Source organism: Ovis aries, chromosome 9 (genome assembly GCF_016772045.2).
Source record: "Ovis aries strain OAR_USU_Benz2616 breed Rambouillet chromosome 9, ARS-UI_Ramb_v3.0, whole genome shotgun sequence".
Lineage (NCBI taxonomy): Eukaryota > Metazoa > Chordata > Mammalia > Artiodactyla > Bovidae > Ovis > Ovis aries.
In genome coordinates, this window is record NC_056062.1 from 58,267,555 (window position 1) to 59,179,124 (window position 911,570).

General features: G+C 41.0%; 2 protein-coding genes, 2 long non-coding RNA genes and 2 other non-coding genes across 20 annotated transcripts; 4 read left to right on the forward strand and 2 right to left on the reverse strand.

Moving 5' to 3' along the window:
• The first annotated feature begins 77,933 nt into the window (after nucleotides 1-77,933).
• On the forward strand, nucleotides 77,934-107,355 carry TNFRSF11B (TNF receptor superfamily member 11b). Its single transcript, XM_004011767.4, has 5 exons — nucleotides 77,934-78,030; nucleotides 96,406-96,775; nucleotides 100,596-100,790; nucleotides 104,148-104,372; nucleotides 106,127-107,355. Exons 1-5 carry the CDS (start codon nucleotides 78,001-78,003, stop codon nucleotides 106,513-106,515), a joined length of 1,209 nt encoding a protein of 402 aa, XP_004011816.1. The 5' UTR covers nucleotides 77,934-78,000; the 3' UTR covers nucleotides 106,516-107,355.
• Nucleotides 85,503-85,641, forward strand: LOC114116488 (small nucleolar RNA SNORA42/SNORA80 family). Its single transcript, XR_003590392.1, has one exon. It is a non-coding gene; the product is annotated as a small nucleolar RNA SNORA42/SNORA80 family (small nucleolar RNA).
• A 3,348-nt stretch (nucleotides 107,356-110,703) lies between the features above and the next one.
• On the reverse strand, nucleotides 110,704-429,799 carry LOC114116379 (uncharacterized). Of its 3 annotated transcripts, XR_009594978.1 has the most exons (8): nucleotides 429,753-429,799; nucleotides 344,763-344,962; nucleotides 248,387-248,532; nucleotides 246,620-246,781; nucleotides 128,720-128,800; nucleotides 127,233-127,311; nucleotides 125,827-125,942; nucleotides 110,725-116,872 (listed from the first exon to the last, which is right to left on the reverse strand). It is a non-coding gene; the product is annotated as an uncharacterized LOC114116379 (long non-coding RNA). The 3 variants fall into 3 exon arrangements; XR_009594979.1 differs by lacking the exon at nucleotides 127,233-127,311 and having other exon boundaries at nucleotides 110,704-116,872; XR_003590317.3 differs by lacking the exons at nucleotides 110,725-116,872; nucleotides 125,827-125,942; nucleotides 127,233-127,311; nucleotides 128,720-128,800 and having other exon boundaries at nucleotides 246,495-246,781.
• A 247-nt stretch (nucleotides 429,800-430,046) lies between these two features.
• Nucleotides 430,047-885,667, forward strand: SAMD12 (sterile alpha motif domain containing 12). 13 transcript variants are annotated; one of them, XM_042254362.2, is made up of 7 exons: nucleotides 430,047-430,212; nucleotides 450,423-450,626; nucleotides 480,566-480,744; nucleotides 626,186-626,315; nucleotides 683,326-683,466; nucleotides 871,519-871,656; nucleotides 877,195-885,667. In XM_042254362.2, the coding sequence occupies exons 1-7, from the start codon at nucleotides 430,200-430,202 to the stop codon at nucleotides 877,215-877,217; spliced, it is 828 nt and encodes a 275-aa protein (XP_042110296.1). In that variant the 5' UTR covers nucleotides 430,047-430,199; the 3' UTR covers nucleotides 877,218-885,667. The 13 variants fall into 13 exon arrangements, with proteins under 13 accessions (XP_042110296.1, XP_042110297.1, XP_042110300.1 ...); XM_042254363.2 differs by having other exon boundaries at nucleotides 871,555-871,656; XM_042254366.2 differs by lacking the exon at nucleotides 871,519-871,656.
• On the reverse strand, nucleotides 662,629-672,775 carry LOC114116380 (uncharacterized). Its single transcript, XR_003590318.3, has 5 exons — nucleotides 672,690-672,775; nucleotides 668,218-668,376; nucleotides 667,271-667,461; nucleotides 663,436-663,656; nucleotides 662,629-663,099 (listed from the first exon to the last, which is right to left on the reverse strand). It is a non-coding gene; the product is annotated as an uncharacterized LOC114116380 (long non-coding RNA).
• On the forward strand, nucleotides 699,264-699,336 carry TRNAG-CCC (transfer RNA glycine (anticodon CCC)). Its single transcript has one exon. It is a non-coding gene; the product is annotated as a tRNA-Gly (tRNA).
• Nucleotides 885,668-911,570: the final 25,903 nt, after the last annotated feature.

A 911,570-nucleotide genomic window follows, 5' to 3' on the forward strand; every position in this document is an offset into this window, starting at 1 on the left:
AATCCTGCTTTAATTTCCCCATCTCAAACAGTTTCTTCTTCTTAGTGCTAAAATTTTTTTTTAATTTAATTAAAAGATAAAAAATTTGGCAGCACCACGAAGCATGTGAGATCTCAGTTCCCTAACCAGGAATCGAACCTGCAGCCCCTGCATTGGAAGAGCAGGGTCTTCTACACTGGACTGCCAGGGAAGTCCCTGAAATAGTTTTTATATAACACTAACATTTCACCTAGATTCTTGTATCTTTTCTGTTTCATCCCACACAGATTTAGATGGGAAATAAAAAGTTTAAGGGGTTATAACTGCTTGACTGTAGGAGAGCCCTGACTGTATGGAAGTTGGATAGGATACATGGAGGTTTTTTTTGTTTGTTTTTCATTTGCTCTCGTTAAAGAAATCTGGCCAGCGATTAAATTGTCAGAACAAACAGAACCTGTACTCGGTTCACAATTTATGAGGCTGATCTAATTTATGAGGCTGATCAATTTATGAGGCTGTTGACAATTCCATCACAGTTCTGACAGTTACAGCTTTTATTTTTCTCCAAAACATAAAGATATTCTATTTGAGTGTTGCTGGGGCAGAAGTGAGAGGAATCTTGGCATTTGAGCAAGATGATTGTCAGAGGGAGCAACACTAATCATGAGATGGTCTTGCCCATTTTTGTCCCAAAGCCAGCTTTAAGGGTAATAATAATCAAGTATAGAGAGTGCTTCTCCGTGGACTGAGCTGTTTTACATGCATCCACCTATGTAATCCTCCCAGCAACTGATGGATTATGTGTTGTTGGCTGCATAGTACAGAGAAACATATTGTCTCATAATATGTATATTGATTTCCCCAGGTCATATCACTGGTAAATGACAGAGCTAGGCTCAAAACTGGGTTCAGAATTTAACTCTAGTCATTTTTCTACTATGTTGCATTGATGGATCTAGAAAGAGAAAGTAGACCAGAAAAGAACAATGTTATTTCACAATCTTATTAAGGATGGGTCTTTCCAGGAACATAACGGGGTGGTGTTCAACAAGTCTGTGGGATCTCTAAGGCCTTGACCTGAGGTGCAGACTCACCCAGGACCAAACTCTGTCTATTCCATTTCCTTCCAGATGGAAGCCTTCAGCCTTCACCAGCTCAAAAAGGAGTAATTCCTCCAGACCCTATGTTTTGATTGTAGAGGACATTCATTTCCTGCCCCTAAACTCCCTAGGTGCATCCCAGGTGGTACTAGTGATAAAGATTCTGCCTGGCAATACAGGAGATGCAAGAGACACAGGATCTATCCCTGGGCCAGGAAGATCCCCTAGAGATTGTAAAAGCAACCCATTCCGGTATTCATGCCTGGCAAATCCCATGGACAGAGGAGCCTGGTGGGCTACAGTCCATGGGGTTGCAAAGAGTCAGACATGACTGAGTGACTGAGCACACAGACTCCTTGGAGAGTCCCCATCTTAGATATAATTGCTACAGTACTTCATCTGCAGGGACAAAGGAGAGGACCTGTTTGTGAAGTCTGCAGTGCTGCGAAGTCCTTCATGAAATGTTAAGTTCTGTTGGTATAAATCTGGAAATAATGTGATCCATGTCCCCTTGACAGGATAGAAGAATAAAAAGTCACCTATCTGCCTGTCCCCAAAACAATATTAATGGGACTAACACCATGGATTTAAATTGAGGCAGCTTCTAAAATTGGGGAAATAGGCACAAAGTTCATTACATCCGAAGTTTATTGATTTTCCAATTAACATTGAAAGTTTGCTTCTAAAATTTTTGCTTACTAGCTCAGAAATGAAGTATGACTGTGGATAATAATTGACATGAATTGCTATATTCTGTATATCATCTGCAATGTCAAAATGACTGATAATGAGCAAGCCCTAGTTGTTTAAACACTCTACAACAAAAGTAGCATCATAAGAAAAGATAAAGATTGCACAGCCTGAGATTCTTGTGCATTTTTAATGATTCTAGCTTAAAACAAACCTACCAAAATATCTGTTCCTAGGTGAATTTGATTTAAACATACTCAAAAATAAGATTATTCTCTTAAGAAAGACTGCTACTGCTGCTACTGCTAAGTCGCTTCAGTCGTGTCCAACTCTGTGAGACCCCATAGATGGCAGCCCACCAGGCTCCCCCATCCCTGGGATTCTCCAGGCAAGAACACCAGAGTGGGTTGCCATTTCCTTCTCCAATGCATGAAAGTGAAAAGTGAAAGTGAAGTCGCTCAGTCGTGTCTGACTCTTCATGCAGCCTACCAGGCTACCAGGCGCCTCCATCCATGGGATTTTCCAAGCAAGAGTACTGGAGTGGGTTGCTATTGCCTTCTCCGACTATGTGCTTTTTTAAAAATAAAATTTAATTAAGTACAATTTTTGGAACCAGTTCAAGATCGCTAGTCTTTTAACCTTCAGATCTTTATAGGATGCTTATAATGAAGGGTAAAGCGTCTGCCTGCAATGCAGGAGAGCTGGGTTCGAACCCTGGGTCAGGAAGATCCCCTGGAGAAGGAAATGGCAACCCACTCCGGTACTCTTGCCTGGAAAATCCCATGGACAGAGAAGCCTGGTAGACTATGGTCTATGGGATCATAAAGAATCGGACATGACTGAGCGACTTCACTTCACTTATAATGAAAAAGTGAAAAGAATGTTTACCGCTATACTGACATCCATGCCCAAGGTAACACTGGTAAATACAGAAATTATTTGCTCACTTTGGAGAAGGAAATGGCAACCCACTCCAATATATTTTGCCTGGAAAATCCCATGGACAGAGGAGCCTGGCAGGTTCCAGTCCATAGTGTCACGAAGAGTCGTGCACAACTGAGCAACTAGCACTAACACTACTGGCTAACTTAGCTCCCGTTTTGTATTGTGACTGCACAGCTTCAGGGTACTAGGTTCTCCCATAACAGAAGAGATACTGTTAAGCTTAACTCTTAATCACAACCTTGGAGTTTAACACCTAATATTTAACAATCTCTGGGAGATGGTGAAGGACAAGGAAGCCTGGCATGCTGCAGTCCACAGTGTCGCAAAGAGTCGGACGTGACTGAGAGGCTAAACAACAATAATCTAGCAACTTGTACTAGGTATCTGTGTGCATCTCTTAGGTAAACACAGTTATAAAACAAACCTAGAAACCATTATTGTAGTTTTTGAAAAAGTTAAAACCTTCTAAAATGTTTATTTGAGTAGGAAATTTTTAATTCATGTATTCCAAGCACTGAAAACAGTGCCTGGTAAACAGTTGGGTTCTCAATAAATATTTATTGACTGTTGGTTAAATGAATAAATGTTCTATGTTTTGCACCAACATTTAATCATTTCAGCAAATCTGAGTGCTTACCCTGTGCTAAGTAATATGCCAGATCCTAGGAAAGGTAGAATGAGGCATGAGGCAAAAGAACCAGACACCCAGTTCAGGACTTCAAGTAGCTAGTGACCTAGTGTGTGTATGCAGTTGCTCAGTCGTATCTGACTCTTTGTGATCCCATGGACTGTAGCTCGCCAGGCTCCTCTGTCCATGGGATTCTCCAGGCAAGAACACTGGAGTGGGTTGTCATTTCCTACTCCAAGGGATCTTGACAACCCAGGGATCGAACCCTCATCTCCTGCATAAGCAGGCGTCTTCTTTACCTCTAGAGCTATCCAGAAGACCTATATGGTAGGATAAAAGGACATAAAGAAGCCGGACTATCAACCAGCGCTGTGTGATCATAGAACGGAAGGCTACTGCTGTCTCGGGAGGTCAGACAAGACTTCGAAGAGGACAGAATACTTGATTTCTGTATTGTAGGAGAGACGCAGTGAGGAATGAATGAAACCTCCCAGATCAATGATGACTCAGTTTCCTTTACTCTTTCTTTCTCCCCCCACCTTCCCCCCCCCCCCCTCCCCCGCCCCAAGGTAAATTCTCATCACTTTTTAAGAAGTCAGATACCATGGTCCTGGAATTTTAACTGGGCTGCTTAGCTTTATCAATAGTTTGCTTCTTGGGTTAAGCCTTCAAATGAACGTTAAGTATTCAATGCCAAGCACTGCCTGCGCCCAGTGTCAGGCACTCGTCAATGTAGGAGGCAGCACCATGCCTGCCCTTGAGGATCCCCCTCCTGTGTGTCATCTGTGTGTCCTCAGGTTGGAAAGACCTCCCCTCAAGCAGGAAAAAACTTTGAAGCTGGGACCTGATGACTGAGAGTAGAAACAAACGGGGCGGCGAGGGAAAAAAAAGGAAAAGAAAAGAAAAAACCAGGAGGGGGTGGAAAGGAGGGAAAGACCTTCCAGGAAGAGGGAGGAGCCTGTATGATGCCACCCGTTCCCATAGGCTCCAAGGACCAATTTCTTGGGAGTCCTTAAAATGAATGGCTTCAGGAGCAAATGGAAAACAGGCTTTCCTGTCACTCCTCTCTCACCTGACCATCTCCCGGGGGCCCTGGCACTGTGCTGACAGGCTGTCCAGACGGACAACAGGGAACCCACTTTCCCTTTTCCGGCATTCTCCTCCCACTGACCCGGAAGTCGCAAGCCACAGGTTTCTTGGAACTGCGAATACTGTTTGAACTCCAGCTAAAACTGGAGATGTGTTTTGAGTCACATTATGCAAGCATATTTATACCATCTGTTTATGACACTGACAGGTGGACACTATGATTCATTACTCATACTGCATGCTAAACATAGACTCTTGGAAAATCCTGAGCCCTGGAGAGTCACAGGGTACCGGTCAGTGTGCCCAAGGAGAAGGGAGTGGGAATCTTTTCCTAGGATTTTATAGTTTGTCAAATAAAATCCTTATCATGATGAAAATGTGTTTGAAAGTATTTTATACAATGGATTAGGTAGATGAGGATGGAGGAAACGGAGTCGCAAAATATATACTATTTTGACTGATTATGGAAGATATTCCTTTTCTGTGGGTTATGTGTGTCTATATACAAGCACACACATATGAAAGTATCAGAAAATATTTGGTAACTATGGGGTCAGAAACAAGTCATCTCTGTGTCAGAGGTGAGGATTTGGTTCTAAGACAATTACTTCTTTCTCTTCAGTAGAGTTTCTGTCTCACTTGGACTTAGCTCATGCTCTTTATCTTCTTATGCAAGTATTTTCATAGCTGCTTTTGTTGTTGTTGTTTAATTATTGTTGGAGGTGAGTTTCTTTGCAGTGTTGTGTTAGTTTCTGCTGTACAGCAAAGTGAATCAGCTATATGTGTACATACCTTCCCTCTTTTCTGGGTTTCCTTCCCATTTAGGTTACCACAGAGCGCTGAGTAGAGTTCCCAGTGCTATACAGTAGGTTCTCATTAGTTATCTATTTTATACATAATACTGTATACATGTTGATCCCAACCTCCCAGTTCATCCCTGCCTTTTCCCTCCTTGGTATCCATACATTTGTTCTCTCTGTGTATGTCTCTATTTCTGCTTTGCAAATAAGTTCACCATTTATTATTACTTATTATTTTAAATCATATTAGGACCCTTTTGACCACAACACACAGAGACCCAAATATGAAGCCACAAGATATATCCATCCTTTTGTTTTTAGGGACTATTCCCCCTACCTATGAATTAGGAAATCTACCATCACAATCCAAGGCTGGTATCACTCCAGCACTCTCTGTTTCAGCCAAATGTGAAAACTTTTAACAGCCTCATAAATAACAATAACTTTTAAAGTAGTTTCAATATGCAAGTAGCTCAAAGTCAAGCTATCTGATGGGGACCCTTCCCCCTGGGGAAATAGAAACATCCAAAAGAGTCAAGGAAGAAAGGACTCACTGCTGTATTCAATTAGTTGAGAAACCATCAAAGTAAATAAGGCAATACCTTCAAGAACACACAAAAAAAGAGGGCAGTGAAGTAGAACAGATTAAAAGAAAAAGGAGAAGTCTGTTTTAGCTACCAAGTGACCCCAAGGGTGAAGAATAATTTCTTCTTCAGGACAATTTTAGTAAAGGTCTCCTAGCAAGATGGCTCGGTGGAAACGATTTCTTTTCATGTCTGTGGAGAACTGATGAAGTTTGCAGGAAACACAGGAGTTTAATTCCAAAGTATAGTAGGTCAGTTAGAGGGAGCAACTTCAGAACACTTCTGTCCTTTCTTAGAATACTAATGGCTTTCAAAAGCCCCAGTGGTCATGAGGTAAGTCATTTACATCTTAAGAGACAGGTGAGAGGAAAACCTCCTTAACTCTGTATCAGTTCAAGATGGCTTTCACAGAAATCTGTTTTCTCAAATAGACGACTAATCATGCTCATCCCACAAAATCACTTTTAGCCATAAATCCTTCAGTAACAATGTATTAAGTCCAACAATCTGCCAGGATTTGTGTCAGACTGAAGAAATACCCAGATACACAAGGTCTCTGATTTCAAGAGTGAGAATGAGAAAAATATCATTAGATATTTATACAGCTATTAATATAAAATCACAGAAGTATGACTATAGGGTTGTAAAATCACCAAAGGGATAACTCTGTTTGGAAGATGCAACAAATAAGAGAACAAATTCTAAAAAATAAATCTCAGTAAGAGGTCCAGCGAATAGCTGAAAATTTTCCCTCAATCACTATACATGTACCAGTGAAAGCCATGACTAATCAATCATTTATTTTGACAGAGCCTCAGCATCCCTCTCAACACAGCTGATAACCACCAAAAAGTCATAGCTACTGTGGACCCTACTTGCCAATCTGGCTCAGTAAAAATTCAAGGAATTGTTATTTGTATAGAGAGCAATTACTCATCTAAATTGCCTGTTGCAAAAGGGTATCAGCTCAATCAATTATTTATAGGGTCCAAGACCAAACATTGGAGGATACATATTCATTCCTTAGCTTTGTGGCTATGGCTAGACCTTACATCAAAATCTCTTTCCTTGTCAGAAATCGGAAAATATTTTGGAAGTATTAAATGTTCAATATAAAAGTATTTTTTATGACTACTTTGATAACTGAAGTGTTAAAACAACATAAGATGTGGATTACCATGATTCAGTTCAGTTCAGTCACTCAGTCGTGTCTGACTCTTTGTAACACCAAGAATCGCAGCACGCCAGGCCTCCCTGTCCATTACCATCTCCCGGAGTTCATTCAGACTCACGTCCATCAGGTCTGTGATGCCATCCAGCCATCTCATCCTCTGTCGTCCCCTTCTCCTCCTGCCCTCAATCCCTCCCAGCATCAGAGTCTTTTCCAATCAGTCACCTCTTTGCATGAGGTGGCCAAAGTACTGGAGCTTCAGCTTTAGCATCATTCCTTCCAAAGAAATCCCAGGGTTGATCTCCTTCAGAATGGACTGGTTGGATCTCCTTGCAGTCCAAGGGACCTTCAAGAGTCTTCTCCAACACCACAGTTCAAACGCATCATTCTTCGGCGCTCAGCTTTCTTCTCAGTCCAACTCTCACATCCATACATGACCACAGGAAAAACCATAGCCTTGACTAGGCGGACCTTAGTCAGCAAAGTAATGTCTCTGCGTTTTCATATGCTATCTAGGTTGGTCATAACTTTTCTTCCAAGCAGTAAGCGTCTTTTAATTTCATGGCTGCAGTCACCATCTGCAGTGATTTTGGAGCCCCCCAAAATAAAGTCTGACACTGTTTCTACTGTTTCCCCATCTATTTCCCATGAAGTGATGGGACCAGATGCCATGATCTTCGTTTTCTGAATGTTGAGCTTTAAGCCAACTTTTTCACTCTCCTCTTTCACTTTCATCAAGAGGCTTTTTAGCTCCTCTTCACTTTCTGCCATAAGGGCGGTGTCATCTGCATATCTGAGGTTATTGATATTTCTCCTGGCAATCTTGATTCCAGCTTGTGTTTCTTCCAGTCCAGAGTTTCTCATGATGTACTCTGCATATAAGTTAAATAAGCAGGGTGACAATATCCAGCCTTGACATACTCCTTTTCCTATTTGGAATCAGTCTGTTGTTCCAAGTCCAGTTCTAACTGTTGCTTCCTGACCTGCATACAGATTTCTCAAGAGGCATGTTAGGTGGTCTGGTATTCCCATATCTTTCAGAATTTTCCACAGTTTATTGTGATCCACATAGTCAAAGGCTTTGGCATAGTCAATAAAGCAGAAGTAGATGGTTTTCTTGAACTCTCTTGCTTTTTCCATGATCCAGCTGATTGTTGGCAATTTGATCTCTGGTTCCTCTGCCTTTTCTAAAACCAGCTTGAACATCAGGGAGTTCACGGTTCACGTATTGCTGAAGCCTGGCTTGGAGAATTTTGAGCATTACTTTACTAGCATGTGAGATGAGTGCAATTGTGCGGTAGTTTGAGCATTCTTTGGCATTGCCTTTCTTTGGGATTGGAATGAAAACTGACCTTTTCCAGCCCTGTGACCACTGCTGAGTTTTCCAAACTTGCTGGCACTTTGAGTGCAGCACTTTCACAGCATCATCTTTCAGGATTTGAAATAGCTCAACTGGAATTCCATCACCTCCACTAGCTTTATTCATAGTGACGCTTTCTAAGGCCCACTTGACTTCACAGTCCAAGATGTCTGGCTCTAGATGAGTGATCACATCATCATGATTATCTGGGTCGTGAAGGTCTTTTTCGTACAGTTCTTCCGTATATTCTTGCCCCCTCTTCTTAATATCTTCTGCTTCTGTTAGGTCCAGACCATTTCTGTCCTTTGTCAAGCCCATCTTTGCATGAAATGTTCCCTTGGTATCTCTAATTTTCTGGAAGAGATCTCTAGTCTTTCCCATTCTGTGGTTTTCCTCTATTTCTTTGCATTGATCGCTGAAGAATGTTTTCTTATCTCTTCTTGCTATTCTTTGGAACTCTGCATTCAGATGCTTATATCTTCCCTTTTCTCCTTTGCTTTTCACCTCTCTTCTTTTCACAGCTATTTGTAAGGCTTCCCCAGACAGCCATTTTGCTTTTTTGCATTTCTTTTCCATGGGAATGGTCTTGATACCTGTCTCCTGTACAATGTCACGAACCTCATTCCATAGTTCATCAGGCACTCTATCTATCAGATCTAAACCCTTAAATCTGTTTCTCACTTCCACTGTATAATCATAAGGGATTTGATTTAGGTCATACCTGAATGGTCTAGTGGTTTTCCCTGCTTTCTTCAATTTAAGTCTGAATTTAGCAATAAGGAGTTCATGATCTGAGCCACAGTCAGCTCCCGGTCTTGTTTTTGTTGACTGTATAGAGCTTCTCCATCTTTGGCTGCAAAGAATATAATCAATCTGATTTCGGTGTTGACCATCTGGTGATGTCCATGTGTAGAGTCTTCTCTTGTGTTGTTGGAAGAGGGTGTTTGCTATGACCAGTGCATTTTCTTGGCAAAACTCTATTAGTCTTTGCCCTGCTTCATTCCACATTCCAAGACCAAATTTGCCTGTTACTCCAGGTGTTTCTTGACTTTATACTTTTGCATTCCAGTCCCCTATAATGAAAAGGACATCGTTTTTGGGTGTTAGTTCTAAAAGGTCTTGTAGGTCTTCATAAAACCGTTCAACTTCAGTTTCTTCAGCATTACTGGTTGGGGCGTAGACTTAGATAACTGCAATATTGAATGGTTTGCCTTGGAAACAAACAGAGATCATTCTGTCGTTTTTGAGATTGCATCCAAGTACTGCATTTCGGACTTTTTTGTTGACCATGATAGCTACTCCATTTCTTCTGAGGGATTCCTGCCCGCAGTAGTAGATGTAATGGTCATCTGAGTTAAATTCACCCATTCCAGTCCATTTCAGTTCGCTGATTCCTAGAATGTCAACATTCACCCTTACCGTCTCTTGTTTGACCACTTCCAATTTGCCTTGATTCATGGACCTGACATTCCAGGTTCCTATGCAATATTGCTCTTTACAGCATCGGATCTTGCTTCTATCACCAGTCACATCCACAACTGGGTATTGTTTTTGCTTTGGCTCCATCCCTTCATTCTTTCTGGAGTTATTTCCTCCACTGATCTCCAGTAGCATATTGGGCACCTAATGACCTAGGGAGTTCCTCTTTTGGTATCCTATCATTTTGCCTTTTCCTACTGTTCATAGGGTTCTCAAGGCAAGAATACTGAATTGGCTTGCCATTCCCTTCTCCAGCGGACCACATTCTGTCAGGCCTCTCCACCATGACCCATCTGTCTTGGGTTGTCCCGCAGGCATGGCTTGGTTTCATTGAGTTAGACAAGGCTGTGGTCCTAGTATGATCAGATTGACTAGATTTCTGTGAGTATGGTTTCAGTGTGTCTGCCCTCTGATGCCCTCTTGCAACACTTACCATCTTACTTGGGTTTCTCTTATCTTTGGTGTGGGGTATCTCTTCACCGCTGCTCCAGCAAAGCACAGCTGCTGCTCTTTACCTTGGATGAGGGGTATCTCCTTACCACCGACGTTCCTGACCTTCAACGTGGGATAGCTCCTCTAGGCCCTCCTTTGCCTGCACAGCCACCACTCCTCAGGTTGCTCCTCCAGGCTGCCAGCCCTGGCCTCGGGCGTGGGTGGCTCCTCCCAGCTGCCGCCCCTGGCCTCAGGCTCGGGATCGTTCCTCAAGGTCACCACCCCTGTTCTCAGGCATGAGGTGGTGTCTCCTGTCCACCCCTGATCTCGGACGCGGGGTGTCTCCTCCCGGCTGCCACTGACCTCGGATGCGGGGTAGCTCCTCTAGGCCACCGCCCCTGACCTTGGACGCAGGGTAGCTCCTCTCGGCCGTTCCTGCACCATCGCAGCCTGTCACTCTAGGCTGCTGCCCCAGTGGTACTGGCTTTAACTAATTTTTTCTTAGTACTCTGGGAAAACTCCCATGGCATTTCCTCTCCTCTTCAGCTTGCAAAGCCCAACATAAGTATAATACAGTGAAACTCCAAGGTATCCTTAAAGGGGGAAAGAAGTTTAAAATATGAGAGGGAAGAGATGGGAGAGTTCCTGGGTAGTAGTGTAGTGACTTCAGAGCAAGGGTTTTAAAGCCAGGTTATGTGTGGGTGCATCTTGCATCTGCGGCTCACTGTGTGACACTGGGCAAGTTACTTACTTGCTCTGGTCTTCATTTCTTCATCTGTAAAGAGAGTCCTAAATGCAGTACTTGGGTCCAATCTCAAAAATGACAAAATGATCTCTATTTGTTTCCAAGGCAAACCATTCAATATCACAGTAATCCAAGTCCATGCCCCAACCTCTAATGCTGAAGAAGCTAAAGTTGAACAGTTCTATAAATACCTACAAGACCTTCTAAAACTTAACACCAAAAATAGATGTCCTTTTCATTACTGGGGACTGGAATACAAATGTAGAAAGTCAAGAGATACCTGGAGTAACAGGCAAGTTTGGCCTTGGAGTACAAAATGAACCAGGGCAAAGGCTAACAAAGTTTTGCCAAGAGATCATAGTGGTTATAGTAAACATCCTCTTCCAACAACATGAGCAATGACTCTACACATGGACATAACCGATGGTCAATACTGAAATCAGATTGATTATATTCTTTGCAGCCAAAGATGGAGAAGTTATATACAGTCAGGAAAAATAAGACCAGGAGCTGATTTGGCTCAGATCATGAACTCCTTATTGCAAAATTCAGACTTAAATTGAAGAAAGTAGTGAAAACCACTAGGCCATTCAGGTAAGACCTAAATCAAATCCCTTACAATTATACAATGGAAGTGACAAATAAATTCAAGGGATTAGATCTGATAGACACAGAGCTTGAAGAACTATGGACGGGGTTCATAACATTGTACGAAAGGCAGTGATCAAGACCATCCCCAAGAAAAAGAAAATTAAAAATGCAAAATGGTTGTCTGAGGAGGCCTTACAAATAGCTGAGGAAAGAGAGAAGTGAAAGGCAAAGGAGATAAGGAAAGATAAACCCATCTAAATGCAGATTCCAAACAATAGCAAGGAGGGAAATGAAAACCTTCTTCCATGAACAATGAGAAGAAATAGAGGAAAACAATAGAATGGGAAAGACTGGAGATCTCTTCCAGAAAATTAGAGAAACCAAGGGAACATTTCATGCAAAGATGGGCACAATAAAGGATAGAAATGGTATGGACATAACAGAAGCAGAAGATATTAAGAAGAGGAGGAAAGAATACACAGAACTATACAGAAAAGATCTTAATGACCCAGATAACCATGATGGTGTGATCACTCACCTTGAGTCAGACATCCTGGACTGTGAAGTCAAGTGGGCCTTAAGAAGCATCACTATGAACAAAGCTAGTGGAGGGGATGGAATTCCAGCTGATCTATTTCAAATCCTAAAAGATGATGCTGTGAAAGTGCTGCACTCAATATGTCAGCAAATTTGGAAAACTCAGCATTGGTTACAGGACTAAAAAGGTCAATTTTCATCCCAATTCCAAAGAAAGGCAAAGTCAAAGAATGTTCAAACTACCACACAATTATACTCATCTCACTTGCTAGCAAAGTAATGCTCAAAATTCTCCAAGCCCGGCTTCAACAGTACATGAACTGAGAACTTCCAGATATTCAAACAGGATTTAGAGAAGGCAGAAAAACCAGAGATCCAATTGCCAACATCTGCTGGATCATCAAAAAAACAAGGGAGTTCCAGAAAACATCTACTTCTGTTTTATTGACTACGCCAGCCTTTGACTGTGTGGATCACAACAAACTCTGGAAAATTCTTAAAGAAATGGGAATACAAAACCTCCTAACCCTGCCTCCTGAGAAATCTGTATGCAGGGCAAGAAGCAATAGTTAGAACCGGACATGGAACAACAGACTGGTTCCAAATTGGGAAAGGAGTACATCAAGACTGAACACTGTCACTCTACTTATTTCACTTCTATGCAGAGTACATCATGAAAAATGCCAGGCTGGACAAAGCACAAGCTGGAATCAAGATTGCTGGGAGAAATATCAATAACCTCAGACATGCAGATAACACCACTCTAATGGATAAAGGGAAGAGGAACTAAAGAGCCTCTTGATGAAAGTGAAAGAGCCAATTATTGGCTCACAATTCAACATTCAAAAAATGAAGATCATGACACCTGGTCCCATCACTTTATAGCAAACAGATGGGAAAACAATGGAATCAGTGACAGACTTAATTTTTTCAGGTTCTAAAATCACTGCAGATGGTGACTGCATTCATGAAATTAAAAGACACTTGCTCCTTGGAAGAAAAACTATGACCAACCTAGACAGCATATTAAAAAGCAGAGACATTGCTTTGCTTACAAAGATCTGTATAGTCAAAGTCATGTATGAATGTGAGAGTTGGACCATAAAGAAGGCTGAGCACCAAAGAACTGATGCTTTTGAACTGTGGTACTGGAGAAGACTCTTGAGAGTCCCTTGGACTGCAAGGAGATCAAACCAGTCAATCTTAAAGGAAATTAATTCTGAATATTCTTTGGAAGGATTGATACTAAAGCTGAAGCTCCAATAACTTTGGCCACCTGATGCAAAGAACGGACTCATTGGAAAAGACCCTGATGCTGGGACAGATTGAAGGCAGGAGGAGAAGGGGATGACAGAGGATGAGACGGTTGGATGGCATCACCAACTAGATGGATATGAGGTTGAGTAAGCTCCGGGAGTTGGTGGTGGACAGGGAGGCCTGGCGTGCTGCGATTCTTGGGGTCTCAAAGAGTCGGACACGACTGAGCAACTGAACTGAACTGAAATAGGAGATAAACTTTTATTGTCTAAATAGAAATTTGTTGAGTGTCTGCTAAGTTCCATATACTCAGCAGTGTGCAAATGCTTACCTGAACTCTCAGCAAACCCCAAATTTGTTCAGTTTAAGATTAACATTGTGATAGGGTGAACCCAAGAATAATCTGTGTTTCTTATGAAAAGAGTTTCCTAGCTGTGGGGAAAAGATCAAGACTGTTTACAAAATCTATGATCTTAAGGATAAAATATTGCATAAAAAGAAGTCATCTTCCCCTTTCTCTTTTCCTCTCTTCCTCCTTCTTCCCTCCCTTTCTCTTTCTTCCTTCCTTCAGTATTCTTTGAGAGTTTAGTATGCATTAGATCCTATAGTAGAAATCTGAGAAACTTTGTATTATGGTGAATACCACAGACATATTGGTAGTTTTGATATTACTCATAAATCCAGTGATTGTTGAGAAGATAATTTAAATGATCCTATGAAAGCACAAATTGACTCACCGCAGTAACGCATTAAAGGTTATTTTCCTAAATTTTAGGGCCTCCAATCTTGTTGTCATATCTTCTCCATCAGAAAATATATTATTGAGGATTAATCTCCAGTATAAGTATAATATGAGTTTATAAATCATGTAGAAGAATTCCTGTAATAATAATATATTGCTTATTAAAATAATATATTGCTTATTAAAATAATTAACAATAGAGAAATGAGATAAAGTAAATGATCTAGTATTTCTTTTTGTACTTCCAAGAATTTCTCTGTGCACACCTCTGGGGTTCTCATACCTTATGTAGAAGACACCTCTTCTATGGGATTTATCTTGGCAAAAGAAGGATATATAACTATGAAATATGGGAAAATTTCCCAACATCTTGAGAAATATTTGGCCAATTTTACACGCTGCCATGTCAAATAAGACTTTACCACAGATACAATATGCAACAAAAATTTCTCAAAAAATGCAGTACATTTTCTTGAGATGTGTTACCTCTTAATTAAGAGTTGCTAAACCCACTTGCCAAATTCAACAGTAGAGCATAATGGTTAAGCACAAAATCTCTGGGGGCCAATTTCCTGGAATCAGATTTCAACACAGCCATCCTTGGACATGTTACTTAAACTTTTTATGCCTCTGTTTCATTTGTAAAGGTAGAATGATAGTATGCCTATATCATAAGGTAGTTGTGAGGATTAGATTACTCCCTAGCACATACTATGTGCCCTAGAGTTACTTTTTTTTTTTTTTTACTTTGATAAAGATACCACTGAAAAGCTAAGCTTTCTTTACTTCATTTCTGAGTAAGTTGTTAAACTACTTTATAATCATCAACCAAGAGCCATAGCACAGCCTTCTTGAAGTGAGTTTAATCCTTAATCCACAGATAAGCAAATCAAAGGTGATTTACTCAACTTTTCAAAGGAATAGAGCAGGAAATCAAAGTCAGATCCCCATTTGTGCTGTGCCCCCTGAATCTGTCCTTTCTATAGGCTTTATTCTAGCTGCCCACTAATCTGTTCTTAAGGGGAAGGGATCTGCATGGGAGGTTCTGAGCCAGTGGTGCCCCCTCCCTCCCCCCCTCGCTTGTCTGTGTTTTACTGAAATAACGTCAAAGGTGAATTTTAAGGTTGAATATTGGCAAGAGCATAAATCAGGGTATGAAAGGCACTACCCTAAGGAGGCTATTGGAACACTGTATGTGTTTGTATTCAGGAATTCCAAGTTAGTGCTCAATGAGTTTGCTAATTAGATTTTACAAACTGACACCATTTCTTTTCACTCTTGCTTAATTAGGTAGGAAGAAAGGAAGGAAAAAATGGAGGAAGGCAGGGAGGGAGGAAATGTTGAGTACCTATTATGTGCCAGATATTTAACCATCACAATTCAATGGAGGTGGGCATTTTACAGGAAGAAACTGAGGCTCAGAATGTTGAAGTAACTTTCTCAAGGTCACAAAGATAGTAAAAGACACAGCCAGGATTTATTATATAGCTGTATAAGATCATCACACACACATCTGTCTTAATGCCTCCCATGAGACACCCACTATTGCCCAGGCATCCAGTTTTCTGGAAAGATTATCTCCCTGAACAAATGCAAACCTCTGAGCTCTCATAGACCCAAAACTTAAGCACAAGCTGAATCTCAGTGACAAAAATTTACTCTTTTGATAACGATTCAGTCAATTGAGCTCTTCCCTGACCATACAGAATTACATTTACTAGATTACTCATTTTCATGGAAATTATGAAGAATACTAATTCAGAGTAAACTGGGAACATAGGAAATTAAGAAAGGGGGTGGCATTCTGGGACTTTCCAGCCTCCTCAGTGAGTTCCCAGAGGCACTCTTTCCCATACCTCTTCTACTCACACTGCTTGCAATTGACTTGAGTCACATTATCATAAAATTATCTTCCCAAAGAGTTCTCAGTTTAAAAAAATTATGGGGTTCCATAATTCACTTAGAATTCATTGGTTTGCATTTTGAACTGCATTTTCCCATAAGATTAATGGTTTCAGTTTAGCTACCAAAACCTCTCTGACCTATAACGTAGCTGAAATGTACTTAGTACCATACTGGTAAAGCACAAATAATAAACTGGATAAGAAGATTCTTATAATTGCTAAAATTTAATAAATATGATCATAATAATTGCAACCTTGTATCAAGATCTGCATTTAACAAAATCTCATGAAAATCTTCAAAGATATCGTACCCCATTTTTATAAAGGAGAAAACTTTCTTGAGCCAGATTAAGTAATTAACCAAAAAACACATAATTATTCAATTTTCAGGATTTGAACTCAGATCTAATACAAATTTGATATTTCTAGTTCCTCAAACTCTCTGAATGTTAATGTAAGAAGGAAAAAAAAAACTGGCATCAAAGGTAAGAAATTCAATTTTACTTCCAGTTCTGTTGAAAATATGCTTTGGGCAAGTCCTTTGACTTCCCTGGATTTAATTCACTAGTGAGCTGAACAGTTTGGACAACTGGTCTTTAAATTTATGTCGATGATAAATTTCTCATCCCCTCTAAATGCAGCCCTTTTAAAAACTCTTTGTTTCAGAGCTAAAAATTTTAGAAACTTCTCTTCCTAGTCAATCAAAATATATCTCCCAATAATTTCCAAAAATTTTTCTCCTAGAACCATACTGAGCAAACCCATATGCCCTTCTGCATCCATCCAATCAGTAACTGCACAAAGCAGTACCAACATTAGGGAATCCAGAAAGGCTACAGTCAAGTGGGTAGAAATGAAATGAAACTATTACAGTTGATATTTACTTATTTGATACAGATATATCTGAGTTCAGTAGGAACATAGAGGAACTCTGTATGTCTGCCTGGAATATATTAGTGATGGTGTGGTTGGCTGTACTGAAGTATTAATAGAAATAAAGACTAATATCCTAGGGGCTTAACACAAATTTACTTTTCACTCTAGTAAATTTCAGTGTGGTTTGGTGATACTTCTATGCAACTCTCTCCCAAGTGATAAACTAGGAGCCAGGTTGCTTCCAACTTACAGTTTTGTCATCTTTGATCCTTCACTTATAACCGCATAGACAAAAACAGAAAATGTAAAATCATGCGTAAGGTTTTGTGGCTAGGGTTGTAAATCACTTTTATCACTTCTGATCACATTTCCCTGATGAGAACTCAGTCACATGGCCCTAGCTCCTTGCAATGCAGACTGGGAAACGTACTCTTTCAGTATTTCCACAGATCAAATTGTTTGGTGCTCAAATTGCATTATGCTTCTTATAAGAATTCAGGGAGTTTACATTGCAGAGTTGCAAATAAAGTAAGATTTGAAAAATGAGCAGGAGTTTTACAGATGATAAATCTGATGGAGGAGTTTGGGTTAGAAAGAAATTCCTGAGCAAAGATCCAGACAGACCCAAAGAAAGAACACGGCAGGTCCAGAGACCAGTATTTGTTACATAAATATTTAGTGGGTCCATATCATCCATCAGTTCCTTTGCTTACTGCTGTACTTATCTTGGGAAAACTGGATGTCTCAGCAAGAGTTCTCCCTAAGACAAATTCTTGAGTGAAGATTCTGTATTTAGAAAGTGATTCCCCAAAGCAAAAGTGAGCACACGGGAAAGCCAAACAGAAAAGGAAGAGAAGCCAGCATGAGGCTGCATCTTCTAACTGGCTACGGATACAAGCAACATGTCACTTGAGCCTGAGGCCTGAAGACTTATGTGTCTCATAACTGCTCTAAGAAGGTTTGAAGTTGTGCACAAAAGATGTCCAATAGCATCCTCTTCCAGGACCATCCACCTCTTATATTACTCAGATCCACTTTGGCCTTCCATTAGTCCAATCCAGGACAAAGTTCCATTTCAAAGGTAGTTATTAAAAGAAGATTAAGGGTACTAGCTCCAGTTCCTGCTGCTGTAACTGGTACCGAAGCACATGATCTTAATTTATTCTGTTACTCATATACTATCTGTTATGGGCTGAATGCTTACGTCCCCCCAAAATGTATGCACTGAATCCCTAGCCCTCAATGTGACCGTATTTGGAGATAAGGCCTCTACAAGTAAGGTTAAATGAAGTCACAGGGTTAGGCCCTAATCCAGTAGGATTATAATTAAGAGAAACGAAGGAGCTTGCTTTCTCCCCTCTTTCATCACCTGCACCAAGGAAAGGCCAGGTGACCACACAATGAGAAGGAAACCATCTACAAGCCAGAAGGACAGCTCTCACCAGGAACCACATGGGCCACCACCTTGATCTTGAATTTCCCAGCTTCTGGAACTGGGAGAAACACACTTCTGGTGTTTAAGCCACTCAGTCTCTGGATTTGATTATAGCAGCCTGAGAAAATTGATACACTATCCATTGAATATTTTCCTCACCCTTAGCCTGTATTTGGTTGGTCTAGTGGTCTTTCCTAGTAGTCAAGGTTGCTTGCCTAATGATATGGTCTAGAGACTCCTGAGGACTTAGGACTCATGCCTTTGTTAGGTCATGGCCTGACATGACATACACTGGCCCATTCATCATAATCAGTGGGTACAGAACCCCAAGTAAATACTCCGGTTAATAAATGTTCCAACTTACCTCCTCTGTATAGTAACAATGCTAGCTCCTCATGGAAATCATGATCAGTTACCCACACCAGTGCTATAATCATTTTCTCACTTACTGGTTCACTAGCATGAAGATACCAGAGTGACTAAAGTGTCACTCTAGCTTCACAAAGAGTAGAACTCTTCCTTTTTCCTTTGGAGGTAAATCCTTTAGGAAAATAGTTCCTCAAGTTCATCAGAGTCCAAGCACAAATTTTACATGTGAATTTCAAAAAACAGCACCTATTTTATGTAAATCTATTGCTTCTTGGATTCATGTATTTTACCTGTTGCGGACCCAGCAGCATCTCTTGATCCTTGATTCAATATATTTACTCCATTCTGACGATAATGCTGAAACCCTGAGGGCAATATTACTGAGCTGGCACATTAGTTGAGTGTTTAATAAGTATTTCCACCATTCTAGTAGCCTTCTTGATGATTGAATTTAAAATAAGTTAAATAGATCCCACAGTTATGATGGTATTTTAAGCATTTTGTAAGCCTTTAATTTTGTTTCTAGTTGTAGCACTGAAGGCAGAAAAGGCAAGCCCATATCCTTATATATGATAATTCCAGGACAAATAAACCATCTCTCCCTCCAGGGTGGAAGAGGTTTGATGCAATCAATCAGCACCAAGCTGACTGGTTTCACTGAGGGAGGGGCCCATTAATGGCGCTATACGCAAGTTAGAAGCATAGACTAGGGAAAAGTTGGTTGGTGTGGGTGAAGCACTGGATATATACAGTTCACTTTAGATACATAGAGTTTGAAGAATGGGTTAGAAATTTAGATTTATACATTCAGAAGATAATTGGGAATATCAGTATGGAGTTCAAGAGTGAGACCCTGGGCTGAGTAAGGTGGGGAATGAATAGCCTATAGATGGTATATTCAGAATAAAAACTTCAGTTGCAGAGAGATTGCTATTCATTCCTGTAGTAACTTTCAAGGATAAATCTTGGCAACTGGAAAGGAAAAGGGAGAAGACTGAAACTAAAGCAACTTCAGTCTGTGATACTAGGAAAGGTGATATATTAAGAGGATTCTTGGGATTTTTACTCTTGTTTTCCTTGATCATATAGCTGAAGTTACTAGAATAGATGGTGGGTATCAATCCTGAACCAGTACTTCATTTGGAAAAAACTATTTCCCTAAGGATCAGAAAAGTTCTCTACACTTAGTTTTCCTGTAAATAACAATAACAGCTAACCACTTTTGAGTGGTTAATATATCAGCTATCATTTGAGTCTAGAACTTCCCTAAAAGTAGGCTGCTTGCTGTGATAGTTTGGTTGAACAAATGTTCTGGTTTTCCCAGTAATATTTCAGTTTCATACTTCAGTAATATTTCAATCGCCCAGTAATATTTCAGTGTCCTCCTTCCTGGCAGCTGAAACAGTAAAGAATCTGCCTGCAATGCAGAAGACCTGGGTTAAATCCCTGGGTCAGGAAGATCCCCTGGAGAAGGGCATGGCAACCCACTCCAGGATTATTGCCTAGAGAATCCCGTGGATACAGGAGCCTGGAGGGCTACAGTCCATGGAGTCACAAAGAGTCGGACACAACTGAGTGATTAACAGACACACCCACATTTCATTTTCTGCCTAGGGTACCAATCCGGGTGTTATTATTAACGTGTCCGATTTCATTCTCAGAAGTGTTGATATCTATATTATCCAGTCCTCCTAGTTGTATATATGGTACGATATTGATCCCTTCAAGGAGGCTAGACGCTTACCATAGCTGGGAAACCCCAAGTTAGTATTCTCTGGCCTCATCCATTTGTCTTAGTGTGCTAAGCAATGCTACAAAATTTAATGTGTGCCACAATGTGAAAAAGGCAGGGAATCTGGGCAACTTGCTTGGTATTATCATCTCAATTTTAGAGGTAAGGATATGGGTTAAGTGGCACAACCAAGATCAAACTAGAAAAGAGAAGATAAAAATCCAGATCCCTCTAAATGATATCCTCTTGCTTTCCAAGCATCCTGAAAAGGACATCCAGTTAATTCATCCTATGCTCAGGGATGCCAATCACATACTCATTCTGTTTATGCTGAAATCATTTTGAGACAATGATATGAGACTCTATCAAAAAGAGAAATACTTCTTACTTTTTGGAAATAATTGTGCCATTTGGGACCCAACCAAGTATTTCAGAAAAGTATTAAAACCAGTGAGCTTGAACCTGACATAGACTACAATTTATTCTGCACACAATTTACATTTATGTGGTTCCTGACTTTGAATCCTTACATCACACTGAAACACAGCTCTCTTATCAAGCACAGTTTCAAAGTGGCTCAGCAGGTAAAGAATCTGCTTGCATTGAAGGAGATGCAGGTTTGATCCCCTGGTCGGGAAGATTCCCTGGATTAGGATATGGCAACCTACTCTAGTATTCTTATGAACAGAGGAGTCTGGTGGGCTTCACTCCATGGGATCACAAAGAGTCGGACATGTCTGAGCATTCGTGCACAACTTATTTACAAGTAGTTGAAAAACAATCTGGTAAAGACTTCGACTTCTCTCCATTCTAACTGGCCACACAAAGAGCTTTCCTGAATGTTTATCTATACATTTCAGTCACTAAAATAGTAATGATATTCTCTCTGTAGTAGCAAAAATATTTCTCTTTGCAAAATGTAAGTTCAATTGGGACTAAGTCAATGAAGATAAAATTAAATCACATATGATTATGGAAAGAACTTTCCTGCCCTAACTCATCCAAAGTTACTCAGTTACTCAGTGGAAGAGTAGGGAATTAAAGCCAGATTTAGAGGGTTTCAAAAGTCCAGGGTTTTGCAATGATGTTCAAAGTTATCTTTAGTGATGATTCATGTCACTCATCTGGATCCCCATTGTTTTGAGACAATTCCTCAAAGCTGATTCAAATCCCTTTGCTTGAATTCTCTCTCCAACCACAACTTTCTAATTTTCTCTAATTCCAATAAAGTACTTTCTTTAACATCATTAAAGTTTCCAGTTTCTCAGTCTCATCTCTCTCTCAATAATCTAAAACCATTCATTTATTTCTGGCTTTACTTTCTGATACTAGCCAGGTAATACTTTTTGGCCAACAATTTCCACAAAGCTTTCGCCCAATACTACTGGATTCCCTTTCTAACTATCCTGGGTAAACCCTACTGGCCCTTTTAATGAGATTCCTTTGTGAAGCAATGTAATTAACTAGATAAGAACTTGCAGAGACTTGAAGGCATTTGGTCACTGGAACAGAACATTCAAGCCTTGTAAATAAAATGCCATCATCCAGAAAATTTGGTCTACATGATCCCATTTATTCCGGTCCATTAAGTGATTGGTTAAATATTTTGAGAATTTGGGTGTCAGCCTCTAACCATGGTTGTTCAGTTCCTTTTGAGCACAGGTAATATTTAATATCTTAATGCTACGATCCCACACGCCTTGAGGCCAAGAAAAATAAAGAAGCAATATTGTAATAAATAAAGACTTTAAAAGGTCCACATAAAAAAAACTTCAAGAAAAATAAAATTTAAAAAGTTTCTTCTAGTAACATGAAATATATTTTTTGGTGGGGGGTCATGCTCTGTGGTTTGAGGGATATTAGTTCCCTGACCAGGGATTGGACCCAGGCCCTCAGCAGTTAAAGTTCAGAGTCCTAAACTTTGGGCCACCAGGGAATTCTGAAACATATCTTTTAATAACCAAATGTTTTTAGGTATTTCATTAGGAAATGTTTAAGTTATATTATTGTGATACAACTATTTCAAGAAATAGGCTAGTGATGTTTTATTAATATATTTAAAGATTTTTCTATTAAATTAATGAAATTCATTAATTTAAAGAATATACTTAATAAAAAGTACTAAAACTTTATGAATATATACACTAAAAAGCATACACAGGCACATTCATACAATCATATCAAATATATAATTGAATATTGATATTTATGAAATGGGACTATAACCAGACTTACTTTTTCCCAAGTTACCTATATACATAAGATCAACTTCATTATTCATTGATCCTTGCTTTGTAAGGCACAGAGTAATAGAACTAAGCTTATATTTGTGAGCATGAAAAGAAAAATTTTAGGATGAAAGTGATTGTCAAATTCAATATGGTTTTGATCTTTACCTCTACAAAAACACAAATGCTCAAGCTTTGGTGTCATAAACTGTAAATTATGAATGCTAAAACCATAGAGGAGTTGTAATGATTCCAAGTCTCCATTTTTAAAAACTGTAACTGGTTATCTCCACTGCCTACTTTAAATTTGGAAACAAAACAATGTAATATTAAATAATCACTTTTACTGAAAGAATTGGGCTTCCCTGGTAGCTCAGAGGTTAAAGAGTCTGCCTGCAATGCGGGAGCCCCGGGTTCAATCCCTGGGTTGGGAAGATTCCCCTGGAGAAGGAAATGGCAACCCACTCCAGTATTCTTGCCTGGAGAATCCCATGGACAGAGGAGCCTGGTGGGCTACAGTCCACGGGGTAGCAAAGAGTCAGACACGACTGAGCGACTTCACTTCACTCACTGAAAGAATTACTGGTTCAGGCTCAGTAAAAGTGGAATAGAAAGTGAAAGTGAAGTCAATCAGTCCTGTCCAACACTTTGTGACCCCATGGACTGTAGCCCACCAGGCTCCTCCATCCATGGAATTTCCTAGGCAAGAGTACTGGAGTGAGTTGCCTTTTCCTTCTCCAAGGGATCTTCCCAACTCAGGGATCGAACCCAGATCTCTCTCACTGCAGGTAGATAGTTTTCTGTCTGAGCCATCAGGGATTCCAACCAGATTTAGGGTGGAAAGAATTCAAATAATCAATAGGTCTTACAAGCCTTACTTGTCAAGGAACATTAGTTCAGTTAACAAATACTTTTTGAGCACCCATTTATAGGGTTTCCTTGGTGGTTCAGATGGTAAAGAAACTGCCTTCAGTGTAGACCTGGGCTCAATACTTGGGGTAGGAAGATCCTCTGTTGAAAGGAATGGCTACCCACTCCAGTATTCTTCCCTGAAGAATTCCATGAACAGAGGACCCTGGTGGGCTATAGGCCATGGGGTCAAAAAGAGTCAGACAGGACTGAGTGACTAACACTTTAACTTTTTATAAGCTTACAGTAGTTCCTGCATCACTCGATGCTGTGTCACCACATGGCATTTGGTCCGTTATTTTGGATCACTACAGTGTTCAATCTCCATTCTACTGTTTCATTTGGCCAGAGCAGGGCTTTCTGTCAAGGCAGTAGCTAAACCATTAGAGTCACTTTTCCCTCTCCTTCCTCTCCCCTCTTCAATCTACAAAGGCACTACTGGGATTTAGCCTCTAGGCAAAACATAAACAACCTTGTTTTAGGATACCATTTGCCTGATCACCAGGCAAAATATCAGCCTGTTGTTTCTATTTCCTTTCAGTTCAGTTCAGTCGCTCAGTCGTGTCAGACTCTTTGTGACCCCACGAATCGCAGCACGCCAGGCCTCCCTGCCCATCACCATCCCCCGGAGTTCACTCAAACTCATGTCCATCGAGTCAGGGATGCCATCCAACAATCTCATCCTCTGTCATCCCCTTCTCCTCCTGCTCCCAATCCCTCCCACCATCAGAGTCTTTTCCAATGAGTCAACTCTTCACATGAGGTGGCCAAAGTATTGGAGTTTCAGCTTCAACATCAGTCCTTCCAATGAACACCCAGGACTGATCTCCTTTAGGATGGACTGGTTGGATCTCCTTGCAGTCCAAGGGACTCTCAAGAGTCTTCTCCAACAACACAGTTCAAAAGCATCAATTCTTCAGTGCTCGACTTTCTTCACAGTCCAACTCTCACATCCATACATGACTACTGGAAAAACCATAGCCTTGAGTAGACGGACCTTTGTTGGCAAAGCAATATCTCTGCTTTTTAATGTGCTATCTAGGTTGGTCATAACTTTCCTTCCAAGGAGTAAGTATCTTTTAATTTCATGGCTGCAGTCACCATCTGCAGTGATTTCGGAGCCCCTCAAAAATAAAGTCTGCCACTGTTTCCACTGTTTCCCCATCTATTTCCCATGAACTGATGGGACCAGATGCCATGATCTTAGTTTTCTGAATGTTGAGCTTTAAGCCAACTTTTTCACTCTCCTCTTTCACTTTCATCAAGAGGCTTTTGAGTTCCTTTTCACTTTCTGCCATAAGGGCGGTGTCATCTGCATACTGTACTCTTATTGAAATTTGTGGTTTCCTTTCAATGACCTACTTCTCATTTCCTGTCCAAATTTTTCTACTATGATACTAATTATTAAAAGCCTCAACCGCATCACCTAATGCATTCTGACTTAAGAGTATTCCCTAGGAAACCTGAGACCCCTGTGCCTCATTCACATGGAAGCTTTTTATTCTCCCATATTCACTCAGGCTCAGGGCTGACAGGAAGAGCAGGGCTCTCCCCATCATCACAGTGATCTGCAGGCCGTGACTCTTCCGCTCTTTTGTTAACATTGCGCATCCTGTGTGAATTCACCCGTGTGAACGTCATGTGAAGTTGTCGTGGTCTCCAGCACTCTCTCTGCGTCCATGACTGGCTTCACCACCAAGCCCACTACCTTCCTCTCCACCACACTTCCTTCAGTCATTCTTAACAGCCTCAGCATTTCTATCTGTTAGGTAGGCAGAGTCAGGAAAAGGAGTCCAAAATGGCGGCGGCTAAAAGACAAGGAAGGGAAAAGACCGCGAAAATAGAACAAAAGAAGGGCCGAGGACCAGAGTGAGGACCTCAGGTAAAACAAACAACACTCCTGGCTGGCCCAGTTTACACAGGACAGGCTCAGGGAGAGATAAACATATAAATAGAGGAGCCAAAGCCAGCTCTCTCTCTCTCTCCCCCCGCCCACGGCGCACTGGGGTGCTCTTCTCCTCGTGTCTTTGGATCGACGTGTCCTCACGCCTCGAAGATGGATTCTCCTGCTATCTTCTAAATAAAATAGAGCTGTAACACTGAGCTGTAACACGGATTTGTCTAAGAGCTATAACACGGTCCATTCGAGACCTGAGAGCTATAACACGGTCTATCCAAGACCTGAGACGCCGAGGGGGCTTTAATATCCGTCACTGCAAATCTTTGTTGTGACGAGACAAAGAACCGAGGAACATACACTTGTGTGGCATATCTATCCATCACAGCCGTCTATACCCCATCTCAATTACATTCATATGCACATCCCTTCTGCCAAATAACTGGGCCATCTTGGAAACGTCCTATAATTCCAATTCACTTACTCTTAATATACACAATGAACCAGATCTCCATTACTTTCCTTCACCTCTTCTTTATAAAACATTTTTTCAGCTGCACCCGTGGGCATGTGGGATCTTAGTACCCCAATCAGAGATTGAACCTGTGCCCCACACCTCTGCCCAACCACATTTGAAGGCAGAGTCTTAACCCCTGGGCTGCTGGGAAAGTCCCTCCCTTATCACTTTTATTTTTTTTATTTTTTATTTTTTTGCTTAACTATTTCTTAAACTATTACCTTCCAGTTACTATGTGTTTTATTTATTTATTTATTTATTTTAGTTTTTTATTTTTAAATTTTAAAATCTTTAATTCTTACATGCATTCCCAAACATGAACCCCCTCCCACCTCCCCTCCCCATAACATCTCTCTGGGTCATCCCCATGCACCAGCCCCAAGCATGCTGTATCCTGCGTCAGACATAGACTGGCGATTCAATTCTTACATGATAGTATACATGTTAGAATGCCATTCTCCCAAATCATCCCACCCTCTCCCTCTCCCTCTGAGTCCAAAAGTCCATTATACACATCTGTGTCTTTTTTCCTGTCTTGCATACAGGGTCGTCATTGCCATCACTTTTAAAAACATCCATCACCCTCTTCTGCATTGTGCTCTTTCCCTGCTTAGATCTCATCTTCAGAAGTGCTTTCACTTCCTTGCGAATACTCTTAAATCACTTTCTCCTCCTCTTTATCTTACTGTGCCATTTTTTGCCAGGTGAAACTCAAGCTTGATTAAACTCAGCTATCCTATTGCTCTGTGCTTGCACCTAAGAGGCTATATGTTGCTGGAAGAGAGGACACAGGTATGCTGATAGACCTCATTTTAATTTATGAACTCTGCAATGCCTGATAATCCTACCACACTTCTCCAGAAAAATTACTTTCCCATTCTCCACTCTACCACCCTTTTCTGATAGCCATCCTTTCCTCCATCTCATTCTTAGCTGAAAACATTGCAGGATAATTTCCCCCAAAACAATCAGGAAAGAAACAATTTCATCTTCTTCTCTCTGAGGCTAGCACTTCCTTCCGTTTGCCTCTGTTGCCACTGTCTTCTTCCTGTTTTAATGGATCAAGTATCCTGCTCTCATAGAAGGCCTTCCCCTCCTCTGGTGCTCTGGAGGCCACAATATTCCCTTTCTTTACTGCACATCATTTTCTTCCTCACCACAGGATCATTCATATTTGCCCACAAATTTCCTGGTAGCTCATGGGTTTTCCTGGTGGTTCAGATGGTAAAGAATCTCCTACATTTAAAACGTAGGAGACCTGGGTTCAATCCTTGGGTTGGGAAGTTCCTCTGGAGAATGAAATGGCAATCCACTCCAATATTCTGGCCTGAAGAATTCCATGGACAGGCAGGGGAGCCTAGTGGGTTACAGTCCATGGGGTCGCAAAGAGTCAGACACAACTGAGCGACTAACTCTCTTTCATTCCTTAATATTCATCTTTTAAAAAGACCCCGTAATTCTTTTCAGTTTTCATTTTGGTATCTGCTCCATTTTAAAGAACCTTTTTACTCATTGCTTCCTCTTCCTCACATTGTATTTGTTCCTAGTCTGACTGTAACTGAACAATCATTAACTGAAATAATATTTTTCAAGGTCACTAACATCTTACATCTTACCAAAGTCAATGGCAAATTTTCTGTTCCCCCTTTTCTCAACATCTCAGCAGGAGTCAACAAATCTCACTAAGCTTATCTCTTAATTTCATTTTCAAGGTTTTTGAGACCATATTTATACAGTGTTTTTTCTCCTTTCTTGGGACATTCTTTCCCAATTTCCTTTACCGGCTCCTTCTCTTTTTTTACATCTATAAGTATAGGAAACCCCTAGGGCTCTGTCCTCAGCCTTTGTCTGTTCTCTAGAATACACGTCCTGAGGCGATTTTAACTATTCCCATGGCTTCAAATGTCATCTAAATGCCGATTCTCCTCATACAAAGTACTGCAATTAATCTCAATGAATAAACAAATGAATGGCAAAAGGAAAATCATTTCCATAATCTTGTATGTATCTTGTATATGTCTTACTGTGCAACCTTGGGAAAATTACTTAATGCATTTATGCCTCAATTGGTAACATTACTTAATGTCTGGAGTTCTTATGAAAATTAAATGATAATGTAACCAAAGCACTTAGCCTAGTGCCTGACAAACAGGAAGCACTCAATAAATTCAAACACAACAATACATATTAGTTATATCGGGGATGGGCTATTATTTAGAAAACACAATTAAGCCAAACAAAACCAAGTTCTTAAATTTTCATCTCAAGATCATATTTACAAGAATATCACAATCACTTGGCATTTCAAGGACTTTTATTCATGAGCTTTTGTATTTAATTAATCTTTTTTTTTTCAGCCAAGGTGATGGTTTCATGGCTCCTCCACACATGACCAAAAGCAATCTGTCCCTTCTATCATATATAAAAATGGAGTCAACTGAATAGACACTTAGGGTAGGTGTTAGTTATTAAATACATACATGGGGTTTAAGTCTATCCACAATGGGAAAAATCGGAATATTTACTCCTGTTGGGGAATATAAGAAAAAGGAAAATATAACTGATTCCTTTTAAATTCTTACAGTTTTATAGGAATACAAACAATTTTTACCTACAATGTCTCATTTTATCTTTAAATCAATCTTATGAGGTGGCAGAAAGACTATAATTTTTATCTTATAGTTGAAAATCATGAGGTTAATTGACTCCCACGATTTATAATTGGCAAATTCATACCTGGAAAAAAACAGTTCTTGATTGCTAGTCTGCTGAACATTCCAGTACTAGTCCTCAGTGCTTTGCCTTGGTAGACATTGTGATGAACTGATTTTATTATATGAAATAGAACAGGTTGTTTTTCACTTGTTAACACCAACACCTCTATTTGATTGCCATCCGAAAGATTTCCTTAATACCCCTTGACTGAGAAGCTGCACTTATCTGTGCTTTAGTCTGCTGTATATAACTTTACAAACCATGAAACCTGGTACATTAACACTTGAGAGTTTCCATAAGGCAGAAGACACACAGACACTCACCAGTTATAAAGCATGACCAATGAAGGAGAAAGGGGTATGAAAAAGGCAGAGCCTACAGAGAGATTTCCTTACAAAGCCTAGAGTAGACAGCAGGTTTAGAATCACTCAGAGTTGGTCTTCATCAGCCTGTCGTGGCATTTGAAGAAAAACAAACAAACTTTTGAGTGTATTTTCTCAACTAAAACCGAGGACCCTAATATCTAACTCACAGCATCATCATGAGGATTAGTGTCTAACATATTACTGGTGCTTAATAAGCGTTTGTTCCCATCTCAATTCCCACAAAAACCACTGGTTCCTTTGGGTTAAAGATGTCACCCTGCAGGAAGAGGGAAGACCAATTCCAACTGGGCATTTTATTACCAAGTGCAGCAGAGAGTAACTAAAATCAAATGTGCACCCTTGTTTTGTTCTTTGTTTTGAATGCATTCATCTTGTTTTTTAAAATTGTCAATTACAATGCAGGAAAAAAGCTGTATGAAAGGTATTAGAATGTTTACATTCCTCAGCTTACTGAAAATGTCATTTTAAAAGTAAAAGCTTAAGAAAAATGTGATAGTGATTAATTTGAAGAAGAAATGAACTCTTAGACAAGTATTGCTTTGATTCTCTCAACTAGATTTTTGCTGATAAATGAACATAATCTCATGTATTATATATAGAGCCTCCTTTAAAAATCTGCCTCCATTAGCCTTTCAAAAATGTCGTCTTTTACTCATCCACATCACAGTTTTTCTCCCTCAAATAGCCCCTAATTACTAGAAAGGAAAGAAGAAAAAGGACTAGGGTATGAACTGTATTACTTTTCAGGATCTAGAAATCTGCTTAAGATGTATTTTCATAATTATAGCTTACACAGATATCCTGGAGGTAACAGACGCTGAGCATTTCTAATTATCTTATAGATTATCAAGTTAGAAGAGAAAATGGCCAAAATAATTAAATGAGCACCTACTTGAGAGGATCAAACTGATTAAATAACCTTTATGAGCAAAAGAGAATTTCCACAGTCACATCATAAATGGATCTATTAACTTTAAAAAATCTTTTTATTTTGTATTTGGTTATAGTCTCTTAACTTTTAATATTGTTTTAAAGTTTGAACTCTTAAGCTGTAAAAGTTATAACTTTTTAAATGATTTTACTCATAGCACATATAAATTACTTTTTAGTCAGAAAAGATATTTCAGATTTATTTCATAACAATCCAGCCACAGGGTGTTATTTCAGTCCCACTTAGCAGACAGCTAGAAACTGAATATCACAGATATAAGTAATCTGTCTGGGATATACTTCAAATAAGTGGAATGAATAGTTTGAACTTGAGCCTGGGTCTCTTGAGCCCACTTTGCCAATGCTTTTCACTATTCACTTTGTAGACTTACAAGACTTTGATTTGAGTCCCATATTAGTTGCTTCTGGGCAGTCAATTTTGGGTAAGTCAACTAACTTCTCTGAAGCTCAGGTATCTTTTTTAAAATTTAATTATATTTTTCAATATTGTACAATTTTATTTGGCAGTTGCATCTCAATATAGGGATGGTGGGAAACCTCATGTCATTTGGGTTCTTTCTCTATGTCTTCAGTTGTAGATCTTTTCTAGTAGGTTTTGGTCTTTTTCTTATATGGTTATTCTGCAGATGTGATCTGGCTGTGCTCCTGAGAGATGAATTCAGGGTCTTTCTATTTTGCCATTTTGCTAATGCAAAAAAAGAAAAGAAAAGAAACAGCAACATACCCTCAGGTATCTTTCTTTGCAAACGGGTAAAGTAACATCTAGTTTCCTTTCAAAGCTTTAGAAAGAGCAAAGGACATAATGAATGTTAAAACACTTCACAACAGATTTTAATATTCCCATTAAAAAGTCAAACAGTTTGACAGTCAAATGGTTATAGAGACTGACTGCCTGGCAAAATGGAAAGAACAAGACCCCTAGTGAGCCTCACATATAAATATAGCTCTAAATTCCTATTTTTTCACTTCCTAGCTTTGTATCTGACCCACATTCCTTATTTTCTGAGGATCGCTTTCCTCACTTGTAAAACTGGCATCCACAATAAGTGCTGCTCCATGATCTGTGCCCGATTTACTCCCTTTTAAACTGAAATAGTTATTATTCAGGTTTTATTATATTCTGGATATTTGTTTAAAGAGAAATTTAATAGCTACTTAGCAAAGGCATACTTGCCATCTTTGCTAGTGGTGGTGGTTTCGTCACTATATTCGAGTTCGACTCTTGTGACCCCATTGACTATAGCCCTCCAGGCTCCTCTGTCCATAGGATTGTCCAGGCAAGAATCCTGGAGTGGGTTGCCATTTCCTTCTCCAGGGGATCTTCCCGATCTAGGGATTGAACCCTGGTCTCCTGCATTGCATGCAGATTCTTTGCTGAGCCACCAGGGAAGCCCTTCTTTAGCATGATCAGATTTCATCTTGTAACTGCAAATCCCAACTTCACGTTACAGACAGGACTATCAGATTGAATAAAATAGAAGTAATTTATACCCTTTTCAGTGGAAAACAAAACACAACGAAAGCCTATCCTGAAATTCAAGCAGATGAGAGGAAGATCCGAGAGAGAAAAGAAAAGATCTGTATGAAAATGAAACTTTGGCCCAGCTCTCAAAGCATACGGAGAAACAGAGGTTTTGATCACTGGGTAAAGAGCAGACTGTTGGGATCCTTTCTCTGTGCAAAACAGTGCACTTGGACCACCTGGAAAGGTGTGAGGCTTAGACACCTGAGCCACAGGAATGACTGAGGGGCATCGAAAGATCTCAGAGAAGCTTGCTAATGCAAACTAGCTTTCCCTAAAGGCCCTGTTAAAAGCCACCCATGGTCAAGTTTGAGCATCAAAACATCTATTTGCTTTCCTGGTTTTTGTATTACTTGATTCTCAAATTCCTTCTTGCGAAAGCAGCACATGACCAAATGAAAATTCTGTAAATACAAGGGCAGCCAAGACTCATATCTTGCTATCACTCCCCCAAACTGCTCTTGAGGGGGACCTGGCACAACCCACCCATGAAATCTCCGGCTGAGACCCTGGCAGAAAACAGACTGCTTCACGCATTAGCAGCCCAGAGTTATTTTGGGTCTGCCACTTACCAGCAATGTGTGCTTGTGTGGGTCACTTAACCTTTCTGGGCTTCTGCTTCTTATCTATAAATCTACGAGGCTGGACTGAAGGCTGAATATCTGTTAGATCCTTCTTCTCTCAATGTTCTCTGATCCAACTTATGAACCAATAATAAGGATTCCCAAACTAAAACAAAGTCAGTGTTGCCTCCAATTTGGAATGCACTGACGTGATGTTACTAGATTTAGTGTATCTGTGGAGAGGGGGAAAAAAAAAACAGTTTACCGGCAGCCTGGGTGAGTCAAAAGGCCAAGCTATTTTTGGTAAAGACCACTAAACAGGCTTGGGCATTTATATGCATTTTCTCAGCAACAGGACATAGGCATCTTGCCCACATTCCAGGGAAAGACCTACCAACACTTTGCTACAGTCCAACAGTGAAATAAACGTACTTAGCTGAATAAGGACAACTCAAAGTGAATGCTGGGTTTTGTTGTTGTTGTGTTTTTTTTTTTTTTTTTTTTTTTTGCAGTCTGCAAGTTGGTTATCTTGTCAAGCTGGTAGTTATCAGGTGGGACTCACAGCTTCAGTAGGGGAGTTAAGAAGCATTTCTGGACTACTTTTTTTCCATTTGCCTATACTAAATTGAATTAAGAAGTTGTCACCTTATAAAGATTCCTGTGGCGAGGGCTAAGAAAGTTTGGATGACAACTTTGTAAATGACAGGCCGACAAATGGTCTTTTTAGTACATAAGGATGAGTAGGATAAAGAATATGTTTTCCTTTTATCATCAAAACTTTTGACATTTCAGGTAGTGCAGCTCTGCTGGAGAGAGCTAACTCCAGGATATAAAGTAACATTTACTGATGCTAAGTTGCCCTACTGGGTGGTGCATTTAGAAACCGCCAAGAGAATCAATTCTAAAAGTTCTCTTCACCAAGAAAAAACTTTCCTTGCATCTATGTGAGCTGATGGCTGATAAAACTTATGGTGATTAATTTTTCACAATAAAAGTCAGTCAAGTCACAATGCTATAGACATTCAACTTACACAGGGTGGTCTGTCAGGGATGACTCAGTAAAATTAAAAGGAAAAAAGTTTATATGGAAAATGTTTAATGAAAATTAATCAATTTTAAGAAAAAAAAGTGTTAAAACCGATAATTAGCACGTTAATGAGCAGCAGAATATGGCATTTAGAAGTGAGAATTTGAAAACCAGTGTTGAAATGTGAATTCCAGCTCTGTCTCTTTTATTCACTCTGACACCTTGGGCAAGAAATAGCCTCTGGGAGACTCAGTTTTCCTCTCTGTATGATGGTGAGAATCACTGCACCTAATGTGAATATAAATACGCATATGATGCAGTCAGCATACAGGTTAATGCTTAAGCACTAAGTCAATACTATCAGCATTAATAATCTCTTACAAAAGTAAACTTCGAATTATGATTTGTATAATTATATACTTTGTATCTTTTGTATTAGGTATTGTATTGTAAAAAGTTAACCAGATTTACCCTCAATTCTGCTAAACATGAACCTCTGAAGACACAGGGGCTTGGTCAAGCCATCTTCCAACCACCAGGGAACTGAGAAATGGAGGTGACACTGAGAAAACAGATGGAAGAAATGTAGAAAGGACAGTGAGGCTGCTAAAGCATTATTTATACGATAGTGTCATTTAGCTTCTTGATCTAGGAAAAGAAACTTTAGTCTTGAAATGTTCAGTTGTGTAAGCTAGTTCAGTTCAGTTCAGTCGCTCAGTCGTGTCCGACTCTTTGTGACCCCATGAATCACAGCACGCCAGGCCTCGCTGTCCATCCCCAATCCCCGGAGTTCACTCAAACTCACATCCATCGAGTCGGTGATGCCATCCAGCCATCTCATCCTTGGTCGTCCCCTTCTCCTCCTGCCCGCAATCCCTCCCAGCATTAGAGTCTTTTCCAATGAGTCAACTCTTTGCATGAGGTGGCCAAAGTACTGGAGTTTCAGCTTTAGCATCATCCTTCCAAGGAACACCCAGGGCTGATCTCCTTCAGAATGGACTGGTTGGATCTCCTTGCAGTCCAAGGGATTCTCAAGAGTCTTCTCCAACACCACAATTCAAAAGCACCAATTTTTCAGCTCTCAGCTTTCTTCACAGTCCAACTCTCACATCCATACATGAACACTGGAAAAACCATAGCCTTGACTAGACGGACCTTAGTTGGCAAAGTAATGTCTTTGCTTTTGAATATGCTATCTAGGTTGGTCATAACTTTTCTTCCAAGGAGTAAGGGTCTTTTAATTTCATGGCTGCTATGTGTAATCTAAGGAGTTCTCCATTTTAGTTGAGCAAGCTTGAGATACATCTTATGCTACTTAAAAACAAACAAGCAAACAAATGAACACCAAACCAATGCCTACTGGATCCTTACTAAAAATGCAATTTCCTTGACCTTCCAATCTTTAAGAGTGGTTCTAAAGAACTCAGAATCCTTAACAAAGTCCCCAAGTGATTCTCTTACAAAACCAGTGTTAAGGACTGAATTGTGTATCCCCCAAATTCAGTTATTGAAATCATCACTCCAAAATGGCAACCCACTCCAGTATTCTTGCCTGGAGAATCCCATGGGCAGAGGAGCCTGGCAGGCTATAGTCCTTGGGGTAGCAAGAGTTGGACATGACTTAGCGACTAAACCAACCAAGCAAACAGTATCTCAGAAGATGACTATGTGGAGACAGGTCTTTAAAGAGGTTTTGAAGTGAAATGAGGCCATTAGGGTGACCTCTTATTCAATACGATTGATGTTCTTATGAAAATAGATCAGAACAGGACACAAACATACAGTGGGGAGACCACGTGAAGACACAGGAGATGACTTACAAGCCACAGAGGCCCCAGGAGAAATCCGCTCTGATGACACCTCCATCTGGAATTGGACAAAATAAACTGCTGTTTAAGCCACCCAACTGGTGGTACTTTCTTATCACAGTTCTAGAAAATGAAGATAATCAGCTGTGGGAAACATCAATTCTGGAACTCCTCGCTCCATGTCAACATCTGGTTTGCAACATTCCAGGCAAGCAGTCCTGCAACCTTTGTTTAAATCTCCCTGCAAACGGAATCCCCAAAATTCTAGTGTTACCCATCTCATTTTGGAACTGCTCAGTGTGAGAAAATCTTCCTTACTTTACACTGAAATTTTATGTTATCATAACAGTTAAGCTTTCTAATGATAACACTGGGACACACTAAGATTCTAAAGCAGTTTCATAACAGTCAAAAGAAAGCATTTTACTTGCTGAAAGTTGAATGCTATGTTTACTACTGATGGTATAATATTTGATTTGAATATTCTAGCTTTTAATTAACTTAGGATATTTGACAAATATTATTTGATTATAACTAGTACTCTCAATTTACTGATCATTCTGGATAAAACAGAGTTTATCATAGTTTCTAAAATAAAAATATTATGTGCGAAGTTTTCTACCCCAAGGGATTTTGGACATCTGAAGTGCAACCAACAAATGATGATAAAGTCTCAATAAGTTTGGCTGCATTGTCCTTTCTAAGGTCATATCCTTTAGCTTCAGAGGAAATGCTTGCTGCATATAATTTCTATCTGCAGTCCACAGGCTGCCTATTTCTATAAACCTATAGGTAATACTCCTGTCAGGAAGTAATATTTTTACTGTTTTATTTAAAATAGTCCTATCAACTGTTTTACTGAAACAATGATTATTTTGGACAGGTTCTGCCCAGTGGAGTTGTTTAAACTGATTCAATTACCTGTGTAATTGACCTCCAAAGCTTTCTCATTTTAAAGAGGATATTTCTCATTTTAAAACAGACACTGACGGTCAGGGTAAAGTTGAATAAAGGTCCTTTCACTTCAGTTGACTCTACTGAAACTCGTATTAATAGTGTAACAACAGTAATAACAATAACTAACATTTATTAACTGCTTACAGTGATTCTATAGTGGGCTTTATGCATATTGCCTTATTTAATGCAATTACCCCTTGATAGAGGTTGTATGTGCTATCTGCATTTTACAGATGAATCTCCGAGAAATTTTATAACTCCAAATCACACACTTCAGTAAGTAGCTGAACTAAGCTTCTTACCAAGCTTGATTTGGCTTTAAGGTCTTGCTCTCATTTACTGTGTGCATTCCACAAAGAAAACACACAGTCTGGGGAAAGAAAAATTTATCCTTTCAACAACATCTGTATAACATCTGTAAAACAGGGATAATAACACTTGCCCCTTGAGATTGTTGTAAAGATTAAATATGGATGAAATTTATTTCAGTATCTGGCCCTAGTTCTTGGCAGACATTTCTTCAGTACTTTATAAGTGTCAATTTTCTCTTTTTCGGCAACTTTTGCCCATGTATTTCCAGGGTACTGATCTGGGCCACACAGGAAAATCTACAACTAGAAGGTACAGCTAATTTTGACTTTCTTGAGTTTATATCCAAGTGTAAAGGCAAAAGACTGTGATACGAAAAAGTTACAAAATAATCTATTTTAATGAGCGCTGAGAACAGGGGTTTTGTAGTCAGAATGAACTGGATTTGCACTCTGTCTCCACCGTTTCCACCAACCATTTGTAAAATCTTGGACCAGTTGCTTTCCCTCTCAAGGTCTGAGCATTCTTGTCTGTAGCACGAGGATCTACCTCATGAGGTTAATATGAGGATTTTAACAACTATTCTTCATTGGTGTTAATTTGTTCCAAGGAGGGCTGTGAGAAATGTGCTTATTGTATCTCACTCAATCCTTACAACAAGGATGAAATGTGCTCTAGTTCCCGATTCTCATGCTGAGGTAATCAAGACACAGGGAGGTATACATTTGATGAATGTCACTTGAACAGTAAGTGTCATAGCTGGGGTGCTTTTTCAGGCAGTGTGGCTTTATAGCTCATTTTCCTAACATACTATACAACACTGACTTCTAGATTAGAAATGATATATGAGATGTTTCAGAAATATTTTAAATGCTAAAAAACAGTTTATTATAATTTGTTGTTTACTCACTAAGTCACGTCCAACTCTTTCACAACCGGAGTGTAACCTGCCAGGCTCCTCTGTCGATGGGATTTCTCAGGCAACAATACTGGAGTGGGTTGCCATTTCCTTCTCAAGGGGATTTTTCTGACCCAGGGATTGAACCCATGTCTCCTGCATCGGCAGGCAAATTCCTTACCACTGAACCACCAGGTAAGCCTATTAGTTTGTAAAAATAAAAACAAACTAATTAAGCAGCTCTTCCTTGGGCTGAAAGGAAAGAATAAAAGGTTGTCCAATTTGTGAGGATAAAAATGCCTTCAAGCACAATGAATAGCATTATGCTTTCTTTTTTTTAATTATTCCCTAAAAGAAAGCAAGCCCCATGTCTATGAAGTTGATGATCTTTCCAGACTTTTTCAAGATTCTTGGTTCTTCACTTCATTTCAAAAGATAACTTCCAATTTGATGACTATTCCCATTAGCCCTGGGCCACTTGGCTTGCTTTTTCTAACAAAGGTCCACAGACAAATCACGTGTGGCAGATGTGATTTCCTTGAAGTTCTCAGTGGTCTAATCTGCCTTGATGTGGTTCCTTTCATGGTTTTACATGGCACTTGCGGGACATAAGTGGGCATAAGGCCAGCTGGGTTATATTGTGTCTATTTGTTTTCTCTTCAAAATGAAGATTGTGTTTAAATGAAAAATTGTGTTCCAGGAACAAATTATTTCCCTTTGAAGCACTATCTCCTAACATGACATTTGAAGGCTTTGTGGAGAGAAATAATTTGTATTCTTATAGAGTTCTCCATGTTAATTGTGCCCTTCAATTAACAGTGCAGTAGGAGAAATTCAGACCTATCCTCCATTCTTCAATATTAAGACAGGATCTACACAGAAAGATTGGTAGTTTTAAAAAATCATTTTCCAGACTATATACATTCTACACAAGTATATATATATACACACATATACATGTATATGTGTGTGCGTATGTATACAACATAGGTAAGAAAAAACATTTTTTCTCTCTTTCCCATTTCAAGTCTCTTCCTCCTCCTAGGATTATATTCTTCTCAGGTTTTTTGGTATATTTGCCTGCAATGCAGGAGACCTGGGTTCGATCCCAGGGTTGCAAAGATCCCCTGGAGAAGGGAAATGCTACCCACTCCAGACCTGGAGAATTCCATGGACTGTATAGTCCATGGGGTCCCAAAGAGTCAGACATCATGTTCTTTTTTAATGATCTCAAATTCTTCAGTGTAGGTATAATTTTGCTGATATGTTTTTCTTTTTTAATCTATCATTTCCCTCTAGTGTTTCAAAAATTTTATGTCCTCTTTCTAACTCCCATACTGTTGCTGTCCTCACCGTTTTATAGTATGTACAGACATATCTCCTATTATTGCACTTTGCTTCATTGTGCTTCAGAGACATTGCATTTTTTTTTAATAGATTGAAGGTTTATGGCAACCTTACATTGATCAAGTCTGTCAGCAACATTTTGCCAACAGCATTATTTCATTATTGAAATAAGGCGTGTTCAGTGTTTTTTAAGACATAATGCTATGCCGTACTTAATGAATTACAGTATATCAGTATAATATAAAGGTAACGTTCACATGCACTGAGAAACCAAAAAATTCATGTGACTTATTTTATTGTCATATTCCCTTTATTGTGGTGGCCTGGAACTGAATCTTGAGGCAGTATCTCTGAAGTAATAGAGAGTATATGAAATCTATTACTACCTAGAGCTAGTCTGTGTATATACCTTATGTATAAGAGAAGAAAAAATTTGCTTACATTTTATCCTTTGTCACATGCTACTAGCACACTGATACAATCTGAGAATTTTCAAGATTATGACTTTACTCATTGCTCCAAGATTTTCTTTGCCTTTAGTGTTCTGCAGCTTAAATATACTATGCCCATGTATGAAGGTGTTTTTGGTGTTTATCCTGCTTGGTATTCTAATATTCCTGAATCTGTGGTTTGATATTGGTCACTAATTTTAAAATTGTTACTGCAGCCATGAAAATTTAAAATGGTTACTGCAGCCATAAAATTAAAAGATGCTTGTTCCTTGGAAGAAAAGTTATGACCAACCTAGACAGCATATTAAAAAGCAGAGACATTACTTTGCCAACAAAGATCTGTATGATCAAAGCTATGGTTTTTCCAGTAGTCATGTGTGGGTGTGACAGCTGGAACATAAAAAAAGGCTGAACACCAAAGAATTGATGCTTTTGAGCTGTGAAGTTGGAAAAGACTCTTGAGAGTCCCTTGGACTGCAAGGAGATCCAACCAGTCAATCCTAAAGGAAATCAGTCCTGAATATTCATTGGAAGGACTGATGCTGAAGCTGAAACTCCAATACTTTGGCCACCTGATGCAAAGAACCGACTCACTGGAAAAGACCCTGATGCTGGGAAAGATTGAAGGCAGGAGCAGAAGGGGACAACAGGATGAGATGATTGGATGGCATCACCAACTCACTGGACATGAGTTTGTGCAAGCTTCAGGAGTTGGTGATGGACAGGGAAGCCTGGTGTGCCACAGTCCATGGGGTCGCAAAGAGTCGGACATGACTGAGTGACTGAACAACAACAACTAATTTTAAAAACCTGTTGAGCATCATTACTTCAAGTGTCTCTTCTTCTCCATTCCCCTTTTCTTCTGCTTCTGATATTCCAGTTATGGGTATGTTGCATCTTTTGATATTGTTTGATGCATTCTCTTTTATGTATACTGCTCTGTTTTGTTCATTATTTTTTTCTCTTTGTATTTCAGTTTGGGAAATTTGAACTATTTTCAACTTCACTGATCCTTTCCTCAGCCCTGTCCAGTCTAGTAATCAACCCATCAAACACATTCTTTACTTTTGTTACTTTGTTTTTTATTTGTAGCATTTTCATTTGATTCTTTCTTAGGCGAGTCATCTCTGTGCTTACATTATCTACCTGTTCCTTCATGCTGTCTACTTTTTCCATTAGAACCTTTAATGTAGTTACTTAAAATCCTCTAATAGTCTGTCATATCTGACTCTGGTGTTTGCCATGTGACCCTGGTTCTTTAAATCGGTCCAAGAAAACTGGCTGATTTTTAGTTTGTTCAGCTTTTCCTTGTTATAAGGGCAGAAATGTTGACTTCTAAGCTCTACCTCTTAGAGCTGAAATCAGAGCACTATTATTCTGAAGAAAATGTTTTACTGGTGTTGCTTATAAATGTTTCTGATGAAATGCAGCTTGAAGTTTTTTTTAAAGTTTGTTGAAATATAACTTTAATAAACATTTCAGATAGAGTTTGCAGTGATAAATATTCCAAGTCCAGGCATGTCTTCCTCTGTCATTATTTTTCCACTTATGTGAATGATAATTGGTCTGGGCATTAAATTCAAGGCTCATAATCTTTTTTCTCAGCATACTGAAGATACTGCTTAAATATTTTCTGGAGCCAGTTTTTAAAATGAGGATTCTATATCAATCTTTCTTGTTCCTTTGTAAGTTCCCTATTTTTCTCTCTGGATGCTTTTGGGATTTTTTTCTTTTTACATACATGGATTTCTAAAGTTCCACTTAGAATATATGTGTGTGGGTCTTCTTTTTTCCACTCTCCAGAAGCAGTTTCACAAGCAGTCCCATTGTTATCTAATGTAAGTCCATGTGCCTGATGCACAGTGAGGCCAAAAACAATTCCAAAACATCAGAGTTTGGAGCAGAGAAAGGTTTATTGCAGGGCCATGCAAGGAGACTGGTGGCTCAAGCCTTAAAAACCAGAAACTCCTCCCGAAAACTTTCAGCAAAGCACTTTTATAGGGAAGATGGCGGTGCAGGGGGTGGTGATGGGGGGTTAGTTGTTGCAAACATCTTGGCGTCAGATACTTTGTTCTTGTACTCAAGTCACAAGGTTTGGGGAACCTCACCAAAGCAAATGTTATTATCTGTTCTGACAAGAAAGGACAAAGGTCCCAAGGCTGATTTTGTCCTCCAAGGTTCAGGCCTACAGCACATGGAACTTCTTAACTATTATTTGGTATACGGGCCTAGAGGAGCCGTCTCACTTTGAAGGTCAGGAAGGGTGGCGGGAGGAGATACCCCTCGTCCAAGGTAAGGAGCAGTGGCTGTGCTTTGCTGGAGCAGCCATGAAGAGATACCCCACGCCCAAAGTAAGAGAGACCCAAGTAAGATGGTAGGTGTCGCAAGAGGGCATCAGAGGGCAGACACACTGAAACCATACTCACAGAAATCTAGTCAATCTAATCACACTAGGACCACAGCCTTGTCTAACTCAATGAAACTAAGCCATGCCTACGGGGCAACCCTAGATGGGCGGGTCATGGTGGAGAGGTCTGACAGAATGTGATCCACTGGAGAAGGGAATGGCAAACCACTTCAGTATTTTTGCCTTGAGAACCCCATGAACAGTAGGAAAAGGCAAAATGATAGGATACTGAAAGAGGTACTCCCCAGGTCAGTAGGTGCCCAATATGCTACTGGAAGTCAGTGGAGAAATAACTCCAGAAAGAATGAAGGGATGGAGCCAAAGCAAAAACAATACCCAGTTGTGGATGTGACTAGTGATAGAAGCAAGGTCCCATGCTGTAAAGACCAATATTGCATAGGAACCTGGAATGTCAGGTCCATGAATTAAGGCAAATTTGAAGTGGTCAAACAAGAGATGGCAAGAGTGAACGTTGACATTCTGGGAATCAGCAAACTAAAATGGACTGGAATGGGTGAATTTAACTCAGATGACCATTATATCTACTACTGTGGGCAGGAATCCCTCAGAAGAAATGGAGTAGCCATCATAGTCAACAAAAGAGTCCGAAATGCAGTACTTGGATGTAGTCTCAAAATGACAGAATGATCTCTGTTCGTCTCCAAGGCAAACCATTCAATATCACAGTTATCCAAGTCTATGCCCCAACCAGTAATGCTGAAGAAGCTGAAATTGAACGGTTCTATGAAGACCTACAAGACCTTTTAGAACTAACACCCAAAAAAGATGTCTTTCTCATTATAGGGGACTGGAATGCAAAAGTAGGAAGTCAAGAAACACCTGGAGTAACAGGCAAATTTGGCCTTGGAATGTGGAATGAAGCAGGCAAAGACTAATAGAGTTTTGCCAAGAAAATGCACTGGTCATAGCAAACACCCTCTTCCAACAACACAAGAGAAGACACTACGCTTGGACATCACCAGATGGTCAACACCGAAATCAGATTGATTATATTCTTTGCAGCCAAAGATGGAGAAGCTCTATACAGTCAACAAAAACAAGACCAGGAGCTGACTGTGGCTCAGATCATGAACTCCTTATTGCCAAATTCAGACTTAATATGAAGAAAGTAGGGAAAACCACTAGACCATTCAGGTATGACCTAAATCAAATCCCTTATGATTATACAGTGGAAGTGAGAAATAGATTTAAGGGTTTAGATCTGATAGATAGAGTGCCTGATGAACTATGGAATGAGGTTTGTGACATTGTACAGGAGATAGGGATCAAGACCATCCCCATGGAAAAGAAATGCAAAAAAGCAAAATGGCTGTCTGGGGAAGCCTTACAAATAGCTGTGAAAAGAAGAGAGGTGAAAAGCAAAGGAGAAAAGGGAAGATATAAGCATCTGAATGCAGAGTTCCAAAGAATAGCAAGAAGAGATAAGAAAGCCTTCCTCAGGGATCGATGCAAAGAAATAGAGGAAAACAACAGAATGGGAAAGACTAGAGATCTCTTCAAGAAAATTAGAGATACCAGGAGAATATTTCATGCAAAGATGGGCTCGATAAAGGACAGAAATGGTCTGGATCTAACAGAAGCAGAAGATATTAAGAAGAGGTGGCAAGAATACACAGAAGAACTGTACAAAAAGATCTTCACGACCCAGATAATCACAATGGTGTGATCACTCATCTAGAGCCAGACATTCTGGAATGTGAAGTCAAGGGGGCCTTAGAAAGCATCACTATGAACAAAGTTGGTGGAGGTGATGGAATTCCAGTAGAGCTATTTCAAATCCTGAAAGATGATGCTGTGAAAGTGCTGTACTCAGTATGCCAGCAAATTTGGAAAACCCAGCAGTAGCCACAGGACTGGAAAAGGTCAGTTTTCATTCCAGTCCCAAAGAAAGGCAGTGCCAAAGAGTGCTCAAACTACTACACAATTGCACTCATCTCACACGCTAGTAAAGTAATGCTCAAAATTCTCCAAGTCAGGCTTCAGCAATACGTGAACCGTGAACTCCCTGATGTTCAAGCTGGTTTTAGAAAAGGCAGAGGAACCAGAGATCAAATTGCCAACATCTGCTGGATCATGGAAAAGGAAGAGAGTTCCAGGAAAACATCTATTTCTGCATTATTGACTATGCCAGAGCCTTTGACAGTGTGGATCACAAGAAACTGTGGAAAATTCTGAGAGAAGAGGGAATACCAGACCACCTGACCTGCCTCTTGAGACATCTGTATGCAGGCCAGGAAGCTACAGTTAGAACTGGACATGGAACAACAGACTGGTTCCAAATAGGAAAAGGAGTACGTCAAGGCTGTATATTGTCACCCTGGTTATTTAACTTATATGCAGAGTACATCATGAGATACACTGGACTGGAAGAAACACAAGCTGGAATCAAGATTGCCGGGAGAAATATCAATAACCTCAGATATGCAGATGACACCAGCCTTATGGCAGAAAGTGAAGAGGAACTAAAAGCCTCTTGATGAAAGTAAAAGAGGAGAGTGAAAAAGCTGGCTTAAAGCTCAACATTCAGAAAACAAAGATCATGGCATCCGGTCCCGTCACTCCATGGGAAATAGATGGGGAAACAGCGGCAGACTTTTATTTTTGGGGGCTCCAAAATCACTGCAGATGGTGATTGCAGCCATGAAATTAAAAGACGCTTACTCTTTTGAAGAAAAGATATGACCAACCTAGATAGCATATTGAAAAGCAGAGACATTACTTTGCCAACTAAGGTCCGTCTCGTCAAGGCTCTGGTTTTTCCTGTGGTCATGTATGGATGTGAGAGTTGGACTGTGAAGAAGGCTGAGCGCTGAAGAATTGATACTTTTGACCTGTGGTGTTGGAGAAGACTCTTGAGATTCCCTTGGACTGCAAGGAGTTCCAACCAGTCCATTCTGAAGGAGATCAACCCTGGGATTTCTTTGGAAGGACTGATGCTAAAGCTGAAACTCCAGTACTTTGGCCACCTCATGTGAAGAGTTGACTCATTGGAAAAGACTCTGATGCTGGGAGGGATTGGGGGCAGGAGGAGAAGGGGACGACCGAGGATGAGATGGCTGGATGGCATCACTGACTTGATGGAAGCGAGTCTGAGTGAACTCCGGGAGTTGGTGATAGGGAGGCCTGGCGTGCTGGGATTCATGGGGTCGCAAATAGTCAGACACGACTGAGCGACTGAACTGAACTGAACTGATATGTTCAGATGCCGCTCTTCAACTGCAGGGGGCGCAGGTTTGATCCCTGATTGGGTAACTAAGATCCCAGATGCCATTCTGCATGGCCGGAAAGATAAAGAAAAGGCAAACCAGGCTGAGGGAAAAAATATTGACAATACATATACCTGAAAAAAGATTGGCATCTAGAATATATAAAGCATACTTACAACTCGAATACAAGCTGCAAATTAATTTTTTTAATGCCCCAAAGATTTAACCATGTATTTGAACGGTTAATAGGCATATGAAAAAAGGTTTAAAATGATCCATCATTAGATTTTGATTATGCAAATCAAAACTCTTACTGAAATGAGATGCCTAGCAACCGCAAGAATAGCTCAAATGAAAAATATGATGCCACCAAGTGGTGACAAGAATTTGAAGCAACTAGAACTCTCATATAGTTCCGGTGGAAATGTAAAATCATATGGTCACTTTGAATGACAGTGTAGTGGTGTCCTACAAAGTTAGACATACACATTATATGAGCCAACAATTGTACTTCTAGGTATTTACCTAAGAGAAATGAAAACATCTGACCACACTATGACTTCTACATGAATTTTCACAGCAGTATTTTTTTAGTAAAGTTTAAAAAACATAGAAACGACCCAAATATCCAATAGATAGTGAGAAGATGAATATTGTGGTACATCCATACTATGAAATACAACTCAACCATAAACAGGAAGAAAATACTGATAAATAAAACAACAATGATGAAAATTAAACCATTATGCTGAAAGAAAGAAGCCAGACATGAAAGCGTATCTACTTTATAAGTTCTTATATATGAAGGTCTGTGTAAATCACATCTAATCTTTACAGATAAGACAGAAAACAGATATATGGTTGCCTGGGACCAGAATGGGGAGAATGACTGAAATGAAGCACAAGGAAACTTTCTTGGGTGATACATTAATATATGTTCTGTATCTATATATGTATGTTCTATATCTTGATGCTTACATTATTATAGGTATTTATCAAAACTCATTCAACTGTACACTAAAGTCTCTATAATTTGGTAGGTAGATTATACCTTAATAAAGCTGATTCAAATAAAAACCATCCTTGAGAACAAAAATAAAAATGCAAATAGTTATCCTGTGAAAGATGGAAATTTTTAGGAAAAATAAAATGCTTTTATCTAGTATTTGACAGACATCCCCATTTTAGATATGTATTAAACTGGTTCTGTGGACTCCTCAGATGATAAGAATGATCTTGGAAGAATATAAATAAAATGTCCTGAAAACTGGAAGTTTTTAAGTTTGGTATTTGAGAACTTTCCAAATTTTCTGAATTGATAAGATGCTGAAGTGCTCTAATGTTTAGAAAGTGTTGACATCATCTTGATTTATTATGATTAATCTTATTTTCATTCCTTTGATAAAATTGATGTTTGTGATTTCCATTGAAATATCTGAATTATGAAAGTAGAAATTAAAATTATGTTCAAATGTGCATTATTAAAATAAGGAGAAAAGCAATAAACTGGGTTCTATCCTTGGCTCTATGTTACCTAGGTATATGAACTTGCAATGAGTCACCTCTATGCCACTCTAATTTGTAGTGCGTAAAATCCAAGTGTGGCTTACATTTTTTGTGGTCTTTCCACTAATTAAACCCCTCTATTAACTGCCCTAACTTGAGACTACAATTTTATGTTTGGCTCTAGAAGGATTTGTGTAACCATAAGAGGGCAGCATTCCATTTAAGCAAATTCTTACACAATTTCCTGTAAGTGTTCAGTACACTACAATTACAGGCATTGAGATTGGCATAATATTCGCTAATATTAACCCCCTTAGGATTATGTTAAGAAAAGTAATTTTTCGGTTTTAAGTATGAATACACAAATTTATCACAACTAGGGGCACAAGGGAGTCATTTCTGGCTCTCAGGCTTGCATTTATTTAAGTTGAGGAGCTCACGTTTCTGTCTCATCAGTACTATAACTTATTAAAACACACTTGTCAACCCAATAAAGGGATGATATTCTAGCGCTAGTACATAGATCTAGAAAGAGATATTTTCTATGGATTCTGTGTAAACTGCTATGTTGAGGGTTGCAACTATTTCAAAATCAGCATGCCTGTCCCACATCAAAATCACATTTCAGGAATAAGAGGTAAAGTGAGAAAAGAAAAGAGGATAAAGAATCATTTATGGATGAGAATTTACTTGGATCTTATTTGGTGCTCAACACAATTTTAAAGTAGAAGATTTAGAAACTACTATTAAGGCACTTAGACCATTTAAAGAAACCGAATACGTATTCCTTAAACAATAAAAGATAATTGACAAAAAATAGATTCCATCACAGGAAAAGGGATTCTAATTTTCTGTATCAATGTTCCAACTGTTAGCAACTTTATCTACTTTATAAGTCCATTAGTTGATAGGAACAGAAGGCCATAGAGGCTTGCACAGCTCAAGATTACAGTGACAACTTCATGGTTTGTGGAACTAAACACCCTATCTCCTGGTCGCTCATCCCAACCAGGGAATGTACCTTTTCTCTCTTCTTGGCCTTCAGTTCATCCTTCCTCTGCACAGTGTTGAATATCTTTTCACTGTCTTAGAAAGCCACCACATCATCTTTCATAGTTAGAGGAAAGGAATATGCAATAGTTTGGAAAGGAAAGGTCCAAGTACAGGAAACTCAAGGAACTTTTACCATTTCTAGGCTATATGTCTATGCCTAAAGGACAAACTGTCACCCTCTTGGCTTACTAGGGATGTCTGAAGAATCAGATCAAAGAAGATTTGACTTGCTACTTTTTTCATTACACTCATTAGTGTAAATGGAGATGGAAATGGCAACCCATTCCAGTATTCTGGCCTGGAGTATTCCATGGACAGAAGAACCTGGGGGGCTACAGTTCGTGGGGTCACAAAGAGTCGGACACGACTGAGTGACTAACACGTTAGTGTATATAGCTTCTCACAATAATGGAGTGAATATTAGCAAATAACCAGTATGACAAATCATACAAGAATCATCTTTTCTTTGAAAAGAACATTTATGCCTGAAATAAAGCCTCACTTGGGCAAAATTATTAATGGATGACATAACAGAACTTACAAGTTGAGGGAATTTAGAAATGCTCTATAAGTTCACACCTTGCTATAAGACAAGAGGGAAGCCATGCCTAAAAATGAAAGAAAAAAAAAAAAAACACCAGTCATTTGATTATAAATGTTACTCTAATTCTATACTTTCATTTTAATATTTAAACTTTATTCCAATATAGTGTTAGCATGTTAATAAAAGGTAAATTGCTTTTATCCTGACCTACTGCTTTATTGTTTTGCCTCAGCTTTTATTATAGAATTGTTATTGCTATGGAAATGTTAATTTCCTGTTTGTATTTCTGGAGTCCTGAAGGGCATGGAAGTTGGCCAGTTTAAGCTTTATTAGGGAGCTACTGAGAGGAAAATGTCTGCAGCATTTTTGCTTTGTATTGTTGCATTTCACAAAATGAAAATCTGTCCATTAAATGTAAATTGTGTGGTCAATGCTATAGCAATGTCTCCCTTTTCTCCCAGTAAAACTCTATAAACCTTAAGCTCATTTAGGTTAATTATGAAGATCCACAATTGCTACATCTAAACCAATATGAACTTGAATCTAACTAGTCTCAAAATGTATATGCCTTGCTGGATTGCAGAGGAGAGTCATGGATAAGGTTGGGTAATCTTTCCAGATGTGCTTCATCACGGCTGCCACCTGTTGGAGGAAAATCACAGTGGAGAGCTGAGACCTTGGCTTTCCAGGTTCATAAACCTGATTTTGTGAGTTTACCTAAATTTTAGCTCTGATGTTTCTTTATAAACAAGAACATCACTTTACTGATTACTAAGGGAGATACAAAAGGGAGATACTGATTCAGTGGGAATGAACAACTCTAGTGATCGGATTGCTTGTGCCCAATAGCTCTGCATTCACAGTCCTGCCTAGGAACAAGGTAATTAGAAAACTGACTGAGTGATAGAAAAGTTGCTTAATGAGATACCAGTAAAGGGAAATGAAAGCCCTTAAAGGAATTCTCATCTTAATTAAAGGAAGATACAGTCCATTCTGAAGGAGATCAACCCTGGGATTTCTTTGGAGGGAACGATGCTGAAGCTGAAACTCCAGTACTTTGGCCACCTCATGTGAAGAGTTGACTCATTGGAAAAGACTGATGCTGGGAGGGATTGGGGGCAGTAGGAGAAAGGGACGACTGAGGATGAGATGGCTGGATGGCATCATGGACTCGATGGACATGAGTCTGAGTGAACTCCGGGAGATGGTGATGAACAGGGAGGCCTCGTGTGCTGTGATTCATGGGGTCGCAAAGAGTCGGACACGACTGAGCAACTGAACTGAACTGAACTGAACACCTCTCTGCAGGCTTCCCTGGAGGCTCAGATGGTAATCTGCCTGCAATGCAGGAAACCTGGGTTCCATCCCTGGGTCAGGAAGATCCCCTGGAGAAAGCAATGGCTACCCACTCCAGTATTTTTGCCTGAAGAATTCCATGGACAGAGTAGTCGGACAAGTTACAAGCATGGGGTCACAAAGAGTTGGACGTGACTGAGCGACTGACACACACCTTTCTGCAGTGATCAGAATATGGTAATACTTTGGTCTACTCTTTTTGATGATTACAGGATAGTCATTAGAAGAAATATGCACTCTCTTTTCTTCTTCTTTCTGTAGAGTTTGTATTTGTCCTAACAACAGTGAAGTCACCAAGTCATGTCCAACTCTTTGAGATTCCGTGGACTGTAGTCTGCGAGGCTCCTCCATCCTCGGGATTTTCCAGGCAAGAATACTGGACTAGGTTACCATTTCCTTCTCCAGGGGATCTTCCTGACCCAAGGATAGAACCCGGGTCTCCCGGATTGCAGGCAGACTCTTTACCATCTGAACCACCATCACCTATTGTCCTAACAAACTTCCCCTTTATTTAACTAAATGGGTCATTTTACATATACTGCAAGAACAGAACAGACAGTATTTACTCCAGAGTTTTCATTCCAGTAGTGAAAAACAGACAATTAAATGTAGTATATAACATTTCATATGGTTAAAACCAGTATCAAAATAAAAATAAAAAAGAGTAAGGAGGCAGAAAGCAATAAAAGAAGTGCTATTTTAGATAGTACAATCCAGAAAGGCCTCTCTAGGAACATAAAGAGTGAAGCAAAATGACACTGAATTAAGTGAAAGGCAGGCCATAGTTTTCCATGTACCTGGGGAACTTAGTGACTAAACAATTGAGACCTTACCAAAATTAAAATGTGGTATTCCAGTCCTACAAAAAAAGGGGGCCACACTCAGCCTAACACTTATGCAGCTGCTCCTTCCCAAATGAAGGCTCAACATGGCTGAAGTTGACCTTATATCAAGTTGTTTCTGATAACAATGGAAACAGAAAGACCAGCAGACAGCATGTGGGCATACTCAGTTGCTCAGTCATGTCCAGCTCTTTGGGACTCCATGAACTGTAGCCCATCAGACTCCTCTGTCCATGGAATTTTCCAGGCAAGAATACTGGAGTAGGTTGCCATTCCCTTCTCCAGGGGATCTTCTCAACTGAGGGATTGAGCCCATGGCTCCTGAGTCTCCTGCATTGGCAGGCAAATTCTCTACAATTGAGCCACCTGGGAAGCCACCCTGTAGACAGAGATAATGCTAAACATGGCTTAATCTTTGGCCACAACAAAGTCAGACTCCATGCAAATCTCCAAGAAAGATCAAAGACTGTAAAGTGAAGAGGCTTTAGGTCCAGTGCTTGAGCACAAGTCATACCTGTGACAAGCACTATCTTTGTGATCATTAACCAAGATGCTTAAGTTCTTTGTGCTTCACTTTAAGATTGGCATCATTGTAGTTCTCACTCATAAAATTATTGGGAGGATAAAGAAAATAAATGATGGGTGCAGTATATGATGCCTGGAAAGGGCACTGTAACCCTCAAAGACATATAATGCTTTCTCCCAGAGATAAAGGAGCAAAAGGAAGTAGTCAGTCATGCTCGCTTTAGAAGGAAAAAGGTGTGAACACATAATGAAAGTCCACTTGGCCCCAGACACTGCTTAACATACATTAATTATTGACCACCTATAAGATGTCAGTATTTCAATTTCACAGGTAAGAAAACTGGGTCTCAGAGAGACCACACAATTCACTCAAGATTGGAACTTCCCTGGCAGTCCAGTGGTTAAGACTCTGAGCTTCCATTGCAGGGGGTACAGGTTTGATCCCTGGCTGGAGAACTAAGATCCCACATGTCATAATGAAGCAACATGAATTCCCAGATGATGTTTTTATTCCCCACACCATCAGTCCTGCTTAAGCTACTCCAAGAACACAGAAAAACTATGTGTTTCATTTCAAACCACTCCTGGGCATAAAGAAGCAGCTCATCAATAGCTACTGTAGAGTCCTTCCCACTCCCTCTCTTGGTGAGGAACCAAGAAGTGCACTCTGCTAGGTAGCATCCAGGACTGGGGCATCTCTGCCCGGCCCTAGGTACTGACTGCTGGATTCAATGTGCAGTGGTGTTCCTCCTTGATTTTCAAAGTCCTGAACTGCCAACACTCCTTCTCATGTGGGAGCACACAGAACTGCAACAGGGACCTCTGCCTTCCCACCTTGGTGGAAAGAGGCCCCACATCACAGAGCTCATGCCTGCTGCCAGGAACCCACTGAGAATCATCACCATGCTTCCCAAAACTGTCATTCGTTTCCAGAAAGGGAGTGAAATAAATAGCCTTTTGATTGGTTGCTTCTCAGCTTCTTCAGAAAGTTAACCTAAGGCTGCCTGGTAAGCTGCCGTCTATGGGGTTGCACAGGGTCGGACACAACTGAAGCGACTTAGCAGCAACAGCATACGCAGGTGGGTCTAACACACCCCAAGTGGATGGATGGTAGATCAGGATGGGAAACATTCGGCTTTATTTTGGTCTCAGGGGACGGCGGGGCTAGGCAGAGTGTGAGTTCATGTGATTGAATGAGGCTGTGTGTGTGCTTAGTCACTTCAGTCATGTCCGACTCTTTGCGACTCTATGGACTGAAACCCGCCAGGCTTCTCTGTCCACGGAATTTTCCAGGCAAGAATACTGGAGGGCGTAGCCACGCCCTCCTCCAGGGCATCTTCCTGATGCAGGGATTAAACTCACATCTCCTGCATCTTCTGTAGTGCAGGTGGAAGAAGTCCCATCATTTCCATAAGAGGGCCATTTTGTTGGGTGTAATTGTAGCATAATGGGTCAGGGAACTCAGAGCAGAAGCACCAATGAAGGTGCCACAGCCCTGCAGGAATCACACCTCCAGGCTGCCCAGAACCAATGTCAACCAGGTTACACCCACTGTACCCATCTGATCTTTGGTTCTTGGGTAGGGATAATGGTTCATTGCCTTTCTGTCCCTGTATGAGTGGTTTTTCTCCATTTTGGAAGGATAGCAGGCTCAGCATAATTGTGAACTCCATGAAGTCAAGGACTCTGTCTCCCTCTTCACCATGATATTGAGCCTGGAAGCATCTTGTCACCCCACTTGTTTAACTTATATGCAGAGTACATCATGCAAAATGCCAGGCTGGACGAAGCGCAAGCTAGAATCAAGATTGCTGGGAGAAATATTAATAACTTCAGATATGTAGATGATACCACCCCTATGGCAGAAAGCAAAGAAGAATTAAAGAGCCTCTTGATGAAAGTGAAAGATGAAAATGAAAAAGCTGGCTTAAAACTCAACATTCAGAAAACTAAGGTCATGGCATCTGGTCCTATCATTTCATGGCAAATAGATGGGGAAACAATGGAATCAGTGACAGACTTTAGTTTTGGGGGGCTTCAAAATCACTGCAGATGATGACTGCAGCCATGAAATTAAAAGACTCTTGCTCCTTGAAAGAAAAGCTATGACCAAGCTAGACAGCATATTAAAAAGCAGAGACATTAATTTGCCAACAAAGGTCCGTCTAGTCAAAGCAATGGTTTTTCCAGTAGTCATGTATGGATATGAGAGTTGGACTATAAAGAAAGCTGAGTGCTGAAGAACTGATGCTTTTGAACTGTGGTGTTGGAGAAGACTCTTGAGAGTCTCTTGGGCTTCAAGGAGATCAATCCTAAAGGAACTCAGTCCTGAATATTCATTGGAAGGACTGAAGATGAAACTGAAACTCCAATATTTTGGCCACCTCGTGCAAAGAGTTGACTCATTGGAAAAGACCCTGATGCTGGGAAAGATTGAAGGCAGAGGAGAAGGGGACGACAGAGGCAACCAAAGGGTGGAACCTGGCTTTCAACTTCAATCACTTAACCAACCTGTTGAATCTTGCTATCATCAGAGCCTGGCAAGCTCTGTAAGGGGAGACACAGTGAAGTTCTCAGGGTGTCTAGAACCAGATTCATCAAGCATCTATGCATGAAATCATTAGGCTACACCTGATAGACCTTAATCCCTGTAAGGCAGTTACCTCTGCTTTCCAACTTATCCCTTCTCTTTGTTGCATACATGCATACTTAGTTGTGTCCACTCTTTGTGACCCCAAGGACTGTAACCTGCTAGGCTCTTCTGTGCATGGGATTTCCCAGGCGAGAATACTGGAGTGGGTTGCCATTTCCTACTTCAGGGGACCTTCCCTATCCAGGGATCAAATCTGCATCTCCTGCACTGGCGGGCAGATTCTTTACAAATTGTGCCACCTGGGAAGCTCTCTCTTTATTGAAGAACTTGCTATTCCTCAAGGAGGGTGATAGCTACTTATTCAAGCCATTATACAGCTGCCATCATCCCTTCCATGGCTAGTCTTTTAGAGGTTATCCAGCAATGGTAATTTTCTTACTTGCTGGTGGTATATAATATTCTTGAAATTATTATGAAATTCATATTTACAATCAAACTACTCTTTCCATAATACACTTGAGCAGCTCAGACATTAGAGAACTGCAAATTCAGTCTGTGGTTCATATTTTTCTTTCCACATAGAGAAAAATATTTCTCAAATACTGAGATTAGGATGTGAATTTAGCTGCTTGGGGATGAAACATCAGTGGACTGATGGCCTTTAGACTATTTCTGCAGAATCAAGTGAGCTTGCTAAAAGTAAATTGTTGGTCTTAAAACACTATCAACAGACCTTTGATATAATCAGAGGACACGACTGTCAGCTATTTATTTAGGTAACATATTAGAGTGGGCATAAAAGCCACAGAAACACACTCTAGCCAGCTTGTGTAGATGAAGGAGTTTGTATGCCCTAGGCAGTTCAAAAAAATCAAAAGAAAAGCAAATTTTCAAGTCCTTGGAAGGAATGGAAAGAGTACAATTCTGGGGTTCAGACCTACTATCATCAGTATTCATCAACTCCAAATATCTTTTTTTTTGTGGGGGGGTCTCTCCACTCCAGAGTCTAAACCCCAGGGTCCTGGGAGAAAAGTTCAGAAAGGCATAGCATGGATTGTATGCCTGGTTGCTCACAGTGCCTGGCACATGCTAGAAGTTCAAGTTCAATAAATTGTTACAGGAATGAATGACCAAGCTCTCTGGGCCTTATATCACTCAATCAAAAAAAAAAAGGGGGGGGGGGAACTTTCCTGGTGGGGCCGTGGATAAGAGTCTACCTGCCAATGCAGGGGACTCAGGTTTGATCCCTGATCTGGGAAGATTGCGCATGTGATGGAGCAGCTAAGCCCCTGCGCCACAACTACTGAGCCTGGCTCTAGAGCCCAGGAGCTGCAAACAATGAGCCCAGGTGCTGCAACTGCTGAAGCCTGTGCTCCAGAATAAGAGAAGCCACCACAATGAGAAGTCCGTCCACTGTAAGGAAGACTAACCACTTCTCACTGCAACTAGAGAAAGACCGAGTACAGCGATGAAGACCCAGTGCAACAACAAACAATTTTTAAAAATGGCATGTGATGATTCTATGACGTTAGTATTACTTGCGTATAATTGCTGTAATGTATTACCACAAGTTGGTGGCTTAAAAATCCCACGAATTTATAGCATATGGTTCTGGAGGTCACAAGTTTGAAATTGAGTCTTACAGAGCTAAAATCTACATATCATCAGGGCTGGTTTCTTTTAGAGATTCCAGGGGAGAATCAGTTTCTTGCTTCTATCAGGTTCTAGAAGATGCTGGCATTCCTTGGCTCCTGGCTCCATCACTCCAGTCTCTGCTTATATTGTCACAATTCCTTCTACCCACTTTGATCCTCTTGCCTTTCACTTATGGCTCTTTATGATTAGACGGGCTTTCCTGGTGGCTCAGTGGCAAAGAATCCACCTGCAACGCAAGAGGCTGCCTGCAGTGTAGAAGATGCGGGTTCAATCCTTGGGTCAGGAAGATGCCCTGGAGAAATAAATGGCAACCTGTTCTTGCCTTGAAAATCGCCTGGGGGGCTACAGTCCATGCGGTTGCAAGAGTCAACAATCCGGCACCATTTCCTCATTTCAGGATCCTTAATTTAATTAAAGTTGTAAAGTCCCTTCTACCTTGTCAGGTTAACATATTCATATGTGAACATCTTCAAGGGACTATTTTTTGTCCCACCATAAGACGCCTCACAATTCTAAAATTCTGGAATGCTTTCATTGCTGATATTGATACTAGGAACTGGACTTCCCAGGTGGTGCAGTGGATAAGACTCTGCCAATGCAGAGGACGTGGGTTCTATTTCTGGTCTGGGAAGCCTCCACATGCCTCAGAACAACCAAGCCCGTGCAGCACAACCACTGAATCTACACTCTAGAAATTGCAAGCCACAACTACTGATACTAAGAACCGTGGAGTCCACCTGGTCCCGTTGTATGTGGACCTTACAGTCTATCACAAAGTTAGCAAAGCTGTCTAATGGTAAACCAGAGCTACTGAAGGCGAACTTATGTATCAGATGATTCCTGTCTCTTGGATGAACTAGATGGCTCAATGTCTATGCCATACATGTAGGGATAAGAGCAAACATTTTTGTTACAGTATTTCTACTGACCTCACCTTGAAATGGCATTACTGAGAGGGCATTGTCTAAAGAAACCACTCACGTGGAATTCTCACATCCCCAGAAGGGAGTCTGACTCAGAACCAGACTAAGAACAAGATACTCTCAAGCACTGAAAAGATTATTAAAGATTATTGTGCTCCACTCCCATTTGTAACTTAAAAAGAAAACACCTCTAAAGCACAAAATAGGAACTAAGATAAATATCTAACTTTATGATGACTACTGAATGCTTGTTTTGAAATATTTCCCAAAATTTTAAGAATTGCCATTTTATTCTCCTGCCTTCTTGTTGAAGCACTAAATGCATTCTTAATCTTTTTGTTGGATGGTGCAGCCCAAACTATTCATGACCCACCAGAAAAAAAAACACAAAACATCTTTAGTTAATCAAAACAGCAATTTCTAGATGTCATTTTATAATACCTTGCTGCTGCTGCTGCTGCTGCTGCTGCTAAGTCGCTTCAGTCATGTCCGACTCTTTGTGATCCCATGGACTGCAGCCTACCAGGCTCCTCCATCCTTGGGATTTTCCAGGCAAGAGTACTGGAGTGGGTTGCCATGGCCTTCTTCTTATAATACCTTATGGTTTTACTAATACAATTAAAAGGGGCTCCGGCATTCTAAATGCTAATATAATTAAATTAAATATGGATCCAAAATTTATAATACCTAGGAACTAAAACAAAATCCCACTATGGATCTCAGGCTTTAAAATAGTCAATCCATTAAACAAAAATGCTTTTATTTATAATTACTCATGTTTTCATTTTTAAAATCAAAGATATTAACTTCTAATCTGAGCCCCTGAGCAGCCTGAGATAATAAAGAGTTGACATTGTCTGAATAACTGTTTTATGTTGATGTATTAGCAAATACTTCATAAGTTTTTAATCTTATATGTAATACATAATTAAATCCCTAAAATACTACAGGCATTATTATTATACTGATTATAAGGGGAATAAACTTAGGTTCAGAGTGGTGACTTAATTTGAAGTAGGTCACACAGCAGAGCAGAAATTTGAATCCAAAGAGTTGGTCTCTTAACCGTGATACTCTGCCAGTTCCCAGTTTTGCCATATTGGTTAGCTATCCCTCTAATCAGGTTCAAGGGTTGTCTATGTAGCCTTTGTTTTGCTATTTCTTTTCTTTTTGTTTTCTCTCTCTCTCTCTTTTTTTTTTTGAGAGTAAATTTATGATTTCCAATAGTCTGATGGTTTGAACCAGATCTATACATCAGAATAACTCAAAAAAAAAGAATTTTCAGGTATATTTTTGACAAGCCCAACTGTAGAGCTTCTGATTTTGTGCACTAAGGCAAGTAGATGCCTGGGGGTAGGTAAAAGCTCCCTCTGTAGCTCTAACCTGGACTCCTGAGGAAGAACACTGCATCCGGTCTTATTAGACACTGAAAAAAGGGCAGAAATTCCATCATTATCTCCAAGGACTTGTACAAATACAGGAACTCCAAGTGGTGTTAGAAAACTGGTCAACAAAAGTATCTAACAACTTCAGAAAGATTGTGAATCTAGTCTAGATGGAAACAAAACTTTACAGCAGAAATGTGGTACCTTGCTTGACACATCACAGCAAACCCCATGAAAGATTTAAAGATGAATCAACCACCTACGATACTTTGCAGCCCCTTTTCCTGAGTTATAACATGCCTTTGCATTCATGAGAAGAAAATTAGGGTGGAGTGGAGCAAAAGAATAAAACTCTAGATGAAAAAAAAAAAACAAAAACAAAAAAAAACCCTCCACTGGAAATACATTGTGGTTAGAGCTAAATAGTCCCAGTCATTTAAAAATGGAGCAACTGCTTCCAGGAAAGAGCAATGGGAAATAACCCCATATATTTTATTCATCTTTAATGCTTTCTGTTCTCCAGACAAGCTCTCACAATTCTGCAAAAGGGTTTAGCCGGCTTAAAAAGACATGGTGAGAAGTCATTTCAAAGGATCAGTGTGTTTGACATGCTCAGACTAATTTTGCAGTCTATCTGCATTATTTCATATGAATTATTTAAAATAATCTACAACCCACCAACACAATGACTTGTGCCTTCTGTCATTCTCTATTTAATGTTCTTGTTGTTGTTAAAGTCAGAAGACAACTTTTTGGCTTTTCGTTCTATTTATACTTGTGAGAAAGGCAAAGGAATTTTTTTTTTAATTGGAGGATAATTTCTTTATAAAGGAAGCTTTAAAAAATGTTGATATCTGTTGTACACAGAGTTGATTTTTTAAAATGTCCTAATTTGGTGTCCTAATTTTGCTTCCTTGTTGTGAGTTTCCATGTGTAAACAACAGACACTAAGTACATCATTAGGACATACTAAATTTTTTCCATAGCCCTGTGGCCATCTTACACACTGTTTTTTTCATTAGAGCCCCACACATGGTATTTTTAGTAAATTTTCAATTCTTAGGATGTGGTCTTTTTCAATTAAATACAGATTTTTCCCTGATTTGCTTTTAAATTATATAACTGTTGCTAAATTAGGCATTAAAAAAAAAAAAAAAACACCACCACTATCTCTCTTGATGTTGAATTACTATTTAATTTAGCAACCTAGTAGAAATATCAACAGTTACCCATTCAAGTGACAAAATTAAAAAAATTTTTCTTCATCAAAGTCATGGCTTGGAAAGAATAACTGATTTTACTACTCAGTTACAGGACTTGACATTGATTTTCCGTTTCTATGACAATGATCCCACAATCAACAAATATCAATTGAATGCCTATAATTCTGAAAGCAAAAGGCTGTGCCAGGGCCTGAGTTGGAGATCCGTTAATGACTCTCCACTTCTTTTTTTCCTGTTTTGAAGACAGTGTTGGAAGCTTACCTGGCATCCACACCATTCCCTGCTTCCTTCCTCACACACACACTTCCTCCCAGCAGACAGAATCTGCCATCCAACACGGAGACTGAAAACACCAGGTACGTATTCTCCCAGCCTCCCTTGCGTTTGGAGCGCCAGTTGTGGCCACTGGAAACTGAAGGGAAGTCTGCTGAGACTGGGTAAGAAACAGAGGAAACAGGGCAAGAAAAACACGGCTCTTCTCTCTGATTAAACGGATTTTGAGAAAAGTTGCCCCCTTTCAGTTTTTTTTAAGATACTGTTGTTTTAAAAAATGCTGAGGGATTAAGCAGCCATCTTGCAATCATGAGGGAAAAAGCTAAAGACCAGAAACCAATATCCTGAGAAAAAGACCAAGCACGAAAGAAAGAAAGAGATTGCATTCTCAATGCTACTTTGAGCCATTGCATTAAACCTGGAATTTCCCTGCTCCTGCAATTTGTATTATGTGGAATAATAATTGCATTTCTTATCAAATCTATCTTCATTACATTTCTTACCCAAATCCATCTTTGGGTAATCTGTCTTTTGCAACTGAAGCCATCCCAACTAGTATGAAAGAAAAAGTGAAAGAGAAAGTCATTCAGTCATGTCTGACTCTTTGTGACCCATGGACTGTAGCCTGCCAGGCTCCTCTGTCCATGGAATTTCCAGGCCAGAATACTGGAGTTCGTAGACGTTCCCTTTCGATCCCAGGTCTCCTGCATTGCAGGCAGATTCTTTATGGTCTAGGCCACCAGGGAAGCCCCAATTCCTCCCAACTAATATACCTGCTTCAAACTTTAACTGACACATTAATGCTCTATTAAACTTCCCTCAGTAGCATCTCTGACCCACTCCACAGCACCTCCTATCTCCCATCACCATCCATGTGGAACAAAATGATCCTTACTTTCAATTCCCATGTTACTCTGGCATACAAATGCTCATTTTCTTACTTAGGTTTTCAAAGCTCCCTCATTCACTAGCTCTCAAATGCAATGCAACATGTCTGGCTGATGTAACCACCTGCTCCATCTGTTGGTGGCAGGCAGAATTAAATGTCTTTACTAAGAGAATCTCTGCTCACTCTTGGGAAGGACAATGATAGTAGCTGAAAGCTCAGAAGCAGAGGGAATTATTTGTTCCCTTATATTGAAGCCATCAATCGTCTCCTCCTCAAGATCGTAAGCATCTTAAATGAATGGATTATTTCTTTCTCTTATTTCATCTTCATTCCTCCAGTACTCTGCAGCAAGTTTAGCAGTTTAGCACATCATATCTCCTCAATAACTGTTTGTCAAAATGGGCTGATAATTATGGAATTTAAATGTTAAAAGCGCAATGACACCTTAGAGATTATTTAATATAACCTCCGAATTTCAGATAATGTATATAAAAAGACCCTAAACTTAAAGGAGACTCAATAAATGATGGTATTTTTTTATCATTTTACTCAGTAACTCTTCAACTGAATTCTAGTTGATATCCTATTTGTTTCTTTTAACTGTTGGACCCTTGCCTTGATTTGCCAGCTCTGGGCTTCCCGAGCCCCGACCACAGCTACCCCGATGACCTCCCATTTCACTCTGTGCTCACCTTTAGCACCTTCTGTTTCAACTTGTCACTTATCTGTCTTCCTTACTAGGTTGTAAATGCCTTGAACATGTGAACCCTGATTTATTTGTATCTATCCAGAATACAATGCTTAGAACCTAAAAGTTTCTTACAATATCTGTTGAGCAAATTAAGAACAAATATATTTATGTTGGGAAAAGGGCCTTCCAAGAAAAGTTTTTATAAAAGCCTTTGTGATATACACATTAGGCATTCATCTATTCACTCAACGAAACTTTTATGAGTTTTGTCTATAAGCAATAGATTCAGAGATTTGTCTATGAGCAATAGATTCAGAGATTACTGCTCCTTGGAATACATAGGTACATCCCATGGAAAAAGTAGGTCTTTACTCATCTTGGCTTTTCCCAGCCAGCTAGTTAATCTCTACTATAGGTAGTTACTCATCCAGTTTGACTTGGACTTGCTACTCCAACAGTCCCTTCCATGGAAAGTTGTTAACTTTATGAGGTTCTAAAGAGACTGCAAATGTTTCTCAACACTTTCACACACACCACTGCTCTGCGGAAGGGCTGGCTCTTAGGTAATGCAAAACAACAGAGGGCTGACTGACTTGTCTGCCTCCTCCCTACAAGTGTGGCTTGGAGAGCATGAGTTCAGCTCTAGGCCCACAAGCTGACATGCCAACTGGCAAAGTCATTTCTTTGGAAATGATTTAGTGCTTTTTTTAAAAAATTACTTGTGAACTGAGCATGGCATTAAAAAATGTCCAAAACGAAACTCCCCATTGAAACGTTGAGGTCTCTCTAAGCAAGAATAACCTACTCCCGACTTTGTGGGTCAAGAAACCATTAGAAAGAAATCATCTCAACTGCCCAAAGATGGTCTCGAGTCCAACCACCAAGGCGCCAAAGCCAACACCATATTGACGCAGATGGGTAGCCAGCCAGAAAAGGTAGCGCTCCGATGTTAGGCTCCCTCTGCTCCTCTAGCCTGGGAGTGAAGGGACGGGAAGAAGGGAGGAGAGAAAGGCAGGCCAAAAAATCAACAAGGTGCAACATGTCTCGCAGCCACGTCAGCCACGGCAGGGTCCTGTGATGCTGTTGACTAGTTTTAGCTTTATGGAGACAGAGCCAGCTTCTGTATCAGATGAGTCACTTGTAATCTTCCATCTTGGTACCTACCCACAGGCCTCAAATAATCAAACAAGGAACTGTTCTGCTAACAGTTGAAAATACCTTTTAGAGCTTCCCTGGAGGCTCAGTGGGAAAGATTCTGCCTGCCAGTGCAGGAGACATGGGTTCGATCCCTGATCTGGGAAGATTCCACATGTAGCGGAGCAACTAAGCCGGTGTACCACAGCTATTAAGCCTGTGCTCTAGAGCTTGGGACTCGCAACTGCTGAGACCCCATGCTGCAACTTCTGAAGGCAGTGCACCCTAGAGCCTGCACTCTGCAACAAGAGAGCCATCGTAGTGAAGCCTGTCACCACAACTAGAGAGTAGCTCCAACTCTCTGCTGAGAGAAAAGCGTGCACAGAGACAGAGACTCAGCACAGACAAGGATAAATAAATAAAATTATGTTTTTAAAGAAAAAACACCCTTTAATCTACAGATGCTTACCATCAAATGATGGACAACAGCTTGAATTAAGCAGAAACAGCAAAATATAATGGAGCACAGAAGTTTTGAATCTACAGTTCAAGCTCCTGCTTTAATTTTGAGCCTATTTCTTGCTAACTCTGTCACTTTGGATTGGTCACTGGTCCTCTCTGAGTGCTACTTTCTTATATTTTCTAATTTTCTAATAGAAATGTTAACTATATTTTAACTTACCTACTTGTCAGTTATTGGTCAAAGGTTAAATGATTAAATGATCTCATGATGCTCTCTTGATTTAAAAAAAAACTGTACAAGGTATTGCCTGGTGATCCAGTGGTTAGGGCTCTGCCACGACCTTACTGCCAAGGCCTGGGATCAATCCCTACTTGGGGAACTAAGATTGAGCAAGCCGCTGTGTGGCCAAAAATAAACAAACACACAAATAAATAAAAAGAATTTTTAAAAAGAACTATAAAATTTTGGATTGTCTTATGGGTTATATGATAAAATAAGAGATATATTTAAAGTGAGTGTGACAATATAGGTAGTGTGTGTGCGCATGCTCAGCTGTGTCCAACTCTTTGTGACACCATGGACTGTAGCCCACCAGGCTCCTCTGTCCATAGTATTCTCCAGGCAAGAATACTGGAGTGGGTTGCCATTCCCCTCTCCAGGGAATCTTCCTGATCCAGGGATGGAACCTGGGTCTCCCACATTGCAGGCAGATTCTTTTATTGTCTGAGCCACCAGGGAAGCCACCACCACCAACAACACACGTCCACTCCTACCCAACATCTGGGCCTCCAGTAGCCTTGTTTTTTCTGCCTGGAACCAATTTCCTTCTCATCTCTGTCTCTGAAAGGCCTGCTTATTTCTCAAAACCCTTCACTCTTAGGAAGACTTGCCAGGAGCCAGACCTTCATCAGTCCCATTTCAATGTATCCTTCCTATGTACTTAAAATAGAGCCACAACCTAAGAGTTGAGAGTTATGTTTTATTCGGAGGAAATTTTTAGGACTTAAGCCCAGCAGGCCGCATCTTAAGTAGCCTTGAGAGAACTGCTCCAAGGAGGCAAGGGGAGGAGCCAGCTCATACAGATATTTTGTAACAAAGGGCAGGTAGCCGGAACATCAAGAGATTATTGTTAATGAAAAGAAGCCAGATACCCCAAGTGAAGGAGTTTAGCACTTTTCTATTTATGGGAAGATGCAAGAGTCTGAGCTCGCTGAAATCATTCCTTTCATATGCATCTCAGTTATCTGGGACCAGTTTCCTGCGTTTTCACACCCTGAGTTCCGTGGGCTCCCAGGAGGGAGTGGCTGCCAGACCTGCAGATAGACTTCTCCTTCTGTGTGCCCTGGAGGGCTGGAATGGCTGAAGACCCCGACATCCTTGTTTATTAATACGGCAGGAAATACTCCATTTCTCAGCCTAATCTCCTAAGGACTTCACACCATGCTGCTGGGCTTAGTCCCTCAGTCATGTCACTCTTTGCGACCCCATGGACTGCAGCATGCCAGGCTCCTTTGTCTGTGGGGATTCTCCAGGCAAGAATGCTGGAGTGGGTTGCCAGGCCCTCCTCCAGGGGATCTTCCCAACCCAGAGATCGAACCCAGGCCTCCCGCATTCCAGGCAGATTCTTTTTTTTTTTTTAATTTTTTTATTTATTTGAATTGGAGGTTAATTACTTTACAATATCGTAGTGGTTTCTGCCATACTGTCTTTATGCCTTCTGACCTCCTGTGCCACTTCTTTTTTGTAATTTTTTAAAAGCATGTGTAACAGTATAGGCCAAGCTCTGATTAAAGAGACGAGGCAATAAACTCCCAGAAGGCAAAAAAGACACCTGGATATCCACGTTCAGTTGGCTTCCCTCCACCCCTCCCCGATTTGACTGCCATGGATGCTGGGAGGTTTTCTGCTTTAAATATCCAGTTTATACTTTTAAATAGGTGGTAACTGTAGCATAAACAGTCTTTGAAACTATAAAATCTCTCCATTCAATGGCCTAGACATCCATGTCCACATAGCACCTGTTACAATCATTTTAAAGTAATACATCAGTGAATTTGATGACAGAGGTACTGATGTTTGTGGAAAGCTTACTGCTTGCCAGGCATTGTTCTTACATATATATCCCTATTTACTACTCAAAACACTCCTAAAAAATAATACTGTTACAGCTTCTCCATTGTATAGATGAAAGAAGTTGAGACCCAGAGAAATGAAGTGTTAGGGAAAGTACACTGATTGAAACCGCCCACTCTGGCCAGGCACCATAGTAACCATTTGCGTGAGTTGTTTTATGACAGGAGATCCTGATAAGGAATACAGAACTAATAAGCCACCACCAACCAGAAGAGTTCGGGAAAGGTCTAAAGGAGATACCGTGTGTCCGTCCACTTCCCAGAATCCCTCTCGCTAGCATCCATCTTGGCTGAGCAATGCGTGTGCCACCAGGAAAGACTCTGAATTAGAATGATTGGCCAAAGACAACCCGGAAACAAATCCCATCACCATAAAACCTGAGACTGTGAGCCACGTGGCAGAGCAGTTCTCCTGGGTTCCCTTACCCTACTGCTCTCCATCCGGGTGCCCTTTCCCAATAAAATCACTTGCTTTTTCAGCACATGTATCTCCTCGGACAATTCATTTCCGAGTGTTAGACAAGAGCCCAGTTTCGAGCCCTGGAAGGGGTCTGCCTTCCTGCAACAGAAACATAGCTACACTCTGCTCTATTGCTTTTCATCTAAAATGACTGCTTTGGCTGTGAAACTGATCTTTATTCTTTGCAATTCAGGAGACACAGCAGACTCGAGTTTCATCCCTAAGTCAGGAAGATCCCCTAGAGGAGGAAATAGCAACCCACTCCATTATTCATGCCTGAAAAATCCCATGGACAGAGGAAAAATCCCATGGGCTACAGTCCATGGGGTCACAAAGAGCAGGACATGACTGAACAACTGAGCCCACACGTGTGCGCACACACACACGCATTCACACACCCCTAGACCTTATCTTACTTGAGTTTAAAGGAAAAGCCACAAAAACCCCCTCTTCTACACTTCCCACTGTGCCTGCCCCTTGGGACTTCTGCTTTTGTGTTCCTTTCATCTCCCCAGCATCTCACAACCACTGAAGCAGCAGCAGGGCTTCCTTCAGATGTAAACTGTGGTAAGTACCAGGTTGTTTGGAGCCCAGGGAGCTACTGAATCAGTCACTGTTCCCTGCTCCTGTTAACAAATACCTCTTTGAGCTCCTCCAATGACTCAATCACACAGCCCACACCTGCCAAGCAGAATCAGCTACCCTGAGATGTGAGCTGAGCTGCGAGTACACAGTGTCAGAGGTGAAGCCCATTTATAGACTCGGTCAGGACAGTGATGCACTAGGGAGAAGAAAACAAGGTTCATTTATGTAATATTGAAAATTCAGGATGGGTAACCTAGACGAGAACCCAAGAAACACAAATATTGAAACATGACAAACGATGATACAACAATATTATTACTAACCAAGGTACAAACATCTCTTTAAAATGGAGCTGCAAAATGTTTCATCATATTCCAAATCGGTTTCCCTCCTGGAGTCACAGGCTATGAACCTTCTGAAACTGAATGCAAAATTCATGTGTTTATACATATTTTTTTTGCCTGGAAGACCCACAGCTCTCATGAATTTGAAAGCCCCAGCCATGAGCCTACTCCTGCCAAGAAGGCTTTCTCCTGTTGCACAGTGAGTGGAGTTGGATCCACTCAGTCATGATGTCTGTTATTGGTGTTTAGTAGCTAAGTCATGTCTGACTCTTTGCAATCTGATAGACTGCAGCACATCAGGCTTCCCTGTCCTTCACCATCTCCCTGAGTCACGTCCCTTGAGTCAGTGATGCCATCCAACCATCTCATCCTCTGTCGTCCCCTTCTCCTCCTGCCTTCAATTTTTCCCAGCCTCAGGGTCTTTTCCAATGAGTCACTTCTTCGCATCAGGTGGCCAAAGTATTGGAGCTTCAGCTTAAGCATCAGTTCTTCCAACGAATATTCAAGGTTGATTTCCTTTAGCATTGACTGATTTGATCTTGCTCTCCAAGGGACTCCCAAGAGTCTTCTCCAGCACACAATGAGAAAACATCAGTTTTTTGGTGCTCAGCCTTCTTTGTGGTCCAACTCTCATATCCATACATGACTACTGGAAAAACCATAGCTTTGACTACACAGACCTTTGTGGGCAAAGCGATGTCTCTGTGTCTAGGGCCAACTTTTGGTTCCACTGTTAATGCGAGTACCTGTACCTCACACATAGTTAAGCCAAACAAACTGAAATGTCAGAGTTTGGTGCAGAAAAAAGTTTATTGAAGGGCAATGCAAGGAGATAGGTGGCTCAAGACCTAAAAACCCCTGAGCTCTCTGAAGGGTTTCAGCAAAACACTTTTAAAAGCCAGGTGGCAGGGAAGAAGAGGGGTCTATAGGGCCAGCTGGTGCACAAGTCTCTGACTGGCTGATGGTGAGGTAAGACTGGTGTCACAGAGGTTAAAGTTATTAGTCCTTAAGCTCCATGAGGGCTGAGGCTATGTGTTCATGGTCATCAAAAGGTTAATATCTTCTATTTGGTTGGGGGTGGGGTGGGATTTCACATCTGCAAAACAACTCACCAAATATTATTATCTGTTACCTAGGTATTTCAGAGAGGAGTTAAAACAGAGGATAAGCGGGGAGGCCTGTCTCTTCCCTGCCCCTCCTGCTGCCCCTTCCCTCATGGGTCTCGCTCAGGCCTCATGGGTCCTTTTGATTTGGAACACCACAGTTCAAAATCCTTTCTAATGTCCTAATTTACAATAGCAAGTGTGTCTTTGCCTCTACTGGAACTCCTCCCAACAGAAGCAACATGTCTTTTAAGAGAGAAAAAAAAAAAATCGTAACAGTTAATGTGCTCAGCCTCTTCAGTCATGTCTGACTCTGTGCGACCCTATGGATTGTAGCCTGCCAGGCTCCTCTGTCCATGGAGTTCTCCAAGCAAGCATACTGGCCTGGGTTGCCATGCCCTTCTCACTAGGACCCAAAAGGTAACCCTGACTGTTCTCAGGTTCTGCTGAGTCGCGTCAGTCATGTCCGACTCTGTGTGACCCCACAGACGGCAGCCCACCAGGCTCCCCCATCCCTGGGATTCTCCAGGCAAGAACACTGAAGTGGGTTGCCATTGCCTTCTCCAATGAATGAAAGTGAAAAGGGAAAGTGAAGTCGCTCAGTCATGTCCAACCTTCAGCGACCCCATGGACTGTTTTTATAATGTTTATTGATAGCTAAATAATCATGTAATTATTCTATTTTAATTTATCTATTGAGCTTTTACTATATTTCTTTGTATAGTATTTTTAGTTATTGTTTTACACTTTTTCAGTTGTTGTTATCCTGTCAATAAGTCATGTCTGACTACGTAATTCTTATTGACTACCATGTGGTACCTACAGAAATATGAACCTTCAAAGACCATTTCACTTCACATACAGGAGGAGGAGGAGGAACTATAGTGACACAATTTGTAAATGAAACAATTTTTCACTTACACATGTTACCATTCCTCCAGAGTCATATCCTATCCTGTCTCTCCTATTATTGTCTAAGCTATTCCCCATACACAGCTCTTTCTCTGCCACTCCCTTGTTCTGAATTCCTGTGTGTCTGAAATTTATTGTAGAATATTTTGGCACTGCGTGTATATAATGTGTCATATACACATTAGTCATGTTAATCTACCCTGTGCATGTAGGCAGTTGACTTAACCAGGACTCCCACTTGGCAGAAAGTGAATTAGCATTTCAACAGAAGGTCCACATTCTAGGAATTCAGTTCTGTCCATCTTCCCGCAATACCAAAGACTTCTCACTCTACATAATGGTGGTAAAATGGGCTCTCAGTGCTGAAATTATGGGTATTTCATCAGGGCATTGGCTAAAGCATGTATTCTCAGTGGGAGACATATGTTCCACAAGTGGCAAAATTTATTTGGTGGGGAAGGGTAAAAAAAAAAAAAAAAAAAAGCCTGAAATATTGCAAGGGATTCATGTTCTTCCAAAGCACAACCTCACCTGAAAACATCTTATGCCTTAGTGTTTAATTTCTCTCCTTAAATTAAGTTATATCAACTTAAAAATTTCTCCTTTGGGAATAATAATGAAAAATATGTGGAGAAACATTTGACTAAAATATTTTAACTCCCTCTATAGACCTTCGTAGGAATACAGAATGTAGCCAATTCTTTGTCCTTTATTTTTAGGATCACTGAGTACCTTAAGCACTGACATTGTCATATGTGACCTTTATTATGCTGAGGTATAGTCCTTCTATGGGGATTCTTAAGTGGCACAGTGGTAAAGAATCTGCCTGCCAATGCAGGAAATGCAAGAGAGGAGAGTTTGATCCCTGGGTAGGGAAGATCCCCTAGAGAAGGAAATGACACTCCACTCTAGTATTCTTGCCTGGAAAATCCCATGGACAGGGGAGCCTGGCAGGTTACAGTCCATGGGGTCACCTAGAGTTGGACATAAATGAAGCAAGAACGCATGCACGTTCCCTCTATACCTAAGATACCAAGAGTTCTTATTATGAAATGATATTGAATTTGTCAAACTTTTTTTCTGCATCTATTGAAATGATCATATAAGTTTTATCCCTCTCACTCTGTTTATGCCCTGTATCATATTTATTGACTTGCATATGTTGAGCCATCCTTCCAACCCAGGGATAAATCCCACCTAATCATGTTGGATCCTTTTAATGTGCTGTTGAATTTGGTCTGCTAGTATTTTGTTGAGGGTTTTTGCATCTGTATTCATCAGGGATATTGGCCAGTAGTTTTCTTTTTCTGTAATGTTGTCTGGCTTTGATTTCAGGGTAATGCCAGCCTCATAAAAAGAGTTTCAAAGTGCTCCTTTCACTTCAAAGTTCTGGATGAGTTGGAGAAGGACTAGTATTATTTTTTCTTTAAATATTTGGCAGAATTCACCCGTGAAACCATCTGGCCCTGGGCTGTTATCTGTTGGAAGATTTTTGATTACTGATTTAATCTTCTTCCTGGTAACTGGTCTGTTCAGATTTTCCATTTTCCTAATTTTAGTCTTGATGGGTTGTGTTTCTAAGATTTTTTATTTCTTCAAGTTCGTTCAGTTGGTTGGTATAAATTGTTCACAGTAGCTTTTTATGATCATTTGTATTTCTTTTGTATCGGTTGTTATACTCAAGAGTGAAAGGTTAAGTCTTTCCTCTAAGATCAGAAACAAGACAAGGATGCCCACGCTCATCACTTCTATTCAACTTAGTACCAAAAGTACCACAATTAGGCAATAAATATAAATAAAAGGCATTCAAATTGGAAAGGAAGAAGTATAAAATGATCTTTGCTTCCAGATGGCATGATATTATATACAGAAAACCCTAAAGACTCCATCAAATAGCTGTTAGAACTAATGAATAAATTCAGCAAAACTGAAGGATACAGAATCAGCACACAGAATCAGTGGCATTTTATATACTAACAATAAACTCTCTGAAACAGAAATTAAGAAGGAAATTGCTTTTGCAATAGCATCAAAAACAACAAAATATTTAGAAGTAAAATATTTTCAGTATCAATGCCCTAAATTTGATCCCTGAATTAATCTACCTCTGATGTTAAGAATATGTGTTTGCCTGATGGAGGCATTGTTGCTACATCTTGCCACTGGCCCCTGCATGGTCTAGCCCTGTCCATCAATCTGAGCACATATGGTTTAAATCTCTCTCTTACTCCCTTGGCTTTAGCCCAGTCACATTTCTCATCTGGGTCACCACACTTGCTCTTTGCTGTACCTGGAAGATTTTGATCCCTCACCCCTGCTCCCAGAATACACAATGTGCTCATCATCCCATCGTCTGATCAGGCGTTATACATCTTGCTGCTGCTGCTGCTGCTGCTAAGTTGCTTCAGTCATGTACATTCTGAGAAAACCACAATTCAAAGAGACATATGTCCTCCAATGATCTCTGCAGCACTATTTACAATAGCCAAGACATGGAAGCACCCCAGATGTCCATCAACAGATGGATGGATAAAGAAGATGGAGTACATATATACAATGGACCATTATCAGCTATAAAAGGAATGAGTTTGAGTCAGTTCCAATGAGGTGGGTGAACCTAGAGCTATTATACACAGTGAAGTAAGTCAGAAAGAGAAAAACAGCTATCATGTATTAATGCATATATATATATGGAATCTATGAAAATGGTGCTGATGAACCTATTTGCAGGGAAGGAATGGCGACACAGACATAGAGAATGGACGTGCGGACACAGTGGGGGATAGGGTGGGACAAATTGAGGAAGTAGCATCGACATACATACTCTACCATGTGTAAGTACACCAGAGAAGTAGTGAGAGGCTGCTGTATAACACAGGGTGCCCAGCCTGGCATCTTGTGATGACCTGGAGGGGTGGAATGGGAGTGGGCAGGCAGGCTCAAAAAGGAGGGTATATCTATCTATCTATCTATCTATCTATCTATCTATGCTTCCCAGGTAGCACCAGTTGTAAAGAACATGCCTGCCAAGGCAGGTAGACATAAAGAGAGGTGGGTTTGATCTTTTGGTCTGGAAGATCCCCTAGAGGAGGGCAAGGCCATCCATTCCAGTATTCTTGCTGATGAATCCTACGGACAGAGGAGCCGGGCTGGCTACAGTCCTTAGGGTCGCAAAGAGTCAGACATGACTGAAGTGACTTAGCAAGCATATGCATGCTATATATATATATATATATATATATATATATATATATTATGATTCATTCACCAGCATATGGTAAAGCAATGATTCCCCAATTAAAAAATTAATAAATAAAAGAAGTTGCTTCTTTAAAGAGCTTTTCCCTAAGAAACTCAGCTAATGTAGCCCCTTTCTAGGCAAGCACCATTATGCTAACTTGTATTATGGACTTCAACCCTCTTATCACTTTCTGAAACTGGCTTATCACATTCAAAGAGTTTATTTCCCAGTTTATTTCATTACTGTCTCTCCCCAACCTGACTGAAAGCTTCAGAAGTGTGGTTAACTATTTCTGTCTAAATTGGGGGTACAGCATCTGGTACCCACTAAGTATTAAGTACTTTATTACTTGTTTGTTGAATAAATAAATGATAAAGTACTTTATTTGTACTAAAACCTGTCACATTAATAGTGTCCCTTCAGCTGGATATTAAACAACTTAATTTCCCTCTTTAGCTTAACAGTCACTTAGAGATATTCCTTTAGGCTAAGCCTTTTCTAGGTAAACTCTCATTTCAGGAAGCAATTTTATCTTGCAGGTTAGTTTCTCTGAAAATTATTACATCAAAATCTTTGTTTATAAAGGTTTGTTTTAGTTAAAGAAGGGGACTTTCCCAGGCAGAAACACCTAACTGACTACTGAGAAAATAGTTCTAAGGATTCTTATCTGTCTTATTTTCATTTGCCAGGTGCAAACAAAATGCACTGGGGTTGGGAGAGGGGCAGAATCTTTGAACTGACACTAGAGATGACCAAATTTCTTGAAGGACCTTAGAAGAGGAAACTGTGTAGATTGGCTACATTCGTCTGATAGGAAGACATCACACATAGTTGTTCAGAAGCCTTCAGGTGAGTAGTTGTTTGGATGTACATCCCTGTGTAATTAGGGAACCTGTTTCGTGGGCCTGAGTAGACACTAGATGGTATCTAAGTTTCAGGAAATCCTGGGTGAAGTAACTGGAAGTATTGGCAGACAGGCATGTCACTTCCTCTAGCTGAAGAGGAACGACAGACACCATGCTTTGGTCTATTGAAATGCCTTTCTCTCTTCCCCCAAATTCCCCACTGAGAGTCACCATGAATTTGGCACCATTCTTGACAATAATTTCAAAGAGAAAATTGTGATGGGTGTCACCTGTGCAGAAAGGCTTGACTTACGCTTTTCTCTGTTTAAGAGGGCAGGGTATGCTATGCTATGTAACGTAATTCAGCTCATCTATTAAGAACTTTTTCAAAACCTTGTTTATTTTGCTGCACCAGGGCTTAGTTGCAGCATATGAAATCTTTTAGTTTCAGTATGTGAACTCTTAGTGTGGCACGTGGGATCTAGTTCCCTGACCAGGGATCGAACCCAGGGCCCCTGTATTGGGAGCACGGAGACTTAGCCACTGGACCACCAGGGAATTCCCTCTATTAAGAACTTTTATCAAAGAATATACAAAATTTTCCCCTGCTAGTATCTTGCCAACCTCACTCAGTCAGGGAAACCAGAATCTGCAATCAGGTGATGTGTTCAGAAGGAAATACAGACATAAAACGAAACTGCCTGAACTATGGAAGTTATTTTCTTAAATTGAGTAGGAGAAAGAGAATCCCAAAAAGGAGGCAAAAAGAAATTTGAGGGTAAGAAAAACTATGACTTTACAGTTCTATATTCATGGCATTTATTGAGCACTCTAGCAAGTACTGCAAAAGTCTAAATTCCCTTGAAAATTAAGCATGAGCTTATATACCCTAAAAGAGGGGAATAGAAATATGCTGCTATGGATTGAATTGTGTTCCCCCTTAAATTCATATCTTGAACTCCTAACCCTCAGGGCAACTCTATTTGAGATAGGGCTTCTAGGAGGGAAACAAGTTTAAACTAGGTCATAAAGGTGGAATCTATGGAACTGCTCACTTCATAAAAATAGGAAAAGAGGCCTCTCTCCCTCTGAACACACACAGAGAAGAGGTCATGCTTCCACACGGTGAGATGCTGATCACCTGAAAGCCAGGAAAAAAGGTCTCACCATAATCTCAAACTCAATATCCATCTCAATCTCAAACTCACCTCAACCTCAATCTCAAACTTTCAGCCTCCAAAACTGTGAGAAGTAAATGCCTGCTGTTAAAGCCACCCAGTCTACGGTATTTTGATAGGGCAGCCCGAGCTGACTGAGGCAAATTTCCCACCTTGCACTTCTCTTGGAGGGCTAGCAGAAGTTGCTGAGCCCTGAATCATAAATGAGGTAGCTTTCTTTATAGAGCTTGAAACACCAGACTTCCCACTTAGAGTCTTCCCTCCAGTGCTACATGACATGCGTTACAGAGAGTAGTAGTCACTTATTTTAGGTATTCCTTCTTGCCCCAAGCACACACCAAGTGGTGAGATTAATATTAAGAATTTGTAGTTGTTTAGTCGCTCAGTCGTGTCTGACTCTTTTGTGACCCCATGGACTGTAGCCTGCCAGGCAGAGTCCCCTGTCCATGGGAGTCTCCAGACAAGAATACTGGAGTGGGTTGCCATACCCTTCTCCAGGGGACCTTCCAGACCGAGGGATCAAACTCACGTCTCTTGTGTCTCCTGCAATGGCAGGCAGATTCTTTATCATCAGTGCAACAACAGGATATCTATCCATAAATATGTGTCTTTATATGATCTGAACAATCATATAAAAACCATTGATAGTAGAAGCTTCTATAAATGGGCAGTGGAGGTCTGAAGCAAAATGGAAATTTACCCTCCATGGGATATGTATTAATACTATTTAAATTTTTACCGTAGGCAGGCATTTAAAAAAGCTTAAATTTAATTAAGTTAATAAAAATATTTTTCCATTTATGCTGTGATTTTCTTAATTTAAGAAGGCTTTCTATTGTGCACTATGCTTGGATATGACCCTGAGGTTGGCAGGGTGAAGTTCAGAGAATTTCTACCCCACAGAAGCTATAATGATCATGTCACTCTCACGTTTAAAGCCTCCAGTGCTTCCTATCAATGTTTGGAGGAAGAATAGGATCAATTACACTTTGCAGCCTGACCACTGTCCACTCTCCTTTGCAGCCTCTTCCAGCCCAGGCAACATCTTGCTCTCTGCCATACCGGGCTTCCTCTAGTTCCTGGAAATCACACCTCACTTCCTCTTACCTCAAGGTCTGCTAACACTGTTCTCCCTGTCCAAGGGCTATCTTCTCACTGCTAGTTAACATATGTGAGATGTGGCTTACAATCACACTGGCCCAGTAGCTCCTATGGTTATTTCTTTCCATGTACTTACAGATTTGAATATTTACATGTTTGTGTGATTGATTTATGCCAGCTTTCAATGAAAAGGTTATTTTAACAAATGACTGACAATGTTGGAATCATACTACTACTGAGTGGGAAACTGTAACCAGCCCTTAATGACTCCTGGTCTAATATTTGCAGATCTTTAAGAAATGGGTGACCTACTGAAGCAGAAAGTGCTTCAGCTATATATAACCTTGCCTTTCTGGATGCTTTTTTTTTAAACTTTTTATTTTGTATTGGAGTATAGCCAATGAACAATGTTAATAACAGTTTCAGGTGGACAGCAGAGGGACTCAGCCACACATATACAGGCATCCATTCTCTCCCAAACTCCTCTCCCCTCCAGGCTGCTACATAACTTTGACCAGAGTTCCCTTGTACACTATTTTTAAAGCAAGTACATATCAATTTTCACACAGAGCTTGTAACACCTTAAAACATTAATGTGCTGTGCTTAACTGCTTCAGTTGTGTCCGACTCTTTGCAACGCTATTGACTGTAGCCCTATGGACTGTAACCAGGCTTCTCTGTCAATGGGATTCTCCAGGCAAGAATACTGGAGTTGATTGCCATGGTTGGGAAGATCCCCTGGAGGAGGGCATGACAATCCAGTCCAGTAATAAAACATTAATAGCTAAAATTAATGTTTTGTCTGCTGCTGCTGCTGCTGCTAAATCACATCAGTCATGTCTGACTCTGTGCAACCCCATAGACAGCAGCCCACTAGGCTCCTCTGTCCCTGGGAGTCTAGAACATTAATAATTAAAATTGTATTTGTTAATGAAGAAATGGGCAAACATTAATGAAATAAAATCAATAGGATAACTACCTATTTCTCCTCTTTCTGTTCCATCTCCTATGAAACCAGAAAAAGATTTAGTAACAGTGAAACAAGAAGGAATGAGTTCTTGTTCTTCTACTAATAACCTTTCCCGTACACAACCTCAGAACTTGTGTTTCCAGTTTCCATATGTGGGAGCTTATGTGTAAGATGTTCTAGGCATTCAGTCAGTCTCTAGGGAACCCATCAGTTTGTCTTGTCTCCCAAAGGACCAAATCAATCCCTGTCCTGAGTTTCAGGCATTTCTGTTATAACGATGATTATAAATGGCCTCCTATAGCAGGTGCTTGGCTGTTGTGTTAAAAAGAGGTAAGTATTTTTCTCAAGGGGGTCCCCAATATTCAGACACCATTTCTTTAAGCCATAGCAGTGGCTGAAATGGAAGCAGGGACAATCAGAAATGTGCGCAATGAAAATGTGTTCAACATGGGACCAAACCCAAAACAGTTCAGGGAAGAGAAGATGATGGCTTATCTGATGAGGTGTCACCTACAGTCAGCATCACACATCTCTGGTGATCAGAAAGAGAAGGTTAAATTTACCAGACACTCTGTTTCATGTCACCCTTGGCCCATGCCAATGAAGGATCTGTCATGGGAAGATGGATGTAGTCTGTCTGCCAAGCGAGTGTTCAGACATCGCCCCATGGATTCAGTTCTGAATCCCCGAGTCCCGTCCAATCTAGACTGAAGATGGACTCCAGCCTCCAAGTGTTCAGGGCCTGCTGCTCACTGTAGTGGGTCCCATGGGAAGAGCCAGGGGGATCGGCCAGACTACTCCAGGAATATAACAAATGACGTGACTGCAAACTCAGAGTGTCTGTTTCCTGTCAGTGGGTGATTAATAAACAGCCCACAGTCAGGTCCCGAAAGGGGCACAGTCAATACACTGTCTACTCTGTGACTCTATAAAAATGGGGCCCTGGCTTTTCTCAAGATGACAGCTAATTACACTTCCTCTCCTCCCTCCCCCAAAACACACACACACACACACACCCCAAAATCACCATCACCACCTCTATTGCCATTATTCATCAGATAGTTATAGGGAGGCCAGATGCGGAGCTAAAAGTTTCAAGAAATATCATAAGAAAATAAATGATTGCTGCTCCCAGAAGCTTAGAGTCCAGACTCACCTAGTGCTTGTATAAATGTCCCTAAGAGCACCTCAGATAAGTATAACAATAATAGCTAGACTTAGTGAACCCTTACTACATGTTAAACAGTACGATGAGCACTTTACACGTTTCAGCTGATTTAATCCCTGTGAGGGTAGTATGATTTTTATCGTCACGACACCAATAAAGAAATCAAACAGAAATACAAATAGGTTAGTTAAAATCTGCCTGAGGTAATAGAGCCAGAGCGCAGGAGATCTGCGTTTCAAGTCTGGCTCTAAAGCCTGGTATCTTATATGTACTGCCTGTGAACAATCATAGCTATAATTTAGTAAACATTTCCTATCCAGGCAATGTGCTAGGTTATCTTATATACATTTACTTATTGACTGCTCATGGTTAGTGATTAACCTCATTTATGCATTACTAATCTAATTTATGCATTACTTTTCAAAATACTTTCATTTGTTCCATGCCACATTTCTGTAATAACTACTATTTTTAATTGATAGACGATAGAGAGTCATAAGCACTTTCCCAGGGTTAAGACTGCAGGATTCAGTCCTTGATCAGTTTTCTCCAGAGTGTGACTCCTGCATGTGAGCATTATACAACAGTTCAAGAAAAATGCCTTCAGGCAGTATCCCAGGTAGGCATCACCTCATAAAGACAATAATACTACCATTTACTTAGTATTTTACAACTAACATTCAAATTTACCTGAGTCCCATGGTCAGTCTAAGTGCTAGTAGCTCAGACTGTGGATGTCAAAGCTGAAGTTCAGAAGCGGAGGGGCAGGGCTGGAGTTAAACCATCTGGTCAGTATGCACTGACCTTTGCTCACTCACTAGTTCACTTAAGAAACCATCATGCTGTGGAGAGAGAACGCTGAGTAAGACACTCTGTCTTCTGTACTTCACAGTCGGAGTAGAAGAGCTGAACTTGTTCCCTCTAAATATTTTCTACTCTGTCTATGGATCCACTTTGACCTTCTGGTGGAAAGATGCTGGTTTGAAAGCACAGATACTCTGATCCCTGCTGGTAATACTTGCTCCTGGGGGCCACTTTTTATTGCATGGGATAGTCTGAGCCTGAGAGAATCACCTTCATCTCCCTCTCCATGAACTCTGGAGAAAAGCAGAAACTGACCTTCTCAGGAGGTGAGAATTGAGCACGTGGCCCTGATGGGGAGGCTGGCTTTGCAGTGATTTTTTTTTTTTTTTTCCCAGCTTCTGTAAGTGAAGAGCTCTGGTGGCAACCTAAAAACAAATCAGCAAACTGCAGGACCTCAGAAGGGGTCTACCCTTTAGAAGTCATGGGGTCCAACTCTCACAAAAGCAGCTGGTGGGAGTGGATGGGGGAGTCAAGAACCCTTTAGGCAGAGCCAACTTCCACCAAAAGCTTGGGGGCAACGGAAAGACCTGGAAGAGGCAACTTCAGAAGTTCAGTACGTACCAAAAACCTTTGGATGATGATGGTGTTGATAAAGACGATCAGTTTAGTTCAGTATAGTGGCAAATCCTACGGCGGTGTTTTTTCTGCCCTAGGCAAGAAGTTTGTCCTCTACTGATTCTCTCTGGCTGAAACTACCCCAGGCAATAAAAAGTGAGTGGGAAAAGGCATCGGCTTTCGAACAAAACATAAATTAGAGAAGTTTCTTCTCCATCTGTGCAACCTTGGAGATAAATGACTGCAAACTCCAAGAAGAGCCTCTGAGCGCAGCTCGTGAATGAGAATACTTGTTATTGGGGATCTCAGAACCCCTGAGAAGCGGGTCAGACGGAGTGGGGTGTAGTGTCTGGGGCGCACTGCAGGCTGCGCAGAGATCTTGGCTGGATCCTACGCTCAGGGTGGAGGAGCCCAGCAAAGCGACTGCCCAGCGTGCGCCCAGTCCTCCCACCACTGGTCGCGGCTGCCAGGAGGCCGGCCGCTGGCGGGAAGGGGCCAGGAAACCTCAGAGCCGCACGGAGACAGCAGCTGCCTTGTTCTGCAGCTTTTTTTTTTTTTTTTCCGCCTCCCAGGGGCCAGACATCCCCGCCCCACCCCCTACTCCCACCGCTCGTGCCACTTCTTTCCGCCCTGGCGCTGAAAGTGTTAACCCTGGAGCGTTTCGCACCTCCCCTCCCGTCCTCCCCATCCCCCCACCCCTCCCCCCGCCCCAACTCCCCGCCCGACTCCCGCCCAAGGTTCCTAAAAAAGAAAGGTGCAAAGTTTGGTCCAGATAGGGAATGAATGATCAAAGCCAAGCCGATACTTCCTGTTGCCGGGACACTATATATAAAGTGATGAGTGCACGGGCAGCCGAGACGCACCGTAGCGCTCACCCCGCAGCCGCCGCCTCCGAGCGCCTGAGGTTTCCCGGGGACCACAATGAACAAGCTGCTGTGCTGCGCGCTCGTGGTAAGTTCCTGGCCCGGGACGCCGGCAGCGGTGCTCTGGGCGACCGCGGAGGCTCCTCGCCTCCTGGTCTCCCGACCTGCCCGCCTGTTGATGGGGACAAAGCTCAACTTGCTCCCTTTCCCAGGAGAGATCTGGGGTCAGGTTGGAACAGGAGACCTCTTTCAAGCTGATTGTGCTTCTCCTAGGGTGTCCCTTTACACTGGAAAGTTCCTGCTGGGTTTATGAAGAAGAGCTCTGGAATGATTTTTTATCCATTTTATTTATTGGCTTTCTTCATCTCAGATGGCTCCATACCATCTTTGCTTAACTTGGGCATCCTTATTATTAATTATTAGTGGTAATAATACTATCAAAGTAATTTGGGAGATTATTCTTAATGCTAAGAATAATAATTCTTAAAACTACTGTAATTAGAATAAAGTTTGGATGCAGTGAATATGACATCATTAGGCTTATTTGCCACTTAAGCAAATATTATAGGAAATTTTGAATAATTGGCACCAGAGAAAAGATCATACATACACACATATTTCTTATTGTGCAATTTAACATTTTAATCACATTTTATTATTAAAATAGGACATTTCAATGTAATGTGGAAAATACTGGTGAGATAACATTAATTAGGTTATAAAATAGATTTAAATAATTGAGGTTCTGCACTCAATAGAGCTAAAAGTTATTTTAAATTTGGAAAAAGAAAGGAAATTTGGAAAAGAAAGGAATGTCTGTAATTTTTAGCTTCTTTTACTTAAATTTACATTTTGACCAATCAAGTTAATAAGATTTCTATGTAGATTATTCTATGACCAATGATTTATTTCCTTTATGTCAGTAAAATGTAGACTGCATTGAGATATGAATCAGACATTCATGAAAGGACAGGAAAATCCATATTTAAGCTGCATATGTGTTTTGAAAGTTGTTGCAGTAACTGCTTGAATGTGAATGTCCAACCCACTAAGAGTGAATGGAAGCCTAGGAAGTCCTCCAATTAGATCTTGGGATACACACACTTAAATAAGTAAATAAACAGCAAAGTCACTAAAGGAAAGGTAGATTAATAAAAGGTCACACTTAAGCAAGCTAATCTTATGTATAGGTACTATGTATACATATATGTGTATATATAGATTTGTATATATGTGGGTATATATTTTATATATATAACTTCACTAATATGGAGAACTTTTTAAAAAGTGAACCCTTATTTAAAAAGGACACATATAAAGAACTGCACAAATCATAAGAACCTAATTAAGTTTCCCAAAGTGAATACTTATAAGCCAGCACCCAGCTCAGACACCATCACATTACCAGGACCCCAGAAGCTTCAAGGGCTTCGTCCCTATCACCATGCCAGTCATGGCCAGAGGAATCAACATTCTGACTTATAATACCATCCATGAGTAAATGAACTTTATGTACTTTTTTGTGTCTGGCTGCTATCCACTGTGGATCATCTCCCGTATTGGATGTACAAATGCCCATCCATTTTCAGTGCTGTATAATATTCCATTGCATGGCTACACCACAAGCGACTTAATCATTATAGGTTTTGGCTAGTATAAATAATTGCTATAATATGGGGACACTTTTATTCTTTCTAGCCTTTTGTATGCTGTCAAAGATTTGATTAATAATAAACATATTATCAGTAACTTTTAAATTTCAGAATTTCCATTAAATAATATGTATACCTAATAATGGGCTTCCCTGGTGGCTCAGATGGTAAAGAATCTGCGTGCAATGCAGGAGACCTGGTTTTGATCCCTGGGTCAGGAAGATCCCCTGGAGAAGGGAATGCCTACCCACTCACTCCAGTATTCTAAGTGTTCCAGAATAATAAGTAGACAAATGTTTTGATATCTGGTCTGTATAAGGATGTAGATATGTATGTAGATAATACTAACTGCAGATGTTACAGCATTATCAGAAAAGAAACCTTTTATTGGGTCTTGAACCTAGTAAATACTTCAAATAGGAATGTGCTCCCTTTCCCTTCTATAGCTTCTGAGATTGATTTTATTTTATAAATAAGTGATAAAAGATACTTTGCAGTTACATATGAAAAGTCCAGATGCCCTTTCATAAACACCAAGAGGTAGTGCTAAGGACTGGAAGCATTACTGCTATTTAGTCCTTTGTACCAGGCAGGCCACTGGATACTAGACATAGGATGGAAAACATGGGCACCATTTCTGTCCTCATGGACCACACGGCAAAATGGAGAAAGCAGGCACTGGAATGTCTAAATGAGAATAACAAAAGGGGAAGTATGAGGCGACTTGGGAATATAAAAGATCCTGCCTTCCAAGACCTTATAAAGGCAGCTGCTGTGCAGTGGTTATGAGTTTGGTTATTTGGGGTCAAAATTCAAAATTCAAATACCAGTATTTTACTTGATAAAAGATGGTGGGCAATTTATATCTCTCTTGTGTTTTAGTTTTCTATAAAATAGAGATAGTAATATGCACACATGCAAGATAGCCACACATAATATAGAGTTCCCATTCCACTAACACTAGCTTCTAGTCAACATTCTAGACCCAAGTGAATTATGTAAACAAAGTGCTGATGATGCTCAGAGATGGGGGAGAGATGGCCACCAACTATTACCTTGCAGGAGCAATAGAATGTTTATTATTCTCATTATACACTCCAAATGTTTCATATTTGGAGATAAAATCAAGGCATCCTGAATTTAAGAAGTGGAAGAAGATAAAATTGTGAGGCAAACTAGAATTCTAGATTCTTTTTGTGACAGCAGAGGATATGCTGGTAGGCAGCACTGAAAGGGTGTGGTCATGAGGACTAATGCCATAGTCATGGGCTTTCTGAAATGCTCACTCATGTAGTTAGAGACCTGCTCTGCAAGGTGAGGTGGTTGCATCACCACATCATTTCTTTCATGGTTGCTCAAGGAGCCTCCTGATGCTTTGGGAACATCCTAGCCAAGTCTTAGATTTTCACTGGTGGCTGGAACTTCCCATCAAGGAGCTCCAGAACTAGCCACTGGCCTTCTCAAAGCTAAGGTCTAAATTAATGTTAAGATACTAGGACTTGCGGTGGGGGGTGGGGTGAAGCATTTGGAGGTAGTGAATTTTTTTTTTCAGGACAACTGCCTGATACATTGGTTCTCCTTATGTTTATTTTGGTTTCCTTGCCCTCCCCCAGTGGTTGAGTGTATCTGTCTAGCCTTTTTGTTTGTTTGTTTAAGAGAATGATAACTCTAAAGTTTCTAGGAGAATCTAACATACACTCCGCAGCAGTCCTGTACTTCTGTCTCCAGCAACCTCTCTGGCCTCTATCATCCATGAACTCTCAGCACAATTCCTAATTTCTATCTGGCCTTTAATTGTACTTCTTATTCCCAATTTCAATCTGGCTTTTAATTTTATTTCTTAGGTTAAAACCACAGTTGTCAGATACCATTGGTCAGGGAAGAAGGCATTCTGTGACAGATGTTTTATCTACATAGTTTAGAAGGAGAGGTATTGAGGTATCTCTCAAAGGGGCACTAAACACACTCAAATATTCTTGTCCTCCTATCCACTCACTTTCCAGCTGGGTCTTGCTCTAAGCAACCCTCCGCCTCCCTGCTTGCATGTTCCCTTTCCATGAAGGCTTTCTGTGAGAAGCATTACCTTCAGTATCTCATTGACCAGAAGTACTTCATTCAACCTGAGTCTTTTCTTTGCAGCCCAAGAAAAAAAGCATGGTGAAGTATATTGCAGAGAAAGAGTACTTTTATTTAAAAAAAAAAAATTATGTTTACATTCTTCAAAGTCTTGCCTAATGATGCCTGGGTTGCCCCTAATGTTGTTACTATGGAGCGGAGATGCCAACATTATCGGTGTACCTGTGTATCTTACCTTATGGAGCAGTAGTTCTCCATCAGATCGGACTTCTTCCATGCGCTTATTAAATAAATCCTTTGTAACAACTCTCTCGGAGAAGGCAATGGCACCCCACTCCAGTACTCTTGCATGGAAAATCCCATGGATGGAGGAGCCTGGTAGGTTGCAGTCCATGGGGCCGCGAAGAGTCAGACACAACTGAGCAACTTCACTTTCACTTTTCACGTTCATGCACTGGAGAAGGAAACGGCAACCCTCTCCAGTGTTCTTGCCTGGACAATCCCAGGGACGGCGGAGCTTGGTGGGCTGCCGTCTATGGGGTCGCACAGGGTCAGACACAACTGAAATGACTTAGCAGCAGCAGCAGCTGCAATAACTCCCGGGCTCTCCGGAAATGAAATTGAGAGTGCTTATATTTTTACTTACATACAGAATTTTCTCAAATAAATATACTGGCATAACCATACTCTGAAGGAGAAATAAAAAGAAAATGATTTATAATGAAATAAGCTTCACTAGAAGATTTAATGAAGTAATGATATATTAGCATCTTTATGTAGAATTGTCATGAACAGGCCATGAGAAATAGACAAGAGCACATGGTGTTCAAAACCATGATTGATGTTGGCTTTGGGCTGTGATTGTTTGAAGTGGTAAACAAATCTCACTAAAGTTTTAAACAAAATACAACCCTCTTTCAGGCTTCCCAGATAGCACTAGTGGTAAAGAACCCGCCTGCCAATGCAGGAGACTAAGAGACACAAGTTCGATCCCTGGGTTGGGAAGATCCCCTGGAGGAGGGCATGGCAACCCACTCTAGTATTCTTACCTGGAGAATCCCCATGGGTAGAGGAGCCTGGCAAAGTACAGTCCATAGGGTGGCAAAGAGTCATACATGACTGAAGCGACTTAGCATGCATGCATGCACAACCTGCTATCAAATTTTATGTTGTTAAATTCCTTGAAAATCAATAGGCATAAAAATATTACAACACACACATAGGTCTACATATGTGTGTGTGTATATATACATATATGTATGTATGTATGTGTGTGTGCACGCTCAGTCGCTCAGTTGTGTGACCCCTTGGACTTTAGCCCACCAGCCTCCTCTGTCCATGGAATTTTCCGGGCAAGAGTACTGGAATGGGTTGCCATTTCATACTTCAGAGGATCTTCTTGACCCAGGGATCAAATCCACTCTTCTTGCTTCTCCTGCATGGACAGGTGGACTCTTTACCACTGTGCCACCTGGGAAGCCCATATGTGTGCATACACACACACACACACACACACACACACACACATACACACATGTGTGTTTATATTATATACACAAATATGTATATATACATGTGTTTGTATATATGTATATATGTGTATATATATATATATATATATATATGTGGAGTTTGCGTCCAGGCTCATATAATGATAAATATATATTTTTTAAGCTTAGATCACTTATACCATCATCAGTAGGACATTTGAAAGTGTGTGTGGGATTTCCCTGGTGGTCTGGTGGTGAAGACTGTGTGCTTCCAACACAGCGGTCGAAAGTTCAGTCCCTGATTGGGGGACTAAGATCCCATATACCAAATGGCACGGCCAAGAAAAAGAAAGTGTGTGAAATATGGGATTATTCTTGGTCAGTGGGGCATCTAGCAGCACACAGAAACTGTGACAAGAGAAAATCCCACACAAATTTCCAGAACTTCTAGGGGATGGCACGACCCCTGTGGTAAACAAAATATGAACTCTTTGCAAACAGAGATTTTTTTCCAATTCATATTTATAGCCTCCAGGTCTCCACAGTGCCTGACACTAAATGTGTGTTTGCTGAGTCAAAGGAGCTACGATGAGATTTGCTGGGGTGTTTGTATAATGTACCAGCAGTTTCCATGGATATTCCAACAAAATGTAGCTTACTGTCAGAGATTTCACATTCTCATGTCAGCTTTGATCTCTTTCAAAATATAAATGTAACGTCCTACCCACCTGACCAGTATTTTTCCTACTTATTTTTGTCCATTTCTACTGTGAAGGTACAATACCTTCATGGAGGTCCATTCTTAAGAGAGCAACAACAATGAACCAGACTAATATACCGACCCTTGCAGGTGCTAGGTATAGCAGCTAGCTAACCTTAGCTGAATCCCCTTTCTGACCTTCCCATCAATGTTCATTTTTTGGTTTGATAAATGTGATACATTCTTAAAATATCCCAATGGAGATGTCAAATAGGCATTTGGATTCAAAAAGTTCAGAGAAGCCTGGACTGGAGATCAGATAATCTGGGTCATGAGCAGAGAATGGGTTTTGAAAGCCATAGGAAGGGAGGATTTCACAGGGCAAGAGAGGAGGGCAGGAGACAGCCCCAGAGTGCATTTCTGATACTGATAGGTTAAAAAAAAATGCACATATGAACAGTACTAGCAGCCATGTTTAGAAAAGAAAACAAAAATCAAAATAAAACTTCGCAACCCACAAGAGCAGGAACTAGTCAATCGGAAATCCTAGCAACATCTGTAAACTATCCATGCAAGAAGAAGGAGTGAGGTATAGCCAACTTGAAATACACATGGTATTTTTATGTGACATGTAATTAGTTTTAGGAACTCACTACCACAGAATATTTATTTTGGGGTAACTAGCATAGAAAGTCTAAAAAAAGAATTCTTTTAGACAGTTGTAAGGGATAAGAATAGTGTTACAACACATTAGGTAAGAAGCTGTGGGGTACCCACTCCCTCTCACATTTACCTGGCCTTGCTAAATGAATGTTCCAAAGGCCAGAACAGTCTACAGACACACTAAAATGGTTTCTTTCAACTACAAGGTGACATAACTTCCCAGGTGCTTGGGTAGTTTTTTTTCAACCCCAGTTTCTCAGAAGCACCTGAATCAGCCAGACCATAAATGGATAGAGGATACAGGAGGAAATGCAATTTCATTTCTGGAGCCCTTCTAAAAAAGTAATGTGCTCCCAAAAGTTCTGATTTATTACTTTCCTATTGAGATTTTTTTTTAAATCCACCTCTTTTTATCATAGTTTTAATATGGTGAAAACCATTAATTTCCTCAAATCATCTTCTATAAAATTAAAAAGATTAGCCTTAGGATTCTTCACCTCCACTTAGTCTGTACCTTGGAAGCATTTTCTATAACAGCCTCTTAAATAATCAACTATAAAACAGAAAATATCAGTGTCAAGATGAATATAGATTTAAAAGTCAGTAATTCATCTAAGCTTTGTGACTGCCTTAGGTAAATTCAATCTTCTTCTCTGGTCTTTGATCCCTAAACCTCTATTGCCATGTAATATTACTTTCTTGTTAAAAAATGTATTTTATTCTTAGAAAATATGGATATCAAGGTCCTATTCTTAAATTCCCTCTGGCATCCATACCACCATCATCACCACCAACAAAAGTAATTTAGGAAGTCATCTGTGAGGTGTAATGATAGTAAGACCTCCACAATAGCAGTTAAGAAGCAAGAGATCTTATTCTTCAGTTTTGCCTTAGACTCTGAGGTCCAGCCTGTGACTTCATTTCTCTGGGTCTTACTTTGCTCACCTTTAAAATAGGTGTGTTGTACCAGATGATATCTGGAAGGGCTGCTATAATTTTACGCTTTTGGCTCATCCCCCTGGGCCTCTTCATAGTGTCCCATGCCAGAGCAAACCCGGCCCGAACCATTGCCTGGCCTCTACCAGTAGGCTGTAGGCACTGAAGCGGGTTGCACAGTGGGAAAAAAAAAAAAAAATTATGCTTTTGTCATTAAAAATAAATTAAAATGTTTTATTACATATTGATACTATTTAATATGCCAGACATACAAAAAGCAAATGGACTTAGTTATCTATGAAAAAAAGCATACTAAAGAAAATTTTTAAAAATCTACTTTGTTGCAATTGTCAAAGTTCCTCAACTGGTTTCATTGATAAGAAATTCTGTTTAAGTCAAGGAGATCAAAAGAGGAAGCAGCTTTTTGAAATGTTACCTACTTTTAAGAAGTAAGACTTCTGTGTTTTAGGTTCAGATTATTCTTTTAAGCTAAAAACTATTAAAAAAAAAAAAAAAAGGAAACCAGACCTTTTTGTCTTTAGCTAGCACAGAAGCCATTCATGTGCATGTTTTCATATCCTACTTAGAAGCCCTATTCCCTCAGGACTTACTACAGAGATGTAATTATGGTCACTAGCAATCTCTTTAGCCTCTTTGAGCAGAGTTTTCTTTGAATTTGTATTCACAAGGAAGCGTTTCACCTTCAGGTAAAATAAGCGTGTTAATGGGTAGGTTGGCATGACCAATAATACTGTGGTGGAATACTACTATATTGGGCTTCCCTGATGGCTAGATGGTAAAGAATCTACCTGGAATGGGGGCGTCCTGGGTTCGATTCCTGGGTCAGGAAGATGCCCTGGAGAATGAATACTACATGGGCTGAGAGACAGAATCCTCTGTTCCCACACTGTATTTCCTGTCTCTTCATATCCAGTAAGTGAAAGTGAAGCCGCTCAGTCGTGTCCGACTCTTTGCGACCCCTTGGACTGTAGCCTATCAGGCTCTTCCGTCCATGGGATTTTCCAGGCAAGAGTGCTGGAGTGGATTGCCATTTCCTTCTCCAGGGAATCTTCCTGACCCAGGAATCGAACCCGGGTCTCCCACATTGCAGAAAGATGCTTTACCGTGGGAGCCATCAGGGAAGCCCAACTCAACTAATATCCAGTAAAAGGGGAAAAAATCAATGAGATTGTGCTAAAACAATGGGTCAGCTAGATAGTATGAGTGATGTTCACTGAACAATGATGTAGCTGTTCCTGCTGTTTGTAAGCCTTCTCCGTGGTCCTGCCTTCCAGAAACATGGTAAGGTTGCACCTCCCAGCTTTCTCTGGTGAGGAAAGAGGTGGATGTGATCAGTCTGGCAGATCTGTGAGTCTAAATGATACAAGTCACTTCTACATTAGAGCACCTCATTGCCTGTATATGACTCCCAACATTTTCTTTCCCAGCAAACCAACCTCGTTCCAGATATTAATTTTTACAAGATCCTAGGTCCTGGACAGAGGACAATGCTAATAAGCCTTCATTTTCACAAAAACCTTCTGATGCAGAGACTGGAATCTGTTTTACAGGCAAGGAAATCAAGGTTCAGAGAAGTGAATTAATTTTCCCTAAGGTGACCTAGCTGAGGATTTTTTTTTTTTTTTTCCTGTCTAATAGGAGCTGAAATCTAGCAGTGGAGTCCAGTGAAAAATACCCATAAAGCAGAAGAAAGCCTCTGAGTTCCTTCAACCAGAGTTCTTTTCTCTGCTGGAGATACAAACGTCCTGGGATGGGACTCAGAGTCATATCCTTGGGCAAAGTGATCCCAATGGATTTTTTTAAATGCTTTTTTCACCTCCTCCTTCAGCTAGAGGGGCCACTGTGGGTTTTTTTTTTTTCTGATGAAATTAAATAGCCCAGCTTCCTTACTGGACTTGAGTTCTAAGTCCAGACCCTTTAGGATAGAGAACATGAGGCAAACACTTTATAGTTTAGCTCCTTATTAGAAAGAGCAATCCTAGGGAAGCAGGGGTTAGCAAAAGAGTAAGCAAAAAAGGAAGACAAATTTAAAGGGGTGCATGACTGACTGAGAAGCTGCTATTTTGTATAAAGTGTAACTGACTGCTCAGTCCCACAGGACCATCTTCTAGAGAAGTTGTGTGAACTACTGCATTTCAGGACAGAAGAGTGAGGAATTTATTCACCGGGATAAATGATGTAAATATTAGATAGATAGATGAATAGATATAGGATGAGGCATGGATGGCTGTATGGACAGATGGACAAAATATAGACCTTCCAGAGTTCTACTTGGTGTCATAGGTGATCACTTAAATGCCTGTCTCCTTCCTAACACTGCAGGCCCCTAGTGAGAAGAGTCAATAGTTAAAGGCTTAGGTTCAGACAGGATTAGATTTGAATCCTATCTTGAATGTATAGTAGCTCTGTGACTTTTGAGCAATCACTCAACTTCTCTGAGGCTCAGTTTCTTCATCTACAAAATGGGGATAATACTATCACCTCAGAGATGATTGGAGTGGTGGATGACAAGTGAAGTATACAGCTTACTATGTAATGGTATTATAATATACTATGCTATTATTATTCACCATAGCATCTAGTACTTCCAAGAGGATGTTTCACATTGTTGTAGGCACATGATAAACATCTACATGTTTAAGTCACATCCTGTTTTATTCTATTTCCATTTCTAGTTTCTATTTCATTTCCTAACCACCATGGCTGTTCTTTTCTAAATTTCTCTCTCCAGATGCCCTTAACCATATATTGACTGGGCTTCAGTCTAAATCATCACCAACCAGATTATTTCATAAGATGATGTGAACAACGTATTATCTTCAAGGAAAAGTAGAAATAAAATGGGAAGTAATAACTGATGTTCAAAAATATCAACGTATTAAAATGTATTGCCAATTCTAAGTCTAAAGTGCCAGGGACTCTGTAGCTGGAAAATTCTGAACTTGGGATATCGCCCTTGTGCTTGTCTGGTGGGCTTGAATGGATATAATTATAAGGAAAATTGTGGCCAGCTCTGTTGTTGAGTTGAAATTTTCAAAATGGATGTTATATCCCAAATCTGGTGATTATGGCCCAGCAGGTAAAAATTCGCCTGCAGTGCAGGAGACACAGGAGACATGAAGTCGATCTCTGGGTCAGGAAGATCCTGTGGAGAATTAAATGGCAACCCACTCCAGTATTCTTGCCTGAAAAATCTCATGGACAGAGGAGCCTGATGGGCTACAGTCCAGGAGAATGCAAAGAGCTGGACACAATTGAGTGAACGACTAAACAAGCAAAGAGAAGAAATATTAAGATCTGAGATTCAAAATGCGGGAGATGTCCACACATTTGCCTTGGAAAGTTTGACGTGTTTACTTGCATCACAAGTTCTTAGAGATTTTTCTCATTTATTTGTTAATCTAGCAAATGTTAATTATCTGTAAAACTCTGAAGCAGCAAAAGCATCAGAAGCAAATCTTTTCTGACAATTCTGGTAGATTCCAGACATAAACAAGGTACTGCTAATTAATTCTAAAAGCCTCCAAACAAACAACTAAAGGGAAAGTTCTTGAAAGGAACAACAACAAAATGCATTTAAAGTTAAGTTGTACCTAGAGACAGTTCTTCAGCCTCAAGGGAAGCAAAGAGTGTAAAATCTGGCCCAGCGATTCATCTAATAAATCATAATTGTTCCTGTTTCCTTTCTCTTGTTTATGCAGCGAAAGCTGGTGGCAGCACGTAAGGTCCTAATAGATGAATAGATTTAATGCATTTGCTCTGCATCCTCACCTAGAGACCTCGTCCTGGCTGTTCTGGAAATGATTAAGCAGAGGCAGGCCCTCAGGTAGAGGAATGGCAGCAGCAGATAAACCTCTCAAATGAGCCACCTGCCTTCCCCACATTTACCTTCAAAACAGAAGCTAAACACAAGCAGAACGATCCAGGCAAAATGCCAAGCAAAATGAAAGATGCTTAGAAAAAAAAAACAAAACTTCCTTTAGGCAAATTTTGTCATCACTATCATTTTACAGATGAGCAAGTTACAGATTTTGTGCTTGTCCTTGAAAATGCATCCTTTCCCTGGAGGCTCTGTATCTGTCTATAGAATCACCAGCAATCCTAATTATACATAGTCGGTATTCAATATCTACTGGATTGAATAAAATATATATTGAATACTTGCTGTGTATAAGACACCATGAAAAAAGCAGTGAAAGTGTCAGTCACTCAATCATGTCCAACTCTTTGTGACTCCATGGACTGTAGCCTGCCAGTCTCCTCTGTCCATGGGATTCTCCCGACAAGAATACTGGAGTGGGTAGCCATTCCCTTCTCCAGGGTACTTTCTGATCCAGGGACTGAATCCAGGTCTACTGCATTACAGACTGATTCTTTACCCTCTGAGCCACCAGGGAAGCCCTAAGACACTATGCATGCTGCTTGCTAAGTTGCTTCAGTCGTGTCTGGCTCTTTGCAACTGTAACCCGCAGGCTCCTCTGTCCATGGGGTTCTCTAGGCAAGAATAATGGAGTGGTTGCCATGCCCTCCTCCAGGGAATCTTCCCAGCCCAGGGGTTGAACCCACATCTCTTACAGCGCCTGCATTGGCAGGCAGGTTCTTTACACTGGCGCCACCTGGGAAGCCTGTAAGATACCATGCTAAACATTTAAGGTATATGGAAACAAATCCTTTTCTATCTTTGCCCTTTAAGCAAATCTGTGGAACTGCCTTTCGACCAAATCAGTGATACAATTTGGGAAGATACTTGAACTGATTTTAAAAACGAGTCAGAGATGCTTTTTCTGGAGACAACTTAAGAATAGGATAAATAACTGACTGTGGCACATTTTAGGTTTGTGACTTCCTACTGAACAAGAGACTTCAAAATGTCTCCAAAAATGAATCTGATTCAAAATGTTCCCTATTTCCCACCTCCTGTGTAATTAGCATATGTAGTCATGACTCATTCTTGTCTGGAATCTTATTCTTTACCAAGTTTATTTGTATCCCTTTACTCAACTGAAAACAATTGTATAGGAATAGATGAAATAAGAATTATCTCTTTTTAGAGCTAAGATAATGGCCAAGGGTTATTAAGCTGGTGGTTGAACTGAATTTGGAACTCTAATGTACAGGTTCCCAGCAAAGAGATCTGGTTAGTTCATATCAATCTAATGGATCTAAACGCTGTACATTTTTCATATCTTATTATTCATCATCCATTTAGCATTTTTCTTGAAATGTTCCGTAATATCCCTACAGGTTTTTTTTTCCTTCTTTTTTTCATCTTATCTTGCAAATGTTTGTAAAGTCCCAAGGTTATATTTTAATATTTTTTTGTTTATGTATAAAATCTTGGGTAATGCCATCCTACTTTTCTGTTTCTGGAACCATTTATGTGCTCATAACCTTGTGCTAAGTCACTTCAGTCATGTCCAGCTCTTTGCAATCCTATAGATTGTAGCCCACCATGCTCCTCTGCCCATGGGATTCTCTAGGCAAGAATACTGGAGAGGGTTGTCATGCCCTCCTCCAGGGGATCTTCCTGACCCAGGGACTGAACTTTCATCCCTTTAAACCTGTGTCTTTAGCTGCATTTCTATCCTGAATACCTGATACATATATTTAAGTGTCTACTCGACATCACCACTTGAGTCTTATTGTTGGAAGACCCAGAACCAAATTCATTGTCTTCCTCCATAACTGCTTCTCTCTCCTGCTGTCAGTGATTAACAGCAACACCACATACCTACTAGTCATAATTCACGGGCATGTCCTCCTTTACTCTTTCTAGTACCTCCCTCCATGGGCAATCAGCTAACACATAATATTCATCTTTTCTCTCCTCCTTACTGCTACCTAATTTCAGCTTCTCATTTCTGACCTGTTTCTCTATTGAGTCTTTGCTTGATCCTTTTTTTCGTCTGTTTTCCCTCTCATTGTTTTGCACTGATCTGTGACTTTTTACACCAACAGAGGCTTTTGGATGAATTCTCCTAGGAAACAGAAACATTAACTTACTCGGCTCTATTGCTTAGCAATATTTCCTGAGCATAGTAATTGTTTCAATAAGTGTTTCCTGAATGAATGAATAAATAAATAATTTAAGGATTGGAGGAAATAGGGAAGAGGCCACTATACCATGTGTATGCTTAATAGTTCAGTTGTGTCCGACTCTGCTATCCCATGGACTGCAGTCCTCCAGGCTTTTCTGTTCATGGGATTCTCCAGGCAAGAATACTAGAGTGGGTTGCCATGCCCTCCTCAGGGATCTTCCCAGCCCAGGGATCGAACCCAGATCTCCCACATCGCAGGTGAATTCTTTACTGTCTGAGCCTCCAAGGAAGCCCCATTATACCATAAGACTATAGAAAGTTAAATAAGAGTTTTTTGTTTTTTTTTAATAAGCTTTGTAGTTTATACAACAAGAGATCTTTAGGAAACTCACTGTGGTATATATCCTGAATGTTTCTTTTCTTGGCTAAGATGAACTGTAAAATATCATGGTTTCCAAATTGACCAGAAGTTTAGCTAACTCTGGTAGTCCTCAAATAGTTCTTTGTGGCAAAGATCATGACGAGGGATCACAAAAGGAACTCCCAAACCAAGTAGTTATTTCAAGCTTTGTGTGGGCTCCTTTTAATGAATTTTCCATAAACGGAAACCCACTGGGTCACTCGTGGTTCTTCATACCAGAGAGCAAGCGCAGTAGCAGGGGATTGACTACATTGCATCATGCAAAAATAAACTTGATGGAGGAAGTATATTCCTATATCCTTTAAGAAGAAGCAGATACCGGTAGTCAGCTATACTGAAATCACATGTCATCTAAGAAATTTCCATATCAGTTACCTTGAACAGGTGCTAGTCTTAGCACAAAGAAAGAAATATCATCCATTCATCTGGACTTCAGGAAGGCATTGGGTGATCTCACTTCTGTGATCTCCTAACATTATGCTCTTGAGTCTGAATGAAAAACTAGCATGTTAGGGCTATGCAATGTTTTGGATTTGGTCAAAATATACTATTCTATGGCACATGCTCTGGGTTTTAATTCTGCTTCCACTAATTACTGTGACCTGGGATGGTTCCTCATTTACTTTTGTACTTTTGTAGCTGGTGGACAGATATAGAATGGGAAGAGGAAGAAAGAAAAGATGGAGAGAAAATTCCATTTTAATGTTTCTTTATCATTATCACATGTAAAATAGACAGCCAGTGGAAATTTGCTGTGTGACACAGGGAGCTCAATCCACTGCTCTGTGACAGCATAGAGGGGTGGGATGGGGAGGGATGGGGAGGGCGATGGGAGGGAGGTTCAGGAGGGAGGGGTCATATGTATATCTGTGGCTGATTCATATTGATGAACAGCAGAAAAAAACACAATGTTGTAAATCAGTTATTCTCTAATTTAAAAAAAAGTTAAACATGAAAAAGCAGCTTCTTTTACAGGAAACTATAATATAGGACACTCTTATATAGGACACTTCGGCTTCTGCAGAGACCCCTTGCACGAGTCCTAGCTTTTGCAGATATTTATCAGTGTTTATGCACTTCACACAGAAATTACTTTTGTACTCTTCTTAGACTTTAAATGCTATCAGCTGGCAAAGGACCCAGAGCCAGTGTTAAGATGGACTGTCCTCCTTTTCATTGCTTTTCTAGAAAATGCAGAAGAAAGTGAGAGAGGGGATTGAGATGAAGAGGTTTATTAATTTTGCCAATCCTCTGTCAAGAATTGGTTCCAGAAATTCCATGCGGGGATTGAGGCTAACCAGAGATGGAGAGCTAAGCATCCAATTTTGGCCACACAGAGTTCTGTCTCTTTACCAAAGTGGAAAATTTTCAAATAAATCACAGAGGCCCCATAGAATTTGCTGAAAACAAGTCTGCAGTTCCTTAAGGCTTTCCGATTTTTAAAAATATATATGATAATTCCATGCGGTAGCCTAGGGGAAATGATCTTCACTATTATAATTGCTCTCTAATCCTAAGTCAACCTAATTTATTATTTTTTTCTCTGTGGATTCCTTTCATCTCAGCTTCCCTGTATTTTGAAGAAATGGCAACTAATTTCTTAAGCATGGTTTCAGAAAACCAACAGTGTCATGTCCAATTGCCTAGAAAGATACAAATTGCATCAATATTCTTGGTCAGATCTTGTATTTGTGTCGCTGCTTCTAGTGAGGAACACATACACCATCTGTGGGGTTTTCTCATTTCATCCTCATCACTTCTTGGTAAGAGAGAAAAGAGTCAGCTAATGGATAAATGAGCTGTGTTGTCATGGGAAGGGCAGGATGATGGGAAATCAGGCAGGGTTAAGTTTCAGGACTGCCAGCCCTACCAGGATGGGGCTCACTCAGCCGCAGTAAGCAAGACAAATATGTCCCTCTGGACCTCTGAGGTGGCCCTCTTGAGAAAACAGAACCCTCAAAAGTGGCTTTTCAGGAAATCGAAAGTGAACATCAAGACAGAGAAAAAAATAAAAACATTTCTCATTGCTTTCGTGCATCTTTGCAAGTTGCATCAGGAATACTTCATTCCCTAGTGTTGAAGACATTAGAAATATCTGAGCTAAACCCACACAAAGGGCCTTTAAAAAATATAGTACAATATTATTAGAATGACCAAGTAGCAACAAAGTTAGTTCATCTTGCTTCATTTCCTTCAAAAGATTGATCGTTGTCTTCTCGCTAGACTGTGAGCAGTCTGAAGAGCATCATTGTTTTGTGGGTCACCAAATACTAAGACCTTCTACAATACCTGGTACACAGTGGGTGGTCAAGAGACATATGTTGAATGAATAGATTTCTGAAAGATACAGACCAAACCAGAGCTTTCACTCATTACTGGTCCATTTCTTTCTCCTACTGTTGACCCACTTTATCTGAGCCAATAAAAAGCCCCAGGGGAATTCAAGAACATCCTTTTCCCCAAAACCGTTGGGTCATGAAAGTGTCTTGAAAATATCACGGCAGCCCCAATTTTCCACTGTAGTCTATCTTTTGTAGGTTAGGGGTCCTTTACATTATAGCACTCTGAAAACTGCTCTCTCAGTTAAAAGGTCTGTGGCCGTAGGTAAGATATTTTATTCTTCAATTCTGGTTTATCAGCTCATATTAGGTCCAAACAGCCTTGTTGCTAGTCGTACCCCAATAAGAAATGAGGGCATGTGTTTATGCATGCTCAGTTGTGTCCCACTCTTTACAACCCCATGGACTGTAGCCCACCAGGCTCCTCTGTCCATGGAATTTTCCAGGCAAGAACACTTGAATGGGTTGCCATTTCCTTCTCCAGGGGATCTTTCCAACCCAGGGATCGAACCCACATCTTAGGCATCTCCTGTATTGGCAGGTGGATTCTATTGCTTATTAAAATGCCCAAATGCTTATAAAAAAGGCCTTTCTTTACTTCTGTCATTCCTCATTCAAAAAGGAGTGCTATTTTCCTACTTGGCACACTTTCCCCCAGGTCAAAGGGTTTCTGTGAGATTTGCTGAGTTCTGCAAAGAAGAGAGTTTAGAAAAAATTATTGTGTTTGGCCTGTCGTTTCCCAAAAGCCTGAAAATAGTCAGTGTTGATCCCTGTACCAAAAACAAACAATAAAAGCCAAACAAACAACCCCTACACAGAAACAACACGTTTTCTTTGAATTAGTGTGAAGAACTACGTCAGTGTTCCCTTGAAGACCTTTAGAGATCTAGAATACAAGACAGAATACTCATTTGGAGCCACCTTCCAAGCAGGATTCTGGCCCACAAAACTGTCTCTCTACTATGCACACACCTCTTCGGCCATAATGGATAGAAACTTTTGAAACTCTGCCTGCTCCCTCAAGTTTTCCCCAATTAACCTTAAGAGAGGTGATCATTTCATTTTCTAGATGTCACTCACCTATAAGATTCAAGACTGCACTGATATTCTGGAGGAAAAATCAGCCTTAAAATTTTATTACTTTTACAGCAGATTACCAGCTGCACAAAGATTACATCTTCTCATCAGCATATTTCTGGTAAGCATGCAGTACATATCTGCTGCATGAGTGAATGAATGACCAGAGTGAGTACAATCACCAACTGTTTACATACATGTGAAATCATTACATCTTAGAACAGGAAAACTAAAAGAAAAATATCTGGTCTTAAATATACTACTGTGACCACCACCCTATATAAAGATTGTAATTTCTCCACCTTCCCCTCCATATTTCCAATCTTTTACTTGCTCACTTTTTTACAACAGTCATCTTCTAACACATAATCTATGTAGAATTTGTTATTAAAATAAAGTCCATAAGACAGAGTTTGTTGACTATTTTATTCACTGCTGTATCCGAAATACCCAGAATAGAGCCTGGTACATAACTATCAACAACTGAATAAGTGAAATAATATTTATTGTGTATGGGTTCTACAGATGGGAATCATTGCAGGACATTTTAAAATCCTCAGTCCCAACTTCACATCTGTAGAATTAGAATTTTTAGGAATATAAATTCCAGGAATCTACATTTTTATCAAGGAGTCTAGGGATCCTGGTATAGCTATCCTGAGAATCTAGTTCACTTAACTCACTAGTTCACCCAACTCACTAATCTAATGATTATCCTAAAACCCAGGGAGATAAAGTATTACTCAAGGCACACAGGCTATTTAGCTGTGCATCTAAGTGTAATAATTTCTACTCTGATGAGCTTTCCACTGCAGCTATCTATGAGCTATGTTTTCCTAATATACTTTGCTGGTACTGCCATCATGGTCTTGAAGATTAATCTACTTAGAGGCAAGATTATGGCTTCTGAACATGTTTTCTGTGGCCCTAGCTCCGTAGGCAGGAAGAGCATGAGGTTCCAGGTAGTAAAGGACTGAGGTTAATGATGCTTTTGCACAGAATCACCCCATTTCCATGCGAACATACCACTATTTCCCTTTCTTCTTCTAGTTCCTAGACATCTCCATTAAATGGACTACCCAGGAAACCTTTCCTCCAAAGTACCTTCATTATGACCCCGAGAGCTCTCGTCAGCTGATGTGTGACAAATGTCCTCCTGGCACCTTCCTGAAGCAGCCCTGCACAGCAAGGCGGAAGACCGTGTGTGCCCCTTGTCCCGACCACCACTACACGGACACCTGGCACACCAGTGACGAGTGTCTGTACTGCAGCCCAGTGTGCAAGGAACTGCAGTACGTCAAGCAGGAGTGCAGTCGCACCCATAACCGCGTGTGTGAATGTGAGGAGGGGCGCTATCTGGAGCTGGAGTTCTGCTTGAAGCACAGGAGCTGTCCGCCTGGGTTTGGAGTGCTACACCCAGGTATGTACCAGCCAAGTTCATTAACATCGCACAGAGTCAGGTAGTGGGGGAAGTTTAAGGGAACAAGTTGGTCCTGATGACATTACAGGATAGCAAATTACAAAGGTAATGGAATCTGCTAGGTATGTACTATGTGTCTGGATGGCTGCCAAAGAACCATTCCTCAGAGGAGCACTTTGCCACGATGGGCCAATTTAGTGACAAATCTCAAATGCAGCAAATCACTCTCTAATGAGATGCATGATGGATTGCTCTTTCTTAAAGGGACACACTCTTCATTGCACCATTCATAGCTGATCTATATGTCTGTTTCACTTTGGCATGGACAGCCTCAGAGTGCAGTGCTTTTGGACAAACATCAGAAATGTTAATTGTTATCAAGAGAGTAATTATGCTGATATTAATGAGGCTCTGGCGTGCAAACAGTGAGTAGTTATAATTAATTATATAAAAAGTGAGAATGGCTAGGGGAAGTGCAGCTCATTATTAAAAATGAAGCTAGTTCTTCCTTTGGCAGGGGAGTTGAGTGTCTGGGAGGATAACAGCCATAGCAGCATCTCTTCTGTGAAGCTGATTCTTTATCTTAGACAAAACAGACTGGCAAGCCAAGAGTAAGTACTTGTCTACAAACAAAGTACTTTCTCTTTTTGCATTTTGAAGAGCAGAGATTAAGGCCAGTTTGCACTGAATTTTTTAAAGCTGCAACCCACCTTTTTTTTTTTTTTTTTTTTTTGGCTACATTCATGAAATTTCAGTATAGTCTGCATGTTCTCCTGGCCTGGAAAAATTAAGAGTATTCACTCACTTTTCTGGAGAAAGCAGTATGGGTATAGATTCCAATTATTCAATTTGAAGCAGTGTTTCTCAGTCTCAGCACTACTAACTTCGGGGGCTGGATAATTCTTTTTGTGGGCAGCAGTCCTGTGCACTGTAACATGTTTAGCAGCATCCCTGGTCTTTAGCCACTAAAATAGTACTCTTTCCACTAAAGTGTCCCCTGGATGGCCAAATCACCCCTAGTTGACAACTGTGTGTTTAGAGGATGTGAATTACTTGTAACTATTTTGACTTTCAGAAGTAGCAATATAGAGTCTAAATTATTATCAACATTTTAGGTTTCTGGAGAAGGAAATGGCAACCCACTCCAGTATTCTTGCCTGGAAAATCCCATGGACGGAAGAGCCTGGTAGGCTACAGTCCATGGGGTCACAAAGAGTCGGACACGAATTAAATATATTCAAAAACTGAACTATTAAGTGTCCTAAGTTGTTAATTTTATAAAACCAGTCATAGAAGGTGCAAATTGCATGACAGTTCTTTAAAATGCTCCTAGTATAAGTCTTTGAGGGAGAAATTGGTGACACTTCCTAATTTTTACTGGATGACAATTTGGGACTCAAAAGCTAACCCAAGTTGTAGAGGGAGAAGCCCATCCAACAGAAACAAATGCTTTTAATTCAATTCAGTAATTTATATATGTAGGAAAATTCATTAAGCAGGGCATTGCAGTTTGGAAACTAGAAAGTTTGGAAAAATAATGGAAATAGTAAGAATTTTACTCATATAAGCATGAAAATCTGTTTATAGAATGAAGTAAGCAGGCAACAGAAGTCTTAGCACAAAGGTACACAGAGGTTTATTTATTTTCTCACCTCTCTCTGCCTAAAATATAAAAGATTTCCAGACCAAAGGGAAGGCAAGATTCTGCAATTTTAGTCTAAAGAGTATTTAATACTCATTCTCTGTTGTTTTGAAGTCAGATTGCCTTCTCTTCAGATTTTACAGCTAACCCTTGAACAACATAACATAGATTTGAACCTCGCAGGTCCACTTCTATGCATATTTTTTTCAATAATACTACAGTAATACCTAATCCCAGTTGCATGAATCTGTGAATGCAGAACTCTGGCTATAGCAGGCTGACTATAAAGTTATAATGGGATTTTCCAGTGCAAGGAGGTTGGGTCCTCTAACCCACCATTGTTCAAGCATCAACTGTAGTTAGTTCTATTAGTTGTATAATTCTTATATAATTGTTTATGCCTAGCATGGTGAATTCTCAACTGAAAAGCAAAATTCCTCTTGCCATTCTGTTTCACGTTTTGCCTGCCAGATTATACTTTGGGTGTTTCTCTTGACATTAATAAGGCAAAATCATTTACTTAGATGCATACATCCTTTTATAAGAAGTTCTATCAATCATGAGAGAGGGAAGTCATTTTCAGAAAGGTCATTACATAAAGCCTCCACATATATTAAGAAACTTTCCTTCTATAATTCTTGCATTCCTCTTGGTAACGAACATTAAAGGCTAAATTACCTGGAAGAATGTCCTGTGCCTATGACCTTCTCATTGGAATGTAGAAGAACACCCAAGCCATCAACACGTATGTGAAGAATGACAAGATTCTTCTTTGTGCGGTTGACAAAGGAAGATTTGGGTCCAGATGTCTAAGACCATTTATTCCCAGAATATTCACAATAAAATAATACCATGCAGTCCATGCCCAAATACCTCTGCTTATGATACTGTAGAATTTGGTATGGGGTTGGATCCCCTTTAAGGAGAGGAGTGTAGAGAGAAAGTACTAAAAAAACCAGAGAGAGACCTCTTTGTAAGGTGGTTCCTAAGATGATGTCACTGCAACCCTGGAAATGGCATTTAACATGTTAAAATTTCATGCTTGGTCTCCCCTTTTCTTTTTTTCTGCCATCCTTTTGTCATTTTTACTGGTCAATGCATCATCAAACCCTTTAGAAAAGAAAGAAGCCAGAGGTGAAAATAAAACCAAATTCACTGTGCTCTTTTTCCCTTTTTTGGTAGAGAATACAATGAGATGGGAGGTTAAAAGTTTTAATAAATGAAGTTTATTAACTTTCTTTAACTTTTATTTGTCTCTTTAGTATTTGGTACCTTGTGTCAGCCAGAATTGCCCTGTAAAAGCTACATTTGAACACTAGAGTCTAAATCTGTTCAACTAGCTTACACTAGATGGAGGTATTTTCATATGCAAATACACTATAATGTATGATCTACTCAGGCATAGAGTCAAGGGTTTTAAAGATGTTTATTTTTAATAGCATCTTGGGTTGTTGACTGGTTCAAGTTTTCCTGCCAATAATTTCCCCAAATTTATCAAGTATCTTTACACCATGAAAGAAAATGCCCTTTCAGTCACCCTTGCCTGAAATTTTAACGACTGTGCCCTTTTTAAACTCAACCATTTAAGCAAATGGTATATCATCTTCCATTTATTATGTAACTGCAGGCTTACACTTGAGTCCACAGTTAACTTTATTGCCACCTTCAAAAGTTTATTATAATGTTGTAAATTTTTACTTCTTGGGGTTAGCACACTTACGAATTGCTTCACAATTAGGATTCAGGAATGAAAGAAATTCCGTAGGAAGCGATTGGGATTTAACGATGTGGCATACCATGGGTACTGATTTCAAAGAATGATATTACAGCGGTTACACAGCAGTTATCGCTGACAACAAGATCTTCCTGACAACTTCAGCACAGGCAGGACTAATTGAACATCCTACCCTTCTTTTATTTCCTCTCCCATTATGTACTTTGTAGGTAACAATAGAAGACATTTGTGTTTGTATTGCAAGGAGGAAAGAATGCCTAAGGGGTTCACTGTAAAAGTTTTGTTCTGTCTAATGAAGTAAAAAATGAAAATGCCTGAAGTTTCCTGCAACATAATAGTAGCAGTAAAAACCAAGTGAAAAGTCTTACCCCAACTCTGTTAAGATGGTTTCTGCTGCGAGAGTACTTGAGAAGAATGTGCTAAACGGCTTGATATTTTTGTAGGAACCCCGGAGCGAAATACAGTTTGCAAAAGATGTCCAGATGGGTTCTTCTCGAATGAGACATCATCCAAAGCGCCCTGTAGAAAACACACGAATTGCAGTGCATTTGGGCTCCTTCTAACTCAGAAAGGAAATGCAACGCATGACAATATATGTTCTGGTAGCAGCGAATCATCGACTCACAAATGTGGAATAGGTAATTATGTTTCAAAATATCAATCTTCATACCACCTCTGGGATGAATACAAGACCCTCTGGTCCTTCTTAGTTAAACTTATATTTTCCCTTTCTTGAATTTTAACCAAGACTTTTCTCTGTGCATCATTGCTAAAGCCACAACTCAAAAATCTTTCAAAAAGTCTCCATCTTCCTATTATAGTGCTCACACTTGAATCACGTTACCCACAGAAAAGGGGTGGAGTAAGATTGTGTTGAAGGTCACATTATCAGAGTCCGAGTTGCAGAATGTTTTTAAGCTATGCATTTTTTATCACTTTTAAACACATCTGTATTATTAGCCAAAGTATAAATTGGCAACTAAGAAACCAAGTACTTGAGAGTACTTGGACTGGATTGTGTTAGTTGCTCAGTTGTGCCAATTCTTTGCGATGCCATGGACCATCCCAGCCCTCCAGGCTCCTCTGTCCATGGGATTTTCCAGGCAAGAATCCTGGAGTGGGTTGCCATTTCCTTCTCCAGGGGATCTTCCTGACCCAGGGATCAAACCCAGGTCTCCCACATTGCAGGCGGAGTCTTTACCATCTGAGCCATGGTGATATAAATAGATGACAAATTAGAAAGGCAATACTGGCTTTGTTACCTGTGGTATTGCTGCATCTATTGCACAGAAGTACTGAGTTCCTGTATATGTCTTAAACTCTATTCAGGAAGGGTCACTAACTCCAAGTTCAAGGTATCTGAGTGTACCCCATGTCGGTGATGATGCTAATCAGGTAGGTGTCCTCATCTTGTCACTCCTGCCACCACACTAATCACAGACCTCCTACCAAGGACTCATCACACCAAGGATAACTGACCTTTTAGTATTTAATCAGCTTGACTCTCTTTAAACATCTTTTTGTGCAACATAGATGTATATAAACACCCCACTCCAGTACTCTTGCCTGGAAAATCCAATTGGCGGAGGAGCCTGGTGGGCTGCAGTCCATGGGGTCGCTAAGAGTCGGACACGACTGAGTGACTTCACTTTCACTTTTCACTTGCATGCATTGGAGAAGGAAATGGCAGCCCACTCCAGTGTTCTTGCCTGGAGAATCCCAGGGACTGGGGAGCCTGGTGGGCTGCCGTCTATGGGGTCGCACAGAATCGGACATGACTGAAGCGACTTAGCAGCAGCAGCAGCAGACGTATATAAACCATAGCAACGTGGATTGGGAGATTTAAGATTTAAGCCTGGTTCCAACATTTTTTCTGTTTTATAAAAATCTTAGCTAAGTCATTCATGCTGTCTGCTTTCTTATTAAATGATGGAATGTGAGGAGGGATGGTAAAAGGAGTGACCTCTAACTTTAACATTCTCTTTAATCCATTTATAATTTTATTTCTATCACTCCTTGAACACTTACTATTTGCCAGACACTTTTGCTATATGGGTTTTAATCTTTATAAAAACACTGTGAAGTTTGTTCAAGTTACTGTATGAACTTGAATGGCAGAGTAAGGATTCAAACCCAGACCTAATGAATCCAAAGACAGACTCTTAATCCCTAGGACAGACTAATGCTACCCAGACACTCAGCTTATTGGACCTTTTTTCTAAATGACAAGTTTTTGTGTTTGATTATTTTCCCACTTAATGTATGCTTATACTTCTGTATCCATCCTAGTTCCCAAAGGTACTATGTGTATGTGTGTGTGCAGAAAATAATATGCTATTTCAGGTTACTTTTCAGGCTTTCTTAAAGACAATGATTTGACATTGGTCTTGAAGTAACTTTTAGATATTAGGTAAACCTGCAACAGAATGTTTAATAGTTACATTAAGATATGTTAATATTATACTAAGTAATAGAATTTTTGCTGTAATTTTTTATAGCAATACTATATTCTTATTAGACATTTTGTAAACTCTTCCCCTCCAAAATATTCTAAAAGAATATTTCATTGGACCGAGCTGGATTGGCAATCTGCCATTCAGTTCAGTTCAGTTCAGTTCAGTCGCTCAGTCGTGTCCGATTGTTTGCGACCCCATGAGTCGCAGCACGCCAGGCCTCCCTGTCCATCACCAACTCCGGGAGTTCACTCAGACTCACGTCCATCGAGTCAGTGATGCCATCCAGCCATCTCATCCTCTGTCGTCCCCTTCTCCTCCTGCCCCCAATCCCTCCCAGCATCAGAGTCTTTTCCAATGAGTCAAACTTCCCATGAGGTGGCCAAAGTACTGGAGTTTCAGCTTCAGCACCATTCCCTCCAAAGAAATCCCAGGGCTGATCTCCTTCAGAATGGACTGGTTGGATCTCCTTGCAGTCCAAGGGACTCTCAAGAGTCTTCTCCAACACCACAGTTCAAAAGCATCCATTCTTCAGCGCTCAGGTTTCTTCACAGCTTCACAGTCCAACTCTCACATCCATACATGACTGCTAGAAAAACCATAGCTTTGACTAGATGGACCTTTGTTGGCAAAGTAATGTCTCTGATTTTGAATATGCTATCTAGGTTGGTCATAACTTTTCTTCCAGGGAGTAAGTGTCTTTTAATTTCATGGCTGCAGTCACCATCTGCAGTGATTTTGGAGCCCCCAAAAATAAAGTCTGACACTGTTTCCACTGTTTCTCCATCTATTTCCCATGAAGTGATGGGACCGGATACCATGATCTTTGTTTTCTGAATGTTGAGCTTTAAGCCAAATTTTTGACTCTCCTCTTTCACTTTCATCAAGAGGCTTTTTAGTTTGTCTTCACTTTTTGCCATAAGGGTGGTGTCATCTGCATATCTGAGGTTACTGATATTCCTCCCAGCAATCTTGATTCCAGCTTGTGCTTCTTCCAGCCCAGCATTTCTCATGATGTACTCTGCATATAAGTTAAATAAGCAGGGTGACAATATACAGCCTTGACATACTCCTTTTCCTATTTGGAACCAATCTGCCACTAACACCAGGCAATAGAAGGTTGATTTTATTAAAATTTTTTATTTTAACATGCAATATTCTGGAAAACACAACCTTGTTGGTTTTTGTCCTTTTTTTCTCTATTTCCCTCTCCCTTTCCTTCTTCTTCTTCTTCTTCTTCTTATTATTATCCACTAGATATCCAAGAATCCAATTACTGAGTGAAAGTGAAAGTGTGAGTCACTTAATCATGTCCCACTCTTTGTGATGCCATGGACTGTAGACCAACAGGCTCTTCTGTCCCTGGGATTTTCCCAGGCAAGAATAATGTAGTAGGTTGCCATTCCCTTCTCCAGGGGATCTTCCCTACTGAGGGATTGAACCCAGGCTTCCTCCATTGCAGGCAGATTCTTTACCATCTGAGCTACCAGGGAAGCCCAAATTATTGAGTAAATCTTCTTAATCTTCCCACCTTCCTTTTAGACATGACCCTGTGTGAGGAGGCGTTCTTCAGGTTTGCTGTTCCTACAAAGCTTACCCCGAACTGGCTCAGTGTCCTAGTAGACAATCTGCCTGGCACCAAAGTAAATGCAGAGAGCGTAGAGAGGATAAAACAGCGACACAACTCACGAGAACAGACTTTCCAGCTGCTGAAGTTATGGAAGCATCAAAACAAAGATCAAGATATGGTCAAGAAGATCATCCAAGGTATGGTAGCCTGAACTAAACAACTCAAACAGAAATCAGAACATCTGCTCATCATACAACAGAAATGAGACTATGTACCTGTTGGTTTAGTTGTATGGATGCTGTTTCCCTTTGGGAATTATTGTTGGACTGAAATAGTTTTCAAATGATAGAGGAGAAGCTGTTCCTAGATCAGTCATGCGGGGTTTTATTTTCACCTTCTCTACTCTCCAATTTTTCAATTGTCTCTCTGGAAGGAGGGAAAATACATTTCAAATGTAGGAATAAACCTCAGGAAATCTGACTCTGGATCCCTTAGCAGCTGTACGAGCATCCTGTCTGATATATCTAGAAGTTCTTTAACTATTTTAGATCTTACCTTGCAGTTCTACCAAGAAAGTATGTAGTATTTATCTGGTAATTCTCTCCAGAGAGCCTCTAAGTGTCTAGGTATCCTCTCATTAATCCTCACAATACAGTCTATTTTAAAATTACCATTTTAATAGCACATGTCGTGAGGATTAATGAGATAAGTTCTTTAAAGTGTTTGAGCTTCTTGGAGAAAAGCGCTATTTAAATCCAAGTACTCTCATATTTTAGTTTTGTAAAGAATCTCCTTTTGAAACTCTGTGTGTGTGTGTGTGTGTGTGTGTGTGTGTGTGTGTGTGTGTGTGTGTATTATGATGGGAGTGAATAAATACAGAAGGGAAAAGGAAGTAAGTTTCATCCAGAGTGTACTATAAGCTTTGGGATACACAGAAGAGAAAGTTCTGACTTGAATTAGCATTGGACATTCTCGAAAAAAAAATGGTTGGGGGGGGGGTGCCTTTCATGATGCAATGTTAATGACAAATCCATTCTGCTCTTCATGTGTAGTTAAATGATTGAGGAATCCTACACAACTCTAAAGCCTCAAACATCTGAAACTGAGGCAACAGATTTTAGGAGACTAACATCTTTGACAGTTGAATGCTTTCACTTGTGCAGAATAAACTTGTCTTCTGTTTTTGGCAAACAAAATGCATTTTTTGAAAGTATAATTAGCCCTGAGGCAGAAGGGAAGGGAAGTAGGGAAACAGAGACAGTTAGAATTGGATGGGACCGAATTCCCTGTTTTATAAATGAAGACATTTTAGCCCAGAAAGATGAGGGGACTTGCCTTAGGTCTGACAGATACTAAATGACTCATGCCATCAACAGAAACATTACTTACTCCATCTATGTTTATGTCCTAGCTCATTACCAAAATATTCTCTAGGTCATGTGTATCCTACTGTTCTTTGGCCTCGAATTATTGGATTTTCAGATCTCCTGTGTGCTGATAATCCTCTGGTGCTATTTACTAAAGACTATTTGAAGCAACTAATTTTTCAAATAGCACATATATTGGTATCAATTAATGAAAGTTTATATTACAAAATAGCTAACTGTATTTTTTCTAAAATGTTACGCTTTTCATTGCTTCAGATTTTCTTAGAAAACTGAGAGCAATGTGTCCCTAGTTTCTTACTGTTATTTTCCAAATGTGGGCTTTTCACAAAGCTGTGTTAGAGGCAGAGAATACAGAAAGCATATTATTCTATCGTAACACAAAATAATATTGAACTCAGTTCTCAGAAATAACTAGCGTGACTTGAGCCCTCCCTCAAAGGAAAGGAGGAGGTCAGCCTTAAAATTATGAAATGCTGCGGAACTCCCTTTTGCCTCAGGGTAGTTCTATAGTGGCTTTAGATAGACTATGTGGATGAATGTCTCTGTGTTTTCGCTTCATTCAGATATCGACCTCTGTGAAAACAGCGTGAGGAGGCATATTGGACACATGAACCTCACCTTTGAGCAGCTTCTAAAGTTGATGGAAAGCTTGCCGGGGAAGAAAGTGACGACAGAAGACGTTGAGAAAACAGTGAAGACGTGCAAATCAAGTGAGCAACTCCTGAAGCTGCTCAGCCTGTGGAGGATAAAAAATGGCGACCAGGACACCCGCAAGGGCCTGCTGCACGCCCTAAAGCACTTGAAGAAGCACCACTTCCCCAAGACTGTCATTCAGAGTCTGAAGAAGACCATCCGGTTCCTTCACAGCTTCACCATGTACAGGTTATATCGGAAGCTATTTTTAGAAATGATAGGAAACCAGGTCCAGTCGTTAAAGATAAGCTGCTTATAACCGGAAATGGTCACAGAGCTGTTTCCTCACCATGGACCAGATCTAATAAATGAGTAGACTGTTTCTCAGGCTCTTGAGGAGGGAACAATGATTTCTTTCTCATCACCAAGGACTGGCTTTGACCCCAGGGCCCAAAAGAAACTATGGTGTGGAGAAAGAACGCTTATCTCTCCCCTAAAGTATAATAAACCCCAAATTGTTTATCCAGCTGACGCATCTGGTCCAGTATCTACTGACTCTATTTTCTCTTGTTACTGCTTGCAGTAATTCAACTGGAAATAAGAAATGAGACTCCATTGTGTCTTACTAAATATCAGAATGTCTAATTTAAATAGCTTTGAGATTTCAGCTGTACTAGAGGCTTTTATTTAAAAGCCATTTGTTTTCTGTAAAAGTTACTAATATATCTGTAACACTATTATAGTATTTGCTATTTATATTCATTCAGATATAAGGTTTGTACATATTACCATCCTGAAGGGAAACTGTGTAAGACTTAATTTTAGAAAGAAAAATATATATATTCTGTTTATTATTATGATACACAAAAGAGATAAAAATATATATTTTTAACAGAATGTTTGTAGCATTTCCTAATAGGTACTGCCATTCTTCTTCCTGTGTAGAGTATTTTTGTAATATACTTTTACCTGTATAAGGTGTAATACCATTTTTTAGAAAATACATTATGTAGTCAATTGTTTAATGTTGGAAAGTGTATGAAATATAAGTTATCTGAATATTAGATGCTCTGAGAAATTGAATGTACCTTATTTAAAAGATTTTATGTTTTTACTACATAAACAACATCATTAATTAAAGTTTTCAAATTATTTTTCATTGCTTCTCCTCTTGCTTTTATTTGAATGGGACATGAATGGATCCGAGGTTTCACAATTTTCCCTTTCTTTCATCATCAGGACCATTTGGGAACACTGTTAAAAATGCAGATTCCTGGGCCAATTTTTTGAGAAACTCTAGGGAGAAGGGCAGAAACCTGCATTTTTAATATGCTCCAATGTAGTTTTTACTACACGTAAGTTGAAGAATTTCTGAAGTCAAGTTTAATAAACAGATGACACAAGCCACTTATAACTGCTGCCATTAGCATCAAGAGACAAAACTACGTAAGTTCTTTTGGTTGCCAGTGATAAAAACGTGTGGGCTTCCCAGGTGGCTCAGAGGGTAAAGAAGCTGCCTGCCAATGCAGGAGACACAGGAGATGTGGGTTTGATCCCTGGGCCAGGAAGATCCCTTGGAGGAGGGCATGGCAACCCATTCCAGTATTCTTAACCTAGAGAATCCCATGAACAAAGGAGCCTTGTGGGCTACAGTCCATAGGATCACAAAAAGTCCGACATGACTGAGGTAACTGAGCAAGCAGGCATGCACTAGAAACTGGCACTATTTAATTTAAGAAAACATTAAATGGAAGGGTGATGTATTTGGTTGAATGGTACTCCCACCGCAAACTATGTTTATACCATATTCTCCAGAATCTGTCAATGTGCTTTAGAAAAATCATCTTTCCTTGTACATGTAATTAAGTTGTCTTGAGATGAGAAAATCATCCTTGATTATCCAAGTGGGACCTACATGCAGTGGCAAATGTCTTCATCAGAGACACAGAGCAGAAAGACAGAAAGAAAGACAATATGCAGTCAGAGGCAGAGATGGGAGTGATGTGGTTTCAAGCCAAACAGCCATAAGCTAGGGAAGAGAGGAACACTTTCTCCCTGAGAGCCTCTGTAGGGAGTACGCCCTGCTGACATCCGAAGTTTGGAATTCTGGCCTCCAGGACTATGAGAGAATTCATATCTGTTGTTTTAAGTCATCCAGTTTGTGGTAATTTGCCACAACAGCCATAGGTACTATTACAGGTTGTATCTAAGCCTCAGAAACAGTAGAATTAAGAAATCTCTGGGCCCCTGGGTGGCAGAAGTTCCTACACTTCCTCTTAGTCTTATATTTCTGTATCTTTTAGTTCAAATGTCTAATTCCTAGCAGAGAGACTCTGGTTGTTCAAATAGGGACTGGTGTAAATACATGGCCAGTGAGGGTCTGTCTTCATCAGCTTCAGTTCCCAAGAAGGGGATATCACTGTGAATGGGGTCCACACCTCATCCTTTCACAGTCTGCATATCTCTTTCTGGCACTTTACTAAGATTTAGAATGCAACACCTACATTACATGTGAAACCTTAATGTAGGTCAACCTTGCCTTTGTGAAATCAGATCGTTATGGCTGCTTTGACAGAAGGGTTATTGTTGTTCAGTCACTAAGTTGTGTTGAACTTTTTCTTGATCCCATGGACTGTAACCCATCGGGCTCCTCTGTTCATGGGATTTCCCAGGCAAGAATATTGGAGTGGGTTGCCGTTTCCTTCTCCAGGAGATCTTCCCAACCCAGGGACTGAACCCACATCTCCTGCACTGGCAGATGGATTCTTTACCACTGAGCCACCAGGGAAGCCCTTGACAGAAGGGTAGATCCTGCTAAATGTCACACAAGCTAATAAATCTGGGGAAATAAATGGCAGAGGTAAAGTCAAGAGGCTCAAGCCTGGAGAATTAGAGTTCCAAGCTGCAATCCTGGGAGTGGAAAATGTGGAAATTAAGTGCTGAAGGCATACGTAGGAAGGCAGGGGTTAACTAACAGCCAGCTTGTTGCCTTCAGAAGCGCCAGTTCTTCCACCAAAGTTCTTGTGCACAGAAAATGAAATGGCCTCATACATATCAGTTAAGTTTAAGAAATGTTTGGAAGTTTAATGGCATCAAGTATAAATCCTTTAAGTGCTAATTTGATTGGACTCCCTGCCTGTTCCTTTGGGTTGAGTCTGCCTCAAGCTTCTCCTCCAAGGGAAATATAATATGTAAATTCATGTCAGTTTCTCTCTTTTTTTTAACTTTTAATTTTGAAATAATTTTAGACCTACAGAATCATTGAAAATATTATATAAAATATCTCCAGTAAGCTATTTTGTAAAATACACCTTAATTTCAGTCTGTCTGTTTTCTCATGAACAGATGATATTATGGATTTGGGGGAAGAATATCACATAGGTAACTGTCCTTCTTACATCATACCAGGGGCAAATGATATCAGCATGACTACTGTTGATATGAACCTTGATAAAAGTGAATTTTTGTATAAAATGTGACACATATATTGAAGTCCCTTTTTTTTCAGATATATGATCATTCACTTGTTCCTATAGGATCTGTTGAAAAGACTAGCATTTCTTTATTTAATTGCCTTTGTGTCTTTGTTACAAATCAGTTGATTATATTTCTGTGGGTATATTGCTGGACTCCATTCTATTCCATTTATCTATCAGTCTGTCTTTTCACCAATACCACACAGTCTTTATTTTCTTTAAGTTTAGGGTGTACAGCATAATGATTTGACTTATACATCATGAAATGATTATCACAAGTGTAGTGAACACACATAATCTCACATAGATACAAAATAAAAGGGAAAAAATATTTTTCCTTGTGATGAGAACTCCTAGGATTTACTCTCTCAACAACTTGCATATACAATATACAGTAGTGTTAATTATTTAATCATATTGTGCATTGCATTCCCAGTTCTGTGTGTGCTTAGTCGCTCAGTCATGTCTGACTCTTTGCAACCCCACAGACTATAGCCTGCCAGTCTCCTCTTTCCATGGGGATTCTTCAGGCAAGAATACTGGAGTGGGTTGCCGTGCCCTCCTGCAGGGGATCTTCCCAATCCAGGGATCCAACCCAGGTCTCCCCCATTGCAGGCAGATTCCTTACCCTCTGAGCCACCAGGGAAGCCCAAGAATACTGGACTGGGTAACCTATCCCTTCTCCAGGGGATCTTCCTGATCCAGCAATTGAACAGGGACCTGCTGCATTGCAGGTAGATTCTTTACCAACTGAGATATCAGGTTAGACCTATATCCCTAGTACTTATTTATAATTGGAAGTTTCTACCTTTTGACCATTTTCAAGCAATTCCCTGTCCCCCTACCTCTTACCCCATGCTTCTGGTAGCCACAAATCTGATCTCTTTTCCTATGAATTTCTGTGTTTCTTTCTGAATTACAGTTAACTTACAACATGATATTAATTCTGGTATACAACATAGAAATTGGATATTTCTGCAAATTACAAAATGATCACCATGATAAGTCTAGTTATCATCTATCACCATACAAAGATATCACATTATTAATATTGTATACTTCGTCCCTGTGACTCATTTGTTTGGTAACTGGAAATTTGACCTCTTAACCTCCCTCACCTGTTTTATTCATCCCCATACTTCTCCCTCTGGCAACCACTTGTTAGTTCTTTGTGTCTATGACTCTGCTTCTGTTTTTTTGTTTGTTCATTTATTTTGTATTTTAGATGACACGTATAAGTGAAATCATATGACATTTGTCTTTCTCTGTTTTAATTCACTTAGAATATTATCCTCTAGGCTCATCCATGTTGTCACAAATGGTATGATTCCATTCTTCTTTATGGCCGAATAATATTTAATTGCATATATACACCACATCCTCTTTATTCATTCATCTATGGACAGAACTTAGGTTGCTTCTATAGACTGGCTATTTTAAACTATGCTGTGATAAGCATATGGTGCGTGTATCTTTTCATATTGATGTTTTTGTTTTCTTCAGAAAACTATCCAGAAGTGAGATTGATGAATTGTATTGTAGTTCTATGTTTAATTTTTTGCATACTTCTTTGCATAGTGGCTGCACCAATTTACATTCTCACCAATAGTGCACAAGGGTTCCCTTTCCTCCACATCCTCAAAACTTGTTATTTGTTCTCTTGACGATAGCTATTCTGACTGGCTATCAGAACTCTTTGAAGTTTTGATTTTCATTTCCCTGATGATTATTAATGTTGAGCATCTTTTCATGTGTCTATTGGCCATCTGTATGTCTTTTTTGGAAAAATGTCTATCCAGGTTCTCTGTCCATTTTTTAACTGATTGGTTTTTTCAGATGTTGACTTGTATAAGTTCTTGGTGCACTTTTAAAATTAACCTCTCCAGTTCCACTGTCATGGGCAGTTTTCCTTCTGCTCAAATTGTAAAGGAAGACTTTCCATTAATCCAGTTAGTAACTGCACTAGTTCTGTGATTTGTTGTTGTTGTTGCTAGGTTACACACCATGAATCACAGATTTCAAATCTCTATAGATACCTATTTCTAAGGTGGCTGATGTACATCAAAGCAATGGCTGTAGGATCCTGAGTTTCTGTTGTTCCCTTTAGCTTGTGCCTCAAACTGGTTCTCTGTGCACATTCTTATTCCTCTAAAAACCCTTGCCCAGAAGTATTTTTCCTGTTGTTATTTGAAGTGTCATAGTTTCACAGTGCGGGGTGGGAGGTACCATTACCGTGTTGTTGTTGTTCCTTATTTTTATTTATTTATTTTTGGCTGCACTGGGTCTTGGCTGCTGTGCTTTCTCTAGGTGCAGTGAGCAGGGGCTACTCTTCATTGCAATGTGCAGGCTTCTCATTGCAGTGGCTTCTCTTGCTGCAGAGCATGGGCTCTAGGGTTTCAGTAGTGGTGACACACAGGCTTAGCCGTCCCATGGTTATGTGGGATCTTCCTGGACTAGGGATTAAACCCATGTCCCCTGCATTGGCAGGCAGATTCTTAACCATGGACCACCAGGGAAGCCCACAGCTGGTGGTGTTCTCATTAAGGCCCGTAAACATAGCTGTGTCCCTGGGGTGTATGGCCTTCTCGGTTTTCTTGCCGCTCCCTGGTTGCAGTTCTGGGTTCAGTACTTAATTCTGTGCTTTGTCCCAAGAATAAACTTTTCCCTTCTCCTGTTCCCTTTCCTTAGCTATCAGGACACATCATTATCCCCCAAAGTCCATAGTTTGCCTTAGAGTTCACTCTTGGCGTTGTACATCCAAATTTTTTTTTTTTTTAAGTCTGAGATTTGAATTTAGTTTGGTTCATTTTCATCATAAGTTTGAGAATGTCACTCACTCCAGCTCTCTACATCCTTCAGCTCTACACATTCTTCCCAGGAGGAAGTCAAAACTTGGTCAATTTTGTTGTTTAAAGACTTGATGTGAAAGACTGGATGGGAATTAAAACTATCCTTGTGAGTGCAGTCCCACCACTATCTCCTCTTGTCCATGTAGAAACTTACACAAGTTGTGAAGCAGTTTTAATGAATTAGTATAATGGGGAAAAAAAGATTCAGGCCAAGGAACAATTTTGAAATCCTTATTCTACACGTGTCATGGAAAATTTCCTTGAAGTTTTAATCTACAAAACCGTGTTTTTCTATCCTATCTATTTTATTAAGCATCTAATTCAATAGGCTACCTTCAGTATTTTATTCATATGATGAAAATCTAATGTGTTAACTTATTGAAAAAATATTTGAGTTCCAAATTAGAGTGCTCAACACAATATACTTTATACCCAGGTTTACACAAGTAGCAAGCCATCACTCCTCTCAAGAGTGTAGACTTAGGTTGTTTTAATTTGCTAATTTTGAAACTGTCCCTGTCAAACTGAGAGGTATTTACATTCAGGTATAGAGATGAGTGTGAAAAAAAGGACTTTAAAGACAGAGAAGTCTACACTCTTCTTTACCAGTGCAGAAATAGCCCTGGATGTGCATGGGTGCTCAGTCACATCCAGCTCTTTGCAACCCCATGGACTGTACCTTGTCAGGGCCCTCTGCCCATGGAATTTTCCAGGCAAGAATACTGGAGCAGGTTGCCATTTCCTACTCTGGGAGATCTTTCCAACTCGGGGATGGAACCAAATCCCCTGGATCTGCTGCATTGGCAGGCAGATTCTTTACCACAGAGACACATAGGAAGCCCATGGAACTAGCCCTGGGATTAGCTCCTTTCAAAATACTGAGAACATTTGAAGATGTTTCCTAAGTTAGTGAAAGACGTTCAGTCGTGTCCGACTCTTTGTGATCCCATGGACTATACAGTCCATGAAGTTCTCCAGGCCAGAATACTGGAGTGGATAGCCTTTCCTAAATTGATACCCAAACTCACTGAGGAATAAACTTCTACCATGCTCTTTCCTTGATCAAAGTTCATAACAGTGGGTGTTATCAGTTCAATTACTATAAGTTGTTGATACTGAAAGCAACTGTATTCTCATTCTTTGACTTTCTTGCTGTTGTTTGACAAATTCCTCTCTCTTCACATCTAGGAAACCATGAAGTAGGGATTTATCAGTAAAAATAGCCAGCAGTAATCATCTGTAACTGAGTTTAAATATATCTGTTCTGAGGATGGTTATAATCTATTAGGGAAGACGGGATATATACATGAAAGAGTAACTGTTAATACCAGACAGGATACACTAAGTGCCAACTGAATTGTATAAACATGGCATAGTCATCACATGTCACCTTTGAAGCCCAAAGAAAGCCAAGAAGAAACAGTAACTTCAGTTAGGTCACATAGCCACATCTAAGCAGAGAGAAAAGGTAGGATATTTGAGATATAAGAAATTGAACCGCGAAAGTCATAGAGGCCGAAAGGTACATAACGTATTGAAGAAACATTGTCTATAGTTATGTCATTTTATATAAAAATTCAAAGAGAAGCATTAAATATGTTCATAGAAGTTTATTTTAACCCTCAATGTGCTAGCAATAGAAAAAATTGCTTGATTTACCCCCAAATCTTCATTTTAGTCTGATAAGCACCTCCTTCTTTTAAGGAACTGCTCTCTCCCACCCTACCCCAAACTCTACATGTAGTTCCAATGGGGGCTGATATTAATTCCTTCTTTTTCAACCTCTATGCTTCCCCATTGCTATCCCAAGGTATTCAAAAAGATATATCTTCTTCAGGATTTGTAATTTGAAATGACTTGAATATTTTTTTTCTGTCCAATGAAATAACTATAAAAATGTAAACCTAAAGCCACTAGAGGTCACAGAGAGAGGGAGTGTCAACTACAAATTAGCATTTGCATCTATCTCTACAAGGATTAAATCAAGTGCTGCTGCAGATGCTGACTTTCAACACCCCCTTGAAAGGAGTTCAGGCTGGAGAGAAGAAATAAGGCACTCTGTGCTCTGGAAAAAACTGGCAGAACAAGTCTTCAGATAGTCAGATATTTTCAAGAGATGATTTTATGAGTCCAGTTCTTGTAACTCCTCATGTCTAGAAAAGCACTAAAATCCTTCATGGTGTTGTCTGCTCCTGGTGACTAGCAGTAACCTTTATGAGACTAGAAGTCTTTGGTAAAAAATATGTGCTTGATTGTATATACTCCCCCTTCACCAAAACCACATATATGCTGACCTCCCCACTGCCTCTTTGGAACAGTTTCTCAGAGATATCTAAGAAGCTATCTCCCAGACTATAATCCTCATTTTGCCCCAAATAAAACTTAACTCGAAACTCTCATGTTGTACCCTTTTTAAGCTGGCAGAAGCTAACAGAGAACTAAGGAGAAAAGATAGGCAGAGAATCCTAATGATGTTTAAGTCCCTGGTTCTAGCTACATTTTTTCTTCCTGATATTTAGTTTTGTGAACAATTGACTTTTCCTTCTCCCTCAAGCGAGTTTCTGTCATTCATAAGCAGGAGTCCTCATTTAGGTCCCTAAACACTGGACAAAGTTGTTTGGATTTGAGGAGCTAACAGTAATGACTAGGAGTACTTATCCATCTGAGAATCTTTCAGTTCAGTTCCGTTTAGCCGCTCAGTCGTATCCGACTCTTTGCGAGAATCTTTAGTTTTATAATATTTACATATAAACACAATAGGAGCCATTGAGGTTTTAAGAAAGGTATTGATGTTTGCAAGGTAGCATTACAAGATTATTCTGGCAGGAGCGTAGAGAATGGATTGGAGCAGAAATAGGCTAGAGACAATGAAAGCAGAAGGGTTGACTATTAGAACAGTTTCAGCCATGAAGTAAATAGACAACACAGATGAGGGCTGGGAGCCCAGAATGGAAGAGGAGGTCACATTAAAGCATCTTCCATCTTTCCAAGAGTCATGAGAGGAACAGCACCATCACTGGACACTTGGTTATGACTAATGGAGTGAGATTCTTGGCTTTTTCCAAGTATTTAATACAAAATAAATCTCCCATTTCCTTGGGTTCTCTTGAGTCTTTTTCCAGGGAAATTCTACCTCATCTTTTGAGACACAAAATCTTAAGTCATATTTCCACAAAAATCCTTCTAACTAACACAAAGACGTCTTCCAAATTGACATTTCTGTAGCAATTTTGGTTTTTCGTGACTCACTGATTTCAGACAAGAGAGGGTAAACAGGACAGATCATGCATGAAACCCGTGTCATCCTTGTGGAATCATAGGTTTCTAAGAGACAACACGAGGTCATCTGTTCACCTCTCATGTCTTGGTCCAGTCATTTCTAAACCATCCTAGGGAATGATGACCTCGAATTTAATCATTTTAAAAGTAATCTTATTGCTTAGTGACTTCCCTACAACATATACACATGGACCCACCCTGCCAACAGAACACAATTCCAGGACTTAAGAGCTTTCACTCTGAAATTGAAACTGGGAAAAAAAGGTTTCCTTAATAGAAACTCTTAGAATTTTAGAGCAGGTGGGCCCTTCTAGATTGTTCTAACCCAGTGTTTATAAGAAATAATCTAATCATAAGCATCACGTGAGATGTTTATTCAAAATACACATTCCCAGCACACTTTCAGGATGACTTTGATTCCACGGGTTAGGAGTTGATGCTAGAATTCTTATTGGGCAATTTTGGAAATGAATGTATTCTAACTGTTAAGGATCCCAATCAAATTGCACAGCTGGAAGAACTCAGACCTCCTAAGACTCAGAACTCCACTACAATGCTCTTTTAACTTTGTGCTTCTCTGATGACATGGGAAACAACTAGCTTTCCCTCTCTGAGTGCATTTAATCACTGTGTAGGTATCTATCATTTCACTTATCAAAGGACAGTTCAACTACCTCTTGATACTGATGTTAATGGTGATAATAACAACAGCAATAGTAATAATAATCTCTATCGTTTGTGACATGCTTTCCCGTTATCCCAAGATTTGTGTCCATTTAGGTTCTTAGAAAACAATGTTATGTAAGTGAAGTAAGTCAGAAAGAGACAAACAAATATCGTATAATATCCCTTATATGTGGAACCTAGAAAAATGGAACAGATGAACTTATTTGCAAAGCAGAAACAGAGTCACAAATGTAGAGAAAAAACTTACAGTTACCAAGTCAGGGAGGGAGGGTGGGATGAATTGGGAGATAGGGATTGACATATAGACACTACTACGCATAAAAGAGATAACTAACGAGAACCTGCTGTATAGCGCTGGGAACTCTGCCGAATGCTCTGTGGTGACCTGAATGGAAAGGAAATATAAAAAAGAGTGGATATATAAAAACATATAACTTATTCACTTTACGGTACAGCAGATAGTAACACAACGCTGTAAAGCAGCTATACTTCAATAAAAAATAATTTAAAACTAAGATGAGAAAATGATGTTCTATAAAGCCAAAAGCCAGGAAATCCTTGATCTGTCCTCGATTTGCTATTGTTTCTACAATGACCTTAGAACTCACAGGAAATGCCCTTTAAGAACTTGCTAGGAACACAGCCCTAAGCTTAAGCCCATAGCAGACATCAACTCATTAAATCTCAACAATCTCTAATTCATTAACTCTCCCTAATCCACTTGTTATATCATTTTACTAAGTCCTCACAGCCCTAGCAGCTGACTTCCCTTGACATCCACCATTTTTAAAATTGAGACCTCTATTATAACCTACTACATGGACTGGGTGTGTCACAGCTACCCCAAGTCCTCTACTTCCTACCACTGATCTATCTCAATTACACCTTTGGATTTTAGCTCAAGATGCCAAACGTCACTCCTGAAATAGGATGACAGTAACAGTCCAAAGTCATACTTTTGAAAAACAGAATTCACTAGCCAGCAATCCAAGACTAATAGTTTTGCATGGAAAATTCCATCTGTTTTTTTGTGGCACCTGGATCAGATTTTTTCCTCCTGCCAGGAGAATATGCCACTCAAAAAACTCTGCCTTGGATGATGACATGATGTATTCTGCCATTAAGCACTCATGGTGAGGAAAGCATCCAGGATTTGCTTACTAAGAGGAGATGGCAAGAGAAGCAGCTTTGCTAAAGCCTCCAGAATAAATTTCTGTTTAAACCCAAACTATGAAGTTGAAACTGGGTATTAAAAAACCCTAAAGCCTGCCCACTCACACTTGGGTATAACTGGTACTACATCTTTTCTTGATTATTGAAAATAGCCTCTATTGACTAAGCCACATTTAGAGAATAAAGAATTTCATAATAAAGTTTCTATAAAAAATAAAACTTTATGGAATCTGAGAATAAATATGAGATGATTCCACTTCAGAATAAGTAGCCATCTTTCTCAGAAGCAGGCCCATGTGAGTTAATAAACCTTCAGTAAAGGGAAGGGGCTTTAAAGTAAGACACATCTGATTTTAAATATTTTAATATTCAATGTGTGTATATAATATTTTAGGAATTATATCCAACAGTTTAATAATATGTATGATGAGTGTATTTACTTCAGCGGAATTATACATGTTGTCTTAGTGATTGTTGTTCAGTTTAGCAACTAAACTCAGTTGCAACCCCATGGACTGCAGCACGCCAGGCTTCCCCGTCCTTCGCTATCTCTTGGAGTTTGCTCAAGCTCAGGTCCATGAAGTCGGTGATGCCATCCAACCATCTCATTCTCTGTCACCCCTTTCTCCTCTTGCCCTCAATCTTGTTTTAGTTAGTGCACACTAATTTTGTACCATCTGTCATCTTGTGTTCTTACTTTTAGTTCATTTCTTGACTAACTGAAGGATGTTTGAATAGGTGTAGTAGAATGCATGAAGTGTTGAATATTAAAAGGTTTTTTCCCTTGTGTGATTGTGTTAAAAAAAAAAAAAAGATCTTATAGGTTCCACAGCTTGTTTTCAGTTTGAGACTATTAGAATAAAGCTTCTACGAATATTTGTGTAAAAAATAAATAAATCCTGTCTCTTCTCTTAAGCAGTGTGATTGTTTTAGGGCTCAGCCTCTCTGTCTGCATAATCCATAGACTAAAACCTTAGAAACTTATCTGGATATCCCATGTAAATTTCTAACACAGTACATGGCAGAGCATACAAGTGTTTTTTAAAACTTCACACAAAGGATGGGTCCCAATCATTTTGTGTGATCATTTTGATCAGGGAAATGAAATCATTTGACCAGGGAAATGAGAAAGGATCATTCCTCCAGAAAACTATGCTGATGATTTGGTTCAGAGTTGTGACCACTTCACCCCCAAAATGGAAGAGAGGCCGGTCAAGAGAAGGCAGTTAAGGAGACACATAGGTATCCATAGGCCTGGCTTTTACTTTGAGCCCTAGGCTTTCTGGGCTTCACTGAAGTTTTGGACTGCTTATGACAGCGCTGCCATGCAGAGTACAGACACAGAGCACCTGCAACTCAGACGGTTAGTGAGAAATGCCATACGCGGCACTGCAGGCACCATGGAGAGAGCAGATGCAAATACCCTGGAGATGTTCTCTGTTCATGTGCTCAGCAGAGATGGTGGACAATTATGGGAAGACCCTCTTTAAAGACAAATCTCTACCCAGTCACTGACATCTGACAGGCTGAGTTAGCCTATTGCCACAAAGTCAGACAGGTCTTTGAGTGTTCAGGGGAGCCACATCAGTCACTCTGACTTCCTTTTGATGAATCTGGATAAAAGAAAATCTCTCTCAAAGAATGATTCCAATTGGAAATAATCTTAAAGGACAGAAGAAAATAGCAATCACTGGGCATCCGTCATTTGCCAAGATTTTATCTTTTTATGTTCATTCCCTTAACGGCTTTACAAATTAGCCCTTAATATTCCCATTTGAATGATAAAAGGCCAGGGCCAAAAGAGAATAAGTTGTATGCCCACTATTTCATAGCAAGGGAGTAACAGAGATAGATTTTAAGCTCCATTTTGTCTTTCAAACTCTTGATATTTCATTTTATCATACTGATCCAAAGAGATTTGGGGAAGTCAGAGAGCAGTCAGTTAAGAATCAAGAAGTGGGCATTTAAAAGCTGTATTTAGTATTTCCTGCATTTTCTTGCCCTAGTGTGGAGGGCAAACTGGTTTCATGCAATTTTGAGTTTGACCACAGATATTTATGTCGTGTTTGTGTCTACTTGTTCTGTTTTCAGCCCAAGTGGGTGAACAGAAATTCTTTTTTAATTGATTGATTGATTTTGGGCTGCACCGGGTCTTTGGTGCTTGGGCTTTCTCTTTAGTTGCAGCAAGCACGGGCTACTCTCTGGTTGTGGTATGCGGGCTTCTCATTGCGGTGGCTCCTCTTATTACAGAGCACGGGCTTTAGGCGGGCAGGCTTCAGGAGTTGTGGCACATGGGCTTAGCTGCTCTGCAGTGTGTGAATCTTCTTGGACCAGGGATTGAACACATGTCTCCTGCATTGGCAGGCAGATTCTTAACCACTGGACCATCAAGGAAGTCTTGAAATTCAGTTCTGATGTTAACTAGCCAGAGGTAGCACAGACCTCATAGATTATGGGGAAAGGTCCTCCACAAGACTGACCTGGCTTCAGAGGCATCCACTAGCCACACGTTTTAGGGAGTCCCCAGGCCACTCACACTTCTCACTGGCTATGAAGAATGGGTTCCTACAACCTCCTCAGGCTTGATAATTTGCCAGAATAACTTACAGAACTCAGGAAAGAAATATACTTATGATCATAGTTTATTATAAAGACTACTCCTAGGGGCAAGATCTACAAGAGTCCTGGGAGGACCATGCCTTCTCCCTGTGGAATCAGATGCATCACCCTCTCAGCACATGAATAAGGTGTTTACCAGCTAGGCAGCTCCAGTGTCCAGAGTTTTTATCGGGGTTTCATTACATGAGCAGGATTGACTGAACTCAGTTTCCAGCCCTCTTCCATGTCCCAGAGGTCAAGATAGCTCAAAGTCACAACACTAATCAACATGGTTGGTTGATCTTACAACCAGCCTCTATGCTAAAATTATCTAGGAGCCTAACATTTGTGATTATATTGGGTTGGCCAAAAGTTTATTGGGTTTTTGGTAAGATGGTAAGGAAAAACTCAAATGAACTTCTTGGGCAACCCATTATAAGCATAAAAATGATACTCTTCATCAGTTAGGACAGTACAAAGATTTAGTCTCCTGGGACAAAGTCCGTAAAATTCTTTATTATATATCCTACCTTACCTGACCCTACTCTTCAAACTTGTTTTCTTTCCTAGCATCTCAATTCTGCCATGGGCACCATCAACCACCCTTTAAGCCTGCCACACTTAAAAACCTGAAGTTGTCTTTGACTCTGTGTTTCCTTTGTCCTTCTCAGGTAGGTTAATTTCCCTAGAGCTGGTTTTCTTTTCCAGGTTTCCTGGATTCATTCCCTCCTTTCCATTTCTACTACTAGCATTGCCACTCAGAATTCAGACCCAAAGAAGCCTAAGTTGTCCAACTTCCTGAATGATCTGCCTAGTAACCGCTTCGCTGACTTCAATCCTTCTTTCACAAAACTATCAGATCAATCTCTGCTAAACACTCCAGTAACTAGCAGTAATTTGAGTCACTTGTGGGCTTCCCTTGTGCTTCAGCTGGTAAAGAATCTGCCTGCAATGCGGGAGACCTGGGTTGGATCCCTGGGCTGGGAAGATCCCCTGGAGAAGGGAAAGGCTACCCACTCCAGTATTTTGACCTGGAGAATTCCATGGACAGAATAGACCATGGGGTCACAAAGAGTCTGACATGACTGAGCGACTTTCACTTCACTTCACTTGAGTCACTTGTGATACTTTAAAAACTATTAATGTCTGGATCCCATTCTTAAGAGACATGGATTAAACTGGTCCAGGTGTTAACCTGAGCAAAGGATTCTTTTTTGCTTTTTTTCCACAAAGCTCCTCCAATGGCTCTAATAAGGCAGCCAAGATTGGGAATTACTGCTGCAGTGAACTTAAAAAGAAGACAGCAGTCAAATTCAAGTTTTTGGCTCCACTTCTAATTAGTGGCCAGCTCTTAAGCTATTTAAGCAATCACCTGGTATCTATATGTTTCTTTATTTGGAAACTGGGAAGAATAATAATGCCTTTCAGGGCTGTTAAGAACATTTAATGATATAATGCATGAAAAGTGTCTAGTGTAGCACATGACTCAGAGTGTGTTCCCAATCAATACTAGCTCTAAGAGTGTTTCATGGCCATTCACCTTATCTCGGAAACTACAAGCTACAGGGTTTGCCTGGGCATGACCAGCCCCTCTTTTTGTGGTCCTCAAAAAAAACACTTGTTATTTGATGGATAGGAAACAAGCAAGTGTGGCCAAACCACATGATTGCAGCTCTTCGAGCCATAAATCTTATTTTATTTTTAGTATAGCCTTGTCATATCTTCGCTTTCCAAGTATCTTTAACCAGGGTAACCTGGATGCATGTTAGAATCATTGTGGAAGCTTTTTAAAAATACCAGGCCCAGGGCCTACCCCCCTAGAGATGCAAACTCGACTGGGACCAAGGCATCAGGGTTTTCTAGTTTTCCAGGTAATAGCAATACACAGCAAGGGATGAGAATCTAGAACCTGGACTAAGAGTTTACAGTTGTGCTCTGGGTATAGTCACATATCAGTAGCCACAGGAGATTGCTTCCAGGAACCCCACAGATGTCAAAATCCAAGGCTCTTCAAATCCCTTATCAACATAATATGGCATAGCACATTTACCCTTTGGTATCTGTGGGTCTGCATCTATGAATTCAACCAACAGTGCAGTGGATTCAGCCAAATACAGATTAAAATCACACCTGGGGGACTTCCCTGGTGATCCAGTGGTTAGGACTTTGCCTTCTAATGCAAGGGGTGTGAATTTTATCCCTGGTTGGGGAGCTAGGTCAGTTCAGTTCAGTTCAGTTGCTCAGTCGTGTCCGACTTTTTGCAACCCCATGAATCTCAGCACGCCAGGCCTCCTTGTCCATCACCAACTCCCAGAGTTCACTCAGACTCATATTCATCGAGTCAGTGATGCCATCCAGCCATCTCATCCTCTGTCATCCCCTTTTCCTCCTGCCCCCAATCCCTCCCAGCATCAGAGTTTTTCCAATGAGTCAGCTCTTCGCATGAGGTGGCCAAAGTATTGCAGTTTCAGCTTTAGCATCATTCCTTCCAAAGAACGCCTAGGGTTGATCTCCTTTAGAATGGACTGGTTGGAAATACCCACAAACCTCATGGCCAAAAAAAACAAAATATAAAACAGAAGCAACATTGAAACAAATTCAATAAAGACTTTAAAAATGGTCCACATCACAAAAAATAAAATCTTAAAAAAATCGCAGTTGGTTGAATTAGTGGATGCAGAACCCTCCACAGGGCACTGACTGAACTTCTAATGCAAGTAGTAACATATACCTAAGAATGCCATAGTGAGTCTATTGATTGGGAGACAATGTAGTGCAGGGAGAATAAAAGAGGGAAGGGGTTAAAAAAAGAAGAAGAAACAAGAAATAGGTAAAGTAAGGAAAAGAAGATAGTCAAGTACACCTATAACTATCTCTGGATTATTTATTGGCACTTACTAGCTTCCCTGGCAGCTCAGTGGTAAAGAATTTGCTTCCCAATGCAGGAGATGTGGGTTCCTTCCCTGAGTTGGGAAGATCCCCTGGAGAAGGAAATGGCAACGCACAGTATTCTTGCCTGGGAAATCCCATGGACAGAGGAGCCTGGCAGGCTACAGTTCATGGGGTCACAAAACAGTCAGATACAACTTCGCAACTGAGTAACAACAAAACAACAAGTGTCATGTAGTAACTATGATCTTCCACCTTAATTAGGTCCTTAAGGAGAGATGAGTATCTCATTAAGGAGAATCTCATTAGAGGAGTGGAGACTCTGTGCTTCCCAGAAAATATACTCAAAATACATATCAGCAAGCCCAAATCTGGCTTCTGCACAGATTTGTTCTGTGGCTATTCAGGTAGGTAGTACTGGGAGACATGTTAAACAAAGACTAAGTTGAAAGTTTGGGGCTAGTCCTTAAACAACCATAGAGAGGAAATTCCTTGCTCACCCTAGGTGGTACACTGTCACTATGGGGACGCCAAGGAATGTGAGTCAGAGGAAACAATTACTCAAGAAAGTTACTCAATCTCCTAACATCCGGTGGCAAAGAGAGGTGCTAAGTAACCTCAAGGTGACACCCAGGCATGAAGCAGTCAATAGCATCAGTCAGGTGGCCTTGGCACAGAGAATTTTCCTATATGCTCAAAGGGATCTATAGCAAAAATCACATCGTAAATTAAATTTTTATATCTTTTATAATTTTAAAATTCTTTACCATTTATGAGTTCGTTTGATTTCCCGCCCCCCCCCCCAGGGGAAAAAGTACAAAAAAACTGTAAAACACATAGGTCAAATAATTACCCCCATACTTGAGATAGAGAGACAAGTATCAGGTAGCAAGTGACTGAGTTTTGCAGATAAAGGCTTCTGATCTTACCTCCTTTCTGAACGTGACCCTTTTTAAAGAAAAGGATAATCAGTCATGCCATAGATGATTCCAAAATAAACTATAAATATTTAAAAATGAATGATCACTCTGTCATACAGAGTGAGGTAAGTCAGATAGAGAAAAACAAATATCATATATTAATGCATATATGTGTGATCTAGAAAAATGGTATAGATGATCTTACTTGCAAGGCAGAAATAGAGACACAGATGTAAAGAACAAACATATGGACACATTTGGGGGAAAAGGGGTCGGAGGAATTAGGACTGACATATATGCACTATTGATACTGTGTATAAAATATAACTAATGAGAACCTACTATATAGTACAGGGAATTCTACTGAGTGATCTGTGGTGACCTAAGCGGGAGGAAATCAAGAAAAGACAGGATAAATGTACACATATGGCTGATTCACTTTGCCATACAGTAGAAACTAACACAACATTGTCAACAACTATACTCCAATAAAATTAATTAAAAAGTGAAATATCCAGGTTCTGGAAAAAAAAAAAAAAAGCATCAGTAGGGCACCAATAGGCTCCATCTGAGACAACTTCCTAGGAAATGTGAATTTGGGGAGGTATTTTGATACTGAATAATAGCAGTACTACCTTTCTGGGAAATGTAATTTCATATAAACAGCATTTTGCAAGCAGAAGGAAGTCATATATATATAGAAAACACACCACCATATACACGCCTCTGGAGTGAAAACGAAATCTCATTTGCCAAATGTCACTATGTTAAAAGACACTTTCTTCATCGTAGCTGCTGATCGTTAAATATCTGAACGGCAGCACAATATGACTCTCGACACACATTAACCATCTAAACCTAACAACTCTCCTGTGAGATGGGTAATTATTACAAGAATGTTCTCAGTTCACAACGAGGAGACTGAGGTGCCCCCAGTCAGAGCCCGGCAGCTGGTGGACCGCAGAGCCATGATTCAGACCCAGGTCTTCCTGACTCCCAGCTCATGCTTTTTCCGCTGTTCTATGCCATCTCCTCAAAGCCCATAATTAAGCAAAATAATATGCTCTTCACAAATGAAAAGATCTCAAGCATAAGAGTGATGAGACAACATTCGGTTGATGGGCTTCCAAATGTGCGGCGGATCCTTTTTCTGGAAACCGCATTTGGCTTCAGGGCCCTCAAGTCCAGACAGTTTTGGTGACGTAACTCAAGGTCTCCGTGGCTGTTGGCCTTGAGTCTGAAATAGCTCTGAGCCCTCCTGTCCCGGGCGTCTCCCCTGAACCACCCCCTCCCCCGCACCTCCCTCCCCCCAACTCCCACCAAGCTCAGACCGGCCGCAGCACTTGCGAGTGGCTGAGGAGACAAGCTCCTGGGGTTGGAGACAAGGTACATTGTGATCTCCTTCCTCAGGCCAGTAACTATTTCCAATGCTCTCACTCTCTCCAGAGCTTATTCTCAGCTCCGTAGGGCTTCATGTTTGTTTGTTTTGCTTTTAGCTCTAAAAAGGACTCTTACCAGCAGTTGAAGACTTTAACAAAATTATTGGTCACTTAGAGCAATCCAGAGGGTGGCTGAAAAGGAATGATGGACACTCTGCAAGGCGATGCTAGAGACCGGATTCTAAGTGTAAACTGCTGTGGTGTCTCCCACTCTCATTCCTATCCACTTTGTTTGAGTCAAAGAGCGGCTTCCCTCAGGTCTGAAAGCCAGTCAGCGAACAATACACCCAGAGCTCTCGTCACACGCAACTCCGTCTTACCTTTGAGTCCTCATAATTCTGCAGGTGTGGTTTCTCTGCATGTTGCCATCTCCCCTTCCTGGGTCCAGGTCTTGTCTTCCTGGGGACCTTATCCTTTTCCTACCAAGGTTTGGTTTCTGTTAAAAGGAAGCAATAAAAAGTAGTGAAAGGGGGCAATGGAATTAAAGTCCAAAGAACTCAGGCTCTGTTTACTTCCCTTTTCCCTCACATAGATGGGGTGGCTATGGACTCTTTTTCTCATATTATAAAGCAGAGATCATGCAATACTTGCCCTACGTATCTCGCAGACCTTCTCCAAGGATCAGAGAAAAAAGTAGATGAAAAAGAACTCAATAAATTAAAGGTAAATTCACTGGCCACTCATGTGATTAGAGATTGTGCTTTAATAGAGCTCCCTTTAAAAGAGGGAGGCAGAACTGGAAGTGAAGTATTGTATGACGTGAGGTGGTGAAGAAATGTACAGACTGTCATTGGGGCCTGGAGGAGGGGACCTGGTTGATGCCTGGGGACATGGGTGCCAGGTTCTAGAAAGAATCCAGAGAGGAAGTCAGATTTAAGCTTGGCCGTGAAGGTTGAGTGTTCTTTTCTGAGAAAGCAAAGGAGCAGAGGGCATTTCAGAAGACCAGCACATACAAAGAGCCTCATGTGTTAATATATATTTCGTATCCTAAGTGCCAGGGATGGGGGTGGACAACAACTACTTTGAAACAGAAAGTGAAATAAGAAGACCTTTTTTTTTACTTTTTTAAGGGTGAAACATATGGTATTTTACTTAATTTTTTGACTCTCTATATATTTTGACTTTACATTTTGTTAGAGTAACATATTGTGAAACATTTAAATTCAAATAACTAGTGTCCTTTTTCCCATTTTGTCTTTTTTTTAAACTGGTGTATAGTTTGCTTTCTAATACTGTATTAGGCCAAGAGGCATATGAAAAGATGCTCAACATCACTAATTACTAAAATTGTGCTGTGCTCAGTTGCTCAGTCGTGTCCAACTCTTTATGATGCCATGGACTGTAGCCAGCCCATCATGCTCCTCTGTCCGTGGAATTTTCCAGGCAAGAATACCAGAGTGGGTTGCCATTTCCTACTCTGGTTATTAATATTTAGTGAAATGCAAATCAAAACCACACTGAGGTATCACTTCACACTGGTCAGAATGGCAATCATCAAAAAAATCTATAAACAATAAATGCGAGAGAGGATGTGGAGAAAAGAGGACACTGCTACACTGTTGGTGTGAATGTAAATTGATACAACCACTATGAAGAATAGTATAGAGGTTCCTTAAAAAAAAGAAACATATTTTACAAATATTTCAGGGGCAGAAGGGTGAAGAAAACATGAGAAAATTTAACTGCTATTGTTATTATTATTATGAGTGATTATCACCACACGAACCTTAATAGAGACTGAATAATGACTGGTCCAGGGTTGGCTTATCCACCGCACAAAAAAGAAAGTGAATCCTGGAGCAAGACTGGGAAGGGAAAGAGACATTGGTCCTCATTTCAAGGTAAGGTAATATTCCTGAGTAGGAAAAACCTTCCCTTCTAAAGGAGTAGAAAAGAAAATGAACCTGAGAATGCAAAATTGACCTCTGAGTCTGAACTCAAAGGAGTCTAGATAGGCTCAAGGACACTCTTCTGAATGTGCAGGGAGGATATCTTCTGACCCAGAAAGACAGTCACCAGTAGGAATGCAAGGAGGCACTTGGAAGGGACTCCAGAAGAATGCACTTGGTTGTATTATCTCTGGGCCTTTGTATTAGAGAGCAGTTGTACTTTCCCAGATTTTAATCCCCTTCAGTTATCCGTGAGACATCAGCCATGTCATGGAAACCTTATCAACTGGTCTCAGCTGTGCTGTGGTGAAATAAAAATGAAGCTCGTCCAAACTGGTATAACAATACAGAGAGAAGTGGTGAGAATAATGGTGAGCATTTATTGAGAATTTTCTATGTGCCAGGAATGAAGTGTTGGGAGCTTAAGGGGATTACCTTATTTTCTCAAAATCTTGAGATTACAGAAATCTAGTTATTCTCATTTTACAGGGAAGAAATTTAAGGTTTAGAGTGGTTAAATAACTTGCCCAAATCACACATCTGAGATGTGGGGTTCTGTCTATAGAGACAATTGTCTTCGCTACTGCTCTTGATACTTCCCAGATGAGGCTCATAAGGGGGCTGGAGGCTCCAGTCCAAGGATGCGGAGGCCGCAGCCAGCATGGAGTGGGTGGTGTCATGAGGAACTGAGATGGAGCAGCCACTGGGGTCTGTTGCTGAATGATGGAAAGGCAGGCAATGACCCACATAAACACCGGAAATGAGAGAAGACAAGGCCTGGGGCTTCTCTGAGAACCAGTAGAAAAATCAGGGGGCCTTAAAATAGAGACAAAGCACCTGTTCATAATAATGAATAACATCAAGGGAGCAAACTGCAGCCTAACCTATGCGACTGTCTTTTATACCTATAAGACAGTGAAGACTCAGAGACATCCAGGTTATCATTACATGACAATGAGTAAGTGAACAAAGAAAAAGAGGAGAACATTAAGCAATGATGAACTGGCCCATAATCAAATTTCAAACTTGAAACTTTCTATGAAAAGACCCTATTCTATATAGGTCTAAACAAATTTCACACTGAGAGCATGCTGTTTTCAGAGCTCTCTGACTTTATCTGCTGTTCTATTATCAACTCCACTGTTACTAATGGATTTTCTAGCTGAATCAATACTTGGTGGTGTGAGGAAGAAACTGGTGGCAGCATCAGAAATTCCCTTAAAGGTAAATAACAACAAGGTCTACCCTAGCGGCCTCATAGTTATGACACTGCCTTCCAGACCAGTCCCAAGGGGCCCTAGGTGTCTCAGCCAAGGAGTCTTACTTTCTCATGGTGAAGCTTCTCCATTTCCACCATCCCTGTAGAAAGTTCCACTGTTCACAGATGAATCCACCTTTTGACCGTCTACAAATCAGGCAACACAACTGAATGTTAAGAGCGCCACCACTCAAACTGTGAGAATGCAGATCATCAGCAAAAGAAATGCAGACTGTCAGGCCCCACCCAAGACGTGATGAATCAGAATCTCCACTTTAACAAGATCCCAGGTAATCTGTGTGCATGTTAAAATTAAGAAGCAGAATTTAAGATCACCTGAGACCTTTAGGGACTTCCCTGGTGGTCCATGGGCTAAGACTCCATGCTCCCAATGCAGGGAGTCCGGGTTCAATCCTTGGTCAGGGAACTAGATCCCACATGCTGCAACTGAGAGAGTTAATTCTTAGGTAGGTTGACAAGAAGTCTGGGGTCCCTGAGAAAGAGAAGAGGGTCTGGGGCTCTCAAGGAGAAGAAAAGGACAAACTTTTTTCTACATTCCTTAGTCTTAGTCACATAATTTTTTTTTTTTCTTTAAGCCCAGAGCTGATGATTACACAACAAAACAACTCATCTTAAACTCTGTAGATCCTCTGGAGAAGGAAATGGCAACCCACTCAAGTACTCTTGCCTAGAAAATCCCATGGATGGAAGAGCCTGGTAGGCTACAGTCTGTGGGGTTGCAAAGAGTTGGACATGACTGAGCGACTTCACTTTCACCTTTACCTTCAAGGATTATATAACAACAATGTATCCTGCTTGAGGACTGTTTCTTCTTCTTAGAAATCTTCTGACTAATCTTGATATCTTTGGGAGTGAGTCTGGTAAGATCTTTCTATTATTAGTTCAAATCCTGTCATCTTAAAGTGTAAATTGCGGGAGTGGGTCTGGTAAGACCCTTACAACCTTGAGACAGTCTTTTGATTTACTGTAACAACCGTTTGAAAAAGTATATAGCTCCCTTGCTAAGATTAGTGAGAGGGGCACTCTGTCCCCCTTCTGATGTCTATGTCAGAAGCTTTTTCTATCCTTCTGCCACACAAAAGCTCTGACTAATCAAGCCTGGCCCCTGATCTCGAAGCTGAATCTTCTTTTGAGATCACGAATCTGACAGCATTCACCATAAGCTATCACAACTAAAGATCCTGCATGCGGCAACAAAGATCAAAGATCCCACATGCTGCAACTAAGAACCAATGCAGCCAAAGAAAGAAAGAAAAAAGATTGCTTGCGATCTTTAACTATCAGATGCCACATAGCATCCAGTTCAGTTCAGTTCAGTTCAGTCGCTCAGTCGTGTCCGACTCTTTGCAACGCCATGAATCACAGCACGCCAGGCCTCCCTGTCCATCACCAACTCCCGGAGTTCACTCAGACTCGCGTCAATCGAGTCAGTGATGCCATCCAGCCATCTCATCCTCTGTCATCCCCTTCTCCTCCTGCCCCCAATCCCTGCCAGCATCAGAGTCTTTTCCAATGAGTCAACTCTTCTCATGAGGAGGCCAAAGTACTGGAGTTTCAGCTTTAGTATCATTCCTTCCAAAGAAATCCCAGGGTTGATCTCCTTCAGAAAGGACTGGTTGATCTCCTTGCAGTCCAAGGGACTCTCAAGAGTCTTCTCCAACACCACAGTTCAAAAGCATCAATTCTTCAGCGCTCAGCCTTCTTCACAGTCCAACTCTCACATCCATACATGACCACTGGAAAAACCATAGCCTTGACTAGACCGGACCTTAGTCAGCAAAGTAATGTCTCTGCTTTTGAATATACTGTCTAGGTTGGTCATAACTTTCCTTCCAAGCAGTAAGCGTCTTTTAATTTCATGGCTGCAGTCACCATCTGCAGTGATTTTGGAGCCCCAAAAAATAAAGTCTGACACTGTTTCCACTGTTTCCCCATCTATTTCCTATGAAGCGATGGGACCGGATGCCATGATCTTTGTTTTCTGAATGTTGAGCTTCAGGACAACTTTTTCACTCTCCTCTTTCACTTTCATCAAGAGGCTTTTTAGTTCCTCTTCACTTTCTGCCATAAGGCTGGTGTCATCTGCATATCTGAGGTTATTGATATTTCTCCTGGCAATCTTGATTCCAGCTTATGTTTCTTCCAGTCCAGCGTTTCTCAGGATGTACTCTGCATATAAGTTAAATAAGCAGGGTGACAATATACAGCCTTGACGTACTCCTTTTCCTATTTGGAACCAGTCCGTTGTTCCATGTCCAGTTCTAACTGTTGCTTCCTGACCTGCATACAGATTTCTCAAGAGGCAGGTTAGGTGGTCTGGTATTCCCATCTCTTTCAGAATTTTCCAGTTTCTTGTGATCCACACAGTCAAAGGCTTTGGCATAGTCAATAAAGCAGAAATAGATGTTTTTCTGGAACTCTCTTGCTTTTTCCATGATCCAGCGGATGTTGACAATTTGATCTCTGGTTCCTCTGCCTTTTCTAAAACCAGCTTGAACATCAGGGATTTCACAGTTCACATATTGCTGAAGCCTGGCTTGGAGAATTTTGAGCATTACTTTACTAGCATGTGAGATGAGTGCAATTGTGTAGTAGTTTGAGCATTCTTTTGCATTGCCTTTCTTTGGAACTGGAATGAAAACTGACCTTTTCCAGTCCTGTGGCCACTGCTGAGTTTTCCAAATTTGCTGGCATATTGAGTGCAGCACATTCACAGCATCATCTTTCAGGATTTGAAACAGCTCAACTGGAATTCCATCACCTCCACTAGCTTTGTTCATAGTGATGCTTTCTAAGGCCCACTTGACTTCACATTCCAAGATGTCTGGCTCTAGATGAGTGATCACATCATCATGATTATCTGGGTCATGAAGATCTTTTTTGTACAGTTCTTCCGTGTATTCTTGCCACCTCTTCTCAATATCTTCTGCTTCTGTTAGGTCCACTATATTAACTCAAGTAAGAGTTGGTGCCTCCCAATCAATTAATGAATCTATTAACTATTCACTTCTTCATGTGTCCCTGACTCTGCTAAGCACTGTTGGTGAAATAAACAAAATCCCCCAAAGCAAGAACAACAACAAAAAGGCTAAGATAGGATTCCCGTTATGCATACTGTTGGAGAAAGAAAACCTGCATATGCTTAGAATGACTTTTCCAGAAAATTAAATCAGACTCTGTCACTTCCCTGCACAGAATAACTAGGGTTCCCCATGGCCAACTAGATGAAATCTAGACTCCTGCAGAGCATAAGAATCCTGTTCGCAGTTTGGTGTACACCTTCCTCCCAGCTTTGTCCGTGGTCACCATCTCTCCCCGAATGCTTTGCTTCTGTCACACTGAACTTGGCCAGGGAATATGTTGCCCCTCTAGTGTATTTCTATTACCAGTTCTTTTTATGACTGTCTCATGGGTATAGAGGCATCCAGTAAATGTCCAGTTGGAAGAAATGAAAATGGCCTAGGAAACAGCTATAAGTCAGTGATGCAACAGATCAGCATCACAGCCTCCAACTCAGGCGCACCTAAAAGCCCTGGCCCACGTTTAAGCCCTAGGCTTATCTGATAGCTCAGTTGGTAAAGAATCTGCCTGCAATGCAGGAGACACAAGTTTGATTCCTGGGTTGGGAAGATCCCCCAGAGAAGGGAAAGGCTACCCACTCCAGTATTCTGGCCTGGAGAATTCCATGGGCTATACCGTCCATGGGGTTGCAAGGAGTCTGACTCAGCTGAGTGACTTTCACGTTTAAGTGCCCTAATCTTTTGCACTGAGGCTTCTCCCAGGAATCATCTGACCTGCCTGTGAGGTTCTGTGGGTGCTGGAGGCTCAATTCTCTGCTTGGGGATATTCTTCCAAACCTCCTTCATTTAGGAGACACCGACACATCCTTTGCATTTCGCTTCCAAGGTGACATCCTTTTCCAAATTATTTCCCCAACTGTTACAGAATATACAGAGTTCCCTGTGCTACAGAGGAGGTCCTTGTTGGCTATCCATTTTAAATATAACAGTGTGTAACATGTCAATCCCCAGCTCCCTAACTATCCCTTTCCCCACCTTTCCCCTGCCCCCCTCCCGTAGCTCTAAGTTTTGTTCTCTAAGCCTATGAGTTTGTTTCTGTTTTGCGATATGAAAAATAATAAACACATGTATATGTATAACAGAATCACTTTGTTGCACAGCTGAAACTAACACAATATTGTTAACTGATTATATTCCAATATAAAATAAAAAGTTAAAAAACAAATGTGACATCCTCTAGGAAGCTTCTTCCCTTTCCCAAGACTGAGTAGGACTTTCCCATCTCTGTGTTCTGACTTTGTGCTTATCTCTGTCTTAACTCTTATCTGGTGGATTATTTATCTTCGCTTGCCTGTCTCTCCCACCTGATTATCACTTTTTCTAGGACAGAGTCTTGTCTTCTAACACAGGAATAGAACCAGTTATGTTTCATTCATGCCTGTATTTTCAATGTTCTGCAAATACCTGGCACAAAATAGACCAGGGCTTCCCAACCCCTTCAAACTTATCATCATATCCAACCATATGTCACCCAAAAATCCATATGCCTGTGCTTCCTCTCCCAATTCCTGTTTCCATAATTCTAGGATAGGAACCAGGTTTCCATATCTTTCATATGCTCCACAGATAATTCTGATATGCAACCAAGATTTATAAGAAGTGGAGTAAGCCCCTTGTACCATTTGTTAGTAAAGGAATTATTCATCCTCTACCCCTAGGCAGGATCCATTGCTTTTCTAGATAAACCTGAGGTATCCTCCTGACATACTCGGATTGGTTGAATTGCCTTGGTCCTTTCTGGCCAGATATCAGTTCAGTTAAGTCCTTCAGTCCTGTCTGACTCTTTGCGACAGCATGGACTGCAGCACACCAGGCCTCTGTGTCCATCACCAACTCCCAGAGCTTACTCAAACTCAAGTCCATGTAGTCGGTAATGCTATCCAACAATCTCTCCTCTGTTGTCCCCTTTTCCTCCTGCTTTCAATCTTTCACAGCATCAGCGTCTTTTCCAAGGAGTCAGTTCTTTGCATCAGGTGGTCAAAGTATTGGAGTTTCAGCTTCAGCATCAGTCCTTCAAATGAATATTCAGGACTGATCTCCTTTAGGATGGACTGGTTGGATCTCCTTGCTGTCCAAGGGACTCGCAAGACTCTTTTCCAACACCGCAGTTGAAAAGTGTCAGTTCTTCAGTGTTCAGTATGCTTTACGGTCCAACTCTCACATCCATACATGACTACTGGAAAAACCATAGCTTTGTTTTTTGTTTTTTTTTTTTAAACATAGCTTTGACTAGATGGACATTTGTCAGCAAAGTAATGTTTCTGCTTTTTAATATGCTGTCTAGGTTGGTCATAGCTTTTCTTCCAAGAGGCAAACATTTTTTAATTTCATGGCTGCAGTCACCACCTGCATTGATTTTGGAGACCAGGAAAATAAAGTGTCTCACTGTTTCCATTGTTTCCACATCTATTTGCCATGAAGTGATGGGGCTGGATGCCTTGATCTTAGCTTTCTGAATGCTGAGTTGTAAGCCAGCTTTTTCACTCTCCTCTTTCACTTTCGTTAAGAGGTTCTTTCATTCCTCTTCACTTTCTGCCATAAGAGTGGTGTCATCTGCGTATCTGAGGTTATTGATATTTCTCCCAGCAATCTTGATTCCAGCTTGTGCTTCATCCAGCACAGAATTTTGCATGATGTACTCTGCATATAAGTTAAATAAGCATGGTGACAATATACAGCCTTGAAGTACTCCTTTCCCAATTTTAGATCCAGTCTGTTTTTCCATGTCTGGTTCTATCTGTTGCTTCTTGACCAGAAGGGAGGTAAGGTGGTCTGGTATTCCCATCTCTTGAAGAATTTTCCACAGTTTGTTGTGATCCACACAGTCAAAGGCATTGGCGTAATCAATAAAGAAGAAATACATGTTTTTCTGGAATTCTCTTACTTTCTTTATGATGTAATGGATATCAGCAATTCAATTTCTGATTCCTCTGCCTTTTCTAAATCCAGCTTGAACATCTGGAAGTTCTCAGTTCATATACTGTTGGAGCCTTGCTTGGGGAATTTTGAGCATTACTTTGCTAGTGTATGAGATGAGAGCAATTTTGTGGTAGTCTGAACATTCTTTGGCATTGCCCTTCTTTGGGACTGGAATGAAAACTGTCCTTTTCCAGACCTGTGGCCACTGCTGAGTTTCCCCCATTTGCTGGCATACTGACTGCAGCACTTTCACAGCATTATCTTTCAGGATTTGAAATAGCTCAACTGGAATTCCATCACCTCCACTAGCTTTGTTTGTAGTGATGCCTCCACTTGACTTCGCATTTCAAGATGTCTCGTTCTATGTGAGTGATCATATAATCCTGGTTATCTGGGTCATGAATATCTTTTTTGTATAGTTCTTCTGTGTTCTTGCCACCTCTGCTCAATATCTTCTGCTTCTGTCAGGTCCATACCATTTCTGTCCTTTACTGTGCCCATCTTTGCATGAAATGTTCTCGGTATCTCTAATTTTCTTGAAGAGATCCCTAGTCTTCCCCATTCTATTGTTTCCTATATTTCTTTGCATTGACCACCCAGGAAGGCTTTCTTATCTCTCCTTGGTATTCTTTTGAACTCTGCATTCAAATGGGTATATCTTTCCTTTTCTCCTTTGCTTCTTGCTTCTCTTCTTTTCTCAGCTATTTGTAAGGCCTCCTCAGACAAGCATTTTGCCTTTTTGCATTTCTGTTTTTATTGGGAATGGTCTTGATCACTGCTTCCTGTATAATGTCACGAACCTCCATCCATAGTTCTTCAGGCACTCTGTCTATCATATCTAATCCTTTGAATTTATTGTTATGTCCACTGTATAACTGTAAGGGATTTGATTTAGGTCATACCTGAATGGTCTAGTGGCTTTCCCTACTTTCCTCAATTTAAGTCTGAATTTGGCAATAAGGAATTCATGATCTGAGCCACAGTCAACTCCGAGTCTCTTTTTTGCTGACTGTATAGAGCATCTCCATCTTTGGCTGCAAAGAATATAATCACTCTGATTTCTGTATTGACCAAACTCATGATGTCCATGTGTAGAGTCTTCTCTTGTGTTGTTGGAAGAGAGTGTGTGCTATGACCAGTGCGTTCTCTTGGCAAAACTCTATTAGTCTTTGCCATGCTTTGTTTCATACTCCAAGATGAAATTTGCCTGTTACTCCAGGTATCTCTTGACTTCCTACTTTTGCATTCCAGTCCCCAATGATGAAAAGGACATCTTTTTCAGGTGTTAGTTCTGCAAGGCTTTGTAGGTCTTCATAAAACCATTCAATTTCAACTTCTTCAGCATTAGTGCTTGGGGCATAGACTTGGATTACTGTGGTAGTGAATGGTCTGCCTTGGAAACAAACAGAGATCACTCTGTCATTTTGAGATTGTACCCAAGTATTGCATTTTGGACTCTTTTGTTAACTATGAGGGCTACTCCATTTCTTCTAAGGAATTCTTGCCCACAGTAGTAGATACAATGGTCATCTGAATTAAATTCACCCATTCCAGTCCATTTTAGTTCACTGATTCCTAAAATGTCTATGTTCACTCTTGCCATCCACCTCCTGTTTAACCATTTCTAATTTACCTTGATTCATGGACCTAACATTCCAGGTTCCTATGCAATATTGGTCTTTACAGCTTTGGACTTTACTTCCATCACCAGTCACATCCACACCTGGGCATTGATTTTGCTTTTGCTCCATCTCTTCATTCTTTCTGGAGTTATTTCTCCACTCTTCTTCAGTAGCATATTGGGCACCTACCAACCTGGGGAGTTCATCTTTCAGTGTCCTATCTTTTTGCCTTTTCATACTGTTCATTGGGTTCTCAAGGCAAGAATACTGAAGTGGTTTGCCATTGCCTTCTCCAGTGGACCACCTTTTGTCAGAACTCTCCACCATGACCCATCCATCTTGGCTGGTCCTACACGGTATGGCTCATAGTTTGACTGAGTTAGACAAAGCTGTGGTCCATGTCATCATTTGATTAGTTTTCTGTGTTTGTGGTTTTCACTCTGTATGCCTTCTGAGGGATAAGGATAAGAGGCTTATGGAAGTTTTATGATGGGAAAGACTGACTGTGGGGGAAACTGGATCTTGTTCTGATGGGTGGGGCCATGCTCAGTTCAGTTCAGTTCAGTTGCTCAGTCATGTCCGACTCTTTGCGACCCCATGAATCGCAGCACGCCAGGCCTCCCTGTCCATCACCAACTCCCGGAGTTCACCCAGACTTACGTCCATTGAGTCAGTGATGCCATCCAGCCATCTCATCCTCTGTCGTCCCTTTCTCCTCCTGGTCCAAATCCCTCCCAGCATCGGAGTCTTTTCCAATGAGTCATCTCTTCCATTGAGGTGGCCAAAGTACTGGAGTTTCAGCTTCAGCACCATTCCCTCCAAAGAAATCCCAGGGTTGATCTCCTTCAGAATGGACTGGTTGGATCTCCTTGCAGTCCAAGGGACTCTCAAGAGTCTTCTCCAACACCACAGTTCAAAAGCATCAATTCTTTGGCGCTCAGCTTTCTTCACAGTCCAACTCTCACATCCATACATGACATGGAAAAACCATAGCCTTGATTGACTTAGTAAATCTTTAATCCATTTTCTCTTGATGGGCAGGGCTCTGTTCCCTCCCTGTTGTTTAACCTGGAGACCAAGCTATGGTGGAGGTAGTGAAGATAATAACCCAGAGAAATATCAATAACCTTAGATATGCAGATGATGCCATCCTTATAGCAGAAAGCAAAGAAGAATTAAAGAGCCTCTTGAAAGTGAAAGAGGAGAGTGAAAAAGCTGGCTTACAACTCAACATTCAGAAAACTAACATCTTGGCATCCAGTTCCATCACTTCATGGCAAATAGATGGGGAAACAATGGAAACAGTGAGAGACTTTATTTCCGGGTGCTCCAAAATCACTGCAGATGGTGACTATAGCCATTGCTCCTTGGAAGAAAAGCTATGACCAACCTAGATAGTATATTAAAAAGCAGAGACATTACTTCGCTGCCAGAGGTCCATCTAGTCAAAGCTATAGTTTTTCCAGTAGTCATGTATGGATGTAACAGTTGGAAAATAAAGAAAGCTGAGCACCGAAGAATTGGTGCTTTTCAACTGTGGTGTTGGAGAAGACTCTTGAGAGTCCCTTGGACTGCAAGGAGATCCAACCAGTCCATCCTAAAGGAAATCAGTCCTGAATATTCATAGGAAGGATTGATGCTGAAGCTGAAACTTCCATACTGTGGCCACCTGATTTGAAGAACTGACTCCTTGGAAAAGACCCTGATGCTGGAAAAGATTGAAGGTGGGAGGAAAAGGGGACAACAGAGGATGAAATGGTTGGATGGCATCAACAACTTGATGGGCATGAGTTTGAGTAACCTCTAGGGGCTGGTGATGGACAGCGAAGCCTGGCGTGCTACTATCCATGGGATAGCAAAGAGTCAGATACAACTGAGTGACTGAATTGAGAGGCTTCTGTTGGAGAAGGAAATGGCAACCCACTCTAGTTCCTTGCCTGGAGAATCCCTTGGGCAGAGGAGCCTGGCAGGCTATAACCCATAGATTGCAAAAAGTCTGACATGACTGAAGTGACTTAGCAGAGCCCTCTGTGGTTCCTTACGGTATTTGTAACAAAGGACAGCTGTGCTGTGTGGGAGGAACTTTCTTGGGAGTCCAGGTAAAGTTATTTCTAATTCTGTCTTAGCATGACTAATTACTATCAATAAAGGGAAGAACAAAAATGAAAGGGAATATTTATTTGGTATCTATTTTGCGTCTGGTGCTCCGTACATGCCCTTTCCCCAAATTACAACAGTTTCTTGTGTCATTCCTGCAACTTTTCCAGTGCTGGAAATTAAAGAAAGAGCGTTTAAATGATTCTTACAACTTGTACTTTTCCCCTCATGTTTTACTGCTTCCATCCCCTTAAGCTCTCTGGGCTCCAGTTTCTGTACCTGAAAATGAACGGATTGTTCAAGATTATGTCCTAGGTCTTTTTAGTTCTAAAATCAGTGAGTTTTTCTTGATAGTGAAGTTTCTCAATCTTGAGACAACTTCGTTTGTTGAAGCCTGTCTATTGATACAGTACTATGTACCATTCAGTATAATAGCCAACTGAATGAAAGGACCGAATTTAATCACCTAGGTGGCTTTAGGTGTTAAGAAGGTTTGCTCACACTTCCTGAGCAAACCTTACATATTCCTGTTTCTTCACTATTGCCCGTGTTCTGTTCTCCACTTATCCAAATTCTACTCCATCTTCAAAGTGCAGCTCATCCATGCAGGCTTCTCAAGCTGCCAATGAACCACTCAATAGGGTAAAGAGGATAGGAATATTCCAGTTGATCTAGGGATGGAGTCAGTCCTACATAAACCTTGGAATGCTACATAATGAAGGAAGAACAGAATGGAGGAGGATTTAAAGAAAAAAATGTTCCAAAATTGCTCTTCCCTAGAAACTCTGGGCTTCAAAGGACCACATCACTGCCTTAGAAATAAAATGACTGGTATCTAATTTTAAAATCTACATCACCTCTAGTTTTTATGACTTCATAGACTTCACAACTGACCTCTGCTCTGCTGTCACATACCATAAATCTGTTTGTACCCATCTCAGCCTTGAATAGTGGAGAAGACAAACTTTGTTTATTACATCTCTGCCCAAGGACATCCTGAAGAGGTCCAGGTCTGTATGTATGCAAGAAGAACCACCAGTCTATGGAAAGATTTATTCTTTTTAATGCATCGTTGTTCTTAGTAAGACAAGATGGAATCAGCATTATGTAGCCACAATCACAAAATTAAAATGCTTACTCCCATATATATACACTATTATGATCTCTGACATTCAGCACAGATGATTAAGGAATGCGTATTCTTGCCTGGGAAATCCCAAGGACAGAGGGGCCTGGAGGACTTCAGGCCATGGGGTCGCAAAGAGTCAGACATGGCTGAGCAACTATAAACATTCTGGATCACTGTGACCTAAGAATCATAGTGATATACTGCTTCTGCTTCTTTTGTCCTCTGAAGGTTATCATTTACCAGTTGCTCACCTTTGTATCCCTGACACCTGGTACGATGATAAAATGAGTCATTCAATAAATATTTGTTGACCAAATCCAACAATCAATGGATTCAACTCTATTTTTTCTCTATTTCTTCCCTAATATGACTCTGAAAATTTGTCATCATTATAATAAACACATTAATTTAAGGCTGGAAAATCTGAGTCATAAAATGGAAGAAATTTCTGTCCTCTGTGCTTTGCTAATGTTTCTGTAGTTATATTTGCAGATCATTTGTTTGTACATGGCTCTCTCTTCCACTGGACATGTGTTTTCTAAGGGAGGTGACTGTCTTACTCATCTGTGTATCATCAGCTTTCATTATAGTGTCCAGCACATAATACACTTTGTAGATGTTTATTAAATGAGTGAGTAAATATATTTCTGAAATAATAGCTGTGCCTACCTTGACTTCCCACTCATCCCTATCCTAGTTTTTTTTTTTTTCCTTAGAATTTTTAGACACTTCCTGTTTTATTTAGACAGGCAGCTTGTGGGAAATTTACAAGCAAAACCCTTGCTACAAAAAGGGATGTAATCTTTTTAAAACTGATGTCATCTTTTTAAAACTTTTTTTTTATCACAAAATTGTAAAGCTTGAAAGAACTTCATCAGCTTCAAATGCAAATAATATATTAAGAATCTTACCTAGCAATAACATGAAATTGGTATGGTATCATTTATATAAAGAATATATATGATAGATTAGAAAATGAAGACTTTGGAAAAATATATATGACCAATCATTACACAGGGGAAATTAAAGTGCAAGGAATCAGCATATAGAAAACACATTTCATACAAGCAAGTGGTAGGGATTGTGGGAGAATATGACCTCTCGTGCTCTGCTGACAGGAGTACAGACTGGTGATTCCATTCTGAGAAGCCACCTAGCATTACTGGCTGCATATGAGTACATCACAGAACCCAAGATCCTGAGTGAATAATCCAAAGAAATTCTCACACAGTCTCCATAGGAGCAAGTAAGAGTTTGACAGGGAATCAGAGGCAATCGTCAGCTAGAGCATTAAGAGACGAAACCTAATTCACGAACCCCAGGAAATTCAGTATGACAACAGAACTTACAGAGGAGATTTTCATATAGCAATATGATGGGTCTTAGCAGCAGCAGAAACACAGTACTTAATGAGATAGATGATATAAAACCATTTATGAAAGCTAATAATACATACACACAATACATATTTTGCAACAACACCTACAACCAAAACCAAAGCAGCTCACATCAAGGATGGTAACTTATTATGAAAAGAAAAGAAAAACATGGAATATAGTGATAAATGGGAATAAATAATTTTTTAAAATAAGAGGGAGTTCCCACAGCTCACAAATGTTAATGTTTCATCAACTGATCAATATGACCAACTTCCAATATATTGGAAGTCCAAAAGAAAAAATGAAAAAAAAAAAGCCAAAACGTGACAGTAATAACATTAATGCAAATTAAATCCATAAGATAAAATTCTCAATTAGAATAATAAAAGATTTATTTTACTTGAATAGTCTCATATTTGTCACTTATTCCAGATAAATAAAAATGGTTAGCACTGCTATTTAACTTCAATTCTAGATGTATAATTCAATACAGTTAAGAAAAAAAGAAAGTTGAGGTAAAAAACTAGAAAGAAGGAATATTTATTGTTTTACTGTATATTTGAAAAACTGAATACAATTTAAAAATAGTTTTTTCAATTTCTTGAAAGTTTTTTGTAATTTTTCTATTACAGATAAGTAATTTGGCAAGAAGTTTGGGCACAAATTTTATATCTAAAAATTAGTAGCCTTCCTGGATAGAATTAAAATTAGTTGTTTTAAAGAAAAATCGCTTGATTCACAATAGGAACAAAAAAAAAAAAAGCTTAGATAACACTTTGTGTTAGTTGCTCAGTCATGTCCAACTCTTTGCGACCCCTTGGACACAAGTAGCTCACCAGGCTCCTCTGCCCATGAAATTCTCCAGGCAAGAATATGGAGTGGGTTGCCATTTCCTTCTCCAGAGGATCTTCCTGACCCAAGGATGGAACCCAGGTCTCCCATATTGCAGGCAGATTCTTTACCGTCTGAGCCACCAGGAATGCCAACTTATCAGTAGTCTTTACTATCTAAACAAAACTGAGAATTTCTTCAGAGAGACAAAAAAGAGACTTGAGCAAATGTCAAGGCATACAGTGATCTTAGATGGAAAAATCTGACAACTTTATAAAGCCAATTCTTTCCAAATCAACCTATAAGTCTGGTGCAATTTTACCAAAAATAGCAACTCATTTATTTGTGAAACAAAAAGCTGATTTCAAAGTCAATGTAAAGGATAACTAAGATTATCCAAGGTAATTCTACAAAAGAAGAATATTGAGAAGGGGCAAGCTTAAAAGATGTTAAAATGTTGTATAAGGCAAAATAATTTACAGAATATATTATAGATACATGAATTGATAGATACAAAGAACAAAAAAATAACTCAAAAAACAATCCCAAATGTATGTGGAGATTAAGCACATGGAAAAGATAATATGTAAAATCAGTGAAGAACAGAAAGTTTATTCAATCCATGGTATCAGAATAACTGGATGACCATCTGAAATAAAAGTCTAATTGGATCAATAATATAACTAAAAAAAAAATCATAAAAAGGAGAAGAAACCATGGTAGCAATTTTTGATATATGATGTCTGAGTTGTAAATGTCTCCCCAAACACATTAAAAATATTCCTGGTGGCTCAGATGGTAAAGAATCCATCTGCAATGCAGGAGACCCAGGTTCCATCCCTGGGTCGGGAAGATCCCCTGGAGAATGAATGGCAACTCACTCCAGTATTCTTGCTTGGAGAATTCCATGGACAGAGGAGCCTGGTGGCTTATAGTCTATGGGTTGCAAAGAGTGAGACACAACTGAACAACTAGCATTCTCAATTTTAACGAAACAAAAAGTGTGAAAATTTGACAGTGAAAGATTTTGGCATTGCGAAACTTATAATAATCAAAATAAAAATTCTCAAGGGCAAAATGAGAAAACCTATTTTCAACTTATATCTAAGAAAACAAGGGCCAATCTCCCTAATAAGTAGCCATAAATCACCAAGAAAAAAAAAATTAATGAAAAACTTTAAGGATTTATAGAAAAAAAAACACTAATCATATGCAGTTTTGTTCATCCTTACTAGAAAATAAGTGCAAATAAACTTACAATGAGACACTGTTTTCACCCATCACATTATGAAATACTTTAAAAAGTTGTTGATATATAAGTTATCCAGAATATGAGGCAACAGCCACTTTCCTGTATTACTGGAGGGGATGCAAATCCCTGATAACTCCGTTGGTAAAGAATCTGCCTGCAATGCAGGAGACCCTGGTTTGAATCCTGGGTTGGGAAGATCCCTTGGAGAAGGGATAGGCTACTCACTCCAGTATTCTTGGGCTTCCCTTGTGGCTCAGCTGGTAAAGAATCTACCTGCAATGTGGGAGACCTAGGTTGGGAAGATCCCCTGGAGAAGGGAAAGGCTACCCACTCCAGTATTTTGGCCTGGAGAATTCCATGGACTATGTAGTCCATGGGGCTGCAAAGAGCCAGACATGACTGAGCGACTTTCACTTTTACCGGTAAATTTACTGTACCAGTACAACTTACCAGTAAAGCTATCAGAATTACAACTTTATGTGTTTTTGACACAGAAAAACCATATTGCCCCGTGCTGAGCTGGGTGGAGGGGCTCTACAGATTGCCAACTCTGCTCCCAGACAGGGGTATGCCAGGTCTTCTTAGTGGTCTAAGATAGACAAGACAGAATTCACTCCTCGTGGCTGTCTCCTGAAAACTTGATATTTCAGATGTGTGATTTTCCTTTCCACAAGGAGAAATTTGGAGCTGGTATTTTTCCTCTGCTCACTCTGTGCTGATCTGGGAGAAGGCCAAAATAATTACTAGCCTAAAACACCATCTCTAGTCTCAATGGTCTGAAGGTGGCTGGAGAAGGAAAGGGCAACCCAACTCCAGTATTCTTGCCTGGGAAATCCCATGGACAGAGAAGTCTGGCAGGCTACAGTCCATGCGGTCGCCATGAGTTATACATGACTTAGCAGCTAAACCACCGGAGTATTTCAGGTTCCATCAACACTCTTGAGACAAGCAATACAGAAGCCAGGCTTCTGGGAAGCCCCCAGAGAAGCTGGGTCATTAGTGTCAGGTTCAACTCATTCCTTTCCCTGAGGAAGGCAGAGATCTTGGGGATTTCCTTCTGATCATATAGTGCTATGCTGGGGGTGCAAATTATACACAGAGGGTGTCTCAGATTTCCTTACTGACTTCAATGTCCCTAGTTTCCTGCTTGCTAAGGTTACATGAGCAACTGAGTGTACACACACACAAGGTTACACAAAGCTTTGAACCAGTTTCTGGATGTCTCACAAAGAGATTTTTGTCATTGTGTCATGGTTGAATTAGGATGTTGGGTAAATGAAGAATCCAGAGCTTTCTGCTCTGCCATCTTACTGACATCACTCAATAGTATACTTCTATTTTTTTTTTCTTTGTCTTAGAGATTCTCTGCACACAAAATAAGATTTGAAGATTAAAGCTGACGTTGAATATAAAGCATTCAATGAAATGCAGACTTCAACAGAAGGTAGCCCTATTATTTTCATTTTGTGAAAAAAAGCACAGAGGGTCCAAGGGATTAAGTGTAAAACGAGCAACAAGCCTTCCATAATGGATAGTATCAGACAACCAGACTTTAATACCTGACCTGGGACAAAAGACAATAGAGACTCTAGGAATAAATTTATGCTCATTTAGTCTTGTGGTCATTTTACTATAGTATTTGTGTTCTCATAAAAGCAAAATAAAGATTAGGTAAAGTAAAACCAAGTAATTTGTCAGTTAAGTTAGTGGTAGGACTGATGAAAATTCAAAGGTTTGAAAATTATCTAATCACATTAGTTATCTATTGCTACATCACAAATTAGAACACATTTAGCAGCTTAAAAAAATTTATTATCTCACAGCTTCTGTGGGTCAGGAATTTAGGCACAGGTTGGTTCAGTTGTCTGTTTCAGGGTCTTTCATAGGCTTCAGCCAAGACATTTGTCCAGGGCTGCGTTCTCATCTGAAGGTTTGAATGAGAAAGGATCCAATTCCAAGGTCACAGCCTTATTGGCAAAATCCAGTTTCTCAAGGGTAATTGGACTGCAGACCTCTGTTCCCAGTTGGCTGTTGGTTAGAAGTATACCTCAGTTCCTTGCCACATGACCTTTCCTAAGATGGCAGTATGCAAATTGAAATGGCAACAGAGATTCTGCTAGCAAGATGGAGGTCATAATTTTATGTCACCTAATCACAAAAATGACATCCCAACATCTTTCCCCTATTCTAGGGATTAGTTAGAAACAAGTCACTAGATAAGCCCACATTCAATGGGTAGGGACTCTAAAAGGATGTGAATGAGAAGGAGATAAGAATCTTTGGGAGACATCTTAGAACCTACCTGCCACACTAGTCAGTTTTAAAACTCCTGAGGAACAAAAGAGACTAGGTGCAGAGTACATCATGAGAAACGCTGGGCTGGAGGAAGCACAAGCTGGAATCAAGATTGCCGGGAGAAATATCAATAACCTCAGATATGCAGATGACACCACCCTTATGGCAGAAAGTGAAGAGGAACTAAAAGCCTCCTGATGAAAGTGAAAGAGGAGAGTGAAAAAGTTGGTTTAAAGCTCAACATTCAGAAAATGAAGATCATGGCATTTGGTCCCATCACTTCATGGGAGATAGATGGGGAAACAGTGGAAACAGTGTCAGGCTTTATTTTGGGGGGCTCCAAAATCACTGCAGATGGTGACTTCAGCCATGAAATTAAAGGATGCTTACTCCTTGGAAGGAAAGTTATGACCAACCTAGATAGCATATTCAAAATCAGAGATATTACTTTGCCAACAAAGGTCAGTCTAGTCAAGGCTATGGTTTTTCCAGTAGTCATGTATGGATGTGAGAGTTGGACTGTGAAGAAACCTGAGCACCGAAGAATTGATGCTTTTGAATTGTGGTGTTGGAGAAGACTCTTGAGAGTCCCTTGGACTGCAAGGAGATCCAACCAGTCCATCCTAAAGGAGACCAGTCCTGGGTTTTCTTTGGAAGGAGATGCTAAAGCTGAAGCTCCAGTACTTTGGCCCCCTCATGGGAAGAGTTGACTCACTGGAAAAGACTCTGATGCTGGGAGGGATTGGGGGCAGGAGGAGAAGGGGACGACAGAGAATGAGATGGCTGGATGGCATCACCGACTCGATGGTCGTGAGTCTGAGTGAACTCTGGGAGTTGGTGATGGACAGGGAGGCCTGGCGTGCTGCGATTCATGAGGTCGCAAAGAGTCAGACACGACTGAGCGACTGAACTGAACTGAAGCAGAAAACATTCCCGTTTGGCTCTTGGATATACTCTTAGACCCTTTATAGGAGATTTCCCTCACAAAACTAGGTTTTACTTAGACAGATATATTCTGAGAATGTATTGTGGCTCTAAAACTTTATGGGTAACAAAAAGAAGACAAGAAGGAAATCAAAGTTATCTATGACTAGTTAAATGGTTTAACTGCATAAAATCAGGAGATACTATTTAATGTTGAGGGACCAATCTGAATAATGGATAACACACTTAATCCAACATATATGCATTGAGCATACTGTTTGGAATATAGTAAGGGCTAATATCCATTCGGAAAAAATAAAATAGAATAGATTTAAATGTGTAGATTTCAATTATCCTTGCTGAGACTGTTCATACTTTAACTTTTAGCAAGAGCAATTCTGCCTCTGCTTACAAACGTAATGAAAAATAATTTGTTCCTTAAAGTAGAAATAAAATTGACTATAAAAAATCAAACTCTGTGCTATTATTTCTCACTCCTAACAGAGCTGTGCTTATAAACTGTAAAGGGCTGTCTTCTTTCTAATCTGAGGGGAAGTTCCAGCCCATCAAATGGAAAATAATGCTATAATCAATAGAAGTCAAGGAGTTAAGGATCTAGGTATGAAATTGTGCTTTCCTCATTACCTGCAATGCATGGTTGGGATCATTCAAAATAATGCCTGGAAATCTTCTACTAAAACAATCAGAAGGCAGGTTGGGAGTTTATGCCTTTTGACCAGGTCCACAACCCACATCTGCAACAGTGAATTTTAATTAGGTATTATTCCAGAGAAGAGTTCCTATGCTGGTATTAAATCAGAAAAAAAAAAACAGTTCCACATTGCATTATTCAGCATTCTGATATAAACGAAAATAGAATCGACTTAAGAGTAGGAAACTACTTTATAGAAATGAGTGGGCTTCTACATAACCAGATTATCAGCCACAAGGTTCAGGCCAATTATTATAAACATATATGTGATAAATGAATAACAATTTTATTTCTAAAGTACTATTTCCGTAGTACTAATAAGGCAATGGTTTTCCTTGAACCATCTATGATTCCAATGCATTGCTTTTATTTTGGGGAAGATTAGGATAATGTTAAAGAAGCCATTAAGGGTATAAATATATATAATCTTACCTAAAGTCTTAACTAGTTCCATTATACATTGTATGTCTTTGTGACCTGCTTCCTGCGTTAAGTTTCTATTTTGCCTTCCCAAACAAGACCCTGATGCTGGGAAAGATTGAAGGCGGGAGAAGGGGATGACAGAGGATGAGATGGTTGGATGGCATCACCAACTCAATGGACATGAGTTTGAGTAAACTCCGGGAGTTGGTGGTGGACTGGGAGGCCTAGCGTGCTGCAGTCCATGGGGTCACAAAGAGTTGGACATGACTGAGCGACTGAACTGAACTGAAGCAAGTTATAATTGACCCTGAGTCAAGAATATAATTCAGATATGTGTAAATTTTCTTCTTAGAATGTGTCAGAGAAATATTTATGCCAATGAAGATTGTAAATCATGTATATTTTTAAGTATGCAAGAGAAATATCAGGAAAATTTTATATATACTTATTGAGTAATTACTATGTCCCAAATAGCACTCCACTCCAGTACTCTTGCCTGGAAAATCCCATGGATGGAGTTTCCTGGTAGGCTGCAACCCATGGGGTCACAAAGAGTCAGACACGACTGAGCCACTTCACTTTCACTTTTCACTTGCATGCATTGGAGAAGGAAATGGCAACCCACTCCAGTGTTCTTGCCTGGAGAATCCCAGGGACGGGAAAGCCTGGTGGTTGCACAGAGTCAGACACGACTGAAGTGACTTAGCAGCAGCAGCAGCAGCAAACATTTAGTTATTTATTTTTCACTTATATTCTCTCAGTGAATGCTCAGTCTTGCAAGTAAACTTTATTATCTCAGTTTGATAAATGAGAAAAGGGAAACTGTGAGACCATGGGGAAAAAACCAAGGGAAGAAGACTAACATTTGTAATCGAGTGACTACTAACATGAGGTACACTTCATATTTATTAATTCATTTAAACTTCATATACTCTTCCCCTTGTTACAGTTACAGAAACTAATGTTGGGAAATGTTAAATAATTTGCACAATATCATACACCCAGTAATTAATTGGATCTCAGGTGGATCTAATTTCTTGTATTTTTCCCAAGTATATCACAGCATTTTGGCATAAAATTCTTTATATGTAGCTTCTAGCAGAGGTACTGAAGAATTAAGATGGTTCCCTGCCACCTTAAGAGGGGAAGATTGCTGTTTATAAAACTTGTGTTCCCCAGGAGAGAAGGGCATCTTGGAACATTTCCAGAATTAAATTTATCCATAATTACATAAATTAAATCATTAAAAGTAAATATTAGAAGTATCTTCCTTGGCTCAACTGTATGTTACAAAATAGGACCAGTTACTAAATCTACTCTAATACACTTTCTCTTCTTCCTTTCTTTTTTCTAAAAGAAACTTAGAAACTTAATGAACACTTATTGCTTCACTATAATTTCTTTTTAACTCTTCTATTCCTTGTTCTAAAATGCTGCTGCTAAGTCACTTCAGTCGTGCCCAACTCTGTGCGACCCCATAGACGGCCTCCCACCAGGCTCCCCCGTCCCTGGGATTCTCAAGGCAAGAACACCAGAGTGGGTTGCCACTTCCTTCTCCAATGCATGAAACTGAAAAGTGAAAGTGAAACCGCTCAGTTGTGTCTGACTTAGCAACCTCATGCACTCTAGCCTACCAGGCTCCTCTGTCCATGGGATTTTCCAGGCAAGAGTACTGGAGTAGGGTGCCATTGCCTTTTCTTAGGAGTTCCTTAAAAGCAGATATAGGCTTTGATATACGCCAGGTCGGAGAAGGCAGTGGCACCCCACTCCAGTACTCTTGCCTGGAAAATCCCATGGACAGAGGAGCCTGGTAGGCTGCAGTCCATGGGGTCGTGAAGAGTCAGACACGACCGAGACACTTCATTTTCACTTTCACTTTCATGCATTGGAGAAGGAAATGGCAATCCACTCCAGTGTTCTTGCCTGGAGAATCCCAAGGACGGCAGAGCCTGGTGGGCTGCCGTCTATGGGGTTGCACAGAGTCGGACACAACTGAAGCGACTTAGCAGCAGCAGCATAGGCCAGGTATCTAATTCCTGGCATGTAGTAGGTATTCAATAAAAATCGAAAGGATGACTGACTAAATACAAAGAAATTAATTAATCGACAAACATATGAAGCAACAGGGTATCAAACCAGATTCATGCTTAGTTCTAGCAAACCTCAGAATACTCTAGACTATGGCCTTCACTCTGAATGTTATGTGATGCCACCAGGCTGCTTCGAGTTGTAGATTTTGCCTGGCAGGTCCTCAGCCAGGATTCAGATAATTGAGCGTTACCCACTTCTGTACCATGACCATTCTAGATGTTCAGATCTGAATCTCCAATAGCTGAACAGAATACAGCCCCTCTGATTATTCGGTTTTCTGTCATATATTTCTCCCACTTCTCCTTCATCCCTCTGTTCCAAACGCATTTTATTTTGATGTTGCAAAACTACTTAATGTAGGCTTTCCTTCTGCTCTCTAGACTTATCAGAGACAATGTGCAGTGGTTAACAGCATGAGTTTCAGATCAGACTGAGTGGCTTCAAGGCAGACCATCAAGACAGACAATTTACTTATTAGCATGTGACCTTTAAAAAGCTACTTAGTACGTCCAAGTTTCAGTTTCTTATGAGTAAATAGGGATAAGAGAAGTACCTACCTCAGGGAGTCATCATGGACATTAGTTTAGATAATTTAGATGAACCAAATGTGACCATGGTTCCTGACACACTATTTTTTTAATAGTGGAATGAGACTGAGAAAACGTCTTTTCATTTGGCTTTTCAATTTATAGGAATTAAAACCAAGAGAAAAGAGAAATTTCTTTTACTCTTTAAGAAAGGAAAACTGACCCTTGAACAACATGTGGGTTACGGGCGCTAACCCTCTGCACCGATGCAAATCTGCATATAACTTACAGTCAGCCCTTCTCATCCATAATTCCTCTACATCTGCAGTTCTGCATCCACAGATTCAACCAACTGCAGATCATGTAAAACGATCATATTTACTACTGAAAAATCCATGTATAAGTGGACCCACACAGTTCAAACTTGTGTTGTTCAAAAGACAACTATGTTAATTGAATAGTTGCAAGGACAAGAATATCTATGGTTTGGCTCAGTTTCAGATCATGAGCCCATCCTGGCCATGAGGATGACATGTTTTGATGGTTAACCTGGGTCATATGGGGCTTCCCTGGAGGCTCAGATGGTAAAGCGTCTGCCTGCAATGCAGGAGACCTGGGTTTGATCCCTGGGTTGGGAAGATCCCCTGGAGAAGGAAATGGCAACCCACTCTAGTATTCTTGCCTGGAAAATTCCATGGACGGAGAAGCCTGGTGGGCTACGGTCCATGAGGTTGCAAAGAGTAGGACAAGACTGAGCAACTTGACTTATACTTTCTTTCTGGGTCATATGACCTCCCCCAGGGGGCTGGGATGGGTGAGGGGGTAAAAAAAGGGAGTACTGCCATATCTGAACCACATGGATTGAGAGTAGGCAGGGTGATGCTACCAGAATGAACTTTACAAGCTACACTGTGAATCCCTAAAGGACCGAACCAACCATGGATGACCAACACAAGAGAAGTGAAAGCGCCTCCAAATGCTTGCTAACCAAGAGAAGTGAAAGCTCCTCCAAATGCTTGCTTTCTCCTAAATTAAAATACAGAGATACAAAAGAGAAACAGCCAAATTCAAAGCCTATTCTTATTTAATTTAATTTGGAACCACAAAGGAATTTTTTTGCTCAAAAGGCCACAAAGTTGAGTCTAAGCATTGCAAGTGAAATGGACATCAGTAAATATCCAAGTTGGTTAATCAGGGATTTAATAGTTTGGCTAAGAGAATGGTTTTGTAAAAATTTTTTCTATCTCTCTTATAAATTACTTAAATGCTTACTTTAAACTTTCCACTTTGCCTACAGAGACACAGTCTTGAAAAGCATAGCTCCCCAAATTTAAACTCTTTACTTACCCCTAGGGGAGGTATGTAATATAAGACAAAAGTTACGGAAATAAAATGATAAATTTTCCTATCTGTCTGTCCTGTTATATTTAATTAAGATCTTAAGTATTTTCTTCTCTCAGGAAAGAATAAGCAATAATAACAAAATTTAGAAAGACATAAATTGCCAATACTTTCTAATGTAGCTTTGTTTCAGAAACTTTTGTGAAAGTCCAATTGATGGTAAGCTTCAGATATTACTTAAATCAGGCCATTTACCCATGAGTGTGTGTGTGTGAGTGTATATGTATTTGTTTCTTTTTCTCTTCCCTTACATTTCATAAGAAATTTCTTCTCTCTATGGTCATCTATCACTCAAGTCATCAAACAATGATGAATGAACATGATATTCAGACTATGTAACTTTGTTTCTTAAATAGAATGTCAGATGAACCAGCAAATTTTTAAAACATTCACACATACAAAAGAGCAAATATGGAAGGTAATTATGGGGTCACAGAAAATCTGTTTTCTTTCAATTTTTTTGTTTTTAAATGAAACATACATTTTTAGGTTATGAATTTAACTTGTGTGAAAATCTTGGGAAGATCATTACAAAGGATATGAAATATGCAAATCTCCAGTAATAATGAACACAATTAAATAAATGGTCTTTCAATTTCTCAATTGCTAAGTTAAGCACTGTGTACCAGGATTTAAAATGAATCAGCAAACCATAGAAACTGATACTTAGTCACACATGCAAAGAAATCTCATTTAATTCTATTGTGTTCTTTAAATACAAATATTCAAGTGGGCAGTGCATCAGATAAGTACACTGAAACATAGATTTATTTATGGCCACCAGAACTAAATAAAATTTTGGAGGAATAGAAGACAAGAAATGAAAACCTGGATTCAGAGATGTTCCCAGTTCTGGGTTAGGCCTATTTTCTCTGGAAGTTCTACAAACTTACAGCTAACATTAATTCCAAAATGTATCAAGTGAAACAATGTGTCACTAAAAGAAAACATCACTGGATATTGTAGACTACCTTCGGAAAAATGTTTTATGAAAACATACCTTAATCATTTAACTTGGCCAAGTCCATTATTAAACAAAAATGTATCTATGTCTCTCAACAAAAGTTGACTAATACTGGTAACATTATATCCATATTGACATCTTTCTTTCTAGTTTCAAAAGAAAAATACTATCATCATGAGTTTACTTTCTTGGAAAAGGTTTTATCGTTAGGCTGTAATGACCAGTTTCCATCTTATTCCTTTCTTAAAGTTTCATTTAATATAATGTATATAATATTAAGCCTGCATGCTCAGTTGCTCAGTTGCATCTGACTCTTGCAGCCCTATGGACTGTAGCCTGCCACGTTCCTCTGTCCTTGGAATTTTTCAGCCAAGAATACTAGAATGGGTTACCATGCCTTCCTCCATGGGATCTTCCTGATCCAGAGATCAAACTTGTGTCTCCTGCAACTTCTGCATTGCAAAGAGATTTTTTACCACTGAGCCACTGGGGAAGCCTATATATTATTGTGGTCATATGGTATTTCTGTTTCCAATTTTTCAAGGAATCTCCACACTGTTCTCCATAGTGGCTGTACTAGTTTGCATTTCCACCAACAGTGTAAGAAGGTTCCCTTTTCTCCACACCCTCTCCAGCATCTATTTTTTGTAGACTTTTTGATAGCAGCCATTCTGACTGGTGTAATATGATACCTCATTATGGTTTTGATTTGCATTTCTCTGATAATGAGTGATATTGGGCATATTTTCATGTGTTTGTTAGCCATCTATATGTCTCTTTGGAGAAATGTCTGTTTAGTTCTCAGGCCCATTTTTTGATTGGGTCATTTATTTTTCTGGAATTGAGCTGCAGGAGCTGCTTGAATCTTTTTGAGATTAATTCTTTGTCAGTTGCTTTGTTTGCTATTATTTTCTCCCATTCTGAAGGCTGTCTATTCATCTTGCTTACAGTTTCCTTCGTTGTGCAAAAGCTTTTAAGTTTAATTAGGTAGGTCCCATTTGTTTATTTTAGCTTTTATTTCCATTACCCTAGGAGGTGGGTCATGGAGGATCTTGCTGTGATTTACATCAGAGAGTGTTCTGCCTATGTTTTCCTCTAGGAGTTCTATAGTTTCTGGCCTTACATTTAGATCTTTATCCATTTCGAGTTTATTTTTGTGTATGGTGTTAGAAAGTGTCCTAGTTTCATTCTTTTACAGGTGGTTGACCAGTTTTCCCAGCACCGCTTGTTAAAGAGATGTCTTTTTTCCATTGTATATTTTTGCCTCCTTTGTCAAAGATAAGGTGTCCATAGGTGCATGGATTTATCTCTGGGCTTTCTATTTTGTTCCACTGATCTGTATTTCTATCTTTGTGCCAGTATCATACTGCATGACTATACTCTTTAACATCAGAAAGATATAGCTTTTTTTAAAAAAAAAAAAAAAACCTCCAGTATTTTCTGCAATGAGATTAAAGTGTCAATGAACATGTAACCAGGTAATCACTCTCCTGTGCACATTACCCTGTACAAGCTTTTATGATTATACTTGTCATACTATACTATAATTGTATAATGTCAGTCTACACAAAGAGGCTATGACTCACTGGGATCTAAAGCCATGTTATACTCATTTTCGTACTCAGTGGCAGATGACTCCTTTCTCTGCTTGTCTTTGCTGAGTCACTGCACTTGTCTTCTGTGCGTTCATGCTAAGTCACTTCAGTCGTGTCCAACTTTTTGCGACACTATGGACTGAAGCCCGCTAGGCTTCTCTGTCTATGGGATTCTCCAGGCAAGAATACTGGAGTGGGTTGCCATGCCCTCCTCCAGCTTCTGTGAATCTTGGCTGCTAAGGGCCTGTAGTTACCTTTCTCCAGAGAATTGTGTTTGACTGATAGAAACCCAGAAATGCCTATGAGCAGTGCCCTCATCAAATGACTGGATGATTCAAAGGTACAAAAGCCCAGTCCTTTGACTCAAGGTAGGGCAAATCTCTGCTGTCATTCAGACTCCAGAGCTCTCCTGGAGATCAGGCTGAAACTAGACTTAGCCAAACCCACACCGCTGCTTAGCTTCTTCCCCTGTCCTAATCTGCTTCCTTCACTTCTTTATAAGTTTCTCCTCAAACACTTCATCGGTAAACCACTTGCACAAGGGCTCCCATCTCAGGCTGTGCTTTTAGTAAATCTGACCTAAAACATGGCTCAAAGTGCACTGACTTCTATGACAAATTGACTTTTTCTCCTATTAAACTCTGAAACCTACTAGTACAGAAATGACATTCATCTTTTCATATCCAATACTTAGTTCAGTGCCTGATGGATGATAAACACTCGAAAAGAAAAGTGTGTAAATTTGAAATAATAAGTAAATATATTTACTTCATTTCTTATTCTCATCTTATAATAAACAGATAAGTCCTAGGAAAAGAAAGAGATACGTCTAAGGATCATCAATGCCATTATCATTTAATACCAGTGTTTCGCTAAGACTAAGGAACTATGAATTGTTGGTAGAAACAGTAAATTCTGAAGTAAGGGGTAGGGGGAAGAAGCCCCTCCACCAAATTCTATCCCTTCAGTAATTCAGATAATTAAACAGTGGCACCTCATCAACTGAACAGATTCATTAATAGTAGCTAATGATCATATATTAAAACAACATTTTCTTTTTTTTTTTTAAGCTTCCTCTGAGAATATTTTCCATTTCTCACTTTCATTCAACTCCCATATTAATCCATCATTAAACTGGCAAATATCAAGCCAATTCTAACAAATAAAGATAGGGCATTTTTTGATTGTTGCACAGTGCATCACCAGAGATTAAAACAAATGTGGGGCTCTGGTCTCTGCTGTATCCTGTGCAAATGATCCTATTTCTCTTCACTAAGGAAGATGGATAAGATTCCACCAAATGAATCAGCAAGTTCATCTAGGAGGACAAGAACTCCCACGTTAACCAAAATCTTGTGAATATATCTAAACAAATCTGAAGGCAGAAGTTTCTTTTGTGTTGTTGTTAAGACATTTCATTTCTTTTTTTGAAGCACATTATTAAAGAGGATTAAAAATGCTTTCTACGTATGTCTGATAAGACTAGTTTTTCAGCATGTCTCAAATTTGCTGACACTGTATAAGTTCAAATAGAAACATAATCAGAGAGTACACAATGGAATTAATGTTTTAAATACAGTTACTTTACTTTTACTACCCATTCTTTTTAGTTATATTTAAACACTGAGCTGTTGGAAATAAGGATTTTTATTTTAAGGGTGAAATATTAACTGCTCATGTACACTTTTTAATCTCTATGTACACAATATCCTTTAGTGACAGTTTTCAGGTTTATGAAAGCAATAGACATTTCAAAGAGGCTTCTTAAGTGTAATACTGCTTTGTGTTAGTAACAAAAAATACTTTTGTTGGTGTGAAATACTTGATTTTGCTTAACTTTTATTCTTCTTTCAGTTTATTAAAAAATCTTTTTTTCATATATCCTTGTACTAATTCTTTTTAGTGTAGTTGAGAGCTTGTTATTGCTATTAGTTTTAATATAATGCTATATCTGGTTTTTTCCTTTTTTAAATTTATTTATTTATTTATTTTTAAAAATTTATTTATTTTAGTTGGAGGCTAATTACTTTACAATATTGTAGTGGCTTTTGTCATACATTGATATGAATCAGCCATGGGTTTACAGGATGTTCCTCATCCTACAACCTCCTCCCACCCCCCTCCCCATCCCATCCCTCTGGATCATCCCAGTGCACCAGCCTTGAGCACCCTGTCTCATGCATCGAACCTGGACTGGCGATCTATTTCATATGATAATATACATGTTTAAATGCTATTCTCTCAGATCTTCCCACCCTAGCCAGAGTCCAGAAGACTGTTTTATACATCGGTGTCTCTTTTTGTTGTCTTGCATACAGGGTTATTATTACCATCTTTCTAAATTCCATATATATGTGTTAGTATACTGTATTGTTATTTTTCTTTCTGGCTTACTTCACTCTGTATAATAGGCTCCAGTTTCATCCACCTCATTAGAACTGATTTAAATGTATTCTTTTTAATGCCTGAGTAATATTCCACTCTGTTTATGTACCACGGCTTTCTTATCCATTTGTCTGTTGATGGACATCTAGGTTGCTTCCATGTCCTTAATTTATTTTTTAATTGAAGGAAAATTCCTTTACAATGTTGTGTCAGTTTCTGAAGCCAGAAGTTTCTTGATCAGTGTTTCTGCTCCAGCATTTGTCTTACTAACAAAGTAGCAGGATTTCTATTGGCAGAAAATGGAAGGATACACTCAATATTCTACTTTTAATTCCTGTTACTAATGGATCATCTCAATTTTGGTCAAGACAGTATAAAAAAGGGACTCTTCATAAATACAATTTGTTTAGAGGTAGCATAAGCCTTCTGTTGAGAAAAGGCTTATTGGATTTCTGTTACTCAAAATTGTGTCCAAAACTTGCCTCAGATAGGTAAGACCCACCTCTCAACCCAACAGTCCCAAATTCCTACTGTCTCAAAGTGGATTAACCATTCGGGAACATTAGTATTTGGTCAGTTCCTCTGGGAAACTCCAGTCATCAGCTGCATCTCAACGACAGAGTTATGACCCAAACAAATGAGGCTGGGAGTGAGGGTGAAAAGGAATTCTAAAGAAAACTGGCCTTCCTTAAACTATGTTGCATAGTAGCGGTGAAAGTGGGCACCCTTGTCTTCTTCCTGACTTTAGGGGAAATGCTTTCAATTTTTCACCATTGAGGATAATGTTTGCTGTGGGTTTATCACATATGGCTTTTATTATGTTGAAGTATGTTCCTTCTATGACTGCTTTCTAGAAACTTTTTATCATAAATGGATGTTGAATTTTGTCAAAGTCTTTCTCTATTGAGATAATCATATGGTTTTTATCTTTCAATTTGTTAATGTAGTGTATCACATTGATTGATTTGTGAATATTGAAGAATCCTTGCATCCCTGGGATAAAGCCCACTTGGTCATGATGTATGATCTTTTTAATATGCTGTTGGATTCTGTTTGCTATAATTTTGTTGAGGATTTTTGCGTCTATGTTCATCGGTGATATTGGCCTGTAGTTTTCTTTTTCCTTTTTTCTTCTTTTTTTTGTGTGGCACCTTTGTCTGGTTTTGGTATTAGGGTGATGATGGCCTCATAGAATGAGTTTATCAGTTTACCTTCCTCTGCAATTTTCTGAAAGAGTTTGAATAGGATACATGTTAGCTCTTCTCTAAATTTTTGGTAGAATTCACCTGTGAAGCTATCTGGTGCTGGGCTTTTGTTTGTTGGAAGATTTTTGATTACAGTTTTGATTTTTGTGCTTGTGATGGGTCTGTTAAGATTTTCTATTTCTTAGTGGTTCAGTTTTGGAAGGTTATACTTTTCTAAAAATGTGTCCATTTCTTCTAAGTTGTCCATATTATTGGCATATAGTTGCTGACAGTAGTCTCTTATGATCCTTTGTATTTCTGTGTTGTCTGTTGTGATTTCTCCATTTTCATTTCTAATTCTGTTGATTTGATTCATCTCCCTTTTTTCTTGATGAGTCTGGCTAATGGTTTGTATATTTTATTTATCTTCTCATAAAACCAGCTTTTAGTTTTGCTGATTTTTGCTGTAGCCTCCTTTCTTTCTCTTTCATTTATTTCTGCACTAATTTTTATGATTTCTTTCTTTCTACTAACCCTTGGATTTCTTCTTTTTCTAGTTGCTTTAGCTGTAAAGTTATGTTATTTATTTGATTTTTCTCTTGTTTCTTGAGGTAAGCTTGTATTGCTATGAAGCTTCCCCTTAGCACTGCTTTTACTGAATCCCATAGGTTTTGGGTTGTTGTGTTTTCATTTTCATCCATTTCTATGCATATTTTTATTTCTTTTTTGATTTTTTCAGTGATTTGTTGGTTATTCAGAAGTGTGTTGTTTAGCCTCCATATGTTTGTATTTTTAGTAGGTTTTTTTTTTTTTCTGTAGTTGATATCTAATCTTAGCATACTGTGATCAGAAAAGATGCTTGGCAATCTTGAGAAAGAAGAATGGAACTGGAGGAATCAACCTGCTTGACTTCAGGCTATACTACAAAGCTACAGTCATCAAGACAGTATGGTACTGGCACAAAGACAGAAATATAGATCAATGGAACAAAATAGAAAGCCCAGAGATAAATCCACACACCTATGGACACCTTATCTTCGACAAAGGAGGCAAGAATATACAATGGATTAAAGACAGTCTCTTTAACAAGTGGTGCTGGGAAAACTGGTTAACCACTTGTAAAAGAATGAAACTAGAACACTTTCTAACACCATACACAAAAATAAACTCAAAATGGATTAAAGATCTAAATGTAAGACCAGAAACTATAAAACTTCTAGAGGAGAACATAGGCAAAACACTCTCCGACATAAATCAAAGCAGGATCCTCTATGACCCACCTCCCAGAATACTGGAAATAAAAGCAAAAATAAACAAATGGGGCCTAATTAAACTTAAAAGCTTCTGCACAACAAAGGAAACTATAAGCAAGGTGAAAAGACAGCCTTCAGAATGGGAGAAAATAATAGCAAATGAAGCAACTGACAAACAATTAATCTCAAAAATATACAAGCAACTCCTGCAGCTCAATTCCAGAAAAATAAAAGACCAATAAAAAAAATGGGCTAAAGAACTAAATAGACATTTCTCCAAAGAAGACATACAGATGGCTAACAAACACATGAAAAGATGCTCAACATCACTCATTATCAGAGAAATGAAAATCAAGACCACAATGAGGTACCATTTCACACCAGTCAGAATGGCTGCCATCCAAAAGTCTACAGGCAATAAATTCTGGAGAGGGTGTGGAGAAAAGGGAACCTTCTTACACTGTTGGTGGGAATGCAAACTAGTACAGCCACTATGGAAAACAGTGTGGAGATTCCTTAAAAAACTGGAAATAGAACTGACTTATGACCCAGCAATCCCACTGCTGGGCATATACACTGAGGAAACCAGAATTGAGAGAGACACATGTACCCCAATGTTCATCACAGAACTGTTTATAATAGCCAGGACATGGAAGCAACCTAGATGTCCACCAGCAGATGAATGGATAAGAAAGCTGTGGTACATATACGCAATGGAGTATTACTCAGCCATCAAAAAGAATACATTTGAATCCATTCTAATGAGGTGGATGAAACTGGAGCCGATTATACAGAGTGAAGTAAGCCAGAAAGAAAAATACCAATACAGTATACTAACACATATATATGGAATTTAGAAAGATGGTAATGATAACCCTGTATGCAAGACAGCAAAAGAGACGCAGATGTACAGAACAGACTTTTTGACTCTGTGGGAGAGGGAGAGGGTGGGATGATTTGGGAGAATGGCATTGAAACATGTATAATATCATATAAGAAAAGAATCGCTAGTCTAGGTTCGATACAGGATACAGGATGCTTGGAGCTGCTGCACTGGGATAACCCAGAGGGATGGTATGGGGAGGGAGGTAGGAGGGGGGTTCAGGGGTTCAGGAATGGGAACTTATGTACACCCATGGCAGATTAATGTTGATGTATGGCAAAACCAATACAGTATTGTAAAGTAAAAAAATAAATAAATAAAAAAAATTAAAAATTTTAAAAAAATTTTTAAAGAAAGAAAAGATGCTTGGAATGATTTCAATTTTTTTTTTTTTAATTTACCTAGGCTAGATTTATGGCCCAGGATGTGATCTATCCTGGAGAATGTTCCATGTGCACTTGAGAGAAAGGTGAAATTCATTGTTTTAGGGTGAAATGTCTTATAGATATCAATTAGGTCTAACTAGTCCATTGTATCATTTAAAGCTTGTGTTTCCTTGCTAATTTTCAGTTTAGTTGATCTATCCATAGGTGTGAGTGGGGTATTAAAGTATCTCACTACTATTGTGTTACTGTTAATTTCCCTTTTCATGCTTTGTTAGCATTTGCCTTACATATTGTGGTGCTATGTTGGGTGCATATATATTTATAATTGTTATATCTTCTTCTTAGATTGATCCTTTGATTATTATGTAGTGTCCTTCTTTGTCTCTTTTCACAGCCTTTATTTCAAAGTCTATTTTATCTGATATGAGTATTGCTACTCCATTTCTTTTGGTCTCTATTTGCATGAAATATCTTTTTCCAGCCCTTCACTTTCAGTCTGTATGTGTCCCTTGTTTTGAGGTGGGTCTCTTATAGACACCATATATGGGGGTCTTGTTTTTGTATCCATTCAGCCAGTTTTTGCCTTTTGCTTGGGTCATTCAACCTATTTGCATTTAAGGTAATTATTGATAAGTATGATCTTGTTGCCATTTACCTTGTTGTTTTGGGTTCAAGTTTATAAACCTTTTCTGTGTTTTCTGTCTAGAGAAGATCCTCTAGTATTTGTTGAAAATTCGGTTTGGTGGTGCTGAATTCTCTCAGCTTTTGCTTGTCTGTAAAGCTTTTGATTTATCCTTCATGTTTGAATGAGATCCTTGCTGTGTATAGTAATCTGGGTTGTAGATTTTTCTCTTTCATGACAGCAATCAGAGAAGAAAAAGGAATAAAAGGAATCCAGATTGGAAAAGAAGAAGCAAAATTCTCACTGTTTGCAGATGACATGATCCTCTACATAGAAAACCCTGAAGACACCACCAGAAAATTACTAGAGCTAATCAATGAATATAGTAAAGTTGCAGGATATAAAATTAAGACACAGAATCCCTTGCATTCCTATACACTAACAATGAGAAAACAGAAAGAGAAATTAAGGAAACAATTCCATTCACCATTGCAGTGAAAAGAATAAAATACTTAGGAATAAATCTACATAAAGAAACAAAAGACCTATATATAGAAAACTATAAAACACTGATGAAAGAAATCAAAGATGACACAAATAGATAGAGAAATATACCATGTTCATGGATCAGAAGAATCAATATAGTGAAAATGAGTATGCTATCCAAAGCAATCTATAGATTCAATGCAATCCTATCAAGCTACCAATGATATTTTTCAGATAATTAAAACAAATAATTTCACAATTTGTATGGAAATACAAAAACCTCGAATTGCCAAAGCAATCTTGAGAAAGAAGAATGGAATTGGAGGAATCAACCTGCTTGACTTCAGGCTATACTACAAAGCTACAGTCATCAAGACAGTATGGTACTGGCACAAAGACAGAAATATAGATCAATGGAACAAAATAGAAAGCCCAGAGATAAATCCACACACCTATGGACACCTTATCTTTGACAAAGGAGCAAGAATATACAACGGAGAAAAGACAATCTTTTTAACAAGTGGTGCTGGGAAAACTGGTTAACCACTTGTAAAAGAATGAAACTAGAACACTTTCTAACACCATACACAAAAATAAACTCAAAATGGATTAAAGATCTAAATGTAAGGCCAGAAACTATAGAACTCCTAGAGGAAAACACAGGCAAAACACACTCTGACATAAATCACAGCAGGATCCTCTATGACCCACCTTCCAGAGTATTGGAAATAAAAGCAAAAATAAACAAATGGGACTTACCTAATTAAACTTAAACACTTTTGCACAATGAAGGAAACTATAAGCAAGGTGAAAAGATAGCCTTCAGAATGGGAGAAAATAATAGCAAACAAAGCAACTGACAAAGAATTAATCTCAAAAAGATTCAAGCAGCTCTTGCAGCTCAATTCCAGGAAAACAAATGACCCAATCAAAAAATGGGCTCAAGAACTAAACAGATATTTCTCCAAAGAAGGCATACAGATGGCTAATAAACACATGAAAAGATGCTCAACATCACTCATTATCAGAGAAATGCAAATCAAAACCACAATGAGGTACCATCTCACGCTGGTCAGAATGGCTGCTATGAAAAAGTCTACAAACAATAAATGCTGGAGAGAGTGCAGAGAAAAGGGAACCCTCTTACACTGTTGGTGGAAATGCAAACTAGTACAGCCACTATGAGAACAGTGTGGAGATTCCTTAAAAAACTGGAAATAGAACATCCATACAATCCAGCAATTCCACTATTGGGCATAAACACTGAGGAAATCAGAATTGAAAGAGACACATGTACCCCAATGTTCATCATAGCACTGTTTACAATAGCTAGGACATGGAAGCAACCTAGATGTCCATTGGCATATGAAAGCTGTGGTACATATACACAATGGAATATTATTCAGCTATTAAAAAGAATGCATTTGAATCAGTTCTGGAGCCTATTATACAGAGTGAAGTGAGTCAGAAAGAAAAACACCAATACAGCATATTAATGCAATATACAGAATTTAGAAAGATGGTAACGATGATCCTATATATGAGACAGCAAAAGAGACATAGATGTAAAGAACAGACTTTTGGATTCTGTGGGAGAAGGCAAGGGTGGGGTGATTTGAGAGAATAGCATTGAAACATGTATATTACCATATGTGAAATAGATTGCTAGTCCAGGTTCGATGCATGAGACAAGGTGCTCAGGGATGGTGCACTGGGACGATGCTGAGGGGTGGGAGGGGGTGGGAGGGGGGAGGGGGATTCAGGATGGGGGACACATGTACACCCACGGCAGATTCATATGAATGTATGGCAAAAACTAATACAATACTGTAAAGTAATTAGCCTCCAATTAAATAAATTTACAAAAAGAAAAAAAAAAAAAAAGGAAAACTGGCCTTTCATATTGAATCAGTTGCCATTAAACCCAAATCAAGTCCTGGATATGTCAGGTATACTATCTCATCTACTCTTTACAATAACTGTGAGAAGATTTTTATCTTTTTTATCTTCATTTCATAAGTGATAAAACTTGGTTCTACAGGTATTAAATAGATTTTACAAAAGTCACATAGCTACTATGTAGTAGAACTGGAATGCAAACTAAGGATTTCCTGTTCCAAGGTCCACTGTCTTTTGACTTTATCACTCTATGTCAGATTATCTAGTATTTATGAAAGCTCTATTTTTTATACTGAGCTCTTGGCATCTCTGCAACTCACAAACTAAAAGGGAAGTTTTTATGGACACTCTCTTTCTTAATAACACTAGTATTTATAATCCCATAACTCTTCTTCTATAGAACTTGCTATGCTAAATTGCCTCAGTTGTGTCCAACTCTTTGCCCCCCAGTGGACTGTAGCCCACCAGGCGCCTCTTTCCATAGGATTTTCCAGGCAAGAATACTGGAGTGGATTGCCATGCTCTCCTACGGGAGATCTTCCCAACTCAGGGATCAAACCCAAGTCTCTTATGTCTCCTGCATTGGCAGGTGGGTTCTTTACCACTAGTGCCATCTGGGAAGCCCCATAGGACTTGCTAACTAACAACTAATAAAAGATTCATTGTAAGAAGCAATTGTGTATGCTAAATGAGATTATATCTAATACTGCAGGCAGGAATCCCTCAGAAGAAATGGAGTAGCCATCATGGTCAACAAAAGAGTCCGAAATGCAGTACTTGGATGCAATCTCAAAAATGACAGAATGATCTCTGTTAGTCTCCAAGGCAAACCATTCAATATCACAGTTATCCAAGACTATTCCATAACCAGTAACACTGAAGAAGCTGAAGTTGAATGGTTCTATGAAGACCTACAAGACCTTTTAGAACTAACACCCCCCCAAAGTTGTCCTTTTCATTATAGGGGACTGGAATGCAAAAGTAGGAAGTCAAGAAACACCTGGAACAACAGGTAAATTTGGCCTTGGAATGCAGAATGAAGCAGGGCAAAGACTAATAGAGTTTTGCCAAGAAAATGCGCTGGTCATAGCAAACACTCTCTTCCAACAACACAAGAGAAGACTCTACACATGGACATCATCAGATGGTCAACACCCAAATCAGATTGATTATATTCTTTGCAGCCAAGGATGGAGAAGCTCTATACTGTCAGCAAAAACAAGACCAGGAGCTGACTGTGGCTTAGATCATGAACTCCTTATTACCAAATTCAGACTCAAATTGAAGAAAGTAGGGGAAACCGCTAGACCATTCAGGTATGACCTAAATCAAATCCCTTATGATTATACAGTGGAAGTGAGAAATAGATTTAAGGGCCTAGATCTGATAGATAGAGTGCCTGATGAACTATGGAATGAGGTTTGTGACATCGTACAGGAGACAGGGATCAAGACCATACCTACGGAAAAGCAATGCAAAAAAGCCAAATGGCTATCTGGGGAGGCCTTACAAATAGCTGTGAAAAGAAGAGAGGAGAAAAGCAAAGGAGAAAAGGAAAGATATAAGCATCTGAATGCAGAGTTCCAGAGAATAGCAAGAAGAGATAAGAAAGCCTTGTTACTGAAGAATGCAATGCAAAGAATACAAAGAAATAGAGGAAAAGAACAGAATGGGAAAGACTAGAGATCTCTTCAAGAAAATTAGAGATACCAAGGGAACATTTCATGCAAAGATGGGCTCGATAAAGGACAGAAATGGTCTGGACCTAACAGAAGCAGAAGATATTAAGAAGAGGTGGCAAGAATACACAGAAGAACTGTACAAAAAAGATCTTCATGACCCAGATAATCAAGATGGTGTGATCACTCATCTAGAGCCAGACACCCTGAATGTGAAGCCAAGTGGGCCTTAGAAAGCATCACTACAAACAAAGCTAGTGGAGGTGATGGAATTCCAGTTGAGCTATTTCAAATCCTGAAAGATGATGCTTTGAAAGTGCTGCACTCAATATGCCAGCAAATGTGGAAAACTCAGCAGTGGCCATAGGACTGGAAAAGGTCCGTTTTCATTCCAATTCCAAAGAAAAGCAATGCCAAAGAATGCTCAAACTACCACACAATTGCACTCATCTCACATGCTAGTAAAGTAATGCTCAAAATTCTCCAAGCCAGACTTCAGCAATACATGAACTGTGAACTTCCTGATGTTCAAGCTGGTTTTAGAAAAGGCAGAGGAACCAGAGATCAAATTGCCAACATCCGCTGGATCATGGAAAAAGCAAGAGAGTTCCAGAGAAATATCTATTTCTGCTTCCTTGACTATGCCAAAGCCTTTGACTGTGTGAATCACAAGAAACTGTGGAAAATTCTGAAAGAGATGGGAATACCAGACCACCTAACCTGCCTCTTGAGAAATCTGTATGCAGGTCAGGAAGCAACAGTTAGAACTGGACATGGAATAACAGACTGGTTCCACATAGGAAAAGGAGTACGTCAAGGCTGTATATTGTCACCCTGCTTATTTAACTTATATGCAGAGTACATCCTGAGAAACACTGGACTGCAAGAAACACAAGCTGGAATCAAGATTGCCAGGAGAAATATCAGTAACCTCAGATATGCAGATGACATCACCCTTATGGCAGAATGTGAAGAGGAACCTAAAAGCCTCTTGATGAAAGTGAAAGTGGAGAGGGAAATAGTTGGTTTAAAGCTCGACAATCAGAGAATGAAGATCACGGCATCTGGTCCCATCACTTCATGGGAAATAGATGGGGAAACAGTGGAAACAGTGTCAGACTTTATTTTTGGGGGCTCCAAAACCACTGTAGATGGTGACTGCAGCCATGAAATTAAAAGACGCTTACTCCTTGGAAGAAAAGTTATGACCAACCTAGATATTATATTCAAGAGCAGAGACATTACTTTGCCGACTAAGGTTCGTCTAGTCAAGGCTATGGTTTTTCCTGTGGTCATGTATGGATGTGAGAGTTGGACTGTGAAGAAGGCTGAGCACCGAAGAATTGATGCTTTTGAACTGTGGTGTTGGAGAAGACTTTTGAGAGTCCCTTGGACTGCAAGGAGATCCAACCAGTCCATTCTGAAGGAGATCAGCCCTGGGATTTCTTTGGAAGGAATGATGCTAAAGCTGAGACTCCAGTACTTTGGCCACCTCATGAGAAGAGTTGACTCATTGGAAAAGACTCTGATGCTAGGAGGGATTGGGGGCAGGAGGAGAAGGGGACGACCGAGGATGAGATGGCTGGATGGCATCACGGACTCGATGGACGTGAGTCTGAGTGAACTCTGGGAGATGGTGATGGACAAGGAGGCCTGGCGTGCTGCGATTCATGGGGTTGCAAAGTCTGACATGACTGAGTGACTGAACTGACTGAACTGAAGTGAACTGAATGAGTTAGTCAAAGGCAGTGGATGCTTTGAGGGCATGCTAAAACTATGGGGTGTGTCAGCAAATGAAGGCATTCCTGGATTAGGCAATATACCAGGTGTTCTCAGTGTTGCAAAGAAACATCCATAAGAGACTTGCATGTTCATAGCACCTTGGCCTCTTAATCCCGGGGGAACATTCCAAAATTATTGCCCAGTCTTCTGACGCAGAAAGAAAGGGAATGAGGCCGGATACTCTACAGGGAGGTAGAGGGAAAACTGCATTGTTGTCTTCCATTTCTTTTGTGAAGTTATGTATAAAGTTACCTACTAAGGGTGAAGGATATGAGACAAAGATGGGGAGACTTAGAGTTGTAAATGCTAAATGGGTTTGGATCCACTACCTTGGGGAATGGGAAAAAGGACGAACAGGTGGCAAGGTTACTACAATACAGGGTCCATGAGGCCTTGGGGTTTTTCTACCTGGTATCTCCTTAGCATTTGTTCCTAGTACATGCTCAATAAATATTTGCGGAATAAGCAACCTCAGAAGAAATTCTTGTGTTCATTTTATAAATGGCAGCATCCACAGAACAATTTTGGAAATAAATTCTATTAACAATATTTCAGTGAAATTGCTATTATCTTACACCCTATCATCTATTTCTCATGTTCTTCATAATGCCAACCAAAGGGTCTTTGTGCATTTGAGATCTCAGCAAAATGGCTCAAAGATAGATTCTAGGTATACAGTGGAAGTGAAGTCGCTCAGTCATTTCCGACTCTTTGTGACCCCGTGGACTCTAGTGCACCACGCTCCTCTGTCCATGGATTTTCCAGGCAAGAGTACTGGAGTGGGTTGCCATTTCAAGACTAGCCCAAAGATTACTTGTATATAATGGGTCTGGTTTTTGGCTTGGTGATGGTGAAGTGGTCTGTGAGTGTTGCAAGATGACTGTATGCAGACAAGACTGAGGTCCTTTGGGAACATGGTGGAACACAGTTGCTTCCTTACCTCTCTCCCCTATAAGTGCTGCTAGCCTGCCTCTAACTGGCTATCTCTGAGCACCAGAGTTTCCCAGGTGCTGTATCTGAACTGTTTATTTCCTCCTTGTTCCAGAGTTTCTTGGTACTCCCTCTGTCTTTCCTTACCCTTCAAGAGAAGATTCTGCCAAGACTACAAAGGACTGGGTCATCCTGCCGCCAACAGTTGCCCATCAGTTTTGATGCCCTTTTTTTCAGGAGGTTCTTACCTTCTATAGGAAACTACAGTACTCACTTGGCCTAGAGATGCTGCGTCATGATGGCTTTAGGTCTTCGCAACTACATCCTCCTTGGTCCCTATCTCATCAACTTTTCATGACCCAGCACCATTAATTTACCAGTTCCTATGGGTATTCCACTTTTGCTTCTATCATGTGGAGCTAGAAAAAAAGGGGGAACATCTGTGTGATGCATTAGTCAAGGTTAAGCTTTCAAAATGTGTTTGCAAATCTGACAAAGCACTTTATAATCTCCATATGAAAGCCAAGTTTAAAGCAAAGATACTCAATCTGTATAAAATATACAAATGAGCAAATTATTTCTAATAGCATAACTTTCCATATTCCCCTTCAAATGTGGACTGGGAAAAAATTACTTTGATTTTAAACAATAAATTCATTTTTCCAATATCCAGGATGCCTCACTAATCCTTTTCAGGTTTTCATTATAATACGGATCTACCCACATTTGTAAAACAAAAGACTCAGCTGCAGGAGAAATTAGGAAAAAAAGCAAGAACTGCGTTTCCGAGTAACATGGAAAAAGCATTAAACCAGAATTCATTTTAAACAAGTTTCTGCTAGACAGTGTGGGTTGAGTGTGATTACTAGTTCTGGGAACCCATTACGAAACAAATAAAAGTTAAACATTGCACTGGAAAATTGATACAGTGAGCTGAATTCATTCATCTATTGAACAGCAAATAAAGCTCAGTTTTGGCAGGGAGAGTTAGGATATCTGGGGAGAGGATTTTATCCCAAGGATGCAGGTTAAGAACAGGTTAGGTTAAGAAAAATAAAAGGTACAGAGATGGAATTTTACACAATCATTCAGAACGTGGTGGATTTATACTATGTCAATTTAGCTTAAATAGAACTAAGTTTCTTCAAAATTGCCTTCTCTGCATAGTTCCTGGCTAGCAATGAAGTATCAGCCACAGTTTTTATCTTCAGAAGGTCAAAGCAGACACTAAGGCTCCTTGCAGTCTGCACACACTGTTGCTTATTGCTTGATGAGCATCTTGGGGTAAAATGCCCTCCCATAACTCCCCCTTCCAGAGTCTCATTTGGCTTCTCTGGCTCTTGTGCCCTGTGCAGATTTAGATCCGTGATGAAGGGAACTAGCTTTCCCTGCAAGATACCCCATCATCAACGTTGCTGGTGTAAAGACCACCATGCTGGTCAGGCAGGAGAGCGTCACAGATTTTAGCCTGTCCTCCTGGTCTCAGTCAGCTTCCCAGGTTCCCACTTGAGCTCACTTCCCTAATTTCACACCCATCTTCCTTTTTAATTTCCAACCTAAGGATTTCTGGCTCCACCATCAGACCCAGAAGAAAGCATCTCACATAATGGTTTAACCATGTTGCACAATTGTGCAAGCGGCCGAGCTACCATAATAAATCTTTTATTGAGACATTTGCATATATTTCAGTAAAGTTGTGTTTCTCTAATCAAACCGACTGAAACACAGGGTGAGGTTATTTGAGTGGGGAAAGATTGAGGAACAAAATTATATAAGCATCTTTCATTTCTCAGAAGAAAAACAATGCCTTTGGCTAAGCTACCATCACTGCAAAGTCCTCTGCAAAGCTCCACAAAAGTTTCTCTTTAAGATCTCCAGCTGTGTCCTGAGGGATGAAGCAATTTACTAGCAAAGTATTTTCTTGGTGTTCAATATGTTCACATAATTTATCCATGTGATTGAAGTTACTAGACATACACTTTTAAATCACATACAATAGCTATATATTTATGTGTATATTTCATATGTATTTATATTTATAGATACTATTTCAAATATCAATATAGTCAATGTTTGACATGGTCTAATAATATTGCCATTTTTAGTGGCAGGTGTCCAACACTTAAGATTTTGCTTTGCATACCACTTTTGATTTGTATTTTTACCTATGACCTTGTTTTTTCCCCAAAATAATTTTGAGAAGTTAGAGAAGAGCCAGTAAATAACTGGGGTTTGGTATAGAAGAAGAGAACAAATACCACTCTATAACTAGATCTTGCTTTATTTATTTTGTCTCAAACCTCCACCTGATGCTTCAGATTTATTAATTGAAGACCTGTCTTGTTATTTGTTCAATAATCATTGATGGTCCAATAAGGGCCAGACACACCATTAAAGATTAGGGTTAATGACTAATACATGAAATCTATCCACAATGAGGTGGTATTAAGTATAAGAGACAATAATGTAAAATAAAATTTCAACACAATTCAGTGCAACTATAATGTGAGAATGTACAAGGATAATAGGGACCAATTCAACTGAGAGAATGAGCAAAGGATTCATAAAGGAAGTGCTCCTTAAGTTAAGACTTGAAGGACAAGTAAAGTTTTTCAAAGTAAAATCAGAGTTGATAGCATATGCATAAAGTATATGCATGAAGTAGAGTTACTCTTTAGAAATCATAATAGCTCCATGTATTAGAATATATATATATATATGAGAGATATAACTCTATAACTAGACATGCACATATATATATACAGCCTGGCCTGATGCAAGGCTGCAAAGAGTTGGACACAACTTAGTGACTGAACAATAAACAGCAAACCAGAATATAGAGAACAGGCAATGAAACTGGTGAGGAAGGCATAACTCAGTTCATGAGAAACTTCTGGGGTCATGCTAAGGAATTTGGGCAACAGAGGTCATTAAATGTTTAAACTGGGAAAGAGTATGATTAAATAGCAGCTGTGATCTGAAGTGGTGTATGAAGAATGACTTAGAGGGAGTGGAGTGGCTTCTGGCTGCTCAAGCTTAGGCTTCCAGGACTGGGATCCTAAGCTAGCCCAGATCATCAGGACCAACCTCCCTACTTTGCTCCTCTGATCCTAGAAGTCAGGACCCTTACTGGTTGGCTCTCCGTTTACTGGACATTCCATCAAATGAATATTTTGCTCTGCTGTCTATTAGGTTTTCTGGCTCACATGCACTGACAGATATTTGGGTCACATTCTGCCTGCCTCCTCTCAATGTCACATACGTTACATTGGGTTTCCGTTACTGTCTGTGCTATCCTGCTGGATCTTTGTCATTTCTAAATACCAACCCTTCTCCATTTGCTCCATCCCTGCCCCTCCAAGTTCAAATCTCAGCTTCTTGGGTTAGGCAGACCTTTTCCTCCACTGACCTTGGATTCTTAGTAATTAGTTCTATCAGATAATCTTAACCTTGGCTCGTTTCACATATATGTAAAATTGGCCCTGTTTAACTCCTTATTCTGAACAGAGTACTCAACTTGTGACTTGCATACTGGACATGACAATGAGAGTAATAAATCATATCCAATTAAACCTATGTTTTATTACCCCATATATCAATTTTAAAGTTAAAAAACACTTTTTGCTAATTACTATCTTTTCAAATTTAACTCTAAGTTCTTTTTTACAAAAGAATCTTAAAGAGTGGCTATATTGAGACATATTTGTATAATTAATTCACTTTGCTGTACACTTGAAGGTAACACAACATTGTAAATCAACTATACTATTAAACTTTTTTTAAAGTGAGTAAATTAATGGAAAAACTGCAATTACATTTAGAACCAGAAAATGTAGAGATGTATTATATAGTAAGAAAAAGAGGCCACCAGAACCACATGCAAAAATTTAGTGTCGATAGCTGGACAGCAGGATCTAAAACAATGATAAAAAAAAGTGTATCTCTTGATAATAAAATCCTTCTTATAGTAAACTAATTACAGTATATTCAATATACCTGAAGAGTGTTACATTTTTAATATGTTAATGTGAATAAAATAGGAAAAAAAGCAAGAATCAAATACTAGACCACAAAACTTCCAAGTATCATCTAGTTGCCAGAGAGGAAGTATGATATTTTAATGAAAAAAAAATTCCCAACGTATAATACCTAGAATTTTCATTTCAGCAATTGTCCCTTCAGTATTGAGACCCTTTGTCTGTTCCAGAGGGGTAATCGACAGGTAGAATCTTACCTGAAATCCCCTCAAGTTTCCAGTACTCTTGGTCACTTCCTCCTCAAAATTCTCCCTGTTACTAATCAATGACACTTCATCACAGTCTCAGTGTAAGTTTAAATAAAAAGAGCCATTTCCCAATGGTTGTAAAAATGAGGGAAGTTATACAGTAGCAGAGGCTCAGAATTTCAGTGACATTTAAGATTGATTTCCCATCTTCTACAAATCAGTTAACTGAAAATTAGGGAAGTTAAGTTGTGCTGATTAGGATCAAAAGTGAGTCCAGGTTTATGAGGGCATTAAACTTATACAACCTGGAAAGTCATCTTTTAAAAAAATAACATAACAAGACAAAATTACATCCAGGACTTTGATTATGGGTCATGAAAGTGGGAGCTTAATATTCCAACCAGATCTAAATGAGATACTATCCAACTTAAAAAGGCAAAAGCCAAATAAGGGTGGAACAACCCAGTCTCTGGACGTGCAGGGAAGAAGAGGTATCAGGAGCAACTGGACCAGAGACATGAACTTTACCAGGCTTGTTTTTGCCACTGTTCCTTTCTGTACATTAGCCTTATTCCCTCTCCCTGCGGACTGGCAGCATGCAGAAGCAGGTAAACATGGCTACTGACAGCTAAGTTATATATCATAGAGCTTCAACTACTGCTGAGATGCTCACTCTGGGCCAAGCCAAACCCTAGAGAAGGACCTTAATTGGTGCGGTTGGGTCCAAGTCAACTGTTGGCATAGAAGAAGAGTCATATAAACATGGGGGTAATCCAGAAAGCACAGGTTTCCTGGTGGCTCAGTAGTAAAGAACCCGCCGGTTAATGCAGGAGACACGTTTTCCATCCCCAGGTTGGGAAGATCCCCTGGAGAAGGAAATGGCAACCCACTCCATTATTCTTGCCTGCAAAAACCCATGGACAGAGGACTGTAGTCCATGGAGTAGCAAGAGAGTCAGACACGACTTAGTGACTAAATAACAACAACAAACCACTGGCACATGATCAGCACAGGGTAGGATCAGAGACAATGAGAACATGGGAAGACAAAACCACCACTCCATAAATGATGACCTCAGTGCCGAACAGCTAGAAATGGTATATTCAGGATCATAATCTAAAGGTCTGTTTTCAGTTTAATGATTTTTTTCTCTCTAACTAGTTATATCAACTAATTAAACTAAAGAACTTAATTTTCCTGACTCAGAATTTTTGTTTTCTTATCAGAAAATTATCAGAATATCAACACAAGACCAAGTACAAAAATAACCTTCATATTTTCACTCAAAAGTTACATAAAGTTCTTCTGAATGATCATTTTATGCATCAATTCTCATTAGAGATTTATTGATAGGAAATACAGGATATCTATGTTACCTACGTATTATGTATTAACTCATCCTAGACAGTGCCGCCCTTTTTTTTTTTTTACTGCTATTCTAATCTGATTTATTTACTTTTCTATTGCCTCTTTATCATAGCTATAGGATGCATGAAAAAGTTTTAGTTGGTTGTGGGCTGAGATAAATGAAGTATTATGAAATATCACTGTATAGTTCTTTGAAATGTAAAAAGCATCACTACAGGCTATCATTTATTAAAGCCACATTTTTAGAACAAATAACATCTTGCTAAACATTTCAGAGCAAGAAGTTCCTGTATAAGGAAGCTGCTATTGATTTGCATTTCCTAGTTAAGTCACTCTCTATCAATTTATATTTCTTTGCCCTAAACCAAGTGCTTCGATTGTTGGAAAAATTAAAATGAGGGGAATTTTGACAAAATACATCACATGAGAAAGAAAACCCAGATCTTTTTTTCATTTTGCTGAGATGAGAAAAAATAGATTTATGGATTTCAGTTTTCAGTTCTCTCCTAACAGTGAGGCTTTCTCTGGGTTAGGCTGAGCCTCATGGCCTGTCTCACAGTATGACCAGGTCCACAGTTGTTTCACTATGCTAGGTAGAGCAGAAAAAAAATTCCAACTCACAAGTTGATTTTGTGAGTACGAAGGTAGAAAAACAAAATGAAGGGTTGCGGACATCACACCAAAATGAAGCCATATGAACAATCTTCTAAATGAAGAAGAGCTCTATTGTCTCTCTTTGACATTTTAACCTCAGTTTTTCAATGCCATGGGCCTCTGGGTTCCATTTTTATCAATGCAAACATTTTATTCAGAATTATAACACTACTGAAAACTTTCTGTCAAGCAAGAACTCAGGGTAAATATCATTATGCTAGTTTAATTTACTATTGTGGTTTAATTTATGATTGGATTTGCTATTCAGCACAGTTAAAACATTTTTATGTTTACTTTACTGAAATTATATTCATCAAGATCATTTTTCTGTAAACTGTACACTGTATATCTGATTTACTGGTCACTCATTTTGTCCATATCAAATGTGACTGATTATAGCTTCTACCCGGAGGACTTTTCTTTTACGGTTATTATAATAGGAGTTCGACAGCCCCACATTTAATTTACATGAATTCAATCAGCTTGGCCAAAATTTAAAATACATCTAAGAGTTTCAGTGATTTTGAAAATCCACCCCAAGGGATTTCACACATTAAAACTTTCTATATATGATGGGGATAGAATTGAGCAGTGATTTTTCCAATCAGAAATTAAGGAATTGAGAAGTGGGCAAGGTGCGTACTGATGAGAAACAAGTTATTAACATCATCTCAAAATATCTCCCTACCAATTATAATTTATAAGAAGTACAATTTACTATGCAGTGGACAAGCAAAATGATGTGATGGAAAATTAACCAAGTGATGGAAATTACCATCAGGAATAAAGGGCAACCAGACATCATGTGTCTACACATATGCTAGCGTAAGAAGCACATGACATCATTTATTGGGAAATCACATCAAAAAAGTACATGCTCAGAATCATATTATGAGAAAATACGGGGTAAACCAAATTGAAGGGCTATCTGTAAAATAAGTGGCCTGTAATCTTCAAAATATCAAGATCAGGAATGGCAAAAAGAAAGGCTAAGGAACCATCTCAAATTAAATAAGATTTTAAAAAAACAAACATGAAAACTAAGTATAATACTCAACCCTGGACTAGTTTCTGTACTGGAAGAAAAACTGCTATGAATGATATTCTTGAGATAACTGATGAAACTTTATTTTTTTTATTTTTATTTTTTTTTTAGTTTTTATTTTTTAAATTTCAAAATCTTTAATTCTTACATGCATTCCCAAACTATAACATCGTTCTGGGTCATCCCCATGCACCAGCCCCAAGCATGCTGCATCCTGCGTCAGACATAGACTGGCGATTCAATTCACATGATATTATACATGTTAGAATGTCATTCTCCCAAATCATCCCACCCTCTCCCTCTCCCTCTGAGTCCAAAAGTCCGTTATACACATCTGTGTCTCTTTCCCTGTCTTGCATACAGGGTCGTCATTGCCATCTTCCTAAATTCCATATATATGTGTTAGTATACTGTATTGGTGTTTTTCTTTCTGGCTTACTTCACTCTGTATAATCGGCTCCAGTTTCATCCATCTCATCAGAACTGATTCAAATGAATTCTTTTTAATGGCTGAGTAATACTCCATTGTGTATATGTACCACAGCTTTCTTATCCATTCATCTGCTGATGGACATCTAGGTTGTTTCCATGTCCTGGCTATTATAAACAGTGCTGCGATGAACATTGGGGTACATGTGTCTCTTTCAATTCTGGTTTCCTCGGTGTGTATGCCCAGCAGTGGGATTGCTGGGTCATAAGGTAGTTCTATTTGCAATTTTTTAACTGATGAAACTTTAAATGGACTATACATTTTATAAAATCAGTGCAGCAATAAGAAATTTTCCTGAAATTTAAAACTAGACTGTGGTTATGTAAGAAAACAATCTATTCTTGGGAAATACACACTGAAGTATTGAGTGATAAAGAATCATGATGGATGCAATTCTTCTCTCAAATGGTTCAGAAAAAAATCTGTGTGTGTGTGTGTGTGTGTGTGTGTGTGTGTAGGTTTGTGTGTTTATGGGTATGCGTGTGGCAAAGACAATAAAAAAGACAATGTGGCAAAATATTCAAAAGTAGTAACTCTGTGTAAAGGTTATATAGTTGTTCTTTGTAATTTCATAAAAATTTTCCTTAAATTGCAAAGTATTTCAAAATGGAGTTTTCCTTTTTTCTTAAAAAAAACAAAAAACAAAAAACAAAAACTATTTGAAGGTTTTAGAGAAACACTGACCAAAATTAGGAAAATTGTTTAAAATCTTAGGTAGAACATAGAAAGGAGTGAACAATTTGAAATTTTCACAAAATTGTGTATTGTAAACATTTGAATTACTTACTGATTAAGGTCCTTCTGTGGAATGGTATGCTGCATATAGTAGCCAGTTATACATACACATTATTGCACTCTACCAGGAATCTTTGTACTCTGTATTGGTAGGCAATTTAGGGAATTTCCAGGGTAACTTTCACCATATGTGATTTTCTTATTTTTGAACTTGAAATCAGATTTGAAAATGTTACTTGACTGTATTTCTAGAAAGTCCAGTTTTTCTAGGTCAGTTTTCACAGATCTAGTTTTTGGTTTTGATGTGGACCATTTTAAAGTCTTTATTGAATTTATTACAATACTGCTTCTGCTTTATGATTTGTTTTTTTTTTTTTTTTTTTCAGACACGGGCATGTGAGATCTTCGCTCCCCAACCAGGGATTGAACTTGCCCTCCCTGCATTGGAAAGTGAAGTCTTAACCACTGAACCACCAGGGAAGTCCCACATCTCATCTTTTAAGGATGTAGTTTGCACCATATTGGATTTGTATTGATTTTTATTTCTGGCTCCAGTGTGATTAATGGTCTCCTTTTTCTCTCCAGATCTATGTTTCACCCTTTGCTACCCTTCTCTGGATCTAGGAGCTGTGTCCTGAGCTGCTGTGCCCTCTGGTTCCCAGATGGATGTGAAAAGGGGGAGATGCTAGCAGGAGACGGGAAGGTGAGAGCTCAGAAACACTGGATATTTATTCCTGGGCTTACCCCAACCTGACCAGTGAGGCTGCTTTTCTCCACTGAGGTTTGCTCTTCAGTGAACAAACTGCTATCAGATTGACTTGAACTGACAAGTGAAAGTTGTTCAGTCGTGTCTGACTCTTTGTGACCCCATGGACTATACAGTCCATGGAATTCTCCAGGCCAGAATCCTGGAGTGGGTAGCCTTTCCCTTCTCCAGTGGATCTTCTCAACCCAGGGATCAAACCCAGGTCTCCCGCATCGCTGGCGGATTCTTTACCAGCTGAGCCACAAGGGAAGCCCAAGAATACTAAAGTGGGTAGCCTGTCCCTTCTCCAGGGGATCTTCTTGAGCCAGGAATCGGACTGGGGTCTCCTGCATTGCAGGCAGATTCTTTACCAACTGAGATATCATGGAAGCCCTGAACTGACTAGGTGATTGATTAATAATGGGCAACAGAGAAAATCTGTGAGATTTACTGTGTTAATATGTATATACAAGTGAATAAATGTTTATCCAAGTCATCATTGTCTTTATCAATTAGGGTCCCAATAAGAAACAGATGGCACAGTCAAATGGGTTAGTTGAAACAAGTTTGATAGATTATTGACAAGGGTGCAGTTTGGGAAGGAAACCCAACCACAGGATGCTGAAGCACTTGGATGTGGCTAGGACCAGTGTGGAGCCTTTACCATCCTTGAAAAGCTTGAGAGGGTGGGAGCTGAAAACTAAAACCAGATACACCCACATAGCTCACAGTCTATATTAGCATGACTTGGCTATTTCAGGCAACTCCAGCTCAGGAAGATGAAGTTTCAAATAACTTTATTGCTTGTTTTAGGAACTTCCCGAAAGTCCATTCATCTTATTACCACACAGCTTGTCTTATCCTCACTTAAGTAAATCTTTCATTCTTAAGATAACAGTTCCACCAAGTTTATCAAGCAGTTGTTCATTACTTAACTCAACTGAAAACCCTCATCTCATGGTGTCTACCAATCTCAAACTATTATATTATGAGTTTTGCCCCATGCTAATCAAGTCCTCATGCTGAAAATTCCACCTTAAATCAGACCTTTAAAATCTCATATATATTGGATTGGCCAAAAACTTCTTTTGAGTTTTACCGTATGATGGTATGAAAAATCCGAATGAACATTTAGGCCAACCCACTATCTGACTTTGTTCTCTCTCTTGCGAGTTGCTGCTAAGACTCTTATCAAAGTGGTCTGTCTTACTGTGATAAGCAAAACATTCAGCTTTGCTTTATCAACAGATTATTTTGCTAATACTTGGGGGAGTCAGTATTTGACAGAGCCACTATTAGAAACTAGAACAAATGTTGTCACTATAAGAGACTGGCCACCCAAGAGGAGCTGTGATCTTACTGGAGAACTGCAAACCAGAGGATGAGATGGAGTTTTGCGTCTGGATCTCTGACACCACCTACAGAATTGTCTCACTGACCTTTTGCAGTGATAGGAAACAGGAGATAGAAAACAGGAGGTACTTAAACCACTCCAGCTAAATACTGAGAATTTAGCCCTACCTTAGAAGAAGGCAATGGCACCCTACTCCAGTACTCTTGCCTGGAAAATCCCAGGGACAGAGGGAGCCTGGTAGGCTGCAGTCCAAGGGGGTCGCTACTAGTCGGACACAACTGAGCGGCTTCACTTTCACTTTACACTTTCATGCATTGGAGAAGGAAATGGCAACCCACTCCAGCGTTCTTGCCTGGAGAATCCCAGGGACGGGGGAGCCTGGTGGGCTGCCATCCATGGGGTCGCACAGAGTCGGACATGACTGAAGCGACTTAGCAGCAGCAGCAGCACCCCTGCCTTGGTTTTGAAAACTGCCCTTCTTTCTGCTTCTGTCTGGGTCTCATCTCCATCATGATAATCTACCTAGTGATTCAAACCTGCTTTATTCTTGGCAGTCCTACCTGGCAAGAATTGGAGACTTGACAATAAAGTCTAACCAAGTACAAAGTTGGATACCGGATGACTCCTGTCTGTTGCTGTTGGCCTGTGAGAATTCCCAGCCCTGCCTCAGGTCTCCCTCCTCTGGTGTTGCTGTTCAGTCACTCAGTTGTCTGACTCTTTGTGACCCCATGGACTTCAGCACGCCAGGCTTCCCTGTTCTTCAGTGTCTCCCGGAGTTTGCTCAAACTCATGTCCATTGAGTCAGTGATACCATGCAACCGTCTCATCCTCTGTCACCCTCTTCTCCTCCTGCCCTCAATCTTTCCCAGCATCAGTGTCTTTTCTAACGAGTCAGTTCTTTGCATTTGGTGGACAAAGTATTGGAGCTTCTGCATCAGTTCTTCCCATGAATATTTTGGATTTCCTTTAGGATTGACTGGTTTGATATCCTTGCTGTCCAAGGATGTGTATGTGTTTCGAACCCCAGTGACACGGTCTAACCACAGCAACTCCCCTGTTGCTAAACTCTTCAGTGTGGTGTCAGTCCCTTGAATTTCTAATAGAAACTAAAAGAAAGGTCATATGCTCACTCCTCCTATATTACACGCAAAAGCTTGAAAGAAAAAAAATATCTTTAAAAGAAACAAAGCAAAGACTATAAATGGATGTCTAAATATATTTCCCAAACCTGTAAAAACTCTCTGATCTTTCTCCTCTGTACGAAGATTACCATCATCTTTAATACACATTCCCCCGGAAACATCCGCAAGTGCTGTGCTGAATTATTTAGTATGATTTAGCATGCTATTTGTTCTGTGCTAGACCTGTTTGGAATGAAATGGAGAAAAGGACATGAGACAGACACAGAGGAGCACAATTATAGGCAAATCACACTAGGTTTCATTCATCATTTTTTTACTTTCATGCCAGGAACTATTTCAGTTCATTTATAATATGCACATTATATTTTTTCAAGGAGCTACAAAAACTCGTATAATATATATCTCAATACTTACAGAGATAAAAGTGACTCGACAGAAAAGACTATGTCACATGCAATTTCCCTGGCACTCTAAAGAAAGAGGGATAGGTTTTGCCTAAAGGACATGTTATGAATACCCCATGTATAAATAGGAAATATGAAATCTTTCTTTAGATTTGGAGTCTACTCTGACAGAGCCAAGTAAAGGCATATCTTGGAGATACTGTGGAGTCAGTTCCAGACCACCACAACAAAGTGAATACTGCAATAAAGTAAGTCACATGAATTTTTGGTTTACCAGTGCATACAAAAGTTATGTTTAACTGTGCTCTATTAATGCACAGCTGCATTATGCTAAAAGAACAATATACATATCTTAATTAAAGAACACTTCATTGCTAAAATACGCTATCCATCATCTGGATCTTCTGCGAGTCATAACAGTAAAATCAAAGATCATTGATCACAGATCATTATAACAAATATAATAATAACAATAATGTTTGAAATATTCCAAGATCACTGAAATGTGACACAGAGACACAAAGTGAGCAAATATTGTTGGAAAAATGACATAGAGGGACTTGCTCAATGCAGGCTGGCCACAAACCTTTAATTTGTAAAAAATAAAATATTTGTGAAACTGGGTAAAAGGAAGCAGCAGTAAAATGAGGTCTGTAACTGAAAAACTGGAATCATTTCAAGGACTCATGGGTTCCTCAAGTAATGCATTGCTGGGGAATAGCCTTCCTGCTGAGAATAGGTTTTTCATTTTCATTGAATAAATTACACACCCTACAGTCTAATATAGTGACTAAAAGCTTTGGCTTTCATGTTAGAAAACCTAGGTTTAAATTCCAGCTCCTATTTTCACTAGCTCTGTGAGCTCTTACAAATTAATTTATTTCATTACACCTTGGATACTTCAACTAAAAATGGGAATAAAGTCAGCACTTATTCATACAATTATTACAAAAACTAAGTCAAACAATACATTAAAGCCACAATGCACTACCTGCATATAGTAAGCACTTGGCACTACTGTGTCATTCCAATTTGCTGTTTTAATATTGAATTTGCACTGCAGAATGGCCAGTTTTCACCTTTAACCTTTGTATCTCCATTTAGATGACATCTAGTAACTCTTGTGAACTTTTTCCTACTCCGCTAGTAGCTGTTGTTCACTCACTAAGTCGTTCATGACTCTTTGTGACCCCATGGACTGCAGCACACCAGGAAACTCTATCCTCCACTATCTTCCAGAATTTGCTTAAATTCATGACCATTGAGTCAGTGATGCCATCCAACCATTTCATCCTCTGCCATCCCCTTCTCCTTTTGCCTATACTTTTCCTCAGCAAAACCCAGTAAGGATTTTTATTTGAAAGTTGCACCAACACATCATAGATGCTATGTCTGAAATGAAGCTTATTATCTTCCACCTAAAAAGAGTCCTAACTTGCTGATTGTGTGAGAGTGGAAAAATTCCCTGTTTTCAAAGGCAGCTAGAGTCATAAATTTGAGGTCTGAAGACTAATGAAATCAGACAACAGAAGCAATGAACAGATCATTTTGAACAATGAGCTGATCTAGATCTATTGTGGAGAAGCACAAAAATTATATATTATATTCAGTTCAGTTCAGTCGCTCAGTCATGTCTGACTCTTTGCGACCCCATGAATCGCAGCACGCCAGGCCTCCTTGTCCATCACCATCTCCCGGAGTTCACTCAGACTCACGGCTATCAAGTCAGTGATGCCATCCAGCCATCTCATCCTCTGTCGTCCCCTTCTCCTCCTGCCCACAATCCCTCCCAGCATCAGAGTCTTTTCCAATGAGTCAACTCTTCGCATGAGGTGGCCAAAGTACTGGAGCTTCAGCTTTAGCATCATTCCTTCCAAAGAAATCCCAGAGCTGATCTCCTTCAGAATGGACTGGTTGGATCTCCTTGAAGTCCAAGGGACTCTCAAGAGTCTTCTCCAACACCACAGTTCAAAAGCATCAATTCTTTGGCGCTCAGCCTTCTTCACATCCATACATGACTACTGGAAAAACCATAGCCTTGACTAGATGGACCTTAGTCTGCAAAATAATGTCTCTGCTTTTGAATATGCTATCTAGGTTGGTCATAACTTTTCTTCCAAGGAGTAAGCATCTTTTAATTTCATGGCTGCAATCACCATCTGCAGTGATTCTGGAGCCCAAAAAAACAAAGTCTGACACTGTTTCCACTATTTCCCCATCTATTTCCCATGAAGTGATGGGAACGGATGTCATGATCTTAATTTTTTGAATGTTGAGCTTTAAGCCAACTTTTTCACTCTCCTCTTTCACTTTCATCAAGAGGGTTTTTAGCTCCTCTTCACTTTCTTCCATAAGGGTGGTGTCATCTGCATATCTGAGGTTATTGATATTTCTCCCGGCCATCTTGATTCCAGCTTGTGTTTATTCCAGTCCAGCGTTTCTCCCAGTCCAGCGTTTCTCATGATGTACTCTCCATAGAAGTTAAATAAGCAGGGTGACAATATACAGCCTTGACATACTCCTTTTCCTATTTGGAACCAGTCTGTTGTTCCATGTCCAGTTCTAACTGTTGCTTCCTGACCTGCATACAGGTTTCTCAAGAGACAGGTTAGGTGGTCTGATATTCCCATCTCTTGAAGAATTTTCCACAGTTTATTGTGATCCACATAGTCAAAGGCTTTGGCATAGTCAATAAAGCAGAAATAGATGTTTTTCTGGAACTCTCTTGCTTTTTCGATGATCCAGCGGATGTTGACAATTTGATCTCTGGTTCCTCTGCCTTTTATATATATATATAATCTGATCATCACTATGAGTCATCATACACAGTTGTCTCTCAGTATCCATGGGGGACTGGTTTCAGTACTTCTGCAGATACCAAAATTCATGGATACTCAAGTCCTTTATATAAAAATGATATAGTATTTTATTTGCATATAACCTATACTCATCCTCCCATATACTTTAAAGCACCTCTAGATTATTTATAATACCTAATACAATGTAAATGTTACATAAATAGCTGCCAGCATGCAACAAATTCAAGTTCTGTTTTTTGGAACTTTCTGGAATTTATATATATGTATATATTTTGATTCACTGTCCATTTAATCTGTGGATGCAGAAATCACAGATACAGAGTGCTGACTGAATGTATCATGACTGTAATCCTTAAAAAGGAAAGAAAAAAATCAATTAAAAGTTTCTTCAAAAGGTCAATCCAATTTAGAAAAACAAATTGATCAACATTTAAATTTAAAGCACTGAGTAAAATGTTCTTGCAGGTCTCTTAGAGTTATAAAAACAACCAAAACTCTTTATATTTATATGTTACTTTAAAGTTTACCATGAGCTTTCCCTTATATTAGCTTTTAAAGGTTAGGAAAGTGTGATGAGTATTCTTGCTTTACATATGATAACTCAGAGACAGTACTTGAGATTGGACTATTAGGAAAGCCCAGTGTCATTGAGAAGGTACAGAAACCCAAGTGGAGTGAGGGACCAGAACTGCAACTCTCTGAAGGAAGAGAATTCCAGGGAGAGGGGGCAGCATGTATAAAGGCCCTGAGACAAAACACGCTTGATGTGGTAAGGAAATGGCAAGGAGGACCATAGGGCTAGAAGAGAGGCTGCCAGGAGGCCCATAATGTAGGGCTTTGCAGGCAACAGGAATAGCTCTGGAATCTTTTCTTTTAAAATTTATTTTTTAGTTGGACTGCAATTGCTTTCTATTGTTGTATTAGTTTCTGCTGTACAACGAGGTGAATCAGCTTTATGTATACATATATCCCTTTCCTCTTGAGCCTTCTCCCCCACCCCCATCGTACCCCCTAGGTCATCAGAGAGCACAGAGCTGAGCACCCTGTGCTATGCAGCAGGTTCCTATTAGCTATTTATTTTGCACATGGTAGTGTATATATGGGCTCCCCTGGTAGCTCAGCTTGTAAAGAATCCACCTGCAATGAAGGAGACCCCAGTTCAATTTCTAGGTCTGGAAGATCCCCTGGAGAAGGGATAGGCTACCCACTTCAGTTTTCTTGGGCTTCCCTGGTGGTTCAGATGGTAAAGAATCTGTCTGCAGTGCAGGAGACCTGGGTTGGGAAGACCCCCTGGAGGAGGGCATGGCTACCGATTCCAGTATTCTTGCCTGGAGAATCCCATGGACGGAGATGCCTGGTGGTCTGCAGTCCATGGGGTTGCAAAGAGTCAGACACCACTGAGCAACTAAGCAAAGCACTGCTGCTGCTAAATCGCTTCAGTCATGTCCGACTCTGTGCGACCCCATAGACGGCAGCCCACCAGGCTCCCCAATCCCTGGGATTCTCCAGGCAAGAACACTGGAGTGGGTTGCCATTTCCTTCTCCAATGCATGAGAGAGAAAAGTGAAAGTGAAGTGGCTCAGTTGTGTCCGACTCTTCGCGACCCCATGGACTGCAGCCTACCAGGCTCCTCCTTCCATGGGATTTTCCAGGCAAGAGTACTGGAGTGGAGTGCCATTGCCTTCTCCGAAGCAAAGCACAGCAGAGTTCATGTATATATGCCAATCCTACTTTCCCAAATCACTCCACCCTCTCCCCCGCTCCCCGTGTCCACTGGAATCTTTACCTTGTACCTTTTCTAAGATCTGTCAACTAGCAAATTGCAAATCTGGGGCATGCTTTTGCCTATATCACTTCAAAATCTGAGATGGTGAAACATAACAAGGGTGTCTAAGGTAGACAGCTAAGACACTGGATGGCACCTTTAAGGACAAAGCAAAAGCCCATCATTTTATCTCCACTATACCAGCATCCAGCATATCTACAACTGTCTGGTTGTAATTCTCCTAAGAAAGCAGTCCACATGCTCAGGGCCTCCTCTATTCTTTCCCTTTGCTCTAAACTTGCTCATGAGGACATGAAGGGCAGCAGAGGGTTCACAGAAGATCTGGTACTTTCTGCTTTAGCTACTTGTCCAAATTTAGTTCTAATCCTAACTGTCACACTCTCCAGTTGTGACATAAGACAAGTCATTTCAGCTTTCACTTTCCTCTCTCTGCAAAACAAAGATACTGATGCTATTGATATTTTCAAAGGGTGCTTTATCCTAGAAAAATGAGGTAATAACTATATAGCTGTTTTGGTCTCTTCTCCAGAGAGATGATATGTCAGCAAGTATTCATTAAGCAATTCTATGTTCCCTGCATGTGCTGGACACCGTGGAGCATAAAAAGAAGTAAAATGCCTAAGCCCGGACCACAGAGAACTCAAAATTCTCTTCAGGAAAAGCATATGTCTCCATAAGCAATGACTAAAACTTAGGAATCTTAAAATGAAGAGAGAGGCCACGGTGATTTTGTCAGGTCCTGTCTGCCCTACTACCTAAAGGAGTTATCATAGGAAATAGCTGACACTGACTGGGCTCTATGCTTTTGTGGATGAATAGGAGGCTTCGGTCTTCTTGACCCCCTTAGGTGTGTGTGTGCTCAGCTGTGTCTGACTCTTTGTGACCCCATGGACTGTAGCCCACCAGGTTCCTGTGTCCATGAATTTTACAGGCCAGAATACTGGAGTGGGTTGCCATTCTCTTCTCCTGGGGATCTACCCTACCCAGGGATTGAACTCGCATCTCTGTGTCTCCTGCACTGGCAGCTGGATTCATTACCACTAGTGCCACCTGGGAAATTCCATGTCCCCCTTAAAAGGGTATAAGCTCTTTGTTTAAAAAAAGGATCATACTGAGCTTTACAAAAGGAAAAAGGACATCAAGGTCATTTAGTCTCTTCAAGGACATCAGGAACATAGAGCATTTATGTTCTGTTCATCAAGACAGATCAAGTGGCTGTTTGCTAGAGATTTCTGAGAAGAGCTCTGTATCCACCTACACCCTCAAGCTTTCCCACTGGCCCAACCAACATGTATACAGTTTCCACTGGGCTTCCCTGGTGGCTCAGCGGTAAAGACTCCACCCGCCAGTGCAGGAGACATGGGTTCCACCCTGATCCAGGAAGATTCCACATGCCACGTAGCCCACATGCCACAGCTACTGAGCCTTGCTCGAGAGCCTGGGAGCCACCACTACTGAGCCCAGGTGCCACATCTATGGAAGTCACTGCACCCGAGAGCCCGAGCTCTGCAAAAGAGAGAAACCACTGCAATGAGAAACCCACAGACTGCAACTAGAAATTAGGCTCTGCTCTCTTCAAAGAGAGAAAAGCCTGAACAGCAACAAAGGCCTGGCAAGCACAACCAAAAATAAATAAATAATTAATCAATTAAAATAAAAGACAAGGTAACCCACATTAACTGACTAGTTAATACGTCATTTTCATGCCAAGGAGAAAGGCCTTGAAAGTGAAGTTGCTCAGTCGTGTCTGACTCTTTGTGATCCCATGGACTGTAGCCTACCAGGCTCCTCCATCCATGGGATTTTCCAGGTTAGAATACTGGAGTGGGTTGCCATTTCCTTCTCCAGGAGATCTTTCCAATCCAGGGACTGAACTCGGGTCTTCTGCACTGCAGGCAGACACTTTACCATCTGAGCCACCAGGGAAGCCCTTAGGAGAAAGGCCTTAGGAGACCATAAATACAGCAATTTTGAGAACAAGAGATAATGTCTGAGAGAACTGGGGCAAGAGAACCCAGAATCAGAGACGCTAAAACCTTCATGGGGCAAGATACAAACATCTACAAGGTAGAGTGCTCAGAGGGGAAAACAAAATGTGACGGGAAGATAAAGCATGTAAGACCAGCTCAGGCAGCTTCCTGCTTTTGTCTAGGGTGGCTCTGATGTTCGAGAATGAGACTGAGCAGCAGAAGAAACTGCGGGGACGCCGCTTCAATGCCTCCACTTTACGTGTACAGAAAACACTATCTGGGCTATTTCAGTCACCTGCCTAAGTCCATTCTGATACTCCAACCACTTTGATAAATTTTTTCAAAAAGTGGTGCTCTTAAGATTAGCCACTTTGATTAGGGTTTTTGCAGATCCTATTTTCAAGACTTAAAAACCCTGAATTAAAGTCCCGGAATTAAAGGTTCTTTTATTTTGGCTATGCTGAACGTTTATTTAAGAAAAGGCTATCAGACTGGGTTCAGATTGGGATTAGTATGCAAAGAAGCTTAAACCCCTGGCAGAGTACAACTCAAAAGTAGAAAAGCTCTCCTGGATCAGAGGTGGGTGCAATATGCAGACACATTTCCTCTTTTCTTCCCACAATCTCATCTTAAAAATAATACCAGACAGTACTAGACATCAAAGACAGCCAGCTGAGACAGGAGGAAGTGACTGTTTAAACAGGAGGGATTCAGCAAGGTAAGTCCCTAAAAAATAAGGCCTGGTGATAAATGAAACAAAGCCACCACCCAGTTTATCAATGTCTCCAAAACATATGAACCCTGCCAACAAGGACCATGAAAGTTCTTCCTGTTAATGTTGGTACTTGATTCCATTCTGTCGATGAACAGTTCATACAAACAAGTTAAAAACAAAATAAAAATATCCCACTTCTTTTTTAAGCTCAAAGATAGGCATCATGGTATGATGAAAAAAAGAATAGTGTTTCAGTCACATAGATTTGCTGTTTTCATTCTTCGCTCCCAGATAAAAGAAAGTGTATCATAAGGAGAAGTGCAAAGGGAGAAATATGAATTTTGTTATATATGCTTATCCAGTGTCTGCATTTCTCAGCAAAAGTATAGCCCCTTGGTTAAAGGAAGTTTTAAGAAACGAATAGGACTGAGACCTGTAACACAGATCTACTGTTTACTGGCCATGTGACCATGGGCAAGCTATTAATTTAGCTTCTCTTGAAACACTAATACTAAAAACCAATTTATAGGATTGTCAAGAGGATTAAAATTGAAAAACAAGTCACATGTAAAGTCCTTAGGGAAATATCTTGCATACAGTAAGTACTCAACAACATATATGCCCTTTCTTTAAGATATCGTTAAAGGAAAATCAATTATATATAAAATGAAATTGTAAAAGCATTTGTCCCAATACCCTAGCCCTCTAAGTATCTTGTCATTTAAAATTTGAGCTATTTGCACTTTAAATATTTCTTGGTCCTTTTGGGGAAAAAAAAAAAAAACACACACTGAGAATAACACCTGGGATTTTAAGAAGTAAAAAATTGGAAGGCATTCAATTTGAGTGGTTTGAGTGGTGAGATAATGATGTTAAATTCCTATATAGGAACAGATGTTCAAAGTAACATTAAATATAATCAACAGACTGGAAAAAATATTTGTAATGCAAGGGCTAATAATCATATTTTTATTTAGAGTTCCTATTAATAAGAAAAATACAAATGTCAATGGAAAATGGTCAACAGATTTGAAAAGACAACTTATCAAAGCCCTAGAAATAGTCATTAAGCCCATAATGTTCAACTCAATTACTGACAAAAGAAATATAAAGTAAAACAATGAGTTATTTTGCTTATCAGATTAGCAAAATTAAATAGATTAATGATATCCAGATTGGAAAACTTAGAAGCCAAAAGGAAGGCAATATTTTTGGAGAAAAATATGGTATTATGGTATTATCTACTAAAATTTAGGTGCTTATGCTCCTTGACCCTGAAATAAACTACATAGACAATGATAAATGCAGAGGATATTTGCTGCAATATTATTTGAAATATTAAAATCACAGGAGACAAATATCAATCTGCCTTAGGATGCTTTTGATTGCAAGTAACATAAAAACATTTCAAAGTAGCTAAAAAATAAGAAAGTTTTATTATCTCATATGCCAAAATTTTAATAAGAAGTGGATCTTGAGTACTGGTTAATTTATTTGGTCAGCAATATAAAGGACAATAGTTGCTCCCATCTTTTTCCTCTGGCATGTAAACTTTGTTGTCAAAATAACTTGTCTTGATATGACATGGTACCACAAATCAAAGTTTTTAACAGTGTTTAGAAAAATATGAAGAGCTACCTGTTTATAGCATATAGAAACACCTTTCCAAGAAATCTTCTGTAGGAATTCTCATTTTCCCTTGACCAGAATCAATTGCATATCCATTCCTAAGCAAATGCCTAGTGAGAAGAAAGGGATTCCCTTACTTGGTTTAAGAAAAAAACATGGCTTCCTAGCATGTTTTTTCCCTAGAAAAACACATGGCTTCCTAAACTTCATCTGGGATCTACCTTAAAGTATAAGGAGAAGACTTGAAAGAAATATTCTATATGTTGATTGAAAAATTGGATATATAGTTAGTTACCTTGTTGAGTAAGATTGAGAAATAAATGAGTCAGAATAGGAGAGGTTATGTTAAGATAAAAAATAGGCCCTCTATCCAAGAAGCTTAATGCAATAGCAACTCAAGTATCCTTTTATTAATACCATGGTCTTATGCAAGTTGCCTGGCTCTCTTGGCAGCTCATCTTTCAAGCAGGGACATAGGGATCCAGATTTCTCCTAACTTATGGTTCTACTTAACTTCATACATGTCACTTCTAAAATCATTGCAGAAAAGAAAGATAGCACGATGACTGCATGGGGATTTTATAGCCAACCCTAGAAGTGGGTTACATTACTGCCACTGAAATCTCACTGGACAGAACACACTTACACAGTCCTTCCCCAGCTACACAAGAGTCTGGGGAATGTGGTTTGTGCATCCAGAAAAGGAAAACAAAATCACAGTTTGGTTATATATAGCTTTGTCTCCATCAGAGGACACTTTATTAAATGATTTTTATTTTTTACTTTATATACTTGTCCTATTATTTTATTATTCAGTTCAGTTCAGTTCAGTTCAGTCGCTCAGTCGTGTCTGACTCTTTGTGACCCAATGAATCGCAGCATGCCAGGCCTCCCTGTCCATCACCAACTCCCAGAGTTTATCCAAACTCATGTCCATTAAGTCGGTGATGCCATCTAACCATCTCATCCTCTGTTTTCCGCTTCTCCTCCTTTCCTCAATCTTTCCCAACATCAGGGTCTTTTTAAATGAGTCAGCTCTTCACATCAGGTGGCCAAAATATTGGAGTTTCAGCTTCAACATCAGTCCTTCCAATGAACACCCAGGACTGATTTCCTTTAGGATGGATTGGCTGGATCTCCTTGCAGGCCAAGGGACTCTCCAACACCTCAGTTCAAAAGCATCAATTCTGCTGTGCTCAGCTTTCTTCACAGTCCAACTCTCACATCCATACATGACCACTGGAAAAACCATAGCCTTGGCTATATGGAACTTTGTTGGCAAAGTAATGTCTCTGCTTTTCAATATGCTGTCTAGCTTGGTCATAACTTTCCTTCCAAGGAGTAAGCGTCTTTTAATTTCATGGCTGCAATCACTACCTGCAGTGATTTTGGAGCCCCCCCAAAATAATGTCAGCCACTGTTTCCACTGTTTCCCCATCTATTTGCCATGAAGTGATGGAACCAGATGCCATGATCTTAGTTTTCTGAATGTTGAGCTTTAAGCCAACTTTTTCACTCTCCTCTTTCACTTTCATCAAGAGGCTCTTTAGTTCTTCACTTTCTGCCATAAGGGTGGCGTCATCTGCATATCTGAGGTTATTGATATTTTACTATTGCTCTTCTTCAAACAGCTATTTTTACTATGTGAATTAAAACAGTTTTGTATATAAAGGGAGAAAAACACTACCTGCCATTCCTGATAAGTTACCTGGTTCTGATAATATTTATTCACATTTTCTTTGTATGAAAATCCTATCTTTTTTCCCCCATTATGGGGACCTCAATATAGAATAAAACTATAGTGGAGAGTCTATAAGTTATGGATTCACATCACAGCATCCTAAAAGATCAAGGATAAGAATCTGGAGAGGCAAAGGAACTGAGGACACTCTGATCAGAAGCCTTAGAAACACAGGGATATATGGGAATTGATTTTATTGCTTCTTTAAAATATATTTGTATAGTCATTTATTTTTCTTTTCTATTTTATTCTTTTAATTGTGGCAAAATACACACATAAAATTTATCATTGTAACAAAGGGTACAATTCAGTGGCATTAAGAGCATTTGCAATGTTGTGTAGCCATTATCACTATCTGGTTACAGAATTTTTCTGGTTACAGAATTTTTCATCACCTTGAATGGAAACCCCATACTCATTAAGCAATTACTCCCCATTTCTTTCCCCCAGCCTTTCATAACCACTAATCTGTTTTCTGTCTCCATGGATTTGCCTATTCCGGATATTTTGTATAAATGCAGCCATACAATGGGTGGCCTTTTATGTCTGGCTTCTTAGATGATTTAACATGAGTCAGTTATGTGATCCTGTGCTCATTTCTCTGAAACCAGTCCTATTCAGAAAAGGGACTTATTTCAGTCTGTAGCCTTTCAACACCACTTATTTTTCTCTACATGAAGAAGAATAAGGCAAAGCGTATTTGGAAGGGGTAAACACAGAAATAAGAAATTATAATAACATATGATAAATACAATGGTATATATTTGCATGGAGTATTTGGAAGGAATGCAATCATTTCAAACTGAGCAGCCTATGAGGAATTCAATAGAGGTGTTACCAGGTTTTTGAATTACTGGATTAAGAAATGTTAATAAAGCAAAGTGGTCTTAGGGAAAAGAAAGGAAGGCTACTCAAAGTAGAGAAAATATATTGAAAAAGACACCTTGAGCAAATTGACAGCTCAAGAGTCTGCTAAATGGATTTTAACTCAGAGGCAAGGCCATGGAACATGTTGGGTTTGAAGTAAAGATGGTGAAATTGGAATAATATGCTGCAGCAAACCTTCATCTCATTCCAACTGGTGCTGAGGCCAATCTTAAATCAGATCTCATGTCATAATTTTAGTCACACTTAATTAATTCACACACAATTTAATACTTGAGAATATGTTAGCTTATAACCTTTATTCACATTTTATTTCTGGTCATCATGAGCAGATATTTCCTTTAAGACAGAGAAACACAAAAGACATTGCATTGACTATTAAAGGAATGTCTTCATACCTTACAGGCAATGGAGAACCATGCAATTGTGACTAATGTGTGGTTAGGGACTTTCGTGGTTTCCTGCCTGTAGCATACCCGTTTCCTTCAGTAAATGCAATCTGTTTGTACTTCCTTTGTTTCCTATAGTTTTGCTTGTTCTGTCGATCAAGGCTTTTCCCACTCTCAAGTCAAAAACTACAAACCGTGGGCCCAGTTGGCTCTGTCACCCAGGGCCTAGAGCTCACTGAGAACTATAACACACCATCTTCCCAAAATTCAACTGCGGGGAGGTGTGTTTAACTAGCTGACATCATATGTAACCCCCTTGACTGCTCAGTTCCTAGCCTATGGAGAACACCTAGGGTTTCAGTCACTGCTGGAGAAATTCTCTCACTGAAGCATCAGCCTTCTAACTTCTTTACTTTCACCAGCAATCCTTGCAAAAATTAAACATCACTTCTGCCTCAACCTCCCTCCATGACTCTAACCACCAACTAAGAATTTCTCTGTTCTTTAGCCAAATTTACATCTCCTAATTGTAAAAAAAAAAAAAAAAAAAGGAAAAGTCATCATATACGCACACTGTGCACTGGGGTAATTCTCAGTGTTTTACCCACTGGTGATACTGGAAGACCCATCTCTTTAGCGGTTATCCCCAGTGCATATGGGTTTTATGATGTGAGAAATAAAGGCAGAGAGACATAGTCCCCCCCCACCCCCCCACCCCCACCGAGTAACAAAATATGCAGAAAAGCCAAATCCTTGGAGAAGTAGAAAAACAACTGGGAAGCAATGTGGAATCTTACCACACATAATAGATTCAGGTAGCTCCAGGATAATATTTTCTTTAAAAAAATATTCATTACACTTGCCAGAAGACTTGAAAACCATTGCTTCTTGCCAAAGCAAAGAAAGAATGTTAGATTGCAGACCAACCCATTTCCCTATGCACATAGTTCTAGAAAACCAAAGTAAATATTTTTAAAATGTTCATCATGTTTTAGGCATTCAGAAAAAGTAATGTGTATGGGACACTGTTCTTTCCCATAACATAAAGTGGGGAAACATGTAAAATGAGACAGTTGGATTTTATATTATTATTAGAGGAAGATAAGGGAAAAGATATTGGACCAGTGGTATTCACACTACTTATAACTAACTCAAAATACCATATGTTAGGTACTATGGCAGATAAGAGAACATATTTTGGACTTGGTGCAGCTAGGCTTAAATCTAGAACCTGCTACCCACTTTCTCCCTTAACTTCAGACAAGTTTCTAAGCTTCATTTTCCTCTGTTTAAAAAATGGAGATAATAATAGTACCTATCTTATTATATATGGATTTTTCTTGTTTTAGTCAGTGTAACATCTGGTACCTTGAAGTGTTTTGTGATGATTAAATGAGATTTTATGTATATATAAAACACATCAATGATCAATGAATTTTTATTATGATGATTACAATATGTCTTGGTACTACCTATCAGGCCAAAAATGTAAATAAATCCAAGCCACTATTTCTTTTCTTAAGTTACTTCTGACTCAGAATTAGATAACAGATCCTTAAGTTGCCACCATTATATCTGGAGAAGCCAGATTTGCCATCAAAATATCTTGAGAAAACCATACCAAAGCATGGAGAGCAGTTCTGAGACGGCCTCCATCCCCACTTCTTGGTGGTTGTAATTCACGCCCTTGTGTAACCCTCTCCATTGACTGGGTGGGACTTAGCTACTGCTTCTAACAAACAGGGTACGCACAGCACAAGAGATGGTATGTCACCTCCAAAGCTGGTTATAAACAGACTCCTGTCATGTCAGATCTGTTTCTCTCCCTAGCCCCTTCTCTCTTTCTCTCCTTTTCTCTCTCTCTCTCTCAGAGTCCTCTATTCTTTTCTGACTTCCTAGCTCTGATGGAACCAGTTATCCTGATGTGAGCATCCCTGTAGAGAGGCTCATGTGGTAAGGAACTGAAGTTGGCTTCTCGACCATAACCAGCAAGGAATTAGGACCTCCAATCCAGTAGTTTGCAGGGAACTGAATCCTGCCAACAGCCATGTGAGTGAACTTGGAAATCCACCCTCCTCCAGTTATGCCTTGACATGACTAGAGCCCCCGACACAATGATTATAGCCTGTGAGAAACCCTGTACTAAAGTCTAAGGTATGTCTATATTTCCGACCCCCAGAAACTATGAGACAATGCATGAAACTGATGTAAGGTGCTATGTATCAGACTCATCTGTTACACAGCAATAGAGCTAATGCAGCATTTGATCTTACCAAAAAGTAATGAGACAGGTCAGTGGGCGATGGGTTCCCTTTTGGGATGATGAAGATGGAACAGGATGGTGGTAATAGCTATACAACTCTGTGAAAGCCCTAAATGTCACTGAAATGTAAACTTCAAGGTGGTTGATTTCATGTTCTTTGAACTCTAAAAACTAACAAAAAATATAATTTTTTTTAAAAGGGAGCAGCTCAAGACCTAAACAAAGAAACTAGGAGAAACACAAGAAGATAATTTAACTTACATGTGGAATCTAAAAAAAAAAAAAAAAAAAAAAACCAACAAACAAAGGTGCTATTTTCTTAATAAACAATTCTAGAATGATTTAGCCCCTTAAATTATGTGAACGTTATAATTTGATTCAAAAGTGAACTTCAAATAGCCAAAAAAAGTAATGAAAATATTTTAATTTTTAAAGCCCAGTAAACTTTTTGTGCAGCGAAGGGTAATTACTTCTGAACTTGGTTTTCCTCTCATGTACCAAAAGCTATCAGGGTACAGTCTATAATCAGGAATCCAATTTGAAACAGAAATTAGAACTTCTTTTTGCAATGAGATAAGATGTTGTATCCACTGAATGTAGGAACAACTGTTTAAATCACTTTCCAATTAAAAAAATATGTTTGTCATAATGTGTCTTTAGATCATACTGTCTCTAAGACTTCATACCTGCTTTGGGGAAATGTATATGCATCTTTTATTTGGAACAGTATGCCCTGCCAACCCTCCACCACCCTGCCATTCCTCATGTTGCTGTATTAGACCCGTGGTTCTTAACTCTATGGCGCAGAATCACCTGGAGAGCTGAAAAAATCAAGATCCCACCCTCTGAAATTCTTACTTGTCTGTGCTAAAGTGTGGCTTGGGCTCTGGATAAAAATAGACCATCATTTTAAAACACAACAGAGAAATAGAACAGAACAAATCTGTCTTCCCGGCTGAAAGATATTGGTATTTGAGAAAGACACCACTAAAGATAACCCTGTTCCAATATTCTGAAAATATGAGTAGAATTGATGAAAAATAGTAGGGCCAAATCAACATCTGTGAACAACAAGGGATGTGGGAGGATGAAGTCAAACTGTGGGAGTTGGTGGAAGGGACGCCGAGCTAAGAATAGAATAAGACGACCAGGCAGTATGGTGTGTCCAAGAAGGAACTTTCCAGTGAAAAGGATAATTTAAGGTGTTTTCTCCTTAGAGTGTTCACACTCTCTATGGACATGAATGTTTAGTCCATGTCAAGTATCATTTACCCCTCCATACCAAACCCTCCATAACAGCCCATGGTGACTGCTTCAAAAGTTGTCCATCTCACATGAAATACCAAAGCATAGCAATGAGGGTGCTACGGGCTGAATTGCGTTCCCTTCAGATTCATATGTTCTAATACCCAGTATATTAAAATGTAACCTTATTTGGAGATAGGTTATCAAACAATATAACAAAGAAAAGTTGTAGCCCTCCTCATTCAGTTCAATTTTTAATACTAAAACATGTCACTACAGTATAATGGGAAATATTTGGTCCTTTATTTTCAGTTCCTGGCCCAGAGCTCCCAAGACCCTTGGAATTTCCTAAGAGATAAGAGTGTCTTTTGGTATCCAAGCAAGCCTCTTTCAACCACAGCTGAGTTTATGCTAATAAGGTGACTCTGGAGGGGTCCCTAGACAGTTTCACAATGGGGACTGCTGCCTCAAAAGACCAAGCATAATTATAGGATTCGAACTTTTGACCCCACCCCCTGTCCTCCAGGACAAGATAAGAGGCTAGATAGAGATTGCATTTAATCATCCATGGCCAATTATTAATCAGTCATGCCTTATATAATGAAACTCCATGAAAACCTCTCAACAGTGGGATTCAGAGAGCTTCAAGGCTGGTGAACAAACACATCAAGGTGCTGGGGGTAGAATGTTCAGGAAGAGGTGGAAGCTCCACGCCCCTTCCCTCCTCTCCTGATCTCTGCATCTTCTCCACTGGGCTCTTTCTGAGTTGTATCCTTTATAATAACCCAGTAATAGTATGTAAAATACTGTCTTGAGTTCTGTGAGTTACCCTAAAGTGTTAGTTGCTCAGTTGTGTGTGACTTTTTGCGAGCCCATGGACTGTAGCCCACCAGCCTCCTCTATCCATGGAATTCTCCAGGCAAGAATACTGGAGTGGGTAGCCATTACCTTCTCCAGGGGGTTGTCACAACTCAGAGATCGAATCTCGGTCTCCAGCATTGCAGGCAGACTCTTTACTATCTGAACCACCAGGGAAACCTAGTTGCATTGTCCTAGGAAATTGTCAAACCTTAGGAGGGGCTTGAGGGAACCCTTGAATTTGTAGCCAAGTCAGACAGAAGTGCTGGTAACCTGGGATCTGATGCTTGCCACTGGCCTCTGAAGTGGGAATGGTCTTTGTGACAGAGCCTTTAGATCTGCGAAGTCTAATGCTAATTCCAGACAATTAGTGTCAGAACAAAACTGAATTGTCAGACACACAGTTGGTGTTCAGAGAATTGAATAATTGCTAAATTGATGGGAGTAGAATAAAGGTACAAAGTAGGTGATTAAATAGCTAATCTCACTAAGGGGCAGTAAGTGGCTTCCCTGGTCGCTCAGGTGTAAAGAATCTGCCTGAAATGCAGGAGATTTGAGTTTGATCCCCAGATCAGGAAAATCCCTGGAGGAGGAAATGACAACTCACTCCAGTATTCTTGCCTGGGAAATCCCATGGACAGAGAGCCTGCGGGCTATATTCCATGGGGTCACAAGAGTCGGACATGACTTAGTGACTAAACCACCACCACCAAGGGATAAGAAGTAAAAAACAAAAGTATGAGAGACCCCTGTAAGTTAATGATCACTCGAGAAAGCAGGCTTGCCTAACAACAAAACCAAGCAGGCTTGCTTAGCAACAAAACTATGCAACGGAAGCGTGAGACATGCCCTAAAACAATAAAACAAGGTGAAACGAGACCCACATCCTGCCCAGTGAGGTAAGTTAATGATTCCTGAGACATGCTTCTAAAAACAAAAAATATAAGGAAAATGTGACATTATGCTAAAACATGAAATGATTTATCATATTGTAGGATATGTTTTTGACTTTTTGCTCATTTCCATTGCACCACGTCGGTCCCACTTTGACCATATAAGGTCAAGAAAACTACACTCCACCCTCAATCCACCCAATGTGGAATGGAGCTGATGATGGAAGCTTGATGTCTACTCAAGAATGAGGAAGAAGGTGGTCTTCTCCCCTTCCCGAGTTTTCCTTTGATTATAAAACTATAGCCCACTAAGTTCTCAGGGTGGCAACCTCTCGCCTGCCTGCCTGTAAACCTCAGAAGCATCCTATTCTAATAAATCACTTCTTATCTATCACTTCACCTCTCGATGAATTCTGTGTTGAGACAAAAAAAAACCTGAGTTCCTTGGAGCCCCCAAGACGAATTTCTGTGGTTTCAAGTTACCAACATTTACATCCTGCAGGACAAATAAGATTATGGTCATACTCTGACCCATCCATTCACTTGCCATTTAAAGGACACTACCCCTTAAGGGTGTCTGCCCCTGTAACTCAAGGGGAGTTACAACTGCCTCCCAGGAATTCAGCCACAAATTCCCTAACAGTCACCCTGGAGGTGTTGCTCCATCTTAAGCCTTAAGTTTCCTCCAAAGCCTCCTTGAAACCCAGCTTGACTTAGCAGCCTCTGCCTGGGCAGAGAGTGAGTGCAGACAGGAAGAGTGGGAGAACGTGGGTGAGGTCAGGAAGGAAACCGACCTAGGCTTAACCTCCCACCAGCCCTTCCTTTCTTCTCCCTCCTACTCCTGTTCTTCAAGGCCTTTTTCCTCCCTTTGGACAAGAAATAAAGGTAGGATGAAGTGCAAATTACTAGTTGGAGGCCACTGCAGTTTTTAAGTCACCCACGATTCTCAGTTCCAAGCCAATTCGATTTCCCTGGGCCAAGTTAATTTCCTCTCACCTCTTCCATATACTTATCCTACATCAACATCCCACCTCTGATCCTCATGCACCCCCAGAAATACCAATGCATGCCTTCTGTCCTCCTTGTCTCTCAATTTTCTGTTTTTCACCTGGTGAAATCACAAATCGGATTTGTGAGTTGCTTTGCTAGTTTTCTCTAGACTTTCCACTGCAGGTTGGTGTAAGTGGAGAACTATTTAGGCTGAGCCTAGGTTTCAGGCAGATATGGTATCAAATTCCTCTTGCTCCGTATTACCTATGTGTCTTTGTATAAATTACTTGAAACTCCTCAACTTTTCTTTTTATAAAATGCAGATTTCAATTAAACAACTTGATATGTAGTCAGATTTAATTTGATTGTTAGCTAGGTTGGGAGCTGTCACTTATAATTATATAAAGCCATTAAGATCATATAACTTTCAAAGTAATCTTAGAAATTAAACTATTCTAAAAATGTGATTTGACTATTTATTTTTATCCTCCTGATAAATGCATGCATTGTGGTTTAGAAACTTGATACTGGGCCTGAATGGAGTAAACATCACGGCAAGAAAGAATACTTGAGAATTCGGCATTCATCCTTCTTAACCCCCAGGGTTCTGATAGTTATATGACAGCAGAGTGGTTCCCTGTTCAGACACCTGCAAAGAGACTGTCCTTTGTTCTTCCCTAGGATGTTTCATTTGTAAACTTCAACATGCAAAGTATTTTATGTTTGGATGCTAAAAATCAAGCATTATGTATTTCATGAGTGATATCAGAACTTTTTATATTGACAGAATTCTGTCAATACCCAATTTTCACTTTATACAATGATTTAGAATCCCATTTTGTAATTAACAGTTTATTATTTTAATATAGCATGGGAAACTGATTTATATATATATTTGCATTTTCAGCATTTGATGTTTTTCAAATATTCTGAGTAATACATCCTTATAATGTGTGAAAACAACACTATAAAAGAACAGATGAGCAAATCTGCTGTCTGCTACCACTCTCAACAACACTCCCCTGCCACTCACTCACACACACACACACACACACACACACACACACACACACACAGAGTAACTAGATTCATGTGTGTTCTTCCAAACCATTTTCTCCATCAAATTTGTACATGCACATATGTATGTCCATACGATTGCTATCATTATTATTTTTTAACAAAACAGAATTATAGTATACATATTTCTATAAAATGTGGACTTTTTCCACTCAGTTATATATACGTAAAATGCCTAGTACCTGTAGATATAGATCTAATTTGATCTATTTTCTAAAGGTTTTATACATATATTCATATCCATTAAAAATTTCATACAAAGAGGTTTATATCAAATATTTTGGGAAATTTTTTGTTCAGTGCTTATTTTTCTCTTTATTTTTTACTTCTTTACACCTTTCACATCCTTTTCTATCTTCAGATTCAATTAATTGTGAATTTAATGATTTTATCACACAGTTTTGTGATTCTAAGAATTTCCTATTTAGAGCCTTTGTTCAAAATTCTAGTGAGTTATGCGTTCAGGTCAGTTCAGATTCTATATATTCTCTGTGTCCTATAAATTTTAAGCTGTCACCTGAATTTGTGTATCTGCAAACACATTTTACAAATCTATCATCTATCCATTGACTTTGGTATCTTCTGTCATATTTATATATGTTTAATGTGTCTTTTTTACTATCTGAATTTTCTGTCCTGATTTAAAAATTCTCTCTCATACATAGGCAGTATGTGTAACTTCTTAGATTTTCTTCTAAGATTCTCATTTATTTCTTTAAAGCAATTTTTTTAAGTCTTTAATTCAGCTGGAATTTAAATGTCAACTGTTCTGAATAAACTATCTTTTCCCCCAGTGAAACAGAGTGCCAATATTACTATATATCCAAAATTCATAAATATTACAGCTTATTTTTTCAATTCTCTATTTTGTTCCAACAATCTATTTATCTATTTAAATGCCAAAATAAATTCTACAGTAGCTTATGTCTGGCAAGGTAATATCCTTATCATGGCATTTATTTTTCATACCTTTTTAAAGCTATGTTTGTTACTTATTTTTCCATAAGACCATCTTTTGGAAAAGGAAATGGCAACCCACTCCAGTATTCTTGCATGGGGAATCCCATAAACAGAAGAACCTGGTGGGTTACAGTCCATGGAGTTGCAAGAATTGGACATGACTTAGCAAGTAAACCACCACCACCAAGAACATCTTTTATGAAATTACCAAAAACTCTTCTTACAATTGTAATTGGAATTAATATTATTTTGGAAGCATTGATGTTTTTATTTACTTAATGTTACCATTTAAAACCATGATATGTCTTTCTAATTGCATGAATACCCTTTTATGTCTCTCAATAGGAACCAATTTTTTCCTCTAAGTTTTCTGCTAAACTTTCCTATTAAGTTCTGATGCCTTTCTTCTTAAATTCATTTCTAAGAACTTTATCATTTTTTTAACCATTACAAATAGAATATTTTCTTACTTTTATTTCTGGTTACCATTATCACAGAGAAAACCCACTGCTTTTTATATAGTTATTGTATATCCAGTTATTTTACATTATTTACCTATTAGTTCTTATTACAATACTATTCCGTAGATGATGTACTTGTTGATTTTCTAGCTATATAACACTTCATCAGTAAAAAGAAACATTTTCATAACTTCTCCAAAATTTTGCTTTTGTTTTAATTAAAACAATTTTAATATTTGACCATTTAGAATGATATATTTAGTTTTGAGGGTATTTGAGAATAAATCATTATTTCACATTCATTAACTACTTTTTCATTATAATTATCTGGATTTTTAAAATTAATACTAATAATCTCCAATAATTAAAGGTGAATAAAAACTAAATGTTAACTTCTCCACATACATAGAGGGTAAGGTAAAATTAATCATATAACAATTTATTAGCAATCAGAAATCAAAACAGTCACACAATCTATTTCTAAAAATCAATGAAGCTCTATCTTCTCTTCAACTTTTAAGAAGTCCAAAGAATACCTTGCCTGGAAAGTGCAGCCCTTCACAAATAAAGCAGATATTCTGGAGGATCCACTAATCTATTCAAATCAGGCAGGCAACACAGGTTCAAATGACTTTATACATGTAGAGGGCTGCCCTGAAGGTGTCAGGTAAAAAACTAGGTTCCAGCCAATAGCCATGTGAAAATGAACCATCTTGCAAGTGAGTCCTCTGGCCCACTTAAACCTTCAGATTAAGTATCAGGTCCCACCAATGTCCTCACCTTATAAAAAACTCATACGGTAATAAGAAGTAATGAGAGGGTAATGAGTAACAAGAGGGCCATTACCATTCAGCTAAGCGGCTCCAAAATTCCTCACCCACATAAACTACAACATAATACATCTTTGGTACTTTAGTTCATCAAATTTTGGGTTATTTTTTTAATGCAGCCAAAATCTCTTATGCTTTACACTTAAGGTCAAATGGTTGATCATAAAAATTGTATTCCTTCATACTAAATTAAACTGGAGGAAAATGTTTCATTGCTACTATTCAGAAATTGCAAAGTAGGAAAAGGTTGATATGAAAAAAAATCCCTTTCCCTTCCTCAGTGTACATACTTCACATCTTTCTTTGTTACCTTTAAACTATATCCTTGTACGTCAGTCTATTTTGGACTCCTTTGCTAGTGTTACAGGTGGAAATAAACCATTAATTTGGGAAAAATAACATAATTAACACAATATGTAGGGGGCTTCCCTGTGACCCAGTGGTGCAGGGGGCATGGGTTCTATCCCTTGTTGGAAAACTAAGATACCAAGTGGCCTGTAGCACAGTTCCAAAAAAAAAAAAAAAAAAAAATCACAATATATATATTTTTTATATCTTTCATCTTACTCTGTTAATTTATGTTGACATCTTTCCTTTTTATACTTGTAGCTTATTTACAGGTAGAACTGCTTATTAATATGGGATTTCTACTATACTTTGGGGCTTCCTTGGTGGCTCAGATGGTAAAGCGTCTGCCTGTAATGCGGGAGACCCGGGCTCGATCCCTGGGTCGGGAAGATCCCCTGGAGAAGGAAATGGCAACCCACTCCAGCACTCTTGCCTGGAGAGTCCTATGAACAGAGGAGCCTGGTAGGCTACAGTCCATGGGGTCGCAAAGAGTCGGACACGACTGAGCGACTTCACTTTCACTATACTTTGGGTACTAACAGTATTCTCCCCTTTCCTGGCAGTTACAATTAAAGCCATTATTTCTCTATTAACACTAATTTTAGCTCAAAACCCCTCATCAAGTGCTCTATTCTTCTACTGCATGCCTGTGTGTGTTCAGTCACTTCGGTCGTATCCAAATCTTTGCAACTCCGTGAACTATAGCCGCCAGGCTTCTCTGTCCATAGGATTCTCCAGGCAAGAATACTGAAGTGAGTCATCATGCCGCCCTCTAGGGGATCTTTCCAATCCAGGGATCGAATCCACATCTCTTATGTCTCCTGCATTGGCAAGTGGCTTCTTTACCACTAGCGCCACCTGGGAAGCCCATTCCTCCACTACAGCCCTCCATCTCCCTTGCACCTCTTAGGATGAGACTTGTAGATACTCCGTTCTTCCTATTTCCACTCATAGATTCAGTTTCTCCCCTACCACCTCTCAAACACCTCATTCCAATCTGTGTTTTGAGTTACTTGCTGTTTGTTGTGGTCCATTCTCCAGAAAATTGCTCCTATAGAATACCTGGATAACGTATATGTTGTATCCTTTTGTACCTATAAATGTGTTTATTTCATCATGCTAATGGAACTGCATTTTGGCTGCTCACAGAATCCATGAGTGCACTTCTTTTTTCTAAGTAATCTGTAGATGTCATTCTGTGGGTGGCAACTGCTGGTTCTGCACATAAGAAGTCTATTACCAACCTGAATTTTTAAATTAGTCTTCAGCAAACTTGTTCTTTCTACCAGGAGGCCTAGACATTTTTTCTTTATCCTTGGACTTTAGGAGTTTAATAAAATTTGCCTCAGTAAACCTCACTGTCCATTCAGGTCTTTCTTCAGTTGAAGACATTTTTCTTCTTGTATTTGTTTAATTATTGCCTTTCTGCACAATCTTCTTGTTTTCCCTTCTGGAACTCTTATTATTTGCATGTTGTGTCTCCTGTGACTCTTTTTAAAGAGTCATCTTTTTCTCATCTTTTTCTCTTGAATTCTATCTCTTTGTAGTTTGACTAAGTAGTCTCAGAAAATTTCCTCCACTTGATCTTCCCAAAATCTAATTTAAATCTCTGTAAGGACTAGCTCTCCTTCAATTTATCCACTGATATTTTACTTAAAATATTATGTCACTTAGTTGCCAGAATCACTTCTCTGTGGCAACAAAACTTCTTAGCTTCTTTAACTTTTATTATTCAAGTTGCATACAGATCACCCACCAGGTCTTGGAAGGGCAGGGGTTGCCTCTCCTGATGGGATTGTTCTTTCTCTCTCTGGGCAGTGGGAACCATCCAGTGTGTATTTTTTCTGTCTGCTCATTTGGGACCAGCCACTGGACTATCCTAAGTGGCACAGTGGACTCTGCTCCCATGGGAGTTAGATGTAGCCAGCAGATTTTATGACTCCCATGTAATTACATGAGGAAACTTAGCTGTTCCTTAGTCTCTTGAAACCTTTCAATCATGGGAGTTGGGTGGACTCAGCTCATCGGTTCAGTTTTTCCTCTGCGATAATTAATAATAGACCAACACTGACCCAGCCTCTCAGGATCCAGATCTGGTTCAAACTCACCACAGTGCTTATCTGTGTTGCAATCAGGCTCTTTTATGTCCAAAGCATAGAAACTCCTGCAAAAACGCTCTCATTCACATCCTCCATGCTCTAACTGCCTTGTAGCCCCAATAGCCATTTGGCTACAAGGAGAAAGAATTAAATTTGAATTTGGGAATGACAATGACAAGGATGTTTTAGCAATCACATTTTCAAAATCCTTTTCTGTCTTTAGAATTTATTTCTTAACTAAGAGGTGATGCCAATTTGTGTCTAACACATGGTGTTAGACAACATCCCAATCCCCAAGCATCTATTTACATCCTCCTATTTACATGCAAGCAGAGCGTTTTTGAATGTTGCCTATAATTAGGATACTTCTGATACAAACCATATTGCAAGGACAGATGATAGCTGTTGTTGATGTACGGGAAGATCAGTAAAAAATATTTCAATTTTCCTGGTCTCAGTTTTGAAGCAAGCAGAAAGTATAACAAAGGAATAAGCCAGAGGAAGATGCCAGTAGCACCTTAATTACCTATTTAAGAACATAGCTTAAGCACTGTGGTAGTTAATTTCTTAAAAAAGGCACCCCTCCCACCCACCTTTGATCACCTCCCAGTACTAACTGGTGCAGCCATCCCTTGCCTATTAAAGCCTGGGTGGCTCTGGGACTCAACTGTAAGCAACAGATTACATCCAAAATGACGCCATGTCACTTTCAAGACTAGATCAGAAGAGGCCTTCCACTTTCCACTTTGGTCTCTTGGAATGTCCACTCTGGGAAAAGTCAACCATAATATCTCAGAGAAATTCACTACTCTGAGACCACCACAGTGTGAGGCAGCCCAAGCTAACCTCCTTGTGGAGGAGCAGATTTGCCTAGGTAGCTGTAGTTGTTTCAACCATCGCAGCCCAGGCAAAGATAAGTCAGTGAAAACCTTGAACATTCTAGCCCTGCTGGAGAAACACTGAAGACCCCAGATGATGGCCAGAATCAAAGTCCAAAACAAATGGCTCCAGTCAAACCAGATAGCCAAACCCAGCTATTTCAGCCAACCTTAGGCTCTAGTCATCACACAGCAGATACAGGTCATCCTTGGTGCGTCCTGTCCAAATTTCCAACCCCAAAACTTATGAACTTAATAAAAATGCTGTTTTACATCACGAAGATATTTTTTTTAATTGGAGCTTAGTTGGTTTACAGTGTTGTGTTAGTTTATGCTGCACAGCAAAGTGAATTAGCTATTTGTATACATATATGTCCTCTTCATCACCACAGAGTATTGAGTAGGGTTTCTCTATGCTATTAATACAGAATAGGTTCTCATTAGTTACCTATTTTATACATAGTATCTATAATGTATACGTGTCAATTCCAATCTCCCAATTCATCCCCCTTTCCTTTTCCCCCCTTGGTGTCCATACACTTGTTCTCTACATCTGTGTCTCTATTTCTGCTTTGCAAATAGATGCATCTGTACCAGTTTTCCAGATTCCATATGTATGTGTTACTATGTGATGTTTGTGTTTCTCTCTCTGACTTACTTCACTCTGTAAGACAGTCTCTAGGTCCACCCACGTCTCAGCAAATGGCACAATTTCGTTACTTTTTATGGTTGAGTAATATTCCATTGTATATACGTGCCACGTCTTCTTTATCCATTCCTCTGTTGATATGCCACTAAGCTTTTGGATGGTTTGCCACACAGCAATAACTGGGAAAGGTATGCAGTAACAATGGGCTTGCTGTTACCCACTCTGTCACGCACAGCACTGGATAATCATTAGCCTCTCCAAGCAGGGGTGCCTCCAATTAACGGACTAGGCTATATGCTTTCTGAAGGCAGACTGCCTTCCATGACAATGAGGAAGGAAGGAGGTGAGATACACATATCCTCTTTCCCTCCAAATTCATCAATCAAATAACTCACTCCACTACTGGGGGAGAAATAAAGGAAATGATGAGGGAGCCTAAGACATCAGGAATTCTTAGTAGAATGTTTCTTCAGAGAGGAAATAATTCCCCTTTGGGATCTGGGATCAAGGGCCCCAGATACACAAAGGGAAAGGATTCTGGACCAGAAAGATGTATTCAGCGAATATAGGAGGGGTGGTTGTAAATAAGGTCACGCTTTCTACAAGACCTATACTTGGATATATGCACTTCAAGAAACAGAGCTCTGTAAGCTGAAAAACCTATCTATAGAAATTTGAAATTATATTATTTTGGTAGAGCAGCCATAACGAAAATCACAGACAGGATGGAGTACCAACAGAAACTTCTTTTCTCACAGTCCTAGAGGCTTGGAGAAAGGTCTGATTTTCCCCGAGACCTCTCTCTCTGGCTTGCAGATGGCTGCCTTCCACCTTCCTGTTCCTTAAGTCTCTTTGTCTGTCCTAATCTCCTCTTCCTGTAAGGACACTAGTCCTTGGATTAGGCCTCATTTTAACTTAATTACCTCAGTAAAGACTCTGTCTCTAATACAAACCAGAAGATGGGCTTACTTTACCATCAGGATCTTGTTTGTACACTTGGATTAAATCTCTCCTGTAAAGTGATGGTTTTTCTGCCTGGTTCTTAAGTCTTGCTTTCATGATAACATTACACTTGAAAGCAAATGATACTGAGCAGTGAAGGTTGATACTGAAGAGTGAAGGTTGATACTGAGAAGGGCCCGGTGGGGCTCCTGGGCACAAAGCCTTTCTGTATTCTGCATTTCTGTGATTACAGGAAATAGCCTTCATTCAGCCTCCATGACCTTCCCTGAGTTCCAATGGGTAGATTCAAGCAGTTGCTAACTAGAGAAGGGAGGGGATATGAGATCAGGGAGAAACAGTCAAGAGCAGCCTTGGGGCAAGGTCCTTATTCCCTACCAATGTAAACATACGACAATACCTTTGACCTATTTTGCAGATACTGAAACCCCCTCCAGATCGGAGACGTTAATGATTAAAAATGGCATGTTGCCACAAGCAGGTAGACCCCAGAGCAGTTGGACCTGAAGGCTGACGATGCTGGCTCCTACTTACTTACCACCAACCCATCAGAAGAATGTCCACAAGCTGGTCATGCCCTCTTTGAACCATTACTATAAAAACTCTCACTATCCTCTCCAAGTTGGGACACACAGTTTTTTTTTGAGGCAGGGGTCCACTGTGTCCCCCTTTGCCTAGCAAAGTAATAAATATTCCCTGGTGGCTCAGATGGTAAAGCGTCTGCCTGCAATGTGGGAGACCCGGGTTTGATCCCTGGGTTGGGACGATCACCTGGAGAAGGAAATGGCAACCCACTCCAGTACCCTTGCCTGGAAAATCCCGTGGACAGAGGAGCCTGGTAGACTACAGTCCATGGGGTGCAAAGCTTCAGATACAACTGAGCGACTTCACTTTCTTCCCTACTTCACCCAAAACTCACCTTTGAGATTTGGTTCGGCACCAGTGTATGGAGAAGCTGAGCTTTCATCATCACAATTGAGCAATAAAATAGAGTATTTGGCTGAGGAAATATCTAAGGAAAACGTGAAGGAGCAGACTGTTTTGCTCTTGACTGCTTATAGTAAAATGGGGGAAGAGAGAGGTGGTTTAAAGATGGAATTGTTCATCAGAAAGGAACAGAAGCGTAAAGGTACAGAACATTCTCAGCTTGTCCATATTGTAAAACTGAGACCATCTATTGAGAAACAACTTTCACAATGTGGCCAAACCACCATCTGATAAGGCAGAAAGCAGAAAGCCTTATCAGAAGCCAGGAGCTATGGTTCACTGGAAGAATGACCCCTGCTTCTCCCCAAGGTGATCCAAAGCTCATGAAAAGAATTTCAAAAGAAGGGCCACCAGTGCCTGCGGGGCCTCCATGCTCTTTGGCCTGTGTTAAAGAAAATTAATATTTTATGGCAAGATAATAACAATTTAAACATAAAGAATTTTCTCTGTCCTTTTGTCTCCTCTCTCCCCTCTACCATGCATCGCATATCTGCCCTATGCATCGACCAAACTCCCCCATCAGCAGAAATACCTGCTCGACCATAAATCATAATCATTCTTCTAGCACCAACAAGACAATTCCTTAAAGTGTAACATTCCTTCTTGATCTTGTAAGGGGCCATAAGGATGGCTAGAACTGGATTTTGGAAACTGTCAGTACCACATAATTTAATGTCCAGTGTCAGACTTTATTTTTTGGGGCTCCAAAATCACTGCAGATGGTGGCTGAAGCCATGAAATTAAAAGACGCTTACTCCTTGGAAGAAAAGTTATGACCAACCTAGACAGCATATTCAAAAGCAGAGACATTACTTTGCCGACTAAGGTCCGTCTAGTCAAGGCTATGGTTTTTCCAGTAGTCATGTATGGATATGAGAGTTGGACTGTGAAGAAGGCTGAGCACCGAAGAATTGATGCTTTTGAACTGTGGTGTTGGAGAAGACTCTTGAGAGTCCCTTGGACTGCAAGGAGATCCAACCAGTCCATTCTGAAGGAGATCAACCCTGGGATTTCTTTGGAAGGAATGATGCTAAAGCTGAAACTCCAGTACTTTGGCCACCTCATGCAAAGAGTTGACTCATTGGAAAAGACTCTGATGCTGGGAGGTATTGGGGTCAGGAGAAGAAGGGGACGACAGGGGATGAGATGGCTGGATGGCATCACTGACTTGATGGACATGAATCTGAGTGAACTCCGGGAGTTGGTGATGGACAGGGAGGCCTGGTGTGCTGCGATTCATGGGGTCGCAAAGAGTCAGACACAACTGAGCGACTGAACTGAACTGAACTGAGCCCTCTGTTTCAAAATTTATATAACTTTTATATAATTTATATATACTATATAAATAAAATGTATATAAACGTATATAACTGCTCTGGCTTCTAATGGGCAAAACAGTTCTCAGATTTCTGGGTCTTCTTCTCCACTGGCACAGAGTGTAGTCACCTGGGAAGCAGGGGACGTGGCTACCTCAACCTAGATTTGCAAGGAAAATAGTGTCTCAGAGCCACAGGTGTGCCATCCAGGCACAAAAACACTGTAGGAGTGGGGCTACTACAGACAGCACCCCACTAGAGTGGTGCCCAGTAGAACCTGGGGGCAAGGTCATCCCCCAGACCCCGCAACAGTGAAACCATCAGCAGGCAATTCCAGTCCAGGAAAGCCACAGGCACAGGACTGAACCCAGAGGAAAGGGGGCAGAGATACACAACCATTCAAAGAATGATATAGCTTTGATGATATGACATAACTGGTCAGAACCCATTAGGCCCAAGATGGCTGAAAATTCAACTTTCAGTGAACCCTAGGTCTCATTATATGCTCATTGTACTACATCAGCATATGTTAAATGACACAGCCACAGGTGCCACGACAGTTCAAGGCCAACCGTAAACGGCCAAAAAGGTGGGCAGTGGCCCAATTCCTGAAAATCCCTGCCCCTTCGCCAAAATTGTTGAAATAAAACCCCCACTCATTAGCCTATGAAATTACCTAGCTAAATACCAACCACTGCATATTTGGGGACCTCTCACCTTCTGAGATGGTCCACCCTCTATCTGTGGAGTGTGCTTCTCCTAGGACCACTCTTGCCTTTTCAGCTGAACTGCATTCTATTTATGGAATACGTATCTCTCTTAATAAATCCACTTCTTACTTATCACTTCGTCTTTCACTGCATTCTTTCTGCACTAAGGCAAAAAGAATGTGAACTAGGTCCTAAGACCAGGTGTGTGACTTAAAAGGTAGTGGGGTTCAAGTCCCAACTTGTGTTGTGCAGTTTCAGGACTACATCCAACCTGTGAGAGCTATGGTGGGGTTCGTGTCAGCAAAGTCAGGAGTATGGGGCCTCCCAAAGCTGGGAGGGCAGGGCAACCTGGAGGCTTAAGGGCGAAAGCCCTGCAGAGCAAAGCTGGGGACCCACACTTCAGTCTAGAAGGTGGGACTTCTGCCCCAGCACAGTTGGTGAGCAGGACAAAAAATCAAAGAAGATTCTTACATCTTAAGGTTTCCGATTTGCTCAGGATCCATAACTCCTCTCTTCTTGCCTTTTGGAATGAGGATATCTGGCCTGTGCCTGTCCCACCATTGTACTTTGGAAGTACAAAACTTGATTTCACAGGCTCACAGCTGAAGGGGAACTGCCTCAGGATGAATCCACCTGGAGTCTGACCCATACCTGATTTTGATATTTACATGACACCGAAATTTAGAGTTGATGCTGGAAGGTTAAGACTTTTAAGGCTACTGAATGTATTTTGCATGTGAGAAGGATATACATTTGGAGGAGACAGGGATGGGATGCAATGAGCTGAATGTTTGCCTTCCAAAAATTCATATGTTGAAATCCTAATCTCCAAGGTGATGGCATTAGAAGGTGGGCCCAGTGATTAGGTCATGAGGGCAGAGCTCTCATGAATGGCCCTTATAAAGTGACTCCAGAGGGTGGGACGAATGGAGAGAGCAGCATAGAAATATATACACTACCATATGTGAAACAGATAGCCAGTAGAAATTTGCTGTTTGACACAGGGGCTCTGTAACAACCTAGAGGGGTGGAATGGGATGAGAGGCAGGAGGGGGGCTCAAGAGAGAGGGGACACATGTATATACCCATGGCTGACTCATGTAGATGTATGGGATGTGTGGCAGAAAACAACACAGTATTGTAAGGCAATTATCCTTCTATTAAAAATAAATAAATTAAAAAATGAGAGACTCCAGAGAGATCCCTCAGTCCTTATGCCATGTGAGGTTACAAAAAAAAAAAAAAAAAGGCTGTCTAGGAAGCAGGCCTTCACCAGGCACAGGATCTCCCAGTACCCCGATTTTCGACCTCTCAGCCTCCAGAATTGTTTGAAATAAATTGCGTGGTTTATAAGCCACCCAGTTTATGGGATATCTGTTATGGTAGGCCAAACTGACAATCCCAGTTTCAAGATTTTAAGAAATGCATTTAATAAATTTTATTTTTTAGAGCAGTTTTAGTTTCATAGCAAAACTGAGCAGAAAGTACAAAGGTCCCATTTACTCACACCCAATACGTTGTATCCTTTAATCTGTCTTTTGTTCTTTTATTATAAAAAAAAAAAACTACTGATATCTGCAAAAACTATCATTTAGATAGTTGGTAGTCACTGGAGGCTGGGATTCCAGAAGGTAGGAGTGATGATACTGGAGAAAGATGGGATGAGTTAGTATTTGGCCTCAACTGTACCCTCACTTTGGAGTTGCCTAGCCTGGCATTTGGGTCCAGTGCCAGAGATACATTGGTCTGGAATGCTGAGTTAAGAAAGAATCCAGATGATTCTAAGTGTGTCAAGATTTATAACCAAGAAGACAAAGCCATGTTCAACCTAAGTGGGGACAATTAGACACAGTTAAAAAGTGTTTCATCCAGACTGAAGTTTTTCCTTTCGATTAGAGCTCAACAAGGTTAGTATGTGTAAAAGTGGAAATGGAGGTACCAGTCAGTCCTCACGCCTGGGGCTATGGGATATCAGATCAAATCGTTCCTCTTGCCCTGGCCTTAGTCACAGCCTCATAACCATAAGCTATCTTTTTATCTCTCAGAAATAGCCAGTCCACCTTTACTTTCAATTCTCAAAGCTAATTTCTTCAAATAGAGTTTTGATTTTCCATTTCATCCTAAAAATGCTTTACCTGAACCAAGGGATGGCTGAGGTTTCAGCAATTCTCGTTGCAGCCTTGCAGTTGTGAATAAGCTAGTTATTGCCTGACTGTCTCACTGACATCTGCCTCTTTTCAGTTTTCTACTTAGAAATAGAGGCAGGCATTGAAGAAATTGGAAAGAGGACAGTCCAGGTACCCTTTCCTTGAAATCTCCACTTGTGTCTACAATCCTCTGGATTTCTAAAGCCTGTCATGAATAATCCCCAGAGACACAATTGAAATGGAATCTTGTTTTATTCTTCTGAGAACTTTCATCCCTCCCCACTCCTGCCAATCCAGATCTTTCCAGTTTGGTTATACCCATGTTGCTGTTGGCAGTATAGGAGTCAGGGATCTGAGCTTCATCACCTTCAGGTTTCCCTGAAACTGGCTGGGAGAAAAGCATAGCTCAGCTGGTAAAGAATCTGCCTGCAATACAGGAGACCTGGTTGGATCCCTGGCTATCCCTGGAGAAGGGAAAGGCTACCCACTCCAGTATTCTGGCATGGAGAATCCCATGGACTCTATAGTCCATGGGGTTACAAAGAGTCGGACACAACTGAGTGACTTTCTCTTCGCAGGATGTGCACAGGACCCTTCCCTTGCTTTTTTGTCAGCAGAAATAGTCCACTCCCCATTGCAGAGTTTGTCTGGAAAGGCGGATGAGATGAGAGGCTCTGGGCTTCCCATTTTCCAGTCCCATGTCACGTGTTTCAAGTCCAAGTTCAGATGTGCTCTGACACCTGCCAAGTCAGGGACTAGCACTGGGGAAGAAAGACAGGATCAGAGGTGCCCTTCCTAACAGCTGTCTTTCACCAGCCCTCACTGTTGCCTTCAAGGATTCAGAGCCTCCTTCATAGCGTCTGGAGGCGCACCTCATCTAGCACACTGCATAGAATGTAGCAAGGGGCCAGGACTTCTCAAAACTTCAAAACCCCCATAGTTTTCTGGTCTTGAGAAGCTTTTTCCATCTCTCCCTGGGTCTTTTCTTTTTTTTAAATTGAAGTATAGTTGATGTATAATATTATATAAGTTACAGGTGTATAATATAGTGATTCAAAATTTTTTGAAGGCCATACTCCATTTATAGTCATTATAAATATTGGATACATTCCCTAAGTTCTATAATATACCCTTGTAGCTTGTACCTTTTAATTCCCTACCCTATATTGCCCCTCCCCCTTTCCCTCTCCCTGCTGGTAACCACTGGTTTGTTCTCAATATCTGTGAATCTGTTTCTTTCTTGTTATATCTGCTAGTCTTTTGTGTTTTTTAGATTCCACATATAAGTGATATTATCCAGTATTTGTCTTTCTCTCTCTGACTTATGTCACTGAACATACAGCCTCCAAGTTCAGCCTCCCTCCTCGCTCCTTCAGTGAGCCTCCACATCCCTAATAAAAGAATTTAAGAATGAGAAGGGAATTGCTTCTAGAGGTCTGGAAAACTCTGTTTCTTGGGCCAAGGCCAAAGCCTCTGCTAGAATCGGAAAGTCTGTCTGCATTCTTAGGCTAGGAAAGGGGAAAAGTACTTCTTGTTCACTTCAAGAGAACAAATAACATATCACATCATCCTGCCTTAAAAACTGACATTAGGGGAAAACAAGTATTGTATATATTAACACATACATGTGGACTCTAGAAAAATTGTACAGATGATCTTATTCACAAAGAAGTAGAGACACAGACATAGAGTACAAACACACGGATACCGAGGGGGGAAGGAGGGGATAGGATGAATCTGGAGACTGGGTTTGACATATATGCACTACTATGCCTCAAATAGATAACTAAAGGGAACCTACTTTATAGCCCAGGGAACGCCACTCAATGCTCTGTGGTGATCTAAACGGGAAGCAAATCTAAAAAAGAGGGGATATATGTATATGCATGTCTGATTCACTTCGCTCTATAGCAGAAACTAACACAACACTGTAAAGCAATAAAAAGTAAAGTATTTAAATTAAAAATCAAATTAAATTTAAATTTAAAAATATTAAACTAAATTTAAAAATTAATTTTCAAAAACCTCACATTAACCTTTACTTCATGCCACAGACCTATCTTGTCCAGTCCAATCTAACCAACTCATCTAGAAGGTGATTACTTTTTTGCACCCTCAAAGCCCTTATATTCTGAGTTATTCAATTAGTTACTTTTACATTATCTAGTCACATGTTTGAATCTCATTTTCCTCACTGGGATATTAAGTCCCTTAAATATCAAGAGAATAATATTTGCTTCATTCTGCCTGCTGTGTAGAAAGTCAGCAATGTTGATTTCTCCTTATATCAAGGGAAATAAAGGCCTCCTGAAATAAAGACCAGACCCTTAACCCATTTCTTAGCTAGCTGTACTTCTTTTGGATTATTGTATCATCCAAAGATAGAAAATACTCTCCATCTCTCTCTCACTTGCTCCTCCTTTCCTCCAAAATAATGAGATGGACTCTCTTTTTGCCTTGATGAAAAAGAATTTAGGCCTAAATATAATTCACTCAAAGAAAATGAACATTTCTCATATCCAAATGTTACAGTCAATCATACCTGTAAAAATGCATGTGGACAAATACATTTTCTCATAACTTATCATGTGAATTGGATGAAGCCCATAGTCTTTAGATGACCCAGACTATTACATGTTCAAACTTGTCTATAAATTTGCTAAACCAAATTGTGTCTTCAGGCAGGAATCCTTTCCTTGTTAGGATTCCATAAACAGCACCTCTTCCACTCTATTTCTCTACCTCATCTATCAATAGAATTAAATGTTGAGTATGCTGTGGCATGGAAGCTTATGAAACTTCCCGTCTCTTTTCAAATATTGGATTGTGGGTAAAGTTATGGTTTTAGGTGATGGGTCAATAAAATTCTGTCTCAATTCCAGCTATACTGGGGTCAATTCCAGCTATAAGACCTGGGGTTGCTGTTATTCCCCCCAAAGCATCTATTACAATACAACAATTTTTACACTGATTAAAACTGTTGCAAAAAGAACATTATCAAGTGAGCATTTGAATCATACAGCCAATGTTCAATGAAAATTCATGTGGCATAACCAAGCTTTGACTCATATCTTCAATTGCCCTCCCCTCCATCCTCTGCTTGAATGTCCCACATAAAATAACATGAAATTACTTCACTTTTGCCAAATTTTATATTGAGATGTTACCATTCCATCTGGAACCAATCAAATATTTTAAAATTAGGGGGATAGACAAGACCTGATGTTTAGTAGTAAAACTATCTCTATAAATGAAATAATTTGTTTTGGGGCATGTTCCACTTTACTGCACCCACTCCACACCTTATTACTGCAACTACATCCACACTGCTTCAGCAAATTGGGTGCCATCAGGTGATTTATCAGTCAATTTAGAAAAGTGGCAAGGCTCTAAGTCGGCTAACAGGGCAGTTCTTCACCCTCTCCCATCTCACTGGCTGGAGCAGGGCAAGATAAAAAAAGCAACTTAGATAAGTGTCTCAGAAATACTGATATTGAGGCTATAGATTCTTTGAATTTCGTGTAGACTGACCCTTTTCCCCAATAGAGTGGACCCCCATCTTGGTTGCTCCATTGCTAGGGTGGTCTAGTCCCCACAGCTCCCATACTTAGTGCTTCGTTGACAGTGTGCAGTCAACTTAGTTATCAATTTTCAGCTCCCTCATCTGGATTTCTTCCCTGGCATGTGCAGGCCACAGGAACAGAGGACAACTTCTGCCCTTTTCCTGCCTGGAGGTGGCATGCCACTCTGTCACTACTCCTGCTGCTCACTCCTGCCTCAGCCTCAGCAAATACAACCGACTGCAGCTCAGCAAACTCCAGCAGGAAAAAAAGAGAAGAGAGAGAGTCAGGGAGAGAATGGTCTCCTACTCTTCAAAACTTCTTGGAAAGACCTGCCAAGGAAATGCAGCAAACCCCTTTTAATTTCCACTGAGGCAGGAGGAAAAAAAGAAAAGAGAAAGCAAAAGAAATCTCTGCCCCTCTGGGCTAAAGTCACATTAGGAATGATATCCTTTTGATTTTACCTTCTTAGGGTCTGCATTTTTATTCTTGATGGTAAGCGTCTGCTAAAGCAATGATTACCTTTATGGAAAAGGGTAACAGGCAACACAGAGAAAGGTTTAACAGGTCACATAGGGACGCTTTCCATTAATATTTCAGATATTATCAGCCTCTTAATTAACATTCATCAGATCTTTCTCTTTGTTGACTTTATTTTTTTATTTATTTGGCTGCACTGGGTCTTAGTTGCAGCCTGTGGGATCTAGTTCCCTGATCAAAGATCAAACCTGGCCCCTTGCATTGGGAGCACAGTCTTAGCCATGGAACCAACAGGGAAGTCCCTTGACTTTATTTTTATACTATAATATTTGGAGTTTTAAGATAACCTGTGAGAGATAGAAGGCCATGTAGAAAACTCGGACGTTAGGAGTCAGGCAGACCAAACTGTCTCTAACTAGTTGTATAAATAAAAGCAGGTTAGTCTGTTTCACAGATGGTCTGTTCCCTGTTTTACTGGATAATAATAATTTAAAAAGTGTACCTCCTTAGGTTATAAAAATTCAATTAAGTTATTTTAATCACTAAACCTGTAAGGACTTAATAGTTTCAATATTTTTGTATTTTAAGCATTCATTTCAAATATTGATTCAGTTGAGTAGCTCAGTCGTGTCCAACTCTTTGTGACCCCATAATTTTAAAAGTCTATTCAGTTGATCATTTTAAAACTTTCTCTCTAAATTATCAGTTCTAATCTATAGGTTTCATTTCACTTCAGTTCAGTCGCTCAGTCATCTCCAACTCTTTGCGACCTCATGGACTATAGCAAATCTGCTTCCCTGACCATCATCAACTCCCAGAGCCTACTCAAACTCATGTCATTGCGTCGGTGATGCCATTCAACCATCTCATCCTCTGTCAGCCTCTTATCCTCCTGCCCTCAATCTTTCCCAGCATCAGGGTCTTTTCCAGTGAGTCAGTTATTTGCATCAGGTGGCCAAAGTATTAGAGTTTCAGCTTCACCATCAGTCCTTCCAATGAATATTCAGGATCGATTTCCTTTAGGATGGACTCGTTGGATCTCCTTGCCATCCAAGGGACTCTCAATAGTCTTCTCCAACACCACAGTTCAAAAGCATCAATTCTTTCTTTCTAGTCCAACTCTCACATCCATACATGACCACTGGAAAAACCATAGCCTTGACTAGATGGACCGTTGCCGGCAAAGTAATGTCTCTTTTTTAATATGCTGTCTAGGTTGGTCATAGTTTTTCTTCCAAGGAGCAAGCATCTTTTAATTTCATGGCTGCAGTCACCATCTGCAGTGATTTTGGAGCCCCCCAAAATAGTCTCTCACTGTTTCCATTGTTTCCCCATCTATTTGCCATGAAGTGATGGGATGGGATGCCATGATTTTAGTTTTTTGAATGTTGAGCTTTAAGCCAAATTTTTCACTTTCCTCTTTCACTTTCATCAAGAGGTTCTTTAGTTCTTCTTCTCTTTATGCCATAAGGGTGGTGTCATCTGAATATCTGAGGTTATTGATATTTCTCCCAGGAATCTTGATTCCAGCATGTACTTCATCCAGCCCAGCATTTCTCAAGATGTACTCTGCATATAAGTTAAATAAGCAGGGTGACAATATACAGCCTTGACATACTCCTTTCCCAGTTTGGAACCAGTTCTAACTGTTGCTTCTTGACCTGCTTACAAATTTCTCAGGAGGCAGGTCAGGTGGTCTGATATTTCCACCTCTGTAAGAATTTTCCAGTTTTTTGTGATCCACACAGTCAAAGGCTTTGGCATAGTCAATAAAGCAGAAATAGATGTTTTTCTGGAACTCTCTTGCTTTTTCCATGATCCAGTGGATGTTGGCAATTTGATCTTTGGCTCCTTTGCCTTTTCTAAAACCAGTTTGAACATCTAGAAGTTCACAGTTCCCATACTATTGAAGCCTGGCGTGGAGAATTTTGAGCATTACTTTGCTAGCCTGTGAAATGAGTGCAATTGTGCGGAAGGTTGAGCATTCTTTGGCATTGCCTTTCTTTGGGATTGGAATGAAAACTGACCTTTTCCAATCCTGTGGACATTGCTGAGTTTTCCAGATTTTCTGGCATATTGAGTACAGCACTTTCACAACATAATCTTTTAGGATTTGAAATAGCTCAACTGGAATTCCATCTCCTGCACTAGCTTTGTTCATAGTGTTTCTTCCTAAGGCCCACTTGACATTGCACTCCAGGATGTCTGGCTCTAGTCCAGTAATCACACCATTGTGGTGATCTGGATCATGAAGATCTTTTTGTATAGTTCTTCTGTGTATTCTTGCCACCTCTTAATATCTTCTGCTTCTATTAGCTCCATATCATTTCTGTCCTTTATTGTGCCCATCTTTGCATGATATGTTCCTTTGGTATCTCTAATTTTCTTGAAGAGATCTCTAATCTTTCCCATTCTATTGTTTCCCTCTATTTCTTTGCATTGATCACTGAGGAAGACTTTATCTCTCTTTGTTATTCTTTGGAACTCTGAATTCAAATGGGTATCTCTTTCCTTTTCTCCTTTGCCTTTTGCATCTTTTCTTTTCTCAGCTCTTTGTAAGACCTCATCAGACAACCATTTTGCCTTATTTGCATTTCTTTTTCTTGGGGATGGTCTTGATCACTGCCGCCTGTATAATGTCATGAACCTCCATCCATAGTTCTTCAGGCACACTGTCTAAATAAAGACAGAGTTTTTATCAATCTATAGGTTTATTGAGCACTAAAATGTCACTGTCCACGTGCCAGCAAAGCTGTGGGAAAACTGTCAGTTTCATACAAAGCTCACTGAAGGGTATTTGTCAGAAAGAAGTAAAATCCTTAAATTATGTACTTTAACCTAATAGTTGCACTTCTAAAAATGCATCCCATGAAAATAACTGGATGTGTGCAAAGATGTATGTACAAATACTTTTAATCATAGCCCTTATACATCTAATTATCAGGAAAAACAGGGAATTGGTTCAATGACTGAATATACATACAGAGAATACTGGTACTTCCCTAGTGGCTCAGCTGTAAAGAATCCGACTGCAATGTAGGAGACGTGGGTTTGGTCTCTGAGCTGGGAAGTCCGTTACTTTGATATACTTACCAGAAGGATGGTGTTTTCTCCATGCTTGCAGATCAACTGCTGCTTCAGTTGTCTAAATACCATTCAGTCAGGCGAGCAGCAGAATTCTGAGTTATAAGGTAGAACCAGAGAGCCCATGGTTATGTACCCATAGTCACACCTACTTTCCCATACAGCTGGTCCCTTGGTCTGAGCACTCTCAGTCACTGCATGGTAGCCCCCTAGAGTGTTGGGAGTGAGGATAACCCCATGATCAGGGCATTGGTCATTAGCAGCCAGCACTCACAGCAGCTGGAGGATAGAGGCAATGATCCAATAGAAGAGCTCTGGGCAGGAAACCAAAATGTTTACTATAGCATGTATGACTTCTATAGCCAGAGAAGTAGCAATAAAGCTAAAGAAAGCTTTTACATTCAGCTGTGTGTTTTAAAATGCTGCACTTAGCTACAATTTAAATGCAAGTACTACATGAATTTACATTCTCGTCTTTCACAGAGGGAATCAATGCATGTGTGCCAAGTCGCTCCAGGCATGTCTTCAAGACCCTATGGACCGTGGCCTCCCAGGCTCCTCTGACCATGGAATTTTCTAGGCAAGAACACTGGAACAGGTTGTCTTTTCCTCCTCCAGGGGATCTTCCTGACCCAAGGATCGAACCTGCATCTCTTATGTCTCCTGCATTGGCAGGAGGGTTCTTAACCATTAGTGCTACCTGAGAAGCTCAAGGGCATCAATATGTAGCATCTAAATTTGATAAGTCAAGAAGTAGAATTATAACATATTATTTTTAAATATTGAAATTAGATCTTAAAAATAAACACTCAGATTAGTAGCAGAAAATACAGTTTCACACAGCTTAAGAAAAATAAGAAGACAGACATCATAAAAGTTGACAGTATTTTTCCTTGTGGAAATTTAACAACATAGAGCTTTCAAGAACATTACAGATACAGGAAAACTTCAGTTTAATGTTTAAAGACCATGCTTCAATCAGCAAGATAAACATTTTTGTACCTTATCTGTGTCTCTTATTGAGATTGCCTCTAAAAGAAATATGAAACACCTGTTTGAAATAAGAATGCATTAACAGGTATGTCAGTGGCTGTTCAACAACTGGTTAAGGAACCAAATGCCTATGTCTTCATCTGGAAAAGCCACCACTGATCAAATTAAAGTTAAATTATCTTGGCCTTCCTCATTGCCTCAAAGAAGACTTTAATCTATTGGGAATGCCAGAGGAATACTATTCTGTGCTAGAAGGGAGAGAAATTCATACTTATTCCCTCCAGTTCTGCTTTTTTTTTTTTTTCCCCTGCTAACCCTTTATCACATTACTGAAGCACATGAAGAGTAAATTTTAAAAGGCCTTGATTAGAGATGAAGAAGATGATTAAGTTGGCATTGTAAATTTTAAAAGCTGCAATGAATCATGAATCACAGAGCCCCTTTCTCATCCTGTATTGGCTGATATATTCATCTGACCAGTGTTAATTGATCACCTCTTATGTGGCCAGGACTGAAATGCACAATACAGCAAGCCTCCGAATGGCTCCTATATGACTAGAGTTAAGGGGTCTGAGGCAGGAGTGTGGCTTGGTTGGTTTATGGCTGCACCCCAATGGAAGCATGTTGGAATATTTTTAATTTGTTGGTGTCCCTCGCTCATCTGTATAAATCAGTGCTGAGGGTGCATCACCAGATGATACTGATAACACAAAAAGATTTCTGTTTCCAACTCCTGTGGTCTTAATAGGCTGGTTAAATTTGAGGGTTTAAGCTGAAAGAAACTCAGGACTAAATGTGTTTGTTTCTGTGCATCAGATAAAACAGCTGTTTCTCCCAGTCTTGACAGACTGGTTCTGCATAGATGAACCTCTTCAATCGGCCCAGCCAAGCTCCTGACTGTCTCTCAAACCTCTATGAATGCCTAAGCTGTCTTTGTTTTTTTTTTAGTGACTCCCAGTAGTTGAGAGTGTGACAAGGCTCTTTAGGATCCCAAAGGGGAAGATCCCATTCAGCCCTAGATGCAGGCTGGTGGGAAGCCAGACTCCCAAGCAGTAGCTGGGAAAGCATGGATGGGGTCATGCCCCTTCCAGAGAGAAAATGGGAGACACTTGGAGGGCTTCCCAGGTGGCGCTAGTGGTAAAGAGCTCACCTCCCAATACAGGAGATGAAAGAGAGGTGGGTTCGAATCCTGGGTCAGCAAGATCCCCTGGAGCAGGGCATGGCAACCCACTCCAGTATTCCTGCCTGGAGAATCCCATGGACAGAGGAGCCTGGCAGACTATAGTCCATGGCGTCACAAAGAGTCAGACACGACTGAAGTGATTTAGCATGCACACAACATGCAGAGGCTTCTTGGAATACCACCATAGATGTAGGTTTTTAATTTAGTTTTATTTTATTTTTTGACTTAGCGCATTCATTTTTATTGAGATATAATTCACTTAAAAATTTACCATTTAAAAACACACACTTGAGTAGTTTTTATATACAACTGTCACTTCTAATTCTAGAACATTTCCATCACTCCTCTCCACCAAAGAAATCCCATTCGTTGTAACAGGACAATATCCCTCCTTTCTCCAGCATCTAGCAACCATTAATCTACCTTTTGTCCAGGGATTTGCCCACTCTGGACATTTTGCATAAATGTAAGTGAATTGATGCTTTTGAACTGTGGTGTTGGAGAAGACTCTTGAGAGTCCCTTGGACTGCAAGGAGATCCAACCAGTCCATTCTGAAGGAGATCAGCCCTGGAATTTCTTTGGAAGGAATGATGCTAAAGCTGAAACTCCAGTACTTTGGCCACCTCATGGGAAGAGTTGACTCACTGGAAAAGACTCTGATGCTGGGAGGGATTGGGGGCAGGAGGAGAAGGGGACGACAGAGGATGAGATGGCTGGATGGCATCACGGACTCGATGGACGTGAGTCTGAGTGAACTCTGGGAGTTGGTGATGGACAGGGAGGCCTGGTGTGCTGCGATTCATGGGGTCACAAAGAGTCGGACACGACTAAGTGACTGAACTGAACTGAACTGAACTGAACACTAATGACCTTCTACATCTGACTTAGAATAATATTTTCTAGGTTCATCCATACTGTAGCATGTATCTACTCAGTTCATTTTAAGGCTAAATCATATTTTACTGTATGTAAATATCACATTTTGTTTATCTGCTCAGCCCCTGATGGAAATTTGTTATCTTCACTTCTGAAGTAGCATGCATAATTCTGCTATAACATTTTTGTACAGGTTTTTGTTTAAATACATGCTTTCAATTCTCTTGGATATATATACATATATATATGGATATATATATATATATATATATATGGAATTTCTGGGTCATATAATTATTCCTGTTTAAATTGAGGAACTCACATTCAATTTTAAGTCAGTTAAATAATCATCATTCAGCACTATTTGTCCACTTTCATTCATCATCTACAACCCTTGTACCTAAGAGAATTTGAGATGGTTCACAGTGAAAAGGAGCTTCCCAGGTGGCTCAATGGTAAAGAATTGGCCTGCCAACGCAGGAGCCGTGGGTTTGATTCCTGAGTCACGAAGATTCACTGGAGGAGGAAATGGCAAACCACTGTAGTATGTTTGCCTGGGAAATCCCGTGAACAGAGGATCCTGGTGGGCTACAGTTCATAGTGTTGCAAAGAGTGGGGCACGACTGAGCGACTGAGCAGGGACACACCTAGTGAAAAGAGGGCTTCCCTGGTGGCAAGGTGGTAAAGAATCTGCCTGCCAATGCAGGAGACTCAGGTTCGATCCCTGGGATGGGAAGATCCCCTGGAGAAAGAAACAGCAATCCATTCAAGTATTCTTGCCTGGGAAATTCCATGGACAGAGGAGCCTGGCATGTTACAGTTCACGGGGTCGCAAAGAGCCAGACATGACTTAGAGACAAACCATAACAACAACGTAGTGAAAAGAAGTACAGTATAATACTTATTTTAAAAAATTAATGCAGTAAAAAAGCACAAAATATGTAGTATACACTTAGGTGATTCTTAATCTTTTGGGGCCATGTGCCCCTTGGAGAGGTGTATAAATCCATGAACCTAGCTTAAGAGATTATGACATTCAAGGAGGGAAGACCCTTATATATTGAACATGGGATATGGTGGGTTCAGTAATTGTCTGTTCTATTTGGCTTGGAAGTTTCCAGGAGCTAAAACTACTCCTGCTACACAAAGGAGACCCTAGTTTTTCCAACTCATTTCATAACTATACCCAATAATTACTTTAGACTACAATGTAATAGAGCAGAAAACAGACTATAACAGCATAACTTAAAACTGGTTCCAGGAAATCTCTGCTCTTAAAAGCCCTGGGGCACAATCCAGTCTTAGAGACATAAGACTATCTGGACTAGTGCCAGCCTGCCTCTGATCACAAACACTCGGTCTACTTACCCTCCAAATTAATTGGGGAAAGTTTTTCATTGTAAATCCTTTTTTGCTTCCTATTCCTCATCTCCTGACGGATTTGAAGAAAAACTGTAAATTATCTCATTTCATATGAATTTCTACTTATTCCCTCCACCCATTATCAACGGTAGTGGTGGTTTAGTTGCTAAGTCATGTACGAATCTTGGCAACCCCATGGACTGCAATCTGTCATGCTCCTCTGTGCATGGGATTTCTCAGGCAAGAATACTGAGATGGATTGCCATTTCCTTCTCCAGGGGATCTTCCTGACCCAGGGATCAAACCCAAGTCTCCTGCACTTTACCACTGAGCTGCCAGTGAAGCCCCCTCCCATGTAGGCCTTCCTTTTATAACACTGCCTTTTATTCAAGGATAACTTTTAATATGATTTGTATCTTTTCACCAGACCCTGAGCACCAGTATTCATTTTGCTCCCTTTTCTGTTCCTAGAACGGTGCTGTGCACAGGTAACTTCTCAATAGATAGTTGTTGCAATGAATCATCTCAGATCTTGACCCAAAGAGCTGATACTTTTAAAATTTATTTCATGAGCATTCTTTCATCTTGCTACAGTGAGAAACTTCTGCTTCCATATCCGATGCTCACTTCTTTTCTAAAGTCAATAACTCCCTGTAAATTTTAGCATCAAATCACATGTACAGCAGAAAGACTATTCAAGACAAGTAGGGCACCTTGCCTACTTGCTATAAAATAACCCAGATCACAAGTTCCTGTCTAGTATTGTTTTACTACTTCCCTGAAGGAAGTTATACATTCAGCCTTTCTCTTAACACTGGTACAGAATTGCCCAACATTCATGAGAGTTTGTATTATGGAAATATTCTACCCTCATTTGTCTAAGATTATATATTGCTAACATCTGAGCCTATAAATCATAGATGGTCTCAAAGAGGCATCTTAACTCTTAATGTATGTTTTACTACATTCTAAGTCTAAACAGGGGAGTCACATAAACTACATTTGCCATTAACCTTAGCAGTCAGTGACCTCATCTAGCAAGGTCCCCAAACCATTAATCATTATATCCCACCACTTCTACCCTCCTTACTTCCAAATGTTTTAGATGTTACCATATTTGTTTTCAGGCCCTCTAACACTGGAGGGTGTAAGGTCCTCTATAAAAGTATTCAGTATATCATTAATCTGAATGTCTTGATACTTGTCATAAGGGACACAACAATTTTGGGGCAGGGGGGCAATTTCAGCCTGTTAATCTTACTTAGAAGCCTTTGTCCCAGCCTGCATTATTTTTCTTGCATATCAACCTTTATAGGGGTTTTGGTTTTGTTAGAACTTGTGTAGCCTTTCCTCATAAATCATCTACTTAGGCCCATAATCATTTAATTTTCCTCTTCAGTTAACTCTCTCTGGATAGTACAAATCAGATTATTACATTATGAATTTGCATAATTTTTCCAAAGTGAATCAAAGAATTTCTCACAAACACATTCCCATTAACTATTCTCACAGTTCCAGATAGAAGATGAAAGGGAAGACAGATATGTTTAGGAATAGAGGAAACAGTCATGGAGCATTTCAGTAAGGAGTGGGTTTGAACCTAAACATTATCCTATACAAACCAGATTGGTCCAATTTTACAGTGTAAGGCCACTAGACATGTTTCTGGGAAGAGAGGACATGCTCTTGTCCATTCTGCTAGTCTTGAGAATATGGAGTCTCCATGTGATCTCACAGAACAGCCTTGGGTTTCGTCAGAAAGGATTTGCCATCAAACCTCTGGTGAGCATTTCCATGACACTTGTTTGCTACTGTTGATCCTGGCTGTTATCCTTTCGCCCTCCTCCCTGCATCCAATTATAGATCAACTTGAACAGTGTGCTACACGTTGAGACACCCAACAGAGAGGAGGTTCAAGCCCTGGGCAGTTCTGCCACTTGAACCAGTTTCTTCAGGCTCCCATCTTGCTGCTTCTTCATCTGCACGATTAAAGTTAGTCATCGTCCTCAGAGGACTGCTCTGAGGTTGAAATCACAGAATGTACGTAGAGTCCCTGGCACTGTGTCTAGCAGGGTACTTGGTACGCAATACCAACTATGTTACCATTATCATTATTTTTGTAGGTCTTTATTGAATTGGTTCTGTTTTATGTTTTTGGTTTTCTGGCCACCAGGCATGTGGGATCTAAGCTTCCCAATCAGTGATCGAACCCACACCCTCTGCATTGGAAGGTGAAGTCTTTAACTGCTGGGCTGCCAGAGAAGGCCCATTATTTTTTATCACCAATGCTGCCCTGGCTAAACTGCTCACTTCCAACATGTATGGCTTCAGTTAAACCCTCTCTATGTCCTGGTGAAATATATGTTAACAAGTTTTTTGCGTCCCCCACCCCCTTCCCTTCTCCCCACTTACAACTGCCTTCCTCCCTTAAGCCCAGAGGAAAGAACTTTAACATCCAGGTTTCCTCACAGGTCCCTTCACTCAGCAGTGATGCCTCGGGGCTCACAGCTCCCACCGTATCCTATTTAAGTATGAGGAGTTATAATAACCTCTTAGCACCTGGTTCTACCACCTCTGATCCAATGCCCTAATTTTCCAGTACAATGCCTCAACACGGAACTGGGAAATCCAGGGCTTTAAAGAAGACAGAGCCCTTTTAAAGAAGCAAAACATGGGTTTGGAGGAGATGCCAGCTACCATAACCCATAAGGTTCCCTTGGGGATGCTTTAAAAGAAACTACTGTTGCCCTGATGTTCACAGAAATACCTAGGACTGTTCTAGCAATTAGCAATAATGACTTTTTCGTTTTTATCTCTCTGCTCCTGCTAACATTTTCTGCCTATCCTTGAAGGCCATCGATAGGATATAAGAAATACCTTTTGGGTCTTGACTATTTAATTTCCAAGTGTTTATTCAGTGTATTCCTATAAACTTTATGAACTGGATGGAACCACATAAAGCTTCTACATTTGCATTATGAATTGAATTATTCAAAATAAATTCACCATTATAACCTAATGTAAGGCGTGAATTTACTGCTCAAAGAGATAAAGAAAACAAAGGCAGACAAGCCAACAAAGACTCACACAGTTTATCTGTAAAGTGGACTAGAGTTTAACCAGGGGAGTGATGGTGATCAAAATAATGGTATTGATAAAAGAGTCAATATTCATTAGCAGGTACCAGGCTAGATATAGCGCAAGATCCTCTAGATGCATGGTCTCATTTCATGCCTGTCTGAAATGCTCTTTCAGGCATGATCCAAAAAAACAATGTTATCCTCAGTCTCCATGGAGTAGCATGGAGGTGCCTTTCAGAGACCAATAATTCCTCTGCAGAGACTGTCCTCATTCTCAGAAGCCAAAGTTAGCTTGTCCAAGATCAAATTAAAGGAGGCAGGAGAATCTAAAAGTCATTGTCTAACCTCTTAAATTTCTAGCAAATAGAGCATCAAAAATGTCCTTAATGATTCAAGTTTTAACTCTATAATATACCACACACAAAAAAGATACCTTTCTAGCTCAAGATCTTGCTTTACTAAAAGTCCAGCTGAAGACAATTTAAGCAGGATTTTCTTGCCTTTATGTTTCTAGTTAAACATCTATGCAATATAAATAAATATGAAAATATCTATATATGAAGCCATGGGTTAATTTAAACATAAAAAAAACAGACATTTATGGTAAAACTAGAACATGATCGAATAAAGAAAACTCAAAGAGTGTAAAGAAAAGAAAGTGTCATGAGAGGAACAGCCATTTATAGGAGAAAAGGCAGGACTGCAACAGTGGTTCTCAACCGGGGGCAATTTTTCTCCCTAGGGAACATTTGGCAGTGTCTGTGGACAGTCTTGGTTGTCACAAATCAGGAACAGGGGGCACTACTGGCATCTAGTGGGTAGAGAACAGTGATGCGGCTAAACAGGCTCCCGTTGGGTGCACAGGACCATCACAGAGGTGATGGCGCACAGAGGTGATGGCGCACAGAGGTGATGGCGCACAGAGGTGATGGCGCACAGAGGTCATGATGCACAGAGGTCATGGTGCACAGAGGTCATGGTGCACAGAGGTGATGGTGCACAGGACCATCACGGAGGTGATGGCGCACAGAGGTGATGGCGCACAGAGGATGACCCAGCTCATACTGTCAATACTGCTGATGTTGAGAAATCCGGGAAAATTTAAAATTCCTTCCTTCAGGTATAGTCCTACCTCTAAAACACCTCCAAAGTGAAGGTTACACAGCTGTCCTCTGCAGATAAAAGTGGAAACTATGGGGAGAAAATCAGTCATGTTTCAACTTCCTTCCTTCTGGACCGATGTGAAGCATCCAATTGGGACTAAAGGCTGGGAATAGGCAGATCTTGAGGAGACACGGGAAGATCTCAGGACTGTCCCTGGAGAAAAATTAAAAAACCTAGGGAGGTCCCCTCAGGCTGATGGCAAGTTCCTTTAATCCTGCTGCTCCTGCTACATGGCATCTCACATTCTCAGTATTCCCGCATTGGATGCTTCCAATAGAGGCTGTCCAATATAGATCTTCTTGATGCTTATATATATACATACATTTTTAATTGAAGGATAATTACTTTACAGAATTTTGTGGTTTTCTGTCATACATCAACAAGAATCAGCCATAGATACACCCATGCCCCCTCCCTCCCATCCCACCCTTCAGTCTAATTAAAGAACCAATCTATTACTGGATAGTACTTGTCTAGAATGTTAAAGGAGGGTGAGAACAAAGATGGAGCATCTTCTTTGTATCAAGCCTGAAGCTAAGTGCTTTATATGCACCATTACAACAGAACTGAGAAACAGGTACTCTCAGCCCAATTCTACACATGAAGTGTCTAAGGCTCAATGCAATTGAATAACCAACCTAAGATCATAGAGTTAACAATTGATGAAGCTGAAATCAAACCCAGGTCTTTCTGACCCCCAAACCGCAGCATTTTCACTTGACCACATAGCCTTCTAGGTCACATTTTGTTTTCCTCTATTAACTAGTGCGTGCAACCAGAAATTCCTGAAGGGCTCATCATACTGATGGTAATTGCAGACATACATCCGCTTTGTCCTGACACATCCTGCAATGAGCATCTTTGCCCACTAACCAAATCAAGGAGGCATGATGTTAAACCACCTATTCAAAGTATCACAGCGAGGAGGACTTTAAAACATAACTCAGGCAGACAAGTATTCCTAAGACCAGGTGCCAATCAATACCATTTATGTATCAGTATTGTAATCATAAACTGAAGCCTGACTTGCTTTAATATATCCAGCAGCATGACTGAGACATCAATTCCCTACCTATTTTATTTGACTCGGGATCTGGTCACTCTTATCCCCTTGGACTTCATAAATGCATTGAGTCACATCTCTATAGATTATTTCCTTATAAGGCATCAGGAATGAGAGTAGCTTTCTGTGCTCAAGAGAAATACTTAGGAGACATAAGGACCTCTAAAAATTGTCATCTTTAGGTTCTTAATTCATGAATGGATTTTAAGAGGTTCATGCTCGTAAAATTTCCTACGAGTGTGCATTATTTTCCATTAATTTATACAAGTGTTCTTCAAATCCTCAGAGCTAAGTATGGTTCCTGAATTTAGAAATAATACTCTCCTACCATATAGACCTTGCACTGTAGGTTTTTATCCTATTCTATTCTCTTGAATTATAATATAAAGGACTTAACTCCTTAATATTAGCTTAGGGCACTGGACACATAAGAACAGGAAGCTTCCTTGGCCTACAATCCTCTATCACTACACATCCAAATGTTCTGGGGATGCCATGCTCTTCACCAAGAAACCATCTCATCCACTGGTGCTGGGCACTCACAGATGGTAGATATCTGAAAAATGAATAAAATCTTAGCCCAAAGAGTAACTCTAAGGTGATGTTTTAGATACTGGGAAAGGAAGGGAATTTTGGTAACTCAAATCATCACACCTAAGACAACCATTCTGCTTTACTTTTAGGCCAGTCTTTTCCTCCAAACTGTGGAAGACATTTTCTTCATATAGTACTTTAAGCATAAAATTAAAGAAAAAATTTTTATCTGAAAGAGTTGTTGAAAAGGAGGATTTTAATGCTCTTAATACATAGAAGAATTCCTTGAATTTTCTATCTTGAGGTTATCGTTCAATAGATTAATGATGGGTATTTGAATAATTCACCACTATTTACACTCAGCAATTCTCTCCAGTGTAATCTGATCATCTCAAAAAGGCTATATTATCAGGCAAGGAAAAAGTCCATAATATTGGGTTACTGAAATGATTTTGTAATTAGTATGACATGGTTTTCTATAATGTCACATTGACTACGAGCATAACAAAGGACTGGAAATAAATCGAGTTCACAGCATTAAGCAGGTCCCTTTTCAGCATATGAAAAAGAAATCATGAAATATATATCCTGATACCATATAAGAATGCCTACTGTTAATAGAAATGTTAGGCTAGGAATCTCTGAATTTCAGAAATCTCAAGAAAATGAGACAGGCAGTGTGGTAGATGGTATAAATGGAAGCAAAAGCCCCCGTTCTTCACCTCTTCCTCCATCCACACCTTTTACTATGTGCTTCTGTATTTCTTCTCTTAAATGAAGTAGAATAAATCTCTTTGCCATCTGACTTGGTGTTTCACCACATGGCCTGCTTTGGTCAATAGCATAAAGCACTGGAGACAGTAGTGTTTGGTTCTGATACGAAGCAATAAGAAATCTTGTATGGTTCTGCTTGCAGTCTTAACCTCTGCATCTCTGAGATGAGCACGCCCAGTCTGCTGGTCCCTGGAGGAAGATGAGAAACCCATGGACCTCAGCAGGAAGCTGCCCTCATCTCGCTCCTTCTGATTGAGTCAAGCCCCCACCTCTATAAACATGGCATGAGGAACAAATGCTTATTGTTGAATGCCACACATGTTTTGTGCTATTATGCTGTATTACTGTGGCCACAGTTGACTGATGCAGGTAAGTATCTGTTTTGTGCTCCAGATGACCTTAATGCAGAGCGAGCAAAGTTAACAAATAACACTAGCTGGGTTTCACCTTGAAATGCACCAAAAGTAGGGAAAACTGGAAACAAGGAAACCAGAAAAAAAAAAAAAAGCAAAATCATAATAAATGGCTCTTTGAATTGGCTTTCATTTCAAGATGATAACAGAAGAATTCGGCTCTCTCTGTGAAACTCAGGGACTCTGGCTTGACACTTTTAATTAAAAAGACATTAAAAAATTAACACAGAACTCTTCCCACTTTGCTCCAGGGCAGCTCATGAAAGATCCTTGCTTTGCTAGTCAAATGCATAATATCTTCGTCCAGGCCCATCTGCTTCCCCTTCCACAGGAAAGATTGTGAACGTCAGTGCCTCCAGTGAGAAACTGTCCCGGCGAGGCTTAATTTCCTCAGCACTGATAACATAAAAGCAATCTGGCAGAATAAATTAGTGGTTGATTTCAAAGCACACATTCTTGATCTTCTGCCATATTCCTGACAGAAATCAAAACAGTCCAAATATTTTTCACTACCAAGAATGGAAAGAGGCTTATTTGAAAAGGCACAACTTTGTTTTATCCTCTAAATAAACACGTTGTGAGATGCTGTGTGTGTGTGTGTGCACACATATTTCTAGGGCAGAGCTTATACACACTAATCTATACACAAATCACATAGCTTTTCTCATGGCTCAGACTATAAAGGATCTGCTGGCAATATGGGAGACCCAGGTTTGATCCCTGCCTTGGGAAGAGCCCCTGGAATAGGAAATGGTACCCCACTCCAGTATTCTTGCCTGGAGAATCTCATGGACAGAGGAGCCTGGTGGGCTACAGTCCATTGGGTGGCACAGAGTCGGACACGACTGAGTGACTAACATCCTCATACCACACACAAATCGCCAAGAGTTGATGTTAAATGTAGATTATGATGTAGCAGGGAGGGGGTGGGTTACAAGATTCTGAATTTCTAAAAAGCCCCTCTGTGGGCTGGTGCTGCTGATCCAGATAACTCTAGAGGAGTGTTCTTTCAGTTCAGTTCAGTTCAGTCACTCAGTTGTGTCTGATTCTTTGCTACCCCATGGACTGCAGCACCCCAGGCCTCCCTGTCCATCACCAACTCCCGGAGTTTACTCAAACTCATGTCCATTGAGTCGGTGATGCCATCCAACCATCTCATCCTCTGTCGTCTCCTTCTCCTCCCACCTTCAGTCTTTCCCAGCATCAGGGTCTTTTCCATGGAGTCAGTTCTTCGCATTAGGTGGCCAAAGTATTGGAGTTTCAGCTTCAACATCAGTCCTTCCAATGAACACTCAAGACTGATCTTCTTTAGGATGGACTGGTTGGATCTCCTTGCAGTCCAAGGGACTCTCAAGAATCTTCTCCAACACCACAATTCAAAAGCATCAATTATTCGGTGCTCAGCTTTCTTTATAGTTCAACTCTCAAATCCAGAAATGACCACAGGAAAAACCATAGCTTGAACTAGATGGACCTTTGTTGGCAAAGTACTGTCTCTGCTTTTCCATATGCTGTCTAGGTTGGTCATAACTTTTCTTCCAAGGAGTAAGCGTCTTTTAATTTCATGGCTGCAGTCACCATCTGCAGTGATTTTGGAGTCTCAAAAAATAAAGTCCCTCACTGTTTCCACTGTTTCCCTATCTATTTGCCATGAAGTGATGGGACCAGATGCCACTATCTTAGTTTTCTGAATGTTGAGTTTTAAGCCAACTTTTTCACTTTCCTCTTTCACTTTCATCAAGAGGCTCTTTAGTTCTTCTTTGCTTTTTGCCATAAGGGTGGTGTCATCTGCATACACGAGGTTATTGATATTTCTCCCAGCAATCTTGATTCCAGCTTATGCTTCATCCAGCCCAGTATAGCGCATGATGTATTCTGCACATAAGTTAAATAAACAGGGTGACAATATACAGCCTTGGCATACTCCTTTCCCTATTTGGAACCAGTCTGTTCTTTTCCTAAGCTCAATCTCTGTATAATGAAGTTATCCTGAACTTCAGGACGGATTTTTACCACCAGAGACAGTACAATGCAGCAGAAGGAGTGAAGTTTAGAGGTGATCTAGTTGGTTAAGTAAAAGGACTTAAAGCTTGCCTATTTATTATAACTTGCAGTATGTTTTGGGGCACTCTAATACTTATCAGCCTCCATTTCTTTGCCAATAAAATGGGAATAACCATCATGGGAAAGGAACTAATCTATAGAAAATCTTGCTAAATGATCATTAGTCAATAATGGGAGTCACCATCTTTCAATGCAGTAAAATTTCAAATAATCATAACCTCATTTTCCTCAATTTACTAGCCTATGTTTTATGTTTGGAGAAGTGTTTATCCTTGTTCTGTTTCAGGTTTGTTTGTTTGCTTTAATCATAAAAAGACATGGAAACAAGACTTTTGGAGATGTCTGTTATGTATAAGTCTTATTCACCCCATAAAATTTCATCGAAGGGCATAGCACTAAAGCTGTGATTAGTGCTTTGACATGTAGAAAGACAAGATTTCACACCCTTAAGCAAGCTAAGTTCTAGAATCATATTGCATTTTCTTATGAAAAATAGGTGTTACCGCCTCTTGAATTTGCTGAAGACTTCCCAGTATTCTAGGACTGAATATGTATCTTTCATAGGTAAATTTCTCATGCTTTTAAGAAATATTGGGTTTTGTAGAATTAAAAAAAAAAAAAAACCTCTTTTTTTGCCATGGAAATGGATTTTAGAAGCTATCCTGACCCATTGCTGTGTTGTATGGAAAACCTTAAGAAATATTCATGCTTTTCAAACTGGATTCTTTCATATTTAAGCATTCCTAAATGTATCTCTGAAAAAATGTCTTTTGAAATTATTAGGACAAAAGGCACATTATATTACTAAACAATTCTTAGTGTATATTTTTGGATGGAAGGGAATTGTTGAACTGATGAATTCTTGAAAATAATTTCTTAGTTCTTGAACTTTGGGCAAATAACTTAATACCACTAAACCTCACAAAATTCATTTGTAAAATGGAAATAAAGAATATCTACTTTTTATAATTAGGAGGAATATAATTTCTTAATAAATGATGGCAGTTACTTGTTATTCCTTGAGCACTTTATCTTATTCTTTTCATGTAACATACCAGGTTTCTCAAGCCAACAGAAGTTAGAAAAACTGGTTCAAAAGAGTTTTACCTTATAGTCTTTTATGTACAAGACAGTGATGAACATGGAGCTTTACTGTACAGGAAAGTGTTTGTTTTTTTTTTTTTTAATTGAATCATTCTTCAGCTTGTGAGCCCACTTTCTTTGTGGACCCCTAGTTACTTCCTCACATAGACGTTATACTCCAGGTAAGATATATGTCTACTTTGTTGTTACAAAGAATCTTTGCCCCTGGAATCAGACAGCCCCAACCTCCATACTGAACCCACTCTTCACCATGTAGTCACTTTTGCGGCAGTTGCCAGAACTGATAACAAGCCCAAAAGGGTCCTTAAATAACAATAACAAAGCCTACAACTATGGGAAATCATATAGTTGGAAGGCTTCTCAGGAAATGATTGCAGAGATACAAAATCTAGACCCAGCAGTGTGATATTTTTTCAGCTGTGAATGCCAACCTGATGCTTCTCTAACTTTGTAATTCAATTATAAACAGTCCTATTATATAGCTATAGAACTGTAAATAGGCTAAACCAAAAGGTAGCCAACCCATGTATTATTTTCCAATATTGGTGCATACAGGTCAGTGAGAAAGTGGGAACTCGAGAATTTTTACATTTTTGCCAAAGTTGCTTTCCTTAGTAGACATGCTTTAGATTGTCAGTCTAATCAACTGCCTCCATTTATTAAGCACCTACTATGTTCTGAACACATATTTATCTTAGTTGACCGTTACAATAAACTTTATTAAATAGGTACAGTTTTATCATCCCAATTTACAGGTAAGGAAATAGACCCAGAGTGGTTGAATATAATTTTGTCCAATCAGAGAACTATGAGGTAGTAGAGCTGAGATTTACACAATTTCTTTGACTTTAGGGCCAGTACTAGCTCTAACATTCAAAATTGTTTTTTATAACATCACTTTGATATAAGGGCCCCTTTCTTCCCCAGGAAAGTGAACTTTACTTTAGAATTGATGAAATAGGAAAAATCAAATAAAAAGCAACCTGCAGGCCACCTGTAGGTTCTTCTTCCCAATTTTTAAGAAAGCTGCACATGAAATACTTGGTTGATTTGAGTTTATCATACTACTCATACACGCTCATCAAATATTTAGAGGAATCATGAGCCAATGAGCAATAGAATATCAAGATGGTTAAGATCAAGGAAGAGGGCTGAGGAATGGAAATTTCAGAGGAGCCTCAGAAAGGAGGGGACAGCTAAGGACCAGAAGGCTCAGGTAGGTCTAGAAACTCATGAAAAAAATTCTACATAAAGAAAGATCTGTCTTGGCAATAAAACAAGAAATCCAAAACAAGCACTCTCTCCCTTAAAGAGATCTACTTTGCTGGGAAAATAGGTCATTAAGATCTCTTCAGGGCAGGATTGGGAAGGGAATGCGTACATGTGGTAGCTAGAGGAGGGAGAGATAAGGAGGAAGATGAGAGAAAAACAAGAACCAGGGGTAGGAATGGGAGGAGAGGAAAAACACCAAACGGGGAATGTACAGGGTGAAACGTGGCATGCTTTCTGAGCGGACCACAGACCACAGCTCAAGGCTTTTCAACAGAGACTGCCAGAAGTATTGAAACTAATGAAGAGGTGGATCCTTGTCATAACTGATGATACACATACATAAAACTTCTATTCTTCAGCACCACAAGAGAAAAGGCCTCAGACTGCACCAAGGGGCGGGGAGAATTCGACCTTTGACCCTCTGAAATTGTCAGCATTGAAACCTCTCACCCGGCCCATGCTTTATTTTGTCTCAATAGCATGGTTCTGATCTCATCCTGTAGCCACTGTTAGACTATAAAAATAAATACACTGTGGCAAGATTCACTTTAGGATCATCTTTGTACCCCCTCTGATGTCTAGTAGAGAAACTGCTTGATACATTTTTATAGTCATGAATAATTAATACACGAATGTTTGAGCATATTTGGAATCTAAATTACACTTCATATCTGTGTGACCTTGGACAATTTATGTAACCTTTCTGGGTCTTTGTTTCTCCAAGTGTGAAACTGGGACAGTAATAATGGAATATCATTCAGCCATAAAAAAAGAACAAAATAATGCCATTCACAGTGATGTGGATGGACCTAGAGACTGTCGTACTGAGTGAAATAGGTTAGACAGAGAAAAGCAAGTATATGACATCACTTAATGTGAAATCTAAAAATGTGTTATAGTCTGCCCTCATAGTACAGCCAGCACCGTATCAGTCTCGTAAAAATGTGGTACAAATGAACTTATTTACAAAACAGAAATAGAGTCACAGGTGTAGGAAATAACAAACTATGGTTGCCAGAGGATAAGGGGAGGGGAGGGATAAACTGAGAGACTGGGATTGCCATATTCACACTACCATCTGTAAAACAGATAACTATTAAGAACCTACTGTATACCACAGGGAACTCTATTCAATATTCTGTAATCACCTACATGGGAAAAGAATCTAAGAAAGAGTGGCTAAGTATACATGTATAACTGATTCACTTTGCTGCGCAGCAGAAACTAACACAACACTGTAAATCAATTACATACCAATAAAATTAATTTAAAATTATCCATCTCACAGGGTTCTTTAATGATGAAAACAAATCTCTACATGCACATATGCAATACACATATAGCATTTGGCACAGTACCTGGAATGTGGGACGTACACCGATCATAGGTGTTAGCTGGTACGTGCAGGTCTTTTTAAAGACCTGTCGACTTTGATCTGAAGTCCAATTCCATAGACCTGGAAATCCAGAGCTCTGTAAATATTTCTGCCAGTCCCCAAGTTTGGTTTTCTCTTATTTTTCTTTGCTTCCTTCCTATACCCAAGCTTGATAATAGTCAGAATTAAGGTGAGTATAAAATAGGGTTCCTTCGCAACTTCTCTCTCTCTTCCAATATTCACATACATACATTAGCAGCATTATGCACTCTTGAGAAAATTCAACTGTTGAGGGGAATGGGGCAGTGTGACCTCGCACATCATGGAGCAACCTAATCGTTGTATGAGCCCCATCCTCTCTTCCCTCTTCTAACACCCTCCCTCTGGGGAGGGGCAAAAAAATCTGTTCCCTTAAGGCACCCAGAGCAGGAAAGCTCATATTTATACCCACTGGGTCCAGCCTTCCATTCCAAATGCTTTCCCCCACAAATAAGAGTTGTTTTTCCCTATGGAATTCTGGTGAATAAAATATTCTACATCCTGATATGTTATTCTGAATATAATAAGGAAGTCCCAATGGTGAGTTTCACTAAGCCTGTAATAAGTTTACCAGGGCAGCTACTGAGACCTTTTCTTCCCTAGGGTTCTTTACAGGGAGATATATATTAATGATGTAGATGAACGTGTTTGTACAGAGGGAGCCTGAAGTGCTTTATTTTTTCGACTGCCCTAATGATATAAGATCTTGCATTTACAATAGTGGTGTTAGAGCAGTGATCTCAGATACTTGGATTCGCCAAAGCTCAGAAAGGTTCAGATACTTAATTAGCTGAAGAACCAAGAAGAAACTGCGTCTGCTGATCCTTAGTCCTATGCTCTTTCTACTACAAACTACATTATGCCCAGTGCCCGAGTCAACCGAGTAAACTTCCGTAGCCCTCTGATTAGAGACCAAGAGGTGCCCTCCTTCCTGATCAAGGCTGACCTCAAAGTTCTAACTCATTTATTTCTATTTTAGTTCTTCCAAAGAGAGAGAGGGAGAGAGAGAGGGAGATGCTTTTCTTTTTAAATGATGCAGTGTTTGGAAACATCCCCAAGAAGGTTCTTTCCTTATTTTAAAAATAAATCTCAGGGTTTGGTTTTGTTTGTTTGTTTGCTTGTTTTTGGTGAGGTTACTCTTCAAAAGGACCTGATGCACTTGGGTTGTGCAGCCATCTGCCACTACATGCTCAAGTATTGTGGTTAAAAAAAATCTGGCCACCCTGCCTTTGATATAGAAGAACCACATAGCGTTGAGTCATACACTGTGGAGAGAACACAGCTAATTATGGGATATGCTGGGCCCAGAGAAGATGTTAACTGCTACATAATTACAACTGCAATCCAAGGGGACGGAGTCATGGAAATTCAGTTAATATAAAGAAGTCAACAGAAAAATACTAAATTCTAAGCCACAAATTGTTGATATAAAATCTCCTTCTTCAACATTCTTCCAAATTTAAGATCTGGTTTATCACCAAGGATGTCCATAATCCTGCAGCACATTTTTTTTTTTTACCATTACATGAAATATTGCTTAACAATGCTGTGTTTTGATGATAGGAATGAAGATGAAAGAATGGCATCAGTTTCCGAGACACAAGACCTTGGTTCCAGCCTCAACTTGCCAATTAAAATGGTAAGAGACCTTGAACAAATCATTTAATTTGGGAAGGGGGAAAGAAGGGAGTTAGTTAAGAGGATGTCTGAGGTTTTCCCTCATGACAGAAATAGTCTATTTGAAAAGAGTTAGTGATCATCAAGTTTATGTCACATAAGTATTTGGCTTTCAAAGACGAATAAGACATAGTCTAATAGCCAGCTTCACAAAGTTATTACACTTTCTCTGAAGGTCTCATAATTTAGAAAGCTCACGACAATAATAGAAACTTTACCTTTGGACATTTCTGTTATTTTTTTCTCAAATTTCAACTCAAATTCTGATGAAGTAAAATAACATCTCGTGAGCAGTAGATTACGAAGTTGAAAGGTGGAAAAGTAGAAATAAATCTTTCATGGGCAATATTTCATGGCCACACTCGATGATTCCTAGACTATGTTCCACAACATTCTATTTATAGGACATGAGGCTACAGGTTGGGACCAGTCAAGAAAGCAAAGGCATTTAAAAGAACCCTAGCATTGTAGTTGGTGTATTATACAGACTTCAGTTAAGTGGGCTTCAGTGGAGTGATAAAGAATCTGCCTGTCAATGCAGGAGACCCAAGAGATGGGAGTTCGATTTCCGAGTCAGGAAGATCCCCTTGGGTAGGAAATGGCAACCCACTCCAGTATTCTTGCCTGGAGAATTCCATGGACAGAAGAGGCTGGCAGGCTACAGTCCATGGTGTTGCAAAAAGTTAGACCTGACTGAGCACACACACACACACATTTGTGTCCATGTGTGTATGTGTATGGAGTTCCATCCCTCAGTGGTAGAACTTGTGCCACAGTGGGGGTTCTTAAACTGGGATTTGAATTAGAATCATATTAGGAACATATGTCATATTATAAAGTTCTCATTCAGTGGCTCTGTAATAATATTCTTACCTTTGTTTTTAAAATAACAACTTCATTGTGCTGTAATTAACATACCATATGATTCACCCTTTAAAGTATACAATTCAGTGATTGCTAGTACACTCACAAAGTTATGCAATCACCACCACTGTCTACTTTCAGCACAATCTCATCACTCCGAAGAGTAAGTCTGCTACCTCAGGACCATGAGTAGTCACATCTAACCCCTCCTTCCCCACCCCCTGCCAACCGTGCCCTTACATCTCAAGGGGCAGCTATAAGAAGAAAATGGGTTTCTTGTCAAATCTGCTAACTATTTTAATTTCCAAAGTTCCAGAAAAGTGACAAACAGCTAAGGGCTATGAGTTCCCACTTACATGAATTAGGAAATGTTTTGGGTTCAGGAAAATGCAAAATTGACTAGATAAACACTAAAATTATAATGCCACTTGGGACTACAGTTTATTTTCTTAGGGCAATTCCCAGTGCTTTCCGAAAGTTCTCTTAAGAGACTTTTTCTTCCAAAGACCTCTGTGCTATCCAACTAACATAAGTGGTAGCAGGAATTATAATAGCAACAGGAACATACTCTCCATGAGCTCTTGAAGAAACACCTCGAGCTGATCTTTTAACAGATGCCCAGCATCTGTCTTGTAGCCTGCTGGAGATGTGTGAGAGACACTAAAGATTTAACAAGAAATTCAAAGATCCCCTGCTTCCCAGAGATGCTGCTAAGGGCCAGATTTCTAGAGGCTGTCGTCATTGTTATCAATTGGAAAACCTAGTAGTCACCACTCTGATAATGACATCCCTTTATTGGGAGCTTCCCCTGGAAACAGCAGAAGCATTTTCAAGCTGGTGGCACTATACTGTCCAATATGACATGGTTGATGCATCAGTCAGGACTGAACTCAACCCATGTGTCCAAAATCCAGTTACAGCATATTAACTAAATACGAGTTTATTTTTCTTATGTAATAAGGTCCAGAGAAAGGTAGTTCAGGGCTGGAGCAGCTACTCATGAATAACAAACTCTTTCCACTTTCTTAGCTGCACATAAATGTAGTTCTTTATGTTTCTGTCATTCTTCTGCCCACTGCTCAGATGAAGTACCTTTTAATCATCTTAAAATTATGAGAATGACATTGCCACAGTTTGGGAAGGAAAAACAAAAAAACTACAGCTCCTCCAAAAGCTCTAGCCAGTAGACTTTTGCTCACACTTCATTAGCTAAAACTAGGTCATATGACCAGGAGAGGCTTGGCTACCAGAAATTCCACAGAGGAAAGTAGAGAGGGTTGCTTCTCTACTAAAAACTGGGTTGCCTTAATTGAAAGCAGAAAGGAGGAATATGCAGAAAACTAGGAGTATCTGCCACATGTGGTTTTCTTTCTTTCTTTTTTTTTTTTTTTTAACACCCTCATAGCTACGTCTAAGTGAAAAACCTGATCTGAAATTCATGGGTTTTTTGGTTTAGGTACAAGAAATTACTGACTAGTGCTAATTTCAATCTAAAACTTCTGGTTACTTTTTATGTTACTCTAAGAGGCTGCATCTCAGATGGCCACCTCATGCGAAGAGTTGACTCACTGGAAAAGACTCTGATGCTGGGAGGGATTGGGGGCAGGAGGAGAAGGGGACGACAGAGGATGAGATGGCTGGATGGCATCACGGATTTGATGGACGTGAGTCTGAGTGAACTCCGGGAGTTGGTGATGGACAGGGAGGCCTGGCGTGCTGCGATTCATGGGGTCGCAAAGAGTTGGACACGACTGAGCCACTGAACTGAATTGAACTGAAGAGGCTGCATCTCGGGGTGGGGGGGAGAAATATATATATATATAGGTTTGACATTATAAATTTTTAAGATGAGGGTCCTGCCTCAGAAATGTATGAAGCCCCAGTAAATATAACACTTTGCATACAGAGGTCTACATCTCTTCTGAGCTATGAATAGGATGGTTCCAGGAAATGAAGTCATTTTTACCCCAAAGCCTGGCAAACTAAAGTGTACAGCACCTCCCAAGCAACCATGCAAAGCGAGCATCAAGTTGCCTAGGAGAACACTGCATATAAAGAAGAAGCTCAAATAAAATGTCTTCTTCAAAGTGTCTAAACAGTGAAGGAAAACCGAGAAGAATATTGAAGGACTTTCACACAGAACGGTGGTGCTCTCAGCCACAGACAGTGGGGTGCAGAGGGTTTCCAGCTGATGAATGTAAAGAGAGCATCCCTCAGCATGTTCCTCGGGTCCAGGGAGAAAGAAGCTCCTCTCTGTTACAGACTTACCTGTGTCCCCTGAAATTTATATTCGAAAGTCCCAACCTCTATATCTCAGAATATGACTTTGCTTTGAACATGACAGATGTAATTAGTAAAGATGAGGGCATACTGGAACAGAGTGAGGCCTTGGTCCAATATAACTGATGTCTTTATAAACAAGGGAAATTTGGACACAGACAGCCACATAGGGAGAGAGACGTGTGACAATGAAGGCAGAGATCAGGATGATGCTTACACAAGACAAAGAGCTCCAAAGAATGTCAGCAAAATACCAAAAGCTCGGAGAGAGGCATGGAATTGACTGTCTCTCAGAGTTCTCAGATGGGGAAGGCGATGGCACCCCACTCCAGTACTCTTGCCTGGAAAATCCCATGGACGGAGGAGCCTGGCAGGCTGCAGTCCATGGGGTCGCTAAGAGTCGGGCACGACTGAGAGACTTCACTTTCATGCATTGGAGAAGGGAATGGCAACCCACTCTAGTGTTCTTGCCTGGAGAATCCCAGGGACAGGGGAGCCTGGTAGGCTGCCATCTATGGGGTCGCACAGAGTTGGACACGACTGAAGCGACTTAGCAGCAGTTCTCAGAAGGAAGCAACCCTATTGAGACCTTGAACTTGGACTTCTAGTCTCTAGAACTGGGAGAGAAGACATTACTAGTTTTTAAGCCACCTAGTTTGTTGCACTTTGTTACATAGTCTGAGTTAACTAACATACTCTCTAAAGAAAGATGATAATAATTGGCTTTAGTTTTCATCAAGACAACAGATCTGAAGGCTAGAGACCTAAGCAAACAGTGATTTTCCATGATATCAACTTTACCCCTTCTGATGATTGGGCAGTCTTACTAAGTTAATCAAAAAGGCACATGGGAAGGCTGTGGCCTTGAATTCTAAACAGTGTCTCTAGCTTGTGTTTATGAATTTCCATATGGGGGAAGCCATAGTTGGAATCAGAAGCTAAAGTTTCATTCTGTGCTATGCTGATTAATTGGCTGAAGAACTCTGGCAAATGACTCACATTCTCTGAAATTCAGTTATGATTACCTTTAAAATGGCAACAATACCTAGCCCAGGGGAATGCTCTGAAGATTAAATGATGCAATCTGATACACACAGTTTAGTGGATGGCACTTAGTAATCTTTCAAGAAATTGTAATGAGGTCAACATTCCTGAGCTGTATCTACAGATCAGTTCAGTTCCTCTGTCATGTCCGATTCTTTGCACACCCATGGACTGCAGCACACTAGGCTTCCTTGTCTTTCACCAACTACTGGAGCTTGCTCAAACTCATGTCTATTGAGTCAGTGATGCCATCCAACCAACTCATCCTCTGTCATTCCCTTCTCTCCTGCCTTCAATCTTTCCCATCATCAGGGTATTTTCCAAGGAGTCAGTTCTTTGCATCAGGTGGCCAAAGTATTGGAGCTTCACCTTCAACATCAGTCCTTCCAATGAATATTCAGGACCAATTTCCTTTAGGATTGTCTGGTTTGATTGCCTTGCAGTCCAAGGACTCTCACGAGTCTTCTCCAACACCACAGCCCAAAAGCATTAATTCTTCAGTGCTGACATAGTCCAACTCTCACATCTATATATGGCTACTGGAAAAACTATAGCTTTGACTAGATGGACCTTTGTTGGCAAAGTAATGTCTCTGCTTTTTAATATGCTGTCTAGGTTGGTCACAGATTTTCTTCCAAGGAGGAGTCTTTTAATTTCATTGCTAAAGTGATTTTGGAGCCCTAAAAAATAAAGCCTACTGTTTCCATTATTTCCGTATCTATTTGCCATGAAGTGATGGAACCAGATGCCATGACCTTAGTTTTCCGAATGTTGAGTTTTAAGGCAACTTTTTCACTCTCCTCATTCACTTTCATCAAGAGGCTCTTTAGTTCTTCTTTCCTTTCTGCCATAAGGGTGGTGTCATCTGTGTATCTGAGGTTATTGACATTTCTCCTGGCAATTTTGTGCTTCATCCAGGATGGCATTTCACATGATGTACTCTGCATATAAGTTAAATAAGCAGAGTGACAATATACGGCCTTGACGTACTCTTTTCCCAATTTGGAAACAGTCTGTTGCTCCATGTCCAGTTCTAACTGTTGTTTCTTGACCTGCATACAGATTACTCAAGAGGCAAGTCAGGTGGTCTGGTACTCCCATCTCTTTTAGAATTTTCCACTGTTTGTTGTGATCCAAACACTCAAAGGTTTTGACGTAGTCAATAAAGCAAAAGTAGATATTTTCCTGGAACTCTCTTGCTTTTTCTATGATCCAACAGATGTTGGCAATTTGATTTGGTTCCTCTGCTTTTTCTAAATCCAATTTGAACATCTGGAAGTTCATAGTTCATGAACTATTGAAGCCTCGCTTGGAGAATTTTGAGCATTACTTCACTAGAGTGTGAGATGAGTGCAATTGTGCAGTAGTTTAACAGTTTTTGGCATTGCCTTTCTTTGGGACTGGAATGAAAACTGATCTTTTCCAGTCCTGAGGACACTGCTGAGTTTTCCACATTTGCTGGCATATTGACTGCAGTACTTTCACAGCATCATCTTTTAGGATTTGAAACAGCTCAACTGGAATTCCATCACCTCCACTAGCTTTGTTCGTAGTGATGCTTCCTAAGGCCCACTTGACTTCACATTCCAGGATGTCTGTCCCTAGTCCAGTGATCACATCATCATGGTTATTTGGGGCATGAAGATCTTTTTTTGTATTGTTCTTCTGTGTATTCTTGCCACCTCTTCTTAATAGCTTCTGCTTTTGTTAGGTCCATATCACATCTGGACCATTTATTGTGCTCATCTTTGCATGAAATGTTCCCTTGGTGTCTCTAATTTTCTTGAAGAGCTTTCTAGTCTTTCCCATTCTATTGTTTTCCTCTATTTCTTTGCACTGATTGCTGAGGAAGGCTTTCTTTTCTCTCCTTGCTATTCTTTGGAATTCTGCATTCAAATGTGTATATCTTTTCTTTTCTCCTTTGTCTTTAGCTTCTTTTCTCAGTTATTTGTAAGGCCTCTTCATACAACCATTTTGACTTTTTGTATTTCTTTTGCTTGGGGATGGTCTTGATCACTGCCTCTTGTACAATGTCATGAACCTCCATCCATAGTTCCTGGAATATGAGATAGAGTCCTCAGGGACTCTATCTCTCAGATCTAATCCCTTGAATCTATTTGTTACTTCCACTGCATAATCATAAGGGATTTGAGTTAGGTCAAACCTGAATGACCTAGTGGTTTTCCCTACTTTCTTCAATTTAAGTCTGAATTTTGCAATAAGGAGTTCATGATCTGAGCCACAGTCAGCTCCTGGTCTTTTTTTTCTGACTGTACAGAGCTTCTCCATCTACAGATAGTATCTACAGATAGGTTATAGTAGAATAAAACATGATTTCTGAGGCATAATAAACTCTCAATAATCTATGACTATAAGAAAAGGTTATTATAGGAAGTAAAACCATTAGTAACTAATCTAAAAACTATATTTTCCAAATGAAAATTTTTATTGTGTGCATGCGGGCTAAGTCATTTAAGTCATGTCTGATTCTGTACGACCCTATGGACTCTACGCCTCCAGGCTGCTCTGTCCATTGGGATTCTCCAGGCAAGAATTCTGGAGTGGTTTGCCATGCCTTCCTGCAGGGGATCTTCCCAACCCAGGGATCAAACCCATGTCTCTTATGTCCCCTGCATTGGCAGGCGGGTTCTTTACCACTAGTGCCACCTGGGAAGCCCACAGAACTTGTGTATGCTCATTATAAAATGTTTAAGTGATATAAATATGTATAAGGTAGAATTATAATTGTATATTTCCCAAATCCAAGGTTCAGTGCTTATTTTTCATATTTCTTTAGATATGTCTGTGTGTTTAATAGAAATTTTTATAAATTATTTTAAACAAAAATGGATCATATTCTGTATGCTCCCAACAGATTGATCAATTTGTCTTCAACCTTTCATGCCACACATACTACAAGCTCTATCACGATGTTTCAAATGTTGTATAGTGACTTCCCTGGTAGTCCAGTGGTAAAGAACCCGCCTGCCAATGCAGAGGATATGAGTTTCATCCCTGGTTCGGGAAGATTCCACATGCCGTGGGGCAACTAAGCCCATGTGCCAACTACTGAACCTGCACTCTGGTGACCACAAGCCGCAACTGCTGAGCCCATGTGGGTTGCAACTACTGAGGTCTGCACACCTTAGAGCCTTTGCTGTGCAACAAGAGAAACCACTGCTACAAGAAGCCTGCACATTGCAACTAAGGAAAGCTCTCACACAGTGATGAAAACTCAGCACAGCCAAAAATAAATTTTTTTAAAAATGCTGTATAATAATGATGTTTTATGGATATACAAAATTTACTTACTCAAGTTGTTTGAACATTCAGATTTGCCTTCAATTTGTACAATTCACAATGTTATAATAAATAAAAACTATACTTTAGAAGGGGCTTCCCAGGTGGCTCAGTGGTAAAGAATCTGCCCGCCAATGCCGGAGACACAAGTTTGATCCCTGGGTCGGGAGATTCCCTGGAGAAGGAAATGGCAACCCACTCGAGTATTCTTGCCAAGGAAATCCCATGGTCAGAGAAGCCTGGTGGGTTACAGTCCATGGGGTCACAAAAGAGTCAGACACGACTCAGCAACTAAACAACACTACCACCACTGTGGAGAATGGATCAATTTTCTCCAATCTTTTAAAAATAAAACAAGGCATTGTTGGAAGGAAGGAGAGAAAATGAAAAGGGGAATGTTTATTCATTTATCTAATCATTTTGGTTTATATAATGTCAAATAACACATTTGCAGGTTGTCTTATCGAATTATACTGATAATTTTCCTTAATGAGAATTAACTGAATTGAGTGGTACCCTCTAAGTCATGTGTACACAGCTTTAGATAAAAGTTATACGATCCAATAAAAACTGATCTTCATTGAACATGTAATAAATTTCATCTAAATAATCTAGTCCCAGGTTTTCATAATTTTTCCAACATTTAGCATCCTGCAGGAACCCCACTGTGAATCACCTCTAAAGCCAGATGGCAAAGCTTCTCAAATGACATGCCCGGAACTCACCCAGGCAGACGTCCTAGGATCTTAGCTTCATTTTGCAGATGAAATAAAGCAGGGTTTTAACTTAACATTCATTAAGAGAAATTTTTTTCTTCTGTGTTAACTTTGGGAGCGTTAAGCAATGCAAACATTTTAGAGGCAGCAGTTCATGATACCATGCGGGCAGACATCCTGTGCCAGGAGACACCCTTGCTTGGAAAGACGACTCTTCTTTCTCTAGTGGGTCTACATATACTACGTGGTTTCCATCAAAACTCCACTGAGAGTTTTCAAAGAGATGTTGACTAGCTCTTCCCAAAGTCATCAAAAGAGCAGATTCCAAGAATAGCCAAAATATTCTGTATCAACATAGACAAAACTCAATGTACCAAATCAAAATGTAAACTGACAGTTGTTAAAACATTGAGGTGACTAACGGGAATTGACTAATTGAAACAGAATATAAAAGTCTGGAAATGAACATATATATATGTGTGTATATATATATATATATATATATATGAGAGTTTATTATGTGATAGAGGTGATAGCGCAATTTAGAGGTAAAATTGCTTGCTATTTAAAATGCAGATAGAAAAAGTAGACATCTATTTGAAAAAATAAGCTATTTATTTCATTATATACACAAATGAAAGAATCAAATATATAACAGAAGCTTCAAAAAGCAGCAGAAGGAAAAAGCTTCTAATAAGACTATTAACAAATTTTGCACTGATTTATGAACAGAAAGCACTGTGCTGTGTGCTCAGTCACTTCACTTCACTTGTAGCCCCCCAAGCTCCTCTGTCCACAGGATTCTCCAGGCAAGAATACTAGAATGGGTTGCCATGCCCTCCTTCATAGGGTCTTCCCAACCCAGGGATCGAAAGCACATCTCCTGCATCTCCAGAACTGCAGGCAGATTCTTTACCTGCTGAGCCACCAGGGAGGCCTAGACACACACACACACACACACACACACACACACACACGCACACATCAAAGTCTTTTTAAGTAAGACACAAAGCTCAAAGGCTACATATACAAACATTGATAGATTTTACTAAATCTTTCAAATTAGTTACTTTGAAAAATATAAACGTGAACGTGAAGTCGCTCAGTTGTTTCCGACTCTTTGCGACCCCACGGACTGTAGCCTACCAGGTTCCTCTGTCCATTGGATTTTCCAGGCAATAGTACTGGAGCGGATTGCCATTTCCTTCTCCAAGGAATCTTCCCAACCTAGGGATCGAATCCGAGTCTCCCACATCGTAGACAGACGCTTTACCGTCTGCGATCTCAGCCAAAAGGCCGATAAAGATTCTTCAAAAAGTAAAGAAAAGTGGGGGAAAATATTACAAAAAATATCAACACTCACAATATTAACAGCTCTTACAAGTCTAAGAATAACTGAAACCACTAGGGAAAATGCACAAAGAATTTGAATAGACAGTTAAAAAAAAAAAAGAGAGCAAATCATCAATAAATATTGAAAGATATTCATCTTTGTGGTTACCAAGGAACTAGAAATAATTAAAACAACACTAACATGACATTTTCTCCTATCAGATGTACAATAATTAAAAAATCATACCTAATAATAACAAAAATGCAGGAAAATGGACACTCAGCACTTGATGCAAGAGAACAAACAGCCTTTTCACAACATGATTCCATAGTGTTCATCACATTCAAATGCATTTATATTTTGGCCCAGTAATCTTACTTTTCAATTTCTCTCCCAGAAGCCTACTCGCAATTCCTTAAAGATATTTGTGCAAAGGTGTTACTGCTGCTGCTAAGTTGCTGTTGCACCATTATTTTCTAAGTTACCCGTGAAGCACATGCCAACTACATGAAACACGTTAAAACACAAAAAAATGATTAATGGGTGACTAGAAGGCTCAAAGGGACAAAATACCAAGCAGAAAGCTGGCTAGAGTGAACACTCTATGACTCAGTTCAATAAAAAGGCTGGAGGAGACACAGGGTAGAAAGAAACCATGTTTTTATCAGACTCTCCCTCATTTCAAGAAAGATCCAAATCTTGTGTATAAAATATTAAAATCAGATTTCTGTTTTGCACCCTAATTGTGTTTCTTTTCTACCTGAAGTCAAGATGCTCCTTAAGAAATCTTAAATGAATAATAGGTTTTACATCATTGCCTTTTAGTTCTGATGCCCAAAGCTAAGATGAATAATGACTATCTTCAACTGAAAACACACTCTTTCAGGGCATTAAACAAAGTCACATATTTACTAAAGCTAAGAGGCAAAGCTATCATCAAGGAAACATTGCTCATCGGGCCACAGTCAGAGTTATATCCTCACCAATAGACATCTATAATATCCTTTTCTCGGCTTTTTGCTAAAGGTTCATGCAGTTCGAACTTCTACAGCCATGTTTATCTACCTAATTACATATTGCAACTTGCATTTGGAAGGCTAGTTCCATTTCATTACAGCTTCCCACAGACAAAACAAAAATATTTATTTAAACTCATCCATTGAACCAAAAAAGTGACTACTGTTTTCCTATTCAACAGATACCAATATTGAATCTGAACACTAAAATGATGAAAGATATCTGTCTGGCTGAACAGAGGACAAGAGATTTTAGGCTCAAAGCACATCACCACATCCTTCCTTCAAAATGGGTTCATAAATAGTACGCAAAACTCAGTTTTTGTATCACTGGGAAGACACTATCCTATTCCAAGTCCTTTTAACCATACACCTGCTTCCAACCACTAGTGATGCTTAAGTCTTTCTCACTTGGCTTCCCCTATCTCCCCAAACCAAAGGACTATGTCTATCCCAGGATGGTACATGCTTCACTTTCTAACAGTTAGCATTCCCACAGATCCCTCTGGATCCCTATCATGATATATTCTTTTAGAGCTTCTTGCAAATGGAGATTCCACTTACCTGCATTATGAGGTATTGGGTATCCAGAAAGAACGATTAAGGCTTAGGACTTAAAACTGAACTACTGAAGGCAATCACAGCTCTGCCATGTCACTTGTGTGTCTGTGAGCATATTACTGAACCTCCTTCGGCATCAGTTCCTTTATCTGTAAAATGGGAATAATAAAAGCACTTGTAGGGTTGCCAAGATCATTAAATAGACTAGTATGGTGTCTGGCACATAAAAAATACAAAATATTTAGCTCTAATTGCTAGATTCTCATTATCTCCCTGCACAACCCTGCCTCAGACTTACTTAGCAAAACATGTTACATAAATTCCCAGGAGGCCAAGGGACTGCCTGCAGGTTTTCCCAAGATGTAGGCAAGTATACAGCACTGAAGGCAACTCCACCTAGCAGGGGGTGAACTTCCTCCCAGACTCCTAGGCAAGGCTGCCTCTCCATTTCCTATTCCGCTTTATGGACACCGGTTCCATGACTCTAAGCCACTGTGTACACTTCTACACTTTGTAAAATCAGCCTTTCTGTAACCCTAGTCGTGCATGCATGTGTCCACTGCTAGACTGTGAACCTGAAGGAGGCACCAAGTCTCCTTCCTCTTTGTTTTTCTCTTGGTGACTGCCTGGTACTCTGTCTGGAGAAGCAGCATGCATGCTCAGTGGTGTCCGACTCATTGCGACCCCATGGACTATAGCCCAGCAAGGCTCTTCCGTCCGTGGAATCTTCCTGGCAAGAATACTGGAGTGTCTGGAGGAGAGGGAAGGCTAAATAAAGAATGAATGAATGGTTGTAATATTTATCAACAAGATAATTGAACCAGCTCAAGGCAAAAGGGACTTTGCCTTATTCTTTCCTATCTCCCTTTTCCCCAACTGTATTCTTCCTTTGGTTAATAATGCCTTCCAGCATGCCTTAGCTTGTTTCCATCTGTGTTTTGGATTCCTTCCTTCCATCTCTTTGTATAAGAACTAGCTTTCTCTCTGTCAAATGGCAATCAGGTATGAATGCATTCATTAATTAGGTAGGCAGCCCCTAAGACAAGGTACAAACAAAGGAATGTAACAAAAAGTTAAGTCTTAATCCAAGGAAAACTTGTGTGTAAAGAACTTAACATGAGTCACTAGAAAGGGGCAATGTCTAGTCTCGTCCCCGACAGCTGAGAGAAAGAAAACTATTTGTTTACTTTCCAAGAGGCTTTTTAAAAATTACAATTTAGCTGCTTTACAATGTTGTGCTAATTTCTGCTGTACAGCAAAGTGACTCAGCTACACATATACATATATCCCCTCTATGTCACCATAGAGCATTGAGTAGAGTTCACTGTGTTATATAGGAGGTTTTCATTGCTGCTGCTGCTGCTAAGTCGCTTCAGCCGTGTCCGACTCTGTGCGACCCTATAGACGGCAGCTCACCAGGCTCCCCTGTCCCTGGGATTCTCCAGGCAAGAACACTGGAGTAGGTTGCCATTTCCTTCTCCAGTGCATGAAAGTGAAAAGGGAAAGGGAAGTCGCTCAGTCGTGTCTGACTCCCAGCGACCCCATGGACTGCAGCCCACCAGGCTCCTCCATCCATGAGATTTTCCAGGCAAGAGTACTGGAATAGGGTGCCATTGCCTTCTCCCTATTTTATACATAATAGTGTATATATGTATTTGATCATTCCTTCTCCTTGGAATCCTGACGGTTTCTTTAAGTGACTCTGAGAATAGCTATTGTACACATAGAATGTGAACAAGTCTGGCCAGCCTGCTGCTGCTATAGTAATTTATCTTTTCTCTGGTTTTTCCCAGACCCACACTTGAAAGAATCAAAGTCCATGCAGAAAGTATTCTGAGAACAGTTACTGCCGCGTTTGCAGAACTGTTTTTCAGAGGAACTAGAGATAGCAGAGGGGTTATCGAGTTCAGATGTCAGAAGCAGCATTATTATGTTTGATGTCTTTGAGTGACCGCATGTAACTCCTCTACATAGCCAATGAGTAACAGGACCAAAGACTGGTACTTTCCCTCACAGCTGAAACCTCCAGCTAAATGAATCACAGCAGTTCTATGAGAAAGTGAGGGGAAAACCCACCAGTAACGAGCCAAGAGGCTTCCAAGTCTAACAGAGGAAGTAACTGGGGGACCTGGGGAGTCAGAATGCCTAGCAAGCCCACCGCTTTTCTGATGGCATCTCCTCTGTGCTCTGAATCAGCTTGGACTGGACAGTGTATTACATTACAGCAATTGCCTTTATTTGATTAGAGTGGAAACTGCCTGAGGATAAAGTCTTACCTGACAGAGCAGGAACAGTGGGTCTGGTGAGTCACGTGCCTGAGTCTAAGTACAGTGTCGGCCATTCTATCTCCATAAACTTGGATTAGTTATTTCACCTCTTTGGACTTTCAATTTTGTAAACTGAAGACACTATTACTATCTTCCTCATAAAATCATTGTTGGTATTGCTTGTAATAATTAATCTAAAACCCTATGTCTAGGCCCAGGTAAAATTACTGATGATCAGTAATTACCAATTGCTATTGCTGACCACTTCTGTCCTCCAAGTACAGAGCCTAGTGCACAGAAAATTCTCAAGATAAACTTAATGTGAGTCCCAAGTGTTGTCCCACGGAACTGCTATGTTGGTGAATAAATGAAATAGCCTGGAACAATCATGCCATTGTATCATCACAACTCTGCTTACATTATCGAACAATTCTATTCTTTATTCATTGAGTAGATTGCATGAAATTTTGTAGCAGCTCTCTAAGGATAACAGGAATTTAAAACATGCCAAGGGAGTTATTTCTTTCTTCAACAAGTATTTTTGAAACAGACACAGTTTTCCAAAAATGAAAACATTACAAAAATGATAGAAAGATAAAATTTCTATATCATTCTTATTGATAATAAGTCTATAATTATTACCCACCACCCAATAAGCATGGTGCAAGGCTCTTTATATCTATTAGCTCATTTTATGATGACAAAAAATAGCAAGGTCATTATTATGCTCATTTTAGAGAGAAGAAAACTAAGATGTAAACAGATTCAATAACTTGCCTAACATTTTTCAGCCAGAGTTTTCCAAAGCTGAAATCTCTTCTGTATTTCCAAAGCCTGTTCTTTTTCTATTTTGTTATTATCCCTCTTTCAATATCTTAATATAATATCAGGCAGAATGAAATAAGTACTCTATTAGAGGCATGAGAAAATTATCATGAAACTCCTGAACTCTGAAACTCTGGGAAAGAAAATAGTGAATTTGAATGGTAGAGAATGAAGGTTGACCTTAATCAGGACATCTTAAATAAACCATATAAGATAAGGGGCAACAGGAGGAGATGAAGGGAATTTCAGGATGTAAAACCATATCAGTCAAGCCCTAGCAATGTCGCTTCACAGGGTAGAGTAGCTGTGTGCTCGAACTTAAAAAATAGGCTACAGGTAGGTGTGGACTCTATCTAGGCAGGGGTAGAATGACTGGAGTGTCAGAAAAGACTGTTCTTTAAAGTATGGACGCAATCTCCACATATTCACCAACTTTACTGCATACCTGAAACAGATGAACTTGGACGCTATCTTTGTTTCGTCGAATCATCACAATTCCCATTTGAGTGGGTTTGACTTAATGATGTTTTACAGTAACACATATGGGCTTCCCTGCTGGCTCAGTGGCAAAGAGTCCACCTGCCAATGCAACAGACGGGCTCGATCCCTGGGTAGGGAAGATCCCTTGGAGAAGGAAATGACAACCCACTCCAGTATTTTTGCCTGGAGAATGGACAGAGTCTGGTGGGCTACATCCATTGGGTTGCAAAAGAGTCAGATACAACTTAGCAACAACAGCATATAACACACACACACACACACGCACACACAACTATGAGCAGATAATGTCTATATAATCATACCTTGGTCATTCATTTCTCACCACTCATTTTCTGACATAAGGCAAATTACCCACAGATTATTCTCAATCCTACAAATAATCAATAAGCAAATACATAAGGTGAAATTTGTCTGGTGCAAGACCTAAGGAAGGGAGAGAGAGAGCACTTGCTTTATCAATGACTCCAAAGCAGGTGTTTTAAGAGGAATACAGGGTTTAGAAAGTGGCAGGCTTGGGCATCAATACACAGCATGTCACAGAGCAAGTTCATGGGACTGTGGGCCTTCAAGATGGTCTGTTTCCCCCAGTTTTATAGACAAAATGTTTCGATAACCCTGGACTTGCACCAGAACCCAGAACCTTTGTTGCCCTAGGCCATCCTACCACTTCATCCTTTAGCTGTTCTGAAAGCAGTGGCGGCTGCCGCTAGAATACATCCCGTTTGCCTCTAAAAGGAAGGCTTTTTTTGGCTACAGCAGAAGGAAAGTGGGAAGATAAAACAAACTTTAATTCATCTGTTCTTACTCATAGGCTTCCCATCAAGGGTGGGTTTTATCCTTATTTAGAATCAATACTAAGTAAAGAAAGTATAAATATACCAATTGAAAACCTCTTTCTGTGGATGCCTCGGCAGCCACAGCTAAATTGCTTGAGGTTTACGGACACCATGCATTTTCCCCAGCACTTATTCTGAAACCCTCAAGTGTTAAATTCAATCATTTCCTGGGACCCTTGAGAGAATGGAATCTAACATCTGTTAATAGGGGTTTTTTGTTTGTGTTTGGGAGGGGGAGGAGGACTGTCATTCTGGGACAATTAGGTAAATCCCTAACAGACCAATGGAGTTTTTGAATCCTATGGCTTGTGTTCAATATTTTTCCCCAAGAGATAAGAGTAAACTATATTTAAGTTGAGTAGTCTGAGAAGAGTAGGAGGATCTGGGTGAAACTGATGAATTTCCCCTGGGCATTTCCCATAGGTTAGCCTTGTGTCAAGGGATTCAGCCCTCAGAGATCTCCTAGGGTTGCTGTGTGCCACTATAGGAAGTGGCACAGACTCTGAATCCGGTGACTTTATGACTCTAACTACTACTACACTCCAAGAGAAGGTCACTCTCCAAAGAAAGTTTATGTTCTTCATGTGTAAGATGGAAGACTTGAACTGACACGTCCCTTTAGAGCTCTTACAACAGTGATCTATTCCACTAATGGGGTTTTTCTGGGCAAACACAAAATGAGGCAGAAGACAAATGCTCAGAGCCGAGTATTTTGAGAAAAAGAGAAAAATGCATGTAGAGAATGCACCTAAAGAGTTTTTGCACCTGTATTTCTTCCCTAACTTAGAAAACCTGAAATGTTTTGACTGGTGCAGATTCTGGGTCAAGAAGTCTCAAGTTAGGTTCACTTTTCTTTAGGAAAGCAGGGGTGGGTTTATCTTCCTAGCAGGTGAAACCAAAACAACCGTGAGTGATAAGCCTAGGGCTTGGGCTACTCTCCAGTCACTTTTCCACTACATTGTGCTACCTGGATTTTCTCCTTCAGACTTGAAAGAAAGAAAAACATGAAATGACAGGCAGATGACTTGGAAAATGTCAAACTATTGTCTCTAGACTTTCTAAAAACTAATTCTGGAAGATATCTCATATAAAAATGTTTTTGAGGGGCAAAACATGTGGGATATCAGAAAACTCATCTCTCTCTTGGAGTTTAGAAAGTATCATTCAAAAAAAGCTAAGATCCTACTGTAGAGAAATCTACATATATTTTCTTAAAGTAGCTTGCCATAATTTATTTGGCCAGTGAAGACATACTCTACACAAACCACCAATTATCATTATATCTGATCTGCAAAGACATAGAAGGGATCATTTGTGTAGATCATTTTATCTGTACATTCAAGCGACCATGTATCCCATCTTAGTATGTGCCCATGCTAAGCTCCTTTTCCTAATCATCTTCATTCAGCACACTTTTTTTCTTTTTGTAGTATTTTCACTTTATTTAATAAAGATATTCAGCATTTGCTATTGACAATGCATAGAAATTTTTAAAAATTTTACTGGAGTATAGTTGACTTATAATTTTGTGTAACTTTCAGGTGTCCAGTAAAATGAATCTGTTACACATATACTTATATCCATTCTTCTTTAGATTCTTTTCCCATGTAGACCGTTACAGAGTATTGAGTAGAGTTCCCTGTGCTAAACAACAGGTCTTTATTAGTTATCTAATTTATATATAGTAGTATATATGTGTCAATCTCAATCTTCGAATTTATCCTTCCCCCTCTTACCGCCTGGCAACCGTAAGTTTATTTTTTACATCTGTAACTCTATTTCTGTTTTGCAGATAAGTTCATTTGTACCTTTTTTTTTTTTTTAGATTCCACATATAAATGGTTTAATACAATATTTGTCTTTCTCTCTCTGACTTACTTCACTCAGTGTGACAATCTCTAGTTCCATCCATGTTGCTGCAAATGGCATTATTTGTTCATTTTTACGGCTGAGTAATATGCTACTGTATGTATGTGCTTCAGCTTCTTTATCCATCCCTCTGCTGCCAGACATTTAGGTTGCTTCCATGTCCTGGCTACTATAAGTAGTGCTGCAGTGAACACTGGGGTGCACATATCTTTTCAAATTATGGTTTTCTTCAGAGATATGCCTTGGAGTTGAATTGCTGGGTCATATGGTAGTTCTATTTAGTTTTTTAAGGAGCCTCCATAGTGACTGTACCAATTTACATTCCCACCAACAATGCAGGAGGGTTCCCTTTCTCCCACACCCTTTCCAGAATTTATTTGTAGATTTTTGATGATGGCCATTCTAACCAGTGTGAACTGATATCTCATTTAGTTTTGATTTGCATTTCCTTAATAATTAGTGATACTGAGCATCTTTTCACATGCCTCTTGGCCCTCACCACAGTTTGTTTCTTAGCACAGTATTTGACAATCTGATTCAGTTGTTTCTGCATTCCAGCCTTGACATCACACCTCTGTATTCCCAAAATTACCTGGCATAATATTGGGGAAGATGTTATGGGAAAACTCAAATGAATATTTTGGCCAACCCAATGCTTGCAGGTCATGGATACTCAAATACTTGTGATGATCCTTTAACTGGCCTTTACAAAACTTACAGCCATTTAAATGTGAATGCTCCATTTGATCACATATATTTGGCCCAATTGACTTCTATAGTCCATTGGTTTTGTGGCATACTATCTAATCATGCACACCCAACCTTTCATGTGTCAGTGAAACGAGTGTAGCAAATCTAATCTTTGCTTAAATATAAACCAGGAGTAAAAAGAAGCCACAAGAATCCTCCCTCAAACCCAGTACACACAGATCAGGGTCAGCAGTTAAAGGCACATGGTCATCTGACCAATGACCTATCTTTACCCTTGGGAGCTGGTAAAGTTCCAGATAAGCCCTGCTGAGGAGGATAGATGGTAAGGCGGAATGAGTCCAGACCAGAGTGGCCAGAGGGTCCACGCAGCCTGGAGTGGCTCCGTGCAGTCCTGCCCAGCTGTAGGCCAACGCTGGTTAGAGCCCAAATGATAGGGTCACAGCCAGTAACAAGTAGCAGATACCAATGGGCACAGGGAACCACATGTGGCCACATGCACAAATCGATCAGAAGGAACAAAAACAAATCATTTAAGATGAAATATGTTGATGAAGACAAATGTATAAGTAGGAAGAAACTGAAACCCTTGTTCACTGTTGTAGGAATGCAACATGGCACAGCCACTATGGAAAACAGTATTAGAGTTCCTCAAAAAATTAACAGCAAAACAATCATGTGATCCAGAAATCCCACTTTTGGGTATCTATCCCAAAGAACTGAAATCAGGATCTGAAAGCAATATTAATACAATATTCACAGCGTTATTCACAATAACTAAGTTGTGGAGACAACCTAAATATCCACTGACAGTCAAATGCATAAAGAAAAAGTGATATTTACACATATAAAATAGTATCCAGCTTTAAAAAATAAAATTCTGCAATATGTGACAACATGAATGACCCTTGAGGGCATTATGGTAAATGACAAAAGCCAGTCACAGAAAGATATACACTGCATGGTTCCATTTTTGTTTGTTTGTTTGATTCTATAACCAAATTCACAGAATCAAGTAGCAGAATGACGGTTACCAATGACTGAGGGAAGAGCGAAATGGGGAGTGACTAGTCAGTGGGCATAATGTTTCTGTTAAGCAAGATGAATAAATTCTAGAGACTTGCCATACAACTGCACTCTAGTCAACAGGAATGTATTTCACACTCAAGAATTTGTTAAAAGGGTATATCTCAAGTTACATGTTCTTACCACAATAATGTTTTTAAAAATAAAATATGAAATAAAGGTCCTTGAGAATAAATAAATATCTAAAATAAGTAAAATACCTATATATTGCATTATTATTCTGACTCAAAGGGCTCTGAATAAGAGGGTTTAGTTTAATGAATAAAGTGTATGTAGACTGGAATCTGACATACTGTGTTCAAAATCCTCCGGATTTCTCAAAGTTATAAGAATAGAATTAAATGGAATTATATAGGGCATGTAGCATAGAGGCAGTGCCTAGCATATACTAAGTATATTTTGAACATTTTTAAAAAATATGATACAGGGCACCCTAAGCTGGTACGCTGTGACAACCTGAAGGGATGGGGTGGGGAGGGAGGTTGAAGGGGGCTCAGGAGGGAGGGGACACATGTATGCCTATGGCTGGTTCATATTGATGTATGTCAAAAACATCACAATATTGTAAAGTAATTATCCCCCAATTAAAATCAATTAGTCAATTAATAAAAAATAGAATTGTGTAAAGCCCCTCCAATTTTGCCATTATTAGCTGGGCTTTGTTTAAAGTTTATTCAGTTGCTCCTCATACATCTGTCGTGATTTCTTTCACTTTCCCCTTTTGTTTTCCTCCTCCTCTCTCTTATTGCTGGGTCTTATTTCTTCTCTTTCAGCTCTCTTATACACCAGGTCCACCAGTCTTTTAAAGGTCTGCTTTCCTTGTGTGTGTGTGAGAGAGAGAGACAGAGAGAGGAAGTAGGAGGGAGAGAACACGTAGAAAGGACGGGCAGACAGAAGTGGGCCATGGAGTGAAGGAGGGTCGCAGTAGCGGCCACGCATCTCAGGATCAGAGGAACAATGACTTACAGACCATCTTTAATCCCCCACAAAAGCGCCATCATCCAGTCTCACTGCTCTCCTTCTGAACTCACAGACAGGGCTGAGTGCTCACACACGAACAGCACTCTGCTCTTGGCTTAACTGCCTTTGATTATGATAAGGGCGCCTACCAACCATAATCCTTAGGTATCCATCAGGCTACTGCCCAAGACATACTGACTCCTTTTATTAACTGGAAATTATTTATGTAACAAATATTTCCCAGAAGTCAAATAACAGCTACTAATTTTAAAAACAAGCAAATTCAACTATTTAGCCGAAGTGGCTCCAAATGGCACATATTATACATGCAAACATCTCTAACAGACATAAACAAATATTAAGTAATCTTTTTAAAATTAAATGGAAAATATAGACTGGAAAAATACACAAATTTCAAGGTTACAGCTTGATAAATTTTCACAAGGGGCACACACCCATACAACTATCATCCTGACCAAGAAATAGAACATTTCAAACATCCCAGAGTGCCTTCATCTTTCAGGCACCACCGCACCAAGGGTTACACTATGCAGAGTGCCAACACCATAGATGAACTGCCTGCTTTTGAACTTCACTGAAAAAGAGTTATCAATCTCTAGTCTCTTGTGTCTGGCTTCTTCTGTTCAACATAGAATTATACAATTCATTCAAGTGAAAATGTAAATTAATTTCAATAATGAAAATTTAGCCAATGAAAATTTGAATTAATTATAATTCTGAAAACTGTAAAGAGTATATCAAGTATGAAAATGTTCATATCCCTTGCTCCATTGATTCTATTTCAAATAATCCATCCCCAATTTTTTTAAACAGGTGAGAGTTTACATTCTAAAGTGATTATTAAAGGTGTATTTAAATTTGATGAAAATTCTAAGATGGGAATAGTTTAAAAAAATAATAAGATTTAATGCATGTGACCATAGTCCATTTATTTCATTGATGTAGATTAATCCTAAGCAGCAGATTTCAATTAGCTTTATATACCAAACTCTTGTTGAAAGTGAAAGAGGAGAATGGAAAAGTTGGCTTAAAATTCAACATTCAGAAGACTAAGATCATGGCATCTGGTCCTATCACTTCATGGCAAATAGATGGGGAAACAGTGGAAACAGTGAGAGATTTTATTTTGAGGGGCTCCAAAATCACTGCAGATGGTGGTTGCAGCCATGAAATTAAAAGACGCTTACTCCTTGGAAGAAAAATTATGACCAACCTAGACAGCATATTGAAAAGCAGAGACATTACTTTGCCAACAAAGGTTTGTCTAGTCAAAGCTATGGTTTTTCCAGTAGTCATGTATGGATGTGAGAGTTGGACTATAAAGAAAGCTGAGCACTGAAGAATTGATGCTTTTGAACTGTGGTGTTGGAAAAGACTCTTGAGAGTCCCTTGGACTGCAATGAGATCCAACCAGTCCATCCTAAAGGAGATCAGTCCTGGGTGTTCATTGGAAGGACTCATGTTGAAGCTTGAAACTCCAATACTTTGGCCACCTGATGCGAAGAACTGACTCCATGGAAAAGACCCTGATGCTGGGAAAGACTGACTGTGGGAGAAGGGGATAACAGAGGATGAGATGGTTGGATGGCATCACCAACTCAATGGACATGAGTTTGAGTAAACTCCGGGAGTTGGTGATGGACAGGGAGGCCTGGGGTGCTGTAGTCCATGGGGTCGCAAAGAGTTGGACATGACTGAGCAACTGAACTGAACCAAACCCAGCAGACTTTGGATGGCTTATAAGCAGGAGTTATATATATGAACTAGCAGCAAGATCCACAATTTGCTTAACTCTTTTAGAACCTTAATTAACAATTAATTATTTTATTTTTCACTGTGCTGGGTCTTCGCTGCTATGTGGGCCTTCTCTAGTGGTGGTGAGAGGCAGCTACTCCCGGTTGCACTGAGCAGGCCTCTCACCACAGTGGCTTCTCTGGTTGCAAAGCATGGGCTCTAGGGCTCCTGGCCTTCAGTAGTTGCAGTGCATGGGCTTAGCTGACCCACAGCATGTGGGATCTTCCTGGACCAGGGATCAAACCAGTGTCCCATATATCACAAAGTGAGTTCTTAACCACTGGACCACCAGGGAAACCCTGCTTAACTCTTTAAACAGCTCTTTTTAATTATTCTTCCTCATATATCCTTCTCTTTGGCAATAACCTGAGACCAGCTCATTTGAAAAAAATGGGCTTTCAAATTATTAATTGCCTGCCTCCTTTTTCCAAGCTCTGCCCCACCAGTGATTCTCCACTTTCCCCCACTATTTCTTCTGTTTCACCCACCCTTCCCAAAGGTACAAACACCAGGAAGTCTGAGGTGTAATATATTCTTTCCCTAACAATATGAAAAAAAAAAAAACAAAAACAAACTACATGGGCCGAGGATGTTGGATAAATTGCAATCGCTGTCTAATAGGGTCTTCACACTCATTCACTGCTTTGTTTGAAGTGTCATGAATGTTCACACAAATATATATAAGAAAAAAATGTTCCCATGTTAAAAAAAAAAAAAAAACTACTTAAGGTTTATCTGGGCCAATACTGTTTCTGCCACACACAGTAGATGGAGAAAAATGAGAGTTAACTATAATGAACTAAAGTGAAGATGAATATTACATCCAAGCAAATGGATGCTAAGACCACGTATGTGGTTGACTCAGCCATGGAAAAAGCCCTGGAGTATGGAAGAAATACAGACATGCCAAAAATGGACGAAAGGAAGCATACCAGGCAATACAGTTACTCCACAATGTCATTCCTGCCCATCCCAGAGGGGCGCAAATAAAAATACTCCAGAATTTAGTACTACTGATATTTAAGCCCAATTTCCAGCAAGGTCAAGACTAATAGCGAGTTATTTGTTTTACTAACTCAGGTTGCAAACGCCTTTGGGTGGATCTGGTACCTTCTTCTATATCTCGTTCCGCGCCAAGAACACTGTTAGCCATCAACAAAACCATAATAGAACTTGAGTCTTCTCGAAGGGCCAATGAAAACACATACACTGAGCTAACAGGGACATTTACAGGCAAGGATTCCAGTTTCCTTTCTGAAAATGCCACCAAGGCAGACTAGCTAATTAGGTCTTAGGAAGTGAAACTGACCAGAAGGACCCACCTGCCTGGAGCTTTGTGAGTGCACCCAGCCTGTTTTCTATTTGTTTTGCTCTTGTTTTTGTTCTTCCAGCTATAAATGAAAATAACTATTTTTGGAATTTCAAAAGGCTCTCTCTGAGATCTGGCCTGTGCGTTTACAGTAATTTCAGGAAAATGGGACTGTAGTACTTAACATTGCAAAAAGAAAAAAAAAATGTATTCTTTTGGAAATGTTTGGTTATTCCTCTCCCACCCTTATTCTCTGCCTTTTGGAGAAACCTAGAAAAATAACTTTGTCCAAGGCCACCCTGAAATGCAGTGACAATTCCAAGAATGAAATTTAGATGTTTCTCTCAACCCTGTTTCTGGATTCAGCCTAAGAATAGTCATAATTTTCCCAGTATTTCCAATATATGTGTCCTTGTGATGGTCCAACTCAATGTCTTTGTGCTTCTGAAAATAACACTGCTTGACAGAGACAGGGATTGTGGACAACAGACACTGGAGTAACACGGACTCAAAAACTAGTAAGTTGCTCTATGAATAAGAATTACTTTGACTTCAACCAAGGTTCTCTGAACCCAAAGAAAGACCACATACGATGAATATTAAACACCAGAAAATGCAATGGGTATTAATGGAACTTCTATTATAAATACTCGGAACACAAAAGTTTCAGTGTCCCTCATATTCTCTTCCTCCAAAATACTAGGAAAAAATGTTACAACCGCAAGTCATGGACTTTATACATCTAAATAAGTAAACAATTTTGGAGGAGTCAAAATACATCAACATGGGAGCCAAAACATACCAGAAAATTGTAATAGAATATGGCAGAGCAGACAGAGAATGGCCCAGAAAGGCAGATATACCTGACTAGCAATTTCAGTTTCATTTACTATCAGCTCCGCAGCTGTCTAAATCTCTTTCAGCTTAATTTCTTCAATTATAAAATCAAGACTCAAATATTGAGCTCTTTCAACTGCAAATATTGAAACAACCCAAATTTGTATAAATAACAACACAAATAAGTAAGAAATAAAAGAAATTTCTTGACTATTTATTAAAAACCTAGGAGTCTCTAGCTTCTGGCACACTTGGATTCAGGTACTTGATATTGTCAGGAAGTCTGATATATGCCTGAGAGACATAATCTTTCTCATATGCCTCTTTCTTCTAAAACCGCTTAATTTTCAAGTATGCTTTCTCATCACAATGGCCCCCAGAATTCAAGGGTAATATCCTTACACCCTCAACTCTAATGCAATGAAGACTTCTCTGAGCTAACAGGTGGAACAAGAGTTTACAAACTCAACCTAATTTATTCCAATCAGTTATATGTTCAGAAGGAGGCATCTAGAGGAATCACTGGAAGGACCCCCAAGGTACATCAGAGTGCTATTACTTGAATAAAGGTAAATAACTTCTGAAAAAGTCAAAGAAACCAATGTCTTCTACAATAATCTCAGGATTGTTGTCAAAGCAAACAGATAGAACTCAATTCCAATGTCCTAAAATTTCCATTAAGACAACAATAAATTAAAGTCATTCTTATAGATGGATGAATCTTTGATATCCAGGAAATATGTACTTGTATTAATTCCACTAAGAGCACACAACATAACTTAGTAGTGAAATTGCCATGATCTGCACAATATTCTGCCCAAATGAGGTAAGATTGCAAGGTAAGATTTCAGTTAGATTGAAAAGAGAAGAGGATTTAGCCTAGTGAAGAAGAACAGAGCAGTCATTCTAAGGAGAAGTAAAATAAGATAACAGTGAGATATTTTTCATATAAGAAAGAGTTTGTGGGCAAGATAAGCATTCTAATCATCAGAAAATAACAGATGCAGAAAACAAACTTATGGTTACTGACGGGTAAAGGTGGGAAGGGATAAATTGGGAGATTGGGACTGACATACATACAGTATTATATACAAAAAAGATAACTAATAAGAACCCTGGAGAAGGAAACGGCAACCCACTCCAGTGTTCTTGCCTGGAGAATCCCATGGACAGAGGAGTCTGGCAGGCTACAGTCCATGGGGTCACAAGAGATGGAAACGACTTAGCAACTAAATCACCAATAAGAACCTACTGTATAGCACAGTGAACTCTAATCTATACTTTATAAAAGTAGAGAAGAATATGGGAAAAGAATATGGGAAAAGAATCTGAAAAGAATGGATGTACATACACATATATGTATGTATACATAAATGATTCATTTTGCTGTACACCTAAAACTAACACAACACTGTAAATCAACTCTACTCCAATAAAAAATGTTACAAAGAAAATGATGTATCATTAAGTAAATTTATAAATATTTTAATAGGACGAGTTTGCATACTTTCACCAAAAATAAAATGTACAGAATTAAGTTCTTAAAACGTCGTCAGCAAGGAAAGATGTTTTGGGGGGAGTACTCAATCAGTGTAGTTTTTTTGGATACATGCTTCCTCCTTAAGCTGGTCTGCATTCAATGAGGCAGGCTGTGTGCGAACATAAATTTGACAAATGAAATTCAGCCTTCTTCATTATACGACACAATTAGCTCACTCCATACAGATGAGGATTTATTGGTTTAAGCATGTTAATAAAAGCCTGGCTGCAACAGAGAAACAACAAGTCATCTAGAATGAGAAAATTGCATTAATATACATGACGTGGCTTCTAACTGGGGCCAAAAGGAAAACTATTTCCTGGATTTCAGATAGAGGTCTGTCCAACAACAACCTTAATTTGAGCATTTTGAAGGTAGACTTCAAATAAACAATGAAAAGCAAGACAGGAACATTTAACCAAACATGACGAGTTTTTTTGTTTTTTGTTTTTTGTTTTTTTAACACATGGAGAGTGCCAACCATAAATAATTCGTGCAAGCAATACTAAGCCAGACTTACCATCCTTCCGGTAATGCACCTACATCAGGCACCAAGAATCCTTATTTCTGGCTATGATGAATTCAGATGAGTTATCCCGTCCTCAAAAAGATGTCTAGAGAAGGCTTTGCTGACTGCCAAAAGCACTGTTCTCTCAAAATAGAAATCCCTTCTCAGTTCGACTTCAGTCTGTTATGATAATCTCAGGGAATTTACCAGTCTGGGGAGAATTTATTTCATGGAAGTGGAGTGTTTCCAAGGTTTAAAGAAATTCATTCCATATTTCGGGAAATGAACATGTGATATATTTTGCATGTTGTTTTAATAGAAGAAGCAAATAGCTCTTTCTACAGCATGCTATGAGCTGTGGATTAAAAGTGGTTGTATGTTTACAATCAAGGAGTAAAAAAAAAGACCTTAAGAAAAGTGAGCATAATTAAAATCTTGAGAAAATAAGGGTGTTTTAAGGCCATAATGGCAAAGCACTAGGTTCCAGAGCAATATATATATATATACATACACACACACACACACACACACACACACACACACACACATATATATATTCAATTTGAAATGTTTTTCATTATTATAAGGCTGCTTCTAAATATGAACATATTGAGGAGTGTCCATGACAAGTATTCACTGGATGGTATGATGCCTGCCAAGCATCTCTACTGCTCTGGGTCCTCTAGTTTTGTGTCTTTGGTATACAGTGACATTTCCTCAACTCTTTCCTCAACCAAGGGCTCTGAAGCCAAAACAGAGTTAATGACATGACTAAACATGTAGAGTTTTGATTACCACAAGGGTGTGCACAGCTTTCTATATGTCTGATTAACTGTAGAAGATCAAGGCAGCCTTGGGGTTTTGCTCATAGGAGAGATGTCTAAACTCATCTCTAGAAAACAGGAAAGCTTCTATGAGTAGGGGAACTATCAGCCATGCTTTGAAGGAGGAGGGGAAGGAGCTAGTCAGGTAAATAAGGTCTCGAGGGGGACTGGCATGGGCAAATCCCAAAAGAAGACGGTGCAAGTCACTGTCAGTTCCTGCCTGGCGTATTGCAATTGCCTCCTCCCTGGGCTTCTCTGGTGGCTCAGGGGTTAAAGCATCTGCCTCCAATGCGGGAGACCCGGGTTCGATCCCTGGGTCGGGAAGATACACTGGAGAAGGAAATGGTAACCCACTCCAGTACTCTTGCCTGGAGAATCCCATGGACAGAGGAGCCTGGCAGGCTACAGTCCACGGGGTCGCAAAGAGTCGGACACGACTGAGCGACTTCACTTCACTTCACTTCTGGCCTTCCTACCTTCCCTTGCTCCCATCAGGCTTTGCTCCTCAAGATACTCCCTACACCCTCTCCCTGCTCTACTCTTCTGCACAGCACTGACCAGCAGACATATCCTCTCTGGATGTGGGAGCTCCATCTCTGTCTCTGCCATCAGAAGGGCAGGAATAAACCGGTTTTGTTCACTGCTCTATTACTTGCTTTTTGAAAAATGCCTAGCAAAAAGTAGATGCTGAAAAAGGTTTTGATCATTGAGGACTAGCTTGTGCCTCCTATATTTGAAATCCTCTAGCTGCTTACCATTTTAATAGGACAAAAAGTAAAAATCCTTACCAGGCCCTGCTGGACCTGGTCTTCTGGCCTCCTGCCTCCTTTCTGCTTTCATCTCCTATCACTTTTCCACTTGCTCTCTTTGACTGAGTGACTGAGCATGCATACTCTTTACTAGAAACACACTGGTCTTTCCATTTCCTGATTATAGTAAGTATGCATCGCTCCCAGGGCATTTGCATATCCTATGCTCTCTTGCATATTTAACTTATATGCAGAGTACATCATGAGAAACATTGGACTGGAAGAAACACAAGCTGGAATCAAGATTGCCGGGAGAAATATCAATAACCTCAGATGTGCTGATGACACCACCCTTATGGCAGAAAGTGAAGAGGAACTAAAAGCCCCTTGATGAAAGTAAAAGAGGAGAGTGAAAAAGTTGGCTTAAAGCTCAACATTCAGAAAATGAAGATCATAGCATCTGGTTCCATCACTCCATGGGAAATAGATGGAGAAACAGTGGAAACAGTATCAGACTTCATTTTTGGGGGCTCCAAAATCACTGCAGATGGTGATTGCAGCCATGAAATTAAAAGACGCTTACTCCTTGGAAGAAAAGTTATGAGCAACCTAGTTAGCATATTCAAAAGCAGAGACATTACTTTGCCAACTAAGGTCCATCTAGTCAAGGCTATGGTTTTTCCTGTGGTCATGTATGGATGTGAGAGTTGGACTGTGAGGAAGGCTGAGCACCAAAGAATTGATGCTTTTGAACTATGGTGTTGGAGAAGATTCTTGAGAGTCTCTTGGACTGTAAGGAGATCCAACCAGTCCATTCTGAAGGAGATCAACCCTGGGATTTCTTTGGAAGGAATGATGCTAAAGCTGAAACTCCAGCACTTTGGCCACCTCATGTGAAGAGTTGACTCATTGGAAAAGACTTTGATGCTGGGAGGGATTGGGGGCAGGAGGAGAAGGGGACGACCGAGGATGAGATGGCTGGATGGCATCACTGACTCGATGGACGCGACTCTGAGTGAACTCCGGGAGATGGTGATGGATAGAGAGGCCTGGCGTGCTGCGATTCATGGGGTCGCAAAGAGTTGGACATGACTGAGCGACTGAACTGAACTGAACTGATGCTGTCTTGCTCCACATAGCTATATAATTGATCCTATGCTTCCTTCAAATCTGCTCAAATGTCACCTGCCCAGAGAGGCCTTTTCTCTACCATCCCACACAATACAATAGCATCCCCTTCCTGACACTCTCTTCCCCTTTACTTGGCTGAATTTGTGCATGCTAAGTTGCTTCAGTTGTGTCCAAGTCTTTGCAATCTTATGGACCCTATGGATCACAAGGCTCCTGTCCATGGGATCCTCCAGGTAAGAACACCAGAGTGAGTTGTCACGTCCTCCTCCAAGGGATTTTCCCCACTCAGGTATCAAACCTACGTCTCTACGTCTCCTGCATTGTCAGGCAGGTCCTCTTTGTTTTTTAATTTATTTATTTTAATTGGAGGCTAATTACTTTATAATATTGTAGTGGTTTTACCATACACTGACATGAATCTGCCACGGGTGTACATGTGTTCTCCAACATGAACTCCCCATCCCATCCCTCTGGGTCATCCCAGTGCACCAGCCCCGAGAACCCTGTATCATGGATTGAACCTGGACTGGCGATTCATTTCACATATGATAATATACATGTTTCAATGCCATTCTTCCAAACCATCCCACCCTTGCCCTCTCCCACAGAGTCCAAAAGACTGTTCTATACATCTGTGTCTCTTTTGCTGTCTCTCATACAGGGTTATTGTTACCATCTTTCTAAATTCCATATATATGTGTTAACATACTGTATCAGTGTTTTTCTTTCTGGCTTACTTCACTCTGTATAATAGGCTCCAATTTCATCCACCTCATTAGAACTGATTCTTTTTAATGGCTGAGTAATATCCCATTGTGTATATGTACCACAGCTTTCTTATCCATTCATCTGCTGATGGGGATCTAGGTTGCTTCCATGTCCTGGCTATTATAAACAGTGCTGTGATGAACATTGCAGGTTCTTTACCACTAGCGCCACCTGGGAAGTCCTTACTTGGCTGTATTTGTTTTAATAATTGTGAAAAAATACTCATCATAATAAGTGTTTATGTGTGTTGCATGTCTAACTCTGTAAGATCAGTTCTGTGAAGGCAGTAGATTTATGTGGGTCATGACTATTTCCTGGCACATAGAACTATGTTTGATCCAGGTTAGTATCTGCATTAGAGGAGTCAACTGGGAATCAGAAGTTACATCAGTTATTTGATGACAGGAAATTTAGTATCAGGAAGTGCTAAGTACTGTGAGCTTGTTAAGTAGGTACCAGAACGGTACAAAGAAAACTCTCGAGTGTCCCAGAAGTCACTAGAGCAGGAAGCAAACACCACCGCTTAGTCACAGGGATAAGGAAGATGCTGGAAATTCTAAAATGCAGAAACCTAGGAGAGAGTCCTTGTGGAGCTGAAACTTGGGGCTCTGAGAAGAGGGATCTCATGGCTGGTGCCTCTGAGCTCAGAGTGACCTGGTAGGCTTGGGACCCAGACCTTTGAAGAAGAACTGTTGAAGGTTGGCCTGGGAAGATGATAGATGATGAAACGGGCTCTGCTCATGCTGGAAGAACTCGTGGCACACTGGATCCAGCTGTTGCTTTGAGAAGGAACAACTGCAATGGGATGGAGAAGTCATGCTTGGGTGAAGCTACTGGGAACAGAGAGCAGACAGGAAGACCCCAAGAAGCTAGGGAAGAAGGAGGATATCCTTTCTTCCTCTTCAACACTTGTGATCTCCCTCTGTCTCTCCCTACTGGTGAACTCTACACGGAGCCTGCTGGCAGAACCAAATTGTGATTTTCATAGTTCTAGCCACAGACAGCATCACAAAGCTGAATATAAAAGGGTGGGTTTCAAGCTGAGAGACAACTCAATAACTTGCCCAGAGCTCAAGAACTTCTGTTGACAGAAGTTATTGAATGCCCTGGAATGTCTTCAGAAATCATTTAAATCGACTAAAAATTAAGCATGCTCATGATAATAAATAGCAATAAAAATTATCCAAAGGACACAGAGGCAATTGAGGTTTGTCCCCAGGCTATGGCCAAGTAAAGGCCAAGTAAAATAATCAGTTTCTATCACAGGCAGTGCATGGTATTCTGTTTCCTGGCAGCTGAGGTAACAATGGAAATATGCCATGCATTAAAATTTCATTATAACAGTGAAGAGAGAACAGCAGAGAGGTCTAAGGATAAAGTTAGTTTTTTTTCCCCCAAAGCAGAGGTTTGATCTTTCAAGCAAGCATATTTTTTTGAAACCCCACAATACAGTACCAGGCAATGTGAAATAAAAAGGCTTAGCCTTGCTAATGGTTTAGCTCATAGTAGCTGTGTGTGTGAGACCACTGTTGGCCTCATCTATAAAGAACATCAATACATAAACAAGAAAACATCTCATTTTAAGGATTAGATTCTCAGGAGCCATCAGGATGAATTAAGGAGCAAAATGAATGCTTGAATTAGATATAAATCCACTTGTGGTCCAAGAGTGACTGAATCCCTATAAAAGACGCAATAAATTGACTTCTTGCCTGGGGATATTTAAAACTGAATGTTTAGCAATTACAATGAACAAAATTTTATGCTGAGTTGCTCCTTATGGAAGAAGTCAATTGACCCCCACTGCTTCTTAAGTTCACTCCTAGAAAATACAACAAGGTTATTCACATAAAGTAAGATGCTTGCATTTCTCTTTTTTTGCAGCAGGAGGAGATACAGTCAATTTATTTCATACTTGTACTATGTTGATAAAGATTTTCTAAATAGGTGCTATAATAGTCCTGTTTGATATCAGTTAAGGCTATATTGTAATTTATCATGAAGGTATTTCTGCCTTCTCTAATTTTGGAAAATATCTTGAGGGAGAGAGACAGCAACAGCTGTCTGGATTACCTCAGTAATTCTGTCATGAGATGGCCTGTAAACAATTGTCCACAGAATCAGAGGTGGATGATGGAGCATCATGAAGATCACATGTGGTCTTGAGATGTTCTTAAACGCAAGGCATGTCAATGTGAGTGCATCAAAATAAATAATCATATTTTCAATTTCAAAACAGATTAATACGATAACTTCAAGAAAATGAGAAGACAAGTCATAGAATAGGAAAAAATATATATTTGCAAAAGTCACATCTGATAAAGGACTATTATCCAAAACATACAAAGAACTCTTAAGACTCAATAATAAGAAAACAAACAGCCTGATTTTAAAAGTGGCACAGAGACCTGAAAAGACACTTCATCAAAGAAGACATATGGATGGAAAATAAGTGTATGAAAAGATGTTCCACATTCCATGTTATCAGGGAAACGCTAATTAAAAATGGGATACCACTGCATATCTATCAGAATGGCCAAAATCCAGAACAGTGAAAATAACATGCTGGCAAGGATTTGGAGCAATAGAAAGTCTCATTCATTGCTATTGGGAGTGAAAAATTATATAACCCCTTGGGAAATAGTTTGGCAGTTTCTTACAAAACCACACTCTTTCTTATCAAAAGATCCAGCAATCATGCTTCTTAATATTAACCCAAATGAATCTACAATTTATGTCCACACAAACCTGCACATGGAGGTTCATGGTAGCTTTATTCACAATTGCTAAAATTTGGAAATATCCAAGATGCCCCTCAGTAAGAAAATGAACAAATGGTGCCATATCCAGACAATACAATGCTATTTAGTCCTAAAAAGAAATGATCAATCGAACCATGAAGACATGGAGGCAACTTAACTGCATATTACCAAGTGGTGGAAGGTTGTAACCAATACCTCACTCTGATACCAGACATGGATAAAGGGGAGGTTGTATGTAATATGAGAACTCCCTGTACTTTCTGTTCTATTTTGCTGTGAACCTCCAAATGCTCTAAAAATAAAGTTCATTAAATTTTTAAAAAGCATGGAGTGATTGCCTATGTTACACTGAAACTAATATTTTATCACAACTTGTCTTCCTATGAAGGAGGCGGAAGTGGTTCCATGTTTATATTCCTTACCTCTAGAACAGCTGGCTCATAACTCTTACTCTATTTTCTAACATTTCCCTCATTTTATGTCTCCTATTATTTCTGTAAATAGCATGTGTAAAATAAGAAAATAACTGCTTTCAGAGTAACAATCAAAAGTTTTACTTAAAAAAGTGACCAAAATTATTTCAATTGGTACCCTGGAGACTATGTAGTTAGAACTCTGAGAAATCCTGACTATACCAGCCTTGCTAATCTAATCTCTCTTCTCATTACTCATCTATTCCAAATTCCATTAATTCCCTAGCTTGACTATGGCGTGAGCTTTCCAGGAGTCTTTGTAAGATTTTCTGCTTTATGGTACTTCTTGCATACCATTCAGTCTGTTTTCCCTCTGAAGGCCTGTTCATAAGACAGAATGCAAGAGAGAAGATGAGTCAGATTCTATCACTGACAGCAGTACATTGTTAATAATGCTAATAGTTACTTAATATGAATGACCAATCATGTGCCAGACACCACGTTAGGTGTTCAAATAAAAGTAAGTATTGTGCCCTTTATAGCTGAGGAAGAGTTTCCTGGTGACTCAGATGGTAAAGAATCCGCCTGCAATGCAGGAGACCTGGGTTTGATCCCTAGGTTGGGAAAATTCCTTGGAGAAGGGAAAGCTACTCACTCTAGTATTCTCGCCTGGAGAATTCCACGGACAGAGGAGCCTGGAGTGCTACAGTCCATGGGGTCACAAAGAGTCAGACACAACTGAGCGAGTAACACATATATGCATACATAGCTGAGGAAACCAAGCCTCAGAGAAGGTTCACAACTTACAAAAGGCCACAGGCTGGATGATTCTCTGGATCCTCTGTTTGCAAGTGTCAGAAATAAGACTCCAACTCATGTGGGTGAAAAAGGATAAAGTTTGCCTCAATTCCAAATTTAAATTCCAAATTCCAAAGTTTAAACAAGCAGACCAAATGAATGAAAGTCACAAAGGCAGCGTGGCTTCAGGAATACTAAGAATCAGCAACTCAAAGTTCAAGTCTTTTTCTGGGTCTCTCTGTTCTCTCTGCATGTATCACTTATTCCTTCTTATTGCAGACAAGTTTTTGCCTTTGGGAGGGAACTGGGCTACCAATGGCTCCAAAGAGTTATATCTTAAAACATCTGTCCCTGGAAAGATATTCTCTTTGCACTCATCAATTCAAAAAATCCTGGCAAAGAAAGTTCTGTTTATCTTGTTCACTCCTCTGGGTTAATTAACTCTATTACTAAAAAAAAAAAAAAAAATGTGGATGACAAGAAATGGAAGTGGAACTGGGAGGAAGATCCCAGAAAATTGAAGACTATTCTCATAAAGCAAACTCAGAGATGTTCACTATAAAAACCATGATGCAAGGCCTACAATTATTATTCTCATTATGTAGATGAGGAAAACAAAAGTTAAGCAATTAAAAGAAATTAAAGTGTAACTTTGGAAAAGGAAATGGCAATCCACTTCAGTTTTCTTGTCTAGAAAACCCCATGGACAGAGAAGCGTGTCAGGCTATAGTCCATGGGGTCGCAGAATCAGACAAGATTTAGTGACTAAACAACAACAAAAGTATAAGCTGCTCAACACAACCCAAGAAATAAGTATCTGGGACTGTTCACTGTGTTTTTGTCCATTCCATTGTATCTGTTTCCAGCCAGAAGAAATGAAGGTGGCACAGAGAAAGCCATTGCTCGTGGAAGGGTGATGCACAGTATCTCACAGGACCAGGTTGATGCCAGTGGAACTTGAAGTCCACAGATTGGATCAACGGCCAATCTCTCTGGCATCCATACTCTTAAGATAATAAGACATAATGAATAAAGAATAAGAGTAGTGATATTGATTGATTACTATCTTTATGCAGTGAAATTTGCTTATTTATTACATAAAATAAAACTCCGAAAAATAGGAAAGATCATCACCATTTCATATAAGAGGAAACTGAGAGAAAGAGAGGTGAAAATATCTGCCTAAAACCATGGCTGATATTCCAACCCATATAAAACCAGCTTCAAAGTTTCGATGAGTTCCAAACATCTACTCCCGAAAAGAAGAAAGCAGAAAAGAACAAACAAAGATTCTCCCAAATAAAAATGGTAAATAACGGTAACAGTAGTAGTATTTGCCTTGATCTCAGCTGGATGAATGAAAGCAAAGGGAACAACAGACACCTACAATCTCAGCAGAGTTGGAGTCCTAGCAACTAAGAGCAAGGGCTTAAATCTGACGTCAAGACTCCAAGTATTAATAGACACCAGGGATACAGTTAAACAAGAGCCTTCTACCTGAGAAGCTTCTATCTTCACTGGAAAAATAGACCATATTTTTAAAAACAAATAAACAGATAATTTATGTTTTGAGTGCATGCATGCATGCGTGCTAATTCATTTCAGTTATGTCTGGCTCTTTGTGACCCTATGGATTATAGTCTGCCAGGCTCCTCTGTCCATGGGATTCTCTGGGCAAGAATACTGGAGTGGGTTGCCATTTCCTTCTCCAGGGGATATTCCTGCCCCAGGGATTGAATCTGCAACTCTTAAGTGTCCTGCACTGGCAGGTCAGTTCTTTACCACCAGTGCCACCTGAAAAGCCCAATTTATGTTTTACTATTAATACATATGATGACATTAAAACACGAAACTAGTAGCAGCAAGTGAATGTGGATGCTGGGTTATTTAGTGTCTTCAGAGATGATCTCTCTTAGCAGGAGATGTGTATTTAGTTCTGAATGATAAGTCAAAGGCAGCTAAACAGAAATCTGGGTGGGGTGGGAGGCAAGGAGGTGGGGAAAAGGATTATTCCAAAGAGAAAGAAGATCAAGTACAAAGACTCTGCTCAATTCAGCTCAGTTCAGTCACTCAGTTGTATCCAACTCTTTGCAACCCCATGGGTCCATCTGTCTTCTCTGTCCATCACCAACTCCCAGAGTTTGCTCAAACTCATGGCCATCAAGTTCGTGATCCAATCATCTCATCCTCTGTCATCCCCTTCTCCTGCCTTCAATCTTTCCCAGCATCAGGGTCTTTTCCAATGAATCAGTTCTTCGTATCAGGTGACCAAAGTATTGGATCTTCAGCATCAGTCCTTCCAATGAATACTCAGGGTTGATTTTCTTTAGGATTGACTGGTTTGATCTTCTTGCAGTCCAAGGGACTCTCAGAGAGTCTTCTTCAATACCATGTTCAAAAGCATCAACTCTTTGGCACTCAGCTTTCTTTATGGTCCAATACATGACTACTGAAAAAACCATAGCTTTGACTAGATGGACCTTTGTTGGTAAAGTAATGTCTCTCTGCTTTTTAATATGCTGTCTAGGTTGGTCATAGCTTTTCTTGACCTAGTTAAAAGGAGCAAGCATCTTTTAACTTCATGGCTGCAGTCACCATCTGCAGTGATTTTGGAGCCCAAGAAAATATAATAGTCTCTCACCATTTCCATTGTTACCTTGTCTATCTATTTGCCATGAAGTGATGGGACCAGATGCCATGATCTTGGTTTTTTGAATGCTGAGTTTAACACAGACTCTGAGAATGGAACAAGGCTGATCTGTTTATAGGGCAGAAAGAAAGCCAGAGTAGCTGGATCTCAGTAGCTGAGTTGAAAAATAGAGAGGGGCTTAGAGAGGGCAGCATCCTCTTGATCCTGTAGCGCTTAACAGGCAAAGGCAGGAGTTTGACATTTTTAATAGGAAGTTATTGTATATTTTTATCTGGGAAATGATGAGATCTGATTTGTATTCTGGAATAGTGGTTCTGAATGAAGAGCCCACATGAAGGCATGGGGATCAGTGAGACTGGAGTTCACTGTAGAAAAATAGACCGGAGAGGGTGGAGACTGAACTCAGGTTTTAGCCGTGAGATTTGTGCACAGTGGTCACACTCAGGGCACATTTTGGTGAAAAAACATACAAGGTTGTATGTAGACTGTGAAGAAAAGAATCAAAATCCCCAAATCTTCGATTTTTGGCCTGTATGACAGGCTATGTGGAAATGACATTTAATGAGATAGCAAAACCTTACGAGAGAACAGATACAGTAGGTGGGTGGGGGTGGGATGATACTTTTGTTTTGCCCATGTTACAATTAGTATGCCTATTAGACAGCCAAATGGAAAGGTCAAGTAGGCAGTTAAGTGAATAAATCTGCAAGTCAGGAAGGGGATTGGACAGAGATAGAAAAGTGAGAGTTTTCCGTTTACAGGTATACTTGCACTAAATTCGTACCCTAGGGAGACCCTGTGGATAAATAAACCAAGAAAGATAAAGATAGAGCCCTGTGTCACATCAAAATTTAGAGTGCCAGGGAAGAAAGAGCCAATAGTAAGTAGCTCAAGGTATAGTGTGTTAGGTGGCAGGAAAAGAGAGGGACTGAGTCACAAAAGTCTAAAGAAAAATATGTTTCAGGAAGGAGAAACAGGTCAACAATGATAAATGCTACTAAAAACAAGAGATCGAATAAATAAGAATAGAGACATCTGGATCATCATTCTTTCCACTGCAAGCCCCAGAGACCCAACTGAGAGAATTTTAAACAATTTGGAAGTTATCTCAGTTATCTAGACCCTGGGCTGTTCCAGGGGTCCTTAATTCAGAGGGTTAACAACACTAACAAGAACCAGATATCTTCCAATGATGATGAAGGTTCTGAATCCACTGAGTGTTCACTCTGCGACAGGCATTGTTCTAATCATTTATTATTTTTCTAAATCTCATTTAATCCTCACAACGTCCTTACAAGGTAGGTATTATTTTTACACCCATTTCATAGTTTAAAGGACGAGGAACAAGACAAGCCTGAAAGAGCCAGGCTTTGATCCAAGTCCATATGATTCTAGATTCTCTGTCCTTCAGCACTATATTATGTGGTGATTTACAGAGAAATAGGTGAGGCTAAAAGATGAGGACACGATGAAGGAGGAGAAGACATTTGGAAGCAGAGACATAGAGCTAGGAAGGCAGGGTGAGGGATGATAAAGGCAACGACATGCACTTCAAAGAATCTGGGGTTTTCAGGGAGGAAGAAGGAGGGACGGCCTGGAAGTGACAGTGGGGAGCAAGGCTTACAAGGCACAAAAGCATCTCAAGCATTTCCGACCAAAAGGACAACATAAAAAATAACTTCAAATTTGGGCATTTAGAGGACTTGGCAGTTCCTGAGGGCTCTGTCCTCATCACTGTATTTTTATCCCAGGATAGGAAGTTCTTAAGTCCTTGTCCTCTAGTCCAGTCTAGCCAAGAATCATACTCAGTTTTGGAGTGAAGCTATCAGGTTAACCAAGAGGATATCAAAATGAATTATTTTGGGAATGGTTCTCAGTGTGATACTCACACAAAAGTATTAAAAAACAAAAACAACAAAGAAAAAACTCTCACATGTAGGGATTTTTCTGTATTGTGATAGATTGCAAACAATGTAATTAGATGCAAATTTTCAAGTGTAACTTTCAATGATAGGTTTTAAAATAAATAAATAAACTGCTTTTCAAAACCAGTAGATATAGATCAGGGGTTAGCAAAGTGCAGCCCATGGGCCACTTGTGTTTCTATGGCCTGAGAGTGAAGAATGCCCTTCTTCACTTCTAGAAGGCATGAAAATATAATCAAAGACAATTAATATTTAGTGACAGGTAAAAATTATATAAAATTCAAACTCTATATGAACTAAATAAAATCTCATGACACATCAACATTAACAAGTGGACATTTGCAAAACATTGTGATGACAAGGACATCAAATAAATGAAGTCTTACTCCAAAAGAATTCCACCTTTGTCATTCTGTTACAAACAAGTGCACTTGATTATTATTGTATTTTTAATTTTGTCAGTAAAATATAATGGACATTTGTTTTCCCTTGTATTATAGAGGTACCTACATAATCCCAATTTGCCTCTTAGCCTGAAAAAGTTAAAAGTTTGGCTATCTGACCTTTTTATAGAAGAACTTCACTGACTTTTTGTTACAGATAATAGGTAGACAAAATTTATATTACTTAGGTATCACAATAGAAGTCTTATGGATGTGATATGTGGATGTCTGTCTATAAATGTAAGCATTGGATCATATATTCATTCAGTCAGCAGACATTTATTGAGCACCTGCTATATACCAGAAAATGTCTTGCATACTGAGGATACAATGGTCATTGCACTCAAGGAAAACAGTCTTATTTTATTGTCATGATAATTCTGGTAGAATTTAAGAAGAACAAGCAATTTCTACAAAATTTTCCTGTGAATGAATATGTCTTCCTCTTTCTCCCACTCCATTTTCAACTCTCATTGACTACTGAATTTCATGTTTCTATATAAGTCTAGCAATTCACTGTTTTTCTATTTAGGATGTAAAATGCCAGTAAACAAACGTGACACCTCTCCCCTACCTTCAACTTCACTGGAATGTGTTGAGACTTTCTCTCCTATGCTAACCCCCTATTATGTCACTGAATTGGTAGGGGTCCTGGCATGTCACTTGGACAAACTCATTCACGGGAGGTGCCTCTGCCAAGTGGAACTGAGCACTATCCATTATCGTAGCAATTGCATTGCTCATCCTCAGAATCAAGTCCCAAAGTCATTTTCTTGTTTTCCAGGAGCTAACTCTTGTCCTGTTCTTCCTAAATTGCCTCTGACAACAATGGCTCTACAGGATTTCAGTGTGGGTTTAGGAGCCTGAACAGCCAATGGATCTGGGGCATTCTTATAGCATGCAATCATAACTTGTGTTTAGCTTTCATAACAAAGTCTTATCCAAAACCATCTCAAAGAAGCCAAACCAATCCAAAACCACTTCCTAGGTCCACATTGCGTAACAGATAGACGTGCTCTTTCCCACCGCAAAATGAAGGGCACTAGGTAGCTAGATGCCTGATCATATGAATGGTGAAAGTATTTGTCTATCATGTTTAAGCTACAAAAACTGCAAGATTTCTGGTTCTGTGCTTGTTTCTGGTTCCACGATTTCCAGTTCAGTGTTTATTAAACAACATTTTTCTATTCATAGGCATCACTATTCCTTCTGTGACTCCTCGGGAGAGTCTATTGCTCTTTCTCTTCCTTCAGTTCAGTTCAGTTGCTCAGTCGTGTCCGACTCTTTGTGAGCCCATGGACTGTAGCACACCAGGCCTCCCTGTCCATCCCCAACTCCCAGAGTTTAGCCAAACTCATGTCCATTGAGTTGGTGATGCCATCCAACTATCTCATCCTCTGTTGTCCCCTTCTCCTCCCACCTTCAATCTTTCAAAGCATCAGGGTCTTTTGAAATAAGTCAGTTATTCGCATCAGGTGGCCAAAGCCTTGGAGTTTCAGCTTCAGCATCAGTTCCTCCAATGAATATTCAGGACTGATTTCCTTTAGGATTGACTGGTTGGATCTCCTTGCAGTCCAAGGGACTCTCAAGAGTCTTCTCCAACACCACAGTTCAAAAGCATCAATTCTTTGGTGCTCAGCTTTCTTTATAGTCCAACTCTTCCTTCACATCCTAACAAAATATAACTATTGTGGGAGTAGGAGCATGGGGGATTCAAGTCTTTCACTTGACACCCATACGTCAAGAAATAGGGAAGAAAAACAAAGAGTATGTTTAAGAGCTGCATTGATAGAAATGAAAGAACTAGGGGGCATGGAGCTTAAATAATTTAAATATTTAAAGATTAAAGTATTTTTTTCTTATTTCTCAAGTATCTTCCTTTCTTAAGCTCTCTCAACACCATTGAGCTTATGTGTCTCAGAAATAGCAAGGATTTGGGAATGTTTACTGGTTTATTAATCACCCCCCTTCCAAAATGTCTTCTGTGGCAGCAATGAGATTATCTGAATCCTAGGTCCATGGGAAAGAAATCTTCATTCTTTTCCTTTTAGATTACAAGTACACATAACTGGGAGGTCTCTTGTGCTGTAGCCAGTACACTTTGTACAGAGGACAGGGTTTTGGCAATAATGGAACCGGGAGGGATAAAAGAATGAATTAAAAAATAGAGCAGATAGAAATTAGAAAAAATTTTTAAGTCAGAGAAAAATTAACTGTGTAGGGAGGGTAGGATCACATGGAAACACAGTGAGCAGAGACCCAGATGATACAAATTTGATTCCAGGCAGTTCCACCATGCCCTCCAGCCCCAAAATGACATTTCTTCCATTGCTTTACAATGGTCTCTAATACTGCCAGCATTAACAAAATTCCCTAGGGATGTAATTTTAAAAAGATATTTTAACATAATAAGACCAATCAGATGCCACTTTGGTATGAAAATGACACGCACACTGTAAAAAAGTGTTTGAGCCTGGGTTAAGCCTTATCTACACCCGCTACCATCAAAATAAGAGTCTTCAATCAACAACACTGTGCATTCCACATCTCTGGGAAGGCACCCTAGCCTCTGTCACACTCTTTATAGAGTCATTCTAGATGCTTCTGTCTCCCTCACCATCTTCCCATACAATGGCACAAGCAATCACCAAAATGTACAATTTCTATTTCCTAAATATCTTCCAAATCTGTCTCCTCTTCCCTACCCACACTTCCACTATTTCAATCTAGGCTACTCCATCTCTCATCTGGATTTCTGACATAAATAGGACTAGGTAGTCCTCTTCCCTGAATCTACCTAGAAAAGAGACTTTTCTAAATTACAAATCTGATCTTGATATCTTTTGAATAACATTCCCATGGGCTTCCTACAGGGAGTGCTCATACTCACCCCTGTGTTTACAGCACGCTTGTTTAGTGGCCTGTCCAGAACAAACTCCAGAGTGTAGTTAGGGGTCGCCATGCTCTGCCACAGTGACATTTCTTCCAGTGTTTTCTGCTATCTCATGACTCTGCATCTCTGTGGTGACACAGATATTCTTGTCTGCCTCATGAAAACAGTGCGCTCCATAAGCATGAGCACCATGTCTTGTTTATTGTTACAGCCATGGCGTCTGACATAGTGTCTGGCGCATGGCACAATGAGACAAAGGACTTTTAAAGCACATGGACAATACCAAAAGGAGACAGAGTTTGCAGTCTGAGCGCAGGTTCCACAGTGATGAGGCCACAGTTACCTCTGACATTCACAGGAAAACAGGAAGAGTCCCAAAAACTGGGGCCAAGGGAAGAAGGAGAGGATGAGTGATGGGCACCAGGAGAAAAAAATGAAGTGCTTAAAAACAAACTGTCTAGTGCCTACTTTGGCAGAGGGCTGGCCCTGATGTGAAGGGTGGCTCAAAGGGAAATGACTGCCCAACATAGGAGTAAAGAATACCAATTATTTTCCTCTTAAGTAGGGCCAGACCAACTCAGCAGAAAACCAGAGGATGGGCACTGCTTTCCTGGAAGGAAGCTGATGGTGCTGATGCCATCAGCCGGGCTGACTAAGGAGACATGATCCAGGAGCCACCCAGCTGAAGGCTGGTATACCACAGACAGACATGCTTCTAAGACCTGCGGCAATTAGGAATTCAAGGTTAGCCCCAACTTTTCAGATGAAGCCTTCTAATTTTCCTTTTCCCTCCCCTGAGCTGCTTCCAGGAAACCTGCCTTGTCCTCTGCTGTGGTTGGAAAAGATCAAATGTGTCCTTTACCGAAAAGGCAGGGCTTTCCTCTCCTCACTGCTCCTTCATGTGCACCCCCCATGTGATGGCTCATACAGGGACACTCCCAGGGCCTCTGACACAGTGCTGTCTCAACTCTGTGTCTCTGATCCTTTGTCTCGATTGAGGGCACACCAGGTCAAGACAGAAGGCCAGACCTGCTGGTCCAAGATGGTTAATGATGATAGAATAAAGTCACCATAAAAAAACATCATTTTGAACAGAATTTTTCTGAGATAAATTTTGAGCTCAGACAATTCAGGGATGCTTTTGTGCAATGCCTTCATAATTTCACTCATGCCAACTTCAACCAAAAAAACTATCAGAATAATGAGGCAAAAATCGGGGGGGGGGAAATGTGGTCTATGCTCCAAAGTGCAAAAAAAAAAAAAAAAGGAAAGAAAAGAAAAAGTGGAGAAAGCAATTTGATTCCACCCTGGTACCCAATCTTTTCTCTTAGAATTTCAATGAGATTTCTAAAGTTGGCTAGATGTTCTCCCACTGCACCCCAGGGGCACATAGGAGAACGTTCCAGTAGGTATCGTCTATATATTCATTGTCTCCATTCTGCCCAGTTGTATCAATCCTTATAACCTGTATATTATAGAACCATTCCCCTTTTACTTCTGTCCCTCTCATCAGCTTGTGGACTTCTGGGAGACAGGAATATATATCAATGATCTCAGCTTGTCACCACTGGGTCACCCTTTCCTTCCTAAGATGGTTTCCTGTGTGTCACTGCTGGTCTGTAAGCTCACCACGGGCAGGGACATGGCTTATTTCAGCACATAAGACAAGAAGAAGATAATGGGCATGTATTGACTGCTTGTCTGTTTTAGCCAAAACATTGGCAGGTGACATATTTCCATGCCCAAAGTTTGTTTGCAGGTACATACGCTGTTGCCCTTTCTGAAATCTTCATTTTTCTCACAATGAGTTAAATACTGCACGTGGAAGGGTTTATACTCTCTTGGTGTCAGCCCATGAGAGGGCTATGAAGGGGCAGGTGCTATGAGCCCGTACCAAGATTTTAAGCCTGAGGTATCATGTGACGGTGGTGATGCTGGCCTAGGTCATTTCTCTCACTCACGACAGTCACAGCCAAACTTGCACAGGATCCAGTTAGTAGCCCCAGTGAGGCTAGGAAATGCAGGGTAGCCCCAGAAGTGGAGTAACCACAGGGTCACTACAGAACATTCCTGAAGGGGAATATGCTAGGTTTGATAAATCACAGGGTTCGTGACCCAAGGAACAACTCACTTTCCTTGATGATCCCACAGTATTTTTAGCCATTGAGTTGGTTAGTTCCCTGTCTGGATATTATTCCTTTTTTGTTTGCTCAACTCTCGATCCTTCCTTCCTTCCTTCCTGCTGTGAAATGGTCTGTTTACTGTGTATTGCTAAATCACTACCATATTTACTTGTGTTTTTATGGCCAAGATGCTCACAATCCTGTTTTTTTCCCCATCTGGAGGGAAAAATCATTACCTAAAAAAGAAAAAAGAAAAGCTTGTCTCTTACATGAACTGAAATGTTTCATTTTATTTTCTACCCCATCCGAACACTTGCAGCTTATCAGGTGTTGTAAAGCACATTAATACATATTATCTCATTTAAATCACCACGTTGATTGCTAGAGACTTGTTCTTATCCTCAGTTTTATTTAGGGGGGCATAAGCACAAAGAAACTTTCTCGAGGTTACCTGCTAACATATGTTAGAGCTAGAGTTTGTACCTGGGTTAGTGAGACTCCTCTTAACTATTAATTTTCTATAACTTTGAAGTCTATATCTTTATTTCCCATCACTCCCTCCAAGTCTGTGAATCAGTTTCAAAAGAATTCCTGGCCTAGGGAATTTTGTAACATACAAGACCACAGAAATCATAGATCTCCTCAGTTTCCCTCTTACAGATGTATGTAGATCATAAAGACCAAGAGTATTTAAATAGTTTATACAAGATGTTAAAGCTGCTTCATGTTATCTCAAACCAATTAGATTTTCTGGTCTTCTTGTGGGTCTCTTGTCCTTATTACAACACTGACTTCTGTCCTTTATATTTTTACTATAATTTTCTGACGAGCAGTAGTTCTTTCCCTTCATTCAAGAAGCTCTGCTTTGCCAAAGGAGAATGAAACCTTTCAAAGGAGAAATCCAAATATATCATTTGATGCCATTATGCATGCAGAGACACATTAAACCTTCTGGATGCTTAAGACATCTTGGTTATGAAAAATGATTATGTAAATGAAGATAATTCATACTTCCTCGCTTTATAAATTAGCCCTCGGAATTGACTTGGCTGGTGAATGAGACTAAATACAAGCAAGGCCAATGATAAGCAAACATCAAATGAAGCGTTATTTGTTTTGGATGACCTCCCACGTCCTTCCTGGCCCTTCCAGACCTCCTGGCATTCATCATCTTCTCTGCTCACCTGTCACTGCAAAGTATCACACTGATTCAATGTCCAAACACATCGTTTACCACCTTCTCTTTCAACTCCATTACTTTCTCTTCTTCCCTCGCCCAATTTTCATTCCCTAAGCTGGGTGGTTTCCCTCAAGGGTTAGAGGGCCTCTACCATTCTTTCACATGTTCTCCTGTTTTTTCCTATGTTCTAAGAGCACCTATGACTTTCCAGTACCACCTCCAACCCACTCCTGACAGAAGACTTCCAGCAGAATGGGGCATTGCTGTGATTTGGGGATCTTTCTAGGGCTTTTCTCCCATGACTACTACCTGGTCTACACTGAGCTGTTTGCATGTCATTTCTGCTCTTTTAGGAGGCTAATGGATTTGTTAATTTAATTATTAATGATTTAACAATTGATAAATTGTTGATAACTTTATTATCAATTTATTAAAATAATACAAATTATTGTTAATAATTTATTAACATTATTAAATTATTGTTGTTTAGCTGCTAAGTCATGTCCAACTCCTTGTGACCCCATGGACTGTAGCCCACCAAGCTTCTCCATCCATGGGATTTCCCAGGCAAGAATACTAGAGGGAGTTGCTGTTTCCTTTTCCAGGGGATCTTCCCAACACAGAAACTGTACCCACATCTCCTGCTTGGCAGGCAGTTTCTTTACCACTAAGCCACCTGGGAAGGCCAAGGGTTCCTACCAATGCAGGAGACACAGGAGACTCAAGTTCAATCCCTGGGTTAGAAAGATCCCCAAAGGAGGAAATGGCAACCCACTACAGTATTCTTGCCTGGAAAACCCCATGGACAGAAAAGTCTGGAGGGCTATAGTCCTTGGGGTTGCAAAGAGTCACACATGACTTAGCAACCAAGCATGCATGTATGATAAATTACTGACACTCATACTTGTTAATTGGAGTAGGAAATGGCAACCCACTCCAGTACTCTTGCCTGGAAAATCCCAAGGATGGAGGAGCTTGGTAGGCTACAGTCCACAGGGTCGCAAATAGTCAGACACGACTGAGCGACTTCACTTTCACTTCATACTTGTTAATATTATTTAAATATTATTTGAATAGTATTAATTTAATACTATTATTATGGATTTCATTAAATAAATATTGGTTAAATAAAATCAATCATCTAATCCCTGCCAGTGTGTGAACTCTCTGATAGGTCACCCCACACAGTAATCAAGTTCAAAAGCACAGGTGAAGGTCCAGAAGACACTCTAGGAGTGATGACATTTTAAAGCAGGTAGCAAGCCCAGTTTCTCAAATTCTGTCAAGGAGATCAGTCACTGCCAGCATCTTCTGACTCCAAAGTTAAGATTATTTATCCAAGTCTTGCTAATTATCACATCATTCTCATTATGTCTATTACGGCTTGTTCCAAAATAGATGGTTTATCATTTCATGAGATAATAGTGAAAGGTTTATTTTTCCTTTCATTTATCGGGTTTATTTTTCAATTAAAAAATAATGCAAGTTTGTTCTAATAATGAAATATAAGAATACTCAAGGATACAAGGAAAAGATTAACAATCTCACTCTACCTCATTTTTATTCCATCAACCCTCAAGTAATCAATGTTAATAGTTTGATGCGAATTATCCCACCCCTTCCTCTATGATCAATACATATATATTTGAAATAAATATATATGTTCATGCAAAGATATAAACTACAAATAAAATATTATAATTATGCTCTAAACATGGGGTCATATTATGCATATGGATCCATTGCTTGCTTTTGTTTTTAATAAAATGTCATGGACATCCCTCTGGTCATTATAATCTATATTACGGAATACTATAATTTAGTCAATTTTCCTTCTATTCCATCTGTTTCCACTTCTATTGTCACTGCAAATAACAATATAGGAAATATCATTAACCATAGCTTTGCATCTCAGAGGCTATTGTTATCTACAGGATATGTTTCCCAAAATGAGATTGCCCAGGTCAAAGAATACATACCTTATTTTCTGGAAAAGGCTGGTTAAAGCAATTCACACTCTCCTTAAGAACACCTGAAAGTGTCTGTATTCTTAGAAGACTTGTAATATGATGAAAAACAACTGATAAAAATATTATGTGAGTTACAAACATACGATGAGTCCATGTGGGCTTGTGTCTAATAGTGAGACATTAGAGACATTTAAATAGTGAGACAGTGAGACATATACAGTATACTAACGCACATATATGGAACTTAGAAAGATGGTAACGATAACCCTGTATGTGAGACAGCAAAAGAGACATAGATGTATAGAACAGTCTTTTGGACTCTGTGGGAGAGGGAGAGGGTAGGATGATTTGGGAGAATGGCATTGAAACATGTATAATATCATATATGAAACGAATCGCCAGTCCAGGTTCAATGCAGGATACTGGATGCTTGGGGCTGCTGCACTGGGATGACCCAGAGGGATGGAACGGGGAGGGAGGAGAGAGGGGGGTTCAGGATGGGGAACATGTGTATACTTGTGGCAGATTCACGTTGATGTATGGCAAAACCAATACAATATTGTAAAGTATAACCTCCAATTAAAATAAATAAATTTATATTAAAAAAAATAAAACAAAGTGTTTGTGGTGGAAGGAAGAGAGCCAGCTTTCAAGACGTATCCCAGCATTTTTACATAGGTTAAAGCTCACTGGAAATAGCACCAAAGATCTTTCCTGGTATGTGAAAGTAGAGATGCACATTTTATAAAGGATGAATATAGCTTTAAAGAGGAGGGTGGAAAGAGGAAAGATTATGTTATTCCCAGGCAACCCCAAAGAAATCTGCTCTGATTGGATGTATGTCAAATGAGGATGAGATGATTGGATGGCATCACCAACATAATGGACGTGAGTTTGAGCAAGCTCCAGGAGGCAGTGAAGGATGGGTAAGCCTTGCGTGCTGCAGTTCATGGCATCGTAATGAGTCGGACATGACTTAGCGACTAAACAACAATGATGACTAATTTAGCCAGATATTAAGCAACTTTACCAAAGTTTTACAGACAGAAAAGTGCAGTAATGGGATTTAAATGGGAGGCTATGTGGCTGTAGTAATTATAATAGATGTGGTGATCAGTTCTATGTGTCAACTTGACTGAGCCATGAAGTGCCGAGATACTGATTTAAACACCATTCTAAGTGTATGTGTGGGGTGTTTATGGGTGAGATAGACATTTGAAGAGGCAGACTGAGTAAAGTGGATTGCCCTTCCATATGTGGGTGGGCTGCCGCCAATCTATGGGGGACCTGAAGAGAATGAAAGACGGCGGAGGGAGGATTCGCTCTCTCTGTTTTCAAGCTAGGACATCGATCTCTCCTGCACTGGACTGGAACTTACACAGCCAGCTCACCTGGTTTTCAGGTCTTCAGACTCACATAGGACCTATTCGACCACTCTGCTGGGTCTCCAGAAGATCATGGATCTTCTGAGTCTCCAGACTGTATGAGTCAATTCCTTATAATAAATACAATAATATCTATCCTGTTAGTTCTGTTTCTCTGGAGAATCCTGACAGTAAAATAGCCAACCTGTATTGGTTACTTCATAGGAAACATGAATTACTATGTTCAAAGCACTGGACGCTGATAACTTTTTTCAAACTATCTCATTTACACCATACAAAAACCCTATGAGGTAGGTACTATTAGCCCATTTTACAAATAAGGAAAGTAAGATTCTGAGAACTTTAAAAAACTTGGACTGGCACAAATGATTGAACTAGGGCCCTAGGAAGTAGAAGTATAGGGATACGAGGACTCAAAAACCAAACTCTTCACTTCTGTGCCTTTTTTCTCCTAAAAGCAATTTAATATATCTCTCCCTCTTCATTGTCACTGCTCTTATCCTGGCCCTCTGTATTTCACCCTGTGCTTTATCTCTTCTCTTTCTATTCCCATTACAAAGACAGATATTTCATCTCATGTATCTCTAGCTCAACCAGGCATTAAGACCTTTTAGACTTGCGTCGCTCACATCACCTGCATTGGCAGGTGGGTTCTTTACCACTAGCATCACCTGCAAAGCCCCAGATAAATGCATAGACAGTTGTATATCCTCTCCCATCCTGGGGATAGATTATTCACCAAAAACACAGCTTCACCCTCAGCAATACATGGACAGAGAGATGCAGTGATAAAAAATAAAAATAAAAAAGTTAATCACGACAGTGAAATCATTACAGGCAGCTCAATAATTCTGTGACTCTCTGAGTTCCTCTACTAAGTTCCTGGTGAGAGATTTTACATTTAACACAAAAGGGTAGTCAAGGGACCTAGGTTTGTGTGTTAGCTTGCTTGTATTGATATTAAAAATAATACGGAGTTGGAACTGGTTATGGACAAGGAAAGTATCTATTTCTTGATCCTGTAATCACACTCAATCCCATATCTTAGTGCTAAATCTAAAGAAGCTATTCCTTGTCATTAAAATTTAAACCATAATATATCACATAGTGTGTATATATACAATGGTGTTATGTGATTTGAAAATTTATTTATTTATTTTATGGAGGGGCACAACTTTTTAAATATCTCAATTTTCTACAAATTAACATGGTGGTGAGAATTTCAAGGAAGTTTCAGATTTCAGAAGAAATTGGCCAATGTCTACTCAAACCCCAAATTTGTAACCACAAAAGTTGATTCCTTTGAAAAGGACATTTTTCCCCTTCCCACAGACAAATCAGCTGAGCAACCCTGCACATGGTGAGACTCAAGAACCAATGGAAAAAAGGGAAATAAACCATAGGCTTCTTTCCAACGTGCCAGGAAAGAGACAGTGGCAAGAACTTTAGACCCTGGAATTTGGTAGGGTAAAAGCACATTTATAAATTGCAGCTCATTCTTGGAGAATCACTAGGTTCCACTCCTCTTGATATCTCCTCCTGTTGGTTTCTAAAGATGGCTATTCAAAAAAGATACATCTACAATTAATCTATGACAAAGGAGGCAAGAATATACAACGGAGAAGACGGTCTCTTCAATAGGTGGTGCTGGGAAAACTGGACAGCTACATGTAAAAGACTGAAATTTGAATATTCTCTAATACCATATACAAAGATAAACTAAAAATGGATTAAAGATCTAAATGTAAGACCAGATTCTATAAAACTCTTAGAGGAAAACATAGGCAGAACACTCTTTGACATAAATCACAGCTGTATATTTTTGGATTCACCTCCTAGAATAATGAAAATAAAAACAAAAATAAACAAATGGAACCTAATTAAACTTAAAAGCTTTTGTACAACAAAGGAAACCATTAGCAAAACAAAACAAAACAAAACCCACAGAATAGGAAATATCTGCAAAAGATGTGACCAACAAAGGACTAATTTCCAAAATATACAAACAGCTCAAAAAACAGAAAATAAGTTCAATTAAAAAAAAAATGGGCAAAAGATCTAAAGAGACATTTCTCCAAAGAAGACATACAGATGACCAGAAAGTACATGAAAGGATGCTTACCATCACTAGTTTTCAGAGAAATGCAAATCAAAACTGCAATGAGGTATCACATTATACCGGTTACCATGGCTATCATCGAAATATCTGCAAACAGTAAATGCTAGACAGGGTGTGGAGAAAAGAGAATCCTCCTACACTGTTGGTGAGAATATATATTGGTACAGCCACTAAGGAGAACAGTACGGAGGTTCCCTAAAACACTAAAAACAGAGCTACCATGCTGCTGCTGCTGCTGCTAAGTCGCTTCAGTCGTGTCCGACTCTGTGCGACCCCACAGATGGCAGCCCACCAGGCTCCCCTGCCCCTGGGATTCTCCAGGCAAGAACACTGTAGTGGGTTGCCATTTCCTTCTCCAAAGCATGAAAGTGAAAAGTCAAAGTGAAGTCAGTCAGTCGTGTCCGACTCCTAGTGACCCCATGGACTGCAGCCCACCAGGTTCCTCCGTCCATGGGATTTTCCAGGCAAGAGTACTGGAGTGGGGTGCCATTGCCTTCTCCGAGAGCTACCATACAATACAGCAGTCTCCTCCTGGGCATATATTCGAGGAAAACTATAAAGAAAAATGAACCCCAATGTTCATCACAGCACTATTACAGTAGCCGAGACATGGAAGCAACCTAAGTGTCCATCAACAAAGGAGTGGATAAAGAAGATGTGGGACATATATACAATGGAATATTAGTCATAAAAGAGAATGAGAAATGTCATTTGTAGCAACATGGATGGACCTAGAGATTATCATATTCAGAGGAGTAAGTCAGACTAAGACGGATATCATATGGCATCATTTATATGTGGAATCTTAAAAACATTGCAAATGAACTTATTTACAAAACAGAAAAAGACTGACAGTATTAGAAACCAAATTTATGTTCAGTTCACTTCAGTTCAGTCACTCAGTCAGGTCCGACTCTTTGCGACCCCATGAATCACAGCACGCCAGGCCTCTCTGTCCATCACCAACTCCCAGAGTTCACTCAAACGCACATCCATCGATCGAGTTGGTGATGCCATCCAGCCATCTCATCCTCTGCCATCCCCTTCTCCTCCTGCCCCCAATCCCTCCCAGCAACAGAGTCTTTTCCAATGAGTCAACTCTTCGCATGATGTGGCCAAAGTACTGGAGTTTCAGCTTCAACATCAGTCCTTCCAATGAACACCCAGGACTGGTCTCCTTTAGGATGGACTGGTTGGATCTCGAACCCTCAAGAGTCTTCTCCAACACCACAGTTCAAAAGCATCAATTCTTCGGCACTCAGCTTTCTTCACAGTCCAACTCTCATACCCATACATGACTACTGGAAAAACCATAGCCTTGACTAGACAGACCTTTGTTGGAAAAGTAATGTCTCTGCTTTTGAATATGCTATCTAGATTGATCATAACTTTCCTTCCAAGGAGTAAGCGTCTTTTAATTTCATGGCTGCAATCACCATCTGCAGTGAATTTGGAGCCCCCCTAAAATAAAGTCCCTCACTGTTTCCACTGTTTCCCCAGCTATTTCCCATGGCTGGTTTTAGAAAATGCAGAGGAACCAGAGATCAAATTGCCAATATCTGCTGGATCATCGAAAAAGCAAGAGAGTTCCAGAAAAACATCTATTTCTGCTTTATTGACTATGCCAAAGCCTTTGACTGTGTGGATCACAATAAACTGTGGAAAATTCTTCAAGAGATTGGAATATCAGACCACCTCACCTATCTCTTGAGAAATCTGTATGCAGGCCAGGAAGCAACAGTCAGAACTGGACATGGAATAACAGACTGGTTCCAAATAGGAAAAGGAGTATGTCAAGGCTGTATATTGTCACCCTGCGTATTTAACTTATATGCAGAGTATATCATGAGAAACGCTGGGCTGGAAGAAGCACAGGCTGGAATCAAGATTGCTGGGAGAAATATCAATAACCTCAGATATGCAGATGACACCACCCTTATGGCAGAAAGTGAAGAGGAACTAAAAGCATCTTGATGAAAGTGAAAAAGTTGGCTTGAAATTTATGGTTACTGAAGGGGGAAAATGGTAGGAGAGAGAGATAGATTAGGAGGTTGGGATTAACATATGTATACTGCTATTATAAAATAATCAACAGGACTTACTGTATAACACAGAGAATGCTACTCAATACTCTGCAATAAACTATATACAAAAAGAGTCTGAAAAATAATGTGTATGTATATGTATAACTGAATCACTTTTGTTGTACACCAGAAACTAATGCATTGTAAATCAGTTATACCCTAATATAAAAATTAAAATTACAAAAATACATCTAGACATTATTTATTTTGTGTGAAAAAAAAATTAAGTATACCTGAGAAAAAAATGGTGTGCCTTATCGATAAACAAGCCACTAAAGTTTTATTTCTAGCCAAACTTTTTTCTCTTTCAGTAAAAAAAAAAAAAAAAAAAAATCAATACAGAATCTGGCTTCGTTTGTATTCAATGCAACTATTCTCTCTTACATTATGTAAGTCACTTTATCTTTTATCATCTCCAACTAAAGTGAAAACTGATGTTTAATTATAAGCTACCTTTCGCCTAGTCGCTAAAGACATTTTGTAGCATCTACCTAATTAAATCAGATGGACAAAATGAGAGGATGGGGGTAGTGCTGGCTTCAGGTTCATGACTTCCCCTGATGGGCCAAGTGAGGAAGACCTCAGGATGGTCATCACTGACGCTCTATGTATGTCAACAGAGTCTTTGGTCTGACGGTTGTAGGTGGAGCTTAACTATGCCTGGGAAGCCCAAGTGCTGGTGTGCTGTGTAACCCTGTGTAAAACAGTTAGTAAATGTGTCCTTTGTTTTAGAGGTCTGTTATATATTCTATTATGTTATATATGTATTATATATAATATATATAGCGTGTGTGTGTATATATATATATATATATATATATATATATGGATACATATTTTAGATATATGTATCAAAAATCTGGACTTCCCTGGTGGCTCAGTGGTAAAGAATCTGCCTGCCAGTACAGGAGACACAGGTTTGATTCCAAAGATCCCCTGGAAGAGGGCATAGCAACCCACTCCAGTATTCTTGCCGGGGAAATCCCATGGACAGAGGAGCCTGGTGGGTTACAGTCCACAGGGTTGCAAAAGAATTGGACATGACTTAGCAACTAAACAAAAACAACAATCCAACATCCAAGGAAATCGTAAGAAGAAATATGACTTGGGGAATAATGAGGAACTTGGAAAAATCCCCTCCACTTAGTCTCTGTTGCCTCAACTCATTTTCATTAACTCAGGATAAACCAGAAGCTCTTTCTTCTCTGTCTGCCCCTTCTCTCTAATAACAGTGACTCTGTGTCCTTTGACCGCCCCTTTCCTGAAGACTGCCCCTCAATATTCTATCCTCAGCCATATGCCCTTCTACTTCTAGTCTTCTGCCTCCCTGAATGATCTCCTTGAAAACACAGCAAGTGGCACACATCAAAGCAAATATAAAGTTATCATTCCTGTGCATAAAACTGGAGGCTCTTTATCACTTGCGAAATAAAATTCAAGTCCTTGAGACTGAGAACTGATTTAAAATCATAGATAGAAATTTATGTTCCTATAACAAAAAAGGAAAAAGCTCAAACTCAAAGATCAAATGATCATCCCAAGAAGTCAGAGGTGCAAACTAAATGTGAAACAGAGAAAGTAGGAAAATAAACAGGGGTAGAAATTAATGGGAGTGAAAATATACAGTAAAGACAATAAATGGCCCAAAGGTTAGCTCTTTGGAAAGACTAATTAAATTGATAAACCTCTAATGAGACTAATCAAGAGAAAAGAGATAAAAAAGGCACAAATAATAGCTAATGGAGATGAAAGCAGACCATTGTTACTTGTTCAGACATTCAAAATATAATGAGGACATTATAGGATCACCAGAAAAGTATAGGATATGGTTAAATCTGAATTTTAGAAAAGTAACTGGTCATTTTTTAGTATACATTTGTCCCAAATCTCATTTATCTGACAAATATCATAACAGTTTTATACCTGTTAGAGAAATTGAAGCCATAATTAAAATTTTTCCATACCAAACCAAAGACTCCAGGTACACATGGAATTACTGAGAATTACATCAAATCTTCAAGCAAAAAATCTGACCAATCTTACACAAAACTCTTGCAGAGAATAGAAAAGCAAGCAAACACATTCCAATTCATTTCATGCAACTGACATGAACTTGATAACAGATAGAACATTATAATAAAAATAAGTCCAGTCATTTCACTTATTTAAATAATATAAATAACATAGCTATAAAGATTATACAACACAAGAGAGTGGAGTCTATTTTAGGAAGGCAAATTTAGCTTAACATTTTGAAAATCAATGTTATATTCCACATTAATAGAATAAAGGAAAAAAATTATAAGATCATATCATATGTAGAAAAAAGCTTGTGATAAAACTTATGCTTACAGAAGTATATTTTACCCATAACTTGCTCAGACAACAGTGTGAAGAGCTGACACTGAGTGTGTTTAAAGTGATCAGAAGTACTGGGTTGGCCAAATGTTCGTTGGGGTTTTTCAAATCATATGGATGCTTTGGGCCAACCCAATAAATTGAATTAACAATTTCAGACTTGTTCCAGGAGAAAATAATTTAAAGTACATAAAAATGCAATATCTCCTGGAGGAGATTCCCTACATCCAAGGTCAGGAGCGGTGGCTGTGCGGAGATACCCTATATCAAAGGTAAGGAGCAGCAGCTGTGAATTGCTGGAGCAGCCGTGAAGATACCCCACGTCCAAGGTAAGAGAAACCCAGTAAGACAGTAGACGCTGAGAGAGGGCATCAGACAGCAGACAAACTGAAACCACAATCACAGAAAACTAGCCAACCTGATCACGTGGACCACCGCCTGGTCTAACTCAGTGAAACTAAGACATGCCATATAGGGCCACCCTAGATGGATGGGTCATGGTGGAGAGGTCTGACAAAATGTAGTCTACTGGAGAAGGGAATGGCAAACCACTTCATATTCTTCCTTGAGAACACCATGAACAGTATGAAAAGGCAAAAGATAGGATACTGAAAGAGGAACTCCCCAGGTCAGTAGTGCCCAACATGCTACTGGAGATCAGTGGAGAAATAACTCCAGAAAGAATGAATGGACAGAGCCAATGCAAAAACAATACTCAGTTGTGTATGTGACTAGTGATAAAAGCAAAGTCTGATGCTGTCAAGAGCAATACTGCATGGGAACCTGGAATGTTCCTATGAATCAAGGTAAATTAGAAGTGGTCAAACAGGAGATGGCAAGAGTGAACGTCAACATTCTAGGAATCAGCGAACTAAAATGTACTAGAATAGATGAATTTAATTCAGACGGCCATTATATTTACTACTGTGGGCAGGAATCCCTTAGAAGAAATGTAGTAGCCATCACAGTCAACAAAAGAGTCCAAAATGCAGTACTTGGATACAATCTCCAAAACGACAGAATGATCTCTGTTCATTTCCAAGGCAACCCATTCAATATCATGGTAATTCAAGTCTATGCCCCAACCAGTAACACTGAAGAATCTGAAGTTGAACGATTCTATGAAGACCTACAAGACCTTTTAGAACTAACACCCAAAAAAGATGTCCTTTTTATTATAGGAAACTGGAATGCAAAAGTAGGAAGTCAAGAAACACCTGGAATAACAGGCAAATTTGGCCTTGGAGTTCAGAATGAAGCAGGGCAAAGGCTAAGAGTTTTGCCAAGAGAATGCACTGGTCATAGAAAACACCCTCTTCAAACAACACAAGAGAAGACTCTACACATAGACTTCACCAGATGGTCAATACCGAAATCAGATTGATTATATTCTTTGCAGCCAAAGATGGAGAAGCTCTATACAGTCAGCAAAAACAAGACCGGGAGCTGACTGTGATTAGATCATGAACTCTTTATTGCCAAATTCAGACTTAAACAGAAGGGTGGAAAACCACTAGACCATTCAGGTATGACCTAAATCAAATCCCTTATGATTATACAGTGGAAGTGAGAAATAGATTTAAGGGCCTAGATCTGATAGACAGAGTGCCTGATGAACTATGGACAGAGGTTTGTGACATTCTACAGGAGACAGGGAGCAAGACCATCCTCAAGGAAAAGAAATGCAAAGAAGCAAAATGGCTGCCTGAGGAGGCCTTACAAATAGCTGTGAAAAGAAGAGAAATGAAAAGCAAAGAAGAAAAGGAAAGATATTCCCATTTGAAGGCAGAGCTCCAAAGAATAACAAAGAGATTTAAAAAAAAAAAAGCCTTCCTCAGTGATCAGTGCAAAGAAATAGAGGAAAATAATAGAATGGGAAAGACCAGAGATCTCTTCACAAAATTAGAGATACCAAGGGAACATTTCATGCAAAGATGCCCTCAATAAAGGACATAAATGGTATGGACCTTATAGAAGAAGAAGATATTAAGAAGAGGTGGCAAGAATACACGGAAGAACTGTCCAAAGAGATCTTCATGACCCAGAAAATCACAGTGGTGTGATCACTCACCTAGAGCCAGACATCCTGGAAAGTGAAGTCAAGTGGGCCTCAGGAAGCATCACTATGAACAAAGCTAGTGGAGGTGATGGAATTCCAGTTGAGCTGTTTCAAATCCTAAAAGATGATTCTCTGGAAGTGCTACACTCAATATGCCAGCAAATTTGGAAAACTCAGCAGTGGCCACAGGACTGGAAAAGGTCCGTTTTCATTCCAATCTCAAAGAAAGGCAATGCCAAAGAATGCTCAAACTACCGCACAATTGCACTCATCTCACATGCTAGTAAAGTAATGCTCAAAATTCTCCAAGCCAGGCTTCAGCAATACATGAACCGTGAACTTCCAGATGTTCAAGCTGGTTTTAGAAAAGGGAGAGGAACCAGAGATCAAATTGCCAATATCTGCTGGATCATCGAAAAAGCAAGAGAGTTCCAGAAAAACATCTATTTCTGCTTTATTGACTATGCCAAAGCCTTTGACTGTGTGGATCACAATAAACTGTGGAAAATTCTGAAAGAGATGGGAATATCAGACCACCTCACCTGTCTCTTGAGAAATCTGTATGCAGGCCAGGAAGCAACAGTCAGAACTGGACATGGAACAACAGACTGGTTCCAAATAGGAAAAGGAGTATGTCAAGGCTGTATATTGTCACCCTGCTTATTTAACTTCTATGCAGAGTACATCATGAGAAACGCTGGGCTGGAAGAAGCACAAACTGGAATCAAGATTGTTGGGAGAAATATCAATAACCTCAGATATGCAGATGACACCACCCTTATGGCAGAAAGTGAAGAAGAACTAAAAAGCATCTTGATGAAAGTGAAAGAGGAGAGTGAAAAAGTTGGCTTAAAGCTCAACATTCAGAAAACGAAGATCATGGCATCTGGTCCCATCACTTCATGGCAAACAGATGGGGAAACAGTGGAAACGGCTGACTTTATTTTTTGGCTCCAAAACCACTGCAGATGGTGACTGCAGCCATGAAATTAAAAGACACTTGCTCTTTGGAAGGAAAATTATGACCAGAATTGACAGCATATTAAAAAGCAGAGATATTACTCTGCCAACAAAGGTCTGTCTAGTCAAGGCTATGGTTTTCCGGTGGTCACGTATGGATGTTAGAGTTGGACTAGAAAGAAAGCTGAGCACTGAAGAATTGATGCTTTTGAACTGTGGTGTTGGAGAAGACTCTTGAGAGTTCCTTGGACTGCAAGAAGATCCAGCCAGTCCATCTTAAAGGAGATCAGTCCTGGGTGTTCATTGGAAGGACTGATGTTGAAGCTGAAACTCAATACTTTTGCCCCCTGATGAGAAGAATGGACTCATTTGAAAAGACCCTGATGCTGGGAAAGATTGAGGGCAGGAGGAAAAGGGGACGACAGAGGATGAGCTGGCTGGATGGCATCATTGACTCAATGGACATGGTTTTAGGTAGACTCTGGGAGTTGGTGATGCATAGGGAGGCCTGGCGTGCTGCGATCCATGGGGTTGCAAAGAGTCGGGCATGACTGAGCGACTGAACTAAACTGAACTGAAAAATGCAAAGCTGGAAATATTTCCACAGTAAATTCTAGCATATTTGACATAGGGGATTATTTTTAAATACCCTCTTCCTTGACATAAGAAAATTATTTGGAGTAACACACACAAAATGAAACAATAATAATGGTCCAAAATGGAAATAGAATTAATTTTTCATTTTAGAGAACCGTTTATATTGTTTTGTGATGATTTCAGCTTATCCATAACCAATACTGTAGTTGGATCATCTCTTGTGGTTCTTATTAAGACTGTGAGATGTCCTCAGAAAAAAGGATCAGAAAACTAGAAAAAAAGAGGTTTATTATTCACCTGGGACCACACAGAGAGTTTGCTGCAGGGTGTGGGGAGTGGGTAGGGGAGGGAGGGAAAGGGGAGGGGGAAGGAGGAGAGAGAGAAAGAAAAGAGCAAATCTGGCCTGGGATTTTGCTTTTATTGGTGGCTTCAGAGGCTTCCCTAGGGGCCCATAAAGAATCTGCCTGCAGTGCAAGAGACACAGGTTTGATCCTCGGGTCAGGAAGAGACCCTGCAGAAGGGAATGGCAACCCACTCCAGTATTCTGGCCTGGAGAATCCTATGGACAGAGGAGCCTGGTTGGCTCCAGTCCGTGGGGTCACAAAGACTAGGACATGACTGAGTGTCTGACTCCTAGACTCAATTCTTTACCGGTGAATTTAAAACATGAGAGCTGGAATTTAAAGCACAGGAAGAGAAAAAACATGTATTCCAAATGGTCGGTTACTGAAATTAACTCTGAAACAGAGGAACCTCAGTGTGGGGAGGTGACCGGGCTGTTCATCCAGCTGTATGGCCGGCTTGTGTTTAGTCTAGATAGCCAACTTTGAAGTGGATGCCTCAGCAATCAAAGCTTAAGGCAGGCACGTGCATTATAAGATGAAAAGCCAGCCATCAGGTCTTACGATACATACATAATTTCTTCAATTTTTTAAATGGAAACAACAACAAAAAAGAAACTTAAGGAAACAGGTAATGGATTAGTCGTTTTAACCGCACTGCAGATTTTTAAAGGGAAAAAATGTATACCTACATACTGACCTAATGTAATAAGGACTAATAGTTCCAATGAATTACAGTTCCTGTTTTTCTAGCTTTAACATTCTACAGATTTGTCAATGATTTTGTCAAAGTCATTTTTTTCCCCACATATTTAGGTTCAAGACAATGCAGACTTTTTCGGTCAATCTGTGTTCACTGATAGTTGATGGAAGAACACATTTAACGTCATAAAATTTCTTTCACATGAAACAAGAGACATAAAAACAGCTAAGAAAATATAATCTAAAATGGGGCAAAGTTTCATAAAAATACCATTTCGAAATAAATTTCAGAAAATGTGTACTGTCCACGTCTTTTTTTGGTATCAATTTGAATTATTCCAAATTTTTTACAGTCAAAAAAGTTCCACTAAAATACTTTCATCAGGAATCCATCTTACATTTCTATTATATTTAGTAAAAACTTCTAAGTTTTTCTTTTGCTTTAGAATTAATGTCTAGAACTTGGTGGAAATGATTAGGACATTTAAACATTGCCTTGTTATTTTTCCAACAATGTAAGATGAGCATCTTTTGTTATTTCTCTGGGTATTTTTCATAGAATTTGATTCATTTTTCTAGGTAAATGTCCAAATCCCTTACATCTGGCATAGAGTAAAGCCTTTCTCACCATTTCTGTGCGCCAATCTTCAGGGGAAAGTTTGGAACTTGCTGTTATCAGTACATCATTAAATTGATTCTGGCTGTGTGCAAATATTTTTATGGCTGGTTTCTTCACACTAGAAAATATATAATCAGGAACAAAAATCACATACTGCTATCTTTGTTTATTTCAAATGCACTGTTTAAATGCAGAAATATATAGCACCATGGGAGTTAGAAATACAAACTGCTAAAGGAGGAAGCTCCAAGGAGTATAAACCATTAGGAATTTCTTCTGGAAATGAACTTGGGGGCTGAGTCCACATGTGTCAGAGGCCACCTGCAGAGCTGGGCATTCTCTGAATTAACGTTTGTATATAACCCAATGTTTATTAAAGAGGAGATGGAAACGTGCTCACTTGAAACATAAATATATGTTATTGAAAACTCTGTGGTGATCACGGCAAATGCTTGTAAAGTAGACCATAAAAATACTCTTTTTTTCCCTGACGGTGCTAAAGAACTGCTAGGCACGGTGGTAATTTAAACGCAGACAAAGCTGAGTCAGTGTGGTTACGCTTTTAAATTCTTTACAGGTAATGCATCCCCGATTGTCTGTAGCCCAAGCGGAGGGTGTATTCCAATCTTTGATCAAATACAGATGATTATCATGTCACTTTCCACTTACCGAAATGGAGAATAAGCAAACCCTCAACCAACTTAGAACGTCAAGCCAGGAGGCTGCTCATGCCTCTTACGGATGCCTTCATGCTTAAATCTGTACCATTTTTATGACGATTTGTGGATAGCTTTGTCAGTAGGTATTCTACGATCTCTTTTAAAATTTGCATCAGAAACAACAGTCCTCGTTTCAATAGCTCTATGGGAAAAGAAACCTATGCAGAAATCCATGACCTATGTAGTCATTGCTATGAGATTCAAGGCTTCTTCCTAACTCTGGATGTGTCTATCTTCCTTAAAGAGGGCTCTGGTCCCACACCTTTCTTGGTGCTGCTGCTGCTAAGTCGCTTCAGTTGTGTCCGACTCTGTGCGACCCCATAGACGGCAGCCCACCGGGCTCCCCCGTCCCTGGGATTCTCCAGGCAAGAACACTGGAGTGGGTTGCCATTTCCTTCTCCAATGTATAAAAGTGAAAAGTGAAAATGAAGTCGCTCAGTCGTGTCCGACTCTTAGCGACCCCATGGACTGCAGCCTACCAGGCTCCTCCATCCATGGGATTTTTCAGGCAAGAGTACTGGAGTGGGTTGCTATTGCCTTCTCCACCTTTCTTGGTGAGACACCCCCAAAAAACAAACCAAATATAAACAGAGACAAAATGTGATTTTTCCTCAGATACAGAAACCATACTGCAGGTGGAGAAATAGGAAGGTCCTCCCGATGCCATGTAACCCCTACATCCGTCCCAAAGACGGCACACCTTCTAGAAAAAAAGAGAGGCAACCATTTAACCAGTGGGAATGGAAGAATGACCCAGACCAGCTAGGTTGGGAGGATAGGAATTCCAGAAAGCACAAATATGTTAAAGCTGGTATAACAGCAATTACATGCGATGTCTCCCTTCTAGCTGGAGAAAAAGCAGTGTTCTTCCAAACAGAATCTTTGGTAATGCCCTCTCTATAGAAGAAAGTAGAGTTCTAAAATTTCTAATTTCTCTTCCAAGTTTCTTCTATTTTTCCCTACCCTCTCCAGCCACCCAGAGCTCAGCTAATCCTCCCCAAAATAAAATATTTCTGCAGTTGTTCCCAGCCCTTTTCTCTTGGCCATTATGTTTTCATGCCAGCTCCTCAACTATGATTATATTGATCCATGTAACAGTAAAAGCAAGCCCAAAATGAGTCCAAGACCTTGGGATGTTCACCTCATAGCTCATTTTGACAGATTTATTTAAGAAGGGGCGTGTGTGTGTGTGTGTGTGTGTGTGTGTTTTAACTCAGTTTTATTTCCTTTTCCAACTAAGTATATCCTCAGCGTCAAGGCCAAATTTATAGACTTATGTAGTGGATTCCCTGCAAATAGTCTCCATGTACATTCCGCCTCCTCCCAAGGCGCAGAGTGTATCAGACCCTCCCTCTGTGAACTGGACAAACTCCTGGCTTCTAATGCTGCGCCTAATGCCAAAGCGCAGTGTGGTGTGACTGCCATCTGCTGGCCTGGTGCTGACATTACCGCATAGACCACCGTGCGCTAATCAGGTGACCCTTGTTTGAAATCAAAAGCTTTCTCTGAATAAATGAAAAACAAGTTTTCTCAATCTAGCTTCAACACACACACACACATCTTTACACTGGGAAAGCTGAAGAATTATAGAAATGTTTTTTCAATGGAAGACTTCCAAGACTTCCCTGGTGGCTCAGAGGTTAAAGCATCTGCCTGGAATGCTGGAGACACGGGTTCGATCCCTGGGTCGGGAAGATCCCCTGGAGAAGGAAATGGTAACCCACTCCAGTTCTTGCCTGGAGAATCCCATGGAGGGAGGAGCCTGGTAGGCTACAGTCCATGGGGTCACAAAGAGTTGGACACGACTGAGCGACTTCACTTCCAAGTGAGAATCATACTCTGAGGAAATGGGATTACAGACTACTAACCTCCTCACCCAGGGGGACTCCATCACCAAAAGCCTAAAAGTCAAACTTCATCAACTCAGACAGTGTGATTCTACCTTGCGAAGCCTGTTACAGGCTGATATCAAGTCCTATAAGAAGCGAAATCTCCTCTCAGATACTGACAATTAAAATAAAGTCTTTCCCTTTAAAGAAAAGCAGATGTTTCTTACAAGCCAAATGACTGAAGCGTAAACATTGACATTGAGGGAGGGGACAGGGGAATTCTTTTCTCATTACAAAAGCCATTCTCCAAGGTTTAAGAGTAAGAATCATGCTTAAGAAATGTTGACACAAGCTCACCCTTGAAGCAAGAGCCAGGCACTTCTGCTCAATTCGCTCTCTCTTCTTTTTTTTTTTTTCCGACTCTTATCTTCAGGATTCATGGAACTGCACAATTCACGGCCGTGAAAGCCAAATTCCTATGGCTGACTTCAATGGGTGTTGCCATTTCTTTGCAGGGCAAAGAATGGGACCATGTGTGATTGGGAATAGAATTCACAACTGCTGGGAGGACTCTCCCAGAGAGAACACCTCCATAGTAGAATACAACTGAACTTCTTGAAAGGACCCTATTCATTGCAGAAGCAACACATTCACTACCAAAGGCAACGGCTGCCATTAACCAACATAAATTTCTTCATTAAAGGCCATGGGAACCAAGATAAATTTCACATTTTACAAAACTAAAGGATTCAATAAGTACTAGATTTCTACATTGTATGAATGTGATTTATCCTGTCCCCAAAGCCCCAGCTCCCTCCTCTTATTAAATGACCACACATCCACTCAATCACTCACCCCCTAAATGGATGAAGCTATCCTATACTTCTAATGCCCTCACTCATCACATCCAATCCATCTCCATGTCTTAGCAGCTGGATCTCAAAAGCCAAATCTGTTCATGTCTCTCCATATCCACATGGACCATCTTAACCCGATTGACGATTATATTCCTTGGGAAGTATAGCCATCACGTGCTAAATGGTCATTGTGTCCATTCTTGCCCCTCTATCCTCAGCTCTCAGCTGTGTAGCTGGAGTGATCTCTTTAAAATACAAACCTCCACGGGTGACAGAGAATAGAACCTAAATGCTGTCCCACTGCTTACATACTTTCTACCATCTGGCCTCTAGCTCTTTTTTATTCTCTTACCTTTCTCTCTTTCCCTCCCTCTTTATACTCTAGCCACTCTGGCCTTCTCTGTGTTCTTCCAGCTCTCCAAATCTAGCTTCCACTTAGGCTCTGCAGGATGTCAGAATGTCACACCACCAGCAACTTCTTTTTATTTAGCTCTTATTGAGGACATCACCATCTCACTTCAACGCTCCTTCCCTGATCACCCTATTGAAATCAGTCCTTCCCTTTGTTTTCTTTGCTTCATATCACTTATCATTATTGATAATTATTGTTGTTCAGTCAATAAGTTGTGTCTGACTCTTTGAACTGGACTGCAGCATGCAAGGCTTCCCTATCCTCGACTGTCTCCCGGCGTTTGCTCAAACCCATGTCCATTGAGTTAGTAATGCCATCCAACCATCTCATCCTCTACCCTCCCTTTCCCCTCCTGCCTTCAATCTTTCTCCTCCTGCCTTCAATCTTTCCCAGCAACATGGTCTTTTCCAATGAGTCAGCTCTTTGCATCAGGTGGCCAAAGTATTGGAGCTTCAGCTTTAGCATCAGTCCTTCCGATGAATATTCAGAGTTGATTTCTTTTAAGATTTACTGATCTCCTTGGAGAAGACTCTCAAGAGTCTTCTCCAGCATCACGATTTGAAAGCATCAATTCTTCAGTGCTCAGCCTTCTTTACATCCAACTCTCACATTCATACATGACTACTGGAAAAATTATAGCTTTGACTATATGGACCTTTGTCGGCAAAGTGATGCCTCTGTCTTTCAATACGCTGTTTAGGTTTGTCACAGGTTTTTTTTTTTTTTTTTTCCCAAGGAGCAAGCGTCTTTTAATTTCATGGCTGTAGTCACCATCTGGAGCCCAAGAAAATAAAGTCTGTCACTGTTTCCATTGTTTCCCCATCTATTTGCCATGAAGTGATGGGACTGGATGCCATGATCTTAGTTTTTTGAATGTTGAGTTTTAAGCCAATTTTTTCACTCTCCTCTTTCACCTTCATCAAGAGGCTCTTTAGTTCATTCCTCTTCACATTCTGCCATAAGGGTGGTGTCATCTGCATATCTGAAATTATTGATATTTCTCCCAGCAACCTTGATTCCAGCTTGTGCTTCATCCAGCCCAGCGTTTCTCATGATGTACTCTGCATATAAGTTACTATTACAAGGTAAATTCATGAGACCTACCTGCTGTTCTGTTTGACATAGTATCCTCAGTACCTAGACCAGACCCGTGTGCAGTAAGAACTTAATAAATATTTGGCAAGTGAATAAATGTGTACACACTGTGTATGTAATTATCCTTGCTCATAATCAGAATTTTCTCTTATATAGAAGAATAACTGGCACTTTTTAGGCTGAGGCTCAAGTTGGATACAGAAGAAAAGAAGTTTTGATATCAACAACCCTGGGTTGGTACCATAGGTCCAGGGTACCCAGTATCAGACCCTAAGGAAGGATTCACATACAAGTGGTCATTTAAGGATGGCGTCACAGGAAAGACTCGCAAGAGATCAAAAGATGTAAAACAGGGAAGTGCTGGAAGCCAAGCATAGTGGTGAAACTCAGGCAAAAGAAAAAAAGAAAACAAAGAGGAGCTCTGGGGTGGAAGTTAAGCTTCAGAATCATCCCCGACCCAAGGAAGGGAGCTGGGCTTTCATCCTTCCTCCTGAGCAGCCACTGATGCAGGACTGCCAGAGGGGATGCAAACTTCAGGGCCCCGCTGGGTCTCCAGCTCACAGGCAAGGTAACTCTAGTAGCACCCAGCTCCACCACTCCATAGCAGCCTGACCTGGGGGAGCTGAGTGGCATTCTTAAGCACGAATTTAAATGAGCTTCAATATGAGTAAGAGTCCCAACAGAAAAAACTTTGGAATTGATTGAGATAATGCATATAATGGGCTTCCCCGGTGGCTCAGACAATAAAGAATCTGCCTGCAATGCAGGAGACCCGGGTTTGATCCCTGGGTGGGGAAGATCCCCTGGAAAAGGAAATGGCAACCCACACCAGTATTCTTGCTTGGAGAATCCCATGGACAGTGGAGCCTGGCAAGCTACAGTCCATGGGGTTGTAAAGAGTCAGACACAACTGAATGACTAATACACACACACACACACACACACACACAATTGCATATAATACATTTAACCTAACACCAAAAATACAGAGAGAACTCGGAGGACAGCTATTATTCAAGACTTGGGTTTTAGGCAATTTGGTTTTGGTTTTAAGGCAATTTGGAGATTAGAAGGGATGTCTAGGAAGTGAAAATATTACATAAGAATAAAAGCTAAACAACAACTCTGGTATATCATCCAGCCCTATGCATAAAAAATTTAAAATAGAAGTGAAGAATACTGGATAGCAGATTTAACAGAAAAAAAAAAAAAAAGAAGAAGAATCAGTGCACTTATATGAAGACACAATGTTTACTTCTCACTTAACACTATCCCTTTAAAATTTCTCTTGAGGTCCTTTAGGATCTTGGAATATTCACAGAAAGCACAAACTTTTGGACATATAGGAGGTAAATGATTCACCAATTTTCAGCGCCCTGAGAATAAAAAGAAATGGGTACTAACACAGTGAAAAGAAATAGGCTCAGTCATCTAATGGCACCCCACTCCAGTACTCTTGCCTGGAAAATCCCATGGACGGAGGAGCCTGGTAGGCTGCAGTCGATAGGGTCGCTAAGAGTTGGACAAGACTGAGCGACTTCACCTTCACTTTTCACTTTCATGCATTGGCAGGAGAATAGCCCTGCAGTCTCGCAGTGTCATGCATTGCCTGGAGAATCCCAGGGACAGAGGAGCCTGGTGGGCTGCCATCTCTGGGGTCGCACAGAGTCAGACATGATTGAAGCAACTTAGCAGCAGTAGCAGCAGCACTAGTCATCTAAAATATTTTTTAATTGGGGTATAGCTGCTTTACAGTGTGGTACAATGAAGTGAATTAGCTATATAAGCCCATATATCTGCTCCCTCTTGAGCTCTCTGCCACTCCCCATCCCACCCCTCTAGGTCATCAGAGAGCACGGAGCTGAGCTCCCCGTGCTATACAGCAGCTTCCCACCAGCTAGTTGTTTTACATATGGCAGTGCCCAGACATCAGTCCTCATCTCCCAGTTCATTGCCTCCCTACCATGGCCACACATCCACTCCCTGTGTCTGCATCTCTGCTCCTGCCCAGCTAATAGGTTCATCTGTACCATTCTTCCTGATTCCACATGTATGTGTTAATGTATGGTATTTGTTTCTTATGTTTGCATTGAGAGAAACTACAAAGGGTTATTGGCCACATTTTGGATTCATCAGCATGTATTGTCAAAAAAAATCTCATTGATCCTACAGAGAAAACAGCCTGGAGCATCTTCAACCCCAGATGTAGCCAGAGCCTGTCCTCTGGATAATATGAGGGGATTCTACAATCTGTCAGCTTCACGGGAAAGTAAATGAGCTTTATTTGCCATTTTTGTATTGATGATGGTGACATCTGTTTAATAAGCTTGGGTAAATCTTTTAATAAATGTTAAAGTTTGGACCTGGGTCCAATCAGGAGAAACTACCAAAGCCCCAAACTGGTAGAATAAAGAGCACATGGACATGCAGGGGATTTGTTTCTCCCACCACAGAGCCTCGGACCTGTAGGGAGAAACTTGATGAGATGCAAATGTGTCCATATCACTTCCCTGCTTCAGACAGCTGTGAATATCAAGTAATGTGTGTGAGGCATTTAACAGTGTCGGGCACACAGAGTCTGATATGTTATTATTTTATAATTCCTATTTTTACAGCTGTTAAAAAATGAAGATTACAGAGGCTTTAAAAAAAATTCCCAAAGGTTAGAAGGTTAATAAGTTGCAAAGCTAGAATTCAAATCCCTAGAAGTTTTTGATACAAAAACTCATGTTCTTATTTATCTTTCTAATAAAGTTGTTTAAAATGTGTGGTATTAGTCAGGGTTCTCCAGAGAAACAGGATGTACATATCCAGATAGATAACTAGGTAAGGTATACAGATATACAGATGGATGCACACACATAAGGGCTTCCCAGGCACAGTGGTAAAAGCTCACCTGCCAATGCAGGAGACCTGAGACACGGGTTCAGTCCCTGGGTGGGAAGACCCCCTGGAGGAGGGCATGGCAACCCACTCCAGTATTCTTGCCTGAGAATCCCCCATGGACAGAGGAGCCTGGTGGGCTACAGTCCTTGTGGTTGCAAAGAGTTGCACACAACTGAAGTGACTTGGCAAACACACACACATGTACACACATAAATGTGTATACTCACACACACACATATATATACACACACACACATATACACACACACACACACACACACACATATATATATATATATATATATACACACACACACACACACACACACACACATAGAAAAGGGCTTCCCTGGTAGCTCAGCTGGTAAAGAATCTGCCTGCAGTGTTGGAGACCTGGGTTTGATCCCTGGGTCCAGAAGATCCCTTGGAGGAAGGCATGGCAACCCACTCCAGTATTCTTGCCTGGAGAATTCCATGGACAGAGGAACCTGGCGTGCTACAGTCCACAGGGTCACACAGTGTTGGATATGACTGAAGTGACTTGGCATGCACACACATACACACACATAGAAAAAGGGAGAGGCAGAGAGAAAGAGAGACAAGGAGACTTATTTTAAGGAACTGGCTTACAAGACGCAGGGGCTAAGTCCAAAAGCTGTGGAACAGGCTGACAGGCTGGAAACTTTGACAAGAGCTGATGTTGCAGCCTTGAGTCCAAAGGCAGCCTGGAGGCAGAATTCCTTCCTCCACAGGAACTCAATGTTTGATCTTACAACCTTCAACTGATTGGATGAGGCCCACCCACATCACCAGTACCGTTTGCTTTCCTTAAATTCGACAGATTTAAATGTGAATCACATCTTTTAAAAAAACACCTTTAGAGCAATCTTCATTGATATTTGGAAAACAACCAGGCACTACAGCCTAGTCAAGTTGACATAAAAATTTACCACAGGAGACATCAGATGCAAATACGATGCATGGAAAATAAGAATGTTTATTAAACAGTACGCTTAATGGACGACAACATACTACGCTTTGCTTTTCTGTTCCTTTTATGTTTTTTCCCACATTTGATGAACGGGCTGAGGGAGATACTTAGAAGGTTTGATTCAGCCTATTAACAAAGGAAAACTCTAGAAAAACTGAGAAAGAAAGAAGAGGGCCCACTTCAGCTTTTGCAGACAACACTACTTCTGCCTGTGTATAGCATTTGTGCAGTGATAAAGAATCTGTCTGCCAATGCAGGAGACTCAAGAGACACAAGTTCGATCCTTGGGTCAGGAAGGTAGGAAATGGCAACCCACTCAAGTATTCTTGCCTGGAAAATTCCATGGGCAAAGGCATCTGGTAGGCTACAGTCCATGGGGTTGCAAAGAGTCAGACAAGACTGATCACACACACACATGGTGCTTGTGAAGTGTTGTGAGATGACTCTGGCTATCTTTGATGGCCATACACCCCTGAGGGTCAACACTCCTTCAATCACACAGAAAATGAGTGCTCACATCTCTATCATGATTCACCATCATTCTGTTTATTTTTAATATATGTTACTAAGATTAAATTTGTGAGTTTTCCTCCTCCACAAGCTTTTGAAGCTTCTTTTATATTCTATCGGTGACAGAACAAAAGAATAAATTGAATTAGATGGCACCATGCAGTTAGGGATGCCTGAACCTCAAAATTCCTACATTATTTTCTGGGAATTTGAAACTTATGACAGTCACTCAAACCAAGAAGCAATGTGTTGCTTATACGTGAGGCGCCACTACTGTGCCTTTAACTAGTAAAGAAAAACATAAGTTGTTCGAAACGACAGAAATTGATTTAGGATGGGGTATTAACACTGATTTGGAGAAGGCACTGGCACCACACTCCAGTACTCTTGCCTGGAAAATCCCATGGATGGAGGAACCTGGTAGGCCGCAGTCCCTGGGGTCACTAAGAGTCAGACACGACTGAGCGACTTCACTTTCACTTTTCACTCTCATGCATTGGAGAGGGAAATGGCAACCCACTCCAGTGTCCTTGCCTGGAGAATCCCAGGGACGGGGGAGCCTGGTGGGCTGCCGTCTATGGGGTTGCACAGAGTCGAACATGACTGAAGCAACTTAGGAGCAGCAGCAGCAGCAGCAGGAGTGATACTGATTACTTATTTTAACACTCCAAGTGAAAGAGGGAATCATTTTTGTTGATGGTTGCAGAACGTGCCATTTTTGAAGTGGCACTACACGACTTAGGGCATGGGTGGAATAGAAATGGCCCAAGGTTTTCAAAGCCACGTTAAGGCATGGTGTTGTATCAGGTAGCCTAATAATTTAAATAGGTTTTAATATGTGTTTACAGGTGATTGTGAGCTCTGCCTGGGGAAACATGGTAGCAACACTACTAATTACAGCCTCATTCTCTGTTGCCTTCTAGTCAATTTCATCCTGGCTCCCTAATATGCATTCCCTCTCAAAAAATGAAAGCCCTGAACTGAACTAGACCCCCACCTCTTTTTTCAAGGGCAACTTAGTAAATACTGATTGTTGCCTCAGTTCTCCCACTAAAGTCCCACAAATGGCTGAACAAAAAATCCTTCCAATGATAAACATTATTTCTCTAAGAATTCCACTAGATTCTCCTTTCTTGATCAAATTACCTTCCCTGAGATGTTTCTGCAACTTGTGTTAGTCAGAGCTAGGTCAGAGAAACAGGGCCATTAGGAGATTTATATAATAAGAGACTTACAGAAGGGGTTTAATCTTAAACAAATGTGAGTTAAAGAATCTATTGAGCTATGGCTTCTGCAGCGAGGGGGAGCAGCCAATGCATTTGGGAACAGAAGAAGGATGAGAAGTGAGGCAAGTAAGCTGAAAAAGATCCTTACAGGAATGGGCTGGGACCCAGGAGAATGGCTGCAAAACTGCATCAGAGTGGCACTGCCACTGAGCCTCCGACATGGACGATGGGAATGATTTGAAAGAGAAGCTGGTGCCTGTTTTCATGCAGCTAAATCTCCACCTGACCCAGGAGTCAGAGAAGCTGAGAGTGGTCTGGCTGCAGCACTGGATGTGGCGCCAGAAGGGTGGGAAGCGGTGGGAGTGGGAGGGAGGTTCAAGAGAAAGGGGGCATGTGTATACTTATGGTTGATTCACAGTGTTGTACAGCAGAAACCAACACAACATTCAAAAGCAATTAGCCTCCAATTTAGCTAACAAACACATGAAAAGATGCTCAACTTCACTCATTATTAGAGAAATGCAAATCAAAACCACAATGAGATACCACTTCACACCAGTCAGAATGGCTGTGATCCAAAAAGCTGCAAGCAATAAATGCTGGAGAGGGTGTGGAGAAAAGGGAACCCTCCTACACTGTTGGTGGGAATGCAAACTAGTACAGCCACTATGGAGAACAGTGTGGAGATTCCTTAAAAAATTGCAAATAGAACTACCTTATGACCCAGCAATCCCACTGCTGGGCATACACACCGAGGAAACCAGAATTGAAAGAGACACATGTACCCCAATGTTCATCGCAGCACTGTTTATAATAGCCAGGACATGGAAACAACCTAGATGTCCATCAGCAGATGAATGGATAAGAAAGCTGTGGTACATATACACAATGGAGTATTACTCAGCTGTAAAAAGAATTCATTTGAATCAGTTCTGATGAGATGGATGAAACTGGAGCCGATTATACAGAGTGAAGTAAGCCAGAAAGAAAAACACCAATACAGTATACTAACACATATATATGGAATTTAGGAAGATGGCAATGACGACCCTGTATGCAAGACGGGGAAAGAGACACAGATGTGTATAACGGACCTTTGGACTCAGAGGGAGAGGGAGAGGGTGGGATGATTTGGGAGAATGACATTCTAACATGTATACTATCATGTAAGAATTGAATCGCCAGTCTATGTCTGACGCAGGATGCAGCATGCTTGGGGCTGGTGCATGGGGATGACCCAGAGAGATGTTATGGGGAGGGAGGTGGGAGGGGGGTTCATGTTTGAGAACGCATGTAAGAATTAAAGATATTCAAATTTAAAAAATAAAAAGCCAAAAAAAATAAAAATAAAAAAAATAGGAAAAAAATTTCAAAACTAAAAAAAAAAAAAAAAGCAATTAGCCTCCAATTTAAAAAATATATATTTTTAAAGAAGTGTCAGCAGATAGATAACAACTCGCCTGGGATGCAACAACACTTCGTACCATCCTGAGCATAAACTGAATGTTGCTGTTCCTTCCACCTTCCAAATCTTGTGTGAAACATCTTTTGTGGCTCACTCCAGCCCAGAGCTGTACACAAGGGAATTATGGGAACTGTAGTTCCTAAAGAGCTACATTAACACTCTGAATCTGCCACATATGTCTTATCAGTTGGTACCCCAGGAAAATTCTTGGCTGACCAACCCATGAATCTATCAGAAACAAAATTTTTCATGATGTCAGGATATGAGACAGCTAGTAATGGAATGAGCTTAGAGTCATCTCAGTCCACACCTGCACTTTACAAATAAGTAAAATGACTTCCGAGAAGGTGTAGAAACTTGCCCAGGTCTCTTAATTGCTCAGAGGCAGTGCAAAAAATCAGCTTACCTGTGTGCTGTCCATTAGATGTGAATTGAACATGGCATACCAAGCAGTAGAAATTGCCAGACAAGCCTATCCCAGCCTGATGCACCATGCCTCCTTTGAAGGCTCCACAGGGTAATAGGTCATAAATAAGCTGTGGCCTTGGCATTCCTTTTCATTTAAAAAAAATTACTGCATAACTTATGTTTGTTATTTTTGCTTTGGCTTTCACATTTTCCTTAAGCATTATACCTTTAAAAGATAACAGGCCATCAAAGAATTCATCTGAGGTATGAAATTTAAATTTTTTAAAGATTATTTTCTTAATTATTTTTAATGGGTAATGCTTTAGAATAAAAAGTTTAACCAAATACAACTGAGGTACAGACTATATTAAAGCTAACATTCTAAAGCATCTGTGTGTGTGTTAGTTGCTCAGTTGTGTCTGACTCTTTGCGACCCCAGGGACTATAGCCTACCAGGCTCCTTGGTCCGTGGGATACTACAGGCAAGAATACTGGAGTGGGTTGCCGTTCCCTCCTCCAGGGGAATCTTCCCAACCAATGGATCGAACCTGCGTCTCCTGCATTGCAGGCAGATTTTTAACCATCTGAGCCAACTAAAGCTTAGTCCAGAAAAAAACTGTACATTATATTATATTATGAAAATAGTCTGGAGGGTGTTTTGCCTATGTTCTCCTCTAGGAATTTTAGAGTTTCTGGTCTTACGTTTAGATCTTTAATCCATTTTGAGTTTATTTTTGTGTATAGTGTTAGAAAGTGTTCTAGTTTCATTCTTTTACAAGTGGTTGACCAGTTTTCCCAGCACCACTTGTTAAAGAGATTGTCTTTAATCCACTGTACATTCTTGCCTCCTTTGTCAAAGATAAGGTGTCCATAGGTGCATGGATTTATCTCTGGGCTTTCTATTTTGTTCCATTGATCTATATTTCTGTCTTTGTGCCAGTACCATACTGTCTTGATGACTGCGGCTTTGTAGTAGAGCCTGAAGTCAGGCAGGTTGATTCTTCCAGTTCCATTCTTCTTTCTCAAGATTGCTTTGGCTATTCAAGGTTTTTTTGTATTTCCATACAAATTGTGAAATTATTTGTTCTAGCTCTGTGAAAAATACCATTGGTAGCTTGATAGGGATTGCATTGAACCTATAAATTGCTTTGGGTAGTATACTCATTTTCACTATATTGATTCTTCTGATCCATGAACATGGTATATTTCTCCATCTATTAGTGTCCTGTTTGATTTCTTTCACTAGTGTTTTATAGTTTTCTATATATAGGTCTTTAGTTTCTTTAGGTAGATATATTCCTAAGTATTTTATTCTTTTCATTGCAATGGTGAATGGAATTGTTTCCTTAATTTCTCTTTCTATTTTCTCATTATTAGTGTATAGGAATGCAAGGGATTTCTGTGTGTTGATTTTATATCCTGCAACTTTACTATATTCATTGATTAGCTCTAGTAATTTTCTTGTGGCGTCTTTAGGGTTTTCTATGTAGAGGATCATGTCATCTGCAAACAGTGAGAGTTTTACTTCTTCTTTTCCAATTTGGATTCCTTTTATTTCTTTTTCTGCTATGATTGCTGTGGCCAAAACTATGTTGAATAGTAGTGGTGAAAGTGGGTACCCTTGTCTTTTTCCTGACTTTGGGGGAAATGCTTTCAATTTTTTACCATTTAGGATAACACTGTCCGACACACATCACAGCAGGATCCTCTATGACCCACCTTCCAGAATACTGGAAATAAAAGCAAAAATAAACAAATGGGGCTTAATTAAACTTAAAAGCTTCTGCACAACAAAGGAAACTATAAGCAAGGTGAAAAGACAGCCTTCAGAATGGGAGAAAATAATAGCAAATGAAGCAACTGACGAACAACTAATCTCAAAAATATACAAGCAACTCCTGCAGCTCAATTCCAGAAAATAAACAACCCAATCAAAAAATGGGCCAAAGAGCTAAATAGACATTTCTCCAGAGAAGACATACAGATGGCTAACAAACACATGAAAAGATGCTCAACATCATTCATTATCAGAGAAATGCAAATCAAAACCACAATGAGGTACCATTTCATGCCAGTCAGAACGGCTGTGATCCAAAAGTCTACAGGCAATAAATTCTGGAGAGGGTGTGGAGAAAAGGGAACCCTCTTACACTGTTGGTGAGAATGCAAACTAGTACAGCCACTATGGAAAACAGTGTGGAGATTCCTTAAAAAACTGGAATAGAACTGTCTTATGACCCAGCAATTCCACTGCTGGGCATACATACTGAGGAAACCAGAACTGAAAGAGACACGTGTACCCCAATGTTCATCACAGCACTGTTTATAATAGCCAGGACATGGAGGCAACTTAGATGTCCACCAGCAGATGAATGGATAAGAAAGCTGTGGTACATATACACAATGGAGTATTACTCAGCCATTAACAAGAACACATTTGAATCCGTTCCAATGAGGTGGATGAAACTGGAGCCTATTATACAGAGTGAAGTAAGCCAGAAAGAAAAACACCAATACAGTATACTAACGCATGTATTTTCTCTTTCTGGCTTACTTCACTCTGTATAATAGGCTACAGTTTCATCCACCTCATTAGAACGGATTCAAATGTATTCTGTTTAATGGCTGAGTAATACTCCATTGAGTATATGTACCACAGCTTAAACACCAATACAGTATACTAACACATATAAGGGCTTCCCTGGTGGCTCAGAGGGTAAAGCGTCTGTCTGCAATGCGGGAGACCTGGGTCGGATTCCTAGGTTGGGAAGATCCCCTAGAGAAGGAAACGGCAACCCACTCCAGCACTCTTGCTTGGAAAATCCCATGGACAGAGGAGCCTGATAGGCTACAGTCTGCGGGGTTGCAAAGAGTTGGACACGACTGAGCGACTTCACTCACTTCACTCAACACATATATATGGAATTTAGAAAGATGGTAATGATAACCCTGTATGTGAGACAGAAAAAGAGACACAGATGTATAGAACAGTCTTTTGGACTCTGTGGGAGAGGGAGAGGGTGGGATGATTTGGGAGAATGGCACTGAAACGTGTATAATATCATATATGAAACGAATCGCTATTCCAGGTTTGATGCATGATACTGGATGCTTGGGGCTGGTGCACTGAGATGACCCAGAGGGATGGTACGGGGAGGGAGAAGGGAAGGGGGTTCAGGATGGGGAACATGTGTATACCTGTGGCGGATTCATGTTGATGTATGGCAAAACCAATATAATATTGTAAAGTAATTAACCTCCAATTAAAATAAATAAATTTATATATTTTTAAAAAGCCAATATATGAACTTCAATTTGAGAAAGAAGCAATGTAATAGCATAAACAAATAAATATTGCATTTTAAATTTAAAAAAAGAAAAGAAAATAGTCTTTGGAGTCACACAACTCAAATTTCAAGTAAGAGTTCTGCTACATATCAGCTATTGAGCCTGCATCAAGTTCCCCAAACTTTAAAAACTCTTTTCTTTTCTGTAAAATATAAAATAGAGTGTTGAGAGCATTAAATGAGATAATTTGAGTACAATGTTTACTATATTGCCAGAGGAATAGAAAGATCATTAAAATAGAAGCTATTAATTACTATCATTACTATTGTTGTTGCTATAATTGGCACTATTAGTAATGGAATTATAATAATTAATACTAATAATTATTATTAATTAATATCACTGCTTTAATTAATCATTAAGAGTGTGTGGGACCTGAAGAACTGAATTAGCTCATAATAATTTTTATAAGGTTTTTTAAAATTGAAAACAATAGTTTTTGTGATTCTTTTAAGAGATCTTATTAATAAAACTGGGGTTGAAGACCCCAAAAGCCTGGTATTATCAACATAATATCTATTAGAGTTTATTAGATTTCCTAATATAAGAACTGTTACACAAATTTCAAGCCTAGGCTTCAGGATAAGAAACAGTAATTGTATGAAATTAAGCATATATCTTTGCCAACATCCTGCCTCAAGCTATTTATCCTCTTTCCATCACTGTTTCCTCTTCAAAACTAAGAAATACAGATCAAAACATAACCCCACGTGCTCAGGATACTCTCTTCAACTGATGTTGGCCACAGATCAAGGGATGTTCTGCATGATCCTTTAACATGGGAATAATTTATTCTGAAACTACTGGAGCCCCCCCGCAAAAGCACCTTTTTCACTCTACAGTTAAAAACTGCATGGATACTTGTTTATTAAAAAGCACTTTATCCAAGGCTCCACAAATTGCCTGATTCCCCAAGGTTTCCAAGCCTTCTTGATGTCCTCATCTAGTGTCATGCAGGTTTTGACAAAGGTGAAATTGGTTGATTTCAACTTCGGATAGTTCATCCCTCTCCATGTTTCACTGCTATTTTGAACTATTCACAACCTTTACTTAGACATGTATCAGTCTGCTGACAGCAAATACCAAAGATTTGTTTCTTAACCATATCATATATCTTTTCCATATCATGTATATCTTGCAAGTTTTCAAGAAGTCTCTGCTCATCTTAGTCCTCCAGGGTCCCAAGTTGATGGAACAGGCACCTTCTTGAAGACTGCCAATTGCTGTGTTGAAGGAAAAAGAGTTCTGTAGTATCTTGCATCAACAATTAAATACTTGACCCCAAAGTGGCACGCAGAACTTCCTGTAATTCATTGGCCAGAATGATCACATGGCCCCATCTGATTGTAGCACAGCTTGGAAGTACTTAGCCAGATGGGAGTGAACCAGAAATACCTGGGGAAGCCCTGAAAACTAACACACCAAATTTCCATTTGATTCCAAACAGCAATATCTTTCTTTTGTTTGAAAAAACTGTGACCTTGAGAAGGCTGTTTACTTATTTTCTGCAGAAAACTTTTGTTGGTAATTCACAGAATATAATCATTACGTGAAGAGAGTCCAAATCAGATAAGTGGAAAGCATATTGATTAAAAAGCTCAGGTGTAAGTAAATTTCAGTCTAGAAGAGTTTCTAATGGCAAATCACCACTGAAATCACACACTTGGAGACTTATACACCCACCCTTGCAATCAAGATGAAAATGAAGATAACCTGGAGTAACAGGCCTATCCAAGAGTCCTACAAAGAAGCAGACATAGTTTTCAAGAAACTGCCTGCATGATGTATCTTCATTGGCAAAAACTAGATTTGGCCATTCACTAATAATTGAGAGTTCCAATTATTGGTCTTGGAACATACATGCTCATGGGAATAACAATCTAAACCAGCACTAAGAGGAGTTGCTAGCCAGAAATGTAGCTATTTAAACTTAAATTGAATACATTAGGAATAAATATATTAAATTAAAAATTCAGTTCCTCAGTCACACTAGCTACATTTCAAGTGCTCACTAAGCACATGTAATTAGTGGCCATTGTATAGGAATGGCACAGATAATGTGCATTCCCATCACTGAAAAAGTTTTATTAAACGACTCTTTGAGACCGTATGGACTACATGTAGCCCGCCAGGTTGCACTGTCCATGGAATTCTCCAGGCAAGAATACTGGAGTGGGTTAACCATTCCCTTCTCCTAGGGAACCTTCCCAAACCAGGGATCGAACTTGGGTCTCCCACATTGCAGGCAGATACTTAACCATCAGAGCCGCCAGGGAAGCACTTTATTAGACAGGTCTGATCTAAATATTTCACTTTTGCGTCTGGAAAGAGATAAATGTTACCCATTTCCTAAATGACTTCTAAGATCTTAAGGAAGGAAATGGAAAGTCCTGACTACAATCAACTAACAGTCCATATCTAGGGCTGGAACATATATAGCTGGAGTTCTTTGATGACACTGATTTGATATGCTTCACGCCCTAGTAGCAAAGAGTACTTACAGTAACACACAAAAAGAGCAATTCAAGGACTTCCCTGGTGGTCTGGTGGTTAAGACTTCACCTTCCAGTACAGGTCGTGTGGGTTCAGTCCCTGGTCGGGGAGCTAAGATCCCACAAGCCTCATGGACAAAAAACCAAAATATAGCACAGAAGCAATATTGCAACAAATTCAATAAAGAGTTTACAAATGGTCTACATCAAAAAAATCTATTTGCAAAAAAATTTCAAATGCAAGGTTATTCAAGCTAGCAAAGGAAAGCAGAACATCAGAAACAGTGTACAACTTACTTCATCTCTACTAACCCTGTATTTTATAACTCCAAGGTAAAATTTAGTCTAAAGGGAAATTCCTGTAAGGTTAGCTATATTTTTAGTATAAAAATATTATACAAAGTCCAGGAATCATAAGATAGGATAATTTATTTTGATACTCTGTAACTCAAATGTTCAGAGAAGGCAATGGCAACCCACTCCAGTACTCTTGCCTGGAAAATCCCATGGGCGGAGGAGCCTGGTAGGCTGCAGTCCATGGGGTGCTAGGAGTCACACAGGACTGAGCGACTTCACTTTCATGCATTGGAGAAGGAAATGGCAACCCACTCCAGTATTCTTTCCTGGAGAATCCCAGGGACAGGGGAGCCTGGTGGGCTGCCATCTATGGGGTCTCACAGAGTCGGACACAACTAAAGCAACTTAGCAGCAGCAGCAGCAGCAACTCAAATGTTTCCATAAAATTAAGAACATCTGGGACTTCCTTCAAGGTACACGGGTTAAGACTTCGTGCTTCCACTGCAAGGGGCATTGGTTCAATCCTTGGTGAGAGAACTAAGATCCCTGGTAGGTGAACTAAGATCCCTGGTCAGAGAACCAAGATCCTGCATGCCACATGGCATGGCCAAAAAGTAAAATAAATAAAATTTAAAATTACTCGAATTTTAGAAAAGAACACCTTATGCCACTCAGTAAAAAGGAGGTGAAAGGAAAGAGGCAGATCAGCTTGAGTTGTGAAGACAAAGAGGAGAAGATGGAAGAAGCCCCCACTCTGCTCTTTCTCAGGTATGATACCCATGTGATATGTGTATCTTTCCTCAAGATTGGTATGGTTGGTGACCAAAATGATGACCACAAGCCCTGAAAACATGGATCACGAAAACAATGACCCAGAAGCTGGTCAGGCTTCAATTTCTGCTGTTTTGTTCTGGGAACATAATACCCCCAAATTGCCAAACATCCAATATGTATATTGGTGTACCTCAACTCTTCACTGTCAAACCCCACTATGATGCTCTCTGCTTCTGTTTATTCAGGCTCCTCTTCCTGCTTATGCACAGGCTCTTACTTCAGAAAAAAACAAAACAAAAAACATTAGAGATCCAATAACAGGACTGAGATCTAATTATAGACAGCTTAAGTCCTTTATCTGATACGAGCAAAGCCTGAGCAACAGTAAAAATCAAAACATTTCTCTGGACAAGTTTTATTGAACCAGTTCATGATGATTTTAGGCCAGAATATGTTTATTCTCTGAAACCTCCACATACTCAATAAGATGATTTATGTTTTATGCAATTTGGAGAAAAATTAGAAGAATTTTAATCCATAAACTGATACATGGTTTATCTTTTTGCAGCCAGCTCCTCAAATTATAATCACAAGAGAAACTTTAAGAAATATTCATTAAGCATGAAGTATGCATGTTCAGGTAAAATGTATACTTTTCACTCGAATGAAAATGAAAAATTTTGCCATTGACTATGAGGTTGTGGTTGTCAGGAATTGTTGGTATGAATACTTGTATTGTTCAGGCATCCGCAGTGACTGATACTGACTCTTCTTCTAAAAGACTGAAACCCCAACACAATGGCTAGGAGTCCATCCTTAGAGTCAAGACTGGGATTAAAATAATAGCCATGCACTTTGTTACTGTGACTTTGGAAGAGCTTCCTTATCCCTCCAGGTCTGTTTTCTTGATCATAAGATGCAGAAAGTAATATCTCAGGGTGGTTTTAAGGATTAGAAGTAATGGATGCAAAGTCTCTGGCATATGGCAGGTGGTCAGGGGATGTTAACTGCTGCTCTTATTCATATTCATTTTCACTCCTGCTGTCCATAAGCAAGACAATGACATGATGGTGGAAATATACCCATGGAAGATGCAGTGACATCATCAGCCTTAGAAAGTGTAAGCAGTTGTGCTCAATCATTAGGAGCATGCTTCAAGCATTGAAGAAATAAATGGCTGCCTATATGATGACTTAGTGATAATCAGACCAACATCACATGAAATACTATCTTCAACCCCCATCGACACAGTATAGGAAGGTCTCCGTCATTGAGAGAGAGACTGTCATGTACAGACTTTCAGGGCTTGCTGTGGTGGTGGTGGTGCTGATGGTTCTTAATGTCTTGGATTTGAAATCTGGAAACCGAGGTTTGAATTCTAGCTCTGCCTTTCTTAAGTTGTGTGCCCTTAGCTGCTAAGTCAATTAGTCTCACTGAATCTGTTTCTTTAGCTATAAAAATGGGGGCTGTTTTAAGCAATATGGTACTTGAATTTTTGAAAGCACTTTACACATTGTAAATGCTTGTTATAATGCATATTTTTAAAAAGTCACTGGAAAGATACCACTACCATGCATCTGTGTTATAAGGAGGGGCAACAACTATCTTTGGATTTCACTGCTTCATCCCAGTAGCTGGCTCTCACTTCATTTATTCCCTCACTCACAAATATGGATGCCTACTATGTGCCAGATGTAGTTCCAGAGACTAGACCCACAGCAGATGGAGTCTCTCTTCCTGAAACCTACATTCTAAATCAGGAAAAACTAGATTTGTAAACATATGGTCTAACTTCCAGTAAAGTGCAATGAGGAGAAATAAAGTAGCCTAGGGAGTAGGGTGATCAGAGTTCTCTCTACAGAAATAACATTTAAAAGCAGAGATTTGAATGAAGTGAGAGAATGAACCATGTGACTGCTTCAGGAAGAACCTTCCTGTGCACTGAGGCAGGAGTATAACTGGAATCTTGGAGAAACATCAAAGAAACTGGTGCATCTGACACCTAGTGAGCAAGGCATGGTAGAAGATGACACCCAGATCATGTAATATGTGTAGGCTGTAACAGGAAGTTGGGGTGAGGTGGAAAGTACAAAGAACATGGGAGCTGAGGAGGGTGGGGACAGAGGCTCCAGAGAGAGGGGACATATTTATACTTAATGGCTGATTCACATTGTTGATGGCAGAAATCAACACACCACTGTAAAGCAATTATTCTCCAATTAAAAGTCAAAACAAAACAGAAAAATCTATATTAAATAAAACTTTGATATCTATTTTTTGAAAAAGAACATAGGAACTGAGGGAATAGAAGCTTTGGTGAGGAAAGGGAAGGGAGATGGAGGGCATTTCAAGGTGGGCAGAGTGGGAGAAGGGAGACCTGGACACAGGGCCACAGTGGCTGGTGCTGGATCCCCAGAGCCCTGAAAGTATGGAGTGCACCAGGGTGGGTGCAGACAAAGGCTCCCATTCCCAAGACTAGCCAGTGCCTTTGCTGGGGAGTATGATCACTACTGAGAACCAGTTCAACTTTTCCAGAACAATGCTTGGCATACACAAAGTCAAATAATTTAATATTCACATTTAAAGTGACATTTGTCAGAAGCATGCTCAGTTACTGAGGTCAATGGAGAAGAGGCCACAAGAACTCATGATAAGAGAAAAGCAAGAAAGACTGTGTACAATAGAAATGCTAACAATGTAGTAAAATAAATGCTTTTAAGACAAGGTGGCTGTGCCTTTTATAATTGTTATATTTCCAATTTCTCTAGACTACACAGTAGGACTATCCTATCACTTATAGGCACACAAAGGTTTGTTAAGTGAATCAAAAGATAAGGAAAGAAGAAAGGAAAGTGGAAAAGAAGAGAAGGGAGAATAAAGGAAAGAATAGGCTGCTGTAACAAATTACCCAAATGTGGAGTCTGAAAACAACAGAAAGTTATTTTCCAACAGTTCTAGAGGCTGGAAGTCCAAAATTAAGCAGCTAGGAGAATCCACACCTCTCTCCTAGCTTCTAGCAGCTGTTGACAGCCCTAGTTGTTCCTTGGCTTGTGTCTGCATAATTTCTATCTCTGAGTCTGTCTTCATGTGGAAGCCATATTTTTATTTCTCTCTGCCATCCCTTCTTTTTATAAGGATACATATCATTGGATTTGGGGCCATCCTAATCTCAAGATCCTTAGATTAATCACATCTTCAAGGAACCTTTTTCAAAATAAGTTCACAATCACAAGTTCCAGGTATACATGGCGGGGTGTGGGGAACAATACAACCCACTTGCAGGTGGTGATGGATATTTTTAACATGAGCAAAACTACTAATAGGTCAGATTATCTTATCATGAGCAGTATCAAGGTTATTTCTAAATTGAAAACAGTATGAAAATTTTGTCCTACACAGATACATTTTCAAAGGGAAGGATAATATGTTTTAAAGTATTTTGATATTCTTGAATAAGACTGCTCCAAAAATAGCTAACTAGATTTAGAGGGTGCAATTCCTATTTTAAAAGAAACTGAAGATATTAATTGCTATCTGTACTTTGAAGTGTTCTGCTTTTTGACTGGCCCACTTTAAAACAATTTAAGAATGATTATACTCTAATTTTCATATAAAAAGAACTTGTATGAGCAACAAATGCATGAGAACGAGGTTTTGCAGTAAAATGTTTAATAGTCAATAAATATTAACCCTCACAAGTATGTATTTTCATTCTGAAACAAGTTACATTCACAGTCAGAAAGCACGTGATGGATAACATACATCAACATGATTCTCAGACTGGTAAATGCAACCCCACCCCAAAAAATGAATATCCCACATCCATTCATTAGGTGGTCTCTTCTGCAACTGTGTGATATTCTTTGTATGAATATATATTGTTACATCAAAATAAAGACTGTATATATGTGTCTGGGTGTGTCTATTTTCCTTTCTGACCTATTATTAAGAGTGTGTAAAAAGAAAATATGGCTAGCATAGATTTCTTAAAACAGAATATCTGCCAGGAATTTGGAGAGGAGAGAGCCTGCGTTAGAAAGTTGTGTTCTTCCCTGCTGCTGCTTCTAAGTCGCTTCAGTCGTGTCCGACTCTGTGCAACCCCATAGATGATAGCCCACCAGGCTCCCCCGTTCCTGGGATTCTCAAGGCAAGAACACTGGAGTGGGTTGCCGTTTCCTTCTCCATGTTCTTCCCTAGGACATTGTCATATTATTCAGTTTCATCTGGGGAAAAGATTATGACCATTTGGCCATAGTTCCCTGATATTTTTGCCTTGATTCCTCTGCTTAAAGTCTACCTTGATTATGACACTGGTTTCTCTCTCTATATATATAGAGAGAGAGCACTTTCTGATGGTGGTCTTTTTTTTTTTTTTTTTTTTGATTGCCATTTGCCATGAGGGACGTGAAAAAGATGCCACAAACTTGCTATTTTCCTGTTTAGAATGTAATGCCTTATAGGAGCAAAGAAAGGACCTTTTTCCCAGATGAGACTGAATAATATGACAATGTCCTGGCAATCAAAAAAAGACCCCCATCAGAAAGTGCTCTCTATATATATTTAGAGAGAGAAACCAGTGTCATAATCAAGGTAGACTTTAAGCAGAGGAATCAAGGCAAAAATATCAGGGAACTGTGGCCAAATGGCCATAATTTATTGAGAATTAAGAACTGGAAGGGAATATAAAGCGTTTGAGAGTGATTCAGACCTAGGAACAGAAATGAGGCTATATCTTATGTGACAGGTCTATTTGATTGGCAGTGGTTCCTAGAGAATTGAGTGACACAGATTCTGAGACAAAGCCCACACCAAAGATCCTTTGGTGATCCTCTGTTGATCAAAAGCCATAAAGCATAAACCTACTCCCTCTAACTCCTTTCCCCAGCAGAGCATTACATTCTTCCTTGCCAAAGATGTGATGCACCACACATATGGACCTAAAGAGGACAGGTAGTGAATGGAGGTAACAAAGGGAGATATACTAACCTAATACCATTACTAAGCCCTAAAAATTATTTTAATTTAAAATGCTTCCTACTGTAAGATGCTCTTCATATTTAAAGGCGCTGTCCTCCTGGGCACAGAGAGAAGGAATCACCCTGACAGACTGTTCAGTGACTCACCCTATCCTGATGAACACCTAGCTACTCTCTAACTTGGAGACATAGTTATTTGCTCTAACACATTTGAGTTTTTCTCTCCAAATCTAATATACTGAAACAAATGATTCCTCCTTGAAATACAAAAGAAGCAGTGTCAAATAGAGGCCTGATGTTAAAGAGGAGAGGATTTAAGAAAGGGTACTAACCCAAAAAGTTTTCCCAGGTGATGCTAGTGGTAATGAACCTGCCTACCAATGCAGGAGACATGGGTTTTATCCCTAGGTCAGAAAGATCCCTTGGATGAGGGCATGGCAACCCACTCCAGTATTCTTGCCTGGAGAATCCCATGGACAGAGGAGCCTGGTGGACGAAAGTCCATGGGGTTGCACAGAGTCAGACACAACTGAAGTGACTTAGCCTGCACACTAATCAAAAGAGGAGATCTAATAACCAAAGACATTAACACACAGTTCACAAAGGAAGAAAAAGAAAAGGCTAACAAAATACGATAGTTTCAGTCCAAGAAACGTAAATAAAAATCACGATGAATTTTCTTTCTTGGTCTTTTTTTTTTTTTTTGCTGATGTTGAAAAATACTGAGAGTAGCAAGTTCACAAGTGTGAAGACATGCCACTCTGATGGACTGCTGTTGTTGGGAGTTTCTTTGGTACATATTTCCTGAAAAGCAATTTGGCAGTAGGTGTGGCATCAATCCAGGGGCAGTTAGGAGAACAGCAGTCACTTGTCCTGAGGCTTATGACACAGCTGGGAGTCTGGGAGCATGTAGATCACGAAGGCCCTTTTCAGGAAGTCTGGAGGTGGAAGATCATAAACAAGTCACGCCTGATATACCAGGCTCTCAGCCACACTGCAATACGTGGTTCTCCGAAGTATGCCTGAAGACTCTGACAGCCTCGCTGAGGAGTTCGGAAGTCACAGGCAGAACTCAACTACTGGGCTTCCCTAGTGGCTTAGTGGTAAAGAACCCGCATCCCACTGCAGGAGACACAGGTTCGATCCTTGGTCTAGGAAGATCCCATGAGGTGTGGAGCAATGAAGCTCCTGTGCTGCAACTATTGAGTCCAAGCTTTAGAGCCTGGAAACTGCAACTACTGAGCCTAGGTGCTCTAGAGTCCGTGCTCTGCAACAGGAGAAGCAACCCCAATGAGAAGACCATGCACAGCAACTTAGAGAACAGCCCCCGCTCTCCATGACTGGAGAAAAGCCCTCACAGCAACAAAGACCCAGCACAGCCAAAAATAAATAAATAAAAATTAAAAACCCTACTACTAAAAAAAAAAAAAAAAAAAACAACCTATACTACTGAGTCAATAGTATTGTGTCAGTCTTCAGCTGACCCAGAGAACCATGGCTCCTCCTTAATTTGTGAATTCTAAACAAATCCCTAACTCAAGAGAATCTGGGATACATACTTGCTGGGCTTTAAGTTCCTGTGTTTCATAGTTAAACTTAGAAGTGTAGGGATGGGGATTATCTATCACCTATTTTGAGATATTAATATTTGGAATCTTTCTATTATTGAATCAGTGATTCCTCCTCTAAGAATTTAAATTGAAAATTAATGGATGCAAGTCTATAATATATATTGAGTATGTTCATCACAGCATTGTTTATATATAACGGAGAAACAATAGTAACTATATAACTATCCATCAAGAAAGGATTATTTACATCCACATAGCAGAGGAACCAGAGATCAAATTGCCAATATCCGTTGGATCATTGAAAAATCAAGAGAATACCAGGAAAGCATCTACTTCTGCTTTATTGACTATGCCAAAGCCTTTGACTGTGTGGATCACAACAAACTGTGAAAAATTCTGAAAGAGATGGGACTACCAGACCATTAGATCTGCATTATGAAAAATCTGTATGCAGGTCAAGAAGCAACAGTTAGAACTGGACATGAAACAACAAACTGGTTCCAAATAGGGAAAGGAGTACATCAAGGCTGTATATTGTCACCCTGCTTATTTAACTTCTATGCAGAGTACATCATGAGAAATGCTGGACTGGATGAAGCACAAGCTGGAATCAAGATTGCCAGGAGAAATATCAGTAACTTCAGATATGCAGATGACACCACCCTTATGGCAGAAAGTGAAGAGGAACTAAAGAGCCTCTTGATGAAAGTGAAAGAGGAGAGTCAGAAGTTGGCTTAAAGCTCAACATTCAGGAAACTAAGATCATGGCATCCGGTCCCATCACTTCAAAGCAAATCGACAGGGAAATAGTGAGAGACTTTTTATTTTTAGGAGCTCCAAAACCACTGCAGATGGGAGACATTACTTTGCCTACAAAGGTCCGTCTAGTCAAAGCTATGGTTTTTCCAGTAGTCCTGTATGGATGTTAAAGTTGGACTAGAAAGAAAGCTGAGCACTGAAGAATTGATGCTTTTGAACTGTGGTGCTGGAGAACACTCTTGAGAGTCCCTTGGACTGCAAGGAGATCCAACGAGTCCACCCTAAAGGAAATCAGTCCTGGGTGTTCATTGGAAGGACTGATGCTGAAGCTGAAAGTCCAATACTTTGGCCACCTGATGCAAATAACTGACTCATTTGAAAAGACCCTGATGCTGGGAAAGACTGAAGGCAGGAGGAGAAGGAGATGACAGACAATGAGACGGTTGGATGGCATCACCGACTCTATGGACATGAGTTTGAGTAAGCTCCAGGAGTTGGTGATGGGCAAGGAAGCCTGGCGTGCTGCAGTCCATGGGGTCACAAAGAGTCAGACCCGTCTGAGCGACTGAACTGAACTGAGCAGAGTCCTGACATGAGAGGGATATTACTAGAGCTCCCTAATTTCTTTTTATTGGCACATCATTCCTTTACAATGTTGTGCTAGTTTCTGCTATACAACAATGTGAAATCAGCTGTATGTATACATATAGTCCCTCCCTTTGGACCTCCCTCCTTCCCAACCCCACCCATCTAGGTCATTACAGAGTACTGAATTAAACTCCCTGTGCTATGCAGCAGGTTTATCTTCCCCAGACATGCAAAAGAGGTTACATGTCCCAGTGTTCTTGAAGCCAGGTGGCACCAGGTAGCTAGTTCTGATTAGAGGACCAAGAACAGTGTTCTAAACTGAAGCCATGAAAAGCAGTCTCTTCCCTTGCTGCACTGAATCCACAGTCAACTGTGTGAGCAAGTAATCCTTTATTTTATTAAGCCACTGAGTTGTAGAGGTGAATTTGTTACTGTGCAGAAGCCTTGATCATGCTGATTAATACAATTTATTGCTCGTAAAAGATCAATCTTTCTGTTCATCAAAATGGGAAAATATTGTTTCAAGCAAATTGCTTTCTAAGTGTTAAAGCTTTCAATAAACATCTTGACTGAAGTAATGAATGGATAAAAGCAGGTTACAAATAGTGTTTGGAATATGATTCCACTTACCTAAAATCGTATGATTGTACATACAGTGAAGGCATGAAATCTGCAGAGAAAGATACCTGTAAATACTCTCACCAGAATGTTAACTGTGGTTATCTAGAATGTGGGACTTGCAACGATGTTTGCTTTTCTCTAAATACTCTTCTATATATACTCATTGATTTTTATAAATACCTATATATTATCTCAATTAATACTAATGCCTAAAACATAGTATGAGTTATCATTAATATTATCATTACTTACAACCAGGAAAGATATTTTCAATAGATTTCAAAAATACTTAAACACATACTTTATTAAACATTCAGTGAATTATTTAGCACAGAATTGAGTGACAGATCTAGGTATGTTTCCAGGCTCTGCTCTATCAGCAGCATGATCTTGACAAATTTACCTCTTGAAGATTTAACTATGATTATTTAGACAGGCTGTGGACTTTGGATACCTGGATTTGAATCCATGTTTTTTCCCTCAGCAGTAGTATGAGTTCAAGCAAATTATTTAAACACTTTGGGCCTCAGTTTTATCACTGGTAAAATGGAGCTATTAAAATTTTACTTACCTTTTTGAGGAGACTAACTGAGCTGCCTTGTGTCATGAAAACATAGTATAGAAGTAAAGAACCTTAACTCTGGATCTAGAATGTCACAGTTGCAATCTAGTTTTGCTTCTGGCTGTAGGTGTGACTTCAGGAAATTCTTTTTCTCTATATACACCTTAATTTCCCCACCTGCAAAATGGGGATGAATAATCATATTTACATATTTAAAAGATTATTTCAAAAACTGAATGAGTTAATGTTCATTGAGTTCTTAGACCAATGCCTGGCACATTTAAGTATTTGTAAGCAAAAACAATAAATACCACATGTGATGTGTCTGGAAAAAATACTGGGCACATAGTAAGTGCTCTATAAATTTCACTTATGCATAAACTCAGTCTGATGTATAGTAAGTACACTAGAGAAGGTATATGCTTCTGTTAAGGGAAATGAAAAAGCTTCAGAGAACATTTTTATTCTTTGAAGATGTTATTTAGAAAGTGAATGTTGCAGACAAACCCTTCCATTTCCTCTAAAATATCCCACCTACAAAGGGCACCCAAGGTGGCTAGATCCCTCTTCGGCCATTCTTACATTCTTAGACCAAAATGTCATGATAGGGGTGGAGAAAGGTTATCTTCATATCAGAGTAACGGTTTTTATTTATTTAATTTCTAACATCTGAATAACGGTGTTAAATTCCATTCCATATCAGCAATACATAAATATTTAAGTAAATACACTTTTCTGTTTTATCATTTAGCACGATTGATTGCTCTCAGACTACATCTTTCTCATATCTGAGTCCTTAACTTTTATTTATTTATTTGTTTTTTCATTAAAAAATTTTTTTAATTGGAGGATACTTGCTTTACAATATTGTGCTGGTTTCTGCCATACATCAACATGAATCAGCCATAGGTATATGTGTATCCTAGATTCTGCAACTATACTCCAATAAATGTTAATTTTTTAAAATATTTTTAAACTTAGCATTTAGAAAAATTGTATAGATGATCTTATTTGCAAAAGAGAAACAGACACAGACGTAGAGAACTAATGTATAGAGACAGAGGCAGGAAATGGGGGAGGAGGGAGGATGGGATGAATTGGGAGATTGGGATCTGCATATATACACTACTGATACTATGTGTGAAATAGATAACTGATAAGAACCTACTGTGTAGCTCAGGGAACCTTACTCAGTGCTCTGTAGTGACCTAAATGGGGAAGAAATCTAAAAAAGAGAGGATATATGTTTATGTATATGTATAGCTGATTCACTTTGCTATAGAGCAGAAACTAATACAACACCATAAGGCAACTATACTCCAGAGCAATGGTTTTTAAACTGGGATCCATGGACCCACCAGGGCTCCAAAAGGTAGCTCAGGAACCCTTAAGACACTGGCAGGATGCTGAGTAGGAAGAGCATCAAAACCTTGTCTCATTCGCACTATAGCATCTACAACTAAGCAGGTCTGCATCTTGACATTCCACATGTCATAGAAGTGCAGCATTGTGATCTGCTGAAAACTTAATATAATACTATTACCTACTTAAATAACTAAATGTGAGTGATTTTTCTCAGCTAGTCTATGATAACAGAGCCGAAACTTTATTAGTCACACATCTCAGGAGAGTGGTCAGGCCCTATTTCCTAGCTCTGTAGGTCTGTATTCCCCAATCCTTTAGGTTGCAGGAAAAAAAGGCCTTTTACTATCCCTTCCTCCATTCCCCTCATTGCCCCCACACCCACCCTAACCAAGAGCCAGGAGCGGGAAATTATACCCTAATGATACCTTCTGAGGAGGGGTTTGATGTCCAAAGCTCTAGTTAATGTTGAAACTACTCTGAATCACCTAAAGAGGAAAATCATGGAGATGTTACGTAGTGAAGATTGGCAAGGGAAACTCCCAAGCTCCTGAGAGATAGTAAATCTCCTGGATTTGAATAAAATGATGGTAGATGCTGGGGAAGATTGAGGGCAGGAGGAGAAGAGAGTGACAGAGGATGAGATTGTTGGATGGCATCACCAATTCAATGGACATGAGTTTGAGCAAACTCCAGGAGATAATGAGGGACAGGGAAACCTGGTGTGCTGCACTCCATGGGGTTGCAAAGATTCAGGCACGACTTTGCAACTAAACGACAACAAAGATGCCTTTCTCAAAGCACAGTCTCTTTGAGGTAAGCCATTCCTCATCAGGGGCTGGCAGTGTGGTTGCTCATTAGGGCTTGGGGTTAAGAACATGGTCTTGGTAACCTTGGCAAAAATGCTCTGTGACTGAGATGGAAAAAACAGAAGTGGGAGGGGCATAAACCTTTCTCCTCTGATGGACCGTGGAGTCAGGGCAAGCAGCCAAGGCGTCAGTGGCCACCAGGGAAGCATAAACACAATTACATTAGAACTGTTGTCAAATATAAGAGGGACGGAGAAAGAAGAGGAAAGGGTGGCCCTTCCATCAATATTGGCAAGAAGAGGCCGGGAGTCAGGTTTGACTTAGCTTAAATTAAAATGTAAATATGGTATCATCTGTATCCTAAAGCATCATGTAGTAATTAAAAGCAATATTTTCATAAGACTTTGGGAAAAATGGTTTTAATGCTTAAAAAAAGAAAAGCTCTATTGTTGGACCTCATCACTCCCTCTGGCCACACTACTCTTTACCTACATCAAACAAGGATTCTACTGAAGCAATTCTTAGTTCTTAGGAGTTCCACACCTGTGGGCAACACATCCAATTTTGCACAAGTCTAATAGCAAGGTCTGCAATGCCCACGGCAGGCCTCTATAGTGAAGAAGCAGGTAGAAATCCAGACAAATGGAGAAATCAGAGCAGCAGCATCTACACGATAGTGACTACCACATCATATCGACAGCCCAATCATACGGAAAAGACTCAATGCGTTGGAAAAGACTGTGATCCTAGGAAAGATGGAGGGCAGGAAGAGAAGTGGGTGACAGAGGATGAGATGGTTGGATGGCACCATCGACTCAATAGACATGAGTTTGAGCAAACTCCAGGAGCTAATGAAGGGTAAGGAAGGCTGGCATGCTGCAGTCCATGGGGTCGCAAAGAGTCTGACACAACTGATTGACTGAACAACAACAACAAAGCTTTCCTTGCACCCTCAGTCTTTTCAAACTGGTGAAAATACACTGGATCACAGCTGGAAGGTAAGGCAAACCTTGGGTGTTCCTCTCTGACTATTTCCACCCAAGGGAAGAACTACCACGAAACTGCTGCTTCTCTGGCTGATACTGAGGCCCTGTAGGGATTAAAATAGTCTAAGGAAAGTAAACAGCTGATGGCACAAGTCTCGAGATTAAACTCTCATGATCACTTTTGTCTGAGAGTTCAGAAAGAAATGTGGAACAAAGTCATTTAAACAGAGCCAGAAGCAACTCTCATTTCAGTACAAGCAAGTCCTGCTGCCTTTCTTGTGTGTGCAATTTATCATAAAAGCATGGCTTCTATTCCAGGGCATAGCAGAAGCTGGAAGTCAATTTTATCCCCCTCTTTTGAAAAGAGCATCATGGGTGATGATGGGAATTAAAACAAAAGAAAAAAAATCACATCTTATCCCAGGAAAATAACATTCAGCAGCACAAAGGAATCAAGTTCCACTATTTTTGGTCTAGAATTAATGAGGGCTTGGGGACAGCCTGAAAAGCTTTCTCTTCAGAAAACTCAATGCTATATTCAGTGAATCTCTGAATGACAAAAGCAAGGTGGGCATCCCTTCTCTAGCAGGATGGGCCTTAAGTGAGGCGATCTTTTAAAATTACTCCTTCGTTTTTAATGAATCATCTATCCTGTGATCTAGCTCCTGGGGCAGAGGTGGTCAGGGGTTAGAGGTAAGAAGATGAGTTATTTGGAGGAAAATATGTCAAGTTAGACACTCATCTCACACATATATCAAAATGAAATCCGGGGAGGGAAAGATGGCGGAGGAATAGGACGGGAAGATCACGTTCTCCCTCACAAATTCCTCAAAAGAACATTTCAACGCCGAGCAAACTCCACAAAACAACTTCTGTAGGCTGGCAGAGGACATCAGGCAACCAGAAAAGCAGACCATTGTCTTCAAAAACAGCATCCCCCCTCCCCACAGCGCGACTGAACTAGTGAGCCTAAAAACCAGCAAACAGAAGAAGTTAAACAGAGGGAACCACCTTGGAAGTGAGCCCACACGGCCCATAACATCAGAGAAGAGTCAGATATCTTTTTAATTTTTTAATATTTTTAAAATCATTCTTTTTTTTTTGCCTTTTGCTTTTTTTTTCTTTTTTTCCGAGCTTTTTTTAATTGTTAAGTCTTCTATTTCTCCTCTAATTTTTATTTCTATAACCTAGTATTACTATTTTTTTAAAAAAGACTTTTTTTTTTTAAGGCAAACACCATATATACTCTTTGGATGGTTGTTGGTGTTTTGTTTTGTTTTGTTTTGTTTGTTTGTTTTTAATAATTCTTTTTTTCTTTCTTCCTTTTCCTTCTGCTTTTCTTTAATATTGTATCTTTGAAAATCCAACCTCTACTCCAGATTTTTAATCTTTGTTGTCAATTTTGTACATTTAAAACCCAAACTTCACTACCCAAGTTTACCTGAGAGCGAGATTACTGGCTTGTCCACTCTCTCCTCCTCTGGCCTCTCCTTTTTCTCCACCAGGTGGCCTCTGTCTCTTTTCTCCCCATCTCTTCTCTATCCAACTCTGTGAATCTCTGTGTGTTCCAGACGGTAGAGAACACCTAAGGAACTGGTTACTGGCAGGATTTGTCTCTCTCCTTCTCATTCCTCTCTCTTATCCTCCTGGTCACCTCTGTCTACTTCCTCCCTCTCCTCTTCCCCGTATAACTCTGTAAATACCTTTGAGCGGTCCAGACTATAGAGCGCACATAAGGAAGTGACTACTGGCTAGCTTGCTCTCTCCTCTCTTGATCTCACCGCATCTCATTCCAGTTACCTCTAACTACCCCTCCATCTTCTCTTCTCCTTGTAACTCAGTGAACCTCTCTGAGTGTCCCTCAAGGTGGAGAAACTTTTCATCTTTAACCTAGATGTTTTATCATCGGTGCTGTATAGATGGAGAAGTCTAGAGGCTACTGTGAAAATAAAACTGAAAACCAGAAGCAGGAAGCTTAAACCCAAAGCCTGAAAACATTAGAGAACTCTTGAATTCAGGGAACATTAAGCAATAGGAGCTCATCAAATGCCTTCATACCTACACTGAAACCAAGCTCCACCCAAGGGCCAACAAGTTCCAAAACAAGACATACCACGCAAATTCTCCAGCAACACAGGAACACTCCCTGAGCCTCAATATACAGGCAGCTCAAAATTATCCCAAAACCTTTGATGTCTCATAACCCATTACGGGTCACTCCACTGCACTCCAGAGAGAAGAAACCCAGCTCCACCCACCAAAACTCCAACACAAGCCTCCCTAACCAGGAAACCTTGACAAGCCACTGATAGAACCCCACCCAAAGTGAGGAAGCTCCATAATAAAGAGAACTCCACAAATTATCAGAATATAAAAAGGCCACCCCAAACACAGCAATATAACCAAGATGAAGAGACAGAGGAATACTCAGCAGGTAAAGGAACAGGAGAGTTGCCCACCAAACCAAACAAAAGAGGAAGAAGTAGGGAATCTACCGGAGAAGGAATTCCGAATATTGATAGTGAAAATGATCCAAAATCTTGAAATCAAAATGGAAACACAGATAAATAGCCTAGAGACAAGGATTGAGAAGATGCAAGAAAGGTTTAACAAGGACCTAGAAGAAATAAAAAGAGTCAAAATATAATGAATAACACAATAAATGAGATCAGAAACACACTGGAGGCAACAAATAGTAGAATAACGGAGGCAGAAGATAGGATTAGTGAAATAGAAGATAGAATGGTAGAAATAAATGAATCAGAGAGGAAACAAGAAAAACGAATTAAAAGAAACGAGGACAATCTCAGAGACCTCCAGGACAATATGAAACGCTCCAACATTCGAATTATAGGAGTCCCAGAAGAAGAAGACAGAAAGAAAGATCATGAGAAAATCCTTGAGGAGATAATAGTTGAAAACTTCCCTAAAATGGGGAAGGAAATAATCACCCAAGTCCAAGAAACACAGAGAGTCCCAAATAGGATAAACCCAAGGCGAAACACCCCAAGACACATATTAATCAAATTAACAAAGATCAAACACAAAGAACAAATATTAAAAGCAGCAAGGGAAAAACAACAAATAACACACAAGGGGATTCCCATAAGGATAACAGCTGATCTGTCAATAGAAACTCTTCAGGCCAGGAGGGAATGGCAAGACATACTTAAAGTGATGAAAGACAATAACCTACAGCCCAGATTACTGTACCCAGCAAGGATCTCATTCAAATACGAAGGAGAAATCAAAAGCTTTACAGACAAGCAAAAGCTGAGAGAATTCAGCACCACCAAACCAGCTCTCCAACAAATTCTAAAGGATATCCTCTAGACAGGAAACACGAAAGGGTGTATAAACCCGAACCCAAAACAATAAAGTAAATGGCAACGGGATCATACTTATCAATAATTACCTTAAACGTAAATGGGTTGAACGCCCCAACCAAAAGACAAAGACTGGCCGAATGGATACAAAAACAAGACCCCTCTATATGCTGCTTACAAGAGACCCACCTCAAAACAAGGGACACATACAGACTGAAAGTGAAGGGCTGGAAAAAGATATACCACGCGAATAGAGACCAAAAGAAAGCAGGAGTGGCAATACTCATATCCGACAAAATAGACTTTAAAACAAAGGCTGTGAAAAGAGACAAAGAAGGCCACCACATAATGATCAAAGGAACAATCCAAGAAGAAGATATAACAATTATAAATATATATGCACCCAATATAGGAGCACCACAATATGTAAGACAAATGCTAACAAGTATGAAAGGGGAAATCAACAATAACACAATAATAGTGGGAGACTTTAATACCCCACTCACACCTATGGACAGATCAACTAAACAGAAAATTAACAAAGAAATGCAAACTTTAAATGATACATTAGATCAGTTAGACCTAATTGATATCTATAGGACATTTCACCCCAAAACAACGAATTTCACCTTTTTTCAAGTGCTCATGGAACCTTCTCCAGGATAGATCACATCCTGGGCCATAAATCTAAACTTGATAAATTCAAAAAATCAAAATCATTCCAAGCATCTTTTCTGACCATAATGCATTAAGATTAGATCTCAATTACAGGAGAAAAACTATTAAAAATTCTAACATATGGAGGTTGAACAACACACTTCTGAATAACCAACAAATCACAGAAGAAATCAAAAAGAAATCAAAATATGCATAGAAACTAATGAAAATGAAAACACAACAACCCAAAACCTGTGGGACACTATAAAAGCAGTGCTAAGAGGAAAGTTCATAGCAATACAGGCATACCTCAAGAAACAAGAAAAAAGTCAAATAAATAACCTAACTCTACAACTAAAGCAACTAGAAAAGGAAGAGTTGGAGAACCCCAGAGTTAGTAGAAGGAAAGAAATCTTAAAAATTAGGGCAGAAATAAATGCAAAAGAAACAAAAGAGACCATAGCAAAAATCAACAAAGCCAAAAGCTGGTTCTTTGAAAGGATAAATAAAATTGACAAACCATTAGCCAGACTCATCAAGAAGCAAAGAGAGAAAAATCAAATCAATAAAATTAGAAATGAAAATGGAGAGATCACAACAGACAACACAGAAATACAAAGGATCATAAGAGACTACTATCAGCAGTTGTATGCCAATAAAATGGACAACGTGGAAGAAATGGACAAATTCTTAGAAAAGTACAATTTTCCAAAACTGAACCAGGAAGAAATAGAAAATCTTAACAGACCCATCACAAGCACGGAAATTGATAATGTAATCAGAAATCTTCCAGCAAACAAAAGCCCAGGTCCAGATGGCTTCACAGCTGAATTCTACCAAAAATTTCGAGAAGAGCTAACACCTATCCTCCTCAAACTCTTCCAGAAATTGCAGAGGAAGGTAAACTTCCAAACTCATTCTATGAGGCCACCATCACCCTAATACCAAAACCTGACAAAGATGTCACAAAAAAGAAAACTACAGGCCAATATCTCTGATGAACATAGATGCAAAAATCCTCAACAAAATTCTAGCAATCAGAATCCAACAACACATTAAAAAGATCATACACCATGACCAAGTGGGCTTTATCCCAGGGATGCAAGGATTCTTCAATATCTGCAAATCAATCAATGTAATTCACCACATTAACAAATTGAAAAATAAAAACCATATGATTATCTCAATAGATGCAGAGAAGGCCTTTGACAAAATTCAACATCCATTTATGATAAAAACTCTCCAGAAAGAAGGAATAGAAGGAACATACCTCAACATAATAAAAGCTATCTATGACAAACCCACAGCAAACATTATCCTCAATGGTGAAAAATTGAAAGCATTTCCCCTAAAGTCAGGAACAAGACAAGGGTGCCCACTTTCACCGCTACTATTCAACATAGTTCTGGAAGTTTTGGCTACAGCAATCAGAGCAGAAAAAGAAATAAAAGGAATCCAAATGGGAAAAGAAGAAGTAAAACTCTCACTGTTTGCAGATGACATGATCCTCTACATGGAAAACCCTAAAGACTCCACCAGAAAATTACTAGAGCTCATCAATGAATATAGTAAAGTTGCAGGATATAAAATCAACACACAGAAATCCCTTGCATTCCTATACACGAATAATGAGAAAGTAGAAAAAGAAATTAAGGAAACAATTCCATTCACCATTGCAACGAAAAGAATAAAATACTTAGGAATATATCTACCTAAAGAAACTAAAGACCTATATATAGAAAACTACAAAACACTGATGAAAGAAATCAAAGAGGACACTAATAGATGGAGAAATATACCATGTTCATGGATTGGAAGAATCAATATAGTGAAAATGAGTATACTACCCAAAGCAATTTACAAATTCAATGCAATCCCTATCAAGCTACCAGCCACATTTTTCACAGAACTAGAACAAATAATTTCAAGCTTTGTATGGAAATACAAAAACCTCGAATAGCCAAAGCAATCTTGAGAAAGAAGAATGGAACTGGAGGAATCAACTTGCCTGACTTCAGACTCTACTACAAAGCCACAGTCATCAAGACAGTATGGTACTGGCACAAAGACAGACATATAGATCAATGGAACAAAATAGAAAGCCCAGAGATAAATCCACACACATATGGACACCTTATCTTTGACAAAGGAGGCAAGAATATACAATGGAGTAAAGACAATCTCTTTAACAAGTGGTGCTGGGAAAACTGGTCAACCACTTGTAAAAGAATGAAACTAGATCACTTTCTAACACCACACACAAAAATAAACTCAAAATGGATTAAAGATCTAAATGTAAGATCAGAAACTATAAAACTCCTAGAGGAGAACATAGGCAAAACACTCTCAGACATAAATCATAGCAGGATCCTCTATGATCCACGTCCCAGAATGCTGGAAATAAAAGCAAAAATAAACAAATGGGATCTAATTAAAATTAAAAGCTTCTGCACAACAAAGGAAAATATAAGCAAGGTGAAAAGACAGCCATCTGAATGGGAGAAAATAATAGCAAATGAAGCAACTGACAAACAACTCATCTCAAAAATATACAAGCAACTTCTGCAGCTCAACTCCAGAAAAATAAACAACCCAATCAAAAAATGGGCCAAAGAACTAAATAGACATTTCTCCAAAGAAGACATACGGATGGCCAACAAACACATGAAAAGATGCTCAACTTCACTCATTATTAGAGAAATGCAAACAAAACCACAATGAGGTACCACTTCACACCAGTCAGAATGGCTGCGATCCAAAAATCTGCAAGCAATAAATGCTGGAGAGGGTGTGGAGAAAAGGGAACCCTCCTACACTGTTGGTGGGAATGCAAACTAGTACAGCCACTATGGAGAACAGTGTGGAGATTCCTTAAAAATTGCAAATAGAACTACCTTATGACCCAGCAATCCCACTTCTGGGCATACACACCGAGGAAACCAGAATTGAAAGAGACACATGTACCCCAATGTTCATCGCAGCACTGTTTATAATAGCCAGGACATGGAAACAACCTAGATGTCCATCAGCAGATGAATGGATAAGCAAGCTGTGGTACATATACACAATGGAGTATTACTCAGCCGTTAAAAAGAATTCATTTGAATCAGTTCTGATGAGATGGATGAAACTGGAGCCGATTATACAGAGTGAAGTAAGCCAGAAAGAAAAACACCAATACAGTATACTAACACATATATATGGAATTTAGGAAGATGGCAATGACGACCCTGTATGCAAGACAGGGAAAGAGACACAGATGTGTATAACGGACTTTTGGACTCAGAGGGAGAGGGAGAGGGTGGGATGATTTGGGAGAATGACATTCTAACATGTATACTATCATGTGAATTGAATTGCCAGTCTATGTCTGACGCAGGATGCAGCATGCTTGGGGCTGGTGCATGGGGATGACCCAGAAAGATGTTATGGGGAGGGAGGTGGGAGGGGGGTTCATGTTTGGGAATGCATGTAAGAATTAAAGATTTTAAAATTTAAAAAATAAAAAAACTAAAAAAAAAAAAAAATGAAATCCGAGTTAAAGAGTGTCATATAAGAAGACCCAGAGGAAAAAAAAAAAAAGAAGACCCAGAGAAAATAGCTTAGGTAGCAGATAATCGTAGAGAAAAGCTCTGTTATGCTTATGTTAGAAGCATAACAGCAGAGAGCACAAAGGAACATTTTAGGAGAATTTGTTACATAAGAATTTAAATGTCCGTCATGAAATATTATAAATAAAATCACAACTACTGAGCCTGCGCCCTAGAGCCCAAGCTCCACAACAAGAGAAGCCACCGCAGTGAGCAGCCCTCGCACCACAACAAAGAACAGCTCCTGCTTGCCGCAACTAGAGAAAGTCCGCGCACAGCAAAGAAGAACCAGCACAGCCAAGGAAAAAAAAAAAAAAAACTAAATATATAAAATAATTTTTAAAAATTCTCTGTGCTGTAAGCCAGATCACCACTTTATTAATACAGCATGACTCTTGGAACTCAGAGACAACAAAAGGCTATCTTCATCTTAACACATCCCTGACATTCTAGTTTCTTCTGTGAACACACCGATTTTGATTCCATGGTTTTTAACAAAAATGAAGAACTTCTAGGCAAAGTGTAATACATGGATACTTGTTTCACAATTGGCTTCCTATATAAGCTTCTTTTAAAATTAATTTTTATTAGAGTACAGTTCCTTTACAATACTGTGCTAGTTTCTGCTATATAGCAAAGTAAGTCAGCTAAATATTTACATACATCCCTCTTTTATGGATTTCCTTCTTGTTTAGCTCACCACAGAGCACTGAGTACAGGGCCCTGGGCTATACAGTAGGTTCTCATTAGTTATCTTGTATTGTTTATCTTTTTAAACTTTCCCCAGATCTCAGAGTCATGTAACCCACACATCCTCCCATGTGCTGTACTTAGTCGCTCAGTCATGTCCAGCCCTTTGTGATCCCTTGGACTATAGCCCGCCAGGCTTCTCTGTCCATGGGGATTCTCCAGGCAAGAATACTGAAGTGGGTCGCCATGCCCTCCTCCAGGGCATCTTCACAACCCAGGGATCAAACCCAGGTCTCCCACATTGTGGGCAAACTGTTCAAAGTCTGAGCCACCAGAGAAGTCCATGAATACTGGAGTGGATAGCCTATCCTTTCTCCAGGGGATCTTCCCAATCCCAGGAATCAAACCGGGGTCTCCTACACTGCAGGCAGATTCTTTATCAGCTGAGCTACTAGGGAAGCCCACAACCTGCCGTATTTAGAGCACAAATACTGATGCTTGCTTTCAGATTTTCTACTGCTCAGCTAAAAAGGCTTTTCACACTTAAATCCTTTAAGCATTTCCTATTCAATTACGGATGGGCTACAGATCCACCTTAAAAATCTCATTTTTTTCCTATCTGCAAAAGGTGAATCACAAAGAACTTCACATGATTGGGCTTGAAATGAAGAACATGTTAAATAGTTTCTTTAAAAAATAAAGAATTAGAGATGCGCTAATTAAAGACAGACATATTTCAGTGCATTTTTAAAGCATACAATAATATTAGGCAATAATCAAAATACCATCAAATGCCTTCAAATAATCTAGAACAATCGTCTGAACATACTTGGAGGATAGCCAAGGTGAAATAAAATATATTATATATTCACTTCATGATCTGTCTGGACTCAATTCAATGATACTACTTATGATTTCAATCAGAGGAAAACAAATAATTCCAGAATAAGATTAAGGGCAATGGTGGGGAGTGGAAGGATAGAGGGGGTGAAATATAATTAGGGAGAAAACTTAGACCTCAGACCTTCAGGAGACTTGATGACCTTCTGAAAACTCTCTTCCAATATTTGAGCTTCAAATGAAACCTGCATCTGATAAACACAACTGTGGCTGGGTGCCAATTTAAGATCAAATGTCTACCAAGCAAGTGGCTGAAGTATTTTTTAAGACCTCATAAAATCACTTAAAAAGAAAACCGAACTTCACATCTTACTACCCTGGTCTTCCAATACTGAAGTCTTCAAGCGTCTCTAAAATCTAAGCCACTGGAGTATTTTCTTTGCCCAATCTCATTCCTGATCATGTAATGTAACCTATAATGAAATTTGCAATTGTTTGTTGTAGCTTATTATCAACTCCAAATCAGGTTCAGTGATTCAGTGAATCTCCTCCCTGGAGAAGCAAAAATTTCCACTTGAGAACCCATCCAGAAATCATCATCTTGTCTTAGCTCTAAGATCAAACTGAAAGTAGCTTTTCCATTTCCCCAGGCTCCATAGAAATTGCCTCAAGTGCTGACCACAGTGTTGTTTTTATCATGTTTGAAATTTTCCATCACTGTATCTAGTCTCACCATGAGAAAGTAGCTAGGCTTTAAAGTAACTTTCTCCCACATATAAAAATGAGTTGACATATTCAAGCATCAAAGTTGTGCTTAGTTTGAAGCAACATGCAGCTGGCTCTTAAGAGTAATTCCCTCCTTAAAATCACATTAGTTCTCACTTTTAGTTTATAGATTCTGTATTTGGGATTCCAGGTAAGCATCCCCGTTAATTAGACACAAGCCAATATTAACAGCAGCAGCTACCACTGTGCAAATGAGATGCTACACAATGTCTGGTCTTAAAAGTCAAGAACCTATGAGTTAACTAGAGGATCTAATCTAGCTTCTAATTAACCACATTAAAATAAATTAAATGCTCTTTCCTCTTCATGTTGCAAAACATAAAAATGTCATGCTCTGTAATTTGAGAATGACTATTCTCATTTGATTCAGGAGATGGTGTGGTGTCTTTTAATTCCTTTATCAATATTATCCTAGACCAACAGATGGAGGATCAGGCAATTAAGGAGAAATGAGCATGTGCTGTGTTTATCATGCTTTTTTTATTTTTTTCCCCCTGAAGTTTGCTTACTGAAAGCAGTTTTGCCATATCCACCAGACAGGGGTGTTGATAGCCAAGAAATGACAGAGAGAAAATTAAAGGGCTCAAGGAAATCCAAGATATATTGTAGACTCAGGGACAGAAGACAGATATTCCTCTCCTTTCTCAATCTATTCCTTTATTGCAAGATTTTTATTCAGACAGACAGGTATCCAATAACCCTTGACTTTTTTCTTATATCCAGATATTGTGACCTAGATTTTGCCAAGATAGTAGATCAGTCAGCAAGCATTATTGAGCACCTAATACATGTTCAGCACATTGCTAGACTCTGTAGACAGGTGGGTGACAACTCAGTGGCCCTGCCTACTAAGGGAACCAGAAAACTAGTAAGGAAGACAAATGGTAAGGAAACGATTTCACTGTTGTTGCTCAGTCACTCAGTCATGTCCGACTCTTTGCAACCCCATGAAGTGCAGCACGCCAGGCTTCCCTGTCCTTCGCTATCTCCTGAGTTTGCTCAAACTCATGTCCATTGAGTCAGTGATGCCATCCAACCGTCTCATCCTCTGTCTCCCCCTTCTCCTCTTGCCTTCAGTCTTTCCCAACATTACGGTCTTTTCCAATGAGTCGGCTCTTCACATCAGGTGGCCAAGAGCTTCAGCTTCAGCATCAGTCCTTCCAATGAGTATTCAGGGTTGATTTCCATTAAGATTGACTGGTTTGATCTCCTTGCAGTCCAAGGGACCCTCAAGAGTATTCTTCAGCATCATAGTTCAAAAGCATGCTCAGCCTTCTTTATTGTCCAATTTCCACATCTATACATGATGACTGGAAAAACCATAGCTTTGACTATACAGACCTTTGTCAGCAAAGTGATGTCTCTGCTTAACAATCTGTCTAGGTTGGTCAGAACTTTTATAAATATAAAGGAGTTGAATTTTGGACCATGGCTCTAGGGATTAAGACAAGTTACATGCTGTATCACATTGGGTCCCAGCAAGAAACAGAAGCCCATTTAGGTAAGCAGATGGGTGGCTTTAATAAGGAACTATCTGTAAAGGTGTGGGCAGGATTCGGAGCCCTAAAAGGAAGCATGCAGCACTACAGGGTTGTGATGCAGAAGAGTGGAGTCCCCTGAGGAAATAACAGAAAACAGTAGAATCTTAGGTCTCTAGCAGAGAGCAGCTCTTACCCCCAGGTCCTCCTCCCTGATGTCACCCCATCCCACATACGCTCTGAAAGGAGTAAGAGAACCATGCTTAGGGGATCCCAGAAGAACTTTCTGGATGAGTCAGGGCTTCCCTGGTGGCTCAGATGGTAAAAAGAATTCGTCTGCAGTGTGGAGACCCGGATTCAATCCCTGGTTCAAGAAGATTGCCCTGGAGAAGGGAATGACTACCCACTCCAGTATTCTTGCCTGAAGAATTCTATGGTCAGAGGAACCTGGTGGGCTACAGTCCCATGGAGTTGCAAGGAGTCAGATATAACTGAGCGACTAACACTTTTCACTGACAGAAACGACTCGCCTCCGTGGAGGAATACAATCCGCCCTTAGCAAACCAACAGTGAGGGCAGGGGAACAAACATCCTGACTTCACTCTCCTCCATCCTGATTCCTGTTGGCAAATAAAGGGCCCAGATGAGGCAAAAAGTTTAAGGGGGCCATCACCAAGGCCCTGGGGACCTTGCTCCTTTTACCCTAAATCTGGCCCTGGGTGGACCCAATGAAAGCCAGAGAGTAAGTCAGCCTGTGGATGCGGCCATGCAGACTGTAGAGTGAGGCTGAGAGAGGACAGAGAAAATCAACAGAAGAGCATGTAGAATACACGTTTAGAGCACACTTGTGTATTTCTCTAAATCAGACTATATCTGCTCTAAGTCTCAATCTACCTGGTAGTAGTGTTAGCCACTCAGTTATGTCTGACTCTTTGTGACCCCATGGACCATAACCCACCAGGCTCCTCTGTCCATGGGATTCTCCAGGCAAGAGTGCTGGAGTGGGTTGCCATTCCCTTTTTCAGAGGACCTTCCCGACCCAGGGATCAAATCTGGGTCTCCTGCATCACAGGAAGAGTCTTTATAATCTGAGCTATAGGAAAGCTCTCAATCTACCTGGTTGGAGAGAAATTCAACTTCAGCAAAAATTTTGGCCGCCTTCCCCTCCTGGTATGACAGAAGAATCTTAGGAATCCGTGGTCAGTAGAGGGGGAGAGGGTCCAGGTCTTGGTAGCTCTTGCCTCTATAACTGTGCCAGAACTACTCAGTATTTGCCCACTATAGGCATTTGCAGTCCATGGGGGTTGCAAAGAGTCAGACACAACTTAGCAACTGAACAAAAACAAGCAAATGTGATTAACAGATACTATTACACATAAAATAGATAAGCAACAAGGATTTATTGTATAGCACAGTATATATTATATACTATAATATATATACAATATATTATAGTAACCTACAATGGAATATAATCAGCAAAAAAAAGTGAATCACTGTGCTGTACACCTGAAACAAACACAATATTGTAAATCAACTATCCTTCAATCAGTTTCTCATTCAATCAATCAGTATCTCCTAATTCTTCCAGTTCAAGAGAATTCAGAAATTTAGCAACCTCTGTCTGGGGCTGCTGCTGCTCCTGCTAAGTAGCTTCAGTCGTGTCTGACTCTGTGCGACCCCATAGATGGCAGCCCACCAGGCTCCTCCGTCCCTGGGGAGAAAGGAGTCCCTAACGTGCCCTGTTATATGTGTTCTTCTCAATCATTCACTCTGTCACTAAATAACAGCTGTTGTCAGGAGACAGGGGTGAAGAAGGTTGCCAGGTGGGGGGTGGCGAGGTGCAACCTGAACAAACTACGGGAGAATTGGCTGCCGGCAGCCTAGAGAAAAGGTGCGGAGAAGTCAGAGTACTTGACCTTGGCAGGTGTCCTCGCTCATTTTGCAGGAGATCTTCCAAGTTTTCTTGGTAGCTGCCTTTTCAACTCTGCTAATGATGATAAACTGTTGCCTCAGGACCCACAGCCAACCCTCTACACTGCCTATGGGTTTATCACTCTCATCAACCAACTACAGATCCTAATTAGAAAACATAAATATCTGGTCGAGTATAAAAACTCACAGGTGTTGTATTGATCCTGAGTGACACTGACATCTAATTGACCAGATTTCTGGTGGCACTTCTCTTGGGAACTATGTAACAAAGCTAGTAATGGTTAAAAAAAAAAAATGGAGAAAATAATTGCCACTTTGACCATGTGCATGGTGGCCCAAATTTAGAGCTGATTTAGAGAGAGCTTCAAACCTAGAGGGGGACTTCCCTGGTGGCTCAGTGATAAAGAATCCACATGCAATGTAGGAGATGCAGATTTAATCCCTGTGTCAGGAAGATCTGGAGGAGGGCACGGCAACCCACTTCCCCACTTCAGTATTTTGCCTGGAGAGTCCCCATGGACAGAGGAGCCTGGCAGGCTATAGTCCATGAGGTCACAAAGAATTGGACATGATTCAAGCAACTGAGCATGCACACACTTGAATCTAGACGAGGGATTGCCTGGCTGGGTTGCAATCCCAGGATACAGCTAGTGCACAGGAGGTGTGCTGACACACGGGAGTGACAGGGAAGAAATTCCCCAACCTCTTCTCCCTTCACATGTTCATTCCCTTCCTCTTGTCTCCCACTGGCCGAGCCCAATGAGAAGAAGCTGGAAAGGGTGGAGGGGAAATATAGCCCCCAAAGACCAGCCTTAGAGGGTACAGAACAGAGATCAGAACAAGAGGCAGGCGGATGGGCAGAAGAAAGATTATTCCAGCTATTTTTGTCTCCTCTATCCAGGCTCTAGAGATACACTGAGCTCATCCAAACCTGACTGGGACCAGAAGTACAACTAAGAGAACAGAAAATGGTCTTTTCCCCCAGGCAAAGTCTATAAAAGTCATGTTTTTTTTTTTCAATAATTTTCAAGGATAACATACTGACACGGCTATAGGACTATAAGATAAAGACATTATAAGAAAAATATGACATTGACCATGAGACTCATAAAAAAAAATCAAAGGCACCTTTTATTATGGTTTTATTCCCTTAACTATTAATGGTATAGGTACTGGATATTGGGTTAGTGGAGAATATTAGCACGACAGAAAGAAAGCATTTCTAAAAAATTGACCTTCCATAAGCACTTCTGTCACAGTATATCAGATGCGGTGAGGCACCATTCAGATTCCTTGTCAGGAATCAAGGTCTGAGTGCCCAGTGCTGGGAATGGTGTTGGCAGACAGGTCTCAACTGCCAGTGTTCTCCAGGGGTGCCTTAGCTTGAAGGGAGACACTCACCCAAGGTCAGGGAACTTTTCCCTGTCCCAGAACAACTCACATCCAATGACTGATTAACACAGGCCTATAAATGGGCTTCCCTGGTGGCTCAGATGGTAATGAATCTGGCCGAAATGCAATAGCCCTGGGTTTGATCCCTGGGTTGGGAAGATCCCCTGGAGAAGGGAATGGCAACCCATTCCAGCATTCTAGCCTGGAGAATCCCATGGACAGAGGAGCCTGGCGGGCTACAGTCCATGGCGTCGCAAAGATTCAGACACGACTGAGTGACTAACACTTTACTTTTGGGCTTCCCAGGTGGTGGCGCTAGTGGTAAAGAATCCACCTGCCAATGCAGGAGACACAGGAGATGCAGGTTGGACCCCTGGGTCTGGAAGACTCTCTGGAGGAGGAAATGGCAACCTATTCCAGTATTCTTGCCTGGAGAACCCCATGGACAGAGGAGCACGACAGGCTACAGTCCATTAGGTCGCAGAGCTGGACACAACTGAACGACTTAGCATTCATGCATAAAGGGAGAGCTCTCCCACCCCAAGTAAGGACAGTTTTGAAGGTCTAGGCCATCTTCAGAACAGAACCCCCTTAGGAATGGCTCAGGCTTCCAGTGAGACTACATCTCAACTTGGCGTTTCTCCCTGTATAATCCTGTTTCTTTCTCTTTCCTTTCATAGGTTGACCCCAAGAGCACTAAGAAAAGCCCTAAATGCTGATCTTCATCTCAGAGTCTGCTTTCCTAAAACCCAACCTGCATCACAGAGAGCCTCTAACAAATACCACTTGTATTTCTCCACATTGCTGAGCCTGCCTGCTATTGCAAACCAGCTAAACAAAGGGATTATTTTGCTGCCGATTTTTCATTAAACTTTCTGCACGTTACTTTCCCTTTTCCAAGCTTCTAGTTTTGCTCTTGAAACGTACTTGAGAAAATTAATAGGCCTGGATCCTTTTTTTAAAAAAAGTCAAAGTACAGTAAGTCTTGTACCAGGAAAACCAGAGTAGAGGGCAGCAGGGAGAACTGTTAAAAAGGAATGAATGACCTAAGAAAAACAAGCACCAGAGCTATATCTACACACACACACACACACACACACACACACACACACACACACACACACACACTGTTTTAACTCTGAAAAAAGAAAGAGATGAAAGAGAATGTAATAAATTCAACAGATTTACAGGTCCAGTGAAAATCACACTTAACATGGACAGTGGATACCTGGTCCCATGGATACCATGGACTTCTTGCACTGGAAATCTGCTTCTGTTAGGAATCAGAAACTTTTTCCTCTGGGGCAGTACCACCATAGGACACCAAACGGGCGAAAATTCCTTCCACACTTTCTGAGTCCTATCCTCAGAGCCTGTCAAGGCCAGGGAAATCAAGAGCCTTCTTTAGTTTGATGCAAATGGTCAGCCCTGAAAAATGACAATAAATTCAAGTCATTTTCTGTGAGAATAAAATAGTAATAGCTAACTTTCAAGTGTTATGCATGTGCAAGACTTTATGCTAAATGCTTTAATAATATTTCATTTAAGGAGAAAAGGGAAGATGCTGAGAACTGTATATCATGTATGAGGGTATGTCAGTTAGCAAATGATTATGGCTATCAGAAAAAAAGAAAGAAATCAAAGAGGAGCCACAGTGACTTCGCAATGTGTTGAGTTGGCTGGGCTGAACATTTCCCAACATTCCTTTTCCTGAATGTTTCAGGTTAGGCTCGACCACAAGGTAGATTCTCATGAGAGACCTGGAGGACAGTCCTTCTGTAGGGCTAACAATGTAGCCCAAGCACACTGTTACAGAGCATTTTGCTGACCTGAGACAGTGGTTGGGTCTGCAACTTCTCCATCTTTCCCCAAATCCTCCAACTCTGCTAGAGTGATAGGTTCTACATACGGGCTAAGGCTTATATGATTTGAACTTCCCATAAGAACCAAAGCAGGGAGTATCCAAGTTTTCTTATCAGCCTGCCCAGCTGTGGGGCAGAGGGGAAAGGGTGTGGTGGGGATTGGATGCTCTCAGCTAAAACAAAAATGGAGTCAATCTCTTTATTAGAAGCATCTTAGACAAATGGACCAGGGATGGGGGTTTTAACCTTATGACAAAGGCCTTGGCTTCTGTAGAGCATTCACACCACCAAGATCAGAGGTAAGAAGAGTGGACATGGACGTCAGTCCATCCTGGAGGGCCCCAGCTCATGCTTGTGGGTCCCAGCTTCATCTTGCTTGAACCCACTTTATATCCATCTTCCCTTCAGGATTTCCTTAGCTTTGGACTTCAAGCTCCAGTAGCAGGTGCAACGACAACAACGTTAAAAGAATACTTAACCAGCTCTCCCCAGTGCACATGGCCAAATTCCTAAAATAAATGTGTGTGTGTGTGTGTGTGTGTGTGTATGTGTGTGTGTGTGTGTGTTTATACACTCCTGGTTCTGCCTAGCTGATTGAACTCTGATTCAGAAACCCCCAATCTTACTTGTTTGGGGGATGGGAACATGCATCAAAAAAGGGTTAGCTTCTTTGACCATGTGATACTCTCCTTTAGTATGTTTGATGATTCTCACTGGGTTCCCAATTAAGAATGTGGGTGTTCAAGGTCCCCGTGCCTACATTTATATTCTTTATACTACAGCTCAGCTGAACTGCTGGCAGCTCTCTGACCAGACATTCATATCCTCATATCCAAAATGCAATGGTCTGGGGAGAAGGCCAAGTACAACCACCAGAGGAGAGACTCTGGCCAACTGTACTGTTAGCCGTGATCACCTTGTTTGTCTGACAGTGTGTATGGTCCCCTTGGGCAATCTTCGTCTTTATTAGTCTCATTTTGAGAAGTAATAGATCATGTGTACAACTGGTGAGATTTTTCTTTTCAAAGAAAGATTCTAGACATTGAGAGTATATCAATCACTACATATTTTTTATTAAAAACCAATTCTCCAGGCCCTCACCATGCAGTATGCTTTCTAACTTTTAGATCACAGGGTCTAACTGTGTCAGTCATGCTATCTACATGTGGATGGATTTCTTCCCTTTCATTTTTCTCTGATTTCTATTACTTACCATATTAAAAGCACAGTGTTTTCCTATAATGCCCCATCCGTGCCAAGTGAAGATTTTTCATACTTACAGACAGAATTTAAAACTGCCAGGATTTAAAAGCTCAAGTTCTTATCAAGGCAAATGATTGCAGTCATTTATGTAATTTTTGTTGACAGTTTTTTTAACTTTGATCTCCATGTCATAAAAATTAATGCCTGTAAGTTGCTTTATGGTCCCACAGAGATGGATAGTGAAAGAAAGATGAAAAATACCTGCTCTGTTAGGGGATATGTTGAGAACTGATCATGTAAGTAAAAATCCAGATTAAAATCAATGCTATTAAGAGGCAAAAAAAGAAAATGGAATAAAAAGCATTAAACAAATTATGCCAAGGGAGAAATATAAACTCTACATTAGACAGGTCTGTTAACAAAAAGATAGAATACTAAATTATTATGACTCTAAACTTAGCTGAATGATTGTAGTCATTTTTCAATTCCTGTTTACCAAGTCAAATTAGAAAAATAAACTTGCTCAATGAGAATAAAGGAAGCACTGAAAAATAAGTATTGGCAAAATGCAGGTGGGGAGTATTTAGAGTAAATGCGAACATAAACATTTGGTCTGGATGATATGCATCCTAGCATAACAAGAAAATTAGCAAACATCAATTGAATTGCTTATAATTCTCTTTAAACAAAGCACTCAAGACACACCATGAGATTAGAGGAAGATAGATGTGGTATCATTCCACAGAGCAGATAACAATGGCTGAGCCAGCTATTATAATTCAGAGACTCTACCTTAGCAATATAATGAAACAAATATAATAAGATGAAAAATCTTTAAACAGTTAGAACACAATGGGCGCATAAGCAAAAGATAAGATGGGCTTACCAAGAAAATATCACATTAGACTGAAGTCATAGATTTTTGCCAACAAATCAGAAAATCAATGACAGAAGGAAATGAAGTAAATGTTTTATAATTGGCCTTTGGTGAAGCTTATGACAAAATTTCATAAAATTCTACTTCTTAAATTGGTTTGAATTGGCTTAGATATGAATATAGTCACCTGAACTGAAAATTGGTTGCCTGGTTGAAGGAATATACCTAGAAGGCTCTGACGAGGATGAGTATTTATAACTTTTAATACTCCTAGACTTTCCTATTACTTTCAAGGCCTTGATGAAAATGAGGGTAAATTTACAGATTTAGGCAATGCCCAAACACAGCTATTTAATTTTATATTTTTAGCCAAGTGAACAGAGGTGCATCTATCTGAAGAAGACAGATATAGAAGGAAATGAAGGAACTAGAGAAAAATAAAGCACTTCTGATAGAGGCATAAAGTACATAATGATGGCTGTTTCTGATGATAACTATGTAAACAGATGGAGGTAGGGCTTGTTTGGGTTTTTCCTTTACTTTGGTTGAGTTACCATCTGTACACATTCTGGATTAAAAACCACTAAGACCTTGACCCTTGAATGATTCCCCCCTCCACCCCCTTTTTTTTTTTACTGCCCAGCTACTCTTCTCATTCTCTCACGTGAGCATCCTCCTTGTCCAGGGAAAACGAGCTGTTGGGAAGCTACCCAAAGATGTACTTTGTGCAACAATAAAGGCCAGAGAGCTGCTCTGGTTTCAAAAACCAGGTGAAAGTTAGAAAATTAGAGCCTGGGAGCTGGTTCTCCCTCATCTGGCAGGTGGGAACTGGTGAAGAACAAAATTCACCTTGCAGTATCCCGGGGTGTGAGTTAGGACCTCTCATTCACTGGGACACAGAAGCAATGAATAAATAGTAGGATTTGGTAAGATGCCTAAAAATTGGGTCACCTAAACTGATACAGAAAGTAGGAGAAACCATGGCAATGGATAAGCAGAGTGGCAGAGAAGAAGGCTTGAACTAGCTTAGAGGATCAGCAGGAGATCATCTGGGATTCAGGAAAGAAAGCAGGGGAAACAATGTACTAGGCAGAGAAAATGCTACATGTAAAGGCACAGAAGCAAGTGCATGCTGACGTTCAGGACAGCTGGAGGTATCTGGAGTCTACCCAAACTCATGTCCACTGAGTTGGTGATACCATCCAACCATCTCATCGTTTGTCATCACCTTCTCCTCCTGCCCTCAATCTTTCCCAGCATCAGGATCTTTTCAAAGGAGTCAGCTCTTCACATCAGGTGGCCAAGTTTGGAGTTTCAGCTTCAACATCAGTCCTTCCAATGAACACCCAGGACTGATTTCCTTTAGGATGGACTGGTTGGATCTCCTTGCAGTCCAAGGGACTCTCAAGAGTCTTCTCCAACACCACAGTTCAAAAGTATCAATTCTTCGGCACTCAGCTTTCTTTATAGTCCAACTCTCACATCCATACATGACTACTGGAAAAACCATAGCCTTGACTAGACGGACCTTTGTTGGCAAAGTAATGTCTCTGCTTTTTAATATGCTGTCTAGGTTGGTCATAACTTTCCTTCCAAGCAGTAAGCGTCTTTTAATTTCATGGCTGCAATCACCATCTGCAGTGATTTTGGAGCCCCAAAAAATAAAGTCTGACACTGTTTCCACCGTTTCCCCATCTATTTGCCATGAGGGGATGGGACCAGATGCCATGATCTTTGTTTTCTGAATGTTGAGCTTTAAGCCAACTTTTTCACTCTCCTCTTTCACTTTCATCAAGAGGCTCTTTAGTTCCTCTTCACTTTCTGCCATAAGGGTGGTGTCATCTGCATATCTGAAGTTATTGATATTTCTCCCAGCAATCTTGATTCCAGCTTGTGTTTCTTCCAGTCCAGGGTTCCTCATGATGTACTCTGCATAGAAGTTAAATAAGCAAGGTGACAATATACAGCCTTGATGTACTCCTTTTTTTTTTGGAACCAATCTGTTGTTCCATGTCCACTTCTGACTGTTGCTTCCTGACCTGCATACAGGTTTCTCAAGAGGCAGGTCAGGTGGTCTGGTATTCCCATCTCTTTCAGAATTTTCCACAGTTTCTTGTGATCCACACAGTCAAAGGCTTTGGCATAGTCAATAAAGCAGAAATAGATGTTTTTCTGGAACTCTCTTGGTTTTTCAATGATCCAGCAGATGTTGGCAATTTGATCTCTGGTTTCTCTCCCTTTTCTAAAACCAGCTTGAACGTCTGGAAGTTCACGTTCACGTATTGCTGAAGCCTGGCTTGGAGAATTTTGAGCATTACTTTACTAGCGTGTGAGATGAGTGCAATTGTGCAGTAGTTTGAGCATTCTTTGGCATTGCCTTTCTTTGGGACTGGAATGAAAACTGACCTTTTCCAGTCCTGTGGCCACTGCTAGTTTTCCAAATTTGCTGACATATTGAGTGCAGCACTTCCACAGCATCACCTTTCAGGATTTGAAACAGCTCAACTGGAATTCCATCACCTCCACTAGCTTTTTTCATAGTGATGCTTCCTAAGGCCCACTTGACTTCACGTTACAGGATGTCTGGCTCTAGGTAAGTGACCACACCATCGTGATTATCTGGGTCATGAAGATCTTTTTTGTACAGTTCTTCTGTGTATTCTTGCCACCTCTTCTTAATATCTTCTGCTTCTGTTAGGTCCAGACCATTTCTGTCCTTTATCGAGCCCATCTTTGCATGAAATGTTCCCTTGGTATCTCTAATTTTCTTGAAGAGATCTCTAGTCTTTTCCATTCTACTGTTTTCCTCTATTTCTTTGCGTTGATCACTGAGGAAGGCTTTCTCATCTCCCCTTGCTATTCTTTGGAACTCGCATTCAAATGGGTATATCTTTCCTTTTCTCCTTTGCCTTTCACTTCTCTTTTTTTTCACAGCTATTTATAAGGCCTCCTCAGACAGCCATTTTGCTTTTTTGCATTTCTTTTCCTTGGGGATGGTCTTGATCCCTGTCTCCTGTACAATGTCACAAACCTCCATCCATAGTTTATCAGGCACTCTATCAGATCTAGTCTCTTAAATCTATGTCTCACTTCCACTGTATAATCATAAGGGATTTGATTTAGGTCATACCTGAATGGTCTAGTGGTTTTTCCCCACTTTCTTCAATTTAAGTGTGAATTAGGCAATAAGGAGTTCATGATCTGAGCCACAGTGAGCTCCTATGTATAGTAAAATCTTAGAACCATCACCAGGGACTTACCATCACTTTCTAAACTGTAGTCACATTCAACATCATTAGATCAGAAAAACAGAGATTAAGAGTAGGAAGAGCTATCACTCCATACCTATCAGAATGGCTAAAATAAAAAACAGTGACAACACTAAATACTGGTAAGAATGAAGAAAAATTAGATCATTCATACTGATAGGAATGTAAAATGGTACTGCCACTGTAGAAACAGTAAGGCTGCTTTCTCAAAAACTAAACGTGTAATTACCATACAATCCAGTCATTACGCTCCTGAGCCTTTAGCCCTCAGCCTTTAGCCTTTAGTTCTCATTAAAACCAGTATATGAATGTTTATTCCAGTTTTATCTGCCACATCCAAAAACTGGAAAAAGTCTACGTGCCTTCAATAGATGAATGGTTGGCAGATTTTGGATATATCCATACCATGGAACACTACTCAGTCATTAGAAAGAAACAAGCTATTGTTATATACAACAGCTTGGAAGAATCTCAAGAAAATTATCTTGCATTAAGAAGAGCCAGTCCCATAAGACTGCATACATGTTGTAAGATTTTCACTTATATAATATTTTAAATGACAAAATTTTATAAACGGAGGTTAGTGTTTTTCAGGAGTTGGAAATAGGGGTAAAAAGTAGAGAAAGGCCGATGTTGTTATGAAATAGTGTCATAAAGGATCTTTGTAGTGATAAAACTTCTCACTTATAAAACTTCTGACTCTAGTGGTAGAGGTGTGTGTGTGTGTGTCTGTGTGTGTGTGTGTTAGTTGCTTAGTCATGTCCCACTCTTTGCAATCCCATAGACTGTAGCCCACACAGGCCCCTCTGTCCATGGAACTCTCCAGGCAAGAACACTGGAATGGGTTGCCATTTCCTTCTCCAAAGGTAACTACAGAAAGAAAGAAAGTGAACTCGCTCAGTCTGTCCGACTCTTTGAGACCCCATGGACTGTAGCCTACGAGGCCCCTCGGTCCATGGAATTTTCCAGGCCAGAATACTGGAGAGGGTTGCCATTTCCTTCTCCACTAGTGGTAGATACATGAACCTAAACATGTGATAAAATTACAAAGAATTAAATACACACACATATATACACACATACACATATATACACATGAGCACAAGTAAACCTGGAGAATTACAAGTAAGATCAGCTGGTTTTATCAATGCCATTATCCTATAAGTAATGTTATACTACTGTTTTATATAATGTCTCCATTAGGGGAAACTGGGAAAAGAGTACATGGGATCTCTCTGTATCATTTCTTATAATTCTATTAAATCTAAAACTATCCCTGTAAAAATTTAAATTAAAAACTTCTGGGACATGCCAAAGATACTTTCTTTGCACAAGGAAGCAAATCTATCAAAAAACATTTCAAGGCAGAAACAGAAAAAGTCATGTCACTTTCTGTTTACATCACATCAAGTCCAACCAGTTATACACTGCTACAGCATTACATGATTTCACATTTATTTTTTGAGAACTTTGATGAATATCTCTTGCCTTACTGTACCACAAGCTTCTCTATGGCAGGACCGTGTCTGGTTTGCTCTAGGGCCTGGCAGGTATTAAGTGATCAAATATAATTTGTTGTTATTCATTTGCAAAGGTGTGTTTGACTCTTTGCAATCCCATGGACTGCAACACACCAGGCTTCCCTGTCCTTTAACCATCTCCCAGAGTTTGTTCAAACTCATGTCCACTGTGTCGATGATGCCATCCAACTATCTCATCCTCGGCTGTCCTCTTCTCCTTTTGCCTCCAATCTTTCCGAGCATCTTTTCCGAGGGTCTTTTCCAGTGAGTCAGCTCTTTGCATCAGATGAACAAATTATGGTAGCTTTAGCTTTAGCACCAGTCCTTCCAATGAATATTCAGGGTTGATTTCCTTTAGGATTGACTGGTTTGATCTCCTTGCAGTCCAAGGGACCATCAAGAGTCTTCTCCAGCACCACAATTTGAAAGCATCAGTTCTTCAGCACTCAGCCTTTTTTATGGTCCAGCTGTCACATCTGTACATGACTACTGGAAAAACCATAGCCTTGACTACACATATCTTTGTCAGCATAGTGATGTCTCTGCTTCTGAATACACTGTCTAGGTTTGTCATAGCTTTTCTTTCAAGGAGTAAGCGTCTTTTAATTTTGTGGCTGCAGTCACTGTCTGCAATGATTTTGGAGCCCAAGAAAATAAACTCTGTCACTGTTTCCACTTATTCCCCATCTATTTGCCATGAAATGATGGGACCAGATGCCATGATTTTAGTGTTTTGAACACTGAGTTTTAATTTAACAAATTAATAAAGGAAGTTTCAAGAGGTAATATTAAAGAAACAGAACTTTACAAACATGAATATAATATTTTAAGTACTGATAATGTCAAAGAAAGTTCCAGGTTAACAGGGGAATAAATACTCCCAAGAGTCAGACTGACCAGGGTCCACATTCTGATTCTGTCACTTATCTGATAGGTATGCTGTGCTTAGTTGCTCAGTCCTGTCTAACTCTTTCTGACCCCATGGAGTAGACTACCAGGCTCCTCTGTCCATGGAATTCTCTAGGCAAGAATACTGGAGAGGGTTGCCATGCCCTCCTCCAAGGGATCTTCCCAATCCAGGATCAAACCCAGGTCTCCCACATTGCAGGCCGATTCTTTACCATCTAAGCCACCAGGGAACCCCGTCAGATAGGTAACTAGGCACCTAAGTTTATTATCTCACCTCTGCAGCATGAAGGGATTAATGGCATCCATCCTAGAGGGTTGTTATAAGAACCAAGATTACATAGGGAAAGCATAGGACTTAGAAAACAGAAGATGTTTAATAAATGCAGTTGCTTCCTCTACTAAAATTATTACTAACACCATTGACACTCGATTACAAAGCCAGTTGTTTCAACTGAAGAAAGGAGACACAGGCCAGAGGGTTTTGAAGGGATAAAAAAATTTTCCAACAAGTCTTTCAATAGTGAAAATGTTTTATAAGTGTATTTTTCTACTGGGAGGAAAAAATAATAATAGAGTAGTTAAATAAAAATCTTTCTTAAAAAGCTTTTATACCACATGGTGGGCCATAAAATATACTTCTACACATTTGAAAGACTAGAAATCATATAAAGTCTGTTCTTATCCCACAATGGAATTAAAATATAAGTCCAGGAACAGAAATACAGCTGAAAAATTTCCCAAATACTTGAAGGTTAAACAATACACTTCCAAATGACACAAGGACCAAAGAAGAAGTTCTAAGAGAAATGAAAAAGCATTTTGAACTAAATGAGCACAACTAAAGGACAAAGGCAATGGAATGGAGCCAAGACAGTCTTTTTAGAAGTGGTGCTAAAACAACTGGATGCTTAGCTTACATGCAACAAACGAAATAAACAAACAAAAACTCCTATATACGCAGGCCTTACACCTTTCACAAAAATGACCTCAAAATGGATTACAGCCCTACAAGTAAACGAAAAAGTATAAAACTTCTAGAAAAGAGCAAAGTAGAAAATCTACGTGAACTTGTGTTTGCTGGTGAGTTTTCAGATACAACACTAAAAGCATGATTCATGAAAGAAAAAATTGGGAAGTTGGAGTTTATTAAAATAAAAACTTTCTGCTCTGCGTAAGATGCTATTAAAAGAATGAAAAGGCAAGCTACAGTCTTGGGGAAAATATTTGGAAAATGCACATCTGACAAAGGACTTGTACCCAAAACACACAAAAAATTCTTACAATTCAACACTAGCAACCAGCATTTTAAAAATGAACAAGAGATCTGAACAGACTATTCACCAAAAATGATATATGGAACAAAAGTCAGCATATGAAAACCCTATATGAGAAAAGAGTATAAAAAGACTACACACACACACACACACACACACACACACATACACGTATATAGTATGGGCTTCTCAGGTGGCTCAGTGCTAAATAATCCACCTGCCAATCTAGGAGATGCAGGTTCGATCCCTGTGTCAGGCAGAGCCCCTGGAGAAGGAAGCGGCAATCCACTCCAGTATTCTTGCCTGGGAAATCCCATGGACAGAGGAGCCTGGTGGGCTACAGTCCATGGGGTTGCTAAAGAGTCAGACTTGACTTAGGGACTAAACCACCACCCCCATATGCAGTATGTATATATATATATATATGTATACATACTGAATTACTTTGCATATATATATATACACACACACTGACTCACTTTGCTGTAAACCTGAAACAAACAAAACATTGTAAACCAATTATACTCCAATAAAATAAAACATATAGAAAGATTCTCAATAGCATTTGTCATTAAGGAATTACAAATTAAAACATTTGTAACTTTACAGAGGAAAATTCTGGCAAGTGCTATCTTAGCCAGACAATCTATATTAAAGATGCTGTTCAGTCGCTCAGTCTTGTCTGACTGAAGATGTCATATTGATTAACCTCTACCCGAAGTCTAATCATGAACAAAACACCAGACAGCTCCCAAATAAAGAGCATTCTATAAAATACAAAAATCCTCAAAACTGTCATGGTAATCAAAAACAACAAAAGTCTGAGAAGTCACGGTGAAAGGAACCTAAAGAGACATGCAATATAATACTGAACCCTCGACGGGGTCTTGGAAGAGAAAAACGAACATTAGGAAAAAACTAGGGAAATTTGAATCAGTATGGACTTTTAATAACCATGTATCAACATCATGACTTGTAGCAAATGTACCATACTAATATTTTTTTTAGTCTCTAAGTCCTGTACAATTCTTTTGGGACCCTATGGACTGTAGCCCACCAGGCTTCTCTGTCCATGGGTTTTCCAAAGCAAGAATACTGGAGTGGGTTGCCATATTTCCTTCTCCAGGGGATCTTCCCGACCCAGGGATCAAATCTGAGTCTCCTGCATTGGCAGGGTTTTTTTTTTTTGTTTGTTTGTTTGTTTTTACCACTGAGCCACCAGGGAAGCTATACTAATGTTAGATGTTAACAATAGGGTAAATTGGGTATGGGATATATGAAAATTCTCTTGACTATTTTTTGCAATTTTGCACAAAAAGTTTTGGCTTTTTTTTAAAGCCTTGTTTAATGGATAGGGAGCTTCAGTGTTTCAAGATGAATAAGTTCTGCAGCTCTGTTGCATAATAATGTGACTGAACATTATTGAATTGTACACTTAAAAATGGTTAAGATGGTAAATTTTATGTTATGTGTTTTTTTACCACAAGTAAAGCGTTTCCCTGGTGGCTCAGAGGTTAAAGCGTCTGCCTGGAATGTGGGAGATCCAGGTTCGATCCCTGGGTTGGGAAGATCCCCTGGAGAAGGAAATGGCAACCCACTCCAGTACTCTTGCCTGGAGAGTCCCATGGAGGGAGGAGCCTGGTAGGCTACAGTCCACGGGGTCGCAAAGAGTCGGACACGACTGAGTGACTTAAAAAAAAAAAAAAGTTAATAAAGGGTTTCCCAGGTGGCAGTAGTGGTAACTGCCTGCCAATGCAGGAGACAAAAGAGATGCAGGTTCGATCCCTCGGTGGGGAATATCCCCTGGAGGAGGGCTGGCAACCCACTCTAGGATTCTTGCCTGGAAAATCCCCATGAACAGAGGAGCCTAGAGTCTCAAAGAGTTGGACATGACAAAGCACACACACAAAGGTAAATAAAATTTTTAGAACCTCATTTCACTTTTATGACAAAAGAATTTCTCATTCTCTTCAATTAATTAAATATTATTAAAAGACTATAGTAATTATTAGTGTAGCTGTTAGCATCAATAGAATGTTTAATGTATTTAGGTGCTATGCTGAGCATTTCAAAACAAATCTTCAGCTGAAACCTCACAACAACTCCATTAGTTGGGTATTATTACAGCTGGCCTTTGAACAATGTGGAGGCTGGGGTGCCAACTGTCCATCATTCACATGATTGAAAATATTAATACATGTATAACTTGATAGCCACTCCTCAATGTACTGGGTTCTACATTCCTGGAGTCAACTCCAGACTGTGTTGTACCTATTTGGTGAAAAAGAGAAAAAAAAAAAAAACCACCTGTGCAGTTCAAACCCATGTTATTCAAGGGTCCAATGTACTATGCTTCCCATGTTACAGGTGGTAAATAAGAAACCTTAAGTAAATTGCAGTGGTCACAATGCTAGTAAGCAATTCTAATTTCCAAAACAACTTGACACCCAAAATCCACATTCATAGTTACTTTGCTGTATTTGCAAATGTCACCTGCAGCAGTTCACAAACCCCCAGTTATTAAAAGAAACAAAAAGCCCACAAGAGTAAACAGATGAATAAATGCCAAGCCAGCAGAGCAGCCAGCCGCTGACTTGGAATGCCTATTCATTTGTCATAATGCATGCACACTGTTTTGACCATTTTATAGATTACTGGTCCCTGCTGTGATCCCGTTAAAACCAATACTGGCCACTGGCCGCTGTGATCCCATTAAAACCAATAACTGGCCACTGATATAAACCATGCTCCATCACTCACCCATATTCAATTTATCTTATAAAAACTGGAAGGAAAAAAATGCCATACCTATACCTTATAGACAGAAAAAATCCTAAAGGTAGTTCAGTTGAACCTTGAATATGGCTTGAACTGCATGAATCCATTTACTGTAAATAGGTAAAGAAGACCTGTAAGTACAGTACTAACTTGATCCAGGGTTGGTTGAATCTGCAGATATGGAACCGCTGATATGGAGGAATCGTAGGTAGGAAGGAATCCTGATACAAGGGCCTACTACAATAAATTATAGGAGAATTTTCCACAGCTCAGAGGGTCGGCACCCCTAACCCCCAGGTTGTTCAAGGATCAACTGTACATTTAAACAAGCGCTGTATTTCTAGGGAAATTAGATTATAAAAAGTGAAAATTAAAGTGACTCAGTCGTGTCTGACTCTTTGTGTCCCCATGGACTATACGGTCCATGGAATTCTCCAAGCCAGACCAAGCCAGAATACTGGAGTGGGTAGCCTTTCCCTTCCCCAGGGGATCTTCCCAACCCAGGGATCAAACCCACGTCTCGCAAATTGCAGGCGGATTCTTTACCAGCTGAGCCACAAGGGATGCCTAAGAATACTGGAGTAGGCAGCTTATCCCTTCTCCAGCAGATATTCCCAACCCAGGAATTAATCGGAGTCTCCTGCATTGCAGGCAGATTCTTTACCAACTGAGCTATCAGGGAAACCCTTGGGCTATAAAAGTAACATCCTAAATATATTTTCCCTTGGGAGTAGAAGAATCTTTGAACAAAGAAGGAAAGTAATGATTTTGAACAAATCTTTCACTTTTGTTTAAAGAGACCTGCATTTATCTAAGAAGCCCCATGCACTTGCCACGCGTGCACTGTGACGGACTGGGAAACAATTGAAATGTTTGTGAAATTTTATAGCACTCTCCCGGCATTTAGAAAAAGGCAAAAAGCTCATATGAGGCTAAACTGGATAGTTCCTTGCAGGTTAAAGTTGGAAACATTTGAGGAAAACATTTCAAGCTCTGCCTAATGCAAAAATCAGCACCAATGCTGACTTTTAATGTGGAAAACCATCAATAGCTGGAATAAGTCCCTGTTTGGGATGGAACCATGTGAATGGAACATGAAAAAATGCATAAATAATTTTGAATGGAAAGAGTGAACATGTTTTCTAACTTTGAAAGGGCTGCAGAATGTTAAGTCGTAGTTCAAACTCTATGATTTTTTTTTTCCCCATCAGCTTGCAGTAATTTGAATCCTAAAGATTCTCACATGAAAGGAATGCATAACCTCTGTTAACCAGGGTTCAAACTTCAATAGAGTTATTAGCTCCACCTTATTATGTTAGTTGAAATTTCTCAATCTTTATTGGTGTTTTTTCCTCTGATTCCTCAGGATTGAGATAAGTGTGTTAAAAATTTCTATTATTTTGTATTTCTATTTCACATCTCTAGTAGTTTCTGATTTTTGAAAGTCATTGCTGTGTTACTAGAGGAATGGGTAATAATAATTTTGCATTTTCTTTGTGATTTTCAGACTTTAGTATTATAAAATACCTTTTAATATTTTTGATCTTCATCATATTTTGCCTATATTGATCTGTGATTTTTTAATTTCAATTGCCCAGCCTTCTAACCTTTGAAATTATTTAATTTTAGGTATGTCCCTTTTAGCGAGCTCTGTAGCTCAGACAGTAAAGTGTCTGCCTACAATGTGGGAGACCTGGGTTCAATCCCTGGGTACAGTGGAGAATCAGATGTTGCTCTTGGGGGCAATCTGAAAATCTTTTATATTTTTATCTTTTTTTTTTTTTTGGTAACAACTGAAATGAGCCCAATATGACCTATATGCTTGATCTCTGTTCTGTCATATTGTTTAATGATATTTTTATGGAATGTAGAAATTTGTTCACTATGTGGACATTTTTCTTGCCCCTTTCTTTTTTTAAGACACATATTAAAGTATTTGATAGTAAAATAACATAATGTCTGAGATTTTCTTTAAAATACTTTAGCCATAAAATTGGTGGTGGGAGGGCTACAGATAAAATAAGTACGGATAATGCTGATGGTTATTGAAGGTGGACACTAGGGTTCACTGCAGTTCCTACCTTTATGTATTTTTGGAAACTTTTGTTTTCAAAAGTCTTTGCTTTTTAAACAGTTATAAAATGTTTTGTCTTTTTTAATTTATATGTAGTTTTTGTGTTTTTTTAATTTACTTTCATAATAGCCAAGTTGTATCTTCGTGAACGTAGACCTGAAATAATTAAAACTTAAGAGCTTCATAAAAAGAAGTGTTAGTCTCTAAATCAAATAAAGACTTTCTCTATTGCCCCAAGCTCTGCAGTAAATTATACATACTGTAAATGAGCACAGCTTCTTTTAAACTTACAAGAAACAATTTTGTCTTTGTGAGAGTTTTACAGCTACATCCAACAGCCTATAAAAAGCCTGTCTTGATGCGGTTCCCTTGGTGACAGGACATAATATATGTGTCCATTAAATTTGGAAATGTAATGAAGTGTAATAAAAATCTACTTCAGAAAAAATACACTTCTCAGCATATTTTTATTAATTAAAATATTGCACTGAGCATTTTTCATGTCTGCATGCCTGACAGCAAATATAAGCTTTGCCACAGATTAACTGTGACTCTTGAGTTTCATCCAATATTAATTGGTACAAAATAGGAAAGGCATTTTTGCAGAGAAAATATTTTGACTGGTAGCCCAGAGTGATTAATGGATAAACAGTTATGCTTCCTGAACTGTGCATATACCATTTCAAATGCCACCAGCAATACGGATTTTGACATTTGTGTCTACAGGGGTAGAAACAGACTAGAAAGTGGATATCTTTAAGCCTTGGGGAAGAACTTCCTTACTGATGACTCCCTACTCCATTCTTGAAGACAGTGTCACTATTTTGCTTCTGGGGGAGGTATGGTATAATGAAAGTGGTTTAAGAAAACCCTGAACAAAATGGAGACACAGATGCAGGGAACAAACTATGGCTAACATGGAGGGAGTGGAATGAATTGGGAGATTGGGATTGACATATATACATTAGTATGTATAAAATAGATAATTAATGAGAACCTTGAAGTAGGAAACGGCAACCCACCCCAGTACTCTTGCCTCAAAAATTCCATGGACAGAGAAGCCTGGTGGGCTACAGCCCATGGTGTCACAAAGAGCCAGATACTACTCAGCTACTAAGCAATGAGACCTACTCAATATAGCATAGGAAACTCTACTCAGAGTTTCTATGTGGTGACCTAAATGAGAAGGAAATCCAAAAAAGAGGGGATATATGTATATATACCGCTGATTCCCTTTGCTATACAGCAGAAATTAATACATTGTACAGCAACTATACTCCAATACACATTAAAAAAAAAAAAAGAAAAGCCTACATAAATTCAACTAACAACAACAAAAGCAAAGGAAAAACCCACCTTAGTGTGCCAATAGCTCAGCTGGTAAAGAATCTGCCTGCAGTGCAGGAGACCTGGGTTTGATTCCTGGGTCGGGAAGATCCCCTGGAGAAGGAAATGGCAACCCACTCCAGTATTCTTGCCTGGAGAATCCCACGGACAGAGGAGCCTGGCGGGCTACAGTCCATGGGGTCACAAGAGTCGGAAACAACTGAGTGACTAACCCACCCACCAGAGGCAAAAAAGTTAAGAAAAAAAGTGGGGGTAGAGGAGAGAGAATCAAGGAATAATAAGCAAAATCACTCTCATGTTCTACTTTGTTTTGTTTTTTAAACTTTAAGCGTTTTATTTTGTATTGGGGCATAGCCAGTTAACAATGTTGTGGGTTTCAGGTGAACAGTGAAGGAACACAGCCATACATGTACATGTATCCATTCTCCTCCAAACTCTCCTTCTGTCCAGGCTGGCACATAACATTGAGTAGAGTTCTACATGCTATAGAGTAGGACCTTGTTGGTTATCTGTTTTGAGTAGAGCAGTGTGTACATGACCCTCCCAAACTCCCTAACTCTCCCTCCCCCCACCCCGGCAACAATAAGTTCATTTTCTTAATCTCACATTCTACTTTGGATGGCTAAAACCTGAAGCAGAAGGAGAGTAAAGAGACTTATTCTCAGGATGATGACCTGGTTATCTTCAGATGAGGAATAGAAAACTCTCAACTCCTTCCATCTGAGCTCCTCTCTGTGTCTGTCTTCCCAAATTAACAACATCTCAATGGCTTTGACATATTTTAAATCATATTGAAAACACGTGGGGAAAGTGTGCATGGCTTCTACCCACCTCCTCCCCAAATCAACAAGAGTATGAGTTGCCTCTCATATATTAAGTTAATCTGAAAGATATTTGCGTTTTGAGTTCTTGGATAATTGCAATGTAATAATTATGGGAATCTTGACTGTCCTGGTTGCTGTTCCATGAAACATACCCAACAGATTTAAACCACATTGAGCAACTATTCAACCAAAGAACTAATGAGCTGGCCTTACTAGGTCATAAACTCTCTCTCCTAATTTCTTTTTCAAAGTACTCATATAGGAGTCTCTTTACTTAACCACACCTTGATACCCTAGCCACGTTTATGTGAATTACAGAAAATATCTGAAAATACCATTGTACCCACTTGAAACAGTGCCATACTCGAAAGGAAATGCTCAGGCACAGTATTTGTACCAAACACATCACTGAGGGCAGAATATCAATATTATATTACTATCAGATGGTACTTATTTGCCTAGCTGCAGCAGAGACAAAGCAAACGATGGCAATCCACAAATGTTTGGAAGTTCTTCAAAACAAGCTTTTTTCCCCTACTGGCTCAGAAGGTTTTTTTGGAAGTAGGGAACTCTTAAGAGTTGCACATACATCAAGGCAATAATGGAAAGCAAAAGAGATGAGGAAACTGAAGACCTTCCAAATCTGAAGGCTCTTGGGGCCATGAAACATAGCCAACTGCCAAAAGCTATTGTTCACTTGGCAAGGCAGCATATGCGAGCATGCTCCTTTCACTAACCACGTGGAGTGAGTCTCTACCAAAATATATCAGAGGGGTCTTTGAGGGAACCCTAGTCAAGGTTCCCTGATTTCCAACATGTAACACTCCAGCTCTGATCCAAAGTCTCTCTCGTCCCTAGTCCCTAATGCTTCATCTCAAACTGAAGGCACTTATCAGACTATCTATAATGGTCTCCTTGTCCATGCCTGCCACCTACCAGACTGTGAACTTCCTGACGGCGGGAGTGAAAGTGTTAGATGCTCGGTTGTGTCTGACTCTTTCAACTCCATGGACTGTAGCCCACCAGGCTCCTCTGTCCATGGGATTCTCCCAGGCAAGAACATAGGAGTGGGTTGCCATGCCCTCCTCTAGGGGATCTTCCCAAACCAGGGATCAAACACATGTCTCCTGCATCTCCTTCACTGACAGGCAGATTCTTTACCACTGAGCCACCTGGGAAGCCCTCATTATCTGGATAGCAGATACATGAGGAGGCCTACTTTATTCTCTGTACTTGTTTGACTATTTGAAATATTACTGAATTGTTAAATTTGAATATAGAAAAAGAAAACACATATATCTAGTCACTAGTTTTGCCTATCTGTACCCATTTGCTTATTCATTTATTCTTTTTTCTTAAAAATATTTCTCTTTATTTATTTATAGATATTAACTGGGGCACACAAGCTCTTGGATCTTTGGTGTGACATGCGGGATCCTTAGCTGCAGCAAACAAACTCTGTTGCACCATGTGGCACTTCGTTCCCTGACTAAAGATCAAACCCAGACCCCCTGCATTGGGGGCACAGAGTCTTAGCTACTGTGCCATTGGACCACTAGGGAAGTCCTTATTCATTCATTCTTAGCATATTTTTTTCAGTGCCTATAAAGTACCAGGTTTGTGGTAGGCACTGGGCAAGAAGTAATGAACAAAACAGAGATTGCTTTTGTACTCTTGGAACTTACTTTCTACTGGGCTTGGGAAAAGACAATAAATTAGTAAATGAATACAGACACCAGGCAATCTTGGGTTTTAGTAGTGCTTGGAGAGAAAATAAACCAGATGATAGAGTGACTAGAAGGAGAGAGGGGGTACATTTCTGGTAGACAGGGAAGGCCTCATTGAGGTGGTAACTTTGACCAGGATAAACGTAGAAGAGGAAAGAGAGGTCATGGGTAGCCTATGAAGGCAGGAAGAAGAGGTAGGACCACGGAGGGACTTCATGGATGCTGCAAGGAATTCAGATTTCATCGCAGTGCCAAGAGAAACAACGGGAATGTCACAAGGAGGGAAGTGACCCAATCTTAATTGTAGGGAAGGCCACCGTGGCTGTTAGGTAGACAATGGAAGGTGAAGTACAGAGAGGAATACTTTTGGTTATCAAAACTAGGGGAGAGCAGTGCTGCTGGCATTTAGTGAACAGAGGCCATGGTTGCTGCTAGAAGTCCTACAACATACAAGGCAGCCCTTCTCAACAAAGAGCTATCTATCCAGTCGTGCTAAGGTTGAAAAACCTTAATTTACTCTATGCAGATCAGATCTTTGACTTCAGGAGACTGCATGACAGAAGCAATGGGAAAACAAACAAACCAAGTTATATACATTCTAAGGGATGTGTCTTCAAGGGAAGCAAAGAGGCAAACTATGGAAAGAAAAAAGAACAAATAAAGCTATAAATTTAAAAGTCAGTCAAAACATGGAGTCATTCACTTTTGTACCAAAACAAAGATGCTTTGCTTTTGAAACCAGCTGAAATCCCTTTAATTTCCTTGATATGGTGACCCTCAATGGTGGAATAAAAAAGACACACAGCTGGGACTTCCCTGGTGGTCCAGCAGTTAAGACTCTGTGCTCTCAGTGCAGGAGCCCGGGTTCCATCCCTGGTCAGGGAACTAGATCCCGCATGCTTCAACTAAAAAGACCCCACGTGCCACAACTAAGACCCAGTACAGCCAAATAAATAAACAAAAATAAACAAATAAACTTTTTAAAAACATACAAAATTTCTTTCAAAAACACACAATTGTGTTTTTTTTCCTTTAATTAAACTAAATAGTATTCCACTTAGATTGCAATGTGTTAACACTTAGAAATCCATTCTTGTCCTTGGATATGTCTTCTTTTCAATAAGTTTATGATGTGCCTTCAGAAATTTGAGCATTTTATGAATTAGTGATTAGGATTAAAATTTTTGTCTGACAACACCTGGGCCTTGTCTATTAATATTCTGAAAACAGAGATTGCAGTCTACATTGGACAGTACTGTCAGATATGTTCATCTAGGTTAAGCTGGATTTTTCCTTTTTCATGCAGATTGATGCGATGGGATTTGCCCAACAAATTATTATGCTGAGACTCAGAGACGGCTTCACATGCAAAGGGAGCCCCTGGGATGCTGTTATTACTCTTTGAAGGACACTTGACTTTCACCGAACATCTGCTTTGCTTAATGTACTTCTACTAAATGAGAGCACCTGAACTGAATATTTTAACCGAAGAAGGCAATCAGCAAAAGACCATTTGGAAAACCCCAGGATCTTTGCCAGGAGGCTAAAATACAGTTGACCCTTGGAAAAAAATGGGTTTGAACTGCGAGGGGCCACTTACACACAAACTTTTTCAACAAATACATATAGTACAACACAGCAGTACTGTGGTCCTTTGAACCCACGAATGTGGAACCTCGGATCCAAGGAGTAGAGGGAAGACTATGGGACTCAGGGCTTCCCAGGTGGCTTGGTGGTAAAGAATCCACCTGCCAAGCAGGGGACACAGGTTTGATCCCTGGGTCGAGCAGATCTCCTGGAAAACTCCAGTACTTTGGCCCCCTCATGTGAAGAGTTGACTCATTGGAAAAGACTCTGATGCTGGGAGGGACTGGGGGCAGGAGGAGAAGGGGACAACAGAGGATGAGATGGCTGGATGGCATCACGGACTTGATGGACGTGAGTCTGAGTGAACTCTGGAAGTTGGTGATGGACAGAGAGGCCTGGCGTGCTGCAATTCATGGGGTCACAAAGAGTCAGACACGACTGAGGGACTGAACTGAACTGAACTGAATGTATTCTTAGAACTTAAAATAATACCTGGTACATGATATTAAGCCCTCTAAACACTTCTCAAGTGAAAGAATATAACACTGAATGTAAGAGGGTACAAATAATTTTTTTCAACATGATCCAAATTCTCTTGTAAGTATAATTCAGACACATGGGTAGGCCCCTACCTGTGCACAAAAAGAGATCTGAAAGGAACCACTCAGAATTATTTACAACTATTACTTCTAGGGGGGTGGGTTTGTGCACTGTTTTTATGTTCTTTATTTCTTTCTTTATTTTAAAAATCTTCTATGATAAATACTAATAAATTCCATTGGTGACATTTATCAGTGATAAAAGGTATGTATGCATTAAAGAAAACATAAGTTATATTCCTTTTGGTGATGTTTCTTGATGGCCTTGATTCCATTTCCCTATTGCAGTGGTCCCTAACCTTTTCAAGCTTCCCTGGTGGCTCGGGTAGTAAAGAATCCACCTGCAAGGCAGGAAACCTGGGTTTGATCCCTGGGTAGGGAAGACCCCCTGGAGAAAAGACTAGCAACCCACTCCAGTATTCTTGCCTGGAGAATCCCATGGACAGAGGAGCCTGGCGGGCTACAGTCCATGGGATCGCTAAGAGATCAACACTCCTGAGCAACTAAGCACACATGGCAACCTTTTTGACGCCAGGAACTGGCTTCATGGAAGACAATTTGCCCCAGGGGTGGGAGTGGGAGAGGGGGGATGTTTTTGGAATGATTCTCATAAGGAGCATGCAACCTAGATCCCTTACATGCATAGTTTATAGTAGGGTTCCTGCTCCTTTCAGAATCTAATGCTGCCACTGATCTGACAGGAGACGGAGCTCAGGCAGCAATGCAAGGGATGGGGGGCAGCTGTAAATACAAATAAAGCCTGGCTCAGTCAGCCACTGCTCACCTGTTGTGTTACTGGAACTCCTGAGTGTTTATGGGATTAATCAGCCAACTTAGCTTAACAAACATTCATTGACATCCTGTTAAGTGTCTGCCATGATATGGGGAGACACACATAAGCAACATACTTCCTCCTCTCAAGGATATTACAGTAACTATACAGCTATATGATTTAGATATTTAATATAAAGCTAATATGGTTAAGAGAAAACCGTTTCATTACCTGGAACTAGTATCATAATGGAATTGGGTGGGCACAGGCCAGCATCTGAGCAAAAAGCTAGAGGGTCATCACCAACCTGGGGGAGACCAGAAGGAGGAATTAAAGCCATAAGGCATAAGCAATGAAAATACATGGTTACAGAAGCCGAGGAAAGAAAACAAGCACAGGAGGAGGCCACGCTGGCATTCTGACAAGAAACCAAATAAGACAACACCTGAGATGCGAAGTCAACTGCACGGGTAGTTTGACTGTTTGGTGTGTATTCCAGTCACATCTTCATTTCTATCCAAGGAGAAATGATAAATGACATGTCTACTGCCTTCTCTAGCCTCAAGGCCAATTTGCCAACCCCTTAATCTAACTCCCATTTGTGAGTAAAACTCCCCCTTCTTGGCTGCATCTCCACAAAACCTTGCTCACTCCATTTCCTACTCTTTTCACATCCCAAATCCTCCAGCTCTCCTCGCTGCCAAAGAAACACCTTCTCTAATGCTTTCACAATTTTAAGGCATTTTAAGAAAGAGAGAAGCATTTTAAGTCAAAGAATCCATGACTTAAACTGCAGAGGGAGTCCATTTAAAGGAGATTTAGGTCACTGGTAATATGGTAACTTTCAAACAAGATCAGCAGTCTTCCCCTGCTCGTCACGTAGGACACTAAAGATGGATCACCTTAACACCAGGCCCTTTGCACTAATAAACACCAGGTTTACAACGAATAGCCCCAGAAACAAGGTATCTCTAGTGAGGTTCTTACCAACAAGCACTGTATTCAACAGCCACACAGATATAATAATTACCAATATAAGATCTTGTGACCAAAAAGAGCTAGGTGAATTTTGCGATGTACTGTATAGATAAGCGTCTAGGCCAGGGATTTCTTTTAAACACAGAACTCAGAAACAAACCACCAAAACACAAAGCAGAATGACCAATGCGCAGACCAAAGAATGCTAGTTTCAGGAGATGAAAACAGCTGTTATAAAAGATGAGAATCCTGGGACTTCCCTGGCAGTGGTAAAGACTCTGTGTTTCCACTGCAGGGGGCATAGGTTCAATACCTGGTCAGGGAACTAAGATCCTGCAGGCCACATGGTGTGGCCTAAAACATATATATATATATATATATATATATATATAGTCAAAGTGAAAGTCACTCAGTCATATCCAACTCTTTGCAACCCCATGGACTATACAGTCAATAGAATTCTCCAGGCCAGGATACTGGAGTAGCCGTTCTCTTCTCCTGAGGATCTTCTCAACCCAGGAATCGAACTGGGGTCTCCTGCATTGCAGGTGGATTCTTTACCAGCTGAGCTACCAGGGAAGCCCTAATTAATATAAAAAGAGGTGATTAAAAGCAAAATAATATATATATTTTAATGAGACTTTTGGGACTTCCATGGTGTCCAGTGGTTAAGATTCCTTGCTTCCTTTGTAGGGGGTACAGGTTCGATCCATGGTCGCACAAGAACCTGCATGCCACAGCCTGGGGCCAAAGAAAATAAATAAAAAATAAATCCTGGTTTAAAATTCTGGGAAACCCTAAATGAGACAAGTACCTCTACCATTGTCTTGAATGTATCAAGGTAAACGGAATTTCTCTTAGAGCAGGATAAGATATATAATGTTTCTCAAGTTTATTTGGTCACAGAATTTCTTGATGTAGATTATTTTGCAGACCTAAGGTTTTCTTGGGAAGCATATTTTAAAACTCATGAAACTGGATTAAATTTTTAAATTATAGAATTGTATTAAAGGTGACTTCTAATCTCAGAAGTGACTTTAGAACAGCTGTTATCAATTGTGTCTGCCCATTAAAATCACCTAAGAAATGTTTAAAATTCCCATTGACCAAAGTCTTACCCCAAATCAATCAGCTCAGAATCTCTTGTGCTAGGACCCAGACAGACATCAGTAGTTTGTAAAGTTCCCAAGGGGCTTGCAATGGGCGGCCAAGTTGATAGCCACTGTCACTGGGTCTGGGCTTCCCAGATGGTGCTAGTGGTAAAGAATCTGCCTGCTAGGAGACTTAAGAGATGTGGGTTCGTTCCATGAGTTGGGAAGATCCCCTGGAGGAGGGCATGGCAACCCACTCCAGTATTCTTGCCTGGGAATCCCAGAGACAGAGGAGCCTGGCGGGCTATGATTTATAAGGTCGCAGAGTCGGACACAACTAAAGTGACTTAGCATGCATGCATGCCACTGAGTCTCCTACCAATGTAGGAAGCTCTTCAGCATTCTGATAGCTTGCTGAAGTAGCTCTTCAATAATAGGGAAACTTGGTACCCACAAGAGACAGTGAAATATTCCTCTGCCATGTTAAACAGAAGATGAAGCACACTGTGTCTAAGACAACATTTATCTCAGTAATATCTTCTCTTGCTAAAACTGTAGGGTGTCTGCTACATTCCTGTCTTTTATCAATAAATGAATGGCTCATATATTTTTTCCCTCATTAGTTTGAACATAGTCTTCGAGATTAAACTCACAGAGAAAACACAAGCTTCAAATTTATTAATAAAGTTCTAACAGCAAATATTGAAAAGCAGGTATCTAGACAGAGAGTACAGAATATTAACTGTGACATGTAATATTTAAGGGTAGGCATTTTTATTAATATTTATATTCCTAATATGTACCAACTAGAAATCTAAATAGCAGAGATGCTTTTTGCATTATGTAGACACAGACCAAGTGAACCTAACCAGCCTCCAAGGCACAGACTGTCCTAGAGGTGGGAGCTGGCACAAGCTTCTCTGCCAATCTTTGCCTTGGTAGGAAGCTTAATTAATTTTATTTATAGTTCTCCCAAGTACTGCTTTGCTTCTTTTCGATGAATTAACTAGAACCCATGTGAGGTCATGAAAGCACTGCTTTCAGTTGAATAGTTGAAATTCTTGAACTCCAGAGGCTCCAGCCAGACAAACAGCCAAGACAGAAGTACCTTTCCGAACTGACCTAAAACCAATTTAACAATGAAAACTCAAAAACCATTGCCCTGACTTGGGGTGAGTCATTCTGTTAAAATGCATAATAATTTAATCCCTTGGATACCCATGGATTTCATGCATTATAAACAAAACAATAGGCCCCAAATACAGTCACTTATGCTAAGCCCCACATCAGCAAATCTAGACTTCATTATAGTTTCAACTTTTCCAGAGGTGGAATTTTTTTTTTAATTGAAGGATAATTACGTTACAGAATTTTGTTGTTTTTTGCCAAACCGCAACATGAATCAGCCATAGGTATGTCTCCTCCTCCTTGAACCTCCCTCCCATCTCCCTCCCCATTCCACCCCTCTAGGTTGATACAGAGCTGTTTGAGTTCCTTGAGACATACAGCAAATTCCCATTGGCTTTCTATTTTACACCCTCTTCAACAACACAAGAGAAGACTCTACACATGGACATCACCAGATGGTCAATACCGAAATCAGACTGATTATATTCTTTGCAGCCAAAGATGGAGAAGCTCTATACAGTCAACAAAAACAAGACCAGGAGCTGACTGTGGCTCAGATCATGAACTCCTTATTACCAAATTCAGGCTCAAATTGAAGAAAGCAGGGAAAACTGCTAGACCATTCAGGTATGACCTAAGTCAAATCCCTTATGATTATACAGTGGAAGTGAGAAATAGATTTAAGGGCCTAGATCTGATAAATAGAGTGCCTGATGAACTATGGAATGAGGTTCGTGACATTGTACAGGAGACAGGGATCAAGACCATCCCCATGGAAAAGAAATGCAAAAAAGCAAAATGGCTGTCTGGGGAGGTCTTATAAATAGCTGTGAAAAGAAGAGAGGAGAAAAGCAAAGGAGAAAAGGAAAGATATAAGCATCTGAATGCAAAGTTCCAAAGAATAGCAAGGGGAGATAAGAAAGCCTTCCTCAGCGATCAATGCAAAGAAATAGAGGAAAAGAACAGAATGGGAAAGACTAGAGATCTCTTCAAGAAAATTAGAGATACCAAGGGAACATTTCATGCAAAGATGGGCTCGATAAAGGACAGAAATGGTATGGACCTAACAGAAGCAGAAGATATTAAGAAGAGGTGGCAAGAATACACAGAAGAACAAAGCATCACTATGAACAAAGCTGGTGGGGGTGATGGAATTCCAGTTGAGCTGTTTCAAATCCTGAAAGATGATGCTGTGGAAGTGCTGCACTCAATATGTGAGCAAATTTGGAAAACTCAGCAGTGGCCACAGGACTGGAAAAAGGTCAGTTTTCATTCCAGTCCCAAAGAGAGGCAATGCCAAAGAATGCTCAAACTACTGCACAATTGCACTCATCTCACACGCTAGTAAAGTAATGTTCAAAATTCTCCAAGCCAGGCTATAGCAATACATGAACGTGAACTTCCAGATGTTCAAGCTGGTTTTAGAAAAGGGAGAGGAACCAGAGATCAAATTGCCAACATCCGCTGGATCATGGAAAAAACATGAAAGTTCCAGAAAAAGATCTATCTCTGCTTTATTGACTACGCCAAAGCCTTTTACTCTGTGTATCACAAGAAACTGTGGAAAATTCTGAAAGAGATGGGAATACCAGACCACCTGACCTGCCTCTTGAGACACCTGTATGCAGGTCAGGAAGCAACAGTTAGAACTGGACACGGAACAACAGACTGGTTCCAAATAGGAAAAGGAGTACCTCAAGGCTGTATATTGTCACCCTGCTTATTTAACTTCTATGCAGAGTACATCATGAGAAATGCTGGACTAGAAGAAGCACAAGCTGGAATCAAGACTGCTGGGAGAAATAGCAATAACCTCAGATATGCAGATGACACTACCCTTATGGCAGAAAGTGAAGAGGAGCTAAAAAGCCTCTTGATGAAAGTGAAAGAGGAGAGTGAAAAAGTTGGCTTAAAGCTCAACATTCAGAAGACGAAGATCATGGCATCTGGTCCCATCACTCCATGGGAAATAGATGGGGAAACAGTGGAAACAGCATCAGACTTTATTTTGGGGGGCTCCAAAATCACTGCAGATGGTGATTTCAGCCATGAAATTAAAAGACGCTTACTCCTTGGAAGAAAAGTTATGACCAACCTAGATAGTATATTCAAAAGCAGAGACATTACTTTGCCAACAAAGGTCCGTCTAGTCAAGGCTATGGTTTTTCCTGTGGTCATGTATGGATGTGAGAGTTGGACTGTGAGGAAGGCTGAGCACAGAAGAATTGATGCTTTTGAACTGTGGTGTTGGAGAAGACTCTTGAGAGTCCCTTGGACTGCAAGGAGATCCAACCAGTCCATTCTGAAGGAGATCAACCCTGGGATTTCCTTGGAAGGAATGATGCTAAAGCTGAAGCTCCGGTACTTTGGCCACCTCACGTGAAGAGTTGACTCATCGGAAAAGACTTTGATGCTGGGAGGGATTGGGGACAGGAGGAGAAGGGGATGACCGAGGATGAGACGGCTGGATGGCATCACTGACTCGATGGATGTGAGTCTGAGTGAACTCCGGGAGTTGGTGATGGACAGGGAGGCCTGGCGTGCTGCAATTCATGGGGTCACAAAGAGTGGGACACGACTGAGTGACTGAACTGAATGTAAGTTTCCATGTTACTCTCTCCATACATCTCACCCTCTCCACCCCTCTCCCCGTGTCTGTAAGTCTGTTCTCTATATCTGTTTCTCCAGTGCAGCCTTGCAAATAAATTCTTCTGTACCATCTTTCTAGATTCCCTATACCAGAAACGGAATCTTAAGCCAGTCAATCAGGAATCACCTGATTAGCACTGGTCAGAAAATCTGCCTGATAGACATCTGCCATCCCCTAAAGAAAAGTGACCCTGCAATAACCACCCCACTTTTTTGTCTAGTATAAACTCCTCGTTCCACTCCCTTCTGCCTAATAAGTCTTTCATTATGTACAGCTCCTTGGAGCTCCTCCTCTTTATCTGCTAGATTAGATGCCTCCTGGTTCATGAATCATTGAATACCAGAACTTTAAAATGTACTCAAATGAATTTTGTTTTTTAACACATGCAAAATTTGCATCAAAGAAAACAAATACCTAGTGCTTAAAACTGAAAAGGTTTATGACAAGGTAGTTGCATTATTTATTTGAATAAATAATAAAATAGAGCCCAATTTCAACCTGACTTGCTAAAACGAGCTTTCTGATCTTAGAATCACTAATCTTTATTTCCTTCACAATCCAATTTCCTTTATTATTTGCATTGCTAATGACTGTTTTGATTAAGGAATTAGGGATAGAAATGATCATGCAGTATAATTAGGTATGTAGATTTGCAGCTTTTTGCTTTTAAATGCAGTGTATTCAAAGAGCCATATCTTGCTACTAGATAACTTGTGAAATTATTTATTGTATTAGTAATGTGCTGGGATAGTTAAGGAGCTAAGAATTTCAGGATTATCCCATGGCCAATGTCTGGTGGTCCATAAATATACCAAATGAATCTAAGTAGGCCTTTAAAAAATCCAATTTTATTGAAATAAATATGAGTTTTAATAGCCCAATAAAACATCACTGAAAGATAAATATTGTAAGTTATATGGCCCAATTTCAACATAGCAATTCAACGAATTTTACCTCTCTAGGAAAAAAATATATATTATAACTCTTCTTCATGACAAATTTGTATCTAACTTAAATAATACTCCTTATTGAACTTGATAAGTTTCTATAATAATGGAGTGAAGTTATCTGCTGTTCCCCACATAGTTTGCTAGGTATTTTGAAACTGAAATATAAAGAGGACCTCAGGGAATGTGCAGCACTTATGCTAAAGAGGAGGAAACACGGGGAAAGAAACTGCGAGGACAGGGGGATTTATAGCTGTGTTTAACTTTGTGCTTGGGCTGCTGTCACGGAGAAGAAGTATTAGACTTTCTCTGATGCTTCTGAAGGCTAGAGACCAAATGGAGATAGGTTGTAAAACAACAGAAAAAAATATTTTCAAGCAGGCAAAATTATTCCAAGATGGAAAATCCTGTAAAAGAAGTGAGTCTTTTGTTAATAAAAACAATAAAGTCTAGGGTTGATAAATACAGCAGAAACACTGAAGAAGAGGTCTGACTCAGAAGCAGAAGTCAACTAAATTACTTAAAAGAAAAATTTTTTTTTTGCCGTGAAAAAGTCAAATATTGTACTGGATGGTGGTGGCTAGCTAAAAGGGTTAAAACTAGGGTCATTATTATTTTCTTTTTAATTGATGTATAGTTGCATTACAATATTGTGTTAGTTGATAACTTTTAAAATCGGTTTCTACCCTGGTGATCCAGAAGTTAATTACAGTTAATTGGAGATTATTTAAAAAAAAAAAAAACAACAACAAGGAATCTAGTTTAAATAAATCATTGAAATATCAGAAATTAGAATCAAGCTAAAATAAAACTTTTAATTTAAGGCACAGCCACTGAGAGACACACAAATGGTCACAATTAAATTACTCTCTATTAAAAACGTATACAAATATGGTCATATTTTTTTGAAAATCTCTAGAAGAATGTTTCTTTTGTATGTTTCACATTAAAAACTATAAGCTATTATTTACCTACACACTTCTGGTTATTTTCCCTAGATTCGGAGGTCATAGATGATTTTTATTTTCTTCTTTTTGCTTATGTTAATGTATTTGTTTTCTTAAAAGTGAAATGGTTAATTGAGAAATAAATTTAGTAAAATACTCAAAGTATGTTTTGTCTACCTTTCACAGAATAAAGTTAAAAACTGAGATACTTAAACATTTTCATCAAAGCCTCATTTTAAACTCAATTGTCTATATATGGTAAAAAAAAATTAAGTACTTAATGATAGTTATCTAAATTTGTTCTTTAAATTTCTCAGTGCAGAAACAGCCTACACACTCCATAAAGCTCATATAAATTAATAAAATTAGCATTCTGGACATATTTTACTGGAAGTGTAAGAACATTCTTTTAGTATCTTTCACAATATATTTGTGTACTAAGGAGTATTTTAATTTTATAATATTTCAGTTTAAAATTCAATCATTGTCAATAATTATTTTGAGTTACAACCATAACAGCTATACCAACTGTGGAGGCTAAAAAAATAACAAGATTTAATTCTGGTAAAATTAAGCACTTTACCAACACTGTAGTCCAAATTAAGGCAATAACCACATGGTACAAATTCAAGGAAAAAAAAAAATTAACTTATTCTACTGTTCCCTGCCAGTATCATGCAAAAGAACTTATGAAAAAAATCTATAATATTTCTGTGTACCTACCATTATGCACTCTGTTTTAAAATCACAGCTGTCTTCATTAAATTAAGCTGAAAGTTAAAGATATCACAGAAGGCCTTACAAAGGAATTCAGCCTCCATACTTGGAAAATTATTTGAAGTTTTGGAAAATCACTGTATTAGAAAGTTCAGCTTCTGAGACTTTCTGGTGGTCCAGTGATTAAAACTTCACTTTGCAATGCAGCAGATGCTGGTTCAGTTCCTGGTCAAGGAGCTGAGAGCCCACATAGCCAGGGGTCTCTATTCCTATGTCCTAAAACTGGAGCCCTGGCCCAGGCCCAGGCTTATGGCTAGTTACTTAAATGCTACGAATGGCTAGACCTCCCAGTTTTGATTTCTGCTAGTTTTGTTCTTCTGATACCTCCATTTCCAGGCTTTGGTGAAGTCAGAGCACCTCTGCGGTGTGATGCCATTCATCAACTGCATGCCCATCGATCATTATTTGTCCACCAGCCCTTATATGCCTGCCTGGCTAGACCTTCCTCAACCTCTGGCAGCTCTTGGCACTGCATGGACCTTCCCCATCCCAGTGGGTACAACCTTTCTCTGTATGTCCCCATCCTCCTGATACAAACACCCTGAATCAAAAACAAACAAACCAAAAAAAACTATCTGAATCTCATCCATGTCATAATAGAACCCACATATGGGACTTTGTGGAGAAATAGTTCATATGTTCCCTTTCAGAACCACTGCAGCATCTTTTCTTCATGTAAAATAGTTACAGTGAAATAGGTATGTATCTACCATTCACTTCCAGGGCTGTGATTTCCTCTGCATTCCTTTTCTTGACTTTCCTGGTATGGGACACCAGTGGATGCCCCTAACTAGAGAATCCTCAGCTCTCCTCTTTTCAGTTCAGTTCAGTTCAGTCGCTCAGTCATGTCTGACTCTTTGTGACTCCATGAATCTCAGCACGCCAGGCCTCCCTGTCCATCACCAACTCCCGGAGTTCACTCAGACTCACATCCATCGAGTCAGTGATGCCATCCAGCCGTCTCATCCTTGGTCATCCCCTTCTCCTCCTGCCCCCAATCCCTCCCAGCATCAGAGTCTTCCCCAATGAGTCAACTCTTCACATGAGGTGACCAAAGTACTGGAGCTTCAGCTTTAGCATCATTCCTTCCAAAGAAATCCCAGGGTTGATCTCCTTCAGAATGGACTGGTTGGATCTCCTTGCAGTCCAAGGGACTCTCAAGAGTCTTCTCCAACACCACAGTTCAAAAGCATCAATTCTTCGGTGCTCAGCCTTCCTCACAGTCCAACTTTCACATCCATACATGACCACAGGAAAAACCATAGCCTTGACTAGATGGACCTTAGTTGGCAAAGTAATGTCTCTGCTTTTGAATATACTATCTAGGTTGGTCATAACTTTCCTTCCAAGGAGTAAGCGTCTTTCAATTTCATGGCTGCAGTCACCATCTGCAGTGATTTTGGAGCCCCCCAAAATAAAGTCTGACACTGTTTCCACTGTTTCCCATCTATTTCCCATGGAGTGATGGGACTGGATGCCATGATCTTCGTTTTCTGAATGTTAAGCTTTAAGCCAACTTTTTCCACTCTCCACTTTCACTTTCATCAAGAGGCTCTTTAGTTCCTCTTCACTTTCTGCCATAAGGGTAGTGTCATCTGCAGATCTGAGGTTATTGATACTTCTCCCAGCAATCTTGATTCCAGCTTGTGCTTCTTCCAGTCCAGCGTTTCTCATGATGTACTCTGCATAGAAGTTAAATAAGCAGGGTGACAATATACAGCCTTGACGTACTCCTTTTCCTATTTGGAACCAGTCTGTTGTTCCATGTCCAGTTCTAACTGTTGCTTCCTGACCTGCATACAGATTCCTCTTTTCAAGCTGCTGCTAAATATACATTTAATATACATCCCAAATATACATTTGGGCTTCCCAGGTGGCTCAACAGTAAAGAATCCATCTGCCAATGTAAGAGCCACACACGATGACAATTTGATCCCTGGGTAGGGGAGATCCCCTGGAGGAGGATATAGTACCCCACTTCAGTATTCTTGCTAGGATAATCCTGTGGACAGAGGAGCCTGGTGGTCTATAGTCCATGGGGTCATAAGGCGTCAAACATGACTAATCAACTGAATATGCACGCATACACACTAAATATGCATTTAGGATGAAGCTATACATTAAAAGGCAAAATGGCTCTGGGACCTTGACCAGTGGCTACCATTCCCATCGAAAAGAAGTCAGTAACACATTTGTGACACTGGTAGATACTTTGGAGGAATGGGCATTCTGACCACTGTGTGGTTCTGCCACACTGACATTTCATAATAGTGCAAGAAAGCTGCTCAGAACTGCTGTGTTATGCTACAGGGCACACTGTCTGTTTGGCTGTTCCCTGTTAAGTCTCTAAGAACTTTAGAAACAAAAACTGCTGTTAGCTTAAGTGGTACTTAACCTGAAATCACTCGAGGAAGAGCCTGGAAGCATTGTGCCCTCTGAAGGGATGGGATAAATATAACATGTGTGAAATTTTATACCAAGTTGATAAAATAACTGAGCCCTTTGAAGAGACCACACAAAAACTTATTTTCCTGCCAACACTTGCCTACATGATTTCATCTAGACTCATGGATTAACTACAAGCTCATGACTCCCAGATTTAATCTTTCAGCCCAAATCTGTCCCTTGACCTTCAAAATTACTACCTAAATGCCTCCTCTATAACTCCACATGGATGTCAACCAAGCATTTCACACTGAACACGTCCTAAACACAGATAATTCTCCCACACCCCCAGTCTATTCCTCCTGAAATCTCACTAAATAATACCCCTACTCTTGTCAGTGTACAGAAATAAAAATCTTGATTCTTCTCTTTTTTCTCTCACTTTCAACCTATCAGCAAATTCAGTTAATTCTCCTTCCTAAATATCCAGAATTAGATCCCCACTCACCATCTCTTCCGTAACAATCCTGTTCCAAGCAGCAGCATCTCTTCCCTGGACTAACACAGCCTCCTACCTATAGCTTTACTTCTTCTACTTCTCCTTCCACATTTATTTTAAAGGGAGACAGAGACTTTAAAAGGTGAGCCAGATCATGTCACTCCTCTGCTCAAACCCTTGCAGTGGTTTCTCAATTTACACAGCAGAAAATCTAAATTCTTTACAAAGGTTTATGTGAGTCTTGATGGTCTGCACCCCAGCCTTCCGCTGCCTCCCACCTGCTTCTTCCTGATGACATCTATCATCACTCTCTCCGCTACTCACTTTGTTCCAGCCACAAGGGCATCCACACTCCTACACCTTATATGTATGCCTGTTCCAGGGACCTTGCCCTGTTGCCTGAGACACTCCTGTCCTGCCATCCACCAGGCTTACTCCGTCACTTCCACCAGGTCTCTGCTGAGATGGAACCTTAGGGAGGCCTGTGTCCGCTTATTCTACACAAAATAGTGTGTCTCGCCCATAACACTCCTTATTTCCTGATCTTGTTATATTTTGCCTGATTTGAACGAAACTATTTATTTACTTGTTGCTCACCTTCTCTCAGAAGATATAAACTCCTCGAGGTTGGAGACTTTGTATTCTCAGCACCTCGAACAGTGCCTGATACAGAATAAGCATTTGCTATATACTTGTTGGTTGATTAAACAAATGAATAATGCACTCCTGTGTTCCCAGTCTTTGTTATAATGAAAGCCGGCATGTTTGTACATCCTCGCACATCATCTGGAACACATCAGACTTTGATCCAGCCATTCACAATGTCCCCAGGATGGGGGAAATCTGGAGTTAATCATCCTTTTCAAATTGGTACTACCCCCTGGGCATTCTATCATCCTTACACCAAGACTGCTGGAAAATCCAGATTGAGCGATTACAATGGTCTCCTAAGGAGCCATTTGCTGTTCATAAAACTCTAAAAAATAGCATCTATGGAACAAAGAGGCCGATGTAGTGTAGAGATACATTATCCTGAACAGCTTAAGATGGCTTCCAGGAATAGGATGTACCATGTAATAGCGTAATAACCTGTCCATTTCTCATTAAAAGGAGACTGAGAGTACACTGGCACCACACATTTATTTTTTAAAGCTCTTGCATGGAGTTGTTCTCATAGACTCTCACTGTGGACTTGAAGATTCTAAAAGAGAATTTCTAATAACTGAGAGACATCATCAACATCTCATGCCTCCTAAATTTGGAATTAGAAAATGAGATAGTGGACAACAAAGAGAAGGAACTGCTGCAGAGAATACAGCGTGTACATTTTAGACAAATCTGCTACCCTTTCAGAATGAATGAATGAATGATTTGAAAGAGTACATATCTCACCCATCATTTACATAAAGTGTTTGGCTCAGAGGAGGCATTGAATATTTGATACTTACGTTTTTAACCTGTGATATTGGTTAAGATGGTTAGATCTTGATATCAGACATACAAGGGTTAATTCTTGGCTGCTATGAATAACCCATGGAATTAGACAAGTCACCTAACCTTTTCGATATTCTATTTTCTTATCTAGAGAGTGGAAGGAATAGAAACTTTCATGGCTGGGGGTGGAGGTCAGGGTGGGGGGGGCGGGTCTCCCTGGTGGTTTGATGGTAAAGAATCCTCATGTCAGTGCAGGAGACACAGGTTCAATCCCTGGTCCAGGAAGATCCCACATGCCACATAGCAACTAAGCCCGTATGCTACAACTATTGAGCCTGCACTCTAGAGCCTGGGAGCTGTGACTACTGAGCCCAGGAGCTGCGACTACTGAAGGCTGTAAGGCCTGGAGCCTGTGTTCCACAAGAGAAGCCACCACAGTGAGAAGTCCTGGCACCGCATCAAAAGAATATGCTCTGCTCACTGCAACTAGAGAAAGCCCACACAAAGCAATGAAGACCGAGCGCAACAAAAAAAAAAAAAAAAAAGGTAAAAAAAGAACCTTTCATGGGAGAGGACTAAACAAAATAAGCAAAGAAAAGAAAGAGTGTAGTACAGCCTCTGTGTGCTCAGTCACTTCGGTTGTGCCCTACTCTTTGTGACTCCATGGATTGTAACCCGCCAGGTTCCTCAGTCCATGGGATTTTCCCAACAAGAAAACTGGAGTGGGCTGCCATGCCTTCCTCCAGGGGATCTTCCTAATCCAGAGAGACTGAACCTAAGTCTCCTGTGTCTCCTGCACTACAGGTGAATTCTTTACCGCTGAGCCACCAGGGAAAGCCCAGAACAATATCTAGCATATAAATAAAACTAGCAAATACAATAGCAACAGTTAATACAGTAGGCATTGCAGGAAGGAACTGGGAAGAAAGAGGACGCAATTACTCTTCCACACTTTCAGGTCTCCACTCTGCTCTCTATGGCATGTGATTTGAAGAGATCCTAGTGGCTCAGTTGATAAAGAATCTGCTTGCAATGCAGGAAACCTGGTTCAGTCCCTGGGCCAGGAAGATCCCCTGGAGAAGGGAATGGCAACCTACTCCAGTATTCTTGCCTGGAGAATTTCATGGACTGATGAGCCTGGCGGGCTATAGTCCATGGGGTCACAAAGAGTCAGACATGACTGGGCAACGAACACTCTGACTTTCACTAACAAAGTAAAAGGCTTTGGATTCCCATTTCTCATGCATTAGAGAGAGGGAATTATTTCCCTCAACTTGTCAACTGATTTCCCAGCTGACATCACACAAAATTTAACATCTTTTCCTGGGTTTGATAAAGACCACACTTTCCCTAGGAATTCGAACTCAGTCTCTTAGAATTAAGGTGGGGACATTCATTAGTCGCTCCTCCAATCCTGCCAGTTTCTCCTGGCTCCACTCCCTACACTCCAATCCAGGTACCACTGGCTGCTTTTCCCCTGGTCCCTCTGCTCCTGTGAGAGAAGCCTCCTCGCCACTCCCTGAAGAAAGAGACTGGGATCTCAAGATTCCCAATGTTTGCACCTCCTGACCCTGCTCTTTGCTCTCATCCAAACCAAGACAGACTTATCCTTCAAGATCAAGCCTGTGTATTACCACCCCCGCCACAATGATATTGCTGTCTGCCCCAGCAACCACAAGTAGAGATGATTTCTGACTCCTTTGCATCATCCATGTGTTTCATTAGAACTGCACTTCACCTTTGGAATCTCTGTTGCAACTACTGGTCCATCCAGAATGCAGGATTAGGGTCAGAGAGACCTAATTTCTAATTTCAACTACCCATTAACTAGGTGACTTTGAGGATGTTATTTACTGTCCTAGAGCTTCAGAACCGCCCTCTGTAAAACCAAAGTCATACTCTCTATCTGAGAGGATTATTATGAGAATTCAATGAGATCATGGAAATAAATGTGTAGTCAATGCTGTCACATAATACAGGCTTTATATGTAGTGTGCTTGGCACATAGAACCCAGTCTTTTATCCCAAAAAATTTTATAGAGCACTTACAATGTGTCAGGCATTGTGTTAGGAGGCAGTAAGACACAGTTCCAGGACTCAACAAGCTCAGAGGCTGTTGCTGATGGGTGAGGGAATGCGGGCTGGGGGAAGGTGCAGTAGAGCAGGGCATGAGCGGATGGACCAACAGGGGAAGCCGCAGTCACGCCCTAGCGTGGCAGGTGCTCTCACGGAGTGGGCTGACATGTGACTGCACCCACCCCATTCTTGCAGGGAAAGAAAGGCTTCCCAAAAGCCGTGAGGTTTAAGCTGAGAGGAATCAGCCCAACACAGTGATGGCTGAGGCAGTGGAGATGGTAGAAGTGATGAGGCTGATTTGGGGGTTGATATTGGGGGTGGCACTTAGGTTGGTACTTAGGGCTTCCCTAGTAGCTCAGAGGTTAAAGCATCTGCCTGGAATGCTGGAGACCCGGGCTCAATCCCTGGGTTGGGAAGATCTCCTGGAGAAGGAAATGGCAACCCACTCCAGTATTCTTGCCTGGAGAATCCCACAGATGGAGGAGGCTGGCGGGCTACAGTCCACGGGGTCACAAAGAGTCGGACACGACTGAGCAACTTCACTTTTACTTTCACTGGGGGCAGCAGGGCTTGAAGGACATTCTTGGCAGGGAATGTGCAGAGATCTGGAAACAAAGGGAGCCTATTGGTTCCAAAAGCATTTCAATGTGGCTTGAGACAATGAAGATAACCAGTAAATATTGAATGAGTCAGACTTCCCTGGTGGTCCAGTGGTTAAGAAACCATCTGCCAATGCAGGGGACACAGGTTCGATCCCTGGTCCAGGAAGATCCCACATGCCACAGAGCAACTAAACCCACGCAGCACAACTAGTGAAGCCAGTGGGTCTAGAGCCCATGATTCACAGCAAGAGAAGCCACCACAGTGAGAAGCCTGTGCAACTAGAGAGCAGCCCCTGCTTATGGCAGCTAGAGAAAGCCCCAGCACAGCCGAAAACAAATAAATGAATTCATAACATATATCTATATTATGGAGCTAATCAATTAGCTGAGTAATTCCTTAACTGGACCCTCTACCCTTCCCACCCTCACTAAGCTCTCACCGCATTCTTCTGCGACTACCCATCACATCCATTTAGAAGGTGTGTTCACATCCAGTGAACTACAGGGTAGACTGCAGTGGTCAGGAGCAGGGGCCCTGGATGAAGACTGTCTAAGTTCAGATCTCACCTCTGCTACTTACTGGCTGTGGGATTTCAGTGACTTACCTCCACTTTACTCTCTTGTAAAACAGAGATTAAAAAATAGCCCCTTCTGTGATTATTCAGATTTAGCTATTAGTATGGCAACCAACTGACACAGAGAAATCATTCAATATATGTTATTAACAAAATATTCCTTAAGAGTATGTGTGCACTTCGTGTTTTGTGACCCAACAGCAAGCTCTTTGAGGTCAAACAGTCTTAAATGTTTTCTGTTCTCAGATAAGACAGAGCAGTGCTGTTTGAAAATGCTCGATAAATGTGTGCTGACAGAGTTACATCAGTTCAGGCAGCAGAGAATAATGCTTAAGATTGTGAATTTCAGAGCCAGATCTGTCTGGGCTCATATTCATAGCTCTTCCATTTTCTGACTCTGTGATCTTGGGCAAGTTGCATAACCTCTCATTGCCTCAGTCTTCTCATCTGAAAAATGTGGGTAATCATAGCGATGACCTGACTGGTTAGTTATGAGCATTCAGTGAGTGACCTTCCTCCAGGGCTGGTATTTAAGAGCTAATATTATAATTGTTATGCTGTGTGTATTTTTAACATTAGAATGGAAAGTCAGGACTGAGGTGGGAATGCAAGGTCTAAACATACAGTCAAACTAAAGACACATGCCAATCAGAGATGTGTGATTTCTACGCGTTTCTGTAAAATCATCTACGTATAGGCACAAATAAATATCCACAATTTCATCATTTTAAAAGTGTGTACTTGTGTGTGTGTGTGCGTGTGTGCTCAGTCATGTACGACTTTGCGACGCCACAGACTGCAGCCCACCAGATTCCTCTGTCCATGGGATTCTCCAGGCAAGATTACTGGAGTGGGATGCCATGCCCTCCTCCAGGGGATCTTCCCAACCCAGGGATCAAACCCCCCATCTCTTGTATCTCCTGCACTGGCAGTTTATTCTGTACCACTGTGCCACCTGGGAAGCCCTTTATATTAAAAGTAACACCATCTAATGTAATAGGTCCAATGTAGATTTCTCTCTGCTTCCCACCTGAATTTGTTCTATCAGTTTCAAGTTAAACAGAATCTTGGCTTTAGAAGAACCCAAGTAAAAGATTGGAGTGTTTCTCAGAAATAAGAATCCAAACAACAAGAGATTGCATCTTAATATCCTGAAAACAGCAAATACCAAAAAAACTACAGATTTCAAACTTAGATATTAATGACCAGTCTAATCCTAAGAGACTCAATGCAATTTGAACCATCAAAGTCAGTTCTGAAGCTGGATCAAATCCGCTTATCCACCCCTGATTTAGAGCTTATGGATTTTATTCTTCTAAGGATCTGTAATCCAAATATCTCATTTGGGGCTCTTGGGAGAAGATACAATAAAATGTATAGAACGTTAGGAATTCAAATGGGGAAATTCCTAACTCCTTAATTAAAGTTGCATGGATAATGCTTCCTGCATGAATCAGATTCATAAAAGTATAATAACAACCATAGATTTATAGTTGGACAACGGATATATGTCATGCTCTGAGTTACAGCTGAGAACAGAGTTTGTTAAAGCTGAATTATGGCAAATGCCTTCAACCGAAAAAATGTATGCATAAAATATTAGCCATGATGCACACTTAGAATACTCTGCAGTATAATAAAGACCATTTCTTTTAAAGGTTGTAAATTAAGAATGTTTCCTTTTGAATGAAAGGAATGATCAATTATCACTTTCCCTTTAAAAGTGGCAGCAGAGGTATCTTGCGCCTATCTCCTTCGTAAAAGATAGGTCCTCAACTGTAACAGTTTTCTATGTAACTTTCTCCAGGGTCCCTAGATTATGGTCACAAAGCTACCATAAAAACAAAAGCAATATACCTCAGCCATTACTATCAGTAATTAATATGTTACTACCCAGTGACTTCTACATGTTCTTTGATGTGGTGGGCAGGTTTACAAGCACCTTTTTTTCCTTTCTTATTATTTTAAGAAAATCCAGGTAGGAATTGCTTAGGTAGTAAATATTCTTTGGACATTCAACATGAAGGCAGACTTCTTTCTCTAAGCCAGGAAATGAGAGGAGAAAAATTCTCAAAACATTCAAAGGTACATTTTCATTAAGAAACTGGGGGATCTGAGTTTAAAACTCACATGTACAGGAAGGGGAGTCTGTTGGGTGAAATAAGTGACTCCCCAAGGCTGCAAGGGAACTGGGTCACTTGGCTGGCAGTTGATGGAGTGAGTTTTGGTGTCTCCAGCTGTCAGATTTGCGATAACATTTAGCCTTTACAAATTACTGTACCAACTCCCAAGATCATCAATCTGTAGTTTGTTTGGTTCTTTGCTCTGAAACTTGCCTTTGGTTCCCACTGGTCTCCTGACTTGAGTTATTGCTGAGTTGATCCAAAATTCATCAGCTTTAGCTCTACCTCCTAACCAGGGAATATCAGCACTGAAGCTTCTTTTTGAGGAGGAAAAGAATGAAAAAAAACCCATATATATATTTTCATATATATATATATATACTGAAGTACATAGTTAATTAGATCTTCAAACTAGTTAATTAGACCTTCAAACTATCTCTTTCTTTAAAAGAAGCTATTCTTTGAAAGTATTCAAGATTCCCATTCTGTACATTTATACAGCAGTTCAAGGGGGAAAAAAAAGCCTTTCAATTTTGCCTTCCTTCATGTGACTTTTTAAATATGCTTTTCCTGCTATGTTTAAATATAAGAATAAAGAACATATTTGGGGGAAATTTTTGAACCTATGGAAAAGATAGAGAACACAATTTTAAAAATCATTCCTAATTTCAATATCTTGAGATCAGCACTATTACTACTTTGGTATTTCTTTCTAGCACTTTTCCTGCTGCTGCTGCTGCTAAGTCGCTTCAGTCGTGTCAGACTCTGTGCGACCCCATAGAAGGCAGCCCTCCCCTGTCCCTGGGATTCTCCAGGCAAGAATACTGGAGTGGGTTGCCATTTCCTTCTCCAATGCATGAAAGTGAAAAGTGAAAGTGAGGTCACTCAGTTGTGTCCGACTCTTTGCGACCCCATGGACTGCAGCCCACCAGGCTCCTCCATCCATGGGATTTTCCAGGCAAGAATACTGGAGTGGGGTGCCATTGCCTTCTCTGGCACTTTTCCTATGTGCCTTCTAATAGCATAAGGGACAAAATCTATATAAACTGTTTTCCATACTGCCTTTAACATGTGATACTATGTTTGAGAATTTTTCCATTTCCACATTCTGTGAAAATCAAAATTTTAGTGGTTATATAATACAAATATGTATATAACCTATGAATTTAACCATTTCTATCTTGTCTGATATTTTAAATGTATTTAATTTTCATCCTTAATTCCAGATTCTGGTTCTTATCTCTGAGTTTTTTCTCAAAGTTTCTGTAAGCACAAATACTGTGTCAAAAAGTATTTTATTTTATTTTATTTCTTTTTTTTTTTCAAAAAGTATTTTAGAAGACTATCTAGGCCATATGATTTGTTAGACACTGCTCTTAATTTAATAACATTGACTTATTTATTTTAGCCATGTAAGGCGTCGGTACTATTGTTATCCTTATTTTACCTATAAGAAAACAGGCAGCAAGATTAAGTAATTTCCTGGAGTCACACTGGGACTGTGTAGAAGTACTGGTCTTTGAACTAACCATTATTCCAAGCTGCCTCTGGGGAAAAGTTGCAAGACTTTTCTGATAAATACTATCAATGTTTCTAAAGATGATACAACACAAAACTACACGTGAGAGTGCCTCCTTAAACTTCCATCACTTAATTTAAATTCACCAGCACAGAATATCATTGCTTTATGGCAGAAAGTGAAGAGGAACTAAAAAGCCTCTTGATGAAAGTGAAAGAGGAGAGTCAATAAGTTGGCTTAAAGCTTAACATTCAGAAAATGAAGATCATGGCATCCGGTCCCATCACTTCATGGCAAATAGATGGGGAAACAGTGGAAACAGTGTCAGACTTTATCTTTTTGGGGCTCTAAAATCACTGCAGATGGTGACTGCAGCCATGAAATTAAAAGATGCTTACTCCTTGGAAGAAAAGTTGTGACCAAACTAGAAAGCATATACAAAAGCAGAGACGTTACTTTGCCAACAAAGGTCCATCTAGTCAAGGCTATGGTTTTTCCAGTGGTCATGTATGGATGTGAGAGTTGGACTGTGAAGAAAGCTGAGTGCCGAAGAATTGATGCTTTTGAAGTGTGGTGTTGGAGAAGACTCTTGAGAGTCCCTTGGACTGCAAGGAGACCCAACCAGTCCATTCTAAAGGAGATCAGTCCTCGGTGTTCTTTGGAAGGACTGATGCTAACGCTGAAACTCCAATACTTTGGCCACCTCGTGCAAAGAGTTGACTCATTGGAAAAGACTCTGATGCTGGGAGGGATTGGGGGCAGGAGGAGAAGGGGACAACAGAGGATGAGATGGCTGGATGGCATCACTGACTCGATGGACATGAATTTAAGTGAACTCTGGGAATTGGTGATGGACAGGGAGGCCTGGCGTGCTGCGATTCATGGGGTTGCAAAGAGTCAGACACGACTGAGCGACTGAACTGACCTGAACCGAATGTCCATCGCCAAAGTTTACATTTAGATGTGTATTTATTCAGGAATATGGATCACTTTGCTATATACCTGAAACTAATGAGACCTCATGGCTCAGAAGGTAAAGAATCTGCCTGCTATGCAGGAGACACAGGAGACTCGGGTTCAATCCCTGGGTAAGGGAAGATCCCCTAGAGGAGGAAATGACAATCCACTCCAGTATTCTTTTCTGAAAAATCTCATGGACAAAGAGCCTGGTGAGCTGCAGTCCATGGGGTCACAAAGAGTCAGACACGACTGAGCAACTAGGCACGAACACATACCTGAAACTAGCACCACGTTGTAAATCAACTATACTTTGATTTTTTTTTAATGGCTTTTTAAAAATTTTTTTATTCTACCATGCAGCAAGGGATATTTAAGGAGGAAAAGGAACCTAGGGAATTAAACTTATATCTTCATTTATTTTAAAAAAATTGTGTTTATTAATTCAGCCCCTTTATTCTAAACTTTATAGATGCTTTTTCTCTTTGAGAAAATAGAACTTTGAATAAAGTTGGAGTTCAACCAATAATTGGTAGCTTTGGAAAAGAGGAGAATTAGTTCAGATCAGATCAATAAGCACAGATTCAACTTACTTGGATATAGACCAGCAGGCCTGAAAGAACAGTGTGGCTACCTGAGCTATTAAAGACAAGGCAACTATTTGATAGTGTACATAGGACAATTCACAGCATTAATGCTTCTGCTTAGTGGGGCTCCTTTCTTAACTCAGAGACCAGCTAACAGATGCTTTTTCAAGTTTACTATTTCTGAAGGTATGAAAGTATTTTCCAACAGAAAGCAGCTGGAAAATAATACAAGACGGTACCCAGCCATGAGCTAGATGAAACACAGGTGTTAGAGTAAGTCTGAGAGGGGAGAAAACTCCACAAGGCTAGGCCCTGAGCTGAATCCTGAAAGATGCTGTGAGGTTTAGCTGATGTATTGGATTGGCCAAGAAATTTGTTCAGGTTTTTCCATAAGATGTTATAGAAAACACAAATGAACTTTTTGGCCAACCCAATAACTGCATTGAACTGGTGGAGTGTGTCCTGCTGAGCAAAGTCTTCTCTTTGGATGAGTCTAATTCAGAGAAAGGAGAAATGTTTGCAAATGGAAGTATTTTTAATTGCTTTCTAGTTTTAAGCAGGAAATACAATACCTGCAGCTGTTATTTTCTTATTTTCTTATCATGGAAGTAGTGCATTTTGGTTTATGTCAAAATGCTTGAAACTACATAAGCAGGCTGATGTCTGCTGTGCTTCTGAACACATTCAGGTTTGAGTAAGATATACTGATGCTCATGTTAAGTCGGCCAACTATGAGATGTGGTTTGTCTAATTGCACTTTTTAATAAAGTGGTCTTAAAGTGCAATTAGACAAACCACATCTCATAGTTAGCTGACTTAACATGAGCATCGGTATACATTACTCAAAGTTGAATGTGTTCAGAAGCACAGCAGACATCAGCCTGCTTATGTAGTTTCAAGCATTTTGACATAAAATAAACCAAAATGCACTACTTCATGCGAAGAGTTGACTCATTGGAAGAGACTCTGATGCTGGGAGGGATTGGGGGTGGAAGGAAAAGGGGACGACAGAGGATGAGATGGCTGGATGGCATCACTGACTCGATGGACATGAGTCTGAGTGAACTCTGGGAGTTGGTGATGGACAGGGAGGCCTGGCGTGCTGCGATTCATGGGGTCGCAAAGAGTCGGACACGACTGAGTGACTGAACTGAACTGAACTGATGGCTGAATTTCAGAAGCTACTAACAGTAACTTTAAAATACAAAACCATTCATGTGACAGAAACACAGGCTTATTTCTAGATAGTTCTTGAGAGCAAATACTGTAGCAATTTTAATACTATATTACTTCTTAATTATCTTTTGAAGTTGTTAAGGAAAATGTAATTACAGAATGGTTAAATTTTTATAAAAGATTAAGATACAAAGACAGCCATTTTTTTCTACTGAGAACCAAAAGCATTATGCCTAAGGCCTATAAAAATTCCAAAATCCACCCAAAAAAGGGTAAAAAAAAAAATACTGGCTTTAAAACAGAAAAAGAAAATTGTAAAGTATGGGTTAATAAATGATATTATATATACAGAAGGTATTCTTTTGTTAGGGCTTCCCTGGTAGCTCAGCTCGTAAAGAATCCACCTGCAATGCAGGAGACCCCAGTTTGATTCCTGGGTCGGGAAGATCTGCTGGAGAATGGATAGGCTACCCATTCCAGTATTCTTGGGCTTACCTGGTAAAGAAGCTTTCTGATAAAGATTCCGTGGTAAAGCTCAGCTGGTAAAGAATCCACCTGCAATGTGGGAGACCTGGGTTCGGAAGATCCCCTGGAGAAGGAAATGGCTGCCCACTCCACTATTTTGGCTTGGAGAATTCCATGGACAGAGGAACGTGGAGGGATACAGTCCATGAGGTCGCAAAGAGTTGGACATGACTGAGTGACTTTATTACACATCCTTTTGCTAACTGTTAAACGACAGTTAAATCTTATGATGGTTGTGTGTTGTGCTGTGCTTAGTTGTTCAGTCATGCCCGACTATTTGCAACCCCATGGACTGTAGCCCGTCATGCTCCTCTATCCACAGGGATTCTCCAGGCAAGAATACTAGAGTGGGTTGCCATGCCCTTCTCCAGGGTATCTTCCCAACCCAGGAATCAAACCCACATCTCCTGCATTGCGAGCAGATTCTTTACCATCTGAGCCACCAGGGAAGCGCCCTTGTGATGATTATATATAAGCTAAAATGTACCATTACCCTTGTTAAAATAAATATGATATGATATGGGCCTCTATAAAAAAAGAACTTAAGTTCTGCCAAAATGTGAACTTGGCCCTGGGAAGGAAGTACTTCTGTCTGATCAAGCTATTTTGAAGCACCGCTCATTAAACATGGTTTTCATCTCTCCAATAAGTAACCTTTATTATATAATACACCAAAGGTACACTTAAGATATCAAAAGGTATTACAAAATTTCTACATCTGCCTTTAGCCTCAGTTGATAAAGGTCACTTGCTTCAGGCACACGCTTTGGCTGATTATAATACTTGAGATGTTAGCAGTATGGTTTCCTCTGTTTCAGCCACTGGTTTATCCTTCACTGAATATATATATTTAGTTTCAACATGCTTTTTTGCTCAGACTCCGTAACAAATTATTCACTGCTAGGCCTCAGGGGCCACCCAGTTTGTGGTACATTGCTACATCATCCTCAGGTTGAAATTCCAAACTCAGGCTAGAATAAAATGGATACATCCTGGGTCAGGTGTCCTTCTTTGCTCTAATCAATCAATCATGACTGGGGTGGGGGGAGGGCAGGATTATAACTCCTGCAGACTAAGTGTGCATTTGAAACAAAGGGAGATCTCAGCCTGCATCCTAGAAAACAGAGCAAAAGTAGAGTGCCGATGCTTTATTTGGGAGGTGCAAAACCAGGGCGGCAAGAGCGAGGAAAAAGTAGGACTACCATGTATCCTAGTTTGCTCTCACGCTGGATGGCACCTATTGGCCTGGTGGGGTGTGAGAGAGATGAGCAGATGCACAAGTGGTTCTCCTTGGGAAGAGGCACGATGGTGCTTTCAGCTCCACAAATCCAGCCCCATCCTTCTTTTCAAGAAAGACTGCGTGATGCCAAGTGACCAAAGGGTTCATAAGGATAGAAGTCAGGGCTCCAGGGCTACAGTTTTGCCTTTCATTTGGCTTAATGATGTCCATGTAATATCAGGCTTGGAAGCCATCTAGTTTGGGGTTCACTGACAAATTTTTTAAAGTAGCTTTTGTATTTTAATGCCCACTAAGTAAAATAACCAAGACATCAAATAGGCAAAATACAGTTTTAAAATAAATTTATCTTAAAAATTGAGTCAATCAATTAAGAAAAGGCTCAATAAATAGTAGAACAGAGAACATTAGAGCAAAAATTGTGAGAGTGGCTCAGAAAAGAAGTTCATTCATGAATCCAATGTTAATTCCACATACAACATGCAAGATATTGTGGTTCAGCTTGACCCTGAGCAGCCCCAATGACTAGTGTTTCCTGATAATACTTTTCCACTGCTTGACCCAGGTCTTTCCTCTTCTTCCTCTGTTCTTTTGTTGTTTTCTTTGTTTGTTTGTTTTCATTTTGTTTTGTTTTTCTGCTAGTCCTGACTCTATATTCTGTGGAATCATACAAGTTATTCTACTGTTTCTTCTTCATGGCTGTGCTTTGAATAGCTGAAGTCAATAATCGAGCCTTCTTTTAATCTTCTTTTTCTATTGACCTTCTTCATTAAGGATGCTTATATTCTTTTCTTTATCATTTTATGAATAAAGAGATAAAAGGCCCACGTTACAGAGCCTATGTTTCTCATAAAATACACTTGTGCAGGGTTCCAGGAGGGTTTCAACATTTCTGTGTGCCTCAAATTTCTCAAATTCTTACGTAAAAATTATATGATTCCCCTCTGTATCTTTGCAAGGTGAACAGGTAATATAAGTCCCATTTATGAAATTAGAAAAGAGAAGGACAAAAATGTTAAGCAATTTAATTAGATGACGAATAATAATAAATTTCTGAATTAAAAAAATGGAGCCTCCATATACTAGTATTGTTTTTTTTTTTTCTGCTAATCCTGCTATTTTTATAGTCTCTGGTGTCATGAAATTCACCACCCAAGATGTAAGATAATACAGACAAAGCCACAGAAAATGGAGAAAAAGAAAGGAGAAAACTGAAAGAGAAAAAAATACAGGATCTGGAGAGGGGTAGATGGGAAACCAGAGGGAAATGATTGTTATAAAAGACATATGGTATTATATTTGAATATTTTTAAGTAGATTGTCATTCTTCATATTGGCTTTTAAACTTGAGATCCATGAAGTCAGAACCTACTGCTCAAGTAGATGCTAGGGGGACCTTTCAGAAATTAAAATATCTTCTGGAAAAAATCAATAGAGAAGTTATTTTATTTTCTGAAGGCCCTTCTAGCTTCTACTTGAGCAGTAGGCTCTGACTTCATGGAAAGTTGGCTTGTTATATGTAGAAACCAACACAATATTGTAAAGCAATTTTCCTCTAATTAAAACATAAATTAAAAAGAATAAAAATATAGTATTCAAATAAAAATAATAATAAAAAAAAGATACAGTTGGCCCTTTCATATTCATGATTCCATGCATTTAACCAACCACAAGCAGAATTTTGCCTGAATTTTGGTTGAATCTGCACATTAGGAATCTGGGAAAAGGGAGGGCTGACTGTACTACACCATCTTATAAAAGGAACTTGAGCATCTGCAGATTTTGGTATCCATGGGGGTCCTGGCACCAGTGTCCCTGGATACCACAGGACGATCCTAAGTATATACCCCTAAGGAAGAGAAGACTCATTATCTGCTCCAGGTTGGGTTTGTAATTTCTGCTAGGAGGAATTACAAGACTCAGTATAAAGTTGAACTCACAGCTAATATTTATTACAATGAAAGGAATACAAAGCAAAGTCAACACAGGTAAGGGCACATAAGACACCGTCTGAAGAAAACCAAATGCAAGCTCCCAAGGGGACCATCCTTGGGCAGTCACAGGACACGCTTAATTCCTCCAGCAGTGGGTTGTTACGGCACACATGAAATACTGTCCACCACAGAAGATCACTGAAGACCCAATAAGCAACATTTTCATTGGAAGGTGGGCACATAGGCACCCACTGCCTGTCAGGTAACAAAATTCTAGAATCCCAGCAGGAAAGCAGGTGTTCAGCCTGAATGATACTGTTTGTCCAAACAGTTTAGGCACAGTGAGCCACTCTTGTCAGTTAAGGGGCCATTTAACATCCATGTGAGGATCTGTCTGCAATCAAGTTCCCAGATGCCAGCCAAGGTCAATACTGCAAGCAGAATCTTCTAAGGACGGCAATCTCAGGTGTGCTATGGTAACTCCTCTGCACACACAGGAAATGCTTCACCCAGCCCAAAGCTTTACTATAATCTCAGGTTGATTAGACCCTGGAACAGAATTTATTTTTTACCTCTTGGAAAAAGAGAACATGGACTGTTTTGATATATAAATGCTAGTTATCAGAAATATTGGTTTCCCTGGTGGCTCAGTGGCAAAGAATTCACCTGCCAATGCAGGAACCCCAAAGGAGATGTGGATTTGATCTCTGGGTCAGGAAGATCTCCTGGAGAAAGACATAGCAACCCACTTCATTATTGCCTGAGAAATCCAATGGACAGAGGAGTCTGGTAGGCTATAGTCTACGGGGACTCTTTGCAAAGAGTCAGTCATGACTGAAGCAACTGAGTGCATGTTGAGCACATGAGCACATCAAAAAGATACTGGGATGGCAGAGAGGAAAAATGGGTAAGACCAAGGAACTAATGCCTACATCCAACTGAGGAATATGCAATCTACAGTCTCACTGATGATCTCACTAAGGATTATTTCTCAATCCCACTTGAGAGTTCCTGCAACTGAGATATTTCTGCCCCTTAAATCTAACCTAGATCTTTCCTTCTTATTGAATTGGATCTTTCCATCTGACTTAAGAAAGCCTTCCATTCCCCCTGGAGGTTCAGTTGATAAGTCGCATTACAGATCATCAGGGCCCACAATGATGTCTGTACCATATTGTCTGCTCACAAAGAAGGAAGCATTTGATCCTTGTACTGAAAGTGCTTAGTCGCTCAGTCATGTCTGACGCTTTGCAACCCCATGTACGATAGCTCACCAGGCTTCTCTGTCCATGGGGATTCTCCAGGCAAGAATACTGGAGTGGGTTGCCATGTTCTCCTCCAGGGGATCTTCCCAAACCAGGGACTGAACCCAGGTCTCCCGCATTGCAGACAGATTTTTTTTACCATCTGAATCACGAGGAAGCCCAAAAGTAAGAGAACTGCTCATCAGGCCCAGCAAGATATGAACTCATGACCCCTGATTCACAAGACCAGTGCTCTAGCCCCTGCACTATAGGGCCTATACTAAAGGAGAAGGGTTTAAATTTCCATACATAAATCACAAAAGTAATCAGTGCAGAGACTTGAGGAAAGTTATGTCAGGAGATTTGGTTTCCTTCAGAGAAAACTTTAGTCACTAATTAACTGTGTCTTCTTGGCCAGTTAAACTCCCAAACCTCAGTTTTCTCATCTGGAAAATGAGAGATTCAAGCTACAGGGCCTGCAAAGAGTCTTTGGACTCAAAAACTCTGATTTGATGGATCTCACAATCCTGTCAAACATAATACCACTGGCCTGATTATAGAGTCACAATGTTCTCGACTCAAATGTCTTTCATCCCCAAATCATGGGAGGGATGAGCAGTGAGCAAGGAGGTGAGGTTGGGAGAAGTGACTTCAACAGAAAAAGTTGTAGGGATTAAAAGAGCATTAAAAAAAAAAAAAGTCTTCCAAATATTCTTCCTACTCAGAAATGTTTACTGGAATCATACAGAACTATTTCTTTATGCTCTAGCTGAACTTTCCCTGCTCGCTTTTCAATAATAAAGAGATCAGCCCATTAATTTTTTAAAACAGGAAATGATAGGGAAAAGACTCCATAAACAGCTGAAATGTTAATCACACAAAGACTCCCAAAGCAATTTCGTTCTGGATTCCTCATGGTTATGCATTACAATAGTAATTTTCATCAGAACAGTGGCCCTTAGGACAGGCTGCTGGGCAAATGATACCTATGGCAGCCTGAATGCCTGTGCTGGCTTTTGAAGGGACACCTGGGAAGAATGTTCCAGAAAAGCACTGGCATAGACAGTGGGACTGGTGGGGCGGAGGCAACAGAGAGAGTAATTAATCCATTCGGAAGATACTAGGTAGTCTGCATATAGTATCTATTTGAATTCAACAACAGGGGATATAATTATCATGCTCACTTCACAGATGATGGAAATAAGGTTCAGAGAAGGTAGGTAACTTTCCTACAGGCATACAATCACATTGTGGATTAGTTTTCCACTGCTGTGTTCTTGCTGCATAACAAATTACCACAATCCCAGCAATGCAAACACCACAGTTGTATTGTCTCACAGTTTTCACAGGTCAGGAGTCCAGGTGTAAGTTAGCCACATTCTCCACTCAGATCTCACCCAGCTGAAATCAAGGTGTGGGCCAGGTGTGCAAAGTCATTTCAGTCATGTCCAACTCTGTGACCATATGGACTGTAACCAGCCAGGCTCCTCTGACCATGGGACTTTCCAGGCAAGAATATTGGAGTGGGTGGCCACTTCCTACTCCAAGGGATCTTCCCAAGCCAGGGATTAAATCTACTTCTCTTATGTCTCCTGCATTGGCAGGCGAATTCTTTACCACTAAGGCTACCTGGGGAGCCCAATGTTACATTTTATTTACATCAGAAGTTAGAATTAGTAATGTAAATTAGAAATTTACATTAGAAATTAGAATTAGTCGCTGAGCCGTGTCTGACTGTTTGTGATCTCATGGACTGTAGGCCGCCAGGCCCCTCTGTCCATGGAATTCTCCAGGCAAGAATACTGGAGTGTGTACCCATTCCCTTCTCTAGGGGATCTTCTCGACCCAGGGATCAAACCTGGGTCTCCAGCATTGCAAGCAGGTTCTTTACCATCTAAGCCACCAGGGAAGCTGTGATTCTAATCTGAGGTTTGGGGTCTTCGTCCAGGTTCACTGGTTATTGGAAGAGTTAATTTCCACTATAAGAGGTCACACACATCCTTACCATGTGATTCCAGTAGGCAGTTTACAACTTGGCTATTTGCTCCTAGGCCAGTCTGGCTTGTCTTGGATAATCTTCCGTTTGATTAACTCATTAACCAAGTAAACTAACTGGTTAGTGACCTAATTGCAGAAGTGATATCCAATCCTAGCCACAGGTTCCACTCACACTCAGGTAGGGGGTGGGGAGATTATACAGTATAGCACATGGCCCGTGAGGGTCAGCTTAGAACTCTGCCATACAGAGCTGGTAAAGACAAGACCCGGCCCTTGGGATTTCTAGGTCTTCAGTTGTGGGAAAGGCAGGAAAGTGAATAAACACAAAATAAACGTGTTCAGGGATATGTATGCATAAATGGTAAGTCAGAGAGGAAGGAGCTATATCTGCCTAGGGAGGGTCCACAAAGTTCAAGGTTAAAGAAGAGGCTGCTGGCTGGATAAGATGAAGGGCTGCGCGGGAAGGGTATTAGAGGAAGAGGAAGCATCTTCCCTAAATCCCTTCAGTGAATTTTCCATTGACTCTTCAGATTAATCTTAAATCTTAAATATGACTTGCAAGTTTCCGTGTGATCTAACTTCTCCTTCCTTTCCAGACACTGCCTCCTTTAATATCTGCTACCTAGACTCACTATACATCTTTTATTTACTGATTTTTAAATTTTATTTTTATTTACCTTTTTTGGGGGGATGTGCTGTGTGGTATGCAGAATCTTAGTTCCCCGACCAGGATTCGAACCTGTGTCTCCTGCAGGAACATGATTCCCCCAAATTACAGTGGCTTAAAACAAAGGTTTATTTTGTGCTCACAATGCATGATCATTATTGCTGCAAATACTGGTCATTCCAGACTTAGGCTGACAGAACATCCTCCATCTCCAATAAGTCTGTGGCCATCATAACAGAGAGAAGAAACATGATAAATCTAAAATGTTCATCTTGGAAGTGACTCATTACTTCCATCTACATTACCACATACATGACATATGTATTCCATTAAAGGAAACAAGGTACATAGCCACTCCCGAGTTCAACAGGGCAGAGACACATAAACCTCACACAAGAAGGGGTTCTTCAAGGGAATATTTGACAAAGAGGAATATAATCAAACCAGGCTGCAAGGCTCTCTTCCAACATTTGGGTTTTCACTTGTCATTTGTTAGCAATTAAACTTTACAATTCTGCCTTGGATTTGCAGTAAAGAATACAAGTCAAAGTTTTAGAGGAAAGAGAATCAGATTGCCTTGTATTTTGGAAACAAGAAAACTGGCTCAGAGAAGCTGGTGTCCTTCCCTAAGGCAATCCTGCATCTCATGAGTTATAAAGTGAAGTCGCTCAGTCATGTCCGACTCTTTGCGACCTCATGGACTGTAGCCTACCAAGCTTCTCAGACCATGGGATTTTCCAGGCAAGAGTACTGGAGTGGGTTGCCATTTCCTTCTCCAGGGGATCTTCCCAACCCAGGGATCAGACCCGGGTATCCCTCATTGTAGGCAGATGCTTTACCCTCTGAGCCACCAGGGAATGAAACCACATACCACGGGCCTCTGGACTGAGGATCATTCTTCTGTTGTTTTCAAGATATAGGGTTAGTCGCTCAGTTGTCCAGCCCTGTGACCCCATGGACTGTAGCCCATGGAATTCTTCAGGCAAGAATACTGGACTGGGTAGCTATTCCCTTCTCCAGGGGGTTTTCCTAACCTAGGGATCGAACCTGAGTCTCTTGTACCTCCTGCACTGGCAGACAGATTCTTTAGCATCTGAGCCACCAAGGAAGCCCTACATGAGATAACCAAACTCCTATCCATTGATACAAATCAGACCCAAGGCTTTTCGCAGCATGGATGTGATCCCTGTCCTTGAACCTGATTTATGGTCCTCCTCAGGGAACCCCTGAGTCAGTGAGTTACAATAGGGCTTTTCTCAAATCAATTCTCCTTGTTCTGTTGAGAGAGGCTGTAATTATGCTCAGTTCTTTGATTGTTTTATAGCTTGGTACTGACATAGTGAGAACATCTCCAATAAAAATGTCTATGTGGCTTTGTTTCCTTTTGTATAAATTCATTGTTTAGAATCCAGCAGCCCATGTCTTAGTGATTTATCAGAATTAGTCCATTTAGGAAGGAGTGCCTTGCTCAACTGAAATCTGTACTCTTTGTTTTACCCAAACATTGGTATTGTCATTCAGCTTAAACTAAGCTCCCATGTATATTTCAAAGCTTTAAAAAAATAAAAAATAAACCTTTTCTGGTTCTTATTCAATTCAACTCAAAAGCCTCTTTATTCTAATCTTTTTATAGTCTTCTTGCTTGTATAATGAACACTTTTTCTTCATCATCATTTTCTTTTCCACTGACAGTCCATATAATGACTACCTAATCTGATGGCTACCTTCACTTATCAATTGGTCAAATCTCAGAGATGGCAGAAAATGTAATGAAACCAAAATTTTAATATGAGCTCCTACTATCATGGGTTGTATGTCCTTCAAATTTTCTATGTAAAAACAAGCAGCATATACCATATGACCCTACATTCCCACTCCTGGACATATATCCTGAGAAAACACTGTCCGAACGATTACAGGCACACCAACGTTCACTGCAGCACGGTTTACAATAGCCAAGACATGGAAGCAACCTAAATGTCCATCAATGGAGGAATGGATAAAGAAGCTGTGGTACACATATACAATGGAATATTACTCAGCCAGAAAAAGAAACAAATAGTGCCACTGTGCAGCAGCATGGATAAATCTAGAGGCTGTCATATTGAGAGAAATAAGTCAAAGAGAAGTATCATATGACATTCCATATATGTGGAATCTAAAATGAAAGGATACAAATGAACTTAAACTTACAAAACAGAAACAAAGTCACAGAGAAGGAACTTATGGTTGCTGGGGGTGGGAGGTGGGAAGGATGAGGGGAAGGGAGAGTTAGGGAGTTTGAAATCAACATGTACACACTACTGTATTTACAATGGATTACCAACAAGGGTTCACTGTACACACAGGGAACTCTGCTCAATGTTATGTGGCAGCCTGGATGGGGGAGGAGTTTGGGGGAGAATAGATACAAATATATGTATGGCTGAGTCCCTTTGCTGTTCACCTGAAACAATCACAATCTTGTTAATCAGATATAGTCCAATATAAAATAAAAAGTTTAATTTAAAAAAAGATTGGGAAGAACAAACTATATGATGTTTAAACCAATGAATAAAGAAAACATGGAGCATATACTCCAACATTCTCAAATCCCTCAGGAAAAAAAAAATATGTATCTGAATATTCTTTTATCAATTGTTCACTCTCTGAGTTTTGAGTCCTTTTTTTTTTAACTATTTTTTATTTTCTATTTTTGACATATTTTACGTTGCATTTTTTTCTTCTACTATATTCATGGTATTGAACTGAAAGTAGTTTAGTGCTAAAAACGGCATATAGTAGACATGCAAAGGAATTTGAGACTAGACAGATTGGGCTATTTTAAGCAATGAAACAAACATTCGCTGCCTGTAGAGAGGTTAGAATCTAGATTTTTTTTTTAAATATATATATTTTGGTTGCACCATGTGGCATGTGGGATCTTAGTTCCCCAACCAGGGATCAAACCTGTGCCCCCTTGCATTGGAAGCACAGAGTCTTAACTGCTGAACTGCCAGGGAAGTTACTAAAATCTAGATTGTTAAAAAATAGCCCCTGACACTTATTGGATTTGGAGTCTAAAAGCTTGTCTAGGGGTGCCCCACTCCCCAGCTGAATTTGGACTGCCCTCTACTCATTTGCTGACACCAGTCCAGGGTGCATAAGCTTATCTTTGAACAGCTTGAGGACCAGGAATTTAAATTCACCTTCCAGTGATCTGTTCTACAATTTATATCCACATACACATATCCATAACACAGGTATAGTATTTCCCCGAGGGTTCTCCAGCATAAATAAACTAAATGATGTCATGTCAGACAAGGGAAATTCTTCAACGAAAGCCAACATGGCACAGAGAACCCAAACATGGAGAGCACATTTGAACAAACAGGCACACTGTGTGCTAAAGAGCTGCTTCCCTATAACGCCAGAGTTTGGAAAAGTTGAAAAGTTTGGTTATTGGAATGAGACTGTTCCTAGAAGACATTATCGATTAGTGGACAGTTGACTGGGCTAGGATGAGGATGCTACAGTCATGCTCTAGAGGTCTAGGAACTTAACCTGTTCCATGGCTTACTTTCCACAGCTCAGCTTGATGTCACTCTTGTCCTGCCCATGAGAACTATACACTGATCCTTTCTCTCTTTGCTTACAAACAGCTGACATGATATTAAATCTACTGCTAAACACCATAATTCTAAACCACAATAGTTTTTGTATATTAATAATTTTCCTATATCAAAAATAGCACTGTAGAAATATGGGAAAAGAAAAACAGTATAAAGAAGTTGTATGTAAGCCTAACATGCAGATGGAAAACTTCTGAAACGTTTGCTATATTTTCTTCTAACCTTTTCTTCTAGGATGACTTCATCTATAACTACACCCCCAAAACCATACACAAAACACCCACTTCCCCAACACACACATATGGAGGAAAGGATCCTCCATCACTTACTAGAAAATGACTTATCTTTTTACTTCTTAGTTTTCTTACCCATAAAATGCAGGTAAAACTAATGCCTGCTTCACATGACTAGTGTAAAGATTTTTTTTTTAATTTTTATTTTTACTTTATTTTACTTTTACAATACTGTATTGGTTTTGCCATACATTGACATAAATCCACCACGGGTGTACATGCATTCCCAAACTTGAACTTGATTCGATTCTTACATGATAGTATACCTGTTACAATGCCATTCTCCCAAATCATCCCACCCTCTGCCTCTCCCTCTGAGTCCAAAAGTCCGTTATACACATCTGTGTCTCCTTTGCTGTCCTGCATACAGGGTCATCATTGCCATCTTTCTAAATTCCATATATGTGTTAGTATACTGTATTGGTATTTTTCTTGCTGGCTTACTTCACTCTGTATAATCGGCTCCAGTTTCATCCATCTCATCAGAACTCTTGAGTGAGTTATAGAATATGCTTAGAATCTTATCTTGCACATCAGTTCAGTTCAGTTTAGTCGCTCAGTCATGTCCGACTCTTTGTGACCCCATGAACCACAGCACATCAGGTACCCCTGTCCAGCACCAACTCCGGGAGTTTACCCAAACTCAGGTCCATTGAGTCAGTGATGCCATCCAACCATCTCATCCTCTGTCGTCCCCTTCTCCTCCTGTCCTCAATCTTTCCGAGCATCAGGGTCTTTTCAAATGAGTCAGCTTTTCACATCAGGTGGCCGAAGTATTGGAGGTTCAACTTCAACATCAGTCCTTCCAATGAACACCTAGGACTGATCTCCTTTAGGATGGATGGGTTGGATCTCCTTGTAGTCCAAGGGACTCTCAAGAGTCTTCTCCAACACCACAGTTCAAAAGCATCAGTTCTTCGGTGCTCAGCTTTCTTTCTAGTCCAACTCTCACATCCATACATGACCACTAGAAAAAACCATAGCCTTGACTAGACCTTTGTTGACAAAGTAATGTCTCTGCTTTTTAATATCCTGTCTAGGTTGGTCATAACTTTCCTTCCAAGGAGTAAGCGCCTTTTAATTTCATGGCTGCAATCACTATCTGTAGTGATTTTGGAGCCCCCAAAAATAAAGTCAGCCACTGTTTTGGCACATAATGATACTCAATAAATGTTGACTAGTATTATCTTACTATATATTGTTTTATTTTCTTTTTGTAAAAAAACGTTATAAAGTACCTGCAAACTGTCTCTTCACCTACATAACCCTAGGCTAAGCTACTGCCATCTCTCTTCATAATCACTGCAATGAGTATCTAATTGATATCCTCAGTACAACCTATAGTCTAGTCTCCATAGAGTAGATAGGACCATTTGTTACAAACATAAATCAGACCATAGAGCTCTTCTACTCAAAGTCCTCTGATGATTTTCAATTACACATACAACAAAATACAAATTTCTTACTATATTTATTTTAAGAGACTGGATTTCAACTCATGTTGAAATCCTGCATCCAGATCAAACGGGAGTGGTAATGAACCTGCCTCCCAATGCAGGAGATGCAGGAGATGCTAATTCAATCCCTGGGTGGGGAAATCCCCCAGAGGAGGAAATGACAACCTACTCCAGTATTCTTGCTTGGAAAATCCCATGGACAGAGGAGCCTGGTAGGCTATAGCTAATAGGGTCGCAAAGAGTTGGATAGGACAGAAGCAATTTAGCACACAATCCAGAGTGTAACCACTACAGATGCCCGCAAGGTCCCAGGAGCTCTTTATCTCCCTGCTCCGAAATTGAAAGTTCAAAGCTTCTCAGTTTTATGGTTGCAAGACACTACTCAATCTCCAGGATCTTCGCCATGTTCCAGAAAGACAGAGAAGAGAGAGGTGAAAGGGCAGAAATCAAAGTGCAAGGATATAAGCTTCAGAGTCTGTCCCTTTTGCAAGTCTTCCTAGAAGCCTGTTCCTACATACTGATTTCATGGTACATCTTTATCAGTACAGTCTCACAATCTCCCTAACCCCCACAACAACTTCAAGAAACCCCAGGACAATCAGTATTTTAATGATTCACGCAGGTGCTCCACACTAAACTGGTGGCCAGCTGAGAATTAACCCATTTTGTGCAACAATCACACAAACACAAAGAGACTGCTTTCAAGGGAAGTATGGCATATAAAAAAATTAAACAGGGTTTCCCTAGTGGCTCAGTGGTAAAGAATCTGCCTGTCAACTCAGGAGACACGGGTTTGATCCTTGGTCCAGAAAGGTCCCACAATGCCATGCAGCAACTGAGCCTGTGAGCTACAGCTATTGAGCCTGTGCTCTAGAGCCAGGGGACTGCAACTACTGAGCCATGTGATGCAACTACTGAGACCCACATACCCTGGAACTCAGAGTCTACAACAAGAGAATCCACCTCAATGAGAAGCCCGCACACTGCAACCGAGAGCCTGTGCACTGCCCGCTCATATCAATTAAAGAAACGCCGACATGGCAACAATGACCCAGACAGTCAAAAATAAATAGATAAAATAAACAGAACACAGGGACATTTTTCATCTTTTTTCCCCCCATTCTCCCCTTATTAACACAGTTACCTAAAAGTGGAAAACAGGAAAGAGGGAACAAATAAAGCCAGAAAGGCTCAAGTTCAGTTCCAAAGTTCTAGACAAACCTTTGATACCAGCCAGACGGGCCTTTGAAGTGCAAAACAGGATCGGATCCCAAAGGGAATTCTGACACACAAGTCCTGACCTGAGAATTAATCAGAGAAGCCACTGGGTGTGAACAAACCCTGAGGAGAGTTGAAGGGTGTGGTATGAGTACACTGCTGGGTCTGGGTGGTCCTCATCACAGGAGAGAAAAATGATCCACTTAGGGGTCAAGTAAGAAGTGTCCGGTCCCTCAGGGCAGAGCCTGACAATAACCATCAGTCAATACAGACAGGAAGCTCATTGCAAATAATTCAATACAGAAAACTTAATCTCAGCATTTTGCCATATTTTCCTGCTTTCTACCCTTGAACCTTGCAACTCAAAGTGTGTTTTGTGTCCCAGCAGCATTCACCTCACCTGGGGGTTGGTTAGAAATGCTAATCTCAAGCAGCTCCAGACCTATGGAATCAGAATCTACATTTTAACAGCATTACCATGTGATTCTTGGGCTCACTCAGTCATGTCTAACTTTTATGCGACTCCATGGACTGTGGCCCATCAGGCTCCTCTGTCCATGGGATTTTCCAAGCAAGAATACTGGAGCCGGTTGCCATTTCCTCTTCCAGGGGATCTTCCCAATCCAGGGATGGAACCTTTATATCTGTGGCTCCTACTGGTAGGCAGATTCTTTACTGCTGTGCCACCTGGAAAGCCCACATACGACACTTGATCTTAAAAGCTCTGAAATCTAAGTTGCATAAAAGCAGAGCCTCTGTGGGTTTTGTTTGATGTTATATTTCCAGTGGGGCAAATGATGCCCAGTGTTACCTAGAGGGGCTCAATAAACATTTGTTTTGTGAATGATTCAAGGAGTGAAAGTGCAGCAGGAAGGGGGACCCTGCCAAGTCTGAGAGTAGGCTCTTGCCTAACACTTGTAAATGAATTGCCCAAGGAGACACATGCTGACCAAGCAAGAGACTTTATTGGGAAAGGAAGTCTGGGCGGAGAACAGCAGGACAAGGGAACCCAGGAGAACTGCTCTGCCACATGGCTTGAAATTTGGGGTTTTATGGTAATTAGGTTACTTTCCAGTTTGTCTCTGGCCAAGCATTCTGACCCAGGGTCCTTCCTGGTGGCAAACACATCCCTTAGTCAAGATGGATTCCAGTGCGAAGGATTCTGGGAGGTTGGCAGGACATATGGACTGGCATCTCCCCTCTTTTGACTGTTCCTGATTTTTTCCCAGTTGGTGGTAGCTTGTTAGTTCCACATTCCTTACCAAGACCTCCTGTTGCCTGGCCAGGGTGGGCGATTTTGGTCAGCAGTTCCCCTAACAAATGCACTAAAGCTTGCATGCTGAAGATGAATTTGAAAAGATGAGAGCTACTCATGTATCATTCTCTGTATTTTACACATATAGGCACACAAACACATTTAAATCAAAGAATATATTATTAGTTCATACCTCAGATGCATTCATTCAGTTCAGTTCATTGCTCAGTCGTGTCCAACACTTTGAGACCCCATGAATTGCAGCATGTCAGGCCTCCCTGTCCATCATCAACTTGCGGAGTTTACCCAAACTTATGTCCATCGAGTCGGTGATGCCATCCAGCCATCTCATCCTCTGTTGTCCCCTTCTCCTCTGATGCATTAGCACAATCTAAATAGTGGCTACAAGATGAACTCCTGTCCTGGCCATTGTGAAAGACTAAATCCACGGAAGAGGTTAAGATAAGAGAGTGGGGTGAGCCTGGAGTTACTCCCACAACCCAGAAGATGATGTAGGTTTGTGGTTCACCCTGGCCTGTCCAAGAGCCATGCTCCTCCTTGGGAATGAATGCACACAGCTCAGAGGGGTACGACCAGGATCCGGGTTCTCTACATGGATGCCACAGAGCTCAGAAGAGATGCCTATTCCAGATTTGGCACATATGCGACATTGCTAACTTATGCTAAAGTTCACTCATACCAGATAATGGTCATTCCACCCTGACCTTGCTGGCCTGAAGACTTTTTGGAGTACTGCAGGAGCCCGCCCCCCCCCTCCCCAGATTGATGAAAAACCCTGGTCAGGGTGTCTGTGATGACAGAACTAACTTTCCTCCAGTGCTGGGATATAAAGACTGGGTCAGATTTCATTCCACTTAAAAATATTAAGTGTGACATTCCCTTTTTAATAATTTCTTTTAAATTTATTTGAAAATTTCAAATATATACAGCAAGTGAAAAGCATAATGAGCCTTCATTATCCATCATCCAGCTCCCAAAATTATCAATATGTTGCCAACTTATTCTATCCATACCTCCCACTCTCAACTCTGCTGGCTATTTTTATTTGACAGTTTTATTGAGGTATAAGATTCACAGAATCCAACCACTGTGAGAGTACAAGTCAATGATTTTTAGTAAATTTATACAGATGTACAGACATCACCACAATCTGGTTTTCAAACATCTTCATCACCCCAACAGGTCTGCATAGACCGCCCCTCCTTCCCACTCCCATGCCTGTTTATAGTCAGTCCCTGCTCCCAATCTGAGTTCCAGGCAACCACTGATCTGCTTTCTATCTCTGTAGATTTGCCTTCTGGATATTTCATACCAAGAGAATTACATAGTATTTAATCTTCTTCCACTTGGCATAAGCTTTTTGAGGCTCATCCGTGTTGTAGCATATATAAACACTTCAATTATTTTTATTACTGCAGAGTATTCCAGAATATGGACAGACCACAGTCTATTTATGCATTCACAAATTGATGGATATTTGAATGTAGGTTGGGGCTTTTGTGCTATAAAAATGCTATAACACTTAGAAGGCTTTTTGTGTACATATTTTGATTTTTCTTGAGTAGATACATAGGTGTGGGATTTTTGGGCCATATGGTAGTGTTGTAAAATACTAAAAAAACTGTGTACCAAAGCAGTTGCACCATTTTATATCTCTAACAGCAATGAGCAAGAGTTCCAGCTTCTCCACATCCTCCCCAACACTTGTTTTATCTTCATTTTATTAGTCATTCTATTGTATAGGAAGTGGGATTTCACTGTGGTTTTAATTTCTATCTCCCTAAAGACCAATGATGTGCAGCATCTTTTCATGTACTTGGTGATTTAGTCACTAAGTCATGTCCGACTCTTACAAACCCATGGTCTGCGACCCACTAGGCTCCTCTGTCCATGGAATTTTCCAGGCAAGAACATTGGAGTGGGCTGCCATTTCCTTCTCCAGGGGATCTTCTCAACCCAGGAATTGAACCCAGGTCTCTTGCATTGCGGGCAGATTCTTTACAAACTGAGCTACAAGGGTAGACTGATGCTGAAGCTAAAACTCCAATAATTTGGCCACCTGATGCAAAGAACTGACTCACTGGAAAAAACCCTGATGCTGGGAAAGATTGAGGGCAAGAGAAGGGGATGACAGAGGATGAGATGGCTGGATGGTATCACCGACTCAATGGAGATGAGTTTGAGTAAACTTCGGGAGTTGGTGATGGACAGGGAGGCCTGGCGTGCTACAGTCCATGGAGTTGCAAAGAGCAGGACACAACTGAAAGACTGACATAAATCCCTTTTGAGATATGTGCTCTATGAACATTTTCTCAATCCAATCAGTAGTTGTTCTTCCATTTGATTAATGATGTTTTTTGAAGCACTCTGATTCTGGATGGTTATGACATCTGCTTACTCAGGATGTATAGAGACTTCATTTAGCTACATTTAGTTCATTTGGCCATAACATATGATGCAGAGCCAATTTTAACTGAAAGTTTTTAATCTTTTCACAGCATAAAGGTCTGCATCTGGAGAAAACCAAGGCTAGCCCATCTTCTACCTAATGGGGTGACCCAGGAGAGTGGGGGCACAGGGCTTATCATGTGGGCAGAACAGAGAGTTTAGCAAGGACACCTGCTGGGACTTGGTTAGTGACTGTCAAAAATTAACATCTTCCAATTCACGAATATAGAATGTCTCTCCATTTATTCAGGTCGTTTTTAATTCCTGTCACCAGTATTGTGTCATTTCCAGTGTTAACAAGTCTTATACGTCTTTTGTTAAATTTATTCCTAAGCATTTTATTCTTTTGGTTGTGATTGTGAATGGAACGGTTTTCTGAATTTCATTTTCAGATAGCTCATTGCCAGTGTATAAGATTACAATTGATTTTTGTAAATCGATCTTGTATCCTGTGACCTCGATGAACCCATTTATCATTTCCAGTCCCTTTTTCTGGTGGTTCCTTTAGAATTTTCTACATACAGGTGTGACACTTTTTGCACGCACAATTTCTGTGGAATAAGATTCACAGGAGCCTGCTTTTAAATTGAACGGATTAGAATTCGTTCGAGATTATTCCTATTACAGTGCTGCACATGCCTGAAGAGCAGAGTGGAAGAGGGATTGGCAGCCCACCTGACCTCTTCCATTGCTGTATGAGACAGCTCTTTGGTTGAGGGTTTTGTCAAAATATGCCTACACCTATAAGAATGTGTCCAGGCCAGGACGGGGGAATCTTGAGAATTGCTGCCTTCAGAGGATGGCTTGGCCTGAGATATGTCCTTAAGGAAGATTCCAGGGCGGCAGAAGAAATTAAGAGCAGAGGCAGCCTGGGAAAAAAAAAAACCTGGAGCAATGCACTTTCATGCCCCCATGTGAAAAGCATAAAAGTGCAAGAAGAGGCATCTTCCATACTTCACAGAGGATGCAGATGATGGCACCAAGTCAGCATGCTGAGTTCCGAAAGAGGACAATTCAAAGAACTAGATAAAGGCTAGGGAAGAAGGGAAGGTTTCACAAGGCCTAAATTGTTGCTGTAGAAGTTGCAGGCTCCTTAGGCTGTAATAGACTTGAATCCTGACCTATCATTGAGTCCCTGAGTGTAAAGCACTTAGTTCAGAATTTAAGAGTAAATGTTCAATTGCCTGGAAAATTCCACGGAGAGAGGAAGCCCGGTGGGTTACAGTTCATGGGGTCACAAAGAGTTGGACACGACTGAACAACTGAGTACACACACACACACAAGTGTTCAATCCATGGCGGCTGTCTACATTATTACTATTACTTTCACAACTAAATTAGAGCTATTCTTCAGTTTTTCTACAACTAGCATTTCTCATGCTAAAGGCAGCTCTCTGCTCAATTTGTTGTGCATTTGAAGGACAATATTGTGGGACTCCAGAAGTAGATTAAAGCTGTTCCGGATAGAGACTGACTTCAGAGAAGGTGGTAAGGAAGATGACAAAAAAAAAGTTTGCACTAACCATGCAAAGCAATCAAGACTACAAAATGCTTTTCCCACATCCATTACAGCATTATTCACAACAGCCAAGGTAGGGAAATAAACAACCTAAGTGTCCATCAGCAGACAAATGAATAAAGAAGATATGGTTTCTCTGTCTAAAATATATATATATATATAAACTATATATAATTGCATATATTATATAATAATATTATAATATAGTAAATTTTATATATATATAGTACCAGTCAGTTTCCTAAAGGAAATCAATCCTGAATATTCACTGGAAGGACTGATGCTGAAGCTCCAATACTTTGGCCACCTGACGCAAAGAGGTGACTCATTGGAAAGGACCCTGATGCTGGGAAAGGTCGAAGGTAAGAGGAGAAAGGGATAACAGAGGACAAGATGGTTGGATGGTATCACTGACTCAACGGATACAAGTTTGAGCAAACTCCAGGAGTCAGGGAAGGACAGGGAAGTCTGGGGTGCTGCAGTTCATGGGGTTGCAAAGAGTCAGACACAACTTAGGGACTGAATGACAATGAATGACAATATAATAAATTATATATATAATTTATATATTGATATATACAAAAATTATAAGAAGGAAATACTGCCATTTACAACAACATGGATAGACCTTGAGGGCATTATTCTAAATGAAATAAGTCAGAGAAAACATAAATACTGTGTGATATCACTTATATATAGAATCTAAAATTGCCAAACTCATAGAAACAGAGAGTAGATAGATCCCTGTGATTACCAGGGGCTGAGAGCTGGGAACAACTGAGGAAATGTTGGTCAAAGGGGATAAACTTCATTACAGGACAAATGAGTCTGGGGAATTTAATGCATAACATGGCGATGACAGTTAATAATTCTGTATTATATACTTAAAAGGTGCTAAGAGTGTAGATCTTAAATGTTCTCACCACAACAACAGAATGGTAATTATGTGATGAAGTGTGTTAGCTAACAGGATGGTGGTAATCATTTTGCAAAAGATGAGTATATCAAATCAACAGTGTGCATGCCTTAAACTTACACAATGTTATGTATCAATTATAATTCAGTAAAGCAAGGGGGGAAAAGAGGGTTACCAAGTGCTTGCAAAGAGACTAATGAATAAACCTGAAATGGCTGAATATATATTTCAAGCTTATCCGTAATCATACTTAATTACATCTTTAATTTCTAAATCGCCAGATTAAGAAACAAGCTCCTTCCTCACTGTATGTTGAAACCTAATTCTGTGATTGTCAAAAAGGAGGCTATTGTGTAGCCAGAGAATGCCTGGCTTCACAATGCCTGAGGGGCAGTTTCAAAACAGAACCCTCCCCTCTCCTCCACTGCCCTCCCTTCCCCTTCCTCCTCTCCTTACTTCTGCTCCAGTTCAGGGCTGAGTCATCTTCCCCGGAGGTGATGGCATCACTGATTTGGGAAATGGGGCTCTTTGAGCTACATTTACTTTATTTGGCTACAAAATACAACCCAGAAACCAAGGTCTAATTGGCTGGCAGATTTTCGGACCCTACACAGCACAGGAATCTCCGTTTGGAGAAATCACCTCTGTCCTGCCCAGGTCCTGTGCTCCAGGTAGCCAAAAATCAAAGCCTATTTGATAGGATGGCCCAGGGCAGGGCTCTCAGAAGTGGCCTGAATGTGTTCAGTTAGCCAAAATGCTCAGGTGGCCAGCACCTTGGGTGGAAAGAGGTGGTGTTGGGGCTCCCTGATAATAAGGCATCTTTATCTGGCTCATTTTCTCTCTCCTGAGCAGACAGACAATCCTGCAGCCACAGACACACATTGCTGAAAGAAGCAGGGAGCAGGCACACTGATTTTATCTTTGTGTGATCCATGGCAAGAAATGGCAGCAACCTCAGGAAACTCAGCACTGAATGGAATGCACATCCTAGTGAAGCCATTGTACTTCTCTGAGCCTCCATTTTTGCTTCTTTATTCCAGAAAGGCAATAATTCCTACCTTCAGGGTGGCATCAAGGATAGAAAAAGAACACACTCTAGAATATTCTCTGGAGATCCAACGCACTACACAAAAATGAACCAAAAAATGGCAAGCTGTCTCCCTAGTGCTATGTCTAAACTTGCCCCAGATACTAATATATTTAAGTGGCTAAAAGCAGGGCCAATTTTCTCACTGATATTCTTCTAACAAAGGTAATTTAAATTATAAGAACATACAATATTATTTTCACATAATTTTATAATGCTATTTTCATTTGAACAAAGAGTACGGTTATAAACTTCTCTTCTTTTTTTTCTGAGTGGGTCCCTATACAAAAATACATTGTTTATCATGGCTCTAATTGGCTCCCTTGTTTCAGTCTGACACTCTTGCAGATCCATCCTTCACACCACTGCCAGCCTGCTCTGGCTCAAAGACAAATCTGAGTTTGACTCCTTTTTTCCCCTGAAGGCCCATATCCAATCAGTCAAGTCTTATGGATTCTGCCTCCTTAAAATCTCTCAAATCCATCCATTTCTCTCCACACCTGACATGCCTCTATTTTAGGTCACTCATTTTTTACCAGAAATTAATGAATTAGCCATCTACACAGCCACTCATAGGCCCCCCATGTTGTTCTTTTATCTGGATTCCTTTCTCCACCCTGCAGCTAGGATGATCTTCCCATAGTGCACATTTCATCATATAACTCCCTGCTGGAAACCGTGATTGTTAGGAATAATCAGGGCAAAATCCCCAACTGCGGGACCTGGCCTCCCTGCTCCTTCAGGTCCAACCTTGAGGTTCAAACCCTTGCTTGGCACCTTTGCCTCCCTGTGCACCACTCGTTCTAATTCACTCTCCACTCCAGACTTTCCTAACCATGTGAGGTCCCCTCATGCCATGTTCTCACCCTTTGTACTTACTGTTCCCTTTATCGGGAAGACTCTTTTCTAACAGTTTCCACCCTTGTTGCTTTCACATGCCTAATTCCTTTCATCATCACTGACACCATCTCTTCTGGGAATCCAGCTCGGGAGCCCTAAAACTGGGTGAGATGCGCTTTCCCTGTGTCTTCAAGGTATTTTCCTCTGGTACTAACCTATCTGCACTTGCACTCACCTATTTGCTGCTGTGGCTCATCAGTGAGGCTATCAGCTCCCTGAGGGCATGGATAGATCCTTGTTCCTGCTATAACCATCCCATAATGGATGTTGTGTTCCCACTCAGGTTACTTCCCATCTCCCAGCTTCTGGGGATGTCAATTTCTGATGGCTCAAAGTCATGACCCTTGCTGGCCACTGCCCCAGGCTGCAGAAAACTGGCTTGTTTTATATAGTTACAGATCCTCTAAGAGACACTGGGCCGTAGTTACAGACCCATCATTACAGTCCCCCTAAGAGATACTGGCAGAGAAGGTGAAGGCACCCCACTCCAGTACTCTTGCCTGGAAAATCCCATGGGTGGAGGAGCCTGGAAGGCTACAGTCCATGGGGTGGCGAAGAGTCAGACACAACTGAGCAACTTCACTTTCACTTTTCAGTTTCATGCATTGGAGAAGGAAATGGCAACCCACTCCAGTGTTCTTGCCTGGAGAATCCCAGGGATGGGGGAGCCTGGTGGGCTGCTGTCTATGGGGTCGCACAGAGTCGGACACGACTGAAGCGACTTAGCAGCAGCAGCAGCAGCAGCAGCAGCAGCAGCAGCAAGAGATACTGGAACAGTATCTACAGATACTGGAACAGATAGCTACAGATCCATAGTTATAGATCGTCTTAGAGAAACTGGGTCATAGTTACAGACCCTCAGTTACAGACCCTCTTACAGACATTGGGCCACCACTGACTGGCTGACATAGGCATACCTAGGCTGGGCCTCCTAGCCAGTTTAGGAAATCTCTAAAGGGGCATCTCAGCTCCAGAGCTCCTGGTAGAATAGAATGAGGCCGCCACTGTAACTTCACTGAAGATCCATTTTTCTCCTTGTCCAATTCTCCCATCTTACTTTCCTTCATGTGCATCTCCCAAGAATATTCCCCAATAAACTTTCACACACAATTCAAAACTCTCACTCCTTGAGACTATTTCCAGGGAACACAGTCTAAAACATTCCCTACCACCCAATACAGTACCTGGCACACAGTAGGTGCTCAGGATGCACTTGACATTCAACAAATGAAAGGATAAATGTCTTTGAAGGCATACTCTCAAGTCAGGAGACTTGTATTATTCATGTTTCCATTTCTAGTGTCCAGCACAGTGCCTAACTATTTACTTGGTTGAATGTTCCTTCAAAAGCTAAGGCAACAGGCTTCCGGAGACATATGGCTACTTTCTTTATCCAGAAGTTCCAAAGTAAAGCATAAAAAGAGTCCATTATTAGTCTGCATGATAAAATTTACTGCCTTCAATGGACAAACAAGTTATATTGCAAATTTCAAAGCAGTTAGAAAATACTTTGTTTTTCATTAGAGTTTAAAAGGGTTGTGCTCTCCTTGAGAATTAAAATAACTTTAAGGTGAGCTATGTGTTGTTCTAATATATCTGATAGGTTTTTTAAAGGTGTATCTTTAGGAAAACTCCCAAAGAAATATGGCTTGGAGGATAAATGCCTGCTTGAACGAAGCTGAAAACTAAAGAGCTTCAAGACCTTTCCCCCATACAACTCTGTGGCTTTCTGAGTTGTGAGAAGAAATCACTGACCGACTAAATAAAAACCCAAGGGTGCTACTTTGGTCTCAGTAACTTGGACTTGGAAGGACATCTTAATGAGGGGAATCACAATGGGTACTGTAAGAACTCAATGGGTAGGAGCTGCGGTTTTCCAGAAAATGAATGGAATTTCAATGGGAAGTCTGGAAGATAAGGCTGTTTTGGATAGAGGGGCAAAACCAGAAACGGGGAAGTCAGATTAGAAATTGCGGTTGTTTTCAAAGAGGACCCACCTAGTAAAGGGTTGCATACATACATGCTCAGTTCCTCAGCTGTATCTGACTTTTTGCAACTCTTTTTGCAACCCCACCAGGCTCTTCTGCCCATGAATTATCCAGGCAAGAATACTGGAGTGGATTACCATTTCTTTCTCATGGGGATCTTCGCAACCCAGGGATCAAACTCATATCTTCTGCATCTTGTGCATTGGAAGGTGAATTCTTTATCATTGAGCCACACGGGAAAGCCCCACTTAAGGAGTGACTTCTTTGTTAATATACACACGTATGTGTGTGCATGCACACACACACACACACGTATATTTCTGGACCTTGAAGAAGTTAAGTTTAGTACTTGGTTTTAAATTTCTTCCTTTTAAGCAGACTTTATTTTTCAGTCCAGTTGTAGGCTCCACACACAACTAGCCAAAATTTCACACTATGAAGCACAGTAATTCCTTGCTGCTGCTAAGTCGCTTCAGTCGTGTCCGACTCTGTGTGACCCCATAGACGGCAGCCCACCAGGCTCTGCCGTCCCTGGGATTCTCCAGGCAAGAACACTGGAGTGGGGTGCCATCGCCTTCTCCAACAGTAATTCCTTAGGTTTTAGAAAACCGAGCAGAAAGTACAAGGGACTCTTATAACCCCTCACCTTCACCCACCCATAGCTTCCCCCATTATCAACATCCCTTATCAGAGTGGTACATCTGTTACCAATGATGAACTTTTACTGACACATTATCATCACCAAAATTCATGGTTTACATTAGGGTTTGCTCTGTGCTGTACATTCTGTGGATTTGGGTAAATGTATAATGGTGTGTGGGCTTCTCAGGTGGCACTAGTGGTAAAAACAAAACAAAACAAAACAAAACCTGCCTGCCAATGCAGGGGACATAAGACAGTTGGGTTTGATCCCTGGTTGGGAAGATCCCCTGGAGGAGGGTATGGCAACTCACTCCAGTATTCTTACCTGGAGAATCCCACGGACAGAGGAGCTGGTAGGCTACAGTCCATAGGGTCTATATCATTACAGCATCATACAGAGTACTTTCTCTATCCTAAGATCCTCTGTAGGCAATTCTCTCATAAAATCACCCCGTTCTTTAGTAAAGAAAGTTATGCATATGTATACAGGCACACACACCCCTCTTGGTATTCTGAAGTGGTGACTCTGAGGAGGCTGATGGTTGGGCAGTAAAGGAGAAACAGAGCAACAATTATTGAGGAATGGCTTTCTGGAATTTCACGTGTGAAGGTAGTACAGCAAGTAGGGACTTACTACCAAGTGAGAAGTCTCAGGGAAGTGGCCTGGTGATAAGAAACCGCTTTCAAATAGACAACCCAAGAGAGTTCCCTCACTTGAGTTCATAAAAAGCTCAAAAGAGCCAATCTTTTGAGTTATATTATCTCTCTCTCTCAGGTAGCTAAGGGTTTTCCAGTAGTCAGGTACAGATGCGATATTTGGACCATAAAAAAGGCTGAGTACCGAAGAATTGATGCTTTTGAACTGTGGTACTGGAGAAGACTCTTGAAAGTACCTCAGACAGCAAGGAGGTCAAACCAGTTAATCTTAACAGAAATTCACCCTGAACATTCAATGAAGGACTGATGCTAAAGCTGAAGCTCTAATACTATGGCCACCTGATAAGAAGAGCTGACTCATTGGAAAAGACCTTGATGCTGGGTAAGACTGAAGGCAGGAGGAGAAGGGGGTGACAGAGGATGATATGGTTGGATAGCATCACCAACTCAATGGACATGAGTTTGAGCAAGCTCCAGGAAATAGTGAAGGACAGGGCAGCCTGGCCTGCTGCAGTCCATGGGGGTCACAAAGAGTTGGACACAACTGAGTGAGCAACAACAATAGGAAGATTCACACTACACATTAGCATATCAAACTCTTCAAGAAATTCTATCACTAAAGAACACTACTTAACTTTAAGACTATACGTTCCAAAAACTACTGATGTGTACTAATATCTGTGGTGTCCTGTATGAGGACTGCTACACAGCCAACTGAAGGGATTTATTTAGCAACAGGTTTTCACAACCAAAAAGGATATTCTTGGAGCTTTATGTGGCCTCTGGACACAAGATAGTTTGGAGATGACAATGACTGGAAATGTTCTTTAGAGACAGCTACAATGCCCTGAACCGTGAACTTCCAGATGTTCAAGCTAGTTTTAGAAAAGGCAGAGGAACCAGAGATCAAATTGCCAACATCCACTGGATCATCAAAAAAGCAAGAGAGTTCCAGAAAAACATCTCTTTCTGCTTTATTGACTACACCAAAGCCTTTGACTGTGTGGATCACAATAAACTGTGGACAATTCTGAAAGAGATGGGAATATCAGACCACCTGACCTGCCTCTTGAGAAACCTGTATGCAGGTTAGGAAGCAACAGTTAAAACTGGACATGGAACAACAGATTGGTTCCAAGTAGGAAAAGGATTATGTCAAGGCTGTATATTGTCACCCTGCTTATTTAACTTATATGCAGAGTACATCATGAGAAACGCTGGGCTGGAAGAAACACAAGCTGGAATCAAGATTGCCAGAAGAAATATCAAGAACCTCAGATACGCAGATGACACCATCCATATGGCAGAAAGCGAAGAGGAACTAAAAAGCCTCTTGATGAAAGTAAAAGAGGAGAGTGAAAAAGTTGGCTTAAAGCTCAACATTCAGAAAACGAAGATCATGGCATTCGGTCCCATCACTTTGTGGGAAATAGATGGGAAACAGCAGAAACAGTGTCAGACTTTATTTTTATTTTTTGGCTCCAAAATCACTGCAGATGGTGACTGCAGCCATGAAATTGAAAGATGCTTACTCCTTGGAAGAAAAGTTATGACCAATCTAGATAGCATATTGAAAAGCAGAGACATTACTTTGCCAACAAAAGTCCATTTAGTCAAGGCTATGGTTTTTCCAGTGGTCATGTATGGATGTGAGAGTTGGACTGTGAAGAAGGCTGAGCGCCGAAGAATTGATGCTTTTGAATTGTAGTTTGGAGAAGACTCTTGAGAGTCCCTTGGACTGCAAGGAGATCCAACCAGTCCATTCTGAAGGAGATCAGCCCTGGGTGTTCTTTGGAAGGAATGATGCTAAAGCTGAAACTCCAGGACTTTGGCCACCTCATGCGAAGAGTTGATTCATTGGAAAAGACTCTGATGCTGGGAGGGATTGGGGGCAGGAGGAGAAGGGGACGGCAGAGGATGAGATGGCTGGATGGCATCACCGACTTGATGCACGTGAGTCTGAGTGAACTCTGGGAGATGGTGATGGACAGGGAGGCCTGGCGTGCTGTGATTCATGGGATCGCAAAGAGTCGGACATGACTGAGCGACTGAACTGAACTGAACTGAATAATGTTTCAATCCCAGTTCTCATCTGGTGTAGAATGAAGATGGTGGCTGAGGATGAGAAGAGGAGTCAAGAGAGTAGTTGTTGAGGAAAAACTGACCAGACTTGATCACTAACTTCTATAAGGATGAGGAATAGGCAGAAGGATTCATGTCATTATATAACTTTAGAGCAAGAAGGGATCTTTAAGATCATCCAGTTTTGCAGTTTTCAAACTTATATTTAACCTTAGAACCTTCAAACATCAGTTTCAAGGAGAAACCTCAAGGTTAGGACAGAAGAAATCAGAGGGTATGGGAGTGTTATATCCAACACTGGAGAAAGGAAGAGTGTGGGGGAGGAATTCCTGGGCTTCCCATTCTGAATCTTGGCTGGGAATTTTCATGGCATTCTAGACCTGAGAGAAGTGCTTTAAGAAAGAGGCTTCACAATTCAAGTATCATTTCACCCACTCTCAAAATAGTTCAAGGCAAATAAATCTCAAAGGAGGGAATATTTCACATGAATAGTTTTAGAAGCCTTGAATTGTAGGAAGACTCACAGTTTTAACTCCCGGCTCTATCACACCCCTCCATATGTTAACATACAAGAAATTTCTTTTTCTTTTTCTTTTTTATTATGATGACTATTTATATTGGCTGCACTGGGTCTTCATTGCAGCATGTGAGATCTTAGCTTCCTGAGCAGGGATTGAACCCAAGTCCCTGGCATTGGGAGCAGCGAGTCTTATTCACTGAACCGTCAGGGAAGCCCCCAAATCAAGAAATTTCTGAAATTTCTCCGTGCATACTTCTGTTTTCCCATCTGTAAAACTGGGATAATAAAAACAGAGTAGCATCCATTTCCCAGGATTATTGTGACAATGAAATGAGGTATTCCACTGAAAATGTTTAGCACAAAACATGACACAAGGCAGGCAGTAACTTTAGTTCACTATGTAATAAATGTTATCTCACTACTTAGGATGCTTGCTGTATGAAAAACACTATTGTAGGTACTGCAGAGATAAAGAAGAACAAGATACTATTTAAGTCTTGGCATTTACTAAACTCTTATTTCAGGAATTTTACTTATGCTACCTCTTATAGTGATTTAGAATAAGTCCAGAAATTCTCAGACACTCCCTTTAAAATGGAGAGCCTAATTCTCCATCCCTTGAGCACTGGCTAGACTAAGCGGCTCACTTCTAGCCTGTAGACTAGGCCAGAGCAGTGCTGTATGAATTCGAAGATGAGGTCACCAAAGCCAGGTGCTTTCCTCCTGGGATCACTCTCCAGGGGAAGCCACTGTCACTCTGTGAGGACTGTCCAGCTGGCCCATGAAGAGGGCCATGTTGCAAGGCACAGAGGCATCCCATCTACAGCCAGCACAGATGTGCCAGGTGTGTGAAGAGCCGCCACAGCCGTGGACCCCCCAGCCCCAGCCAAGCCTTCAGATGACTGCAGCCCTGACCAGCAACTTGACTACAAACTCAAGAGAGACTCTGAGCTTGAATCCCCTGGCAAAACTGTTCTCAGATTCTCTGAACCACAGAGACTGGGTGAGATAATTTTTTTTTTAATTTTAAGCCATAAAGTTTGAGGTGAATCTGTTAGAGAGATAGATAACCTACTCTCAAAAGGCCCTGAAAAGAAGATGTGGTACACATAAACAATGGAATATTACTCAACCACAAAAAGGAAAAAATTGGGGCCATTTTTAAAGACGTGGATGGGCCTACAGACTATCATACAGATTGAAGTCAGGAAGAGAAAACAAACACTGTATATTAATGCATATAGGTGGAATCTAGAAAAAATGGTAGAGATGATCTCATTTGCAAAGCAGAAACAGAGACACAGATGTAGAGACCAGATGTGTGGACACCAAGGGGATGAGGGGGAGGAATGAATTAGGAGACTGGGATCAACATATATGTGTCATATACACACTACTGGTTTCAGCGTTTTCAGGCACGCATGCTTAGTCATGTCCAACTCTTTGTGACCCCATGGACTATAGCCCGCCAGGTTCCTCTGTCCCTGGGATTTCTCAGGCAAGAATACCAGAGTGGGTTGCCATTTCCTCCTCCAGGGGATCTTCTAGACCCAGGGATCAAGCCCACATCTCCTGTGTCTCCTGCATTAGCACCATCTGGGAAGCCTGGTGGCTCAGACTGTAAAGAATCCACCTGCACTGAAGGAGACCTGGGGTTGATCCTTGGGTTAGGAAGACCCCCTGGAGGAGGGGATGGCAACCCACTCTGGTATTCTTGCCGGGAGAATCCCCATGGACTGAGGAGCCTGGCAGGCTATAGTCCATACGGTCGCAAAGAGTTGGACGTGACTGAGCATCTAACCACAGCACAGAATAAAATAGATAACTAGTGAGAACCTAACATACAGCTCAGGGAACTCTACTCAACACTCCCTAGTGACCTAAAAGGGCATATAGCTACATACAGCATATACATATATATTTTATATATATATATATAATATATATACACGACATATAGCTGATTAACTTTTCTGTACAGTAGAAACTAACACAACATTGTAAAACAAGTGTACTCCAATAAAAGTTAATTCTTAAAAAGTAAAATAAAATAAAAATAAATTTTAAAAAATTAAGTCCTGAAGGGGATATGTGGTTATACATTTCATAGATAAGAAAACCAAGTTGGAGATGTTAATTAGTAATACTTTATTCAGGTCACTCAGCTGGTGTGGGGAAAGGCAGATTTTAACTAAGATCTCTGTGTTTCCAGGGTCCAGAATTTGTCTACTCCAAAGACAGAGTCCATGAAACAGCCAGCACACAAAAGGGAGCGCTGTAGGGGAACGTGCCCTTAGGAAGACATTGTACCTGCCTTCGCTTTTTGCCTAAGACAACCCTAGAGGATGAGACGAAGGACACCCAAGGGTCCATAGAAGGCCTATAAGAATAAGGCAGAGATTGCCTTAACAAATATAGTCTGTGTCAATCAAAACACCTAATAGACACTGCCTCATTCACATTTGAAACTGTGGGGCAAATATTAGCAGATAGTTCCCCTCACCACCATGAAATTCACATTTCTAGCTTTGGGGATTCGTGAATGAAACTAGACCTCACAGAAATACCTTTCGGTGCTTCCCTGGTGGCTCAGTGATAAAGAATCCACCTGGAAATGCAGTAGACACGGGTTAGATCCCTGGTTCAGGAAGATTCCCACATGCCATGGAGCAACAAAGCCCACGTGGCACCACTACTGAGCCCGAGCTTGAGAGCCCGGGAGCCGCAACTACTGACTCCAGACCCCACAACGACTGAAGACTGCGTGCCCTAGAACCTGTTCTCTGCAACAAAAAGAAGGCGTAACAATGAGAAGCCTGCACACTACATCTAGAGAGTAGCCTCCTCCTGCCACAACTAGAGCAAAGCCCACACGCAGCAAGGAAGACCCAGCACAGCCAAAAATAAACAAAATAATAAATCGGGGCTTCCCAGGTGGTGCTAGTGGTAAGAACCTGCCTGCCAATGCAGGAGACATAAGAGATGCGGGTTCGATCCCTGGGTCAGGAAGATCCTCTGAAAGAGGGCATGGCAACCCACTCCAGTATTGTTGCCAGGAGAATCCCATGGAAAGAGGAGCCTGGCAGACTACAGTCCATGGGGCTGCAAAGACTCAGACATGAATGAAGTGACTTAGCACGCAAAATAAGAAATAAATAAAAACTCATTAAAAAAAAAAAAAGAAATACCTTTCAAAAGTCAAATTCTTCTCCAACAGTTACCGTGGGCTGGAAAAGCCAGCAGAAGACAGAGCCTGGATCTGCACTATGCTAATACTGGCCTTATCTCACAAGGCACATCTTGCGTGCTTCATTCTTTCCCTCCCAGGTGCAATCTAAATCATCTCCTATGTCCCATTTTTCTTTAACTTCTCTGAGTTTGGCAGACACGAGGATTGAGCCCTAGATCATACCTTCAGGTTTATGAGGACAGTAATCTGTCATCAGCACCTGCAGTGCCTTTTATCGGCCTCCAACTGCATGAATTCCTCCGACTCTTAGTCTCTGACAACGGATAGACTTTTCTCATCTCTAACCACTAAGGCTCAACCCCATTCTTTGCTTTTGCGACAACATACTACTCTGCTGTATTTTCTGCCTTTGGGAAAATAAGGAAGGCATAAAACTAAAAAAAAAAAAAGGCTTCAGAAGTTTAGTCCGTGTTACTCGCCCACCATTCAAGAACGGAGACACATGGGGGTGGCTCCTTTGGGTCCACACCTGATATCAATGTACCCAGTTCCAAGTTTTGACCTTGGTCTAAACTCTGCACAACTGCATATGGTGGAAATACAGTATGTAAAAAATTAGAAAGGTGAGCTTGCATAGTGGTTAAGCACATGGCCTGCAAAGTCAGAATGCTAGAGTGTTCTTAAAGCACTTAAAAGAATTTCTGGCAAATCATAACCACTCCATCAGTGTTTGTTTCATGTAGGCAGGTTAAATCTTTTGAACCAAACTCCCATTTCTTTGGAGAACTGCCTCTCTTCTAAGATGGAGCTTTAATTCTCTCATTTTATCCCCACAAAACCAAATAGTATATTAAGATATTAGAGTTCAGAAACCTCTATCCATCACCCCATTCAGAACTAGGGATTTGATTGTTATTTTAAAGAAAGAATATTTTAAATTTACAGACATTTGCTTAACAGTCTTTATGTTTTCCAATTTTGCTGAGCTAGGAAATTATTCTGCAGGATTTTATATATATATATGTATATATGTGTGTGTATATATATGTGTATGCTGCTAAGTCGCTTCAGTCATGTCCGAATCTGTGAGACCCCATAGATGGCAGCCCATGAGGCTCCCCCGTCCCTGGGATTCTCCAGGCAAGAACACTGGAGTGGGTTGCCATTTCCTTCTCCAATATGTATATATATGTGTATATATGTGTGTATATATGTGTGTATATATATATATATATACACAATTTCAATATGTTTTCTATATTTCAAAAGCAATGTAAAGCATTTTCAAGGGCAAAGTTGCCTGTTTTTTCATATTTACTCTCCACTTTAACTTAAGATTCTGCTGCTGCTAAGTCGCTTCAGTCATGTCTGACTCTGTGCGACCCCATAGATGGCAGCCCACCAGGCTCCCCCGTCCCTGGGATTCTCCAGGCAAGAACACTGGAGTGGGTTGCCATATCCTTCTCCAATGCATGAAAGTGAAAAGTGAAAGTGAAGTCGCTCAGTCATGTCCGACTCTTAGCGACCCCATGGACTGTGGCCTACCAGGCTCCTCTGTCCATGGGATTTTCCAGGCAAAAGTACTGGAGTGGGGTGCCACTGCCTTCTCCGACTTAAGATGCTAACCCCATCTAAACTGATGCCTTCTTTGTCATATTTAGTTGAACATTATACATGGCTTCTCTGGTAAATTAACTTTCCATGCCTGAAATGCTATATTCAACTGTGGGATCTTTCTTTCTTAGCTCTGTGCATATGGGGTCCTGGGGTCACTGTTTTCCAGAACTGGCTGAAGACAGAACTGTGAAGTCAGCAATAGGTCTTCAGTAATAATCATTTCCACAAATGTACTGAACACTGTTCAGAGCTTTGCTACATTTTCTCACTTTCTTCCCAGTGAAGCTCATGCCAGATTCAGGAACCAGCCCCGATGACCCCTCCCATCTTTTTTCACACCCACAGAAAATGAAGATTCATTATGATGACTCTGGGCTCGAAGTACAGGGCTTTATCAGATCCACTATTCCATGAGGCAAATAGGACTAGATTCCTTAGAATTATATCCTTATTACTCAATAAATTGGGTAAACCTGCTGCTTTTAGCACCCAATTGAGATTGGGTCCCACTTCCTACTCCCTCTTAAGAACAATGGCTAGGGACTTCCTTGGTGGTCCAGTGGTTGGGAATCTACCTGCCAATACAGGGAACGTGGCTTTGATCCCTGGCCCAGGAACTAAGATACAACATGCTGCGGGGCAATTAGGTCCACACACTCCAACTACTGAAATCTCCATGACCTAGAGCCCATGTTCTGCAACAAGAGAAGCCACCGCAATGAGAAGCTTGCACATCACAGCTAGAGAGTAGCCTCGCTTGGTTACCACAACTACAGAGAGCCCCTGTGCAGCAATGAAGGCTCAGCACAGCAATAAATAAAAATAATTAATTAAAAAAATAAGAACAATGGCTAAATTTACCTCTTTGCAAAGTCTGGGTTCTAATGTCTTCTTTGGTGGTGGTTCTCAAACTTTAGCACAAACTGAAATCTCCTGGCAGACTTGTGACATCACAGACTGCTGGGTCCTGGTAGGTCTGAACTGAAACCCAAGAATCTTAATTAACCAGCTCCCAGGATAATGCTCATGCCCTGCATCCAGGACTGAGACCTTGAGAACAGCTGCTCTAGTTTATAAAAAATGGTACAAGAAATTCCAGTCTGCTGGGGGTTGAATTGTGTCCCCGAAATAGATGTGTTGGACTCCTAACCCCAGGTCCCTGTTCATGTGATCTTACTTGAAATTGGGGTCTTTGTAGATGTAATCAAATTAAGCTGAACTCATACTGGATTAGTGAGTGAGTAAAAGTCACTCAGTCAAGTTTAACTCTTTGCAACCCCATGGACTATAGCCCATCAGGCTTCTCTGTCCATGAGATTCTTCAGGCAAGAATACTGGAGCAGGTTGCCATTTCCTTCTCCACATACTGGATTAGGGTGAGCCCTAAATCCAATGACTGGTGTCCTCATAGGAGAGATTTAGAGACACAAGACAGACTCACAAGGAAGAAGACCACCAAGTGATAATGGAGATCTGTCTCCAAGAAGTGCTGAAGCAACAAGCCAAGAACTTCAGAGACTGCTAGCAAACTAGACGAGAAGCTAGGAAGAGTCAAAAGACGATGCATGCCTGGAGCCTTCAAAGGAAGTATGGCCCTGCCAACACTTGGACTTATTTCAGAACTCTAGCCTCCAGGACCAAGAGTAAATTTTAAGCCACCCAGCTTACAGAACTTGCCCATAGCAGCCATAGGAGATGGATACACAGTCATGGTAGAGATTTAGGATTTAGCCCAATCCTTCATCCTTCCTTAAGCTCACATCCATTCCATGGCTTCCTCGTGTACTTCCTCGAAAGAGATTGGCCACGTGACTCGCTTTGGCAAATGACACCAGGAAGAAAGGGCAGTGCTCCAGTACTAAGCCGGACCTTAATGTCTTGCATGCTTTTCTTCGCCCTCTTGCTCCTCTGCCATTACTATGACAGTGGCTTCCCCTTTCAGCCTGGTGAAGGGCTCCTTCAGTCTCCCCACAAATCTGCAGTGAGGAGCACAGTGGCGCTAGCTTCTCTGACTTAAAGCTAAGCCAGCAAACCAAGCCAAGCTGAGTCTGCTGCTGCTGCTGCTAAGTCACTTCAGTCATGTCCAACTCTGTGCGACTCCATAGACAGCAGCCCACCAGGCTCCCCCGTCCCTGGGATTCTCCAGGCAAGAATACTGGAGTGGGTTGCCATCTCCTTCTCCAATGCATGAAAGTGAAAAGTGAAAGTGAAGTCGCTCCAGTTGTGTCCGACTCTTAGTGACCCCATGGATTGCAACCTACCAGGCTCCTCCGCCCATGGGATTTTCCAGGCAAGAGTACTGGAGTGGAGTGCCATCGCCTTCTCCAAGCTGAGTCTAGAGCAACAGAAATCTTTCCTGCCCCATTTGTGTCCAGAGCCTTGGTCTGGACCTATGTTGTGAATACTTGTTTGGCCACAATGTGATCTGGGCAAACACTTTCGCTTTTCTGCCTTAACTGTGAAATGAGGGGGCTTGGATTAGCTTGTCTCTAAGGTATCAATTTTTTTTAATAGGAGTATAATTGCTTTACAATGTGGTATTAGTTTCTGCTGTACAGTGAAGTGAATCAGCTATATGTGAACACATCTCCCCCTTTTGAGCCTCCCCCAACCCCACCCTGCCCCACCCCTCCGGGTCCTCACCGGAGCACCGAGCTGGGCTTCGCGAGCTTTCGGGCAGGTCCGCACCAGCTATCTGTTTTGAATGGTAGTGCCTACGTGTCAGTGCTACCCTCCCATTTTGTCCCACCCTCCCCTACCCCCGCTGTGTCCACAAATCCATCCTCTGTATCCACGTCTCTATCCCTGCCCTGCAAATAGGTTCATCTGTACTATTTTTCTGGAGTCCACACACTTGCATTAATACACAATATGCATTTTTGAATTGATGAAAATGTCTACTTCTAAGAGTATGGAAATTAAAACAAACAAAAATCAAGTATGAACTTGCAGTTTCACAGGGGAAGATGGAGACCTAATCATCATTAGGTAGCTTATTCACAAACTCCTTCAGTCAGGTATTATTTATAAATGCATAATACATGTATTAAATATTCATTATGTGCCAGAGTGCCGGTGGCTGGAACATCAAAGGTGAGCAGAACTAGAGTCCATTCCTGTCCCCGTGGAAGAGTCAAGACACTGATACTACTTAAATGAAGGGGAGGGCATGGAGAGGAAGCCAGCACTCAAGAAGGTGCAACACGACTCAGTGATGCTCTGAGATATTTAAAGTGGATAACCAACAAGGTCCTACTGTACAGCACAGAGAACTGCTCAATGTTATGTGGCAGCCTGGATGGGAGGGGACTCTGAGGGAGAATGGATACATGTACAAGGATGGCTGAGTCCCTTTGGTGTCCACCTGAAACTATCACAACATTGCTAATCATCTATGCTGCTGCTGCTGCTGCTGCTGCTGCTGCTGCTGCTGCTGCTGCTGCTGCTGCTGCTGCTGCTGCTGCTGAGTTGCTTCAGTCATGTCTGACTCTGTGCAACCCCATAGACGGCAGCCCACCAGGCTCCCCCTTCCCTGGGATTCTCCAGGCAACAGTACTGGAGTGGGTTGCCATTTCCTTCTCCAATGCATGAAAGTGAAAAGTGAAAGTGAAGTTGCTCAGTCGTGTCCGCTTCTTAGCAACCCCACAGACTGCAGCCTACCAGGCTCCTCCACCCATGGGATTTCCCAGGCAAGAGTACTGGAGTGGGGTGCCACTGCCTTCTCTGCTAATCATCTATACTCCAATATAAAATAAAAAGTTTTTTAAAAAAAGATTCAGTGATGGGTTAACAAAACAGTTAATAGAGGAGGATGCCAAGTCCCCTGTTTACTTCTTACCCAGACATTTTGGTCTCTATCCCTTTAACGGATTGTGCAATAGAAGCTACAGATTAGAATCTCCTAGAGTACTTGAATAAAAGAAAAACAGCACAGGGTATGGGAGTCCTACCTCCAGAGATTCTGATGAACTTTGTTAGCCTTGGTATTATTATCATTTTTTCAGTCTGTCTCCACCCACAAAATGGGACGATAACTGCCTTCTTTAACAGGATGTTGCATACTGTTGCATAACAAACTAAACTCATATAACACAAAATAGGTAAATTTAGCAGCTTAAAACAGGCTGGTTTATTAGCCCACAGTTCTATAGTGCAGACAGTTGAGTGGACACACCTGTGTTCTCTGCTCAGGTTTTACAAGACCTAAATCAAGGTGTCTGGTAGTTTGGAAGTTTATCGGAAGTCTCTGGGAAAGAGTCCATTTCCAGACTCACCCAGGTTGTTGGTAGAATTCAGTTTCTTAGGACTCCAGGGCTGAGGTCCATGTGCCCTTGCTGGCTGCCTGCTGGGGCCCTCTTTACCTTCAAATAAGTAACCAGAGTGTTGAGTACTTTTCATGCCTAGAGTCACTGTGAGTTCCCCTCCTGCCCGTCTCTTGCTTCCAGCTGGAGAAAACTCCTTGATTAGACTAGGACCAGCTGGATAATCTTTCCTTTTTAAGGTCAACTGGGCCTCCTGCATGCGTGGTTGCATGCTCAGTCATGTCCAACTCTTTGAGACCCATGGACTGCAGCCCACCAGGCTCCTCTGTCCATGGGATTCTCCAGGCATGAATACAGGAATGGATTGCCATGCCCTCTTCCAGGGGATCTTCCCAACCCAGGGATCAAATCCACATTGCCTGCATTGGCAGGCAGGTTCTCCCACAAGCCACCTGGGGAGCCCCTACCGTGCCTCCTCACAATGACAGGAGGACTGTCACCACATTCCCAGGTTCAGGGATTACAGCACAGACTCTTGAGGGCCATTTCCAGAAATCCAGTCTCTCGTGTATCACATGAGTCCAGACGAGTGCCTGGCACACAGTAGGTCCTCAAACCGTACTTGCTAAATGGAATGGAACTATCACTTTGCTGGGGCAAAGGATGAGAAGGCATAGACAGAGTGGCTGATAAACAGATCATTTATCAATTAGTTAAATCTAAGCAGATTATTCTTTTAAAGACTTAGAGTAGAAAACACATTCTGTGGAAGAGTTCTACAAATCATACATATACAGCTCTATACATTTTCACAAACATATGCAAGTGAACAGCACACACCTAAACAATCAGAATATCCCTAGGTGCCCTAGAGGCCCTCATGGTCCTAATGCCATAGATTAGTTTTATATATGTTTTGAACTTTGTATAAATGGAATCACACAATATGTACTTCTGATTATTGAACAAAAAAAGCCAGATATTCTGTGTGTTGTGATAAGTAGCCTCTAAGATGACCTCCAATGATTCCCTTCACCTGGAATTCATGATCATGACTAACCCTCTCCCCTTGAATAACCTGCATCTAACTAATAAAATGGGGCTTCCCAGGTGGCACTAGTGAAGAACTTGCCTGCTAATGCAAGAGATGTAACAGAAATGGATTTGATTCCTGAGTCAGGAAGATTTCCCTGGAGGAGGAACTGGCAAGCCACTCCAGTGTTCTTGCCTGGAAAATCCCAAGGACAGAGGAGCCTGGCGGGCTACAGTCCCTGGGGTCGAAAAGAGTCAGACATGACTGAGCAACTGAGCACGCACGCGCACACACACACTATATTGGATACCATATAAATTAATTTATCCAACCTATTGTTGATGAACATTTGGGTGCTTCCAGTCTGTAGTTATTACAAAAATAATGAACATGGTCATGAATAGTCCTATACGTCCTAAAAGTCCTATAGCCAAGAAGTCTCTGGGAAAGAGTCCATTTCCAGACTCACCCAGGTTGTTTTAAAGATGCGTATGCACATCAGTCTGGTACACACCTAGGAGTGGATCTGCTGGGTCACTGGATAAGGATATATTCAGCTTAATACACCAAATGGTTTTTCCCAAGTGGTTGTATCAATTCGCACAATGCCAGTAGTACATATGAGTCCTTACTGCTTCACAATCTTGCCAAGAGTTGGTATTTTCTTTTTGGGGAGGATCATTCTAGTGGGAACCGTTTTTGTTTCCCAAGGTTCTCAGGTAATATTAATATTCAGCCAAAACGGAAAATCCCTGCTTAACTACTGCTTCCCCTTTATTAGGCGGAACCACATGAAACTGCTGTATTTGTAGGATTTAAAAAGGTAAATACTGGCTATTTCTTGTGGCTAAACTAATGATTACTTCACATCTTATTTACATTTATGCTAAAAAGGAAACTGAAACTGAAATGCACATCAGTGGGGAAATACCTTAACAACTGGAGCTGAAATGAAATTTTTAAATTAAAAATGGATTTCAGTGACTTTTACATTTTAATATTAACCAGATCCTGAAAAGCTTGAAAACAGACCAATGATGTGCACCCTCGCTGCCGGTCAGAATCTCCTGTGGGTTTTCAAAACTTAAGTGTCCCTGCCCCAACCCTCAGGAACCCTAACTCTGTGAGATTAAGGTGAGGCTAAGAATGTGTGTTTGCAAAAGGTGAATGTACGGACAAGGCTAAGAACTGTTGATACTACCTGTCCCACGGCTTTCTTTACCATTCATTCAATGTGAGGAAAGACGTAACAGTTATATACTTGGAAGAGAAGCACTTGTGTGTTAGTTCCTTCTGGACTTTAGAATGCTGACCTGCATGTCAGGTTGGAACAATTCTTTTGCTCTGAACAGGACTCTCTCTACTGTATCAAGGATGGAAGGCTTGTATTTGACTTGAATACAGCTCTATGAACTGAGTTAAAAAGTATCATCAAGAGCATTTACTGGTTACACACAGGTATTTTTAAAAGTGCCCAGACACAACCATGTTACCCAATAGGAGGACTAAGCATATACTCAGTGACCATAAAACCAGGTGTGCACGTACACACCCACACACGAAAATGCTCAGTTAAAAAAACATTATGACCAAGAGGGGAGGGACAAAGAAAATCTAAGTAGTCATCATGACAGGAAGGATCGGACCCCTGTATTTCCTTAAAGTTATTTCCCAGAGTAATTAAAAATTAAATATAGGGCTGGGGCAGATCATCTAGGGGCTGGGAGGAAACAGTGCCATATACAATTCTGAGCCCAAGGTCTTTTCTTTTATTTCAAACTTTATTTATTTTTAAAATTTTGTATTGGGGTATAGCCAATTAACAATGAGCCTTTAAAAATCTTACTAGAGTCCTGAGTCAGATTGGTTCCCAATGCAAGCGATATGCCTTTACCTCTGCAAGCGATAAAAGCATATGTATTTTCACATGAAGGGGAAAGAAAAAAGTCTGGAAACTTTATTTTTATCAGTATTTACCAACTCCGGAATTCTACTGCCTCCCGCGTGATTCTTTTTCCTGTCCTCCAGCACCTGGAGTCGGGACACACTTGCCTAAGTTGAAAGAACGCACTGCTGCTGCTGCTGCTAAGTCGCTTCAGTCGTGTCCGACTCTGTGCGACCCCACAGACGGCAGCCCACCAGGCTCCCCCGTCCCTGAGATTCTCCAGGCAAGAACACTGGAGTGGGTTGCCATTTCCTTCTCCAATGCGTGAAAGTGAAACGTGAAAGTGAAGTCGCTCAGTCGTGTCCGACTCTTCGCGACCCTATGGACGGCAGCCCACCAGGCTCCTCCGTCCATGGGATTTTCCAGGCAAGAGTACTGGAGTGGGGTGCCATTGCCTTCTCCGCAGGAGATGGTTTTAATTACTAGACTTTATCAACAGACCGCCAAAGGGCTCCCAGGCCAGCCAAGCTGAAAGCCTCCACTTTTGGAATCCAAGTAGTTTCCAACATCTGACATGCTCAGGTGGAATCCTGGTTCCTAGATTTTGTTCCTAATAACCCCTTGGGGAGATGCCTGTTCGGAATTCTCAAGCCATCTCCCATCCCTACGCTGCTTAGCCACCTGAACCGCCTGGAGGATCAGAACACAGTCCTATCACCCAGCAAGACTCTCCCTAACCCACCTCCCGGGTCTTAGAGGAACAAGTTTCAACCGCACCCAACACAGCGGCGCTCTGGCCCAGGCGGAAAAACACACCTGGCCGGTGACTCTGATAACCTCACTAATTAGGTGGCCAAGGGGGTCAGCGACAAACCCAGAAGGTCACACCTCAAACCCCGCCGCCTCCTGCCTCCCGCAAGAGCCCTGCCAGGTGCTTACCCTCCTCTAATCGACAGGGTTGATCTCAATCACGGGTCTTTACTCCTGGCGCGGAACGAAACCCCGCGCGCGACATCTTGGGAAATGTAGTCCCCGCCTCCCCGGGGTCCCCGGGTCCACCGATGAGAGCCCCGCACCCAGAGGGATTTCTCTGCCTGGGTCCGATTAAACCGGAGCTGCCAACCCACTGTGGGGGCGGGGCCGCCCCCCACGGAGGACTCGGGGTGCTCTCCCGGGTCGGTGGGAAGAGACGAAACTACAGTCCCCAGGCTGCTCTGCGCCGAGCCCGGAGCCGGCAGCCTCGCTTTGCGTGACCGCGGCAGGTTGGTCCTGGAACAGATGAGCGCAGAATATTTAGGCGAAAACGCGAGGAGGGGGTGGGATCGCGGGGCAGGAGGAGTATCTCCGCCAAGAAAATTATGCATGCGTTAGGGAAGCTCTGAGAGAATGGCTGTGGAAGGTAAGGGACGCTTGGGCATTTTAAGCTCCCTCTTAACGCGCGCACCCCAATACACACATCCCCGCTGAAGCTTGGGGAACCTGGGGAGGAAAGGAAAGGGGGTGGTGGCGAGCGGGCCCTTTCCTCTTAACACCTCTTCTTGGCACTCACCTGAGCCACGGAAGGCCAGTGGGCGCTTTATTCAGTTGCTTCAGAAAGACAAGTCGATTGCGCAGGACTCTAGGGTTGGAGGCGAAGAGTGTCCCTAATGCGAAACGATGTGCTGGAAATGGGGGAAAGCCCGAGAGATCGCCTTGAGATTTCAGCCCCGAGGTGCCCTTTTTGATGCTCCCCACCTCCCACCCCATACACCGGAGCCAGCTCCTTGGCCTCACAGCTGGTAGATGCTCGCTTTGCCCACCCCCGCTCCCCCCGCCCGCACGTGGGAAAGGACCCTCACCAGGTGCGTCATGGGGAAGCATGGACTGCTACTGGGTCGAGGGCCCCACGTCGTGTGTACCCAGAAGCGACAGCAGTGGATGTACCCAGAGGGTGGAGGTGTCCCTACACCTGCCTCTGTTCATACAACCCTCCCGAGGCTGTCAGAGTTTACAGAAACAATCAATCAGGGATGAGGGCAATCAACCTCTTCGATTGGGGTGAATCCTCTTCTTTGAAGCCCACCTTCTTTCCTCATATAATTTTGGCCTTTGGCTTTACAGTGCGGGCTCTATGATCCTGCTTCCTTTGAACTTCCCGGTTGAAAGCCGGGATGGACGGTTTGTATGGAATCCCAAGTTTTCGTTCAGATTCTCTAACCTTGGAAGACTGGCTTTTTTGCTGAGGGTGCTTTCTGGGTAAAATGTATGGGCCAGACGGGTTTATGATGTCGCACTAGTAGCCAAACTGTGTCTGAATGATGAAGTGAAATGAGCGTGAGACTAAAGGGGAGCATCCGATCATCTCCAGAATTATGGTTCCTGAGTGTGGCTCAGGTCCTAGAGGAAATGGGTGTTGGAAAGAGGGCATGCTTGCCAGCTGTGGCAGGCTCCTTGCCAAGGGGAAATGAGCCTACTCCTTGGAGGCTGGAGGCAAGAAGAAACCATGAGAGCTTACTGGCCTCCTTCTCCTCTCTCTAACCCACCCCAGGTGAGAGCAACTGAGCTACTCTGACTCTTGTTAGATTACTCTTGTTAGTTACTTAGCAACTTGAAGAAGCAACACCCCAGCTCCTGTAATCAACATCGATTAACTTAGAAGACTTCTTTTGGACTGTCTGAGGTTTGAAGATTTCCCCAGCTGGGCACTTCTATCTACCTTTTAATGTATATATTTGGCTTTTAAATTATTTATAAAATTATGTTTATACACACATACATACATACATACATACACACACACACACACACACACACATACATGATCCTCTGGAGAAGGAAATGACAACCCACTCCATCCAGTTTTCTTGCCTGGGAAAATCCCATGGACAGAGGAGCCTGGTGTCCTGCAGTCCATGGGGTCACAAAGAGTTGCACAACTTAGCTTCTAAATAACAAATCATATATGTGACTTTAAAAAAATAACCAGCTTTCTTTTCCATGCAAATGAATAGTAGAGTGAGAATCTGACTTTTTGCATTGTTACAGTTGATGGTAACTGAGGCAAGACTTTAGATGAAAAGGAAAAAAAAAAAACAAAAAACACCACCAAGATAAAGTTCACTGAGCTGAGGCCAAGGGCAGGCTGACCTACTGGCACCCTCTCTATTCACCCCTCAGATGACATGATAGCTTCTCTTCCCCACTCTTCTGTGTCCTCAAGGGCACTCCCACTGGTTGCCAGTCCAGGGTATACTTGAAAACAATTTCCTGCTTGCTGGAAGAAGTATAGAATTAGTCATATTTCTTGTCTGATGGGTTATTATACCAGTGAAGCCAGACCTTACAAAAACAAAGGCTTTGAAAGGAAGTATGCCTGGACTGTGGAGAGCTTATTTTATTTTCTAGTGCCTTGTTTGGTTAAAGTGGCTGTCTAGTAAACAGGAGATCCTGAGCTGGAATCACAATGAGCTTCAACTTGAAGAATAAAGGGAACGTTTTAAACTTTGGCTGCAAATATTCCTGTCTCTGGTCTTTACAAAGGCGAGCTTCTTGGTTTGAACTTGGCCCTTCTGGCTACTCTCACTTGGCCTTTCAAGGCTCAGGGTAAACTCCTCTGGGAACTTGTCTTAGCCCTCCTTTCCCTCTGACTTCTGAGTGGTCCGCCCAGTCTGTGGGAAGTGCCTGTAGCATTCTGTTCCCTTAGCACCTGTGCTTCTATTCATCCTAACACTTGCCTTAGTTCATGTCTCTCACTAGACTGTAGTAAAACTGCAACCCCTTAGGAGCAGAGACCATATGCTTTTGACATTTTATACTCCCAGGCTGTAGTATACTACCTGACCCATGATAGGTATTCAACAAATACTCATGAAATGCATGGGAAATAAATCCGTGGAGCTTTTGTAACTGACTCCCTAAGGGTGCATGAAATTTTCTGAGGATTTCTGAGAGGTTTGAAGGTAGGGAGGCTTTTAAAGGAAGTGCCCCCTCTCTTTAGTCTTCCGATGCTCAAAGTCTCTTCTAGAGCAGTGGTTTTCATCTGAGAGGGCTATTTCTGCCTAGGGCATGTTTGAGATAATGCAGGGTCTGGCTTGATATTTTGTGCCCTTGGGCCAGCAATGCTAAATGTCCTGTCGTGCATGGCCTTTTCATACAAAATTCCCAACCCAAGACCAGGGAACAACCAGTTTTCCCAAGTTCACTGAGAAACACTGAGAATAAGGAATTTCATCAGTGGGAATGGTATAGGAAATATAATACATGTTACTTAACATCTGAGATTTAGTTTCTGCATCTGGAAAAAATAGGCACACTACTTTTTAGGTACTACTAAAGTTGTGAGTATTAAAGAAAAGGGCTTATTAAGGGTACCCAGAAGGTGGATTCTCCGTAACTGTTATTTATATTACCATCCTTCTTTCAAAAAGCAGTACTGTTTGGAACTTGTTTTCTACCCGGAATTTTTACTTATTCATGTCAGTTTTTGTAATTAGTAACAAATTAGAAGGTGTTTGTTTTTTTTCTTGCAGTGTGTAACCTGTTTTCTTAAGTAAGCTTGAACTTGTAAAAGTGTTAAGAGCAATTAAGTGGCTCATTCATTTTGTTGAACCTGTAGCTTTGAGTTTACATTGAAAAAGAGATGCTGCCTGTGTATTTTATGGCTATCCTGAGTTAGGTTTTCTTTAAAGTAATTACAGCATCCTAGGTGTAGTCCCTAACCTGGTTATGATCCAAGTCTTATACCTGTGGGCAACTTAAAGCTGTGCTTTCCAGCCACAGAATGTGTTATGGTCTGCATTCAGATTGAGATTGTTTTGGCATCCATTTCCTTCTTAAAAACATGTTGTAAGAAATTACTCCGTTAAGCTGGAGAACTAGGACCTCTAGAAAGGACGTAACCTGCAGAAACCAAGAGTAATCCATTCTCCATGGAGACTGTGGAGACAGTTGTATCCATTGAGACACTTTTCTAACATGAGTTGTAGGCAGAGGGAAAAAGTAGATTCATCTGGCATAGTGTTGTATCCACTTCTGTATTCCAAGATTGGTACCTGGCACTTTGGCACTTAGTAACTTTTTTTTGAGTGAAGTATTGGGTTAGCCCCAAAATTCATTCAGGTTTTTCCATACAGCGTTATGGAAAAAAAGTGAACGCACTTTTTGGCCAACCCAATATAAATGCTTCGGAGCAAAAGAAAACTTTTCCTACCTTGGTCCCCATTTCCTTTCCCTGCATCATCCTCAGCTGTATAAGAAAAGTGGAATGGAGAAATACGATATATATAGTGTTTCTATTCCAGATCTAATAAATTAATAGTTCCTCTTCCATGGCAGAAAGGTGAGTCCCAATATTCACCACCCTTCCAAAAAGATTTCCAATAGAAGGCTGGGTGCTGTAAGTGACATTGGGCTAGGGGCTCTGCATTCTCCATCTCAAATGAACAAGCTCACTTATCAGATAGCCTCTGATTAGTCATTCGGTGCTCACATTCTATAGTTTTTCTCCTGTGAAAGAGTAACAAAACTGCCCATCACCAAAATATTGTAAGGATAAGTAATCCTAACAGTGGCTGGGGAAAGAGGAAGAAGATAGTTGGAACTTCTTGGCAAAGAGAAGTAGTCACGAAAAGTGACTGTACCCTGCTGGCCCTGAACTGAGTCACAATCACAATTCAAGATAAAGACGTTGTCTTGATTAGAAGGGTACAGGAGTTATTTTTTTCTGACTTTGGGCTGGATGGTAAAGTGGAAATGCCAACCCACTCCAGTACTCTTGCCTGGAAAATCCCATGGATGGAGGAGCCTGATAGGCTGTAGTCCATGGGGTCACGAAGAGTCGGACACTTACTGAGCGACTTCACTTTCACTTTTCACTTTCCTGCTTTGGAGAAGGAAATGGCAACCCACTCCAGTGTTCTTGCCTGGAGAATCCCAGGGACAGCGAAGCCTGGTGGGCTGCTGTCTGTGGGGTCACACAGAGTTGGACACGACTGAAGCAACTTAGCAGCAGCAGCAGCACCCCAGCAGAGAGTTTACCCCTTACAGGAACGCCTGTCTCTGTGACATTGGCAGCTTGGCCTGCAGAGAGGAGATGGGCTCCTGCAGCAAGAACCTAGGACCCAGAGAGAGACAGGCCCCAACTACGGATGCCTTGCTCCCTTTCACAGGCTTGCATGCTACTTGTTTTCTCCTCACCAGAGGAGAGCCCGTCGAGAGTGGAGAGAGACCTGCAGTGCTTTCCTTTTGGACTGCCCCCCATGGCACAGGAATCAAGGAGGAAGATGGCTATCTGGGTGCTAGCCCACCTCCAGTTTTTCTAGCTGTGTTTCCATGTGGGGAACATGGTTTTTGTGCACGTCTCCTTGGTGGGGCTTTTTGCCTGACCCATGATAGACTCTCTGTGAGGTTGGGTGAACGAATGAGTGGCAGCCTGAAAGAATGGGTGAGCTTATGGGTGCATCTGATTTCTGCAGTAGGCCATATGTTCTCCCCAAGGAGAACCCTTAGCTGCGTTCATCTGCAAAAGTGGACGCTGTAAAGGCAGTGCAACTGTCAACCGGCTTCCGTTGTGACTCTGCGTAGCATCCGTGTCAGTGTTCAGCTACTTGCTACTCAAGTCTCCTGCATTTCACTTTTCACCAAGGGTCTTTTTTTTTTTTTCCGTCTTTTCTTAATATTTATTTTGTTCTGTATCCCACAAGATAAGACTTTCCTGCAGCAGCAGCTTAACCAATCACTCTGTTTTAGGACTTGAGAGTGATGAATGGAAGCCCATCATGGATGGGCTCCTGTCCAGTGACGGTGCACGAGGGAGAGGTGGGAGCCCTAGCCTGACTTCCTGCCGCTCCCAGCTCTTCTCCTGATCTCTGACTGGTTGGACAGGACTTCAGTCTAATCCTACTCTTACCTGGCCCCACCCTTGCTAATTCCTTTCAGGCCACCCTTCTTTCTTTTCTGTCTCGCTGTGCACTTAGGCCAGAAGGAACCAGGGCTGGTGCTGAGAAGGTGAAGACATATGGAATATGTGATAACATGTAGCCAGTGAAGCTGTGTTCCATCCACATGCTGAGTGAGTCACAGTAGATGCCCTGGGGACACATTACGGGAGGGGCAGCCAGGGATCCAAAACCTGTTCCTGTTCCCTGGGGGGTAAGCATCAGACATTGTACATTTGGTGAATTAGGAGAAAGAGGAGAAAATTGCGGACTCTCTTTCTCTCGCATTGGGCATTTGCTGTTAATAAGCTGGAGAACATTGCCTGTGTGCAAGGAACTCTACTAAATTTGGGGGGGAGTCCATAAAGAAGAAAGCTTAGCCTTCCCCTGTGTCCACTTGGCTGGAGACGGGTTCAGATGAAAGCTGAATGATACAAGTGCTAAATAAAAGTACAAGCAACATAACGTGGGAGGTCTGAGAACAGACAGAGCATTTAGTTCAGAGCTGGATGGGATGACCTAACCAAGGGGACCGCCTTTGAGTGAGCTTTGGAACACAATACTCATGATTGGGGCATGGGGGAAGGACATAGAACAGAGGGCTGTGAGTGGGATGTGTGTTCCCTAACGGCGTTCCCCCCAACCAAGTTCTAGCTTTGTGGCTGTTTAGTCCTCTATGGGCACGGTGGTGAACGGGCATGCGCCTGTCACGTCTGGTATGTTCCTTTTTCTATGGGCTGCATCATCCGCTTGGCCAGACCTCTAGCACTCCCTGCAGCCCAGTTGGATCTTGCCTGTGGTCCTTTTGTCACAAGAGTGAGCTAGGAAAAGTGCTCTCCTGATTCCTCCCGAATTTTCTGATATGGATGTCACAGCACTACCAGCTCAGAGCTGGCTCATGAGAGCACACTCGGCTATATTTAGTCTGATTTTTCTAAAGTGTGGGTGCAAGAAGCTGCTCGTATAGCTTGCCTCCCAAGGGAAGAGCACACAGGGGTGGTGGTTGTTGGGTGACAGGGGGCTGCCTCACTGCCTTCTCTTTGCAGCCTTTTTCCCAGGGCACCTGGTGCTGGGAGGAACCAGCTGGTTCAGTTCCTTTGTTCCTCAGCTGCTGCTGATGCTCTGGAAGGTGTTTGGTGCTATTCTGTCCAGAAGCCATTTTTATAGCCCAATGGTATTACAGTGTCTGTGTATTAGCTGCTAATGAAGGCATGCAGATCCTCAGAGTTGGGATAACACCAACAAAATATAATAGGTAAAATAAAAGCCATCCTCACTGTTAAGTGTAGTATTTGATTTTATTCATTATGTGATTCCCTGACATTATGAGATTAACAGCAGGAAGCAAAAGTGATCATAATTGTTGTTGTGCAGTCACTAAGTTGTGCCTGACTCTTTCCGACCCCGTGGACTGCACCGCACTAGGCTTCCCTGTCCTTCTCTATCTCCCGGAGTTTCCTTATAATATGAGTGTGTTTATTCACTAAAGACTCAACACTTAATCTCTCTCCACCAAAAATTTACTTTCCACTCAACACCCACAGTTTTGTAGGTTGGGCTCTCTTAGTCTGATAATTGCTTAGTTATACAATTGTGCATGCAAATTGACTGCAAAGAGAAATTTCGGATCATGCAAAAGAGGAAGAAAATTCATGGACTCTGTGAAAGTAACATTGGAAAACTGACAGAATGAGACAGCTGTGACCCAATTAAGATTTGGCTTAGTTAGGCCAGGTAACCATTAAACAAGGGAAAATTGACCTACCATGCTGATTTGGTAGGAACCAAGGAAAGAATTAGACCAAATAAGGATTAAGAGAAGTCTCTGGTGAAAAATGATGCCCTGAAATACTTTGGGGAGAAAATGATCTCTTTTATAAATGGGCTGTGAAAAGTCAAACATAAAATGAAAAATGTTTTGGCTTGCAGATATGAATCTTGTTGGAGGAGCTATATAACAAAAAAAAATTGATTTTTTTAAAAATTCTAAGAATTAACAGATACTTAAAATTTTAATCTAAGTTGACTAAACTGGAGATAAACATCTCCATTTCTCTCTCCAAGTATCACTCAAACTGTTTGATTCTTAATTTTTGAAACTTGACTCTGTATTTCCTTCCCTCTCTTTCTACATTAGTACTTTAAAAAGTTTAAAGTTCAGATTATTTAGGTATAATTTACATTCAGTAAAATTTACCTTTTGTAGTTCTTTGTAACCATGAAGAAAATCAAGTTCAATTCCTACACCCTGAAAAGAATTCTTGTTCACTTTACACTTTGTTCACAGTCTCTGATTAACATACTGTTCTGAGTTGTCTTTATACTTTAGCCTTTGCCAGGTTATATAAAATATCATATACTATGATAAAATGATATCATATACTATGTTGCCATTTGAGTCTGAATTCTTTCATTTAGTATAATGCATTTGAAATTCATCATTCAGCCCGTTTAATTGGTGAATAGCAAGCATTCTATTGAATGGATGTACCACAGGTTATTTACCAATTATATATTTAGATTGTTTCCAGTTTGGGGTAATTATGAATAAATGACTGTTAGCAGCTGCATACAGGTTTTTGTGTAAACATTGTTGTTTCTCTTGTATGAATAGCTCCAAATAGAATTTGAGTCCGTGTGTGTTTTAACTGTATAAGAAACTGCCAAACCGCTCTCTAGAGTTACTGTCTCATATGTATTTTTCTCAATTTGGATTTTTTTCTCTATTAATCATCTGCTAATAATGAGGACCTCACAAGAATAAGAGAATTACGTTAATGGGGACAATTAGAAGGAAATAGTTTTCCAGAAGTGAGTTCCCTGAATTGCATTATGGAAGAGCATGCAAGTAAAGCAATGGCAAAATGTATCTTGGTTTCCAGGTTAGTCCAGACTTCAAGGATGGATTTGGCCTGGAAACATCACTGGTTTCACATCCAAAAGAAAGCTGTTTAATTCCCTTTATAATAAAAAGCAACAGGAATTTGCCATCAAGTTCTGGATATTTGTTTGTTGTTTTGTTTTGGTGGTTGTTATTGTGGAAAACCAGATAAGGAATGGAGCCCAGATGAGGGAGGGCTTCCCTTTGGAGGAAAATTGGGGAAGAACATGCTTGAGAGGCCATAGATGAATTGAACTGGAGCAGGAAAATTTTACTTCCTATCCCTGGAAGGAATTGGTCTTGCCTGCCAAGGGGAGCTTCCGGTGGAGCCAAGGACTCCATTTTATGAAGCCTAAGAAAAGGTTAATTGATTCGATCTCTAGTGATTTAAATTTTAAGTGTGGCTGTGTGTGATCTGATTGAAAATTGGGTCTTTCATGAGCTCTCCCTTTATACAGTGGGAGCAGTGCTTGATTCACCTGCAAAGACCAGATTTTGCTCAGCCACAAATTAGATGGAGGGCTTTCCCACAGAATCGCTTCCAAGTGCAAAACATGGTTTTGGAGTTATAATTTGGTTATGGATGCATTAGGATTTTCAGAATTTCCCAGTGGTCTTTGGGGTATTTGAATTTGGAATAGCCCAGAATTTGTATGATACATGGTTGCTTTAATGTAGTGCTACCCTGTTGGAGGTTGTAAAATGTCAATGTAGGGTTTTTGTGTTTGTTTTTGAGAAGGTGCCTGTGTATTACATAGAGGTGAAAATTTAATATTAACCAGGCTTCAGTAGATGAACGTTGCACTTAATTTTGTTGAGTTGCTTATTTCCCCCATGATGACAGTGGTTTACAGCTGGAGGAAAAAGAGCAACCAGTTGCCAAGAAATGGACATCTACTTCCTGGTCTTGGCTGAGTCATCACCCTTTTTTTCCTTCCCTCTCTGAGGCTAGAACCAGGTGTGTGTCGGTACTCTGTGATGCCTTAGTTTTTGCTTTCTGTTTGTTTTCTGCTCTCTGAGATAACCACAGTGAAAAAAAAGTTTTAAATTAAATCTGCCTGAATAAACTATAGGATTGCCCTTTGGTGTTAAGGCATCTTGGAAATTTAGGTGAGTATAGCATTTACTTCATCTTCCCTAGTGGCTCAGAGGTTAAAGTGTCTGCCTTCAATACGGGAGACCCAGGTTAGATCCCAAGGTCCAGAAGATCCCCTGGAGAAGGAAATGGTAACCCACTCCAGTATTCTTGCCTGGAGAATCCCATGGACGGAGAAGCCTGGTAGGCTACAATCCACGGGGTCGCAAAGAGTTGGACACGACTGAGTGACTTCACTTACTTACTTAGCATTTACTTCCTATAGCTTAGAAGTGAAATAGTCTTCATTTTACACTCATAGATATTTACTGAGGATCCAATGTATGCCAGTCTCTAGCAGAATTTGATTTATAGTGCTGTAATACCGTGGATAAGCTTAGGAAAAACAAGTGTTCTGAAGACCAATCTGCTTAGATAGTGTTTCCTTAGTAATGAGATTCCTCTGGGGCACTTGATAACATCCACGTTCCTCCTCTCCTCCCTTGGGTGGTATTTTTTTGAGTCAGAAATGGGGCCTTGAATCTAACGCATGGCCTGAGTCATTCTTAGTAAGTATATTTGGAGATGCTGGTGTGGGGGCAAGATTCTTAATCTAAATCTTAATCTAAAATCACAAGAGAGGACTGAAGGTCTCATGGAATCCTTGACCCCCTTAAACCATATGCACAATATGTATATGGATATTGTATTTTTCTTGGGAAAGGGGACTGGGGCTGTCATTCTGTTCTCCAGGGAATAAAGATCTTTTTTATCTTTATTTAGATCTTCTTTAGAACAGCCATTTTACTTTTTTAAAATATATTCTGATTAATCTCTAGTGCCAATAACTATGTCTGTCACATAGAAAGCATACAACTATTTGTTTAGTAAACAGAAAGATTAACGTCTTTTCATTAGTTACTACTGGTTACTCTAAGCCAGCCTCTTGATGGCCACTCTCCCGATGTTGTTCAGTTGCAAAGTCTTGTCTGACTCTGCGACCCATGGACTGCAGCACACAGGCTTTCCTGTCCTTTGCCATCTCCTGAGTTTGCTCAAACTCATGTCTGTTGAGTCAGTGATGCCATCCAACCATCTCATCCTCTGTCACTTCCTTCTCCTCCTGCCTTCAATCTTTCCCAGCATCAGGGTCTTTCCCAATGAGTCAGTTCTTTGCATCAGATGACCAAACTATCGGAGCTTCAGCATCAGTCCTTCCAGTGAATATTCAGGGTTGATTTCCCTTAGGATTTATTGGTTTGATCTCCTTGCTGTCCAAAAGACTCTCAAGAGTCTTCTCCAGACATTAGTTTTCATAATGCAATGAGATAGTTGATTTCCCAGCCCATAGCTGAGAGACTTTAGGTTCAGAGAAGATAAGAAATTTCTCCAAGGCCACACAGCTAATTGGTGGTGGGACTGGGCTTTGCTGCCAACTTTGCCATGTTCCAGGGAGACTGAAAATCGCTCAGTTGTGTCTGACTCTTTGCAATCCTTTGGACTATGTAGTCCATGGAATTCTCCAGGCCAGAATGCTGGAGGGAGTAGCTGTTCCTTCGCCAAAGGATCTTCCCCACCCAGGAATCGAACCCAGGTCTCCTGCATTGCAGGCAGATTCTTTACCAACTGAGCCACCAGGGAAGCTTTTTCACAGTCCTGTGTTGCTTTCTGAGTTTGTTTCAGTTTGGTAGTTTGGCTCTACTTTACTAGCTGTTTGTTGGAAATGTTGATAATTTAAGGGGAAGAATAAAACAGTGTAATAAACAAAACATTGCTTATTTGGGCTCTACAGTAGGGAAAACTCTTCCAGGTTTTGTAGATCAAATCTCTAATGAGATATTTGTCTTGATCTCGGCTCTCTGCACTTTAGTTTCCTTCTGTGTAAGAGCCTGAGGTCTTAGGGTTTTTGTTGCTGCTGTTTATCCCTGTGGGTTTCCAGATTCACTTATGTACCCAGCACAAATGAGTGTGCATTCCTATTTGGATAATAAACATTCATTGTGCACTGGTGATAAACTCAGTTCTGTGAATAGCACTCACCGGGTGATATAAAAGAATGTAAGGCCACCAACCTTTCCTTCATGGGGCTTATGATTGCTTCAGATTCAAGGCTTGGTTTGTGAATGTATCTTAAAAAAAAAAAAAAAAAAAAGAAGATATAGACTTGGGCAGAGTGGGCACTGTAGGGGGCTCTGCTTTCAATCAGAGGAGCCGCCATGCCCACAGCAAAGGTCCTCTCCTTCCCTTGACTTCCCAGAAGATGTTCTTAAAGGGCATTTTTCTGTTTGTTTGTTTTGTTGTTCATCTGTTTTTTTAAAACTTAACTTCTATGGAAAGTTTGATCACAGCCTGGAGAAATTGAAAAACCAAAGAAGCTAAAGTAATAAGATAAGGGGAAAGAAAGGAACAGAGGAACAGATGTGAGAAACATTTCAGAGTTGGGGGTGGGCGGGGAAGAATAGGATTTGAGATTGTGTAGTTATAGGGTGGGCAGCAACATAAGTACTCCCAACTCTTCAGGGACACTCTACTGCCAGTAAAATCAAGCCCAAACTCCTTAGCAGTCAGCGACCTTTCCAGACTCACTGCCCTCCTGCTTCAGGCTGATCTCCACTCCTTTCCCTTAGGAACCTTCCCTGATACTTGAGGGGCCCAGGGATCAGCTGTGTGCTGACTCCCTACCATATTGTTTATGCTGGTCTCCCCACCTAGAAGGTCTTTCTTCCACACGTTCACTTTGCACATCCTTCTATGTGCATGTCTAAGGCAAGAGAGTAGGTGGGTAAGTCAGGGACATTTCATGTGTGCTGAGCAGGATCACCAGTACCAGCAGTTTAAGGGACAGGATAAGGAAGAGGAGGCTGAAGGAGATGAGGAGAAGCAGTCAGTGGAAGATGGGGTACCATTTCAGAGTGGAGAGTCTCAGCATCACGTGATGAACTAAGATAGCCAGCAAGACATGTGCTGGGAAGCACCCTGTGGTTTGGTAAAAATTTAAAGCATTCTGATGAAATGGGGAAGCAAGTCCACATTCTAATACTTTGGAGGTGTTGAGGAAGCTACTCTTGATTCAAATGTATCATCAAGAAATGGAAAGAAGTGTGAAAGTGGAAAGGAAAGGGAGTTGTGGAAAGGGAGAGGTCAAGGGAGTTGTAAATATTGTGAAAAGTTGGAAGAAGGAAAACAAGGGGGTCTCATGTAGGTGAGAAGCAGTTCAAACTATGAAATATTTGAGAGTGTTTCTAGTTTGTGTGTGAATTGACCCAGTGGAGAGGGAGATTTTGAAGATACAAAGGATAAAAGGGGTAACCTCTAGAGCAAGGGCCATCAGCACCAGCAAGAGTTTAGATATATTATGTCTTGGAGAAGGTGTCCTTTCTGGAAAGGGTGGTTGGTACAGGTAAGGAATGTTATAACTATAAAATAAAACACATGACTGTTAAAGATATTACTACCTGTACTGTGATAGGCACTGTTCTCAACTTATCACATGTTAATTCATTAACCTTCACATGACTCTTGTGAGGTAGGTACCATCATCATCCCTATTTACAAATAACAAAAGAGGTGCAGAGATGTTAAGTGACTTGCTTGTGGTCACTCAACTAGTTCATGGTAAAACTGCAGTTTGGTTAAAAACAGAAGATGTTTGTGACTTCCCTGGTGATCCAGTGGATAAGACTTCACCGTCTAATGCAGGGGGTGTGGATTTGGTTCCTAGTCAGGGAGCTAAGCTCCCACATGCCTCGCAGCCAAAAAAACCAAACCCTAAAACAGAAGCAATATTATAACAAATTCAATAAAGACTGTAAGAATGGCCCACATTAAAAAAAAAAAAAAGAAAGTCTTAAAAAGATGTTCATTCCAGGTTTCCTAGTTAGGACACTTTGGGGAATACTGGATTCAGACATTATCATCTTCAGAATTTTTTAAATTATGAGACTTAAATGATCACCTACTAATATACTGTTATGTCAGTTATATCAATGAAGTTTTTTTAAAGGATGATCTCTAAGGACATCCACTGACATTGTCAGTGGGACAGTAACCATTTCTTGCCTGAGTTTATTTTGTAATAACTAATTCCAGGTAGGACAAGGATGGAATCGAGGACTTTGAATTCTCACATGTTGAGAGGGAATAATTTTCAGAACATGAGTCCTCTTCTGGAGAGGTTAGGCTTTGTGGGGGTGGGCGGGGGGTGCTTGCCTGGGGACCAGGGGTTGGGTGTAGAGGCCAGCCAGCGGATACCGCAAGGGCACCCTGATTCTGCAGCCTGGGGTCAGGGTTTCAGGAAACTAGCAGCAAGTAGGAGTGATGTCAGAAAGGTGAAAAGAAAAAAGGTGAAATGATGCTGAAAATAAACTTGGCCAACTGTTCGGTTTTGCCAAGATGGGAACATCATCTCCATTTCCTTCCATCTCCTGCCTCCTTTCTGCTTTTAAAGGCCTTAAGATTTAGGTTTCCAGGGTGCTGAGGCCATTGTCCCTGATTCTAATGATAAGGGAGAGTGCTTTTCCCCAGCTAATGTTCCGTCTATTGCTTGCTAAGTGCCTCTCTACAAACCCACGAAGCTCCTGCCTCCCTCTGACCTGCTTTGCCTGGCCAGGGTTTCTTAACTGAAATTCAGTTGCTTGGCTTTGGCACAGCACGTTTGCTGGGGCTCACCCCAGGCCTTCATCATTGCAATCCTACTACTCTGGCTTGCCTTCCCGAGTACAGCCTCTCGTTGGAGCCACAGCTGACCTATTGGCAGCTGGACCAGGTGCTCCTGTTCCCGTTTCATAAATTAGGATGCGAAGGCTCTCTTGCCCAGGGCCCCATAACTCATTAGTGACGGAGCTCAGATTTAGAACTCAGCATCTCAAGTCTTTTTTATTATGGCCTCTGTTTGCTGCCATGATTTGGAAGGGATGGTACAGTGCCTACTTTGAAGTGGGATACTCTAAAAGGGAGCAAGAATTTTCTTCAGTTATGAGTGAAGGCAGCCAGAATGGAACCTGAAGTCGTGGACTTCCCTGGAGGCCTCTAATCCTTGGCTCAAGTGATAAGTTTCTCTTTCTCTCTCCTAGTATTTTATTGATTCACTATAACTGTATCTTCTAAATAGTCTTATGAAAGTAATATTTAAACAAACACTTTTCAGGTATGAAAAATTTTCCTATTTACCCTAGAAAGAAAAAAATATGAAAACAGGAATAAGAAACTAAGAATAAGAATAGTTAACATTTATTAGGCACTTGCTGATATTAGCAGCTGGGACTGCTGCTCAGCCAACATATACTGATATAGCTGTTATTGGTTGTTAATAGACAAGGACTTTACTGATGGATTGGAGTCCAGGCCATACTGGTAGTCTTAAATCCTCTGACTGTTCCAGTAACCCTACAAGATGGTAGTTAATATTCATTTCGTACATAACAAAATTAAAGCCCAGACAGATTAAATAACTTCCCCCAAATCATTGTTGTGCATTGTTCAGTCACCCAGTTGTGTCTGACTCTGTGACCTCATGGACTGCAGTATGCCAGGCTGCCCTGTCCTTCTCTATCTCCCAGAGTTTGCTCAAATTCATGTCCATTGAGTTGGTGATGTCATCCAACCATCTCATCCAGTGTCACCTCCTTCTACTCCTGCCCTCAATCTTTCCCAGCATCAGGGTCTTTTCTACTAAGTTGGCTGTTCACATCAGATGACCAAAATACTGGAGCTTCAGCTTCACCATTAGTCCTTCCAACTAGTATTCAGGGTTGATTTCCCTCAAAACTCATTGCTTTGATCTCCTTGCTGTCCAAGAGACTTTCAGGAATCTTCTCCAGCACCACAGTTCCAAGGCATCAATTCTTTGGCTCTCACAACCGTATGTGACCACTGGGAAGACCATAGCCTTGACTATACAGACCTTTCTCAGCAGAGGAATATCTCTGCTTTTCAACACACCGTCTAGGTTTGTCATAGCTTTCCTGCCAAGAAGCAATCGTCTTCTGATTTCATGGCTGCAGTCACTATCCTCAGTGATCTTAGAGCCCAAGAAGAGGAAATCTGTCACTGCTTCCACCTTCTCCCCATTTATTTGCCATGAGGTTGGAGAAGACTCTTGAGAGTCCCTTGGACTGCAAGGAGATCCAACCAGTCCATTCTGAAGGAGATCAGTCCTGGGTGTTCTTTGGAAGGAATGATGCTAAAGCTGAAACTCCAGTACTTTGGCCACCTCATGCGAAGAGTTGACTCATTGGAAAAGACTGATGCTGGGAGGGACTGGGGGCAGGAGGAGAAGGGGACGACAGAGGATGAGATGGCTGGGTGGCATCACAGACTTGATGGATGTGAGTTTGAGTCAACTCCAGGAGTTGGTGATGGAGAGGGAGACCTGGCATGCTGCAATTCATGGGGTCGCAAAGAGTTGGACACGACTGAGCAACTGGACTGAATGGGACCAGATGCCATGATCTTAGTTTTAAGCTAGCTCTTTCACTCTGCTTCAGCCTCAGCAAGAGGCTCTTTAGTTCCTCCCTGCTTTCTGCCATTAGAGTGGAATCATCTGCATATCTGAGGTTGTTGGTGTTTCTCCCATCTATCTTGATTCCAGCTTGTAACTCATTCAGTTTGGCATTTCTCATGATGTGCTCAGAGTATAGGTTAAACAAACAGGGTGACCAGTTGGTAAATGATGGATCAAGAATTCAACCACCAATTCAGATGACTTCAGTGCCCATTCTGTTGCTATTAAACAAGGAGGCCACCGTGATACACCCAGTAGATCACCCTGGGAGAGTTTATATTTCTTCCTTGACTTTATGTAGGTAATTGACTGTACCTGGTGTAATTTTATTCTGCCCCCTTGCTGCTGCTGCTGTTGGTTCATTCATGTCTGACTGTGCAACCCCATAGACGGTAGCCCACCAGGCTCCACCGTCCCTGGGATTTCTCCAGGCAAGAACACTGGAGTGGGTTGCCATTTCCTTCTCCAATGCAGGAAAGTGAAGTTGCTCAGTCGTGTCCAACTCTTAGCGACACCATGGACTGCAGTCTACCAGGTTCCTTCATCCATGGGATTTTCTAGGCAAGAGTACTGGAGTGGGTTGCCATTGCCTTCTCTCTTCTGCCCCCTTCTGTTCTTAAAAAATGTCTGTAGGCATGATGCTCAGTTTCATTCTCTTCAGTTGCAGCACTACTGAGGACAATGATTAGAGCTCTTGACAGGGCAACAGATATGTAACTGTCCACATTTCTCAAGGTATCATCACAGCGCTAGTCCTGTAATTTGTTGATGGTTATTGTCAAGGTCACAACCATAGAAAATACGTTTTATAATGAAAGGTGTATGTGTTTCAGTCTTCTCTGGTGACTCAGATGGTAAAGAATCTACCTTCAATGCAGGAGACCCAGGTTCGATCCCTGGGTGGGGAAGATCCCCTGGAGAAGGAAATGGCAATCCACTCTAGTAATATTGCCTGGAAAATCCCATGGACAGAGGAGCCTGGTAGGCTACAGTCCATTGGGTCGCAAAGAGTCGGACATGACTGAGCAACTTCACTTCATTTCCTTTTATTCTTAAAAATGTTCTTTTAACAAGGTTTTCTACCTTTGCTTCTGAAGTTTCATCTTGGTCTCCTAAATCTGTCTATCTAGTTATTCCCTAATGTAGTGGTCCCCAACCTCCAGGATCTAATGCTTGTTGATCTGAGCTGATGTAATTATAATAGAAGTAAAGGACACAATAAATGTAATGCACTTGAATCATCTGGAAACCATCCCCCCCAACCCCAGTCTGTGGAAAAATTGCCTTTCACAAAACCAGTCCCTGGTGCCAAAAAGGTTGAGGACCACTGCCCTAATGTCTCATTGATGTATTCTTGTTTATCCTATGGAGGATGTTCAGCCATCTTTATTCTTAACGTTCTAAAATCTTTGATCATGTAAACATTCAGAATTACTGTTATTTTTATATTCAGCTACTACGTAACTGTGTCCTCCAAGTGCTGCCTGAATGCTCAGTCTTGTCCAGCTGTTTACCATCCCATGGACAAATAGTCCAGGCTCTTCTGTCCATGGAATTTTCCAGGCAAGAATACTGGAGTGGGTTGCCATTTCATCCTCCAGGGGATCTTCTCAACCCAGGGATCGAGCCCACGTCTCCTGCATTTAAGGCAGATTCTTTACCACTGAGTCACCTGGGAAGCCCTCTAAGTGTTAGATACTTGTAAATTAGGGTTACATTTTCAGACAGTGAGTCATGCCCATTTTTTTTAATAAGTGAATATAGACAGATATTCTCTGCCATTTATTAAGGGTTTACTGTACACCAAGGATTGTGGCTTATAATCATTTTTTATAATGCCTGCTACAATATATGTATCCCCACTTTGCATATGAGGAAACACGCTTTGGTTAAGTATCTGTATGAGGCTACTTAATAAAAGAAACAGAATGAAGCCTGTATATGTATGTATATTTAAGAACATCATCATAGTGTCTAAATTCTTTGACTACTTACTATGTGCAAGGAAGTATATTAAGCACTTTATAAACGGGATTTTATTAGTTTTGTTAGCTTAATTTCAAAATGAGTTATTTTCTTTAAAAAATTGCTTAAAATGAGGGATTGTTTTCTTAATGTCCTATAAACTTATCACTAATTCCAAACAAAAATTTGTTTGTTAAACTCTTCTCCATGCATTCATATGGTATTCTGTCAATCTCTTCTCATTGAAGAAAAATTTCCCCAAAGAATTCTGGCTGGTTTTAAGGAAGTCCATCTCTAGACTTGCTTTAGAGCTGCCGTGTTTCGGTTTCCTTTCGCCAGTCTCCTTGGGTTGCCTTTCTTGGCGTCTGTGTTATATTCCCTCTTCTAGGACCCTAGATCTATCTCTTACTTTGTTTCCGCCTTTGTTCTGATGGATCCCATCCCCCTGTTACCTCCTGAGAAAAGGTACATGGCAAGCATACTTTGGAGAACTTCGTATCTGATGAGGTATATATTCTGCCCTTGTATTTAACTGATAAATTGATTAGGCTTTTAAAAATAAGTTGAACATTGCCTTCCCTCCCAATGTTGAAGCCTCTAATATCTTCTAGTTTCCAGTCCTGGTTTTGAGAAATCTGAAGCTTCACCATTCTTGATCATTGGTATGAAATACACATTTTTTTGAAATTATTAAATCTTTTCTATTTCTAGTGCTGAGAAGCTTGATGAGAATATGCTTTGGTGTGAGTCTATTTCTATCCATTGCATTGTGTACTTAGTGGTTTTTTAAAGTAGAAACTCATGTCATTCATTTCTGGGAAGTTTTTTGAATTATTTATTTGATTTCCTTTTATCCAATTCATTCTGTTCTTTATTTCTCTGGCTGCTATTTTTGAGATGATAAATTTCCTGGACTGGTTTTTATTTTTGAAATCTGTGTTTCCTATTTCTCGTCTCTGTTCTTTTTGTTCTGTTTTCTGGTAGATTAATTTTTCAAACTTCTATGGCACTTATAATTTCTACTATCATTTTTAACTTTTCAAAGAGATTTTTTTTTAGTTTTCTGAAGTTTTTATAGCATCCTAATCTTGTTTTGTGGATGTAATCTTTTTATATTTTATTGAGGATATTAATGCTAACATTTTTATTTTTTCAACTGAAATTTATTTCACTCTGTATTTCTTCCAGTGCACTTTTCTTTCTAGTCATTCTAGTCTTTTTTGACTGGATATTGTCAGATGTTTGTAGATATTAGGCTTTCCTTATATTTAAATAGCCCATGCTAAAAATTAGGAAGATCTCTTTGAATTGGGTCTGTCAGTCATGGTTTTCATTGTAAGATGAATTGGCTGAATATTTTTTAGGACAAGGGAGTGGGTCATCTTATGTCAGGACTTCTAGGGGTTTTTTTGTTGTTGTTGTAGGTGTCGGTTTGTTTTTAATTGGGCTGGGCTGGTTAATTACTCAGAAGACCCAGTATTCAAACTCTAGTATCTGATTGCTGAGTATAAGCCTTGTCACCAATTAACTTCCATTATCTAGGTATATTTTATTATTTTTAAAAAAGTTGGCAATCTAAGCGTAGATTTTCTATGAATACCCATTTCCAAAGAGGATGCTTTTAACCAGAAATTTTCTTCCACTACGATTATAACCTGTGTGTGTGTGTGTGTATGAGTTCCTAAAAGAATAACTGGTGCATAGTAGGTGCTCAGAAAACAATTGTTGTCTGAATTCATATTTTTCTCAGCACATCAGGCTTTTTGAACAATGTACAATGGGGTGAGAAGAAAGCCTTAAGTTTCGTAACTTCCATCCTAGTGCTCTAGTGTGCATATAACCACTCAGATTTGACAAAAGCAGTCAGGCAAACTAACACATTAATAGAGGCAACCCTGAAAGAGAGAGTGTTCTGTTTATGGAACTTCTTGGGGTAAAAGTGTATTTTATATTTGAGACCAGGGGTGGTTGTTGAAGTGGCAGCCAGCTATAAGTCAGCCTGGAAAAGGTGAGTGGAAAAGTGCTGGCTCAGATCACAAAGCTGCTCCTCTTAGGAACCTGCAGACCCTTGTGTGTTCAGATGGCGGCATTTTGGAACTTGATTTAAGCACATGTTCTGCTGACTGCTTCCTAGAGACTTGCCCATCTGCTCCTTTCTGCTGATTGGGTCTTTTTGAACTTAGAGAGACGTCCCCATGGGTCTCCCACAGCTGCCTCTTTCCGTTCTGACCTAGCTTTTTCTCCTCGCTTGTCCTCTGTGTCTTCCCACCAGTTCTTCATCATTGGGGTGGAAATGGAGGAGAGCTGGGTGATGCTGAGCTGGCCTCTCTGGAAGAGCCAACTGTGGAACCCAGAGGACTCGCCTGTTGGCATGACCACGTGCTCTGTGGTGACGCCTTTGTCGTCTGTCTGAACATCTGGGTTCCCAGTCTCAGGGAGCCGCCAGTAGGTCAAGACTCCCTGAAAGAAGAAGGAGGTGAGCAAGACCTCTCCCCTGAGGGCAGTGAGTCCATGTTTAAAGATAATCTTTCAGAAAAGCTTGAACTTAGACTCAGTCAGCCAACCATGTTGGGTTTGTCAGGAGATGAGAGGGAAAAAAAAAGGGTACTGTACAGGGAAACAGGGTCATAATGGGGAGAGTGTGGTGTCTGGAATTACATAAAGAAGAATCACTCACTATGTATGAAGGAAAATAAATTACCCAGTTAACAAAGCTTTATTTTAAAAAATTATTTATCCAGTTACAAAGACCTAAAAGCATAGTTTGTTGCAAGCCTGAAGGTTTAAAAAAAATTTTTTTTACATAATTAGCTATATTCTGTTACTATCCTAGAGAAAGATACTATTAGAAATTCAAGAATAAAAAAAATGCAACATAGAAGCATTTCCTTACCAGTCAATTTAACCTTTTAAAATAATTATAATTACACATTTATTACATATACCCTTTGGAAAGTAGAAAGAAAAAAATATTATCCAGGGACCTAACTTTGAAAGACAGCCACTGTCAGTATTTGGCCTATTTTCTTCTAGGCGTTTTCTTTGTATGGTTTTTGGTTTTGCATAGCAGGCATAAGGCATTTTACTTGCCTCATAGTAGATTTTTTTGGTCTTCAATTGGAGTCAACTGTGGTTATATTCTGATAATACATGTCTGTGATTTATTCTTTTCTTGTCATGAGGCTGAATAAGCAGTGCTTTAGTTCTTGGCTTAAATAAATTCTTTATATGCTTTTAACATAAAACATTGTTCAGATTAGAAAGTGAATAATCCTTAGAGCAAAGAAGTGTGATGTATGTTTCACAACCCTTTTTTAAAAAAGTATCAGATCTTTAAAAAAGAAAGTCAGAAGCACAAAAATGGCTTGGGGAAAATGTGTGAAACAAAGATAAGATTTTTAAGGTTTCCAGATGGGAGGCAGTCTCTCAGTGGCCCTAGAACACATGATAGATGCCTAGCATTGCTTATTAAATAGACAATAATTTTTATTACATATAACATGGTGGTCTCAAGGCAGAGAGGGAAACCTTTATCTTTTCCCTTGGAAAAGGCACGGAAAAGAACAATTGAGTGCAACAGAGGCACTGCTGAAGCCAGTTGGAAATTCTGCTAACTAGTTGCTACATCAGAGGCACCTGCCCTCAATATCACAACCAATAAAATGAGGTGGTTAAACTATATAATTTTAATAAGTTTCTCTCCTCCTCTGACTCAATGAGTTTATGATCCTGGGACCAAACACTGAGAATATAAAGATGCAGAAACCCAGCAACTTGACTTTTCCTTTTCCTCTTCCAGTCAGTTACCAGGTTTGACCCATTTTACTATCTAAGTCAGGGTCTGGCAAACGACCATCCTAGGACAGAGTTATGCTCATTAGTTTATGGATTTATTGCTGCCTTTGTACTGCAGCTTCCCTGGTGGCTCAGCTGGGAAAGAATCCGCCTGTGATGCAGGAGACCCCGGTTTGATTCCTGGGTCGGGAAGATCTGCTGGAGAAGGGATAGGCTACCCACTCCTGTATTCTTGGGCTTCCCTGGTGATTTAACTGGTAAAGAATCTGCCTGCAATGGAGGGGACCTGGGTTTGATCGCTGAGTTGGGAAGATCCCTTGGAGGAGGGAACAGCTAACCACTCCAGTACTCTGGCCTGGAGAATTCCGTGAACTATGTAGTCCCCAGGGTCACAGAGAGTTGGACATGACTGAGCAACATTCACTTTTGTACTGCTGTGGCAGAGTTGGGCAATTGCAACACTGTCTGGTTAGCAAAGCTGTAAATATTTACTATCCAGACCCTTGACAGTAAAAGCTAATCAACCCCTGATCTAAATAATTTACAAACACATGCCCTCTCATTTTCACTACCTTTGTCCTAACTTAGGTCTTCATCTCTTCTCACCTGGAGAACCCAAGAGCCTTAATCTTAGGGTTTCTCACTCTAGTTTTGAGCCTCCCAAATGTGTTGCTTACAGAGATACAGGATAACTTTTTAGAAAAAATTTGAAATGGCAGTTTGCTTGCTTAAAACCCTCAAGAGGCACCCTGTTGAACTTAGGATAAAAATCCCAGTTCTTTACCTAACACACAGTTCAAAAACCACTCCACTGACATCTGAAGACCCTTGTAGTCATGAGAATAGGAGTGTGTTTGATGTGACGCGTGTGATATGAATTTCAGCCTTAGAAAACCCAGCCTAACTCAACCAGGCTTGAGTACAAACAGGCTTTATACTGGCTCCCCCAACTAAGAAGCCTGGGTGCAGATCTGGATGAAACCTTTCCCAAGGCTAGGTTTCTAGTTATGTCACCTGAAATCTGTCTCTCTTTTGGCTCCTCTGCTGTGGTAGCCCTGTTCACACGGTGGCTTTCATCTTGGGAGGTCAGGACTGCCATAGCAGTTCCTGCCTCATAGCCTCCTGTGGACACATCTTATCCCTCACAAGTGCAGAGGTCTCTCTGATTGGACAGCAGAGGTCATGTGATCAAGGGTAAGGGACTGTGCTGAGGGGTTTAGGGCCAGTGCCTGTGCTTGAGCTCAGGAATTGGTGACATCCCCCCTGAACCATAAGGAGTGGAAAGAGGAGGGGAGGGCATTATCCCCAAGGAAATATTGGGCTGTTGTGGAAACAGGATGGAGGTGGACTGGGACAAAATAACCAAGATTCACTGAGCATGCCATGAGCAGGAGCCCTTTGACAGTCATACAGTAGTAGTTGCAATGAGTACCTGGAGAGGCAGACTATCACAAGATCTGGGAATTGTGATTGCCTTTTTCAGGGGTTCTTAATTCTGTCTCTTCATTAGAAGGACGAGATGCCTGGGCTCTTCGAGGACCAATGAACTTGGGAGCTCTTTCTGGTTGGCTAAGTAAGAATGATTTAACAAGTTCTCCAAGTGACTGTAATGTGTAGCTAAGGTGACCCATTGACTGGGCTTAGATCCTAACTTCATTTACTGGTCTAAGAAATGGGAACAATTCTATTGTCCATCCAGATTTGGGGAATGAATAAATGAGGTGATTCTATCATTCATCATCCAGCCAAATTTGGGTGATGTATGTAAGGAATATAGCCTACCTACTTACTCAAGTAAAGGGTAGTTGTTTTTTTTGTTTGTTTTTTTTTTTTTGTTGTTGTTGTTGTTTTTAAATAAGGGCACCAGTTATGTTGGATTAGGGCTCACCTTCATTGCCTCATTTTTCCTTGATTACCTCTTTAAAGGTCCTGTTTCCCAGTATAGTTACATTGGGGCTTAAAACATTAGCATATGAATTTGTGTGTGTTTGTGTAGGGGGGTCACAATTCAGTCCACAGCAGGTACTGATCTTTTCATTCTCTGATAGCTAGTGTTTCTTTACCCAGAAAAATAGAGACATACATACGTGTTAAACCTTGCATGCATTTATGGACTTTGAAGATTCCTGTTAAAAAGGAACATTCGAAGCAGTCTTGCAGAGGAAAACAAATACCAGAGACAAGGAGGTGTGTAAAAGAGGACAAGCCCATTCATTCATTCACTTACTCATTTAACAGGTATTTGCCAAATGCTGCTGCATGAACCAGGCCCTGTGCTAGGGTTATAACAATGACACAGGCAAGGCTCCTTTGTCTCATGACTTACTTTTTTTATTTCTGGAGTTGGGCAGTAAACACATCCACAATTCTGTATCAGAGAGCACCTAGTGCTATGTGTTTGAGAACTGAAATGGAGTGATGGGGTGGTATTTGCCTGGGAAGCCATTTAGATTTTGTGGTCAGGAATGTCTTCGCCGAGAAGATGCTGCTGCAGTGGAGGCCTGAATAACAAGGAGTCAGCCGTGTACAAAGGGGCAGAGGGTTGATGGCTGATGAAATGCCTGCTAGTCCCCGGTTTATTTTAGTATCAGCTGGCAGAGCCACCTCCTCCAGCACCAGCTGCTTCTCAGATTCCCTTCTGCTGCCCACAGAGCCAGCCTTCAGAATCTGCTCCGAGATAGGCATGGCTCTTGTGGATTGCTCCCCTCCCTCTGGATGTCTTTCTCTTATCCTGTTGCAGAAATGTTTAGGTCACGTGTTCAAAGCGGGTGAAACCCATCGAGGCAAATATCGGTGCCTCTAAACTCTCATTGACGTTCCCAGAGCTTAGTCACTACTGTCTCCTGCTTGAATTAGAGTTACCATTGTAAGGAGAGAAATTGGCATTGGTGTTGTGGTAAATGCATAAACAATCATTGTGCTGTGTAACAGCACAGTTGTGCTTCCATAACAACATGGGAATTAAAGGGACCTCAAACAGCACCGGGATGGGAGGGAGAAGACTTTCCCTAGAAGCTGCATCCTGAAAGGTCCCCACTGGCCTTGGGATAAAGAGCAGAATCCTACTGTGGCTTTCAGACTCCTGTGGGTCTGGCACCTGCCACCTTCTCTAGTTCTGTCTACCTCTCGGCTAAGAGAGGCTGGCATCCGTTCTACTCTGTGTGTCTCATCCTAGGGCAAAGTTTGAAAGAGCAGTTGCCTCTAGGCATGCCCTTTCCCTGCTTATGACAGGTGCATGTGAAGCCAAGCAAACTTCATAGCATGCTGAACTCTGTTGCTCATATCTCCTACACTCACAGCCACTGGCCAAATGAACTCACATGGTCAAGACCAGAGTCATCGTATAGGAACGTATTCTGCTCCGAGGGTAGGAGAGCGAATGTTTATCAAGCAGTAATCTGATCCACCCTAGCAGCATGAGTGCTTGGAGAAGGAAATGACAACCCACTCCAGCATTCTTGTGTGAAAAATCCCATGGACAGAGGAGCCTGGTGGGCTATAGTCCATGAGGTCACAGAGTTGGACACAACAACTAAGGCAATCTGATCCACCCTAGCATCCTTAAGTGCTTAGAAAAGTGCCCAGGTCGGTTGACCTAAATTAGAAACAACAGTGGACTATGTAACAATCTAATGTCTGGAAGTGGGAAAAGAAAAGTTTGTCAATATATTCACAACAGAGTTGAGGAAAGAGTATTATATAGGGTGAGACGAGCATGTCAATAGACTTTTGGGAGGAATGAGTAGGCTGGTTGAAGGTGGGGCAAAGCCTGAGGATTCCGCTGAAATTGGAAAGTACAAACTTAGAGCAGTACCTTTTTTCTCGTGGTTTTTAATAGCAGCAGCCAAGAAGGCAAACAGTTGGATTGATAAGTTTCTGTGAACTGAACTTTATGTGCTTGATCCCCACTCCCTTCTCCTCTCTAATCTTAAGGAGAGACTGAGATAGTGTAACAGTTGGTGTTTACAATGTTTTAATTGCTGTCATATTGAGAACTGACTAGAAGCATCTTTAGAAATAATTTATACCACCATAAAATGAATTGCTAATCTTTCAGAGAATATTCTTTAGCATTGTTTTTGTTTGTATACCAGCCAAGAAGAGCTAGACCAATCAGTGAAGACACTGCTAAAATATTTTAGAAGCATTGTCTGATTCGAAGAGCTAAGTGGGAATATAAATCCTTTCTCAAATATTCACTCGCACTCGCTGCTATTCGCTTGTGGTTTTGTCGTCATTGTCTCCTAGGGCAGTGTGCGTGTGTATGCTTAACATGTCTACAACATGCACACCCACCAGTGCTCAGTGGTAGGGCTCACAGGTGGGAACGTAAGGGCAGTGGAGTATGTGTTGACTTCTACCAGCAGGCATTGTTCATAGTCCTTATGGTGAGCCCAGTACTGAAAGCAACAAAGGTAATGATGTTGATAATTAACGACATGATCCATTTGATGCCTAACTTTTGAGTGGTGACCTGAAGTGGTAGCATACTGCCCTGAATCATGAAAGAAAGCTTTGGGAGTTCAGATGAAGTAATACAAGTATGTGTTGGGATAGGGGAGAGGGTTTTAATGAGACTTAAACTGTATCTTTGACTCAGGTGGTAAAAGAATCTGCCTGCAATGAGGGAGACCCAGGTTCGATTCCTGGGTAGATAAGATCCCCTGGAGAAGGGAATAGCTACTCACTCAGGTATTCTTGCCTAGAGAATTCCATGCACAGAGGAGCCTGTCAGGCTACAGTCCATTGGGTCACAAAGAGTGAGACATGAGTGAGTGACTCTTTCACCTTTGAACTGTATCTGAAGGCCACATGCATATCAACATGTGAATGATCTCATCATAGTCATCCATGTTCCTGAAACATATTAGCTAATTTCTCCCTGCTCAAAATCTTGCTTTTCCAACTGTTTAGTGAAAAATATTACCTTTTATCCTAATACTCAAGACATTACTCTCTCATAATCTGCTCCCAGATTATCCTGTCTCATCTTCATGATTTTTTTTCATTTAGGTTTTTAAAAAAATTTTTTTTAATTAATTTAATTTTTATTGAAGGATAATTGCTTTACAGAATTTTGCTGTTTTCTGTCAAACCTCAACATGAATCAGCCATAGGCATACATATATCCCCTTCCTTTTGTTTTCTTTTCTTTTTTTTATTATTTTTTTAATTTTAAAATCTTTAATTCTTACATGCATTCCCAAACATGAACCCCCCTCCCGCCTCCCTTCCCATAACATCTCTCTGGGTCATCCCCATGCACCAGCCCCAAGCATCCTGTATCCTGCGTCAGACATAGACTGGCGATTCGATTCTTACATGATAGTATACAGGTTAGAATGCCATTCTCCCAAATCATCCCACCCTCTCCCTCTCCCTCTGATTCCAAAAGTCCGTTATACACATCTGTGTCTTTTTTGCTGTCTTGCATACAGGGTCGTCATTGCCATCTTTCTAAATTCCATATATATGTGTTAGTATACTGTATTGGTGTTTTTCTTTCTGGCTTACTTCACTCTGTATAATCGGCTCCAGTTTCATCCATCTCATCAGAACTGATTCAAATGAATTCTTTTTAATGGCTGAGTAATACTCCATTGTGTATATGTACCACAGCTTTCTTATCCATTCATCTGCGGATGGACATCTAGGTTGTTTCCATGTCCTGGCTATTATAAACAGTGCTGCGATGAACATTGGGGTACATGTGTCTCTTTCAATTCTGGTTTCCTCGGTGTGTATGCCCAGCAGTGGAATTGCTGGGTCATAAGGTAGTTCTATTTGCAATTTTTTAAGGAATCTCCACACTGTTCTCCATAGTGGCTGTACTAGTTTGCATTCCCACCAACAGTGTAGGAGGGTTCCCTTTTCTCCACATCCTCTCCAGCATTTATTGCTTGCAGATTTTTGGATCACAGCCATTCTGACTGGTGTGAAGTGGTACCTCATTGTGGTTTTGATTTGCATTTCTCTAATAATGAGTGATGTTGAGCATCTTTTCATGTGTTCATTTAGGTTTTAAAAGACTTATTCCCTCTTGTAAATGCTCCAGACTTCCCTAATCTGCACTTTTTATTTTTTAAAAATTATTGGTTTATACTTGATTTGCAGTATTGTGTTAGTTTCAGGTATACCACAAAGGGAATTAATTATACATCTATCCAAGGCTTCCCTGGTGGTTCAGAGGTTAAAACTTCTGCCTGCAATGTGGGAAACCTGTTTTCCATCCCTGGTTCGGGAAGATCCCCTGGAGAAAGAAATGGCAACCCACTCCAGTATTCTTGCCTGGAGAATCCCATGGACAGAGAAGCCTGGTGGGCTACAGTCCACAGGGTCACAAAGAATCAGACATGACTGAGTGACTTAACTTTCACTTTCATTTTCATACATATATCCACTCTTTTTTTTTTTTTCCTTTCCCCATATAGGCCATTGCAGAGTATTGAATCGAGTTCTCTGTGCTATACAGCAGGCTCTTATTAGTTTATCTATTTTATATATAGTACTGGGTATATGTCAGTCCCAGTCTCCTACTTGGTCCTTCTGCTTAGATGCCTTCTCCTGATCTGAGTACAAACCTCACCTCTTCAAACCCAGTCTAAAATTCCAAGTTCCTGTGAAGCCTTGCCTGTTTTAGAGGAGATAGTGGTGGTAGCTGGAAGTAATTATTCCTTCTCATTTTGGAAGCCTCTCATCATTACTTCAGCAGTGTTTATTCCCACTGTGTCTTATCATCTGCAAATAACTGTTGGAATGCTTATTTATGGTCATTATCATAGAAATGTTCAATCTTCTAGTTTTCATATAGACAAGTAATTTTTTAAAATGAGGATGCTGAGTTCCTATAACTTTTTTGTTAACATTAAAACTTATGTGCACAGATTCAGAGGTACTTGGTTTTCCCAGGTGCACCAGTGGTAAAGAATCTGACTGCCAGTGCAGGAGACATAAGAGACACAGGTTTAATCCCTGGGTTGGGAAGATCCCCTGGAAGAGGGCATGGCAATCCACTCCAGTATTCTTGCTGGAGAGTCTCATGGACAGAGGAGTCTGGTGGGCTACAGTCCATAGGGTTGCAAAAGAATCGAACATGACCGAGGCGACTTAGCAAACTCACAGCACAGAGGTACTCACAAACTCTTACCTAATTTCATAAAAGATACACAGTTGACATCAGGAAATTCAAGGACAACAATATCAAAATGAAGGACATGGCTTTATACTGGAAACATGATCAGTGGAAAACTCCTAAGAGTCTGTTTTCATTGAGAACCAATGACATTTACATCGCATATATTTCTCTTCTCTGGGTAGGCATTTGGGAGCCACTATTTTAGTACACTGTGAGCTTTGCCAGAGCTGAATTATCTCTGATTCCTAATTTATCTTTGTCTTTCTCAGATATCTTGGGTCTCTAAAAGCTTATAACAGCAATAACAGCAACAACAACAAAAACTGATTGTGACAACAGAGCAGAGTTGGGGAGTAGATGTTTCAAACATCTGACAGTTGTCTAAAGTATCCAAACAAGCACATCACTTTCATAAAATTCTATCTGAAATGTGTATGAAAGGACAATAGACAGGTTACAAGGGATCTTCATGATCAATGAGCAAAAATTTTACAAAATTCCAGATTATGGCATTATATTTCATCATTTTCTTATCCTTAAAATGTAGGTTTGTTGTCCAGTCGCTAGGATGTGTCTGACTCTGTACGCCCAGGGACTGTAGCACACCAGGCTCCTCTGTCCTCCACTGTCTCCCAGAGTTTACTCAAATTCATGTCCATTGAGTTGATGATGCTATCTAATATCTCATCTTTTGCTGCCCACTTCTCCTCCTGCCCTCAATCTTTCCCAGCCTCAGGGCTTTTCCAGTGAGTCAGCTGTTCGCATCAGGTGGCCAAAGTATTGGAGCTTCAGCATCAGTACTTCCAGTGAATATTCAGGGTTGATTTCCTTTAGAATTGACTGGTTTGATCTCCTTGTGGTCCAAAGGACTCTCAAGACTCTTCTCCAACACCGCAGTTCAAAAGCATCAGTTCTTCAGTGCTTAACCTTCTTTATGGTCCAGCCCCTACATCTGCACAGGACTACTGGAAAAAATTATACCTTTGACTATATAGACCTTTGTCGGCAAAGTAATGTCTCTGCTTTTTATTTTTAATTTTTACTTTATTTTACTTTACAATACTGTATTGGTTTTGCCATACATTGACATGAATCCACCACGGGTGTATACAAGCTCCCAATCCTGAATCCCCCTCCCACCCCATATCATCTCTCTGGATCATCCCCATGCACCAGCCCCAAGCATCCTGTATCCTGTATCGAACATAGACTGGCACTTCGTTTCTTACCTGATAGTATACATGTTTCAATGCCATTCTCCCAAATCATCCCACCCTCTCCCTCAGAGTCCAAAAGTCCATTCTATACATCTGTGTCTCTTGCTGTCTCGCATACAGGGTCATCATTACCATCTTTCTAAATTCCGTATATATGTGTCAGTATATTGTATTGGTGTTTTTCTTTCTGGCTGGCTTCACTCTGTATAATTGGCTCCAGTTTCATCCACCTCATTAGAACTGATTCAAATGTATTCTTTTTAATGGCTGAGTAATACTCCATTGTGTATATGTACCACAGCTTTCTTATCCATTCATCTGCTGGTGGACATCTAGGTTGTTTCCATGTCCTGGCTATTATAAACAGTGCTGCAATGAACATTGGGGTACATGTATCTCTCTCAATTCTGGTTTCCTCGGTGTGTATGCCCAGCAGTGGAATTGCTGGGTCATAAGGCAGTTCTATTTGCAATTTTTAAGGAATCTCCACACTGTTCTCCATAGTGGCTGTACTAGTTTGCATTCCCACCAACAGTGTAAGAGGGTTCCCTTTTCTCCACATCCTCTCCAGCATTTACTGCTTGTAGACTTTTTGATCACAGCCATTCTGACTGGTGTGAAATGGTACCTCATTGTGGTCTTGATTTGCATTTCTCTGATAATGAGTGATGTTGAGCATCTTTTCATGTGTTTGTTAGCCATCTGTATGTCTTCTTTGGAGAAATGCCTATTTAGTTCTTTGGCCCATTTTTTGATTGGGTTGTTTATTTTTCTGGAGTTGAGCTGCATAAGTTGCTTGTATATTTTTGAGATTAGTTGTTCGTCAGTTGCTTCATTTGCTATTGTTTTCTCCCATTCAGAAGGCTGTCTTTTCACCTTACTTATAGTTTCCTTTGTTGTGCAAAAGCTTTTAATTTTAATTAGATCCTATTTGTTTATTTTTGCTTTTATTTCCAGTATTCTGGGAGGTGGATCATAGAGGATCCTGCTGTGATTTATGTCTGAGAGTGTTTTGCCTATGTTCTCCTCTAGGAGTTTTATAGTTTCTGGTCTTACGTTTAGATCTTTAATCCATTTTGAGTTTATTTTTGTGTGTGGTGTTAGAAAGTGATCTAGTTTCATTCTTTTACAAGTGGTTGACCAGTTTTCTCAGCACCACTTGTTAAAGAGATTGTCTTTAATCCATTGTATATTCTTGCCTCCTTTGTTGAAGACAAGGTGCCCATAGGTGTGTGGATTTATCTCTGGGCTTTCTATTTTGTTCCATTGATGTATATTTCTGTCTTTGTGCCAGTACCATACTGTCTTAATGACTGTGGCTTTGTAGTAGAGCCTGAAGTCAGGCACGTTGATTCCTCCAGTTCCATTCTTCTTTCTCAAGATTGCTTTTGGCTATTCGAGGTTTTTTGTATTTCCATACAAATCTTTAAATTATTTGTTCTAGTTCTGTGAAAAATACCGCTGGTAGCGTCATAGGGATTGCTTTGAATCTGTAGATTGCTTTGGGTAGTATACTCATTTTCACTATATTGATTCTTCCAATCCATGAACATGGTGTATTTCTCCATCTATTAGTGTCCTCTTTGATTTCTTTCATCAGTGTTTTATAGTTTTCGATATATAGGTCTTTAGTTTCTTTAGGTAGATATATTCCTAAGTATTTTATTCTTTTCATTGAGATGGTGAATGGAATTGTTTCCTTAATTTCTTTTTCTACTTTCTCATTATTAGTGTATAGGAATGCAAGGGATTTCTGTGTGTTGATTTTATATCCTGCAACTTTACTATATTCATTAATTTGCTCTAGTAATTTTCTGGTGGAGTCTTTAGGGTTTTCTATGTAGAGGATCATGTCATCTGCAAACAGTGAAAGTTTTACTTCTTCTTTTCCAATTTGGATTCCGTTTATTTCCTTTTCTGCTCTGATTGCTGTGGCCAAAACTTCCAGAACTATGTTGAATAGTAGTGGTGAAAGTGGGCACCCTTGTCTTGTTCCTGACTCTAGGGGAAATGCTTTCAATTTTTCACTGTTGAGGATAATGTTTGCTGTGGGTTTGTCATATATAGCTTTTATTATGCTGAGGTATGTTCCTTCTATTCCTGCTTTCTGGAGAGTTTTTATCATAAATGGATGTTGAATTTTGTCAAAGGCCTTCTCTGCATCTATTGAGATAATCATATGGCTTTTATTTTTCAATTTGTTAATGTGGTGAATTACATTGATTGATTTGCAGATATTGAAGAATCCTTGCATCCCTGGGATAAAGCCCACTTGGTCATGGTGTATGATCTTTTTAATGTGTTGTTGGATTCTGATTGCTAGAATTTTGTTGAGGATTTTTGCATCTATGTTCATCAGTGATATTGGCCTGTAGTTTTCTTTTTCTGTGGCGTCTTTGTCAGGTTTTGGTATTAGGGTGATGGTGGCCTCAAAGAATGAGTTTGGAAGTTTACCTTCCTGTGCAATTTTCTGGAAGAGTTTGAGGAGGATAGGTGTTAGCTCTTCTCGAAATTTTTGGTAGGATTCAGCTGTGAAGCCGTCTGGACCTGGGCTTTTGTTTGCTGGAAGATTTCTGATTACAGTTTCAATTTCTGTGCTTGTGATGGGTCTGTTAAGATTTTCTATTTCTTCCTGGTTCAGTTTTGGAAAGTTGTACTTTCCTAGGAATTTGTCCATTTCTTCCACATTGTCCATTTTATTGGCATATAATTGCTGATAGTAGTCTCTTATGATCCTTTGTATTTCTGTGTTGTCTGTTGTGATCTCTCCATTTTCATTTCTAATTTTATTGATTTGATTTTTCTCTTTGTTTCTTGATAAGTCTAGCTAATTGTTTGCCAATCATTTATCCTTTCAAAGAACCATCTTTTGGCTTTGTTGATTTTTGCTATGGTCTCTTTTGTTTCTTTTGCATTTATTTCTGCCCTAATTTTTAAGATTTCTTTCCTTCTACTAACCCTGGGGTTCTCCATTTCTTCCTTTTCTAGTTGCTTTAGGTGTAGAGTTAGGTTATTTATTTGACTTTTTTCTTGTTTCTTGAGGTGTGCCTGTATTGCTATGAACTTTCCTCTAAGCACTGCTTTTATGGTGTCCCACAGATTTTGGGTTGTGTTTTCATTTTCATTCATTTCTATGCATAATTTGATTTCTTTTTTGATTTCTTCTGTGATTTGTTGGTTATTCAGAAGCGTGTTTTTCAGCCTTCATATGTTGGGATTTTTAATTATTTTTCTCCTGTAATTGAGATCTAATCTTAGTGCATTGTGGTCAGAAAAGATGCTTGGAATGATTTTGATTTTTTGAATTTATCAAGGTTAGATTTATGGCCCAGAAGGTTTGTCATAGCTTTCCTTCCAAGGAGCAAGCATCTTTTAATTTCACAGCTGCAGTCACTGTCTGCAGTAATTTTGGAGCCCAGGAAAATAAAATTTGTCACTGTGTCCACTTTTCCCCTTTTATTTGCTGTGAAGTGATGAGACTGGATGCCATGATCTTAGTTTTTTAAATGCTGAATTTTAAGCCAGATTTTTCACTCTCTTAAACCCTCATCAAGAGGCTCTTTAGTTCTTCTTCACTTTCTGCTGTTAGAGTGATATCATCTGCATTTCTGAGATTATTGATATTTCTCACAGCGGTCTTGATTCCAGCTTGTGACTCATCCAGCCCAGTGTTTCTCATTATGTACTCTGCATATAAGTTAAATAAAAAGGGTGACAATATACACCTTGCCATACTCTTTTTCCCAGTTTTGAACCAAGTTCTGGTTCCATGTCCAGCTCTAGTCATTACTTCTTGACCCTCATACAGGTTTCTCAGAAGACCAGTAGGGGGTCTGGTACTCCCACTTCAAAAATTTTACAGTTTGTTGTGATCCACACACTCAAAGACTTTATAGTCAGTGAAGCAGAAGTAGATGTTTTTCTGGAATTCCCTTGCTTTCTCCATGCTCCAAGGAATGTTGGCAATTTGATCTCTGGTTCCTCTGGCCCTTCAGAACCCAGCTTGTACATCTGAAATCTCTTGGTTTACTTACTGCTGAAACTTAGCTTGAAGGATTTGGAGCATAACCTTTCTAGCATGTAAAATGAGTACAGTTCTATGGTAGTTTGAACATTCTTTGGTATTGCAATGAAAACTGACTTTTTCCAGTCCTTTGACCACTACTGAATTTTCCAAGTTTGCTGACATATTGAGTGCAGTACTTTAACAGCATCATCTTTGAGGATTTGAAATAGCTTGACTGGAATTCCATCACCTCCACTAGCTTTGTTCTCAAGGGTGTCTGGCTCTAGGTGAGTAATCATACTATCATGGTTATCTGGGTCATTGAGACCTTTATTGTACAGTTTTTCTGTGTATTCTTGCCCCCCTCATCTTAATCTCTTCTGCTTCTCTAAGTTCCTTACCATTTCTGTCCTTTATTTTGCCTGTCCTTGCATGAAATGTTCCCTTGATATCTCCAGTTTTCTTGAAGAGGTCTCTAGTCTTTCCCATTCTATTGTTTTCCTCCATTTCTTTGCATCGTTCTTTGAATAAGACCTTCTTATTATCCTTGCTATTGTCTGGAACCCTGCCTTCATTTGGACATATCTTTCTTTTTCTCCTTTATCTTTTGCTTCTCTTCTCTCCCCAGCAATTTGTAAAACCTCCTCAGACAACTGCTTTACCTTCTTGCATCCTTTTCTTTGGGATGGTTTTGGTCACTGCCTCCTGTACAAACCTCCTGTTACAAACCTTCTTCTGTAGTTCTTCAGGCACTCCATCAAATCTAATTCCTTGAATCTATTTGTCACCTCTGCTCTATAAGGGATTTGATTTAGGTCATACCTGAGTGGCCTAGTGTTTTTCCCTACTTCCTTATATTTAAGCCTGAGTTTTGCAATCAGGTGCTGATGGTTTGAGCCACAGTCAGCTCCAGGTCTTGTTTTTGCTACTGTATAGATCTTCTCCATCTTTGGCTGCAAAGAACATAATCAGTCTGATTTTGGTATTGACGGTCTGATGATGTCCATGTGTAGAGTCATCTCTTAGGTTGTTGAAAAAGAGTGTTTGCTATGACCAGCGTTTTCTCTTGGCAAAACTGTTAGTTTTGCCCTACTTCATTTTGTACTCTAGGGCCAAACTTGCCTGTTATTCCAGGTTTCTCTTGACTTCCTACTTTTGCATTCCAGCCCTCTGTGATGCAAAGGACATCTTTTTTTTGGTGTTAGTTCTAGAAGGTGTTGTAGATATGGTTATTTAAATCACTGAAACAAATATAGAAAAGCCAGAAATCATTTCCAAATTCTTGTTTTTTCAGTTCCTTTTCAAGTAACATTTATAGAACAAAGCAGTTTGATTTCAGCATTGGGAAGAAAGACACTGATTTTTTTTTCAAGTTTGTACTAGCCCTAGAACGTGCTATAATGATGGAAATGTTCAGTAATCTGCACTCTCTGATATGGTAGCCACAGCAGCACATGGTTGATGAGCAATGGAAATGTGGCTGGTGTGGCAGAGGAACTAAATTTCATCTGTTCTTAAATATAATTAAAATAGCCACATGCAGCTGTTGACTCCTGTGTTGGACTGTGTGGCTTCAAAGGATTGACCAAGGAGTATTGAGCTACACTTTGTGGTGCTAATTTGGATGGCATCTTATCAATTTTCTTAGTAAACTTGAGAAACTTGAACATGAGCATTTTTTAAAAAAATTAGTCTCCAGGAAATGATATGCCTTTTAAAGGCTTTATTGACTTTTGAGCTACTTTTAGTCCTCAGATCACCACAATTTTTAAAATTAGTTATTTTTTATATTTAATTGTTTGTTTCTTGCTGTGGTGGGTCTTCGTTGCTACATGGGCTTTCCTCTAGTTGCAGAGAGCAGTAACTATTCTTCATTGTTGTGCACAGGCTTCCCATTGCAGAGGCTTCTCTCATTGTAGGACACAGGCTGTAAGGCATGTGGTCTTCGGTTTTTTCAGCGTGTGGGCTCAGTAGTTGAGGCTCTCAGGCTCTAAGAGCACAATCTGAACAGTTGTAGCACAAGGCCTTAGTTGCTCTGCGGCATGTACGATCTTCCCAGACCAGGGATCAAACTTGTATCTCCTCCATTGGTAGTGGATTCTTTACACACTGAGCCCTATCACAAGTGTTTAAAATGCTGATTCTCAATCTTTAAATTACAATCGTCTGTTTCTTCCACTGGTATAGCTCTTCTTTGATCGTTTAGGTAATGTGATTTTTGACTTACATGTACTTGTACACGGACACCAATCCATACATATATGCACCTATAGATAGCATATATACATTTGTGACGATCAGGTGAAATGAGGGATGGGACTTGTTTTAAACTTGAGTGTTCCTTTAGCCTGAGCATTACTATGAATAGAGAAAATAAGCAAACAGAATTGTCTGCCAAGTTGATCTGGCTCCACCCCCTTGGGGAAGGAGAACACCCACATTCGTCAAGTCAAACCAGAACCTATCAGGCCTTTTTCATGTTTCTGTGATTTGACAGAAAACTGATGTTTCTTCCTGAAATATTCTTTTTTCACTTCACTTGTGGGGTGACCCTTGCAAGAGAATTTTAAAGTTGCTTTTCTTCTCTGAAGCCTCTATCTGACCTTTTGTCCTCTTCTCCCCTTCCTAGCCACACCAACCAGTCAGCCTTTTCTTTTTAGTGGAGTTGTGTGTATTTGTGGTCCTGGTCTTTGCTTTAGAAGAAATCAGTATCACAAAGATGATATTAATGAGACTGAAGGAAGTATTGACTGCGGCGGTTACCGTCTGTGAGGCATTTAGCAAAATGCCAAGCGTTGACTAAACACTTTAAATACATTTCATCTAACCCTTCTAAAGCATTGTAGAAAAGTTATGATTGTTCCAATTTTATGGATAAGACAACCTAATGCAAAGTAAGTTGTCCAAAGCCTACCACCTGGTCAGCCTACCACCTGAGTTAATGGTTTTACTGACTAAGGGTTAATTAAGATGTAGAGAGAAAAAGAAAAACCTCTTATTCCCCATAGTATCATGGTGTGGTGGGAACAGCATTGTATGTCATGTGAAAGAGTTCTTGTTTTCATTTTTACCTTAGCCATTTTCATGGTGGCCTTAAGTGGGTCAAGTCTTTCTCTCCTGATTTCTAATTCCCTCCTTCTCCTAAAAAATACCTTAGTGATAGAAAATGCAACATCCTCCATATGTTAATTCTACATTATTATACTTCCTCCTCCCTTCTCAAAATACCAGATTGTACTATGTAAAGACTTTTTAAACAATCAGACACTTTCAGTTCATTAGCTTGGTTTGACAGACAGCCATCAGCTCACCTTTAGAGCATATGTTTCAAGGTGCAGCAATTTGCTTTTATTTTTATGTCTGTCCTCATTCCTCAACTCTCACCAAGATTGTTTATATATTTGAAAAACTGTCATTTTTTTTCTTCTGGCTTTGCTTCACCTTTTTTTTTTTTTTAAATTTCCTTTTAGTTTTCCCTTTTCACTTAGGGCTCCTACTTTTCACGTCTGTAATGTGTTTATCCTTTAAGGTTACATGATACCATTTTGCTTGTTTAACAGTTGTTAAAATTGCTAATGCCAAATATTTCTCTGTGTTGATGGATGACAGAAGGATGTAAATGGAGTGTGGATGCTCACTGACTATGCGCTAAGTGTTGGGTGTCCCATATATGCCATCTCGTGTTATCAATACAGTAACAATGTGTGGCTGAGTAATAAGGTCGTATTAGTATTTCCATTTCATGGAAAAGAAGTGATATAACTTGGCTATGATGAAATATATACAGTTAGTAAGTATAGACCTTGGGCTTGCATCAGCTTGTAGCTGAATAGAGGGGAGGGATGTGAATAAAAACACAGGATTCAGAGTAGGCACTTCACTGGCAGTCCAGTGGTTAAGACTGCTTTTCAGTGCAGGGAATGTGAGTTCAGTGGGCAGCTAAGATCCCACATGCTTTATGGCCAAAAAAACACATCATAAAACAAGAAGCGATATTGTTACAAACTCAATAAAGACTTGGTGCATGGGGATGACCCAGAAAGATGTTATGGGGAGGGAGGTGGGAGGGGGGTTCATGTTTGGGAATGCATGTAAGAATTAAAGATTTTCAAATTTAAAAAATAAAAAACTAAAAAAAAAAAAAAGTCTTAACAAAATAAAAATGAAAGACAAAACAAACCCCAAAACACTTGTAAATATTTAAGTGTATCTAGTCTTTGTATTTGGTGAAAGCAATGGCATTTCAGTAATGGCCACTCCAGTACTCTTGCCTGGAAAATCCCATGGACAGAGGAGCCTGGTAGGTTGCAGTCCATGGGGTCACTAAGAGTCGGACATGACTGAGTGACTTCACTTTCACTTTTCACTTTCATGCACTGGAGAAGGAAATGGCAACCCACTCCAGTGTTCTTGCCTGGAGAATCCCAGGGATGGGGGAGCCTGATGGGCTGCCGTCTATGGGGTTTCACAGAGTCAGATAAGACTGAAGCGACTTAGCAGCAGCAGCGTTTGTGTTTTGTTACATTTTAAAGATTACTTTATATTCAGTATGCTGTTGTCATTTAGTTGCTCAGTCGAGTCCAACTCTTTGCAGCCTCATGGACTGCAGCACACTGGGCTTCCCTGTCCTTCATTATCTCCTGAAGTTTGCTCAAACCCATGTCCACTGAGTCGTTGATGCCATCAAATCATCTCGTCCTCTGTCGCCCCCTTCTCCTGCCTTCAATCTTTCCCAGCATCAGTGTCTTTTCTAATGAGTCGGCTCTTTGCATCAGGTGGCCAAAGTATTGGAACTTCAGCTTCAGCATCAGTCCTTCCAAGGAATATCCAATAGAAAGCAAGTATTTTAAGTGTTCAGGTCACTGAGTATTGATACTCACATCGTGTTGTGTAACTGAAGCAAGATGTAGAACACTTGCACTGCCAAGGAAATTCCCTTGACTCTTTACAATGAAATCTTTGTCTCCTCCACTCAGCACTTGAATGTGTCCACTGAGCTTTTTATTTTGAATATTATTTAGTCATGATATTTCCATTTTTCTTCTTTGTCTCTTTTTTTCTTTTTTTGAGATTTTCTTGGCTGAAGCTTTCTGGGTGTGTGTGTGTGAGAGAGGGGGGTTTAATTACTCACTGAAGATTTTTAACATGGCCCACTTTTAAATTTTTGTCAAATAATTCTGAGATCTGTAATCTTGGTATTGGCATCTATGGATTGATCATTCCCTATTCAGTTTGAGGTCCTCCTGCTTCTTGGTTATGTGTGATTTTTCTGTTCAATCAGAACTTGGACATTTTCATTTTATGTTATGAGACACTGAAGGGAAGTGTTAGTTGCCCAGTTGTGCCTGATTCTTTGTGCCCCCATGGACTGTAGCCCACCAGGCTCCTCTGTCCATGGAATTCTCCAGGCAAGAATACTGGAGCAGGTAGCCATTCCCTTCTCCAGGGGCTTTTCCCAACCCAGGGATCAAGCCTGGATCTCCTGCATTGCAGCAGATTCTTTACCATCTGAGCCACCAGGGAATTCCATGAGACTGAATCTTTCTTACTTCAGCCTTCTGTTTTAACTGCTTTTCTTTAACACCACTCTAGCCAAGTAGAGTTAGAAATTCAGGTTCCTCACTCTGCCTAAGTTGAATGCTGGGAGATGGGGCCTCTTTGCTGTTTATCACTGATGATAAACAGCGTGATGAAAGCCCAGGCTCGCCACCAGGCTTGCTCTGACATCACCCCAGAAAGGAGGGACTGCCTCCTTGTTGGGGGTGGAAGTGCAAACTTCACACTTTTCAGGTGACATTGCAGGGGTGTGGAAGTAACCTTATTACCAACAGACAGAGATGAAGGTCTGGGCTCCTTACTTAGCCTTCTATGACCCACTGGAGATTTTGGAATACCTTATTATAGCCCAGGGCAGGGTAGAAGTTGGGCTTCTCCTTTGCTGATATGAGTGGTTGAGTTACATTTTTACTGTGATGTTAGAGTAGAGCAATTACTATCTAGAAGTTTCCATCTTGCTAGGCTGCCCTTGTCATGGTCCTTTGTCTACAGAGCACAGGCTCTTATTATCTTACTTTTTGTTGGTGCCCTTTGACATCTCCAGGTTTCAGCTTCTTCAGCTCCAAGTCTGGAATATATGAGGCAAAGAGAGCACCTAGGAAACTCACCTTCATGTCTTTCCTTGAGATCCAAGGTCCCTAGATAGTCTAACTCCTCTTCATCTTTCAAAGTCAGTCTTAATTTGCTTTGTATATAATGCTCAGGATTTTTGTTTTTTCTTAGTAGAGAAAATTGAGAAAAGTGTGTGTCTTCTCTTTTCTCAGAAGCATCCAAGAGGTACTACCTTACAAATTTTTGAGAAAAACAAATCATAGTAGATTACATGTAGTAAAGGAAAATACTGTTTTATGAAAACTTGGTTCAGTTCATGTACATAAATACAGCTGTTTGGGCACTGGTTCATGGCATGAAATCCTCTTATAGTATCATGGATAAAAATGTTTTAGTCACCATTGTAAACCACCTGTTTTCTTATCAGTCTGATACCTGAGTCCTCTAAAGCTTCACAGAACTTCTGAGTTTGTCTGCCTTTGTATTCTCCTCATGAAATAACAGTTAATGGAGGTTGTCCAAAGCCTTCCCCCACTGTCCTGATGGTGAAATGTGTAAGTTAAGCATTATCTGAATTTCTGCTGTGTTTAGTCCAGATATCATGGGTAGGAAGGGTGAATACTTGCTGTGGTTGCCACAGTTAAGTAGTCTTGGGGAAATGAGATTCTCTTAATCTGTTTTACAAAGGGAACGTCGTCTCTGTGGACACATTGAGTCAGCGTGAGTGTTCTTCACGTGGCTCAGAGGAGACGGAGTCCCGACACAGCTGCACATGGCCTAAACACCTGGCTGGGACCGACACTCACCCAGGCTCTGCTGTGACAGCCACAAGGCAGTTGTCAAGGCTACCGTCTACCGTAGGGCAGACTCCTGAGGCCAGTACAGTGTGTTTTGGGCATCTGGCCGTCCACAGTCCTTGCTGGTTTCCCCTCCTCCTCCATCAGCAGAGTGCCTTTTCTCTCTCCAGTCTCTTCTTGTTCAGAGGAAGGGGTCCATCTGTTAACTGGTCCCTTCCAGGCTGGCTAGGAATGGACATGCCCTCTTCTAATGCCTCTGAGTTACCCATTTAGAAGTATATGTTTTACTTTGTTCTTTTTGATAGTGAGCAAAGGATTTCAGACTGTATCTAAAACATGTTAAGTTTTGGCATATGTTTGTAGAACCACATTGAGCTGACCAAGGAGAGGTTTGGAAATCCTATTCTGTCTCCTCATAGTCTGACCCAGATGATAAAATCGAACGTGATTTAGTTTATCTAAATTGCCTGGGAGTGGGGGAGTGCAGAATAAGTCAGAGGTGAGGTCCCCAAAGATCCATGAGTTTGGGGCACTTTTTAATGATAAAGTGAAAGACCCTGGGATCTCCAGAACGTGGTTCTACTCTACCCTAGAACAGGGCTCACTCAGCAGACTTATTTTTGTAAAGGGCCAGCTGGCAGATGTTTTAGTCTTTGCAGGCCATATCATCTCTGGTGACTTCCCTATGACTCAGACAGTAAAAAATCCACCTGTAGTGCAGGAGACCCAGGTTCAATTCCTGGGTCAGGAAGATCCCCCTGGAGAAGGGAATGACAGCCCACCCCAGTATTCTTGCCTGGAAAATCCCAGAGACAGAGGAACCTAGCAGGCTACAGTCCATGGGGTTGCAAAGAATCGGACAACTGAGCGACTAAGCATGCATGCCTGGTCTTTGTTACCACTACTCACTTTTGCCATTATAGCACAAAAGTGGTCATAGATAATATACAAATAATTAAGGATGGCTGTGTTTCAGTAAAACTTGATGAACACTGACATTTGAATTCCATATATTCTTTTCAGGTCACAAAATAGTCCTTTAGGTTATTTTTTTTTCTCCCAACCATTAAAAAATGTAAAAATTATTCTCAGATCACAAGGAATATGAAAACAGGTGGCAGACTGGATTTGGCCTGTGGGCTGGAATTTGCTGACCCCTGCCCTAGGGGATGTCCACTGGACAGGTTCCTTTGCCCAAATAGCCACTGTGCTCTGTATCCACTAGCTTAGCCCAAACTTCTTTCCTGAGACATCGCTATATTCTCATGTTAAAACGTTAGTGACCTGACTCCCAGGAACACATTCATTCATACAGAAGTTCTTATGAATATTGTGGATACCAGAGTCCCACGTTTGAGTAAGAATTTTGCCTCAGGTCTCCACAGTGGAAGACCTGGATTTATCTACTTCTGATGATAATTTTCTTCATAACAATATGAACAGTGTATTCTTAATGTACACCTTCCTTGCTAAGGTATTATTATACTTAGGCAGCTTTCTAAGTCAATGGGAGTTATGCAACCCAAACTGGAATCGTTTGCTAGGATTTCAGTGTTCTTTTTTTTTTTTTTCCTCCTTAAGGAAGAGCTAAGCAACCATATGTAACTAGTTAAAATGGAATCATGTGTCAGTTTGGAATGGATCATCTGATAGTTAGAGGATACTTGATTCAAAGTGACTTAACAAGAAGGGATTATTTCTCTGTCAGAGCACCAAGTCTGGAGGGAGGCAACTATGAAAATAGTTGGGTAGCCCTATGGTGGCAGAGCCAATGTGGCCACTAGCCTCTTGACTTTCACTTACGTTTGGAGCCCTGCTGTCATGGAAGCTCTGTAGCACCTCTAGAGAACACATCAGCATTCAAGACAGAGGGAGGGAAAGGAGGATGGTATCCACATCTGTTCTCTTTTGTCAGTTCCAGGACTGTCTCTTTACCCATCAAATGCCTGCTTAGGTCCTGTAGGTAGGAATCTGTTACCAGCCACTTGTAGCTGCAAGGGAAGCTGGGAAATTGAGTTTTGACTTTAAGCCATGTTGTGGGAGATGGCCACGGAGGAGAGCACTGGGAATGTTTAGCCAACTGGAAGTGTCTGCTACAGAGAGCAAGCAGCTTTTTGTGATGCCTGGGTGACTTCTAGAGGGTAGAGTTCTGCTGAGTTTGAATCCGAAATATAATGCATGAGGCACTTCCCTTAATTAAACAGGTACTTGGAGAGTGTCTAGTATGTGTTTATTATACATGAGAGGTATGAAACAAGGGCCATGTCCTCCAAGAACTTTAGCTAATAGCAAGAAATAGACATGAAATTGTAAACAGTCTATCTCAATTTTAATAGCTCAGGCTGAGGATTGGAGTATATTAATATTTGTGTCATAAGGTCATGTGTTCATTTAGCAACATTTATGAGGTGCCAAACATGTCAACTGTTTAGTTTGCAGGTATGCAGATGAATAATGCAGTTTCTGTTCTGCACAAAGCAGTCAAGCAAAACAGCAGGTTTGGGAGCTCTAGGGTTCTGTAATTTTCCATAGCTTGAGTTATCCAGTTATGTTGGAAGAACTTTTATTTGCTCTTTTTTGTTGTGTTTTTGTTTTTAAAGTTTTTTTTTTTTTAATGGGATTGTAGTTGCTTTACAATGTTCTACTATACAGTGAAGTGAATCAGCTATAGGTATACCTATATCCCCTCCCTCCTGGACCTCTCACCCCACCATCCCACCCATCTAGATCATCACAGAGCACCGAGCTGAGCTCCCTGTGGTATATAGCAGTTTCTCACTAGCTAGCTGTTTTACACATGATAATGTATACATGTCAATCCCAATCTTCCTTTGAAAAATAAAGATGTAAACTACTCAGCAGAAGGGAATGACAGTCAGTAGGATTAGATCAGCATCTTTTCCATCATACCTCTGCCTATTCTGTAAGCATCTTATTGAATCAATCTTATTGTTTTAGGGTAACTGTACAGTAGTCAGGTGGCTGGGCACTGGGTTTGTAAAACTCAGTAAGAAGTCCCTTGCTTCATGGGGCTTCTAGTTATAGGGTAAGCAGACATGTTAATAAACACTTGGAATGCACGGTGTATACTCACACAAGATCTAATAAGAAAAAGATGTATTGTCAACATTGCTTAGAAAGATATTAATGAATGCAAAGTCAATTAAGGCTTCACAGGGAAAAGAAGAAAGAGCATTTAGTATTTAAGGAAAGGGAAGAGTATATTATGGGAAAAGATCAATTCTGGCAAAGCAGAGAAGCATAAGACATCTCGAGAGTTCCAAGCAGCATCTATGAGTTGGTACAAACGTAGGTGCAGAAGCCAGAGCAGCACCACTGACAGTGTTTGCACAGCATCTCTCTTCTCAGTGATGCTGGGAATAAAGGACCATTCAACTTGAATGAGTTGTAAGGAGACAAGGGAGAGTGTCACATGGGTGGGAATTAAAAGGACTGGGCAGCTGTGTAACTCCTTGACAAATAGATCCACTTGTTCTTAAAAATGAGTGTCGGGAGGCCAGCACGTCCCTCGGCTCCTCTTGAATCATCTCAAGATGAAATGAAGCCTGGCGCTTAGGCAGAGTTTGTTACTGTGACCGAAGTCCCATTGGAATGGGATCCCTCAGAGGTCAGGATCAGGATGGCCCAGGCTCACTTCCAGCGAGTGAAGCATGTCTTCTGCTGGTCAGGCTGGGGTCCTTTCTGGAGACCGTGCCCCTTTCAGGAACATTTGAAAGAAATTGGCTATCACTGAGCTATTGTGTCTATTTTTTTTTTTTTTTTTTTTTGAAAAAGAAACATACCTGAAAAGCACAAGTAGATGATTGAAAGAAGACTAAAAATATTTTTGGAACTTTCTGCTTTGGGAGGTGATAGGGAGGTGAAAGTAGAGGTAGTACATTTTGGTTTTAAAATTTTACTGTAGAAATAACAAAATTGGTTACCGTAACCATTGTTGAGTGTGAGTCAATGGCATTAGATATGTTTATACCGTTGTGCAACCATCACCACTGTCTATCTCCAGAACTTTCTCATCAACCCAAGCTGAAATTTCATACTAAGCAATAAATCCCAGTCCCCTCTCCTCCAGCCTCTGGTAACCACTGTTGCACTTTGTCTCTCTGAATGAAATAGACTCACACAATACTTGTCCTTTTGTGACTGGCTTCTTTCACTTCACATAATGTTTTCAAGTTTCACCCTTATTGTAGCATGTATCAGAATTTCATTCCTTTTTTTTTTTTTAAAAAAAAAAACCATCTATACAAAATTTATTTTGAAAATCAAAGTTTATTAATGACATGATGTGGCACATATATATCACATTATGTTTGTCCATTCATCCATCAACGGACACCTGGGTTCTTTCCACCTTTTGGCTATTATGAATACTGCTCTAAACACGGATAGACAAATACCTATTCAAATCCCTACTTTCGTTGGGATTGCTGGATCAAATAGTATTTTGTATTTTAATTTTTTATTTTTGAAGAATCATCATAGTGTTCCGCACAAACTGTCCCATTTTACGTTAACACCAGCAACACACGAGGGTTTCCATTTCTGAGGGAGTGGATTTTTGCATGTGAAAAAGAGATGATGCCTTCAAATTGGCATCTCAAAACAATGCTAAAACTTGGGTATTTGCATGAAGAATTTTCTCTAGCTTTTTAAAGATTTTTCCTTTCTTGGGTGTGGACCATTTTTAAAGTCTTTATTGAATTTGTTACAATATTGCTTTTGTTTTATGTTTTGGGTTTTTGGCCTCAAGGCATGTGGGATTTTATCTCCCCCACTAGGGATCAAAGCCACAGCCCTTGCTTTAGAAGACAAAACCTTAACCACTGGACTGCCAGAGAAGTCCCTTCTCTAGCTTTTTAAAAGAGCAACATCTGTAAAAATCTGGTCTTTAACTCATGTTAAGAGCTCACTGTTAGCAACTGTAAAGCTGCAGTGGCAGCGCTTCAGGTAAAGACTGCAAGCCTCCTGCAGTATTAATACAATAATTAAAAATCCGCAAACCACAAGACTTTGAGGTTAGGGAGATCCAGGAAACAGTAAGGTCTCAAAGCTGACCTGTGAGCAACTGAGCCCATTAATCTGAGTAAAGAACTTTAGTGAAAACAAGAAAGGGTCATAATGAAAACAGAAAAGAGAAAGCAAATGGGGGCACCTTTTACATGATGAACAAAGAGATGGAGGTCACGGCATACAAGAGGCCATTTGAAAGTGGCTTGATTTGTAAATATTAGGGACATGAAATTTCAGGGAAAAGAAAACAAAGCCTGTCAGGAACAGTTTTAAATAAATATACCCAAGCACAGAAACATAAATCGGCTACTGGATTTATAAGTGAAGAGGGAACAGTTATGAAGGATTAAAATGTGTATGAAGAAGGCAACATGCATAGAAAGTCAAAATGCCATATCCCACTTCATGTCTATAGAGATCTTACATTCTGTACACTCAGTATTTACTAGCAGAGAAGAGAGGCATTTTGATGTAAGGCGTGTTTGTGTAAAGATAGACGATTGCTGGTTCATTCGGCAGCTGAACAGATGTTTCTCCACTGCCTGTTATGTGCCAGATTCTGGACTGGGCAGTGAAGATAGAGCTGGCAGTTTTCAGCAATGAGACAGATCAATTAGACAGACATCCCCAGACAGGGAGGAGATGAAGCCCACGATGCCAGAGCTCATAGAAGACTTTGTGAAGACATTGGAACAGACACGTGAGCTGAATAGGAGTTCGTGCCCCAAAGAAGGAAGTAGGATTTGGGCGGAGTAGAACCTCTTTCTAGGAGGAGGGACCAACGTGAGCAAGAGTGAGGGAAGTATGACAGTCTGAGAGGGGAGGTGATAGCAGAGGAGGACGGGAGATACTGGAAGCTCCCAACAGCTCAGTGATATTTCTCAGGATGTGAATTTCAAGGCAGGAAACAACTGGGAATCATGCTTGAGTATGAACAAAGATACACATTTTTTTTTCTTTTCTCATTAGCTTGAGTATGAACAAAGATACACATTTTTTTTTCTTTTCTCATTAATGTCTAAATCCCCCATCTCCCTACACAAGCTCACCTCTTTTTAATAATCACAGTTTTAGTATATTTAATTGAAAATTCATTGTAAGTAGGCTGATCTTTAGAGATGGAGAAGCTGATTGTTATTAACAGTAATTAGCCTCATGCTTTCATAGGTTGCGTTCTTTTTATTCGACTGCCTGAACTGGGTATTGTGCTTGGTTCTCCAGCATCCATTCCACCCCTCCTTGTTGAGTAACAGCGATATGGTTTGGGGACTTGACCTTAGGTGGTTTAAGGGTAATCCTGCCTCCACTACCAGTGTTTTAGTTCACTATTGGATGTGTGTGATTCACTTTGGACCAATGAGAAAAACCCAAGTTTGGAGGAGGATTGAGGGAGGAAAACTATGGTCAGCCAAGCTGTCTCTATTGCTAGATGTGAACTAGAATCTTATAGCTGTAGTGCCATGGGGGACCCAGGCTTAAGGTGATGTTATGGATGGTAGAATGGAGAAGTGAAAAGGGTCTTGATGGCCCTATTGAACTGGGAAATCAGCTAACACAGAACTTTTCCCATTACTGGACTTCCTCTCCTGAAAGTTAATGATTTTCTTCACTGCTTAATCTATTTTGGGTTTGTTCATCTGAAACTTGAAATCATCTGCAACCTAAATGATACATGATCTTTGTGACCTTCAGCAGACACTGTGTGACTTTTTATGATTATAACCCTTTGAGCCTCATTTCCCTTGTCTGTGAAATGAATATAATTATGTATCAGGGTTTTTCATGAAAATTATTTGAGATCCATCACAAAACCCGAGGGAAGAGGCATGAACTAATACATGAGCGCCTACAATGCACCGTGAAATAGGCTGGGCCTTGTTTTAGAAGACTTAAAAGACTAGAAAAGAATTTCAGATAATTTTTTAGATAAAATGGTATAAATAGGGCTTCCCTGGTGGCTCAGTGGTAAAGAAGCTGCCTGTCAATGCAGGAGACACAGGTTCAATCCCTGATCCTGGAAGATCCCACATGCAGCAGAGCAACTAAGCCCGTGAGCCACAGCTATTGAGCCTGTACTCCAGAGCGCAGGAGCGGCAGCTACTGAGATGTGTGCCGTAGCTGCTGAAGGCTGCATGCCCATGCTCCGCAACAAGAGAATCCACTGCGGGGAGAAGCCCGTGCACCGCAACTGGAGAGTAGCCCCCACTCACTGCAGCTAGAAAAAGCCTATGCAGCAAGGAAGACCCAGCACAGCCAAACAAAGAAATAAGATTATAAAGTGGTATAAATAAGGTCACATGCATAGGGACCATTGTACGGTGAGTTTTTTAAGATTCGTGCAATGTTTCTTGAATACTTGTCATTCCAGGCAGGTGATCTAATGTGGGGTGGGGGAGGGGGAGAATGAGGGAGGGGATTAAGGAAAGGTGTGTCTGAAGAGTTGGTATTTAAGCCAAAACCTGACTGCTGAGTATCAGTTAGCTGAAGAATGGGGAAAAACTGTTCAGACAAAGAAACATAATATGCAAAGTCCAGAAGGCATGGAGTGTTCAAGGAAGAGACAAGGAAGTGGGTGGTACAGGTGGAGTGGACCAGGGATACTGTAGTGGGTGAGGAAATTGGAGAGGTAGAAAGAAACAGATAATGTCATAGCCTTGTTGCCCACGTTAAAGACTTTTGAATGCTCTGGGTGTACAATGAAGCCATTAGAAAGTTTGCGTGTTTGTTTAACTTTTTTATATACACAGAAGTAGAAGTAGTGAAATAAATCCCCATGAATCTATCAGTTAGCTTCAAGGATTATCAATGCATGGCCAGTATCATCTATCTTATTCTCTTGTCCCCTCTACATTTTTTATACAGGAGATCTTTGATTATTTTAAATAAAGCATTGTGTACATGTCAACCCCAAACTCCCTAACTATCCCTCCCAACCCAGGAACCATAAGTTTGTTCCCTAAGCCAGTGAGTCTCTGTTTCATAGCAGAAGAGTCTTGTGAACTGACGTATACATTTTTTAATGAGATTGTGGGCATCCAGGGAGGAGGAGCAGTGGGGCGGTCAGTCTAGGTGAGACAGGTGGGTCACGTGGACCAGAGTCATGGCAGTGGAGATGGGGTGAGGGAGGTGGATGGGAGCATCATCTTGAGTGCAGCACTCACTGGCCCTGGTAAAAGATGGAAGTGATGTACTGACTTACAGGGAGAGTGGTATCAAGGAGGACTCTTGAGCTTCTCTGTAGTGACTGGAGAAGGGGAATATTTGGGGGTAGAAAAATCAAGGTTCAGTGTGAACATGTTAAATGTGAGATCTCTGATATACTGACATTGGGATGAGTGACAGTCTTACTTACGTCTGAAGCTTGTAAGAGAGGTCTTTCTGGGCTGTATGCGACAGGGCCATTGCTGGTTCAGTGGTGGAATTCTCACCTCCCACGTGGGAGACCGGGTTCAGTTCCCAGCACATGCATCATGCTCACCTTTGTTTTATATGTAAAAGAGATGACCAGTGCAAGTTTGATGCATGAAGCAGGGCACTCAAAGCTCGTGCTCTGGGATAACCCAGAGGGATACGGTGGGGAGGGTGGTGGGAGGGGGACACAGGGGGAGGGGAACACCTGTAACCTGTTGCCAATTCATGTTGATAGATGGCAAAACCATCACAAAATTGTAAAGTAGTTATCCTCCAATTAGAATAAATTAAAAAGCAAGTACACACCTGTCAGGAGAAAAAAAAAGAGGTCTCTCTGGGCTGGATGTAAGATTTGAGTGTCATGGGCAGATTGATTGTATCAGAAATGATGGGAAGGGATGGGACTTGTTAAGGGAAAAGTGAGAGCTAGGAACAAAATACCTGCTTGACTTTTTACTATTTGCTCAATACATATTTGTTGAATACTGAGTGGATGCTCAAAGAATAGGGAAGATTCAGAAGCTGGAAGGAATGAATGAACAGTGTTCCAGATGGAAGCATAGATACACACTAAACTGCAGGGGTTGAAATAACTGCATGTGTGGGAGGCAGTGCCTAAGTTGCCTGATTTGGTATTATCATCTGTAACATGAGGATTAGTCACTTGCTCAAGGTCAAACTTCTTGAAACTGATGCTTCCTGCATTTGTGCTGCCGTCTTTCTGACTTCCGAGCTTGGGATTTGCTATCATACCGTGGTCCCTCTTCCCCAGATTATTTCCTATAGTTATGGTTCCACCCCTCAACTTGGAAATGTCTTGTTTCTTCCCATGTCGACCAAATGAAGTATTGTCTTTCATGGACACCTTCTTTATAGGATCTGTTTTCTGAGTTAGATTTCTTTCCTCTTTCCTAGCTCTCCACTGCGGTTTGAATCCACGGGGTATTGATCACCCTGCCCATGGTGAAAGTATTAAACTACAAATTGAAGGTGAAGGTGTTGAGTCTCAATCCATTAAAAATAAAACTTTCCAGAAGGTGCTTGACCAAAAAGGAACCCCCAAGCGACTGCAGACAGAAGCCGAGACAACTAAGGTAGGTGATACTCCAATAAGGTAAAGAGATTCTGAAGCTGTAGCTTCTGTATTTTGTGGTCCAGCCCCAGGGGAGAACTGACAGTACTTTCATTAATTATTGTTGGTGATTCAAAAAACACTGCTCCTCGATTGCAAGTAATAAGAAATGAAAATAGTGACTTCCTCACCTTTAGAGTGAAATCAAAGCACATTTGTGGTCAGTCTTAGAGCATGAGGCTCTGAGGATGGTATAGGATGAGCTATAGGGATGAGTGCCTGGACTTAACAATCTGTTTACCAGGCTTAATTGATCATTTGCTAATATTGGACAAGTCATATGACTTTCCAAGCCCCAGATTCTTCGCCTATAGAATGGGTACCAGAAACGCTATCCTCTCCGTCAGGTTGAATACTGTATATGTACAAGTATTTTGTAAAAGGCTCAGTTGGCTGCATGAGTATGAGGGGATTTTGCTGACCATCACAGTAACAAGTGATATTTTATTAAATATATACATGTATTCCAGGTACTGTTGGAAGAACTTTGACATACTGGCTTATTAGGTTTCTGTAACAATTCTATCACGTAGACAGTAGTAAACAGGACCCTGGTTAAAGATATAATTGCTCAATTTTGTTGCAGTGTTCTTCAGTCTTTCAGTCTTTAATATAGATGTAAACTGGGAGTTTAAAGAATAGATGATTATTTAGTAAGAGCAGCCTCTTTCAAAGGTTCTCCATCATGGAACTGGCACTGTATGGATTTTTGTCTGAAACCAGTGAAGATGCTTCTGTTGGGGGTGTATGTTAGTTTGCCCCTTGGAAATTGAGAGAACTCATCTTGCTATGGTATTTTCTTCCAAGAGATTTCCTTTCAAATGCTTGTTGAGGGGATGAATATATGCGTGCCTTGGAAAGCAGATGTTGCAGTCCCCCAAGAAAAGCCTCAAGTAGAAAGGTTGCTTGGCTGTTATACAATAATTCCCTCCCACTCCCGTAAAAAAAAAAAAGAAAAGAAAAAAGCCTTCCAAGATCAGATGTGAATTTTTCTACCTTGTCTGTACTTTTGGATAATTACCAATTACTTTAGTGCGGATAATTAAAAACTGATGACAAAAGAGTGTGTGTGTATCTGTGTTGTAGGGAGTGGGGAACAATTAGCAAGGGAGATATTGCAGAGATTTTGCACATTTTAGCTGAGAGAAATTACAACTCATAGAAAACTCGTTGGTTATTGTTACGTGAGAGGAGCTGGGAATAAGTAAGCCCTATTTTGACATTAAATCTGGTCAGCCAGTGGTTGGTTCCATCTTGAAAGAGTGAGAAAAAAATGTCTTAAAGGTCTTCTTTAACTAGGAAGATAAATGGTTTATTTGAGTAGGATCTTTTCAGAGATGCATAAAATATTAAACATTACAGTGGAGGAAAAGAAAACAAATTAATTGACAATTGCCTGATTTTAATTCAACTTTAGTTTAATTAATTTAATTCAACTTTTCCAGATTCTCTTTTATTTGCAGAACAGATTCGGTGATATAAGAAGTTGGATTCAAACCTGATAGGATTTGATAACTTCTGAATTATCTGGAATGTGTGATGTGGTAGTAAAACCAGTTTTCATGTCAGTGCTTTTTGCCTCTAGTTCACTTTACATTTGCTTTGCTGAAAACCTACTTCACTGAGAATGCAGTCATCTATAATGAACCTTTCCTCAGGTTTAGACTCGAGTTGCAAGGCAGATTCGTCGGAGTTTTTCCAGGTTGTCTATAGTGAAACCCCCAAACTGAATTGAAAGGGAATTCTGAATGTCTTCACAATGACATGTTTAGGAGTGACCGACTAGGAGCTCTTGTTACAAAGTATTTATTTTTTCATGGAGGACTTGATGACAGTGGTGGTTGCTGGGGAGCAGGGGCAAAAATAAAAATAAGGATTACTGCAGACCGGCAGTGTCACATACCCCAGAGATTCTGTACCACCGACAGTGTGAACATGTTCTGTGCATGTATGGACACACTGAGATATGCCTTTCGGTTGCACTCCAAGGGTTATTGGAGTTGTGAGTCATCTTTTTCCTTAGGTAAATAATTGAATCTCTGGTAACTTGACCTACTCTACACTTACCTTAAAAAACCTCTAGCTACAGATGCATCATGTAAAGCCACTCAGAAATGCAAATCAGTACAGATTTTCTGGAGGACAGAGTTACCAAAATTTTCAGTGAGTGTAAGTTTTGAGCCAGTAATGTCCTCTCTAGGAACTTGTCCTAAGGAAATAATTACCTAGATGTGCAAAGATGGCTGCAGGAGAATATTCACTCTAGCGATGTCTATAATATGAAAATAATGTTCATTCATAAAACTTTGGCCAAAGAGATTGTATATTCATGGAATTGAACAGAATTCTGTCTTTTTAAGGGTGGCGGAGACCTATGTATATTTACCTTAGTTTGTTCAGAGTGCTATTATACACCTTAAACTGGGTGGCTTATAATATTATTCAGCTGTATAAAAGAACGAAGTGGAATCATTTGTAGAGATGTGGATGGACCTAGAGACCGTCACACAGAGTGAAGTCAGTCAGAAAGAGGAAAACAATTATTGTATATTAACACATACATGTGGAATCTAGAAAAATACTATAGAGGCCTTATTTGCAAGGCAGAAATAGAGACAGACGTAGAGAACAAACGTATGGCCCCTAAGAGGGGAAGACTAGGGGATGAATTGGGAGATTGTGATTGACATATATACACTATTGATACTATGTATAAAATAGATCACTAATGAGGACCTACTGCATAGCACAGGGAACTCTACTCAGTGCTTTGCAGTGACCTACATGGGAAGGAAATCTAAAGAAGAGGCGATATATGTATACATATAACTGTTAACTTTGCTGTACAGCAGAAACTAACATAGCATTATAAAGCAACTGCAAAAGGAAAGTTTTAGTCACTCCATCGTGTCCAACTCTTTGCAACCCCAGGGACAGTAGCCCACCAGGCTCCTCTGTCCATGAATTGTCCAAGCAAGAATCCTAGAGTGGGTAGCCATTCCCTTCTCCAAGGAATCTCCCTGACCCAGGGATTGAATCCATGTCTCCCACAATGCAAGCAGATTCTTTACCATCTGAGCGACCAGAAACTATACTCCAATAAAAATTAAAGAAACTGGATGGTTTATAAACAATAGAAATTTGTTTCTCATAGTTCTGAAGGCTGGGAAGTTCAAGGTCAAGGTATCACCTGCTGGAGTGTATGATAAGAGCCTGTTACCCAGGTCATAGACATCCATCAGCTCACTGTGTTCTCACATGGTGGAAAGGGACCAAGGATCTCTCTGGAATCTCTCTCATGGGGGCACTGATCCCATTCGTGAGGGCTCTGTCCTCCCAAAGATTCCTCCTCCTAATACTATCACATTGGGGGTTAGGGTGTGCATTCTAGGGGAACACAGATTTTCAATCTATAGCAGTGTTTATGCAAGCAAATGAGTGCGCTGCTGTTACAGTACGGGAGAGGAAGACGGGCAGGTTCCTGCACAGTGTGTAACATGTTCCCATTTTCCTGTGAATATCTTTTCCCCGTAAAAAGGCATCACCAAGTCTGAAAGACTTTATTCCATAACTGTTTTTAATTTATTTATTTTTAAATGGTTTTAATTTATTTCAAAATTTTATTTTTATTTATATTTTAAAATTATTTTTATTTATAATTGTTCTATAGTATTGTATTGTTTTCTGCCATACATCACCGTGACTCAGCCTTAGGTATACATGTGTCCCCTTCCTCTTGAACCTCCTGCCTCCTCCTACCTGATCGCATCCCTCTAGGTTTGCACAGAGTGCTGGGTTTGAGCTCCCTGTGTCATGTAGCAAATTCCCACTGGCTATTTTATGTATGGTAATATATATGTTTCTGTGCTATTCTCTCAATTTGTCCCACCCTCTCCTTCCCCTACTGTGTCCACAAGTCTGCTCTCTGTTTGAATCTCCATTGCTGCCCTGCACATAGGTTCATCAGTACCATTTTTTCTAGATTCCATATGTATGTGTTAATATACAATATTTGTTTTTCTCTTTTTAACTTCACTCTGTATAATAGACTCTAGGTTCATCTACCTCATTAGAACTGACTCAAATGTGTTCCATTTTAAGGCTGATAGTTAAGTCATGTATGACTCCTTGAGACCCTATGGACTACAGCACAGCAAGCTTCCCTGTTGTTCCCTATCTCCCAGAGTGTGTTCAAACTGACGTCCATTAAGTAGTTGATGCCATCCAACTATCTTGTCCTCTGTTGTCCCCTTCTCCTCCTGCCCTCAGTCGTTCCCAGGATCAGGATCTTTTCCAGTGAGTTGTCTCTTAGTATCAGGTGGCCAAAGTGTTAGAGCTTCGCCTTTAGCATCAGTCTATCCAAAGAATATTCAGGGTTGATTTCCTTTAGGATTAACTGGTTTGATCTCCTTGCTGTCTAAGGGACTCTCAAGAGTCTTCTCCAGCACCACAGTTCAAAAACATCAATTCTTTGGTGCTCAGCCTTCTTTATGGTCCAACTCTCACATCCGTACATGACTGCTGGAAAAATCATAGCTTTGATTATATAGACCTTTGTTGGCAAAATAATGTCTCTGTGTTTTAATATGCTGTCTAGGTTTGTCATAGCTTTTCTTCCAAGGAGCAAACGTCTTTTAATTTAGTGGCTGCAGTCACTATCTGCAGTGATTTTGGAGCTCAAGGAAATAAAGTCTGTCACTGTTTGCATTGTTTCCCCATCTATTTGCTATATGCTGATGGGACCAGATGCCATATTAGTTTTTTGAGTGTGGGGTTTTAAGCCAGCTTTTTCACTCTCCTCTTTTACTTTCATCAAGAGGCTCTTTAGTTCCTCTTAGCTTTTTGCCGTTAGGGTAATGTCATCTGCATATCTGAGGTTATTAACATTTCTTCCTGCAATCTTGATTCCAGCTTGTGGTTAATCCAGCCTGGCATTTCACATGATGTACTCTGCATTTAAGTTAAATAAGCCGGGTGACAATATACAGCTTTGACGTACCCCTTTCCCAATTTTGAACCAGTTCTTGTTACATGTCTAGTTCTAACGGTTGCTTCTTGACCTGCATACAGATTTCTCAGGAGACAGTTTATATCTAGAGCTGAGATTATGGGGAAATTTTTCTTCGTTTACACTTATTGGAGTTTCTTTTTAATATATGTACTCTTTTAAGCATAAAGGAAATCAGTCCTGAATATTCATTGGAAGGACTGATGCTGAAGCTGAAACTCCAATATTTTGGCCACCTGATGCGAAGAACGGACTCATTTGAAAAGACCCTGATGCTGGGAAAGATTGAAGGCAGGAGGAAAAGGGAATGACAGAGGATGAGATGGTTGGATGGCATTACTGACTCGATGGACATGTGTTTGAGTAAACCCCAGGAGTTGGTGATGGAGCCTGGCGTTCTGCAGTTCATGGGGTCACAAAGAGTCGGACATGACTGAGCAACTGAACTAAACTGAACTCTTTTAAGCATATTTATTTAAAGCTCTTTTCAGGTGTCCCATTAACTTAAGCAGCTCAGCTGTGACTCTTCCTATTTGTTGCGTTGGTGTTCTACCTTTGAGGGTATTGTCTTTCCTCCCATGGGCCCAAATTCTTGCTGAATGATTTGCCAAGGAAGAGAGTTGTCTTGGGAAATATGCCATGTGTTGAGGTGCTTTTGTAGTCTGTGTGCTGTTGAAGCAAGCACTGATGAGGTGCTTTTGTGTTTGTCTCTTCCTGAACTGTTTGGGAGGTAGCAGCTTTGACCAGGTGTTTAATTATGTCTCAATCTGATGTTGTCTTTGCTACTGATTATGCAAATAAAGTCCCCCCAGATGTGCTGTCTCATCTGCAGCTTCACAGTGGAGCCTGGTTCCATCTCCCCGTCATGCCTGGGGGCTCTGCCATTCCAAGTCTAACCAGGCGAGGCTTTGAAACCAGTTCCTATTCCAGATCTCCAGGAGGCGTCTTGAGCTTCATCATTCCTCACTGCTATGAGCTCTTGGCACCTAAAGATATCTCTTCCTTGATTTCAAGTATGGCAATATATAAATTTTAAAATATATTTTCTAGTATCGAGACTGAGAGGGGATTGTATAGCATAAGTATAATTTACCATCTTGACTGTGAAATTCATATTGCTTTTATAATTAAAAAATCTCTCTGTCTACACATCCTTGGAAAAAGCATCTTTCTGTTTCTTTATCTTAAATGTGATTTGGGGACCCTTGCCCTCAATGACTCAAAAGACTAGAGCTGTAATTCTAGAAAGATGGTTATCCATGTCATTGGCTGTCTTAAATGAAAGAGAAATGAAATAGAAATCAATAGAGAACCAAGCTCACTTTTAAGCCTTATTACTGGGTAGCATAGGGTCTAGTTGGGAAAACAAAAACAGATACATTTGATGTGTGAATTTGCAAAAGGTATTTATCAATGGGAGTCCTAAATGCCAGTGAGGACTTGCGAATCCAGAGAGTATAGATGCCTTAGGAATCAGTGTCTTGGCTAGCACAGACATAGAACATCACAGAAAGTTCTATTGGACAGGCTGCTCTGATCTGTGGAAGCCATTGAAGTTTTCTGGTTATAAGAGTAAGATGAACAGATGGAATTGTGTGAACATTTTCTCTGACCCTTGTCCTTGGGCCTGGAGGGACATGTGCTTCAATCATGAGAAAAAATGTGGAAAGGGGAGTCTGTTTTGAAGGTTATAGCCCTCAATTGTCTGATGGTTGGAATTTGCGTTTCCATAGCAACTCGGGATCTGGACTAAGATCAGCCCATTGGTAGATAGCATGCTGGCTGTTCCCCACCTTGAAATTCTGGACTGTGTCCTCACAAGTGGCCTATATACAGCATTGGGAAGTCGAAACTCTTGACTTCTAGACTTGATCTTCTAGGTGCTTACGAAGAAACTTGCCCTGTGTTTTCATGCCTATAAAGTAAGGGTTTCATAAAGTTAATCTTTATTTTTTCATACCAGCAATGCTGATTCACCAGAGCATGTAAAGCAGTGAATCAGAATAATGATTGAGAGTCTTGATGGCTTTCTGTGTGTCTCTTGTTCAGATGTGATTGACTCCTATGTTTTTATTTATAAAATCTCCATCTTGCAGCTGAGAAAACTAAGAATGACTTGCAAAACTTAGCTTCTGGCTAAAAAGTAGAGGAACATTAAATTGAAATCTAAGTATAATGACTATAAAACCAGGATTTTTTTTTCATCTCTTTAACATTAAATGTACAAATGATTGATTTATTTGGAAAGAAAAGAGAATCTGTTATTCAGAGAATCAGGCCAACGAGACGAAGAGGTTAAAACACTGCATGTATTCTTTCTTTCTTGGGGGGAAATGCAGTAGATCCTGATTGCTGTATTATATAAGGGAGAAGCAGTGCCAGCATCCAAAGCAGTGAATAATTGCCCACATTTGGCTCTGGGCTGCATTATGTGAATCTTTGGCAGCAGATAGCCTTTTCTCATTAGGCTAATATTAGATTTAGTTTGTATTTCTTTGGCACAGAGTTAAAGGAGCTGGCCTGGAGTTTGGTGCTGGAGGCGGAAAGAGGAGAAAGCCCGGTGCTTGGGATAAGCCACAGGTGGATAAATGAGAGCTGACTGTAGGGCAGCCGGTGGATGTTTGTTAGAGTGGGAACGGAAGCCATAATCTGGGATTGAAACAGAAAGCTCTGAGAGTTCTGTCTTGGGTTAAAGATGAAGGGGGGATTGTACTTAACCTTGATCAAATCACATTGCTCAGCTGCCTCTGAGAAGGCCTACAGCAATTTGGGGATAGAATGATCTAATTCTTGGCTATCTGTATTTCTTGGCTTGGGGAGTAAGAATGTCTCCAAAAGAGGCTGCCAACCCAATATACTGTCACCAGTGATAGGAAAGGACATAATGCATGAGAAACATTATGACCACATACCTAGTTAAGAATTGTCAGGGGTCAGAACAAGAGAGATAAGCCAAAATGACTTCATACCGTGTGAGTTCCAGGCCCCTCCTGCACATGCACTGAACACTTGGAAAGATCTCAGGAGAAACTGCAGTCAACCCGTATTTGAAAAGGTAAGCATTTACAACTGAAGTGTTGAGCTCTGAAAAGTGTGACAATGGAGCATGCATTGGAGCCATAGTTTCATGGAATAATCAATCAAGGCCTTAGGGAGCATCCGACTACCTAATTTATTGCATAGGTGGTGATGAGATGACATGCCTTCTCAAAATCTTGAGGCTAGTAGTGGTGCAGCCTGACCTAAAACATCATAATTCTGACACATGGCCAGAGCTTGCCACTCTATACGAAACAACAGGTGCTTGCAGCCACTTGGTTGGTATTCCTTTTCTTGTGTACCCAGACTGCAGTGCATGCCGTTTGAGGATAGAATGGAAAGTTGGCCTCAGGGGAAGTGGAGCCCCTATCAGTGGGTGGGTCAGAGCCCAGTTACAATTCCATTGACAATTTGACACAGTAAAGATAGTCTTCTGGAAGAAAGGGTGAGTTCTAGGGGTGGCTTGTCTGATAGCACTCTGCCCAAATGCCTTTCTTTTCCAGTCTGAAATGCTGGGGATCAATATGTAAACTTTTCAACCATGACCACAGTTACAGAGTCATGCCTGTCAGAACTGATTGAGAAATTTCAGAATTGCCTGCATTTATAAAAAGGCAAGTGTGTAATTTGAACCTAAGAAAAAGACAAACATAAGAGGCACTCGTGACAGCAGTGGTCTGCTTCTGTGGCTGTGTTGAAGAGACTCCGAGTCCTTGATTGGTGACACTGGAAAAGCCTAGAGGCATCTGAGAGCCCTGGTCAACTCTGCCAAGTGAAGAACTCGAGAAGAAGATAAAAGAGAAGTTGGGAGAAGCGTAAGGCCAAGTAAGAGGAAGAGCAGAAGGTGGTAGAAGAAAGCAAGGTTGGACCTTTGTCTGTACCTATAGCTTGAGGGCTGATGCTTATTCCAAGTGAGGGACATTGTAGTTCACCAGATGGACAGCATCTCTGAACATATACGTACACTTTTCCCCCTTTGACTCTCTCTCTCCTTGCACACAGAGACAGATGCTAAAACGTTTTTATAAAATGTGTATTGTTGCATACGATATTCAAGTATATTTTGGCTTTTCCTGGTATCCTACATCACAGTTGTTTTTGAGCTATGAATACTTGGACTCGGGTGACCATGTGATTTGCAAACTTTGGCTATGAAAAGCCAGATAGTAACTGGTTCTTCATGGTGGGTGTTGCAGTCCCCATGTGACTTTGCAGAAGTAGATGCGTTTCGTTGAGATGCCTACAGGTGGGCCTGTGTGTAGGTGCATGCCTGTGTGTCTTCCCTGCTCCATGATGTCTCAGCTGCACCTCAGCCAATGGGAGGCACTGGACAGGTCGGTTTTAGACACTGTACACCCAGGATCTGGACAAATAAATGTTAGGAGAGGGTGTGTGGGGAAGGGGCACTTTAAGTCATTTTATAAGAACGCCCTGCCTTCTCTTCTCTCTTCTCTATAAATATACAAATGGCTAACACTTATATTCTATTTGGGTATAACTTGCTAAAAGTTAATAGTTGTAACAGGAAAAAGCATGGTAATAAGTAATATATCATTTTAAACTGCCCTGTTATCTTTCATGGGGCTTCCCAGGTGGCACTAGTGGTAAGAACCCACCTGCCAATGCAGGAGATGGAAAAGATGCAGGTTCAGTCCTTGGGTCGGGAAGATCCTCTGGAGGAGGGCATGGAAACCCACTCCAGTAGTCTTGCCTGGAGATTCCCATGGACAGGGGAGCCTGGCAGGCTACAGTCCATAGGGTTGCAAAGAGTCAGACACGATTGAAGTGACTTAGCAGGCAGCAAGATATCACTCATACACTGAGAAAAGAGAATGATTTTGTAATAATGATTGAGTTGAAAAAACAGTATGTTGTATTATGTAGAAAAAAAATGTGAATTGTAGAGGCAGTTCTGTTGTTCAGAGATAGATTATCCATCAACACATCATGTTCATTCTCCCCCTACTGCTTATTCTGAAATCTACTCATGTTCCCACATCCGCTGCTATCACCCGGACCCATCTCACTATCTCTTGACTTGCTTCCACTTCACTCCTGCCCTCCTGTGGTCCTCTTCCCGCACAGCGATCTTGAATTAAAGGATACCATGCACCTTCTTAGCATCCTTTTCACTTAAAGTAAAAATCCAGACTCATTCCTACGGTGAGAATCCAAAACATTCAGGCTTTGCTTGGCCTCCCCAATCTCACCTCATATCAGATTTTCCTCTGGTCATCTGAGCTCCAGACATACTTGTCTTTCTGTTCCTGGAGTATGCCAAAGTCCTGCTCTCTCTTGAGCGCATTGGTACCCTCCATCATGTCTGCCTGCATTTACCTCCTTGGTCTTTGCACCTTGATTCCCTGTCACAAAGGTCCCAGCTCAGACGTTTCTCTGCAGAGAGGCCTGACCACTCGAGTCACGCTTTCTGATATCATGGTGTGTCCTTCATGGAGCTTCTTCCTGTCTGAAATCATCCTGTTTCTTTTCTGTCTCTCCAGTAACATGTACACTCCTTGACAGCAGTGATCTTCTGTGTCTTATTCACTGGTACAGCATCAGTGCCTGCTGCAGTGTCCAGCGCATCTTAAAGAATACACTTCTGATAAACGAAATGCTAGTTGATGTGACCCAGAAGTTCCTTGCCTCTGGGTCTTCCTTTCTTTTGCCCCGTAATGTTTATCTCTGGGCTTCCCTGATAGCTCAGTTGGTAAAGAATCCACCTGCAATGCAGGAGACCCCGGTTCAATTCCTGGGTTGGGAAGATCCACTGGAGAAAGGATACACTACCCAGTCCAGTACTCTTGGGCTTCCCTTGTGGCTCAGCTGGTAAAAAATCTGCTTGCAATGCAGGAGCCTGGGTTTGATCCCTGGGTTGGGAAGATCCCCTGGAGAAGGGAAAGGCTACCCACTACAGTATTCTGGCCTGGAGAATGTCATGGACTGTGTAGTCCATGGGGTCACAAAGATTCGGACACAACTGAGTGACTTTCACTCACTCCACTGTACTATCTTTAGTCTCTGTAGAGGCGAGCAGGAGGATCCATCTTGCTGTAATGATTGTTAGTGGCAGAGGATGCTTTTCTGGATGGTGGGTGCAAGTGGAACATTGTCCACAGGGCAATCAAGAGTTGCATCCAAAGCTCTTTAGTTACCCTTCTTCACAGTTCTAGCTTGTCCCTTAGGCTAGGGAAATACCTGTTTGTGGTCTGTGGTTGGTATTCCAAACTTGACTTGGTTAAAAAGTCTCCGACCTGCACATCAGTCCCTCTGCTCCCTCCAGTGTTGGCCAAGATTCCACCCCCACCCACAGCTGTCTTCATAATCCTCAGTCATCAGCTGACTCCCCTAACTTTTCCCCCTTTGCCTTGAAGTCATAACCAGATGATAAAAGAAAGCGGCTTCTCCTTAAATGATCAGGAAGTCTTAAATTGAGAATCAGACCACTAGGTATCAGACAGCACTTTGATCATTATTGCCAGGGATTCATGACTGAGAAATAGTTTTCAGGTGTTGCTGTTACATGTGACCATACATATTTTGTTATAGCAGCTTGGGATGCTATAACATAATAACATAGCTTATAACATAGACTACTACTAAGACTATAACTAGACTACCAAGATTTAGCTACTGCTAAGTCACTTCAGTCGTGTCCGACTCTGTGCGACCCCATAGATGGCAGCCCACCAGGCTCCCCCCCGTCCCTGGGATTCTCCAGGCAAGAATACTGGACTGCGTTGCCAGTTCCTTCTCCAATTCAAGAAAGTGAAAAGTGAAAGTGAAGTCGCTCAGTCGTGTACGACTCTTGGCGACCCCATGGACTGCAGCCCACCAGGCTCCTCTGTCCATGGGATTTTTCCAGGCAAGAGTACTGGAGTGGGGTGCCATCACCTTAACATAGACTAGGTAGCTTTAATAATAGACATGTATTTCTCACAGTTTTGGAGGCTGGGAAGTCTAAGATCAAGATGTCAATTTGGTTCCAGGCGAGGGCCCTCTTCTTGACTTGCTAATGGAAGCATTCTGCCGATATCCTCACATGGAGAAAAAGTGAGCTCTAGTCTGTCTTTCTCTTCTGAAAAGGATGCTGATGCTGTCATGGGGCCCCCATCCTCATGACCTCATCTACACCTAATTATCTCCTAAAGGCCCTACCTCCAAATACCATCACATTGGGGGTAAGAGCTTCAGCCTGTGAATTGAGGAGGGGCCGCAAACATTTGGTTCAGAATATATACCAAATGTGCATTTTGGTCAAATGCCAAATGACCAAGTATCCAGCCACTATTTGGCTGAAGTTGAATATCTTCATCCTAGAAAAAATGTCTGGCATACAAGGACAAACCTGAAATACTAATAAGAATACCTATTTATTACAACTTAAATTTATACCAAGCAGATTTTTTCTTTTAATTGCCATTGTAGTGTGGTGGTATCACAGTGGTATCACAGGCAGAGTCACAGCTATTGACTCCTGTGGGTTTTGTAGTGCACATTTGTGATACTGAAAATATACTCTTTTCAGCTGAGATCAGTGGAGGAGCAACAGATGTTTTGGTCAAGCTGTGCCCCTGCAGGTTGTGCTAATGATGATATTACCAAGTCATTGATCTTTCATCCTCTCCACTTAAAACTGACTGAAATGAGGACTTCAACTCTTGGGCTTGCCATGTTGGTTGTAGCTCATGAGGCAGTTTCATTGAAACAGTCCCATAAATGAAAGTTTAGGATTGTGTTTAAAGAAGATACTTGTTACGTGTTCTCAAGATCAAGCTGAATTTTACTGCCATTCCTGTGGTTTTCTGTCTTAAAAGATGTTTTCACAATACTGTAAAGCAGGAATTTCAATTCGGTAGCTGGAATAATCTCATTCACATGCCCGTCAGATCATGTTGTTCCTCTGCTCAAACACCTCTCATTGCTCCCCATTTTCCTCGAATTAAAAGCCAGAGTCCCTTCCATGTCCTCCTGGGCTCTGCGTGATCTGTTCCCTGGTAAGTCACTCATGTCATCTGCTGCTACACTCTTCATGTTCAGGCTCCTTCTGGATTAAACCGGGTATCTTCCCACCTGGGAGCCCTTGTACTGCTGTTCCCTCTGCCTGCAGCTTCTTTTTCTCAGGATGCCCAAGACTCTCTCCTCCATCTTCTCGAAACCTTTATTCAACCGTAACCTCAGTGATATTTGCTGGGCTGTTGTGTTTAAACAGCGAACTCTTTCCCAGTGCTTCTGATCCTTGACTCTTTCGTTATTCTCACTCCCACACTCAACATACCCATGACGTTCTAAAACAGTGTATCATCTTCTTATCTATTACATGTATTATTATTTTATGTCATCCCTCCAAATGTAAATTGTGTGAGGGCAGGGACCTGATTTGTCTTTTGATCTATCCCTAAAATGGCAAACTATGTTTGGTATGTTATAGGGACACAATTATTTCTTGTGTAAATGAATTCATATAATCAATGTGCATTTAAGTTTCACCTGACTAACTTTTAATATAAAAACAAGCCAGGAGATTAGCTTAATTACATGTAAATACCTACGTTTATTGGAAAGGGAATTTTCCTATAGCAATAATAAGCCCTAAGGAGCATCCCTATCTGTGTCACCAGCAGTGTAGTGATGGTCAGAGGTGTAAGTAACCCACATGACCAAATGATCATTATTTTGCACAAGCTCAAGGTTGCCAAAACTAGAGCCAAAATGGCATTTGGCTACTTGGCCTGCCAAAAACCAAGGCTAAAGCCAAATCCTTATAGAATTTTGGCCAAATGTTACCAAAAGCTGAACTTCATTGCTTCCCTATTCTTTTTATAATTAAGTAGTTTAGCTCATAAATGCACTCATGTCTAACTTGCACATTGTGTAATCTTTTTTGGGGAGAAATCTGATACCAACCTTTTCTCATGTTGTACTAAATAGACAAATGAGGGTTAATCCTATCGATGCCCTGAATAATAGTAACAACTTAGAGGTAGCCAGAAATGGCAACCCACTCCAGTGTTCTTGCCTGAAGAATCCCAGGGACGGGGGAGCCTGGTGGGCTGCCATCTATGGGGTTGCACAGAGTTGGACATGACTGAAGCGACTTAGCAGCAGCAGCAGCAGCAGAGGTAGCCAGAACTGTAACAAACAGAAGAGAAAGTAACAGTGTTAGTCACTTAGTTGTGTCTTGACTCTTCAGGACCCCATGGACTGTAGCCTTGCAGGATCCTCTGTCCATGGGAGTCTCCAGGCAAGAATACTGGAGTGGGTTGCCATTTCCTCCTCCAGGGAATTTTCCCAACCCAGGGATCAAACCCAGGTCTCCTGCATTGCAGGTGGATTCTTTACCATCTGAGCCACCAGTGGAACCCAGATGGAAGAAAGAAATTCACCAAAGCTTGGATTTGTTACCAAGCAGAACTTTTTTTAAATCGAGGATATGTGATTTCAACATTTTGATTGCTCTTGATATAAAATAGTGAAGGACACTGACCTGGGACATTGGATCCGATCCCCAGTCTACCCTGCTACTTGCTAGCTGTATCACCTGGGGCCAGTTTCTTATTCTTTCTCTGCCTCAGTGTCTTCATCTGTCCAGTGGGGATAATCATAGTGCCTACCTCTTTGGGTGGTTGATCGTATCATTGGAATTTATGTATAAAATGCTCAAAATGGCTCCTGGCATATAGTAAGCATGCTGTTACATTTGCTTCTATTGTTGTTCTTCGTATCATCGTTATCCTTGGAAAACATTTTGGCAAGATGGACTAGAGAAAATAACTTTTTTCAGCAGAAGTTTTGAATTGGCTGCCTGCAGCCATATTGGGTCTACCAACAAGTTTTGTTTGCCCACACATACTTAAGGTTTAAATTAATCTTCCGCGGTGGAAAACCCCTAACATTCTCCCTTTAAATACTCCAGATTTCCCGCTTCTCTTGAAAATTTTTTAAAAATCTGGATATGATAAGCCTAAATTGGTACCAGCTGGAGTTGTCAGCAGCTGCCCCTTTTTGATGAATAGTCTCTCTACTTTGGTTCTGCCTATGCCTGGCCGTCTTCATTCATGAGGTTTCCTGCCAGGCTTCTATAGGGAGTTTAAGTTTGTGACCTTCAGTGTAAAGGACACTGACATAGTATAAAAAAGTATAGTAAGCCCTCTCTTATTTAGTGAAAATGACTTATCTCCTTAAAGTGCACATATCATTCAACATTCGAAGTATCTGTTAGACCCCTTCTCTGGTGATAGTGTATTGAATAAGATAGAAGTGGAAACTGGATCTCAAACATGTACTATGGCACAAGTTCTGGTATATATTTGGAAGGAAACCAGCTGAGGTCTGAGAAACTGAGACAGGAAATGAAGATGGAGGTGAGGCTAGGGGACTGAAAGAGGAAAGGGAGAAAGGGTGCGTTCTGAAATGAAATCTAAGTGTCAGAAAGGAGCGGCCTTGCCAAAAGATGCGACTGAGAACGCTTCTGAACCAGAGTCAGCTTGTACAAGGGCCCTGAGGTAGGGAGGTGTGTCTCCTCCTGAGGAAAGGAAAGAGACCTATGTGGCGGGTATACGGGGGCTCAAGATGATCTTAGGGATCCTGTGGTTTTGCCTGAACCTTATATTTTGTGTGACGGAGAAATTGATGGAAGGTTTCAGGTAGGGGACGGGCTTACAAAGAGAAGACCCCATCTGCTCCGCAGAGGGTTGGTTGGAAGCGAGCAAGAGGAGAAATAGACTAGAATGTGGGTACTGGAGTTGATGGAGGTGAGCTGGTGATACTAATAGAAATGGAGAGAACTGGGCAAATCTGGAGTTTATTTTGGAGACAGAAGTGATAAAATGAGATTAGGTATAATCCATGAGGCAAAGGAGAAGTGATGATGATGACTAAGTTCCTGGTTTGAGCAGCTCACCAGATACTGGTGTTATTTAGTAAGATGGAAAAAAAAAAAAAAAGTCAAGGAAAGAAGATGTTAATAGGGGAAGATTTGAGGTGAAATCAGAAGTTTCTTTTTGACCATAATTAATTTTACAATTTCAGAGTTACATCCAAAAGAAAATGTCAAGTAAGTCATTAAACTTGCAAGTCCAGTTTCCAAGGGTGATCTGGGCTACAGTTATAGGTCAGCGGTCACGTGCGTCATATTATGGTGTGTACTCTGTGTGTTGCAGAGGGATCACGTATGTAGAAACTCAGGGATATTTCAGAAGTCCTGACATTTAAAAGGTGATATCTCTGCGGTTTCCATGACTCTGTGCTGCTACTTGGACTGTTAGCCTTGTCCTGTCATTATTGAATTTTGAGCCTAAGGATTAGGCTCTTCAGTTTGGAGGGTAATGACATAGCCTGAAAGCACCTGGGTAGAAGTAGATCATCTTCACTTTTTTCAGCTTTTTTTTTTTTTTTTTTAAGCTGCCCCACCCTTCGTCATGTTTGCCTACTGTTGACTGTTTCACGCATTTGGTGGAAGGAGGCCAGTGCATTGCATGGCCAGTTGGAAAAGGAGTAGGGGTTGGGAGGATGAACAGCAGGTCGTTTTTAAGCTTTGAAGGCATCTTAACTTTCTGTAGGGATGTGAGAGTCTCTGCTCTTTATTAGTTCCGTCATTATAGTTGTCACTTACGTTCACCAACATCCACATCTCTCCTCGTGGGCTCCAGTAAGACTGTACTTGCTGGTCTCCCAGAATGCCTAGTTCCAGACAGTGGCCTGTAAGAGAAACACACTGCCGTAATGGACTGGGGCTAGCAAACATTCTGATGCAAACTTCCAGCTCCCTTTCGGGGAGTGTGGTAGCCACCAGGTCAGATGGCATAGCACAGAGTCAAAGAAACTTTGATCACCAGGTCACCACAGAGACTGCCCAGGAGCCGACTTGGAGCTGACTTTGTATAAGCAAGAAATAAATTTTCATTGTGTTCCAAGAGTTTGAGGAATGTTTGTCAGCATGGCATGTGTTTTCGTTTAGTCGCTAAGTCATGTCCAACTCTGTGACCCCATGGACTGTAGTCCGCCAGGCTCCTCTGTCCATGGGATTCTCCAGGCAAGAATACTGTAGTGGGTTGCCATTTCCTTCTCCCGGGGCTCTTCCCAACCTAGAGATTGGACCCGTGTCTCCTGCATTGCAGGCAGATTCTTAACCACTGCGCCACTAAGGAAGCCCCACTGCAGCATAAGCCTAGCCTAATCAGTTTAATCCAGGTGGCATCTGAGAACAATGTAATAATGTTTGTCCCAAACCTAAGCTTCTCATCTTGTTGAACGTCAAGCCAAGTGCAAACCCTGACAAAGATAGGTGGGCTCAGTTAATCCTCTAGAGTCAGTATCGATCATGACTTTCTTTTCAACAGATGGAGACTCTTAGTGCCCTTTTCACTTTGAACAACCAAACTAAAGTTATACTGCTGTTTGAAGATTTTAAAGCTTTTCTCCTGGGCCCCAGCGATTGTAACCAGCATCAGGACATTATGGGGCACGTCTTCCCAGTGCCCCATTTGGTGTTTGTCTGTAATTGACAGCAGCTAGCCACCGTTCCCATCTCACATTGTTGCTGTGACTTTCTTTAGCTCATGGTTTCTTCTCGAATGTATCACTGAGTGCTCAGTGCTGTACCTGTTGGGCTTAATTGTTGCTTTTTTCCAGTGTTATTTGTGTGCGTGTGTATGCATGTATGTGGTTTAATCCACTGAAGCAATTATTTCGTTTTGGAGACGCTGCCCTCTTTTTCCTTCCAGAACACAAATATATGCTATGTCTCTCACCATTTATACATCAACTTTAAGAATCTAGTGCTTCTCCTTGAATGACCCCTTTCCCTCTTGGGCTTACCTTGGCTAATATTTATTGGCAACAACTGGGGTTGAGCTCAGGGAAGTTATTTGCAGTAGTGTTTATTAATGTACTTCAGTGAGTCATGGCAGTTTCTAGCCAACGCCACCATTTTGTTGAGGATGGTCCCCAGTGGAACCCCACAATTTGCAGCAGCTTCTCAGGAAACACAAGGCTTGTGTGCCTTGATGGCAAACCCCAGAAAATATAGGGGAAAGGAGTAGTCATAATCAGCATGAATGTTTGGAATCATCCAGCCTTCTCATTTTTACTGGTGAGAAAACTGATGGGCAAAGAAGAGGGGTGGTTTGCAGAAGCCTGCAAAAATGTTTCAGAGATGAAATTAGGAGTCAGATTTTTCATCCTGTCACTTCATCATGGCCTTTTTTTCTTGGGACTTTATTCAATACTCCAAATATTTATGAGAAACTTCAAGTTGTATAGGGGTTGGTTATTTTCAGTATTTTAAGGGTTTCTCCACCTTTCTCCTAGAGAAGATCTCTTTGGAGCCATCCCTCAGTTAGAGCAAGGTGGGAGATGGCCTTTAGCTTTATACTTGGGGCCTGGACAGTGATGGCTATTAATGAGATTGGAATGAAAATCTGCCACAACATGGATGGACTTGGAGGGTGTTATACTAAGTGAAATAAGTCAGAGAAAGACAAATACTATACATTACCACTTTTATCTGGAATCTAAAAAAACCAACTAGTGAATATATATAACAAAAGACTCACAGAAAGAACAATCGAGTGGTTACCAGTGGGAGGAGAGGTAAGATAGAGAGGTAGAGGATTAAGAGGTACAAACTATTATGTATAAAATAAAACTACATGGCTAGATTGTACAGCACAGAGAATACAGCAGTACTTTATACTAACCACAAATGGGGTATAATCTTTAAAAACTGCAAATTGTTATGTTGTACACCTAAAACTTACATATTTTAAATCAACTATACCTCAAAATAAAATAATAACAATCTTAGTGATTATTTATAAAGTGTACCCACTCCAGTGTTCTTGCCTGGAGAATCCCAGGGACAAGGGAGCCTGGTGGGCTGCTGTCTATGGGGTCGCACAGAGTCGGACACGACTGAAGCGACTTAGCAGCAGTAGCAGCAGGCTCATGCGTGCATTTCCACTCTTTAAAAAGGTATATATAATATTTGATAATATGGAATAGCATATAAAATATGTATGTATGACTAATAGTAAAATTAACACTGGTGAATCTACCACCGAACTTGTGAAAGTCTGCTCACTTTTAAATTCATCCTCTCACTTTTAAACTCTCGAGCTTTCTGGAAATGACTGGCTCCCTTAGCTTTATCTTTTTTTTTTTTTGGTATTTTCTTCTTCTATAAAATGCTATTGGCTAAATGTATGTACCAGTTTTCTCTATATTTACACAAGCCATGATTACAACAGTCTTTATTTTTATTTTTTAGCGTTATCCCTCATATATAGTATATAGTGATTTCCAAGACTGGAAATCAGCCTCTTTTTGGTTTTCTTACCATTTCCCCCTCAGCAATGTCTGTGCAGATGACCAGCCAGCCTGACCTCCAGGACTGACAGCTCTCCTGAGCCCGCTTCCTTCACTTTCAAGTGCCTGGTGGACAGTCCCCCAGGACACACTGCAGTTACCTCAAAAGGAACAAAACAAGGAAAGGCTACATCCCTTCTTTGGCAACGTATAAGTCTTTGACATGAAAATCAAGGAGGAAAGAAATCGAATCTATGTTATTATTTTAGATGTCAAGCCTGTTTCTCATCCATCTCCTAATTTTTCATAAGTGTTTATTGAATTTGTTACAGTATTGCTTCTGTTTTATGGTTTGGGGGAGCCTCTTGGCCATGAAGCATGTAGGATCTTACCTCCCCAATTAGGGATCGAACCTGCACCCCCTGCATTTGGAGGGCAAAGTCATTAACCCCTGGACCACCAGGGAAGTCCCCATCTTGTCATTTTTAGGAAAGGGATTTGTTTTTAGAAATGGTGCACACTTGCATTATTTAATATTATTTTTCTAAATTGTGTCTTACACTTGATTACTGAGTATCAGTTTCTAAATTTGTAGACTGAGTAGGAATTTATTCTTAACATTTTATAGCTTTCTGAACAAAATTTGTTAATTAGATAGTCCCATGAGCCATAAACTTTAATACACTAATTTTTTTGTTCGTTTGTTTTTGCTTCAAGTCAGGTTAAGAGTTTTAATTTAATACTTGGCATCTTTTATTAAGGAAGGCAGTTTTAAGATCATGATCATAACCCCAGAGTTAAAGTTTGAGATTTTATAAATGGTTTTAATTCCTATTTTAAATTAATCCTACAGAGGAGCAATGCAAGTATAGCTTAAAATATAGAAATTTCCTTTTCTTTAAAAATTTGCTCTTACTAAATGGATGAATAAAAGGATTTATTTGCTATGCATTATCAAAAGTTTAAATTTTCTTAAAACTGGCCCTCAAATCTCATTGTTTCATCAAATGCCTTCTTAAAATTTCACTTTTAGTCTAGTTGATTTTTGTTTTTGTCCTGCAGTAGATTTTGTGGGGTCTGATACTTAGATAGTTTTGAAACTTTAGCCACAAAACTTTCAAGTACACAAATCAATAGAGTATGATTATCACTTTAGAATCTCTTATCGTTGTTCAGTTGCTAAGTTGTGTTCAATTCTTCAGGACCCCATGAACTGCAGCACCCCAGACTTTCCTGTCCTTCACTATCTCCCTGAAATTGTTCAAACTCATGTCCATTGAGTCAGTGATGCCATCCAACCATCTCACCCCCTTCCCCTCTTCCCCTCAAATCTTTCCCAGCATCAGGCTCTTTCCAATGAGTCAGCTCTTCGCATCAAGTGGCCAAACTGTTGGAGCTTCAGCTTCAGCCCAGTCCTTCAAATGAATATACAGGGTTGATTTCCTTTAGGACTAACTCGTTTGACCTCCTTGCTGTCTAAGGGACTCTCAAGAATCTTCTCCAGTACCACAGTTTGAAAGTGTCAATTCTTTGGTGCTCAGCCTTCTTATGGTTCAACTTTAGAGTAATAAAACACAAAAGTTATACATCTGAAAGAGCTGATAAATATCACAAACATCGCAAAATCCAAAAAATAAAATTTTATTAATTGATACATAATACTTTTTTCCTTTTTTGACTGCTTGTTCATTGACTGTCTCTCCCTAGAACACTAATTTTTGTAGTATATTCTATAGCAAGTATAGAAAGATAATTCATTATTTCCTCTAGTGGGTTTCACCAAAATTTCCTGGGATAGTGTATCCTGGAGTTGGTATCATATGATCTCTCATATAAATATACTTACCACTGGTTGCAGTAATACTATAGGTTTGAGCCCTAAGATAGGAATCATGATAGAATCTATTTGCTAAGATTCCTACACAAAGGGAAAAAAAGGTGTGTTTATGTCATATTGTCAAGTCTGTTCCGTAGGTCTCTTTTGACTTGGTGTAAGAGCTAGATTCTCAGCTTTCAGCTTCCCATGTCTACATAGTCGAAGAAATTTTCAGACTGGCACCTTGCTTCATTACATTTCAAAGCTTGCTTCCTTCACTATGCTTGTACTTCCAGCGCCAAATGATACTGAGTCCATGCAGGTGAGAAAAATATTCTTAGAAGTCATACTACGCTGAGACAGCTAATAGTAACTTAGCTATACATGGAAGCACTGTTGACCATGTGATAGCATATAGGCTATATAAATACCTATTACTAAACTCAAGCTTAAGTTGGTTCTGGCTCAACTTCCCCTTAGCAGGATCCCCAACATATCAGTGGATTTTCTAAGACTGCCCAATAGGAAGGCGGAAGGAAAAGTAGGGGCCAATTATCTTAAGTTACTATGGGTAAGATACATCACCTTAGCAAATTTTACAAATTATAACAGTATATACGGTCATGTGATTCCACAGCTGAGGCCCTGAGCAAATGAGGGGATGCTTCCCCAACTTGAATTTTAGTTTGTTGACCCCTATTTCACCATAAATATGTAGGATAATTGTTAAAAAGCACTCACTTTAATTCACAGTTGATAATGTGTCATTAGTTTATATGATTGCTTTTTGAGGATATATTCAATTTGTGCTTTAAAATAAAAATGCATTGTTTACTGGCGCCCTCCCTTAACAAAAAGCACATTATCAATTTAAAGTGCAATTTAAAAAACCCACTAGGTTTACTTTACAGAAATGTTCAGTTCAGTCGCTCAGTCATATCCGACTCTTTGTGACACCATGAATTGCAGCAAGCCAGGCCTCCCTGTCCATCACCAACTCACGGAGTTCACTCAGACTCACGTCCATTGAGTCCGTGATGCCATCCAGCCATCTCATCCTCTGTCATCCCATTTTCCTCCTGCCCCCAATCCCTCCCAGCATCAGAGTCTTTTCCAATGAGTCAACTCTTCGCATGAGTATTGGAGTTTCAGCTTCAGCATCATTCCTTCCAATGAACACCCAGGACTGATCGCCTTTAGGATGGACTGGTTGGATCTCCTTGCATTCCAAGGGACTCTCAAGAATCTTATCCAACATCACAGTTCAAAAGCATCAATTCTTTGGCACTCAGCTTTCTTCACAGTTCAACTCTTGCATCCATATATGACCACTGGAAAAACCATAGCCTTGACTAGACAGACTTTTGTTAGCAAAGTAATGTCTCTGCTTTTAAATGTGCTATCTAGTTGGTCATAACTTTACTTCCAAGGAGTTAGCATCTTTTAAGTTCATGGCTACAATCACCATCTGCAGTGATTTTGGAGCCCCCCAAAATAAAGTCTGACACTGTTTCCACGTTTCCCCATCTATTTCCCATGGAGTGATGGGACCATATACCATGATCTTAGTTTTCTGAATGTTGAGCTTTAAGCCAACTTTTTCACTCTCCTCTTTCACTTTCATCAAGAGGGTTTTTAGTTCTTCTGCACTTTCTGCCATAAGGATGGTGTCCTCTGCATATCTGAGGTTGTTGATATTTCTCCCAGCAATCTTGATTCCAGTTTGTGCTTCTTCCAGCCCAGCGTTTCTCATGATGCACTCTGCATATAAGGTAAATAAGCAGGGTGACAATATCCAGCCTTGACATACTCCTTTTCCTATTTGGAACCAGTCTGTTGTTCCATGTGCAGTTCTAACTGTTGCTTCCTGACCTGCATACAGATTTCTCAAGAGGCAGGTCAGGTGGTCTGTATTCCCATCTCTTTCAGAATTTTCCACAGTTTATTGTGATCCACACAGTCAAAAGCTTTGGCATAGTCAATAAAACAGAAAGAGATACTTTTCTGAAACTTTCTTGCTTTTTTTGATGATCCAGCAGATGTTGGCAATTTGATCTCTGGTTCCTCTGCCTTTTCTAAAACCAGCTTGAACATCTGGAAGTTCACAGTTCATGTATTGCTGAAGCCTGGCTTGGAGAATTTTGAGAATTACTTTACTAGCATGTGAGATGAGTGCAATTGTGCGGTAGTTTGAGCATTCTTTGGCATTGCCTTTCTTGGGATTGGAATGAAAACCGACCTTTTCCAGTCCTTTTCCACTGCTGAGTTTTCCAAATTTGCTGGCATCTTGAGTGCAGCACTTTCATAGCATCATCTTTCAGGGTTTGAAATAGCTCCACTGGAATTCCATCACCTCTACTAGCTTTGTTCACAGTGATGCTTTCTAAGGCCCACTTGACTTCACATTCCAGGATGTCTGGCTCTAGGTGAGTGATCACACCATTGTGATTATCTAGGTTGTGAAGCTCTTTTTTGCACAGTTCTTCTGTGTATTCTTGCCACTTCTTCTTAATATCTTCTGCTTCTGTTAGGTCCATACCATTTCTGTCCTTTATCGAGCCCATCTTTGCATGAAATGTTCCCTTGGTATCTCTATTTTCCTTGAAGAGATCTCTAGTCTTTCCCATTCTGTTGTTTTCCTCTATTTCTTTGCATTGATTGCTGAGGAACGCTTTCTTATCTCTTCTTGCTATTCTTTGGAACTCTGCATTCAGATGCTTATATCTTTCCTTTTGTCCTTCGCTTTTCACTTCTCTTCTTTTCACAGTTATTTGTTAGGCCTCCTCAGACAGCCATTTTGCTTTTTTGCATTTGTTTTCCATGGGGAATGTCTTGATCCCTGTCTCCTGTACAGTGTCACGAACCTCAGTCCATAGTTCATCAGGCACTCTATCAGATCTATGCCCTTAAATCTATTTCTCACTTCCACTGTATAATCATAAGGGATTTGATTTAGGGTGTACCTGAATGGTCTAGTGGTTTTCCCTGCTTTCTTCAATTTGAGTCTGAATTTGGTAATAACGAGTTCATGATCTGAGCCACAGTCAGCTCCCGGTCTTGTTTTTGCTGACAGTATAGAGCTTCTCCATCTTTGGCTGCAAAGAATATATTAAAAGGCATGGTTTTGTGTAATCATTCAGTAAGTATGCCACTATAATTGCTACGTGTGTTACATTACTTGAATGCAAAGAAATGGAGAGGAGAGAATGTTTTTAATTTCAGCAAACACCTGTTAGCAGTTATCACGCATCGGGTTCTGCTTGAAGTGCCTTTCGTGTGTTACCCCTTCTAGTTCTAGCAGAATGGCACAGTAGATAACCTGAGAGCCCTCTCATTATAAATAGCAAGAAATGCTACATGAAATATACCAGAAATCCTATACAATGCATGGCAGAGCATCTAAGGAAGTTAAAGGAAACCACCAGATGCTAGAAATAAAAAGGAAACCAAAACCGGGAGATGAGAATCTGGCACAACACTGTGATGCCCTTGGTTGAAGGTTGACACTTGGGTTTTAAAACTCATGTGGAGTTAGGGAGTGAGAAAGTTCGAGCTGCTCCCCCACCCCACATAAAATAAGAGATCTAAAACGGCAACATTTTCTGAGCAAGAGTAGTCTAAGGGTCTTCCCATTAGAAAAGGAAAGCAAAAGAAAATATCTCTGTCTTCATGTGGGTTCTGGGTAGGGAAAGAAAAGTCTTCCTAGAAAAACTTGAATTTATATACCTGGCTTCCTGTGAATTTGGAATTTATATTTGTAATTCCCATGTGTTCCAGGAGCTGCCAGCTGAGAAATTAATCCCCAAATTAGCTTTGTGCCAGTAATAGCCTTGGGACAAATCCCAGAACTAAAATCTCTTCTGGAGGGAGTCTCTGAGATAATAAGGGATCAGTAAATAACTCTCTTCCATCTCCTGGTTTGAGACCCAACTAAATTATGGTTGGACAGATGTCAATTAGACTGTCACCTCTGTTCCTGACACATCTGATTGGAGAGTGAGCAGTATGGGCTTATTTCTCTCTCAAACCTGATCAACTTCATTGAGTATTAGCTCAGTTTCACAACTGCTGATCACTCATATGGGACAGACCATTTACAGCAATTCCCTTCCAAGATTGTCTGGCAGTCATCCTTATCATGGTATAATGATAGAAGGAAGAGTTCCCCAGTAATATCAAAATTGCATGCACCTAATAAAATAGCCTCAAAATAGATAAATACATTGAATGCAGAAATTGACAGATTGACCGTCAGAGAAGAGGGCTTTAGCTTTTCTTAGGAATTGAGAGCCTAGGTGGACCAATATTAGAAAGGATGCAGAAAATATGGACAACACAGTAAAAAATCTTGATATAGTAGATAGAGTTAGAACCTTGGACTAACAAGGAGTACACACTCTATCTGTAAATTAAGCTAAGGTGACAGAGTTAAGGCACACATGCTATAACCTAGAGGCTGCATCTTATATCCTTGTATAGAAAATGTGAAAGAAGACATTTCATGAGTGTTAACTATAGGGTTGTTTATAATACAAAAAATAACCTAAATATTCAGAAGTAGAAGACCGGATAAATGAATTTTGTTCACACAGGGAATACTAAACATAATTGTAAATGATTGGTCTGCTGCTGCTGCTAAGTCACTTCAGTCGTGTCCTATTCTGTGTGACCCCATAAATGAGGGCCCACTGTCTCTGGGACTCTCCAGGCAAGAATATTGGAGTGGGTTGCCATTTCCTTCTCCAATGCATGAAAGTGAAAAGTGAAAGTAAAGTTGCTCAGTCGTGCCCAACTCTTAGCGACCCCATGGACTGCAGCCTACCAGGCTCCTCCGTCCATGGGATTTTCCAGGCAAGAGTACTGGAGTGGGGTGCCATTGCCTTCTCCAATGATTGGTCTAGAAGTATCTAAAGCTCAAAATGCATAGGTCTTGATGAGTAAGATTCAAATTGTAGAAAAATATATGCAGCATGGCAATATCAAGTTTAAGAATGTAAAAATATATTTATGGGTACATAAATCTTTGCCAACTGGTCAATGACGTGTGTACATACTAGAGGAAGCAAGAGAGGGGACCAAGTCTTACAAGGTGGTCTTCGCTATGCTTGAAATTTCTCATTAAAAGCAATTCTAGAATACTATGCTTAGAGGTATGGGAGCGACAGTTTCAAAGGGATGAATGTTGAGTCTTTGAGAATATAAAAAATCATATTCTAAATGGAATGGTTTTCCATTTAAATCATTAACATTCCCCTGTAAGGTGATTGGCAGATTTCTATTCCTTCCACTTAGATAATCCTAACGAGGCATAAGACTGAGGACCCCAAATCTAAATTCTGTACTTGTGACTCAGTACTCTGTACATAATCATCTTACTCTGATATTTTCTAGTTCCCCATTCCCAGGATGTGATTTCTTCATTTTTTTTTTTCTAAACCAATTTAGTAGAACATAACTAATGACTAAGTGCTCACTGAAAATCCCCAAATATCAAGGATTGGTAATTGTGTCCCCAAAATCATTTAAAAATCACTTTACTACACAGTAAGTTGACCTGATGTTCAAGGATCCAGGCATAACCCTTGCCCAATTTCATGTTGCAGTGAGAAGGAGGATGCATTGCATAGTCGAGCTAATTGTAGCTAACGGGTCTTCTCGGGTGGCTCAGTGGTGAAGAATCTGCCTGCCAAGAAGGAGACATGGGTTCAATCCTGATCAGGAATATTCCCTGGAGGAGGGAATGACTAGCCACTCCAGTATTCGTGCTAGGGAAGTCCCTTGGATAGAGGAGCCTGGTGGTATGCAGTCCATGGGGTTGCAAAGATTTGGACATAGTGACAAACTTTTCATTCTCTTTTTTTTTTTTCAAACTTGTTCTTATGGTTTGTTTCTCTGTTTAGGAAATACAATGATAAACATATAACAGAGCTGATCTGCCCTTCATTGGCACACTGTGTTGTTAGTTGGATGGGGGGAATGTACAGTGTGCTGATTTGCAGGGTAGAAGAGCTACATATTTTACGATTTTAATATTTTAAAATATAGTCAATGTGGGCTGTAGAATTCATTTAGTTGTTTGATTCATTAAGAAAAGGCTTTGTATCTAGTGTCCCTGTGATAGTGTGGAGAAACACAAGCTTGTTGTTTATAATACACAGTGATACACTAGAAGAAACCCACTGGCATCACTGAGAGTGGGGCAGGGGAAAGAAGAGGAGGAATAGTGTTGTTTTAGGGAAATATTTTAGGAAACTTACTATATTTCTTTTTTGGCACCCACTCAAAGAGACAAAAGTACCATAAGCAAACTGTGAAACTTGGGTAAGAACGTCTTAGTTGTCAGTGCTTTAAACAAAACTAAGAATGGAAATCAAGTGTAAAGATAAACAACATCAGGAAAAGAATTCTTCCGCACGTGCTGAGAAAGTTGTAATTGAAACAAATTTATCATTAATTGATCTGTGTTGTTACCGTGTTGCTTATTTTTCTTAATTCTCACATTTGCTGTGTTAACAAACAACAGATGAATGTCTCACTTTTGTCATTGTTGAATTAGTGGGTTTTTTTTCCCTTTTTTACCCAGATCCCTGATGGGTCATCATTCAGTATGACTTGAGCCTCTTACAAATGCACAAACCTGGAAAAATATGGCGTATTAGTTCTCTGGACAGAACCCATTGGTTATATAGATATAAGTTGGCATGCTCAGTCACTTCAGTCACATTTGATTCTTTGTGACTCCATGGACTGTAGCCCACCCAGCTTCTCTGTCCATGGGATTTCCCAGGCAAGAATACTGGAGTGGGTTGCCATTTCCTTCTCCAGGAGACATGAATCTATTCATCCACATATCTTTTACCTAGCTACTTAACTAGGCATCTGCCTGCCTACCCACTTACACATCTGAGACAGATAGTGTAAGGAAATGGCTCATGATTGTAGGGCCTGGCAAGTTCAAAATTCACGAGGCAGGGTGCAGACTGGGAACTCAGGCAGGGTTTGTGTATTGCAGTTTTGAGGCAGTATTTCTTCTTCTTTGGGAAACCTCAGTTCATTGCTCGTAGGGCTTTCAGTTGGTTGGTGAGGCCCACCTACATCACAGAGGGTTTCTTTGGGTTCTCCAGAGAAACAGAACCAACAGGTTGGTTGGTTGGTTGTGTGTGTGTGTTAGTCTCTCAGTTGTGTCCGACTCTTTGTGACCCCATGGACTATAACCCACCAGGCTCCTCTGTCCATGGAATTCTCCAGGCAAGAATGCTGGAGTGGGTTGCCATTTCCTTCTCCAGAAACAATAGTAGTAAGACATAAAACCAATGCTTTGGTAATATAAAATTAAGGAGCAGCAAAAATGGTTAGAAAAAAGGCGACCGGATGGGAGAATGCAGCAATAATACAGGAACATGAATGGGAATGGAGAGAACAATTCAGGAGATTTTATTTAAGAGAATATTCTGAGCTTACTGACTGGATATGCGGGGAAAGGGAGAGGGCAGAACCAGAGATAAAGCTGTGGTTTCCAGCTCAAGTGGCTGAGCAGATGAAGTGCCTTTTAAAGGAATAAGGAAGTCAGAGGGGAAGGCAAGTACAGTGGACTCTTAAACAATGGGGATGGGATGAGAGTGAGGGGCTCCACTCCTCCAGAGTTGAGAAGAGGGGATAACTTTAAAGTCAGTCTCCATGATTCCACAACGGCAGGTTCAGACAACCACGGATCGTGTAGTACTGTAGTATTTATTTTAAAAATAGGCATATAAGAGGACCCCCTGCAGTTCAAACATGAGTTGTTCAAGGGTCGTTATAGAGAGTATGCAAGATTATCAGTTCTATTTTGGACAGTACTGCTGGAATTTGGAGAAAATTGGTAGTAGTTACCCTGGGTAGCACAGAATTTAAGATTAGAGCCAAACAGAAATGTAGGATTTAACCAAAGAGGATAGTTCAAGTCATGATAGAAGATGAGATGCCCCCAAAATAAGAGAAAGGAGCATAGTACACCTTTATGGTTGAGAAGAAACAGGACCCGAGAAGAAGAGAAGTTCCACAGGGAGTGAATTAAGAGTGGCAAAGTGAAAGTCAAGTCACTCAGTCGTGTCCAACTCTTTGCGACCCCATGGCGTGTCGCCTACCAGGCTCCTCCCTCCATGGGATTCTCCAGGCAAGAGTACTGGAGTGGGTTGCCATTTCCTTCTCCAAGAGTGGCAAATGCTGCTGAAATGGAAAGATGAGACTAAGAAAACAGCATTTCTAATAAGAGTAAGAGGTGCCTTGAGTAATGGATGGAGAAGCCAAATTCAGAATGGTTAAGCAGTGAGTGATGGTAAGAAACTGAAATAAATTCAAATTTGTCTGCACCCCTCCTATCATTTCTCATCCCCAAAACACTGGTTAGGTTTGTAGTCACAGGCCGTTTTGCTTTTTTTTGGCATTCTGTGGCCCTCCAGGTAGTGATTTGAGTAATTATTCTTAAATAAGTGTCCTTAGCAATCTTAGCTTAAAATCTGTTTGTTGGTCGTTTCTGCACTGTCAGCACTCGGTACTGGTGCCTGGCTTGTCCCTGCTCCCTGCCACATCCCGTGTGTGTGTGTGTGTGTGTGTGTGTGTGTGTGTGCACATGATTAATGTAAGGAATCAGATCACATGGTTATGGAGGCTGTTCAGTCACTAAGCCATGTCTGGCTCCCTGTGACCCATAGGCTGCAGCCCGCTAAGTTTCCACATTCTTCACTATTTCCCAGAGTTTGCTCAATTCACGTCACTTGAGTGAGTGATGTTATCTAACCATCTCATTCTCTGTCACCCCCTTCTCCTTTTGTCTTCGGTCTTTCCCAGCATCAGGGTCTTTTCCAGTGAGACAGCTCTTTGCATCAGGTGGCCAAAGTATTGGAGCTTCAGCTTCAGCATCAGTCCTTCCAATGAATATTCAGGGTTGATTTTCTTTAGGATTGAGTGGTTTGATCTCTTTGCTGTCCAAGGGACTCTTGAGAGTGTTCTCCAGCACCACAATTTGAAAGCATCAATTCTTCAGCACTCAGACTTCTTTATGGTCCAGTCCTCACATCTGCACATGACTACTGGAAAAACCATAGCTTTGACTATACGGACCTTTGTTGGCAAAGTGATGTCTCTGGTTTTTAATACACTGTCTGTGTTTGTCATAACTTTCCTTCCAAGGAGCAAGTGTCTTTTAATTTCATGGCTGCAGTCACTGTCCATAATGATTTTGGAGCCCAAGAAAATAAAGTCTGTCACTGTTTCTACTTTTTTCCCATCTGTTTGCCAAGAAGTGATAGAGGCTGAGAACTTCCCAATTGTCTGCTGTCAGAAAACTAGAGACCCAGGATCTGCTGATACAGTGCCTGTCCACAAACTGGTGATCTCAGCATTCAAAAAGAGCCAGTGTTTCCGTTTGAGCCTCAAGGTAGGAAGACTGATGCGCCAGTTCAGAGCAGTCAGATGGAAAAGGGGTTCTTTTACCCAAGAGGGTCAGCTTTGTTATTCTGTTCAACTTTGTTTCTTTGTTGTTCTGGCCTTTAGCCAGTAGGTTGGTGGAACTGACCGGTTTGCATCAGGGAGGACAATCTGCTTTACTCAGTTTTACTGACTCAGATGTAAATCTCATAGGAAACACCGTCATAGAAACAACTGGAATAACAGTTGGCCAATTACACGGGCACCATGACTTAGTCAAGTTGACACATGAAATTAACCATTATATAGGCTGTACTTTTTTTTTTCCATTGTTAAAGTACTGTGACCACTTCATAAGTTATTAGGATATTAGGAAGAAAAAGAAAAAGAATGTGTCCTTTATCCCACTAGAACTTTTCTTTCAGTCTTTTAAATTAAACGCCATGTTTTAAAATATCTTGAAGTTATTTGCAAAAATGCTTTGGATGTTTGAAAGCTTTCATCTCTTCTGCTTATTTGTCCCAGTTGTCAGAGCAAAAAGACTAAAATGGGCCCTGGGGCCCTGGATGTTTGTCCAGTCGCTGTCACTCACTAACTTTATCTGTTAAGAAAGAAAGAAAAACTCTCCTGAGCTTCGGTTTCCTTATCTCCTTATGGATTGTTCGGGCTTGGCAATCTTTGCGACCTTTTCTGCTTGAATATTTTATTAATCTAGAATTTCTTACTGCTGCTGCTGCTGCTAAGTCGCTTCAGTCATGTCTGACTCTGTGTGACCCCATAGACGGCAGCCCACCAGGCTCCCCTGTCCCTGGGATTCTCCAGGCAAGAACAATGGAGTGGGTTGCCATTTCCTTCTCCAATGCATGAAAGTGAAAAGTGAAAGTGAGATCTCTCTGTCGCAACCCCATGGACTGCAGCCCACCGGGCTCCTCTGTCCATGGGATTTTCCAGGCAAGAGTACTGGAGTGGGGTGCCATTGCCTTCTCCGAGAATTTCTTCAGGGGGAGGTAAATGTCCCACTCTTATTACCATGTGCTGGAGGATTGGAGGTGGTGTACAGATGAACAGTGCTCAGTTTAATAATTTGAATATTTCGCTGTGTGTTTGAACCAAATAAGATTTGCACACATAATCATGGTTTCCTGATTGTTGCTTAGGACAAGGTGAAAAGTAACAAAGGGAATCATTTTAGTGAAAAGTATTAAGAAAATACGTATTTTAGATTTATATGGAAAAACATTAGAATTGTTCCCAACGTGGGCTGTATACAATATACAGTATTAACCTATGAATCTGAGTTGATGTGGTATCATGATGCTTTTCATGAGACCCAGAAAGACCACAGTTCTTGTAGTGGAGAGCAGCATAGATGCTTCATTAACACTTTGCTCCACTTGCATGAGTATAGCCTGCCAAGTACGGTACCAGGCACAGGAATCCTTGGGTGAGTGGATGTGGCTTTGGCCCTTGGTAGCTTATAGTCTAGTGTGGTAGCATCAGGAGTGTAAATGAGTCTCTGTAACCCACTATCCTATCTGCAGTAGGGAAAGTATGTACCAGGGACCAGGTTTGGGATAACAGAGGTGGAAGATCACCTCTGCCATGGGAACACCAGGGAAAGCCTCAGTGCAGTCATTCTTGACTGACTGACAAATTGGGAGTGGGCATTCCAAGTACAGGAAATAGGCTGTCCAAAAGGCTTTCAGTAGATCCTTGGGTGTTTTCTGATATTTCAATCAGGAAATCCCTGGAGAAGACGTTTTCCTTTTGTCTCCCCAGATCCAGGTGACAAGCCTGAGCTAATCTTGCAGTGGTCATGGGTTAGATTCTGGAATATTTGCCATCTCTGCACTTTCTTGTTTCCTGGCTCAGGGTTTCTATTTTCTTTTCTTTTTAAATTCCGAATGAATCCTAAGTAAGAATCTGCATATCCTATAAATATTCTTTTTCAATATGGCTCTTGCCATTTTAAAAAAGGCAAAGAGAAGAAAAATGATTTTCAGTAATCTTGGATGAGGGAAAACTTTGTACCCCTAATGAAATGCCTAAGTTTGCTTTTGTGTAAGCTGGAAGCCTACTGTAAAGCAGACCAATGTGGCCTTCTGTTCTACTCCAGGCGCCAAGAGCTTGCTGGGCTGGCTTCCCACTGAGTCTGTGTAATGCATTCCTTCTGTCCCACCCCATATTGCTGAGCTGCTGAGGCTGGTGACATCACCTTGGATGATAAAGCCATTCCCAAATGGTTACAAGTTGTGCTGACTAAATGGAGAGATGCGGTGGGGGTGTAGAGGGGCTTGCCACTTAGACTAACGTTGTGATTTCATTTGCCTTCTTAAAACAAAAAATTCCTCTGTAGAAATAGGAATGATTACACATTTAAATTTGAAGTATTTTATAGGGCGGATTTATTGCTCCATTGCCGCTTGGCCCTCAAGCAGATCCATTCATCTGTTCCTTTGACAGCCTGCAGATTTAAGCTTTCTCTCCCAGTGGGCCTCCTCTGGACACTTTAAGAGCTGGTGGGAATCATATGGAGAAAGTAGGTGTGGGCTGCTGGGACAAGCTATCTGATGTCCTGTGATTCTGGTTGAGAATTTTTCCTGTCAGGGCTGGGATTTACAGAAAACTCCCCCTCCTCTCACCTCTTGCTTTGATAACTCAGTGCTACTCATCATTGTTAAAGTCTCACCTTAACCATTCCTTGGCCCAAGAGCCTTCCCTGAGCACCTAAGTCATGGGTGAGTCTCTTTGTTATGTCTGCTTCCCATCTCACAGTTGCCAGGCAAAGAGGGCCACAGCAGGCTCACGCCCTCAAAATTGTGTCCCTCTGACTTCCCTAGTGGTCCGGTGGTTTAAGATTCTGTGCTACCCGTGCAGGGGATGCAGGTTCAATCCCTGGTTGGAGAACTAAGATCCCACATGCTGTGTGATGTGACCAAAAGATATATATTAAACAAACAAACCAAAAAAGCCTGTGTGTCCTGACCTGGAGGGAGCAGTGAGGCATTTTATAGTAATGATTCAAAGAGGGTGTGATCAGCTCATGGACATCCTTCTCACTGGTTGGTGGTGAGGTAAGTGGGAGTCAGCATGATCGATCTTGTAGGTCCAACCAGTCTGGGGTCTATATGCTTGTGGGCAGGATACAGTTAACTTCTCCCACCTGATGGAGGTTTCAGTATCTGTAAAACGGCTTGTGTATCCCTTGGGGGGGAACCAGGACCCTTTTCCAAGGCTGCAGTAATGTTTATTTTGACTGTTCCTTCCTTGTCTCTGCATCTATCTTCTCCCTTCCCTAATTAGCAACTATTTGAATCTGCTTGCTGGAACTCAGGGAAGGTCATGGAAGCTGAATGAAGCCTACTTCTTTAAGGAAGAAATGGGGACACAGACAGGCTCTTGTGCCCAGGAACACCACAGGGTCCTGCACAATATCAAAATAATAGTGTGTCAACATACATAGGAGAGAAACTATGGGGTCTAAAAGAAGTAGTAGATACCATCACCTAGGATATGTAAATACTTGTGCATTGCGTAGAATTACCTGAGCTGCTTCTTTAAAAGCTTGCGTGTCAGTTTGTATATGTGTGCCTGTGCATATGTATTTGTATAGTTTAGAGCTTTATCTCAGCCTAGAGATTATGACTGTATGACTAATACTTGGGCATCTTCATTGATCAGTTGTCCTCGGGAGGTCTGTCACAGCCAGCATGAAACAATTTGAGAATCAAGGTCCTCATTCACCTTCTGTTGGCTTTCTTTCAACTTCTGGTCCCCACTCCACCTTTTTCTGTTTTTTTTTTTTTTTTTCTCTTCATTTCTTCTCTTCATTTTATATGAAAGCATCTAGTACAATGCCTAGGCTTCCCTGGTGGCTCAGTTCAGTTCAGTCACTCAGTCGTGTCTGACTCTGCGACCCCATGAATCACAGCACGCCAGGCCTCCCTGTTCATCACCATCTCCCAGAGTTCACTCAGACTCACATCCATTGAGTCCGTGATGCCATCCAGCCGTCTCATCCTCGGTCATCCCCTTCTCCTCCTGCCCCCAATCCCTCCCAGCATCAGAGTCTTTTCCAATGAGTCAACTCTTCGCATGAGGTGGCCAAAGTACTGGAGTTTCAGCTTTAGCGTCATTCCTTCCAAGGAAATCCCAGGGTTGATCTCCTTCAGAATGGACTGGTTGGATCTCCTTGCAGTCCAAGGGACTCTCAACAGTCTTCTCCAACACCACAGTTCAAAAGCATCAATTCTTCGGCACTCAGCCTTCTTCACAGTCCAATTCTTACATCCATACATGACCACAGGAAAAACCATAGCTTTGACTAGACAGACCTTAGTCGGCAAAGTAATGTCTCTGCTTTTGAATATACTATCTAGGTTGGTCATAACTTTTCTTCCAAGGAGTAAGTGTCTTTTAATTTCATGGCTACAATCACCATCTGCGGTGATTTTGGAGCCCCAAAAAATAGTCTGACACTGTTTCCACTGTTTCCCCATCTATTTCCCATGAAGTGATGGGACCAGATGCCATGATCTTCGTTTTCTGAATGTTGAGCTTTAAGCCAACTTTTTCACTCTCCACTTTCACTTTCATCATGGCTCAGTGCTAAAGAATTCACCTGCCAGTACAGGAGACATGGGTTTGATCCCTTGGCCAGGAAGATCCCCTGGAGAAGGAAATGGCAACCCAGTCTAGTATTCTTGCCTAGGAAATCCCATGGGATACAGTCCATGGGGTTGCAAAGAGTGGGACACGACTTAGCGACTCAACAACAACAGTAGTACAATACCTGGCATGAAGCATGTTCTCAGTAAGTCTAACCTTTTCCCCATCCTTTCTTCTTAGTATTTCCAAAATGAGTGAGTGATTAGAACAGTTAGGGGGCAACATTGCAGGATGTGTTGAGGAAGAAGTGGAGTAGTCAGGTGAAAGCTACGGACTGACTTTTGTCCACGTTATTAGTCAGGAATGAGGATGAGGAGGCCAGAGGAGGGCAAATACCTATTTGTGGTTTTTCTGAAACAAGGACTTCCCTGGTGGCTCAGACAGTCAAGCGTCTGCCTACAATGTGGGAGACCTGGGTTCGATCCCTGGGTTGGGAAGATCCCCTTGAGAAGGAAATGGCAACCCATGGACGGAGAAGCATGGTAGGCAACAGTCCATGGGGTTGCAAAGAGTTGGACAGGACTACAGTCCATGGAGTTGCAAAGAGTTGGACAGGACTGAGCCAGGTCACTTTCACTTCTGAAACAAGAGGGAAGGGGGTGGGGCACAACCTTTAAAAGAATGACATAGCCCGAGGACACTACATAAACTGATTAGAACCAAACAGATGGTGACGGAGCTCTGATACCAGACCCAACAGCTTAGACTCTGTTCTCTAGGTAGATGGGCCCCCAGTGGATTTTTCTGAACAGGAGACTAATGGCGTAAATAGTCATTTAGTCCCAATGGCTTGCAATGGGGAGATGCTGGCAGTAAAGTGTTGAAGGAGGATTATGAAGACCATCCTAGAAGTTGATGAGTACCTAAGATTTTCAATGTTGTTAGAAGGAAGGGAAAGTGAGGAATGGATGCAAAAATATCTTGTGAAGGAAGAGTCTTTGTTGTCAAGGGATATGGAGTCAAGACTCCCGAGGTTTCCACTATGAACTGAAATAGAGGCATGGGAAAGGGGAGCTTGCTGAAGGAGAAGGTGAGTTACTGTTTTTTCCCATTGGGATTTGACATGAAGGTAGGTCTCCTACTAAAGGGTGATGTCAGACTCCAAATGAGAGGCCAGGAAAGGTTATAGTGATAGAGATTTGGAAGTTATAGAGGTGTAATTGGTGTCATGAGTGTGAAAGGTGGTGAGCTTAGGACTAAATGCATAAACTCTGGGAATGTCCAAAACAAGGGACAAGCGTTTTTGATTTTTTTTTCCTAGGCCTACAAGTATAGCCCTTTTCCCCTTCATTCTTAGGCTGGCTGTGGTTTTTCTTTAAACTGAAATAATAACGATTTATAACATTATAGGTTTTGTGTGTATAACATTCTGTTTCTACTTCTGTATACACTATGGGATTCTCACCATCAAAGTGAGCCCATTTTACTGGTTAATTCCTTTTTCTCTTTTACCTTTTTTCATCTGCTTTCCCTCTTTAAAATATTATATATATATATAATCTGTAACATTGTATAAGTCTGAGATATACCATATGATGATTTGATATATGTATGTATATATTGTAAAATCATTACTACACTAAGATTAGTTAACACATCCATCCGCTCCCATAGTTACCTTTTTTATTTTTGTTTTTTTTTATGTGTGCTGAGAACATTTAGGATCTATTCTCTTAGCACCCTTCAGGTGTATCATACAGTGTCTTTCCCCTAGATTAATTGAGCTATGTGCTGTGCTGAGTTACCCAGTCATATCTGACTCTTTGCAACCCCACAGGGACTGTAGCCCACCAGGCTCTTCTGTCCATGGGATTTTCCAGGCAAGAATACTGGAGTGGGTTGCCGTTTCCTCCTTTAGGGGATCTTCCCTTCCCAGGAATCAAACCCACATCTCTCACGTCTCCTGAATTGGCAGGAGGATTCTTTACCCATGGGCCACGTGGGCATCCCTATTGAGCTATAATTGGCATATAATATTGTGTAAGTTTAAGGAGTACAACATATTCATTTGGTACCTTTATATATTGTAAAATGATTAACATCTTAGGGTTAGCCAACACCCTCTATCACACCCCATAATTACCATTTCTTTTTTGTGGCGAGAACATTTAAGAGCTACTCTTAGGCAACTTTCAAATATATAATACAGAGTTGTTCACTCCAGTCACCATTCTGTATATTAGATCCCCCAGAACTTGCTCATCTTCCAGTTGTAGTCACCAGGCTGTACATTGCCTTGCTTCCCTCTTTTCTTTCTTTTCTTCTTTTGGCCCTTCCCTCCTTCCTTCACCTCTTCACTTCTTTTTTCTCTAATTTTGTCTTCCATATCACTAATCGAATGCAAAGGTGCCTGGGTGTTTTGACATAGACTAGGGACAGTCTTTGATGCCAGAGAGGAGCATAGGCAAAAAGAAAATACAGACAACCTTGAGAAGTCCATGGTTCTGTTTTATATATTATGCACAGGACTAGTTTGTCCTTCAAGGGCAAATTATTCCTTATCATAGAAATAAAATTCATTTGGTTAAATGAGGATTACAGGCAACCTATCATAACTATATGTGTATAGGCTTAGAAATTAACTTTCACTTGGACATTATTTTAAGTAACCTCATAAAAGTGATTTTCATAAAATTGCCTTTCTTTGTTCTCTGGTTTCCTAATTCTGCAAGACTTGGGACAGCACCCTGGTATTTCCATACAGTGGTGTTGAAAGTTGAAATCAAAGTTCTGCCTTCTTCTCCAGATGACTCCCCTACAAACCACAACTTTAAAAGGTATATGTAAAATTGTACTATGTTTTTTAGTGCAGTATGTTAAGGACTAAGTTTGTAGCAAATATTATCATCTCAGAAATATTTTTAATTTATATTTAAAGCATTTAATTGTTCATGCTGCTGCTGCTGCTGCTAAGTCACTTCAGTCATGTCCGACTCTGCGACCCCATAGACGGCAGCCCACCAGGCTTAATTTTTAAGACAAATGCTTTTTTGAAAATTAATGGCAATAGGTGTACCTGTTTTCCTACTGAGAATGAGGTGATCTGATCATCTTTACAGAACTCAAGGAAAATATCTTTTTGATGTATCATTTTCTTGCTATTGTCTGGATGTCCTGACACTTACAATCCATGCAGCCGAAGGAGACTGTTTCTCACTAGCTCAATAATTCTTTCAACCTTATGTGGGGTAACATGGGTAAAATGGACTCTGCCCCTTTTCAGTGGGCCTATGCCCACCATCTAGCAGTGCCTGCTCACCTTCACTTTCTTTGCTTTATTGTAAATGAGATATTTGACATTTGAAGATATTTTATAAGATGAAGATATTCATCTTCAAAAATAAAAGTATTCAAAATCATGAGTTAACACCTTTATTAATTTGGTCAGTTAGTATATTTGTGTGCTTTGGATCTGGCATTTTGTCAGTTACTGAAGAGTGTGTGTGTGTGTGTACTTAGTCATGGGGAAATAATAAAACAACATAAAGAATTTTAACATATGGAATTTGTCAATAGGGAATTGACAATCTCACTGCATAGTGACTTATAGCTGAAAACAGGAAACTCTTACAACAACCAAGTGCTGCATTCTCCCCTGCTTATTTTATAAATAAAGTTTTATTGGAACACAGCCACACATGGTTATTTACATATTGTCTGTGATTGCTTTAACACCATAGTGGCAATTTTGAGGAGTTTGACAGACTTTGTGTCCTGTAAAGCCTCAAGTACTTATTATCAGGTCGTTTACAGATGAGGTTCAGTTGACGCCAAGCTTAAATGCACTTAAATACAAGTCAGTGACACTCAAAATGGTGTCATCTTGTTTGGCCAAACAAGGTCTCATGGAGAGGCATTTTCAGATTGGCTACAGATTTGTGTAAAATATTATATACCTGCTTGGAGAAGGGCAAACCAGAAAGACATAAACTGAAATGACTTTGGACAATTAGGAGTTCTAGTTCATCAGCAAAGTGAGCTTAATAGGTATCTACTTTCCTGGGTCACAGGATTTAAGGAAATCATACTCATACACCTGTTTTCTCTGGGATGGCTCCTTGCTCTCGGAAAGACAGGTCCTGGTATCTCTAGGCTTACAGGCTTCTGTTAGTTGAGATTTAAGAAGACCCCTATTCCATCATTTCAGTCTCCCTAATCGCTTGCTCATGTCTGGACCAATCACTGGCCTTGTTGTTTAGTCACTAGGCCACATCCGGCTCTTTTGTGACCCTGTGGACTGTAGCCCTCCAGGCTCCTTAGTGCATCAGATTTCCCAGGCAAGAATACTGGAGTGGGTTGCCACTTCCTCATGTAGGGGATCTTCCCAACCCAGGGATTGAACTCGCATCTCCTGCATTGGCAGATGGATTCTTTACCACTGGGACCACCTGGGAAGCCCATCACTGGCCTACCAGGATGCCATGGGCTGAGAAAGGAGTATTTCCTATGAGAAAAGAATACAACTAGAAGCCAACATGTTAACTGCATTGTCTTTACCTTTGTTAGACCTCATTCTTTGACTTTACTCAAGCTTTGTATGTATTCTGGGCTGAGATAAATAGTTCCCATAGCTAAGGCCTAGAGTACACACGGACACTGACCGTATAGCCAGTAGCGGTGGTGCAGGCCTAAGGAATGGAAAGGCTTCTTTCTGCAGCACCGGCAATAGAAACTGCAGTGGCTTATGGAGCTCCTGTGATATGTTTAGAATTCTGTGAATGGCACAGTCTTTGTGATTCTTAACTTTTTATCTACCTTGACAAACAGTGAGGGTGGTTTTCACATAACTAACAGATCTCTGTGTATATCCCAGGGGTTATGCACAATTCCCCGAATGCTGGCTTTATCAGATTCCTCTTCCACAAGAAAGCACGTGGGAAGACAAGTGAAGCACACTTTATTACAGATGACCTTGAATCTGCTCAGAGGGTGGGGACAATCGTAAAGCACTCCCCAACTTTAGCACTTCATTATAACATTAAAATTAGTAATGACCTACCTCACTGCTGATCACAATACCTTGGGGACCTGTGTCACGGTGGTTGAGAACCACTATGCTGGAAGAACTTGGAGTCACCTTAAGGTGATGGAAGAGGTTTATAAAATTATTCATGAGACAGGGTAGATGGGCTGAGTGCCTAATAAGTGGAGCCGACACCTGGAACAGTCGAGAGCATAAGGCATCCCACAGATAGAGGATTCTTGCATTTGTGGGCCCGTATTAGTTATAGGTCTCTGGTTACAAGAAACAGAAATTCTTGTCAGTTAGCTACACAAAAAAAGGAGAAGGTACTATAACAATAAACTGTATCTTCTAGTCCTCTGTCATCTAAAATGACATCTGGCACCCACTAGGTGCAAAGTAAATATTTGGTGAATGCATGGTCCCAGCCAGAAAGTCATTAGAAACCCAGTGGTTTTCCATCTCCAGCTCTCGTCTCTCTTCCTTTGTAATACTATATATTATATTATGTATTATAATACTATAATATTCAATTCACTTTTTTTTGGCCCTGCAGATGATTACTCAGTTTCCCACTGGATGTGGCAGCCTGTGGCCACGCACAGCTCCAAGCTTATACTGTCCAGTTTCAGCCATGAAATGAGGCTGGCTTGACTCCTTCATTCCCACTTTGAATCCTGGGAGAGCGAGAGTTTGGCCAGTATGAGTTAGTAATGTCCCTCTGGCAGATCAGTGGTGCTGCAGACCCTAGATTCCCTAGGATCCTGTGGCTCTGCGTCAGGCAATATGGGGGGTATTCCCAGACACAGAGGAATTCATTGTAGCTGAGAAGTCAGTCCAGGGTTGCTACTCTTAACCCATGAGATAAATGAGAGGGAAGGTGCTAAAGCCAGCTCTCCATGTAGTTTGCAGCAGGGCAGGATTCTCTGGGAATGGATGGTTATAGCTGGAGTCAGAATAGTTAAGCCTTCCGAATCTTAGGTAGACTACACTTCTGTGTTTATTATCACTCAGCTTCCATGCCAGCCAGGAGAACATAGAATTGTCTTTTGAGAAAATGTCGATCTGAGGCATCCTCATTTTCATGGTAGCAGTTAGCTGGTGCTGAATAATAATGGAATTCTATTCTTGGACTTCGTGATTCCATCTCTGAGCAAATGCAGAGGAGACCTTGGCAGGTATCTCTATATATGATCTGCAATGCCAGCGTACCTCTTGCTGATAAAGCGGTGCAGCAGACATGAGTGACATTTTTAGACTGTTTGTACAGAGTGTAATAATGTTTTTGTGTGGAATGTACTGTGCTTTACTCTTGAGAGATGGCTTGGTTTGGTAGAAAGAGGCAAACAGGTTTATTAATACATCCCAGTAAAGCCACTTGCCATCTCTGAAGTATCAGTGTACTTCTTTAACCTTTGTGAGTTAGTTTTGTTATTTGCCTAATGAAGATAATGACATTTCAGGAGAAAGAAAGAAAACAAATAAATAGATGCTTACTTTATAACATACACAAAAATAAATTCCAGATGGATTAAAGGGTGATTATGATAAAGTTTTAAAAATTTCAGAAGACAATGTAGGAGAAAGATTTTCTTAGGCATCATAAAATTAAATATTTTGAAATACAAAAGAAATCACTGTGAACATAGGTAAACATAGGTGACAGTGTGGAGAAGACATTTGTAACATATAAAGCAGACATTCAGTTAATAATCGTAACGTGTTCTGTAAAACAAATATCCACAACAAATCAGTAAAATAAGTCACATAAATAGGCAACTCGGAGAAGAAATTTTCATGTCACAATAAACTTATAGAAAGACTCAACTTCATGAATCAAAAAATTCATTTTTTAAATGAGATGCCTTTGCATTGGATTAGCAAACATTAAAAAAAAAAAGTGATGTGGAACAGTGACCACTTCCATACACAATGAGTGGAAGTATTTTTTTTTTTTTTTTTAGTGAAGGCTCTGTTTGTTATTTTGGCATTAATTCTAAGATATAAAATGTGTATGCCTTTCGACTCAGCAATTCTACTTCTGGGAATCCCATCAAGAATTCAATTGTGCACAATAATGTATGTATCAGGACTCTTAGAAAAAAATGAGAGCCAATCTTTATCAATGGGAGTAGTTACATTATGGTGTCTATCATTAGAATGAAAAATTAGAAACACACTAAAGCCCATCAATAAGAGGATAGCCAAATCAATCATAGTATATTCAGTATTTTATGGAATATGATGTAGAGATTCAAAAGAATGAGGGAGATCCAAGAACGAGACTATGGAAATATTGATAGCTCTCCAAGATCTCTTGTTAAGTGAAAAAAAAACTGAATCATGGAATCACAAATACAGTATGGTTAATTTATATAAAAGGTACTTATATTTGTGTATATTTATGAGAAAATAGAAGCAAAAGGAAAGGTCATACCAATTTGACAGTAGGGGCCTTTGTGTAATGTTTCAATGTATAGATGAAGAGTGATAGCCACACTTTCTGTATTATTGTGATATTTAACTATTTTAGGTGAAGCATTTCCAATTTTTCACTCTAATGAATATGCCATAATTTAACTACTCTATTAATAGGTTGTTTTTAATTTTTTCCTTACAACAAAATGTTTTTAAACAAGAATCTTTGTACACGCATTTTTGTGTACAACTGAATTCTTGATGGGTTCCTAAAAGTAGAATTGCTGGGTCAAAGGGTATACACAGTTTATAAGTGTTAGTCACTCAGTCATGTCAGACTCTTTGCAACCCCATTGACTGCAGCCCACCAGGCTCCTCTGTCCATGGGATTTTCTAGGCAAGGACACTGGAGTAGTTTGCCATTTCCTTCTCCAGGGGATCTTCCTGACACAGGGATCGAGCCCAGGTCTCCTGCACTGCAGGCAGATTCTTTACTGACTGAGCTAAAAATAACTTAAACAGAAGCCTTACCAAAGAATAGTTTCATTAACAGTTTATGAAGTGTTCATTGTTCTACATTACTTGCCTACATTACTTGCATGGTGCATAATAAGTCTTTGATATCTATTAGCATTTTTCTGCTTTTAATTCTTTGGCAGAATGAGTAAGAATTGCATAAACTAAGAAATATTCAGTTAGTGCCTTCAGTATGTCCTGGGGCGAACTTATCTGTAAGGACCTTCCAACCTGCCTCTGAAGATTAAACAGATTCTCCCGAAATGTGGATTTGCAAAAGGAAATTAATTAATCTGTTAAATGAAACATACAAATAGAAGTGCATGGGCAGTTGGCAGGGCTGATGCATTTGGTTGTGTAGGTTGGGCATTGCACAATCTCCTAGATTTGTGCAGGGGTTGTCTACTTAACTTTGTGCAGTAGTGAGATTATAGATGATCAGAATGAGCTGGAATCTTAGAGAAAGTCATAGGAAAGTTGGGATTTAGAGTAATAATTAGGGAATAAGAAGAATTTGAATCAGAAGATATGAAGCAGTGTGATATTCCCAGTGGTGACGAGGGGAATAGCAAACATTTAGGAAGAACATGTTCAGGGCTGAGGACACAGCCAGAACCCCACGACTTATGCTTGTTTCCACCTGTGTTTGCTTTTGTTCACTTCATTTGTGACTTCTTTAATTGTTAAAATGATAAAGGCATAGTCTGGCTTTGATGTTTCAAGGTTTTAGAAGCCATACATTCTTGGTTTAAGCAGAGTTGAAGAGGTTCTGGGTTGTTGACTTATAGTAGTCAAGCATAGAAGAGACTGATTCTGAACCAGAATGCAAAATCATTAATTTCCCAGGATAGAGGCACCTGGTGCAAGTATTGGCGGCCCATCAGAAGATTGCTTGATCAGTCCAGACTAGGGGCTAGGGTTCTGGCAGTCTTAGGAGAGATTTCCAACAGTTGTTGGATTTGTTTATCTACTTTAGTAATGTCTGTGCCTAGACACTGTGCTATTTCCTAGAATGAGAGCATCCCTTTCCTATTGTCATATCAGAGTTTGATGCAGACTAAAGTGCTTATCTATCCTACTTTTGTCATCATTATTTTTCAACTTATCCAAGAGTTTTTGGTACAGTTAGTCCTTTCTATCTCCTTGCTCCCTTTTATGAGTTGGTTCTTGTCTTTTATGCCTGTTTTAAAGTTTTATTGTACCTTTTGTTTTAATCTGTCTTGATTCCTTGTTTAGAAGACAGGTATACAGTAAATTATGTTACTTCTGCTTGCCACAAATTTCTACCATGACTTCATCACTTCATGTTGGGCATGTTACAATTAAGTTGTTAATTTTCTTTTGTTAAGCTGCATTTTCTGATAACTTTTAGCCTCCTCCCCAAGCAAAATAAGATGGCTTATCAGGTGGCTCAGTGGTAAGGAGTATCTGCCTGCAACACAGAAGAAGCAGGAGACATGGGTTTGATCCCTGGGTCAGGAAGATCTCCTGGAGGATGAAATGACAACCCACTCCAGTATTCCTACCTGGAAAATCTAACAGACCTGGGAGCCTGGGGGGCTACAGTCCATGAGGTTGCAAAGAGTTGGACGCAACTGAGCTACTGAGCACACAACAATGAAAGCAAAATAAATCCACTCTTTCCTGTGTGCTCTTTCTTCGGAAGGCAGCTATGCTCACCACTCTACCACCAACACACACTCGTGTGTGTTCTTTGTTTCTGCATGTGTGTGTTAGACTGTCTTATCTACCTGTGTCTTCATGACTAGATTGTAGAGTTCTGAAGAAATCAAAGACAGGGTGTATTCATTCATGGGCTAGACACCATGCCAAGTGTGGCTATAAAATAAACGATCAATCACACCATAGCATAAGTATTCTCATGTTGGAGGCATACAAGAGTAGGGGAGCGTTTAGCAAGAACCATGGAACTGAGAATAATGCTGATAGATTTGTGAGGGGGCTGGGTGTGAGCTCCTGTAAGTTGCTTCAGTCATGTCCAACTCTTTGCAACCCCATGGGCTATAGCTCACCAGGCTCCTCTGTCCCTGGCCTTTCCCAGGCAAGAATACTAGAGTGGGTTGCCATTTCCATCTCCAGGAATGTGAGTAGGTAGGAAGAGTAAGCAAACGGCACTATTGTAGTAAAGAAGGCAGAATGCATAGTAGAGACTGCCACGTGGCAAAAGCCTGGAGTCAGATGGATAGAAAACTGGGAAGGATGAGAGGAGAGTGAAGATGGGAGCTAGATTAGAAGGACTTTGTAAACTTGACCTTGGGATTTATCTGGAAAAATGGTTACACAGAATCAGGTCCCTGCCCCCATGCTTCCTAGTTGCAACCCAGTTGCCTTGCCTCTGTCCTGGATGGAACAGTTACAGGTGAGGCAGGAGCTCTTGGAGACCTGATGGAGTCCAGAGCCAGAGGGCCAAGTTGGGAACCATGTAGTAGCAGACAGCCCTTGGGAGTATCAGGACACCCTGCTTCCTTGAAAGACCTGGTCTGCAGAGTGCTGTGGACTCTGGGACTAAGGGCAGCACCACCCCCTGGAAGTACCTCTTGGAGGACCTTCTGACCCCCAGGGACCCAGGCTGAGGAATGAGAATACATAGGTTGAGCTTCTCCTTTCTGTGTGAGTAGGAGAATGCTGGCTTCTCCAGCTGAGGGACTCAAGGAAAAAATGTACTTCCTTGGCATGCTGTATTAGTCCTGGCAGTCTCAGTTTAATCTGTGAAAAAGAAAAGTCCCCTAAACCTCAGTGACAAAAGGACAGCAATTTTCTTTTTCATATTATATGTCAGTTGCCCATCATCGGAGGTGTCTCCACATCAGGAACCCCAGCTGACTGAGGCACCACCATCTGGAAAGTCGGTAGTTACTAGTGCAGGAGGAGGGAAAAGATGAGTAATTGCGCACTGACCCTTCAGTGTTGTCTCTCCAAAGTGACACATATTTTCATTGGGTAGAACAAGTCGTGTGGGTATGGGTAACCTTAGGGGTTGAAGGGGAATGTAATTCTTTCTGTGCAAGAGATGGCAGGAACTGGATATGGGCAGGCAGTGGAAATGTCCCCCACACTTAGAAATGGCAACTGCCGACCCAGCCATGGCTGGTCCATGTGCCTTTGACCTCTTACCAGATTACTGTGTAAGGGCCTCAGTAGCTGAACCTGAATCTCAGGGATGAATAGAGCCAGGAAGAGGCAAAATAATAATAACCTAAAAGGGGCCCAGAATCCAGAGAGAAGAAAGATATGGAAAACACTCATAATAGGTAGCAACTAACTCCTGTAGGGGTCAACAAATGACAGCCCATATACAGAAGAAATTTGCTCACTCCTGAACTAGTGCTACGGAAGTTGATAAGAAGATGCCAGTAACATTAATGCAAAACAATGATACAAACATTTAGGAAATCCAGTAATAACATAACAAGCTTTTGTGTAAATAAAAAATATGGATTTAGTTTTTTTTAATATGAAATTTTGAAACATACTCAAAATAGGGAAAAGGGGGTAAAATGGACCCCAGGTACCCAACACCTAGTTTCAACAAATGCCTAGTTTTACGTATCGCTCCAACTCTTCTGTCTCCTGATATCAGGGTACTATAAACAAAGGCATTCTATCATTTTACTGGAAAATATTCCAGGATGTTTCTATAATCAGTAAGGGCTTTTTTTTTTTTTTTTTTTAAGGCATAGCCATGATATCATTATCACACCTAACAAAATTAGTTTTAAAAAATGCCTTAATGTTATAAAATAATAAGTCCATGTTCAGTTTTTCCTAATAGTGTCAAGAAAAGCCGAACTTGAGTGGAGTGCCTGTGGGGGGAGGCAGTGAGTGGTAACTTGATTAAGCCAAGAAAAACAAGGTAAAGGAAACAAATAGAAAACAATGAAGATACGAAGAATGCTGGATGCATGCTAAGTTGCTTTAGTCATGTCTGACTCTTTGTGACCCTGTGGACTGTAGCCCACCAGACTCCTTTGTCCATGGGATTCTCTAGGCGAGAATACTGGATTGCGTTGTTATACCCCCCTCCAGGGGATCTTCCCGACCCAGAGACAGAACTCCTGTCTCTCATATCTTCTGCACTGACAGGTGGATTCTTTACCACTTGCACCACCTGGGAAGCCCAAAATAAACAGAAAACAATGAAGATGCAAAGAATAAAATTAAGTATATCAGTGGCTTATGATGAACATGACAACTTCCCTTATTTTATACAGATTCAGGAAACAAAATCCAGCAACACGAAGCCCTTTTAAATCAAGGAGCTGAAAAGTGGTTTAAATTACAGGAATGTGCAAAGAGATACCAAGAAAAATAGAGGTGGTAATTTAATATAAAACTTATAGGAATCCGAGGTTAAAAGCAGTGAACAGGATAAATAAGGACATTACTTATAGGCACAATATAAAAGGAAGACCTGTTAGTCATAAGCATAAAAGCATCAAATAAGACTGAAAAATAAAAAGCAGAACTTATTAAAATGCCAAGGAACTTGATATTAGTTCAATTTTAGTGTATAATCTTGCTATATAGTTTTCAAAATCACCTAGATCAGATAAACTATGTTATAATAAATAAAATTACATATATTTAACTTTGAATTCTGTGAAAGGGAAGGGGGGAGTGTATTTTTGTATGTCCATATTATACTTTCAAGAATATTATACCCAAAATTTTCATAGACCATGTTCTTTTAACATAATCTAATAATTAAAAACAAGTTTAAAAAGGAAATAAATAATAAAGTGACCTAAACTATCTTAATTATATTAATTAAATTCTCCTGAATTAATCTTGGATCAAAATAGAAGTCAACACTTGAATTGCGAACCACCTCAAAAGCAATCTAAATAGGAGAAAAATCTTATACCAAAATCTTATGGGACGTATCAAAAGCTGAACTCAAGGAAATGTATTATTGCTTTAGATATCAATATTTACAAAGTAAAAGAAAGGAACTTCAAATGTGTCTTAAGAATTTAGAAAGAACATAAAAATGAAACCTGGGAAAGAGTAGTAAAGATAAAGACTTAAATTGGTGAAGCAGAAAATAATAACTTGTAGAAAAGTTAAGTGAGTCCAAACTCCAGTGCTTTGAAAAGACCAATAAAATCGATAACCTCTTCTTGATTGTAGTGGAGAAAAAGAGAGAGACAGCAAAAATGTGTGTAATTAGGAGCAAGAAAGGAGATAAAACCACAGATAGAGAACAAATTGGAAGACTTGTAAAAGGATACAGAGTAAACCCTTGGGACAGTAAGTTTGAGAGCCCAAGAAATGTTTAGGATGCAAATTACAGGTCATATCTGGGGCTGGCCTACTCTGAGAAGCCCTACCCAGTTTATTGCTTCCAGTGGTTACAGCAGAAGTTCTGGAAACCAAAAGAAGCTGCCCGAGGCTTCAACAGTAAATAGTACACACACATGGGGAGGGAGTCAGAACTTGAACTGCCGGCACAGCGGTGAGGCTCATGGTTTTCCTGTTTCGCCCCTGCCTGGCTGAAATCTGAACTTTGCAGAGAGTGTCGACAACTACAAGTTAAGAGAGAAACCCCCTATTTCTGACCAGGAAAGGGGGCCTCCTGCAAACCAAAGAGTGGGAGAAATCTCTCTTTTCCTTGTTTCTTTTTCTCTCTCAGCCCTATCCTCACTCCAAGGGTGGCCTCAGCAGAGGTGCAGGTACCTAAAACCTTGAGAGAAAATGGTCTTTGGTCAGAAGAATCAGAAAAAGCAACCCCTCCCCATAATAAACCCAGTCCAAAGAGCGATGGGGGGATCACCCCGTTACTGTTTCTCTCTTGCCTTTCACCACATTGCCCGAGGGCAGCCCCAGTTACACAGAAGTGCGCCCCGTAGCTGCCTTAGACTCAGCACGCCTGTCTGTCCAGAGGAAGCAGAAAGTGGTGAGTACGTGACTCCGTGCATTCATCAAACTTGCAGGCATGTGTACCAACAGGAATGAATTCAACTGGATACAAATTCAGAGAGGCCTGGAGTGCTGCAGTCCGTGGCATTGCAAAGAGTTGGACACGACTGGGCAACTGAACAACAAATTCAAAATTAAGTTTAAACCAGAAAGCTTATACATTTTCTTGGGAAGAGGAAAGCTTTCGTAATTATCATAGAAGATATTAGAAATGTAGCAAAAGGTCTCCTGACTTTTAAATAGAAGGCATGAGAAACAGGCCATTATATAGCTAAGTTGTCTATATATCAGAAGTTTCCACATATAAGTGATATCACAGTATTTGTCTTTCTCTGTCTGGCTTAGCTAGTGAATATAACAAAACAGACACAGACTCAGATATAGGGGTCAAACTCTTGGTTACAGTGGGGAGATGAAAGTTGGGGGGCAATAAGGGGTAGGGAATTGATGGGTACAAGCTATTAACATAAGGATATACAAAACAGAATATAGCCAATACTTTATTACTAGAATGGAATAATTCTAGCTTTAAAAAATTGTGAATGACTGTGTTGTACATTTGTAATTATGTAATATTGTACATTAGCTATACTAATAAAGAATTATTCCAAAACTTAAAAAAGTAGTTAATCCTGATGTTACTATACTATCCCAGGCTATAAAGAGAAATAGCCTAACACAAATAGCAAAATATGATTTAAAATATATATAAGGAACATGTCTATATGTCTACACGTGTGTATCATGATATAACTATAGCTATCTATCTATCTGCATGTCTATATCATGTGATTATAAATACCAAATAATCTAGCATTGTGACTATGAGTAATATGCTGTAACTAGGTAAACTCTTTTCCAGGAACAGAAAGATACTCAGTTTTAGGAAATCTATCAGTGTAATTCATTTCGGATGCAAATGAAAGGAAAGCCATGATTAAAATGCTTCTAAATGCAGTTCCTAAACTTCAGCAGCTATGCTTACTTAAAGTGAAAGTTAAGTAAGGATGTGAGCATTTCATAAGTAAAGACTGTTTACAAAGAACAGAATTCAGTAGCTAATGAGACTTAAATTGTAAAACATTCAAATCATTTTAGATAAAATCAGGAACTAGACAAGGGTGGCTACCGTCACCAGTAGTATTAACAGAATTGTTTTGGAGGAATGAAAATGTAAAAATTGGTATAAATAGTAGAAAAAGAATACTTTATCACCTGTGCTTATTATAAAAGTCTATGCCTAGAAAATTCATGATAGATTGATATTAGTGTTAGAAGTAACGAACACTTGGTCCACATAAATATGCAAAAATCAATAGTTTCTCCTCTCCACTAGCAAAACTGCAAAAAATGGGAATAAACCACATTACATCCACAGTTGGTGTCTGCACATCACCTGTATGTTGTGGGGAGCTGCTGTCGAAGGAGAAGCCTGGGAGAAATAGCATCAGTTTGTATTTTGAAAAGAATGCTTTGGCAGCTCCAAAGAGACTAGTGTGAAGCAGGGAGACCAATTATGAGGCTCCTGCAATGATCCAAGAAGAGAACGGTGTTGCCTCAAACAATGACAGTGGCAGTGGAAAAAAATAGAAAGGGATGGATTTGAAAGATCAAGCAGGGAATAAAGGACTTGCCATCAGCTGACTGGAAGGAAGAGAGAGGGAAGAGTTAGAGATGAATCCCTAGCTTCTGGTCAGGAGCCTGCGGGTGGGGGCTTCTTTTCCTGCGTAGGAACACTGGAAGATGCAGGATGCTTTGGTCCCATGTGCAGGGCGTGGGGGATGTGAGGCATCTCTGATTTATGGATATATGAGTATTCAGTAGGCAAGTGTGGTTACCTGTGTTTGGGACCCGAGAGCAAAGGAGGCATCTAAGGAAGACATTTGCATCTCCATTGCTGCCCTGCAAATAGGCTCATCAGTACCATCTTTCTAGATTCCACATATATGTGGTAACATATGACACCAACAACAGACTTGTGGACACAGTGAGGGGAGGAGGAGAGGGTGGGACAAATTGAAAGAATAGCACAGAAACATATATGTTGCCATATGTAAAATAGCCGGTGGGAATTTGCTATATGACACAGGGAGCCCAAATCCGGTGCTCTGTGACAACGTAGAGGGGTGGGATAGGGTGGGAGGTGGGAGGGAGGTTCACGAGGGAGGGGACATATGTATACCTATGGCTGATTCATGGTGTATGGCAGAAACCAGCACAATATTATAAAGCAATTATCCTCCAGCTAAAAATAAATAATTTTTTTTAAGGGAGACATTTGGGTGGCATCAGCAGATGGTAGATGTGTCAGAGATTCACAGTGCAATTACTGGATCAGTGTTTCTTTACAATAGGAATCTGATCTTCAAATGCCTGACATAAAAACTTTTCCTTTTAGTCCTCCAGACAAGTATACCTCTCTTTTTTCTCCTCTTTGCTCGGGTATGGACTCCTTTTTTCTATAACTTATTTTTTTGCCATGTTTTAATGTTTTAATTAAAGGATAATTTCTCTGCAGTATTGTGTTGGTTTCTGCCAAACATCAACATGAATCGGCCATAGGTATACCTATGTCCCGTCCCTCGGAATCTCCCTCCCCATCCCACCCCTCTAGCTTGTTACAGAGCTCTGGTTTGAGTTTCCTGAATCACATAGCAAATTCCCATTGACTACCTATTTGATCTCTGTCTCCTAACCACCTTTGGCCTTGACTGACCATCTGCGCTCCTGCCAGGCTGTCTTCTCTAGCAACTATATCAATTCTGTAAACTTTGGGCAGCTGTTCCCTCGCCTTGTCGCTTTCAGCCTAGAGGTTTAACAACTCTCTGCTGGTGTTCTGCTCCACCTGATCCCTGCCCACACTATTATAATTAGTCCCTGCATTAAATTCCTCCTCATCTTCCCATTTCATGTGCTGTTTGTTTCCTGTTGGCAATCTTATCTGGTTAGTGAATTGGCTGCGTCAGAATTACCTGGATGCCTATTGAAATTCAGATTCTGGGCTTGATCCCAGAGTAACCAAAACAGAATTTTGGGGGTGAGACCAAAGATTCCACAGTGTTTCAGGGGTCATAGATGATTCTGATCTGTAGCCAGTTTGGGGAATCTTCCCTAGTGTTCCTGGTGACATTTCTGGGACCACATAATGTCGTGGACCAAATGGCAGAGGTTAAATAAATAGTTCAGGGCTCTTCCCACTGACCTTGGGCAAAATTATTTCACTTGTTTAAGCCTGGGGTTCCACGAATGTGAAGGGAACTCATCGTTTCTTCCTCTTATGGTTGTTCAGAGGGTTAAATGACGTAACCCAGATAAAACATCATGATGCTCCTGGGCTTCCAGGGTTCCTTATTTTCAGTTGATAGGGTTCATTCAGTCTCCACACACTCAAGTTTTACTAGCCTTTGGGGCAGATAAGACGTGGTCCTTATATCCAGTCTTGTTCAGGACACAGAAAAGCAAGATAATTACAATAAAATGCAATTAGATTCTTCAATATTTAAAAACTGCTAACAGAAAAATTTAGGAACTTTGACTGATGTCAGCAAGCTGTGGCCCAGAGCAGATGTTTGTCAGCCTCGTCCTATGGAGTCAGGCTAGCAGTTGCTTGGGCAGTGTTGTTCCGAACATATGAACAAGTCATTGTGAATCTAACTAGGGACAGAGCTGTTTTGTGCTGAACTCTTTGGGGAGTACAGGAGAGGTGGATTGAAGCAGGGCAGGTTTCAGAGATATCTGTGATACATCAGATACTTTAAGGTTTTCATTCCTTGGGCAAGGAGTCAGGGCAAGTGTTTCACTGACACCAAATAACACAGAGTACATGGGAAATGAAGTGTGGAATCATTGGGAAAGACATGGTTTGGTATGATGGAGACATAGTATTAGAAATGGCTGGTGTTTATTCAGCTCATATTTATTAAACTTTTGCTATGGATCAGGCACTGCTCTGCATGTTGGGAACACAGACTAGTGCAAAATAGTCCTTGTTTATGGCGCAGGAGCTTCCATTCTAGTAAGGATTTTAGTCAGTGAACAAACAAGTAAATGTATAATTTAAAATGCTGATAACTGCCATCTGCTGTGCTCAATTGCTCAGTCTTGGCTGACTTTTTGCAATCCCATGGACTGTAGCCTGCCAGGCTCCTCTGTCCATGGAATTTTCCAGGCAAGAATACTGGAGTGGGTTGCCATTTCCTTCTCCAGGTAATTGCCATTGAAAAGTACAATAAAGCAGGATAAAGAGAAAAGGGTATATGGACTGGGGAGGGTAGATTGAGGGATAACAAGGGGCAGTCAGGGAAGGCCTCTCTAACAGGCTAACCTGAAGAGAACGCAGGAGCTGGCCAAGTGAATCCCTGGGGAAAACACTTCAACAGAGGGAACGTAATACAAAGACCTTGATACCAAGCACTCTTGATGGACTGGAGAAACAGCAAGGAGCTTGGGTGGCTTGAAAATAAGAAAAATGAAAAGAGTGGTAAGACAAGAGTGGAGAATTAGTGGAAATTGTAGTTCATGTAGAGCTTGGGTACCCATGGTGAACATCTTTGTTTTCATTCTGGGTGAGGTGGTAAAGCATCACTGGTTTTTTAAGCTGTTACTATTTTTTGGCAGCACTGGGTCTTCACTGCTCTGAGGGTTACTCTCTAGTTGTGGCGCGTGGGCTTTTCATTGCAGTGGCTCCTCTTGTTTTCGAGCCTTGTCTCTATGGCACCAGGGCTCAGTAGTTGCAGCTCAAGGGCTCAATAATGGTGGCTTCTGGGCTCTAGAGCACAAGCTCAGTAGTTGTGGCATACAGGCTTAATTACCCCATGACATATGGGATCTTCCCAAATCAGGGAACAAGCCCGTGTTTCAGGGAAAGCCCCATCATTGGGTTTATTAGCCTCTGACTGACTTGCAATGGGCCACACCTGCTGTGTTGAGAACAGACTGTAGGGGACACAGTAGGGAAGCAGGAATACCACTTGGGAAGCTGTCCTGATAACCCAGGAGAGAAAAAGGGGGAGACCAACAAGGAAACAGGGGCAATGGTGAGAAGTAGTCAGACACTTGGTATATTTTGAAGATTGACCCACGTGTTTTGATGATGGATCACACGTAAGTGTATGAATAAGAGAAAAGAATCAGTTCAGATCAACTCAAAGTTTTTGAGCAGAGCAGTTAGAGGGTCATAATTGTTAACTGAATGGAACTACAGGAGGAATAGGCTTGCTGGGAAGGATGAAAATCAGGAATCCTCCTTCAGACATGTTCAGTCGGAGGCGGTGAGCAGACAGCTTCAGTAGAGAGCCTGAAGTTCAGGGGAGAAGTCCAGGCTATGGGAGGTGTTAATGTATAAGCACTATTTAAAGCCTTGAGACTGGATGAGTCGTCTTAGGAAGAGAGAGTTCTACAGAGCTGCAAGGACTGGATGCCAGGGCTTCCAATATTTAGAAATCAGGGAGACTAGGAAGAAATAGTAAGGAGTCAGAAAGAGCAAGCAGTGAGGTGGGAAGGAAAGGAGGTGAGTTATGTCCTGGACGCTAAAACAAAGTGCTTCTAGAAAGAAGGAGAATGGAATCAAATGTACCTGATAAATTGACTTTGATGACTGAGAACTGGCTCTAGCATTTGGGCACATGGAATCGGTCACTGGTGACCTAATAGAGCTGTCTCAGTGGGGTGGTGGGGCTAAAAAGCCTGGTGAGAGTGAATTCAGGAAAGAATGAACCCACCGGATTTGGAGAACAAGAGCAAGGACAACAGTATTGAAACTTTTTACTCTAAAGGAGGGAAAGAGACATGCAATGGGAATAGGAGGTAGATGTGGGGACATGGGGTAGAAATAGAGAAAGATATTTCTATCCTGATGGGGTTGATCTCCTATAGAGAGGGGAATTGAAGTGGAAGGAGAGTAGACACAGGCTGAGTAATGTCTTGAAGTAGGCACGAGGGTGTGAGGTCGAGTGTTTAAATCAAAGTCTTGATTTCAATTAGGTCCCAGAGTTACAAGAGAGAAGACAAAGCAAATGAGCTCAGAGACAAGATGGGCAAGTGGAAAGATGATGGGGAAGGATTGGGGAGCTCTGTTCTGCTGGCTCCTCTGGTCTCAGAAATGAGGATTAGAATTCCATTCAACAGTGAGGATGGACAGCAGACACTGGAAGGGAGTGAGTGACTGATTAGATGAGGGACACATATTGGAGATGCCCAGAAACACTAAGGTCCTCTTAAGTTACTGGCCTTGAATTTCAGTGGTAGCCAGTCACTAGAGTGGAGTTTTATTCTCCATCCTTATTCAGCTGGGATGCTGAGGGTATTGTGTAGACAGAGTTGAATTTATCTAAGGTTGTGGCTTTGCCAGGCAGATATAGCCAACCAAATGAGAGAAAAGCAAAGTATGCCATGTAGGAAGCTTAGCTTTATTCTGTAAGCCCGGGGTGGGGGGGGGGGTCCTCTGTGATGACATATGTGTTTCATTAAGATAAACCTGACAGCCGTGAAAAGGGGGGAACCAACACACTGTTATAGTGGATGCTGAGAACTGATGTTAATTGCTTCCGTTTCAGCTACCCTGACCTTGGTGCTTGCTTTCTGTTTGATGGACTATTTGAAGTCTGGACCTCTTGGTAGACTTGTGTCTTTTGTCCACAGGCAAATAATAACTTCCATTTCCACAGGAGGTTGAGAGGGCACCCCCACCACCACCATCCACTTCCCCTCCTCACAGTCTTCAATAAACCATGTGCCGAGTCAGCAAGCTCTGAAAAGTCTGAGGTTCCCAAAGCTAATTTTAAAACTTTGGTACATCACAGAGCAAACATGTTGTGCCACTCTCGGTTCAACTGGGCCAACTCTTTTCAGGTACAAAATCTATTTTATGAGTTAGATATCTATCTAAGAGTACCTTTTGTAAAGCCAGATAAAATTGCATTTTCAGCTAGAGAAATATCAAATATCAGAATGACCTCCAAGGACCAAAACATCCCGGAACACTGTGTATTTTATTAAGTAAAGAGAGCTAAGCAAAATTTGTTGTGTGGGTATGTATAAAATGTGTTTACACCAGCATCATCTGTCTTGGGATGGCTTCTCATGACTCCTTGCTTTATATATACCCTCAAGACCAACTCAGTGTCTTGTTTTTATTATTATTCATGTAAAGAAAAGCCTTTACATAAATTAAAAACCTTAAAAATTATTTTTTCCATTAAGTTGTGTTGATTTTGTTCAGATTCGTTTCCCGTCTGACGATACATTTGTTTCTCAGTATAACAAATCAGGAAAGTCCTGCTGACAAGGCTTACAATTAAGCTGGATATGAAATTCCTTAATCTGCAGTTGTCACAAATAGATTAAAAGTTCACAGCAATTTTGTAGAAGAGTGTCTTTTGAAATGATTCCTTTCTGTTTCCCTTTGATGGAAACCATTAAAGCTCATGTTTGCTGACGGAAGATGATTATTGAGTGCTGAACTTGGTACCAGTTGTCTGGTGTGGGAATGTAGTTTGAGGCACAGGTTTTTAAGTTACTGAAAACATTCATATGCTTAAGTCTCCCATAAGACTGCTGAAAAACTCCCTCTGCCCACCAGGCTGTTAGGAGTGGAAAGTACAGCAGACACTGAAATATTTGGATGATGTGTCTGGGTTCTCTTAGTTCTTCCCTTCCCCCTCTCTCTTTTCCTCAGACAATTAGTAGTTTACAGAGTGGCCACCACAGCACAGAATACTGTGATCATATCAGACTGAGGAGAGGACACAGTTCTCATCCCCGAGACTTTGTAACCTGGGCAATACTGGGTGAACTGCACTATGTTGGCTACCGTAGAGGTTATAGGCTTTCTTAAGGAACCAGTACTTCCTTGGGATGATGAATTTCCTGTTAACAAACACATATTGTCAGTCAGTGTAAGATTCCACTATTGAGTAATCCAAAGTGAGTTTGGAAAATCTCAGCAAAAATACCCTCTCCCCCCTCCATCCAGGCACACAATGAATGGGGAAGCTTCTCTTCCTTTGCTCTGTAGCTTCTGGATCTGACTGAATGCCAACTAAATGAGGTGGTGACAAGGATATGAATTTAATTACCTGGCAAGAAAGAAGCCTGATAAATTCTCGGCCTTATCACTTAGCATTATTAGTACCATTAAGGAAAATCAGGACCTTGGACAGAGATGATCGGGGCAGCCTGGTGTGGTATGGAGCCCAGATGTGTGTATTAAGCACAGACAGGGCTGAAGGTCATGTATCACTGACTCCAGCCATATGTGTGTGTATCTGATCATATAACAGTATCAGCAATAACATTGTCACATATGCAGGCGGCTGGAGGATAAATATGGACGTTGTGTGGAAGGTAAAGGCGGGAATAGAAGAATACAGTGACAGAGAACCCTTATCTCTCAATAAGAAAGATGCTTTCAAATGTGTCCTCCTCCAGGCCTGCTCTGACAGGCCTCTAATACAAAATCCTCTGCCTCACATAACCAGCCTCTGAGAGTCGGGGCCCCTGTGCTAAGCCCCCTCTGCTCAGCACAGGGATGAAGGAGGTAGACATGGCAGCTGGTGTTAAAGAAGCTTAGCTCAAAGGGAGGATCAAGGGAAATGTGACAGACAGTGAGTGCTGGGTAGAGATAACACCTGCATGATGGATGTTTGGAAACATGTGAAAAATTGGACAATGCGACAAATAAAATGGACAGGGGGAAAATGACAATTTTGAGATCAATGTGCACCATGATGCTAGTTTAGATGAAAAGGGAGGAGTCAGGCAGCAGATGAGAGGACATGAAGGAAGAGAAATGTATATGTATACACTTAATATACTTTCAAATTATACCTGGAGTCCAGCTAATCTTTAGTGCCTGGGCAAATACAGATTGACGAGCCCGATGGTGAATCTGTGCTACCTAATAGGTTTACCCTTGGCCTAATTATTTTTTATGGATTGCTACCCAGAATGGATATAAAAAAGAATGGCTTTAACCTTTCTCTCAGGCTGATTGGAGTTTTACTATCTTTTTGCTCTTCTCCTTTCTAAATCCATGAAAAAAAGTTTGTCTAAGAAACAGTAAATCGAGCCACTCTGACCTTTTGATATTTGGATAAAGCAAAGATGTAAGTGATCATCTTTAGTCATCTTATTGATGAGTCTTCCAAAAGAGAAGCCCAAGCCATCTGGTTTCCTGGATAGCTAGTCCTTTATCTGTTAACAGTTAACCATTAAGAGCCTGAATCTTCACAAATAAGTTATGTGTTTTTAGATACAGATAATTAGTGTAAGTTCCCTGGAAGGGAACGTGTCCATGTATAGATGCCCCTGAGCCTTTATATTTTAAAATGATCCTTTAAAAAAAAAAAAAAAGCTCCTTGTATCCTTATCCTAATAGTGTGGAGAAACATGGTCTTGCATTGTGTTGGGGTGCTTTTTCTTTCCTTGACAGTAGGAATGGCCATGTTTTGAGATATCTCACAACCATGCAAGTGTGATCTCTCACCATGCCTGCCAGTTCCAGCATTTCAGATGTAAAAACATTCAGGTAGGCTTTCCACATGATTTAAATCGACTACACTTCCTGAAAAGTCAGGAATTGCAAGATGAAAAGGAATTTTTGTACATATTTTTTCTTTGCTAGAAGCTGGTGGTGTGTGTCAGCCTATGGTTGTCATATGAGGTAATTAAATCATTAGATTCTAGCAATGTTTTTATTTTAGAGAATAAACCAAGAAAATCAAACTTGGAATGCCCACCCTCTCCTTCCTCAACTCCCCTCTCAGCCAATTCCTTCCCTACAGGAATAACTAGTGTGGGACCGAAAAAAATTTTTTAAGTTTTTCATATTGCTGACAATTACCTGAAATTATCAGTAATCATACGAGAGGCAATTATAACTCATAGAAGTACCAACATAATTATTACATGTTTTTCAGTACTGTGAACTTAAATATACTGATAACTCAAGCACAAATGATGTAGCTGTGGCTTTATTAATCATATTATCTAGAATACACAGAGTATAAGTTAGTCACTTTATTTAGTTGTGACCAGTAAAAGCAAGTCCTAATTTTAAAAGTTCACAGCTTCAGACACTCTTGCTGAAGAGTGGACTTCTTGCTCCTTTTTGTAATTGGAGCATGTTCACTCAGGCCATACCATAAAGCAGATCATCTTTAGGCAGAACCGTATTATCACAGGGATGCATACCCAACTGCATCAGCAGTCTCTCAGCTCATGTAAAATCATCAAATAGGGTATGGCACTTGAAAGCAAATGTACAGCCACTGTGCCTCCATAAATCATCAAAAAGAATAAAACTGATTAATGTATTTTAGAATGGACGTAAGTCCTTTGCACTAGGTTGATTAGGAAAACAGTCCCAGAGGACTTTAGATTTTTGTATAGGGGAAAGAGTATAAGAATTTCATCGAGACTTGCACTGAAATTCTGTCACTGATGCTCATTCTTAAGCTTTAGCTATTTAAACTCTTCTTTATAAACGGCTAACATAACTAATAACTTTATTATGTAACTTTATATATATATATATAACTTTATTAATGACTAATATGATTGGGTTCGCTAGCTCAGTTGGTAAAGAATCCACTGGGAATGCGGAAGACCCCGGTTCAATTCCTGGGTCAGGAAGATCCCTGGAGAAGGGATAAGCTACTCACTCCAATGTTCTTGGGCTTCCCTGGTGGCTCAGCTGGTAAAGAATTCACCTGCAATGTGGGAGACTTGGGTTTGATTCCTAGGTTGGGAAGATACCCTGGAGAAGGGAAAGGCTACCCGCTCCATATTCTGGCCTGGAGAATTCCATGGACTGTATAGTCCATGGAGTCCCAAAGAGTCGGACGTGACTGAGTGGCTTTCACTAATATAACTAAGGGGCTTCCCAGGTGGCTCAGTGGTAAAGAATCCCCTGCCAAGCCGGAGATAAGCGTCCGATCCCTGTGTCGGGAAGATCTTCTGGAGAAGGAAATGGCAACCCGCTCCAGTATTCTTGTCTAGGAAATCACATGGCAGGCTGCAGTCCATGGGGGTCTCCAAAGAGTCAGACATGACTTATCAACTAAACAACGTTATAACTAAAGGTGTCAAGTGTCTGGCAAAATGCCTGGTACACGATAGGTGCTCAGTAAGTGGTAGCTCATATTATGTGCAGATTGTCACTGGAGGAGTTCCTTAGGGTTTAGTAGGGATGGTGAGATTAACTTAGGGGTGTGTGGAGAACCCCTGGAAACCTCTGGGAAGATGCTTAGCCACTGAGAGTCTGATGAGGAGGCAGAGCAGTGCCATCCTGCAGTTGGATTTCTGCTGTTCCCACATGATGGGCCTGCTTGTCTGTTGGTTTAAACAGGCTGGACCTCAGACCCAGACTGTTGACCTTTGTTCCTCTCTACTGATTGTTTTCTGCATTTCCAGCTCTCCTGCCTCTCCAACCTAGCTCTGTTGTCCAGAGCCACCATTATAAACCCCCCTCATTTCCAAGTTCCCTTCTTTAAGAGGTCATCTGGGGGCTTCCCTGGTGGTCAAGTGGCTAAGAATCTGCCGGCCAATGCAGGGACACGGCTTCAATCCCTGGTCCAGGAAGATCCCACATGCCGCAGGGCAACTAAGCCCATGCACCACAACTACTGAGCCAGCACTCCAGAGCTCGCACATCTCAATGAAGAGTAGCCCCACTGGCTGAAGCTAGAGGAAGCCTTCACATAGCAACGAAGACCCATCACAGCCAAAAATAAAGAAATTTAAAAACAAAAGCTCATCCATTCCTTTCACAAACATTTATCGAACACACGCTGTATACTAGGCCCTTGGGCCTGACACTGGGGATACTGAGATAAAAAGACAGAGCTGTGCATTCCAGGAACGTGAATCCCAGCTCAGAAGCCCTGAGGAGACCTGGTGGTGCTGATGATGCTCGGAGCACACTTCCTGAAGCCTTTCTTCAAGAGGCCAGAGGTGCTCAGCATGATGGTGGGACAGCGGAGTATGAAAAAACATCACTCCAAGGAGTGTTCTGTGTGTGCGTTATCTAGTAAGGGCAGAGAAGGGTGACAGGCTCTTGTGTCAGTGGGTGATTTTCCTTTACCCCCAGTTGAGCACAACAACAGTTTATTCATAACTTAGGGAACGTCAGACAAGCACTGTGCTAAATGCTTGAAATACAGTGCTAAGTACATTTTGTCATTCTGTAACCCTTCAGGCATAGGGCACATACTGGAAGAAGGGATGGGGTAAAAGAGGCTATTTTTCTAATTTATCAGGATGCAAGTTTTGGCCTCGGAGCTATTGAGACTATATGGAAAGCTTATCTGTCTGTAGTATGACAGGTCCCCAATCCTGTTGGGAACCTGTTCCATGTTGTTTGGTGGAGCCCATGGTGGCAGGCATATGACTTAAGCCTGGTAGTTTCCTATATCTTTGACCACAGTGATTAGTTCAGATATGGACATTTGATCCAGACCAGGCCAGTTGGGAATCCATGTAAGACATTTTTGCCAAAGCTATTGAAGATAACTGCCCTCTTTTCCTCGGGGTTGCTAAGCTGGTAGGAAGTGAGTCTGGGGTTACTTGACCACCATCTTTGCCTGTTGGAAAGGAGAAGAGAAACAGAACCTGAATGGCATCATTTCCAGCCCCAGATTCAACCATGAATGAAAATCATATTTCCTAGTTTTGTGTGTCTTAATCACCTCCCTCCTGTGACCCATTTCAAGGATGAATAGGTAGATATCAGCCAATTTAAATTAGATGGAGTTGCAACTAAAATAATTCTTATAAACTCACCCATTTAAAAGCTATTACAAATAAATCCTGGTTGATTTTATAATAATCTCAAATGTCTTGTCACATTTCCTCTGGAAACCACCCGATGTGTGTGTGACTGATCGTGTTGCTTTCTGTGACTTTTCATATCCTGTTGGGCAGGCACCCAGCGCACACAATGGTCCCTGGTGGTTTGTTAATAATCCTGTGCTCTGCAAGCACCTGGATGAAACATCATCTGGAATTTCTATAGAATGCCTTTATGGGTGTGATCTACTTCCCTTCCATTTGAGGTTTTAAGTATTTCTCAGTCACTCACCATGTGCCAGGAACTGTTGTTAGACATTATTGTCATAATCTTTCATCCATTCTGTAGCCCTAAGGGGTTGGTACTGTTATTAGCCCCACTTTACAAATGAGGAAATGAAGATATTGAGCAGTTGAGTCATTTCCCCAGTCAATCAGCTGAATAAGTGCTAGACCTGTGATTGGCCCGTGAACCTGACTCCAGAGCATTTGATGTAACCACTGTGTGTCGGCATCTGTCTGTGCACCGGAAGTGATTTAGGTTCCTACGTGTTTGGTCTCACTTCAGACAATCTTGCCCTTTGCCCCCCAGCTCGTTGGTTCCCCTGGGTAGCTAGTATGTCTAGTGACCCCTTTGAAAAAATGGTTTCTTCCCACTGATTATTTGCTGAGAGAGATATTCACCCATATAAAGAAAATGTCAGCCTTAGAAAGCTCTAGACTTCCTTAAACTGTCTTGGAATTTGTAACTTGTAGAACTACGAAAAAGTGGGCTTCTCTGGTGGCTCAGACAGCAAAGATTCTGCCTGCAATGTGGGAGACCCAGGTTCCATCCCTGAATTGGGAAAATCCCCTGGAGAAGGAAATGGCTACCCCTCTAGTAATCTTGCCTGGAGAATCCCATGGACAGAGGATACCAATATTTTGTTCGAATGGTTTTTCCAGTGGTCATGTATGGGGTCACAAAGAGTCGGAGACACGACTGAGCGACTAAACTGAACTGAACTGATGTATGGATGTGAGAGTTGGACTGTGAAGAAGGCTGAGCGCCGAAGAATTGACGCATTTGAACTGTGGTGTTGGAGAAGACTCTTGAGAGTCCCTTGGACTGCAAGGAGATCCAACCAGCCCATTCTAAAGGAGATCAGCCCTGGGATTTCTTTGGAAGGAATGATGCTAAAGCTGAAACTCCAGTATTTTGGCCACCTCATGCAAAGAGTTGACTCATTGGAAAAGACTCTGATGCTGGGAGGGATTGGGGGCAGGAGGAGAAGGGGACAACAGAGGATGAGATGGCTGGATGGCATCACCGACTCAATGGACGTGAGTTTAAGTGAACTCCGGGAGTTGGTGATGGACAGGGAGGCCTGGCGTGCTGCGATTCGTGGGGTCACAAAGAGTCAGACACAACTGAGCGACTGAACTGAAAGAAAAGCATCAACAGTAGCAAAGAGCCACAGATGAGGTTTAAGGAAAAATGAGTCAAAGTGAAAAGATATTTTGAACCATAAAATTGATGGTCCAGGGAAGGAAAAATGAAATCTTTGGGCTGTTAAGAGCTAAGCCGTCTTTCTGTACCAAGGACAACTTTCTATATTCCCAGAATGCCTAGGATTCCCTGCACTGAGCAATTGTACATGCTTCATGTCAGCAGCATCCTATAAACAACATAAAACTTTTGTCCAAAACAGTTTTACAAGAGTAGGATGTCATCACCACAGCAAAACCAGCAGAGGCAAGATAGTACTAACTCAGAAGCAATTGTAAAGTCGTGTTTAAACCAATACATAATAGCACGCTGTAAAGTGAATAAGTAATACCAGGAAGATAGAGGGTATATATAAGAGATAAGAAAATGTTGGAGAAGTCAGTATTAAATGTACATAGAGTACTGTTCAGTCTTTAAAAAGAAGGAAATCCTGTGTATGAAATAACGTGAATAAATCTGGAGGACTTTATGAAGAATGAAATTAACTAGTCACAGAAATAGAAATACCAGTTTTTTTAAAAGATTTTTTTGTGTGAATCATTTGTAAGTCTTTATTAAATGTCTTAACATATTAATTCTAGTTTATGTGTTTTTTTTTTTGGCTACAAGGCACATGGGATCTCAACTCCCTACCAGAGGTCGAACCCTCATCCCCTGCGTTGAAAGGTGAACCACTTGCCCACCAGGGAAGTCCCATCACATGATCTTATTTATGAATTTTTTTTAAAAATCAGACTCACAGTAACAGAGTAGAGTGGTGATTACCAAAGGTTCTTATAACCTACGATTGTCCATATAGTTAATTTCCTTAAATTGACTAAATCAGCATTTCATGTGGAGAAAACAGCCAGCGATTCAGATGGTCAGCCTGCACAGTTGGTGATCCACTCTGAATATGTTAAAGACAGAAGGAGTAGAAGACATCTTTGATTCGTTAGCCTTCCTCATCTTAAAGCCTTGAAGAGAGCGTGGAATGAGAATGCCTGGCTTGTAGTTGGTGCTCAATGAATATTTGCTGTGAATGAATGGCAGTGAGGAAATGAATGACTCATGGGACTCCCTTCTGCCTTGTCCAGAGCCTGCTATAAAGTTAGTCTGAAAATGGGCATCATCATACCTTTCTCCACATTTGTTCTGTGGAGGAACTGAAAACATGGATACAAAAGCACTTGGTAAATATACAGCACTGTGTGCCTGTGTGTGTGTGTGTGTGTGTGTGTGTGTGCTCAGTCATGTCCAACTCTTTGTGACCCTGTGGACTGTAGCCCACCAGGCTCCCCCTGTCCATGGGATTCTCCAGTCAAGAATACTGGGGTGAATTGCCATGCCCTCCTCCACCGGATCTTCCCAACCCAGGGATGGAACCCATGTCTCTTGGTCTCCTGCATGGCAGGTGGATTCTTTACCCACTGAGCCACCTGGAAAGCCCACACAGCACTACACATGTGTTTAAAATTCCTGCTGTGGTCCCATGACTCATTTTAGGGCCCTCTGTGATCAGAAATTAGAAAGTAATATGGGGCTTAAAAACTAGCTTTAAATATTATGTGACTTGAAGAAGCTGCCTGGCTTTAAACACTCCATACCAGACAGCCCAATAAATTTGAAGTTCAGCAGCCCTTCCCTGACTCCACCAAATGCCTCTCTCCAAATACTCCAAATACCTCTGTACTTGAGGTTTTTGGCGTAGAGGCTCTTCTTTTCTCTCTGGAGCAGCCAAGTTCTATCCTTTTTATAGCTGATTCTGCTGGCTTTGACCTGGTCTTTATTCTAAAACATGTATGCTACTAAGTCACTTCAGTTGTGTCTGACTCTGTGCGACCGCATAGACGGCAGCCCATCAGGCTCCCCCATCCCTGGGATTCTCCAGGCAAGAACACTGGAGTGGGTTGCCATTTCCTTCTCCAATGAATGAAAGCGAAAAGTGAAAGTGAAGATGCTCAGTCGTGTCCGACTCTTAGCAACCCCATGGACTGCAGCCCACCAGGCTCCTCCGCCCGTGGGATTTTGTGAGATTTGTGACAGGGGGAGATGTTTTGGGAAGCATCCTCTTAAAGCAGGGTAGATGTAATTTTACAGCTTCACAGGAACCTTATGAGCTCTGTTAGCCATTTATAATCCCCACAGCTTGTCCCGCATCCTACATCCTTTAATATGTTTTAATAGATGTACTCAGAGTTCTTCTTCCTTTAAGATTTTTCACTCCTGGATTATTTATATACTTTATTTGTAAAATATTTAAATTTCCTTCTCCTTGGGCTAACTGCATTTGGGATTGGGAGATTTTAAAATTTTCATGGGCTCTGCTTTTGCAAGAGAAAAATAAAATGACTAGTGCATGTCTGAACTCCATGAATACTATTAGTGTTAATTATGCCCAGACAGTCAACAAGGCAGAGAGATAAAACCAGTTCCTGCCTTCAAGCAGTTAAGAGTCAAATGAAGAAGACACACACATACAATACAAGTGCAAGAAAAAAAAAATGATGAGTGCTCAATCATATTAAAAATAACTGACTTTATATACTCCCCCAAAGTGTCCGGAAGGTTTTACACATGCATTGCTTGATATAAGAGCTTCGTAGAGAAGGGAATAATTATATCTGACCAGAAGACTTCTTTGAAGCTTCATGGAGAAGATGTTGCTTAAACCTGCCTATAAAGGATAGTCTGTATGTGGAACAGCGGGAAGAGATTTTGGGTATACATTCAGAAGCAAGGGAATGACAAGCAGTATCAAAGAGGCATGAAAGGGTAGGGTAGGTTTGGATATGGTTAGACCAGTATGGGGAGATCTTAGGAAGCCGAGAACAATCTTCTGGACCATTTCATTGGGAAACTAGATCGTAAGGAACTCATTAACATGCTGAGTATTTCAGCGCTGCAGTGAAAGACTCAGTGTTTCTGCCAACAGCCTGGTGGTTTAATTACCCTTTATTGTAGTCTCATAAAAATATTGTTTACTGAGAACCTGATGTTTCAGTGAAATGTGAATTGTTTACTTTCTCTGGGATTTGTTCAATTCTAAGTGATAGTAAAGTACCTTATACTGTCTTATGCAGTTAATCAGTCAAATGATGGGATCAATACGTATGGACTCGTGACACAACACTGGACTTTTCTGGTGGCTCAGATGGAGCAGAATCTGCCTGCAGTGCAGGAGACCTGGGTTCGATCCCTGGGTTGGGAAGATCCCCTGGAGGAGGGCATGGTGACCTACTCCAGTATTCGTGCCTGGAGAATCCCCATGGACAGAGGAGCCTGGCGGGCTAGAGTTCATGGGGTCACGAAGAGTCAGACATGACTGAGCGACTAAGCACAACATCGCGCAACACTGGAAAAGCCGATGGGAGCCAGACCCGGCGGATCCAGAGCTCAGTGTCAGGAATCTCCTCTTTCAGGCCTCCGTTTTCTCTCTTGGCTCTACAGCAGGGCCTCTGCATGTGTACAGGCCCCAGGTCAGGTCCAGTAGACGGGTGTCTCTTTCTTGGGAATTCTTGCCAACATCTTCAGAGTTGAGGAACCACGCTGATTGTAGGTGCCTCCAGGGAAACTGGAGTTCCTAGTTCCTGATGAAGGGGAATGGATGCAGAATTGGAAGACAAAAGAAGTCCACTGCAGCACTTTGTTCTCTTAGAAAGGTTCAACTGTGATTTTCTCACTTAGGATTGGAGTCTCAATATCACTGATAAACAGGAATACATGCAAGTTTGCTTTGTATGTCTGTCCTGCAAGTAGCAACAAGTGGTTGCAAAGAGGCCAAAGCTTTGTTTGATACGGATGTGAATTTGTCACTGTTGTGTGCTTTTGCTCAATAAATGGATACTTTTCAAGACGCCACAGTGGTAAATGCTTTAAACTATTAATACAACCAAATTGTGTCTGTTTAATTTGCTACTAACTGATTTTTATGAGGTTGTCAAGCCCAGTACAGACCTTCATTCTGTTGTGAATTTTGTGTTGCATTGTGTTGAGAAATATTCGAAATTGTCTTTTTTCCCCTTTAGTTTAGAACTTGCTATTGAAGCAGAAATGTTAAGCTTTAAGAAAGAAAGTGCCTCTTCAACCGGAACTATAGAGTTGCTAGGGCCCTGCCATGATAATTGACGCAGCAGAGGTTCAGCAAACACTGCTCTGAAGTTTGCATTATCAAATCTACCCAGATTTTCCAATCCACAAAACGTCTATTCAGGCACTCTTTTTTTTTTTTTTTTTTTTTACTATCCAGAGATTTCTAAATTTGTCAATTGACCTGCTAGACACTGCATATTACGCTGCTTAAAATAACACCGTAAACTGTGGGGGACAAAGGTGGAATTGTCAAATCACCTACAGTTTTTAATGGCTTTCTCTTTCATATGAACATTTCAATTTCAATTGCTGTCAGTTCCTCTAAATAGGAATCAATCTTTTTTTTTTTTTTTTTTCACTTTCCTATTTCCATCATTCTGAGTGCTTTCCAGGGAAGCAACCAAATTAAATTAATCTCTGCAGCTTTTGAGCTTCCATATTTACTTATTTATTCTTTTCTAATTCAGTGACTCTGTTGCACTAAGACATCCCTTTTGTTGATGGTTCAAATTCCTTCTACAGTTCTAGATGAGTTGTCAGTGATAATATTTGAATTCCAGTAGGTTCTTTGGGAAGAAAAATATAATATCCCAGGCTGTCACAGTCAGTTTATTTTTTAAATGACAGAGGTGGTGTTAATACCTTTCAACTTGACTTTCAAGAAGAATTTCAAGCTTTGATAACGTTAGAATCCATAGAAAAGTAACCATGTTGACACTTTCTTTGCATTCTATCTACTGAATATTTTGAGTTATTAGAGTTTTTAAGTGTTGATCCAAGGAGGCTTTTGACAGGAACTCTGAAGAATTGTTAAATGAAGAAATAGTGCTCTCCTGCGCCCGCTGCTGCTTTGGGGGGTTTTTTGGAGTGGTTAGAGAGGTTTGAGGCATTTAGTGCCTCATAGAGCTAGACTGTCGGAGAAGGCAATGGCACCGCACTCCAGTACTCTTGCCTGGAAAATCCCATGGATGGAGGAGCCTGGTAGGCTGCAGTCCGTGAGGTCGCTAAGAGTCAGGCACAGCTGAGTGACTTCACTTTCACTTTTCACTTTCATGCATTGGAGAAGGAAATGGCAACCCACTCCAGTATTCTTGCCCGGAGAATCCCAAGGACAGAGGAGCCTGGTGGGCTGCCATCTATGGGGTTGCACAGAGTCAAACACAACTGAAGCGACTTAGCAGCAGCAGCAGCAGCAGAGCTAGACTGTAATATCTAAACTTGACCAGTAGGTGCTGTCCAGCATGACACCCCTTTGTCTGCTGACTCTGGCGAAGCAAAGGTATATGCATAATGGAGGGAAGGGGCACTCTCACTTTATTTATTGTATGAATGACTCTTCCTAGAATTGTCTGGAGGAATCTTTTACTCAAAGTTCAAGGTTGAATTTTATACATACTTTATAGGCAGTAATGGAATATTATAACAGTTGTTGTTCATTCACTAAGCTGCATATGACTCTTTGGGACCCCATGGATTGCAGCACACCAGGCTTCCGGGCCCTTCACTATCTCCTGGAGTTTGCTCAAACTCCTGTCCTTTCAGTTAGAGATGCCATCCAACCTTCTCATCCTCTGTCACCTTCTTCTTCTGCCTTCAATCTTTCCCAGTTTGGGGTATTTTCCAATGAGTCGGCTCTTTGCATCAGGTAGCCAAAGTATTGGAGCTTCAGCTCCAGCATCAGTCCTTCGAATGAATACTCAGGTTGATTTCCCTTACGATTGACTGGTTTGATCTTGCTGTTCTAGGGACTCTCAAGAATCTTCTCCAGCACCACAATTAGAAAACATCAGTTCTTTGCCACTCAGCCTTCTTTATGGTCCCACTCTCACATCCATACATGACTACTGGAAAAATCATAGCTTTGACTATATGGAGCTTTGTTGGCAAAGTGATATCTCTGCTTTTTAACATGCTGTCTAGGTTGGTCATAGCTTTTCTTCCAAGAAGCAAGTGTCTTTTATTTCATGGCTGCAGTCACAGTCTGCAGTGATTTTGGAGCCCAAGAAAATAAAATCTGTCACTGTTTCCATTTTTTCCCCATCTATTTGCCATGAAGTGATTATGAAAGTTAACCTCCATAAATAAGTATAGTTCTCTTTCTCAAAAAAAAAAAAAAAAGATTGTGATATTGAACAATTGAATGAAATTCCTCCTTGTTAGTGTGGTCTGGACCAGAATCACATGACGTGCTTGTCAGTGAAGGCTTCTGCGCCCCGCCCTAAGCCTTCTTGGGGAAGAATTTTTTTTGGTGAGATGAGTGCTGATCACCAAGCCTCCCAGGAGGTTTTTATGTGAAGTAAAAATTGAGAACCACAGTTATAAAAAATTAGTAATTGTAAAGTACTAACCTAACACACATATAGAAGAGTCGCTTTCCCACTAAAATGTAGGACTATGAAAAGGGAAAAATCATGTACAGTTGACTCTTGAACACGTTGGGGTTATTAGCCTTTTTAACTGTTGATCCAAGGAAGCTTTTGACAGGAACTCTGTGAAGAATTGTTAAATGCCTGTAATGTATAGTTGGTCCTCCCCCTCCATGGATTCAACCAAACATATAATAAATAGTGTAGCACTTACTATTGAAAAATACACACATATAAGTAGACCCACAGTTCAAACCCATGTTATTCAAGGGTCAACTGTATATTTGTGTGTGTATGTATGTATAACTTCTTTCACTTGCACAGATAATTCTCACCCTTAATATTATCTCTATCTCCCAATGTTATTCCAAATTATTGAAATAATTTGTTATACAGTAACTACATATATTGTTACTTTAGGGTATAATAATGTATTATCAAACATCACCTTTCTATCAAGATTTCACATCTGAGATAACAGTGACTCTTGAATATTTAAGACATGTTAAGGTCAGAAGTCAAAGAAGTTACAAACTGGATTTTTATTAAGTCACGTATTTCTACATTTCAAAAATAGAGCCATTTTAAGAACAGACCATGTATAGATGTATTCATTCTTGCCCTCCAAGAGTCAAGCCCATTTCATGAAGACACAGTACAATTTCTGTTCCTTGGGAAGTGATTTCTGACACCCTCCAGTGATTTTGCTGAAGTTCAGGTGCAGGCCCCCTCCCTGCTGTTGTCCCAGCCATGATGCGGTGTAGCCTGTGGGTTTAATCACAATAGACAAAGTGACTGTTTCAGCTGTGAATCAGTCCCGGAGGGTTAGATCTTATTAAACTTTGGTTAGTTGCCCAAATTCATTCATACAAGAATTTCTAAAGTTTTAAGCGATTATTTGACATTTGTAAAATAGCAATAGAGAAACAAAGAGATGTACACGTTTCTATATTTGTGATCTTCTCATACCTTCTGGAGGGTCAGTTCACAATCACCCAAGAAAGGAGTGCTTTACCAGACAATTATTTATTTTATTTACAGCTGTACTGGGTCTTCACTGCTGCACGATCTTTTGTCTGCTTGTGGCCAAAGGGCACTACTCTCTAGTTGCACTGTGCAGGTTCCTCATTGCTGTGGCTTCTCTTGTTGCTGAGCACGGGCTCTGGAGCACATGGGCTTCAACAGTTGCAGCACGTACGCTCAATAGCTGCAGCTCCCAGGCTCTAAAGCACAGGCTCAGTAGCTGTGGCACATGGGCTTAACTGCTCCACAGCATCTGGGATCTTCCTGAACCACGGATCAAACCTCTGTCTCTTGCATTGGCAGGTGGATTCTTTACCACTGAGCCAGCAGGGAAGTCCTCACCAGACAATTATTGAAACATAAAGGAAGAGGGCTAATATTCTTGGTATTTTTTTTTTATCATGCACTTGCTTCCCAAGTGGCAACTCCCCCTCAATATTTAGGCCAGAGCATTATTAAGAATATGAACTGTTATTACAGAGCAGATTTCATAAGAGATTTGATCCATCACGATGGTATGATAGCAGACTTTCGATCACTTTGTACCATTAGAGTACCATTTTTAATGTTGCCTGGGCCTGGAACCATGTTCAAAGTTGAAGAATGAAATGAGTTTGGAGAAAATACATTTATCTATTTTATTCATATCTCCACCTCTGTCATGCTCTGCCTACCTTTTTGATTGCTCCCAGAAATTTGGTTGAAAATAGTATGTATTGTTTGAGGACTTGCTGTGTGCCCCTAAGTGCCCCATACTTAACAATAATACAGAAAAGCATTTCCTACCCAAAAAAGGAAAAAAAAAATAATAAGTGGTGATGATACAAGTCACATGGAAGCAAAAATACATTCACAGTTCCTAGGAATTTGGGACATGGACTTAGCTTTTGCGGGGGAGGTGGAGTGTGTGCTATTCAAACCACTACATCCTCTGATAAGCCCTGAGTTTTCGCAGTATCAACCCAAGCCTTTTGGAAATAGCAAGTCAAAGGCACACCCTGCTGCCCACATGGTCTCACCAGCTGTGTATATTTTGAGAGAATAGACAGAATGATTAACAGCCAAGTCACCATTCCCTTATGGTGGGCCTTATAGTGTTTTAAGGGTTAGATGGACCTGGCGCTAGGTATGTACTCATTAAAGAAAATCTAGCCTTTATTACTGTGTTGCTCGCATCTGGGCTTCTTTGCAATGCCTGGTCTGGAAAAGGCAGATCACAGACAGGCGTGTGTTGTTTTGCCATGGGTTTATGAAGGTGGGTGCATGACTGCATTGTAGGTAACAACCTTTCCTTCCCACTCAACTGTGACCTCAGAATATAGATGAAGGCATGGTGAATTATGGTAATAGAAGAAAAAGAAAAAAGAAAAACAGAATGAGGGGTTAGGGAAAGACTGATTTAATAGTTGCAGAGGATCTAGATGAGCCAAGGAAATAATGTGATGAAGGCCATTTCTATGGGGTGGCTAATCTAAGACACTGTTTTTGAGGACTTAAGTTTTGATTACCCCCAAAATAAACTTAAATAAGGAGGTTTGAGGTATAACCCACCCACTATGGCCAACTTGCAAAGTTAGCATCACTGCTCCTCTCAGGCTACAAAATCACCTTAGGCAACCATTTTGTGTTTATTTTCTCTTTTAGTCCTGCTCCAGGCAATTATTTTAACTGGATTGTATCTGTGGCAGAAAATAGAGGTGGTAATCATGGTGAAGGATTGACTCCAGAGAATGAGAGGGAGATGGTGGCAGTATTGTGATTCCCCCTCCCACCACCAGGTGGCGCTTGATGTCTGACCGAATGTTTAGCCTTGGAACGGGGTCTACACTCAACTTTTTTAAGTGATGAAAGATGACGTCTTGAAACAAATAGCCAACTCTCAATGGACTTTTCACGCTTTGTGGATGAATTTTGACCTCATCCTAGAGCGTGAAAAGGAGGCATTGATAAGTTGAGCCTAAGAAGTGCCGTTGGCTAGTGGGAAGGGAGTCCTAAGCACTGTTATCCTATGCATAAATATTTGTTAAATGGACAGATGACTCTAAAACTTTTTCATGAAAGAACTCTACTCACTAAATACTCAGGAGTCATTAATGTCCTAGCCACAGAAATAATCACATAAGTTTCTTAATTTCCTTTTATAATGCACTCCTGGAAAAAGCGATTATTTCTAGTATTAAACCAAATGACAGTACGTTGATACATTTCCTTTTACTTGCGAGAAATCCCCACAGACAGCATTAATGGATTTATTTTAAATTGCTGTTTGTAAAATGAAAGCAAACTCCAAATAATTATATAAAATTGTTTTTTAATGTTTGCATAATTTTTTCATCATTAAAAGCCACTGAGCTCTTTAATATTGAGGCAGAACCATCCACTGAGCATAAAAAATTGTTACCTTGATGCTTTTAATATTTCTGCCTCACACACAAGCATTCTCTGCTCTTTGTGGTTATTTATAGTGCTTGTCACATTAGTGGTTTGCTCTGACAAATGTATTGTTTTATCATGAACTTTACCAAGAGAAGAGGGGGAAAGAATCCTTATCCTGAAATTTCCCAGAAACCAGGCCTATGTGCTTGGCCTGGCATAGAAAATCAGACAAAGGTGCTACTCTCAGTTTACCACTTAAGAGACCTTTAAGTGATGCTATTCTTAGCCTTTCCCCTATTTTCAAATTCATCCTCTGCTGAGGCCATAACTTAATGCTGAAAAAGCCTACAGAATCCACTTATTAGGATCAAGGTGTGGTTTTTAAACTGCCTTCCTCTTGAGTTCAGTTTTATATACATTTTCACTCATTGAACACTGTAATGAAAATATACCCTTCAAGGTATTCCAGATGAATGCACTGTAGATCATTAGTACTTTAACTTGCCTTGACTTGCAGATAATAGAGAGAAAAGCTTTGCCTGTCATTTGTTTCATTGACACCTAACCTAAGATTGTAAACAGGCTGCTAAATAGTTGTAAATGATGATGATTATTTTTGTCTCTGTGAATCAGGGCATTCATCAGGAAACATGCAAAAATAAACTAAATACACATGCTAATATTATGCATTTGTCTTACATAACCCGTGAGTTCAAATTTTGCATTCATCAAACAGCTTTGCTAGCCTTTAGAATTGGCTGACTTTATAATAAGCAGTGTTAAAAACTTAACGTAAATATTCAAGCTAATAAAAGATTGCTTTTGCATAACAGTCCCTGGAAGATGCTGTTTTAAAATAGCCTCTCAATAAGCAAACTAACAGAATGGTTAAAAGTATGATCTCTCCACCAACAGCCTGGAGGTTTGTTAGAAATGCATAAGCGTGGACTGAACCCCAGACCTGCTGAATCAGTCTGGATTTTAACAGTGACTGATAAATCTCCTGCAGGCTATAGATGATTTATATGCATTTTTGAGAAGCACTGCATTAGACTAAGTAGCGTAAGTTTCTGCTAATAAACTTGTAGTCTATGGGAGGTACCACATATCACCCAGGAAGACACACTGTAGAGTGAAAGTGTTAGTCGGCTCAGCTGTGTCCTACTCTCTGCAACCCTAAGGATTGTAGCCAGCCAGGCTCCTCTGTCCATGGGGATTCTCGAGGCAACAATCCTGGAGTGGGTAGCCATTCCTTTCTCCAAGGGATCTTCCCAACGCAGGGATCGAACCCAGGTCTCCTGCATTGCAGGCAGACTCTTTACCATTTACGCCACCAGGGAAGCCCACTGTAAAGGTGCTTCCCAGATGTCACTCAGAGGGCCAGTTCCAAACTGGATGGATTCCGAGGGCACATCCAGAAAATGATGATATAACAGATCTTGTGGGGATGAGGAATGTGTATGCATATTTCAGAAAGCTTCCTAGGCAGCTGTGATGAACAGCTAATTTCGTAGAATGCAAGACATCAGAGAATGGGATGGAAGACTGACAGTTTTGAAAGTTTAAATAAAGGGAAGATGAGTAAAAGGAAGGTTCACATCAAGAAAACGTGATCATGCTAGACTGGCTCTAAGGTACCAAATCCCCATCAGTTAAGGGCTATTTGAGAAAGCCCTTTCCAGAGAAAATGGAAATGACAGAAAAAGTGGCTAGAGAGGCACCCCATCCACATTTGCTGGATACAGATCACCATGCTAGGCAGTAATGGAGGTGAATGAGCTGAGAGTCTAACCTGTAGTGACCTCGAATTGGGCGGGGGTCAGGGAAAAAGACTACCACTGACTCTAATCCAAGTAAGAACAAAATAAATATGAAAAGAAGGTCAGATAATTGTATTCTCAACCTAAAGGAAAGACTGAGTGGTTTTGGCTAGAAGAATCGGGAATGACTTTCCTGAATGGAGACTGTCCCTGTGCTCCAGATGTTCTTCTCATCACATATGTTGATTGATTCTTTTAAGGAGACTCAGAGGTCAAGGAGGGTCAGCATCCTTTTATTTGCATTGTTGTTGTTTAGTTGCAAAGTTGTGTGTGACTCTTTTGCAATCCCATGGACTGTAGCCTGCCAGACTCCTCTGTCCATGGTACTTCCCGGGCAAGAATACTGAAGTGGGTTGCCATTTCTTCCTCCAGGGGATCTTCCCAACCCAGGGATCGAAGCGGCATCTCCTGCATTGCAGGGAAGCCCTTTCTTTTGTTTATCCAATAGGAAAAAATCCTTGATGCTCTTGTCCTTGGAATCTGTGGCCAAGATTCATAAGTCATTTGTGTTTTTATCCATGCTGATCTCTTGGCAGTCTCTAGTGTTTACCAGTTTTTCTCAAGCACTGGCCAACCATGTCCTCCTTGGACTAGTGAAACTCATATTCAGCACCATTCTACATTTCTAGAGTATGTCTGCTTTCAGAGTGTTTTTCGGAGCCCATTGCTTCACTGAAACTGTAGACCCACCATCCAAGGTAGGAAGGAGAGAAATGATTGCCATCTAATTTTAGGGAAGTTAAGTGACTTTGTAGACAGGGGGCTAATCAGTCATGGAGGTGGGACTAGATCAAGTTAATTGTCCTTTTCGTATTTCCACACTTCCTCTCCCTCCTTATCGCAAGCCACTTGTGTTAAATCACTTACTCCTAGTTAACAATATTTGGTTCACCTCTCCTCTGGACACATGGAGAGTGAACTTTCTGCTTCCCATCTGGTTGAGTGGTTCCAGCCAGGGAGACTGAGTGGAAGCGATGGTTGCCACTTTCAGGCTGGAGGATGTAATGGACAGTTTCAGACCAAGTGGTCTCTTCCACTGTGTGGTCATCATGGAAACCATGCCAGGATGAGGTCTCCATCACCCTGGGTTCCTGAGCATCTCTGATGAGCTGAGCTGCTGTACTTGACTTGTAGTATGATTAGAAAGTAAACATTCATTGTTAAGTCTCTTGAATTTGGGAGTCATTGCTATATAACCTACCCTATACTGAGTGGTACAGCCACTGTCAGATCGTTTTGTATATGAACCAGTGTGTGTTCACTGGGGAGTGAAGGGGTGTCAAACCACTTGAACTTGGCAGGGTCATAAAGCATGTGCCCAATTCATGTGGTAATACAAGGCTCTAGATTCTCAGAGTGAGGGTGCTTCACCTCCTTTCCAAGTTAAATCAACCGTTTCTACTTTATACCTCACACCTCTTTGGAGCCCTGTCTGTATTTGTTGAATGAATAAATGAGTGAAAGTGAAAGTCACTCAGTCATGTCCAACTCTTTGCGACCCCATGGAATAAATGAATAAATAGACATAATTCTGTTTAAAGTAAATCCTTGGGGCTTGTTCTTCCTATCAAGATGTTTTAGCAACGTCATTTCTACATGTTGAACTCTGTAAGCCATGGGAATACCAGGTGTAAAGACCAACCTTTTCCCAGGAATTCAGTTTGGGTAGGAGATCTGTGGCTCAGTGGTAAAGAATCTGCCTGCCAGCACAGGAGATGCAAGAGACACGAGTTCAACCCCTGGGTCAAGAAGATCCCCTGGAGAAGGAAATGTCAATCCACTCCAATATTCTTGCATGGAAAATCCCATGGGCAGAGGAGCCTAGTGGGGTTCAGTCCATGGGCTCACAAGAGAGTCAGACACAACTTGGCAACTAAACAACAAAACAAAGGAGATCTATATTAGCACAAAACATCTAGCATCATAGGTTTTGGAGGCAGAAAGAAGGGATGAAGTTGTGAATGTTACTAGAAATTCAGAGCAGGAATCCCCCAGCTTGGTTTGGTGATATTCCCAACACCTGCCATGTACCTCTAGGAAGGTTGGGACAAAACACAAGATACAAGACTCTCAAGCAGAGTTTAAATAAAACAGATTAGTTTTAAGTTCTTAATATTTCATTGAAAACAATGTCTTTACCTTTTATGTACCATGCTAATGAGCCCGTATTCCAGGGAGTAGCATGCATGCATGCTAAGTTGCTTTGACTCTTTGCAACCCCATAGACTGTAGCTCTCCAGGTTCCTCTGTCCATGGGATTCTCCAGGCAAGAATACTTGAGTGGGTTGCCATGCCCTCCTCCAGGGACCTTCCCTACCCAGGAATGGAACCTGAGTCTCTTGTGTCTTAGTTGGGTCCTTTACCACTAGCGCCACCTTGGAAGCCAGGGAGTAGCATACAGCTGCGTAAAGAGTCAATGTCTGTGATCAATAGTCATTGAAACCCTAAGTGGGCTGCAAAGTCAGTTGTCTCAGCTGGCATCAGAATCTGCTGGGTCTGGGAAGGGTGTCCAGGTTCACTGTGATGCACTTGGCTATAGCTCTGCCCCCCATTATTTCAGTGCAGTAATTATTGGTTCCCACTTGGTCTGTTTAATTACTCCTCTGTTTCAATCTTCCAGCTTCCTAACATCATTCCTTTCTATTTTTAAAAAGATTTTTTGTTGAAGGATAATTGCTTTACAGAATTTTGCTCTTTTCTGTCAGACCGCAACATAAATCAGGCATAGGTATACATATATCCTCTCCATTTTGAACCTCCCTCCCATCTCCCTCCTCATCCCACCCCTGTAGGTTGACACAGAGCCCCTGTTTGAGTTTCCTGAGACATACAGCAAATTCCCATTGGCTATCTATTTTACATATGGTAATGTAAGTTTCCATGTTACTCTCTCCATACATCTCACCCTCTCCTGCCCTCTCCCCACATCCATAAGTCTACCTGTTCTGCCTGTCTGTTTCTCCCTGTAAATAAGCTCTTCAGTACCATTCTTCTAGATTCCGTATATAGGTGTTAGAATATGATATTGATCTTTCTCTTTCTGACTCACTTCACTCTGTATAATAGGTTCTAGGTTCAGCCACCTCATCAGAACTGACTCAAATGCATTCCTTTTTATTGCTGAATAATATTCCATTGTGTATATGTACCACAACTTCTTTATCCATTCATTTGCTGATGGACATCTAGGTTGCTTCCATGTTCTAGCTATTATAAACAGTGCTGCAGTGAACAGTGGGATACATGTGTCTTTTTCAATTTTGGTTTCCTTGGGGTATATGCCTAGGAGTGCGATTGCTGGGTCATATGGTGGTTTTATTCCTAGTTTTTTAAGGAATCTCCATACCATCTTCCATAGTGGCTGTATCAATTTACACTCCCACCAACAATGCAAGAGCTTTTCTCTACTCCCTCCCTAGCATTTATTGTGTGTAGACTTTTTTGATGATGGCTATTCTGACCATTTTGAGGTGATACCTCATTGTGGTTTTGATTTGCATTTCTCTAATAATGAGCGATGTTGAGCATCTTTTCATATGTTTGTTAGCCATCTGTATGTCTTCTTTGGAGAAATGTCTGTTTAGGTCTTTTTCCCACTTTTTGATTGGGTTGTGTGTTTTTCTGGCATTGAGTTGTATGAGCTGCTTGTGTGTTTTGGAAATTAATCCTTTGCCAGTTGTTTCATTTGCTATTATTTTCTCCCATCCTGAGGGTTGTCTTTTCACCTTGTCTATAGTTTCCTTTGCTGTGAAAAAGTTTTTAAGTTTAATCAGGTCCCACTTGTTTACTTTTGTCTTTTATTTCTGTTACTCTAGGAGGTGGGTCATAGAGGATCTTGCTTTGATTTATGTTGAGTGTTTTGCCTATGTTTTCCTCTAAGAGTTTTATATTTTCTGGTATTTTATTTAGGTCTTTAATCCATTTTGAGTTTATCTTATTATATGGTGTTAGGAACTGTTCTAATTTCATTCTTTTACATGCAGCTGTCCAGTTTTCCCAGCACCATTTATTGAAGGGGCTGTCTTTGCCCCATTGTATATTCTTGCCTCCTTTGTCAAAAATAAGGTACCCATAGGTGCATGGATTTATTACTGGGCTTTCTATCTTGTTGCATTGGTCTATATTTCTGTTTTTGTGCCACTACCATACTGTCTTGATGACTGTAGCTTTGTAGTATAATCTGATGTCAGGAATGTTGGTTCCTCCAGCTCCATTCCCCTCTCTCAAGACTGTTTTGGCTATTCAGGGTCTTTTGTGTTTCCATATGAATTGTGAAACTTTTTGTTCTAGTTCTGTGAAAAATGCCATTAGTAATTTGATAGGGATCATGTTGAATTTGTAGATTGCATTTGGTAGTATAGTTGTTTTCACAATATTGATTCTTCCTGCCCAGGAACATGGAATAATTTCTCCATCTGTTTATGTTGTCTTCGATTTCTCTCACCAGTGTCTTATAATTTTCTGTGTACAGTTCTTTTGTCTCCTTAGGTAAGTTTATTCCTAGATATTTCTTTTTGTTGCAATGGTGAATGGCATGGATTCCTTAATTTCTCTTTCTGATTTTTCATTGTTAGTATATAGAAATGCAAGTGATTTCTGTGTATTAATTTTGTATCCTGCAACTTTTCTAAATTCACTGATTAGGTCTAGTAACTTAGTCCACTGGGGTTTGCTCCTGAGGCTGCCCTGGAGGGCTTGGGTTTGCCCCTGTGAGGGCCAGGTGTGGAGGTGGTGCAGCTGCTTGGGTTACAGGGGTTCTGGCAGCACCAGGTTCTGGCAGCAGGAAATATAGTGCTCTAGAAGGGTATGACAACCAGTGTTGGCTGATACACTCCAGTATACTTGCCTGGAGAACCCCTCTCCCTGACAGAGAAGCCTGGCAGGCCACAGTCTGCAGGGTTGCAAAGAGCTGGACACTGCCAAAGCAACCGTGCATGCATAGATGCAAGACTCACTGTGGCGACTCCCAGTGGGAGCTGAGCATGAAGGTGTCACAGCTGCTTTGCTTGCAGGGACCCTGGTGGCACCAAGAGTGCAGGGACATGGACTGCCTCTGCCATAGGAGTTCTGGCCCTATCAGAGCCTTTTCTCTAGCCTCTTATAGCTGGTGATCAGAAGGCCTCTTTGGCCAGTCTTTCTCCATAGCTCTGCCCATTCGGGCACTTAGAGGGCTCCCTTGCCTGGGGTCCTTCTTTGTTGTTCAGTGTGTCAGGCACTGACTCAGAGGGGGCCCCCCCTGGCTGGAGTCCTACTCTGTAGATCAGCAGGTCAGGCACTTAAAGGAGCACCCTAGGTGGGGTCCTACTCTGTAGTTCTGTGCATCAGGCATTTGATGGGCCAGCCTCTCTCTTGTTCAGCTGCAGATGCTGGCATTTGGGGAGAGAGAGCTATGGTGATGGCTCCACCCCATGTGTGACTCGGCAGTCTCACCTTGCTTCCATGGCTGTGCGGCTTTCTTCTGCATGCATTTCCCACCACAGTCTCCTCTCTCACGTCCTCTCCACTCATCTCTCCACAGTCAACAGCAGCGCTTGCCCTGGGATTGCTCCACAATCCCTAAATTTCAGCTCCCAGCCACTGCACCTTCCAGGGGACCTGCGTCCGTGCCTGGGGTATGTATGGCTGCAGCAAGAACTGTCTGATTCTCATTACAGTTAGGCTGCCAGAGATCAGCTGTTTCACCCTCAGCCTTAAAGTTTCTCCTCTGACTCAGACAATTGCCCCGATGTGGGGATCAGACCCCTGCTTCAGTTCCCCCACCCTCTGAGGGCAGGTCAAGTCCTACTAACACTCGTGTTTTTCCCCCTCCTTCCTTTGTGGTTTTGCGTGGTTCTGTATATTCTTTTCCACTGGTCAGGTACTCCTGTCTGCTCTCAGCTGGTGTTCTGCAGGCACTTATGTGTCTGAAGGTGCATTCCTGATGTATCCATGGAGAGAGATGTATTCCACATCCACCTACTCCTCTGCCATCTTCTTCATTCCTTTCTTTCATCATCTCCATATGTTTCTGTCTTTGAAAACTTCATTCTGGTCTTAAAGTCTAATTGATGTCTCCTCTAACATTTCGTAGTTCATTAGCATTTCTTAACGAATTTCTTACATAGAGTTCAGCCTTTTTTTATGTATCTAAGAACTTGAAAGCTCTCAATTAAGTATATGGGGCCTCAGAAAGTCACCTTTTTTAGAGGAAATAAATACTCCCAAATGCTTATGATTCTTAATAAACATGTTTTCTAGTCTCTTAAGTCCAAAATAGATAGCCTGTCTGATACCCTTGATATAACACATTGTATTATTTGAAAGCATACTAATTAATGATGGTAAGAGTTAACTTTTAATGAGTGCCTAAATGTGTCAGGCATTTTCCCTGAGTGCCTTGTATTTATTACATCACTTAATTCTTGCTAAAACCCTAAGAAGTCAGTGTTAGCTCTGTTTTACACCTGAAGAAACTGTATTGCTGAGTATTTGAGTATCAGTAACTGTGGCTTCAACCAGGCAGCAGGATCCAGGTCCCATTCTCATAACCATTATAAAGAGAGAAAGAGATAAGATAAATAACTGGCCAGAAATACCTACAAGTCTTTGAAGATTATTTTCTTGTTGATATTGAAATTTCTTACCCAGTTTTCAGTTGGTCACCATGTACAGATTTGCTTCTTAGTTAAAGTGATCATGTCAAAGGCATACCCAGCTGAACTTGGAAGAAAAATATTTCAGAGTCAGTTTATTTGGAACCACTTTGGGGGGCTAGGAGAGAATATGAATGTTGATAATACACTGATTATACCCACTGAAGCTTTGGAATGTGGAGTTCTCCTGTGCTGGATGGCTTGCTCGATACCCAAGTGCCAGGTCAGTCCTGTACCCACAGGGGCACATCCCGTGACAATCTGTTGACACATTTGGATCTCTTCCTATTTTATACATATTGCTTAAGTTCACCCCGCAGTCTTTAACGTCCTCTGTTAGTGACAAGAAGGCTGAGCCCAGAAGAATTGATGCTTTTGAACTGTGGTATTGGAGAAGGCTCTTGAGAGTCCCTTGGACTGCGAGGAGATCATACCAGTCAATCCTAAAGGAAATCCCTAAATATTCATTGGAAGGACTGCAGCTGAAGCTGAAGCTCCAATCGTTTGGCCACCTGATGCAAAGAGCTGCCTCAATGGAAAGGGCCCTGATGCTAAGAAAGATTGACAGCTAAAGGAGAAAGGGACAGCAGAAGATGAGATGATTAGATAGCATCACCAACTCAATGGACATGAGTTTCAGCAAACTCTGGGAGATAGTGGAGGACAGAGAAGCTTGGCGTGCTGCAGTCCATGGGGTCACAAAGGGTGAGACGTAACTTAGCAACTGAACAGCAGCAACAAAGTGATGAGGATAATGACAGTAAACCAACATTCACTGCCTGTCAGGTACTTGTCAGGTGCTCCATCTTCTTTATGGACATTTACTCATGTGATTCTTAGAGTAGCTCTATAATGTATGTAGTGTCATATCCTCGGCCTACAGAAAAGCAGCCTAGGGGAGTCTCTGTAATTTCTTCGTGGTGACACAAATGGGGGACTGCAGCACTGGTAACCCCTGTTCTCACCATATATGATTAGCGGTGAGTGAATGTGTTTAGTTGCTCAGTCATGTCAGACTCTCTGCAACCCCATGGGCTGTAGCCCACCAGGCTCCTCTGTCCATGGGATTTCCCAGGCAAGAATACCGAAGTGGGTTGCCATTAGTGGAAGGCATCCATTTACAGACATTTATCGTATCGGCTTTGTGTGACATGTCCTGAGCACTCATAAGGAGGTGGTTTTTGTCCTTATGAACTTGTAGTCAGCCATGCACACAAATAATTGAGATAAAGAAATGAAAGTCTTTTCTGGGAGCACCAGCCAGAAAAGGCCAACCAGTTCCTTAGGGGAAAACCAAGAACAGAGCCAGTGCGTTTGATTGCATAGGAATTAACCAGGTGAATAAGAAAAAGGCATTCAAGACTGAGGAAACACCGTGTGTAGAGGCCTGAAGCCCTTTACTGATTCATTCAATAAATATGTTTGACTTATGGTTACCAGGGGTTTAGGGTAGGAGGGAATAAATTGGAAGATTTGGATTGACATATACACAGCACTATTTATAAAATAAACATCTAATATGAACCTACGTATAGAACAGGGAACTCTGCTCAATACTGTGTAATGGCCTATGGGAGAAAAGAATCTAAAAATAAAAAATAAATATATGTATAACTGATTCACTTTGCTATACATCTGAAACTAACACAACATTGTAAAGCACCTATACTCCAATAAAAATTTTTAAAATTATATGTTTGCCTGCCTTCATGGAGCTTCTACCCCACAGTCCAACAGATGGAATGAGATTTCATGGACATGCATGACATAGCTAACACATAGCTACACTGGTGCTTATAAAATAAAGGCAGGTAAAGCTATAGGATTAGTTACCTATTGCTGTTGCAACAGATAGCCACAAATAGTGGCTTAAAACAACACAAGTTTACTATCTTCCTGTAGTGGGAGTCATTTGTTGTTGCTGTTGTTGTTTGGTCGTAAGTCTGGAATAAAGAAATCTCAAGGTCTAAAATCAACATGCTGTCAGGGCTGTGTTCCTTCTCGAGGTTCTAGGCAGGGTCTATTACTTTCTCTTTTCCAGCTTCTAGAGGACTCCTGTACTCCCTGCCTCACAACCCCTCCCACCATCTTCAAAGCCAGCGGTAAATCACCTCCAAGTGTCTTCTGCTCTATACTCCTGCCTTCCCCATAAAAGGACCCCTGTTACTATGTGGAACATGGCTGGATAACCCAGATCATCTCCCTCCACCTAAATCACAAAGTGCCTGCAGAATCCCTTTCGCCATGGAAGGGAAGACACTCACAAATGTTGGGGATTAGAACATGGACACCTCTGGGGCCTCTTATTTGGCAGGAGAGGCAGGTGATGTGTTTCATTTGATGCCCTGGATCCTGGGCTTTGTTTAATAGAATCACAGGAAATGAGCAGCAGCAAAAAGAGGATGAGAGAAAACATTAAGAGGTTTTTGCTTGTAAGAGCTGATGAGGATCTGAAGTCATATCAGTGAGAGTGGAAAAGAGTAAGCAATTTGAGAGAAAATTAGTACAGTTAGCATGGTGATCAACTGGATAAGCGATGAAGGAGAGGGAGAATTCTAAGATGACCTTCAAGTTTCTCCCATGATCAGCTGGGTAGCAAATATTCTTTATTTTCTGCTTGAAATGATGTTTTTCTGGACTGTCCAGTGTCAGCATAAATATTCAAGCCTGAACATTAGCTCCATTGACTACTAACAGATCACTGGTGTTAGGTTTTCCAATTGAATTCCTCTTCTGTTTTTCTATTTTTTCTCTCCTCCTTTGAATATGCTGGTATATCCAGATGTCTTCTGCACTGAATTGCATTTTAGTGTAGTATATTACTCTAATCTATGACTCAGACCTTTAAGATATGATAAGACTTGACGCACATCACTCTTTCTTTTGGCTTTTGATATGTTTAAGAAAGTAATTTTGATCCAGCAGCCTCATTTCTGGTAATATATCCAAAGGAAATAAAAATCACTATCTTGATAAGATATCTGTACTCCTGCGTTCATTGCAGTATTATTCACAGTAGCAAAGACACGGAAACAATCTAAGTGTCTATGGATAGATAGGAATGGATAAAGAAAATGTGTATATACGTATTCCATTGTGTGTTATATATTGATATATATGTACATATATCATTCAGTGTTATAAAAGAAGAAAACCCTGCTATTTGTGACAACATGGATGAATCTGGTGGACATTTTGCACAAAGAAAGAAACAAAAGACAGATATTGCATGATCTCACCTATATGTGGAATCTAGAATAAAAGTGTTGAAAAGTAGTGGTTACCAGAGTCTAGCAGGTGGGGGGAAATGTAAGGTATTGATCAAAGGATACAAACTTTCAGTTATAAGATGAATAAATCCTGGAGCTCAAATGTACAGCATGGTGACTATACTTAGTAATAATGTATTATATACTGGAAATTTGCCAAAAAAATAGATCTCCAACATTCTCACCGTACATTATGGGATGTGGTAAATATGTTAATTAGTTTGATTGTGGTGATCATTTCCGTGTATACATATAGCAAAGCATGTTGCATGCATTAAAAATCTTGCACAGCCTTGCGAATGCAAATTTCAGTTTTCTTCTATAGGACAAACACTTTACCAAAATATGCAACTTTTTTTTGGTGGGAAAAGAGACTGTCCTGTGATTTCTACCCATTTCCTGAGGCCTGTGAAAATAAACCTTTGTGTACTTAAAGTTATACAGAAAATAGAATAAAATTAATACCAGAAAATGTCGTACACATTAGGTATATACTCTTTATTTGTTAAAACTCGGAATATATTAATTCTTACCATTAAACATTGTGTGTGCATAGACTGGGAGGAATATATGCGATGCATGTATCTGACAAGTGACCTGTATTCTGAATAGGTAAAGTCATACAGATCAAATTAAAAAAGAAAACAGCCCTACTTTTTAAATTGTCTAAAACTTAGACACTTCACAAAAGAAAAAAAAATATCAAAGTCGCTGATAAGCCCAGGAAAATATATTGTCATTAGTTAGTTAAAGTTAAGTGGCTCAATCGTGTCCGACTCTGTGACCCCGTGGACTGTAGCCCACCAGGCTCCTCTGTCCATGGGATTCTCCAGGCAAGAATACTGGAGTGGGTTGCCATTTCCTTCTCCAGGGGATCTTCCTGACCCAGGGATCAAACCCAGGTCTGCCCTGTTCGATATTGTCAATGCTACTGCTGCTGCTAAGTCGCTTCAGTCGTGTCCGACTCTGTGCGACCCCATAGACAGTAGCCCACCAGGCTCCCCCGTCCCTGGGATTCTCCAGGCAAGAACACTGGAGTGGGTTGCCATTTCCTTCTCTAATGCATGAAAGTGAGAAGTGAAAGTGAAGTTGCTCAGTCGTGTCCGACTCTTAGTGACCCCATGGACTGCAGCCCACCAGGTTTCTCCGTCCATGGGATTTTCCAGGCAAGAATACTGGAGTGGGGTGCCATTTCCTTCTCCAGGGGTCTTCCTGACCCAGGGATCAAACCCAGGTCTGCCCTGTTCCATATTGTCATTAGGGGCATATAAATTAGAACCACAGTGAGAAACAATGTCATACTCCTAGAATAGTCAAAACTTCCAAAATCAGCAATATCAAGTCACTGAGGGTGTGGAGCAATCAGAACTCTCTTTCAGTGTGAGTGGAAATATACAATGTTGCAACTACCTTCCAAAAACTGTCAGCAGCATCTCAAACCTAAACACAGTAAATATAAAGTTAAATACATACTTGCCCAATGACTCAGAATTCTACCCTAAGTATTTCCAAGAGAAATTAAGACATATGGCCATGTAAATAATTCTACATGAATATTCATAGCAGTTTTATCCATAATACTCTGAAAGTGTAAATAACTTTAATGTCCATCAGCAGAGAGTGGATCAACAAATTATGGTTGATAATGGCTCTCTGCAACATTAAAAGAGAACAGATTGCTTGTACTCGCATCAACATGACTGAATCTTATTGTGTTGAAAGAAACCAGACCCAAAAGCAAACAGACTGTATGATTCCATTTAAATGAGGTATGAAAACAGGCAAAAACCACCTATGGTGATAGAAAATAGAAGATGCTGTAAGGGGTTGGAACTAATTGGAAGAGGACATGAGGGAATTTCCTGGGGGAATGGAATCGTCATATATCTGATTAGGGTATTGGTTATGCTGAAGCTGAAGTATCAACACCTGATGAGAAGAGCTGACTCATTGGAAAAGACCCCAATGTTGGGAAAAATTGAAGACAGAAGGAGAAGTGGGCAGCAGAGGATGAGATGGTTAGATAGCATCACCGACTCAGTGGATTTGAACCTGATCAAACTCTGGGAGATAGTGGAAGGAGGAACCTGGCATGCTGCAGTCCATGGGGTCACAAAGAGTCAGACATGACTTAGTAACTAACAACAACAATGTTGATTACAAGGTGAACATGCTTCTCAAAGCTCATCAACTGTATATTTAAGGTGAGTCCCTTGGACTGCAAGGAGATCCAACCAGTCCATTCTGAAGGAGATCAGCCCTGGGATTTCTTTGGAAGGAATGATGCTAAAGCTGAAACTCCAGTACTTTGGCCACCTCATGCAAAGAGTTGACTCATTGGAAAAGACTCTGATGCTGGGAGGGATTGGGGGCAGGAGGAGAAGGGGACGACAGAGGGTGAAATGGCTGGATGGCATCACAGACTCGATGGACGTGAGTCTGAGTGAACTCCGGGAGATGGTGATGAACAGGGAGGCCTGGCGTGCTGCGATTCATTGGGTCGCAGAGTTGGACACGACTGAGCGACTGAACTGAACTGAACTGAATGCATTTTAATATCTGTAACTTTTATCTGTAAAATAAAAATAGTGTACTGGGTACCAGGAATGCAACGATGAACAAAATAGATGGGGTCCCTGCCTTCATGGCTTTTGGAATTGGATGAGTGAGAAAGACATTAAATAAGAAATTGCATGAGAGATAAGCCTTATGCTATGGTGTTCTAGTAGGATAAAGCAAGGGAAGATACTCAAGACAGCTTAGTGTCCCAAAAGAGATGACATTTAAGCAGATTCTTATAGGATGAGAAAGAGTGACTCAAGTGAAGATGAAGAGACAATGAGAGAAGAGTTTCCTAAGAACTTGGAAAGTGGAAAAAGCAAAACTCACTTATTTCAGGAATGGAAGTAAAATGTGACTAGAACATGGAGAAGAATGGGGAAAGTGACGAAAGAGGATAGTCAAGGGCTAGACAGTAAAAAATCTTGTGGATCATATTAAGGGCCGTGGTATGTTGCTGGGGCAAGGGGAATGTGGTGGTTGCCTTTACTTTATAGAAGGATGTGGTTGGTCCAGCAGCACCTACCAGGTTTCCTCCTGTACTAATTTTTCCTTTGTTTAATAGTAACAAAATTTTTTATCTGGGCATGACTGCATGCCCAGAGCAAAAGCTTCATTTCCTAGCCTAATTTGCAGCTCTTTGTGGCCATGTTGCCAAGTTTTGGTCAAGGGGATATAAATTCCTGGGAGATTTCTCTAGGAGGCAGCTGGGGGTATGCCCACCTTCTTCATTTCCTGTTCCTTCCTGCTCCCAGGGACTTGGCTGTGGCCTTGAAGGGTGATTGAGGATGCTGGCCACACTGATCCTCGGGTCAGATCCTGAGGACCTCAAGAAGAGCTTACATAGTGGCCCTGAGTGACAAGCCTTCAGACTTTATGAGAAGGAGAGGGAAGGGAATAGAGGGAAGAGAGAAGAAAAAGCATGTTTGGAATTTTTTGGTAATTCTAGGTGAAGCTAGTCCTGACTCAGATTTCCGTTTTTAAAAAACCATCCTAGCTTCATTGTGATTCCTTGAACACAGTTTCATCCACTTTCCTCTGATATTTTGCTTTCTCTTTGGTTTCCCTGTCCTTTAGGGAGTTAAAAGATGAAAATGAAACCATCTTTTATCAACACACAATGCTTGATGGTTTTACTTTCAATTTCTGTGAGTGGCTGGTTTAAGGTTTAGGAAAATGATAGACATGGTCCACAATTATAAACTAATTACCAAGAACATGGGAACCAAATCTCAATAAATGGGTTGCCCCTCTCCAGTTCATCTTAAGTGAAGTTGATTAGCATCTTAAATAGAAAAGTTGAATGACTCTCATATCTGAGTAGTTGTAAAATGTTAGCTTATAATAATGATTTACTACATCAGCAATATCAGACTCCCATTTTAGAAAATGAAGAACTAGTTAGGACTTAAAACATTTTACTCAAAAATAAACAAACAAAAAACTTTGCAAGGAAGAAACATAGGCAGGGTCGGTGCATAGTAATGGTATGGAAAAGGACCATTTCTTGACTGTATTAATCTGAAACTTCTAGGATGTTTCTGGACAACGGAGCTGCCTCCATTCCCTCCCATCCCCCACCTCAGTGTTCACCAGGACCTCAGTATCCTAATACTAACAATTGGCATGATGTTTTGAACAGTTAAATCATGTTACTTCCTTTCCATGAGTCAAACAGAAGATGAAGCTAATATTAAAAAAGCACAATAAAGCAAAAACCATTACAACTGTGCTTAGAACAGAAGGACGTTATGAGCTAAAAATGTTTTAAATTCATTTTTAATGTGAGAATTAAAGGCATTATAAATCCATCACATGAACAGGATTGTAATTTCCAGTTGATGCAAAGGAAAAAATATCCTGATAGGAAGGGTTTTAAAGCACCGGAACAGATCACTGAAGGAAATTTGTCAAGGTGGTTTCTCTGGAGACCTTTAAAGGGGAAGAAGTCCATGTTTTATAGCTGGTGCAGAAGAAACTTGAGAGGAGGCATGTGGCTGAAATTGCTGGCAGTGGAAGGTTTGTCTCTTCTACTGTTTTAAAAGTTCTGTGCAAAGGGAATGTCTTCATTATCTTGGAGAAAATTTTTGAAAGCTCAGCATCATTACTAACTGAAGAAATGCATATTAAAAACAAAATGAGACATTATGACCTTCTTACCAGAATCTCTGTAATTGAAACAACTGCCAATACCAGGGTTTGGCTGGAAAGTGGAGTAACTCCTCTTTTACTCAGTGTTGCTAAAGTATGAATTGCTGCAACCTCTTCAAATAAGTGTTAGGCGGGTTTTCTTTTTTTGGGGGGGAGGATGTTAGGGAGGGATGTGTCTTTGTTTTTTATGAAGTTAAATAAGCAACTCCTGTGACTCTGGAATTCTACTCTTAGGTATTTGCCCAAGAAAATGGAAATATGTCCAAACAAAGTTTCGTGTCATAGGAGCTTTATTCAAAATAGCTACAAACTGAAAATAACCTAGGTGTCTGTCAATCAGAGAAGGGAAGAAAGAACTAAAACCAACAATGGTATACTTTCTACACAGCATTAAAAAAAGGAGTGAATGGCTGATGCATGTAACAATATGAATAAAATCACAGACTTCATGCTAAACGAAAGAAGTCAGGTGCCAGAGTGCCTACTGTATTATCTCAGTGATGTGTCGTTCAAGAGAAGGTGAAACTAAGAGATGGAGGAGAAGCACCAGAATAGCAGGCCCCCCGAGGGCTGGAGACTGGGGAAAAGGGTAATGTGTGACAAGTTCTGGTTAAGCAAGGGACATAAGAGAAAGCTTCACCGGTGATAGAACTTTCCACTGTCTCCATCTAGGTTGTGATTGGGTGGTGTATACATATGTAAAAAAATTATTGCATTATACAATTTTTAATAGCCTATCTTACTGTTTGTGTGACTTCCCTGGTGGCTCAGGGGTGAAGAATCTGCCTGCAACACGGGAGACCCGGGTTCGATCCCTGGGTTGGGAATATCCCCTGGAGAAGGGAATGGCAGCCCACTCCAGTATTCTTGCCTGGAGAATCCCCATGGACAGAGGGGCCTGGCGGGCTACAGTCCATGAGATTACAAAGAATCAGACACAACTGAGTGGCTAACACACACACACACACACACACACACACTATATACCTCAATATTCTGTGTTGTGATTCTGAGTCCTATGGGAGTGTTGTCCAGTATTGTCCAGTATACTGGATACATTGTGTGAAGCATCTGTCTTCAAAGACCATATTCTTTTAAATTTTGTTTCCAATTTTGTTGAGATATGATAACACAGCGCTGCATAATTTTGAGATTTATAGAGTAATTATTTCACTTATGTTTATCATGAAATCATTACCATGATAAATATAGTTAACATTTATCATCTCATATAAGATACCCCCCACCAAGAAAACCAAAAAACAGTGAAAAATGTTTTCTCTGTGATGAGAACTTTTAGGATGTACTCTCTTAACAACTTTCCTGTACACCATATAGCAGTGTTAAATGTAGTCATCAAGATGTAAGTTATAGTCCTAGTGCTTATTTATTTTATAGCTGGAAGGTTATACCTTTAAACCACCTTCCTCCAATTTCCCCTCCCCCTCCACCCCAATCTGTGAGCCATAAATCTGATCTTTCTTTCTATATGTTTGAGGGTTTTGTTCTGTTTTTGTATTCCGCATATGAGATCATATTTTTCTTTGACTTATTTCACTTCCAATAATGCCCTCAAGATCCATCCTTGGTACAAATGGCAAGATTTCCTCCTTCTTATGGTTGACTAATATTTGATGTCTATGTATACCATAGTTTCATTATCCATTCATCTGTTGATGGACACTTGGGTTGTTTCCATTTCTTAGCTATTGTAAATAATGCTTCTGTGAACATGAAGATGCAGATATCTCTTCAGCATAATATTTCATTTCCTCTGAATATATTCCTGAAAGTGGAATTGCTGGTTCATGTAGTAGCTCAGACGGTAAAGAATCTGCTGCAATGCAGGAGAGCCAGGTTCGATCCCTGGGTCAGGAAGACCCCCTGGAGAAGGAAATGGCTACTTGCTGCAGTATTCTTGCCTGGAAAATTACATGGACAGAGGATCCTGGTGGGCTACCATCCATGGGGTTGCAAAGAATCAGCCATAACTGAGGGACTAACACTTTCACACTTCCATGGCAGTTTAAATTTTAATTTTTTGAAGAGCTTCCATAATCTTCCAAAATGGCTATACCATTTTACTGTCCTATTAACAGTGCACAAGGGTTCCCTTTTCTCCACATCCTTGCCAGCATATGTTATCTCTTATTAAAAATAGACATCCTCCCAAGTGTCAGTTGATATCTCATTGTGTTTCTGATTTGCATTGCTCTAATGATTAGTGATATTGATCATCTTTTCATGTACCTTTTGGCTATTAATATATCTTCTTTGGGAAAATGGGTCTTTTCCTATTTTTTAATTGGGTGATGATTTTGCTATTAATTTGTATGAGTTCTTTATAGATTTTGAATGTTAACCCCTTATCAAGTACATGGTTTGCAGATATTTTTCCCATTTGATAGGTTGACTTTTTGATTTGCCTGCCTGTGCATAAGTTTTTTAGCTTGATGTAGTCTCACTTGTTTATTTATATTTTTTTCTTCCTTGTGTTTTAAGTGACATATCCAGGAAGTAATTGCCAAGACCCATATCAAGGAGCATTTTTCTTATGTTTTCTCCTAGGAGTTTTATGGGTTTTGATCTTATGTTTAAGTCTTTAATTCACTTTAAGTTAATTTTTGTTAGTAGTGTAAGACGGGGGTCTAGTTTCATTCTTTTACCCATGAATATTCAGTTTTCTCAGCATCATTTATTGAAGGGACTATATTTTTCACTGAGTATTCTTGGCCCCTTTGTCAAGTATTAGGTAACCATACATGTATGGGTTTATCTCTGTTCTCCAGATTCTGCCCCATCAGTCTATGTGTCTGATTTCATATAAGTACCATACCATTCTGTTTACTGAAGCTTTATAATATAGTTTGTGATTAGGAAGTGTGTTGCCTCTCTCTTTGTTGTTCTTTCTCAGGATTGCTTTGCTATTTGAGTCTTTGGTGGTTCCATATAAATTTTAGGATTTTTAAACATCTTTTAAAAATGTCATTCTAATATTGCTAGAGAGTGCATTGAATCTGTTGATGGCTTTGTGTAGTGTGGATATCTTAACAACTTTAATTCTTCTGATCCATAAACATGGGATAATTTTTTATTGTGTTGCCTTCAATTTGTTTTTAATGTTTCCTAGCTCCAGTGTAGAGCTCTTTCACTTCCTTGGTTAAATTTACTTTTAAGTATTTATTATTGTAAATTTCAAGCACTTTAGATCATGTATCCTGTCATTAAAAAAATATATTAGTAAAGTGAATGAATGGAGCATGTATGCAATCCATCCTTTATAACTGTATCTTTTGGAACACAATATATTTGGGGTATAAAGATCATGATTATTGATGGTAATTGTGAATGCACATTAGATATTCTTGACATTTTTTGTGTGCTGACTTGATGCTTTTGATACTAGAAACCCCTTTTTACTATGCTTACTTATGGGAATAAACATACATTCATTGTAATTCATCAGCTGCATTATTGAACTTCATAGTCAATATTTTGGTGTTGCAGGGTAACAATATATTATATTATGTAAAATTAATTAGACTGAAAGACTAGAAAGTCATGATGCATTTGATAGGTTATGAAGCCATGATTTGAAGCCATGCTAGACTGTGTTAAAATGAACAGAAGAGTGGACTTTGAAAGTTGCTCAGTTGTCTTCAACTCTTTGCAACCCCATGGATATACAGTGTATAATATTTTCCAGGCCAGAACACTGGAGTGGGTAGTCTTTCCCTTCTCCAGGGGATCTTCCCAACCCAGGGATGGAACCCAAGTGTCCTGCATTGCAGGCAGAGTCTTTACCAGCTGAGCCACCAGGGAAGACCAAGAATACTGGAGTGAGTAGTCTTCCCTTCTCCAGCAGATCTTCCCAACCCAGGAATCAAACCAGGGTCTCCTGCATTGCAGGTGGATTCTTTACCAACTGAACTACCAGAGAAGCCTGGACTTAGGAAAGATTACTGTCAAATCCCAGTTCTATCACACACTATCTCTAACCGAGTTATTTTTCATTTTTTAGTTTTATTTTCTTCTCTAAAGGAGGACCAGTAATACTTGCCTCAGAAGTTCATTTGAACAAGTAGAATAAAATAATATTTGTGAAAATGTCTAGCATAAGGCATAATACATATTAGGTTAAAGCACAGTAAAGCTTCACTCCTTCCTTTCAGGGCTCCCAGAAGCCACACGAAGCATCTAGACTTGGAGTTCTTCCTTTTTGCTAAACAACCACATGGCTGGCCACTCCCAGCCTGCATGGCAGAAGCATCTAGGTGAACTCTGAAATAGATGAAGGTACCCTTGACACATGCTGGGTTGTGGCCTGGATTGTCTTCTAGCTCCTTCTGGACCTTATTCTCTGCTTATTCATTAAACTTAGGGCACCTTCCCTTCAACTCCCCTTCACAAAACTCATAATCTTTTGAATCAGATACATTTCCCAGAGGATATTTGCAACCAGGTCTCATAATATGTGCTGTATCACAGTTGTATCAAATAGCCAGAGAATGATAATATCAAAAGGCTAGAGCCACTAACAACCCAGAGTGGTAGAGTGGGTTGCCTGAGTGGGAGAGCCTACAGCATACCAGGTCCTTATGTGCATTTGGTACTGGGTATTCTGTTTACCCCATGGATCCAGCCTCACCCATCTTCACCCTACTCAGACCCTGGTAGGACCACATCACCCAGGCTCCCTTGACCTCTGACTTCCAGTTGGGAAACACCAGCAGGAGACCAAAGGGCAGGAGGAGAGTGAGGTTGAAGTGTTTATTTCTCTTCTCCCCTCATACCAAGCTTTGACTGACAGCAGCTACCGTCTGCCATTGGGCAGTACCTCTCATTTGGCTCAGGTCTCTTCAGGGTGCATTAGCAGCTCTCTCCCCTTCAGCCCTAGAGGTGGTATCTGCCTCCCACTGCCTTATCTTTTCTGGCTTCTAGAGGTACCCACATTCCTTGACTTATGGCCCCTTCCTCCATCTTCAAAGCCAGCAACAGCAGATTGAGTCCTCGTAGCCAATCTCTCTGACCCTGTCTTCTGCCACTGTGTTCCACTTTTAAGATTGGCCTACTCGGGTAGTTTAGGATAATTTCTCTTTCTCAAGGTTTTAACATCAATCAATCCAGCAAAGTTCCTTTTGCCCCAGTTCCAGGTTTCCAGGGATTAGAATGTTAGTATCTTTGATGGCCTTTATTCTGCCTACCGAACCTTGTTGTTCAGTTGCTAAGTCATGTCTACCTCTTTGTCACCCTATGGACTGCAGCATTCCAGGCTTTCCTGCCTCCAAATATCTCTTGGAGTTTGCTCAAACTTGTGTCCATTGAGTTGGTGATGCCATCCAACCATCTCATCCTCCGTTACCTCCTTCTACCCTCCGTCTTTCCCAGCATCAGGGTCTTTTCCAGTGAGTCAGTTCTTCACATCAGGTGGCCAATGTATTCAGCTGAAACACTAAATTCTCTTCATTTACCCCTTGTGTCATCTGTTTCCTACCAGCACACTGATAAAGTATTCTTTAATCCCATTCTCTAGTGACTCTGTGATATATAAGTGTGGTTTCACAGATGAGAAGATTGAGGACAGAAACCAGTCAGCTAAATTTGGATTTACCATACCCAGTATTAGGTAATTTTAATGATGTTTGGCTAGTTTAAAAAGAGAATCAGAAAATCCAAAATTGTTTTTCTTTTAGCTGCTGGACCTACCCAAGGAATTTCATAAACATTGCCTAACTCAAGGCAGAATTATTTGGTGTACAATACGCATATGTAAAACACATATGCATTGTTGTATTCTGCCCCCTGACTTCCACAACCCACACGTCATAACCCAGGATAAAGAAAAGGGAGTAGAAGGAAGAATCTGTTTCAGGAGGTTTTAACTTTGAAAAACTGGAATAAGGGAGGTTCACTTTATTCTGGTTCCTTTGTCCTCTCTGCTTCTCTCCTCATCTAGCCACTCAATTTAGTTTCTTCTTCTTCCTTCTGTACCCTACCCTCACCTCTTTGTATGTAATAAGTCATTGCACCTTTGGTGGGAATTGTTTTAATCTATTGGGTTGGCCAAAAAGTTCATTTGGGCCTTTCCAAAACATGGGTTTTAACATATCATGGAAAAACCCAAAAATACATTTTGGCCAACCTGCTATTATCTCCCCCAGGGTAATTAATGTGGTGAAAGAGGAGGTATCTGCAAAGCAGCTTGTCTCATTTACTTAAAATGTTAGTGGATATCTTGGGCCCGGGGTCATTTGGTCCTGCCTGATTAAGAAGCCGCTGCATTCATCTCCTCACTGCTGACCCTGTGCGCTACGTGAACCAAAGTAACAGAGAAACTGTGCTGGCGAAGGAACACTTGGCAGAGCAACAGTCCAATTGAGAAGCCAAGGTTTGGCTCTACAGATTGTGCTGATGCAGTTGGAGACAACCCAGGGGCAGATTGCATGCAGGGAGGCCAGGGCCACGATCAGCAGCTTTGAGCAGATCTAAGAGCATGCAAGCCCTGTAGGACCAGGGACTGATGTCTGGTTTCCTTGGTCTCCATATTCCCAGCGCCCAGCATACATATGCTATAGATTGTTGTTAAGTGAAGGACTGAGAGAAAGAGAGGAAGGAGAGAAAGAAGTGGCATTTTTAGAGTCTGTAACCACTCCGCCAAAGACAAAGGGTGACTGTTTTGCCTTCTTTTGCCCGTCTTAAAGGAGAGCACTCAAGGGTTGGCAGACGTGTCTTAACAGCCAGAAAGAAGCAAAGCTCCACAGGAGGAATTAACTGTTGATTTTGAAAGAGAATTTCAACTGCTGTCTCAACGAATGTGTTTTCCTTCCTAAGGAGACAGTGATATTTGATGATAAAGCTGTACCAATAATACAGATGTAACCTACTTGTTGGGGCCTCCCAGGTAGCGCAGTGGTAAAGAAACCACCTCCTAATGCAGGAGACACAAGAGCCACAGGTTTGATCCCTAGGTTGGGAACATGCCCTGGAGTGGGAAATGGCAGCTTACACTCCCACTCCAGTATTCTTCACTGGAAAATTCCATGGAGAACGGAGCCTGGCAAGCTATGGTCCATGGGGTTGCAAAGAGTTGGACACAACTGAATGAATGAGCACACACAGAGCTTACGTGTAATAGAATATTGCAGATCAATATATAAATGTGTCAAACCAACATGTGTGTGCCTTAAACTTATACAATATTGCATGTCAAATATGTCTCAATAATGAAAAAAAAAATCATGATCAGTTGGGAATTCTCTTGCCTAACACACTTCAATACATTCTCCCACTAATCACACCACTTCATCCTCATGACTTACATCACTGAAGTCTCCGCTCACCTGTTCCTTTCTAGAGATCATCTCCCACCCTCATTACTGCCCCTTCCCTTTTCCTCATAGCACATGCCGTGGTATTACATTACATGATAACTGTTTATCCCCACCAGAATGAACGTCCGTGCAGCTAGGCACTTTCTCTGTTTTGTTTCCTGTTGTGTCCTCAGTACTGAGAACAGTCCTTGACCCAGAGTTGGCACTCAGGATATATTTGCTGAATGAATGAACCTGGCTTTGAATCTATCTGGTGACCTTCGACAGGCCCGTCTCTCTGCACCTCAGTCTTATCATCTATGAAATGGGGGTAAGAATTACAATATGGAGTTGTTTTAAGAATTAGTATTCAAAAGATCCTGCCACACCCGTCTGAACTTTCAAAGACCCTCAAAAATAGGAGTTTCTTTCATGTTGCCTGTTTTAATTGCATATATTCTTGAATGTAGGTCGTTTTTCTTTGCTAAAAGAGAATTATTAATATTATTAGGTATTTAGGAAACTTGTTAATATTAATGATCTAGATACGAGTTGTGGTAGCCAAATCTCATCACTGAGACAGAAAATCAAAGTTGGCCACTGACCATTAAATAAAATGTTATAATGACATTCACTAGATGGCAATCTTGGTCTCAATATGGCAAGAGTTGAGTGATTGACAGAAGTTCTTATTTGTTAAAGCAAATTGTAAATGACCACGTTAGATGACATAAGCAGAGCAATAAATGTAAAAAGTGATTTAAGACTAAGTTCTTATAATGTCAGTCCCTTTCAATTTGCAAATCTAAGTGGTATGTTTCTCCATTAAAAATTCCGTGCAAATGCAAAATAGTGTCTCCTTAAAATGTCAAGTGCAGTGAATTACTAAGATGTTGCTGATGGTTTGTGTTTTAACCTCAAACACTCCCAGTTATTGTCTTGATTGTTACAAATAGCAGATGTGCTTTCTGACATGGTTATTACTTTATTAAATAATTTTGTTTAATGCTCTTTTATTTCTCCCATGTCTCTCTAATAATTTATTCATGAAGTTCATCATATTCTGCATAAAACTAGCACGAATATATTTGTACCTGAATTTTTTTTTTTAGATTGAGATGGATGACAAAGATCAGATGTTAAAATTACTTTGCTGCATTGCCCTCTAATTGCCAGTTTTACTGAATGTGAAATGTATTTACCTTCTCATCATTGTGCTTTCCCTGGGAATAACACTCAAGAGTCAATGAAAACTCTGTTCACTACAGAGCAAACTTTCTGGTGGTCCTTCTTAGACTCCTTCTGCAAAAGTATCTGAATGTTTTTTATTACATTCTGATGTAATAAAAGGTGAAGTGAACTCAGGGGCTTCCCAGGTGGTGCAATGGTAAAGAATCTGCCTGCTAATGCAGAAGATGTAGGAGACATGGGTTCAAACCCTGAGCTGGAAAGTTCTCCAGAAAAGGAAATGGCAACCAACTCCAGTCTTCTTGCCTGGAGAATTCCATGAACAGAAGAATCTAGTAGACTACAGTCTAAGGGATCACAGAGTCAGACATGATTGAGCATGCACACATGAGGTTAACTTTATGGATGACCTGAATTACTGATTGTTGGGCAGTTTTAAAGCAAGCAAAGAAACATATCTGTTTTCCTTATCTTTGATTTGGTAGCTGTTCAGCATTAATAAACAGTGGGAGTTGAAAGTGTAAGAAGTGACATGTGTTGTGACTAGTTTTTAAGATATCTTTGCCTCAGAAAGTCGTCTTTATTCTAGAGAGGAAATTGACATGACTGACAATGTTTGCTTTCGGATGGTGGGTATCATTTAGCTGCATAGAATGCTCATTTCATGCCTTTGAAGCTATGGGATCCTGTACCTTTTTAATGAAAAGGATTTCTACTGATGATGATTTTGGGGAATGAAAAAGATGGATGGTCATTTAACGCATGTTATTGGGCATCCTTCCTGGAGGGCTGTGACTGCCTGGATTTAAATCCCTGTTCTTCTAGTAATTAGCTACGTGATCTTCCCTCACTTGTGATGGAGACAATAACTGATCTACCTCACGGAGTTGTGGGGGGAATTAAATGAATTTATATTTGTAAATCTTATCCCTGGGTTGGAAAGTTCCCATAGAAAAGGAAATGGCCACCCACTCCAGTATTCTCGCCTATGAAATCCCATGGACAGAGGAGCTACAGTCTATGGGGTCACAAAGAGTTGGACACGACTTAGCAACTATACAACAGCAGCAATGTATGTAACTCTTGGGACATTGCCTGGCTCCAAGTAAGCAGATCTCTATGTGTCTTCCAAGGTGCACTGTAGATCTTGCTTTGTCTATGGAACCTTCTCGGATCTCTCTTCTTTCTGGCTACCTACTTGACTTATTGTCTGAGCTGTATATTTTGGAACTTTATTACATTTGGGGCTTCCCATGTGGCACTAGTGGTAAAGAACCCGCCTGCCCATGTAGGAGACATAAGAAATGCAAGTTTGATCCCTGGGTCAAGAAGATCCCCTGAAGGAGAGCATGGCAACCCATTCCAGTATTCTTTCCTGCAGAATCCCATGGACAGAACCTGGTGTGCTACAGTCCATAGTGTTGCAGAGAGTCAGACGCAACTAAAGCGACTTAACACACAGCACATCATATTTGATGTAGCCCTTTTCGTAGCTCTGTCTTCCCCCCATTAATGTAAGTCAGTCTCATCCACAAATTTGTAGAATCATTTAGAATCATTAATGAACTGGAGCAAAAATGTTATTATTAATGATGGCAAAGGGTATGCATTTGCTGACTACAGATTGCTAGCCAATTTTGTAGTAATACTGTTAACAATCAGAGTAATCATAATGAGATAGCTTCTAAAAAATAAATGTTATTAAATATTGTGAAATTCATCTCAAGTCTATATCATCCTAACAGTTTGCTTCAAAATTAACTTCTAGATTGAAATAAAATTACAATTCTAATGTATTATTTGTACAAACCACACAACTTGAGCCAAAAAAAAATCACTTTTTTAATTGAAGTATAGTTCATCTACAATATACTGTTAGTTTCAAGTGTGCAACTTAGTGCAAAATTCTTATAGATTATACTTCACTTAAAGTTACTACAAAATACTGATGATATTCCCTGTATTGTGCGGTGTATCCTGGTAGCTTATTTTATACATAGTAGTTTATCTCTTAGTCTTATACCCTCTATCGCAGAGGGCTGGCTAAGTTTTTGACTTCAGTTCTTTGGTAGAAATGGTTCAGAGTGACCCTCCTCTGCAAGGCCTGTTAGGAACTTACTTCCTATTCCTATGGAGAATTAGGTTTTTTCCTTAGCATTCCTTTATCCCCTAAAACCTATTTCTTTCTTCCTTCTTTTCCTCTTCCCTACCTTTCCTTCCTTCCAGACAGGCCAACCACCTAGCCAGCTAGCTATTCATCTTTTTCAACCTCTTGCTATGTGCTAGGTGTTCAGTATTCAAAGGGTCAACTTAGAACTAGCCCCAGTTTTCAAGGAGCTTATACAGTGATGTAAACTGTTGAGTACTTAATTACAGATTACTTTAAAGACTAGAAAGAACAGAGTGCTCTGAGTGAAGAACAATAGACTTTAAACTGTGTAGTTAAGGCTGCACTGAGGAAGCGATGTTCAAAGGAGAACTTGCAGGATGAGAAAAAAATCATTGTGCTGAAATTAATGGGGGAGAAATAAGGTGAGGAAGCCCAGGGTGGGTAGAGGGGACTGCACATAGGGAGGCATAAAGACCCTCATGGAACTGGGGATGGCCAACCCAACTGAGGCCCTGTGGGCTTGGAGGAGAGCTCTGAGAGCAGAACCCAAGTGGTCCCTGGGGGTGACCACATGGAATCTTGCAGGTCAGGGGTCTAGATCTGAAGGGTAATGAAAGTAAGTGAGATGGCTGAGGCTTGCACCTTTTGGTTGCCATTTTTAAGTCACTCTGATTGCTTCTGTGGATATTGCTTTGGAGGGGGCCCAGGACAGTGTGAGGGAACCCAGAGGCTGTTGCAACAGTTCGTACCTCTATTACCATATTTAATGCATTGGGTTATTTAGTGATTGGTTAGCTTTGCTCTTGATACTGGTGATAGTGAGTCCTGACACTGAATGCCTGCATTTAAGGCCACCCTTCACGCTGCCCAGGGGGATTACTTCTCTTGTGTGTGACTTGATTTCCTCATGATGCTGCTCATCTGCCACTGTCCCTGACCAAGGACCCATGGCACACATGCTGCCCAGCTCCACAGCACCAGTCATCCAGCCCAGCATCCTCTCCTGCAGAAGTTGGCCTGGCGCGAGAACCACTGCTTCTGCTTGTCTAGAGAATCATTACCTCTGCTGATGTTTAAGTTTTCAAAAGTGTATGCTGAATTATTTTTTGAGATATGTGTGTGTGTAGGGGGGTGCTGTTGTTCATGTCCTCTGATGACCTTGCTGTCGAATCCAAATATGACTCTGGTAGGGGGTTATACTTCTCTCCCTTCTACCTTCCTTCTCTTCTATACTGTTTTTGGGAGATCATTTGGATAACAGCAGCAGAAGAGGTGCTGTGAGGCTGTGTAGGGGTGCCCCGGTGATCGTGTTAGGGGGAATGCCGCAGTGGTCGTGTGTGGGGATGTGACAGTGAACACAGAATGATAAAAAATACCTACCTTTGTAAGGACTTAGTTTCTGGGAGCAATTATAGAAGACGATGGTGATATTATGGGGGCAAAAGAGAGGAAGGAAGAAGTTCTGGCCAGTAGGGTCATTGTCAGAGAAGGCTTCACTGAGAGGGTCACAGTTGAGCAAACACTTGAAGAGTGAGCCATGAGAACATCAGGGAAGAGCTCCCTGGATGAGGAGAGCAGCTTGTGCCAAGGTTCTGAGGCACTGCCTGCCTGGCAAGTCAGACGCCAGAGTGGATGGAGGGCAGCAAGTGCAGGGTGACTGGCCACATGTCATTGTGAGACCAAGACACAGAGACAGACGAGGACAGTCCCGGGGTCCACTATAAGGACTTTTGACTTTTACTCTGAGGGACGTGGGGAGCCAGCCTACAGTGTTGACCAAGGGAATTCCTGGAGGTATGTTGACTGTGCACTGCTCATTAAGTGACTGAGGGAAAATGACCTACCAAATCCATTTGTCTTGAAATTGGTTTCCCAGGTGTGGCGGGAGGAAATTGCTGACACTGGCCTTGAGTCACTCTGACATATTGTCATGGCTGGGGTAGCTTAATATCAAATAATGGAGTGTCCGCTCTCTCCTAACGAGCTCTTAGAGCTCCTCCTCACTGCTGGAGAGTCAGAATTGTGAAAAGTAGATCTGTCTACTTTTGGGGACTGAGGGTGACAGACACTGCCTGAAGCAACTGGTCATTAGGAAGAGACTCACACACAAGTGGCGTGGAGAGGCAGTCCGGTGTCATGGCTAACAGCAGAGATTCTTGGGCTAGGCTGCCTGGGTTGGAATCAGGTTGTGCCATATGCAAGCTGTAATGTTAGGAGTTAAGTTTGTTGAGCCTCAGTTGCCATAGGCATGAAATGGGAATCGTTGTGGCACCTCTTAGCATTGCTGTGAGGATTAATGACTACTTGTAAAGTGCCTTATATGTTTTAAATAAAATCCGTATATACTATAGCTTTGGGGGGCTTATGCTCCAGGTCCATTACTTTATGGCTGAAGGAAATGCAGTTGCACTCCACAAAGCCATGTTGCCCTTTCCTGGGTCGCTTTGTTTTCCTTTGTCTTTGGCTGGTTGATGATTCTGCAGTTAAACCTATATAGTTCAGGGCTCCCCTCCAGTCCCGGTCAAAACTGGAACAACGGCTTTCCTTGAAGGGGAACACTGTTGGAAGAAAATACATTGGCCAGGCCATCATGCTAATTATCTAAGGCTCAAAGGAATTAATTTTCTGGTGGTCATTGAGCTTACTGTCTTAAAAAAAAAGTTTATTAAATTAATGGGATAGGAAAGGATTTATATTTTAGTAATTGGATGATGACTAGAATAAGAATGAAGGCCTACTGAGAACTGGAGACAGCCAGTATTATTGAACATATATTAATTCTTAATAGGTTCCCAGGTTTTTGATGAACTGGCATCTGTGTGATGATGCTATGTGCTAAGAATACTGTCTGGTTCTTTTTAACTTTAGAATCAGATAATTATTGAGAAGAGAGTTGAACCAAGTACTAACTACTATGCTATACCATGTGATTTTTAAAAACCATCTCAGTTAATCATCACTTCATGAGATATACACAGTTTCATCTCTGATACACAATTTGAGGCAACTTGAAGCTAAGAGGTCATACAGCTACAAATGGTGGTGCCAGTGTTGAAAACTTTCTGTGTGGTTTCCAGGGCTGTATCCACTCTCTTGTCTCTTTGGGAGATCACTACAGACCATAATGAGTCACAGAACTTGATCTCTTTATCCTAGTAGGTAATATTAATGCCTCCTTATCAGAATTTTGGATCCCTAGAACCAGTATGACAGAATTGACCCAGGAATAAATTATAGAATAAATCCTTGTGTGTATCCTGTTACACAGGAGGAGGAGAAAGGGATAGTAGAGGTTGAGATGGTTGGATGGCATCACCGACTCTATGGACATGAGTTTGAGTAAGCTCCAAGAGTTGGTGGTGGACAGGGAATCCTGGCATGCTGCAGTGCCTGGGGTCGCAAAGTGTTGGACGTGACTGAGCCACTGAACTGATCCTGTTACTAGTGTTCTCTAAGCCTTGCGTGAGTGTGTGCTAAGTGGCTTCAGTCATGTCCAACTCTTTGCGACCCTGTGGACTAGAGCCCTCCAAGCTTCTCTGTCCATGGGATTCTCCAGGTGAGAATACTAGAGTGGGTCACATTTCCTTCTGCAGGGGATTTTCTCAACTCAGGGATCAGAACTGCGTCTCCTGTGTCTCCTGGATTGGCATGCAGGTCTTTACCACTGGCACCACGTGGGAAGACTGACAGAATTTCTACTGTTATTCAAGCTAAAGGGTCTTCTTAGCCATGCATATAAAGGGGAAAGACTAGAAAAATGAGAGACATAAGATCAAAATAGGGAAAAGAAAGTAATTTGAGTAAAGTGTCTCTGGGTTGAAGTAAAGAATCTGCCTATAATGCAGTAGTCCCAGGTTCGATCCCTGGTTCGGAAGATCCCCTAGAGAAGGAAATGGCAACCCACTCCAGTATTCTTGCCTGGAGAATTCCACGGACAAAGGGGAACTGGTGGGTTACAATCCATGGGTCATGAGCAATCAGACACGATTGAGCAGCTAACACTTCCTGCTGTGTCTTAGACGATAAGCAGATGCTGCTGTTGCAGGTTATGAGACAGCTGTCTTGAACTGGGCATCAAAGAGACCACAGACTCAGACTGTGCTGCACCTTGGGGCTAGAGCTCATCCGAATGATGAGAGAAGGCTGCTGAAGTGAGCAGGCACAAGACTGCTGAATGTGTCTGGGTGGGAACCAGTGGCAGGTTCTCTAGAAGTCTTGTGTTGGTAGTCCTTGCCAGCAACTGGGAAGAAGCTTCGAGCATTGCTCAAGAACTGGCATAGAACCGCTGTGCTAGAGGAACAAATGTCATTTTCTGAGCACTGAGGTTTCTTGGCAGAATCTTTGATATTTGGAGCTGCCAGGATGCAAATAAAGGCATGAATAATTTTAGTATTTATTTTTAGTAATTTTTAAGAACAGGCTTAGTATTGTCCTGTTCCTAGAGCCACCTGTTCCGATTTGTTGAACTGGGTTGGAACCGTACTAGGCATCTTTAGCCTTCCTCCCACTTGAAGGCCCTCCACAAGATGTCTGTCTGGTTCTACATACATGCAGGATGATAAAGTCAGCCGTGGGGAGGACTAAAGTGCAGTCTGGGAGCTTTAGAATTGTTAAGGGGTTTGGTAGAATTAAAGATGTCTTGTCTCTCTGGGCTAGACTCAACCTGGATTCTCTATCATCATAAGATGAAAATTCAGACACCAAGCGACAGAAAAAATCCAAAAGCTAAGCATTCTGTCTATATTCCCTAAAAAGTAGAGTGCAGAAAAATCCTGAGAAATTGCCCACACTGCACTGAATCTGTAGTTCACCTTGGGTAGTATGGTCATTTTAACAGATTGATTCTTCCAATCCAAGAACTCAGCGTATTTTTCCATCTGTTTGTGACATCTTCGATTTCTTTCATTAGTGTCTTACAGTTCTTAAAGTACAGGTTTTGCCTCTTTAGGTAGTTTATTCATAAGTATTTTATTCTTTTTGATGTGATGGTGAGTGGGATTCTTTCCTTAATTTCTTTTTCTGATATTACACTGTTACTGTGTAGAAGTGCAGCATATTTCTCTATATTGATTTTGTATCTTGCAACTTTACTGAATTCATTGATGAGCACTTGTAGTTTTCTAGGGACATCTTTAGGATTTTCTGTGTATTATGTCATCTGCAAACAGTGACAGTTTTACTTCTTCCTTTTCAGTTTGATTTTTTTTTTCTCCTCTGATTGCTGTGACTAAGACTTAAAAAACTGTATTGAATATAAGTGATGAGAATGGGCATCCTTGTCCTGTTCCTGATCTTAGAGGGAATGATTTCAGCTTGTTATTGCTGAGGATCATGTTACCTGTGGATTTGTCCTATACAGCCTTTATTATGTTGAGGTATATTCTCTCTGTTCCTATTTTCTGGAGAGTTTTTACTCTATATGGGTGTTGAATTTTATCAAAAATTTTTTCTGCATATATTGAGTGATCATATGATTTTTATTCTTCAACTTGTTAGTGTGATGTATCACATTTATTTGTGGAGATTGACATCTTTGCATCCCTGCAATAAATCCCACTTGATCATGGTATGTGGTCAGTTTAATGTTAGATTTGGTTTGCTAGTATTTTGTTGAGGATTTTTGCATCTATGTTCATTGGGGATTTGGCTAGTAATTTTCCTTTTTGTGATATTTTTGTCTGGTTTTGGTATCAGGGTAATGGTGGCTTCATAGAATGAGTTTGGGAGTATTTCTCATTTTGCAATGTTTTGGAATAGTTTCAGAAGGATAGGTGTTAACTCAGTCCCATCTGCTTCTCCCAAGAAGGGAAGACAATCACATGGAGATTAATGGTTCTTTGGTCTCAAATGGGATTTTCCCAAAAGTCTTCTCTAACCAGACTTAGGCATATATTCCCAGTATCCAGTTTGATAACTAGCATTTATTAAATAATCCAACAAACCTTTATTAAGTGCCCCTGAAAAGAAATATAGACATATTAAGAGTAGAAATGTAAGACATAGAATGCCTAGATTTCAGTCCTAGCCCTGCAACCTACTAGTTCTATAGTCTGTTCAGTTTACTTTATTAGTCTATGCCTCAGCCACTACAACTGTAAAATGAGGGTGAAATTATCATTTGTACCATTGAGTTGATGGCAGCAGTAAATGAATGAATATCTCAAAACCACAAAGAACAATGTTTGACACATAACAAGCACTATTTAGGAACCTGTTGACTGAATGCGATGCTAATGACAAATACGACTATGACAACAATGTTGGTGACAATCATGATTATGTTGTTAAAGTCTGGGAATAAAAAATACAGTTCTTTCAAGTGACTAGTCATTTTGGGTAAGGATACAGCCAAATGAGTCAACAGTTTCATCACAGATTTTGAATGTGTTTGGATAGAAGTATGAAGTAGTGTATAAGTATAGCGGAGACTTGGCGTGGGGTGGTGAGGAGAACTCTGGAGGGTATGATATCCTAGCTGTATCTCAAGCAATGAGTAAGGGTTAGCCAGGAAACAAGGTGAGAACAGTACCTTCCAGCTAGAAGAAGCAGTGTGTGTGAAGCTGTGTGCCTTGTTTGAGAATCACGGTTAGTTTGGCATAATTAGTTAACATGTAGTGAATGAGGGGTGAGGTATTAACTTGGAGAAAGAAGTAGGAGCCAGATTTCAAAGGATCTCATATGCCTTAATTGGGAGTGGGGCCTTTAACTGGAAGCTCTGAAACATGGGAATGACAAAGCCAGGAAGGCAGAGAATCAAAGACTCAAAAACATCAGTGGCTTTTATAGCTTTGTGAGTTTCCTCATCTATAAAATTAGGGTCTCTGGGACCACAGGGTTTTAAGGTCTCTGCTGTGCTTATAAGTACAGAATGAATGGACAGAATATTCTTGTTTTGGACTCTCCATTGATAAAGGAGGAAACATGGCATACTCAACTTGGGTTTTTGAGAATAAATGTTAAGGAAAAGACTCTTGAGAGGTGTGAGCTGAAGACATGGATAGGGCCACCTGAGAAAGGTCCAGCCACTGCCAAGACTGCTCAGAATCAGGCAGCAAGAGACCCTGTCCTCTGCCTGCCCCACCCTCTCATCTTCTCCTAGTGCCTCCCCTCACACCTACTGGAAGCAAGAGATCAGTGTATAAAGTTGTATCCTTGGAGTTCAGGGAAGGACTAAGAGCAGTCAGATGGAAAAATAGGAAATATCCAGAACTCCTCTTGGGACCAATTATTCTATTTTAAGCTTTTTTTTTTTTTTCCATCTTTGGTCCCTATCAAAATCTACTGTAAGACAATAGCTGTGGATAAGATTGAAATTTGTAAAATTTTCCGAATCATCTTATTGTTCTGAATCAGAAAGCAATACAGGTTCTTTTACTATGATCAGCTACTTTATTCTGTTAGGGCATTACATGGAAAACCACAGAGTAAGTACAATAATTCCTCCTCCTCTTCTTTCCTCTTATTGAAACTCACCTGTATGACAGCCTCTTGAGAGTTATCACCACCATCCTTACAATAATCTAAAAGGTGCTTTATATTATTCACATTTTACGCATGAGGAAATTGCAACAATGGTTTTCCAGTGACTCTATAGCTGTAACCAAACAGGGCTTGAAATTCACTTCGGGGTTTTTGTTTATACTCCAGTATCTTTAGGCAATAAAGGTCACTTTGGTAAGTCTACCATCCTGCTTTGGGAAAGATACTGGTACCTGGTTACTCTTGCCATCACCACCCTTGTCTCTACCACCATCTCTGCAGTCATCACTGGTGCTAACCCAAAACAAAAGCAGCACATAGATACTTTAGGACAAGGGGCAAATTTTATGGACACCAAGTCTGAACATCTTAAGGAAGATTTATTTTTGCTTAACCTCTGGCTTCATTTTTTAATGACGTTTCAATTTTGGCTTTGTAAAGGTATTTTTTAAAATCAGGTTTCTTCTCACAGATGCTATCAGTGGTAACATATTGGTTATAGTTTGGTACCATGTAACGTTTCAATGGAAGGATCAGGTCAGACACTACTTCAATACTATTTGGATGCAACTAAAATTTTTGCAACATAGTGCTAGTTAAAACTGCCCAGGACTGAGTGCCCTTCTGCTCTCCCCCAAAATGGTGGCTGCTAAAAGTCCTTACAACTGCAGATTAGGTAATTGAATAATTTGTATACCAAATTAAGGTCCAAATGATGCTTTTAATAGCATAATTACTCATAATAAGGAAAAGGTCAGCATTCACTAGTAATTATCTATTCTCTATAATTTTTAAAACATTTTAAAAAAATGCTGTGGCCAGCACATCCAAAAGGGAAAAGGCACCACAACACATCACTGGTAGGTGAGCACCATGCCTTATTATTAAATTAGTAATTTCACTTGAGAGACACAGTGTATAACTGATCAGCTAATTTGCCCAAAGCCTCTCATTTAGATACTGTATTCACATCTCCTTTCACGTTTTCACATTTCTAAAAAGCCGGCATCATTGTGTGACAGTTTATTTAGCATCTTTCTTTTTCTGTCTTGGTGGTACCTAAAATAAATGCACATCTTAAAATCAGTGGCATCTTAGATCAGATGAAATAGGGATTCAGACCTTTTGCTTACTTTCTCCCAGTGAGATAGCCTGGAAAGACTGAAAGAACTCTTTGAAAAGAGCTAATGCAGAAGACTGAATTTACATCTTCTCATAGTCATTCATTTTTCTAATTTATAGTATGTGTCTTACCTGTGTGAAACACTGTGAGTTCTTTATGGGAATAACAGTCACAGTGATAAATAGTATTTTCAGTGTTTGGGTTGCCCTTTATAGACTTTGGGGCTTCCCAGGTGGTGCTAGGGGTAAAGAATTCACTTGCAAATGCAGGAGATAAAAGAGATATGGGTTCAGTCCCTGGGTCTGAAAGATCTCCTGCAGAAGGGAATGGCTATCACTCCAGTATTCTTGCCTGAAGAATCCCATGGACAGAGGAGCCTGGCAGGCTACAGTCCATGGGGTCGCAAAGAGCTGGACACAATTGGGCGTTCACATGCTCACACGCATTAATCTTTAAGGGGCTATGACATAAAAGTGCCTTGAAGGACAGACATCAGTTTCCCACTTTCTGTCTAAAGAATCAGGTGCAAGCCTTCTGAAAGTTGGGTGATTCTGCTAAGGTTTTCCAGGTCAGCACTGACAACCAGAGCCAGGATCTGGGTCTGCCAACTCCAAGTCCACTCTTTAGAGAGGGAGCTTCCAAAATTAAAGTCCAACTCCTGCTTTTCAATCAACATCTAAGCAACCTTTTTCCCCCCCTATGTTCTAATATCTTTTCCCATGTTCATTTTTTTAATTGCATAGGTAATACATGAACACAAACCGTTTATTTTTAAAAAGTGAAATATAAAGTAAAAAGTGATATATCTCCACACCACTGTTTCTTTTCTCATTTACATATGTATAAATAGCTCTTCAGCATAAATGAGACATACTATATATAGTTTTGTAATTTGTTTGTCATACTTGTGGTCTATCTTAGAGGCACTCTTCTCAGCACTAAGAAATCTTCATGTCAGTATATGCGATTTTATCTCTTCTCTTAACCAATAAAGGATATTCCATTCTACCCATTTACCATAATTTATTAAAATGCTTCCCTGTCATTGGACGTTTGGCTTGTTTTCAAATGTAACTTCAGTTACAACTAGTGCTAAATAAAAATACAAAAATTGTAGCACGTGCCTGTCAGTGCAAGTGTGTACACTTGTGGGTGACAAATGTGTACTGTTTGTGGAGGAGCAAAGAGTGGACCTGCTTATATTTTAGCTATTCTTGCCTAACTGTCCACAAAGAAAAGCAAACCAGCAGTGTGTCAGAATAAGCAAACTGAATCTCCAGGAACTTTTTTTCTCCCAGGTATAAAAGGGAGGAGATAACACTTAAACACTATACGGTTCTTCTGACAGTCTTGCAGAACAGGAATGAGAGCAGTCATGATTGCCACACTGCAAGGCTTCTCCCTCTCGTGGATCAGACAGAGCCACAAAAATGCGCACAACCAGGCAGTCAGTTCCAAGGGCATCTAGACAGTGTAGGCAGTTTTCAAAGGTCGGGGGATGAGATGGACTTCTGGCTGCTGTGTGATGGGAGGATAGAAGAGGGAGTCTGGCCAGCCTAGTGGCTGGGGAGACATGCGTCAGGCCCTGGCATCCCAGAAAGAACAGCGTAGACAGAGGCAGGGAGAAGAGTGTATTGGTGACCTGCAGTGCAGCAGAATCCTAAATGATGTGATGTAGCAGCAACCTCAGACTGGATGACAACTCTCACCTTGCATCTCATTGGTACAGCCGATGTTTTTAATGACTTTTTTTTTTTAAGTGGACCATTTTTTAAAGTCTTTATTGGATTTGTTATAATATCCCTTCTGTTTTATATTTTGGTGTTTTGGCCACGAGGCCTATGCGATCTTAGCTCCCCAGTGAAGTGAAGTCGTTCAGTCATGTCCGACTCTTTGCAACCCTGTGGACTGTGTCCATGGGATTTTCCAGGCAAGAGTACTGGAGTGGATTGCCATTTCTTTCTCCAGGGGATCTTCCCGACCCAGGGATCGAACCTGGATCTCCCGCATTGTAGGCAGACGCTTTACCATCTTGGCTCCCCAACGAGAGATCAAACCCTCACCCCTTGCATTGGGAGGTGAAGTCTTAACCACTGAACTGCCAGGGAAGTCGCAGGATCAGCTGCTTCTCTTTGTCTGCTTGGTGTGGCCATTGCTTTCCGCCCCTGACTTCTCTGCCCAATGACAAGAATGATACACCACCCATGGTTAGGCCACCAAGAGTCCTACATATCCCTCTAGTTATGGGAGAATGTTCATCAGAAGCTTAATCACAGGGCTAAAACTGGAGGAAAACATCTAGTCTGTTCCTGCAATGAAGCTACATTTGACTTCAATGCGCCTGAACTGCTCTCTGCCCAGCGTTTTGCCAGGTGCTTCTGAAGCAAAGAGAGGAGGGTGGAGGGAATGAGACAGTTACAAAACCAACCCTGAACCAACTAAAAGCATTCAACTTAGAAATAGACTATTGTTTCATATCAGCAAAGCCCTGGGAAGCGCCGCGTGGCTCCTTGGATCTCCCTTTGCAGGGAGATATTTTCCAAAGGCATTTCTGAGCCAATGGAAACAAAAGCAGGGTAGAGGAAAGAAGGCATTCTGGCATTTTTAAGGAGGATGCTGCTGCCAACAGTGCTGGGGGTTTTGTGAGCATGTGAAGACGGGCTGGTTTTCAGAGGCGGTTGGCAAAGACCCAGCCCTCTTGGCTAGTTCATGTTACTGCCTGGTGTATCTGCCAAAGATGGTATGATATACTTTTTGGTCTCATCGCTGCAGCTGTTTGCCCATCATCCACAGCTGTTTAATACTCCTAGGCCAGAAGTCTGGCCTAGGAGTATGGGGCCTTGGAGTATGCGTGTGTGTGTGCACACTTCCTGTGCTAGGGTACTCTGTTATTTGTCATTGTTCATTTCCACATCAGTACTGTTGATAGTCTATCATATCACTTGCCACAAAATGAGAGTTGTGGTTTATAGCAGTGAGATTTTCAGAGTAAGATGTGCTGGCTTGAAACAGGTCTCCATCTCCCAGTGGGTAGATAAAGTGACCGGCGGCATAGTGAAATACTGACTCCCTTCCTTAGAAATGAGACTCAAAAACCCACAAGTTTGGTGGCCTGTTGGGCTGCTCTTGACTTAAAAGACCCTCAGGGTGATGGAAAGTGTAGTCTGATTAGCAACCGGAGTCATAAATAGGTTGACACTGGGTCATAAATAGATCAAGAACCATCTACTCTGCATTGTTGTCTCAGACCGTAATTGGTGGGGCAGGATTCAAATAGATCCTTACCAACTGGCTCTTTGGCCTGTGCCCAGCTGCCCACAGGTTTGCAGTTGCCAGGAGCTGCAGAGTGCAGAGCTGTACTAGATGGTGTGTCCAACAAGCCCATAAGGGGAGTGGCTGCAGTCTAGATACCTTGAGGTTACTTACTTTTCACTGGTCCATATAGTGATATGGTTTTTCCATTAGTCATGTTGGACTAAAGAATGCTGAGTGACAAAGAATTGATGCTTTCGAACTGCGGTGTTGGAGAAGACTCTTGAGAGTCCCTTGGACTGCAAGGAGATCCAACCAGTCAATCCTAAAGGAGATCAGCCTTGAATATTCACTAGAAGGACTGATGCTGAAGCTGAAGCTCCAATTCTTTGGTCACCTGATGTGAAGAGCCAGCTCACTGGAAAATACCCTGATGCTGAGAAAAATTGAAGGCAGAAGAAAGGGATGACAGAGGATGCGATGGTTGGATGGCATCACCGACTCAATGGACATGAATTTGAGCAAACTCTGGGAAATAGTGGAGGACAGGGGAGCCTGGGGTGCTGCAGTCTATGGGGTCACAAAGAGTCAGACACAACTTAGCGACTAAACAGCTTTACACTGAGTTGGCATTGTAGCAAAACTCACAACCACGTGTCCCTCTGCAGGGAAGCACAAGAGATGGCTCTCCCACTTTTCTAACTGAGCCCGAATCAGAGATCCTAACTTCCAAGTAGAGATAGCACAGCTTTGGAAATAGAAACAGCAAAAACAGTAATGAAAATAGTAATGAACCTTCCTACAAATGTTTCCATGTAGTCGACATTATTCCAAGCACACTAAATGGATTGCATCACTTAATCCTTCAACAACCCTGGGAGGCAGATACAGTGATTCCCTCTTTACAGACCAGGAAACAGAGTGGTACAAAAATGAACCACAGCGAGTCGTATAGCTGCTGAGTACTGGTTTGAGCCTGGGCAGTTTGACCTTAGGATCCCCAGGCTGTAATTGGTTGTAAGAGTCCAAAGGAGCACAGAAGTAGCCAAGGGGACAAGGAACTATAGGCAGGGGTCAGAAGCATTTGATAATGGGCATTGTCTCTGAATACATAGCTCAAGAAAACACAGTTTTGTCATTTTCTCTCCCCAACAGCATAGTATCTTCTCTGGTGATTCCTACTAGGAACCATTGATTACTGAAAATGGTTCGTGAAGCAATCCAATTAAGTGAGCCAAGAATTACATGTCAAGTGTTACCATCTTTATTTGCTTATGTCAAGTGGAGTCAGAGTCCTTCTGTGATCAGCAAAGCAAGTGTAAAGTGGTTGATTAATTTCCTTTAAGTTTCGTCAAAAAATTTGTGGGCAGGGAATCTAATTTTCAGTTTAATTTTCCTTCCTAACACAGACACTCTGTTTTTTCTTTCCCTCTCTCTCCCCCAATTACTGCTAGCCAGAACGTATCATCTGTAGTTTCATTTTACTTGAGCGTTGGGTTAATAATTTTAATCTGAATCCTTCTCCCTTCTTATCTTTATTTTAAGTAATTTGTAAAGGATGCTCCATTACAACCTGCTTAAATAGACATCAGCCATTTTGCAGAATACCTGAAAAAGCAAAAGACTTTTTATCCTTTAAAGTACTTCCCACACTGAAAGTTTTTTTTTGTGTGTGTGTGGCTAATAATATATATTTTGTGGGATTCATTGTGTGCCTACAATGGACTGGAAATGGAGGAAACGCATGGGTGAATAAAACTCATACCTACAGCTGCAGTTTTCTCGTATATAAAATGAAGATGGTAAGTGGATTTCTTTCATAAGTTGCGATTAAACTACATAGTCTTTGTAAATGTCTTGGCTTCCCTTGTGGCTCAGATGGCAGAAAATCCACCTGCATTGCAGGAGACCCAGGTTTGATCCCTGGCTTGGGTTGGGAAGATCCCTTGGAGAAGGAAATAGCAACCCACTCCAGTATTCTTGCCTGGAGAATCCTGTGGATGCAGGAGCCTGGTGGACTATGCCCATGGGTTTGCAAAGAGTCAGACATGAATTCTTAGACTAAGTATTCAACAAATGTTAGCAGTGGTCACATGGTTCAAGGTTGGCTTCTGCTTCTATGACATGGAACCAACTGGCTACCCTGGACTAAGAACTCTCTCCATGTTCTCTAAGCTCTCAGACCTGTGTTGAGACTCCTGATTACTCTTTCCATGTTGCCAGTGCCTGAGCTATGATTTTTCAGTCCTAGATCAAGATTTCATCTAAAGACACACTGTGCTAGGTGTTGACTCGGGCTGTGTGGTGGAGTGTGTGCTGGTTTCTCATTGTTGGTGTGAGGATGTGAGACAGAACATTTGCGATTTCTCCTCTAATTTGATTGTTCCCCTTTAGCTACCACTAAAGGATCAGTGACACTTTTTAAATAAAGTTAATCCATCTTAGAAAACTATGGGTATGCACGGACACCAACTCATCCCAGACTTAGCGTTGAAAGTCTTAAGTTCTAGGAACCCCTAAGGGTTAGTTTCCCCAGCACTGTCTCAGTTTGTAAGCTGAAAATCCCAGCTTCCAAGAATCTCCTTGAGAGAAAGTGAAAGTTGCTCACTTGTGTCTAACTTTTCAACACCATGGACTGTACTGTCCATGGAATTCTCCATGCCAGAAAACTGGAGTGAGCAGCCTTTCCCTCCTCCTGGGGATCTTCCAAATCCAGGGATCAAACCCAGGTCTCCCACATTGAAGGCAGATTCTTTACCAGCTGAGCCACCAGGGAAGCCCAAGAACCTCCCTGGTCCCAGGCAAACAAGGATGTTGGTCTCTCTAGATGCAAAAGACCAAGGTTGTCAAGAATGCATTCCTAACAGCTTTTTTGTATGTAGTTATTATTTTGCCGTAATGAAAAATAGGAGTTAATTATCCTTTTTGAAATACAATAACTGCTGTTAAAGTTCTGTGACACTGATGAGGCTTTACACACTCTCCTGAGAGTCAGGCGGGATCCAGGTCTTAGCCTCTGTTTTGTATGTATCTGAAGCTATGTATATCCCTTTATCTCTAGTTAAACAGATTCTGGAAGTTTTATAGGGGTCTTCAAAATAACAAGAAAATTGACAAATAAGTTGCTTTAATTGATTTAAAAATAACTAACTGGCTGGCAGGCAGATGGATGCCTTAGGTCAGCAGATCACATTTTTTAGCCTCTATAACAAGAATCAACCTAGAAAATGAGATAACTGTAAGAAGGTACTTATTAATCATGGTGCTAGAGCAAAGGAAGTTGAGTCATCACATTAGAAAGCCATCAAGTTTTATGAGTTCCACTCGCTCATCTGAAGGTATGCAGTTAACTACTGAGCCATGTGGGGGTTAAGAGTGTTACCCTTCACACAGTCAGAAATATGGTGGGCCCTGTGTATCTGCATCCACATCTGTGGATTCAGCCCTCTGTTGATCACTTAGTGCTATAGTATGTATTGAAAAAAAAAAATCTGTGTGTCAGTGGACCCATGCAATTCAAACCCATGATGTTCGAGGGTCAACTGTGTACATCAACTTTCAGTGCAGGCTATGAAGTATGATCATTGCTTCCACAATATGCCCCTCAAAGATTCCAGTTTTATTTGATTAGAATGGCTCTCAGACATTGCTCTTTTAAAAATTCTCTGGGTTATTCTAATTTTCATCCAGTGTTGTAGCAAAGGATGTTGAGAACCCTCTCCACCGGGTCGTACCAGATACATTGGCAACCACGCATTTGACCTTTTCTTTCACTCCCTAAAGACCAAACCATTCTGTGTGAAGGCAATACGGCAAAGCACAACATCCACTACTTTCTATCTGTAATTTCCTTGGGAAACTCCAGGTTATCTTATTAGGACTTCGGGGTATTTCCAAACCCTTTCTTATGGTGAGATAAATCTCCATTTATTTGTTTTTGTTTTTGTTTTCATTTTGGAGAAGGAAATGGCAACACATTCCAGTATTCTTGCCTGGAAAATCTCCTGGGCAGAGAGAAGTCTCGCAGGCTACAATCCATAGGGTTGCAAAGAGTCAGACATGACTGAGCCACTTCACTTTTTGTTCATTTTATTTTATTTAATTCTTAATTGAAAATCAACTACATTGTACATATAATACATATATACAATATATTTGTAATATGTAATAACTATACTGTTTGTAACTATATAATATGTAATAACTGTACTAAAATAATCTCAACAGTGTGTTAGTTTCAGGTGTATAGCAGAGTGATTCAGTTATATATAGATATAACTGCATATGTATATTTTTAGATTCTTTTTAATTATAGGTTATAAAATATTGAATATTGTCTCCTATGTTATACAGTAAATCCTTGTTAGTTATCTATTTTATATATAGTAGTGAATAGCCATTAATCTCATATTCCTAATTTATCCCCTCCCCCCACCATCCCTTTTCCCTTTGTATTTTTTCTATGTCATTGAGTTGTTTCTGTTTTGTAAGTAGATTCCTTTGTATTATTTTTTAGATTGCACATATAAGTGAGGCAGTGTTTTCTTTCTCTGCTTTACTTAGTACGATGCTCTCTACGTCCATCCATGGTGCTGCAGTTTCCATTTATAATTGATTCTTACTAGCTCCAGTTTTCGGAGAAGGCAACGGCACCCCACTCCAATACTCTTGCCTAGAAAATCCCATGGATGGAAGAGCCTGAGTTGGACACGACTGAGTGACTTCCCTTTCACTTTTCACTTTCATGCATTGGAGAAGGAAATGGCAACCCACTCCATTGTTCTTGCCTGGAGAATCCCAGGGATGGGGGAGCCTGGTGGGCTTCTGTCGATGGGGTCGCACAGAGTCGAACACAACTGAAGCAACTTAGCAGCAGCAGCAGCAGCTCCAGTTTCAGGTAATGCCGTTTGCAAATGTTGCCTCCAAAGCTTAGCAGGGCAGCCCCCCAGAAGACTTTAACAGGTGCTGTATTAGCTCAAAATAAAGAGGTCAGCTAATACTAAACAGAATTGTTTCTGTGTATCCTTTACTCCACTTTCAAACATCTTTTTTTCCTTCCTAATTTGCATTTGGAAACTTTTGGAAGAAAACTTTTATTCTTAGCCAAACAGTCAACATTCTACTGGTTAGATTTTCAGTTAATACCACTTTACCAAATATAAATAGCTCTCTTTACTTTATCTGATTCTTTCCCTGGTTCTAACTGTTGTCAACCTTAGAAGCCCCTGTTCTCTGGAGCCATCGTTTCTCTGAAGTGTTCTCTGTAGTGTTTCTGATTCAACTCCACGGGCTGGTGGAAATCCTAAGTCTCTTTGTCCCTACTTCTCTCTGCAGGCTTCTTCAAGATAAATAGCTCAGTCGTATTAAATAGTAATCTGTCTTACAACACAACTCATTTGGGTTCAGCAAAGTTAATTTCTTCACCTATCACAGACGTAACACTAGTGCATTCCTTTGCAGTGGTTATTTGAGGGGACTTCTCCCAGGTCTCCTCTATTTTTTGCAAGGCCAGAGGGTGAAGGGCAGTATATAAATGAAGGATCCACTGTAATCCTAATCCTTTCAGTATCACTGTGGGCTCTTTAAAGCTACTCCTGTAAGCTGCCTCTGAAATATGATTTTCATATTTTTCTATGTGGAAACTCAGACATAGTCTCACAGAGATTAAACGACCTCCCCAAGGACATTCATTGCTAGTCAGAGGGTGATCCAGTAATCTAATTAAGGCCTTATAATTCCAGCAGTGTTTCCAAAACCATACTTTTCCCTCCTCCACCTGCCAAACCCAGTAATTGAGCGTGATGACTCGGCTGGCCCCTGGCCCTGGAATCCTTCTGATGCCCACAGCTGAAGCCATGTGACCACACTTACGGATTCTACCCCAGGCTGAGGGCATGACATGCTGAGTGGTCGTTAATCAAGGGGGAATTTAAGGAATCCTCCTCCAGGGTCAGGTCTGGCCACAGGGACTGCTCTGGGTTTGACCCTTATGGCTGTGACGTGGCCCCATATTGTGCCCTGGTACTGGTCAGAAATAGGATTGCCATTCTCTTCTCCTTCGTTGGATTTTCCGATTCGTCCTTTGATTCCTGCAAGGCTAGGGTGCCCAGTGTGGCCTCCCAGAGTCCGCGTTCTTTGAGCCCTTGCCAGGCAGCTTCCACCTGTCAGGCGGGCAGCCCTGCTTCTCCTGCCCATTTCGCCACCTGCTCGCCTTCCCACATGGTGTTCACATGTGCCGTTTCTCCCTGTGATTCCCGGGTAAATGGCTCTTTTCTAGACCAGCTGGCCTACACATATACGCCTATGGCCAATTCATACTGATGTACGACACAAACCGTCACAATATTGTAAAGTAACTATCCTCCAATTCAAATAAATTTTAAGAAATTAAAACTAGCGCCTACCTGGGCCGCTATGTGCCACCGACACCTGGCACCTTTCTGCCTCCTGCGCGGGCACCTCCCCCGTTGCTGTAACTGGGCCGCCTCTGCTCTGTGAATCTGTCTAGGTTCAAGGTTCTACTTTTGTGCCACTACCTGTGAAGTTCCAGTGTGTTAGTCTGGATAGGAGCCGTCCATACCCTATACTAATTGAAGATGCTCTTTAGACTCAACACTTTCTTCCCATTTTCATTTATTTCTTACAGAGCTTAACCTTTTATCCTGGCATTTGGAGGTAACCAGCAATCACCTTCTGTATTTCCAAGTGGTGTTTTGGGCTATCTGCTTCTGAGTTTGAAAATTGTTCTCATTTCTTATTGTCCTTATTTCCAGCCATGGTGCCAGGTTTGTGTTTGTCTTTTCTTTCTCTGTTTTCTTCTTTCTTGTTTGGTTTTGTGGAGGGTTCTATTTAATCCACCTTTTACTGTATCATTCTAGCCAGAAGATGGATGGGTGGGTGGGTGGATGGATGGACAGACATGCGAACATTCTACCTATTAGCTTTTCAGTGATCCATCATTGGCACAACCAGAGTATCCGGTGTGTGTGTGAAATTGGTGGATCTTTGTGTTTTTATCACTATCCCTTCCACAGTGCCTTAAATGTAGCTAACATTCAACACATGCCTATTATCAATAATAAGGCAAAAACTATTACCTTGTCAAATTCAGATTTGGTGTCAGAATGAAGGAGAGGCTTCTACTAGTTTACCAGAATAACCACATCCTTCACTTTGTGTGGGAAGAAAATCAAGACAAGGCTATTAAAATCTCTGGAAATAAGTGATGTCTCTAAAGGGACTCTATTAATGCATACATAGCCCTGAATTATAGTATTTGAAAATATTAGAAATGAGAGAGATTTTAAATAAAGCAGCCTTAGGAAGGGACAGACATGGGACCAGAGTGAAGTTAGATTCTTTCAATACCTCAGAACCAAGAGTCACAAACCAATATGCAGGTATTCCATAATTTATTAAACCCTTATGCACATATGAGGATGCTTCCAAGTTTTCACTGTACAAATACTATAGCAACACACAGGCACATTTATACATTTATACATATATATTTATACACACGTGTCTCTGCTTCAAGACAGAACTTGAAGTGGAATTGCACTTTGTAAACGTTTAGAAACACACTAATTTCCACTTCAAAAAGACAAAGCTAGTCTGAGAAAGCACATTTCTCCATGAATATTATCCATTTTCTCAATATTTGCATATTTTTGGGTAAGAACTTAAGGTTTTCCTCTACATGTCTATGTTTATTAGTGAACACTGTAAGTTTTTGAAAATAAGCGAATCTGGCTTCCCTCATAGCTCAGTCAGTAAAGAATCTGCCTGCAATGCAGGGGACTTGAGTTTGATTCCTGGGTTGGGAAGGATCCCCTGGAGAAGGAAATGGCAACCCACTCCAGTATTCTTGCCTGGAGAATCCCATGGACAGAGGAGCCTCGCAGGTTACAGTCCATGGGGTCACAAGAGTTGGGCGCGACTTAGCAACCACCACCACATCTGTATGTTTTAGGGTGGAAAATACTTCAAAAATCTACTGTTAAGTAAAAAATAAGGATGGGCAGGGATCACAGAAAACCATTTTTCCTATTTTGTGTGTATGTAGGTGTAAAACACATAGGAAAGAGAATGCATGCAAGGCTATACCTCAAAGTGATGATAGTTGCTAACTCTGCTGAGAAGAATGGAGTTGGGAAAATAGTATAAAAGAGTGGGTGACTCTTTATACATCTGTCCTCTTTGAACTGTTACAGAAAATATGCATTTAAGAATTACCATGTATACTTTTTTTTTAAGGTTTGCTTACTCACTCATTGGTTGTGCTGAGTCTTCATTGCTGCACGTGGGCTTTCTCTAGTTGTGGCGAGTGGGGGCTGCTCTTCGTTACACCCTGCGGGCTTCTCATTGCAGTGGCTTCTCATGCTGTGGGGCACAGGCTGTAGGTGCAGGCTTCCATAGTTGCATTGCGTGGGCTCAGCAGTTGCAGTTCCCAGACTCTAGAGTTTAGGCTCAATAGTTGTGGTGTGCAGCCTTAGTTGCTCTGCCGCATGTGGGATCTTTCTGTACCAGGGACCAAACCAGTATCCCTTGCATTTGCAAGGCAGATTCTTAATCACTGGACCACTGGGGAAGCCCACCGTGTATACCTTTTAAAAATAAAACAGCCATGGTATAATGTCTCTGCCTCAGGTATCTGAGCCTTTGTTAAATGCTCGAATAATAAATTACATAAAACCCAACATGTACACAATCAACACCTCTTATATGGCAGGCCTTGTGGGGGAGCCAATGAAGGGTAGAAATGATGGGCAGAAGTATGAGTGTCCTTGAAATGCTCACAGTTGTGTGTAGGCACAGATGTATAGACAGATAATTAAACCCCACAGGAAATGGGACTCTAATGAAAGAATGTTACCAACAACTATGGGAACAAGGCAGAGCGAGTATTGGGGAGGTCCTCCCAGTGAGGTTGCATTTGACCTGGGGCTTAAAAAGGTGTGCAAGAATTCTTCAGGTCAAGTGAAAGTAACACCCTAGCAAGATAAAACTTAATGTGCAGAGACGGGGCAGGGGAAATAGTTTATGTGGCTGGGGAAGTAGTTCTGGGGCCATGATGGGTAATGAGCCTGGGATGTTTTGTTGGGTACCAATCATGTCAAGTTTGCCCGATGCGACCATAGAAATGGGTCTCCTTTGCTGTTGCTTCACCAGCACCCAGCGCAGCACAGCTTGAGAGAATGTGTAAGTGTGTGCACGCAAGTGTCCCCACCACGCGTGAGAACCTCACCATGTCACTCTCTGTGGCTGCGTCATTCATGGTCTTCCCAACTCCTCTCCTATTCTCCTTCTTCACTGATAGTCTTCCTTTCCCATACTCTTTCAACTTTCTCAACCCTTTGGTTTCTTCTTTCCATCTCATTGATATCCTCGTGTGTCCCTGTCCTGAAACTGCCTGCTGTTGACTCTTCCCTCCCTCTGACTGCATTTCACCTTCACTCGCTTGGGCTACAGACTGGTTGTATTCCCACGGGTGCCCACCTCAACTGCTGCACTTCTTTTCCCTTGGATTGGGTTGGCCAAAAAGTATGTTCAAGGTTTTTGTAAGATCTTGCAAATGAGCTTTTTGGCCAACCCATTGCTGCTACCATATACTGCTCTTACCCACTTATATTTCTGTCTCTTTTGAAACCCTTGACTTCAAGCCCTTGTTTTTCATCTTTGTGTCCCCAGCAGATGGAATAGTGCCTGGTATATAAGACTTGCTTCTTGTTGTTGTCTAGTCACTCAGTCGTGTCCAACTCTTTTGCAAGTCCATGGACTATAGCCCGCCAAGCTCCTCTGTGCATGGGATTTCCCAGGCAAGAATACTGGAATAGGTTGCTATCCCCTTCTCCAGGGGATCATCCTGACCCAGGGATTGAACCTGTGTTTTCTGAATTGCGGGCAGATTCTTTACTCCTGAGTTACCAGGGAAGCCCCTCGTAAGTGCTTAGTAAATGTTGAATAAATGAATCTTACCTCCATTTAAGGATGGGCTGTTGATTGTTAGTTTCTGTTTTTATACATGGTCCATCAAACAGTACAATGTTCTGTGCGCCTATTGGACAATGCAATTCTGTGGTTATAGAACAATGCAAATAAAACATAGTTCATGGGGATGGAGCATTTGTGAGAGTCAGTATCATATGGGGGGGGCTTCCCAGGTGGCTCAGTGGTAAAGAATCTGCCTGCCAATGCAGGAGACACAGGTTCAGTCCTTGGGTCAGGAAGATCCCCTGGAGAAGGAAATAGTAACCCATTCCAGTATTCTTGCCTGGGGAATCTCATGCACAAGGGGCCTGGCGGGCTACCTCCCATAGGGTCATGCAGAGTTGGACACGCATTAGTGACTACACAACAACAACAGCATATGAGACTTCAGAGCAGATTGGAGGCCATGTTATTACTAGAAAACACAATTCTATTGGAAAGGAAACACTTTTCAATAAAATCAATGTTGTAACACCAATGTTAATTTTCATAGTCTTGTATTGAGGTTTATATGTGTTAATGTTTTTCAAAATATCAGTTTTTATTTTAGTGACCAGTTGTTGGGAAATAAACTTCACCCGTTCCCCCAGCTGATATAGACATCCTTACTGTGCTTTCACAGCCCTGATTCCACATTCTCTCTTCACCCAGCTTTATCCTCACGTCTCTCATCACAATTCATTGCTGACTTAAGTGTGTCTTTTATGCTAGAATGTAAACCATTTGCAGGCAGGGGTCCTTTTGTTCTTTCTCACTAGCCTATCTCAGAGCACTTTGCATGTAGTAGATACTTGATTAGATATTTCATGAGGGAATGAATCTTCTAGCTATTCTTTTAAAAAGTCTACAAGCAATAAATGCTGGAGAGGGTGTGGAGTAAAGGGAACCCTCTTGCACTGTTGGTGGGAATGCAAACTAGTACAGCCACTATGGAGAACAGTGTGGAGATTCCTTAAAAAACTGGAAATAGAACTGCCTTATGACCCAGCAATCCCACTGCTGGGCATACACACCAAGGAAACCAGAATTGAAAGAGACACGTGTACCCCAATGTTCATCGCAGCACTGTTTATAATAGCCAGGACATGGAAGCAACCTAGATGTCCATCAGCAGATGAATGGGTAAGAAAGCTGTGGTACATATACACAATGGAGTATTACTCAGCCATTAAAAAGAATACATTTGAATCAGTTCTAATGAGGTAGATGAAACTGGAGCCAATTATACAGAGTGAAGTAAGCCAGAAAGAAAAACACCAGTACAGTATACTAGGGCTTCCCTGGTGGCTCAGAGGTTAAAGTGTCTGCCTCTAATGTGGGAGACCTGGATTTGATCCCTGGGTCGGGAAGATCCCCTGGAGAAGGAAATGGCAACCCACTCCAGATTCTTGCCTGGAGAATCCCATGGACGGAGGAGCCTGGTGGGCTACAGTCCATGGGGTTGCAAAGAGTCGGACACGACTGAACAACTTAACTTTAACTTCACAGTATACTAACACATACATATGTAATTTAGAAAGATGGTAATGATAACCTTGTATGCAAGACAGCAAAAGAGACACAGATGTATAAGACAGTCTTTTGGACTCTGTGGGAGAGGGAAAGGGTGAGATGATTTGGGAGAATGGCATTGAAACATGTATAATATCATATATGAAATGAATCTCCAGTCCAGGTTCAATGCAGGATACAGGATGCTTGGGGCTGGTGCACTGGGATGACCCAGAGAGATGGTATGGGGAGGGAAGTGGGAAGGGGGTTCAGGATTGGGAACTCATGTACACCCGTGGTGGATTCATGTTGATGCATGGCAAAACCAATACAGTATTGTAAAGTAATAAAAAAAAAAAGTTAGCTAGCCATTGGTCTTCTGCCTGATATTAAAAATTCTTCATGCTGAAATTCTCTTCTTTTGAACTCTGAGAGTTAGGAGAGGCTACTTAGCAGCATATTTAAAAACCTTGGTATGCATCTGACAGAAAACAGTCATCCAATATCATTGATAATTGTTTGCTTGTTTTAAGTGGCTTTTAAATAATTTGAATTACAATATGCAGAGCCATTTTCCCTGCTTTCAGTACTGCCCTTCTGCTCAGTCCTCTGTCATTTGGGTGTAGGGTTGACTTATTTAAAGTAGAAAGTAAGGGGAAATGTAGAAGTGCCACTGCATATGTTAACTATGGAAATCAAGCCACTTTGCAAAGAGGAACTACAAAGCCACTGTTATCACATAACAATTATAAATTATTATTTGACGCCTTTCCTGTGTAGGAGACTTTTTAAAAGTAATATATTAATATTGTAAAAAGCTGGAGCTATGAACTGAATAAACACAGAGAGAGAGAGAGAGCTGAAAACTTAACTACTATTTGCTTTGAACAATGGGACAAACAGAGCATGAAATTAAGTGTTGGGCACATTAAATCTACAGATTTCAAACTTTTTATATGGTCACTTTTCAATGAGTAATACTAACTTGAAAACTAGTTTGACTCTAAAAAGAATTATGGAGTGAAATACATTTGATGAGTAGAATAATATGATTGAAAGGGTAGCTGCGAGGGAGGCTGGATTCACCCTGCTTGCCATATGAAAGATTTTTGCTGCTTTGTAATCAATAATTCTAAATGACTCTGAAGGACTCCACTGATGTATAAAAGGTACAGAAAAATAATGTAATGGAGGAACAGAGAATCAGTGGAAAATTAGTTTGGAATCCTTTTCTGGGCTTTTCTTTGAAAGATCAGAAAAATGTCCTGCACTCAATTCTCTCTGGTCTGTATATCCAATGTGTAACCCAGATATTTCTATTATTAAGATAACGTGGTTTCAAATCAAAGAGGTCAAGAAATGCTGCCAATACCTTTGAACCTCCAGCCTCTTTTTGCACCTGCTCAGAATTCCACATGGCTAAAAGATCAGAATTAGACCCCAGAAAATAAATGGAAAATAATGAGCATGCAAAGGCAGAGAATAAAGTCTTTTTTTTTAAAAATTTAACTACCTGTGTAAATTCGAGAGAAAAACTGGAAATGGAGTAAAAAGTGAAAAGAGGAACTTATTAAAAGGGAATAAACAGGAGACAAAAAGCAAACATTTGAAAGAGGGTTTTCGATGATTTATGGGGAAATGCGATTTTAGGTAAGGAATGAAATGGCATTTTTGGCATACCTTTCAGTGTCATTACTCCTTCCTACAGACTGGATGATGCTTGGTGAGTGGAAGAGTTTTTCCTGTTTTGGATTTGTTAAGCACTTCTGTAATATCCCAGATTTCATTTTCACAAATAACATTCATGTGCTGAGTGAGCCTTGCTCAGTGAGATTCCAGATTTCTATTTATGCCCCTGAAATGATCCTCACTAGAGAAGATCTGACAGCCACAAGGACCAAAGAGACAAGACAGATTGGAAGAAAGACAACAAACGAAAATGCTTCTCTCGGTCAAGACGTGTGTGTACTGATTGGAAGCTTCGGTTTGTGTTTAACTGGCTCTTTGTGGTCAGAGAGAAGGTTGGCCTACTCTTCTCTGGCCTTTATTTCTCTTGTAAATAAAGCTGCCCAATTCATGCCAGGATCTAAGAAATCAACAGGATACAATGCCATGTTTCTTACCTTTTCATACTGTTTTTGAAAGAGGTTATGGAATGGCAATCATCAAATCCTTTGCATTTTTTCCTTCTAGTAGATCTGGGTAAATTAGGCCACTGAGAAATAACAAACACTGGTTTATTACACAGCTGTCAGTGAGTGTTTCTAAAAACATGCTTAGTTCTGATTTGCACGTGACCTACACTTCCGTAGCAATAGTTAGAGTAGCCATAGAAGGAAGAGTAGATATAGCAACACTAGAAGCAAAAAGAAAATAACAGTAATGGTAGAGGCTATCAGTTATTAATAATTATTAATCATCAAGAGTAACAGAATAAATGACATGTTTTGAGTTTATTTTCTCATCAAAGTCATCATGTGTGTTCAGTTGCTATGTCATGTCCAACTCTTTGCAACCTGTGGACTACAGCACACCAGCCTTCCCTATCTCCCAGAGTTTGCTCAAATTCACATCCATTGAGTTGGTGATGCTATGTAACCATCTCATCCTCTGCCTCCCACTTCTCCTTTTGCCCTCAATCTTTCCCAGCATCAGACTCTTTTCCAATGAGCTGGCTCTTCATATCAGGTGGCCAAAGTATTGTAGCTTCAGCATCAATCCTTCCCAGGCTGATTTCCTTTAGGACTGACTGGTTTGATCTCCTGGCAGTCCAAGGTGCTCTCAAGAGTGTTCTCCAGCACTACAGTTTAGAAAGCATCAATTCTTCAGTGATCACCATTCTTTATGGTCCAAGTCTCACATCTGTACATGAGTACTGGAAAAAATCATAGCTTTGACTAGATGGACGTTTTTCAACAAAGCGGTATCTTTGCTTTTTAATACTCTGTCTAGATTTGCCATAGCTTTCCTTGCAAGGAGCAAGTGTCTTTAAAAGTCACCATAGCAGAGGCATAAAGAAATTACCACCTGCTTAAAATTAAAAAGCCAGTGTATGGAAAAGCCAAGATACAAATCTAGGTCTCTGGAATTTAATTTGAACAGAGCCAGCTGAGTGCCTGTTCACGGTGTCATCCAACCTCCCTTATCTAACCTTTGGTCTTTCAGACTCGTGTGCGAATATGAAGTACACTGTGAATGTCTCCACTGTGTCGGTCAGTGCTCAGTAACCCACACGTAATATACAATGCAAGGTGCTAATAAAGTGACCAGTAAATGCATATGAATGAAAGAATGAGGACAGAACCCTCATGATTTTCAAATTCAGATATCCAAGATTGCTGTTGCTTGGCAGGTTGCTTCATTGTGCCCCTTTGTCTTACACAAAAACCTTTCTCTCCCATCAAATTGGATCAGCAAATGGCACAAGGAAGACTGATTTCTGATCCAGCATGTAAGAAGCTTGGGAATCATCCCTCTATCCTAATAACAAGAGAAAGCTGAACACTCTGAAAAATCAATAACTCTTCCTAGATCCACAAGAGAAGTGAGGTCACAGAGCAAACTCCTGCCTCCTTGCTTAGAGAGACTAACAGGCAAATACAGAGACTCACATCTCACCCAGAGAAGGCAATGGCACCCCACTCCAGTACTCTTGCCTGGAAAATTCCATGGACCGAGGAGTCTGGTGGGCTGCCATCCATGGGGTCGCACAGAGCCAGACACGACTGAAGCGACTTAGTAGCAGCAGCAGCAGCGGCACATCTCACCAGAGCATGAGTGTCCATGCAGACCAGCACTGGGCTAGGGACACCTGACCTGTCATTGATGAATTAGAGACTCAGTGGAGGACACTTAAATTACTCAGTCAAAGAAGCTAACCTGAAAAGGCTACATACTGTATAATTTCAACTGTGGCATTATGGAAAGTCAAAATTATGGAGATAGTATAAAAGGTCACTGGTTGTCAGGGGTTAGGGAAGAGGCAGGAATGGACAGGCTAAGCACAGAAGATTTTTAAGGCAACAAAACTATCCTTTATGGTAGCATAATGGTGAATAGCTATCATTATCCATCTGTCCAGACACATACAAAAAACGTGTAACACCTAGAGTGAATCCTAATGTAAACCATGGACACTTTGGATGATGATGTATCAATGTAGGATCATCAGTTGTAACAAACATACCTCTCTAATGGTGAATAATGCTAATGGGAGAGATTGTGCATGTGCTTGGGCAGAAGTATGTGAATAATCTCTGTACCTGCCACTCAACTTTAGTTCAGTTCAGTCGCTCAGTCGTGTCCAACTCTTTGTGACCCCATGGACTGCAGCATGCCAGGCTTCCCTGTCCAATACCAAATCCCGAAGCTTACTCAAACTCATGTCCATCAAGTCAGTGATGCCATCCAATCATCTCATCCTCTGTCATCCCCTTCTCCTCCCGCCCTCAATCTTTCCCAGCACCAGGGTCTTTTCAGATGAGTCTGTTCTTCGCATCAGGTGGCCAAAGTGTTGGAGTTTCAGCTTCAACATGAGTCCTTCCAATGCATATTCAGGTATGATTTCCTTTAGGATGGGCTGGTTGGATCTCCTTGAAGTCCAAGGGACTCTCAAGAGTCTTCTCCAACACCACAGTTCAAAAGCATCAATTCTTCGATACTCAGCTTTCTTTATAGTCCAACTCTCACATCCATACATGACTACTGGAAAAACCATAGCTTTGACTAGATGGACATTTGTTGGCAAAGTAATATCTCTGCTTTTTAATATGCTATCTAGGTTTGTCATAGCTTTTCTTCCAAAGAGCAAGCGTCTTTTAATTTCATGGCTTCAATCACCACCTGCAGTGATTTTGGAGCCCAAATCACAACTTTGCTGTGATCTTAAAGCTGCACTAAAAAATATATTTCTTTTAACTTGCACAAAGACACAAAGAGATAAAGTGTAATTCTGTATTCTCATTTTAGAATTTTTACATCATCATAATCGAGAATCAGTGCAGACTCTGGAGGTAGACCTATATTAACTGTTTCATTTATTTGTCATCTAAAGAATATTTACTGTGTGCCAAGTGCTAGGTGCAGAGAGTATAGTAGTAGACAAGTAAATGGAAAATTATTAGATAACAAGGACTATAATACATTAAAATGTTTGGGGAATTAGTTATGAACTGATGCTCAAGGAAGTCAGCCCTGAGGAAGTGACTTTGAAACTGAGATCTGAATGACAAGCCAGTGCTAGTCAGGAGCAGAGCTGAGAAAATGGCTAGGATTTGGTGCTTACTCTAGAGCGGGGATGGGCTTCGTGTGTTGGAGGAACAGAAAAAAGGTGAGAATGTCTTGATCTTAGAACATTAAGGCCAAGGCAAGTAAGAATTGGAGATAGCTTTGGAGAAGAATTGGAGCCCAGGAAAGGGCTTTTCAGTCTAGAGGATGAAGTTTGGATTTTATTATAAGTGGAAGGAGAAGATAATCAGAAGATTCAGAAGAACTGAATCAGATTTACACACTTAAGAGTTTATCCTTGTTGAGCTATGGACAATAGATTATAGATGGCAAGTGTGGAAGTTGGGAAATGAGACAGAAATTATTGCTGAAGTCTAGGTGACAAATGGTTACATTTGGGGGTTGGAAGAAGTAAACTTTAAGTAGAAGGATCCCAGACACAATTTTCATGCAGACTCCGTAGTCCTGGTATGGATCATGTATATTTGTATATTAGAAGAAGGGTGAGGGAAAGGTAAGGAATGAAAGAATGATTACTGGACTTTGGGCCTTATCTTCCAGGATGTTGAAACAGTGGCAGAAAAACAGAATTAAGGGAAACTGTGAATTCGTTTTAGGATGTGTTGCATTTAAAAGTCCTGTTGGACATCCAAGTGAGACATAAAATAGGTGACTTGTCTAAATAAGTTAGAGATACTGAGGAAGAAGTATAAAACTTTGGTATCACTGACTTATAGACAGTATTTAAAGCCAACAGGACTTGAAATTACCACCGGTGAGAGTGCACATCGAGAACAGAAGTGGCTCTAGGATCAATTCCAGAACAGACCACTTAGGAGTGAGTTAGAGGAGAAGCAAGAGACACAAGAGACACGGGTTCGATCCCTGGGTCGGGAAGATCCCCTGGAGTAGAAAATGGCAACCCATGCCAGTAGACTTGCCTGCAAAATTCCATGGACATAGGAGCCTGATGAGGTACAGTCCATGGGGATGCAAAGAGTTGGACACGACTGAGCACCTGAGCACACCATCTGTCCATCCATCTAGAGAAGCAGCAGCTTGCAAAAAGAGAAGTAACTGGAGAGATAGAAAGCAAACCATCAGAGTGAGATGTATGGAAACCAGGAGAAGGAAGTATTTCACCATCACAGTTTGTCTCGTGGTGTCAGATGCAACTGAGGGCCCACAGGAAGGGAGGTGTGCTATCGGAAGAAGTGATACTGGACCTGGCCACCTGGATGCCTCAGTGGCCGTGACAAGGGCATATTCACTTGGAGAAGGAGGGAGGGAAGCCCAACAAGGTCAATGGCATGCGGTGCTGAAACAGACGGTTGCCCTAGACAATTCTTTCTGTCTTTCTGTGGAGAGAATGGACAAATGGGGCAATAGCTGGAGGTAGGGGAGGGGGAGATTGGGTTTTCAAAATATATTGTGGCAGAAAACTCAGGAACAATATAAATTGTCTATTAATGGAGAAATGATTCCATTTCTCCATTGTTAGCTTTTCATTGGAACACAAGTGTGTGTGCCTATATGTGAACATATATTCTTTTGCATGTATAAAATAGTATAACAATTTTTAGAAATAAGTAAATATGGCAATCATTTGTACTGACCATAAACTGAGCACAGATGTCTGTGTCTTCTTCCTGCTAAATACCATGAATCTCTGCTCAATGTTATGTGGCAGCCTGGAGGGGAATGGGTGGGGGAGAATGGATCCATATATGTATGGCTGAGTCCCTTTGCTGTTCCCCTGAAACTATCACAGCATTATTAATCAACTGTGAAAGTGTTAGTCTCTCAGCTGTGTCCAACTCTTTGTGACCTCATGGATTGTAGCCCACCAGGCTCCTCTGTCCATGGAATTCTCCAGGCAAGAATACTGGAGTGGTTTGCCATTTCCTTCTCCAGAGGATCCTCCTGGCCCAGGGATCGAACCTGGGTTTCCCTCCTTGTGGGCAGATTCTTTCCCATCTGAGCCAGAGGGAAGCTGTTCACCTGAAACTATCCCAACATTGTTAACTGGCTGTAACCCAATACAAAATAAAAAGTTATTAAAAAAGAAAATAACAGTAGGGGAATATAAACATTGATGGCAACAGCAATGAGAAAGGAAGCGGGGAGAGACACCAGTGAGTTTCACTGTAAAATCTCAGAGGTTCTAGACTTGTGGACAGGAGTGAGAAACAGGACATAAAAAGAGGGGTCAGTAAAGCAATGTTCATCAGTCTTTTCCTTGCCCATTCCTGCTTGTAGAAAGAAAGCCTAATGACCAGGTGTCTATGCCTCAAGCAAAGAAATAGTATGTCTCTTAAAAGTTAACTTTTTTAAGTGTGTGGGATGAACTGGAGCATATTGTATGGGTATTAGCGCTCGAGAGTGAGGTCATCTTCATTCTGGCATTTGGGGATCATTTTGAGTAATAGGTTACTCAGGCATCACGCCCAGTGCAAATGCACAGAAATCCCTGTCTAGTCTCCATTGCCTCTTTTTTTTTTCATTAGGAGATTAAGATATAAACCAGATATTTGCAGGAAACCTACAGATAAAGCCAAATATGTGCAAAGAGAACTTTTGAATAATAAAATCCTTTTAAAAATTCTTCTTATATCCTCAGAGATATTCAGAAACATACTGCATCCGTATAAAATGCATTCATTTTTTTTTAAGTCCTGGATGCTGTGAAAAAGGTACATATCTGATAATAAGTCAGCCCATGGAAATTACAATGCAATTTTTGAAATAAATTTTAAAATTTATTTTTAAAATCTCTCCCCATGTGTAGAACAAGTGTTGGCAAACTTTTTTCTGTGAAGATCCAGATAGTAAATATTTTCACCTTTGCAAGCCATTTGGTCTCTGTCAAAATCATTCACTCTAGTTTTGTAGCCTGAGGGCAGATAGGCATAGCTAAGTTCCTATAAAACTTGATGGACACTGAAGTTTGAGTTTCCCATAACTTTTACTCATCATAAAATATTACTATTATTTGGTTATTTTAACTATTTAAAAATAAAAACCTATTATTAATTAGATTGTGGACCATACAGAAACAGGTAATGGATGGACCAGCCCATGGAACCACATTTTATTGGCCCTTAATGTTGATGACTGTATGGATGATACGTGGAAACAGCAAACGAAATTGTGGAATGAGTTTAAGCAACTGTTGACATATAAGAAAAGAAAGTCTATTTGGTTTTCATGTTGGGAAGCTTCTTTGAGATTCTCAGCAAATATGACATTGGAATGCTGAGAATGTGACAGAAGGAAAAAATCCAAACCAGACTAACTGGCTCAACATTTGAACAGTATTTACACAGTCATAATAGGGTAAATGCTGCTTACTGATTTTTTTTAACTTTGAATCTGTCTACAGTCATAATGCGGCAGACCAGATAGAGGTTGTAGGGAGAAATATCCACCATTAACCATGACAATATAAAAATAATATTGTGGATGATGGAGGTGGCTCTTGGAAGGAGGTGAGCAAGTAGTGAAAATGTAGGAAGAAGAAAAGAACAACCACAGAAAAAATGTAAAGGGGCTTATTTGGAAAATCCTATATTTAAATATATCAAGGCTACAAAGATAACCAATTAAGAGCTAAAGTTATTAATAGAAAGAGTAAACCAAGGAGGAGGAAGGGGGCACTAGCATTATGTGTGTGAATTTCTCATCCTTCTCATGGAGAAATCTGCAGATAATTCTCTAAGTTTGGTAAGTTAAAGAGACTGGAAAGAGGAATCACTAAGAGATTGCCCCTGGAAATTGCAACTGGGATTGGAGAAGGGAGATATTTAAGTTAGGCTGTGTGTGTGTTCAACTTGGAAGAACTAGTTTCCAGTGAGAAGACATGGAACTTTTGTTTCTCAGTGTAAGCTCTTTTGTATAGCTTCTTTAAAAAAAAAAAAGTGCATACTTTCCTTGATAGCAACAAGAAGGTTAAAAATAGACAGGGTTGACTATAGAGGCATAAAAATGACCTAAATTGGTAAGTTAGTGAAAGTACATGATTTTTTGTTCAGAGGGAAATATGGTAAAAATCTGTGCGTAGACATGGTTGGTGGGGAAAATAGTTTATGACAATAAAGGTAATTGTGTTAATGAGATCAATCTGAAGTAAAATTTTCTTTAATTATATGAAAGTACTTAAAAGGTAAATGTACATATACAAGAAAAATGTATTTTTGCTTTTATGATAAAATGCGTGTTACTCTACTTTATTCTCTTCCCTTTTACGTACTAAGGTTTTCAGAGCTCTATCAGCCTTTGATTGTCAGATTATTTTGTCCATCTGGCCAGTTTATCTGAACTAGAATTCACCCCTGTATTAGTCAGCTTGGGCTGCCATAATAAAACACCATCAAATTGAGTAGCTTAAATAAGAGAACTTTCTGTTGTCACAGTTCTAGAGGCTGGAAGTCTAAGATCAGAATGCCAGCATGCAGATTCTGTTGAGAGCTCTCTTCCTGGCTTGGAAATGGGCCACCTTCTTGCTGTGTCCACACCCTGGAGAGAGCTACAAAGAGTTCTCTGATGTCTCTTTTCCTCTAAGGACAGTAATCCTATGGGATCAAGACCCCACCATATGACCTCATTTAACCTTAATTACTCCCATAAAGTCTCTGCCTCCAAATACAGTCACACTGAGGGTTAGGGCTTCAACATATGTGTTGGAGATGCAGACACTTAGTCTGTAACGGCCCTCATTGAACTAAGTTTCATGTGGCTCAGTTGAACTTACAAATCATTCTGCCACTGAGAAGTCATGGGCCTGGAGAATGACAATCCTTTATATAGGCTTGACTTTTAAAGCCTGATAACACCAGTATTAGAAGCTTTACATAGACTGGCTCTGACCCTAACAGATTGTAGAGATTTTAAGCTTTCCAAACCCAAGTCCCCATCCTGTCCCTGCTGAATATAGCTAGAGCAACATTCTCTTAGGGCTTTTGTTTCCTCCTGAGTGCCAACAGCATGGTGCCCTCAACTTCCCGAGACCCACCAGCCCTCTCTTTTTCTGTATATTCATCCAAAGTGAACACTTAGCCTTTTGATTATTTCATTTGGTCATCACAACAGCTTTGCAAGATGGAGAGAGATGTTTTTATCCACATTTTATTGGGGATGTAGTTGAGAGACACAGATGAGCCTTGCCTTCCTCCCCATATAGTACAAAAAAAATGTGCCTCCTTCCATAATAAGGATAAAGAGCCCTGGACTAGGGGTCTTATGACTGGTGCCAATTCCAGCTCTGTTTGGCATACTCAGGACAAAGGCAGCTCAGATTTATCTTCATTGATTCAGTTAAGGAAGCAGTCTAGCACTGGGCACCTCAGTAAGATGTCACACCTTTTTGTCCCTGCATCCATCAGGCCAACATGATATAATCCTCATTTCCCACTATGTTCATGGAGTAAGAACGGAGTTTGAATTCACTAGCAGTGTGACCTTGGATGAGTTACTTCACCCCTCTAAGCCTGTTCCTTTATAAACTGAAAATAATAGTTACTTTGTGGATTGTTGGAAAGATTGTAGGTTTTTGGAAAGATTAAAGATGATTTATCTAAAGCACTTAAAACAATTCTTGCTCCCATATGCTGTTATAAAACTGTGCCTAGTATTATGTCTAGAATGGCATTAATCTCCTCTGCCACTTTCTCAAGCCCAATTTGGTCCAATTTAACCAGGCCTGTTCTAGCAATTTCAGAGGAGCAAGAAGAAGGCCCAAGTGCAAAAGATCTCTTGACCTCGTCTATCATCAGCTCTGCCTTGCTCTTCTGATCAAAGCAAGTCACCAGGCTCCCTTCTCTCCTACCCATATATTTAAGAGATGGATAAAGAAATAGGTGCTACCTTGGGAATCTAAGGACCCTGGATCATGTTGCAAAGGGTCTTTTTTGGTTTTTTGCACTGAGGACATTTTTGTTATCAATGTACCACGTTGTTGTTCCAAAGGAATTTTCATAAAAATGTGAAACAGGGATGATCAACAACCATTTTTATGCTTCCTGTTTGATTTGTGCTTCTGTTCATGCAGTGTTCTTGCAGGGGTTTGCCCATCAGGTATGTGCTTGGAGTGCACATGTGCCCTGGCCCCTTGCATCTGCCCATAGGGTGTGCTCATCTGGGCAGATAACTGATGGGTTTCCCTCCGTACTATGAGCACGCACAGAGGACAGAGTGATCCTCTCCCTTCGTGTTCCTCTTGACAGGTGCAACAATCTGGGCTGATAGGAAAGGCAGGCATTGCTAGTCAAAGCCATCCAGGACGCCAGAGGGATCTCGTTTCCTGTTGACTGCCTGCATACGTCTGTGTATTCCCTCCATGAGGTTTTATTGTTAGAAACCCTGAGACATACCCAGTATCCCACACGTGGGATGCAGCAGATCTTAACCAGTGTTGAATGCAAGCATCCGCTTCACAGCTTGTGAGCAATAGAGTCTACACATCTGGATGATGTGCCTTGGTATATATTTAGGTGCCTGGGGAATCGGGGATTTATCTTGGGTGTGAAATTAGGATGCTTTCTGTCTGACTATCCCTGGAGACACGGAAGAGCTGACTCTGAGTCGGATAAAAACCAATGGCATGACCTATTGTTGGAAGGCATGAGGTGACATTTGTGTGGTTGCAGCAGAGCCAGCCTGAATAAGGAGGATCGTTTCCTCATGTCTCCTAATTGGGTACCTTTATTTTTTCATCTTTCCTTTCTTTCCTTCTTCTGCATTTGCTTGCTTGCTCCCTGCTCCTATTTCTACCTTTTCCACCAGTGCCTTTTTGTCTTCCTCATTTCATACCAGCTGTTTTCCTTTGGATCTCTGCTTAGTACTCCTAACGCCTGTAACTGAGCTCAAGTCAGCCACATTCTGAAGACTGACTGTGTCCACCGCACTATTGCTTCCCTGCATCAGGCCTGAGAATCCAGTAGGCGGGTGTCCTGGTGCCCTTCAAGAGATGTGACCATAACTCTGCTGAGAACATAGTGTGTGAAGACACTTTTAAGCATTTAGATCAACTATTTCTCATCCTTCCACCAAGGACAAGATTGGAATTGTTTCCAGCATGTTGAGGAGCATGTTTAGAAAGATTCAGTGACCTGCCCAAGGTCACAGTGCTAGTGATTGCCAGAGCTGGCCTTCCATCCAGGTCTGCCTGATTCTACATGCCAAGTTCTTTCATTACATCACTCTTTGTATCATTCAAAAATGATTAGAAAAAAAAAAAAGAGGATCAGAAATGTGAGCTATCTTGCTAAGAATTATAGTGCCAGACTGCCTCTGCATTTTTGGCTCACTATGAGAGAAATCTAATCGGAGGAAAGCCTGTTTTACTCCCAACCTGGGAATGTCAAGAGCACAGCTGGGACTTGAACCAGTTTTCTGACACTCAAGGATATAGGAGCTGTGATATATGATAGACAGACCTTTCTTTCATTCCTTCCACAAATTATCAGTGCTGTGTGCCAGGCACTGTTCTGAAGTGTGGGATTCTTTGTGAAATAAAAAAGATCTTTGCCCTTGAGGAGGCTGCAAGCTGGTGGAAAGAAACTGATAATAAACAAAACACAAAGTTAACTCTGGTACTTGCTATGGACATGGAAGCAGTGGAACAAGGTAATGAGTTCTGGAAGCTAGGGGAGAGTGTTGCATTTTTAATTAGGGGAGATTGGGCAGGACATATTGGAAAGGTAGTATTGGAACAAAGGGTTGAAGGAAGTGAGGGAATAGCTGTGTGTAGGTATCTGGGAGAAGACCATTTTAGGCAAAACAAGGAGTGAGTATAGTTGGCATGTGTAACAGCAAGAAAGCATAGTGGAAGTGCATATTTTAGAAAAAAGTAATGAAGGTGGCGTCACAGATTTAGGTGCTCAGACTGCTCGAGGTTGTGTAGAACATTGTAAAGATTTAAAATAAGGGCAGGGGGGAAACAAAATGCTCTGTTAGGTGCACTGGGTACCTTGATGAAGTAATCTAGATGTGGCATAATAGTGTTTCTAATCATGACTGTAACAGTGTTGGTGATGAAAAGAGAAGTGGAGTCTGCATTTAATGGAAAGTAGACCCCTCAAGTTTTCCCAGTAGATGAGACATGGACTATGAAAGAAAGGCATCCATGATTAATCCAAGATTCGGAATTTCAGCAACAGGAAGCAGGCCATCTCTCTCAGATGAGCTGTAGACAGCAGTCTGGGGAGGAAGAACAGGAGGTCATTTTTGGAGAAGATGAATTAGACTGTTTCCTAACAAACAAAGAATTGTGGAGGGAAAGGAGGGAAGAGGTGGGGATCAGGTTAGATATAAACACATAAACTCTGTGTGGTTAAGAAGAAAACAATTGTGTAGTGCTCTATTCCCATTGACTAGAACAGGCCAAGCATGTAATAAATGTTTTATAAATATTTCTTGAATAAACAAAAAACATATCAAAAAAAGAAAAATGTTTCCTAGATATGCAAATAGAAATGTGAAGTCATCAAGTTATACAGTTTGAAGAGAAGTTAGGCCTGGAGATATGATTTGGGATTCATCATATACCAAAGTTTAAAAAAAAAAAAAAAAAAGACATGTGATCCCATGGAGAGCCCCAGTGTGATGTGTGAACTGGAAATAAGTCCAGCAGGTAGTGAAATTTGTCTTGAATTGCTCCAAAAGTAAAACTCAAAAAGCAGTGAGAAAGATGATGGAGGTCTGACTTTGGCTTTGATACAAAAGACCATTTGATATATTTGATACAAAAGACTATTGCTTATCGACATGAAATAATAGCATCTTTCACAGGACACATTGTCTAAAGCTGCAGACTTTCAGAGAGAATCTTGAATCTAGATTGCCATTTCCGCAGGCCTAGGTTTCTCTAGATCTGTGCAGCTTCAAAAAAAGAAAAGAAAAATGTAGTAATTATTTTTAGGTACAGGATTGACATTTGACCTTTATGTATTCAAGTGGTTGTTTATACACACACACACACACACACACACACACACACACACCCCCTTGATATATCCATCCTGATCCTATCTGGTCACCATTTCAGATGTCTTAAACTGGATTGGACTCTTGCCTTGGGTTTAATCTTGAACCTACCATTTAGATTCCTTCAAATTTTCAGTTTCTGTAGTTCAGAGCATTTTGGAAGGAAACAAAGCCACCAAAAATTTAATATGGACAAGTTAAGGGAAAACAACTATGGCAGGCCAAACATCTTTTTCTTTTTCTTTAATGGCACCACCACCATGATGATGCCTTAAAATAGTGATTCTCAAGCTTTTAATTCCAGGACCCTCCTATATTTTTTAAAGTTATTGAGGACCTCAAAGACCTTTTTTTACATGGATGGTGCAGATATGGGAGAATAACCAAATGCCCTATTTAATAAGGATCTCAAATGATGGACTGAAACCTGCGAAATTAATGTTGATAAAAAATCTGCTTCAGAGTCAGTGCTAATTTGACAGAAATTCATTTAAAGAAGATGCCAAGTTTTAGAACTTTCCCCTAAGTTCAGTATAAGTCATTGATATGACTCAGTAATAAGGTTTAGACTTAATAACACATTCCACTTTTGTAGTCACCACATTTAGGACACTACCTTTTGAAGGCAATACTAACAAGCTGCAATACCTGATGGAGGAGAATGGAAAGTAAGAGCTCTGAAACAGATGCCCGATGAAGAACTGTTGTAGGAATTAATCAATGCCATGCTGTATACTTGGAAAAAGGACTGAAGCTGCGTAGCCGCTACTGCTAGTTAGAGGCGCTACACTGCTCACAAGAGATGAGCACCACAATTAGGGAGCATACAGTGATCCAGGTGATAACTGAAGCAGCAGTCAATGTTGGAAAATGTGAATGAAATGAATCTTTCCTTCATTCAAGAGGAAAAGTGTTTAACTTTTACCTGGAAACTTTCTAGCAGTGAGATATCTTCTCATGGGGTGGCAAGATGTTTAAGAGCTTCATTCACCATAAAATATTTTGGTTTAAACCTGAGAAGGACCAAGTGGATCTCATAAACTACCCGGGGAATAAAATATAATAGAAGAGATAACCTTTTAAAATTTGTCTAAGTCACATTTTTCCCTTGAAAGAGTCAAGGTGGCCAAAGAGGGCATTATTAGTACTTAAAAATTACTTCATTTAAATGCCAAGTATTCTGTAAACTAGCCCATCCTTCTTGATAGTTAAAGACCCTTTTTTGGTAAATGAGCATAAAAACTGCTAGGACAGACATTAATGGGTTATTGTGTGAGTGTACGTGTTCATCCCTCCTCCCCTCTCTTCCTTCCTTTCTCTAATCTTGAATAAGATTACACAATGGAAGACAATAAAAGAGAAGACCTGAAACTAAAGAAAATACATTACAAGATGGTAAGAGAGGCAGAAGCAATATTCGAGCTTACAAATACCTGCAGCATCTCATTATAAGCAAGTATGTTGACCACTTTCTGATATTTGGCCATAAAGCTTTCTTTGTCCTGCCAATGGCAGTAAATAGTCTTTGCCTTCTCTACTTTTTCCAGTCAACCCACTGGGCTTCATGTGAGCCAAACTCATTAAGAGTTTGCACAGCCATCGGGGGCTTAAAATTTCAGCGTTCTCTTATAAATTGAAACCTAGTAAATTAAAAACATAAAAAGAATTTATATTGCAAAACAAATAATGGATAACTGAATTATAAGATAAAATTTAGCTTTAAAATATTTTGTAATATGTTCTTTCAATATCAAGCTCCTTTAAAACATTTTTTATTACTTAGCAGAAATGCCACAAGTTTACCTTAAACAACATATAACTTAAGAATTTTTTCTAGAACTTCCCTGGAGGCCCAGTGGTTAAGAGTCTGTCTGCCAATTCAGAGGATATGGGTTCGATCCCTGGTCCAGGAAGATCCCTCGTGCCATGGGGCAACTAGGCCCATGTGCCACAACTAGTGAAGACTGCATGCTCTAAAGTCCATGCTTTGCAACAAGAAAAGCCACCACAATGAAAAGCCCAACTAGAGAGTAACCCCCACTCACCACAACTAGAGAAAGCCCATGCAGCAATGGAGACCCAGCAGAGCCAATAAATAACTTTCTTAAAAAAACAAAAGAATCCTTTCCAATTAAATGCAAATCAGAAACTACTAGAAAATATAGTTGAAATTATGGATTAAAGCAAAATTAAAATGGGAATTTCTTGCAAAAAATAATTTGCAGACAACTTTCCTTTAAAGTCCTTTTAAAGGACTTTCAGAAATGTCATGTGTCTTTTACATAAAGTGAGGTGTCTGTAAAACAGAAAGTGAAGTCGTCTGAAATGCACATTCACATTGTCCATAGAAAGGCCAGGACCAATTCAGAAAGAAAATGCCTGGAATTCTGCATGGTGTCCAGTGCATAGGGGTTAAGATAACAAACTGCCTCCGGCCTCTTTCAGGGCCGCAGAATAAACCAAAATTGTCTCCAGGGCTGGAAATCAGATGCAGCAGACCTCCTGAGCATGGAGAAAGAAATAGGACAGGTGTTTTTTCTAATGTTTGCCTCAGGCAAGGTTTTTTTTTTAAATCACTTTCTAATAAATATGAAATACTCTCTCTTTGTTTTATGAACTATTATTTTGGCTTAGACTCTTACTGTGAGGGGAAATACACCATATTCAAGAAAATTATCTTATGTTGGGTGTAGAGAGAGGCATGCCTGTTGAATGGGAGGGGCAAGGAAGTAACACCATGAAGAGTGGATAGCTCTACACCTCCCAGGGAGATAGTGTGATTATTGAATAGACTGACATGAGTTTGACGCGTGTTTGTTGTTCCAAATTGCGCAGAGAAATAAAGTCTAAGCCCTGTAAAGAAATCAGGTGATGGCACTGACTCTGCAAGCTTGGCTGCTGTTGGGGGCATCGTAATGGAGGAGGGGTGGAAGTTGACGGGGCTACACCAGGACAAGTTGAAGCAAAACAAGGGAAAATCTGCTCTGAGAATAGAGAAAGCAGCTGCAGACCGGGGCAGTGGGGGTCACAATGGCTCTTCACAAGTTAACGTGTAGCCAACTAATAGCAAGTTCAGATTAGAGCCAAGGCTGAGAGTCAGTTGATAAATGGGGCCAATACTTACATCACATTCCGAGTAAGAGACAAACAGGGCTTATTAACGGTAGGAATCTCTGTCCCTCCCCATCATATCTGTTATGCCTGTTTACAGGAAGGCATATCCCCATAGGCTCATATAATCTTAAAAATATATGCCTAAAGCTTTACCACCTAAGCTTTACCATCTAACACCAAATTACTGCAGAGTAAGAGGAGAGTGTGGGCTTCCCTGGTGGCTCAGTGGTAAGGAATTAGCCTGCCACTGTAGGAGCTGTGGGTTCAATCCCTGCATTGGGAAAATCCCCTGGAGAAGGAAATGGTAACCCACTCCAGTATTCTTGACTGGGCAATCCCATGGACAGAAGAATCTAGCAGGCTACAGTCCACGGGGTCACAAAGAGTCAAACGTGACTTAGTTACTAAACAACAAGAACAAAGAGTGAAGGCAAATCAAGGCCGCACCTGGAGTGTTAGCCTCAGTGCACCTGGATTTATAATAAAAGGAAAGTTATCACACAAGCATACATGGTGGGCTGGTAAGGGTATATTCTGCATCGACTTGAGATGTTTGGATTCATCTTCTCCTGAATCTCCATTTAATAGGGCTTGTCTTGGTGCTGAGGGTACTTCATTCCCTAGGAAATGAGCAAGTAAAAGAATAACCTCCCAGGAAGTTTGGTATATTGATGTGTAAGCAGTTTTACCCTCCTGCCTCTCCCTTCCTAATTTACAGCCTTCTGTGACTGGTTTATAGGCGTTTTCAAAAGATTTGATTAGCTTTACTTGCAAGAAACTTGCTAGGGGTTTCAGGGCAATGATGTGTCAGCTATGAACTCATTCAACTAATCTGAAGGAAACTTTTTAGAGCAGGAAGGAGCCAGATTCGGAGGTGCTGACTTGTGAAACATGGTGGGAAGTGCATTTCTAACTAAAAGAGCCAAATCTTCTCTGGTTTCTTAATCATGTGAGGGAAAGGTGATGAGGGGCCAAAAGGAAAAAACTAAACAACAAAGCATTTGCTCTATCCAGGCCAGAGGCCCTTCTATCTATCAAAATTAGGAAAATAATTGATCTGGTTGTACACCGTGATTGGAGGCAAAAGGGCTTCCTGTCTGCGACCAGAGGCTGTGGAGTGGAAGGAAGAGGCAGATGAGATTAATTAGGAGCCACGTGAGCAGCACACAGTGGGGCTAGAGCAGAGAGGGCTGGACTTCCAATCCAGCTGATTAAGTAACAAGGCAGGGCTATGCCCTGAGACTCGGTGAGAATGGTATCATTAGTTCATTATGGCTCTATAGAGCATCTGTGAAGTTCAGGGCTCTCTGGGAAGCTCAGTTGTCACAGTTCTGTTCTGAGTGTTTCAGTTGCTAAGGTTGCCATTACCCCAGCACAGTGGGGTAATGTTCTTTGTGGATTATATGGGCCAGCAATTGATATGTTTCTGCATCAGGGTATCTGGGAGTTTGAACTAAAAGATTTGAATCCTGGTGGCTGGAATAATCTGCAGCTTGTCTACTCACTTGTCTGATGGTTGGTAAGTTAGTGGTGGCTGTCAGCTGAGATCTCATGCTGAGGAATTGACCAAAACTCCTATGTCTGTTCTCTTCATGTGGTCAGGGCTTCCTCACAGTATGGTGTCTGGGTTTCAAAGGGGTGAGTGCCAGAGAGGGTGAGCCAGGTGGAAGCTGTATCTCTTTCATGATGTAGTCTCAGAAGTCACAGACAGAATCAATCCCACTATATTCCATGGCCCAGCTCCCTATGATCCCTGTCAGAGTTCAAGGGGAGGGAATATCAACCCCAAATATCAGTGGAGGAATGCCAGTCACAATAAATGAAGAGCAGATATGTATGTGTGTATGTACATATATGTGCACATGGAAAATCATCTTTGGAAAAATGGAATCTGCCACTCTTAAGAGTGAGAGAAAAAACTTACCACAGCACAAAGCAAAAATTGATTTGTGTGTGTGTGATTATTTTATAAGTGATGGCCCAAAGAATCATACAATTGGAAATATACTAATACAACATAACACCTGAACAGTTGTCTACACTTGAATTATCCTCTGTTTTCACTGTTACCATCTGTATTATTGTTTCCTTAATTTTTTTCTTGAAATTGACCTGTTTTTTATTGAAGTAAATTGATGTACAATATCATAAGTTCAGTTCAGTCGCTCAGTCGTGTCCGACTCTTTGTGACCCCATGAATCGCAGCACGCCAGGCCTCCCTGTCCATCACCAACTCCTGGAGTTCACTCAGACTCACGTCCATCGAGTCCGTGATGCCATCCAGCCATCACATCCTCTGTTGTTCCCTTCTCCTCCTGCCCTCAATCCCTCCCAGCATCAGAGTCTTTTCCAATGAGTCAACTCTTCGCATGAGGTGGCCAAAGTACTGGAGTTTCAGCTTTAGCATCATTCCTTCCAAAGAACACCCAGGACCTTTAGAATGGACTGGTTGGATCTCCTTGCAGTCCAAGGGACTCTCAAGAGTCTTCTCCAACACCACAGTTCAAAAGCATCATTTCTTCAGTGCTCAGCTTTCTTCAAAGTTACAGGTGTATAATAGAGTGATTCACAATTTTTAGAGATTATTCTCCTTCTATAGTTATTATAAAATACTGGCTACATTCCCCATGTTGTACAGTATATCCTTGTATCTTACTTTATGCCTGTTGGTTTGTACCTCTTACTCCCCTGCCCCTGTATTGCTCCTGCCCCCTTTTCTGTCCCCGCTGGTAACTACTAGTTTGTGCTCCACATCTGTGAGTCTGCTGCTTTATCGTTACAGTCACTAGTTTGTTTTATTTTTAGATTCTACCTATAAGTGATATTTGGTGATAAGGGAAAGTATTTGTCTTTCTCTTTCTGACTTATTTCACTTAGCATAATGTCCTCAATGTCTGTGTTGCTGCAAATGGCAAAATTTCGTTATTTTTTATGACTGAGTAGTATTCCATTGTATGTATATGTGTGTGTCTGTCTGTTTCTGTGTATGTCTGTATATGTATACACATCTTCTTTATCCATTAATCTGCTTCTGTATCTTGGCAATTGTAAATAATGACCTAGGTTTTTTTTTTAACTCAAATTTGTTTTAAAAGAAAAGATTTAGGGTAACCTTAAATATAAAAAAAAGCAGAGCAGTTATTATGTGCTAGATGAAAATTCTGCTTTCTGATGACAGTTCTGAGGCTGAAGGAAGCCCTATTTTTGTCAAAGATCATGTCAGTATGTGTTGTAAGATATTAAATATATTAAATAACACTTATACAAAATCAAGGCTCTCCCCTTGCCATAACCTGAAAGTATAAAGGGAAATGAAAGACATGTCAATAATATTTAAGGCCAGGTCTGTGTACCATCCAGCATCCTTTAAAGAACCACCTATATTAAAATCCTGATCCAGAATGCAAATAGTGATTCAGAATGATTAAAAAAAAAAAAAAAAAAGCTATAGCTGGTTAAGCTTCCATCTCTCCTCAACCAAGTTCCTGGGGTCTGTGAGGAAGATGAGCCTCTAACACCATTGATGATTGTTAATGAATGAATGTACTTGTAACCTGCCATTGGTCCACCTCTGTGTTTTGTTTCATAAACCTCCCTGAAAGATCCAGTGAACAATAAAAGACCTCAGCTGGTTGGCTTCTACATGAAGTCTTGCTACAGCCAATATCTTATTACCATCCCCACATGCTGATGGAATTGACTTTTTCCCTTACCTACTATGCATAATTAATTCCTAGACTTTACAGGACCGCCCTACATCCAGAGCTCCCAGGCCCACTTGCATACTTCTTTTTTTTTTTTTTTAGTTTTTATTTTTTAATTTTAAAATCTTTAATTCTTACATGTGTTGTATGCAAGTATCTAAATCCTATAATGTTCCTAAAATAAGTATTAGCACCTGCTGGGGCCAGTTATCCTAGGTCCTAGAGATGTTGGAGGATAGTAAGAAATCGACACTGTCTTAAAATATGCAGAGAAGCCATTTGGGGGAAGCTGTTTCACCCCCAAAATTTAATCAATTACTTAGCAATCCAGTTGTCTTGTTGTTAGAGTAGTCATCAGAAAACACTGCTTCCTGGGGACTTTTCCCAACAGAACTCGAGAATAAATGTAGTCTTCATGGCTTTCTCCACCTGGACCTTTTCTTCCTAGTTTTCAGGAGTATGAAGACCATTAAAGGAGGACAAGAGTCAGATATTCATCTTCAGGGATTCCAGCCTGTAGCTTTGACAGTGATCCCCAATGTTTTTGATACCAGGGACCCATTTCATGGAAGATAATTTTCCTACAGACCAGGGTTGGGCAGGGATGGTTTCTGAATGATTCAAGCATATTACATGTATCGTGCACTTTGTTTTTAAGCTAATGCTGCTGCTGATCTGACAGGACGCACTGCTTTGTGGTCCGGAGGCTGGGGACCCCTGCTTTACCACACTACAGCACTTCTAACAGTAGTGCCTCTCTAGGCATGGGACTGGCGTTAACAGACCTTTTTTTCCTTCTTTATTTGTAGTCGGCTACAGTGAAGCTGTCAAAACCAGTGGCCCTGTGGACCCAGCAGGATGTCTGCAAGTGGCTGAAGAAACATTGTCCGAATCAGTATCAGATCTACAGTGAGTCATTCAAACAGCACGACATAACTGGTAAAGTATGCAGTATCCGAAATAACTCAGTCCCTCTACCCAGCTCGATGGCCTTTCCCACACCCTCACAATGAAAAAGCATCTTCCTGCTGAAATTTTCTGGCCTGGGTTTACTTTAAGTTGTTCCAGATCTGGGCACGCCACTGCAACTTAACAAGCAAATGTGATTATTACAGGAAGCCATGGGTTTTGAGTGTCCAATATAAATGTATGTGGTAATCAGGGTTAAGGGGTGGGAGGATTCTAGAGAAAATAAAAGTGTTGCAGTCCTTGAGAAAAGAAAGGGAGGAAGCCTTTCAAATGAGCTTGGTTACAAGATCCGTAGGTAGATGTTTTCAGTAGAAAAGATTTCTGAATGGGAAAATTCTGGAGTGAGTATAATAATACTAACTCACTGCCCCCGAGATGAATACCTTCAAAGCAATAATTAAGCCTCCGTTTAGATCAAGGGGCTTTAAGTATTGTATGTGGAGGTCGAGAAGCACTTGGCAGCAGGAAATGTGACAGTATAATGAACTGTAAAAGCCTGTAGGATCGTGGCGCTCACCTGGAGAATGGGGTGGGTGAGAGGAAGCTGGTGGGTCTACAGGGATGCTCATCAGGGTCAGGGGGTCTTCTGCAGGCCTCACCCATTCCTCCCACCCTTCTCTTTTCAAACTCTGTAATGAAAGGACAGAGGAACATGTTCTGTGCACCAAAACTGTGCCTCAGGGGGGATAAAGTTGACAAGTCCCGATTTCAGTCCAGATCTGTAGCCCACCAGGCTTCTCTGTCCATGGGATTATCCAGGCAAGAATACTGGAGTGGGTTACCATGCCTTTCTCCAGAGGATCTTCCTGACCCAGGGATCGAACCCAGATCTCCCGCATCACAGGCAGATTCTTTACCGACTGGGCCACCAGAGAAGGTCTTTCTTAATGTTTGTTTGATAGTAATAGCAATGCCTTTTTCATTTTGTATTTGAAAGTAGTGTTACCTTTTATTAGGAGTAGGAATCCTGTGATCCTCTTGAGGGAAGGGTAAGCATTTACGATGGTTTGAAGAGGGTGAGCATTATACCCCTCAGAAATAAAGATCTCATGCTTCAGTGATTATGGAGTAAATGGTACCACTTCCAAAGGCTTTATGCTAAGTGGCGTGTTGCAAATACCTGTCATTGCTTTTGGTCTCCATGGATACCTCTGGTATTGGTAGATCCCAACCTTCTTGGGATCTTGGGCAAACTCTTTAACCTAGGCAAGTTATTCAACCTCACTTCTTCATCTCCTAAGTGGAGATAATAACAATAATACCTGTTTCAGAGAGTCGTGAAGATTAAATTAAATGGCATAATAAACCACTAACCATTTAGTGACACCTGCATACCTATTCTTCATGTCAAAACTCATCTGGATGTGTCTAAAACCATACTACTGCTTCATCCTGAGGGCAGCCTGTTTTCTGGGAAGAAAAGAAAGCAGGGGACTACTGGGGGACTTAGAACGGTTTCAGATTAACGTTTGGCACACATCTTTCTGACATTCACCTGTTTGAGACAGACTACTTTTGTCCCCTGCTTGCTGACCCTGCCTCTCCAAGGGTGAATGTAAACTACCCAAATGATCACAGGTGCCAAGTGGCCAGAAGATAGCTCTCAGGACTTCAGCCAGCCTGCAGGTTCCAGACCGGTGGTGCTGGAAGCTCCAGGAATCTTCGTGCCCTTGTAGACTCTGGTAAACCTAGGCAAACAGGGTTGTGAAAAATCAAGGCATGACGGCAGAGAAAACCTCAACTGATGCAGTCTGTAGAGAGTCTTAGAGTGAGGATTGGGCAGTAGTTAAATGTCCTAGGTCAGTGCCCAGACTTGCAGCTTAGCGGTGTGATTCTGTGAAGGTGACTTGGTATACTCCGGCTTTCTTTATCCATAAGCAGGAGCTGATGGTAGTACCTGCCTCAAAAGTGTTGCTGTGAAAGAACTTTACGGTCATAGTAATCACACAGTAAATGTTAGCCACTGCTGTCTTCCTCAGTGCTGCTCTGCTTTCTGTGAAAACAAACTATACACATAAACACTGCTGAATTCATCCATCTTTATTATCCTAAAAATTGTAATCGGCACCTAAGGATGGGGGTTGGGATCTGGGCTGGGAATATTCTGTTCTTGTCTGCAAGACCACAATAAAGATGTTCATATGTCTCTTACTTATGCTTAGATTCTCCTGAATAATGCTGTTCATTTACTTTCTTAAAGCCAGGATCTCCAGTATCAAGCTCATCAAGGAATCATGTCTATATCTCTGTTATATATAAGTGAAAGTGAAAGTGAAGTCGCTCAGTCCTGTCCGACTCTTTGTGACCCCATGGACTGTAGCCTACCAGGCTTCTCTGTCCATGGGATTCTCCAGGCAAGAGTACTGGAGTGGTTTACCATTTCCTTCTCCAGGGGATCTTCCCGACCCAGGGATCGAACCTGGATCTCCCACATTGGAGGCAGACGCTTTAACCTCTGAGCCACCAGGGAAGCCCATAAACAATCCCCTAATTTAGAGGCACATGATACCATAATAATAAATTTAAAGGAAGTATTGAATAGAAGAAAGAATAAGGAAGAAAAAAAAAGGCAGGCTTTCTGATTACAATCCTGAGGTAAATCCTCCTCCTCCACCTGCCTCTGCCCCTGCTCTCCACCCCTCGACCTCTGACAAGTAATAACTGTGCAACGCTACACAAGCTAGTTTCAAGTTAGTAATATGAGAATAATATTTATCTTAAAAGGTTGTTGGAAAGATTAAAGAGGATGATGCATGTGAAGGCTTTAGCTTTATGCCTGATACATAGTAGACATTTATCTGTTTAGCAAGTATTTATGGAGCATCTACCCTGTTCCAGGTTTCGGGAATATAGCAATAAATAAAATGAGCAGTGATCTGTGTAGGGAAAAAAATTGTGCCTCCATAGAAAACTATGCATCTTCAATAGCACATCATTCCAGGTTATCTAATTCTGATTCTACAAAGCTGTTTTACAACTCTGTAAGTTGTAGGAAACTGATAACAGTATAAAATAATTCCTGTTGTAGGCGTATAAATTCTGTCCCACAGAGGTGCAATTGACTTCGCAGTCCACTGTGGAAAAGGTGAATTTTGCCACTCCTTTACACACTCACATCACTCCTGATCTAAAAATGTGTCTGCTGTTTGGATTCTCCTTTGAGTTCATTGTAATATCTTTTCAGTTTTAACAGAATCTTAAACATGTGTTGATTTTTGTGTTTCAGGAAGGTCATGCTTTTAACACTTTTGAAAATTATCCTTTAACCTTGTTAATTGTTTCATTTTTAAAATTTGATTTTAGCCAGCAACTCCACTCTATGGCACCCCACTCCAGGACTCTTGCCTGGAAAATCCTGTGGACGGAGGAGCCTGGTAGGCTGCAGTCCATGGGGTCACTAGAAGTCGGACACGACTAAGCAACTTCACTTTCACTTTTCACTTTCAGGCATTGGAGAAGGAAGAGGCAACCCACTCCAGTGTTCTTGCCTGGAGAATCCCAGGGACAGCGGAGCCTGGTGGGCTGCTGTCTATGGGGTCGCACAGGGTCGGACACGACTGAAGCGATTTAGCAGCAGCAGCAGCCACTCTATTAATATCTTTCTGATGCCTTTGTTTGAAGCTTCCCTGGTAACTCATATGCCAAAGAATCTACCTGCAGTACAGGAGACCCAGGTTCAATACCTGGGTTGGAAAGAGCCCTGGGAGAAAGGAATGGCTACCCACTCCAGTATTCTTGTCTGGAAAATGCCATGGACAGAGGAGCCTGCTAGGCTACAGTCCATGGGGGCTTTACTGGTGGATCAGAGGCTCAAAGGACTGCCTTTATTTAAAAGACATTAAATTTTAAATAAACTTCTCCTACACTGCACCGTCCAGTTTCTCCAAAGTCTGAGAAAACTTAAATATGTTTTTACACACCAGCATTCAAAACCTTTTGCAAATTTCCTATTAGGATTTCTGTGAATTTCACTATGTCCAGAAGGCACCTGCTATTTTGTGGCAGATGTGTTTAATCAGAAGAGACGCTACTAGTGGTAGTAACTCCCTGCAGAAGCGCTCTTAACAGGCATAAGATGGTTAGAACACCTGAGAGGCATTAGACTGGATAGATTTAAATCATCAGATTAGGCTTGAAGGAAAGAAATTTGTCTATTTTCCTGTGCTTGCAAGATTCTTTTCCCCAGCTTTCTGAGGCAGGGCTTGGAATGCTGATGAGGAAGCTCAACTGGGACCAGGTGTAAGCTCACAGGCAACTTTCAGATTATCTTTTAAGCACAGTTAACAATCTTTTCAGGTTTGAGGCGATTTCAGCCTCTAGCTGTGCCTAGAATTCTTCCTGTGGTGGTCGCTAAAGGCAACTCATTTCTTTCAGCATCAAGCCCTCCATCTGTAAAGGGGTCTTTCCTCTTGCCAACTTTAAAGACCTATTTTCATGGGTGAGGCACTCAGAGTGCCCCAAAATACACAGTGTGTTTGTAAAAACTGTTTTAAATGTGTAAAAGCTTTCCACATGACCTGCTTCATGGAACAGTGATGGGAATCCTTTAGATGCCTGCAGAAATAAATGCTTACTATGTAAATGTCTCCTACAGATGGTCAGTATTGATTTGTCATATTTCTCAATGGCCTCCTCCAAAATCAGTGACTATTTCTGGTTCTTTTTGTGCCCCAGCCACTGCCCATTTGTACCTCATCCCCCTTTGCAGAATATTCCCCTGGGATGTAGCATCCTGAAATTTGGCAGTTCTTCTTCTGCTATTGAATAAAAGAAAGTGAAGTGAAAGTGAAAGTCACTCGGTTGTGTCCGATTATTTGTGACCCCATGGACTCTACAGTCCATGGAATTCTCCAGGCCAGAATACTGGAGTGGGTAGCCTTTCCCTTCTCCAAGGGATCTTCCCAACCCAGGGATCAAACCCAGATCTCCCATATTGCAGGTGGATTCTTTACCAGCTGAGCCACAAGGGAAGCCCAGACCTTTAGGTTGTAGACTCTGTGCATTTGCTAACCTTCTGCCATAGTCTTCCTAGTCTTTCATTATTGTTAGTTACCCATCCAGGCCAATGCGGTATGCAGTTAACAAGTGTCTAAAGAAGTGGAATGATTATTTTACATGCTGTACCTGTGAGAACAGTACTTTGTAGAGCCCCGTATATCCCAGTAAAATGTGGGCTTGTTGAACCACCACACAGCCTCATGTGTATCCACACATTTTCTCATCTTTATTAGATTTTGCTCTGGGTAGTGTGTTCTACTTGTGCCTGTTTGTATGTTATATTTCTCTTTGGTGTGAACTGCTCTACATTTTTTTAGTTGAATCTCAAGCAACATTTTATTTCTGCATTGTAAAGTTTTGACATCATCAGGGCATGAGTTTCCCGTAAATTAATTTTCCAATAACAGCACTTATTCTTCTTTGATATAAAGCTTAGTAATGTTACCTCTGTATTCCTCAGCATTCTTAAACCAAGGGTGCTGAGTTTGATTGTCTTGATGATTCAGGATAATAGACTTCTGAATTTTGAAAGGGACTTCAGAAGTCATCTGAAGTTTTATAGGGTCAGTTTAAAAATGCCCTTTTCAATGAAAAATATTAATGGAGATCAAAATATCAGCTTCATTCCTAATAAAGCTTTTCTGAGAATGTCATTTAGGTCTTCAGAAGAACACGCCCCTTTCTCTGGATGATTCCAGCTTCCTTTCCAGCTTCCGTTCAGATACTAACCCCTACAAAAGCTTTTCTTACTCTTCCTAATCTGGGTTCAGTAACCCTGTAGCTCCTAGGATGAACGCTGTGATAGGACGTGTAATGTTGAGTTGATACTTGAACATTTTAATTATTAGTAAGTTCTGTAGAGGTTTAGCTGAAACCCATCCTTAGATCCCATTTAGGTTCCTGGGTTGGAAACTTTTGAGGAATAAGGCCCTCAATACAGATTGTCATGCCAGGCCTTCATGGAGCCATGGTTCCTTCCCCTGGCCTTTTCTTCATCACAGTGGTCTATTGAGTGGCCATCCCCAAATGCCTCCTCCCACATCCTTCCTTCATAAAGAAGAAGGTAAGTAGAAGACCTTTCTTCTAGTAAAGGTCTTGTTGCTGCTATACTGAGAAGTTTCACATTGTCTAATGGAACTTCCCTAAAACTGTTTACCCTCTATCCCATCTGTCCTCTGCCTCTTGTTACAGAAAGCAGGTTCCTGTTCCCTTCTACAACCTTCTCTGACTCTACTTTCCTGAGACCCCTCCTTGTGACCTCTGGACATCTGCTTTCTCAGTTGTAGTCATCCTCTCATCTTTAGCTACACTGATGACTTCCTTTCTCTCAAAATACAGTTGACCCTTGAACAAAGTGGGTTTGAACTGTACAGGTCAACTTACATGCAGATATTTTTCAGTGGCAACAGTACCATTGTCCATTGAATCCTCGGATGCAGGGAAACAATACATGCAAAGGGCTGACTGTATATATGTATATATATATGTGTGTGTGTGTGTGTGTGTGTGTGTGTGTGTATATGTATATTACAGGTAGATTAACCACCCTCATTGTTCAGGGGTCAACTGTAGTTTCATTCTAGCCCCTTGACCAGTCCATTTCTATTAATACTCATTTCATTTATTTGTTACATCATAGTAAATTCACTTGTTTTATAAGATTTCTATGACCACTACTGCATGCAAGGCAGAATACTATACCCAATAACTTTAGAATGTTACACCCTTGCAGTTCAAGAGACTTATTCACCATGATGGACTATATGTCTGGGCGCAAATCAGTCTCAGTCAATTTTGTAAATTTTCATTTTTATAATTTAAAGTGAAATTTAAATTCATTAATTTAAAGTGAAATGTAAATTAAGTTTATTAAACTGTAGTGGCACAGGGTGCATTATCTGACCAAAACCGAATTAAGTTAGAAATCAGTACCAAAATAATTAAGAAGTAAACATTTAGAAACTTAATGCACAACCATGTAACCACGTGGGAAAAGGGGAGGGGGGGGATCACAAAAGAAAATAGAAAATATTTTGAACTAAATGATAGTATCAGGTTGGCCAAAATGTTCATTTGAGTTTTTCTGTAAGATGTTATGGAAAAACCCAAATGAACTTTTTGGCCAACTCAATAGAAAGATTAATATTTCTAATGTTTTTGTGGTACAGCCTCAATAGAACTTAGCAAGAAATTATTGCATGAAATGCCTGTATTAGAAAAGAAAGACTTGAAGTCAGTGAATTAAAATTTTATCTTAAGAAGTTAGGAAGAATACTAATCTCAGAGCTAAAGTCAGTAAGACAGGAAACATACACACAATAGAGAAAATTAACAAAGGTAAAGATGATTGTTTTCAACAAAAATTGATAAATGTCTAGATAGAGTGAACAAGGGCGGGGGTGAGGAGATAGAATCAAGTGACAGTTTGAGATACCACTAAACCTTCTACATGATTAAAAGAGCAGAAAATATTATGAACAGGTTTGTGCCCATATCCTTAACAATGTAGATGAAAAGAACTAATTTCTTAAAAACTATAACAAATCTGACTCAAGAAAACTAGAAAATTTAAATAGCCCCAGATCTCTTTATAAGTTAAACTTTTAATTAGAACTTCCCATAGAGAAAGCTTCAAGCACAGAAGTCTTTTTCCAGTGAATTAAGACAGTCAAGAATTAACAACCAAACCTTCACAAATTCTTTCAGAAAATAGAGAAAAGGGGGCGTACTTCCAAACTGATTTTATTTGACCAGATTAATCCTGATACCAAAATCTGACAAAGATATTACAAGAATGGTATGGTATAGACCAATATCCTTCATGAATATAAACATACAAACCTTGAGAAAATAGAAGCAGGTTGAACTTCACAGTAGACAGAAAGGATAGTATATCATGGTCATGTGTGTATAGGAGTGTGAGGTTGATTCTGTTTTTTAAAATCCGTGTTTTTCATCATATCAAGCATATTAAGTGTAAATGAAGTCATATGATAATCTCATGAGATGCATAAATATCAGTTTTGATATGTAAAGAACTTGGATGTCATCAGTCTGATCCTTACCACAAGAGAAGCTGGACACAGAGAGTTCCCTGGTGGTGTAGTGGTTAGGACAGTGAGCTCTCGCTGCCAAGCATCCAAGTTCAATCTCTGCTTGGGGAACTAGCATTTCACAAGTCATATAGTGCAACCAAAAAAAAACAAAACAAAACGCTGGAAAAACTGAAAACCAGCAGGGGTATTTTTGGACCCAAAAGGCTGATGTCACAGGTGAGATCTCCATCCTATAATTTAGAGAGAAAGGCACATGCTAAAGCTACAGGCCCCCAAAGACTGCTTAGCTGGAACAGAGATGAACCAATAATAAAGGTCAAAAAAACTGGATCCTTCCCAAGGAGAGTAAAAGAATGGCCAATAGGCATGTGAAAATATGCTCAGCAGTGTTATTAGGAAGATGGAAGTAGAACCCAGTGAGATATCACTTTAATCCCAGTAGAATGGCTAAAATCCGAAGGACTGGCAATACCAAGTGTTGCTGAAGATATGAAACAACTGGGTCTCTTGTACACTGCTGTGAGTAAATACGGTGCCACCTGATGCAAAAGCTGAATTTCTTAGATGGTTAATCATATACTTATTAGATGATCCTGCCGTTCTACTCAGAGATATTTACTCAAGAGAATTGGAAACATATGTTCATAAAAATTCCAGTCTGTTCATATTCAAAACAGCATTACTCAGACAAAAATTTTAACTAAGACTTAAGTCTTCAAGAGTAAGCTGAATAAACAGATTTTGATATATTCACACCAGAAATAATACAGAATCATGCAAAGGAACCACCTACTGATACCTATGACAACATGTATGAATCTCACGTTGTACTCAGTGAAAGACATTAGAAAGAAAAGGACAGATACAGTGTGATTCCAATCATATGAGACTTTAAAACAACAAAATGAACTACAGTGATGGAGTGAAGTCAGTGGTTACTTCTGGCCAGGAGGATGCCAGAGGGGAGACTGATTATAAAAAGGAGCAAAGAAACTTTCTGTGCTGTTGAAAATGCTCTGTATATTTGTCAGAGTTATCTATTTGGCACCTCAAGTATGTGAAATGTATCGTAAATAAGTTAAATCTCAAAGTTTTTAAAAGCTTGTGTGTTTTCCAGCTTTTCTAAAATGGACATACTGTTTTTAAAAGGAAAAAATGGAATGTCATCCTGTATTATTACATACTGGTTATAGGATCATTTATGTTAAAGGTAGATATGGTTTTATATTCATTGGTCTATAATAATAATATATAGTTATATGTAATGAGATTGAGTTTGCAAATCCACTCTATGCATTTTTCACTGGAAGAATAATCAGATATCAGGACATTCTTATATAGAAAGGTATAGTTTTACCAGTTGTTGGGAGATTACACTGCTGATGAAGAAATAGAGATTCTTATTGAATCTACATCTGTGTGTCCAAGATGCTTGTATTTCACAGATGAGTTAAATTTCACAAAGTATTTGTTGCAATAGCAGATAGTTGGTACTTTTATATTTTACTCATTAATTTGTTGTTCAGTTGCTAAGTTGTGTCTGACTCTTTGCAACCCCAGGGACTACAGTGTGAGAGGCTTCCCTTTCCTTTACTATCTCCCAGAGTTTGCTCAAATCCATGTCCATTGGGTCAGTGATGCTATCTGACCATCTCATTCTCTTCCATCCCCTTCTCCTTTTGCCTTCAGTCTTTCCCAACATCAGTATCTTTTCCAATGAGAAGAGCCACCTGGCTCTTCACATCAAGTGGCCAAAGTATTGGACCTTCAGCATCCAGAACAGAAGCCCAGAATATTCAGAGTTTACTTCCTTTAGTATTGACTGGTTTGATCTCCTTCCTGTCTGGGGGATTCTCAAGCGTCTTCTCCAACACCAGAACTTGAAAGCATTAATTCTTTGGTGCTTAGCCTTCTTTATGGTCTAACTCTCACATCCATACATGCCTACTGGAAAAACCATAGCTTTGACTATATGGACCTTTGTAGGCAAAGTGATGTCTCTGCTTTTTAAGATGCTGTCTAGGTTTGTCATAGCTTTCCATAATTTTTTTCAATTAAAAACTACTCTCACCACCATTTTATAAACCAAAGGAAGTTTAACTACAGCAACAAAAACCTCATGGTTTAGATAAAAATGAAGTACATTTTATTTTAAGAAAAACATACATTGTTTTTTATTTCTCCCACTTTCATCACAGATCAGCACTGCTTTGTAAGCTAGCTTAAAGAAACTATTGCTCTTGGGGGACGTTTTTTGATATTCTAAATACATCATTTGTTTAATATCAGAGATGGTGTTTGGCAGGATAAGAGTAGAAGTTGTCACCAAATGAGGTATTTGTTGTTTCACAGATCAGAAAGAGAACAGAAGGAATATTCTTAAAAAAAAAAAAAAAACAGCAGCATAAACTTAAATAGTCCCTGTATACTGCTGCTCTTGTTTCATCTACTGACTGCCCTCTGTGGAATTATTATAATCCAGACTCCTCTCACAGGTGGGAGAGTTGTTATTGCTACTGGTTCTCTCTTGGATGACCTTCCCCTTCCCCTTACCATCTTTATAGGTTTCATAGTTTCAGAAACAGACTCAAGGAGAAGGCTTGCCTAGGTCCCACGTCCAGGAAATGGGGAGCTGGAGTCAGGAACTAGTGTTTTAAATCCTTACACCAGTGCCCTTCTTACTCACAAGATACCCTCTTCCCAGCCAGCACCAGATAACAGACCTACACCAAAGGCTTCCGAGACCTGAGACATGCTGGTGCCAGCCAGGAGGAATCTTCTTACTAAAGCAGTAATTCTGCTTCAGAAAACCCATTGTTAAGTCAGACAGAGATGGAAAAAAATCATATGACGCCCCTTACATGTGGACTCTAAAAAGAAATTACACAAATGAACTTACAAAACAGAAAGAAACTCACAGACTCAGTGAATTAATGGTTGTGGGGGCAGGGAGGTGTATTTAGGGACTTTGGGAAGGTCATGTGCAGACTGCTATATTTAAAATGGATAACCAACAAAGACCTATTGTATAGCACATGGAACTCTGCTCAGTGTTATGTACCAGCCTGGATGGGAGGAGAGTTTGGGGGAGAATGGATACATGTATATGTATGGCTGAGTCCCTTTGCTGTTCACCTGTGACTACCACATCGTTAATTGGCTATACCCCAATATAAAATGTTTTTGGTGTTAAAAATTTTTTTTAAAAGAAAACTCCTGACATCTTAAATACTGTCTACTGCTTTTTGGAGGTTTTCTATGTGCAAGGGGCTCTGCTGAGAACTGTCTGCCTGTCAGGCACCTATAACTGGCAAGTTAGTAGCTCTCTATCTTGCAAGCTGTTACAGGTGAGGAAGTGAGCCGCAGACTTCAGTGGGTGACTCAAACTGAGCCCTGAACATCAGCAGGATCTCCCACACAGGCTTGTTGGGAGATGAGAGGAGTGAAAACATACTTACAACAGTGCCTGGCATGGGGTAAGAGCTCAGTAAATGTTACCTGCCATCCTTCTCATTATTGGCCCATGTTTAGTGAGTGAGAAGCATTTCATGCTTACCACTAGAAAAGTAGGATACCGTCAGTTCCATGTTATCAGACTAGAAGACTCCTCCTCCATCCTCCTATTCACCTGTGTAAACAGAAGCCCAGAGCTAAGCCGATCTGTGCAAGGGCACACAGATTTTTAGATTACCAAGAAATGTTACAAGCTAGGTCACATCACTGTGGAAGAACAGGAGACCCATTCTTAGGGAGAGTCTAGCAGGTTGCCTCACTTAGAAATAATCAGAGTGGGGACCTGAAACGGACAAGACTCCCTTTCAGTGAGCATGTTTTTCCACTTCCAGTTCCAGGAGTAGAGTGAAGGTTTTATAGCCACCAACTCAATCTCATAGTTCTTAACTCTTTCCACCAGATCCAGCTTTTCCTTCTCTTTCTTTTCTTTATTCCACCTTTCCAGTTCCCTATAAGAATGTCACTACATTATACTAAATCAACTGTGATCCAAGGTCTAACTTCCATTGCCCCTTACTTTGAACACTGAGCTTTTTACCCTGTCAGAGAAATTAAGTTGATGAAGTACTTAATCTGTCCTGAGAAGTCCCTGTTTGCTTTTCAGCTTCTGTATCCATTTGATTCCTTTTTTCCTGATGGTTTTATTAATTATGCTGTCTTGTTTTCCTTTTTACTTTGTGTGTTTTGGGAACATGCTGAAGTCAGATTGCAAAATTGGAGATCCCCTCCCCTTGGTTTTGCTCCCAATCCTTGTTTGAAAATTCATATATGTGTACTCCCTTCTTGTCAAGTCAGATTTCCCATCTGCATGGAGCCCAGTTTTATGGGCCAAGCCTCTGTCGCTGCACGCTATTGGGGGATTGGAAATTATGCTCTTTTAGAGGCCATCTGCTAAGTGGACCAATGACTCTCCTCCTTCAGATGGCATTGTTTACAGTGATAAGCATGATCCTGTACATTATTAATGGAGAGAAACTGAAGCCCACATGCGGGACTGATTCTATTAATTTTTAAAAGCTTATGGAAATGTTTAGACGAAATGTGATTGTCCTCAAGAGGTCTTGGCCAGCATCATTCTAGACCATTCGTATTGGCACTCTGGTGTTCCTCTTGCAGAGTTTCATTAGGTATAATTTCCAATTCCCATAGTTACTTTAGGGTGATGTAGCTGTTAAGGGTTTAATGCTCCTGACAACCTTCAGATCTTGGAAAGTTATGAAAGATTAGAGAAAACAAGGAGTCCCCTCCACTGTTGAGTTGCCTTGGCCAAGTCTGTTTAACCTCTCTGACTTTACAAAGTTGGTGTTAGTTATTATTGCTATTGTTGTTGTAGATATGTAGCTGAATGAACTCCATACAAAGGTTTGTAAGATGCAAAGGAGAGTATAGAAATTACTTTGCAAATGGTAGAGAATGATGAAATACATGTGTGTGTGTGTTAAGTGAAAGTATTAGTTGCTTAGTCGTGTCCAACTCTTGGTGGCCCCATGGACTGTTGCCCTCCAAGCTCCTCTGTCCATAGGATTCTCCAGCAAGAATACTAGAGTAGGTAGCCATTCCCTTCTCCAGGGTATCTTCCTTACTCAGGTATCAAACCTGGATCTCCTGCATTGTAGGCAGATTCTTTACTGTCCGAGCTACCAGGGAAGCCCCATATGTGTGTGTATATTGTATATAATATATGTGTGTGTATACTTCTTGTTTTCACTGTATAATTATGGCCCTAAAAACTATCAGCTTCAATTTCCCAGTCTACCAAAATTTTACTTCACCCCATACATTTTAAAATAAATATCAACTTATCTCCCAATTGAATACTTAGCATCAAATCCTCTCAGTACATTTCTCTAGTAACTCAGAGAGTAAAGAGTTTAGAAAATTTGATTCTTGATAATTAAGAAAATTACTGTGTTGGGGACAACCATTCATTATTAAAAATATTTGGGTGTTTGCATGCCAGGCACTCTAGTAAGTATTTTGCATGTATTTTATCTTCATGATAACCCCATAAGGTATTGTTATTCCTGATTTACAAATGAGAAAAAATGAGACTTGGAAAACTTGGTATCTTATGTCATGCAAGCTTCAAAGTGGCAAAGTCAAGGTTTAAAGCCAGGGCCATATGAATCCAAAGCTCATGTTTTGACCTCTATGCTATAAAGATAGCACCATACAAGTATAAGTGAGTGATACAGAAAATAAACTTAGGAATTAGTACCAAAGAGAATTTGAGAAGGAACTCTTATTTGTGGTTTATTAGAAACTCTACTTGGAGGAGACTGAGCTCATTTGTATGAAATTTTAGAAGAGAAAGTCCCTGAAACGTCAAACTGTGTATATTTGGTTTTATCCTGATAGAATTTGAAAAGAAAATATGACAACTTTTGAGCCACAAACCTCACTACTCCCTATTGCCTCAGATCATGCCTTTTAACACTTGTGTTAAACCTGCCTGAGCCTGCAAACATTTGGATTTCTGAATTCTGAGGAGAAAAATGGTGGAGGTGTAGATAGATCAGAGGAGTAGATTGAGAGCTGCACTAGAGAAGGCTTGAGTGTCAGGTTAGGGAAATTAGATTTTCCTCTGAAGTGTCATTCAACACCCGTCAGTGGTATAGCATCTTTAATGATAAGTGAAATGATAAGCTCAAAGCACTCCTGGAAAAAAATCAAATGCAGAGATGAGTGACATCACCGAGGTATGACTTGTTGGCCCAGGTGGATTCTGAAGCTGTTGGATAAGTCTTTCACCAATCTCTAGCTTTTTCCCTTTCTGGTTGCCAGAGGTGGTGTCATACCTAACTCCCTTTCCACAAAGCCCTCATCCCCACTATTTCTCTTAGTAGCATAGAGATCAGTAGTGATGAATTGTCTCAATATCCCTCCCTGCAATATTATCTGCATTTTTACCCCTCCATAACTGTTTCCCTTATGTCTCTAAGGGGAAAAAAAAATCCCAAGGCCTGTACCCTAACCATGCTCTTCTTTCTGCCCACATGCCCTTTCTCCTCCCCAGAGGAGAATCTTATTCATCTGTTTTTCCCTTCCTTCTTGGTCTTCAGATTTCTGCCTCCACTTTCAATTTGAAAACATGCTGTATCCTATCTACACCCCCTCTTTGCTATTCTTACTCCCATCTCTGTGGTGTAGGATTTCTGTCTTCCTCCTAAGCAGTCTCCTATGATCCAACTTTATGGCTCTCTGGGAAACCATCTTTTGTCATTTCATACCAGACTGGACCAGGTCACTTCTGCATTGACATTGCATACACACTCCCTGTGTATGTGTGTGTGTGTATATGTGTGTGTGTGTGTGTGTGTGTGTGTGTGTGTGTGTGTGTGTGTATGTAGACGCAAGCTTCCCAGGTGGCACAGTTGTAAAGAATCCGCCTACCAATGCAGGATATGTGAGTTCCATCCCTGGGTCAGGAAGATCCCCTGGAGAAGGAAACAGCAACCTACTCTAGTATTGTTGCCTAGAAAAAAATCCACGGACAGAGGAGCCTGGTGGGCTGAGGTCCATGGAGTTGCAACTAGTCAGACATGGCTGAGCATGCACGCATGTATATATATGTTTGTGCATGTATGCATGTATTTGTAGATGTGTGTGTGTGTGTAGATGTAGATGTGTGCGCTTCCCAGGTGGCACTAATGGTAAAGAACCCGCCTGCCAATGCAGGAGACATAAGAGATGCGGGTTTGATCCCTGGGTTGGGAAGATCCCCTGGAGAATGGCACGGCAACCCGCTCCAGTATTCTTGCCTGGAGAATCCCATGGACAAAAGAGGCTGGTGGTCTACAGTCCAGGGGGTCTCAAAAAGTCAGACACAACTGAAGTGAACTAACCAACCCATGTATTATATATGTGTATAAACAAAAGCTACTGGATAATATCCAAACTCTTAAGCTTGGCATAAATATTCCTCGATTTCATTTGAGTCATTCCTTGTGTCCACCGATTCTACAACTGCGGTAGACCACACTAATTCTTGTTGCAATATATTTATCTAGTGAGCTTTTAGTAATTTTCAAGACCTAATTCAGATTTTTCCTCTCTTCCCTTCCTTCCCTGGACCAAGCAGAATTAATTTTTCCATCCTGTATTTTCTTTACTTCTTTTTTTTAAACAGCGAATGGCAGCTATTACTGTTAATATTATAAGACTTATCATTTGGTTACATGTTTATCTCCTTTCCATCAGCCCAGAAACTCCCCTAGGGTAGAAAGAACATCTGATTTATCTTACCATCTCTAGCTGTGTTAACCCAGTGCCTGACATAAAATAGGAATTTAATAAGTGTTGATTGGATTAAATTGAGTTTATTCTTCCTTTGATAGGCTGAGCCCTGAACTTAAAGCTGTTCTTCATTTCTGTTGATAAGAATACTTTGATTAGTCCTTCAGTTTCCTGATTTGCCTCCTTTTCATGAAGCTTATCCTATCCTTTCCTATCTGCAATGTCTTATAATTACATTCCATGGATAATCAAGTCTCTCTTCCCATCTCATTCTTAGAGAAGCCCCACTTTACTTTTTTAAAGAACTCCTATTCAAAATGTGTACCAAGCCCCCAAATGCCATCTTTAAGTGTACTTGAATGACAGACTCTCAACATTTTGCAGAATTCGGAGTTCCATATTTCCTTCAGACAGGTCTTCCCAAGGATATTTTGGCAGGCTGTGTCTGGCTTTCTGCTCAGTGCCAAGACTGGTTGTCACCATGTCGTGGAAGCTTGCTGGGCCCACTGAAATGCAAGAGACAGGTGTTATCTTGTAGGGTGGAAAGAATGTCCTTTGTCTGAAAAGCTTCTGTTTAGGGCAGCAGGGCAGGAATGCAGAATCTGTCACACCATAGCGATGTTTAGTGCTGGTTTGCCTGTGTTGCCCAAATAACAAGGCATAATACAAATAGAGTGTTTTGGATTCTGTCATCTGCGTGTCTGGACTTGGGTGCAATAGTGCCAGATTGAATCCCAGCCCTTTATGGCAAATTAGCAAACCCCATACTACCTTAATGACATTGATACTATATCAGAGATTATAATTAAAAGAAATGAGAAAGTGGGTGACTGGAATTGCCAATATGGAGCAGTTTTGACCAACAAAATTGGCAATTGTATTAGGTTTCTCATAATAATGGAATGATGTATCTGCTATAAAGGAAGTAGTCAATAATAGGTAATGCTTTTGAGAATATTCTAATACGCAGGGGACAGTGTTAAATACTTTTTATGCATTAATGATTATAAAGAGAGTTATCCTTCTCTTTATATATGGGCAAAATGGACAGGGAGGTTCCAACTCTCTCAAGCTCACCTACTAATAGGATGCAATGGATAATACAATATCAAGGAAAGAACTCTTTGGACCCAGGAGTCAGAAAACTTTTTTTGTGAAGGGCCAGGTAGGGCCATTTGGTTTTTCAGGCTATATGGTCTTCTCACAAGTACTGAACTCTGTCTGTGCAGCATGTAAATGAATGAGGTGACTGTGTTCCAATAAAACTTTATTTACATAGGCTGTAACCAGCAGACCCCTATTCTAACCTCTTCCTTCCTCTGCTCAAATATGTTTTCTTAGTGATGGTTATAAAAGAAATGTAGAAGTCATAGTTTTAAAAAAACATGTATTACCTTTTTCCTTTTTGTGTATATACAATATAGAAAACTTAAAAAATGTGTACACAAAAAGGAAAGTATATATTAGATTCACCAAAATGTTCATTAGAGTTCTTCCATAACATCGTATGGAAAAACCGGAGCCAATTTTTTGACCAACTCAGTGAAATACTGCTTTAATTCCAACATCCAGAAATAATCACTGGTACATTTTGATGTGTATCCTTTCAGATTGTTGTTTCTGCATACACATTTATAAGAAATGGCCTTATACCTTAGAGAGTGGAATAATTTTCTGTTTTCCACTTAAAAATATATAGCAAGTGCAGTTCTATGTCAGCTGTTGAATGCAGAATATTTTCTTCGGCTGTTAGTGGTCATTCTCTGGATGTTGTGCGTGTCTCCACTTTCCAGATAAATTGTTCTCATACACTTCTCCTTCAGCACCTCATCCTCCCTTCTCTCTCTCTGCCTGACGTATATTCTTAGTTGTATTCTGAATTCTCCTTTCTCATACTCACACAGAAGTTGATGATGACTTGATGTTGACTCTGTCGCTCCGTCATGTCCAACTCTGTGACCCCATGGATGGTAGCCCGCTAGGCTCCTCTGTCCATGGGATTTTTCAGGCAAGAATACTGGAGTGAATACTGCCATTTCCTCCTCCAGGGGATCTTCCAGACCCAGGGATTGAACTTGTGCCTCCTGCATTGCAGGCAGATTCTTTACCTGCTCAGCCAACATTCACAGAGGTGCCTGCAAAACACTACATTCCCAAGGCCGTTAATCTCCATGTCAGTAGCTCTCGGTTGTGCAGTTGGGAGTCACATTTTCTTTCACTAGCATTGGTACCTCTGATCCAGTCAATCAGATTCCTTCATCATAGCCCTGGTTGTTGCCAGCACAGTAAGTGAAATCAGCTCCAGAGGTAAACAGGAAGCAGAAAAATACTCCATCTCCAAATTGCTGTTATTGTCCTCTATAGAAATCACCCTTGAGGACAGCGTAATTTCTTTGAATGTTTTTCTTTCTGTCAGTTTCCTTCTTCCTCAGGGCTGCTCCAAAGGGGTAGCTTACAGCTTTTCTTAAATTCATTAAATTTTCAGTGTCCTTCCCCCAGTGGTTGGTTCCCAGAAGGTAACACGAGGCAGGAGGGCATTACAGTTCCTCCCAGGGAAAATATACACCATGAGAGTTTCAGAAGGTTGCATGTTGCCACCGTGACCGCCTTTATAAATCTTTCAGGGGATGCTGAGCATTTCTAGAAGAGACAGCTGGTGTCATTTTGGAAGGATCTTAACTCCAACCTGCCATAGGGTGGTAAATTCACAGTGAAGATCAGATGAGCACAGAGAAAAAGGAGGACAAGATGTAGGTACTTCTGGTTTTGCAAAATATGCCCCCACTAAGTTTAAAGTAAAAGTGTTAGTCACTCCGTCGTGTCTAACTCTTTGTGATCCCATGGACTGTAGTCCACCAGGCTCCTCTGTCCGTGAAATTCTCCAGGCAAGAATACTGGAGGGGGTAGCCTTTCCCTTCTCCAGGGAGTCTTCCCAACCCATGGATCAATCCTGGGTCTCCTGCATTGCAGGCAGATTCTTGACCTTCTGAGCCACCAGGGAGGCCCCCTACTAAGTTTAGGTAAAAGATTAGTCTCAACAAACGTAGAGTACAGAGGAAAGAATGCAGTTACAGCTGGGTGGATACAGACAGAAAGTGCCCAGTAGAATATAAAGGGCAGGCTATTTGTTTCTCTAAGCTGGGACTTAAATGTGTTCAGCTAACTATTCTGAGGATGTCCCCAAAATAGTGTAGATTTTGTTACTCATAAGAAATTTCCCACTGTTATTCATATCACACTTACAATTTATAAAGGGATATTTCATACATATCATCTAACCTCAGAACCCTGTTGATACAGTATTAATGGGAATCTCTTTTCAGACGAGGAATATAAAACTAAGAAAAGAAAAATGACCCAGACCACATAGCCAGTAGATGGCAGTGCTCAACTCTGACACCAAAGACTACATTTTTTTGCTCCAGTCCAAGTTAATTTCACCTTCCTGCTGCTGCTGCTGCTAAGTCGCTTCAGTCGTGTCCTACTCTGTGCGACCCCATAGACGGCAGCCCACCAGGCTCCGCCGTCCCTGGGATTCTCCAGGCAAGAGCACTGGAGTGGGTTGCCATTTCCTTCTCCAATGCATGAAAGTGAAAAGTGAAAGTGAAGTCACTGAGTCGTGTCCAACTCTCAGCAACCCCAGGGACTGCAGCCTATCAGGCTCCGCCGTCCATGGGATTTTCCAGGCAAGAGTACTGGAGTGGGGTGCCATTGCCTTCTAATCCCCTCATTTTGCCCTTGTTAAGTAAATCCTGTGTAGGGTCATATTTGGCTATTATAGAACATTCTATGCTATTATATGCTATAGAGCATGCAAACTATTAGCAGATCGAGAGCTCTAATCTGTGTAGCCCAAGCATAGCTGTTAAAGATCTTTTAATACCAAAGGTATTATTCACCAAAAGATATTGTTACCTTTAACTAGAACTAGTAGAGAAAGGGAAATTACACTGAAACTATTCTGAGATAATTAGTAAAATGTCAGGGACAGATGGACTTGAAACTATGGGGAAAAAATGTATGTTCTACTGATCACACATTGGCAAAACCTGCTTCCTGATTGGAAAACTCTACTTGTCATTTTTTTCTGCTTTTTATTTAAGAAATTAGCTGGCTTGCTTTTGCAAGTTTTTGTAGTCTGTGTCTTTCCCTCTTTATCACCTCTGGCTATGCACATTTCAGTTAGATTTTCTTAGTACATTAAAAAAGGAAGACTGGGAAATGAATTCTACTCTCTGCTTGGAAGCAGTATCAATAGAAATGATTATTGTATGAACCACTAAGGGAAAAACCAGGTTCTGTTCAGAAGATAATGGATGCTATAGCTCCTATCTTTGAGACGTCATAGTTTAAAAGGATAACAATTACAATTATACTCTCATTTATTGGGAAGCCACTACCTCTTAATTCACAAGACTGACCCCGTCCATCAAAATGGCACATGGTAGGCAGTGAAGAAATAAAGATTGAGTTAATGGCAGGCAGAAGAGATAGAAGAGAAAACTGACCCAAAAGAAAGACAGCTATGTGCTAGCCAAGTAAACTCAGGTCGGTCATACACTGAAATGGGGCTCCAATTCTTCATCTGCAAAACAGTGGAGTTTAAACAGAAAACCTCTCAAGTGTGTGTTAACCATAAGATTCTAAATCGGGTGTTTAGCAGTTGAATATTTAAGAAATCTTCATTAATAACAGGTTATTATGCAAAATGGCATGGTGAATTGCACTACTCACTAATTTATCTAATTTTGTTTCAGGGCTCATTTATATCTTAACAGTGTTTGAAAATAATATTTATTTTCTGTTGCAAATATTCTTTAGTTTGGACCTTTAATTGTTAGAGGAATCTTCCTTTTTTATTCTAGCAGTTTATTTACTTCCTGAATATTTTATTGTTCTCTCTATTGAAGTTTAATTATTCACTGATTAACAAAATAATTTGTAATTTATTACAAATTGCTAATTTACAAATCATTCATTACCTGATAATTGTTTAATTATCTTTAAATTAGTGCTCATTAATTTGCTCAATAAACATTTGCTGAGCAGTTACTAGATGGCCAGCACTAGCAGAATGGAGACACAAGCCCGTAGTGGGAAGAAAGCTGGGCCCCTTTAGAGAAAGAATTTAGTATCTGTGGTTTTCTGGAGTACTGGATCTTCTTCCATGCAAACACCTATATTCACAACATCTCCTATTAACCTAATTCCTTTAGCTTCATTTAGGGAAAATCCCTAGAAAGATGACATTTAGAAACTTATCTGCTGCAGTTCATTTCTGAGATTGGTCTAAGGAAAACACCTTTGATAATCCAGAAGACTTTGAAAACTCAAAATGCATGAAGTTAATGGAATCATCAAAATTATATTTGTGTACTATGTAATCCTCTGGAAAAGGACATGGCAATCCATTCCACTATTCTTGCCTGGAGAATTCCATGGACAGAGGAGCTTGGTAGGCTAATACACAGGTTTTTACTCTTCAAGTAACTATAGATGTGAGCTGGGCTTGAGGGATGAAAAAGATGGGATGAAAAACAGATTTTGAGGGGGAAAAAATGTGAAAAGTTAATGGGGTTAGATGAGGTTGAAGGATTATTCCCTGATTCCATTGTGTTAGTTTTCCCAGGTGGTACTAGTCAGGCTAACCAACCCAAAATGAATGAAACTGTAAACCACAAAATGGTTCAGTTTTTCTCACATAGGACAATTCTTTCGATCTGGAATTTTGGCAGCTGCAACATTCAGTTCAACAGCCTAAATGTTATTTTAGATGAAACCATGTCTTTGTCATTTGATTCTGCCCAAGTTTAAAGATTTCCTTGATTCCAGCTGATTCCCTGGGGCATGTTAAAGATAGACTGAAGTAAAAGCCTAGTGTCATTGATTACTCTTTGCCAGAATTTGAGTAACATGCCCTGAATAAAACATTTAATGCCTCTTGGCCTAAATTCTTTACTGGATCTGATTAACTTCTGACAATTATGGTTAATAAGAATAGGTAACACAGTTAACAATAATAAGATTATGAAGCTCAACACTTCATACCACATTTTCTCTGTGTCTTTCCCTACACCCAGTATTTAATGCCATCTTACTGGGACTTAGATGGACAATGCATATTGCAAACTGCCTCCCTGCTTTCACTTCAGTAGGAACTATTAAACTATTATTGGCACTGAGCTGCCCTGATATGATAGAAAGAAAACCCTATTCTCCTCTTAGAATCCTGAAATTTATGTCTGTCTTCATTGTGTTGAGGGAAATGTCTCCAAAAACTTTAAAAGGAAGAAGGAAAACCACCCACGATAAATCCAAACGTTGAGACAGGGTTAATAGAAGATCTCTGAGTCACCTGAGGCCCCAAGCATTGTTAGTCTGATAAAGCCCTCTTAGTTCTAGCATGAAATGGGCAGATTCTGACTTGTGAGTTGCCACTTGTACTGTGCAGCGTGCCCTGGAGGTTTACTTCTTTGTCTTATGTGGGCAGATTGGTTAGAGCATTCTTAAAACAGACTTGGAAAAGGAGCCTGTTGATCCTAGAGAAGAATGCTTACTGAAGACCTGAGGCTACCACAAAATTGCTTCATTCCTTCCAAGTCTTTCCAAACCTTCCAAGAGTTGCCTTTATGGTGTGCTCCTCTAATGGCTCAGCAGTAAAGAATCCACCTGCAATGCAGGGGACATGGGTTCTATCCCTGGGTTGGGAGGATCCCTTGGAGAAGGAAGTGACAACCCACTCAAGTATTCTTGCCTGGGAAATCCCATAAACAGAGGAGCCTGACTGGCTAGAGTCCATGGCGTCTCCAAGAGTCAGACACAACTTAGATACTAAACAACCACCACATCTTGAACCAAAAGCAGACTCTCCAAATTCTCATTCAGCCAGATAGAATGTTTTCCAGTTAATTGTAGCTATTTATCAAGAAGTGTGTTTTCTTCCCCATGTCATTCTCAGAACCCAAAGCAACTAATCATTGGTAACAGTCTACACACAGAAAAATGCTACTTTAGAACAGCATTATCTTCATTTTTATAGTGGTATTTTCTCAAGTTTGTCAAAGGAGATAGGTCTTGGCTGGTGACAGGAGGTACCCTTGTGTTATATATATTTGTTGTTCAGTCACTAAGTCATGTCCGACTCTTTGTGACCCCATGGACTGCAGTATGCCAGGCTTCCCTATCCTTCATTATCTCCCACAGCTTGCTCAAACTCATGTCAGTTGAATCAGTGATGCCATCTAACCATCTCATCCTCTGTCACCCCCTTCTCTTCCTGCTCTCAATCTTTCCCAGCATCAGGCTCTTTTCCAGTGAGTTGGCTCTTCATATCAGGTGGCCAAAGTATTTGTCTTATTTCACTTTGGAGATACCAGTGAAACAATAAAATGTCTTGCGTGGAAGCCAAAAATGAACATTGAAACCTTTTGTAAAATAGTCTTTTTCAGACATGTTTGTCAAGGATTTTTTTGTTTTCTCCTAAAGGAGTGGGTAGCCGTTTCTTCTGAAAGACAAGAGCTGGTGATGGAATCTTTCAGCTGAACTTTGCAGTTGGCCATGTAATTTTTCAGTTGAATTGTGCAGTTGTTTTGAGCTCCTCAAGGGGGAGCTTCCGCACAAGTTAACTGTGGTAAGCTCATGAGTTCCTCTTGACTTTTGGTAGGTAGCTCCTTTTACCTCCACTTAGTCCTGGTAGGAGTCTCCCTTTGATATGCAAGTTTTTCTGTTTTAATTGACATAAAGGAAGTGACATACAGCCAGTGTGACATACAGCCAATGATAGAAGTTTCTAAAACTTCTATCAAATTGTAAATTAATTTAGTCATAAATTAATTGGCTTCAATGTTAAATGCCCTATGGTATGTAGGACACACATACCTTACAAGTGTGGTCAGTCTTGGCCCAAACTGGCTCAAGAAAGCAATGACAATTGAGTCTTAGACATGTATTTTTAATTAGAAAATTTTCTATAGGATTATTCACACCTGTCATTTCATACTGCCATATAAGTGATGCCTTCTTTTTATGGTTAATATGAAAGGGATTACTCTCATTCTTTAGTAGATCTCAGGAGTTATTCCTCACCCCACCTCCAAACCCTGTCCCTTCAACACAGATCTATTTCAGTGTGGATTATGTTTTTATTCTCATTTTTAATGCCTGAATATAAGGACTGGGTAAATCCCACAAAGATTCCTTTTTCAAAAATAAGAGGAAAGATAAATTAGTAACTTTGTTTAACCTCTACTTAGAGATGAAATAGATAGGGTATAGAGAAAACTTAATTTTTCTCCAAACAGATGCCAAAAGGTTATTTCCTCTTGTTCCTTTTTTTTTTTTTTAATGAAAAAATTGAGGTATAACACATTGTCCCTAAACTGTGATTTTTGGTGGGCGATTATTTGCTCTAGTTCAGCCTCCCCACTTTCTTCTGAGGTAATTTCCCTGGGGAGAAAGTTGAGACAAAGAGAAGATGCAGAGGAGCACTTCTCTTTAGGATTTTTGGAAATATAACGCCTTTTGTGAAAAATGCGATCATTCAGAGGGAAATGATTCTTCTGTTTTGACTCTGAATACAGTGGGAGGATTTCTGTAGAATATAAACATTTGTAAATGCTTTATATAAGCAGGCTTTAACCAAACACCTGGTAAATGTTGCTCAGTTTATTAATGACTTGCAAACCCTCCAAGTTGGGAAATAAAACTATGCCATTATGAGCAGTCATTTGGCAGATAGTTAAGCCTGACAGCAATTGTTTCTTACCTTTTTGCCCATAAAGCCTCCAAAATCACTGAAAACATTCAAGATTTCGGCAGATTTCCCTCCCACCCCACAACCCCTGACCAAATTGCTCAATTATCTTCCATAAAGTATTCTATTATTCTTTCAAATCTAAAGTTATAAAAAATGACTCTAAGCAATGTTATAAAATATACATTACACTGTTTCTAGCTGTCTAAGACCCTTTCAAAAGCTATGGCACATTCTTTGCTCTCTTCCTGTATTCATTTAACACCTATTGCATGCATGAAACTAGATTATGTGCTGGAGGGCTGGGAAGAAGGGTGAGAAGCGGTAGGACACAAGATACCACCCTCAGAGATCCTAAAGTACTTTTGAGTTTCAGTCTCCCTACCTGTGAGTTAAGTAACATCACGAAGCAATATACAGTTCACTGTCAAGAAGATGGTACAGAAGGTGAATTCTCTAGGAATCCAGAGGTGAAGCTGTGGTGGGATGGAGTGGACTAAATTGATTCTAGAGTTCCAGAGTTTAAGCTAGACTGTTAAGAATATGTAGGATTAGGAGAGCCAGAAAAGGGGGAAAGAGCATCATCAGAAAAAAATAGTAGTTTGAATATGCCAAGTGTTTTAGGGACAGTGCACAAAACTGAATGTTTAGAAACAGAGTGGTTTTTATTAGGAAAGTGCCTTGAAATAAAAATCCTTGTTGTATTGATTCTGTATTGCTATTAAAGATACATAATACGCATGTACCCTCTTAAGGGGTGGGTTACGACAAATATTTATTGAGCTCACTAGTTCACAGCCTAGTGATTTAGGGTAGATTTGATGAGTGGTCCTTCCGGGCTTGGCTGGACTCATCCACTTGTCTGTGAGCCAGTTGGCTGTTGGTTTGTGTGGAACAGACTTAACCAGGATGACAGGGACAAATGGAGCCTCTGCCCTGCTGCCATGCCTCTCACCTGCCAGCAGGCTGGCCTGGGCGCATCTTCTCATGGCAGTGATGGAGGTGCAAGAGAAGAGAACCCCAATCTTACAAATGCTATCCATTCTTCTGCTTGCGAAACAGTTGCTAGCATTCCCTTGACCAAAACAAGTCACAGGGCCACCCCCCTCCCACCCCACTATGCAGTGTATCCTAGATATACACAGTGAACTGTTTTAGTTATCTATTGTTGCTCAATGAAATATTCCAAAACTTAGTCGCTTAAACACAATTTATTAGACTTCACAGGTTCTATGGATTAAGAATTCAGGGAGAGCTTAGCTGACCTAGTCTTCTGATCGTCATGATGTCAGTGGTATTCATCTGGTAGATAGACTGTTCTGGATGATCCAGGGCAGCTTTGCTCATATGCCTGATGTCTTGGCTAGAAGTCTGGGCTCAGCTGGACTTTTAATTGTACTTTGTTCCAGCTTGATGAGGTCTAAGGGAGACTCAAAATCCTTTCATGGTGCAGGCTTTTCCCACAGTCAGCCTCCCAAAAGAGCTAGGGCAGGAACCACATGGCCTTTTCTGACCACACAGTAAGCTCTGCTGAGCTCAGTAGGTCAGAGCAGACACACCACCTCCCAGATTCCAGGAGTGGGGTCACAGACTTTATGGGAAGAATATGAAAGAATTTGCAGACATGTTTGGAAACCACCATGGTTATTCCACAAACAAGTTATCGACATTTTTCCCATGTGTGAATTATACTCAACTCTCATAAGCCCTTGTGGCTCAGCCAGTAAAGAATCTGCCCACAATATGATCCCTGGGTTGGGAAGATCCCCTGGAGAAGGGAAAGGCTACCCACTCCAGTATTCTGGCCTGGAGAATTCCATGGACTGTATAGTTCATGGGGTTGCAAAGAGCTGGACACGACTGAGCGACTTTCACTTTCATTCATAAGCCCTGGTCTTCCCAGATGGCACTAGGGGTAAAGAACCCACCTGCCAATGCAAGAGACATGAGAGATGTGGGTTCAGCCCCTAGGTCAGGAGGAGGGCATGGCGACCAACTCCAGTATTCTTACTTGGAGAATGCCGTAGACAGATGAGCCTGGAAGGCTGCGGTTCATAAGATCGATAAAAAGTCCAAGAAGCTGGACACAACTGAAGTGACTTAGCACACATCCAGGCACTCATGAGCCCCACCCATCCGAAGACCCATCCCATTCTGATATCAACCTTAGGCACAAGGTTCAACATCTTATCTAAATCAGGTGTAGCTGAAACCTTCACCTGTTCCTAGAATAGCATATTACTGTTGCTTTTATCTCATAGTGAAGCTAGTAAATGATTTTCATTGAAGTAAAAGTGTCAGCGTCACCATTTCAAGACTTGTTTAACATTCTTGTCTATTTTGTGTAAGTCACTTGAGTTAAAATAACATGTCATAGTACCCTGATCAGGATCCAGTGGAGTGGAAAATGCTGCTACCTCCCCAAGCCTATGGAATTCCCACTTTTCTGCTGTGAGTACTTTAAATACACCATAACCTTCTGAATAATGGAGCCTTATTTTTTAGGTTAAAAAATTATGAATATCTAGTCTTTTTCTTTGTTGTTGTTGTTTAGTCACTAAGTCATATCTGACTCTTTGTAACCCCATGAACTGTAGCCCATAGGCTCCTCTGTCCATGGGATTTTCAGCAACAGCACTGGAGTGGGTTGCCATTTCCTTCTCCAGAGGATCTCCCCAGCCCAAGAATCGAGCCCACCTGCTTGGCAGGTGGGTTCTTTATCATTGAACCACCTGAGAAGCCCCCACACCCTAGTGAGTCACCTGGAACACCCCCTAGGGTACAGACCTACTGTAGTGAAAGCAGTTCACTTTATCAGAGGACATTCAGTGAACAGAAGGTGCATTAATAAAAGAAAAAGTCTGTCACAAAGTAGGGGTGGACACAAAGTTGAAAGAACATGAAATTACTGTATCTGCGACAGAAAGTAAATTGCAGAAATCTCTGTTTTTTCCAACAGCTCATTACCTCCGTGATACAGTCAAAACATTATGGAAGATTGGAACTTATTTTCCTATAAAGTGCATACCCAGTGGAGACTGATTTGAAAAATTAACACTCTGTATCAGTGGAGATTAACAATTTTTCCTCCTTTCTGCACGCTTCCCATTTGTAACTTCTTGGTGTCTTGGGTTTTATGTTTCATAGTAGCCTCATAAATCATTTAATTCTCTTGAACAATTAACTGAGCTAAGTTGGCAATGTTAATATCTTTTTTGTTCTTTTTTGAGAATGAAGGCATACTGAGTTGAAGTTTCTCACTTAATGCCACCTAGAACATCAGTAACCATGCTGGGATTAAATTTTTTAAATTCTTACTCACGGGCTTTACCTGTGTTGCTTTGAGCCACTATGGCCTTTTGATCTTTGCTTGAAATAAAAGAATTCTTGATGATTAAGTAAGTGGACTTTCTTTTAAGTCAGCAAATAATGAGGCTTTCCAAACTAAAGGCAGTAAGCATAGAAAATCCAATAAGAATACTACTTTATAAAATAGAGTTGCTACAAAGCAGCCTATTAAGCTGGAAAAAAAAACAAGACAGTTGATGACTGCGATTCTTCAAGAATCCTTTTTTAGGAAGGTGGAAGGTAAAAATCTGACTGTCCTGTCTACCTCCAACCCAAAGCAGAGTCTGTTGGTTGATTTTAGAGTAGAAAAACTGGAGGAGTTCTCTTCTGTCAACCCCCAGATATTTCTACAAAGCAGAGCCCTTCTAACAGTGATGGTAGGTAGTGGCTGATAGGGAAATTTAGGATACTGACAAACTTGGAATAGAAGTGGTATCTATTCACATGACTCTTGAGCAGGTCTGAGGATCCAGGTGAGGATGGAAACCGTGACTTGGCTTGTGGTGGCTGTGGTCCACACTGGTGGTGCTGCTGCTGCTAAGTCGCTTCAGTCTTGTCCGACTCTGTGCGACCCCATAGACGGCAGCCCACCAGGCTTGCCCATCCCTGGGATTCTCCAGGCAAGAATACTGGAGTGGGTTGCCTTTTCCTTCTCCAATGCATGAAAGTGAAAAGTGAAAGTAAAGTCGCTCAGTCATGTCCGACTCTTAGCAACCCCATGGACTGCAGCCTACCTGGCTCCTCTGTCCATGGGATTTTCCAGGCAAGAGTACTGGAGTGGGTTGCCATTGCCTTCTCTGCCACACTGGCGCAACTTCTCTAAAGTAATGTGTAGGTTAATATGACAGATGGTTTGTGTGGTCTTTGATTGATGCCTAGTTGGTCTATGATGAATTTGAGGATATTGTCAATGGAGTCTGTATGCAACTGACTATAGAACTGGAATAAGAAAGTGAACTCACATAGGAATTTATAGATGTGGGGAAAGGAGTAGAAGGCTTTTGAATGTGCATAAGGCTGAAGGATTGGAGAAGGCAATGGCAACCCATTCCATTACTCTTGCCTGGAGAATCCCAGGGATGGGGAAGCCTGGTGGCATCCATCTATGGGGTCGCACAGAGTCAGACACAGCTGAAGCAACTTAGCAGCAGCAGCAGCAAGGCTGAAGGACAGAATAGCCAGAGGGAGAGGACAGCTGGGCAGAGAGGAGGTTGGTGATGAGGGTTGAACTTGAAGAGCGTGAATAATTCACAATGATGCCAAAGTCCAGAGAGTGGCTCTAATGGTGAGTGTCTGAAGTAGGATAATAGGAGGTAGTAGATTCAGTTGTATGGTAGAGAGTAGGATTTGATGGAAAAATTCATCTGAAATCCATGTGCCATGTTCCTCAAGGGATGTGGATGATTGAGAAGATGAATGATGACAAGAGAAGTAAAGAAGAAACTGGAGGAGGGTGTAAACACCAAAGGAAAAGGATCTTTTATGAGAGTGGAGTAATAATCAGTGAAGAACTAAAGAGCTTCTTGATGAAAGTGAAAGAGGAGAGTGAAAAAGCTGGCTTAAAACTCAACATTCAAAAAACTAAGATCATGGCATCCGGTACCATCACTTCATGGTAAATTGAAGGAATAAGAATGGAAACAGTGAGAGACTTTTGGGGCGTGGGGGCTCCAAAATCACTGCAGGTGGTGACTCTAGCAATGAAATTAAAAGACGCTTGTTCCTTTTTGTTTCTTTTGGAAGAAAAGCTATGACCAACCTAGACAGCGTATTAAAAAGCAGAGACGTTGCTTTGCCAACAGAGGTCCATCTAGACAAAGTTATGGTTTTTCCAGTACTCATCTATGGATGTGAGAGTTGGACCATAAAGAAGGCTGATCACAGAAGAACTGATGCTTTTGAACCTGTGGTGTTGGAGAAGACTCTTGAGAGTCCCTTGGACTGCAAGGAGATCAAACTGTTCAATCCTAACGGAAATTAGTCCTTTATATTCATTCAAAGGACTGCTGCTGAAGCTGAAACTCCAATACTTTGACCACCTGATGCAAAGAATTGACTCATTGGAAAAGACCCTGATGCTGGGAAAGATTGAGGGCAGGAGGAGAAGGGAACGGCAGAGGATGAGATGTTTGGGTGGCTCAGTGGACATGAGTTTGAGCAAGCTCTGGGAGTTGGTAATGGACAGGGAAGCCTGGCATGCTGCAGTCTATGCATGGGGTCACAAAGAGTCAGACATGACTGAGCAACTGAACTGAAATGAGAGTAATAATCTGGAGGCAGCGATAGAAAAGTCTTGCCAGCAATCACTCAGACCCACCTCACTGCCTGTCCCTCCAGTGGCATTTGTCAGTGAGGCAGGGAGGAAATTCCTAGTTGATTATTTTAAAAATTAGAGAATTTTAAAAATAAAGTTGTGGTTTTTGTTCATACATTGTCCTTCCTAGTGTAATGAATGCAAAAATACAGGGCTGACCTCCCTCTTCTCCCTTCAACATTTTCCCCTCTGAGTTTATTTTATCATTTTGTGATTTATTTTCCTTGAGGAATGCACAGTGTTTATTTTAACCTAATTGCCTTGTAAGAAATATTGGAGCCAGGCATTTCACGGAAGGCCTTGTATATTTTTCTTCTTTAAGACTCTTTTCTCGTCAGAGGGAAATACTTAAATCTGGTTTAATCCAGCTTTATATAACCTAGTTAAACCAACATTCTCCAGCCTCCTGAAATCACTGAACCTTGTAGTATTTACCCATGGAAAACATTTTTTGTGACTGACCATATAGCCAAGACCAAAAAAGAAGCCAGCAGGACTTATCTTTTTGCACATGTGATTTCCATCGATTGTTAATATTTATTAACAGGAAATATTTACTCCATCTAGCTTTCTTTATAGTCTGAAACATGCTGGCTGAGAAAGAATGTAATAAAATCTGTGAAGTCATTAGTGACAAAGACCAAAGGGCTTTCAGAATTGTTTTCCAGATTTTCTAATTCTGAGGCAAAGTGGTTTATCTTTTTCTCCCTACCTCCCACCTCCTACTCTTTCTTTTCTCTCTTTCTCTTTCTTTCTTGCTGTTTTTCTGGTGTAACTTACATATAGTCAGCACACAAATCTTAAATGTACAGCTCAATACATTTTTACATAGATGCATATATACTCCCATAAACCTCACTCATCTTAGATTGTTTCTGTCATCCCAGCAGTGTCCCTCTGCTGCCTCCTAGCTATCTTCAGAGTGAACCATTGTTCTGGCCTCTACCGTCATACATTAGATTTATTAATTCTTAAAATTCTCTGTGTCTGGCTTTTTCACTCAATATTTTCTCTGTGCGGTTCTTCCGTGTTGCTGAGTGTAACTGTAATCTGTTGTTCACTGCTGTGTACACTCAGTCACTCAGTCATCTCCAACTCTTTTGCAATCCTGTGGACTGTAGCCCACCAGTCTCCTCTGTCCATGGGATTCTCTAGGCAAGAATACCGAAGCGGGTTGCCATTTACCTCTCCAGAGGATCTTCCTAACCTAGGGATCAAACCTCACCTGCCACTTCTGCATTGCAGGTGGATTCTTTCCTGCTGAGCCGCCAAGCATTTTATTTAATTGTATGATATCTCCTAATTTCTCTGTTTCATTGCTTAGGGACATTGGATAATTTCCAATTTGGGGCTATTTTGAATAGAGCTTCTAAGAATATTCTTGTACATGTATTTTGATAGAAAGAATCGCTCATTTCCATACCAAGAAATGAAATTCCTGGGTCTTTGAGCCTGAATAGATACTCCAAAGTTTTCAAAAGTGATCATTCTACTTTACACTTTGACAAGCGTTTCATGATAATTCAGGTTTTTCCACATCCTTGTCAACACTTGTAGTTGTCAGTGCTATCAATTTTAGCCATCTTAGGAGAGCTGTTCAGTTCAGTTCAGTTGCTCAGTCGTGCCCGACTCTTTGCGACCCCATGAATCGCAGCACGCCAGGCCTCCCTGTCCACTACCAACTCCTGGAGTTCACTCAAACTCACGTCCATCGGGTCAGTGATGCCATCCAGCCATCTCATCCTCTGTCATCCTCTTCTCCTCCTGCCCCCAATCCCTCCCAGCATCAGAGTCTTTTCCAATGAGTCAACTCTTCGCATGAGGCAGCCAAAGTACTGGAGTTTCAGCTTTAGCATCAATCCTTCCAAAGAAATCCCAGGGCTGATAAGAAAAGCTTATTCTTAATCTAAAACCAGGATGATTTTAAGATGAATGAATAAAAGCATAGGTTCAAGCAGAAGGCCATTAATCTTCCAGAGCTTATTGGAGTGCCACAGTCAGAGATTTGTTGAGCTGATGTTTCTCTAAATATAACCTGCAAATCACCTACCTCAACTTTATTCAGGATGATACTCCTGGCTTCAACCCTGATCCACTGAATCAGAATTCCTGTCCTCGCACTGTGTACCAAATGTGTACCGAACTCTCTTAGTAACTTCTATAGATGTTGCAGGCTGTATGTAAACCACTGCATACGGATTAGAATGACAGAGATCTCAAATGGTAATGTAGAAATTGGGTTAAATCTATGTTGACTGTATTGCAAGGCAAGCAGTTGAGGTACCCAAAAATCAGGACAGCCTCAGGAAATCACAGTCACCACTGATATCAGATGATCACTCATATCAGATGATCATGTATGGGTAATTTGAATTCCAGAGGGAAAAGAGAATGAGGTCAAGGAAATATTTGAATTTTCTTTGGGAGACGGAGAATTATCAAGAGTTAGTGCAGGCATCAAACCATACATCCAAGGAACTCAGAGAACACAAAACAGGACAAGTACCAAAATTCAATCAATGAGACAAAACATACCATGCCAAGGCCTATCATATTGCTGAAGACCAAATGCAATATATTATCTCTATTCAAAATGCATGTAAACATTTTTGTCATTGATGATCCCATGGCTTTTGTAATTCAAGTTATAAGCTTTTGTAAGAGGATGGTGCTGTTTTTGGCTTACCAGTTCAGAGCGTCCCTTGCTCCTCTGATTCACTTCCACACTTTACTATATTATGTCATGAGAGGCATGTCAGTGCCAGTATTTGAAGCCAAGCCATTAAGGTCACACCCTCCAAATGTTCACAACTCCTTTTTATAAACTACTTTTGTTGTTGTTTTTAATTTACTAATGGCAGCTCTTACAAGAGCTTGTGTGGCAGGTGTTTAGTATATATGTATATCATCTCACTTAATTCTCATTCTCATGAGAACTTTATTCAGTTCAGTTCAGTTCAGTTGCTCAGTTGTGTCCGACTCTTTGCGACACCATGAATCGCAGCACGCCAGGCCTCTTTGTCCATCATCAACTCCCGGAGTTCACTCAAACTGACATCCATCGGGTCGGTGATGCCATCCAGCCATCTCATCCTCTGTCGTCCCCTTCTCCTCCTGCCCCCAATCCCTCCCAGCATCAGAGTCTTTTCCAATGAGTCAACTCTTCGCATGAGGTGGCCAAAGTACTGGAGTTTCAGCTTTAGCATCATTCTGTCCAAAGACAACTTTATTGAATAACTATTATTATCCTTTTTAAAAAACACATGTAGAAACTGAGGATAAAAGGACTTAAAATGTTGTTCAAATTGATCAAGCAGATAAGTGAAACAACTAGAATTTAAACCCAGGCGATCTGACTCCAGAACTCTTACTCTTTCTCTTTCCATGTTTATTCAGTTATAATTGGCAAATAAAAGTTATACATATTTAAGGTACTTGACTTGATGTCTTGATTTATCTATATGAGTGGAAACAACTACACTTAACCATTCTGCTATACACATCTTAATTAAAAAACAAAGAAACCACACCTCATTACTGCACACATACACGTAAGAGCATGTGTATTTGTAGCATGAATGTACAGCAGACTTTATTCCCTGTTGTTACTAAGAGTTGAGAGCCCGATTTGCTCAACAGGTTAGGACCTATTTTGTCTCTTTACCCTTGTTTTCATTTGCCCTGTTGCAACAGCAGACTGGTTGAAATGAACAAATCCTTTTGAACTCTAGAGCTGTGTTACAGGAGTTGGCAGGCTGGCGCGGAGATGCGGTGTTTCCTACATGGCAGATGCTGGTCTCGTCTCTCCAATGTGTGGAGAGATGCAATAAATCAGGAAAGAGGCTGTGTACCCAATTCCGAGTGCAGGGTGTGTGGGCGGACTCTCAACAGGGATTCTGATAAATTTTAGAGATTGCTCACCAGCAAGTTCTTTTTACCCCATTTCCCTGTTTTCTTGCAGGCATCTTCTTTTTAAATGACTTGTAGCGACTAGTTCCTACTATCAGTTTTTTGTTTGTTTGTTTGTTTTTTAAGCAGAGGACAACAGTAAAAGACAGACAAGACCAGGCCTTACAAAAAATGTGTCTTTTCAATGGTCATATGGTAAAATCTAAAGATGCTTACATTTTTTAGATAATTTTTAGATAATTCTGCTCTGATTATTTGGGTAAATGCTAGCATCTGCTCCTTATTGTTTATGCTTTGTCAGCCCAGGACACCTGCTTTCAAATCTCCTCTCTCCCCAATGCACATATATTCAGAAGAATGTTTACTGTGCGCCATTGCTCTTTACTAGAAGGAAAACAGAACGGGAGATTTCTAAGGATTAGGTTACATTCCATAGATGAAAGGTTGGGGTTTTACACACAATAATATCCTTCATCCTTTGACCCCTCTGGCTCTTCTGGCTTTAACAGTTCCCTTATGAACCAACCCCTGGACACTGTCAGCACAGAAACCACACAGAACTCACATCTCTATCTAGAAAACTTTCAAATAAAGTGTTATCTGCTTGATGTTTCAGTGTCATTTCTCCATTTGCCTCTCCTCTGCATCTTACATGTTTCTCTCTGATATTTTGATCTATAAGGACTTGCCTTTGATTAAGGGCCCTGCTCTTTAAATGTTCTTTCTCAGTTTCTCCACTTTATCAAAAGATTGGAGGCACCTCTGGTGACCCAACATCCCTGACATATTAAATCTGGGTGTCAATTGCAAGCTTTGATTTGACAAGCCTCTTCCATTTCTTAATTTCAATGACTCTGTAATACTGAATTATTATTTCTTTTTGTAGGCATCTGATTTTCTTCTCCTCAAACTTCCCTGTGTTGCATAGGTTTTTCACAATTAAAGCCACTGGATTGTTTAGAATCTAATCGTGGACACATGTGCCTTTTTTCTTCTGAAAAGAAAAGGATATGGAGCTTCATAAATCAGAATATTGGGCTTAAAATATAATTTATAAGGAATAAATACAGGAAATGTAAATCATGCTTAAGAAAGGCTTACTTTCATCTTACAAGCTGGATTGAAAAATCATGTGGCTACATTTGTAAGTGATGAAAAGACGTTCTGAAAATCAAATCTCAAGGTTAAATCTGAAGGCACATTTAGCGGCTATTTGAGCATTCCCAGTGTCCCCAAAAGGTGTGTGTGTGGGGGTATGATCCTATCGATGAATCTCATGGCTTAGTTCATTTAAAAGGTGAATTCTCATCAGGGCTGACTTCTATGTCCTTATGATTTTTTAACATTTCGGTAATTTAAAGAGAGCCTACATCTATAATAATCTGATCCAAAAAATATACAGGACTCTAAATAAAGGAAGCCTGGAAGACTATTGTTTTACTATCCAAAAAAAAAAAAATCTGAACGAACTGTTACAGATTCAACTTTCAACTGTGTCCAGATTTCTTAGCACTGTATGATTAAGGAAGAAATCTAGGGATAGTCACTGCAGGCATTTGTGTTCTTTATGTTAGAAGCAAGATGTGAAAATGGTCCAAATGGCTAGCATTGGGATGACATGGCAAGGAAGATATAGCCCAAACCAATAGAAATTTGATGCTAGAGTAGAGATATATGGTTTTAGGACTGTTGATTCTATAAAGTCCTATCTAAGGATAGAATCATCTAATTCATCAGTTTAGACACATTTTGGAGCTATTCTTCACTGTAATAGTGAGGTTGTAACATTTGACATCTTTATGTAGAAGACTTAATTTAACCAATAGAGTTTTTGTTGACTCCAAGCTGTTGATGTTATGATAGCAGTGGATTTATCAGGTATAAGATGTTTCTTCAGTCTCAGTTCTGTTTTTATGGGCTGATCAGTATTCAGCTCTTCCTTTGACAGAAGCTGTCTCCTGGCTTTTGAGGGTGTGTGTTCTCACGGCCACAACGTGGTGGAGTGTGTGTGTTGATTTACAGATTTTTGTAGCTGAAAGCATGTATTCTGCAATGCTCCATTAGTCTGCATACAAAGGGAAACATTTCACTTGTGAAAAGCAAGCTCACTTAAGTTGCTGAGAAGATGTAGCTTCCGCTAGAGGCGAAGGACAATGATACATTTCCCCCATGGCTTTATTGTTTGTGAATTTGACTTGTGTATCCTGGTGTCTTGTGATTTAAGGAAACCCAGTATACAACATCTAAATTTGTAAAATAAGGGATCCTTGAGTCTCTGTCTGTCCTTGTTTTTCTCTTGTTAAAGTCACAGCTTTTTACAATAAATTTGCCCAAATCAATGTTCAGTGTGGTATAGGGACTAAAAGCATAGGCTTGACGCTTCCCTGGTGGTCCAGCGGCTAAGAGTCCTCACTCCCATGAAGAGGGACCAGGTTTGATCCCTGGTCAGGGCACTAGGTCCCACTTGTTGCAACTCAAGAAACTATAGCAACTAAAACCCAGCTCAGCCAGTTTAATTAATTAGTTTTTTTGAAGTCTCATAGTGCCAGATTTGACCCAAAACATCAATTATTCTTGCCAGGAGGTCTTTGTCATAATCTTTAACATCTCTGGGCTAAATTTTCTCATCTGAAAAATAAGAGAAGTAATTATGCTTGTATATAAGACTCAAATGAAATAATTCACATCAAGCACATAACAGATAGATTATACATAGATATTTATGTGTGTATGAAAATATATGTATGTATATGCATATATGCATATGTACTTAGGATTTACATAGTGATCAAATACAGAGTGTGCTATTATTACATAGTGCCCACAGTGTTTTATGGAAAAGGAGACACTTATAAAATCAATAGATAATGTACACATACAATTTTTAGCAGCAGATTTATCTTACTAATTATGTATTGCAGAGGCCACTATTCCTTTTGATCCCCTGCACACACACTTACTTACCATGGAGATGGGTGACCTCAGGGCATCCTGGCTGGGGCAGTGAAGCACCTGGGCTGGTTTAAACTCAGGCAACATGTCAAGTTTGTTTTGTCAGAGACTCTATCAGGCACCGCTTTGCCTGCTGAGTCCGTGTCAGAGCTTGGGGCGTCCCCAGAAAGCAGGCTTAGAGGAGGAGATCTGAGTGTTGGGAGTTTATTGGGTGGTGTCCTACTTGCCACCTGCTAGGAAAGCAAAAGATGCAGGATTCAGGCTGCGATTCAGTCATCACAAGACCTCAACCAGCTTCGGAGCAGGGATTGACCTTTGGAATTAATCCAGACCAGGGCAGCGGTACCTGGGGGCTGGACCTTTACACCTATGCCTTCTTGTTCCCACCCACCCACCAGTCGCCGCTTCTGGGCTGCTCTCAGAAACAGGGTCATGACCTTGGGCAGCGTGACTCTTTTCAGCCCAGGACATCACCCAGAAGGGCTTCAAGCAACAGTCACTCCCACCTGGGGAGTTCTTCAGTGTCTAAGTGACACGGCACGGAGTCTCCCATCCGTTAGAACAGATCATTGTCAGAAATTGATTTGACCTGAGTTATCTGGTCTCGGCTTTTCTCTTGTTTTTCTTCCTCTATTCTTTCCTTTTCTCCCACCCTTCCATCAACCACTAATGATGCCCTGCTATGTAGCAAGTATACTCTAATGAGGTCTAGAAATTCGAATATGTTTTAAAAGAGATTCTCTTCCTGTTCCAAAGCTTCGTTCAAATAAAGAGACAAACCAGGCAGCAAAATGGGCAGTGATGATGACTGTGGAATTGGAAAAATAATCATTCAACATTCTGCTGTCTCTTGCCCTCCATGTGGTTGTCACTAAAATTCTCAAGCCCAGTTTTCCTCATTTTTAAAATAGGGGTAGCAATTAAACCTATCCAGAGGACTAACCCAAGGAATAAATTAAAGAATGAGAAACTATTCACATTTATACCCAGCCCATAACTGTCCACTTAATTTTATTGGTGATGTTTTTATTGCTGGTAAAAATGACTATGTCAGAGGTTCACTGACCCATTTCCATGTAACTCCTTCACGTTTATCTGTTGGGTCAAACAAAAGATACCTCACCTAGGCGAGGAGCTCCGTGGTTGAATGACCTGGCGTGTTGGACTCTACCCTTCCATACATTCTGTATGTGAGGGATTCCATGTCTTAAGAACCTTCCATTACAAAATATGAAGTTACTACACCTGCTTGGGCTCCTCAGCGTCCATCACAAATGGTCTTGTCTCTGTCTTAAACCACATTCCTTCTGATATCTCATTCTCCCAGATTTTTTTTTCCCTGTCTCTAAGCACTCATTTAGCAGTGTGTCCCTGTTGGCCTGTTTTACTGATCTACCCACTTAATGCTAGAGGTCCTCAAAGGACCAGCCTTAGCGCCTCTCCTCTGTTAATCTCCCTTTCTCTTTGATGATGGGTTTATGTGTCATCTCTATGATCTTGGCTCCCAAGCTAAACTCCAGACCTGACTGCTCTTTGCAGCTCCAGCTTGTACACTTCCACATCCACTTTACTGGTAAATATCTCATAGGCACAGGCAGTTCAGATTTATTCCACATCCTAACCAGAAGTATTAATTTCTCTCTTCTGACTTCTAAACTCAGTATTCGCCATGTCAGTAATTACCCTTTCTTTTATTTTATTAACCAATTTATTTATTTTCTTGACCAATCCAGAAACCCGAGATGATCCTTGGCATCTGTTTCTCTCTTGCCTCAAATACCTAATCCATCACCAAATCCTTTTGATTCTACATTCCAAATATCTCCTCTCTCTGCATCTCCATAATCACCTTCTAGTAGAAGCCACCATCATCTATGGACTCAACTAAAGCTCTAGTCTCCCAACTAGCTTCTCTACCTCCAGATGTCACCTTGACCTTCAACTGGGACATTTTTTTATAGCCAAACAGTGAGTTTTTAAATACAAATGGCATCTTGTCACTGCCCTGCTTAAAACTGTATTTTGATTTCCTATCACACTTAGAATAAGTAATGGGATCCTTCTTTTGCCTCCAAGACCAAGAATGATCTTAACTTTGTCTGTCCTCATCTCAGGCCATTGGTCTCCACCCTCCTCACAAGGCCACCTCCACTCTCTGGCCTTCTTGCCTTTACTGAAAGTAATAGTCTGTGGAGAATATTTGCATATACTTTTTCTTCTGCCTTCAACCTCTTTCTCTGTACTCTTCACCAGTCTTTCTCATCCTTCAGATCTTAGTGTTCCTCCCTCGCTAAATTTCAGCTCTGTGGGTACAGAAACCACTGTATTCACTGCTTGTGCCCAGCATCCAGCCTCATGGCTGCATTAGATTATTGTTTATTAGCTGAAGGCATGACCTTTCTAGACACAGTGTGAATTTGAATCAGATGTTTTGGCTCTGATCTCTGCTCTGCTAGTATTAGGCATGTGACTTTGGGTAGGTCTCTTCACTTTTCTGGGCCTCGTTTTTTGTTTCTTCTAACCTTCAAAAATGGGGATGATACCACCTCTTTTCCTTTTCTTACAGGTCCATTAATCCATCAAAACTTTATTGAACACCTATCAAGTGCTGAGCACTGGAGCTGCTCAGTTAAATGAAACTCACATTCTCTTTATAAAGAGTGCAGAATTTGGAAGTGAAGACAGGCATGTGAACAAATGCATGATAATACTATAATATAATAAGTGTAACGGTAGAAACAAGGCATTCCTTTATGAAGTCGCTGTTTTAATAATGAAGAAGTGTACTGAGCCCAGCACCGTGCAGTGAGTGCAGCGCGGGTGCGCTCAGTCATGCCCGACGCTGTGAGGCCCCACGGACTGCAGCCCGCCAGGCTCCTCTGTCCCCGGGATTCTCCAGGCAAGAATACTGGAGTGGGTTGCCATGCCCTCCTCCAGGGGATCTTCCCAACCTAGCTATCAAACCTGTGTTTCTTGCATTGACATGTGGATTCTTTACCACTGGCACCACCTGGATTTCCTACCTAATTTAACTTTCACCTAGAAAGCTCAAAGCTGCAAAGGTCAATATTCCCATTTTACAGATGAGGAAACTGTGACATAGTCACCTTAAGTAAGCTCCAGTTCATAGCACTAGTGGGTAGAAGCACAGAGATTCTAACCCAAGCTTTCTACTCAAGTTCAGGTTGCTTTCTTCCCCGCCAAAAATGAAAATACAACATTAAACTAAGTCATTCCCTTATTGCTAGAAGAATGAGTTAACTAAGGTTTAAATAAAGTATTTTATTGCCAAATATGTCAGAACAAAAAATTTTACGAAAGAATCTCACTTTTTCCTTCAGTTTTTTTCCTAGTTTTCTGAGTCTATTTTTATTATTTACAATCGCTTTTATTGGTTATAGCATGTCTTTATTTGTATGCACAGTAAGCAAAGTGTTTCCTACGACAATGATTTGAAACTTTTTGAGATCAGATGCCTTGTATGTGGCATTTTGGTCCCAAAACACTGGCCCTCATATGAGGCTATTGTATAAAACCAAAGTGGGCATTGCTTTGCTTTCTTTCCAAATAATTCTTGAAATGTCTCATTACAACTTAAAGTTCTTTAAAGGGGACTCAATTTGAGATTAAATATATGAGGTACACATCCTGTAATAGTGGAATTATAAGAAAGGAAAATAAGGACAGCTAAGTGACTTGAGCCATCAAGCTCAAGTGGCTGAGAGTAACAGTGAGTGAAGGAGGGTACAGTGCAGGTGTTGATGTAATAATTGGCTGTACTGTGTAAGTTGGTTGTTTAGTACATTTCACCTGTGCAGAGGGGCCACATTGCTCATCAGAGACTCACCTATAGCAAATCCTTAGTCTTAGGACCAGTTGTCATCATCATCCATGGCTAATTTGCATTGAAAGCTCATTGGGGGACTTCCCTAGTGATCCAGTGGCTAAGCTTCTGCACTCCCAATGCAGGGGGCCCAGGTTTCATCCCTGGTCAGGAAACTAGATCCCACATGCGGCAGAAGATCCTGAGTGCTGCAACTGAGATCCAGCACAGTCAAATAAATAAAAATATTTCTTTTAAAAAAAGAAAGATCATTATGTACCAGGCACAGTGCTTTCTTTATATCATCTCATTTAATCTTCATAACTATTCCTATAACAGAGGTGCTGTTATCCCACCCATTAGGAAGGTGGGTAAATGAAGTCTTAAGTCAGATTAAGTAACTTGCTTAAGGTAGCATGGCATGTAATTGGTGGAGATCTGTTTTGCACCCAAGCATCTGACTCCACGGACATGCCCTTGACCGTCATAAAGCCATTGGTCCCTGCTGTCTGAGTCATCCAGCTCCCCTTCCCCTGTGCTGCCAGTCTTCAGGAGTGATCTCACTCATCCTAACACGAGCCCTCTCCCTTCTCTTCTCACTCTTTTCTTTCCACCTTCCTCCTGTCCAGCTTTGTAATCCTGCGGATGAGAGAAGGGAGAAAATAAAGCTATCATCCATCCATCCATGTCTCAAGTTCCGCAACCCTTAGCACCAACACTCGCCTGGACTACCAGGGGGCTGTTGCAAGCCTGCAATTGCAAAGTCAAGGTGCTGGCACTGTAGACATGGTGAAGCAGCCAATTCAAATATACAGGAAATTGCAACATGGGACTGGTGGCCTTAGGGTCTGCCATGCCCTCCTACTTGAGTTTCCAATGACAAAGTTCATTTTGACTCTCTCCAAATACTATATCACTAGTTTATTAAACACTATTCTGAATGTTAGCAACAGAAAAATGACAAGACATACCTGTGCTTAAAGTAGGGGAAAAGACATCTCTGTAACATCACCGGATGTTTTACCTGTAGATTCTCAGGGGAGTCTGGGAGAGGTTAAGACTTTAGCCAACCCTCAAAGCCCAACAGTCAAGAAGGGGATGTGGGGAGGGAAGACATGAGGAAACAGAACCTGTAGGGAGACAGAAATACAAGGAACATTACAGAGAATCTGATTGTGCTGCTTATCTTATTCCAGTATAACTTTTAGTGGTATAATTTGTTGACATCAAATTTTGGACTTTAAGCTTGATGACCTTACTTTTACTCCCTCTTGGAGGACAGAAAGGAACACTATGTACATGTGCATTTTTTATTGTCTCTTCAACATTGAAGCAATGCCAAACAGTATCTGTCAATTTTTATAGTCTTGCTTTCCTCAAATTTTTGTCACTTATCAAACAGAGGAATCTAATTTCACTTTTGTTATTGTCTCAGTTAAACCTCACTTGAAATGTTGTGGTTAGGGGCTTTGAGGGCCATCAAGCCCCAATGCACGGAAATTTTTCCTGGTAGAACTGAACCGGAATCCTTGTTCTTCTAGTTGTATGCTTTGGCATTTAATCTTCATGAGCTTGTTTCTGCATCCTTAAAATGGAAAAAAGGAGACTTCCCAGTGTAACTTATGGACTCCATGGGGTGATGGATGGGAATGTGCCTGACACATAGTAGGTGCTTTCTCAAAAGTATGTTTTGTGTTGGTTTGCCTCCTTATCTGCCCAAGTCCTGTGGAACCTCCAAAGCTGACGATGACTTTGTGTCTTGGATAAGCATTCTGAGAATCAATTAGTTGAAAGTGAACATCTACATTAGTGGTTCTCAATCAAGGACAGTTTTGCCCTCCAGCAGGCATTTGTCAAAAATCTGAAGACACTTTTGACCACCACAGGTGGGAATAGGTGCTGCTGGCCTCTAGGCTAAACTTCATACAGTGCACGGGACAGCCCCACAACAGGGAATTTGTTGTTGATGTTGTTGCTCAGTTGTGTCCAACCATCTGTAGCTCCATGGACTGTATTCCACCAGGCTCTTCTGTCCATGGGATTTCCCAGGCAAGAACACTGGAGTGAGTTGCCATTTCCTTCTCCAGGGAATCTTCCCAACCCAGGAATCAAACCCATGTCTCCTGCGCTGCAGCCACATTCTTTACCACTGAGCCACTGGAAATGCTGAGCCTCAAATGTCAATAGCTCCCAAATAGACAAGGTCAAGCAAATAAGATCCACTGTACTTGCTTGTCATATTAATGACTTTTGAAATTTGGGACGTACTAAGTCAAATTTTCTTTTCCCTTTTACCCCAACATCCTGAGAAAGGATTCCCAGTGTCACCATCAGGAAGTCATTCTTTCAGGTGCTTCCATCATAGTTTCGGAGTGAACTACACCCTTCCCTATAGGATCTTACATTTCTTTTGATCTGTTTCCTAGAAATGGCAATGACAGTCTCTATTCTACTGACTTCACTGAGTGCTTAATCAGCACAGCATGGGGCAGAGGGTATCATTTCATCCCCAGATTTACAAGTGAAGAAACTGAGGCCTAGAAAGGTGAGTCATCACAGTAGTAACCATGGAGCAAGTAACTGGTCAAGCCAACCCTGACTTTCAATTCCAGACCCAAGACCTCTTTCTTTTTCACCAAAGCTTTCCTAGTAGATTCATGGTTCTTGCTATAGGTTTTTATCACATAGTTGCTTTGTGTTAGGACTTGTGGCAGTCCAGTCAAGACTCCACACTTCCAAGGCGGAGTGCCCAGGTTTGATCCCTTGGAGAAGGCAATGGCACCCCACTCCAGTACTCTTGCCTGGAAAATCCCATGGACGGAGGAGCCTGGTGGGCTGCAGTCCATGGGATCGCTTGGAGTTGGACACGACTGAGCCACTTCACTTTCACTTTTCACTTTCATGCATTGGAGAAGGAAATGGCAACCCACTCCAGTGTTCTTGCCTGGAGAATCCCAGGGACGGGGGAGCCTGGTGGGCTGCCATCTCTGGGGTCGCACAGAGTCAGACATGACTGAAGCGACTTAGTAGCAGCAGCAGCAGCAGCAGCAGGGAACTAGATCCCGCATGCTGCAACTAATGCCTGGTGCAGCCAAATAGCTGTAAAAAAAAAAAGCTTTGAAACTTTTTTTAACATTCCTTTGGCATTGGGTCACTGGTTGGGATGAACCTGTGCAGAGAGACCTGCAAGCCTAGCACCCACCTCTTCAGGCTCTGTACATGTCAGATTTATGGCCATGAGTGGAATACCGCAGGGGAGGGGAGACTGTCAATATCTCACATGCTTCCTGGTAATTAATTTTGAAAGATGCCTAATGCACAGTGGGTTGCTCACCTAGTGACGTTCGATTACCTGAGAATCCCCAAAGCAATGCATACAAACACTGACAAATAAAAGCAAATGCACCAACAGGTCTGGTCTACCTAGCCAAAGCAGAAAAAACCTTGCAGGCGATTTATGATATCATAAATCTTCAACCATAGTCTTGGATAAGTTGATATTATACTTCCTCGCTTGAAAAATCTGCTCTGAGATACAAGGGAAGTAATTACTGAGTCTTCCCAGGGTCTAAAACAGAATCCCCAAACAAAATGTTTAAGGTTTTCTTAAATTAATTTTTGGAGAGGATTTGGTAACTGTGTGTCCTGCCAACAACATACAAGGATTTGACCTTTAATTTACTGTTTGGAAGCTGTCTATGCCTTGTTAGAGAGCCGAAAAATAGTGCACAGGCCACATTTTCCCTCTGTTTGAAAAGCACTATAATTTCTTACCTTTATATTAATATTTTGGCTGGGTATTAGCATTATTTTCATTTCCTCCTTTAAACATCATCGGCACCTGAATCTATTCAACCAAAAACCTAGGTTATCTAAAACAGTCATCTTATCCTGGGATTAAACCACAATGGAAAAGAATATATATAACTAAGTCACTTTGCTGTATAGCAGAAACTGACAACAAGGCTGTAAATCAATTGTACTTCAGTAAAAATAAATAAATAAATAAATTTTAAAAAATTAAAAGAGAAAAGTCTTTTTTATCTAAGACTGGTTTAAAAAATCAACATACAGTCCCTGTCGGTATGGTAAATTACTTTCAGTGACCATAGTGCAAATGTCCAATAACCCTTCTCTTCCTCAACACAGGGAAGCGGTCTTTAATTTACTGTTAATCATTCTGAATGTAGCCAAGTAAGTGACTGGGCTTGGCAGTGGGCTGTGTTCTCAGGTAGAAATGAGAGGGGACTTACTGGTCTTGGAAGGTTTTGTGCCCCTTCTTGCCAGGAAGTGAGGCAATGGGTTGGCTGACCTCAGAGTCCTGTTCACTCTGGTACTGATCAGGACCTGGGTTAGCAGTTACCTGAGAAGATAAGTTTGCACTCCCCATTAGGTTATAAAAATACAAAGAGCCAGTTCAGACTAGTCGTCAGCCACCCTTGGTCTCGTTAGCTGATCATCTAGAATAGCTCCCACAGAATGGAATCTCAGACCCTTGACTCAGTCGAAATCCTGAAGGCAAGGCTGCCTAAATCCCTTTCCACTGCCAGTGGGTGGGATGTGGGGACTGTTGCTTTTGCTCAGTTGCTCTCTCATGTCGACTCTTTGCGACCCCGTGAACTGCAACACGCCTGGCTTCCTGTCCTTCACCATCTCCTGGAGTTTGCTCAAAATCATGTCCGTTGAGTCAGTGATGCCATCCAACCATCTCATCCTCTGTCGTCCCCTTCCTCTCCTGCCTTCAATCTTTCCCAGAATCAGGGTCTTTTCCAAGGAGTCAGCTCTTTGCATCAGGTGGCCAAAGGTTCGGAGCTTTAGCTATAGCATCGGTCCTTCCAGTGAATTTCAGGGTTAATTTCTTTTAGGATTGACTGGTTTGATCTCCTTGCTGTCTAAGGGACCCTCAAGAATCTTTTTCAACACTATGTGAGGGAACAAAGGGTAAAAGTTAGCTATTGAAAGTGGCAATTTATGTGTCAGATATGACCCATCTACATGCTTTGTTTGGATTATAATATGAGGTGGGGGCAAATTTTAAATTAGGAGTTTTCATGAAACTTCTGGATTTTCCATTCCTAGCTTAAAAATAGAAGTAACAACACTCAACCTGTATTCTAGCATAACAAAAATGTATCAGAATTGCACATTTTAGGGGGAAAAAAGCCAGACTGACCTCCACTGTCATCCACCTAGTCCCAGTTGTCCCATAGAGGGTTCCTCTTCACACAGTTATGTTATCCTGACAACATTTGAGTCTGTAACCTCTGGTGTAATTGGATAAGGAGGTGAACCCAGGTGCATCTAAAATACAGACGTATGCAGTTGGTCTTAAGGTATATTCCACATAATTTGTAAGGTATCATAATTAAAATGCCAAAATCTGCCAATAATCAACTTTTTAAAAATAAGTTACCATAGGTTCTGATTATTCTTCCTCACCTACCTCCTGATGGACTTTCTTGAAATGGTGATAAGCAGGCCAGGACGCAGCTCAACCGAGAATTGCAGATAAGCTTGACTCTGAAAGTCAAGATTCTCTTGAGTACATGCGGTACATGAGGTCAGCTTGTTCCCCACCTCCTCCCCCTCGATATTGACTTTTATCAAGGAGAAACCCAGGAATATCTGACTTCAGGCAGGGCTGTATTCAGGAAATCAGATAATGTTATCTTATCTACCTCCCTCTCGTTCTCTGCTCTCACCACCTCCCTTTCTTCTTCTCAGCTCTTCTCTCTCTGTTGGCTTAACTCTCCAGCATATTCTCTCCATATGGTGGTAGAGACAGCCACTGACAGCAAGTCTACGCTTATTTTGCCCCTTGGGACATAATCTAAGAAAGACAGAGAACATCCCTCTTTAGAAATCATAATCATTCTAGTAAATGTTATTGGCCCTGTCTGGGTCACACACCCAGCATTAATTTAAGAAATTTGTTCAGTGCCTCCATCAAGCCAGGCTCTAGCTAGGTGATTTAAACTATCTTACATAATAGGAGATGGAAAAGGATCAGAAAATAAAAGGTAAACATAAGAAAATGATGCAGTACTTGAAAAGTCCTGCAGGGACTTTTTAACTTAGTGAAAGCCCTCCCAGGGCTTCCCAGGAGGCACTAGTGGTAAAGAACCTGTCTGCCAAGGCAGCGGACAGAAGAGATGTGGGTTTGATCCCTGGCTCAGAAAAATCCCCTGGAGGAGGGCATAGGAACCCTAGTATTCTACCTGGAGAATCCCATGGACAGAGGAGCCTGGCAGGCTACTGTCCATAGGGTTACAAAGAGTCAGACACAACAGAAAGGACTTGGCATGCACACAAAAAGCCTGACCAGGTAAGGAGGAACAGCCCTCCCCACCAAAAGCAAAAGATGAGATGTGTTCAATCCCTGGTACAGACATAGACCTATGAGGAAGAAGGGATGAAGCTGTTTCACGTCTCCCCTCAAAGACCCCTCGTTCCCCTGTCATTCTCCACTGCAAGGTGAGTGGAAGGGTGATCTCAGCCTAGTGCACCGTGAGGTTATTCCCGTGCTCCCACTGCTTGCCTCTAAGTCCTCAGGCGCAGTAATCACTTCCTGACCCTTGCCTTTCCTGCCTGAAAATTGGCAGAAGTGTCAGGCTATGTAAAGAGCTCCTGGGTGGCAGTTTACGGAGGTAGTTAAAGAGCACAGCCTATATATTCTTGTCTCCTAGATCTGCAGCTTAGTAAACATGTGACCTTTAGCTATGTTTAGTAGCTTTTAATTGATTATGGATAATAATAGTATCTTCAGAGAGTTGTTGAAAATGAGGTAATCCATGTAAAGCCCTTGGAACAGTGTTTAATGTTGCTATTATTGTGACGGGGAGTGGAAGGAACCAGGGGGAAGCATCCTCAGGCAGCCAGAGAACCATGGTGCCCAGGTAGGACCCACATGGCATCGTCATGGTGGGTCCAGTTGGCAAAGGGCACGTGCTGGTATTTGTCATTTGATCCTCACAGTCACCTCCTGAAATGGGGTCATTTTTAGCCCTGTTGTAGAGCTGAGGCGATTAAGACTCACATGTGCTTTCCGGAGCCTTTATCTGCACCATTTAGCTCATAATCCCACACTTTTGTGTTTATGCTTCTCTCCTTGTATTGTATCGTTATTCCAGAAATTGTGACTTTGGAGCCATGGTGAGACTGCAGAAACATGGGTTCAGGCTGTGGTCCCTGGCGGTCTGCCCAGCCCCCGTCACTCTGTTACTTTGGCCCATCCAGGACTGGGGGAGATCCAGGGGCATCCACCTTACGTGTCACTTTTACCAGCATCAGATTTGGAGCTAGCCCCATGCGCAAATGGTTGTTTGTTTGGAGAGCTGTTCAGTGACCTCTATTTCTGCAAGAGGCCCCGTCATTCATTCTACAGGAAAAGTGGCATCCCCTGCTCACTTGTAGGTGCATCAAGACTTTCCAATAGGGTCGGAGCTGAAGCCGCATCCTCGGCCCACTCCTGCTTACCCTGAAATTCCCATCAGGCCTTGCAACATGCAGTCAGTCATCTTTGAAAGCTGTGCCAGGGCTTCTGCTATAGTTCCCTGAACAGAAGATAGGGGTCACCTAATCTAGACACCAGACCAGACACGTGTCTAGACACAAGTCTCCTCCCATTTCCTGTGTGGTTTTAGTCAAGTACTTTCTCTGAGCCTCATTTCCTCATGGGAAGCACAATGAACCCTTTGCCATATTCAGAACTCTCAGAGATTCCTTCCAACTTAAAACAGTCTGAATAGTGGTCATTCAGAGACACAGGTCCTAAGCCCTGGAATCTGTGAATGTTACCTTATTAGGGAAAGGGACTAGGGAAAGCAGTGGCACCCCACTCCAGTACTCTTGCCTGGAAAATCCCATGGACGGAGGAGCCTGGTGGGCTGCAGTCCATGGGGTCGCTAAGAGTCAGACATGACTGAGCGACTTTGCTTTCATTTTTCACTTTCATGCATTGGAGAAGGAAATGGCAACCCACTCCAGTGTTCTTGCCTGGAGAATCCCAGGGACGGGGGAGCCTGGTGGGCTGCTGTCTATGGGGTCGCACAGAGTCAGACACAACTGAAGCAACTTAGCAGCAGCAGCAGGGAAAGGGACTCTTTGTAGATGGAATTATGTTAAGGGTCTTCCCAGGAAGAGGTTTTTCCAGGATTATTTAAATGGACCCTAAGGTAAATCACAGGCTTCCCTGATGGCTCAGACAGTAAAGAATCTGTCTTCAATGTGGGAGATCCAGGTTCGATCCCTGCGTCAGAGAAGGGAATGGCAACCCACTCTAGTATTCTTGCTGGAAAATGCCATGGACAGAGGAGCCTGGCAGGCTATAGTCCGTGGGGTCGCAAACAGCTGGACATGACTGAGCGACTAATACACACACACAAAGCAGATCACAGGCCTCCTTATAAGAGAGAGGCCGGACGAGATTATACACACAGAAGAGGGAAAGGTAATGTGAAGATAGAGGCAGAGATTAGAACAATGTGGCCACAAGCAAAGGGACCCTGACTGCCAGCAGAAGCTAGAAGCATCAAAGAAGGAATCCTCCCCTACAGCCTCCAGAGGGGGTTGTGGTCCCGCTAACATCTAGATTTCAGCCCAGTGACACCAAAGTTGAACTCTAGCTTCTAAACTATGAGGAGTGAATTTCTATTGTTTGGAACCCTTCATTTGTAATGTGTTAGGGCAACTATGGGAAACTAGGACACCACTCCCCAAGTCTATTGTCACTTTCCCATTCCTGCTCCCCATCTGCTCAGCAAAGCTTGCAGTCTCACTTGGTGCTTATTGAAAAGCAGAAAAAGGCATTTGTCTTTTGGGAAGCCTATAGGAGGGCTTCCCTGGTGGCTCAGATAGTAAAGAATCTACCTGCAATGCAGGAGACCCAGGTTCAATCCCTGGATCGGGAAGATTCCCTGGAGAAGGGAATGGCTACCCACTCCAGTATTCTTGCCTGGAGAACTCCATGGACAGAGGAGCCTCGTGGGCTACAGTCCATGGGGTCACAAAGAGTCAGACATGACTGAGCCACTAACACTTTCATGTTCAAGCTTGTAGGAAGGTGAAGTGGTCATTTATTCCCAGTTCTCTACGCCTTTCAACTTGGCAGGTGTTTCTGTATTCGACCCCAATAAAAGGCCACCACCTCCCTCTATTACGTTCAATTTCTCATTGTTGATTGTCCAACAATGACTCTTGCAGCAGAAAAGCCACTTAGTTTAACAACCTTGAGATCATCAGTATGTGAGTAACGAAGACAACATGCATTTAGTGACTCTGAGGACATCGTTCGATAAATATATCTCGATCGTTACTGCGTATCAGCCCATGGCAACACTGGGGCACGTGTGATGTGCAGAGCCTGACAGGAAAGATTCTTATTCTTATGGAGCAGGCATTGTATTAGCCCACACACATTGCAGCTTCTGTGTAATGCTTAAGCTTCAGTTGGGGCAAAATTCTGATTTTCCATGATTGCTAGCAGAGCATCAGATCCATGTTTCTGCTGGGTGAACTTCCTCTTGGAATATTCCCTGGCTGGAACTTCTGAAAGGGGTTCTAGGAAACAGTTTTAGCACCCAAGACCATTGCTAGGGTTCAGCAGTACAGACCTTGGCTCACAAGAGGTCCCTCTGTTTTCTCTAAATTCCACTAGAATGTGCGTGAGCTTACCTGACCCCAACTACCTTAGAGCTTTGGGACTGAGGAGAGTATTGAATGAATGAAAACACTGTGGGTAGGAAGGAGTATTTTAACTGTCCTCCTTTGTTTAATTCCATACTTTCCATCACTTCTCTAAATCCCAAGTGCTCTCAAAAAAAAATAAGAAGAATAAGAATAGCACTAATACTACCATGATTTCCTCCCTTTAGGACATCCTCTCTGGGGGCAGTGACTCAACTTCCTGCCCTGAAATGGCGCCCCCAGCCATTGGTGACTCAGGTTGAAGCCTGAGTTTATCTCTGATGTCTGCTGTTCTTTCATACCCCACTTGTAGATACCCTAATTCAAAATTCTACTTTTTAAAGTTAATTTTTAAATCATTTTTAAAAGACTTTGTTGATTTTGTTACAATATTGCTTCTGTCTTATGTTTTGATTTTTTCGGCTACGAGACTTGGGAGATCTTAGCTCCCCAACCAGGGACTGAACCTGCACCCCTTGCATCAGGAGGTGAAGTCTTAACTGCTGGGCCACCAAGGAAGTCCCTAGAATTCTACTACTTCTTACTATGTCCTTACCTCCACCCTAGAGTGAGGCATCCCCACTTCCTGTTTTGACAGCCCTGGTCGTGTGCTGGCTCTTGCCATTGCTCCTCACTTACTCCCCACTCCCAGTTCATTCCCCACGTAGTAACCCAAGGGAGTCTTTGCATATATGAGATTATGCCCAGTTCATCCCTTACCCAAAACTGTCCCCATTGAGTATAAAGTCAGGAGACCTCACCAAAGCCTGGAAGGCCCTGTGTGATCTGGCCCCTGCCTTCCCTTGGACCTCGTTTCTTAGGTTCACTTCTCTTGCCTTCACTGCCCTAGTGACGCTAGCCTTCCTGACATTCCTCTATTTGCCTCGACACTTCTGTGTGTTCCAAGGTCACCTCTCGAGAGAGACCCCTTTCTCAACACCTTAACTGCAATAGCACCATCCTTCCAGTAGGGGGCCCTGTCTGCCCTCATACATAGGTTTATGTGCGTTGCCTTCCTTGGGTAGGAGTGGTAAACTTCCCTGCAGCTCCAATACCCAGAGTAGGGTCAGGCATAGATGGTGCTCAGTAAGTACTTCATAAAGGAAAGAGGTAATAGGCACGAGAATAATCAATATGGGGGCTTTTAAGCTTCTTCCAACTCCAATCTATGACTCTGTGAAAGTCCCAACAGTCTGGATTACCAAAATGCCATTTGGCATCAGTTGGAGTATCAGAAAATTTAGGTGATGCTTCCTTTTTGAAATTGGGTTGACTTTTCTCTCTCTCCCCAACTTTAAAAATAATACTTATTATTATTTACTTGGATGTGACAGGTCTTGGTTGTGGCATATGCGGTCTAGTTCCCTGCCTGACCTAGGATCAAACCCAGGCTCCATGCATTGAGAATGAAGAGTCTTAGCCACTGGACCACCAAGGAGGTCCTCAGAAGACTTCTCTCTCCTTGATCCCTCCCTGTGTAGGCAGCTGACCACAGAGCCATGTGGTCAGTCAAGACACTCTGTGAGAAACGGCAGGACTAGAAAGGTCATAATCCTGCTAAGTCACTTCAGTGGTGTCCAACTCTTTGCGACCCCATAGACGGCAGCCCACCAGGCTCCGCCGTCCCTGGAATTCTCCAGGCAAGAACACTGGAGTGGGTTGCCATATAGCACTCCTCTAATTTATTTCTGTAATAGCAGCCTCCTCATTCATCTAGATGCTGTTTAGTCGCTAAGTCATGTCCGACTCTTTGAGCCTCCATGGACTAGAGCCCTCCAAGATCCTCTGTCTGTGGGATTTCCTAGGCCAGAATACTGGAGTGGGTTGCCATTTCCTTCTTCAGGGGATTTTCCTGACCCAATGATCAAACCCGCATCTCCTGCTTGGCAGGCAGAATCTTTACCACTGAACCACCAGGGAAACCCATCTACGTGGTTTTTGGATTCTTTAAAAACTCTTGGCTTTATCCAGTGGTCTTGGTCTGACTTACTTACTCTTATTACTTACTCCCTAAGTCCAGGTTAAATATACCCTACTCACTGATAGCTCCCTGATAAGACTAGTTTAGCTCACCCAGTCTGGGCTCTCATATTTGCCCTTTCTTAACATTGACACACCTGTAAACATTGATCGTTATCTGCCTTGCATATCAATCTGAAAGCTCCAGGAGTGACCCTGACTGTCTTCTTCCTCATTATCCCCAGAGTGAATAGCAAAGTCACAAGGACACAGTCAGTGCTCAAAAAATGTTTGTTAAATTAACAGTTGGATTTTTATGATAAGCAACAAAAAGTGACAATATAAATTGCCAAAAAACGAGATATAATTGATGATTGTTGACTCCTTATCACTCCCATGACTCACCCTTGTTTAGACACTCTATTTTGTGATCAGCAGGAGGTGTTTGGTGAGGAGGCTGCCCAGGCATTTGCTCCTGTAAAATATCTAATGCTTGTCAAGAGTTTTTGGAACCACAGACTTGAATGGTTCCGTAAAAACCATCTAGGGATGTCAGCAAATCAGACTTTGTTCCTAAATTCCTTGGTGTACCTATCATGATCTTTTCCAGAAGATATTTTATCAGGAAATTCTCTTAAATAACTTCCCTTAATCTCTCTCCTGTAGTTTAAGACTTTTATTTTCTTACCGAGGAAGATAAAGCACAACTAAAGTAGTAAGAATTAGGAAAAACTCTCATGCTTTAAATATTCTTCAGCTTTTGTCAATTTTCCTTTCTATCATTGGAAACAATAAAAAAAAATAACAGCAAGAACATGTATGGTCTCAGGGTTTGATAGAATAACTTGAACAGCCAAGCCTGTAAGAGGTGAAATGTTGATAGGTATAATTGTTTGTACCACATAGTGTGAAATGCACAGACTATTGCAAGAGTTTTGTAACTTACCCATTCAGAACTGATGAGATAACATTCTGATTGGGCTTCTGTATCCACACTTTGACATGTCAGATGCATTAATGGAAATGTTGAAGTTGGAGTTTCTTAGATGGGAGCATCTTTGTTTCTTTGCTTGTAAAGAAACTGAGCCATGTACACTAGAATAAAACCCTCCCTTTGACTTCCCAACACTAATGATGGACCAGCCAGCCTCTCCGGACCAAAGTTCTCCTTTGCCCTACCAACACCTCAGCAGAACATTCCAGCTTGTGAAACCACAGCCCAAATAATGAGGAACAGAAAGGGAGATGCTATCTATAATCTGCTGGTGGAAGGGATTTGGATAATCTGAATTGTGTTTCGTTTTTTAACCAGCCTTTTTTTCTGATTGGAGGTGCCCCCCGCTGCACTGGGTAGCATGTGGTGTCTTAGTTTCCCAATCAGGAATCCAACCCAAGCTCCCTGTGTTGGAAAGTGGAGTCTTAACCACTGGACGACCAGGAAAGTCCCCTAGTTTGCCTTTTTAAAAAAAAGTGCAGTATTCATTGTTGAGTTGAAGGCTTGTATAAAGCACTAGATTCCTGCTATTTGGAGGCCAATAGCCACATAAATGATACCCAAGTCCCATTATGTGTTTAATGAATGAAATTTCAAGACCAAGGTCTGATAGCAGAATATTTGAAGGCAGGGCTATCCTAGAAGCCTGGGACTTAGACTTACCACTCCTTAGCTCTCCACCTTGGAGTGTGCCAGTGCCCAGAAATTAAGACAGGAATTGGAAAGGAAATCTAAAGCCATGAGTTGACTTCTCCAAAACATGTTGAGTTCCAGTCACAAGACCAATTGCTACTGGAAAAAATTACTGCAGACTTAGTGACTTAAAATGACACAAATTTATTATCTTAGATTTGTAGGGATCAGAAGTCTGAAATAGGTCTTCAGGAGCAGAAATCAAGGAGGAGCCACATTCCTTCTGGAGGGTGTGGGAAAGATCCGTTCTCTTGCCTTTTCCACCGTGTAGAAGCTCAGTTCCTTGGCCTGTGGCCGTATCACTCCCGTGCCCGCTTCTGTTATCACATCTCTCCCCTCTCTGGCTCTCCTGTCTCCCTCTTTCACTTATAAGGACCCACATGATTAGATTGGACCCACATGGATAATGTCAGATACTCTACCATCTCAAGATCCTTAATGAAGTCACATTTGCAGTGTCCCTTTGGTCATATAAAGTAACAAACTCACAGGTCCCAGAGATGAGGACGTGGACATCTTTGGCCAAAAGGACATCAGTCTGCCCGTTACAGTAGACAGACACGATTGCTTGAGAGCGTGTGTGTGTGTGTCCCTTGCCTCCTTTCTCATGGCTGCAATGACCTGCCCGCTCTTGCTAAGCTTCCTGGGGTTCCCCTTCCCCCACCTCTCCTTCCTCTTCCTCGTACAGATTTTATTGAGGCTTCAGACCACCACCCACCTCCACAACCTCCTGCACTCACTTCCTTGCTAGGCACCCGTCCGGGGCCAAATCAGTACTGGTGTGGTTCTCATCAGTTCTCCCCATCAAATGTATCTCTTCCCCCCACTTCTGCCTGGCGCATGATGGAAGCACAGTTCAGGTGTGGACCCTTGGTGGGTGGGAAAGTTCCTGTGATTACTTCTGGCCAAAGATTTGTCAGTAACTCCAGGCTGAGCATTTCACTGTTGCTCTGAGACCTTCCAGCACATCTTTCTCCTCTGATGCAGTGATCAGCAGTTTTCAAAATAGATGGACTTGCAGTTGACATGAGAATAGGCAGGAAATAAACATCATTGAAGCCACTGATATTTTGGGCCTACCTGTTATTGCAGCATGGAATCTAACTTCCTCTGACTGATGCATTTAGCGAAGATTCAAGGAAGGTAAAGAGAGGCATGAACAGCATAGGTTGCTCCTAACTGTTTCTCCCCATTCACCTGTCTCTACTCAGAAGACACTTAGGTTTTGCTATTCCTCAGAAAAAAAAAAAAAAAAAAAAAAAGCCCATTAACCCTACCTTTGGGCTGTTGGATTTCTTTTGCAAGGAGGTAGAGAATTTAGTTCCTGGAGTGTATAGCAAAGTGTACCCAAAGACTTACCTTTAATCACTGGTGGACTGTGTCTATTCGTCATCAGTTAAAGTGAAAGAAGACCTGCAAGTCTGGTGACTGGGGGTGTTGAGGAGCACAGGGGGGTGCTGTGGCATTTAGCAATAGTCATTCCCTTTATTTCTTACACAAACTCTCCAAGGAAAGTGTGCTTATTCCAGAGCAGGCAGAGTGGAGAGAGTTGGAGAACTTGATAGAAATCACAGCAGCAAGGGAAGCATGCAGGACCCTACCCCCACACCAGGGAAAGAAAGGGATTGAAAGGAACCTGTGCCAGGCTGCCCTGGTGGCTCAGATGGTTAAGAGTCCACCTGCAACGCAGAAGACCTGGGTTTGATCCCTGGGTTGGGAAGATCCCCTGGAGAAGGGAATGGCTACCTACTCTATTATTCTTGCCTGGAGAATTCCATGGACAGAGGAGCTGGTGGGCTACAGGCCATGGGATCTCAAAGAGTCAGACATGACTGAGTGACTTATACTAACCAACACTATTCCAGGCTACCCAGGGCCCAGGGTGTCTTTTCTGAGGGCACTCACATCCAAGGCTCCTTGTTTTGTAGTGTTTTCGAGGCCCACGCTCAGCCCTGCTGGACCCTCACCTTAGACCAGTGATTGAGCTAAGGCATAGCTCCCACCAGGCTTCCCTGGTGGCTCAGTGATGAAAATTCCACCTGCCAATACTGGAGATGCAAGTTCGATCCCTGGGTTGGGAAGATCCCCCGGAGAAGGAAAAGGCAAGCCACTCCGATATCGGGGAAATGTTATGGACAGAGGAGCCTGGCGAGCTTCAGTCCATGGGGTCAGTGAGTAAAACAGCAGTAGCATAGGTCCCACCAGCCAAAGACGAAACTCCAGCCCAGCACCAGGGGTGCAGCACCGGAGGTGGGTGCTTGCCAATGGGACCTGGAACATTAAATGCGTGTTTCACAGAAACATTGTTGTAACCTGGTTAATCATTGCTGGAGTTTCCCTATAACCACGGTTAGAGCATCTAACTCTTCAGGCTGCTCATCAGTGGCACGGGTTCCTATAGGCGAGCCTCAGAACCCATCACCAACAGAGAGCATTGTTTCTATGGAAACCTGCAATCCGTGACCCAAATACCCAGGTTAAAATGTTGCTGTTCTATTTAACTCAATGCGTGGGTCAGTCGGGGATTGCCAATAACTAGATAAAAATTGAAGTGCTTTTTTAAATTTGTGGATTTTTTTCCATCCTGCCTATCCATTCCTGTCAGCGGGCGCAAAGGAGGACCCTCTATTCTAAAGTGTCTGTGTTTAGATGGAGACTTCTGTTAGGGCAAGGTCAGCCCAGAGGAAGACGGAAATCCTTTTCCAGCATTGTTCATCTGCTTTTCCTTTTATTTCTTGAAACCCTGCAGGGCGAGCCCTGCTGAGACTTACAGACAAAAAGCTTGAACGAATGGGGATCGCCCAGGAGAACCTCCGGCAGCTCATCTTGCAACAGGTGCTCCAGCTGAAGGTGCGAGAAGAAGTCAGAAACCTACAGTTACTCACGCAAGGTACCCTGCTGCTGTCTAGTGGGTGGATGAGAGGGGAGGTGGGAGGAAAGAAACCCTTACCATCACGACAGAGGGGAGCTGGGGAAAAACGGAATTGTTTTGTTTTGGGGTTTGGGGTGTGTGTTTTTTTGCACATTTCTTTCATTAAAAAAAAAAAACCAAAACCTATACAGATTTAAAGGTCACTCCCCTCCTAAAATTTCTCTCTTTCATAGCTCAATAGGGGGAAGGAGATACAGATGAGTAATGGATAAACAAACAGAATTATCTGAACTAATTTCAAGGTCTTCCATCACATTCAGCTATAGAGGTTGTGCACTGCACAAGCCCCAGAGAGTACCAGTAACATAGATCAGGGCACCGTTGCACCCCCTAGAGTTGCACAGTGTGCGCCTGGCACAGCTGCACAGTGCTGCCCCGCTATTTGAGTCTAACTTCCCATTCTGCAGGGGCCTTGGGATTTGAGCGACACTGTGGTTCATATGGCCCTGATAGAAGTGGCATTTTTATTGTGTTTTGCTTTACTTCGCTTTTCACTGACTAATGGGAGAAAAACATTTTAGAGGTATGTCTCCGTCCATGTGTGTGTGTGTGTATGTGTGTGTGTGTGTATAAATACATGTGGGGGCTTCCCAGGTGGCTCAGTGGTAAAGAATCTGCCTGCCAATGCAGGAGATGCAGTTTCCATCCCTGGGTCGGGAAGATCCCCTGGAGAAGGAAATGGCAAACCTACTCCAGTATTCTTGCCTGCGAAATCCCATGGACAGAGGAGCCTGACAGGTTACAGTCCATGGGGGTCACAAAAGACTCAGACATGAGTTAGCGACTAAACAACAACAACATATCTATATGTACATACATATGTATGTATACACACACTTTCTAGGAATTTTGCAAACCCTATTTATCATCTTGAAAAGCAAATAGAATAAAATTTTAAATAGACTATGGAGAATTTAAAACTGGAATATTGCAACCATATAGTTCTAAAGAAGAATCATTAATAATTCCAGTTTGTTGAAAGCGTTTAAAAGCCCTGTACCTGGAAGTGACAGAATAAAGTTGAGTCTTGAAGAAAACTTTAAGGCACGTTATATGTCTAGGTAAGATCTGGTTGCTATCAACCGCCGTCAGCTATAACCCTGTTTTATTTTAATGCTCATTGTACACCATTTTGGATGAAAGGATGATAAAATATGTATTTTTGAGAGCCTTGGGTATTTTTCAACCTGTAGAATATTGTAATTGCATGCATGCTGATATTGAAGAAATCTGGGTCAGCCAAGTTTTATGTTACTGCATTTAGATTAACCCAGTAATAGTCTGTTTGCCTAGAGGAAGTAAAGTACTGCCTGAAAGATGACCATTCTAGAAGGATAGATACAGACTTCAGGTAATATGGAAATATATTGTTTATTTGGTGTGCATTATCTGCTTTGGTCTCCAGAGACTTTCAGTGGTAAGTTTATAGTTAACAGGTACACAAAGTTACTTACATGTGAATCCAACTTAGTGATATACTTTTGAGTTTCTCTTAAGAAGTACAGAGAGATTCAAAGATTTATCAGAGGAATGTCCATTGCAGTGCTATGTATAAAACTGAGAAATTAAAAACAACCTAGAAGTTCAGCCATACAGGGAGAATCAGATAATTCTACATAAGCTGAGAAGATACAATATAATGGAGTCATTGGAATTACATCTTCAAGGAATATATGACAACATGGGAAAGTACTCAAAAGTAATAGGAAGAAGGGGGAAAGGTCACATATAAAATTTCATTTATAATATAAGCCCAATTTTGTAAAGACATATTTTTATATGCACATAGGAAAAGAGTTGAAAATGGTTTAGCCACTATTTTGATAATGGTTTTCCATGGGGAGTGACACCGTGGGTGATTCTGTTTGCTTTTTATTTTTCTAAATTTTTCCAATCTGCAAGTATAAATCCGTACTACATTTGTAATCAGAAAACACACACCATTTCAGCTCCAGTCACAGTGCCGCCCTGCCCGGTTCTGTTCAGCATCTGGCGTTTCTTCCGCTCTGCTGTTCTCCTCCTGGGGTGAGACACAGAATGGGACCTGAGCTCATCAAGTGTACCTTTGGACTTTTCTTTTTTTTTTTTTTGCCTCTCCTACTGACAGTCTGCCATGTGTTTGCTCTGCAAAATCATTTTCTACAGCTTTCATTGCCCTAGATGCATAATATATAAGATTTTTCCTGAGATAGTACTCAACTCTATTAAGCTAAATATATGTTTGTGTTCTGGGAAGGTAATGCGGAGTTCAGCCTTTTCGATTCAGTTGTCATTTTCTTTCACTTTGAAAAGCAGTGCCTTTAGAATTCTTTCATTTCATTCCCTTTAGAAGAAGAGATCATGTTCTCTAGCTCTTGGAAATTTTGTCTGCACTCCTATTACTTTTTTTTATTGCTTGTCCTTTCCATGTTAATGTTCAAACTCATTTTATGTCGAATGGCCTTTGAAAATCCATGCCTTATTGAAAGGATGATTTCTTTCAAAAAAAGAAAAGGGAAACAGAAATTGACAAGTCATGATTCATAATAGAAGTTCTAAAATCAGCTAGGGTTGCCTTAAAACATTGTGGGTCTAGGTTTGCTATAATAAGAATTGTAACTCCATTCCACCCAGGTGAACTGAGTGACTTAACTTGCATATCATATAAAAATGTACCAGGCAAGTGATAATGTGATTCAGTATTGAATATTTGATCCCTCATCTCTGAAAATATTCATCACTGGAAATAAGATGCTAGATAGGTATAAACAGATGTCTTAGAACGTTCCTTCGTTTTGGGAAATCCCTGCACTTTCCCTTGAAAGAGTGTAACTCACCTCTCCAGTCTCTAGAGATACACTGTCTTTCTCAGCTCACATGGGACTATGATTCCAGTGTAATGCAATTTATTTTTGTTTTTAAGAAATATTTTCCTACTAACATATGGAAAAGAAATGTAAAAAAGCAAAATGGCTGTCTGGGGAGGCCTTACAAATAGCTGTGAAAAGAAGAGGCGAAAAGCAAAGGAGAAAAGGAAAGATATAAGCATCTGAATGCAGAGTTCCAAAGAGTAACAAGAAGAGATAAGAAAGCCTTCCTCAGCGATCAATGCAAAGAAATAGAGGGAAACAAGAGAATGGGAAAGACTAGAGATCTCTCCAAGAAAATTAGAGATACCAAGGGAACATTTCATGCAAAGATGGGCTTGATAAAGGACAGAAATGTTATGGACCTAACAGAAGCAGAAGATATTAAGAAGAGGTGGCAAGAATACACGGAAGAACTGTACAAAAAAGATCTTCACAGCCCAGATAATCATGATGATGTGATCACTAATCTAGAGCCAGACATCTTGGAAAGTGAAGTCAAGTGGGCCTTGGAAAACATCACTACGAACAAAGCTAGTGGAGGTGATGGAATTCCAGTTGAGCTGTTTTAAATCCTGAAAGATGATGCTGTGAAAGTGCTGCACTCAATATGCCAACAAATTTGGAAAACTCAGCAGTGGCCACAGAACTGGAAAAGGTCCGTTTTCATTCCAGTTCCAAAGAAAGGCAATGCCAAAGAATGCTCAAACTACCGCACAATTGCATTCATCTCACATGCTAGTAAAGTAATGCTCAAAAATCTCCAAGCCAGGCTTCAGCAATAGGTGAACCGTGAACTCCCTGATGTTCAAGCTGGTTTTAGAAAAGGCAGAGGAACCAGAGATCAAATTGCCAACATCCGCTGAATCATGGAAAAAGCAAGAGAGTTCCAGAAAAACATCTATTTCTGCTTTCTTGACTATGCCAAAGCCTTTGACTGTGTGGATCACAATAAACTGTGGAAAATTCTGAAAGAGATGGGAATACCAGACCACCTAACCTGCCTCTTGAGAAACCTATATGCAGGTCAGGAAGTAACAGTTAGAACTGGACATGGAACAACAGACTGGTTCCAAATAGGAAAAGGAGTACCTCAAGGCTGTATGTTGTCACCCTGCTTATTTAACTTATATGCAGAGTACATCATGAGAAACGCTGGACTGGGAGAAACACAAGCTGGAATCAAGATTGCTGGAAGAAATATGAATAACCTGAGATATGCAGATGACACCGCCCTTATGGCAGAAAGTGAAAAGGAGCTAAAAAGCCTCTTGATGAAAGTGAAAGAGGAGAGCAAAAAAGTTGGCTTAAAGCTCAACATTCAGAAAATGAAGATCATGTCATCCGGTCCCATCACTTCATGGGAAATAGATGGGGAAACAGTGGAAACAGTGTCAGGCTTTATTTTTCTGGGCTCCAGAATCACTGTAGATGGTGACTGCAGCCATGAAATTAAAAGACGCTTACTCCTTGGAAGGAAAGTCATGAGCAACCTAGATAGCATATTCAAAAGCAGAGACATTACTTTGCCGACTAAGGTCCGTCTAGTCAAGGCTATGGTTTTTCCTGTGGTCATGTATGGATGTGAGAGTTGGACTGTGAAGAAGGCTGAGCACCGAAGAATTAATGCTTTTGAACTGTGGTGTTGGAGAAGACTCTTGAGAGTCCCTTGGACTGCAAGGAGATCCAACCAGTCCATTCTGAACGAGATCAGCCCTGGGACTTCTTTGGAAGGAATGATGCTAAAGCTGAAACTCCAGTACTTTGGCCACCTCATGGGAAGAGTTGACTCATTGGAAAAGACTCTGATGCTGGGAGGGATTGGGGGCAGGAGGAGAAGGGGACGACCGAGGATGAGATGGCTGGATGGCATCACTGACTCGATGGACATGAGTCTGAGTGAACTCCGGGAGATGGTGATGGACAGGGAGGCCTGGCGTGCTGCAATACAACGATTCATGGGGTCGCAAAGAGTCAGACACGACTGAGCGACTAAACTGAACTGAACACATTTAAATGAGGATTGTTGCCTTCAAAGGAGCCAGTTTGTGAGGATGAGTACTTAATTCACAATTGATTGAGTTTCTTATGTGTTTCCTTCATGCTTTGGAAGGCAATTTCAAAACATAAGCTTTAACGGAGTAGCAAAAGTTTAGGAAGAACCTGAGTGTCCACCATTGGGAGGCCAGATAAATACGTTGTGGTACATCTGGGCAGTGTTGTGTTCTCAGAAGTTATAAACACGAGATTGAGAACTAATGATATGGAAGGATCTGGAGATGCTGAATGAAGTAGAAAAAGCAAGGTGCAGAACAAGGTGGAGCGAGAGGATGCTGCATTTGCAAATGAAAGAGGGAGAGATATGCATATGTGCTTTATGTGCGTAAGGAAATGATACATAAGAAGCTAATACAGACTCTTACCTGTGGGACAGGGAAGAAGGGAGATACAGGATTTATGCTTTTTAAGTCATTTTGTGTCTTGAAATATGTTCATATTAACTGTTTAAAATATTTTAAAAGAAACAAGGAGAAACCGTGAATTTCACACAGGCCTGAATTTTAAATCTTGGCCCCAACACTTACTGGTGTGTTATTTCATGGAAGTTACTTAATCTGTCTATTTTCCAATTTCCTGATCTCTGAAAAGTGAGATCAGTAAATCTACTCACCTCATAGGATGTTATGAGAATTAAATGAGCTCAAACAGATATGTCACTCAGTGCAGTATGACAGTAAGCACAGTACATAGTTGGTGGTCCGTAATAGAAGCCGCAAAAGTAAATCAACCTCCTTGGTTTATATCAAAGCTTTATTTTTATACTATGCTTTATTGAGATAACCTACAGAATATTGAGTTCACAGAATAAACAGTTTAACTACTTAAAGTGTAAATTCAATGATTTTTTAGTACAGTCACAGAGTTGTGCCCCATCACCACAATTAATTCTGAAACATTTTCATCACGCCAGAAAGAAACCCAATACCCACTAACAGTCATTCCCCATTTCTTCCCAATGCTCCCCAACCAACAGCTTTTAAAAACCATTAATCTGCTTTCTATTTGCCTGTTCTAGACCTTGCCTATGAATGGAATAATCCAATACGTGGTCTTCTGCAATTGGCTACTTTCACTTAGAATAATGTTCCTAAGGTTCACTCATGTTGTAAGCGTGTGTCAATATTTCATTTTTTTTAATTGCCAAATTGTATTTCATCATATGAGTGTACCACGTTTGATTTATTCATTCATCAGTCGGACACTTGGATTGTTTATGAATCTTGGATATTTTCTATAATATTGTTTTGAACATTCTTGTGCAACATTTTGTATAGACTTCTTTTCATTTCTCTTGGTTATATACCTGGGCATGGAATTTTAGAGTCATAAGGTAACTCCCATGTGTAACCATTACAGGAGCTGCCAGACTGTTTTCCAGAGCAACCTGTACCCTTTTATATTCCCACAAGCAGTCTATGAGGGTCTCAGTTTCTCCACATAGTTGCCAACACTTGTTATTGTATGTCTTTTTTATTATAACCATTCTAATATGTGTAAAGTAGAATGTCACTGTGATATTGATTTGTATTTCCCTGATAGCTAATGATATTGGACACCTTTTCAAGTTCTTACTGGCCATTTGTGTATCTTCTCTGGGTAAACATCTATTATAGATGCTTTACTTATTTTATAATTGGATTATTTGTTTTTTTTCCAAGCTTTATCTTGGACCCACCATGTTTCTCCATGCTTGATTACCCACTTTATTTACAAGATCTATAGCTAAATATTGGGCTGCCATTTCTAAAGAGGAACCCAGTTCTCCAAGGATGAAGTCTTGAATGCCCACTAGAGGCATTCAAAAGAACCTGCCACAAACTTGGAAATCAACTCCAAAATGAAACAAATGAATGGACTCTAAAGATTTCCTCTCAAGGAAATAACATCCTTTTGGATGTAGAAATTATACAGAAATCAGTTACTTCAGTTTGTAATCAGACCTCCAAATTAGATACATCCATCTGAAAGCTCATTCTACCCTGTTTCTAGAGGAAGTAAACTAATAGATAATTAAGGGTAATTTTGTAACTTTTAACTGATGTTTTGAAATTTACCTGAAACTTTTCTTCTATACCAGTCACTGTCACTTAGCCACCAGGAGCCCCATGACAGTAATATGGCCAAAATCATCACAAATAGACCAGGAGGGCTCCGGCCTGTCACTGTAGGTTATCTGAGCACAGGAGAGATGAAGTTTCCGCCCTCCTTTTTCTTCCTGCCCCTCTTCTGCATGCTGACCAGAGAGAAAAACTGTAAGGTGCTTTAAAAATGTGTATGGTGGACTCGTAGTAAATACATCCATTTATGGGCTCTTTCAATGAATTGTGACAAAAATTCCTGAAGCAGCTCATTATCTAAAGCCAAAACCATCCTTCAGCTAAAATGCTGGTCTCTAACTGCCCTGCCTTTATTCACAATGGCCCTGTAACTGCCTGATATTTGCCAGCAACATAATCAGTGTTTGGCCCTGCTTTACTCTCGTTCCCTTTGGTGCCTTTGAGGTGCTTCCTTCCCTCCTGCAGCCTTTCGGTCTTCTGTGGAGTGGCCAGGCTATTCATCTGGTGGTCTTGCTTGCTTCCATGTTCCTGCAGGAAACTCAACCATATCAGGGCACCTGCAGCTGTCTTTTGTGAAATGCAGTACAGAGCAGGAAATAATATCATGTTATTTATTATGCTCGATGCATGAGAGACAAGGGAAAAAAAGGTGCTTTATGTAATACACAGAGTGGTGCAAATTATTCTGGGATCCACCAAATTAATCTATAATCAAACTTACAGGGGGCATCCTTAGCTCTTTATTACAGGATATTTCTAGGAAGAAAAACACCCAGGGATACTAAAAGCTGTTTCTCATATAGCTGATGAGTATTAAATATTTACTATATGCAAAGCAATGCACTAATTGTCACATCAACCCTTGACATTTACCCTAGCATAATCAGTACTGTCGTTAGCTTCAATTTACTTGTGGGGAAACTGAGGTCAGAGAATATAATAATAGATGCAGTTTCAGACAGCTAGTAAAAAGCCTCCTACAGGTCTGTCTGACTTCACAGCAAACTATCCATTACACTATATCACCTCTGATCTGTCCAGAGAGTGATTCCTATTTCACAGCAATGATACGAGGATTGCATGAGATTTTATGTGAAAACTATATAGCACAGTTCATGGCATAGTCTATGAAAGTGGGCTGGCAGACTTATCCTGGGAAGAGCTAGATAGTAGGTATTTTAGTGTTTATAGGCCATAGAATGTCTGTTGTAAAACCCCGCCCCCACCCGTCATGGGAGAGCAACCACAGACAGTCTGAAGTGAATGGGGCATAGTAGTGCACCAATAAAACTTTATTCACAAGCACAATTTCTAGTTCATAGTTTGTGGACCCCTGCTTCACAAGGTCAAAAGTGTAAACTTTTAACATCATCATCAAGATTACAGTTTTATTCTTAATATCTTCCCCTTTGAGCTGTAATTGCTTCCCTCAACCCCAGGAACACTGTAGGGTAGAACCACTCCTGCAGTGCCCTTTTCAGTGTCTTTCTTGGCTATAGATACATGGATAATATAAAAATGCAACAGTAACGGTGAAGGTTGGGTAAATTTAAGCAGTAGAAAGCAATGTTCCTGCTGGAGGATAAGGCAAATGAAGACAGTAAATGCTGCCAGTCTTCAAAGGCCTTTTTAATTAGTGCCTGCAAAATGGAAAAAAAAAAAATAAGAGTATGATTGTTTACCAAGGCCAGTTATAGCTCATTAAACATTAGTGTTTCCCAAAGGGCTTTTTCCACATTGTCAAAAATATATGTGTCAAATTTTAGTTGAGAATTACATGACCAGATGGACTTGCCCAAAGCTCCATCTTATGGAACAACGCAAATTAGAAACACTACTCCCTAAGCCAAGAAGACTTTTCAGAACCATGTGTACAGACTGAGTATTTTAGTCCAGTCACCCCCACAACGATACTTTAGCAACTAAAGTAGGCCATCTGAATTGGAATAGGCCATCTGGTCCACCACCTTGCTTAAAGAAAGGAGTCTTTGTTAGAGCACATCAGTAGACTTTTTGAGAAAATTTCCAATCTCATTTTACAATTTTGAGCACCAAGACCCAAAGACGGTTAGAGGATGGTCTGTGGTTACCCAGCTAGTCAGTGGCAAAACTGAAACTAGATCCCAGTTCTCTTAATTCCCAGGCTGGTATTCTTTTTTCTCATTGTTTCTAATAAGGTATAATTTACATACAGTAAAATCACCATTTTTAATGTACAGTTCTGCAAGTTTTAATAAATGCATGTGGTTGTATAACAACCACCACCACAGTCAAGATATAACAGTTTTATAACTCCAGAAAATACTCTCCCTGCTACCCCCATGTTGTCAACGCTTCTCATTACCTCCAGCGTCTGGAAGCCACTGATGGGTTTTCTGTTCTTAGTTTTGCCCTTTCCAGAATGTCATGTCATGGGACTCATAAAGTCTGGCTTCGTTCACTTGCTGTGATGCACTGAACCGTACCAAAGCTGAGGGTGTGTGTCAGTGTTCATTCACGCTCACTCTTTAGCATTGAGTTGGATGGATATACCACAGTTATTTATCCATTCCCCAAGTGGAGGACATCTAGATTGTTTCCAATCTGGGCAAACACTAACAACGCTGGTAAGCCTTCACAGTGACTTCTCTGGCAGTCCAGTGGTTAAGAGTTCACCTTGCAGTGCAGGGGGTGTGGGTTCGATCCCTGGTCAGGGAACTAAGATCCCATATGCCTTGCAGTGCAGAAAACCAAAACATACCAGCCTAAGTAATATCGTAACACATTCAATAAAGACTTTAAAAATGGTCCACATCAAGATAAAATCTTTAAAAAGGATAAATAAAAGCGTGCACATACAGGTTTTTGTATAAACATCAGTTTTCATTCATTAGAAAAGTACCTAGAAGTGATTGCTGGGTTGCATACAACACGTTTAACTTGGTAAGAACTGCTAGGCCAGTATTCTTAGGATAATCAAAACAGAACAGCAGTAGAGACTGACTTTAATACATATAAAATATTGGAGCTTTTCTGAAAGTCACTGCATCTCTGCAAATGTCCTCCCTAGCACTTCCTGGAGCCACTATTACTGTTAGAGGGCCCTGCTTTCCTGGGAGTTCCTAATAAATTGTCTAAGGTAGGTTTAGGTCAAATGTGTTTACAGTTCACTCATTAATTCAATTTAAAAATTCTAGCATCTATGTACAGGCAGTAGGGTATGGTTTTCCCCGGTTGTCCCTGAAAAACGCTTCCTTTGCCTCTTTACTAAGGAATAAAATCCAGTAATATCTGCAGCTCCTAGAAGAGAAAATGTGAATCAGATTCCTTGTTATGTGTACATGAGCTATGTTTGATGGCTCTTTCTGGTATCTCTCAGTCTATTCTATTTAATTTCCAGGCTTCTCCATGTCTAATTTCATCTGTGTCATGGTGCTATGAACCTGATGGTCACATATCAGGTCTCTTCATAACTGGCTCATCTGTATCATCATTGGAGAGCATTACGTTTTTCCTCCTTAGTGCTCATCTATTCCATGAGCATGATAGTGACCCCTTGGTTCTCCCCTTTGGTTTCTAATGGCTCCTTCTCAGGCGGGTGGCTTGCCGCCTCCCTCTACCACTCCCCAAATGTTGATGCCCCCTGGAGGTAAGTCCTCTTGGTTTTTCTCCTTTTGCATGCTGTCTAGAGAGCCTCGCCCACTCCCATTGCTTTAACCATCCCCTACTTCAAAGTTACTTTCAAATACATCTTAGACCTCTATGAAGCTTCAGTTCCTTACATTAATATCCTCCTTAAAAGATGTGAACCTCTGATGAGTAGTCCACTGGCATCTCAAATTTAAAATATCTGAAGTCAACCCAGTTGTCTTTCCCACCAGGTCTCCATCCAGTTCTCCTCCCTGTATTTCTTCTCAAGGTTATTAATGCCTTATTCACACCATCACCTGAGTGAAGAAGGCTTGGAGTCACCTGTACTCCTCCCGTCCCCTCCCCACTCACATGTAATCAGTGAGCAAACCCTCTGAATTCTGTTTGTAAAATGGCTTTCTAGTCAGTCTCTGCCTCACCCTCATCCTTGTCAGTGTGTTAAATCACCTCCCTTTGGCTTTTTCCCAGGCCATTAGAATAACCTACTAGTTATGATTTTGCTCTCTAGTCTCTCCCTTGCCCCATTCATTCTCTTTTAACTTCCAACTTCGGTGGCCAGAGTTACTTTAAATATATATCTGATGACATTATTTCCCTCCTAAAAAAAAAAAATTGATGACTCCCAGTTGCCTAAGGAATAAAATCCAAACTCTTTAGTATTCCATAGAAATCCATTATAAAGCATATCATAGGTGTATTAACTTTGGGCAAGTTACTTGTCAGAGATTAAGTTTCCTTAGTTGTAAAAATGGGGACAGAATCTATTTCACCAAGTTGTTATGAATATGGTATAATAAAAAAGACCAAGCCAGGATGAGACATCACCTCTTCTGAGAAGCCTTACCTTATCTCTCAGGTAGAACCAATCACTCTGTCCTCTCTAAGTGCACTGTTCATACCAATAATCTATTCATTATACAGTGTCTGTTGAATATCTGTTTGTTCTTCCATCCTGTTCTTCCAATGAGCAACAGGCTCTGTGGTAGACACTAGGGATTAAAGGAGCATCCAGTCTAGCCATAAGGATAGGTTATATGTGCCGTGGCAGAGATGCATAGATGTGCAGTGATGGCACAGAACTGGAACATAACCTCATCTGGGAATAGAGGATAAGGGAGATTTGCTGAAGGTGTAACTCTGTCAATAGAAGTTGGAAGTTAATTAAAGGGGAATGAATGGGGGAGGGCAGAGACTAGAGAACAAAGCATAACTAGTAGGTTATTCTAATGGCCTGGGAAGGGGCCAAAGGGAGGTGGTTTAACACAGTGATAAAGGATGGGGGTGAAGCAGGGACTGACTGGAAAGCCATTTTACAAACAGAATTCAGAGGGTTTGCTCACTGATTACATGTGAGTCGGGAGGGGACAGGAGGAGTACAGGTGACTCTGAGTCTTCTTCACTTGGGTGATCGCGTGAATAAGGCATTAATAACCTTGAGAAGAAAGGCAGGGAGAAGAGCTTGATCTCAAAGGATGAAAGTTTTGACAGAGGGACATGAGCTGGCATGAGGCAGGAGCGGAAGCTTGGCCTCAGCACGGGCGCATGGGTGTCTTTGTCTCCCCTGCAGACCGTGGGCCCCCTCAGTTGTCATCTGGTTTTGCTGTGCTATCCTATTTCCCAACACCGTGTCTCACAGAGAGTGAAGCCTCTGTTTAAATGTGTTTTGCTGATTTAAGTGTAATTTGTTGCCCTTTTCTCCTTAGTTACCAGCTCTTATTTCATTTTCAGTGTCATCTTATGAAAACAATAAATACAGTATCATTTTTGAAATGGGTTTGTAATAAAAGAGAGTCGCTACATAGCCAGTTTGCATTATCCATGGGCAAATTGCCCCAAATTGTATTCCTTTGTGCTCTCATTGTCTTGATTTGATTAGTACAGTGGCAGTGGCTATGGTTCTTAAATGTATATACCTTTGGTGAGGACTCTTAAATACATAAGCCACCCCCCCGACCCCCACCACATACACTGAGTTGTACCTCATATTTTCAAGTCTTCAGCATTCTCCTCAGTGACACTCAACTGACCATAGCATGAACCTTTTCTCATAAAACCCAGTTAATTGTCCAGGGGCTCACAGTAGGTGAGGACATTGAATGAGTAATTTGATAGGATTACTCGTGAATTAGTCCTTTGTCCCACTGGAGTCTTCCATTGCCTCTTCTTCCTTCAGTGTTATTTGATCATGCCCTACCAACCGCATGCCCTTCCCAGTTTCCAAGACAGTCTTTCTTCAACCTGCTGCCTTCTTGGGCTTTACCTTCAATAGATTTTAGGATCTTCACACCCTGTTTCACATAGTCTTCAGTTAGGAATATTTCTAATTGTACCAGGTCTTTGTGCCTTCAGAGAAATTCTCCTTGGTATGAGCTTTGTGTTTAGTTTCCTAAACACAGACTTCTTTGGGGGATCATTAAAGCTCTCACATCAGTTCATCGGTAGGAGTTAGCATAGTGACGCGTGCATCCTGGCTCGTGTCCACTCCCATTTCATTTTCATTCTGAAGTTCATTGTGGCCATTCAAGAAAGTGTTTTGTTTGAGGCTTGAAATGGACCCTTGATTCCAATCTCTTGTAGTCTTCATGGCTGAAAAACATCTGCTTGTTCTGAGTGTCCTGATGGCCCCTCTAACTAGTAGATGGTGGAAGTGTTCACATATCTTTCTAATTTGGATACATTCTGCCAGGAATTATTCTTTTCATTACTTCCCCACAACTCTGTGTCTTATGGTATCTTTTGCATGGTAAAGAGTTCCCGTTCCCATTAGGAAACCCCCACAGATTCCAAATGCTTCATGTCTGTCTCTGAAAAAATCATCAACCTTGAAATCCTTCGCCATTGACCCCTTTGCATTAAATGTTCTAAATGAAATCAAAAATATAGTTGGTGTTTCTTGTTTGGACAATTCAAGACGGCCATGAGATTGCACTGTTATGTCACCTCATGGTTTGAAGAACCTTCAGTGACTGATATTGCAGCGAAGGTGATATGTGGGTTTTCCACAACTGACATTGGTCCATTTCTTTGGTGGGGAGTCTGGATCCTGAAATCTGAGCTGTATGGTATTCAACTCTCCTATGGGTTTTTAGAAAGGCACTTGAGAAGGACAATGGCACTTGGACCTGATATGAGAAAATCAAAGCCATTGGCAAGGATGCATGCAGTCATGTTGGATTTTTTTAAGAAGAAAGAGAGAAAATATGCCATCTAAATGCTTTAGGATTTCTGTCCCTCATATTATATATGATATATTACTTTTGCTGTGGCTTTTTTCTTTGGGGCAACCAAATCTCAGTGCCTGGAGTTAAGTTCTACACAGTGTAGATGTTCAAGGTTCTGCTTACATCCGAGTTTCTACATGCCAGTTCTAGAAGGCCCCACATACATACATGTACTGTGAATGGCCCAGCCTTGTGCCCCAACCAAGAATTAAAATCTTTTGTTCTTCCTTGAAATAGCCCCTCCATTCTTTGTATCCCTTTTTTGTTTGTTTAACCCTTTATAGTAGCAGTTATACAATCATCCAGTAATTCATCTAAAAACAAGTTTATTGAGATCCTACCATGTACCCAGCACTTTATCTATGTGTTAGGGATACAGGGATGAATATGACATTTCTTGACCTTGAAGGCAAGCAAGATAGATATGAGGAGTAACATAGGTAAATGTAGAATTCTAGGACCTTATAGGAAGATCGTCTGATTTGGAAGGAATGTGTCTGGAAAGATTCCGAGAGTAAGTGCCCTCTGAACTGAACTGGGTGCTATAATTAGCAGAGTGTGTTTATTTTCTCTTTAATCATCAAGCAGATATAAAATTGCTAAGATGATAAGAACTTTGGAGAGGTTATTTACTAACAAATCATTGCTACTGAGTGTTTGCTATGTGTCTGCCTTTACTGAGTGTTGGTGAAATTCAGTAGACATGGTTCTCCCATACATGGATTTTGTGTTTTAATAAGGAAAGTGAAGTGAAAAGTGAAAGGGAAGTCGCTCAGTCATGTCCGACTCTTCGCGACCCCGTGGACTGTAGCCTACCAGGCTCCTCCATCCATGGGATTCTCCAGGCAAGAATACTGGAGTGGGCTGCCATTTCCTTCTCCAGAGGATCTTTCCAACCCAGGGATCGAACCCGGGTCTCCCGCATTGCAGGCAGACACTTTAACCTCTGAGCCACCAGGGAAGCCTTTTAATGAGGAAGGCACTCATCAAAGAAAGAATCATAGTAACATAACAGGTGATGTGAAAGGGAACATTAGTTACACTTTGGGGAGGGAATTCCCTGACTCTGAAAGATCAGGAAAACCTCCCTCAAGAAGCTGAGATCTCAAAGAGGAAGAGGCAGTAAACTAGGGCAAATGGGATTTGGGAAGGTGTCTCAGGGAGAGGGAATAGCCTCTTCTAAGGTCAAGGTTGGAGAGAAAGCTTGGTGCATTCCAGGAACACAAGGAAGGCTAGTATGATTACAGGTGGAGAGAGAGGGAGAAGGGATCAGCCAGCAGGAAGCCAGGCTGAAAAGGGACCCAGTCATGGATGTGAATGCCTTGTTTGTTTGAGCCCCTTAAGGAATTTCCAAGTCCCCTTAAGTTCCAAGGGACTCTCAAGACTCTTGAGAGTCCCTTGGACTGCAAGGAGATCAAACCAGTCAATCCTAAAGGAAATCAGTCCTGAATATTCATTGGAAGGACTGATGCTGAAGCTGAAACCCCAATACTTAAGCCACCTGATACGAAGAACTGACTCATTTGAAAAGACCCTGATACTGGGAAGGATCAATTGAAGGCAGGAGGAGAAGGGGATGACAGAGGATGAGACGGTTGGATGGCATCACTGATTCAATGGACGTGAGTTTGAGTAAGCTCTGGGAATTGGTGATGGACAGGGAAGCCTGGCGTGCTGTAGTCCATGGGGTCACAAAGAGTCAGACACGACTGAGTGACTGAACAGAAGGAATTTAGAGACAATGAGGAGACACTGAAGGGTTTTAGACTGGAGACTATGCTGATCAGATCTGTATATCAAAAGATGAGAAGAGGCAGTGGAGAAGGACGAAACATCCAGTCCGGAAGCTGTTGCATTGACCTGTGCAGGGGATGATGACATCCTGAGCGAGGGTGGTGGCAGTGAGGGTGAAGAGGAATCAGCTCGAGAGACTAGAGACTTCCCTGGTGGTCCAGTGGCTAAGACTCTGTGCTCCCAATGCAGAGGGCCCAGGTTCAATCCCTGGTCAAGGAACTAGATCCCACGTGCCATAACTAACAGGTTGCATGCCACAATTAAAGATCCCACATGCTGTAACAAAGATCAAAGATCCCGTGTGCTGCAACTACAACCCAGCATAACCAAATAAATAATATTTTTTTAAAAAGCAACTCAAGAGACTAGGCTACCTGGGATGGTAGATCAAGAACCAGTGGATGAGAGGATTGTACAGTAGCATCATTCTCTCTTCTGCACCCCAGTCTGCTCCCCCAAATCCATGCCCTCCCTGTTGCAGAAGTATCTGGGCAGGCTTCTTCAAAATGTAGATTTCGAGACCTTACTCTGAAACTGTCATGTCAGGCTCTCCAGCCCAAGTGTTAGTATTTTAGATAGCTTCACCCCCATATGAGTCTGACACTAATGAAAGGTTGGGGGCACTGTGTAGGTTCAGTACACAGAGTACTCCAGGCACCCATCTCTCCCCTAGCATCAGAGTAAATCTCCCTTTGGGCTTAATGAGTCTGCTTGTCATACCTGGGTGAACTCAGAGAGAGGCATCAGCCCTTGGAGTGCAGGAGGGTATCTCACCTTAAAACCCACATGGAAGGGAGCCCATCTAACAGATCCCCCAGCCTTGTAGGTGAGGTCCCCAAGATCTAAGCGGCCCTTTCTCCACAGTTCTCAGGAGACAGCACCACTGCAATCCCACATCCCGTATTCCCCAGGAGAAATGAGACAAACTCTCCTGGACAGTCAGTCCTGCAGGGCAAGACAGAAGGTAATTTACACAGCACCTCCACTATCTCTTGCATGTGACAGATATCAGGGCAAAGCTATAGTGGTAGGACCTCCAGTAAAGCTACAAGAGAGGAAAAGACAAAGAAAAGTACGTGTCTCATCTCCAGCAAGAACACTTTAGGTGTTTATATTGGAAACCACGGAGGTTTCATCATTTGACAGTCATTTTCAAAATCATGAATACTTAATATTACCATTAGATGCTGTTTTTATTTCAAAGGCACAGGTTACCAATGTTATCACAAAGGGCAAATCTGGAGCTAATACTGATTGTGCACCTATTTGCACATTTGGCATTTTAAATTCCATATTTAGTTCATACAATAACTTTGCAAGGTAGTTGTCATATTACAGATAAAAAAAAACTGAGGCCCAGAGAGCTGCAATGCTACACAATTAAAACTAGTAGATGCAAGGAATCTTCAGAGAAACAGAACCAATAGGAGATACATATAAAATATTATACAGGAGATACAAGCATAGGCAGGGAAAGAGAGGTGGGGCGGTGAATTGATTAACTGAGTGTCCATTAGGAACTAGCTCTCAGGATTATGGGGGCCAAGATCTACAGTCAGAAAGCTGGGGACCCAGGACAGCCACCGGTGTCGTTCCAGTCCAAATATTGGCAGGCTGAAAACCCGAGAAGAGCCAGTGTTACAGTTCAAGTGCAAAGGCCGGGAGACAAGTCAGGCAGGAGGGGTTCGCTTTTACTTGAGGAGGGCATTAACCTTTTTGTTCTGTGCAAGTCTTTGACTGATTGGTTGAGGCCCACCCACACTGGAGAGAGCAATCTGCTTTATTCCTCTACCTATTCAAATGTTAATCTCATCCAAAAACACCCTCACAGACACACTCAAAATAACATTTGACAAATATCTGAGCAACCTGTGGCTCAGTCAAGTTGACATGTAAAATTAATCACCCCAGTGGGTAAGATAACTAGTTGTCTCCAAAACCAATGCCCTTTCTTTCCAACCTACCTGCCTGCCTTGAAGTATCTCTTCTTTCAAAGATGCAGTTATTTTTCTTCTATAAAAAACTCTCAGTGCCAATGCACTTTTAAACATTAATGCTTGAGGCTGTTCAAATAAAAGATTTTTCTTAATAGCTTGCTTATCACACCTGGTTATCACTCTCCATCCCCCATTTTCCATGATTTAGGGCTGCTAGGAAAGGGAGGGTGTCGTTCTGCTGGGCTGTCTCTTGCATACCTGAGATCTGGGAGCACTAAGAAATCAAATTTGCTCATCTCCCAACTTGACATCATAATGAAGCAGAGATGCCAACCCAGCATTTCCTGATGTCCCTCAAATATCCTTAGTAATCTTAATCTTATTAGATCAATGATGTGAAATTTAAATTGATTGCCAGTTGCCATTTTAATTGATTTAATTGAAATTGATTCGGCATAAAGGAGTGCACAGAAAATTATTAACAGTGACCTCAAAGGTTTCAAGTGTCTACTTCGTAAGAGGTGATGGAGCTTTGATGTTTATATCAGAAGACTCAGTCTTTCCAAGTTATATCAGAGAAGTAAAGCGAATGTTTAGCACTAAAAACCATGGAACATTGATGAGATTCGCATACAGAGGGTCTGAAAATACATGCGAAGCATTTGACTGTACTTTCCAGTTTGTCCCATTTCTATTATGTTGTTTGCTCGTCATGAGTTCATGTTTACTATAAGCTACATATGTGGGTATTTATTACTGCTAATTATTGGAAAATTTGATTTTTGCCATTTGGGTCCCTAAAATTCAGACCACACTATGGAAGGGAGGAATAGATGAAATAATAGCAGGAAGAGTTTTACTGATCTAAAATTGTTTTGTAATCTTTTTAATTAATTGATCCTCTCTTGAGGCTTTGATATCTGTTTTACTGTACGAAGAGTTTTACTATAATAATTTTGATCTAGCAGGATTTGACCTTACTTAGGCAAAAATAAATGGCCTCTAATTCTCCATTTCTAAAAGTTTAGATATGCGTTATCTTTTTTGCTTCCTCTTCCCTTTCCCTCTTTTATGCTCCCCAGCTTCTCTCCACTCCCCATTTCTTCACTGGAGACCCCTCTCAGCCTGCAGAAGAACCATTAGAAATGTATTAATTAAAGACCAGTTTCTGCTTCTTTGCCAGGGATAACCATTTGTTTTAGAGCTGATTTTGTGCTTTAATTAAATGAACATGTCACTGAGTCAAATGAATCCATTTGTATTTATTTATCTAGTTCTTTGGGCTGGACTTTCTTAGCAGGGTCTCGGGCACATCACATTTGCTCACAGAATGAACTGAAAAGTGTCTTGTGCCAGTTTAAGAGGTTCACAAATGGTTCCTCCTCCCCGTAAAAGCTGCACGAACAAAGCTGCGATTAGCAGATGTGCGAATGGCTGTTTCCTCAAGCCACGGTCATCAGAGGAGCCATATTTGATGATGTTTGTACACACCGTGTGTCCTGCTCGAGCAGGAAAGGGAGGATTACCCATCACCACAGTCGCTTCAGACCTTAGGAACGTGTCAGAGGTCATGTTTTGACCATCTGGCCATCTACGGGCCTTTTCAAAATGCTAGTGAATGATGCAAAGTTTAAATTCTACCCAATCTTTCCCATCAGATTTTGGGTTAGATTACCTACTGAGTATAGACTGTGTCTAACATTATAATAGACACAGTTTATAATGAGCTACCCAGGTGGCTCAGTGGTAAGGAATCCGCCTGCCAATGGAGGAGATGTGAGTTTGATCCCTAGATGGGGGAAATCTCCTGGAGAAGGAGATGGCAATCCAGTCCAGTATTCTTGCCTGGGAAATCCCATGGACAGAGGAGCCTGGCACGCTACAGTCCATGAGTTTGTAAAAAGTCAATCATGACTTAGCACACACTCAACATTATAATAGGTGCTTTATGATATGAAAACGGAATGAACATACTTATTCATTCACTAGTTCAACAACTTTTGTGGAGTGCCTATTATGTGTCAGGCTAGGTATTAGGACTCAGTGATGAATAATGCAGTCCTTGGAGTTGGACAAGTAGGCTAGCAGAAGACTCACTAGAGTCTTTCTGGCATGAGAGAATCATGTCCCCTTTCCAGCAGACTGATGCACTGGTTCTTAAGAGTTCTCATCTACTTTTCCAGAACACATACCAAAGGGGATAAATGTTACCTTAAGTTCTTACCAGGAAGAAACAAGTACAGTTAAAGCAGTTCTCCATCTGACTGAAAGGATGGGAAAGGGTGCTGATGCCCACCTGGCACTGGTAGACTTTTATTTAGACTTTCTGGTGATCTCACAGCTGCAGATAACGAACTCTTTAATCACCCATCCTTGGTGATAAAAATCCCTATGGGTATAAAGAGTAGCTCTGTGATTAAAAATAACTGGGTCCTTCATGACACATATTGCCATTTTCCCTGCTGAACTATAAACAGGCTTTGACTCCATCTGGAGTCTCGGGGTTTTTGTTTTTTTACCTAAATTTGAACACAAAACTGGGTTTAAAGGGCTTGACCGTTGAGTTTCCAACAGCTTAACAAGTTACTCCTTAATGGAATAGGCATAATGTTAATCTTGAAGTCATCTGTTTTCTTCTCTGCATCATAATAAGAGCAGAAATTTTGACAACTTGGCAGCTTCTAATGTGAGAGACATTTGGGCTGGAAGTCAGTCCGTTGAATTCAACCAGCACTGGGATTAGGGACTGCAGTACTTGAGTTTCCTCATCCTTAAAATACTCCCTGGTAGATAGTAAGTGTTGTGACAGTATAGATAATTGAAATAATTCTTGCTCAGACTCTGGGGAGCCTATTCCATTCAAGCCCTAGGCTTAGAAAGGAAAGGTTGAGAAAGAGTTGACTTCCTTGTCCTTTGATATGGGTGTGGAAAGTGTCGACCGTGGCAGAAATCCTACTGCCCAGGTGAAGAGAAAAAGGTGACTGGGTGTTTACAAAGGTAGGAGAATGGCTTCGGCTTAGGAGCACCATCCCAGACCCTGTAATGTAGCTCATAGAGTATTCAATTGGATAGACATTTACTGAGCACGTATTGGATGCTAAATACTATACTGATTCAAGACAACCCTGCCTTCAAGGATCCTTCAGTCCAGTGAGTGTTTCAGAGACTTAGACTTTTAACTTCTAGAGTCATATTAAAATTGATCCACAAATCCAGAATCCTTAGTCCCAGGTGAGGCCAGGGTGACTAGCAACAACAGCAATAATCACTATCCTTTATTATATATTTATTATGTATCAGCTCTGTTTTAAGCTCTGTTTATACTGTTGTATCCTTTCAACAACTATGAGACTCTTAAGATGGAAGCTGTTATTTTCCCTGCGTAGTGGATAAAATAACTGAGGCACAGAGAATTGAAGAGACTTGAACCAGGTCCCAGTTTCAGAAGTGACAGGGCAAGGATTTGAACAGGCTTTCTTCGAAGCCCACTCTTAGACACCATCCTAAGTGTGCAGTTTAAACCATAATGGCATGAAAAAAAGACATGCAAGGGAGAGTGTTGGAACTGCAGTTTAAAAAAAAAAAATACATCATTGCACGTATAACAATTCAAGTTCTGTAGATACTCACATTGACTTTTTCAAATAATGCAATACCCTGTGAATATATTTCATTATTCCTTGGTGCCTTGTTCCATGCCAGGTACTAGAGTTACAGTTCAGAATAGAGCGGAAATGGTCCCTGCCCTAGGTGATTTTATGTTATTTGTATTGGAGTATAATCACTTTACAATGTTGTCTGTGTTTCTGCTGTACAACAAAGTGAATCAGCGATATGTATACATATATCCCCTCTGTCTTGAAACTCCCTCCCAACCCCCCACCCACCAGCCTAGGTCATCATGGAGCATGAAGCTGAGCTCCCTATGTTATTCAGCAGCTTCCCACTCGCTACTGATTTCATATACAGTAGTTAAATATGTGAGTGCTACTCTCCCAATCCATCACACCCTCTCCTAACCCCCACCTTGGGTCCACACATCCATTCTCTCCATCTGCTTCTCTATTCCTGCCCTACAAATGGGTTCATCAGTACCATTTTTCTAGGTTCCATATATATGTGCTAATACACGATACTTGTTTTTCTCTTTCTGACTTGACTTCACTCTGTATGATAGACTCTAGGTTCATCCACGTCTCTACAAAGGACCCAGTTGATTTTTAGAACCTCAAAGGGAGGTGGATGTGAGAAAAGAAAGAAGGCTGCATGTAAATATAGTCACATCTCATGTAATGCCATCCCCAGCAGCACTGATTCATTATAACTACTTCTTTCTTAAATGTTTCCTTTTTTAAAAAAAATTGTTTAGACCTATAACTATCCAATATAGTTGCTAACCGGTATCTTATCCATTCTCTGAACTCCCCCACTCTGTAGTCATGCAGTCGGCTGCTAGAGCTCACCTCAGTGTACACTCAGCCCATGAGCATGGGGCTACTACTCTGGAACATTTTCAACCAATCAGCGATCTTTCTTCATAGTCTAAGTTTACTGTGCTCCTTGCTTATATTTATTCTGCTCTGGCCTCTCTCTACCATTAATTTTGTCATCTGGTGACCAGTTTTGACCATAATGGCATGAAGAAAAGACATGCAAGGTAGAGTGTTGGAACTGCAGTTTAATAAAAAAAAAAAAAGTACATCATTGCACGTATAACAATTCAAGTTCTGTAGAGACTCACATGGACTTTTTCTAATAATGTAAATTTTTATTTTTTTAATTGGAGAATAATTGTCTTACAATAGTGTGTTGACATAACTATATATATATATATATATATATATATATATATATATATATATATCTCCCCTACCTCTGGAGCCTCCCTCCCTCCCCTCCCCTCACACTGACTTTTAAGGTTTCAAATTTGCTTTCTGTAGGGACTCAAACTTGCCTTCAAAGGACCTAATGAAAGCCAATAGGAATATCACAAAGTTGGCCAGTGGTTATTGGAAACAGTCTATGGTGAGAGTTATATGAGACTCCTCAGATTCAGAAGCATGGCCGCCATTGTCCAATACCAGGGAGGCATCTCCAAGGGAGCTGCACTGCCCCCTGCAGCATTGTTCAGGTAGCACATCCCTCTCTGGGGTCCTGCCCACAGGAAATGAGGGGTGTGTGTGTGTGTGTGTGTGTGTGTATCTGTCTGTGTGTACGCTATGAAATTTCATCAAGGGTAATGAAGAAATCATTGAAAATGTGAAGAATGGCTCTACGTTAGGCTGGGGAGTAACAATGACATTTAAGTGGTGACAAGAAGGAGAAATAAGGGTTGCTGGGTAGAGCAGAGGAAGAACAAGCAGGCTAATGGGAAAACATGTGCCAAATTTTGGAGCATAATGGAGGTTAGCATTACCTAGAAACTGAACATAGGCCACAGACCAGACTACAGAGCTCATCACACGGCCCAGACCCAGCAGGGGCCCAATCCTGCAGGGCCTTGGAACCACAGTGAGGATCTGGAATAGTGTCTCCATAAATAAAATGAGAAGCCATTAAAGGATTTTAAGCAGAGGAGCTATGAGATCTCATTTACATTTGTAAAAGATCATGCTGGCAGCTGTCGGGAAAATGGCTTGGAGAAGGGCGGGATGGAACTGGGTAGGTCGGTGACTTTTGCAGAAATCCAGGTGAGGGCAGGCAGGTGATGGTTACAACTCGGGTGGTGGCCACTGAGATGAGTGAGACAACAAGGGTGGCTCTGTTTGCAGGTGGGCTCAACAGGACTTGGTGATGGACTGGGTGTGACTGAGGGAGACTGCAGAGTGAGTCCGGGTTCCTGTCCTGAACTTCTGGGCAGGTGGAGGAGCCTGGAAGGGGGAGTGTGAGGCGGAGGATGGACTGAAACATGAAGAGGTCGGTTTGGAGCTTGTTAAGTCTGAAGTGCCTTTGATACACATAAGAAAGCAGGTGTCTTGAGTGTGATGCTCCAGTGAAGGATTGGCACAAACCTGTAGGTTTAGGAATCATCAGAATACATGTGTCCAGGATGCTGGGGGACAGAGAAGGCAATGACACCCCACTCCAGTACTCTTGCCTGGAAAATCCCATGGACGGAGGAGCCTGGTAGGCTGCAGTCCATGGGGTCGCTGAGAGTTGGACACGGCTCAGTGACTTCTCTTTCACTTTTCACTTTCATGCAGTGGAGAAGGGAAACGGCAACCCACCCCAGTGTTCTTGCCTGGAGAATCCCAGGGACAGGGGGAGTCTGGTGGGCTGCCGTCTATGGGGTCACACAGAGTTGGACACGACTGAAGCGACTTAGCAGCAGCAGGAGGATGCTGGGGGAAGGGGGGCGTGCAGTCACTTGACCGCAAAGCCTTCCTGACCTTTACTTACAGCAGGTCTTGTTTTACATCAAATAAGAGAACTGCAGGGGCGTACTCCCAGAATGCCGGGTGTGCTTCCTTGACTGGGTCACCCATCTTGAGTCTCTTCTGATAATAGTTGTTCAAATGAAGATCACAAAGGGCTTTGAGAGGGATGAGAGAGGACACTGAGGAGAGAAATCATGGAGTGACATTATGAGGCTGTCCATCATGCCCTGTCCTCGGCCAGCTCCCCACCCCTGACCCCAGCATTACTTCTGTTGCTGTAGGATAAAGGATTGCAAAGTGGCCCCAAGAATGAACCTCAGAGTCAGAGAATCTAGGTTATGACCCCAGCTCTGTCCCCCATCACCTAGGAGGCAACGTCAGATCCTTTCTGAAGGTAAGTTTTCTCTGCTGTCGAATGAGAACAAAAATATCTAGCTCACAGGGTTGCTATAGGATTCAAACAGAGTTTTGCAAAGATTTGTCAGAGATCTGAATAAATGGTAGATAGGAAATGAACACACATCTAAGAAGACATTCTTAGCAGAGATGAGTAAAAAGATGAGGTATGTGTTTTATAAGACTGTCCTAATCACTCAAACACTGAATTTCTGTTAAAGGTCAACAATCATCTCAAGCCAATGAGATAAGAGATTGGACATTGTATAGGATATATACACTGCCATTAAATTGCTTCTGACATTGGCCAGCTCTTTGTCAATCAGAATGACAATCATTACTATAGCAGTACCTAAAGACAGGTTTTCATTGTCTGTGAACAAGTCTGAAGAGTGGTTTAGAAGCTTCTAAAGATAGCTATGCATTTGGGTCCTTTTGATGATTTCATTTGGTCAGGATATATAACTTGTTAAAGAATCATTCCTAATGTTTAGACGTTCTTTATGAGAACATTTTACAAAACATAGAGTTTTTGCCTTTATCATTGCGGGACCAGAAGAATCCCTACCACAACTACCAGCAAACTGTCCATACTCTACCGTTGCTATTCCCTAGATTCCACTGTTAATGGTTCCTTGCGTTTTAATGTTCCACTGAGAAATAGTCACGGTCCTTATTCAGGTCAGCAGGCACATCTGCTAAGCATCTCCTGTGTGCCCAGTGCTATTTGGACTCAGAGTGAAGATTCTTCCCTGTATTTCATTGACTCTGCAACTCAAAAACAATACAAGAGTATTTATAATTTAATACTCATTGGAGTCATACATGGGGCTTCCCAGGTGGTGCAGTAGTAAAGAATCGGCCTGCCAATGCAGGAGATGGAAGAGATACAGGTTTAATTCCTGGATCGGGAAGATCCCCTGGAGTAGGAAATGGCAACCTACTCCAGTATTCTTTCCTGGAGAATCCCATGGACAGAAGAGCTGGGTGGGCTACAGTCCATGGGGTTGCAGAGAGTCGGACCCAACTGAGCACACAGCACAGCAGCACCAGTGGAGTCATGCATAATTAAGTGTTCTGGGATAGCTGTGTCGATAGAACTTTCTCACATGATGGAAATATTCTAGATTCAATTGCTCACTACAGTAGCTACTGACCACCTGTGGCTATTGAGCATTTGAAATATGGTTAGCATGACTCAGGGGCTGAATTTCTAATTTCATTTTAATTTACATGTAAGCAGCCATATGTGGCTACTAGCTACCATATTGAACAGTGCAGCTCCAGTAATTCTAAGGAGAGATGGCTGTGGGCTCCAGGAATTCAGGAAGGAGGTAAGACTCCAGCCTGAGCTTCGAAGTAGGGAGGAAACTGGAGGGCCACTCTATCTGGGGTAACAGCACAAGCAGAGGCTTTGAGGGAGGGGGAAATGAGTGCTTTGTGAACATCACAGAGGGAAAAGCATTGAGGGAAATCAGATGAGTGAGACTTTCTGAAAGTGTCAAAGAAGAGGTTCCTGAGTCTAGACCATTCTTCTATTTTACGTTTGGTATATAAGTATTTCACCTGCATGAAGCCTCCCGTATTTGAAACAGGGGTAACATAGCATTGATTTTGTTATGCTTTCTATAAATAAAGGAATTCCACAGAGTTATACCACATAGTATACTAGGTGTTCATTGAAACTTTCAATACATATCAGATGAGAATCTAAAGATAACTAAGAAGCATTTACTGGGACCTCCCTGGTAGTCCAGTGGCTAAGACTCCACACTCCCATTACAGGGGACCCAGGTTCAATCCCTGGTCAGGGAATCAGATTGGGCATGCCGCACCTAAGACCCAGCACTGCCAAATAATTTTTAGTTTTTGTTTTTTTTTAATAAGCAATTACTTAGCAGAGGTTAAAGGAAACCATGAGGGTGTTTAGTCACCCAGGGGTTAACAGAAGCAGAAGCCAGAAGGAGCAAAGGGAGAAACTGTGTTCATAGAGTTTTCAGAGAGCTGTAGCCATGGGAGAGGGGTCAGCTGACTGCAGACTCCATAGCAGAGTGGTGTAGCCTGTGCAGAACCATCAATCTGAGCAGGGAGGGAATGAGAGAATAGCCGAGCCTCTTACCTGTTGCCTCCTGCTGGTCCCTCACTAGATAAAAACAGCCAGAAGCAAGATGGCATGAGATCACAGGTAATGCAGTCCACAGGAGTCAGCTTCCCAGAGCAGGACCAGACAGAAAAGGTGAGAATGGATCATGGGGAAGGGACAGGGAAAGGAGGTGGAAATAAACAACACTCTCTTTTTTTTAATGTTTAAAAAAGTAGTGGCTTAGTTTGTGCTGCTAAAGCAAAAATACCATAGACTGGGTGACTTAAACAACAAAAATGTATTTCTCATCGTTCTGGAGACTGGGAAGTCCAATACCAAGGTGATAGCTGATTCGGTTCTTGGCGAGAACTCTCCTGGTTTGCAGACAGTTTCTTCCTTGCTGCATCCTTGCATAATTGGGGGTAGCAGGCAGCAGTATTGGAGGTAGCAGAGAAGGGAAAAAAGCAAGCTCTCTCACGGCTCATGTTCAAGGGCACTAATCGCATTCATGAGGGCTCCAGCCTCATGACCTCATTTTTCCTCCCCAAAGCCCCACTTCCTAATACATTCACATTAGGGATTAGAGCTTCAGCGTATGAATTTTGGGAAGACACAAACATTTAGTCCATAGCAAATGGTAAAGTAGAAACTATATAAATATCTAATGTGTTGGTTGAACTATGACAAAACCATATAATTGAATGTGTACAGTGTTGAAATTATATGCAATGACAAGAGAAAGTTCTCACCAGACATTAAATGAAGACTATGAAAATAGCATATGCAGGATGTTTAAAATGTTATTTTTAGTGTATACACAGTAGATATGTGAGTGTATCTTATAGGGAAAAAAAGAAAACTGGAAAGAAATGCACCAAAATTTTAAGTGGTATCTCTGGTTGTTTGAGGGTGCTTTTTATTTTCTTTGCACCCCTCAGTTTTCCAAATTTTCTGAAGCAACATAGTTACTGAATTTTTCTGACCTGGAACAATGTTTCTGTTGTTCTTGATATATCTGCAGGGCTACATTGAGTAGAGAGCAGTGTGACCAAGTTCGTTTTTATCAGCCAGATGGCAACCCATTCCGGTATTCTTGTCATGGGCAGAGGAGCCTGGTGGGCTACCGTCCACGGGGTCGCACACAGCTAAGCATGCATACATGCACTAGCTCTGCAGTTCCCTGGAGTCTCGTTTTGTATCCATTTCTGCAGTGATAACAGTGACCTGAGTTACATCTCTTAGTGTGCTAAAAATGGGATGAGTTCATAAAATGCTCGTCTTTTAAAACATTCCCCTGAGAGATCCTTACATCCTGGAGAATGGCCTGATTTCCTATTGATCTTTTTATTGCCTCAATTATTTCCTCAAACATGGTTAGTTAGTTCAGGTCCCCACTTTTCCCCACTGTCTATTATGTTTGGTTTCTGTTTAATATGAATCTTTGGTGGCACTTCCATCATTAAATTGACAGTTGCGTAATGCTGTATTGGTATCTGTAAGAGTGAAGTAGATTTCTTAGGCACCATGAAGACAGAGGCCATTTCTTTTTTTTCGGAACCACCTGAGCAGAGCCAGTATTTTGTGCTCTTGTAATCTTCATCTTAAACACAGAAATCCATCTGTTTCGTTGTTTTATTCTCTCCTGATAACACTTCCTGCTGCTCTCCTCCTGATCTATAATCATCCGACCCTCAGGGACTCTAATAAACTAAGTCATCGCTAGTGATCTGATGATGACTTCTCATATAAGTTATCGTTTCAGGAAACCCATTCCCTTTCCCTGGTTTGCTTTTTAACCTTCAGCTGCTGCCCAGTTATTAGTTCTTTGGATGGCTGCTTCAGCAGCTTTGCTCTTGTACTTGCTTGTAGTAGGTATTAATAATAATAAGCAGTTCGTAAGTGTGCACAATGTTGAATGCATGTAAGGGTTATTGTTGACAATCCTATTTGTAATCAGTTTTCCCATTAGTTGAGTTAGGATTCTTGTGGTTGCAAAGAACAGAAAGCCAAAAGTGGCTTCAGTAGAACAACAGGGCTTGGTAATTCACATAGGTAAGAAGTCTTTGACTGGGCTTCAGAGCCAAGAGTCAGGAAACAGGGCCTTGGGTAGAAATATTAGGTTGGTCAAAAAGGTCATTCAGCTTGTGGACACGGTAGGGGAAGGAGAGGATGGAACAAATTGAGAGAGTAGCATGGAAACATATGCATTACCTTATGTAAAACTGATAGCCGGTGGGAATTTACAGGATGATGCAAGGAGCTCAAACCAGCGCTGTGACAGCCTAGCTCTTGGGTGGAAGGAGGGAGGGAAGTTCAAAGGGAAGGGGACACATGTATACCTGTGGCTGATTCCTGTTGATGTATGGCAGAAACCAGCACAATAATTATAAAGCAATTATCCTCCAATCAAAAATAAATAAATTTTTAAAAGAAAGCAAAAATAAGCAAACAAAAAGTAGATAAGTGTTTCCATCAGTTATCCACATGACTATACCATGCTGCCACTAAAAATTTTCAAAGAAAAAATTATGAGATATTGATAACAATAAAATGCTAAAAATTGAGGATAGAGGAGAAGCAGCATAGAAAAAAATATAGATTAGGTACCAATTTTTATATTTCTAATTTGTGTGTGTGTTTTAGAAGAAAAAATTATATCAATTAAAAGTCAATGAACTACAAAAAAAATGCAAAAAAAGACTTGAGAATTATTTTTTTAAGTATGCCAGATATTAAGAAAATTTGAAAAAAGTGTAAAGGAATGTCACTCTTCACTGATTTTTTAATTTGGAAAATATTTATTTCATAAAACAGATTAAGATGTAATGGGTTTATTATTTTTTAATGATTTAATAAAAATATTTAATGTTTAAAAAAAAAGGTCATTCTGGGTTTTCCATAACATCTTACAGAAAAACTGCAATAACCTTTTTGGCCAACTCAATAGAACTATGAACTGGGATCTAGACAATAGCCTGCTTGCTCTCCCTCTGTCTATCTGTCTCTCCTCTCTCTCATTTCTCCTTTTCTATTGACCTCATTTTCTAATCACAGTATCTCTGCAACTCAAGTCACAGAATAACAGACGATGCCTCACTCTTTCAAGTTCACTATGACTAAAGCCTTCAGAACTCTCTCAAGTGCTCTCCATTTCTCACCTTTCTTCTCCCAATTATCTTCTGCCCTACCCCAACCCAATTCCATATTCCCTGAACAGGAAGCCTGACTCACCCACCTTTGATCCAGTCAACAACAGTGAACAATAGGATTGTAATCTGTCTCCCTAGCTGTCTAAAGACATCCGCTGGGGTCATTGTGAGACGGACAGACACCCTAAAAGGTGTTGACCACAGTAAGTACTCCATTTTACTTAGTCAATGACAGGGATATAAATTTAACAGATTTAAATCTTTTCTCATTAATATTTAGAGGAAGAAGCATATAGCTACTAAAGACGAAGTCATGGGGGAAAAAGTGAGCTTTGAAGACTTCTTTCCAACATGGCAAGAAAGAACAGATTGTGTTCTTGACATAAGAGATTGTCACACAGAGATGTCAGGGAGGTGATGGGATGTGATTAAAGAGAGTAAAGTAAAAAAAAATCAGAACTAGGAATGGCAGCAAGAAAAGTAAAAGCGGAAAGGGCTAGCTCTTGAGAAGTAGGCAGGATTCCCGCAGAGAATATGGCTATTTTAAGTACCACATTTAAGAATCCGGATACCAATCTATGCATGTTTTACAAAGCTTGCATCCCAGAAGTAAGAAGATCCATTTTGAGGTAACCAGAATGCGATTAGCCCTTCCGTGTGTGTCCACTGAATCCCTAAATTGAGGCATATATGTATTCACTTATCTAATAGACATTTGTAGAACGCAGGATTCAGAAATAAACAGGCTTGGACCCATCAGATGTTGCTAGACAAGGAGGCCAACACTGGATACTGAAAACAGACAGATCTGTGAATAAATGACTTCATTTATTCAACACAGGTTTTTTGGACCTAAATGGTGAGCCAAGCACTGAGGTCAGTGTTAATTAGGAATTGACAGGTATGGACGGCACAGTGAAAGTGTGTGGAATGTTTTGGATCCTGCAAAAAAAGAGAGAGAGGGATGAGTCCAAGAAGCATGGCCACAAGGAATTATCTGTGTGAACAATCAGGGGTATGACAATCATCGGCTTGGCTCAAAGAGATAATAACGTAATTTCCTCACCAAGTCCTTGCAAAATTCTTTATTTAAGCAACAGTTTTAGCACACCCAAGCATGCTGAGGGGTCTTCTCCTCCCAGTCTCTACACCCACCTGTGACTATCGACTCACTACAAAATATATCACTGTCCTTCACATTCCAGAATGACACTGCTGACTCTCCATATATCTCGATGAAGGATTATTCAGTTCTATAGAACATTCCTCAATTGGAGGTAGCTTGAGATGGGAGAGAAAAAAAAGTGTTAAGGCATATTTAAAAATTGGCTTTTTCCTGGTGGCAGTTTGTCATTTTTCAATTTGGCATCCTTCCCTGTTCTTCTTTTCCACCACGTAGATCTGTCTGAGTCTTGATTCAGAGGGGATTTTCTTGCAAGGTCCCTTTCTTCCACCATATGGATAAAATCACCAGGTTTAATTGAAGGCTGTTTGGAGTCTTGCTTTATTTACAGTCAAAAGCAGATCACTTATGTTGTTGGCCTCAGTCCTAGACTCTCAGGAAATAGTGCCTGTTCGCCGGTGATGGTCTGTGTCTACTCCCTGGCATGAGCCTTGGCTTTGACTGGCCGTGGGTGTCACGGCTTCCTGGGACCTGGAGCAAGCTCCACCCGGGGCTTTTCTTGTTCCCTCAGGCCACCTTAATCTGACTGTCCCATCCCTTAGTCTCTAAAGCCACAAGAGTCTATTTTCGGTGCCCCTCTGTGGTTCACGGCATAGAGCATATTATCAAAGCTGCTTGAGCTGGAAAGAAATTCATTTACTTAAAAAAAAAAAAATCAGCAACCACATGTGCAGCACTTCTTGTATATTAAGCACCTTCTCATTTCAGAGGTAAAGAAACCAAGGCACATCAAGGTTGAAGAACTTGTCGTACAGCTGGTAACTGGCAAAGCTGGGGCGTGATCTCGGGCGGTGATTCAGTGTCTTCGACGTCTCCCCCAACTGCTCTGCTTCACCCCACTTAGAGGTTCCCTCATCCAACCTCTTATTAGATTAAATGAGTTATTGTATAAAAAAGCTCTTAACACACAGTCAGAGCAATATAAGTGCCAGCTGTTGTTATGAGTGTGTTTAATAAATGGTGAAAGCCGAAGCCAGAGAAGTAATTCAGGTTCACACACTTAGTGCTGGTATTTCCCAAATCATATTCTATAGAATGCTAGTATCCAAAAGGATGTAATAAGCACTGTATTTTTTAAAGGATAATGACCAAATAGGTTTGAAAAATGTTGGTTAAAATTTAAAGCCAGTCCTTTTACGCTATAGTACTTCTCGAAGCACTTTCATGTGCTAATGTGTATTATTAACCTCCCACAGGTGGCCCTGACATACAGTTTTCTAGACTGAATAAGATTATTGTATGGAGGAAATTAGCATAACAAGACTGAGACTGCTTTTCTTGCGAGGTTGGCCCCAAATGGACTTCAGGAGAGTTCCCACTACCTTTTGGTCAGAATGGCCCATGTGCCCATGTGACTAAATTGTCCATACAAGATCATTCATGCTGAGTACTTGCTTTCCTTCCAGGAGTCTAGAAATTTGGTACATGCCAGGCTGAGGACGCCTGTGTAACCAGATCCTGATAAAAAAAAAAAAAAAGAAACTCTGGGCGATGACTCTCTAATGAGCATCCCTGGTAGATACCACCTCACACGTGTTGTCACAAATGATAGCTGGAGGGATTAAATGCATCCTGTGTGCCTCCCTGGGGACAGGATACTCAGAAACTTGTGCTGGTTTCTTCCAGACTTCGTCCCGGGGGCCCTTTCCCTTTGCAGATCTTGCTCTGCATCCCTTTGTCGTGATACATCTTAGCTGTGAGCCCAACTCTCTGCTGAGTCCTGCTGGTCCCCCTAGTGAATCAGCAAACCTGAGATGTTCTTAAGGATCCCTGTCACAACCAGGAAAGAGTTTTATTCACGATGCCTTTTAACAATACATGGCCCACTGGGGGTCCACAGTGTACGGTGTGGGTAAGGATGAGCTGTTCACATCCTTACCCCCACAAGTTAGAGGTGGCGATCACCCCACATCACCCCTCTGGGAAATGTTAGGGTTCCTGAGGCCCACATGGAGGTCATTACCAAGTAATGATTTCCTTCCTGGCTGGGACACCCAGATGAACTAAACAGTGACAGAGCACAGCTGGCTGGCTACAATTTCATCACATTTTTGGCACATTTGGGTGACCGGGATAAGGATGAAACCATCTTTCAAGTTCTCCCATTTTTTTAGAGATTCACTTCCTTGATTTATTTACGGCTGTGCTGGGTCTTTCTCTAGTTTCGGCGAGCAGGGGCTACTCCAGTTGCGGTGCGCAGCCTTCTCGTTGCAGTGGCTTCCCCTGTTGCGGAGCACGGGCTAGAGGCATGTGGGCTTCAGTAGTTTCAGCTCACAGGCTCTAGAGCACTAACTCAGTCATCGTGTCATGAGCTCAGTTGCTCCATGGCATGTGGGATCTTCTTGGACCAGCAGTCAAACCACATCTGCATTGCAGGCAGATTCTTTACCACTGAGCCACCAGGGAAGCCCCAGTGTTCTCCCATTTTTTAGCCTTAGCTCTTTAGCCCAGGATAAAATTGTTTATATAGATAAATATTATATTAGCATTTGTATGAAATGTATCATGTCAAATTATATTGGTGCATAGGAATTGTTTTATATATCTAGTTAGACGACTCTAGTAAACGGAGGCTTTTTGAGCCTCATGGCTGAGCCTGTGGGCTTATCCCTTGGTAAATACAATTTCCTTGAGTTCATTTTAGAGAATAAACAGATGTGCCCAGGGTCTCCCGAGAGCAGGTAGGCTGCTCTGGTGCATGAAAAACCATCTGAAGAGGGTGATCAGCCCCAGCATGTGTTCCTTCCAGCCCTGTCTCTGATGCCCTTCCTCCTCACATTCTTCATGGCTGACTTGTCCTCCTGGTGTTTTTCACAGCTTCCAGAAGTTATATTTGCATATCCTCCACCATGGGTGGAGAACTGTACTTCCTGTAGGCCAGCCTGCTCCAGCTCACTTCCCTATATTGTATGTCTAGACCTGCCTACACTGTTTGCCTTTGACCTTGTTCTCACAGCCATGGTTGACCTGTTTCTAGATAACATACAGTTCTATACCAAGAACCAGTCAGTTATTGGTTTCGCAGGCTGTTTGGCAACTGGATAAGCAGTTGGTCCTCCTTATAGTCCCAATGCTCTATGCTCACGCTGGATCATGCCTTCATTTATGTGTTTCTTGTATCCTCTTTGATCTTTTTGACCTCTCCAAATCCCAGCTCACAGAGTGCTCCATGAAGCTGGCCCTCTCCATTGCACCACTGTGGACCTCCCTGAATTCCCACCAGTGTCTCTTATCTGTAGCATATGCCTTCACATGATTATTTTATCTCCTTATACATCCATATCCACAGTGGTTAAGCTCCTGCTAAGAGCCATTCAATGCACTCGAAAATGGAGATACAAAAAAAGAATAAAACAAAGTCCCTGCCCCAAGGAGCTGACTGTCTGAGCTGCTTTATACTGTTACACTGCTTTTCACACTCAAGTGCTGATTCTTCTCTGCCTCTTCAAACTCTCTGCACATAACGAACTCTTCTTGTGTTCTTTGCATTTCCAGAGTGATGATGCTTCAGTAGCAAATAGTGATTAAGAACTCAGGAACAGACTGAGTTCCTAGTCCATGTCTATAGTCATGAAACATGTTTGCTTCTATCTCCTCATCTATAGACTGATATGAGGAAGGGCTGATGTGGATAATGTTCATAGATTCCTAGCAGGGGCCATGCACACGCTGATCACATAACTAAGTGGTAGCTGTAATTCTTACTAAGCAGGCCTATGACACAGATTTCGTAAAGGTTGTTCCTGGAATCCTGGCCTCGGAGCAGCACTGGGAGAATTTTCCTAGTGGGCGAGATCCTGACATTGTACCATCCACCTCCGATCAAATCCAACCTGAGCAGGATGGGAGGATGGGAGGTGCTACAAGAGAAAGCAGTGATGACTCAGAAAGCCAACAATGCATGTCAAGACCTGCGAGGCTTCCTCTGCCCAAGGACGTGCATTTCCACATCCATTTTTGGCAAGAAGCTTGCTGTCCCTGTTTTGTTTCATTTCCTGACACTCAGGGTGGAATGGAGGCTGGAAAGAAGACTTTCCATGTAATGATGGAGTACTGTGTGCCGGGTGCCATGGATGCCTTCCCTGTCTTCACAGCATTCCTGCTTAGAAGACCATCTTACTCTCATTTGAAAGACTTGAACACTGAGACTTAAACAGGTTAAGTAACTTGACCGCAGTTGCATAGCTAACCCAACACAGATCCAAAGCCTTTCCCCTTAATACCAAATGCCCTTTAGTAAATCAGATCTGTGGAAGTCCTGGCCTACCCTGAGCTGATCCGTCTGTATTTCCCCTCCTGCAAGACCCACTCCCACTCAGCCCCCAGGGGTCTGTGAAATAGGTGACAACTTCACAGAAGCCTGCAGCGCCATCATCCTATATTGCAATTCTTCAGGGCTGGGACTAGGGTGAGGTGCATGAGGAGCCTGGTGCAAAATATAAGGGAGGCCCCCACGCCCAGGTTCATGCGTGTGTCTATCCATGAGTTTGCTCACCCTAATCCCAGCCCTGCCTTTCCCAAAGCCAATTGTCCTGCTAGAATTCACTGAAGATGACTATACCTAGACCTCCATCACCATGATAACCAGGATGGGTCTAAAATTCGCTGGCAAGCTGTGTGCTCCCCTCTCCCCCTTCTCAGATTGCATGTTTCTATTCCAGGACAATTCCTGCCCCTGAAAATATTTTTCCTTCTCCAAAACTACTCTTTGTGGTTTCTTTTCACCTGATTCTCCCTCCCAAACCCTAATTTGCATGCAACCAGGAGGAGACCTCAGAGATCCTCTGCCAGGGCTACAGATTTGGTCTCAGCCCAGGTGTTGCTCCATTCTGTTGGATGTGGCTGAGTAGAGGATTGGAGTGGGGTGGGGTTGGGAGCGGGTGGGGACAGGGCTAAACAGAGGAGGACTAGGAGGCCAGGGATGAGTGGAGAGCAAGGTGGTCTGGGTGAGCAGGCTCCTTCTCAGGTATGGCACGTGGACAGTTGTGCTCACCATTGTTATAACCCAAGCCGGCCCTCCTCATCGTACAGAAGAGGAAATGGAAGCCACAAGGAAGGGATGACTTCCCTGAGCTAAGTTAGCCAGCAACTGCCAATCCAGGCTTAGAAACCCTACCTGCTACTCCAAGCACATTTTCCCCACTGAGTCAGGCAGATGGAGCCCACGTTCTTCTCTTGGCCCCATTACTGCCACAGCTACCAGCTCATAAAAGGAGGTATGATTCATCAATCTAGAAATCAAGACCTTTCAGTGTTTAGAACCACCCTTGATAGATGCACATTTTACTTTCTCGGCAAACTGCAGTGCACCTTTGGTTCTTCATCTAATTAAATCTGGGCTTTGCTGATCTCCAGCTTTGTTCACAACAGATTTCTGCCTGTTGAGACAATAATCATGCATGAACAACGCTAGATTTCAATTGCACATTTCCTTGTTGTTGGAGTTAATAGATTGCTCAATCCCTTTTAAGCAAATAAGGCACCAGGTTACTGATCTGACAAAAATGAATAACCTCATTAACTATGTAATTAGACATTTGAAATTGAACTGTATGAATGGTTGTGTTCATTGAGAAGGCCATTAAAATCATATGGTAAGCGTTAAAAAAAAGGGGGGGGGGGTGGTCATGATTCATACTTGAGCTATGCCCAGCTCTCTCTCAAAAACCTTCCCTCATAACTGAGTACTAGCAATGTGGTTAGGGCTTCCCTTGTGGTTCAGCTAGTAAAGAATCTACCCGCAATGCAGGAGAACTGAGTTTGGACCCGAGGTTGGGAAGATCCCCTGGAGAAAGGAAAGGCTACCCACTCCAGTATTCTGGCCTGGAGAATTCCATGGACTGTACAGTCCATGGGGTCGCAAAGAGTCAGACACAACTGAGCGACTTTCACAATGTGGTTCAAGGGCTACCTTTCTCAGAATCATCTGGAGTTTTGACTCAAAATGCTGTGTCTTACAACATCCCCTGATTCTCCTGACTCAGAAGGTGAGTCAGTCACTGAAGTTTAAAAAGTGCTCATATGGAACTTGGACCGTTTATATCAGTGACTTCTTATTTAGTTTCCGAACTTTTTGTTTTTCTTTCCTTTGAGACATGAAGTCATTACCACCATCATATCTTGTATCTCTGGTTCTGAGTCAAATTCAACAAGAAATGGAAATCACTCTACATTTCATCAAACTGTGTTTTGACCAAGATAGACATGGGAGAAGGGAATTCTCAGAATAGGAGACATTCGGTTTTCTCTTGTGGATCATGATAGAGTTACATAGAAAGATCCCTCATTTACCTACTGGTGTGTTTTCAGTAAAATTCTGTTGTCAAAGATGATAAAACGCCCTTAAGATCTTTATTTTCAGTTATAGGCAGAAAATATCCAAATACATGTCAGCATTTTCCTAAAGCTCCTTTATAAGAATTTCTTTTAGTGCCTGAAGCCCAGGGTGCATAGTGTTGGGCACAGCCAGAATCTGCCAACATGCATATTTGACAACAGAGTTTTTCAGAAACTGTGAATTAATTTCAGTAATTAATTTGAATTAATTCATAAAGTTGAATTAATAATTTGAAATATTTATATTTTAAATATAAATTTCCATCTTCTACTTAAAATTTTTTAACTATTTCATATGGGACCTCAGTCCACCAGTGCAACAGCCTGATACCTAGTGGCCGTTCTTTGAAACAGACTGAGGGCGCACTAAAGACATTTGGAGATTCTCTTAACATTCCTCTTACTGAGAGGTGGTGCTTGGGTATCCTCCCCTTGAAGGCTGAGTGAGTGCTCTGACCATTATGATGTGGCAGAAACTGGCAGTATGTAGTTCCCACACTTGTCCAAGTGTAGCCACGTAAGAAGCGCACCTGCCCTGAGATTACCGTGCTGTGTGGAGCCCAAGCCACAGGAAGATGTCCTAGAAGAGACTTCAGTGGAGAAAAATAAAGGTCAGGGAGCACCCAGGAAGGAATTCCCTGATGGTCCAGTGCTTAGGACTCCAAGCTTTCACAGCCAAGAGTGTGGGTTCAATCCCTAGTTGGGGAACTAAGATCCTACAAGCCCTGTGTGGCACACCCCGCCCCCCGAAAAAGGATCCCCCAGATGCCAGACACCTGACTGAAGAAGCCATCTTGGAAATGTACCCTCCGCCCCCATAAGGGGACACCATATGGATCAAGGATGGACCACCCAGCTGAGCCCTTTTTGAATGCCTACCCAACAAAAGCATGGGCAAGAGGAAACTCCTTGGCTCAAGCCATCTATTTGGAGCAGAGAACTGAAACAAGAGCCTGTATTTCTTCTTTGCTCTCTCCTCACCTTCATTCTTTCCCCTGGCCTTACTTTCTTAAAGCCATTTTACATTCTGGCTCTTGTGGGCATTAGTTCTCAATCCTTGTTTAAACCAGTCTGGAGATCTCCTCAAGTTATGTGAATTTTTGAAAATTAGAATATTAAAAATAAATGTATATACATGACAAAATTGGGTTCTGCGGGCAGGAGGGCTGCAGGGAACAACGGAAATTTCTGCTTGAAGTACTTTATCTTCCATGGACCACCTTGCTCAAGGTGAAGAGAGCGCAAGATCAAGGATTGGTCAGTTCTTTCTGAGAGTTGCTTTCCTTATCAGTAAAAGCAGGTCCTGTTCATCTTTGACATTCGAGGAGCCTAGGAGTAAGATAGCTCTACTTTTGTATTACTTATTTTGAGGGATATTTTTGTCTCTTGTAACATATTAGAAGATGTATTTATTCCATGGCAGTCCAGCCTGTGGGGCAAAAGAAGTATCTAATGCTTTGCAGAAGCCTGTGCCTTTCTCGTCTTGTATCTCCAGCTCTCAGTAAATAGCTTTGAGTAAATGAATGAACAAATGAACGTATGTTAGTCACTGAGGCTACAAAGACAAATGAGACACAGCCCCTGCCCTTGAGGAGCTCACAGTCTATCGCACACAGGCAGCAAATTAAATACTGGTTATGCCTCCTAGGTAGCACATTCTTTTATTCAGAAACATCGTTCTGTCTGTATCTAGCTGCTGTTATACCCATATCCTGATGGAATGACAAGCTTCAAGGAAACACAGTTCAGAAGAGCCCAGAATAGGGCAGGAGGCTGCCAACCACTCACCCTAAATAGACAGCTGCCCCGTGCTGGGCTGAGGTCTTAGCTTTGGTGGGAGGAAGAAGAAGGGAGGTATGTCCCATTAGAGCTGTGGAAGGCCAGGCACAATTACTTAGAAGCCCCCTCAGGGACCTGTCAGAAAAGCAGGAGCAGAATCACTAATGCATCGTTCCATCAGGCTTTGCTGACAGAGACTGCAGAGGCAGCAGCAAGACTGCTTCATCACACTACCCCTCAGAGCTGCAGCCAGAGCTGAAAAGTTCAGGGCAAACACCAGAGTTGTTTTGTGTGTTAAGAGTGATGAGGAAGTCACTGATTTTCATCAGCCTGGCCCACAGGGGCTTTGAGGAATTGCCTTTTGTTTTCCACCCCAAGTCAGTTTGGCAAAGTGTCAGCTCATGTCTTTTTTCTCTTTTTCTTTCTTTATACCGAGGACTTTGGGAGGTGGGAGATAGAGGAGGCAAAGACCTTTGTTTAAAGATAAGTGACTTCTTGTTCTTTACTCTCCTGGGGAGCTTGAGTATCAGTGACAATATATTGATGTGATCAACATTGTATGGAACGGTGCTTACCATGTATTGGAGTTTTGAAAGTTTTCTTTTTGTTTGTGTTACATAGCAAGACCACAAGGATGTCAGGAATTTGTCATAGGGTGATGCCAGGATCTGGTTAATTTCCAAGCAGCAGACTTGTGTTCTAGCCCAGGGAGGCTGATCCCCACAGGTGGAAATGACTTTCTGTTTGTTAGTAGAACCTGGTGAAATACCTAAGCAGTAGTTAATTTTCTGTCTTCAGTAGACTCTGAGCTCCTTCAAGTAGAAATCCCACAAGGAAAGGTAAAAACAACAACATTGCAACCCAAAGTCTTTCCCATCCTTCACAGTTTTAAAATATCCATATCTTACTGCTTTGAGAAGAAAATGTCATCTTTATCAAGGGCCACTTTCTGTTTTAAAGCGTAGCTTTTTCATCATCCCATCATTGGAATCCAAAGTAATCACAAACTCACTGTCTTGATAATTAGGTACAATTATAAAAAATAAAGTTTTTCTTTTTAGATTAAAGAGCAACTACAGAAACTGTTGCTAGCAAGTGGTGATTAGCTTGTAATTACCGTGGCACTGACCCATGAACCTCATCAGCAGTTCTAACTGGAGAGCTCCAGTTTCAAAGGGGAAGAAGTTTCATATTTCTGAAAGTAGAGCCTGCTTGCTAGTTTTGTTTCTATTCTTTTAAGTTTTACCACTTTCCATTGGTCTGTGCATTGCTCTTAACTGTGATGAGTGTTTCCTGTGTGACCCTCCATCCCTGGTGATTTTGTTTAAGTCTGGACTCTTATGGCCCAAGATCCCTCCCTGTCTTTAGATGAGTAGTGAATAAAAAGTTTTATTGCTTAATCTGCAGGAGGTGACTAGAAGGTGAAATGAGGTTAAAGAAAGCATATCAAGATAGCATGCTTGGTCTCTCTGCTTCTGAGGTCTGAAATCACTCAGTTCCTTGGGACTCAAAACATGGAAGAGACCCTGGTGTGTAAAGGCAAAACTAGCACATAACATGGATTACTGGTCCCAAGCCAGCAATGACTACGGACCCTCTTGGTTGCATAGTCTTGTCCCTTAGTCCAGAGAGCTGAACTCTCAAATGAGGACTACATGGAAAAATTTTCTGAAGCGTGAGGTTCCTTCTTCCTCCATTCATGAAGACAGTTCTGTAGCCATAAGCTTCCTAGAGGATGAGATGGTTAGATAGCATCACAGACTCAATGGACATGCATTTGAGCAAACGCTGAGAGATAGTGAAAGACACTGATGGTTCACATGCCGCAGTTCATGGCATTGCAAAGAGTCGGACACAACTAAGCAACTGAACAGCAACAAAATATCATAGACCCAAAAAGAAAGATTGTTTTTGTCCAAATGCTTGACTTCAGATAAAACAATCACAACCTACCCATATAAGATAAGAAAATGATAGTGGGCAGTTTTCTTTGGTAACACCCTGATGTTCAGTTTCCTTCCCCAGAAGGAAAATCCTGGTATGCTTTTGGAGTCGGACAGAGCTGGATTCCAGGTCTGTGCAGTTACTCTCTGGGTGTGTGAGTCTCAGCAGATTATTGATCTTGCCAAACCGTAACTAATTTGTAATATGCGAATACACACCAGTCTGCATATATTAGGAGGTTTTGAGGGAGTGGAGATCTATGTGCTGTTCCTTCTCTCTTCCTCCTCATCCCAGCCAGTCCCTCCTGCTACAGTCTCACTGCTGTCCTCCTCAGGGCCGAGGACAATGTCCAAGTCTAATCATTCCCAGGGGAGTACATAGTACATAGCATAACTTGAACACTCGATATAAATTGTAAAGGGAAACATTCTTGCCCCCTTCAGAATAGCCAGATAAACTAAGCAAGCAGCTAGTATATCCCATGATGAGTTAAACAAAGTGCCCCAAACTGGGTAGCTTAGAACAACAAATATCCACATGAAGGCATCAGGAAAGCTCTGTTCGGGGCCTCTCTCCTGCCTCTCTGGTAGCTTCTTGTATGGCAGGATAATGCCAGTCTTCACATGCCTCTCTCCCAGTTTTCCCGTTTTGAGAACATCAGTCATTTTGGATTGGGGGCTGCACTGCTCCAGTGTGACCTCATCTTTTACATCATTCCATCTACACCACCAAATCAGGTCTCACACTCTGACCTGGTGGGAATTTGAACTTTGATATATTAATCTGGGGGAGACGCATTTCAATCTATAACACACTAAGTTGTGGGACAGTAATTGCTGAAAATCTTCTGGCAGGTCCTCCTTGACATTATATTAACACTTGGGATTCAGGACAAAGTAACTTGTGGCCAGCCCCTCAGGTGTTTCAGAAAGACGGTTACTTGGAAAAACAAACCTCAAACCCCTTGGTATTAGCAGATCAGGGAAATGTGTCATAGTGCAGACTTGCAAAGTCACGTGCACAAAAGAAAGGGGAGGGAAAGCCTGGAGGAAAATGGACAAGACAACCACAAGGGCCCTAACAGCCCCGTCAAGAATGTCGCACAATAGGTAAAGGGTCTCTGAGGCCCGTACACTCTTAGATGTAGGAAGTCTCTTCCTGTAACTAAGGCTGTGCCTTTACCGAACCTAGGAAGCTTTTGGTCCCACAGCAGTGACATGTGATGCAAAGACTTTCAGTCCCCAGGAGAAATGTATTTGTCAAGGATATCTAGGCTTGAAAACTGGGCTCTATAAGAATAAAGTTAATTTAGATTCTTTTTTTTTAATAATAAATTTATTGGAAAAACATTGAACAAAGATGTGGAAAACCTCCACAATGGAAATGATGAAAGATAACTAAGGGAAATTAAGATCTTCAGAAGTGTAGAAAGATCCTGTATTTATATATTGGAAATTTCTTTTTTTAATTTAAATTTATTTATTTTATTTGGAAGCTAATTACTTTACAACATTGTATTGGTTTTGCCATATATCAACATGAATCTGCCATGGGTGTACATGAGTTCCCCATCCTGAACCCCCCTCCCACCTCCCTCCTGTACCATCCCTCTGGGTCATCCCAGTGCACCAGCCCCAAGCATCCTGTATCCTGCATCAAACCTGGACTTAACATCACATATTTTTGTTAGTTGGGACTAGCTGAGAAAATTTTAGAATAATTTTCAAATATTGGAATAGTAATGGAGAGCAACATTTTGTCATTTTCAAGGCAAGGGAGGATCAAGGGGAGACTCAAATTATGGGAGGTGCAGTTCAAAGTGGATTTGAGAAGAAATTCCTGACAGAGTAATTTATTTTTTAAAAAAGTAAAACTGTGTTATCTTCCTTACATATGTTAGATACAAAGGTGGGCTCCTCTCTGTTATCAAATGAGCCTAGTCATTCCTGAATATCAAAGAGCTGGGCTTTATCTTTTCATCATTTTTATGGACTGTGCTCATAACTTACACAGGTGCAGAGCTGAGGTCTAGGGTCACAGGGATGACAGGAGCAGGTTCTATCCTCAAAGAGCTCACCCACTCATGTCACTTAGCCAATATCTGGTTGTTGAATAAAAACATAAATGGAGATATAAACACAGATCAATTCTAATGCAATAGCATAGTACTAATGGCTGCCCCAGTACCATGTTTCTGTGTCTAACTGTGGCCAAAATCATTCAAGGATGCTTTGCAGGGCTTCCCTGGAGGCTCAGCAGTAAAGAATCCACCTGCCAATGCAGGAGACACAGGTTCAATCCCTAATCTGGGAAGATCCCATGTTCCGTTGAGCAATAAGCCCATGGGCCACAACTGCTGAGCCTGTGCTCTAGAGCCTGGAAGCCACAACTACTGAAGCCTGTGCACCTCTTTAAAAAGAGAAGCCACTGCAATGAGAAACCTGCTTACCACAACTAGATAAAAGCCTGTCGGCAACAAAGACCCAGCACAGCCAATAATAAATGAATGAATAAATGAAATTATTTTTAAAAAAGAGTGCTTTGCAGAAGAGTTGGCATTTGGGCACCATCTTGAAGGATGACTGTTGGTTTGCAGAATGGGCATGAAGGAATGGGACACTCACCAGAGGCATAGTGATGGGCTATTTGGACGCTGAGTACAGTGTGATCTGAGTAGAGGTGACCTAGTAGAAGTCAAGGGGGGGGCAGTGATCAGAGAGGAGGTGAGAGGCAAGTAAAATGCATAAACCCCAGTTCTTCAGAGGGTCTCTTGAGCTGCTAGTGACTTAGATGCCTTTTGAGTGTGGTCCGCTGTTTTCAGGACTCCGTCTACCCAGCCTGACCATAAGGCACTTTATTTTGTCCTTCATTTGTAAGTTGTAAAACAAAAGGATTATCACTTGATGATATTCTAAAAGACAAGGCTGGATGACGTCACTCTTCAACTTGGGAGTATTCAGTTTCAGTGTCAGGCCTTTGTGAACCTTCCCTCTCTGTCAGGAGAGACCCACTTGTGATCACGATGAACAAAGCTGAACAAGCCTGATGCCAGCTTCTTTCCAGAGAAGGATGGAGCTTCGGGTAGGAGATGGAGGGATGGAAGCACAAGCTAGCTGGACTCTTCTGTGAGGGTGGAGCCGGCCACAGCCACCCTGCCGTTGAACTCTCGCCAGCTTATTTTGTTGCATAGAAATCTCATCTGTGCACTGGGAGAGTGGCTCTGTGGAGCTCACAAGCGCAGGGAACATGCTTTGCCAAACACTGCTTCTTAGACCCTAAAATTATTACCGAACCAAACTTGGCTTCACTCACCCATCTACCGACACCAGGATGTGGTGAAGGAAAATACGGCATTTATTTACCAAGTAAGGAGAGTAAGCAACTCATGCTCAAAATACCCAAACTTTCAATGGCTTTCTGGGGTTTTAAAGCCAATGTTAGAGGTGACAGTCTCAGGGTAGGTGATCAGCTCCTGGTCCTTTTCCTGACTGGTAGGTAGTGAGGTAAATGGGTGATGTCTCAGGAATCTCAATCATTCCAACCAGTCTGGGGGGTGTGTGCTTGTGGTCAGCATGAAATCACCATCCTCTGCTGGGTTTTGCGGGGAAGGGCATCAGATTGTTAACTTTATTCCTTCAGGGTGAACTTGAAAGCCTGTGACTGTTGTTCTAATCATTAACTGCTTGAGTCTGCTCTTTGGAAGTCAGAGAATGTCACAGAAGGAAAGTGGGAAATGGGGAGACTGGTCCCCACAAGGTCTTGCTAGTTTTCAGTCCCCCCCCACAACCTTTTCTTTGATATCCCTCAGTCCTGAGGGGAACAGGACAAGAAAGGGAATGAAGTTTCAAAGGGAACTCAGTTTCAGGGGGACTCAGTTTCAGGTTCTCATGAGAAGCAATAAAGCGAGGTATGAGCAAGGGAAGAAGAGGCTGAAGGGAAGCAGCTCAGAGGAGCTTTCCACACAGAAGCGTCTGTTGAGCACTTTCTACCTTTTAGGCACTGTGCTCCTGCTGGAAGCAAACACCATATTTCCCTGCCTGCAGGCATCCCATGTGGTGAGAGAGACATTTCCTCAGCAGAATAGACAACTAAAAGCAGTCACGATATACAGGGAATTAAGGGGATAGGCAAAGGAGGCTGTGGACCCTCGGAGCAGCCCTAATGTAACAAAGCATTCTGGGCATGGCAGCCAGATTCAAGAAAGGACTTGCTCAGTATGGCCACAAGTAAGGTAGCTCAGCTGAATAATCTGCCTGCAATGCAGAAGAATCCATTTCAATCCCTGGGTCAGGAAGATCCCCTAGAGAAGGAATAGGCTACCCACTCCAGTATTCCTGGGCTTCCCTGGTGGCTTAGACAGTAAAGCATCTACCTGCAATGTGGGATACCTGGGTTTGATCCCTGGGATGGGAAGATCCCCTGGAGAAGGGACGGCTACCCACTCCAGTATTCTGGCCTGGAGAATTCCATGGAGAGAAAAGTCTGACGGGCTACAGTCCCTGGGGTTGCAAAGAGCTGGACACAACTGAGGGACTTTCACCGGTGGGGCTAAGTTTTGTGGTGGGGGCAAATATAACGGCAGAGACTGGAAGGCAGATAAAAGTGAATGGTGCTGGGATTTCTCTGGCAGATCAGTGAATAATACTTCCCCTCCCAATGCAGGGGGAGCAGGTTCAATCCCTAGTCAGGGAGCTAAAATCATCCCACATGACTTGGGGGTGTAAAAAAACAAACATAATGCAGAAGCAATGTTCTAACAAATTCAAGAAAGCCTTTAAAAATGGTCTGCATTAAAAGAAAAAAAATCCTAAAAAAAAAAAAAAGGTGTATGGTGCTAAGGAGCTAACATGTAACAAGAGAGCCTAATAGCCTCACAGGGACTGCCGCACAGCTGAGGACCAAGTCTCGCTGGGCTAGCAGCCAAGGTCCCACACCTTTAGCCACACACACAAGCAAGCACCCAAGGGTGCTTTGCTACTACTGCAACGGTTATACTGAGAAAACCAGGGAAGAGCAGTTGTAAAGAGTAATTAGTGTTGTGACTAAATAAATGAACGCCACCTGTGCATCCTGTTTGGGGAAATGAGTCAAATTAGTGAAACAAGTTGCATAATCACAGCAAATGCCAATCTCAGCCATTGCAGCTAGGCTGGCCATTTCTAGTTTTAATGAGCGGCTTCGTGATCAGTGTTCATTCAGATGAATGAAGAGGAATATTCAGTGTACGTTTTATTTTTAATCGCATACATAATATGTAATTGCTGCCAGAAAATTTTTTTTAAATTAGTCAAAAATTTAAAAGTTAAAGTTACTCTAAACCCACCATGCAGGAACAACTGTTACCATTTTGGTGCACATATTTTTAGACTTTCATAAATATGTATATTTATAAAAGCCGATTATTTGTTATTCTGTTCTCTTAGCTTACGTTTGATTTCAGTTTGGGGGGGGTTCTTTTGTTTCTTCCCCTTTCTAAAAAAATATGACAGTGATGAGTTTTGCTCTATGTTATGAGTTTTTCTTTGATTCCCTCCCACTCTCCCCATCCCATTCCAGGAATCTGGAAGGTAAAGGAAATTGTTTAAAATTCTTTTGACTGCTACCATCAGATTTTTTAAAATAATACTGACATGTGTTTAAAATCTATGTTCTAAACCTCTGTTTCTCAACTGTTAATGTCAAAAATGAAACAATATCTCTTGACTCACCCCCATGTACAGATGAAAAATGCTCACACTTTTCCTTCCTCCAGCTCCAACCCATACCACCCTTCCTCCCAGTTTTTGTTACTCCAAGTTTTTTATCTCAGTTCGCAATGATTAAGCTATTGATTGTCACATAATGGGACCTCTTGCTTCAAGATTGAGATCGCATTTACATTCTCCTTAGAAACAATGCTATTTAACAACGTTTGCTTTCCTCAGCGTCCACACTGCTGGTGCAGCTCAGTTACCAGAGAGAACACACGCATGCGTGCCAAGTCGCTTCAGGCATGTTTGACTCGCGACGCTATGGGCTGTAGTCCACCAGGCTCCTCTGTCCATGGGATTTCCTAGGCAAGAATACTGGAGTGGGTTGCCATGCCCTTCTCTAGGGGATCTGCCCTACCCAGGGATCGAACTTGCATCTTTTACCTCTCCTTCGTTGGCAGGTGGGTTCTTTACCACTAGCACCACCTGGGAAGACAGAACACATCAGCATTCTAAAGCCTTTTCCTGGCTGAAAATGTCTTCTCCTTGCCTTCCTTTATTACTGATAGAATTTGGGAAGTAACCATTCTCCCTGAAAAACACATAGACAGATTCAACTGATATCTTTTTCTTGTATACAGGATATATTTCTTTTCCCTGGATTTGAGGAAGTTTCTTTAAAAAAAAAATCTTGATATTCAGTGGACATAAATGTTTCTCAGTTTGCACAGAGCCCACAGTAAAACTTTAACTAGAGGGTTTGTTTTTTTGTTTTTTTTTTTGCCATCTCAGATTTTTCTCCACTATCCATTTTTGGGGAGTTTACATTTATCCATTTTATTACCCTTTCTACTAGCTTAATTTTATTGAGAAGTCATTGACATACATCATCTGTGTAAATTTAAGGCACACAACATGATGGTTTGATGTATCAGTGTGTGTGCGTGCGTGCGTGCGTGCGTGCGTGCGTGCGTGCGTTCCCTTCAGTCATGTCCTACTCTTTGCAACCCCATGGGCTTAGCCCTCTGTGCATGGGATTTTCCAGGCAACAATACTGAAGTGGGTTGCCATTCCCTCCTCCAGGGGATCTATCAATACATATATTGTAAATGATTTCCACATTGGTTCAATAAAAATCCACTTTTTCATATAGATACAATAAGAAAGAAAAAGATTTTCTCCTTATGATGAGAACACTTAGGGTTTACTCTCTTAGCTTTCTTGTATATCATACAGCAGTGTTAGCTATAACCATGTTGTATATTACATCCCCGCTGCTGCTGCTGCTGCTAAGTCGCTTCAGTCGTGTCCGACTCTGTGCGACTCCATAGACGGCAGCCCACCAGGCTCCCCCGTCCCTAGAACTTACTTATCTTTTAACTTCTAGTTCATCCCTTTTGACCATCTTCTTCCAAATCCCTTTCCTTCCAGCCTCTACTGCTGATAACCATAGTTCTGATCTCTTCTCTATGATTTTTTCTCTTTCTCTATTTTTGATTCTACATGTAAGTAAAATCACAGAGTTATCTGCCTTTCTCTGTATGCCTGTTTCACTTCACATAGTGCCTTCAGGTTCCATCTGTGCCATCACAACAGTCATGTTTCCTCTTTTTATAGCTGAATAAATGGGCTTCCATATAGCTCAAACGGAGAAGGCACTGGCATCCCGCTCCAGCACTCTTGCCTGGAAAATCCCATGGACGGCGGAGCCTGGTAGGCTGTAGTCCATGGGGTCTCGAAGAGTCAGACAGGACTGAGCGACTTCACTTTCACTTTTCACTTTCATGCATTGGAGAAGGAAATGGCAACCCACTCCAGTATTCTTGCTTGGAGAATCCCATAGACAAAAAAGCCTGGAGGGCTGCAGTTCATGGGATCGCAGAGAGTCGAATACGACTGAGCGACTAGCACACTAATATTCCAATGTTTATATTTACCACAATTTCTTTATCCCTCCATCCTTGGATGGATACATTTTTGCAAAAGTAGAATTGCTAGATCATATGGTAGTTTTAATTTCTAAGGAGGCTTTATCCTGTTTTTCCATAGCAACTGTCCCAATTTATAGTCCCACTCATTGTGCGCAATGATTCCCTTTTCTTTATAACCACACCAATATTTGTTATCACTTGTCTTTTTGATGATGGCCATTCTAATGGGTAATGAAGTGATAATCTCATTGTCGTTTTAATTTGCATTTCCCTGATGATTAGTGAGACTTCCCTGGTGGCTCAGCAGTAAAAAATCTGCCTGCTAATGCAGGAAACGCAGGTTCAGTCCCAGTTGGGGAAGATCCCCTGGAGAAGGAAATGGCAACCCACTCCAGTATTCTTGCCTGGAGAATCCCATGGACAGAAGAACCTGGCAGGCAACAGTCCACAGGGTTACAAGAGAGTTGGACATGACTTAGCAACTAGGCAACAACAATGCCTAGTGATGCTGGACATCTTCTCATGTACCTTTTGTTCTTTCGTATATCTTCCTTAGAGAAATGTCTTTTCAGGTCCATAGCCTATTTTTAAACTGGGTTTTTTTGTTTGTTTGTTTTTTCTATTGAGTTGTATGAATTCTTTATGTTTTGGCTATTAACCCCTTATCAGATATAGGGTTTGCAAATGTTTTCTACCATTTTATACATTATATTTTCACTTTCTTTAGGGCAGTATACATTTTTGAAATGGATTCTCTCAGATTGGTTCTGATTGCTTCCTCATTTATTCTCGTTGTGCATAGCTATATATACTGTGTACCTGATTTTTTCTCTCTCTCTCTTTCTCTGAATTCTGGCTAAATCTAAAATTCTGGTGAGTGTCTCACCTTAATAGTTACTAAAGCAGATTGATTTTCTGAATCATTTCAGGGTATTTTTGAAGTACAGATTCCTTAGCTTCACCAAAGGCCCACTCAATCAAAATCTCCTATATGTAACCCTAGGAATATGTATTTTAAGTATCCTCCCCCTTCTGTGATCATATAGGTTTGGAACCACTGGCCTATTCCACTAGTCTAATTCCATTTAATTCAGGAACAATTCTCCTCTTCACTGCTTTTTAGCAGTTTTAAATTCTACAGTGGAATTATTTGCTTACTTGTATTCTTTTCAGGAAAGAATCTGCCTGCAGTACAGGAGACATGGGTTTGATCCTTGTGTTGAGAAGATCCCCTAGAGAAAGAAATGGCAACTCACTCATATTCTTGCCCGGAAAACCCCTTGGACAGAGAAGCCTGTCGGGCTACAATCCATGGGGTCTCAGAGAGTCAGACACAACTTAGCAACTAAATAACAATTCTTTTCATAAAATCCCTTTTTATCTCCATTTGTTGCCTTATGACCTTTCCTTTACCAAGTCTGTGTTCTGAATAATTACCTTGAGAATACAAGGTAGTTACTCTTAAACTTTTGTCTTTCTCTTGTGGTGAATTTTTTCCAGTCTATTCTTCCCTCATATGTTATGTTTATTTCCTTGGGTTTAGATCATGTTTATGGTCTGTGGTGTGGAACCACTTTTTAATGCCTTGGTGGGAGCCTATTTGATAACTTAGTCTTCATTGGTACCTTGGGTAACTTCTCTGCATTCCCAGGCACTCTTAACTTGAGCTGCATTTACATAATAAGTTTCGTCATTCACTTGCCTCGGGAGAATGGAAAGGAGCCAATTTCATGAGCAGACCCAGCAAGAGAACTTTGCCTTACTCAGCATTGCTACATGTTTGGGAACTCGTGTATCAAGACCGGTTTCTCCATGTCTTGGGTAGACTTTACCCTCCCCACTATTCTGTTTACCTAGTGTGGCTGCATCTAATACCTCTGGTGAATTGTCTAATCATGTGTTAGAATTTACATCTGGGTAGAACTTACATGAATTGGAGCAGTATCCTATCTAGTTCCAGAATGTTTGTCCTGTTTCTTTAGGAATGACCACACTGCTGACAGGTTACAATCCCCACTTCACAGGAGTTCTGAGTGGTTGGGCCATAGGCATTATTCTCCCACACTGCACTTTCACTTTTCACTTTCATGCATTGGAGAAGGAAATGGCAACCCACTCCAGTGTTCTTGCCTGGAGAATCCCAGGGACAGAGGAGCCTGGTGGGCTGCCATCTATGGGGTCGCACAGAGTCGGACATGACTGAAGCGACTTAGCAGTAGCAGCATATTCCACAGTGTTCCATAAAATTAACTCTCTCCACTTCCAGCAGACTGCCCTGCCTCCAGAACCCTTCCCCTGGATGTTGGAGTAAGTGCACCAAAAAGTCAAATAATAGCCCCAAACTAGAAATAAGCCCAATATCCATCTGCAGTTATGGTTAATAAATTTTGCTGTTTGCACAATGGAAAGTAAATTCTAATTAGCCACATGCCTCAGTGTGGACAAATGTCAGAAACAAAGTTGAACAAGGGTCTAATGGAAGCCATGCGGTATGATTGATTCACATCTCTTTCCAAACAGGCAGAGCTTAGCAATACATTACTTAGAGATATGTATACAGGTGGTAGAGGTAGAGGTATTTTTTAAAAAGCAAGTGAACAATGAACCCAAGTACAGATGATCACAGGTGAAGGGAAGGAGAGGGAGCTGGGATAAGACCCTCCAGACATTTGAAGTCACTGCTGACATTCTACTTGCTAAAATCAGTAGGTGATGCTTGAGTATTTGTTTTATGGTTATTTTTAATAGTAACACTGATTTTTTAATGACAATGATTTTAAATGTTTGTGCATTTAAAGTTTTAATGTAGCTTAATAACTCCTTGTATGTAATCTAAAGTCATGTTCAACTCTTTTTTGATCCCATGGGCTGTAACCCACCAGGCTTCTCTGTCCATGGGATTCTCCAGGCAAGAATACTGGAATGGGTTGCCATTTCTTTCTCCAAGGGATCTTCTGACCCAGGAATCAAACCCACATCTCTTGCATTGTCAGGCAGATTCTTTACCACTGAGTCACCTGGGAATTTAATAATTTCAGTAATATATTTAATCTCAATAATTTTCATAACTCCTTTTCATGAATGATACTTCATAATTTAAAAAATTAAAAGGAAAAATAAGCCATGTAAGAAAGGAAATACCTAAGGATGACCCTTCAGCTGTCCCCACTTTCAGCCCACTGTGGCTTGGAGGGCCCTGTGTCTGTCATGGGGAAGGGGGCTTCACATGGGACCATGTTCCTTCCAGCCACCACCCATGTTGCCAGGCTTCCTAATCTAGTGATGCTTAGTGATGTTGTTTGACTTTCCCAAAATGCCTTCCACTTGTTCCCAAACAACTATGATCAACTCATAGAATGAGAATTTGTATGCCTTCCCTCAGTTTGAGTTTTCTAGATACTAATGAATGGCTTTTTAGGCAACCTGATTTAGCACTAAGACAAGGCAGTTCCCTACTCCTGCTTCTCTTTGGATTTCTGAAAGGAGGAAGGTGGGGAAACTTGCTTTCATGTGAGACTTTTCCTCCAGAAACAGGAATAATGGCTAGAACCATAACACAGGGTAATATCAGCAGTAGTATGACCATGATTAATACAGAACATCATTGAAAAGTAACACTGCATGTATTCACTTCCTTCAAAGGCAGGGTTCATGCCATTATGCCATCAGACAAGGACAGTGAGGCTCAGGGAGTTGAAATGACGTGTCCCTCTTTTTGAAGCTATATTCACTGTCCAAAGCCCACCTCCATCCACTCCATCACAGTGCCCAATGCTTCAAACCTATAGTCAGCTCTAGTTGAAAGATACTTTCAGTCATTCAGTGATTATTTGTTGAGCACCTGTTTTGAACTGGACCAGGTGCTAAGGACATAGCAATGAATAAGGCATACATTTTCACTGCTGTTCTGACCCTTAAAATATAGGACAGAATATAGACAGTAAAGAAAAAATGGCACAAATAACTAAGAAAGGACAGTTGTGAAGAAGTGACTGTGTAATAGTGTATAAGGGAAAACCGAGGCTACAGGGTCAGGGAAAGGATTTCCGAAGGAGTGACCAAAGAATAAACAAGTTAATCAAACAAAGAAGTGGGGAGAGGAAACTTTTCAAGAGGTGTAGCCTGTAGAAGAGCCTGGGGTCTGAGGAGAACTCGGTAAACTGAAGAAACTAGCAGGAGGGCTTAGTGAGACAGGCGGACGGTCGTCAGAGATGAGGGCATCACACTTCAGGACCGTGTAAGCCATGGTCAGGATTTTGGTTTTATTCCAAAAGGAAGGGCAGGTCTCCAAAGGGTTTCACGAAGAGGGAGAAGCATGGTCATAGCCATTGCTTTGTCTACTAAGAAGAAGGTAAACAGAGCAGACCAGCTTATTTTAATCCAAAATATAACATGGAATGATTAACATATTATACTAATCATATCCTGTATTATTACAGACTTGTTTAAAGTCTATAGTATCCGTAAGACTCTGTAAATGGATAAAATATGTCACTCTCACTCTACATATTGGACATTGAAAATAGATCTGGCAAGCCTTAAAATCTCTGGCGTTCACAACTTTTCAAGGTGAAGATGCGTCTTCTGAAAAGGAGGTGTCACAATCTTGAGGCAGCCCCCATGCTTCTTGCCATGGCCCACCATCACCAGTCAGATTTGTCTGTCCTTCTGCAAACAAAAGGGTGGGGCCAGGAACTGCCAAAACTGCTTCAGCTCTTCAAGGGTCTAAAGAAATATATATACCACATGACGAAATGAATGGGCCTTTGCTCTTCATCAACCTTTTGTTTTTATAAATTCTCATTCAGTGTCTATAAAGGGCCCACCTAGCAGATCTTTATAAAATCAGAAAGTTAATTTTAATATAACTTCACTTGATTACCCTCCAGCCTTTAACCCCCTCTAGTGGCATTTTATCTCTTGTTTTTCCATAAACTGGGAAATGACTGATTACTCTCCAGCATAAGGCTACCTGGAATGGCGAATGGTCCCATTCACACCTGTTTATTGAGAACCTGTGCTGTGGAGCTGCTGCGTCATATGCTTTGGAAATGGATGACAAAGATGAGCAAACCAGGTTTTCTGCCCTCAAGTGGCCTTCAGTCTCAGGCGATCAAAAGATTGCAGTAGACTGTAATGTATATGCTGCCAACCTCGACTTTCATAAACAGGAGAGGAACCAGGAGAGCCTTCAGTTACTCAGATCTCTGGCAGGAGAAGTTACTTTTTTTAAATTGGCATATAATTGCTTTACAATGCTGTGTTAGTTTCTACCATACAATGAAATGAATCAGTTATATACACACATACAACCCTTGCTTCTTGGCCCTCCCTCCCACCTCTCTCCCCATCCCAGCCATCTAGGTAACTTCGGAGCACCAAGGTGAGCTCCCTGTGCCATACAGCAGTTCCTTGTATAGCTAAAACAGTCATCTATTTTACACATAGTAAGGTATTTATGGGGCTTCCCTCATGGCTCAGGCGATAAAGAATCTGCCTGCAATGCAGGAGACCAAAGTTTGATGCCTGGTTGGAAAGATCCCCTGGAGGAGGGCATGGCAACCCACTCCAGTATTCTTGCCTGGGTATTCCATGAACTGAGGAGCCTGATGAGCTATAGTCCATGGGGTTGCAAAGAGCCAGTCATGACTGAGCACCTAACACGCACAGTGTATTTATGTCAAGCCAAGCCTGCTAATTCATCCTACCCCCCCCTTCCCTCACTGTGTCCGAATGCCCATCCTCTATGTCTGTGTCTCTATTCCTGCCCTGGAACTAAGGTCATGTGTGTAATTTTTCTAGATTCCAGCTGCATGCATTAATAAACGATATTCCCTTTCCAACTCAAGTCACCCTTGTGACAGACTCTGGGTCCATCCACATCTCTACTGGTGACCCCGTTTCATTCCTTTTCTGGCTGAGTAGTGTGCCACTGTGTATATGTTCCACGTCGCCTCTATTCATTCATCTGTCGATGGACACTTAGGTTGCTTCCGGGTCCTGGCTGTTGTAAATAGTGCTGCAGTGAACACTGGAGTACTTGTGTCTTTTTGAATTATGGTTTTCTCAGGGTAGGAGTTCATTTTAAAAAATATTGAAAGTCCATGCCTCTGAAAAACTCATGACATTAGAATTCTGGACTATCTGTTCATGTACTCCCTACATGATGCCCTTCACTGAGTCAGTCTCTTGAATAAATCTTCTCTGAACTGCCTGCCTCTTTGGGATCACTCATACATGTTTGCATGCCACTGCGTGCTCACTCCATGGAAGGGACCAAGAGAGCTATTGCTAAGTTGTTTTCCTTTTTGATTTGCTTCTCTGTAAATGGGATGGAAAACCAGCTATGGTAAGCTAATTATACCGAAGCATTTACTTTCTGCTGCTAAATGGCATCATGTAGAAGGCATCCCCCCCCACCCCAGAAGAATTTAACATTTAACTGCAATAACTATTTTTATGTTAGATGAAACACCTGACTAACCTTTAGGACCTCGCTTGCCATGAAGTATAAGTATCTGACTAGCCAAGGAAGCATCCTGGTCCTGCAGAATGGCATGGTGTATTGTGTCCACTACTCAGTATAAACCTCCAGTCGCCATAATGTAGCAGCTTCTTTGTGAGAGAGTTGGATGGGGCTGTGGGGGGTGGGATGATTTAAATAGCAATTCCAGTACAGATTCATATCTTAGTAAACTCCTAAAAGAGGCTGAAATGGTTCTTTTACTTGGTGACCCTGATGCTGGGAAAGATTGAAAGTAAAAGGAGAAGGAGGCAGCAGAGGATGAGATGGTTAGATAGCATCACTGATTCAATGAACAAGAATTTGAGCAAACTCTAGGAGTCGGTGAAGGACAGAGGAACCGGACATGCTGCAGTCCATGGGGTCACAGAGTCGGACGTGACTTAGCGGCTGCACAGCAAATGTTCTCCAAGTCATCACCTAGCTGGGACCCTGAGTTTTGGGTCTCTTACAGGAGGTGACATTTCACCACGTACTCCTCAGTTTATGGTAACTTCATGTCGATTCAGGGGTAATTGCTCCCAAATTCTTTATAAGAAAAACTCAGTTGTCATTTGCATTTTAGATCCCTGAAATGGATTGGCAGGCATTAGAGAGTTAATCCATCTTCTAGCTATAAGTCATATATATATTTTTGTCATTCTCCAATTTGACACAGTGGAACAGGGTGCTGTTATTGAGAAATTGAAGCACCAGATGTGATTAAATAAGATCACACATTTCATTCTGTCTTTAATTTCACATCACTCTTCAGCAGCTGAATCTGTATGCTCCCCCCATGGAGTCAGCCAGCACCAGGCTTTCTTAGCGTGCCCAGCAGAGCGGTAGCAAAATGTTTCCAAAGTCAGCCACCCTGCTGGGCTCTTGTGAGTCAAATCTGTTTTTGCCTCCAAAGAATTCAATATTGCTAGATCTGGTTTATTAAACTATTCCTCTCCCTAGAGAGTAAGATCCCTGGCAACTTTACATCATTAATGCTCAATTTCAACTAAGAGGCATTAAAAATAAAAAACAAACCTAGAATCAAGAATAAAGAAACAATTTGAAGTCTTCCCTCAGCCTTCCCTTGTTTCTGCTGTGACTTCTCCATCTCTCTCGCCACCCACCCTGATTCTTTGCTTCTAGGAATAAGAGTTGGAAATGGCATTTATACATCTGCTTTGCAAGCATGTCTTAAGAAGCTACATTTGTGACATTCCTGATGTCGTTGAAAAATGAAGTTGAAATAAGGGGCCATTTCTCAGATGAGGGCTCAGTGTGCATGACCCCTGCTATTGCGCATCAGGCAGTTCAGGATCAACAATAGTGAAGCAGTGTTCTGCCTTGAGAAGTGAGTAGTGGTCCTTAGCATACTTGGCATGGCCATAGGGCCATCGTAAATGTAGTCTTTGAGGAGAGAAGAATAGCTGTCCCTTCGCAGCTGGGTATACCCTTCCTTTACAACCAGAATCCGGACTAAGACCAGAAATGATCAACTGGATACTATGATGTGGCTTGATTCATTCCACAAATACAGATGGAATTGCTGAGCACTGGCCTAGGCGTGCTAAGCAAACATCATCACTGCTATGGTGAAGCTTGTCTCCTTCCTCTTCGTGATCTGACCTCTGCTTGCACCCTCTTTCTCATCCACTCACCCCCAGTGTGCTCGTCAGGTAGAATAACCTGCCGTCTTGTGAGCTTCACTCTTTCTGGTTCATGTGTCTAGCCAACCTGAACTTCCTTCTACCCATTTGTCTGCCTGGCTTCCTGGCCCAGCATCAGGTCTCATTTCCTCCATGTGATGGCCTTGCCTCCTCCTCTGTGCTCACTGAAATGTATCTTCTTGTCTTTCGTTCATTATTTAACATTTCCAAGGGTAAAGAGTGCCTCTTACTCAGTATGGTCCACATTCTGCCTAACACATAGTGGGCACTCAAGAAACATTTGTGGAGTTAATCTGTGAATTCATTTATACCCTTAAATAAGACCCATATGTACTCATTTGCCCTTCATACAATTTTTGTAAGACCCACAAAATAAACTCTTCAAAGGAAGTAGATTGTGACATCTATAACCTTATAACCCTAATTGTACTGAGAAATTAACACTCCTGTGTACTTTCTTATGAAACTCACCTCCTGTCCCTGGTATGCTTTTTAATAAGAATGGAACCCCCCCTGGCAAAATTAAATTGGAACTGTTAGAAATATTAGGTGGTTCTTTGTTGGAATCACTTCTGGAGAATTACCAAGCCTGTGCTTTCCTTACTGAGTACAAATTAAAGTTTATTTTAAAAATAAGAAAAAGAAGAAACAGATTTGCAGCTATGAAAAATAGACATGCATATAGATAAAACGTCTAAGGCAATGGGTAAAAATGAAAGAGTGTGTTTGGGTGGTGTGATTAGGGTATATTTTTCTTATTTCAAAATGTCCTTTAGTATTTTATAATTTATTGTTGATGGAAAAAGTATTAAAAAGAAAAACAATCTTCTTTGAAAAAAGCACATATCCAGGAGGTTTTCGCTTTACTTTTATGAGCACAAATGAACCAGTTAAAAGTTTTCCCTGAGCAAACAAATATTTTTCCTGTGTTTTTGTGTTGTATAGACTTTTTTTTAATCTCAGGCTTTTCATCAGCAACATGTTCAGTCACTCCTTCAAAAAGTAAACACGAAATATCAACTATATGTCAGGCACTCTGATATGCACTTGTTTTCTCTGTATTAAAAAGATGATTTGCAGTATATATGTGTGTCAAATCCTCACATTGTATACCTTGAGCTTACACAGTGTGATGTGTCATCTATATTTCAAAAAAGCTAGAAGAAGGGACTTCCCTGGTGGTCCAGCACTCAAGAATCTGCCTGGCAATGGAGGGGACATGGGTTCTGTCCCTGGTGAGGGAACTAAGACCCTACATGCCACAGAGCAACTAAGCCCGCGTGCCGAAACCATTGAGTCCTTGGGCCACAACTAGAGAGTGCGTGTGCCGCAATGAAAGATCCCTCGTGACGCAACTAAGATATGATGCAAGTAAATAATTTGGATTGAATCCAATCCAAGTAAATAAATAAGCTAGAAGAAAAATAATGACAGAATTTAATAGCACTTTCTACCTCCTTAAGCTCTTCCTTATACATCAGAACTACCATCTTTCACAATTCTATAGATAGGACATGTATTGGAGAAACAATAGCTGCTATAACAAATATATTCCAAAGAGTTAGTGGCTTCGTTGTCTCTTATTTAACATCCTAGCTGAAGGTTGCAAGTCAAGGGATGACTATTCCACACAGGGATTTACGGGCCAGAGCTAACAGCCGTTCTGCCATCTTTGTGAGTGTTAGTCGCTCAGTCATGTCTGACTCTTTGCAACCCCATGGACTGTAGCCCACCAGGCTCCTCTGTCCATGAAATTCTCCAGGCAAGAATACTGGACTGGGTAGCTGTTCTCTTCTCCAGAGGATCTTCCTGACCCAGGGATTGAACCCGAGTCTCCTGCATTACAGGCAGATTCTTCACTATCTGAGCCACCAGGAAAGCCCCTGCCATCTTTAATATACCATTTTTGATATTGATACTGCTCCAATCTTTATTATTCCAATCTGGAAGTAAAGGGCCTTGAGCAGGAAACAGAGGTGATAGACATCACTTGTGCTTACATCCTATCAGCACGAGCTTAATCACATGACCACACCAGCCTCAAGGGTAGTTTGGAATTATAGTCTAGTCTTGTGCTCAGAGTGAAGGGAAGAATGGACTTGTGGGCATAGCTAACAGCCTATCCCACAGCAGATATCTTTAAATTGTCATTTGTTAGATGAAATACACTAAGGCTCAAAGAGGTTGATCTCGAAATCCCCCAATTAAACATGAACTATCAGAACTAGAAGTCTGGCTCCTGAAGCCTAGATCAATATCTCTTTCATCACTTCACATTGCCTAGAACTAGAATGAGAGCAAAAGGCTGGCTCTGGGGAAGCCAGTGGCTTCTCTATAGCTGCCCTGTGCACTGGCTGCAGAAACATCAACCATCCTAGCACAGCCCAGAATTTGTTATTCTTCTCTTGTTTTATTGGTTCAGCCTTGACCAGAGAGGGGATGCTCCTAGTGTTAGAAGAAAGACTAAAAAACATTTTACTGCAAGCAATATGTCTTTCTTTCCAGCAGTTCCAGGACAAGATAAGAATAGACTAATAAAATCCATACCCACATCAAAAGTTGAAGCACAATCTGCAAGCATGTATACAGCTGGGGGATCTCCCTTGTATCTTCAGTTGCTCCGTATCTTTTGGCTTATTTAATGATTTTTATGGAGAACTTCAGAGAAGACAATGGCACCCCCACTCCAGTACTCTTGCCTGGAAAATCCCATGGATGGAGGAGTCTGGTAGGCTACAGTCCATGGGTCCACTAAGAGTCAGACACAACTGAGCTACTTCACTTTCACTTTTCACTTGCATGCATTGGAGAAGGAAATGGCAACCCACTCCAGTGTTCTTGCCTGGAGAATCCCAGGGACGGCGGAGCCTGGTGGGCTGCCATCTATGGGGTCGCACAGAGTCGGACACGTCTGAGGCGACTTAGCAGCAGCAGCAGCATGGAAAACTTACCTGGTGGTGGGTACAGGGCTAGAGAGAGGATCGAGAGAGAGACAACTCCAGCCACTACAGAGCTCATAAGAGACAGCAGCTAACAGAACAGTTATAAATTTGTACCAAAAATGCTGAGACAGACAATAATGATGGGAGTCCTATTTCAGATAGGACTCATAGGCTTCTGGGAAAGGCTTTCTAAGGAGGTAGCATTTAAATTGAATCCCAGAGGATGAAGGAGTCAGTCATGTTGAGGACAGTGCGGAGTGTCTTACAAACAGATAAACAGCATACACAGTGATTCTGATCAAGAGAGAATGTGACATGTTCCAAGAACTGAAGGGGTCATGTCTGCTGAGGGATACTGGGTGAGCAGAAGGTGTAATACTGGCTGAAGCATTCCTTATGTAACCCTCATAACGACCTGTGAGGTGGGTTACTACTGATCATCCCATTTTATTGATAAGGAAACTGAGGTGTAAAAGAGTTAAATGGTTAACATCACACAGTTAATAAACAGGGGGTCAAGAGATACACTCAAGGAGCCTAGCTACCTCCACAATCTTATTTCACGCCATTATCCCATTATAATGCTGAAAACTCGGGACTTTCCACTCTATCATAAACAGATTTCCTCTCCTTCAAGACAAAATCCCTCTCTTCCCTTAGTGAAAGATTCTTAACCTTACATCTCAGGAACTCTTCCTCCTCCAAGGAACCATGGATGGGATTCATGAATTGGGGGTTCATGAATTTGGAGATATATAATATATATTGTTGTTCAACAATATGTGATAAATATAAATAATATGTTTAGGACTGATGAATTTAGAGATATATGCTCTTTTCATGTGGAATAAATTGCATAAATATTGTATATACATTTCAATCAAATAATATTATACTTAGTCTTCTGCTGAATTCAGTATATAAATTATACTTTATTGAAATTTAACATTTCCTTCTATTATGAACATAAGTATAAAACCTCACTATTCTTAACAGTTCTTGTGACTTTGTTACTAGAATCACATGTGATTTTTAATCACATACCGGTTGACGTTACCTTGAAACAGCATTTGCTCTCATCACCACTCTCAAATTGTGTTAGTTATGCTTCTGGCCAATAAATCCTCTCATTTAATGCATTGATAAAGAAACACTTGAGTAGGTGTTTTTTGTTTGTCTGTGTTTAAGCTATTTATTTATTTCTGGTTGTGCTGGGTCTTCCGTTGCCTTGCACAGGCTTTCTCTAGTTGTGGCGAGTGGGGCTACTCTTTGTCGCAATGCATGGGCTTCTCCTTGCAGTGGCTTCTCTTGCTACGGAGCACAGGCTGTAGGCATGTGGTCTTCAGTAGTTACGGCTTGTGGGCTCAGTAGTTGTGACTAAGGGGCTTAGTGGCTCCACGGCATGTGAAATCTTCCTGGACCTGGGATCAAACCCTGGATATGGGGTTTGATCCCATATCCCCTGCCACCAGATGCTGTTTTTCAAATGACAGGGGGACATGAGTTTTTGAATCTGGCAGTTTAAACTTTTGCCCTCCTTCCCTACATAAGTAAGTTTCTAGTGCAGTCTGTACGGATTATCTATACTTTCTCCCATCTCATTTGTTCTGCCATCCACTGTGTCCTGGCTCTCATGCCCAACTTCTTTTCCCAAAATGGTAAGATCACTGGCATCCTCTGAGGTTAAGCAAACACTTTTCAGTATCCCTTTGCCCTGAAATCTGTAGAATTTTGCCACTGTTGATCCCATTTTTCTTCGGGGGACTCTGTTAAGTCACCTTCAGGAAAATCACTCTTCTCTTTTCCTTATGCATGTGGCAGTGTCTTTACCAGCAACTCCACTAATCAATGGCACCCCACTCCAGTACTTTTGCCTGGAAAATCCCATGGACGGAGGAGCCTGGTAGGCTGCAGTCCATGGGGTCACTAAGAGTCGGGCACGACTGAGCAAATTTACTTTCGCTTTTCACTTTCATGCATTGGAGAAGGAAATGACAACCCACTCCAGTATTCTTGCCTGGAGAATCCCAGGGATGGGGGAGCCTGGTGGGCTGCTGTCTATGGGTCGTACAGAGTCGGACGTGACTGAAGTGACTTAGCAGCAGCAGCAGCCGCTAATCACTCCTTAAAAAATAATGTTCCTCTTCTCGGGGAGCCACACCTACTCCCAAGCCCTCAACTGCACCTGCCCACTGACAAGTCTAGCCCCAGCCATTTCTTCTAAGTTTCATTCCCTCTAAGTTCCCAGCTGTGCAAAGACCATTTTCACACCATAGCCCAGAAGTACCTCCCACCCAGCACATTAAGGATGAAGTCATATACTGCCTCCACACCAAGCCTGAGCTTTTCTCCTGCATCTGTATTTTGACTATGGATATCAGTCTCTTCTGATCACCCAAGATCAAAACCTTAGGGTTGCCCTCAATTGCTTCCCCTCCCTCACTCCTACTTCTACTGAACCAACAGTTCCTATTGGTCGGTTATTGAGGAAGTGGGGTTGATACAGCCCAACGATGATGTGAACCACTGGGAGAGAAAAACATATTCTTGGTATAAGTTTTATGAGTATCATATCAGTTTATGACCCCTTGAAAATTACTCTGTGGTTTTTATTTTTTTATTAATTTTTTTTTTAATTTTTGGTCACACTGGGTCTTCACTGCTGTGTGTGGGCTTTCTCTAGTTGTGGAGTGCAGGGGCTACTATCTAGCTGTGGTATGAAGGCTATAGGCACGCAGGCTTCAGTAGTTGTGACCAGTGGGCTTTATTGCTTCGAGGCACATGAATCTTCCTGCATCAGGGATCGAATTCGTGTCCCCTGCATTGGCAGGCAGATTCCTATTCACTGTGCCACCAGGGAAGTCCTATGGTTTTTATTTTATTTTATTGTGATATCATTGACATAGAATATTATATTAGTTTCAGATGCACAACATGATTAGATCCATGCCTTTATTGTGAAATGATCACAGTAAGTCTGGTTAGCATCTGTCACCACACATAGTTACAAATTTTTTTTTTTCTTGTGATGAGAACTTTTAAGATGTGCTCTGTGACTTTTAACTATCTTTCCCAAGGCCACAACTTCCACTAGGAGTCTGATGACTGAGTTACGACTTGAAATTCCAATTTTAATGGGTTTCCTCTCTTTCCTAGTGTGGAACGTGTTGAAAAAAGAATATAGGCTACATTCCTGTATCCAGTGTCACATGCAGCTCATTCCCTTGCTGACTAGGGGTTTCTCACCTTTTCCTGATGAGAACAGGTTGAGAGAGGCATGGTGGTCACAAAAGTTCTTGCGTGACAAATACTACCATAAGCGGACCCTTGCTCATGAGGGCTGGCAAGTGTTTCCTCTTTGATGTGTTCCTCTCAGGACACTACCCTGCTCCCCACACCGCTGGAGGTGGCTCATTGTGTTTCTTTTGATGAGGGCAAATGCATCTGTGTCCTTCTACAAGCTTCTATTTCTTCACCTGATGCTATTTCAGCAGCACATCAGCTTCTTGGCTTGAGTGGTGTTTTCCCTTTTTAAGTGGACTCTTTCTTTGAGGAGATCTTAGTGACTCCACACCAGCTCTCTCATGCAGGGGGGCCCAGGTTCTGTTCCAGGGGGAATGGGGGTGTAGTCCTTGCACAGACAAACGAGGACAGACTGTCTCTGACATTAAAATCTTTTGTTTAGTCTGCCACCAGAGCAGTTAGCAAGCCGCAGGTTCTGGCTCTTTAGATGTCTCTCTCTGTCCCCTGAGATCCCAGAAACATATGTCAGGATGTTTGAGAGTTCCTTGAAGCCACCTCACCAGACTTGGAATCAGAAAGCAGCCACTCCTGTCTGTCTCCCCTCAAGCAAATAGAGGCAAATTAGAATATCAGGGACGCTGCCCAGCTTTTTCATAGAAAACCTCTGTCTAAAATTTTTCAATTGAAGTATGCACATAGAGCCTGCCACACATGTTGCGAATGGTAAAGAAATTCCCTCCCGATGCAGGAGACGCAAGAGACATGGGTTCAATCTCTGGGTCAGGAAGATCCCCTGGAGGAGGGCATGGCAACCCATTCCAATATTCTTGCGATGGACAGATGAGCCTGGCAGGCTATGGTCCATAGGGTCACAAAAAGTCAGACAGGACTGAAGCGACTTAGCCTGCACACACATACATATAGAAACGACCATGCATGTTAACTGCTCACAGAGTTTTCTCAAAGTCAGCACACCCCTGAAACTAGCATACAGATAAAGAAATACAACATGGCTAGTATCCCAAAACCCCTGCTTATGCTGCCCTCCAGTGGGTACCCCCCGAGGGTAACACAAGTCTCAATTCTAACAGTAAAGAAAAGCCTCGTCTGTTTTTGCTCGTCATATAAATAGACTCACTCATCATGTACTCTTGGTGTACGGCTTCATTCAGCATTGTGGATCGTGCATTCAGACTGCTGTTTACAGCTGTTTTTAACATGCTCATCATTTGTTTCTCTATGGCTGCGCTGGGTCTTCATTGCTTCTTGGGGCTTTCTCCAGTTGTGGCAAGTGGGGGCTGCTCTGTAGCTGTGCTGGGCAGGCTTCTCACTGCGGTGGCTTCTGTTGTTGGAGAGCGCAGGCTCTGGGACGTTCAGGCTTCGGTGGTCGCAGTGCGTGGGCTCAGAGGCCGCAGCTCAAGGGCTCCAGAGCACAGGCTCAGTAGCTGTTGTGCATGCGCTTAATTAGTTGCCCCACCCTGGACCAGGGATCACACTGGGTCCCCCGCCTTGGCAGGCGCATTCTGAACCACTGGCCCACCAGAGAAGTCCTAACTACAGTTTTAGATGGTTTATTTTCACTGCTCTAAATTGGTCAGCATGTAACCCATCACAAATTATTTCTGCATTCTACAGCTCGTGGGTATTTGGATAGCTTCCAGTTTAGGGCTGCTCTGTACTGAGTTCTGCTCCGGATTACGTTAGATATGTATGTGGGTGAACAAAACTAAGTGTTTTCATTGATACACATTAGAAGTGGATTCGCCCAGGAGGGTAGGGTATGTTGTGTTAGATTGCCAGTGCTATTATCACAAGAAACCAAATACTGGCTGGCTTAAACAGGAGATCTTATTTCCTCATAATTCTGGAAGCTGGACGTCTGAGATCAAGGTATAAGTAGTATTGATTTCTTCTGAGAGCTCCTTCATGGCTTGGAGATGGTCGGCTTTTCCCTGTATTCTCTTACTTTGGTATATGTGTGTGCTCAATCACTTCATTCACATCTGACTCTTTGGGACGCTACAGACTGTAGCCCACCAGGCTCCTCTGTCCATGGGATTCTCCAGGCAAGAATACTGGAGTGGGTAGCCATGCCCTCCTCTAGAGAATCTTCCTGAGCCAGGGATTGAACCTGCTTCTCCTGTGTCTTCTGCATTGCAGGCAGATTCTTTACCACTGAGCCATTGGGAAAGCCCTTCCTTCTATGTGTCTCTGTCCAAATGTTCTCTCTTTATAAGGGTATCAATCATAATAGATTAGGGCCCTCCCTAAAGGCCTCATTTTAACTGAATTACCTCTTTAAGATACTATTTCCCAAAGTGGTCACATTCTGAAGTCCTAAGGGTTAGGACTTCGAGATATGAATTTGGGGATGGGGGAATGCAATTCAGTCAATTCAAATGTCCCTATTCCAGCTCTCATGATCCCCATTAACTTAAAATTGACAGGAACAGGTAAAGGCTTGACATCTATACATTTTTCTCTGTCTCTACTAGACTATGTGGCTCATACATTCTGTAGAATAAAATAAAATCTAAATATCATCTTAAAAGTAGAATAGTGAAACTCTATTGTCAATGAAAACATGAAGACATAAAATATGCCCGTTTTCTTTTTCAACTTTTTATTTTTAAATAATTATAGATTCAGAGGAAGCAGCAGAAAAAAATGTAGAAGGAGGTTCTATGTACCCTTTACCTCTCACTCCACATTACTAAAACCTTGATAACCATAGTACAATATCAAAACTAGAAAACGGACATTGGTACAGTCCAATAGTTTTACAAGCATGCAAGTGTGTGGGTGTGGGGGTGTGTGTGTATGTATGTGTGTGATTTTATCACAGGTGTAGCTTTGTGTTGGTGACTCAGTGGTAAAGAATCTGCCTGCCATTGCAGGAGACGTAAGAGACGTGGGTTCAATCCTAGGTCAAGAAGATCCCCTGGAGCAGGAAATGGCAACCCATTCCAGTGTCCTTGCCTGAGAAATCCCATGGACATAGGAATCTGGCAGGCTACAGTCCAGGAGTCGCAAAGAGTCAGACATGACTGAGTATGCACACACACATACACACTGAGCTTTGTGTAACCACTACTACAGTTGAGATGCAGAGCTGTTCCATCAGCACAGATCCTCTGTGCTGTAATATAGCCACATCTATCTCCACCATCCATGTTAACCCCTGGCAGTCTCTATTTCCTCCTCCTCCTATCTCTGTCATTTAGGTACTTCAATAATATTACTTACTTGGAATCACAGAGTATATAACCTCTTGAGATTTTTTTTTTTCCCCCCGCTGAGCTTTGAGATGTATCTGACTTGTTGCCATGGGTGAAGAGTATGTTCTTTTTTATTGCTGCCTCATATACCATGGATGAATGTCCCACAATTTGTTTAACTTTGTAGTCAAGGAAGAATATACAGATTATTTCCAGTCTTGGGCTATTGCAAATAAGGGTGCTAGGAACATTAGTGTACAGATTTCTGCACAAATGAAAGTTTTCATTTTTCTAGGAGAAACATCCAATAGCTTTCTTTAAAAAAAAAAAATCTGTCCTTAAAAAAGAAAAAAAATAATAACAGGAACTAAATGAGTTAATAGAGAATATTTAGCACATTGTTGGACTAGTAAAGTGCTTATTCATGTCAACATACACTAACATTTTTCTACTGTTTTACCAGGAAACAGGCACTATTCTCGATGCAGTGTGTACAAAGATAAAAAGATATCGACCCTGCCCTCAACAAACTCACTCTTCCCAATTAGAGAGAAAAAGAGGAAGGGTACCAATGATCAACCTCAGGCTGAAAAAGGCAAAAAGAGGGAATAGTTACAGGGACTTAGGAGGGGACAGTCATGGGACAAGAGCCGCTGACAAGAGCTGTGGCCTTTGGTTAAAAGATTCACCCCTGGAGACTGCAGTGAGGGAGGCTGGGGAATCAGTGCCCTGAACTCCCTTCCTCCTTCCTCAGCAGTCTTCTCCTAGCACTTCCTATTGGCAGGACTCAACCCAACGAAGGCGATGGCAACCCACTCCAGTACTCTTGCCTGGAAAATCCCATGGACAGAGGAGCCTGGTAGGCTGCGGTCCATGGTGTCGCGAAGAGTCGGACACGACTGAGCGACTTCCCTTTCACTTTTCACCTTCATGCACTGGAGAAGGAAATGAAAACCCACTCCAGTGTCTTGCCTGGAGAATCCCACGGACAGGGGAGCCTGGTGGGCTGCCATCTATGGGGTCACACAGAGTCAGACACGACTGAAGTGACTTAGCAGCAGCAGCAGCAACCCAACCAGAAGCCAGAGGACCCTGTGATACAGTCCGCCCAGATCAGTGTCTGGAAATACAAAGCATGACTGGGAAGGGTGTGGAGCAAAACAAGAGGAACCAGTAGACTTAGCTCCAACACACACCCGGCTTTGAATCCACTTTGTAACTTTAGGCAAGTTAAGTTCTCTGCACTTCAGGTTGCTTACTGCAAAACAAGTGTAGTAATGATAGTTATACAGGTTATCAAAAGCATGAACTAGATGGTTTCTGGAAGATACCTAGCGGAGTTCCTGGAATGTGGTAGGCATCATTTCATGTGGCCCAGCCCAACCCCCGGCTGATGACAACTCTACACTTGTGGCAATGTTGTAGCCTTCATGAGTTCCCAGGGGCACAATCTCTCCTCATGTGGTCCATAGACCAGGTACTGTAGAGACGCCTGGGGTCCTTTCCATCAGGCAAGTTCGTGACCCTTCCCCCACCCCAATCCAACTAAATCATGAGCAGAAGGGTGGAAATCTTCACTTCAGACAAATTCCCCCCAGTGATTGTCATGCACAATAAAGTTTTGGAACTACCATCCTAGAAGTCCGTACTTCTAATTGACACCCGCTTGGGTGAAGTATAGGTAAGATTTATCTGTACTTGGCAGCCATTAGGTACAGTTACAGCCCATCGGCTCCAGGAAGAGGGGCCATGAGACCAGGACACTAACAGTGTTTCTTGTGGTGTTGAGCCATGCTGATTTTCCATTTTGCTGGCTTTATTAATACCTGAGGAACAATGTTCCCAGGCTTTTAATTAAAAATTCTCTAACATCCAGACTCTAATCATTTTCTAGGTTGGATATAGGCTCAGTAAGTAGCTGGCTTTGACCCCCCCCCCCCCAACTCCTCCCTTCCAGAGAAAACTTAATAAGCAGAGCAGAAGCTGTTAAAGGGAATAAAATCTTTGGAAGCTTTGTAGATGAGAGTAGGTCAATTCTAAGTATAAACAGGAGGAGGCCGAAACTTGGAATAAGGTCAGAGGATCAAGGACCTTGCTTTAATTTGTTAAGGAAAGGTATAAGAAAATTAATCAGCAGTCTGGGACAGACACTGAGCTCATGATTTAGGTCCTGAATTGGTTTGGAACTCAAATTGGCTGCAAAGAGATTGGAAAGAGCAGAAGCTTAGAGGAAAGAGAATTTTCTTTGCTTCTCATGTAAAACTGCAGAGGGAGGCAGAGCATACTTGGGATGCTGGTTTTTCTCTGCAAAGTTCTCAAGGACTCGGGCTCCTGTGTCTTTTGGTCCTGCTCTCTCCCAAATTTGGCCCACATCCTCATGTTCCAAGATAGAATGCCAGTGGTTCCATCCATGCTCCAAACCACAGGAAGAGGGGAAGAAGGTACAGCGAGGACAGAGCAGCTCACTTGAAAAGTTTGGACTCTGCCACACCACTTATCTGATCACATCACTGTGGCCAGGACTCGTTCACATGGCCACAGCAAACTACAAGTCTAGCTTAGAAGCAGAATCCCTTCTGAATATTCAGTTTTTTAGCATTTTGGATGTGCTCTGTGGTGTGTAGGTTCTTAGTTCCCTGACCAGGGATCAAACCCGCACTCCCTACATAGAAAGCACAACAGAGTCTTAACCATAGGACCACCAGGGAAGTCCCTAAATATTCTACTAAATGGACGACACATTGAGCACAGCTAGGAGTCACTGCCATCCATTCTACATGCGAAGAAAATTTGGACCTTCTTTTCCCAGTGGAATGGTTATCATTCAGATTCCGGTCAGGAAGCCAGAAACCACTCGGGGTATATTTAGAATAGAGAACTTAATAGAATTGGCAGAACAAGTGCAAAAGTGAGACAACCCAGAGGTTAAGAGCAGTGGAAAGCTTTCCCAGGGCTGGGGCACACAGGAGGAGGCAGAGTTCAGAGCTCAGAGGTACCTGGCAGAACTTGGAACCCCAGTGGGCAGTCCGGTGGGAACTGGAGCCATGAGATGACAGTCACTGCCCCAGATGACCCCAGAAACAAAGTGACCCAGGAATGTGCTGGCCTTCCCCGCTTTTGCCCCCAGTCTCCTTCTCATGCCTCACATTGTCAAGAACTGTCTGGAAGCCAGGAGGCAGGGACTGTCTGGGAACTGTAATTTCATGCCAAGAAAGTAAGCAAAGAAGAGTGATGTATGGACCAGAAAGCAAATGGGTGCCTGGAATAGCACCAAACCAAGTTGTGGACCAGGATAAACTGCCAATAAGTGTTACCTGGCTAGGCATTATTTCTGGATGAAAATGTTGGAAACAAAATACTGTCCTCTGCTGAAATATGTATGGGGGTTTCCAGATGGTAAAGAAACCACCTGCCAATACAGGAGATGCAAGAGACATGGGTTCAATCCCAGGGTCAGTAAGATTCCCTGAAGGAGGGCATGGCAACCCACTCTAGTATTCTTGCTTGGAGAATCCCATGCACAGAGGAGGCCAGCAGGCTACAGTCTATAGGGTTCCAAAGAGTTGGACATGATTGAAGTGACTTAGCAAACAAGTACTATATATATATAATATATATATACACTATATAATATATATATTATGTATACACACAAATACTATATATATACACACACAAATCTTCAGATGTTCCATATATATATATATATATATATATATCACATATATCTGAAGATACGGAAATGGGTAATCTCACAAAGGAGTAGGAAAAGAAGTGAAAACCCAAAAAGCCTACAAGGGATCTTTGGAGATGGGGAATATATGGGGAACTGTTCAGTCTCTGTGTTACCTGTTAACAAGGAGCGTCTGGGGTCAGGGTATACCCAGCTCTGTCTGAAACAGCTCAACTGCGTCATTGAGAACAAGCACTGAGAATGGTTGTTGGCTTCTGCACTCAGAAAGGTTACTGGCTGCTTAGTAAAGGCTGTGTCTGTGAATGAAAAGGGACTCTACCCTGAAAGGGGATGTGCAGAACAGTCTTTTCTGCATTTCTCCGTTTGCTGGCTCAACAGAAGCAGTAAACAAACCCTATTCCCAGAACTATGCTGACAACATTGATGATGGTGGCACACAAATTAGGAGAGAAACAAAAAAACCATGTTAATTTCAAGCTCCATTAGAAACACAGGCAGAAGGGGAAAAAATCAACATCTGCCAAATAGAAAAGGTCAAAATCAGAAGGGAAAGAAACTTTCTCTTTGACATCCTAAGAAAGGTACTGCCAACGTTGAAGACATAGGAGGATTCTGTTTCCTCATTGACTTTGTTAACCATAAAATTCTTGTAAAAAGTTCTCTTGTCAGTATCTCCTCAAATCAGATCTATGAGGTGAGGGAGAACAAGCTGCCTGTTCTTCCTGCTGGAAAAGAAAACTGTATGGTGTATGGGGTACAACCACAGGATTCCATTCCAAAGCTGTCTTCTATTTGGTCTATTGATGTAATTTTTTTAAGAACCTCCAATAATGTTTATGGCTTTGGTATAATGCATAAGTAATACTCTTTTAAAGACTCCACAGTATAAGTTGTCTATGATATAAAACTGGCTAACAGTCTTGTCTGAAAGACATCGGGCCCTTGAATGCCTTTGTGAAATGTGCTATAGGCCCCAGATCAAGTCCAGGAAATACACACATGTCTTCCTCTTAGTTGCTGTGTTGAGGGGGATGATACACAAAGGAGAACAGATATTCCTCCTAAGTTCTTTCTTATGTCATGGCAGTGAGCATTCTGGATCTTTGATGATGAATGAGTCTTCATTTGTAAATTGAATGCCATATGTATTAACTTCATTTCCTTCCAGGCGTTTTGTATTAGTGAGCATCACATATGACTTTATAATGCTTAGTACCAGATGCCTGGTTGTTCTTTGATTCAATATATGCAGGAAGAAAAGATGCATACGGATGTCACTGTAACTATTTGGCTAGGAAATCAGTCAGAAGTTCTATCCCACCTGGTGGCAAGGGATTGACCTTGTTGATTTCTCGGGCTTCTCTCTCTGGAGTTTATGATCCTGTGACATATTTTCCCAGAGGAATTAAGTTAGAAGAATCAATCACTAGATGTAATCAAATTCACCCTCCCTCCCCCAAAATCAAACAGGTATTTTTAAACACACAACCATATACACATTTCAACAATAGCAGAGTTCTGTTTGAGAATGGAAACAGTAATTGATAAATTACATGAGTGGACTGAGCTGAACTCCAGATATTAGTTACAGTGGGAAGTGAGAAGTTGTAGGAGACTTTTAAGATCAGAATGTGGATTATGGCTTGAATTTAATTAAGTGCATGCTGCCACTTAATTATAGTCAATCTATCTCTTTTTATATACCAACTCTTACTCCCCAAATGTTTCATCTCTGCTCTTTGTGTTTTTTCTAGCTCTACCATAAGCTCTTTGAGATCAGAGCTAATGTCATATAGTAGATCCTCGACAAAGACATTAAAAATAAATTAAGGAGCATAAGACTAGATGAATGTGGCTACAGAGTCAAGACACTGCCATTTACACTACACAATATGACCTGAGAAATTTAAGAACAACTAAGGATAGTCCCAGTTCTTCCCTGGAAGCCATTCAGTTTCCCCTCCTCTGGCTTCCATAAGTAATATACAGGTTTAATTTTTCCTTCTCTGATCTTTTGTCCTTTGAATCCACCCCAGCAAAAATGCTCAACTCTATGGCACTGGAAAATATTGTGAAGAGCTTTACTGTATTCCAACATTAATGTTTTCCTATGCTTATTTTTTTCTTGCTCTTCATTTGAGCTTTTAAAAATTTTCTCAGCTTCCACTGTCATTTTCTATTTGTGTTGTCTTTGCCTTCTTTTTGGCAGCTAAGGTACCTGTTTTAAATAATATATTCCTAAGATGCAGGTTAAGGACTCTCTACTTGTAGAAAAATTCTCTAAGGATAATGTAAGGAACTAGTGGCAGTGGGTATGTCCAGGAACTGATATTGATGTATGGCAGAAACCATCACAATATTGTGAAGTAATTATTTTCCAATTAAAAATAAATTTTAAAGAAATGTAGAATCATAGAAGAAAGTGTTTTCATTTTGTGACCATCTGCATGTATCGTTTTTGTCCATGAGCCTGCATTGCTTTTGTAATTGAAAAACTGGTTAAAAGACAAAAATGTCTACTCTCATTATGGCAATTCTAGTAAGTCCTAAGTTTTCATGAAATATGAATGCAATCAGTTTATGCATATGATTATTAGAAACAAATGAACAATCTCATTGTTTTAAGATGCAACACTTAATGAATTCTGTATCCCATCTTTTGAAGCATCTTGTAGGTGTCTGAGATTAAATACTGGTCAGTGATTCATGCTAGGGGACATTTATGGGCAGAAACGACTAAGCTGCTTTTGTATTTGTAGCGTTCAGCTTTGCATGGCATACATCTAGTGAGCAATTAATAACAAAGAAAATGTTTCTGTCCGTGGGTCAACAGAGCCACTTCCATTACATCTTTCTGTATTTTTATTCATGTTTTCCCTCTTGGCAGTGTTCACATTTGTACACATTGCGCATGCTAAGGGTCCTCCACCTTGATTACAGCTTGCTAATTCTTCACGTCCGTGGTCCCATCACTTTTCACTCTTTGCATTCCCTAAGTTTCTCTTTCTCTTAAGGGTTTTTATGTCATTCTTTTCCCAGGGTTTCATTCCCATGTCAGTCTTATCTGATCCTGCTCTGATTTATCATTAGCATTTCTACTCTGGCTTGTTTGTTTTGAGTTTCTGCAAATGATTCAACCGCTGTCAGACATGTTTTAACTTTTAAGTAAATAAATGCCTGCCTACAAGTGCATAAAATTATTTGACTCCATAAATGAGCACTCAGAAACACATGCTGGACATTTAGGTTGCTTCCATGTTCTGGCTATTGTAACTAGTGCTGCCATGAACATTGGGGTACATGTGTCATTTTGAATTTTGGTTTCCTCACATGATATATCCCCAGTAGTGGGATTGCTGGGTCATATGGTAGTTGTACATTTAGTTTTTTTTTTTTAAAGGAAGTTCCATATTGTTCTCCACAGTGAAAGTGAAAGTCGCTCAGTCATTGTCTGACTCTTTATGACCCCATGGACTACACAGTCTATGGAATTCTCCAGGCCAGAATACTGGAGTGGGTAGCCATTCCCTTCTCTAGGGGTTCTTCCCAACCCAGGGATCAAACCCAGGTCTCCCACATTGCAGGCAGATTCTTTTACCAACTGAGCTACCGGGGAACCCCAAGAATACTAGAGTAGGTAGCCTATCCCTTCTCCAGAGGATCTTCCCAACCCAGGAATCAAACTGGGGTCTTCTGCATTTCAGGCAGATTCTTTACCAACTGAGCTATCAGGGAAGCCCAAAATATGTTTAAATTTGCATGTTGTAGAAACTGTAATTTTAATTCCCAGCAGAGTATGTATATAAATGCTCAGAGGCATATATAGTTATGTGAAGATGCACTGTCTGTCTGTAATCTGTAACATTTTAAAATTAGCAAAAAAAGAAAGAAAGAGACTGGCTATCTAATCCCCTTCACCAGTGAGTCTCCAACTTTAGTATCTGTTAGAATTACTTGAAGAGCTGGTCAAAATACACTGAATCTGAACTACAGATTCAGTCGGTCTTCAGTGGAGCCTGAGTTTTCTTTTCTGACAAAAACCCAGTTAGTTCTGTTTCTGTTGATCTCGACAACACGTTGAAAACCATTGTGACCCCAGTTCTCCTGAGGACACAGAAGCACTGTGTTTCCCAGCTCTGCTTGTATTGTACTTACATTAGAACCAAATGACTGGCTGCAGCCCAGCGGCTCGTGTATGACATCTCCTAATCGGGACACACCATTTCCCACATGGTCCTCCACTCTCTCTCTCCTTTCCTGGGCAACAGTGGAGACTATATATTGAAGATGGTGGTCTGCCAAGATGGAGGGTCCCTAGATCTGTGAGTTACTGGTGAAGGAAAACAGCCTTACTCACATAAAGCTGGCATGTGAAAGAAGAAGCAGCCTTTCTTGTCAGTTTATCCAGTCAGCGAGGTTTGGGCAGCATTGTCTAACTCATCCTAATGTGCATGACTTTCACATGATCACGAGACGAACCAGTTGCCCAGCTCTGAGGCAACTATGCAGACTTGAGAGGTTGGATCAATCTTCCATCTACTCTCCCCATCCCCCCCCAAATCTATTTGAATTGACCTGTATGTACTTGAGACTTCCCTGGTGGCTTAGATGGTAAAGAATCCACCTGCAGTGTGGGAGACCTGGATTCAATCCCTGGGTTGAAAAGATCTCCTGGAGGAGGGCAAGGCAACCCACTCCAGTATTCTTGTCTGGAGAATCCCCATGGACAGAGGAGTCTGATGGGCTATAGTCCATGGGGTCGCAAAGAGTCTGACACGACTGAGTGACTAAGTACACACATGTGTACTTAGCTTACAGCCATGGGTCTGTAGGCCACAAAGATTGTTGCTAATCCTTCCAAACATCTCCTAAAGCCACTTAGATGCATTCTGGGATGATGATCTTTCATCTGAGTTTTTCCAGCTGCCAGCTCCTTGGACTCTGAATATTCTTACACTTTCCGAATGGTTCTACCCGCCCATCCTTTGCTTCCTATTGAAGGAGACCAAGGCCCTTTTCTTCTCGTCCAAATCTCATTACTGGACAGCTCTGCCTTGCCTGCCTCTGTTTCTCTTCTACCTTGTTCTGCCAGTGAAGTCATCCCAGAATTTCTTTTAGGCAGTCTGATTCATGTTTTTAGTTTTTATTTTATTTTTGGCTGTGCTAGCTCTTCACTGCTGCGTGTAGGCTTTCTCTAGTTGCGGCAGGTGGGATCTGCTGTCTTGTTGCAGAGTGTGGGCTCCTCATTGCGCTGGCTTCCCTTGTTGTAGAGCACAGGCTCAGTAGTTGTGGCACACGGCATGGGCTCTGTTGCTTCACAGCATGTGAAATCTTCCCAGACTAAGGTTCGAACCCATGTCCCCAGCATTGGCAGGTGTGTTCTTAACAACTGGATCACCAGGGACGTGTTCTTTTTTTATTTTCATGAGAACTTTAATTGAAGTATAGCTGGATAATGTTGTGTTAATTTCAGGTGTACAGCAAAGTGATTCAGTTATCTACACACACACACACACACACACACACACACACACACACACACACACACACACACACACACACACACACACACACACACACACACACACACACACACACACACACACACACACCTATTCTTTTTGAGATTCTTTTCCCTTACAGGTTATTACAACATACTGAGTATAGTTCTCTGTGCTATACAATAAGTCCTTGTCTGTTATTTATTTTATATATAGTACGGTGTATATGTTAATCCCAAAGTCCTAATTTGTCCCTCCCCCCCTTTCCTCTTTGATAACCAAAAGTTTGTTTTTTGTTTGTCTGTGGGTCTATTTCTGTTCTGTACATAAGTTCATTTGTATCTTTTTTTTTTTTTTTAGATTCCACCTATAAGCAATATCATGTATTTGTCTTTCCCTGTCTGGTTTACTGACTTGACTAGAGCAGAATTCCCCTCAGGCGTCTTCAGAGTTAAGGTTCATGGGCCTTTCTTCGTGGTTATAAGCCTTGGAAGCCCCCCAGAAGATCCCAGTTCCTTTACCCCATTGCTGGGGTTATTTTGATGAATCTGACCCTCCCTCTCTGGACTCTGCCACATGTGCATCACCCCATCCTGCCCCCCAAACCTTGAAGAATTTGACCATCTGCCTACTTTGTATCTGCCAGGCTATGGTATCCCATTTATTTGTCAGTTCTCCTGTCCACACCTCTACACACAGCACACTTCATGACTAAAGTGGATTTTAGTGGAACTCTCTTCTTTTTTATGTACATGTTGTATCATTGACCCTAAGAATATCTCTCACAAACAGAATTAAACCAAAAGCAAAGACTTTTTCCAAATATACTATTTAAAAATGCACACTCCCCTGACCTAGACTGACTGGTAAGGAAGTTTCCTGGAGAGTGAGACAAGTTAGCTTAGATCTGAATATTGAGTAGGACTTCACCTAAAAAATGTATATATATATATATATATATATATATATATACTTCCCTCCACCCTTTCCTGGTATACTACACCACACGACATTACATGAAATCAAAGCCTCAAGATGACAAAATATAAAAGTATCACATTTTAAAATGGTGTTTGTTGTCCTGATGATAAGTAGACATACATTTGTTGAGAATTTTTGAAATTCAGAAGAGTGCCAGCTTCTATCTAAAGATAATTTCTTATATATTTATTGCCATGTCATCTATAGTACTTAGATACTTAATATTCTGTTATACATTTAGGCTATCATTTATTCAGACAATCTGAACAAATGTTGCATCTGATTTTCTCATTATTTCTATAAAGACAGGCCGACTAAGTCTTATACACATAATGTGATAATATTTTTAGAGTAGATCTAGAAACACATCTACCAAAAATCTGTTCCTTGATTCTCTGCAAGGAAATCCCGTCATAAAAGTGTATAAACAATTGATGTAAATGCTACAAGAAAGTGCTAAAATGTGAAAAGTGGTTATGTCTGGCAAGAAGTTCACTAAGATGGGCAGAAATGGACAGGTGGATGCTGTTTTCAATTATAAGTGCTGCATTTGACTTTTTCTGTCTGTGTATTATTACAATAAAAATTAGCATATTATTAAAGTTATTTTTCCTGTGTGAAATTATAAGAAGGATATATGCATACTTTAAAGAATTCATATTACATACCTGTATGAACAAGCTGCCCTTCGGAAAATATATACAAATTTACCCTCCCATCAAAAATGTAAAATGTTTCCCTTCCCATAAAAGTCTCACAAAGTAGGTATTCTATTTTCTTTTAAATATTTTCGAATTAGCTTTAAAATGACAAGCGATTTTTATTTGCTTTTATCTTACTGATAATGTTGAATTGCTTTCCTATCTGATTATTTACTAACCATTTATATTTCTTCTCTTTGCTTTTTAAATGAACACACCAAATCTCGTACATCTAATGTATGCTGTCTCTGTGACATCTGTCACTTTCAAAGGTGGTTTCCTTACACCAGTGACATGGCCATGGCTTAACCATTTGGGTGACTCTTAAGTTTGAATGACCATCAGAGTCCAGGTCATGTTTTCGGATATTCTTAAGACCAGCTGTATCATCAAGTTAGGGACAAAGTGCAGAACAACTGCAGAGTGATGACCTTAGTTTTCTTTTGTGGTTTTAAACCATCCATGACAGGACCTGTCCAAAAGGCATTCCAGGGATCTTCCCTGGTGATCCAGCAGTTAGGAATCGGCCTTCCAATGAGGGGACATGGGTTCGATCCCTAGTCGGGGAACTAAGATCCCACAGGACAACTGAGCCTGGGTGCCACAACGAAGAGCCCACACACTGCAATGAAACATTCTACATGCTGCAACTAAGACGTGATACAGTCTAAAATAAATAGATGAATGGCATTCCAGTTTCCCGTGGAGCCACAAGAACGTGAACAGAATAAATACGTGGCTCTGGAAAGGCACTGCAATCATTTGACTATATCTAGTATGGAAGGCTTCTCACTAACTTATCATTTTACGGACTTCCTATTTAATATGTTCATATGAATTAAAAGTCCATTAGTCTGCATGTCAATCTGTCATACAATCTTATACACACAGGGTTATACAGAGCAGACACTTACAAATTGGATCAAGATGATAGACCAAGCGTATTTTTGACTAGAATGTCATGCATCCTAAGGATTCTTCTCTGTTTTATTCATTGTGTTCCAGACACCTAGAAGAGTCTCTAGCACAGCTAGGTGGTCAACAAATATTAACTGAATAAATGAATACATGATGAAAATATAAATGAATGAATGAACAAACCAACACTTCACAATTGGGCCTTAAGACCAAAGCTTTGTTTACCTTCTTTTGTAGAACAACACAAGATGGCAAATGCTTTTGAATAATGCAACGGACAAATACACAGTAGAGGTCAAATGGCATTAAAAAAGGAGCAAGCTTCACTTCTCACCTTGGCTCTGTGCCCTCAGGGAATTTATAGTCTAGTGTATGAGATAGAGAGAGATTGATCAAATGTGTCTACAAATAAATGGGAAATTACGAATTTTGTCATTAAGTACAGGCATGTAACAGGCTTACTTGGCCTGAGTAATCAAGGATGGCTTCCTTCTCTGAGGAAGAGGTGTTTCAATGACATATGGAGGTAAAGGGAACATTTTGAATAGAAGTTCAAAGACAAAAAATAAAAGCACCATGCATTGGAGAAACAGAAAAAACAGGTGCTAAGAAACTCTTGGGAGTAGAGAGTGTTGAGAGATGATGCTGGATAAGATCGTTGTAGTTCTTTGCTATGTGATAAGGGAGAGACTCATTGACCCTTACCAGCAGGATGGACTTGGTAACACCTACCTGGTAGATGTATTATAAAGATAAAACATATAAGTATAGCTGTTTGCTTTATGTCTAGCCCATTGTTGTTGTTTGGTTGCTAAGTCATGTCTGACTCTTTGCAGTCTCGTGGACTGCAGCATGCCAGGCTTCTCTGTCCTTCACCATCTCTCAGAGTTGATGTCCATTGAGTTGGTGATGCTATCCAACCATCTCATCCTCTGTTACCCCCTTCTCTGGAGCCCTCAGTCTTTTTCAGTCATCAGTGTCTTTTCCAGTGAGTTGGCTCTTTGCATCAGATGGCCAGAGTATCAGAGCTTCAGGTTCAGCATCAGTCCTTCCAATGAATATTCAGGGTTTATTTCCTTTAGGATTGACTGGTTTGATCTGGCCCATACAAGTGCTCCATTATGGTTATTTTTTCCCCTGTTTCTTTTCTTTTATTACTTATGTATTCAGTTCATTAAGAGCCAGAACTTGGTCTTCTCTTTCAGTGGATCCCCCTTAGCGCCTGACCTAATGTGACACTATAAATAAGCAAATGCTCAGTCGTGTCCGACTCTTTGTGACCCTGTGGACTGTAGCCCATCAGGCTCCTCCGTCCATGGGATTCTTCAGGCAAGAATACTGGTGGGTTGCCATTTCCTTCTCCAAGGGATCTTCCCAACCCAGGGATCAAACCCAGGTCTCCCGCATTGCAGGCAGACGCTTTAACCTCTGAGCCTGATGTGAACTGCTTGGTAAATGCTCAGTAAGTGACAGCTGGAGTTACTATTAGTAGTAAGTAGTCCATTGTATCGGAGAAGGCAATGGCAACCCACTCCAGTACTCTTGCCTGGAAAATCCCGTGGATGGAGGAGCCTGGTAGGCTGCAGTTCATGGGGTCGCTACGAGTCAGACACAACTGAGCGACTTCACTTTCACTTTTTACTTTCATGCATTGGAGAAGGAAATGGCAACCCACTCCAGTGTTCTTGCCTGGAGAATCCCAGGGACGGGGGAGCCTGGTGGGCTGCCGTCTGTGAGGTCGCACAGAGTCAGACACGACTGAAGCAACTTAGCAGCAGAAGCAGCAATCCATTGTATGGGTTTCCCTGTTAGCTCATCTGGTAAAGAATCCACATGCAATGCAGAAGACCACAGTTCAATCCCTGGGTCAGAAAGATCCCCTGGAGAAGGGATAGGCTGATTCAATCCCTGGGTCAGGACGATCCCCTGGAGAAGGGATAGGCTACCCACTCCAGTATTCTTGGGCTTCCCTGGTGGCTCAGATGGTAAAGAATCCCCCTGCAATGTGGGAGACCTGGGTTGAGAAGATCCCCTAGAGGAGGGCATGACAACCCACTCCAGTATTCTTGCCTAGAGAATCTCCAAGGACAGAGGAGCCTGGCAGGCTACAGTCCATGGGGTAGCAAAGAGTCAGGCACAACTAAGCAACTCAGTACAGCATAGTCCATTGTATGCTGGGTTTTACATTCATTTTCTTACTTTGGATTTTATTTAATAAAAGCTGCTGTAGATTTTCTAAATCGAGTACCTAGCAATGATAATTCCTAGGTGGAATTATGCATCTTTGCTATCTGTTGAGATTTGATTGTCCAGTTTGGATATGGTTTTATTTTCCAGCAAGTAGAGTGTTCTTTCAGAGCTTCAAAACATCTGTAAGATTTAGAGTGATGAAAAATGTAATCTATGTATAGTAAACTGCAACATATATTTGCATCACAGCATTTTTCTGATGGCTATTAGAAAAGCATATAAATACGGAGATTAAATGAATGCATAGAAATAAAAATATCCCTTTCACCAATAATTTGCTGCTCCAACAACAAAGCAATAATTTAGAGCTCTGACCTTGTAATTCAGCTGATTAGAGGAATCCAATTCTCTCTTTATTTCATGTTATGTTGTATCTAATTGATGGAGAAGTCTAAGTGAATCAATATGCCCAAAATTGACCTAGACAAACTCCATTTCTTTTGTGTCTAGATGATGTGTTTGCCCAGTTTTCCCAACTTTCCATTAAAGAAAAGAAGTGTTTTTCCTTTTTTTCCAACTGCGAAAACTGCAAACTAAATCTGGGTGCTTCCTCTTGCTCTCTCTCACAGTTACATAATAAAGTTCCCACATTCCAAACTTTGCTGACAATTCTTTGTTGAGCATACACAAGATAGGCTAGAATGCATCTCAGCCTTCCTTAACTAGATGAATTGAAACAATTTTAAAAACAACCTCTAATCAGATTTAATGTACTCAGACCCAGCCAAAATGCTCACAGAGTAGATCAGAAGAGAAAGAACACACAAACCATCACCTTTTATGGCATGATCCTACTTGATTCTTTTTTTCTGATTCTTGGGATAGACCCAAGAAAATATTTATACTCTACATATTACCCACAAATGCTTTTTTTTTTTCCTTTGGTCTTTTTCATCTTTCCATTTTTATTAAGAAGTTAAGTTCCTATTTATCTTACCTCTCAGTCCTTCTTACAAATACAGTTTTGTGTACTGGCCTATTCATAAATTATTAATGTCACATTGGAAAAAACCTTTCAGAAACAGGCCCTCCTGACATGTAACTACTGGTAATTTCAGCTGAGCATGAGGGTGCCTGAAGCCCGCCCAGCCCTACCAGCGAGGAAAGCCTCTGAATTTCTTCTTTCCGCTAGTGAAACAATTAACTTTATGTTCCATTTGCCGACTGTGGGGCCCACCTAAGTTGATTGTGTCTGTTAAACCCGTGTCAGTCTTTTCAGTCTGCTCAGCTCAGGGGAGAGTCAAAATGTATAGCCAGGCTCCCGTGCTTTGGGGTAGAAATGAAAAGATTTGCACTCATTGAACAAGAAAATGGCATTGCTGGCTGTCAGTCTGGAAGGAAGAGCTTTTCTCTTGGATGCTGCACAGCAGGCTCTGCTCACGTCCCCAACTGCAGCTCACACCTTGGTGCTGAGCTAGCAGCTCACCCCACCTAACCTGGCAGGCAGACGTGTCTGACATGAAAGCAACCCACCCTCAGACTGAGCCGCAAGGATACCCCAAACTGAGACCGAGTTCTGTTCAACCGAATAGATTGCACTGCTCTTACTTTAGCGTGGATTAACCATCAGCTTTCGAACTGTGGTATTGGAGAAGACTCATGAGACTGCCTTGGACAGCATGGAGATGAAACCAGTCAATTCTAAAGGAAATCAACCCAGAATATTCAATGGAAGGACTGCTGCTGGAGCTCCAGTTCTTTGGAGCTGACTCATTGGAAAAGACCCTGATGCTGGGAAAGATTGAGGGCAAGAGGAGAACAGTCGACAGAGGATGAGATGCTTGGATTGCATCACCAACTCGATGGGCTTGAGTTTGAGCAAACTCTGGGAGAGGGTGAAGGACAGGGAAGCCTGGCGGGCTGCAGTCCCTGGGGCTGCAAAAAGTCAGACATGACTTAATGACTGACCAGCAAACCATCAGCTTTCAGATGGGCCTTCAATGCCTAGGAAATCAAGTGGGAGAGTAGTCTATAGAGCTAGCTTGTGTCTGAAGACAGAGTAGCACACCATTTCTCACTGGCATCCGATGCCCCTTCCCCTCTCCCTTCCACATCTCGTCCAGCATAGGAACCCCAGTGGGCCAGTTGACTGGTTGTGAAGGGGGTTGGGATTTTTTGGAAGGACGGGCTTGGAGCCCCACGGGTAGGAAATGCCACAGTTGGGATCTATGATCTGACTGTGCATGGGGGTGGTTTGCATTTCACATCTTCATCTGGCTTCTAGCAGCACACATCTGGCTCTGATTTTCACTAAAGTGTTAAAAAAAAAAAAAAAGGAAAAAAAGGCAAAGTGGCTATGGTAATGCTCAAGGAGTTATTTCCTAAGAAGATAAATCTGCTGAGGACAACATGTATTTCCAAACCAAATATAAATTGACTTCTGTATTTTCAGTTTTCAGTTTTGTATGTTGTCTTTTCATTCACAAATTTGGATTAGATGCCTAGTCTGTGCCACCACTGGACTTCCCAGGTGGCTCAGTGATAAAGAATCCACCTGCCAGTGCAGGAGATGCGTGTTCTGGGTCAGGAAGATCCCCTGGAGGAGGAACTGGCAAACAACTCCAGTATTCTTGCCTGGGAAATCCCATGGACAGAGGAGCCTGGTGAGCCGCAGTCGATGGGGTCGCAGAGGCCAATGTGACTTAGCGGCTAAACAACTGTGCCACTATTACACTGAGCAAAACAGACTTTTTTTCTGGCCCACAAAGTAACATTCACATCAGCGATCATGAATCTTCAGAATTGGATGTATACAGATCCTTAGCATTTCAAAATATTTTACCATGTCTAAACACCTTATGGCTAAATGTCAGCATCTCATGTGTGTAAAGAGGGGAATGAGTCTGCAGAATCCTTAGGGTACCTGGAAGACATTCAGCTGGCTGGCTGGCTGGCTGGCTCTGCCATCAGCACCTATGGGGTCTTGGGGAAGGTGCTTAATGTTTCTGAGTTTCAAACTTTGCATAAGTAAAATGAAATAATGCCCGATTTGCAAAGGCTTGTTTGTTTTTCCCCCCAGTGGAATGAAGATTGACATCTAGCCTGGCCTAATAGTAATAGAAGTAGCTATTATTATATTCTTGCTGTTTTATTCCTGTGAATCAGTTAATATAGCTTTTGAGACAAGGATTCCAGAATGTGTTTTATTAGGTTTACCAAAATCGCCTGATTCTGGTTTGCCACAGTTTGTAGTAGGCAATAATAGAATTCAGTTTCTAAAGCAGCACTCTGTAGCAGTTTCCTCCTTTTATATACCCACATGCAAGAGCACAGATGAAAAGAGACTCTTGCCTGGTAAAGCAGGGTCATGCATAGGATCCAGGACAGGCTGTCACTAAAGAGTCAGCTGCTGAAAAACCAAACTCTGAAGTCACGCTATTTTGATTTCAAGCAGGCAAAACACACGACAGTTTATATAGACCTTTTCTGTTTCTCTAAATGTTTCCTTCCATGTTAGAAAAATGACGAAGATTTTTCTGGGAACTAAAGGGTAAATAGATGATCATAAGGAGACTTCAGGAAGTATAGCATATATTTCCTTTCAGAGCCAAGAACACGTGGAAATCAGGCCTCTGAAACATCAGCCAGATGCTGGAAACTCTTATGATTTGGTTTCATTAAAGATACCAAAGAATAATTAGACCATGAGGGGAATTCTGTTTTCCATTCCCCGGGGACTAGGATTAGTAAGTGATTTTACATGTCAGTTTTTTTTTTCCCCCACTTCCTGTTTTGTTCCTGTTTGAGAAAATTATTTGCCAAATGATGGGAACAAATAGAGTGGGAATACCCAAGCACCCTAGGCTATATGGCTGACCCAAGGAATGCTGCTATGGGCTTCCCAGGTGGTGCTAGTGGTTAAGAACCTACCTGCCAATGCAGGGGACATAAGAAACGTGGATTCAATCTGAGTTGGGAAGATCCCCTGGAGAAGGACACAGCAATCCAGTCCAGTTATCCTTAGCCTGGAGAATCCTTTGGACAGAGGAGCCTGGCGGGCTACAGTCTGTGAGATCACAAACAGTCAGACATGGCTGAAGTGACTTGGAATGATGCTAGTTTTTTTTATTCCTGCTAGCCTGATCTAGGCTCCCCTGTAGGCCTTGGGTAGATTCTCTTTTCATCTAAGCAACCAAAATGATAGAACTTTAGTATCTTTTTTTCCATTGTTAAAATGCAAAAAAAAAAAAAAGAAAGAAAGATAAAAGAGAAGATGTATGCATAGAAATAAAATGAAGTTAGTTTATGTGTTAGTGTTCCTAACAACTAAACACAGTGAAACACTGTCACGAATAGGAAAGACTTTCAAGGTTTTCATTGTACTAAGAACTGTACACAAATAATTTGAAATATAAATGTAAGCCAGCATTTCAGTTAAACTGCTCATTAAAATAATTAGGCCAGTGAATCGAGGGCTGTGTAAGCCAAGGAAATTGTGAGGTTTGGGTAAAATTCCCTTGCTGCAGGTATATATAGAATTGAATGGAAAGGGAGTTATAAAGCTATGGGTTTAGTAAATAAAACCTGTTCTGTGCTAAAACTCAAAAGATACTGGGGAAAAACTAAAAAAAAAAGCAATTTTAATCTCTATAGAGTTGGAGTAATAAGAGTCCTAAACTGGAAGGGATTTCTGTTAAACCATTTCTAAACTGGCCACCCTCAGGTTTCCATTAAAACTCATTTTTCCCTCTGAGTTTTAATTTTTGAAAGATCCCCTTTACAATTTACACTTATTAAATAGCAATTAATTAGATTTCCCACTAAGTAAAAACACAATCCTCCAATTAGAGTATTGCCTTAGCATAGAATAACAACTAAACTACTGTTTGCCCTTTCAGTTCATATGATTTAAAAAAATAAATGTGACATTTTAATTTTCCAGTGTTATCTTACCATGGGTAGATGTGTGATTTCTGTTAGACTTTTTCTGAGAAGCAAAAATAGTGCCAGGAGGCCCTGGAAACTCTTATGATTTGGTTGGAAAAAAGTGCCAGGAGTTGCCACTCTTGAGGGTGACTAGTTGCCACCCGCTGTCTGTTCCAGTCTCTTCATTGTCTGGTGGGTTTAATGGTTCAGCCTGAGACTGTACAGCTTAGTGCAAGGTCAAAGCTAAGATACAGGTTGGTTGATTTTTCAGTCTAGTCCTCTTTTTTGCTAAACACCCTGCTGCTTGATAAACTTGCGAGCCTGAGGAATTTTGAGTGCTAATAATTCCAAGATTGTAGAAGCACAGCTGCATTTGAAAGTCTGTAAAAATTGCACTGTAGTAACCCATTTTCTTCTCTGGCTTTCTCATTAAATTTTCTTAATATCAAACTGGTCATTTTTTATTTTGGTCTCATGGGCCATGCTGTTCTACAAGGGCCATACTTCTGCTTAGTTGATCCTCTGTAAGAATTTCCAAGTCATTGTATCTTCCCTATTTGAATCATTTACTATGAAACTTGCCTCCCACAAACACTTATATTTTATCAAATTAACAGTAAGACCTAGAAAAGCTCAGAAGACACCTCTCTTCAAAGAATAATTGTGTTAGGATTGCTTCTTTCTTTTTTTTAAAAAATGTTTATTTATTAATTTGACTGTACCAGGTCCTAGGTGTGGCATGCGGTGTCTTATGTTGCAGCATAACGTGGAGGAGCTGGAAGGCTTTGAGCAAATACTGAGAATGTATTTTCAGAGTGCGGTTCTCCGAGCCTTACAACATATGAACTCTTCATTGTGGCATGTGGGATCTAGTTCCCTGACCAGGGATCCAACCTGTGTCCCCTGCGTGGGGAGCAGAGACTTAGCCATTGGAACACCAGGGAGATCCCAAGGTTGCTTCTTTCTGATGAGAGCTAAATTTGGAATCAAACTCTGTACACCATATCTCCGAGCAAGCTGGTAAGCAACTCAGATGAGCTGTTGAGAACTCAAAAAAAAAAAAAAAAGAGTATGTTCTCCTCCGTTTATAGGATTCTCTAGACAAGAATACTGGAGTGGGTTCCAGTGTTCCTCCAGGGGATCTTCCCAACCCAGGGATCGAACCCATGTACATCTCCTGCATTGGCAGGTGGGTTCTTTACCCCTAGCGCCACCTGGGAAGCCCCAACTATTTGAATCCATCCTAAATATGTTTGGAACTGTATCCTTTCAGAACTTTAGGGAAAGTACAGTTGGCTTCAGAAAAGTGATAACATTAAAAAAAATGCAGTGTGGCTAAGAATGAGAATTGGTGTCAGCCACTTAAGGGAGCGTTAGCCACCCCTGAATCCAATTACCACTACTGTAAGTTCAGAAGCTATAGTGAATGACTGGCCCATCACACCTGGCACCATTGTCTTTTTAGACCACCTGAGCATGCAGCGAACACATTGCCTATGGAAGCTTTTTTAGAAAAGGTGGGCTCACTGGGTGCCCCACAGGCCCCTCATAGCATCCAAATTACATTTGGAGAACGGAACGTTTAACTGCCTGCCATTTCAAGCTGCTGCCGCCAAGGAATCTCTATCCTGAGGCTGCTTCGGAGAGACATTTGCAAGGTCTAGCGGGTGTCTCTCTTTCAACCTATCAATTAGGAAAAGAGCAGAGGGAGGTGTGATAGATTACATGGCCCTAAGATGGATCGCTCTGAAAAATCTCATATTGGCAAGAGTAATTCAAATTGCCAGGAATCCAAACTTTGCCGTGTGACAGCCGCAGAAGTCTGACGGGGTTTGACTGGTTTATTCTGCTAAATGAAACCGCTGAGATGACTGTCGTGGGGTGATTGATAAAGTGCATAAATCTTAACTATGGAAAAAAGAGAAGATGAATCGACACACACTTGGATTGAAAATGTAATGAAACCAAATTGAAGATACCAGGACTTCCTAATATAGTACACGAAAACAGTACCCTGTTTAGTGTTCCTCACGGGTCCCATTCCATTGGCCTCGTTTTGCAAATAACCGGAAGGACATGTTTGGTTCTCATTTTTCTCGCATAAGAGACCTAAACTGGCAACAGAGCAGGAAAATAAATAATAATGACAACACAGTGAATACGTGCCTCTGGTATTTATCATTTATTATTTATTTCCCTCATGTTAATGGAGCTTGAAAAAACAAAAAAAAGATGGCCTCTGCTTCCCTCCAAGCTGCTATTGAATGCTGTTAGTGATCATATGCAAAGTTATGGTAGTTTTCAAAGTAATTAGAACCCCAAGCAAATAAACACTAAATGGGCTCTCATCTTTGAAGTTATTTTTTCTAACTAAATAGCTCTGCTCTGCTATAATTATATACTAGTCATTATAAAATTAAAAATCATTTTAAGTGAATGAATGCTTTTTTAAGAAGCATTTGTTTTTTTGCTAATTATTACCAGCTAATTATAGTTTATGATGGTCTTCAAGAAATCTGAAATCACTGCCTTAAAGCCCTAGTCCCCAATGGTTGCAAATTTCAATTCCAGAAGGAAAAAAAAAAAATGATGGAGAAGAGGGTCCAAAGCAATGAAAATCTGAATTTTCACGACTTTGAAAATATCTGGCTTTCTGAAGGTCATCACAGACAGATGGCATGAAAAAAGCTTTGTCTTGTGGACCAGCACTTCTAGAAGCACTACTGGAAGCTAACTGTGACCTTTGCATGTTAATTAATGTCTCTAAGCCTCAATCTTTGCATTTTTGAAATGAGGATAATATCTACCTTGCAGCATTGTTTTGAGGATTAAAGATAATGTCTGTAAAAGTTTTAGCACACGAACTGGCATCATAATTAGTAGCTATTATTATTAGCATCATTTATCATCATTTACGTTTTTTTTATGCTAAGAAAATTTACTACTGCTCAGAGGCCCAAGCTTGGTCTTCAGGACAGTCAGTCCTTGGCTTGTGACAATGTTGCTTTTAGTGGCAAATTAGTTTCTATGAAAAACATGGCATTTAAGTTAAACAATCTGGAAAAGTGGCAGTTTCCCATGTTATTTTTCTTCCTTTTGGGGCTAAAACCAGATGAATGGTGGGAAGAATGTGACTGTACAGGGCACATGATTTATGAGGGGCTTTCCCCTGAACCACCAAGTTCTTGAAAGCCCACCAGTCATAGTTTCATGCAGGTCCACACTTTCTTAATATCTCCTGAGGACAATAAGGAAAATAAATAAGAAGGGTAAACGGCAATAACAGAAAGTCAAACAGGCTTCCCTGATAGCTCAGTTGGTACAGAATCCACTTGCAATGCAGGAGACCCCAGTTTGATTCCTGGATCAGGAAGATCTGCTGGAGAAGGGATAGGCTACCCACTCCAGTATTCTTGCCTAGAGAATTCCATGGACTGTATAGTCCATGGGATCGCAAAGAGTCTGACACGACTGAGCGACTTGCACTTTCAAACCGTGAAATAAGACAAATCCCTACAGATAAGCCCAAGTTCTCTCTTTCTTTACTCTCTATTACAAAGTAATACCATGAGTTAAACAGATTAATAAAACCTGGGTACCAAGTGTCTTGGGAGGGAGGGAGAGGTGATGAATGTCACTTTTGGGGTTCCCTCTATCTCCCAGCACTGTTCCAACCGTCTCCATCAGAAAGCTCTTTCCTTTTCATGACCTTAGCTCTTTGCTTTGACTTCTCATTTCTCATTTTGTTGTTGACATAGAGAGTGTTCTTCCTAGCTCGTTAGTTTCCAAGGACTAAGTTTGCTGCTATCTGCTCTTTAGTTGCTCACTGGAGTCCCAGCATTTTTGTTCCCTTGGACTGTAGCCCACCAAACTTCTCTGTGCATGGAATTTCCCAGGCAAGAATACTACAGTGGGTTGCCATTTCCTTCTCCAGGGGAATTTTCCCGACCCAGTAATAGAACCCGCATCTCCTGCTTGGCAGATGGATTTTTACCCCTGAGCCACCTGGAAAGCCCTAAGTTTGCTAATGGTTCCTTATATCCCAGGCACTGAAAATGCTTCACATGTGTTGTCTTAATTAATCCTCAGAACAACTCAGTATTACAGTTGAGTGGGGGGTAAAAAAAGTGACCTCTTTCAGGTACGTGAGACCAGGGTACCTTCCTAGCTATATTTGACATGGTGGGTACAGATTGGTAATTCCAGATGAAATATCCACCAGAGAAACCAAATTTTGATCTAAGTATAGATGATCTGAAGGGCACTGGGGCTATGAATCCTCAGTCTGACTTCTCCAAGCTCCCTCAGTGGAATGTGTCTAGTTCTTCTGGTACGTAGTTGTTGATCAAGAGACACAAATATGGGACTTCCCTGGCAGTCCAGTGATTAACTGTCTGTGCTTCCAGTGCAGGGGAACTAAGGATCCCACATGCCACGTGGTAGTTTAGTCACTAGTCATGTCCAACTCTTTGTGACCCCATAGCCTGCCAGGCTCCTCTGTCCAGGGAATTCTCCAGGCAAGAACACTGGAGTGGGTTGCCCTTCCCTTCTCCAGGGAATCTTCCTGATCCAGGAATCGAATGCAGGTCTCCCATATTGCAGACAGATTCTTTACCATGGAAGACCTATAGGCACAGCCCCAAAAATTTAATAATAATAAAACAGTGTTTATTAAAAGAAAAAGTCACAAATCCAACTGACTTTCATGCATGCTTTCTTCCTTCCTCCTTGGAGCCATACGTTTCTTACTCACAGCTTCCTGGTCCCACCACTCTGACTTCCCAGTTAAAAGGAGAGAGAGAACCTTGCCAGGTTATGAGATATCCCCTCAGGGGTAACGGAAGAACATGCTGTCATCTCAATGGAATAAGGGTGTGGTAGTGTTGGCCTTTATTATTTTTCTTAAAGATACTAGAAAGAAAAAAGAGGTTGGATGGTTTTCAGAGGAGAGATTGATGGGAGACAGGAAACCACACTAAGATGAACTGAATGCCCCCCACAAAAAAAAAAGACAAAAAAAATTGCCCTTCCTAACTGCATCTCATTCGGAAGAGTCCAACACAGCTGTCTAACATATGCTTCTCCCCACCGACCGAACTCGAGCACCAGTAATACAACCAGCTGTGCTGTCTTCCTCCAAGTATCAAACACAGATTCTCACAGGATCAGATTTTTATAATAATTTTCTAATAGTAATAGCTACTGATTTGTACACCCACTATGTGCCAGGTATGGAACTAGGATCCATTCAGTCCCTGCAGTAACTCAGTGAAATTGGTAAACTTTTATTCCTAGCTTACAAGAAAGCCAAGGCTGAACAAGTTTAAGCAAATTGTTTACTGACATGTAGTTTGTTGTTCAGTCACTAAGTCATGTCCAACTCTTTGCCACCCCCTGGACTGCAGCACACCAGGCTCCCCTGTCCTTCACTATCTCCCAGAGTTTGCTCAAATTCATGCCCATTGAGTTGGAGATGCCATCCAACCATCTCATCCTCTGCCACCCTCTTCTCCTTTTGCCTTCAGTCTTTCCCAGCATCAGGGTCTTTTCCAATGAGTTGGCTCTACACAGCAGGTGGGTAAAGTATTGGAGCTTCAGCATCAGTCCTTCTAATGAATATTCAGAGTTGATTTCCTTTAGGATTGAGTGGCTTGATCTCCTTACAGTCGAAGGGACTCTCAACAGTCTTTTCCAGCACCATAATTTGAAACATTGATTCGATGGTGCTCAGCCTTCTTTATGGTCCAGTTCTTACATCTGTACATGACCACCAGCAAAACCATAGCTTTGACTACAGAGATCTTTGTTGGCCAAGTGATGTCTCTGCCTTTTGATATACTGTCTGGGTTTGTCATAGCTTTCCTTCCAAGGAGCAAGCATCTTTTAATTACATGGCTGTAGTCACTGTCCACAGTGATTTTTGGAGCCCAAGAAAATAAAATCTCTCAGTGCTTCCACTTTTTCCCTTTCTGTTTGCCATGAAGTGATGGTACCAGATACCATGATCTTAGTTTTTTCAATGTTGAGTTTTAAGCCAACTTGTTCACTCCCTTCTTTCACCCTTATCAAGTTAGAAATGGGAATATCTGGTATCGAAACTAAGCCCCACTGTCTTTCAAGACTGGCCATTTCTACTATCCTCATTGTCAGTAACAGGACAGAAAAAGGAATGGGGTTTTAAGAAAATCTATTTGATAACCCAGTAACCCGAGGAAATAGCATTTGTTTCTTTTCTTTTAAAGGCAACATTCAGAGGTCATTAAATACAATAAACCTTCAAATTGTTCTATGGTTTTTCTGCTTACCTAATTAAAAAAAAAAAATTCTGTGTCCTCCTTGATGTTAATATGATCGCCATAATAAGAAGACTATTGGTTCTCTCATGAAAGGTTGATTCAAGACTTGAGTACCCACAACACATTTTGGGCAAAATGGATTTACAAAACACTCAGAGTTTGGAGAGCCAGTCCAAAAATCCATGCCTTCAGCCAATAGTTCAGGCTCTTTCTTGTGACCACTCCTGAACAAACATGGCTAAGAGCAGAGAAACTGAATAAGGAATCAGCAGGAACCTGCCTGAGTAGAATAGAATATGACATTTGGAGGGAACATGGGCTAGATCATTTATCTCTGCCTGGGATCATGTAGTTCCCAACAACAGATGAATTTTTGTCTACTGTTTCTCCAAGATTCTCCTATAGCCTGATTCCTTAAAAACAGTTGTGTAAGTATCCATATGTCACCTCTGGCAATTGTAAGAGAATTTAATGAATTTTTATAACATAATTTCCAGGTAACTTTGATGTTCCATTTTGGTCTAAATAGTGTAAGTGGGATTATTTCAAATTCCTTATGGATGAAGATTGGAGGGAACAGGGATACATCAGGCAATCAGAATCACTCACTTGTCAATCTAATTGTGCAGATTTTCAAAACAGGATATGCTGATTCTTGTCCAATGTCGTGTGAAATTTTGTGGAATCATATTGCTTGAGGGGAAGTTATAAGGTCATGCTAGCCAGTTCTGCCTCAAGCCACGTACACAGCTCACCTTAACTACTAAACATGAAGAGATTATCTTATTGTTTCATCTCTCTTTAAGAAAGGCAAGAAACTGGAGCTTTCTTCATTTTGTCATAAAGGGGGCAAAAAGTGATCATCAGGGTTGCCCATAATGAGTCTAAAGATGTATATTTAGAAAGGCTTCATTTAATCATCTTTGGTGGATAGGAGGTTTAGCAGTCTTTTAAAGTCACGTATGTGTTACCCATTTTCTTGATATGAAGTCTATGACTCATTGTCATCTTTATTCTTTGAAAATAAACTCACACACCTTCCAGAATGCGACACATTTTACTTTAGGGTGCCTGCAGGCATCTACAGAATAGAAGCCACTGTGTCTCCATGTTGGAATTTATGAATGGAAACATTCTGTAATAGGAGAATTTTCTGAGTCAAACTCCCAGACAGTGAGAGGAAAACCCTACTCTCCAACCCCAGGACAAGCTCTGTTCCATATTTATGTACACATTCCATATTCATCTCCTCTGTTTATACATTGGCTATTTGAAGTCTTTATTCATTCTGTTTCTAACCTCCCCCGACCCCAATCTCTCCAACTTCTAGCCGTACAAACAAGTGCCAGGGGAAACCCTTTCTCTTAGCAGAAGGCTGATCACTGGAGTCTAAGATGTGCCTCCCTTCCCTAGAGTTCAGTACTTGAGGTTCTTACTCAAGTTCAGGTTAGTTAGTGTCAGTTCAGCTGTGGCCAACAGCTTCATTTCACACGCCAGTTCAGATTGGGTGTGGCTGATTAGACAACGATTACAAGGCCACTTATCTGTGAGGAGAATGTGGTGACAGGTTAGCAGCATCTTTTATGAGTACAGATATGGGAATAGAATACCTGGGCTATAAATGCACCCTTCCAAAACTCGCTCATAAACACCTAGAGAATAAGAATCTCTTACTTTGTATTTTAAATACTTTGCATACCTGATACAGTTCTAATATCAAGAATGAATTCTAAATGAGCCTAGAAGGCAATATCTTATTTTTACCCAAAGATAACATTGTCTCTAAAAGCACCAGAGAAGGAGTACTGTGTAGTTTTTCCCATGACTCCCAGCCAAGTATCAGGATAAAGTGAAATTCCACATGGAGCCATACTTAGAAGTAGATTTTAGTTGTGATACCTCTGGGCCCTTTGGAATTTTTATTGTTTGTAAAAAATCCATGAGAGCAATTGTCCAGTTCTTTCTACCTGATACCTAATTTGGGCTGAAATGATAGGCCGAAAGGAAAAATTTTAAAAATAAAAATATGTATCTGGCTAATGTAAAAGTGAAATAAATGTTCAGGGAACCACAGCTAATGAAAGTAGCTCACACGATAAAAAATAGTCATATTTGCTTTGAAAACCCGCATTGAATTTCTAGAGGGAACAACTGGGTGGTGTCGACTGAAGCATCTAAATCCTGATCCCTCTCCAGTTTCGGCAGATTCTCAAAACATTAGAGGTTCATTCTCATTTCATAAAGAATAAAAAACTCTCCTATAGTTACAGCACTTACTGCCAGGGTTAATTGGAATTTCAACTTCAACAACTTCTGGAGGCTTTGAGCAAAATATTGTACATGTGAAAGGCAAGAGAAATAAATCATAGGAGACTGACAGGTTGGGTTTACACAGAAGCTTCCCTTTCTTTGGAGGAAAGCTCTTGAGCTGATCCAAGAAATAGGCAGCTGCCAGTGCCCAGCTTTTAATCTGCTCAGCAGACAACCTTCCCTAGCCTGTATAGAACACATCAAAGGGAGAGACAGCCTTTGCCCACCTTGAACCTTATGCCCTTAGGAAAATGGGAAGAACAATGAACTTAGTATTATTGGAGAAGGCAATGGCACCCCACTTAAGTACTCTTGCCTGGAAAATTCCGTGGACGGAGGAGCCTGGTGGGCTGCAGTCCACGGGATTGCTAAGAGATGGACATGACTAAGTGACTTCACTTTCACTTTTCACTTTCATGCATTGGAGAAGGAAATGGCAACCCACTCCAGTGTCCTTGCCTGGAGAATCCCAGGGAGGGGGGAGCCTGGTGGGCTGCCGTCTATGGGGCCGCACAGAGTCGGACACGACTGAAGCGACTTAGCAGCAGCAGTATTATTGGGTTGGCCAAGAAGTTTGTTCAGATTCTTCCATGAAAAAACTAAACAGACTTCTTGGCCAACCCAACAGAAGCCCCCAGCACAAGTGTTGACTTCCCCAGTGGCTCAGCGGTAAAGAATTCACTTGCAATGCAGGAGATGCGGGTTCAGTCCCTAGGTTGGGAAGATCCCTTGGAATAGGAAATAGCAGCCCACTCCAGTATTCTTGCCTGGAAAATCCCATGGACAGAGGAGCCTGGTGAGCTATGGTCTGTGGGGTTTCAAAGAATCAGACTAAGCACACCCATGCACACTGTAGGTTTCTCCAAGACAGCTGACATTGAACATGTAATAAAGCCAGTTTAAACATTGACTTCCTCTCTGGAAAAAAAAAAAAAGAACTGTTTTTACTTACACCCCAGAGGTGAGATGGTCATATAAGAAAATGGAAGTGAAGACTTCCCTGGTAATCCAGTGGTTAAGAATCCACCTGCCATTGCAAGGGACATGGGTTCAGTCCTGGGTCCAGGAAGATCCCACATGCTACGGGGCAACTAAGCTCCTGTGCTGTAGAGCCCGGGAGCGCAGCTACTGAGTCCATGTGCCCTGGAGTGCATGGTCTGCAACAAGAGAAGCCATTGCAATGAGAAGCCCCTGCACCACAACTAGAGAATAGTGCCCACTCTCTGCAAGTAGAAAAAGCCTCTGAGCAACTATAAGGCCTCCAATTAAAATAAATAAATTAATTTTAAAAAATAAATAAATAAAAAGACCCAGCACAGCCAAAAATAAATAAATAATATTTTTTAAAAAAACAGAAAATGGAAGTGAAAGGACCTGATAAACTGTAATTAAGGCAAATCATGCTGTTACCATCTGGTGTCACTCAGCTCCTAGTTGGTTCAGTTCAGTTCAGTTCAATCGCTCAGCCATGTCTAACTCTTGCGACCCCATGAATCGCGGCACGCCAGGCCTCCCTGCCCATCACCAACTCCCAGAGTTCACTCAGACTCACGTCCATTGTGTCAGTGATGCCATCCAGCCATCTCATCCTCAGTCGTCCCCTTCTCCTCCTGCCCCCAATCCCTCCAAGCATCAAAGTCTTGTCCAATGAGTCAACTCTTCCCATGAGGTGGCCAAAGTACTGGAGTTTCAGCTTTAGCATCATTCCTTCCAAAGAAGTCCCAGGGTTGATCTCCTCCAGAATGGACTGGTTGGATCTCCTTGCAGTCCAAGGGACTCTCAAGAGTCTTCTCCAACACCACAGTCCAAAAGCATCAATTCTTCGGCGCTCAGCCTTCTTCACAGTCCAACTCTCACATCCATACATGACCACAGGAAAAACCATAGCCTTGACTAGATGGACCTTAGTCGGCAAAGTAATGTCTCTGCTTTTGAATATGCTATCTAGGTTGGTCATAACTTTCCTTCCAAGAAGTAAGCGTCTTTTAATTTCATGGCTGCAGTCACCATCTGCAGTGATTTTGGAGCCCAAAAAAATAAAGTCTGACACTGTTTCCACTGTTTCCCATCTATTTCCCATGAAGTGATGGGACTGGATGCCATGATCTTCATTTTCTGAATGTTGAGCTTTAAGCCCACTTTTTCACTCTCCTCTTTCACTTTCATCAAGAGGCTTTTTAGTTCCTCTTCATTTTTCGCCATAAGGGTGGTGTCATCTGCATATCTGAGGTTATTGGTATTTCTCCTGGCAATCTTGATTCCAGCTTATGTTTCTTCCAACCCAGTGTTTCTCATGATGTACTCTGCATAGAAGTTAAATAAGCAGGGTGACAATATACAGCCTTGATGTAGTCCTTTTCCTATTTGGAACCAGTCTGTTGTTCCATGTGGAGTTCTAACTGTTGCTTCCTGACCTGCATACAGATTTCTCAAGAGGCAGATCAGGTGGTTACCCCTGTCTAAATAACTTGCCTTAAAACAGAGTCATTAAAGTCTTTCTGGTGTTGACTTTGCTTCTGCCAAAAACACCTGAAGCATGCAACTCCTGTGCATAACTTGTGGCTTTCTGTACTAGATGGTGGGAGAGGAGATAGAGTTTGAAATGACACTTCACCACCCACCCACCCACCCCACCGCCCGCCACTCAGTGAGACCCATAGCCTTTCATGTAGAAAAATGCATGATGAGTGCATCTTAGGGAGGATAGAGGAGGTGTGGGTGTAGAAACTGGGGAAGGGTTTGTAACCATCCCTGGAGCCATACTCAGTAAGGGGTCTGCTGAGTCACACTAAAGGCATCTACATATAAGGCCAGCATGACTAAAGCTCCTCAGAACCCTGCCAGCTTCTTTGGGGCCTGATGGCCACCCAGTGCGGGTTTCTAAACTATTTCTAGATGTATCTGTATCATGTTTACAGAAACAACTGCCATGTAGATGGCATATCCCCTTTTCTCTCCAGTCTAGAGCTTATCCCGTTATGACAGATATCAGCGGTTCCTTAAAATGTCTAGTGTCTTTTAGGATACATGCAAGCTCAGTCGTGTCTGACTCTTTGTGACCCCATGGACTGTAGCCCACCAGACTCCTCTGTCCATGGGATTCTCCAGGCAATCATACTGGAGTAGGTAGTCATTCCCTACTCTAGGGGATCTTCTGATGATCGAACCCATGTCTCTTGCCTCTCCTGCATGGGCACGTATTCATTCACCTGACATGTATTGTTTACCTGTCACAGGTTCCGTGCGAGGAACTAACAATAAAACAGTGAGCATGTTAGAAGCAGTTACTGTCACATAGCATTTTCACCCCTAAGCCCACCATCACTACACACAGGTAGGCCCTTGAACAAGGGGCTTCTCTGATGCTGCATTTTTAAAGAACACTGGATTCCAGGTCTCCAGGAACCTCAATTCTTTCTCTCTTACTAACTCACCATGTCACCTTTCTCATTCTCCATTTCCTAATCTGTGAAATTAGAGGCTGAAATGAGTTCTCTTAGGACACTTTTGATTCTAGACTAATCTGCTTTCCTGGCCTTAAAAGAACATGTGCTTCAACTGCCATATCTGTTGGAAAAATTATATTTGCCCTACGAGCACCACTGCCAGCTTCTGAAATTGAATTTAGAGAATATGTTGAGTTTGAACACTATAAGGTGTCCAGGTACACATAAGGTGCTGCTGAGACTATGCTGAGGATATGATCACTACCACAGGCCAAAAGCAGGGCAGCCTTGCAGTTTCCACTCGGGGCTCCTGAATGTACACTGGTGCCACTTAAACTAAAAGCGTGGAACCACCTGCTGCTGTGCAGGTGGCTGACATAGCTGGCAATTATTAAGAACTGTTATTTCTAGAGAACCTCTCCCACCAAAGTGCTTGGGGCACAATACATATATAGTCATACAGTTGAGATAAGTCTCAGTTGCCTAATGAGAAAATTACCTCCTGTCACCATTTATGTGTGTTCCCTAGAAGCTAGGTTCAAACCAGTTTCTCCTCATTTCTGAAGAATGCTTAAGCCTTTTCTTTCCCTTCTGCTGCTGCTTGGAGTAGGCTTTTGGAAGGAAATCTGTTTTCTTTCTCCTAAGCTTGATGGGCCAGGGTCACAGTCCCCTCAGGGTCATTGAATATCATCATCCTGGCTGTCACTGTATTTATATTGAGAGCTGTAATCACCAAATCGCCGGGAGGTATTGAAACAGGAGGGAAGATGGACAGGGCACAACCTTTAAAAGAATAATATAACCATAGGACATGACAAAAACTGGCTAAGACCAACTAGATCCAAGATGCCAAAAGACCTTGAGCTTCATTGTATGTTCATTGTAATTGTTGTTGCTTAGTCGCTAAGTAGAGAAGGCAATGGCACCCCACTCCAGTACTCTTGCCTGGAAAATCCCATGGATGGAGGAGCCTGGTGGCTGTAGTCCATGGGGTCACTGAGAGTTGGATACGACTCAGTGACTTCACTTTCACTTTTCACTTTCATGCATTGGAGAGAAATGGCAACCCACTCCAGTGTTCTTGCCTGGAAAATCCCAGGGACGGCAGAGCCTGGTGGGCTGCCGTCTATGGGATCACACAGAGTTGGACATGACTGAAGCCACTTAGCAGCAGCAGCAGCACCAGCAGCAGCAGTCGCTAAGTCAAGTCCAGTTCTTTGCGACCCTATGGACTATAGCTCACCAGGCTCTTCTGTCCATGGGATTTCCCAGGCAAGAATACTGGAGTGGGTTGCCATTTCCTTTTCCAGGGGATCTTCCCAACCCCAGGGATCAAATCCAAATCTCCTGCTTAGCAGGTGGATTCTTTACTGATGAGCCACCTGTGAAGCCCCCAACATTAGCTAATGACATACCCACTAGCACCGTGACAGTTTAGAGCTAACCATAAAATGCCAAAAGTGGCAGTGGCCCAATTCCTAGAAATGCTCCCCTCTTCCCTGAGACAGTTGGAATAATCCTCCTACTCGTTAGCTTATGAAATTACCCAGCTCATAAAAACCAACCATGCTATATTTCAGGGTCTCTTACCTTCCGAGATGACTCACACTCTTTCTTATGTTTCTTTCTAGATAAACCCACTTCTTACCTATCACTTTGTCTCTCATTGAATTCTTTCTGCAATGAGACATCAAGAACCTAAGCTTCCGTAGGTCCTAAGACCAGGTGTGTGATCTCAATTAAAAGACCGTGGATTCAAGTCCCAATCTGAGTTGCACGGTTTCAGTATCAATGATGACAATATTATCCATGATTCCATCCCAAATTCATTTATCTCTGCCCTTATAGCATTAGAGTGGACAGTGCAGCTCAGTGCACTTTGAGTGACTGCAATCCTCTCTGAGTTGCTTGGCTACAAAATGGCACTAGGAAAATGTTTTGCATTTGTTTAACATCATAAGGACTGGACTGAAAGGTATATTTTGGCTAAGAATGACGACATTGTGCTATCATTTACAAAGGGATTTGCTTTTGGTATTCCTTGTTGAGCTAAAGAAAACGTTAACACTATTGATTTCATGGTTGATCAGGGCACTCACAGCAGAATAAAACCTAGAAGCATTTATTATGCTCCCTGCATTGCCATCATGAAATTAACAAGACGGCCCAGTGCCATGTGGCCAGGGAGACAAACTACAAAGGTCAACTGAGAATCTCAGTGGTGTCATTTAGGAGGGAATCACTGGCAGATATGAAATTTGCCAAGGTTAAGTCACGTGTGTCTGTGTGTTTAAATATGTGGTTGTCTGTGCTCTAGTTGTTTGCTTTACCAACTACCTCTTTGGGGAAATGAATGCCGTAGGACCAAGCTGTCATTTCCCCCTGGCTGCCCCCAAAATGAAACAAATCTCAGACACACAGGGAGAATAGAATTATGCTGGAAATCAGCAAAATGCATCAAATATGCATGTCCAGATTACACTATTAAAATAGAATTTTTACTTAAAGCACTGCCAATGCATGCTGCAGTGTCAGAACAAGGAAGTGGTGGGAGAATGAACCATTTCAACTTTGTGTCTGATAGCCATAGCCTTGGCTACAGGTCAAAGCATAATCCAAACGTGAACCAAAAATGAGTGATTAAAATCATTTAAAAAGATACAGTGTTTGCATCACTTCTCATGTAACCATTTCTTATTAGAGTTAATCATAAGCATTAATAAGATGATGCTCATGTATGATTATTGCCTAATATTAAAATACACAAAGGCACACCCCCATTTGATCTAGATTTCCTTTCCAGTTAAAAGCAAGGGAAGGTGTTAGGATATTTTTCTTTGCATGTGTACTCAGTTGGTAATAAAGGGCTATTGGTCTGATCAGTAGGTCTTAAAATAATAACACTAACACCAGCTGATTGTAATTTGTATTTCAGAAAAATAGCTATTATACTTTCCATCACATGGAGGGAAAAAATTGTCAGGGGTGAGCACTTTTGAGCTTTTTGATCCCTTGGAATTCATCTTCATTTTTGCACTGGAGGCTGAAGCAGCCACAGACCCAGATGTGCAGTTGATTTTTGTTCAATTTCAACTCTTTGGGGAAAATTACACAGAATTGCGTAATTTTTTTCCTGAATGCCCAGATTATGTAAACACACCCTTTTCATTTTAATAAGAAAGCTAGAGCCACCCACTGGGAGAGTGTGCTAGTACCTTTTTTCCTCTAAGTTGTATTTGGGAGCAAATCTTGAACAAGAAAGGGTTTAGATCCTTTTATAACTTGGGATGTGACATCTTATGAGCCACTTTGCAAATACACTTGGCCATATATGATGAAAACAATGTACTTTGGCTTTCCTTCAGTTTATACTGCCATGTTTGTCTCTTTGATCATGTATGAAACCTCAGAATAGAAAACTTGCCGGACATAGTTTTGCATTTGTGATCACTGAACTCTAAATTATAGTGATGCAAACTTTAACTCCTTTCCATATGACTTGAGGGCTTCCCTGGTGGCTCAGAGAGTAAAGAATTTGTCTGTAATGCAGGAGACCAGAGTTCAGTCCCTGGGTTAGGAAGATCCCCTGGAGAAGGGAATGGCTACCCACTCCAGTATTCTTGCCTGGAGAATTCCATGGACAGAGGAGCCAGTCCATGGGGTCACAAAGAGTCAGACATGACTGACTAATAATTTCTTTTCTTTCTTATGGTTTGAGAGTAAGCTTTTTCTGGATATGTTGCTTTCCACCTGGTTTTGAGTAGAAATGGCTCTGTTCCACTGGTAAGACAGCCATTGATCAATGAAAATGGGCCCATGTAGCATCTTTATGCTTTGTTCTCTATGCTGCCTGCATGCTGGAACTTTCTTGGATCCACTTTAGACATTCAAATTCAGCTAGGAAAAAGGGGGACTTGTGGAAAGACAGAAAAAGAGAGCCTTTTCCTCAGCTCTTTGCCTGTGCTAAATTCCACAGTGATAAAGCACTGAAATTAAGTAAGATTAGTTTATCTATGGCATTAGATTTGGCAAGGTTGCCTCCAATAATACTTTGGGCTTAGCCTGCAGAACTACGTGGGCTCTTGCATAAACAGATACGTGTTTAATGAGAATTAGAATGGGAACCAACATCAAGAGATTTTATGGAAGGCTTAGTTACCCTCAGAGGCTTGAAGAGTATGAATTATGAGATATTTGGTCAAAAGTAAAAATGGTAATTAAAAATTGCTTGACATTAGGACCCAAACAAAGGTTTGCTTTGAAAGCATTTGTTTATGTTATCACTGTTTGCTTTCCCACAATCTGGTCTCTTTCTGGAGTCAATAAATACCACGTTTGCTAACAGAATGAGTGCTAGCAATTAGCAGAGTTCCAACAAACGCAGGGTAAATAGCTGCATTGTTTGCTTTGAAAATTACCAGTGAAAAACTAACCAGAATTGTTTTTACCAGTTCTGGAAAGAATCTCTCAGAGCTCTTTATTTGGGGAAAACGTAGTAAGAGTCAGGATAAAAGCAATGGACTCTGGGATTCAATAAGCAAGAGTTTGAATCCCAATTCAGTAATTTAATAATCTCAAAATGTGGTCTCAGGTACCTCATCTATAAAATGAGGGTACTACAAACAAAGGTGATGGAATTCCAGTTGAGCTGTTTCAAATCCTGAAAGATGATGCTGTGAAAGTGCTGCACTCAATATGCCAGCAAATTTGGAAAACTCAGCAGTGGCCACAGAACTGGAAAATGTCAGTTTTCATTCCATTTCCAAAGAAAGGCAATGCCAAAGAATGCTCAGACTACCGCACAATTGCACTCATCTCACATGCTAGTAAAGTTATGCTCAAAATTCTCCAAGCCAGGCTTCAGCAATACATGAACCGTGAACTCCCTGATGTTCAAGCTGGTTTTAGAAAAGGCAGAGGAACCAGAGATCAAATTGCCAGCATCCGCTGGATCATGGAAAAAGCAAGAGAGTTCCAGAAAAACATCTATTTCTGCTTTCTTGACTATGCCAAAGCCTTTGACTGTGTGGATCACAATAAACTGGAAAATTCTGAAAGAGATGGGAATACCAGACCACCTGACCTGCCTCTTGAGAAATCAGTATGCAGGTCAGGAAGCAACAGTTAGAACTGGACATGGAACAACAGACTGGTTCCAAATAGGAAAAGGACTACGTCAAGGCTGTATATTGTCACCCTGCTTATTTAACTTCTATGCAGAATACATCATGAGAAACGCTGGGTTGGAAGAAACACAAGCTGGAATCAAGATTGCCGGGAGAAATCTCAATAACCTCAGATATGCAGATGACACCACCCTTATGGCAGAAAGTGAAGAGGAACTCAAAAGCCTCTTGATGAAAGTTAAAGAGGAGAGCGACAAAGTTGGCTTAAAGCTCAACATTCAGAAAATGAAGATCATGGCATCCGGTCCCATCACTTCGTGGGAAATAGATGGGGAAGCAGTGGAAACAGTGTCAGACTTTATTTTTTTGGGCTCCAAAATCACTGCAGATGGTGACTGCAGCCATGAAATTAAAAGATGCTTACTCCTTGGAAAAAAAGTTATGACCAACCTAGATAGCATATTCAAAAGCAGAGACATTACTTTGCCGACTAAGGTCCGTCTAGTCAAGGCTTTTCCTGTGGTCATGTATGGATGTGAGAGTTGGACTGTGAAGAAGGCTGAGCGCCAAAGAATTGATGCTTTTGAACTGTGGTGCTGGAGAAGACTCTTGAGAGTCCCTTGGACTGTAAGGAGATCCAACCAGTCCATTCTGAACGAGATCAGCCCTGGGACTTCTTTGGAAGGAATGATGCTGAAGCTGAAACTCCAATACTTTGGCCACCTCATGGGAAGGGTTGACTCATTGGAAAAGACTCTGATGCTGGGAGGGATTGGGGGCAGGAGGAGAAGGGGACGACCGAGGATGAGATGGCTGGACGGCATCACTGACTCGATGGATGTGAGTCTGAGTGAACTCCGTGAGTTGGTGAGGGACAGGGAGGCCTGGCGTGCTGCGATTCATGGGGTCGCAAAGAGTCAGACACAACTGAGCGATTGAACTGAACTGAACTGCACTGAATAAAAACTCTCCAATGGAGTCATGATAAGGATTAAATAAAGTGAGTATTAAAAATAGTATACATAGTGGAAGGGAAAGCATCTCATTAGGGTTAATCCTTTCTGTTTCCTTGATCCCTAAATAATATCATTGCGAGTAGAATTCTGCAAATTTTAGAGGAGACATTCAAGTCAAATCTATTTGTTTATCCCTATTGTGCTAGGCCTGCATAAACCTGTCAAACCAACATAAGGGAATGAGTGTGTTGGAACCAAAGCCTGGGATTTCATTTCTAGCTAGATGAATGACCAGACATTTAGAGAAAAGCCTTCCCAGTCTGCATTTAAGCATGCTAGATGATGATAGACTGATAGATATAGAGATACAAAGTCAAGAAACATCCAGAAAGCTCTACTTCACAGGAGTGATCAAGTCCTGGAGCTGGCACTTGTGGTCTAGTTTAGAGCTATGCACTTGTGAAGAAAGGTGGACCGGAGCTGAGCATATTGGGAAGTTGAATCAGATGTCCCTCACAAAGAGCCAAAACCTCAAAGTCCAAACATTCTCCATAGGTGAATTAGGAAAAATAAAGCCTACACCACAGAAGTCTTGCTTTCCACAACTCCAAATGGTAGAGACTGCATAAAGTCTAATTTCTAAGCTTGTGGAAGAAAAACTGTGAAGAGAGAGAAAAACCTCAAAAATCCTCAAGAAGTCAAGAAAGAAAAATGATAATAGTGAAAGTATAGAAAGACTGGAACAGATGCCACAAAATAAAGTTGGGGAAATGAATCTAGTTATTTCAGTAGCCGAAACCAAGGTGATTATATTATCCTTCCCTACTAAAAGTCAGTAGTTATCCAACTAGATAAACACACACACACTATCAGACAGAATCCAGCTATGTGTTGTTTAGAAGAGACACTGAATGGTTGAAACTAAAGATGAGAAAAAGCTATTCCAGGCAGACATTAGCCTAAATGAAACTTTCATTAATATAATAATAATATCAAACAAAAACAGAACTAAAGCCAAAAAATATTATGCTAGAGATATGGAGGTATACTGAATTTTCTTAAAAGTTAACATTCATCAGAAAACTGTAATACTGCTGAACTTTTATGTAATGAATAGTATAGCTTCAAATCGTAAAGACAAACTGATAGAATTACAGTGAGAAATATACAACACCACATCATAGTAAGAAGTTTTTGCTTATTGCTTTTAATAGAATATAGAAAACTAGAACAACACAACAAATAAGCTTGACTGAAAGGACTCATATAGAACAGTCTTCCAACAGCCAGAGAGTAGAAATTCCTTTGAGAGAGACCCAGAAAATTCATAAAACATTAATCATATACTAGGGCATACACAAAGTCTCTACAAATGTTAAAGAATCCATTTGATCACACATAAATAAATCAGTTGTAAAAAGGTAAATACATGTGTGTGTAAGTTTTAAAGCCCACTGTTAAATCACCTGTGGATCAAAGAATAAATCATAATGGAAACTATGTAAATTAGGTGATAATATAAATAATACTTCAGAAAATATGTGACAAGAAGCTAAAGTAATACTTAAAGAAAAATTTATAGCCTTGAATGCTTACATTAGGAAAAAAAAATGTGCTGAGTGAATCATCAACTGAAAAATTTGAAAAAGAGCAGCAGTGTAAACCCAGAAATACCAGCAGGGAAATTGAGATTAAAAAAAAAAAAAAGAAAATACCAATAGAGATCATCATTACTCTTTGAAATAATGAGGCTGATCACACAAAAATATTGCATAAATAATAGATATAAAGTAATTACAAATGCACAAGAAGTTAATTAGATAAGGCAAAATTATAAACTTCTTTATGCAGATAAATTTGAAAGTTTAGGTCAAATGGATAATCTAAAAATATAAATAATCAAAACTAATTTGTGAAAAAAATAAAAAACCTGAATGATCTCATCATGCTGCTGGTGCTGCTGCTAAGTCGCTTCAGTCATGTCCGGCTCTGTGTGACCCCATAGACGGAAGCCTGCCAGGCTCCTCTGCCCCTGGGATTCTCCAGGCAAGAACACTGGAGTGGGTTGCCATTTCCTTCTCCAATGCATGAAAGTGAAAAGTGAAAGTGAAGTCGCTCAGTTGTGTCCGACTCTTAGCAACTCCATGGACTGTAGCCTATGAGGCTCCTCCGTCCGTGGGATTTCCCAGGCAAGAGTACTGGAGTGGGGTGCCATTGCCTTCTCTGGATCTCATCATGAGTAAAATTAAATCAGTGAAGTTTTTTCTACTGGAAAACACTAGACAAAATTTTACTTATGAGTTATGCCAAATATTAGATTCCAAAATACATAAAATATTTTAGGCAATAGTGAAAGAAGGAGGGAATAATCCCAGACTTTTTCTACAAGACCAATATTAACCATGGATCCAAACTTGACACAGACAGTATAAGATAATAAACCTACACACAATTCAAATATCTAGAACAGTAACAGGTAAAAAGAACATTAGTAAACCAAAATAAGATTTTTAAAAGATGTATCATAAATTTGGTTTATCCCTGGAAGCACAGTTGTTGTTGCCGTTCGGTTGCTCAGTCGTGTCTGACCCTTTGTGACCCTTGGGCTGCAGCACGCCAGGCTTCCCTGTCCTTCACCATCTCCCGGCGCTTGCTCAAGCTCATGTCCTTTGAGTCGGTGATGCCATCCAGCCATCTCATCCTCTGTCGCACCTTCTCCTCCTGCCCTCATCCTCTCCCAGGGTTTGTCCGTTGTTAGAAAGTTATTGAATGTGATGTGTCATGTCAGCTGAGTAGAAAACATCATATATCATCTCAATACATATCAAAAATCATTCAGTAAAATTTTACAATTCATTCATGATACAAATTCTCAGCAAACTAGGAATAGAATGGAACTTTCTTAATCTGATAATATATTGGGTTGGCCAGTTAGGTTTGTTCAGACTTTTCCATAAAAGGTAACAGAAAGAGCCAAACAAACTTTTTGGCCAACCCAATATATCTACAAAAAAAACAAAAAAACTTATGGCAAACATCATATTTAATGGTGAAGTACTTTTGAAAGCCCCTTTAAAATCAGCAACATAATGAGGAGGCTAGCTATCACTACATGTATTCAAAACAGCTTTGCAGGTTCTAGAGAAATGTGGGTTGGTGAGTAATTTGTATACCAGGAGATAGGCACCAGAATGTTCAGAACAGTTTTGACTTCAATAGCATAAAACTAGAAATTCCCCAGCTATCCCTTGACTTGGATTGTTAAATCAGTCTTGGCATCTTCATATAATGCCCTTCTATCACATCAAGTAAACCAATAGACCTTATCTTTGTATCTTCACATGGGTAAGTAGTGTTGAACAAAACTAATCACAGAAGAATGCATATATTAGTATCATTCCATTTACATGAAGTGTACATAAAATTTAGAAACAGGCAAACTCTCATGTATTTTTATATGCTAAACACTGTTCTTTTTTTAATTTTTTAATGTTTATTTTATATTGGAGTATAATTGATAAGTTAGTTTCAAATATACAGCTGAGTGATTCAGTTATACATATATTGATACCTGTATCTATTATTTTTCAAATTCTTTTCCCATTTAGGTTATTACAGACTATTGAGCAGAGTTCCCTGTGCTATACAGTAGGTCCTTGTTGGTTATCTATTTTCAATATAGCAGTGTGTACAAAATACATATATAAACTATAAAGAAAAATAAGGAACTAAAATTCAGAATTTTGGTTACATCTGAGGGGAGCAAAGGAGATGAGCTTAGGGAAGGGCTTGTGTACAGTTTTCTGTATCTTAAGCTTTCAAGAGGTACTCAGGTGTTTGTTATTATTAGACTCTACATTTTGTATTGTCTGTACTATATTTCATAATGTATAAAACAAAAAATTGTATGAATGTGGATGGAATACGCATTCTTTGATATAGCGTCCTATTACCCTATCAAAGGAAGAATCTGCCTGCCAATGCAGGAGAGGCAGGTTTGGGATCCCCTGAAAAGGGAAATGGCAACCCACTCCAGCATTCTTGCCTGGGAAGTCCCACGGATAGAGGAGCCTGGTGGGCTGCAGTCCATGGGGTTGCAAAAGAGTTGAACATGACTTAGTGACTAAACAGCAAAAACAACCCTATCAAAGGCATCAGTTCTGGAAACTTGCCAATTTACATATAAGACACCTCACATGGACTCATCTAGCTATTGTCCTTTGTGTTTATTTGGTTGTGGCCAAATTCTCCTCCATTATTTTTCTTCACATTCTTTTAAACCCACACTTTCACTTCTTACAGCCATAGACCCATGTCATACAGTATTCATAACTACATGCTCATTCGGTCATTTGCAAATTCCTTAAATTCCCAAGGTACTTCCTCATCTGCGAAGCAGAAAATATAATACCTGCCTCAGCCCAGGCCGATGCACGTTAAACAAACCGATTATCAGCCTGGATTTTATAAGTACCAAGTACATGTTAACCATTATTGATTGTTTTTCTGAAATAGAATAGCATATGTAGGGTTCCAAGAAAATGTTGCATGCAGTGTGAGCGTTGAATACATCATGGTCATTCTGACTGTCATGGATCCAGGCCCTTGTTCATTTCCCTTTGATGATCTTCCGGAGACATGTGTACCGACCTCCAAGGCTATACCCATTTGCATGGTGCTCAGCCCTGTTTCAATAGGACACATTCCTTGAGACAGGTTCTCTGTTTTCCCATCTGTGTGTTTGCATCGCCTGTGACAGTTTTTGCTGGGGGTGAAGGGGTCCTGAATGTTTACTGGATTCTTTACAGTCTACCATGTATTAGCATCTGTTCAGTAGTGACCATTACCTGGTATAGAAGCTCATCACAGGGCCTTCCTGAAGGCTTCACCCTTAGAGTCCTCTTCTCTCAGAGCTGCAGACCTCCTTTTCGCGCAGGTTAATTATTTTTCCATCTTCTTTGTCCAGTCAGTCATCACAGGTTCTTACCCTGAAATAAAAAAATCCTTTTCATTGCAATCCCTCTTTCATACTCTTTCCTTGCATTCAAGTCATTCCCAGAATTCCAACCAATGAACCATGGTTTCTCAGTTTAATAATTAGGCATATGATAACTTACTCCTGCTCCATGTGGTTTAAACTTTAAGCTCCTATGAGCCCCATTTACCTAATAATTATATTCAGCTGATGCAGTGACCGCTTGGCCTGCTTACTATATAAATAATTTATCTTATCTCTCCTTTATCCTTATTTGTTCTCTGTTGGTTTGCAATGTGTTCTTTTTCTCTTTAATCCAAGAAATATGTCACTGTTGTTGTCTTTTGGATTATAAGATCAAGTGTATGATCTAGCAGATTGTCAAGGATGTTCAGAGGAGACTGCTAAGAAAGACTATCTCATATATGTCATTAATTTTCCTTTTAATGGCCAAGCTCCAGAAAAGCACTAATTCAGCACACAATATGTTCTGTGATTCCCTAACCTCTTGAAAAGAGACCAGATAAGAATGAGGAATGTTTCCATTTAATGTGCTATGTGTACAATGCAAAATTGGAATACAAATAAACATTTAAAAAAGAAAGATGAACAAACACAAATAAGACCAGCCTACCCTCTGGGAATTCATAATCTAAATATGGCATACACAGAGTGAGAAAGGAGACAAGAACGTGGGTGGTAATGATATTGCTGACACTAATGTCCACTCAGGAAATGGAAATATATAGAGGAGTCAGCTTGTTCTTGGGCATTGATCAAAGAAAAAAACCACAAACATATAGCAGGAGAGGAAAGCTGCTTGATTTCTTAACAGACTCCTGCTGATTTTATCTGGTTGCAGAGCCTGTTACCTCTGCCGCCCCAGGATTCTGGGGTGTTTTGACTAACGTTATTTGCAGTGTCCATAAACTCAAAGGAGGTTAGTGCTAAAGGGGGTATGAGAGAATAGTCATGGTGCAAAAAATAAAACAAATATACTTAAGGAGTAGAAAATTCATAGCAATTTGTGAAGCAGCCTAGTGATGTTACCATAGTAGGAAGTAGACATGACTGCAGAGAACTGTGGAGTTCTTTCCCCTTCTCCCACCAATATTCCCGCTTAAGGCACTCACATTCTAAAAGAAAAAGTTTTTGAAGGGTACGTTTTTCTCATCTTTATTTCTTTAATTAATTTTTATTGGAGTATAGTTGCTTTACAATGTGGTGTTAGTTGCTGCTGCTAAGTCGCTTTAGTCGTGTCCAGCTCTGTGTGACCCCATAGACAGCAGCCCACCAGGCTCCGCTGTCCCTGGGATTCTCCAGGCAAGAACACTGGAGTGGGTTGCCATTTCCTTCTCCAATGCATGAAAGTGAATAGTGAAAGAGAAGTCGCTCAGTCTGACTCTTAGCGACCCCATAGACAGCAGCCTACCATGCTCCTCCGTCCATGGGCTTTTCCAGGCAAGAGTACTGGAGTGGGGTGCCATTGCCTTCTCCGGTTAGTTTCTACTGTACAGCAAAATGAATCAGCCATACATGTACATATATCTCCTCTTTTTTTTACTTCCCTCCCGTTCAGATCACCACAGTGTAGAGTTCCCTGTGCTCTACAGTAGGTTCTCATTAGTCATCTATTTTATACATAATATCAATAGTGGCTGTGTGTCAATCCCAATCTCCCAGTTCCTCCAACCTCCCCTTCCTTCCCTCTTGGTATCCATACATTTTTTCTCTACATCTGTGATTCTGTTTCTGTTTGCAAATGAGATCATCTATGTAATTTTTCCAGGTTCCACATATATGCGTTAATATACAAAATTTATTTGTTTCTGTCTTTCTGACATACTTCACGCTTTATGACAGGCTCTAGGTCTATCCATGTTTCTACAAATGATCCAATTTTGTTCCTTCTTATGGTTGAGTAATATTGCATTATATATATACATACATATCGCACTGTATACATATATATACATTTATATATGTGTGTGTGTATATATATATGTATATATATATCTTCTTTATCCATCCCTCTGTTGATGGACATTTAGGTTGCTTCCATGTCCTGGCTATTGTAAATAGCGCTGCTGTGAACATCCAAAGAAATTCTTTATTGTGCCAACCATGCTAAATGTGTCTGCTGACACCAGCTGACATTGAAATACCAGTTGGTGAGTCTTAACAACTCCCACTGCACAGATGAGAGATGCCTACTGTGGGAGTGGTGGTGGTTTTAGTCACCAAGTCATGTCTGACTCTTGCAACCCCATGGACTGTAGCCTGCCAGGCTCCTCTGTCCCTGGGATTCTCCAGGCAAGAATACTGGAGTGGGTGACCATTTCCTTCTCCCAGGGATCTTCCCAACCCAGGAATTGAACCCAGGTCTCCTGCATTGCAGGCAGATTCTTTACCGACTGAACTACGAGGGAAACCCCATTGTGGTCTTATTTACCCCAAATCACACAAACAGGGACAGAGATACAGCTAGGATCCAGACCTGTTCGTGCTGATGGGTGACTCTGCAACTTTGAAAGGAGGAATGTTCAGGGTTTTTACGCAAACAAACAAAAAGAAAAAAATGTGCTAACTGGAATAAACCAAATGAGAAGAGTATAGAAGTTTTATAAACACTCCCAAAATACTGGGGGTCAATAAAAGAGACCCAAAACTTGATTGAATAAAACATCTTGCTTCCACCTCATTGCATCCTTGTCCATATTGATCAGCTGTAATAGAGCATGACAGAGGTATTGATTGTCCGAGGCAGTTCTCAGGTATTTGGGACCTGACAGCAGCCATAGATTATCAAGAAGGCAAAGCTCCACAGAAGCCTAAAATTAGGAAGGTTAAGTGAAAGGGGACAGGGGTATAAGGTGTTCAATATTTATATTAGCCCAGCAAATGACTGACTTGAAGCAGAATGGGCCTCATTTTTTGTCACCTGTAAGTTACGGATAAGCATACGTTGGCTATTGTCTTATAATATCTGTTGATGCCTACTTAAAGTATTTTCCTGGGCTTTCTGTAATATTGATTTCTAAAACACTCTTAAAAATAGAGAAAGCAGAGTAGATACACACTTCTACATTTGTTTCCTGCTTAAAAAAAGAAAAACACCACCAAAGAAACATGTTAGTGCATAAATCCATTAAGACATGGAAAGGAAAAGAGAAGATGACAGTTCGCAAATGTTGGGAGCTGGAAAGCAAATGGACACGTGGCAAATCTATTAGCAGTCTGAGGTATTAGTATCTGAGCTAATTAAAGAAGAGCAATGGAAACTCTGAGAAATAATCAGATCCCCAGAGCCCCTCTACCTCTCCTTATAGGCAGAAGACTGCCATGCCCCCTACCCTAGCTAATGACTGAAGCCTTATCCCTGAAAAGGGTAAAAACGGTTTCTGGAAATGGGCTACCTCAGACACAGTTAAGAGCAAACATCCAGGAGCCTCTTCTCCAAAAAGATGAAATTGATAGAGTACCTGAAGTGTGAAACATCTTCAGAGGGTATTTCAAAAAGTGGTAGAGTTTGAGGCTGAGTAGTGACAAGTATTTAGAAAACCAAACAAATTGAAAAACAGGATATAATTGCTACCTTTCAGGAAAACAGTAGTCATACAGGAAAGAAACTGTGATAGTAGTTTACGCCCTCCTCAGTTTTGTATGGCATTTAAATAGTGTGATAATGAAAACAGTGAATACTGACTGAGCGCAAAGTCCTACATGGGGATTAAGGGGTGATAGGAAGGGTAGCAAGAGTGACGGAAATTTACGGAGAGAGGAGAGCTAAGTGGGAAATTGACTTTTTTAAAATTTGAAAAACAATTCAGTAGCATTGTAAGTATATCATCTAGAGATATCCAGGTGAATGCCAAAATAATCAGCTGGGAAAGGAGGCGGGGAAGAGGAATACCATACGATCTTTTTTTGTTTCTCTTTTGCTGCATGAGGTCCTCTTTGCCGCCTGCAGGCCCTTAGTTGCACAGGGGCATCTCGTTCCCTGACCAGGGACCTTGGCCACCTGCACTGGAAACTCAAATCCTAACCACTGGGCCACCAAGGCAGTCACTATAGCAGATCTCGTAGAGCTATTCAGTTCCTTAAATTAGGCCTAGATAATTGTGATTTAAACATCTTTATATCATATATATCCCTGGTGGCTCAGATGGAAAAGAATCTGCCTGCAGTGCAGGAGACCTGGGTTTGATCCCTGGGTTGAGAAGATCCCCTGGAGAAGGGAATGGCAACCCACCCCAGTATTCCTGCCAGGAGAACTCCACAGACAGAGGAGCCTGGCAGGCTACAGCCCATGGGGTCACAAAGAATCAGACATGACTTAGAAACTAACACACACATTATATATAGATTCCAAACTGATTAATAAAAGTAGGCTGGAAGTACGTGCTGAAAAGACAAGTTGGACTTTTGTCTCAACAGCTAAAGTGTGGAGCAAAAAGCGTTCTACTCTTTGAGTAGACATCTTTTGCTGGACATCTTTCCCAGCAAACCACTCTGCCCACGTGCTGTTGAAGTGATGCCTGTGTCTCAAGCTGATGAAATGATGTCCCCTCACTTAGGAATAATAGGAACCAGGTGGCCTCAGCCTTCTCAGAACATCTCATTTCTAACTGCTTTTATTTATCTTCCATTTTTGGTTGTATTTCTTTAGGACGTTTTTTTATCTTGCCGATAGTAAAAATTATTTTCTGAGATTCAAAGCATTGTAAAACGTGAATTCTCTGGAGTTTATGGGGTCTCCTTACCCACCTTTTTCTGGATAAATAGAATCTATGCCTCTTAAAAAGTTTAAAAATATGGGGTCAGTGAAGGGGCAGTCACACTCACTTACCTTAGTCTCTTGTATTGTAAAATTCCTTACAGTCTTTGATAGGGAGCTACATAGTATTTAAGCTTTTTTTTGGTCTGAGGCCTTTAGTTTCATGAAAGCTATGAACTTCTTTTCCAGACAAATTCTTGTGTACAGATTTTACATGCACTTTAGGAGGTTAGAGTCCCAGATGCCCATTCACAGACCACTCAAGTGTCCGTGAACCTCTTAACGGGTCTGATCCGTATCACTTGCTCTACTAATAGACTCTAAGTAAGTGTTGAATTAAATGACTAAATGGACCCAAAGAGAGGGCCTCCAGTTCCAACTGACTTCCTGGGTGAAAAGAAGGACACGTAATCATTGCACCCTTTTATGTCTTTGATTTTCCTCTTGGAGTCTGGAGAATCGGTTTCTCACCCCTGCTCTTCGGGTTCTGTCTGCCCTTATATCATCCTCCATCCATCCTTAAAAGATATCTTCCCTACTACCTAGACTCCTAAATTTCTAGCCCCAACTTGTAAAATGTGCCATTAATAGTTTGTCTTGCCATCCTGAAATAAATAAATAATGCTCCGTTATGCCGAATTTGTTCTACTTATTCAGGGCTGCCATATGGCTTCAATGGATGTCTAGTTGAAATGCATTTAATATCTCCTACAACCTACATAAAGATGTCAAATGCCTATAATTAAAGACAGATCCTTTTTGAGATAATGCTTTACCAATTAGCCACCTGGAGCTGTCTGGCCAAGTCCTAATCAATGAGCCAGTTGTGGACATTTTTAAGACGTCTAAGTCCAAAGGAGAGTTGGGAATACGTAGCAAGTTTAGCAGTGATGAGAGCGCCAGGATAACTAAATTCAGGATGTCCTCATGATCTAAGTGCCTCCTTGCAGGCCGTTTCCACTCCCTCAAGTGATCACCATTGGCAGTAACTGGGCAGCATTACCTGAGCCCTGCTCTTTGCAGGATAGTAAAACTTGCAGTGGCCGTGTGAGGAGCAATATAGTAGAGGTCAGAGGAAGTACTGCAGAATTAACCTTATTCTGTAGGTGGTTCATTCCTTTCTACAAAGGAGTTATGTCTCAAATTAAGTCCTCGCCTTGCGATGCTGTCGGGTCCATACAATTTCAGCAGCATCCCCTTCCCCAGCAGTTCCCCAGCCAGGGAGGAAAAGCTGAGGGGAAGGTAAACAGCAGTGTGTCTCAGGATCACCCTGGGGACACACACCCATGTCAGGGCACTAGGTAGTCCCTAGCCCAATTCTCGTGCATTTGCTTTCTTTTCTCTCATCCCCTGGCCTTCTGCCTTCACCTGTTCCACTCATGTGCATACGGCCACAGTGGTCTCTTCACTCTAGCACAGGTTCTAGCCAGCTTTAGAAAACCACCAACTAGGAATGTCTCGGAGACTTTGTGATGGGTCACCAAGGCTTGCAGAATATTTTCTTTGAAAACAATTTTATCTTCCTTCTCCGGTGTTAGAAACTAAAAGACTACTCCAATATGGTATTTATGTCATTAAACTGAACCGTGAGGAGAATTTTGTAAAGGAGAGCCGGAAGTCCAGGATTTGCACGTTACCCTTTAACGGAACTTGGGAAGAACAGGACGTGAAAGAGTACATGTCAGTGTCTGTACTAGAGACACCTCAAAGGGCAGCAGAGACACCAAGAGAACTACAGGGGTAGTTACCCAGGAACCGTTAGCCTTCTGGAGAGAGAGCTAACTAAAAGGTTGTGTCGAAAGTTGGACTGAAATGGAAAATAAAATTGAAACTTATGTTAGGAAACAACTACATGTAGCGTTCTTTCCATGGCAAGGGAAGATGGCTTTAGCTTTTTACAGAGTACAGGAAGTCTCACATTACATGATGAAAACCATGTCCTCAGGGCTTAGGAGAGGAGTGGTCGCTTGCATTTTCACTTATTGTGAGCCTTTTAAGGATTGTTTATGCGTTCGCTTGTCAGCACCTTGACTGAGCGGGCCAGCTCCATTCTCACCTCCCCTGCCTCGCAGGCAGAGCCCTGGCTCCCCACTTCACTCTGAGTAGGAACAATTACCCTGTATCTCCTAAGCATTTCCACAGAAAATTCTTCCCTCGTATCTTCACATATGCTACTCTTTATGGTTGCTGGGTGCTTTCTCCTGAAGTTGCTCTGTCCTTACCATGGAAGTCTTGGCTTCTAGAAGCCGGAAGTCATGTCTTTCCCCACTCCATCTTTTGGTAGCATTTAGGATAATACTGCAATAAGAAGCCAGCTCTGAACGATGTGGATTAATTCAATAACTTTTTTTTTTCTTTTTTCTGGAATACATGTCTCTGTGTGTCTGAACAGAATTCTGTGACTTTGGTTAAATGCATGTCTGAAGGGTTTCACATTTCCCAAAAGCTAATGTTTGAAACAATGCCGGAGGCCTAAAAGCACCAATTTTCCTGTCCTGTTTTGTTCCTCTCCTGCATTAACAGTGAGAGTCTCATCATTCCACACCCTCTGCCATTGTTTTCATGTGTCCACATGTAAGAATTAAAATGATCACTGGTTGACTAGTATTTCTGAAGAATTCTGTGCTTAACACTTGGCAGCTGTTCTTCCCACAATCAATTATAGGAAGCAGGCACCTTTTTACAGGGAAACTAAGAAAAAAGCGTTTTATCAAGACTGCTTTACAATACCAAGAGAAATAAGTGGAGAGGGAATAAGAGATGAAGCAAGAGTGACAGATGCGATGGCAACCGATCCTGGGTGGTGGTTCACGTGGGTTCATAGCACTGTTCTCGCTACTTCTATGTGTGTTTAGAAATGTCCATAAAATAAAAGTGTTAAAATTAAAACGAGGTACTTCTCCGGCGGCCCAGTGGTTAAGACTTCGCCTTCCAATGCAGGGGGAGTGCGGGTTCAATCCTTGGTCAGGGAGCCAAGATCCCGCATACCTCTGGGCCAGAAAACCGAACATGTAAAAGAAAGAATGGTGTAACAAATTCAGTAAAGACTTCAACAATGGTCTACATCCAAAAAAATCTTTAAAAAATATTAAAATGAAACTAAGTTAAAAACCGGTCAGGAGAAATCACATCTCTTCTCCACCTAATCTTTGGTTATGATTATTTGGGTTCCTCCTCCTGATATGGAAAATACTCATGATAAATGAATTCGATTCTGGAAGTCCGTTGAAACCCCTGGATAGTTTGTATCCAACCATTTTTCCTACCCAAGGCTTTAAAGGCTTTGGGTCTCCTTTAGCTTTCCTCCTGAGTATCCCACAGAAGCCTGTTTGGTGCGCCAGGAAGACATCAGGGGATGTCATTTCAAATGCCAAGATGGCATCTTTTTGCTCCCTCAGCTGTGATAACTTGTGTGTTTCCCAGTGACTTCTCTCGGCTGTAAACTGCCTCTTTTTCCATGTCGTCTGTGCTGCCACCTCGTTTTCTTGTTTTAACTGAAGAATTGTTCGTCTCTATTTAGACTTCAGATCTGCATCTGCTTTATGTTCTTCCATCTGTTCTGCATTGTAGTGTCTTTGTAATATATTAGGTGCTGGGTAACATTTAAAGAGACAGTCAAGCTAGTGTGGGCCTTGGGCTTTCTCTCTCTTAGAGGGGAAGATTCTTAGACTATTAACAGGGGTATAAATGGGTTTTACTGCCATGTAGAAATCAGTTTGTCTTTGGAAATTTTAAAATAAAGAATTTCTTTTTTTAATTTTTAAATTGTAATTAATTTACAAGGTTCTGTTAGTTTCAAGTATAGAGCAAAAGGATTCACTTACATAATTATATACATATATACATATTCTTTTTCAGATACTTTTCCATTGTAGGTTATTATAAGATATTGAGTATAATTCCCTGTGCCAAACAGTTTATATGTATATATATGTATGTGTGTGTGTATATATATATATATATATATATAGAGAGAGAGAGAGAGAGAGAGAAGTGTGTTTATGTTAATACCAAACTCCTAATTTATCTCTCCCCTACCCACTATCCCTTTTGGTAATCATAAGTTTGCTTTTTATGTCTGTGAGTCTACTTATGTTTTGTAAATAAGTTCGTTTGTATCATATTTTTTAGATTCCACATGTAAGTGATATCATATATTTGTCTTTCTTGATCTGACTTCACTTAATATGATAATTCTGGGTCCACCCATGTTGCTGCAAATGGCATTATTTCATTCTTTTTGATGGTTGAGTAATATTTCTGTGTGTGTGTGTGTGTGTGTGTGTGTGTGTGTGTGTGTACACACCACATCCTCTTTATCCATTCATCTGTCAGTGGTTATTTAGGTTGCTTCTATGGCTTAACTATTGTAAATAGTGCTACTGTAAACACTGGGGTGCATATATCTTTTTGAATGATAGTTTTATATGGATCTGTGCCTAGGAGTGGGATTGCTAGATCATATAGTGGCTCTGTTTTTAATTGTTAAGGACCCTCAGTGACTGCACCAATGACTTAATACATTCTCACCAACAATGTCAGGGGGCCGGGTCCTTTATCCTCCAGCGTTTATTATTCATAGACTTTTTAAATTAAAGTATTTTATATTCTTTTTCTCCTTACCTCTTTTTTGGCATCATTCCAAACCCACTCTCAGAACTAAGGGACCTGGTCTCCCTAACAGACTGGTGGATTGAAACTTCAAAGGTACCTGTGTATCCACATGTGTATCTCTGCTGCTAGGGGTGAGTGTATGTTATTCAGAGAAGGGCAGTTTCCACTGTGTGGCTCCTAAGTCCTCGTGCTTGGAATGAAATCCCATCTCTGCAGCAGCCTTCCCCAGACTCAGCTTTGCTGTCCGTAGAATGGCAGGATAGTTACTTGCCTTGTAGTACTGTCATAAAGATAACATTTGCCAGGGCTTCCCTGGTGGTCGAGTGGTTCAGGATCCGCCTTGCTATACAGGGATCTTGAGTTCGATCCCTGGTCGGGAAACTAAGATTCCACATGCCTGTCACCAACTAAGCCTAATTGGTACAACTAGGCAGTCGGTGCACTGCACAAAAGATCCCACGTGATGCAACGAAGACCTGATGCAGCCAGATAAATAAATAAATAGTTTTTTAAAAGATAACCTTTGAGGAGTTTGCAGTATAAGACCTGTCACTTACTGCAAATATTTTATAAATAGTCAAAAGTTTTAATTACTATTAACTCTCCAAGTCACTGACAGCATGGTAAAGGGCTAAATATGGATGATAATAGCTACAAAAAATAACGTGTTTTCTGGGTTGCCAAATTAAGCTGAAACCAGTTTTCACATTAACAGCAGGAGGCACTTGCTAAGTTAGAAAACACAGTTACCAATGAGGTTCCAAAAGAAGATCTTTGAGGCTGATGCTCATTTCATGTGTCATATTCACTTTGGGTGAAAACTTTTGCTGAAATGTTAGAGTCTCATTGAATTTATTTATTTTTCCCTCTCTTGTCTACCCACCTGTTATTATGTGTATCCTCAGAGGTAGAAACTTTCTGACCAGGGCTTGTGGGTCAGGACAGAAGTTTCATGCTTTGATTTTGTTTTGTGTTTGAGGTTGTAATGAAGAGTTCAGGGGAAGAATTGTTGGATGCTCTAGGGAGAGTATAGACGTCACTTTTATTTCTATCTCCTGTAAAGTGACAAAGAACAGCAGTGCTAATAAGTGATACTGTGTCTAGTCAAGATCAAAAAAATAATTCACTGTTTCTGAAGAAAGTGAAGCCTTTGAGGAAGGTAGCTTTTTTTTTTTTTAAATAAATCAAAGATTCTAAGACTTCCAGTAAAAAAATTTTGGTAACATCTGTATTCCTTCATTTACACTTTTAGTAAACATCTCTTGAGCACCCTCTTTGAGCCAGTTTCCTGTTATAGTAAGAATATTATAAAAAGGAGGGAGATGGCTCAATTAACTTCTATAATTTTAGGAGAGGTTTGAAAAGGGGCTAATTGCAGATGAATGGATTGGGTTTAGATAAAGTCACAAGGAATGGTGCAGTCCCAGGGGCATTGTGACAGTGGGGAGATATTTACCACATCTTGGCCTCAATGAACAAGGGAAGGAGTGAGCCCTGGAACCTGGAGAGAGGCCAGTATGACTGGGCTACCCCTGGGAGATGCAATGAGCTATAGTTGATCAGAATGCCCTGCTGGGGAGAGAGCTGAAGAAGATGAATTCCAAGGTCACTTCTCTGCTGTCCCATGAAACTCCTGCTGGTGCTGCCCATTGGCAGATCCCTCCTAAAGCCAGAGAAAAAGGGAGCTCATTTGTGCAGTTCACAAAGGTCAGTCTCCCAGGTCTCAGAGCAAGGTGGAGAAGGTGCTGGAAAGGGCAAAGGGAAGAATCCAGCACCACTGTGACCTCCCTCAAGACACTCAGTCTAATGGTAGAAGGCTGACACAAGAGCAGGTAAATGTCAGCATTCACTGTAATTAACATGCTCCTGAAACTTACAAAATAATGTGAGAGCCCAGAGGACAAAGCTACCAGCTCTGCTATTAGGGAAAATTTATTCTGGATCTCAAAGAATGAATGTAAGTTTTCTGGATGTCAAGGGCAGGCAGAGGAAGAGAAAAAGGTGGAAATATACGAATCTTGTTTACAGATCATCAGCGTGACTCCAGAGCAAGGTGTATAGGACACAGGGAAAGGATTTGGAATTTTGCAAGGCTTTGCTTGGATTGTTGGAGAATCTTATCCAGACCTATCACCAAGTGTTTAGTGAGCAAGTGTAAGATGTTCTCAGCTGCCAGCTTCATGAGAGGTGTCAGTTGTGTTCACCGCTGTGCGTGCAGCCACTGGAACAGTGCTTGGCATCTGTTCCCCACTCAAAAGCTCTTTGGAGAACAATGAGCAAGAGAACAAAAGACCTGTTGTATTTGACCTAAGTCCCATGACTTTGTTTTGATTTATTAAAATTAAATTTGATACCCGTTAGTCAGGTGGCACAGTGGTAAGGAATTGGCCTTTACCACCAGGAGACCTGGGTTCAATCCCTGGAAATATCCCCCAGAGTAGGAAATGGCAACCCACTTCAGTATTCTTGGCTAGGAAGATTTGTGAACAGAGGAGCCTGACGGGGCCTACAGTCCATGGGGTCACAAAGAGTCGGACACAACTGAGCACACCACACACACAGCAAGTAATACTGTTTTGATTCTCGCTTTCTGAGCTCAGTTCAGATCAGCCACTCAGTCGTGTCCAACTCTTTGCAACCCCATGGACTGCAGCACGCCAGGCTTCCCTGTCCATCACCAACTCCCGGAGCTCACTCAAACTCATGTCCATCAAGTCAGTGATGCCATCCAGCCATCTCATCCTCTGTGGTCTGCTTCTCCTCCTTCCTTCAATCTTTCCCAGCATCAGGGTCTTTTCCAATGAGCCAGTTCTTCACATCAGGTGGCCAAAGTATTGGAGCTTCAGCTTCAGCATCAGTCCTTCCAATGAATATTCAGGACTGATTTCCTTTAGGATGAGCTAATTGGATCTCCATGGTGTCCAAGGGACTCTCAAGAGTCTTCTCCAACACCACTCCAAAGCATCAGTTCTTCAGTGCTCAGCTTTCTTCACAGTCCAACTCTCACATCCATACAAGACTACTGGAAAAACCATAGCTTTGACCAGACGGACCTTTGTTGGCAAAGTAATGTCTCTGCTTTTTAATATGCTGTCTAGGTTGGTCATAGCTTTTCTTCCAAGGTACAAGCGTCTTTTAATTTCATGGCTGCAGTCACCATCTGCAGTGATTTTGGAGCCCCCCAAAATAAAGTCTGACACTGTTTCCACTGTTTCCTCATTTAATTGCCATGAAGTGATGGGACCAGATGCCATGATCTTAGTTTTCTGAATGTTGAGTTTTAAGCCAATTTTTTCACTTTCATCAAGAGTCTCTTTAGTTCTTCACTTTCTGCCATAAGGGTGGTATCATCTGCATATCTGAGGTTATTGATATTTCTCTCGGCAGTCTTGATTCCAGCTTGTGCTTCATCTATCCCAGAGTTTCTCATGATGTTCTCTGTATATAAGTTAAATAAGCAGGGTGACAATATACAGTCTTGACGTACTCCTTTCCCAATTTTGAACCAATCTGTTGTTTCATGTCCAGTTCTAACTGTTGCTTCCTGACCTGCATACAGATTTCTTAGGGGACAGGTAAGGTAGTCTGGTATTCCCATCTCCTGAAGAATTTTCCACAGTTTCTTGTGATCCATACAGTCAAAGGCTTTGGCATAGTTAATAAAGCAGAAGTAGATGTTTTTCCTGGAACTCTCTTGTTTTTTCCATGATCCAGTGGATGTTGGCAGTTTGATCTCTGATTCCTCTGCCTTTTCTAATCCAACTTGAACATCTAGAAGTTCACGGTTCATGTATTGTTAAAGCCTGACTTGGAGAATTTTGAGCATTACTTTGCTAGCGTGTGAGATGAGTACAATTGTGTGGTAGTTTGAGCATTCTTTGGCATTGCCTTTCTTTGGGATTGAAATGAAAGCTGACCTTTCATTTTCACTTTCAGGACTTAGTCCTGTGGCCACTGCTGAGTTTTCCAAATTTTCTGGCACGTTGACTGCAACACCTCTGAGCTCAGCGGTAAAGAATCTGTCTGCAGTGCAGCAGACTAGGGTGTAATCTCCGGGTTAGGGAAATCCCCTGGAGAAGGCAATGGCAACCCACTCCAGTGGTCTTGCTTGGAAAATCCCCTGGACAGAAGAGCCTGGTGAGCTACAGTCCCTGGTTTTGCAAAGAGCTGGCCAGGGCTCAGCAACTAAACCACCACAAAAGACAGTGGTTTTGTGCAACAAGCACAAGATGAGGAGCCTAGATATCTATTCATCACTGAAAGCATCATTAACCTTCTGTGTCTCAGCTTTCTTGTCTCTAAAGTGGAGATTGTACTCTCTTCCTCAGCTTTCTCTGAAGATTATTGTGAAGATCAAAGGTGCCTGCATCGGTATAAAAAATCTTGACAGTTAACGTGTCTCCTTCTCCTGCATCACTAGCAACTGAGATGGGCCACATAAGTGAATTTTTCAAATAATTAAATCTGTTGCATTAAACAAGAGTTTCTCAATCTTGGTACTATGTACACTGGGGTTCAGAATATTTCTCTGTGTGTGTGTGTTGGGGACAGCATGGCTGTCCTTGCATTATAAGATGTTTTACAGCATCTTTGACTTCTGCTCACTGGCACCCCCCACCACTAATTGCAAAAACCAAAAAATGTCTCCAGACTTTGCCCAGTGTCCTCTAGAGGGCAAGACCATCCCCTGGTTGAGAAACACTGCATTCATCATTCTTTTTTGATCTTAGCCATTTTAGATAGCGATTTTTCTCAAATACATTGATCACGTCCCTGGCCTGTTAAACATGGGCTTCTGGGTTGCTCGACTACCTTACTGGCATCCCATCTTTGAGACATGATAGAGCTATGTCCCCACATCCCTACTCTCCCCTGTTTCCATAGACAAGTATCTGTATTTTTTGCTTTTGATTTTCCCTCCCTCTCTTCCTGTGAAGTTGACAGCTGTCATTTTCCCATAAATATCAAAGTGTACTAATTTGCTGTCTCTGATCTGCTGAGGATTTTAACAACAGCTAGTCAGATTTCATAGAATGTATCTAATACAAGGATCAACTCGCTCCCTGGGTTTGGATGTACAGGAGCCTGGCAGATGGACTTGGTTTGTTTGAGCCATGTGGTGTGCTGTGTGCTAATTCACTTCAGTTGTCTCCAATTCTTTGCCAGCTTCTTTCATCCATGAGATTCTCCAGGCAAGAATGCTGGAGTGGGTTGCCATGCCCTCCTCCAGGGGATCTTCCCTACCCAGGGATGGAAACCGCCTCTCTGATGTCTCCTCCACTGGCAGGTGGGTTCTTTACTATTAGTGCCATCTGGGAAGAGCCACGCAGAGGCTCTCTTATTCTTCACTTCCCAGTGCTTCTCCCCTTAGGGATACTTGCCGGGTCACATGGTGATATCACAACTGCTATTAATATGGCCATGATATTACCCACATCAACTTTCCCATATCCTGATTTTAGAAAGAAATAAGAGAAGGATGAAAAATACCTGATGGTAGTTCAAACATTCCTTTCAATTGGGTACAAGCATTTAAGAAAACAGGTTTTTTTTTCCAGTCTCACCACCCTCCTCACTCTTACATCCATTGAGAAATTATACAAGGAGATCATATATCATTTATGTCATCTAAGAAGCTGCCCAGAGCCTGGTGTGATGTCAGGCAATAAAATGTTCCTTGATATTTTAAATAAGTCTCGTGTGAGCACCTAGGATAGTGACGTATTACCAGACACTTAGTAGGTTCTCAAAAAATGTTTATGGAGGGAAACACAGGAATGAATAACAAGGATATAAACTCACTTCTGGCTCAGTGGTAAAGAATCCTTCTGCCAATGCAGGAGACACAGGTTCAATTCCTGGGTCGGGAAGATCCCCTGGGGAAGGGAATGACATCCCACACCAGCATTCTTGCCTGGAGAATTCCATGGACAGAGGAGCCTCATCGTCCATAGGATCGCAAAGAGTCAGACACAGCCTAAGAGACTAAACAAGAACAAACCTCACTTCCCAGTTATCAGTATGAAGAAAACTCGTGGAAGGTATGACAAGTCAGAGACTTCAAAAATCCAGGTGAGGAAAGTGCTTTGTAATGAAATCACAGGCTAATCTTTCAGGTCACAGATAAAGAGAGGAGTGCAGATGTCCTAGAGGGGGGTGGGGAAATAAAATTACTAACCAGCATTCTGTTTCCTGTTCTGTGTGGTTCTTCTTTTAAGTTTGCAGACTGGGAATGGCCCAGCAGATTCCAGCTCACAGAGAGAATCTACCTCCTCTTCTTCCCTCCATTGCAAATGCTTGTGTTTTTCACTGGACAGGAAGAAAGGTTCCGACTCTCGGTGTCCCCCTGCCACCAGTGGATAGAATCTGTCAGTGGATAGAACCTCAGTGATCTCTAACCACAGTTTGCCCAGGTAGTTAGGCTATTTCTGTCCACTGTAGCAAGGAATAATCCCTCACACCAGAATAAAGCAACCTGTCGGGGAACTCCTAGCTGAGCGGTGTGCAAGGTTGGAGAAAATCATTCCATTTAAAAATGGCTCTGTACGTAATTTTAAAAAGGGATCCATGTCCCGTAAGACTCTGAACACTGGGAAGAAAAAACAGCATTTGACTCACTGCATTCCCTCAAGGCTATGTCTGGTCTTGACATTCCCCATGGGTGACAGGTTTTCAGATGGTGATTCTGAACCGGGCAGATCCTTGAGAAAGGAGGCCAAGATGACCAATTTCCCCAGGGACTGTGAAACCTGAGGTCACTGCTGGTAGCATGATCACCACAGGCCATGGCCTGGAATCTGAGCTAATCCCTGCACGGGATGAACCCAGGGATGCTGTGATTTATACTTGCAGATTTCATCTGGTCATTGCAGTGAGGCATTCTGTTAAAGAAGTCAAGACAATCTGACCTGGCCGGAGACAAGAAAATAGCCTGTCCTTGAAAGATAAAGGAATTCTTAGAGCATAGTAACCACATGTTTGTGTTTTCAAAAAGGCAACATTAGTCAGAAAAAATATCTGTGTGTCTCTTGGGTTCTGCAGTCTTGTGATATTTCAGATAGGTTAATTGGGCTGGGTTAATGGTTCTTTTTATTATGGTGACTTTCAGCCATGCAGAAGGCGCCTGATTAAATCATGGGCTGCTCTGGGTGAAAGGTATCACTTCTCTGGCATTTAGCCTCCGCAGAATACAGCAGGAGTTACATGGGTGACTTTGGAGCATGGTGGGAACTTTGCTCTGTTTTGTCAACATTCACAACAAAGAGCAGCAAAGTGCCTTTTCTAATGAGATGATCACACAGGATCTGGGGCCCTTTCTTGAAGCCAGTTGTGTCTGGAGTCTGAGCAAACAGGAGGGTGATGTGCCATGAATTCAGCTTAGGCAGGGCTCAGCATTAGGGACCTGTTAGGAAATGAGGATGAGGGGTATAGAGGTGAGAGCTATGTCACTGCTGAATTCTGGGTTGAATTCTCCTTGAATCCAAGATCACCTAAATGACTCATTGGACAGTGGGTTCTGGGGCTAGAAAGAATAACTCTTATGCAAATAGACTGAGTTAAAGAGGCCCTGCTGCCCATTTTGTAATTATTTATTGAGAACTTGCTAGGCTCTGGTCACTTTTATGTATGTGATTTAAGAGAATTTTTACAAGCCTTTGGGTCATTGAACTAGTATTTTTATTTTTAAAGATGGGATAATGAGGGGCTGGCCATTTTCATATAGGTGATTTAGGAGAATTTTTACAAACCTTTCAGATCTGAATTATCTTTATTTTAACCATTAGGAGATGGGGACTTCATCCCCATTAGTCTTGCCCACTGTGGCCTGAAACTGGACCTGTCGCAGGACTTTATTTGAAACTGGCAAAACTCAATTTGAAAATAGGTTTTCTGTTTTGTCCCTTTTATATTAAAGTTCTTCTTATGCTTCATAGGTTAAATTAACTTTTGAGATCTAACCTAGAAAATGGCACACCAGAAATAGTTTTGATGAGGAAATGTCTTCTCATGGCAAATATGAATAGTTGTTAAAATATAACTTGTAACCACGTATGTGTACACTAGTTATGAAGAATAACTTTTGTATATTATAAGTAAATGTGTGTGTACATGTGTATATGTACAGTTATTTATTTTATATTCACTACATTGAGAAAAATTCTGAAACAATAGATCTTAAGAGGTTAACAATAGCTTTTTCTGGACAATAAGATTTAAGGTAACTTCATTTTGTTCTTTTTTCTTTCTTTCTCTGCTAATTTTTTTTCCCCCCATGGAGATGGAGCATGAATGATCATCCTTAGGAAGAAGAGAAATAAAGGAGATGGTGCACACCTGGCTCTTTAAAGATTCGGGCATATTTGGATTTTCCTCCATCTGTATTGGTTTCATCACAATAATGTGATTTAAGCGCTCAATTTGAAAGTGATTCTGTAAGATTATTAACATCTATGTGGATGTCAACATTCCAGAGACATCGACTCAGAAGTACTGAGGGTGATAACCAGGATTGAGAGAATGTTCAGGGAGATATTGGGAAGAAATACGAGAAATCAAAGGGAAGACATAGAGCTACCTGGTCTCTAGGACTGCCTCCAGGAGACTTCAGCTTGGGGGAGGTGATGAGCACGAACAGGGGGAGAGAATCACCCATTGTCGATCATCGTCTCTGAAGTCAGTCTGGGAGAGGAACAAAGGGCAGATCTCAGAGCGTGAGAGGAACCCTAGAAAGATGGGAAAACACGGCCAGAGAGACGAAGGAAAGACCAGCTCTGGGCTGTGTGCTAGAAAGTTGGAGAAACAGCACCGCCCTACAGTGGGCACTGGTGTGTTTGAAAGGCTTGCTGTGTGATGTGTTCATGGAGGAAGCAAAGGGACTCTTAGAACTCATGTCTTGGGAAGAAATGGGGCGGGAGGATGGAGGAAGAGGGAGTGAGCCCTCAGGACAGAGGGAATGGAAACAATTTAGATACGTGTTATTAATTATTGTCTCCAAAGAGCCTGATGTGGCAAAATGGACGATGACATGGGGGGTGTTACTTCAATCCCTTCCAATATAGCTCACGTCTTTTCCCGTGGGGCCTGAGTCATAGTCTCTGGAACTTTCTTTTTTCCAACAAGGAGGCTGCAGTGCTGATAGCAGCTATTGGGAAGATTGAGTGTTACATCTCTGCCATTTTTTGCAACTGTTTTTCACCCTCCTGTCAACCCCAGCCTGCAAACCCCAGGGTGGAAAGAGTCACTGGAAACTAATACTTGACATGAAGGGGATTGATTCTAGAATGATTTTTCAGAACTTAAGTTATATTCTCAAATGAGTGGTTTCTGGCCCGTGTTCCAAAAACCCTCCTCTACATCGTTCATCTTTTATCTACAACAGATGTGGCCAATTTTCCCATAGATGGAATCTATTTTATTTGCAGGCGTCTGTGGCTTAAGCATTATCATTGTCGTGATGGTGGTTGTCATTGTCATTTAAACTTCACCTGCTTCTAAGAAGTGTTTGAGACAATTTTCTTGGGTACAATGGAACCTTTTAACAAGACGGAAATGCGAGAACTTTTTCACTGAAAGGATAGTTATAAACTGTCAGCCCAAGTGTTGTGTTTCCCATTCTGAGCATTTTCTTCCTGGGTCATAGCAGACACTTGATAACTATTTGGGAATTAAATAGAAGTGGGTTTTTATTTATTTTTGGTTGCCCTGAGTCTTCGTTGCTGTGTGCGCTTTTCTCTAGTTAAGGAGACTGAAGGCCACTCTCCACTTGTGCTGCGGCTGCTCATCGTGGTGGCTTCTCTTATTGTGGAACACAGGCTTAACGCACACAAGCGGCAGTAGTTGCAGCGTGTGGGCACAGTAGTTGTGGCGCATGGGCTTAGTTCCTTCAGGACACGTGGAATTTTCCCAGACCAGGGATCAAACCCAGGTCCCCGGCATTGGCAGGTAGACTCTTAGCCACCAGAGAAGTCCAAGGGTAAGTGGGGTTTAATTTCATGTGGCTCATCTCTCTGTTGCCTATTTGTGTCATATGCATTGATCAATTTATCTTCCTTTTCTGGGGCCTGGCCTTGGTTGGGGGATAGGCCAGTTGGTTAATTCATTTGTTTGCTAACCAGCTGAATACATGCTAAATGTCAGAGTATGTGAGTACATCACCATTATATGTTCTCATCTCAGCAGCAGCAACATCAGGAACATAAACTTCCCCAAATACCTGCTGTCACCAGCAGTGACACCAAAGATAAATTAGGGACCAACTGTTTACAAGGCAGCTTGACCATAAGACACGAAAAACATGTCTTCATACCTACAAAAACAAGTAGGGCATTCTATGTAAAAGTAACCATACAGAACATGATAGTTTATAGTTTACTGTAGATAATTTAAACCATTTGCACAGAAATGGGATAAAATATGTCTTGCCACTGTTTCCGTTTTGGCATTGAGAAAACTGAGTCCTGTTACTCAGAATTTACAAACATAATGTGTCAGTCCAGGTTCTCTGGAGAAACAGAGAAACAGAACCTGTAGGAAAAGGAAAGAGATCAAGGTAGATGGATACATACGTATACACGTACTGTTAGCTGTAAGGAACTGACCCACATGATTATGGAGGCTGAGAAATTCACATTCTATTGTCTGCAAGCTGGAGACAAAGGAGAACTTATTTCCACTCCAAGTCCAAAGGCCTGAGAACCATGAGAGCTCGGTCAGTCCAAGTGTGAAATCCAAAAGCAGGAAGAGAGTGATGTCCCAGCTCAAAGACAGTCAGAGAGAGAGAATTCTTTCTCACTCAGGCGTTTGATAGATTAGCTAAGGCGCACTCACCCTGGGGGAACTCCCCTGATGGCTCAGTGGTAAGGAATCCACCTGCAGTGTGCAAGATGTGGGTTTGATCCTTGGGTGAGAGGATCCCCTGGGGGAGGAAATGGCCACCCACTCCAGTATTCTTGCCTGGGAAATCCCATGGATAGAGGAGCCTGGTGGATTATAGTCCATGGACCTACAAAGAGTTGGACCCAAATGAGTGACTAAACAATGACCCACACTGGGGAGGGCAGTCTGCTTTACTCCACCCCACTGATTCCAATGTTCATCTCACCCCCACTGACACACCTAGAAACAGTTTAACCAGCTATCTGGTGACCCTATTAAGTTGACACATAAGATTAACCATCACATGTACTTACCTGAGATTGTACCTCACAATAAGAGAGCTCACAGTCCTGAGCCTTTCCACAAGGATTCTCATCGAAAACACCAGCCACCGCCCAACCCTACTCAGTTTGGACAAAAGCTTAGATTTGTTTAGATGTGTGTATCTGCAGGTGGTTTCCGAAGGAGTATCCGGGAGAGTCCCATCTCTCACCAGAGCAGCTACAGTGGCCAAGGGCTCACCTCCCCGATGGCTGCCCGCTCTCCATCATCAAAGCCACATGACAAGCCTGTATTCAGCTTCTCACCGCATGGCATCCCTGTTCAATTCTCAGCAACACTGCCATACTCTCCTCACCCCAGTTGCCAAATTTTTCAGGAATTCCTACCAGCCCGGGACTCCTGCAGGGATGGGCAGAACAGAGGATAAAGGCAGGATGTGCCTTGTACCTCCAGAGGCTCAGATTACAGCTCCATGGGGGATGGGACTACTCAAGCCACCAGTGTGCGCCCAGGGCCCAGGCCAATCCACTCACCCATGTTGGGCAATTAATCAGCCTTTGGTAAAAGAAAGGAAGATGGGGTGGGGAGAAGATGTCTAAGAAGGAAGAAGATAGGGAAAAGAGGAGAAAATAAAAGAAAGGGAAAGTGAGAGAAAGGAGGGAGGGAAGAAGAAAGAAACATGAAAAATTAAAAGAGGAGGAAAGAGAAGAAACAGAGGACTTCCCTGGGGATCCAGTGGCTAAGACTCCACTCTCCCAATGTAGGCGGCCCAGGCTTTCCTGCATGCCACACCTGGGATCCAGCACAACCAAATAAATAAAAATTAGAGAGAAGGAGCAAAAAGAGCCAATAAAGGAAGCGAGAATGGTACTGGACTGGAACTGGACAGTAAAGTTGGATGATGACTGGGCCAGCTAAAGAGAAAAGACAGGCGTCTCCTAGCTCAGCCCTTAGCCAGCTATGGGACCTCGCACAAGTCAGCCAGCCTCTGTGGACTGTGGTGGGAGCTCTTGTTTGTAACTGGACAGAATCAGACCAGATCATCTGATGGAGCCCCTGCCTCCATCCTGGCCCTCTGAGGATCAGCACAGGCCTCCTGGCCACCCGCACTGACTCGGTCCTATTTGCTGTGCATTTTGCCCAGTCTTGCTGTTATTTGTTGTTCAGTCACTAAGTTTTGTCTGACTCTTTGCGACGGTAAAGCATCTGCCTACATTGCAGGAGACCCGGGTTCAAACCCTGGGTCGGGAAGATTCCCTAGAGAAGGAAATGGCAACTCACTCCAGTATTCTTGCCTGGAAAATCCCACGGATGGAGGAACCTGGTAGGCTACAGTCCATGGGGTCTCAAAGAGTTGGACACAATTGAGCAACTTCACTTTCACTTTTGCGACCCCATGGACTATAGCCCACCAGGCTTCTCTGTCTATGGGACTTCCTAGGCAAGAATACTGGAGTGGGTTGCCATTTCCTTCTCCAGAGGATCTTCTTTGACAAAGGGATCAAACTCACATCTCCTGCATCAGCAGGCAGATTCTTCACCACTGAGCCAAGAAACCCACAGACGTACACCTATGGCTGATTCATGTCAATGTATGGCAAAAATCACTACAATATTGTAAAGTAATTAGTCTCCAATTAACATAAGTAAGTAAATAAATAAAAATGATATGCTAAAAAAAAGAGAGAGAAACCCAGTCTTCATCTTAATAGATACGTAGTTGTCCTAGATGAACTTAGGGAGGAAAACACAGTGACAGTTTCCATAGCAGCTAAATTGCAGAACATGGAGAGGGTTTGAGAAGGACCAAGCTTATTTTACACAGCCTGCTCTTAAAGCCAAGACATAGGCAAATGCAGACCTTGGGTTCTGCCCTCTGCTGCACTCAGCCAGAGCCTGACTCGGAAGCTTCAGAAAGGAGAGTGTAAAATGAAATATAGATATTTATAATTGAAGTGTCTTTCCCCCTGGGTATCACTTTCCTTTTTTTTTTTTAATGAAAAGTCAGTCAACTGAATATTTAGCTCCCCAAGGAAGGCTCCTTGGCTGTCGATTACACCACGCACATGGGGAAAGCTCTACCGGAAAATGATGCCCGCTCTCGACTAATGATCACCTTGCTTGGGATCAGTGCGAGACAAGGTCTTTGAGGTTGGCCCGCTTTCAGCTACGAATTAGGTATTAGGTTCAGAGTATAGCCAAAAGCATTTTGTGTGCGGCTGCAAACCCAGTGGGCGCTGGATCCAATTTTATACATGTACAGGTATATCAAATAAATTTAATTTCCCCATTGAAGGTGCTTGCTTTTAATTCTGGGGCCAGCAGTGCAGAACAGTTTTGAAGATTAAATTTCCATTCCAAGAAAGTAGTTGGGGATAGAACTTCTAAAGCAGAAGTAGCCAAAAAGCAAAAGGTTTTCAGTGCTCACAGAGAAGGAAGGGGGACGGGTACAATGATCTATGGGACAATAGATAGACAAGAAGCCCCTGGTGCAAGATTACTTCTGCCACCTCGTTTCAAGCCAGATAATCGCCTTATTTATAACCAAAGTAAGGCTGGCTTTGATGCCCGGATTGTAGCAGCGGGGACCCTACTGTCATTCAAAACACCTGGGGCCCCTCTGTGTTATAGGTGGCTGCTCAGCTTCTTAAACATAACTGCAGAATGCACCTGGATTAAGTATCATTTTAAGACCAAATCCAAAGGCTTTAAGGAATAATCCTAGATCACTTCCTCCATGAAGCCCTTTCTGATTTCTGCCACTCAGCCACCACCACCTAACCACTCTTTCCTGTGTCTGGCTCAGTGAGACCCTATGCACATATCTGTGACAGCAACTATAAGAAGAGGTAGTTTTATCTTAGGGTTAAATTACTCACCTGGGTTCGATCCCTTGGTTGGGAAGATCCCCTGGAGAAGGGAAAGGCTACCCACTTCAGTATTCTGGCCTAGAGAATTCCATGGGGGTCACAAAGAGTCAGACACGACTGAGCGACTTTCACTTTCACTTCACTTTAAGTTACTCAACCTGTGTGTATGCATTTTATGCACTTTATTTATTGATTTTTGGCTGTGCTTGGTCTTCGTGGCTGCTCACAGGCTTTCTCTAGCTGTGGCGAGCGAGGTTACTCTCTAGCCGTTCTGCTCGGGCTTCCCATTGCCGTGGCTTCCCTGGTTGCGGCCGGTGGGCTCTAGAGCTCAGGCTCGGTAGTTGTGGCACACGGGCTTAGTTGCTCTGTGGCATGGGATCTTCCTGGACCAGGGATCAAACCGTGTCCCCTGCATTGGCAGGTGGATTCTTAACCTCTGGACCACCAGGAAAGTCCCTGTGCATTTTAAACGATGGCCATAATAATAAGGTTGTGAGGATTGAGTGAGAAGTACTTAAATCAGTAATTGGCACATGGTAAATATTATAGAGCTGGGGAGGGGAAAGTCTGTCTTTGACTCTCTAAAAGTCATCCCAGCTTGGCAAGAGAAAACAGCTGGTTGACTTTTGATCCCTTTGTTTAGCTCAGCATTTCATACTCTAAGCCTTGGGATATTTGAGCGGATTCAACAAACTGAACAAGTTTAGATTGTTCCCAATGATTGAGTGCCCACTGCATACAAGCAGATTCTTTACCATCTGAGTCATCAGGGAAGTCTGCTGTTTTAGGTACTTGATATAAAATATTCTATTTCATCCTTTCATAGCCCTCTGCTTTTTCCCATTCTAAATATTAGGGAAGTGAGTCTCAAAAGAGTTTCATAACTCACTTAAGATGGTACTTGATGACCCAGGATTCAAACGCATCACATTCCAGCTGCATGCTGTTTCCTTCCCTCAGCCTCCTGCACGTCGCATGGGTCAAACAGCTGGATCGTGTGCTGCCGCATGCTGGTGTGCCCTGCCCACCCACACAGACCAGCCTCCTCACACGATCTGGGAAATTCCTAGTCAGCCAGACTGGCTGTCCTTCTGTCCCAAAAGCCAGAAACTCAGCTCAGAGTAAGAGACTGGGGGACATTTGCTCAGCTTATCTTCCATCCATCCTCTCATCCCCAAACCTGGAGTGTGGGGGTGCCCTCATCAGCAGTGCCTGCTCCCAGTCACCCAATTAGTGATGAGACCAACAGCATGCTGGACCTCTAAAGCCTTCCCCCCAAGACTTCATGGTATCCTTGAAAAATAATCCTTTTCAAAGTTTGCACTTCATCTCAGATTATTCTAAGGGACTAAGCTGGTGTGTTTTTGTTTTAATATTTATTTGTTTGGCTGTGTTGTCTCTTAGTTACAGCATGCAGGATATTCTGGAATCTTTGATCTTTGTTACGGCATGTAGGATCTTCAGCTGTGGCATGTGGGATATAGATCCCCAACCAGGGATTGAACCCTGCTACATTGGGAGTGTGGAGTCTTAACACTGGACCACCAGGGAGGTCCCTAAGCTGCTGCTTAAAATAAGAGCAAAGTGAGCCTAGTATCTTACAGACAGTATCAAGAAATCCTGGCATTACTGCATGTCTTTTGTTGAGGAGAGGCTACCTGTCATTAAAATTATCTTTCCTGCTTTCTAAAATAAAAATATCTTTCACAAAGTACTATTGTGTAGGATATCCAAAGTGATTTATGAGAACAAAAACTGCAACAGAAGAAAATTATGTCTGTGTGTACCTACAGACACACATATCTACTCCCTTTTATTTAAGAAAATGAAATAATTGTCAGTTCAAGTGGTATTTTGACAATAGGGGCAATTCCACTCAGTGGATGGTTCTTGAGCATGAACAGATTCTCATGAATAAAGAGGTGCTCCTAGCTGTATTTATCTTAAAATGGATTTGTTTTAGTGAGCTGACTATTTTAAGGAGAAATATATATTAAGTTAAAAGAGTATTTTAGCAAGAAAGCTTTCTAGTGCTTTTGGTCATTTGGCACCAATCGTATTTTAATTGGCTTCCATTTATTGCACTTGTTTTCAGAAAACGGTGTTCATCTTCTGATTTTTTTTTTTTAATAAAATAGTCACCTACTCACTAACTGTTTTATCAGATAGTGGCCAAAACGAAGAGGGGACTAAGGCCAGGTTAGCAGATAAACAGTCATGATTGCCATCGGATCCTTTCCATGCCCAGGGCAGGCATCAAAAATCAATCTGATCCAGCCTTCTTCTCAACACCACCCTCTGGAAGCCACCACAAATCCATCAGTGTTGGCCACAAGTCTGATCCTGGACTATTCGTTCTTAAGTCTCTTCAAAGTTGGAGCCAAAGCTCATACAGCAGTAGCCAAGAGTAAGAACAGAACTCCATGTGGCTTAATCAAGATAGAAATATTCACTGTGGAAATCATACCATGTGATCCCAGTATTATGAACAGAAATGAAATAGTAGCTTTCCGTGTTCAGTTCAGTTCAGTTCAGTTGCTCAGTCGTGTCCAACTCTTTGCGACCCCATGAATCACAGCACGCCAGGCCTCCCTGTCCATCACCAACTCTCGGAGTTTACTCCAACTCATGTCCATTGAGTCTGTGATGCCATCTAGCCATCTCATCCTCTGTCGCCCCCTTCTCCTCCTGCCCCCAATCCCTCCCAGCATCAGAGTCTTTTCCAGTGAGTCAGCTCTTCTCATCAGGTGGCCAAAGTATTGGAGTTTTAGCTTTAGCATCTCCTTCCAATGAACACCCAGGACTGATCTCCTTCAGAATGGACTGGTTGGATCTCCTTGCAGTCCAAGGGACTCTCCAGAGTCTTCTCCAACACCACAGTTCAAAAGCATCAATTCTTTGGCTCTCAGCTTTCTTCACAGTCCAACTCTCACATCCATACATGACTATTGGAAAAACCATAGCCTTGACTAGACTGACCTTTGTTGGCAAAGTAATGTCTCTGCTTTTTAATATGCTATCTATGTTGGTCATAACTTTCCTTCCAAGGAGTAGCGTCTTTTAATTTCATGGCTGTAATCACCATCTGCAGTGATTTTGTAGGAAAACAATGAGTCATTTGGAAAGCAATTAATCATGAGACCATATTTAGGGTGAGTAAAACACAGTTCTTACTGGATATATATTTCATGTCTTCCCTTGGTGAAATGTCCCTATCCACCCATCTCCAGAGCCACTGGCCCGTTCTGCCTCTTAGGCTCTCTCACCTGAACTGCTGTAATAATTCCAACCAACCTTAAGCTCCTGTGTCTCTTTTCCATAATTATTGTTCATTGTATGTGAGTGCCTAGCACCATTTGGCACAGTGAATGAATGTGATTGAATCAATACCCGCTGAGTTCCTTATCTTCTTTAATTGTATCCTCCATTTAAAAAATGTTTTTATTGGAGTATAGTTGCTTTACAGTGTTGTGTTAGTTTCTACTATACAGCAAAGTGAATTAGCTATACGTATACATATATCCCCTCATTTTTGGATTTCCTTCCCATTTAGATCACCACAGCACTGAGTCGAGTTTCTTGAGCTATGCAGTAGGTTCTCATTAGTTATCTATTTTATACGTAGTATCAATAGTATGTATATGTCAATCCCAGTCTCCCAGTTTGTATCCTCCATTGTATAGCCACATGTAAATCTGAACATATCACTTCTTTGCCTAAAACCTTGTCTCCTTTTCACTATTGAGTGAAACCCAGAGTTCTTCCCAGTGATGCTGCCAGCCAGCCAAGCTTTGCACTTTAACATCTAGTGATACCAAACTCTTTGAAGCTCCCCACAAATATCATAATAGTTCATTCCTTTGTGCCTGTTTTCATCCTGTTCCCACTACCTGATACCCCTTTCCCACCTAACTCTAGGTCAGCCTTCAAAGCTTAGTTAAATTATTATTTCCTTAGAAATCCTCCCCTCTATCCCAGAGGTGGGGTCAATGCCTCACCACTGTTTATATTTTTATTCTAGCATTCAACCAACTGATGTTGTAATGATCTATTTTTAAATCTCCTTAAATGATTATACTTTTTGCTGCATATTGCAGAAAATCCATCTCAGACTAGATTATATTGGTTCATATAAATGAAAGAGGTACAGAGGCTTCAGGTATAATTTGATACAGAGGTTCATGGGATCACTAGGCTTCACTTTTGTATTTCTCTTGACCCAGTCTTCCTGGATTTTCCTTCAGACTAATCCCTCATGGTATCATAATGATTGCCACAACTCCTAGTACAAGTTTCCTAGTTGATACTTCTCTTCCCCTCGTGAGAAGAGAAAAGCTCTGCACTTTCTCAGATTGAGTCAGTGAACGAATGGCACCATCACCAAACCAATCATGGCTACAAAGGAGATAGGAATGTGATGATTTGTTGAGACTCCAAGCCTCGAAGGGGGCTTCCCAGGTGGCACTAGTGGCAAAGAATCCACCTGCCAATGCAGGAGATGTAAGAGAGAGAGATTCTATCCTGGGTTGGGAAGATCGAGAGTAGGAAATGGCAACCCACTCCAGCATTCTTGCCTGGGAAATCCCATGGACAGAGGAGCCTGGTGGCTAGAATCCATAGGATCACAAAGAGTTGGACCTGGCCAAAGCGACTTAGCATGGCACAACACCAAGTTTGGAAAGCTCAGGTCCTTGTAGGAAGGGGGAAGGTATGAAGAATATTTTGAAGGCCATCAACAGGATCCACTCTACTTTCCAATTAGACCAAGCTCCTAATGGTCACACATGCCCTGCTATATTTATCTTTGGGTTCCCAGCATGTAGCACCGTGCTTGATACATGCAGAGTAGATGATGAATACTCATTGGCTTAGCAGAAGGGAGCTGAGCCTGCCTGGAACTGAAAACACATATCTACCCATGCCCATGTTTGTGCATACTCCTTGCTTTAGCCCTGCAGATTCCACCTCCACGCTGACTGCCTCCTCCAGCTACTTCTCAGCCTTTCCCTATATGAATTCTCCTGCCTGAAGTGGATTCCCAGTGCCCTTATCCTGGGTTATTTTTTTCTCAGTCAAAATTCAGCTTCAACCCCACTCACACCCATCCCAGTTCCAAAAAGATCTTCTGGTTTAGAGGCTCTCTGAGGCTTCCCTTACAAGGGGAAGATTCTGTGATAAGCGCACGAACATATCACCAGAAATGATGGAAACATCAAAAGAGAATGGTTTGTCAGTCAGCCCTTTTTCATTAAGTATTCCCAGAAGGTAGCTCCTATATATCTTTTGATTATTCCTTCAGAAGAGAAAGGATAACAGAAGCAGAAAGAGACTAGACTTTGCAAACAGGTCAGGGTCAAAGCCTGGAGCCATCATCACTTCTTAACTCTTTGAAATGTTGGGCAAGTGACTTAACCTCTGTGAGCTCAGCTCCCTCCTCTGCAAAGTGAGGGATAATCCTCCTCACCTCCTCGGATCACAATAAGGGTTAAAAAAAGATAAGCCGTCAGCCATAAAAAGGAACACATTTGAGTCAGTTCCAATGAGATGGATGAACCTAGAGAAGTAAGTCAGAAAGAGAAAAACAAATATCACATATAAATGCATATATATGGGATCTAGAAAGACGGTACTGATGAACCTATTTGCAGGGCAGCAATGGAGACACATAGAAAACAGACTTACAGACTCAGGGAAGGGAAGGGAGGGGAAGGTGGAATGAATGGAGAGAGTAGCATGGGAATATATACACTACCATATGTAAACTACCTAGCCAGAGGAAATTTACTGTATGACTCAGGAAACTCAATCCCCGCTCTGTCTTAGCATCCAGAGTGCATTACTGATATATACCTAGTATTCTAAGTTCCATAGTAAAAATCTACAGGGGAACCAGGCTATTAAACCAGCTCACTGTGACTGGAGAAGCTCCTCTGAAAACTCATTCAGCCTCACGGTGTCTTGAGAATAGAAAAGTGAGATTCCTTAGCCGTCTTTGGTCATTTGTCCAGTTCCCCTCAAAGGAAGTTGTCTTCCTACTTTGACATGCCTTGGGTTTGTTTCCTTGGTAAAGCCAAAAATAAACAGCTTGCCACCTGTGATCCCTCTGAAGATCCAGGTAGGATTGTTGCGGAAGTGGGGTCTGAGGAGTCTCAGGTGTCCTCGGGGTGCTCTGGGCTCTGGCTTCCACGCACACAGCCTCTCTGATAGGAAACTCAGCACCAACCCTATTCCCATAAATAAGGCTTACTGGAAATAGGAAATAGGCCAGGAAGAGAAGTTGTTTGTTGACCTCACAACTTCAGATTTATTAGTGGACATCCCTGGTTATAAAAACCTGCATCAGGCTATTTCTGGTTATTTCTTCAGACTTTTAAACTTCCTCTTGACTCCTCTCCATATATTCTGTTTCTTCCCCTTTGTGAGTTTTTGCTACACTTTCCTTTGGAGAACAAAACAGGATTTCTCCCACTATATATATCCTTCAGGGCATTTTATCATCAACTTTTGTGGTTTTGACTGCTTGTCTCCATCCACACTGTAGAGTTCATCCCCCCTCCTCAAAAAAAAAAAAAATTGTTTTTACCTTTTTTGACCACACCATGCAACATGTGGGATCTTAGTTCCTTGACCAAGGATCAAACCCATGCCCCTTGCATTGGCAGCTCAAAGTCTTAACCACTGGACCACCAGGGAAATCCCCCAAATTTTCAGCAAACAGAAATTGTTTCTTCTCTCAGAGGAATTTTAATGCCAGCTATCAAGAATCATTACGATAACACATCCATCATATATGTGTGTGTGTGAATGGATTTTTTTTTCCCTGCAAAATGTTCAGAAAGGGCCACCCCATGGAAAGGACTGCAATTGTTTTCAAATTCCAGTGATTAAAGACAGAAGTCAGTGGCTTCATTTGATACCTGAATGGGAAGAGGACAGATATTTTATGTGTTCTTTGCCAATGGATTTCTAATAGAGGAAAAAGCCTGGTAACTCTTGGAGACAATGTTTTTGTTTGTATGTTTTCTTGGAGTATAATTGCTTTACAATATTGTCTTAAGTTTCTGCTGTACAACAAAGTGGTTCAACTATATGTATGCATATATCTCCTCCCTCTGAATCCTCCCTGCCTGCCATCCCCATCCCACCTATCGAGGTCATCACAGAGCACAGAGTTGTGCTCCCCATGTATACAGCAGCTTTGCACTGGGGATAGTGTATGTATGCCAATGCTAGTCTCCCAATTCATCCCCCCCTTCCCCTTCCCCCACTGTGTCCACATTAGAGAAAATGTTTTTAACTGTATACTCTTGAGTTTCTTGGGGAGCCAAGGAAAGAAAATGCCTGCCCAGTGTGCCTTCTCTCTCTTTCTTCATGTAGAATTCTTTCTCTCGGTAAATGCAACTGCCTTTTGCTCAGCTCTTTAAAGTTTTGCCCCTTTCCATTTTCATGAGAAGCACAACCAGAAATAAGAACTTCAGGTCATGTTTCAGGGACCCGAGCCTTCAAAGCTCCACACTGTGGGCATGGGTACAGGTTATTAAGCTAGAAAAACATGACACATCCCCTTAGGACTTGTAAGTAAAGTTGTTTTCCTTCATACAAAAGGAATGTGTGTCCATTGTCTAGAAAGTCTAGACTATACAGATAAGCAAAAGAAGAAAGTAAAAGTCAGATGCCGTTCCAGCACTAAGAAATAACCGCTGTTAATATTTCATTGCAAATGTGTTTGATCCTTCAGACATATATGTACATCTGGATAAACTGATTTTACAAAAACAAATCAGAGTTTGGGCTTGCCAGTTTTCTTTCTGAATCTCAGCTGCACAGAGCTGAATTAACTGTACTACTTGGTTTATAGCATGCAATTTTTTCAGCTCTCTCAAAGCTCTCTCTGTCTCCTCCCACTTAAGCAAAAACTACAATGTTTGACATATAATTAACATCTACTGTTGTTTTGAGTGAGAATGTTTGTAATTCATACACATGATACAGGGTTATAGATACCATAGTTTTTTTTCTTTTCTTTCATTTGACACTGGGAATCTGAGTTGCTATATATATGTGGCTTATGCTGATATATGTATATATGTATATATATATATATTATGTTGAGATATATATATATATCGGAGAAGGCACTGGCAACCCACTCCAGTACTCTTGCCTGGAAACTCCTATGGATGGAGGAACCTGGTGGGCTGCAGTCCTTGGGGTCGCAAAGAGTCAGACACGACTGAGCGACTTCCTTTTCACTTTTCATTTTCATGCGTTGGAGAAGGAAATGGCAACCCACTGCAGTGTTCTTGCCTGGAGAATCCCAGGGATGGAGGAGCCTGATGGGCTGCCATCTATGGGATCGCACAGAGTCGGACACGACTGAAGCGACTTAGCAGCAGTAGCAGCAGCGTATATGTATATAATTTGATCTTTATGAAAATCCTGAAAGCTAGGTGAAACAGATATTATTTTCCCCGTATGAATGAAGAAACTGAATTGACTTAGAGAGGTGCACTGACCTGCCCAAGTTCACATAGCTAATCGGTGGCCATGCCAAGGTCTACAGTCAAGGCTCTTGTTCCCTATCAATATCTCCCCATAGTACTTAGGAGTCAAGATCGTTTCCAACAAAAGGCAGTCGTCTTAAACTTCTCCATGAGAAAATTGTTCATAACCTGATGAAAGATCACATCAAAACATAATGTTTTCATAAGTCTGGGTTGACCTTTCATTTTTGTCTAAGAAGTAAGCCAGATGATCCTTTCCTCAAAAAAAAAAAAAAAAAAAAAGAGGTATCAGTGTGGCAGGGGTCACTCTTTTCTTTGAACACTGTCATGGGATATAAGTTTCCTTAATGAGTCCTGTTCTGAAGGTGGTGATGGCAGACAAATTATGGTTTTCAAGGTGAATCATCTCCTAAACCTGCCCTCAGGTTAGCGATGGGATGAACCATTGTGCCAAAAAGAACAGAAACTTGGATAGGAAGAATGGGAAGCAGACAAAAGTTTCTGACCATTCTCACATCAGAAAATACCCTGTTAGAAAATGAGTGTGTAGTTCCCTTTGACCTCCATGCAGACCATAAAAAGACACGTTCAAGAGAAATATTAGACTTTGGCCCCTAAAATCAGTGAATACTATCCCAGGGGTGGGACTCATGAGCGTAAGGTTGGGTGATTGTGTGCAGGGAAAGGTGAAGCCAAGTCCTCAACTCTTGCTAGTTAAGGAGAAGGTGATTGAATGATGGGCTGATGGAGGACTCATTCTTCAATGTAAGCTTAATTATATTACAGAATGCTCTTCATCAGCATTTTGTGGACAAGGAGAGAAGAGCTCGGTTGGCTGCTGGTTGGTTCTGGCTTTTTAATCTTGGCATGTCCTTCAGCACCGCAGGCAATAGCAGGCAAAACCTGTGTTCTCTGAGCATGTTTTCCTCGTAAAAAGGTTTATTCTGCATAATCCAGTTGACAAGGGCTTATAGCTAGTACTTTAAGAAGAATCAGTATTTCAAATATTTGCCCAAATGAGCTCCCCAAACGTTTCATAGTGATAATGATTATAACTTCTAAATACTGACTGCTTGCTGTGCACCGGGCACTGTGTTTAACAAGCACCATTTTATTTATTCTGAGGGAAAGAAAAGAAAAACTTGGGCATTAGTATTATTATCTCCATTTTGTGGATGCAGAAATTGAGGCTTAGAGATGTGGAATGAGTTGCCCACGGCTGCAAAACTAACTGGCCAGACTGGAATGCAAATCTAGAACTGTGTAACTCCAAAGATAAATCTCAAATTTTGTATGAGTTATCCATTCCTATGTTACAAATTACACACCAACAACAACATTCCCATCCCCAAGGCATAAGAATACCCTGGTGTGATAATTTAAGAATGTTCTCAGTCTGTGAACATGAGACCTAATTCCTCTTTCACTTCAGGTACCCTTATTTCAGAGAAGACTGTTTCTTCTTCCCACGGTAACAAAAAGTTTACTCATATCCTATGCTGATATTATGTTATTATGACTCAAGGAAAAAAAAAATTTACCCCTAAAAGAACTTAACAAGCCTTGTCACCAGATTCACCCAAAGTATCTTCACTATTTACCAACTCTGTGGGCTTGGATATATTAGCAACCCTCTCTGGACCTCCATGGCCTCATTTATAGATTGAAAACTTACAGTTATCGTTTAGTTGCTAAGTCATGTCAGACTCTTTTGCGACCACCTCATGGACTGCAGTCCACTAGGCTCCTCTGGCCATGGGATTTCCCAGGCAAGGATACTGGAACGGGTTGCCATTTCCTTCTCCAGCGGATCTTCCCAACTCAGGGATCAGACCCACATCTCTTGTATTGGCAGGTGGGTTCTTTAGCACCGAGCCACCAGGGAAGCCTGAAGACTTACAATGCTACCAACCAAATGCCAATGAGGCTGTTATAAGGAATAACAGATTCTTCTGTCATATTTCTTACATGCCTTTTCCATGGTAGATGCTCAAAGAAATATTTATGGAATATTTATTTATTTCATTTTGCATTTATTCTTTCCATGTTGATGGAATGAATGCTTTAAGTCAATGCCCAGCTTTGCTGCTCATTCTAAAACTTGTTCACATGAGAGAAAGAAGAGATCCTTCCAAAATCTAGGGAACCCTAGAGGGATGAAATATACAGGTTCCAGGGTTCAATGTGACTTTGGGCAAGTCATAAGATGTGATTCAGAGTCTCAAGGGCTTTACACACAAAATAAGAGGAAACTATGGCTGTTCAACCATATGGATATACTTAATGCCACTGAATAAGACATTTAAAATAGTTAAAATGATAAACTTTATGTTATACATATGTTACCAGAACAAAAAAGAGAAAATAAAGGAAAATCCTAGCAGGCTAGAGTACATTCTTTTTTTTTTTTTTACTTTTATTTTATATTGGGGTATAGTTAATTAACAATGTTGTGATAGTTTCAAGTAGACAGCAGAGGGACTCTGCCATACCTGTACATGTATCCATATGCCTCCAAACCCCACTCCCATCTAGGCTGCCACCTACCGTTGAGCAGAGTTATCTGTGTTATACAGTAGGTCCTTGTTGGTTATCCATTTAAAATATGCAGTGTGTGAATGTCCATTCCAAACTTCCTAACTATCCCTTCCTCCCGTCTTTCACTCCAGGAACCATAAGTTGGTTCTCTAAGTCTGTGAGTCTGCTTCCGTTCTGTAAGTATGTTCCTTTGAATCATTTCTTTTTTGATTGTGTAACATCTCTTATATGCACAATCTTTCTTTTTATTTGATTTACTTCTTAAAGTACATTCTGATACTGGAATGCCAAAACTTGAGATAAATAATATTAGCTTGGCTAGCATGTATGATCCTTGACTATGCGCCAAGCACGGCTGATACCAGATATTTGATCTCAGGTGACTTTCTCAGTAATCCTATAGATTGGGGTGTTATTATTATCCCCATCTTATAGACGAGGAAACAGCCTAAACTAGTGTTTCCAGAGCTGGGATTTGAACCGATATGTGGTGGGCTACAGTTCATGGGGTCACAAGGAGCCAGACATGACTTAGTGACTAAACAACAACAAGAGTACGTAACTTATTCCAACAATTCCGCTAAGTACATATTGTCTTTTTCCATATAAAGCAACAGCTGTCCCTAGAATTTAAATAATTTGCCCAGGACCACAAAGTTTTTAAGTTGCAGAGGCAGAGTGGAATCATGGAAAGTGGCTACCATTTTCAGAGCCCTTTCAGTGGAGTCAGTGGGAGGACTGAATGGAATAATTCATCTAAGCATTTAACCCAGAGCCTGACACCAACCCTATGAAAAAGATTCTGTGACTACCATCCTAAATTTACTGACAGGGAAAGTATGGCTTCTGGTAGGCAAGAAACTGTCTGAAAATACACAGCTTAAAGTGACAGAGCTGTGGAATCTGTCTTGATGCCAAAGCATAGGTACCAATCTTCTGTGTCCTCTGACCTCAGAAACTGACTAAAAGTCAGGAGGGTAAGCTTCTGACTTTGTGTGGTCTCCCTGTTAGTTCTGTGCAGTGAACCACTGTTGTCACGGGGTTTTGTTGTTGTTTTGGCTGTGGTGGGCCTTTGCTGTTGCATGCAGGCTTTCTCTCGCTGCAGCGAGCCGGGGCTACTCTCTAGCTGCGGTGTGTGAGCTTCTCGTTGTGGTGGCTTCTCTAGTTGTGGAGCATCGGCCCTAGAGTGCAAGCTCAATAGCTGTGGCACACGGGCTTAGCTCCCCTGCAGCATGTGGTATTTTCCCAGACCAGGGATCGAACCCGTGTCCCCTGCATTGGCAGGCAGATTCTTAACCACTAGACCACCAGGGAAGTCCTGTTGTTTTTGTTTCTTATGAAAGTCAGTCACAAAGGGAGCTCTCAGTCTCCCGAAAGTGTGTCTTTTCATCTTGAAGATCAAGCTTGATAATGAAGGAAATTGTTCAGTTCAGTCCCTATATCAAATCTCTTACAGAAGATGGATACTGTTTGCAGTGCCTTCTGTAGACATGAGTTGTAATCACTTCTCAAGAAGCTTTTCATATAGCGATGCAGAACCACTCTAAGTCAGCCCAGACAAGGGTTTCCCCCATAAGTGTGCCTGTAATAATCTACCATTTTATTTTTATTTCATCAATTTCAACAGTTCATAAGAACACACATAATCTTTGATGCAGTAATCAACTGTTTCAGCATTGCCCCGTCCTAAAATTAGGGCTTGAACTTGGTAATTTACCTAGAGAAACTTCATTGTCGAGTGCCACTCTCACGGATGAGGGAAAGTGCTACTATTTGGGCTGTATTTAATTCTTATTATTTCACCAGTTGAACTGGATACCACAGAGTTTAATAACACAGGGTATAATTGCTGTAATGCTGTGAAGGTGTGGCTGCCGCTGCCTCTAGTCCCTGCTGCAGGCCTCTCTCTCACAAATGGGACCCCGCTCCTCAGCGGGGCTTTTCTGCTCCAGTTTTTTAATAAAACAGATTTCCTTGCAGTGAGGAATTTGTGCAGGAATCGGTTAAGGGTATGAAGTGATCACCAAACAGCTTTTCAGGACTGCTAACATTGATGGAGGATATCATTAAGTACCTGCACCTTCAGCTTATTTCCTGTCACCGGAACCCTGGAAAGTAGGTCCCAGTGCTGGCAAGCTCGCAGGGGCTGGAAGGGGATTGGTCTGTAGTAGGTCACGTGGCTCACAGTGGAGAGCACCTCCTCCAGAGTCAGTGGTGTGCAGTTCCTGTTACATCGTCTTCCCAGCACAAACTCTTCTTGGTCCTTTTCGGAGCACATAAAGGAAGGCATGTCTTAGAGCAGACAGAATCTGATGCCTAATGATCTCAGGTGGGGCTGATGTAATAATAATAGAAATAAGTGAAAGAAAGTAAAAGTGAAGTCGCTCAGTCATGTCCAACTCTTTGAGACCCTATGGAATGTAGCCTACAAGGCTCCTCTGTCCATGGGATTTTCCAGGCAAGAGTACTGGAGTGGGTTACCATTTCCTTCTCCAGGGGATCTTCCCAACCCAAGGATTGTACTCTGGTCTCCCACATTGCAAGAGACACTTTCCCATCTGAGCCACCATGATAGAAATAAAGTGCTTAATAAATGCAATGTGCTTCAATCAAGCCAAAACCATCCCACCATCCCTGGTTCATGGAAAAATTGCCTTCCACAGAATGGGTCCCTGGTGCCAGGAAGGTTGGGGACCACTGTCTTAGAGCATTCAGCACATTCCATAGAGGACGAAGACAGTCCCGGACGAGTTGTGAGCCCTGCATGGTTATTTGCCTGTTTCGCACGTGGAGTGTCACAGCACTAATTGCCGGTCGGGATAGTCCTTGTATCTGTACGCTCCCCACCTCCCTGTCCACTCTTCAAGTATGACCCCAACAACTGAGAATGAAACAAAGGTCACTCTGAAGTGTAAAGTGTCTTATAAAGCTGTATCATTGCCACTGCTAAGATACCTTTCAGTTTGTAGTAAGACTTACGATTTCCTATGGGAAATGATTCTTCTTTTGTCAAAATGTGCAAACCCTGCAGACAGCAGGGCACATGTGATAAAGTAGATTTATGATGATCACATTTCTTTAAAGAGTTTATAACACATATGTTACTTGTTAATAGGTTGAGAGTGGCATCTTGCTGACCCTAAAATGTAAGGTTTATACTTCTGAGACAGTTGAGCAGATTTGAAGGGAAATGATGGTAGAAATGACCGCTTATTTGGATAATACCTTCTGACTGCTAAGAAATAAGATGAATCTAAAACCTAAGCATATTTATCTAAACATAACTTGGGATTTATTGGCCAAACATTGAATTTTTGTGTGGATACTGATGTAGAAAAAGTGGATAAAAATCAATTCTGCTTCTTAAGTATTTATAAGTCAAGAAAAAGTGGGCTATATTTGCTGAGGAATGATCTATTTTTAATGTCTTATTTTACAGCAGTAATTAAATTTCGTCTTTACTTAATTGTCCTCCTAACCTCTAAAAATAAAAGCAGCAGTCCCTGTATACAATATGTATTACATTGGTCATTGCTTCATTCAGTAAATATTTCCGTATCAGGCATCATGCACTGTAGCAAGTGAGATAGAAAACCTGCCATCACAGGTCCATTTCGCCAGAGGAGACAAGTTATGAACACAAAACCAAATCAATTTGTGTAATTTCAGAGGATGATAAATGTTACGACAAATAAAAGTAAGGTAAGAAAGTAGACAGACAATGCTTCCTTTGAGGGGTAGTCTGGGAAAGACTTGTAAGGAAATAGAATTCCAGTAAAGACTAATGAATGAGAAAGAATGTTCCATGAATGCCTTTCATGTACAGACACCTCACCCAAAACAATTGGGGAACCACCAGTCTCACCTAAAGAAAAATAATTCTGTCTGACTTCCTCCCCCACGATTTTTTCCTAGTTCTGTTTTCTTCATAAAGTATTAAAGTTTTTTTTTTTTAAGGTCTCTGTCCATCTTTCTTTAATGTTATTCCCAAAGTGAGGCCGAATTTTTCGTGAAGTTGGGCTAAATTCTAACAGTGCTGGGAGGGACCCAGTTCCATTAATCGCTAGGTTGCTATTTTCTAGAAGGCTCTTATTTACTTGGATCTCCTTCCCTGGTGGCTCAGACAGTAAAAAATCTGCCTGCAATGCAGGAGACCCCGATTCGATTACTAGACAGGAAGATCCCCTGGAGAAGGGATAGGCTACCCACTCCAGTATTCTTGGGCTTCCCTGGTAGCTCAGACAGTAAAGAATCTGCCTGCAATGCGGGAGACCTGGGTTCAGTCCCTGGGTTGGGAAGATCCCCTGGAGGAGGACATGGCAACCCACTTCAGTGTTCTTGCCTGGAGAATCCCATGGATAGAGGAGCCTGGAAGGCTGCAGTCCATGGGGTTGCAAAGAGTTGGACATGACTGACTGACTAAGCACAGCACACAGCACGCTCTTGTCCTTTGGACTCTTCAGATTCCCTTCTCCCGAGGGGAAGTCCTTAACTAATGATCTCACCTTTCTCTTTATTCATCTGCTAACCTGGAAACAAGCCTCTGTGCTCAGTCTAGGGCTTCATGTCCTCTTCTCTCCATTTTGGAGGGGGAAAAAGAGGTGAGATGTGCCATTTGATAGGATTCTCCCAAAAGACAGGTAGGATCCCAGGCATTTGACACACTTTGCCTCCTCTAATTTTTCTAATTTTCCTGAAAGCCTAACTGTTGTTGAGTCACTCAGTCATGGACTCTTTGTGACCCATGAATGGCAGCACACCAGCCCTTCTTTATCTCCTGGAGTTTGCTTAGACTCGTGTGCATTGAGTCGGTGATGCCATCCAACCATCTCGTCCTCTGTCACCCCCTTCTCCTCCTGCCCCCAGTCTTTCTGGGACATCTTCATTCTACAGGTGAGGGAAAACTGAAGCCCAGAATTCTAACACAACTTCTTCAAAGTCACCCAGTTCGTGAGTTGTAGATCTGGGATTTGACCTTATTTCAGATTCCAAAACCATCCCATGCTCTTTCTACTACATGGATCCAGAAAACTGTCAATTTCTCTTATCCCAGAAAAAGTATAATTATGCAGCTCTCCCACTGCTCGGCATATCCCAAGAAACCTTCTAACTAATTCTCATGGCTAGTACCTGGCAAGTGGGACAACAGTGCTACAAATGAAGGTTCCGGTTTCTAGAATACAGTTTCCATTAAGAGAAGATATTGCAGGCAGTAAACCGACTACCTTAATAGTGGATGCCAAAACCCTGTGGGTGATATATAGAGAAGTTGAAATAAGGAACAAAACAAATACATTTAGGCTTGACCGAATTCCTCTCAGTTTGGGAGGAAGAAAAATATTATTCTCTGCAAATGGGGGGAAAAAAATAGATTTATTCCTCTCTGCTATTACACGAGTCCTGCTAAGCAATAATGCACGGCCAAGCCAAATGCTCTGATCGGTTTCTCTGAGCCATTATTAAAGTTTGCAAAATATTGCTCAGATTCTTCCTGGCAGGGTTTCAGTATTGTCTGTTTAAACTGGAATTGGGCTGGTACTCTTCATTTCTGTTAAGCCTGCCAGAGCTGGTGATCCCACTGCACAAATCTCCTGGTGCGGTGGCCTTCATCCAGCATGGGCTGGTGACACCCTGAGAGGCAACACCCTCCCCTGTCTTGGAGCTCTGATATGACTCAGTTCAAAAATGACTGAATCGACTAAATTCATCTTCTTTCCCTTTGTCTCTCCTTCTCACCCCAACGTGCATGCACACGTGTGTACATGCACTCAGGCAAACGCACGCTTTGGGCTTCCTTGCTAAGCAGAAATGAGAAAGGGGAACTCTACAGCACAGTGTCTTAGAAGGTACCCTTCCCATGAAATGGGGACCTCTGAGCCCAGTATACAGAAAGGGACACAACACTCTTCTTCCATCAGACGACCTGAATTCTCCAGCAACTTTCCACTCCCCAACTTTGTCCTCTGACACTCTCCAGCCCTACTCAACCTGTCCCATTTCTTCAAACACCTCATGCTCTTTCTTGCCCCAACTTTGCTCTGATGGGACCATCCTTCCTCCTTCCTGTTCTGATGAACTCTGGTTCACCCTCTAGGTCTCAGCTTGGATGGACTTCCCTGATGGCTCAGGGGTAAAGAATCCACCTGTCAATGCAGGAGACATGGGTTCAATCCCTGGGTTGTGAAGATCCCCTGAAGAAGGAAATGGCAGCCCACTCCAGTATTCTTGCCAGGGAAATCCCATGGACAGAGGATCCTAGTGGGCTACAGTCCATGGGGTTGCAATAGTCAGACACAACTTAGCAACTAAACAACAAGTCAAACTGGGTGGCATTTCTTTGATCCCTCAGGGTGATGATTTAGATGCCCTTGTTATGTGCTACTATGGGGAGCTTGCCTTGTCACACCTTGATTGTAACTTGTCTCCCCAAACAGAGCTGCAAATTCTGAGATACAGACCAAGATTGTCTTGTTCACAGACCTGTACAAGGGTAGGCTAATTGCCATAACACGTCAACCAAAGAAATGACTGAAACTTCCAACACCACAGACTTTTATTCTTGCATGAATAATGATCCTAGGCAGGTTTGTCAGGTACATAGGATGGCCCTCATCCATGCAGTCATTCAATAACCCAGACCAGCAGAGGTTCTGCCATCATCAATAAGTGGTTTTTAAAGACTCCCTGGAGGTTTTCTCTGTTCAATCCAGCCAGAAGGAAAAAGCACGAAGGAATGCCTCACAGGACGCTTTTATGGACCTGGTCTAGAGCTGTGTACATCATTGTTGTTCATGGTCTATTGGCAAGAACTTAGTCACCTAGCCACACCTAATTGCAAGGAGTGCTAGGACACATAATCCCTGGCTAGGCAGCTACTCCTGGAAGGGAGAACATAAATTTGGGTGGGTAAGTAGTCATCAATAAGTATCCAATCAATAAGTTGTTGCTAAGCAAATAAATGGGTCAACAAGTAAAAAGACTTAGGTAAGAAGACATCTCCTTAGTGTATTCTGAACTATAGTGCAGGAGCACCTTCTCCCAGCTATTTCAGATTTTAAAAATCTATCAGCTACCAATGGCCAGAGAGGCAGGTAGAAACCTACCAATAGATTGCCTTCAGTTTTCACTAGTGGAATGATGTGCCTGGCACAACAGGCAACATAGACAGTAAGCCCTCCATATCCACAGGTCCCGCATCTGTGAATTCACACACCTGTAGTTATGAAGGGCTGAGTACTCTACACCATTTTACCTAAGGGACTCGAGCATCCATGGATTTTGGTATCTGCAGGGGTTCTGAAACCAATCGCACACAGATACCAAGGGAGTATCGTAGTTTATGTTCACTGAATATCAGTTGAATGACTGATTGGGAAAGACTTAAGAATCCCCATATTTATATTGTGCTGAGTGATCATCTAGCCCCACTATGGAGGAAGCACACTCACTGCCAATGTGGCTTCTGCCATCTCCAGGTCATCCCTGTTAGAAACTCCTGCCTTTCACTGAGCTGAAACCTGGCTCCTTGCGCTATCCCAGAATTGGTATCTATCCCTCCAGGTCATACAGAGCGTGTGTCTTCCAGAGGTGCTCAAACCTGGCTGTACTCCGAAGTGCCATGGACACTTTTAGGAAGCTATGTAGTCCCTGATGGCATCTCCAGAAATTCTGATTCCTCTGGGTTGTTTAGGAACCAGTTGTTTGAATGATCCTTACATGTAGCTGGTCCAGGAAGCCATGTGTCTGATACTTCTGTCTGGGATTAGAATCCTTCTTCCATCACTTACTGGCTGCAGTCCCCTGGGTGAGTTGTTTAGCCTCTTTATTCTTCATCTCTAAAGCTGTGACAAGAATAGTGTCTGTATCATAGAGTTGTTGTGAGGATGGAATGATTATTTCAAGTAAAGTGCTTAGTGTAGTATCTGGCCCACGAAGGCCCTCATTAGACAGAGGGCACCATTAGCTTCCTTGCCCTCCAACTCCTGTTACTCATCCTTTGTCTCCTTAGCAGCTTTTCAGATATATCTAGGCAACTACCAAAAACACTTATTTTCCAGACCAGTTACTCTCAGTTCTCTTTTTTTAACCCCTTTCCTATATGAAAGATTCATATTCCTCCTCATCCCAGGAGAAGTAGTGTGTTTCTGTACCCCATAACTAGTAGGAATCAAAGCCTCTGATGCAATGAATGTAGATAATTGGGCTCTGGCTCGAAACTTCAGATGACAGTCGTTACTGGTCATAGGAGGGCAGCTGTGCGTATTCTCTTATTCCAGGGAGGTCTTCCCATAGGGGAACCCTAGATGAACTAATGTCTGTAATGAAGGGGAAGCCAGAGAGAGGGTATGGGAGTTTATTTTCTGAATGCTTTCATCCTGATATGTTCAGTTGAGCTTCAGAACCCACCCCGAGTTAACTCATTAAGTTTCTAGAGTTCGTTGTGGATTTTCACTCTTTTAGTCATCCTGGTCAACACCATAGAAGCAAAAATAATGAAAATGGTGCCTGGGGAAGTAGGAAGGGCAGGTCTACAGACCCAGTGTGAAATTAGGAGGGGAAGAAAAGGCCAAATGTAAAACCCAAAGTGAGCCCTAGTTAATGATAAGGTATGATATAGACTTTTGGAACACATAAACAGTTCAGGGAGAAAACAATCTGGACGTTTCCTGGTACAAGACATACATGTTTCTTAAGTCTTATTTATGAGTCATGGGTCATCTTTCTTTCCCTTAAGGTTGAGACTTATGCTTGTAGCATGAGGGACAGTTGGGGATTGGAGGAGATAAATTCATTTATCATCACAATAATTGTATCAATAAGATGTTCTTCTTAAGCTTCATAATTGTTCAGTCACATCCCTATGAGTTAGAGGTAGACTATGTGTTAATATTCCTGTCTAATATATGAGGAAGTGTCTCAGAAAGGCAGAGTGGCTTACCCAGTGTCAGGCTTCATATGTGCCCCAAGAAGGAGGAAAACCCAAGTTCTTCCTATTCCTGGTTCAGTGTCCTCCGCTTCTCAAGTTGCCAGTTGTTCCTGGAATATTCCATTCATTAACCAGCTCACTGTTCCTCAATTTTTACACATGCACATATTTAAAACTGTCATGTTCCTTTAAGCAGCTCTTATCCTCAGCTTACATGTCACCTCCTCTAAAAGTTCTTGACTTCCCGAAGTTGGCCATAGCATGTTGCTTCTACCTCAATTACAACATGGATATCACTGGATTCTAATTGCGTTTTTATGAGACTTCTCCCTCCATCGCTGTGATGACCTGCCTGAGGGCAAGGACTATATATAAACTTAACTTTATATCCCCAGCAACTTACACAGTACAAAGCATAGAATAGATCCTCCTAAAATATTTGTTTCTTGGGTAGATGGATGGATAGAAGGTTTTTCAAGGTAGAGATTTTTAAAAATATACAAGGGCCAGCCTTCTTTCAATAAAGGGCTTGCTTGGCTTTCTGATGAGGACAGAATCCTTCTGATGCATTTGGTTTAGATCTTCTCCCATAATTATTTATCCATATTCTAGAATTTCCATTGCTGAAATATTTACTTGCTATCAATCATCACTATGCCCAAAAGGGAAAGAGCTTGTCCCAGGCAGCAGTGTATTAAGAAGATCACAGTCATCAGGTAGAGAAGACTGGAATCTTGATTCATCAAGTTCTTGAGCATATGAATTCTTCTATAAATTCCTTATTCCTTGGTTTCCTCAAGTGTTAAATGAGGACGATGATGGTGCCTCCTGTACAGATGGTTTGTGAGAATTAAATGAGATATGTAATATGTACGCATGCTCAGTCCAACTCTTTGCAACCCCATGGACTATAGCCCACCAAGCTCCTCTGTCCTTGGAATTTTTCAGGCAAGAATACTGGAGCAAGTTGCCATTTCCTTCTCCAGGGAAATCTTCCCAACCCAGGAATTGAACCCGCATCTCTTGCATCTCCTACATTGACAGGTGAATTCTTTACCACTAGTCCCGCCTGGAAAGTGCTGAAATGAAATAATAAAGGCTAACCTGGTGGCTCAGACAGTAAAGAATCTGCCTGCAATGCAGGAGACCCGGGTTCAATCCCAGGGTTGGAAAGGTCCCCTAGAGAAGGGAATGGCAACCCACTCCAGTATTCTTGCTTGGGGAATCCCATGGGCGGCGGAGGCTAGTGGGCTACAGTCCATGGAGTTGCAAAGTTGGACACAACCAAGTGACTCACACACACACATAAGTATGAAACACTTGGTACACACCAGCACTTTGGACAGCACCAGACACAGAGTAAGCATTCCTTATGCCTGAACTCTTCTGTCTTCTTACTGCACACATAAAATCCTGGGACCCGGAAATCTGCTGAGTCAAGTCTGTACCTGGAGACCCAGTGCCGAGAAAGCCTGAACATGTGATTGCGGTTACTCTTTAGACTAAACAGGCTATAATTCACTACATCTTTAGCCAAGTCATTTCTCTGACTTCAGTTTATCATCTCCTCTTACAGACATGCTTCAGTGTTTTAGTGAGCTAGATGTCAAGCACTGGCTCCCCTGCCCTGAACTTGTCACTTGATGTATATGACTTGAACTGGAAGTTCTTTGAAGACAGGGACTGTTTAATCCTATCTTTCCACATCTGGGCCCGACTTCCTTCTCAGGAGTCCCTTCCCAAAGTTTTGCAGAGTTAAAATAAACTTTCCTACATCATTCAACATGCTCTTGGGGGGACTTAGTTGAGCTCCAGGAAGGTTCTGGCCCATTAACCCTGTTCCCCTGCAAGCAGTTAGTGAACTTAATGATCCCGCTGCCCCCAGCAGGGCACCAGGCCCACTCACTCCCCGATGGCTTCCGGATCTTCCCTGGCATCCGGCAGCCGTGAGAGCCCTGGCAGCCCCACTTCCCCGGTGGCACTTGGGGAGCCGGGCCAAGTTCTCTGTCAAGTTAATGGAGTGACCTTCTTTTAAGTTGTGGCCAAGGCGGCCTCATGTTCAGAGGCAGAGGGCTCTCTCCCTGGAGCTATAAGCTCTTAAGTTTTATGTCTGTGCCTGCGTAGCACCTGGAACATAACAAACATTTAACATATGGGGAAGGATGGAGAGAGAGAAGGAAGGAGAGAGGGAGGCAGGGAGGGAGAAAAAGAGAACTGGATTCTTGGTAGTATTAGCCTCAAGATATGTATCATTTACCTAATATAGGATGGAGATCAAGGAGAGCTACTTTTACTGTTTCCTAATAAAAAGTCTTCTCCCATGAATGATTTTATGACCTCTACAAGCAAAGGGCAGGAGGGAAGCAACAAAATCTTTTGGTCATTCCAATAGATGCTTTCTCCCATCCTCTGCCCTTTCAACAAATCTCAGTTGAGAAATATCTGTTAATAGGTGAGCAAGGATAATGTCATTGAATAAAAATGGATGGAAACCAATAGAAACCCAAAATACTGTTTGCTCAACAATAAGTAACATCAGAGGACTGAAAGATTTCCCACAGAGGTCAGCAGTTCTGCGAGTGAGGCACCGAAATTCACACCTCTGCCAGAAGCACTCTCTTCCTGGCATGACAAAGGAAAACTGAAATCTGTTCACGTCAATGCCCAGAGGAGGTGATTTTACCTCTTCTGATTACTGTTCAGGTGTGTCATTCTCCAAAGAGCCAGCCTCCGGAGGCTTGTGAAACCTGTTATAAAATGTAAAAGCCTTGTTTTAAAATGGATAAATCCTTTTTATGTTTTTGTTTTGCTTTGCTTTGTTTTTACTCTTGGAACTAAACTGTAGCCTGCAGATGTCTGTCCTGTGTGAACCTCAGATATACTCCTGTTTTAGCAGGCATCACTTTTATTTCCATAATTGGCCATATCATGAAGCAAACCACCTGGGCTAAACTATAGCCTTGGTTTTCTTTGTAATTTTAAAATATTGCTCTTTATAGCAATTTGTTATCTGAGAATCTCAATTCTGGAGTCAAAGTATTTGAGATTAGAAATTAAGCAAAATAATAGTAACACTTGGATGCAAGAACTTTTTCTTCCCTTACTTCATTGAATCATCATGACAACCTATGACCTGAGCATATTATAATATACTTGTTCTGAATTTGAGGGATTCACTAGCCAAAGCTAGAATCCAGACTTCTCCAGAGCCTGCAACACTTCCATCCACTCTGTGGCTCCAAATACACCTTTAGCCACTCTTTTTTTTTTTTTTCTTTAATACATTGTTGTTGTTGTTTAGTCCCTAAGTCATGTCTGACTGTGCGACACCATGGACTGAAGCCTGCCCGGCTCCTCTGTCCATGGGATTTCCCAGGCAGGAATACTGAAGTGGGTTGCCATTTCTTTCTCTAGGGAATCTCCCCAGACCAAGGATCGAACCCATATCTCCTGCATTGGAAGCTGATTCTTTGCCACTGAGCCACCAGAGAGGCCCTTTCCTATAGCACCTATCAATTTCCAGCATACAAAATAATTCACTTATTACCTGTATTGTCTATTGTCTTTCCCCTCACTAGACTATGAGTTCTATGAATGCAAACATTCTTTTTCTCTGTTCTGTTCATTGCTCTTACCTAAATTCAAGACAAGAGCCTAACACATAGTAAGCTTTCACTGTATATTGCAATAATTATCACTCTATGTTTATCTACTGTACTGTGCCAATCCTATTCATGTTTCACTAGTGGAAAAACTGAGGTCAGGAGCCACCTGCTGATTTACTAATGATGATACAGTGAGCAAGTTGGCAAGAAAAATCAGATCTCCTTACTGCCAACCCAATTCTTTGCCTAAATCCCAATTCAATCTTGCCGTACTTTTATTATGCTATAAAATGAATAACTGTTTATGAGTTCATTCCCAGGCACATTATTGCTTTTATATCACATCAAAGAACTTGAGACGGGCAAAAGATATAGCCCTATTGATTGTTCTCAGAGACTCAACTTTTCCATCCCACAAGGAATCCACGCTTAAGGTTCATTTTGGGGACAGAAGCAAATCTACCTCCGTGTCAGGACAGAGTTGCCAGACTGTCTGGTGTTAGAAATCTTGAAGTCAGTCATCTGAACTGAGAACCCTTATCTGTTCATCTCCGTCATACTCTGACGGAAACTTAGAACTGACCCAAAGTCAAAATCCTGAGATGTTTTCAGCTTTTGGAGACTCAGTGGGTTGGTGTCTTCTAGGGGAAATCCAGGAGCTATGGGAAGTAGCAGGAAAGTGACTCACCCATCCTTGAATTAGTCACTGAAGCCATGGGCCTGGGATGCGGGGCTGAAGTCCTGGATGTTGGCTGAAGAAGAAAGTGGCAACTTTAGAAGCAAGGGTATGTTAAAATAAAAGATGTGTCTGACTTTCTGATAAAAGACAAGATTCCAGAGACTGTCAAAAGAATCCATTTATATGAGCATGAGTTTTATTACTAGGAACCTTAATCTTCATCAGTTCAGTTCAGTCACTCAATCGTGTCCAACTCTTTGCAACCCCATGGACTGCAGCATGCCAAGCCTCCCTGTCCATTGCCAACTCCCGGAGCTTACTCAAACTCATGTCCATTGAGTTGGTGATGCCATCCAACCATCTCATCCTCTGTCGTTCCTTTCTCCTCCCACCTTCAATCTTTCCCAGCATCAGGGTCTTTTCAAATGAGTCAGCTCTTCACATCAGGTGGCCAAAGTATTGGAATTTCAACTTCAACATCAGTCCTCCCAATGAACACCCAGGATTGATCTCCTTTAGGATGGACTGGTTGAATCTCCTTGCAGTTCAAGGGACTCTCAAGAGTCTTCTCCAACACCACAGTTCACAAGCATCAATTCTTTGGTGCTCAGCTTTCTTTGTAGTCCAACTCTCACATCCATACATGACTACTGGAAAAACCATAACCTTGACTAGACAGACCTTTGTTGGCAAAATAATGTCTCTGCTTTTTAATATGCTGTCTAGGTTGGTGATAACTTTCCTTCCAAGGAGTAAGCGTCTTTTAATCTTCATAGTAATATCTCATTCTGTCTACAGTGGAAAATGTGACTTTCAGTAGAAAACATAGGAAGAGAGACTTTTCTACTATTAATGACATGCCTAGACTACTCTGCTATCAAACTCATGCACAAGGCTGCTGCCCAAAAGAGGGGGACTTATTTGTAGTTTAACAAGTCAAGTGTCCCATAGACATTAAACTTATGATGTTGAATTGATTAGTACTAGGTTCTGGACATGAATTTGAGCAAACTCCAGGAGATAGTGAAGGACATGGAAGCCTGAACACAGGAGCCTGACTGGCTGCAGTCCATGGGGTCGCAAAGAGTCAGACATGATTTAGAGAAGAATGGGCTCTGTTAGGGACTTCCCAGGTGGTGCTAGTGGTAAAGATCTGCCTGCCAGTGCAGAAGATATAAGAGACTCAGGTTCAGTCTCTGAGTCAGGAAGATTCCCTGGAGGAGGGCATGCAGCCCACTCCAGAATTCTTGCCTGGAGAATCCCATGGACAGAGGAGCTTGGCGGCCTACAGTCCATGGGGTCACAGAGTCAGACACTACTAAAGCGACTTAGCACACACACAGCTCTATTGGGCATGCACTATTCTTTAAAGCTCTCTACACTTTAAAAATACGTTTTTAAAAATATACTTTCTCATAAGTTTTAGATGAGTGTAAAATCATCCTGAGTAATTGCAGAGACTTTTTTTTCCTAAATATTTATTTATTTGGCTGAGTCTTAGTTGTGGTGCAAAGGCTGAGTTGCCCTGTGGCATGTGGGATCTTAGTTCCTGGATCAGGGATTGAACCTGAGTCCCCTGCACTAGAAGGCAGATTCTTTTGTGACCTTTGTGTATAAAATGGAGATGACAGGATTTAAGTTCCAAGATTATTGTGAAGATAAGTAGTAATATAAATAGCCTAGCATGTTTTCTGATATGTGTTTTTTTCATATTTTAATGGACTTTTAGAAAAAGTTTTAACTGGAAGATAATTGCAACGTTGTATAAGTAGAAGGTGGATTCTTAATCATTAGATGAAGAGTTTTGTGACCCAAGACTTAATCATTAGATGAAGATTGTGACCCAATCTTCCTTAGGCCACCAAGGAAGTCCCTATAACAGAGATTCTTATACTTTCCATTTAATAAGTTAGAAACCTGAGTTAAGAGACACTCAGGACATGCCCTAGGACAAATCCTCTGGCTTCTCAGTCTTTCCCACTGTGAGTGTCTGCCTCCTGCTCACCGTGATGTCTCTACCCGGATGTCCTGTATGCTTCTCAAATACATAGTGAGAGGCAAATTCAATATCTTCTCTTCTCAGAGAAAAAAAAAGAAAGAAAAGCCCATTCCTCTTCCCCCTTATTTTTTAATAACTGTTCTACTTCAGTCATCCACTCTAGAAACTTTGCTGTCTCCATTGAACACCCACTCTTTCTCCCGCTGTATCTCTTAGGTAACTCAGGATTTTCATTTCTGAAATGTCTGTCAAAACTCTCCTATCTTGTCCATTGTTACTGGTAGTGCTCTGCTTCAGGCCTTTGTCATCTCTTACTTGGCCTGTGCTAATACTCAGCAGTTTGATTCATTCAACAAGTCGTCATTGGGGCTTCCCTGGCAGTCCAGTGGTTAAAACGTCACTTTCCAGTGCAGGACGCTGGTGAGTTCAATCCCTGGTCAGGGAGCTGGGATCCCATATGTACTGTGACCAAGAAAAAAAACCATAAAACAGAAGAATATTGTAACAAATTTAATAAAGACTTTAAAAATAATCACCCAGATTCTTGAAAGGAATCTTTACCCCAGAATGCCATCATTGAACCTCTGCCATGTACCAGACATTGTGCTGGATGCTAGGGAGCCTGTCCTGGGCAAAAGCAAGGATGGACCTTGCCTGCATGGCCCTCTGTTCTCTAACTTTGTTGTTTAGTCACTAAGCTGTGTCTGACTCGTGACCCCATGGACTGCAGCATGCCAAGCTTCCCTGTCCTTCACTATCTCCCAGAGCTTACTCAAACTCATGTCCATCCAGTCGGTGATGCCATCTGACCATCTGATCTTCTGTCGTCCCCTTCTCCTCCTACCTTCAGTCTTTCCCATCATCAAGGTCTTTTGCAATGAGTCAGCTCTTCGTACCAGGTGGCCAAAGTATTGGAGCTTCAGCTTCAGCATCAGTCCTTCCAGGGAGTATTCAGGGTTGATTTTCTTCAAGATTGACTGGTTTGACCTCCTTACTGTCCAAGGGACTCTCAAGAGTCTTCTCCAGCATCTCAGTTCTCTAATTAGTTGTAACCAAATAATCCCTCCAACAAATGTAAAAGGGCAACTGTGAAAAATACATGATTACCTTGTCAGCAGTGCTAGTACAGAACACTGTTTCTAAACCATATATATGATCATGGCACAGTCTCTGCTTTACAGAGGTTCCTAACCACTCATCACCTACATGATAAAATCTAAACACATTAGCTGAGCATACATGTCTCTTCATGATCCGGCTCCAAACATTAGATGAGGTTGCAAGCCTCCTCCAACTCAATTAACTCATCCTATGACTCAGCCATATCTGATATTGTTTTCACATCTTGCCCTTCTGGAAACAAGAGTTCCTTGTTTCTTCCACACCTTAGCTAAAGCAAAACTCTTCCAGCAGTGCTGGTCCTCTAGCTATGCAAGGAGATACCCTACTCATAGTGCAGATTCAACTTAGAGCCTCTTCCCACTCCCTGGATGTAATTAATTATTCTTTATGTTTTCTATGCCACTCACATGGCATGTCTCCCACTGGAATATAGTTATTAATAGCTTCTCTTTCTACCTCCCTCCTTGCCAGATTGTGACCCACTTGTGGGCAGAGATTGTTTTAGTTAATATAGATTTGAATTGATGTTACTGCATAAGCCAGACCATAAACACATAGTAAGGGAGACAAAAATATTTTGTTTCTTTAAAATTAAATTTTATGGGAGTATAGTTGCTTTACCACTGTTGTGTCAGTTTCTGCTGCACAGCAAAGTGAATCAGCTGTATGTATACATATTCCCTCTTTTTTGGATTTCCTTCTCATTTAGATACTTTGCCAACTAAGGTCAGTCTAGTCAAGGTTATGGTTTTCCAGTAGCCATGTATGGATGTGAGAGTTGGACTGTGAAGAAGGCTGAGTGCCGAAGAATTGATGCTTTTGAACTGTGGTGTTGGAGAAGACTCAAGAGTCCCTTGGACTGCAAGGAGATCCAACCAGTCCATTCTGAAGGAGATCAGCCCTGGGATTTCTTTGGAAGGAATGATGCTGAAGCTGAAACTCCAGTACTTTGGCCACCTCATGGGAAGAGTTGACTCATTGGAAAAGACTCTGATGCTGGGAGGGATTGAGGGCAGGAGGAGAAGGGGATGACAGAGAATGAGATGGCTGGATGGCATCACGGACTCGATGGACATGAGTCTGAGTGAACTCCGGGAGTTGGTGATGGACAGGGAGGCCTGGCGTGCTGCGATTCATGGGGTCGCAAAGAGTAGGACACGACTGAGCGACTGAACTGAACTGAACTGAACTAGATCACTACACAGTGCTGAGTAGAGTTCCCTGAGCTATTCAGTATGTTCTCAGTAGTTATCCGTTTTATACATAGTATTATGAATAGTGTATATACGTCAATCCCAGTCTCCAGTTCCTCCCACCCCCCACTTTCCTCCCTTGGTGTCCTACCATTTATTCTCTATATCTTTGTCTCTATTTCAGTTTTGTAAATAATATCATCTATGCTTTTTTTCTAGATTTCACATGTATGCATTAATATACATATATTTTTCTGTTTCTCACTTACTTCACCCTTTATGATGTCTCTAGATCCACCCACATCTCTAGGTTTCATTCCTTTTTGTGGCTGAACAATAGTCCATTGTATAGACATACCACATCTTCTTTATCCATTCACCTGTCAGTGGACATAAAATTTGCTTCCATGTCCTGGCTATAGTAAATAATGCTGCAAAACATATTTTCTTCATTTATTTCTTTTCACTGTGACTTTCTAATTTCTAATGAGCACTTCTTTGCCCTCAGTTTAACTTCAGGAAGTTTTCCCGCTTGGTTGGGGGTTTTTGTAGGAAATCATATGCAGATAATTCCAGAGGCCTTTATATCATCATAGTCAACAATGTGTCATCTTTTCACTGTGTACACTATGTCCCTCCTGCTTTTTAAACCCTTGTCATAACAACAAGTTTTGCGTATTTGCATAATCTCTATTTACATAATTGTAAAGTGACCACATCAAAATATGGAAAAGGTGTTCTTTGGGAAGACTTTGATCTGTTTGTTTGTTTGTTTTGTGGGTATAAATTACCAGGAATGGATGAATTAACTGTTTCCATTACCTTTGCAACCTCGACCAAGCTTAGATCTTGTCTCTCTGTGCTTGAATCATGATTATGGCCAATTGGTTCCCAAGGTATGCAACAGGAAATTGGGAAACCCATGAGAATAGCTGTGAACAGTTCTTTGAGAAACTGATTTTACAGCATGATGAGAATGGGAGAAGAAAAATGTAGTGATGAACTAAAAACAGACTCTTGGGAAGGATGTAAGATTTTCTTTTAAATGTACACCTCTTAAGGACCTTTAGATTTCAGGGATCTGGCAATTGAAAGGAAACATTTCTTAGAGGCTATCAAATCTCATATTCCACAACCTGATAGTCATAGACTGTTAGACTATTAGATAACGCCATAAAATACAGAACCATGGTCAGATTATTCATGTAGATCAAAACAATGGATAGGCAGCTTTCTAAAATATAAAATAAAAAATTAATAGCCCAGCAGAATTGCTGTAGAGAAGAAGATATTATTCACCATGTCCATTGCTGAAGGATGTGATGGTGGAATTATACGTAACCCAAGTACTCACTCAAAGTGGTGTGTGCATCACAAGACCCCGATTCTCTCAACAGCAGAACTCCCAGGCCAGTCCCTCCAGCGATGAGTAGCCTCAGCCATTTACTCAGAGGGCCAGACAAGCATGATCACTTTTAATATATGCCATTACTGTCACCAGATGAGGACTAGAATTCTGATTATAAGAATGCTACCAGATAAATAGTAGAAATCAGGATGATTCTGTTTCATTTCTCTAGTGCTATGTAACAAACTATACCCAAAACTTAGTGGTTTATAATAAAACAACTACCGTTTCATTATATCTTACACACTTGAGTGTTGGGAACTGGGGCAGGGCTCAGCTAGGCTGCTTTTCGACCTCACATGGCATTGAATGTGGTTCCTATGTGGCATTCAGCTGGTGGCAGGGTTGGTCGAACACAGATTTACTTGTGTACCTGGTGCTTTGCAGGGATGGCTGGAAGACTGGGTTCAACTTTCCTATTTCCATAGATTCTCAAGTCTTCTCCATGTGGTCTTTCCTATAGTGTGGTGAGATTTAACAGACCAAGCTGCCCACTTCTTACAGGCCAGTCCTAGACCTGGCATAGCATCATGATCCCATTCTCCACTGTTCAAAGCAGACAGAGGCCAACCCAGATTCAAGAAAAGGGAAATAGATGCCACCTCTCATTGAGAGAAAGTGTCAGAGAATATGTAGATGCCTTTCTTCCACAAGAGAATGCAAATTGCCTTGCATATTTGATTTCAGATTTGTGCTGTAGATTATAACCTAGACAGAATAGATCTGTGTTTATTCTGTTTTTCTAAAAGTATTTATTAAGCATGAGCTTGTTGAGCACATAGCACTGTGCTGTCTACTGAGAGAGACTGAGAAGAGATAAGGGGCGCAGTCTCTCCCCCTCCAGAAATTTGCATCTTGATGTGAATACAAGACAAACACATAGCAAGCAATTAGGGCATATACTAATATAATTAAAGTGGGAAAATGCACATCATAGACCAGTGTGGCCAACACAAATGCCTGTAGGGCTCAGGCAAGCCCAAAACAGAGAAGTATGCTGTCCTGGGAACAGTCAGGAGTGTGATGGGACTTTGGAGGGCTGGGGAGTTCGTGGCACATCTCAGGAGGTAACTCTGCTCAGCTCCAGCCAACTATTGTCATTTCAGAATATGGGACAATGATGCCACAACTACCGATTTTTCAAAGAAGTATATTCCTCTTCATTTTTGCGTGTCAAATTAAAGTTTGACCTACATCCCACCAGTTTTCAGTTCCTAAAAAGATAAGTGCTTTAAAGATTTGTGAAAACAGATGAAGTGAGGCCAGAGCAGCACTATTTAAAGTGTCAACTGCATGGGACTTTCCCAGTGGTTCAATGGCTAAGACTCCACCCTCTCAATACCGGGGGTCCAGGTTTGATCCCTGGTTGGGGAACTAGATCCCACAAGCTGCAACTAAGAGTTTTCATGCCATAGCTAAAGATCTGCATGCCTTGATGAAGATCAAAGATCCTGTGTGCCACAACTGAGACTGATACTGTGAAATAAATGAGTGAGTAAGTAAGTAAGTGTGAGCCACAGACCAGGGCTAGGCTGTAAGCTGTGTATGACTAATCCACAGTGGAGTAAGTCGATAACTTGAGGATAAGTGTTGAGGCATACTCTACAGCAGTTTAACACCCAAGCCTGTGACTGGTATGCTTGTCCTACTGAGGATGGATCAGCTTTGGTCCTGCAGAACTTGGCTGTAAGCTGTGTTTGTTGTGTGCTGCATGGGAGTCCTGCATTGCAAGAGCATGTGGGACCAAGCCCCATGGAACAGAGCCCCCTGTGAGGCCCCACGGAGAAGCTGGACCTCAAATAATAAAGAGAATTGGGCTAAGCAAGAGAGGACAGAAAACTTTACTGGGTATTAGGAATTGTTGTTGTTCAGTTGCTGAGTTGTGTCCAACTCTTTGGGACCCCATGGACTGCAGCACACCAGCCTTTCCTGTCCTTTACCATCTCTCCCAGAGTTTGCTCAAACTCATGTCCATTGAGTCAGTGATGCCATCCAACCATCTCATCCTCTGTCACCCCCTTCTTCCCTCAATCTTGCCCAACCTTAGGATCTTTTCCAATGAGTCGGCTCTTTGAATCAGGTGGCCAAAGTGTTGAAGCTTTAGCTTCAGCATCAGTTCTTCCAATGAATATTCAGGGTATTAGGAATAGCATGCCCCCAAAATCAAAGGAGAGTTTATTTGTGAGAGATGTTGTGGAAGGCACAGATGGAATGTGGAGTGATGACAAAAAGCCCCAGATACAGCCTCGTACCCTGGAACTTACCTTGTGAGGAACACCCCTAGAGGGTCTCGGAAAGCAATTGTCCATCGCTAACTTCCTGCAGTGCTTTTTCCACTCTTTTCTCATTTCTTTCAAGATCTGGTTCAAATTCCACTCTCTCAATTTATGCAACAGTGATCACTTTTTTTTTTTGCATCAACTAATACTTTATTTATACTGTCATCATTCCATGGCCATCCCTCTGTATCTGTGGGGGATTGGCTTCAGAACCTGCCACTGATACCAAAATCCTCAGGTGTTCCTATTCCATAGTTGGCCCTCCGTATCCTTGGATGTGGAACCCAGAGATATGGAATGCTGACTGTATTATTTATTGAAAAATAACCACATGTAAGTGGACCGACAAAGCTTAAACCCATATTGTTCAAGGGTCAACTACATACGTATATTATCTTTCCTCCCTAATATGTGATGTACTCTGTGGGCAAAAATTCCCTTACCCAGCCCTGAGTCCCCTTCAGAATCTAGCAAAATCTCTTGCCCATAGTGAATATTCACGTGTGTGCTGATGAACAAGACACGCAGTTCTGCGGGGCAGACTCCTGTGATGAGAGCATTTGAATAGGTTAGAGCAGAAGAATAAAACTTTTGCAAAGTCTGAACAGTGAATGCTGAGAGCAAGCACTGGGAGAGGAAAACCTAATATAGAATGTGCAAGCAGTATGCTTTGCTGAGAAAGGTCCGTGTAGTCAGTTATGCTTTTTCCAGTAGTCACCTATGGATGTTAGAGTTGGACCATAAAGAAGGCTGAGCACTGAAGAACCGATGCTTTCAAACTGTGGTGGAGCTGGAGAGGACTCTTGAGAGTCCCTTGGACAGTAAGGAGATCAAACCAGCCAATCCCCCAAAAAATCAACCCTGAATATTAGTTTAAAGGACTGATGCTGAAGCTGAAACTCCAATACTTTGGCCACCTGATGTGGAGAGCCAACTCACTGGAAAAGACTCTGAGGCTGGGAAAGATTGAGGGCAAGAGAAGAAGGGAGTGACAGAGGACAAGATTGTTGGATGGCATCTCTGATTCAATGGACGTGAATTTGAGCAAACTCCAGGAGGTGGTGAAGAACAGGGAAGCCTGGTGTGCTACATTTCATGGGATCGCAAAGAGTCAGACATGACTTAGTGACTGAAAAACAATAAAAACAGTGCACCTAAGTTTATTAAGCTATGGTACATGTATCCCTATGTTAAATGCCCCCAGACTGTTGCAATTCAGTACATTTTCTGTTTCTTCAGCCCTCTGCCAAATCCTACTAAATGGTACCATGTGTGGGTCCCCACTACGCTGTATCCTGATTTACTTCATGGAACTTGTTTGAGTGTGGATGAAAGGGTGTTTCCTGTACATCCATGGAATAGAGAGCACTTCATAACAGCTTTTTCCCTTGCAATATAGAATCTTCCTAAAGCCTTTTCACTAGTACTAAATTTATTTTTGGTAGTCTATATCAGCTGTCAGCAAACTTGTGTGTGTGAAGAACCACAGTAAATATTTTTGGCTTTGTGGATTATATGATCTCTGTAGCAACTCAACTCTTCCACTGTAATTTGAAAGTAACCATAGACACATAAATGGATGGGTGTGGTCATTCCAATGAAACCTGATTTATAAAAACAGGGGGCAGGCTGGATTTTCCGTATAGGTGCTCTAGTTTTCTGGCACCTGTTCTAGATTACTGGAATGGCCAGACACAAACTTTTGAAACAGAGGAATTTGACTGTAACTTCGGTTTTATGTTTGAAAGTAACAGATTTTTCATTTGTAGAGAAGTTGTATTTCTCTAGTTTGCTCATTTCTTTTATTTTTAGGTTCTCATTAGTTATCTGTTTCATACATACTTGTGTATATATGTCAAACCCAGCCTCCCAATTCATCCCACGCTCTTATCCCCCCTTGGTATCTGTACATTTGTCCTCTATGCCTGTGTGTCTCTTTCTGCTTTGCAAATAGGTTCATCTGTACCATTTTTCTAGATTCCACGTGTATGCACTAATATACAATATTTGTTTGTTCTCTTTCTGACTTACTTAGCTCTGTAGGACAGTCTTGAGGTCCATCCAGGTCTCTACAAATCACACAATTTCATTCCTTCTTATGGCTGAATAATATTTCATTCTATATATAGGCCACATTTTCATTATCCATTCCTCTGTTCAGTGGACATTTAGGTTGCTTTCCATGTCCTGGCTATTAATAAATAGTGCTATAAAAAAAACTACAATGAGGTTTCACCTCACACTAGTCAGAATGACCATAATAAATCTACAAACAATAAATGTTAGGGTGTGGAGAAAAGAGAATTCTCTTACACTGTTGGTGGGAATATAAATTGGTGCAGCCACTATGGAGAACAGTGTGGAGGTTTCTTAAGAAACTCAAAATAGAGCTACCATTTTTGTTCTTGTTCAGTCAATCCCACTCCTGGCCATATATCCAGAGAAAATCATAATTCCAAAATATACATGCTGTAAACATTCCAATGTTTATAGCTTACTCACTCTACTCAGATTTTTTCAGTCCTTCAGATAAGTTCTCCTTACATCTAACAACTGCGGTAGTAGCCTGACCTCTTGTTAAACCTCTCATTTAAGTACTGAGTCCTGTCGAATCTCCACCTCCATCTCCAGCTATTGTTCCACTGCACTTTCTACTCTAAACTATTATGTCCAAATGCTGTAAGACCCTGTCTCCTGCACAACCAATTTCATTAAGAAATGGTAGCTTTGTCATCAACCAGCAAGTCATGGGAAAGAATGACAATTTCATGAGTGCTATCACTTTAAAGCACAGATAAACACCAGCAATTTGTATTGAGTTTGACACCAAGCTGACTTTCCTTCCCCTTCTTAATTTCCAAAATAGACAAGTTTCTAACATCCATACTCATGTTAGATAGCATCCTTCACATATGTCTTATTAAAAGGCTTCCTGCTTCAGCGATGTCTGGACTTTCCTTAAGACAAAGATCTGTCTCTTTAAGCCTCTTCAGTTGAACATTGCACTGCAAAAAAAATGCTTGACAGTCTTGCCTCTTGAGACACAGACATCTTTGCCAAGGGCACACACTCTTAGCGTCGGTTCTAACACTACAGAAACCATAGCCTCGGCATACAGGCCGTGAGCTGTTGAGACAAAAGATCTTGACATCCTGGCATAGAAAATTAACAGTGATGTGAAATACATTTGATTGCTGTCTAAAGTAACATCATGGTCAGCCAGACTTCTGTCTCGACGTGGAGCCTTTCTGTCACAAAGACATGACTGATTCCATTCTGTGTGTTAGTCTGTCAACAAGGTAATCTACATCTCCTTCAGATTTCACTCTAAATAACCCATGACTGAGATGAATGAGTCCCTAGTGACTCTTGCTTGTTTCCACTAAGATATTATTCCTTGAGGCCACCACTGGATATCTAAAAAAGGTTGGGAATTTCACAAGCACATTTGCATCTAATTCGTGAACTCTGCTCCAAATTCCAAGAAGCGTTTAAGATTGTGTGTGTATTGGGGGAGGGGGGGCGGACTGAAACTTTCCCCCTTTTGAGTATTTCTTAACCCTTCTCTATTTCTTTCCTGCATGCGTATGTGCTGAGTCACTTCAGTCATGTCCAGCTCTTTGCAACCCCATGAACTGTAGCCCAGCAGGCTCCTCAGTTTTCCAGGCAAGAATACTGGAGTGGGTTTCCATGTCCTTCTCCTGGGGATCTTCCTGACCCAGGGATCGAACGCAAGTCTCTTAGATCTCCTACATTGACAGGTGGGTTCTTTACCGCTAGCGCCACCTGGGAAGCCCATTTCTTTCCTGGGCCCAGCAGGACTCAGCTCTTTTAAGGATTTCCAGTGATGGAAGAAATTCCTTGAAGGTGAGGAGAAAGGACTTTCTTAAAATTTTCATTTATAATCTACAGATCTCAAGAAAAACAATGAGTTGAATTTTAAGCCCTATACCTCTCTCATCATATGGTTAGATGAGAACTGAGCAGTAAGACAACCAGAACCCTCCAAGTCCTGCTCATCCCCAGTAACCCCAGTGTATAGACTAATTATGCACAAGCCTCGGTCCAGTAATCAAGAAATCTAGATTGACTTCCAGGTCCTGCTTCTTTAAGGTTCTTGAACAGACCTTCTTAGAGTATCTGTGAAAATTAACAAGGTAGTGAATTCCAACTACCTGTTGCTGCATTAAAAAACCACCGCATTTTTTTAAAATTTTTATTGGAGTGTGTGTAGTTGATTCACAGTGTTGTTAGTTTCAGCTGTATATCCATCCTTTTTTAGATTCTTTTCCCACATAGTTCATTACAGAGTATAGAGTAGAGTTCCCTGTGCTATACAGTAGGGCCATAGTCACTTGTTTTATATGTAGTAAGTAGTGTATATAAGTCAAGTCCCAGTCTTAGAGGCCCACAGCAACAACAGTCACTACTTGGCTATGATTTTGCAGTTTGGGTGACTCAACAAGGAGCTCATCTTTTCGCCCCACATGTTATCAGCTGGGGCTGAGATCCACATCCAAGATGGCACACTCCAATGTCTAGCAAGTTAGTCAAGGCAGGTGGCTAGTTCCTCAGTTGGGGTGTCAGCTGGGAACCTCAGTTCTCCTCCATGTGGGCCTTTCCATGTAGCCCCTTGGCTTACTTATAACATGGTGCCATTTCTGCCATATTCTGTTAGACAAAGCAGTCACCGGCCTGGCCCAGATTTTAAGGAGTAGGAAAAAAATACCCCAACAGGAGTTAGGAAGAGGGGCTGTGATGAGAATTTGCAGCTGTCTCTCACTCAGAAATCAAAATACTTTGATTTCCATGGAGATAACTCATAGTTTTTAGTTCCTAGAATGTAAATTTTATCCCAAGTCGTATTTCAATCCAGTATTTTCTCTCTTTGCTACCATATGAGGCTTATCCTCCCTGCGCTCTTTTGAGATTCACGACTCTCTGTTATTAAATGGATGGAAAGGAGTTTGAAATTTGTTGAGCATCTGTTAGGCGCAATACCCATAATAAATGTTATTTTATTTCCTGTGTTTCTTTGCTTCTGAGGTATACTATCAACACTTCTGAATTGTACTTTTTACATTATAATCACTGTAGGTCATATGGCAGTCTTGGCTACATGAACTTGGCTGACTGTTGATATTTTTATCATCTCACTCAAGTCATATATACTATTAGCACTTCACCTGTTGAGTTTAATTGCTATTTTAAAATGTCTTCAGAAATATTACACTATAATTTGGCATTGAAGCAAAAATTTATCCTGAATGCTGAAAGTCATGGAACTAGAACACCATTAGTGAGGCAAATGTTTGACATTGGGATAATGACCTCAATTTCATATCTTTCTGCAAAGCAGTAATCGTGAGCTTTACACTGCCTAAAGGAAGATGCCACAAGTAGATGAAGGTGTGTTGACTTTATTACTAGGATGCGTGCAAAAGGAATGCCTGTCATACATAAAGCTTGCACCTAAAATTACAGAAATTGCCAGGTTCTTCAGAGCAAATGAAAGAAATACCAAAGAAACTAAATATCAGGAGGGAGGGAAAGATGGCGGAGGAATAGGACGGGAAGATCACGTTCTCCCTCACAAATTCCTCAAAAGAACATTTCAACGCCGAGCAAAATCCACAAAACAACTTCTGTAGGCTGGCAGAGGACATCAGGCAACCAAAAAAGCAGACCATTGTCTTCAAAAACAGGTAGGAAAAAATATAAAAGACGAAAAAGGAGACAAAGGAGGTGGGGAGGGAGCTCCGTCCCGGGAAGGGAAGCCCGTCCCGGGAAGGGAATTTTAAGAAGAGAGGTTTCCAAACACCAGGAAACACTCTCCCTGCCGAGTCTGTGGCGAGCCTTGGAAACACAGAGGGCAACATAACAGGAAGGAAAAATAGATAAATAATTAAAACCAAGAGATTACAAGCCCACCAGTAACTCCCCCAGCGGAAAAGCAGCACAGACGCCTGCATCCGCCATTGGGAAGTGGGGGCAGGGCAGGGACGCGCGGGAGGCGCGGGCTGCAGTGCTTTGTAAGAATCGGGCAGGAACGCCCCACGCTCCACCAGAACGATCTAACTTGGGCTAGCAAACCAGACTGTGGGATAGCTACCACGCGAAAAGCTCGAACATAAGACACCGCCAGGACCCAGCACAGAACAAAGGACGGAACGGAAAAGCCGGCTGCAGACCATTCCCCGCCGGGACAGGCAGCCAGAGCCGTAAGGACTGGAAAGGGGCAATTGCAGACCCGGAGAGACTTTACTTACCTAACTGCAAGCAGGCTCCTTTGCTAAGACTTCTGGGGGTGCTGGACAGTCACAGTCTGCCTCACGGGGTGCGCCAGCGGTCCACCCAGAGAGCTGAGCGGCAGCGGCGGAAAAGGTGACAAGCCACGGCGGTTGCGCTCGCCAAACTCCTGAGCTACTCGGACCTGGGAAGGGCACAAAGCGCAGTCCCAGCCGCATTTGTGCCTCTGAGGGCTGCCTGAGGGCCGAACCTGAGCGGCTTGGACCGGGAAGTGCACGCAGCCTAGGGCCGGCCCCAGACGGTTCCCGGCTGAGCATCGTAGAGCCGGAGCGGTTTGTGCGCCGCGAGGAAGGACAGGTCAAGCGGGGCAGAGATACTGTGTGCACACGACAGTGCTATTTGTTTGCAGCATCCCCCCTCCCCACAGCGCGACTGAACTAGTGAGCCTAAAAACCAGCAAACAGAAGAAGTTAAACAGAGGGAACCACCTTGGAAGTGAGCCCACACGGCCCATAACATCAGAGAAAAGCAAGATATATTTTTAATTTTTAATATTTTTAAAATCATTCTTTTTTTTTTTGCCTTTTGCTTTTTTTCTTTTTTTTTCCGAGCTTTTTTTAATTGTTTAGTCTTCTTTTTCTCCTCTTATTTTTATTTCTATAACCTAGTATTACTATTTTAAAAAAAAAAGACTTTTTTTTTTTTAAGGCAAACACCATATATACTCTTTGGATGGTTGTTGGTGTTTTGTTTTTTTTTTGTTTGTTTGTTTGTTTTTTAATAACTCTTTTTTTTTCTTTCTTCCTTTTTCCTTCTGCTTTTCTTTAATATTGTATCTTTGAAAATCCAACCTCTACTCCAGATTTTTAATCTTTGTTGTTAATTTTGTACATTTAAAAACCCAAACTTCACTACCCAAGTTTACCTGAGAGCGAGATTACTGGCTTGTCCACTCTCTCCTCCTCTGGCCTCTCCTTTTCTCCACCAGGTGGCCTCTGTCTCTTTTCTCCCCATCTCTTCTCTATCCAACTCTGTGAATCTCTGTGTGTTCCAGACGGTAGAGAACACCTAAGGAACTGGTTACTGGCAGGATTTGTCTCTCTCCTACTCATTCCTCTCTCTTATCCTCCTGGTCACCTCTGTCTACTTCCTCCCTCTCCTCTTCCCCGTATAACTCTGTAAATTCCTCTGAGCGGTCCAGACTATAGAGCGCACATAAGGAAGTACTACTCTCTAGCTTGCCGCATCTCATTCCAGTTACCTCTAACTACCCCTCCATCTTCTCTTCTCCTTGTAACTCAGTGAACCTCTCTGAGTGTCCCTCAAGGTGGAGAAACTTTTCATCTTTAACCTAGATGTTTTATCATCGGTGCTGTATAGATGGAGAAGTCTAGAGGCTACTGTGAAAATAAAACTGAAAACCAGAAGCAGGAAGCTTAAACCTAAAGCCTGAAAACATTAGAGAACTCTTGAATTCAGGAACATTAAGCAATAGGAGCTCATCAAAGCCTTCATACCTACACTGAAACCAAGCTCCAACGCCCAAGGGCTGAACAAGTTCCAAAACCTTTGATGTCTCATAACCCATTACGGGTCACTCCACTGCACTCCAGAGAGAAGAAACCCAGCTCCACCCACCAAAACTCCAAAACCTCCCTAACCAGGAAACCTTGACAAGCCACTGATAGAACCCCACCCAAAGGAGGAAGCTCCATAATAAAGAGAACTCCACAAATTATCAGAATATAAAAAGCCACCCCAAACGCAGCAATATAACCAAGATGAAGAGACAGAGGAATACTCAGCAGGTAAAGGAACAGAGTTGCCCACCAAACCAAACAAAAGAGGAAGAAGAGGAACGAAGTCAAAATGGAACACAGATAAATAGCCAAAGACAAGGAAAAGATGCAAGAAAGGAACCTAGGAGAGGAAAATTTGAATAATATAAAATGATCAGAATCTTGAAAATCAAAAAGAAACAGGTCTAAGACAAGGATTAGAAGATGGTAGGTTAAAAGGACCTAGAAGAAAAACAGAGTCAAAATATCAGACCTATGACAAATAAAATCAGAACATCTGGGGGTCCCAATAAGAAGAAGACAGAGAAAATCAAGAAGATTGAGGAGAAATAGTTGAAAACTCCCTAAAATGGGGAAGGAAATAATCACCCAAGTCCAAGCACAGAGAATCTCAAAGACCAAGGCACACCCCAAACATTTATTATAGGAGTAACCAGATCAAGAAGACAGAAAGAAAGATCATGAGAAAAACCACAGGAAATATAGTTCCCATAAGGATAACATGATCCCAAGAAACACTTCAGGCCAATAGGATAAACCCAAAGAAACAAGACACATAAAGACAATCAACCAACAGCCCAGATTACTAAAAACAACAAGGATCTCATTTCCCGAAGGAGAAATCTGAGCTTTACAGACAAACTCTTCTGAGAGAAGGGAATGGCAAACATACTTAAAGTGAGGAAAGACAGGAAACACAGGTGTATAAAACAGATCTCATTCAAATACGAAGGAGAAATCAGCTTTACAGACAAGCTTAGCTGAATTCAGCAAACGTACCAGGTCCAAAATTCCCAACCAATAGACAAAGACTGGCCGAATGGAACCCAAAACCCAAAACCCTCTATATCTGCACAAGAGAACCTTATCAGGGACCTTAAAACTAAATGGGTTGAGATATACCAAAAGACAAAGACCCCAATGAATACAAAAACAATACTCTCTATATGCTGCTTAGACCCACAAAAACTGGAGACATACAAAGAAGGCCATAGGCAAATACGCAATAGAGACCTCATAAAAGCAGGAATAATACTCACCCGATATAAAATAGACTTTAAAACAAAGGCTGTGAAAAGAGACAAAAGGCCACTTAATACCCCACTCACAAGAAATATAACTATAAATAACTAAAACAATATAGGAGCACCACAATATGTAAGAAATGACCATAACGAATTTCACCTTTTTCAAGTGCTCATGGAACCTTTTCCAGGATAGATCACATCCTGGGCCATAAATCTAAACTTGATACAAAAATCGAAATCATTCAAGCATCTTTTCCTGACCATAATGCATTAAGATTAAATCTCAATTACAGGAGAAAAACTATTAAAAATTCCAACATATGGAGGTTAACACACTTCTGAATAACCAACAAATCACAGAAGAAATCAAAAAGAAATCAAAATATGCATAGAAACTAATGAAAATGAAAACACAACAACCCAAAACCTGTGGGACACTATAAAAGCAGTGCTAAGAGGAAAGTTCATAGCAATACAGGCATACCTCAAGAAACAAGAAAAAGTCAAATAAATAACCTAACTCTACAACTAAAGCAACTAGAAAAGGAAGAGTTGGAGAACCCCAGAGTTAGTAGAAGGAAAGAAATCTTAAAAATTAGGGCAGAAATAAATGCAAAAGAAACAAAAGAGACCATAGCAAAAATCAACAAAGCCAAAAGCTGGTTCTTCGAAAGGATAAATAAAATTGACAAACCATTAGCCAGACTCATCAAGAAGCAAAGAGAAAAATCAAATCAATAAAATTAGAAATGAAAATGGAGAGATCACAACAGACAACACAGAAATACAAAGGATCATAAGAGACTACTATCAGCAGTTGTATGCCAATAAAATGGACAACGTGGAAGAAATGGACAAATTCTTAGAAAAGTACAATTTTCCAAAACTGAACCAGGAAGAAATCGAAAATCTTAACAGACCCATCACAAGCACGGAAATTGATACTGTAATCAGAAATCTTCCAGCAAACAAAAGCCCAGGTCCAGATGGCTTCACAGCTGAATTCTACCAAAAATTTCGAGAAGAGCTAACACCTATCCTACTCAAACTCTTCCAGAAATTGCAGAGGAAGGTAAACTTCCAAACTCATTCTATGAGGCCACCATCACCCTAATACCAAAACCTGACAAAGATGTCACAAAAAAGAAAACTACAGGCCAATATCTCTGATGAACATAGATGCAAAAATCCTCAACAAAATTCTAGCAATCAGAATCCAACAACACATTAAAAAGATCATACACCATGACCAAGTGGGCTTTATCCCAGGGATGCAAGGATTCTTCAATATCCGCAAATCAATCAATGTAATTCACCACATTAACAAATTGAAAAATAAAAACCATATGATTATCTCAATAGATGCAGAGAAGGCCTTTGACAAAATTCAACATCCATTTATGATAAAAACTCTCCAGAAAGCAGGAATAGAAGGAACATATCTCAACATAATAAAAGCTATCTATGACAAACCCATAGCAAACATTATCCTCAATGGTGAAAAATTGAAAGCATTTCCCTAAAGTCAGGAACAAGACAAGGGTGTCCACTTTCACCGCTACTATTCAACATAGTTCTGGAAGTTTTGGCCACAGCAATCAGAGCAGAAAAGAAATAAAGGAATCCAAATTGGAAAAGAAGAAGTAAAACTCTCACTGTTTGCAGATGACATGATCCTCTACATGGAAAACCCTAAAGACTCCACCAGAAAATTACTAGAACTAATCAATGAATATAGTAAAGTTGCAGGATATAAAATCAACACACAGAAATCCCTTGCATTCCTATACACGAATAATGAGAAAGTAGAAAAGAAATTAAGGAAACAATTCCATTCACCATTGCAACGAAAAGAATAAAATACTTAGGAATATATCTACCTAAAGAAACTAAAGACCTATATATAGAAAACTATAAAACACTGATGAAAGAAATCAAAGGACACTAATAGATGGAGAAATATACCATGTTCATGGATTGGAAGAATCAATATAGTGAAAATGAGTATACTACCCAAAGCAATTTACAAATTCAATGCAATGAGTAACCCCCACAATGGAAAATGGAGGAATCAACTTGATGACTTCAGGAACTACAAAGACCTCTCAAGAGTATACTTGAAAAGAACAATATAGTCAATCAACAAAATGAAAGCCCTAATAAAGCCACACATCATCACACCTTATTTTCAAGAGAGGTAGATCAATATACAATGGAGTAAAGACAATCTCTTTAACAAGTGGTGCTGGGAAAACTGGTCAACCACTTGTAAAAGAATGAAACTAGATCACTTTCTAACACCGCACACAAAAATAAACTCAAAATGGATTAAAGATCTAAATGTAAGATCAGAAACTATAAAACTCCTAGAGGAGAACATAGGCAAAACACTCTCAGACATAAATCACAGCAGGATCCTCTATGATCCACCTCCCAGAATGCTGGAAATTAAAGCAAAAATAAACAAATGGGATCTAATTAAAATTAAAAGCTTCTGCACAACAAAGGAAAATATAAGCAAGGTGAAAAGACAGCCTTCTGAATGGGAGAAAATAATAGCAAATGAAGCAACTGACAAACAACTCATCTCAAAAATATACAAGCAACTTCTGCAGCTCAACTCCAGAAAAATAAACGACCCAATCAAAAATGGGCCAAAGAACTAAATCGACATTTCTCCAAAGAAGACATACGGATGGCTAACAAACACATGAAAAGATGCTCAACATCACTCATTATTAGAGAAATGCAAATCAAAACCACAATGAGGTACCACTTCACACCAGTCAGAATGGCTGCGATCCAAAAATCTGCAAGCAATAAATGCTGGAGAGGGTGTGGAGAAAGGGAACCCTCCTACACTGTTGGTGGGAATGCAAACTAGTACAGCCACTATGGAGAACAGTGTGGAGATTCCTTAAAAATTGCAAATAGAACTACCTTATGACCCAGCAATCCCACTTCTGGGCATACACACCGAGGAAACCAGAATTGAAAGAGACACATGTACCCCAATGTTCATCGCAGCACTGTTTATAATAGCCAGGACATGGAAACAACCTAGATGTCCATCAGCAGATGAATGGATAAGAAAGCTTTGGTACATATACACAATGGAGTATTACTCAGCAGTTAAAAAGAATTCATTTGAATCAGTTCTGATGAGATGGATGAAACTGGAGCCGATTATACAGAGTGAAGTAAGCCAGAAAGAAAAACACCAATACAGTATACTAACACATATATATGGAATTTAGAAATATGACGACCCTGTATGCAAGACAGGGAAAGAGACACAGATGTGTATAATGGACTTTTGGACTCAGAGGGAGAGGGAGAGGGTGGGATGATTTGGGAGAATGACATTCTAACATGTATACTATCATGTGAATTGAATCGCCAGTCTATGTCTGACGCAGGATGCAGCATGCTTGGGGCTGGTGCATGGGGTTGACCCAGAAAGATGTTATGGGGAGGGAGGTGGGAGGGGGTTCATGTTTGGGAATGCATGTAAGAATTAAAGATTTTAAAATTTAAAAATTAAAAAAAAAAAAAAAAAAAAAAAACTAAATATCATGCGTTGTTCACGACTGTCAAAAAAAAAAAAAAGCATTATTTCATAGTTCCATGAGCAGTGTTTTCTTCTTCTTCCTTTGTCCACGATATATCCTTAGTCGCTCAGTCATGTCTGCCTTTTTGCGACACCATGGTCTGTAGCCTGCCAGGCTCCTGGGTCCATGGGATTCTCCAGGCAAGAATATTGGAGTGGGTTGCCATGCCCTCCTCTGGGGGATCTTCCCAACCCAGGGATTGTACCCAGGTCTCCCTCATTGCAGGCAGATTCTTTACTGTCTGAGCCACCACAGAAGCCTGTGAATACTGGAGTGGGTAGCCTGTCCCCTCTCCAGGGGATCTTCCCAACCCAGCAATCAAACCAGAGTCCCCTGCATTGCAGGCAGGTTCTTTACCAGCTGAGCTAGCAGGGAAGCTCTTGTCCATGATACATTAAAAAAAAAAAAATGCATTTTGGATTCAATGAAATATAGTAGTTCTCACAAAACCATCTGTAAACCACACATGAATTCCCTCCTTTTACAGATGAAGGAACCTTGGCTTAGAGAGGTTAAATAACTTGACCAGTCTTAAGACTAGCGAGTGGAATAATCACTGATGTTCATTACCCCACAGTGATTCCTTAAAATTGTAGAGCAACACAGGTGGGTAGTTCTAGAAAGATATTAAATGTTGTGTGATGACAGTCATTCCACTGCCACCTCCAGTACATTTCACGATCATGAACGCAGTGCCGCTACAGTGCCCCGCAAACCAACCTCCTCCTCTCGAGAGAGCGAGCTTTCTACAGGGCTGGGCCCCTGCCCAGGATCCCCGCACAGTCCTGTTGAGAAGAACAACCAATGAAAAAGCCCATTAGTGCAGAGAGTTTTATAAGGGGTCACATTTCCTGGTGACTCCATTGATAAAGAATCTGCCTGCGATGCAGGAGACCCGGGTTCAATCCCTGGGTCAAGAAGATCCCCTGGAGAAGGGAATGGCTACCCACTCCAGTATTCTTGTCTGGGAAATCCCATAGAGAGCACTCTGACAGGCTACAGACCTTGGGATCACATAGAGTCAGACACGACTTAATGACTAAGCCACCACCAATAAGCAATCAGGAATTAATGCTCTGAAATAGTGACTTTTAAAGAACAATTTCCCAACTCTTAAATTCTCCAAGTTACTATGCCTAGAATGTAGGGCAGATATCACTCGCCCAAACTATCATTTTAAGGCAGTACATCAAGCATCCCCTGGCACCTTACAGACAAGAGCTATGGTTTGGGCTGCTGCTTGCTCTAAGGAGCAAGGAGACCCTAAGGAGACATGGGAAGCTTCCTCTATCCCATCCTATCTGGGCCAGCTCCTTGTGGGGCTACCATAGTGGTCAGCAAGGGCCTGCCACCCTCTTCTGCATTTCCACTGAACAGACAGAGAGGAAGCAGTTTAAGGGCCCCTCCTACCCTAATGAGAGAGACTCCATCACTTCTATGGCAGTCTTTCATTAGGTGTCACTGTCATATAACTTCAGTTCAGTTCAGTCACTCAGTCGTGTCCAACTGTTTGCAACCCCATGCACTGCAGCACACCAGGCTTCCCTGTCAATCACCAACTCCTGGGAGCTTACTCCTGGAGCTCATCACCATTGAGTCGGAGATGCCATCCAACCATCTCATCCTCTGTCATCCCCTTCTCCTCCTGCCTTAAATCTTTTCCAGCATCAGGGTCTTTTCAAATGAGTCAGTTCTTTGCATCAGGTGGCCAAAGTATTGGAGTTTCATCTTCAACATCCGTCCTTCCGAAGAATATCAGGGCTGATTTCATTTAGGATGGACTGGTTTAATCTCTTTGCAGTCCAAGGGACTCTCAAGAGTCTTCTCCAACACCACAGTTCAAAAACATCAATTCTTCAGTGCTCAGCTTTCTTTATAGTCCAACTCTGACATCCGTATGTGACTACTGGAAAAATCATAGCTTTGACTAGACAGGCCTTTGTTGGCAAAGTAATGTCTCTGCTTTTTAATGTGCTATCTAGGTTGGTCAGCTTTTCTTCCAAGGAGCAAGCATCTTTTAATTTCATGGCTGCAGTCACCATCTGCAATGATTTTGGAGCCCAGAAAAATAAGGTCTGTCAGTGTTTCCATTGTTTCCCCATCTATTTGCCATAAAGTGATGGGACCAGATGTCATGATCTTAGTTTTCTTAATGTTGAGCTTTAAGCCAACTTTTTCACTCTCCTCTTTCACTTTCATCAAGAGGCTCTTTAGCTCTTCTTCACTTTCTGTGATGAGGGTGGTGTCATCTGCATATCTAAGGTTATTTATATTTCTCCCGGCAATCTTAATTCCACTTTGTGCTTCATCCAGCCCAGCATTTCACATGATGTAGTCTGCATATAAGTTAAATAAGCAGAATGACAATATACAGCCTTGACGTACTCCTTTCCCTATTTGGAACCAGTGTGTTGTTCCATGTCCAGTTCTAACTTGCTTCTTGACCTGCATACAGATTTCTCAGGAGGCAAGTAAGGTGGTCTGGTATTCCCATCTCTTGAAGAATGTTCCACAGTTTGTTGTGATCCACACAGTCAAAGGCTTTGGCATAGTCAATAAAGCAGAAGTACACGTTTTTCTGGAACTCTTTTGTTTGTTCGATGACCCAGTGGATGTTGGCAATTTGATCTCTGGTTCCTCTGCCTTTTCTAAATCCAGCTAGAATATCTGGAAGTTCATGGTTCATGTACTGTTGAAGCCTCTCTTGGAGAATTTTGAGCATTACTTTGCTAGCGTGTGAGATGAGGACAATTGTGTGGTAGTTTGAACATTCTTTGGCATTGCCTTTCTTTGGGATTGGAATGAAAACTGACCTTTTCCAGTCCTGTGGCCACTGCTGAGTTTTCCAAATTTGCTGGCATATTGAGTGCAGCACTTTGATAGCATCATTGTTTAGGATTTCAAATAGTTCAATTGGAATTCCATCACCTCCACTAGCTTTGTTCATAGTGATGCTTCCTAAGGCCCACTTGACTTCACATTCCAGGATGTCTGGCTCTAGGTGAGTGATCACACCATCGTGATTATCTGGGTCATGAAGATCTTTTTGTACACTTCTGTGTATTGTTGCCACCTCTTCTTAATATCTTCTGCTTCTGTTAGGTCCCTACCATTTCTCTCCTTTATTGAGCCCATCTTTGCATGAAATGTTCCCTTGGTATCTCTAATTTTCCTGAAGAGATCTCTAGTCTTTCCTATTCTATTGTTTTCCTCTATATCGTTGCATTGATCACTGAGGAAGGCTTTCTTGTTTCTCCTTGCTTTTCTTTGGAACTCTTCATTCAAATAGGCATATCTTTCCTTTTCTCCTTTGCCTTTCTCTTCGCTTCTTTTCTCAGCTATTTGTAAGACCTCCTCAGACAACCATTTTGCCTTTTTTGCATTTCTTTTTCTTGGGAATGGTCTTGATCACTTTCTCCTGTATAATGTTACAAACCTCCATAGATCTCAGGCACTCTGTCTATCAGATCTAATCCCTTGAATTTATTTGTCACTTCTACTGTATAATCATAAGGGATTTGATTTAGGTCATACCTGAATGGTCTAGTGGTTTTCCCTACTTTCTTCAATTTAAGTCTGAATTTTGAAAATTACGTGCCCAGGAACTTTTAAAGCAGGTCACCATTATCTTCATTACCTCCACCATAGTTTGGCCTCAGATCAAACAACAGGGAGGGAACACAGCCCTGCCCTTCAACAGAAAATTGGATTAAATATTTCCTGAGCATGGCCCTGCCCATCAGAACAACACCCAGTTTTCCCCTCAGTCAGTCTCTCCCATCAGGAAGCTTCTGTAAGCCTCTTATCCTTATCCATCAGAGGGCATACAGAGTAAAAACCATAGTCACAGAAAACTAATCAAACTGATCACATGGACCACTGCCTTGTCTAACTCAATGAAATTATGAGCCATCCCATGTAGGGCCACCCAAGACGGATGGGTCATGGTGGAGAGTTCTGACAAAATGTGGTCCACTGGAAAAGGAAATAGAAAACCACTTCAGTATTCTTGCCTCGAGAACCCCATGAATAATATGAAAAGGCAAAAAGATAGGAAATTGGAAAATGAAGTCCCCGGGTCAGCAGGTGCTCAATATGCTACTGGAGATCAGTGGAGAACTAACTCCAGAAAGAATGAAGAGATGGAGCCAAAGCAAAAACAACACCCAGTTGTGGCTGTGACTGGTGATAGAAGTCAAGTTTGATGCTGTAAAGAGCAATATTGCATAGGAACCTCGAATATTAGGTTCATGAATCAAGGTATTTTGGAAGTGGTTAAACAGGAGATTGCAAGAGTGAACATTGACATTTTAGGAATCAGTGAACTAAAATGGACTGGAATGGGTGAATTTAGCTCAGATAACCATTATATCTACTACTATGGGCAAGAATTCCTTAGAAGAAATGGAGTAGCACTCATAGTCAACAAAAGAGTCCAAAATGCAGTAGTTGGATGCAGTCTCAAAAACGACAGAATGATCTCTTTTCGTTTCCAAGGCAAACCATTCAATATGACAGTAATCCAAGTCTATGCTTCAACCAGTAATGCTGAAGAAGCTGAAGTTGAACGGTTCTATGAAGACCTACAAGACCTTCTAGAACTAATGCCCCAAAGATATTTCCTTTTCATTATAGGAGACAGGAATGCAAAAGTAAAAAGTCAAGAGATACCTAGAGTAACAGGCAAGTTCAGCCTTGGAGTACAAAATGAAGCAGGGAAAAGAGTAACAGAGTTTTGTCAAGAGAACACACTGGTCATACATCTTCCAACAACACAAGAGAAAACTCTACACATTGACATCACCAGATGGTCAGTACTGAAATCAGATTGATTATATTCTTTGCAGCCAAAGATGGACAAGCTCTATATACAGTCAGCAAAAACAAGACCAGGAGCTGATTGTGGCTCAGAACAGTTCAGTTCAGTTCAGTTCAGTTGCTCAGTTGTGTCTGACACTTTGAGACCCCATGAACCGCAGCACACCAGGCCTCCCTGTCCATCACCAACTGCCGGAGTCTACCCAAACCCATGTCCATTGAGTCAGTGATGCCATCCAACCATCTCATCCTGTTGTCCCCTTCTCCTCCTGCCCTCAATCTTTCCCAGCATCAGGGTCTTTTCAAATGAGTCAGCTCTTCACATCAGATGGCCAAAGTATTGGAGTTTGAACTTCAACATCCGTCCTTCCAGTGGATACCCAGGACTGATCTCCTTTAGGATGGACTGGTTGGATCTCCTTGCAGTCCAGGGGACTCTCAAGAGTCTTCTCCAACACCACAGTTCAAAAGCATCAATTCTTCGGTGCTCAGCTTTCTTTATAGTTCAACTCTCACATCCATATATGACTACTGGAAAAACCATAGCCTTGACTAGACGGACCTTAGTCGGCAAAGTAATGTCTCTGCTTTTCCATATGCTGTCTAGGTTGGTCATAACTTTCCTTCCAAGGAGTAAGCGTCTTTTAATTTCATGGCTGCAATCACCATCTGCAATGATTTTGGAGCCCCCCAAAAATAAAGTCTGACACTGTTTCCACTGTCTCCCCATCTATTTCCCATGAAGTAATGGGACCGGATGCCATGATCTTCATTTTCTGAATGTTGAGCTTTAAGCCAACTTTTTTCACTCTCCTCTTTCACTTTCATCAAGAGGCTCTTTAGTTCTTCTTCACTTTCTGCCATAAGGGTGGTGTCATCTGCATATCTCAAATTATGAACTCCTTATTGCCAGATTCAGACCTAAATTGAAGAAAATAGGGAAAACTGCTAGACCACCACCACATAGTTGCTTAGTTTAGAGACTGCTGCATGCTCAGCAGTCTTCAACTGAAAGATGAAAGATGAAAGATGCATAAAATACAAGCCCTTCACATGTGAAGTTTCCCTAAGCAGGAGGGTGGGTGAGTCTTGGGCAGAATTCCCAGCCATATCTGTTAACAGTGATGAGCACCCTTCCTTCTGTAATATTATCCAGGATGTTATATGATAGTGGTTTTCCTGTATACAGATCTCTCCATAGACGAGAAGCTTCCTGAGGGCAATGACAAGGATTATTCATCTTTATGTCTCTGGTGTCTCACATAGTGCCTGGTAGAGCAATCCAAAAATGATGTTCATTCCTTTTGTTCGTTCATTCAACAAAATCTTGCAGAGGTTCTGAACAGGAAGATAGATGCTTTATGAGAATATGTAAGGCCATGTTGAAGTGGCCTGTGAGCTGGCCCAATAGGAACAGAAGAATCGGGGCAGGAGGATGAGGATGGAAGGAAGGACCATGTAAACCAAGGAAGGGCAGGATGGGACAAATTCCATCAGTTACTATGCCTGGAATGCAGGGTGGATATGTCTGGAAGAATGGGCTAAAGTGTAATTGTAAAGGGCCTGGAATATTGAGCCAAGTGTTCTTCTTGAATTGGTGCCATTACACAGAATCTCCTTGCTCTCCTTAGAACACTCAGGAGGTGGCATTGCTCCGGAGGAGACCGGGGAATCAGGGTCCAGGGGGCTTCTCTTTTAGAAAAATGTGCTGAGGATTTGCCTTCCGTCTTGCAAATGATATGGAGTGAATGCCGCATAAGCACCAGCAGACTCCAGATCTTACCTGTGGTGCTATTTCCTTAGGGAGGAGGCAGAGTCTAGGGTACCAGCTTCCATCCTGTCTCCATCCATTGTCCTCAGTGTGACCCAACCACTGTGCCTTAGTTTTCTGGATTGATAATGGAGTTATCAAAGTTAGCAAACTGGAGTTGATAATCACATCATCTCAAAGGCGTTAAAAGGTTTAAAGGAAATGATGCTCTGTCACCTATGAGAACAGTTACTTCTTGGCAGGTAAGTGTTCCACAAACATTAACTGTGATCATCTCTTCTCTTCTGTGTACCTTGGTTTCCTCACCCAAAGGGTGATAATACATGTTCCGGACCACTTCTCCTGGGCCCTGACAAAATAAAATACAACTAAATGTGTGAAAGCAATTTGGAAGTCAAGCTCTGCATAGCGACAGGGTGGAGATAAGGCTGTTAATTATGATGTCCTTGGGTGAAACATAATCCCAAGAGCCTGGACAGGAAGGTGGGGTGTTCATGTATATTCAGGCTGTTTGTTACAGGTGGGTGTGCGTGAGTGACTTCTCTAGATGAAGTTATGTCAAGATGAGGGCTCTAGTGTTTGACTGGTCCAAGATGGAATAAAGATGTAAACGGAAATTTACTAAGCAAGAAATAAATAAGGTTGTAGCCCTACAGCCTTGTAAGCGATATAATTTCAAACATCATAGTCTCAGACATCTGGGCTCTATTACCTGAAATCCCATTAAACCTTCAGTTTCATAATTCTGTGTAGAACTTGGTAAATTGCAAGATTCTGCTGATGGCCACCAGCCAGTTCAAGCAATTAATCACAAGGGTCCCTGAGCAGGATTGCAACTCATGCCAAGTGGATTCTTTAAGGGGAAACTGTATACACAAAAGAAATAGCCCCCATCCACACAGTTTCGTAGCAACATGCTTTGTAGCTCTGCCAACCCAGAGAAATTATCTATTATCATTAAAACATTCAAGTCTCATAACTTTTTCCTCAATGGAAATTAGTACTCACCAGCCCAAGGAAGATCCTCAAACCTCGTTAACTGTAATGTAGACTGTAACATCCCCAGAGCCAACAAGTCCAGTTCAGACTAAATGAAACCCTACCCTTTACCCACCCTCAGTGTTTTCTCCTTTGAGGGAACTCAACATGAACTGAGCTGTCTTTCCTTGTGAAGTTTTCTAGAATGCCTGGACTGTTTGCATTTGCCCATATGTTCCAGGCCAAAGGGCCAAAACCCACAGCAGAGAAGTAACCTTGGAGCCTGTCTTCAGAATCCTGCTAGACATACCCCAGGGTGAAAGGGCCCATCGCAAAGGAACTATTTCTCCTAAGACTTCTTGCTTGGTTTTGCCAACTTGAAAGAGTTTATGTAAACAAGATAATCTTCTATACTTTAGAGCGTTTATAAAACCTTTCCTAATTACTGTTTTGTTTAGAGAGAGACCCTGGGAACATGATGGAGAGCAGAGGGGAGCCTTGAGCCCTCCCTTCAGACAGCAGAAAGGGAAGAGGGTGGCAGTCAAAATAAAAGTTATGATATGGGTAAAAGTATTGTGACCTCGCCTTGCTTTTTAGGTTTCTTCTTTCTGAAACCCCCTTTATACTAAATCGCTCACTCTCAGTTTCTAATGCCACAAAGCAGCCGCCTAGTTTAGTAGCCACTAGGTACGTGTGACCATTTAAATTTAAATGAGTTGGGACTTCCCTGGTAGTCCAGTGGTTAAGACTGTACTTTCAATGCAGGGAGTGAGGGTTCAGCACCTGGTTGGGGAAGTAAGATCCTACATGCCTTGTGGCCAGAAAATTTTAAAAATTAAAGTAGATATTTGCAGAGTCTTTAAAAGAAAAAGAAAGTAAATTTAAATGAATTAAAATTAATTTTATGGAGACACTAGCCACATGTCAAGTGGTCAAAATAGCCACATGTGTTTAATGGCTGCCATACTGGATAAACCTGTGGTGCTGGAGAAGACTCTTAAGAGTCCCTTGGCCTGCAAGGAGATCAAACCAGTCAATTCTAAAGGAAATCAACTCTGAATATTCATTGGAAGGACTGATGCTGAAACTGAAGCTCCAGTATTTTTGGCCACCTGATGTGAAGAGCTAACTCACTGGAAAAGACCTTGATACTGGGGAAGATTGAGGGCAGGAGGAGAAGGGGACGACAGAAGAGATGGTTGGATGGCATCACCAACTCAATGGACAAGAGTTTGCACAAACTCCATGAGATAGTGAAGGACAGGGAAGTAAGTGCTGCAGGGACGGGTGTGCTGCAGTCCATGGGGTTGCAGAATCCAACAAACTGAGAAACTGAACAACAAAGAACATGTCCATCATTGCAGAAGCTCCTTTGGATGGTGCTACTCTAGATGAAGAACCTCAACAGCCTTGCTACTCAAAGTGGAGGGCACAGGCCTGCAGCACTGGTATCACCTGAGAACTTGTTAGACACACTTGATCTGCATTTTATCAAGATACCCTGGTGACTCCTAGACACATTAAAATTTGAGAAGCACTGTTCTAAAATTCCCTTCCCCTCTTAGAGTCTGTACAGTGACATTGATCATTGTCCTTGGCACAGTTCATTCTCTTTTATGTAGCTTGTGTCCCCTTGTGACCTAGAGGTTGGGATGGAGTGGGAAGTGATAGGGAGGTTCAGGAGAAAGGGGCATATGTATACCTATGGTGATTCATGTTGATATATGGCAGAAACCGACACGATAGTGTAAAGCAATTATCCTTCAGTTAAAAATCAATTTAAAAAAGTAATAAAAGATTTACTCTTTGTCCAAAGAAGCTTGGGGTTCGGAGTAGTGATGCGTAAAAGAGTGGTCCTCAGATGGGTGATGTGGGTGTGCCCTGCAAGTTTGGTAGAAATGCACATTTACAAACCCACTCCAAACCTACTGAATCAGATTTTTTTCCACTCAGGGCCCCAAATCTGGGTTTTACCATGCTGTCCAGGGAATTTCCAAGCACAGTGAATTTGGAGAAGCATTAGGCAGACACATCATCAGGTGATTCTAATACAGTATGATAAGTATAATGAGACAGGAAACTCTCCAAGCCCTGCACCCTCCAAGGGAGGAGGGGAGGCGGGTATCTTACTAAATGTTCAATGGAACAAATGTTGCTTGTCTGCTTAATTAAGTAGCTGATGCATGAATAGGCTTGTAGAAACTAAACAATACTGGGAAGATGGACCTGGGGCTTTGGATGGATTGGATGGCTTGCTCAGGTCTTGCCTCTCCTGTCTGCCTCACTCTAAAACTCAGTATTTGGATCATTGCACTATATTATATCCAGGACTCTTGGTATTTTATTTCATGAAGTGAGCAAGACTATAAAGCAAATTTCCCCCGCAGTCTGCACACTTTTCTCTGTCTGAAAGACAAATAACTACTATTTAAGTACTGAGGAGAAGATGTAGGGGCGCCCATGGATTTGTGCCAGGCTGGCTTCGTGAGAATCACCAAGCTGCTTGTTAAATAGAGAGATTTCTAGACTTCCCTCTGGACACTCTGAATCAGAGGAAATTGGAGATAGGCTGGACAAAATAAAAATTGTAAGAAGCTCCTTGAGATGAGTCAGATGCAGTTAAGTTTGAGAACCTCAGACTAAAATGGCAAAGTTCTTATCACCCTGGAATTCAGAGACTCAGCTTAACCCACAGGAACTGGAGCTGATTTCTGAGAGATGTTTAAGCCTTGTGTAGACTAGCAATTTCATTTATAGTAGAGGAGGAAGGGGGTGAATATAGTGTCAGTGGGGTGTTTTTTTCCCTTAGTGCTGAGGAAAAGGGGCAGCTTGTGCACAAGTGCATTCTTCCTCTCTGGGTGGGTGGGTGGGTGGGTGGGTGGGTGGGTGTGTGTGTGTGTGTGTGTGTCTAATGTCACTCATCTTAGGAACCCTCAAACTCTGTACAGAGAGGCAGCAACCCAAGCTGATCATGACAGCAAAGCCTGCACCAGACCTTACAGTATCCAGAGTCCTTCACATTCTAACGGAAACAATAAAATTGAGGGCTGAAAGGATAGAAGGTGGAAACCAAGGCCTTCCTATCCCACCTGGGTGTAAATGATTGCCTAAAGGTCTTCCCATGGGGCTTTGGGCCCTCATGTGTCTTCTTAGCACTTGAGGCATCAATGGGCCCCGGACATGTCATAATCAGGTTGAGGGTTGTAGCCTGGCCTGAAGGCTACAGCTTCTCTAAGGTCCTTTATCTCCCCAAGCCTGCCTCTTTATCTGTAAATGGAGGTCATGGGATCTACCTCCTCAAGTTGCTGCAAAATGGAACAGGCTCTTATCACAATGCTTGACACAGACTACTTAGTTAAGGATAGTTTTTTACTGCTGTGGTCATTGTGGTCTATAGACTCTGAGTTAGTTGATGTTATCCAGAGAAACAGGATCAATAGGAGATATTGGTCTCCAATAGGAGATATATCTGTATATCTATCTATAGATCCATCTATCTAGAGGGAGAGGGAGAGATAATAGAAAGAGAGATAGTAAACAGATAGATAGATATTGCAAAGAATGGCTTACACAATTTTGGAGGCTGAGAAAGCCAAGGATCTGTAGTCAGGTAGCTGAAGATCCAGAAGAGCTGACAGTATAAATTTCAGTTCAAGCCCAGTGCAAAGGCAGGAAAACACAGATATCTCAACTCAAAAGCCAGCATAGAGAATGAATTCTCCCTAAAGCAACCTTTTATTTCTACTCAGGTCTTCAGCTGACTGGATACTGACCACCCACATTAGGGAGAGCAACTTGCTTGACTCAGTCCACTGATTCAAATGTTAATCTCATCCAGAAACACCCTCCCAGACACACCCGGAATAATGTTTAATTAACTCTCTGGCCACCCCATGGCCCAGTCAGGTTGACGCATAAAATTAACTGTCACAGAGTCATTATGGACTCCAGTTTACGAAAGGGTTTTGAGAAGTTACAGACTAGTTTGTGTGTGTCATCTGTTTTATTGCCCTGAACCCAAGTCCTCTGCCCTCCTGATACTCATCTTGTCTGAGATTCTGACCTCCATCTTCATCCAGACAGAGGTAGCGCTGATTTCTTCATCACATTCTCAGGAGGCGAATACCCCCCTCCTCAAACCATCAAGAGGGCTGGTAGTTGCAGAAATGAAACCAGTGGAGCTGAGAGCACATGTGACTTCTCCCACCAGAGGGCTGGTGAGCAGAGTTGAATTTTATTACCACATAAATCCTTCTTTGTCCTTCTTTTATCTCCTAACTCCTTCCATACCTACTGATTAATTAATTGAGCATACCTGTTTAAAATATCCCATCTTGATTCTTATAATAGTATGCCTGTGAGGGTTCTAAAAGTTAGAAATGATTTAGTATCAGAGGTTTTGATTACATTGAATATAAAATCAAATAAAATGAGCAAATGATGAAGAGAAGAGGGGAGTGAGGTTTGAAATTAGCCTTATTTCCTGTACACACAAGAGGCACACTTAAGTTGGTTTTTATCTTGGCCTATTTTGGGAGTGATATATTTGACTCACAACCAGGAATAGAAGATAAACAAGGACCTGTACCCTCTAAACCAGCTTCAGTGCTATTGATATTTTGAGCTGGATAATTCTTTGAAGTGAGGGTCTGTCCTATGCATCCCAGGATGTTTAGCAGGGTCCCTGGCTTCTACCCATTAGATGCCGGTAGTATGACAACCAGAAATGTCTCCTGACATTGCCAAATGGGAGAAAAATTGCACCCAGTTGAGAACCACTGCTCTAAACATAGGACAGCTTTAGACTGTGAGACAGAAATGTTCTTTCTCTAGGCCAAACCTCTTATTTAGGGCTCTTTATGTGTAGGGTTCACATTTGATGAACATTCTTTTATAAAGGGAGAAGGCAATGGCACCCCACTCCAGTACTCTTGGCTGGAGAATCCCATGGACGGAGGAGCCTGGTGGGCTGCAGTCCATGGGGTCGCTAAAAGTCGGACACGACTGAGTGATTTCCCTTTCAGTTTTCACTTTCCACTTTCATGCATTGGAGAAGGAAATGGCACCCCACTCCAGTACTCTTGCCTGGAGAATCCCAGGGACAGAGGAGCCTGTTGGGTGCCGTCTATGGGGTCGCACAGAGTCAGACTGACGCAACTTAGCAGCAGCAGCAGCAGCAGCAGCTTTTATAAAGACACAGCTACTTGCTTTGTCTCCTGCATTCCTGTTGGAGTTTAGCAACTCGCTTTCCTAATACATGTTTCCTATTGAGTCAGGAGAGCACTGTGGTGAGAACAGATCTGCTTTCCAGCCTCAGCTCTGGGCACTTCAGCAGGATGGCTGTGACAAGTTAATGAACCTAGCCTCATTTTTTCTAGGTGTGTTGTGAGGATAATGCAATTCAGCCCTTGAAGATGGCAGTGGTGACTCATTGAGTGCCTATAAAATCTTAGCTGGCCATCATAGCTGCTCAGTGAATATTAGTTCTGCTGCTTCTCTTTTTTTCATGATTTTATTGATTTATTTGGGCTTCCCAGGTGGCGCTAGTGGTAAAGAGCCCACCTGCCAATGCAGAGAACCTGAGAGATGTGGGTTCGATCCCCAGGGCAGGAAGATCCCTATTTATTTGTCTATGGCTAAGCTGGGTCTTCATTGCTGTGCAGGCTTTTCTCTAGTTGCAGCGAGCAGGGGCTACTTTCTAGTTGCACCACACCAGCGTCTCATTGTGGAGGCTTCTGTCGCTGAGCACAGGCTCCCGGGTCAGCAGGCTTCAGCAGCTGCAGCACATGGGCTCAGCGGCGGCGGCTCCCCGGTGCTAGAGCACCAGCTCGATAGTTGTGGCATGCGGGCTTGGTTGCTCCAAGGCATATGGGATCTTCCAGAACTAGGGATTGAACCCGTGCCTCCTGCATTGGCAGGTGAATTCTTTACCACTGAGCCACCAGGGAAGCCCAGTTCTGCTTCTTATTGATTGTTGTGGAGGCAACTCTGGGTCTCCCTCCTTTGGACGGTGCATCTCACACCTGCTATAAATTGTCAGAGTGCATTCAGGCCCACCCTGAAGTCCTCAAACATGAGTCATAGGAGAGACACTTTCAGATAGAAGATATGGCCCTTCTGGTTGAATGGAAGACACTGAACAACCCTTTTAAGAGACGAAGTCTTCTTTCTTCTCCAACCCGTGAGGGCCGGGGCTGCCCGCACACACCGTCTTTTCTTTTTCCTGAACACTCCCTTGCAGCTGGAGTAGGGGGAGGGGACACTGGACACTCTCAGTCCCAGGCATGTTCTCGAATCCTCTCCAGGCTGGCCTTTGTCTCCAGAGCCAGCATCTTCCTGCCTTTCAAGTGTCTGTTATAAACTGTCCTTATCACAACACTGTCTGTTGGCATCGGCACTAATCTGGGTGAGAGGGGAAGGCAGCTGCACTCACTGGGGCCTTGGCAGGTGAGGGGAATGTTACCCATCACTGGAGGGGGCAAAGGCTTGGCCTCGGGGCCGTGTTGTTTCTGCTTCCTGACCCCTAGCTGTGGCATTAGTACACTGACCTTAATCATATCTAGTTTCTCAAGGGAATTTTGAGAAGTTTCAGTAGTAATAATAATAAGCACCCATCACTTAGCAGATATTGACTGTTCCCCAAACACCATGCAAAGAACTTTTGCTGTGAACCCATTTCCGCATTACATCAACCCAGTGAGGTGGGAATCGTGATCACAATTTTAAAGGTAAGGATGTTGAGGTTTGGAGAAACTCACGTGTTCAATATCCTGTAGTTGCTAAGTGATGGCCTGGGATATCAACCAGATCTGCCTGATTCAGTAACTCATGCTCTTCAGTCACTGGACTCTGATGTGGCCCTGCTCATGCTGGACTCTGAAGCTATTGCACTAAGGAAGGAAATAGCTCCCAGGATGCCTAAACCATTCAATAGTAATGTTGAAGAAAAGACTCAGGAGCTTCTTACTGTTCACTAGTTGCAGATCCACATGTGGTCATTTCTGGGATGCACATGTTCCATGAGTAGTCCTCATGTGCATGAGTCCTCATGTGCAAAGAGTTGCTACTCTTTGCAACTCCATGACTGGAGCCCGCCAGGCCCCTCTGTCCATGGGATTCTCCAAGCGAGAATACTGCAGTGGGTTACTATGCCCTCCTCCAGGGGATCTTCCCCACCCAGGGATCGGACCCACATCTCCTGCATTGGCAGGCAGATTCTTCACTGTGCCACCTGGGAAGCCCAAGTAGTCCTTAGATTTGAGAAATATACAGACACAATTCCCACTCATTTGCAGCCCCAACCACAGGATTAAGTCTCCAGTAAAATTAGATATTGAAGTAAGCCCTAAAAAAGAGAAAAACCTCCCCTTCTCCAACATCACTTTCTTCTTCATTATTTCACAACCATTTATTAAGCATGTTCTGTATATGTGGCACAGCACTTTGCATTAGGAAGGCACACGATAAGATGTGGTAGCACCGTCAAAAATTTAGGAGAGATGGATGCATTAAATTTATGTTATTCTTAATAATTCTTTTTCAAGGTCACACATTTTCCAGAGCTGATTTTAGCAAAAGTCTGAGTGATACCATGTAATGTCAGATTCCTAGAAATCTGCTGTTCCAGCTATGCGTGTGTGCTTGCATGCGTGCTAAGCCGCTTCAGTTGTGTCTGACTCTTTGAAACCTCATGGACTGTAGCCCACCAGCCTCCTCCATCCATGGGATTCTCCAGGCAAGAATACTGGAATGGTTTGCCATTTCCTTCTGTACATTCCAGCTATACAGTTCCTTTAAGGATTGACTTGGATAAAAGATTTTTACTTGCATCAGTTTCTAACCCCCTTTAATAATGCTAGAATGTTGTCTCTTAATCGAATTATAAATATTTCTTTTCTTAGTAGTATTAGTGAATGAAAATAACTGTGGATGCTTTAGTTAGCCAAGGCTTATGGATCAAAGTTGCACCCTTGTGAACTGAATTTTTTTGTTCTTTTGTAAAACATCATGACAACAATAAATCAAAGTCCTAAAGCCTTCACTTTTCCCTACATTTCTTTTTTATACATATATGTAAGTTTTTTTTAACTTTTTATTTTGAAGTAGAGTTGAGAATCCCAGGGACGGGAGGAGCCTGTTGGGCTGCTGTCTATGGGGTCACACAGAGTCGGACACGATTGAAGCGACTTAGCAGCAGCAGAGTTGATTAACAATGTGATATTTTCAGGTGTATAGCAAAGTGATTCAGTTATACATATACTTGTGTCTGTTGTGGTGTTTGGTTTTTTCCAAATTCTTTTCCCATGTAGGTTGGTACATGAGCGGAATTAACACTGAGCAGAGTTCCCTGTGCTCTACAGTAGGTCCTTGCTGGTTATCCACTTTAAATATAGCCGTGTGGACATAAGCTTTGTATTGTGGTCTATCGCAACTGCTCACCACTTTGCCACAGCATCATCATCATTATTACTTTAATGGCCATGTAATCGTTCATCTTATTAATGTACTATAATTTACTTAACCTAAATTTTTAACAATAGGAAACTGGTTGTTTTCTACATTTTCCACTATTATAAATAACCTCTGGGTTGCACATTTGTGCATATAACTTCTTTCATTTTTTAAAAAGTATTTCCTTAGGATGCACTCCTAGAATGGGAACAGAGTCAATGAATGTGAATTTTTAATAATTTTTAAATAAATTGACATTATTTTTCTAGCTTACAATGCCACCAGCAATATATTAATATTCTACTTTCATTACAGTCTTATCAGTAGTGTATATTGTTTTATATTTAATACACTGAAATAGCACCTTTTGTCTCAAAAATCATAAGTTTGAATGAAACACTTACTTATAAACTGTACATTCTCTCATGTTTTGAAAAGCCTGTTTTAAAGCCTAGGAATTTTTTTTTAACAGTAATAACTTTTGATTTCTCTCCATTGCCCAATAGTTTGGGGTATTAAATTAAGCTAATACCAAAATATTTTTCTGAGCAAAATATTCAGTTGTGCTCTTTTATTAACTAATTAGTGAAAACCTGTGTATATGGTATAAGATCTGTAGGGAGTACTGAGATAAAAGGCAATTAGAAAATGAAGTTTGAAAAATTAGACAAATATATCTGTACCAGCATTGCCAAGGTCAAGAGCACGTTTGCCATTCAAGTAGTTCAATCTGCTCAGGTTTTAATAACTTTCTCTACCTAATCGCTAACCTACTCAGCCAGTCTGCCTTTTCAACTAACGAAGGCAGGACCTCCACCCATACTGCTTCCAATATTTCCTTCTGGGTTTTATCCTGGGAAAGCTTCTTAGTGCAGAATGAAGTGCCCCTGGCTACCAACTATACACATTACGCCCCCTGAAATGCTTCCACACCATTCCCAATCTGATCTTCCAGATCAAGTAAATGCATAAAACCCCACAGTGTACAGCATGGGTTCCCAAACCGCAGCCCTGTCATAGGGCCAAATGCCAGTTCCAAGGATCTGGTTTTCCCCTTCCTTGCATTCAAGTTCGCGTGTCCCTGAGACAGATATCTTCCACGCTCTGGGGGAAAAAAAATGAAGGGCGTTCCAAGAATACAGCCCATCACTGTGTCTGCCTTGAAGCTGAATCACCATTACCTCCACTAGAGCTTTCTCTTTGACCTAAGGATGTTGAAGTTTGTTTGAATATGATTATTGCTACATACCAGAATATGGGAATATAAAGAAATTTATCATGTTTTCTTCTTTTTCCTCTTACAGCCTCAGCCGAGGGTTCTCCATAAATGCAGTTAGCCTTCCAAGCTGCTGTCCTGCCAGTCAATACGAACATGGCCTGTTCCTCACAGAAAGACTAACTCATGGCACTGCCAGAAGATACCCTTGGAGCATTGACAGATTAACCAGATTAACTGAAAAGCCACCCATTCAGTCAAGATTACGGGCTTTGGAAAATCTTAGTTTGCTCTGGATTTTTAAATGAGGTGCATAATATACAGTGCCAACTTGTTCCAAGTGGTCATTGGCAGACCATTAGCTGGAAAATTGCTTCCAGTTTTCATCACTGTGCATAACTGAGGCTCCCTTTGGGGAGCTGTCTGTGCCCTTCACTACAGGTCCTGTTTTAGCATGGCAACTACTGGATTATTTTATTATGTGTGCAGATGGCATGATGTGTTAGAAAAAAAAAATTACAGCAGTCCTGCAATCTCAGTGGAAGTGTTCACAATATTATGCCCTGGTAGGAATATAAACATGTCTCGATTGTGTTAGTTATGGTGTCTAAAGGTAGTCTGTCCAACTCTTCAGCACTTTACATGATAACCCTACACCGAAACGCATCAGCACGTTCAGTACATGTGAGAAGACAAGTCTTTTCTTCTTTCTTATAAATTTTGTCCTATTTTGGCTCAGACTGTCCAAGGCAAGACTCCACTCTCAGCATATACCCCATAGTTTGGGACAGATTGGTAAATATGGCCACAATACTGTTAGACTTAATCTCTTGACACTTTACTGGATTTCTTACAGCACCAAAGGGAGATAAAGGTGGGCCTGGGGAATGGTGGGCGTTTCCTCTTCTTTCTTCTTCTTGGGCACAACTTAGCACAAGCACATCCACACACTCAAACACAGGAGGCTTCTTTCTAATTGGCCAGTGTACATACTCTCTCTTTCTATAGAAGAGTTCTTTCACCAAAAGTGGGGGGAAATGGCCATATTTTCATCTTAGACTATGGTGCGTTGATAGTGAGGACAGCAGAATAAAGGGGTGTGACTTTAACACTTTGGAAAACGCTTTAGGTCAAGTGTTGATCTCAGTTCTCTGAAGAGGAAAAAATAGCGTGACCCCTTGTATGTCTAGGGAAGCAAGAGTTTCCAACCACACACTAGGTTTCTTCCTCAGCAGAGAACCTACCAGTCCTTTTTAATCCTATCTGGAATTATACCCATAACTAATATTTTTTACTATGTTTTACAACAAAGCACAGTCCTTGGATGCCAGTCAGCCCAGTTATTGCTTGTCTTTAGGAATTAGAGGAATGTTCATGTTGACTGACCCTATATCATGCTTTAGGCATTTTTTTCCCCCTGAAAATGTAAAGTTGACTGAATCAGAAACTCAGCCAAGTATGTTCTGTGTGCCCACAATCCCAGTCTGTGGCTCGCAGGCATAGGAGACTTTTCTTTAAATACATGTAACAACCCTGGGACCCAGCCAGCACAAGCAAGCTTGGCATTTTAGAGGGTCACCAGACACACACTCATTGTCTGTTCTCCCCACATCTTTCCTCCCCTGGGGGTATCAGGAAATGCACAGCCCATTAGAAAACGTCCTGCCTGAGATTTGGAAGCTTGACAGGGAAGGAGGGAGATCCAAAGGTGATTCGGGTGAGTCACCGGGCCAGATGCCTCACTGTGAGCCTGCAGGCTGTGGTGCCAAAGAAGGGGGCTTCCAAGTGGGAACGCACAGGAGCTTCGGTCACCGCCAAGATCTGGCCCTTTGGTGGGTCAGCATCAGGACCAACACTATAATTCTTTACAGATCCAAAATGAAGAGGCCAAAGCCTGGCTGCCAATGCCCCTGGACACCTCAGTCTCCACCACCCGTCTCCTGAGGTTCGATTCCAACAGCAGAGCTCACTCCAGTCTTTGTTTCTTCTTTTCTTTAGAAATCAAGTGTCTATTGAGCATCTACTATGTGCCAAGGATTGAGCTGGGGCACTATGGTTTACAAGGTAGACTCTCCCTGCCCTTATATCTCCTCCTCCCAAACACTATCCCAACCCCACCTTTTCCACAGTGAAAACTGAATTCAGACAGCATTCACCCCTCCAGAGCAATGTAGGGGAGACGGTTGCACACAGTTCCCGTGACTGAGGAAGCAGGCGGCAGAGGGGGAGGTAATGGACAGCATCAGGCCACGTATTTGCACCCGTTATGCACCGCCAACCCTTCCAGCGCCCAGATTTAGCTGATGAGCGCTTCCCAAAGCAAGTTTCAGTTGCTTCTCTTGATATCCACCCTGGTCACCTATATTCCCATCCCTATACAGAAACAGCCATTCATCATTATGCTGACATCTCTGGAAGCCCAGTTCTATAGCTAGTCCTGGGGATACAGAATTGGGCCTGAGGAACTCAACAGAGCTACTGCCAGGTGCTGAGATACTGTAGCTGGGAATGCATTGGTTTAGCTGGGAACGTTAATGACTGTTAACACCCTTGGAAAACCGGACATGCTTTATGGAGCAGATAGATATTCATTAAATGGTGGTGATTCATCCTTACTTTGGCTTTTGCAAAATATGTTATGAACAAGTAAATAAGTAGAGTTGTCTAGCCCTTTTCTTTTGAGTCAAAGTGTACTGGACGGTTATTTAAAGATAGTGGGTGAAGGTGGAAATAAGAGAGGGCAAAGATGGAGACAGTGAAAGAGCCCCATTGAAGATGGCTTCTCTAAAAATGCCTTAATTCCTGGCACGTACCACATATTTGCATATGAACTGCTACTGTTTTCCAAACTGTCAACCTCTGTTTGAAATCATTTGAGGGCATGGTGTTGGAAATGTGGTGGCTTAAAACCAGAACAGTCATGACCTAAACCAGCAAAATTGGAGAAACGATTTCCTTCTCAGCGTTGGGATTCTTTGTTCTGTGCTGACCCACAGTTACCCGTGGCTACTTCCTGCTGCGTTGTACCTTCCTCCCAAGATGCGTGTAGGACATTTTACCTCCCAGAGATGGCTCTGTCGAGTTTTGTTTAGTAGGAGGCAGGAAATGGGAAGGAAGACTATAAAGGCTTTGATGTCTAAGGGCTGTAAACTGTTGATGCGTTAACTTTTCCTCTTACTTGAACTTGTGCTGCACCTTTTATTAAAAGTCTGGCCCCTACACTCACACAGGAAAGGCACTCTTGGGAATGAACAGAAACAAATACTTATCAGACTCTCTGGGGGTGCCAAGGCAGATAAGCTCAGTTCGGGCTCTAGAACTGAATTTAAATATGCAGAGCATCGGTGGTTCTGCTAGGGTAAAAAGCACATCACCCGAGTAGTTTAAGATGCAGCTGGGGGACAGAGACACTGTCAGCTTTCTTGTGGGTAATGGCATGTCTGATTCCCTGCTTAGGCTCTGTGAGGTGTGTAACTGCGCCATCCACTTCTACCTCCAGATTACAGAGAAATAACCCGGATTCCCTCCAGAGTCCCTTCTCAGTTGCCCAGACTGAGGTGAATAGTCCTTCGTTCTGCGGGAATTAAGCCTCTTTTTTAACCTTCAAAGGGAAACGAATATCAACCTTATGTGAGAATATAAACGAAGGGTTAAAACCTCTAATAGATGCACTCCCTTGTTTCTTACAAAGGCTTTCTTTGCAAATGTCACATAATTGTTTTGGGATAGGAACAATACAAGTCTAATGGAAGAAAAGTTTTCAAGACCCCCTTAGTACTTTCTCTTACCAAAACCTCCTCTTCCTGTGCTTAGCAGCTTCATTCTTTGTGATGCTTTCCTGTGCATTCTTTAGAGTAATTTTGTTACTTGACAACTAGACTTAAAGCTGCCTGTCGTCTCTTTTTAAAAACTTAATCTTTAAAAAGACACCAATTCTTCTATGCCTTAAAGGCTGTTTTTATTCACCTCTCCCACACCCCCTCCACCTCATTTTCTTGCTTTTTTGTGGGTTTTTTTTTTCCTTTTAATCTCTTTCTTCTTTTCACATGGTTCCTTGGGTAGATTTCAAGTATTATATAAAGAACTCAAACAGAGAATCATAGTTGTCACCTTTTTTCCCCAGGACTGACTAAGAATTCCTTCTTAAGTTTGATCTTGGTGAAAGCTAGTTGCCCAAACAACACTGGGACAAGGATTCTGATCTGGGGGCGAGGTGGGGGGCTGGTGGTGGTGATGGCAGGCCAGTGCCAATAATCAAAACAAGGGCCGTGTGATCACAAGAGAGGACAGCCCAGGAGATGCACCTGCTCAGGACACAGCCGGGGACTCAGTTTCAAAGACAAGCAGGTCCTTCTCCTTAGTCTCCTGAGATGTGCATCTCATCCCGTAGCCAGGGAACTCGCTTGTGAGTTCTGCTTTATGAATGCGAAATATTCCTGGCTCTGAGACACAGCTTCAAGGTCAAAGAGAACTATGTTTGCATTGTTTTGCTCTGGTGACTTACTCCAGGAAGGAGATGGGGAGCCTTCTTTTGAAGGTGAACCACCTGTGGTAAGCTTAAGGAAAAATTAGCCAAGGAGGTTACACCAGCCCTTAATGAAAAGCACGAAATAGAGTCTTCCCTGGAGATCTCATTGGGAAGATGGCTAGGAGCATGGCACCCTGGCTTCCTCTGACCATCATCTTGGCTCTGCAGGGAAAATTCTGGGCAAGTGCGGCAAGCACTAAGATGTGGCCTTTTCAGGGTGAAATTTGCCTGTGACAGATAGAAGTGCCGCTGAGTAGGGACTGGTTTTAGACATCTTGCTCAACTGGAGAATTCCATGGACAGAGAAGCCTGGTGGGCTACCATCTGTGGGGTCGCAGAGTTGGAAACGACTGAATGACTAACCCTGACTGACTCAGCAGCACAGACTGAGAAATTACCAACACAGAACAGCAGAAAATGGTACAGAAGGCACTGTAAATCTAGAGTTTCCATTGCCACATATAGGGCTATTTAAAACCTTGCAGAGCCCCAAGCATCCTTACTTCAGAGGTTCCCTTCTGCAATTATATCAAGCACTAGCAGGCACCAACAGCTCAGGCCTCATAAAATTTCAAAGTAACCATATGACTTGCATTGAATTGCAGGTGACTGGCTGAAGTTATAGATATTTAAACATTACTTCTGATTATACAATATCTTTTTCAGCTGTGGGAGCCAGTGGTGTGGGGTTTCATTGTTTGTTTCGTTGTTGTCTTGTTTTGCAAACTTCCAATGTTTACGGAAGCCTTAGAAAGGCTCCTAAAGCCAGGCCTTTTTGCCTAAAGGACAGTGATTGAAACAGCCATTTGATGTAAACAAGGAGACTGCTAAATTAAGCCAAAGTTGGAGATACTAACACCTAAAATCTTTAAGGCTGGTTGCCTTCTGCATTGTTTATAGCCTTTTAAATTTCAGCCATTTGGATCAAAGGAAATAAATAGGTTGCCTTCACGTGGCCTTGGCACATTAGCACACACAGCTACTACAGGTGGAATTCTAGGCTGGGTGGATGTGCCGAAGCGTGGCCTTGGCGCATTAGCACACACAGCTACTACAGGTGGAATTCTAGGCTGGGTGGATGTGCCGAAGCCCACAGATCTGTCTCATGTGGTTGTATTTAATCACCACCACCCACCCCCCAATTCCGATGAAAATATATTCAAATGCTTTACTCACAAGAAAATTATAAAATGAGACACATTATTTAGATCATTGCTTCTCTCAGAGGAAGGGGTATTGATTTTGTGACATAAGCTTGAAGAAAATCACCTGCCATTAAATACCTTGATGGTCGCTTCTGTTCCAATCCACAAGCATACCCTGGCCTTCTCCCATCTCCTCAGAGGGCAGCCCGACCTCCCTCTTAAGTAGCACACGTGTTATAAAGACCCCTTCTGAATAGACTCTCTGTTCAAGCATAATTCCAAAAATGCAGTTTGAATTTTGAGTACCGCCTTGGTCCTTGATATGATTCCCTAAATCAATTCTAATTCTTTATATCTATTTTCAGTGTTTTTTTAAGCCACAGTCAACTGCATTTATATGTTTGCATTGGTCACTTCCCACTCACTCTGTCGCAGCTTTTGAGCAAGCCTAGACAATAAAGAATCTGCCTGCAGTGCAAGAGACCAGGGTTTGATCCCTGGGTCGGAACAATCCCCTGGAGAAAGGAATGGCAACCCACTTCACTATTCTTGCCTGGAGAACCCCATGGACAGAGGAACCTGGTGGGCTACAGTCCATGGGGTCGCAAAGAATCGGAAACAACTGAGCAACTAACACCTTCACTTTTACACCAATTCCCATTTAAGACATTTGAGAAAATACCAGAAGTATTTCCCTGTGTACCAGCTGCAGAAGTTTTGAAGCCCATAACCAGGTTCTTTTTCACATCAAAAGGACCCAGTTTATAGGTGGAAACCTTAAAGAGAAATGGGAGCATGCAAGGGGGTAGGATTCACATTTGAACACTGGAAGCTTTGTCTTTTTCATCATAATCTCACTCTCCCATCACATCACCCTTCTCTTTCGAAAAGCAGTAGCCTCTTTGCTGAGTGAGTGTGGACCTCCCACTTGGGGTAGTCTGGGTTCCACTTGCTTAAATTCACTCAAAGAGAATTAGAAGGTTCTCAGGGGCTCTGAGTGATTCCAACGCCCCTACTTCTCCTTCCCCAGTCAAAAAACGCTATCCTTATGCGGCCAGGTTTGAGAAGACCGTGATTTAACAAGTGGAAGTTCCTATTTCAGAGAGCTGAATAGAGCCAGCTTCTTGACCCTGCCCTGTCTCAGTCGTGATTGGCACAGAAGCAACTCATCTGCTGAAAAGCCAAGGGAGCGCGAATGTTTTGAAACGAATTCCACTGTCATTCTGGTGTCACTCCAGCACACCTGCTGTAGTTCCAGTTAATCCAGCTATTTGATAGTGTTAGGTACCAAATTAAACAGCTGTACACAAAATTGTAGAAAAGATCCATATTGTAACACAATTATATATTATCCATCAAAAATACCCGAGAAAAGAAAATATTGAACTGTTTACTTGAATATTCTTAGGATACTGTGGAGAGTGGCACTGCTCTGATAAAGGGGAAACCGTTTCGAATTCAAGAATACTTGCATTCAAGAGAAATTGCTCGTCTCTCTGGGCCTTTGCTCATCTGTCTGGGATGTCACCTGTTCTGCCTTAGCAGACAGGGTTGTTTGGAGGCCAAATTGAGCTAAGGGGAGAAGCTGTTCTGTATGACCAATGTCTGTGTATTCATCATGGTGAGCAGGGCTATGGGCTTTCATCAGTGAGTTCCTTTCCCTTGTATTATGCCTTTCTCTCATAGCTGTTTTTACTGAGTCCATTCTGGGATGCTAAAAAGTGCAATGGTAAGAAAGTACCAATCAACGTTTTGGGGAAGCTACCAAATTATTTGGAGGAATGCTACTTAGGAAGAAACTTCAGTAGATGTTTTGGTACAACGTATAAAAAAGGTAAAGGTAACTCAAGCATTTTGTATGCACACACAATACATGGGGGCTGGTCTGCAGAACCTACGGCCAGGGTGACCGTTTATCTCCACCTCTCGAAGGTTTAGAGCGCTGTGACCGAGCTGAGGGAGAGAGTTCAGGCTGGGCTGAGCGCAGGTGAAGATTGCCAACCCTCAGGTTAAAGAAAGCCAGTGAAGTTGATGAATTGCGGGTCACAGGAAACAGCCACATCGAGCTTCCTAGGTGAGCTGGTGTCTTTGTGCTAGGAAAGGAAGAGGAAGAAAAATCACACCATGGGAACTGAATATGAAAGGAATGCTTTCAGTTGCACATGAGTGGGAAAAATTCTGACCAAAAAAAAAAAGAAAGTTCACTATTTTACAAACACTAGCAAACATGGCTATAAAAGCACATTTCATAACACAAAAGCCTACGTAGATGGGAGACATTTTTATAGCTTCCTTAAGTGAGTAGTTAAACCAGCAGTCTGAAATCTCTTAGTCCCCTAAGAGTGGTTAATTAAATATTTTCCTTATTCATTGCCCGCAACTGTGGGTTGTTGTTTTTTTTTCCTCTATGCACCCTAGAAAATTCCCAAGACTAGACTTAAGGAGGACACAAGCTGGTTATGTAGTAAAATAAGAGTGCCTTTTCTGTTGGATGTTCATTTTAGTTCCCTGAGTTTCCCAGGGCATACAATGTTTAGAAACTTCTTTCTCTAAACACAAGAATTATTGCACACCACAATTTTGAACTACCAATTTCCATATCTTAAGCAGCTATCAACTTGCCAATTCCCTTTGGGTCTTCTTTACATTTTTCTTATAATGTTTCCCTGTGTTCTGGGTTGTCCTCAAAAAGAGTTTCGGGGTGGGGGCATGATTCTTTCTAAATTGATAGAAATGAAACTACAGATTTTTGCCCCCTTGTATCTGTGAGCATGATCTCTATCAGGCTTGAAAATCTGCTTTATCATTTTTGTATATTTGACTATTTTGTATTCAGCATTACTTGATTCCTTATGTGCATGGCAATGTATTAAAATGTGGGATTTCTATTACCGTGTAAAAGTGTTTTGATTCTGATTTTCAACCTATATCCTTGGGAAAAAAAATTACATTAAACTTTTCATTTCTATTTTCTTCAGCTCATCAGCTTTGCAGAAGAAAAAAAGAAAGTTAACAGCATTTCACTTTCTCTGTGTTAGCTAATGATGCAATTCATGGTGGAAAATTGTCCTCAATTATGCTGTGTTTCCTGGAGAAATAACATGTGGAATGAATTGGTGGCCTCCCTCCAGCTCCCAGCACACAGAATTCCCCCAGCACCAAATCCCACCAGCATGATGGCTATTACTGTTGAACACTTTCATGTGGAGCACAGCTGGGTAAAAGACACAGGTCTGTTCCTCCGCAGATACGCTAACACCCCGGAAAGAGATGGCACGATAGATCCTGGCCTGCCGATTAACTTTCACCCCAGAGAGTCTTAAGTGCTTATCATTGCGTGATTGATGGCATCCCCCAGCACCTCTATCTCCGTCTCTCTCAGGTGATGACCAAGTGTCAGCTATCTGTATTTTATCAATTGAGATGCCTTCAAGTAACACCTGCCTAAGAGATCGGGATACAAGGGCACTTCTCTAGTTCAGCAAACATCTAGATATACTCCACTCTCAACCACCTGTTTAAAAGACACCAACTTTTTTTTTTCCTCAAAAAAATCCGCTGAGCAATACAATGCACCAAATATAAACAATAGACCATTTTATCTGCTCCAAACTCCCATTTTCACCCTTCCCTTTCTCAAGGAAACATTGTAATGAGTACTTACAGCCACTATGACTTTGCTGAATATGATAAATTGCCTCAGTTGATATTAGACACATTTCCTTCCCCAAAAGGCAAAAGGACCGTGTAAATCACGTGAAAAAGAAAGGAAACACTCACTGCCTTTTTTTTTTTTCATTATTACATGTTTACAAAGAATCTAGTGTTTTGGGGGATTTGAGGGTTTTTGTTTTCCTCAGAAAAGGTTTCCAAAAACGAAATGTGTGAGAACCTTTTACTTTAGTTTACTGACCATATATGAAGTGAAGTGAAGTGAAGTGACGTCGCTCAGTCGTGCCCGACTCTTTGCGACCCCGTGGACTGTAGTTTACAAAATTCCTCTGTCCATGGAATTTTCCAGGCAAGAGTACTGGAGTTGGTTGCCATTTCCTTCTCCAGGGATCTTCCCGACCCAGGGATGGATCCCAGGTTTCCCGCATTGTGGGCAGACGCTTTACCGTCTGAGCCACCAGGGAAGCCCAATATATAAAACTTCTAAAGCTGTCTACACACCCTATAACTCTAAAGGCACAATTTTCTCCCACTTTCTATTCACACAAGTGAAGAACATGGAAAATGGGGCATGTTTTTTTGTCAGTGAACTTCTTCAGAAGATGTAAAACTAGACCCCTACAAACCCCACCTCCTCTCTGTCCTGACTTTTCTTGGATCATTTTTGGCTATTTTTTCCTTTTCCTTTTTTGGTCCATTCCTCATAATTTCCTTCCTTTTCCTCTGTTGCTAAGTTCTCTGACTTTAACTTATTGCTCCCTTTCTGTGTGCTTCTCTTGATGCCTTTCTCTGCCTTACCTTCCAACACCTCTATCTATCTCCTTCTCTCTCCCTTTTTCCATCTCAATCTCTAACCTAGTTCACCTTTCTCCTTTCTTTTCCGTCTCTGTGGGGTAGGACACTCATCTTATTTGTATTTGTATCTCCATCTCTTGGTATATAATAGTTGCTTAACAATGTTAGGATTAAACTTGGTTCCTAATTCTTCCCACCTTATTTCCTTCCTTTCTGCTGAGCCTAACAACTGCCACAAGCTCTTCATTAAGCAAATGAACTCATGGTAATGAAAGATGAAAGCCAGACGTGTTTTCAGAGGTGGATATTTTCAGAGTTGGGTGAATGATAGCAGGTTACCTAGGTAGCTTTAGGTAACCCAAGCCAGAAATATGCACATTCCCCTAAGTACCACTTTGCCAGTACAAAGAAAGCTTTCTTGCCATCTCTGCATTTCAGGAACTCATGCTTGCCTGGGTAAATGTGGTGGCCATATTTGAACCAAGGGCAGACACTATCATACAGAGGGAAGTAAGTGAGAAAGAGAAAAACAAATATTGTATGCTAACACATATACATAGAATCTAGGGCTTCCTGATGGCTCAGATGGTAAAGAATCAACCTGCAATGCAGGAGGCTCGGGTTCAATCCTGGTGTTAGGAATATCCCCTGGAGAAGGGACTGGCTACCCACTCCAGTATTCTGGCCTGGAAAATCCCATGGACAGAGGAGCCTGTCAGGCTGCAGTCTATGGGGTCACAAAGAGGTCAACATGACTGAGCAACTAATCTGAAAAAAACTGGTATAGATGATTTTATTTACCAAGCAAAAATAGGGTCATAGCAACTGTGAAATAAAACTGTAACAGACATAGAGAACAAACATATGGATACCAAGAGAGAAGTAGGGGTGGGATGAATTGGGAGATTGGGATTGACATATATATACTACTGATACTAAGTATAAAGTAGATAACTAATGAGAACCTACTGCATAGCACAGGGAACTCTACTCTGCTCTGTGGTGACCTGAGTGAGTGAGTGAGTGAGTGAAGTTGCTCAGTCATGTCCCACTCTTTGCAACCCCATGGACTGTAGCCTGCCAGGCTACTCCATCCATGGGATTCTCCAGGCAAGAATGGTGACCTGAATGGGAAGGAAATCCAAAAAAGAGGGGATATATGTGTACATAAAGCTGATTCACTTTGCTGTACAGCAGAAACTAATGCAACATTGTAAAGCAACTATAATTAAAAGGATAGTTATGTCATGAGAAGTTCACCGTCAGAATTATGTGTTATATGACCCAGCAATCCCACTCCTAGGCATATACCCTGAAGAAACAAAAATTGAAAGAGACACACGTATCCCATTGTTCATTGCAGCACTATTTACAATGGCTAGAACATAGAAGCAACCTAGATGTCCATCGACAGATGAATGGATAAAGAAGTTGTGGTATAGATACACAGTGGAATATTACTCAGCCATGAAAAGGAATGCATTTGAGTCTGTTCTAATGAGGTGGATGAATCTAGAACCTATTATACAAAGTGAAGTGAGTCAGAAAGAGGAAGGTAAATATTGTATTCTAACACAAATATACAGAATCTAGAAAAAATGGTTCTGAAGAATTTATTTACAGGGCAGCAATGGAGAAACAGACATAGAGAATAGACTTATGGACATGGGGAAAGGGGAGGATGTATGGAAACAGTAACATGGAAACTTACATTACCATGTAAAATAGAGAGCCAACTGGAATTTGCTGTATGGCTCAGCAAACTCAAACAGGGGCTCTGTATCAACCTAGAGCAGCGGGATGGGTCGGGAGATGGGAGGGAGGTTCAAAAGGGAGGGGATATATGTATACATATGGCTGATCCATGTTGAGGTCTGACAGAAAGCAGCAAAACTTTGTAAAGCAATTATCCATCAATAAAAAATAATTAAAAGAATTATGTATTAACTTAGAATGATTCAGAATCATATAAAATCCCTTCAGAGGACCTAGTAAATGTATTCTGCCGTGCTAGGTCTTTTGTTCCAGAGAAAGCAGTCCACAGGTAAGGAGTCTTCTTCTGGTGATTATGAGATCATTAGGATTGTTAATACTTTCTCTTTTACATAAATCTATTCTTATGGTATATAGACATGCGTGCATTGTAAAATAGCTTTCCGTTATTTTTCGTGATTTTGTACGTACATTGATGAAAGCAACTAAAAGAATAAGCTTTAAAGTGCCTTTCCAACCAAGCTCTTTTGTTTTTGCAAGCAACTGGGGAGATGTAAAGAGGGAGTGGATAATGAGAAGTGTATACAGTTGTTTCACAAGAGAAGATGTCCCCCTTCTCATGAGAAATGGACCACTTGATAGAGTCCCATTTTTCTCTCATGTGTTTTTGTTAGTTTTAAACACAATATAATTAGGTCTCCCATTGCCCAATCTCTAGAGGGAAGTCCAACAGTGGAATAAAACTGTAAACAAACACATTTCCAGATTTTATTTTGCCCTTCATGAAGCTTCCAAAGCAGAAAGTGTGAGTCAGAGTGTGGTTATGTGTTATACAGAAAATATCTTAAAAGTCCTTTTTCCCATGCATGCCATCCTCCTCTTCCATCCAAAACAGGTGCTTCCCTTCCTTAGACCTGATTGTCCCCCCTCTGCCCCTCAACCAAGAACTCTACCAGCCACCAGACTCCTCTGGTTCTCAGTTCAGTCGCTCAGTCATGTCCGATTCTTTGCGACACCATGGACTGCCACAGGACAGGCCTCCCTGTACATCACCAGCTCCTGGAGTTTACTCAAACTCATATCCATTGAGTCAGTAATGCCATCCAACCATCTAATCCTCTGTTGCCCCCTTCTCCTCCTGCCTTCAATCTTTCCCAGCATCAGGGTCTTTTCAAATGAGTCAGTTCTTCTCATTAGGTGGCCAAAGTATTGGAGCTTCCGCTTCAGCATCAGCCCTGCCAATCAATATTCAGGACTGATTTCCTTTAGGATGGACTAGTTGGATCTCTTTGCAGTCCAAGGGACTCTTAAGAGTCTTCTCCAACACCACAGTTCAAAAGCATCAATTGTTCAGCGTTCAGCTTTCTTTGTAGTCCAACTCTCACATCCATATGTGACTACTGGAAAAACCATAGTTTTGACTAGACTGACCTTTGTTGTCAAAGTGATGTCTCTGCTTTTTAATATGCTGTCTAGGTTGTCTAGGCTATCGAGGTTTCTTGCAAGGAACAAGTGTCTTTTAATTTCATGGCTGCAGTCACCATCAGCAGTGATTTTGGAGCCCCCCCAAAAATAAAGTCTGTCACTGTTTCCATTGTTTCCCCATCTATTTGCCATGAAGTGATGGGACCAGATGCCATCATCTTAGTTTTCTGAATGTTGAGCTTTAAGCCCACTTTTTCACTCTCCTCTTTCACTTTCATCAAGAGGCTCTTTAGTTCTTCACTTTGTGCCATGAGGGTGGTGTCATCTGCATATCTGAGGTTATTGATATTTCTTCCAGCAATCTTGATTCCAGCTTGTGCTCCATCCAGCCCAGCGTTTCTCATGATGTGCTCTGCATACAAGTTAAATAAGCAGGGTGACAATATATAGCCTTGACATACTCCTTTCCCAGTTTGGAACCAGCCTGTTATTCCATGTCCAGCTCTAACTGTTGCTTCCTGACTGGAATACAGGTTTCTCAGGAGGCAGATCAGGTGGTCTGGTATTCCCATCTGTTGGAGAATTTTCCACAGTTGGTTGTGATCTACACAGTCAAAGGATTTGGCATAGTCAATAAAGCGGAAGTAAATGTTTTTCTGGAACTCTCTTGCTTTTTTGATGATCTAACGGATGTTGGCAATTTGATTTATGGTTCCTCTGCCTTTTCTAAATCCAGCTTGAACATCTGGAAGTTCATGGTTCATATACTGTGAAGCCTTTCTTGGAGAATTTGGAGAATTCCTTTGCTAGTGTGTGAGATGAGTGCAATTGTGCGGTAGTTTGAGCGTTCTTTGGCATTGCTTTTCTTTGGGAGTAGACTGAACGCTGACCCTTTCCTTCTCCTTCTGGTTCTGGTCTCCCACTAAACTCTCTTTCCTTCCATTTGCATTGTTCTAAGTCCCATTGCTTATCCCTGTAATCTTCCCAGTTTTGCTTTCCCAGCTCTGTTTTCCTATGCCTACTGCCCTCATTGTACCTCACAGAAGCTGGTAAACATTCGCTTTTCTTTAGTGATCAAAGAAAGATAGAGGATGTGATAATGCAATATTTTTCCTTAATAATTTTCTTTATTGAGTTTTCTTAATAAGTCTTACCCCAGAACTGTAACATAGATGATCCAAAAAATGAAGAGTAACAGATGGCTAATGTGGTTAGTTGCCTTAGATAGCTCAAATTCTATCTCCAGAAAGCAAGCTGTAGGGAGTTTGAACTCATTTTTTGTTTATTCATTGAGCAATCATAGATGGATCTTGTGCTATTTGTTCTGTGTACCAGGAACAGTGCCTGGTATTGGGTTAAGTGTTGGTGATTTAGAGATGAAGGACGTTCTCCCTGCCTTAAAGATCTTACATCCTAAGACACAGAAAATAAGGAGCTCAACAAATAATAAGGGATAAAAATCCCATATGAAAAATGCAAATATCTCTAGAAGGATGATAACTTAAGCCTCACTCATTCTCAGATACTGGGATTAAGGAGAGAGGCAAGAATGCTCCATGTTGAGTAAGCTCTGAAAACATGATATATTTACCCCACTCTTAGACACACATGATGCAGGTTAACATATTAAAGGCTCTGAGAAGGATTGCAGGCTATAGATTGCAAAAATATATATAATATATATTTGTTCAGCCCAGCATTTTCAAAATTCATTCAAGCATCAGCTATTTGTCCCCAGAGAGTACTAACGAATGGTGCATAGAAGAAGCACATGGGGAAATGCTGCTTTAAATCCATCATCAGTTTGGTGACAATGTGTTATCTTGACCAGATGACTATAAAGTCCCTCAGGAAATAAGTCATGCAAAAGATGGGCCTGCTAGAAGCTGATAGACATCTAAGGGCCAGAAAATGGGATAAGAATGTGCCTGTTTCTATTAATTAATTGTGAAGCGACAGTTAGAACAACAAGACTTTGGCCATCTGATGCGAAGAGCTGACTCATTTGAAATGACCCTGATGCTGGGAAAGATTGAAGGCAGGAGGAGAAGGAGGCAACAGAGGATGAGATGGCTGGATGGCATCACTGACTCAATGGACATGAGTTTGAGTAAACTCTGGGAGTTGGTGATAGACAGGGAAGCCTGGTGTGCTGCAGTCCATGGAGTGGCAAAGAGTCAGACACAACTGAGCGACTGAACTGAACTGACTGAATTGTGAAGCAACTGCTACCTAATCAACCTATGAGCCTATCACATCCTAGCCCTGCCACTAACATACGGGAAAAGGGGAAAACAGTAATGTGACTTTGGCCAAGTCACATTTTTATTTATTTGGCTGTGCCAGGTAATAGGTGTTCGTTGTAGGAAACAGGATTTCTAGTTTCACCATGTGAGATCCAGTTCCCAGAACAGGAGTCAAACCCGGGCCCCCTGCATTGGGAATGTAGAGTCTTAGTTATTGGATCACCAGGGAAGTTCCTGGATTTTAATTTTTTAATTTTGAAATATTAGCAGTTTGGAATAGATGGGCTCTAATATCCCTTTGTAGCACAACCTTTTAAGTATGACTATAATTTGTACCACATTATCTCAAAATTTTGCTTTTAAAAACAAGTATAAAAAATATCTAGAAGTTCCACTCCACTGTACCTTGGCTTCCTTATCAAGACTAAAGAAGACTTTTTATATTACCTGGTTTTGTCTCACAAATGTTCTGGGAGGTTTTCAAAGGAGACAAATTGGACCGTAATTTGAGCAATTGCACGAGCACATAGACTACAGGTAGTCACCTCACTGACATGAACAGGTGCTGGTTTTTATTGGTTACGCCAAAAATCTTTTTAAAAAATTATTCTTGGACACAATGGGAACTAGAGGGGGTGGGAAGCAATCTTTCAAAGAATTAGAAAAAAAAAGTGTATCAAACTTGCCACTTTAGTATGATTCCTGTGATGACACTCTGTTCAAAAATTAAATTAGTGGATTTAGAGAGAGGCTGAATCCAAAGCTGTATTTTAGAGAAGCATTCATAAAGGTGTACACTAACTTGACTATATTTCTCAAAGTGCTTTGGTGTATGCATAGTACAGTGATAGAAATGAAGGTGGGAGGGAAGGAGGAAGAAGCTGGAAATGTTTCTAACAAAGACCCAATTCTGCTTCGTCCATCTTGACTTCCTCATTGATGCTGCACAAGACAGATAAATCCTTTCCCTGTTTTCCCTCTGTGTTTTTCTCCATGACATTCCAAAATCATTCCATGGTACATGAAAACAGAATAATCTTTTTAAAAAGATATATTTTATTTCATTTTAGAGAACAAAAATTGTTATCTTGAGAATCGATCCAGATGAGTATGTGATAATAGTCTCGGGAATACAGTTTAATTGACTGACCCTAACAAAAATAATAGCTCCATTAACTGAGTGCTTGCCATGGGTGGACCATTCTACATGTTATGTCACTGAATCCTCACAATATTGTTAGGTATTATTTTTCCCATTTCACAAGTGAAGTAATTAAGAGAATTTAAAGGGATTACATTCTTAGGTCAGACTGCATAACTGACTCAGCTCTTTCTGACCGGGAAACACAAAATCTCAACCATTAGAATATACACACATTAATAGAGCATGTACTATACACATTAATTGATTACTAAATGACTAATCCCTCATATCAATTGTCCTTGACATCTTCAAAGTCACAAGTTCTTTTGAAACTCTTCTGAAAACCATGGATGCTCTTGTCCAAAAGTGTACCCAACATACAAATCTTTACATAAATTTTCAAGAGGTTCAAGGGCCTTCTGAACCTCATCGCATTTTAGGAATGCTTCCCTTAAGTAACAAAACAGAATTTACTTGATGAAGGTGAGATGATAGCAGAAGCAATGAAGCCAGCAACGTTTTGGCCTTTAGTAAACAGCAAACGTCTTCTCACAGGAGGGAGATAGTCATGACTCATTCCACAAGCAGTTACTGAGTGTCTCCCGTGGGAAACACCATGGTGGACCCTGGGAATACACCAGGAAATTGTGCAGACAAGGTCCAGTCCTCATGGAGGCTGTTGTTTGGGAGGGGAGACAAGGAGATAAACAGGCATCAGATTTGCAGTCCTCATTCTGCATTTTTTGAGCCTCTCACTATTTCTAAGGGTCCCCAAAAGACCAGATAACTTAGTTTTGGATCTCTGTCATAAAGATATATATGACTATCACATGGTTTCTGTCCCAATGTGTGAAGCTGAAAATATAATGAGCACTGCGGTTAAAAATATTTTTCTTTACTGCCTTTGGTAAACCGAGGAAGGAAGTGGACCCACTCTTTCAAATGCTGATTCCAACATCTGTCCTCTGAAATCACTATTAATGTATTCTCTTCAAATTAGGACTTTTGATTTTCTGTAGATAACAAGAATACTAGCTATGCTTTTTTGTGTTGTTTCTGTTAAAATTTTAAACACCTTCTTTTTGTTCAATTCAACTGAGGTTGGGGGTGAGATGTCTGTTTGTAGGAAACCAAGAACATAGTCTGTGTCCTCAGATGGAATTATTTCAAGCTTGTCAAGTCTTTTTTTTTTTTAAGGCTTATATGAATGCTTTTATTTATTCATAACCCATTTATATCCACAAAGTAGTTGAGCCAATTCACAAGAAAATATACCATAAAATAGAAAGTTATAAATAAACTAAAATCAGAACCGGAGAAACTGCACAGTAACTAGAAGATCAAGACAAGGATGCAGGCTGAAGTCCATCTCCGTTGGCCGTCGTTATTAAAGAGGAGCCATAAATCTCATGTCAACATCAGAGGCAAGCATATAAGCTGATATAAGATTTACAACATCCCTAAAACTAAACATGGATGTCTAGTGGAGAAGAATATAAACATCACATGAATTTTTAACATAAAACAGAAATTGTGCTCATACTGCTCAGGGTTATGCCTCCAACCCCTGGGAGTATGAGTTCGGTCTTCTCTGATGATAAGACTGAAAAAACTGGAGAAGGCACACCTTGGGGGAAGTCAAGTTTTCCTTCCCACTTGAGTCTGAGAAAAGTCTCTTAGTGCATCTTTCTTGATAGGACCCTGAGTGAAGCTATAGACAATGTTCCTACAGCACATCCCGGTGGCTCAGATGGTAAAGGATCTGCCTGCAATGCAGGAGACCTGGGTTGGATCTCTGGAATCAGGAAGATCGCCTGGAGGAGGGCATGGCAACACACTCCAGGATTCTTGCCTGGAGAATTCCATGGACGGAGGAGCCTGGAGGGCTATAGTCTACGGGCTTGCACAGAGTCAGACACAACTGAGCAGCTAACATTATAGCATATGCAATAAAGATTTTCACATCCAGCAGCTTCTTATCACATCCATCAAAGGCAGCAAAGGGCACAGCAACTATGTGCAACCAGGTGGAAAAAAATTTCTGTGTGGCCAAAAGTCATGTGATCTCTGTTTATGAGCTCATCAAATCTGCAGGCTGCCTAGAGGATTGAGAATAAGGACTAAGCAAGATCATCTGCTCATGACTAGAGCCGCCTAGCAACCAACCTGTTATGACAACAGTCGTGTTTGGAGTGCTTGTAATACGGCAGGCACTTGAATGCACTGTATATTTAATTCTTGCAATAACTCTCCAAGTCTTTTAGATACTAGAAACTTTCAGATAGTAGGCCCATAGAGCAAAGGAATATGATGAGTCATCGCTCACTAGCCAGGATGAGTCCCATGGCTCTGTCTATAGTTAGGGACTGGTCTGGGGGCATAGGGGACCTCCCTGGTAGCTCAGACGGTAAAAAAAAATCTGCCTGCAATGTGGGAAACCAGGGTTCAATCCTTGGGTCAGGAAGATCTCCTAGAGAAGGAAATGGCAACCCACTCCAGTATTCTTGCCTGGAGAATCCCATGGACAGAGCAGCCTGGCAGGCTACAGTCCATGGGGTCACACAAAGTCGGACATGACTGAGTGACTCACATTGGGGGAATGGGCCATGTACGTAGTTACTTTTGAGGTTTACCTTTTAGGCCTGTATGCCTCCAGACCTTTGTCTCTCACCTTCTGTAGCTCAGTCATATATTCCTCAAGAGCTACAAAGAAGCAAATATAGATAGTAAACATTTCTGGCCAGTCTCTCCCCCACCAGCAGCCATGAGTGAGAAGGAGACATATATTCCCATTCCTCAGCTGATCCCAAGAGAAACAGCAATAGATTCAAACACAGAAGGCTAACGAAGCTGGCTGGCACCCTGTCCAAAGGGCCATTTCCGCACCCAACTTCCCCTCAAGAGCCATGGAGATGGGGGCTGACTTGGAGGCCATTTGTTACCGTCTAGTCTGTTAACTGTCCAGAGCTGAGCCCAGCTGAGAACAACACCTTCAGGCTGCCAGGCACTGGGCTGAACCTCCAATGCAACAGTGCTTTGCAGCCACAAACTGTGTTTCTGAATTTAGTTCTTAAAGTGATTTGTCACATGATTTTCTCTTTACGGACAACAGCAGGTGGTGATGGGAGATGCTGGTCTGTGCTGTCCAGATGCTGCCATGTGGTCTTATGCGGTAGCGGGAATCTGAGTGCATTAGGCATCATCCAAGTCCATCCTTACCTTATCTGTACCCACAGTTTTGATGCCAAACTCTTACCTGACCCCTAACTGCTTGAGCCAGACTGTAAACCATATCCTCCCACTCTTGCCTCTTCTGGCTTAAACCAAAACTTGGCTTCCTCTTTCACCTCGACCCTATACTAGTAAGGAGTTGGTCTTCAAAATGTAGAGGAGGAAACCTGAGGCCAAAAGTGAAGTGAAAGTGTTAGTTGCTCAGTTGTGTCCAACTCTTTGTGACCCCATGGACTGTAGCCCACCAGGCTCCTCTGTCCCTGGGATTTCCCAGGCAAGAATACTGGAATGGGGTGCCATTTCCTTCTCTACGGGATCTTCCTGATCCAAGGATCAAACCCGTGTCTCCTGCATTGCAGGCAGATTCTTTATTTGCTGAGCCACCATGGAGGGCACAAAATCAGTTGTATATATATATATACACACACACACACACACATATATATATACTGTGTGTGTGCTAAATTGCCTCCAGTCATGTCCAACTCTTTGCAGCCCTAAGGACTGTAGCCCACCATGCTCCTCTGTCCTTGGGATTCTCCAGATAAAGAGTACTGGAGTGGGTTGCCATGCCCTCCTCCAGGGCATCTTCCTGACACAGGGATCAAATCCATGTCTCTTACATCTCCTGCACTGGCAGGCAGATTCTTTACCACTAGCATCATCCAGCAAGCCCCAGTGTCTTCAGAATTAGAGGAGGAAACCTGAGGCTGAAGGACAGGAGAAAAGACAGATTTCCAGAATGGAGTGCTAAGAAAAAACAGGACTTTTGATGTCTTCGCTTCTCTTACTGTAAACATCACCCCAACTAGAGTGGCCAGTCATATCAGGTGTCCCTGAAGACTTCAAGCTAGAGATTCCCTGCTTTCACACAGAACATCTGTGGAGACAGCACTGATTCTGACCAGTTATTCCAAGGACTCCCCTCTATTGCCCATAACAGGATGGACTGGCACTTGAGAACTGGCAGCAGAAGTGATGATATTCCCCCGAGCTCCTGGCAGTAGCAATGAACAGTCAGACTGCCTCCTTCTGTCCTTCTCTGCCAAGCATCCAAGGCCACTTTGGAGGCCACACATGCCAGATGGTGAGGCTACAAAGAGATGCTCCACCTGCATCAGACTTTATATGTGCAAGAAATAGAACTGTACTGCACAAGCCAAGATTTCAGGAGTTGTCTCCTGTGGCACTTAGCATTAGTTATTCTGGCTAGTTCAATATGAGAAATGTGTAAAAAAAAAATCTCAACTGTTTGGAAAATCATGCATTAGGCCCGAGGAGATGGTCTGTGCATGCTAAGTCGCTTCAGTTTTGTCCGACTCTTTGCAATGATATGGACTGTAGCTCACCAGGCCCCTCTGTCCATGGGAATCTCCAGGCAAGAATACTGGAGTGGGCTGCCATGCCCTCCTCCAGAGGCTCTTCTCAACACAAGGATTGAACCCATGTCTCTTATGTCTCTTGGATCGCAGGTGGAATCTTTATTGTTAGCGCCACCTGGGAAGCCCATGCAAAAGAAAGAAAACATTGTATATCATTCTTAACTGCCCTTCACTTTTTCAGGAAATAGTTCTAGAACTGTGTATATGACCTTAAATTTTCTTCTTTTCTTTCTCAGTGGAACGTAGAATTGTTTGGCCTGAAATAAGTTTGATCATTATTGACAATTAATTTGACATTATTAATATCAATTCAAGTCTTAGCTACATTACACTGATGGTACTTATACATCTTAACTCTAGTCTCAGAAGATGGATTGTTTCATCTTCCACTTATAAAATAAGATTAAAAAAATAAGAAAAGATTCATAGAATTGACTGAACACAACTGGATGGTCAAAACGAGATTGCAGGATTACAAGAAGTGCATCCAGGTGATGGTTTCAAATTTTCTGATTTATGAAAGTTTGAATTCAGCAAACCAACAGTGGGTAAGAGAGGTTTGGGGGAAAGTGTATGGCAGTGTGTTTGCACCAGATGGCAGCGTATAAACTGGCATAAATATCTACCACCTGGGCTTCTGAAAGGGCCTCCTGCCTTGCTATTTTCCATACCTAGAATCCTCTCTTACCAGATCATCATGTAGCTATTTCTTTCTCAATATTCTGTTTTTCCCTCAAATGCCACCTAAGTAGGAAAGTCTTTTTTTAATCACCCAGGTAACCACTCTCCTCACCCCCACCCCCCCCCACACACAAAAACAACAACAAAAAGCTATAATGGATTGGGGGCAGTGGGGGAACAGATAAGGAAAATTTGAATTTCACTACATATTAAATAATATTATTGTAACTATTAAGTTTTCTGAGAGTCCTAATGTCATTGATTATACAAGTGAATACCCTATTCTTGGACTTCCTGGTGGCTTCATGGTAAAGAATCTGCCTGCAATGCAGGAGCCATAGGAAGCACAAGTTTGATCCCTGGGTTGGAAAGATCCTCTGAAGGAGGGCATGACAACCCACTCCAGTATTCTTGCCTGGAGAATCCCATGGACAGAGGAGCATGGTGGGCTACAGTCCATAGGTTTGCAAAGAGTCAGACACGACTGAAGCGACTTAGCATGCACGCATCCTATACTTGAGCTCTTTCCATTTCATCAGGTCACTTTGGCAAACATTGCCCCATTGAAACCGTCAGGTAAATCCTATAAACAGGTAAAATGATTAGCCTGTCAACAGACAAGGGGGCCAAAATACAGGAAGGATCACAAGACTTGCCCAAGGTTATGCAGAACTAAGATTTAAACCCTGTTTTCCTGACTCGAAACAATTTGCCCTTTTTGCTATACATCATACCATCTAAAAATATTACCATTACTAACCAAGAATTACAACATTTTTAATTGCCAAATGAGTTACATATTTATATGTATACAGATACATATATATGTCAAAAATCACATCCCAAAAAAGTCTGCCACAGAAAACAGATTACTTCTCTAAAAGACAGAGGTTTGTAATGTACAATGACAACTTATTTTGTCTTTGAGATGGAGGTTGTAGGGACACTGATTTTGAGCTAAGCCTCTGGGTCCTTTAAAGCAAGTACTTCTGTTCTTTAATCCACCAGCTTGACCTGCTGCACCTTCACCTCTGAAAAGACAGTCAGTGGGTGGCCCCAGAGCTCTAACATTGCACCCTGACAATGCCCAACACCTTGCAAGCTGCACAGAGGCCTGCCTCAATCAATACTTGAACAGAAAGAAAACCTGGGAAAAAAAATTTTTGAGCATTGCAAGGAAGAGTGTTGTTCAGTTAGGAGTTTGTACTTTTAACCATGAGTCAACACTGTATCACTTGTCCAGTAGGAAAAGGGGCTGGTTGAAATAAGTCATTCCTATCTCATGTAAGGAACAGGAAACTTAATTCTAGAAGCTGGTACTTAAAAATCCAATGGTGAAAGTCAGTCAGAAAAAAACAAATATCATATATTAATGCATATATATGGAATATAGAAAAACGGTACTAATAAACCTGTCTGCAGGGAAGGAATGGAGACACAGACATAGAGAATGGACTCTGGACACAGCAGCAGAAGAAGAGGGTGGGACAAATTGAGAAAATAACATTGACATAACCATGTGTAAAATAGATAGCCAATGGGAGGCTGCTGTAAAACACAGGGAGTTCAGCCTGGTGCTCTGTGATGACCTGGAGGAGTCGGATGGGGGTGTTGGGAGGGAGGCTCTAGAGGGAAGGATATATATATTAAATATGCATATTTATATATAGTTATAACCGATTTGAGTTGTTATACAGCAGAAACCAACACAAGATTGTCAAGCAACAATCCTCCAGTTAAAAAAAAAAAAACCAATGGTAACTCTAATTAGACTAAAATGCCTTTTGATCAAGGTTCAACTCATAATTACACACCCATCCAAATTTTCAATTTGGTCTCCAATTTGTTCAAACATGCCTGTGGATTTGGCTGTACAATATAGTGTCAAGCTAAACCAATGCAATAATCACATATACATTTTATATTTTAGAAATTGATGCTGAAGAAACTGACTAGAAAATCTGCATTCAAGATCTATTTGGGAATTTTTCCCTTTCTTTTTAAAAAGCCTTACCAAGATGCAATTGCTATACCATAACACCTATTTTAAGCAGACAGTTCCAATGTTTTAAACTATATTCCCAGGGCTATGCAACCATTTAGCACAACATAATTTTAAAATGTTTTCATCACCCCAAAAAAGAACTCTGCATCCCTCAGTAGTCACTCAGTCTCACTCCAAACCTTTTCCCCCAAGCCCCTTACAACCACAAATCTACCTTCTGTTCCTATAAATCTGCCTATCCTGGACATTTCGTATGAATGAAATAATGCAATATGTAATCTTTTGTAACTGATTTAGTTCACATAGCATGATGTTTTCAAAGTTTACTCATGTCATAGCATGTATCAGCACTCCATTTTTATTGCCAAATATTTCACTGTATGAATATACAACATTTTGTTTATCCACCCATCAGCTGATGGATATTTTCGTTGTTTTCCACTTTTGGTGGTTATGAATAATGCTGTTCTACAACATTCTTCTACAAGCTTTTGGGTGGATATACATTTTTATTTCTCTTGGGTTTATACCGAGGGCTGAAATTTCTGGGTCATATAGTAACTATATGTTTAACTTTTTGAGGCACTGACAGACTGTTTTCCAAAGTGACTGAACGGTTTTACATTCCTGTTAGCAATGTGTGAGAGCTGCAGTCTCTCCATGCTTTCACCACCCTTGTTATTGTGTGAATTTTTCATTACAGTCATCCTAGTAGGTACAGAATGGTATCTCATTGTGGTTTTGAATTGTATTTTCATAATGACTAAAAATGTTAGTGAGCATCTTCTCACCTGCTTGTTTGTCATATGTATATCTTATCTGGAGAAATGTCTCTTTGTATCCTTAGACTAATTTTTTTTTAAATTTCTATTTTGTATTAGGGTATAGCCAATAGTTTCAAGTGAACAGTGAAGGGACTCAGCCATACATATGCATGTCTCCATTCTCCCCCAAATTCCCCTCCCATCCAGGCTGCTTCCCTGTTCTATATAGTAGTCCTTAGACCATTTTTTAATTTGGTTATTTGTCTTCTCATTGAGCAGTAAGTGTTGTTTCTATATCGTGGATACAAGTGCCTTATCAGAGATATGATTTGCAAATATTTCCTCTCCTTCTGTCTGTTGCTTTTTTATTTTCTTGATAGTATCATTTGTAGCACAGAAGTTTTACATTTTGGTATAGTTACTTGCATAGTTTCACGGTTGACTTGGAAAAACTCACTTCACTCTTCCCACTGTGATTTTTTCATATGACTACCACACTCACAACACTTCTAACACCAGATGTGTGTGGGGTTTTCCCCACACCAAACCATCTCTAACACTAGCTGGGTATCCTACAGTTCAACTCAGTTCTGACATGACCTACCCGAAGAGATGGTCGGATCCCGCGAGCCAAGAGCTCAGTCCCCCAAGACTGCCCCCACTTAAGGTGACTGTCTCAAATCCAGCTGGTTTCCTATGCTTCTGCCCAACTGGCCATAATGGGCGGTTCCCCCAACCCCTTCCTTGGGTCTGATTAATTTGCTACAGAAGCTCATAAAACTCAGAAAAAAAAAATAAACTTACATTTGCTGGTTTATTATTAAAGTGAAAGTGAAGTTGCTCAGTCGTGTCCAACTCTTTGTGACCCCATGGACTGTAGCCCACCAGGCTCCTCCGTCCATGGGATTCTCCAGGCCAGAATACTGGAGTGGGTTTCCATTTCCTTCTCCAGGGGATCTTCCCAACCCAGGGATGGAACCCAGCTCTGCCGCATTGCAGGCAGACGCAGGCAGATGCTTTAACCTCTGAGCCACCAGGGAAGTGGTTCATTATTAAAGGACATGATAAAAAGATACAGATGAAGCTGCATATAGGGCAGGGTCTGGGAGAGTCCTTGGCACAGAAGCTTCTGTCCTCTTCGAGCTGAGGTATGTCACCCTCACTGCACACAAATGCATGCACACACCTGGAAGCTCTCCAGGTGCTTCTTTGGGGATGCTGTACTTTGGGGATTTTTGTGATGGTTTCATCATATAGGCGTGATTGATCATTAACTCAGTTTCCAGCCCCTTCTCACCTTCCTAGAGGATAGGGGTGGGGACTGAAATCTCCAAGCTTGTAATCATGGTTTGGTCTTTTGGTGACCAACTCCCACCCAGAAATTCACCAAGTATTGTCTCATGAGAACAAAAGATGCTTCTGCTACCCAGGAAATTCCAAGGGACTTAGGAGCTCTGGGTCAGGAATGAGGGTCAAAGACCAGCCATTAGAACAAAAGACACTTCTAGTGCTCTTATCACTTAGGAAATTTCAAGAGTTTTAGAAGCTCTGGGCCAGGAACAGGAGGCAGAGACCTATGTATTTATTTATTTATTATCTCATAATAACTGTCTCATCCTAGATACTGTTACCTAACCTAAGGTCCTTCCCCAGTGGCTCAACGGTAAGGAATCCACCTGCAATGCAAGAGATGGGGGTTTGATCCCTGGGTTGGGAAGATCTCCTGGGGGAGGAAACGGCAACCAACTCCAGTATTCTTGTTTGGAAAATCCCATGGACAGAGGAGCCTTGCAGGCTATGGTTCATGGGTCACAAAAAGTCCAACACAACTTGATGACTAAACAACAACATAGCTGTCCTATCCTAAATACTGTTGCCTAACCTAAGGTCATGGAGATTTACTCCCATGTTATCTTCAAAGAGTTTTTTACCACCTACATTTAGGTCTGTGACCCATTTTGAGTCATTTGTGTGTCTGGTGTGAATGGCAGAGCCCAACATCATTGTCTTGAGTGTGGCTGTTTCACTGTCTTAGAACCGATTGTTAGATTACTTCCCCCATTGAGTTGTCTTAACCAATTAACCAGAAATGTGAGGTTTGGGTTGATTTTTGTACTAGCATGCCTTCCATACTCCTCCAAAAGGTACCATTAATTAAATTGATCTGTCTTATTGTTTGGGAAATATCTGATGTATTCCTAGGAAAGAGAATTTGCAAAGTATACATTTACCCATAGAATATGACATCTTAAAGGTGACTTTGAGCCTCACTCCATGTTTTATAAGGAATATTGGTTTTTAAATTAATATATCAGCAATAATTATAATAATAGTAATAGTAGGATATATTGGGCCTGGAAATGTGCTAAGTTCCACGTTTCTTTCAATATGTGGAGCATTTAATCTTCACAAGAAGAATTTAAGCTCAGTGTATACTTGTTTCCCCAGATGAGAAAACTGAGGCTTAAAAGGATTAAGTAACTTGCCTCACACAGTAATTCACTTGTACATTTCCAAATCTCAGATAAACTGATCACCCTCTGTAAAACTTGTAGATACTGCCTACTAGCAGATACAAAAGTCTAAATGTTCCCTCCGGGTATGAGAGTGTGGAAACAACCCACTAAAAACATGAAATTTCCTTGAAGGTCCCATTTACTTTAATGAAAAAGAAAATTGCATTAAAAATTACATGGATTAAAATTTAATTTTAAATTTAATTAAAAATTGCATGAGTTTAAATTTGACATTTGGTTGTTGTTGTTCAGTTACTCAGTCGTGTTCAACTCTCTGCGACCCCATGGACTGCAACATGCCAGGAGTCTTCACCATCTTCACTATCTCCTGAAGTTTGCTCAAACTCATGTCCATTGAGTTGATGATGCCATCCAACCCTCTCATCCTCTGCCACCCCTTTCTCCTCCTATCCTCAATCTTTCTCAGCATCACGGTCTTTTCCAATTCATGTAAAAATTTAATCTCCATAAGTTGCTTGCATTCAGGCTGTCTTTTCACCTTGCTTATATTTTTCCTTTTGTTGTAAAATTTTATTTTTGTTTTTATCTCCATTCTTTACAAGTGGTTGACCAGGCACCACGATTGTATATTCTTGGCCAGTACTGTCTTGATGACTGTGGTGTTTTCCTTAGCTTTTGATTGCATTGAATTTTGTAAAATTGTGGATCACAACATAGCAGCTCAATTCCAAAGAACTAAAATAGACATTTCTCCAAAGAAGACATACGGATGGCTAACAAACACATGAAAAGATGCTCAACATCACAGAAATGCAAATCAAAACCACAATGAGGTACCACTTCGCATAATAGCCAGGACATGGAAACAACCTAGATGTCCATCAGCAGATGAATGGATAAGAAAGCATATACACAATGGAGTATTACTCAGCAGTTCTGATGAGATGGATGAAACTGGAGCCCCAGAGTGAAGTGGGGTATACCACATTGAATTGAATCGACTATGTCCACATGCTTTGCTCCATGTAAAAATTTAATCTCCATAATATCTACATTTACTTTAACTAGATCTAGTTATTTAAGTGAAGATTGTTCCTGGCGGTAACACACAGGAGGAAGGAATGCCTTTATTTCTTCTTCATCCCTTTTTGGTTTTAATAATTACTTATTTGGCTGCACACGGCCTTAGTTGTGAAATGTTGTGGATCACAACTAAATGATCTTTAGTTGTGGCATGCAAACTCTTAGCTGCAGCATGTGGGATCTAGTTCCCTGACAGGGATTGAACCCAGGCCCCCTGCACTGGAAGCATGAGTCTTAGCCTCCGGACCACCAGAGAAGTCCTTTTAAAATTGCAATTAAAATGTTGCAACTCAACATATTGCCTCTTCAAAAGCCACCTAGAACTATCCCTAGGTCTCTCTGAAAGAGCCCTTGGGGGCCACAGGATTCTGCTGATAACAGCGCTGCGTCTGACTGAAGGACTCCACATGTTCCTGAAGCATGGCTCTAAAACAATTTCCTTTAAGCAAATCTGATTTTCATACTAACTTACATGATAAGAGTGAAGATGTATTCCTACAGGAGCAAAGAAACGTAGCCCCAACATGTAATTTGGAAACAACTGCATCTGCAGGAAAGCTTTTCAAAATCACCTATTTAAAAGGAATGTATCATCTTTGATAAAACAATAATAAAGCCAAACTAAGTCACAAGGAGAATGAATAGTGTGCTGAAACTTACAATACTGTGTTAGAATCTACATTTCCTCGTGGAATGGTTTCCTCAAAAGAAAATTTGTCTACTGTGTACTCTGGGCTTTATAGTCAACCTGTTACTGGTTTTAAAAGGAAAACAAAAAAGTGTTCAGATGCTTAACATTTTTGAATATGTTAATTAAGGTTTATCATTTTCTTAGATAATTCATGGTTAGAGCCATGGATGGGTTTGCCTAATATCCTTTTCAATAACAAAAATGGGTTTATTCTACTTACGGATGTCTTTATAATCCTTTCTCTGGGACTTGATTTTCACAACTGGTGTGCAGTTTTCTGACTTAGCATTCAGAAAAGGAAAGGAATGACCTGCCAGTCAGCTGATCTTGAAATTTAGTAATTTCAGAAGGTCTTTCCTAAACCTTTTCATTAAGTAAGGTGGAGCAGCAAAAAGGATAACTTGTCAGAGCATGATCCTGGGGACGTACCAGGCAAACTGGTGAAGCAGATGAACCAGAGGTCTGTGTGCAACAGAACAAAGGAGTATCTCAGGAAGAATGCAGTGTAAGATAAAAGGGTCAGAGTGTAAAGAGGAGAATCCAGTAAGCAGCTTTGGTCCCAGCAAAAAAAATGACAGCACTCTCAAACTGAATAGTTGAAAAGCTCTTAATAAAGATGCTATGTAAAAGGTGTGGCATTAGGGAAACCAATAAGACCTGGTGCAATGTCTCAGGACAAGACCGTGTGGTCACTGGAATACAGAAAGAGAGGACACCTGGCAGGGGTGGGGGGCAGGTACTGGGAGAATAACTGCCTTTACCTCATTCTCCTCTTAACCTCTATTTTCTACTGGTTTCTCCCATTGGTCAAAGCCAAGCAGACACCAAAGGGGAAGGGAGTCCTTGCGTCCACTTAGATGTCAATGCCCTCCATCATAGAACTCCAGGAACACGGCTGTGATTGCTCAATTGTGTTTACTGCTGTTTGTAATGGACGAGAATGCACACACACCCTGGAGAACATTGGGAGTCTTAGAAGGGGATGCAAGAGAGGATTTATTTCTAGGATTTGGGCTGGCAGTGGGTAATCTGGGAAAGCATTGAAGATGCGAGAGGCTTGGCTGTGGGTTAATCCTGTTGGGAAGTGAGACAAAACTTCTTACCAGTTACAGCTAGGTCTCACCCCATTTCTCCGTCATTATAAATAAGATTTATTTAGATACCCAATCATAGACTTGCCCCGCTTTCTCTTACCATCCCCCTCCTCTAATTAAGGTGATTGGTTATGTTTGTAGCTCGTACAGTGTTCACACTTTTGTCTGTGTTCCCACGTGAGTGGAGAGTGCTCCTGCTATCTTGATCCACGAGGGTCACAGCCTGTCTGATGCTGAGGTTCTACATTAGAGTCCAAGCTCTGTCTTTCCACATCCACGTTGCTAGGCAGTCAGCAAGTTTGATCCGTGGGCAAGAGAAAAGCAGTTCCTATTCTCTGGGACCTGGCCTGATATAATCAGGCCTCAGGGCTCTAGTGTTGAATATCAACTTTTTGTAGAACCTCAACATCAGATAAGAGCATGAAAGATGGAAGGTTCTGAGTCCAATGTGATATTTGTTGTCATCAGGTCACATCTCTGAGCCTGATTCTCCATGAGGAAAAGTAAGAAGTGATTCTGTTTCCCTTGAAAAGAAAAACCACTTTTAAAACACTGGTGCTCCTGATGCCCCAGAACATGATACGAAGAGAAGAGGGCCTTCTTTCCCGCATCATTGGAGGTTACTGGACACTATGCAACTTGGGCACCTAGGAGGGATGGTTAACTCTGTGAAGGTGTCTGGTAGGCCACGGAGGAGAACTGCATTCTGGCACCTGATTGGAAAGTGATGCTCAGAGAAGCAGAAGAGGCCATTGGTCTGTGAGCACAGAAGAGATGTCCTCTAGGGATCCCCAGATACACACGAAGGGCTTTACAGGAAGCTGAGATCTTGAATTATGTAGAAGGAAGGAAGGACCAGAGAAATTTGGGCTTACTCTTATTGTCAATTTGTTAATATCCATGGTCTGTTGAGGTATAGTGGAACCTAGCATAAATATTTTAAAACACCAAATCAACCAATTTCACATGCATTTAATTAAAATGAGCCTCTTCCTCAGTTTGGCAACGATGCACAATGCACTTTTAACAGCTTTGTGCATCATTCCCAACCTGTAAATGCAGATAATCAGGCTTACTTATTTCTAAGGTTCTTTGAGGTTTGGGGATGAAAGGCTCTTTTAAAGTACAAAGCATTAAGTTTTTGTGACAGAGTGCTGTACGAGAAATGAACATGAAGCGATAGAAACAAGTTTGTGTTCTTTCTGGCTTTTGGTTTTTTAGTTGCTTTCTTCAATGAGACACAAAAGCCAGCCTCCAACAGGAGATCTGGGGTTTGAGATAACAGAACTAATAAAGTCCTGGAAGTATAAAATCCTAGATAGGCTCAAATCGGCTACTCCTTTTGAAGATGGGAGAAGTAAATTGATAGTCAGAGTATTCTGTACAAATGAACTCATTTCAGTAAGTTGCACTGATAAGCCTAGGAGTATGTAAATGGACCTCTATTTATAGACCCGTTACATCCATTTTTGACCAGGACGAGCCAGTGGAGCGATCGCAATAGTCAATCATTACAAGTAACTAGACCACAAGAGAAAAATGTGCCAGTTGCTAGGTGATGACTTTCAATCTATCATTTTAAGCAATAAATATAAGATGAAGTTATGAGGAGAGAAGCTATTCATAGCTAAAACTCTAGCTTAAATGCCTATTATTTATTGCACGGAACTGAAATCGGATAAAGTTGAGAAACCCAGCATACCAACCCAGAAGCCAAGATGCTATACCAGCGGAGATCTTTCAAGGACAAAACCAAAGGTGAAGACAGAACAAGGATTTAAGAGAAGGATGAAGAGGATACATGTTTAAAAAAAAATACAAAACACCATGGACCTGACTGTGTCATTTATTATTATGCTTCAAACCATGAAAGGCAAAAGGAGTAAGTATCATTTCATTATTTAGAACTTTGCCATTTCTAAAAAAGATGAAAAGTCCATCAGACCCAATCAGTTAGCAAGCAGGTGACAATAATGTATTTGGCACAATGGCTGACATGAATGTCATGGAAGGCCCTGCTCTCAGAGAGCATGGAAATCAGTCTGGAAATATAAGTAATCCAAGTGAAACAGAGAATCACAAAAGGCATCAAAATCCATTGGTTAAAACCTATACCTTGCCTAAAGCAAGTGCTTCATCAATGCCATGTTTAACGATAAAGGATTGTGTAGCATAGCGTATACTATCGCTGGGTCTATACGGCAGAAACTTCAGCTGTCTAAAACACAGCTGAGAATTCCAAAGCACAAGAAAAAGCCTTCCCTCATTACCCATTTCCTTTTGCAAGCCCAGTCATCTAGAACAGTGGTTCTCATACTTTAGGGTGCATCAGAATCACCTGGGGAACTCGGTTAGTCACAAATCACTGGGCCCCACCTCCCAGAGTTTCAGATCCAGTAGGTCTAAGATCATTTGCCTTTCTAATGTGTTCCCAGATGATAGTGATACTTCTGATTTGGGGAGCATATTTTGAGAACTACTGATGTCAAAGATTTTAAACAAATTTAAAAGCATGAAAGAAGAAAATAATAACAGCTAGTACGTACTGTGTACTCACGATGTCACTATGCTTCAAATCCTTCATCAGGGGATAGTTAGAATGATTGATGATAGATAAAGAGATGATAGATGGATAGAAGATGGATAGATGATAAAGAGAAAGTCTCTAGTTTTCATATATGCACAAACACAAAAATAGGCATTATGTATTTCTAATTTTATAGATAAAAGCCTGGAACTTAATGAAAACACTTTCCCGCAGCTTGTAAGAGGGAGAACACAGTTTTGAACCCTAGCCTGTCTCGGTTAAAGCCTACCGTCCCTACCCCATACCATTCTGCATCTCAGCAAGGCAGCAGTCACCTGTTGACAATAAAAAACACCAGCTCACAGTCTTAGAAGAGCTTAAGAAGTAACCAAAACCAGAAAGTAGAATAGACAGTGTATTAAAAAGCAGTGACATGACTTTGCCAACAAAGGTCTGTCAGTCAAACTATGGTTTTTCTGGTAGTCATGTATGGATGTGAGTTGGACTGTAAAGAAAGCTGAGTGCCGAAGAATTTGAACTGCTTTGAACTGTGGTGTTGGAGAAGACTCTTGAGAGTCCCTTGGACTGCAAGGAGATCCAACCAGTCCATCCTAAAGGAAATCAATCCTGAATATTCATTGGAAGGACTGATGCTGAAGTTGAAACTCCAATACTTTGGCTACCTGATGCAAAGAACAGACTCATTTGAAAAGACCCTGATGCTGGGAAAGATTTGAGGGCGGGAGGAGAAGGGGACGACAGAGGATGAGATGATTGGATGGCATCACCGTCTCAATGGACATGAGTTTGAGTAAATTCCAGGTGCTGGTGATGGACAGGGAGGCCTGGTGTGTTGTCGTCCATGGGGTCGCAAAGAGTCGGACACCACTGAGCGACTGAACTGATCTAACTGAAGAAAATACAAAAGATCACAGTAGCTGGAGTCTTTTTGACACACAATCTGCCCCTCTGAAGGCTGGAGAGAAGGGACCAGTGTTGAACTGCACAGTATTATTGCTTGGGGTGACCCTTGACAGTGGGGTGGGTGGCCGGGCCTTCCTGATGGCTCTCACCTTGTTATGGTTGAAGCAGAAACTGGCTGGGATGACTTTCAAAGTCCAGAGAATGGACAAAAAGAGATGCTTTAAAATTACACACTCTCTTGGAAGGGCTCATATTTCTCCACACTGACATTGACTTTGACCCCAAATAATAATTATATGTCGTAGCCAACAGGGTTAGAGCTCTAGAAAGTGTCTTGTCTCCCTCCTCCTCCTCCTCCTGCGCCTTACACAAAGAATAGCCTTTGGTTTTGGGCCAAGAGTGGCCAGGTAACATTTGAAAGCAGGCACCCATTCCCCTCGTCATATCTCCTACCCACGCTTTTGCTTCTTGCCTTGAGATAATATAAGCCCCTCAGGTTTGATATTCTTTTCCTTTTTCTGATAAATTAACTTTATTATATTTTGTACTTAACAGATAACTGGTGACTGGGGGAAGACTATAAACAATACAATTAGGAGTGCATTTCCAGCAAAAACAAAGCTTTTAGGTTTCCCTTCACTCTTTGTTAGGTATCCCAGGACCTGTAAATTAATGCCAGGGGTTTCCCCAGTGGCTCAGTGGTAAAGAATCCTCCCGCAATGCAGGAGATGCAGGTTAGATCTCTGGGTCGGGAAGATCCCCTGGAGAAGGGAAATGGCAACTACTCCAGTATTCTTGCTTCGGAAGTCCCGTGGACAGAGGATCCTGGCCGGCTACAGTCCACAGGATTGCGGAAGAGTTGGACAGACCTAGCAACTAAACAACCATTAATGCCAACACTTTTCTACACTTAGGGCTTACCTTCCCCCTCCCCATA

Coding starts and splice junctions, on each gene's coding strand:
- TNFRSF11B (XM_004011767.4), top strand. CDS start 78,001: ATGAACAAGCTGCTGTGCTGCGCGCTCGTG. Junction 96,776..100,595: donor GTTTGGAGTGCTACACCCAG/GTATGTACCAGC, acceptor ATATTTTTGTAG/GAACCCCGGAGCGAAATACA. Junction 104,373..106,126: donor GGTCAAGAAGATCATCCAAG/GTATGGTAGCCT, acceptor CGCTTCATTCAG/ATATCGACCTCTGTGAAAAC.
- SAMD12 (XM_060393455.1), top strand. Junction 450,627..480,565: donor CTCCCTGAAAGAAGAAGGAG/GTGAGCAAGACC, acceptor CCTCTTTCCTAG/CTCTCCACTGCGGTTTGAAT. Junction 480,745..626,185: donor CAGAAGCCGAGACAACTAAG/GTAGGTGATACT, acceptor CTTTATTTGTAG/TCGGCTACAGTGAAGCTGTC.